At 39.7% G+C, this 954,799-nt stretch overlaps 9 protein-coding genes and 3 pseudogenes across 33 annotated transcripts in view; 4 read left to right on the forward strand and 8 right to left on the reverse strand.

The window, feature by feature from the left end:
• Positions 1-24,796: 24,796 nt before the first annotated feature.
• Positions 24,797-25,321, reverse strand: LOC308497863 (ferritin heavy chain-like; annotated as a pseudogene). Its single transcript has one exon. The product of its transcript is annotated as a ferritin heavy chain-like (transcript).
• A 108,356-nt stretch (positions 25,322-133,677) lies between these two features.
• On the forward strand, positions 133,678-144,725 carry LOC308497810 (transmembrane and coiled-coil domain-containing protein 5B-like; the record flags this gene model as incomplete). The annotated part of the gene is made up of 11 exons (XM_081048916.1): positions 133,678-133,712; positions 135,410-135,559; positions 135,872-135,989; positions 136,238-136,288; positions 136,844-136,912; positions 138,364-138,420; positions 138,909-138,968; positions 139,549-139,613; positions 142,532-142,607; positions 143,388-143,431; positions 144,527-144,725. The coding sequence occupies 11 exons, from the start codon at positions 133,678-133,680 to the stop codon at positions 144,723-144,725; spliced, it is 924 nt and encodes a 307-aa protein (XP_080905042.1).
• A 30,247-nt stretch (positions 144,726-174,972) lies between these two features.
• Positions 174,973-612,034, forward strand: FMN1 (formin 1). Of its 13 annotated transcripts, XM_081050121.1 has the most exons (20): positions 174,973-174,998; positions 194,438-194,469; positions 208,956-210,923; positions 281,485-281,663; positions 306,987-307,104; positions 346,557-346,618; positions 379,297-380,030; positions 384,332-384,482; positions 414,432-414,519; positions 429,847-429,908; positions 431,799-431,887; positions 438,347-438,476; positions 439,978-440,124; positions 441,238-441,297; positions 446,588-446,708; positions 476,892-476,984; positions 529,344-529,395; positions 534,256-534,405; positions 555,446-555,530; positions 557,884-566,528. In XM_081050121.1, the coding sequence occupies exons 3-20, from the start codon at positions 209,087-209,089 to the stop codon at positions 557,926-557,928; spliced, it is 4,203 nt and encodes a 1,400-aa protein (XP_080906247.1). In that variant the 5' UTR covers positions 174,973-174,998; positions 194,438-194,469; positions 208,956-209,086; the 3' UTR covers positions 557,929-566,528. The 13 variants fall into 13 exon arrangements, with proteins under 13 accessions (XP_080906247.1, XP_080906252.1, XP_080906253.1 ...); XM_081050126.1 differs by lacking the exons at positions 555,446-555,530; positions 557,884-566,528 and adding an exon at positions 548,510-548,557; XM_081050127.1 differs by lacking the exons at positions 281,485-281,663; positions 306,987-307,104.
• Positions 352,935-354,375, forward strand: LOC308497480 (swi5-dependent recombination DNA repair protein 1 homolog; annotated as a pseudogene). Its single transcript has 2 exons — positions 352,935-353,006; positions 353,709-354,375. The product of its transcript is annotated as a swi5-dependent recombination DNA repair protein 1 homolog (transcript).
• Positions 591,754-604,962, reverse strand: GREM1 (gremlin 1, DAN family BMP antagonist). Of its 3 annotated transcripts, none has more exons than XM_081048485.1 (2): positions 604,689-604,962; positions 591,754-595,638 (listed from the first exon to the last, which is right to left on the reverse strand). In XM_081048485.1, exons 1-2 carry the CDS (start codon positions 604,853-604,855, stop codon positions 595,083-595,085), a joined length of 723 nt encoding a protein of 240 aa, XP_080904611.1. In that variant the 5' UTR covers positions 604,856-604,962; the 3' UTR covers positions 591,754-595,082. The 3 variants fall into 3 exon arrangements, with proteins under 3 accessions (XP_080904611.1, XP_080904613.1, XP_080904612.1); XM_081048487.1 differs by lacking the exon at positions 604,689-604,962 and adding an exon at positions 604,088-604,330 and having other exon boundaries at positions 594,184-595,638; XM_081048486.1 differs by lacking the exon at positions 604,689-604,962 and adding an exon at positions 603,285-604,531 and having other exon boundaries at positions 594,380-595,638.
• Positions 612,035-626,667: 14,633 nt separating the features above from the next.
• LOC308497781 (neuroendocrine protein 7B2) lies at positions 626,668-678,080 on the reverse strand. 2 transcript variants are annotated; one of them, XM_081048868.1, is made up of 6 exons: positions 677,895-678,080; positions 676,230-676,462; positions 642,217-642,366; positions 637,999-638,108; positions 631,054-631,107; positions 626,668-627,241 (listed from the first exon to the last, which is right to left on the reverse strand). In XM_081048868.1, the coding sequence occupies exons 2-6, from the start codon at positions 676,453-676,455 to the stop codon at positions 627,146-627,148; spliced, it is 636 nt and encodes a 211-aa protein (XP_080904994.1). In that variant the 5' UTR covers positions 676,456-676,462; positions 677,895-678,080; the 3' UTR covers positions 626,668-627,145. The 2 variants fall into 2 exon arrangements, with proteins under 2 accessions (XP_080904994.1, XP_080904993.1); XM_081048867.1 differs by having other exon boundaries at positions 637,999-638,111; positions 677,895-678,026.
• Positions 649,112-664,378, forward strand: LOC308497481 (3-oxoacyl-[acyl-carrier-protein] reductase-like; annotated as a pseudogene). The gene is made up of 5 exons: positions 649,112-649,186; positions 651,354-651,454; positions 652,170-652,332; positions 660,981-661,081; positions 663,791-664,378. The product of its transcript is annotated as a 3-oxoacyl-[acyl-carrier-protein] reductase-like (transcript).
• Positions 678,081-680,332: 2,252 nt separating the features above from the next.
• On the reverse strand, positions 680,333-702,588 carry ARHGAP11A (Rho GTPase activating protein 11A). Of its 2 annotated transcripts, none has more exons than XM_081048865.1 (12): positions 701,776-702,588; positions 698,788-698,858; positions 696,709-696,805; positions 693,548-693,801; positions 692,392-692,555; positions 692,079-692,225; positions 689,299-689,373; positions 688,377-688,544; positions 685,693-685,822; positions 685,084-685,192; positions 683,304-683,442; positions 680,333-682,895 (listed from the first exon to the last, which is right to left on the reverse strand). In XM_081048865.1, the coding sequence occupies exons 1-12, from the start codon at positions 701,902-701,904 to the stop codon at positions 681,319-681,321; spliced, it is 3,060 nt and encodes a 1,019-aa protein (XP_080904991.1). In that variant the 5' UTR covers positions 701,905-702,588; the 3' UTR covers positions 680,333-681,318. The 2 variants fall into 2 exon arrangements, with proteins under 2 accessions (XP_080904991.1, XP_080904992.1); XM_081048866.1 differs by having other exon boundaries at positions 685,693-685,768; positions 701,776-702,335.
• A 119,721-nt stretch (positions 702,589-822,309) lies between these two features.
• On the reverse strand, positions 822,310-825,557 carry GJD2 (gap junction protein delta 2). Its single transcript, XM_081048022.1, has 2 exons — positions 824,958-825,557; positions 822,310-823,906 (listed from the first exon to the last, which is right to left on the reverse strand). Exons 1-2 carry the CDS (start codon positions 825,026-825,028, stop codon positions 823,012-823,014), a joined length of 966 nt encoding a protein of 321 aa, XP_080904148.1. The 5' UTR covers positions 825,029-825,557; the 3' UTR covers positions 822,310-823,011.
• A 25,881-nt stretch (positions 825,558-851,438) lies between these two features.
• ACTC1 (actin alpha cardiac muscle 1) lies at positions 851,439-858,503 on the reverse strand. Of its 6 annotated transcripts, none has more exons than XM_081047772.1 (8): positions 857,775-858,503; positions 857,116-857,319; positions 856,396-856,546; positions 854,917-855,241; positions 854,089-854,250; positions 853,772-853,963; positions 852,741-852,922; positions 851,439-852,190 (listed from the first exon to the last, which is right to left on the reverse strand). In XM_081047772.1, the coding sequence occupies exons 3-8, from the start codon at positions 856,522-856,524 to the stop codon at positions 852,047-852,049; spliced, it is 1,134 nt and encodes a 377-aa protein (XP_080903898.1). In that variant the 5' UTR covers positions 856,525-856,546; positions 857,116-857,319; positions 857,775-858,503; the 3' UTR covers positions 851,439-852,046. The 6 variants fall into 6 exon arrangements, with proteins under 6 accessions (XP_080903898.1, XP_080903897.1, XP_080903900.1 ...); XM_081047771.1 differs by lacking the exon at positions 857,775-858,503 and adding an exon at positions 857,553-857,761; XM_081047774.1 differs by lacking the exons at positions 857,116-857,319; positions 857,775-858,503 and adding an exon at positions 856,981-857,057.
• A 29,223-nt stretch (positions 858,504-887,726) lies between these two features.
• LOC308498282 (RNA helicase aquarius) overlaps positions 887,727-954,799 on the reverse strand; it is a 69,416-nt gene continuing 2,343 nt past the window's right edge. The window contains exons 2-27 of the mRNA XM_081049955.1: positions 953,800-953,864; positions 952,437-952,553; positions 950,947-951,060; positions 949,226-949,329; positions 944,431-944,533; positions 941,799-941,919; positions 938,759-938,900; positions 935,712-935,890; positions 932,401-932,568; positions 930,846-931,015; positions 928,511-928,752; positions 926,662-926,808; positions 925,842-925,911; positions 922,964-923,074; positions 919,937-920,046; positions 916,912-917,047; positions 914,585-914,794; positions 912,696-912,833; positions 909,214-909,285; positions 907,951-908,138; positions 907,105-907,276; positions 904,149-904,319; positions 900,960-901,045; positions 896,193-896,367; positions 893,399-893,512; positions 887,727-890,682 (exon numbers count right to left, since the gene is read on the reverse strand). Coding sequence (XP_080906081.1) covers positions 890,350-890,682; positions 893,399-893,512; positions 896,193-896,367; positions 900,960-901,045; positions 904,149-904,319; positions 907,105-907,276; positions 907,951-908,138; positions 909,214-909,285; positions 912,696-912,833; positions 914,585-914,794; positions 916,912-917,047; positions 919,937-920,046; positions 922,964-923,074; positions 925,842-925,911; positions 926,662-926,808; positions 928,511-928,752; positions 930,846-931,015; positions 932,401-932,568; positions 935,712-935,890; positions 938,759-938,900; positions 941,799-941,919; positions 944,431-944,533; positions 949,226-949,329; positions 950,947-951,060; positions 952,437-952,553; positions 953,800-953,814 — 3,708 coding nt within the window. The 5' untranslated portion in view covers positions 953,815-953,864 and the 3' untranslated portion in view covers positions 887,727-890,349. The remainder of the gene's footprint in view (positions 890,683-893,398; positions 893,513-896,192; positions 896,368-900,959; positions 901,046-904,148; positions 904,320-907,104; positions 907,277-907,950; positions 908,139-909,213; positions 909,286-912,695; positions 912,834-914,584; positions 914,795-916,911; positions 917,048-919,936; positions 920,047-922,963; positions 923,075-925,841; positions 925,912-926,661; positions 926,809-928,510; positions 928,753-930,845; positions 931,016-932,400; positions 932,569-935,711; positions 935,891-938,758; positions 938,901-941,798; positions 941,920-944,430; positions 944,534-949,225; positions 949,330-950,946; positions 951,061-952,436; positions 952,554-953,799; positions 953,865-954,799) is intronic.
• Positions 952,479-954,799, reverse strand: part of LOC308498283 (RNA helicase aquarius-like) — a 23,744-nt gene continuing 21,423 nt past the window's right edge. The window contains exons 10-11 of the mRNA XM_081049956.1: positions 953,800-953,864; positions 952,479-952,553 (exon numbers count right to left, since the gene is read on the reverse strand). Of these exons, the coding sequence (XP_080906082.1) occupies positions 953,836-953,864 (29 nt within the window). The 3' untranslated portion in view covers positions 952,479-952,553; positions 953,800-953,835. The remainder of the gene's footprint in view (positions 952,554-953,799; positions 953,865-954,799) is intronic.

A 954,799-nucleotide genomic window follows, 5' to 3' on the forward strand; every position in this document is an offset into this window, starting at 1 on the left:
AAAACAACAGGAAAAAAAAAAAAAAGAAGATATTATTTATGAAATGATGATTTTGAAGATACTGGATAACAGTTAATAAGAGACGGTGAGCCCTACAACTGCCCCAGCTTTCTGCCTGTGGGGGTTCCAGGCTGGGCTGTGGGGAGAGGAGATCCAGGGGGAGGGGACAGAGCTAAGAAACTGGAAAGACCAAAGCAGCTAGTGTTCACAGAACAGAGTGCCAGAGAGAGGACTCTAGGTAGTGTCCTGAGACAAGAAAGTCTGTCCTGTATTTCTAAGCAGAATGCAGTCAACTAGGCCGTTGGCCAAGCCAACTGGATAATGAAATTCTCTGCCTGTCAGTACATGAAGACAGAAAGGCCACGGGTTAGCAATCAAAAGGTGAAGCCCTGATGCATTATGAAAAAGTGATGTTTACGTTGGTTTTTTTTTTTTTTTTTACCTCCATCTGGAGACACATGCACAGAGTATGGATTTCTGTCAAATCTGTGAGGAGCACATTTCTAGGCACAGGTAACTGAGTAATTAGATGACTGTAAGTCTTAAAGACCTATTTTTTCTAATCTACAGAAACAATAATTGAGCTTCAGAACAGAAATACTATAATTTTCTGTTCTGGCCAGTAGGGTTGCCAGATAAACTATAGAATGATATGCATTATTTGGAAATACTTTTACACTTCAAAGTTATTTGTTGTTTGTCTGAAATTCAAGTTTAACTGGGTGTCTTTTTTTTCCCTTCTATATCTGGCAAACCTACTCTCACGCAATGCTATACAGAATACCACTACTAGATTTGACTCTTCTGAATGAGGGAAAAGGGGATGGAAAGAATGCACATGTTGCAGGAACTACTGAGATGACAACTATACATAACACATGGCTAATCTAGAATCCAGTGGCCACATGGGGAGTAAATGCTTTTCTCTAGATTTTACGCTCCTGTTTTCTATAGACACTACCATTTTCTCTTTAGTCATGTCTTCCACTACCATGGATCAAGGTTTCTATTTAGCTAGCATGAAGCTATGTGAATCCCATTCAACTCCATCTAATCACACAAAATCAAGTTACCAAACTCAGGTCTTAGTACTAGCATGAAATGGCATGTCATCTCTACAGTGCCTTCCCATCTCCCTCAGCATACAAGCCAAGGTCCTCACAGTGGCTTCAAGGCCCCTAGTGATCTGGCTCCCACTACCTCATCTGCTGTTTCTTCGTCACTCCAAGCATGACCTGCCTCAGGACCATGCACTTCTTGTTCCTTCTGCCTGGAACTCTCTCCGCAGACATCTCTAAGGCTCACTCTCTCTCTTCCATCAGGATCAGTGAGGCTCCTCACCTCCCCCAATATACAGCCTACCTGTCACTCTGTTTCACTTCTCTTCTGACATATATATTTACTTGCTTATTTATTTATTGTCACTTTCTCTCCTGTCCTAGAATAAATACTCCATCAGGGCAGGAACTTTGCTTTGCTCACTGATGTATCCTCAGAACCTAGACTTGAACATGGCATGTGTTTGGAATTCAATAAACATTCGCTGAAGGAATCAATGGCCTGGCCTAAGGTGGTTCTCCATTCTTCAACTAGCATGCCCTCATCTGATGTCTAACTTTCATCTATGTCCAAACTGATTCTTCAGAACACAGGGCTGGAGACTGTAGCATGAAGCAGGTTAGGTGGCTGCCTACATGGCATTATTTGAGGAGTTGCAGGTCAGGGCTGCCTGATCCCCAAATAGAGAACTTCTGTTTGTTATTTCATGATGATTCTTACCCCTTGGCTCTGAAAAGCTTATCTTTGAAAAGAATCTCTAGACTCAATGTTCTTGGGATGATCATTTGGTCAACACTTTCACCATCAGGCTGACTGAACAGATCACAGACGTTTTACTGAAGTGGGGTAAGGTCAGAGGTGGAGGAAAAATAGAGGATTTCTGAGAGCAGACCTGGAACACCCAAAGGCCCAGCTGTCTGGCCAAAGGGAGCTAGCCTATTTGTTACCAGTTGATGCGCTCCTTGACACTCCTTGGTTCCTAACCACCCATCTCAATCAGAGAAGGTAGAATAAGAAGAAAGCATTTCATTGGCATCCCATTGGGCTCCTATTTCCATATATCCATGACAAAGCACAAAAAGTGCTGTAATCAAACACTGGGATACTTTTTCTGCCCCAACATCCTATACTAGACACACTTTCCAGACTCGTGTGAGCTGGTAACTCAGGCTGCAACATTGTTCATGGTCTGCTGCTTAGTTCAAGAGTAGGCATGACCTAAGTAGGGTCATTGAGCGTCCTTGACAAATTTAGTATGGATGATGGAGAAGAGAGTGACACATTCTTTTCTTCAGGATACACAGCAGTGAGGATTTTGTGGGTCTGGAGCCACTATGGCCTCTTTCTCCCATGGAGAGAACCTGCCTGAAGATGAAGCAGAGGACAGCAAGAGGCAATCAAGGGAAGTAGAGCAGAGTCCTGATGACATCATTTAAGTCCTCAGATCAACTGGGTCTGAAGCCAACAGCACCTCTTGTACTACCCAGTTATATGAGCGAATGAGTTTCCCACTTTGCAAGCTGATTTGAGTTGGGATTCTGACACTTGCAACTGAATGAGCATTGTTAATAAATATCATTACTACCTACAGGCCTTACCTGCTTGTATCATAGAGGCATCGGTCTAATCTGACCACTATGCTTTCTACCAGAGAAGCTATTTACTGAGCACATAATACATACAGGCTAAAAGAATACACCAGAGAATGTTCATGGCTCTCCAGATTTGCTCAACCCTATTTCTTCCTACTATGAAAGCCAAGATAAACCCCTCATGGTCCCCAAATCACCTCTGGCCTAGAATCTTTGCCAGATACCTCAGTGAAAAGGCCTAGCAACATCCCTAGAGAGTGGACACAAGCCAGTTTATAAGGTCACATCTTACCTGGGTAAGCTCCAAGCCACATACTTAATGCATTGTATCAGGAGAGTGGTTTACAGCCTCTGTCTCTGATGCTAGGACTGTGGCCTTAAAAAATGAAAATCAGACATGACTGCTTATTAAGATTGCTAAGCCACCTCCCATATTAAAAACACCCACCCAAGAAGACCAAAGTTTTCTTTTGTTGTTTGACCAAAAAAAAAAAAAATCATCACCTTTGATTCAGAGAACATGTTATGTATTTACACTGTTTCCACAAACATTATCTCACTGGGGGAACCTAAAGGTAAGGGCTATCATTCCTGTCTTCCAAATGAGACAACCAAGGTTTTCCATAGTTGCCATGTGCCCAAGGTCACAGAGCTAGCTAGTGACAGAACCAGGACTTAAACTCGGGTCACCTGACTTAAGGATTCACTCTCTTTTCATTCTGCTTCCAAGTTTCCCCAGGAGATAGTCCCTAGAATACTTGACTTTTGATATCAAAAACAAACAAAAAATACCAGATTTTAAACTTAAGTATTATATGTATAAAGGTATATGCTCTATCTAGAAAGAACAAAAATTAGTCTGCAGCTTTTAAAAATCAATTCAACTAGTGTCAGTCTGCTTATACTTTTATTATGAACTTATGATGAACTTTTAACTATTTTTCATTTGCCTTAAGACTTTGTTATAATGGTTAATGCTTTTCAGTTTTTCATAATTTGCTTGGTTTGTACACTTTTTACAGTGACTCATGCCTAGTGTTTTCCAGTTTTGACAGTTAAAAGTAATGAACAATAGTCATTCTTCATTTAAAAATCATAACTAGGTTCCAATTTTGTTGATACGTTAATTGTGCCAAATGAATTAGCTATTTCAATGATTGTTGTGCATAAACAACCAGCCGGCTAAAGAGAATGGTCTAGCCCAATAAACATGAGTTTGAGATCAGATCAACTTAGTTTCAGGTCATAGCTGCCCCGTCTGTGTGACCTTGGCCCAGTTACTTAGCAGGTTTGAGGCCCATCTTTTTTTAATTGGCTAAGAAGGAATGGATATTTACCACGCAGTTGTTGTGAAGATTATCTCACATGAACATGTCGCACACGCACATGTAAATGTTCAATAAAAGTGAGTTCCTTCACTTTCAAGATCACCAATATGTTTCATCATTTACAGTCAACAGCATAAGCTAAAAAACAACAGCACAAGCAATATTCTGATTTTATATCCTGTCATCATTTCTACTAATGAAAGGCACCACTCCAGATGCAAGCAAAGCATCCTTGTGCCTCCCAATCACCCGAGAAGGAGAGGGAACACTTCTGAAAGAGCGGAAACATGTGGCCTGCTATTATACGTGAGAAATAGCCATACGAAACAACTGTTTATCTCTGAGTTGACAAGACATCCCATATGCTTTTTGGTAATTGTATTTATTTTTTACGACTCCTCTGAAATTGTGGCTGGCTAAGAGTCTCTCTTCCAGCTTTAATCTGGATACTATCCAAGATTTAAAGGACAAATGCGGCCAAATCCAACTGAGAGAAAAGATCTTTTGAAGAAATTGGAGAAACCAGTGGATTGGATTATGCACAATTTCCACTTATTAACCGTGTAAATTCAGCACTGTATGTCACAGATACACAGAAATACTTAAATATAATTACTAGCGGTGAAGCTGACGGGAGACAAAATTATGACTATTAACTTCATTGAAAAAAGAAAAATGATTCATTTTATGTTTTTAAAAATTACATTAATTTAGGTCAATGCATCCTCATACATATTTACTGAGACTTTTGTTACAGAATTATTCTGTAGTGAAATTTACAACTTGAGCTAGAAGAATCTTCAAAGATTTCATCAAACCCGTTAGTACTGAAGAGACTCACATCTTCATTTCTTGTGTATGTGTATGTATATTTAAATAATGAGGATGTTTATATTTAATATGTATCAGGCATATACATTATTGGGTAAAATGTACTGTTAATACTTTAAAGGCATTTCAATTTATCTGTTTGATTACTAAAAACACCTGATACCAACAATAGAAAAACCAAATCCCAGCATTTCTCAGTATAATTTTCAGAGTTAGCTTCATGGCTTAAAGCATGTATCTTACTTAGAGTTTAGATTTGCTTATCTTCACAAACCCAGATACTTTACTAACTAAATATATTGGCTCAAAGTTTTTAAAAAAGAAAAAGCATTATCACAAACAGGTTTAATGTGCTACCTATGCATGGATAAAGAGTATATACCAACATAAACAGTTAAGACATGCTAAAGACATCTGTCTTCAAATATAGGGTTTCAAAACTCCTTATAGAGTCCTGGTTCAAAAACAAAGTCTTCAAGATTTTTCATGTCTAAATCAGCTGTTGCCGCCACTCATTCATTTCTACACGGCTTCATAATAGACACAACCTAAAATAAAATACCAGAGCAAAATGCCATTAACTAATTTTGTCTGTAGTTATTTGATGGTGGACTTGGGTCATGCATGGTAGGGTTGTGCCTGAGGCAGGCAGTGCCCACCCATATCCATCTGTGGTAAGCTGACTGCCCGCGTCTCTGCAGCTGACACCATGGTCAACCTAATTAGTCTCGGACCTATCAGGCATATGATTTCGTAACAACAAATAACACCAAGTCCTACTGAGACTTGACAAGACAAAAACTTGATATCCTAGCAGTGAATCTTCGGAGTCCTTGAGTAGTCCCTGGAGCCTCCTGCCTAAGGGCAGTTCTGACTGACATGCGCTTAGTCTGTGCGGGATTTACACTGAAGGGGTCATCTTTGATGCTGGTGGTCTAAGTCTAGCAGAGCTGTTTAATATCCACCCTAATATTAACCAAAGCAACAACAGCCTAACTGTCTATATTTTCACCATAAATCGGGCTTGATCGTAGAGGTCCTGGTTAAGCTGATAAAGGATATTTATCCCGGCAGACTGTGACTCTACACACTTATGACAAATCACGAAGCACCCAGTTAGCACTTTTCACATGCTTGATGCAACTGGTTTATGAAAACATTTTGGGAATAAAAATCAAATTAGGAAACCTAAATTCCATTGTCATTTACTAATCAGACTACATCAGTGGTGCTGTTCATCGCCCTTCCTCATCTATAAAATGGAAACCATTAGACTCCCTGTTCTACCACAAAGGCACTTCTGAATGAAATCAACCACAGATGCAAGTATGAATGTATTAGTGTCATTCCTTTCCATCATTTTTTCCTGTCTGATATTCCTACATTGTACAGAAATATCTATGACCAAGAAAATGTTCTTGAAACACACCTTTAAACTGATTTCTATTTCCTTTTTCTGAAACCAACCTCTCCCTAAACCCCTTTAACCATTTCTGCAGAACTTTGTCGTAGCTGCTTCACCGTTCCATCCATTCCTTCTAATAATTGTGAGGAAGAACCTCATTTTTTTCAGAGCATACCGCCCTGATTAAGGGGGCTTTGAGCTTTGTATGTTATCTTTCTTAAAAATGTCATTGTTGAAATTAATATGCATGCACTTAGAAAATTTGAAAAGCACAAAGGATAAAAATAAAAAGAATGAAAATTAAATCACCAAAGTCCCCCACCCAGATTTAATCATTGTTAACATCTTTGTGGATAGCCTTCAAATTATTTATATACAGATTGGAGAGAGAGGGAGAGAGATCATAATAATTGATTCCAAGATTCTATCACATATAAGATTTATCATATAAGAACTTTGTTGGGGTGGGGTACACATGATAAGATGTGTCCTTATTTCAAAAATATTCAACTATTGAAAAAAATGTGTTTAGTCTTAAGGACAAACATTTCTTCGTCTTAAAGAAATGTAATAATCTTTTTTTCCACATGGCATCACACTGAAATACTGTTTTGTAATCCATTTCCTCAAGTAAAATATTGTGAACATTTTTCCATGTAAAAAAATTATTCTACCGGTCAGAAATTACAGAATGTCTACACCATTTTAATGGCTACATAATATTCAGCTGGGGAGACGAACAGAGCTGACTATAATCTCTGGAAGGTCTGTTGCAGGATTTTACCAGGTGGCTTAAAATTATGCAATATATATGGAAAACAGACACTTCAGACAACAAGAAAGTTACACTCATCCTCACCAAGGCTATTATTGCAAGGATAAAATTAACATTTTTTGAAAGAGATTTGAGAAGTTTAAGGTACTCTATAAATGTAATACATAGAGTACTTTCCTAAGTGTCCATTGATGGATAAATGGATAAAGAAATTGTGATACACACACACACACACACACACACACACACACACACACACAAAATGGAATATTATTCAACCATAAAAAGAAAGAAATCTTGCCATTTGCGACAACACAGATGGACTTTGAGGGCATTATGCTAAATAAAATAAATCAGAAAAAGACAAATACTGTATGATCTCTCTTACATGTAGAATCTTAAAAAAATAGATAACAAATTGGTGGTGACAAGATGCGGGGGTGGAGTGTGGGGGAAATGAGGGAACTCTTTTTTTTAAGTTCAAATGAATTGAATATATTTTTTTAAAGTATTATATAAATGTAATTTAGTGCTTCTATCATCTTAAGGAAGGCATATGGGGTTTCTTAACTCTATTACCCTTCAGGATGGTCGTTCCTACAAGGCAGTACGATTGGTAAGACCTCAGAATAACCGCACGGAAGAGATTGCCAAATGAGATTCTCCAGGGTCATACCTCTCCCATGGTACAGAGAAGAACAGCATCAGTTCCTAGTTGGCCCAGGGTTGCCAATGCCTTTAACATGTCCTGGTCACCAGGAAAATCTCTCCTACAGAACCAACAGTTGTTTCAGAGTGACCACGTCACAGTGGTGGCAAAGGCATGCTGCTGGCCTTGCAAATCATTTATTTAAAATGTACTTGCCCAGGTTGCCTTGGCTTTAGAGAGTATGATTGATCCAAACAGTAGTTCAGAGATCAGAGGTAAGAAAAGGGTACAAAAAATTTACAAAGGAAGGTTCAGAGAGTATTTTTTGTGTTCAGATCATAGCTTGAATGTGTTGAATTATGAATTGGAGGAGAGGGGAGAAAAGGAAAGAGTGATAATATTAGCAGTAGCACTCCCCAGTGGAGGGCAACTCAGGCACCTTGCTATGGAAGCCAACCTTTTTTAAGACTGAAAAATCAAGCACTCTTCCTCCACAATCTTACAAAATTGAATATATTTTTTAAAAGTATTATATAAATGTAATTTAGTGCTTCCATCATCTTAAGGAAGACATCTGGGGTTTCTTAACTCTATTACCCTTCAGGATGGTCGTTTCTTTACAATTCCGTTTCTTTACCTTGTTCTGTACAGCTCCTTATGAAGGAAGACACTCTATGAAGATGTTAAATTAGTGATAGAACTCAGCCCTCTGCAACCTTCACAGACCTCTAAGCAGGAAAATCACTCAGGACGCACCTACTTTCCCCCAGCACATGAATATAAAGAGCAGTCAATTATCTTCAGCATTGGGGGTGGGCTTTAAAGGAAATGTTGCAAAAGGGCAGCCTATGGGATGAGTGGGAGAAAGGATTTCACTTCTTTGCCTTGGTGGTAGGCAAATTGCGTTAGTCATTCAATTTATTACCGACATCAGGACCCTTTCAAGAATGCAAAGGTGTGCTAAAAATAATTACAAGGCAATAACATAAGCTAGGATGGTCCCAGTTTACTTCCGGTTACCTTAGTGTTAGGACAAGCACTATTGTACTTGGGTCTCACAAATACAATTCTGAGTGGAAGAATTCAGACACAAAACAATACATACACAATTCCATTTAAGTAAATTTCAAAACATATAAAGCTCATCTATGGGTTTACAAGTCAGGTTAGCATTTTCCTGGGGTGATGGAGGTGAGAAGGGGAAGGGAAAAGCATGAGAGGCACTTGTGGGGGGGGGTTCTTATATTCAATTTCTTGACTGGGGTGGTGTATGTACTTTGTGGTAATTTATTGTACTGTTAAGATACGTGCATTTTGCTGTTTGTCCTTCAATTTTAGAAGTTTATTAAAAAAGAAGCATTACCATTTGATTGTTTTTACGTGTGTGTATATACACACACTCATCTCTATAGTTTCAGCTATAACTATAATGATAGATATGGATATATCTTTCTTTCAGGTTTACCATCAGCTGCTGTGTCACTTTTCTCACTGCTGGTGGGGTTGGGAAGGTACAGGTAAAGATGTGCCACACAAACAATTCAGGCTATCTTTTTGAATATAGGGAAAGAGGGCTTGGCTTTGGAGCCACTAATTTATTAAACTGTAACAGTGCAGCCCTTAAAAGTACTATACATGTTGTCCTTAAATTGACTAACAAGCAAATACAAATTATGTCACATAAGTCTCACTATAATGTAGCTCTATTTCTCTGGTGGAGAAATAGAGACTTAGAAAGAGCAGGGCACTTGACAAAGGGGACACCAGGATTTATTTGGCCATAGGTGTGATGGATTCTAAAGCCTGTGCTCTTAACCATGATGTCTCATGATTCTGAATTTACATCTAATGCTACAATTTGGAGAAACTAAACATTCAATCTGAGAACCAAAAAATGTCAGCACAATCTGGGAAGTCCATTCTTAGCAGGTGGGCAGGTGACAATCCCCATCAGCACCCAAGTACCCTGGCCATCAGAAACACCCACATCCTGCCATGTGAGTGAGCCCCTCCAGGCCGGGACCTCACTTTCCTTGAACCTAAGTGATGGGGTCAAGTCTGCCCCTGTGGGTCCACACCATCCATCACCCCCTCAGCTCGCAATCCCTGCCACAGTTTCTGGGGCTTCACAGGGCTCCTAATGTCACCACCTCACTCTTACAGGAGGTAACCAAAGCCCTGCCTGCCTCGATGAGTATAGTATGGGACAAATTCCTCTCCCTCAAAATCACATGCACAGAGAAATCTCTTGTTTTATACACAGTGAAACTATTCTAGGTCTTCAAATGGTAAATGGATCTATCAGGATAGCACATTTAGTACTACCCAAATTTTCAGTGTTAACACCTTTGACTCTGAGCCCCAGTGTTCTGACTGTGAGGTTACCAAACACCGTTCAGAGTTCTTGAGAATGAAGATACTGCAAAGTCACAAAATTCCTCTCACTTCAACAACGACGAGGTGCAGATGCTGCGGATGAATGGCCACCTTGAGAGGTTCTAAGAACAAAAGCTATCAACACTGTTTTCACCAGTGACATTACAGGATCTATATAACTGAAAAAAATTGTTTCAAGAAAGGTAGTTTCCTCAATCGTGTCTGTAAACATCGTGTGTTTGCCATACATTTAATTTAAAGCTATTTTAAATTTATAAGGGATCATTTTTTTAAGAAGGCCTGAGCTGAATATTTTATCTTGATAGAACACTAGAGAAAGAATTGAAATAGATTTACTATTTTATAGATATACCAAAAGCCTGGTGTATCAAATGTAATATCATAAAAATTAAATTTATTATTTTTCCTTCTCTAAGATGTATAAGCCCCAATTTTGTGGTAGATATTATTCCTTGCTTATTACAACAGTATTAATAAAATATATCTGGTTTAGTTTCTTGACCAAGGAAATAAAGAGGTTGGTTTGTAGTATTTGGCCATGTAAGCATCACTCATCTGGATTTCAAAGTCTATAAAGGGGACTGAGGGAGGAAGGTGCCTCTCTGAGAGTTCTTTCCTATGGAATGAGATATCTATGGGTGAAAGGCAAAAATCTCCCAGGACTCTGGACCCAGGTCATCCGTTATCTCACTGATACCAGGGAGACATGATACAAGGGCTAAATCCCTCCTACATGGTATCGTATGTATGTGCCGTGTTTCCCCGAAAATAAGACCTAGCCAGACCATCAGCTCTAATGCACCCTTTGGAGCAAAAATTAATATAAGACCCGGTCTTATTTTACTATAAGACAGGGCATAATATAATATAATATAATATACCAGATCTTATATTAATTTTTGCTACAAAAAACACATTAGAACTGATGGTCCAGCTAGATCTTATTTTGGGGGAAACACGGTAGAACTGAAGGACAGAGAGACAGGGGTGGGGGTTGGAGCCTAAAGAAACCCAAAGGCATAGAAAGAGGTGGCTTCTGACAGAGATTGGAAATGGCAGCCCCAGACAGAAATTTTTGTCTGCCTCAAATAGAGTTTTAAAAACATGAATTTGTAGTCAACATATAAAATTGGGAAATTTCATATAATGTTCTGTGTTTACAGTTTGTCTTGAAACTCTTTGGTCTCTTGAGGTGACAACCACAACCGTCCCCACTCGGCATGGGTCAAATATGCCCCTCACAGATATATCAGTCAACCATAGAACATGGAAGTTGTTGAAAGGTCCTCCACTGCCGACCCACCCAGACTGGATATATTTTCCAACTTTTCATCTAAATGAGAACAGTCCCCAAAGGGCCTGTGCAGTGCTCGTTTAGTGAGGTGTGTCATTCTGGACAGAATTAAGTCCAGCTTTCAGAATTACTCAAGTGGGCCAACAACTGAATATGAGGTCACTTCAGACAATACCTATATCCCTTCAGGCACGGGAGAAAAGACATAAATTCAAAATATCTGCGTCCTTGAATGAAAACACAGGTGGATGGAGTCTCCCACCTGCTCACTTGGGGCAGACATCCACAGGGGACAGACACAGCGGGACAGATAAGAACTCAATTTCAAGGTGAGCAGTCCCCAAGATAAATCACTTAGCTAACCAGACAAGACTTAACAAGAAGGATCCTTAGAGTGAAACACGTCAACGTTCGTCACTGCATGAAGCAGCCGGATATGATTTCTAGGATGTCTGACAAACAGGGCTCCAGCTACAGGGGAAGGACTTAGCAGAGCTCCTGCATATGTCACTGGTAGCCTGTCAGTCATGGGTCTGGCACGGACTCTATCACCAGCTCAAGTTTTATGTTCAGCCTGTCTCTCTGCTTTGCCTGTCAGTTATCTGAGAGCCTAGCCTGACATGCCAAAATGCCCAGTGTTGAACTACTTTTGTGCATTGCATTATTTAGCAGTCGTTGGAGATAAAAATGGAATCCATCCAGGGCCCTTTTAAGTTTCATTTTGAAAGAAACTATCATAAACATAGTGCTCCAGGAGCTACCGGAAAGGAAGAAGAAAGCATAAGAACACCATCTCTGCATTAGAAGTATCTCTCAGAAGCAGTTCACTGCTGGAGGGACCGGCTCAGGCTAGACCCCCACTTTTGTGACTAATATGAAAAGATACATCTCGTTCTGTGCACAGGTAGGACAGGGAGACTAGTTTCTCACAATTGGACCCGAAAGCCTTCTTCTTCATGCATTTTAGCAACATTTCTTGTTTGTCCTCTAAAAATTATCTTGATACCACAATCCTTGGAGAATACATGTTATTTTCTAGTCCAGTGGTTCTCAAAGCTTGGGGAGCTTGCAAAATCCCAAATGCCAAAGCTGCACCCCAGTATCACATCAATTAAACCAGAAACTCTGAGATGGCATCAGTATTTTTTAAAATTCCTCACGACTAGTGGTATACTGTATCCCAGTCTGGCTCTCCCTCCCTTTCAAAGTTCAAATTTATTGCCATTTATCTCTCAGAATTGGCTTTTCAAAATTAATTTCTCTTCCTCTTGTTATTATCCTCACTGGTTACTATATTGTTTGGAAATTAGCTTGACTTAATAAAAAACAGAATCAGCACATTTTTGGTTAATGGAAACCCCAAAGATTCAAAGATGATCTTTTCTATGCGGCATCATTTCTGAATCAAATTAGTTTGTGTCTTCAGCCAAGAATCTCATTCAATGAAGGAAAGGATTCTTCCACTGAAATTACAGTTCTCTTCACAGGATAGCACTCCAAAGAGATACTAAGGGGAAAGTCAGTTCAGCAGCCGAAGTGACAACTTGTGACTCAACGAGATAGAAAAAAACTCAACAAGATTTAAAAAAAAAGTGAGGGGGAAGAAACCCCAAAACAGGTTGCCTCGTATCCCACTACCTGCCCCAGGCCCCAAAACAAAAGATTGGTAATTTAAGTCAACGAAAACTGCATGGAAATTTAGAAGTTAAAATGTGAATCATTTCTCTCTCTGACGACCAGACTCAGATTACAACATGCTCTGATATTGATTTCCCATCTCTTTTGGGCTCTGCAGAAAATATTTTAAACAATGTTAACTTCAAGTGGAAAGTCTATATCCCAAAATGCCTTGCTTCCTTGCCCACTGTCTCAGACACCATGCCAATACAAAGGGCTGTTCTACTCTAGAAAGGAGACACTATCATGGTGTTAAGTGTGTGGCCCTCCACATTCCCGAATATGGAAAATGAGGATAATAGCACAACTGATTTCCCGAGGTTGCTGGGAGAATGGAGAGATAGCTATGCCACCTGGGGTTGTACAAAGGCACAAACTTTGGAATCTTCCACTTACTAGTTGACTGACCTTCGGAAAACTGCTTAATTTGGGTCTCAGTTTCCTCATCTGAAAAGGGGACTGCAACATCTACCTCACGGGACTGCTAGATGCCTTAAGAGATACCATATTGTAAAACACCTAACATTGTGTCTGGCACACAGTCCTGGCTTAGTAGCTGCTAGTTTTCTTTCCCTGGGGTAGCTCGGGAAAGCCAACAGGAAAACCTATGTTGTGCTCCAAAGATCCAAGATTGGGAGTTTGCCTGGTTTGAAATTCAAGATTATCATCCTATACCAGCGTCCCACAGTGGCTCTCAAAACTTCCCAAACTGGCAATTTGCCAAGCCTAAAAACCATTTGCAGGGTTCCTAAGCCTGAGTCCTACCAAACACCCCATAAATTTTTCACATCTTCCTCCTCAATCATAATGGGTTTGAGTGGGCTCATTTTTATGGTTCTCAAAATATGTAACCACTTCCCTCATTATAATGGTAATTTTTTTTCCTATTTACTCCATTTTTTAATGTGTGGTTCCTTCTTTCTTCCTAAAAATGGCTTGAAGAATGTTGCATTTTCACACCTATTCTGTAAGTTTTCAGCATGTCCTGTGGTCTTTATAACAACCTTGCTGTAGAAATAAAACCACTGCACTGAGGGGAAGGTCTATAGGTAAGGAGAAAATTCTCTTAATACAGAGGATGCCAAAAAAATGCATACACATTGTAAGAAAGAAAAAAACTGTATTAAAATTACGCTGATGGTAACCATTTTGAGCAACTCTTATTTTTTGCAGAAGTAATTGCAGAAGTGAAATGTGACTTGTATTCATCTTTTGTTATCAGTACATATTGAGTATTACAATTTTAATACAGTTTTTTACTCTCTTAAAATGTCGATACATTTGTTTTTTTTTTGGCACCCTCTGTATTTGTGCTGAAGTTCTGAAAACAAGTAATGATTGTGGGACAATACTCCACAGCTCCACTTCAGTCCTGAGATGTTTCAGTTCCTTGTTTAAGTCAGGTCAGCTGTCAGACAGAGTCTACCTGTTAACACCCACCCAGCAGAATTGTTTCCTAAACACGTTGAAACAATTACAAAACAACATACTGAAAGACAAGATGCTGTCCATAGTATTCCTCTTGATAGAGGTAGCTCCACGTGACAGAGGTGAGGTGGTACCAGCCACTCATTCAGGGCCCTTAGAAGAGCCTGTTTGCAGTTCCCAACTCTATACCTAATGTGACCTTCGCTATTGCCACAATTATATATCTGTAGTGTGCCAGCTGCCCATGCAATTCACTGCCCTTGCACACCACAATATGCTTAAGCAATAAAAACTGCATATATATATGGGGCCAGACATACATATAAAGGGTTTTTTTTTCCCTTTCATTTTCAACGTATAATACAATTGTAAGTTCTCCTTGCTTCAGTCCCAATTGGGGTTCTGACTGTAGCAGATGCTGTTGGTGATTCGCTTGTATCCTCTCAACACCATTCCAGTAGGGGCTGAGGTCTTACTATTACAAGAATTTTCTACTCCTTGCCTAAGGGACTTGTCTAGTCACAGGAGCCCGCAAACCCTCAAGTGGAACAGGCTGGAAGTATCAGGGAGTTAACGATCCAGGGAGTAGCATTCAAACAAGATAAAAGGGAATTAGTGAATAAATACCCAATTCCTCACCCCTCAGTTGAAACAAGTCTACACAGTCTCCCAGACCTGGAGCAGGGCTGAGTCCCAGCTGCCCACAGGGCTGACCTCTATCTACCAATCCTGTGTTGGATACCTTCCCTTCCCTGCTTCACTTACCTCTCCTATCAACACTTCCTTGTATCATCTTCCAAACAAATTATGTGTACTCCAATCTCACCTCAGGATACGCTCATGAGTCAGTGTAATCTAAGACACTGACACACGCAATGAGACCAAAATGGGACCATTGCAACAAGACAGACTTCCTTCATTCCTCTTTTCAACACATTTTTTTTTTAAGGCTTACCATTTGCCTGATCCTAAGGCTGCAAGATTTAACAAGACACCATCCTTTTCTCATTAAAGTTGTAGTTCAACAGGGGAGACAGACATCAAACAAGTACAGATTTAACTGATGCGTGCTGTGAAGACTAAGTGCAGCACACAACCAGAGTGTAGGAGACGCATCTATGTTGGAGAGAAGAGTTCCCTTAGGAAGTAGTTTTTAGCCAAAGACTAAAGGATAGGTAGGAGTGAGCAAGGTAAAGAGTGGGTAGAATATGTGATATATAGATGATGTATGACAGAATTGTATGTGTGAAACCTATGTACTTTACTATTGTTACCCCAATAAACTTCAATTAAAAAAAATTAAGAGTGGGTGGAATACTATCCCACACAGAGGAAACAGCATGAATAAAAGCCTGAGGCTTAAGGAAGCAGCTTGCAGAGAGAAGACAAATGGGTTAGAGCATTCTGGAAGAGCACTCACTCTATTCCAATCCCTTGTGAATGATCAAATTCGGCAAATGATCCTAAAGAAACTGCAAGGACTATTTCATTTCATTTGGTAGTTAAAATAATCATGTGTTGAGTTTTTATTTTATCATGCTCTTCCAAGCATGTACCACTATTTTAGATTCCTGGAACTAAGCAGGTGCTCAGCATAATCATATTGTTTGTGCAAATAGTCTTAGGCAGAATGGACCACTCATGTCTTAGAAAATGAGACAAGTGCCAAATTCCCAAATGCCAGCCAAGGACCCGCTTTGCAGGCAGGCCCTTCTAAAGAAGGCCTCAGGCCTGCTATGCTAACACTTCTCTGCATGGTTACGAACCCCTGCAAAGGACAAGTTGTGAAATCAAATGGACCAAACTTTTCCCTATTTTCAGTATCATAAAATCAACAGATTAAAACTAAGCAATTTAGTAGAACATGCTATAGGAATTTTCCTCTGCAGCAACTTGGTCCTGAGTGGTTTGGGAAAATCAGTGGTAACTAGCTCAGGTGAGATTTAGGCACCCCTAGGTATACAGGTATTAAAGCCAGTCTTGGCCAAGCCAGAATAACAGACCAACCAAAACCTCTTATTTTGTAAGTCTTGAATAAACAGTATAACGAGGCTATACTTAATGATTGCTTTCATTTGAAAAACACATTAAATACTGAGACCATCTCTTTTCCTGTCTCCCAACAGCAAGACTCTGCTTGGAATAAAAATGCAGATTTCCAGTAATGAAGCCAACTCATCCAGTGACATAAAATCCATTTACCACAAACATAAACCACAATTTCAGCAATAATTTACATATTTGAAATTGGAGAAATTGGAAACTGACCAGCATACCCTAAATAAATGGTCCTCTTCACTGTAACTCTTTTATAGCCAAAGTGACCTTTTTTAGTGCTAAGGCAGCGTATTTATAGGATGCTATTTTCTCATGTAATTCACTGTCACATTATATTTTCATAAATATTCCTGAAAGGTGAAACAGCTGCATAAAATAATAACCCATAAATTTGAAGCTGTATCCTTGAACAAGCAATGTAAAAACATTAAGAAAATTTTACAAAGAGAATTATTCAGAATTTCACACAAAATGCCTATTTTATATGCAGATTACCTATTGGTCTCTGTTCATATGCATATATACTGTATGAGGTTATGACTTTAGTTATTATCTATTAATTATTACTTTTAGTTTCTTTGTTCTTTTTCTTTGTAATTGGATATCATCTGTACCTCTATTTCTTCTTCCGTCTATGTATAGGTTCCCACTCTGTGAGAATGAAGAGTTATGGGTTTGCTTATCTTCCCCTTCCTTTTTCCTCCCCAACTTCCAATTCTGAACTTCTGCTGCTCATACGTATGTCTTCATATGTAAGATTGATACCTCTTACATGGGATTCTGTAGCCATGACTATTTTCCAAATGCTTTGTCTATAATTCTGAAAGTTGAAATTAATAAACATTATCTATGGAATGATGACACTATGAATATTGTTCACTTTTAGATCTAAGTTGTACAATGTGATTATACCTCCTTTCTGTACAGCTTTTTATTTTTCCTGGAGTTTCTAGTTGCATTTGTTTTCCCTCTTACAATGCTTTTCTGTATCACATCCTTATATTATGTAAAGAATTGAAGGTAGTAATGTATCTGTAGAATCTCTTTCCCTTACCTATCCCTACTCTCTGATACTTCCCTCCTAAAGCACTTTTTTTCTCCTGCTCCAAACATGACTAACTGCTACCAGTCAGTCAGTATAATCCCACTATCATCCTGGGTTTCTCCTTCATTACAGTCCTGGGTTGAAATTGTCATTTCTATGATTCCACATTCCCTTTTTCTTTTCTTTTTTTTTCTTTCCTCCTCTTAGAACACATCTGAAAATATCTGTATTCTGCCCTTGCACTTGCCAGATAGTTTTTCTGGACACAGAAATCTAAATTGAAAATAATTTTCCATCAAAAACTTGAGATTTTAACTTTATTAAAATATTGCATCCCTTGTTGCTATGATTGTTTCTTTGTGGATGGCCTGCTTTTATGTTTGTTTTATTTTCATTCTAAGAAGCTCATAAAAGCTTTCGTCTATCCCACGTATTCAGAACTTGCAGAAACAGTATGATTGTGTTTTATACATCTGTGCTGGACACTTAGTGAATTCTTTCACTCTGTAGTGAAAGAATTTCAATTTTAGGAAATTATCTGAAAATACTTCTTTGATAATTTTCTTTTCTCTATTTTGTTCCCCTTTTCTGGTCTTCCTGGATTTATCCTCTCTAACTTACCTTTCTGTCATGTATTCCATCATTGTATCTCTTTATTCCACTTTGTAAGAAGTTGTCTCAATATTACCTTCCACACTTTCAATATTTTTTTAAAATTTCAACAGTCATATTTTAAATGTTTTGTTGTTTGTTCCATTTTTTTTTAGAGCATCTTGTTTTATGGATGCAGTATCTATTCACATTTGTATTTGCCTCATTTCTGTTTTCTATAAGTCCATTTTTTCGGTGTATTCATCTTTTTTCTTTTTTTCATTTTTCAGACTTTCTTCAAATATCTGATGATACTTAGTTATTCAAATATAAGAATCAATCAATTAAAAGCTTACAGGCACTTCATCCCATCAGGATGGCTACTATTAAAGAAACAGAAAATAAGTATTGGCAAGGAAATGGAGAAATTGGAACCCTTGTGCACTGTTGATGGGAATGTAAAATGGTGCAACTGCCTTGGAAAAGGGTATGTGTTTCCTCAAAAAATTTAAAAAAAGAATTATCATATGATCCAACTATTCCACTTCTGGATATATACCCCCAAAATTGAAAGCAGGGGTATCAAAGAGTTATCTGTACATTCACATTCATGGCAGCATTACTCACATTAGCCAAATGGTGGAAGCAACCCAGGTGTACATCAGCAGATGAATGGATGGACAAAATGTGGTATATACATACAAGGAAGTATTATTAGTCAATGTTAAAAAAGGAAGGAATTCTGACATGCGACAACATGAATGAACCTTGAGACATTAAGCTAAGTGCGACAAGCCAGTCACAAAGACAATGCTGTATGATTCCACTTGTAGAAAGTACTATATAATCAAATTCATAGAAACAAAATGTAAAATAGTGGTTGCCAGAGGCTGAGTAAGGGGAAAATAAGGATTGTTGCTTACTGAGCATAGTCTTAATTTTGCAAGATGAAAAAGTTCCAGAGATAGTCACACAACAATATGGATATGTTTAATAATACTGAATTGTATATTTAAAAATAGTTAAGATGGTTTTAAAAAATAAAACTGACAGGGAGCTGTAGCAGAAGCATTGGGAACCTTCCTATTACTTCCCAGTAATTATCACTTCAGCCCACGTTGGCATTATTTCCATTAGATTTGAATGTTCCAGTTCATGGCAATTTCATCAATCTTGGATGTGATAATGCTCATTATTAACATTGTACATTCATGTAAATATTTTTCTCTAGGAGAATGGGCTCTCTGACACCTTTGAAGTTGTTCTATATTTGGAAATGGTCATTAATTATGATGAAATTGAAGCTTCAAGGAATAAAAGGACAGTTAGTTGAAGAAACCACTTAGAACTCAGGAGTTCTGTTTCATAATTCACATCTTCTAGAAAGATATAAAGCAACCCAAACAGGTGGTGTTAGAAGGAAAAAAATTCAGGCTATCTGAATAAAATTAAACGCTGCCAACTTACAAAAAAAAAACTGACATAGAAGGTAAAACTATTTTTCTAAAGATTTCAGCCTTCTTAAATCCATAAATTCTCTTTTCCTGAAAAAAAAAATTGTTTCTGTTTTTAAAAAGTAGACATATTTAGAGAAAAAAGGGGCATTGGTGTCAGCATATTTCCTGAAAATTCTTGATGTAGAGGCAAGTCATTCCTGACCCAAATCAGTAATAACATAAAAGATGAATGTTTAGCTTTGTCATTCAGATTTTAAACTCACTCTAAGGTTTTGTTTTTGTTTTTGAATGTAGGAAGATACGCAGGCACTTTTTAATTTCAGGGTCTCTTCGCTATACATATAAAAGCAGTAGTGGAGGCTTCAGAACCAAATGACTAGAATCATACTGCTCATCATTCAGCTAAAAATAATCAGTCCAGCTTAAGTATCCTGGCATTTAGAGGGATAAAAAAGAAAATTTCCATTATCACTATTGTTAGCCAGAGGAACATATTTCTCCATCTTCTATAAGGAAACCTCAGAAAAACCCAAAAAATTACCATTGAGCACAAAGGAATAGCACCTGGCTCTAATTCAATTCTGCCAAGAGGCCCAGAAGTAATCAATAAACACTTATTAACGAATCAAGCAGCATCTCTCTTCTCTGAGTGAAATGGCAAGTGTTGTACAAATCCAGAAAATAAACAACCCTTAATATAGATAAAAAGGTTGGGGGATAAAAATAAAAGCAGAGCGACTGGTCTTACATCAAATTTCCCAGGAAACAGTTTAGCTTTCTTCTTTCTATACTTTGTGGGGACCATCGAAGTGTGGAGATAAAACATGGAAGCTAATGTATTACAGTTATATTTTACTATTCCTTCCATAGTTACCCTTCACCTTTAAATGCTTATGATATAGCATTTAGAAATTCCAAACTACCCCTAATCAACCTTTACCAAACCATGAGTCAACACAAGTGCAAAGTACTCAGCTTATGTCCCAAAAACTGAATTACGATCAAAGGAGCAAAGGAATTCATTCAGATAATTCAGGCCAAACCCACCCTGACGCCCATGACCTGCGTTATTTCATAAACTCCTTCCTCCACTTTCCTCTTTCAAATGCCTAGAGCGAGGCAGATGATCTGGGTTGCTGGGCCCTCTGAAGGTTTATAAAAGAACATCAGCAGTCAAGCCATGTCTCTTCAGCCTGGATCCAAAAACTGTATCTTACATATTCACAAGGACAAGATTCCTAAAGAGAGACCTAGATTTAAGACCTAAAAAGCACAACTTACTTCCCTTATCAAACAAGGGCAGAGCGCACAGAGCAAAAGTTGCTTTGGTTTTTCTGCCTCCATGCTCCCACTGACTAGAGACTCACTAGACCCTTGTAGTTGGATGGACAAGAATTAGGTGCTGTGAATGGCATGAAAATGCTGGGTGCTAACCCATGTTATTGGGTGTGAAATCAAGAAGGACATTTTTGGAAGATACCAACAAGGACCGCTCATTCTCTTAGTTAAAGAATACTAAGTGCCTAACAGAGGCACCTCAAATGTGACATATCCCCAAACTGTGACATATCTCAAAATTGCAGCCATTTGGAGGAGGGGGGCTTCTTCCTATGTGCCCTCTCTAGTTGACAGCAACACCAGATAGCCAGTTGCTCAAACAATACACACCTAGCAGTCATGCTACATTCTCCCCTGCTCTTATGTATGTCCTGAAGCTCTGACATGCTCATACTGTGTTTCCCCAAAAATAAGACCTAGCCGGCCCATCAGCTCTAATGCGTCTTTTGGAACAAAAATATAAGACCTGGCATTTATATTATATTATATTATATTATATTATAGACCTGGTCATATATTAAAAGAAGACTGGGTCTTATATTAATTTTTGCTCCAAAAAACGCATTAGAGCTAATGGTCCAGTTAGGTCTTACTTTCGGGGAAACACGGTAGGATACATTAGCCTGTAAGGTTCTCTTTGCTCTTCTTTGTCTGGCCAATGTTCACGAATCTTTTAAAAGCACTCAAACTTTATTCTAAGTTTTGCTGCCCCGCCTCCCCCTTCTGAACTGCCTTGATTCCTGCGCTACAGTATACTTCCATGAACTCTGGAAATAATTATACCTACCACTGCCCAGTACTCAAGACATGAGATAGATGAAGGCAGGCATACAACTAAGTGAAAGAATACAGATTTACAGGATTGAAAAGATGGGATGAGGCCTACAGGAACCTGAATAAAAATCGCCATCACACTCTGACATTGCCATGTTCACCAGCAGCAAACCAAGCTTCTGCAGTGGAGGGTGCTGCAGGGGGCGAGCAGTAGGATGTCCTCACGGGGACAACATGGCAGCCTGGGGTTAAGTAAGCCATGGGTACTGCAGGTGTCCCGGGAAGTCCACTGAGTGAGAGACCGAAGATCTGGGGCTGTCAGGAATGACTGCAAGAATAGAGTTGAGTCTCGAAAGAAGAATCAGACAGAGAAACCCTCAAGGTAGGACAAACACTATGAGCAAACACCTATTATGTTAGCGAAGGCAAGGTTCGTCGAGGGGAGCAGGAAGGCGGAAAGGGCTGAACCAAGAGTTTGACGACTGGTGATCCAGGCCTGGTTCCTTTATGAATTCATTCAATAAATACAAGTATTTATTGAATCCCCAACTGTTCTGTGCACTAGTGTCACAACAGTAAACAAAATAAAAATCCCTGACCTCGTGGGGCTTTTATTCCAGGGGTTCTGATACCAATACCCAGTGTAACCTTGAACAAATCACTTTACTGTATATCTGCCTTCTTATTCATAACGTATGGGCCTTGGGCATTTCTAAGGTCACTTCCCTCTCCAATATTCTAAGATTAATAGGAAGAGGTTGGAAATGTTTGTGGAACCAGATGATGGTACCCTGAGCAAGCTGGACCCCTTAATCTGGTCAGAACAGAGCCTTTGTTAATCTGTACATGTGGACACTTTCAAGATTTAGGAGGTTTAGGGATATTGGTATGAAAAAACAAAGACAGAAGAGAGAACTCGGGAGGTTATAAACAATTTAGGAGATAACTGATCCTTACAAGGTGATAAAGCCTCAGACATATGTCCTAAGAGTCAAAATCGTGAGTGAACAGCACCGATTTGATAAATTATGAATAAGCTGCTTCTTCCTAAAAATATTGGCTCCATTAAATAGCCAGCTATGAAGGTCTCATAGCCATGATACTAACCAAGACTGGTCAGAACTGGGGAGGGCTTTGCAGGCTAAAGGCAATTTTGAATCTCTGTATAAGACTGGGCTTCAGTGTACACCTGTCGCTTCATGAGCTCCAAAGGACTGGCGTGCATGACAGAGGAATACCGTACAGCCTGTACCGGCTGTGAAATGCAATGCAGAGTATGGCTTGACAATATGTTTAGCTATGACTGCCTATATTGTGTAAGATGAATGGAGCCCAGGTAACATGAGTTGTCTCCCCTGGTGTCCTGAAAATAAGTACAGCATGTGCAATTTGCTATCTTTAGCCCTCTCCCTAGAAAATTCTAGAGTGCTCATCACCCCTAGTAGTTAATCGCTCAGCTATCTCTAGTTCAGCCTTCCCTTGGATAAAAGACCTTTAGAAGCCACTCAAAGATAAATGTCCCCTGCCAGAAAATGCCTTAAAATAGAATGTTGTAAGGATTTCTCTGGTGTGAGTAATTGGCACTGACTTAAGGACCCCCATCCTGAGTTCTACCTCCTGCCTCCAGGAGCAGGCTCTCTGCTCAGTTCCTTTGCTAAGCCTGGGGTGCTGGGAGCTTCTTTATGTAAGGTCCTCAGGGAGAGAAGTCACCAGTGTAGAAATCAGAGCAGAAATCAATGATTCAGTCTCAGTTCTATTCTTCCTGACATATGGATTCCATTGTTCGCTTCCAAATGGGTAAAATACAAACTGAAGAGTGATTAAATCTAGGGTGGCAGGATAATTCAGGTCAAAGTCAAGTGGACTTTACTAACAGAATAATGACAAAAGACATTTTTTTGCCAGACATCAAACCAAGCCAAATTCCATTTTTCAGTCTGTTCTGTTCCAATCCCCCCAACATGGTCCTTCAGTTTTACTCCTTCGAAACTAATAAGGAATAGCCATGTGATTAGTCATCATTCACCAAGTGTCCTGTTCACTCTTATTTCAGAATTGATATCAGCAACCTTTCAAATTCTTGAAAGCCAGTGTTATACAACATCATGGATAAACATTTCTCTACTTTTCTGTGATTACCAAGCAGTAGCCAGAACTGCTGGTACTCATTTTTTTCCTGACCAGAGACTATCAGAATTTGCTGTCTTTTACCATCTCCATTTTATATGCATATGGAGATCGACACCCAGAGGAGTGAAGTAATTTATTTATAGCCACTCAGAAGGAAGAAAAGAATATGTTTAGCACACCAGACAAGTCTTTCAATTGGATTAAATGTATTACTAAAACATATTTTCAATCTACTTCATGTTCTGATGATAACTTCTGAAAAGCCAAATGCTCAGGGTATCAACACTTTTGTAGTTTATTCCATAAAGAAGCACTAGATCCTCTGTCCTCACTTGCTTCTCTTTTAAACAACTTGGGTTTCACTGGCTGTCACTGCAAACCAGCTAATCAACAACCACGTTCACTTCTGTCAAAGTTGAAGAGTAAGCCTCAAAACACCTATAATCTAAGATATGTGGGACCAGAAATCCTTTCAAAATTCTGCTATGGATGGCATCTGCCCACTTGACAACATTTCTTCCAGAAATCTCTTAAAAATTTAAAGCGGTATAAGGCTCAGAGACAGACAGAAGGAACACAGAGCTGCTTCGGTTCTGATGTTCTGATCCCTCCAAGAGTTCTCAGGATCTGTGGAATACAGTCCTGAATAGAAGGGGGAGGAGCTGCGCTGGGCTGTGTCCCCTGGACCTTAACTCTTGCAAGTAATGCCTGTGAATGTACATAATAACTACTGCTTACTAAATACTTATTCTATGCCAAGCACTGTGCTGGGGGTGGGCTATACTGATTCTTTTGGGGGAGAGGGAAGGGTACTAAATTACTTTATTTGGAGAACTAATACAAATGAAAGAACATAAGTAGATGATCTGGTGCAACTCACAGAAAAGGGAAATGTAACCCCAATGTGCACGTACTGCTTTGGTGACCAGGGAAATCACTGCTGTGGCTACTGGAAGCCGGCCAAAGGCTTAGTTCTCATCCCTGTCTCCCAGGGTGTGCTTGCCAAAGAGATACTCTGCTGTGCCAGATTCGGGAGCCCCCATCTTGCCAAGTTGGTGATTCTTTGATGGATTTCACCTGCTCATTCAGGTAATACGTCTCAATGAAGTCACACAAACGGGGGTCATTTTTGTCAGTGGCCAATTTGTATATTTCCAGTAGTGATTGATTCACACTTTTTCCCAAGTGTAATGCACATTCCATTGCATTCATCCCGTTTTCCCTAGCCATCACAGTCTGGTTTCTCTATATCCTGAGGAAGATTCAGCCGCCTCGCTGATTCTGCAGCTTCACCAGTTTCTCAGCATGTGCCCGCTCCTCATGAGATTGGTGAAGAAAATATCTGGCAAAGTTCTTCAAAGCCACATCACCGTGGTCAAGGTACTAAGACATGGACAGGTAGACATAGGAGGCACAGAGCTCCAGGGGATCTGGCAGGTGATGGAGGCCTCCGAGTCCTGGTGGTAGTTCTGTGAGGAGGACGTGGTCATCATGGCCCGTGGCTAAGGAGCGGCGTCGTCAGTGGGGGTCTGGGGGAAGTCAGAGGACACTGAGGAAATTGTGGATCGGCCGGGGTGGGGGACAAGCACCAGTTCCGGCACAAGCACTGTTGAAGTAGGAAACTGCAGCAAATCTGGGCAAAGACTGTATATACTAACCCTTTAAATTCTCACAGCAACCCCTTAAGTATTCTTATCCATTGCATTTTCCAGATAAAGAATCTGAGGTATCAGGAAATGCATGTGCCCTCCTCAAGGTCACCCATGTAGTAAGGGGCAGAGGGAGGTTTGAACCTGGAGGAATCTAGCTCTAGAGCTCCTGCATTTAATAGCTTTGTTATAAAGCCTCCTAAAGGTTACCAAACTCTAACTTGCCTCCAGTCCCACTTCTTCCCAGGCTCACCTGTGGTAGAGACAATGCTCATGTTCAACAAAGACTACATTTCTCGGCTGTGGAGACAGAGTCCCAGAGAGCAGTCTCCAGGCTCTCGGCCTCATGTGGAAAGGTGCTGGCTCGGGTAGTAGATGGCCGTCAGCTGTGACTAGTTGGCCATCAGCTGTTACCGGTTATACATTAGCCACTAATATAACTGCCGTGGCTAAGCTAGCAAGCGCAGATTGCAGTTAGCAAGTGGGGTCGGTTGGCAGAGAAGCAGACGGCAGGTTGCAGATCGTGTGGCTTCTGTTTCCTGTGTCTCCAACCCAGCCACCAGCGAGAATATAGTGGTATGACCTCCCTATCTATGGCTCCGTTGGTGTTCCTTTTTGGCCTCACCATATCCTGCATTCTTGTGCGGGAAGCGGGAGCTGAGACCCCGCATGACACCCTGCGTGACATCAGCCTTCCTTGCGGTTAGGTTGGGTCATGTGGCTGGGTACTGGACAGGTAGATATGAGTGAAAGTGAGGTGAGTATATCTAAGCTGGATGCTTTAAAAATGTCCTGTGCAGTCCTTCAGTTCCCTCTTCCCCATCCATAGAGCTTGGAGGGTACAAATTCCAGGTGGCTTAGTTATAAAATGGAAGCAGCTGAGGTGTCCTTGGCATTGTTTGGAGAAGAGCTGCCCAGAGGGCCACTCAGCTCACACCAGTTCTGGGACAAGCACTGTTGGTGCTCTGAAGAAGCCACTAAGATTCCAAAACTGGTTTGTAACTCTGGCATAACCTAGCCAATTCTGAGCAATTTAATTTATAAACCATGCAATTTACTTCAGGTTTTAATTATTTGGGCCCTTTATTGTCTGCATCTGCCTAAATGAACCTGCAAAATCCATGATGCCTTCCGTGCTTCCCTAAGCTAACAAGTTACCTTCCTGACAAAAAAAGAGTTCTGCTGTTTCTGCTAGATTTCTTTCAAAACATTGTCTCATGTAAGGATAAACAGATCAATGAAACAGAACAGAGAATCTAAAAATAGATCCACACATATATGGTCAATTGATTTTCAACAAAGGAACCAAGAAATCCAATAGGGAATGTCTTTTCAACAAATGGTAATGGAACAACTAGATGACTGTATATTAAAAAAACAAACCTCAACCCCTAACTCACTCCATACACAGAAGTAAATTTGAGGTGGATTATAGACATAAATGTAAAAGGATCATAAAACTTCTAGAAGAAAACACGGGAGATAACATGACATTTGAGTCAGAGAACGTTTCTTAGACAGGTGTAGTAGATGCTGTGGGGTACCACCCAAGTCAGACCAAGACCCTCATTCCCCCAGATGCAGGTGATGGCTGTTGAGCTCATAGCTGAGACTGTCTCCAGAAGTTTCCCCAGCAAAAGGGAACTGCCTCAAACACAGTTACATTCTGTCCCTAGGGGAAGCCCTCATTCAATGACCGATCAAACTCAGGATATAAAGACATGCCCCTTTGCCCCAATCTGAGACAACTTTGAAGGACTATCCCATGAAACATGAAACATGCATACAAGAAGACTTACTTGTCAATGTCTGTATTAGCCTTATTCATGACAGTCCCAAACTGGAAACCCAAATGTCCAGAGGGGAATAAACAAATTGTGGGATATTCACAAGGGAATACTACTCAGCAATAAAAAAGGAACAAACTTCTAATACACTCAATTTCATGGATGATCTTAAAAACATTAGGTTGAGCTAAAGGAACCAAACACACAAAAATACAAATGGTATGATTCCATTTATATGAAACACCATATGAGGTAAAACTATGATACTACAAATTAGAAAGTGATTGTCTTTAGGGTGGGGAGAGGGAAGTTGCTTGAAAACAAACCTTCTGGGTTGATAGAAATGCTTTATATTCTAATCAGGATGGTGGTTACACAGGTGTATGCAATTGTCAAAAGTCATCAAACTCTACACTCAAGATCTGTGCATTTTCCTGTATGAAGATTAATCTTAAAAAATGTTTGTCTAGCATCTGTGCTTGCTCTCTCACCCCCACACGTGGGCAGGTTCTCTATCATATTTTAAATCCACTCACCTCAGTGGATTTAAAGAGTGGCTCACACTATGGAAAACAGTATGGAGGTATCTCAAAAATCTGAAAATGGAACTACCTTATGACCCAGCAATTCCACTCCTAGGTATCTATCCAGAGAAATCCAAAATTCTAATTTGAAAAAAATGTATGCACCCCTATGTTTATTGCAGCACTATACACAATATCCAAGACATGGAAACAACCAAAATGCCCATCGGTAGACAACTAGATTAAGAAACTGTGGTACATTTATACAATGGAGTATTATGCAGCCACAAAGAAGAATGAAATCTTAACATTTGCAACAATATGGATGGACCTAGAGAACATTATGTTAAGTGAAATAAGTCAGACAGAGAAAGATAAATACCATATGATCTCACTTATATGTGGAATCTAAAGAAAAGAATAAATGAATGAACTAATCAGAAACAGTCTCAGAGACACAGAAGAAAAATTGAGGGTTGCTAGATGGGAGGGGGTTAGGGATAAGGTGGAAGGTGAGTGGATTAGAAAGCACAGTCAGTAACTACAAGATGGCCACGGGAATACGAAAGTCAATTTAGAGAATGTAATCAATAATGTTGTCAAGATTTTGTAGGGTATCCGATGGACACTTGTCTCATTAGGGAGACCACCTCAGGGATGATGTAGATGCCTGATCACTGCATTGTACACCTGAAGCTGAAGCTGAACAATAATGAATGTCAACTGCAATTTTATTCATATAAAATTTATTTATTTATAATATATATATGGTTACAAGATATATATGGTTACAATATATATATGGTTACAAGAAGCGGAGTACAGCATTAGGAATAGAGACAGTGGAAATGTAATGGCTGTGTGCGATGTCAAAGGGGTAGTAGATGGGGGGAGGAGGGTTATCACTGTGTGAGGGATATAAATGATAAATGTTTACCTATTACATTGTTTTGTACACCTGAAACTAATTTTAAAAATGTTAAATAAATAAATAAATAAATAAATAAATAAATAAATAAATAAATAAATAAAGACTGGCTCATAACACGACTCCCATGTTTGAGTCTGAATCCTTGAAGTTCCCTATATGGCTTCACTTGGGACTCTGCCACTCTCCTTTCATTCTCTTCTGCATTTTATTCATATCTGGCTGAATTTCCCTCTTTGGGGAGTTTTAAGGTTCTTTGAGGACTGTAACAACTCCCTTCTCCATATATGCTCCATCTCTGAGTTCAGATGGCCAGACTCACTCTTTTATCACCTTAAGAATCAACTTCTCCATCCCCAGAACATTGAGGACTTAATAACAACAACAGCAGCATAACAATAATTGCCATTTCCGGAGTGCTTACTATGGGTCAAGCAGTGTTCTAAATGCTTTGTTTACTCTTAGTCACTTTAGGCTGCTGTAACAGAATGCCATGGACTAGGTAGCTTACAAACAACGAAAACTTCTTTATTACAGTTCTCGAGGCTGGAATGTCCCAAATCAAGGTGCTGGCAGACTTGGTATAGGATGAGAGCCTGCTTCCTGGTTCACAGATGGCATGTCTGTCTTGCTGTAACCTCACAGGGCAGAAAGGGGGGAGCACTTGGTTCTCTTTTATAACAATGCTAATCCCAATCATGATGGCTCCACCCTCATGACCTAATTACCTCTTAAGGGCCCCACTTCATAATACCATCACATTGGGGATTAGGTTTCAATTTGCGAATTTTGGTGGAATACAAATATTCAGTCTAGAGCATATACATTATATCACTTAAAAACAGGGCAACACCTTAAGGTAGATATTATTATCTCCATTTTACAAATGAAAAATTTGAGATTTAAAGAAACTCTGCAACTTATCCTTATTGATTGAGCCAATTCTATCTGACTCCAAAAGCTGGGTCCTCTCTACTAGACACTGTTTGCTTCGATGTTTAATACCTGTTGCTTTAATAAAATATTTTATAAATGCAATGATTATGATAAATATCCAAGAAGTTTTAAAAAATAAATAACAGAATTTTTGTTGTTATTTAGAAACAAAGGGCATCAAGTTACAGCTCTGATTTAAGCCAGGTAAAACTCAACTGGACACATGGCCATGGAGCAGCTGAATACAGCTGCTGAACATCCTGGAGGGTTCTGGGAGACTTCCAAAATGCCCCAACACGTGCTTTCACAATTATGTTCTATTCACTGAGTGTTCAGTGCAATATATTTCACCGGCTCTCAATTATAACATTACTTCATTACCTTTCAGAGCACAAATTTGCTCTCGATTTTTTAAAACTCCAGTGAGATTTGACTCAGGCCACCAGACACAACTTCAAACTGTCCAAAAAGGGTATGTTTGATCTGGCAGGTTGATAAATCTTTCTTGATGCCACGAAGTGGATATTTCCCACTTCCCTTTGTGAGGCACGTGAGAGACCAGCTTAAAACTAGTTACATGTCAGTCAGCTGGGGAGGCAACCACGGTTATTACTTGATTATTCGGATGCTGAGAATCCAGGGTCTAAAATTTAGGGTTTTTTAATTTAATTTATTTTGTTGTTGTTGTTGTTGTTGTTACTCATCTTAGTCTTTCTAGTTACCTATCTTATCAACGTTTCAGTACTGATTAGTTGCTCCACTAGAGATTTGACAAACTAAATAGAAAGATACCAAATTAAACCAGCCAATTTTGTCTTCCGACAGAATCCCTGATTGAAGTCATTGTGGGGAAGGTGGTTTAAACCATCGGGTAAAATAAGATTTCTTTATCTGTACATTTCAATTACCCTTTCCAGTTGCTGGTCTCTTATTCTCTATTCTTACCCCGACATATTAAAATTTGGTTTTTAACTTCCCTTTTATCTGTCTTGTATTTTACAAAATATCATAAATACTGGCAGCTGTTGGGGGGAAGGCATGAGTCACATCTTAATCACTTTGTATTTGGACTTAGAAACAGATACCATGTAGGACCAAATCCCTCCCTGTGAAAATGCTGTTTGCTTAATCCCCTTGAGAAGTACATTGTATTTTAAAGGTTGCAATGTCAGAACTCTTGGCTATTTTTAAAGGAAACGTTATGTTTTCAGCCCCACATACCATTTAAGCTGCTTATAAATTAAGCTATTAGGGCACTTTGGAACATCCTCTGCTCTGAGAGTGACAGCCCATCCCTGTTGCTGTAGCGCCCCATAGCTCACAGGGGTGGGGAGCACTATTCTCAAGAACACAATTCCCTGTCTCACTCTCCATGCCAACCCTGGAAACCAACTGCATCTTCACGTAACCACGGCAACAGTGAGGCCGTGTACTGCCTTTTTCTCCTCCTTGTTCACTACTTCCGACAGCCCTCAGTTTAATCATTTTGGAGCTATTCAAGGGCATCCAATTTAATTGTTATGGGTCTGCAGCAGAACTAAGCACGGTGGTGCCTTTTCCTCAGATTGTATGCAATTTAAAACACAGCAGAATATAAAACGCAAGTCATCTCCTGGAAACTTATGCTGGATAAAAAGCAAAACCAAACAAAACATCAAGTGGCTGCTACATCAGTATCTGACAAATGGCGAGCAATATACTATATGATGAGATTCAACTCAGCGGTGTATCATGAACACGGTTCTTTATCCTAAAAATAGGGCGATCACCTACTACATCATGAATCATTGGTTAGCTCTTGTAGCTACCTTATGAAATAGGTATTACTCAGTTGAATTTACAGACACAGAAATAAGGGTCACAGAAGTTAAATAACTTGTTAAAAGTCTGTCATCTGGTGGGTGAACTAGGAGTCAAAGCAGCACATGATCTGGACGTTCTCTGGGATTTCTATACAGATGGTGGAAAAAGAAAGCAAAAACAAGTAGGGATTCTAAGAACACCATATGATGATGTATTCCTCAGGGAGCAGTTGATAAACTAGGATGCCCCGGGTTAGCCCCCTGCAGATGCTTATTGGGGAATTCAAGAGAGATCAGGAAGGAGAAGACTTGATCAGCATAAACCCACCACTCCTGGAAAACTAATTCAAAGTGAACGGCCACTCAGTAAATTCACTGATAGGAAGGAGCAAGGGCAAAGAGACATATGGGAAAATATGACATGGTGTTGAGGCAGGATAAGTAGCCTAGGAAACTGACAACCCACTCAGAATACAATGTGAGGAGCCTCCCTGGTTACACAAGTAACAAGTGACTGTATCCAGCACCTGCAGCTAGAGAAGAACAACCTGTGTCATCCAGCTAGGTTAATCCCTTTGACCAGGACCTGACCTGTAGCTAATTATAATGTCATTATAATCTCATTTGCATTGAGTTTACTGTGACTCCCAGCATGCATCTGGTGCCATGACAGTTCCAGAGAAACCAAATAAGGAAGAAAGAGCAGGGAAACTGAGGATCCCACTACTGGGAGGAAACTGACAAGCCTGGTCAATCGGACGTTATCAAAACCTCCCCCAGGAGGTATAAGTACCCCTGGTCAGGACTTCCTCTGCTCGCCTCAATCTCTGAGTTTGCCCACACTTCCCTCTCAAGTGTGTACTTTCCTTTCAATGAATTCCCTGTGCTTTCCAGCATCTGTCTTGCTCTTGAATTCTTTCTCGTGTGAAGACAAAAACCTGGTCACTGCTGCTCCAAGAGAGGTTGAGTCCTCTCTTGGACATCCCCATGAGCTTCTGGCAATGTGTCTACTATTGACAATGGTGTCCCCTCAGAATTCATATGGAAGCCCGACCCCCAATGTAATGGATGGTATTCATATTAGGAGGCGGGCCTTTGGGAAGGAAGTAGGTCTGGAGAAGTTAATGAGGGTGGGGTTATCACGGTGATATTAGTGCCCTTATCATAATGGGATCAGCGTCTTTATAATTAGTGCCCTTATAATGAAAACTCTTCTCTCAAATTCTTTCTTTCTCTCTCTTTCTCTCTCTCCCCATCATGTGAGGACACACCGAGAAGATGGCTGGCCACAAGTCAAAATGAGGGCTCTTACCAGAAACCCACCTTGCTGGCACCCCAATTTCAGACTTCCAGCCTCCGGAGCATGTGAGAAAAAAAATATCTGTTTTTTGAAGCCACCCAGTTTCTGAAATTTTGTTATGGCAGCCTGAGCAGACTGAGACAATGTCCCTGCCTGCAAAGGAGGGGTAATCCAGATTGGGTACCAATGTAAACACAGAAAAAAGGAGTGAAGTGAGGGTGTCTATTGTTATGCAAGGGTGTCTCATGATTTTGGAGAAGGCAAACTTTAACTCAGATTGGAGTCATCAGGAAGGCTGATGAGGAGGTAAAATTTGAGCAGAGCTTTGAATTGTGGGAGGAGACAAAAAGGGGAGGGCCTTACAGGTGGAAGGCCAGCAAAAGGCATAGTGAGAGGAGAAGGAGAGAGGGAAAGGACATGCCACAGCTATGCCCTGGGTCACCAGTGGATGGGGAGAACCAGGAGACACACAGTGCAAGGCCAGGCTCTTCATAATGAAGACAGGATCTTCGAGCTGTTTAATCTTTATGTGCAGGGAAGAGCCGACACAGCTTTGTGAGCAGAGCAGCACCACTATTAAAGCCCGAGTCTCCTCGTCTACTTGGGAACAGCAATGGTACCTTCCCAGGCCTGCTGTGAGCACTGACCGGAAACCCTCATGTGGGGCAGTTAGCACAGTGCCTGGCACCCGCTTAGCTTCAGTGAGTGTCACGTATCATTTGCACAGCAGTTGCAGGAAGGCAAATGCCTTGGTGGCTAGGGTGAGTACGCTTCGACTGTCGCCTTCCAGGCCTCAACTTCTTGGCAGAAATGCACAGTAAACAAACTGGCAGGTTCTCTGGAAGGCCCTGGCAGAGCCAGCCTTCCGTGCTGGCTCAGCTCCCCAGCCCTCTGCAAGCTCCCCACCTCCCCAGCGGGCCCTGGACTCATGGGCAGCAGTCTAGAACCGAGGCCATGCTAGTCAAAGCTTGCAAAGCATCGGAAACTGCTGCACTTCTAGCCAGGTGCTGCCCTGCTTGGAGAATCGGTCAGTGGTTCCCAGAAAAAAAAGTCCTCCTGCTAGACGTCAGTCTGTCCCTAGCTCCCAGCTCTCTTGGTCCCTGATGTCTTGTCTTCTGAGAAGCAACTAACTCCAGGTGGCAGAAGGAGCTCCAGACTGAGGCCAAGGCCCTGCAATGCCACTTTCCCACTGAGCGACCCTTTGTCCCTCAGACCCTTTAACTATCTGCCTGTTCCTTCATTCATAAAACAAGTTAATATACCTCCTCAAAGAGCTGCTGCAAGATCACATGAAACTACTGTGTATGGATGCTTTTGCTAAACATAAGTTTCGAAGTAAATATTAAATAAAATATAACTATCCTAGGCTCATTTATTTATTGATCAAGTACTTACTGAGCACCCTCTATGTACCAGGAACTGTGTTTGCAGCTGGGGGTGGGGGGTGTCAAGTAGGGTGCAAAACAAACCCAAATCCCTGCCTTCCCCAAGGTGCTTATGGTCCAGGGCCTAAGTCTCCCTAGGATGTAGATGATGGATTGTGTGGTTGCACCCATCTCTAACAGCTATTGCTCTGGTTATGAGTTATCTTCATTTCCAGTGTCTTAGGTCTCTCTTCTCTGCCTGTCTAAAGTTGCTTTAAACCTGACTTTGCCTAGGTTCCAGGTTTCTCTGCAGTTCTTCTGAATATTTTACTTGACTTTCTCCACCTGGCACACAGCCTTGCTTGTCTTGCCTCCAAGCTGCCAACATCCTGGCATAATAATTCCCATAAAATGCCCAGCTGGAAAATGGAAAAATGGGTACATATCACAACAGCAATAAGTTTATTTTGTATCTGGGCCACAATAGTAATTACCTATGTGAAAGATGAGAAACCACAGCCAAGAACTGAGTATCAGCACCCTTGATGGCCAGCTGTGTCTATTCTGTAAGCAGCACAACTTGCCAGCTGCTTTTCTCAGCACATCTGGCATTACAGTTCTAGACTTTGGAGTTCTGAGCCAACGAGAGCACCTAGGGAATTATCACTGGTGATTTTCTGACATCATGATTACAGGATTCAAAATAATTCATCAGTAGCAGGGTGAGAGGTGGAGGTGGTGCAGACCAGGTATAAACCATGTCACAGGGCGCAGAGTGAAAGGCTCTACCCACTCAAATCTGCTCAGATGGGAACAACAGCCTTTTTAAAAAGTGTCTCAGTGCCTGGTTTTAATAGCAGCAGGTAGAAGGAAAAGCCTTCAGCTTCTAAGACATACTTCCAAGTCAAACCAATTTGGTTGCCATGGTACCAAAGATCCTACAGGGGGGAAAAAAGATGCATTTTCAAACACTTGTTTGAAATATTCAAATAAGTGGCAGTGTGATGGCTGAAAGTGTCACAAGGTTCCTTTCATTCAAGTGAACAAACATACATTGACGCGAACTTCCTATGTGCCAGGCACATTATATTAGGAGTGGTATGGACGCTGGGGTGAATAAGATACTGTCGATGCTCTAAGCCTTTGAGCCCAAGGGGTTTTTAATGAAGTTTGCAAAGAAACATTTCACGAAGAGAACTAGAACCTAAGGCAGAATGTGATAGCTACTAAAGGAAAGGTACAAAATATATTCATTTATTTACTTTTTCATTCCAAGAATATTTGCATACTAGGTAGGCAGTGATAAGAAAATAAAACAAAAACAAAACAGGATTCCTTCTCCTACACACTAGGGCAGGGAGAGACCTGAGCAGTAGATGATAGAGATAAATGATGGCAAAGATTATAGATAGATAGATAGATAGATAGATAGATAGATAGATAGATAGATAGATAAAGAAATTTCAAACTGGTCCTTGTCATGAAGGAGACAGACAGGATCCTATGATAAATGTGCTCCTTGAGCAGGGAGGTGGGAAATTATTATAGCTGGAAAGAGAAGGGTAGGCTTCATGGAGGCAGTAAGTGAGCTTGGCCATGGATGATGAGTAGGTTTTAACAAACAGGGAGAGGGCCAAGGGCATCCAAGGACAAGAAACTGGACAAAGGCACAGAGGTGAGAGAGTGCCAGTGGTACCTGTGGACAATAGAGTGGTTGGGTTTGGCTAGAATGGAAGGAGAGTGCTAGAAGGAGGAAGCGAACAAAGTGCATGGTCGGAAGCAGAGCACAGGGGTGAGGACTTCTTTCATCTGGGAACCAGGTTGCCTGGTGTGGCCACTTGCTAGGCGTGTGACCTTCAGCAAATGACTTAACATTTTGGTGTTTCAGTTTCCTTCTCTGCAAACTGGGACTTACAAAATTATTTTAAGGAGTAAGTGATTTCATACAATCCAAATGGGTAAAGTAGTTTCTGGCACATAGTGCATGTTACCTACCACTGAGCAGAGGAGTTACTCCAGGTAAAGCCCTTCTGACTGTGCTGGTGCAAAGCAAGAGCTCCCTCAGGCCCTCCCTCAAGCCTTGGGAAACGTCCCTGATGATGACCGAAAAGCCCCATTGTTTTGAGGTAAATTGAGGAAGGGAAAGCTTTCAGGACACTACATTCTTTCAGAGTTCAATCTTCTCTTCTAGAGCCTGCCGTAAGTTTGGACCTTAAGATTACAAGTCAGATGTCAAGGCCCTCAGCCCCACAGCAGATGGAAGCTTCTTCCCGTTGCTCTCCCGGCTGCAGGAGCTGATCCTCGGCTGAGGACAGACTGCTGTGGAGGCTGCAGGTGGAGAGACTGCATTCCAGGAGGTAGAACAGGAGACTACTCACGGCATTGCTCTTGGAAGCGAGGTGTCTCATTGGGAAGACGCACCCATTTTTTATTGAACATGACTACTGAATTGAGCACCACTAGCGTGGACCAGGAGGCAGTTATCCATCTCATCACTTCCTGTAGGTGCAGCTTAAACAGCCTCAGGTAGGCCCCAGAGGCAAAGCGGGGAGTAGATGTGGCCTACACAGACCATTGTGCAAGCTGTACCCTGCTGCCCCTCTCAGCTACGAGCCCTGCTGACTTTAAAAGGAGAGCTGCAAAGCAATTAGCCAGGCCTCATGACAAGGAACCAGCCCGGGACAGAACAGCACGATTACAGCAAGGAGACAAACCTCTCGTTCTCAAGCTGCAAAACCAGGCTATGACCCAGAATCTGGTCTAACTTATATATTTGGACGAGCTGAGGTAATTCAAACGCGGCAGGGGTTTGTTTGTTCCTTATACTAGGTCCTTACATCTTTTTGTCATTGGCAGCGAGGCTAGTTTTTCCAAATGGGATGATGAGGCAGAAAGTTAAAGGGCTTTTGCAATTTACTGGCAGAATAATGAAATAGAAATAAAATTCAATTTCAGTTTAAGCCTCTATTGCCTCTTTCCACCTATACTGCTAATAATACCTATATTCTTTCATTATGGAAAATATGTGTCACCTAAGCGAGGGGGAGGACAGCTTCTGATGTCAAAGATCGCTTGTGGCAGAGAAGCCATATGACTCAATTATTTCAGTCAGTTACTTCTGTCAGCCTCGATTTGCACATCTGCAAAATGAGCTGAACTGGGAGATTTCCTGGGTTCCTTGCAGCACAGTGTCTGGAGACTTAGGGGAATGTGTTGTCACTACACCAACCAACTCTGCTACTGGGTATAGTTTTAGGGACCCAGATGCAGCTCAGAAACTTATTATACTATATTTAGATATGAAGAAAGGGCTTAGCTGTTTTGTTTTTAAATCAGAGTGTACACAAGCATTGTTTAGCTCCTTAAGAACTGGGGCTCATAGAGTTATTTTATAAGCCCTTTCCTGGCACCCGTATTATCCAACCAACAATTGCACTCATTAGAAATGGTCCTCACCAGGCCGAGGCCTGGGCGGAATTCTAGGGCCTCGTTTCTCTTTGTTCTCATCAGACGGCTATCTGTGTACCTGTGCTTACGACTGGAAAAGCTCTTTTTGTGATGAAACGTCCTATTGTTCTGGTTTTCCTATGAATTCTATCGGACTTTCCCACCATTTAAATGGCCATTCTGTATAGGAATGTCTAGCCCCTGCCCCGTTCTAGAAACATCAATTTGGACAACTATCCATGTGTGAAGATCAAAGAGTTGTGGGTGACGAATTATAACACCTGGGTGAAGTGAGAAAAATATGAAGAAACACATTGAGGAGGGTAGAAAGGGGTTTAACATTATCCCCATCACCTCTCCCCCAAGTCCAGGAAGTGCTGAGAGAGACACCTTCCCTGTAGGAGAGTGAAATGTGTGCCCGATTTCACTTTAGACCCCTGCACCACCAGCCTTCGCCAGCATCAGGCCAGCTCTTGCCACCCAAAGTGGCTCCCAGTGTGCTGCCTCAAACCCAGGTACCCAGCACATCCCAGCACTGGCCAGGTCCCAGGATTCAGGTGGTTCCTGTGGTCCCAGGCTCCCAATCAGCTCTTGGAAACCCAGGCTCCAGGGGAGTACCCACAAACCCAGGCTCCAGCTGGGCTCAGTACCAAGTCAACCACTGAGGCCCCAAGTTCCTGCCAAGCTAGCCACCCTCAAACATAAGCTCCCATGAAACCAGGCTCCCAGCCTGTCCCAACACCAGGCCCCCATGGACTTAAATACCGGGGCCATCCCAGTGGTCCCCAGCTCCTGTTCGGCCCCTGTGGCCCCAAGACCCAGGTCTGCAGACTCAAATGCCAGGCCTGCCCCAGTAACCCTGGGATCCAGGACTATTCCCGTGGACCTGGGTGCCAGGCTGGTCTCTGTGTACCCAAGCACCAGGACTGCCCACCTGGGGACCCAGGCACAAAGCCTGTTCACCCAAGGACTCCAGAAAATTCTTTAAAAAAAACTGATGAGAAAGTAACATTCCCAAATTCATTTTTTGAGGCTAGTATAATCCTGACACCAAAGCCAGATACGGACCTACAAGAAAAGAAAACTACAGGTCAATATCTTTGATGAATGAGATGCAAAAATTCTCGTAAAATACTATCCAACCCAATTCAATAGCCATTAAAAGGATTGTGCATCATAATCAAGTGGAATTTGTGCCTGTGATGCAAGGATGATTCGACATCCACAAATCAATAAGTGTGATACACCACATTAGCAGAATAAAAGATGAAAATGATGCGATCATCTCAATAGGTGCAAAACAGCATTTGACAAAATTCAACATCCTTTAATGATAAACCCTCTCAGCAAATTAGATGAAGAAGGAATTTACATGAAAAACCTACAGCTAACATTATACTCAAAGCTTTCCTGCTAAGATCAGGTACAAGACAAGAATACCAACTCTCACCCATCCTATTCACGTACTACAGGAAGCCCCCCCCCCCCAGCCAGAGAAATCAGGCAGGAAGAAGAATATAAGGCATTGAAATCAGAAAAGAAGAAGTACAACTGCCTCTGTTTGCAGATGATATCATCTTTTATGTAGAAAATTCTAAGGACTCTATCAAAAAAAAACTGTTAAAACTAATAAATGAATTCAGTAAAGTTACAGGACACAAAACCAACATACCAAACTCAGTTGTGTTTCTATACACTAACAACAACAAACTATCTGAAAAAGAAATAAACAATCCTATTCCCAATAGCATCAAAAACAATAAAATACTTAGGAATAAATGTAACCAAGGAGGTGAAAGATCTGTACACTAAAAACTGTAAGACAATGATGAAAGGAACTGAAGAAGACCCAAATAAATGAAAAGACATACATGGTCATGGATCAGAAGAATTAATATTGTTAAAATGTCCATACTGCCCAACCCATCTACAGATTCAATGCAATCCCCACCAAAATTACAATGGCATATTTCACAAAGATAGAAAAAACATCCTAAAATTCATATGGGACCACAAAAGACCCCAAATAGACAAAGCAATTCTGAGAAAAAAGAACAAAGCTGGAAGCATCACAATTCTTGATTTCAAACTATACTGCAAAGCTATAGTAATCCAAACAGCATGGCTCTGGCATAAAAACAGTCACATCAATCAATGAAACAGAATAGAGAACTCAGGGAGGTGGGGGGAGGGGATAGGGTGGAACTCATGCATATAAGATCAACTAGTATTTGACAAGGGAGCAGAGAACTCTCAACGGGGAAAGGGTAGTCTTGTCAATAAACAGTGTCGGGAAAACTGGATGTTCACATGCAAAAGAATGAAATCAAATCCCTACCTTACACCACTCACAAAAATTAACTAGAAATGCATTAAAGACTTAAATGGAAGTATTGAAACCATAAAACTTCTAGAAGAAAACATAGGGGAAAAGCTCCTTCACAAATCTTGGCATGATTTTTTTGGATATGGCATCAAAGCACAATCAACAAAAGCAAAAATAAATAAGTGGGATTACATTAAGCTAAAAAGCTTCTGTACAGCAAAAGAAATAACCAGCAGAATAAAAAGGCTGGGAGAAATAAAATAAAAAGAATGGGAGAAAATATTTGCAAACCATCTATCTGATAAGGGGTTAATACCCAAAACATATAAGGAACTCACACAGCTCAATAGCAAAACATTCCTTGGTTTTTTTTTTTTTTCTTTATACTCTGTGAACATTTTTCAGAAATGCAATGTGACGGATTTAACATCTGGCAATAAACTGCATATTTTCTGATTTGATTACATAACCACTAGGTGGTATCACAGCCTTTGGCTGCTGAAAATAATTTACTTACAAAATAAAAGTAATGTTTTGTTATTTATTTTTCACAATTCTTAAATCATCTGCAGTGTCTTCAGTAGCATTCCAATGAATGAATGAATAAAATGTTATATTCCCAGTGCTAGAATGACCTCTCTGATACCAAATTTACCCCATGTCATCCAGACATTCTTGCATCCATCTAGAGATGAGGTGGCTTGTTTCCCCCTCTGATAGATATTCCATTTTATCTTAGCTGTTAGAAAACACTTCCTTTTGATGGGCTCAAATTCATCTCCCTTATTTTCCACTTATAGGTCAAATGGTTCCCCATGTGGGCCATGTATAGCAAGTTTCTCACATATAGCACTATTTTCTCATACTCCTTTGAGTAAAGCCATTTACTGTGTCTCCAGTCTCCATACTCCCATAGGTCCAATGCTTCCTTCTAGCTCATAGAGCACAAGTAGCTCAGCATCTCTGTCATTTTCCTAGCAACTCCCTCCTCTAATTTACCTTTATCTCATTGTAGCCCATGTTCACATTAGCTCTCCATCAGGCCCACCACACTGTTGATTCATATTGCATTTTCTGTCAATTTAAAAACCCCTAAGACTTGTTCACAGGTACCATTGCTGCTGGTTCTCTTAGGTTTTTGAAACTAAGTGCAGGGCCCTACATTAATTCCTTATTAAAATTCCTCTTCTTAGATGAGGCCCATCATTCCTAACTGTCAAGATCTTTCTTTCTTTTTATTTTTTATTCTGCCATCCAATATATCAGCTATTCCTAAAAACTTCATGATATCTACAAATTGAAAGACATGTCTTTTTTAACTTTTCCTAATTCATTGAAAAAATTGTTTTCATTCCAGCAAGTAATAAACGATCAGTGTCCTTTAATAATGGGTGTTAGTTACCAAGCACAATTCTGACATCATTCAGTTCACATTTCTTAATTTGGTTCACAACAGACCTAATTAAGTGCCTTATGAACTGCAGATATACATGTAAAACACTACGCCAGTCTTAATAAATTAAGGTCAACTACTCTGATATGACTTATTTTTGGTGAACTAAACTGGCTCCTACTGACCACTGAGAGCTTTTCTGATTTTCACAAACTACCCTCTTCATAATATATATTGTACTAGAGTATTACCTGGAATTGATAGAACTCACTATCCTAGAGTCTTTACAATCCACTTCTTCCCATTTTAAATCTGAAAATTCACATCTTCTCCCCCAAGTCCTGAACACTTTATTGTTTTTTTTCAGTCTCTTAAAGATTCTGTCAGAAATCCAATGATCTTATTGACAGCTTCTTGGTCCCATGGGATATAATGCACGGAGGCCAGAAGACAGGAACTCTCAATTACCTGTTATTAGTTAATGTTCATTCTCCCAATCCTAAGACAAAAGATAAGCACTGTGACCTCAAGATGCCTCCAGCCTGTCTCTTTTTGTTCCTCTTTCTGCACCAACCTAATTAAAAGTGGTTCTTAGTGTGGCCATTATTTTTCACCAGCATCAGCTGATCTGAACCCTCAGCCCTCCGGGAACTGTTCTCACACATTGCTGCTGCTTTGTCATACTATTTTTGGTTACATGTCTTTCTGCCCATCTTTGGTATGTGTCCTCTTTGCCTCTGCGCTGTTGAGGAAGCTCTCTGGGTATAATGCAGACTGCATATAATGCATATTATAATGTCCATAATGCAACTGCAAATAATCTTAGGAATATATGTATGTATATATATGTATATATGTATATATATGTATATATGTATATATGTATATATATGTATGTATATATGTGATTATATATACATACATATATACATACATATGCATATATATGCATATATAGAGATAGATATATCTATATCTATCTATATATATATGAAATCTTCTGTTAGGCTCTGCTGAGATCATTTGCAAGCTACTGAGCTACTTTTTGAGACCTCCCTAACATTACTGAGCCCTCTTGCCTGTGAGAATTAGATGTCATAGAACCACATCTACTGCTTTTTCTGACACTTCTGAAGCCTGCTTTGCTCAAGTCTTCTTTAAGTCTTTTCTGATGAGGTCCAAGGATAGAATCACTGTCTTCTAGGGCCCCTTTCTTCTCCAGCTCATCAATTTGGGTCTTCCTTGTTGTAAAGAACTCTGTCTTGTCACTTCTTCTACATCTTAGGAGATGGATTTTACAGCAAAGCATGCTGACGCCTTGCCTGGCACCGTGCTTTTCAGCTAAACGAGTCTGCCTAAACAGGCTCAAATATTTGAAGTCTCCCACCGTTACTCTAGCTTGCATGTCTCCCACTCCTGGGCCCATGTTTTTACCAGCTGCTAACAAAAATCATGATCTGGTGAAAAGGAGAATTTAGAGGAACAGTACAGATGGGGAACAGAGGGATCCTGCCAAGGGGTGTTCAGGAGGTGTGCATGGAAGCCAGCAATTTTGCTTAATCACCGTTTTAAGGTAATCCTAGAGCGGCTTTGTTCCTTGTGAAACAGAGTAACAAGAGGGGACAGATTTGTGCCGGGAAGAATCAATTAACCACTGAGGGACATGGTTCAATGCTTCACTGTCCAACAGAAACATACTGTAAGTCACACATGCAATAAAAATTTTCTAATAGCCAAATATTTTTAAAAAGTAGAAAGAGACAGGTGAAAATGATTTCATAATATGTGACCCAATATAGCCACAATATTGCTACTTCAGCATGTAATCGATATACAAAGTTACTGATATATATATATATATATATATATATATATATATATATATATATATTTATACTAAATTTTAAAAGCTGGTATATGGTTTCCACTTGCCACACATCTCAATTCAGATGCTAAATTTTCATCACAAATACTTCATCTGTATTTCGATTTCATAAAACATAAAGTTGAAAAAACAGATTCGTATATCCAAGTGGCTCCAAACATACTTAAAATGTTTTCCAGTAGCTGGATCCAGTATCAGTTTTCAATTTCAATAAAAATCAAATAAAATTTAAAATTCCACTCGTCAGTGACATCAGCCACGTTTCAAGGGCTCAGTAGCCACATGTAGCCACATCAGACAGCACCATCTAGATATAGCAAGTTTTCAGTATAGTGACCAATCATTTAACACATATTTCTTAAGCTCAACACATGAGTCATTTTTAAGCTCACAGTCCATGATTGAGAAAATGTAAGTTGACAAAAGGGATGCAGTGCATTTAGTAATTCCTGTAAATAATTTCATTTTACTCGTCATGGTAATACCTATACATACCTGAAAAAAATACCAATATAAATATGTCAAGGGACTATATCTTTTTAGCCAGCACACACATCTTCACTCACATGTGGATTTGACACCCACCATAGTGACTCCTGCCACACCTCAGGAGGACTCATACCACAAGCTAGAATCCACTGTCCAAAGGATCCCCTGCTCCCCAAAACTGAGCTTTAGAAATTCGTACCGGTTAAAATACCAGAGAGCTCTTGAGCCATTATCAGTCTTTAACATACTCATAGAAATTGGCTATCAAATGTCAGCAAGCAAACAACAACACAGAACCAAGACATTATAATTGGAATGATGGAGGGGGGATGAGAGAGAGAATTTGGAGCTGAGGCCACATAGCCTGAGTAAGCCTTTCTGCAAAACAAGAAGAGAGGTGAAAAGGAAGGCGGGAACTATATAAGCTACTTGACTTCTTTTTATTTCCTAAGGCTGACTGATAACACCTGGCAACCTTGTGATGTTGAACCCGTGTGCATAGAGATGCCACAATATGCAGGGCACTGTGTTGGGGAAAGGACAGTTAGGACAGGGTGAGGATACAAAGAAGTAGATAAATCACAGCCATGTCTGAAAGCCACTGCCCTTATTATCTAATAGGGGACAGAAGACCCAAGCTTAACTGATTCTACCACAAGGTAGAAAGTGTAGGTAGCTTGAGGGAAGTCATATTTACTATTAGGTAAATCCCTGAGATTCTACAGGACGGAACGATTAATACTGTCCAGGAAGGAGAGGGAAACTTTGGGGGAGGGCTGACTTTAGTGTTTTGTCTTGCACACTGAAGGATGGTCATGGTGTATGATGTTTCCGGAAAGGGCTTTGTAAGCATGAAGTCTTGTGTGAGAAGGCACATGGGAAAACATGTTAAGGAACACCGAGCAATTCAGTTCACTGAAAACACTCTGTGAATGAAAGAGAAAGCTAAAATTGACGAGGAAGGCCGAGGCTGGCCTTCGCTGCCAGGCTGGAAGTTGGGCCCTATTAGAGTGTTTCCCCAAAAATAAAACCTAGCTGGGCAATCAGCTCTAATGCATCTTTTGGAGCAAAAATTAATATTAGACCCAGTATTATATTATGTTATGTTATGTTATGTTATGTTATGTTACGTTACGTTACGTTACGTTACGTTACGTTACATTATATTATATTATACCTGGTATTATATTGTATTGTATCGTATCGTATCGTATCGTATCGTATCATATCATATTATATTATATCATATTGCATATGATATAATATAAGACCCGGTCTTATAGTAAAATAAGACCGGGTCTTATATTAATTTTTGCTCCAAAAGACGTACTAGAGCTGATTGTCCGGCAAGGTCTTATTTTCGGGGAAACAGGCTAAGTAGAACACTGGGATCCACAAAGGCATTTGAACAGAAGGTATAAACATATGTATGTATTTATACAAAGCAAGTTTATACTCATGAAATGATGATAGTGATGATGATGACTAATATTTATTAAGTAATTATATGTGCCAGGCCCTCTTCTCAGTGTTTTACATGCATTATCTCATTTCATTCTCCCAACAACCCTATTATGGAGGGAAGAAGGGGAAACATTAAGCTGTTCCTATTGGAACATAGCGAGGCAAAAGAGAACAGAAGACAAAAATACCAAACAATAAATGCAGTAACACAAGCCAACAGGGAGTTCTTATTTACAAGGGCTGCAGAGCATTTGGTACAAAATATAAGAGGTGACACTCTGCAGGAGGCAGGAGTGATGTGTTATAAGTAGCAGAAGATTAACCTGTAGGTTCCTTCCCATGGGATACCATCGAGATGGTCGGAAGAGGGTGAGGCCTGGCGATGCCGAGATGGCTGGTGGCTAAGCCCAGTCACTGCTCTGTCTCCAAGAGCAGAGCTGGTCTCCAATCAGTTACCTTCTCTGGGCTCCCACGGAACCCTGCTCACAGAGGACGATGCTGGGCTTCAATCACTCTTTCCTTACGTATGGGTCCCTGACAACAAGCATGCAAATCATCTGAGAATTGCTAAAATGCAGATTCCTAGGCCCCATTCCAGACTGATTCACTCCAAACCGCTAGGTTCTGGGAATCTGTGTTTTTAATACACCACCAGGTTATTCCTCACAAACTAAGAACTGGGTACCAGAGGCTAATCCACTGGCCAAGTCACTCCTGGTCCAGAGGAGAAACCCACAAAATAAAGGGGTTCCCCAAGGCTGGAGAGCTGTTAACTTCACAGTGAAGCAAGTCTTCTGCTGCTTATTTAGCCCATATTTTACATTCATGGTGCTGCCTGAGACCCAGGCACCTGCAAACCTGGCAGTTTACTTTTCTCTACTCTGGGTACTCCTCAAAAGGTACAATATAGAAATCCCTGAAATTTGTTCTTCCTCATCCTCTTCTGTGAAATCACATCTATTGATACCACCATGTAATTCCCACACTGCTAGACTGGAGAAAGCCCCGTGTGGACAGGTAGTTTTAATCCTGTTTTTGCAAAAACCGCCCTGGTGTATATTTGCTCATCATCCTTCCAGTTTGACTGTGGATGGCCAAGGAAGTCTATCCGTTGTAATCATTCTGTGTCACATGTTGGGCAAGTCTCCCAGGGAAGGAAGACAAAGGCATCTTTACCACACAGAAAACTCAGATCTGGTGTGTATTTCTCACCACATACATGGAAGGTGCAGCAGCAAAGCCACACCAGCCCAGCTCGGGACCTGCATCCAGGCCCATGAGCAATGCTGGCCGGCTGCATGCAGCTGAGACGCCTCCAGTCAGCCGGGATGATGCCACATGCTCCAGTTAGAATAGGAGTTGCTGCTGCCACTTCCCCCTGAATATTACTGCTCTGTGCTCAGAGGAGAAAGCTACGGGAGAAGAGCAGGAAGGGGAGTAGAGAGAGAGAATGGAATCAAGGAGAAATGTGGATGTCCAACCTCTGCTCAACCCCAATCTACTGTTCTGTCCAAATGCAGAGAGCTGGCTGCTCTGAGACATGGGTGAGACTCCTTAGCTGCCTTGGGTTATAGAAACCTTCAGGGAACGATGCAAATCTCAGGCACTCTGGAGTTGAACCAGCCAGCTACAAACCCAGCTCCCACACTCCCTGGCTGAGTGTTCTTAGGAAGGTCACTTGTCCCCTCTAAGGCTCCAATGCCCTATTTGTAAAATTCATTCACATATATGTTAAGCCACTCCTAGGTATCTGCTAGAGAGAAATGAAAACAAATAGCCTCAAGAAGACTTGTACATAAATGTTCATAGCAGCTGTATTTATCATAGGCGAAGACAATAAACAACCCAGATACCCATCAGCAGGTGAACTGATAAACTGTGGTGCACCACATAATGCAATACTGCTCAGTACTAAAAAGGCACGAACTACTGCTACCTGTAATAACATGGGTGAATCTGTGTATTTTACATATATATATATAATGATGTGTGTATATATATATATACATATATGGCTTAGAAAAGAAGCCAGACACAAAAGAGTACATACCATAGGATTCTATTTATATGAAATTCTAGAAAAGACAAATATAATCTATAATGATATAAAGCAGATTGGCAATTGACTGGGGCTAAGGGGTGGGCAGTGGGTAGGGATTTACTATGTAAGGCCAGGAAGAAACATTTTAGGCAACTGTTCTAGCTCATGATTGTTGTAGTAGTCTCACAGGTTTATACACTTGCCAATACCCATCAAAGTGTTCATTTAAATGGGTGCACTTGATTTTACTTAAATAACACTTCAAGGAAATGTATTTATATATAGCACTACAATGTGCCAGGTACTATTCTAGCTGTTGGGATACAACAATGAACAAAACAAAGTCCCTGCCCTCATGAAGTTTATTTTCTAAAGAGGGAAGACAGATAATTGATGCATAAAAATAGATTCAATTTGTAGTGCTACATACCCAAAATAAAATAAAGCAAGGTAAAGGACAGAGCTGCAATTTGCTATAGAGGCTCAGAGAAGGTCCCTCTGAAGAAACTACATTTGAGTAGAAACTTCAATGGAGAGAGAGAGAGAGAGAGAGAGAGAGAGAGAGAGAGAGAGAGAGAGAGAGAGAGAGAAAGAAGAAGAAGAAGGAGGAGGAGGAGGAGGAGGTGGAGGAGGAGGAGGAGGAGGAGAAGAGGAAGATGGGGGAAGAGCATCGCATCCCAAGTCCTGGGGAGAGGAAGAACAAAGGCCCTGAGGCAGAGGTGTGTCTGGGATGACTGAGAAACCATTATGGCTGAAGCCAAGTGAGTAAAGTGGAGAGTGGAATGGTAAAGACTTGATCCTGCAGGGGCTTTGAAGATTGTGTAAGAAGTTCGGAATGAAGTACATTGGAGATTAAGTGGAGGCTTTTGTTTGTTGTGCCTTTTTATAATGAGAAGGAAAACGATTTGATACCTGATTTATGTTTTGAAAGCATCATGCTGGTTTCTACGTGTAGAAGAGACAGAAGTGAGTAAAGACGGAAGCAAGTTATGAGGTTACCATTGTCCCCAAGCAAGAGGTCATGGTGATCTGACTAGGGTGTAACCGTGAAGGTGGTAGAAAGTATTCAGAGGAAATTTGGGGAGTAAAGAGTATCTACCTTCTAGGGTGGCTCTGAGGAAAAACTGAAAAGTGCTTCATATACTCTAAGCGCTGGAAATAATGCTTAGAATAGTACTTAGAGTATTCTAAAGTGTGCTTACAATATGCCACGGCCCTGAAAAGTGCTTCGAATAGCACCTGGCACACAGTTCAGGACTCAGCCACGTGAGCTAGGATTGTCACTCCTCTCTGGGAGAAGAACACTCGTCATCCCTCAGGAGAAGGCAGAGCTTCATGTTTTTTGCCCAAAGGGTTATCAGTGGCCCTCACCTACACAAGTTGAATTACTGCTAAGGTGCTAGGGACTGTGAGAGAAGGAAAATTTAACAAAATGTTAAAATTAACACAATTCCTGGTTTTCCATATATATTTTTTTAACTGTTACCCTTGTTTCTATAGTCATTACAAGGAAATTAGGTAAAAACTCTTGTGAATATTAGACTTGGGCAGGAATTGAGGGCCACAGCTCCATCTTGGTCTTGGACTAAATCATGTCAAGTCACCATGTTTCTGTAGCCCTTTTACACATTAGCACGACAAAGGCTTTTATTTGTGGAGACAGGATGCAATTTGATGCATTTGAGCCTTGTCTAAATCCCTCTCTTTACCGGTCAGCTAGAGATACTGTCAAACAAATTTCAAGTAAGCCAAATGGAGGCCAAGAGATTTTGCCAGAGGAGAAACCCTGGGCATACTTCCCTTATTACTGCTAGAGGCTGAGACCACAGGTGGGCAGTAGTGCCCAGCACGAGGGCCACACCTGTGCCCTGTCCAGCACTTCCTGGGGGCCTCGTAGCTTGACCAACACTGTGATAATTCTGGACAAGTCCAAGAAGTCCCATTAGCATCCTCATTTTACCAAGGAGGAAAGCAAGGCTCAGAACAGATGAATGAGTTGGCAATGGTCACTCAGCCAGGAATTGGGACCCAGGCTGACTCCATACTTTCCATTACTTGAATCTGCCAGCACAAAAGGAAATTATCAGAGGGAGAGTCCCTCTGCAGCAGCAATGTAGTTGTTTGCCCCTGGCAATTTCAAATATCACTTACTAGTTATATTGGTGTAAAGAGAGCTTGGACATAGTTCTCCTTTGAGTGAAGTTTTCTCATCTAGTCCGATACAATTTTGCCATTCATGGGAAATACTCATTTAAAAGATCCAAAATATGATCAGGTTCAAGAGTGATGACAGGAGTGGGAGGATACCCTGTACATTTGTTTTTAAATGGTAATTAAAAATTAGTGAAAAGAGAGATTATTTAATGAAGCATTCATAAATGAATTCCAAAATTTCCAGCATACTTATAAAGATTATTGCTCATTTTAAACAGGAATTATACAATAACGCAAAGGACAAAAATGTAGCAAATTGGGAAATCTGGATGGGTTAGCCTGGAGGAGTAGATTCTGATTTTAAAACATGAAGGTTTTTGAACATCAGAGAAGTTCTGAAATATAGGAGGGCCTTGGGGTCCTGACAGATTAGGTTGATAAGGAGTGACCTCTGTGTCACTAAGGGATGAGAGTGATACACAGGTCATGCTTTAATTTGCATAGCCTTACCTTTTTTCCTGGTCCAATGTGTCAATTAAATTTTCTAAAACAAGTTAAGTCCCTAAAGGGGCAGTGTGTTTTTGTTGTTGTTTGTTTGTTTGCTTTTAGGAACTCTTTCTCAGATCATTCAAGAATAGAGATGAAGTTATTTTAGAGAAGTCCAGTGGAGCCTAAATAATCTAGGTCTGGTAATTGGCAGAAAAGCAGCTCTAGGTCCTTTCAAATGTTTAGACTTCTGTTTGCTGCAAACACCACACATATGTGGCCAGTACCAGGCCACATGGTGAGAAAGCAAAGGCAGAGGCAGCAAACAGACAGGTAAAGGCGGGCAGGATAGAGGACGGAAGTATGGCACACCACACCTTCCACTTCCTAGACTCTTCCAGTAGAGTCAGAGAACAAGTCATGAGCCACAAAGAATCATTCCTTTCCAAAGAAGCTCTGAGGCTAGATTATCTAATAATCAATGACTTTGCTGAACTATGGCCCCCAAAGTCCTATTTTTCTGTTCTATAAACTATTACTATCTACCACTTATTAGATGCTTACTATAAGCCAAGTTAGAGGGAAGTTAAATACTGCATTGGTCCCTGCAGAGCAAACCTCAATCTTGTCCTACTGAACAACTTCCTTAAGAAATTTTTGCTTCCCAGATGTCAGAGCTTGAGTGAAGGCTTGTGAGTATCATTTAAGATGTATTTAATACTTCAGCGTGCAACTCTAGGGACCTCTTCCCCCATCGTTCCCTCTCCAGGTTTGTATACCCTCTTGATCTTAGCCTGCGTCCCTGGCCTCCATCCTGTCTCTTAACCTCCTCGGAGCGTCTTCAAAAGGGCCGCTTGGCTTCTGATTTCCATCTCACTCCCAGGATCCTCCGAGGTTAGGGATCCATGTATTGTTGTGGTCATCCCTGCCTGACCGCTGGCTTCAGCCTAGGGCCTCAGGAGTTAAAGCTGGGCCTAGAGCCCTGATCTTGCTCGTGTAGAAGGGGAGCTCTCTGCTAGTGTTGACAGATAATCATAGATATCAGCATATGGAATTACAAAGGAAGCATATGGTGCTATTATTAAATTCACTTCCAAAGTGAATCTTCCTGCAGTCAAGGCTGGGCTAGAGCTGATAATCTAATCCAAGATGACACCTCTTAAAAACAGATTGGGTTTACAGAGTATTAACACTTTTATCATGAATTCCATCAATTCCGGTGGACGACTGCATTGACTTAAATTTCAGAAATCACCAAATCACCAGATTTTAACAAAAACATTTTCAGATTTGCTAATAATAAGCTCCTAGAAAGACCCTAGTGCTCCTTATATAACGAATACAACTAAAGACTCCTTACATAAGCTTATAACAATAGCTTCTGTAAATTATTTTTGATGATCTGTGACTTATCATAACAATCCATTATTCTAATTATAATTTTGGAGTTAACAGCTTTTGTTGTTGGACAGACTAATTGTGATGTTTACTGAAGTTAATGAATCCATAAGCCCATAAAAGTAATATTTTATTTGGTTACATTCTTTCAAGTGAGTAAAATGAGCTGATCTCTACTTTTCCCAACGTAATTTTAGGCAATAAATTCAGCTGATTTTTGCTTCCACTTCTACTTCTCACTTTTACCTATAAATAGCTCACCTGTGGCAATTCCATGTCCACCTGTCTTTTCTAGATCCTTTATCTCTAGCTCTGCTGAATATCAGAATGGTGAGAAACAGGCCCTAACCAGTCTCAACAACTGGTTCTCACTAATGGAAAAAATAGATGGGAAATTCCCATTTGGTCCCATCTGCCTAAATATTTAGCTTCTATGGGTTTCAAACCCACTACTAACTCATTATATAAACTTATTGCTAGTAATAAATGGTAGCATTTATTGGATGCTTACTATGTGCCAGCCACTGTCCCAATAAACCATCTACATACAGGTGAGGGAGCAGAAGGAAGAAAACTTGAGTCATCATTTACATTTTATTGAAGAAGAAACCAAGATTCAGCTAGATCAAGCAATTCAACATTTTCCCATACATCATTGTAGTTATTTTGATATGTCCTGAACTATCAGTGTTTCTTCCATCTGTGCCATGGCATCTGTCCAAAGGGAAAGGTTCACAACTTCAAATTCAGACTTCTAAGCCTACCTCTAAAGTGGCAGCTAGTAACCAGGGGTCGGTTCCATGTTCGCTCCAGCCCCACCTACTTTGTTTTACTCACTTGTTTATAATAATAATAATAACAACTAAAAATTTAATACCAAATTACAAAGCCTGTCAAAATACTTTATTGCTATCTTTATGACAGTGCTGTGAAGCAGGAATGGTAGTTATTCTGCCGTAGAGAGAAAGGATTTAGGCTTAGTCGAGGTTACTACATAGGTTGCCGGAGGTCAGGCATCTGGAAATGAGATTATAACACGGACCTTCCCACTTCAAATTCTGGTCTCTTTCCAATAAACCATGCTGCTGTTCTTAGATGGAACCTCATCATATGTATGACTCCCAGATCTAGACTGAAAGGCCTCATCTATCTCCCAAATTCAGGTGTAGTTCTGTTCTCTTATCTGTGGGACATCTCCAGCTGACCGTCCCAGCTGAAGGTCTTATAATTTTGCTTCTCTCACAGTATCTACAATAGGATCCTGCATGAAGTGGGCACTTCATAACAGTTTGTGAATAAATAAAGAATTTTAAACAGTAAAAGGGATAAAGTCCAATAACTGAGCTAAGTGGTGAGGCAGGGACCTGGACAGTATAGGGACTGGGAGATGCCAAGCTCTCTTCCTGGGCACTCCAGATGAGTAGCATTGGCATCAGCGCCGACCAGGGGTGAGAGGCAGCCATTTCCTCTGGCGCTCAAGTGGCAAAGGGCCACTATGGAGCTAGCTGCACTGGGTGCAACCTCAGCCAGGGAGACCTAAACATTCTGATGTCTTATGACTGGATTACAGGTTGGTTCTTTAAGATTCCATGAGAACATGTGGCAGAAGAGAAGTCCGAAGATAAACATCCTGGCTTTGAATGTCTTATGGTGTCCGCGGTGGCAGCGTATCCATCTCTAATGCTTACCGGCAATGTGAGCCTGCACAAACATCTAAAGTTTCCAAACCTCTATTTCCTCATCTGTTCAATGGGGATAATAATATGCACCGCATAGGGCTGGTAGTACACTGCTAAATGAGGTATTGCATGATGCTAAATAAATATTAACTATTATTATAAGTGTGAGTCTTATTCTCCTTGCCATTAAATGGCTGCACGTTAGAAACCTTCATAATTAAATATTGAAAACACAATCTTCCCTAATCCCATGCTTCATTTGGAAGAAATAAGGATGACCAAAGCAACTAATGACATGATTGATCTTGGCTTTTAGGATACATAGTGAATGCTGCTGGAAAGTGGGTCTAACATAGACGGGCCAATGAAATCCAACTACTTTACTTGTGAATTACTAAAAAAATTGAGGGTCAGAAAAAAAGGCATGCTTCTAGACCAGGCTTGATAAACTATTCCCTGAAAGAAAGATCTACTTATTTTATGAAGAGTATATGTGACAGCTAGTGAGAAACTACTCCCTACCCTCCCTCCTATACCATAACTTCATGCCATGCTCAGAAAACTGATTAAATCAATTATAGACAAGGCTTGCAAAGCAGATGAAAGGACTGGCATTCTTCAATAATAAGAAGTCAAGAGCTGCATTATAAAGTGATACTTGACTCTTAGCAGTTTTTCTGTTTTGTAAAGATGTTCTCATTTACAGGTTTTGAAAAGACTCTTGGTATTTCCCCGGGGGTAGGTTCCAGGCTTCAGGCGTGGCATTAGTCGAAGTGTTTGTATTTAATGTGTGTAGTTTGCAGAAAGAAAAGCAAATAGGAGGCAAAGCTACAACAGAAGTGGGGGAAGTGCTGACCAGATTCTAAAGACAGATAGAATTGGGGTGAATGGGAACTAACAAATGGGCATCTTACTATATGGTTCCTTTACAAGTGGTTTCTTGGCAGGTGCTTCAAAGAGGCTGAATTTAACAGCTGCAGGATTGAATGTGTTTCTAAGGGACTCTTATCAAGGCCACCTGTATCTGAGAAAATGAAAGGTTATACATTTATTTTAGATAATAACAAAAAATACTCATTAAAATTTGCATGTGCCAACTTCTTTTGCTATAGAACTCAAACCATTTGCCAGAATCACAAAAATGACCTCAAGAGGTCATGTCAACCTTTCCTTTGATTCTGGGCAGCCTTATGAATCAATGTCCAATCTGCTCTTCAAATACCTTTCAAAGTGGAGGAGTCACAGGACTCCATTTCTCAGAGCTATACAGTTAGAAAATTATTTTATAGAAGCTAAATGTCTCCTACCAGTAAAGAACTCTCTTTACATAGATGTCAGAAGGATGGGATGCATTATTCTCATAGAGAATGTCTTCTTCTGAAGTTTCTGCCCTGGCCCTGGCAGAAAAAACATACCAAGATCGCCATTAAACCTTCCATTAATTGGAGGAAAATTGCTCTGCTGAAGTATTTCATAGAATCACAAAAATCTATAACTTTAGAGCTAAAAAGAACCTTCCATGATTTGTGAATCTAATCCCTGATCTCAAGAGTGGGTAATCTTCCACTACTATGACTTGTGTTAAAACTGGGATAATCTTGAGCAAACCCGCCAGTAGTTGTCTTATTCCCCAATCACGTTCAATCTATCAGCAAGTCTACTTAGCTCTAACTCCCTTTGATTCTGATGCCTTCTCTCCAAATCCACTGCTGTCACCCAGTTTAAACTATTCTCTAGCTTTGCCTAGCACAATCATTCCCTCAGGTGTTTCCACCTCCACTCTTGTCTGCCTAACATCTCTTCTGTGTACACCATCAAGAGTAATCTCTTCAAAAAAGAGATCAAATCACATCAATATCCTCCTTCAAAACTTTCCATTGCTTCCCTTGGCAAATAGAATAACTTAGAAATATCTTACTAAGGCAAAAATCATACTCGGCTGTACATTACTATTTTCTTCATAGCCATTTTAGGTTGTTCTTATTAAAGTTCAAACTGAAAAAAAAAAAGCACATTCATATACCTAAGAGGAGTGAAAATGATGAAACAACACTGGGTTTGCTGCTCTAAACCTTTCTACTTGGTATAACAAATGTCAGAAGAAGACTTCACAGAATAGATTTTCCATCATGGCAAGCACATTCCAAAGGAGACCTACTGATAGGCCTAGGGAAGATTTCAAAGTCTAGGGTAACTATAATATACTAACAGAAGAGCAAACGGGTCCACAAAGTCCTCCTATGTTAAGCGAGGCACTTGGAATTGCTTGCACATATTTTCTAGAAATGGTCCAGTCACACCTTAACACTGACTCTAAATGACCACAGTGAGTGAAAAGAGGTAGGGATAGGCTTTGGCTTAAAAAGCTCATTGCAGTAGCTGATGCTGAACTTCAGTGAAAGCAATCAAATGGTTTGACACTCAAGCTTTTGTTTGTGAATGACAGCTCATACGTTAGCCTAAAGAGTATTAGATCCAAAGTAACTGAGGTACAGAAACATGCCACTGTTTTTTTAAAGCCAATATAGAGCAGAGCCAGAACTAAGCACCAAATCTCACAGGTTTCTGTGCACCTGCCTCCCATTGTTTCAACCTAGTTAAGTGAAAATCTAGAAAAATGGTTTTCACAATAGGAAGGGGAGGAAGACAGTACTGGCTATATTAGAACAACTGATCTTGTCTACCAACAGAAGGCTATGCCTTAAAGCTACTATTTGGGAGTGAAGAAAATGATAATAAAACTAACAACACACGAAAAACACTGCTGGGAGGATGAAAAGACAAGCCATAGAATGGAAGAATATGTGTGTAAAACATATCTGGTAAAGGACATGTATCCAAAGTACATATATTAAAACAAAACAAAACCTGAAAATTCAACAATAAGAAAACAAACAATCAATCTAATTGAAAAATAGATAAATGATCTGTATAGTCACCTAAGGAAGATATACAGATGGCAAAAGGCATATGAAAAGATGCCCAACATTTGTCCTTAGGGAATTGTAAATTAAAACAATGATGAGATGTCACTACACACCTATTAGAATGGCTAAATCCAGAAAACTGACATACCATTTGCTGGCAAGGATGCTTGGAGACATGAAGAGTCATTCATTGCTGCTGGAAATTCAAAATGGTAAGGCCACTTTGGAAGATAGTTTGTAGTTTTTTATAAAGAAGACATTATCTTAGCATACATTCCAGCATTCACGCTCCTAGGTATGTATCCAACAGAGCTGAAACCTTACGTCTACACAAAGACCGACACATGAATATTATTTAGAGTAGTTTTCATCATAATTGCTAAAATTGGAAACAACCAAGATGTCCTTCAATAGGCAAGTGGATAAACAAACTGTGATACATTCATCCAATTGAATATTATTCAGAAAAAAATGAGCTATCAAGCCAGAAAGACATAGAGGAATCTTAAGTGCATATTGCGAAGCAAGAGAAGCCAGTGTGGAAAGGCTACACACTCTATGATTCTAACTATATGACCTTCTAGAAAAGGAAGAATAATAGAGAATGAGAGAAGATCAGTGATTGCCAGGGGCTCAGGGAAAGGAGGAGAAGGATGAAGCACAGGGAATTTTTAGGGTGATGAAACTATTTTGGGAGATACTGTAATGGTGGGTACATGGGTATCTGTCAAAACTCATAGAACTTTACGGCACACCAATTTTTTAAAAAAATCCTTTAGGAGACCAGATAAACTCAGAAAAGAATGAAGATATAATGATAAGAGAGTCTAATTGTATTATAAATATATGAAACAACTTCACTGAGGGAGAGGGGAAGAGATGCTAACCTAAGTAACTTTGTAAATGAATGAAGTCTGTAAGACTAACGACAAAATCAACTGCATACAGTCCAGCGCTCCTGGGGACTTAGCTGTTTCCCACAGGGTTATGGGTAAACAGTTCTTATACTGCTATACACGTAGGCTGGGACTGAACAATAAAGTTAATGGATTGCAGATGGTGGGAGGCAAGTTTCTCACTGTGGGAGTGGAAATTACAGATAAGCAAGGGAGAAGCCTAGAATGATCCATGTGGTAATGTATTAGTTTTGGAGACATCAATAAGCACTCATGTTTAACTTAATATAGATATGGATTATTATATACAGAATATTTATAGACATATGTGCATAAAAAGTTTAGTAAACACACATATATTTCTTTGTCAGTTAAAAGAACCTACAATAAGCAAAATGCTAAGGGCAGCAAGCGCACCTAGCACCTGGAACTTGGTTTCTAATACCATTCTCCAATGAAAGGACAAATGGCTGACTCTAGGACTGTGGCAGGAAACACACAAGATGAACCTAGAACATGTTCAGGTGCCAGAAAGTAGGGAAGTGCTCAAAATGAAAAAGATGGATGGAGATGTATGAAAGGGATACAGGAGCCAACTGAAAGAGCTCCCAATGACCAAAGCTGGAACAATCTGAACAAACAAAATAAAGTGATATTGGATTATAACTCAAAGTATAAAATAAATGTCCATGATTTCATACTGATATAAATAAATGACCAAATAAATTAATGAAAGGGGAGAAGAGACAAATCTCCTATGCAGAAGACCTCCAAATAATTTATGTGGATACTCCACTCTCAAGGAAGTGGAGCATAACTCCCCAGTCCTTAAGTGCGGGCTACACAGTGACATCTTTCTTCCAAAGAGGACAGTGTGGGAAAGGGGTGGAAAACAACTTTACTGTGGAGAACCCTGACAAATATTACGTCAGCCAAGTGATCAAGGTCAGCACCGAGAGTCGTAAGTCATGTTGATAGTATGTGCCTTTGATATGTGACGAAAATGACAATTTGCCTCTGTGATTTTCCTCCCTAAAGCCCAGAACTCCAGCCTCAGCATGAGACAAACATCAGACAAGTTCCAACAGAGGGACATTCTACAGTATAGCTGTTGAGTATGCCTCAAAATGGTCAAGGTCATCAAAAACAAGGAAAGTCAAAGAAACTGTCACAGCCGAGAGGAACCCAAGGAGACATGACAACTAAATGTAATGTGGTATAATGGATGAGATCCTGGAACAGAATGAGGACGTTAGTTAAAAACAGGAAATTTGAATAAACTATGGATATGAGTTAATCATAATATATCAACATCAGTTCATTAACTGTAACAAATGGACCATACTGATGTAAAATGCTAATAACAGGGGAACTGAGGCAGGAAGTGGGAGGAAGTAACATGGGAACTCTGTACTATCGGCTCAGTATTTCTTATAAATCTAAAACTGTTCTGAAAAATAAATCCTATTAATAAAAGAAATCAGCATTACCAATTTGTATGCTAATGTGCTGTTTTTTAGGACCTTCACAAATAAATCTGGCTGTCTGCTGCTCTTTCCAGAGTCTTAGCAAGAGAGGGTCATAGGAGAACCATGCCTACCAGTTTTTCTGATATCAACAGGATTTCTAATTATGACAAGATACCCTCCAAAATAGGGCATTTTGAAAAATTTTGAACTTCTAAAGCAGTTAAATACATGTCAATTCTTATTAGGTTGGTGCAAAAGTAATAGCGGTTTAAAAGATTAAATATAACTGCAAAAACCGCAATTACTTTTGCAACAACCTAATACATTTGGATATCAATATTTGAAATATGTCCCTGGATATAGCTTTTCCAATTAGCAGGTGAAGCCACATATAAACCACTGTACTGCCCTCCAAAATCGTTCTAGGGTTCCTGGTATAGCTCCATGGGTTACTGCCATACTTTGGTGAAAGTTTAATTTGAAGATTCAGGTACACAATTAAGGGAAGTGGATTTCCCCCATTCATTTCAGTAGTACTGTTTTGAAACCACTGAAGTCAGTAAAGTCAGTATGTAGGAACAATGGGATGTCATAGTGTTGTCTGTAGAGAAACTGCAATTTCCTTTTTCTCAATACGTTTTTATGAGCAATTCCCCATTAGCTATGTCTCCCTCATCCCACCCCTCCACCCCACATTTGGTATCTCTCTTATATTCCAAGAATCACTTGCCACTTTTATCTTAAAAACTGAAAGGTCAGTATCCTTTAGAATTTGGTATGGTATTGTTGTTCTAGAAATAGAAAAAAAATGTAAATGATAGTTTAAAATTATAGTACATCCCTTCTGTGGAAGGCTACACAACCTTTTTAAAGTAAATATACTAACACAAAAAAGTATCTAAGTACAAAAAAGTTGTAAACTAAGGAAACATAATTTGATTTTTATTAAAAAAAATGACATGTTAACATATTCACCGCACTCTAAACTGCTTTGTGGGAGGAGGGTATGATAAAGGATTTGCACTTTGATGTAATGTTCAAATTTTTATAAACAGAGTATGCCAATTTCATAATTTGAAAATTTTTCAAAATTAAAAAAATGTCTATATATTTCTTTTTGAATATTCTGTGGCCCGATGCAATGACGTGTTGGTAACTCAGGGGAGAGTTGTGCACCCTTGCCTTTGAAATCTTGTCAGGACCCAGGTTGGGCCCATGCATGGCAAAGAATGAAGTCTGAGACCTTCTTAATCCTAGGCTACCCACACCATCTCCTGTGCTCAGTCCACATCTAACACTATTATAAAAGCATTTATAGAAGACTTTCCAGGAACCATTAAGACTTTTGAGCTGTAGAGAACCTTAGAGGCCATCTCACTCAACTGTCCGCTCACTGAAGAAATGCTGTGTTGAATCCTCACCTGGTTATCCAGAGGCTGGCTGCATACAGAGACCGTGCCATATCAGGACAGACATATTATCAGGAGTTTTCGACATTTCAAAAAAAAAAAAATTTCTAAACGCTGTTTAAAATTATAAATGTTCAATGGCGTCCTAAATAGCCATGTTAATGCTGTGCCTAGCACCATGCGTGGCATGGAGCAGCTACTTGATTAATATTAATTGAATGTACAGAATAGGTAGGCTTACATTCAGCTCTGTAATTCTTTTACCTGAGTTCGCATCATGTATTTTGGCCACTATGTCACTCAGTTACTTCCCACTGAACTTGCAAAACAGCAATGGATTAGACACCAAGAAACATGAGTTCTGTTTCTGGTTATGCTATTTATTGGCTTTGCAAATTTGGGGAAATAATTTCACATTTTTGAACACTTCTTTCCTACCAGTAAAATGTGGGGAGGATTGGGAACGTGGATTTCAGCAATAAAATTCGGAAAATAAGCTACATAGCATCAGGACTGCTGCCATCCTATATGAGAATTCAGGCCTAAGCTCAGGATTTTTCCATTATACTTATTAAATCTGACCTTTATGTTTTGCTCTCTTATTTTGTATATTAAGTTACATTCCCTACTCCCACAACTTCAGCTTTCTAACAGCTGGAGATTTGATAACCCGATTGAAAATAGAATGAACTGAACGTAGATCTTATTGCCTAAAGAAACCATCCTCAAAATGTTTATATTATTACACTCATCAAAAGACTTCAACACAGTTACAGGAGAGTGGAAACATTTGAGAAACATTTTGAAGGTGGTGGTTTTAAGAACCACCCAGAAAAAACAATCTACCTAAGGAAAAAAAACAACACATTTTTTTCTATATGAATTAGCTGATTCCAAAACTTCTGATGGGGGAAAAGAAATATTTCATCCACTAAGAATTAATCCATAAAAACAAGCAAATGGAGAACTGAAAGCTTTATTAGGAAATACCAGAGTGGATACAGCCATAGTAGGATCTAATTTTCCTAAGTTTAGCCTTAATTTGGCAAGTGGTCAGTACTGGGAAATATTTCCTAGGAAGAAATGACTGACTTTTCATGGCTCAACTCAATGTTACTAAAACACATTTGTTCAACCATTTGGCCGATTAGGGTACGAGGTACAAGCTGTTGAATAACATCAACAGGGGAATTTGCTTTTTCAGTGCAGGTTTACAAGGATGGGTTGAAATCTCACCTTCAGGGAAGGAAGAGAGTTTTCCCTCTTTGGCTGATGTAGACAGTAGCCTCTCATTACTCTGCAGTAAAACTGCTTTGTAAAAAGGAACAACAAAAATTCCAGCAAGTGAATATATGTTTTTGAATTTCAGCTTGCGACAGCATTTCAGGACTTCCTCTGGCAGAAAATTGTCTGAATCTTAAAATAAGCTTGCTAGAAGCTGCCATCTTTGGAAATCTTCTTAACCTTTCTCCATTACACTAATCACTACTCTAAAGCCAGAAGATATCAAGAATTACTACTGTATAGGAAAAATGCAAATACCCAGCCAGCTTTCTGAATCACTAAGTAGTCAAGCTGTCTGCAACTGGGCCAGATAATCAGAAACCGAAGCGAAAGGTTGCTTCCATTCCCAGGGCGGGACACTTTGTTCTTAACTTACTTCATCTGAAAAAAATGGAATCAAAACAATGGGGACTGAGTATAATACTAATGGCAAACTGTTTTGAAAATATCAAGCTGTGAGGACAGGAAATAACACTAAAGAAAACGAAATGTTTTTTTCACTGATAACAACAATCTCTTTTCCTGATACAGTGAAAAATTAAGTAAGGATGATCACAAATTGCTCTGAAGATGGAAAAGGCTGGAAACTTCAAAAGACAGTGAAGTGAGGCCATCTGGGAAGTCAAATGGGGGGTGGGGAGAAGCACCACATCGTGACAAAATAAGCCAAAAGGAATTCTCTTGTGAGATTTGGCAGGATGTACCACAAAGAAGAGACAACACAGAGAAACACAAAGGGAGGTGTTTGTTAGACTGCAAAAGAGAAAATGGATAAAAGATAAAGGATTTTTTAAATTTAATTTTGCATTTGACACAGAAGGGCAGATTAGGGAAACAGGGAGCTTGTGGGGGAGGAAGGAGCCACCCCCCATGCTTTTAAAGAACGAAGAACGTTCAGAGGACCCGTAGGAACAGATTCTCTCTACTTACACCATGACGCTCCATGCACCAGCTCACGGGCTGCTTTTTTGTGTTTTTTTTTTTTATAGTAAGGAGGGGAGAAGGTAATAAAATCATGCTCCCTGATGCCAATTTCTCATTTCCGTGATCAAAAAGAGCTTTGCTGTGATGTTCATATCTGTCTTAATTAATCGAAGCAAGACAGAACATTAAAAACCACCAACTCTAGTTTTTGCAAAGCCTTCTACGTCATCCCTTTAGCGTCCCATGAGATAAGGCATTGTACCTAGAGACTTTGTCACAGATTGCAATTTGTCCTCCAACATTACCTTTGAGGAGGGATCTAAGGGACAGAATTTGAACAGAACTTCTGAGCGGTGCGTATCAACAAGAAATTCCCTTGGAAATGGTTGTGAGGTTAAGTCTCGAGTATGGCTGGGAAATTTATAGTTTGATTACAATAGCAATGTAAACCAGAAATCTGAGACATAGATTCAGGTAGTGGAACAATTTTTTTTAAAAAATGAAAATCATGCAGTTTTGAAGAGAGGCATCTTGTTTCGGATTTTGAATTTGGGGGAAGGAAGAAGGATTCTGAAAGAGGACACTGACTGATACAAACTGGCTTTAAATAGAACAAACAAGATCATTAGAAATATTGTGAACATGGAACTAGAGACTGGCTTTCCTTGAAAATGATTTTTTAAACTATTGCAGATTATGGAAATTCCACCTATTATATATTTTCAGTCCTTAGTCAGTGGATATCAAGCCATCAAGCAGATATTGTAACTAAGACTGGCATCAACAACTGAGATCTTAGTTCAAGAAATTAATACCAAATCCCAGTGCAGCTGAGAAGAATGAACGTCTTAACTTTCAACAGGCAAAAAAACTTCTTTTACGAGTATAACTTTCATCATCTTGAATTTTATTCCCAATTCGTAAAATTTGAGTTTTGAGGCCACGGCATAAGTTGTCAGTTTTCTAAAGCCCACACTATGGAAATTTGCAGATGGCGGGGGCCAGAAGTCAGGGAGGCTCCCAGCAGGAGCACTCACATAACATATGCCGCCTTCCTAAATGCTGAAGTAATCCACCCACCACAGATGCGGGGCAGACCTGCTACTCAGCCGGAACCCACAAATCTTGCCCACCCATCCATTCCCATGTTGATTCTCTTACTCCCCTGCTGAATCATTTGTTTAGTGTGCTAAGTAGGTGTAGAGCACCTGGATTGGCCAGGTGAGTCATTAGACCTAAATTCTGGTTTCGGCCCTGCCACTAATTTGCTGCCTGGCTTTGGATAGGTCATCCTTGAACCTCACTTACCTCCTCTGAAAAAATATAAATCTGGTCTAGAAATGACTTACAATCCCTTTGAACTCTAACGTCTTTTGATTTTTTTTTTTAATCTTTTTGGACAGAAGGCAGTGACAGGTATCCGATGTGTCCCCCCAGTCTGCGCTTCAGCCACACCCCCATCACCTGCATGAGCTGAGCAGCAGCTCACCTCCCTAGTCCTGAACCCAGCACACTCCTTCACCCCTCTGAGTCTGTATGTAGTAGTCCCAACTCCCTCTGGAAAATACTTCTGTGTGTGTGTGTGTGTGTGTGTGTGTGTGTGTGTAATGTTATATATGATATAACAACAACCCTTGTGTTCCCTCCTCCAATATGAGAATAAGAAACAATATTATCAATCTTAGGAAGCTCTCTCCTCCCACTTCGCCCCCATCCATCTGCCAGAGGTAACAGCTGCCATTAATTTGCAGGTTTTTCAGTCACTTGCTTTCCTTTATTATTTTACTACATATATATATACCCATAAATAATATATTGTTTAGCTTTTCTTGTTTATAAGAAAAACCAAGTGTTTATAGTTTTTGAGGACTTGCTTTTTTCACTATTATATTCCTACATTGCTTCAGGTAACTGTAGATAATTCATTAACATGTAGATAAGTATATATACTAGGACATATATGTATGGTATGCATACTTTTTCCCATTCTTTTGCTGATGGGTGTGTGAGTTATTAAACACTATGAACATGCTTGAACACATGTTCATGTCTATGTGCATGAGTTAAAAAGCTTTATCTAAGAAAACTACCAAGCCATGGGGTCTGCGTATGATCAACTCTACCATATTGTCAGGTAGCGCCATGTCCTTTCCCAAAGTGGCTGCACTAATTGACAGTCAAGATATATTATCTTTATCATCTATTGATAAATTCAGTCTGATGATACTCTCTTTAGGATTTTGGATCTAGTTAAAAGTGAACTTGGTAATTTTCCTTTCTTAAATAATCATTGATACAGAAACTAATAAAACAATTGGCATAAAAATAATAATCATTGACTGATTTGTGTTTAAAGGCTGTGCTGGCTTCATACATCAATCTGGGAGTGTTTCTTCTCTTTATATTCTTTTAAAAGGCTTTGCAAGGTAGCAGGTGCTGGATCTTTTGCAGCCATTATAGAATTGCCTATTAAATTACCTAAACCCTGTGTTTTGGAAGGAAATTTTTAAAAATGTGTTGATTCATTTTATTTAACAGTTTGTAGGAGCATTCCAATTTTCTGCTTCTTCGTGAATCAGTTTTGAAAATTTATGCTATTTTAGGAATTTGATCTAACACCTAAGTTTTCAACATTATTGGCATAAAGTGGTTCATAATATTCTCTTATCTTTTAAATTCCTGCTGCATCACAGATTTAACATTATTCCTAATATTGTTTACTCATGCCTTTTCTAGTTTACATCAGTCTTTCCAGAATTTGAGAAGCATTATTAGTCTTTGTATTGCAACACGAACCTTATGTGTCACATTCTTCTTTTTCTCTTTTGCACGGAGCCCACCTATTCTGAATCACTACTCCACTGTCAAACTTGGATGAAAAATCACACAGCAGAGTGAGGGTGCTGACAGGCAACATGCTGTTCCGTTTGAGAGTTCACTATGCTTTTTGCTACTCTTCTTACCCATTCTCACACCCTGGGCTTGGACTTCCCAAATAAAATAGCGGATATGTTCCAAGACCCTTAGGGGCCTGAAATGGCAGATAGTACCGAACCCTACATAGACTGTTTTCTCCTATACATCCATACCTATGACAAGTTTAATTTATAAGTGAGGCACATAAGAAATTAGCAACAATATCTAACAATAAAATAGAACAATTATAACAATATACTGTAATAAAAGTTATGTTAATGTTTCTTTCTGCCTCTCTGCCTCTCTGCCCCTCTCTCTCTCTCTCTCTCTCTCTCTTTCTCTCTCTCTCTCTGATAACCTATCTGATAACCGAGATGGCTACTCAATGACTAATGGGGAGGTAGCATATACAGCGTGGATATGCTGGACAAAGTGATGATTCACATCCCAGGAGGGATGTACCAGGACAGCAAGAGATTTCATCACGTTACGCAGAATGGCATGCAATTTAAAACTTATGAATTGTTTATTTCTGGAATTTTCCATTTAACATTTTCGGACTGTGGTTGTCCACAGGTATATGAAACTGTGAGACGCAAAACCTTAGATAATGGTGGGGACTACTATATTAGAAACCTCAGTCATTATCAAAGGTTCTGGTTTCTGGGGCACCCAGGCTAAGGCAGTCTTTTAAAATAAGCAGATGTTGGCTTTGTTTTATGGGTCTTTCTTTTTCTTTATTTCTGTTCTTGTCTTTATCCTTTCCTTTCTCTGCCTTTCTCTAGGTTTATTCTGTTGTTCCTTTTTTGTTTTCTTTTTGTAAGTTCTTAGGATAGGTGATTCATTCATTCATTACAGCTATTCTCTTTTTCTAATGTCAGCTTTTAAGGCAGAGATCTGCAAACCAAGAGCGGTGGGTAAAACTGCCCCATTTTTGTAATGTTTTATTGGAACACAGCCACATTCATTTTCATGTTGTCCACTGCTGCTTTTGTACTAGAAGAGCAAAGTTGAGTAACTGAAATAGAGTTGTGACAACAGTACATAGTGATATTTACTATCTACTCTGTTATAGAAAAAGTTTGCTAACCTCTACAGTTTTATAGGCTAATTTAGAAACTTTGACTTGAATATTTAACTTAAAGTCTAAAATTAATATCTTTACCTTCATATAACAATAAAAGGACCTAAGAATTCTTTATAATCAATGACTTCCTTCCTTGTTTATATGCTCTTACTGTTCAGAATTTTGAATATATATTGATTTATTTAATCCCAAAACTTACTTATTGCTACTATTTCAACATAGACTTGCTTACCATTTTTATTTGTTTACTTCTTTTATTTTGTTTTCCTTACCATTTCCTATTTCTTCTCAGACCCTCTTTCTGGAATCATTTTTATTCCTCATAAAGTCCATTTGTAATGAAGTATGGTTGGTAGCAAACTTTCCTAGATTTGTTTTATAGGTGAATGTTTTTATTTAGTCTTTACTCTTAAAAGATCATTTCATTGAATATCTTATTTTCAGCACTTAATATATAAATATGTATTGTAAGTATATGCTCTTTGTCACAGTAGAATTATTTAATTATATATTTATTAGAAGAATTATATAAATATTATATTGAATATATAAATATATATTATGTGTATATTTTATGTCACAGAAAAATAATTAAAAGCATTGTCATCACTAAGTGAATCATGGAAACTAAAGGTCTATTTCTAAATAGTTAAACTATTAAGAGTTGTTTTGTTTTCTAGCTAAGAGTCTATTTCTAATTTGCTACAAAAAAATACTTAATTAAACCAGACTATGCTTCAGTACATCTTCCTAAAATGTGGAATTAACTAGTGATCTACTTTATAAGAAGACCAAAAAATTAAACAGCTATAAGACAATAGGTGGAGTGAGTTTAAGGACAGGTTATTTTGCCTTCTTAACTATGTGACTGTTCCCTAAGGTGGTACACATCAGAAGCATTTTTAAGTTATTTGAAAGAAAACCAATCAATTTTTAAAAGATGATTCTTCTCAAAGGTCCAAAGTATAGGTCTTAAAAAAGGTCTTGAAAAAGGTGGTTAACTCTAATGTACGAACATATATACAATAAGATGAAGAGGCACACAGTCACACAGACCAGCCTCCAATATGGCTCACACCTTAGTGGAAGCCACCATCTCACCTGGACCACTGCAGTCACTTTCCAACAGCTCTCCCAGCTTCCATTCCTTTCCTACTACACAGAAGCCAGAGCTCTTAACCATGTCACTCCCTTGTTAAAACCTCCCAAAGGCTTCTCATCAGACCAACATCCCAACTCCCTACTTTTTAAAGACAGTTGAACACAGTGGTCAAGGATGGAGACCCTGGAGCCAGAGCCAGACCACCTGGCTCTGTCACATACAGATTGGGTGACTTGGACAAGTTTCTTAACCTCTGAGTCTTAGTTTCCTTGTGAGTAAGATGGAAATAATAACAATGCCTACCTATATTATAAGGTTGATGTGAGGGCTCAATGAGTTAATACATAAATCATTTAGAATAGTAACCCCCACATGGTATATTAAATTGCCTTAGAAGACCCTGTTAGATCTAACAGCATTTGTTAATCTTTAATACCCTAGCTCAAGTTAATTTAGAGAGACTGTTTACCTCTAACCTCATCTTCCCCTTGCTCATTCCACACCAACTTCTCCAGCCTAAGGCCTCTGACCTGTTCTCTCTCTCTCTTGTCTCTTATGTTTTCTGTGACTTCCCTCTCGTACCATTCGGAACTCGACTAAAATGTACCTACTTATTATTTTGCCTTAAATAACTACCAGACCTCCACAAACTGTTACTCTTTAGCCCCTGATTCTGTATTACTTTCATCATAACTGTTAGCTCTCTATAAAATTATATTCCCTCATTGTTTTTATGCTCATTGTCTCCCTTACTGCAGCATCAGCTTCATGAGGGCAAGAACTCACTACATCATGTTTACTATCACATCCCTAGGGCCTATTGCAGGAACTCAAAAAATTCTTGTTAAATACTAGAATAAATGAAATGCTTACTAGAGCATACAGTTCTTCATAAATAAAATGTCAGTTACTACAATTGTGAGATAATATTAGACCTGGAACTGAACTTAAAAATGTTCTAGCCCCATTCATATTAGAGATGATATGAATCTCTATTAGAGATGAAATAGCCCAAGTTTGCCAAACTACTGACAGAACGAAGACAACAAATGTTAAACGGGTGGGTATTTTTTAAAGAGAGAACCCTGTGAAAAGTAATATTTCACTGGTTTTTAGTTCAACGTTTAATTCTATGCAACTATATCCATAAGACTGATACCTTGGGGCTAGGTTGGTTCTGAGCAGCTATTCTTACTGCTGCTACAATCCATGCCATCCTGCTACTAGCATGCTGAAAATTCCAGTTATTAATCCACTTACATGAGTCAAAGCATTGAAAACTGGTTTTAAAATAAAATTATCTAGGTATAGTCTTGTTACCCTAGCTCAAGTTAATTTGTAGAAACAGTAACAAGATACCAAATAGGACTATGACGTGAAGACTGGGCAGGTAGACTGCAAAGAAGAGTAGGAAACGTTAGAACACAGAAGAGCGAGACTAGGAGCATCACCCACCCCCACTTCCCATATGTGTGTAGGAAGGTACAGTCAGTCAGTGGGAGGAAAGCTGGATAGCAAAAAATGGCATTCTAGCAACTGTTCCTGTGAGACTATTTCTGAAAGGGAGATACAAGAACAGAGAAAATGAAAACAGAGAAACTCCTCTTTTAGCTTTATTTAATGTAAGTTTATTTATGGGGATAAATAGAAGGCACGAAGAAGGAGCAGAGGTAGGTATGGTTGGTGAATGGGAGACTATAGCCCATATAAGGATGTACCTGAATAATTTAGGGACAAAGAAAGTGTTACCCTGAAATGAAGTCAACAAGCATCACCACCTTGAGATAAGTCATTTATGAGATTGATTGGTCAGGATGCTGCCTCCATAGAACGTAACACAAAAACTGACCACCCTGACTAAGGCCCAGAATGCCTCAAGCCTCTGTAAGAAAATTGCCCTGAATGACCCTCAGGGTCTTTATATTTAGATCGGGGATCACTTCCTTTTGTCCATTTGAATTGCCATCTTCATTTAGCAACTGTCACCTTCCTAACCCCCAACTTTTGGCTCTATTACCTGGATTCTGATAAATAGCTCCTTCTTGGCATTAAATAACCTCAGACTAACATTTCTCTGTGCAATGGACTGTGGAGTCTCCTGCAATTGGGTGCCATTTTGTGGGCTGCTTATACTGGGCAGAGCCCTGTCTTGTGGTCAGGCATTGAATGAAAAAGACTACCATTTGTCAAACTGTAAGAATGTTGTAATGGAAAAAAATAATGTTGTAATGGCAAAAAGTTTTGTTCTTAAGAAAATTGAGAATTTTGAGAAGTGGAGAGTAAGCATTTACTCGTGTGGCTCCAGCTTCTAGTATGTAATATGTGCTCCAATTGTGACCCAAATGCATGAAAGTACAATACCTCTTCACACACTAAAATGAGTGAGCCTGATACAAATATCCTTTCAGAAACATCAGTTTCCTTCACCATCAATTCTTCACTCATCAGTTTAATGAACTTTAAAACCCTACATAGATAATAGGTTTGAGCCAAGTAATTTCTCCGGGTAAACTTGAAGCCTGACTTTCTAATTTTCACATAAATCTTTTGGAACTTTCATTGGCATTATGCATATCCCTCAGCCAGTGGCTTCCCTGAGACATAAAATTTTCAGTTTCTTAGAGGAGACAAAAGTTAAATATTTGATGTTGACCCACTCATGGAAACCCTGCTTAGAACTACATACCAGCTCTGACCTACATATAAAATAGAGAAAAAATGTCACCAGCCCATGTGTTTGACATATTCTCTAGAAACCTTCTCTAAGTCAAGAGGGAGGAAGTGGGCTTTAGCAAGAAGAGGAGGCAGGAGACAGTCCCTAAGCTTGCAGCCCAGACATGACGGACACCACAGAAGGTTGATAAGCAGAGGAGAACTGCTGCTGCTCTGACCTTCCTCTCTTTAACTGGAGCTCAGTTGGCTTACATTAGTATTCCAGGTAGGGATACTCCTAGTACTTCCAGAGAAAGACTGCAAAAAGAGAGCTAGAAATGAGTAAACAGAGAACCAGCTGATAAAAAAGTTGGGTGTTGGATGGGATATAAAAAAGTGAGCAAGGGTTGAAGGAAAAGAGAATACATAAGTATGAGAAGGAGGAGGAAAAAGAAAGTCTTATAGGTTTAGACGCATATGAATGAATGCTAAGTCTGGTTTTCTTAAAAAGTTGCAAAATGATTCCGGCATTTGAGGGGCAATATTAGATCCACAAACCAAAGTCCAAGATAACAATTGCACCAACTGTAACATCTGGGAAGGAAGGCTGCAGATCAATCTTCACTACAACCCGAGAAATATGTGCATTCATACGGGCATATATGTAATGTCCCCAAAACTATAATGAAGCTCTTGATGAAAGCAAAGAGAACATTATCTGGGGCACTCATGTTAATGATCCCATGTAGATTAGTAATAGAGAAGGGTCCCATCTGAAATAGTAGCACAGGACCTTGACTGAAGAATGAGATCTGAGAAGCAATAACTGAAGATTTGATGGAAGAAAGACGCTTGGATGAACGGCCCTCTTAATTAAGCATTCCTACAAGGGAACAATGGTAAGCTTGAAAAGCACTCCAGGAAGATAAAGATGTTTGATCACAGCCCACACCGGGACATCAATGACATAGGTGGACCTAGGGGTAGAATTTAGTTGGAACATGAGGTATCAGATTTGAAAGAAACTTATGCTTTCTCCTGTTTTCTCTGTTTTGTTTTATTAGCTTGTTCTATAAATGTTTATTCAGCACATGCAATTGGCTGTGTGGTGCTGACCACTGGGGAGATATCACAAACAACAACAAAAATCTAAAGTTTCTGACTTAATCTTAGACTTGTGCGTACACACACACACACACACACACACACACACCCTTTTAAACTATGGAAAAAGAGTCATTCCCATTAGAAGTTCCCATTGTCTAATTCAGAATGGGACCTGCAATTTCTGAAAATAGAGTCCCTTTCTACAAGTAACTAGGTAAGAACACACATTTGGGGGTTCTAAAGCAACACTTGATGAATACCTAGTCTAAGCAATGAGATCGTGTAGAAACATTGAATGAAAAGCATCATTCATGAAATCACTGAGCCATTGGATATGTGAATCTGAGCACTGACAGGAACTGTAAGGGATCAAACTGACTAAGCAAAGAAGACCTTGCCTCCAGGGAGCTGTTCAGTCTTATGAAGAAAGGGAGAGTTATGTACCATGAGACAGCGTTTGCACAACATGATCAAGTACCAGATTAATCAGTCCAGACAACAATAATTAACAATTACTTTCCAGTCATATTCCTCACTAAACTTTTAGCAAAATCTTAAGCAAAGCATCCAAATGCATTGATTTGAATTTTGATCTCCTAGTTTTCCTTACTATTAGATGTGAACAAATGGTAGGTCACCAAAGGGCTAGAGATATAGAGTCTGTTGGAGAACAGGTTGCATCACACTACCCCTACTGGCTTTAGAGGGCTCGTGTGCCCAATGGGCTAAGGATGGCCTCTGGTAGAAGTGCAGAAGCCAAAGCGTAACAGTCTGGTGTAAGAGAGCACTGCTGGTACTTATACTTTCAACAGCCAGAGTCCTCAATAAGGCCTTTAGCAGGGCTACAGCCCTTCGGTACTAGTCAGTTTCTATTTTCTAGATGTTCTTGAAGTTCCTACTTCTGTTTCTGTCATGTTAAACCCCTTGGCCCGAGCCAAGGTCAATCATTTTCTGAGGCTATAGAGTAGTTCTCACCCCATGAAGAAGTAGTTTAGGTGCAACATGAGACTCTTTTTTTCATTTCCATCCCAGGGGCAAGGCCAGATCCCTGTTAGCAGAGGTTCTTTCTTACTAACAGTCTCAGATGTCTCAAGTCTAGTCTTTACAGATGCAATTACTCAAGGGAGCTATATTTGTCCTTAAAGGGCCAACTAGAGTCTCAAAGCATCAGATATCCAACTATGAATTGAAGAAACCAATATAAAAACCACACTTACATAATCCATATCTGTATTTCTACTTTACCAAAATCATGTAGTACTAAATCAACATAAGCATATCTTTTTGAAATCTTTAGCATTAACTGAATTTATGTTACCTAGTTCTTCATTACCTAAAGAATGGAGGCCAGATCATCCTGATTTGCTTCCAAAATAGCTTTCCAGTCCCATCTCCTGACAGTTTTCCACGTACCCCTTATGCTCTAGTCTTTACAGTTCCCTGAACATGTCACATACTTTCACAACTTTGGGTTTTGCTTTATGATGATCCTTCTGTCAAAAATATAGTTTTTAAGCCCATTTTCCATTGATCAACATCTTATAGTACTCACCTAGTTCTAACACTCCTCTTTAAATTTTCTCTGACTCCCTAGTCAAAATTAACTATTCCTTCTAGAATGCATAACTTTTGCCTTTATTTGTCCTACTTTATTCTTTGTCCTACTTTATTGTTAGTTCTTTAGATGTCTAACTCTCCTAGTATAAGATCTTTGAGAACAGGATTATTCATTTTACTCAACTTTAAATCTCCTAGCACATGCCTTTCACATAGTAAATACTCAACAAATACTGGCTGGCTGGCTGACTCAATAACACATAGCATCCCAACTTCCCTACACAAAAATTCACAGAAGATTGCCAAGGGTTTTTACCTAGATCCACACTGTAACACTAAATCATAAAAGTAATAATAATCATAAATATCTTATGAACCTTTTATAAAGGTATTAGTTCTTATGTAGGTTAGTAGACAAGACTCAACAGACTCTTACGAGAAACACAGAGGAAACTCATCATAGCCATATTCAGAATCCTGCAGGAGAAAATCTCAGAAGAAGGTTTAGAAGAACCTTTAGGTCCTAAAGAAGGAATGGAACTAGGGAGAAAGAGGGATAATACAAAAGTGAAAAACAAGCTAAACAACATGAAAGTAGTAAGGTACATTTCAAAGCCAAACAAAAATCAATCCTGAATTATTTAATAATTTGAACTGTTAATAAAATGGCTTCCCTTCATGTCTGAATGATGGCTAAGTTCTGCTCCAAAACTGCATCTTCACCTACGTGGGGTAGAGACCGGCATCTGCTGTCTATAGCACTCAAGAATCTCATGGAAAAAAAGAGGCCATCTAGAACTGTTTCTGTTTTATATATGGCACAGACTAGAGATTTTGAAAGCACACAGAAATCTTTCCCAAGGTAAACTGACATCAAAACAACTGAGTTTCTCAAATACAGATCAGTTTGCAAACACCTAAAACACAAAAACTATAAAAATATCAATAGTCATCAAACTGATAGCAATGATATATAGAGCAAATACTTTATAGGGAATTTCCCCCAATCCATTTTCTATTTCCATAAGGACCTAGAACCATCCCATCAGTGTGTTTAGTCCTGAGAGTTGGGCACACAAATATGTGACATCAGAGCCATCCTCATGTCTCAGTTTTCATAAGCTGACGTCATGTAATCACTGAGGTCAGAAACTGAGACATTAGTCCCCGTATCCCCAAGCTTGGATGATTCCGTGGTTGGGGTTTTATCTTCATGGAAACAAACATTTCACTTACATCAGTCTCCCCAACCATAAGGGCACAGAAAGGGGAACTTAGGTAGAGAGAACTCAGTGAGGTAGGGATGTGGGCTGGAAGGCCAACATGTGAGGATTTATTCACTCAGTCAACGATTTACAGACACCTACTGTGTGCCAAGCACTATCCTTAGGACTGAGAATACAGCAAAGAAAAAAAAGACAATTCTGGCCGTTGAGTGGTAGGAGACACAAACAGGATAATAAAATATGGAGTGTTAGCTGATGGGTAAGTGCCAAAGATGAAGAAACGTATGCAGTGCAGAAAGAGAAATTTCACATTAGAATCACACCTCTATTAATAGAAAATATTGAGTCCCATCTAAGATATTGGCATCTACAAAATAAGATTGGGGTGAAAATGACAGTAGTGATGCTTGGCCTTTTTGCTCGTTATCCTTATCTTTTAGGTGCCATCTTTGTTTTTTTAAATGTACCCTCTCTTCTTTCTATTTCTCTAGGAGATTCAGGGTGCTGTATTATAGCATTGAACCTGCCTGTGCCCGAGTGACCATTCCTTATCTTTCAGCCCAAAAGCCACATTTCCAGATCAAGAATTTATTCCTAGATAATCTGACAACCCAAAATGGGGTATAGCAATACCTAAGTTCACTCTCTCACTCCAGACAAATACGTTTGCCTTGGAGATAATGCCTTAACCCAAAGGAGTATCCTGAATGTCAGGAATTCCATGCACCTTGTCACATGATGACAGAGAGTCTGGGACAGAGGGGTCACATCCTCCCCAAGGATGTATTACACCTAATGTGGGCTAGAGAGAGGTTAACTCTCAATCTTTTACTCTGAAACCCCAATAAGTCTACTTTTTAATTTTCATTTGATTTGGGGAGTTTAGACTAGTTCTGGGAGCCTAGCTTAATGAGCTATTTGCCTTCTTACGTGTATTCTGGAAGACTCAGTGAGACATGAACATGAGTGACGTGCACTTAGCACAGCTAGCGACCAGAGCGAAGCCCCAGAATCAGTCAGCGCACTTGTCATCACCGACAAACAGCTGGGAGTCAGGCATAGGTCCCTGTGGTTCGTTAAAAGCATGATTTGGGACTGCAACCTTCATGCATTCAGAAAATCAAGCATGAACACATGTACACCCACAAGTTTTCATTTGGCTAGGCTACTAGGGAACAGGTGGAAGAGCTATTTAAGTTTTCTGCTAATTAATTGAGTTTGAAACTACAGTAAATAAACATTTTCAGTGCATCTTCTACCTCCCAAATCCCACCTCCCAAACATCCCCATATCACTGAAAAGCAGCTGCTTCAGGGTCCCAGGTGTCTTGCAGAAAGAAGCTCAGGCTGAGCATGGGCATTGCAAAGGGAATCCCCAGCCACTGGGGAATAGGTTCTACCATTAAAATATGTATTATATCACATCACATATTGTAGCACAGAAGAGAAAATATGCATAGTATGAGCTAGATACTGTGCTCATTACAGGTCTACAAACGTTACCACATTTAATTATGTCGACAGTAACAGGAAAAGTTATTAACGTCCCCATTTTAGAGATGAAGGAACTGTCAGGTTCTCGCAGATTGCAAATGACAAATCCAAAATTCACACCCAAGTCGGTTTTGCCTTAAGCTCGTAACTACTCTCTTAATAGAGACTACATGTGACAATGGTATTGACATTGATGGCCATGAAAATGGGGATCTGAAAATAGTATGTAGCATCAGAGAAACCATCGACTTTAATGTTGACAACAGAAGGAAAAAAAAGATTGGTCTGGGTAGGCAAAATTTATACTAATTATAGTCATTTATATGAATTGTATACAATTATGCCTAATTATGAGCCAATAAAATAACATTTGTGTACCAAAATAAATATGTGAAAATAACTTTGATCTAAAATTGATTTGAATAGAATAGTGAGTTCTATACATATGTAATCAGACTTCTCTGTTGCCCAGATTCTTATATGCATGTGTGACATTTTCACAGCATTTCATATGTTATAAAGTGTGCTTTCTCGGGACATCCTTAGTGCCAGACATTATCAGATGTTGGGGGGAAAGAGGCAGCTAATAGTAATAAAACAGGGACTTGCTCTGGAGAATCTTGTGGTGCGATTGTTTCATCCTGACCCCTCCTGGTGAATTAGTTATGGTTTGCACCATTCTATAAATTTGGAAACTGAAGCTAGAATAGATGAAATAACTCAACCATATAGTTTAGTTTTCTATGCACAACTAAAACAGTGAAACTTCTTGCTAGGTAGTGAAACACCAAAATTTAGCACCAAAGAAATCTCCTTTTTTCTTTAATGAAATCAAAAGCCCACCTATTCTCTGTCATTTGGGGGAAATCTCACATTAATTTTTCAAACAAAATTGTCCATCTACTTAGCCCAATTAAGCCGTCAGTTTTGGGGACCAGCTTTACGAGTGAATATGAAAAGACAATTAAAGTAATACAACCGCATCAAAACCAAGGCACCATTAGCCAGCCCATATGCCTAGACTTAACTATTCACCTGTCACTCCTCAAGGAGCAGAGTATGCTAACTATGTAAACATCTACTCTCAACCAAGGAAGGGACCATTGTTAGTAGGGATCAAAAAGCCAACATTATCCAACTTAATTCCGTGGAAGCAGAGAGGAAAAAAAGACGAGAATAATGTTCGATAGAGAGGAGCGGGTAAGAATCAGAGGCTTGGCCCCTCGGAGGAGAGGGCATTCAAGTATGTACCAAGCATCATACTGTAGATACGTGCCTCCTATCTGCAGACATGAGAAGAGATCCGAAAGGTGCGTAGCCAGAGTTGTACAGTGGGATGACCTTGTGTCGCTGAAAATACAGCGAATTCCCAGTAAGAGAAATTTCCATATTTAAAACAGAAGTTAAAATAAAAAAGATTAAAAAATAAAAACAGACAATGGGTGACTTGTGTTTACGACTGTCCAAATCATGTTGCCCATCCATCAATGTGGGTAATCAAAAATTGCCAGAGGAAAAGTTAATTGGCACCAAGAGGCTTTGCAAAGTGGATCCTCTGAGAACTGACCTATCAATCTGTGCTCTTGAGGCCATGTACATTCTAGACTCATTTCCACTCACAAAGCCTGGTCACGTTACAGTTAAGCAGAACGTTGGGAACCAGGAACACAGAATAATCACAGGGTATTGTCCCTTTGTACTTGTCATCTATAAAATGAATGTGCAATGACATTTGGAGTAGCTAGTGTGACTAATGTCAATGTTTACACTGTTTGTTGAGAGAATATTAATAGCTAATACATATTTATTGAGGACTTACTATATGTTGGGCTCTCTTCTGAGCACCTTACTTGGATGAACTCATTTAATCCTCACAGCAACCCTTTGAGACAAGCACTACTCTCATTTAACGCATGAGGAAACAAGCATAGAAGTTAAAAAATTTCCCCAAGGTCACATATTTTAAAAATACAATCTTTGTACCATAGAAATATGAAAAAGTTAAATTAAATGTTACAAACTCATCTGAAGTGACTGATGTCCTTGCTACCTCAAAACAAGACTAGGCTTCCTCTTGACCCGCAGCCAGTGGAGTAATCGGATGTTCAGATGTCATATTTATCTGTGTGACACTCCCGGTAACTTGTTCAGGACCAGGCACGGAGAAGTTGGTCAATAAATGAATATGCTGCTTACTTTAAATGTCATGATATCTATATCCATGCGACAATGTTAAAGGCTGTATAAAAGATAGCACAATCTGAATTCATGTTGATGATCAAGTCTATCATTTATTAAGCCTATCAATCTGTCTGCCTGCCAATCTCTTTTATACACTGTGATAAATGATATATTGTCTTTTATGTTGACATTTTCATCCAAGGACCTTGATGTGTATTGTAAGCCTGATCCTACTCAGAAAAATATTCATGCCTTCTAGGGAGTGCATTCACTCCAGCAATCTGAGGCTTCATCCCAACTGCAAACTGGCAGGCAGCTCAGAATCCTGCTGCAGATGGGTTTTGCTTGGCTAGCAGTGTTTAAGATTCTTTTTTTTTTTTTTTGAATATGTAGATCAGGCCTGCCTCTCTTTGCGTACACACACACACACACACACCCCCAAAGCCCAATTCACACATTTCGTTACCTGCCTGGCTCCAAAAGTGTTTAACTTTGTGACCTCTCTCTGATCTATAGGTACCTAGGGATTTGGAATCGACTGACTTGAATGCCCCTGGGCCCCTAGAGTTGATAATATATGGCTCATGCGATTAGGTTGATAGGAACCTTTTCAGGCAATCGGGCAACTCAACAACTTTTGTTCCCAGCTACTCCCTCTATATATACACGCCTGGTTCTCCTGGAAGAGACCTCAGAGTCCCTTCACTCCTATTTTCGAGGCACCTCTGAGATGTAATCATCGTGACTATGTCTTTCTAAATGGATGAACTAAAACCCAGAGAAGGGATGACAGTCTTACAGGTTATTTGGCAATGGAAATGCCACCAAATAGAGCAATTACTATAGTTCTGAGTTTACCCACTTGACTGGTATGTTCTCTGGGGTGTTTTTCATTGTAAAATGCCTCTTGCAAAGAAATAAGATTTGTTCAAGACACCACAATGACATAGTCTTGGACCCCTTGTTTTCAGCCAGCCTGGACAGAAGAGAGGATGGTTTGCAGGTGAACCACTGCTGAAGTTAAGCATAGTGGTGATGTGTCCTAATGACAGACATGAAGGGGTCTCACCCTCTTCCAGCTGCCCTATTTCGACTTGACCTCTTGGACTCAGCTTTCGGTTGAATGTGGAGTTGGGGTCAACTGGATATCTCTTACTGCCTTAGTATTATTTCGTCTGGATCTGCTCCATGGCTTAGAGTGCAGCCGTTGCAATCGATACTTTTTACACTGTGGACATTTATGCTCCATTGATGGAGAATTTTCTATTTCTTCCTGTAGTCCCACTGACTTAGCTCTCTCTCCTCAGGCCCATTAGAGAACTCAACTGTGAAATTATCAGAGAGCAAATGTCAGGCCCTGTCACTGGTCTGTTGAGAAGCCTGTACCTTCCAGTGAGAGCCTTTCCTATTTGCTGTGTTGGGAGATATACGAATCTCCTTGGCATTCTCTCTCCCTCTCTCTCTCTCTCTCTCTCTCTCTCTCTCTCTCTCTCTCTCTCTCTCTCTCTCCTCTCTCTCTCTCTCTCTCTCTCTGCCTCTCTCTCTTTTTGTGGGAACTGTTCTTAGCTGGTTTCAGGAACTCTGGAGCATTTCCTTAGGATAATGATGCCTAACGCAATAAAAAATATAACTCATAGTGGAGTTTTCTATTTCAGGAAGGTGGCACCTTAATTGTCACTTTGATGTAGAGTCACCTCATCTTCTAAAAATCTGAGACTTTCTTTTTTCTAATTGTTGTCTCTGATTCTGAATTATCTAAAATAAAGTATTTATGAGTAGTAGAGAAAAATGGAGTCTGTCTGGCACCACCCCCAGAACACAGACTTCTCTGCCCTGTTGCTTCTTCTGCCTGCTCAGGGTTCTCCAAGAACCAGTGCAGAGCTCACTTAGGTTTGTCCTCTCAGGAGTGCTCCCAAGTGCTGTTATCTGTCACCAATTCAATTTCTATTCCCTCAGGAACTGGTTCAGCTCAGTTGTTAATGATGCTAATCAGTACTGGTACCCACTGAGATAACAATTTTGCATTTCAGTATTTTGGTAGAAGGAATTTCTGGAATCAATGCCTTATCCCAAAGGAAGACCAAGGAGAAAGGTAGCTTCTGTACATGGGTCACACTGACATCAATACCATCCCGGATTTTTATTCTTCCACTTTCCTTAAAGCTATGCTGCCTTGCTCATCTACTGATTGGTTCCCATAGCATAAAATGACATATACACTGAACTCAGTAGAGAAACTGATGATGTCCTGTAAGACTTTGATGTCCACAGGACATCAAGATTCTGCACAGACAACAGAAGCTCTGTCTCCAGAGCTCTCTCCTGCCTTCTTGGCACTCATAAAGTAAGCAGCAACAAGCAGCTGTCACTCCAGAAGGATGGCTTATGTTGAATGAAATTTCTGAATCTCTTTGTAATTTGATTTTAGGATATAATGTTTGCTCACCTTCTTTTTGGGCACGAGTCCAATAAAAATAAGACCTCCTCAAGTAGACAAGACCGAAAACCAATGAGGAATTCACTGTCTAAGGAGGTGGAAGGTGAAAGAAAAAGAAAACAAGAACACAGGAAAATCGGGTCTGGTACCTCACTGTCCCCTACCTGTAAGGCTGTGCCCCACCTAAAGGACAATAAGCCAACATCTTCCTGTGGAGTCAGCAATGTGCTGAGCTAGAGAAGGGAGGGCGTGCATGTGAGGAGAGGAGGCACAGATCTTTTATTTTTGAATACTGCATCATCTGTCTAGGAGCTGATCTGAACTTTGTATTCTAACAATCGAGAATCAGAAATGACACAAGGAGGGGAAACAATAATCTTGGCACCTTATGAGGCCCATCCCTGTAGCAGGATCAGCGCTAAGATGCCAGAACTTTTTGTTTCCCTCTCTCTGAATTGAAGAGGTGCTATGATGGCAAAACTCACCGAAGCAAAAGAAACTGCAGTGGCTGGAAATGTCTTTGTCCCTAAAATACCCCACGGACTTCCAAACGAGAGGATGGCAGAGAGGACACACACCAGCCTGAAGCCCTGAAGACTGGACTTGGCTCCTTGGGGAGAAGTGGTACCCTGCAGCCTCAGCATTGGCTGGGCTCCCACCACAAAAGCATCTGCTTCATCGAAGTGCAGCCAACAGGAACTTTTCAAAGGCCATGATTCCCCAAACAGACGTAACTGAAGCAGCAAAATCCCTGGGAGGAAAAGCAGGGTTGGTTTACAGGAGAGCTGGCCCCAATGCTTTGATGGAAAGGAAGAATGGGCTCATAAAAGAAATGGGAGGGAGGCAATGGGAGGGATAGCTTTGAAAGAAAGAGACACGGGATTCAATAAGAAAAGGTGGTCCTATGGGAAATAATACCTTCAGCAATTTTCTGAGAAGACAAAAAATAGCTCTGAATGTTTTATTTCATGGCTGAAATACTGTGGGCCTACCTGGCTTTTTGAGGGTTATGGCACCAACTGCCCTGCCTTCTCAATCAAGTCTGTTAGTAATGCTGTTTGAGAAAAGCTGGTAGTTGCTTTAGTCAAGTAATTTCCCAGATAGATACACTGGAGCTGGACTGACATTGGAAATGGTCTAATAACACTGGGATGAGGGCGAGGACCTGTAGCAGAGAACATATGAGAGAAAGGGACAATGTGGTGCTTTTTCAACAACAAGATTTAGTCACAAACAGAGTTGATTTCCCAGTGCAGGAGAAACACAGGATAATACCCTATGAAGCACACCCGCTTCTCTCATTCGGGGTGTTGTTAGAATTACTGTTGCTTCTAACTGCACTTCTGTGAAGCTGTTAAAGCAGGTGCTATCTCATACAGTGGGGGAAATAAAACCTCCATTTTCTTAAGTGACTCATTCAAGGTCACGGTGAACTAGGGCTAGAAATAAGAATTCTTGCTTCTAAGTTCAATGTTTTTATCACATCATTCCACTCCTACTGGATAAATCTTGTATTATGGGTACCTTAAAGACAGAGCTGATTTAAAAAGATTTACATGGATGTGGAATTATGGGAAATGAACTAAAAAGTACTGGCTTCTGAAGACATAGGACCTCGTTGGCCTATACAAGAGATTGTTACAAATCACTCAGGAGGATTCCAAGTCAATCAGAAATGATGGCACTGGTAGCTTCTAAACTAAAAACTCTGTAAGTAGTAAGGTAAAGGACAAGTCAAGTTATGAAATAAAATGTCCTTCCCAGAAACAAGTGAAAACAAATGATCACAAAACAGGCAAAAGAGGCAAATAAACAGACATAATTTAAATATAAGTCCTTCAAAAATAATCATCGGAGTATTTGGCTCGCCAGATAAATTCCTCTCACCCTTTCTTCTTTAACATTTTTTATCCTCAGATCAACCCTAAGAAACCTGAAAAATATTTTTTTCCCTCTAAATCAATATTGAAAATGGAAGAAAGAATTGTTAAAAAAACCTATTTCCCTGAAATGTCCTCGTTCTGCTAACAATCATATTAGCATACCATATTTCCCCTAAGATAAGACCTAGCTGGACAATCAGCTAAAATGCGTCTTTTGGAGCAAAAAGTAATATAAGACCCGGTATTATATTATATTATATTATATTATATTATATTATATTATATTATATTATACCTGGTCTTATAGTAAAGTAAGACCAAGTCTTATGTTATAGTAAAATAAGACTGGGTATTATATTAATTTTTGCTCCAAAAGACACATTAGAGCTGATTGTCTGGCTAGGTCTTATTTTCGGGGAAACACGGTAAGAAAACCTCTTGTTCTTAGTCTCACTGCTCTTACGCTGGGCTACAACACATTTCAAATCTTTCCAAGTTCACAGTCACCATCATCACCTCCTTCCTCGGGAACGCAGCAGCTTCAAATCCCTCAGGACCTCCCTGGTCGGGGTCAGTCAGTGCCTTGGAGGCATGAGCCACAACCCCTGCTCCCCCCCACAGTGCTGATGCGGCCTTTCTGACACAAGTTAATTTCTTTGTGAGAAGAATCTAGCTTCCTTTTCACATCCACCCAGGGCCTCTCCCTGGAAAGAAGGGGATATTGGGTGCCCAGCTACTCTAACATAGCTCTTTAATAAGATTAGCTCTCCGAAGCCAATGGAAAAGAGACTGAGAAGGGGGGAAATGACATTGGAAGGCTCAGAGTGTGAAATAGTCTTGAGTTTTGTCATTTTAACCATTAAACCTAATTCAGCAGGACAGCCCAGTCCAGCTCTCCAACAACATACACCTGGGCCTATGGGGCCTGCATTCTATCATTCCCTCCATTATTACTCACTGTCACCCTGAGCCACTGTGCTTGAAGGAAGAAGTCACTTATGTCCACCTCCTCCCCCTGCCTCCTTGAGAAAAAGCTACCAAAAGCAGACACTGGCATCACGCCGCTGTTATGCAAGTAGACTGCTGATGGAAGACACAAACCTATAAACCACCAAGTGAAAGTTCACTGTCATCCCAACCTGGGACAATGTGCTCTGGAAGGACATGAACTCACATTAGGGCCACAGCTCAAATCAGGAATTTGTCCTAGTCACCCTGTGGGGAGGCACCCAAAACAATGGGGGCAGTCTTGACTCTCAGCTCAAGTGCCTTCTCTTGGGCCTTGAGAGCTGCGAATTTAGTATGAAGGAGAACAACTTTCTATAAGGAGGGCTAAATTCGGCATCTGTGACCAATCTTTAATTGCAATTAATAGAAACGAATGTCTATGTCACTTTGAGTTCTGTTTCAATTAACTTTGTGATGGAGAGGGGTTTGGCAAGGAGAAGGCTGTGAGATTTTGAAAACAATAAGCTGAGGCTTGGAGGTTTTTCTTTCTTTTTTAATGGATACTATCGTCTAAGGGGAAAAGTTGGGAGGAGAAAACATCTTCTGCCTGGCACTTTCAAAGCATGATGCAGTGCCCGCCGCTCCACCAACGGTCTGGAGATAAGGTCATTGTCAACTCTTCTCACCATAACTTCTTGCTTTCAAATCAGCAGCTAGCAGGTTTATCTGCTTCTGAGCAGCTTCAAAGCCACGTCAGTGACACTGGCTACGTCAGCACGAGCAATCAGAAGGGAGGCTGATGTCACTGCCAGCAGCAGTGGGAGGGAACATTTTAGCCTTAAAGAAAATTCTTAGGTCTGTCTGACTGACTCTCTCTCACTGACTTCAATGACCGCCAGTGATTTCAGAAAGCCGAAAGAGGACATGTTTTCCACAGCCGTTTTAAGGGTTGCGGTACAGGAACATTTAGTTAACATGAGATGCTTCCACCTCCAAACCCCTTGTGTAGAGCCTACCCCTACCTAGAAAAGGGGTGGGTTCCAAATGTATCAGAGGACGCCACCAAGGAGAACACCACCGTCTCGCAACTGTCTAAAGCCCCATTTCACACACCGATAGTCATTACTGCAGTAATTCTGGCCCATTTCATGGCTTCAATAGTTCTAGTGGCTTTTATTTTTGTCAGTATCATAATACACAGAACACCGTAACTACCAACCCGATGAGGAGCCTTGACACAATGCTAATCTATGGTCTATTATTTTTTTAAGTGCGTTCAAAAGCCTCTGCTCTCTGGAGTGGCAATCCTCTAAAGGTCATGGTTGCAAAGATAGGATTCTATTTCATCGTCAAATATCAACCACCTTCTGGTCCAGAACAAGGTTAAGGTGAGGAGGCATTACATGATGAACGTGGCCAAAATGCTTTACAAGATACTGTTTGGGGAAAGAAAGAAACCCTAAGGTAAAGGTAGGCGAGGAAGTTCAAACTGAAATAACTTCTCAAACCCGGGCATATTCAACGGTGAGAACATTTCTCTGCTAGCACAGCTCCATGACTCCGAACTCCCATAAAAGCAGCAAGATAAGGTCAAAATTTTGTGCAGATCAAAACCTATGGTGATTAAGTTCGAAGAAATAATTTTGTTCTATTCATGGATGTTGAGGGAGAGTGTCAGAGTTCAGAAAGCAGCAGTTCTCATTTCAGGGTGTTCTTAAGACTATGTCCTCTGGAGCAATGCTCAGTGCCAGGTTCTGCTGGTAATTTAAAATTATGTGATGACAATTATCAGTGACTTGTGGGACAACCATGGCCAAGTCACTTGATTTCCTGTTTCATCACCTATTCCTCAGTTTCATCACCTATTTTTTCTGCCAATAATCCCATTTCTCCTCAATAAGTCAAAGATGAAGAAGTTAAGCTGCTTTACAGTGTTAGAGAACCACAGCTAAAAAATACTTAAGGTGATTACTAGAAGGAAAAGAATCAATAACGTCACATTTGGAGTCACTCGCCCCATGATTACTTTCAGGTATCCCTCAAAGCCATAACTGATATGCACTACCTCTGCAACAGTCGTTATTAACATTGGTCCTTGAACCCCTCAGGGGGCCATGGATAGGCTTTCATATCTGGGGCAGGATGCCCACAAAACAGAAAACTTAAGAACCACTTCTCTACAGTGAGCCTTAGGGATGGGTATACCAAGAAATAGTTATACTGCCTGGTAGAGAATGTAAGTCAGGGAAGGTGGCAACAGAAGCAAAGAGACACTCGTAGGATAGGGGGATCTCAAAAAAACCACCAGGTTGACTTGACCATCTGGGTCATATATTCAACACTGACCCTATCTGTCAGAGAGAATTTCTTCAATCAACAATGCCTGGAAGATCATTAATAATAAGCAGAAGAAACGATTGATTGAGGAGGACACAAAACAAGGAGTACCTGAGCTGCCACCCATCCAATACACCTGTTGGAAAGACAGCCTAGCAATTCCACAGGGCTTTGTGGGAACAGGCTTCTTGACAAGAAAAGGGCTCTGACCAGTGGCAATTGTGTGGCTGTTTTGTGTGCACTGTGAGAGAGGAGGATGGGATATGGATATGCAGATCAGATGGCTAGTTCAGTATCAGAAGGGTGATGGGTCCTACCATATCTCCCAAATGAGAAGGAAGCCCAGCGATGACAGTGGAACCACGTTTGGAAGAGAAAGGGAATGAAGTAAGGAAGCACTTCAAGAAGGAGAAGGAATGGTCCGAAAGATGGACGAGAGCTAAGTTGTGATCTTCAGAGACTAGGTCAGAGGGGACACAAATAAAGAGTGGGAGAGAAAGAATTTCATTCTAATTCCTGTGAGCTAAAAGGTGCATATAAAAGGGTCTACCACTTGTAGAGCAAACTACAGTTTACAAAACATTATGACATTCACTATCTCATGTAATCCTTATCACTCTCAAACGCTGGTTATAGTTTTTCCATTTTACACAAGAGAAAATTGAGGCTAGGAAGGGCAGAATATGCGATTTTCTCAAGGTCACCTGGCTGACATCAGAGCTGGGGTGCACCCCAATGCCTCCCACCCATCCTGGTTGTCGTCTACCTTGAAGAAGGGCTTTTCATTAACTCCTAAAGGACAAGGTTGATGTGGCTACAACAGACTTCCTCCTCCCCGTGCCACTTCCCCTAAAATCTGGGGCAGAGCAGCGCCCTCCGGTGCCAGGGAGGGGACCTGAGTGACGCGCAGCCACAAACTGGGGTTTCCCTGACCTGCGGGGCTTGAAGGAGCCGGCAGCAGAAACCACTGCTCTTAAACGGCGGCGGCCAAGCAACGCTCCGGCAGCAGTTGCCGCCTTGGGGCTTAACGTCCGAGGGGCGACGCGGGGTGGATTCCGAGCGATCCCAGGGCTGGGATGGAGCGCCTGCGCCCGCTTCTCGCGCTGGGCTCACCTCGCTACCCCTGCCCCGCTGGTTCCTTCTGGCTGTTCCCAGTGCTCCCGGGCGCCTCTGAGGCAGGGAGCTGGGGTGGAGTGTGGGGGTGACAAAGCGGCCGACTCTGGGTTCAGATCTCCCACTTCCGCTCCTACGCGTCAGGGCAACCACGAGCCAGCCCCGGCTGAAAGTTTGGGCATCAAAGGTTTCAGATCAAGCAGCAAGTTGCCAGGAGAGCGGTAGAGGTGGAGGTGGAGGTCTGGGGTGGGGACGGCGGTAGGGAAAGAAGGCACAGGCAGGAAAAGAAGCCGGTTGCCACGCAGCCCCTCGTGTCCACGCGGATGTGTGGTTGGTCCGCCTCCGCAGCCCACGGGTGCAGAGAACCCGCCGGGTACCAGGCACCGCGGAGCAGCGCAGCCCCCTCTCGCCCGGTCCCGCGCTCCTCCCCAGCTGCCCACCGCCTCGCCCCGCCGCGGAGACTCACAGTCCGCAGGAACTGAATCTCGTCCTCGCCGCCGTCTCCCCCTTCGGCCATGACTTGCGAGGCGTCGGCGCTGCCCCCGCCTCCGGCGCCTCTGCTTTTCCCCGCAGCCGCTCAGCGTGCGCTGGCTACTGCTGCGCGCTCTCTCCTCCTCTTCCTTTTTCCTCCTCCTCCTCGGGCTTCCAGCTCAGCCTCAGCAGCTCCGAGCTAATCCCCAACCATATAGGGAGCTGGGCTAACACTCCACTGCACTGCAGAGCGCCAACCCAGCAACCCGCCTACCCCTCTCACCTCTCGCCCCAGCCAAGTGCGCGGCGGCCACGGGCTCAGCGGAGAGCCCGTGCGCGCAGCCGGCTACAACGCACGGGCAACCTGGGCAGGGGCGGGTGGACCTGCCCGCACCGCACCGCACCGCACCGCGCCGCGCCGCGCCGCACACTCAGCGGAGGCCCTCACCCCGCGGCGACCAGAGGGTGCCTCCTACCCTGCTGGGATCCACAAACAAAGGCCAGTTGCTTAGCTCCAGCGCGCTGAGACTGAGCACCAACCTTCTTGCTTTGCCCACTTTACGTGTGTGTGGTGAACTCGAACGCCTTGCTCCCACCCGAGTACCTTGGAAGGCTGAGGGGTGTGCCTGTGGCCTTCTGAGTGGCAGGGAGGAAAAGGTGCAATGAGGGTGTTTGTCCATTGATAACAAACTTTACAACTCCCTGGATAGCCCTTTCTTCACCTTGAAAGAGCCCCTTCCCCTTCAAAATCCAATCAGTACATTTCATCAAAGCCCTCGATTGCCCACTGTTGCTGGACAGAGTAACTTCTCTCTCTACCTCAGAAAGCTTCCGGGGCTCCCCATTCCATCCGCAATGCGGAGGTCAGGTGGCATCAGAACACTTTCTCTCTGCTACCCCTCATCTCCTAAACTTATTCTGAATTTCAGGGTGCCAGCTCTGTAGACTCCATAAAGAGAAAGAGGGGAGTATGTAGAGTGGGACCCCCTTCCATGTCCTTGGGCTGCAGACATCCCACTTAGCCTTAGGTCCTTTTCCAGGGTTGAAGGCTGTCTGATCCATCATTGCTAAAGCTGAGGACAGAGGGTGCCCCCTTCTGTCTGCTGGCCAGGAAGCTCCAGGGCAAGAGAAACATTCAAAAGAAGGGGCATTAGGAGGAGATGGAGACCTAGGATGAAGAATAACCCAGAAGATGTATGAAGAGTATCCCAGAAGGCAATTCTGGGCTGATGGTGGCAGAGGACATTGGAAACTCCAACCAAGTTCACACCTTCTCTCTTGGTTCTGCCTTAAGACCTCTTTCCTGAGCTCCAGTCCCACATTTCCTACTGGACATCAGAAATGCAAAAATAATGGTGTTTTCTTTCTTAGATTGTACCCAAATTGCTTCCTTCTAGAGGCTGCATCTTGGTCCTAGTGCCTCTTCTGAGGCCTGCTTAGAATGTGTCAAACCATCTGCACACTGTGACCCTCCACATATTGGAGCACATCTGTCATGCTCACCTCTGTGACCCACCATCCAAATCTTTGCTCCTGGCTGAAGAGTCCTCTTCCCCTCACCATCCCCTGTTACATGGTTTTCAGCACCTACATCCTCTTCGGTGGTCTTATTATAAGCATTCCAGTTTTTCTTCTTCCTCTTACATTGTAGTGCTCTCCTCTCTTTTCCCTTCTTTCGGACAGTCTGTACATGCAGCCTAACATTGGATAGGCTATGGAGCAGCACCAGTGAAATTTACTATATTTGCATTTAACTAGAATTTCTAGTTGTTGTAGTGTTTTTTTTCTCTCCCACATGAACCACCAAAGTCAAGTCTTCCCCATTTGGGTCATGTCCAAGTACTTCAGTATCAGCTTAAAAAAAAAAAAATTCTCCCCATTATAATTTATTTTATTAGTTTTGTCTATATATGATCCTTTAAGATATTTTTGGATCTAGAGTGTCCCATCCAAAGTGCTAATTATGACTAAATTATGATATGACATACCTTTGGTATATACCACTAGACAGCTTCTTGGATTAACTTTCATACTTTTGTTTAATATTATTTAATAGGTAAGTAACCTATCTAAATCTATTATTTTGCAGCCCAACTTTCTCCTTGTTCATGAGGAGACCACAGATGCCTTTTTCACATACTTTACTGAAATCAAGATACGTGAGCTGAGATACCACCTGCATTATCAGTCAGGTAACCCCACTCCTGGGAAAGGAGTGCTGCAGCACCATTAGGACCCCCACTTGGATTCTTGATGACCCCTGCATTCCTTTAGTGTGCTTTAAAGAGAGCGAATCACCCAGTGGAAGATTTATTCTGGGGCTCAGCCTATAGTTTATCAGCCTATAGTTTGGGGAAAGTAAAACATTTACCACTATGTGAAATCCTCTTCCATTTTCTAAGATTTCCCCAAATTTCACCAATACTGATGCTGTAATCAGGTGTTCAAATTACTTCACCACCTTAGGATTTAATTCATCCAGGTCTGAAGATATAACATTGACTATGACAGCCAACGTCCTTATCCTCAGGAATAGTTGAAAGAAAAAGTGGGAAGAAAGGAAACTAGGATAAGATAGAGAGACACTGGGCTCAGATATGTGTTTTGTTATTAGTTAGCCCCTCAAGTCTGGGAGATTATAAAACTAAAATTAAGTTATTTGTCTAAATTTATACAGCTGGTTGGTGGCAGCGCTGGCATTCAGACTTGGATTGTCCGACTTCAAGCCTAATACTTTCCAGTATTTTTTACACTACACCACATTACTTTTAGGACAGCAAAGTGGGAAAATGTCAGATTCAAAACTGAGTCTTTCCCAAAACCAGTCACTCTTTGTAGAGTGCTAGAAAACTGGGACCTTAGGTCTTAGAGGATAAAGCAGCTACTACAGTCTCATCGGGAAAAACAAAAACAAAACAAAAAACAAGTCTCCCAGATTTCTAAACCCCTAGAGAAAGCCATCAGCTATTACCAGGACTTTGGTGAGGTGCCCACAGAGCAACAAAATAACTCAAGTTGTTTAAAACTAGCCCTAAAAAAATGGCAGCCTTTGAACGCTGGGGTGCTATGCTGTCAATGCCAATAGCGGCTGGAAAGCACATAAAACAACCCTATGCCTAAGGGCCACATTAGAATTTTTTCATTTTTGTCTTTTCAGCACTGCTCTACCTTTTACGTATATAATTTTTAAAGGCCTGACAAAAATCTGAAGGCTGATTATTGAAGCAAAATTTATGTATGTATTTTCCCCTCTGACAGCTTCTCCAATGAAGTATTGGTCCTTAGGATTTTCTCACATAACCAGGCCTCTTCTATGTGTTTTATCAGCAAGATTGATACAGCTTTAAAGTACTGATGAAAAATGGCTGCCGTCATATAATTCAGTATCTCATTTGCTGTTTTATTATTCATGGTGGCCAATTGCCCAAGTGGTGTTAATGAGGCCAGGGTTGTGCATTTAATTCTAGGAGGTCCCGTGAGCTTCATTCTATTTTCTGGCCCAAGACCCTGGTCCTTTCGCTGTGGACAAGAGCCTCATAAATCTTTGCTGGTTTAGCCTTAGGGAAGGCTGGCCCAAGCCTGGTTAACTAAGACCTACCGGGCTTAGAGACACAGAAACTAAAGGACACACTTGATAAAGATACCCTTCACCAGATTACTGAAGATATGTTAAACTCTACACAGCACTGAATCTGTCTTCAATATCCATTTCAGCCTCACCTCTCAACTGCAGGAGTCATCCATTTGCTGAAAATAGATTTCTGTTGTTCATTGTGTCAATGGCTCTGCCTTGACTCACTTTCTGCCTAGGGAAAGTATAAAAGGCAATGAAAGAATAACTGTAGAGGTGAGGGGGGTGACCTCTGCTAGTTGCCATCTTTCTTGATACATTCACCATATCCATAAGTGCTGTCCATACATTGACTAAAGATTTATTTATTTTTCCATTAGCCAAGAGAAAAAAACAAAACACCTTTCTGTGCTTTTTCTTGAAGTGTTTAAATTGTGAAGCTCTTTTACCGGGCATAAGGCAAGAGGTATTGTCACCAGTTAAGGTATTGAACAGAAATTATTCCTAAATGGACACCTGCCTTTGGTTTGGTGCCTATTGGAAGGATGGCATACACTTCTGCAAGAAGACTTTTTTGCTATCGTTAAGAAATGTTTATCATTAGTTTCCAAGATCTTTGCAATAAGCTACTAAGTCAATGTATTGTTCCTTTGGTCCAAGTAATTAGAAGCCATACCAAAAAGCCTTGACTTGAATTCCTTTCTTCATTAGGGAGAGGACAGGTGCAGGAAAATATTTTTATCTTTCTGATGAATTTTCCTATTTTATCTCTCTCATAAAATCTATAGACTTCACAAGCATTTAACAGGCAAGGATCCACACTTAAGGATACCTCTTATAGCTGAATACTGGGGAATGTCTTTTTTTTTTCTGACACTTTAAAATTGGAAGACTACATAACAAGGTCAGAATTAATATGCCATTCTGGTGAAGGGCTCCTGAAACTAACCCACTGAAAAAGGGGGCTCCATCCCAGAGGGTTTTTGACTCCGAGTCTTAGCAGAGATGGAGCCAAGCTGGACACGCGTGCGGAAGCCTGGTAAGTGCGTCCTTCCACCACGTATCATCCACTGAGCTGATTCTTCTTCAGGGCATCTCCAGCTGGAACAGTGTGTTAGAGCAATAGATGAAGCCACAAAAGTCTCATAGCTCGTTTGCATTTGCCACCAGGTCATCCACTGTTTAACCTCAAACTTGTAGTGTGGATATTGGGTAGCACAAACTTTGACTTTGGGATATGACTCCCCAGGAAGGCTACAATGTGAGGGTTATATGACCCTGAGCAAGTGATTCAAACTCTCAGAGCCTATTTCATCTTCTGGAAAATGGCGAAGAAAATATCTACTTCTCAAGGTAATTTTAAGGATTAAATAATTTAGTAATCAGAAAATGCTTAGCAGAGTGTCCTGTAAAAGTGCTAAGTATAAGATGCTGAGCTATCTCTTGCAAATCAGTCCTTCTCCTCCTCCTTTGTATTGGTTTCCAATGCCTGCTCTTCCGGTCTGTTTGTTCCTGCCTCTCTTAAAGTTCCATTTTCATTTATCTTTTCTTGAGGTCTGTACTCACACGCACACAAAAAGACAACAATGTCTTTTGATTTCAGGAAATAATTTCATGCCCCAATAAGCAAAACATTCTGGGAAGATCTCATGCCTTGTAAGTTAATGGTGAACACCAAAGCCACTTTCCAGTGTTTGTTTCCTGGTAGTTTTGGTCTGAGCTATATTGTGTCCACATTTTTAATGAGAAAGGGATTCTGTTGCATATTGAAATTCATGGCTTCACACCCCTCAGGTTTTCCCTAGGGCTTTATGAGATTGAGATCTAGCAGTTTACGAAACTACACTTAATCAGATGCGTCTCCTACTAAACTCAATGCCTTTGATTTCTAATTTCTGCATTTTACTTCTTCCTGCAGCTCAGTGGCACAGATTTATTGAGGCTGCTGCCAGCTCAATTCCCTCTGACCTGCTACAGTTTTAATAGTTCCTGCAGAAGTAGGCAGGCACACAGTGGGAAGGAGATGAATGGAGTTTTGTGTCATTTATTTCAGTTGCCAGGGTAAGACCTACATTTCAGTAGGTAAAAATATAGGTAAATAACTTTATTCTGGCTCTAGGGTAATGTTTCTACGGCCAACCCCTGGGTTCAATTTGTTTCTACAGCCTCTTCCGAGCAGATCTCATTTCCAGTATCTTCAAGCTGGTGAAATGATTCAAGAAATTTATCAAAGCAAACTTTTTTTTGTCTCTTCTCTACAAGGATGAACATTTTTCTGTTGGCATTCAGAGCTCCAGTGTCCTGGGATGTGAGTTCTGCTTTTGAAATTACTTCCCAATGTCACTGTTGCTGACAAGTATGAGTATGGCAGGGTGCTCCCAGACTCTAACTAAGAGTTGGGGAGACAGGCAGTATTGCCAGGTGACTCCTGTTGCTCTCATCTAAGAGCCAAATAAAAGTCAGAGATTTAAAACTCTACCCACGACATTCATTCTAGAATTGAAGAGGAAATAGGCATTCTAGCCCAGTGGGTCCATAAACTTGTAAAAATCTGGAGAAAATTTTCAGCAGTACCACGAGGTTGACAACTTTTTAGGTTGCTATTTAAGCACATTAAAAATCCAACTGCTGATGCCTATTATTTTATAAAAGGACATTTTAGCGTAACAGTAGAAAGGACAAATCTTAGAATTAAAAATATATAAATCTGACTTTATGAATAATTCACTACACAATTTCTCTCATTCTTCCTCTCTCTCTTCTTCCTTTTTTTCCTTTATTGCAAAGGAAATGAAAACATCTTCAGAGACCAGCACTGGTTTGGGAATCATCACGAAGGTCAACCTCCTCACTCTAAGATGAGGAAACTCTGAGGTTGAAATGGATTGAAAGCTGGGACTAGAGCCCAGATATCCTGGCTCCTTGTCTAGTATTTATTTTCTCTGCCTTCTTTGTAATGGAATTCAGGGTAATGGCCCAGAAGTACAGGAAGAACCTGGAGTGTCTTCTTGATCATCAAATACAATTATTTTGTTTTCTATAAAGTTGTGAGGTTAAGTGAATTTGCTATGGTCCAATTCTTTTAAACAATACATTTGTGGGAATTCTCTACTGGCTCGCTAGAGTACTGGTTCCCTCAGGGATTACTTACCAGTCTTTAGAACTAACAACAACAAACAAACCAAATACAGAGAGTTAAGGTTGAGGTCAATCTTAAAGATTCCTCACTTAAACATTAAAACAGTATGTTGAGGAGGTTTTGGGATTGGTGGAGCCCATACACTGGGTGGTTCTAGAATAGCCTTCACAAAAGCAAAGGACTGATTTATTAAATTGCATGACTTACATACCACTTTTCACATCTTCCATACCTTCCTTCATCTTACTTTCTACCTCAGCATTCTAGTCATAGGCCTCAAAGTTTAAGAGAGACATCCTAAGGAAGACATTTTAATTTTGGTCCTTGTTCTCTAACTTGACTCTTGCAGTACTACTTGGTCCTGTTGATTAGGTACTATTTCTCGGAACTACTCTCCATCCTTGGGGTCCATATCATGGCACTATTCTGGGTCTCCTTCTATGCCTCTTTTGATGACTCCTATTCTTCACCCCAATATCAGACATAGGCATTCCCTAAGTTTCATCCTTGAATCTCTTTCATTTTCTGTAAATTCAAGTCTTATCCTCTTCTATGGCTTCCGCCACCACCACCTTTATGCCCAGATCTTTATTACCAGTTCTTCCAAGTTCCAAACTCATTTTTCTAACTACATACTGAATATTTCCAACTGCGTGCATCACCATTTCTTCAAACACAACACAACTAAAACAGAATTCATTCCATAAGTAAGGCCCACCCCCCAACTCTCCTTTTTCCACACCAACCGGCTTCTCCTTCCTCCCAATATCTCTATATTATTAGTCCCACCGTCCTTGGAGGAACAATTATTAGAGCGAAGGCCTTCTTCCTCCACTGACACTGGCAAGGGAACTAGTAGAAATAATAAGTCAAGATATCAGGGCACGCTGCTTCTCCCTGTTGCACTACCCCTGATTGGCCTCCATAACAGAGTTTGGTGTGTAAGAAATAAAAGTAATTCCTCCAGTAAAGACTTACCTTCAAACTACACACCAAGGTCACCGAGTCTTAAAAAATTTTAAAGCAAAGGCAAGATCCGGGAGTTAATGTGAGTAAAAGAGCTTTGCCAAGGACTTCTGGAGAAGGCTGTGATTGTTATCGAATGGGCAGGGTATCTACCTGGATCAACAAATTTCAAAGTCCCTTCGTTATGGGAAGTTATACTTTGAATCCTGGTATCAACATACATTAGCTTTGTGAACTTAGGTAAGACACCTAACCTTGTTTTGCCTCAATTTCTCTATTTGCAAAGCAAAAGTCAAATGAAACCATAGAATAGGGTGGTTAAAGAATACAAGTAGTCAATATCTATAAAGCTATTAGAACCTTGATTGGTAATGAATAGATGCTAAGTTAATGAGACAACGATTTGAGAGATGATCCCAGGAAATACCTGTAAGTGAGGAAATGAGACAGAGAGGGAAAAGAAGTCAGCAAGGGGTGAGTTATTAAACCAGTTGCCACTGTGAAGAAGTGGAGCCTAATTTCATTGAGGAACTCTGGGAGTCAGTGAGAAACGCCCATTTCAGAGTCAACCCCCAGAAAGACAAGAAAGCTGGGGTATTTATATACTATCTCCAGTCAGTCAGTGTTAAAGGCTGTTCTTAGGGTGGTGAATTCTTTGGCACTACCACCTACTCTGGCTGCCAGAAAGAGCCCTCAGGAAGTTGAAAACTGAGCTGGCAAGTACTCTATAATGGTAGGGACCAAGAAGCTACACGAGGACATTGTCTACCAGCATGCTCAATAAATATGCTATTGTCGTCATCACCACTGAAGTCCAAAGGCAAAACAGGTGAAAAACAGGCTTTTCTGGCTGAAACTAGTAGGCAAGTGTGGGGTGATGAGCCCAAGATTTGGCTGGGAGCCCAGTTCTGTCATCCCAGGTGACACAACTCAGTCAGCTCTACAGACTCAGAGATCCACAGAGCAGTTCATGGAATACAATTTGTGGTGCCTACCATTGGAAGTGATTTGAAAAAGGTAAAAATCTGCTCCCTTTGAGGAAAGAACTGGAACTTAATTTCAGAGACATTGTATAAACATAGTACAATAAGCAATATAGCAATGGAAGTTAGGACTTGCGATGTGTCCAGTGGGTGGAGCTGAAGTTGTTTTGAGGGTTGAGATTGCCACTGGCTGTTGGGCTGCACTGAGTCAATAGGATTAAGTTCAGCCCTATAGGATGATTAGTTTTTCATCAGGAAAAACAGAGGCAGGGTAGCATTTGCAGGAATAAAGAATATAATGATTGGGCCCAAGGGTTCCCCTGATCTAGAAATTGGCTGTCATTGTTGAAGGCCAGGGAGCTGGGACTGCTGCTTAACATAATCCCTCGGTTCTCCTGTAATATGCAAAGTGCTTTATTCTGGTGGTAATGTCATTCTCCTCAAACTACCATTCCCAGAGGCAGATTGGGCTTTCAGTCTCTCTCTCCAACACTAAACAGACCTTCCATCTTAAATATTATCTCTCATATCATAATAACAGCTACCAACAATCATGTGATGTAGGCATTTTTATCACCATTTTATAGATGAGGAGATTGAGAGTAAGGGTTAAAGAATCTCCCTAAAGTTTCACAGCTAAACTTGGATTTGCACCCTAGTCTATCTGATCTCAAAGCCAGACCAAGTCACCTAGCTTTGATGCTTCCAGTTCAAACAAAGAGAAGAAAAAGACCTTTTAGTTACTTTAAATTTGGGATAGTCAAATTAGATCCTACGATTGATCCAAAGCACTTGTATTTATAGATTTACTCTCCCTCAGTATCAGCACAGCTATGGGATTTCTTCTAAGGCTACATCCATTACAGCAACTGCTGCATGCTTATGGAAAACAAATTGGGAAGGGACAAAAGAGAATAGATTGAAATCCATTTGAGTGACAACTTCCTGGCCTTGGTCAACAGATGGTGCATTTGTGACATTCTTGGATCTCTAGGAATGGAAGAATTCCTTGAGATCTGAGTTTAGCCCCATTTCTGCAAATTGCAAAACACAGACAGCAAGTACTTAACATTCCATCTGCTAACAATTTCTTTAAAAAAATCAAATGTACTTCTTACCTGAAGCTTCCTTTCGCTGTAACAGATGTGGTGAAGACACCATCATTCAGATATTGATTCATTCATTTCTAATAAGACAGCTTAGAAACGTAGAAAAGGTAAAATATTATCCTTCGTTTGTAGGGAAGGGAAGGACATGACTGATAGTGACCCTTTCATTTGGTCTTTGACTTTTGCAGACATTCCCCTCCTTCTGACCCAGTCAGCATCCCCAGTGGAAAAAGCTCTGCATGATTCTGGAGTAGATCACAGGCTCTGCTCTGTGTTCTGTTTAAGTGATGGCTCGCCAATCCCTGAGGCCAGAGGTCTTCTCCATTTTTTCAGCAGGTAATTCCATGACTGGGCACTGAAAATCTTTGGGTAAAACTGCACCACAGTGAAGGAAATAAAATATGAAAAGACAGCAGTGGAAGACATTTCCCAAATACTTCAGAAATATTTTAGGATATTCTGAGTTGGGCAAGACACTGGGCTCTCGGGGAAACCACTTGTGTATGTGGACATGCCATTTCAAATTTAGAACTGCATGAAGCTAGCAGGAGCTTGAGAAATTAATGTTGAAAACTGAAGGCTAACTCCCTAAGGGGCAGCAATTAGTCTTAATTGCCAGGTATTGTGTTTCTCTAGAAGTATATGTACAGTGATTCTTCCCTAAACTTTTAATGACAATGATGGTAATAATAGTAGCAGTAGCAATAGCAGGCTAACATTTACTATGCATTTACTGCATGCCAGGCACTATTTGTTATATAATTAGGTTGGTGCAAAAGTAATTGCAGTTTAAAGGTTGAAAATAATTGCAAAAACAGCAATTACTTTTGCACCAACCTAATAATATATATGCCGAGGGTGCCAAAATAAAATGTATACACAGGACTTGTATTCATCTTTTGTTATCGGTATATATTAAATATTACAATTTTAATACAGTTTTTTCCTTTCTTAAAATGTGTATACATTTTTGGCATATATATATATATATATATATATATATGTATGTGTATATATATATATATATATATATATATATATACACATGCACGTATATATCATGTAGTTATAATACGTATCCCTGTGCAGACTGTGCTATTATTATTGCCTACATTTGAAGATGATTTAGCTGAGGCATAGAATTCAACTCACTTGCCTGAGGTCACATAGCTAATAAGTGGTGGGATTTAAATTCAGGCAGTCTATATTAGTTATCTGATGCTATATAACAAATTACCCCCAAACTTAGTGGGGGTAATTATCTCTGTGGGTTAGGAGTCTGAGTGCAGTTTAGCTGGGTCTTCTGACTCAGTCTCACAGGCTGCACTCAAAGTGTCAGTAAGGACTGGTCATATCAAGACCTGATTGGGGAAAGATCTCCTTCCAACATCTCTCACGTGCCTATTGACAGGATTCAGTTCTTTGGGAACTGTTGCTCCGAGGGCCTGAGCTCCTCTCTAACTGCTGGCCAAAGGCTGCCTTCAGTTCCTCGCTACATGGGCCTCCCCACAGAGAAGCTTACAACATGACAGTTTGCTTCATTAGAACAAGTAAACAAGGAGATTGAGAGAAAGAGAAAGAGAGAGAGAGAGAGAGAGAGTCACAATCTTTTGAAACCTAATCTCAGAAGTGACATCCCATCACTCTGCCATATTCTGTTCATTAAAAGTGATTCAGTAGGTCCCACCCACACTCCAAAAGAGCGGATAACACAAAAGTCATGACTACCAGAGGACAGATCACTGGGGGCCACCTTAAAGGATGCCTCCCACACAGCCTGACCATAAGCCTAAGGCCCTGACCAGGAGAGGGGAGAGGTCACACATTTCCCTATGTTTCAATTCAGAAGAACCAAACCTACCGTGTCTCCCCGAAAATAAGATCTAGCCGGACCATCAGCTCTAATGCGTCTTTTGGAGCAAAAATTAATATAAGACCCGTAGTATATTATATGATATTACATTATACGTGGTCTTACAGTATATTATATAATACCTGGTCTTATATCATATTACATTATATTATATTATACCCGTTCTTATGTTAATTTTTGCTCTAAAAGACGCACTAGAGCTGATGGTCCAGCTAGGTCTTATTTTCGGGGAAACACGGTATCTCAACAAAGAGTGTAGGGATGGGGAAATTCTAGCCCAAGGGCCAGCTCCAGCCAGGATCTAAAGTTAGTAAGTTTCAGGTCACTTGAGCCTCAAGAATTGTATTTCCCTCCCTGGCAAACAGTGACAGCCATGCCATTTAGTTCAAAGTAAGGAAAATGAAAAGTTGTGAATAATGATTATTTCCCTAATTCCTACTTTAAAGTTAGTGATGGGAGCATTTTAACTCAAGAACAGTCACTCTTCCCTCTTCCTCTCTCTTCCTGTTCTTTGTCTTTCCCTTTATAATTTTGTTTGTATATATGTACATCTTTGTGGCAATTTCTCTGCTTTTATTCTGTGTCTCTGTCTCCTCCATTCCACTCCCACCTGAGCAGCTTTGTCCTCCTATCTTCTTCTCGCTTTCTATTTTTCTTTACTCTTTATCTTTCTTAGTCTCTAGGTTGTTTTTAAATTTTAATTTCTAAAACTTTTTTTTAAAAGTATTTTTATTGGGGAAGGGGAACAATGTGTATTTCCAGGACTTTATTGGGGAACAGTGTGTTTTTTTCCTAGGACCCATCAGCTCCAAGTCAAGTTGTTGTCCTTCAATCTAAGTTGTGAAGGGCGCAGCTCAGCTCCAAGTCATCACCGTTCTTTTTTTTTTTTTTTTCTTTTCTCAATCCAGTTGTGGAGGGTGCAGCCCACCATTCCATGGTTGAACATGCAACCCTGTTGCTCAGAGCTCACACTAACCAACTGCGCCATCTTGCTACCCTAAAAAGTTATTAAGAATGAAAAAGTTGATCAAACAAATTCACTAAACAGTGGTGTGATGGTCCATTTTGTGTCAACTTGTCCAGGCCATAGTACTCAGTTATTTCATCAAACACTAATCCAGGTGTTGCTGTGAAGGTATTTCATAGATATGATTATGATCTACAATCAGTTGACTTTAGCTAAAGGAGATTATCCCGGATAATCTCAGTGGTCCTGATCAAATCAGCTGAAATTAAGATTTCCTTGCAGAAAAAGAAATTTTGCCTTGGGACTATGATATCAGCGCCTGCCCCAGACTTTCCAGCTTTCTTGTCCTGACAACTTGCTATATGAATTAGGACTTGCTTAGCCCACAATCTCATAAATCCAGTTCTTTCAATAAATTGGTAAATATATATGTATACATATGTATATGTATATAAAATGTATTAATATATATGTGGATATATATCAAGATCTAGGTTTAGCAGGAGCTTGGTAAGTTACTGTTGAAAATTTAGGGTTAACTACCTAAGGGGCAGTAATTAGTCTTAATTATGGGGTGGTGACATTGTGATTCAAGATCTAGTTCCAGATAAACAAACAAACAAAATAATAAATAAATAATCTAGTGATTCTGTTTTTCTGGTGGAAGCCTGAATAACAGGTGGGAATGTCCAATAGCTCTGACAGTGGCTGGGAAAGAGGCACACTTTCATTTGAAAAGAAGAATCGAATAACTCCAAGAAATGAGTATTCTTTTTTTCTTTTTTTTTTATTGGGGTGACATTTGTTAGTAAAATTACATAGATTTCAGGTGTACAATTCTGTATTACATCATCTATAAACCCCATTGTGTGTTCACCACCCAGAATCAGTTCTCCTTCCATCACCATATATTTGATCCCCCTTACCCGAAATGAATATTCTGAGATACTTTTTTTTCCAGATGAGAATTCTAGATGTCCTTCAAGTTATGCCATGCTAGCTACCTCAATTTTGGACTGAATCAGTCCTTGATAATATCCTCTTCAGACTTTTTCAGCCATTCTCTGTCCCATAAAAACTTACCTGTCATGTTTTCCATTCGCCAGGGAACTACTTGCTAATAAATTTTTCTATTATTCTGTTTTATTCACATTTATGCTCATAGCTCTGAGTCTTGCATGGTTATGCCACTTAATATAGGTTTATTTAAAAGATGACGGATAAATTTACATTTAAATAGAAGCATTCAATGTCTTAACCCAAAGATAGGACTAATGATTAGGGCAGGAGCATCTTTTCATACTTCTCAAATCCTATCACGGGCTAACTGCATAATTGGCCACCCATAGTCATACTACACTTCTGTACCTCTTCCAACATGCAACCTGGGCATCCATCAGGCCATGCAAGCTGTCTGTGCCCAAACTCTACATGAAGATCATTGTGTGATCTCAAAGTGTGGTCGGAGGACCCTTAGAAGTCCCCAAAACCCTTTCAAGGGGTGTCTTAGGTCCTCCTTTTCCAGCTACATATCTGTGTGAAGCTGTATTTTCTTCATATCCTTCAGTCAAAACAATATATCCCAACAGATTATAAATGAAGAAGCAGATATGAGAATTATGCTCTTTTATTAAGTCATCCATTAAAGATATTTGAAAAAAAAGCAAAACGATGCCATTTTTCTCAATGGAAAATGCAGTTATTTTTCATAAAATGTTATATGCAATGAGTTTATTATTGTTTTTAAATGAATTAATAACTATTAAAAATTGTATCTGCTTTAATCTCAAATACGATAACTGTCATTAGCTATAACACACATAAACAAAAGCGCTTTATGTCCTCCATAATTTTTAAGCTTGAAAAACTGTTGCTATAAATCACTGGTTACATTTCTGCTGGACCAGGAAGTGCTGTGTACCTCTAGCAGTGACTGGCTGGCTCCAGGAATTAGGGGCAATTTAGAGTGACATGGAGCCACGAGTCTATCCCTTTTGCTCGTCCTAATCTACATCAGAGGCCATGTTTCATATTCCTCTCTATGCCCTATAGGGCCCAGCAGGCTCGTGAGCACACAATACATGCACATGTACATGTACTCATTGATTTTTGTTTATCTTCAATTGTGTAAAATGTATGAATTTAGAATGAGATATTTGCCATGTGGCTCAAGAAGTTTAATGTTAACCTCAAGGGCTAAAACCTGAGCAGTTTGGGGGACCCACCCTCCTTCAGCTTATTGCAGCTGCCATGTGAGTCCAGGGTGGGGGATACAGACAGGAGAGAGGTCCAGTCTGCACTCAAGAAGCCAGAACTGGTCTCTCCAGCCTGCAGCCTTTCCTCAATTCAGAGCATCACCAAGTCCAGGAGATTTTGAAGTTTGCCTTTGGCTAGAGAAACTGGTAGGACATGATGCCTATTTTTACAGCATGGGCTCTTAGATGAACTATAGATGAGTGACAGGTGATATAAAACCCCAGGCATACTGCTTGCTTACATGCTCCATTCTGGTACAGTTTTTAAGTCCAGACTAGAGTATGGTTTCAAGTGCTGAGTCAAAGCTGGGAGATCTTGAGCAAATATCTACCACTCTACCAGCCTCAGTGTCTCTATTTGTAAAATAGGAATAATAGTAAAACTACCCGAAAAGATTGTTGTGAAAATTAAATGATACATGCCAAGTTGTTTAGCGCAGGTATCTGGCACAGCAACAAGTCCTAAAAAAAACACGTTTACTACTATTACTGCTACTACAACTATATAGCCAATATTTCTTGTGATAGGAAGAGTAGAGGGGCTGGAAAATAAATTTGCTGTTCTTATTTGGTAGTTAATATGTAACATGCTAAGCACTAGAGAGACTAATTGTTTCTCACAGTGCTTGCTGAGAATGGAAAAGGAAACAACGCATCTTATCTGGCTTCTTTTTTCATTCGAATTGAAAGCCCAAAGTTTGAGGAAAGGAGGAGGAGGGAGAAGAGGAGGAAGAGGAGAATGACGATGAGAACCACGAAAGCCACTCGTTCACTGAAGAGAACATGCTTCCACTTTGACTTTCTGCTGTGTTTGAATTTGCCACGATTCCCTTCAATCCAGTAGGATCCTAATTGTGTTTAACAGGAGCTTCTGCTGGAGCGGATAGGACACAGCATTGACCAGATAGCATGTTTGTTTGGTCCTCGGGCTGGTCGTTAAGTCTCAGGGCAGAGTTGGTTTTCAAGGTCTGGAGCCAGGAAAACATAGTCCTTAATGCCCACATATTTGCAATGTGACACAGGGCTTGGAACCTGTCATGCAGATTGCAGTGGCCATCCAATTTGTTTCCCAAGAAAGACTGTCTTCATGAGATATTATTAGTGATGAATGCAGTGAGAGATGGGCACCTGAGGACAGCAGTACCTGACTTCAAAGGCTCCTCCTCTCTCAGTCCCCTGCAAGCTGGGCTGCGAGGCAGCCTGCCCAGAAAAGATCTTTCAGCAAGGAGGGGATCGTGACTTGCAGGGTACCTGAATTTGAGACTCAAAGGGCTGATTTCAGGCAATAATCTGATGCTTGTAGGAGACCCAGGGAAGGGCAGGGTACTGTTTTCACGTTCTGCTAAAGAACTAGAAATCAGCATGACTTCAAACTGAATGGCTCTTGTGTGTGTTTGAATTAAAACCAAAGTAAACAAGAAAACACCCACCACCTCACCAATGATGTACTTGGCTCCACCAGAGGCAAACTAATGCACGGGGTTTGGGACGAGAGAGTCCTGACAATGAAATCAAACTACCTACTTGTTTTAGAAGAGGGCACCAAAAAAATAGGAAAGTTGGAAAGTATGGTGTTTCCCCAAAAATAAGACCTAGCCAGACAATCAGCTCTAATGTGCCTTTTGAAGCAAAAATTAATATAAGACATGGTCTTATTTTATATTATATAAGACCCAGTCTTATAGTAAAATAAGAATGGGTATTGTATCGTATTATATCATATCATATCATATCATATCATATCATATCATATCATATCATATCATATCATAGACCAAGTCTTATAGTAAAATAAGACTGGGTCTTATATTAATTTTTGCTCCAAAAGACGCATTAGAGTAGATTGTCCGGCTAGGTCTTATTTTCAGAGAAACAGGGTAGCAATGCTAAGCAATGTCTGAAAAGAAACTAAAAAAAGTGCATATTATAATATTTCACTAGAAAAGTAAAAGACCAAGGAAAGGACATAACAAAACTTTCTGTATGTTTAATAAGCTGTTTCCATTACTACTGGACAAAGCAGTGGGGAGTGGGTTTCTAATCCATGGTTAAGAATTTGGGTTAGACCGTGAGAACTCTGCTGCTTTAGGAACAGTGGGAAGGGAAACAGGGAAGATAATGGAACAAATGTCTCAGTGAATCTTTAAAACAGGAAGGGGTCCCTATGTGTTCCAAATGCCTTTCTATCTTAGGCAATGAGTTGAAATATTATAATGTATTATTTTTTACATAACCTTTTGACCTAAAGAAATAGTTCCATTATTATCTCAGACAGCAAGGAGGCAATAGCAGGAATTAAAAAATAACCAAGGCAATAAATAAAAATATCAAGTAGCCAAGAATAAATATGTGAATGAATTAGTGAATGAATTTTTTTGAGGGGGGTGGGGGTGGGGGGGATAAAGAAGTATGAATAGGAAAAAGTAGGAGATTGTGGGCATGAGTATGCTTATTTTAATTTTCCAAATATATGTCCTTTTTTGTAATGTTCCCCCTCAACGATCTGGGGCTCACTCACATTCTAAGTCGCCCTTCCTGAGAGTCACACATCCGCGTAACGAGATTAGGTCGCCCTCTGGTGGCATGGAGCTAATCTAGCTTCTGATAAAGCTTTTGTATCCCCTCCTGTCCCTCCGTTTATTCAATAGTTTGGTAAATAGCGTTTTCATATGCAGCAAATACAAACACAAAATGTTTACAGAATGAAGAAACAATGACCATCTAATTATAATTTCTGTTTAATTTCTTGTAAAGAATTCAGAAAGCAATTTGGGATCTTGAAGAACCTAAGTGATGTTCATTGTAATATTATATTAAATTAGGTGTCATCAATAGGGATTCTGTGGTACTGAGATTGAGAGAATGTCTGATAAATAAGCATTCACTGTTAGATGGCAAATAAAACACTGGACAACCTTCATAAACCTACTTGAAATGAAAATGAAAAGAAAAACAGACCAACAATTACAGAAAATATCCAGGAGATAAGAAAAAATTGTAATAACTGTATTTCAATAATTGTCCAAGCAACACGCTTGATCAACAAACAGGATTCTAATCCTGATACTGTTGCTATCTATTTCTGCATTGTTGGATTTCACTAGATACTCCAATAGTCTTGAAATAAATTTCCTATTTTTTTCTTAAAATACCTCAAGTATTACTTGCAATCCAAATATTAACTAAATTAATATTAACTCAATATTAATACTTTCCAGGAGACTGCAGTCAGCATAGACCAAATAATATTTGCATACACATTATAAAGACAATTAAAAGCAATGTATGCCTGAGGAAATTTTTCTATATTTAGAAGACCCTGGGAAATGTGACAGAAGTAAGCGCTAAGTTGCCATGTATGGACACAGCTATAAGGAGAGAGCCTGACATTTAATCTCAAACTCAGATTTTGGAGAAAGATGCTATGATGACTCCAGCTTTGGTCTGAGGGCAACTGAGGTTTATATAACTACAGATGTGAATAAGGTAAATAGGATGGAACTTGGTGCTGGGGCAAATAACTCAATAGATGTCTACCACAAGGGCAAACTTATATTAGTCTAAAAAAAGTAAATAATCTCTTGCTTTGACCCTTGGTAAGTATGTGTTTATGCTTCTGCTGCTGTTGTTAACAATTAATAAGGAAGTGGATACTTTTTATTTATTTCATTGAATTTAGGTAGTAAAACTCAAGCTATATTGTTCAGTTAGTGTATTTTAACACATGCCACAAAATGGTTTTATGACCCTGTAAAGATTCATTTCAAGGAATATAGCACAGTAAATAATAATAATAATAAACTCTTAGGTAAAAATGCACCTGAGCCTGAAATGTCTGCTATAAAACTCCATAATTTGAAAAAAAAAAGTCAATTTTAATAGACAGGAGCAAAGATCATTGATAAAATACTCTTTTACTATGTTTTTGCCAACAGTTCTGTTGCCAGTGTCTTACATTAGCTATTTCCTCTAACATGCAGGGAGTAGGATTGGTAGTTTATGTTAATTCTATCAATTAAGAGATTTCTCAAGGTCACAGAAAAACTCCTGGAAGACTCCACATAGTTCTTGTTTGATCCATCCATCCATTTATCCATCCACCCATACATTGATTCATCAGATACCTATTGAACAAATCTGTATATTAGGTATGTACTTTTATAAGGGTAGCAAAGGTGAGTAAGATAAAATACATTGCTGTATTCAAGGAGCTTGCAATATAGGGGGACCAATCAGACAATTATATGTATAAATATAGAAAATAGGCTGAAATGGTTCTTTTAAAATTCACAGGATTAAAATTTTAGAAGCTAAAGGGACCTTAGAAATTATGCAGTTCAACTTCTCTCATAGTGCACACTCTGTAGAATATTTGGTATCCCGGGTCATTACGCAACACTCTTAAAATATGTATTAAGAGTGTTGAGAAATGACCCAGGAGAGACGTGTGTGTGTGTGTGTGTGTGTGTGTGTGTGTGTATACATACATAGGGTGCCAAAAAACGTATACACATTTTAAGAAAGAAAAAAAATAAAATTGTAATACAATGAATGACGCTGCCTTCATTTGATTAACGCCATCTTTTGAATGAACGTCATAGTACACATTGCTATGAAGTTCAATTCAACTTCGAAGGTTAATATATAGATGACATCACTTAAAATGTGTATACATCTTTTGACACCCCCGGTGTGTGTGTGTGTGTGTGTGTGTGTAAACATATAGTGAAAACAGCCCATTTTGCATTTGAACAGTTTTCACTGAGAATACATTCTTCCTGATATTAAGCAAATAAAATCTTCACTTAATCGAATGTTTTATTTTGAAAGCTATGCTAACAATTTCTAAAAAGCTTTTTTCTATGATAGATATTCTAACAAAGAACTCATCTCCCCCTAGGCTGTCTATGTCCCAGGAGAGGGCCTGAAAATCTTTCTGCATTCTGATTTGCCTCCTCTGGAGGAACTAAATTTGTGTTGTCCTTAATGCGATGCCTGAAATGGATCTGATCTGTTTCAAGTGTAATGGGGCTACTTCATCTCATGGTATTTGTTATACTTGTAACGAATTATACGAAAGTATGTGCTTTTGTAGTATCTGTGGGACACTTATGACGTGTACTGTACTTGAAGTCAACTAAAGCCCCAGATGTTGCTGCTGCAGCCATTATCCTGGCCAGGGGAAGAGGGTGTGTTGTGGGAGGACAGAGAGGGAGAAGGAGAGCTAAGCAAGGAAATGCCTCTTTGGCTAGCTAGCTAGGTCTCAAGAACAGAGTCTGGGCCTGCCGACAGAGGAGTGTCCTGGGGTTGGGGGCCCAGGATAAGGAGAAAATAAAACAGGGAGTCCTAATGAGGGGAGGCCAGAAAGCAAGGAAAAGTTAGAAATGTAACACCTAAGGAGCAAGTCAAGCTAATAATCAAGATACATAGTGAAATAGCTCCGGTAAGGAACAAGCAGGATGAAAAGCAGGTTTCAGAGGTGGAATCCAGAAAGGTAACTTGAAACAACTTTAGTTCTCCCAGGGGTAAGCCCAGAGAAGAAGAGGAAGCTCTCGAGAGGACCAAGCCTGTTCCATTCCAGCGCCTTCACTTAACCAGCATTTAATACCGTGTTTCCCTGAAAATAAGACCTAGCTAGACCATCAGCTCTAATGCGTCTTTTGGAGCAAAAATTAATATAAGACCCGGTCTCATTTTACTATAAGACCGGGTATAATATAATGTAATATAATATAATAGCCAGTCATATTAATTTTTGCTCCAAAAGACACATTAGAGCTGAAGGTCTGGCTAGGTCTTATTTTCGGGGAAACACGGTATGTGCCATGCCCTGAGCTAAGCACTGTGTATAAATGATGAAGAAGGCCTATGCCCAGATGTCAGGGTTCTCACAGTGTCTTTTGGGAGATGGACACAGGCCATCCTACCTCATAATGTGGCCAGTACAATGACGGCAAAACACACAGAAAAGGAGCTAGACTTCTGAAGGAGGTGATTGTCTGAGTCTTATATGATGAGGAGGAGTCGGGCACATGAAAGGATTGGGGAAGGACTTTCTAGATGGAAAAGAAAAGTCAAATGAAGGCCCAGGAAAGAGAAACAGCATGATGCGAACAGAAGCCACTTGTAGTTCTCTCTTGTTGGATTGTCAAGTGTAAATCACCGTAAATCAGATTTTTCCTTCCCTGTTCTAGAGAGTTACATTTAGAGCCTAAGTAAAGGTCTTTACCGTGATTAATTTTAACATTGATATTTGGTTTGCTCTTTCATAGTAATCTTAGAATATTCTCAAAGTATCAAAGTTCTATCTATATTCATTATTTCTCCACGTTTCAGATCATCTGAAAATTTGATGAACATTCTTTCTCTAGCTTCCTTCTAGTCCTTGATTAAAAAAAAAAAAAAGTTGAACGGCGTCAAGTCCAGAGCCCTTTAGTATTCTCTAGAGATGTCTTGCCAAACTGACATTGACCCAGCAATCAACAGCCCACACATATGGTTGTTTAATTAGCTAATGCTCTGCGGTAATGGGAGATAGTATGGTGACCTACAGCCAGGAATGGCAGGTTAGGATCCCTTGGAAAGCATCCAGATATGAAAGTGCACCAGCCAAAGAGGAGGCCAGGCATCAGAAGACAGATCCACATGTCACTCCTGGAGGGAACCCAGTCCAACAGGCAGCAGCCAGTATCTTGAAATGATGGTAACAGAAAACAAGCAAGTTGCCAACTGGGGAAGGTAGAGAATGAGGATTATGTAACCTAGTGGGCTTATTCCAAAAGGTGAGTGGGGCAGAGTGATAGGGCAAGAAATACCGGGGGGCATTATGCATCTGGAAAACAGTCTATGATCTAGAAGAACCCCAGGAGTTAGTCAAGTTCATGGGCAAACTCCAATTCCTGGGGGAAGATATAGTAAGATCAAAGCACAGTCCAGAAGGTTAAAAGAAGACCAAGAATGTAAAAAAAGATTAGTACTAGGGCACAGAAAGAAGTACTGGATCTCATTATCAAAACACTAAGTGAGACTTGGTTTCAGAAGCAAGAAAGCAGACTAGAAATGCAGCACAGAGCCAGAGCTGGACTGGTCACAAGTGTGACCTGGGCTAGACTGCCTGATCATCTCTTGTCTGGAGACTGAGTAAGGCTGGGATCAGTGACCCCAGGTTTAGGGAGGGCTCTCGAGGCCAGAAATCAGTATGCCAATAGTAACAAGCAGCTCATACTTCTATACCTGGTCCACATTGCAGAACTTGGTCATATGCCTTGCTCAGATGGAGATGCCTCTATTATTTCCCTGAGCCTTCAGTCTTACAATCTTATAACAAAAGGGAATGAGATCCTGCTGATGTAGCTTGCCTTCACTGTGGGAAACTGGCTCCTAGGAATTACTGCTTGCTTATTTTAAGTGTTCATATATTTGTGTTTCATAATCCATCCTAATTTTGCTGGGAATCAACATAAAACCCTAAACAAAGCCAAGAGAATTTCAATAAAGGGTGAGCATGATTCTATAGTTGAGGAGTAAATAAATACGAGTGATTTCAAGTGGTATTTGCATTTATTCTTGAAAGATGAAGAGTAGTAGGTATCAATTGGTAGGATGGGAGTAGAGAGAATGATTCAGTATGAAGGCACATCTTAAGAATAGTCAGTTATGGGGGCGGGAATCACTTTGTAAGTTATATAAATGTCTAAACATTATGCTGTACATCTGAACCTAATGTTGAATGTCAACTGTAACTGAAAAATTTTTTAAAAAATTAAAAATAAACAGTCAAAAATGATAGTCAACTATTTAGTCCAGTCTAACTAGGATATAAAAAGTTGGGCTGGAGAGAGGATTAGAATCAGATACTTAAGAACAGAGAATATTAACCTTGTTGGGCACATAATGAGCAGAAACTGAAGGTATTTTCCTGGCCAGAGTGGAGCTTTAAAAAGAGAGATGTAAATAGTGAGAATGCATCAAACCAACTGCAAATCGGAGGCACTCTATAAAATGACTAGCCTGTCCTCTTTAAAGTATTAATGCCATGAAAGATAGACTGAGAAACTATTTCAAAGTAAAGGAAAATAATAAACATGACAACTGAATGCAACATATTATTTGGATTTTTTTTTTTTTTTAGTTATAAGGATATTATTGAATTAATTACCAAAATCTGAATAAGGTTCGTATATTAGAAAATACTAGTACGTCAATGTAATTCCTGATTTTGATAATTGCACTATGGTTATGTATGAGAATATTCTTCTTTTTCACCCACCCTTTGGATCTTATGCTTTTGAAGCTGTCTTCCGAACTGAGCTCTGGTTCTTCTCCCCTCCCTGGCCGCCCTAATCTACCACAAATAGATTTTATGTAACTTCCTTACGTTTTCTCCTTTGATTCAAATTGTATAAAATAAGCTGCAAACCTGCCATTCTCTGGATTATTTTTTCAGTCTGTTGAGATCTTGCTTCTGGGCATGTCCTCAAGTTTTGGCTCAAATAAACTCTTACAAAACATTTCTATGTGTTTGGACATTCTTTCATCATCACATTGATCTGTGAAAGAAGGGAGATTTGCTATATGGACATCCCTTTACTATCTCCATAACCTTAGCCTTAGGTTTTGGTTTTTCCTTACCAGCTTGACTGAAGGATCAAATTGTCACACTGACTGTTAAATATTTACTGACATTCTGATGGGAAAAGAGATTAAAAGCTATTAAAATGGGACATAAGAAAAAACCAAAAGCTCCGTGGCAGGTATCCCTCTACGCCATGGGACATCTCTGTGGTACAGTAGATCAGAGCAATTGTTGGGATTTTCATTTAAGTCAGCATTTAGCTATTTGAGTATAATTGTTTTATGGGGGGACAAAGGTTCCAAGTTAGTGTGAAGTCTCAACCTACAGCTAGGCTTGTTAGGAACGCTGTTAGTAAAACATATCAGAAATAAAAGTCTGTTCAGTTGAACGCCTGCTAAGGGACAAGAACTATAGGTTTTATCTCCGGATTTAAATGGGTGGGGGCAGGATGGGTTGCAGTAAACAACTGTGAACACAAAAGCAGCACTCCGTGGTTTCATTCAGTACAGGAAACTCTGAGTTATTATCGCCTTTCATGAGTTTGCATGTACCATTCCCTCCACTATAATATCTCGCCCCACACTTCCACCCCTTGCTTTCTTCTCTGGACAACTCCTTCTGGTCCTTCCATTCTTAGCCTAGAAACCCTCCTCTGCGAGGCTTTCTCTGACTGCCTCCTCTTCCCCACTTTGGTTTTAGAATTCCCCGTCGGTGCTGCCAGGGGGCGCTCTATGCACTCCAGTCATGCACGGCCATACAGGCTCTCTGTTCTACTTGTCTGTTTAGAGGTGGGCATCCTTCTGGAGTTTAATTCCTGGAAGGCAGGCACCATGTCTGTCTGGTGCGCCACTGGTTCCTTCATGCCTGACAACTGGCAAATTCCCAGTATGTAGTAATTAAATGAACAATGCTCCCACCCAGGTGGCTATCCAACATCAAGACAACCGTTGATAATAACAAAATAAAAATACTCATTGTGTATTAGTCCAACAAAAAGAACCCTTTTAGTAAAGTACAGGTTTTACATTATTAGTCGAAAACATTAATTTTTTTTGTGTGTGAATGTCTCTTCTGGTCATTAAATTAATATATGTACGTTCTAGTTTTTTCCTTTCTTAAAATGTATACGTTTTTTGGCACACTCTGTATGTATATAATTATATTTACTATATAGGTAATTACATAATTTTCTCTAAACAGAGAGATATAATTGATTTGTTGTCACTTTTTCTTTAAGTCCAATATTCTATGGTCTCCTACCTCTAAGTAATCTTGAGGTTCATTGTGTCACATGAGAAAAAGGTGGATACCGCATAGAAAAAGAGATCATTTTTATTTCAAATCAGAGAGTTTTTTGTTTTTTTTAAGCAATTTAGTACATTCAAAAGTCTTAAAAGGAAAGCTTTTTGGCCTCCCCCTATAAGCCACTCTCATTCTGTGGATCATATCGTTTCTAGTCACCCTACCTCCACCTCTGACCATCATAGCTTTACCCTGCCACTTTCCTCCCTACTGGATATCTACAGGCCCACGGGAGAGAAAATAAACATGAGGTGACTGGGCTGTATTCAGAACACAGAGGACTTTACCAATGTGACAGGCTAAACACGGAAAGGCACTACGAGATAGCCTTGTCAAGCAAACCCAGACAAGGAGGCAACACTCTTTGGGCACAATAGGCTCTAAAGGTTAAGTAGGAGATTAGCTCCCACAGTGAGGCGTGCCTTTTCCTTTCTTTAAAAAGATTATATCCAGATAAGAAGAAAAATATAGTGAGTTAGTGTCTGGAGTCAGATCTCCTCAGTGGTGTTCCCGCCCTGTTCTACCCTCAGAACCTAAAGCTCCTGCCTCTCTCCACTCAGCTCTTGAATCTTCAGCACAGTGAATGGTATCATGGTAACAGCTTGAGAGTTTCAGAAGAGGTTGGGGACCTCCCTCCCAAGAATATACTAAGACTTCAACGAATAGGAAGAAATGAATCTTCCATCACTGGATCTGGAAAAAAGTGGGGGACGATTAGTGGATATCTGTTGTCGACCCCACAATACCAATTTCACTGAAGATAACTAGTTTAATTTTACTTTGTAATTCCATCACCCTCGCCAGCATTTGGCTAAGAATAAGCTGGTGACAAAATCCTGCTAACGAGACTCAGGAGAAATCTGCAGAGGGCTTTGGGGTAACACAGGAAGAATTAGTGTCTCTTCCTCAAGATATTATTACGCCTGCATGTGACTCTTGGAGCTGCCTCAGCCGTCTTCTTCCAGTCTGAGCGTTGAGATGACACTGTGATAACAGACCAGAGCGATGGAACAAAACCAAGGCTTTGGTAGCATTGTTGAGCCACTGAATTAAACAGTCATGGAAGATCACACATTATCATTTCATCACTAGATGTTGGGGAAAAGATAGAGGTCCAGGAGAGTGATTCACTGCAGGGTGAGAGGAACGTCCACCGGGCATAACCTTAAAGGGTGGGCAGTAAAGCCTGAGCTCATGGGCAGGACGTGAGGTGACAGGTAGATGGGCCCCGCAGGCCTTTGCCTCCCTAAGCATAGTTTGCAAGCAAAGCAAAACCGAAGGAAAAAAAAAAAAAGCTTTCCTTCGGGTTTCATGTGTGTTTTCTCAGCCAATATAGCAGAGTAACAAATAACACAGGCTGCATGCTCATACATACAAAGATCTAGTTAATTTTCTATAAGCTTCCACCCTCACTAGGTATCAGAGAACCTTGCTAATTAACTTGCTTTTTAAAGTTTCTGTCTCTTGGGGTTGAAACAACCTCCTTTTAGTTAAGCAATTGGATGATTCAAAGTTCAGTTTCCTAGGGGGGCTGGTATAAATCATACACTTTGGATGACTCGGTCTCTCGGGTAAATTCTCAACCTTCAGGGTGCTCTAATCCTCCTCTCTTTCTGAAGAGGTGCACCAGGCATCTTAGTGGGTTCCTGCAGAGGGTGCCCTCTGGGGGCTTGCTGGTCTCCACTCGTCTGATCCAGTACGGTTCCTCTGATCTGCAGCCCTAACTGCTAATCATGGTGGGATGGCCGGTCCTCTCAGGTCGTGTCCTGGGACCCATCCCTGGAGTCTGTGGTCCCAGCCACTTGCGCCTTCATGAAGACCCCTCGTAGAGGAGCCTCTTTACCCTACTGCCCTTGCTCCCCGAGCACTTTCTATCCCTTTAGCAGGGCAGGTGGTACCTCTGCAGCAAGATGAAGCTAGTGGGGAGCCAGGAGCACTACCCCAGGCTCACCTGTCCAGTCAGCTGACTCTGCTCCATCACTCTGACACTATGTTGGATATGGAGCCAAACAGAGGGCCAGGTCTCCCCAATACGCCTGCAGCCTCCTCCAGGCTTCTCTCAGGAAAGCAGCCCTGAGCCCCAGGATTGTGGATGCCTCAATACCTACCTCAATGTCCCCACACTCCCACTAACGGCTTGAGCTCCAGAAGAGGACAAAATCCCTCCGGACTTACCATCAATTCCTTTCTTCTTTTCACAAGCCTGTAGGTGTTCAAAAGTTCTGGCTTATCACTTTTCATCTTATCTCACAGGTTTTCCCCCACCTAAGACTATTTGATCAAGACATCAGGCATGTGTGAATGAAAAAGGGGTTATGCAATAAACCTGATAAACTCAGGGGGCCACATGGCAGGCCCGACAAACTCAGTGACAAAAAGTAACCACACAGGATGGTCTGATCACAGATTCCTAACTGGGCAGGTCATGGTGGGTATTCACATCCCAGGCCTATAACTTCCTTAGCAAAGGTGAGTCTTTACCTTAAGTGAGCTCTGGCCTTTGTTCTTATGCATCTAGGATAACATACTATCTTTGAAATGTCAGACTAATTTTCTTTCCCTACCCCTCAAAGGCACAACCACTGGTACCAGAGCACAAAACCATCAGAGCATGGGACCACAGAACCTCTCCTTATTATCTTGTTCCCTGCATACCATCTCTATTTACTATAAATGTTCAATGTTAACTATCCTGTACTCACCAGTGTAAAAGAAGTGTGTGTTCCTCATTTTGCTTTTCACCCAATCCTAGACATTTCTTCATTTTGCTTTCTCCTGCTTCCCTAATCTACCACCAACGGATTTTATGTAACTTCCTTACGTTTTCTCCTTTGATTCAAATTGTATAAAATAAGCTGCAAACCTGCCATTCTCTGGATTATTTTTTCAGTCTGTTGAGATCTTGCTTCTGGGCATGTCCTCAAGTTTTGGCTCAAATAAACTCTTACAAAACATTTCTATAGGTTTGGACATTCTTTCATCAACACATTGATCTATGAAAGAAGGGAGATTTGCTATATAGACATCCCTTTTCTATCTCCATAAAGCTTTCCTTTTAAGACTTTTGAATTTACTAAATTGCTTAAACAACAAAACTCTCTGATTTGGAATAAAAATGATCTATTTTTTTTTATGTAGTATCCACCTTTTTCTCATGTGACACAATGAGCCTCAAGATTGCTTAGAGGTAGGAGACCATAGAATATTGGACTTAAAGAAAAAGTGACAACAAATCAATTATATCTCTCTGTTTAGAGAAAATTATGTAATTATATATATAAATATAATTATATTATATACATACAGCGTGTGCCAAAAAACGTATATACATTTTAAGAAAGGAAAAAACTGTATTAAAATTGTAATACTAAATATATGCTGATAACAAAAGATGAATACAAGTCATGTGTATACATCTTTTTGGCACGCCCGTATATTCAGCCACTCTCAATAGTAGGGAATGAATGCAGACCCTTTAGGGGGCCTCCCTCCAGCTACCCAATAAAACAGAGTGCACTGCCCATTTTCTTCTTCCCTCTGTAGCCTCATTGCCAAGATAAAAACAAAAATGCAGGTTATCTGAGCTTTTTGATCACCTATAAATCCTTTCTCAGCAATTTGACGAACAGTTAAAATTAGTCTTGCGAATTTTTATCTCCATTGTTACATTAAAGAATTAAACTGAAAATGCTACAAGAATATCTTTGAATAAACACAATTTAAATGAAGAAGGTTCTGTAAACTTGTCTAATTAAATCTCAAATTAAACCTAGAAAATAAGGGAGGCCACGTTTGTTGGGGAATTGCAACGGGATAGATCCAATATCAAAATCACCATAGCAACCGCGAACTATACACTGAACTTGAGATACATCTTTGGCCCAGGAGAGAGTATAGTCAGAGAAAGAGAGGGAAAAGTCACCTACCGTTTCAGTACAGAAAGCAAAATCAGCATTCCATAAATGTGTATGCTAATTTCTGCGTCTATCCCTTAACCAGGGTCTTTCCTTTTATTTTTCTACTGCAATCCATAATCAGAAATACGTTTTATTTTCTGTGATGTACTCTGATCTATTCTGTTCTGTCCTAGTCTGTTTTATTATTTTGTTTTTTAATGCTGGTAATAACCCATTATATCGATGCCATGACGCTCTAGTGGATTATGATCTATAGCTTGAAAAATATATACTGCCTTTAAAAATGGTTTTCAAAATGTGATCCAAAGACACACCCACACACACACACCCACACACACACACACATACATACATACATACATATATCATATCATCACCTCCTGGAATTCTTATTTGAAAATACAGATTATGAGGCCTTTATTTCTTTCCTGGATTCTGAAAGTGAATACATTTGCCTACGGTAAAATGGTTCCTAATATCTATTCTCATTCTGGGATGGTCACAAACCATGGGTTCCAAGGAGTAAGGATGGGCCAAAGAGAGAAGCCTGAGCTTAGTGCTGAAGGAAGCTTAACAGGCCCTAGCTCCAAGGGGCCATGGGGAAGTGCAGGACAAACAGGCCAGAGGTAAGTTAGTGACAAGAACAGAGGAAAGCAGACAAGGGGAGGTGGCTGAGCCTTGCTGGATTAGCAAATGCGTAACACATCAGTTCAGCAAAGTCCAGTTAGGGCCACTCTCTGTGGGTGCTGGCCTAAAGGAGAGAGTCCGACGGTGGGTCCTGAAATTTCAATTTAAAGAAGTTCCCCAGGAGATTTTTATGCAAATAAAATTGTTGAGTCATTATCAGGCATAAATCCTGTCATTCACTCTCCAAGGAGAAAATTAAAATTTGCAGCTGCAGGCATGAAATAAATGTTTACCATGCAGCTATCCACCAAAGTGAGATTTATTTACTTCACTGTCATTGTCAGGCACACTTGCTTCTTTCAGTGGACTCTCCCTCCACAGAGAAAAAATATATATATATATATTTGTTTTTCTGCAAGAGCCCCAGTAATTGGTTACCGTTATTAACGGAAATTCAGATCCCCTTCTCACTACCAGATGACTCAGGGCCCAAGTCCACACAAGGACATATGAGGGCAAACACATTAGACGAAAATAGGATTTTTGAATGGGATAGCTTTGAGTATAGGTTGTTCTCAGCTAGGATCTGTAAAAAATTCCATCATCTTAAAAACCAATCCCAGAAAGCTAGTATTTTCATTTTTAATGAAGAAAATGTAATCGCAGGCAGATGCATGCTGATGTTTGGGGCGCACACCCTCTCCCTATAGGCAATTTTCCTCGGACCCTAAATTATCAGAACGTTGCTTGGTGATCATGACATTACAACAAGTGAAACTACTCATTGTCGGGTGAACCTAATGCCCATTGATGTTGGGATGGATGCATTTTGCCTCCTCTCTAGGAATACAACTGCCCCCAGGTCGGCAGGTCCCAGGCCTGGGGTGGGGCACTTCCTATCTGGACATTTGGGAGACACTCTGCTGGCATAAGAATCTCTACATCTAATTTTTCCGTTCTCATTTTTACAAAACAAAGTTTTCAAACCTTTTTCTTCTATTTGTGTATTAAAGAAAACTGAGACAAACAAAACACACAAAACAAAAACTACCCTCCCAGAGAAAACTACTGTTAACAACCTGGTGATTCTTCCAGACTTTTCTGTTTTTTATCAGTTGTTGTTCTGATCTTTTCTGAGCACAGTAGCTCCTGCCCCCTACCCCCAATCAACCAGGCATATGTTCTAGTCCTGGGTAAGAAATTGGGGACAGCGTAGAGGGGGCAAGCAGAGCTCACAATTCAGCATCTTCTCATGGGCAGAATTCAGATGTGCTAATATGAGGGCGAGGTTGGAGGTTGGTGTAGGGAAGGGCCAGTCTATGTTGGGCCTTGTTTATAGGCCACTCTAGTGACTTTAACTTTTACTGTAAGTGAAGCGGGAAGCCCCCGGGTGTGGAAAGTAGGAGAGTAACATATCCTGATTTCCTTTTAACAAGACCCCTCTGGCTGCTGTGTTGAGAGAAGACTGTTGGGGGCCCAGGAGAGATGGGAACCTATTGTACCGCATTTCCCCGAAAATAAGACCTACCCGGACCATCAGCTCTGATGCATCTTTTGGAACAAAAATTAATATAAGACCCGGACTTTTCCATTCCATTCCATTCCATTCCATTCCATTCCATTCCATTCCATTCCATTCCATTCCATTCCATTCTTTTATTATAGTAAAATAAGACCGGGTCTTATATTAATTTTTGCTCCAAAAGACACATTAGAGCTGACTGTCTGGCTAGGTCTTATTTTCGGGGAAACACAGTAATGCTCCAGGGGAAAGATGCTGGTGGCGTGGACTGAGACAGTAGTAATGGGAATTGTGAGAGGTGGGTGGCAAGGTTTGGATATGTTTTAAAGATAGCTCTATCAGGACTTGCTGACAGATTGGAAATGGGGTTCAAAGAAAGAGGGGACTCAAGGCTGACAGGGCAACCAGAAAGATAAAGATGAGATTTCCTGTGACAAGAAAAACCATGGGAGAAGTAGGTTATGGGAGGAAAATCAGGTGTTTAGTTTAGACGTAAGTTTGAGGTGCCTATTAGACATAATAGAGGAGATAACTGTCCTTCAGGCATATATTTGAGAATTGCCAGCATGTAAAATGGAAGATCATCTAGGGAGAAACTAGGTAGAAAAGTAAAAAGGTCTAAAGACTATCCCTGGGTCACACCACTACTTAGAGATCAGGGAGATGAAGAAAAACCAGGAGATGAAACTGAGCATGAGAACCCAGTGAGGTAGGAGGAAACCTAGGAATGGAAAGAAAACTAGGAGTGGGAGGAAAATTAGAAGTGAAGGAGGTAGAAAGGGTCAACTGTGTCAAATACTGCGACAGCCAAGGGAGACCATTGGGATTGGCGGTGTGGAAAGTATTAGTCGCTTCAACAAGAGCAATTTCAGTGGAGTGATGGGGTGATGAAAGCTTAGTGGGGGTGGTTTCAAGATAGTATGTGAGAAGAGGAATGGCAAACAGACTAGGCAATTCTTTCTGCAAGTTTTGCTCCAAAGGGAAAGGAAGAATGAGTGGATTAAAGAAAAGTACCCTTGCTCTAAGTGCTTCTTATTAATTAATTCATTAATCCTCACAATAGCCCTATAAAGTAGGAACTAGACTACTCTTTTATAAATAAGGAAAAAGACCAATGAAATAGATATGCCCAGTAAAGCAAGACCTCATGAGAGTAGGCTTCACTAGCCAACAGTGAAAGCAAAGAGTTAATAGACCTGCTTCAGATCTTGAAATTTGGTTCTTGTGGATCCTTATGATTCACTTTTTTCCACTTAACTCAATGACTGAGGCTCCATTCCATATATTAAAGTCTAATTAGCATAGTATAATTAAAATCACTCTCTCTGATGGTCAGATTGTACGGTATGAGACAGGAGTTCCATTTACATCTAACAGGTCATTTCTGAGCCCTCCTGCCTCTTGGTTTGAATTTGGTTAGACTTCCCACAAGCTAGCATACTTCTATTTCTAGCTAAAGGGCTGTTTTATTACTTAGGGTCACTGCACAAAAGCATTGCATGAGAATGACAAAAATGGTCTCTCAAAGACAAGGACCTTTCCTAAGGAATAAAGGAGGGTATTTTAATCAAATTAAAAGAAATTGAAATATTTAGCATTTCAGTCTTTCAAGGTGATCATGTTTGCATAAACCATGTCTCTGATTCTAATCTGAGAAAAGGTTTCTGTCTACAACTCAATTTACCAATTAATAAACATATTTTTCACCGTTACTATTCATTACTTTTCCTTGATCCCAGAGTTACAATTTTATTTTGATGTGTCAGTACAAATGGTGACAGCTGATTGTGTTGCCATTCAGTCTAGTTCCAAATACTTTAATCAAAATATGTGTAACCACGCATATCTGCCAAGTAGTAAACTAAAATAATTTTTCTAACATGTTCCCCCATTTCAAGTAGCAATTACGACTTTGGCATGTCTTTATCAGAAAAGGAAATATCTACTTTTCTGTTTTTAAAGGAATACATAAGGAAAGAGAGTACTTTATGGCTTAAAACAGTCTAAAATCTGATAGATTCTGGTTGTGAGACATCCACCCAAATCAATCTGAATTAGACTTAGAAAAGTTTTTTTCTGCTTTGCCAAAGTACATTAAAAAAATAAATTAATTAATTATAGCTCTTTCTGTCTTCTCTGCCCTGGGAGCCTATCTCCTGCCACAGCCCCTCGTCTTCTGAAAATCTGCGCCTGCACCAACTTTGTCTCCGCACTCTCCTTGGTCAGACGTCCTCCTAGGGCTCCGCCCATCACTGTCTGCAGTGGTGCTAAAATGACCAGAGATACTGACAAATGAGAGCCTCAGCAGCTTAGTAGCCCCACATACTCTGACCTCACTTATTACTAGTCGCAGCTTCCAAACCAGTGCCATTTCAAGGGACAACACAGCAGCCAAGTTCATTGGGGCTGGGGCTGCCACAGTAGGGGTGGCTTGCTCTGGGGCTGGAACTGGGACTGTTTGGGAGACTCATCATTGGTTATGCCAGGAACCCTTCTCTGAAACATCAGCTCTTCTATGCCATTCTGGGCTTTGCCCTCTCAGAGGCAGTAGGGCTCTTTGCCTGCTGATGGCCTTTCTCATTCTCTTCAACCTATGAAGTATCCGTCCCCACCTCCCATAATTCTGTTCCTGTGTCTGGTCTGCCATGTATGTTCCTTTTCCTATATCTCCCCAGCATGGGGTCAGTAGTTGGCTCAGGGTTTGACAGAGGAGACAAATAAATACTGATTAATAATAAAAAAAATATATAGAAACCCTATTCACTGTCAAAAAAAAAAAAAGACAGCATTCACCTCAGTTATTCAGTATAATGATGTAAAGATACAAGGAAAAAAACACTTATTTAATGGAAGTCATTTTTGTACCAATAGTTTTATTGTATGACATTTATCAACAGCAAGATAGTATATCCACTACCCAAACATTCAACTAATTTGCTTTGAGGATTTAGCTGAAAGGAGAAAGTGAAAGGGAAAACCCCTTTTCACTTATTTATACAACAAATATTTATTGAATACCTACCTAGCTACAAGTACAGTCAGTCACTGTACTTGTAACTTGAGAAGACAAAATGAGAGTGAATGTGTGTTTACAGGGTATATGGTACACTCAGACAGAAATAGGCTTTGTTAAGGGAAAATTCTATAAGGAAAAATGCTTACCTGGTGGACTCATTCTGAGCACCAGAATATTGATTATCTTCGTAATTTTTGGATAGGCTGATTTGATTCAGGTTACTATCTATGACAATACTTGAGAGATTCTTTCTAATTATTGTAAAGTTAATCAAAGGATTCAGAATGACTGAACTCACATTGATAAGCAAGAACAATAGTTTACCATTCGGCCAACTTAAGGATAGCTAAATGATAGATCTACAAGGAGATTGAAATAGAATAAATAAAAATGCTATGACCTGGTGTTTGGGTATTAACTTCTAACCCATCCTTACTACAAATTACTGAATTAGTTCTCTTCACTGCCAGACTCTTTTTCTTCTCACTCAGATTCTGAGAGTGATTTCTGCTCCGTGCTGGTCTAGCCTTAAATGGCTGCTTCTTTGTATCAAGGTCCTTGTTGCCGATTTTAGAGAATTCTGTGTTTTGATTTGAAAATGTAAGGATTCAAAATGGGATCAAATATGTGGTGATGGAAGGAGAACTGACTCTGGGAGGTAAACACACAATGTGATATATAAATGATGTATTACAGAATTGTACACTTGAAACCTGTATAACTTTACTAACCACTGTCACCCCAATAAAGTTTAATTTTAAAAAATGTACAGGTTCAGATATTATATAACAGAGTCACCATTAATTTTCTCAGGAAATTTGCTTTGTAAAGTAAGCTTGGCAAAATGCTTGCCAATATATATACTCATTAACTGGGAATAGTTTCTTGATTTGCATATAGCTGCTGTTTTCTGTCTCTATTCTGAATGTTCCCAAAGCCTCTGCAGGAAAAATAGCATATGGGTTGTACTGGAATTGGAAAAGAATTCTCCCACTGCACAGAAAGTACAGGTGCCACTTTCTTCTTTCATCTCTTAACCTTTAAGACACCCTTCTGTTTAGACACCATCAAAATTCTAGGAGCTCGTGTTCTAACAGGGGTTATACATTTATAATGGAGATATATACAAAATGCTGTGAGATTTAAAAAGATGGGCCAATTAATTGCTCGAGGTGTTGGGGGTTTACAGAAGGCTTAACAGAGGAGCTAAACCTTGAGAAAATACTTTGGTGTTTGCCAGGGAAAGAAATGCCAGGGACTTTCAGATAAAGAGGAAACAGGGTAAACTTTCATGACACTTAATTCGGCAATTATTTTTAAGGAATCATAATCTAGTTTACTCTGGTTCTACTACCAAAGATGAGGGCCAACCCTGGAAAATGATGAGGAGACTGCTCTTCAACTTCATATATATACTTTATGTATCTGATGAAAGATCAGCTCTCCTGAAAAGCTACACATCAAAATGTATCTGTCCTGTCTGACTTATTTCACTTAGCATTATACTCTCAAGATCCATCCATGTTGTCACAAATGCTCCTATATCATCTTTCCTTAACGCCGAATAGTATTCCATTGTGTATATGTACCACAACTTCTTTATCCATTCATCTATTGAAGGACATTTTGGTTGTTTCCATGTCTTGGCCACCATAAAATAAGTCAGACAGAAAAAGCAGAGAACCCTATGATTTCACTGATATGTGGTATATAAACCAAAAAGAACAAGACAAACAAATGAGAAACAAAAACTCATAGACACAGACAATAATTTAGTGGTTACCAGAGGGTAAGGGGGTGGGGGGTGGGTGATGAGGGTAAAGGGGATCAAATATATGGTGATGGAAGGAGAACTGACTCTGGGTGGTGAACATACAATCGGATTTATAGACGAAGTAATACAGAATTGTACACCTGAAATCTATGCAAATTTACTAACAATTGTCACCCCAATAAATTTAATTAAAAAAAAGAAATTAACCGTGTAAACTAGATTTCAAGATAAAAATAATAAAATACTGAGAAGGAAAAAAAAAATGTATCTGTCCTGCATCCTCCTTTACTCAGAGCATTTGCTTTAGCTTTCCAAGGCAATGATTCTTTATTTCAAAAAGTCCAAGATAAAATCCTTAAAAACTGATCATAACTGACACAGCACTCTTTCCAGAAATAATATTTTAAAAGGTTGATCCTAAATCCCAAAAGGTTTCCTACAAATAAATGAATACTTGGAATTTATGGAATTTTAGTAGATTGGTGGGGATATATTTTAGTGCAGTAACATCTGTTAGAATAATGTGGAGAGGACTATGTGAAATATGATCTCTTCTTTGAGAAATCAGATGTTATTATTGTCTGTTAGCCACAGTAATCTTTGTTCCATTTGTCATTTATAATCAAGATTACATTTTCCCCATTTCATGATGAACTGATTGCATTGGAAGCTGAGATATTTTTTTTAAGTCTTAATTTGCTTTAAAAAGGAAGAGGAATGGCAATTAAAAAAAAAAGTACCAGGAAACATTTTTACTCATTTAGATGAATAAGACTATATTAAAAGAATGTTTTCCTTTTATAATGAGGCTTTAAAAATGGTAATTTACCTAATTTTTAAAAAATTTCTATGAAAAGCCTCTCATCACTGTCCTGGTTCCCCCCAATCCCGCCCAGTAAGTGAAAATGTAGTGGAAATACATTAATTACATTTTCTAATAAGATTCTGTAGCTATTGGCCCTCAACTCTAGGGAAACCTAATTACAGCTTATCAATTACAATTAAGTCTTCCAACTATTCCCTAGATGTACTTGAGAAAAGAAAAAAGAGTTGCTAATAAATTTTAGAAAAGAATGAAAGCTCTTTCTATGTCTGTCAAGGGGCCACTATCAACCTCTGGGAGAAAATCCTAACCCAAATTTGAGATGTCTATCATAGAGTAGATCTTATTTTCCTAGGACAATCTCTGGATTTAGATCCTTTGTGCAGCGACTCTTGTGGAGTTGGGCTGGTCTTAGGCACAATAGCGATTGTTGCCTTTGTTAACTTTGGAACTATGCTGTAGAGGGTTCACATTTTCAAGTGTCCCAGTTTCAAGTACCTGGCGTTAAGCCCTCACAGTGAGGTAGAGAGTGGATGGAAGACAGTCACTAAAAACCAGATAAGCAGGACAAAGCTGAGATGCGGTCTTTAGTGTGAAAGACTAGGATAGCGGGCAGGAGGTTGAATGGCTAATCCAGCAAAGCTCCCTGGAGCAATGCTGTGAGCCTGGGATGCCAGTCAGTGTTTAAGCTTTAGCCTTTCAGGTGTGACTCCTGTCTCTTGCTTATGAGGTCCAGTAGACGTAGGAAGCCCGCTGTTAAACTTCTGATCAGATCCTTTCAGTTGTAGTGTCCTTGAACTGGAACGCTGTTTTTGTTTTTTTATCTGAAAGGAGTCTAAGCACCTCACTCTTGGTTCCTGGCCTCTTCCTTATGTAACACCTGAAAGTTAGACAGCATTGTAACTAAACTACAGCTATTATCTACAGTTATGTAACAATAAACCACACTCAAAGCTTAGATGGTAAAATAGTTACAGTATTTTCTTTTTCTCCTCAAAGACCTATAATTTGGGCAGGGTCCCATAGAAATAGCTACTTTCTTCTCCATAATGTTTCTGGAGCTGTTCCACTCGGGGCTGGAGGACAGACTTTCAAGATTTCTCACTCACATGGCTGGAAAGTTAGCAGTGACTGTCGCCAAGATCCTCAGCCAGGCCTATGGGCCTCATGTTTTCCATGGGCTACTTGAGCTTCTTTAAAGTAAGGTGGCTGGATTCCTAGGGAATCAGGCAGAAGCTGAGCGGCCTTTTCTAACCTGGCTTCAGAAGGCAGTCAGTGTCACTTCTACTGCATTCTACTTTTGGAAACAGTCAGAAGTTCAGCCCAATGCAAGAAAGAAGGTGCCGGGACTTGTCACTTGATAAAGAAATAAGCAGGTCCTAGAAAGAGCTAATAATATGTTCATTTATTTGGAAAATATAATCTGCCACTGAGATGGACTTGTTTCATAAGGCTCTGTGTTCTCTCTATTCAAGTCCTCCCAACATTCAGTTTCCTGATTCCCCCATGGAACCTTCTGAATATACTACAGCCCTCACCAAACCTTTATTTATATGCCAACTGCCTAATGAAAACTTAATGGCTGAATGTACTCTTTTAAAATTAATTTTAAATTAGCTTGCAGACTAGCTACATCTTTAAAATTAAGCATTATGGGATAATTTCACAGGTCCTTTGAGCACTAAAATTCTCTCTCTCTGAGTATCTTTCTTAGTATTAAGAAGAGTATATATTATGTCCCATGAGGTACATTCTAGGCAACTGGCTTATACTTTTCAAATATCAATGTCATGAAAGACAAGAAAAGGCAGAAGGACTGTTTCCACATAAAAGGGGTCTAAAGAGACATGCCAAGTAAATGCAGGGTGTAATCCTGGGTGGGATCCTAGATATAGGGAAAATGCTATAAAGAACACTATTGGCACAATGGACAAAATTCAAATACCATAAAAACAATAGGCAGTATGCAAATGTGCATTGAATTTAAATGAGTTTAATTTTAAATACTTGGATTCTAATACTTAGAGTGACGTGATTGACAGCACACAATCATAAAACTCAACAACTGTTCATATTCCAAATAAATACCCAGCAAGGCACAATCAGTGAGGCAAATAAATGGAAAATATTTAACCAAATATTCTCCCTCAAATAATGAGGCAAATAATGAGGCAACTTTTAGTGACTCCAGCTGCAACTAAGCTCAGGGTTTCCCTGCCTCATGGAGCCTCCCGCCTCTGCAGGCAGTAGAAAAATAAAGACAGAATACTTCTGTCTTTGTCACTGCCAAATAGCAAGCAGATCCAATCTTTGTCTTGTGTCTGTCATAAATATCAAGTAAAATTTAATTAAGGGAGTCCTGCTTATTTTATGACTGACGTGACTCTTGTATTTACCATTCTGTCCTCCATAGCTTCCTTGCTCACCACCTGGCCCTCAGACTGATTTACCAATTATACCACCTCCCAGCCTCTTCCTACCTAGTCCACTTTTTCTCTCCCTCCCTATGTCGCTGCTCTTTATTATGAAGCTTAATTTGGCTTCTTTCCTTCTTTTCCCACCTCCTGTCATCGGGAGCTGCTCTGGGAGCAATAAACAAAGAGAAGATGAACTATCAAATACAAGATTCACTTTTCTGAGTAAGAGGAGAGAGACTGGAAACATTGATAATATAATCTTTTTTTAACTCCCATAAGAAAAAGTAATTGTAAAACACCTCATAAAAGGCATGAATGAATGTTTCCACCATAAACAAGGTGCAAAGATGATCATGTTTCTTTTTATTTCTTTATCAAGCCAAGTCTGTTTCTGAGCCCACCTTGTCAAGATCAATGAGATGCCCAATATCAACATGTTTCGGTGACTTCCTCCCCTCCTCATTCCCACCGCCTTGTGTCGTACCAGGATCCCTACACAGGCTGCTGTGAGGCCTGAGGAGCAGTCCTGGCTGCTCTGGCCACATCCACGCAGCCCAGTCTCTCCATGCCAGATCCAGGCGAGCTGGCCCCAGAGGCCTCACTGGTACTTCAGAGACCCTGTCACTTAGTGTCTGGCCGCCACGGGCATTACCTAGGCTTCTGCTATGTCCAGTCTTGTTTCTGGAGCACTGGGAGCAAAAGGGCCACAGTTCGTGCTACTCATAGAACCTGAAAACCAGGTGTTACGCATAACCAGACATTGGTCCGTTCATGTCAATTAGCATGTTCAGGATAAACCAATAGGGAGTGACAGGGACTGTGCTGAACTGAAGAGTGAATATTCCATATAGATAGCATCCAATGCCATGAAATTTGTTTTCTAGAGGAACTGAGATTCAAGATTTTCATGTGAAATCATGTTTCAAGGTTGTTACCAATAAGCTAAAACAATTATAAATATGTGCCGGTCAAGCCTAACGGGACCATGATCAGTGAGAGCCCCACCTCCTCACTGGTGTCTTGTGAACTCGGAGCCCCAGAACCAAGTCCCCATTTTTGGAAATGGGCCTCTTCCTCCTTCTGCTTAAAACCACACCTGCTTACACTTGAAACCTATATAATTTCACTAACCAATGTCACCCCAATAAATTTAATAAATAAATACATACATACATACATACATACATAAGTAAAACAAACCACGCCAGCCATTACTTTCCAATCTTAGGAGATCCACAGTGATTGTTTCAATAGGCTTAGATCACACTTGGACTAGGGAAGAAAGTCTGTTTGGGGGTTGCCTTTTGTGGAAGGGCCATTTCTCCTTCTTTCAACTGTGAACTGTGCATGCCTCTCCTTCATCCCCCACACCTCTCAGGGATGAGGGTACTCAGATATTTAAAAAGAAAACCAAAACCCAGGTGCCTTTGCTCTGTATGTTTTATGGTGAAGCACAAAATAAATGTAGTATAAAACCACATGGGTAGTGTTTAAGTAATAATAATTAGCCAACACTCATGAACCTCAGCCAAAAAACAAAATATACTCCAGAAATCTGCTGTACCCTATCCTGATCTCATCCCCTTACTCCTCCAGAATGTTAATGCTATTATAAATTTTGCGATAATTATTCCCTTGTTTCTCTTAATAGATTTATTACCTACATATATACTCTAAATGCATTGTTTAGTTTAATCTGCTTGGAACTCTGTATGTCTTAAATTAGAACGCACACATTCTTCCGTGGTCTGCCTCTTTGGTCAACATTGTATTTAGGGAATTCATCCATGTTACTGAGTATAATTGACAATTATTTCTTCTGCTGCATATCACAAATTATTTCTCCATTCTACTGTTGATGGACATTTGGGCTGCTTCCAGTGTTTCTGCTGTTAACAAGCCTGTGTAAAAATTATTGTCATTCTATCCTGGGTACGTGTGTAAGAGTTTTCTAGGGTATGTTGTATAGTCGGATTACTGGCTTGTAGGATGGGTACATGTTCTACTTTGCCATTTACAGTTTTCCAAAAACCGTTGTACAAAAAATGGTTGTTTCCTCCAAACTGTTTTACATAGCTGTGTACACCCCACCCCACTAACGGTGTAAGATTCTTGTGGCTGCGCATCTTATCAGACCATCTCTAACATTGTCTAACTGAAATTTTCTTTTTCTCAGTAAATCCAGCTAATATAAAAGGCAGGACACCAGTGAAGTTTTCAACAACACACTCTACGATAGGTGACCTTACAGAGGAGAAATCAGATTTTAGAGTTTTCAAGAATCCAATGTTGTCATTATTTTGATTGTAGATGATCACAGTGTCCTAGAAATGATCCAGGGACTCTTGGGGTACAGATCCTTCCCAGATATTAAGAATATCATGAGAAAAGTTTCTTGTACCATGATGGGTTGGAAGGAATATATAGTGGGGGTGCCAAAAATATGTATATAAGTGGACACTTTGGTCAATGTTGTTCAAGCAGTAGTTCACCATAATCAGACGTATCTGGACGCTGATGGTAACCACTTTGAGCACCTCTTGTAATTGCAGAAGTCAAACATGACTTGTATTCATCTTTTGTTATCGGAATATATTGAGTATTACAATTTTAATAGTTTTCCTTTCTCAAAGTGTATATGCATTTTGGGGCACCATATACACATTTATATATTTTTGGCACTATATATAGAAACATATATATATATATATATATATATATATTTGGTATAAAGGCATTCATTATCTTTTCATCCTGGTATTATTATAAACTTTGATTATAAACTGTGCAATTCCACTGTTACCTTGTGAACAACTCTCTCTCTTAATGATGTAAAAAAAAATTTATTCTATTCTATTAGTTTAGATTGACATCTTAGTCTTAATGTTATGAAAAGTTATACAAAACGCAAAATAAGTGGATCTCTTCTAAATCTCAAAAGATTTATTTTTTTCATATATTTGCATGCAAAACGAGGAATGCTAGGTCTTTAACACACATTAAATCTACATTTTTGACCTCCTTCCAAATATACAATTCAATCTAAAAACTAACTCTCTTTAATCAGAAAACAGAGTTAATTCCTGACACTGCAACAATTTGTCTTGCCATGATGTGATAATGTGATATTTGTAGAGAACTGAAATAGCATGATACAAATCCTTTAGACGTGTGGGATTTCTAACAAAAAGGTTAAAACTGCATTCTGCAGTCATGCAAATTAGCATAGACTTCCTCTATCGCCTCGGGTACTGGAACAAAATAGGAGCAGTTCTCAATAAAACTAAGCTGTTGAGAATAAAAAGTCAGAACTCAAGACAGTAAACAGGAGCCATCGATTCTGTTTCCCTGAGCTGCTGAAGCTTAGAGCTCCCTGATGCATCATTACAAGTGTACTGCTAGGTGTAGAGAGGGCCAGGGGAAGTCCAAATAACTGATTGTTTAGACTTATTTTGTTTAAAAAAAAAAACTAAGGTGTTAAAAGGGACTTTGTCATCTTGACATACTATCATTCTATTTGCTAGAGTGACATGAATGGAACTGTATCAAGAACGCAACTGGGCATGTATTCACAACAAATGGTTCACACTTATGGGTTACGCACAGGCACTGTGCAGAGATAAACCAAGGAAAAAGAACACATGGTCCATACTCTTACAAGTTTATGTACACATACACACACACACACACATATTTACATATTATATAAATATATATCCACAACTTCAAAATATGTTATATGGAGTCCAACAATTAAGTTTGCGAACTCATTCTAGAAAAAGTGATACAGACTTCATTGCTAAAAATCACTACAGTCACCTCAAAGTACTCCCCTTGGGAAGCTATGCGCTGACACCAGCACCTAGTCCACCCTTCAAAGCAATTTTGGAACTCTTTTCCTGGAATGGCCATCAGAGCTGTCATCGTATTACCCTTGATGTCTAGAATGTCATCAAAATGTCTTTCTTTCAACATTTCCTTTATCTTCAGGTAAAGAAAGAAGTCATTGGAGGCTAAATCAGGTGAGTATGGAGGGTGTTCCAGTACACTTACTTGCTTACTGGCTAAAAACTCTCTCACAGACAGTGCTGTGTGAGCTGGTGCATTGTCGTGATGCAACAGCCATGAATAGTTGGCGAAAAGTCAGGTCATCTAACTTTTTCACACAGACTTTTCAGCACTTTCAAATAGTAAACTTGGTTAATTGTTTGCCCAGTTAGTGCAAATTCATAATGAATAATCCCTCTGATATCAAAAAAAGGTTAGCAACATCTTTGAAATAAAGTTCATGAACTTAACTGTCAGAACTTGTATGCCATAGAAAGATCAAAACACTTTACTAATTAGCCATACATATATATTAGCTAAGGGCTAATAGAGTTACTTGACAGGCCAAGAAAAATATATTTAATTACATATTTTTACTCTGCCTATGCCATTGGGGAAAAAAAAGTTTCTACTTACAACAGCATTCATGCATGAGATTTGGAAACAAAATGCTGTATCACCACAACTGGGTCAATCCAGCTAAAACTATTGAAAGACCATGATCTGGCCAATTGATTTTGGGCAAAGTTGCAAAACAATTCATGGAGAAAAGATAGTTTTTTTTTAATAAATGGTGCTGGAGCAATTAGACATTCATAGGCAAGAAAATGAATTACAACATAAATCTCACAACTTACACAAAATTAACTCAAAATGAATCAGATATTTAAATGTATAATTTATACTATAACATTTTTAGAAGAAAGCATAGGGGAGAGTTTTAGGGACATAGAGCTTCTTGGTGACATGACATGAGCTCCGGACATGACAAGAAGATCGTGATCCAAAAAATAAATCTATATATTTACATTAAATTAAAATTTTTTTCTCTGTGAAAACTGTGTTAAAAGGATGGGGAAAAAAAGCTACAAAATGGAAGGAAATATTTGCAAATAATATACCTGACAAATGATTTGTATTTAAAATATATAAAGTATCCTCTAAACTCAACAGAAAAAAAACAATCTTAGTAGAAAATGTCCAAAAAACATGAAGAGACATTTCACTAGAGAGAATGTACAGACAGGAATTGAGAACATAAAAATGTTCATCATCATTAATCATTAGGGAAACGCAAATTAAGACCATAATGAGCTATTACTGCAAATCTATTAAACTAACTAAAATAAATAATAATGACAAGCCAACACCCATTCCTGATAAAAAGCAAAGTGGGAATAGAGGGAAACTTTCTCAACTTGATAAAGACTATCTACAGAAATATAGCAAACACCCTACTTAATGTTGAGAACGTGAAACTTTCCCACTAAGTTCAGGTACAAGGCATGAATAGCCCCTTTCACCATTCCTTTTCAACTTTGTACTGGAAGTCCTTGACAATTCAATAAGGCAAGAAAAGAAAATGAAAGCTATACAGACTGGGAAGGGAGACATAAAACTATCTTTGTTTGCAAATGTCATCATCATATATGTAGAAAATTCAAGAGAATCAACAAAAATAAACTCCTGGAACTAATAAACAATTTATTATAGCAAGGTAGCAGGATATAAGGTTAATATTCAATTAATTGTTTTCCTTTATACCAAACAATTAACAAGCGAAATTAGGAGCTTCAAATGTGGCATTTTTCTTCTTGATGTCAAAACCAAAAAGAAAAAATGGTCACTTTCAAAGTGCACATTGTCTACTTGGGGCAATAACCTAAAAAGTATTCATTTTGGAAGATTTCATGGGGAGGGTAAATTTGTGTAATGTCTTTAAGGAAAGAAGAGAATACGTTCTTCATCAGTGATTCTCAACCAGAGTCAACTACTCTGGGACATTTAACAGAGGTTTTCAAATTGCATCCCTGATGACTACATATCAGCCTCCTGGGGAACATGTTCCTCTCTTGAGAATTCTGCTATAGTGTGTACTGTGCTGTTCTGAGCGTGTACTAATGGGAGTGCACCAATGATAGTCTCTCAGGTGTCCTGGAAGGAAAGGGAGAATAACACCTGTTCTAGATAAAGGGAGTGGAATGAGTCATTTATTCATTCATTTATTCTAAAAAACATTCAGCATAGGCACGTGCAAAGGTATTATGAGATAGAAAAATTAAATGTGTTGGAGAATGGATGAAAATATATGGTACTTCTGCATGCCATATATTGTATTGTGAGCTTTACATATATGATTTCGTTTAATCTACACCACAAATGAAATAGAAATAATGCCTATCTCACAGGTCAAAAGACTTGGGCTCAGAGAGATCAAGTAACTTACCCAAGGTAACACAACTGTAAAGTGCCAGGATAGAATGAAACTTAGGTGCTTTCTGTATCTAATAGGACCTACTTTCACTCTCCATTCCAGGGCCATTTCCCTCTTGAATAACTCCAGGAGGTACCATTCCCTGAATTCTGTGTAAATGGTGCCCCAGGAGCACAACTGGGGAGGAAAATCAAAATGGCTTTAACTAAAACACACACTCTCAAGGGGTCCATACCCTAATTGTGGAATGAAGACCAGTGTGTATACATTCCTAAAAACAATATAAAATACCAAAAGAGGAGAACAGAGATTGGAGGGATTAATTCAGCCAGGATTGGGGGCTTGGTATCTGGAAAGGGGTTGAAGAAGCAGAATTTGAGCTGAACTGAGAAGAATGGAGAAGATTATGACAGATATTACCATGTGGCAAAGACGTTTTCATGAAGAGACAGGTTATGTCTATAGGGCCTTCCCGGGGACTAGAGATGAGTACAGTGTACCTGGGAAAGGTTAGACTTACTCATGGAGGAGTGAATTGAGTATAAGGGACAGAAGTGGACAGATTTGCAATCATTGATCTCTCTCCCATTCTGTATCCTGCCTCATCTTCACAATCAACACAGAGAGGAATCCAAAATTGCTTAGTGGAGTGACACTGATATGTAAAATCCCACCTACTGTCCCAGTAACTTAAGACCTCAAAAAATAAAGAGAGAATTTTGAAGGAGTGGGCACTAAAGTTGGGTCTCTGGACCTATTTCCTCCTTCCTGCTCCACCTCCACATACTCCATCCTTGAAATATAAGGCCTTTCTTTCCCAATGTCTTGGCAGTGCCAGTTTGGGGAAAAGGGACTTGTTTTGTAGCCCCAAGAATCTAACTCGGTCAGAAGGAGGGCTTGCTTGGCTCTTAAATAAGACATCTCTCAGATTCTTCCTGGCAGCTCTCAGACTTTACTACCCCATACCTCTTGGATACATTGAATAGAGATGCATGGTTTAGATTTGGGTGCGGATGTTTGCACACATACCACACAGAGATCACGGAAGAAAAATTAGAGTGATCTCAATTATGACTAGGCCTAGGGATCTGGGAAATGAGGAACTGTGTTCCATAGAGCTGACTGCTATTTCAGAAGAGATTTAAACTGTGTCCAGATATTTATTCCATAGATCTTAATTGCTGGTTAGGAGGAGAAGTAAGCTATCCTAACATTCTGAACTCTGTTCCCACTCTGTCTACAGGGATGATGAGGCATTGTTGCCACCCCACCCACCCCCACCCACTATGACACGCTGCCCCACCCAGCTAGAGATGACAGATCCAGCAATATGTAGAGAACTCAATCAGCAAGGAGATACCTTTTCTGAAAGTTCTGACATTTAGGTGGAAATCTTGGGGGGAAAAGGAGAAATCTCAGTTGGGAAGAGACAGGTGAGCTCAGAGGACAGCATCATAGGCTGGTATGCCTTGTGTGTCAAGAAAGTAAAGAACAGGAACATGCAGAGAGAACTATGAAAAGAGAAGGTGGAATAAGGAATTAAAAAGGGAATTAAAACAAAAAAATTCAAAGGGAAGAGAAAAGAAGAGCAGTTAGAATGTGAAAGGAGGAGTTTTGGTACTCAATTTTTCTTAGATTGGTCTTGGTTCTAAACTTTACTTTTGGTGCAATGGTTAGGAGATGCCATCCTTGAGAGACTCATGTCTGTTTCTTCCTTCCAGTAATTGTAGCCTGCTGTCCACATTGCTATTTCAGCTGCTATTTCAGGATCAACTTAGCCTGTAACATCTCGAGCTTGTTAGAAAGTAGGATGGCGCTAAGAGAAATCAGGCAGCCGACTTTTTGGTACCCTCTGACTCTTCTATTAATTTTCTCCCTAAGTTGTCCTAAAGGTCTGGGCTAGAAATAAAGTCTCAGTGTATTTGCCAATAGACACAGGCTTGAGTACCCCTAGTACTCGCCCTGGGACTAGGTAAATACAGGCCAGGAAGGAGAAAGTTAGCCAAAGTGGAAAAATTTGTGAAAACAAAAAGAATTCTGTACTTCAGTAGGACTCATGTATGAGATTTTAAGTTAAAATGTGATCTGGCTTACTGAAATTCAGCAAAATATAACAACTGGTCCTGGAAAGTGAGAGAATCTAAGAGTCTTGGGTTTCTGTTTGGCTGTCTTGCCTGGACAAAGCTTTTGCCGGCTCCTTCCTGGGCCAATTATTGTGTTGGACATTAGGGACTTTGTTTCCATAACAAATGTTTGTATTGACATTTTAGGGAATAGACAATGGAAGAAGTTGGACAGGACCCATTGGATGATGTGTAAGTAATGAGAACAATGAAAGAGTTCAGTAGAGGAGCTACTGTGGGTAGAGTCTACAGCAATTCAATAAGGAAGGAAATAATTGTGTGGGACATCATCACCTCAAGCCTGGGGAGAAAAGATTTTTGGTTTTAGTTCTTTGGACTTCGTCATAATGGTGGGGTTTTCAGAGACAGCTAATGCCTCAAAAAGCCAATCAGTCTTATTTGGGGAAAAGATCCCTTCTTATCCCTCCCCTGACCCAGTTCATGTGCCTATTTGACTGGGTAGAAAAATATTCAACATAAACTCCTTTGGAGACTGTAATAAAAGGGGGCTAGAGTAATTCTTTCCCTTGCAGATCTTTAAATGCTTTATAGGTGTGGCTTAGATTCTGCAAAGTCCGTAAAAGTTTAAAAAATTGACACTCAATATTTTTTATACCAGTTTCAGGTGTACAGCACGTTGGTCAGACATCTATATAATTTATGAAGAGATCCCCCCCAATAAGTCCAGTTCCATCCAGGCACCACACAGTTATTACAACATTAATGACAGTATTTCCCATGCTGCACTCCACATCTCTGTGACTATTTTGTAACTACCAATTATACTTCTTACTCCCTTTACGCCCTTCACCCACCTCCACAACCCCCTCCCATCAGGCAACTATCACTCTGTTCTCTGTATCTATGAGTCTGTTTCTATTTTGTTTGTTTATTCTGTTCTTTAGATTCCACACATAAGTGAAATCATATGGTATTTGTCTTTCTCAGTCTGACTCATTTCCCTTAGCATAATACTCTCTAGGTCCATCTATGTTGTCAAATATGGTAAGATTTCATTCTTTTTTATGGCCAAGTAATAGTCCATTGTACATATGTACCATATCTTCTTTATCCAATCATCTATTGATGGGCACTTGGGTTGTTTCCATGTATTGGCTATTGTAAATATTGCTGAAGCAAACATGGGGGTGCATATATCTTCTTGAATTAGCACTTTGGATTTCTTCAGATAAATACCCAGAAGTAGAATTGCTGGATCATAAGGTAGTTCTACTTTTAATTTTTTGAGGAACCTCCACGCTGTTTTTCCAAAATGGCACCAATTTGTAATCCCACCAACAACCAGGAAGGTTCCCTTTTCTTCACATCCTCTCCAACATTTGTTGTTTGCTGACTTATTGATGGTAGCCATTCTGACAGGTGTGAGGTGGTATCTCATTGTGGTTTTAATTTGTACTTTTCTGATGATTAGTGACATTGAGCATCTTTTCATATATCTATTTGTCATCTGTTATGTCCTCTTGGAGAAATTTCTGTTCAGGTCCTTTGCCCATTTTTAAATTGGATTGTTTGTTTTTTTGGTGTTAAGTTTTATGAGTTCTTTATAAATTTTGGCATATAAATTTTTTCAAAACAAGAAAGTTAGGATATAATTATTCATCTAAAAATACATTTATCTTGCTTCATAAAAGATTTGTGTCTTAATGGGTTCCATTTACAATATTTATAATTAAACTGTGATTTGAATCCAGGAATTTACTTGATGCAAAATACTGCAGAAATTCATTTATCAAGGAAAATTACATTGTAGGGCCTGTTAGGCATAGTAACAACAAAAGATGGGGCAATGAATGAGATTACGGGGAAAACCTTCTCAGGGTTCCTGTTTTCCTGTCTTAAGTTCAGTAATGAAGGTGATTTTCCCGTAGGCAGGAGATGATGGAAATATCGGAACTGGAAGCAACAAAAGAGAACCTCGACTGCCTGAACTCAGACCTTGAAAAGGACATGCAGAGGCTGGATGAGGCAAATCAGGTTCTTCTCAGAAAAATTCAAGAAAAAGAAGGAGCTATTCAAAGGTCAGGCTTTGCAGTGGGTAAGGGAGGGGCTTCTCATCTAAATGCCCCTGGGGATAGACAGAAGGTGGGAGGAAGGTTTACTTCTTTGTCAGTGAATCTTGGTGTGTTATTGACATTCTGAAACATGAACTGTAATGTCCTCAAAAGGTTTTCTGTATAGATTTTTGCATTAAATCTCCACATTCGGTTGATGTTTTATTGCCACGGGATTGTCACTCTGGCTCCCTGAGACCTTGGCAGTTGCTTCCCAACCTGGGGTCCTGGCTGCTTCCTTAGGACTGACTGATCCACACCCGGGTGACTATTTTTCAGTCTGGAAAGAGAGATCGCCTTGTCACTAAAAGGAGCCAAAGAGCAGGAGGAGGTGAACCATATCCCATCTGAGAATGAGGAAGCCCTGAAGGACCTGGAATTAGAAACAGCAAAGCTGGTAAGGGGAGCATCCTAGAAAAGCTTGCAGTCTGCAGCTCTCTTTCCCAGGGGATCATCATTGTGTGGTCACGGCTTCTGTGTCTGTAGAAATCACAGCAGTTTAATGGCAGCTCTAGGAATGTAGTGCTTCACATGGGCTCTGTCCCCAGATCCTCCGTATGGATCTCCAGATCTTCATTCAGTGGCCCAGTCAGGGGGAAGGTACAGTGCAGAGGAGTTTTTCTACTTTACCTATTTCTTTCACAGGAAAGAAGTAATGAGATTCTAAGCAAAAATGTGGTGGAGCTTCAGAAGAAGGTAAGGTGGGCCCTGGGTTTTCAAGGACCCAAGGATAAGGCCGCTTTTGGAAGGAGGCTCATTGCTTAGGAATCACGAGTCATCTTACCTCCTGAACTCTCCAGTCAGACGGGAGAAGGAGCAACCAGCAAAATCTGTGTGCTCCTTCCTCACTGCAGCCTTCTGAATCTCTCAGAACAAACTGATGAACACAGCCATTTGTTCTCTGGGAATCAGGTGGGCAGTGCGAGAGCCACAGGACTGTAGAGGGAGGAAAGATTTGTCCCTCCCTCGCCCAACCACTCTCCCCCATTTTCTCTTCCCTCCCTCCTCATTCTCCCTGCCTCCTTGTGGCCTGCTGGCCTTGTTTCCACTGACTGTGAGAACAAAACGTCTGTCCAGCAAGCACGAAGTCAGCCAGCTTCCATAGGGAGGAGCCACTTTTCTCTCAAGCTTCTATCTGGGATCTAAATTCATTAAACACCATTCTGCAGCCCTGAGACCCCCCAAGTCTGCCACTCTCCCAGGTTTTCATGTCTGTGCCTTTTTCAGTTTATGATTTGGGGGATATTTCAGATTTCACGGAGGTTTAAGAATGGTGACCTTGATAAAGAAAGCCCAAAGCAGATGTTGGCAGAATTGAAGGTGAGTAGAAAAAAATAAACCTAGAGATTTTCTGGGAGATACTGTGTCAGTTCTAGGTTTGGGGAGGAACTGCTTTCAAGGACTCCCCCAGGCTAGGGATATCTGTGTGTTTATTGTAGGTGAGCCGAAGTCCTTTGTTCCCTCTACCCCATGGCGGTAGGGCTCCCATAACAGTATTAGTCACACTGGTGGTAGAGGTGACTGCAATCGTGAGAAAGTGGATGGAATTGCTCCAGAGACCTCATCTTCCATCAGGCAACAGAACACAGGGACCTGCCCACTGGGGCCTGCTCTCAAGAAGTTTGTGGTCACCCTCCCTGACTTCAGCTTGTACTACAGAGCAACAATAATCAAAACAGTATAATACTGGCAGAAAAACAGACACATTGACCAGTGGAATGGAATTTAAAACCCAGAAATAAACCCACATAAATATGGACAGTTAATTTTCAACAAAGGAGCCATAAATATACAATGGGAAAAGAAAGCCTCCTCGATAAATGATGCTGGGAGAACTGGAAAGCCATTTGCAAAAGAATGAAACTGGACTGCTATCTGTCACCATGTACCAAAATTAAAATGGATCAAAAACCTAAACATAAGACCTGAAACAATAAACTGCCTAAAAGCAAAAAAAAAAAAAAAAAAAAAAAAAGTTTGTGGTCTAAATGATACACAAATGCAGATATTCATGGAGGAAGAGAACACTAACTTCCACAGTTATACAGGGATGTGTCAACCATCTTATCTGCTTTTCCAACCCACCACCAAGGAAGCTTTTCATTTTGTTTTTCTAATTTATCTTTTTCTTCTACTAGAAGGTAAATCCAATGAGGACATGAATTTTTGTCTATGCTTTCACTCCTATTTCTCCACTGCCTGACACATAGCAGATGCCCAATAAATATTTGTGGAATTGAATGAATGAATTGGATGTCCAACAGAGGGCAGAAACCCTATCGGGAAGCTCTCTGCGGACTATGGGGCAAATATGGCAATTTGGCCAAAACCACCATGTAAGAGCCCCGCTGTCCTGTTTATCTCAGAAAAAAAGGCACAGGAGTTTTCCTTTGCTCCGTGACTCAGATGATATGTGAGTGCACCCCATGGAATATAAGAAACAGGCTGCTGAACTGTGGTCAGTCAACTGGAAGGAGGCGGACGGTGAGGTCCCTTGACTGGGCAGTCAGGCCACCAAGGCTAAAATGTCAGCTCTGCCACGATGTGACTTTGAAACAAGTTATGCACTTAACTTCTCCTTTCCTTTGTCTCCTCATCTGTAAAATGGGTTTTATAACAGTACCCACCCCAGACTGTTATACTATGTCCTTGATATACGATAGAAATTATTATCATGATCTTTGCTGGTTTGGAGAGAGGGTGATCATCACCCATTTGCTTTCCACAAAGAATGCTACTAACTTTCTGCTTCTACTCACTGTCTTCCACAGGTGAGACTCCAAACATCAACCGAGTCCTGTTCAAAGCAAGAGAAGGAATTAGTCAAGGTAGAGGCAGTACCTTCTCTACTGAGGGTCTGTCCAGGATATTAAGGGGAGAAAACCCTAAGGTCCTAGGGACAGAATAGCTTAAGGCATGGGAGGGCGAGGAGCAAGAACCTCTGGCAAATAAATTTCTGATTCACATGCAGGTAAAGAGAAAGAAAGCTTATATTAAAAGTACCAGTCTTACTACTTCTTAAACACCCCTCAACCTCAAATCTCACATACTATTGTTGAATCCCAAATCTAAGTGCCCTGAAAGATCTGACGTTTCACCTGAGAGGCATATGACAACCTGGGGAATTTCCTTCGCTCAATATTATACCCTGCCCAAGGATGATGAGATCACTGCTTTGTGATGTGGGTACTTTCCCCTTCAAGTAAGAAGTTGCTAGGTAACCAGACAAACGTCCAATGTGCCGGTTAGGGTCTCAGGGAACAGCCAACGTTGGTTCTGATTCAACTCATGAGATTTGTTTTTCCTTTCTTTCTAGATAGAGAGTGACTACCAATCTGTGAATGAGCTCTGTGAGGACCAGGCCCACTACATAAAGGTACACTGCCTCTGGGGGAAAGTCAGTAGTGACATAATTTCTCCAAGGCCATGGGTTCCTTGGTTTCTCATCCGGCAAAAATCTGCCCCTGGGAAAAAACGAAAATGCCTTTCAAACAACAGCAACAACAACACAGTTGTTTATTAAAGATTTACTTCGTACCAGGTACTGGCACATAGGGTATTTTTAAACACTCAAAATATGGTACTTTTCTCAATCATTTTGTCCCATAACTCTATGGGGGTGACACTGTTAGGATCAAGAGGACATATACTAAGGGTTAAAGGAGTTAGGGAATGCTCTCTAAGAACACAGCTAGGAAGCGTCTGAGCTTGGATTTGAACATAAGCAAGATTCAAAGAGAGAACTCCTTTTTTTCTTTTTCATGTATATTCATCTGGTCACTAATATCTCCTAATTTTTTACTGGAATATTGTCCTACTTGTGTGTGCACACTCATGCATGCTCCATTTGGAATATTAGGAATTAGTCTTAGGATAATCTTTCATCAATGACATTGTAACGAAATATGTGAAAAGTCTTGATTCTGACAATTTTTTTTTTAAATTTCCATGGGAAGAAATACCAGGAAATCCTGAGGCAGATGGAAAAGGAAAAGGAGGTGCTGCTTCTTGAAAAAGAAGTGTAAGTTTGGAAAAATGACCTCCCTGATGGACTGAAGTGACAGTCCCTAGGTGGTCTTTGAAAAGCGAAGTACTTCTCAGACCAGTTTGTGTCACTGTAAATTGGCCCCCAGCAAATCAGCCTCCGCTCCAGGATGTAGATGGGAAAATCATCAGCACTCAGGCTTCTCTCTTGCATTTCTCATCGATCAGGGGTTAAAAGATCTCTTTTTGTATGTTCTTTTCATGTGTCCTCAGTTGTTTTATTCTTGAAAACTGACTCAGGCTAGGTTCAAAGAGGAAGGATTCTAATACAAAGAGGTCAGAAGACCCGGCAATGCTTCTCCGCATATCTGTGCTGTCCACTTTCCCAGGACATGGGGATCTGACACATTGCCCGGGGGCCCCAGGGATGCCCTTTTAGGTATGCTCTGAATCTATAGACTTACCTGTGGCTCAGAAATTGACACACCTGCCTTTTGTTTGTTTATAGTTCTAAACTGTATTATGTAGCATATTGCATAACATACAGTGTACAAATCTTAAGCATATAGTTTGGCAAATTTTTATACATATACATGCATGTGTTGACATGACTCACATCAAGATATGCCCTGTTTCCCTGAAAATAAGACCTAGCCGGACAATCAGCTCTAATGCGTCTTTTGGAGAAAAAATTAATGTAAGACCCGGTCTTATTTTACTATAAGACGGGGCCTTAATATAACATAACATAATATAATGTAATGTAATATAATAAAATATAATATAATATTAATATAATATCAGGTCTTATGTTAGTTTTTGCTCCAAAAGACGCATTAGAGCTGATTGTCTGGCTAGGTCTTATTTTCGGGGAAACACGGTAGAACAATTTGAGGCTCTCTTGTGCACTCCTCTCAGTTAATTCTCGTTGCAAAGGTAACTATTCTGACTTATGTCACTTTTTAAATTGATTTTGTCTGTTCTTGAACTTTCTATGAATTCAGTATGTTCTCTTTTGTGAGTCTCTTACTGAGATTCATTTATGTTACTGCATGTGGCTATGTTTTGTCTTTTTCATGGCTGTATAGTATTCCATCGTATAAATATGGCACACATTATCTATTTTACAATTGAACATTTTGGTTATTTCCAGTTTGGGGCTGTTCAATAAAGCTGCTACAAATATTCTTATGCATGTCTTTTGGACATATCCACTCATTTCTCTTGGGTATATACCAAAGAGTGGAATGCTGGGTCATGCAGTATGTATCTTTGGCTTTATTAGATAAAGCCAAACAATTTTCCAAAGTTGCTGTACCAATATCACCCGCCATGAGAAATGTATACGGGTTTTAGTTACTCTACATCCTCACTTTTACTTGATATTTAGTCTTTTTCATTTTAACCATACTGGCAAGAGTGTAGTGATATCCAATTTTGATTTTAATAATGCATTTTATTACTCGTTGCTAATGATGATGTATTATTTTCAAATGCTTATTGGAAATTTGAATATCCTCTTCTGTGACATGTCTTTTGCCTATATTTGGGAGATGGTCAGTCTTTTTCCTATTGATTTGTGGTCCCTCATATATATTTTTTGATAAGGTCATTTGTCAAATATAGGTATTACAGTCTACTCTATACCTCTCATTTTTTAGTCTCTTAATGCAATCTATTGAAAAACAATAATTTTTAATTTTAAGGAAGTATAATCCATCAAATTTATCAATCCTTTTTTGCTTAGTGCTTTCTTTGGGTCATAAAATTATTCTCCTATGCTTTCCCCTATAATTATTGTATTGTTTTACATTTTACACTTATGTTTATATGCATCCGCAATTTATTTTTTTCCGTGGTGTGAGGAAGAGATCAAGATCCATTTGTTTTGGCGGGGGAGGCAGGGGATGGTTAAACATTTGACCCAGCACCATTTATTGAAGAAACCATGAATTTTCAATGGTGCCTTGTGTTGTAAGTCAGGTGACCCTATAAGTCAGGTGTGAGTCTGTTTCTGGATACTTCATTCTATACCATTAGTCTATATCTCTATCCTTGTGCCAATACAACACTGTTTTAATTACTAATTACAATTAGTCTTGATATATGGTAGCTTAAGTTCTGCAACTTTTTGTTCTTTAAGATTATCTTGACTATTGTTGGCCATTTGAATTTCCAAATAAATTTTTAATTAGTTTTTTAGTTTCTACAACAAAATGTTCTTGGAATCCGTAACACGTCTCCCTTTCTTCCCCTATTTGATGATCTACATGAAAAGACTGAGTAAACTCTACTGGGTCTGACCCTCTGGCAGGAAACAGTTCTAAACTCTAGAAAACAAAACAAAACAAATGAACCGAACAATCAGAAGGCACTGGATAGTGAATAAAAGCAGACAGATCCTGGAGGGGAGCTGACACTTGGAAGAAGGAAATAGCAGGGGGTGATCCCCCCATTTTTGTCACTATCAGCCTGAGGGCAGGCTAAACGTGGCAGCCAAAACACTGGGAGAAAACCTGTCATCTTTCTGAGCTAATAAAATAGAGGACAGATTTCGGGATAGTCAAAGCTCTTAGATAAAAAGAGCCAGAGATGGAGAGTCTCACATTTTGTGTCTAAACTGCCCAAATCGCAAGCTGACTTCTAAACCACGCACGCTCAGCTGAGGATATCAGACCTGACCTGAGATTTGAACTGCCACCAAGAGATAGACTTTCTGGAGTTTAAATTCAACATCAGGGTTAGGTCAGGGCTACTCTTCATTGATTCTTTTCTCTTGAGATTGGAACACATTTTTCTGGTTCTCTGTATGCTGAGCCATTATGAATTTTGAATGTTAAGCACTGTGAATGTTATCAAGTATCTAGGACATAATCATAGATTTTGCATGGGCTCCTTTTCATCAGCCCCTCAGATTACGTTACATAATTCTTAGATCTGATCTTTTTAATCCAGATTCAAAGCCCAAAACAACTCCTCTCAAGTAGAGAAACCTGGGTCTGTTCTGGTGGAGACCATTCAAAACAACATGGTAAGTCTTCCTTGTCCCAAATTGGAGTTTTCCTCTACCCTTTCCTCCCCTGCCCCCCAGTCTCTTTTTTAATAACTCTAGAGTTAGGAACTAATGAGGTTCAGTACTGTGCCCCACTCCATGGCAGCTATACAGTGGGACAGCCAGGATTCAAAGGCAGGCAGCCTGACTCCTGGTGAGACAGGTTAGTTAGTATGTTGCTAGGTAGACAGGGAGGTCCCTGGTGGAATAAACAAAGACAGCCATATCCTAAAACTCTAGGTTTTAAAATCACTCCTTCCCTCCAGAACAAAATGTAACAGTGCCTTGAAGTTAATCATAAAATTCCTTTTGGCCTGACAAACAGAACGGATCAGATAGATAAGAGTGGGTTATTTTGCTAATTCCTTCAGGATGGGCAAGCAGAACAAACCTAGTGGACATATTTCGTTAGAAGGTGCCAGCTCCCCTTCCCCAAACAGGCAAGGGAAGGTATAAAAGAGCTGTTGCCTCAGTCATTGGGCACACCTCTTAGGGACCTCCTCCTGCTCGGGAGCCCTGACACTTTGCTTTCAATAAACTATCCTCTTTTTAAAATTCTGCCTCTCCTGGGTTCGTGTTTCCATTCTTCGGTCTCAGAGACAGGATCCCGGCACTCACTCACTCAAAAGTCCCCTACATCACTTGGGGACTCACAGAGAAATATTCCTACTTCACTGGGTCTAAGCTCTTAGCCACCCTGCTAGACTGCCGTGTGAACACATGGACAGGCACAGCTATGGCTTTTATTGCTTCCCACAGGACAGGACCATCACCAAGAAACAGAAGAGAATTTTTTGGTACCGGTAAGTGGTAGAATCTTTTTTTGTTGTGCTTGTTTGTTTCTTTTCCATAGTCTAGGCCACATTCACTCTGTAGAAGTGAATGGCTTAATAAGGGCAAAAGGAATAAGGATAAACACATCCACCAACCAGAAAATATCAGGCAGCCTCAGATGTCTCCCAACCCTTCCTTCCTTCCTTTTTCTCAACGCCACAGTTATTCAGGACTTGGTCATTGGTGAAAGTGTCTATCTCTGGGAAGTCCAAGATGAAGGCTGCAGGTTGCATTTCACTGTCACTTTCCATTCTTATGATCCTGGGTATGACCCCTTCCTATTTTTCAGTCCTGAACCTGATAATCTCTGCTATATGCTTTGCTGGGAAGAAAGTTGAGGGTGCCTTAATTTTTTTAGTTCTTTTACTGCAGGCTGTAAAATTTTAGGAAAAAAAAAGTCACTCGAAGTCTGTGCCTTTAAAAAAAAAAATTGAAACGAGACTGACTCTAAAATGCTACATGTAGCACTTTAATGAAAAGAGTCACTTTATGACATTTTGTTATAGTTGAAGACTGAAAAAGCCAGTTTTCAGGGTGGAACTTTCTTGGGTGCGCGCACACACACACACCTCTTTTATAGTTTCAGTTGGTCTCTTTTGGCATTTGATGTTTAGAAAAAAACAATCCTAATCATTTCCCCTGGGTGTTAATGTCAGAGCTGGCCAGTCTTATTTCAAATTCTAGAAGTGCTTGCTATCGTGGACCTGAAGAGGGCCGCTGATTGTGAGACTCCCAAGTGTGATGGTCACGGACATTTTCTGACATCCTGAAAAGGCCTCCCGCATGTGTAGTATCTGGAGAGTCTTCTCTTTGCACCTCTCACTTTTCTATGTGGACATCTATATGGTTGGAAGGCTTAAATGTCAAGAGAACTAGATCCAATTCCTAACCACTACATCCATCTTCTTCCGTTATCACCTGTCTCCTACCTTTACCTTTTGTGTCTCCATTCCCCACTTCCCCATCAGTTTTGCCTGAAGTAAGTTATTCACCAGTCATTTACGGGTGGGAGGCTCCCCTCCTATTACTGGATCCCTTTCCTAATGATGAATGTCCCTTTGCAGGCATTTCCAGTGTCTTGTCTTCATGGTCATGGTCCTCATGAGACTGCTGGGTTATGTGCTTTTCCACCTGCAATACATAAACCCTGACCTTCTCATGGATGTGCTTCCCCTGATGATGAGCAGGGACACCTTGCACAGGCTGAGGGACATCTTATTTCCCTTCCTCACCCTAGAGGTGGAAGAAGTTCTACCACACTAGTTTTGGGTGACCTGGGGGGCTTCTCATGGTGCCTCAGTGGAGAGGGACATGGCTTTGCTCTGTGTGGGCGATGGGCCAGGAAGGAATGGAAGCCTGGACTCAGAGCTGCTCCTCGGACGCCTGACCTCTTCATTTTATCCCGATCCCTTGCTTTCCCTCTGGAGTGTATCCCTTTCCAATAAAGAATATATTTGACCAGAGTTCATGTGTTTGTGAATTTCGTCTGTGAGTCCTGGGGCCTCACGAGGTACCACCCTGGAATGTTAAGAAAAGCTGCATTTAAAGTGAGATAAAATAAACTCCCCCAGGACTTCTCCACTCCATACTGAGAAAAAAAAAGAAAAAAGTGGAGGAAAAAAATTCTGGCTTAATTTGTTAGATTCTCTACTCACTCGGGGATGGGCACAAAGGACATTCAATTGAGGAGCCACTGGGCAGATAATAAAGCTTTCTTCTGTCTAATATTTCACTAACACACTAACCTTCCTAAAGCTCTTTTATTTTATACAACGCTGTATCAGATAGCAGTGGGATGTCCTGAAAAGCTGATTTTTCTCATGTACATAGATGGTTTCTCTCGTCAATTGAGAAGAAAATTACCCTAAAATTTAAATGCTATATTAAAGGAGTGCCTAAAATCAGAAAGCATTTCAGATAGACATAACCAAACACAATTTTGCACCAACCTATATTCAAATGCCATCTCTCCCTTAATGATTCCTCTGATCCCTCCTGACCTGAGACAGTCACACTTGCCCTCCTTGAAAGTTCCCTGTACCTTCGCGGGGATTCCCTTAGTGCCCTGCCTATTGCTGCCTTGTGGCGTCATTACTGTGACTCTGACTGCAGAGCTTCTCACCTCTTTATTCTTCATGGCCCCCAGCACAGTGTCTACACAAAGTAGGCACTCAGTGGAAGAATGAATGATTCCTTGGAGAGTTTGTGCTTCTTTTCAAGGGCGTCTGCAGGGTAACAGTGGAACCATGAGTCTAGACCCTGTGGGGTGAGAGCTCACTCTTTTGCTGGTACAGCCTACTGGGAATTGGTGATGGAAAGGGAAGGGAGGTAGAAGGCTCGGGTTCGAAGCACGAGGTTGTATGGCTAGCTGGTGCTTTCTATAGGTGACGGAAGCTACGTGATGAAGGCATCTTTCCTTGGCAGCTCCTTCCTCGTATGCATTCCCCAAGCTCTTGCTTTCTGGTGACTTTTTCTCCTTTCAAGACCATTCTTGATACAGGTTTTAGCTGAATTTCACTTGCATAGCAATATCAGGGTAGAAGAGACACAGTGTATGTTTGCTTTAGCTGCAGACAGGACTCTGCCCCACTTTTCAGAGTGGGTGGTGGCGGTGGTGGAAAGGTGAATTGTCCTGAAAAATGAAAAACTGATCAACACCACCCTCTTGTGGCCAAATGAAAGCTCTCCGCATTTCAGCGAGCTACGCCCCAAAGGGCACCGGTGGGACTGGCAAGTGGAAGCAAGGAAGATGGATCACTTGTCACTCCGGCACAATTCTCTCTTTGAACTCTCATCAATCCAGTTAGCATTCATTCATTCTCTCATTCATTCATGCATTCAACAAATATTTACTGAGCCTTTTTCTTGGGCCAGGCAGTGTTCTAGACTCTTGGCTTATTGCAATGAACAAAACAGACAAAATAAATAAATAAACAAACAAATAAATAAATAAAATCTCTGCCCACATTCTAGTGAGCAGAAGCAGATAACAAATAATTAAAGTGTATTAATAGAAATATCAGGTGATATTAGGTGATATAAAAAAAGCGAAGTGGGAGAGGAGAAAGGGACTGCTGCTGAGCAGCAGTTGCAAAGCTCACTTGAGAAGGCGGCATTATAACCAAGACCTGAATGAGATAAAAAAAAAAAAAAAGCCCTGTGCATACCAACCGGGGTGGTGTGGCTGACAGAGAGACAGCAAGTACATGGCCTTGAGGCTGGAACGTGCCTGGTACACTTGAGTTCCTGGTACGTTTGGTTTAAAGGCGAAGTTCAACGAACATTTATTGAGTTCCTATTAGGTGCCAGGAAGTGCACAATGAATGCACTGGGATTCCGAGGAGAAGGGAGAAGGAACGGTTTGAGAAATAAGCAATACGTTGTTTTCAAGGACGCTCAATTTTGTAGCAGATTCCAGAACTCCAATTCCCTGCCCACACCTCTGCCATGTCCCTTCTTTACACTCTCGTCACTGGAATCTTCCAAGTTGAATTCCGGTTCCTGCCAGGACCATGGCTGTTAGACTGTTCGCTGGCCAGAAGAATTCCTTAGGCTGGAAGGTTTCCACATTGGGCAATTCTAGAACTATAGGTGTGTGGACAGAAAATGGCACTGGCCAAGAAATGTATACACAGAGTAGTATTGCCTGAACCATTTCCATTTTCGGACACAATCCCTCATGAGCTCCTGGAACTCCATAGCTCAGTGTTTCCTATAGACACATCCTGGACAAATGTGGGCCCACAAGACTAGGAAATACCGGTTTGGGAGATGGACTGGGCAGCCCCTCACTTGCAGTCACTGATCCAGGGGGGATTTGAAACCATGTAGCTGTGCTGGAAATTCATGTTGCAGAAACACAGCGGCCTTTTCTGCCACCCAGAGAACCTGCTTCCTAGGAGGAAGCTGGCTCTAGAAGGCATTCCCAGGAAGGCATTCCCTGGAAGGCATTCCCAGGCCTGGGAAGCAGACGAGGGGTGACCACTGCTTTAAATGAGCAGTGCTGAGCTGGACAGCTGACTTCCAGCAACTGGGAGCTCCCTACCCCACAAGTATCCATCAGTTTCTGAAAAATTATAACAAGGTAAAGTACCATGGTGGATATTCAACCAGTGTGAGCTTCCTTTCCCTCCTATGAGATAAAAGTTTGCCTCTATCTAGTAGTTAATCTTAGTTCGGTTTTATAAGCCACACAGCAAAATGACTCTTTCATATTTTAGTCACTAAAATGGAACAGCCTGCTGTGCTCCAAAAGAATGTTCCCAAGTTCTTTCAGCTCTCACGTGGCATGGCTTCTAGATCTTATACGATCTAATTTACCCTTCCCTGGACACCTACTGGGCTGAACAGGATACTACAGACGAGGTCCGACTGGCAAAGCACACTAACCCTGTTCTCCGTCTATTCTGAACACCATGCTTTTATTAATGCTTCCTAAGATTTCATCAGCCATTCTGGAAGCTGGATCACAAAAGGCACGAGCTTGGCGTCAACCGAGATCCCTAACTAACCCTTTGAACATGAATTATTCTCACTCTACATCTCTGCTGTTTTGGATTTGTACAGATTAAAACACAAATACTAAACGCAGGACTTTCCACTTGCTCTGTTAAATTTCATTTTGGTGCTTTGGCTGCTTCATTTTAGCCTGTTGCAATCGTTGAAAAGCCTGATTCTATGAAGGAATGGAATTAAGTAGCCCATTTAGTGATCGGAGACACCTGGTAGAGTAGAAACTGATGAACTTTAAGTGCAGAAAGTCTTGGGTGTGAATCTTCTTTGGCCTTGTAATAATTGTTGACTCCAGGAAGCTAGTTAACCCTTCTTTTAAAGTGGCTAATAATGCTCTCCCCCAGGAGCGAGTTACAAACGCCGTAAGTCCTTTCAGTATTCTGAAATGGGATTTCTTTGGGTCTAAGGACTGAACTCAATTAAATGGATTAAGCACTTTCCTTATATCTTCTCACCTATCTTACAACTTAATTACCTGTTCACTATTTTGGACTATCCTTTTTATCATGCTACAGATCCATTTCCTTGATCGAGAAGACTGATGTGAAATAGGACTCTTATCTATTAACATTAAACCCCATATCCTAAGCAGGGGCCTTTCCCTTTCATTTTTCCTGTTCCAAACACAGCAGTAAAAATATCTTTTAAAGAAATGTGCTTTATACTATCTTCTTGAAACCCCAGTGTTTTCTTGAAGAAAAAAAAAAAAAAGGACTGAATAAGGAGTCTACCTTTGGACACTTGTCCCAACCTTTGTGTTATTATCTGATTTTATACTAGTTATATACTCTCTCTGGACCTGAGGTTGATTTCTGGGTCATTCATTCATTCTGACTTTCTTTGATTCCATGATCTAGTCCATGCAGGTCCTTACATGAGTTGTGAAACAGCCCTCTTCCTAACCTTTTCTAAGCCGGTCAGGCTTCAGCCCTCCCAGCAATCTGAACCCTTTTCTTTTTCCCAGGGGAACCCTCTGGAAGCCTGGAAGTGCTTCCATCACTTTTCCTTGTCAGGAGTCTCAGTAGGTGATGCTCCTATAATTCTTACCTTCTTGAGAAAATAACAGTATATCTTAAGAATTAGTTAAGAAATTTGGCTCAACGGCTAAGTTCAACCAACATTTATCGAGTTCTTTCCATATGCCAGGAACTGCACAATGAATGCATTTGGATGCAGAGGAGAAGGGAGAGGGAACGGTTCAAGAAATAAGCAATAAATTATGTTTTCAAAGACTGTCAATTTTGTAGCAGATTCCAGAACTCAACATCAAGGTTAGAGGTGACTGGAGCTTCTCTGAAGCACAAATGCTGACTTAATGGAGGCTCAGAAGTATCAGTAGCCACATTTATTGATCATCTACTGTACTGCAGACTCTGTGTTAGATGCTTCCATATTGTCTCCATTTCGTAGTCTGGTGAACTGCCTGAGATTATCCAGCTAGTAAATGGCAGAGCCAGGGCTCAGGCATCACCTCTGGACCCCCCCAGGACACTTGCCTTTCATGTTTCAGCTGTAATAAAGACCCTTGAAGTCATCTTCAAATGCAGTATTAGTCTGCTGATTGGTAGAACTATCGAATCAGTAATTGTAATCACTTCCTTTTCCATTACTTATTTTCCTCTCTCTTTAATTCATTTAAAGTTACTATAGAGATCCAATATCATCCCACTCACTGTGTGAGTCTTAAATTTTACTTTGGAGCTCAATTATACCTTTAGTTTAATGATTCCCATTAAAATTTAAAATGCCTTGGATAGATGCTTTATTAAGGCATCACACAGTATTTAGACATTAGTATAAATACAAGGTGGGAGAGCTGGGATTTATGGAGAAGCCTGAGGGATATACTAAGGCCACTGTCACCGCAGGTGGGTAAGGGTGTTGACTTGAGGGAATAACAGGGAAACTGAAGTAATCGTCAGAATAATGACTCTACCAAGAGTGGCTGTGCCTGAGATGGCCCTTGCAGAGCCCAAGTAAAAGATTTAGTTCCCATACATAGGCATGCCACTCTCGTGTTACAGCATTTTGTGTAACACAAATGGATTTGGAGGAAATCCAACTCACTCCAGCGGTGACACTGCCCCCTTCAGGTTGATCTCTTTCAAAGCCCAGTTGAAAAGTTCATGGTGGGTCTTTCTCCCACACTCCATACATACTCAGCAGTTGGGATTTCATCAGCTCCTTAAAATCCTTGCCTTTATGTCATGGTCATCACCCTCTGTGTGAGGGTGCCAACCTGAAAGGACAACGTCTGTTCCTTCAGGAAGTTCCGTGAGTTTGAATCCCGGAAGGTACTGTGGTCCCCAAGCTTGAGAGCTGCCAGCTCTGTGGCAGGGGCCATGAATGAGCCGATACTGCTCCCTCATGGATGGGTAGAAGGCTTCCCAGCTGCTGTCCCCTATGGGTCTCAGGTGGCAGAGCTGCCCTCGTGTGAGCCTCTCTGTCCCTTGCCTACAACCTGTAGGAACCTGACACCCAGCTTGGAATTCGGGATTTATTTTTCTTCTAGGAGGTTTGTTGACAGGTTGGTGAAACCTGGATCTAACCGGAGGCTTTTCAGATCCTGAATTTCTTAGTCCCACTGAACTAAGTCACAGAAAAGTATAAGCAGTGATGGCAGTGGCTTTCAGCAGTTCTTAGCAGAATTATAATGCAGAAGGTATGAGATACGGTGGGGCTGAGGGCCGATGGGAAAAGTCCAAGCAGGTCTGATGGGAAAGGGAATGGATTCCCTGGCTATGGATTCTTCCTTTTGCTAGAATATTCCTGCAGCACATATAGGTGTTAGGAGATACCCTACCTTCCAGGCCAGTTTAATCTGGAACTACATTTGCAGTCATCTTGCAACAAAACTACATGGCAATTTAAACCCTATACAGTTCACAGTCAGTAATGCATTCTGGAAAGAAGAGGTACATCTGAGATGAGGTGCTGACAGATCCACCTGTCTCTCCAGGCATGGTTTGAGTATCTCCAGTCTAGACAATTGAGAGTCAACATGAGCCTGGAACCTAGTGTACCAATGAGTTCTTATGTAATGGGAAACCTACCCTATCCCCAAGGTTTTGTCCTACTGGGAAGTCCACCACTGACCAATCTTACAAGGGAAAATGTCAATTCAACAAATGTTCACGTCCTTCCTACCTGCACTACTGTGCTAGGAAAAGGTAGGCACAAAAAGGTTACGTGTTTTATTATATAATTCCTACCTTGAAAGGGTTTATAATCTATAAGCAAGGAAAAAAAGAAAGTATGAAGTCACGGTAATGCAAAGAATGAGGGAAGTACCATTAAAAGGATACAGATGCCAAGGAAGCTCAAAGGAAACAGATTACATCTAGAACAGGAAGGAGCTAATGAGGAGGTGTCATTTGATATAAGTAGTGACAGAGAGATAGGATTTCAATCCATTAAGATGAAAGAGGAAAGGTCTTCTACCTGAGGGAAGATGAGGGGTGATTCAAACACTCCCCCAGGCTTCTAAATAAACTAATCTAAACTGCCCAGGGAGAGACTAGAGCGACACTAATCCTTTGAATATTCAAAGAAAATTCTTCTAGCAGAGAAAAATCTTAACAGCAGCTTACTTGATTAATAATTGTTCAAGAGACGTTATTAATTATTCGCTTACATTTGTTATGCAAGAAAGAATTCAAAATGGATTCAATAACCTTTTTTCTCTAACGTATTCAGACACTGACATCATTGGAGGGAGGTGAAGTTACCAGAGAATCCGCGGGTCCTCTTTTGGTTCACAAACGGGCCCCTGTACATGGAGACAGCAGAGGAAGAGACAGGCCACTCCAGATTGGTAGGTGGCAGGTTTAATAAGCAAAGAAACTTACATACAACGCCTGTTTTGGGAAGGCTCCAAGACAAGTAGATCTCCAGCAGTCAGAATCGTAAAAGTTTAGAGGCCTTACCTGGGTTCAGTCGCATATACTCTTCAGATGGTCTCAACAACACCTTACTCTCTCAAGGCTGTGTCCTTGGGGTAGCTGCCAGTGTGGGGAAGTGTCATGCGGGGTCTCCTGCAGGGTCTCTGCTCCCGCTCCCCACATAAGAACACAGGATATGGTGAGGCCAAAAAGGAACATCCACAGAGCCATAGATAGGGGAGTCATACTACTATATTCTCGCTGGCAGCTGGGTTGGAAACACAGGAAGCAGGAACCACACTGTCCGCAACCCTCACTGCTCCGCTTGCAGGCTCAGCCACCATCTTCTTGCCAGCCCCCATTTTCTGCTAGCGTAGCTATGGCAGTTATATTAGTGCCCAATGGCTCACTGGTTACAGCTGATGGCCATCCAATCACAGTTGATGGCCATTTACTACCTGAGCCAGCACCTTTCTATGTGAGGCCGAGAGCCTGGAAACTGCACTCTGGGTCTCTGTCTCCACACTCCACCCTTACGGGGTCTTGCCTCACAATCTACGTGACAAGCGTCCTCTACGAGGGGCGCTGGGCGAGGCGCCTGGAGGTGAATGCAATATCCTGGACACAGCCAGACTCTCTGGGCACAGCCAGTGTTTCTCAGGGCACCACCAGTGCTTCTGGGCACGGCCAGACTTCCTGGGCTTCTTAGGGTACCACCAGTCTCCCTGGACACAGCCAGGGTTTCTCAGGGCACCACCAGTGCTTCTGGGCACAGCCAGACTTCCTGGACTTCTTAGGGTACCACCAGTCTCCCTGGGCTCAGCCAGGGCTCTCAGGGCACTGCCACTCTCTCTCTGGGCCTCCTGGGGTACCGTGCTGGACCAATAGCGACTCACAGTCAAGGTGCTTACATATTCTCGATGGCGGCCGGTCAAGACACAAAAGCAAACATCCGCCAGTTTCACTACATGGTGGTTTGTTCCCAAATAGTCAAGTGGTCTAGGCATGGAGCCCATTCCCCATAGTCCATAGTCATTCTCCAGGGCTGTCCTGGGGGTGAGAGATGGCCTTGACCTCATCCTCATCTCCCACCGATGACTCAGCAAGCGTTTCCTTCTGGGACTACAAGTCCTGCATCCGGGCTGCCTCAGGAAGCACTTCCCAGCCCACAGGGCCGCAACAACCTTCGCTTTCTCCGGCCTCTGCTGGTTGGGGAACCATCCACGTCTTTCCACCCTTTCACGGGGGTCCAGCTCTCCAGCAGCGGATCCTCCTGGTCTTCCTGGGACTAAGTGTTCATACGCACAAACTGCTCCACCGCCTTTCGGAGAGCTTTGGCCGGCACCGTACCCTCCTCGCTGTGCCATTTGTCGTGCGGGGCGGCCTGCGGGGTCTCTGGTCCCGCTCCCCACATAAGAACACAGGATATGGTGAGGCCAAAAAGGAACACCCACAGAGCCATAGGTAGGGGGTTCACACCACTATATTCTCGCTGGCGGCTGGGTTGGAGACACAGGAAGCAGGAACCACACTGTCCGCAACCCTCACTGCTCTGCTTGCAGGCTCAGCCACCATCTTCTTGCCAGCCACCGTTTTCTGCTAGCGTAGCCTTGGCAGTTATATTAGTGCCCAATGGTTACAGCTGATGGCCAACTAGCCACAGCTGATGGCCATCCAATCACAATTGATGGCCATTTACTACCTGAGCCTCTATGTGAGGTCGAAAGCCTGGAAACTGCTCTTTGGGCTCTTTCCCCACAGGAAGGCAGGAGAACACACCATCCAAGGACAGGAAAGGGGGTGAGGGGCCTTTTAATGCCTGGGTCCAGCTTGCGGGTCAACCGGTGGTCACATCCTCTCAGTGACCTCCTCCAATACCATCGCAGTTTGAACATTATAAGTTCTTAAACCTTCAAAGCCACTGATTCCCACAGACACTCAGACTAAAGGGAAACATTATTTAGTAAAGAAAATAAAAAGGTAAAGGACATTTTGTAGGCTTGTGGAAGAGGAATCCAGTTACTTCCTTTATACCAGAGTCTCAGCTTTAGTAATACGTTAGAATCACCTGGGGATATTTTAAAATACTGGCACCTGGACCCCAAGGTATCTTGATTTCACTTAAGGGTACTGGTATTTTGAAAAGCGTCCCCCTCCCCCAAATACACAGACACCTACCGTCCTAGGTGATTCCAATATGCAGCCCAAGTTGAGAACAACTGCTCTAAAAGCATTTAGGGTAACTTCCAGACTCTTTATACAAAAATAAAAGGTGAGGAGAGCTATTTTCAAATTGGGAAAATAAGTGAGAAGAGTCAGAGACAGCTCTATGTAGGAAGACAGAGTCCACATGTGGGGACAGAGCCAGGAGTGCAGTTTCCAGGCTCTCACCCTCATGTGGAAAGGTGCTGGCCATCAACTGTGACTGGATGGCCATCAGCTGTGGCTAGTTGGCCATCAGCTGTAACCAGTGAGCGATTGGCCACTCATATAACTGCCTTGGCCGTGCTAGCAGACAAAGGGGGGCTAGCAAGAAGATGGTGGCTGAGCCAGCAAGAGCAGATTGCAGTTACCACGGTGGATTGCCGCTAGCACGTGAGGTTGGGTGGCAGAGAGAAGTGGATGGCAGGTTGGGATAGTGTGGCTCCTGCTTCCTGTGTCTCCAACTCAGCTGCCAGTGAGGCTATAGTCGTATGACTCCCCTATCTATGGCTCCGTGGGTGTTTGTGGGGACAGAGCCCCAGAAAGCAGATTCCAGGCTCTTGGCCTCACATAGAAAGGTGCTGGCTCAGGTAGTAAATGTCCATCAACTGTGACTGGATGGCCATCAGCTGTGGCTAGTTGGCCGTCAGCTGTAACCAGTGAGCCATTGGGCACTAATATAACTGCCATGGCTACACTAGCCAAAATGGGGGCTAGCAAGAAGATGGTGGCTGAGACTGCAAGCGGAGCAGTGAGAGTTTTGAACAGTGTGGTTCCTGCTCCTGTGTCTCCAACCCAGCTGCCAGCGAGAGTATAGTGATATGACTCCCCTACCTATGGCTCCGCGGGTGTTCCTTTTTGGCCTTACCATGTCCTGTGTTCATATGTGGGGAGCGGGAGCTGAGACCCCGCATGAGTCCCTGCATGACACCATCTCTATCCGAAGTCACGCATCCTGATTATTCTTTCTTCATATTTACAGCTGCCTTGGCATCTTCCAGCTGGGTCTACATTTGCTCCTACCTACCTCATACTGATAAGAACATTCTCTTTGGCATATTGGGTACTTTCTATTCCACGGAGAGAGTATAGAGATCAGGTTAAAGCGACAACTTTCCATTTCCAGATGTGGGAGGCAGAATAATGCAGCCCCTCAAGATATCCACATCCTAATTTCGGGAACTTGTAAATATGTACTTCATATGAGACTCTGAGGATATGATTAAGTTAAGGATCTTGAGATGGAGATATTATCCGATTATCTGAAGGGACCCAATGTAGTAATAACAAAGATTGTTACAAGTGAAAGAGGAAAGGAGGAGAGTCAGAGTTGGAGGAGATGTGATTGACAGAAGCAGGAGACGGAGCAATCAACAGCTTTCAAGATGGAAAGAGACCATGAGCCAAGAAATACAGGCAGCCTCTAGAAGCTGCTAAACACTTTATATACATTATCTTACTTAATTCTCACACCAATCCTATATCATAGGTCCTTTTACTGCCCCTTTTTTATGGTGGGAGAACCAGAGACTTTGAGGGTTAAGATTTGTATTTCTTAGAATCTGAAATGTCAGGAATTGTAAGATGCACCATTAAATTATGTGCCACTAGGAAAAAAAGACTGCTAATTAAACTATGGTATGTCATCCACACATACTATTTCTAATTCCAATTCAAAAATCATAAAATAAGTGACACAACTTTCCATATAATAACTCTTACATTGCACTGTAGAGAAATCAAATATCAAATTCTTTAAAATATGTTCTACTTGAAAAAAAATTGTTTTTCTTTGGAGCCTTTAAAGCTATGTTATTTAGTATGATGGCCACTAGACACATACACCTAGTCGAAAATGAGAAGTCAGGTAAATCTAAAACACATCAGATTTCAAAGATTTATGATAAAAAATAGTTAAATATCGCACTATTGATTTTCTTTACTGATTACCCACTAACGTGATATTTTGGATTTATTGAATTAAATAAGATATAACATTAAAATTAATTTTACCTGTTTCTTTTTACCTTTTTAATGTGGCTTCTAAAACATTTTAAAATACATACGTGGCTTTTATTATACTGCTGTTGAACAGCACTGGTTCAAGGTATGTAAGTAATCTGCCTATTGGGTAAAAAAACACAATTCTGGAGTTAGGGAGCTATTGTGTGCCAATTTTCAGAGGAAAAGGATGATGTTGACAAAACCTACAAAATTCAGACAGCGTGAGGTGAGTGTGTGTGTTATTAGAAGTGGAAGGGGTCAGGGCAAGATGCCCGATTAAGTTTTCATTTTGGAATATGTCACTTTTTATTGTAACAGTAGAATGTACATAACATACATTTTGCTATTTTAACAATTTTCAGTGTCCAATTCAGTGGCATTAAATATATTTACAATATTGTGCAATCATCAACACTATCCATCTCTAGAACTTTCTCATCTTCCCAAACTGAAACTCCACCCACTAAATAACTCCCCATTCTCTCCTCCTCCCAGCTCTGGTATCCACCATTCTACATTCTGTCACTATGAATCTGACTTCTCCAGATACGGCATATGCTGTGTTTCCCCAAAAATAAGATCTAACCGGAAAATAAGTCCTAGCATGATTTTTCAGGATGATCTCCCCTGAACATAAGCCATCGTGCATCTTTTGGAGCAAAAATTAATATAAGACCTGGTCTTATTTTCAGGGAAACACGGTAAGTAAAATCATACAATATATGTCCTTTTCCACCTGGCTTATTTTATATAGCATAATGCTCTCAAGGGTTCACTCACTCCTTTTCAAAAGATGAATAACCTTCCATTACATGTATGAACCACATTTTGTTTTTCCATTCATCTGTTTATACATGAATATATTACTTTGCACTTGCTATGTTACATGTAATTATTCTACTTTTGATGACGGACTCTAAATTTGATTTACCTCATATTTTTTTGTAGTGTGTATTGGAAGACTTATGGGTTCTCAATAGATTCCTCTTAATGAGTTGTGCTTCTCAGAGCTATTTACAAGTTAGACAATTTTCAGAAGAACGAGGAGCACACATTTTCCCGCCACAATTAGATTTTGACAAGTTAGAAGACACTGTTAACAAATGATTTGGCATCAAGTCATGCAGACAAGACAGTCTTTTTGAGATGGTGAAGTCTCATGCTAGAATTTGACCAGGAACCCAGCGTTATTCCTCTGTGGTATCTATCCAGTGCCTCCTGCCTGTAGCCTTGAGATAAATGGGCATTCTATAAGGTTACTTGGCTCTAGTGAATCTGTGCATAACGAACCAGGAACGGAAGCATGCAATGTTTCCTCATGCAATGTTTCCAGAGTCCTCTATTGACAAAGCTTAACTCTTGGCCATCTGGCAAAGGAAAAATATTTGAGGGGTCAAGATTCATTTTTTACAGAGAAGGAAAATAGGATCAATTTGGAGCTCAGAGTCAATAATCTATAACTGGCACAAAAACTGATCAATAGTGGGAAAAGAGGTATACAAGCCACGGAGTGAGAGAAATCTTACTCTCGAAGATAGAAAGTAAAGGGAATGAAGAATGTTGGGAGTGAAGAATGAAAGATCTAGTGATATATAAAGGAATATTTGTTTTTGGAAGACCTCAAAGATACCTTATGACCTAAAATGAATAAATAACAAAACCCTGGCTGCTGTAAGCAAAAGTATTTAATAGTGTTCTATAAAAAGGATCACAGGGTCCACCTCTCCTTCCCAGTGGGTGAGACCATATCAGTTCTTTCAGCAGATATTTAATGAACACCTACTAGGTGCAAGTACTACTCTAGTCGCCAAGAAGACAGTAGCAAAAAAGGTAGACATCGGACCTGACGTCTTGGCCCTTAAAATAAAACAAGACACTGAATAAGAAACAATCAAAACAACACACTATTAACAAGACAATAAATAACAAATTAAAACAGACATGAAAGGTGATATGCAGGAAACACTCTGGGTGAGGTCATAAAAAGTAACTGGGCAGAAGGGTCAAGTGAATTAGACGGGGTGCACTGGGAAAGTTGTGCTGAGGTGACATTGGAGTTGAGAACTAAGAGTTGAGAATGAACTAGGCAAGTGGGTAGCGAAGGAAAAAGCAGTCCAAGAGGGAAGAGCAAGGTCAAAGACCCTGAGGCAAGAAGCCACTGGTTTTGCCCAGAGTGGGGCTGGGAAAAAATGAGAAGAAAGGGCAGATGAGGTAGGAAGGGAGGGGAGGCGTTTCTAGTCAGCAGCTAGAATAAGCTAAGGATAACTCACATCCCTGTGGCAGACAGAGATGCTGACAGAAAGAATAAAGAGCTCTAAGTTCCCCTAAAGAGAAACAGAAATCTGATTACAGTGTCTCTAAGTGTCCTAGACATACTTCCACATAGACTATGCGCTATCACCAGGAATCAGGGGAAGCTACAGCCCAGCCTCAGCTGGTATTCCAATCATGAATGCAGCTGGCCTCCAGGGTCAGCTAGCATCTAATCAGAAAGCCTATTCAGACTCAAAAGACAACAATTACATGCACTTCCCTTGTCCATCACCCAATCAATACCACACGTTTGGGTAATGAAGTGAATTTTTAAAATGTGTTTAATCTATTAAATTAATGGCTCATTAATATGTTTGAACATTAGAAATTTGGCTCTTGCTGGTGAAAGTAAAGGTACGCAATTTTGTGGGCTGGCCAAAATATTTGAAATGCACTATTTAACCATGCATAAACAGAGCATATAAGAATCCAGTGAGGCATTTTCGTGTGGGGCAGCCTGCGGGGTCTCTGGTCCTGCTCCCCACATAAGAACGCAGAACATGGTGAGGTCAAAAAGGAACACCCAGGGAGCCATAGATATGGGAGTCATGCCACTATATTCTCGCTGATGGCTGGGTTGGAGACACAGAAAGTAGGAGCCACACTGTCCAAAACCGCCGTCCTAACTGCAATCCGTGCTTGCCAGCCACCATCTTCTTGCTAGCCCTCCATTTTGCTGCTAGCGTAGCCATAGCAGTTATATTAGTGGCCAATGGCTCTCTGGTTACAGCTGATGGTCATCTGATCACAGTTGATGGCCATTTACTACTTGAGCCAACACCTTTCCATGTGAGGCTGAGAGCCTGGAAACTGTACTCCTGGCTCTGTCCCCATATGCATATAACTTGTACCTTCTGTATGGAACCCAAGGCTTGATTCCAAATTGGTCCTGTATCCAGCCACTGAGGATCGCTCTTGCGCTGATGAGACTGGAAGGGAGCAGAATCCTGCCTGTGGAATGTTGTCACTCAAGCTGTGGTCGAAGCACCTAAAAAAAACAGAGAGCAAGAGCTTCGTCTAATTTACAGAACACGTTGTATTAACTCCCTTGTACATAAGTTTGTTTATTAGTAAATGTATATATGCTGGAATTTGGTCTGAAATTTGCTTTCTTTAAAATCAGGTAGCAAGATTGGGGAGAAATGCTAACCTTCAGCCACCTCAAACTTTTTTGCGACTGTGATTTTGTTGTTGTTAAAAAGAACTTAAGAGAGTTTGCATGACTAAATTGATTTATATCCATTTGCAACAAACACATTCCCAAGTGACAAAAACTGGCAGCAAGCATTTAACAGAGAGCAATTGGAGAAAGGCAAATTTCTCTAAATACAGATGAGGATTTTCGATTTAAAATCTAAACCATGAGTGACTGCATGACAGTGTGTACATTTCCTGAAATTAGCAATAAGGTCTAAAACATAAGGGAAAGTCCATCCCAGAACAGGAGTGGTGGGACACAAGAACAGTAAATATCTAGATACGAGGTTGTAACACCCTTTCGACAAGGCTTCCATCATGAAAGGAATTGACACTTGGGAGTGCTGGACAGAAGGATAGACATGTAAATGTGTGTGCTTTCCAACCATTCCCATGAGTTTTCTTTATCTTCCCTCTGTGGCTCCCAGAATTTGTGAGCAAAGATCAGACCAGGCCTCGTTCTCAAGATATGAAGGAAAATATTTTCTTAATATTCCACTCTCTTCTAATCCATTAAATAAATGAAAATATACTTGTAATAATTTCAGTAGCTTAACCCATTCTTATAAACTTTTCGACAAGATGCTTTCCAATTACCTTTTACAGTAATTTTTTTTTTAATTAGACCAATGAGGGAAGCCAACATTATGTGTGGAGAAAGTTAATTCCAGAAAGATCAGAATTAATTCCAGAAAGATTCCAGAAAGATTCCAGAAAGATTAATTCCAGAATTAATTCCAGAAAGATTCCATAAAAATTATGGAATTAGAATTCATATTCTTCTTTTGAGGAATCGATCACTGAAAGAGAAGGCCAGTGAAATGACAACTGCGTCCTAGACAAAAGACTTCCTAAGATATTGGAAAGTCAAAGGGATAGGCATTTGTGGAGGCCTTGAGAATGTACCTTAAAGACTTAAATTAAGGGAAATTAATAAATCAAAGACCCCCAGCTATGCATGAATTTCCATACTTATACCTCTTCCCTAAATGCAGGAGAAATACTAAGGCAATTCTGTTCCTGGAGATAGGACTCTTTTGAAGGCCAGCTTTGGTTCAGGAACTCCTGATGACCCTGAAACCTTCCTTGGACTGCTCGGCAGCCTAGAACTCTTCCACGCAACCTTCCTTGCCTCATTCCCTCAGCTGTGGTCAAACTAGCATCACAGTCTAATTGTTCTCCCAGGCCTTTCTGAATCCCTCCCTATTTTCTCTCATAGGCATTTCACCTAATAACATCTTTGCATGTTTAATCACATCTTAGTATCTGCTTCTTGGAGGATCTGGGCATACATTTCTTTTTACCATTTTTTTTCTCCAAATATTTCAAATAGGAAAATAGCAATAATTAATTCACAGTCAGTTCCTTTTTAGTCCTTGGGATCACTAAAATCTTTGGGTGAAAATGTGTTTACTTTGAAAGTGACTATATACTACCTTTGGTGATCCTAATCTAATGTTATTAAAGTCCGATAAGTGTCCCTCCTTTATTAATAGAAACAAAAATATAATACACTTAGACAATAAATTGTAATTTTTAGAACCCTCCTTGAATATCTAAAGAGCGATTTAAAATGCCCTGCAGATATAAGACAACCACATTATTTTCATACATATTCACATCAGTAACCAAGTTTTAGTTTAGGTACTTGTGTAAAACTAAATATGAATGACACTTCTGTGGTGCAATGGATGGGAAGCCTGTAGGAAGAATGGAGGTGGGAAGGAATAATCTTGTCTGTGAAAAGGAGAGAAATGGGGAAAGAGATCCTAATAGAGGAGTCTTCAGAAAACATTTTTTTGTTTTAGGCTAGAGATTTAGAATGTTTATAGGCTGAGAGGAATGTGAGCATAATTTGACTGGTGGTAGACAAGCAGAGATGAAATCAAAAGCGTGGGGGAGGCAGCATTTGACTTGAACAGCTAGAGCTTTTAAGAAAGGAAATTATGGGGTCCATGTGCATAGACACACCTTTAAGTATCTGTGTGTAGGGGAGTTGATGGAGTTGTTCCATTATATTGGAGTTTCTGTGCTTTCTGTCCAAATAGGACACTGAGTCAAGGACTTTGAAGAGGAGCTTTCAGAAAAGAGTGAAGTTTAGCATTTGAGGAGAATGGAATGAGGAGCTGCCCAAAGACAAGCAACGAGGAGGAGTCGTAGATGGTGCTAGAGACTCCCCTGAGGCTGGATGGTGTGAATCTCAGTGACTGCAGACGAAAGGACTGCTCTCAACAGCACAGGTGTAGATAAGTTTCGCTGAGACCGGTCCAACCTTGTGGATGTTACCTGGTGGTTGCAGGGAAAGCATACAGAGTTGAGGGTGCTGACAAAAGAATTGACAATGGGGTACAGACTTAGTAATGAAGGAAAGTGTAATCAGTAGAGTGCTGATAACTTTTGAAAAGTGGCGTAAAAGTCTCATAGGGGCTTTGTGAAAATTAAATGTGATAATCAAGATACAAACCTTGTCAGGAAGTGTGCAGACAGGGTCTATAATTTTATCCTGCTTACAAGTGAACAAGTTAGCGTGCCACAGGATGCTGGTGGAAGACATGAGACTCCCGGGACAGAAACAAAGAAGTTTATTACAGCAGAAGCAGTAGCCAGAGCTTCATGCTCATTTGCATGGGTTCTCTATGTCTTCCAAGTCCCATGAGGGCAACACAAGGCCTGTGATAGATACTCACATACAGAGTGGGTTGAGCTATAGGAGAGAGACACTAAGTTTGAGGATTTACTACTTTCTAGTAAGCAGGAGCAAGCTTGCTCTTTGCCCAGGGGAAGATGTTAGCTAGCTCATCCCTCAGGGTTCCTCACTGCAAACACAGCTCTGTTATATGGACTGGCTAAAGAGTGGTCAGAGCCTTGCATTCTTGGCACACTCAGCAAGAATACGTAGAAATGCTCAAAGCCCAAGGCACATTGTCTCTTCCAAAAAGTACACTGTCTGGCAGATAGTAGGTTTTCAACAAATATGAGCCATAATTAATGACCATGTTGTTATTCATGATTAAGTTGAATCCTAGTTAAAATTCAGGGGAGATAAAAGGAAGAGTGAAAGATCCACAGTCAAAGGTATTTCTCTTTCAAGCAATAAGAGGCCTGATATTTAGCTCCAGCAAAATGAAAACTCAGGAGTGTTGACTCATTTGTAGATGAAATGCAAAGAAAATAAGAAACTAGAAGTCTTTGAATAAATTTATTATAGAAAATTATTCTTTTTAACACTGTGTAGTATGCCATATGAAAGTAGAACATATGAAGAAATGGCTAAAGTAAGTCGTAATATAATTACATTTATGAAAACATAACAGATAAGTGTGAGGTGCAGAGAAAGAACTACAAACATGGCTAAGAATGTTAATCTTCATCATATACCACCTACCTGAAAATTTAAATGGAGAAACTGGATATATAAAAATGGGAAAAATTTTCCAGAATGATTCCAAAGTTAAGGGAATGGACTAAATAATCTCCCCAGACAACTAAAATAAGATCTTTTATGGTCTATGATCTAATTTGAAGTTTATATAAAAAACAATTCTTTTAAACCCCACCTTCAGCTTATTTTCCTTGGATTTTCTCTCCAACTTCCCAAGATAATAGGGATCCTCTCCACTCTGCTCTTATAAATTGGTCTAGTCTGTACTTTTTCTTGTTCCTTACTCTCTAATGTCAAAATCCATATGAGATCGAGAAGGCATTCCCACCAGAGAGGAGTTTCTTTTACAGTTGAATATTTAATGAAACCATATCCTTCATGTGCTTTCATATTAATCTTAATTGAGGAGCTATTTTCTCAGGCTCTCTGGATCAGAACATTGGTTCTGGAGGGTACTGGGAAATGCTTTTGTTAACAACATAAAATTAGTCCTCTCCCCACCCTCCACGGAATCCTAAACAAATATTCAGTGTCTAAGTTCTAGTGCAATCCTTGACTACCATATTTCCCCCAAAATAAGACTGGGTCTTATATTAATTTTTGCTCCAAAAGGCACACTTGGACGTATTTTCAGGGGATGTCTTATTTTTTCATGTACAACAATCTACATTTATTCAAATACAGTCATGTCATCTTCTTCTGGAACATCGTCATAACGTACTAAATGCATCCGTCTGGCTGGCGATCTTAACTGGGGTTTATTTTCGGGGTAAATCTTATTTTGGGGGAAACACGGTATTGCTCTAAAGTTATTCAGGGCTCTTCTTTCTAGTTACAATTGAAAAAAGCATTAAAAAATAATTAGGCACAAAAAACGACACAGAATTGAGCCTAGCTCCACCCAAATAAGTTGAATTATGGAACAACTGTCCTCTTAGGTATATCATTATCACTAATATGTTTTTGCCCAAGTGACTTTATTTCAGACTAGACAGTTAGGGTCACCTTCAGAATCTGGTCTGTCAAGGATTTGGGACAACTGACTTAAATTTCAACTGGATTTGCTAGCTCAGCTGGAACACTGATTGTTGGTGCGGTTAAAATCCTAGGTCATAGGACCAAGGGTGCAGTTTTACCAAGTTTATCTCTAGACACGCCACAGTTTCTGAGAACTCAGAGATGAAACACAACACCTTCCCTTATACTTTATTATGAAGATGAAAGGAAAGGAAGAGGGAGTGCTCCTGACTATCAAACTAAAAACTTTTGTCTAGCGATCAAAGTTCAATGATGAGAGTTTTATATACAATTAAAAAAAATTTAAATTACAGTTGACATACAATATTATATTAGTTACAAGTGTACAACAAAGTAATTAGACATTTATATACCTTACTAAGTAATCATCCCACTAAGTCCAATGTCCATCTGACAGTGGTGGGACCTTTTAATCGTCCACACACACATTATAAAAGAGGTTTATTTTTAAGAAGTTTCAGCTTACTATTTACTGTATGTAAATGTACGTGTTCATGTGGGGCTTGTTAAAATGTACAAGCCTGCACCATCCATTTCTTCCAAGAACTACATTGCAAGGACTCTTTTAAAATTAGCTTAATCTCTAACATTTGTCAGAGATAAACCAATTATCTCATAGAGGGAAATTATTGAAAAAACATAACGAGGAGCTTCCTCCCCCGCCCTCTTGTTTTCTTGACTGTAAATGTGTTTCATACAGTCAAGATAGTGTCTCGTCTCTACCCTGTCTCATAGTTTAACTAATCAGAATGAACTAATTGCAGAACGCTGCCCTAAACCAATAATATGCACATCTCTAACATAAAACTTGAGAAGAAAGCAATGCTAAGGGTGAAGACTCCCTTTCCACCGATCAACCTCCTCTCCCTTTCTCATATTCTAGAATTGTGTAATTCAGGTCATGTGCCCTCAGGCAAGAAACCAGCGAGCCTGTTCCAGCACCTGGAGCCAGGTGAGTATCCTAGGGAAGATAAAAATGCAGGGACTAGCAGAGATATCTGGTCACCTACCAGATATCTACCTCTTCTCCAGGTGTAATTTGTTTTTTTGAAAAATCCTTTGAGACAGAATGCTGAAGAGGGCATGCCACACAAAGAATTGCGTTTTTGTTAATGATCACATTTAGTACAGCAGCTGGCTTTTCAAGATTGCAGGAATAAATGTACTCTCACTGTAACAGAAGCTTAGCCACCTGCTGGCTTAGAGCTGGCAGTGCCCTGTCACAAGTGTGGATGGAAGGAAAGATCAGATGCCTGCGAGGTGTGCCTTGCTCCTGCTCCTGTTTCCCTTTTTCCGCAGGGAATCGTAAGTTCCAGCTCAGTAGTTACCATTGTCTTCTTCCTGGCTAGGAGCGTCCTTATACCTCACATGACTCCAGTATCCAGGCGTTAGATGCTTTGTGTTAAATGAGAAAAACTAAGCTGAACAGCCTGTCCTGAAGGTCTGTTGCGAAATCCATCCAAAAATCCAATAAGTAGGAGTGATATCTGTTGGAGAGTGAATTGGGTTACTTGAGGTGACGCTGATTTACTAAAGCAGTAAGCACAACCAAGAAGAGAACAATCTGAAAGGACTTTAATGTGCATTCTGATCCCTAAAAAGCAGGATTAGCAGTAAAGAGAAAAATCCAAAGATCCTTGGCGCAACAGCATTTTAGCAATTATTTGGGGGTAGCTGTGACGTGGTGAATAGAACCTATGTCTTAGAAATGGAAGACCTTTGCTTTGGTCTCAGTTCTGGGGCCTTATCTCAGATTGTCTCTCTGAGCTATAAAGAGTTGGGATAAAATTAAATGATACAATTAATGTTGAAGCACTCACAATTTTGCCCCCACAGGATATTTGACAATATCTGGAGACATTTTTGGTTTTCCCTGGGTGTTGGGTGATGCTCCTGGCATTTAGTGGGTACAGGTCAGAGATACTCCTTAATGTCTTACGCAGCACATGGCAGCCCTCAAACTCTCACCAAACAGACTTATCTGGCCTCAGATGTGAATAGTATGAGGCTGAGAAACCCTGTTCATCTTCTTGGTTCTGCTTGACACAGGGAATCTGAGAAATGAGTGCTTTCCTGGGTCGCCTGTAGTAATATATGGATCCGATTGTCAGTTTTCACTGGCCTCAGCTCCCAAGTTGGTAGATGAATAGAATGGGAGGACATTACTATAGAATTTACAGAAATAGTTGGTATCTATGTCAAAGGGCTTCTCTGAGGGTCTGGATAATCATAAACTTTAGAGGGGTAATATATTGGTGTCTTATCAGTATGTTGGATTTATGAAGGCTCATTTAAGTAAAGACTCATTTAAGTAAAGAAGAGTCACTTCTTAAAAGTTCCGTTTAACTTTGAGGTAGGACTTCTTTTGGTTCTGTTGTTGGGAAAACTTTGAAAAACACCAGTGCCTTTTTTTGGAACTCATTACCTACATGTGATGTGATTCCGGACTCTGACTTTTAAGGATGTGCTTAGATGCAATGAGGCTAGAAGTGACGGCAGGAAATTATTCAGAAGACTGTCAGTGACAGAATGGGAGAGCTTAATATACAAGGAAAGCAGAAATGGAGAGATGGCAAATGCTAACACTGGACTGAGGAGCACCTGAAGGCCTAGAGGGTTGTTGATACAATTGTTGACAGAGACAGCAGAGAATTAAACAAGGCAGGGCCCTACTATACTCGGGGCTTGGTGTGACTGCATGGGTTACATGCCCAGGAAGTTGGACTTGCATACCAATACAGTATGGAACTGAGACCCACAGAAGGTCATTTACAAAACATCAGCCGGTCAAAAGAAGAGGAATCCAGTGTAGACCAGAAGAGAGAACATGTGTTAGCCCCCAGCCTCCTTAGTCAGCTAGAACTGGAAATATATAGAGAAAGCACACTGAATTGTATTTATAGTTTTGTGGCATATAGATTATATAGTAAAATGTATGCAGAACTCAATGCATAGTGTGCTTTCAATCTTTCTTGACTTATTGTTTCGTAAAGTTCCCAAGTGAAACAACTATTCCAGTGTTGCTGCAGAGAGTTCTTTGGACTGAGTCCCTCTGGACCACTGCTGTCAAGATTCTGATGTCCCAGTGGGTGAAAATAGATGAACTTCCCTGTCCCACTCCCACATCTCCCCAAACCTCACAGTTGCAGATTTCCCAGCCTTATGGTGTGACTTCAGTCCCAGGGGGTACCATACATGACACATATGACTTACGCATAAGCCCTCCCTGCCTTCACACACCCTGAATCACAGCCTTGATCTGAGATCAAGATCCATTTGTGCAGAAGGGATTTAAGGGTAGGACACCAGTGAGTCTTTCCACATAATGCATACAAATAAACACAGCTGTCCCTAGGCAGAAGGGTGAAGCCATCAAACTTGTGTTCAAATAGCTTCTCTCTGCTGGTCATCCCTTTCTCCTTGGGCAGGAAGTCTTCTCAGGGGATCCTTCGTTTGAATCCCCTTACCTTGTTCAGATTAGCTTATTGCCCATCAAGCCCAGACCTCTTTTCTCTCTTCTCAACAAGTCTTACTTGACTTTCCTCTTTCCCTCAGGACTATCCTCTGTGATTGGCCAGAAGGAAATTAATCGCATGCATTCATTCGAACTAAGACTAATGGCTAACACTAATTTGATGGATTGCTGTCACATTTTAATGCCTTAGTTCAAGCATGAGTAATGAGAGAACATTAAGTACCCAGGCTGAATCTTTGCAAGAGATATCTCAACAGAGGGGCTAGTCCCACTGCCTTGGACTGACATTAACAATATTGTACTTATGTCACCAAGAGTAAAGTCCTGCTCTCTGTGAATCAAGTGAAAAAATAATAAGTGATTAATATTTGTGTATTGTTAAATGAAAACTTAAATGGTATACTTTTTGCTTATCAAATGTTGAAGTTAAAAATAACAAATATTGTTGAGGATAAAGTGTAATTGACACTCTTATATAGTGCAAGAGTATAGATTGGTGCATACTTTCTGAAAGAGTTTGGCATTTTGATTGTAATGATTAAGATATACACATGTACACACACGTATGTATATATATACACACACATACATTATATATGTATTCACACATACATATATAAAAATGTTTGAAGGACTTACATGAATGTTAACAATGCCCTGTGTAGTCTGGCCCTGCCTATCTCACCAGTGTCATGTCCCGTCCTCTCCCTTAAGCTTAACTGGGTCTATTCACACTGGCTCCTCTCAGTTCTCCAATGTACCTTATATTCCCTCCTGCCAGGGAGCTTTGCACACGTTGTTCTTTCTACCTCGGTGGCTCTTCATCCTTCTTTTGACTAACCAATTCCTGCTCATCTCTCAAATCTCAGTGTAAGAGTTATCTCCTCAGGAAGCCTTCTCATAGCACTACTCTGGCCAGGCACCACCCCAAGTCAGACAGGCTCCCTTATCTTCTGCTTTTAGGGACTTCATTCCTTTCCTCGTGGTACTGAGTCTAGTCAAGACACTCTTCTTTGTGTGATATTATTCGTCTGTCACCCTTTGTGCACTATACACTCAAAGAAAGCAGGTTTGTGTTCACCTTTCCATCTCTAGTGCCTAGAAAAGGGCCTGGTATTTAGAAAGTGCTCAAGAAATACTTGCTGATTCAATAAATGGATGGTGAGATTATAATCCATTTTTATTTTCTCCTTTGTGCTTTCTGTAGTTTTCAAATTGCAATGATCATATGATATGTTTTGTAATAAAAAGAAAATCATAAGAACGCTTCTCCTTCCCTTTCAGGCTGCAGCTGTTCTCTGCAGAGCCTGCTGTCTTTGGCAGTGATTCCTCTGACTGTTCTAGGCTAGCTCGTGCCATGGGGCCTGATTATGCTGCATTGTCCGGAAGTTCTGCCCCAGGTGGGGTACTTCTGCCCTACCCATCATGATTGGGTTATTTGCCACAAAGCAGGTGACTCAGAATCCTGCTGCTATCTTTCTCTTGCCTCAAGGAGTGCAGCCTGGTGCCTTTCATGACTCAGCAAATGACCTTTTGACAAAGTGGCATACCAAGGCTGCCTTGCCAGCTAATGACAACACAGTGGGATTTTTACTGACTGCGAGTCCTGCTGAGTGTCTGCGGATATCGCTTGGCATGAAACTCTCATACATCATTCCACTCCACCCCCCTATATTCACGAGCGTTATAGTCACTGACTTTTCCTGTTGAGTCACACCTAAGCTTTTTCAGGGAATTAATAGGAGTGATTTAATGGCTTTAGCTTAAGACTCAAATTATTTCTTTCTTTCTACAAACTGACAGCATAAATGCAATTATGGTTGTAGCTAAGTGAGAGTAATTTCTCCATATGGTGCTTCAAGTGGCATTTAAGATATTTTTAATACTTCTGTAGGCAAGTTAAAAAAATCTTGTTAGTCTGCAAACATTTTACCAGCCTCCACAATGTTCACCTACACACTGAAACGTTACAAGGAAAATTTGTCATTTCAAATCCTTTTTGAAATGAGCTGGGAAATAAATACAGATAATGCATCAGTAGAGACTGAGACCCCTCAATCTGAAGAGGTATCATTCTGGGGGTTTGAGTAAGTATTTTCAACTGTCATTTAATTTCTGACTTTTCTGTGGCCAGATTTATCTTTTCTCAGACTGTGAATGCACATGAAGTGACATGTTGCAGCACAAAGCTTGTTTTTCTGTCTTAGATCGCTAGATAAGCTGCAGATTGGCATTTTGATGCCATTAAGTATTTTCAGGAAATGTAGGGGTGATGAGCAGCTATTGATCAACAGAATAGCATTTGTATTAGGATGAATGGGGCAGCAGGCAAGTTGCATTTATCTGGTGTTGAGATGAAAAGCTGATTACACAGCTGAGGGTAAATGAGGTGGAAATATCTTGGAGCTTTGCTCCCAGTGTCCTACATTTTAGAGCGACGTGATCATTGGTTTCATGTTTAATGTTTCCTACGGCAACCTTCCTCTTCTTATAGATTATTTGTCTTGGGGTTGAAATAAATCTAACAACATCTATCCTTGAGAATGTTGCATGCATCAATTTACCCCAGTCAGGATAACAAGCATTCACATGGTCGTGAACCATGGGGGATGGTCCTCTGGGTCATCCGCCCTCCGACATCGATGAGGACACTGATGTTGATGGGTTAAGTTGATTTGGGCCACATAACTAGTAAGTGTGGTGAAGTGTTGGGTTCTTTCTAGAATTATTTGTTATGCTGTCATATCCTGTCAGAGCACAGTCCTTCTCTATGGAAGGGCGAAGGCCATTGCCCTGGGAGAGCTTCCTGAGGTGCTCTTCCTGCCCATGTTCCCTTCACATCTCCCAGAATTCCCACGTGTAGTGTTTAGTCTCCATTTTCACTCCAGTTAGTCTCTCCTTGACATTCACACATGGATTCTACAGATGACTGTTACCTGACATCCACTCTCGGGCAAAAGAAGCTCCTTGCTCCTGACTGATCACATAATGGGAAGGTGGGACTCTCAGGCAACAGATGGTGTCACCTGCCACATCCGATGTCGCGTCCAGCACAACACGGGCAGTGAGAGAACGAGAAGGAGAGGCGAAGGGTTAAGAAAGAAACAGAAATCAAGAAAGTTTTGAAACAGGGGCCAAGGGTCTCACAAGCCCAAAGGACTGAGAGCCTCGAATCGGGCCACCTTGTGGCTTTTATTGAAGCACATACAAGGAAGTAGCATTGTTTTTTCTCTGGTCTGTGAGTCCCATACACCATACCAGAAAACTGGTTCAAACCAATCACCCTTGCCTATCAAAAGTCCCATGATGTATAAATAATTATTGTTTGTACCTCCCCAGGGGACAAAACCTTTATGTTGAAAACTTACTGAGATGGAGAACTGATGTTATCACATCAAGCATCATTTCCCAAGCAGGTTGTGGGAAGGAATACAGACACAGAGGCAGAAGCTCTCCTTAGACGGGGGACAGTGGGGGTCTATGCCCACCTCTATCAACCCCTTGAATTCTCCTAGTGGTCCCCATACAACTGTGCCAGTCTTAGGTTGTTCACCTTTCTTGAGGAATCTTACCCATCCTTGGCTAGCCAGCCATCCTTTGGGGCCAAACAAGGAGATGGCATAAAGGTGAAGCAATGTCCCTGAAAGGAATAGTCTCACAGACTCTTCTTTCTTTTTAGGGGTAGGGACGAGGGGACAGACAGGCATGCTGCTGTGTGACAACAATCCCATCTCTTTTTTCCCCACCTGGAAATGGAGTCCTTCCTAATGGAACCTCCAAAATGCATGTGTTCAATTCTCTGTGTCTTGTTTCCCTACTTCTTTTTTGAACACCTGAATTTCTAGGTCACATATTGAAGTTAGCCGCCTCAGGGAAGGGCAGAGATTCAATTAAGCGAAGCAGATCACTTATTTATTAGATGCAAGTTATTGTGAGGATGCAAAGGTAAACCACGGCCAATCCTTCCTTTGAGTTGCTTTTAATCTAGAGGAGGAAACAAATATGTCTGCAGCCCTTTACGGGGGTCAAAGGGGTAAGAGAAGTAAACACAACACACTCCAGAAGCACAGAGTTGGAAGGGAATTCTGACAGAGAATGAGGAAAGGCTTCAGGGAGGAAGTGGTTTGTGAGCTGGAGCTTAATGGTGGAAAGACCTGTTTATCTCATTCTTTGAAAAGAAGCACTTAGTGGTTAAACTATGACATCTGTGGCTTTCATCGACTCTAGAAGGTTTGCAACAGTAGGACTGGGAAGCTTCAGATATATGGTAGGATCCACGTGAATCGAGAGGCTGGCTTAAGTTTCTCTTTCTCCCTTTCTCGCAGGAAAGAAATGGTTTAACCTTTGGAGAAAAATAGAGAGTTAGTGATCTGTGGGCAGTAATGTTTCCTCCTTTTCGAGGTAATAGTAAAAACATAAATGAATGTGTGCATTGGAGAAGTTCCCCACCCGTTTTTTTCCCCTCTTCCTTTCCCCAGTTCAAGGTCAGGAGCAAGCCTCTTTGGGCAGTAAGCTTCTGGAGTTATTAAATGCATTACATACAAGATAAAGAGTCCTTCTAAAACTTTAGTGCATAGGAATCATCTGCGATATTTTATTAAAAATGCAGATTCTGATTCAGTAGGTCTGGGGTGGACCTGAGCTCCTGCATTTCCAATAATTCACCTTCCGGGTGAGGTTAGTCATGCTGGTCTTCTGATCTCACATCAGAGTGAACATCACCACCTTGTTTTACTAGAAATGAACTAAAAGGTAAAGAAGAGACTTTGGGAATGGACGGGGAGTTACATGAAATCCTTCTAATGCCACTAAGAGTACATGTAAGTACTACATGAAGCCTCAAGCAAGCAGAAACCATCTTTTATATTTTCTTGGTTTCATTTAGGAAATAGGGTACTTTGATAAACAAATTGAACAAATTCAGTATTTAAAAATTTGCAGGCATTGCATCATGTATTTCATTTCTGTGGGGATTATTAGAGATAGCTTCTTCCCTTAGGAAAGCAAGCGTGGTATAATACAAAATTGTGGGCCTCCGGGCCAGAAGGATTTGAGATTAAGACTGTTTTCTTAACTGTGTAATCTCAAGTGAGTTATTGTTCTCTTTAGTCTCAGTTTTCTCATCTATGAAATGAAGCTAATACCTACCCTGCTAGGTGGTTGTGGAGACTAGCAATTATGTTTATAAAGTGATCTTTTCAAGTCCGATCTAGATTGTGTGTCCTCAACTAAGTTGTGCATTATTCAGGTCAAGAAATGGGTTTTAATGATGAACATCTAAGTATTACTTTGTTTTGTGCACCTGAAACAAATAAAAAAATTTCTGGAAAAAAAAAGTTATACATGGAAAAAAATGGATTTTATTGAAATGGATATCCCCAGTCTAGTATAGCATCTAACATACAGTAGTTGGCACTTAGTAATTGTTTATTAAGTGAGGAGCATATACACACCTAAATGTCTATATCACTAACCTGTTAATTAATGTATTCCTTTATATTGATCTATATATTTTTTATGTATGTTTTATAATAATTTTTGGAAAATATTTTTCTTCTCTTTCTCTTTAAACCACCTCCTAAACACTCCTCCCTCCCAAGCTTAGAGCAAGTACGTATTTCCGAGTTTAATTAAAGATCAGAATAGAATTTATGAATCTTTTCAGAAAGCTTTTGAAACAATGCTGGAATAAGACTTTGAGTTATATTCTCTTTTTCTTTCTAAGACTAAGCTCTTATGGCCATGATATTATTTTGTTGGTTTGCTTTAAATGTTTCCTACTTCAATTAAAATCTATTTAGATTCAAGCCCTGGAAATATGTACTTCCTTCCCATCAATATCAAATCACATTTCCCTTCTATGAGCAAAGCTGACTTGTAATTGCTCCTAACACGTATCAGAGGTGCTGCTTCACTCTTGGAAGTGCTTCTGAAGCTGCAGTTTTAAGAAGCCAGTAGTGAGGGAATTGGTCCCTTAAGGACAGCTTTTCAGGTCAAAAAAAGAACAACAAAAAAAAACACATACACAAAAATTCAAAGAAATAAGAGTTGTGTAAATGCTTCTTGTTCTTCTAATTCATAATGATGCATTTTAAACAGAAGTGTTGACCTAGCATTGACTTGACTCCTAATTATGAGACCCTAGAACAATTACTTGACCTCTCTGAGCCTCAGTTTTCTTATTTATTAGGTGGAACTTACACAAGGTAGATGTGTGGCTTGAAGGAAATAGCTACATATAAAATGCCTATCCGTGCTTGGCTACTATTATGAGTAAGAATAAATCAGAGTTCCCATAAGTTGTTTCCCATAAACATTTTTATGGGAAGAAAACATCACTTTAAAATATCTTTCCAAAGTTTTTCACACTTATTATTTGGAACCAGAATCTGTTCAGGATAGAGTCTCTTCTTAAGTACCCGATGCACGATAAATTCTGCATTCATGGAGAAGTAGATTAAAGTCAGTGGTGCTCTTTCTTGCCTAGCTACTTGGAACAGATAAAATGCCACCCACATCACAGAGCAATCATTAGATCAGTAAGCCCTCAACTCCTCTCACGAAACGTTTGAAGGTAGTTCATTCCAGTGATGATTAGGCATTTGGGGGCAAAACACTTTACCTTGGCATCAAGGTGTACACTGATTTGACAGAGCAGAAACAGCGCTTTTCAAGAGCAACAAGATTTTGGACTTCGCGTTTGTCCAGCCAGCTAAGTCCCCTCCATTGTGAGATCCAGGCCTCATGACGTCCAGACTCAGTTTTCCTTTCCCGACAGCCGAGGCCCTAGCACATTGTTTCACCCAAACCAATTTAGCTCTCATCTACGAGTAGTCATTTACCTGCCAGCTGCTCTGGTTAAAGAGCTATTTGGAGGCAGAACTGGGGGTGTGAGGAAGACCAACATAAGGGTTTGGGTTCTATTTGTTGCGTTTTCCTCCTTGATTCCTTTTTGCACTTACAATCGAGAATGGCTAGGCTGCGGGGTGCAGGGGCAGGCGCTGACCTGACCACTGCAGCAGCACGGTCTTGGGGGGTCTCTGAGGACTGGGAGAACCGCGAACCTTCTCCCTTCCCTTCATCGCTTCGAACTAGTGCAGAGCGCGCGCTCTGAGCGGTGCCCCGACGCGGGCAAGCTGAGCGGACTGGCTGTTGCTGCAGATCTTGCACCTCGCCTGCCGACCACCGCCCCGGACCCAGCAGCCTGGACCAGCGTTTCCCAATAACCTCACCGCGCCCTGGCCAGGCTCAGCGGCTTAGTTGCTGATTGGTCTCTTTCGCCCTGCCCTCCTGACGCCCCGGGCGCCGCTGCACGTTCCCATTGGTCGGCAACCCCGCCGATCAATTCATAGCTCACCTCCCCCAAACAGCCGGTCAGCCGGCCGCGTGCTAGGGAGGCGGGACTCCGGGGCTGGGGGCGGGGAAAGGGCGGGGCCTTCGCGGAGGCCGGCGCTGCAGCCGCTTCAGCTTCTGGCTCTGGACTCAAGCGCGGCATCCTCGCTGCATCCGCTACGCTTGCTGCACCTGGTCAGGTAAAGAGAGACTTGTCTGTCCTGCTGGCAGTCTGCCCCGCCTCTTCTCCTTCAAGACCAAAGGCTGCCTGCTCCGCCTCCCGGGGTTTCAGGGCTCTGGGAATGAAGCACCAAATCTGTTTTGCCCCGCTACCTATTTTCCTCCTCTTCTGCGTTTGTGCCTTCTGCTCCCTAACCAAGCGCTTCCGAAGTGCGTTGGTGGGGCCCCCAGAGTCACCCTAACGCTCCTCCCTACAGAACTGTCGTTAACTCTCAAGTCCCAGCTCTGTAGACTCGCCAGTGCAGTCTCATTCCCAGGTTGGCGCAGGAAGGGAGGACGGGGTAGAAGGGCGGGCGGGGGAGGGAGGGATGCAATGCTCTATTTTGAAGTCGGATGTGTTTAGTTCAGAGGGGTCGCACCTCCTTAGGGTTGGTTTGGGAGCAGAAGCTGCTTCCTGATTATGACGGGCAATGGGTAGAAGGATGTCTGTTGCTGCTTTGTGCTTATATTTATAGGTGGTATTCATCATCACCGTTTTCTTCTTTCGCCATCATCACCGTCATCATCACCACCATCACCATCACCACCATCACCATCACCACCATCATTTCTCTTCCTCCAGCAGAACTCCTCAAGTTCTGCGAAGGCAGACTCTGTTCAGCAATGTAAGTGCTGACCCCCTAAATAACAAGCAATGCCCTTGCCCCCTGAGGCCAGAGCCTTGTTCTCACTTAACTCAAGGACAAGTAGCTGGGAACAGGGTGTGACTGGGGGGTGTTTCCTTATCCCCATTTGTAGTTGAGATTGCCACAGAAGATGCCTTGTTTTAATCATCCACACTGCTGCTTGCTGACTCCTGGAGAGTTTGACATTGACACCACACGTTCCTGATGGGCTGAATGCAGAGTCCAGGACTTGTGGTGCAGACCTGTGCAATATCGGTGCTTCAGTCAGGGAGAGGTGAATGTTCAGATCCCAGCCTTTATGAGGACCAGGTTAGGTAACTTAGCCTCTGACGTTTTTCTACAGTGGCTCCAGTTGTACTAACGCGTGATCCATGTTTGCATGTGGGGTGTGTATCATTATGTGCTACACCACCTTAGAAGATCTGAGTTCTTGGGAGAGAGAATTATGTTGTATTATCTACAGCAGGTAGCATCTTTTCGGCACATAACTGGGATTCAGTAGCCCTTGCTTAGCTGTTCTTAGGGCTTCCTACAAGATCATTTGGCTCTTAGACTTATTAACCTTGTTTCAGAAGGGAATACAGTAAAGCTGAGAGTTGCGTACCAGATTCATTATCATTGTGGAAGATACTGCTTTAAACGTGCTGTAAAAGTCTCAGGTCTTCTTGGTCCGAGATAAGGAACCACGATTCTCGTTTTTCTCAACTGTCTTTATAGCCCAGTAGTAGGATCAATGAATAAAGGGCCTTTAGACGTTCTACAGGAACTAAGGAACAGTAGCCCTACTGGAGGAAAACAATAAATAAAATCTGGGAGTCAGTATGTCATAAAGGTTAAACTCATAGACCTGTCACATGAGTTCAAATTCTGGACCAACCACTTACTAGCTGGGTGATTTTGGGAAGTCACTTACTCTCTTGAACTTAAGTTTCTTGTTTATGAAGTCGGGATAGTATTACCTGCCTCATCTCATTAAATGAGACGATACAGTTAAAATGCTTAGTAGTTCCTGGCACATACTATGGGGAATGGTAACTGTTATCAATATTAATACTTGTCCACAAGGGTAATAAAGCCCGGTGTTGTGTCCCTAAAATGTGTATTTTTTCCCCATTGTTTTTCTCCATCCTTTTTAGGTGTTCAAGCTGATGCTAATGTGGGAGGGCAGTCTTCAGGTTCCTCATAGGACTCCATCTTAGAGGGGAGGCACTAATTAAAACATCCTGTGTTTGGACAGACATGTCTCTCACCACCCTGCACAAATGCTTAGCAAGCTCTATTCAAATACATTAAAGATGCAGCGTTAGAGAAGGTTTCTGTCCTAGGGTGCTCCTTTCTCCTTGGCTCTTCAGTGCACTCACTTGGGAAATTGTGCTTGTTTACACACTAACGAATGCATTGGCTTCTGCCCTGGAGAAGCAGAACTGCTTTTCTTCAAATGTCCCTGGGAATTGAAGAACGTCTAACTTGCCAGTTTGGAAGAACTTGTGTTTTAAAATATTTTTCTTCTCTAAAAATAATATGTATTTTTTTTGCCCATGTAGATTCAGCAAGTGATTGCTGAATATCTGTGGTTCAGTTTTCTCATTTAGAGAGGTTAGACATTCTTATTTGCTCATTGGGGATACTTTGAAATTTAGTGTATATTGTCGATTGTATCAGTTAGGATCCTTTCGGTTGTATGGGATGGAAACCCAGCAGAAAAAATGCTAAGCGAAAATGAGCATTTTGGGCTAACATCACTGAGTCATGACCAGACTCATGTCCTGGTGAGGAAGCTGGGTCCTGATTCAGATGCTTTTCCGGTCGATAGCTTGTTTTCTGTCTTTTTGTCTCTGTCTATCTCTTTCTTTTTTTTAAAAGTTTATTGGGATGACAATTGTTAGTAAAATTACATAGATTTCAGGTGTACCATTCTGTATTACATCATCTATAAATCCCATTGTGTGTTCACCACCCAGAGTCAGTTCTCCTTCCATCACCATATATTTGATCCCCCTTACCCTCATCTCCCACCCCCCATCCCCTTACCCTCTGGTAACCACTAAACTATTGTCTGTGTCTATGAATTTTTGTTTCTCATTTGTTTGTCTTGTTCTTTTGTTGTTTTTGGTTCACATACCACATATCAGTGAAATCATAGGGTTCTCTGCTTTATCTGTCTGACTTATTTCGCTTAGAATTATACTCTCAAAATCCATCCATGTTGTCACAAATGTTCCTATATCATCTTTTCTTACTGCCGAATAGTATTCCATTGTGTATATATACTACAACTTCTTTATCCATTCATCTATCAAAGGACATTTTGGTTGTTTCCATGTCTTGGCCACCATAAACAAAGCTGCAATGAACATTGGAGCACATGTGTCTTTATATATAAACGTTTTCAGATTTTTTTGGTTGATACCCAGGAGAGGGATTGCTGGGTCATATGGTAATTGTATTCATAATTTCTTAAGGAACCTCCACACTGCCTTCCATAGTGGCTGCACCACTCTGCATTACCACCAACAGTGTATGAGGGTTCCTTTTTCTCCACAGCCTCTCCAACACTTGTTACTATTTGTCTTGTTGATGATAGCCATTCTGACTGGGGTGAGGTGATATCTCATTGTGGTTTTTATTTGCATTTCTCTGATGATGAGTGATGTTGAGCATTTTTTCATATGTCTATTTGCTATTTGTATGTCCTCTTTGGAGAAATGTCTCTTCAGGTTGTCTGCCCATTTTTCAGTTGGGTTGTTTGTTTTTTTGTTGTTCAGTTTCATGAGTTCCTTGTATATTTTGGATATTAGACCCTTATCAGAGGCACTGTTTGCAAAAATCTTCTCCCATTCAGTTGGTTTCCTCTTTATTTTGTTGATGGTTTCTTTTGCTGTGCAGAAGCTTTTAAGTTTGATATAGTGCCATTCATTTATTTTAGCTTTTACTTCCCTTGCCTTTGGAGTCAAATTCATAAAATGCTCTTTGAACGCAAGGTCCATAAATTTAGTACCTATGTTTTCTTCAATTAATTGTTTCAGGTCTTATGTTTACGTCTTTGATCCATTTTGAATTAATTTTGGTACATGGTGACAGATAGCAGTCCAGTTTCATTCTTTTGCACGTGGCTATCCAATTCTCCCAGCACCATTTATTGAAGAGGCTGTCTTTTCTCCATTGTATGTTTTTTGCTTCTTTGTCAAAAATTATCTGTCCATATTTATGTGGTTTTATTTCTGGGTTCTCAATTCTATTCCATTGGTCTATGTGTCTGTTTTCCTGCCAATACCATGCTGTTTTGATTATTGTAGCTTTGTAGTACAAGCTAAAGTCAGGGAGTGTGATACTGTCTGTCTCTTTCAGTTCTGTCTTTTATTTCTGTTCTTCTTTGTCTGTCTTGACTTTATTCTTTTCCGTCACACACGTTGCCCTCTCAGTGTCTTCATAAGCTCTACATTCACATCCATTTAGCTCTGTAACCCAAGAATAGCTCCCTTCTCTAGCTCCAAAGTGAATCTGAGGAAATAACTGTGATTGCTTGGTCCTCGGTCACAGGCTTAGCCCAAGAAAGTGGGATCCTATGGGCACTGTCATTGTCTGAGGGTGAACCTCATATCCTGGCCTTCCTCCCTTTCTAGACATAAAATTGGTGGAGCTGTCCCCAAAGGAAGGGGAATGGGAGGAATGGGAGCAAATTGGAATTTGATGTGATGATGGTAAACATTCTTGATAGAGAATTCAGAAGCACTTCTTTCCTACCTAATATATGGTGAGTCAAAGTCCAGTTGTGTTCAAGCTTTGGACTTGTGCATTCATCCCAGGCAAAGGTGTGTTTTAGACGGTATTGTCTTTAATGGTATTCTTATTAAAACTTGACTTGTAGGACTGAAAATTTATCAGAGATATTTAATCATATAAAGTGATGCCCCTATTGGCAGATCACTGTTTGGGAGTTACTCACATTCCCTGTTGGGACTTAGTTTTAACGGGATTCTTACTTTTAGATGCACATAGTCTTGTCTTAAAAATCAGCTTTATTCTCAGCAGATCCCAGCCTGTGTGTTGACAGAGTTATAGCCTTTAATCTGATTTGCTTGATCTTGTAGAGATACTAGACCATGGGAATTGTAGCCTCATGGAACAAATATGAGCTTGCACCAACAGGCTGGCCTTATGAGGGAATGGAAACATCCCTATGTTTAGTGTCTGTGTAGAGACGCTGACAAAGCAGTCATCTGTGTGCCCTGTAATATGATAATTATGAAAGTAGGAAGACAGAAAGAATGCTACAAACCTCCTTACCTAGTCACCATATAAAAGGCAGCGTTCTGCGAAATGGATCATTCCCTCCCACCTATGGTTCTCGAGTTCTACAGCTAGATATAAAACATGTCCCATAGTAATCTGCATTTCTTTAGGCTTTGAATATATAACGCCATCGTGTATGTATGAGGCTGGTGGAGGGGAAGCGTTGATCTTCCCTTTGGGCCATGTGACTTCACCACCACTTTCCTGAAATGACCAAAACCTCTGTAATTCACCTTTGAAGGAATCGGGCCACTAGCTAGGATTTTTTGTTCTTGTTTTTTTTTTTTTTTGAAGCCAATTCATCTATTTCCTTACCTTAATCAAAACTGACATATATTGTATTCCATCTTATTAGAGCTATGCCTATTTCTGCTTTCTGGAGAATCATGCATAGATCATTGCTAAAGACCAACATTTTTCAAATTAAACACTTTCTTACCTTGGTCTTCTGAGACACAGACTATTGGGAGAAATGTTTTGGAGGTAAGCAGGACTTTTTTTTTTATAACAAGAGAAAAACAAACAGAAGTTTATTATCACGTGCATCACACTTACATATGCGAGTACCCAGACATGGGCTAAATACCATCTTAGGCTAAAGGAAAGGGAGTTTGAGGCTTCTGGGTGGTGGGGGTAAGTTATGGGAAAGTGACCAGAGAAAGTATGATAAGCAAGCATTATTTAGTAAGGTTTTATAATGCAGATTTAAGTCAGTATCTTCTGCACTGATAAGAATTAATAAGAGTTCTCTTCCTGGCATGGTAGGAGATACCTTTTAAAATGGAAATGTCTTATAAATGTGAATTTCCTTTACAAAAGGAAAACTTGTGCACTGTTCTTAAAGCTTTTTCTGCATCGCTTCATTTTCCAAGGCCTTTAGCTCAGAATAACCCATCTGCTAAAGTGGCATATTTTGGAGTAGTGTATTTTGGTAGTCCTTATTCTGCCCTTTGAAACTTCCTTCCCTTCCCCGGCCCCCGGAAGTTTCGTGTATCAAAAGCCAACATGGTAGCTGTAGAGAGATTAGGGTTAGGGTTTGCAAGATAAGATATCTGCAAAGGAGGAGAGAAAATCAACATAGGTTGGAACAAGGATGAGAAAGCAAAAAATGACAAATTTAAATGCATTGCCCATCTCATTGAATCAGCTGCTTAGTCCTGGGAATAAGTCAGTTCAGTTAAACAGTTGTGTCTCATTTTAGGAGGCAATGGTATAGGAATTAGTCAGGGGTGCACCTAAGTTAGGCCTCTATGTGGTATAAAAAAACAAAATTCAACTGAATAAATTTGAAGGTCTAACTAGCTTTATTCAATGAGTGATGAATTGGGCAGCATCTCATCTAACAAATAGAAAGGAGACTCAAGTTGCTGTACAAAATGAAAGACTTTTATAGGTAGAAGGAGGCAGGGCAAAGAAGTTACCTTTCAAAGAGTGAATTGTTTCAGGCAAGGTCACCTTCCTTTCGGGGAGGCAGAGGTCTATTAGGCAGATGACCTCACTAGTGCTGACCAGGAAATTCTAGACTGACTGGTTAAGATTATAGTCCTGGGAGAGGACTAACCTAACAGCAGTCTTGGTTTGGTGACATGGGCTTAGCACAAGTGGCTCCATTTTGGGCCTGTATCTTTTTTAATGATAGTGTGAACAATCAGGTATTTAATAAGGGAGGTTTCTATGGAAACAAAAGAAAAACAAAGGTTAGTGGTTGGGACAAACTATATTTCCAGTCGTTTAGTCCAGAGCACAGTCAGTCAAGATTTCTAGCAGTTGGCCTCAAAGCATCCTTAGATGTGGAGTGAAGACAGGCAGTGGCAATTTGGTGAATTTCTCAGATTGCCATTTGAATGTCTGTGGTGAAGACATTGCATGTCCCGGTGAGCTTTCTGAGTGGCCTATACAACAACAGCAATGCAGGGTGGCTGGACTTTTAAATAGTCACGTTGGTCATCAGGATCTGGGTAGTAATGGACAAGTAGCAAATGCAACCGGAAGGCTGATTGGGGAGGGTAGATGAGCCTTTATAACAGGGCAGGAAACACCATTTCATTGCTTCTAGGAAGAGACTAGTCCTAACATCTCAGTAGGAGTGCTCTAGTGTTCTGGTAAAAGAAGTGCAGAGAACATGAAATGACCTGCAGGCCAGCATTTAAAAAATCCATCTAACAGAGCAGTGTGCGGGTGCTTTTTAGCTATGGTTGGTCTGTTTTTGCTCACATGTGAGTATCTGTCCACACTCGTCCAGGCTCAGATGCTTTCTCTAATGATCTCTTGTATGAAACATGGAAAGAAAAATGCGATACCTCAGAGAGAGTCAAGCACCTATCTACTAATCAGGAGAAGCTAAACCCAGTGATGCACTCATCATGGTAATTTGGGGAAACTGTCGTTTCCAAAACCTTGACATGTGTACAAGTGAAGTTCCAATGAAATTCTCTGAATGAATGGCATCATCTGCGCCTGAGAGAAAACCCTTCTGAGTAGCTGATAGATGATCATGGTATTTTTTCATGCTCCCTCTTTCCAACATCTTGGCTTCTCTAAGCATTAAGGAACAGAGTGTCTGCTGAGCTAGGATGGGGAAAGCATTTTGGATTGATGATTGCTATCTTAGCGTTTAATGATCATTTTCCTCTGTGAGCAGTACAACTGGGCAAATATTGTTATGTTAAATGTGTTCAGTCCCCTAGAGGCAGTGACTAAAACCTTTCTGAAGGGTGCATTGCTGCTGTCTGTTCACTAACTGAAAGCTCATCCCTGTGGTCTTGGCCTTGTGAATTCTAACAAAGCCAATTTCTCACCATTACACCATGGAGTCTCTATAACTTGTTTGACGTTCTATACTGAGAAAAATGCCCTCTAACTCTATTCCAAGGGCAAGCAGAGAGCATGAGCGATATGTTCCCTCTGTGTCCATCCTGCGCTTAAAACAGATTTAAGCTCCTTCCCTTGGTTACCTAATCTGTCAGGAGGTACATCTGTGCAGTGGACGGGTGGTGCTGTACCTCTCATGCAGATGAGCAAATCAGGGCTCGGAGAAGTCAATGTACTAGCTTAAGAGTATGGCAGTAAATGGAATCTGGGTAGTATTTAATCTACCTGCTGGGTTGCATTCCACCCTCTTCTGTGCCCTACTTAGTAAGCCACAAAAAATATTCCTGGCTTTAGAAGTTTTTAGGACTTTCAAAGCAGGATAAAACATAAATACAGTGCAGTATTCTGGGTATGGATCTAGTGAAAAGCAGGAGTTGCCTTTTTTTAGGCGTTCAGATGATTATCCTTTCTCTTTTTAGATAAAGGTGGCTACTTTAGAAAAATTTCTAAGCCTAGTGCATATTTGGAAAGCTTTACAGATAATTTTTTAACAGCCCACAGGTCTGCAAAAAACCAGAATTCGTTTACAGAATTGGCATCCGTCCTGTCCCAATTTGCTGAAGTCCCTGTCTCCTTTAACTTCTGTTTCTGCTGTAGCATCTTTTCCCTACTATCCACAGGAGACGAACTGGCCTTTTGAAATCACTTTTTCCTACCCACCCAACCCCCAAATAAATATGAACAGATCATAGCACACGTAATGGGGGGTATTGGCCTCGTGTTAAGTTCGCTTAACACGAACTTAACATAAGCCGATCGTGATTTCTTTTAGGCTCTGAAAACATAGGTTAATTCTAATTTTCATGATTATTCGAAGGGCTAAAACTCCATACCCTAGTGCCATAAGGGAACTGTGGCAAATTGAAAAAAACAAAGTTAACTGTTTTCTTAAGTAGTGTTATTCTATTTCTTACTCTATAATTCTTGTACCTAAATTTTCTAGATAGGTGATGAGATATTTTTTTCTAGTTGTCCAGTGGAGAAAACTGAGATGGGGAGATAAAAAGTGACTTGCCCAAGGTCACTCACGGTCAGTGGCACAGCCAAGAACGGATCCAGGTCACCCGCCTCTCTGGGCTTTGTTCATTATAATATCACTCAACTTCAGGAAGTAACTGTCCTGCCAATTACAAAAATAAAGGGACAGTCAACTCAGACTCAGTTTTGAGGCTTGGTATTTATTTATTTATTTGTTTGTTTGTTTATTTATTTATTTATTTATTTATTTTTGGTTACAACATTTCCATAGCTGCCAAATTGCAGCACTGTTAGCTGGATTTAGAATCTTCACTAATGAAGACTTTGTTAAGAAAAACAAAATTCTGTACCTATAATACTGTATAATACTGTATTGTGCACTTAAAAATGTGTTAAGAGGGTAGACCTCAAGTTAAGTGTTCTTACCAAAATAAATAAAGCACTTAAATACAATCAAATTCTGATATCATAGTCAGGTTGGGCAAATGACAAAGCAAAAGGGAGAGGTAGCTGAAGATTCCAAAGTGGTTGCATCGGGAGCTTGATATTGAACCGCACCTAAGAGGGAAGAAAGGCATGGAAGAAGGGAGAAGGGGCATAGAGTCTAAGACGACACTTCCAGAGAAAGGACCTGGACCTGGGAGCAGAGCATCAGGGAAAGGAAGGCCGTGAATAAGAAGAGGATTGGGAAAAAATTGCTAAGGTACTTTTTACAAAAGAGGGCTTTTAACATGACAATCAATGTACGATGTCCAGAGTCCCACAAAAGATGAAGTCAAATTCACAGAGAGAGAAGAAGCAGAACCACTTAGTTCTCATTTTGCTCCTGTCTTTTCCATTCAAGTGTAGCAGATGATAATCTCCATCTACAAAGACAGGTATAGAAAAAATATCTCACCTATATTTCACAAACCATGCTCATTTCTGTTTCAAGTCTCTTCCTTGTGGGAAGGCAGAAGACTTACCCTAAGTCCTTAGGGTCACATCACTTCCCACAGTTGTGCTAAGACCAGGGTCTGACATAGGAGGGCAGTCTTGGGAGAGGGGACCCTCTAGTCATGGAGACATCAGACCACACAGGTTAGTTATACTGTAGCACCCAAGGTTTCAGCTCACAGGGCTCTCTTCATTGCACATGTCCAGGTCACCTTGGTCCACAGAACTCTTTTGGAGACAGTTCCTATGGCTCCTTCTGCCTCCATGTAGCACACATAGCTTTGGAGTCCTGTTGCCTTTCTGGGGAGACTGCCAGGAAGCAGGGCCTGGCTCCCCATTTCTCCAAGATCCATAAGCCTACCTTCTTCCTTTCCCAACAGCCCTGGGGAGATAATGCTCCATGTTTCTTCCAGATTCTTCATGTCCATAAATCTCAGTCCTTTTACCGTTTGATACATTCATTACCTGAGTTCTTTTAAGAGGTTAGGATTTTGAAAAACAAAATCCAAAAGTATTCTCAGGCTATTTCTCTCTCTTCTCCTCGTTACATACCTTTCCTGATGCAGTGAATACCAATTTCGAAATACCAACCTGTTTTGGGAATCAGCCAAAAGGGAAAAACACAAGGAGAAATAAAAAGAAACATAGCTTAATATTTCTGCATATCACTTTCCCTTAGAAGTACAGTCTTTGTGGATATCTGTCTCATTCACATCCATTTTCCTTTCTCTGCAACGGACCCTCATATACAAACATGGGCACCATATATGCAACACCATGTCTCTGGCCAGGATTACTTAAACCAGGGACACAAATCTGACCCAGGCTGAGTGAGTTGGATTTTCTACCCCAAGAATCAGAGTTCAGGAGTGAAAGATTGCCATGACTAAGAGTCACTGGAGTTAAGTCACAGTAAGAGAAGTGCCCCAGGGAGACTGCGTAGGAGCTCTGCCCCAGAGGCCACTGGCAGGTTCTGCTTCCTGTTCTTCCTGCTCTTGGCTTTTCAACTCTTACTCTGATTTCATGAAATTGCCCATGAGTTTCATGACATTGGATATGTTTTTCTTTTTTGGTTAAGGTAGACAAAATCGGTTTCAGTTGCATGCAACCAAAGGTAATTTAAGAATGGTCTTCAAAATTGTAAAGGCCGAAAAACACGGTGAAAAGAAAACTGCAACTCAAGACAGGTGAAGAGATAGTCAGATAGAATCTAGCTATTTAAAACGTGTCCGTCTAATGATTTAAAGGGACTGTTGCAAGAATGGTATTTGTGATCCTGGAACAACTTTTGGTACTTTTTGAGGAGCTCTTTTTAGCTGTGGGCACTGCTGTGTAGTAGGGTCATGGACACACTAGAGAGCAGTCAGATGATGTGCAGGGTTTATGAGGATGGAAGTGCTTGCATTTGAGAGCTTGCTGAAGAAACTGGGGTAGTTTCGTTGGGATGAGAGGATGTCTCAGGAAACAGGACTGGCTTCCAGGCGTCTAAAGGACTGTGGGCTTGGACAGGCGTTGGATTTACTCACTGCAGCTGTGAAAGTTAGAAAAAGCACCAGTGGAAAGATATGAATGGAAATGCATTTGGCTCAGAATAAAGGAACATTGTTTTACACTTAGAGCTGTCCAGGATGCCATAAGATTTCCGTGTGGGATAAAGAACATTTTGCCATGGAAGAATTCATTCAAGATGAGACTGGATGGCCATTCATGAGGGTTACAATGAAGAGGAGAGTCCCATGTTGGGAGGGAGATGGGATGGCATGGATAACTTCTAAGTTTTCTTTAAATCTAAGAGTCTAATATTTTTCTATGAATATTATTAACTCCTAGGCTAGAAAAATGCCAACCCACCTTTTGACAGAATGCAATAGGAGTTAAAGTATTTCACAAACACAGTTTTATGAAAATGTTTTTCCTTTATAAGAAATAAAGAAACCATAGTCTACGAAATTTCATTGAGAGAAAACAGTTCCAAAACTAACAGAAACAAACATTTATTTTCTATCCTATAAACTGCAGTCGAGAATGATTAAAGGTTTTATATCCAAATGACTCACTGACTTGAAAAAACTTTCTGTACTCTTAATGTAATCATACAAACTCAGGGAATACTGAATCCTGCTGTCCCTAGAATTCTAGGTTACATGAAATTGAATAGATTTCTTGAGTTATTTTAAGGAACAAACCAGAATCCCAACTTTTCTTTCAAACCTTCGTAAATGAAAAAAATGTTCCTGTGGCACCTCCTGTGAAAGCTAAACAGGTGGCTCAGATGCTTTATCCACCATTTCCAAAACGTGCCGCATAAACTAGTCCGTTTGACAACTATATAACCATTTGTGTATTTTAGATTATTATTCTTAACTAGAGGATAATAACTGCATTATTCTAGTTGATTCAAGCAGATGTTGACATTCAGTAAGCATGTCTTAAACACAAAGGGACAAGCAAAGCCACTTAGTTTAAAATCCTGGTCATAAAGACCTCATCAGACAGTCTGACATCATGCAGCTTTTCGTAATCTCTTTCATAATCTCTCATTCTTCATATAAAAACCTTTAAATATGTAAACATGCATATAGCCATTCATTAGCTCTCCACTCTGTTTATTTAAGTGGATTGCATTTATGAAGAACATTCACAAGAATCTAGTCTTTTCTGCTTTGCAAACTGGACTCTCAAGTCACTCTATTTGCAACATAAGTAAAAAAGTACTTTCTATTTTAGAGTCTAACTGGAAAGGAAAGAAACATAATCATAAATGTAGAGTATGATGTAAAGCCCTTTAAAAGTCAGTTTTGAAAATGTGAAAAATGCAAAAAGGTACAAAGGAGAAAGTAACAAAGATCCATATTTCCACCAGGGAGGATTAACTACATCTTGGCATATTCTCTCCCTCCATTTTTAGGGAGCACACTTTTAAAAAACCATATATGTTGATTATCGAGAATTCAGGCAGAAAGTTACAAAGATAACAATCTTTAAACACCATTTCAAATACCACAATCCCCACTGTTAACTGTAGGTGAACGTCATTTCCGACATCTATCTGTCTATGTACATATGTATGGATCTCAGGATGAGTGGATGGATGTTTAGATAGAAATACTTTTTGTAAAATTGAATAGACATGCTATCTATAACAAAAATAATTATTTTTAAAATTTTCAAGCAATTTAAAGAAACTGAATTGAAACTAAAGATAGTTACTCTTGAAATAACTGCCTCATTTCAAGGTATGTTATTTCTTTTAAAAAAATCTCTCTATGGCTAAAATATCACAAAAACTATGAAGAGGTTGAAGTCATTGTCATTAATTATATAGCTGGTTTTGTGAATATTGTCCTCCTTAAACAGTATAAAATGACTCCCCCTCCTGTTTTCTTTTGAAGAGTAACACTTTCAAAACTTTCTCCCCTGTTCATCTTCTCACCTCCTGGGTACTATCAGACTATTTGTACATTGTTGAAGCTATAATATTCTATTTTGCTCTGAGAATTTAATTTAGAGAGTGGTTTAGTAGTAGCTGTATGCTTAAATGAATTTAGTGTGCACAGACACTGGGTGTGATATCCTTGCGCTTTACTTTCAATTATTTTACCAACTGTTTGAGAAATGTCAACACACTGACTTGACACAATCATTCATAATCCCTAATGCTTAGGGTCTCTGAAACTGTGTAAACCATTTTCCATTCATTCACTAAAAAGTTGTTGAGTGACTACCTGTTGTTAGGCATTACTGAACTTTAAAAATTCACTGTTGAGTAACACCAGGTCCCCCGTCCTCAAGAAGTGAGAGCAGAAAAAGTATACTAAATTCCTAGAATATTGCCTCTACGAAAGCTGTTTTATTATTTCTTTGTCCTCAGGTCTCGTCCTAAAGCCTGCTGTTTCATAAGCCCTCAATTAATACTTGTTTAATTGAATGGCCTTTATGTGCCAGAAACTGTGGTAAGTGCATTACAAGTTATATCTGATTTTATCTTGACAGTAAACCATTAGGTAGGCATTTATTGTCTCCATTTTATAGAAGAGGGAGCTGATTCTCAGTAAGTAATATCCCAAAGTTATACAATAGGATTTGATTGTAAAATTCATTCTTGTTTCATAACACATGAACTGCTGATTATAATGCAGTGGGGTGAGTGATATAATAGTGTGTATACAATCTGGAGGTTAAGAGGCTGCTTAAATAAATAGTAGAGATTCATCCTGTCTACCACTTACTTGTTATATGACACTGAGCAAGCTCTTTCACTTCTCTAAGCCTCAGTTTCTTACCTGTAAAACAGAATTCATAATAGAAGGATTATATGAAATAAATTCAGGTAACCCTGCCCCAAGTGCTCAAGAAATAAGTTCCATTAATATTATTTTATAAAGTGCTCTGGACACTCAAAAGAAGGAATAATTTGTCATCCTGGATTTCCAGGGGAAGGAGACATTTGTGCTTGAGCTGTGCTAAAGCATAGGAATTCACCAGGTAACAGGTAGAAAGTCTTGACAGAAAGAGAAGCATGAAAGTCAGGACAAGAGATCCTGCCAGATACACAGTATTTGCCTTACCCTACGCAACTGCAGAAATGTCCTTCTTTCACGGTACTTCTCGAGAATGTCCACACAGGAGTATCTGTGTTTAGAGAGACTGACTTGCAAATGACCATCTTATCTTACTGGACCATCTTCCCATTGAGATGGTGAATTAGCCAGTGTCTGTACAGCTTTGAGGAAATGTGAGGTGACAGGGCAGTTCTAGGCTTATCGGTCCCCAGGAGACCAGGGGCCATTCCAGGCCAGCTTAAGAGCACCTGATGGTTCTAATTAGTGCCTGCAGCCTGTTTGATATTCTGGAACCGTGTTTCTCAAGCTTTTTTTCATTGTATCTCTCCTTTAGACTTTTCCCTGATTGTTCCTTCCCCCACCCCGTGAAATGTTACTACCACAGATGAGCTGCGCATCTGGTTATGTACTCTATGTTCATCCCTATTTCATACATAAAAAGAGTAGTATTTTTATGCCCCTCCCAAGAATAAATGTGAATGAAGCAGACTTCAGAGAGCCTTCTTAAGTAAGCTGCTGGTCTGGAGCTGACCCTAAACTTGAAGGCTCTATCCGTTATGCTACAAATAGCTACTTTTTATTATACTTTCAGTTGCACTTCCACAGTGATTCCTTCTAGAATAATAATAAACTGGGCTACTGCACTAACCTCCCAACTGGTCTCTCTCAGCTTCCTCGCCTGCCCTTTTATAGTTTGCTTTCCATATAGCAGTCCAAATGACCTTTTAAAAATGTAATCAGATCATGTTTCTCCTCTGCTTAAAATTCTCAAATAGCTTCACATTGGATTTAGAATAAAATCTGGACTCTATGTCATGGCTCTCCAAATTTACCAGATCTAGTAACTGCCTATTATTGTACTGTCTTCCGGTACCAGCATGTGTGCAGGTGAGGGTGTTCCCAGGGACAGACGAAAACCATCACACAGAATGTCACAGGGATTTTCAGTGAATAGTTCTCCATGTGTGGAGGTGATGGCCAAGATGTGGGTGGGCAACAAGAGCAGTGGCTATGACACCAAAAGGGCCCAGAAAATGAGATTTGTGTGCTCAGGGAAGTCAGGAAAGATTCTGTGAAAAAGTGATGGTGTCGCAGCTATGATGTTAAGCATGATTATGAGTTTACTATGTGAAAGAAAGATGGATGACAATCATTCTGTTCCGAGGGACAGCAGCTCCAGAGCCTGCATGGCAGGAGGCAGTGGCCTGCCTGGGAGCCATTAAAAGATAACAGTGTATAGTGCTGTAATAGACATGGAAACAACCGAAATGCCCATCGGTAGATGACTGGATTAAGAAACTGTGGTACATTTATACAATGGAGTATTACGCAGCCATAAAGAAGAAAGAAATCTTACCATTTGCAACAACATGGATGGACCTAGAGAACATTATGTTAAGTGAAATAAGTCAGACAGAGAAAGACAAATACCATATGATCTCACTTATATGTGGAATCTAAAGAAAAGAATAAGTGAATGAACTAATCAGAAACAGTTTTGGAGACATAGAGGAAATATTGAGGGTTGCTAGATGGGCGGGGGGTGAGGATAAGTGGGGAGGTGAGGGGATTTGAAAACAGTCGGTAACCACAAGATGGCCACGTGGTTTTGAAAATTAATTTGGGGATCGTAATCAATAATGTTGTAAAGATTTTGTAGGGTATCCGATGGACACTTGTCTTATTAGGGAGACCACCTCAGGGATGATGTAGATGCCTGATCACTGCACTGTACACCTGAAGCTGAACAATAATGAATGTCAACTACAAATTTAATCATATATATGATTACAAGAAGCAGAGTACAGCATTAAGAATAGAGACAGTGGAAATGTAATGGCTCTGTGCGATGTAATGGCTCTGTGCAATGTCAGAGGGGTAGTGGATGGGGGGAGGGGGGTTCACACAGTGTGAGGGAAATAAATAATAAACGTCTAAGTATTTGTCTTGTGCACCTGAAACTAATTTAAAAAAAACAAAAAACGGTAACAGTGGTCGGGGCCTGGTAAGAAAGGAAGCCAGAACAATAGGCAGGGGCCCAATCACAGAGGGCCTTTGAGGCCATGTGAAGGGCTGAAATCTGTCTTAAGAGCAAGATTGCCACTTACAGGTTTTGACTGTGTGACTAGTGAGGAGGTGACAAGGTCAGATTTTTGTTTTGGAATGATTGCTCTGGTTGCAGTGTCATGCAACAGGTGCATGAGTACAGACCAGTTTGGAGGCACCGTGGTGCTAGGGGGGCCAACTGGTACTGGTTTGCCCAGGACTGTGCCGGTTCTAGCACTGAAAGACCCGCATTCTGGAAACTCCTCCATAGTGGCAAGCCAGCAATAGGTCACCTTATGCTATGCCATTGTTCAAGTGAGATATCATGGTTGTCTCATGACTCATGGAGGATCTTCTCTTCCCTAGGCTCACATCAGTAGAAAAAGGGACAGCATCGTGATCCCCTCTTTCTGAAAGCCCTTTAGAATTGGTCTCCTCAAGCCTATAGAAAATGCTGTAACACACACACACACACACACACACACACACACACACACACACACCCCTAATGTGCAAATTGCTTTAGGGAAGCCTTGATATATTTATTTTTTCTACATAAGCTCAGTGACATCACATTTGTGACATCTCAAAACCTGTAGCCTGCCCAAGCGAAGGTGAACCCAGGTAAGAGGGTGGACTAAATCATTGCTGCACCTTGAACTTCTGCTTGCTGCCAAGCTGCCCCCCAGCACGCTCTTCATCCCCAGCATCCTGGTTCCAGCCTTGCTTTCTCCCCTACATTGTTAGCTCCCCAGATCCCACTAACGCCCGTTCTTTGACCAAACTGAACTACAGAACACTTGAGTAGTTCCCAGGGACCCCCTAAATAAAGTAAATGACTCCAGGCTTAGATTTTAAAGATGCCTCCCTGCTCCCTTATCTAACCCCACTTCTTCTGAGGCCCCCCCAAGGCAGAAGTCTTTTGTTACTAAACCATCAAAAAGAATTGAGGGAGGAAAACTGCTACTCTTCGGCCACTATAGCTAACTGGGCCTACTCTGTGGGCCAGCCAGTATTTTAAATACTTTACATATATATTTATTAATACTTGTATTAACCAATGGATCTCTCATTGGACAGACTTTTATTGAGCACCCATGATTTTCTAGGTAACCTCTCATGCACAGGACACAGCAGGGAAAAAAGCTTCTCCTTTCATAGTGGTTACATTCTACAGTGTGTGGGGGTGGACACTGAGTGACCCATCGATATATAATGTGGCCGATGACAAGTTCCCTGGAAACAGGTGCATCAGGGTGATGGTTGGGGAGTCCCATTGGCCATAGACATGCTTTCTTATTGAGTCACCAAGGAAGCCTTTTAATGAGGCGTCATTTGAGCAGATACCTGACGGCAGCCCGAGATTGAGTCATAAAGATTCTGGGGCAGTGCAGGCAAAAATGAAAATATGTATTCTCAGTTTATCTTGGAATCCTGACATCACACCTTTCATATTTCTCTCAGGCACTGTTCAAGGTTTGATAAATCCCCCCATTATTGTTATCTGGGAGCATGAAAAAAATCTCTTCACTTTTCACATTCCTCGCTTCTATTTTAATCTGATCTGTAATGGAAATTCTGGTATCAAGCTAGTCTTGTACTCTCGAATCTGACTTTCTGTAGTTTTCATATTTTCATATTTTCCAATACACAGCTTAATGATGGAAATGATTATGATTGTTTGTCTACTTTCATTGTTGCGTTTGTTGGAAAATTAAACTGGAGCCATCCTCAATCATTAATGCCAGCTACAAATAACAATACGCTTGAATTTGTAAGCAGAGACACAGGTTGAATTTGTTATCTTCAGATAATGACACTTCTGTCCTCTCTTTATGGAATATCTACCATCTTTAAGCCATGTGCTGTAGGGGAAGCAAAGATGATTATGATGACAGTCTGTCCTCTTAGGGAGATTTTGATCAAATAGGAAAAATACAAAGGCTTAATTGACAATAGGAGGCAGGGTGTGTTGGGATTCCTATAAAGCGGATCTGGAACATACAATAATAATGATAGCTATTACTTATATAGCCCCGATTATGCATCAAACACTGTGTTCTAAATTCTCACGGGTCTACCAGGTATCAGTACCTATATTGTAGGGATAAGAAACTGAGGCACATAGAGATTCCTTAGCTAGCTAAGGTCGCCATGCGAGTTGGAAGAGCTGGGACTTGAACCTAGGCAACGTATGCCCTGAAGCTGTGCTAAAGGGTAGGAGAGAGGGACAGTCTGGCCCTCAAGACTCTGAGACATGGATGGAGCCCAGCGACATCTGAAGTCTGAGTTCATGGACCCAGGACTGAGCCCACATCCTGCCAGAGAAGGATAACAGATTGGAGATGAAGAGCAGAACCTGGAGACATCACAGGCTGGGTTAGACTGTAGGAACCTGAGAAAGCTCTCAAGTTCAACATTTTGGCCTTTGTGCTTGGACCTGGAGTGATTAAAGCACCTGTTCAGATAACACATGTTAAGTGCCAGATAAAGGGTTTGGACCACAGGGAAAAAAGGCTTTAGAAGTGCTGGGGTGGAGATCACTGTGTTCTGGGTCTCACTTAAGCTAAAAATGAATTTTCCTTTACAATAGAGGTGGAAATAATAAGCTTTGATGAATTCATTTATTTTTATCCATGTTAATTTTACATTCAACATAACATTGCAACACTTCATTTGCTTCGCTTCTAGCTTTTGCATTAATAATGAAAGTTTGGCTTGTTCCCCTCCTTGTACATTTCTTATGGCATTTCCCTTGCCTGCTTCCCTCCTTTACCATCCTGAGGAGTGTTTTGGCTCCAGAAGTCTGGCTTCTGATCCCAGGTGGGCCCTTAATTTGCCATCTACCTAGAAAAGTAATTTGGAGAGTGGGCTCCATTCATCTGCAGGAGGGATGATGGAATTGGGAGGGAGAATAAAAAGCTTTTTACAGATGAGGACACTGAGGCACAGAGAGGTTAACAGTGGCTTGCAAAAGATCACTTTTGGAACTGGCAGAGCTGGACTTGAGCCCACGCCTTCTTCCTCTGAATTCATTGTCTTTTTCCTTGGTTTACGCTGACCGGATGGAAACTGGCTTACATGAAGATTCATCAGTCCTAGACCAGTTGTACCATGGGGTGAGTGCTCTATGTTCTATGATGTAATGAAGAATAATTAATAAATGAGTGGGTCTGTCTAATGAATGAGATTCCGTGTCCCCAGTCAGTCCTGTAAGGGATTTTCAGAGTCAAGTTTCTGGGGCCAATTATCTGGGTTCAAATCCCAGCTCAGTCACACAGCTGTGAGACCCTTATCAAGTTGGATACTTACTCTGTGCCTCAGTTTCTTCATTGAAGTGTGGTATCATAATAGTACCTACCTCAGACATTTGTGTGTGTGTGAAAATGAATGCTTTAAAACAGGTAAAGCCCTAAGAAGAGTGACCAATACCCGACAAGTGATCACTAAACATCAGTAATTACCTTAACTATTTAAAGATGTAGACTGTTCCTTCATCTTTCTCTTGAGAACCAAAGCTTAGAAACACTTTTGGTCCTCCTAAGCCATGTTTTAGCTGCAGGCAGAAGCATTAGGATTTGCTCAGTACTGGGAAGACCTCTGACCATATCAATACCTCTTTTATTTAAGTGAAGCTGGAATTCTCTACAGCCTATCATTCCCTTTGACAGGGTAATCCTGAGAATGAAAAGACTCCTGGGATGGCTAACATATGTGGTTCAAAGCTAAATGATTTATCGAGCTAAATGGTCCTATTGTGAAAGTGAATTTTCTTAAAGGCAGGAAAGAGAATGCATTACCAGTGAAAGGAAAGGAAGCACAAAGAGGCTGGTTGGAGAAGCCAAAGACCAATCATCCACCTAGAATAGTTTGGACAAAAATGTCGGGCATACAGTTGGTCCTCAGGGAATGAGTTTTAGGTGGAAAATGTGCCATTTGCTTTGGTGGCACGCCACCCAGCTATTTCTCTCAAACCTCCGTCAGCAAAGTCTGCTGTGTCTCACATGCTGATCTCGTCTTCTAAAATTTTCCGATAAATTGCTTATTTAAATAAGATTATGTATGTGAGATTCCTTCAAAAAACATAATGCACAGTAGCCTCTGTTCAACTCTAACAGTAATAAATAAATAATCCACTGGGGCAGAACCTCTCATTTGAGGAGGATGATATATGAGTGAGAATTTCTTGATCCTTTTGATTTTTCATGGGAGAGTACTACTAAGTGTGTATGTGGGAGAAGGAGGCGTAGGTATTTTCAGGGTTTCTCTGCTTTGATGCATACTAAATTTTGACCTCACTAGGGTCCCTACCTAGCTTTTGGTTTCCTGTTCCTAGGTCCTCAGATATATACTAGCTAGCACTGTGCGGAGTGTTCTCAGCCAAATGATTTTGACTTTTGAGGACTCAATTCTTCATTTAAAAACAAAGGAAAGGGGAAGGGATGAGGAGAAATAGGGGATACCTGCCTTTTTGAATTTTTTATAAAACAAAGGTAATGAAAGGAGAAAATAGGTGCTAAAACACTTAGAAGATTGAGGCAGTTTTGTTCTAGAATGTCAGTTCCCTCCCTGAAATAACCTTGGAATTCTCCGTGATTGAGACCCTAGCCCTTAAAGAATAGTTCTTTCCTCCGAAAGGAATCTAGTTTTATTAATCAAAGCAAACATTTAGTAGGAAAAAATTTTCTCCATTTGAAAGTTCCCCTCAATGTCATGGGCTCCCCATTTAGCCCCATGGGTCAGCATCCAGATTTTGAAACTGAAATCATGGTGCAATTGAACCATTACACTTTGCCTTAGGAAACACTAAAGTGTAGAATGTAGAAATATTTCTGATTGCCCGACTATTCTGTAGGTCCAAATATGGGAAAGTCAGTCATACCCGGGGATCTTGTCCTTAGTGATGTTCATACAGTATGGGAGTTGAGAGCATGAAAAACTACATGATATTTGCTCGTATGATCCTAAGTGCCAAAGAATTTGGTGGCTACTATTGGGCTAGATATCCTTAAATATCAGTGGATCAAATTCTGGGTGTTGTGGATTTAAATGGTCTAAATACCTGAATCTAGAAAAGGTTAATGATTATTGAGATCTACTATTTTTATTTGAAATGAAAATTTAATGATGTTGGATATTATGGAAAATAGCTATTAATAAATAGAGCAAAGGTCCTTTGCCTTTCCAAGATGAATAATACCATCTCGTATACCAAAAAAAAAAAAAAAAAAAAAAAAAAAATACCAGCTCACGATGGAAGTTGTTCTGAGGGCCACATCATCTAAGTGTCTAACTGTTCATGGAGGTAAATTCAACAGGGTCTGGTAATGGATTGGAATCTGAGAGTGAGTAGGTATTAAGGAGGACTGATGGATCTATAGAGTTGGATGGATAATGATTTGATTTCCGGAGAATCTCCATCAAATAGTCATCAACATGCACTTGAAAATGTCCAATGATAGCAAACCTTTCAAAGAAACCCATTCCATTTGGATAACTTTGATTTTCCTTTCTTTGTGATGGAAGCCATATTTCTCACTGAGTTTCTTCTCTTTTTTTGTATCACTTGCTTTTTCTTTACCATATAAAAACTTAGTAACTCACCAATCACTTGTTTATGAGTTCCAGTGAGGCCACATTAATAATAATACCTTGTTATGGTGAATCTTACTTTTTCCTATTTATATTACACTTCATCCACTTCTTAACACCTCCCCAGTTAGTTCCTGGAGCCTCACGTGTGCTTAGCAGTCAGGCAATCGCACTGTCCTCCAGCCTTGTCTTCACTGCACCTTGTCCTGGCTTTGCTGCTCATGTCTTCCATGAAAACAGCACCTTGCTGAGCACAGTGGGCCTTTTTGAATTTTTAGGGCACTGAAGGAGATGGTGCATGGGTGAGAATAGCCCCTTCTCCAACTCTGGCCCTATGCTCTTACCTGCGCCCTGAAGCAGTACTGATGGGTTTCACAGTCTTACAAAGTCTTTTATGAACACAAAAGAAATGTCCTACCTTCTTTCTTCTGTTTGGCTCAGATCCTGTCCCTTTCTCTCTATTGTCCTCATTTTTTTCTCTCTCTTCCTGCCCCTTACCTGCAATTTGCTCTCTCTCTTTCCAAATTTCTATAACTAAATATGTCTTCTTCCTTTTTCTTGTCCCTCCAACACAAAAACTTCCCCCCTGTATATGTGCTCATATACTAAACTCGTGGAGGATGCCTCATCTATCAGTTTCACAAAGAAGAGGACTGGGTATCCCAGGCTGGGCTCAGGGAGGTCAGTCTGCTGCACAACATCTTTAGACTGATGTTCTACAGCGGCCCGTCATTTTGCTGAGTCGTCTATGCTGCTGCTCTTTTATCAGAAGGTCTATGGGAAGATCATCCTCATACTCACTGCGTTATTTCAGTGATAGGGCTCCCCACCCTCACCCTATTCTCTTTCTCCTCAAAGTCACATTCTTTAATTCTCCATCCTTCATATTTTCTCCAGTCTTATTGAAATAACTTGCTTTTTCCTTTTCCTGTTCCCCCTTGTTAAATCCTTTCTGATAAGCTAGAGTATTGAGAGACAGTCTTCAAGCCCCTCCTACTCGAATGTGTTGTACTGAGTGGACTGTTGATTTTGGGAAAGCACCTTGTGTTGAAACCCAACGCTGCCACCTCCTTCTTGTGGATTCCATTTATTATGATATGTAAAATGAAGATAACAACCTTATAAGGCAGACGGTAGTTGCTAATTCAATAAGATAACAAATGTAGAATTTCCAACTCAGTGTCAAACCATATAACCAGTATCGGTCTCCTCTCCTTCCCTTTTCTGTCCCATCTGTTGATGACAGGTTGCACTGAGTTGTGCAGCTGGCTGTGGCTTGTCACTGCATGCACATCTGCATAACACTCCTATAGCACGTATGGTACCTTTCCTCACCTTGCCCTTTTTCTTTCAGGTTACTCAGTGTACCAGTGACCTTTGCATTCAGTTCATCATGGAGCTTCGAGTTGATCATTTAGTCATAAATCCATGTGTTCCACCTCTTTGTACCTTAGTAGTGATATCAAATTGTCATTAATACTATAAAATCTGTGAGTGCCGTTAGATGTATAATATGCATCTCCCATTTGACTCATTATGTTTTACATACTAGCAGGGCCATATGTTCTAATGGCAGCTTGTGATATTAACACACAGTTTCTAATTGCATTTGTGAATGTGTTCATTGCATTGATTTTAATGAAACACCTTAGAACTGAAGGAAAGCTGACTATTGTTATGGTTATATTAGTGACATTTGGCTCTGGGAAGGCAATTGAGACCGACAAAAAGGAATGAGTAAGTGTTGTTTTCTGTCTCCCAACATCAAATTTAAGAAAACCCCATTATTATGTTTCCTCTGTTAAGAATTAAATTTTAAGAACTACAGGTGGAATTAAATTTCCATGCCCTGAAGTTATTTATATTGTAAAATGTTGGTATTTACCAAAATAAGTAATGCTCCAAAACATGCTTTTGGAAGAATGACTTGAATGCGGTAAATTTATTTGGCTCAAATAGGCCCCTCAGTACAGCCAAATGGATGTTTCTGCTGATGGCCCTTTAAGAAGGATTTTCTTGGTAAATACTGGTCTCTTATCTGCACAGAATGCCCCCAACGGGAAAATTGACTCATCATCATGCAAGCACATGTCCACTTTAGAGAACATTATTATAATATTTAATCTGATGATAAAATAAAACACTTAATAGTGCACTCCCTAGTGATGTCATCTGATTCACAGATTTACTTTGCAATTTATAGACAGAAAGTTGTGCCAATTGCAACTTTTTATAAAAAACTATAAAACGTTATGGAACCCCAGGCCTTAATTTCCTTCTCATTGTGCGTTCTAACTACCATTGCACACCCATTTGCTGTACCTATGGTATATTTGCTTTTATTTCAAATTCTTTGAAACTTGCTACAAACCATGTAAACACTTCCTAATATCAGAAATATGTTCAGGGATCCTCTTGTGTTCCAGTAAGAAGGAGAGACCCACCACTCTTTCTGTTAGGGATCAGAACAACAGACATTTGTCTCAAAATTCAATTTTAATATTTTGCTGCATGTATTTATTTCTTTAATCTATCTAGAGATCTTAGCAATCTCAAATTTAGAAATGTTCTTATTAAATTGTTTTATGTGTTTGAAAGGACTTTATTTTTTGGATGTGTTTTGAATCCCAAAAACATAGGCGATTTCTAGAAGCAGTGTGAGGTTGCTATAACAAATTATCTAGGGCAGCCATCTATACCTCAAAGCTTTGGCTGCTTCGTCAATTTCATAAATGCATACTTATCTTCACCTTTATTCTTTCGAAGCCTGCCATTTGGATAGCTGTAATTTCTGACTTCTGGTATGGTACTATGCTTTTTATGTTTTTGTCTTTCAATTGAGGTCAATTAACAGACTGTTGAGAATGAATTTGTGGAATCATCTGGAAGTGCCTCTAAAATTATATGTCAATGGTATGAAAGAACAGTTAGGTACTTTCTGTACCTGTGTAAAGATGTAGGAATTGTGGACATGATGTTTTTGCGTAAAGTGGTGACATTGTGAGTAGCAACCAAATGTGGAATTCTCAGAGCAGCTCAGGGAAGATGTGTATTGAGCCTAAGATGATACTGTTTCCTTTGCTAAGTCTTTGGGTCTGACTCTAGCAGCTGTGACATAGAAGGTATCTGTCATAAGACTGTTGAAACTCGGGATAGCATAATTATCCTCTGTGGCTGAGACTTTAGTTCTTTTAAATTCAGATCTCAAAAGATGGGGTCAAGTTAGATAGTGTTAAGATATTCCCTTTGTTGCTTCCAGCCTTCTACGGAAGATACAATTGGTTTAAATGAGCAAATACAGTTCTAACTGGCCATCCCAATAGCCAAGCTCCTGATCACAGGGGGACTGCTTCAAAGGCTGCGGGTACTCCGGCACTTTTTATTCCATACCCTGCAGTAGAAACTTCCCAATATTCAATAATAATTCTCTTCACTTGGGGCAAATTTAATGGTGATGTTCAATTTTAACTTTTCTTACACTGTGGGACAAGTCTTTCTCTAGGCCCTGTCAGACACATTAAACCATGAGCACTGCCATACTTTCAGGACAAAGAGCAATACTAGCAGGAATGTTGCAAACATTACATGCTCTTTTTCCTTGCTGCCAGATGGATAATTTATAGTCTGCCTAAGGGGTACACAGATATGGTGTTATTTGCTTAATTGCCATAATCTGTTAACCATCTTGTTCCAAAGAGAAGAGAAATAATCCTTATATAGAGGTGTTAGAGGTCTCCTGCAGGTCTCCCATAACAGATTCATTATCTTTCCCTGAAGTTTTAAGAAATGCAATATTTTGTAACTTCTACTTGCAGACTTTTAAGACATCCAGGCTTTGATTCAAGTTCCAATTCTGTGACTTGATATTTTTGTGACTTTGGACAAGTTACTTAACCTCTCTAATCCTCCATGGTTCTCATGGGTAAAATGGGAGAGTTACTAGTATTCATCTCAGGATTGCGAGAATTAAATGAATAAGGCATAGGAAGCACTTAGCCCAGGGCTTCGCTCTGGTTTAGAACTCATAAAATGTTGGCTAATCTCTTCCTCCTCTTCCTTCCCTTCCTCTTCTTTTTCCTTCTCAACCAATTATGAACCTATATGTTTTATTACCTCTACCTTTAACATTTATGGAATTTTTTACTTTTTGTCCCCAAATTATTATCTTCTTGCCTCTTCATTAGTCGATTAAGGAAAATGAGCTTGTGGGACAGCAGTGATGATTCCAGCTGTCTTTGCTGAAACAGATATGACACTGGCTTGGAATGTAGTGCCAGTCACCTGTCCCTTTCTTGGGAGTACCTTCTATTTAACCATTACTCTCTATAGAGTGACTGGTATTATGTGCAATGCACCTCAAAAATAACTGACTCTTATGGCAGGTTTTATGACGTGGCATTAGATTAAATATTGAATAAGGGCCTGCTTGGATACCTAAGGTAAACGTAAGAGTTTATGCAACTCTGATACCAATATGTCTCCTGCAGCAAAGCAAAAAGGAAGCAGACATACCTTACGATACCATTGCCTATAAATTATGGTTCTTTGTAGGGTTTTGAATATTTACTCAGGCATAGAACTCTTCTAAAAATCATACTTAAATGGAAACCTTTATCAAGGAGTGGGCTTTGAGCCCATTTGGCTCACTCTGTGAAGTACTACATTGCTTGACAGTTCTATCCAACGACAAACTTTTTATGGCATTTTCTTTAGTCTTCTTTTCAAAAAATGGCTCTCAGCTGTTGTGAGATAGTAGAAAGAGCACCAAACTCGGTGTCCAGAAACCTGGATTTGAGTTCTACCTGTATTGCTCTCTATGTGTGTGACCAGGGGCAAGTGACTTTAAAATTTCTGGTCTCCTTTATCCTTTCTGTATGTGCAGTGACAATGACAACACATCTGCCATGCATGCCTCACAAAGTGGGGTGTGGCTCACATGGAAGTTTGAACCACCCAACTTCTCTTATGGAAGTTTTACACATCATGTTATTGCAATATATGAAAATATTTGGAGCATTTTTTGAAATTAACACATACAACATGAGAGTTAAAACAGGTTTTCTTCCAACAGAGGGGCTACAGGGGAAATGGGCGAGATGGCCATGGAGTTTCTCTCTGAGTGTCCCCATGTTCCGCCCTCCTCCTTGAGGGCTATGCTCTGTGGCAGATCTTTAAACAAGAGCATCCCCTCAAAACACCCTGCCTGTGTCCTTTTTCCTCCCTAAAACGGGGCTGCCACGCTCTGTGGAATAGAGAAGCCTATTTAAATCCCTTCTTCTATCTAATTGGAAAGTCATTGTTCACGAGCAATTTCCTTAATTTGGAAACACAAATTTGACTTAACCTATGCAGTGATTGTTCCTGATGTAAACTTCTCATAAAATCAGCTCCACAGAATGGGTTCAAATAGACAAAAAGATCCTTTTAAGTTTTGCAAAGGATGCTATCTTTGTGTTAGCAAGAAGGCACCAAGCCCACCTTTGTGAGATGCTGTGCAAACATTGACTGACCCTTGAGCATTCAATGAGTAAGATTCTTATGTTTAGAGATTCTTTTTTCAAATCATGGGGAAGGCGTTTATTTCCATAGTACGCTCATCTATCTCCCACAGATGACGACATAAGCCAGATATAAGCCAAATAGATCCTCAACACATGAACCAGACATCCTATAATATTCTCACGGAGATCCTGTGGGGAGCTGGTGTTTGTTTATCTTTATGTACTGAAGCTTTGAAGAGGAAACGGAGAGATGAAAAAAGGATTCTCTGAAGTCTTCAACAGAATCTTCAGTGCTCACACCTTGTAGTATATCTGGATATCTGATTGGATCGGTTATGGGTCAAAAGAACAAATAAATACAATAAGGAGCCCATTTTCTTTTCCTTTGTTAACCAGCTGTGACTTTGGCCAGACATTTATCAACCAAAAATAATTCTATTGACCAAACTTTGGCTACTATTTTATTTTTGTAGAGATTGTTTTGGAGAGTTGTAAGATCTAGCTTGGAGTGTTGGTGATTTCATAGTCAAATCAGAGTTTGAAAGGTGGAAATTTGCTTTGGCAGTACAGACTGGCTTAATGCTGTTTTTCTTGTGACGTTGTAAGAATGCAGAGAAAATCACAAGATTATAGAGTCTTTATGAAGATAAGAAAAATCCTTGAGGTAATAATGTCAACTCTCTCAATTTCACTGCTTTGTATCGCATAATCATCTTCCCCCCTTTACTTAGCTCTAGTCAGAGCATGAAACAACCCTCCTTCTTGTCAAGGCTGACCGTCCCCACGAGTCCTCTAGCCCATGTCTTCTCCTTCCTCTTGTGCCTTGTTTCATCTATTGTCCCATATATGTATCCCATCTTTCATTTGTATTGCCAATGTCTCCCTCTTTACTACTTCTGCCTTTTCAAGCTAAATACATGGTTAAGTTTCCTTTGTCTTAAAAAAACTAAAGTAACAGCAAAGACAAAGCCTTGACACCTGAACAGATTACTACTCTTGTTTCCTTCTCTTAACCATCAGCATTCTCTCTGCTCTTTGCTATATATTTTGGTGTTCTATTACTCTACTAAAATTACTATTTAAAACTTTGCCTGTAATCTCCCCTTCTAATTTGTTTCTGTTTTCAACCTCTTTGCAGAATTTGATGTTTTCCTGAGTTCCTCATTCTTAACTCTCTGTCTGGTCTTTCTATACCTTTCTGTTTTGACATCACTGCTAAGTTCATCTTCCTTAAATTTAGTGCTGAAGATACTACTTCCCTAATCAAAACCCGTCAATGGCTTCCCATGTGTCTATGAAGTTAGTGTTAATTTCCCACCAACGTGGATTCAAATCTTTCTACAAGATGTTATTACTCTTTCTTAACTTACGAGTTGTGATCAAAAGATAACTTGAATGTTTAAATTAAAAAAAAATTATTACAGTAAAAGATACATTGCCATTAATTCCCTTCAAAATACTCCTCCTCGCTTTGAACACACTTATCCCATCATTCTTGCCACTTTCTGAAGCAGTTCTGGAAGTCCTCTTTTGTGAGGGTCTTTAGTTATGGGGTTGTGACTGCCTCCGTGTCCTGAGGCGATTCAAAACATTTACTTTCTGTGGTCATTTTGACTTTGAGGAAGAGCCAGATGTTACATGGTGAATAAAGTGGATGAGGACACACTGTAATGTTTTTATTTGACAGAAATTGCCGTACCAGAAGCGATGTGTGACACAGAACGTTGTCATGATGGAGGATGAAACTGTTTGCCCATTTCATGTTAATGCATTGTTCGTGATCCATGATTTACGACACACTTTAAAACACACCTTCTATCGACTGTATCTCACACCTGATTGCACTGAACAAGTTGAAACTTGTCACACACTGTTACTAAGGTTCGAGGTACCATTTTCCATATTGAAGATCCTGCCTTTCCATTGGATGGCACTCAGCAGTAGCATTCACCGTGGTTTTTTGTTTTTATCACACTTCATATCTCTTCTGATTTGTATCTAAAAAACAAAGAGAGTAATTTTCCCCTTTGTACATGTTATCAGATTTCTTGTATAATGCCCCTCTCTTCCTGAAAATCCCTTTCCTAAATTGTTGCCTGTCAAACCTTACCTTTTAGTGGGGTGTGATCTCAAATGCTTTTTTCTTCCTGAAGCATTTTCTTATCATACAAACATGATGTTTGTAGGATAAATATCCTACAAAGAAAGGTCTTTCCTTTCTTTGACCTCTTTTGATTTGTTCTTTGATATCTTATAGAATGGGTGTGGGGACAGAGCCAGGAGTGCAGTTTCCACGCTCTTGGCCTCACGTGGAAAGGTGCTGGCTCAGGTAGTAAATGGCCATCAACTGTGATTGGATGGCCATCAGCTGTGGCTAGTTGGCCGTCAGCTGTAACAAGTGAGCCACTGGCCACTAATATAACTGCTGTGGCTAGGCTAGCAAAAAAATGGGAGCTAGCAAGAAGATGGTGGCTGAGCTAGCAAGCAGCGGAGTGTGGATTGCAGATTGCAGAGAGGCGAATTGCAGCTAGCAAGTGAAGTTGGTTGGCAGAGAGAAGTGGATGGCAGGTTGCGGATCATGTGGCTCCTGGTTCCTGTGTCTCCCACCCAGCCGCCAGTGAGACTATAGTGGTATGACTCCCCTATCTATGGCTCCCTGGGTGTTCCTTTTTGGCCTCACCATGTCCTGCGTTCTTATGTGGGGAGAGGGAGCAGAGACCCCGCAGGCTGCCCCCCACAACAATGGGTCTCTTTCAGATTTGTATTTTAGTAACTTAATTATTACTCCTATACGCCTACTCCTACAGTGTGTAGATTCTTTGAAGTAAAATTCCTCCAGGGGAAAAAAGCTAGAAATCTATTACAGATCTACCTTTGTTTTTACATCTTCTATTTGAACAGTTGTGCTGTACTCTGTTCTAGGGTAGGCGGAAAGGACACAAGCAGACACCACTTGTCCAAAATCAAACATGAGAAGCAGAATTCAAAGCAATGGGAGGGAGCATACATAACTAGTACTCAGAGGAAATAGCTGTAACTGGGGGAGGGCTACCCAAGAGGAACTGAAGTCTTAATTAGAGGACACACCCTACTACAAAACCATAGCCTTGGGAGCCAGAGAATAAATATCCTGACCCTTCTTGCATTCTGCTCTCTCATCTGTTGCTAGTATTTCCTAATGGCTAAACCCAGTAGAAACCAGAGTTCAGGGCAGCTTGAATCCATAAAAGTCAAGTCTCCTGATGCTTAGAGTGGTGTGCAGAACGGTAGAGCCTGACTCTGAATGGACAATGGACAATTTCCAGTTTAATAATGGAGGTTATAGTCATCTGTCTTAGCAGTCTTGAGCTCAGATGGGGCATGACGGTTCCATTGGCTGAACAAATAAAGCTTTGCGTTGGCCTTTTAGGGCCAAAATCAATTAGAAAATCTACAGTAAGCAGACAGAACGACTGCAGCTAATTCTTGGATCTTATTTTAGGCATTGGTGAAATATGAGTATTGAACAGCTTCTACTAAAAGGCAATCATTTTCCATTATGATGAGATACAACAGATATTTCCATTTGGAGTAGAGTAAAATCAGGTAGTTGCTTATTGCAAAATGAGTTAGGGGAAAAAAAATCACTTTTGTCTTAGAAAGAACGTCAGGCTGGGCTTTGTCAGAGAAAATGGAAGACATGAAGATTTCCCAGGAAACAAAGTGCTCTTACACTGAGCACAACCAAAGAAGGTCACTTTGGAGACCAAATTAAAATGTATAATTTAGTGTGTGGAGCCCGCAGAGTTGTCAAAGCACAGTGAGACAGTGCTGCTTGAAACAGTCCTATGAACTCAGCATGGCATTGCCATGCTGGTGTATTTAATCCCCCTTCATACTGTTTTCCCTGTTATTTTGCTTTTTTCCTCCTAAGACTTACAGTCATTTTTCCGCTGGTTTCTCAGATGGAAAATATGTGTGATGATTCAGCACTGCACTCTGACTTGCTAATGGGTGGTCACAGACAAGACTTTGCTCTACTCGGAAGCCTTCTTTTGATATGGTACACACTGGAATGTTCAGGTTCTAGTTCATTTGCTCAGGGCATATGTTTTTCTACTTCAAAAAAGAGGAGTTTTGTAGTTTCTTGGTTATCTAATAGGTGTCACCAAACAATATTTTGAGTTAGTGGATTGGAAACTCTTAGACATGAAATTTCTCATTTCACAAAGGACATGAAATTTGAAAGAAGAAAGTATATGAGGTACATTTATCCAGATACAGACATTGGCAGGGATGCAAGGCTGAATCCCGACAGTCTTTTCTTTGTTTGAGAGAGGGATATTTGGGAAGAACCATGAATAGTTATTCTATGCTCCAGAGGATGGCAGCTCTATAAATATTCACTGATGTGAGTGGAGGGTGTGCACAATTTTGACAAAATAATTTTAAACTATGGAAAAGATGGGAAAGTACAGGTGTTTGAGAAACATTTGTTTGTGTGTCTTTGCAGTAATCTATCTTAAATTGTTTGGACTTTGGATGTCCAAAATTGTAACAAAGCTAATTCTAAAACTCAACCTAAGACCAGAAAATATGATTTTTTTTTTAAGTTTCCATTACGATGCTCTGTTGTTGCCAAATTCAGGCAAGTTAGATTGTCTTTGTGCCCCACTGATGCATCAATACCTGTGCTCTCAGCATTTCAGAGGAGAAACATATTTTTTCCAAGTGACTCCACCTTATAATTAAAACAATTTACTCCAATCATCAACCCCTACCTTTCATTGCTAGTAATATCTTTTCCTTGAAATTTTTGTGAAATTATAAGGCTGAGAGAGAGAGATACTAGGAATATATTGTCTACTGCTTACTATGATCATTGGAAACTCAGAAATTATGAACACATGGCATGAAGAAGCCTATTTGCATTTGGATTTGGACCCCCATAACCGTTTAGAAGGGTATTTTATCTTGGAAGCAAAGTACAACTCTGCAACTTTTTTTTTTTTTTTTTTTTTTTTTTTTTAATTTCAGGATTCCAAGAATGGGGCACTTTTCTTTTACAATTGATAAGGGCTTATTTTTGCCATGTGTCCTGTCACAAACTGCATTGCCAATGCTAAGTTCTACAACCCAGAAGTCACTCCTTTTATCTTCCGTACGCGATGGTTTGATTCCTAGTTGAGACGGTCTTCATCCTGGTACAGCACTGTGGTTGTGACTTTCACTATTTTTACACTATTCCTCTGCAAAAGGAAAAGTAGCAATAGCAGGAAAGTACAACAGGTCTTTAAGAAGGGGTGACAGATGAAGCTGAAGGTAGGGATTTAAGGATATAAGTGGGGATGTGACTCCTGTTAATGTCAGAGAAGGGAGCGAGGAAGTCTTGCTTGTATTCTGAAAGTCCCATGGTTTAATCTAACACTCGCTTCGAGAAATGGGTTCTGGTCTCAGTTTGGTTAATAATGATAAGAAGATTTCAGAGCTAGGGTTTAATAGGGTTTAATGAAAGCATAAATTAGGTTATCGATCCTTAATTTCTTTAGCTACAAAAACTGAGCAATGCCTTAATTAAAGAAGTGAAGTGTTGTAATATAGAATTCTAAGCTCCATGCTTGTGTGTAGAAATGCTAACCATAGAGACATTCCTGGGATCCCTCAAATGACACGAGGGAGCAGCTACATTCATTGCTTATATGACATTTCAGCCATTTCGATGGTGAAGACACTGAAAAAGCCAGACAGCGCCAACAGTGTCTTATAGATTTTTGCTTTTTCTCTGACATTTTATTTGGCCTTCAACATGTAAGAAGCATGAAAAAGACAAACAAACAAACAAAAAAAAACTTGTTTAAGACTCCTGAATTACTTATTTAAATTTTCAACTTTAAAATTTTCACTTTTAGCTCTTTTGGCAAAATATATGAGTTCAGAAATATATGGAGTTCAAAATATATGGAGTTCAAAATATATGGAGTTCAGAAGGGACTCCAAATTTGTGTCCTAATACCTCCCCCAACTCTACTTTAAGTTAATTAGATAATGTCAAGTCTTAGAAGGTGCACTTAGAAGCACTTAGAAGGTACTTTTTTGGAAAGTAATGCCATTTTTGCAAAGCAATATTCCACACAAGAGTTATTAAAATGGCTATGTTTTTTAAAGGTCGCAAAGTCCCCTTTCCTCAGGATTTCTGGAAGTTCTATTAGCTTGGTTTTATAGAAGAACATAAACTGAAGCCTAGAGCAGTTGAGAGATCTGTAGGGTATGCAGTAAGCTCCCATGTGGGAAAACGGAACTTTGGTCTTGAGGCTAAAATTCGAGTACTTTCCCATTTCTCAGCTGCAGAGACGCTCTGCTGGTCAGGGCGGGGTGGGATTGGGGAAGAGTTTGCAGTCAGCCTCCTGGCCAATGCCTTGAGCGGGTTGAGGTCAGCCAGAGAGGAAGGGTAAGTCGTGGTGATGCTTTGATTGATGTCAGTGTGTGATTTATGCAGTCTGTTAGACAAGCTGCTTTCTTCCCCTGTTCCTCAGGCAGTTTCATTGCTGGAGATGACTGTCAGCTGCTTTCCCTGCGTAGCCACCATCACATGCCCCAGCATCGGAGCCTGGGAAGCCTGACCACAGACCAGCATCTCCGAGGCATGAATAATTAGGTAGGCATAATGGAAGGCACTCACTGCACCCTCCAATTGCGTAAGCCCATTACTGAACTCTGCTACATCAGCTTCTATCTTCCAAGGGGGGAAGTCAGAGGATTTTCATACAAGGGCACCGTAACTCTAGACAGATCCAATAAAGGGTTTCATAACTGCTACCAAGTCAGGGAGGGGTCAGACATCAGCAGCCTCAGCCTGCAGCCAAATGAACATCCAGGAGACATATTTTTCAAGGAAACGCCCACGAAAGACATTCTAACGGAACTATACAAACTCACAGCAGAGAGAGAGAGACTGCTGGCCAATCTGCTGAGCTCAGACCACATCCTGGGGATCACGATGGGGAACCAGGATGGGAAGCTGCCGGAGCTGTCCGTGAGCCTGGCCCCCGAGGATGACTGTTTCCAGAGTGCTGGCGACTGGCCAGGGGAGCCCCCCGTGGGCTGTCTCAATAAGAGGGGCACCCATGGGAGCAAAAAGCCCCGGAGATTTGGTGGAAGAAGAGAGAGCTCTGAGGCTTTCCCACAGAAGAGGACAAGAAGAAAAGGGCGTGGGGACCAGGAATCGGCTCCTCAGATGGGAAAGGACCAGGTCTGTTCTAGCAGTTCCCTTCCTCTTTCTCGAGCGAGGCCTGATCTTTGGCTCCTAGAAGACAGGGGCAACTTGCTCCCAAACAGGTCCCTTACCTATTCCCTGAAGAGAAGAGAAAGCTGGCCCCCAGAGATCCCCAGGACCCCAGGCCCTGGCCCTGGCTGTGGGAGCTTCCGGTCGGCTTCCGAGGACATCGAACTGCCCCCTGACTGTAGCTCCAGGGAACCAGGGGATGGTGGTGCTAGGGGGCTAGAGAGGGGACCTCCCAATCTGGCACATCAGCAGACAGGTTTGTCTCAACATCATGAGGACCCTGAGAAGCATCCAGATGCAGAGAAGGGCCGGAGGCAGAAGTGTACTGGGCGGACTCGCAGGAAGAAACCTGTCTCCAAAGTGGTGGCCAAAGTCCAGGACTTGTCTGCTCAGGTGCAGAGAGTAGGTAAACCCCATCCTGAGGGTGAGAAAGGGACTGCTGTTCTCCCAGCAGCCAAAGCTGAGTTTATACCCAGCACAGACATACTCACCCTCCCAGGAGCCAAGGCTGGGGCTCATGGCTCCAAGCAGCAGGGCACGGAGCAGCGACAGGATGGGTCATTGCCATCCTTGGCCAGGGACTGTGCTCCAGCCAGCGCCGCGGGGGCTGTGAACAAGGTCCTCCTGAAGGTGAAAGAGAGTGAGAAGTTAGACGGAGCCACCGAGGGGAAAAGGCTGGGTTTCCCCCTCAGCACGATGGTCACCCACACCCTCCCAGGCACTAGAAGCAAGAGGACAGCGGGGCTGCCCTTGAGTGGCCACAAAACCTTGTTTCTGGATCTGCCAAACAGAGTGGGCTCTGACTCCTCAGAGTGCAGAGGTGATGAGAAGCGGCCGTCCCCTCCAGCCCCGGCAGCTCTGGGCATGGTACTTAATAATTCATCCTCTCCGTCTGGCACACACACACGGATGTCACCTGTTCCCTCGCCTCTCTCTCCAAGGCTCCCACATCCTCAGCGGCATCACAGGATCCTCCGACTGCCTGGTGAGAGGGAAGCCGCTCCTGATGACTCTCCTGGTGGAAAGAGCGGTGCCTTCTCTAGGTCCCCGTCTGCTGACACCTTGGAGCCATCATCCTCTGCAAAGGTCACGGAGACCAAAGGAGCCAGCTCAACCTTCCTCAGAGCAGACCAACCTCGGTTGGTGCCTGGGGAACCTTTGGAAAAGAGCTTGGGGCCCGGGAAGATCACAGCTCGGCCTCAGCACCAGTTATCTCGAGGTTAGTCCCTGTTTAAGATGCTTTACATCTGTTTTCTGGGTGGTTCACAGACTGCTTGTGCTATTCAGAGACTGGTAAATTACCTGTGAACAAAATTCCTAGGCCTGTTACTTACTTCACTTTGTAGCAAGAAAACTGGGAGTGGTATAATGGAGTGTGGAGATTGTGAGGATGGTGTTCACTTGGGGAGTCAGGGGTATCGTTGCTTCCAGAAGCAATACTTTGTCAATGTCTTCATTTTATTTTATTTTGGCGGGCATACTCTTAAAGCTGCCTCCATGGTTGCTTAACACAGAGCTCTCAAAGGAAACAAGCAAACAAGCAGAGAGAAGTAGCAACCTGTGGCTGCCTTGATGCTAACACTGGGTAATGGGTCCCTTGACCTAAATTTTGCTGTTCACGCTGCTGGTGTAGCTTGAGCTTGATTCTCTAAGCAGAAGAACAAAAGCCTGTGTCTTCACTCATCTGTCTGTTGTTAGAGGTTTTTGTCACATCATTAGTTTATGACAGAAATGGTTTTTACCAGAAGAGAGGTGAATTCAGGCTACTCTGAAGAGACTTAATTCAGATTTTCATTTTTTTTTTACTTCATTTTTTAATTTCCTAAGGGAGGACAAAGTCATGTTTACGCTGAGGTTATATTTTATTTATGGGTTACTACTGCTACTGATGTAACATTTCTTATGCAAAAGGTGCTAAAGAATTAATCTGGTTTGTATGCTTAATGTGATTTAAAAGTTTACAGGAAAACAATTTTGGGGGTTCTGTAAATGGGTTCAATAAGACCAAAAAAGACAGTATATAAGAAGTGCCATTCCTGTATTCATTACGTTTTCCAGGCTGATGTGGCCAGGTGCTCAGGGTCCTGGCTGCTATTGTGTAGGAAACAGGTTCTTTTTCAGAGGTTCTTTAACAGCATCTGGTCAATGCTTTGTCTAGGGAATAGCTCGCAATATGATATATGGTCTCTTAAAGGTTAGAGAAAGCATCATGTGCAATTTTTGAGATCAAAGTATCTATCTAGGAAAGAGAAACTTCAAAAGCTTTCTGTTTGTTTTGAATTGACATTTTTATAAATTTCTCTAAATCGTTGGTCCAGGGAGTGGCTCTAAAAAAAAAACTATGTGCTTTTCATCCTGCTTTTCAGTATATTGATCTTAGTTTGATAAGACTTGCTTCTTTCATAATATAACCAATCTGCATCACCAAGAAAGTCATAGAATTATAGATTTTATGTCATGTACCCTCAAACCCTAGTAATGAAAACTCTTTCTTTCTATCGATGCTGGATATTTCGAAATACTTGGAAAGGATGCTTTCTACAACTATTAGGTGACAGACTTTTGAAGGCAAGGGCATGGAATGGTTACCTTTTCTCTGAAGTCTTTTTGTTTATTTTTAGTTGTTTTTTTTTTTTTAGAAATTACACCAAATTCTAGGATTCTATGTGCCTGTCATCCAGAAACTGTATAGTAAATACATTGAATTTCAGTACATCTTTTTGTCCCCTGATTTAGAATGATCTTTTTATTTTGTTGTTCTTTTTCTATATACAAAAAAGGTATTATAAATGCTCTGTCAGGTCTGGGTCAAGGCAGAGACACAGAGGACATCCAGCTTCTGTGGTGACTGACCATGAACCCACCGAAGGGCGAGTTCAGCAGACGATCACTTATTCCCTTGGCCTCTGTCCCATTGCTGAGAACTATCCCCTTTCCTCTGGTCCCAGCCATCTGTTGGGATCTTCAGTAGCACTTTCAGGAGCCAGTCATTAGAATCACAGGGATTCCTTGGCAGGAAGACCACCTGTGCTTCTAACCTTAGGAAAGGAGTTGGATAAGGAAAGGAAAATAGGAGTGTGGACTTTTTTTTTTCCTGTCATGGATAACTTCCCCTTTGTTGGGACCTACCCTCAGGAAATCCAAACATTATCTCTTATCTTGGCCCTCCTTTGAAAAGTGTTAAGGGAGGGACATCTCTAGATAATATCCTATGTTCTTGTCCCCTTTTTTCTATTTCCCCTTTTCTATAGCCATGACTCCTCTTCAGATTCCAGGTCCAGTGACTTCTTGCAGTTGGCGTGTCCCTACAGGGAGACGTTTCCTGCTTCCAGCTGCTTTTGTCTTTGATATCATTTCTCCTACCACCCTATTCAGCAGAGGCCTCAGACATTCCTCCAGCCCAGAAGAGGGGTCTATCATTCATTTACTGTCACTGCACAGTGGCCTTTCTCCCATGTTAGCTATTACCAGGTTGGGTTTATGGTCTGTGGACATTTATTTCCTGTGGAAATAACATGTGGGTATTTGATTTAAGTGAGGTGATTACGATCACGGCAAACTCCCATTAACTGTTAAGTAAAGACATTACGTCTGACAAAAGTAATCAGATCCTTTTTCGCTTGGAAGACTCCTAAGTGTTATGGACAAGTAGTAATTCCCAGCAAAGAGTGGAATCCTCTTCTCCTCTCACAGAACCAAGCCATTAAAGCCAACATTACCATCCACACAGGAGATGGCATAAAGGTATCCCAGAGGCTACTGGTTCACATCCTGTTGGCTTTGTGATTTTCCTAACTTTTCCTTCCAAGGCGTATGCACAGGAATTTCTTGCTATGCAAACAGAATATACTAACAATGAATGGTGGCCAGATTTGTCTTCTTGTGGTCCTCCCCCTTTTCCCCCCATGCTCCCACCTTGGAATTGGTTTTATAGTCTTTTATTTTGAGATGGAAACTGCTGTAAAATGTTCCCAAGTCCCAAGTGGAATGTACTATTTGCTCAAAACTTGAGGGACTCCGGTTGTGTGAGCCTGTATAGCAGGGGGTTTGTGGCTGGGATTCCTATCCGTTTTGATGGGTTTCTTTTACCTTTGATCTGAAGTAGATCCTTTTAATGCCAGAAGAGTCACATGGAGCTTGGCTCACCAGCCTCAGGAAAATGCCATGTCTCGCTGTGCTCCTCGGCAATCTTGTGATCTTTTCCTCTGACTGAAGTGACTAAGGTGGTGATGTAAATAGCTTTTCTTGATATTGTGAATCATTTGACCAATTCTCATGCCCATGAAAAGATGTAGTTAATGTCAACTGATTAAAGGTGGAGAGGCACATGCGTACTTGTAATAGATTTTATTATATCTAATGCTATTGTCTAAACTTTGATACCTCTCTGGGCTTATGTTATGGGGAGTAGATATAAATTCTTATTAATATAATTCTATATTAATATTCAGGCTTGATACAATTCCAATAAAATTTTCACGAAGATTCACAACCTTGATGGACATATGCAGCCGTTTAAGATGACTGCAGGAAGTATATAGCACATAGAAAATTATCTGTAATTAATATTAAGAGAGAAAATAAGATTCAAAAATTGCATATACTATATTATACCCATATAAAACAAATATAAGAATTAAATTGATGGGAAATGCATTGCTCCCTACTTTTAAGAAGATAGGGGATTGGTAATTGAAACTATATGTAACTTTGACCTACACTGTTTCCCAGAAAATAAGACCTTCCTAGACAATCAGCTCTAATGTGTCTTTTGGAGCAAAAATTAATATAAAACCTGGTATTTATTATATTATATTATATTATATTATATTATATTATATTATATTATATTATTATATTATACCAGGTCTTATAGTAAAGTAAGACCAGTCTTATATTAATTTTTGCTCCAAAAGACGCATCAGAGCTGATTGTCCGGCTAGGTCTTATTTTCGGGGAAACATGGTAGCAACTCCACTTTTAGGAATTTAGCTTACATAAATAGATGCACTAGTAAGAATATGTGCATAAGGGTGTTTACTGCAGCATTTTTTGTAGTGGCAAACACAGCTAGAAAAAATTTGATTGTCCATTAGTAGTGAAATGGTTAAATAAATTATAGTACATTTATATTCTGTAATATTATGAGGCTATTTAAGGTAGTGAACTGGATCTATATCTAGCAAGTTGCAAAATAATGTACAGTATGCTCTCAATTTTTGGAAAGACAAGTATCACCCTTGATATATGAGTATATATATGAGTATATACTCATGTTTGGTATGATTTTGAATATCATTCTCACAGGTATAGAAAAAGACCGGCCAGGTTGTTCACATTCTTTATCTAGTGACAAGGCAGGGTGATGGTGGGGAATGGGGTGAAGGGGAAGGCTCCAGGGGCACGGGGAAGAGCAGTAACTTCTTTATATATTTTTACAGTTTCACTGGTTTTGACGAATGTGTCACTTTTATGATTTTTTAAAGAGTGATTTAACTACTTTTTAAAAGAAAAACCAAATACACATACAAGGAGGGAAGGAGAGAGAGAAGGAAAAAGAGAGAGGATTATAGCTAACCCACACTTTTCTGTATTTTTCCCCATGTCCTTTAATGAGACAGAAAGAAGTTCAGCACTGAGACTCTAGCATTGAAGGGAAAATCAGTTTGCTGGAGAACTGTGAAAACGATACCCAGAAAGGACTAGTCAGCGAGGTAGGATTAGATGAGGACAGAACATTATCCAGAAACCAAGAAAAGAAGGCAATTCATAAAGCCTCCTGGATTAGACAGGGTCCTGACAGGGAACAAACATCCCCAGGCCTTAAGGAAAAAGGGAGACTGGTCACTGGAATCCAGATAAAGGAGCTTAACTGAGAAGAGCAATGACAAGAACGGTGGCCTGTGGTAGAAGCATCTCACAGAGAGGAAGCTGGGGGAATAAATAGCCTGGCCTCCCTCTCCTTTGATTTTCTGCCTGGAAACCTGCTCTAAGCCAACCAGAAGGCAAAGTATAAGAAGTTTATTTTATTTTTTATTTTCAACTGCAGTTGACATTCATTATATTAATTTCAGGTGTTCAGCATAGTGATTAGATATTTATATAACTTACGAAGTATTCCCTCCATAAATCTTGTACTCACCTGACACCATATATAGTTATAGTATTATTAACTATATTCCCTAAGCTATACTTTACATCCCCATGACTGTTTTGTAACTACCAAATTGTACGTCAACCCCTTCACCTTTTTCACCAAAATCCCCAACCCCCCTCCCATTTGGTAACCATCAGTTTGTTCTCTGTATCTATGAGTTTTGTTTGTTTCTGTTTTGTTTGTTCATTTGTTTTGTTTTTAGATTTCACATATAAGTGAACTCGTATGTTATTTCTTTCTCTGTTTGACTCATTTCATTTAGCATAATACCCTCTAGGTCCATTCATGTTATCACAAATGGTAAGATTTCATTCTTTTTTTATGGTTGAGTAATAGTTCATTGTGAATGTGTGTGTGTGTGTGTGTGTATGTATATATGTGTGTGTGTGTGTGTATATATAGATATAGGTATAGGTATAGGTATAGGTATAGATATAGATATAGATATAGATCTCACCTCTTCTTTATCCATTCATCTTTTGATTGAAACATTTAATCCACTTACACTTAGAATAATTATTGATAGGTATGTAGTTACTGCCATTTTATTGTTTTCTGATTGTTTTTTTACTTCTCTGTTCCTTTCTTACTCTCTTGCTCTCTTGTATGTTGATGACTTTCTGTAGTGTTGTGTTTAGATTCCTTTCTCTTTATTTCTTGTATATCTCTTGCAGATTTTTGGTTTGTGGTTATGATTTGCTTCAGATATACCAAGGTATGTTTATAGCAGTTTATTAAGTTGGTGGTCACAAAAGTTTGAACACATGCTAGAATCACTACCATTTTTACTCACCCCCTCCATGTTTATGTTTTTGTCACTATTTTTTACTTATTCTGTATGCATGTGTTTGTGTGTATGCCTTAATTTACTGTTGTAATTATACATGATCTTCCTACTTTTGCCTTTTCACCTTTGTAATAGCTGTAGTCTTGGTTGATCCATTGTTTTTATTATGCATTTGCCTTTGTCAGTGAGAATTTTTTTCTTTGTGATACTTTCTTGAAATAATTTTTATTTATTTATTTCTTCTTCTTCTTCTTAAAGAAGTCCCTTTAACATTTTTTGTAATGCTTTTTTGGTGATGATGAACTCTGTCAGCTTTTTCTTGTCAAGGAAGCTCTTTATCTCCTTCAATTCTAAATGATTGCCTTGCTGGGTAGAGTAATCTTGGTTGTAGGTCCTTTCTTTTCATCACTTTGAATAGTTCATGCCAATCCCTTCTGGCCTGCAATGTGTCTGTTGAGAAATCAGTTGATAGTCTTATGGGAGCCCCCTTGTAGGTAACTAACAGCTTTCCTCTTGCTGCTTTTGAGATTCTCTCTTTGTCTTTAATCTTTGGCATTTTAGTTATGACATGTCTTAGTGTGGGCCTCTGTGGATTCATCTTCTTTGGGACTCTCTGCTCTTCCTGGGCTTTGTATGTGTATTTCTTTTACCAGGTTAGGGAAATTTTCTGTCATTATGTCTTCAAGTTGTCAATCCTTTGCTCTGCCTTTTCTCCTTCTGGTACCCCTATAACATGAATGTTGTTATGCTTGATGTTGTCCCAGAGGTCCCTTAAACTATTCTTATTTTTTTAATTATTTTTTTCTTTTGCTGTCCTGATTGGGTGTTTTTTTGCTACTTCGTGTTCCAAATTGCTAATTGGATCCTCTGCTTCATCTAATCTGTCATTTATCCCATCTAATGTATTATTCATTTCAGTTGTTGTATTCTTCATTTCTGACTGGTCCTTTTTTTATGTATTCTATCTCGTTTTTTATGTTTCCTATCTCTTTGTTAAAATTCTCACTGAGATCTAGTCTTTTTCTAAGTTCTTTGAATATCCTTATAACCAACGTTTAGATGGAACTCTGCATCTGATAGATTGCTTGTCTCCATTTTGTTTAGTTCTTTTTCTGGAACTTTTTTCTGTTCTTTTATTTGGGACATTTTTCTGTGTCTCCTCATTTTGGTTGCTTCCCTGTGTCTGTTTCTATGTATTAGGTAGGGTTGCTATGCCTCCTGGTCTTAGTAGAGTGGCCTTATGTAATATGTCTTCTGTATGTCCTTAGTTGTAGGGCTTCTGTTCAGCTAGACTTCAGGTGATTCTCAGTGATGGTTGTTCTGTAGTTTAGTTGTAATTTTGATGTGGTCATGAAAAGAGGTAGGCACAGTGTTTACTACTTTACCATCTTGACTAGAATTCCCACCTAGAATGGTCTTTTAAATGAGCAACAAGGTAAAGATGAATGTATGAGTATTTGTGGTATATGTTTTGTTACAGAACAGAGGTTATCTTAATAATAAATGATCACTGCACTGTTTCATTTCTTTGTTATATGACCTTTCTACCTCTAAATTCAATTAGGCCAACTATCTCTTTCATTGTTAAAAGAAAAATAGAGGAAGTGAAAGAATTGGAAGATCTTGTGATACAGTTTTCATTTCATTGCTTCAGATAAAATTATCTTTTTTTTTTTTTTTAAATACAAAGCTCTAATATTTAACAGTGATTGATAACACATTGTGCTTGGTTGCTTTTGGTGAAAAGTAACTCCAGTTTATCAAACTAAGAGTAGCCAATTTGCACATGTAATGTGAAATACATTTTCTACAAATGAACTATTTATATTTTGAGGTCAGTTTCCATATAAAATAAAGTATTTCTCTCATTCAAATTTTGTTTTTTAAAACAGAGTATGTTTTAAAGGCAGGACCATGACCAAAATCTGATGTTTTAAAATCCCAAGCCAGCTTTACCTATGTGGATTTTTTCCCAGGCTAATGTCCATTTGTGCTTTGAGGATGGTACCTTCTGTTTAATTGTTTTTCATTTGTGTTTTATATTCTTGGGTTCAGAGCACACAATTTAAAGCATGGATAGCAGTCTGTGGTCCTAGGCCAAACACATTTATCTTCAGTATTTCTAAAGAACTATGGAAATGAAGAACTTACACCTGACACTAAAAAAAAAAGACAAAAGAGAAAGAAAAAAGAAATGCAGAACTAACATTGTGATTGGAAGTAATAGCCACTGAAAAATCTAAAGGAGAAGACCATTTTTGAAATAGCATCATTGATGGGGGCATTGAAAAAAACAGACAAACTTTTTTATTTTTTAAAGATTTTATTGGGGAAAAAGAACAGGACTTTTATTGGGGAACAGTGTGTACTTCCAGGACTTTTTTCCAAGTCAAGTTGTTGTCCTTTCAGTCTTAGTTGTGAAGGGTGCAGCTCAGCTCCAGGTCCAGTTGCCCCATTGCTAGTTGCAGGGGGCGCAGCCCACCATCTTTTGAGGAAGTCAAACCAACAACTTTGTGGTTGACAGGACACACTCAAACCAACTGAGCCATCTGGGAGCTCAGCGGCAGCTCAGCTCAAGGTGCTGTGTTCAATCTTAGTTGCAGGGGGCAGAGCCCACCATCCCTTGCGGGACTCGAGGAGTTGAATCGGCAACCTTGTGGTTGAGAGCCCACTGGCCCATGTGGGAATCGAACTGGCAGCCTTCGGCATTAGGAGAACGGAGCTCCAACTGCCTGAGCCACAGGGCCAGCCTAAGACAAACTTTTAAGATTATAATTGGATTACAACCATTTTATTAAATTGATGAGCAAAGTACTGAATGTTGAAGGTGTATGCTTTATTTTATTTCTCATGGACTCTTCTGAGAGAGAGTACTTATTGAAAACAGTAGACACTCTGTGCCTACTTTGTTCCTCTTGATAGCTTTTAACGGATGAATGACTGTTACTGCCTATTTCACTTCATCTACTTTCTGATCACTTACAAGGATTGTAACTCCTGTTAGATAGTTCTTATATGGTATGTAAACCGTGTTATTTAATATATTTTTGGCCTCTGGGTTGTGATGTTATACCAATCATCCCCTTAGAGCATGCCCTGGTAACTCAGCCTCCTGGAATATCATGTTTCGGAGTTTCTTTACTCATGTAGAAGGTCCTAGGAATTTTTTCCATAGTCATTGATAGTACACTGGACTAGAGGCTTTCTATATGGCCCAGAGGCTTATAGGAAATAACTTGAAATTAGGTCAGAACTGGGATTCAGATATGTATAGGAGGTAGAGGGACTTGTGTGGTCCTTGAAGGATATTGAATAATAGGGAGCAACAATGGACAATGAAAAGGGAAATATCATAAGAGAACAAATCTGAGCCAAAAGTCTGTGCACAGATATTTTTGCATCCTCCTAGAAAGGCCCTACATTCTAGGGAGAAGGGGCTTGGCAGGAAGGGAAGGCATAACTTTGTCATCAGAAGACCAATAGTTGTGTGGTATGGAAGAGCTGTTCTAGAAAAGCAGAAACTTTCTTGCTGGCCAGAGGGAAAGCAGAGGTTGTTCGCAACCCAGGGGCATCAGAGTGACAGCAACAGAGCTGAAGGGGGCAAAGGCATCAGACCCCCAACTACGGAAACCTTGTAGGACCCCTGGAGGGCATAACTGGGGAGGAAGAGCCTGAGAAAAGACCTGACTTAATACCAAGCAAGTGAGGGAGGGCTTCCCATGTTGAGATTCAGATTTCTGTGATTCACACGACACAGTTTTATTCACAATAAGGCAGTATGTTGGGTCTTCTAGGTTTCACATATTTTTTCCTAAAATGTTATGACATAGAATTTTTGTTTGTTTTAAGCCTAAGTTAAAATTTTGAGTTGGAGTTTTGCATTTGAGGGGAGAACCCCCAAATAATTCTGTGACTGATGAAAGCTGTTGCTTTCCAGGTTAGCCCAGAGGAATTACAGAAAGCGTAAATAACATATGTGGCGTGAGCCTAAGCATTCTTTCCCTAGGGTTCAGACATGAGCCTAGACACGTCCGGATAATTAGATGATTAGACTGTCAAGAGCATTTTGCTTGAATGCTCAGAGACTTGTCACAGGGCAGAGCTCATCTTAAGGAAAGCAGGATTTGTGGCACATGAGAGGGTACCAGCCTCAAAGGGAAGGACAGCACTGAAAATAGAAGAACGTCTGTCCTCCAGATTTGCTGCTGACCCAGCTTCCATGGACTCATGCCAGGATGGTAGGGAGAGAAGACTGCAATATAAAAGCAGTGTGAAAACTTAAAGAGTAATTTTACTAAAATTTCCTTAAGATATGGAAGGCAGGGCCTGCATCACGGAGTACAACAAATCTGCCAAGAGCCCCTAGGATTTGAGGTGCTATTGAGGCAGTGTGCCAGGGAACCTGGTGGAATGAACCAGACTTAATTTGTCATCAGGAGAAGTGGAGAAGTGAGAGAGGTGGGCAGCGATGCCCTGCGGACCCATCTGGCACCTTAGCTGTTACAGCACTGGTGACAGTTCTCGCAGCGTGAAGAGGCAGGTTAAACAGTCAGAACTGGGAGAGCAGCAGTGATGATGGGAAGATTTGCAGCCGTGAGCACATGTGGTGCCTAAAATGGTGAGGAGAAGTTGGTGTGCAGGGGGAGGGGAGCCCCAGCACTGGCAGAACAAGAGGAACAGTGATTTTGCACTTTGTTACTACTCCCCTGACTGCGTGTGCTGGAAACAATAATACCAAATTCACAGGGTTCTTTTGAGAATCAAATAACATAATGTTGATGAAAATACTTCATCAAACATTAGCAAATATTAGCTTTATTATAATTACAGATCATTGTTGGCTCAGAAAGCCAGAAAGGATTTTAATAATTTATTCTTTTTGGTGTCTTTCAGTGATGAAACTGGTTATTTTATGTGGATTTCTTCATTTCCTCTCAAAGTGGCTACATTTACTTCTTTCCTTAAAGTCACTTATTTAAATAGCCCTTTTTGGGTCTCTTACTGTTGTGTAGGTTAATTTTTATTCTCCACCTAATTTGTAAAAATCTTGACATGTTTTGATCATATATGATCCCTCTGAAGCACTCCCCAGAGTCTAGCTTAAAACTGGCTCACTCAATAGCTTTTAAATTTAATCAGGGAAGTTTTATTTTTGAATTAAAGTAAGTAACAAAGAAATCAGAATTGCATTTCTAATACTAATGTCAGTCCAATATGAAATCATAAGTTAAAGGATGATACAGCATAAGAAAAAGCAAGGTCCCCTTTTCTTCCTACCTATTATTTCTGAACCACCTGAAATCACATCTTCTCTCTACAGAGCTTTTTTAATTTCTTCAACTAATAGTAATTTGTCTCTTTTGATATCTATATTATTTTTCCTGAAGAAAACAGGTTTTAGACCTTGATTATTTGCATTGTAGTGTGTGTGTATATATATATATATATATACAATATATACATATATATTGTATATATATACAACATATACTATATATATACAATATATACTATATATACAATATATATATACAATATATATATTCTAATATTTTCTTATTGTTTTGTATGTCTATATATATGTATTGTATATGTATATATACAATATATGTATTGTATATATATACAATATGTACTATATATATACAATATATACAATATATATATACAATATATATATGCAATATATATATATTCTAATATTTTCTTATTGTTTTGTATGTCAATCTTAAATTCCCATCAAGCTTTTGAATGTAGGAACCTACATAATACTTTGAATTGACGATTTGCAGTTCCTTGAAATGTATGTCACAAGGTAGTCAATATATATTGATTTGGTTAATTTTTTGATGGTTGACTTTAATCAAAAACCACCATCCAATTTACAAGTGACAAGGCAGTGAATGTGAGTGACAGATTGCCCTAGGAGTAGTTAAACAGAATGGTTGGAAATTCCTTCAGCTGACATGCCATACAGCAGAGTGAAGTAGATTCGTCCCTGCCATGCTCTTGGAATCTCATCTCCATTTGGAAACTGTTTCTGCTGGTGATAGAATACATCAGAATTGAAACAGATGTTTTCTTATTTTAATTTTTCAAAAAGACCTCCTCAAAGATAGTAATGGTGTTACATTCATCATTTACCTGGAATCAGGTTCAGTAACTAACAATGGCATGTATTCAATGAATGTTGCATTGAATAAATGTATAAGTGGATGAATGAATGATAAGAAAACTTGATCAGAAAATTGTTAACAGAGGCAAACTTTCCCCACTTATCCTATGTTAAACAGATTGAAATTGGTTTCATGCTATATTACGCAATTACTATCATGTTATTTTGGTAGATAATGCTTTATTTTTAAACTAAATTTAAAACTATTAGTCTCTGCATACGTTTAGGAATCTGAAAATACTCAGAGAACAGGACTGAAATTAAATGGAACTTGGGTCCTCAAAGCCAAGTGTTTTTTGTGAACAAAGAAACTGTTATTTTAGTTGGAATAACTTTACAGCATGATCAGTTTTACCAGAACAGGCCTTTTGAAATCTTAAAATGGGACTTAATGTTATTGTCAACGGCAGTCACTGAGGTGTAGTCAAGTGATCAAACTTGAAATAGAAACCAGAGGTGGCTTCCTGTTTGATGCATTTTGCTGGTCACAGATTAACCGTGTTGCGCTATGCACCAAAGGCCAGCACACTTGCACCGAGGTATACTTTATGACCCAACGTATTGGTGAACAGAAGACTGGTAACTCTTCTAGGCTGATTCAGGGGGTCCTGCAAGCCCCACCTGCTGGGTGCCTGATGCCCACCATTGAAGTCTGCCTTCTGTGTGAAAGCACTGTCATTAGAATATTTGTGTATAATACAAATATAAGTTGAAGCCATGTGGTCTATTCCCAAAGCTATACACAAACTCATAAAACTCCTGTTATTACCTAGCAGAGCAGGATCCTTACAGATTGGGTTACGGGACAGGGTTCCAAGAGTGGAAGCAGAAGTCAAAACTAGGAAAAGAATGGATAGGCCTAGATAGTGGCATGAGAATTTGAGGCCCCAAACCAATGGGGCAGTGTGAGAACACCAGGGACCTCAATTCCATCTGCAAAATTCCTTTGCATTGCCATAGAACACAACTGGATCATGGAAATGATATGCCATCATATTCACAGCTTCCGCTCTCACTCATGGTGGGAGGATTACTCTGGTCACATCCCCCAGGGGAGAGGAATCGAGGGGACTGTCTTAGCATTCTGCCGACCGCAGAATTCTCTAAGGCTTTCCTTTTTCCGGTCTTATCTTCTGCTTCCTTAGTCAGAATCCTGTCCCCAAGCTTTCCCTAATATAACCTAATGCCTATCTACAGTATAGTGTTCTCCATTTCTGGATCATACTAATCATAGTGTACTGGTGGAGAGTGTGTGTGCGGAAGCGGAACACATCAACGTCAAATCCCTGCTCTGCTACCTACCAGAAGATTGGCGACTGCCTCAGTGTCCTCATCTGTAAATGGGAGTGATAGTATAATAGTATCCACATCATGGGTAATATTTGAGCTATTTATGTGTTGTAAGGATTCAGTGATACAATGTATTTAAAGCGCTTGACATAGCCTCTAGCACATAATTCTGGAAAAATGTTTACATAGTAGTAGTAGTGTTATTTTATAACTGAATGGTTTCATTCATATATTATTTCTTCACATGAGATACCCTGCTAAATTCCCATGCATCTTTCAAAACTCCATCCTAACCTTAGTTATACGAAGTGTCCTCTGCCCATTTTTGAATTGGATTTTTTTTTTTTGGTGTTGAGTTGTATGAGTTTTTTATACATTTTGGATACTAACCCTTTATCAGATATATTAGCAAGTATCTTTTCCCATTCAGTAGGATGTCTTTTTGTTTTGCTGGTGGTTTCCTTTGCTCTGAAAAAACTTTTTAGTTTGATGTCGTCCCATTTGTTTATTTTTCCTTTTGTTTCCCTCGCAAAATGTCAATGTTTGCATACTATTGGGAAGGGTATAGGAAACTCTCTAGTTTTTAACTTTTCTGTAAGTCTAAAATTATTGCAAAGTAAAAAGTTTTTTAAAAGTCCTGAATATTATCTCCATTCTGATTCTCCTCACTGTAGAATGAACACTTTCATTCTCCTGTCATGGAACATTACACGTGGTGCTTATCATATTACACCATCATTATTTGTTTACATGTCTGTCTAGAATGTAAACTCCATGGGAGTGATTAAGCTTTATTTATCTTTGGGTCTCTAACCTACAGCATCACATCTGATAAAGCTTACAGAATATATTATAGAAATGCTGGCCCGATAACTAATTGTTGAAGTCATTTTTACTTATTGTGCATAAGAGATTCACCATGGCAAAAATGAGATGTGATTATAAGAAATTCTAACCTGTGGGGAGGGTCAGTGTGGTGTAAGACAGTGGTCGTCAAAATGTAGTCCCTGGACAAGCAGCACAACTGGAAACTTGTAATAATGCTGTTTGTCAGGCGCCATCCCCCTGACCTACTCAATGAGAAATACTAGGGTGCAGGCTGAGCTGTCTCTGTCTCTAACCACTTTAGTGGAAACCAACATACAAACATAAATTATTATACTAACGGATAGCTATGCTAAATGAATTCAAATCTTGTAAGCGTAAATATTTTATTGAAGGGAAATGATATAGATGAGTCACCCTTGAGAAACAATTGCATTCCCACTTAGCCATTTTGTAATGGTTTTTGAATAATTATTACAGACCTGGTTGGATATAGGGGCCTACACACTTGTAAACATGAAAAAGTTTCTTAATGTTTTATTATCCTCCTGATAACCAATTCTTGTTACCAGTGCATTCATACAGGAAGGTAGAATGCTATTCGTGAATATTTCTGTCTGAAATTTTTTGCTGTGATCACACTTTTTTTCTTTTCTTTTCTTTTCTTTTCTTTTTTTTTTTTTTTTTTTTACCATTAATCATAATATCAACCATTCTGGCCTCAATACAGATGTCTTCAAATAACTACTGGTGCCTGCCAAGTGCCAGCTGCTGCCACGTGGTCCGAGATGCTACTTCTCCAAATTGTATTTAAGCACCTATTAGGCTTTCAGTATATAGCTTTTATAACCAGTTCTATGTTACCAGCAAATATTGGTGGTGTTACAGGATTTCATCTACTAAGTGATTAAGATATTGCAACCATACATCTGCAGCTTTATTCCAAAGAGCAGTGCTACTATTTTGTTGCCATCTTTCTAATTCCTTTATGAGTAAATGTCTTGAAAAATCATATGATAATGTATGACTAATCTTACAAAGAGCCTGAATCAGGAAAGCATTTGCCCCTTTGTGGCAGAAGCTGTTAAACCTTAGCCTCTGTGTTATTGGAGAAAAATCACTTCCTTATGTCCTTAGAGCATTATTTTCCTTTCAGAGGTTTAGAAGCTGCCTTTTCAAAACTCCCCAACCTTTTCACGGCTTTTCCCTTTTCATGCTAGATAGACCATAATGGACACAATTGTTCAGTGGAGCTGCATTGGGGAAGAAGCACCCTCACTTTGAAATCTGGAAACCTAAGTTTAAATCCCACCTCCATCAGTTACTATCTATGTGTCTGTGAGTGAGATAGGACTTCTCCAACTCTCACACTTAACACTGGGTTAGTAATATCATTCTTTCAGAGTTGCTGTGAGAATGAAATAAGATAGCATACATGAGAATGCATGACAGATGTAAAGAATTATTTTGATGATTATAAATGGCAGCCTCAAAAACAGCTATTGCCTTTCAATTATCCCAAGTGAGCCCAATAGTCTGTATGCCAAAGAGGCCCAAAGCTAAACGGATGTTCTCTGCAGACTATGTCCTGGGAAACTGCATTTATTTTCTTATCCCTCAGGGGCACTATTTACCGTCATCTATTCCAAGTGGGGAATAACTTTATCAGCTTTGTTTTCCAAGGAAAATAGCAGCTTTGGCAATAATGGGGATGTGATCAATTGAAAACGAGTAAAACTTAAACGATTCTGTAATAGTCTTGGTGTTGATAGTAATAGGAATAGATTCCAAAATTCTGTGTACTCAAAACTAGATGAACTTGATTAGATATGCAGTTGAAGAAAACAGAGTCAGGGATCACTCTAGGTTCCTGCCCCAAGTGACAACTGCAGTGTGAAGACACGTTGGGTCTACAGCCACGCAAAGTGTCATACTTAGAGTGTTGATCGACGGATCGATGTCAGAATGTAAGAGGTCTCATTGGCATGTCACAAGGCACCTCGTGGTTCCCTGTCCTGTTCAGATTTTTCCTTTTCACCATCTTATTATTGGTGTTCTTAGTGAACTTTGGAGAAAAACAGATAGAGAGAGAGGTGTTAGATGACAGAATCAAAGCTTGTTAAATCTTTCCTAAGCTAAATGGAACAAGATTAAATTCAAGAGGATACTGGAAACATCCTGCAGTTAGATTAAAATATCCACTTACAGGCAAAGGACATAGGAGACTTTGGTTTCAGTTTTAGTTGACAACATATTGATTCTGAGCCAGTTGGGGAATGTGGCTGTTTAAAACAAAAGCCAGGCTACATTCCTAATAGATATTTATATCAAGGGCAAAAATGTACTACTGTCTTCTATGTAGTCTGATGTCTGGAATTTTGAGTGTATTTATAGGTATGTATTGGAAGGGGGCTATTGACAAATTGGATTACATGCAGGGGACCAGGATGGAGACATACCTGGAAATTATTTCATAGGAAAAAGAGTCCAAAAGAATAGTGAGCCAGTAAAATCGAAAAGGGGATCCATGGCGAAAGCGTATAGTTGATATTGTGTGTGGTACCCAGATTCCCCTCTCAAGATCAAGGTCATAGTCCTCTCCGTTGCTGAGTGTTGCTGGCTAATGGCTCATGGCGGAGTCCTCTTACCCCTAACCCCCCCTGAACTGCCCTCTACCCAAGGAAGCTACCTCCTCAGGGGCAGCCCTATCCAATGACTGGTCTACATGTGATGGTGCAAAAGCTCAATCGTGTTGCCTCTGAAGGGTCACCCCAGCTTCAGAGCTCCCTGAGGTCTCTATTGCATCTCCCGCCCAGTCCTGCCTCCCTCATTCTCCCATAGGTGTTCCCAGGAACCCTCCCTACTAAACTCTCTTCATGAAAATCTCTTCTCAATCTATTTCCCAGCAGTTGACATTACAAAGACTGGGGAAGGATAAATTGTTCAACAAATGATGTTGGGACAATTAATTATCCATATGGAAAGAAAAAAATAATGTTGGAGCTAACTGATGCCATGCACAAAATCTGTTTCAGGTGGATTTAAAGCAAAACTTTACAGCTTTCAGTAGAAAATATGGAAGTCTTAATAGCACAAACCATAATTTGTCTATATTAAATTTGAATTTGTCTATATTAAAGTAATATAGAATTAAAATTAAATGCAATTAAACCAATTTTAACTATGACAAATTGTATCATTTTAAAAAGTAATAAGAAAAACTGGGAGAAGATATTTGTGGCACTTAATGACTAACAAAGAATTAGCATCCAAAACATATAAAGAATTCATATACATTAATAAAGAAAAGGCAAACTATGCAAGAGAAAAAAAATGGGCTAAGATGATTGTTAATTCACTTAAGAGAAAATCTGAATGAGGAATGAATATGTGAAAATATGCTTAAGCCTCACAAGCAAGTAGGGAAATGAAAATGAAAATGAGATCCTATTTCATACATATCAGATTGGGAAAAATTATTTTAAATTTATTTTATAATACCTTTCCTCTTTTTATTCCCTTCCTTTTCCTTTTTCCTTTCTTCTATGCTTTTGCACATGCTGTTTCCATGATGAACAGCTCATCCATCAAAATCTAGAATAAATGTCATCTTTTTCATGAATCTTCCTGTTAGAGTTAAGCATTTGCTCTTATATATTCCAGACAATGCTTTGTGTTTCTTCCATTTTAAAACACTTGGCATTGTTGTGTTCTTTGTTTACATGGGAGTCTCTGACACTAACTAGATTATGAGCCCCTGGGTGGCTGGAATCATATAATGTCTATGTACCTCCGGCATCTATCATAATGTCTGGCCCTTGACTAGTAAATGTATATTGGATGGGTGAATGAACCAGTGCCTTGCCCCAGTGCCTTTTTTATAAGATTATACCCCTTCGAAACAAGGGCTGAAAACTCAGATGCTCTGCACTGGTTGCTTTGTTTTCTTTTTGATGTACCCACTAAAATTAGTTCAAGATAAACTCGAGTTTTTTGAGAAGAGTTTTTAATTACCCATTACCTGCAGTGGACCATATGGTTAAATGTGGCTCGCACCCTCAATTTAAACAGAATAAGTAGGTAAGCTAGTTCTTTTTGCCATAGGTGTGCAGCTGCAAAAGAACAAAATAAATGTTATATTTTCTTGGTTATTCATTGCTTTTCTTCCAGGCATATTGCTGCTTAATGGTCCTATCTGGATTTATTTTTAATCCTGAAAAGAAATGAAAGAAATATACTTCACTTAGAGAGATAAAACACGTTGACTTATTTTTAAAATAAATATCTCCCTCAGGAAATCTAAGTCTTTGGAAACGTATACCCTCAAGGCATTTCTTTTTTTAAAGCTAGCAACAGTTCTACAAACTCCACAGAGGAGTATATGATTTAGTTAATATTTGTTGCTTCTTACAGTGATTATAAAATGTTAGAACTGGGAGGGATCCTTTGGCTCAGTGCCTTCATGGCACAGGTAATGAAAATGAAATCCCATCCAAAGTATTATAACTGTTTAGTGATAGAATATTCCACATCTTCTAACCTCAATTTTGGTTCTTTTTTTCCCCTCCATATACTGTTCCCATCACCAATTTGAAGGTAACAAGAAACTTTTTTGCATTTTTCAGTGACTTTCAGTTACAGTAGCTACTTAGGCATTTACTTTGGAGCCCTTGAAATTTCCCCAATAAGCAATTGCCTGGTGGCCTTTGTACTATCAATAATTAACTTTCATTAGCATTTAAACTCAAGGGAATAATGCAGTGCCATTCCAAAGCAATGTAATTATTTAGGCTTATGGTCAAATAGTAAAAAGTAAAGGTTTGAAAAATAAATTAAAAATGTACTTGTTTGTTAATTAAGTAAATTGCGATAAAAATTCTGTTAAGTGTAATAATCTTAGTTGATAATTGAAATATAAATTGGTAATATCCCTGGACTTCCATTTGCTTATTGGTAAATGAATAAGTTAGAATAAACCTCTGAGGACAATACATCTTTGAGGATCTTTTACCTCTAAATATTTTGATTCTGTGATTTTCATAACAGAAGAGGCACAGAGACTTTGCTTATCTTGCAAAGTTAACTGATGCTTGAAGTGCAGCTTAACAAAGAAGGTTTTCTTCATTGTATTTTTTGAAAAGTGATCTATGACTCAAATGCTGTCTTGTCTTCCTGAAAGGTTCCTAGGAATCTCATTCATTAATACCCATATATGTGTTTTCTGTCCTTCACTTACTGGGTAAGACTGTGACTTATTGAAACTAAACCACGAGGTTTCTCTGTGCTTGATTGGGTGGATGTAAGGTTTGGAGGAGGCACCATGGAAGAACATGGGTAGTCATATATTTTCGAATCTGAATTCTGCTGCTATAGTCTAATACAAGTAAGAAAACCTCTCTTAGTCTCAGTTTTTTCTCTACATTGTGAACAGCAAACTGTGCTTCATTGGGTTCTTATAAAGAGTAAATAAGATGCCAAGCACAGTGCCAGGCACTCTGTAAGCAGTTGTGTCCTGAGGGTGTACCAAATGGAACTGCAGCTGCTCGTAAATTTTCTTTTTTTTTTAAATTTATTTATTGCGGTGACAATTGTTAACGAAATTACATAATTTCAGGTGTACAATTCTGTATTACATCATCTATAAATCCCATTGTGTGTTCACCACCCAGAGTAAGTTCTCCTTCCATCACCATATATTTGATCCCCCTTTCTCTCATCTCCCTCCCCCCACCCCCTTACCCTCTGGTAACCACTAAATTATTGTCTGTGTCTATGAGTTTTTGTTTCTCATTTGTTTGTCTTGTTCTTTTTGGTTTATATACCACATATCAGTGAAATCATAGGGTTCTCTGCTTTTTCTGTCTGACTTATTTCACTTAGCATTATACTCTCAAGATCCATCCATGTTGTCACAAATGCTCCTATATTATCTTTTCTTAACGCCGAATAGTATTCCATTGTGTATATATACCACAACTTCTTTATCCATTCGTCTTTCAAAGGACATTTTGGTTGTTTCCATGTCTTGGCCACCGTGAACAAAGCTGCAATGAACATTGGAGCACACGTGTCTTTATATATAAATGATTTCAAATTCTTTGGGTAGATACCCAGGAGAGGGATTGCTGGGTCATATGGTAATTTTATTTGTAATTTCTTGAGGAACCTCCACACTGCCCTCCATAGCGGTTGCACCAGTCTGCATTCCCACCAACAGTGTACCAGGGTTCCTTTTTCTCCACAGCCTCTCCAACACTTGTTGCTATTTGTCTTGTTGATGATAGCCATTCTGACTGGGGTGAGGTGATATCTCATTGTGGTTTTTATTTGCATTTCTCTGATGATTAGTGATGTTGAGCATTTTTTCATATGTCTATTTGCCATTTGTATATCCTCTTTGGAGAAATGTCTCTTCAGGTCCTCTGTCCATTTTTCAATTGGGTTGTTTGTTTTTTTGTTGTTGAGTTTCATGAGTTCCTTGTATATTTTGGATATTAGACCCTTATCGGAGGAACTGTTTGCAAAAATCTTCTCCCATTCAGTCGGTTGCCTCTTTATTTTGTCGATGGTTTCTTTTGCTGTGCAGAAACTTTTAAGTTTTATATAGTCACATTTGTTTATTTTAGCTTTTACTTCCATTGCCTTTGGAGTCAAATTCATAAAATGCTCTTTGAACCCAAGGTCCATAAGTTTAGTACCTATGTTTTCTTCTATGCAGTTTATTGTGTCAGGTCTTATGCTTAAGTCTTTGATCCATTTTGAATTAATTTTGGTACATGGTGACAGATAGCAGTCCAGTTTCATTCTTTTGCACGTGGCTATCCAATTTTCCCAGCACCATTTATTGAAGAGGCTGTCTTTCCTCCATTGTATGTTTTTAGCTTCTCTGTCAAAAATTATCTGTCCATATTTATGTGGTTTTATTTCTGGGTTCTCAATTCTATTCCATTGGTCTATGTGTCTGTTTTTCTTCCAATGCCATGCTGTTTTGATTATTGTAGCCCTGTAGTACAAGCTAAAGTCAGGCAGTGTGATACCTCCAGCACTGTTCTTTTTTCTTAAGATTGCTTTGGCTATTCGGGGTCTTTTGTGGTTCCAAACAAATCTGATGATTTTTTGTTCTATTTCTTTAAAAAATGCCATTGGGATTTCGATGGGTATTGCATTAAATCTGTATATTGCTTTGGGTAATATGGCCATTTTAACTATGTTGATTCTTCCAATCCATGAGCACGGAATGTCTTTCCATTTCTTTGTGTCATCTTCAATTTCTTTCAAAAATGTCTTATAGTTTTCAGCATATAAATCCTTCACATCCTTGGTTAAGTTTATTCCTAGGTATTTTATTCTTTTTGCTGCAATTGCAAAGGGAATTGTTTTTTGTATTTCTCTTTCTGAGATATCATTGTTAGTATATAGGAATGCAATGGACTTTTGTACGTTGATTTTGTAGCCAGCAACTTTACTGTATTCATTGATTGTTTCTAACAGCTTTTTGGTGGAGTCTTTAAGGTTTTCTATATATAGCATCATGTCATCTGCAAAGAGTGATATTTTAACTTCTTCATTCCCAATTTGGATGCCTTTTATTTCTTTCTCTTGCCTGATGGCTCTGGCAAGGACTTCCAACACTATGTTGAAAAGCAGAGGTGATAGGGGACAGCCCTGTCGTGTTCCTGAACGTAGAGCAAAGGGCTTCAGTTTTTCGCCATTAATTATGAGATGAGCTGAGGGCTTGTCATAGATGGCCTTTATTATGTTAAGGTATTTTCTTTTCGGTGCTGATATACACTTTTCCTAGTGACCTCACTGAAGCTTTAAGTACTTTGCTGGCACTATCCTGCAGTATGTGTTTTAATAAACTTACTTTTTGACTGTATATTCATAACAGTTGGTCATAATTTGATTTGAAGATAGGAGTGTGTGTTTCTGATTTTCACAAGTTTCTGTGCTTTCTCTTCCCCCCAATCTTCTCTATAGAAACAGCATAGCAAAAGGGTTGCTGGGTTTCTGTAAACGTGTTCAGGGGAAAAAACTGGCAGATTCCCTAGAAGCTGGAATCAGTGGATTGTGAATTTCTTTAGTAGAGGGTTATGCCCTTTTCATGCCTGCATTCCCAGCTGGCATAAATAGATCTGATAGTGAACATTTTATAGAACATATGGGGGGTGGAGAGCAGACCTCCTTTTGAATTCTGTTGATAAAGATTTGATACTTAAAAGGAACCTTCAATTTTATAACTTAAAGAATAGCCCCCGTGCTAGGTAATGGTATAATATATTAAAAGTCCTTATATAATTATTGTAAACAAGATTTTGATTCTTAGGGCAAGTGAAACCAGAATAAACAGTAGTTCTTATAGAATGCTGCTTTAACAAAGATTATTTCTAACCAAGTGTGTTATGTGTTATACCAGTACCAATGTATTTATAAAATGAATAATAAGAATATTAAAAAGTGTTGATAATAAAATAATTTTTCCCCGGCAGCACTGTTTACTGGTTCAACAAATAAGACTTTCCATTGCTGAAGCATTTCATTCCTGCCCACGAAAATTCTTATCTAAAATTAAGTTTTTGACCAATGCATTACTGCTGTTCAGAGTTGATTATTACAACTCGCAGTCATTTTTAAAACAAATGACTGCAAACAGTTTCTCCAGTGTATACAATTTATTTATCTCTGCTTGCATGTACCAGTGTGTCCTCTTATTGTCTATTATTCCTCCATTCAGCAGGAGAAGAAATTAAAAGAGTTTATTCATCATTAATCAATTGACTCCCAATTGACTAGCCCTTTTTTCCTCCCTTCCATAGGCATAGAATTCTAGAAAAGCCAACAATAGGTTCATAAAACAGTGAATGAAACATAGGGAATTAATATTTATTATAGTGTCCCCCAACTGTGCTAGGCTAATTACATGGAATTTCATTTAACCCTTAGGAGTCTGCTTTTCCCACTATCTCATGTTTGTGTGTGTGTGCAGGAAAAGAAATGAGATTTGCTGGAGAGGAGCTCTGGTACAGTATTGCTTTTGACTTCTGCATTTTTATCCTTTGAATTAAAAAAAAATGCTCAATTATATAAATGTCCTTTTATGACTGAGAAGGTCATTTTGCCAACATAAACCATTTTGATCATAGTCTAATCTGTCCAAATGACTTAAAATGCCATACATGCTTTTTAGATTTTAGGAATGAGAATTTATTCTCAAGAGGAATTTTATTTGCTGGCTCATTCTCATCACTTTCATACATCAGATCACATTTCATCCCCACACAGCTTGTTTTGTTTTTCCTTAGCTCACAGGCACCCCGGGAACACCCCCTGCCTACCTGGAATTGTGCTTGTTTGAGAGGCAGGCTCCTCCTGCTTGGTGTATGCTAGAGGACTTTTCTGTTGGGATTTGAGTAGCTTAGAGGTAGGTTTCAAGACAATAGCAGCTACAAAATAGTAGCTTTGGTTATTTAGAAACTAATCATTATCCTCATCAGATTGCAGGCATTTCATGGAATAAATGTTAACTTGTGTTGGGTCTTATAATTGTTTGGTTGAGTGTGTAAACTGACCCGTTTGACCAGGAATGGGGTCCCAGATCTGTGGTGGCTTACTGAGGAATCTGAGAAATTATTATTATTTTCTCTTAGGGAAATAGAGGGATCTATAAACTTTCAAGTGAGGAAGGTATTACTTTAGTGTAGAGGGCATGGGTTATTTTTAAATGGTCTAAAAATTTGGCACATACAATTTGCCAAAGATATGAAAATGTTTTTCTCAGATCTGAATTTAAGATTTAAGTCTTGATATTATTACACATAGCCCCATCTATGGAACATTCTTGCCAAAAAGCTGAATCCATAGGTAATCAGACACCCAGGGCTTAACTTCTAGTGTACAAGAAATATGGAAGCTACCATGTTTCCCCAAAAATAAGACCGGGTCTTATGTTACGTTGTGCTCCAAAGGACGCATTAGGGCTTATGTTCAGGGGATGTCATCCTGAAAAATCATGCTAGGACTTATTTTCCAGTTAGGCCTTATTTTCGGGGAAACATGATGAGCAAGCAAACAGAAGTCCATATGTGAGACTGTCCAGGGGTTCTTTTTCTTCTTTTTTTTTTTTGAGATTTAATTAGCATAGAATATTGTGTAACTCTAAGGTGTACAACATGTTGATTTGGCAGCATTTATATTGCATATGATTATATGTATATTGCAATATGATTATCACCATAACGGTAGCTATCACCTCTATCATGTCACACAATTATCATTTCCTTTTTGTGGTGAGAACAATTAAGATCTCGTCTCTTAGCAACTTGGAAATTTATGAGACAGTAAACAAAAGAGATAGGCTGGAGGGAAGAGGAGATTCTTTAGTCTGGCAAATATATAAAAGAAGCTTAAAGACGTAGCAACCCGATGTAATGTGTGAACTTTACAATATGATTGAAATAAACCATCAATAAAAAGACATTTCTGAGACAATCAAGAAAATTGGATATGGGCTAGATGCTTGATAGTGCCAAGGAATTACTGTTAAATGTGTTAGGTGCGATAATGGTATTGTCTGGAAGGCAGTGGTTCTCCTTCTATGGCCTCTGACTCGCGTCACGAACACCACTTGGGAATACGTTAGGAATGAAACTGCTCAGCTCCACCCCAAACCTAATAAATAAGAAACTGGGAGGTAGGGGCGAGGGCAAGAGAGATAGAGAAAATATCCATATTTTTAAAAAGTATGAGGGAGTGATATAAGATCTGGAAATGGTTTTACAGTACTTAAGTTAAAATAAAGGTAAGAATTCGATGAAGCAGGTATGGCAAAATCTTCATTGTTTTGTTGGGGCAATATGTGTATGTGGCTACATTACATGGTTCTCTCTATTTTGGTGTGTATTTGGAAATGTTCATTAGATCATTTTTTTGGAAATCTCACAACACACGTACAAAAGGAGAAGCCTTTTTAGAGAAAACAAACCAACATCAACTTGATTTTAAATTGTTTAAAACCTACCAGTTTGGCTACAGAAAACTGGGCTTAGTCTAGGCTTTGCCACTAACCACTTTGCTGGGTGGTCTTGGAAGTCAGTTTCCCAGGAACCTCATCATTTTTATCGGTGAGATGAGTTCCATACATGATTGTTGAGAAGGTTCCTTCAAGCCCACTGTTCTTGATTCTCTGTTCTTGAGCATTCAGGTGAGTTGTCAGGCTTCTTAGCAGCATTTCTCATGTCTGGAGTTTGAGCTGTGGGTAAGTATTCACTCTCTCTCCCATCTATTTCCCATTTGGAGGATAGGAACATTCTCTGGCATGACTGAAACCCAGGCACACCACCCTCTGTCAGAGTAGATAGGGTTTGAAATTTCATGAAGATCTCGGGGGACCTGAAATAGGAGGTGCCCTCCAGGTTCTGTCAGAGATGGCAGAGGCCCAGAGCAGACTTTGGGAACTGTGGCTCCTGGCATCTGCCTTCAGCCCTTTCTCTCGCCTCTACCACTGCTATGGCCGTCACCTCTTCGTACAGGGTGTCAACTCTGGGTGGGTTCAGGAGCCCTGCTTCAAAGAGGTCACACTTCAACAATCCTATTGATTAGAATAATACAAGTCATGTACCCTGTTTGCTAGACACCAATGGTATCCTCACTGCTGGGAGGAGTCAGGTTATCTAGTAAACCATGAAACTGCAGAATTGCTCAGTTCACTCAAGCCTCTGTGTGTCCACGTTGAAGGGTTAGACAGAGGAAGGCAGTATCTCCCTGGGGAAGGCTTTGGGGACTTGCCAGACTGGTCTTGAAAGGGACGGCAAAGGAGGAGATGATGGGAATACAGAAACCTGTGCACACGTTGCATTGGCAAGAAGGAGGGAAAATGAAACAGGAGGAAGCTTGTGGATAAGGAACAAGAGCTGCAGGATCCCGGGGCCAGGAGTTGGAGATGCACCCTCTCCCTCCTGCTCTTTAGATTACCTGATAGAATCTAATTCCCACAAGTGCAGGTGATCAGCGATAGTGTTCTCACAGACAGAGCAACTTCTGGAGGCCTTTTCCCAGTGTACGCATTTGCCTGTTTTCTCTTCTCATGTTCCTTCATTCCTTCCATTTTCCCACATGACTTGGGCCCTGCCTGTGCCTTCACAGACAGGTATGCCTGTGGACACCGGCTGAAAAATAGCAATAACAGCAACAACTGTTGTTTATTGAGCACTGATTGGACTTGATACGTATTACATTTAATTCAAATTACAATATATACAATTGCCATTATCCTTATCTTATGGATGAAGAACAGAAAGTCAGAGAAGTGAGGTAAGTTGCCCGGGTCACGGAGCTGGGAAGTGGCAGAACCTAGAGCCCAGCCTTTGTCTGACCCACTGCACCTGTTGTCCAACATCCCTCCGCCTCATTACTGTGCCTTCTTTCATTGGTAACGGGGCGTGGAGTTCAAACCGGGAACCAGAGCAGTAGGACAATCTGTTGAGCAGGCCACACGGTAGAGGATATTTGAAGAGGCTGTAATACCTGGAGCTCCCCTAATTTTCCTAAGGCCCGGAAGCATGGAAAGAAGTCATTCTCTAGTATGAGAAATGTGCGAGCATTTCACATAGCATGTTGAAAGGAAATGTATTGTCTATTTTTAGTAGGAAAGTTAATTTCTTGAGTGGAATATGAATGAAAATCAGAATCCTCCCCTGGGAGGAAATATGGATACAAGGACACTTCCTCTGGGTTATCGTTAAATATTGTCTCTTGGGCTCATCAGTCAGGGCCTTCCCTGACTCTTTGGGGGCTACCTGAGTTCCGAATCCGGTAGGTCTCTGTTTTCTTCTTAGAAGTATATAGCTTCCCTACTCCTTTAAGGTAGGCAGAGAGAAAGAAGATAGAATTTCAGAATCCTTGAAAACTCCTGCTCTGTAGTCAGCTAGAAGAGGCTTCTCCGCTAGAAGAGGCTAGTAGAAGTGGCTCAGCTGTAGAGTGGTGGCCATTGTGAAGTGTCTCACTGCAATAAGCAACAGGGAAGGCAAGGGTACAGTCGGCTGAAGAACTCCACGGCTAGGAACTACAACTGCAGTATACCTGTGGATATACACTGTTTCTTGTGTACAACTTTCACATACATTATCATCAGATAGATCCTCACAGAAATCCCCATGAGTTGGGTGGGTATATTTCTATCTGCTTTTTTTTTTTTAATGCTTTATCTGGTTTATGTCCTACCTTGTTCCAGAAAAGATTTAAAAGACTTGCATTCAATATAGAAGATAAAATACGTTTAAAACAGGTGATAAGAGAGAGAAAACATTTTTTTTTTTTTTTTTTTTGGATAGGGTTAGATGGACTTTCCTAAACTTTGGATCCAAAACACTCTGGAGTCCTTAACACAACTCTTACTCCATTTTCCAGATGAAATAACTACAACACCTACAGGGTGGAGTGAAAGAGAGCAAGTCTCTTCATTGTTCATCAATGAAATCACTTGCTTAGACACTTTCATCCTAAAATATCATGGCATAAAATTGGGAAGCAGCAGTTTAAAAACTATTCCATAGACATAAGGAATGGGTACTTATTTTCGATTCCTATTTGAAATTGTTCCCAAACACTTCCATCTCTTTATGCTTATGCTTCTGCCATCATCTATGTGGGCGTGCAGTATACACGCATAAAAGGTGTGTTTGTCATAATCTCCCAAGAGATTTAAACTTCTTCAAGACCATGCACTTTATGTGTGATTCCTAACAGTCCTATCCCAGAAGCAGGGAATGCCATCTCCATTTGAATAAGGAGAAAACTAAGACTCAGAGAGGGTGACTTCCTCAGTAAATAGCAGAGGGAGGAATCAATGTGAATCACCTGTCCTCCCATTTCCCCACATTGCTAAGTGCCCTGTGGCCCTGGAACATTCTCTGTGAACTGTAACAGTGCAGCTCTGTCACTGTGATTATTTGTGTTTATGTATGCGAGGCACTCCAAAATCATTCATTCTTTCAATGATATTTATTGAATACCTATCATGTATTCATCAGTACTCTAGGTATAGTGGACAAAATAGACTGAAAAAAGCCACCAATACCTGTCCTCATAGAGCTCATATCCATTCTAGGGGAGCGAGGACCAAAATATAATCAATCAGTTCTATACTGTGTTCGCTAGGCATACGTGTGATGAGAGGAAATAAGGCAGAAAACAGTGCCTAAGTCTGTTCCATGGTTTTATCGTCTATAGAATAGACTATAGGAAGCTCAATATTGGTGTATAATGCACAATGATTATTCTATCCACTTTTAAGTAATATATTTTAAGAATATCGTATCACCTTAGGGAAGTAACCTAGCTGATTCCAGTAGTTCCATGGAGAGAGTCACTTCTTACCACAGGCCTCGCCAGCTAATCTTCTGGTTTCTCTTGCTTCAGTCCTGCCAAGAGGCCTCCTTTTTCCTCAGGGGATTGCTTTCTCATATTTCAGAAGGACAGTGCATACTTGTGTCAGGTGTGAAAGGGATCTTTCCCACTTGGTGTCAACGAGAAGAAGGACCATGGAAGGCCAGCTGACAGAGCAGACATTCTCCTCTCTAACTGGGTTACTCTGTGCTCTGGTTTATCTTATTGTGATATCTTCCTATTGTTGTTCAGTGTGCACCAACATTTAAAATCAACATTCTCTTTATTTTCAGGGACACATCTTTACAAAAGGAGACTTAAGAGAGGGGTGAGATTGTAAAGACTCTCAAAACTTTACACTGGCCATTTGAAAAAAAAATATGTAGAAAGATTTCTGGAACAAGGTCCTCAGAAAGTTGTATATTTAATGTCTAATGTGCTTATTGGTCTTGGTGTATGCAGGTTAAGAGAGCACATCATCTGAATTTTAACACTTTAAGAAAAATTGGGAGCGTGGGGGCGGCTGGATGGCTCAGTTGGTTAGAGCGCGAGCTCTGAACAACAGGGTTGCCTGTTCGATTCCCACATGGGCCAGTGAGCTGTGCCCTCCACAGTTAGATTGGAAAAACAACAACTTGACATCCTGGAAAAACACACTGTTCCCCAATATTCCCCAATTAATAAAAAGCAAAAAGAAAAATTCAGGGGGCAAGAAAGAGGGGAACATTTAAAATCATTTAAAAGAAGAAACTTGTTAAACAGAATATTTAATTTTAGCTGCAAAACATTGCAACTCGATTGTATTTGCTTTATTTTTAAGTTTTTAAAGACAAGGTGAGGTAGCTGAATGTCAGAGAGGTTCAGCAGCTCTGCCAGGGACATAGTTTTCTTTTTCCTTTCTTTGTCCTTCCACTTGACCTTGTGGCTGGCAGTCCAATAGTTGATTATGAAGCTGTTGTAATTGAGTACTGGTTCCCTTTGTGTCCTTAGCCCATCCGGACTCCTGGATAGCAGCAGCCAGGTGCTAGGTGGGGTATTGATGCAGCTAGAGAACTTGTTTTGAAACTGCTATTGCCTGGCAAGCGCACTCTTTTTATTTAGATTGCTGTTTATTGGGTAGTTTGAGGGAAGGTGAGCTGGAACTGTTAGCTCAGTGACCCATCCCCACTGCTTCCAGAGCCATCCTGGGGCCACTAGAAAAGAACTTTGCTATTGCTTTTTGTTTCTTCTTTTCAACTTTCTGTCAATGCCTAGAACCCAATTTAAAATAGGTGGAATGAATGATCTAATCTGGTAAATTATTAGGTCTACTCATTTTTTAAATAAATAACAAATATTTATAAATAAACAAAAATAAGCATATATACTTTTAGTATTACCAGGCTATCTTTCTAGAGCATGTAATCTGATTAAAAATAGAATATACATGTAGGTTAGATCATCTGATCATGCCTAAGACAACCTATGGTGAGGTAACGGTTAAAATGTCATGAAGATAGGGACTATCTCTTAAGGAATCTCTGAATCCCTGATGTAGACCTGGTGAGAGTATTATGATCCTGTATGTCATCAACGTCATTGTTTTGTTTTGTTTTGTTTTTTAATTTTTCAATTACAGTTGACATTAAATATTATATCAGTTTCAGGTTTAGGTCTACTGACTATTTCATAGAAAGCAGTGGTTTCCTGGCTGTTTTGTAGTGTGACTTACAAAAGCTTTGTGGCTTGATGGTGGAGCCTCAGGCAGCAATGTCTTGTTCACTATCCAGGTTAGAAATACCTGTACATACATGTGGTCTTTGAACTCCAAGCAAATAATTTGATGAATGCACTCTTAGTGGTATTATTACAAACAAGTGGAAAGGTTAATAGCTCCCTACTTTTTCCCAAAGAAGTATGAACATACACCTGTGGCTTTAGGATCCTGTGAACAAAACATCAATACTCATCGGTATCGTTATTCATAATTGTAGAAACTTAGGGATTGAGAAGGTACAATCTTTCTACTAAAAAGATCATCTAGCTTCACCCTTATTCCTAACACAGAGTTCTAGAGTTCCTAAGGTCAAGGAGCTAGTTGGTACCGGAGCCAGGATTAGGACAAGGTCTCCAGTATTCCAGTTAATGCACTTCCTCTACTAGGCTATGATCCTGTTTGCACTTCCGCCCACTTGTTTACAATTGTAGACCTCATGGGCTCCTGCTGTGAGAGGCCCATTATAGAGATCATCTGGTCTCTTTCACTTCACGCATGAGGACAAAGAATCCCAGAGACATTGACTGTCTTGCCCAGCCTCTCAGAGGTTGTAGGTGCTAGAAGTGGGATGACAGAACGGGTTCTCTGACTCCCAGCCCAGTGCTCTTTCAAAGGACAGCCTGCTTCTTCATCCATGGCTGTGCCCTGGAGAGTGTTGTCACTCAGAACCTCAAGACTCCCGGGCACTCAGTTGCATAGTCCTCTCTTCTTGTTAGCCGAGCTGCTGAAGGACACATAGCTCCACGTGATGGTGGCATGGGAGGTTCAATGGGAGGCAGAGAGATGCAGTGCTCAGCCTCCAATTCTCTCTATGTGTCTGTTGATTCATGGCACGTCTCTAGGTCGCAGTTTTCTCCCGTACAAAGTGAGGCCAGTGACTTAGATGTTCCCTTCTGTTGGAGAATTCTGTGTGGTCTTTGCCCAGACAGATATGTTTCTTTGTGTTTTGTCCAGTAGAGGGGGGTGTGTGCTCACAGACCGACCTCCCCCAGGACTCCTCCTCTTCCAAATTGGATTATTGTGGAGACACCTAGAGGGTGTGGTGAAAGAGATGCAAGTCTGGGCAAGACAACACGTGGGAGGAGCTGGAGACAGTGGTGGAATAGTCCAAGTGGCGGTGCTGCTTGGAATTCGCAGAGGAAATTAAAGGTATTCCTGGGAAGCAGATCACCAGGGTCCCAGAAATTATTTTTAGGTGAATGCCTCACCAAAAAGAATGACAGGCTGAGAAGCTACAAGTTTGGATGTTTCTGTTGCAATTTTACCCTCTGCTCTTAGGAGTACTGAGTGTCCTGGGTGTAACACACGCATAGTGTCATGCCAGTCCTTGCCTGGGGTTTCTTTTCCAAATGACATAATGTGAGCTACATTAGGAAGAAATGTCAAGTCTCCTTTTGGCACCAGTTGCACAAAGGTGACTTCTTCACACCTGAAATCTATATGCTGAGGTCTAGGAAATATAAGCCGATTCTTTCTTTAGTTAAAGTCATAGACCATAGTGGATTAAGATAGAGTTCCAAGTGGGGGATGGGGGGATAAAATAAAATGCTCATTTCTCCTGTACAGAGTATGGAAGAGCAAAAAGGAGAAGTACTGATACAGTCCCCTCTGAAGAAGATGAGGCTGTAGAAGTTGTTTTATTGGAAACATTCAGCTGCTCATAATTTGGACTATCAGAATGAAGACAAGCATTTATAGTCAGGAGAGAGGGAGAGGAAGAAAGGGAAGGAGGTACAAGTTGGGGAGTCAGAGTTAGTGCTTGGGATGAAGAAGGAAGAAAAAGAAATTTTTGGCTTTCTTTTTCTCACCCAGTGATGGAAAGCATTATTTGAGGTTCCTTGATTACTTGGTCTGAATGATTGCTTTAGGTGGCATAGGCCGTTTCAGGGCACTTCCTAGGACCTGGATATGCTTAGCTCTGTTTTACTTCTTGTAGAGTGGTGTTAATGCAGCTAGAGAACTTGTTTTGAAACTGCTATTGCCTGGCAAGCGCACTCTTTTTATTTAGATTGTTGTTTATTGGGTAGTTTGAGGGAAGGTGAGCTGGAACTGTTAGCTCAGTGACCCATCCCCACTGCTTCCAGAACCATCCTGGGGCCACTAGAAAAGAACTTTGCTATTGCTTTTTGTTTCTTCTTTTCAAATTTCTGTTAATGCCTAGAACCCAATTTAAAATAGGTGGAATTAATGATCTAATCTGGTAAATTATTAGGTCTACTCATTTTTGTTGACCTGGATATTCCTATCTCTGTTTTACTTCTTGTAGAGAAGTAAAGGCTTTGGGAAAATCTTGATAACATGTTACATCTGATCAGTATCTTCCTCCTGGGCTTGTCTCAGACCTATTTAAATGATATTTAGTGGCTGATAGAAGAATTTCTGTCACTTGAGGCTGGATTACCCCAGAGAGCATTTACCTAGTAAGTATTAACTGCCTTTTTTCCTACTTTCCCATTGGCTTTCCCTCTTGGCCACTCAGAGAGTTGCTTTGAGGAGATGGCCTACAATGACTGTGTGTGTTTATCATTATAGAAAACTTTGAAACACAGAAATTATTTCAAAAAGTAATAAACAGTCCAGTCCTTACAAGTCTGAAATAACCCCTCAATATTTGGAAGTTTTAAAACTGCATATCTATATTAACCAAATTTTAATTGCTTTGTATTATATCACAGAATTCTCCTATGACATTAAATTTTCTTCAAATTAGTTTCAATATTTGCATATATTCCATTGAATAAATTAACCATGATATTTTAAACTACTCCCTTCTTGTTGCATTCTTAAGTTGTGTCAGTCTTTGCTATCAGAAACTAGTACAGTGCACAACTTTTCATCTAAAGTTTTGTTTACATTTCTAAAGTTTCATAAAACCAATTTTTAGACTTAAGCATTTGCAAAAACATACATATATATATGTATATATGTATATATATGTATATATACATATATACATATATATACATATGTATTTAGTTTCTGAAGTAGAAACACAATGCTAGCAGAGCAAGAGTTGGCACAAGAGGAATGTTCTCTGCATTTGGGGGAATTGGGATCAAGAATAGAAAGAAATTTGGTGAATGGACATAGGAGGCTTTTCCAGGTACATGGGAGAAATCTTTTTAGATCTCAGCCTAGACACCACTTCCTTTCCTGGACATTCTCTGTCGTATACATGCCCAGTTTCAGATCGCACGGTCTTCTCATGTGTACTTGCACTTCTGTAGCATTTGCCAGGCCATATTCTAATTGTCTGGTTGCTTCTCAGTGGCTCTTACAAGACCCTGTCTTATTTACTGTAACATGCATGGAACTCAATGCAATGTATGGCACATCTTAGGTAGTCGTGTTAGTTTGCTCAGGCGGCCATAACAAAATACCACAGGCTGGGTGGCATAAACAACAGACATTTATTTCCTCACAGTCTGGAGGCTGGGAGTCCGAGAGCAAGGTGCCAGCAGGGTTGGCTTCCTCTGAGGCCTCTCTTCTTGGCTTGCAGATGGCTGCCCTCTTGTTGCTCTTCACATGGTCATCCCTCTATGTACCTGGAGGCCCCCGGTTTATCTGAATGCATTCTTACAAGAACACCGGTCAGATTGGATGCAGGCCCACCCTAATGGCATCATTTAAACATAATCACCCCTTTAAAGATCCTGTTACCAAATACAGTCCCATTTGGAGTTACCAGGGGTTAGGGATTCAACATATGAATTTTGGGGGCACATAGTTCAGTCCATTAAATGGCTCCCTATATATGTTCTTACTGTGAAATATTTGACGTGCTTGTAGATGAATAAGAAGATAATATTTACATTCCAGGATCCTACCTTCTAGATGTTGGCCAACTCCTTTCTGGCCAGAGGTGTGAACAACGGAGGCAGTCTGGTATCTTGCAAAATGTGCCAGACTTAGAGTTAGAGCCCTCAGTCCGTATGTATCCTGGCTCTGCCAGTTCCTAACCATGTGAGTTAACCACCCCCAGCGTCAATCTCCTCATCTGTAAAAGTGGGATAATAACACCTACTGCAGTAGACGGTTGTTGAGAGTAGATGACATCATGCATGTGGGGGTGTCTAGCTTAATGTGTGCCATTAAGTAGACATCAGAAAATGCCAGTTTACCGTCAGCCGACAGGTATGTTAGAAATAAGAAGTATTTGAACTTAGTGATAAGGGAGGGCTTAGGTACTGGCAAAACTCTAAAAGTTACCACATTTTAAACAGTGTTTTAGCAATCTTACCATTATTATTTATACATACTGCTACCCTAGCCTCATATTTATTTCAGCTCGGTTAGGATTGATGGTTTCCCAATCTCTTTTTTCATTTGAAAAATAAATATGATGTATGAAATAAATTATATAAAAGCACCTTATAGCCTACAGTTTCTAGATTCCACTGAGTGATTTCATTCTGGCCCCCAACTTCTGGCAGTTAATCACATTATGCTGTTACCTGATTGTTGTTTTCACTGAGAGTTGTGTTACTTGAGCTTTAAAATATTTTTTATATAAAATATCATGCTGCCTCTGTGTGATGGACTGTGATAACTTCTGTGAGGCATTTTATAAAAGAACCTTGAAATGTCTTAGGAACGTAAATTCTCGTTTTAGGTGTGGAAAGAGTATTTTCACTGATGAACAAATTGCAGGCTATCGGAGCACAGAGAGAGGCTGGTAAATCTTTTAGGATCCTTCAAGTATTAGTCCAGAATTGGAGCCATCATTTCTGGTCTTGTCTAAGCAACTGGCATGACCAAATTTTCAGCTGATCAGCTTTTGAACACCTCTTTCTGAGGATGTTAGAAATGATGGCCTCTGGTTCTTCACAAATCTGATTTTTACTGTCTTTTCCAGGGCAAGTTGCTTGCTTTTTCTGTTTCTCCATCCTACTTCTGTTAGGCTTCTCTCCTGCTCCCATCACCATGGGGTCTCCTCTTCCTTCCTCCTGCCTTATTCCTGGTTTCTATCTCAACAAGCCTACAGCCTGCATCTCACATCTCTTGCATTGCCCTATTCTTCCTGTCTCCTGACCTGCCTTCATGTCTGGGCATTCTGCCATTTTTTGTCTCTTGTTCATTTGTATTCATTCTTGTTTATTTCCTCTCTCTCTCTCTCTCTTTCTCTCTCTTCCCCCACCCCCCGCCCTTTCCCTCTCTCCCTCCCTTCCCTCTATTGTAGCTGTGTCTTCCCCTTCTCTCTCCAAATCCCCCTCTAGCATGAACAGAGGTATGACATCCTTCAGAGGTACACTGTTTTATCCTGTTACCCTTCAGGGAGACCTAGGGGTAGGGTCTTGGATTTGTTGCACCTACTTCTCCACAGGCACTGCGAGTAGCTACAGCTTCATCCTTATAAACAGCACTCCAGTAAAAGCTTCCTGCAATCATCTCCTGGGCTCAGCATAGCCTACACCTGATAGGGGAAGGGGGTCACAGCCCCAAGGGGAGCTTGATCACGTGAATGAGAAGGAAGCGTTGGATGGAATGGAGCTGGGTTTGATTTGAAAACATTTTCATTTCAGCTTTTATCCTGGTTGAGTAGCTTTAGGACACTGCAGATTTGGCTTCTATGTTAAAAGGTCCAACCGTTGTTTTAAAAAGCTTTATTAAGTTTAATAAAGACAGTTATACTTGGTTTTCATTCAGTAAGAGTGATCTGTTTTTATCATTTTGTTTACAGTTAGATCTGGATTCATTTAATAACTCAACGTACGAGTTATTCTGGTCCATCCTTTGAAATTGTGGTCACGTGATGGTCCATGTAAGGACAGCATAGAGTTGGTTAGAGGGTCCCAGGGTCCAGGTGGAACCCAGAGGAGCATTAACCGTGCCATTACTGAAAACTGATGGACATCTGGGGTGGGGTAAGGATGATCCAACCAACCATTTGATTCATTCGGATCAGAGTCCCAGCCAGAGGCAAATAGGTCCAGCCTGACGTCCTCTCTGTCTGAGGGAATGTAAGATGTGACATCTCCTCTTTGCTCCCTGTGGTCTTCCCACTCAACTCCTAAGGCTCAGCATGTCTGTTTCCACATATATTGTGCAGTTTTCTCTGACTCCCACATGTACCTCTGCAGTCAACCAGCCATGGGTTTTTTGTTTTGTTTTTTTTGTTTGGTTGGTTGGTTTTTTGGTCAGAAAAACCACTGCCTTTAATCAAGATGAAGCATTCATCACACTTTGCAGTTACACAGCCACAGTTTTTACTTCAATCTTCCTTTCCAGAGTTTTGGAGCCAGAGGACTCACCAGGATAATGGGTCTAGAAAAGTTGTGTTTCGTGGCCCTGGAAACTGGCCCTTATAATCACTGGTCTTCCCCTCTTTGCCTGGTTTCCCCTCCAGCCTGCCTGCAGCCTATATCTCTGCTTCATTGCCTTTCTTCCCATCTGCTGAAGTGCCTCCATTCTGGGCATGCTGCCAGGATTTGCAGCTCTCGCTTTTCAGCCCATTTCTTGCCACTTCCCTTTCTCTGGAGTACTTCAGAATGAGCAGAAGCTTAAGAACCCTCGGCTAAGCCTGTGGGAATTTTTCAGTGAGTCTTGGAGGTTGATAGATGATAACATTGAATATAATTAATATAAATACTCAGTGAACAATAAGAATAGATGCAGAGTTGGCCTATCTTGAGAAAATATTGGACATTCTGGGCATTGGCTCTCCATCACCTGTACCACCTTCCTTTCTAGCTTTATCACACTCTGCTTCCCTGCACAAACTCTGTGCCTCAAGGCTCCACATTATCTGCAAATATTCCTTGCTGCTCTGTCAGACTGGCTACCCACAGGACCCTTATACCTCCTCTTGTCCAACTCTTGCCCATCTGTGAGGCTGAAGCCCCCATCCTGCCTCCTTCCCCATGTTACTTCCTTGGTCACTCTGCCCATCTCATCCTCCTCTGAATCTAGAACTCTGTGTCTCTTCACAAGATGCTTAATAACAACTGTGTCTCTAATGAGGATGAGCCCTCTGTGACCAGAGATAAACTCCCTTTACGCAGCAGCTGTGGCAGCTGTAGCTGCAAAAGCGTAACATTTACACAGTGCTTTATCATTTGCAAAGACCTTTCATCTACATGATCTCATCTGGTTTTCAGAACTGCACTGGGAGGTTGGTAACCAACCTAATATTATCATTATCTCACATATAGATTTTTAGAGGCCATTGTCCCAGCTTAGTGACTTACTGCAAAGGAGAGCCTTGAACCATGAATTCTTAAAAAGAGATTTTTTTTTTTAGAAAGAAATTTGGCATTTCTTCAATGGGCTGTAAAAAACCAATCAATCCTACTTAGGAAGTTAAACATTTAGGCATTTAACTATAAAGAAACATTTCCCTGATAAACTCACATGAAGAGAAGAAAGCTTCAGTCACTAAAACTGTGGGAGCTATTAGGAAAATTTAACCGTACGAAGTTGGCCGTTTAACGAACCCTATTCTTCTTTTTAACTATAATTTAGATATCCAAATTCAAGAAGTATTTGTTTAAACACCAAATGTTACTAATCTGCAAACCTCATTAGATATTTTCTTTAAATAATTGTTTACATGTATTGTTCTAGTGTCTTGACATTTACTATCCAGGAATCGTCTAATTTTCTTCATGTAGAACTAATTCTCAGGACTGGATTTTTAAAAAAAAAAATAACTTTCCTATGATAATCACCAACAATTACTGACAGCTTACTGTGTGTAAGATGCTTTCTATGTATTATTATATTATCTCTACACCCTTCAAGAACCTTTGAGAAAGGCTGTATATCACCTCCATGTTATAGGTGACAAAAATCAGGGTTGGAGAGGTTAACTTTCTTAACCTGAGTGGCCCCAGCTAGTGAGTGTTGTATCAGGCCTCCAAAATCTGCATTCCACTCTATCCTGGGGCCTCCCTGGACACAATCTTGTTGTACAACATCATGCTACTTTAGAAAGAGGGGTGACACAGACAAACTGAATCCTTTAAATTATCTCAAAAGTCTGTGATAGGGTAGAAATGGGCTTGCGAAGCTTTTGCTATGTGCCTAGGGTATAATCGCATTAAATTGCTTCTGAGGTCAGTAGATGAGAGGGGCACGCAGTGACTCTAACGTCTGTCCTTGTGACAAGCAAGACTCCATGATTTCTTTCTCCTCCAAAAAAAAAAAAAAAAAGTTCTAAGAAATAAAAATTCAGCCCATTTCCCCCTGTCTCGTATTGAATTGTTCTGTTTCCCTTTTGTCTGGTAATAGTGCCCCACTTTTCCTACAAGGAGTCTCTTTCCTATGAGAGCCTCTTACTTTCTCACTTTCTGTTGTAAAGATGGGACTGCTCTCCTGGATCTAGAGGTGGTCATGTGACCCAGGACCGGGCAAAGGGAATTCACGTGACCTGGCTACTGTGATCAGCGCAGCGATCGGCACATTTTCCAAGTTATTCTGTGGAGAGTGGTCCCTGGGCCTTTTGCTAGAACAACTGGGATACTTTCTTAGTAACTAAGGTTACTAAGCTAACAGGTATAATTGTGAAGCTATAGCAGCTTTCGTGACTCCACATGAGAAAGCTGAACCAAAAGATACAGTGAGATTCCTTAAATCATTTGAACACCTAGTTTGAGCCATACCCATAACCCTGGAGTTTTGGGTTATATGAGCTAATAAATTCCATTTTGTTTAAGTCAGTTTAGTTGGATTTATGTCAAAACATAAAGAGTTCTAATAATTAAGTAACTCTCCTCAGTGGGGCCAATAGGCCAAATGGAGAAAGCAAGATGTTTTTATTGGGGTGAGGAGTCTTGGAAGGGACATATCTTTCTTGGATATCTGAATCTGTGTTAAAGCCACATCCCATCAAATAGCTACGTCCGTTTGAACAACAACCCTCCCCATATCTCCAGCCCAGATATATTAGATTGAATTTTCCCTCTGGGTATTCCTGGTTTTAGGGCTAAACAGATTCTAGACCTTGTTATTTATCTCTTGAAGACATGTTCAATACTTATTATAATGTGCTGTGACACTGCTTTGGGTAACCATTGCCACATACAGTGAGCATGCACTTTGGGTCATGTATTCATTCAACAAACACTGAATCAAATCTACATACTATATAATGGAGGGGCCTTGAATGCCAGGTGAAGGAATGTTTACCTAATTTAATAGACTATGAAAAGCCATGGAAGACCTTTGAGCAGAGAAGAGATGACCCCAGCTGTGATTCAGGAAAATTAACCAGACAGTGAAGGGCGACCAGAAATTAGAAAGAAGGTCAGTTGGTGATGGTTGCAATTGATGAGAATTCAAACTGAGGCTGGAAAGAAAAGCATGGATATGGAAAAACACTGTACAAATAGATCTACAAGGCTTGACATTCTGGCATTGAGAGAAAGAGAGGGGTGCTGGAGGATTCCAAAATTTGAGCTTTGGTTGTAGGGCTATGGGCAATGCTTAGTTTCAATGTCTGGCACATAGTACATACCAAATAAATGTGAGTGTCCTTTCTTAAGGTTTGGTAGCCTGTACTATGCCAATCTTCTACCATCCCAACATATAGGGAATACTTCTTCTTTTAGATTTTATAGCAAGATCGTGTCAGCAATTGGAACAAAGACTATTCTTAGGTCTTTGGAGGAGCATACTTGAACTAGGACTGGTCAGCATGGGTCCATTCAGCACCCATGGATTTGACACAGATACAAGGTTTCTCCCTCACATGCTGTGTATGTTATCAGTGGCCATTAGATTTTAATGTTGCTGAATTATCAAGTGGAGCTATTTAGAAGGTGATATTAGGATATTGACCTGGTTGTTTATCCTGTTGTGTTTTATACTCTTAAGACACCTCACAGGCCTGCATAAAATTTCCTGTGAGATAAGCATTTAAAGAGTGAGCTTAATGTGCATCGTCCAAAACCAATATTAATTTTGTAAAACTTATTTTAAATTACCTTTCCTTCCCACTATAGCATGTACTTTTGGGGAGAAAATTGTTAATAAATGACTGGATTGAAAAAATTCTTTCTTCTTGAAGAGCACAATTACTTGGTTACTTGAGCTTAGAGAACACAATGGTACTTTAAGAAGGAAATAGAATTAGAAGATGGCAAGAATAAATAAGGCTTCTCAATTTATTCACTTTTTTGGTGAAGGGCACTAAGGATGTTAAAAATCTTTTAGGCTTCACATGACTGACAATACTGCACTTCATTCTGTTAGCAAGGCAGTTTTTTTGTTGTTGCTTCTCTGTATCATTAACTGTAACAGTTTCCAGGAAACCTTCCCTGCACCTCCCAAGTATCATTCTTTATTTTCCTGTTTTCTTTGTCAATAGCCATGTCTGCTCTTTGAAAGCAGGGACTGTGTCTTATTCACATTGTTTGCTTGCAGTACATATTTAGTAAGTGAACAAATGAATTAATTAGTAGGAAAACAATGATGATGACCTTGTTAAGTTCTAGATTTGTTTCGTGTTGTGGTTCTAAGCCCATTGCTTTCTTTTCCTTCTTAAAAATGAAAAACTAATATGCTTTATTGGAAAGAAAATAGACACAGGATATCCATGTGGAAATAAATATGATACTAGGGCAAATACCACTGGATAAACTCCCTTTGGGCTCGTGACTTATAGATAGTCCAAAACATTGTAAATGATATTGGCATTCAGTTGAATCTGACACTGAATATCCCATGTGGTCTGAGGGTGCAGAGGCACAATGGAATCAGTCATTATGTTCAAACTCAGATTTAGATACATGATCTAAGTTTTACTTGTGAAAACTTTTTTTGTTCTAAAACATCGGACCCAACATTCTGTCTTGCTAAAAGATCAGGATTTTATTTTTTGTTGAACTAAGGCTTTGGAGAAAGTGGGCTGTGAGCCATTCATGGGTGATTGTACCTATTGTTTCTTAACAATATCAACTAGCCATCCTTCCATCTCTCCTATGCGGGATGTTCTCTAGTTCACATTTTTGGGTCATATGGATAAAGAAGAGTAGTATCCTGCACATAAAGCCAAAACCTCTGCCAAGCAGTGGTGGGAAACTGGTTTCTATCTGAACCTGCAGGCTCACAATACAGTCAGCAGCTCAGTGAATAAAGTGACAGGTGTATTTACATAAGCAAGAATCCTGGATCATGCAAAAAATGAAAAGTAGATCCAAAAGAAATATTTTAAAAACACATCAAGTTAAACATACAAGGATGTTTATTGCAGTTCATAAAGTAGAAAAAGAAAGGGAATACCCAAATGTCCAGTAAAAGGGGATTGAATAAAATAAATTTTTGTATATTCTTGTACATCCATCCATAAATAGTCACTTAAGAGAATTTTCAAAGAGCATGGCCAAGGAATATTGGAAAATGAAGGCAACCAAAACAAGCTGCAGAGTAGAATGTCTGGTATCACTACACGTGTGTATTTACACATCCCCACATATAATAATGTAACCTCTGGGGATGGCAACATGAGATTGTTTTTCATTTTCACACCATATTGTTTGAATATGTCACAATGAACACGCACAGGATGGCCAACATTGGAAACCTCTTTCCTCCTGGTACATGATAAAGAATACTCCGGCTAACCATTTTGAAGAGACAGTTGAGCACCTTCCATGTCCTGATCTATCTATGGGGAAGATGGTGGCCCTTGGAAAGGGTAGGGAGGGGAATGAAGTGACTGGAGTTAGCACATCTGCTATCTTTAGCACACGTGCCACAATTTGCAAATACAAAATTGTATTTGCCTTATTTTTATATTGTTTAAAGCTTTAGAACAAAATAACAGATACTTTCTGAGAAGTGAAAGCTAATTCTCATTTCAACATGAAGCTCTCTGCTGGTCAATTGGTATGTCCTTGGAAAGAGAGGTCAGAGTTCTGAGTCGAACTGCGCCTTCAGCTAGCATTATGACCATAAATTGAGTCATGTAATTGCTAATCTCTCAGTTTCCCCACCTCTTAAAATTGATAATAATAATCCTGACCATTACATTCCTGTGTGAAGTGTTATGAAGTTTAATAAGATCATGTTAGCAAAGTGCTTTGAGCTCTTTAGATAAAAGACGCAATATAAACACAAAGTCTCATTAAGATAATTATACAGTGATTTTTTATAGCTCAAGTTTACATCCCAGGCTAAATGTAGTGTTGGAGGCCATTTTATGGGGGAAGTAGGGAAGAAGATTGGCTTTCAACATCTGAAAATGAAATCCCTAACTCATTTGGAAAGCAGATACATTAGAATCGTTTGTTTTTAGAATAGAATGAGGGACAGTTGTAGGACTTAGTTTTGAAAGATGATTCAAAAAAATTAAGTTCCTGTGTTTAACTGAAAACATCTTTTGAAAAGCAAAGTGATCACTTCTCCTATCCCCGAAAGATGAAGAAAATAAAAAGAAGCTCTTTAAGAATATTGTTGGTTTAAAAAAAAAAAAAAAGTTTTGTCATTACTATGACTGTAAAGTGGTGAAACCTGTCTGGCCCACTGTGAGTACCGAAAGTTGACTCATTGGTGCTTGGCAGAGTCTCTTCCCGGGTGCCACTGTACCAGTTGCTCCTTTGATGGAGCAAGGGAAATACATCCTCTCCGTGTTCCTTCTTCTTAAACTATCCTGAGAATCTGTCATGTTTGCCTCAGGCTCTCCTCCCTTCGGCACCATAGGTGCAGGCTACCACTTTAACCCAAGACATGGACAGTCGATTTCAGTTCCCAAGATTTGGAAGTGCCGACACAGGAGGTCAGTAGCCCCAGAGGAAGGTAAGCTTGAAAGCAGAAGCCCATGCTCCTGGCTGCAGGTGGGGAAAGAAAGATTTCTGTTTAAAGTAGAGATACATCTATTCAGATGATCCAAATGGAAATTCCTCTTTACTTAACAAGTGCTTTTAATTTGCTAGAATTTATGGGCTGCACTATGAAAGAAGAATTCTTTGTGAAAGGTCATTTTTTGATACACAACAAATTGATTCAGGTGTCCTCCAATTGTAACCTGCAGGGCTGCTGATTTCAAATTTCAAATATCATACCATCTGAATATTAATATATTCATCTAATTATGTTGAACAAAACTAAGGATTAATGCATGTATTTATTTTTTTTAAAGGAAGGTTTAGGAATAATCTTCATCTAGAGAGATTATTTTCATCGTAAGGACTTTGAAGTGTGAATGTGATTAGTTGTGTTTTTTGAAATACGAAGATTTCATACAGTTCTTTAAAGATAGGTTGATGTAATAAAATGCTATGTCAATATCAAGAAATGTTTATATTACTTAGTCAAAGTATGTGAAAACACTTTGCATCTAATCTTTAATGTAGATATTGTTTAAATAAAGTTCTTTGCTTTTCATATCTAACATGGACATTATTAGGCTATATGAGGAAGAGATTTTCTGATTTCTTCTTTCCTGCAATAACTGCCCCTCATTCTTATTAAACAAGTTTTTGTGGTACTGAGATAGATACTTTCTAACTTTATATTCAAAATTACCTAGGAAAAAATAAATTATGTAAAATAAGTTGATGTCAGCCTTAAGGGAGAGACACTGACATTTTTTTCACTCTCCTATTTCTCCCTATTTTTCTGGTTTGTCCTAATCTTTTAGATGTACTTCTTAGTATGCCCTCAAGAGTCTCTGTGTTTGGACAGGACATCATCAAAGGTTCCAAGTAGAGTGGATATTAAACTATGAGGAAAGTTATTAATAAACCTAATGAGAAATTTCTGTTAGTTATAATTGCTTAGTGGGAATAAGTAATTAAAACAGCAAAAGCTAAAGTTTCCTATGGAGAACATTAGGCAATGAGTCAAATAATTTTAAGTTTGCAAGCTATGTTTCATGTTATATAAGCATTTCTTAAAGAGACACATGCACATATTTTCTTTCACATTTGCTCCGAGTTCATATGATTTCATCTTATGACAAAACCAGAAAAAGTTTTAGAAAATGTCTGTTCAAATTCACAATACCTTATATATTTATTTTGATTTTGGGAAAACAAAGATTTTCTTTCCAGAAACATAGAGAGGAGTTTTCTCCTTCCCTATCACCACCATCTCACCACCAATCACCCAGGCTAGATGAAGAATAGGCCTTTAAATGCAGAGGAGATCCGAATTTTATTCCTAGTTCAAACATTCATTTGCTGTATGGTCCTGAGTATGATTTATAACCAGTGTTTGCTGTAGTGGTTCTTCCTTTAAGGAGATTAAGTGTCCCCCTTCCAGCTCATCAAAATGGTACAAAAATGCTGTTTACAGTATGATTATCTCTAGTAGATTAGGTGAACCACATATTAGAGGTTAATGTGGTTTACTTATTAGAATCATTTATTAATGAATATATATAGAATACTATGTATCTGTAAATTTTGACCTCTGAAGTAAACTCACATTTATTGTGGTACAAAGAACAAACACATATTGAGCTCAATCTATAGTTGAAAATTTCCAGCAGCAATTGTTAAGGTTAAATAATGTCTTTGGGGGAAAAGATATTCAATAGCATATCCTAGTTAAATAAGAATACGCAAAAAATGAATACACCTTGTAAATCTCACAGCTCCTGTAATTCTCAGAATGCCTGTAATAAAAATGCAGCTATGGTTTCTATAACCTCCAGATTTTAAATTACTCTTACATAGATGCAGGATTTCTGTATTGTCTTCTTTATGGCAGGAAATTACAAATGCTTTTGTTGTTATTGCCAGAATCTGAGGGCGTATAGCTTCCAGCAATGGCACCTGGATTTGTTTTCTTTCTCTTTTGGAGTGGGGGTTGAGGCCTGATGGGAGCTGGTCAAGGGGAAGTAAGTACTTTGCCAACACTCAATAGTTAAAACATTTTTTTCTTTTTTGTATTAATCATCCATAGACTCTACTAGTAAAGACCTGTCCCCTTTGACTACTGGCGTAGTCTCAAAATTAGATCTTTTAATTTATCCTTACGTTCTCTTCCCTCTCGATATATAACTGATATGCCTGGATCTGAGAGATTAACTTTAATTTCAAATAGAATGTTTCTAAGTCCCTTCAGGATCATCCATTAGCTTATCTTAAAGGTGGGTCATTGACTTTAGTGTCGTATTTCATTGGTTATGGTAGTAAAAGTAATAGCAGTAATATTGGTGTTCATAAAAGTATTAACAACCATTTATTGTGTGCTATGTAAAGTACTTTAAATATTTCATCTTGTTTAATTCTTACAAAACTCTTGGGGGGCAATCTCTATTATCTCTATTTGATAGACGGAGAACCTGCCCGAATGGATGGATAGTAAATTTTCTGAATCCAAGGCCTACACTTTTCTCACTATTTTATATTTTTCATGAGGTAAAAAAAACATCATATTTGATATCATTTGTCTTTGCAGCTTATAATCATGTTTGTACTTTAAACTCCCCTTCTACCACTGCTTTTATCACTGGCAGTTTTGCTGGGAAATGTTGGAATGGAGTGCCAAATAGTGAACAGAAGTAATTTAACCGTAGATTGAATGCGAATCTAGATTTTTCCAACTTTTGTTGTTGGGTGAAGCAAGAATTAAGATGAGCCAAGGGTACTTTAAAATACTTAGAGGGTTTTCCCAACTGGATATAAAGGAAAGGAAGAAAGTAGGCTTCCTAGTCTATAGATGAACTCCAGTGAGAAAGTAAATGTAGGTCTCCATTTTTTTTTTCCTCTCTAAAATGAGGATTCGAGTAACTAGGGCTAAGGTAGGTCATAGGACTAACCAAACACTAGGGACATGGCTAAAATTTGGTGTCCTCTTTTTTCAGGTAAGAGTCTATAGTCCCCATCTACCCTGGAAAAACTTTAAAATTTCCCAGAGCCACCTGAGAAACTTATTGTTATTCTTATTTTGAGCAGATGTGTGACAGGCTAGTTGAAATGAACAGTGATGCAAATGGGTCCTCTGGTAGAGGGTCACAGGATATGGTGGTGGGTGATGCCTGCAACCTGAAGCTGCAGCCTCTAGAAGTACCTGACCAGAAAGAGTTAAGAGTCAAGCAGTGATGCCGGAAGGGAAGACCTCAGTAATAACTAAAAACATGGCCAGAAGCAGCAGTATGGGAGCTGAGAATGGATTTAGAGATGTGAGAGGCAGGGAAGGGTACGGAAGAACAACAGGTCCAGAGGTGCTGTCCACAACTGGATTTCAGTTGCTTATTGCATTGTGGCTTGTGGGAGAACTATTTGCATTGAAAGGGCAGAGGCTAGGTGGTTAAGAGGGCTGGCGAGACATGAAGTCTTTTCTTGATCAACATATGTGGGTGAGTTGAGGATGAAACTCAGTCTTCTCACCAGAGCTATACACCAGGGACTTAGCCACCTGGCCCTGGCCTGTCTCTTCCATAAGCAGCCCACATTCCAGTCATAGTGAAACATGTGCCATCTGCTGAGCACACACAATCTTTTGTGTGTACATGTCTCCTCTGATTTGCCAAGTTAAATCTTATTTATTCTTCATGTATCAAGTATCACTTCTCCTCAGAGGTATCCCATTCCTGCCCACCTCCACTCCCTTTGGGACTGCCTGAGGTAGTTCTGCTCTTTATTTCCCTTAGTACTTGCCTTGTAACACTTACATTCCAAGAATTGATTTACTTCTCCACTTTCCCTCTGGGTTGCTGGACTCCTTGAAGGCAAGGACTTGTCTTAGTTATTTTTGTCTCACATGATTCAGTGCTTGGCATAGTAGATGCTTAATCAGTATTTTGACTGAATGGATAAATGAATTTTTTATGACCACGTAAATATTAATTGTTAAATCAATACACTGATCACGCACTGAATTAAAGATGAGCACAGGTCACATACCTTCCAAGACCCCTGAACTTTGCAGTAACTGGGTGAACAATAACCATATAGATGTTTGCATGTTTTCAGTCAAACGTGGATAGGCAAAATAAAGGGGGGAAAAAGAGGTAATTTCCAGAAATCAAAGATCTTACACTGATCAGTGAAAGTAGGGTTGTTTTTATTCTTTTAATTATAGTACTTTATGAGCATTTGGGCTGTGTTGAGAAATAGACTTTATAGTTCAGATGAGACATTGCGGAAGTCATTACTCTTTATTTACTGACTGTGTTCAAGAAAGGAGCATTGTTGGTCATGTGGCAGGGGAAGGAAATCCTAAGTGCTTCAGTCATGAGACAAGGAGAGACTCACGTTTATGTGGCATTCTTGTGATGTACACAAACAAGGAGCTGGGTGATTCAAATGGTTGAAGCAACAATGACTTGTTCCAGAAAAAGAACAGATGTGACAGAGACAGACTCCTGGGAATCCAATGACCACGTGTTGTATGTTCAACTCTTTTCTGAAAATTCCTTGGAAAATATTCAGATATTCACGATTTCTGTATATTTATGTCTAAATGTTCAGGAGGAGTGAAGCTAATTATTATACTTCTTATGTTACTGCCCTGAAGTTAGGCTTTATGATCCTTTCCTTAGAGCCCTGGGCTGTTTTATTCTTCCTCTTTGGACGAACAGGGACTCTGAGGAGTGACACCCTACAGGCCTGGGCTATTCAGGGGGCGTGGAGTCTCCTGTCCGCACTGGCAGGGCATTGAGACAAAGAGCAACCATCAGCCGTGGTGTCCGGCAGGACTGCAAATCAGAGAAGGTTCAGAAGGAAACCGGGATGCCGTTCTCTGCGAATCACAGACAGGTGGAAAGAGGTTGGAAACCAGCTTAGGAGACCTTAACACAGAGAGCTGACTTACAGAGAGGAGCTTGACTTGGACTTGGGTGGCAGGGGGCGGGACTGGAGCAATTCCTCAGCAAAGGAGCTCTCAGGTGACTATTTATCTCGGTTCCCACACTTGTAGATAAAAGCATAATGAGAATAATTAAAGGGACAACAGAAACAGTTCCCACCCAGGGCTTTATTATTAAAGAAGGCTCTACTTTGAAGTATGGTGGTACTTTAAGGACCTGAACTATAAAGTGACGGACTCAGGGCTGGAGAAACTGATGTGGCCATAGAGCTGACTCTGAGCTGGGGCTCCAAAAATCCAGCATGTGATGTACCATGTTCAGAGTGATGTGGTAAATCCATGTTTGATTGTGGCTGGTGGTGTTATCCCAGGGGCTCCTGTCTAGAGCGGGGAGAGTAGTAACAGAAGGCAGGCAGTGGTACTATTTAAATTGGGGTGTGAGGTGGGCAGTGGAAGAAGATGTCTCAGGGTATTGACACAAGGTGATTTTTCTGTTTTCTCAGAAGCCCAGGTATTGACTGGAGGTGGACGTGGGGGAGAAGGGTTGTGTTTCATGGAGGAACAACCTGTCATGGGAGAAAGTAGCCTTTGTAATTGTGTATACCCTATAATCCTAGTTATGTTCCTTAAATAACGAATACTGGATAACAACAGAAAATGTATATAGAAATACTATAATGAAATCCACTGAATTATTGTAATATTCATCCCTGAATATGGAGGCTGTGGCTGACTGTTTTTCCTCCTACTCATAGATATTTTCTAAATCTTCGGCATAATGACGATTAAAACAATAAATTTTAAAAAGGGTGGTAGATAGGAGGGATCTTAACCAAATTTCACTGGTTTCACTGTTTGGCTTCATTTTTATTAACTACTAATTGAAAGGATAAAATGATTAGATGGTTCAAAACAATAGATGACTCAAAGTTGGCAGTGGACCTAAGTATTCCCCAAATACAGGGGAATACTCATTTTGTTTCATTCCTATGTAGAAGTTGATTGAATCCATGTCAAGGATATAGTTGACCTTTGGGGAAGAATATGTCAGAAAGCGAGTAATTTGTTAACAAATTATTACAGTACACAGGTCACGATTTGGGAGCTGAGCATCTAAGTTACACCAATAAATGTAGATGCTGGAAAAAATGTATTTAGAGGTACATATACCTTGGGGGTGTTAAACATTTTGATTGTACATTACCTACAAGAATTTTGTTTTCTTATCCCCTGCAAACACACACACACACACACACACACACACACACGTATGTATATATATGTACATACTGACTCTATATTGTCAATGTAGCTAATAGCAAAGGTTCTAGTAGCATCTCTTTACCTTCAACTCATTCCTTGTACACCCTCACTGCTGAGAGCAGTTGTAATGTGAAGGCTAAACCTTCCTGAAATGTAAGCACAGTAGCTATAGCCCTCAAGATTGGTATACCTCTTCCCTAATTGCCCTTCATTTCTTGCCATCTCCACACATCACTTCCTAGCAAACCATATTCACAGCATATGTGTGCAGACTCCCATTACTTAAGTATTAATTAAGTATTATGCTAATACTTTTCGTTGTGAGCCCTGGGAGAACAAGGAAAATATCTTGAATTTCTGTTGATTGAGCAGCAGTGTTACCGTGCACTTGAAAAATACTGGATAATAAATATATACCAGGATACAGGTAGAATATGTGCCAGTCACTTAGTGAACTGGACGTTTTGTAACTACTTTATTGCTTCTAATATAATCAAAGTGTTATTTTGTGTGTGATAGACTTTAAATTAAACACTGGTCTCCGAAGCATTTGACATCATCTTGCTCCCTAGCATATATCATCAGTTTGGCTCAAATAAACTCTTATAAAAATTCAGGAAAAATAAAAAAGAAAGAAAAACACTGGTGCCTGAAATTCTTCCCCCTGTGTATACGATGCTCTTTCATTAGGCGTCTCTAGGGAACCTTTTAATTTTATTGGATCGCTGTGCTTACTACTGGTTTAATGGAGCAATAACAATTTCAATTTTTTTAATTAAAATGTTTATATAAGAAAACTACTACAAAAACAACTAAAAATATTCCATAATCCAACCACCTCAACTCTTTTCATAGAGAAAGTTGTTTTTACATGACTGTGGTCATTTATATATTATGTACTTCCATATTTACCTATGATTATTTGAAACCTTTCATATTTCTATACAATCTTATTAATTATAGCTTTATAATTTTAATGGATGATAATATTTTATCATCTAGATAAACTATAATACTGAATTCATTGTTAGACATTTAAATTGTTTCCAAGTTAAAAGCAATAGAAAAAAACTGTGATTAACATCTTTATTCACATGCTTTTTGTTTCCATTAAATGATTTCTTTAAGTAAACTTGTAGAAATATAAGTAATATAAAGATGAATATTTTGTTAGTCCCATAGTTCTTTCCAAAAAATTATACTAATATATCACCAATTCATATAAAATGGTAACTCACAGGGCCTTTTCTAAAAAACAATTTTATTGAGATGTAATACCATGCCATATATAATGCACCCATTTAAAATGTATGATTCAGTGGCTTTTAGTAAATTCACAGAGACCTACAGCTATCACCACAGTCAATTTGAGAACATTTCATTAGGTGCCTCACCAAATCCCTATACTCATTAGCAATCACTCATCAGCTCTCCACAATCCCCTCCAGCCCTAGGTAACTACTAATTTACTTTGTGCCTCTATAGATTGGCCTGTTCTGGACATTTTATATAAATTAAATCTTTCAATATGTGGTGTTTTGTAACTGGCCTCTTTGAGTTAGCGTGTTTTCAATATTTATTGTTTTTATTGCTAAATGACATTCCATTGTATAGATATAGCACATTTTGTTTATTCATACGTAGATAGACATTTGGGTTGTTCCTACCTTTTGGCTATTATTAGTAATGCTGTTATGCACATTCATGTACAAGTTTTTGTATGGACATATGTTTGCAATTCTCTTGGGCATATGCCTAGGAGTGGAATTAATGGGTCATCGTGCATATAATTCTACATTTAGCCTTTTGAGGAAGAGACAGACTGTTTTCCAAAGCCACTGCACCATTTTACATTTCCACCAGCAATGTATAAGAGTTCCAATTTCTCCACATCCTTTTTAGCACTTGTTATTATCTGTCTTTTTTATTATAACCGTCTAGTGGATGTGAAGTAGTTTCACTGTGATTTTGATTTGCATTTCACAGGGACCTTTAATTTTTAAAATATTTTATATAAAATTATAACAAATTTTGTAATAAAACTTTATATTTTAAATTACTTGTGTAGGTTTTACAATATACATTAAAAAAACCAATATAATTTGCAGACAGCATATGCATAGCACCATGGAAAACATACAGAAATAAAACAGCTCAAAGAATGTGAGGGAAATACACCATTAGAAATAAATATAAGGTAAGAAATGGTATAACACAAAAAATTTAAAACTAACATTTGAATAGCAGTTTGTAATCACGCAGCACTTATTCACACATATTATCTCATTTACTCTGAATAATTATCTTAGATGATATACAAAGACAATTAAACAAATTAGAGGACTTGTTTCTAGAACTTCATTAAAGTTCATGAAAGTATACTGTGTGCAAAAGCATTAACAATTATTTTAAGGTAGAAAATTTTAATTGTCTGAAAATACTGACAAGTTTTCTCTGTCTTCACTAATAACAAATAGAAAATGGCTAAAGGAGTAGCAGGAGGATTTTGATTGAGATTTACTAAATTTTAAAATATAAGACTTAAATTAGTGATCAGAATACTTTATTGATTTGTACTTACAAAATATTCCCTGAATATAGTCAAACATTAATAAGAAAAAGAGAAGACCCAATGTGAGAGGCTGTGGGTACATGTCTTACTGATGTTATTTGGGGTGTGTATCAGAATAATCATCCTCAGAAAGTGTTCTCCCTATTCTGTTAATTCAGAATTTTACTTTATTTTTTTTAAATTACAAAAGCTTTCTATGGCCATTATAGAAGAAAATAAAAGGATTTATGAGAATAGAAAAAAAGAAAACCTTCTTTTGTTACCACCCATAAAAAAATTACTGTTACATTTCTGTCCAGTTTATTTGCTATGCTTAAATAAAATTCCTATGCTTGATACATAATTTTTGGCTTCGTATATTATAAGCCTTTTCCCATACTTCCAAAAATTTTGTAAATATTGTTTTGATTATTTGGAGATAGTCTGCATGGAGAATGGGCCATCTGTTTACTATCACTTACCTAATTTTGGACGCTTGGCTTATTTATAATTTGTCAGTGTTTTAATAAACATGACCAAGCATTTTTGCTTAGAATTTTGCATTTTTAAAGAATTTCCTTATGGTGGATTCCTAGAAGAAGAATTAGTGTCTAAAGTATGACTATTATCTGCATTTTAATGTTTATCATCACCTTGTTCCTCCAAATTTTATTCAGTGGACTTTCACCAACAGAGGAGCCATGCACTTATTTCATTTATTTATTCCATGAATATTTAATGAGAACATGCTCTATCCAGCCACCACGTGAAGTGCCCGGATGACTCAATGAACACGCAGGCACAGTCCTGCTTTTGTGGAGACGGAGTGCAGGTTTTACTGCTCTGCTACCAACATTGCATATTTTCAAGGTTTTATCTTTCTGATTTGAGGGGCGGGGATGTTGTATTTTATTACTCTCTTACCTTGCATTTGTTTTATTGCTAGTGATGTTGACCACTTCCGCCTTTCACAGGGACCTCACAAATCTTATTGACAGGTTAGAGTAGTTAGAGACATTTGTGAATTGATAAAATGTTACTAAACCAAGCACTCATCTTGGTGTTAAATGCAGTTCGTCCTGAAGCGCTCCCTAGGCTGAGTATGGAACATTCCCTCCTTGACTTTGGGGTAAAAAATGAATTGTAAATGGTATTAAACTTCTGACAAGTTTGCTAGGTTGTTTGGTTTCTTCTTGGGCCGATTGTGGATCTTGGGACATTTTCAGTAATGGACTGGATATAACTCTTTCCCTGTTCTGGGAACTGATTGATCATCCTAAAGATTCATATTGGGAGGCCAGTGGTAATCAATATAGTAGGCTGAGGTCACTGACAGAGGCCAAAGACAATAATGTGTGAAATTTAGGATGAATTGCTTTTGAGGTTTTATCTGGATTTACTGAGACAGGGGAGTTGTTTGGGCAAATGATGCCTTTTTGGAGTTCCTTTGAAGTGACCATGTAATGAATCAAAGAAAGGGCAGTTAAATCCCTCTTGGTGAGAACATCAAAAGAGGAATGGGATATGGTTACATGTCAGGAGCCAAGGGCTATCAGTTGGCCTTTCTAAAGAGTGGGGAGAGGAGTTTGGATGATTGGGAAGTTTTTTATTTATACTTTCACTTTTTTTCTTTTTCTCCCTAGTTTCGGTTTCTCTTCCTCTGTCCTTGCTTAATTATTCAACAGCAGAATTAGGGAATTACAAAACAAAAGGAATGTTTTATTAATAGCAAAGACTCTTCAAGTATCTTCCACATTGTAATCTTATAATTTCATCATTCAATCTGTCTTTTCTTGAAGGGCAAGGAAAATAAAATAATCCCATTCTCTTATAAACAGATGTTTGTGTTCATTTCCTTTTGCTACTTGTGGGAGTTAAGCAATATATAGATGATTCACATTTACTGATGATTCACATTTGCTGAAATAATTCACATTATTTCAGCATATCTTTTAGCCTTATGTGCTTTTTTTTCTCTCCTCCTCCATCAAAACTTTTACCAAAGTAGCAACTATTTAAGGTATCCAATTGAGTTTCATCTCTATTCTGTTTTCTTGTTAAATTGGTGAGAATGCCAGTAAGAACTACCAGAAAGTGAGCAGACAAAAAAAGAATCTGAGGGCTTAGTCAAGGATGGCAAAACGTGGCACATCCACTGCCACTCTTCCCTCCTGTGTCAGGGAAGGCATTGCTAATCAATCACCAAGACTCTCCCACCCCTGAACATGGCCTCAGAATTCTTTCCAGTGTTGCATTCTAGTCATTCACTCCCAGTAACATGGCTTCCAAGTTGAAATTTATTTTATTTTACTTATATAATATCTATAAACATGCCTCTGGAGATTCAAGAATTACCATATTTGCCGGCGTATAAGACGACTGGGCGTATAAGACGACCCCCTAACATTTCCACTCAAAATACAGAGTTTGTTATATACTCGCCATATAAGACTACCCCCTCTTCCGCACACCTCCCACACACCAAATAACTTTCAGTTTAAAATTTGCATCATACTTCTTTCTTTTGGCTGGTGCCATGATAGGGATGATAGGGGTTTGACTGGTCGACATTTTCTATGCTGTACTGTACAATGGTGCAGTATTGTGGTTGGCTGTTGGCTGTATACAAAGCCTGATTTGATTGGTCCCTGCTCCCTGTTTGCCCGCCCTGTCACTATAGCAGTCTGATCCACCCTTGCATCAGCATCTCCCTGGGACCTCACTAGTGCGCAAGTGCGAGCTCTTCAACATTCTAACGGGCACCATGATAGCGCAAAATCGCGAATCTTCAATGCATATGTAAAGAAATATACGGTAACCCGAATTTACCACACTCGCAAAATCGCACACAGCCGACCATACACCCAGTATGGTATCGCGATTCGTGATTTTGCGCTATCATACTGGGTGTATGCTCGGCTGTGTGCGATTTTGCGAGTGTGGTAAAATCGCATAACAGCAAAATCACATAACAGCCGAGCATACACCCAGCAGCGCTGCTGATGCCTGAACGGTATGTGGAATGAAGTGGGCGGGCATCGGGAGGCCACTATGGCATGGGGCAAGCACTATGGGCAGTCTATCTGAAGTGTACCTGGCGTATAAGACGACCCCCCCACTTGGAGGCATATTTTTCGGGGCCAAAAAATCGTCTTATACGCCGGCAAATACGGTAACTGTAATTGAGAAGTGGCCTGCATGAAATACCTGTAATATACTAGCATTTCTCCTCTTTCTCTTAAGAGAGGGGCCACCACAATGCCATTCATACAGAAGAAAATCTGATCTGATAACTTGCATTGCTGTAGCAAACTTTGAGACTCATTAAGTATATAGTTTCAATTAATGGTAAGAGTTATGGATAAAATACTTCAGAAAGAAAATATTGGCAGAGGGGCAGTGATAAGAAAGCTTCTCTGCTGGAAGAATATTTGAGCATAACCTGAATGATGTGAAGAAGTCAGTGATGTAATGATCTGGGGACAGAATTCCAGCAGAGGAAACACCAAATGCAAATGCCTGAGACAGGAATGAGGATGTTTTACTGACAGAACAGCAAGAATGTCTAAGTGGCGGAAGGTGGGAAGTGAGTAAGGGAGCGAGTAGGAGATGGGGAGGAAAAGGTAGGCAAGGGCCAGATCAGGTGAGGTTTTTTATTAAGGCCAGGAATTTACCTTTTAAAAAAAAACAACTGATGGGAAACCATTGCAAGATTTTCATCTGAGGAATAGTGTGACATTTTTAAAAGATCCTTTGGCTGCTTTGGGATACTATTGTGGGAGACAGAAGTGGAAGAAGGGAGAAGAGCTGGGAGATTATTTCAGTTGCCCAGATGAGAGTAGATAGTGACATAGACTGGGTGCTAACAATATGCCAAGTGGTCAGATTTTGGGTACTATTCGGTGGTACAGCAAACAGGTTTTGTTCATAAAATATATATGGAATGTGAAAGAAAGAGAGGACTCAAGGATAAAGCACATTTTTAATCTCAGAAACTGAACATAAATGGCATATTGAAGCCATTTATGGCAGCGGGAAAGACTGAGAAGGACCAACCATAGGAGGAAAATCAAGAGTGGTGGTGCACGTAAGACACGCAGTGAATAGTCAATGCCTGTATGAGACAGGACAAAAAGAGAGGTCTGGCTGGACATGCTAATGTGGGAGTCACTAGAGTTTTGATGGTGTTTACGATTTTGATACTGAATGAGGTAACCAAGGGAGTGAGTGAAGATGGAGAAGAGGGCCAGTACAGATCTTTGGGGTGTTGAAATATTTAGAGCAATCATTCTCGGCTAGGCGACAGTTGGTAATGTCTGGAGACATTTTTAGTTGTTGCAGTGGCTGGAGGAGTAGGAGGTGCTACAGTAACTAGTGGAGAGAGGCCCGAGATGCTGCTAAACATCCCACCACGCACAGAACATCTTCCCACAACAAAGAATGATCTGGCCCCAGATGCCAACAGTGCTGAGGTTAAGAACCCTAGTTTAGGAATAGGGAGGACCACGAGCCAGCCAGGTCCTGAGGAGTGAGGAATGACCCAGGAGGAAAACTTGGAGAGTCTTAAGGTTATAGTTGCTAGCAAAGAATGTCAAGAAAAAAAAAATGTGTTCAACTCTGCCTGATGCTACTAAGAAGTTCCATGAGATGAGCACTGAGAATTTTCCACGGGATTTGGTAAGATAGAGAATTTGGGGACGCATCCATAGGATTCAAAATTCCTTTCAAGGCTAATAGATCCAAATGATGAGATTTATACATTTTCGCATCAGGTTGGGTCTTATAGCTCTGTTTTGACCACTCAGCTCTGAAAAGTCCAGATAACAGTAGAGGCATGGCTGCTCAGAGCCTCCCCTTAAGTTCTGGGAGCACTTCCCAGAAAAAGAACAGTTAAGGGACAGGCCATCGTTCCAAGAGATGCCTTCAAGATTTCGTTCCTTAATCCTTAACTTCTGTACAACCATATAGGTCCTCAATAGCTCTGCTCTCGTTCTACCGTGCGTAAGCATGGTAGAAGATAACACACACTCATACGGCTACTGGATCCGGAAGTGATGTCATGAACGACACTGTCCTTGGAGCTCACAGTCATGGGTAGTGCGCATTTCTCCTATGTCCCATCATGATCCATTTCAATATTTTGTACTTGATGAATCAAATTAATACTTTTATTGCAATTCATATACCCTATATATCGTAGCGAGACAAAAAAGGGGGAAGGAAAAGTAAATCATATTTATTGAAAGAGAAAACAAGAAGTAATTTATCAATCTCTAGATATCCCAATGGTATGTAGATTTAGTCAAGATTCCCTGTTATCCACCTAATCACAAGGCCATGAACTGCACTAAATCTTTCCCCATTCATTGCCCTTGTCAAGTTGTTCTTGCCTTTAGCCAGCATTTTAGTGAGTCTGCATTTCTTTGGGGAGTGGGGGAACCTTGTTTCTGAGGGGTCTGAATCTTCAACAGTCCAGCCTAGATTAACATTATGAGAGTCTTCTGTTAACCTGTCCCTCACATTCCTCTCATATCCCACTGAGTCCCCAGCAATCTACTATTTCCCTTTACTAAGATAAATCGTGCTAGCTATTGATCATGGCCCTTTTTTTTTCTTTGTCTTTTTTTTTTTTTTTTTTTGCTTTTTCATTTCATGGCAGGAAGAGCTCAGAATGGCGCAGAGAAAAATCTCAGTTTCTAGTTCTGGGGAAAGCTATTGTCCCCACCCCTGCCCATTGATAGCATATCTCTATTTGGTAATGAATCATCCAGAGCATTGGACCTAAAAATCATTAGAACCAGAATAAAAATATTTACTATTAACCATTCAGTTTCTGGTCCCCTGTATTCAGGCACTGAGAGAGATAGCATCATGTATAATGGTGATCAGGTCAGAGCATGTACTTCATTGCGTCCCAACTTATAAATTCCTGCCTGCCAGGGCAGCTCCACCATCTCGCTGAGAACCCTTGGAGAAGATCAGTCCATTTTCTGCTTAACACAGAAGCCATCACAATGAAATTTCAACATTCTTTTGCTCTTTCGTTCAATGGTGCAAATATTAAGATTCAAATGAATATTGTTTTAAAAATAGAATTTAAAAAAAAATTTTACAAAGAAAGCAGCATCTGATCCCTTCAGCAATGTAACACCTTTACTAATTTACATCAAATTATCCAATTTTTTTCTCTTTACTATTTTCTCTTTTCAGTTAATTCACTCTATCCTTGATTTCATGGTAAATTATGGAACTATTTTAGAATTACATTAGCTGGAAGATATTTCTGTAGGAATAGATACATATTAGCAGTTTCCCTAGTAATTGAATTTTCATTTCCTTTAGTTCTCAGTGGCTAGAGCCATCTTGGGTACAGCTCATATTTTAATTGTGCTGAATCCTCTTTTACGTCCTTTTCCCTAACCTCACACTACGGTGGTTGTGGCTTTCCCTAGGAATTTTCTACATCCCTATCATTATTTGGTGTTTCCATTCATTAGCAATAAGTCACTGCACTGCCTCACACTATTATTTTAAATGATAAATTGTGATAATTTGTCAGGAGAGTCTACTTGTATGTATGTGAGTAAAATGCAAGTAAAAACCTTACTCCTGAAAGAGTTGTCAGCACAGTACAATTCAGTCTAATTTTTTCTGCTCTGCTGAAGCCATTATTGACCATCTTGTGCTTGTTTATAATTTCTCAGCAATGCTAGACTCAAAGGTTCCTATACTATTATTTGGTGGAATCATTCCAGAGAATGTTTATCTGAAACTTGACTATATTGATGTTTTTCTCAGCTGAAAATATATGGCGGGTTCAGTTCTATTCTTAGTAGAGATTTAGCTTACTTTATGGATCAGTTGCTTTCCTGAGAAATTGGCCTATGAAGCTAATTTTCTTTTAGTAAATTGATTTTTCTACTGACATGCATTCTAAATTGAAGCTGTGTTCTGGTAGGACAATAGACCCAAGACATAGTAAAATCACATTTGAGATTATAGCAGTCTCCTCGGGGGAAAGAAAAAAATAAAATAATTTTCAGGTAGTGATAAAAATGCTAAAAACAAGTTCCTAAATAGAAGATCATTGGGATTAATTTTATGTTTGAACAAATAGATTCAAAATATGAAGGAAAAGGAAACCATGATAGCTTAGTTGAACAAAACATTCTGAAAAGACCCAGATTCCTCTAATAGTTTGCTTGAAAACATGAAATTCATTTTGGTGGCTTAGGTTTTTTTTTTGTTTTGTTTTGTTTTGGGGCATATTATAGTTTGAAGTGTTAACAAAATGAAACTGAATAAACTTGAAGATCTGATTGGCTTTATTAAGCGATTCATGAAACAGGTAGGCAACATCCGGTCTAGTAACAAGAAGGGAATGCCGAAGAATTATACAAAATGGAAGGTTTTTATAGGCAGAAAGGTGGTGGGACAGGAACTTTAAAAGAGTGGATTATCTCAGGCAAGTCACTTTAGGGAAAGACTGGGGGTTTTGTCAAGCAGATTACCTCACTAGTACTGACCAGGAAATTCCAGACTGATTGATTTAAAATTCCATCTTGGGAGAGGCTGAAACTGCAATTAGGTTAGGTATTAAGTCTTAGTGGGGTTTAGCAAAGTGACTCCATTTGGGATCTGTTGTTTCTTTTGTTGACATAGGAAACGTCCAGACCTGTAGGGAATTTTTATTTTTCTTAATTTTTATAAGAGTTTATTTGAGCGAAACTGACAACATATGTCAGGGAGTAAGATCTCAACTGCTCCTATGGAGAATTTTTTATGAGTTTCTTTGCGCCAAACCGATGACATATATTGGGAAGCAAGATTTCACTTGCTCTGGAGAATAACAGTTTTGCAGTTTCTTTTATATATTTGAAATGAAGGAAGGGACATAAGGAAGACTATGTGGAGGTGAGAGAAAGCAAGGCCAGAATCAGATTATAGTTAAGATTATGTGCTCTCTTGAGGGGTTTGAAAGGGTGGTCATGTATAGAAGGAGGGGTCTGAAAAAAAGCATTTCAAACCTAGATGCACAGAAACATTGGGCAGGGCTTGCCTGAGGCATAGATAAGCCTTTACTAAAGAAGTTATATGCCTGAGATGCTATTATCCACCATGTCCTGCTCAGTTAGGAATTTATGATCAGATCACCCTGTGAGGTTATTTTCCATAGAACCCCCCTTTTTTTTGTCCACATTTTTTAACAAAAGAGAGAATGATAAACAACAGAAATATTTCCAAGTGAATAAAATAGAATATGAGAGCATATTTATTTAACTATTCACTTGAACTTGAAAGTAAAATCCTTTGGAGAAATGAAGTTCTGCTGCATCCTTGCATTTTGCCTCCCACAATGCCTAATTCAGCACTAAACAAAGAGTAAGACTTCTTACAGCAAGGGTTTATATAATGTTTATGGCATTCAGGTTCCCACTTTTTCCTATCATAAATTGTACTTTGATGGACAGCTTATACTGTGTCTTTTACAAAGTTCTTGAATAGCAAAATAATTCTTTTTCTAGCATAGATTCACACAAGTCAAGTTCTGGTATTTAAAGGATAAGAACATGTTAACATTTTAGAACAGGATCAGCAAATCTTTTCTGTAAAGAGCCGAATAGCAAGTATTTTTTATTTTAAAGGCCACAAGGTCTCTGTTGCTGCTGCTGGTTCTCTTCCTTTGCACCCCCACCTCGAAGGCTCCCCACTCTCTTCCTTGTCCTTCACTTCCTTTAAATATGGAAAAGTGAAAGAACTGTTAGCTCACAGGCTGTACAAAACAGGCTGAGTTTTACATTTGGTCAACCCCTATTTCAGATACATATTGTCAAAAAGCTTTTCAGGGATGCATATCAATGTACTCTTTTACCAGGAATCTTTGAAAATATTTGTTTAAAAATAGCTTCCTTCTATCATTTTAATATCGATATAAGGACATTCATTCTATACTGTTTTTCAAAATGTGCAGTTTAAACATTGACTGTTTCTTTGATCACAGAAGTTTAATACTCTGGGTTCAGTTCAAAATATTCTACTAAAAACATTTATTTTGTGAAGCACTGAAGTGAAATAAATGTATCTTTAGTGTATGAGAACTTAAAATGGCCAAGAAGCGCTCTCAGCTTCCTGACTCATTAAACCATGATTTTATTCCCTAGTGGAAGCATTCCCCATTTGGCCACTAAGATCACCAAACCCAAGGTTGCAAGGAGAGGAAGCACCTAGGACTTACACCTAGGACTTACTAGGTGTAATAGTGAGAAGGGCCACTCTCACCTCTATTTTGGGTTCCCAAACCTGTGTGTTCTTGGAGAAATGGCACAATATTTTTTCCCCACTAGTTGAAAGCATTTACTACAACCTTGGGATAATTGCAGAGGTTTGTGCCACCATCAAAGATTTGAAAGATGCAGCAATGGTGATTCATACCATACTCTAATTGAACTTTTCTTTTGGCTAGTGAGGAAACTGATGGCTTGTAGAGAATGAGTGGATCATTGTAAACTTAATACACAGAGATGCAAATTGCAAGTGCCATTTCAGATATGGTCTACTCACTTACTGAGTGTAACAACACAGCCTCTGGGAGATATATGCACTTATTGATTCAGAAAATGTTTTATTTTCATACTAGTTATTCATCTTCATCTGGAAGGGACAGCAGAGTGCTTGTCACTGCCTTACTTTAGGGCTATAACCTTTTTCCTTTTCTCTGTCATAATATAATCTGCAAGGAGTTTGATTATTTTAGTATCCTTGAAAGATTATACTGGCTCATTACATTGCTGCTATTATTCTCACTGGGTATGCTGAACATCAGGTAGCAAGCACCCTAGATGCCGTAATAGTACACAAGCTTGCTAGAGTGTAGGAAATAAACTCCATTCCTGATATCAATTACTCTATCAGTCAGAGTCCTGGCAGAAAATAGATGGTATATTCAAAAGGGTTTAAACTGAAAATAACTTAATGAAGAGATCATGTCCAGACTGATTAAGAAAACCAGCATGGGTTTGTGAAGTTCCCAGAAACTAGCAACAGCAAAAGCCATTATCAACTCTAGGCCTGAAGGGGAAAAGGGTGGGGATAACATTACAGGAAGCTGGCAAGGACTGGAGGCATGGAAGAGGGCCATATGGCAAGAGCTATGCCTGCTGAAGAAAGAAGCCACCTCTAAAACCTTAATTCAGCAGGTATGGAGTGACACAACCTTTCTCTCCTTTTGCTCTCCACTTTCTTGCCCTTTATTTTTCTTAGACATTCTCCTCAGCTGTCTCATAGTTCTTGGTTGTCTGTACATGCTTAAGAATGAGGATTAAAAAGCTGATTGGAAGTTCTGAGTGCCTGTGAAAAGATACTGGATTTAAGCTTCACTGTAGGGTGATCTGGGACAGCTGTTTATTGAGAAAACTTCAATGTCAGTATCTCCAGGATAATGTCTTGGTATCTGCCTAACCCTGGAGACTAAAAGTGTCTGGGAGTCTAGTGGGGCAAAAAACCTAAAGCTTTTTCATTCAGCATTCAAGAAGCAAAGGTTACTGAATCTTCTGTTCTCTATGAGTTAACCATACATCAACTATACCCGATATCCTCAAGTTCAGGGAATAAATATTAGGATGTTGACCAGAGTGCCAGAGGACCAGTCACTCAGTGTTAAATAAGGCTATAAATTTCCCTCTGGTCACTGCTTTAGCTGAATCTGAAATATTTTCTAATTTACTTGTAATTTATCTTTGACCTATGAGTTATTTTGAAGTGCATTGTCTAACTTCCAAATAGTAGGGATTTTGCAAATAGCTTTCTGTTATTAATATGTAATTTAATTCCTTTTTGGTCAGTGAACATATATTTTTTTATGATTTTGATCCTTTTGAATTTATTAAGACTTGTTTTATGGCCCAGTATGAGGTCCATTTTGATAAATTCCACATGCACTTGAAAAGAATATGTATTCTGTAGTTATTGGATGGATATCTTATAAATATCAATTAGTAAAGTTGGTGGTAATGTTATTTAATTCTTCTATGTTTTTATAGATGTTTCTGTTACCCTGTTCTATTAATTACTAAGAGAAGAGTGTGAAAATCTCCAATTGTAATTGTGAATTTATGTATTTCTCAGCTTAGTTCTGATAGTTTTGCTTCATATATTTTGAAATTCTGTTACTGTACAAAGTTAGGACTGTTCTGTCTTTTTTGATGAACTGACTCCTTTATCTTTATGGAATTTCTCTCTTTATGCTTGGTGACATATCTTATTTTGAAGTTTATTTTGTCTAATAATATAGACACTCAAGCTTTCTGTGATTAGTATTTTTATGATACACCTTTTTCCATCTTTCTAGTGTTAATCTACTTATGATTTTTTACATTTAAATGATTTCTTATAGATAGCATATAGTTGAGTCTTGTTTTCTTAACTCAGTCTGATAAAATCTGACTTTAAATTGGAAATTTTAGGTCACTAATATTTAATGTAACTGTCACTATGGTTGAGTTTTAATTAACTTTCCATTTGTTCCTTGTTCTCTTTTACATAATTTTATGTCTTCTTTTGGGTTGAGTACTTTCTAGTATTTCATATTATACCCACTGTTGGAGATACCATTTTTAAAAACTGCTTATTTTACTATATGACAAGGTCTATAATATAATGTAATGTAATATAATACAATATAGTATAATATAATATAATACAATACAAGACCGGGTCTTATATTAATTTTTGCTTCAAAAGACGCATTAGACTTGATTGTCCAGCTAGGTCTTATTTTCGGGGAAATATGGTAATGTGTAATGTATATAAAGTGTGTGACATATCGCAAATGTCCCATATGTAGGATATCACTGACCCTTAAGAAAATGGATTTGTGGAAAGAGAAAATGATGAATCAGATCTCAGCTGAGACTGTTAAAGTGCAGGGTTCCTCCCTAGTACTAACACCTGGGGGAAGAAGGAAGGGAGGCTACTACTTAGCTGCTCTGCTGAAGAACTCATCACTTCAGTTTTGAATCACTGGGCAGACAAGATAATTTTCAAACCTCTCTGGTTAGGAGGACAAAAGCTATTGATAGACCACTAGACCCGCTCCATTGTTTCTGTGAAGTCAATTGTTGGTCAAATAGCTGGGATGGAGCTAAGGCTAAGATGGGAACTAATTCTATTATATAGCAATGTCCCTCAGAATTAAATATCAGAAATACATTTGTCAGCCCTGAAGGATAAGTATGTTTCTTTCTTTTGATAACAGGAGTGAAATAACTGAATGTTCTTGCTTTGCTTACAAGGGTACTCAAAGCCGTATGTTGTGCTTAATCTATTATATGTTTACCCTTAATAATTGCCATATGTGCCTTCTTTTTTTCTTTGTATCAATCTTGTTTCATATAATTGTTTTTTTTTTGTGAATCTCTTAAGATCATTCTTTTTCAGAAAGGAATTTTTAAAAAATCATTCATTATGTATTCTTTTAATCCAAGGCTTAGTCGTCTATAGTTATTTATTTATTTGCTTACTATAACTTTTTAGCTATTAAAATAATTAGTAATTATGTGATATCTCTTCAAGAGTTATTTTCCCTATCGGTGCAACTATCCCCATAATAACTGAAACGATGTGCCATAAAAAGGAAAAATGAGTGGATGGGGGGAGGGGGTCCACAGTGTGAGGGATATAAATGATAAACGTCTAAGTATTACTTTGTCTTGTGCACATGAAACTAATAAAAAAAAGGAAAAATGTTATTCAAATTCATTGAATAATGTTATTCAAGTATAATGACTACTATAATAAATGTTTTTCTGTTCTTTCTTCACATCAATAATATTTTTGTCAATAAGTAAGTGTATTCATTATGACCAAAATATAAACCAATTTTGATCACTTAGGATTTCGATGTACCAACATCTAATTTCTTCGGCATTTATTATCTGAGAAAGGACAAAGACTCCTAATGTCTCAGTGAATCCTACAACCTTCCAAATTTGATCCTTTGTTGGTCTTTCCTGCACCAAACCTTACTTAGATGCATCTGCTCCTACCTTCTATCCAGTCTAAAGCAGGATGACTCAGCATTGTTTGTGCTACTTTAAATACATGCCCCTGTTTTGTGGGTGTTAAAATATTCAGTATAACATCAGCCATAAATGAGTCCTGTCTTGAGTAATATTTGCCTCTCACCTTACATCTATATTCTGTCCTGGAAAGGAGCATGGAAAGAGGTTAGTGTAATAACCGTAACAATATATATTTGTGTACCTCTTTAAAATGCAATTTTATTTAAAGCTGTGCCTATAAATAATTTTATTCATGGCTCTAGGTGCATGTGTTTGACTGTCATAGGGTGTCTGTGAAACGCCCCGAGGAGCTGCTCTTTTTGGAGATGATCAGCCACTTACGTGGAGCTATTGCTTTTGATGACGTGAATTCTATTTCTAGAACTTGAACAGCTTTGGGATCTGCTGCACTGGAGTGCTCCCATGAATTCGTAGGAGCTTAATTATTCTCTTTATCATCTGTGACAAAAAATAGGACTTACCACGAGCAAGTGATGTTTAATACGCCCTCCTTGTGTACAGGTTTCTTTACTTAAAACAAGGACTTTTTTGCATCCCTCATTGACACATTATTTTCCCCAGCCCAGGAAATATTTCCTGGAAGAAAACAATGTTGAGCACAGTTTATTATCAGGTATATTCTTATTGTTTTCATTTTATTAATGAGGAAATAGAAATTCTGGAAGGGTTAGTAATTCCACCAAGGACAAACAATTAGTAAAGGTCAATGTCAGGAACTGAACCCATCTGCTAAACCATTAACATGTAGTTCTTTCTCAGACCTCAATATCTCCATCTGTGGATTGGCAATAATGTTCTCTCCATAGCATGAAGGATTTCCCTAGAACCTAGATTTTAGTTCTGCCTTTGCCACTAGCTGGGTATGTTGAAAATATCACAGTTTTTCTGGGTTTCAGTTCCCTCAGCTATAAAATGAGCAGGTAGATGGAGAAATACACAAGATTCCTTCCAACTCTCATTTCTATTTTATTTTATTTGAATTTAAATATCGATGACATCACATTCGTCGATGGATATGGATATTGTCTTCATAGATTCTAAAATTGACATAGCCTTCTCTCCAGTCCTTCCTACTTCCGGATTCACCGATGGCCTTCCACTGCCTTTCCACACCTTCCACCTCTCTGCTCTGGCTCATCATTTTTCTTTCCACATATTTCTAGCAAGAAGAGTTAGAGGCTGGGATGAATAGATAAGACGGTTTTTCAGAATTCCGTCTACCTAGCTGGTTTAGTGACATTGTATCATTGAGCATCCCTAGAAATGAAAACGAGGGCCGTAGAACTAGTAAGTACCGATCCCTAATTGACATAAACCAGCCACAAGACTGTATTTTTGCCAAAGCCGTCTTCCTAGAGATAGACATGGATAATTACGCTAACAGGCACACATCCTCCCTACAAGCACTTAATGCCACTTTCCATTAGCTGCACATCTAGATTGCTGTCTACCTTACCTGTAAGTACATGTTTGAATGACGGAACAGAAGGCAACCTGTCTACCTTTACATATTGGTTCTGATTTTCGTGGTTGGGAAAACGTCACCTCTTGGATTTTTTTTAAGTCAAGTATGATGGATGAATGGCCTTGGGAACTATAGCATAGGAAGAAAAACTCATGAGAATTTCAGGCTGGGTTTTTTTTTTTTTTTCCTCTTCTCTTTTTGGAGGCATAATCACTTTATCATCGCTGTCAAGTGAGGGCTTGGTATCGTGGGGGAATTAGAGGAGAAAAGCTAGAAGGCACTGTCATTTTGTTCCTTAGGGACTTTTGTCCAGGTTTGATTATGCAGTATGTTTGCAGGCGTCTCTTGGAAAGTACCTATTCTTTAGATTTAAAGGCAGTGTCTGTTAAATAAGGTTAATTTTTTTTTTTAATGAAATGTAGTTTGTGTGTGGATCTTGGTATGAAAGAAGAAAGGGGTATGCCGTGAGTTTTCACTTTATATTTTCAAAATCTGATATATTAAATAATTGTTTTTAGCATAAATTACAAAATAAGATTACTGTAGTCTTTAAGCCTGCTCAGCTAAATGGTTTAAAGTTTTTAATAGGTATAGTGCTTCTGGTGAGGACAAATGATGAAGAGTGCATTCGGCAGCTATTTCAACAAATAAACTCCAAATCTCAATGGCTCACAGCAAATATTTTTTCTTATTCTTTGGTTTAGGAGTTGGCTAAGGTTCCCTTGATCTGCTGGGTTCAGGTGAGGTTGGCTCCAGGCAGCAGGATTGTGTTTGGGTCTGCTCTATGTGTCTAACTGCAGGCTCCTTAGGGCATGCTTGTCAAATGGGTGTAAAAACACATACCGCCTCTTGAGGCCTTGGCTCAGAATTGGCACACTGTCACACTGCCCACCACATTCAATTGGCCAAAGCAAGTCACAAGACTAGGTCGAACATCCTTAGGCCAATGGAGGAGCTACAAAGGCAACCAGAAAAGGTTGGGCAACACATAGGCCCTAAACAAAAGCCATACCTGGGTGCATAATCATACAGGCAGGGAGTAAAGAAGGGGAAACAATAATCCAGTGTAACACAGATAGGGAGACTATTCAATGTTGGAAAGATGAGCAATGCATATTGCCTCCAGTTTTAAATGGCATATTACCTTTCCTTTCTTTCTGCTTCTATTGTATTGATAATTGACAGCAAAACCCCAGTCTAATGTTGTAGGTTAGCATCAGGAAGTGCAGCTCATCATTTGAATGGTTGGGACAAGCACAGACTTTCCAAGTGGTCCCCAGGTAAGTCGCCTTTCCTGTACCGTGACTGTGCTGTATGTTGTACTAATAGTGGTCAGCTATAGCATTAACCTGTGTGTGTGTATGGTCCATCAAGCTGTTGAAATGTCTTTGAGAAGCCAAATAACCAATAAATATTGAGTAAAAAACACCAAACTTATAATATACACATGAGAGGGAAAGACCTATGATTAAGTCGATAAGACTGTTTGAAGCTTTCTGCAAAACGTGCAATGAAAAGCAAACACCTCACAATCTGTTTGCATCAGAAAATTAAATGACATTTGACTGTTTTGACAGAATATACTTAACTAGGTTTAGGTAATATTTTTCCTCTTTATTTCATATATTGAGTTGAAGAGAGTAGTGTAGTCACTCCCTAGTTTCATCAGTGTAGACGTGTGCTTTATTTTTTGACTGTTCAAAACACTTGTGTTGGTATTATTAAAATTCCTCCATTCAAAGACTTACTTGATACATTTGTTATGTCTTTTCTAATGGTGAACTTGTCCTTTGTCCTCACCTATTTTGTCAGATGTTGGAGAATAACATTTTAATGTTACTTATTTCTGCCCTTGGTCCTTTGTTTGTCAAAGCGATCCTCACCAAAATAATGATGTGTCATGGTTTTTACCTTGCATGCTTCCTTCATAGGGATGTTGTCTGGTTCCACATTAGGTATTAGAAATCGACTCTTTAAAATTAAACAATTTCAAAAATGAAGTTACTTTTCATTGTTTCTACCTAATCTTTATGTCGTTTTTCCTTTGCATAAGGAGTGAAGTGGATTACACTTCACACCTCATTAATGCAGTGTTGTATAGCCACTGCGTGAGTGTTTGCACATGCACCTGTATTTTCTCTAAGGACACCAGGTCCCAGTTATTGTGGGAATTTACCACTTTCTTATACCTAAATGATGAACTTCTACTCACCAGACAATGTGCCTTTGATGATACAGATGTCTTACCTTACATGTTATACTTATGTTCTCTGTGACATATACTATATTATGCTTTATGTTGTTTTTTATTAATCAGTGTAAACCTTGCTGAAAGCTAGCAACTGTTCTAAAATGAAAAGGAAAAGTAGAGGGGCTTAAAAATTAGGGATGTGATTAGTAATTAATACATTTATGAAGATAAGATAGCACGATGAGTATATTCCATAAATTTAAAAAGGTTTATTTTCTCTTGCCAAATATAAGCAGAAATAGTGTAGGAGGCAAATGAGCCATATAAACGGAAGTTAAAACAGATCTGAGCTTTAATCTCTTCATCTATTAAAGCATGGCCAGCACAACCCTCCTCTTGGGGTCACCATGAAGATAAAGTGGAGGTGCTTACCAGAGAGCCTCCTCTCTGTAGGAGTGGGGACACTGCAACACATAGGCCCTAAACAAAAGCCAAGGAGATGGTCTCTCTGGAGAGAGTAGATAGTAAGGAGCATATGGAAAGGGCAAGGCCAGGTGACTGAAAAGGCTCTCATTCTAAGACATTTGGCTCAGGTGAAGAAAGGGCCTGGTTATAACCTTCCGGACACCCTCTGTCTGCAGTACATGTAGTCCCTGGACTCATTTTCTCAGTGGCCACAGAAAAGTATTGTATGGACAGCCTACCAGAGGGCAGCTATAGAGGTGCTGTGGCCTGTATCACCTTTCATTTTGAAGTGTCATTGGAAACCAACCAACCAATAAGCAAACAAAAAGCAAAACCTTGGCTGTTTTCAAATTTTGTTTCTTTTAAAATGCTACTCTAATGTAAAGGAGAAGCATGCTATCCCATGATCCCTTTGTTAGCTGACTTATTCTCAGCTCAAGTTACTTGTAAGTGAGGTTTTTCAGCATGCCAGAAGTCGTTGGCTGGCTTTGGGTCACTGCCAAAGAGACACTGTTACAAGGATTACGTGTAATAAACACCGTATCGTATATCCAGCAGTGATCTCTATTGCAAAAGTGCACTGAGCCTAAACCCCTAACTTCTGCCTAATTATGTAATATTTTGCCAAGTTTGCTTACCAGGAATGAAAAGAGGACTTGGGAGCTATATGAGACTTTAGGGATGATTTAACCAAGTGTTTTTCAAACTATGTTCTATTGGAACACTCCTGGCTTGAAACATGTCTATCAGGTGTCCCTTTAAATGGATTCTGCGGTCAAATAAGTTTGGAAAACACTATTATCTAGAGCTAAGTTTCTTTATTAAAGGACATCTCAAGGTCTTCAGTATGCTAATGAGTCATAACCCCAAAGGATAGAGCATGCCACTCCTCTCAAACTCATTTGACCCTAATGTCCTTTTGTTGTAGAACACACATCGCCATCACAAGAATGCCACACAGAGGCCACATGGCCTCTAGTGCGTAACGGCCTAGGTTCAATTCCTGGCTTTACCATTTACTGATCTTGAACAAATTGTTTAACTTCTCTGTGCTTCAGTTTCCTCCTCTAAAATGGGCATTAATGATACAGACCTAGAGGGTGCTTTTGAAAATCAAAGAACAGGGCTAAGAACAGTGCGTGGCATGCATTTGACTATCATCATCCTAACATAGTTTAGATATGGACTAGCCTAATACCCTCATTCCGGAGATGAGAAAACTAGGCCATGCAGTATCACTTATTCAAAAAGTTGACCAAATGCCCATATGATGAACATGATGGAGTTTCTGCCTCAGAAGACACACACTCATGACTTGGCTCAGGGGACACCTTCTAGTAGTAAATCCAGCAACCCAGGCCTCCTGACTTCTGTCCTCCAGCTTATTCCGACTGGGCCCTGAATGAGTGATCTATATAGCCTGAATTGATAAACAGGAGTATGGAGCATAGAGTTCAGCTAATAGGCTTACCTTTCTAAATTGAGTATGAGGGCATATGTTTTAATTCTTTGTTAGTGTGATCCAGAAAGAGTAATCAAGAGAAGCACTTTTGGAGGAAAGCAAACACTTAAAAAATATAACCAGAAAGAGAAGTAGGAGGTAGTATGAAGTGCCCCCGCTAGAAACCTCCAAATATGGCTGGCTTTCAGTTTTTCTAGTCATTGGGCCGCTGACGGTATTCTCTGTGTTTGTCTAGGCATCTCCTGCGAGAGCTTTCCCCGGGACTGCTTCAATGAGCAGTCAGCAACTAAAGACCTTCCCAACAGGGATGGAGGAGCGTGGGGACTGGGCCATAAATCAGGACCAGCCTGTCCCTTTCTGCTCCATGAGGAGAGAGACAAGCCGAACAGAAGTGAATTGTACTTGGATCTCCATGTAAGTAGAAATCTTTGTATTTGTGCTGTGATTCTTTGTAGTCAACAGAAGCTTATTTAATATGCATTTAATGTAAATTGTGTTTGTAAAGCTGCTGAAGCTCGAAGGGGTGCGGTCATTTTCTAAAAGCCAATCGGTTACAGAACACAGATCTCAGTGATAAGAAATTTGTGCACTAGAAAGTGACAGTGTACAGTTTATCTGAGTGTTATCAGAGTCCTCTGCTCACATCAGCGTGGCTGCCTACACCTCACTGTGGAAATACCCATTTGTTGATAGTCATCTCTTAATGTATTTGTCTAAAAATGTGAGGACATATGTTAGCTGACTGATAGGCTCTGCATTCGCCAGAGAAACCCAAATAGTCTGTCTTTGCACATTCCTAAACCTTTTTCTCCAGCTGCTCAAATAACAGGTGGACAGGTTGGCAGCAAATCCACGGAATACAAGATGACCCATTTTAAAAACACAGCCTTCTCCTTTCTCATTCATTCATGTATTCATTGCCACAGAAGCATTGACTACCCTGTACAAAGCAATGGGCTGGGTTTTCGCTACTTCCACATTGTAGATGGCCTGATAGGATTGACCGAACTGTCACTCTTCTCACCACCCCTCTTCACCTCCCAATTTCCTGTCAGAGGAGGAGGTGAATGTTAGCAGAAGCACTTTTCCCTCCATTAACACTCATGCCTATCAACAATCTTATGTCCCTGATTTATTTTAATACCCTCCAATTCATTACTATCAGGCCTGGAAGTGTGTATTTGCTGAGCATGGGTAGGCCTATGATGTCCATAGGGGTGGTGATTTTCTCAAGTGACCAAGAGCAGAAGAACCTTGTACTTTTCATAACCATAAAACCCTAGTCAGAGTATGTCCCTTTAGCCAGCATTCGACATCCCAGTTATTATAAAAGGAGGTTCTGAATGAGGATAAAATCTACAGCACTTCATGAAATGAGGTGGACATTGTAAAGTTTTTGTTGTTGTCCCTCGTGGCTTGAAACATTTCTATCAGGTGTCCCTTTAAATGGATTCTGTGGTCAAATAAGTTTGAAAAACACTATTATCTAGAGCTAAGTTTCTTTATTAAAGGACATCTCAAGGTCTTCAGTATGCTAACCAGTCATAACCCCAAAGGATAGAGTAAATAGTTATGAATCTCAAGATGTGCTCAAAGTAAGAAGTGGAACAGTGACATCTGTTGGTCAGGTTACTTTAAGTTGAGCTTGCTGCAACAGCAAGCCTGGAGAATGCAAGTATAGAAATGGATTTTGAAAGACTACTTTCTTTTTCTTGTGTGTGTATGCGGTTTTGTTTTCTTTAATTCTGTGTTTATGTGTGTGTTTTTTATATTTTACTTTTTTTAATGTATTGGGGTGACAATTGTTAGTAAAGTTACATAGATTTCAGGTGTACAATTCTGCATTACATCATCTATAAATCCCATTGTGTGTTCACCACCCACAGTCAGTTCTCCTTCCATCACCATACATTTGATCCCCCTTACCCTCATCTACCACCCCCTACCCCCCTTACCCTCTTAACCATTAAACTATTGTCTGTGTCTATGAGTTTTTGTTTCTCATTTGTTTGTCTTGTTCTTTTGTTGTTTTTGGTTTATATACCACATATCAGTGAAATCATATGGTTCTCTGCTTTTTCTGTCTGACTTATTTCACTTAGCATTATACTCTCAAGATCCATCCATGTTGTCACAAATGTTCCTATATCATCTTTTCTTACCGCCGAATAGTATTCCATTGTGTATATATACCACAACTTCTTTATCCATTCATCTATCGAAGGACATTTTGGTTGTTTCCATGTCTTGGCCACCGTAAACAAAGCTGCAATGAACATTGGAGCACACGTGTCTTTATGTATAAATGTTTTCAGATATTTTGGGGTAGATACCCAAGAGAGGGATTGCTGGGTCATATGGTAATTCTATTCGTAATTTTTTGAGGAACCTCCACACTGCCTTCCATAACGGCTACACCAGTCTGCATTACCACCAACAGTGTATGAGTGTTCCTTTTTCTCCACAGCCTCTCCAACACTTGTTACTATTTGTCTTGTTGATGATAGCCATTCTGATTGGGGTGAGGTGATATCTCATTGTGGTTTTTATTTGTATTTCTCTGATGATTAGTGATGTTGAGCATTTTTCATATGTCTATTTTCCATGTGTATGTCCTCTTTGGAGAAATGTCTCTTCAGGGCCTTTGCCCATTTTTCAATTGGGTTGTTTGTTTTTGGTTGTTGAGTTTCATGAGTTCCTTGTATATTTTGGATATTAGCCCTTTATCGGAGACACTGTCTGCAAAAATCTCACATTCAGTTGGTTGCCTCTTTGTCGATGGTTTCTTTTGCTGTGCAGAAGCTTTTAAGTTTCATATAGTCCCATTTGTTTATTTTAGCTTTTACTTCCATTGCCTTTGGAGTCAAATTCATAAAATGCTCTTTGAACGCAAGGTCCATAAATTTAGTACCTATGTTTTCTTCTATGCAGTTTATTGTTTCAGGTCTTGTGCTTAAGTCTTTGATCCATTTTGAATTAATTTTGGTACATGGTGACAGATAGCAGTCCAGTTTCATTCTTTTGCACGTGGCTATCCAATTCTCCCAGCACCATTTATTGAAGAGGCTGTCTTTTCTCCATTGTATGTTTTAAGCTTCTTTGTCAAAAATTATCTGTCCATATTTATGTGGTTTTATTCCTGGGTTCTCAATTCTATTCCATTGGTCTATGTGTCTGTTTTTCTTCCAATACCATGTGGTTTTGATTATTGTAGCCCTGTAGTACAAGCTAAAGTCAGGGAGTGCGATACCTCCAGTATTGTTCTTTTTTCTTAAGATTGCTTTGGCTATTCGGGGTCTTTTGTGGTTCCAAACAAATCTGATGATTTTTTGTTTTATTTCTTTAAGAAATGCCATTGGGATTTCGATGGGGATTGCATTAAATCTGTATATTGCTTTGGGTAATATGGCCATTTTAATTATGTTGATTCTTCCAATCCATGAGCACGGAATGTCTTTCCATTTCTTTGTGTCTTCTTCAATTTCTTTCTAAAATGTCTTATACTTTTCAGGATATAGGTCCTTCACATCCTTGGTTAAGTTTATTCCTAGGCATTTTATTCTTTTTGCTGCAATTGCAAAGGGAATTGTTTTTTGTATTTCTTTTTCTGAGATTTCATTGTTAGTATATAGGAATGCAATGGACTTTTGTACGTTGATTTTGTAGCCAGCCACTTTACTGTATTCGTTGATTGTTTCTAACAGCTTTTTGGTGGAGTCTTTAGGGTTTTCTGTATATAGCACCATGTCATCTGCAAAGAGTGATAATTTAACTTCTTCATTCCCAATTTGGATGCCTTTCATTTCTTTCTCTTGCCTGATTGCTCTGGCAAGGACTTCCAACACTATGTTGAAAAGCAGAGGTGATAGGGGACAGCCCTGTCGTGTTCCTGAACATAGAGCAAAGGGCTTCAGTTTTTCACCATTCATTATGAGATTAGCTGATGGCTTGTCATATATGGCCTTTATTATGTTAAGGTATTTTCCTTCTATACCTATTTTAGTAAGTGTTTTAATCATAAATGGATGTTATATCTTGTCAAATGCTTTTTCTGCATCAATTGATATAATCATATGATTTTTGTCTTTATTTTGTTTATGGGATGTATCACATTGATGGATTTGCGGATATTGAACCATCCTTGTGCGCCGGGGATGAACCCCACTTGGTCGTGATGAATAATCTTTTTAATGCATTGTTGTATTCGATTTGCTAGAATTTTGTTTAGGATTTTTGCATCTGTATTCATCAGAGATATTGGTCTGTACTTTTCTTTTTTTGTGTTGTCCTTACCAGATTTTGGTATCAGGGTAATGTTGGCCTGATAAAATGAGTTAGGGAGTACTGTCTCTTCTTCAATTTTTTTGGAACAGTTTGAGCAGGATTGGTATTAGATCCTCTTTGAAGGTTTGGTAGAATTCACTAGTGAAGCCATCTGGTCCTGGACTTCTGCTTTTGAGAAGGTTTTATATGACTGATTCGATTTCGTTACTGGTGATCGGTCTGTTTTGATTTACCAGTTCTTCATGGTTCAGCCTTGGAAGGCTATATGTTTCTAAGAACTGGTCCATTTCTTCTAGGTTATTGAATTTGGTGGCATAAAGTCCTTCACAGTATTCTTGGATGATCTTTTGTATTTCTGTGGTGTGTGTGATAACTTCCCCTTTTTCATTTCTGATTTTGTTAATTAGTGTCTACTCTCTTTTTATCTTAGTGAGTCTAGCCAAGGTTTTGTCAATTTTGTTAATCTTTTCAAAGAACCAGCTCTTTGTCACATTCGTTTTTTCTGTTGTCTTTTTTTCTCTATTTCATTTAGTTCTGCTCTGATTTTTGTTTTTTCCTTTCTTCTGCAGACCTTGGGTTTCACTTGTTCTTCTTTTTCTAGTTCTTTAAGGTGTAACATGAGGTTACTTATTTAAGATTTTTCTTCTTTCTTGAGATAGGCCTGTAATGATATAAATTTCCCTCTTAAAACTTCTTTCGCCGCATCCCAAAAATTTTGGTAGGATGTATTTTCATTGTCATTTGTTTCTATGTATCTTTTGATCTCTCTTCTAATTTCTTATTTGACCCAGTCGTTCTTTAAAAGTATGTTGTTTAATCTCCATGTATTTGTGATTTTTCCTGCTTTTTTTTTTTGCAGTTGATATCCAATTTCAAAGCCTTGTGATCAGAGAATATGCTTGGTATGATTTCAATCTTCTTAAATTTGCTGAGGCTGATTTTATGTCCCAATATATGGTCTATGCTTGAGAATGTTCCATGTACACTAGAAAAGAATGTATAGTCTGATATTTTAGGATAAACTGCTCTATATATGTCAATTATGTCTTTCTTCTAATGTGTCATTTAGGGCTGCTATTTTGTTATTTGTTTTCTGTTTGGATGCTCTATCCATAGCTGTCAATGATGTATTTAGGTCCCCTAGTATAACTGTGCTTTGGTCAATTTCTCCCTTTAGTTCTGTTAGTAGTTGCTTGGTATATTTTGGTGCTTCCTGATTGGGGGCATTAATATTGATGACTGTTATGTCTTGTTGTATAGTCCCCTTTACCATTATGAAATGTCCATCTTTGTCTCTTGTTATCTTTTTTCACCCTGAAGTCTGTTTCATCTGATATCATTATGGCTACACCTGATTTTCTCTGGGTATTATTTGTTGGAGTGTCAATTTCCACCCTTTCACTTCGAGTCTATGCTTGTCTTTGTAGCTGAGATGTGTTTCTTGGAGACAGCGTATGGTTGGGTTTAGTTTTTTGATCCAATCTGCTACTCTGTGTCTCTTTATTGGTGAGTTCAGTCCATTTACATTTAGGGTGATTATTGATATGTGAGGATTTCCTGTCATTCTATCTTTAGTTTTCTGGTAAGGCTGTGTCTCCATTGTTTCTTTGCCATTTTGTTTTTGTCTATTATTTCTGTGTGGTGGTATTCTATGATGTTTCCCTCTGTTTCTTCTTTTATTACAGTATATATTTCAGTTCTGAATTTTTTGTTTTGAGTGGTTACCCTTAAGTTTATGTAAAAGAAAGTTTGATATTTAGAGTATTCCGCTTTCTTCAACATGCTTACTTTCTCCATTCCCATATTCTGGTTCAGGCCTTTACTCTTCCCCTTTTAATGTTTTGGTTGCCACAAATTGTCCCTGTTGATGGTGGTCGAATAGCCTCCTTTAGTATTTCTTGTAGTGCAGGTCGTGTATTAGAAAATTCCCTCAGCTTCTGGATGTCTGGAAAGGTCTTTATTCCTCCTTCATATCTAAAGGATATCTTTGCTGGATATATTATTCTTTGCTCATAATTTCTCTCTTTCAATAGTTTGAATATTTGGTTCCACTCCTTCCTGGCTTGTAGAGTTTCTGCTGAAAAATCTGATGATAATCTAATGGGCTTTCCTTTGTAGGTTACCATCTTCTTTTCCCTGGCTGCCTTGAGGATTCTTTCTTTGGCGTTGATTTTAGACAGCTTCAATACAATGTGCCTTGTTGAAGGCCTGTTGGGATTGAGGTAATTAGGTGTTCTATTTGCTTCTTGGATTCGAGGATCCAGTTCTGTCCACAAGTTTGGGAAGTTCTCTTCAACAATTTGTTTGAATATATTCTCTGTTCTCTTCTCCTTCTGGTATGCCCATTATTCTTATATTGCTCTTTCTGAGGGAGTCAGAAAGTTCTTGTAGAGTTCTTTCATTTCTTTTAAGTCTCAAGTCTCTTTCTTCTTCCATCTGTGTAATTTCCAGGTTTCTATCTTTGATGTCATTGATTCTTTCCTCCATCAGGTCAACTGTACTACCTAAGCTGGTTATTTCATTCTTAATTTCTTCTATTGAGTTCTTAATCTACAGAAATTCTATTTGGTTCTTTTTGAAAATTTCAATGTCTTTTGTAAAATGCTCATGTTGTTCTTTGATTGTGTTTCTGAGTTCATTAAACTGCCTTTCTGTGTTTTCTTGCATCTCGTTGAGTTTTTTTAGAACTGCAATCTTGAATTCTCTGTCATTTAAGTCACATATTTCCATATCTTTAAGTTCCTTTTCTGGAGACTTTTCACTTTCTTTCTGAGCTGTCTTGTTGCCTTGGTTATTCATGTCAATTACTGATTTATTATTTCTCTTCCTAGACATCTACAGGAGTGGCTTCTGCAATAGGTTGATAGGAAGAGGTATTTCTTTTGTTTTCCAGTACTTGTTGGTAGAATGTTTTATTTTCTCTCCGACTGCAGCCTTTTTTTCTCTCTCACAAGGCAGTGCTATATTTTTTTTTTCCAGCTTCTCACACAATGGGGGGATTCCCTGGGAGCCGGGCCTCTCCTCTGTTAACAGTTCACCTGGGTCATATGGCGCCACGTCCCTGTGGGGGTGCGGAGAGCTTTTGAAGTTTCAAAGCTCTTTCTGCACCCGATTCAGAGCCCGTATGTTTCAGCAGTTCTGTTTACTCCTGCAGGTATCCGCCCAGATAGGTGGGGCCAGGGGCGGGATGAGTTTTGAGAGGTGGCCCAGAGCAATGGCAGCAACCACCACCACAGCCGGTCCTGCTTCCACAGCTGCCTCTCCTTTGCCGAAACTAGTTGGGCTGCAAATCTGTGTCTGCGGTCCACAGTTCTTAGAACAGCAAATATTCTATTCTTTTGATCTGACACTGCTACTGTTCTGTTTCTAGCACTGGGCAGGTGGGGGCGGGGTGAGCTCTGGGAGGATAGGGAGGGGGCGGCTAGTCTCAGTGCCTAAGGCTTCCGTTCACTCCTCGGCAGTGCGGGCTTAAACCACCGTTTTAAGCCTTCTTCTCTCAGTCTTTTCTCTGAGGTCTCTGCGGTGAGCGTTGGGTTCAGCAGTGTTATATGCTGCCCCCTCAGCCCTGTGGGCCGTAAGCGGAGCCCTAGCAGTCCGAGTTCTTCCCTCTCCCGCATCTGCGGTAGTTCCGGGATGCAGGGAGCTCAGAGCACTGAGCCAGGTCTGCATCTGTGCCCACGGAGTTCCGTCTCCGCACTTCTCCCTTCCCTCCTCCCCAGCTCATGCGATTTGCCCACCTTTAGGTGAATTGAGTAGTCGGCCTCTTTGTCTTGACTGTCTGCTGTGCAGAGAGTCTTTTGTGGAGTTATTGTTGTTCGATTAGTTGTAAATTCCAGGGCATTTACAGAATCTCACCTCACGCTGCCATTTTGATGACGTCTCTATGTGTGTTTTTAGACATTGGCTAAACTATGTGTGTCTGGTTTTTGTTCTCCTACATGAATTAATTTTTTTCTTATTTTTACTTAGTTTATTTTTACTTTACTTTTCTTATTTTTTCTTATTTTTACTTAGTTTATTTCAATCATAAAAACTATACACAATCCTTTTTGAAAATTTGAAATATTCATTTCAATTGAAAGAAAAGAAATAATCTATAATCTCAGAAGCCAAGCACACTGTTAAAATAGATAAATTTTCTTTGTGTTTTTCACTGTGTATGATTTATTTTCACTGAGGAATTTTTTTTTAACATGTAAGCATATACTTTATATCCTTTTTTCCTTTTTTGTTCATTGATTACATTGCTTATCTATGTTGTTACAAATTCTTTCTAGATGTATTTTAAGTGAACGCATAATATCCCACTACATCCCACTACATGTATCCCAAAATTTATTTCATCATTTTCTATTATTGGTTGTTGAAGTTGTTTCCAGTTTTGGTGTTTCTACAATTTGGAAATAAATAGCACTACCACACATAATCTTTCCTATGTCCTTTCCCTCCGAATATTTTTAGGCTGTTGATGTATATCACTGCATTTAAAAAAATAAGTCTATTTCCTGAACTAGTCTTTAATGGCATATGTATATATATAAATCGTAAATATAATATTTATGTATCATACACATATAATGTATGATATGTAAATAATACATTTTTGTATAATATATATATAATGAAATATATAAATATTTGTATTTTTCTTAGTTTCTATTAATTATAATTGTTTAAAATTAGGATAGTTTCTTTAGGTTATTTTCTACCTTAGCAGTTTTTACATTTTGGGCCCCAGGGCTTCTCATCTTCAAGCCCTTTCCCCGTCTTTAGACAGTAGAATTCGACTCTTATTGTTTTAATATTGTGTTAAATATTGATCTTCTAAGGAAGGTTTTCTATTTGAAAGAGTCCTACTGATTTAGTAAAAGTTTGCAGCCTGTTAATGATCACCATGCCAGCTCGCCAGGACATCTTTCCCCTGGGGGACTTTGAGCATTAAGGTCAGGGGGGCACATATTACTGTGTGGTATTTTGATCAGCCTGAAATGTTGGACAGGACTGCTCTGTTTTAGGTTTTGAACCTGATTTGCAGTGCCACCTTTAGAAAGTTACTTTCCTCAGCCTTTTCCTATGGATATGCTACTGCTCATTCATATGCGGAATGATAGCTAAAACATTTAATGATCAGTGGGAGTTTGGCATCTACAAATCAGAATGATCACTGGTGCTACTAAGTAAGGCCCTTTATTTAGCTGTACTCTTTTGTTGTTTTGTTTTGTAAAGGGCCAGAGAGGAAATATTTTAGGTTTTGGGGACCAATCAGATCTCATGTTCCAACTACGCAACTCTGCTGACAAAAGAAGCCATAGAGAATACATATATGAATGAGTGTGCCTGTGCTCCAATACAAATTTCTAGATATTAAAATTTGAACTTTATATAATTTTTATATGTCAAGCAATATTGTTTATCTTTTGATTTTTTTTCCCCTCCATCATTAAAAATTGTAAAGGTCATTCTTAACTTCGGGGGTCATTCAAAAACATTGGGCCTGCTACAGGCCAAAAGTTGAAAATCTCACTCACATCTACTCCTGGCTCAACCAGTAACTTGCCATGAGACCCTGGGCACTTGCTAAACTTCTATGGGCTTCAGTTTCTTTATCAAGTGTGTTTTGACAGAATGGGGGGGAACAGGAACAAGATGAAACAAAGTTCCTTGTAGCGATATAATTAGATTTCATGATTCTATTATAGCAGCGTTAATCAACCGAAGCAATGTTATGTATGTGGGATGGAAATTAGTTTACTTAAAGGAAACAAATAAGTCTTAATATTCTCTGTGTGAATCTTTGTCCTAAAATGGAGAATACTGTTACGTCTCTGATAGCGAGACCAAAATGTATAGTCTCCTAATTCTCTTTGGAAGCATAGACCACTTCTTTCTGCTTCCCCAGCGCAATTCTTTATTGCCCCCAGTTTTATTGAGGTATAATTGATATATAACATTGTAGAAGTTTAAGGTGTACAACATAATGATGTGATACTGTGTTTCCCCCCAAATAATACCTAACCGGAAAATAAGCATGATTTTTCAGGATGCTCATAATATAAAATAAGCCCCACCGTATTTCCCCAAAATTATTCCCCAATATAAGACTGGGTCTTATATTGATTTTTGCTCCAAAAGATGCATTAGGGCTTGTTTCCTATTATAAGCATCCTGCAAAATCATGCTATAGCTTATTTTCCAGTTAGGTCTTATTTTCGGGGAAACACGGTATATGCATATATTACGGAATGATGACCATAGTAAGTCTAGTTAGCATCCATCACCCCACATAATTACCAGTTTTTTTCTTATGATGAAGACTTTTTAAGATCTACTTTCCTAGCAACTTCTAAATATGCAATACAATATCATTAACCATACTTGCCGTGCTGGACATTGTATCCCCAGAACTTATTAATCTTATAACTGGAGGCCTGTACCTTTTTACTGCCTTCACCCATTTCTCCTCCTGAGTATCCCTCACCTCTGGCGACAACCCATCTGTTCTCTGTTTCTGAATTCAGTTTTTCTACATTCCACGTGTAAGTGAAAACATACAGTATTTGTCTTTCTCTGTCTGACTTCTTTCACTTAGCATAATGCCCTGAAAGTCCATCCATGTTGTTGCATGTCTCCTCCATCTTTTAGTTCCTGAATTGTGAGAAAGTCCAGGGGTTCTTTGGGGGGCTGGTGTAGGATAGACACCAGGAGGCTATGGCAGCATCTACTAACAAAGCAGTATGTATGTCAATGTTTTAATAGCCAGTGATGCTATCTTGGTGCCACTTGGCTGAACGTCAGCGGGACTGCTGTGTAGAGGTGCTGTTTGTGTGATTACCCTGTAGTCATGCTCTAGCCAATTCTGTGGACCATTCTGGGTGATCTTCAAAGTTCTTGAAAGACTAAATCTAGTGCTCAGTCAGTTCCACCTTTAGATGGTGAAGTTGCTAAGGATTCCACAGGATATATTTATATTGAAAAATCATTGGTTGTTTTTCTGATATCCAAATTGAATCGGTTGTCCTGTATTTTCTTAATCTGGCAACCCTAGGCATCACTTTGGGGGCAACATTCAAATTCACTAAATGTGTGAATTGCTCTAGGGTGGTATCTGTATATGCGAAACCCTCAGTCACCCCAGAGAGCCTCTTTAGAACATGAACACTATAGAGTTAGCCTTAAAGGGCAGTTTCTTATATTCTGCCAGACTAGAAGCTCCCGTTAGCCATGCTCCTCAGTTTGCAGTGCACTTTGAACCAGATATGTCACAGGCAACTGAATATGGGCAGACTATAGAGACTATAAGACTGACTTATAACAAGTGCAGTTTCTTGGAGATCCCCGCTGAGGATTGCTCACTATGGAGAATGATTTGTAAAATGTCTATAAACAAGGGACATGGGTGGGATGGAAGTGACACTAAAAAAGGTAAGGCCTGAGATTGACACAAACATATGAAAAGCAGACAAGGTGAGCAGTCATTCAGACTATATACTGGTTGCACAAATTCTGGAAGTAAGATTTAGGCATATTTTGTATGCCAGCTTTTAAAACACAAACTTTGATCTCTTCTTGGGATTCTTGGTTTCCAGGGATCATCTCATTCACCTTCTCACTTGTGCGGCCCTGGATTCTTTTTACTGAGTTGGCTTAGTTTACTGGGGAGGACACAGCATGAGTTTCCAAGCAATTGCATCTTATGAACAGAATGATGTAATTACCAAGTCCACACCCAACCTTAACTGTGTAAACCAGTGACAAAAGCTTCTGTGTATTGATCACTTCCTAAATGACAGGCACCATCCTTTGAGGTATTGTTATACCGATTGTACCAATAAGGGGAGAGGTTCAGTAAAGTCAGGGGCAAGGATCTGAAGCCAGGTCTGAGTCCAGACCCAAGTGCTTAAAAGTTAAGCCCCTCTCTCTCTCTCCACTATGTTGGATGCTTTTTTGTTTATTCATTCGTTTTCTTTTGTTTTTCATTTAAGAAAAAGAAATCCATTTAGCAGGAATGAAATAGCTCTCATAATCAGTGAGAAGGATTGACAACCAGGCTCAAAATTAGATAACTAGAACCACAGCCCAAACCACCCCGCAGGACCTCAATCCAGGGAAGATTCTGCAACTGCTAGCATGGAACACTAGGTGTCTCAATGAGCATTTTAAAGGTCCCAGGCCTTTAAAATTAATGGGGAAACACTGATGGGAGCATGAGCAGATTTCAGTCCTTCCACCTTCACTCCTAAATGGCAAACTCTATAGCATAAATTAGATCCAACAGCAAAGAATGCACAGTACTCTCTGCTACAATGCCTTCACAGTACATGGAAAGGGCCACATCCTTGTCTTGTTTTCATGGAAACTAATGCGAGCCTACCTCCTAACGCTCAAGGCCACATATCCACTTACCCAAAACATTAACATTTTCCTGACAATGTGGCTTGTATGTGCAAGCGAAGTGAATTCAGAAATGTCAGAGCACCTTGTTTTCTGAAGGGGTGTGTTATTTTTGTATGTGTGAATACATATGTGTGAGCGTATAGTTGTGTGAAAGAGTGAGAAAGAGGGAGAGCGATCACGTGTCTGTTGGCTGTATAGTAAATTATCAAGAAATGATCCAGGGAAACAAAACAGTTGGAAGTGATGAATTATCAATCAAATTGGAAAGTCACCATTTTTTTTTCTTACAAACTCCTCCTCACTTTAAGTCATGATGAAACTATTGAAAAAAAAAAAGTAATCTGATTTTAACTTCTAAACCCCATGACATTTAACCAGGTATCTCTCTCAAATTAGTACCAATTTTGAAATTGGTGTGGAGGGTTGTTGTCACATTTAATTAAATAGAAATCCTCATTTATGCCGTTCATAAAGTTCAGTTCTTACGCCACTTCCCTTGCTTCCCTTAAAATCCACCTGTCTTCTCTATATACTACACGATAACGACAAATCTAGTGACATCTCAGATTTCTTCATAAAACCAAAAGAATGGTAAGTTTACCTTAACCATTGAGCCACCTTAATGGTTAATACAACGGCCAAGTTCGCTTTTCTTTGATTGGGATAACATTTATTCTGATCTCCTCTTTGTCTGCTCTGACATATGAAAAATGCAGTACCAGCTTATGTAAAATTTAGACTCTTGAGAGATATATAAGAGAATCTTTATATTATGCTTTCAAAGCCGGAGAGAACGCAGAATAGAACTTAGTTTTATAAAAATGGTGAGAAATTTGTCTGGGAATTTTATTTAAATAAATTGGAATATTGCAGCTGAAATATCTTATTTGGTTTCTCTAAAATTCAAACAATTGCTTTTTTGCCCCCTTTGAACAAGTTCCATTGTTTTCAGTCTCTGTTTTCTGTCTTAAATATCTCACTTCTCTGTGCATTCATTGGATTTAGTGCATGTGGTCTCTTTAAATCCTGGTCTCTTTCTACATGTATCATTTATGTTCCATATGTGGATTTCTGAAAAGCATTTTCTTTCTTCTCTCTCCAGGATAAAGATGCTAATTTGTGGTTAAAACTACAATCCCACATGACCCATTTAGAATTTGAAATGCAGTATCCTTTGCCTAGAGAATGTTTGAGAGCACTCTTATGTTAACATAAGGTTCTAGTTTTTATGGACCGGTTGGTTTTCTCTTGCTTTTTGACTTTTGCAGGCTTTAATGAAGGCATCTTGATTTATTAGTATCATTATTTCTAAATTGCATTAAGAGCTGCAGCAACTACATAAATATCCTGTGTATTAACATCATAAACTTTCCTCTCTCGCTGCAGAAAGTCAGTGACCTTCCTTGATTCTAGGAACTGTTATAACATTTCTTTGGAATATTTCATGATACTTTTTAAAGTGTTGAAAATGACAATAGTGCTATATAAACTTTAAACTCTATATATACTTTAATTCCCAATTAAAATGTACAAAATGGAGGCAATAGTGAATATATTTCAAAACTATGGACATGTGACTCCTCTTTGCCACCCATTGAAACCCATAACTAAACGCACTCTGTAATAACGGTGGCCACTATTTACAGAGTGTCTGTGGTGACTCAAGCAAGTACTGGGTTAGGAATATTAGCGCATTTAATTAACACTTAGGACGATCCTTATGAGTTAAATGTTTTTCCCATTTTAGACATGTAGACACTGATTCAAGTTCATAAGGAACTTGCCTAAGTGACACAGCTAGTGTGTAACTAATAACTAACATACCTTATTGAACCCATACCCATTCCATTTCAGAACCACAGCTCTTGCCCCCTCTTTCCTTTTTTCTGCCCTCTCTTCAACTGTGTACAAGAATAGTTGTGGCAATGCCTAGCTTATTTTCTCCTTTGTCATTTTAATACATTTACATTTGTATCCATCTTTTTTCTTAAAATGACTAATGTGAGTATTCACTTCAAGGAATCATTACTAATCAAATCATAATCTATGTGTAAAGGGCTCATAATCTATGTGTCCTTTCTGTTCTCTGCAGATTTCTTCTAACTTCAGCAGCCATTTGGTTCTGGTAACCAGGTGATCTATTTTGCCCCCATTCTGATGTTTCAATGTGAAAGAGAACTGTCACAAAATACCGTAGTTCTTCGATTTATTGTAATGAAAAGAATGAACATTTAGAATCAAATTGATCCTGTCCAAATCCTGGCTTTGCCACTCACTGGTTGTTTAATCTTAGAATTAACCTAATATTTTTGAACCTTAGTATTAACATCTATGAGGTCTGACAATTAAATTCGTGAACTTGTTGCAACAACATTGCTAATCATTTTTTGATATCAGAGGGATTATTTATTATGACTTTGTAACAACTGGACAAACAGTTAACCAATTTTACTATTTGGAAGTACTGAAAAGGCTGCATGAAAAAGTTAGACAACCTGAACTTTTCACCAACAATTCATGGCTCTTGCATCACAACAATTTACCAGCTCACACGGCACTGTCTGTGAGGGAATTTGTAACCAGTAAACAAATAACTGTATTGGAACACCCTCCCTACGCACCTGATCTGGCCCCCAGTGGCTTCTTTCTTTACCTGAAGATAAAGGAAATGTTGAATGGAAGACATTTTTATGGCATTCAGGACATCGAGGGTAATATGACAACAGCTCTGATGATCATTCCAGAAAAAGAGTTCCAAAATTGCTTTGAAGGGTGGACTAGGCTCTGGTGTCAGTACATAGCTTCCCAAGGGGAGTACTTCGAAGGTGACTGTAATGATATTCAGCAACAAAGTGCGTAGTAGCACTTTTCTAGGATGAGTTTGTGAACATAATTGTCAGACTTTGTGTAGCAGTGTATAAATAGTAGTCATTAGCTACATGTAGCTATTGATTAAAATTAAATAAAAAATGTAGTTCTTCAGCCACACTAGCCATATTTTACATGCTCAGAGGCCACCTGTGGTTAGTATCTATTGTGTTGGATGACACAGATGTAGAAATTTCCATCACTGCAGAAACTTGCACAGGACAGCACTAACCTATAAAATGTGGTCAGTGATACTTTTCTCATAGAGTTATGGGGAAGATTAAGGTACAAGAAAACTTGCATAAAGAATTTAGCATGGTGCCCACTTGGGACAACAATGACACTCTAAAAAGGAGCTAATTCTCTCCCTCCTCTCCTCTCATGCATGTTTTTCTCATCTATCTTCATTTTGTTTGGGGTAAATCCTCACCTTCCCTACTTTTTCTATTGCCTCCTTTAAAGTTAAAAATAATTAAAAATGATAGCTGGATCTTTGCTATGTGAGCTAATATTCTCAAGATAACTTTTTCTTTAAAAAAAAAAATTCAGGAAGGAAAAGAAAAAGATATCCAGTAATAGCATAGCCAACAGCTGTCTAGTTCTGCTGCTTGGGAAGAAGGAGAGCATAGGCAGCAAAGGTAGTAGATATGCTTTATTACATTGTAGGTCTTCATCTTTAACCAGAATGAAGTGCTTTCTCCATGAACTCCATGCCTTCTGTATTGATCATCCATGTGGGACATCAATAGTATTCATTTTGAAAAGGCTGGAAACCCTTTAAAAACATGTCCCGGAAAATTCTGTATCTTAAAGTGCAGAAAAATCCTTTTTCTTTTCTTTCCCCTCCAGCTTCACAAATAAGTCACAGCCTTTCCTTTTCCCTCTTACATTATTTTGTCAATGACATCACAGTGTGAAGGGACTACACTCGCAGCGGCATCAGCAGCGTGAATCAGACGCTTAAGAAAAGGATTTTTTTGAGAAAATCCAAAATTCATGGATTTTTTTTTTTCTGAAATGATTGAGTTGGTTTAAAAATCATCTTGGAGCACGGGAAAAGTAATAAAGAACAGAGTGAACTCTATCACCTTCTCCAGTGGCCACTTGGGAAAACTTTAAGCTAATTACTCTCTTCAGGTGACACAGATGGAAAAAACCAATCCAGAGAGCATTGGCCCTGAAACACCCTCAGGGATCCCTTGAAAGAACTTTCTTTGGAGCTCCATTCACTCGTGGTATAGATGTGGTGTGGGGAGGCATATTTAGTAGGCTTTTCTGTAAAGAACAATCCTGTTCAGACCAAATGGCCCCTCTGACCAAGTGCATAGAGGGGGAAGGAATGACGAGGGAAAGTTCCTGCTGGGGCTGTCATTCATCAGTAAATACTTGTTTCATACTGAGAGGGTTAAAAAACAATTTGTTAGATGCTGGTTGATGTCCCTAGGAAAGTTGTTTCTTTCCTATGAAAATGTATCAGACTTATATAATACTTACTATGTGCCAGGCATTGATGAGTGTGTCAAACACATATTAGTTTATTTAATGCTCCTAACAACCCAGAACGTTGGTACTTATCATAGTCCCAGTTTCCAGGTGAGGAAGCTGAGACACAGGGAGCTTCTATAACTTGCCTGAGGCCAAGCTTCTTGAAGGAGCAGAGTAGAATGTGAGCCTTGAACCCACGGCCAAGTTCATAACTCTGCAGACTGCACTCGTACCTTCATCATTGAAAGATCACAAACCCACCTCTCTTCTCTTTCCCTCCAGCTTCACAAGTACGCCCCAGCCTCCCCTCTTCCCTTTTAGAGTCTTCTAGTTTTTTATCTACTTCCAGAGCATTTTCACAGAAGCCTTGACACTGCTCAGTAGAAAAAGTCCTTAATCACTGAAACCTGTCTTTGCCAATAGGCAAGTGCAGCCTGTTTTCTTCTTAGCCAATTAATAAAAACAGTTGCTGGCTTCTGACAGGCTGAGCCAGAGGGGTTGTATTAAAGTGTTGTGTTAGTTGGCAGAGGGAAGCCCCACCGTGAAGGCAGGGGAAGTGCTATGAGAGTAAAATAGAAGGGGAAGCCTAGAGAGGTCCATGGCTTTGTCTTTCGTTTGGCCTCATGACTCCATTTCGAAGAGTTGGAAAGTGGGCATAAAGAGGATGATGATTAGGAAGATGGTAAGATCAGATGTCACGGCAGCAGGAGGGTGTGAGGTAGGTGGACAAGGGTTAGGACACTCATTCAGATCTTGCTGCTGTAACAGAGGTATGAACTGGTACCAGTTATTTAGCTTCTCTTGGCTTCCGATGTTTCCATCTTTAAAATCAGAAGGTTGAGCTAGTTGATTTCTAATATTTCTGAAGTCCCATTCAGCTTCCTAACAACTTGATTCTACCCAAATTCTTTCATAACCTTACACCTCATTCATTTAACAAATGTCTTTTGGAGTACTTGTGATGTCATAATTTCCTCAGATCTCAACTTCACTTGGTACGTTAAAATATCCTTCCCAAACTCAAAAACCCACCTTCGCCCATTATCTCACTCAAAACTTTATTCATAGTTTACTTACTTTTCCCAGTCTATTGTTCTAAACTTTTTTCTTCTACAGAAAGTTTATACACTCTTACTTACCCTTAACTAATTTTGACTCCACTTTCTACTTGCTTTCTCAAGCAATTGCCACATGAACCTAGCTGAACCACTTTAGGAAGCTAGAAGCAATTAGTCATTAAAAATCAGGCCTAGAACTTGAAATAAATTGGATAAAGAGAAACATGAGAATTAAGTAGCCTAACACTGTGAAATGTAATCTCGTTTGCCTTCCTTTCTCCTTGCCTTTCTGGGGTTTTATGAGAATGTGGCAAGGAATTAATCTAAGCTGAATAATACAGGGGAGGGGCCCAAAGGTGAGAGGAAGTGACTCTGGGAAGTTTTCTTTTTAGGAAGCATCCACCGTCTGCAAATTGACTTTTTTTTTTTTTAAGTTGTTAATGTTGATTCATCTTGTGAGAGTCAAGGAGCTAGGTTCTGCTCTCAAGAGATGACGTGCCTTTTTTGTTGCCATCACTCTTTTAGGCTTGTCTTTCTCACCAGATATCTCTTCATTGAACTGATGTTTTTATTGCCACGAGGTATAAATGGCTTCAGACTCACTCTGAGAGGATTGTGAGATGGGAGAAACACGGAGGACTAACTGGTAGTAGTCAATTCTCCACACAAATACGTCCTGTGTTCCTTTTTCAAGTAGCTGGGTACTGATTGTTTTTTTTAACAAATAGTTACAAAAAAACATCTTGTGAGTCAAATGCTACCTAATTATTTATGATGCCTGTTTTAACTTAGTTGTTTAAGACAGGTCATTATTTGGCCTTCTGCTCAGGCATAGCGTTAGAGAGCTTAAGTGTCTTGAGGTTAGAACAAGAGAGAATCAGGGGAGGTTGGAAAGGTGACAGTCTTGTCTGTCCCGGATTTGGCGTAGTAGGTGCTTAATAAGTATTCATAACAGAACAACACACTGAGGTAAGTGATGTCCAAGAGAAGTTATTATTTTCCCCTTGCAAATGTTACATTAAATAGAATCGTTTTTCAAACCAACTAAGTAAGATCAAATTTGGTAGGTTGCTTATTAGAACATTACAGTGTGAAACATTTTTCAAAATTCCCTAAATGACCAGAAGTAGTAATATTTTTCATGGTCATGAGAACCACTGGCTGGAACCACCATGCTGCTATTTCTTACTCATCTTCATATTTAGCTGGTCACTGCTTGCTTTCATTCAAAATTGTTTTAGGTCCACCTACTGCCGTTCTGACTAATCTGGGGTAGAAAGTACTTGGTTACAGTCTATGAACAGAAACCCCTCTCTCTTTACAGATTTCCCATATTAAAGTACACACATTTCATGAAGATGGACTTTGTTCATCTTTATGTCCCTGGAGCTTTGTATATAACTGCTGTTTAATAATGATTGTTGTGTGAATACATCTTTGTGATAGGAGTCATGCTTCATAAATGAAAGGGAACTGTTTGGGTAAACTGGAAAGCCTCTTGACGTGATGAGTCCTGAAGTCTGTGTCTTGACTGTGAATGCAGGAAAGCCAGCTAGGAATGTTTGCTCAATTTTTCTAAGCAGCCCCTCTAGATCCCCCCTACATTAAAACAAGGGAAAAGAATGGTCATTCTCGTGAAGCTTTTCTTTTCTGTTTTTTCTTTTTTTTTTCCCTCTGTGAAGTCAGTCTTCCATGTCATCTCAGAGGGCAAAGTACAGTATACATTCTACTGAGAGAACAACAACCTGGGCTGACACGCCTTCAGCTTCAGGACTCATGTCTGTGGTGTGCTATTTTGGCAGAAAGTGGAACTCAAGGTTTTAGAAGACTGGCTAAGTGTGTGGATTTTGGAGCCTGCTTGCCTGGATTGAAGTTCTAATTTTACCACTCACCGATGCTGTGAACATGGGAAAACCACTTCATCTTGCTGTTCTTCCAAACAGGAAAAAGAGAATAGCATTGCTATGAGTGGTTATGCCCACCAATCAGTTAGTAAATATGGAGCAACTAGAACTGTGTTTGGCACTTAGTAAACACCTAATAAATGTTAGATATTATTACTGTTTCCCACTTATTAACCGTGCAACTTCAGGCAGTTATGTTTTCTTGGCTATGGTTGTTTCACTTTTAAAATGAATCTAATAATACCTCACCTACCGTGAGGGGCTGGAATCAAATCATCCCCTGGGACCCAAGACTTGCCCCACTTGTGCCACTGGCATTGTGGGTATTGTAAGGATGCTGGAACTTTATAATTCTGCTTCATGCTATAGTGTAGAAGGGCCAATAAGCCCTTCCAGGTTGTGTCCCATTTTGCCCAAATCGGCTCAGGATGCTTAGAAACGTATTCTGGAAATCAGTAATTCATTATGTCTGAAAAAATGGAGCCTTCTCGGTTAAAGAAAAAACTCCGAATAAGTGTCCATGTCTCCCCCACCCCTTACCCGTATACTTGATGGTCTGCATAGCTCTTTAGAAGACAGATCTTCTGATCTGGTGTGATGATTTCTTTTTTTCTCAGCTATGAAGAAGCAGAAGTCTGATTTTATCAATGGGCATTTTCTCTAGACAGGAAGCTCGTTCTAAGACTTAAATGGCACCGATGGATATTTCTGCATGTGTGGTGGTGGCCTTTTGATTAAGTGTGCCCTAGTTAATAATCCCAAAATATACTTGAATCAGTAGCAAAAAGGAAAGTATCCATTTAGACAGAAAGTCAAATCAGGGATTAGGAAGTACTGTCTTTGCTTTCCCACAGGGGTTAATGGAATATAATAATATGTATACCCTTTTTTGTGTGAGGGTTCCTTTTGAACACATTGCTAGCAATGTATTATTGCAATCAGAATTTCTCAATATTAATATTTATTGAGGAACATGATTCATGTTATCAGTGTGGGACCCACAGCCATTCCTTACTACAAGAGAAGGCAAGACTATAATTTTGCTTGTGGTGACAACGATTTTGCAGGATAAACTGCTGTTTGTATTTAACACTTGGGCTCAATCTTCTTGCAGCTTTGCTCAAAGAGAGTCTGTGATTACTATTAAGCCAGTTTGAGGCTCCTGATCCATCCCAGGTGCTTACCAAATGCATGCTGATTGGATGGGATGTGAAAGAGAAACGCTGAGACCTTCAGGTACCACAGGAAGCTGTCCCAGGAGAAACCTAGGCAGCTGGGAAACAGGGCTACAGTCTGTCCACGACCTGAGTTGCCAGGTTCCCAGCAGATAATCAGAGTATTGGAAACTACATTGAGCTGATGTTGGGTCGTTGTTTTGTTTGTCCCATTTTTGTGTTAGGCAAATTGGGTCTGTGATAGAGACCTTTCAGATGTGTTGCCCCTTAGGGGAATATGGCTCCTTAGGGACCTTTGATGAATCGCTTTGCCTAACAAGGCAGGTTGTGTGTTACCTTGTAGCATGCCAGGTTTCATTCGGTTGGATCACTGAAGCAGAGAGGGGTGCCCGGCTGCCAGGATTCCTAAGGAAGCCAGGAAGTCGGAGCTGCCGAGCCAGAAGCCTGGGATTGGCCGGGAGCGTGGAGGGTAATCATTCCTGCCAGCCGGGACTATTTACTCTGCCACCCTACGGCCGCGGGACGTGGGGTGTGGTGGGGCGCGCTTGCCTAAGCACCTGTTTGTAGAACACTGAGACACTAGGGCAGAGCTGAAACAGTCGTAATCTGAAACCAGTTGTGTGGGTTTTCCTTCTCTGGCCCCAGCAGCTAAAATCTGCATTCCAGATGAAACCTGCAGGGAAGCGGAAGGAGGCACTTAAAAAAAAAAAAAAAAAAAGCTTCCAGGGCAGTAAATTCACTGCTTCTTGAGTGCCAGTCATTTTGCAATGATCGATTTCTTTCTTTCTTTTTATTTCTTTACTTTGGGCTTTGTGCGTGGCTATTGATCTGTGGACCCTGCTAGGTCTTTTTTTTTTTTTTTTTTTGGCCTGGATGGCCCAGGCTGCTGCCCATCATTTGGGTGGCGGCGGAGGAGGGTCTGGTCCGTAAGAAGCACTTCAGTCCTTTCCTGCTGATTCACTTTTGAGTGTCGTGGCCGGCTGGGTCCGTGTGGTTGAGGGCTGTCAGGATCAGCTTGCCGGCTCAGCACTTTCTGGAGTCTCCCTGGCTCACCAATGAGGAAGCGGAAAGCAACCGGGGGAACGACAGGCACTGGGGGCGGAGCTGTGGTAAAGTCCTGGGCTGGGATGACTTGGGGGCAGGCTGACTTTGCTTGGGACAAAACGCCTTTTGTCCACGGGATTAAATACGGAAGTCCCAGAGGAGCACCCTCCCCAGCCCGTGTGTAGTAAGGTGCTGAGCCGCAGCCGCTCTGGCCATCGAGCTGCACCGACTGTGCAGTTGCCCCGGGTGCCCCATCGTCGCGCGAGCAAACCGGAAGGAGGGCACAGGGAGGGGACCTGAGAGAGACCAAGTGTGCGGGCTGTGGCTCTGGCCGAGGAGGCTGGCCGTCCGGTCCTGTTGCTCTCTGTCCTGGGAGTCAAGAGCCGATGGCGTGGATACCCTGAGAGCGGAGGAAGGCAACGAAAGTCAGCACTTGCCCTGAGGGCACAGCCGTGGGACATGGAGGACGTTGCTAACTCTCTGAATGGCAGTGATGTCTCGGAACCAGAAAAACCTGAAGCTGGCCTTGACATGGCTCAGTCGATCCTGAGCAAGTTCTCTGTGAAATCCCTGTTTGGGTTTACAAGTAAATTGGAGTCGGTGACGCCGGAGGAGGAAGATGCCGTGCTGAAGGCGTTCCGCAGTTTAGTGGTGGATCCCCCGCCTCGGCCTGATGAGCCCCGGGATGGCTCAGGTCTTCAGCAGGCAGAGCTTCAGGTTCCACCTGACCTCGGAAATGATGGGACGACTCCCAAGGTGGAGACAGAGACCGAGTCAGAGGGAAGTCAGAGAAAGGCAGAGGCAGGGATTTCGCTCCCCGGTCAAGAACTGGTTCCACTCACTGCACTGAGTGTGAGCACAGACGATGTCATTTTGGTTCGCGGGACCCTCGTGAACACCACCAGTGATTCTGACTCTGATGATGGTGGTCAGGACTCAGAAGAGGGAGACAACACCAATGGCCCGAAGGCCCCTAGTGTTGTTTTATCTAAGCCATCTGAGGAGCCCAAAGACAAGCCAGGCGATTGTAGGGAGAACATTGCCACTGGGGAAAGGCATGGTGCAGAGTGCTCTGCGGAGGGTCCTCAGGGGACTCCACCTGAGACAGGGAGCAAACCAGAACCTGGCAATGGTGGGCTTCAGACAGAGCACAGCTCCAGCAAAGGACAAGCTGGAGAAGATGGTTCCCAAGTTCTACCTGTGGTCACAGACCAGACCTTGAGTGTTGGTGTCACTAAGAGCCCCTCTTCTAAAAAAGAAGTCCCTGGAGAGAAGTCATTCCAGCTTCCTGCTTTTTTTAGTGGGCTTCGTGTGCTGAAGAAGGGGGCTCCAGCCGAGGGTGGGGAGACCATCACCGAAATTAAGCCAAAGGATGGGGACCTGGCTTTGCTCAAATTGACCCAGCCTGTTCACAAGTCCCTAGCACAGGCAGTGCCACAGGTGGTGAAGCCTGGGGAGAAAACAAGTGATCTGAAGGCCACTCCCACTCTCCTGGAGCAGCTCTCCCAGCTACTCAGCATTGACATGCCCAGGGCCGAACTGAAGGCAGAAGACCCTGAGCCGCCCAGGGGAGAAGAGATGGGCTGCAGCGCTGCGAAGGAGAGCGAGAGCGGCCCCGGACAAACACCAACCCAGAGTGGGGAGGTCAAGACAAAGCCACCAGAAACCGCCCTGGAAGCCTTTAAAGCCTTATTCATCCGTCCCCCCAAAAAGGGGACCACCGCTGACACCTCTGAGCTGGAAGCTCTCAAGCGCAAGATGAGGCATGAGAAGGAGTCCCTACGAGCAGTGTTTGAACGGTCAAAGTCAAGGCCGGTGGATGGCCCCTCTGATTCCAAAAGCGTATGTAGAATTGGGTTTTACATTTTGTTACAAAATGTGATGCTGTTGTATTTCTTTTCAGGTTTCCTGTCAAAGGGAACCCCAGTTACCTCTTAGTGACTGTCTTTTAGGTGAAAGATGATTATAATGAAATTGTCCTTGTAAGGAGTATGGAGGTATAGAGTTGGACAGAAGCGTTGTTATAGTCCCTTACATTTGTCTGGAATGTTACAAGTGGGATACATGTAAAGATGTGCTGGTAGGAAAGGGAACCTGTTGCTCGAAGTTTAAATGTTACTAGTAAATGTTCTTGTAAAAACTAAGCAGCACGAGGATGCGATACAACGAGGAAACACAGTTTAGATTTCCTCACCTCTTAATTAGACACCTGTGTGAAAACTGTTTTTCCTTTAAAAGCCTGCCATGTGGTGGAATACATGTTTGTGATATGATTAAATGTTGCGTGTCGGTTACAAGGCATCCTGACTGGGCACTGGGTTTAAAATGCAACCTGGGTTTTAATTCTAACTCCATTTCCTGTCTGGGTGACTTTGATCATCTCTGAGTCTAGTCTCTTCAATGAGGAAAAAAATAATAACCCTCAGCTTATATGGTGATTGTGAAGATTAAGTAAAGTAAGCACATGTTAGCTATGTAATTAATAAAAACTGTTATTCAAAGAAAATTCGATAATTTATAAAGCCTAGCAAGCACCTATGCAGCAGATCTTACAGGTTCATAAGGACAGCAAATAGAATTTCTTCGTTAGTATCAACTCAGAACACAATCATTCCCTTTTAAATGTTTGATCAGTTAAAATGTTAAAAATTAAAAAGTCTTTGGAAAAAAATTATCTTGGGTTGTAGTGAAAAACTAAACACAGTATAACATTCTCATAGTTATAAAAAAATCAACTCATGTAAAAATAGCTTGAAAAAGAAAGCCATCTCATTATTACTTTTTAAATAGGAAAGAAAAAGAGAATTGAAATTAGCAAGTGGAGTGCTTAGAAAAGTGTATCTTGGCCTATAGTGAATGTTCATGGAAAATGTAGCCATTATATTATAAATAATCCTGGAGTTGTTTGGGATACACTTGTAAACATTGCTATAAATGTACCTGAGTATAGTACATTTGTATTTATATCTTCAACTCAAAGTACATTTGTGATTATTTTTAATAGTTATTATAAAAATCATCTATCAAGTGTTGTGTAATACTTGGCCTTGAGGTCTTTTCATTGAAGTATAATTGACATATAACGTTGTATTAATTTTAGGCGTACAATATGATTTGACATTTGTATGTATTGCTAAAGGATTACCAAAATAAGTCTACTTACCCTCTGTCCCCATACAAAATTATTTTTCTTGTGATGAGAACTTTTAAAATTTACTTTCTTAGCAACTTTCAAATTTGCAACACAACATGATTGACTGTGGTTACCATACTGTATGTTAATTACATTCCCATGGCCTTGAGTTTTTCTTTTTTTGTTTTGTTTTGTTTTCACTCCCACTGATCACTTTACATTTCTGGGAAAGGATTGTATTGTAGTGAGATGTTTCCATTACACCCAGTGAGCTCAATGTGCAACTGGTCATTAATATTAATTTTAGAGTTAGCATGTTTGTTTTCAGGGAATAATTGGCTTTGGGCACATTTCATTTAACGTATTCCTTTTGTTGCCCACTTTTTAAACAGCCTGACCACAGCCCCACTGAGCAGGACGATAGGACTCCTGGCAGACTCCAAGCTGTCTGGCCACCCCCAAAGACAAAGGACACTGAAGAAAAAGTGGGATTGAAGTACACTGAAGCAGGTAATGTGAAAACAAGCCAGGTGCCCAGGAAAGAATCTCTTACTGCAATGGCTTTTAGTTCTAATTCAGTAGACTCTCAGTATTTGAGTTTTTGTTTGTTATAAAATGTAATGCTGAAGGCTTTTGTTTTTGGTTGTGCTTTTAAAGTGAACCCTTGCACACTTATCATTAATGAATCTCTGAGAGATGAAAGGTAAATGCAGTGGAATGAATGAAGGGGGGCATGTGTGTAAAGTAGGAGAACCTTTGAGGAACTAATGGAGAAGGTAGATTACAAATTCCTCAGGAAGCAGGTGCTTGGCCCTCATATAATGTTGTGGGAGCTGGCAGGGTTGCTGGAAGAGGCAGAGTATGATTCCCCAAAGCTGTAATCTGATTTGTTTGTCTTTGAGTAATGCTTTTGAGCTACAGAAACCTTGTGTAGAGTGAATGTACAGATACCATATCAGTTACTCTTTCACTTTTGTGAGACAAAGCTTTATTTAATTCATGACCATTTTTAAAGCAATCTAACTCGCTGGAAACCTTCCCAGGACTTTTGCTTGAATATATTTAAATGGAATGGGAACCTAGGTATTTTTACTCTTTAAGTGAAAAGTTCACATGAAACTTTTAAAAAATGAAGAATGAGAGGACAGTATATCTTAATTGTATATGTGTGTGTCTATAGTTGTCGCTACTGAAAACTGTCATCTTCCTGTTATTAAAGATTATCTCTACAGGCTTATATTTTGCTGGTTGTCTTAGGTATATAGGTATATTAAGATTGGTCTATCGGCTTATAGAGAAATACTTCTTTCAGTTCCTATTCATTGATAGACATAAGTGGATCAAAGTTTGCATAGTTTAGTAATGTGTGGGTTCTCTGCAGTATCATCAAATTACTTTAGTAATTGAGTACACAGATGAATCTCGAGTTGGCAACCTCATTCTACAACCTGATTGCTTGTAGTCTCCATTTGCACAATTACAAACTTGGCTACCCCAAGGTGTCAACTTCTGCTTAGCATTTTTTTATGCAGCGCTTGACTTACAGAATGAAAATTATTATATCCTTAGTGGAAATATGTATATAACCTTCCAATCTTTTTTCCTTCGTTTGATTTTCCAAAATTGAAATGCTTGTGATTGCAACTTGGAACCACCTTACCAAGTTATTTTTCTCATAATCTCGCACAGTTTGAACAATGAAAAGTATTGAAGTTTGCTTTTAATGAAAAACCAGAATCCTGTGAGTCCTTCTTCCTTGTTTATATCGGTGATCTTAGTCTTGTCCCTCTCAGTGTATCACGGCAACCTTCCTTTTAACGAGCACTTGCTAAGTAGAGAAGGAAATAAATGTCAGTAATAGTTTGGGGGTGTTTATACTTCTACAGAGATTCTTTCGTCTTCACTTCTGTACTCTTCCATTTCCGGAAGCTCAAAGGAGCACTGTAATTTACCTCATGAGTGGCTTTCCCAGTCTTTTTTTTTTTTTTTTAATGGAATGAAATGTGTTTTCAGAGATCTCTAAGATCTTGGATGAGATGGGGAAAAGGAGGAGGAAGGGGTGAATAATGATAGTTGTCTTGGCTGGGCTCTGACGGCACAATGACATCATGCGACAGAGAGAAGTCAGCTGTTTGGAGAAGGCATCTAGGTCCCCAACCAGTGCCCAGGGGTGGCAGTACTGTGGCTTACTTACTCAGCTCCCAGGTCTGACACTCGCTTTCTTAAGAACCTCTTAGGTGCTCATTATTATGCTGATACACTTTGGAGTTATTAAAGACATGTAAGATACCCCATGCCTTCAGGAAATATTTTTAACCCCCTACTCAAAACCAGCATACGGTTGCCTTGAAATTTATTGCTAACCTTGAGGAAGTTAACACTCTCCATGTTATTGTCTTAAGCTCTGTTGTTGAGAAAACTGGAGTCTTACAAGCATTTGGTTTATAACAACACATTCTGTGGTATTGGCATTTGTTTCCCTGCCCGTAGGGAAACAAAAAATTTGCTACTCTGTAGGAAGCACAGAAAAATTAGATCAAAAATATTTCAAGGTATTTGAAGTCTTATGCGTTTACATCTTTGGTGCTTTTAGTTTTCCTAGGGTGTATTATTCATTAAATTAGTGAAATGGGAGGTCAGGACTCTAGCATTCATATTTCAAGTGTGGAATTGCAATTCTGTGCTGTGACATCTATGTCCAGTTCTTGGCAGAGATGGAAAAGAGATTGTTTTTCATCGTGAGTCTCACACTGTCCTTATGCTGCCCTCGGCCACTTCGGACTTACCACTGCTTGGATTTCCCTCTATTCAGACTTTATCATTAGATGATCTTTTTTTTTTTTCTCTCAGGGCTTAAGATATCACCTAATACTGTAAACTCACTTTTGTTCAAGGATAAAAAGAAAGAGGGCTGATATCAGAGAAGCTGTCCCCTTAGACTACTGCTTCTTGAATGCTCTTAGCCCTATGAAGGTGGCTAGCCACTGTTGCTGGTGCCCACTGCTCAGGATGCCCTCTCCTGCCATTTCCAAAGCCATCAGCAGCATCTGTAGCTGCTGACACTGTGACTACCTCCCTTGGCAGCTAAAGCCTTTGGCTCCTAATAGAGCCTCGGATGCCATTCTGATGACACTGTGCCCACCCTCTAGGGCAGTTCTGCCGCCAATCTATGAGCTCTTGGAGCCTTGGTGATGTGGCAGTGGAGAGAAGCACCGGACCTGCCAGAGCTGTCACTGAAGAGACTACCACAGGTGTTGGAGTTCACCTCCACGACTCAGGGAGGGTCCCCAGTAACTTACTGTTGTGCCTGGGTTGCTCTGCTCAAATAAGAGAGAATTGCTTTCTCCTATCTTTTAGCTGTGCTTTCTTACATTATTATCAATGCACTCCTGCCTTGTATTTGGAATGTTTCAGCAATTTTGAGTGAAAAGAGAATTTTTTTTCCCCTTTTTCCTTGGAATTGGGCTAGGGACCATCTGCGTGACAGATCCCTTGTTCTTCTCAGAATTACCTTTCCCTCCTCTGAATACAGGAGCTTTCTATTAAAACAAGCTTGTGGGATGGTCTTGCTTTTTGAGACAAAATGTTTTAGTGGGCACCTCACATCCTTAAATGGTTAATCAGTGCGTGGTGAGTCCAGGCCACTTTTCTGTGGGGCAGACCAGAAACATCTGGATACAGTATACCTGAATAGCCTGTGAAGCATGGGGCTGCGTAAAACCCATCAGTAAATTGCTCAAAGTCTTTAAAAAAAAAAAAAACTAGAAAGCATAAAGATGTTCTGTTTCCGACTCATTGAATCATAGAGTTAATATAGGGTTAAACTTTATCTTAAACTTCAATAAAAATTTTTTTCTAAACCAATTTAGGTCACTTTTTTCCTTTGTGAAGTATAAATTTACATATACTGTGTTTGCCCAAAAATAAGACCGGTCTTATATTAATTTTTGCTCCAAAAGACACATTAGAGCTTATGTTCAGGGAATGTCATCCTGAAAAATCATGCTAAGGCTTATTTTCCAATTATGTCTTATTTTCGAGGAAACACGGTATTACTAGATCAAACAGGGTCCTGTTAAGGGTCACGTGACACACTCAAATTGGGTGATTTGATTGAGAGAGAGTGTATTAGAGACTATTTACAAAGGTGTGGGCAGGGTTTAGAAAGAGCAATAAGAGATGGAGCAGTACATGGGGGCTGGGGGTGGTGAGAAGTTTTTATAGCCCTAGACCTGAATGGGGCAAGAGTAACAGAAGCTCCTGGGAAACACAGAACTTCAGGGGGAGGCTGAGTGATATGGAGAGGGCTGCCCCACAGGAGCCCAGCATGAGCAGGGGCCTTGAGTGGAGGTCTGCAGTGACCAGAGGGAAGGGAGCAGGGGTGGGGGGTGGGGGGTGAACACCCTGACCCTCTTCCCTTGCTTTCTGGTCTCCCACCATCTTCCCACTGGCCAAACCCAGAGAGAAGTTGGAGGACTAGAAGCTACTTAATGCCTTCCCTTTAGGCTCAGAACTGGGGGCCAGAATAGCGTGTAGAAGCTGGGAGAGTGGCTCCAGAAAGGCAAATAGAAGATACCCAACACAGGTACACTGCCAACAGACTCCAGGTTAAAGAAGGTTCCAGCGCCCCTCAGCCTGCGTGAAGGATTGGCATACACTTACAAATTACAACTGACCACATAGGGTTCTATACAATGTTGTGAAAAGAAAAACTTCTGTTTTTTTGTCATCCTGTGGAAGGGTTCTGTTTTCTACTCCAGTCAGTCCATAGAAAATATAAGAGCCATCATTCAGAGCCTTGCTCTGTGGATACCTTCTACTCCTTAAAGAAGTAGAAGCTTTGTTTGCAGGTCTCAGAAAATCTTCCATTAGGTTTAAATGTATCTCTATATTGCAGAATAAAATAACAAATCTGGAAATAGCCACAAATATCACAAAGCAAAAGAAACTTTCTATAATCTTGTTCCATAGAGAAACCATTGCCAACATTTTGTAGTATGATAGGCCTGTGTGAATTTAAGACTTAAAAAAATTTTTGATCACACTCTACAGATTGCTTTTCTCATTTAAATACTTGCCTGTATCTTTGACTTTTGCTACATTTTAAAAGTGGTTGTATTTATAGAATTTTTTTTCCAGTTAGTATAAGTAATATAATAATAGAAATAACAATGCTATAAATATTTTTCTTTAATTAAAGTTTATTGGGGTGGCAATTGTTAGTAAAGTTACAATGCTATAAATATTTTTGTTAATGGTTTTCTTTAATTATTTTAGTATACATTCCTTGTAGTGGAATTGCTAAGGGTATATATACCTTTTTAAGGTTTTTGATGCATAATAAAAAATTGCCAAAGTTGCTTTTTTATACTGAATATATTTAGATAAAAAGTAATACTTTTAAAACAAGATGTTTCCTCCTCTTTATCATTTGCTTTTAATTTTACTTGTAATTTTTGGGGTACAGAAGTTTTAAATATTTATGTAGTCAAATCTATCCTCGTTTTATTTTATAACTTTTTAATTTATTTTGTAACATTTTATTTTATAACTGGTTTAGGAAGGCCTCCCATATTCAAAGGTCATCTATATTTTCAAATTTCTTAAATGATTACTTTCTACCTCTTCTTTTCCTCTCCTTCCATTTCATGTCAGAAACTGTATTTTTGGTGTATAGCCTGAGGTAGAGATCTGAGACAACTTCGTTTTTCTAAGTTGCTAATTTTATAGCAGGCCACTGGAGTATTATTCCTCTCCGTGCTAAGCATGAGACTGGGGCTTTCTGTTCTCTTTCATGTGTTTGTATTTTGCACCAGCATCTTAATTATTGCATCATGATAAAGCATCTCAGAATCTGTTCAGGTTCTCATGCATAGTCTTTAAAAATATGTTTGTGGCTTTCCTATTATTTACTCTTGCAGAAAATCTTAATTTGCTTTGTTAAGTTTCAAAAAGATCCCTTTGGATTTTTATTGGAATTGCATTAATTTATAAATTGACTTGGAGGTGGGAATGAAAATTGAGATCTTTTCAAATGCTTAGTATGTCCACCTAGGAATATAGTTTATAAAACTATTCAAATTTTCTTTTATGTTTTTTAGTGAACTAAATTATACATATATATGTATATATGTGTGTTATATATATAAAAGTTTATATATACTATATATAATATATATACCAGGGGTGAAAAAAAATGTATACAAGTGGACACTTTAGTCAATGTTGCTCAAGCAGTAGTTTGTTGTCATCAGAAGTGTCTGGACGCTGATGGTAACCACTTTGAGCACCTCTTGTAATTGCTGAAGTCAAACATGACTTGTATTCATCTTTTGTTATCAGTATATTGTGAGTATTAAAATTTTAATAGTTTTCTTTCCTTTCTTAAAATGTGTATACATTTTTTTTTGGCACCCTCTGTATATAAAATCTCCTGTACTTTTTTCTAAATATAGTCCCAGGCATATTATTTTTAAAAAATACATGAGATGAATTTGTGTCTTGTGGGTTTTTTTTCTTAAAAGTCAAACGCTTTCCTAAGAATCTAGTGACTCAAGCAAGCCAGGCAGCTCCTCTGTGAATTCCCCTTTTTCCCCACTCCCCCAAGGCTAGGGCTGGACTGACTGCAGGACACAGGGGACCGACTGATCTCAGGGGTACCTTCCCTCAGTTTTACTCTGGTTAGTGATTCTTCACATTCCGTGACTCCTTTAAAAAGGTAGTGATGAAAGAAAGCTATGGAAGAAGACACTGCAGTTAATTTTGCATATATTTCAGACCCTCCTCTCCCTCATGCAGTTAATGTTGGTGCGGTTAAAATGGTACCATTCAGGGAACTGGCAGTGACTCAGTGACCCATGGAACAAGGGAGAGAAAAGTCCAAGGAAAAGCACTCATGTTTGCTGAAACAAAATGAACTGTGCATATTTGGTTTCTCTTCCAGTGTGCATCTGGAAAACCTCTCCTCTCCCCAGGTTGTACCTCAGAGCTGGCCTGGAGCCAGGGGGTGGCAGGTAGACCACCCTGCTGAGTGAGCACCACGGGGAAGGGTGCCACTGCGGCCAGCATACTCATCTGAGTGAGCAAGCTGATAATGCACTTGGCATCTCTGGAGACTTACTTACTCCACCCAGGATCTTGGAGTCGCTCAGGAACATCCCTATTTAGAGTAACTTTGGTTCAGATAAAAAAATAAACCCATCCCTCAACTTAGCTGAGATCCACCTACTTTCTGGTTTGTTTCTAATTTGGATTCCCTTGGTTATAAAGGGATAGAGCTGTTGGCCACCCCTCCTGGTGAGTCAGACTCCTTACCTCACCAGCCAGGGAGAGCTGTAAATATTTGGGAATATTTTATTGGCCTACTGTCCTTTTTAAAATTTCTCCATTCATAGTGAATGGGCTGCATTAGCCATGAGTGGATTTTCCTTTAATATCATATGTCTAGATAGATTATCCTGAGTGTCCTCTTTCTTGGTCAAGGCGATGAGTTTGTGCGTTGTATATTTTATAGGCTTTTGTGGTAAGTGACCATCACTGGCATGGAATTATGCTGACAGCCCGTACACTAGAAGCTGTGCAGACTAAAGACCGGGAAACTTTTACATTTTGTGCCTGGAGAAAGAGTATATTGGGAAACTAGAGGTGAAATGAATGGGTTAAACTTCCCCTTACTGGATAGCTGGGAGCCTTGGGGAGGAGATTGACTTCCCCAACACAAATGGGAGCTAAAGCTTGACATTAAGCAAAGGGAATCCCAAAATGTGAACCAGTGACTCAGGAATCACATGCTGTGTTCAGGAAATACTAGTAATGGTCTTTGGCTCCGGAGAGTAGAAGCAAGAGATTAATATTGTAAAATTCCAGATTCTGTAATTTTAAAAAAGTTAGAGCTTCAAACATCTTAGAAATCATTTAGTTCATCCTATTCACTTTACAGATGGCCAGAGAGGTCATTACTTCCTGAAGGATAACACATAATAAGAGAGCTTACACTTTGAAATTACACTTTGAAGCAAAGAACTACAGCTCTAAGTCGAGAGTGATGGCTTTTTTTTTTTCTGCCAATACACTGGGATTTAAAGATCTCCAAAGAAAACACAGGAATGGAGTATTTAAGAATTATGCTGGTTATTAAAAAAAATCACGGGAGCTGAGTGAGTCAATCTGAATAATAAAGGGAAACATATGAGTCCACACTGGCTCACCAGACATCTCAGAGATTGAGTAGGTCACTTCCTACTGCTTTTTTAACTCATAAGAAAGGGAAGTTTTCATAGTATTTTGAATGCTATCAAGGCTCACTTTAGCAATTCAAAGCAATTTAAAGCAAATAAAAATGCTCTGGTTTGCAGAATCTTGCAAAGTTCAGGAGGGGCTCAGTTAACATTTTGAGCCACGGTTTGTGTGCTAAAATGTAGACGTTATTTGATTTTAGGAGGTACATGAGCAAACATTTTTATTTTAATGATTGTATATTTCAGTAGTTTTGTTGTGTCTCAGAGAAAATAAAATGAGTGCTCAAGTCCACTCGAAGCCTCTTCTGGGGAGACGCGAATGAAGTTTGATTAGACCATATCCCTATGCCACGTCTTTACAAATACCTCCGTTCAATGTTTTTCTTCTTTCTGAAAACTTCTATCCACGTGGCCTCATTTTTCTTCTCTCCCTCACATCTTCATCTGTTAGCAACCACCAAGTGTGGTGAATGGAGTATTTCACTGAATCCCCCACCAAGCAGCTTCTCCATCTTTCCGTCTCCAGCAGCGTCCCCTGGTCTCCCCCACCACAGCTTGTCATTTGTAGTTCATGTACGGGCACACCTCAGAGACTCACCGCAACAAGGTGAGTCCTACTCTTTTTACTGATGGAGCATTTTGCCTTCTACTTGTAAAAAATGCAACATCTGTGAAGCGCAATAAGGCAAAGTGCAACAAAAACAGGTACACCCGTAGCCCCTCCCTCTCCCTTCAGTGTGCCCATAGACTTCAACCACCTCAGCAGAGAAAGGCATCGCTTCTTCAGATCCCTTCTCCACAGAAAGCAGCTGGGAAATTGTAAAATGTCCCCTCCTCTGTAGAAAGAACAAATTGCTGTATTTCTGAGAAATAATTAAACACAGAGTTTCAATATCTAAACTCTTTGAGCATCTTCCCCCGCCACCCCTTCCAAATAAAGGGAGGCACTAGATGAAGGAGTGAGGACATAAGATGAGAAAGGTAGAAAACTGCCTCCGAGGGAAAGGAAAATTCAATCAGGGAAATCTCAAGGGCATAAGTTTGGAATTCCCTTTACTGCGGGTTTCACGGGTTTGAGCATCAAATAGACTTGGATTTGAAGCGTGGCTCTGTCATGTATGTACCAGCTGTGAGCGGAGGCAATGTCCTCATTCATAATCATGAGGACAATGATAATTTTAAATATTATTGTCAAGATAAGATGAGGCATACGTGAAGTTCAATGGCATCACAATTGGCTTTTTTAAACACATTTTTATTGAAGTATAACATACATATGGCAAATTGCTCATATTACAAGTATATAGTTGTTTAAATTATAACAAAATGAACATAGTCATGTGACCACCATGCATATCAAGAAATCGTACATTACCTACACCCAGAAGCCCCTATTTTGCCCCCTTCCATTCACCAAAATTTCCCTTTTCCTGAAAAGAAACCAGGATCGTGACTTTTAACACCAGAGGTTAGTTTCACCTGCTTTTGACCTTGCTTCTTTCCTTCAAGATTACACTTGTGAGAACCAAACAAGTTGTTGCATATATATGGAGTTCATTCATTTTCATTGTCCTGTATGTAGTACTCCATTGTATGAATGTATTACAGTATATTTACCCATCCTAATGATGATGGACAGCGATGTGGTCCCCAATTTTGGACTGTTATGAATTTGTTGCTATGTACTTCCTTGTACATGTACGTGACTTTTGCACAGTTCTCCTGAGTACATACTTGGCGTAGAGTAGCTGGTCGTAGAGTATGTCTGTATTCAATGTCAGTAGCTTATAAAAACCAGCTTTCCAAAGTGATGTGTTAGTTTATACTCCCACCACCAGGGCATCACAGTTCCAGTTGCTCCACATCTTTGCCAACATTTTGTGTCCTTGGTCTTTCTAATTCAAGCTGTTCTGGTTTTATTGATGTTTCCTCTATCAACCCCTTTTTCATGTCTATTGGCTGTTGGAGCTCCTCTTTTGTGAAGTGCTTATTCGAGTTACCTGTCCAATTTTAATAAATTGTCTACTTTTGATTTTGTAGAGAAGTTCTTTTTACTGGATATGAGGCTTTGGGTTAATTCTGTTGGAAGTACAGGTAACCCCCATATAACACGGCACTTCTATAACACGGTTTTGCTCTAACACGGTTCGAAAATTGGGAAGCCCTCGTACAATACGGCGTCCTAGAACTTGGTTTCACTCTAACATGGTTTGAGAATTAGAGAAATCCTTGAGTAACACAGAGCGTAATAAGAGCAAAAGATATCTCATTTGAAATTAGGGAAATCCCTGAATAACACGGAACATAATAAAAGCTTTTAAGAACAAAAGATATATCATTTGAAATTTTTCATTCGAGCGTGGATGTCATATCAGATTTGACTGCAGAATTTTAAAATTTATTAGAATTTTAAATCCATTTTGTTTGTGGAATATTAAGTTCAGAGGATGAAGATATCTTGTCAAAAAAAACAAAAGCACCATGGTGCTTAGTAGTGGTGATGAAGAAAACACTAATACATATTAATATGTTACATTTTTGGTGAAAGTTACTTTAATAAAGATATTTCTCTTAATTATAAAAATATAATAGTATGTTTTTTTTAAATTTTTGGAACCTAACCCCCTTTTTTGTACTAGTTCTTTGTTTCATATAACATGGATTCGCATAACACAGCATTTTTAGGAATCTAACAACTGTGTTATACGGGGGTTACCTATATTTTCTCCTATTTTGTGGGCTGTCTTTTCACTTTGTCAATGGTGCCTTTTCATGAATAGGGATTCTCAGTTTTACAATAATCAAATTTACCTTATGGTTAGGGCATTTGGAGCATTTTAAAAGTAATTAATCCTTCCCTTATTCAAGTCATGAAAATAACTCAACTTATTTTAAATAGGCATTTGTGTTCTTCATTTGTCACTTAGACCTATAATACACTGGCATTGATTTTTGTGTATGAGTTGAGGTGAGGTCAAGTTTGTTTTTTCTATATCCAAAATACTTTGATTTATTTACTGAAAAACCCACCTTCCTTCCCCTGGACTGTGTTTTGTTCCACCATTCTCTGGGCTAATCTAACCTTGTAACAGTTTAACAGTCTTAATGATTATACCTCTGTAATAAGTCATGATCTACTAGTGTGTGTCCTCCTGCCTTGGTTAGTCTCAGCTCTTCGTATTTCCATATGCATTTTAGAATTACTTTTTATTGATTTGGATATGATTTTTATTGCTTTGACATCTGTATAATACATGAACATAGTATATCTTTTCTTAAATAACATATGTATTTGAATATAGTCCTCTAATTTTCCTGTGTTTAGAGTTTTCTTTGTAGTTTTATACAATTTCCTTTAAATTTAAAATTTTTTCTGAGTATTCTAAAATTTTTGATGCAATTGTGCGTGTTTTTAAAAATGCAATTTTTTGACTTTTTTGTTAGATAGAATCAATCAGTCTCTCTCTCTCTCTCTCCCTCTCCCTCCTTCTCTCTCTCTCTCACTGACCTTGTATTCAACTTTGTATCTTGCAAACTAGCTACCACACAGCTTTTGTTTCTTTGGAAAAATAAGGAGATCTTTCCATGTCAGTACACGGAACGTTCTCATTCTACCTTATTTTTTTAATGGCTACATAATAATCAATAAAATAGTAACTGTAACTTATTGAAATATTCCCTAATGTATAACTCTTTTAATCACTTATTTCACTGTTATAAACAATACTTTAATGAAATTTTTGTACATCTATTTTGTGCATAGCTTTAGGTACTCTGGTAGGATAGAAGCAGAATTGCTGTGTTACAGTCCTTGCCCATTTTAACCACTGGTAGATACTGAATAATTGCCCTCCCAAAGTATTGAACCAATTAATGCTAAACTAAAATAAGAATGCCCATTACTCAGACTTCACCAATATTCATTTAATTTATGCCAGTTTAATGGTTAAAAATGGCATACTGTTGTTTTTAGTTTGTATTTCTCTGATACTAGCGTGGTTGAATATCTGTTCATTTTATCTTGTTTTGTGACTTGTTGGTGTTCTTTGCCCTTTTGTAATTGGGTCTTTATTCTTATTGATCTGAAGGAGCTTTTTATATATGAAGGAAATTAGTCTTTTGACTATTATATATATCTCTCTATCTCTATCTATCTATCTATCTATCTATCTATCTATCTATCTATCTATCTATCTATCTATCTATCTATCACAATGTTAGTCTCCAGCTTGCCACGTCTTTTACCTCCTCCTGTCTTTCATTATATGGAAATTTTATGTTTTATGTAGTCATGTCTTTTCTGGATTTGTTGTTGATCTTAAGGGAGTCTTTCCTAACCTAAACTTTAACAATATGTATATTTTAACTAAAACACACACATATGTTTAGTTTTTTTCAATCTAGAATTTTTTTTTTGTATGTGGTATAATCTCAAGGGTGGTAGCGTGCTGTAATGATTAGGGAGCTTGGGCTCTGGAATCTAATATGATGGAGTCAACTTTTAGGCTTCAGTGGTTACTGAAGCAGATTACACCTTTACTGGGCAAGTTACTGGGCAAGCTAATTACCTTTCCTTATTTGTTTTTGTTTTAAGTTGTTTTTAGTATTCACTGAAATAATGCACTTAAAGACTTTATACCACAGTGCCTGGCACATTGTGAAGCCAACATAACGTAAGCTGCTGTTAGTTTTTTGCACATAACTACTTGCCCCAACACTATTTCATAATAGTTCATTCTTGCTCTGCAGATACGGAGTGCCAACTCTCACGTACATTCCTTTCCATTTATTTCTAAATCCATTATTATTTTTGTTGATATATTTATCTAAATCTTGTGCCAATTTTATGTTTTGCAATTAATGTAGTTTTAAAGTTATTCAAATACCAGGTAATTCAAATCACCTCAATTATTTCCCCCTCCAAATTTTGTTTTGGTAGTTGTGCACATAAACTCATATATATACACTTGAAAGTTACTCAAGATCTGTCAAATGATCTCATTGGCATTATGTAAATTATAGATCTATGTTAGGGGCCTGATAACACTGAGTCTTCCCATCCAGCGACACAATTTAACTCTAACTATTCAGGATTTCTTCACACCACCCTTTTTCCGCCTACCCTCCCACCCCCCAACTCCAGTTCAAGCCACTGTTTCTCAGTCTAGACGTGTAGGACACAGCTCCCTGGCCCGTGCTGGTGTGATGAGCCTTGTGCTCCCCCCTGCAGTTGCCCATCAGCCTCTCATAGCAGCTCAAGGCAGCACTGGCCCATGTGGGTATCGAATCGGCGACCTCGGTGTTAGGAGCATGGCGCTCCAACCACCTGAGCCACTGGGCTGGCTCCAGGATTACTTTTATAGTTTTCTGTAAAGTTGTACAGTTTTCTTCTTATAGATTGCACACACTCAAATTAATTTCTGCATATTTGATTATAAATGGGATTCATCCCCCCATTTTAACTGGTTTAATTGGTATAACAAAGTGATTTTCATGTTTCTAATTCTGACTTTCTACTCATATTAGTTCTACTAATTTTTCAGTTGAGAGCCTTGGATTTTTTTTTTTTTTGGGGGGGGGGTGGGTAGACAAATCATGATAATTTGTATTTTTTTTATTGTAATAAATATACATAACAAAATTTACCATTTTAACCATTTAAAAATGTTTTATCACTTTATTCATTTATAAGCATGTATTCTCACTTTGTATATGTAGCGCATAGTGGTTTACATTTCTATGCATTTGAGTATTCTAGATAACTCATATATAGTACTTTCCTCCCTCCCCCATCTGCAGGAGATATGTTCCAAGACCCTCAGTGGATGCCTGAAATTACAGATAGTATCAAACCTTATATATACCATGTTTTCTCCTGCACATATATACCTATGTTTAATTTATAAATTAGGCACAGTAAGAGATTAACAACGGTAACTAATAATAAAATAGAACAATTATAATATGCTGTAATAAAAGTTAAGTGAATGGCTTTGGGGCCCTTATTAAGTAAAAAAATGGGTTATTTAAACACAAGCACAGAGATACTATGACAGAGATGGCTAATAAGTGACTAATGGGCAGGTAGCATACGAGAGTATACAGAATTGGAAGCACTGGACAAAGGGATGATTCACATCCCAGATGGGACAGAGCAGGATAGGGTGAGGTTTCATCATGCTAATCAGAACGGCATGCAATTTAAAACTTATGAATTGTTTGTTTCTGGAATTTTCCATTTAATATTTTTGAACCTCAATTGATCACTGGTAACTGAAACCATGGAATGTGAAACCATGGGTAAGGGGCAATCACTGTTTCAGTGGAATCATACAGTATTTGTCATTTGTGACTGGCTTATTTTACTTAGTATAATATCCTCAAGATTCACTCATGTTGTAATATGTGTCAAGAGTTTCCTTTTAAAGGCTGAAGAATAATCCATTGTATGTCTGTAGCACATTTTGTTTATCCATTCATCTGTCGGTGGACAGTTGTGTTGCTTCCACTTTTTGAGTATTGTGAGTAATGCTACTGTGAACGTGGCTGTATAAATATGTACAGTTTAAGGCACAGGGCTGTTAAGCTTCATATAACTTTCTTTAATCTGATTAACTAGTGATTACATTTTACATTTATTAGTGTAGAACCCTCTCTGCATTCTTGAGATGTCCTATGTTGTCATGATAAAACACTGAATTTGATTTGCTGGTCATTTTCAATAAGGAAAAGTCTTAGTCAAAAATAATGAATTTTATGAATTCAAGATGAGGGAAACTAAATGAAATTATGGAGATATTTTCTATATTTTTAAGTAGCAAAATATAGAGTGACTTTGCAGCAAAGCACTAGATTTGTTAAAATAGAAATGACAACTAAACAGTTTTCAGATCTGCCCCATGTTATTCTGTTATTTCTTCCTTAATGGGAAGACTCCTTTAGTGTGCCACCAACCAAGATAAGTAGAAGTGAACTGTGAAAAAACCAAAAAGCTGCTATTGTGTGTTAAGCTACGTGACACGGCTAGGACTGACTCCTGGGGGATTTCCCTTGACTTCGTTAGAACCCGTATTCTATCTTGTGTTGTAATCTTAGAAGTTGCAGGTAAATGGCTGTGACATCAGAGTTACTGATGCTCCTAGATCATATCTAACTCTTATTTAGTAACATCTCGCACTTTATTAGTGTCTAATTCATTGATGTTATTAATTCCACTATTACCGATAATAACATATTCATTTAACGAATATTTACTGAACATCTACTATGCCCTGATAAGTGTGGTAGGTCCTTGGGATACAAAGGTAGATAAGGCAAGATTCTTGCACTCAAGCAGCTCAGTACTCTGTTTTTCGTTTTGGGGTTTATGGGGTTTTTGGAGTGTGGGTGTGCTAGTAGGTAGGTGGCGGAGAGTAAGGTCCGGGAGAGGTGAAATGTAACAAGTAAATGCAATAAAACATTCCAATGCTCTTACTGAAGAATGGATGGCGTATAGTGGAACACAAAGGAGAGTATGGTCAATCTGGAATAATTAGGACAGGCCTCCTGAGCAAACTTGGAAGACAATAAATAGGCTGGATATTTCAGATGGAAGCAAGGTATACCAAACATTCAGAGGAAAGGCAGAGTAGGGCTTGTCTGAAGAATTGCACACATTTTATTAGGATTGGTAAGAGACAGGGTGATGGTATGCAAGTGTGGTTATGTCTGTAGACTTGGAGGAAGGCATTTGGGGGCAAGACATTGTATGGCATGCCATGCTGAGGACCTTGGGGTACAGGGGAGCCATTGAAAGGTTTTAGGCAGGGGAATAACAGGACCAAATATGGGTTTTATAAGACTGTTGTAGAGGTACTGAGGATGACTATGGATTTGGAAGGGAGGCGAGTGGCTGCTGTGGGGCAATAGGAAGCCCCGTTTGGAGTTCCTTGGAGAGTGGCCCACAGAATAGATTATAGAGGCAATCAGTGGTTTCTATTTTCTTGTGAACAGGCACATTAAAAAGAAAAAAAAAATATGTGTATTCATGATACTGAGTGATGATGAAATCAGAGTTAATAAAAATCAGTAGATACTTGGTTTCATCTTAGGTGATGGCTTATATCTCTTGCTAAACCTATTGCCAGGGCTATCAGAAGAATAAAATGAGATAATTTGAATTTAAACTCTTTTTTTTGCCCAGCCTGGAATGAGTGTGGGACTCCATGGTGATATGTATTAGTCTTCATTATGTTTAGGGATTACCCAGTTTGTGACTAAAGTGTGTGTTCAGCACTAGGTCCATTTGCCTGAAACGAACTCATGTAAAACAAGCTGTCTAACAGCAATTTATCTTAATTAATATTATCAACAACATATTTCTATTTTTAACAATAAGTAATTGTCATGTTTGATATTTGATATTCTCTGATGAGCCACATACTTTCTAAAGTTATCAGCTGCTTCTTTCTAGACAACAAAATTAATATTATACTTTTCAAACTTAGTAAACTGTTTACCTCCGCTTTGTTATCCTTTAAATTCTACCCATATTTCCTCCAGTTCTAGCATTGCTTCTTTTATAAAGACTTTGTCTATCTTACCCTCTCCTGAACTTTTCTGAAATCCTTGGCCATCGGATACTGCCTACGATATGTTTTTTAATTATTGAATTTTTGTTTAAATCTTATATTGTTTAACATCCTATGTGTTTGTCTTATCCCCCAAATTAGTCTTTCTTTCATCTTCAGTGGGGGAAAAATAATCTGGGGATTATTTTAATCTGGGGAAGAAATAATTCAGGTATTTAGAGCGGGGTCCATGAATATGCATTTTTAAGAAGATACGTAGGCATTTGGGATATAGGTAGGTCAGCAGCCTTTAAACTGGGAGGCACAGAAGGAACCTCTAAGGGCTACAGTAGAGGCAAGAATAATTCTGAGCAAAATGCTTGTTAGATCCTCATCTTCCATTAGTGCTTTTAATTTAAATGGATCTTCTACCCAATTTATAAAGGAAAGGCATACATCTCACCTATTCCAAATCCTGCTATACCTTTCTCAGGTGTAAAAACCACCAGGGTGTCAAAGAAAGGATACTTCTAAATAACTGTATCTGGGAGCCCTTTTTTATTAGAGCACCAAAAAATCTGTCCCATCTTTTCCAATAAGAGAGATATTTGCAATTAAATTTTAATGCTTAATAATTAGTGCATTTTAATGTTTTCACAGGTTAGGTACTAATAAAAATTATGACAACTCACTCATTTCAGAAGTAAACCAAAAACTAAAATTCTTGTGATCACAGGAAACTTTTAAAAATCAAAATGTTTTTATATCTGTATTCCATGGAAATTGAGACGGTGAATAATAGTCATCCTAGCATAACATTGTACTACTTTTGGATACATTCTGTGAAAAATGAAATTGAAATGTTTTAAAAGATGAAAAGGAAGTACATAAAATTTCTGAGTGTTAAAGCAGAGTTTGTCCACAGCCTTTTTAAACAGATAATGCTGAGTGGCAAATCATGGTGTTATTAGATTCCATTAGCTACATTTAAAAGGCTTAGTAGGATAGGCATAAGTCTTTAAAATTGGGTGGATGAAAGGAGGAAACAGAGAAGGGAAGAAAAAGAAATGTGTATAAGCATTGCATCATTATTTGTAATATTAAGGAAAAATGGGGGAAAGCATCCTAAATATCCATAACATATTTATGCAATAAACTACCATTCAGCTGTAAACTAAAAAGCAGTTTTTTAATGTAGTGATATCAAAAGATTGACAAGATCATTATGTGTGTATAAATATATACCTATATATACTATATCTGTCTATCCATATCTATGTATCTATATCCACATCTATCTATATCTGTATATCTGGAATGGTGTACAAAAATTGATAACATTTGCTTCTGGTGGGGGAGAACTTGATAGTGGCAGCAGAGAGGTGAGAGGAAGATTTTTCATCTATACTCTTTTTTATCTTTTGAATTTTGAACGACTAGGATATTATTTATTTTTAAAAAGAAAGTAAATTTAAATTTAAGGTGAAATGTAAAAGAAAAATAAAATGAAAAAAATAAGAGTAAAATATTTTTTTAAGATATCAATATGCATAAATTCCCCAGAATTTGTCCTTTGCAACGACTTACAGTCGTAATGAAAACTTTTAGATGTCACTTTAAAAAATGTATGAGGCATATGTTATTTTTTGAAACATTTTAGTGGGTGCATGAGCAGAAGAGTTGGAAGAACATTGTTCTAGTTTATACTTTGAAAATACTGGATCAGAGTCACCTGTGACCATGTTAAAACTGTAGATTACTGCGGCTCAGCCAGGAATGATAATAGCTGACATTTATTTAGTTTTGTGTGCCAAGCAAATGAAAGCAGCAGGCTTATTTTTACAAAACGTGTTAACACTCTTTGTCTTTCCCTGAGGGCATGGCAAAGCTCCTTTCCCTGTGGCTTGTTGCCTGGTTTTCAGTGGCTCTAACTGGAGCCTAAGGTTACAAAAGACACAACCAATTCCCTGAAGTATAAGCCTGCTTAGAGAACTCACTCCCCTCCCCTCCCCATCCCCAGCACCTAGGGAGTTAGCTGGCCTTTATAGAGACTCAAAGAAGAAGCCCCTCACATCTTTCCCCTCCTCACCCAAACTCAGATCGGCTGTAGGGTGTTTGAGGGAGCGTGGCCAGAATGTCCATTTCTCTACCAGGAACAAAGAGATTCTGTCCTGTCATGCTGCATCTGGACAACCATTCAGCTTCTGTGCCTGGTGTATGAGCTGGTCTTCCAGAACAAGGAGGCTGGTTTCTGGGAGGTCAGCAACACAGGAGCGTGGTTTCTGTCTTACTTCAGTTCTTAATTTTAATAAAGATCAGAAATAAGTCAGCTACTGCAGAGTTCACAGTCATTTAAAAAAGTAGATGTGAATGGTTACAACCTTGGTAAGCTGTATAGAACAGAAGGACAGAAGGAAATGCAGCAAAATGCTAACGGCGGTTGTTTTAGAGGGATGGATTTTCCTTTCTTAAATTCTAATTCCTAAATATAAGCATGCTTTTATCGCTTTTACAAGTTAGAAATCTTTTCTAAATTCATTATCCTTTCTGAGAGAGGAGACCCTGGGCACTCATAAGTGGTACAAATGCATACTCTGCCACTTGTACTGCAAGAGGGCATTTCCATATCTCACTGATAATGAGAGTAATAATGAATACTGTGCTTTACGTCTCACTGCCATGCTCTATGGAAGTGAACTAAATGCTCTCCGTGGATTACATAATTAAATTATAATCCTTATCATAATGCTGTGAGGTAGATAATTATCCGTATTTTACTGAAGAGGACACTTGAGCTTAGAAAAGCTATATCCTTTCCTTGCACTTTACAAAGCTACCATGTTTCCCCGAAAATAAGACCTAGCCGGACAATCAGCTCTAATGAGTCTTTTGGAGCAAATATTTATATAAGACCCGGTCTTATTTTATTACCGGTCTTATATTATAATAAAATAAGACCGGGTCTTATGTAAATTTTTGCTCCAAAAGACGCATTAGAACTGATTGTCCGGCTAGGTCTTATTTTTGGGGAAACACAGTAGTAACTAGAGAAGCCAGTATTTGAACCCTGGTAGTTTGCTGCAGAAGCACTGTTTTATACCATTAAACTTACAGACACGTTAGCTCACCCTGCCCACACCATGCTATGTCCTTTCCCAATAAATATAGGGCCATTTCTAAGAACTAAAATGGGGATTCACTTTAGAATGAATGGAAAGAAAGAATTATTGGATATATAGTAATGATGAATGGATAACATCTTACAAGGTATTCTTATATGGAAGAATACAAACTGTATTCCTGTCTGGAGGAAGTATTTCACATAATAGGCACTCAACAATAATTGTATTTGAAACGCATACATTTATTTAAATAGTATTTCCTGAGCACCTTCTACTTGCCAGGCTATGTTCTAGGCATTTGAATTACATCAGTAAATCAAGACAGAAAAAAAATCCTGCCCTTCAGGAGCTTACATTCTAAGTGGGTGGGGGAAGGGTGAGAGCAGTAAATGCAGATGATAAAGAAATACAAGCATAGTAAATAAATTGTATGGTAGATTGTATGGCAGTAAATGCTTGGAAAAGAAGAGCTAGGTAAGAGGCATTTGGATTGCGGTGGAAGGTTGGTTGCAGTTTTAAATAGAGCCGTCAGGGTAAGACTCATTGAGAAGGTGACATCTGAGCAAAGAAATAAGAAAAGAGAAAAAGACAAGGGAATGCACAAAAGGGGAACAGCCAGTGCAAAGGCTCTAAGTACAGAGTAGGTGTGGTGTGGTCTGTATAACTGCACCAGTAGAGGTTCCAGAAATAATGTAGAGCCAGAGGTTTTTAACCTGGGGTCTGAGGATAGAATTTATTATTTTGAATGGGGAAATTTTATTTTTATTTGTAATAATAATACCATCTCATTGAAATTTAACATTTCTTTCAGTTATGAATGTAAGACCAAAACCTTGGTAACTTAATAGAATCTATGACCTTGTCAGCAATAGACGTCACAGACAAAGTCACATCATATTATGGTTGCTGCAGATGGTGGTTATGTCCATCACCACGTCACATGAAAATTACGTGAGTGATTAGACCTGCTACTAGATCTTGTATTAGTAAAGGAGTACATGTTTTGGTATATCCCATAAAAATTATTTTTACAACTGAGTTGGTTTCCTCTGTAACCTATTGTATTTTACTTTATACATTTAAAAATATTATTTTGAGAAGGGCTCCATACACTTTGCCAACTGTTAAAGGGGTCTGTGGCACCAGAAAGACTAAGGAGTCCCTGATGGGCAACGTTGTAGGCCAGGGTAGGATATTGCTTGACATTGGTCTTTGTGCTACGAGTGAAATGGGGAGCTATTAGAGAACTTTGAGCAGAGGTATGACATGTTTTTTCCTGTATTTAGAAAATCTCACTCTGGCTGTTGTGTTTAATTAGAGATTTGGGGGGTGGCGGGGAGGAATGGGGCAGGTGGACCCAGGATCACAGTTATTAGGAGATTATTATGGTGATCCAGGCAAGAGGCTGCATTTGCTCAGGAGATGGTGGCTTGGATTTTGGTTGTAGCAATGAAAGCATTAAAAAGTATTCAGATTCTGTATTTATTTTAGAGGTAGAACTATGGGGATTTCCTGATTGGATGTGGGGGAGAACAGTCAGGGATGGTGTCAGGGTTTTTGACTTGAGCAATGGAAGGATGGACTTGCCATGGACTGGAGGAGGAGGAGAATGGGGGTGGAGTAAGTGTGTAGGGGGAAGACCAGGCATTGTTTCTGGTCTGTGATACTTGAGGTGTCGATTTGACTTGCCCAGGAAGTGTTAGCAGGCATCTGGATGTGAGTATGGAGTTGGGGAAGAGAGCTTCTGAGCTATGGATATCCATTGGGAAGTCATTTGCTCATGGAAAAGTTGGTGTTTAAAACTTAGAGTGGATGAAATGCTGCGTGTAGATGGAGAACGGAAACCAGGACCGATCCTGGAGAACTCCAACAGGAAGAGATTGAGGTGAAGAGGAAGAAGCAGCCAAGTACAAGATCAGACACTTAAGTTTGCAAACTCATCCTACAAAAAGTGCTACCTACCTCATTGCTGATATCACTACGATCACCTTCCAAGTCCTCCCCTTGGGAAGCTATGCACTGACGCCAGTGCCTGGTCCACCCTTCAAAGCAGTTTTGGAACTCTTTTTCTAGAATGGCCATCAGAGCTGTTGTCGTATTACCCTTGATGTCCTGAATGTCATCAAAATGTCTTCCTTTCAATATTTCCTTATCTTTGGGTAAAGAAAGAAGTCACTGGGGGCCAGATCAGGTGCATAGGGAGGGTGTTCCAGTACAGTTATTTGTTTGCTGGTTAAAAACTCCCTCACAGACAGTGCCGTGTAAGCTGGTGCATTGTCGTGATGCAGGAGCCATGAATTGTTGGTGAAAAGTTCATGTTGTCTAACTTTTTAATGCAGCCTTTTCAGCACTTCCAAATAGTAAACTTGGTTAATTATTTGTTCAGTTGGTACAAATTCATAATAAATAATCCCTCTGATATCAAAAAGATTAGTGACATCATTGCAACAAGTTTGCGAACTTAATTGTTACACCTCGTAAACTCAGAAAGGGTGTCCAGTGAGACAGCAGAAAAACTGAGAGACTGTGGAGTCATGGATGCTGTGTGAAAAAGGGAAGAACCAGGATGGAGGGACTGTATCAAATGGTCAAGTAAGGACTACGAATTGACCATTGAATTTAGAAGCAGGGAGTGTATTGGAGGATACTGGTGGAGCGGGTTGGGACAAAAGTCTAATTTGGAGTGACTCTAAGAGAGAATGACATTTAGAGACAGTATATGAACAGCTTTTTTGAGAGGTTTTATTGCAAAAGAAACAAAATTGGGGGCGTAAATGGTGGGGCAAGTGGAATTGAAAAAAAGATTTCATTTTGTATTAATTAAGATGGGGAAAATAATATTATTTTTTATGCCAGAGACAAGGCCCCAGTAGGAAGGAAAAATTTGATGCAGGAAGCAGGAAGACTTGCTGAAGTGATCTCTTTAAGAATGTGAGCAGTGTGATGTTGTGAGCTAGCAGAGGGGTCAGCTTTGGTAGGAGCTTGGAAAATCATCTCTAGTAACAGAGTCAGAGGCAGAGAATCTGGGTATCAAGGCTGGGACTTGGGAGCATGTAGATATTATGACAGTTTCAGTTTTGTCAGTGAAATTGGAAGCAAAGTTATCAGTTAAGAGTAAAGAGGAAACAGTGATAATGGTAACAGCTAAAAATATGTATTATACACTCATGTGCCAGGCACTGTTCAAATATTAATTCTCATCTTTACAACAATCTTATGAGGTATGACTCACTTATCTCCATTTAAAGACAAGGAAACTGAGACACAAGAGGTGAAATACCTCAACCCTCATCCTGCTGGTGTAAGTGGCAGAGCTGGGATTCAGACCAGGCTTCCTGGGTCCTGAGTCTGCTCTCTCAATCATGATGATACCAAATTGACCTCGTCAAAGGGTAGCACCCATTTCTCTTTCTTGATCCTATTTACTGCTTTTTAGACAACATTGGATTTCATGATTCAAAAATGTTTTCCAAATAGAGGGACAAAATGGTATCTTAGGCTTTATTAATATTTCTTTGATGACCAGCAAGGTTGAACATTGGTTCATATGTTTATAGGACCGTGGAAACAGTGACTCTGACTTTGTATTTCTATGATAGCTGTTACTACAGTAACTAAAGCAGTGAGCTGTGAAGGGAATGTGTGATTTTCATGAGCCCGGCCCCAGTTTACTGGTTCTCAGGACCGCAGGAGTGGAGCAGCCTGAGGCTATATAATCTGATGGCAAGCTGCATCTGGGTGCTCATTCAGCTGTAGCTCTTCTATTATGGGGAGCTGTGAACGTGGCTCCAGGAGTCACCTTCATAAAATGAAGCCCTTGTGACAACTGGAAGAAGGGGAAGAGTACATATGCTAAAGATGGATGGAAGGAGCAATGGCCATGTGGAGAGAAAAACCTGGGGGGGTGTGGGGTGAGTTAGTGCTGACGAGCTCATGCCATGAATAGTGCATTTCAGGAACCACTAACTGGGGTGGAGCCGCTGGAGAGGGAGTTCTGGGCCTGAGTCAGATCTGTTCTGTGGAGTGTGAGTCCTCTTTGAGGAAGGAAATGCATGTCCTCAGGCGCCATCAGCAGCAGCAGACACTCTGCAAACGCTGGCTCCTTCCGGCAGCAAGTGTCGAAAGCTTAGGTTGGTGTATCGTGATATCTTTTGTCCTCCTCAATGAGCGTTTATGGAGCTGGTATATATACTTGGTGTGGACATGAAGAGTACATTCTATAACCAGGCTTTCTGGGTGCAAATCCGATCTGTATTCTTTGTTACCTGTGTGAACGTGGGCAAGTCCTTAACCTCTCTGTGTCTTGGTTTCTTATCTCTAATATGGGGGTATTAATAATAATAATACTTCCCACAAAATACCTCTACAAGAATTAAATGAATTAATAATTTATTTCATTTAATGTATGATGCACATTTTCCACATCTGAAATTACGGTGTGTTTTACAACTGACGAGATTTTATAGTTGGCAGCATTTTTTTTTTTCTTTCTTACTGGCATGTAAATACTGATGTGTCTTAGAATTAATGGTGTCTTGTATTTGAGGAAATGTGTTCTTAGTAAAGGATTAAACATGACTTGGTGATAGAAAATGCTACGTTAAGTGTTATTTATCATTTACTTGGTTTTATAATCACAACCAGATCCTAATGGCCCTGCGAAGCCTATACGAATATGTTCATTGCAAGCCCCTTATCCTTGTACCGTGAGAGCTCTTAAAAGCAAAACAAAAATTGAAATAAATCAGAACATATAACCATAATCACATGATCTTTGGTTCCTTTTGACTTCAGGGATGTATTATGTGACTTTCAATAATACTCATCGTTCACCTCCCAGGTCCAGGTCATACCCTCAACTTTTCCACAATGACCACATGGATAATCTACCTCTTGCAAACTCTGGCCTCTCCTCCCTTCTTGTGGTATTCTTTCCCGTCTCAGTCAGCTAATACTCTGTCTACATCTGGGACTTACACTTACTCAAGAGAGTTTTACTTTTGAAATGATAAATTATAACATCTAGTTTCTGTCTACCACCCTCTAGCATTCCATCTTTTCCCCTGAGTTCTCCCAAAACATAGATCCCCTCTCTTCCTCGGGGGCTTGACTCCAAACGTCTTTCTCTGTCTCAACCTGTCCTGTCTTCACTTGCTTCTCATGGCATTGAGATTCTGTGATATGTCTATCCCTTCAGTCACATTCTTGGTAATATCCTTGGTTCCCCATCACCACCTTTAGCAACCATGTGACAAAACCACAGCCCTGGAGAGATCCAAACATTCGTCTCCTACCTTTATCTGGACAGCAGAAGCTGTTGGAGAAAATGGCACAACTGTCTAGGTTCTGCCCCTATGACTTGTGGTCTCTAATTCCAAGTGGGTCCTCCACGCTTCCTACCACATCTGGTATGTGTTCCTCGTCTGCACTCCAGTTCACAGCAGCTGCTTTTCCAAATATGTCCTATGCCCTCAAAACTTCTAGTTCTTTTCTTCTCCCTTTACTCTGAACTTTTGACCCCATTTAAAAGCCATAAAGAGGCTTCAGAGTATGGTGGAAAACATTAGAAGTAGTCAGGAAAACTGCACTCTGATGGATAGTCATGTGATTTTTTTTTTTTTCTCCTCTTGTAGTCATAAAATGTGTTTTCACCTGGATATTGATTTGAGATTAGGCTATACAGCAAATGCCATTTTATTTGGGTATCAGTTTCTTCCTGTTTTCTCTGAGGGAGGGGGGCTGGCCTAAGTGACTTCTGAGAGCCTATGTTTAAGATTCTGTGATTTTTGTGACTTCAGTTTTATATGTTGTTTTTTTTTCAAACTAGCTTTAATTTGCAGACAGAGGCTAGTTCTGATAACGTTATTTCTGAGGTAAAACAGGAAAATCCTCACTTATCATAGAAAACAGGAAGGCATGTTACCTTTGGCAATGACAGATTTATCCTTTTTCTATTTTATTATTTTTAAATGAGTGAAAATGACTTCCTATGGTCTGGCCCATCATGTTATCACTAGGAAGGAGGAAATGAGTGTCTTGTTTCTGTAATAGATTAATCAAGACTTTGCCTTGAACCTCAGACTGGGACTTCTAGGGAAGAAGGATATGTTTCCTGACCAGGTGCTGCTCTGAAGAGGGGGTGGAGGGTGTCGGCCAGCAGTCCCTGGAGTGTGGCTGCCAGACTAAACTGTACATGTCTGTGAAATGAGCTGCTATCCTTTGTGTGCTGCCCAGACGGTGAATTTCTAAAATGAGAATCTGGCAGGCTACGTTGGGGTGTACTGGTAAAATGGGATTGCCCCCAAAGTTTTTCCATTTTTATTTCTTCCCATCTGCAGTCCCTTCTATATATTCCCAACACTGGAATATTATTTGTGGATTTGAACATTTGCAGTGGGGCAAGTGACAACCCAGTTCCTGTGTCTGAGCTCTTGGCTCAATGCAGAGCGAGCTTTTGTGGCCTTGGTTGCTTGGAGGGAGGAGAGCCTACAGTTAGCGAGTGGAGGTGCAGGCTTTTTACAATCTAAATAGATCTGTCACTTTCTAGCCTCACCAGACATCATTGTTTGACGATAACACTAATAAATGCTGGCTGTAATAAATGTTGGCTGTATGTCAGAAGCACCTGGAGAGCTGTTAAAAATCGCAGGGCCTAAAGTGTATCTCATACCAATTAAATCTATCCTCTGGGCTGGGATCCATGCATAAATTGTTTTTAAGCCTCCCCAGGTGAATCTAATATGTAGCCAAGGTTGAGAACCACTAAATAAAGCCTTTACAGGGGAGGATTAAATTGGTTGGCAGATGGAGAAGTTTTGGCTTTCACGAGTGTGCTGGTGGTATCTCAAGTTTATCTGTGCTGATTTTGACTTTGGTAACACGATAGCAAGATCCGAGGCGGTCAGCTGCACATAACTGAGTTTTCAGAAGTGTTCTTACCGCCTTTGAGTAGCAGCTGTATTTTGCCTGTGAACCAGTGTATGCTTCTCTTTATATGCTGTCCTCAGGGGTGTTCCTAACTCTCCACCAGAAGTGAGATGCCTACATTTGTGTGGGTGTCGTCTCCATTTCATTTGGAGTCTTATTGTGCATTCTGTTCACTTTGAAAACTAGATAGTTGACTTCCTGTAATAACTGTTACAGTGAGCAATTATCTGAAAAAATGTCAGATGATTTGGGGAAAAACAAAGCTAAAACTACCAGGGCAAAACTAAAACAACATCCAGAGGATTTTAAAAAATACACGTTCAACTGAAATGTCTAGAACCAGTGTTTCTGGCTATCTAAAACCTTCTGGTACACACAATCTACCTGTATATACATGGTCTCCAATTTCTATAAATCCCTGGTCTGTCGTATACAGTTTCCGCTAAGAGTGCTTAGAGATCCTGAAGTAGGGTTGCCAGAGAAAATATAGGATATCCAGTTAAATGGGGACTTCAGGTAAGCAATGAATAATTACTCAGTATAAGTACATCCCAAATATTGTATAAGGCATACTTATACGAAAACAATTACCTGTTGTTTATCTGATGTTTGCATTTCACTGAGCATTCTGTAGGTTTATTTTCTAAGTCTGGCAAACCTATGGAGATACTGGCTAGTCTAGACGGCCAGAGCACAATCCACTTTTTCTGAGCTGGATGGATCTCCTTGGTTTGACCTTATATCTCCCCATATTCCTACAGAGAAGATACTAAGTTTTCCATCCCAAACTCTCACTTTGCTGTTTTTTCCCCATATGTCTAAATCAGTTTTCTTATCTTTGATAAGACTTGAAAATAGCCACAGAACGCAGTTCTTACATTCCAAGTGGTAGAAGCAATGCAAGCTAAGACCTTATACTTATAGGCACTGAGCAGTGTGGCAGGTGCAATATGTTTTATTTTGGAGTACTTTTCCACCATGTGGGAGACACAAGTGTCCCGTCTCCCTTAGAAACCTGGGCGGGTAGCCTGGCCTCCTAGGTGCTTGTCTGGCCTGGTTTACTAGAAAATTCCACTCTCATTCAAGTTAAAGCTGGCTGACTTTCACCTGCCTCTCCAGAGACTGACCTTCACCTCCCTCGCCTGAAGTTCATTTTCTTGTCCTTACATAAAGGGTTCTGTTAGTTATTGAGGTGAGGTACAAGCTGAAAAGCAGGAAACTTCTCCCAAAATTTTCAATCAAGGCAACTAATGCTTATATGTGCCACATGGAGAATGTGTTTTGTTTTGTTTTCTTTCTAGTATTGTTTTGCATATTTATTGTGTTTCAGGTAGATCATTTTTCTCATTGACTGTAAAACTAAACCACTCTTATGAACAAAAAAGTTTATATGTGAAATTTTGGATGCACCATTATTGTTTGTAGAAGAGAATCCTGACTCATTTCCAACTAATAGAAAAATAGCAAAATATGAATGTGTACTTGTATATTAACCAAAACATTTTGTTGTATTTTCTTCAGACTTTTAAAGCCAGTGGTGGCGACCCCTTTTCTAATCCCCCTTAATCTAATTTCTCTGCTTGGCGCCTCAGAGGTAGCCACTTTCCCAAGGTTGTGTGGAGCCTGCCACCATGTAGAACTTGGAGAGGCGCCCTTCACAATCGACCTCTGTGTCCTCAGACAGTGTATAGCATGGGTGTTCTAAATCCTGTACAAATGGCGTCATCGTTGAAATTTGGACAATCGTATCATTGTAAATAATACCAGTTTTGTCTCTTCCGTTCCAGTTCTTACATCTCAGTTGAACTTTTACACCCATGCAAAGAAATGCTTGTGATTGAAAGCTACTGGATTCTAGCGTGGTTTATTACACAACATTATTGCAGCAATAGCTGACGTATACATATGGTAAGGTTCTAGCCAAGTTTACTTTGGAAGAGCGTACCATTTTTGGAGGCTTTAAATAACGGCAATGAAGTCTCACCAAGCAATGTAGAAAGAACAGGCCTCAGGGAAGAAGAAAAGTGAAGGGGGAGAGGGGTACAACGTATTTATATCCTTTAATACTCAAAAAATGAGCTCAGAACAGCCACTGAGCCTTCATGTCCTAGGGTGACGGTGTAAAATAGATATAGAAGTCAGCAAGTTCACGGCTACGTCTCTGACTTTCACCTGGATTCTCCAGGTAAGTGTTTAGGGCCAGGCACCATTTGATGGACATCTCACCTGGGAGAAAACAGTCATTAAATGGAATTCTAGCTGCCAATGCCTGCCTAACTTTCCTTTTCACTTTGCTTCCTCTCTTACATTTATTTTCTGTTCTGTTAAAATGGAGATTCTAAGGAGTTCAGAACTCTAGGAACCTAAAACCAATATATAATATGGTTATGTTCTCAGCAACTTTCTCTTTCAAAATTATCTGTTCGATTACGTGTGTTGGTAGGTATAGCTCGAGTTTGTTCGTTTTAATGTCTGCACATTATCACTTTGAGTGACTGTATCACTCAATATTGGCTTATCTGTACTGCAGTTGTTGGCAGTTTAAGTTCATTCCTGTTTTCCATGGTTTGAAACACTACTGTAAATGTTCTTTTAAACCTTTGTGTTCATGTGTAAATGCCTCCCTAGGGTTAAACTTCGGAGTAGAATTTCTGGTTTTACTTGCACCTTTAAACTTAATGGATATTGTCAAAATGATCTTTAAAGTGATTGTAATAATTAGCACTCCCATCATCAGTGTGTGAAATCCTCAATCTTAGTTTTTATCACCAGCAGTTAGTATTAGTAAACTTTGTAGTATTTCCAAATCTGGGGGGTGTGAACTGGTATTCCATTGTAATTTTAATTTACATTGTCCTGAGGACCAGAGATTTTGTGTCTTTATAGGTTTATCAGCCATTTAGAGTCTCTCTTCTATGAAAATACTGTCCTTTGGCCCATTTTTCTACTGGTTGCTTTTCTTATTTATGTCTAGTACTTGTCAGTTCTGAATGCTAATCTTTTGTGGGTTGTATGCTTTGCAAAAAGGTGTTCTCTGTGTATGTGGCTTATCACTTTCTTTTAACATACATAATTTTGGTAATTTTAATATAGCTGGTTTTAAAGATGTGCTCCTTTATTTTTTAAAAATATCTTATTTAAGATTTCTTTTCATATTCCAGTGTCATAAGATACTCGAATGTTCTTCCAAGGTTTTTTTCTGTTACGCTTTTCATTTTTAGATTTTTAATCCACTGGAATTGATTTTTGTGTGTGGTTTGAAGTATGAATCTTTTTCTAAAATCTGGATTTTTAAAAATAAGCTATCCTTTCCCCACAAACTTCAGTGCAATCTCAGATTACATATTCAGTTTCCATATGTGCATGTTTCTTTTTACAGACTTTTTTTCTATTGTATTTTATGGTCTACTTTGTTATTTCTATATGAATGTCAAAATATCTTAATTATGATTCTTTCGTATTCTTCTTTTCTTGTTCCAAGCTACGTTTTAGTTATTCAGTATTTTCTTTTATTCGCAAATTCCTTCCTGGACTGTGCCAGAGTTTATCCAGCTCTTGAGCTTTTTATTTCAATGACTATATTTTACATTTCTAATATTTCTAAATTTTATAATCACCCACTATTGTCTTATTTTGTTTTCAGAGTATGCTGGCACTGTCATTGTTTATAATGGTTCTTACTATTTTATCTTTATAAGGATTCTAAGCATTGCTAAAATATTTTTTTTAATATTTAAAATTTGTTTTGTGTGATTTCATGTTTCCATTGTTTTTGTTGTCTGTCTTGACTTCATATACAGAGGATGCCAAAAAATGTATACACATTTTAAGAAAGGAATACTGTATTAAAATTATAATAATATATGCCAATAATATAAGATTAATACAAGTCACGTTTGACTTCTGCAATGACAAGAGGTGCTCAAAGTGGTTACCATCAGCGTTCAGACACTTCTGATTAAAGTGAACTGCTTGAGCAACGTTGACCAAAGTGGCCACTTGTAAACATTTTTTGGCACCCCTGGTATATACTGGAAGTTTGGTTTGAAGGCTCTTGAGATATAGGATGCTTAAAAAAAAAAAAAAAAAAAAAGTCTTCTCTTCCCCTTTTATACTTCTCTGTTTTGCAGTTGTCTCACCTGGTCCTTGCAAGACCCCCAGACCAGAAGTCAGTCTTACAATTGTGTTTTGGGGTTCCCAGCCCAGGTGGTGAGTTGGATGTTGCAGATCTAGTCCCTGGGAACAGGGATGGACAGGGTTTGGAGTTTGATCTCAATTCCTGTCTATATCCTCCTTTGAGGCCCGCAGGTAGCAGTTGAGGGCAACTTCTAGCTTCCCTTTCCCATCTGGGAACCTCCACCTCTGTCCTCTTTCCAAAGCAGCCAGCCTAGCCCTGCTTTCCTGCCCCACAGGGGACCCTTTCAGCCCCTGTTGCTCTGCAGTAACCTAACTCCGGGCCATCCTGTCGCCTCCTCTGGCCGGGAACTGGGGCACAGCAGGCCCAGAGCTGCAGGTCCAAAGCACCACTTTGCTGCTTTGTTCCATTTCTGTTTCTGCAAGATATTAGTCTGTTTTGATCCTCATCTACGACTTTAAACCTTCTTGCTTTATATTTTGGATTTCATTGCTATGCAGACTTAGGAGGGAAGTAAAAAACGTGTACTTGTAACAACTGGAAGTCTATTGGGTCACTTTTAACTTTGGAAACTTGGTTTCCAAAAGTTATTTGTTCAAATCTTTCTCATACAGATACCCTATCCATACAAGTCCATCTTTCAAATCAAAGGAAAACATTCATTTCTCAGCTCTGGTGCCCCCTCAGGTCTCCCCACCTGCCCACCCCTATCAAATCTTTTAGCCTTACTGAGTGCCACCTGGTAGCAAGATTTAAGTTTAAATATGAAGTATTGTGTCTGCCATCTGGTGGCAGGCATTGGGTAGCCTAAATTTTATTCTGACAAGTTTTGTGCCTGCGTAGATGTTTCTTGGCTTTTAAAACTATGTAGATAGAAAGGGGAATGTAAGTTTTAGGGAGCCTGTGTTCCTAGAGTTCTGAACTCCTTAGTTCTGAATCTCCATTTTAACAGAACAGAAAATAAATGTAAGAGAGGAAGCAAAGTGAAAAGGAAAGTTAGGCAGGCATTGGCAGCTAGAATTCCATTTAATGACTGTTTTCTCCCTGGTGAGATGTCCATCAAATGGTGCCTGGCCCTAAACACTTACCTGGAGAATCCAGGTGAAAGTCAGAGACATAGCCATGAACTTGCTGACTTCTGTATCTATTTTACACCGTCACCCTAGAACATGAAGGCTCAGTGGCTGTTCTGAGCTCATTTTTTAGTATTAAAGGATATAAATACATTGCACCCCCTCCCCCCTTCACTTTTCTTCTTCCCTGAGGCCTGTTCTTTCTACATTGCTTTGTGAGACTTCATTGCCGTTATTTAAAGTCTCCAAAAATGGTACGCTCTTCCAAAGTAAACTTGGCTAGAACCTTACCATATGTATACGTCAGCTATTGCTGCAATAATGTTGTGTAACAAACCACGCTAGAATCCAGTAGCTTTCAATCACAAGCATTTCGTTGCATGGGTGTAAAGGTCCAACTGCGGTTCACCGGAGCTGGGCGCTTCCAAGCTGTGCACAAATGGGGCGTGGCTGCCAACGGTGGCGAACGTGTAGGCATCAGGCGTCTCTCTCTGGGACTCCGTCTGAGTAAGAAGTGGCTACCTAGGGTATACTCTTCTTATGTGAAATAGCAGGAGTGCAGACGGCAAGCCAAACTGTGTACAAGCAAATTTAAATCCTCTCCTTACATCACGTCAGTTCATATCCCACTAGCCATAGCAAAGAGTCATAAGACATATTCTGCACCCCAAGCAGAAAGTGGAGGTGGGAGTAGACAAATATTTGCTCAACAGTTTTCCACACCGACATGTAAAATAATCGAAAGAAATCTAATAGCCTTTCAGAAGGCGAAGGCTTAATGTGTTAATGCCACAGTGTAAGTGCTGACAGCTTCTAAGGCATTTCAAAGATGTACACCCTGAGAAGCCTTTTAAGGTTGGAAATGTGTGGGGTTCATTTTTTTATACCCAATTCTTAGTTCAGTGCCCAGCTTATGGAGATACTAAACACACGAATGAAAGAGCTGCCCAGCGCAGTGAAAAACCTAGTGGGCTTGGAAAATGGGGATATTCTCCCATATTTTAATAGTGACCATTTTATATTTCTTCCTGAGGAAATCCTAAATATTTTTGAACAAGAAGAGATTGGAGGTTATAATTCCTAAATTCATGGGATATCTCCCAGCGATTGTCAGATCTTGTATTTCTCTTATATGGAAAGTAGCCATCTCCTTTCCATACGTATGTAGAACAACATAATAGTTCGTTCCATTGATTATTAATGTAACTTCTACATGGTCTCATTCTTTTTGAAGAGTCAGGATGGACCCTCCATCCAAAATTTGTCAGATACCAAGACTGATGAATACACACACACACACACACACACATTTATTACTAGTATACTGAGACTTTTAAGGAGAGCAGGGCAGGAAAATGCTTGAGTGAGGAAGGTTAAAAGACTGGCTTGGAGTTTCATGATGTTTAGGGGGTTGGTGTAAGGATTCCCTCTTGTGGGCAGTGGTTTGTGTGGTTAGAATTTCCTGCCAGCGTCAAAGGCTTTCTAACCAGATGTGGGGCACAGGGGAAGAGGGAGAGGTGTGGCTTCAAAGCTGTCAAAATGGAGTCAGCCTCCTTATTGTACGTTTTGCATCCTATGTGCGATTGTGGAAGGCCTGCTGATAAGAGGTGTTGTGTTGACATTACAAAGGTGATGGACCTGCTGGCAGCTATTGATTTTGATTACACCCAGCCTTTTCCTCTTGGCTTCAGTTACTTTGAATCTTCCTTGACTATTTCTGACGAGTACCAAGGCAGCTATGCCTTTTCCAAAAGCATCGTTCCTGTAGACTGCATTGTTTATAGGCATCAGATGAGGAAACAGACCTAGAAAACCTTCTGTGCACCAAGACCATGCCGCACTCTTTGCTTTCATAACCTTATTATACATGAGAGCTCACATTTGATTTCATTCGTAGATAGCAAAGTAAATGGTCTATGACTTTGCCTTTTATGACCAGCACCATTTTCGTTAGTGTTAGAGATGGTTGGAGAAAGTTTCTGCATTTGTTCAGAGATGAGTTTGCTTGAAGGTGTATTCATCTGTCAGTAACTAAGATGTTCTCACAAATGTCATCTTTTAGGTACCAGCTCCTTGATTTGGAGTGTGTACGTATGTGTCAGAGTGTAAATGAAAACCAGATTTAACCATCAACTGGTGTCTGAAGGCCTGAAGTTCCCATAGAAAAGACGGACAAATTGCACTCTCATAAATCGATGGGCCCCGTCATTAAAACTCACTCTGCTCTTGTCAACCCCAGGCTCATTCAACCTCCCTGTCATTAAAAATAACTCCATGTCCCTTTTTAAGAGCTATGGAAAAGACTTCCCAAGTTTCCAAGTGATTCTAGTGATTGGATAGAGCCAGCAACCTTGACGTCCCTAGGGATTTTGAGCGTTGGTTATACCTGAGGCCTACGCAACCATATGAACAACAATAACAAACAGAAACAAGCAAACACACTCTGCAGGGTAATAGCACAGGTTCTCTGAACTTGAATGACATTGTTGGCACTTATGAGTATGTGGTTTGGAGAATGTTGTTCAACCTTTGCTCCCCAATTTCCTCATCTGTAAAATGGGCCTTGGTATGATAGGATCTACTTTGTAAGTGTGATGTGAAGTTAGCCTGAGTTAATCTGTGTCGAGTGCTTAGAGCAGTTCCTGAAAAATCATATTCAGTGTCACCTATACCCATATATAATTAAGAGAATCTCAGTCAATGAAGAACTGCGAAGGTTACTACATGCCTCCATGGTAGTGAGACCATCTTGAATTCTGCCCTGGGTGTACTGGAAGATACAACTCTGTAATTGTGCCTGACTGAAAGGCTGTTTTGTTGTTTTGAGCTGATCAGAAAGGAAGGTTCCTGAAACAGAGGGGGTCCTTACCAATTAGACTAAGTACTTGACTAGACAGAGTTTTATTTTTATGGAGGGAAGTTTCTTAACGAATTTTTCCCCGGAACGTTGAATCCTTTTCCCTTTTCCTTTTTCTGTCATTCTATATAATGTACTATTTTCCTAAAAGACTTTTTCTGGGCATCTTTTTTTCTTTTTCCTTTTTCCCTTTTTCCCTTCCTTTCTTCCTTCCTTCCTATTTGAATTCATTTGTTAATTCCCATTGGGGCTAATATGGCTTCAAAGAGATCTGCCCTTTTCAAGCCCTGATATTCAAAATCTCGATTCCTTTTCTTTTCCCTGCCCATACATTGATCGAGTCCCAGAGCTACTGAATACCAGGGTCAAGTTCTCTTTTTAACAAACAAAATCATTCTTTGTCTTGAATGGAGACCTCTTCCTCATCTCCCTTCCCCCAAAGAGACAGCGAGGGTTTGTCTGGGTCCACTACAAGGCATTTGCAAACTCAAAAGATGTGGGGGAGGGACTCTCCTGGAAGGCATTTGGAAACCCCCAACCTATCTTTGACTCTTTATTTTATAACCTTTGTATTGTCAGCATTCTTTTGTGAACCCTCAAATTGAGCATTACACTAGTGAGGGCATTCACTTCCTTCTTCTGCGTGCTGCCCAGAGATTCTATTTTGTCTTCCTGGTCAGCAATGAGGGTGTGTTTTCTTGCCAACTGTCACACTGGGACTGTTGGTAAAACCGTTTGTTTAAGGAGGAGATGAATCAAGATTTACTGGGTGTTAGCTTTGTAATGATCTCCTTTATCAATCGGTTAATTAGTCATAACTGTATCTGCCACTCCCTTACAGGTACAGATGACACAAAATGAATCATTTCAAAATATATTCTGTGTAATTTCTGTATGGAATGTAGATGTTATTCCCAAGGGATATTTGTTTTGCAAGAAGGTTGGTTTAGCTAACATTTCTTTGCCTACTTCGTTGAGGATGAGAATTGATTAAGGTTTAGCTATCAATCTTCACGTGGGTTAGGGCTCAACATTTATACAAGACTCCAACTTACTAAATTGCCTTATTCTTATTTCATGAATCTAGAGGCTCTCTTGCACCTGTATAATATTCTTTACTTGATATATGAGAAAACTAATATAACCAGAGTGATTTTATATATATATTGTAATATTAGGTATACATAAAGACATAGCATAAAACACAGAGATTAAAACAATAACTTTTCATTGAACATCCATATGACACCCCCTTACTCAGTCATAACCCAACTCAATTCCTCTTCACCTGAGTGCCACTTATTATACTGGTGTTTGTTAATATTAATTGCTTTTCTTTTACACTTTATTTTTATGTGTACCTAGGATTAGGATTGTTGAGTAAGTAGTATGAGGATCTTCAACTTTATTAGAAAATGCTAAACATTTTCCCTAGCGATTGTACCAATTTGCACTCCTACCACTCATGTATGAGAGTTTCCATTGCTCCACATCTTCAACACTCAGTTTTGTCAGACTTTAAGTATCCCTGCTTACTAATAAGAATGAGCACCTTTTAATGTATTTATCTGTTATTTATATGTCTTCTTTTTAGAGTGCCTATTAACATTTTTGGCTTATTTATCATTTTCTATAATTTTGTAGGAATTACTGACATATATCTATATAGATATATTTATATATCTATATTTATACATCTATCTCTATCTATATATATCTATATCTATATAGGTATAGATATATATCTATAGATATAGATATAGATATAGATTTTTATAGTACATCTTTGATTACTTGTTTCAAGTATATTCCCCCATTCCGTGACTTGTCTTTTCCCTCTCTTTATGATGTATTTTGGTGAAAAGTAGTTCTTAATTTTAATGTAGTGAAATTTGTTTTCTTTTCTTTATGTGTGATACAGTTTGAATCTTAAGTCCTTTCCTATCCTGAGGTTTAAAAAAATATGCTATATTCTTATAAAATATTTATAGTTTAGTTTTTTACAATTTAGCTCTTACTTGACTTAGTATAGATTATTATATGGTATAAAGTCTGGGTCCAGTTTCATGTTTTTCCACACAATTCCAACCTATAGTTACTGAAAAGACTATTTTTACTGAAAAGAGATCTCCCATGCAACTTCTGTGATCATGAATTCGTAGTTCCTGGACTCTCTAGTCTGTTCTATTAGTCTATTTGTAATCTGTGTGTCAGTTGCACACTACTATGTGGTGATAATTAAAAATAATTCTTATTAGGTGTAAGACAAGTTGTCTTATCTTTTATTTATTTTTTCAAGAGTTTCTGGCTCTTACTGGCTTTTTGCACTTCTGTGCTTCAATATATATACATTTTAGAACAAGCTCCTTAATTTCAAACAAAACCAAAACCTTTAGAAATGTTGAATGGGATTTCATTGAATCTATAGATCAATTTGAAAAAATTAGCATCTTTACAATATTGAACCTTACCAAAAACATGGCTTTCTCACTATCTGTCTGTGTCTTTCTTTGCAATATATTTCAGTATAGTGTTTTCAGTTTCTCATGAGGTCTTAAATATTTTTGTTAAGGTTCTTTCTAAGTACTTTGTACTCTTAGCGTTACCGTAAATGTTATCTTCAGTTTTCTTTTTAAACTGTTGCTGGTATCAGGATTTTTGTATACTGATTTTATATCCAGCCACCCTACTAAACTCACATATTATAATATTTTATCTACAGGATCTTTTGGCTTTTTATAAATATATAATTGCTTTTTCCCCCCTTTGTTGTGTGTGTGTGTGTGTGTGTGTTTGTGATGTGTATGTGATGTGTTCATAAGCATGTTTGTTTTCTTTTTTCTTGTCCTGTTGTGTCTACTAGTGCCCTTAGGAAAATGATGGCTAGAAGTGGTAGTAAGGGGTATTCTTGTGTTATGCTGTATCTCCTAGGGAAAACATCTAGAAGTATAATATTTGATGTAGATTTGTAAAAATTAATATACTATAGAATTAACTTTTTTCTTTTTGTTGTACAATTCTGTAAGTTTTAACCCATGTATAGAGTCATGTAACTACCACCATAATCAGGATAAAAAATAGTTATATAACCCCAAAAATTCCTTTATGTGCTTCCCTTTTGTAGTCTAATCTTCCCTCGTCTCTAACCTCTAGTCACTACTGATCTGACCTGTTCTTCATCCCTATGGTTTTGTCTTTTCCAGAATGTCATATACATGGGATTAAACATAGCCTTCTGAGACTGGTCTCCTTCACTCTGTTTACTGCCTTTGAAATTTGTCTATGTTGATGTGTGTATCAATAGTTCATTCCTTTTATTGCTGAGTAGTAGTCTATTCTATGGATATACCACAGGTCATACGTTCACCCATTGATTATGTATGTTTTCTGTCTCTGCAGCTTACTCAGCTTTCTATCAGTTTCCGGATCTTTAATGAGGAAAATGTCCCTGTATCATAGGGTTATTGTAGGGATGAAGTTACACATCTGAAGTACTTAGGTAACGCCTGGTATTTAGTAAGCGCTCAATGAATACAATTCATTATTATTGTCCCCAATATTAGTAAAGATTTTGAGGTAGAAAAGATCTTGACAAATTCAAGCAACAGCAAGAAAGCCAGTGTGCTAGGAGTGTAATGAACAAGGGGAAGATGGAGAGAGGCCATGGAGGGCCTCTGGGGCTACACTAGGGAGTTTTAATTTCACTCTTTGCGGTGAATAGCCAGGGATGAGACATCTCTGGTTCATGCTTTTAACAGATCATTCAGGCTGCTACGGTGAGGAGAATGGGTTTTGGTGGTGGTAAGAGTGAAAGCAGGTAACCTTTTCAGGTCACTGCAGAGGTCCAGGGAAAAGATGGTGGTGGCTTGGGCTATAGTCATGGTTGTGGAATGGTGAGAAGTGACTTGATTCAAGATATGGTTTGGGTGTAGAACCTACAGAACTTGCTGATGGATTCACAGCTCAGTGGACCACGTTCCCCGTAAGAGCAGCAGTGTGACTAGTCATAATTACCAGTGGCAACATTCCTCTCCTGTTATGGCTTAATCAAAGATTTCCCTTATCTACTTGAATGGAAATCTAAACTCACATGCCTGATTTCTGAAATCCACTTGAAAAAATAGCCTGTCTTTTCATGCATTTTAAAATGACATCTGCCGTTTTTCTTAATAACCAAAACATATTTATAAAAAAATTGGCTTATCCCACAAAAATATGTTATCTCATAGCATTTTGCTTTCTGGTTCTCTGCAGCCTGCCTAGTTCTGTGACCCCACACACACTTAGCCATACTGATGGAAATAAAGTTGTTATAGCTGCTTCATGCTTAACCAGAGGGATGGTAGTTTTAGTAGTTGGCTGGAGTTCCGGTGTACACTTGGGACCTATTGTTGGAAGAAACATTATTAGGCTCAGACTAAAATTGGACCAGAAATTTATTTTTGTCCTCCTTTCAACCTCTACTCATTTTGTGCTCATTTTGTGCAAAAAGATTTTAGATTCTCTCATCCAAATGACAAATGGTCTTGACTTTCTTGAGTGATCTAAAAATTAAAATCAACTCTGGGTACTTGCTTAGCCTTACATTCAAATGGAGATATTGTGGGGGTGGGAGAGTGGGGGGGCAGCGTTAAAAATGGAATTCTCTTATGTCACATAGAAGGTTTTCTTTTATTTCCTGTGTGTCTGCTCTTAACCTGTGTATATTTGTTCTCTGTGGGGCCTTAACCTCCAACTCCTCCTTAAAGACAAATGTCTGACCCAGTCTTTATCTAGAACACGCATCACGCATCATACCTTTTTTTTTTTTAACCCTATCTTATCTGCCTAATTGGGGCATTCTTATAATTCAAGGTTTGCTAAATGGAAGGGAATCCTTCCATCCTGAGCTACTTGTCTCATCCTAATTTTCAGCATCTTTTGTCAAGTTAACATCAGACTGTGGCATTTATTTACTCGGTTTACTTGTAGAAGCACCTCTGGAATCTTGGAGATGCTCACTTTGAATTTTGTGCATAATTTTGTGCTTCTTTGCTAATTGGCTTCTTTTGTGATCTTACAGAATATCAAGCTGCTATTTTACACTTGAAGAGGGAACACAAAGAAGAAATTGAAAACCTGCAGGTATATCTGTTTGATTCTATTGAACTGATTCTGGAGGCTGATTCTTCGTTTTCTCATGGGTTGAACGGTGCCCCTTTGAAGGCAGATTTACCTAGACAGCACCTGCAGCTTGCTCCTGCCAATGGGCACTGGATCTGTCCCAGGGATGAAAGCCTTGGACTCTTGTTTTTAATAGCACTCAATTCCTATTTTTTAAAAATACCACAAATGCATCAGATTGGGAAAATGATTCAGTCGGGAAAAAGGATGGTTTTACTTGTAAAGCAGAAAAGATGGTATTTAGACTTTTGCTGTTTATGAGAAGTCCTTAAATAGTTATTTTTCGTATGCACAGTATAAATTATTTTGTTTGGCTCACTTCCATTCATGTGTTTGTATTTATCTGTTAGCACATGCCTGTAATATGATGTCATGCAGATTAAGGCACTTAAGGAAGTGACCCTCCCTAGAAGGAGGAGTTGTGTTGAGCCATCCATTCCCTATCCCCAAGGAGTGCTTCAGAATTGCTGACTGGATCCTCTTTGGTGGAACCCAGAAAGATTCAGCCATCATTTCCTTCATCCCACCATCTAATTTGTCATCCCCTTTTGTTTGGTATTTGCTTGCAGTGCCTATAACAGGAAATTTCAGGATCTTAATTTCAAATATGTAAATATTGGATTAGACACTGATTTTAGTTTCATGCTGGCTGAGGTGACCCTGTACCTCAAGAGAGGACAAGAACAAAATTTAAATAAAACATGGTGCTTCGTGTTGACTGGTTACTTTCTAATTTACTAAACTTGTGGATCAAATATTCTTGTTTTCAATACATGATAATGTGCTTTTGAAATAAATGAGACAGTGTATTGGATAATACACAAAGCCATTGCAAATAGCAAAAAGATCATTCAATAAGCTGTATAGTGCATGAATTCAAGCCACCCCCATCCAGGTTGATTTAAGTAATTCGAAAGACGGAATGAGTCCATTTCACAAAGAAACAAAAAAAGTGGAAAAGTACCTCTGCCTCCTAGGGGAAAAAGAGAGGAGGAGGCCCTTATCTCCTTTGTTGCGAAATGCTCTACAGAGACCTCTCTTTCTTTATCTTTGTTCTGATGTGCAAAAAGATTCTCAACTGTCTCAGAGGAACTGAAATGGGGATTAATTTAAGAAACAGATTTCTAACAAGGATAGGTACAGAGTGATTCTGTGAGCAGAAGTTTTATGTAACAGCTCAGTTTTAAGAGTTAACACTAGCTTTTCCCAAGTTGTAGACCAGCTCTGTCGAGGGCTTTGAGACCTAAATAATCTTCACGGCAACAGCAGGCACTTACAATTTTTGAGTTCTTACTTTGTGCTGGGTATTGTTTTAAGTGTAGTGCATATACTATTTCATATCATCTCCATGGAAGTCCTATGATCTTACATATCAAACTAAGGAACGGTTGGAGAAGGGAATGAAGAATAAATGGAAAAGAAAATAGTATATTGGGATCACGATTTCAATTTAAAATAAAGGTTAGATGAAGATATGATTGACCATAGTAAAGGTTAAAACATATTCTTAATTGTATCTTAGGTGTTCTTTAAGTATCTTTGAAAGAATTATCTGCTCTTTTAATGCTATTAGTAAACTTAAAAAAGAATTTGCCCCATGCTTATGATTTGTACCTATATTTATAATGGCTGAAACCCCATGGCTATGGCCCACTACTGCCATCAGGACAGGGCAGTGTACCCAATCTATACACTTAACTGTAGGTTAGAACTATTTCAGCAGTCATGGACTGACAGTCCTCCATAGGAAACTGGCAACTCTTATTCTAGAGAAGTGTTTTGTTAGCAAATAGCATTTTGAAGATTGAATCAGGAATAACTATTTTAAAATATGGAGGGATTTCTAGCTGCTTCTTTAAAAAATTTGGCAAGTCTGGGTCCCGTGGGCCTATTCTCCTGTATGAATACAACCTGTAGGATTTGAGGAACAGGTATCTGCTTCAGCTGGGACACCTGTGCTCTAGGTTGCCATTGTCCCCACCCTGGGCCATTTCACTTGCCTGGCTCCTCCTTTACGCTTTAATTAACCCTTGTTGTCTAGTAGATGTAGAAAATAAAACAACTAGACTGGCAGCAACACCAACTAGTCAGAACAGATGCAGCTCATAAAACAGACAATAACCTACCCTGGATCTGCTTGTGGGCCTTCACTGAGTGTCATCTCTACCTGTTTTATTTCACAAAGTAACCAAGTCACATCTATTGTCGCAGAACTAGTAGAGGATAATGGGTGGGAGAATTGCAATCTCAGTGCTCATCTCTTATACGTGATTTCCATCGGCAACCTTCACTTGCCTGTTGGGTTTTCTTTCCCCACTTACAGATCATGGACAAGTCAGATGTATTTCAGGACTTCTTCAGCATGCCTTTCTAGAATAAGGAAGATCTCATGCTTAAAGTACACAGGAAAAGTGATTGATCCTGTCACCATATACAAAAATTTATATGTAGCACATTTCGTTTTTGGGGGATGTTTTCATAGAGTTGAAAGAAAATGCATGATGCAATAAACAGAGAAACTGAAATCAGTTTTCCATTCTGCTTTTGATTATAGGTTTGTAGGGAAATCACTTAATTGTTCGGTTCCCCCGCCTGCACCTGGGATCCTTACCACCTAAAATAATTCGGTTGGAGGTTGACGTTTTTAACCCAGAGTCCCAAGGCTTGTCGGTGGACGAGTCTGGAGGTTTTACTCTCTTGCCTGCTCTGTAGAATGGGTACAGAGCTTGGTCCTTGGACCAGCTTTTCAAAATGTGTAGTGACTTACATACTTACATACTCTCCTGTAGTTCAAAAGCAAAGGTTTATTGATGACCTGAATGAATTCGTTTCCAGAGCTTTATGTTTATATGCCTTGTACACAAAGTCAAAGCACTGGGTGACTTTTCTGTTCAAGTCTCTGATAGGAGAGTGGCAGCTGGTCACTTTCCGTGATGTCACTATTTTATGTCATTTGCAATGTAACCACAGCAAAATTCTGTAATTTTGTCCAAGTGTGCCCTTCATTTAGCAGACACTGCCTTGAGAGTTTGTGATTACTTCATGATACTCAGCATCATGTGGGTCATTTTTCAGTTTGGGATAAGTATATGTTACGAACTTCATTTTTGAAAACTTGACATCTTATCTTTACAAGTTTTCACTTATTTGAGACATTTTTGACTGTGGCAGCCATTGTACAATTTCATGACTACCGGGTAGAAACATAGTTCAGATCTGCCCTTCTAAAGCGTGTGATAAGATTAATTCTCCCATTGTATAAATACGGAATTATTTCTTTGAGATTGCTTAGGAGCAAGCTTTGAAAATCACCATCACAGCTGTCATGCAAAATGTGTGACTATACAGCTGATCTTTGCCTATTGTAGTTAGAGAATTGGATGTGACATTATTTTATGTATGATGAGAATGTGAAAGAACTCAGGTTTTGGAGTCAGGATTCCGTTGAACTCCTTGTATTGTGATGGTGGGAAATGAATCAACTTCTCTGGGACTTAGTTTTCTCTGTTTCAGCATCAGTACAATAGTTATCATGCTGCTGATGATACTTCCCCTCCAGGATGGTTCACTATGACACACATCCAGTGGCACAAGTTATGTGGCACGTGGCTCAGCAAGCGTTACTTTTCATTCCCTTTCCCCTGCATGAATCTCCTCAAGATGAGGCAACTTGAGTTTAGAGCGGTCCTCAGGCTCTTTGGGTTGAGGACTTCCTTGGGACCTTGGACTTATTTTTTTAGGGTGATTTTTACGTCATCTTCCAGCTGTTTACCTGCCTCTGTGCTCTCTTTCAGGGTAATCTAAACCAGGTTTACTGAAGCTTGTTCCACTGAACAGTGAGCCTCTGAAATGCTCCTTGATAAAAAGATTTCATGGTCAAATAAGTTTGAGAAATATCTGGTTCTCCTGTTAGGACTTTACCATGTATAGAGAGGAAGTATAAGACAGAAAACTGTGTAACTTGTTTTCTACATAATTCTATTTTCTCCCCAAGTAACCTATTTTCTGGAATACCGTTCTGTTGATTCCCATAATCTTACCTCAATGCATAATCCACTTCCTGAGTTCAAATTAAATTCTTTGAGTGGGTTCAGCCCCACTTGCCTGCCACCAAGGTCCTGCTTATTAATCTGCAGAGTGTAGGCACCCAGGAGGGAGCAATGACTTTTGTTGCTATATCTTTTTTTCTTATGAAAATTTATTGGGCTGACAGTGGTCAACAAAACTAAATAAGTTGCAAGTGTACAATTCTCTAATGCATCATCTATAAATCCCATTATGTGTTCACCACCCAAAGTCAGTTCTCCTTCCATCACTGTATATTTGATCATTATATCTTTTAAAGTACCTACCAAAGTGCATCGCACATATCTGATACATAAATATTTCTTATATGACAACTTATGATTGAAAAATACTAGTGCCTAATTTCTAATAAAATCTCTACTGTGTGCCAACGTCTTTTCCAGTCATTTAGCATTAGTATTATAAAGAGTAAATAGAGAAATATAAACAAAGTAATAGATCCCTCCCATTTTACAGATGATAAAACGTGAGGCTTTCAAAGATTGACTTGTCAGAAGTCCTAGACTAGTTAGATGGGAAGCAAATTTGAATCCACTAAGATCTGTCTAACTTTGAAGCCAAATCTCTTTCCAATAATCAACACAGCATTAATGTAAAGAACATTAGATTTAGAATCAGAAGATTTGGATTCTTAGGTCTTAGTTTTGGCATGATGAACAACATGAACTTTAGGCGATGCTTTGGGGCTCAATTTCCTAATTTCTAAAATGAGGGACCAGGCTATATAATCTCTAATAGCACCTTTGGGGAAAAAAGGTTTCAATTATCCATCACATTGTGTTTTCAGCCTTAGAGATATTTAACTTAGAATCTCTAAATCCTTATTATTTACACCCCCCCCACACTTCTTTTCTTGTAGTTTCTTCTACAAGAAAGGTTCTCCTTTCTAACCAGAGGTCTTGTCTCTGTTCTCCTTGCCTCTGTGGAGCACTGTGTTCAGGTTTTCAGTCATAGTCTGAATGAAGCAGAGTCTAGTGCTTTTCCAGATGCCGGACTCAGTGGAGCAAGGCAGCTCTTAGAACAGGTTAATGACACATCTATAGGGGGTCCAGTTCTTTGTGACAGGAGGGAAGCTTTAGCGTAGGATGGGTAGGACTTCTTTGGCTCTCTGCTTCCTCAATTTTGAAAGTTGGAAAAAAAACTATTCATACCTCTTGTCTGGCTTTTGAGCAGCTTTGTGTAATTGAAGAATATTGTTTTTGACCAGCATTTTAAGCAGTTTGGAAGTAGGTGCCATGGAAATGACAGATTGTTTTTATCTGTTTCTAACTAATGTTCTTTGGGTTGTGGGATAGAAGAAAAAGGACTAGCCAACAATGACATTTCCTTTTCAGGAACCTTTTCTTTTACCCCATTCATCACATGCTTCACCCTTCACTGAGGGGAAAGTTTACTGAGCAATGGCCTTTGGCAGGCCCCTGATCATTGTGCAATGCAGTCAGTTTTCTAACACGATCACTCCCTCTGTGAAATGATCCAGGGATGGACGCCAAAGTGGAAATTAACTTACGCTGTACCTTGTTGTCCCCAAGAGAGCCAAATGATATGTTGGCCTCCATTAAGAGAAACTTGTAGATTTCCTTACTTTTTCTATCTCCAACCCACCCCTCTGGTCCATTTCTAATAGTATACACATTGCTGTTGAAACGAAATTGAGTACGGACTACATGAGCTGATGCAGCTAAATTTATAAAGACACATAAATCCTGAGCCTTTTCCATTTGTTATGTTCTTTTCTATCAACACAATACATTTAAGTCTGTTAATTCTTAGAGATTGCTGTGAAGGAAAGGGAGTAATTTGTAGACCAATAAACAAAACTTTCACAAAGATGAAATATGATGATTTCATCAAACCCTTATGATATTCCCCCAAGTGCTGATATTAGTATCATTCATTACTGAGACGCCAAGAAAGAAGAAAAAATTTTAAACGTTGAGAAATATTTTAATTCATTGTTTCATTATGGATGTATAATATAACATTATGAGTTTAGTAGTTTATTGGTTTCCTGGTTTGAGATACCTTTTAGGCCACTGGCTACCTAGAAGCCTACAGGTACATTTGGAATTGAATTTTGATGGAAAATACAAAGCAATTAATTCCCTAGCTGACTTAGCAGCCCAGGAGCCCTTTGTTGCAACCTGCAGGATGCTGTCTTGCCCCCATAATTCAGATATTATGGTTGCTGATGGAGACTCTGGTTGTAGAACAAGGAATATGTGCCTTGCTCATTTGTATCATGGAAGCTGATGCCAGTTTTGTATTCCTCTTTCATGTGCCGTCAGCTCCAATCATCCTTACTGAATGTTAAACTCTAAGCATGAGTCACTCACATGGACCAAGCTAGTTTTTCTTTTTTCCGTAATTTTTTACCTTAGGCAATAGGCTAGGGTGGGTACAGGTGGCTCTTTGAATGTTGGCCTCTTGCTCTTCTGACTCTTCATGAGATAGGGGGAAGGAAGGTCTGTTAGAGCCTGTGGGGAGTGCTTCCTTTTCTCCAGACTTATTCTGTCTCACTCAATAATTCTGAGTTTTGCATCGTCCTCTACCATAGGATGAATAACAGGTTATTCAGCGATAAGTCAGAGTGTAGGACTAGGTGCTCTAAGTTTCCTTCCTGCTGGTCTGGGCAGAGTGGTCCTGTGTGTCTGCCCCATCTCAATCCCAAAGTCTCCCAGGTCCCCTTTGCCCATATTCCCTACAACAGTGCTAGGAAACTAGCCCAAAATGTCATGAATAGTTTTAAATGATTTTAGTGGACCTTGGAAATTCCTTCATGACTCAGTATTTTGGTAGAAGGCTATTTTGGAGGCAGTCTTGGGAGAGCCATAGAGTTCTTAAATTTTGCATTATCAAACGCAACTCAAAGTTTGGTCAGCAGTGTCATTTAAAAAGTCCTATTTGAAGGGAATAACACTAATGGAGCTTCCAGAAATAAGACATTTTGTGATGGTTACTTTAGATACATGGAGACAGAAAGCCATCTAGTGGTGTGTACCATAGGAATCCTGTGAGTGCAACACTTAGAGAACGGTTAGGGAAAACTAGATCTTCATTTAATTCCTGTTCCAGTGTGGTAAAACATCTTAAAGTAGAGGATGAAGAAAACCATTAGACCCTTTCAGAGAAACCAGCATCTTCAACAGAAGAAAACTGTTTGGAATTTCAAGAAAATTTTAAAGACATAGACAGTGAATTTGAAGAAAGTACATATTTGGAAAATACCTTCAAGAATATCAATGCATGTGAATCTAAATCACTTGATACTGGGTCTTGCAGTCATCTCAAAAATGACATTGTGAGTGAGAATCTTCCCAAACAGGATTAAACAAAGAGAAAACAAAGAAGCAGATTCAGGAGAAAGAAGACCTTCTTTGGAGGCTAAAATTAGTCAAAATGTAGACATCAAAGAATGACCTGTCTAATTTATTACAGTTGTAATAAGGAAGTGGGGGAGCTGTAGCCAGTGGTTGCTTTACGAGTTGTAGTCAGCCATGTCTGAGGAGAACGACAAACTTAGCCTTATTCAGATAGACCACTATGGGTTGGATGATAAACTTCTACGCTGTAACAGAAATGAAGAAGTTTTAGATGTTGAAGTCATATTTTTTTCTCCAGAATATCTTTGAGAAATATCATTTCTCAAATATATTTGAGAATGACAGCTTAAAAGATATTTACTACATTTTGAAAGGAATATATAAACCATCAGGGCTTAGACTTAGAGAGATATCTTGATGAACATCAACTTAGTGTATACTGTTATATAAATGTAAACTAAGTTCTAAAGTGAAAATTTATTATTGGGGATAAATTTGCCAAAGAAAATTTTACATTAAAAAAATGTGAAAAAAATTTAGATCATGGTTTAAAAAATAATTTGGGCAGTTCTGGAAGTCGTAATACATTTTTTTGTTTCTTGTGGTTAAAAATTTTTTTTTTATTTTAAATGTTAAAAAAAATAGTCCAATCTGGTGAATGTCTAAACCTAAACTGGTCAAAAAAATGCTTGCCTCAATCCTAAGTTTATGAACCTGTTTCATTCTTTTTAGCACATATTTCCATCTGGATGGTCTAGCAGGTAATTAAACTCATATGTCCAAACAAAAGTCATATTTGAATAATTTTAAATGAGCACATATGTTCTAATTTGCCACAACACTTCCCCACATTTCCTGTTGTCTTACATCCGGGATCCTTTGCTTGTTTATGCTGATTGCCTGGCACTGTAGACATCTGAATTGGTGACTGGTATGGAGCATGGAAAGGCGGAGTGAGAACGTCCTCATTCACTCTCCACGGCTTCAGGAGAACTAAGCAAAAGTCCCTTGAGCTTTTCAACCTTTGTGGACTTTTACATAATATTATCACAACCACGTTTTTGGTGAGAAACTGAATCTCAGAAAGGTTTAAATGGTTCAAGACACACATCCAGTAGGTAGCTGAGATAAGATTCAAACTCAAGGGGGAAAAAAAAGATTCAAGCTCAAGGAAGATTCCACATCTGTGTTTCTACTCAGCTGTTCTGCCTACACTTATGTTGAGTTTCTTTCAACAAATAGTTAGCTGACTTCATTACATAGGTTCATTCTTTTCCTTTTTCTTTTTCTTCCTTCTTCCTGTTCTTCCCTTGAAAGGGCTATTGGTGGGATAGAGAGGGCAGCAGTGTTGGAAGGGTGAGCGAAAGATGAGCTCGGCAAAAAGTTGTGTATGGTCTAAGTTATAGGACATTTTTAGGAAGGGGTACGAAGAAAAGTTTTGCTTGATTTTTAGAGTTTAAATGCTGAATGCTCTTTGCTTTTGACTTAATTGGAGATGGTTATAAATATAGTCATTTATTGAGTACGAAGTACCAACTTTGCCAGGTACATTGCTTGGTGCTTCATATACAGAATTTCTAATCAATTGAGACTCAGAGAAGTAAAGTGCAATCCTGAATTTCACAGCTGGTTAGTGTGATGGCAACATTTACTAACCAGGTCTGTCCAGTTTCTAAATCTGCTCCATTTCCACAGTCACCGTCTCAACTGATTTGATTTACTTTCTTTAGTATTCTAAAAGTTAGTTTTCTAACTTTTCTTTTACCCTCTTCCCCTCATTCTGCAACAAAGACCTCTAGATCATTTGGTGTTCTTACCCTACACAAGCTCCTTATATGATACAAAACAATGGGGACATTTGTGTGCTGTTGAGAAAGAGAAAAATAGCAACAGAGTCCTCTTACTTCACTGATTTTAGAAATGACAAGCTGTTCTTCCTACCTAAGTACAGAAGAAAGGAGCAGGGAGAAGATTTCTCTCTTCAGCTTCATTTCTCACAACGGGTCCTGAGCCCAGTTTGAGGAAGAGCCTCTAGTATTTGTTACCATAATCGTGACATTTGTGTATATTCATCTTAGAGATTTGAAACCTGAGTCTCAGAGAAGTCAATTTCTGAGACCATACATTTAAGTAAGAAAATACAGGGGCGAAACTTCTGTGCATCTTGCCAGCTCCTTACTTCTTTGATTTTTGCAGTTTAAATATGGAAGTTCTTTAGCTGTTCTTAAATCTTATCTCCAGCAGAGCTGCCAATATGACTGATTCCTTAAGTAGATGGGATGATGTCGTTGTTCCCTATGCTATCACCTATTTGTAGGATGTACTGCTGTGTGATAAACGGCACCTGTTGTCTCTTTTAACAAGTCCAACCCCAGGTGGGCTTAGGAATCCATAATGTGGATTTATTGTGTGCTTGTGTGTACATATGTGCACACATGTGCATGCTTTGACCATTTTACTGCAACTTCTTCTAGCTTGCTCTGTGTCCTAGTGGAGGCATAACAACAACAATAGCTGGTATTTATTGATTTACTATGTGCCAGTCTTTCTATTTGAGGATTAATTGAGTTATTACACCAACCCTTCAAGGTGGCTCTCTTAACGTCTGTAGTAAACTGTTTCTGAAAGTTCTTACACCCGAAGGCCCTTGCCTAGAGAGTATTCATGACATGACCTTGTTTCTGGACTTGATCTATACTCTTGGGTAGAATATCAGTCCTTAAAAGTGATGGACCTTAGGAGCAGAATATACTGAAAAATGAACCTATGTAATGAAGTCAGCTAGCCATTCATTGGGAAAAAATGCAACATAACTGTAGGCACAACAGCTGAGTAGAAACACAGATGTGGAATATGCCTTAAGTTTAAATCCTATCTCCACTACCTACTGGATGTGTGTCTTGAACAAATTACATAAACCTTTCTGGGCTTTCGTTTCTCACTTGAACAGTGGTCATGATGATATTATAACTTGGTTGATAGGACGCTGATTGCAAGTATTGTGAAAAGTATGGGACTGGAGGTACAGTGGCATGTGGTCGATGACCAGTAAATGATACAGCATTTAGTTTAAGTCCGTGGCTTTCAAAGAGTATTTTGTGGTGGTAAAGTTCTTCCAGTATTACCCATGTACCTATATAAAAGAAAAACATTCTGTGATTAGTGTTACAACCAATGTTCCAAAGAGCATTGTTTTTAACAATTTTGTTTTACAAGTGTGATGTTCTCACTTCCATTACTTCCTGTTAATGGCAATATGATGGCTGCCGTGGTATTGTGAAGGAAACATCTGAATATGTAAAAAAACCTGAAGAGTTTTAGCATTTGTTTTAGATTTGAGGGGCGCAAGTAACATGAGTTTTAGATTTGAGGGGCGTAAGTAACAAGTTGCACTTCAAAATTATTTTTGCTATAAAAATTAACTTCCTAAAGTATAATTTTAAATATTTAACAGTTTATCTTTTTTTAATGAAACACTAATTGAGCGCTTGTCAAATATGAGATGTGCTAGAAATAAAACATCATTTAATAGTGATAACAACAGCTTCTAACATTTATTACATATTACTATATGCCGTACACTATACTTAGCACATACCCTGGATTATCGTACTGAATGGATTCTAGATTCAGAGGATTTACTGTTTAGTTAGGAAAATAGGATTTCTACGATGAAGACTAAATAACAACAGGCAGCTTAAACTAAGTATTTAATATTAACTAATATTAGACCATATGCTAATGTGACTGTTAGTATCTTTAAATTATCTACTTTTAATGTGGTTTGTGAATTCCAGATCTTATATCTCAACTAAGAGATTTGTCACGTCTTAGATCTTGTGATTTCCATAGATAAGTGGTAATTTCTTTCCCTGTCTCTGGAAGCTGCTGTAGGTGTCTCTGTGATACAATTATGCTTATTTAGTTTCAATACTCTGTATGGAATGACTCCTATCTGTTGCAAATATGTATAACACACATAATTTAAAGTATTAATTGTGATAAATATATTGCATCTATGTGTGGGTTTGTGTTATAGGTAATCTGGGTATTTTACAATTATTTTAGAAGCCATTCCCCAATCTCACCACTGGAGGTCAGCTCGACCCTTTTTCTCTTAATAAAACTCAAAGTCATTATTCTTTTGAGGATTGAAGCAGCATTCCAGTTCAGAGCTTTGCTTCAAACATGAAAAATAAAATTTCTCTTAGCTTATTTCACAGAACAGCATTCACGTATATGTATGTATATGTCTATATTCATAGGCATAATGCTTAATGCACTTACAGAAGCAATCATGTTGTACTTATGGCCAATACAGTCTATATGACAGGAGACATTGAGCCACCTAAAAACAAGGCCTTATGAAATCAATCATTTGTGTTTCATTAAAAATGAAATAAATCATCAAAAGGGAATTAGAGGTCTCTCTATCATTCATTCATTTATTCATTCACTGTGTATTCAATTCTGGGTGTCAGGCACTGTACAAGATGCCGGAAGGAGCAGAACAAACATGGTCCTTTCTGGGACCTTGTAGTCCAGTCAGAGCGACAGATATTGATAAAATAGTCACTCAGTAAGTATAATATCGTGGAGAAATATATAGTACAAGATGCTATAATAGGATATAATTTCGATTTGGAGGGTCAGGGAAGGATAATTGTAGGGAGCGACATTTAAGCAGAGGTCTGAAGGGTGATGAGGTGCTTGGCTGGTTTGAAGGACTGCAGAGAGGCCAGTGTGACTGGAACACAGTAAGTGACAAATAGAATGGGATGAAGCTCTGGAGTAGTATACTTCAAATGTTTCAACTGCATCCCAGAATTTTTAAAAATTCATTTTATTTTGAGACCTAGATTACATTGTGTGTGTGTGTGTGTGTGTGTGTGTGTGTGTGTGTGTGTGAGAAATTAGAGTTCTACTAAACACAACTTATTTCATTTGATCTCTGATATATTCAGCTCTCCTGTTTGAAAAATGCTGGTTTTAAAAGCCTAAATTGATTTGTTATCCCATTAATGGTTAATGGACTTTAGTTTAAAAAACACTGAAGTGGAGAAGGGCAAGAGGCCAGATTCTGGAAGCGTTTGTTGGTCTTTTTAATATTTCTCAATTTCATCCTCAGAACAATGATAATCTACTGAGCAGAGGAATGTGTGACATGAAGAGATTTGCATTTTCAAAAAACTGCCTCCCCCACCAGGACCCTTATTTGCTGCAAATATATAGATATCACAGTATAATTTAAAGTATTAATTGAGAAAACATAGATTAATGTTTTGTGTTTTTTGCAAATTCGGATGGAGATTATAAATTGAACCATATGAAATTGCTGATATGTGACCAATTTTAACTTGTAAAACAGCAGTTTCATAATCTAATATAGTCATACCAGAAGGCAGGAGGTATATTGCTCTGGACCGATCATACTCTGAAATATTCATGGGGACCTCAGCAGGGATTGGGAGACTGCAGCTGAAAACGTCATGAGGCCTTGCCCATGGGATCGTGACACTGCTGTATTTGATGGTAACTCTTCAAATTAGAATTGTTGAGACTACTCATGCCTCTTGTGCCCCAAATCACTCACAAAATACTCTTGGTGAGCAATTTTCCTGCTTTCAAGTAATCCATGAAAAATAACATGGCTAAAAATTTTTTGTCCAACTTAAATCAGTATTCCCTGGTGTAGTGAACAGGCTAACTATATCATGGATCTTTCTCAGTGAGCCCAAACTGATGTTTTACTCCCTAAAAAATAAATAATTGTGACCAACTAGTGATCCAGTTGGCCTCTGTAAAATTACTTGTATTTTTGTTCCTTCGTAGACCTTTTATAGTAAAGCTTTCACTTCTAGAATTAGAAATTATGGGGCTGTTCTACTGTACAGCTACCTACACAGAAAAAATGATTTAGAAGATTAGGAAAGGAAGTGAATTAAATATCTGAGTTATATTCATCGCATGTCTTTTTGTTAAACAAATGTCTCGTTGAATATTTCTTTACTTCTCCCACAGATTCCATTTTTTTTTGTTTTTTAGGAAAATGAAATTTGAAAACTAAGATATGGCCTGCCCCTCATTGATAAATAATCTGTTTTTTTTATTATTTAAAATTTATTTTTCAATAAGTGTTGCGGAAATTCATGAAGTTACCTCTGATCGTATTTTTCCTACTTCAAACTCCTGTTATGTCGTTCTTAACCACATCATCTTCTAACCCTTTTAAGTAGTGAATCTATAATTATTTTCCTGCAGAAAAGAGTTTTTCTTTTTGATATTTTCAGCACATAAAATAACATTGATTCTCACGTTGATGAATATGGTAGAATATCATTCTTTTTGTGTGAAATTCCAACGTTGTGGGTAGTGGCTCAATCTTGAAGCTTGATTACCAAAAACAAATGGAAACTCCTTTCCTTTTGCTATAAAACAATAGTGGACGGGCCCAAAACTGAGGAGGGGAGAAAACAAGATTGCATTACAAATCTGGCAACATCAGCCACACTAGTAAAATCAAATCCAATGTTGTTTTATGACTCTGAATTTATGTGAGTGCCCAGGATCAAAGGGCTCGAATCCCACTGGACTACAAGGTCCATAGTTCATGGCAAAAACTCATCAAAAAGAACATTTTAGTCGTTTAAGCTTTTCATTTTAATCAACCACAGCAATAAAAGAGCCTTTAGGTGTCCAAAAACATTTTGCAAGATCAAGAGGTGGTTCCCTCGCTCGTAGCAACCGCCTTCTTATTGGATCCATATAATGCCTGTGGCCTCAGAGTGTCAAAGGGCCCCCGCTCCCACATTGTTTGCCCTTGTGGGATGGTTTCTTTTGGTTCTTCTAACTGTGTATTATGTGATAATAAATTATGGTGTCTGACGGAAGGACCATAAAATTTTCACACCATCTATCAAGCTATTGCAGCCATTTAAAGTTTGGTCTCTGACAGCACGCCAGTACTTTGTAATGTTTAGACAGAAACAGAGTCCACTGCCGGCCTCTTGACAAGTATCTAGAGAGAGCTCTGCACAGGAGAAAGAAACACGAGGCTTCAGAGTGAGACCGAGTCTTAAGTCATAGACCCGACCCTTCCTATGATCGAGGTTTTAGACAGTCCATAAAATGGGAATGCTACCTTCAGCGTGGCGTTATTCAGATTACAGGGGTGATATTTGTGAAGAGGCTATCTGGCAATCAGAACAGATACACACAAGGCGTAGATTAGGCATGGCACCAGCCTGAGCCCGTCCTGCATTGTCAACAGGAGACCTGAGTAGGGAACGTGGAGAACTGACCAGAGAGGAACACGTCGATAAGAAATTGTTCTTGAGAATAGGGAGGAGGGTGAGATGAGGTTGAATTAGCTCTGGGGAAAAAAGGGCGGCATTTCTTTTAAGACAAGAAGAAAAACTTTTTAACGGAGTACTTTTGTCTATAGACTATTGACACTTTTATTTCTTTGGCTCCGTGCATGGGAAAAGAAACTCAGACACCTAATATTTTTCCACCTGAGCTCTTTGATCTCATCCCCTCCCACCTCTTCTGCACTTTTTCTCATTCATTGTTCCCTTTTTGGCAGTTGCCTGCCCCCATTTCTAACGATAAGTTCAGCTGTCCTTTACATTAAAATCCTTTGCTTGACTGTACTGCTTCGAAAGCTTCCATCCCTCCTCTCACTGGCACAGCATTCAAACGGTAGTTACAGGGTGCCGTTTCTCCCACCACTTGCTTTCTATTACCGCTGTACTGAAGCAGCCGAGACCACAGATGAAGTTGTTATCCACTGCTATCAGTCCCCTATCGGTCTTCATTGATTGATTCTATGTGTCCGTGTGGAAATCCTTGATCTCCTCCCTCGACAACTGAGACACTGAATTCTCCTGTGTTTCCTCCTCCTCTGAGTGTGTTTCTCTATCTTCTTTGCTTATCCTGGACTCTGCAGTACCCCCAAATGTGACCCCCAAAAAAGTGGCTTTTAGTGACTTTCTAAACATTGTCTCTTAGAGGTTTCTCTTACTGCTGCAAGTTTATTTCTACGTAAAGGCTTTTCAAACCTAATTATCTGGATTCACATGTTTTTCTGAGTTCCAGCTGCAGGAAAGTTCGAGTTTTTTGCTGGAAAACCTACACTGGGAAATGTTTTGAGTATCTCAAATTTAAAATTTCCAAAGCCAGAGCATCGACAATTTTTATAATCCCTAGGATTGAAAGGACTTGTGTACTTATCTTCTGACTTTCCCGCCACCCAATATAAACACAACACAAACCGTCTCTTTGATTAGTTGCCCTATATAGGTAAGGTTCCACTTTTCTCATAGAAGTCCAGGCCAAAAATCTCAGATGCATCTTTGGCAACTCTTCCACCCTCGGCTTCTGCATCCAGTTGATTGCCAAATTATGCTAATTTTAGCCCCGTGGCCCATTATATACACTCATTCCTTGGCACCCTGCTGCGATCATTCTAATTTGGCCTTTATCATATCTTGCCTATATTCAAGCCATGCTACAAATTACTTAGAGATTGTCATTCCTCTCTCTTACACACCTTTTGTGGCTCACTATTCCCTGTCAGGTTAAGTTTGAAGTCCTTAAGTTTTCTATCACTGCCTTTTTCTTCTAATTGGATTGCTCACAGTCTGCCACTCTACCTTTTAACCAATCCTTTGTGGCCTGGCAAGGTTTCCTCATCATACACGAAACCATCTCTGATTTCCCAAGGCTCCCTCCTCTGAAACCTCAGGCTCTTTCTACCAGATTAGGCACATAGTAGACTCTTTCTCATATTATAATCACGAAAGTTGAGGGGCAGCCCCTTCCTTCCAACCCCAGTGCCCAGCACAAGAGGGACATAAGCTTTCAATAAATAGCAAACAGTTGAGTCTGCCATCACATTAATACATCCATTAATGCATAAATTAACCACCAGTTGGTTTCCCCTTTTTCCTTCTCTATAACGGAAACTGGGTTTAAACCAAAGCAATTTTACAGGCAGTATTTTTCAAATTCAGAGACATAGGAGAATTATGTTTCCAGAAGGTTTTTAAAAGATATTTATTTACAGTTTATGTTTTTTATTGGAAAAAAGGTGTTTATTGTTTTTTGTTGTCTTAGATGTACATTTATCAGATGTTACATGTATAGATAGCTTATGGTGAGGGATCATTTATAGTTTAGGTTAAAGCAACATAGATTCATTTGAATTTGTGATAATTTGTAAACCCTTTCATTCTATAGAGGAATTAAGGGCTGAAAGAGCTGATCTTAGAATTAAGCTTAATGGTTCTCAAACTTTTTTTCCTCAGTGCCCCCAACAGGACAGGGGTCCTTATAGCCTAGGAAGTCGACCACCCATTGAGATTTACCTTCTGGTTACTTCGTGTTGGCAGTAATAGAGCCCAAGCGTATGTAGGCAGCTGATGGAAGTACCGTGATTGGAATTCAGGTTTTGTCCCAATCCAGTGTTCCATCACTTAAGCCATGTGGAGATTGCTCTGCCAAAAAGGAGAAAGTGTTATCAGTAATTAAGGCATGTGCAGAAAAACTGTCATGCAGCCCATAGTGGTTGGCGGTACTGAGTATATGCAATCTGAGGTTTAAAATGACATGTTTAAAACCAGTCTTCAGACACACGAACAAAATTAAACATGGCTCTTTTAGGAACGTACAGATCAATTGGAGGGAAATAGGGCTACCTCTTCCAAGTATTTAATTCAATTTCAATGTTGTTGTTTTTTAAGGTCAAACGGTTAGTCTAATACTTTTTTTGCTTCTTTCCTTACTCTTTATCTCTGCAAGATTAAGAATTGCTTTCAGCGTTTATAAATAGGAGCTTGAGACATTATAATTTTCAATGAGATTTTCTAGATTTGTGAGATATGGATGAGTGTCCAGACTGACTGTTCGGTTGTGACCTGGATTCCAACATTGGACTTTCATAGCATCACTCACTCCTTGCTCATTAGCAAACTAATTGTCTTAAAAAAAAAAGTGGAGAGACTGAGAGGCTGCCTGTTTTCAGGAATACCTCTTGGAGCAATTTTACATTGTTCTTCCCAAACCTGCAACCAAGCACTGCCCATAACAAAAGACCATTACTGAGAAGTTGTGAATGTTGCTGGGGGGTTGCGTAGCAAGCCCCGCCCCCAAATCAGTTTTAAAACCAATCATACCCACAAACAGAAAGACAAATCTCTCCTCCTTTATGAGCCCGTTTTTAGTACTGGACTGTTCAGTGTTTTCCTCACAAGTACATCATGTTTGGATTTAATTCTAGACTTTTATTCTTACCTGTGCTATGTTGATACGAAAATCTGAAAAACACGTGACAGAAAAATATAAAAAAGAAAGTGATTTGGAAGAAAATAGGCATTTGCTTTTATATTTGGCAACTGCAATTGAGATCGGGGTATGTTTAACAAAGTAAATTTGGACCAAGAAAAATGATCTTCACGCCAATCTTTATAAAAATCAAAATTCCTTTCTTTCAAACACTTCAACCATTCTAATCTGTTTCATATGTGTATTAATATTGTATTCAAGGACATGCAATCAGAAAGCCTTCTGCTCTGTTCAGTCAGGGAAAGGTGATGGTCCAACATTGAGATTCCTAGTAATCTAAATATTTAGAGTATAAGTAGTTTGTAATTATTTAGAATGGATGACTGGCATGGATACTTGAGTGAGTTCATTTTTTCATGAAGGGTGCATGACACAAAACTGGCACATACAAACTCTTGTTGCGGGCAGACACAGTCCATGAGAAAGCAACATGTTGATGGTATGAAACACCACAGCAGTTATGTAGTGATACAGATGTCATATAGTTGGCCCTGTTTCATCATTAACCTGTATATTTAGTTAATAACTTGAATGCCTTATGAAGAAATTATGTATGAGCTTTCAGGTAATAGTGCCCCTGTCTTTTCGCATTATTATATGTGCAGCTGTAACATTTAAAATAGAAAAATTGCTGGGGAGAAAAATTTTCAGCCATCTATAACCCTCTGTCAAACTAAATTTGAAGCGACATTCAACTTTGCATAGAATAGTTAAACATTTATTTTGGATACATTTCATGAATTATGTTCCATGCTTGATCAGTTAGGAAATAAGAATACTGATTTAAATTCATATCTTCCAATTACTGGAAAAAAATGAACAATGTAATTCTTGTAACAATTATCCCTTCAAAAAGCACAAATTATGGAGATGAGTATCAATCAAAAGCAATACACTAGTTTAAGCTAAGGGGAGGGGAGAGTGGGGGAGGAAAACAAGAATGTGGTTTGTCTATATTCCAGGAGAAAAGAATTAAGTCAAAATGAGATCTGAACCTTTCCAAGCTGTTCTGTGTGCATCATACTTGAGTGTAATTTCACATGCTTCTTCGTGTTCCAAGTATCATTAAACATCTAGTAATCAGAACAAATGTTCTGCCAAATTCCATTTATTTTCTTAACTGTTTAAGGCATTGAACACCCTCGATTTATAAATATATAATTAAAATCCTTATTTAAAAAAAATAAACGTAGATGAGGGATTTACATTTTTCTTAATCTATGTTTACATAAAGAAAAGATCCGTTTCTAAATATTACCTCAGATCTTTGTGAGCTCAAATAAATCAGTGTGATGCTTTGCCAAAACTGTTTCTAAAATAGATGAGTATTGATCCTCTATGGTCAGGAAGTTTTAGAATTCTCTCGATGCTCAAAATGACCATTATCCTGTGTCCCTTTGTTTTCAAGAGTATGCGCTTAGGTGCTTTGGATGAACGCTATCACTTGCGTGCTGTCAGAGCACATACATCCTCAACAGCAAATATTCCAACTAAAGCAAGCACAGCTCTAGAAACATTTCTGTCTCTTCTTAGATAGATCTGTAACTGGAGATGCTTGATAAGCTTTACTGCTTATCTACAGGAACTCCAAAAGAGCCTAGCCATTATGAAAAATAAACCTGTCGCCCACATTATCGTGGGTGCAGTTGGAAGGTTCTTTTCGTTGATCCAGGCATTTATATGACCCCTGTCCTAATCATTTTGGTGTCTGTCCCAGTGAAGGAAGATTGGAAAATAACTCGTAATACTTGGATGCACATGAAATAAAACATGCCCGTGGGTGCCTCAGTTATTTTGAAATGGAAATATATTTGAAACTATAAAAATTCTTACCAGTAAAAGCACGTGTATTCACAATGATGGCATTATGAATGTCTTTGGTGTAGCATGTTTACTTTGATTAATTTGGGGTCCGTCCATTTGTCAACTCTCATTTAGGCTCTGTGCATATTGTAAAATAATTCAGTCTGGAGGTTCCCCGAATGAAACACACTTACCAGGTCTGAATAGAGATACACCTATAACTTTGGACGTTTGAGTGCTAGAATTTCATGAGGCTTGTTGGAAAGGACATGGTCTCCATCAGCTGTGCACTCATCAGCTAGGACCTCACTGAGGGATAATAGCAGTAATCACAGAGATCAGAGGATTCTGATCACATATGTAACAGGCCTTGCACAGGCACCTCTCAGGGATTCCTTCCCCTTTCTCTTCCTTTTGCTAAGTGAATGCAGTAGTCACAGGCACTATAGCTTTGGAGACTTCTAATATTTGGCTAAGCACATAGGAAAACTTCTTTATTCAACAACTCTCTGAGTGCCTGCTACAGGCCAGGCACTCCTCGTGGTTCTAGGAATGCATCAGTGAGCAAGGGAGACAAAAACGTGAATCCTTATAGAATTGATGTATTTAGAAGATGGAAAGAGGAAGAGAAGGTATCAGTATGCAGAATAATCACGAAGGTAGGAAGAGGATCGGGGCTTTATACTTTTCAGAGAAAGCAAGAGAGGCCATTTGCAAGTTCAGCTGTGGAGTCCCAAAGGAGAATGAGGAAAAAACGACCAAATTGGGTAACTCAGGAAGCCATGAGTGCTTTTCATGAGCATTTTCAGTAGAATGGTGGGGATCTATGAGTACACCAGATTTTGAGAAATTACACAAAGAGTGTGGTAGAGATGCAAAGACAGTAAGTAACTGGATATCTTTTAAAGTTTGTAAATGAGCAGTGGGAGATTTTTATCTTGAGGAGGGTGGCAGAATTAGGCAAGTGTTCTGGTTATTGTGGGGAGTGGGCAGGTGTGAGGAGAAAGGACTTGAGTACGTTTTAGGGAGGGGTAAAAAGGCAGGAGAGGTACCTATCGGTGAATATGGAAAAAAATAGAAGAATTTTGCTGTAAACATCAATGTGTCTTGGACATAAATGGTATTGTAGTTTTTGTTGTATGATACAATGCTCATTTATTTTAATGAGCATTCTCAGGGTATATGGAGCCTACTTAATGCAATTTATTTAGAAGAAAGGTTGACTTTTATTTAACCACATTGTGTTTATCCTTTTCTCTTAGGCCACCATCTAAACATGCATATAAACCTATACACAGGAGACATATGAATTGTGCTAGTACTTCCAACTGACAATGGACTGTAAATCCAGCTAGTTACTATTCCTGCCATCCAATATTGTATAAACTCGGCAGTGTTTTTCAGTCAGAGTATCAATTTGTTCTGAGTTTCACTTTCCACGACATACATCTATGAGGAAGCAAGACAGGTAATGTCATCCTCATTTGACAGAATAGAGAGAATTTGCAGCTTATAATAATGATGGGGTAACAGGCGTCCTGTGTCTTGGAGACCCTGTAAGTACAGGAGGAAACTGTTCTAATTGCACTGCGGAACAGACTGTTTTGATAGGTGGTCTCTCTCTAAGGAAAAAAGTTACCAATCTATTGTAAATCCAAGGCGCACTTTTCACCTAAGACTCTGATCCCTGCTTTGGAGGCTGGCTTAAGAAAAACCCTAATAAAGAAAACTCTTCCAGTTGGCCTAGGAATAGAAGATGTTAGGTCCTTTTTCTTTACAGAGCAGAAAATTAGGCGCTTGGGTCCCTGAAAGCACTTATCGATCAACTACTATGAGAAAATCAGACTCATCATAAATGTGATAGAAAATAGACCGTGAGAAGGAGGAAGAAATGAGACAGCACAGTGTTCCAGGCAACGTAACATCCTGCCTGACACTGAACTCTTAGGAGTCACCCAGGCACTCCCTGGCTGTGTTCTCACATTGCTGCAATGTTAGGTGCTGCGGGACGTGGCAGGACCATCTTAGATGATTACCATTACCCCCCTTCCAGCCGTGACCTAGAGAGAGAAATCTCTGGAAATTGGGCCACAGGAGTGAAAATGCTATAGCATTGATGAGAAAGATGAAACTTCTACCTTAGGGATTTCAGATATTTGTGTCTCTTTAAGACATAGGTATTTCTTTAGATACTGTTGGGACTAAAGGTTAAATATCCTTTTACAATAACATTAAAACTAAGTGTTTGCAGAACTGCTGCAATACCTCCATGGATCCCTAGAAATCTGATTTGTAAGCCTCCTCATCATTTTCTGGCCTGTTTGTTGCACAGATGAAGAAAAAAGCCAGAGATAAAGAGATAAGAAGCATATTTAAGTTCATACAGCAGTTTTATGCTGAACCAAATCCAAGCATTCTGACCACTATTTTAGTGGTTTTTCCATTACCTGAACCAGCCTGTCCAATTATAGTAGAAAATATTTCTCCTTGGGTTTATTACTTAGAGAATGAGGACTATACTCAATTTTGTAAGCTTTTCTTTTTTCTTTTTTTTTTTTTTTTTTTTTTTTGGCATTTCAACTTATGTCTTGTATAATGAGTGCGTCTTTTGGCTGGGGTGAGCAATTTTTGGATATTTAAGACATTTCCCTTCCTAGCTTCCTCTAGAGGAGGCGTCCTAGGCCAGAGCCCAGATCTTAATGAAAAACACATATAAACCCTTTTGTTTGTTTTCCCTGTCGATTAGCCTATAATTTAAAACCCATTCAATGACAGATTTATCAAGTGACTAATCCCTGGGAAGACTTGAAGTGGCAAGGAGAAGGTGGTTGTGGCCTAGGCACACATCATTGGTCATTTGTTCAAATACTAAGGTAGGAAGCCAAATACCTCCTTGCTTACTCATGAGAGTATGTTCAAGGAGGTTAGTTATGAGTGTTAGTTATGGACTGGCTCGTTACTGTATAATGAAAGCACCACAGACAATCTGGGATGTCTTTGCGGGACAAACTGACCTATATGTTCTTTGGTTTTCTTCAGTTGTCAGTGAAAAAGTTATGTCAGAATAAGAGTAAGATTAAGAATAATGTAAAACCCACGCAGCTCAGCTGTCTTGAAAATTAGGAATAACTCACAAATATCTCTTCTCAACTAGAATATGAATTTCTTAAAGTATGGATGGCTTCTTTTTTAAATTTTTATTTATTGGGGTGACATTGGTTAATAACATTATATAAATTTCAGGTGTACAACTTTATAATATGACATCGGTATACTCCATTGTATGCTCACTACCCAAAGTCTGATCTCCTTCTGACACCATCTATTGACCCCCTATGACCCTCAGAAGAGAACCCAATCCTGTTCTCTTCTGGTAACCACCATTCGGTTGTCTATGTCTATTGGTCTATTCATTTTGTGTGTGTGTGTGTGTGTATGTGTGTGTGTGTGTGTTTGTATGTTTGTGTTTGTTCATGTGTTGCTTTCTTCTTTGATATCACACATGTGAGTGAAATCATACAGTTCTTGTCCTTAATTTACTTTTCACAAGACCCGGTGCATTGTAGATATTCATCAAAGTTTGTTTGAATAGTAGATGGCAGAGAGACCATAATCTCATCCCACTTTGATATAACAATGACTTGTTTTCAGTCTGTCACTATAACATTGGTAAAATGTGGAAACTGTTTTTGTTCAGTAATCCTATATTCTTATATGAAAGTTTCATCTTTCCTTTTTTTACCGGAAGGAACACAAGTGACCCCTCCTGACTTGCTCTTATTGGACAATGCTATTTAATTGATCTAATACCATCTTTCATTTCATTTCCTATCTCTTTTCAATTAAAATATAAACAAAGTTAGGAGTATGTGAGACAAACACCATTTCAAAATGATACCATTGGACAGATGGGCGTTTACCATAGTATGGTGTCATTTCATAGACAATGCATGAGTTGAGAAAGAAATGTTAAAGTGATTGCTGTAATTACTTGAAGAACCTCAGTTTGTCACAGTATTAAGGATCAGGGTTTACTACCTGGTGCTTCTAAGTTCACATGTACTCTAGAGCAGGTCATACGTGCCTTACTGGACTAACTGTAGCTTCAGTAGTAATAATAATAATACAATATAACATCCAAGTCCTCTCCCTTAATAGAGAAGGAATTAGTGTGTTGGCTCATTTCCTAGAAATGAGCAGTCTTGGGTTTGCTTATTAGGTTTAGAATTACTTTTTTGGAAAATTGAAGTCTGAAAATCATTTCCATGAATATCCCCAGGTATACCCATTCTGTGATTTAACACAATATTTAGTGATATTAATAACTTAGAAATAAAATGTTACCAGAATCTCCCATGAATAATGATTTTTTTTTTATTCTTTTATTTCACAAAAGCACTCTGGCTAGAATCCTGTTTTGTTTTGTTGTTTCCCAGGTAGAAACCTCAGTCCAGATTTCAAAGATTGTTTCGTTTGTTTTACTTCCCCACTACTTTCTTGAATGACTGTTCATAATATTTGCTTATTTTTGAAGTATATTCCTGAATACTTGTAATAACTATCACATTTCAAAAACAATTCACAACTTTATCTGAACTGCATACTGAACTACTGGTGTGTTTTCAGAGCCCCTTAATAAGTCTGTTTGGCCTTGTGTGTATTTTGCATTCATAATGAGAATTGGGACTCTTTTTATATAGCTTAGATAATACTGTTCTTACATCCTTAAGAAACTTTCATGAGCAGAGCTGTATTCTAGGAAGTTTTGAGAGAAAGAGATATGATGAAGTCTTGGGTGTAGAAATTGTTAGCATTTTAGAACTATAGGAAACCTTAGTGATTAAGTATTTTAAACCTCTCATTTTAGATGTTAATACAATCAGGATTACAGGAAATAAAAAAATTGACTGAAAAAACTGGGTGCAGAACTTAGATCTTTTGACCCTCGGCCAGTGTTGCCCCATCCCCCACCCCCCTCTCCACACACACTTGCCTGGAAACCAAAAAATTTCAGATCTATCATTTACTCAATGATTCCAGTTCTTTGCTAGAAGGACAGAGGGCAAATATTTCAGAGAAAGCATCTTTAATTAGAAAGTACCTCTATTTCTCTGTTGGCATTCTGACTTCTGAAACAGTATTGAATGGTAAGGATTATTCATTACTGAGGATCTGTGTGACAAGGTGAAAAGAGCACTAGACTAGCGTGAAAGGTCTGCATTTGAGTCTATCTTGTTGGCAATTTACTTAATTTCTCTGCGCCTCCCTTCATCTGGGAAACAGTTACAATACCAGCGTTCTTACAGGTTATTGTCATAATTATGTGCATTCATATAATACAAATGCATGGGTAGTATATCACGTTGTTAGTCAATAATCATGAACTATTATTTTGGCTACTATCGATTGAATCCATTCAAACTGGTAAAGAGGAAAGAGCGTGAATTTTCCCATCAAACAGGATTCAAATTCCTTTGTCACTGTACAAGGTATGGTCTTACATAAGTTAACACATCCTCCAAGATGTTTGCCTTACAGAGAGAATTTCAAGGAGTGAATGAAGGCACCCCACACACTCACTTCATGTTGGTTTCATCTCTTTCGCCATCTTGTGTGAACATCAGCATGGCAGATGATTACTGGGGATAGCACCATTTTTACATGTGTGTAATTTAACTTTGTACTGTCTGTCATTGCATGAGTTGGGTTTTATTCCAGAGTCAACTTAAGTGCTATTTTATGTTTTGGTTGCTCTCTACCCATTCTTTTCCTACCAAGTTTCTCTATTTTCTTTTTTTTTTTTCTGTCCCTCCTAGTAAGTTCCAATTGCAGTGATATATCAGATGTGCCTCATGTTTCCGAGTGTCCCTGAGATGGCCTCTTAGTTGTAACACACTGTGATTTATTTCTGGTAAAAGCAAAAACATTTATCCATCCTAGTTAATTAAAGCCAGGTCTTGTTAACTTATGGGATTTTTATCAAACCCAATGCCATTCTTTTCATTAACAGAGACTTGTTTTTACAGTAGCAAAGATAAGTCAGTTATTGACGTTGATGCAAACTTCATAAACAAAACAAAAGCCAGGTTGCCCACATCCAAAGCCTTTGAGCCACCATCTTCTCGCCTTACCTAAGAACTCTGTAAGAACGAAATCCCTTCCCTTTGAGGTGTTTCATGCTCCCAAGCCCCATTTTCCTTTCCTTCCCTCAGCTCACACTGCACTTTTCTGAAGTGCTGATGCTTCACTGTGCTTCTAAACAGTTCCTGGGGTTTATCTTGTTTTCCCCAACTTAAGAATGTAGCATTTGGAAGAATTCGTGGAAAAGGTTGACTTAGCTCAAGTTGTACAGCAGACAACCTGAATTTTTACTGGCCCTGGCAGCACCCCTGGGAGAGAACGTTCATAACAACAAAATGCTAATGGATGATTTTTCCACAGTGCTTGGCACCGTCACGATGTCTTTCATCAGTAGGCACTTTTCCACCTTCTTTTTGACAGACATGTTTGTGGGGACCAGACAAGCAAAAGTCTCCCTCTGTTGCTTGGGTTTCAGTACAGTGTGTTCCTTTGATGATATCTCTGAGCAGTGTTAATGTGGAGGATATTAAAAAATAATGAGGATTTGGTAGGGGAAGAGAGAACCTGCCCCTGAGGAGCCTGGAGGAATTGCCTAGAGCCCAATTCCTAATGAGATTAGAATCATAAATGTGGTTCAATTCTACTAGATAGTTTATTATACTTATGGGAACAGCCTTTAAGCTTACTTTAGAGAGAACACTGATCTACATGAAATATTTTGAATTGTTAAAATTAAATATGATCAACTTTTAGAAATACCCACACTTAAAAAAAAGAAAAAAGAAAAAAGCCTGAATGTTTTATCTGAATTTTCTAGGCAATAACAACTATGAAATCTCACAGTTTATGCTATGCATAGGACTATCAAAGAGGAAGGGGACCAAATGTCTCCCTCTTTTTAAAAACATGGAACTTCCATTCTAGTTTGGCGGGTAATACAGAGGCATAAGGAAGTCTTAATATTGAAAGCTAATGAAATAATTCAATCTAATAAGCATTTATGGATTACTAACTAGCCAAGCAGTGTGCAATGTTCTCGAAGTTCAAACACGAAGAGGCATGGTCCCCAACTGCCTGGAGCTTTTAGATTTGCAGAGAAGATAAACATAAATGACTATCGTGTAATGTGAACCTAGAAAGTTCCTTGGCAACAAAGTCAAAGGAAAACTTTTGTCAAGAAGAATTAAGAAAAGTTTAAGCCAGAAGGTTCTGCTGAACTTGACTGAATTTTCCTTTGGGGCTTTCACTAGGTGAAAATGGAAAGGGTGTTTTAAATAAGGGAAACAGCATGTGCTAAAGCATGAAGATGTGGGAGTTGCTTATATGTTTAAATCTGTATTGGTACAACATAGGGAAAGTATAGAGAAGTATCTGGAAAAGTAAACAGGCCAGGTTTTAAACAGCCAACGAGTAGCATGGAAAGAATTTAGGCTTATGTTATGTTGAATAACTAGTCTCAATGTGCTTAATGGAGGGATATTCCCCTTATGGGGACGTATCAGAATTAGGAAGGGGCTTTTTCAAATAACACATGTTACTTTGGAGATTCTGAAATGACCCAAGTCAAAGTGATTGCCAAAACTAATCCACATCATGACATCATGGTATCATAATCTCTCAGCTGTGTTTAGAGCAGAAGAAAGATCCAGAACAGTTACTGTTGGTTTCAAATCCGTCTGCCCATTGGAATTTCTTGGGGAGCTTTAAGGATACCAGCGTGAGGATACTATCTCAGACCAACTGAATGATGCTGACCTGTGGGGATGGCCCTGCCCATCAACTCTCTAGGTGTTTCTAATGAGAACCACTACTGTAGACAGATAAAAATAGTGCCAGTGAAGGAAAAGGATGATCTAAACAATGATTTAATTGGGATTGCTCTCTTAAAGATTGTGAATTTGAATCTTGCTTAGAAGGAGATGGATATAGATTAATAGATATTGCAGGTGGGAAGAGTATATGTTTAAAAATGAAAGAAATAGAAGCAATGAAGTTATAAGCAAAGGAAGGTAGATGAAACTTGGATAAAGTCTGGTAGATAAAATTTGGGGAAGACTGGAAAGATGTCAAACCTCAGCACCTATCTCTTTTCAAATAATATCTTGGGATAAATGCAGAAAAACAGGTTTTTATTTTTTTTATTAAAGTTTATTGGGATGACAGTTGGTAAAGTTTTTTAGCAGAGAGGGTCGGTGAGAGCGAAACCCATGGTGCTTCATATGTCGTAAAGAACATTTATCTAAAAAGAATGAAAGGTTTGTATTGTTTTGGCTCCATGTACAAGCACCATGTTCAATGTGAAAGTAAAAAGCGCTGGAAAGAGAGGCGATAGGGTTTAAAAGCATTCTGTTTCCTGGACCCAGCCTTAGTTGCAATTTTGGATGTAAGGACCTGGACTTGACATTTCATAAAGATTCTCAGGATCCTAGGTAAACATTATCAGTAGTACGTGATTATCCAACAGAAAGTTCTAATCTCTAATGATTCATGGAGTCATTAGCAGTCCTTCTAGATCTGGCTCTAGACACAGGGGGAGAAACAGCACATGGTTTCCATGTGCTAAGTAGAAGTGGTACTCAGGAAGTAGAATGAAAAATGTGGTCAAAAGCCAGTTTTCCCAAGGTCTAGAATCATGGTGTACATGGACTTGAGATTCTTCATTTGTAATACAGCCAGGCACAATTTTCAATAATTGATAGGATATGGATAGATACAGAATGAATAGGGTGCTTACTACTTTAATCACTTTGAATTACTACCGTGTTTCCCCAAAAATAAGACCTAGCCACACAATCAGCTCTAATGCGTCTTTTGGAGCAAAAATTAATATAAGACCTTAATTTTTGCTCCAAAAGACGCATTAGAGCTGACTGTGCGGCTAGGTCTTATTTTCGGGGAAACGCGGTATGTCATGCTGAGTTTCTGAACACAACCAAGGAAAACTCAGAATGATCAAAGGGGTTGTGAAACAGGGAAGGGCAAAGGTAAGTGGTTTCTTTATGTGGGCCATTTAGATCTTAATGGTCAGAAGCGTTGCTTACCATAATCTCAGCATATTGATATGGAGTACAAGGAAATTCAATATTTCCTTCTTATTTGGTAATTCTTCCTATCAGTGAATACAGTTTGTGAGAAAGCCATTCATGGAATCTCTGCTTAGTAGTCAATCCCCTTACCTTCGGTGTTTGTGTCAGTGGAAGGATTGAGAGGGGACACCACCTGCAAAGGCCACCATGTAAGCGCATGGTCCTAGGTAAGGCAAGATATAATGTAAGACTGGATCCTAGCACTTATCTAGGGGAGGGGCAAGAGCCTAACGTGGAGAAAGTTGGCAGAAAACAGATGAGAAGAGCATACTAAAAGGTTTTCAGTGTCAGTCTTTAAGTAATGACCACAATTTGAAAGGATTTTAAGAAATAAACACCAGTTTTTTTTTTTTGTTTTTTTTAATCCTTGTGGAACCAATGGGGCTAACCTGGGATGGGAAAAATGAATTAGGTGGCTCTGGCCATTGTCCAAATAAAGAGGACCCAATGAAAAGTTGAGGCAGTGGGGATGAAAGGAAAGGAACAAATCCAAGAGATTAATGAAACTCGTTGATAAGTAATGTGTTGGGAATGAGAGAGAGTGAGGGATCCCGCATGACGTCCAGATTTCCAGATGTGATGATTGGGAGGACGAGGGTGTGTTAACTGCATGGAGGACTTTCAGAGAAGGAACAGATTAAGGTGTGGCGACGGCGACTTCATTTTCAGACATGTTGAGTCTGAGGTGGCTGATTAAATAAATTTGTAGGTAGGCCAGTCCAGAGGATCGTTGGAATTACAGTTTGAAGGTACCAATATGGAAGTTACAGAACATGAGTACACAGATGACCCAGAGAGATTGGGTAGCTGACCCAGAGAAGGAAAAAATGGCAAGGAGGAGGCCTGGGGAACAACATTTAAGGGATTAATAAGGGAAAAGGAATCCACAGATTAACTGGAGAGAGCCGAGAAGAGGGAGGAAAATGAGGGTGAGTAGAGAGGGGATAACGGAAGTTCAAGCAAGAATAGAGAATTTCAAGGCATGGCCAATAGTCAACTTTAGCGATGCAGCTGAGAGGACAGAATCACTGAAGAGTGTTGACCAAATGTAACACTCAAATCATGAACTTTCAGTAAGACAGTGGGGACAGAAGCCAACTAATTGATTGAAAGGTAGATGGATGAAAAAAACAGATAAAGCAAGAGTTCTGTACTTTTTTCCCTAAAAAACTCTGCTATGCAGGAAAAAAGGTAGGGTGAGAAAGAAAGGGTGACAACTAGAAAGGATTGAAGAAGGATTTAGATACCTTTATTTTTGCTTTAGATGGGTACAACATGGTACTGGGGAACATGCTGAGTCGAAAGCAAGTTGACAAGGCCACTGGCCTCTGTGATCTGTCAGGCAGCAAAGAGACAGTAATAACGATAGCACGCTTATATGGCATCTACTGTGTTCCAAATGTATATATGTCAATTTGCATACATTAACATATGTTAACTCATCTGCTCCTCATCACGGCCTTGTCAGGGGGACTCTGTTTTCATACTCATTTTACTTACAAGAACACTGAGGTACAGAAAGGTTAAATAACCTTCTCAATTTGTACTCTGCCCAATACTTTAATCAAATGCCTTACAGAGCCACCAAAATGGTAGATAAGCATACACCTCAGCTTCCGCCAATTCAGAAGATGGATGGTTGAGAGGTGGAAAGCAGGGCCTTTGTTGTAGACACAGGCCAGTTGTGTAATAAAGAGAAAGTTTCTCTGCGGACCATGTCTTTGCAACTTTTCCATATTATTAAGAAGTTGAAGATTGAGTAAAATGATTGGCTCGGGAATATTGTTTGACTCTTAATCTTCTTGGAGGAAGGTCAGTTGGGAAGAACAAGAGTTAGTTTGCTGTGGCAGAACTGAAGTAGTCACTAAAATGAAATTAAAAGGTTGATGAGTAATTTAAGGTTGGAATCAGAGCTGAGATATGGGTGGAGGAGGGCAGGGGAGGGAGATGGAGTTGGAGATGGGGGTAGGATGTTGAAACAAAGATTATCTTGATCATGTAGTTGAATGAAGCTTGAAATTACTTTCAGGCATTTGGTAGTAGAACACATGAAAGATTGGGTAAACGTTTGTATTTATAGTACATTGTTTATCCTGACTGCTGAAGCTTTTCCTAGTTTTGTGGCCATCATTCCACAAAGGTGGCTTTATTTGGAAATTTTTAAGAATGATTAGAGATCTGTTAGTCTCTTACTGTAATGTTATCATGAGCAACAGTAACTAACAGTAACATTTATTCAGAACTTACTATGTTTCAGGCATAATGCCTGCTGCTTTATGGGAAATATCTCATTTTATCTTTATAAAAACCCTAGAGATGGTTCACTACTATCCTGTCTTTGCACTTGAGGAAACTTGGCTTGAATATACAAAGTTCTCTGTCCAAGGTCATAGAGCTAGCAAGTCGCTAAGCCAAGATGTGAACCAGGTACCGGTAGTGTGAATCCAGAATGCAGACACCAAACCCTCTGTGCTACATGAGAAATAGATGGTGCTTTGAACTCCCCAATTCTTTCCCGAGTTGGCTTGGGGCTGCCATGTCCATGTATGAAAAGATTAGCTTTAGAAAAACACTGTCTCTGGCTCTTCTGACGATAGTTACCTGTGGGTTGGTTTTTTTAGGGAAAAGGTGGACCTGGAAAAAATATAGTTGGAAGTGTCTTAATGAAAGTAGAGAATCTTCCTGTGTCTTCTTTACCTTCCCTGACTAGGCCATTAAAAATATTTCTTTACCTTTTCAGTGCAAAAAGGATCTGCACTTGTATACACTTTGGTATTCTAGATATTTGTGGGCTGAAATGATATAGTGAAGAGAGTTTTGTTAGCCAGGGGAAGGCTCTTGGGACAGTCACTGAATATAACTACTGCAGTGGTTTTTAGCCATCCGTCCTTTCTGTACTATGTACCTGCTGTGCTGCCGGCTAGGATATAGAAATGAAGGCAGGTACTGTCCCTGATTTCATCTTGTGGAGTTTGTAATCTGATGGGGAAGGCAGAAATTAAATATGTGCATCGGAAATATTTAATTACTGTTAATTGGATTTGGGGAATGCTAATAAAATTGTAAATTTGATTGCTTCCCAGTTAACTGTATTAGGCTAAGTGGCTCTGAATGCTGGGAAATGGATGAGATTGTGACCGGGAATATGCCAGCTCTGCGCTAATAAGTATAAAATCATACACTCAAGGCATTGAAATGACTGACAAGTATTAAAAAGACCAGTGTCATAAAATGTAGTTTAAAATGCTGAGTATGTAGAAGAGAAAAATAGCAAATCTTAATATTCTCATTTCTATGCACTTATATTGCTCATTTATTGTTGTATTGTGAATGATTATGAAACAGACAAAAATGCTTATGGGCAGCTTTGATATGGAAACTTAAAAAATACGTGTGCGTCATACTTTCTACTCACACCTTTTGTTTCTGCTGTGTGGACCCGGAAACCCTGTAGAGGAGACATTCTAAGGAAGACTGTGAGAACAGCAGCCTCCCAGCCAGAAGGATCTCTAGATCTATTTTTTTTTCTTAAAATTTTGTTTTTCCAAACCAAATCCAAAAGTAATAAAAGATACATTCAAGCATGTTCAAACCTTTATTAAAAGTTTTGTCTTGTGTTTGATATTAAAACCAAGTGAAAGTTCTTGGATGACCATTTTACTTTAAACCTTAATCCATGATAATTATTCCCCATGAGCTCATATTGGATGAAATTCTGCTTCTCCAACTGTTTAAGTCTTTGGAAAATTCATAAAGTGAAATTTACACCTTGTTGGATTCTCAAAAGAACGCCTCCGTACTTCCCTGCATTTATGTGGGCTGTGCTGTGGTGGCGTGGGGACGGTATTGAACTTTTTTTTTATTTCTGATATTTGTTTTTTTTTATAAGCTCTTTACTTTCTTTCCCACCGCACAGGCTCAGTTTGAACTTCAGGCCTTTCATATCCGGGGTGAGCATGCCGTGATAACAGCGAGACTAGAAGAAACCATAGAAAACCTCAAACACGAGATAGAACACCGATGGCGAGGAGGATGTGAAGAGATGAGAGACGTGTGTATCTCCACTGATGATGACAACCCTCCAAAGACCTACAGAAATGTGTGCATCCAGACAGACAGAGAGACTTTCCTCAAACCCTGCGAAGGTGAAGGCAAGACGACCAGAAGTAACCCAATAATACCCAAAAAGCTAAATATTTCCTCTTTAAGCCAGCTCTCTCCCCCAAATGACAACAAAGACATCACTGCACCGCTGCAGTCTGTGGAAGGCGTGTCATCAAATCAGCAGAAGGCATCACCTCCCCCTCCTGCACCACCCCTACCCGCGGCCATCCCTCCCGCTCCTCCCCTCCCACCTGGACTTGGACCTTTGCCACCGGTCCCTCCGCCACCACCTCCGCCACCTCCTCTGCCTCCAAGTGCCGGACCTCCTCCACCTCCCCCCCCACCACTTCCTAACTCAGCTGCTCTGCCCAGCAGTGGGGGGCCTCCTCCTGGTCCAACACCCCCAGGACTTGTGCCCCCACCTCCTCCTGGACTCTTCTTTGGAGTTGGCCCTTCTTCTAGCCAGTGTCCTCGGAAGCCAGCCATTGAGCCCAGTTGTCCCATGAAGCCTCTGTACTGGACTAGAATACAAATAAGTGATAAGAGGTAAGCTCAACTCCTCTGGCCCATTCTTACCTTGTGAATTGCCAGAATTTTGCACAAGTGATGTTTTATTCTTACCAGTTTAGTTTCTGCATAGTGTAGCACTCATTCTCAAATGTGGTACAGTGAATGCACTGGATGAACAAAGTTTTGGGGAGTGTTTGGGGGAGAATGTCTGTCTCCACCAGGTCTTATCTGTGTTTCATATGGATTGATGCTGGGGAGAAATGATGTGTTCAGTGTCCGATCCTTTTTTAGATAAATATTCCATTTTACAGACCAGAAATGAGTCCGGGTCTAAGAGCTTTCTCCAACATCGCTACAATTAGCAAGTAATCATAAAGACATTGCCTGAATCTGTACTGCAGGTTCACCGAAGATTTTTAGAATATCTGTCTTATCTTTAGATGGTATCATTAACCTTCTGTCTGGTTTCTAACAGGTATATGTACTTTTTCAATAAAAAAACAAAACAAAAACAGATATAGCTGAGTCATCAGTTCTTCAGGTCAGAGGGGAGTCTTAAAATATAAACTCTCTGCTTGAACTCTGGTTCCCCTAGCTGTTCAGTGCCCTTACATTTTATACCATGTTGCCCATCAGAGAAAGTGCCAGTGTATGGATAGCTAAAAAGCACCTTCCATTTGTAGAGCTTGTTAAGCTAAATCTGTAAGGCCCCAAAGTACGATTATTTGGAAACTTCCATTCAAACAAATTTGAATAGGATTTCTTCTGCATCTTTTCAGAGCCTGTCAAGAGGACAATGAGAGATGTTGTGTCACTTCTTGACTACTCTCTAGGTTTGAAGTTCATTTGCTTGCAAAGAACAGAAAATATAGAACACATTTTTTAAATTAAGGTTTTTGAACTTATTCACAAATCAAGATGTGGTGGTGAATTTTTCAATTTATGTAACATTTTTCTTGGGGAACGCAGGATATTGAATAAAATAACATCCAATTCGCAAGTATAAAGCAACTGGAAATCACTATAGGAGAAGTGGGGGGGATACCTTAAAACTGAGCATATGGCGAACTAAGTTGATTATATACTTTATATTTGGCCCATTTCCTCTCTCCAAAAAATAGGGCCAAGAGTTTATGTGGGGAAAATCCTGATTTTTAATGCTGATACTTTGTAATTTCCCAAATGAATGGTTAAAACAAAACCAAAACAAAACTATGAGATGATCCTGAAATAACTTCTCCCATTAGCTAAACTACGTACTAGTGTTCCCATTTAAAACTCAGATGACATTTCCTAAGAAATAATTTCCCAGAATATTTATGTGGAGTTGTGTTTCCTTATTAGTGTCCTCAAATTACTGTGCAGCCTTTCCAGGGTGATGAATGTCACCTGTCAGCCCTGGAGTAATGTGTTATGACAGCAGACGGAGCTGTCCACACCTGGGTCTCACTAGTCTGCCTCCATTTCATTTCCCACAAGGCTTCATGAGCAACCAACATCACAGACCACAGTCGCGGGGTAACAGGGCCTCTAGGGGAGACACAGGCCCTTCACCCACCTTTGTTGCAAGATGGGACAAAGCCAAGCTGGAGATCATCCTTTTCTGTGTTTTTCCTTCCTTTATGTATTTGGCCATTTTGAGAAAAAAAAAAAACAGTGAAATGCTCAAGCTCTTACTAGTTTTACCATAAATTTAGGGCTTCAGTTTTGAGCAACATGTAAGGTATGACAGATGAACGTACTAACTTTCCTGAGCTAGGACATCAGGAGAGCCCTGCTTGGTGAACATGATTTTGGGGGGTAAGGAAAGGCTTCCCCAAGGTGGTGTGTGAAGACTCAACGTAGGCACTTCCGTTGCACCACACACTTCATCTCTTATTATGGGTACCTCAAAATGGTTTTGTACCTCAGAGCATGACTACTTCTTTTAAACTAAAACAGTCAAAAGATTCTGTGTAGTATTCATTTATGGACAAGAGTAAACTTATTCGGGATGTGTTCTTTTAAAGGAGATGAAATGGTATTTTAATATTTTGTCCCATCAGAGAGTTAATCACTTTGTATACCGTAGTACACAGGATAAATTTTGGTCTTTGTCTTCTGGGGAACCAGGAGTATAATATTAATTTTCTCCATTATATGTCTACTGCCTCTCATTCACCTAGATTGCTTTTCACTACCAACATGAACTGAAAGCAATTTTTGCTTTCTTTGGTGTGTGTTTTCTGGTTTCTAGAATAGGGAAGGGACATTGAGTTAAAGAAACAGTAATTCTCATCAGTCTACTTTTTCAGCTTCCTACTATCTATGTTCCTAGTGAATATGTTCTCTTCCCCCCTCTTTGTCTTTCTCCCCAATCCTCCCTCTTCCCCTGACTCTCCTTCTTTCCCTGCCCACTCTTTTTCCTCCTTCTTCTTTTTTCTACTGCCTTCCTCTTCTTTTTCTGAGCTAGAATTGTATGTTCACTGGTCAGAAAAGAGTTGACCATAATGGCAGATGATCCACTGTGAGCGAGTCTTTGTTACTGCCCACGAAATGCCAGTTACCCCCAACTCACCAAGTGGTAGTATTCCAAAATTCTTCTACTCATTGTTAGAAGTGTATTTTCCCCATAGGAACCAGGTTGTACATGGTGATACAGTGCTCCACCTGACTGCCAAAGCCAATTTACTCCAGAATATGAGTAAGTTATAGCACTAGTCATACTGGCCTGAGCTCAGAGTCCTCGGAGCTGGGACCAAGCAGTACAGGTGCAGGAGATGGTGGGGATAGGTCTGAACAATCTGCCTTGCGCATCCCATCACCTCCCTATAAGGACCTGTATGAAGCCCAGACCAATAGCCCCTAATGGGCTGCGAGCTGCAAAATTCCTTCACTGTCTTCTCCCATAAAAGTCCCTCTTTCTGAGTGCAGCTGAAATAAGCACTTAACAATAATGGTGTTAACTGTTTCAAATGGAACTTAAGTACTTGGTGGAGGGTGGTGGCTGAGGAAGGAGCACATGGACGAATCATATGTACTTTATTAGAAATCTTCTAGCCCTTGGGTGATTTCATAGATATTTATTACACAATTGTATGTTATAACTTACATATGTCACATATATACTCTTAAATGGCTCAAATATTATATTAGAAAAATTATAATTAAAAAATGTGGAGAGAAGTGAATGTGGCCAGAACCAAAATGTCATTATTTTGTGGAAAAAGCAGACATATAGCAAAATGTGAACATGCAGAACTGGAAAACCAGTTTTCCTAACAGGTTTGAACATGAAAATCACCTTTTAGTATCAAAAAAGTGTGTGGACCACCCCAGGTAATAATACATCTTTTAGTTTTCATTGACTGAGGAAATACATAAGGTAAGTACTTATGGATATTATGGATAATAGCATATACGTATATTTGAAAAACAATAAATACAGTGAGGAGACATTATTTTTTTTCTGTCAGCGGGCATTAAAAGTGTTTTAAAATAGGATAAGAAGCTAAGAAAGTGGACATTTGAAAGAAAATGTGTTCTGACTGAAGGAAGCCTGGAGAGGAAATCACCTGAGTCAGCTGTCAGAGGCAGTTCTTCTGTACCCAATTTTCCATATCTTTTTTCCTTTCTTTGTTTCAAAACTAGGGTGCCCCTGTTTTTCAAAGAAAACAAAACAGTCTCCCTATGGCTGCTTCAGTTGAAATCCCAGTGGGGGCTGGTTCCGTGGAGTTTTTTGGTTTGTTTTGTTACTATTGTCGTTGGGGCAAGGTATTATAAATCAAGTATTTCTAAATGAGCACAGCCTGTTTACACATTATGGGTCCTGCACTGAGTTGACCTGAAAACCATATTTAAAACCAGCAGAAGAAATCCACAGAGAGGGTAAATCTTCACCTTAGTACTCCATTTTTATTCTAATTAAGAATCATCCCATCGGTGTGTTAAAATGGATTATCTTTCAGTCTTTATATGATGCCCATTTTTATCCATCATGGAAATGCCACAGACTAAGGGAGGAGCAGTTTACAAGGCGTTAGTAATCTGAATCCCAGGATTTCCTGTCCCACAAAGTTTCTCTAGGTCTCTCTCTCTCTCTGATTGTGTCTAATGATCATTCTGTTTTCAAAATGTATATTTGCTTTAATGTTCTATGGTATATTTTGGCTTTTAGAAAAAACGTGTAACACCAAAACCTTTTCTCCAAGGTGTATTAGGGTGTGTGTGTGTGTGTGTGTGTGTGTGTGTGTGTGTGTGTATTTTTTAATGAGTTAAAAAATGAATTACAGATTTTATTGTATTTTATTCTCTTCTGGTTTGGTTCTTAAGTTTAACTTGTCATTTTCTCTTTTAAGCCAAAACGCTACACCAACGCTATGGGATTCCTTGGAAGAACCTGATATTCAGGATACTAGTGAATTTGAGTATTTATTCTCCAAAGACACAACTCAGCAGAAGAAAAAACCTCTGTCAGAGACTTATGAGAAAAAAAACAAGGTCAAAAAGGTATTGAGTGATTATAGTAATTATTGTAATTATATATATTTTTTGTCATACATGGGAATCCATTATGTGCTGCTGGTTTGCTTTCCCTCTATTTTCAAAAAAGGTTTGGAAGGTTTTGAATCACTGAGGACAAAAAGGAGCCAGTAGTTGAGAATGTGTGCTTGCTATTTTGGTCATATCATCTGACTTCAAGCTGTTTTCTTATTTATTTATTTATTTATTTATTTATTTTAATTAAAGTTTATTGGGGTAACAGTTGTTAGTGAAATTACATAGATTTCAGGTACACAATTCCGTATTACATCATCTATATATCACAGTGTGTGTTCACCACCCAGAGTCAGTTCTCCTTCCATCACCATATATTTGATCCCCCTTGCCCTCATCTCCCACCCCCCACCCCTCTTACCCTCTGGTAACCACTAAACTATTGTCTGTGTCTATGAGTTTTTGTTTCTCATTTGTTTGTCTTGTTCTTTTGTTGTTTTCGGTTTTATATACCACATATCAGTGAAATCATAGGGTTCTCTGCTTTTTCTGTCTGACTTATTTCACTTAGCATCATACTCTCAAGATCCATCCATGTTGTCACAAATGTTCCTATATTATCTTTTCTTACTGCTGAATACTATTCTATTGTGTATATATACCACAACAGCTTTATCCATTCATATTTTCTTAATTTAATATGGAGTTTTTTCAGCCATTCTATGAAAAAAAAACTGTGGCTATTTAAATTTAATTAATAAAATTGCATGAAATAAAAAAGGGCAGTCCTTCTGGGGCACTGGCCACTTTTCAGTTTTGTTCTTTGACAAGGGGCTCCCATGTAGCACAGATATAAAACGTTTCTGTCATTACAACAAGTTCTATTGGCTAGCACTGCTTAAGCATCTGGGATATGTTGCTGAAAAACAAAACAAAACAAAACAAAGATTCTTGCCCTGTGGAGCTTATATTAACAATCAACATTAAAAACAAAAATTAAACCATGTGACAGAGCAGGGTAAGGAGCCTCAGTTTGGCACGGGGGGGATGGAGCTGCAGTTTTAAATAGAGTATACAGAATAGACCTCACTGAGAAAGGTGACATCCGAGCAAAGATTTGAGGACCTAAAATCTGAGGCCACCAGTCAGCCTGTCAGAAAACAAGTTCAAGATTCTCAAGCAGTCAGATAGCTGTGAAGTTGAATCACAGCGCTGTCAGTCACTGGCTATGTGACCTAAGTCGAAGTTCTTCCACTCCTTGCCTCGGTCCCCTAACCATCACATGAGATGATGTCTGCTCTGACTGTTGTTCTAAGTCATTATTAATGAGGTTTATAGACATCTTGCTCAGCCTAGTGTATGACACACATAGTCAGCCTTCAGCCGATGATGGCTACTCTTGTTTTGCTCCTGTTGCTGCTACTACTGCTGTTATTTCTTAGTATTGGTGTTTTGATAACAGCACGGAGGGTGTTGAGGAAAAAGGAAACGCGGTGGTTCTGCTATCAATTTGCTATGTGAGCTTGGGTAGATTGCCTACCTTCTCGAGGCCGTATTTTCTATTTTCTGTAAAAGAGGATTAACAATGTCTGAGTCTACCTGACCCACCAGGATGTCGTGACATTCAAATCTAGGAGGATTTGAGGAAGTGTTTGGAAAAGTATGTAATATTTAATGAGATCATCGTCAACTCTTCATTCTTGAATTATATAATGGGGTTCATCTGTTGGTTGATATCTCAAGTAACATTAGGATTATGAAATCAGCTGTGCTTTACAGGAGAGAAACGTGGCAAAAGTCTGAATGCAGTTTCCTGTGAATCAAATTAGATTTTTCCCACTGACTTGAATTATGAATGAAAATCATGATCAGAATTTTTCACCTCTGCAGTCATTGGAATTGCGTTTTCATGAGAAAAATTTGGTCCATATAGAAATTAAATTTCACCATAAATCTTTTAAAAGGACATATTACATGGAACGATTTGAAATTTTCTACTAAAACCATTAGTTCCAGGCAAAAAGTCAACTGATCTACTACATAAAATGTATGCCCACGCATTTAGAGGTGGAAACAAAGTGCTGGCCTTTATAGGCCAGCTGGCTTTTTAAATGCCATCTACAGAAACCGAAGATTATAGTTTCTATATGAAAAGTAAAAGAAGAATCTTTATATCCCAAAGCTTGCTTCAATTCGCCACTTCCAGGAAGCCTTCCGTAACTAACCAGGAACTCCGCTAAATGCATTCTTAGGCAATATCATATTAAACTTAATTTTGTTCTCTCTTTCTTCACAGATTGCTATTATGCACTTCTTTTGTTTCTCTCTCTGGATGCTTGGTAACGTGTTGCTTAGTCATAAAACTAATTATTTTTGTTTTGGTAAATTAAACATCAAAGCATTTGGTTGTTTATTCTTATTTCTTATCTGATAATCGTTTGATTCAACAAAGGATTTTCACTAAGACAGTTAGTCCTTGATGTGTTTATTTTGTTTCACTGTCTGAGGAGAAAAATACCCTTCATTTGAACTCTTTAATCCTTCTGAGCTGTGGAGTTGCCGTTACCCCATATAATCTACGCATGTGTAGTCTCCACTTTTTCCTTTAAGTAGAGGCAAGAATGTAGGGCTGCTGGACTTGATGCTTGAGGCTGCTTGGAGTTTTCAGTGAGATTTGTGATCTACCTTAGTGCTGAGATTTTAAGTTTTAAAGAAAATAGCGAGCTGAATCAAACACCAGAAAACTAAACCTGCCTCCTATAAGCCTTCCCTCCATGCCTGTTTTCAAATTTTCAGCCTCAAGATGGATCCCTTGGTCTCTTCGAAGAGTCCATGTTTGTTTTCTTTTCTCTTAAAATAAAAATGAAAGTGAATTTTAGAGGTTGTGAGCAGCTGAGGAGTTTCAGCATTGGGGCCGACTTCATCAGCTTAACCACAGAATGGTTCCTATACAAGATGACCAGGAAGACACTTGCCAAATAGGCCTTCTAGAATGACTGAAGTGGAGTACATGTCGGAGATTGTAATATCCAGCATTCTCAGTCTTGGCTGTGGGGGCTCAGCCAGCACTTAGACATACAAGTGAACATCTCTGAAATGGCTTTCATCCCTCTTCACATTCCATGTTCCCCATTCAGAAATAACTGTCAAGATTCTGCTGAACTCAGATACTGTTTCATCTTCTGTACTAGCATTTGAACTCCCCATCAGTGGAACTGGATTAAAGTAAACAGATACATATATTCTTACACTGGGCAGGTATCCTGTTCTATAAGATCATGTAGTCTAAGAATTAGAAGGAACCTTACCAATCATCTAATTCAGTACCCCCATTTGGCACATGAGAAACTGAGACCTAGGGAGATGAAGATGGAGTTTGCACACTTTTAACTGGGAAGACGTCGATAATGACGACGAACACTTGAAAGGATGTACAAGAGCCTCATCACGCTCATCTCCCCTTTATTTAAGCAGTCATTTGCCACACTGATGACGTTAACAACATTTATTGGGATGATTGATCTGACATTTATAAATGAGAGTAGCCGTTATTCAATTCATCAACAAAATACAGCTCCGTGTGCCAATCCCAAATGTTTCCAACATTGTGAAATTATCCAGTTTTCTTCAGAGTCTTCCAATAGAAAGCCAAATCTCTGAATAAAAAGATGGTTTACGTGTAACTCCAACAACGAAATGATGTAGATTTGGCACTGTTTCCCTTTGACTCTATCAGTATTTTAAATATTAGCTATATAAATAAATACTAACTCTCTCTCAAGCATGTGCAAGCTCATTTGTGACACCAGACCACTCGGCCACTGCAAACATAGCAACCACAGATTGAGAAGCAGAGTTCAAAGCATCAGCTCTTGTTGGCACCACCAACACTTAGTACTGTCTCCTATTTTTTGCTCTGTGCTAAGCTTCAGAGCAAATCATTTAACTTTCCCACGCTGATTCCTTCTTTTATAAAATGAGGAATAACCACTCTTACAGGTTTGTTACAAGGATAAAATGAAATCATGGTTAGGAAAGTATCCTCTAGAACTATGTATTCATCTCTTAGTTTATGAACTAATGTGAAAGTTTTGCAAAGAAGTTCTTGATCATCGTTGATTCCCACAGGGTTGTCGGAGGTCTTAAAACATTAGTATATCGATTCCTGAAACTATTTGCAAATGTTAATCTCTACACCATTCCTGTTTTTCAATATTTATAGGATTCCACGTCTTCCTCTAATGACACATACAGACAGCTAGTAGTTCATCTTGCTTTGGTTTATATAGTGTATTTGCACTGTAAAATAAGAGTTTCCACTGTCAATATGCCCACATTTACACTGCCTCTAAATTATGTTTGTTTCTGGGAAAGGTAGGTCAACACCTTCACAAGGAGCCAGAAATCTGCCTTCATTGTCTGAGATTCTTTCTCCTGGTGCCTGTCAAGGAAGTAGCTACTCTGATAAACTTTCCAGTTGCTTTCTAAACTTGCCCAACAACTTTCTGAAAATCAGCAAGACCTGCCAATAGTCTTCTTCTTTTGAGATGTCATGATCTCACTTTGAATTATAAATAATTTTCTATGCTTCTTCCCTCCTTTGTAAGATACATAAAATCATTCCTCTCCTTCGGCCTCTGTGATAGATATTTCTTAAGAATAATGAAATAATGGCTCTTCCCTGAGCACTTTGGGGTGAGGAGAGGTTGTGATGGTTCAGCAGACAGGAGTCTGTTGAAACATCCTGGAGCCAAAAGCCATCAGTTGTAATTTGGTCACTTTGGCGAGGATCATAGCTGTAATTCTCAAATCCCAGACTTGGTGTCTCAGTTTAGTGGGGAGGGGAGAAGGGTGGAAGGAGAACATTGTTTGGAAGCCTGAACATAAATTTATAGGGTTTCAAAACCTGTTGCCTTCCAAGTTTATATAATTTCAGCTTTTGTGTACAAAGATAATTTCTCTAGCTGCCTTGGTAAGGTATCTGCATCCCCCAGTCCCCCATCCCAGGAATGGGGATGAGTTTGCAAACCCCTTTATATTTCTCATGGGTTTGAAAAATGAACAGTGAGGTTAAAGGTTATCATCTAGAGAAATGAGTGAAATAAGTTGCCCGTGTGTTGATTGCACCAATAGATGACCTTGAGGTCATTCATTAGTGCTATGTCCAGATTCCTTGAGTGATAGCTGGAGCGACCAGGGCTTTCCTCGTCTTCACCTTAAAGGGCCCTGACTGGCTAAATGTACTGAAAGCAAACAGGAGCATTTCGTCTATGACAGGCATCAGTTTACAAAAATTCTGTCTTGTAAATTTTATTCGGAAATAAGACGGCCCCAAAATGTAGTTGTACTTTTACTTTATTTGCTTATTGAAAAAAGAAAAAGGTGGTTAGAACTTGTCAAGTACAGATATCAATGATGCCTTCAGAATGTTGAATCTGACTATTATTCTTGGAGTTCAGCTCTGTTTCTCTTGTCGGCTGTTAAACAGTAACTTAATCGGGACTTGCATCTCCAGCCAGCAACAGTATCATAGCATGCTCATTGCCTACCCCGAACCACAAGAGGGCACCTTAGAATGCTGAGATGTGGAACTAAATTAGCTTCTGTCCCAGCGCACTGAGAAATGGAATCTACAAGAGAGTGACTGCCCCTCTGCACCCTCTTTAGTCTTGTTAAATCTCTTTATTGTGGACCATGAGGCCAAATTTCACAGCAAATTATCCACACAAAGTATTGGGAGCCAAATGCATATTAGAAAGGCTTGGAGGTCTTAGTAGAATAGAAATCACTAGTAGGCATAGTTCCAGTGCTTGGAATGAATGACTGCCGTATAAAATTTATGTACTATTAGACTTAGCTCCTTTGGGATTGATTCTGGAAACACACACACACACACACACACACACACACACACAACTTTTTAAATCTTTCATATCTAAAGGGAGTGAAGATTTATTTGACTATAGATTTGGGATTATCTAATTGGAAAACAAAGAAGAATGATTGGAGATTACAAGATCGGCTACGAGAGAACCATTATACGTATTTGCATTTTTAAAAAGTATTTTTCCTTTCCTTCTAGCTGAGGAAAGTTTTGAAGCCTTGCCTGAATTTTCCTGGACATCCTTCATTTATGATTAATACAGGCTTTTTGCTAAGACTGTGACATGGGCTGGGGCTAGACAGTAGTTTCAGGGTGAGTGTCAGTATTGGTACTTTGATTGTGGCAGTGATTCCTCCGGCCTCCACTTCTGAGCTTGGAAGTATGTGAGAAGATAACAAGAATAGGCAGAATCTTATATGTATGTTTAAGTCACAATCCCAGGTCACATGGATGCTTTGGCTTCTAAACTCATAAATGCTTTACAAAGTGCACACATCTCCAATATACGCAAAGGTCAAAACAGCCCCTGCACATCCACGTGTTCTCACAGGTACACGTTTAATATGGACAGAGAGAAGTCTCGATAACCTTGGATTTTCACAGTATCGTTCAAGTGAAGATTTCAATAGTAATAATAATAGTTAATGGTAAGCTCCTAAGTGTTTTTTGGTTAAGCACTTGGCATATATTAACTTATCTAATCATCACAAGAACCCAGTAGGACAGTTACTATTATTATTCCCATGTTGTAGGTGAGGCAGCTGGAGCCTAGAGGGGTTACGTAACTGGGCCAGCATCACGCAGCTCTTAAGTGGTAAGGAAATGAATCCAGCCACAACCGCGGAGCCTGTGCTCTTAGTTACCTGACACATGGTCTTTTGGTCTGATTTGAACTTCCAGCCCTGATTTAAATTCACTCAGAGAAGTCTGAATTTTCTTCTCTAGTCATTGTTTAGTGACAGAAGCACACTGGCTTTGGTGTCAGTAGACCTGGTTTCTTCTTCTAGTTCTGATCTTAACCATCTATTGCATCTTGGGCAAGTCCTTTAAATTTCCTGGGACTCAGGTCTCTCATCTGTCAAAAGATGAGAGCTTTAATTAGATGAATTCCAACAATCAGGCCATTACTTGTACTTTGCAAATAGGGTCACTTAAGACCCGCTAACTTTTGTTTGTTTTGTTTATTGTTTTGTTTTGTTTTGTTTTGTTTTGTTTATTAAAGGGCAGATTGACAAGAGATTCACATGTGAGCCAACATCTCAGCACGTAGGTCCAGGCACGATCCAATAGATCAAGCTGCCTGACACCAGTGGCAACCATATTGTATGAGAATGTGGGAGCTTGGGAAATAATTGTTAGATTAATTGTTAGGATTTTAATAACATGTGCCTCCCCCCGTCTCAGGTCTTAAGAGTCATAAGTGTATTCAAGAATTATTTTAAACTAACTTTCTATATGTACTGGGGTACTGAAGGACTGGAAATATGGGGAAAATGGCAATCGAAAAGCTCCAAAGACCTCTTTTGGAAAGTAACTGGTAGTTAGCTGTGGTCTTGTGTCCAGGCATGTAACCTCTCTGGCCTTAGTTTCTGTAACTGTCATGACACCTGGAGTGGATAGTTTTAAAGATGTTTTCTAGATGCAACGTATCTGATCATATCTATATGTGCATACTTTCACACCTACATTTTAAAACTGAGTGTGTACAAGTATGTGAGTAGAATAAAGCTTTGAATTCGGATCTTGCCTAGTCAGTAAGTAACATGAGATATACTACAAAGTAGCCTCACAATCACAATGTTTCTTCTTTCAAAGATGCGATATTTCCCTTCTCACACTTGTCTTTATTTAACAGAAAATGCATTTGGCAGCAGCAGCGATTTGTTGAGCTTGCCAGCCTCCACTGGTTTGTGTTGCCCTTTACCATTTTCCCTTCCATCTCTCAGAGTTTTCAGGGTCCAGAGGCCAAGCCAAAAGTTCAAGTTATACCAGACAAAGTGGCCCACGTGTTTCTTAGGATAGTCTGGCTTGACCCCCATACTATGGCCACGCTTTCAATTTTTGATAACATACCTTTTGGCCCAGAGCTTGATTTCGTTTGGGCCTGACCTGATTTCTCTCCAGCTGAGGCTAATTTGCATGGCTGTAAACACGGGTCTTACAAAGCTCACCAACTGTGATAAAAGCAAAGTAACCTGAGACCACTGGAAACTCAAAAATCTGCCTTCAGTATCTGAGCCTGACTCTGAGTCACGCCTCAGCCTAGGAGGCTGCCAGCATGCAGCAGCTAAAGAAATGTTATTCTGATTGATCTGATTAGGGCAGCAAGGTTAGCCATGGTCAATTTACAAAGACAGTATGAGAAGAAATCATGTGTGTAGCCATGTTCTGGGTCATTGAGGCCCCTGCCAGAAGTTATGAAAAGCCACAGTTCTGCCAGGACCATTATCAGATCTCCTCAGTGGGGTACAAATGGGATTGGAGGGTTAGGGGCCCCTTTAGTGGAATGAATGACAGAAGGGATTGAGCTGGGAAGAGCTAGTGAATCATGCTTGCTTCTAGCTAGATTCCTTAGCTGCCAGGCCCCCTGCACTTGGAGTGGGAGAGCCTGGAAGTTTCCCAGTACATGTTGAGCAGGACTGCTGCCCTCAGCTCTTCGTAGCAATGGAAAAGAGAGGGTGGAAAGGCTAGTTTGAAAAGGACATGAGTGGGGTGCCTGGTTAGCTCAGTTTGTTAGAGGGCAGTGCTCTTAACACCAAGGTTGCTGGTTGGATCCCCACATGGCCCTCTGTGAGTTGCACCCTCCTTAAAAAACAAAACAAAAGAAAAGGACATGAGACTCTAGACTGACCCACAGAAAGCAGCCAGATGGAACCTATTGGGCATTTTGATCCCTTCCTTCACCAGAAGAGTGGTTTAATTGGGATCTGGCTCCAGGTCCTGGTTACTAAATAACCTGAGTTTTAGTGTTTTCATTTTCGTTAATTAACTTTTATGCTAGGTAGTCACATTAGGCATTTTAGTCACATTAGGCATTATTAGTCACATTAGGCATTTTGCATGTGCAAAATATCCTAAGAGGTAAGAAGGGGGTCTTTAAAAATAGTATAGAGCTGCAGGTACCAGGGGGTTAATTCATGACCTAATTATCACATCACGTTTTACTCTCTTGTACAACTTCCTTAGTTTACAACAAGCACAAAACTTTTAAACTTTACTTTGACATGGTTAGTGCATTCATATTGATTCTGAAGATTTTTGGATCTTCCACTCTGGGTGTGGTTCTCTTCTTCCCCGTCCAGTTCAGGAAAAATGTTACTTACAACACTGGGATAAGGTACATTAATTAACAGAGAAAGATTTATTTAAGATGAAGCCAACCGAAAGCCACATTGCTTGAGCTGGGGCTCATTATAAATAGTTCACTTTGTACTATAATCATCTTACTAATGGGAAAAAATGAGACATTGAGAGTGTTGATTAGAGAAGAATGTGATTCAGAATGTAGCAGCAAAATGCCTAAAGCATATGATGTTTGGAATGATTTAGTAAGACATTGGAGAAACTCTGCCATGTGATGCTTTTGTTGTGCATTATGTGTACTCTCCGGGTGGGGAGATATCTGAGCAATTCAGCCTTTCAGTTGCCACCAAAGAACGGGATGAACCTGTGAGTCTACAAGTACACGGAGAAGGAGCTAGGACTCAGATCAGCACAGGGAGTTGACACCTGTCACCTGAGTTCTTGGTGTTTGCTTCAGAGCCACCAGGAAGCCAGGGACAGGGCTGTAGTAGAGGCCTGAGCTCCAGGTCTCTAGCCCACTGCTTCCTCCAACAGGCCCCGTGCACCCACCCAGAGTCACAGCTAGTCTAAGTGTGGAAGGGAGTCTCGTAGTGGTTCACCAGGGGTGTCTTGAAACCACACCGGCCTGGCTTTTTCTTTCTGAGTCATCACTTCATCCATGGGGCAAATCCCTTCATCTCTCTAAGACTCCTCTGTGCAGTTCCTATGCCTGTGAAATGAGAATAATAGTGCTCCCTTCAAAAGGTGATTAGGATAATTAAACTAATCTGTGTGAAGTGTTTAGCTTTACGTGTGATGCAGAATGTTTGTTGCTGCCACCATACTGTCACCACTGTCGTTATTACTATGAGGAGTAGGAAGGCTGAGAAAAAATCCTCTAATGTCACCCTTAGAGGACAACAGAAGACTCATTTCTCATTCAATGATAGCCCCTGGGCCCCAGAGAGCTACCTGAGTTCATTGTACCCTATCATTTCTTTGTGCGTGTCCCACTGGGACACAACTATGTAATTAGAGCAAATGAATTTAAGCTAGATGTTCAGAGATGAATGTCCTCAAGGTGTGCAAGAGAAAACCATGCAGTAGAACAAAAAGACAATCAAATTTGTTTCCATTTTCTACTACAACTTTTATTTGGTTTTCATGGTAATCTTTTGTGGTACCATTTTAAGAGGGCCAGCCATTAGCCTCCTTAAATCCTTTAGAATATGATAGGCTTTAAATAAATAAACATAAACATGTTTAGAATGGCTGATTTAGATGATGACGAAACTCTTAAAGTATGATATTTTAGGTTGATTCTGTATTAACAATGGAATAGACTGAATTAGCTATTATCTGTTGTCAACGTAAAACATATCATTTAAAAGTCAAGTACTATTAAGAGACTTAAGAAAAAGCAATGGTCCTGCAAATCTCAACAAATTTCAAGCAATTTTTCATACAGAGCACATTCTCTGATCAAAATGAAATAAGTTAGAAATCATATATCAATAACAAATATACAACCTAAATATATTCATAACATAAAACTTGCCTTTTAAAATTTATATTCACACCTATAAATAACTCGTGGATCAAAAGACAAATTACAATGGTGTTCAGACAACACTTATAACTCAAAAAATAAAAATATTGTTTATCAAGACTCATACAATATAGCTAAAATGTATGGTCATAAGTGATTATATTAGAAAAGAAAAAGGTCAAAAATAAATTAAGCTTCCAAAATTAATAGTTACGAAAAAAAAGCCCAAAGAAATTAGAAGGAAATATTGGGTTGCACAACAAGAAGAGCCATTTTTGTAGGTCAAATGTGATCAAATATTTGTAATTTCATATGGTTCAACCTAATATATTTTAAAAGATTCAAGAACAAAAACTATTTTTTAAAAATTTAATACAGTAAAGATCAATATAGTCAAAAGTTTGTTCTTTGAACAAACTAGTATATAATCTTTATAACACAAGTAGGCAAGGACAGGAAATAAAAGAAAAATTACTGGCCAGTCTCTGTCATATAGATGTGAAGATCCTAAACAGAGTATTAGCAGACTGAATCCAGCAGTCTATAAAAAAAAAAAAAAAAAAAAAAAATGTATTGAAAGCATTCAAGTAGACCTAAATAAAAGGGGAGACATATTCTCTTCACAAACAGGAAAACCAACATTGTAAAGATGTCAGTTCACCCCAAATTGATATCTAGCTTCAAAGTAATTTCATTTAAAATCTAAATAAGATTATTTGGAATTTGACAAGCTTGTTTTAAAAATTTGTATAGAAGAGCAAAGTTTCAAAAATAACCTTACAAAAACAATCTTAAACATGATGTTTAGTAAACCTATCAATTCACAAAAGGATGATTTCATTGGTCTGAAGTGAAAAGTACGAAAGCCAAAGAATTAAAAGGAATCATACATTTGTGGCAAAACTATTTTTTTTAAAAGCAAGGGAATAATGAACATAAAATTCAGAAAGATAAAAAAACTCTAGGAAAAAAAACAGATAGGATACATATTCTACCTCATATCAATAAAAAATAAGGAATATGTAGGAAGGTAGCTATAGTATGATAATAGGCACAGAAAAAACAAACAAAACAAAGGTCAGTTGAAAGAACTGAAGGTTCAGAAACAGATCCATGCATATACAGAAACTAATATATGACAAATGTGATATCTCATATCAGTGGGTAATATTGACTATTAAAAAATTTAAAAATCAGTATATATGTGGCCAAAAGGAAAGAAAAAAGGTCCCTCCCTCCATCATGAGTGAAAATTAATTGCAGGTGTGTCAAGCACATGAGTGAGAAAGGAAAAAGTTAATATTTAAAAAAAAGAATACGGGAGCGTATCTGTTAACCTTACGTGGGAAAGACACAAAAAGCACAAATCAAATAAATATGTAATTAAAATAAAATTACATTACAATTGAAAAGCTCTTGCTCATCAAAAGACAACACAAAGTATATGAAAAGATAAGCCACAGCTTGGAGAAGACATTTGTAACATAAATAACTGAAGAAGAATTCCTATTCAAGATAGAGGTAGAATTCTTACCAATCAATCAGAGACATAACAGAATATGGGCAAAATACATGAACAGACTTGTCATGGAATGAATGGTCAATAAACATAAAAATGATAATAAAGATAAGAAGGTAGCAGCTAGGAAATGCAGAGATACCATTTTAGACCCACCAGTTGGCAAAAGTTAAAAAGCATATCTGTAAAATATTGAGAGAATGTTGAGTAGAAGGAACTCGCACTGCTGCAAAGGGAAAGGTCAGTTGTTCCACATACTTGGAAAACAATTGGCTCTGTCTAGTTCACATGAACATGTATACATTCTCTACACATTTATACCAAGAGGCTCATGAGAGAATGTTTGTAAAAGCTTTGTTTACAATAGCAAAAATCCGAAAATGACAACAATATCCATCCATCCTCATTAGAATGGATGAATGGACTGATGTAAAGCCTCGTAACACAATGCTATACAGCCGAATGCATCCACACTGATGATTCATAAACATGACGTTCAGTTAAAAAAAAAGTTACAAAACAATGAGTCCATTGGTCTGAAGTTCAAAAACATGAACAGATAAAGAAATTTATGGAATCAAAAATTTGTGGCGAAACTTTTTTTTTTTTTTTTTTTTTTAAGCAAGGGAATAATAAATACGAAATTCAGAAGAATGGTTCCTTTGGAGGAAAATTGTGGAGGAGGATAGCCTTCAAATGGATTAGTAGTTCTCACTTTCATAAGGGGGGGTGTGAGTGCATGGTTTATTTTTGACATCCTTTAAACTATGCATAAATGTACATGTGCTATCACTTTGTATGATATTTCACAGCTTTTAAAAGAAAAATTAAAAGTTTCCTGTTGCCCCCCATCCCACTCCCACCTGGACCTCAGAGGCACCAGTTTTCAACACCCTTAACTTATCTCTCTGGTATGTATTCTGCTGTCTCTTCCTTCTACAATTTTTGATAGTTACTATGGAATTCCTATTTTGGTAGACAAAGATTTCTGTATTTCAGAATTATATTTTAATTTATGAAAGCTCATTTCACTTTTTAAAAAAGAATACAGTTAATTTTCTGAGTTTAAAAATTATAATTTCTTTACATTTTCTTTTGTTTGCAACTTTCCTTGTTTCTTCTTCCAAGTTTCTTTTCATATATATTTTTTGGTTTTGACTTCTGTAACTCATGTTAGAGCATTTCTTCAGATAATTGGTGATCCTTGGCTGCTCTTTTATACAGAAGATTAAGGCGTGATATACCTGGATGGAGCTCAGTATAAATGGACTCTCAGTATAAAAGGTGGACTCTCAGGTTGGGGTAAACAGTTGCAGACCAGCCATTTCATTTGGGGACCCTCAAATGATAGGATCTGTTTGTCTTTGCTCTTAGACGGATCCGTTTTTCCAGACGGAATTTCTCCAGGCACCTGACTGGTGTGTGGGAAGTGGAGTGTCAGACTGACTGCCAGCATTCTGAGAGAGAAGCCTAGGAAGGATGTGGGATTTTGATAATTACTCCTATTCCAGCACAAGCCCTCTACCCCACCCACTGTGTGCCTGATGTCTGTGAGTCTAAATCTGTCTGGGTGATTTTCTCTAGAAAGTTCACTTCCTGATCCTGATAGATGGGATTATACATCAGCATCCAATTGGACCATAGACTGACTTTTAAATAATCCCCTTATATTTGGTTCCCACTTCACCCTTACCTTCCCCAGCACTTGATGCCTCTAATTTGTGCCTGTCCGAGGTCCTGCCTTCCTCTGCAGACGGTTAAGTTGGTACTTCCATCACTCTGCCGTGGAATATACCATTTCTCCAACTACTTCTGCCTTCATGTTTTCTGTTTCGAAATTAAAGGTGTCTACAATTTCACTGAAGATAGATTTTGCATTTCTGAACCTCAGTTTTATAATTTTGTTGATTTTATAGGAGAAGAGAAGGATAAAGGCCTTCACTCTGGTAGCCTAAAACTGAAAGTAGTTTGGATTTTTATATCTTGGGGGAAATGTGCCGGGTTATACACCGTAAGCCCTCACATAATCTTGTAGTAATTTTAAAATATGTATATACAGTACTCTTCATCTCTCCTTTCTTACTAACATTTCCAGGAATCATCATTTTATGTTTATGGAAGAAACTCAGTGAGTCTACCAGAAGCACTGAGGTACTTATGTCAACTGTTGTCAGCCAGAAAGTTAACAGCATAGAATGACTTAGGTTATAAATAGTGTACATTACAGCAATGGCTGCAAATTAAGACTGTGCAAGGTTGTTCTAGGTGAAGTATGTCCATAAAAAGAAAACGTAAAGTAGTCTTAGGTATCTTTAAAGAAGGAAGTGTTGCTCTTTGAATTTTGTCACCGATTTTGCCGTCAAGTGGCTCAAGGCTCTAAAGCTAGGAGACCCACTATCACTAGCTCTTCACCTTCCAAACAGGAGTGGGAAAGAGCCAGGTAATTTGCATCATGGTACACTCTAAATCAAAGGCCATCCATCATTTCTGATATCTTGAATGCAATGATTATCATATCAAAGACGTACAATGACATTGAAGATAATAACTTTTCTGTTGCCCATTATCTCTAACCAGCTTGGAGTAATTATTAGCATGTGTTCTTTCCAAAAGCGTAACACTCTAAATTTTGGAGAGAAAAGCCCTATTTGAGCCACTAAGAATATATGAGACAGGATTCGATGTCTTAATGTTAAATGAGAAATGATATAGGTAAGACAGGAAATCCAAAGGTCTTACAAACTTTTAAATTTGGAATCCTTGGGAGAGCAGTATGGCTATTGTGTACCTGGAATGGGCTTTATATGAGAAAGCCACCCTCCCTGACTGAGCATATAGCTTTAAGAGAAGACTCCATGGAGAATGTTAGAGAAAGGGGAAAATTTTTAGCCAGTTAGCCAAAAACACTCTGAGAGTCAGTGATTATATAAACAACATGCGTATATATCAGGCACTGTGCTAATTGCCAGTGATCGTAAACAGAATACTATATTTCTGGTCACCTTGCTACTCGAAATGTGGTCTACAGACTAGCAGCAGAAGCATCACCTGGTAGCTTATTAGAAATATAGGAAACTCAGGCTCTGTAGGTATTTGTTTCCTAGAACCACCTCAAAAACTGGGTGACAAAAAATAACAAATATTATTGAAATCTTATGTCTCAGTTCTGGAGACTAGAGGTCTCACCTCAAGGTATCGGCAGAGCCATGCTCCCTCTGAAGCTGGTAGGTGAATCTTTCTCCTTTTCCTGTCTTCTGGTGGTTTGCTGGCAGTCTCTGGCATTCCTTGACATGAAGCTGCATAACTCCAGTCTCTGCCTTCCATCACCACTTGGCATCCTTCCCCCATGTCTTTGTGTTCACATGGCCACCTTCTTATAAGGATACCAGTCATATTGGATCCAACTCATGTTGGAGTCAAGGGACCACCTGACCCCAGTATGACCTTAAGTAATTATATCTGCAATGACCCTATTCCCAAATAAGGTCATATTCTGAGCTACTGTGGGTTAGGACTTCAACATATCTTTTTTAGGGGAATATAGTTCAGTCCAAAACAGGTCCCATCCCATTCCCAATGAATGAGAATCTGTATTTTTAATGAGATCTCTGGTAATTCATGTGTATATGAAACTTCTAGAGGGTATCCCACAAATTCTTTTTCTAATTAAAGTTTATTGGGGTGACAGTGGTTAATAAAATTGCATAGGTTTCAAGTGTACAATTCTGTAATGCATCATCTATATATCACATTGTGTGCTCACCACCCGGAGTCAGTTCTCCTTCCATCACCATGTAATTGACCCCGTTTGCCCTCATCTACCAACCCCCTTCCCCTTATCCTCTGGTAACCAGTAAACTATTGTCTGTGTCTATGAGTTTTTGTTTCTTTATTTGTTTGTCTTTTTTTTTTGTTATCCCGTAAATTCTTAGTTGCCTTATACTAGAGTGCCTCCACCAAACTTCTCTAAGGGCTTTGCCTACAGTAGATAGAGCTATCTATGTAGGATGGGAATGTTTCCTGTGCTACTTAGGAATAATAGAGAGAAAGTGTTCACTTTTCTCTTCAATGCTAGGTCCACTAGCTGAGAAAGGAAGAGAAGGAACATTTGCTCTACCAGTCATTGATAGCCATGCAGATTGGTTATTGGGACAGAAGGAATCGATAGTGAGATTGTGATGCAGAATTCTAAAACACAAAACAATAAAACATGACTCAGAAGTCTGGGTCATGCCTCTGATACATATATCCTGAGTGATGAGCCTCTGAATTTCCATCTCTCCTAAAATAGCAGTAAACAAGTTCTGCCCTAGCTGTTGAAGCTTGAATTCTGCATATGGAATAAGTTCCTGGCTTTGGGAGAGTTGAACCATGATGGTTGGAGGCCATCTTGAAGCTATGGAATTGAATTTTTCTGGGTTATCTTGATGTTATGAAATTCTGTCCCAGAGAAGGTCCTATTTCCTCTCATTTTCTTAGCATTTACACCATCAGTATGAAAAGCAGAGTCTTGCACAGTGGGCCTGTGTTTTGTTTTGTTGTGATTTGTTATACTTTACCATAAGTTGGATCTTTTTATAGTCTTGTGTTTCCTTTTTTATTTTCTTTCTGCCACATAGCCCTTTATCCAGTTGCTTTTTACCAGGTTAGTTGTCAGTTGTTTAGAATTGTTTCATGATTATTACGGGCAAGCATTTTTTAAGGGGCCTTGATCTCTAAGAAGTAGTAGGATGACATTTCTCATCTGTATCTTTGTGTGATGATAGCTTTGATTCTGGGCAATGAATACACTGATGTCTCTTGATCAGTTTCTTTCCTAAGACTGTAATCAGTGAGAAAACAGGTATGATTTTGTTTTAGAGTTTGTTTTACACATGACACAAAAACTTCAAAACCATTAGAATTATTCCTAATGGTTTATTCCACATTCCTACTGGTCTCCATCTTACAGTCCCCTCTACCCCTAGCCTAGCCACAGTTTTCACCAGCTGTGGCCTCCTCTCCCTTTGCTTTCTGAGCAGAATCCATTAGCCTGAAAACCAATAAAAGGGTTCTTCTGTCTCATCAGTAAGGGAATGGGATGCCAAATGTGTTCTCAGACTCAGGACAGGGTGACAATTTGCCTTTTCACATTTCTTGGTGAAGAGCCTAAATCCTTAAAGTAAACTTCATCTGAGCAATTTTATGTGTCCCCAAAAATAAGGCCATGGAAGAGATTCAGACCTAACAGTTTGAGAAAACAGTGAAGCTTAGTTTGCCTTGAAATATTTAATGGGACAGATAATCAGGCTGCATGTGGAAAGCTTATTTTAATAGCATTATTCGAGCCAGTTGACAGAGGCCACTACCCAGAAGCATACCTGGCCACAATGGCCATCAGCACCGAGGGCTTGTTTGTACCAAGTCAGGTGACATTTCATAATATGGCACCATGGAGCCAGCCAACCAGCTCCTCTGGGTGTGGTGCCAAAGAGTGGCAGGGAGTAGAGCACGGGAGAAGACGGGAACAAGGAAGCTGAGTCAGCATTTATTTTCCTGGGTACCCGCCAAGAAACGATTGCAAGTTTCCAAGGAAGGACTCACTCTCCATGAGGAGATAGCAAGATGACTGCCAACTCTGGTCCTGCCAGTCCCCTCCAGCTGGCCCTTACTCCTGGCACTGGCTGGGAGGGGTAGTTGCTTACCTGTCTCATTTGTAGTCACTGCTACAGTATAAATGGCAGAGAGGGCAAAGGAATAGACACAGCTATGCAGTGGGATTGTGTCAGTTGCTTCCTCCCATTACACACACACACACACACACACACACACACACACACGAGGTGTGACAGTTAAGGTTGCAAATTTGCCACTGTGCTATTACATTGGCAGCACTGTACAAACAACACAATAGGGTTATTTGTACAACGATATACCTTGGTATATCAGTGTCTCACAGCTGTGTTTGTGTCGACATGTGGTGGTGTCTTGCTGAGTGGCATTCATTATGTTGTTGCGTGTTTTTGTGTGTCATCACGAGAACACCTGAACTTGAATTAGAGCAACGAACAAACATTAAATTTCTTGTTAACCTTGGCAAGAGTAGAAGTGAAATCAGGGACATGTTAGTCCAAGTTTATGGGGAAAATGCAATGAAGAAACCAGCAGTGTACAAATGGATTAAACGTTTTTTTGAGGGGAGAGAATGAGTCACTGATGAAGAGAGGTCAGGGCGGCCATTAACGAGCATAACTTACAAAAACATTGCAAAAATTTACTGAATTGCACATCAGAATTATCGGCTGACTGTGAAAAGCACAGCAGACTAAGTAAACATCTATAGATAAACAGGAAAATCTTAACTGAAAATCTTGGCATGAGAAAGATGTATGCAAAAGTGGCCCCAAAGGAGGTCACCGATGAACAAAAGAAAAGGAGAGTTGAAGTTTGCCAAGACCTTTTGGAGAGGCAAAACGATGTTTTGTGCTATGTTGTCACTGGTGATGAAACATGGGTGTACCAATATGACCCTGAAACAAAGCGTCCAAGTGCACAATGGAAGTCAGCCAATTTTCTACGACCATAAAAGTTCTATCAGTCCAAATTAAGAGTTAAAACAATGTTGCTAACCTTTTCTGATATCAGAGAGATTATTCGTTATGAATTTGTATCAACTGGACAAACAGTTAACTATTTGGAATTTTACTATTTGGAAGTGCTGAAAAGGCTGCGTGAAAAAGTTAGATGAAAACAACCTGAACTTTTCGCCAACAATTCATGACTCTTGCATCACGACAATGCACCAGCTCACACGGCACTGTCTGTGAGGGAGTTTTTAGCCAGTAAACAAATAACTGTATTGGAACACCCTCCTACTCACCTGATCTGGCCCCCAATGACTTCTTTCTTTACCTGAAGATAAAGGAAATATTGACAGGAAGATATTTTGATGACGTTCAGGACATCAAGGGTAATACGACAATAGCTCGGATGGCCATTCCAGAAAAAAAGTTCCAAAATTGCTTTGAAGGGTGGACTAGGCGCTGGCGTTGGTGCATAGCTTCCCAAGGGGAGTACTTTGAAGGTGACCATAGTGATATTCAGCAATGAGGCATGTAGCACTTTTTCTAGGACGAGTTGGTGAACGTAATTTTCAGTTGTGTGTGTGTGTAGGATGTAAGGCCTGCATTTGTGGGCTACCATGCCTCATGGCCTTGTATCATCTTGTGTCGCTTCTTGAAATTTCCACGGGAAATTCTCACTTATTTTCCAAATTAAATTTCTATTGCTTATGAAATAAAAATGTCCAATTTGGGGGTATGTGAATGGGTGACAATTAAATGAGAGTAAAATTAAACCTCGGGGTTCCCTGATGTATCATATCTCCTCCCCAGAAGACGCTGTTCTCTAATCCATCAAAGTCAGGCCCCATACTAATTTGCATTTATGTTTTGGCGTTATCAGAGTAAATTATCAGCTCAATCATCAGAGCTTATGGCCCTTAGGATGGGGGCATCCATTTCTACATCTCTAACAGTCTTCTACCTGTCTTCTGAGCTAGTCCACAGGAATGTCTTCATGATAAATGCCACAGTCATTGTGAAAGCTCCTTGATCCCTTTGGAAGCCAGTGACTTAGAAATGCAAAGGATTACTCTTAATAAGACAGGCTGACTTGTCATTAGTAGTGTGCGGGCTTTACTCCAGCCTCTTAATGTCTGTAGTTTTGCCAAATAGTGGCATTCAGTGAGTGTTGATATGAAGCACAAGCAAAAGATATTGCCAGTCTGCATGCACAAAAATAGAAATAGACTTTTTCAGAATTTTGCTTTGGAGAGTCAGATTGTCTACTTAATTGTTGTTCAATCTCCCTGAGAGAGGCAAACCATGTACTCAGTTTGCCATACACACACACACACACATATCATTGTCATGAAAGTATCTTCCCCCATGTATGTGGATTCTTTTTTGTTTGTTTTTGGTGGGGTGGGGGGGTGATTTGGACAGGAAAGTCTGCCACTTTCACATGGGCTTACTTGCCTCCAGTGCCCAGGAGTTCATCAGTGATAACTCATGGTATGGTATATACCATACTATATGAGGCTGTATCCAACTAGACTTGGTGCCTATTCTCCAGGCTCTATGAGAAAGCCAGTTTCACCTAAGATGGAAATCCTGTGGCTGAAACAGAAAATTCACACGTGAGGACTAATCCGAAGCACAGAATACCTACTCGATCTGGTATAGGTTCGAATGTGTTTGGTGTCTAGCAAAGGCGTAGTTACAGAAATCAATCATCTTTGTTTTCAGACAGGGAAGGCTCCCTGGAAGAAGAAGAAGACTTCCATGATTATCTTAATTTTGTAGATGTGCCAAACTCACTCGGCTGAGCATGCTTCCAGCATTCATAGTCTGTTCGAACCGTTTATTTTTATTTTTACTTCTGGCCATGTGTGCCAAGCTCAGACAGAAAGCTGAAGATATATATGGATTTTATGTAGATGTGAAAATCCCACTGGACCTTGCAGGAATTCTTTCTCAGTCTGTCTGCCAAGACTTTTCTAGCTGAGTAGTCAGGGTGTGGTTTTTCCAGTGTAGCAAATCTGTCTTCTTATTTCTGTCTTAATTCTTATTCAAAGAGGCAGGTTTTTCTTTTAAAAAACCCACATATGTAAGAAATAATAATAATTTGGATATACTGGCTCAAGGTGGAGGTTTAGACAGTGTGGGGTGTGGGCCTGCCTCCCCTCCACCCACCCCGCTTCCCCCTGAAGGCATTGTGAGAGTTCCTTAAGCAATGTAATAGTACGCATGTGTGACATGCCCTAATCCTAGCATGCAGCAGGGGTCTGGAAAGGCTTGGCCTTAAACTAGGCATGTCTAATAGGGTTTAACACAACCTGTGAATTTGCCCCTGCACAAGGTCAGCTTCTAGGTCAGTGGAATGCTGCACAAATTGCACTCTCTCCAGACTATAATTATACCTAGGAGAAGGCCATGTGCTGCCAAGTTCAGCTGACTCCAGATACGACCAAGATAAACCGAGGACTTGCTAACGTTTCTCAAAAAGTAATTTTTAAGGATTTGATATAAAGCATCTCTTGTTTTTTGTGTTTTTTTTTTTTTTTTTTTACAAAAAAGATGGTCTTGAGGTTTATGAAGGAGCTTTGTGTTGGTGAAATGGTGAGAACAGCTATTGTCTGCCTTCTCGGAGAGCATGAAAAGGTTGCAATAGAAGCAGGAGGAATTTGAGTCAGACATAATAAAGTAAAATGCTTTGATGCCAAAAGTTACTTAATATTAGAAAATGATTTTGAGGATTAAACAAATCAAATACTATGCACATGAGGACAAAGAAGAATGAAAAAAATGAGCACTTAGAGTAGTCATAGAATAGGAATAGCATGAAAAGTTTAGGTTCTGTTTACTGAGGTAGGATTTGCTGAGGTAGGATAAACTGTTTTGTTTGGTGACAGAAAATGGCTGTAAATATGTGTGCCTTGTATGAACGTAACCTTAATAATTTTTTTAAAATGTAAACATTCTTTAGTAAATTCTATCCTGAAATAGCTGGGCTTGTGGATCAGTCCAAAGGCAGACGGATACAATAGGCAACATTTGCAGATTTCTTCGATTCTAAGGGTTAAATAATTCCAGAATCCACTTCAACCAGAGTGTGTATTGGATAAGCAAACGTTTACAAGTACTCATACTCTCCCATAAATATATTCTGAAGCATCTTCCTTGAATAACCTGGAATGGGCACTCTTTTCCACCAACCCACGTGGAAGGAAGTCGTATTGGGAGTTTCAAGGTATGATTCTGCCTACTGACTCCACATGTACATGGAAAACCATTCATTTCAAATGCATATCATGAAGCTATGGACTAATAATGTCAGGAATCCTTCCAATATTCAACAATCCAATATGGTGGATTGGCCTCAAGGTATTTGACAGTGTGAAAGCCCCTACTGCTGTCTAGTCTCAATGCCTGAAAGAACCTTCACCATTGTGTCCGTGTAGGATGAAAAGAGCCCTTTACATATGGATAACCAAAATATTAGTTACAGTGTCATTTGGGGTTTAGGGTCTGCAGAGCTTCTCTCTCAACTCTCCTTTGTGGAGAGGTTTTCTGAAGATGAGGCCTGGACTTTTGTTTCAGGAAAAAGGCACTGAATATAATGCTTCGGGGAATGCTTTCAGGTTACCCCAGGAAAACTGTGCCGAAACAGCCATCTCATTCAAACTCTGGCATTTTGGGGGATCACCTACCTAAGAACAGTTAGAAACTCTTTATGTTAACTGATCCCTGTAAATAACTGCCTTGTATCAGACTTATATGTTTCCTTTTAACTAGTCTCTGAGCTCCCATTGAATGAGGATGAGCTCCCATTGAATGAGCTCCAATTGAATTTATATTCATATATATTCATATACATGTATTTATATGTATTATTATTATGAATCTTTACATCCCTCACAATATACTAACATAGGGGTTTGCATTTTGTGAATGCTGTTAAATTGAACAGACCGCTTTTTAACATTGATGTGAAGATGAGTCAGGGCAGGCCAAGAACTACAAGACTGGTCTCCTGACTTTTCTTTTACTAACTTGTCACCAGAAGCTGATGCCAGTCACTTTTTCATAGCCAGCCAAGGGGCCATGACAGCTCAGCATGCTAATGCTAAAAACTAGAGGGAAGGACCATTGTATTTATGGCTGTAGTTCTTAGTTTTATTTGTATTTTCGCTTAGATTGTTATATTGCTAGGAACCTCTGATTTGGGCCAGACAACTTTAAAAAAACTTTTAAAAGAGCACAGGATAATAACCAGAATGCTTTAAAAATGGGTTGGCACTGAGTAATTACGTTTTTGAATTAATAAATAGTTTGATATAACTTTTGTATTTAAAGTCCCATGGTTATTTTTTAATGTACTAGTTAAATTTCCTACTATAAAAAGGCAGACTTTGAAATATCTGACAATCTCAGGCAACTTAGAATTCTCAAAAATTTCCAAATAATCATGATGAACAGTCCACACTGTTCAGAAATGCGAATATGGAAGGTGTAGGTAATTGAGTTTGATTTCGTTCAAGCTCAGAATATATTAGAATAGCTAGTGGATTGGGGAGGACAATACTTAATACTAGTTTATCCTGTCATATGTTCTTTCTCTTCAGAAAGGAATTTTTGATGTTTGCTTTATCTGTCTACAAGTTGGCTCACCAAGAATTCATATAATGCAATAAAAGAAAAATAAGGGGAATTTTCAGTTAATAGAGGGTTCTACATAAATTGGATCTGTTTATTTGAAACCTCACCATAATTCTGAAAAATTATTTTAAAAACAGTGTAATAATTCTTGGTTGATAACTTACTTAAGCATCTTCTTAAAAACTATTTTGTCGTGCTCTAAATCTTTGTTCCCCCTTTTTCTTTGTCTCATTTGTACTCTCCATCAGCTTTGTTCACTCTTGTCTTTTTCCCTCCTTAATATTTTCTTCCTAGTTATTCTTTCACGAAGGTAAATGTCTCAGATATTAGATATCTATCTGGTGTAAGGACTTGTGAGATTTGATCACAAATATCAAAAAGGAGTATCGGGTTAGCAGAACAAAGTGTTCTATTTCTGTTCCCTTTCTTTATTGCCCCAGCAGTGAGGTGATTACTTACTGTACAGGACTTTTGAGCATGAAATATTGTTGTGGCTCAGGAAATCCACAGAGGGCCACTAAAGGAATCAATCTTTACAATATTGTAGTGCTCCCTGCCCCCAATTCACTATTGTCCACTTGGATTGGCTCATGTGCAGAAGAGTACAATACCTCATGCTTAGTAGGGCTGCAGTACAAGTTTGCTCTTTTTCCTCTTCTTCCTTTGGAAAATTCCCCTTATTCAGAGCAATCTCTGTGTGTATATCTTTTTTCTTGCTATTCAGCTATGTCCTAATTTAAATTTCTTTGCACTGTACTAGCCTAATAGATACAGTAATTGGAAAACATAGCAAAAAAGGGTATGAGGACAATTCACAAGAACATGTCACCAACAACCAAATGATTAACCTTACTATTAAATCATTAAAAATTCAGAGTAGTGAAAAACCATTTTTACCTTTCATGGCCAAAATTTTTGAAATTGATAATACCCACAGTAGGTGAAGAAAGAGGAAAATGGTTGCTCTCAAATATTTGGCAGGAGTATAAAATGATAGCATCTATTGGAAAATATTTGGCAATTTTAATCAAAATGTAAAATGGATTTCTGTAAATCTACCCAATAGAAATACAAACTCAGGCTACTAAGTATGTATCTGCATGGTTGTTCATTACAGCATTGTTAATAATTGACAAAATTTGGAAAATTTCTAAATATCCATCAATAGAGGAATACTTAAATCATGTGTCATACTTAGAAGTAGCTCTGCCTATACTGACGTGGAAGATATCAGTAATGTATTTATGAAAGAAATGGTGCAGAGTGGGAAAAAGCTGCAGAACAAAATGTATTGCTTGCCATTTTTATAAAGATAAAACCCAATGCCCATATGGGCAAGCACACACGTTTAGATCTGGAAGGAGACAAACTCCCATTACTAGTGATGGTAGCTGGTCAGTGGAATGAGGGGATGAGAGAATGTGTCACCTTTTACTTTTTTGCATTCTGTATAGTTTATGTTTTTTTATTGCAATAAGGATTTATTGCTTTCATCATTAAAAATAAATTTACAAAAAGAGAATAGAAAAAAAATAACAGCTATTTCTGTGAACTGTCAACTCTCCAGGACTTTATGCATCTTCAATCCTGAGCTCAGTACCTGGCAAATGGGAGTCATTTGACAAATGTATGTTCAATGAAGGAACCCTTACTTAATTCCAGTCTGTGCTCCCATGACCAGCTTGGCCAAGACTTGGACAGAAGCTCACAAAATATGACCAGAGAGCCTACAGCACACCTCTCTTCCTTTTTTTCCCCTTTCCGTTCTCAGATTTTCTTTGTCTTCCTTCTCCCTGCCTCCGACACTTTCTCATCACATCTTGTTCAGCCCCGTCTCTAACCAAGTTCAGAAAGATTGAATATATGCTGAAGTCTTGGCCCAGACTTTTTTGCTGACTGAACCTCTTGTGATCTGTTTATTAGTGTAATGTGTTGTTTTCCCCTAAGTGTTTCCTTTTAATAATTTTGCATGTTGGACTTAAGAAGGATATTTTAAAATACATATTTATTCTACCCTTTATTTTTTAACCCTCGCTTTACTTTTATTTTTTCCTTGTAATTTGTTTGACATTGTCCTCCACTTCCTAACTTCAAAACATTACAAGATACAGTATTCAAAACAGTATGGTACTGGTATAAATACACGCTTATAGACCAACAAACAGAATATAAACCTACACGTACATGGTCAAATGATCTTCAGCATGGGTGCCGAGACTATAGAATGTTCCAGAAAGGATAGTCTTTTCAACAAATGGTGTTGGGAAAGCTGCATATCCATATGCAAAAGAATGAAATTGGACACTTCTCTTATAGCATAAAGAGGAATCAACTCAAAATGGATTATAGACTTAAATATAAGATCTGAAATGATAATATTCCTAGATGAAAACATAGAGAGAAAACTTCATAACATGGGTGTTGGCAGTTATTTCCTGGATATGACACCAAGGCTCAGGCAACAAAAGCAAAAATAGACAAGTGGGACTACATCAAATTAAAAAGCTTTGGCACAGCAAAGGAAATAATCAACAGAGTGAAAAAGACAACCTGGGAAATGGGAGAAAATATTTGCAAACCATATATCTGATAAGGTGTTAATATCCCCAAATATGTAAGGAACTCCCACAATTCATTAAAAACAAACAAAAAAACCCAATTTATAAATGTGCAAAGGACTTGAAGAGACATTTCTCCAAAGAAGACATACAAATGACTAACAGGTGCATGACTATAGGCTCAACATCATTAGTTATCAGGGAAATGCAAATCAAAACCACAATGAGGTATCACTTCATACCTTTTAGGTGGCTATTATCAAAAGAAAAAGAGAGAAAAACAAAAAATAAGTGTTAGTAAAGATGTGGAGAAATTGGAACCCTTGTGCATTGTTGGTGCAAATGTAAAATGGTGCAACTATTATGAAAAACAGTATGGAGGTTCCTCAAAAAATTAAAAATAGAATTACTACATTATCCAGCAACTCCACTTCTGGGTATTTATCCAAAAGAATTGAAAACAGGATCTCCAAGGGATACTTGCACTCGCATATTCATTGCAGCATTATTCACAATAGCCAAGAAGTAGAAATAACCTAAATGTCCATCAACAGATGAATGGATAAAGATGATGTGGTGTGTGTGTGTGTGTGTGTGTGTGTGTGTATATACAGAGAGTGCCAAAAAAAATGTATACACATTTTAAGAAAGAAAAACTGTCTTAAAATTGTAATATTAAATATATACTGATAACAAAAGATGAATACAGGTCATATTTGACTTCTGCAATTACAAGAGGTGCTCAAAGTGTTTGCCATCAGTGTGATTTTAATAGTTTTTTTTTCCTTTCTTAAAATGTGTATATATTTTTTTGACATCATATATATATATATATATATATACATATATATGATGCCAAATATATATACATGATTCCAAAAAATGTATTGTAGCACGTAGCATCCATATTGTAGCATGTATCAGAATTTCCTATTATATATGTAATATTCAGCCTTAGGAAGGAAATTCTGATACATGCTACAATATGGATGAACCTTGAAGACATCATGTTAAGTGAAATCAGCCAGTCACAGAAGAACAGATGCTGCATGATTCCACTTATATGAGGTGTCTAAAGTAGTCAAACTCATAGAAGCAGAAAGCTGCCAGGGATGGGGGCTGGAGGCTGGGAAGGAAGTGGGGAGTAGCTGTTCAATGGCCTCGAGTTTCTGTCGTGCAGGATGAAACAAATTCTAGAGATCTGTTGTGCAGCAATGTGCATATAGTTAACGAAACAGTACTATATATTTAAAATTTTGTTAATAGGCTAGATTTCATGTTATTCTTGCAATCTATAGGAAATAAAAGAAACTAAGTGGGCTTAGGACATATTCGTATATTCAGTGCCCATTGTGTTCCTACCATTTTAGCAGGTTTTGAGAAACCTGGTGTTATTTTACAATTGAAAAAAGACAACATGGAAACTTCAAAGTATATGTTAAAAGTCTAGTGAGAGATAAGAGAATTGGACACAAGTAGGGAAGAGAATACAAATGTTTTGACTTTACCACTGTTTACCCACCCATTTTCGATACAGCATTTGAAAAAACTCGTAAGGTTTTAGCCATGTTAAAGGTAATGCACACTCTCCAAACACCTGCTGTGCTAAATTATTAGACAAAATTGCAAGGATGGCTGACTGTGGTGACATCCTTTCCACAGTTCAGCCGAGTTGAACAATGAAGTGGGGATAGATTTGCTTGTTTTCCCCAATGACAGCCAATCTCTCTCTCTCTCTCTCTCTCTCTCTCTCAATCTCTCTCTCCCTCTCCCCCCCACATCTTCTCCCTCTCTCTCCCGACCTCCCTCAGTTCTCTTGTGGTTCCTGCCTTGCCTTCTTTTAATTCGCTATTAGAAAAACTAGCATTTGATCTTTGTCCTCCCCATAAGTACAATGTGTTAGCCATGGTTTTCAGAATCCTAACTGAAAAGCTTGGTGAATGTTTGAAGAAATGTCTCCTACCCAGTTGTGACTTTGTCATAAATTTGATTCCTGTGCCTCTGCCTATCTCCTTGACATTGATGTGCGTATCATGGCCAAGATATCAGCCACTCTCCTGGACATGTAAGAATAAATCTAGTCCATTTCTAAACCATCTTCTTCTTTTGAATTTGCTTTGCAGTTAGTTCAGGTGATGGTTTTATTTGCCTTTTTGGTTCTTGTCAGCAGTGTTACCAAAGTGATTTGTAGATCGGTAAACTCTACAAACTTCATGAGGACTTGGTCAGCCTCAGTCATCTCTGCACCCCCAGACTCCAGAGCACTGCCGTAGCAGATGCAGAGCTGATATTTACTGAATGAATATTTACATCAGAATTATATGGATTTTCTTAATTCTGTATTGGATTTTAAAAATCATTTCACTTTGAATTTGTGTTCTCTTCTCTCAGAAAAAGCCAGAAATTGCACTTTTAAAGATGATATTTGATTATACATAATCTCTTCCTCCTTTGCTTTTGCTTTCATGTAAAAAATAAATAAAAGTACTACGTACCTTCTTCATTTCTTTGAAAACTCTTGAAATTCTGTATCCCCCAGAATCTTTCTCTAAGGCGAATATTGAAATCATTAAACACATTAGACCGAAAAATCAATTTTCCTTTTCTCTTGAGGAAAGCTTGGTATTTACCATATTTTAGGTCTAATAGTTATATGAAAGTAGCCATTCTGAGCAGAGGAAGGAAATAAAGAAAGACAAAAGGCTGGCAGTAAAGGATTCAGGATCAATTGATAGATAGGTAATTAGACAGTTTGCACAATTAGGCAATCTTGGTTAACCCATGTTATCTCTTACTTTTAACCAGCAAACAACTCAGCTAGTGGGGTACCAATGTTCATGTAGATGGTTGGTTACTGTTTAACCTTGTCTTCACTATAGTTTGGTAAGTTTATAAACCTACATAAGAGGGGAAGTGTAACTGTTTATTTTGGTGTGTATTTTACACGGAAAAGTGCATTTAAAAACATAAGATTTGGTGATGTTTTAAGTGCATGTCATGTTATTTTTGTAACCATGCTACATGAGAGAAAAGATAACTTTTTTTTCCCTTAGTGACCACTTTGTGATATGTTATTAGGAACTGATTTACCAACTAGGTTTAGAGAAACACAAAAGTATGAAGAGCTCACCGTGGAATAATCATAGAGATTGAAATAATTAACAGTGAGGTATTTGAAGTTTATAAAAAAAAAAATTGCGGAAGTTTTGCTATACATATGTAATATCATAAAAGAATGATTTTAAACAGTTTAAAAATTAAAGCTTTATGTATAAAGAATTGTATTGCTTATATTAATAATAGCACAAATATGAAACAACCTTACTCTCCAAAATGGAAAATTTATTTAAATAGTCTGTGTCAGGAGCTATATTAAGTGCTTTATATACGTTGTCATTTAATTTTTAGAATAAATGTACAAGCTAAATACAGTTAGCCTTAGAGGTTAACTGTATAATTAACTGTAATTCCTAGAGGTTAAGTCACATTTCCAAGGCCATATCACTGACAAAACCGCTGAGTCAAAATCACATTGATTCCCCCCCATAAACCACTCAGCAGATGACGCAGCCTAAAAGAATGGAGGCTATGAAGTGACTTAAAAGGTCGCAACACGGAAATATGCTAATGATAAGCAAAAATGTGGGATATAAAACTACACATATGTAGCAATTGCAACTTAGTTCACATGTGTTTGAATAAAAAGATCAGAGTAAAATATTATAAAGAGTTTAGTGTTTGTATCAGACTGGTGGAATTTGGAGTGGTGGTTTTCCTTTATTTTCTAAAATATCTATAGTTGTACATAAGCTACTCTCAAATTAAAAAGTTGTTAAAATAGAGTGACTGTAGCATCAGTTTAGTTCATCAATCAGAGCATCTAAAATAAAAGTCTTAATGCTTTTGATATGCTTCTGAAAGATTGTGTGGTCGTTTGAGCTTGTGTTAATTTTATTTTTAAATTCCAGATCATCAAATTATTGGATGGAAAACGATCTCAAACTGTGGGAATCTTGATATCTAGTTTGCATTTAGAAATGAAGGATATCCAGCAAGGTAAGTCTTCTCCATCACTATTTTTTCCAACTTTTAATTTTTTTCAGTATTTTATTGTGAAAGACTTCAAACATATTAGCATGCTACAGGGAATCCCATGTGCCCACTACCCAGCTACAAAGCCATCAGTTCACTCTTACTGTATGGGAAGCACTCTTTCTCCACCAACTAGGTTATTGTGAAGAGAAAGTTGGTCATAATTCATCTGTTAAAAATGTTAATACATCACTAAAAGATAAGGACACGTTTTCAAGCATAACTCCAGTGCCATTATCATATATTTAAAAATATTTATAGTCATTTCTCAATATCGTCAAATATGTAGTACTAATTTCCCTGATTGTCTGTATACTCACTAATTCATCCTTTTGTTTACAGTTAGTTTGATTAAGGATCCAAACAAATTTCATGCATTGCCTTTGATGTGTCTCTCAGGTTTCTTTTAATCTAGAGGTTTCTACCATCCATCTTTTTCTTTCCTTTACAATTAATGTTTTGAAGAAACCAGGTCACTTGTCCTGTGGGGTTTCCCACAATATTTTGCTGATTATACTGCCATGGTTTTATTTATTATGTTCTCTGTTCCTGTGGTTCCTATAAACTGTTAGTTTGATCTAGAGATTTAATCTGAGTAGGGGGAAGACTGCTTCATAGATACTATTGTATATTCTATCAAGAAGTACAGAATATCAGATTGTCCCTTTATGGTGTTCGTGGACACTGTGATCTTTGCCTAGACTCATTATTTTATTAGAAGTTTTCAAAATAGTAATATACAAATTCCATTATTTCTTCATTCATCGGGATACTTCTATAGAGAAATACTTTTCTTGTTCATCTAGTTGGTTATGTCATTGTTTCTTAATCCCTTCTTTTTTGCAAGTGATGCTATTTCAGCTTGGTTGTCTTTGGCTCAGTTTGAAATAAGATGTTTAAAGAGAAGAAATTTTACTCATGTATATTTTTCGTACTCTCTGGAAAAATAGACCAAGCACCATCTTATCTTTTGAAATCTGTCCTCCAAATAATCAATGAAATGTAAATCTTTATTTTGATATGTGACTGATAATATTTTCTGAGTGGTAATACACTTTCTTGTAGATGGTTTCAATAGAATTTAGCATGGGTTTACCTGTGGAGACACTGTCAAACCACACTGCCCTTCAGGTTTCAGTCTGTGTTGCCTCAAATTTGTTTTACTTTGGTACCCAGCAGAAGACTCCAAAGGACCTGAACTGAAAGATATTTAGTATTTTCACACACTAGTCTTCTGCTCAAATGAGCTTTGTTAGGACTTAAAATTTTGCTTCATTGGAGACATTAAAAAGTCCACATAAAAGTAAAAATATCCTGAATTAGATGATGTTCACAGAATATTCAAGTATGCTGTCTTGTTTTAAATATTTAAGCTTAATAGTAGAACTAAATATGTAAGTGTGAATATTAAACCTCCAAAAATATTGCCGTCGTTGATTTGAATTAGGGGCAGAGGTTGGCTAAAAAGGTCAACCATCAAAATTAGAAAGGGGATTCTTCAGTAACTTCAGGTGTTAGGTCTTCTAGAAGAATTGAGTTTTAGGTCAATTCGAACCAGGAAACTGTGATGCTGGGACAAAGGAAAAATGAAAAAGTAAAACAAAACAAAAATACATCAGCAGAGATGTATAGTCCTTTGTCAAGGAGACTAACATTGTTGATTCAGTCATTGAAATGAGAAAGCACTTCTTCCTCTTCAGGGGTAGAGTCTTGTCCTAAACAACCGTACTCTCCGTAAGCCTGGTGAAAATCAAGTATGCTTGGTTTCATCACTATGATGTGTAGCACAGCGGATATGAGTCTTCACAATGGCAACAGCACCTTAGACTTGGTTCAGTTCTTCTTAGGCATGTCCTGCTGTAGTGCAGTAGGTTGCCATGGGGATAAGAGTCATTCCAACCATGTGATATTCCAGTTACCAACTCAAGGCCATAAACCTCCTTCCCAAGGCATTCCAGCCTTTTGGACTGAATGTTCATTGAGAGTTCAATAAGAGACCATTTCCAGCATTCTACTCTGGGCAAGAACATGCTTACATGAAGCAGAAGTGAACTTACATTTCAGCACTGGAAATGTCAATTGTAGCATTACAGGTTTCCAGGACTTGTGGGCGCCATTTTTGTTTTCTCCTGCTTCAAGCACCCCGCTAACCTACCACAGAGTTGGCTCCTAAGTTCTAAAAAATCATCCCCATTCCATGTCTTCATTTAGTAATGCATTCCAGATGAATATGGCAATATAACCTGAGCTTAATTTTTCTTTAGAATCATTTGACTGACACTGGCATCTGAAGGTCACTTAGGAGCCGGGCTGTGTCAGTTACATTTCAGTCTGAGTCCATGTCTGGTCGTGAATGGAATGCACTTGGCCTTGTGTTGTCATCCTGATGAAAGGACTCCCTGTACTAACGTTGGCCTAAAACGTTTGTTTTAATGTGAGGTGTGTGTGGGGGGGAGTGGGGGGCGCTGCAGTGAGATTTGATTGGGGCAGGCCAGCTGGCAGCCAGGCAAGGTCACATGGCACGTCAATCCTGGTGAAATGACCACAGTTCAGAGACTATTCTTCAGCCTTCTGGTCATATATTCCTCTTCCTCACTGCACAAAGACAGACCCACTGACTTGCAGTTTTCAAACTCACAAAGAGCTGATGTATGGACCATAAAGCCAGTGTGTTCACTTACAGAATTTTCCTTTGTCATGACAAAAGTATTTATTATTTCTGTTCATCGTTACCTTCATATCACCTGTCTCTATTTGTCATTATATATTTGGTTATGCCATTTTCCCCTGTGCTGATATTACAGCTTGGTCACCTAGATAATCGTTTGGGGTATTTCAGTCCGCAGTTACCTCCCACAGATGGATAATCCAGTTTTTACTGGTTTAGCTTTTAAAAGACAACCTTGTTTTCCTCATTTGTAAGGTGGGCACTTCTCCATTGTCCACTGGACACTGCCTACAGTGTGTATTCAAGAAGTGGAATTTGGGGGCTCTGTACCTCACGGTCTTATGTGTGCAAGTAGAGCCAGTGTTTGTTCTTTATGTCAGATTGCATTTCTTTGCTAAGAACGTCTCTGATAATTAAGCATTGTTTACAACTAATTGGGCTAATGTGTCATATAAAAGTAATTCAATAAATTTTCTTTAGCATTTAATTTAATTAAAAATAGACTAGATGGAATTTGAATGTCATGTATTCCATTCCAATGCATTTGGACAAAACCAACTTCCTTCTTTCCCTCCTTCCCTATTTCCCTCCCTCCCTCTTTCCCTCTCTTCCCTGCCTTTCTCCCTACCTTCTTTCCTCTCTCAATAAATGTTTTGAAAGCTAGCTCTGTATAAGGCCGCCTGATAACCACAACACATAAGAAGCAACATATTCTCAAGAGTTCACAGGAATGTCGAAGAGATGTAAAAAGCAGCCCAAAATTACAGTACACTTGCCTGTGAAATAACAAAGCTGTATCTTAAGTCCTGTAAAACTAAAGATGAGTCTTAGAAGATGAAATGGTGGTCATCACACAGAGAAGAAACTTTTCCAGTTGAAAGAAGGTATGTGAAAAGGAGGTAGAGCTCGAGTGTGTAGGTTACATGTACACGTGTTGTTTCAGGGCACAGGGCTAAAGAAAGGAAGCAGCATCCAGCCCAGGAAGGGCCCTGAATATCATCACATGAAATTCGGACATTATCCCATGATGCTCAGAGAGATACCATCTAAGAGGGGCAGCACTGTGATTTGCTTTTCAGTGCAGAAATATCTCTCAGGCTGTGGGAAACTGGCCTTCAAGGCGCCCTGTGCTCTGGCTGCACCCCACATCTCCTACTTCACTTGGCTGTGCTTGTGTCCCCTCTCACTGCACTCCACCCTCAGTGGCCCTCTTCCATTCCTTACAAAGGCCATGTTCATTTCTTCTTCTGAGTCTCTGAAGTGCTGTGTGCACGTCGTCAGTGAACAACACTGCACATTCCCTCTGTGCCAAATGATTTTCCACCTCACTCTTTATAGCTGGCTCCTTTCCTTTGCTAGGTTTCAGCTTAAATGTCACCTCAAAGAGGCCTTCCCAGATTTCCCCTCCCTAATTTAAATCACCCTAACTCTCTTATATTCTACACAGCACTTACTATTTTATTTGTTCGCCTACTGTTTTCATTTGTGTTAATCTCCAGAATATAAGCTCCACGAGGGAGGTTGATCCCTAGCACCTTGTACTGTGCCCTGCACCTGAGTGATGGCTATCAAATGTCTGTTGAATGAATAAAAAAAAAAAAAAAAAAAAAAAAAGGTACTGAAGGTGGATATATCTGTTAGAAAGGGATTGTGATTGTTGATATAAATGACGAAAACCAGAACTAAGGCTGTATCTGTAAAAATGTAGAGGAGGAGACCATATACAAGGGATATTTGGAAATAGAATTGCTCCATTTAGCCACATCAGATGCAAATGATGTTGGAGAAGAAGTCTTGTATGTACCTTGGGTTTCTGGCTTCACGAGAATGTGTGTCATGATGCCAGAAACATAAACTGGAAATAGAGAAGGAAAAGCATGGGTAGAAGCAGAAAGATTAGTTCTGTTTGGGGTGATTTGAGTCAGAGATGACTGGACGCATTTTAGCTCAAGTGTTCAGTGTGTTCAATGAGCATCTGAAAAGTCTGGCCTGATGCTAAATAGATAGGGCTAGGTTAGAGATATAACATCTCCCAAAAGGTAGCCATCCTCCTGTGTTTCGTGTGAGAAAGACAAATCCCTATACTGACTGAAGTTTAAAGCACTACATGGCTAAGGAGAGGACCTTGGTCATGAAGGAAGAATGGTTTCAGGAGACTGACTCTAATACCCACAGCACTTGGATTTGGTTCAAGGGAGACTCTGAAGAAGTGATTTACTTCTTGCTCATTTTCCATCTGCTAAACTGGATGACTTGTATTTAAAAGCATTTTGGCTTCCTTGGACCCAGTTTCTGCCTACAGGATTGCAAATTAGTGTTTTCATTCCATGCTAGTGATTTCCTCTTATTCTTTTCCCAGAGGAGATGGAAAATTGCTGTTGACTATTCTTGACATAAACCTCTGTATGCATTGCAATAGACGAGGTGCCAGAAACCTCCTGGCATTCATTTGGAATTTCCCGTACATGCAGAATTCATATTTATAATATTTAATCTCACATCAAAATAAAACACTTTAGTTTAGTTCCTACTAGTCCAGAATCTCAGTTTGAGAGTTCATCAGCCCCAAAATTATCTTTCTATTTAGGAATCTCATACCAAAATGTGAGAGGATGTTGGAGAGTTATATGCCCAGTCTGAAACCCAGATCTGAGAATGGACTTTGCTCACTTTTGCCTAATAATTTCTAGAAATATCTGTCAAGGTTTTTGCTAGTTGTCTAAAACATAATGAATTTGACCAGGTATCTAAAGTTTACCACTAATTGTCTAGGACTTTCCTGAGGAACATTCTAATTCTAACCTAGAAGACCCTATACTCAAAGGCACTTGGTCTCCAAATTTTTTATTGTGTACCTGTATCAGTAAAAAGTTTTGAGCATGCTTCTCAAGGTATGTTTTCTAAAACATGTACTTCATGTAAATGTGTGACAGAACTAACATTCACATTATAAAACAGAAATATTAAAGTGAGATTAATAATAATTTTTAATGTTTTCTTACTTTGATGGCTTTGGGTTCTCATTAGCTAATCTCTCAAGACTAAATATATAAATAGGTGAGGGTCATTACAACAATAGTGGATTTAAACCCACATTTCAAACAGTCCCTTGATGAGTTCTATTATAATTTATGGAAGTCAACATCTTGGCAAATCTGATGTGACTGTCCTTGCTTTTAACTCATTCCATGACTGATGAAGAACTTGTCTAGCAATCAAAGTGTCTGCTCCATCATTTTCTTATTGTTGACAGATTATCTTCAATCTGGGGTTTCTCTGCAGAAATCTTTTGAAGCCAACTTATTTATTTTGTTGAGTTTAGTTTAGTGAAAACAGACTTTAGAATCAGAAAACTTCATTTAATTCCCCCTCACCCGCCAAATCATAATATGTTGAAAGTGAAAGAACAAGTAAGGATGCCATGTATGGAGGAGTTTACCCACCAAAGTTGACATGTGGTCATGACCTGCTCATGTACGTACTGAAGGTACCAGGGTCAATCAACTTATTAAATATTGGCAGATCTCATTTTTTTTTAAATTAATTTTATTGGGGTGACAATTGTTAGTAAATTTACATAGATTTCAGGTGTACAATTCTGTATTACATCGTCTATAAATCCCATTGTGTGTTCACCACCCAGAGTCAGTTCTCCTTCCATCACCATATATTTGATCCCCTTTACCCTCATCACCCACCCCCCACCCCCTTACCCTCTGGTAACCACTAAATTATTGTCTGTGTCTATGAGTTTTTGTTTCTCATTTGTTTGTCTTGTTCTTTTTGGTTTATATACCACATATCAGTGAAATCATAGGGTTCTCTGCTTTTTCTGTCTGACTTATTTCACTTAGCATTATACTCTCAAGATCCATCCATGTTGTCACAAATGCTCCTATATCATCTTTCCTTAACGCCGAATAGTATTCCATTGTGTATATGTACCACAACTTCTTTATCCATTCATCTATCGAAGGACATTTTGGTTGTTTCCATGTCTTGGCCACCGTAAACAAAGCTGCAATGAACATTGGCATACACGTGTCTCTATAGAGAAATGCTTTTATATTTTTTGGGTAGATACCCAGGAGAGCGATTGCTGGGTCATATGGTAATTCTATTCATAATTTCTTGAGGAACCTCCACACTGCCTTCCATAGCGGCTGCACCAGTCTGCATTCCCACCAACAGTGTATGGGCAGATCTCATTTTTTTAAAAAAAATCTTTAGATGAATATAAACCGTCGTTCTAATACTGCCCTTTCCTTTCCCACCTGTCTTGTCTTCCCACTGAATCTAAAACACCTGAGCAGGTGGGCTCCCACCCACCTCTTTCTAGACCACTGTACATTCCTTCCCTCAGAGTTGAGTCCAAAAAGCAGAGGGTAGCCTTTCTTTGTACTTTACCTTCAGGCACTGGCTGAGACCATCCAATCTGCCTGGAATGTAATTTTGGCTTAAAAGAACCAGAACTAATGAAAGAACAGAAGCAGCTTAATCCAAACTCTTTCTCATTCCACTGCCCTACGGAGCATAGAGGGATGAAGGAGGGGAAGTCGTGTGAATTCTGTGCTGTATCCCTTCTTTGAGGTTTGAACCATGGACAATTTTAATTGCACCTATAAAATGGCACCTTGGGCACCTCCAGGCATGTAGCACATGCCTGGACTTAGGTGGGAATTAGGATTTTTAGTTTATAAGATTGAGTGATTTTGAGCTTTCGGAATTGATTAGATAAGTGTCCCTTTTGGGGTTTTCATTTTTCATCCACTTCCCAGCCAGCTCCTGTTCACAGGTCCTTATGCTTGCCTCCTATCCTCATCAAAGTACGAATTAAGGACTGTATTAACTAACATGACACACTAGCAGGTATTCAGCAATGTAAATGAGATTGTAAAATATATTCCCTTGATAGTGCTTGTTCTTTATGTGTCCGGGGGCACCTTTTGCTTGTGTTTCTTCATTCTTCGTGCTTTTGCTTCCCTTTTTTGTTCTGGCATGCAGTGTCAAATCGCAATTATTCATATCTTTTCAAGAAAATTAGACTTTATATACTTGTAGATTTTATTTTCTTTTAATATTGGTGTTTTCTTTTCAGATAATTATTTTTCAAGCTCCTGATTTCTTTGTTTTAGAAATTATTTTGCTGCGATTTCAACTACAATACTGTTTTGAATAACTGCAAATAGTTAAGAAAGATTGAAATTTGAGCATTTATTCCACAGATTAAGACAGCATGTTAGAATTTAATTATTAGCGATAACTATTTAAATGGTGAAATTCTTGTTGTGTATACTACAAAACATTTTTTTTTTTAGCAAGAGCTGCATATGGTGCCCACTGGGAGACTATAGATTAATGTAAAAAGCCTGTGATGCCATTGGGAGACCAAGGCTTCTGTACAGACTGTTGTGGTAGCTGGTTAACTGATTTGTTTGTGTGTATTTTTTGAAGTGGTGAGGATTGTAGGTAAAGTGATTATTTATAGTCTAATACTTTTAAAGGGATCAAAGAAAAACAATCATAGTCCAGTAAATTTGATTATGGAACTGAGCTTTAGAAATGAAGCTGTGTGACTTTGTGCCCTCGTTTTGTCACCTTTAAAGCTAGGGACAGCAGTCACACCCTCCTCATATGATTAAATGTAAAATACTTAGGGTGATGCCTAAAACACCAGAAGCTTCCAATAAATGTTGGCTATTAATTTATTAAGTGTGAATCCTTAGTAAGGTCTACCTACTGTCCCTCTGGTGTAGTAGACAGAGATTCCTTTCAACTGATTCATGTCCTTAGCATTTCATGTGGATACTCGCATAGAGCAAGGCTTTGCGCGGCCCTGTGTCTGCACAGGCATGCCCAGTGCCGACTGGAGGTAATAGTAATCGGTGAGGCAGCTTATAGGAGAGTCATGACCACTGTGAACAGACTCAGTTCACGAGCTCTCAGTGGGGCGGGTTCTGTGCAGCTCCTGCCCTGTCTCATCCTCTGCGTTCCTCCCTTCTTTGCAACTCTTGCCCAGTTTTAACTTGGTCTTCCCTCTCAGTGATGGCCTTGTTGTTGGGAAGTGAAACTTCACATAAGTCTTCTGGCCTTGCTCTCAGATTCTACCACTGCCTCCTTCCATGACCCTACATCCTTGCCTTTTCCTTTGTAGAGATTAAGGATATTGGTTTTTGGAAGTTTTTCTTGGGGGAGAGGGGTAGGTTACCTGAGAGTTTTAAAAACCCAGGGCTTCCTATGCTATTTTCCCCATTCTGTTCTCTTTTCCTTACAAATTTAGTATCAAGCCCTAAAAATATCAGTAATTTGGGCAAAACTGCTAAGTCATCACATTTGCTATTTGAAAGTTAACATTGTTAACAAAGTCATTTCCATCAATAGAGTCAAATAAGCTTAATAATCTTTGCTTTCTTGGGCTGAGAATAGATCTAGTCCGTTTGCAAGTGATTATTAAAATCCCAGTTTGTATAAGATATTGTGTCGACTACTTAAGGACATACCAAGAAGCATAAAGTAGGCTACAAAGAGGTTATTTTTAAAACCAACATTAGCCAAAGCTGGTAAACTAACCCAACCTTATCTGTCTGTGACATCTTCCACACTTTGGATGACAAGATTTTCTTTGGCTAATCTAACAGACTAAGGAGTGTGCTTTCCTACCTCAGTCTCCCACGTGTTTCTTGCCCAAGGGTGCTTCTTTAGTCAAAAAGAACCGCTCCCTTAAATAACTGCTTGTTTTTTACTAATTAGAAGCCTTTCAAACAGCAAACACCATCATTCTTTGTTTATTTGGACACAGTACACTTGGGGGGAAAGTGTTCAGGGTTAAAAATGGCTGCAAGGCTGAGAGAATTCCTCCATGTTCTTTCTCTTTACCCTGGTCTTGTGCAAAGCTGTCTCCAAACCGGAGAGGGAATTTGCCTATTGTGTGAGACCCTGACTCTGGGCATGTGCCTGAAGCAGGCACATAGTTTTTATGTGCGCCTGTTAGTTTGAATTTGTGATACTGATCTGCTTTTTGTCCCTGCTGACGGTTATTATATCTTAATGGGCGAAACACTACTCTAATGATCCTTGTGTATATAATTCTTGGAGTACAGAGCAGGCACCAGAGGACCACATAAAAATGTTTGCCTCAATTTCCCTGCAAAAAAGGAGCCCAGAAACCAGACTTGACCAAGTAACAGATTTTTAAAGGTAAAGGAACCCAATAAAATTACCAGCTTTTCACAGCGTGTGTCTACTTCCTTTCGGCATATTGTGAGGTGTAGGTGAAATATTCTAACTGAATTGACAGTGTGAGTGGGGATAACTAAGGAGAGAGGGAGATAAAAGTAAAAACCACCAGCAATGATTGATATTGCAGTAGCAATGAGTTGTTGGGGTCTCAACTTTGTGGATTTGACACTTCACCTTTCTGACACCGTCTGCAGGAGTGTTGGTATAATGAGCCCTCTACAGATGGGAACAAAAGCGAGAATTACTTGGAATTACTGTATCAGGACTTTGAGGCATGCTATAGAATTGTGCAGGCTGGTATTTGCTTATTCAACTTGTAAGATAAAAGGTGTGAGCATGTGAGAGAGAGGCAGACAGAGCCACAGGGACAGAGTGTGTTTTTAAAGTATAAAATGGAGGGTGCTACCTGATCCTAGATAACTCCAAAATTATTTTAATCAGCGCTTGATTTCTTTCTACATTGTAATCATCGCTTAACTAATTAAATGGGCTTGTGTCTTGCCTCTAAGTTTGATTGTAAATGCCTTCAAGGGTCAATTCTCTAATACACTGTCCCAGCGTTTGGGAAACAGAATGATCAGGTATTTGATTCTGGCCCTATGTAGGAACGTAACTGTTTTTGTTGATTAGGAGGCAGAATTATGTCCATGCAAAACAGCTTTTTTAGGAGTTCTAGGAGTTAAGCTTTTTTTTTTAATTTTTATTTTACCTTTTAGCCCTTTGGCCAAAAACCTAACCTCCTTTGGCCACTCTGGAGGATAGAAATAACAGAAATAATTTAATTTCCTTGAATTCCTGGGATCAACCAGATGATCTCTTCATAGTGCTTCTCCCACCTCTGTATTTTATCTTACTTTTATTTTTAAGATCCGTACATGGAAGAGGAGAAGCCTCAGTGGAATACATGGTGCTGGCCCTAAATTAACCTATCAGTTCCTCCTTCGCCAGTCATTTGCTCTCTCCCATTCCTTCCCACGTCCTGAGGGGAAGATCAGATGGCATGTCCAGCTCTTAAACACCTCTGCCTATTTCTGTGGTGGGTCCACAGCTCTTCCCCCAAAACTAGGCATAAAGTCTCCGAGTGGTCGACACTGCAGTTTCCTCAATCCCAGAGCTCTGCATGTGCTCTAATGTCTTTCTCCTCTATCCTATTCTTTCTGTCCACGGTACTCAGGTTTTTGCTGCCTCTTGCCCACTGGCATAAGTCCGAAACCAGTCATTCCAGATTTTGACATGTCATGTGTAATCTAGCTATCCAATTTACTCCCCACTCATAACTGCTCATTGACCCCCGCCCCCCAAGGTGTATCAGGGGCATGGCAGGCTCTTCATCATGGCATTCAGAATCCCACGAGATCTTGCTCCAAACTATGTTTGGAGCCTTATCTCTTTAGTCCCCTTCATTTATACTCTTTTCAACCCAAATTTGAACTACCTGCTATTGCCTGCACATTGCATCAGCTTGTCTGCATCTGCCTCTTCCACTTGGAATGCCTCCCATCCTTCCAGTTGATGCTCACTGGTACTAGTTGTAAATTTACAGATTGTGTTTGCTTGGAATGAATTTGGCTTACTTCATGGTGATTAATAAATGGGGGTTTCAGGTGTCTGCTGAAGCAGTGTAACAGTTGAATTTTTACTGGTAACCTCTTTTTCCTAAGGCAATACTGCTATTTAAAAAAAGGTTGGGAAGGTTAAGAATGAGGGGAAAGATACTTTCCTGAAAAATGAGAAATTCACTTGTTACACTTAATTATTTTTTGGTATGGAATATTCAGGCAAGCAGTGCATCTTATTGGGTAGGGGCATTATTACGCAACTCTAGTGACTAAGCTTTGATTTTTCAATAGGGACAAACGGGGATGGGCAAAACTTAATTCAGCTATACATCCATACTATTTCATCTGTCAAAAATTCTATCCCTTTTAACGTCACTATGTTTTGTTTTGGTTTGTTTTTAAGACTCCATGCTTTCTTAATCAAGAAACTTTGCCTGATACCAAACAGAAGGACTCACTCTGGGATTCCTGTAGCATCTATTCCATCCACAAATGATTTTTAAAAATTCCTATTACACCCCAGATACTATGCTGAGAGCTGGGGATATCAAGGTATATAGAACGATCCCTGATAACAGGTCCTTCACAATCCAATGGGAGAGGAAAACTGTTAGGCAACATACCTTAACACAAGATCTTAAAGTAGACTCTTCTTACGTATGTAAAATATGAGTAGAGTGCCGTGGAAAAGGAAAAGAGTGAGGACTTAATGATTCCAAGGTTAACGTGCTCCTTCCAGGGCAGGAAACCTTTCACCTGAGCCTTGGAGGATGAGGTGTGGAAGGGAAGAAGCCGTAGCATGTTCAGGAATGGGGAGCTGCCCAATCTGGCTGGAGCACGGGGTGCATGAGAGAAATGGACGTGATAGGGTATGAGGAAGTGTAGCTCAGGGCCAGGAAGGGAATGGACTTACAAATCAGGCCAAGGGGTTTGCGCTTTATCCATATTTAAAGGAAAGACGTCTGAGGTGTTTTAAACATCAAAGTAAAATTTTGAGACCCAGCTTTTAAAAATATAACTGATGGTATGATGAAGTGTGGATTGGTGGGAAAGATGGAAATTAGAGATAAAAATTCGCTAACTTTCTGAATGGACACATAGGTATCTTGTATTTCCCTTAAGACATTTGGTACTTTTTTTTTTTTTTTGTAATTAGAGTTATTTGTGCATATACCTTTCCTATTGATAATGCTTCCTAAAGTTGGGCCTGAAGTGGGGTTTTGAAAGACTGAAGGGGTTTAATAACAACTATTCCTATCTGAAACTTTCAAGAATTCTGTAAAGTTTCATTTATAGCATAAAATGCTCAGTAGTTTAAGTCTTTTTTAATTATGTCCAGATGTCAGAGGAGATAGGCATTAACAAGCTTTAAAACACATTAGCAATCTGTATATTTAAAATCATAATAGCCATAGTTCATAGGTACCATTTTGAGTTTATACCATGCTCCGTGCACTATGCCAAGCATACACATTATCCCCCTTAATATTTCCAGTAAGTGGTCTTAAACCCTTTTTATGGATATGCTGAGGCTCAGACAATTTAACTTACCAGGGTCACATAGTAAGTATGTTTAGATCCCTCCATGATAGTCATCTTGGTCTTTTTCTGTACCTTGAGCTTGTTCCTTCATTAGAAAAAGAAACTTCCTTTTGCAGTTACCACTCCTTGGAATGCTCTTCCCCCAGATATTCCCAGAACTGACCTCTTTAGCTCTTAGCTTAACAGTCACCTCCGCAAAGGAGTCTTCATCAATCATTCTATCTCATGTTGCTCATTTCTCTACTTTCGTCATAGTACATCATTATCTGAAAACTATTTACTAGTTTTTTTTTGTCTGTCCTATAAGCTAGAGTATAAATTCATGAGATCAAATGCTTTGAATATCCTATACACTTTTGATGTATATAATCACAGCATTTTAGAACAGTTTCTAGAACGTAATACACATTCAATAAATATTTTTCCAAAGGATGGTTGAATGAATGAACCAAGCATGGGTCTCCAGGCACATGCTTGTTCTTCTGTCCCATCCTCCTTAGATGTTTTCTTTCTGCTACCTAGTACACTGGAGGGGCGTTGGCTGACCATATAACCCTTCAAACTGTGGGTCTGGGACCCAGACTGGTTAATATTTAAAAACTAATTATTTACTCACTAGGAAAAGAAGCCCACAGATCATTCTCTTTCTCATTAGTTAAGATTACTTGATTATATCTAAACTTTTAGTTCATGCATAGTACCTAGGATGTATGATTGGAAGTGAACATTTCTGATAAATTATTTAGGATTTCACCTTTTATTACTGCATTCTTGTTGGCTGATTTTTTGTAAGAGAATATAGGAATTTACATAAAATAGACCTTGTTCTGGGCTAGTTTCTGTTTTTTAAAAGCAACAGCCGTGTTAAAATGCCCAGTCTATCTAATAAATTAGTGAATTCTTATTATCTCCATGTACAAAATAACAGTCCTGGAAGGGCAAATTCTTTCATTCTTTCCTCAAACTACATTTTTCTTTTGTGGTTTCGTATTGGCTTTTCCAGTAGTGTAATTTTTCTTTGTCTTGGTGGAATCTGAGATGACTAGCTTTGCCAGTAGAATATTAACCTCTTCTTTTCTCACTGCCCCACCTATCTAAGAATAGCTTGCTGATTAACTCCTAAGTTAGAGAAGGTGGCCTGTAAAGGAATTTTAAGTACATTTCTCGGTGTTCTGTGAAGTTACATGATCATAGCTGAGTTAATTAACTTTATTAAAGTTGTATAAAGGCATTCATATGATTCTAAACTACAGAAGAGGCAAAACAATTTGAAAGCAACCTTCCCTTTACCTTGATCCCTACTTTCTCTGAAAACTATGGTGTAATGCCAAGGAACAGAATAATGGTTGACGAGCAAAATTTTAAGGCATTCTAAATATCACTGGTTGGTTTAATAAAATTAATTAGCCTGCCACAGAGAAAATTTACTAGCGTGCTGGTTAATTTCACAATGTAAAGTCAGAGAAGGGAGGTGGGGTTGAGGGAACAAACTTTATTAGTTTTGAATAATTATTTAAAGATGTGGAGCTGCCTATTTCAAACACTTTGATTGTCAAATCCATTAAGGCTTTAAAAACTCCACTTTTATATGCTGGTATATATGGGAAGGAATCTCTCTAGATGAAATTATAAGCATATTAGTTAACAGCTAAGCGACTTATTAAAGATACAGAACAACAAGTAGAATCCTAATAAAACCATGGGAATGAGAATTTGCCTTAAGACTGACTCATGGGAGGTTTCCATAATCTTAATTTGCCATTGATGCAATGATTGCTTTTTCTTGTCTTTTTAATCCAAACAAGATGTTTGCAGTGGCCATGGAAAGGTGCCTGAAATCACATGCCTGAATTCATTTAATTTGCCAACATTGTCTTTTTTTTCTCTTTCTTCCTGGTAATGGGCAAGAGTCAGTTCTGGTGCATTAGGTACTAAATCTCTTCAATTACCAGCCGGGAAGAAAGATTTAAAATTGGGCTTCCAATCCACAAACTGATTTAGTTTTAAAGCACGTACACTTCTCCTGTGGAGCCTAAATTAAACTGCAGAAAGGACTAGAGCTTGAGGAATTAAACCAGGCAGGGCCAAGGCTCAGGCCAGCAATAGCAACCATTTTGGTTTCTTTCACTGGGGACCCCCTAGTGCAAAAGGAAAGGGAGCAGCAACGAGCTGAAAGACACAACTTGTGTAAGAAAGTGCAATATTATATTGCTTAGAATATGTATGGGGGGGTCTAACCAAGCCCTGTATTTTTTCTTCTCTTTCTTTTTGGGTGCTCGGCAGCCATTTTCAACGTGGAGGACTCTGTGGTAGATCTGGAGACTCTGGCAGCCTTATATGAAAACGTGAGTACCGAAGAGACACAGCGCCAGTTTCCAGATTTCCATATCGTTCCCAACTAAAACAATTTCAAGGTCTAAAACATAGTTACATATGACTCCTTCCACCTAAAGAATTACTGAGCTATTCCTGTTCTCTGGCAGTAAGGACTTTGACATAGCATGAAAGAGATTAAGGCACAGAAACGCAAGCCCAAATACGAGCGGACATGAGACAAGCACTAGGTTCTGAACCCTACAGTGGTATCGGGGTTAGTAGGTCTCTTTGCACACCTGCAAGGGAGGGTGGTTCAAGGTGGAGACCACTTCTCCGTCAAGGAACCCAGCCCTGTGGCTTGCTGTCAGTTAATGAGATAAGCTACTGGTTCACGTTGGTGTATACCAATGTCTTCCTCTGAGGGATGGGAATGCTGATACCAGCTTGGATGATTGCTTTTAGTCCAAACGAGCTGATGGTGTTGAATGTGGAAAGTAACACAGCATGGTGGGTGTGTGTTTTGGATTTAGAGTCAGACAGTCTTAGGTTTACCCTTTTCTGCTGAGTGATTTGGGGCCTGTTAAACTCTTTATGCCGGTCTGGTCATCAGTACAATGGGAACTATAATGGGCTGTACCTGATTTTTTATGAGTATTAAGAGATAAGATATGTAGCAGTAGCAATGTATTTTGAAAATAAACCACACTGTACACATTTAATGTGGGTCTTTAAATTTGGGTTATATGAGGAAATAACCCACACAATTGGCAGGCGCTCTTGAGAAGATGACACGGGAGATCAAGAATTTCTATAATTTTGGACTGTTCTGGTTCACTGACTCTGTGAGGATTTGAAAATACATTGAACCAGATTCTCTTTACTGAAGAAATGGTATTTCCCAGGAAGCTGCCTGGAGCTCTGGAGGTTAGCGAGCTCAAAAATGATTCATTTCAATACTGAGTATCTTATAGATTATTTGTACAGGGCGATAAGCCAGCCGAGTGGGATTGCCGGTTCCCTCCACAATTTTATATCCTTTATGTACATCAGGAGCTGTTGAGCATGCATGGGTGAGAACTTCTCACATTTTTATCAGTAAGGCTTTCATTAATAGACAAGAAGTCATACAGATACCAGGTTATCGGGAGCTGGTGCTGCATTTCTTACGTTCCTGGAGGGCAGTGTGATATCACGGGAGAGAGATTCCAAGTCATTCCCTTTTAGCAGGTACTTAGTGTAAGCCTCAGTGGAATCATCTATAAAATGAGTATGCAGTCATTGATGTTGAAGAACTTTGTAAAAGGCAAAGTGCCTTCTAGATGTTTTTTGTTGTTACTATGGACCTAGGACTGTGCACATACTCGGTACTTGTCATCTTATAGTAGAGATAAGCTGCATACAACTCAAATAGTTGAATAAATTGAGAAAGTATGGGACCAAATCCCAAAATAAGCAGTACAGGCAAAATTAATTACAAAACTTAGAAAAAGAGAAGACGGTGACTGACTAGAAATAAAAAGTCAAGGGCCTGCATAAGTGAGGAAGGCTGTTGAGGGTCAGAAGGCAAATGCTAAGGACAGCTTGAGCCACATCTACTTACAGGCAAAGAGAGAGGACTCGAAGTTGGCAATCCAGTGTCCCGGCTTCTACCTTAGATGCAGCTAATGTCACTCGTTAGGACCATTCATATTAGCCAGTGGTTCTCAAACATTAGCGTGCTTCGGAATCGCTTGCAGGGCTTGCTGGTCCTCACCTCAAGTTTCCTAAGGCTGGGGTAGGGCCAGTAGTTTGCATTTCTAGCTAGTGACAGGTGGTACTGAAGCTCCCTGTCCAGAGGCCACACTTTAAGACACGTTGCTTTAGACAGATTCTCTTTGTTCATTTTGTTGTATTTTTTTTTTGTTTCTTTTTGAACACAGAGAGCCCAAGAGGATGAATTGATTAAAATAAGAAAGTATTACGAGACATCCAAAGAAGAAGAGTTGAAGCTGCTGGATAAACCTGAGCAGTAAGCATGCTAAAACACATTTCTTTTGGTCCAAAAGGAGGAGGGCAATCTCTATCATCCAGCCTCCCAGCTCTGAATAATCACCTCTAAGTTGTGCAATGAGCTAAGTCTCAGCTCCATCATTCCCGTGACCTATTGCATGCAGCAGGATGACCTAACTGCCCGGAAAAGCAGCCACGAGATTTGTGCTGCTGGATAGACTATGTCTCAACCCCTTTCCCCACCCCTCGTGATTCCCCTTTCTTGTTCTAGCAAGTTGTTAATTCTTCCTAGACTAAACATTCTGGCCAAAAGGGTAACTGAGGAAGGAAGAAGTCATTGCTCTGTTTAAGATTATGCTGATCAGTTAAAAAAAGTGATGTCAGAGTCACACCACTGCAACTGATTTTCCTAAATGTCGTATCCAGTAAACGTAGCCTGAATGCGCCAGGCTTTCCCAAATTTCCCCACCTGCTCTGCCTGGTTTGGACATGACTTTTTCATCCTCTCTTGGCGTGCGTTGTTCTCTCCATTCACTATCTAGAGTTGTTTGCTCTGTGGGGTGTTGTTCCACACCCTTTGAAAACCCAGAACTCTAACGTGCAACTAAGTGACTCATCCTCGGCTGGGCTCCTGGGGTCTGCAAACCACGGATAAGCTTCTGGGGCTCTGCAGACCCTCAGCCCCATCCAGCTTCACATGGCCCAAGACTCTTGTGAGAGTGTGAAATGGGTCCAGAGGGGACCGAGGACTCCTTTGCCTGTTGCTATCTTGGATGCTTCATGTCCAATGTAGGCCGCCCCTCTCAGCCTGGAGATGAGGCAAGGGGAGGAAACAAAAAGAAAATAGAGTGATGAAGCTTCAGGTAATAAGTGAGCCCTAGACTTATTCAGGGGCTGTAGCTTGTACTGAAAGCTACTTGCCTTGCCTTTGGGTATTCTAGAATGCCCCACTCCCCTTGGATGCCTGGGCATTCAGGCCCAGAAAAACATTCCCAAATGGCTGGACAAGGGATTTCTAGGTTTACTCAGTTATTGACAAACCTTAATAATAATTCTGGGAAACTTAGGTCCTTAGGTGAATTGTTCTCACACAGAGCATAGGTCAGGAATCCCCACCCCCACCCCAAAGTTATTTCATGAAGCCTAGGAATATTGTGAATCAATGCAAATGGGGTTCCATTGCCCTTTTGTTGTGTCAGCTTGAGCTATCCTCCTTAGCAACTCTCCATCATACGTCCGATTTTCTAACATAATAAATGAATCCCCATTAATATGCTAATCACTGAAAATTAAGTGACTAATGATGGAATATTTAGATACTGACAAGGCCATGGGGAATATTTGAAGACTTGTCTTAGCTTGGGCTGCTATAGCAAAGTACCATAAACTGAGTGACTTATAAACAACAGAAATTTATTTCTCACAGTCATGGAGGCGGGAAGTCTGAGACCAGGGTACCAGGATGGACAAATGCTGGTGAGAGCTCTTCCAGGTTCCAGACTGCCCACTTCTCTTTGTATTCTCACGTGGCAGAAAGCAAAGAGAGGAAGCAAGCTCTGTGTCTCTTCTAAGAACACAAATCCCACTCATGATGGCTTTACCCTCGTGACCTAATTACCTCTCAAAGACCCTACCTCCTAATACCATCACACTGGGGATTAGGATTTCAATTTAAGGATTTTGAGGGGACACAAACATTTCATCCTTAACAGGGACAAGAGGGCACATCAAGCTTTGGGTAATGCTACCTGTGCCTTATTGAGAAATGATACTCTAAGCCTAGAGTTGGCAAACTTTTCCTGCAGAGGACCAGATAGTAAGTATTTTAGGCTTTGTGGGCCATACAATCTGTTGGAACTAGTCAAGCCTGATGCTGTTTTGCAAAAGCAACCATAGACAATACATAAGCAAATGGGAGTGACTGTGCGCCAATAAAATTTTATTTATGGATACCAAAATTTGAATTTTATATCATTTTTACATGCCATGAAATGTTATCCTTCTATTGATTCTGTTTTCAATCTTTTAAAAATGTAAAAAACATTCTTAGTTGATGGGCCCTACAAAAACAGGTGGTGGGTCAAATTTGGCCTGTGGGCTATAATTTGCAGCCTGTGCTCTAAGCTATGGGAGTGGCCAACCCAGTGAAAGGAAGTCCTGCTACTGAAGTGTTCTTCTTTTCCTTTTGTGTTAATGCCTTTCTAGCATTATTTTTCAAGATTAATGGCCAGGACACAGAATAATGGTGGCAGGTAATTGACATATAACTTACTATTCCTGTTTTCTCTATTGATGATCTGGGTGGAAGAACATTTTTAAAGTTTGTAAATAGTCATTGTGATGGCCTCCTGAGCATGCTAAGTTACCTTCTGACAGCAACGAGGCCTGTGGTGTTGTCCTGGTGAGGTGATGTGCTTGGACTCTGTTGCTGGAGGGTGAGGAGCAAAGAGGTGGGGACTTCAGGCCTAAGTGAGTTTCACCTTTGCTTTTGACCTCCTGCACAGTGCCGCTTTTGTTTGATTTACGCCAGAGCCTGATTTTTTGGCAACTTATTTGCCATTAGCTCCAAGTTAGTTGACTATAAGCATGTTTTACGTACTGGAAAATATGCATCATTTATAGTTTCGGCATTACAATTTCCTAAGAACCCCATGGCGCCCAGCCCTATAAATCATAGCATGGAGAGGCCGGCCTCATCACTCACCTCATCAACTTTCTTACACCCTAGTGCCAGGTTTAGAAAGCCATTTCCCATAAAGGTGTCATCTGCCTGGAACCAGGCTGTCTGAGAGCCACTCCCTTCTGAGATGGCGGTCCACTCTTTACACTGTGCCTTGGGGTGGCGGTGACGTGAGGTGAGGCTCTATTGGGCTCGATTAGGCCTGCTGCAAGCTTTTTGTGGTCTAGAGTGAGGACACCATATACAGCCTATTGTGGAATGCTCCACTAGGGTCCCCACTGCCTTGGAATTCCCACAAGGAAGACACACTGATTTCTGAAATAAGGCTCTATGAGTGTACTCCTCTGTGGAAGAACACAGATTAAACAGGAAATGATGCTATGTACACAGCCTCTGTGTGCACACATACCTGAAATAATACCATTTGGGGGTTTAGGGTTTGATACACCAAATGTTAGTTCCTTAAAAGCAGGGGACCACATTACATCTTTCCACCTGTCCGCTCAGTTGCTGCTGTAGATGGGTAACCTACACAATGTGAGATACAAAACTTCTCTCCCATATACAGGCTGAAGTTGCAACCTTTCCTGGGAAAATAAGCCTGCACTGGGGAAAGGTCCCTAGCATGTGGCTTCTTTAGTGGGCATTTACTCCTCTTTAATTCTAGCCCTAGGGTATAAAATTAGACTAATTCAAAGGAAATCAGCCTATAAATATTTGTTAAGTCCCAAGGCCCAATGTCCAAGACCAAGAGTTCATCTCTCTGCCCTTATGGGCAGCGACTAAAACACAGTTGGGAGATAAGATGTTTATCAGACACTGTCTCACAACCTTTGAGGTTACTTATACTTCTGATACTTTCCCAGATAGATGGGAAAGGAGCCGTGGTGCTCTTCCTGAAGGCTTTGCTTGGTTATTTTTGGACAGAAAGTGACATAAAATTGTATTTTTGTTTTGCAAATTTGCTTCTTCATTATGTCGTGTCTTCACATTTCATCTGGTGTCCAAGCCCAAAACCTGTAAGTCATCCCGGATGCTACTTAAAATCCTTTGGGATTGGTCAGTTATTCTGGCTCTTGCTACCTTAGTTTTCTCATCCGTTTGCCCTCTGCATTCACACTGCAGGCCCTCTGACCTTCCCTCGGAGAATCATGTAGCTTCAATGTTATTGGTCTCTAAGGCTCCAATCTGCTCTCACCCCCAATCCATCGGCCCAACCACGACCATGGCGATTTCTAAAACAAAAAGCTGAAAGGATCACCTCTCTGTTTAAAATCCTTCATTCATTCATTTAGAAGTTTAAACTGTTTGGGAGGACCAAGTCCCATATTAGCATCTGACTCCTACCCACTTGCCCTATAAGTATCATTCAGCCTGTCTAGGTGCTGCAGTTTCTCACACATGCCCTGTAAGACACCAGAGAGCGCCGGGAAACTTCGGCTGACATGTCCCTCCAAGGCTCTGGCTTCGATGCCCTGTGGGTGGCTTCCATAGCTCTTACTACAGGCTCCATCACGGATAGTACACATCACACTCCACGGTAATGGTTGATTTATTTCTCAGGTTATCAAGTAGAAAGTGTATATAGTTTAAATGCTGCTCTAGGTCTTCGCATGGTGTCTGACACTGTAAATGCTTCATACATGTGTAAAGGACTGACTAAAATCAGTCCTGGTGAATGATGCTCCGATATTAACTTTCCGTGACACATTTCCCCCAGTTTTATCCAAAGTAGTATAAAATTCCTGAACTTCCTGCCCCGCCCCCCAACTCCCTCCCCCTGCCCTACCCAACTCTGGATATGTGTATCAGACCCCTCTCCATGCACAGGATGCTGGATCTTTAAGATTCTCTGTCAGCCTTCCCACTGCAAACCCTGATCCCAGACAGGCTTCAATCCCAGAGAGCCTTGCAGTTATAGTTTCCTGTCTCCAGGGTAACATAAGCTGGTGAGCCTATGGGCTGGTCTCCTCATATTGGTCTTAAACGTCCTGTTCTGAGACTAGTTACAACTAGTAATTGTTCACCTAGCATTTCCTCTTTTCCATCTATGTTTTTGTTGGTGAGTTGAGGTGTTGATCCTCACACCGTCTTCATGAATATGCTTCACTCACTGTGTTCATTGAAACTTGGAAGCATGCAGTGCTCTAGGGATCTGGGTCCTACCTATAGAATAGGGTCTCCTGGTCACATTTGGAAGGGGAGAAATGCACGGTGCTCACCCCCCACCCCCACCCCCCGTGGTATCTCTCAGCAGCATCTGAATAAATAAAACTCCCCAAGGACCAAATGCCCGCAGTCCCACAAGCGTTTTACTGATCATATTTGTAAAAACTGTTGATACTCTTGATTCCAATTGTAAACGAATCTATGGTTTAATAATAATTTTATGAAGAAACAATTTACATAAAAGTATAATTTTTTTCATCTTGTCCTAATTCAGAATTCCCGTGTTTCCACTTTTATATCCATGGTTTTCGTTATAACCATGCTAAAAACGAAGTTCATTGTTTTTGAACTTTAAAACAAAGGTGTGTTTTCTTTATGGGCATTCTTTGCTTCATCTCAGTGTCATTAAAAAAATAAAAAAGGATATGACCTGGTTTAGGATAACTAAGAAAAACAGCTGACAATTAGAATCTTATTGAAACCCAAATCTCCCTGAAATAAAGTCAAAGAAGCACAGAATATAGGCTAAGGAAATTTCTTTGGGTATGAAAAGAAGGAGGCTTCAGCTTTGCTCCTTTGTGAAAAAGCATTCTTGGGGAGAGATTGCAATATGCCATGTCAAAGTAATGATGTTATGAGTTAACCAAGATTTTCAGAAATATCAGGTAATAATCATTTCAACCCCAAAATAAATTTAATAGCTGTTAGTGGATTCTCTCCTTTTCTGAATTCATGTCCAACTCTTTCCACCCGTTTTAGTTTAAACCCCTTCCTCTGGTGATTGGCCTGGAGAGTACGTAGCTCTTCCAACTTAATTTTGCAAAGGGCATTGGTGCCCAACTGCTCAGACAGTAAGCTTCTGTGTGTAGGTTAGTACTCTCCCTTAGCTTTTAAGATCTGTCTTGCCATAGTTTTTAAGAAGCTTTAGACTTGTCCACTTAATGAGTGCCTGCTTTGTTCCAAGCATTGAGCTATGAGCTCTGTCTTTATAGGTAAGTTGATGTGGAAAAGTAAACAAATATCTGTAGAATAGGGGCATTATCGACTATTACCTAATTCACTGAGCAAAAAATAAAAGTAATGTCATTTCAATAAGAGACGTTTTATCACTTGTCTACAGACATTTGCCTCAAGTCTTCCCTTTACTCAGCCTGTGTAAATACATCAATAGAGAATGCTGAATTATGAAGGGAGTTTATTGTGCATTTGTTCTCGTACACTAAAGGTTAACACTTTTCATTTGGGTTTAGTCTCCTATCTGGGTAGCAGGAGATAGATAACTTGTTGTGGTTCTATATAATTGCATTAACTTTCTGTTCCTAAAGTAATTTATACACTGTGCATGTATTTACCATCATAGAAACCATCTTAAAACGTAGCTTTGTTGTCAACAGTAGAATATATTCCCTTGGAGTTGCTTAAGTCAGCTTATCTGATACCTTTTATTAATTATTTTGTGTGTGTGTGTGTGTGTGTTTCTCCAAGTTGTTTTTTTTAATATCCTTTTATTAATTCTTAAATTGACATTGTCAAATAAGGAATGCTCTCAAGTGGGTCTTTTTCAGCTTTTTTATTTTCCTTGTGCTTGATTGTATGAGAAGCTAGATGAGTCCTTTTTAATTTTTACAGATTTTTACACGAGTTAGCCCAGATCCCTAATTTTGCTGAGCGTGCCCAGTGCATCATCTTCAGAGCTGTCTTTTCCGAGAGTATCACCTCCTTGCATCGAAAGGTAGAGATCATCACACGAGCTTCTAAGGTATGTTGCTGACTAATTTAAAAAGATAACTTTGTCCTTATACGGAAATCAACCACAGTTCCTTTGTGAAAACGTTTTGGACTTAAGGGTATAAGTTTTTCTAAGTCTAGCTGTGAGGATTAGTCTGCCTCAGTGTGGGGATGTGTGTGTAAGCAGGTGAGGTGGGGGTGGGGGAGGGAGAGAGAAAAGAAGAGAAGGAAGGAGAAAGTGACATTTTTACAGATTTCTTCTCAAGTGTTCCAAATACCTTCCAACGTACTTACGGGCCACTGAAAACCAACCTAAATAGTATAGTTTTCCACTTCACTGTCTGGAGTGCAAAAGAGATTTTTGCCTTAGACCCATGAATTTGATCATCTGAAATGTGCCTACATAGTGAAATAAAAAGATTCTAGAGATTGGATGAAGGCAATAAATGATTATGATAATGAGTGATGGGCAAATAAATTTTTTGTTGGCTTTACCACACTGGTATCCATTATAAAATTAAATTCTAGCACTTGGGCTTTTTCTCACAAAGACCATGTCCTGAAGAACATGATAATCCTCTTCTTGAATATTGTAGTAGTTAGTTGCTTATCTGAAGGCATGATTTTCTTTTTCTTTCTAAAATATAAAAGATTTCAATAAATTTTACCGAAGTATACTATATACCCTGTAGTAGCACCCTAAAAGTTAGGAGCAGAAATTGGCCTAGAGCCACATTTGGCTTTCTTTTCCTTATAATAAAGGAAGGTAAAGTCAACTAAGACTACAGCGTGAGGAAAAAAGAATCAATTTGAAAATGTGTACTTGGAGCAAAAAGAAAGAGAGAGGAAAAACAAATGAGTTAGAGAGCTGAAGAAAGCACTAAACAGCTCGAAATTGTAAAAATTAATAGATATATCCACAAACACTTAATAAACATAGTCTCTGGCCTTGAAATGCATCATTATAGTTCACCTCTGAGGATTGTACCCAGGAATAAGGAAGAATAGACTTGCTATTATATCTACCCTACACTTACCTGTACTGTTTACATAAATGCACTGTGCATAAAAAATCGTCAAATAATATTAAACCCCTTTCTCCATAGAAGTCATCAAATGTGAAGCCTAACTATTACAACTCTCTTTTTTCAATTTATAAATACTCTAAAATAAGTAGTTAAAAAAATTAAAACTGGCTCAACTGGAAATATAGATACCAATATTTAATACTTAATATTAAAACATGCACAGTTTGTAAGTCACTGAAAGGATAGAAAATGATGGCTTTTAATATATATATATATATATATATATATATATATATATATATATTTATTTATTTATTTATATTTATATATTTATATATATATTTTAAGACACTCATGACTTATAAAGTATACTTTCCATTTCACCAACTGTTAACTGGATTGGTAAAAGAACAGCCTGTTGGGTACTCAATAAATATCCGTTGTTAGATAAACATAGATACATTTGGAATTCCACTTCCTAATAATTGATGTTTACCATCACAGGGCTTGCTGCACATGAAGAGTGTGAAGGATATTTTAGCTCTCATTCTGGCTTTTGGAAATTATATGAATGGAGGAAATAGGACTCGGGGACAAGCAGATGGATACAGCTTAGAAATTCTGCCCAAACTCAAGGACGTCAAAAGTCGGGTACTACGTATTTTTCATAATGAATGCCTATGATCTGCCATTGTTTTCCTTCTATACTTTTAATTTAAAAAAAGAAAAATATTTCGGATTGTTCCATTCATCTCTATCCTCCCTCCAACAAGATGTTTTTCCTTTGCTCTCTTTTGACTTTAGATTAAGATAGATACTTTTTTTTTTATGTTCGATCTTATGATCTTATGTTGATGACAAAATTCCCAATATTTGTTCACTCTAAAATAGACAGTTAGGTGTTGAACTGCATTGAGGGAATAAAACAGTATACAGTATTAGCCGTAGCACAAGGCTAGAATGTGTTTGAATTCAGTGTTGGATATTTGTAATGTACTGTTTCCTGAGCAGAGAGCAATGCTGAATCACCAATTGATCTGAGCATTGGAATGATTCTTTTGCCCACAACAATTGGGCTGGGCGTCTGCTGTCACACTCTCCCGAGCCTGATTATCATCTGGCTCCACACCCCTGCAGAGCTACCTCTTTAGAAACAACCAGCCCATACCTAGGCGTCCCGTGGGGGGCAAGGGGAGTAGAGAGAGGGGAAACACACAAGCAAATTAGAATTAGACCCATGTGAACAGAACTCAAAGGCTTCCTTGTGGGAGGACCTGCTTGCTCCTGGCCTCCCAGGGTCCTAAAGCGGCCTGGCATTCCTTTTAAGCTGTCCTGATTGTTTTTCATGCCCTTAAGAACACACATCTTTTGAAAGGTGGGAAGGGAGGGATGGTTTTCTGTTCTAGTCCCTGGTTCCTTTTAGCACTCTCCAGCCCCCTCCTGTCTTGGCTACATGCCAGAAAATGTTGAGACAATATTTTGTTTGTTTGTTTTAGCTCAGAGGTTTTATGGATTATCTGTTTGGGGTTGTTTTCCCCCCTCTAAAAAAGAATAGCGTATTGTCATTTCTTTGTATAGATGCCATTAAAAATGGATGGGACAAAGAAGAGAGAGGAAAAGTCTTGCCAGTCTCAAACAGTACTAGGACCAGGTATCACAAATTAAAAATATCAGGGTCACAAACTGAGATTTCAATTCTCATCTGTATAATACGGCAGAGTCTCATGTGAATGATTTTCATTTAAGCTTCTCTTTTAAACCTAGGATAATGGAATTAATCTGGTGGACTATGTCGTGAAATACTACCTGCGTTACTATGATCAGGTAAGAAATGGCATTATGTGGAAAACTACACAAAAGGGGTTTCAACTCTTACACATTGTTGGCATTCAGAAATTGGATGATGGATGGATGGATGATTTTCAAGTTCAACATAGAATTTGAGAGCTATTCAAGCCTCCTTGGTTTATAGATGGGAACACTGAAGCCAAGAGAGTTTAGTTGACTTTTGTAAAGAGAAGCATTATTCAGTGGCACAAATCTACTAACTTTCAATCCGCTATATAACACAGCTTCAGAGAGATCCGCAGTTATCTCAGTGCCTTCTGACCAGGTTGTGAGGGGCTCTGTGAACTCTATATCATTCAGTAATTGGTTGTATTTGAAACTAGATTCTGGGATGCCGACCAAAATTTAGGAAATTAATATTCAGTAATACGCCTAAACTTTATCAGTAGTGTTCATCTGTAAAGAAGTTGAAGATGTAGAATTTGAAATCCCTCCTCTTCTTAAATGACATTTGCAATTAGAAATAATGTCTCTGAGAAGCTACCTGAGCACAGATCTCTGTGTTTTATTCCTTCTCCTTCAATTGAGAACAAGGAGTCCTAACTTTGAGAAGAAAGAGGTACTGTTGTAAGTTGTTGAGTAATCTAGCAATCAATATGAATGGAAAAAGTCTCAGGAAAATGTCAGGACTCCTGTTTAACTATCCATGCAAGCAGAGTTTTTCTTAGTTTTCCTAGGTACCAAGGGAAGCAAAGTAATGACTCCAGGGCCTTATTTTTAAAAGGTCTTACAGTTTTATCCAGAAGAAAAGCTAAACACTGATGATGTCTATAGTCATCCTTCCTGCCCTTTTGGTGGGTTTATCTAATTATTCTCATTATGTCTATAACCAGGCTTCTCATGCCATCCCCCCGCCAACTCCCCCCCACCCCCCCCACACACACAAACTTCTTCTCTCTTTCTTCTGTTAAGTATTTTATAATGTTTGGTCATTTAGACATGAAGCTCGTGCTACTCTGATTTCTCTCTGTCCTTCAACTACATGGTCTCTCATGTTCTTCCCTGTTTCTTCATCCCAACTGACCCCAGCTCATTCAGGCTTTAAGATTGCTCATATAGCGAATTTCAATTGCTCCCCAGCTGGCCTCCCCACCTCTACTCACTCCCATTTTAGTCCATCCCACACCCTGTGGCCCGATTACATTTTCTATATAGATCTGCTCATTTCACATCACTTCTTTACTCAAAAATGAAATGGCTCCCCATTTTCAAGTGAATTAATACCCTATCCAATTTAAGTCCAGTCTTTTACAGCCATACTTTTATTACTTTCCCTCTACACACACTCTATGATTCAACTCAAGACTTGATGTTTTCCAAACACCCTGTGCTTTCTTACTGATGTGTTTTTCTCATCTGACATTCTCCCTAAATGGAACTATTCTTGTCCTTAGCCTTTTTAAAATTTCTTTTTTTTTTTATAATACTCTCTTAAAATAATAAAAGACCTTTTGGGGAAAAAAAAAACTCCAAAAGAATGAATGAATGAATGAGCAAACAAGCATGCCACCTAATACGTACGTAATGAGCTCTTCAGAATCAACAAGAAAAGCTCAACTTGTCCCTTCTCATTAAAAAAAAAAAAAAAGTGGCAAAATGAATCAAAGATATAAATTGCCAACTAGACATATAGAATTAGCAATGTAAATTGATCAAACCTTTCTCAGGCCTATCACATATGGTAGGCTGAGTTATTCTCTATTTAAGATCTCTAGGTCAGATGAGACCTATATCTAGTCTGTCCCAGAGTCACCAAACTATGTGTCCTCTAAAGAGCACCTTGAAAGAAATTCACGTAAAGATGTCATGTGTTTGTCAAGCTGTTTGCACAAGCTGTGCCTACTTACAGGGATACCTTGTTCTAATTCATGCAGATGTGTGCTATATGGGCTAGCAAGACTTTGACCTTTTTGTATCAAAAGCCCTAGAAATATGTATAATCTTTCTAGAGATTTTTATCCTAAGAGAAAAAAATTAGGACATGTATCACTATTTTATTTAAAATAATTTATAATAGCAAAATATTGCAAAAATTTTGGTAGATGTCCCCAAGATAGAAACTAAGGTCAAACTTTATTTCCCTGAAAATAAGACCGGGTCTTACATTAATTTTTTGCTCCAAAAGATGCATTAGGGCTTATGTTCAGGGGATGTCATCCTGAAAAATCATGTGAGGGCTTATTTTCCAGTTGGGTCTTATTTTCAGAGAAACACAATAGAGTCATAAAATGGAATAATACATTGCCATGGAAAGTATATAAGAGGACATTTAGTGACATTGGGAAATACTTTTGATCTGCTTTTAAATTACAAACGTGTTTCAAATAATGTATAGTATAATCTCAAATGTGTAAACATAAATGCACACAAACGCACAGAAAAACCTGGAAGGATATATATTAACATGTTTGATTATGTCTGGGTGGTAGGATTGTAAGATATTTTTTCAATTACTAAACATAATGAACATGTATCAATTTGGTAAAAGGGAAAAAAAGATATATAATAAAAAATAGTGTAATCTTTCATGGCCCTTCTTCCATGAAGGCTTTGCTCACTTCCTCGTGCTTTATTCCTTTGAAGGCTGGAACACTGTGTTTGAACAACTCTCTCATAGTAGGTTTTATTCTGTCTTGTCTATAGATATCAATGAGCAATTTCCTATCGTCCTGGCATTGCTCCCTGAGGTCCAGAATGCACTGCTATCTCTTTTTTAGTGTCTATAATGTAGGTGCCTGATAAATCCTTGCTGAGTGGCATCTACTATAAATATCGACAAGAATGTAGTAAGTAGCATCTGTAAAGAAGTAGTTGTGAAGAGGTGAAAGCTATTTTCTGGTGGAGTGGGGCAGGCATGTTGCAGTTCAGGCAGTGTGTATGTACCTGAAGTGCTGACAGAAGGTACCGATGAGGCAGAAGAATTATCTCAGAAGAATCTTCTGAGAATTGCTCTCAGAAGAATCTTGAGAGGTGACATTTCCAATCCAAGGTTCTAAACCCATGGTAAATCCACGATTTACCTCAGAGTGTCTGCCTTAACCAAGTCAGATGCATTGTGTAGGAAGCCTGTGATTTGCCTATGATATACGGCTCTCATTGAAAAGAACTGCACCCTGTGGAATCAACTTTGCAGAGGAAAAATGTTACCATTAGAATAGTTTCAAACTTGGAAATGGCCCCATTTAGGAAAAATAAGAAGTCAACATTTGTGTGGTACTCTCTCAGTTTTCACTGTACAAAATGCATTTCACTCAACAAGAGTGTAGAATTATGTGATTTATTAAACTACCCCCTCCCTCTAAGAGCATAAGTGATGATTTTTGTGGTTAGTGGTGATGAGCAATTAGCTGAAGAAAGGTGACTCCAGCTCCAAGTTTCTTTCCACTTATGCCAGGTTTTGGGTCCAAGTCTAGGTCTGTGAAGTTCAAAGAAACTCATCTAGAGCCATGTCTCTTGAACTCGAATTATACAACTTGCACAAGAGCTACTACCAGGCTGATTTGCTCAGCAGCATTTTCTCTTTTTCTACATTGAAAAAAAAAAAATGAAGCCAGTGCTGAGTCTGATAAAAAGTCTTGGACATTAGATATTATTCATGAGTTTTCCCAGTACATTACCATGGAGTTTTGTGGCAAGCATGTTACATGTTGTTCCATCTTGGCCCTCAGACCAGGGCACTGCTTTCATTGTTTTTAAAGTGGTGAAATAAGTATAGAAAGATGAAAAAAGTGCCTTGATTACATAAAATGTTGTTGTGATCTAATGAGGAAAACTACCTTCTCCTAGCATCCCAAGTGAAGTTTAAAGTCTTAAAGGAAGAGGAAGGGAATCACTGAAACCACAAGAAAATATGATGACAGGTTACAGGTCTCCTGCTAAAGGTACAGACTTCCCAGAGCAGTGTTTTAAAACCTCTCTGTAATGCTGCTGGACAAAGTTTATTTATATGCCAGAGAGAATATTTTATACTGAGAATAAGATGCAGTTTCTGCCTTCAAAGTGTTTATAGAGTCTAGTGGGGAAGACATACAGCTAACGTGGCAATTTGTAATTTAATGTTAGTAAGTGCAGTGATAATAGTAAATACAAGGGGCTCTTAGAAATACCCAGGAGTTGGTTGCTGGGACATAGGGGAAGTCTTTGAGGAAGTGATATCTATTCTGAGACTTGAAGGATGAGTAAGAACAAGGAGGTGTGAGGACATTCTGGGGAAAGGTTGGAAAGGGACAGTTTTGTATAAAAGTTGCACTGCAGCCCGTTCTATTATTTTATGAAAGTTTGGGGGAAGGAATTAGAGATAGGAGGAAGAGAGAAATAAGGCTGGACATGTAGACAGAGGCCAGATCATAAAGTGCCTTGTAAAGCAGTTTCAGAGTTTGGAACTAGTCCTAATGGCAGTAGGAAAGATGGAATGTGAAGGAAAGCTGGCAGAGCAGGCTATGTGGAGAGACCTGAAGACTGTCTGAGATATGCAAGATACAGAGCTTATATTAAACAACTCAGGGAGAAAGCAAGCTGGAATGGAAAAGAAATTTGAGGCTCATCTTATCTTTCAATGTGCCTGAAGGTTTTGTCCCTCAAGGTGTTTCTCAGCTCAGATACACTATTAGGTATAGTTCTGGAGCTTGTCAAAAACTATACCCAATCGTGCCTCAGGAAATATCTGCTAAGGCTAGCCAAACAACATTTGGAAAATGTTTACAAATATGTGTGCAGAATTCAGTCTCACACACACGTGTACACACATGCGCACGCACACGCACGCACACACATACACATACACAAGCTTTAAGCTTCAGGGGAAGGTAGGTAAAGGCATAAGGGAGATTAATTGTTTCTTCCATTACAGTGCCGCCTTATCCAGCACCTTCCATCTCACACCCATTGACGATGAGTTATCTAATCTAATTGCTACCATGTGAAACTCAAACAAGGACTTTAAATTTAAGTACTTTCATGTGTTCCTCCTATGCCCTTTTCCATGGAAGTAGAATGTCCAAGATCAGGACATAGCTGACAATTTTCCCTTTGATTCATGAGGCAAAATAGAACCTTGCCCAGGCCATCACCAATCTAAATGCCAGTAAGACCAAAATGACATTATGAAAGACATGGAAGCACTTCAAAGTAACCAGTCCGAGTTTAGGAATGGCAGAGGGGCATCGCTATGACTCTTCGTCAAACCTCCAACACAAGATGCTTTGGAATTTCACCTGGAAGGGACAGTTGAGAAGTATAATGTACTTTTGTTTACCGTATCTTTTAGGAAGCAGGAACAGAAAAGAGCGTTTTCCCCCTGCCTGAACCACAAGATTTCTTTCTGGCTTCCCAAGTCAAGTTTGAAGACCTCGTAAAAGACTTGAGAAAACTGAAGAGGCAACTAGAAGGTAACAGGAACTGTTCTATTATGATGATCATAGCTAAAAAATACCTTTTTTAATGACTGAAGAGGATTATTTATGTGTGGCTCATGGGATGAAATTGGTACAGAGTTCAGTTATGGTACTCTGCAGCCCTCATGAAACTTTCCACGGCTGAGCACTTTTTGGAGGCACTGTATTTACATATCCCTCTCCTTCGCTAGCTTTAATTAGTGCTTGTAGCTACGTCTTATTTTACATTTTCCAACGTATAATAGATATAATTTTAATAATAACAGCAACCTTTTATCGAATGCTTACTGTTGTGTCATGATTCTTAAAACAACCCTATACTAACTCCACTTTAAAGATGAGAAAAAATGAGGTTTAGAGTGGTTGTATTCACACAGCCAGTGAGAGGTGGATTTACTGAACTCTAATCAGGTCTATCTGATTAGGACTCATGTATTTTCTAAACTAGTTTTATTCTCTCTCTCTCTCTCTCTCTCTCTCTCTCTCTCTCTCTCTCTCTCTCACACACACACACACACACACACACACACGTGTATGTTCGCATCCCTATATATTTGGTTTATCTTTGAGTCTAACAATGATGGCAAGACCTATAGTAAACCTTCTATTCCAGTTTAATTTACATTTCTAATTATACAAAACAAAATGCCGAAAGCCCTTTTTGGCTGTTTCAGAAGGTGAAAATATGTCTCTCTTGGGCAGGAATTTTCCTTTGGCATTTCTAGAGTCTTGTGTTTTCACTGTGGAGACATCTCCTTGTCCAAAAATATAAATACTTGCGTTGGAGCTTGTATAACTCCAATTGAAGAGCTCTACGGAGGATTTAGGGAGCGTGTTAATGTGGAAATGGGGCCCAGAGTGCCAAAGGGAGAGCTTGAGGAAATGAAGAGCTTGAACCAGGAATATTTTTACACTAAGACATAAAATAAACATTTTAAAAATGTTTATTGTGAAAGAGTGCTCAGAAACCTAAGTCTTAGACAGAGAACAGTTTGGAAATGGAAGTAAAGTGGGAAAGATCTGCTCCTAGTGGCAGGAAAAGCCATTTATTTTTACTTTGGGCATAAAACTTGCTTAAATAAGGATAGTGGTTACAAGTGAATATTTTTACCTTGTAAATTATTTTTAAAGGAACATGTGGATTTTTTCCCCTCCTGTTGATGTGGTAGAGAGCATGAATTCAACCAAATGAATGCTTTGTCCAGGAATGTGATATGTGAACTTACGGTTATTCTTATCCCTTTCTTAAAAAAAAAAAAAAAAAAAAAGACAGTTTTATCCTTGTCTAGCAGGAGCTTGATTCTTATTGTAATAAAGCAGAGTAAGCCATCATGTAGCAGTTTTTTCTGTCCCTTTCCAGTGGCAGAGTTAGGGCCCAGACCAGTCCTCCCAATGGCTGCAAGATGAGCAGTGGCAGCAAATACCCATGTTTGTTCACACCGTGGTTATCCCTAAATTCCCATCTCCTCATCTCTTGGCCCTTGTAAACCCTTGGCCTTGCCCTCTCCTGTAGCCTTTTGAGCAGAAACCTGATCTATGTTTGATCTTTCCTCTTCTCCTGCCTTCCTTCCAGGAGCTTCCTCTTTCAGGCATCCTGGCTCGGCCACCTCCCTTTGGCGTGCCTGTGTTTGATGATAAATGAGAAAGGGATGAGAAGACTGATAGGAGGACAGGGGACAACCGGGGGTTCCCCTAGAGCTTCCCACTGTGATATACCTTATTTTCTCTAAGGAGATCCTAGGAGTCATTCCAGACCTCTCAGTACTAAACTAACACTTTCCTCTGTCAAGTTTAAGAAAATGTCAGATCTTCTGAAGGAAAACTGAATCTCCCCTCCATTATTTTTTTTCTTTGTATTGGACTTCACCAAAAGACACGAAGTACCATAAAAGCAAATGAGGGGACTGGAACGCCCCCACACACATTGAATATTTAAACAAAAATGCACTGCTAATCTTTAGGGATGCCAGTGTTTTTAACACATGAAAGGTACCTAGTAAATATTTAAAGAAAATACAGACCATTGGTTCTCTAATGAATTTCTTTTTCTTCTAAATACCATCTGGCAAGATGGCCAGAGTCGTGGCGGTCCGTTTCATCTCACATTCCCATTCAGGTTTCACCTCCTTTTCCATAAGGCCTTGGTGTGAGCCTAGATTGAATGTTTAATTGAAGAGGACATAATTTTCACACATACAGCAAAGATTTGATGAGGCTTTGAGGTTTATTGTAGCCATTAAAATGTCGTGGCTGCTGGCAAAACCCCAGAAAATGTCTAAAGCTAAACCAGATGTGATTAGCAAATTTCAAGAAGTCTCAGGCCCCAGTTCTCCCAGCAAGCAACGCCCTTTCGAAGAAAATTATTTTGAGTAGCATGAACCACGCCTTAAAAAATACAATGTTCATTAAACTGTGGTTGTTGGTTGTATGAATGTCACTGATACGAGTAGAGGTTGTCAATAGCATCTTTCATAAGGACAAGAACTTTGAATAGCACGTTTACGTAGGTAAAACGTGCAGCAAGGATAATAGTACCAATTACAATGTGTTGTGTGATTATCGTCTATGAGGTGCTTGACATGTATCATTTCTTGTCATCCTTACAATGACCCTATGAAGCAGATGTCATTACTGATCTTTCACAAGAAGAGAAAACTGATCTTTATGGACTCACGTACCTTGCCAAGTTATTTCACAGGTGATGACCTAGCCACATTTTGAAACTAGGTATGACTCTAAGCCATGTGCTCATGACATATCCTGCCTGTAGCCAGAAGTCCTCATGTCAGAGATCAAAATAGAAAGATATGTCGTCAAGGTATAACGCCTCATGAGATACAAGTGACAGAAAGAAAGTCACTGAATGTGGGTGCGTGAGTGCAAGTGTATACACACACACACACACACATTCTCTCTCTCTCTCTCTCTCTCTCTCTCTCTCTCTCTCTCGCTCTCTCTCTCCTAGAACCACGTATATAAACCCTCAGATCAGAGAGACAGGAGAGAACTTACTTTGGGTTGGGGGTACGGAAGGGGAGGATATTAGGAGAGATGTGTTGTAAAAGTGAGTAGACATAGTGTTGCATAAACATAAGACCCCAGGCTTTGGAATCAGACATGTATTTTCTACTGCTTTGGCAAAAGCAGGATCTTGTTGAGTGATGTAACCGTAGAAGGTATTCATCCTCTGACCTGTGAAATGAGATGATTATAGCACCTACGTCATAGGAGATAATGAATGCACGTTCCCTTAATAAGGAAAGCTTTAATAAAACTCACTAGGAATATATACCTTTTGCTGGAAAATGCACACTTAGTAGAATCAGGCACATATTGTCAAGAGGCCAACTGGCTGGGCTTGTGGAGAATCTAATTCCCAGGGCACTCATGCTGTCTTCTGTACATTGTGGAGACAGAACGAGTTCTTGGTGCTTGGGAACGTGTTCCATATTTTTACTGTTTTACATCCCTAAATGAGATTATAATTTTGATTTCCTTAATACTGTGATATTGTCAGTAATAGTTGGGGGAAAAGCCAGCAAGCAGTAGGAATAATTTCTCTCTTTATTATCCCTCAACCTTGTTTACTGGCCAAAATTCCGAAGGTATACTTACGAGCCCACGCGTGGCAAGCAGAAAAAACGGCTCCCAAAGATATCAGTGAATACCTTACCTTACATGACAAAAAGGGACTTTGCTGACATGGAGACAGGGAGATTATCCTGGACTAGCCAAGTGGTCCTAATCTAATTCCATGAATCTTTGAAAATAAATCTTTAAAAGCTGCGAACTTTCCTTGTCTACGGTCACTGGGAGATAGTGCAGTAGAATGATCAGAGAGATGCATTGTTGCTGGCTTTAGAAATGGAAGAAGTGGGCAATGAACCGAGGAATGTGGGAAGCCTCAAAAACTGGAAAAGACAAGGAGTAGCTTCATGCGAGAGCCTCCAGAAGGGAAGGCAGACCTGTCACCACTTTGATTTCAGCCCAGTGAGATCCATGTCAGACTTCTATAGGTAATATATTTGTGTTATTGAAAGCCACTTAAGTCTGTGATAATTTGTTATGTAAGACTAGGAAACAAACACACCATGCAATGTATCCTCTCTGATTGTGCCAGTTCATACCAGACACACACACACACCATTGCTAAGGCCGTAAATGTAGGATTTTCCAAGGTATTCACCAGGATTTCTCACCTTAAAACTTACAATATTATCATTTTTTTCTTTCACTGAATACTTAATATTATGTTGCAGAACATGCATTCTGTGAAATGTAGTTTAAGAAGTGATGTTTATATTACTATCAATTTTTTAATATAAAGCCACAATTGGTTAAGTCATCATTACTAGATGACCTTAACAAGAGGAGCTGTGATGAATAATTATGGCCTTTGCCCTTTAATATCGCTCTTAATATCATCTGGCTACACTGTCCTTACGGTTGGTTATCCATGCAAACAGAGTGAGTCAAATCCTCTCTTGATGTATTGATGCCTGAAAGGCAAAACAAATAACATTAGTATTATTCAAAATTACTCTAATGTCACCACCCACAAATCCACATTTGTTTGACATGATCCTGTGATAGTATTTTATTATGAAAAATTCATTCTGGCTATGAAAGTAGGAAGGTTAATTCATTTTTTTGGTGAAAAATAAGACAGGAACTCTTCAAATAGGTGTTGAGAAGTCAACTTATTCTGAAAAGTTTAAGAATAAAAATAAATTGCCCATATTAGCTAACAACAGTTACTTAGTATCCCCTGTCATTGAGGGTGGGCTATTTAATCAACTAGTTATGTACTAAATCTTGCCTTGAAAATGATGCATTATTAGCTCTGTTATTATACATATAAATCGGGAAAATGTAATTAGCAGTTAACCCTCGGTATAAGACATTCAAACTTGTTTGAGAAGGTTGGCCAAGATGCAAGTTTGTGTGTGTTTTAAGATAATTCTGATGATGTCCTCTTCTCTAAATATTTAAGACTATATATTTGAACGTGCCCTTTCTTATGTACCATTTAGAAATATTTGGGAATATACACTTATACAGTTTTGGAAAGACAAGAGTCTCTGTTAACTTTTTTTTGGTATCTGTTACCACCCTAGGAATATTTATCCAATAAATGTTTATCCTAAAATGTTAACTCTTTAAGGCTTCTCTAAATGAGATGTTGTGTGGAATCCATAGTCCAGGCATTCAATAAATGTTAAAATCTTCATTCGAAGTTTGAATAGTAATAATATTTCTAAACTAACTTTGCATTGAAGTATATCCATTACATCTTTAGATATTTTCAGTCTTGATGTCCTTATTGTAATGGAGTGACCAGTCGCCCAGAACCATCCAGATGAACCTCTGTTTTGTACATTACTCGTACTGGAACATTCTGTTCAAAATGTAAATGACAGGAGGATATAAATTCATACATACATGAAAAGTAATAGTTCAAGAAAGAGCGTTTTTTGTTGTAGGTTTTTTGGGGGGTTTTTTTGGTAGATTTTCTAAACTGTAGTCAACTTGTCTTCCAAAAGAAGATGGCAGATTTAATCCATGTGTCTCCACTCCCTTCTAAAGGCCCACCAAAAAAATTAACACGTTATTTAGAGGCATACAATCAATACCAACACAATCAGCTAAAAGAGAAGGAATTAGGGAGGGAAACAGACACACACCTACACATGTAAAAACAGGAAATGAGAACATGGTTACATGGTAGTTTCTCATGACCCTTGACAGAGACTAGTGTAGTGGTAATAGTTTGACTACTTGGATTTCCATAGGAAATTTTTACAATTAAAACTAGGTTAAAAACATTAGTTATAGTCAACTCTCAATTATAGGTAGGTAGATTAGTGAGGTTAAGGATTAGCCATAGTTTTTAAAAAGGTAATAAAACATTATTTTAATATTAATCACTGTGAGTCAGCTATACTTTGTACAGGGTGGAAAACCTTTCCTTTGGAAACTACATAGTAAGCAATAGACTACCTTATTGTTTCTCCTGAAAGGTGGAAACAGTCCTCTCCTTGCCATTTAGCTCACTAAAGTGTCTGGGCAAATACATTGCTGAGATAACATTAGGGAGGTGCTGACTGGGCAGTTGTGTGGGGCGGGGTTTGAGACTGAGCACTGATGGCATCCAAAAGGGATGCTGCCTGATGGAGAGTTGGTGTCCCCAGGAGTGGAGGAAGGGCAGGAAGACTAGTTAACAGAACTTCATCTTACCCTTGGCCGCTTCTGTGGTTTTTTTTCATTTTGATTTGGGTTTATGTGTGGTGTTCTGCCTTCATCCTATTATAGCAGCTCATTAAGACTTGATTGTAAGAAAGGAGGAGAAATGCTGATAACTGGTGTAACTGATCTGCTGATGGATTTTCAAGTTTGTGACATCGAGGGTAGGGGGGAAGGACCTTGTCCCAGCTCCACTGTCCAGATCTTTAGTGCAAGTTCACCTCACCACCATCCTGACTCTGTCTTGCAGCCATGTTGGCTCCCCCTCAGCCAATAAACTATGTATCTTCCACCACTTGGATGGAAGTATGGCCTTTGGTGGGCTAAGTCAGTCAGTACTTGAACCCAAAACAGAATTTAAGAAAAGTGATTGCTGGGGTGGCCGGTTAGCTCAGTTGGTTAGAGCGCGGTGCTAATAACACCAAGGTTGCCAGTTCAATCCCTGCATGGGCCACTGTGAGCTGTGCCCACCTTACAAAAAGAAACGTGATTGCCGATTGATACTATCTCAGGAAGCAAAGGAAATGATTTAAAGGAAGTCCATAATGGCTGTTCCTTTGAATTTGTAATAGACAGTCAGGGGCCTACCAAGCAGTGGGGGTAGGGGTACGGGGCTGCAGTGGCTCATTCTGCCCCCAGTATGTGCAACGTGGGGATACACTTAGAGTTGGCCAGATTTATCACATAAAATACAGGAGGCCCAGTTAAATCTGAATTTCAGATAAACAAGACTTTTTGACCGTAACTATGTCTTAAATATTGCACGGGACACAACTTACACTAAAAAAGTTATTCCTTGTTTATCTCAAATTCAAATTGAACTTGGTGTCCTGTCTTTTATCTGGCATGTCTGTAGAGAATTTAAAAGCATTAATAAAATCTACTAAAAGTTGCTTCCCTTTTTATTACCATTATGCACTGGCAATTCTAAACAAACTCAGGGATAAAATCCTCCTCCCTGCAAGGGTGGACAGTGGACATGGGTGCAGTAAATATACTCAAAGGCTCAGCGCATGTCCATTTCCACCATCACTAATAACAATAGTTACCATTTAATGAGTACTTACTAAATACCAGCAAATTTGCCTACATCGTTTCTATTTGTTAGAACTACTTCAAAATAAGTATCACCTGCATTTTCGTAGTAAGGAAGTTGAAGCAACTTTACACTGATGACAAAGGTGGCTTTGAAGCACATTTACCTGATCACAAAGCTTGTACTCTTTCCACTGTGTCATGCACTATTGTTTTTCTGCTTGTAGGCCCACCCCTCAAGCACTAACTATATGACCTAGAATGATAAAGTTTGAAGAATAAGCCCCACTTAATTCTCTAGTTCATCTTCTAAAGGGGCTGCAGATAATTGGATGGAATTTAGGCCCTTTTTTCTCTCTACCCATTACCACTCAACTAATTTACATGTTGTAATCTCTATCCACCTGTGACCTGCCTGTCAATCTCTTTTGGTTTCTCCAATCCACTCATTCTCTTCCTCTCTCTCCGACAGGTACGTACCCTGTGTTATATCCCTTCATAACCCAAAACATAAGCAAACTGGTTTGACATGGTTAGTCAGAGAAACAGCAGACCACTACTGGGCCACTTCAAGGCAATACGCATGGTTTTGATTCCTTTGTTGTCTCTTCCATCTGTACAAGTTACATGTAATGGGTTTCTGACATAGATGAGAAGTTATGGGAACCTTCCAGGACTTGTCAAGTCACACAGCAGAGCAGACTGTTGCTTCTGTGCTCGCGACCAGCCCTGACTTGCAGGATGAGTGACTTCTACTACCTAGCATTATCCGAAGGCTTCTCTCCATGAGAGTATGTATTCTTCAAGAGAGAAAGAGAAAAATTAGATCTTGTCATGAGAGTGACTATTGTCTTTAATTACTCATTTGAGCATGGTCCATAAGCAGTGTGGCTCTAGTAAGGGGGAAAAAAGACTTTGGAAAACTTTGGGAGAACTTCTGAGAAAAGATGGCAAATTGAACACTCATTTGGATTGAATGCTTGTGTGGGATTTCAGTTCCTCTTGAAAATTACTAAAACAGCGACAGAGAGTTCTTCAGAAGCATACACTCAAGAACACAGAATGAGAGAGAAACATATAACCACAACATTTCTGAAGCTCAAAAGGTAGATAGACAAGTGATAAATGAATTGGCCAAATAAGAAAGCTGAATTCTTCTCCAGAAGTGGAGAGAAATGAGACGCAATCCAATTTTTACCACAGGATTCATGCACACCACAAATTCACACATAAATTCACACATATATATACATAAACTTTTGCGTATATTCATATGTAAATAAATCAATGAAATCAAGAAAATTTCCCAAAATGATGGATACAAGTTCCTAATTTTAAAAGTCCCAGAGAGATTCTAGCACAATAGAATAAAACAGATCCATACCATTATTAGAGTATTTCAGAATACTTAGCACAAAAAGAAAAGTTCAAATACTTCTAAAAGGGGAGAGGGCGGGGGTGAGATGTAGAAACACATTACACACAGAGAGAGAATCAGGAAGCAGCATGGCTTCAGACTTTTCAATGGTAGCGTTAGAAGCTAGAAATGGATCAGAATTCTGAAAGAAAATTATTCCCCTTCCAGAATTTATATCCACTAAATTATTGATCAAATATGAGGGCAGAATAAAAATGTTTTCCGACACGTAAGTTCCCACAAAACTTACCTCCCATGTACCCATTTTCAGGATGCCCCTGGAGAATGTGCTTTGCCACAAAACAGGAAGACAAAGGTGACAGGAAATAAAAACATCTGGTGAATAAGGGAAGGTGAAGGGATGCTCCAGGGTAGACGGAGAGCCTGGGATGATAGCCAGGCACGAAGAGCAAACATTCCAGATTAGATGAGGTCAAAAGAATCATGGACAAGGTTCTTGAGGAATACGCAATCTGATGTATCTGAACGTTTTGACAAGATCTCAACAACTAGGAACAAGTTTGGATTTCATTTAGTGACAAGTACATAGAAAGCAGAAGAAATTATTAATAGGAAAAAAATCGTTTGTTCTGACTGTGAGGGAGTTTGGGGGAAAATGTTTGGGAAAGGTGAATTAATCCGAATTTACATATATCAGCTGGGACTGGGAGTTGTTTTTGCAAAGTCATAAAAATGTCAACACTGAGTACTCTGTCTAAGTCAGGGGCGGGCTCTACCGGGAGGGGGCTCGTGTGTGGTGGGGGGAGATGGGGACTGCTCTTCGCAGAGTGCAAAGAGTTCATTTGTTCTTCTATGTGCATGTATAACTTTAATAAATATTAGAAAATAATGGCAAACCAAAGCATTTGTAAGTGATAGTTTAGTTACGTTTTAGCAATGAAGGCGGGTGTGTGGACAGTACTGGGGCTTAGAAGATGCAGTTTAAAAATTCAGTTCTGCTTCTTACTAACCCCGTGATAAGCCGTGCAACTTCTGACAAATCACTTTACCTCTGTGAGCCTCGGCTGAAAGAATGGAGCTATCATCCTACCCCCTGCCTCGCTCAGAGGGATATTGGAAGAGTCAGAGGAGCAGTGTATGAGGAAGTACTTGGGAAGGTGTGGGAGGGATTAATTTAAATTCACTCAGAGCCATGCAGTTTGCTCCTGCATATTGTCGTGTCCTAGAAGGGCGAGGGGAAATTGACCCGTTAGGACAAGCCTGGCTAATTTATCACCTTTTAGGAAGCTCCAGAAGACATGCCTTGAATGATTATTGACCGTGCCTAATTTATTAGCTCTTTCCTCCTTCGCAGCCCGTTTGTCCACTGCAGTAGTGTGCTAAGCCTGAACTCTGGTGCGGACTGAATACATTAGCCAGAGTCCTGACTGCGTTGCCATGGTGTTAAAAATATTTAGTTTTGCAAGCAAAGTTTTAGAAATGATAAAAGAAAAACTTTGATATGATTTATTTTTGTAAAACGATTTCAACAAAACAGACAGAAGGAACTGGGGTAAGAATTTCAGAAAGGCAGTGGGTGTAAAATGTTGATTAGCATGGTGACTTCTGATGCAAAGCATTCAATTAAGTGCAGCATGGTGGGGAAAGGTCACACATTTCCCAAATGGAATGCCTTCAAAGACAAGCTGTACAGAAAGAAGAGAGGATACGGAAACTGAAACCTGATTCACCCGTTTAATTAATGGAAGAAGTTTGTGTTTTCCTTTGAAGCCATGATTGTGACATCGCTAGGTGGGAAGGATGAGTTATGTTGTCCCGGTTTCCTCCTCTCAGTTTTCACTTTATTTCTACCCTTTATTTGTAGATCAACACAGTAAATAGAATTTATTTTTTGTGTTTTTCTTCCTTTGACAAGAGACATAAAATATTGAAATAAAAGCTATGATCATGGAAAAATCTGAGTCACAAGTCCTGAATTCGAATTTGTACTTCACAAGCTGTGTAACACGTGGCCAAGTTTCATCCCCTCCATCTCAGTATCCCTGTGTGAAAAGGAGGGTGTCCCTGCCACTTCACTGATCGTTTGAGAGGATTAACTGGGATCACATGAAACAACTCCCTTTGCAGAGTATAAGAGGAAAACACTCATCTCTGATTCCCTCTGTGCCCTCATAGCCGACATCCAGTCCCTGAGCAAACCCTGTGGCCTCTTCCTTCAAAACATGCCTTGAATCAGTTTATTGCTCTCCGTATCCACACTGCATTTCTAGGCCAAACCACCACCTTCCTTTACCTGGACCATAGCAACAGATTTCACTCTAGTCCTCCCTTTAATCCAATCTCCATACATCAGATAGATCAGGCCACTTCGTTGTTTCATATTCATTGTCCTTGGGGAAAAAAATCCAACTTCAAAACTTGCAGCCATGACTTACAAGTTTCTACACGATTTGCTGTCTCATCTCATGGCAGCCCACCCCCTGCAGTCTCACAGGCCGTCTTTGTGTTGTATCCCAATGAGATTGTTTCTACTTTAGGCCATTTGCAGCAGCTATTCCCTCTGCCTAGAGTGTCCTTCCAGACACCCCCATGTCTTGGGCCTCCCCTGATCACCCAAACTACAGCAGCCATTTTGAATATCAAACATTTTGATATTGTTATCATTTTCTGTCGATTTATTTGTAAATTTTCTCCCTTCCCTTCTCCAGGAAGGTGGAGCTCCCTTCCCTTCCCTTCTCCAGGAAGGTGGAGCTCTAATGACCTTTCTAATGCTTATGTCTACTGTGTTGGTCGGTACCTGCCACCAATATTTGTTGAGTAGGAGAATGAATGAGTAAATGAATAAATAGTAGAAAACTCAGCTTCAATAATTGCTGACTTTGCTATTAGAGAGAAATTTTTATTTTCTTATGAGCAAAACAAGCATAAATGGGTAGAAGCTTTAGGAAGACATATTTTAAAGCTGTCCAAACGGAAAACTGAGGACCTCGAGGGGTAGTAGGTGCCTCAACACTTCTGTTTGGAAGACTGTTCAATGGGTGGTATATACGGTACCATCAGAAGGAGTAGTTGTGCTAGATAATTTTGAAAGTGCATTCCAACTCTGAGTTTCTAAGATGATGATTATAGATGTGCTATTTCACGGCATTCTACAATTCTCCTTATTCAGTAAGGATTATTAGGTTCATCCCTAGACTTAGGTAATTAGAACTGCCAAAAAAATCCATGGAATTCTGGCCATTTACAGGATATAAAAGTCAACTGTAAAATTATATCAGGTTTCCTTTTTGTAAATGGTTCTCAAGGATCTGCTTTTGAATTAATTCATGCCTCAACAATTCTAGTGTTGATACCATCTAAAACTAATCTTTATAGAGTAGGATTCTTACCCAATATGGTTGGTTAATGGAAAAAAGTTGGCCCAAATCAGGAATCATAGAATATAATACTTGCATCCCTTAAACTTTAATTTAAAACAAGTTAAATATATCATTTGTGTGTTTTTTGATGCAGGGCTGAGGCCTTTTCTTGATTTACAGATGTGTTGAATGGAGTTTTGTAGTCTTCCCTACATATTCTACTCCCATAACAGATTACCTATGGTTTCCCTTTTGTATTTTTAAAGTGAAGTCGCGGCTCTTGCAAATATCACCACAGAATCTTTCTAGATATTTATAATTATTCTCAATCTTTTACATCTGTCTTGCCCGCACCTTTTTTTAAAAATGAACTTTTTTTATTTTTCACGTGGAATAATTTTAGATTTACAGAGAAGTGCAAAGATAGTATTGAAAGTTTGTATATAGCCTTATCCAGCTTCCCCATTGTTAACATCTTACATTGTTGTGATAAATTCATCAAAACTAAGGAACTGGCATACATTTCTATTAACTAAACTCACTAGTGTTTATTTGGATTTCACCAATGTTTTCATTAATGTCCTGTTTTTGTTCCAGGACCCAACCCTGAGAATCACATTGCACTGAGTTGCCATGTCTCCCCAGTCTCCAATAGTTTCTCACATCTGTATTTAACAGCAGTATTTTAGTCTCTTCCACTTAAATTTATAAATGTAGTACTTTTTCATAGTCACATTGCTACAGTTTACCATTGAGTGATTAAATTATTAAATTTCAATAAAGAGAACAACTGGCATAAACAGGTTTGGAAACCACACAACGGTTCTTGATAAGGATTCTACTCAACTGTAGGAAGAATTGCTCAGGGAAACCAGAGAGTCTCCTTCCAGCTGCAAACTTTCAGCATGCTGTGGGAATTGGGTAGGAGAAATGGAAAGCAGCACTCATTTGGCAAGTTCATTGGCAAAAGTGTCTTTTTCATTTCCCACTCAAAAATACAAAAAGGTATTAATGTGGTTATAATGGTGATACCTTATTTGTGTACAGAGCTTCACCTTTTACAGTGGAGAAAACAAGTCTCAAGATGGGAAGTCATAATGGCTGGGATCACACAGCCAGGCATAGAACTTGGGTCTTTTGATTACCAAATCTACGTTACTATAAATTTGTGTCAGGTCAAAACATTTTCTTCACAGAAATAGATTTGTGGGTGGTTTTGTGAATATCAAAATATTTTCTTGCCCAAGTAAATTGGGTATCGTAGACCTTATGGAGGATTCACAGTTCACAAATGGATTCTTTTTGTCAGACAAACAAGTGAGTCAAGTTAGAGGGAGACCTCTTGAGTGTCAGCATAGGGGATTGGAGTCTTTGCCAGTGTTTTTATTCCCCCCAGATTTGGCCACAGCATGGCTCTTAGATGGATATAGGTTGTGGACCATGACTACACCTCTTAGGTACCCATGGAAATATCAGTGACCTACCTGGGAAAACAGCAGCCCTGGTTCAGGTCTCCTCTGTGCCCTTTAATAACCTAATCTCCACCTACCCTCCCTGGCCTTCTGCTTCCTCATTTAAAATGGAGGGGTCCCAGTGGTGGTACTTGGTGATTTTTGGTATCCATTGCCTTGGTCCTTACCATTTGCAAAGCACTTGCATAGAACTTCCCTGTAGGTGGTTAGAGTAGGAAGCAAGACAGCACAAGGCCAGCGGGTATGACATACTGAGTTCAGATTAGAACCCAGCCACTTAGTATCTGTTTGACTTTACTCATCTCACCTAAAAATATGGATAATGGCAGGACTGAGCTCATAGGATTCTTGTGATGAGTAAAATGAGGCACATAAAGCAGGCTGAGGTCTGAGATACCCCTGGCCATTAAGAGCCATTGGTTTTCGATCATACAGGTTGAGGACTTGATATAGTTTTCATGGAATGATTAAGTACAGAGATAAAAGGCTGTAGGTACAACTCAGTGTAGATGACCGGGCGCTGTGAGACAAGTAACTTTCTCTGTGCCGTAACTCACATAAAGACGAAAGCCCAGAGAAAATCAGTGTAGATGACTGGGCGCTGTGAGACAAGTAACTTTCTCTGTGCCGTAACTCACATAAAGACGAAAGCCCAGAGAAAATCTAGAATGACCAATGTACTGAAATGAGCTCATTTGACTGGGTTTTTAAACTGTTTTTTCTTGACTGTTTTGATGACCTTTAAAAACACCATGAAATCTCCAGGTATCAAAAAAAAAAAAAAAATCTCCCAAATACAAGGAAGACCTTGTTTGACCTTTTCAATCAGTTCACTTGTTCAGCAAATATTTATTCAAAGCACTGAGTTAGCTGCTAATTTTAAATGAACTCACCAAAATATCAAGTCATTTGTAAACACATTTTAAGAGCAAGTGTTACCTTCGTTTTCTGAGGGAGAAATGTATTCCTACTTTCTTTTCTGATTTCTCTTCTGTCAGAAACAGATTATACTAATCTGTCTCTAAGAACAGTGATTAAACTTGCTGTCTGTCTGATAGGTGGGGAAGATGAGTAGAGTTTGCCCTCCAGTTGTTTGGCAGGTTCACAAAAACATTTGCAAAGCCCTTCCTTTTATGAAGAGAATGAACACATATTTGCTACCTGCTGTTCAAGGAACTATACCTTGGAATTACAAATATCTCGCTTGTTGTTTTTTTAATCCAGGACACGCCTCCCCTTAACACCCTTACCCCCACCCCAAAATTGAGTGTTTTAAGCTGGGGCTGAGTTTACAAACTGACGTATACTTTTCATGTGTTACCCTTCTTCCTTAAAGCTATTAAAAAATTAATGGTGGATCAGAATCAATGACATGTTCAAGTGAGTGACATGGAATTAAAATACAAAGGCGGCTCGTCTAATAGGAATAATTACACGATTGAACAATTTGCTCAAAGTCCTATCACAAGTACCTGACTCATCTCGAAGACAGAGACAAGTTGCTGGGGCTCCCCAGGGCAGCAAGAGATAGCTGTGATGGGCCTCCCTTGCTTTTAAATTTTATCACTTGGACTCATTAACATCAAGGCTAGAGATGTGAGGGAGTTTAATAGGCATTTCAAAATCTGTTATACCCACCCTCTCCCAGGGGAGAATTTCTTCTTTCCTCTTCCAGTCCCCCATCCTTCCTAAAACATTTACACACACTCACGTGGCATGTAACCACATAACAGCCTCCTGTTACAGACCTCACCAACTCACCTTCTCTAACCTGGCAGGCTCTGGGACGCAGACCACTGAGGCTGCTGGACCAGTAACTTTCCCTGTGCCATAACTCAACAGAGAGGCAGAATCAATGACAGGTTTACACGAGAGTGAGGCTTTAAATAGCTGAGGTCAGTGTCTGGAGGTTTCCCGTTAATACCACTAACAGCATCCTGCCAGCGAGTCTATCGGTCACTTTGTTACCCGCTTTCAACTATTTCTGATTTTCAACTTTATTTTTAAACGCATCCTAAGAAATCCCGACTCCCAGCAAATTGACAATGCAAACCCTCTTTTTCTGAAGCTTTGTTTATAGGCCACAATTCTCCAGACAGATTTACAAGTGTCTGTAGAGTTTTAAAAGACGATTGCTTAACAGGCATTAAGTGAGACACATAGAGCTGTGTAAATATTTTAGCTGGAATAGGGGATTTTTTTTAAACATATGAGCCAAATATTGCATTAAATCTGAAGACAGTGGCAAACTGATTAACAGTAGTTGCCAGCTTCATGCTTTGGCAGTGATTTCCAGGGCCAAGATTAGATACCAGAATCCATCCACCAGCTTCAGTTGTGTGTTTTAAAATAACTTCCCATCCTTTTCTTTTCTCTCTTCTCCTTATGCCTTTCCATATTTTCTATTTTATTTCTTCATGGTTTATTTAGATGTAAACACTTTCCAGAATAGAAAATTATAGTTAATATGACTAACCAGTAAAGGCTGAAATGGGAACATGGGCCCAGGCCGAGGTCAGAGAAGCTGCAGAAGGTTTGCAGCTGTCTTGGTTGAGCAACGTGAAAGCAGGTTGTTTTTTGCTAATGGGCTTACGTATCTTAATCACTGGTCTCTTTGTAGCCAGCTGTTGCACTGCTGGAAGGAAATAATCCTAAAATGAGCATTGCTACCTCTTCCACTTACTGATTTCCTTGGATCATAAAGAGGCAGGCCTGTCGCCCTCAAGATTTATATGTGTGAGAAAATTCGTCACTTAATTTTAGTAAAAACTGCCCTGCAATAAGCATTTTGTCTTCAGAGGAAGTCTTCTTTATTAGAGCTTTTCTATAGGCAAACAATTTTCCTGATTTGGTCAATGAGTAGGATATATTGCTTGACCTCAAATGTAATTTCTTTGAGACTGGGACATCTTACCCAACAGGGCTTTGCTCTGCCTTTGCCAATTCCATTGGCATCCTCTTAACTTTTACCCACTGATTTTCACTAAAGATACTTCTTAAAGTAAGACTCACTTGGTTGCCAAAAACTGTAGGCTCTGTCTAGTCTCTGTGAATCACTTGAATTGAAATCATATGTCCAGATCATTACTTGATATTGTTGATCCACAGGTCTGAGCATCTTAAAATTATGTGTTTATAATTATATAAATGTGTTTGTGTGTGTGCATTAAAAAATCTGAGTGTTTGATGTAAATTTTTTTAATTAAAATTTATTGGGATGATAACGGCTAGTGAAATTACATAGGTTTCAAGTGTACAATTCTGTAATACATCATCTATATCTCACATTGTGCATTCACCACCCAGAATCAGTTCTCTTTCCATCACCATCTATTTGATCCCCTTTACCCTCATCTACCACCCTCCATCCCCCTTACCCTCTAGTAACCACTAAATCATTGTCTGTGTCTCTGAGTTTTTGTTTCTTTATTTGTTTGTCTTGTTCCTTTGTTGCTTTCAGTTTTATATCCCACATATCAGTGAAATCTAGGGTTAACCACAGTGTAAGTCTAGGTTTGAGGCCTGCCCCTGAAAGCAGCCATATTTAATTTGAATATAAATTACACTATGGTTAATACCAGGGGAGTTATCTGACTTTTGGAGAGTCTACAGGCCAGTTAAAATGTTACTGGTGGAGCTACCTGAATTTTGGGGGTTCTTCAGGCCAGTTAAAATTTAACTGCCCCCCCCCCCAAATTCAGATAGCTCCACCGGTATTAACAATAATGTAATTTATATCAAATTAAATGTGACACATGGAGCCTTTTTAAAAAGCTGCTTTCAACAGCAGACCCCAAACCTAGTCTTACACTGTGGTTAACCCTAGATTACCTTGTATCAACTTTTGAATGTCACCAGTTGTCTTCACCTTTGAGTAAATGACCTCATTGCATGTATGGTCATCTACTGTTTGCCACTCTAGAGAGTAATCACTTCCAATGCAAGGACCACAGGCCCTATATTACAGTGACAGGCACAATTCTGGTTTATATGTAGCCAGCCATCTCTGCAAAGCAGTTGAGAAGGCACAGTTTTATTTTCAAAATCTCTCTCTTTTGTCTTTCCCATTTTGGTACTATCCATGTTATACCCAAAGCAGTTTGTATCTCTGTCTATCAAGAACTCTGAAAAATGTTTTTCCTGTTTTACTCATAATTCCACTTCTCATATATATCCTAAAGAAGTCATCTAAACTCAGAATAAGTTTTTATGGGCTCCTTATGTTTCTTAAAGCCTGAATGATTCATTATAAGAAGAAAGTAGAAAGGACTTTACTGTTCAACTGCAGGGGAATTGGTAAGTGAACTAGGGTACATCCACTTGATGAAATTTTATATGTCTGTTAAACACAGTGCTTCTGAGTTTTGTGAAATAATATAAGAAAGTGTGCATGATATGTTTAATAGAAAGAATAAAGATACATAAGTTTCTCTATCAAACGAAAGTATATTAAAAAATAACATATAAAGGCAACCCCTATAAGGTGTGTGTGTGTTGCAGAGGCCAAAACACTAAAAAAAAATAGGTACTAAAGTATGAAATAGTATATGTTCTGGTCACAGTATCATCAATGATGTTTTTTCTGCTATTTTTTTTTTTGTGTGTGTGTAAATGTTTATTACATTTCTTTATGTGTGTTACCTTCATACTACTCTTTAGAGGTTAACTGCTGTTCTCTCCAAGATGCATGTCCTTCCCTTTCCAGATGCTCAAGAATTGCATGTTTGGGGCTGCCTGCCCATGGCTTCCTATTATACAGTCTACTTAGTGATCAGAACCTTGATAAATGTGCCTTTGTCCTCCATTGTAACTCAACTGTTTTTGTCTATTGCTTGAAACCTAGCATTTTCAAACTAGTCTGAGAAATGAATTTATACTAAAGTGTTAGTGAATTTCTCTTTGGTAGGTAAGCTTTTCTTTCTCCTCTACTACATATACATTTCTAAAGCGATCTTCTGAAGTCAGTGTCTTTAGTGCAACAGAAGGCTTCAAAATGGTGGTGATTTTCACGGGACCACCATGGGAAGGGATGCTTTTAAATAAATAGATGGATCCCTTAACACCCTATAAATCAAATCATGCCCAGTCCATCTATGGTTAGGCCTAGTCATGAGTAGGCGATTAATGAATATCTTTCAGCTAATGTCTCACAGACGAAGGCTGTGTCTATAACCACATAATCATCACAGTGGAAATTCTGACTCAGCTGTGATGTTTGATAGGAGGGACCTTTGACTAGTGCTTTAGACTATTCCATGCAAATGCTGTAGTGAGTGGCCCAGCTTCACAAGTCTTTCCAAAAGTCCTAAAGCATGTTGGCATGTCCTCACTTGGCCCTGTCACTTCTGCTTAAATTTTTTCATGGAGAATACTCGTGATCATGGGACATGAAGGTGAATTTGGTCTTGGGCAGCCTCCCTCTGTGAAGTGAATCAGCATCACGGGATTCTCCTCCGCTCAAGATCCCTGGTGGGTTTATTTTAATGCAACATTCCTCTGAAGAAAGGGGCACCCACTGTTGATCAGAGTAACTCTGGAGAACATCTTCTTGGACGGAAGGATGTTCCTCATTTTGTTATTCTTTTTCTAGCTTAACTTTTTAAACAAGTGGCTATAGAATCTGACTCCATTTGCCTCTCCTCTCTCCAGTTTGGCTTCCTCCCTCCACCCCTCACTCTCTGAAACTGCTTTTGTGATGACCAGTGAATTCCGTGTTCCAAGTGGTCACTTCTCTGTCTTCTACTTGACCTTTCGACAGTACTGCACCCAGCAGTCAGCTCTTCCTTTCTTGCAGTACTGGTTTCCTCTCAGATCATGGGATTCCACACTTCTACTTTTGTACTTTCCTGCTCATTCCCCATCCTCTTCTGACCTCTCCTCTAGCTGCTTACATGCTTCAGGGTTTGTCCTGCACCCCTTCTCTTCTTTGACTACATTCTTTCCCTATCAATTCATCTACTTTCATGGCTTTAAATAGCACTTTTATGCCTATGACTTCCTCGTATGTTATTTCTATCCCACCCATGCAGCCCAAACTGCAGACTTTTGTATGCAACTTGAGAGTCTTATTAGCGTCTCAAACTTAACGTGCCCTAAGTAACATGCCTGATTTTCGCCCTCAAACTTACGCCTGGCTTTCTCCCTTACTCTGGTCAAATCTCTAGTCAACTATCTTCACAGTGAGACTTTTCCTGACCACTTTATTAAAGATTACAAGCCTCCGACTTCTGTGGCCTTATTTGGCCTCCCTTCCCTAACCAGAGTGCTTCCAATTCCTTAGAGTCCAGTTCCTTTGATTTCAGCTCCTTCATTCTCGTTCCTTTGAATCAAAATCTAGGCACAGGACACTGTAGATCTGGGAAAGAAACAAGGGATGTGTCCTAAGGTTTCGACGTACTGATACCATTTAACTTGTTTCAAAAGACCTGTGCGTTCTCATAAGGCTTTACTTTTACTCATCATATTTACTCTTTCTGAAACTACTCCCTTCTTCCTTTATTTTCCTTGGCTGACTGACTAACTCCCCCATGACCTTTGCAATTCTACTCGTAAGTTATCTTTTTTGGAAAACCTCCCCTGGCTACCACCCATCCCCAATCTGAGTTGGAAGCCCCTACCCAGTGTCCCATGACACTACACTACATTACACTTTGTTGATTTCCTTGTCTCTCTGTTACTAGACTCTTATGAACATTTTTAGAGGAGAGATGACCAATAGATCTGGTTAAATATTTTCCCCAACATTTAGCACAGTGGCCTAGTGCAGATACTCAATAAGTATTTTGAATACATGAGTATTTGTATAATATATATATATATATATATATATATATATATATATATATATATACACAATACAAAGTAGGGCTAGAAACCTCCCTGTCTCCTGTGATCCAAGCACAATTTATGCTCAAATCCCATCTCTGCAGAAAAACAAAGCTATCCATAAATTTGAAGGAAAAGGGATTTGAAGGGTACATGGGGTGTGTCTCTGTTCTACACTAGGTCCAAACTCAGTGTAAAATTCAACCCCTTCATTAGTATTCATAGCCCATATTCACTCACAGCAAGCAGAGTGCAGGAGGTTTTATTGAAGCTGTGGGGATACCTCAGAACCATTCTTCTCCAATTCGATTTTTCTTCTCTCTTGCTACCCTTATCTCTTTGTGTCCATCTCTTCTCCTGAAAGAAATTCAAACTCTTCTTCCTCTGTCAGGAAAGACAACATCACATTTCCCTGAAGCTAAAATATTAGATAACATGCACTCAAGTCCTCATATGGGGATGATGGGATGCTTTTGATGCCAAGAATTTGTCAAAAAATTTTGTTTCCAGTAATGACCATTTCCTTTCTAAGAATTTTAAATTTTGCTTTTAAGATTTTTTAAACACATGTGTCTTGTGTCTAATTGGATGAATGTGAATAAAAATGGCATGGTGTTCAATCTACTTATGTTTTCTCCAGCCCCTGCATCCATCTGCATGTATTATACTTATAAAGAGATACATCTATATTTCTATAGAGGTATATTTTTTGGATAAAAATATCTGAACTGTGTGTATAGGACCACCACCCGCCCCACCACTACCACCACGATTTGGTAGTTCATTCATTTATTTAGCAAGTACTCACTGAGTATATTGTATGGGCTAGACATTATAGCAGATACCAAGGATAAAATAGGAAACAACATATTCTGTTTCTGCCTAATGGGGGAGAACAATCAAATAATCATGATAGTTATAATAAAATTGTAAAGGGGAAGTATATAGCACTATGAGACTGTGTAACACAGGAGAGCTCATTAGTATAAAGTGGAGGGTCGAAAATAAATCCTGATGAAGTAACCTTTATGGTGAGATGAAAATGATCACTGATCTAAAGTAGGCCCTGATTACTAGGGGTAGAGAAGAATGTCACGGGCGAAGGAACCCCCTGATGGTGAGAGGGAGCTGATTATGCTTGAGGAACAGAGAGAGGGTCACTGTGGCTATCACACAGGGTATGGGAGGGAGAGTGGAGTGACGCTGAGGGGGCAGGAATGAGCCAGCCCAGGCAGGGCCTTGTAAGGGCCAGATTCTAAGAGTAGTAGAAACCACGGGCAGGTTTAAGCAGGGGATTGACACACTCGGTGTGTATTTTCTAAAGGTCACTTTGACTCTAATATGGAGAACAAATCAGAAGGAAGTCAGGGTGGATGTGGGAAGAACAGATAAGAAGATATATAGCAGTCTGGTGGGAGTAATGTATTCAAGAGCTCTTCCAGAGATGAAACTATGCGCTAAATGTGTAAACTTGTGAGTCACAGTCCTAGACATGGTTACTGAAATGTTTACCTGAATGAGAGTTCCTAGAGAGAGAAGCACAGCATGAAAGGACAAGAAATGTTCAAGAACTTGAGCATTTCACAGTTGACTATAGAAGGGTGAGGCTACCGAACAGACAGACGCATGCGGGAAGCCAGGAAGGGAGGACATGGGACTAAGGGACAACAGATTTCAAAGAAGGGGAAGTCTTCAACAGAGTGAAATCCTGCTGGGCAGTGAACTAAAATGAGATTTGAAAGAAAAAAGAAAGGGCACTGACAACAGGATGGATTCACTGGTGACTTCGGGGTGTTTTTGCAGTGTCATAATGGGGATGCAGTAAATTTCACTGGGCCTAGGAGTGAGTGGTGAGTAAGAAGTAGAAAAAGTGAGTATTTTTTTAAAGTTTGTGAAAGGATTTAGACTATAGCATAATGATTTGTTGTTTACTAAAATATGCATATTAGGAATATCAATTTATTCAAAGAGTTTGTGGAGTGGCTGTCATTGTTTCATGCTGTTCTTGGAAAATAAAAGAATAAAACCATGTACAATGTGTAATCTAGCTAAGGTTAGCACTGTTTGAATATTTTAAATGGATAGCATTTTACTATTGAATATACAAAATGCTTTCTCATGTATGTTTCACTTAGTTCTCGTGAAATTTCATATATCAGAGAGGCGTTAAATAATTTTCCCAGCCAATAAAGAGTATGGAAAATGAAAAATAAATACTGTAATTGTATCTTTAAGTTGATAGTAGTTCAAAGAGGAAATTTTTCTAATGTTTGGATTGTTGATGTATATGTAGAAGTATATACGTACATGTTATTGATATATGTAGCTATATATCATATGTAAGAATATACCAACGCTCTTCTTTTAATTTATTTAAGTTAGAAAATTCTTTAACTGTCTTGCTTGTGTTTGCCTTCATTCCAATTATTTGTTTAAGAGGTCTTTTATTTTGATAACATTGGAACCTTTTGAAGACGTACGTGTTGATTTCTCAAGTACATGTGTATTCCAAACTCATTTTCCACTTCAGATACATGGTTTAATAAGTATTATAACTATAAATGTCTAACTACTATGCTGTACACCTTAAATTAATGTAATATTGAATATCAACTGTAGCTGAAAAAATTTTTTTAATTTATTATAACTTACAATGGAGACATAGTCATACCTAAGATTTGAAAAAAAAAAAGTCACCCTACCTTATTAAAAAAAGCATAGATAGGACATTCTTCACTTATCTGCTTGTTATCTTTCCAGTTTACTGCTTGGAGTTTCTAATTAGCCTTTTTTAACAGCCTTATTGAAATATAACCACATTCCACATAATTCACCCATTTAACGGTACAAGTCAAATAGGTGGTGAAATGGGTAATGGATGTTTAGTATATTCACAGTCTTACAACCATCTGTGCAATCAATTTTACAAAATTTTCATTACCCAAAAAGAAACTTTGTACCCCTCAGCCATTACTCGCTCAATCTCTCCATCCCTCCCTCCCCCAGCTTATGGCAACCACAATTTACTTTCTGTCTCTATCGATTTGCCTATTCTGGACATTTCATATAAACGGAATCATGCACTCAGTCCTTTGTGACTGGATCCTTTCACTTAGCATAATGTCCTAATTAGCTTTGGAGGCATAGACACTGGATTTGTACAGTCACAAAATGGCTCTAGTGTGTATAAGTTCATCTGTGCACATGTATTATTCGGAGGTAGCATGCTGACCCAGGTACCACGTGTGTAACAGCTATATTTTCCCTCCTTATACCCAGTTGCCCATTCCAGTTTTTTGAGCACTTTGGATGTAGATGTTTGCCTTTGGATGAATAGAGTCATTAGGAGGAATAATTTGGACATGGTAATTATATCAACTGAATTACCAAACAAGAATAAATACAGAAAACATCTTTGATTACATATAGGTTGTCCACACAACAGTCATTAATGCACAGTTGTCTATTCTAGACCAGAAATTTGGGCTTGGGGTGAGGGACAGTATTTAGCCAAAAAAAAAAAAAAAAAAAAAAAAAAAAGAGTCTAATAGTCCCGTTTGAAATCTAATGTAAACAAGTTTTTCCTAGATTAGATTTTCTGTCTGCCCTCGCACCACCCTACCCCAGGATTTCCTCTAACACTGCTCACTGTACTAAACCTTAAAATACCCTCCAGTTTAGAGTTTAGTACTCACTGTATTAAACCTTAAAATACCCTCCATATTTAGCATTGGAGCGCAAGAATGTGAGATAGGCACTTTTTATTTCAAGCTTTTGTCAGTTGTTTTTGGCTTAAATCAACTTGAAGTCTTCCTTTATGTAGTCTTTAAAAATATATATATATGTATATATATGTGTATATATATTTACATATACATATATATGTATATGTGTGTGTGTATACATATATAATAGCCACAAAATAGTACATTCCATTTATGCAAAATAATAAGCAAATTAAAAAATTCTTAATATTTTACTAATTTTATATGATTTTCCCCTTTCATACAAATCCGTGAATTGCAGCTAGCCAAAAGCCATTTTTATTTTACTATTTTAATACATTGGATTTAATGTAATTTCCTAACAATTTCCTAGCCATTCAGTTCAAGGCCAATACCGTGAAAAAGAATTGTGTAGATTTGTTGTGCTAATATCACAATTTTGACATCTGAGTTTGTTTTTTAAGTTTGTTTTGATAAAAGTGTGTTTTGGGGTAGGAAACCAAAAATTCTCTCTCTCTCTCTGTCTCTCTGTCTCTCTGTCTCTCTCTCTCTGTCTCTCTCTCTCTCTTTGTGTGTGTGTGTGTGTGTGTGATGTGCAGAGCATTAGGAAGGACAGTATGCTATCCTAGTATTACTAAAAAGAGTTGTTGGGGTCCATTATGCTAGCATGAAAGGAACTAATTCACAGGCTTGCATGCAGTTCACATTACTAGAAATAGTCATTACTATGTGCCCTGCCCACTAAAACATTTTTGTTGGTGATCCATTCACGACAATGTCTGAGGGGAGGGATTTTAGTCTGTCTTTTCCCACTGATATAACACCAGTACCAAGCACAATTTGTGGCACATAGTCGGCACACCGTAGCTACGTGGTGAGTTGATGTGTTTGTTGAATGAATTCCTTCAGGATAAACCCCTGACCCCGCATCGTGTGACTCTGATGTGCATCTCACTTAAAGCTCACTGATACAGTCTTTTACTTTAGTCAAACCGTTCTGTGTGTTGCGATGACAGCCTTCTGTGATGGTCCTTTGGAGCACGGAACTCGTGGAAAGGACAGGGACCTTGTAAAAGTGAGGGAGAGGTAGTCCTGCATAGAACTGTGTAGGGCGTAGGGAAGGAGTTAGGTAAGCAGACAGGAGAGAATTCCAGATTGAAGAAACAGTCTAGAGAAACCTTTCCTGTCCTCTAAAAATGTATTCTGACTTACTAAGCCCATGCAGAGGTCTTTCAACACACAGAGAGAGATGTATTCCACATTTTCTTAAAAAGTACCCATGTGCATTTGATCTGTTACAACAATTAAACTTATATTAGATTTTGATTAATTATATCTAGATCTTGCCTGTGTGTCAGTCTAACCTACCCATGCTTTTTAAGTGGCTCAATAAATGTTATTCCTTATTCTTGGGGGAATCAAAAACAAAATAGCAGATAGCCACCTATGACCTTAACTGTCTAATATCTAAAATCTTAAAACATTCAAGGCCATGTCTTTCCTTCACTAAAATGCTTCACAAGCACTTAATCTGTAAATGAGAATACTCTTAATGTTATTGTCTATTATTTCATTATGTATTGGTTTTCAATATTTAATCACTCTATCTCTCAGAATGATCATTTGTAGTTAACTTCAGAAATTGATGTATTTTTAATTTTGTCAAAAATTTAATAGAAAGAAAAAGAAAGAGACCCTGCTGTGACTTTGGCTTTTAACATCGGAACTCCCGGCACAGCCTGTGTCTGAGGCAACCTTGGTGGTCTAGCAATATTGTATACATGTCTTGTGGGTAGACAATAAACAACATTTGTGGATTTGTCAGTGACCTCTCTCCTTGATGCACTGCTAGTCTCCGGTGTCATCATTAATTAGTCTTCAGATTTCCCATTTGTCTGCTGGAAAGCATCTTAGATAAACCAAGTTAAGACGTTGGAGCACAACTGTGCTGAGGCAGTCAGAGTGCAGCCCTGGGCTTTAACCGTGTGGAGAGATTTAATTCTAATAGGCCACGTGGATGGCTGGGCCCATTGGGGTGCAGAGAGAGCCTCAGCACAGCAAGCCAGCAGCTCTCATTTGTGCTGAATTCAGTTTCTAATTTCAGAATGCCGAAGCTCAGAGACCTAGGGCACTTGTTTCACATTTTACTTCATTTTGCCCAGGAGATTCCTCAGTGAACTCTCAGAATGAATTGTGGAACTTCAGGGAGGGGATGACAGTCATTATCCCTAGGTTCCAAACAGGAGATTTCCACCAGGGTCTATTTCTGTAAATATGGTGTACAGCATTTGTAATGACTGATCCCCAGCCATGACACTCTTGCTGTTCTGTGACGTGTTTCCTGACTAACTTTACTAAACCATAACAATAACATACAATGAGGCTGCTTGCTAATGCCAGTCATTCTACAAACCCCTTTACATGTATTATCTCACTTAATTTTTGTATCATGCCTGTGGGGGGGGGGGCAGTCCCCATCTCGCAGATGAGAAAAGCCACAGCCCACCTGAGGCCAGGTAGGCCTTGATCCAAGCACCAACCCTTTACCACACCAATATAGAGCCTCATAGTCTCTGAGCACTTTATGGACCCGATGGACTCTGTCACCACAGCTGGGACAAAGGGAAAGCCACAATCATCAACCCTTTTAATTCAGGCAAAAGTGGCGGTTTTGCTTTTGTACTTAGGAAAAGAAGCTCTACTTTCGGCATTGCTTGGGCTGGGCAGAGGTAACCCTGAAGAAATTATTGTCATGGCTGCAGTTATGCCCTATTACCACAATGCAGGCATGCCTCATCCTATTTATTTGTGTTCAAGAAAACTAGTTCTCTCTAAACGGAGTTGTTGGCATTTGAATGTAGTAGAGAGCAAGTTAAAGGATTTAAAAGATTCTCCCGATTTATAGGGTGAGAAATTCTAGTTTTCCTTTAAATATGGCTCCCTGTGTTCTCAGAATCACAGATGGATATCATCAGAAAAATTTACATGGCCGTGAAAGTTTATTAAAAAGTGCTGATTCCCACTGGCCAGTCTTCTGCTTCTCAGAACTACCTGATCAGGAGAATGCTGTTTGCTCTCCTGCTTGTGCCTTATGGCATGAAGTGGTGGGTGTTTTGGGGGGTCTTTAAAATACACTGAGCCCTTTCAAATCAGCTTGGGCCAATCACAGTGTTTGTAGAGTGAAGACACTGAGACCCTGTGGTCTACCTCTCCTGGAAAGGGAGGAAAGAGATGAGGAGGTCACACTGTACCTTTGCAAAGCCCACTCTCAGTCTGGGTTATTTGCTCATTTTTTTTCAACTTTCTTCCACATAAGAATCTAGTTAAGGTGAGGAAATCTGATGCTTTGGCCAGATGTGCGTGGAGCCCTCTGGAGAAGTTGGGGGATGAGTATTTGAAACCTATAAGATGGCTTTGCAGGGATTAATATAAGTACATAAATAAATACAATTAAAGGTAAAACATAAATGCTCCACAGAAGATAGATGTTTGAAGGATACCGAAACTTAAGACTGAAAAAAGCTTTGTTGGTGGGGCAGTGTCTCAGAGAAACATTTTTAGGATGGACAGGACTTTGTCAGATGCAGTGGAAAGTATGTAGGGGATGAGAGCAGAATGACTCCATGGAACTGGGACCACTGGTTGGTGTAATTTGAAAATGTTGCATAATTTTTGTTTGGTTGGTCAAATATATATGGGAAATAGAGCTGAAAGGTAGAATGGTACCAAAATGGAAAAGGCCTTAAATCCCAGGCCCGGGAGTTTGAATTTAACTGAATTAGTAATGAGAATCCATAATACTTTTATCTTGTTTTGTATCTTTCCTCACTTTGTTTACAGTGGATTCAAAGAGATCAGAGAAAACTTATGCCTCAAAGTTAACTATTGATCTATCCTCCCCTAAAACAAAACAAAACAAAACAAAATGGTAATACTTTCCACTTTTCCCCATCTCAGGACATGGCACTTCCAGCCACGCATTGCCCATCTTTCCTTCTCCCTCAGCCCTACATCGACTGCATAACCAAGACCTATTTGTACCTGCAAATTATATTCCGGCTCCATCTACTCTGTCCCTTTCCTCCTCTCTCTGATATCACTCCAGCCCAAAGCACTACTGTTTTAAGAAGAGAATAATGGCAAGAATGAGGTACTTATCATTTGGCCACAGGTCCATCTACTGGAAAAGAGGTAAAGGGAAACCTGATAATAGTAGAAAAGTTAAGTAGTTACTCTAGGACAAATAAGACAACAAAGAGAGGTAAATGTGTGGGGGAAAAGGAATGTTTTGAAGTGATGGTTTAGCTGGTTTTAAAGAATTTGTTTTCCATTTGTTCCAGGTAGGATTTGCATTTCTTCAGTAAGATAGATCATTAAGGAAAAGAAATGAGCCTTTGCATCTCAACGAACAGGGTTCCATAGACAGCATAGGAATGGTTATCAGAATAGCTAACACAGATATTTAAAAAAAATTCGATTAAAAACTTTAGGAAGTAACTGTCAAAAGACAGAGTCCGAATTTAGGCCTCTCGTGTGATCTGCCTCATGATCCCTGGTTACATATCTCTGAGAATGTAGCTGATTCTGAACTTGACTCAGGAAATGAGAGTTCCCTCACATTATACTTTCATCCTCAGCACAATCCTGTAGTCTCCCAGAGTTGTCTAGGATTTCAGCAATCTAGGTGGCAATATTGCCAGAGAAAAGCGTCAAGTAACTGTTAATAGTTTCAGGGGACACTTGAGTGTCCCCTGTGCATTTCCTGTGCTGCAATTCTGACAGGTTTTGTTGCTTTGCTTGCATAGCAAACATTCTGGGATGCTGGTTTTGAAAACGCCGAATTATTGGATACGAGTTTCCCAGCATAAATAAAGGCCCCATTTCCAACCCTCTTCCAAATACCTCTCGTAGCTTACCTTCGTGCTTCAGTAATTTCCTCCAAGATATGGAATACATATTTCTCTATTTTTCGAATCAGATGACATGATTTCTTTATGGGGAAAATCCAATGTGTTTTTGGACAAGAACATGTCAGTAATTTCTGGCCACGCTCGCTAGACCGAAATGATCATGACTCAGCTCTAGCTTTGGAAAAATGAAGCCTTTCTTCCCCCGATGCATTTCTGCCACTGGCACACACATATAGACACCTTGGGAAAATGCCTCTTGTCTGGGCCAACTGCCTTTTGTAATGGTAAACTATGGATTATTGTGGTTTCCATATTGCCAAGTCAGAGCTCTCTGATTTGAGAGGGCTTGATTATCAAAAATGCAATCTATTATAAATTTCAGATAGTATGTCTGAAGTAAGTCACATATGAAATGACTTCACGTGTGTGTGTGTGGAGTATTAATGGGAAGGGTGGGTGAATGGGAACTAAGCCCAGAAGGGAGATGCTGGGCTTAGGTCTCAGGCTGGGATATGGGTGTCACCCTGAGGAATTGCCAATTTGGTAGTTCCGGGCAACTTGAATGCCTGAGAATTTCTGCAAAATCTATTTCACACTCTACTTTTGGAGTGTGATCTGATAAAGGTTGGGACCCTTAATTCCTGGGACTGGTCCTTCACTAGTTTGGCCTCTCTGTGTTTTCGAGGGACCAAAAGGAGCGTACTTCACCTATCCCAAGTCAATGCTTTTGCTGCATCTCTAAAAGGAAAGTTGGAAAGAACAAGACAAACAAATGAGAAACAAAAACTCATAAACACAGACAATAGTTTAGTGGTTACCAGAGGGTAAGCGGGGGTTGGAGGAGGGAGATGAGGGTAAGGGGGAGGAGAACTGACTCTGAGTGGTGAACATACAATGGGATTTATAGATGATGTAATACAGAATTGTACACCTGAAATCTAGGTGATTTTACTAACAAATGTCACCCCAATAAATTAAAAAAATAAAAAATAAAAATAAAATAAAAAATAAAAGGATAGTTGAAGGTGATAACATTTTCCTGTTCTTGAAGAAAGGTGTGAGCTAATTACCTTTAGTTGTGTTGTTTCTGGTTTTGCTTTTCCCCTTTGAATTTGGCTAAACAGTGACTGATAAGGATTTTACACAATCAATACCCAAGTGCATAGCTCAGGGCATGGGCTCAGCAAATATGTGTTTTTGGGAAGTCTAATTCCAAACTTCTCTTCACAGCAAGTGAGAAACAGATGGCAGTGGTGTGCAAGGAGTCACCAAAGCAGTATCTCCAGCCTTTCAAGAACAAACTAGAAGAGTTCTTCCAGAAAGGTAGGAAGCTGTGTCAGCTGCACATATATGATACTGCAAAATATGCTTCATTCCACCATCTTTCTCTGAGGCCCACTGTCCCATGCATCCTAGCTGGCCACTGGCAGCTCCAAAGATTCCATTAGTCCACCTTCCCATGACAGTTAAATACTCATATAGATGAAGTTGTCCTGTAACTTTTATATCACCTTGCAAATCTGTTTTAGTATTAAAAAAATTTTTAACATTACTCCTGTTTTTATAAACTTTGGGGGGAAGACTTTTCCTTTGTCTCATCATGGAACCCAAGAGGACCCTTAGTACATGTTAACTGACAAACGACATACATGCAAAACTTAAGCCGTCGTGCATTTCAGATTTGCGGTCAGACTAGACAGGTGGCTGGTGATTATCTTCCTGGTTTTATGAGTGTAGCAACTTGGAAACATGTGCTGTATTTTCCATTGCTTTTCAGAAAGGAAAATTAAGGCCAGGTGAATGTCACACATCCAGCCACTTGGCACCCATCAGCCCTTTGGGGTTAGATGGAAGTGATATGCACGAGACGCAGGACTTATTTAGAAAGCGTACCAAGTTGTGTTTCTTCTCCATGAATTTGGCAGGAGTAGGGAACTTTTGTTGATCACTGTTAGTGAACGTGGAAATGTAATGCCTTTGGGATATTTCCTATTCTAATTTCTCAAATTCAGCTTAAGATGTGAAACAAAAATAAGTGTGGGGCACAACTTCCAGTTATAAGATAAATAAATCCTGGGGATGTAATGTACAGCCTGGTGACTATAATTGACAAGACTGTATTGTGTACGTGAAAGTTGCTATGAGGATAGATCTTAACAGTTCTCATCACAAGGAAAAAAGTTGTAACTGTGTGGTGATGGACGTTAACTAGATTTATTATGATCATTTCACAGTATATACATATATCGAGTCATTATGCTCTACACCTGAAACTAATATAATGTTATATGCCAATTATATCTCAATAAGGAAAAAAATGAGTGTGGGGCAGTCAAAGGGAGCTTTTGCGTTTGCTAGAAAGCCAGAGGAAATGCATGTAGGAACCTTTGGGGCTATATTAACATGCTGTTTCTATTTATTAATAAGGTCATGTGATACCGCACCGTCAGGAAAAGACCATTAAGCAAGGTGTATGGCCATACAGTATGGCCAAACCACCTTGGGAGTTGGCAGGGAAATTCTCAGGCCATGAGTCAGAGCAGCTCCACTCCTGCTGCTCCCTTAGTGCAGAGCTCACGTCCCCCTCCTCCTTGGTGAGGGCTGGTCTGTGGAAGTAGAAGTCAGAGTTCTTTCTTGGCCACTTGCTGAACCTCATATACGATGGAAGTAATGCCGTCAGGCAAAACCCCATCTTGAGAGCAAATAGCGATACCAACACTGTTACATGACTAAAATTAGGTCGGTTTTATATGTGATTTATCAAAGTGGAGGCATTGCTTTATGATTATGCCATGTAAATATAACCTCAAGGGCTCAAAGAAAAACATAAAATATTTCCCTCTGCTGACCTCCTATTAATAATTTCTACTTTTGATATGTATGGAATTAACTTGACATGAGGCTCCTATGTCATTAGATTCCAATTTTTATTTTTAACTGCTATTATTATATATCTGGAACATGCTGCAATAGGTATATCTGGGTATTATATGCACATGTGCTGTGGTGGCCTTAATCCTTTCTCCTTAAACCAACTAGCATCTTAAACCTTAAATTGTGAATTTTATTCTTTTTTTGTTGGAAAAAGATAAATATGAATAAATTTAGAACCTTGAATATCTTCTTTGGTGCTTTGGAAAAGAAATTTGCAAATTCCTTTGGGGTTTTGTGTTAATTTCTTCTGTACTAGGTTTCTCAAGAAATATCTGGTCTGTTCTGAGAGAGGGAATTGAGGCAAAATGGACCTTATGTCAGGGAGGCAAGGGTGAAACCCCAGAAAGATATTGTAAGAAAGCCCAAGAGTAGCAGTTGTCAACCCTGGCTGCACACTAGAATCTCTTGGGGGAGATTTTTAAAATTTTGAGACCCAGACAAAACTCCAGACCACCAGCAGCATTTCTGGAGTGGGTCCAGGTATTAGCCTTTTTTTTTGCTCCTCGGGTGAGTCCATTGTGCAGCCCAGGTTGAAAACGACTATTGTCTACTTTAGTTCACCTTTCCATTTTGTATACAAAGATGTTTATTCAGAGTCTGCTAGACCTTAGGCACTGTGACAAAAGCTGGGAATACTGAAATAAATCATATAGTTCTTGTCCCTCTCCCAAAGACTATCTTATTAGGAAAAGATTAATTGAATAAAGGAGTCAGTGCTCCTTTAACCAACATAGTGAAAGGAATATGAGAAGGACATGAGGAATAACTTCAAATCATGGTTAAAGCAAAATCAGCCAAAACAAAGCACAAAAATAATTTTAAGGAATATTTTCATCCTCTAAAGAGTTCAAAAATATATAAATAAAATGTAATACTCTAGGAATCCTAAATCTACCTAGTATTGTACGATGAAAGGAGCCACTGTTGAAACAACCTATTACTGTTATTTCATTACCTAATAAGTTGGTCAAAATTCAACCTAGAATTGTACGATCCAATGTGTGTGGCAGGCACCAGCCATGTGCAGCTGTTGCGCAATTGAAATGTGGCTGATCCAATTTGAGATGTATGTAAGGGTGAAACTCACAGGAGATTTTGAAGACTTAGTGCAAAAAAACATATAAAACATATAATGCATTTCATTTCTGATTTTTTATGTTGGTTACATGATAAAATGATCATTTAGATCTATTGGTTTAAATAGAAGGTCGTATTAATTGGCCTGCTTTTTGCAGTTTAATTTAAAGCATGGCCTCTAGAAACTTTCAAATTATATATGTGACTCACGTTGTATTTCTATTGGACCGTGCTTACCTAGAGACATGGCCCCTTGACCTTTCTCACCTCATCACTTTTTGGATCTTCGCTTTTTTTTCCTTCCCTTTTTTTGCTCTACCTTTTCCAGTGTGGATCCTGGGTTATTAGATTGCTGTTTCATAAGCCAGCCCCTCTTGCACTTTTGTTCTGGGTCTGGCCACAGTTTGGCTATCGGGTAGAGGTGCTTACTTGAAGGAGATGTCAGCATGCTACTTCATCAGGCTACTCCTCTGTGGTTCAGGGGATGGGGCCTTGCCAAGTTGCAGGACATACAAATGGGATCTCTCTTGGCTACCATGGAATTCTAAATAGTAGTCTCCTTTTTGATGTGGATGTTTCACTGATTCACAGAAAATGTAGGGTTTTCCATCCACCATAAATATGCATTCTCCACCCTGGATAATCAAATTTTATGGCCATTATCATACAGTTTAAGTAAAGTGTATCACCGAATATGCCATTTATTGTAAGGAGCATCATTATTACAAGTACTACTAAGAGATCAGAAATTGCTGGTAATTAAACCATGATTTGTCATAGATGATAAGATGTATCCTGATATCAGAGATGCTAAAATATGAAAATTCCATCAATTTTGAAGTTGATGTAATGTGGTACTGTAATTAAGCATATAAGATTAGAGAGGAGGAATGCCTAACACGTCCAAGTAAGTCAGGGAAGACTTTCAGGAAAGGAGATGTTTTTGTTCAGATTTAGAAAAAAAAACAAGATAATTACAATGACAACCATGGCGATGATAGCTAACATTTGCTGAGTACTGTTGTATGCCAGACACTATGGGGAGAAGATCATCTTCTTATTTAGTCCTCAGGACGACCCTCTGCAGTAAGCATGATTATCACCCTGTTGTATAGATGAAGAAATTGAGGACGAGAAATTCTCAGCTGACAAGTTGTGAAGGGAATTCCAGGCAGAGGAAAACACTGCGAGTCTGAGGATGAAAGGCATGATGTGTTTGGGGAATGGCAAGAGACTAGGTATAGCTACGTCACAGGGTGTACGGGAAGAACACAAGACCAAAAAGGAGAGGAGAGTCACAATATGACTTGCTGAAGAATCTGAACTTTGTCTTACAAGCAACAGAGAGTCTTTGAAAAATAGCAAGTGTGGGAGTGACATGGTCATGTTGGGTTTGCTTTGATGTGTGGGATCATTTTCTTTTTTGTTTTTTAAGAACTACATTGTAACTAAGAGCAATGTATAAAGAAGATTTGGAATAATAAAAGACTGGAAGCCAGTCTATCAAGCTCTTCTGGACAGTAGTCCAGGCAAATGATGGTCAGAACTTGAGCAAAACCAATCACAGTGAAAATACGAAAGGAAGGAACATATTCATAAAGCTTTTAGGAGTTTCAGAACTAGATAACCCATTGGAAGTACAGAAACATCTAGACAAGTTTTTGGAAAAAAGGGTAACTCCTTATTCTGGCTTAGATAACTGGCTGGATACGGATGAGGAAGACCAGATTTAGGATGGAAGGCAATGACATAAACTTTGGACGTGTTGATTTGATATACGAATGAGAAGCAGAGGTAGAGATGTTGGGTTCATGAGAGAGCGCTGGGTGCTGAGACTTTAGAAGGTAGCAGAATGAGATAGCACAAAGAAAGGGTGTAGAATGAGAAGTTCCTGAAGTATCAGAGTATCTGAGCACAGGGTGTAATATAGTAACCATAATCGAGAAAAGATACATCTATACTTCCATAATATTTGAGTGTTTGGCAGGAAAGCCATGTGTCTATCAGGGGGTCTTATCACTCATAAAATCCTAAGCAATTGTGTTTTTTTTGCCTGAGAACTCACATACACGCATTGTGACTCAGTTGATTCATGGTTAGGCTTGTTTTTACATGAGCTGCAATCCGTTATTCTAACAATCATGATGATTTAATTTTTCTTTTGTAAATCATATCCTGTTGCCACACACACGTGGAGATGATGTGTTTATCCTTGTATGATTTATCATCCTTCCCTTCTCAGATTGCCCTTAAATAGTGTCATTTTGATAAAACTGTGGCACTTGTTCTTAACTAACTTCATTTCCTGCACAGAATCGAAAGTAATTTTAATGGCACCACTTTTCAGAGTTGCAATCTCCACAGTATTTGAGCACTTTTCCTTACATGGCTTTTCTTTTCCACAGTAGGCTCTTGTTGATTGCAATTTACAACTCTGTTCAGAGTAACCTTCTGCAGGCATTATGGGAGCTCATGTTTTCCCACCCTCAGATCAAACATGGTCATAATGATATGGCCTTCAAAAATGTGATGCTCGCATTAAAAGTCCCCATAAACATGGCAGGGATCCTGTAATTGAAAGAAGGCGCAGAGCAACTGATTAGGTCCCAGGTATAGATCTTGTAGGTGGTCTTTTCATGCTGTTAAATTGGTCATTTGTATTTATAGCTTTGGCAGGGAGGGCTGAAACCTAAACTGGTGCTAATACCAGCACTCTCCCACACTTGGCCTTATCTCATTCTCCATTCATTTTACCTGGCATCCATAAATGGAACGAAATCAAAATGAATCTGAATAAACTATGCTAGTCCTAAGGTTCTTTGACCAGCTAAAGTTAGAGATAGTCTAAATGTCAAGAAACTGTTTTCTAGTAAAACATAAACAAATAAATTTACAAAACTGAGGGGGGAAAAAAAACCCTCTGATTTTCTACATTGAATGCAAAAAGAATGATCTAAATAGCAGGCTACTCCATGACAGCTGGGACCATGTCTACTTATCCTATTCGCTTTCTCATCCCAACATCATTTAGGACCAGCCTGGCCCACGATAGGTATTAATAATTTGTGTAATTAATTAATGAACAAACAGCCTGAATCTTGTAAAGTTCCCGGGGGCTATCTTTTTTTCCCCCTCTGTGAATTTCCTGCTTAAATCCTGTTACAATTGGTAAATCATGCCAGAAACTGATGAGATACGTTTTCGATCTATAATGTATGTCTGTGCTCAAACCTCCTAGATATCAAGACATTTTTTTCTGTGTTACAGATCTGCATATAATCCATTCTTAATAAATACTTACTTAGTTCAGATTAGATCGACAGGGCCACAGTTGAACCTCTAAACTGCAGAATAAGAGCAGGAATAAGAGCAGGTTATTAGGTAATCACTTTAACCCCCAAAATATAGAAAGAAAACCATCTGAGTCAGCGTGTTCAAGCATTATGGTTACAGAGATCAAGAAGGGTCAATGATCTAGACAGTGTGACCTTTGAGAAGAAATAATTCTTCCATTCCCTACAGACCTCACTATTACTCAAAAAAGTACCAGCATGGATGGCCCCAAATAACATCAAATGGACAAGAATTAAAAAAAAAAAATACATTGTGATTTCTGGGTCACTGAAATAACAGAGAAGTAATCTTTGGAAGGTAGAGAAATCTATCTTATCAGAAGTTTATTAAGTAGACTATTATCTGAAAGGTTTAGTTTGAATCAAGTGTTTCTGTTTTGTTTTGTTTTTTCCCAAAAATTTCTTCAAAGAGCACATATACCCTCCACCCCAAAATCAGTTCCTCTCACCCTCTCTTGCCTTCTCTCTTCCTTCCTCTCCCCCCTTTCTTCTCACTCTCTCACTTCTATTCCCAATTCACCTCCGCTTTATATCTTTAGTTTACTCACGTTTTTTTCTTTTTAGCCAAACATCCAATAACTTGTCTTTTGAATAACTCTAGCTCTCTTTTTCTTTTTCTTTCCCTGCAATGAAAAGTTTTGCAAAAAGAATGAAAATGTAAATTATTTTTATGTATACGTAATACTGATATACATACCTGGAAAGGAAAACTACAGATCACTCACACTGTGGTTTTAAAATTTCAAATAAAACAGTACATTACATTACCAAATGGAGTTTATTCCCAGAACATAAAGATACCATATGATATTGGGACGTCTATTAATATAATTCATCGCTATTAATAACTCTAACAAGAAAACTCATATGACAATCTTTTTAGATGTAGAAAAAGGCATTTGACAAAATTCAACATCCATTCTTCATTTATAAACTCAATGAAATATTAGGTAACATATACTTCTTAATATAATAAAGAAATCTCTCACAATCCCAAATTTGCAACTCATGTTATAGACAGAAAATCAGTCTACCTAATATATAGGAGCTCCTAGACATTGTTTAAAAATAGACCAACATCTAAAAAAAAGAAAGGCAAATAATATGAACAGTGACAGAAACTACTCTTTAAACATATGAAAAGATGCCACTCTCAAAATAGGAGAAGTACAAAATAAATTACATTGAAATTCCATTTTTCATCTATAATATTGGCAAAATTACAAAAGTTTGATAACAAACTATGTTGGCATTTGCAGTAGGGTAAACTTCACTCTTTAGGTCTCTTGTGAAAGTGTAAGTTGTTACAATCCCTATGGAGGTCAATTTAGCAGTATCTATTAAAGTTACAAATGCATATGCCTTTTCACTTGGCAATTGTACTTCTAGAAGCATAATCTCAGATATGCGCCCACGTGCAGTGATTTATGTACCATGTTATTTATTGCAACATTGTTTGCAACAGCAAAAGATTGAAGATAACCTAAGTGACCATCAATAACAGAATTGTCAAATTACGGTACTTCCATAGCGTGCTTCCATCTACTTAAAAAAAAAAGATTGAGGAAAAGTCTTTCCATATTGATGGAAAAGAATGTCTAAGATCTATTTTAAGTGGAAAAAGCAAGAGTCAGAATAGTAGGTATATTATATTATCATTTCAGTAAAGAAGAAGAGGAAAAAATGGATATTACTTATTGCAAATCTCTGAAGACAAATAAGAAACTAATCTAGGGTTGATATTCCACTGGTTCTTACCATACCAGCCATGCAGATTGTCTGTTTTGTTTTTAAGCAACGTCTCAGAACTACATGCAAGTGGAACAGAGATGGAGGTGTTTGGATTTGAAGGGAAGTGAAGTGTAGGATAAGACTCTTACTGGGTATTAAGACTCATGGATGTGCGGCGACAGCTCCAAGCTCATGTGACCGAGATGCTTTAGTAGAACAGGGAATGCACCTTAAATTGATTGTTATAACTTTGAGTAGGGCCTTTAATCATTTAAACATAAAGTATTACTAGGGCCCACCTGTGATGTTATTTTCAGTGTTGATGTGATACCTTCGTTCCCCTTTCCTTGTGGCAGAATCCAAGATCCTTTGAGATTCTGGAGCTGCAATTACAGTAACCCCTTACTGACGAGTAGAAACAACCCCAAGAACAAGTATGGAATGGAGCCAAGGAAGCCAGGCTCTTTCTACATAAAGACCTTGTCCACTTGTGAATTCTCTTTCCATACTTCATTGGCTTGTTTTGGAAAAACTAGAAATGTAAACTAAGTTGTATTCCCCAGAAGCATGGTTTTAGTAACTTGTGAAGTTTTATTTCTACTACTGAGCAATAATTGCACTACGTAATCTTCCAATCATTACTTTATATATACTTTTAGGTTAAATGGGGAGGAGGGCTTGTTTTTGCTTTTTAAGTATCCTGAATGTAGCAGAAAGAGCATTTGCTTGAAGTTGGAGACCTGGGCTTTGGACCTTAGCTTCACCATTAATTTCTCTGTGTGATTTTGGACAGTTTTTTAAGTTTCTCTGAGCCTTTTATTTTTCCCTTGTATATAAAATAGGAATAGTATCTACTGTACATGTCATTATGAAGATTAAATGAGACAACGTATTCATAAAACCATCATATGAACTATAAAGCATTAATAAACACAATGTGTTCTTTTTTTAAAGATTAATGCCTAATAATTTTAAGATCATTTTATCTGTCTAATAACAATTATAATTGTATGGGGTTCTTTATAGGACTTCCCAGTAGAAGGGAACTTCTTTTATTTATTTATTTTATTTTACTGGGGAATATTGGGGAATAGTGTGTTTCTCCAGAGCCCATCAGCTCCATGTCATTGTCTTCGGTCTAGTTGTGAAGGACACAGCTCACTGGCCCATGTGGGAATCAAACCAGCAACCCTGTTGTTCAGAGCTCGCGCTCTAACCAACTGAGCCATCTGGCTGCCCCAATGTGTTATTTTTAGAGCTTAGTTATTATCCCACCACCACCCTCCATGAGAAACACCAATTCGGCTGAAAATTTCCCTCAAGTTTTCAGTTCAGACAGGGAGTTTGGGAGGGTGCCTCTTGACTTCAACAGTGTAAGCACAGTGATTCATTGAATCTTTGCAGCAATCCTTAGAAGCTGATTCTGTTATTCCTAGATTTCCAGATTAGGAAACTGAGTCTGAGGATTTCAAATTTATTCAAGGTCAATGTGATCTCAGTTTCAATGTTGGTACCGTGTCATCCTAGTAACTTGGAAAATCACTTCTTTTTTCTGTGTCCCAAGGCATAAGTGGGTCACTGGAGAAATAAGAATTTATTTCTCTCACCATCTGAACGAGAAAAGGGTGAGAATAGCAGACTTGTCCACTGGAGCTTAACCCCAGGAATGGCCTGCCATTCCTGGAGTCCTCACAGAGACCCCCGTACTACCTTCCTTCCCCAGCTGTAACAATGAGAAGTTTCATTCGTACTTTGGAAAGAATTGTGGTGACAAGTAGTTAAGTATTTTATAAAATCAGGATTGAGCTCCAAATTCTTGCGTAATAGATGTTTTCATGATAAATTGCTTCATGTGATTGTTGGCTCAGCCACCACTTCCTCTTTGGATTCTTTACAACTATCAGCCAGGTTTTAATCAGTGATTGATTGCAGTTTCTATCACATGACTTCTCTTTGAATTACTTAGTTATTGTCTTCTTCATGCTGGAAGAACTTAACACCTATACTGCCTTCTGGGAGTTATTTTGCAGAATACATATTATATAATACACAGCTTTGCAGAAAATGCACAACTCTAGAAAGGCCTCTTCGTTCTTTCCAATAATACAGGTCTGTTTCTTACACTGAGTTCATTTTGCTTTGAAGTATTGTGGCCAAAGAGCCCAGGCCTGAATGAGATAATGTATGCAGAGTATAATAGCACAGGGCCTGGCACTGTATGTCAGCAGCTGCAGCTACTGTTAGAGTCCCTGTCATTTTATCACCGTCTTATCAGAGGGTTCAGCAGATGGAGCTCAGAAACTCAAGCCCAGAAGTGTTACTTTCCCAATGGTGTGAATAGCTGGGGTTCCAAATTCAAGTGGAAAATCATAAATAATTACGGTGAAAGGTCTAAGGTACTAGAAGGAAAATCATGTTTATCTTGTTCATCTCCTTTGAAAATAGGCCAAAAGCAATGAATATAAGCTGGATCCCACAGGACTTGAAGCTTCCTTTTTGTTATAATTTGTAGATCATCATGTAATTAGAGTAAAAATAAAGTAGGCAGAGTTAACGGAAGTTAAAAGGTACCAGATATGCGTGGAGCTTTTCTACAGGACTGTATTCTTCCACCATTAAAATATTTCATTTCAAAGCATAATTTAAATTTCTATAGTTACACCTTAATGATAGAAATTATTCACATAATTCCATTAAAGAAGGCATGCCTTAAGGAGCTCATGTCATGGCCACCCAGATCAACAATATTACCCCCTAGTGGACACTAAGTGGAACTGCAAACACATGATCCTTGAGACCCACAAAAAGTCGGGCGTCCTGTCTCAGTGGCTAAAAATGATTGAAAATGACAATAAACATCACTAGACTAAAGGACTTTAACTAGCCTTGATCACTAACTGTTAATCACCGGAATATTCAAACTCTCTTTCCCGTAGATGGGAGAATGGTGAGACTTTGAAAGGCTGCAAACTGAAACTAGAAAATGCGATCAATTCCTTAATCTTTTTATTAACCGTTTGAATTGAGAAGAAATATATCTACCTTTCTCTCCCAGTGTTTATATTTAAGTTTTATTGATCTCTATTGTTATTCTTCTGGAAATCTAAAAGTGTGTATTTCAGTAGATCATAACTGTTATCAACAGGGATAAACAGTGGTTTTTTTCCCTATAGGAAATAGGCACTGTCAGTTCACGTCCTTTCATAAATTTAGCGAAATCTGAGTGCTTAGCTTCTTGAAGTGCTGTCCCTGGCTGCACATCCTCACTTCACCTCAGAGTGTGACACTAGGACTTTTGTTATTTACCACTTTCCTTCTCCCCCTTGCATTTACCCACTTGTTGACATTCAAATTATTCATTGAAATGAACAAACCATCTGTTGACTGAGCTCATCACACCATTCCTTGCTGAAATAAATGAAATGTGCAGTGAGTAATTATAATTATTCTAGGGGAGTGTAATGTATTCAAGTTGGTAATGCAGAAATCCACCACAAAATCTATTTGAAATTGTTATTCTTCCCAAGAGGGCACTATTCTTCCCTTAATATCTTCCCTTCAGTTTCATGATTCTAGGATTAAGTGTAATTGCTAACATATATTATGTGCATGATCATCTGCTTTCTCAAACTTAAGCTTCTTCCAGCATTGGTTCCTAATTTGTACTCATGGCTGTGGCATTAATTGTAATTGGTCTGAGCTTCATGTGGTGAAATGGGTTCCAGCATGTTGACCACAATTAGTCCTGGGTAAGATTCAAGGGAGGGGTTTTGTATCTTTTTCAAATTGTTTTCTTATTGTTTCTGTTGTAGTCTTCCCAGAGACTCAAGTGAAAAGAAGGCTGGCTTTAGAATTATACAAACCTGAGTTCAAATCCCTTCTCTAACTGTCCGACTTTGAGAAATTTACTTCATCCAAACAGGCTGAGTTCTCTCATCTCAAAGATAGAGGTACCGTGTTTCCCCGAAAATAAGACCTAGCTAGACCATCAGCTCTTATGCGTCTTTTGGAGCAAAAATTAATATAAGACCCGGTCTTATTTTTCTATAAGACTGGGTATAATATAATATAATAATATGATATGATGTGACATGATATGATATATGGTATAATAAATATCTGGTATAATATAATATAATACCGGGTCTTTTATTAATTTTTGCTCCAAAAGATGCATTAGAGCTGATTGTCTGGCTAGGTCTTATTTTCAGGGAAACATGGTAATAACACCAATCCCATCAAGTTGTTTTAATAATTAAATCAGCTACCATATGTCAGCCACCTACACAAATAGCTAACATAATCATAGGTACAAATATTTGTTCTCTGCCTTCCCTTTACCCTCCCTTTATATTCCCTTGTGCTTTGGTGTAACTCAAGTAAAGTCAGATTTTGTTCCCTCTCAGATACTTTGTTGACCATGAGTCCTTCTTTTGCCATACTAGCACAGATACGGCTGTTCAAATTGTTCATTAAATATTAATGAAGGTCTTACTATGTTCTATAGATTTGCTACTTGCTGTTAATTCAATGATGAGCAAGATGAATACGGCCTTTGCCTCTGGAATTTATATTGGCCAGTAGAGACCATGTGTCCCCGAACATAAGACCTAGTCGGACACTCAGCTCTAATGCATCTTTTGGAGCAAAAATTAATATAAGACCCAGTCTTATTTTACTATAAGACCTGGTATAATATAGTACAATATAATATAATACCAAATCTTACTGTACTATAAGACTGGATCTATAATATGATATAATATAACATAACGTAACGTAACGTAATATAATATAATATAATATAATATGATATGATATGATATGATATATAAGACTGGGTCTTATATTAATTTTTGCTCCAAAAGACGTGTTAGAGCTGATTGTCGAGCTAGGTCTTATTTTTGGGGAAACATGGGATTATAATACCTGTTAGCATCAGGAATCAATAGGGTCTGTTCTGGTTATCTGTTGCTGCAGAACCAACCACTTCAAAACTTAGTAGTTTGAAATAACAATTTATTACTATCTTTCATGATTCTGTGTGTTGATTAGACTCAACAGAGTGGTTCTTGTTCTGTGTTTCCCATGAGGTTGGAGTCAGGAGGTGGTTGGATTTGGAATTATCTGAAAACTTCTTCATACATATATCTGAATCCTGAGCTGGGATGGATGGCAGGTGGTGGTTGGCTGGACATCTCCCAGTTTGTGCAGTCTCTTCATGGGCTTCCTCACAGCATGGTGGCCATGGGGTAAACTTCTTACATAGTGGCTGGCTCTCCAAAACAAAAGTTCTCTCCCTGCCCCCGCCAAAGAAAAGCAGAAACAGCTAATCCTAGTAAAGGCTAAAGATAAAACACGGCATCACTTTTGGTCAAAGAAGTCACAAGCCAGCCCATTTTCAAATGTGGAGCAATAGACTCCACCTCTCGGTGGACAGCAGTGCATGTGTACAAGGAAGGAAAGAATTGATGGTGGCCATCCTGGAGGAAAGCTACCACAGTGTGTAATTGGTTGTGCCTCAGTTTTATGTCCCTTGATATCTAGACTCTTAACTAGTAGGTTCTGGTGTTGACTGGACTTAGTCCACCAAGATTTGCAAAGCTAACCATTAGTGCTTGCCCTAGGAAAAGAGATCCATGTTGTCTTTATGGGTCAGATAAATACCAAATGTGTTTGCTCTTGCCTTACAACTTCTTCAGGACATAGAGTGTTTCCAGGGAATGAGATTTCATCATTCTCCTTAATCTCTCTCAAGAAAAGTCCTTTTGGTCTGTGTTACTCCGTGGGAAGAAATAAATATCTTCAAAAAAAATAGACTCACAAACCCACCTTACCAAGGGATTCACATGTTACACACGCCTCTTAGCTGATGAGAACCATCACCATTAGCCATGATATTTTTCCTGGGACTCAATTTAAGGTCCATTTGCTGCAGTTTCTATTCCTCTTTTTTTAAGAGATTCTCCTTGGAGTTGGAGGCCATGCAAATCAGGCCCTGGATAACTCAATACTTTGTGCACTTGACACGATAAAGACTTTCCTCCGTTTCCTCAGGGAGGATCTCGTAGGCCCTTCCTTACAACTTTATAATCTTCTTATTTTAATTATGGTTCAGTGCATTAACAACAACAATGACAACACAAGAACAACAAAACAAAACAGAAGTCAACTTTCCCAGCACAGGCACTAGAGAGAAGAAAACATTTAGGCTGCAATATTCTTATTGTCACTATAAATAATTAAGGTCTGGATTTAACTATTTTTTTACAACTTTCAAAGGAATACACTATCAAAATATTGACAGAATTGGGAACTAGGGGATTTCCTTTCCTTTCCTTTATTTCCTTTAATAAAATTCTTCACCCTAATGTCCAGTAATAAGTTCTGTGTGCCTTTCTAGTGGATTATGACTAGCTCTCTGGTGCCTCAATGAATAGGTTAGTTATGCTTGCTCTGACAGAGCTGAAGACCAAGCAGCACTCCACTGGCAAAATAGCACATGCTGGCATATCTTAGTCTAATATGAATCCACGGGGTTGAGGTGTTTTGTTTGTTTATTTCCCCCAAGAAGGTAAGGAATGTTTTAAAAACAGATTTATGAACACTCTTCTTAGCTACAGCAGGCAGTTGTGGTCATGTGGGATTAGGATATGTCCTTTGTACTTATATGAGGTCTTTCCGGGCTTGTCAGGGTTGTTGTAGCTGAAAATCTTATCTACAAGCTACCGAATAACAGAGAAAATAGGTCTCACCAGTTGCACTATGCATAGATATGCTTTAAAATGCTTTCTGGTTGGGGGTGGGGCCAAGGGAAGGGTCGATGGAATGCATAGATTTAAGAGCTACTTCTGAACTACATTGAAAAGAATATTTTTTTCAGTTGCTAGTTTATCTACCAGTTTTCTGTTCCTGCAAATATAGATAAGAAAACAGAATCTGGAATTTATGTTAAAGTTCATGAGTTTTGGTTACATGTTCCAGGTGGATTGATTTGAAACACCTCCTGTCTTAATTTAAAATAACGATGTTTCTCCCTTGGATTTATGTAACCTCTTTTCAAGAACATGCTACATTTACTTTGAGACTAGAATATTTATGTGTGTGTGTGTGTGTGTGTGTGTGTGTATGTATGCTTGTCTATATATAATATTTTCTCAAAAATATTAAATGGATAACATCGAGAAGTATCCAAGGAGGAACCAGCTAGAAAAGTAGCCTAGCTTGTTTCCCACAGACTGCAATAATCCAAACTCAACCAAGATCAATGAGCTGTCAGGAAAAAGGCAAAAAAAAAAAATCCAAGCAACTATATCTGCAGTAATAGCCAAAGGGATACAGAAAACCACTGTCTGGATAAACTGTGATAAATGGTGGTGGTTTGTTTGTTTTTAAATTTTGTTCCTATGTGTAAGTTCTTCTTTGAGCAACAGTTTCTGTGTAATACAAACCTTTTGCACTGTGAGACTCTCTTGTCTATGTGTGTCTTCCAAAGATTGCGGAGGGTGGAGTGGGGAGTCATCTCTTCTTCTTTAAACAACTATGTCTCACCCTGTTTCAGATTTAACCAGTTATGTGCATTCTCCTGCCAGCACTCCAGTTGTCCGAAATTGCAGTCCACTTACTGCTCTGAATGAATGGGATATGCATACCCATGGGCACACCTTCCTCTTGTGTTTGTATCATTCCCATACATTCCACCCCGCTCTTGCTGGCTGGCCTAGTCATCTCAAAAATTGCTCTCCTGCCCCCACGACTGCCTCTTCTTCTAAGCGGCCATCTTTTCTGTCAGGCTAATTGAAATGACCAAGTCTCCTGGATCCCTGTAAGTCACCTGCACAAAGAGTCCCACATGATCTAAAATACCTTTCACACAGCTACTATACTTTTCATGTAAAATGGTTTTAGTCATTTGCACACAATTATCTGCAGAGATTAGAGGCTGCAGCTATGCTGTTAACTCCTCAGTAGTATTTTTAAGATGCTGATACCAAATGCTCCACTGGTCTATGAGTGATCTGGGAGAAATGGAACTACCACCAAGTCAATGTTCAGGTAGTCTTCTAGCGTCTCCTGAGAATATGATAATCCTGAAGGTGACCTCGTCCTCAGCCCTTTCCAGAAAAGAGCTATCTCTTCTTCTAGCTTTTCTCCGCCCTCCCACTACCACAGCTGCTCCAGTGGTAGAGTCTGAACCACACGAATGCTCACCAAGGGCTGGGACACAGCAGTGACAAGTGGAAGCCTGAGGTGATGGGTAAATGGTGCGCTAAGCTGGGACTGCTATGTTCTGCCCGCAGACCTCAGGTTGTCACTTACCCCAGTCTGCTTTGGATTCCAGGGCTGTGGTATTCCTCCCTGGGAGACTTGGTCCCTTCTCATGTTTGTTCAACACTAGTTTACTGAGTTTCTAATATGTGACTCTCCAAATGCTCAGAGGGCAAAATCTGACATTTGTTTGGTTGACTTTCCTTCCTCTTAAGTATACAGTCTTCAGTGTACCCGGAGTAATTCTGCATAATTAGAAGCAGTAAGCAAATTAGGTAATTTTTGTTGCTTCCCACTTCATGCCTTATTGCTGCACATTTGTACAGTAACTGTGGGCTGGGCCGTATTGAGATAGATTTTTCTTTTTAAAGCCCATTCTCATCTTGAGAGAAAATTGGTCTTCAAGAGAATCTTCTCAGTTCTGTTTCCAGGACTCTTGATGGGCGCCAGGCATTATTCACTTCCACAGTCAGCCAAGGGTGTAACTGAGAGGTTTGGATCTCTTGTCTCAAGAAACCAACCTTCTGATGTAGGTGAAGAAAAAAAAATGCATGAACTGTGTTAGGAGTTGCTAATCATCCTTTTAACAACCATAATCATTTTTTGGCCAATGACTCTTCACATGTAGTAGTGTCCTGCTATGGCATCTGGAGACTTCCAGTCCTTATCCTCAAGGAGCTCACATTTCAGTTTAGGAAACAAATAGGACACTAAAATGGTGAGCAGCTGTACAGGATAGCAAACGTTAAGTGTCAAGGGAAGTCTGATAGGGCCGAGAAGTTCACTTGCACAAAGTCATCGTAGCAGCAGAAGCCTTGGAAGTGAGCTGGGTGTTGACATTCTCCCGTTGATTCTTGTATCTGCCTATTTCAAAATGTCCTGACCTCAGGGAGTGGGGCTCTAGATGGACAGGATGCAGAGTGTGCTGGACCTCATGCTACTCAGGGAAAGCCAGCTGCTCCAACCCCTCTTTGCTCAGCTCACTGGCCCCTGGCTTTGATCCAGAGTCGTGTTCCCTTGAGAGTTCTGCCTGCTCCTCCTCTGTCACATATGACAGGCTCCCTCTACCCCCAGTTTGGTCCAATTTCAAGGGAAATGAGCTGTTTGTCCAGTCACCATCTCTGAGTTGTGTAAACAAGCAGACGGGCAATTAGTGGCTCTGTCAGGCCCTTGGCCCACTGCTCTGCTTGCACAAATGGAGAATCATCACTCATCTTTTGGACGATAGTCGTACAAGCATGAGATAATGGGGACCGCTTGGCTTTGGAGATTTCTTCATGCTGTTTAGATTTCAGTCTTCGTGTCAAAATCCTATTGTTCAAGCATTTTTGGCAACAGCAACCACTGCCACTCAGCTCATTTGGGAAGAAAAAAATAATTTAGATTCTGTTGCCTTGATTTTTTTCACTAAACCATTTTCTTAACGAGCAGGAAATAGGACTGAGACATAGAGACCTGTAGGTAATATCTTTCCTTAATTAGCGAAATGCTGACAAGAGAGGTCACTCGGTTGAACATGGTTGTTTCTTAGCCCCTTGAAGCGGCCAGTGTGTCATACACACAGACTGAGGGCCAGGCCCTGACTGGACCTCTTATACCACTCTGCCACCCATGGCCTTGGCAAACATGCAGTCAGGTCACTTGTAACCCCAGGACTGCTATCATTGGTGTTTGCTTGAGCATTTCACCCTGGCCTGTGTGTTTGTTCTCGGATTCAAAGTGCCCAGAAGTACTGTGGAGCACACACCCCCCCCCCGCCCCTCCACAGTTTACTGTTTGTTTCAAGGTGCACAGAAATCAGACCCCAACCCTGTTCTCAGAGAAAGCCGATGGCATGGTATTTCCTTTGTTCTTTCTTCAGACATTGGCATCACCTCTTCAGGTTTTTTTTCCTCTCTCCTTCTGCTTTTAATTTTCTTTTCTCTCTTACCTCAGTTTTCTCTGCCTTCTTTCATAGCCTTCTGTTTTCTCTCTGCTTCCCCCGCCCCTTCTTATGTTTTTGGTTTCTTGTAACATGCTCTCCAGATTCTTTCTTATGCAGGAATCACTGTCTTTGCCCAGCGTCATTCCAATCATTCTGGTCCTTATTTCATTTTCCTCACCCCCTCCCCTCTTGCACTCATTTCTTTCCCAACCATCCCCTTCCACCTCCTAGAACCTTTGAAGTGTCTCTGTGTCATGCCCTGTACAGGAGACAAGAACATTCAGTGATCCTTTCAGCATGACAGCTGTGGAAGTGGTCATCTTTTCCCCATTTTGCCCTAGGACAGATATCTGTCTGTGGGTAAGGAAGCAATGGAGAGCACCTCCAGTTCTCTATGACCAATCACCACTATTCTTTTTCAGTTGTTCATTCAGCATTTTTAGGCTATCTGCTATGTGTGAAGCCCTGAGGAGGGAAAAAATGTTGACTCAGATATGAATTCTAGCCTCGAGGACCCTATAGCTCCGACACAGTCTTTCTCCACCTTTCAGTAGCATTTGATAGAGTTAATCAACTCACCCTTTAGAAAACTGCTCTCAGCTTTAGGACAAATGTCTCGTTTGTCCTCCTACTTCATGAATGATTCTCAGTCTTCTGTGCCGGTTCCTGATTTCTAAACTTTGGAAGGCTTCAGGACTCAGTTCATGGATTTCTTTCCTCTCTAGTACTGCTCACTTACTTGGTGATCTTATCAAGGCTTTAGATAAGCGTCTTTATTCTGATGGCTCCCAAATTTATATCTCTAGCCCATACCTCTCCTCTGGACTCCAGATTTGTATGTCCAGCTGCTTGTTCCATGTCTTCACTTGGGTGCCAAATTAGTATCTCAGACTTGGTGTCCAAAACCAAACTTTGGTTTCTCCACTTCACCCCAGAGCCCTCACACATCTGCTTTTTTCCTAGGAAATGGAACTGTCGTTCTTCCAGATGCACAAGCCAAAAGTCTTGGAAAGTTGCACCCTTTTTTATCTCTCACTTCGCAACCCATCCATCTGCAAATCCTGTCAACTCTTCTCTCAGAATCTATCCAGAATCCAGCAACTTCCCTCCACATCTCTTGCTACTACACTGATTCAAGCCATCATCTTTTCTCACTTAGACTATTGTAATAGCTTCTAACTGGTCTTCCTGTTTCTAGCCTTGCCTCTCAGTTCTTTTTAAAATCAATGTAAGATTAGACTACTCATTTTCTTAACACCCTCCAGACACTCCCCATTTCAATCATCATAAAATTCAAAGTTCTTATTAAACCTACAAAACTCTGTGTGATCTGACTTCCACCACCTCACTGTCCTCAATTTTTACGACTCTTTGCCTTGTTCTCTCCAACACCCTTAGCCTTCCTGCTGATCTTTGAGCCTACCCAGGACACTTCCACTGCAGGAAGTATACTGGCTCTTCCTCTACTCAGAATGTACTTGCTCCCTCACTTCATTCTGGTTCTTGCTCAAATATCAAAGAGAACACCTTGACAAAATAACACCTATTCAGATTCTATTACTCTCTTCCCATTTCTTTGCTTTATATAGCTTCTTAGCACTTATCTCCATCAAAAATATCATGTATTTGCTTCGTTGTTTTCTGTCTGCTCCCCTAAAGTGTGTTTCTGGAGATCAGGAATTCTGTTCTACTCGCTGCTTACAGAGCCTAGAGGCACTCTGTGAATAGTTTTGATTTCATGAACAGAAGATGGTGCTTTCGAGGACATGCATAAATGGTACCATGTAACTCAGAGGTAAGAGAAAGCAGAAATGAAAGTAGATTAGGAGCTAAGCATTGATGTAGGGAATGTATAGGATATTCCAAGGGAATTGAATGGACTCCATGGAGCATATACAAAGTACAGTAAATATATTTATTGTAGCTCAAGTGTTATAACCCGATGTCCCAGTTGCCCAGGAGGACAGCCCAGGAAGGCAGGCAATTCTAGCCATGCTCCTGACCTCTCTGACATAAGTGCATTTGTCTTGCATAGATCAGATTTCTGATCAGCCAGTGTAGACCCAGAGGAAGGTAAGTGGGTGGGAGGCTGCTGATAGAGGCTGCTGGGAGGTGTTCTTTGCACAATCATCTGAAGAATTACTTTGGGAAGAGTGTGAGGAAGATAGAGAGGAAGTAGATGTAGAGAGAGGCAGTAGATGCAGTGAAGATTGAATCAATTGGTAGAGGCAGTTTATAATCATAAGTGCGTAGATATAGTTCTAAAAACTAAACCTTTTTCAATGATACTCTATGGCTGGATCAGTCAGAAGCCTTCTCTTTACCTAAGTTCTACCCATTGTTAACTGCCCTCTGAGTGCTGCATTCTACACTGGGCTTTCCATCCATGGAACCCCTTTGGCACTTTACTTCTCTGGACCTCTGTCTTTACTTATAAAATTGTAGCATGAGGAGGAGTCTGATCTGTGGGCTCAGGAGGCATTGTTCAAATCACATCTTCTTTAATAGTTCCGGAGCCATTGCCATGGATCCTGGTCAGCCACTTGTTTGTAGCTCAGACCCAAGCTTGACAGAAGACTGTCTTTCCACTTGTAGAGAGAAATCTCAACACATATTTTTACAACATTAAAGCATTTGTCTACTGCTATGTTATTATCTAGCCTGGGGTAAAAAAGCACCCAAGCTGCCATTTTGATTCAGTTATGTGAGTGCCCTACTATGAGGGGCGTAGGAGAGGAATTAGAGAGGCATGAAGTGCCATCATGGGCATCAGCTCTACCTTCCATTAATCTCTTTGTCCCCAGAACACCCTATCACAGCAGGACCGACATGGCATTTACTGTTCTCATGTTGCTTAATTGAAGCCCTTTTGCCTTATCATCAGGATTTCTGAGGTAGGTAGAAGCTCGAGACTTTCCTGTTGATTAAATGTATGATAAAGAGGCTGAGGGAGATGTGCTAAAACGTGGGGGTATCATCTTCTTAACCAAATGAGGGGGACGATGTTACATTCACTAACTGCAAAGTTCATGAGCTGTATACAGTTTGAGTGTAAAAATGTAAAGAATTGGTTCTGGGGAGAGACCATCTGGGCATTTGTAGTCTTGAAACCAAAGGTAAGGGGGAAAGGGACTTGCTGAAATAAAGCTAAGTTAGAATGTGAGTTACTGTTGCTATGAATTACAATAAATAGAACCAGTGAAATTGGAGAAGACGTGAACATTATTATACTACTAAAAAAAAAAAGTAAAATAAAAGAATAGTGAGCAGGGCAGCACGTGCAAAGCTCTTTGTTTTTTTATTTCTGTGAGTTTACAAGTTTTACTTTCTTCCTTCCTCCTTTATACCAGACAGATATTACCACTGGGAATTCTCCTTGTCTGTGTCCCAAGGTTGTCTGAACACCAAGGTCACGCTTAAGGAAAGGTTATCAATTCAGGGGGATTGAAAAAGGATTCCCATGGAATTAGCCATAATATCTATTTGTAAATAAAACCCTTGCAAACCCTGACATCATGGAAATCACAGTCCATGGTGAGAAAACTGCAAAGTTTTCTGAGATTGCAACTTAGACCACACACAAAAACATGTGTCTGCATCTCCAAGTGTCTTTGGTTTGGAAGTTGGAAGAACAGGGCATTCAATCCGGCTTCTCCACAGGATCTTCAATACTTTCCCCACTTCTGATGGCAGAAACCTGGGTTGGTGGTCTGAGCCTGGGAGGAACGTGATATATCAGTTTGGAGGAGGAAGATATTCTATGTTTATGTTTTAGAGTCATGATTTAGAAAAAATAAACTCAAGTAACTTTCATTTAAAGTCAGTCGGTTTTCATTTTATCTGAATGATTTGCTATCCCTTGTACATGAGTATCTGTGAGGCACGTGGTCAGGACCTGACGTGCATCCCAGGCGGGCTGGGTGCCATCCACGTGCCCTGCCCTCTTCTCCAGTCCTTCCTCATGGGCTTTCCAACATCTCTGTGCTTTTAGGAAGAAAGAGACTGAATTCCCTGCTACTGTGCTTCCAAACCACCCTTACATAACTCCAATTCACCAGCTTTTACAAAGGTGATGCATTTCCCCTAAGAATGCCCAAAAGCCATAATGCCAACCTGTTTATGGCAAATTTCTGGATGTTTTTGGTATCATAATGTTAGCATTTGAAGGGTTTCAAGGAGTGAAAGCATCAAACCTTTCTGTGCAATGACTATGAAACACCTGTTCTAAAATTAACCAGGTGATCATTGATGGCTAGCCCCTTCCAACTCCCGTCCTTTGAACTTTGATTCCATTTTCAGGAACAGTTATAAATAAGAAAAAGATGAAAGAATATTTGTTCAGAGAAAGGTGCTACCTAGATTACTTTTATCTGCTCACTTCCTGATGATACTGCCTTTTCTTGAAAAAAGTGGGGAGGGGGCTGAAGATAACAATGGTGAGAGTAAGAGAGGGCCAGAAGGGAGTTTCAGCCACATTTTGGGGGAGAAAAACCAGCTGAGTAGAACTTGGGCAATAGAGTTTGGGGTAACTAGTAATAGTCTTGATTAGGGGCTTTGGCTTTTGTCTTTCTTTCTTTGTGTTTTTTATGTTTTATGTATCTATTGTTTTTTCTTTTTGGGGCAACTTGAAAAGAAGGGGCAAGGGAGCAGAGTTGCTTTAGGATGAGAAACATATCTCTATATGATTAAGGTCCTACTTCCTCAATATGCTACTACAAAACCCCAAGAGAGACAATGTTCTGTTCCAAATGCCCCGTGGGAGATTGAGTCAAATGAGTAAGGCAGATTCATCTGCTTGTTGTTCAAGGGACAGAGGACTCTGAGCTGGACTCAAGATCATGGTTGATATGACAGAAATATAATTTTTCTAATTTTCCTGAAACACACACACACACACACACACACACACACACACACACACACACAGAAGTTTAAGAAGAGGGAGTCCACCATCCAAGGGTTTAATTTGGTTTTCATCAGAAAATGGAGAAACAGCCATGTTGAAGTCTGGGATCACCTAACCAGAGTGAATTAAGAGCAAGTAGAACTGGGTTGGAAATAGATTTCAGGAGGCTCTGAGAACCAGGAAAAAAATGGGAAGAGTCAGAGTAGAGATTATAGAGGGCTTTCACTCTCAAAATCCTGCTATAGTGTGAGCAGTATCTGCCTTTTAGTATAAGATCTGGGCTTATGAAAGAGGTTGGAAAAATGAGAATGAAGATTTTAGAGCTTGAACTTTAGTTAGATCTTTAATGCATATAAAACCTAAGATTGTATGCTAACAGTTAAAAAAAAAAAAGGCAGTTGTTTTCATTGCATTAATCACAGAGAAGAATGAAAATGAAAATAGCGCTTTCCACTAACTTTTATAAAGAATGTATGGAGCTCAGGGAAGAGATGCTCAGCTACTTCATTAGGTTTCAGAGAGATAGTCGGACTTGTTAAACCCTTTAATTCAGCTATAATTGTAAAGCAAAGTGTATTACACTCTTGGGTCAATGATGTGGGTGGCAAACCATTTCCTATGCTATTGCGTCATCTCTTCTATGACCTAATTTGGGGAGAATATTGGATGACCTGGGTCCGAAGGCTCACTTCCGGTGCCCTTGGCTTTTGTGACTGTCTGTCGCTAGTTGGCTTTCTGTGGGTCTTTTCCCTCATCAGTATGGGTTCCATCCCACTTCTCCAAAAGAGAACCTTACAAAACAGTCATTGTTTCCAAAGACATTTCCATAACCCAAACCCTTTCCTCCCCATCAGTTAAACTAACTGAAGATCAGAACCATTTTTTTTCTCACTATGTCTTTCCTAATTAGCCTTTAAGAGAAGAATTAGAGAATTAGAAGAATTAGAAGAATTAGAGTACGATCGCTCTAGAAAAGGTAGCAGACATTACAGGGACCACATCTTAAAATGTGACCATAGAGATAAGGAAATTAGAAAGCTAACATGAAGTGAACATGCAATAAATGTAGGGTCGGGGGAGGAGAGAGGAGGGATAATAAGTGAGGAAGGAGAAGACAGTATTCTAGAAAAAGGACAGAACTGGAGCAAAATCATCTGTCCCTTGCTTTCCTCCCTTTGACAAATCTAAAAGTAAAAAGTTGCCTTACCTACCGTCTTTCACATACACACCTCAAACAGAAAGCATACTGTATTCAGGTAACCCAGGATCAGAGCTGAAAGTTGAAATACAGAAGCTTCACAAATATGTTCACACATCATCAAGCCTCGAATTATTGGCAGTTTCAAAAACTACTTCAGTCATCATCTCAAAAAGCTCTTCCCTTTGCTTTAAAAATATTCATGGCATCATCTCAACAGCCATGGCATTGAAACCCTTCTCCACACTGCAGCACAATGTCTGTGAAGGAAAGTTAAAAGTGAAGGAGGAACAAGTGTTCCTTTGCAGATTGCTGTTCCACCAGAAGAAAAGCTGAGGCAGGCACATGATACTTTGTTTTACACACCACAGACAGACAAACCCCCAGATTTGGAATCCAGAGTTGACAAAAGCATTAAATCCATCAGGCTTTGAGAAGGGGCAATGTTTTTTCCTATTTCTCCTCTGCTACCAATATTTACATAACAAATCGCTGTAAACTACAATCATGTCAGATGTTGGAAATAAACTCTTTGGGCTATAGCTATTTTTAAACAACCCATAGTTATAGGGATGTTGCAAAAACATGCAAAGGCTGAGTTTGTGTTTTAAATCATAAGTAGTCACAGGAACTCGGTATTGTTAGGCTGATGCTAACCTATGGAACAGCAAAGCTTTTTCAACAGAGCCTGAAATCCCTCAGGAATGATGATATTTTTAAGAGTTGCAAAAATTCAAATTGGCCATAGATAGAAGCCCAGGATTTCTAGGCAGATACACAGAAATCCCTGAGAATGCCAGTTTTTCCACTTTGGAGAGCATTGAACTTCTCCTACAAATATATTCAAAATACTTCCCATCAGTGGATTTTATTTACTGACAAACATCCCTTCTCTACTTCCCTTCTTCACCCCAAGGAATCAGCAGTTAGTAAAAAGAATGCTGCCTTCTTGGGGATTATTTGCATGAATGGATTGTTTGCGTCCCTCTCTGATATGTCCCGGCCAGTTCGATATTAAGTATAGTCTCATTTATTCTCATTTTGAAAAAAAACCCTTGAGGACAACACTACTATTAGTTCCATCTTACAAATCTGGACTCTGAATTCAGACAGGCTAGATCTGTTTGATGTCAAAGGAGGACCCCAGTGAGAGTAAGTTGAGAATTCAGTGTGGTATTTTGGTGATTTGGGCTGGAGTGGGTGAGGAGGTGGAGAGAGGTAATAGGATAAGGGGTATTTGGATGGTACAACCCTCTCCTCAGAGAAGCAGGGCTTTCCTTAGACATACCCCTGAGAAAGTTACGGTCCCTCTGTTATTATTAATGTAATTGTCACGCTTTCTGTTTCTGTTTCTTCTGCCACACTTCCCTCAGTTTTTAAATATTTGAGGAATTACTTAGCTAATAAGAGAGGGAAGTATCTCTTTTGCTCACCTTAGAATCCCCACTGCTTAGTATGCAATGGGTGCTTTGTAAACACAAATTGAATTTGAATTGAATTGAATTGAATTTGTCCAATAAAGGAAAGGAAACTTTGAAGGGGTTTGTCCTCATTTAAATCATAAATGGAATGAAATGCATCTAGAGATGAAAACAAGATTTAAAAAGAAAACTCAAACTCTTCCTACTAACCAAAAGAACCAGGCCAAAAATGGGATCAAAGTAACAAACTGATGAAGAATAGAAGACAGTGAATCAGAGTGTCTACCCTCTACAATGAGCACACATTCAGGGTGTTTTAAAAGGAAAAAGAAAAAATCTGTTTTATCTAATAGTCAAGGTCTAATCAGATGCAAGGATTATGAGATTTTCAAGTCTTTTGTCATTTGTTTGACATCCCATGTCTGATAACTTTGGGGCCAGTCTTTAGCCTTCCATGATCCCCGAAGTTTTGAATAACCTAAATATAGGATCCTGCACTATCCAGAAAAGTGTAGAAATTCCCTTCACTTGTCCAATGGCTTTTAAAAACAAAGGAGGCATTAAAATGAGTTGCAGATAAAAGTAATCCTTATTTAGTTATTTCTTCTTTTCAGTCAGCATAAAATCTCTACATGAGTATAGAATTTGGATTCAATACCTCCTAACTTTGTCCCATGGGAGAAATGTGCCTCCTCCCTTTCTTTTCTATGGGATATTTCTCTAAATCTCTTCTTCCTTCCTACCGCTGACATCTCAGACCGTGGAGAGTTGTATCTAATGTAGAACATTGTTTTATATGCCAGCAACAGAAGAGTCATAACTATTTTCATCTCTCAAGTATCCTAGACTTTACACAGATGGAAGGGTAATTTGCATGGATTGGCAAGGGTCTGAAGATCTTTACTGCTTTCCTAAGCTGAGACAATAGGCCTGGTTCATCATGACACTAAATGACGTATCTTGGAATTGTGACTGCATCCATCAACTTTCAGCTCATGCAATATAGGCACAGAGAATTAATTCCAGGAAACTGGCCTCCAAGGAAGGTGTGGGCTGCTGACTTGACTCCCACCGTTCTACCCCAGCAGCCAGGTATGGAGTCCTTAATATTAATGAAAGTGTCAATTGGAAGAAATCTTTCATTCTTAGAGAACCATCCCCAACTACCCTGGGGCCAGTGTTATTCACCAGCTAGAAACACTAGCAGCTGGAAAGTAGAAGATGGCTTGTCCAGTCTTCCTGGTTTCTCACTCAGAGGAGCCATAAGATTGACGGAACTTTTGCCTTAATGTCTGTTTTTAACATAATCAGAAGGTTTAATTAGTCTCATGAATTATTGTATAGTCTTAGACTAGATATTGCATGACAAATTTTTATTCTTGGATATTTGGCTAGTTACATCAAGATTAAGTTAGAGTAGACCTTGAGAAAGCAGAGAAGGAAATTTTCTTTAATTTGGCTGGAGTTTTTCCATCCCACTTCTGTGTTTTTACAGATCATGTTTTTAGTTTGTGACCCAATGGCTCGCTATTGCTACAAGAAAGCAATTATTAGTATGCTTGCCGTCCATCAGGACCTTTCCACCAAGGAATGACAAAGCATTTGATGTGTAGCACATTTATAAATTTATCTGCCAGCAGATAAAGGGTTTTACCTTAGGTCATCGCCCAAGAAATACTGTGCTTTACCTATCTATCTGCCTATTTACTGGAAATGCCATAAAGTCACAGAAGGCAGGAATTTTGAAATCCTTAAATTAAAAAAAAAAGACATTGGAACTACTAAAATGTTCCTTTATTGTGTCAACATTCCTAGTAGTCAGAGAGCATGCTTTCTTTCCTCAGTAATTTTATTAGGTTGCTAAAAAAAAAATCGTGGTTTGGTTAGAAGGAAGCATGAGCCAAGTGGTAGACCGAAATCCCTCCTTTTATCTGAGAATCGTGACACTATTGTAACCACAAATATTTATCTTTCATTCTCAGAGGAGACGGGTAGCCTCTTTGGATCATCCTCTGCAAAATGTAATAGATGCTATGCAGAACTGTGTTCCAAACTGTTAGCTCGTACAGCCAGACTAAGCTCCATCACTGTTACAAAAAGCCAACGTGGAAAGAAAATTCTACGTGATAAAAAGATAAGACATCACTTTTTTTTTATTGGCTCCATTTATTTAGAGAAATGAAATTCTCTTTGGATGACCTTCAGTGATCAAAATTTATCATATTACGAATAAGACATCCTGACTTTCTTCAGGAAGGCAGTGAAAGCACGGTAGAAAGGGTAAATCATACTGAGTTTGTCATTCTGCGTCCTAATTTTTCACTCAGGATTGTTTGAAAATCTGTCCATACTGATACATATGAATCTAATTCTTTAACTGCTATAGATTATTCCATTGTGTGAATGAGCCATGTTTGTCTGTATCTGTATACCTTTCCCTTTCTGTCAGTAAGTTAATCACATCAGTCTGGAACTCCACGATATAGGAATGTCAGTCATTTGTGTATCCTTTTTTCTTTGCTAGGACTTTGGAAAGGTAAACAAGACAATAACATGAGATAACTAGAACTCTTTTGCTATAAGTGGTACAAGCATTAAAAGTAATTCTACTTTCTTATACATTATACCTTCCATTTAGAAGGACAAGATTCCTCAAGCATTCTTTTTTTTCTATTTAAATAATGCAATAGTGATCATCTATATGTGAATGTGATGGGAGTGTAAAATTAGATCCTTACGATTAGCTGGGCCTTAATGAAATAAACTCCGCCCAAAATTATGCTGCTGAGACCCAAAGACAATCATTTTGCTGCTCATAAATGATAATTTAAGCTGTTGAGTGGATGAGGTCCAGAATTCTTCTTGGTCCCTCGATGGACAGTTATGCTGCTTAGAGCATAATTTTCCATCTTTCTTCTTGGAAAGACTGACTACAGGCCACTCAGTAAAATGAACCTTGGAAATAAGACTTCTGTCTCACACCATCTATTCACGAAAGAGAGCTATAAAAATAAACACATACCCAGAACCTAATGGAGACATGGCAACAAGCCTGAAGGAGATGCCAGCCCTTCAGCTTTTCTTTTAATTCCCTTTTAGTTTTATTTAGTTTCAGGACAGGGTGAATGCATCAGTTGTAGGCAGACGTTTGTGTTTTCTGAATTTGTTTATCTAGAAAGTAGCTGAAAGAGACAAGAATGAGTAACTTTGGAAAGAACCAGCTAAGGCAACAGGGAGAGGCATACAGAATAGTATTTCTACAGCTTTATTGCAATCTGGAAACTACCTGGAACATTTTAATGAAACTATTTTGTGTCATATCACCTAGGGTTCTAATGTAAGATAGGTCTCTTTCAGCTTCTACACAAAATTCCAAAGTAAACTCACAGGTGGGCATGATAGAAATGAAGCCAAGCATTAGAGTTCAGTGTCAGGAAGTCTGGACTCAACAGTAGATTAGGAAGAATGTCAAGAGAGACCACCCTTGTTTCTCTCACAGCCTCCCTGTTTCTCATGAAATTGGCCTGTGCTTCCCTAGGAGCCTTTGATTCTGTTTTTCTCTCTTTTCACTAAATCTTCCTTGGGTTTGACCTATTAGCATCAGTTCTTTCCATCAGTTTCTGAGCATACCCTCTTGGTGTGTTTCCTTTTTTCTTTTCTTTGTTTTTTTACTATCAGGGAAACATTTTGTTCCTAGGGAATTCAGCTTCACTCTTGTTCAACACTGTCACCATTGGCATATAGCTTCTCAGGCTGCAGTAAGCAGGGCCCCTAGAGAATCTTCTGTTCTCAGAATGCTTTTTGTCCAGTAGCCTGCAGAGCACTTGACATTGTACCACCTCATTTGTCCTCCTACTATGGTTGTGAAGAAAGCAGTTATCAGGCCTCTTGACATATGAGAGAAGGGATGTTCTGAGAGACAGTCCTTTCCTAGGAACCACACTATACATCAATGATAGAGTTAGACATCCAGAGGGAGGATCAGCTCCCTTGAGTCTCTCTTTGAGTTATTTCTGACTACTATTTCAAATTTGTTTCCATCGTTCAAGTTTTGTTATCCAAACAGACCTTATCCACGATTTCCTTGGCCTCTGGTTATTACCAATGTTTTTTTACCTCTCAAAACTACTTACTCTAAACAACATCTCCCAAGTTGATTTTGTATGTCAGGTCTCATATAATTTGGAAAAAGATTGCTGAGTACCTAATCATAACCATTCATTTCTCATGTCTAGGCCCATAATGTGTCGAATATTCTGCCAAGCAAAGTCAGGAGACAGTTCCCTGGCTTACTGATCTTGCAGCCTGGTCTGGAGAGCCAATCCTAAACAGATGACTATACAGTAGGACAATGGCAGTGCATAGAGTAACAGAAAATTCATTCAGCCAGTGGGGAGAGCCTGTAGTATATCAGATTCTGTGCAGGAATGATCTACATAGTTGTGAATACATCAGGTTAACTTATAATTAACAAGTGAAGGAGACAAAAAAACAAATAACTAATCCAACGTCTATTACAAATTGTGGAATGTTTAGGTTTAGTGGGGGCAGACTTTTAAGAAACCTACTTTAAAAGACTGGGAAGGCCTCTTTGCAGTAATGACATTTAAGCTGGGGAGGGATCTAGTCATGGGAAGTGTAAGAAGAAAAATGTCACAAGCTGAAGGCATATCATGGGTGACAGCCCTGAGGTGGGTAAGAGCTTGGCATACTGAGAAACTAAAATGGGCTAGTGCCACTGGAACCCAGGGCAAGCTGCCCATCCAGAACCCTGAAGGCCATGGGAAGGAATTTGGATTTTATTCAGTATTCAGTGGGAAGCCTTAGAAGTGTTTGTGAAGTAACAGTAACGACCACATTCATGTTTTAAAAGATTATTCTGATCGCACGTAGAAAATAAATGGAAGGAAGTAAGAATAGATATAAGGAGATTACTAAAGTAACTTCAGTGAAAAACAAAAGCATTTCTTTTGGACCCTAGTGGTAGAAATCGAGATGGAAAAACATGGATGAATTCAAGACATATTTTGGAAGTAGAAAAGACAGGGGTTTGGTAACAATTTCCCCCTTGGAGCTGAAGCCAGTGGGGGAGCCAAAAATAATTCCCAAGTCTTGATCATCTTAGTGAACGGTGATGCCATGTGCTGAGTTGTGGAAGACTGTGAAAGGAACAGCTTTGTGTTATGGTGGCGGACTCAGGGATAATTTGAATTCCTGGACAGCTATTCATGTCATGGTGACCTATGGGGCAGAAGAAATGCAAATCTGTTGTTGAGAAGGTAGTTTGGAGTTGACAGTATAGACTTGAGAGTCATCAGCGGAAGAATGGTAGCTGTATGGCTAGTTATATAACGATAGAAGAGTGGAGAGCCAAGACACAGCCTTGGAGGCTGAATATATTTAGAGCGCAAGAGGAGGGAGAAGAAGAGCCAGTGGAGGGGATGCAGAAAGTGATCAGAATGGTTGAGATATTGACCAGTATTAAATATGAACCTATCTACCTTGCTGGGATAAGTACTTTGTCTTTCATGATAATTTAAAAAACAAAAAAAAACAAAACAAAAACAAAAAACACTGTTTCTGAAAATGTATGGTAAACCATAAAGCGTTACCTATATGTAACAAATGAATCAATAATGTATTATTTATTGGAACTAAGGAAATTACATAAGAATCTCAGCCTCTGCAAATCGCATCTGGACTTCAGATCCTGCCCCAGTAGACTTACATTTCATGGCATGAAGGAAATGGGACATGCCCCTTTTCAATTGGTGCTCCTATTTATTTAATGACATAATTAATGATAAAGTGGCCAAGAATTTTTAAAAATTCCTACCTTACCCAACCCTGCTCTGACTTCTACCCCCAGGCCTCCCTGTGACTGCAGTGTGGTATCTGTTGGTGGTGCCATGTGCTGCCATTCCAAACCCCTTGTTCTCCAAATGTGTGCGGCTTCCAGCACTTGAAGGAAATCTGGTTTCTTCACAGATGCCATTTTATAGAACTGCAGAAAAGGAAGCACGTGGCTGTTGGCAGGGGCACACAGCTTCAACATGGCCTTCCACTGTTTTTGCAATGGGATATTACTGTTCTAGGCTCTGTACCTTCTCCCTTGTGAGTTCAGAGACGCCCATTCTGTGAAGTGTACTTTGCAAATGTGAACATGACCTGTAAAGCGCGTGTGAATACACTTCCAATGTGACTTGGGATAGTGTGTTTCAGGGGCTTTGTTTCCATGTGGCTCCTTTAAAATAGGTATTATTTTTAAGTGGCTAATAATGATAATTTACACCCCACATCATTACTTACGATAATAGTTAAGATTGCCACTTTGGCATTTTTATTTGGTTTTAAAATCTAAGAAAAGCATGCATGAACTATCCTAGTATCATAAATCTATGGGGGAAACATGTAAAACTTTGAGTTTTGAAATGTAAGCAGTAGCTTGGTGTTACAACCCTTGGGCAAGTTTTCTCATTGTGTAGTGGCAGCCCCTTTGGTCACACCCTGGAAGAGACAACCACAATGGAAGTATCTACTTCTTCAACAAGGCCATGAAAGGGGCTCTTGGAGAGGAGAGACAGAGCAATGCGTTGGGTAGCCGCTGATCTGAGGGGGTACTCTGCCTAGTAGAACATTCTTTCTCTCCTCCACTGTCCCCAAAACAACTAGAATACAAGCTACAGCACAATGTCCCACTCCTGCACCCACTGGTGAGACTCAGCTACAAAGATTGGTGCACTCTCCAGAATCAACAATGGAAAAAGCCAACAAACTCAACAAGCAGAAGAACTTACACCTGAGAAAATACATTTGTGGCAGAACAGGTCTTCAAAGCATGTATGTTTTATAATTTCAGAGAATTACAAAAGGACACTACTCCATTAAAAAACAAAAATCCAGTGGAAAACATAGAAATGAAAATTTTGATTGGCTATATTTAAAAAATAGTGAATGCACAGAATGGTAAAGTAGACATCACTGAAAATCAAATTAGTGAGTTGAAAGATGGATAAAGTCAAAGGAATTCTTTTAGACTAGACTAGAGCATGAAGAGAAAACTAATGGGTCTTATATTAATTTTTGCTCCCAAAGACATATTAGAGCTGATTGTCCGGCTAGGTCTATTTTCGGGGAAACACGATATATGGAAAGTGTGGAGAAATGTTGAAGTATAGAAAGTGTTTTTTAGAACTTTAATCTGTTTAATCCAACATCTATTTAATACAAGTCAAGAGAAACAGATACTCAGAGATACAATATGCGATCACTTCCTATAAAAGAGAAAGACATAGCATCTTTTATTGAAAGAGTTCTTCAGGGCAATGAAAGATAAACACACACATATACACACCGTTAACTCTTTATAATCAACTTTGAGAAACACGGGTTTAGAAAAACTCTTGAGAGCTAAACAACAAACTTCTCAGCAGCAACACTGAATGTAAGATAACAATAAAGCAATAAATTTAAAATTGTGAAGGAAAATTATTTTGAAGTTAGAATTCTACACGTAGCTAAACTTACATCATCAAAGTGAAAGAGAAAAGTGAATTCTTTTGAGACTCACAGAGCCTAGGAAGTGTACTGTTCATAAATCCTCTCTTGAGGTTGCATTCTTTCAACAGGAAAATGAATCCTATGAAAAAATGGAGTGGCAAAAGATATAATGAACAAATAAAAATCATAAAATGATGATTAACTATTAATTGTAAAGGATCTGTTTTGGGTAATCTGAGAGTAAAATGGCAGATGATATCAATCAATATGGGATGTGGCATAGAAAGTGGCTGGGGGAGAAAGAAAAAGCAGGCCACCCTTATATTGTTCCGAGTTAGGGTACAGAGCTATAATTAACTCTAGATACCCTTTGAATCACAGATAGTTGGGTTATGCGTATTGAAATTTAAACGTATTCAGCAATCCAAAAGTTACAATTAATCATGTTCAAACCAGTAAAGGACAAATGAAACAAAGACAAGTTGGCGAATCCAACAAAAGTCAGGAAAGGAGGAAAAGGAAATAGCTAGAAAGCCTGGTAAAAGAAACTGCAAAATTAAATACAACAGAGATAAATCCAAATACATCTGTAATCACAATGAACATGAATGGGTCAACTTTACTCAGAAGCTGAAAGCCCTAGCCAGGACAGTGTGAAGGAAAAAGAAGTTACATATTTAAATATGAGATAGGAAACAAAACTGCTATTATTTGCATACTCTGATTACCGTTTAGAAAAACCAATGCTATTTGAACAGTACTTATCTATTTCCAAAAAAAAAGGAGTCCTGCCCCATACGATTCAAAATGATTAATGAACTAAATATAAAAAGAAAAATAAAAGACAAAAATATCTAAGAAAATATGGAACATCTTTAGAACCTTGAGAGTAGCAAAGTTCTCTTTTAAAGTGAATTTAAAAGCAAAAGACGTGAGGAAAGTACTTATTAATTTGACTACTTCAATATTAAATGTGTATATGATAGACATTGAAAGACATGTCTAAACAAAGTCAAAAGGCAAGTAAAATGCTTGGGAAAAGATATCTGCAATACATATAGTAAGGATTTGTACCAAAATCTATGTGGTTTGCAAAAATTCAAGTTTGATAGTCTTGGTTGTTAGGACTATAATGTGCTATTCTAGCTGTGGATGTCTATTTGACAGTCTCAAGTAAAATAAAAACAATGCATACCTTAGGAGCAAGCAAATCTTCTCTGTCTGAGTCAGAAAAACCTTGCACACGTTGTACAGGGACACTCGGAAGTTCTGGAAGGATATACTTCAAACCCATAACAGTAGTTGAGTCTCAGGAGAGCATGAGAATGTGTGTCTGGGATGATGGAGGGTGGCGCGCAGGTGGCTATCAAAGAGGACTTAATCTCTAATGTTTAATATTTGTATGAGGAGAGTGCGTATGACCTAAAGTAATTAAAAATTAATTTTTCAAAATATTTAAGAGTGAAAGTTTTATTTTCAAATTTTCAGTATTCAGAATTGAAGTCTCTCCCATCACAATTAAAAGAAAAAGTAGCCTGTTAATACAAGATTCCAGGTTGAGTCCAGTGTTTATGTAATCACAAATCTCTGTTATGGTACTCGCTGCAATAGGAAGAGTTTTTAGATGAGGATGAAGTTTATATATGCCCTTCACATCGCGTTGATGAATTTTGGTTGGAAATTGTCTGCGTTTATCTTTAGGCATATTAATTTTAAATATTTAAAAATCTGTAATTTTTTTGTTTAACACTGATGTGGTTGGACATATTATTTAGTCCACCATTGGGGATAGCAGACTCTTAAAAATTACATCAAAGGCAGATTATTCTTTCCAGTCCTGTTTCAAGTATACAGAAAATGCTAGGTTATGCACTTAAATTTTTAACTTCATTATATATATGGCATTAAACCAACCATAAAATAATTGCCAATGATAACTGCATTATTTCACTGATCTTTTATTCATGACTACGAGTCATTTTTCCTTCTCAAAGTAAGTGGTTCTTTTTTGTTTTGTTTTTTTAATTAGGTCCTAAATATTCCAACTTTTGACCATATTTTTCTTCTGTTTTGGAAATTTATTTTTCTATCAGTCATTATATTTCTTTAGGAAACGTCTTTAAATTTTTTTTTAAGGGAAGGAACAAAGCTAGCAAAGAAACAGATGTGTCCCATATAAAATATGCAATAAATCTTGTCCCACAAATTCTTTGCTCTGAACTTTCTGACAGAAACTGTCAAATAGCCACTTTAATTCAGGTATAAAATGTTCACTCCGTGTCATGGCGCCAACCGCCATATGCCAGAATAAAGTTAGTGACCAGCCGTAAAAACAGCAGCATAAGCACCTTTGAAACGGTACAAGTCATCGTGGGTGAGAACGACCCGTATAAATCCATGGGGAATTAATCTAGGCTTTGCTACTATCCTGCTGTGCATTTACAATGAGCTTCTACCCTCCCACCCCCCCACAGCAGAGGCAGTAATACTTTTAAAAGGAAAGCGCCTAAGAGAGCCTTGTGTCCACCTAATGAGCTTGTGGGAGGGGAGAAGGGGGTTCATGGATCAGAAAGCAATAGCTTTTCTTCCCCCTCCACGGAGTTCTGGAATCCCCTTGAAGAGGCCAGATCGGAGCCTCAATTGAACATGTGGGGTTCTTCTTCAGCTCCCATTGCCTGGCTTCACAGATCATGTGAAACCAATCTCCCCGAAGCGCAATCACTAGAAATGACTTCAGCGTCATAAATCATTGTTATCATCCCACAGGAGGAGGTAATGCTATGGTTTTTCTCCAGTAAAACATTTCAAGCCTCTGGTTTCATGAGGTTTCTTTCTTTCTTTTTTTTTTTTTTTGTTTTCTTCTTCTTTCTGAAATCAGCTTCATGCCATTTGCACAATTAACTTCAGGTTCCTGCCTAAAGGAGATAGTGGCACTTCTCCAACGTAGTATTTGAATATTTCTACACCTCTCTCGGATTTGAAGGGCGACTTATTTCCTATGAGGTGTGTGTGTGGCTTCTCCTGTGCCCAGAGGCCTCACATTGCTTCCAAGCATGTAGGAAGTCTCAGTGTTTTTGCCTGTTAAGGATACTTTTCTAGCCTGTATTTTTCAAATACAGGACAGGTATATTAGGTTTAAGCACAGTGGATAGAAATTGTAACTTGTTTTGTAGCATTTGACATGACTTTAATACTTGTGGCCATCTAAAACATTTCTCCACTAAGCCACAAAAATAGGAAGACTAAAGGGATTGTTTCCAGATTGAATCAAATGATTCAAATCTGCTTTAATTATATTTGATAATACTATTTCAATAGTCCTAACCGACATTTCTCTCCTACAAGATCTCATTTAAGAAACACGGTCAGAAAATGTTTTTCTTTTATTTGAATAGGTTCCATACCCACTTTGAAATAAAAGCTTCTTTTTCAACCATTACTGTCAAAAATTATAAATTCAATTATAAATTATCTATAAAAGTAGTTATTTAAAATGTAACCTATGCCTTGAATGTTCAATGAAAAAGCAAGAAACTGAATTATAAATTCAGTGTGATCTCAACTATATAAAAAAGCACAAATGAGTATATGATTACAAATACACACCTACATTTATGAAAATGAATCAAAATATTAATAGAAGCCATTACTTAAGAAAGGCTTAAGCATTCTGTTTATTTTCTTATTTTTTCCCCTCAAATATCCAAATGTTATATAATGAGGACTTACTACTTTTAAAATCTGGGGAAAATGTACAGATTTGTTGAAAAGGGAGAAAAAAAAGGATGACAGTTACTGTTGAAAGGTGACTCCAGAGGAGCCAGCTCGAATTCTATTAAACTCACCATCAGCACTTTCACCTCTGCAGTCTTATAAGCAATGTGGTCCGTTTTAAAACCAAGCTTCATTTCTTTGTTTCCTATTACTGACTCTGATAAAGATCGCTGTGCTAATGGTCTTTCTGCATAACTTCTACTGGTGGAACAATTCTGTGGGCTTTAATGAGGGAAATCGTTTCTGTAGCTTCTTCTTTGAGAATCCTAGTTCTCTCAGTATTTTCTTTTCCTGGAAATATCTCCCGAGAAATAGACTATTACTTAACTTCCCTGCATTTAGATTCTTAGTAACATCACAACTGTTAAAGTTATGAAAACTCTTGGGTACCATTTCTAGTGGACCAATTTAAAGCCCCAGCTATTGCAAATTCTTGACCATATGAAAGAAAAGTAGATAAAGTATCTTGCTGTTCAAAGCAATAGCAGATATCAGGGAAGTGAGACTTTTTTTTTTTCAGTTCCCAGGGCTCCATAAATCGAATTTCATAATAAGTACACTTAGCTTTTCTATGGTCTGAAAGAAGATTGGTTTAAGGGTAGCAATGGGTGTTTCATTATTACTTACTGGACATTCTGGTGGTCCGTTCATGTTCATGACTAAACATCTGAACACTCATTTTTCTAGAGGGAGAGCTTCGATTGTTTAACAAATGTCTTATGCTACAAAGATGTCAGAGGTTTAGTATAAATAAATCTAGACGGAGAAGAACTCTCCTTTGTAAAGGTATGGGTGCCATATTATATTTTATCTGATATATGAGTATGACTTTCTTCCCCCCTCTCTTCGTTTTTGATTAGTTAAGATCAATCTTAAGCTATTAAGATCTCTGACCATGCGTAACGGCTTTTTATCTAAGTTTTAGCCTTTAAAATGTGATTAAAACCATTCTTCATATTGGATATATTTCGGGACAATTTATAAAAATATGTGGATGGTTACTTTATAGAGATCATAGAATTTCACATTTGTGTGTGTATGTATGTGTGTGTGTGTGTGTGTGTGTGTGTGTTAAGGTATAAAGAACTAGGACTTCAGGTGACTATGCATTTAAATTTAACTTATTCATTCAAATGCTTGTTTTTCAGTTATGACTTCTTATTTCTCTAAATTTCTACTCTGTAATATGACAATTTTATAATTTTTAAGCAAGAACCTATAAAAAATAACATGTGGTACAGTGAAAACTAGACTGAAGTAAGGGGACAAGTTCTTTCTTTTTTGCTCCAAACTAGTTGTATGACCTTAGGCAATTCACTCCCTTTGAATGTGCTGTGCTTCCAACAGCATCTATTGTTTCTTTCTCTGATTGTATTAAATGATACTAACACTTCGAAAAACAATTAAAAACATGTGAAAAACAAAAAGCCTATTAATTAGAGGCAGAAATAGCAACTGTGATATTTTGGTATATTACCTTCTGTTTTTTTTTTTAATTACATTTTATTGGGGTCACAATGGTTAGTAAAGCTATATAGGTTTCAAGTATACAATTCTGTATTACATCATCTTATATATCACATTGTGTGTTTACCACCCAGTCAGTTCTCCTTCCATCACCATATATTTGATCCTATTTACCCTCATTTACCACCCCCCCTTACCCTCTGGAACCACTAAACTATTGTTTGTGTCCATGAGTTTTTGTTTATTTGTTTGTCTTATTCCTTTGTTGTTTTCAGTTTTATATCCCACATATCCGTGAAATCATATTGTTCTCCACTTTTTCTGTCTGACTTATTTCGCTTAGCATGATAATCTCAAGATCCATCCATTTTGTCACAAATGGCAGTATTTCATCTTTCCTTATGGCCGAATGGTATTCCATTGTGTATATATACCACAACTTCTTCATCCAATCATCTATTGAAGGACACTTTGGTTGTTTCCATGTCTTGGGCTCCATAAATAAAGCTGCAATGAACATCGGAGCACATATATTTTTAAAAGATGTATCATTTATTTCTGTGATATGCATCGTAATATAATTTTAGTCACACCATATCTACTGAGTTTTTTTCACTTATAACGATGTCATAGTAATTTCCCATGATATCATTTGAAAGCATGATTTGGGGTATTTTGGATGTAGTGCATTTGCTTCAGGTCTTAGGGGGGTTATCATAGGGATATACATGCTACTAAAGAAAAAACAGGAAGCTCAATTGCGCAGACAAGGTTTGTGGGAACCCAAGAAAAGCTGAACAAGCAAACATCATTGGATGACTAAGAATTGTGGCGGTATGAATGATTGTAATAATTTACACTTAGTACACTCATGTGGCTGGTGCAATGGCTGAGTACCTTACAAACAACTTATTTAATTATTACAACAACTGTCTAATATAGATCCTATTATTACCTCCATTTGTAGATTGGAAAACTCAGTCTTAGCCAAGTTAATTGCCCAAGGTCAACACCTAGAAAGTAATGGAACAATTTGAAACTTTCGCTCCCATATCCACAATATAGAGCCCACCTGATAAATGCCTTGAAACGCTTAAATGATCTGTGTAAATCCCTCAGCATGTTATCTGTCACGCACTCAATACTCAGTGAATGTCCATTACCATCATTATCATCATCGTCATTGCTGCCACCACCATCAATCAGGTTATTTTACTGCTTCATAAGTATACTAACTGATCAGCTAGTGGATTGACTGCTGTTGGATCCCATTAGCTGTGGGTGGTGGGCTGAAGGGATCACAGTCCAGTAAACTATTCCATTATAAATCCAACGTGTATTTATTCAGTTCCCTATTGTTTAACTTAGCTCACTTTTGTCATAAGAGGTTTACACTAGGTGATTTCTTACATTCTTGTAGCTCCAAAGTTCTCAAGTGTAAGGTTGCATTTTACCCAGTATACAGATGAACAAGTGGAAGTACAAAGAATCGAGGGCCCTAAATAACGTGGATAGTCATCAGAGGTAGTTGTGGGAAACTCAGAGAAGCCAATTGGTGCACTTTTCCCCCCAATTTGTTAATGTGGTGCTTAAAGAAAGATTTGTTGAAAAACAAGTACTTCAAATGCTATGAAATCAAAAACAAACAAACAAAGCCCTTGCTTTTAAAAAGCACTACTTTAAATAAATTAAAAAAATGACCAGGGATCCTGTTAGCACTTCGCTCCTGAACCTGCTTTACAAATTCAAACTAGCAGCTGCTTTTGTAGTGATTCTCACCAATAAATGGAGCAACAAATTATTGATTTATTAACACTAAGTTTATAGTCTCAAGTGCTAAGCATTTTGAATACAAAAATTTTTAAACAAAAGGTCCATGACTTCCAGATTATATACCTTTAGGTTAATGCTAATACCAAGATAGGACAGAGTTGTTTGGGAAAGGAGACCTTCCAATATTAATATACCTGACATTTATCACCAAATGGTTATTTATAGTCTCACAACTCTGAACCCCATTGTCTTTGAAATTTCACCGAGGTTCTTCATGGAACAAAATGGGGGTAGCCCTCTTTTACAAACCTAGCTTGTTTGCAATTCCTAATATTTCCTAAATGATGATTCATTTGTGTCTGCTCCCTGCATGATGAAGCTACAGATGGAGTTCACTGGCCCTCCAGCACCCCTGAAAAAATTCTAAAGCATGGTAGATGGTCAGAGCCTTCCTACTGGAAATGAGATGGCAGGGAGACAAGGTAGACACTTCAGGAAATAGGATTTATGTATCATTATTCTTTAAGTGAAAACCACATTTTATAAATATGCTTACTTAGAAGTAGCTGTGAAAAAAATGACTAAGAAAAAAACATTTTTACAAAGGACATGTCATTTCTATTAATGCTGATAAGTTAAAGATATATATGGGCCTGGAAGATGAGATAACATGGAGAATTTCAGGCCCTGCAACCACCTGACTCCCATTAATGTTAATGAGCCTCTCACCAGATCATTCTAAAATTTTACCCCCATGGTCTGTTTCAAAGCATCAAGAGTCAGGAAATTTAGAGTGAAAGCTGAAATTCCATCTTGGCACTTTCTCTCTGATGTACATACTTCTGTAGAAAATGTGCAGTACAGTACAGCTCCAAGGTACCACCTTAGTATTTGAGAATTTTGGAGAAAAGCACTACCCCCCCCCCATCTCCAGGGAAGCAGTAGGGGGCATTGGAAAGTATACCCAATTATGAGTCAAGAGACCTGGATTCTGACACTCTTAGTGTGACCCAGGAAAGTCACTTCATCAACTTGTGTATCTATTCTCTCATTTCTATAAAATTAAACTTCTGGACTAGGTTATAGCTGGTTATACAGATTATACAGTCTTACCAAACTTTCTCAAGTAATTGCATCTGTATCACCTTGAAGCCACAAAAATTGCTGTGTACAAATAGTTGTGCTGCACTGTGAGATTTCACTGGATTACACAGAAACAGATGGAAGAATAAAGTCGAAAATTAACAGCTAATGAAATGGTTGCCTTTAAGAAGAATGAGCAGAATTCCTCATAAAATCTAAAGGTTGCATATTGTGTCAATATTGTGAATGGTTGAAAGATTTAGCTGTGGGAGCAAGAGTCTCATCTACGGTAAAGGTATATTGAAAAAAAGAGTCATACAGCTTTTACAGTGGGCTGACTTGTGACTGATGGATAAAATTACTTCATTTAGATTCCTAAATCTTATAACCTGGTTATACTCATAACCTGGTTACCTGCTAGAATTGTGAATGGATAGTTTTGCAATGGTTACTATAGAGAAACACCAAATGCACAATCTGATGAACGCTGAGGATTATACTGTAGTCCCTTAAACTGTGTTTATCACCTACACAAAAAATTATTACAATCATCACGGAATATAAAAGAATAATATATTTCTTTCCATTGTGTAACCAGGGAGATTTTTCTAATTCAAATCATTATAGCAGTAAGATTTTTATGAGGTTTTTTTTTTAACATCTGTGAAACATTTTAATGCAAATATTTCAATGTTTTTCTGTTTTGTATGAATACGCTGTGTCTGTATCTCTAATCTTTCATTTTTTTATTATTAGTTTCAGGTGTACAAAACAATGTAAGAGTTAGACATTTATGCCCCTCACAAAGTGATAACCCCCCTGCCCTAATCTACTACCCCTCTGACATCGCACATAGCCATTACATTGCCACTGTCTCTATTCCTTATGCTGTACTCCACTTCCTGTGACTATATATATAATTACAGTTGATATTCATTCTGCAGGTGTACACTGCAGTGGTCAGGCACTGAGTTATTTGAATATTATCATGCCTGAGTTTAGAAACATAGAAATGTAAATGACTTAAGATCGTAAGTAATTCATAAGCTTGATCGCATCAGGACTGACTTTTTTCAACCATTTATGAGCAAATTAAGCCCTGTTACCCTTGTGCCACCATTGTATGTAATGAATTGACATCTCCCTGTGGCATCTAGAATGATACAACTTCTGTGTGCACGTGGAGGAGAAGAGGAGACTGAGAGCTGCTTGAATCATTTTTCAAGTTCTGCAGTTCAGACGAACTTTGGTTGAGAAAGGTCCCAGGTGCCCAAGTTAGGTGATACCAATATTTTCCTTTTCTTTGATGCCTGTAAAAATATTCAGGTTCTGTTATAAAGGGCAACTGAAAATGGCAGATAAAAAATGATGGAAAAGATGAGATCTGGAAAGTCTGAACACAAGAGGATCTTGGCTCAAACATCAGCCTGAATGTTAGACTAGATGACTTTCAGGACTCCTTTTATCTGGGTTCCTTTGATTTTATGACTCCAAAGCCTTCTTCCAAGTCTTCTGATCCAATGGCTTTTACTTGGTATTTTCATCAAAAGGCTGAGTCTTCTAGTCAACATTAGCCTTAGACAGGTGATCTGGAAATCAAATTCTACCCATATATTGGGACCCTTCATATGCCTTTATACAATCTCATGCCAATTTACACAGAGAATCTCACAAATGGCCCCTATGCTCTTCAGATTTACTGTCCAACTAGATATGTGCAAATGTAAACTCTATGACAAGACCAGAAATGACCATTCTTCTAATTTAACCACAACCAGCAAAACTAATAAAATAGGAAGACATAATAAGGAGATATCATCCTCCCTGGGCAAACACACCAAGAGAAAAAAAGTAAGAGTAAGACCTCTCCAAAACTCCATGGTTCCACATATTTATATTTTACCCCTCTCAATTAAACATTAAAAGGCACCCATCCCTCTTTCCAGGGTCAGTGTGCTGTTGCCTGTGTTGGTGAAAGCATTCTTTTCCCCTGGAAAGTGCACGACGGGGCGATTTTCTAAGAAATGAGCAATGACTGCCGTTTTCTCATCAGATGGGTACCACATGAAGTGCAGTGCGGTCCCTTTGTTTCCTTCTTAGCATCACCTGGCTCCTCTATTTGTAGAGCTGTAATAAAAACAGCTTCTTTACTGTGTGTCCTGTTGGTTTATACCAACCGTGTCAGGTCTATAAACCATGGTATATTAAAGTGTAATAGACTGTGTAAAGAATACTAAGGAGATATGCCAACCTCTATCCCGTCCCCTCCTTCCACAATTTACTACCTTCCAAATGGGTATACATAAATAGGACTTAATTATGTTTGGCATAAAACCCCCACTTTCTTTGAAGAGTGACCTCCTCCTTCAGCTACTTTCAGTGCATGAATACCATCTTCTTGAGGATAAATTTGGATAGTTTGGTACATTTAGATGATCAATGTTTCTAGTCTGAATATTTTCTCAAAATATTCAGTTGTTAGAATATCAGGTGACACCTTTTCTAAAGGTGTCATTCCACTTATAAAAACTTTACATTTTTTATAATTACTGTATTTTAAAAATTCAGTCCAATACACATGAAACTCAAGAGTGAATGATATCCACGCCTGTGATATATCAATCTAAATGATGTATCAATCTAAAACAAGAGAGAACAGGATGAAAAAATAGTACTCCTTCACTCTTTGACTCGAGTGGGATCTTTTCTGTTTTGTTGCACAAAGAAAATGGGAGATTAGAAATCGCTGGGCCAGGAAATGGGCTATGGCCCCCCAGTGAGGAGATAATGAGCAGGGACTGGGTTCTATTCGTATGGCTCCCTTCCTGTCGGTGTATCCATCTGTCGAATAAGTGGAGTACCTACTAGGCGTTCATTGAGAGAAACTCTATGAAATAGGTTTTGGCGGCTGCCCTCCAGAAGCACAGAGTCCAGCAGGATGTGCAGCCTGCCAACAGGTCACCTTAGCACCGTGTCCCACGTATGTGCGTGCAGTGCTGCTGGAGCGCCACAGAAAGAGCAGCTCGCCACTCCTTGGAGGAGAGGCCACGTGGAGGGCTTCACAGAGGAGCCTTCACAGAGCGCTCCACAAAGCTTGGGTTCCGAAGAAAAGAAAGACGTTTACACTGTGAGTGTTTGGGAAGGACCAAGGGACCGGGGAGAAGGCATTCAAAGCAGAGGGAGAAGCATGCCCAAAAGCAAAGGCACAAGAAAACAGGTTGAGTGCCCAGTGCTGGGAACAGGGAGGAGTCCCACGTGACAGGAGCATGGAGCCTGTAACAGGAAGTAGCTGCAGTCAGGTCGTGAAGGGCTTACTGTGCGATGTGAGTTTCCTTCATCCAGGACAGAGAGGGGTGAGCAAACACATCAGGCAGAGCAGTGGCAGAATCTACTTTGCCTTTTTTTTTCAATCACATTGACATGCAATATTATATTAGTATAAGGTATACAACATAGTGATTAGACATTTATATAACTTATGAAGTGATCTCCCCCCCAATAAATCTAGTACCCATGTGACACCATACATAGTTATTACAGTGTTACGGACTATATTCCCTATGCTGTAACTTTACATCCCCGTGACTATTTTTATAACTGGCAATTTGTACTTCTTAATCCCTTCCACCTTTCTTATCCATCCCTTCCACCCCCTTCCCATCTGGCAACTGTCCATTTGTTCTCTATGAGTCTGTTTCAGTTTTGTTTGTTTGTTTTGTTTTTTAGACTCCATGTATAAGTTAAATCATACAGTATTTGTCTTTCTCTGTCTGACTTATTTCACTTAGCATAACACCCTCTAGGTCCACACATGTTGTCAACAAATGGCAAGATTTTATCCTTTTTATGGTTAATATTCCCTTGTATATATGTACCACGTCTTCTTTATCCATTCACCCATTGATGGACACATAGGTTGCTTCCTTATCTTGGTTATTATAAATAATGCTTCAATGAACATAGGGCTGCATGTATCTTTTTGAATTAGTGTTTTGGATTTCTTTGGATAACTAACCAAGAGTGGAATTGCTGGGTCGTAAAGTAGTTCTATTTTTAATTCTTTGAGAAACCTCCAAGCTGTTTTCCATAGTGGTTGCACCAATTTACAATTCCACCACCAGTCTGTTCATTTTTTAATGAGATTGGTTGGGGTTTTTTTTGGTGTTGTATGAGTTTCTTTTATAGTTTGGATATTAGCCCCTTATTGGATGTGTCATTAGCAAATACCTTCTCTCCTATTCAGTAGGATGTCTTTTGTTTTGTTGATGGTTTCATTTGCTGTGCAAAAGCTTTTTCATTTGATGTAGTCCCTTTGTTGATTTTTGCTTTTGTTGCCTTTGCTCTAGGAGACATTACCCCACACATATTGCTAAGACCAATGTCAAAGAGTTTGTCATCTATGTTTTCTTTTAGGAGTTTTATGATTTCAAATCTTACATTTAAGTCTTTAATCCATTTTAAGTTCATTTTCATATATGGTGTAAGAAAGTAGTCTAGTTTCACTTTTTGCATGTATCTGGTTTTCCCAGCACCATTAATTGAAGAGTCTGTCTTTATCCCATTGTATTAGGTTGGTGCAAAAGTAATTGTGGTTTAAAAGGTTAAAACTAATTGCAAAGACCGCAATTACTTTTGCACCAACCTAATAATATATATTCTAATATTCTTGCCTCCTTTGTTGTAGATTAATTCACCATGCTGGTTTGAGTTTATTTCTGGGCTTTCTATTCTGTTTCATTGACTTATGTGGCTGTTTTTATGACAATATCATGCTGTTTTGATTACTGTAGTCTTGGAGTATAATTTGGTATCAGTTAATGCGATACCTCCAACTTTGTTCTCATTTCTCAATATTGCTTTGGCTATTCAGAGTCTTTTGTGGTTCCATATAAATTTTAGGATTAATTGTTCTAGTTCTGTGACAAATGCCATTGGTGTTTTGATAGGGATTGCATTGTTTGCCTTTTAAGTTGGCAATTTGGTGTCTGTGGAGAAAACTGGATTTGTTGTGCAAAGCAGGGAACCTATAATAGGTTACTATACAGAGTCTAGCACTTAAAGAAGGAATCTTTGCTGTCAGAAAGTTTACTTTTTAAAAACAGATCTCTGCATCATTATCTTTCATTAAGTATTGAGGAAGTGATTCATTTAATCAGCTCAGAGCTTGTATAATTCAATGATCATTAAGTGGGAAAAAGAATTAGGTGAGAATAGTCATAAGCACCTGTCCCCTCACATCTACCCTCTCAACTCACAGGTATGTGTAAAATTATAAATCAGTTTCTTTCTTTCACTCCTGAACATTAAATAAAACAAAAATGGGCTGAAACAGCAAATAAACTGACTTTAGGTTGGACATAGGGAACACCCTCCTGTAGAAAAGCCTTACTGGTCGTGGTAAGGATATTGGCTTTGTGAGTGAAATGGGAAAACAGTGAGATTTTGAGCAGAAGATACCCGATCTGACTTGAATATGATTACAAAATTATCATCTATGGAGAGCGGTTGTAGACATTCTTAAGAGAGAGAGCAGCATTTTGCTAGAAATTTTGCAGTATTCATCCCGAAGTCAGAGAGCTAGAATAGGGATTACTAGCATTTGCTTCTAGCCAATCAGTGATAAATGGCTGCCATTTTTCAGTGCCCTAGCATATTATGTATTATGTTAATCTCTGACATTCAGTACATCCATCCGATAGTCACAACCACCTTGCAAGGTAAATTTTATCATTCCAATTTTATGGGCAAGGCTCAATGGAATTAAGTTACTTCCCCAGGGTCTTTCAGTTAATAAGTGGCAGAGCAGAAATTCAACCCAGGTCCACCCAACACAAATCCTAAGCTTTTTCCACTATGCTACACTTGTATTTAACTTTGTTAAAGCAGCTGTCACATTGGAAGCTTAAACTCCCACCAGCCTCAACATGACATTTAACTATCAAAGATCTGACTGCAAAAATTCTGATTCAACCAAGCACTGTGCCCTTTGCATGTAGCCCCCATAATTATGTGAGAGATAGGTATTATCATCTTAATTTTACATAAAGGAAAACTGGAACACAGAACCCATACAGCTTTTCCATGATACTTAAGTGCAGAGCTGGGCTTAAAACTTGGCATTTAGCTATCTTGAGTTCCGATTTGCATTCCTTGGGCCCACAACCATTGAATAAAAAGGGCCATTTCTGCTTCACTTGATAGACTACAGTATTTATGAATTTCAGAATTGTTATTGTAGGGTGATTTCATGATAACTAATGAGACAATGGCCATGAAATGAACCAGGAAACAAAATTCCAAGACATTAATGACTTACACAAAAGCAAATAGTCTTTCTTCAGTAAAACCTGCATTAAATAAAATCCACATAGATCTCCCTTAAACAAAATAAAAAAAACACCTTCGTAAAAAGCCATGTTGCTTTCTGTCTGTGACGTACAATTATGAAAAAATAACTATTGTGCTGTAATAGAGAAAATTAAAGTTTAAGAAAAGCACCATAGTTGTACCAATGACAGAAAAATTACATGCTTTAGGTAGGTCACCAAGCAAACTTAACTCTCAGCTTTCTCTGAGTACTTCCAGACCTCACCATTGTCACACTGTGTATGCAGTCTTGATAAAGAAGTTTGGAAGACAGAATTGATGTTAGGCGAAACTTCTCATTTTTAGTACTCTGATTGGTTTCCTTTATTGCATTTATTGTCTTAAACTGAGACTCTCATCAGTCTAAGGAGCTACTTTGGTCCCCTGATTTAGAAAATTATATTTAACTCATTGCGGACAATGTGGCACCTTCTTGTGAAAGAAATAGGAGAGAGAAGAAAGCAAGGTTGGGGGTGCCCATTATTTCTCTGTGTCCCCTGGTGCTGTGTCAGTATGTGACAACTCCTCTAAACTCAGTCTTCTAAGAAGCCTACCCCTCCAACCCCTAACACACCACACACATAGCACCTATTTAAACTGAAAAAAAGAAGCACCTAAATATTACTATCCCTGTGGCTTTGTAGAACAGAAGTCTAAATAAATCCCACACATACACTCCTGGCCACTGCTAGCCAAAGTTGTAGGTGAGGACAATTTTCGTCTAAGACTTGCCATCTTCTATGTAAACATTGTCTCTCCCCCATCCCTACTCCCACACACACACACTTTTTTTTTCCTGCTACCCTTTATCAAAAATTAATCACACTTGGGGGCTGCTGGATGGCTCAGTTGGTTAGAGCCTGAGCTCTGAACAATGGAATTGCCGGTTCAATTCCCACATGGGCCAGTGAGCTGCACTCTCCACAACTAGATTGAAGACAATGAGCTGCCACTGAGCTTCCGGAGGGGCGGCCGGATGGCTCAGTTGGTTAGAGTGAGCTCTGAACAACAGGGTTGTGGGTTCGAAGCTCTCCACAACTAGACTGAAGATAACGGAAGCAGATGAGCATCTGGAGGGGCGGCTGAATGGCTCAGTTGGTTAGAGCGTGAGCTCTCAACAACAAGGTTACCGGTTGGATGGTGGGCTGTGCCCCCTGCAAGTAAAGATTGAAAACGGTGACTGGACTTGGAGCTGAGCTGCGCCCTCCACAACTAGATTGAAGGACAACAACTTGGAGCTCATGGGCCCTGGAGAAACACACTGTTCCCTGATATTCTCTAATTAAAAAAAAAAATTGACTCACACTTGATCTTATTCTCTCTGGTTTATTTTTCTGTCTTCCCCAGTTCTTTAGCGACATTTGACTGCTTTCTTCACTGGAGGAATCCCAAGCATCTAGAATAGGGTCTGGCACATGGAATGAAAGAATAAGCCCACCTATGTCATTATGTCAGTAGCTACTAACACTTAAGTCAGAGCTCGCAGAGCCAGATAAGGGCAACAGAAAGGTCCTCTTTGTTCAACAGGGTATTAGAAACTTGTTTTTTTTTTTTTAAATTAGGAACGTTCATTTAAAACCCATAGCTTCTCTGGAAAAGGTGGAAGATCTGGAAACTACGGCAAGTGCCTTCCTCCCTTAAATGGGCCATGGCTTTCTCATTTCCTTATTCCCTATTGGCTTTCCTACACTAAGACTGTGTCAGTTCCAGTATTGAGAAGCTAGGGTTCAAATTTTAGAATATTAGGATTCTTAGACTTGGTTTACAATGACCTTATTTGATATTAGAATTTGAGTATGTATAACTCCAGTCTTTAAACAATTTCCTTTCAGGTAATGTCTTTTTGTTTTGCTTAGAGCATTTTGAAGACTTAAAGTGTATAATCACATAGATAGAAATTTCACACAGTGGCAGAGGAAATATTTAGGCAAGTTACGCCATGAAGGGTGCTGCCTTTTCTGCCTGTACATAAGCCCTTTGCTTGGAAAAATTGAGATCTCTAGGTTCTTATTTTCCTGAGGATTCTTTTTTTCCCACACCCTCAAAGATTGTACTGTGTGCATTGCCTCTTAGTAATACCTCTTTTTACATTTGGATGCTGTTTTTTCCCCCAAATAACTATATTTATAAAGATATTACAAAATCTTGTCCAATGCTTGACTCAGTTTGGGAAGGGTATTTCTTGTCACTAAATTTATATGCAGTGACGGCTTGACCATAGTCTGCTTAGCACAGCATTGAAGCAGCCAGTCAGGAACCATCTGGTGACTAAGATCAGCAAAGTTGCTCCAGGAAGATCACACAGGCCTCAGCAGAATTTTCCTCTTGTCTGGCCATGCATGTAATTAATAATCACTGAATAAGAACAAACCACTAGTTTGTTTCACATTTGGGGGAACTTGGTGTAGCCTACGAGAGAAATAGGTCGCTTCTCTGTATCTGATTGGCTAAGAACCAGACTAATTCACAGAGATTCCTGGTAGGAGGATGGGGGGAAATTATACCGCAAAAGATGGCTGTAACTATGTCTTTACCTAAAACAGTGTAGTTAGTTATCAAAGCCAAATCATTTTCATGTAAAAGGACATCATTTTTGTTAGTTGAAATTTACTGGACTTAGAGAAAATACTATACAACTTAAACCTCACCATCTTCTTTAGCCTATCTTCATATTCTAAATATGAAGTTATATGTTTAGGAAACTTAGTATCTCTCTTTTTAAGCGATCTTTATCCAGTACATGCATTTTTAAGCTAAAATAATTTATTTACTACCCTGTTTCCCCGAAAATAAGACCTAGCTCTAATGCGTGCTTTGGAGCAAAAATTAATTTAAGACCTGGTATATTTTATATTATATTAAATTATATTACATTATATTATTATATTATATTACATTAGAGCCAGTTTTATATTATAATAAAATAAGACCGGGTCTTATATTAATTTTTGCTCCAAAAAACGCATTAGAGCTGATGGTCCAGCTAGGTCTTATTTTCGGGGAAACATGGTATATAGGCACTTTCCATGTTTCAGGCACAACAGAAAACAAGCCAGACGAAGTTGCTGCTTACCTAGAGCTTATAATCAATTGCAGTATAATAAACAAATGGATAAATGAATAGTCTGCCAGGTAGATAAAGGCTATGGGGGCAAAGGTAACATGAGGAGACAGGGAGGAGGTGAGGGCAGGGTGTGTGGCAAGGGATGATCTTTTCTTTAGTGAGGTCAGAGAAGGTGATATTTGGAGTGAGGGGGGCGGTCATGCAGAGACTCTGGGCAGGGTGTCCCAGGGAGGAGGAGAGGCCAGTGAAAAGGTCCCCAGTGCACATGTTCAAGCCTCAGCAAGGTGGTCAGCCATGTGGGAAGGGAGTGAATGTGGGAAAGAGGCGGTAACGTCAAAGAGGAGCCAGGGAGCAGATTGGCAGGGATTTCTGGGACATTGTCAAAACGTTAGAGATAATGTCAAGGGTGATGGCAAGCTGTTGGAAGCTTTTGAACATGGGAATAACTTGATAAAATTTGCATTTTGGAATCAGTGATGAAGTTGATGATGATGACGGACTGATAACACCTGTCACGTCATTTATTGAGCATATGTTATGTGCTAAGCAGTCTACATGTACCAGGTGTGCCAAAAAATATGTATACAAGTGGACACCTTGGTCAACGTTGCTCAAGCAGCAGTTCGCCGTAATCAGAAGTGTCTGGACGCTGATGGGAGCCACTTTGAGCACCTCTTGTAATTGCAGAAGTCAAACGAGACTTGTATTCATCTTTTGTTATCAGTATATGTTGAGTATTACAATTTTAATAGTTTTATCCTTTCTTAAAATGTGTATACATTTTTTGGCACCCTCCGTATTATCTCATTTCATCTTTCTGACAGATGTGTGATAATAGTTACCATGGCTATTTTCATAGGACAGATGATGCAGTAACTACACAGTTGATGAGTAACTTGCCCACAGTCTCACAGGTAGTACAGGGCAGAACAAGGCTTAATAAAATAGTGATCTTTTAAAATCCTTTCATACTTTTCATGGATTATCACAATAGGCCCTAGATATGATTGATATTTTTCTCCATTCATTTTTATATCATTGTAGGCTTAAATGAAAGGAATCTTAAGGCTCATAGAGATTATGACGTGCCTATTTTTTCTAGACAGTTTTTACACGTAAGAGTAGTATTATATAACAATATTATCTTCTAATCAGAAAAAATATGTAAAAGAAACACCCAATGTATTAAATTGTCCCTAATTAAATTGTCTGTGGGGAGTACCGGTTCCTAACCTATAAATTATATCTCAGCATCATTGGCTTTCTTACTAGTAGTCTTAAGTGTGTTTTTCAATGTATATAAAAACATTATTCTGAGAAAGGCTTCCCCAGGTTGCCACGGGGGGAGGGGGACTGTGGAAGGGGGCTGTGGGTGTAGACACAGTGGATGCAAGGATTCCAATGAATTTGTTTGAATTTTAGCAGAACTGCTGTACGTGGTACTTGTTTGTTATATTTGGGGAGGGGAGAAAGTGCTGAGCACATCCAAGGCTCACAAAGAGGCCAGCTATAGCCAGGGCGAGCACATGTACCAACCTGGCCGGGATTGTTCTGGTGGATGCTTTGGTCCAGGTGTGATAATTAACATCACCCCCTCACTCACAAAAGTGTCCCAGTGAGAACATAAGTTACCCAGCCCCCACTGGCTGTAGCTATTACCAAGAAAACAGTGGTGGCAGATGGAGCGAATAGAGTGCCATCTGCAGGACGTATGGTAGGGACTGCCATCTCCTGAATTCAGACTTATTTGGATAATGAATGGATATAAGGAAAGTTACAAGATTATACAAAGGATATTACAGAAGGAAATACTGTTTTGATCATAGTTATTTCTCTTCCACAGCCAAAAAAGAGCATAAAATGGAAGAAAGCCACTTGGAGAATGCGCAGAAAAGGTAAGCTGCTCTGACTTGGCCCCAATTCTTTCTTTGACTAACCATTTTTATTTTTTATTGTTATTACTACTACTTCTACTATTAAGTACATTCCATATTGCTGTGAACCATCAACACCATCCATTTTCTGAACTTTTCATCTTCTCCAAAGGCAACTCTGTACCCATTAAACCATAATTCTCCCTTTCTCCCCTTCCCCTGGCAACCACCATTCTATTTTCTGTCTCTGTGACTTTGACTACTCTAGTTACCTCATCTAAATGGAAGTATACAGTGTTTTATTCCCTTTTATGACTTGCTTATTTCGGTTAGCATAACATCTGACTAGCCATTCTTTTGGCCCCATTTGTTAAGATTGTGCTTCCGTGAGCAATCACAGTCTGTGGAGGGCTGGAGTGAAAGCACCATAACAAGACTTAGGAATATTTTTCCTCAAGAAGCAGGGGGTCATCCAGAAGTGCCTTACCTGCCTCACACGTCATGACACTATTTTCCTCTGTGCCTCCCCTCCATTACTCTGCTCCTGAACCACTCCATAGGGGTTAGAAACAATGTCATCCTTCTTAGTATTGCAACTAGATTCAACCAATTATTCCAAACACCTAAGAGACTTTCTATGTCTTTTCCTAGATCCTAGAGGATATTGTAGGGAGAAGTGACTGGCTTCTCTGTATGGAAAACTCCCCCAGAATTTGGAAGAGTCCTCAAAGGTCTTCTATTCAATCTCTCACCCATGTCAAGCCTCTTGTTTGCTCTTCTTTCTCTTAATAGGCACCAGACTGGAACCATCCACCTCACCTAAGTAATCACCAATAATCACCAGCTATGGTCTCTCATAGGCGTTTTTCTTTCTGTCCGTTGACCACGTTAGTCTACTTGGCTAACCCTCCCTCTCAGAAGCGGGCGTAGGACCATGGTGAGACATCTTCACATGCAGCACAGAGAATTGAGATAAATGTTGCTGGTACCAATTCTAAAATTACTAGAAAATTAAATAAGAGATAAGAGCAGGAAATTGCATATAAGGAAAGATGAGCTTTACAGATGTGTGAGGAGTCCATTAAATGTAAATGAACAGACTCTAGAAATAAACCACTTTCCTCCTGAGAGTTCTGAAAGCTTGTAGACACCGCTGTGTGCTGTGCTTGCTGACAGCCACCAACATCTTGGCCTGCTTCCCACTATAATTGCCAATAAAATGAAAATGCAGATGAAAGTGAGGTTAAGGCAAATCTTGCATCTTTCTAAGTACAGACATGTTCTTGAATCATGATTCTCATCCTGGCAGGATAATCTTCGAAAACCACGACAATCGCATGGTTATGTTTTCAGATATTTTTGTCCCCCTTTCTTGGCCTTATCCCTATAGTAAACTTTCCTTCCTGGTTGTACAAAAAGGAATCTGTCTGTGTTATAGAAATATTCAGCATGTATCAAAAAGACCATCAACAAGGGTGCAAGAGTATGAGGGCAAACAGAAATTTGGTTTCTGGGGTAGATGTCAAAATTTCTAATACATCTTCACGAGTCTTGCTTCAGGAAAAGGGGGCCCACCTTAGAGGGACTGACGCTGCTGCTGTGCGTTAGCCATGCTGGGGGTGGGGGTCATAAATTCTGGTTGTCAGCGTTTTTCGTGACTTTGTGGTGAAGGTAGTCTAGCTTTCATGTCATACATGAAATATGTTCGGTCCCATCTTTAATGTAGAAACCACAGTTGTTTGGTTACACTCTTTCAAGAGGTTGGTGGTCAGTGTTGCAATATTTGTGTGAGATTTAGTAAATTCTTATGTTTGATTTTCAAGAGAAACAATTTACTCTGAGGCTAAGGAATATTTGCTTTTCCTAAGCAGTTTCTGAAGGCATGCATGTAAAACAATAAGCGGATGTGTTCCGTTCTGGCATGTCAACCCTGCAAAAGTAAAACCGTTCACTTCGCTACGGGCTCTTTGATATAATCATTGTCTGCACTTTAAAAATGTTTAGCTAAATTAAAAAGATACAAATCTGACAAGGAATCGTAGCAGAGAGAAAAGAAGTCAGGGAATAGTTTCAAGTGAAGTAAAAAAGTTTTATAAAACATAACATATGATCAGAAATCTGTCTTTTAAAAGTTGGAAGCTATTTTAGAGTCATCTGCTAACAAACAGAAGTTTCAAAAAGCATGATTGCCCCTTTGTCTGCTGGAGAAAATTCTCCTGTCCATTAAATATTGATAATTTTCATGTACAAATTTCAGAAGATTTTCAATCATCAGTCTTCTATGAACCAAAATTGAATTTGAAAGGAAAAGAGTTTTGTTTGGGGAGGACAGCGTTCTAGACTTTGTCAGATAGTTGTAGGTTCATAGTCAGCTTTTAGCTTTTCCTTGAACAAAGGAATAGCACTGAAATCGAATAAGACACATCCTCAGAGCAGCTCCCTCTCTGTCACAGTTGCAGAGTGTCAACAAAGCCAGGCCATCCTCTGGGACGCTGTTTACTTTGGTTCTTCTGACGAGGTTCACTTGCTTTCTTAGTTTCCAAAACACACAGGGGGAAAAAGTGCTGAAATTCTGTCTTTTCCTTTTGTTTTCACCCGCTTTGAGGGTTAGCAAGCAGGAACTCACCGCTCCCTAGAGGGAGAGGTGGTGAGAGTACATGGTAAACTTCAGTTTAGAGCTGGGAAAAGGGAGGTCCGCAGGATGATGGCATGCTTTCCTCGAGCTCTGTGATAACCCCCAAACAATGCTGTCATCCTCTGAAACTGCACCGGTATGTGCAGTAACTTGGTCTCACGGTCTGGTCTAGACTCCACATAAGGCCAGAGGTATTGGGGTGATCCAAGGAAGCCAATGACAGGGGCTTTTGTGCTCTTCCCTATGTCCTGCTGGGAAGGAGGAAGATCAATTTTTCCTCTGAAGACTAAAAGTGAAAGAGGTTCACTTCTCTATGAATGCATAAATAAATATGTTTCTGCGTAGAAGGTGAGCATGGAAAGAAAAAATAATGATGTGCTTTGCTGGTTGTAACGCAGGTTATGCACGATGGCGGGGGTGGGGGGACTGTGTCTAAAGCGGAAACAAAATAAAGTAACTTTTATTTCCGCTGGGAATCAAGGGGCCACATTCTGCCAATGAACAGGGACATTCAGTCTTTCCAGGTCTCTGTTTTCTCTTCTGTAAAATGGGAACACAGGACGAGTTGACCTGTAAGCCCCTTCCAATTTTAAAGCCCCAGGACTCTGTAAGAAATTTACAGCCTGTTCCTATAGGTCACATAACTCCCTATTTATGTATTTCCATGCCACAGTCAATATAATTTTCATTTCGAATGAACTAAAATTATATGCCATAGAATATACAATTGGTGTTATCAGTATTTTGCCTCCCACAGAATTAGGAGTCCTGTCTGGATGAAAGAGTACTTGCTACTTTCTTCCAGTACTGCTTTTGCTCTACAATATATATGTTTGGAATTATAAGAGAGCCCCTTAAGAAATTACTGCAGTTATTGCCTTTCTCCACTTATACACTTCCAGTCTTTTAATAACTGAGAACCAAAATTCCCTGACCAGTAGTTTTAATTTGCATTAAAAACAGATTTATTATTTACAGAAGCACAAAGAATTTATGGGCCTCAGAGCTGCAGCTCCAGCTTGGATCTTGCCTAATCATAGCCATGGAATCAATTAACAGTTCATCTGTGAAATGTGATAAAATCTTATGAGATACATATTGACCAATAACTGAGAACGAGATGAAAGTATGCTCCATGCTAGTAACGGGGCTTCAAGGTTTTACAATCACCATTGAATAGAGTTCCATTAGGAACTTAGTATTCAGGATGACCACAAAAAAAATGCTGTGTCTGAACAGATGATAGAGCATTGAGGAGTAATAAACCTGGCCAGCCATTCCTGCTTTGATTAGTTTCTAACACCCTAGAAAAAGGAGGCCATTTATTTAATGGTTCTTGCTCATGGCAAATGAGCTTGAGGCTTGGGGTGGGTGAGGGTGGAGGGGGCGAAGATTGAGTGCAGAGCTATAAATTGCTGCAAAGCTGGTGCCTCCAAGAAGGGCTGCTTGGGAGGCCCAGGTAGTCTGGTGTGCAGTGGGCCTCCATGGGGTCGGTCAGGAGGTTCTTCGTGATATCTGGGAATCGACTTTGTAAACCCTGGACCAGACTGGAGGTCGTTTCTTAAGATCAAAGATGGTGTTTCATCCAAATCTTGCTATGCCCTCAATCATACCTGTTTTTGTACAGTGGTGGCTTGTATTCTTGTATCATATGAAGCTTTAAACTGTAGCCTTCTTAAAGATCGTAGAGGCCAGGTCTTTTATTTTACCCTTGAAAAAAAATTCCGAGTTCAATGCTGAGTGATTGACCCTGGTTTACAAAGCCAGCAGATGCCAGAGTAAGGATAGAATGGTCTTGATTTTCCATGAAACACTCAACAGATTAATTATTCCCAATGGGCTCTCTAACTGACCACTGCTAACGCCACAGAATCAAATGTCATCAGGGTTCCATGTAATCATTAAACCTCAAATGAAGAGCAGATACATGACATGCATTTGAGATGAAGAGCAAACTCAAAAAGTTTTACTTACCTATCCCCTGGAATTATACATGCTGGATGTTTTGTGGATAAGATACACCTGGGAATATCCCCCATCAAGTTGAATTTCTTGAAAAATCGGCTTGAGAAAATAGGTTTTCTGGGGTTTAGGATAAGCCACAGTAACTCTGAGGCAGGGCTCATGTGTGAGAGAATGGACATGTGGGAAACTGCCCCCAGTGTCCCATCTCCTCACCCTAATGGGTTTTGGTGTTGACAGTTTCTCACCCTCTAACTCCCTGTGTCCCCCCCCCCCCCTTGCAGTTTTGAAACGACAGTGGGATATTTTGGGATGAAGCCAAAGTCTGGTGAGAAGGACATCACACCCAACTACGTGTTTATGGTGTGGTACGAGTTCTGCAGTGACTTCAAGATGATTTGGAAACGGGAGAGTAAAAACATATCTAAAGAAAGGTAAGATTCGAATAAGGTCGTGAATCCCTCCTTGGAGAGTCCAGGAAACTGCTGTCTCCAACCGAACAAAGTGTACTCACACGTCAGTATTGTCTTTCAGACCAAGTGGACATCAGGAAGGATTATTGCCTCAGGGCGCAGAGGGAAATTCAGGGGCGGCTTGCTGTCCACACAAGCAGATACTCTCACGTGGCTTGATAAGTTACACTTTCTTAACCCCTTCCAATTACTAGCTAGTAAATGAAAGGGGAGCTGTGCTAATTTGCAACAGATTGCTTCTCTGTGTATTTTCATGTTGGCCCAGGCTAAATGAGGCAGCCTTGCTGTCGCAGACAGTACAGACAAATAAAAGTGAATGCTTTTCCCATTAATATACTCAACTTGCATCAAAGGGAAATCTCTGAGACTCAGGCCACACTTAACACAGTGTTGAAGCCCCGCTCTGGATTTACAGCACCACTTCTGACTCCCCGTATCCTGCTGAGGACATCAAACTGTGTGCCGCTCAGCCTCATTGCAGCCTCCTGATTTTATTAGTTGGGGTAGAAGAAAAAAACTTCTGCTCTGAATATGAGGGGGTGGGGAGAAGAGTGTTCTCCCTTAGAATGTATTCATTCTTAGTGTTCATTCTTAGAATGAATTTGGCCCTGTTTATCAGAAAAAAGCATTTCTGCTTGATCACTGTTTTAATCAGGTAGCCACTGTCCTTTCACAGGGTGTCATGGATTTAAGCTTCAAACAGGTCTTGCTACTACTCCTGCAGAACAGATGCATTCAAAGTGGAATAGAAGGACAAAAACAAAAAACAAAAAGAAAAGAAAATCCTACAAATTAAGGGAAATAGTTTATTGAATTATAGTATCTATGTCACTACACATTAAGACCTAAAATTCCTTAGTTCAGTATTTTCGTTCTTTGTCATCAGAGAAAATGTATATGCATAATCTATCTACACACACAATACGCTAATACGTTTCACCTTTCAAAAGCTGTTTTTTAAAGTGGTCAAAATTTAGAGATTTTTTTGATCCAATATTACTGAGTCTTTAAACATTTTCTCAGGGAATTTTTTCAAAAGCCTGCTTTCTTTCTAAGGAAGTCATCGAGCTTTAAAACTATTTGTCAACATATCTTTCTACCATTGCCTCTTTGGGAACATGGGAATTAAAGTGAGTGCATCCATTATGTAGAGAAACTGAAGCAGAGAAATAGTTAAGTGACATTGTTAAGAAAATAGATTGTTGACCATAGCATGAAAAAAAATATCTTGACACCCAACTTATTTATTCTTGCCCTGCAATCACTTATTTAACCGTTTCAGCTAAGATAAACTTCTGTGGAATAAATTCTGTGTTTTGTAAGCCTCCGAGGAGAGTGGTAGTGCTAAGCTCCTTTCCTTCTCCACATCCACACTCGGGGAAATCCAGCAGTGGGCTCCAAATTACATGGCCTTTGCTTAAGATTTTGCACCTCACATTTTGAGCATAGTCCTCAGTAAATTTGTCCTTGAGGGTGGAGCCCTTAAAAATGGTCCAAAAAACAACAACAGAGAAGGTAATTAATTGCTTTTCATTTTAATAATCTTCTGTCAAAATACTTAACTATATTCCAAATTAAGGCTTTTTTCCTATCACTGAAGTTAGACCAAACAGATTGCGGGCCTGCAATGGCGGTGGTGCCAACTGTCCTTTAAAATGACACATCCTCTGATTCCGAGCCACAAGCATTTGCAGCGCTGTTTCCTGGGTGCAGCTGGTGAATTGCCCACTTCGCACTCTGTAAACCAACACCTTTAAAGGGTCATGACTTCACAGGACCCTTTTCAGTTCTTCTCATTGAGCAATTTCAGGGTTCTCTTCATTCTTACTGTGCTTTGCGAGATGGATCACCGAGGTTTCCAACCTAAAACAACATCTCTGAAAGTTAATGATGGCTCATAAAATATTTTGGAAGCCGCTTGTTAACGAAAACCTATTTGCTAAGTAACGTTAACAAATCACTGCTCATCCAGTTAAACAAATTGATTAACATATCGAATTTTCTTGTGAAGTGAGGATTTTTTTAATAATTGCCCTCTGTCTGCTGAGGCTTTTAGCTTTTAAACTGTTGGAACCATATATTATTATGGTAAAGTAAGTAAATTAGCTTGAATTCTTCTGTTGTAATTAAATGAGAAACAATATGATTACTTTGTTTGGACACCTAATTAATGATGTTTGATATTATCATTTTTATTATATTTTTCCCAGAAATCCAATAAATTCCAACAATACTAAATGTCGTAATAGCACAGTACGATGTCATCCTCAAAAATCAAATCATGACCAAATGGAAACTTGATGGCTTGTAATTATTAGCAAAAAAAACCCCCATAATTTTGGATCCCATCTGAAAAAAAATTCACCCACTTGATTTTTAGATATATTGGCAGCCTAACTAAATACCCAAAAATCATTGGGAAAAATTAAGGATCGATAATAGAATTTTCAAAGGGACAGGTTCACTTCCAAATGAAATGGACGTGCTGAAAACTACCTTAGGCCACTTGAGATCAATTTCAGGTGGTAGAGATTCCTTCCTTCCTCCCTGTTCTCCTTAGTAAGGTTTCCATGAATGCACATTAGCTTGATGCGAAAAGAGATGATGCCACTCCATGTAGGTAAACAACTGCCCCTCCTGAAACCCAGAGCAATCTCTAAACATACAAATGACGGGCTGAAAGTGTCCAGGGTCCTCTTGCCTTGTGAGTGAACCATAAACCCTACCACTAAGCTGAGCTGGTGTCAGGGCATGGCGTTTCACTGGCAATATGGTTTACCTGCTGATAAAAACTGTAGCCAGTAGAAGAGCAAGCTACTACATGATGCTGTACTAATGACAGTAAACTTTCCTTGTCATTTAAGCCAATATTAGGCAAAAGAGACAATGTCTTTGTCCAGGCACAAATGCAGAATGCCCCACGCCCCAGGCCTTCATTCTGTCACCTACCTAGTCCAAGTACTGCCTCTACTACTGGAACTCATCCTCCAGTGAAATGAGGCCCTTCTCTTACCCTCGTAAATACAGGCCGCGAGTGCTCAGAAGTGTAAAAAAGACCTCTAAATAGAGAGTTAGCAACCAGCATTCATACATCTTTAGTTTGTGGTGTGATCTTGAGCCAGTCACCTACTGCCTGAGAGGCCCCACTGTCACATCTGTAAAATGTATGTATTGGGAGGAAGCGGGAACTGCACACTGTTTGCTGTGATCTCTTCTAGCTTGAAATCTCTATAAAGCGAAAAACTATGTTTCGAATATTCTGAGAAACTGTGTGTTTCAGTTCTGAAATAATGTTCTTCACCTCTATTCTCGAGCCAATTAGAAACTATACTGGATGACATTTCAAGCCAAGGTCTGGTGGTAGATATGGGAGAGGTTTGGGGCAGGGACAAATTTCATTGCCTTATGCCCCCAGTTCTTCCCCTAAAATACTAATATTGGTCCTAAAAGACCACATTATTTATTGAAAATGCTCACACACAAAAAACATTTTCCAGATCCAACATTGCATTTAATGACTTATTAAAGGTCATCAAGACTTTTATTCTCAGAGGCAGCTTTGCCTCAATTTTACCCTTTCATGCCCTTTTGTATCTTTGCCCCTTGATATCCAAATATTCAGTGAATTTCTGTGAACACATTTCTTCCACCTATTAAATCAGCAGATTATTCAAGCATATGCATATTGGCAAGGAGGTAACCTAATTGTTGTTGCTACCATTATTGGCTATTCTTTATTCATTTTCTGCTTGTTATTCTTCTGTTTAATTACTCTGGGATATAGCATCCTACCTTATGAAATGTTCTACCATTAAGGATATCTTAAGACTGTTCTCCACGTATGACCACACATGCACACAGAGGCCACAAACCACTGCCACCCACAAAATGAGCTATGGATTTGCCAAAAGGTAAAGAAGTCTCAGAGGAATCGTGACTCCAAGAATAAAGTCTTGGCAAATAATTCACCCTGATCCAAAGCAAACTTTAAAAGTGCCATAAAAAAAAAAAAAATGGTGGGTAACTAATGAGTGAATAAGGAATTTGGTGAATTTTATGTGAAATGCAAATAAGAAATTTTATACACACCTATAATTCACACCATTGGTTTTTGTTTGTTTGTTTGTTTTTCAGCTAAATACCAATAGAGTTTTTGTTTTAAGTATATTATTTGTAACTATTATGATTAATTATGCAACTGCCATGCCCTTGACAGCAGATAGTTCAGAGGTGATGTGGGATTGTCCCAAAAGCTGTTCTCAGAGCTCCCTACTGCGTAGGTCACTTTAGGACCAGGAGCTGGGGACTTAGAGAGGCTGTCATCCCTCACAGGAGCCATTGGTAGCAGTGTAGACATTGCAGGAATTCCTCTCTTTATATGATAAAGTTACTCCTGGAAAAAGTTCCATGCGCTGAAATTTTTATTTATTAAACTCTGCTGTCCTAGTGGAATCTGTACATGTTCATTACAGTAACTTTTAACAAATTAACTTTCTCTTCCCTAGCCCTCTGTTAGTGGTTAAATGGTTTGTATACCCTGACGTGCTAAGAAGCTTTGTATTTTAAAGGACCCCTTTAATAGTACAAATTGCCCTCTAGTTAATTGGCAAAACTTTGAATTTTCCAAAAGTCACATTTGAAGGCAGTTTTGTACAAACACATAAACAGTAAATGTCCCAAAGAACTAACTTATAAACAGAATTGTCATAATCATGAAGAATAAAACCTGCTTATTTCCCAAGCAAAAAAATTAAAACTACTTCTGCAAAATTAAAAATATACTATTAATAAGGAGAGGACATAGTAGGCTTTAAAATGATAAGAATTATAAAATCATTGATAAAAAAATACCTCTTTGACCCTCTTTCCTCTTGAAACTATCATTCTCTCTTTCCTTTCCCTTCTAGCTTCTTAAAAGAAAAGTTTATATTAGTTTCCTCACTTCTTTTTCCTTTGCACATATTCACTCCTTCCTGTATCATTAAACCTCAGCTGTCATAACAAAGACAAAAGTAACTGTTGCTTAAAGATTTATTTTCCTTTTGAGTACAACTTGTTTGAATGTTGGGGACCCAGGTTCCTTCATTCCTGCGGCAGCCATCATTAAGGTGTGGCCGTTATTTACAAGGTTGAAGACGGCTCACATAACATCCATCAGCACCACTATTTCTGAGCTCTTGCCAGTGAGAAAGGGAAGGGAAGAGCACACCCTTTCCTTTTAAGCATGTGGCCGGGAAGGTGCACACGTTTCTCTGGGCCAAACTTAGTCATGCCTACACACAAGGAAGACCTTATCTGGAAGGCAATGGAGCCTTATCTGGAAGCCATCTGCCTAGCTCAAGTCTTATAGGTTCCATTATTAAAGACAGCAGGAGAAATAGGATTGAGACCATCAGCAGACTTTGCCACCTTTCCTAATTGTGGAATCAAATGGCTCTTTCTAACTCCTTACAACTGCTAGCTTGTGGCACTAATGGTAGTTTGTTTATCTGGAAATGCTTCGTTGCTTTGATAGTCTCCTGGGTATCTTTCTGTGAAGGTGACCACTCCTCTTTTATCTCCTTCACTAGCTCCTCTTTTCCTTCTACTCCTTAAGTGTGAACCTTCCCCTGAGTTTCACATCTCAGTGTTCCTCTTTTCTGCTCGATACTCTCTTCCTAGCTAGTGCCAACTATTTTTACAGCTTCACCTATCACCTCTTTGCCAAGGCCTCCCAAGTGTTCCAACCCAGAGCCAGCTTCTTAGTTCGAAGTCTTAGGCCCTAATCTCCTCCTGCACACTTAACCTTCCCACAGGATGCTTGGCCTTCGTCTGCAGCTCAGTGTGTCCCACTTAGATTTATTCTATCTCAACTGAGGCTGACTGCCCTGAGGTTCCCTAACTTTCAGTTGCACCACTGTCTTCCCAGGAGCAGAAGCCAGGCTGGAAATCTGAATCATCTTTAATGCTTTAAGATTCACTTTCCACCAACTGCTGACTTCTCAGGTTTGCCTGCTCAGTGGTTATTCTTCTTTACCCTGTTTTCACAGTGGCTCTGTCCTGGTTTGGAACCTCGTCTCTCACCTGGATTATTGAAACATTCTTCTAACTGTTCTCTCTGCTTATAGTTTTTCTGTTTCCTCTTCAATGTCTTTTCATATCCAATTGTCTTTCTAAAACAGAAGTTTGATCACATTTATTTCCTTACACATATTCTGTTGTTTGCTGTTACTGATGAAATAAAGGGAAGAGCATGAGCCATCTAAGTATAAGGTTGTTTATATTCATTAACTGGTTGAGTCCTTGAAAGGACAGCCCTGAAAAGAAGATATATTGTTCTTTCATAGATAAGCACAGGAGAGAATAAACAAACTGCCTATGTCACAATTTCACTAGTAAGCAACAGAATAGGGAGAAGGACTGAGGTCTTATTTGACACTAAAGCTTGAACTCTTTCAATTGTTCCATATTCTCTCCCAAATTAGAGCATGAGCCTCCAAAAATGCCCTTAACTTACTTTCCAACCTCATCGTCTATATCCTCATCCTCTAGGTACCCACCATGGAGACACGGTTTCTCACATCTGCACTTTCTTACCGTGTATTCTTATCAGATAATTTATTTACAAGGCATTGTCCCTGGTTATTTCATGTTGGTCAAAATAATCATCCTTTAAGGACTATCCCCAAAACCAGCTCCTCTAGAAATTTTGTGAATTTCCCCTAAGTAGCAGAACAACCTCTTTCTCTGGTCTTTGACAGTATATTTTTCTTACCGTCCTTTAGAACTTAATCCATTCCAAATTGTTATTTTAACAGTTTATGTGTCTTTTTCCACTCATGAAATATAAACCTTTTCCTCATTACATCTATGGTGCTGTCTTCAGCATAGAGCCTAATAATTGTTTATTGACATAGAAAGGACTTCATAGCATAGAACAAAATGATTTTAAGAGAGCATTCAAGATCCCGGGTGGTGTAAGCATTTGGAGGAGGAAATGATCCCAAAGAGACGTGGAGGCCAGCAAGTGTCTTCAGATGTTTAGTCATAAACAAGACCACCATAGACAGAAAGTTGTAGAGGGCATTCAGAAGCCACTGGGAGAATGTTGGAGATCAGCAGTTCCCAAATCTGGCAGATCTTCCAAAGTGCCTGGAGAGCCATGTAGAATGTAAACTGATCTACTGCATCAAAATTTTAGGGGGTGGAGTGTAAGGATCTGCAGTTTTTGAAAGCTCGCCACAGAGAGGGCAGAGCAAGAACACATTTTGTGTTTGACCACCATGGTTAATGCTTTGGCTTCACCCATCCCTGGCTTAAATATATCAGGTAAGCTTTGGAGGTTGGAAGGAGAAGGACACCTCCCCAGTGGTTCTTACTGCATTCTCAGCCAAGTTTAGGAACTACTAGACTTGACAGTCTCTTCCAACCTTGATTTACTGTGAATTTAGGTAGGAAATGAGCTGGGCATTCACAGAGAAGGCGAATTCAGCTACTTAGAGAAGAAAGAGGTAAGGACGTTATTGGAGGTCACATGGCAATGACCTGGACTTGGGAAGCTCAACACACATTTTGGAAGAATGCATGGTGTGATTACTAGGTCCAGTCTATCCGCCATGTTTTCTGCGTGTCCCACTCTGAGTTCAGTTCACGTCCTTCTAATGTGTTTGCATTTTTGCATTCCCATAATATAAATTTGCAGCACTTAATCAGCTTGATTTAAACACACACTTTTAAAATATCTATTATGTCTTAATTGCTATGTACGCTATAAGACCCTATTCTGGAAGAATTTCATTTAGTGATCACATACTGCTTCCTGCATAAAGTATTCCCCAATCTCTCTCTGTGAGTTGTCTTTCCTGCAGAATTCTGGGGTGCTGCTATCTCTTCAATTTGAGCACAGTCACTTCTTTTTCATTCACTTAGTTATAGACATTTCATACTTTAAATAAATCTTAAGTCCTAGAAGACAAGGGCAATGTCTTGTACTTCTTTGTTTTCTCTCCAGCGCCTTGTGTTTCCTTATACATAGTAGGTGCTCAGTTAATATTTGTTGACTACATAAATGACTAATGCTTTGGGTTTGTTTTTCTTTTTTTCCCACATTGAAATTGATTACAGAATTTGTTTTCTGCTTCTGATAGATGAGAGATCTTATTTATTTGGATTTTGGAGGTAGACTTCCCCAAATACATCCCATGTGGGTTGCTTTTATCCAAGGATTTAAAATCTTAAGAGCTTTGTTAAAGAGAATAGACGTGTTCAGAAACAAGAAAGATTAGTCAATGGGCTAGAACAATCACCTTCTCTGTTCTTGACTGTATTACTTTCAATTTGTATTTAAAAAGAAAAAAAAAAAAACAAGAAAGTGAAGCTCCTTGGGCTTCATGGTTGTGCCAAGCCTCAAACCTCTTTGGAGCTCAAATAAGAACCTTAGAGAGCATCTGTCTGCACTCTATTTCCCTAGCTTGGCAGACAGCAGTGGAAACCCAAAGTAAGTCTCTTTTATCCAGCAAGAATATTTCTAAATTGCTTATCTGTGGGCCTCCTGACAGCTCCTGCCTTGGGCATAGACTGGAAGGAATAGGGGTCTGCCTGGGTCGTATGATTTAAGGGGCGCCAGAAAGGCGGCCTACACCAGTCTCCCGGGTTCCCTCACCCTTTTGTTTCAGTCACCGTGCAAACAGCCTCTGATCACTTCTAGTTTTTGGTGAGACTCAGTAGGTGGTACAGGTTTCAAAATCAAAGAGGGGGGTTGGCGTCTACAAGCACACGCATGTCTTCATTATCAGGATTGGAAAGGTCTTCCAAAGACTAGTCGTGCATTGCAATTAAATTTGCAGATTTATGACACAGGGCCGACTTCAGTTTCCAATCTGTCTCCCAGACACCTCTCCCTGATCAAGGAAATGCAATGCTGTTACCTTTCACTCCGCACCTAAATCGCAGGGGTGGTTTGGGGTGTTTCGTCTACCGAGTGCGGAGTGATTGGCTTTAACTGATCATGCATTCCAGGGCAAGTCTAGGGACCCCCCCACTTCCACTCCCTTGTGGCCTGGGCAAGAAGCTCTGCAAACGGAAGCGGCCTTTGTTCTGCAATTAATCATTTGAAGTCAAAATCCTTTTGGGTCCTACGAGTGATAGCCCGCTAAAACCGTGGCTGATTGTGTAGCTGGTGACATTTGGTCTCTGAGAGGACTTCCTTCATTGTAAATAGAAAACTATCTTAGGAAGGGGGTAGGGAAAATTGTCGAATTTAGGAAGTAGAAGTGATGGGCTAATTTATCATGGAATAGCTTTTCTGATGTGTAAAGAGCTAAGTCTTTTCAATCTAAGATCTGCTAGTGAGACTGATGGGGGGAGTGCGTGGGGGTGGAGAGGTGCTCAGGGTCAGGGGTCAGACTCTAAAGAGAGAAGGAGCACAGAAGAGTGTGTATCTGTTCAAATATGTAGTCCTGTGGGCCTGCCCGAGATAAATGATGTGGGGCTTACTCATTGTTTCATATTGTCTATGGCTCTCTTCTTTGAGTTTTGTTTTCTTACCCTTTGGAAACATTCCACATAGACCAGTCAGTAATGTTTTCATCAGCTGCTGCAGTGAGGAAGAAATTTCCCCTTACGCTGAGGAGTTAATGAGTTTGGTGTTTGTTTTTTACTGACGCTGAAGACTTTTTTACTTAGCGCATTGACTTTCATAACTATTATACATGTATAATAGTTATATTAAGAATTCAGGAATACCTAGTGAGGGAGTGTTGTCAAGGTGGTCAGAAATAAGGGAGGTATCCACAGGCCCTGGCACGTCTCCATAATTGCTCTGACTGATTTAGAACCGAAGCTAGGCCTTCGCCCCTTTCCCCCTGGCTATGGAGAAACAATCTGACTCAGTGAACTGAGGGCAGTACCTTGTGAAGACTAGAGGATTATCAAAAGACCCAGACACACGCCACAGAGGGCACAGAGTCTTACTTCTAATGTTCAGGCAACTAGGCAGTGACGGGAAGGGTAGGCTGCCATAAAGCCCGTTAAACACCACCCCTGTGAGGTAAATGCCATCCATGTGTCAGGTAATACTCCTGAGGAAATATCAACATGTCGCCCTCAATCTTCTCCACCCAGAGTGGCATAAATCATGTGGTACTGAGCGTTCCTAGTTAAGTAAGCCTCTTCCACACCTTCCCGCAGTCTCTTTTGTATGATATTTTTTGTTCCTTGGCCTGATGCTACAGACTTCAAGGCTGAAGGGAGATCATAGCACAGTAGTGAACAGCCAGTTGTTATTTCATCTTTGCAGTTTCTTCTACCCCTTCTTTGACTATTTCTCCTAAAGGGAGACCATCAAAATGCCATAATTTGCTTGCAGAAGAAGCTATCCCTAATCATGATTGGTAAGGCCAACCCACATTGGGTCATCAGGCTGGCAAATTATTTATTTTACATGTGTCATCTCCAGTAGATGCCGACACCTTTTCCATTCCCCAGAAACCTCATCCACTTTTCAAAGGCCACACTTTACTGGGCCACTGTCAGGAGTGTGTTTTTCTCATGTTCCTTTGTTGATCATGTTTCTCCATGTGTTTCAGAATAGCCACCAGAATGAAGAGTTCTTGTACATGTCAGGGAGATTCTGGTTCACATGTCTTTAAATTTTAGGATCAGTCTGGTAGTATAGTGGTTTGGCCTTTCAGCTTTTATTATCCTGCTTTTTAGGGAACTTTTTAGGCATTCCCTGTGGCACACTGACTTAGAGGCCCGTTACTACTCCACATGCTGGGGCACAGAGCCTGCCTGTCATTTTCTAGACTATTTTGACCTCCTCTCTTTAGTGATGAGTGATATTAAGTCTTCTTGAAACAGATTCACATTACAGCTGGTCAGATTTCATGCTTTTACAGCCATGCAATTTGTGAACTGTATTTCCTGCAGTGCCTCCTTTTTCTTTGCCTTTACCCACCAGTGTTTCTAAGGCCATTGACTGTGAATGTCTTCAGCGAGGATGTGTACATGGTCTGAATCATGCAAAGATTAATGCTTCTAGGTCACATTGTACTGGATGTCTGATAGGGTTTCCTCTTTGAAGCTAGTAGCACTATAAGCAAAAACTTTCCTTCTGTACTCCTGAAGTCACTTCCTCGGTCCTATTGTCTATGTCACAAAAGTGAGTGATTTCTTAACAAGTATGCCTTGGTAATATTACCAGACTGTATAACTTTCTACTTGCTGAAATGAATTGGTCATTATGAGGAGAATTTCTAACTAATATAATTAATAGGTATTTAAAACAGAATGGTATTTTGCGGGGGCCATATACCCTGCTTTTTGTTTGTTTGTTTCATTTTCTAGAAGACTTTATTTTTTTAGAACACTTTTAGGTTTACAGCAAAATTGAAAGGGAGGTGCAGAGATTTCCCCTACATGCCCTGTCCCCATGTATGTATAGCCTTCTGTATTATCAACATGACTCCTCGGAAAAATGGTACCTTTTGAAAAAAAAACAAGGATGAACCTTTATTGATGTATCATCACTCCCAAAGTCCATAGTGTTTACCTTAGGCTTCACTCTTCGTGTCATACATTCTATGGGTTTGGACAAATGTATGACTTATGTCCACCATTATTCCTATGTCATACACAGTATTTTCACTGCCCTAAAAGTCCTCTGTGCTCTGCCCTATACATCTCTCCCCGACCCCACAACCACTGATCTTTTTATTGTCTTCGTAGTTTTGCTTTTTCCAGAATATTTACTCATTGTTAAACACTGAAATTAACCCTGCTGTTTACAGTATAGACCACAACCTGAGTCATGATTTGAGATCAGTTATGTCCAGATACCAATTAATTGCCTATGTGATTTTTTTTTTTAATCGTCAAAACAATGTGCATACCTTGAGGAATCCAGGAATGTATAAGTTGACATGTATAAATATTTATCACATTTTGGTGACCTTTCTTTTCCTTATTTAGAATTCAATCTGCTAATCAATAACTGGAACTAGATTTGAAAATGTTTTTACTATTTTTTTCCCCAAGGCTAAATGCAGAAGATAATCATTCTACTACTCATGGTATTTAATAAATATTTAGACTTGTTTAAGGTGAGGGGGAAACTATCCATGCAAGTCACTCATTTGTCACTGAGATGTTTGCTAACTGACTGGTGCAGGGCACCATGATAGATATGGGAACAGGGAGGAGACTCAGAGATGCATAAGGCATGGTCATTGTCCTGAAGTGGTTCTGAGGGATTAAGGGAAATAAGACACCTCTACAGTCCTGAGATGAAAAGTCTTAAGTGCCTTACGAGAGGTACAAAGTACCCTTTCACTTAAGAAAAGAGCAATTACTTCTGGCTAAGAGAGATGAAGGAAGCTTTCATGACTTTGGCACTTAAGTTGGGAATAGAACAATGGGAAGAATTTGCACACATGGAAATAAGTAAGAAAGTCATGGAGGGAACCGTATGAGCAAGACGCAGAGGTGAGAAAAGCTTTGTACAAAGAATGGTGAGTAGCTCGCCGGGGACAGGGAGCACAGGGAGGGGGGGTAAGTAGTCATATGTAATATACATTTTTTAATTTTCACAGCAATTGTGATATTTAGGTGTGGTATTATTCCCACTTTTAACAGGTGAGGAAATTGAGGCTCAGAGGGTTTAAATAATTTGTGTGAGGACAGTATTAAAACCAAATCTGGGTCTGAAAAGGTAAGATAGACAAGGAGGGGCTTTGATTGCCAGGGTCAGGGATTTCACTCATATACTGTAGTTCGAAGGTCAGCAAACTATAGCTGGTGGGCCAAATCCGGCCCACTGGCTTATTACCAGGTTTTCTAAATAAAGTTTATTAGAACACAGCATTGTGTTGCTGTTCATGCATATATATATATCTAATGGCTCCTTTCACACTACAACAGCACAGCTGAATAGTCGCAGAGACCACATGGCCCACAAAGCCTAAAGTATTTACCCTTTACAGAAAACCTTTGTTAAACCTTTGTTAAAACCACCTTAGATGCCAGCTGTAGTTGATTGGAGTCATTGAAAGTTTTGGAGAAGGGAAATTATGTATTGTTAATTGGGACCATGTTCATCAGTAGGAGGATCGATTGGAGGAACTAGGTCATTTAGAAGACTGTTTCAGTTGTCCGGGCTCTCCTCCCTGCACTCCTGGACTATCACAGTAGCCTTTCAGCAAAACCTGGAAGCTTCGAGAGTCCGGGCAGGTAACAAAAATGAGTGAAGTGTGCTGGATGTAAGAAAAGCAACAAGCAGACAAGCTGGCAGAGGGTACCTCCTGACAGCCTCGGCTGTGATGGGGAATGATGGGAAGTGCCCCGAACGGGAGGTGGTTCTGCAGAAATGCCGCTGGGTATTGCTATACCTCCCAATTGTACAAGAGAGGTTAGACCTTTGAATCTCATTTGAAACCTCTGCATTTACAAATGTTAGCCACAATTTAAATGTATTTAAACCCTCTGAGGTTGATCACACAGCAGACCTCCAGTTTGCAGTCTTTTCCCACCTAATTACCGGAACATTGATGTTGAGGGAATTTAATGCAGCCAACGGCAGCAACTACTAGAGTTTCTTCACCAGGCGTATGACACTTTGCCCACAGATTCTGGAAAACATTTTTGAGAGATAGACAGACCGACTGACCATCATCATCAGTCTTTTGTCAAGTCAAAGCGTTTTTTAAGACCTACCCAAGTGCTCTGCCGTTCCAATGTATGTAACACAGATTGTCACGATATTTACGCATTTGTTCCTTATCATAGATAGGACACGAATTCGGCTGGAAAAATCCTTGCACTCTAGAAGTCATGTGGACTCTCATGTTAAGAACATACAGAGAATCTAATCTAGTGAGAATTCGCTGGTTCACATTTTGCAGGATCAGACGTGAGCCCTGGTTATATTCGGGTGACATGAGGGGCTTTTATATTTTCATGGATCTTAATGGACCTGCATGTTTTCCTCATTACCATCCTTGATGCCTGCATTTTGACAGTTTAGAGATTAATCACTTATAATCGCTTATTCATTTCATCTATTCCAGTATTTGTTGATCACTTATGCCAGGTACAATGCAAGATGCTGAGGAAAGAAAGACAGTGAAGTCGTACCCCCTGCGTTTGAGGAGCTGCAGTCTAGTGTACAAGGCAGGTGCCTAGAAGTGACCACAGCACAGTGAGATAAGTGAACTTTGGAGAGAGGTGTCAACCCTATCCAGTCAAATTTACCTCTCTTCATGGAATAAACGTACCCTGGTGGGGGCGGGGGGAGGTTGAAAAAAAGTTCCTCTTGATTAATAAAAAGGACTGTAAATGTCCTAGAAAGTCTGAGGTGGGACCACCTACACAATTGGTGGAGCCCCTGTTTGAAACAGAATTTCAAAACGGTGACAGCAGAGCATTAAACCCAAGGGCCCCATGGGACAGCACAGGTCACACCCCCATGAAGCCTCCCGGGCTCAGCATGTTCACAAAATGCAAATGAGCAGTATTTTAGGAAAGTAAAGGATTTTTTTTCAACTCTATTTTGTAGGTCTCTATTCCTGTATGGCATGTATAGGCATGCCAGCAACTGTCTCAAGAACCAGGGGTACAGCAGGAAAAATGGTAGTCGCTGTCTCTACCTTTGTGTATCTTCTAGCTGACAGTTTTTTTGCGTGATAATTTTTAGTAGTTGGTCCAATTAATGTTTTGCCTATAGGCTGAGAAAAATATTTAACTTAAGTGGCCAGTGAGTCCTTCTTTTTCTTTATATTTTTAAATATGCAGTATAAATTTAAAGTATAATTGCAAATGTATAAACATACATTTTCTATAACAAACAAGTGTCATTTTTAGTTATCAGAAAAAATAAGGTTAATATGAAAAAAATATATATTTACTCCCGAGTTCTACAATATTTGAAATTTAAATGTTATTTATAATAATCACCTCCATGAAACTTACAAAAGAAAACTGTAAGGAAATAGATGCAGCCCTTGTTTTAAAGTTTCCCTGATCTGGTTGAGAAATTTTTGTCATAACTGCATCAAAGTTTAGCTTCTAGATTGGACTTTTAGAATCTGTGTTCAGATCAGAAAAATTGAGGTGAGTTCCTTGGTTTGCTAAATTTCAGGGTAATAGCAATAATTTATTTGGTTTGCTTTCAGGCAACGTCAAATATATTACTGCAAAATAGTATATAGCTAATCGCTCCACTTGTTTAATTTATAATTAGAAACTGTTGTCATGCATTCTTAAGGAGTTCCTCTATTCCTGGGATGGTAGATTCATAATGGTCATCCTTTATTGACCACTTGCTATATACGAGGTATAATAGATGTTTTACATACATTAATTCATTTACTCTTCAGAATAATACTTTGTGGTTGAGATTAACCTCCATTTCACAGATAAGGAAACAAATGAAATGCAGAAAAGTTGATTAACTTGCCCCAAGTTCCAAAACTTCCAATAACCGGCAGGGTTAAAATCAAGTCTAGCTGCTGCTGAAGCCACTCGCCACCAACCCTTGCCTTCCCCTAATTCTTTGTGGTCCTCCAAAGTACCCTATGAAAGGGAGACATAGTAATTGAATGAGAACATTTGGAGAAGAGCAGACAAATCCCTAAGATCAGAATTGACCCTGGGGAGCTTGGGATGAGGGGTGGGGGACTGCAGATAGTCTGCAAAACCGCCACTGACCAGTAGGAAAAAGTACGCAGAGGGGACAGGACCTTAGGTTGGCTCCCATCCCTCTTGCCTCAGCCACCAGCATCACCCCAGATATCCAGAGAACATGGCGAGTGGTTGCAGGGCTACTGAGAGAAATAGAAATTGGGGGAGGCGATGCTGAGCAGGAGGATGATACAAGACCAGCTCTGAAAGAAGACCAGAATTCAGAGGTGAAAAGGAACTACGAAAGCAAAAGGTGATCAGGAAAAGCTTCCCTAAAACTTCGGAGGCCTGGAGAGAAATAGTGATTCCAAACCACTCCAATGGAATGGAGATTAAAGGATCACTAATAGGTGTTCTCCTTGAAAGCAAATCTTGCTGGAGAAAAGCCAAGACCAGTAGATGCTCCAGAAGCTGTGGCCTCATGTACGGCACCATCATCTTGTTTTGCAAATCCCTTAGTAGTCAGAGTCTCCAGTGTAGTCTGACTTGGTCTTGATCCCTTTAGTGCAATCTTTTCCTGTGTGGGTATAGGTATAGTTATAGTTATTGCTGCAAACAGGAAAGTTTAGTGTGGTGTGTATGTTCAGACCTATGTCAGAGCTGGGAAATGCTCCTTCTCAGGGCAGCGTTGCAGCTGTATTTCTTCTTAGGTTATATAAATCATTGCTCATCTTTGTCTCGTTTTTATTTCTCTTCTGATGCACAAGTCAACATGTTGAATTCATTGTAACTAACTTGTGCATGTGACCTGGGAGATTGGATTACTAAGCGTATGTTTTAAGTAAATTGGATAAAATTAACTAAGTAAAGAGCTAAGACACTCAACCACTTCTTCAATATTAAAAAAGTATGTGATTAATGTTGAGCAAAAGATTTTTATTTGAGGCCCTGAAGAAAAAGCGTGTTCATTTTTTTAAAGTGTCTGTGGTTGTTGAATTTTTGAATATTTAGTATTTTAAAATATTTTTGAAGAAAATTTTAAAATAAAGAAATACACGAAGAATAATATAACACACTCATATTCCCACCACCTAGAATTAATTGTTGACATTTTGCCACATATTTCTTAAGAAAAATTTAATTAAAAAATGAAGCATTATATTTTAAAATGAAATTGTATTATTCTGTGGACTACCTTCCAAAGCCATTTTCTTCTTCCATCTTTCTAGTGATAACCTCTGTCATGAAACTAGTATCTTTCCAGTCTGTGTATAAATATAGATAGATGTTTATATGTATGTTTGTACACACATGCAGGCATCTGTGAAAAATACTGTTTTGTGGGTACCATTTACAGACACATATACAATGCAGCATACTGCATGCATATAGTAACAATAGTAGCGAACATTTGTAGAGTGATTACAGTCTGCCTGGAACTGTATTGTCTCCGTCCTTTCACTTACTCCATGTAGCCGACACTATTGTTGTTGTCCCCTTTTTAAGGAAATCAAGGTGCACAGGGACGTCACTTGCCCAAGATCACACAGCTAATTAGTGCTGGGGCTGGGAAATATTCCCATAGCCAGGCTTGGAGACCTGAGCTCTATATCATCATACTACATGGCCTCTTTACGGAAATCTTTACTCTTTCAATATCATGCTTCTGCTATCTATAATTGTTGAATTCATTCCTTTTCACGGTTATACCACATTCCATTAAATGAATATAATTTAAAAAGCAGTATCGCAAAGTGGTTAAGACTTGTAAAATAGGAATAGTGAAAGTTTCTATCTCAGAAGGAATGTCATGAGAATTCAATGATTTAATTCAAATAAAGAAGGCAGAACAGAACCTGGCACAGATTAGGCCCCCAATAACTGTTAGCTATTATTGGCCGTTATCATCTGTCCATTACCCTACTGAACCTAATCACTAGGTTGCTTCCGATTTTTCATTATTGCATATATCACTACCATAAAAGTCCTGTGTCAGTGTATAAAAGTTTCTTTTGGACATCTCCCTAGAAGAGAAATTGATGGCTCATGGGAGATGCATGTTTGCAGTTTTACTTGATATTGCTAAAGCCAGCTGTCCCAATTTACACTTCCTCATGGACTGTTTGGTAGTTCCCATTTCCCCACGTCCTCAATAACAGTTGAGATTGTCTGACTATTAGATTTGTCAGTCTGATGGATGAGAAATACATCGTTGCATTGATGCAGTAAATAAGAAATAATATCACGTTCAACTGATGAATTTTTTAAAATTATTTTTATTCTTTTTAAATTAAAGTTTATTGAGGTGACAATGGTTAGTTAGTAAAGTTACATAGGTTTCAAATGTACAGTTCTGTACCACATCATCTATATACCTACCACATTGTGTGTTTTGATGAATTTTTTATAGCGGCTTTATCGAGATATAATTCATGTAGTGTAAAATTTACCCTGTCATAGTGTACAACTCAGTGGTTTTCAGTATATTCACAAGGGTGTGCAGTCATCACCACTATCTAATTTTAGGAGAAACCCCTTCGCAGGCTCTCCCATTCTCACCTCTCCCCAGCCCCTGGCATTGCTAATCTACTTTTTGCTTCTGTGGATTTGCCTATTCTGGACATTTCATATAAATGGAATCATAATGTGTGGATTTTTTCTTTTTAAATTACTTTTCATTTCTCAATTACAGTTGACATACAGTAGTATACTGTGTTTCCCTGAAAATAAGACCGAGCTGGACAATCAGCTCCAATGCATCTTTTGGAGCAAAAATTAATATAAGACTCAGTCTTATTTTACTATAAGACCCAGTCTTATAATAATATAATATAATATAATATAATATAATATAATATAATATAATATAATGAAGTTCTCACTGCAATTATTGAGCACCCTTATACACAGCATTTTGAACTCTGCATCTGCTAGATTGCTTGTCTCCATTTTGTTTAGTTCTTTTTCTGGAGCCTTGTTCTGTTCTTTTATTTGTGACATGTTTCTTTGTCTCCCCATTTTGGCTGCCTCCCTGTGTTTGTTTCTATGTATTAGGTAGACTTGCTTTGCCTCCCAGTCTTAGCAGTATGACCTTATGTAGTAGGTTTCCTGTGGAGCCCAGTGGTGCAGTCTCCCTGGTCACCCTAGCCAGGTGTTCCAGGTATGTCTCCTGTGTGGGTTGTGTGTGCCCTGTGTAGGTTGTGGGTTGTAGTTAAACCTCGGTTGCCGTTTGCATGTCAAGGGGAGGGATTGACTGTCAGGCTGATTGGTTGTGAGGACTGGCTGTGACTACAGTGGAGGAGCTGTTATACAGGGGCTGACCCTATACAGCAGATTTACTTGAGCAGGGCTCTGGTGCCTGCTGAGTCTGCCCTTTGGGTGTGTCATTTGTGGAGGTGGTTGGTTAGTGCTCTGGTGTGGTGTGAAGCTGGCCACCAGGTGTGCTGGTTCTGGGTCCTCTTGAGAGGGGTTCTGTTGCAAACCAAGATCAGCTGTTGGCTGTGCCCTGCCTGAGGCCACTTGATGTGAGTTACAAAGTGATCTTTAGATGATTGCTACTTGTGCTAGGGTTGGGGGGACAGGTTGAACTGTGAACTGAGGCTGGCTGCCACTGATGACCGGCGTGGAGCTGCTAGCAAGAGGTACGGGGCACAGCAAGGCCAGATGCTGTTTGTTTACAGTTTGTGAACTCTGAGGTTTTAGGAAAGTCCAAAGTATGAGCCAAGACAGGTCATTTCTACAGAAAAGTCACTGGAAGCAGCTTGGGTGGGCCCACAAGTTGAGTGGGATGGGGTCTCACCAATGCAGGGCCAACAGTGTCAGTCAGGTTTTATGGAGACTGACAGATATGGCATCCACCTGCATATGCTGGCTAGGTTGGAGAGGGCTCAACAGAGGAACAATGCCTTTTGCCAACACTTCTGTCTGGGAGAAAGCTGCTTCTCCAGCCCTCACCTTAAAGCCAGACAATTCACTTCCTCCCCATATGACCCTGGTGCCTTTCGAGCTGCTGCCCCAACTCCGGAGCTCAGAGCAAGTGAGTCTGTCAACAAGTAATTCCATGTGTGGGTGCTTAAGAGGAGTACATGGGACTCCAGCAGCCTTCTAACTCAGCCACAATCTCTGAGTTGTTACGGGGCAGATGTTACAGGGACTTCTCTTCGTAGCCTAGGAGCACTAGGCTCCTAGGTTGGGGAGCCTGATATCAGGCTGGGACCCCTTGTTTCTCAGGGGGGACTTCCATAGCTGAAATATTCCTTCCAATTTTTAACTGCCACACGTGCCTATGGCATTCCACATCTCTGCCCCTCCTACCGTGTTTCCTCGAAAATAAGACCTAGCCAGACCATCAGCTCTAATGCATCTTTTGGAGCAAAAATTAATATAAGACCCAGTCTTATTTTACTATAATATAAGGCTGGGTCTTTAATATAACATAACATAACATAACATAACATAACATAACATAACATAACATAACATAATAATATAATGTAAGACTCAGTTTTATTTTACTATAATATAAGGCCAGGTCTTTATAATATGATATGATATGATATGATGATATGATATGATATGATATGATATGATATATGATATGATATAATATACATAATACCAGGTCTTATATTAATTTTTGCTCCAAAAGACGCACTAGAGCTGATTGTCCTGCTAGGTCTTATTTTCAGGGAAATGGTACCAATCTCGACGTGGCTTCTAATTTGCATTTCCCTGGTGACTAATATTGTTGAGTATTTTTTCCTGTGCTTTTTGGTCATTTGTATATCATCTTTGTCGACATGTCTATTAAAATCCTTTGCCTACTTTTTAATTGGGTAATTTGTCTTCTTATTTGAGTTGTAAAAGTTCTTCATGTATTCTGAATACAAGTCCTTTGTCCGGTATATGATTTACATATATTTTCTTCCATTTTTGTCAGTTGTCTTTTTACTTGATGTGAATTAGTGAATTTTAATATTTGTAGTTTTCATATTTCCTGAAAACTTCAGTTTTCAAAATTGTGTCCATATTATGTACTGAGTGGATTACAACCCAGATAGCCTTGAAGTATACAGAAGAGTAAAGTGAGTGCATCCAGTTTTCTATGGATTAGAAGTTCCCGCATTGATCACAAAAACACAGGCTTCCCAAAGTCATCTAGGTGAGCGTCTCAGCCAGTGAAGGTAATTTACTATTGATAACACAGAAGACATGTCTTCACACCTAATTAGAGTTTGAATTTACTAATTAAAAGCATTGAGAAACCATTCCTTATATTTCCAAACTGTTGATTGGTTAACTCAACATCATTTGAATCTCTTTAACCTGACCTCTTACTTTTTCTTCTTTCTTTTTTCCTGCTCCCTTCTCTTCTTCCCCCCACCACCACTCTCTGTTTCGATTTCAGATTGAAAATGGCTCAGGAATCAGTCAGCAAGTTGACATCAGAGAAGAAAGTGGAGACAAAGAAAATCAATCCCACGGCTAGTCTGGTGAGATGCATTTTCAACATTACCTCAAAATTATTCATTATAACTGAGGTGCACCCAGGAGTGTTTCTGTATTTAAAGGATAAAACTCACGGAAATGGTAGGTCATACGGAAGGAGTAAGGAACAAAACACAGGTCGTATGTTCTCCCAGCATACTCAACAAAGGTCATTTCCTGATAAACCAAATTGAGTCACTTACCCTTTCACACTCCACCCCATGTCATGATCCGTCTACCTTACCTCAAAGCACCTTTCTCCTGAAATGTTTCAGCATTTCACCCTCATTAATTCCTTTTCCCTGTTAAAGAAAGGGGTAGGATTTATCCTCTTTTCATAGTTGGGAAAACTGAGATGCAGAAGCATTTCACAAATGGATAACAAAAACCAACACTAGACTCTGGGTTTCCTGATGTCTCTCCCTGTCCTAGAAACTAGCAGTCTTGTCAAACTTCCTGGCTGTGAGAAGTTGTCCTTCACAGCGCTGTTTTCAGGAAGGGTCATAATGAATTTCCACTGTTCATTCCTGACATAGTCAGAATAACTAAATGGTTAGGGACACAAGGTGACAGTGTTTGAATCCCAACTCATCCACTTACTAGTTGTAAAACCTTAGTGAAGTTACTCCTCCCTCTTTGATCAAGAGAGGGAAATAATATTACCTTTGCTTTAGAGTTATTTTGAGGAAGCTGAGAAGATGCATGTAAAGTGCCTAGCATATAATAAGAGCTCAATAAATGTTAGCTCTTTTTCTTGTTATTACACATTTCAGCAGCTTTAGTTGACCTTGCAGTGATAAGTAGAAGCTTTAGTTGACCTTGAGTGATAAGTAGAAGTATCACTCTCCTCACTCTGGTTTTCAGACCCTACCTCCTCTATGCCCTGATCTCCCTCAGCTACTTATTTTGTCCTTTTGCATCACAAGTACTTTTGGCCAGCTGCTTCAAATCCTTTGACAATCTAAATGGAGCATGAATTAGAAAGTGAGATTATTTCTGTTGATGGACCATGCTATCTCTCATACCAATCCCATCAGCAGCTACATGAATGTTGAGTGAGAAATGGTAAAGTCAGAGCCATAAAGCTTGGTCAGGAACAGCCACAGTTAGTGCACACAGCCCTTTCCTGAACAGACATGACCTCTGTGCCCACTGACAGTGTATTCACTACACTCATCCCTATGCTTTTGGGTGGAAGTGGGCTCAAGCATAATTTTTACTTTCCTCCATCAGCCTCTAACCCTTTTCCCAGGCCTCTTATTTGGGCCTCTATCCTGACTTTTTACAGCCAAACCTTCTTTTCAGGGGCAGAGAATGGACTCAGCCCTGTGGACAAAGGGGAACAGTGGGCTTACTCTGGCATTCTTTTATAGGTAACCCGGTGGTGAGCAAGCTCCCAGTTGTGATCCTCTACTTGTTAGGGTTGTTTGTCTTGTTGTATGTTTGTTTGAGGGGGAATTAAAGAAGAGCTTGTACACCGATTCCAGATTCAATATCACAAGTCAGGAATGGGATCCAAACTCAGGATGGGTGTTCAAAAATCATCAACTCAAGTTTATGTCCAGGCCAATATAGTAATTCACTGCAATGTCACATGTCACAGATCATAAGCAGGTGAGGATCCATCCTCAAAGGGCTTGTCCCCACATCTGCTCTTCCTATTTCTTTTTCAGCCTCCTATTTGCCCGCCCCTAAGCAGACACACCCATCCTCACTGTGTTTAATGTATTTACTTCTCTAAAGTCCTAGAAACAGGAAGCCATCCATGTTTCTGTTTCATGCACTCTACTTTATTTTTCCATCATGCCAGCAGGCTTACCTATCCTTCCCCATTAGAAGGCTGTCCCTGGGGAGGAAGCTTAGGGAGAACAGAGCATGGAGCTCCATGGTCAAATGGGAGCTCCTGCCCTTGTGCATAGACTGAATCTGGTCATCTTCCATTTTGATTTTCCATATCTAGACTCTCTAGAGGTAATTTCTTGAGCATTCCCTAATTCCATCAGTAGGCCACAGGTGGGGCTAGGAGGAGTCTTTGAGGAACACTGCAGGTTAACACCTCCATCACAGAACAACAGCGTGGCATGAGAAAGGCTGGTGTTTTAGATGAATATACTTGGTTGACTGTTCATTTTGGTTTGCTGGTTATTCGTTTTGGTTGTTTTTTGGAGGGTACGGGTGATAGATTGGCAGGAACAAGTTTCAGGAAAGGAGGACAGAGATACTCTCATTTGTTGGGTGTTTGGTACAACTCTATTCAGCATTCTAGACCAAAATTTGAGAAATTTATCAAAATTTGCGCATGGTGAAAATTTAGAAAAAAAGAGAAAGAATAAACTCATGTTTCTTCTCAAACAACAGAAAGAAAGACTGCGTCAGAAGGAAGCCAGTGTGTCCACCAACTAAAACAGACACCTGAAAATGTTGATAGCAAGACGGGCAGTACCTTGCGTGATCCAACAGCAGTGCTGCAGGGAGTTCCTGAAAGATACGTTACTGTTTGTTTTGCTCATCGCTTCCTGAGCTCATCTGCAATGAGCATCCCGTGCCTTCTTAAAGAAGCCCCTTGTTAAGCCACAGAAACAATGAAAACCTGCCTAAGGGAACATCGCAGGAGTATTTGATAGTTGTTTCTTGTAAAGGTCCTAAGTTCACCTTGTTTAAGACCAGAAGAAACACCAAGATTTTCCAATTTTTTTAAACTATGGAGATTTCAAGCTTTCTAGTCCAAGCTTGATACATGTAAATCTGTGACAGAAGAAAAGCGTCTTTATGACAGTTGCCTTGAGAGAGTTCACACTGCTGGTTTAATTAGTATTCTTAATTTAATTAGTATTCTTGCCCTAATTGCAGCAAGATCTTAAAGCATTGTTCTCGCCAAAAATGTTGAAACTTACCAAAACTGTGTTTTAAGAAGTCCAAGACAATGTATTTCCCAGACAAGAGACATGGTTATTTTCTTGTTGTTGTTCATGTAACAAAAAGGAAAGAAAATGGAATTATACATGGGTGGAGAAGGGGTTAAGTAGCCATAAACTTCATCCTGGAGAACAAACTATGATAAGGGAATTGACATCCGCTGTTACGTAAGACCCAGTCTTTTGTTTTTATATCAGTTCATTACGGTTTCCTGAATCAGCAGATTCTCCACCCCTTCGCCCAGAAGAACCAGTGATACATCAACAAGGACAGACTTGCAGTCAAAGCAACTGCTTGGACAAGTGACCCAGTGACAGAGCACATTTCACATTTCAGAACGTTCGTGAATGACATGTTGACGTGCAGCTGAGCCCTATGTCATGTTCTGGGACTGTGTGTGGCTGGACTGTTCCCTCTAACCCCAGCAGGCGGTTTCCATACAGGAGAGCAAATGCTATTCGTAGTCTTTACCATGACCTTGACTGACCAGCATGTGACAAAGGGTGAAGCAGGGGTCTTTGAGGTCTGAAAAATTAAGGGCAGAAAAAAAGTTTTCTGCATCCAAATACAAGGAATGTAATTACATTAATATTAAACTTTGAGTAGAATAGCATGCATAGGCAGCTTTATCAGATCCTGGCAGCTGATATGACCATTGCCCCTTGAGTAGCAAGGGAAATTATCTTGTGAGGGCAGAAGAGGGGCTGGGGGTGAATTGAGAATGGGATCAAAGAGTATCATTGGACATTGAAGGGAGAAAGGTCCGAGCTTTCACCTCCAGTTGGTGGAGGACAGTGTAGAAAAGGACAACAAACTTCAAACCCTTCTCGATCTGGCTGTGGTGTATGGCCTACCCCTTACGCCAAGATCTTTCCAGAACCTCTCAACTTATCAGGTGCCTGAGTTTCTACCCAGGAAATGCCTGCCAGTTATCAGCCCTCTCAGGGACCTCATAATAGATTCAGCTAATTGGAGCAGCACCGTAGCCTAATATCATGCCTATCTTGGGAATTAAGAATGCCCAGTCAGGATCAAATCAAGTCTCTGAAGCCATATTCTTGCAGGTGCTACCCACCTTTTCTAACAATTCAAAAGAAAGGAATATAGTAACATAGATGGTTTTGTTTTGTTTTTTCAATTCAAAATAGAAGGATGGGACAAGTAAAATAGAAAAGCTAGTAAGGAACTTACATGACTGAAAGAAGGTGCTTGTGAGCAAGAAGCTTTTCATCCTGCTTTCTTATAGTGTTTTGTCATTTTCACTTAACCGTGAAGAAAACCTAAGGAATTCATCGATTTAAAACAAATTCCACTTACAGCCATCCTGGGCTCTGTGACATTCCTTCTAGTATTATCACTCAAAAGAAAAGGGCCTGTTTTGCCAAAGCCTTGGGAATCAACTTAGAATTCAGTGAGACCAACATCAGTGTAGATCCTCATGGTCCTTACAGACTTGACGGGAGACAGCAGCAGGTGTCTTTCCATGAAGCCACTGTCATACAGTTCAGGTCCTGAAGTAGGGTGCTCACAAACTAAATCACTGACGAGAAGCAAGACTGTCATTTTGGCCGCATAATCCTGTAAGAACAAGCTCTCAGGGAACCCGTGCTGAAGAATCATGGGTGGAAATATTTAACTTGAGAGTTAGATAAATGTAGCCCACGTTGGATTTCATCCTCATGGACGGACTAGAAATTAGCAGTAAAATAACTATTTCTAAAGAGTGAAATTTGCCTGCCTCTGTTCAGGAAACCTAATGATTTTGTAAAAGTAGTCAAATATATTAATAGTATGTCAGTATATTAGACAGCAGGGCAGGCTTTCCATTATTTTCACCCAGTTTGAATCCTGCCTTATGTATTTGGATGCCCCCTCCCAGGTCCACACGTGTACTGGATTGTTGACACAGTCTTCATTTCCAGCTTAGGTTGATACTCAGTAAAGATTCACAAGAGTTTCAAGGTGGGCCATCTAAAACAACCTGGAGACCTTTAAAATGATTCCTCTAAAATGCATGCTGAGATTGTGTTAAATGCAACAGATGTCTCTAAATTTTTCATGGAGAGGAAGTAGTTGGGGTACCACTTAGCAGCTTAGGCATAAGAGGCAAGCATGGTTTAAGTGGGTGTTCTAAGCACAGCCATCCCTGAACAAGAGTGAGAGTGACCAGGATTGCTTCTCTGTGTTTAACGAGACTCTCACTCCTGCCTTACTAGTCAGATGCTGAGAAATCTTAAATTAGAAACAACATCTTTTCTTCCTAGCTAAGATTCATTAAATCTGAGAGTACAGTTGGATAGCAACTCAGATTCTTGCATCATCCGCAAGCACACAAGTATGCCATATATTACACCAGAGCATGATATAAAAATGTTAGGTAAAAAACACAGCAGACCTGCTAGGTGTCAAAAACCGGGTTAGAAGATGGTGTGCTGTATGGCTTTTAACCCAAGAAGAGGCAACTTACCGGGGAGAAAAAAGGGGAAAGTGTGGCCAAGCAGAAATGAATGGCTATGATGGTGGAGCCCCCATGGTGACAGGTGATGGATCTGCTGCCCAACAGTTGCCCTTTGAATACTTGAGTTGACGTCCATGATGTCTCTTGAAATACTTGCCACAACCATCTGGGAATTATGGAGGAAGAATTTCTGAAATCTGAAACGTACAGTAAGGAAACCCAGTATTGCTATTACATCTTGAAATGTTGTAGCCAAAACAAATTGGCCCCCTGGTTGAGGACTTGAATGTCAGATTGGGTGCTACCCCTCCCCCTAGTGAGGACAGTAGAAGCTGCACACCACCTGAGCCGCCCTTAGGCAACCCCTTTGTCCATGAGTACCTTAAGGAAAGGCGTTTCCTAAATGAAAAGCTCATACACTGCGACTGGAGAAACTGAAGGAAGGAATAAAACTCTTTGGTGATATTGGGAACCTCCACAAAGATAGTCGTCAGTATGGTTTCTCAATGACCAGGATCGGATGTGGCAGAAGAGGTGTAAGTGCATTTTTGCACATCTCTCCATAGATTATGCTGCCTGCAATGGGGGAATTTTTGTTTTAACTACATTCTGGCTTTCCTGAATGTGATGTTTTCTCATTTCTATTTCTCCTTCTCCCTTGCCTGGTGTCGTGAATGCGGCTCACTGCCTGCCGCAGCACAGGAAACACACCTAGTCAGTGTGTGAAGGGGAATCAGCCACGCAGACCTGCAGTCTCGTTCCCAGTAACCAGACTGTAATGTTGGCAGGGGAGCCTCTTCATTCCCTGACATCCTAAACTGGTCTATTTTGTCATACTCTCCCCTCCACGAAACAAGGTAAAATCAGTTTAGGGCTTTCTGAGTTAAGGAGAGGAAAGAAGTCCAAAAAATAGCTTTTCCCAAAAAATATCTGATCCAAATATCAAATATATGACTTTATGAAGTAGGTTAAATTGTCTTTAAGAATTGCCAGGAAGACTTCTGTCAGATTTGAGCTTCATTTTTCTTTGATCCTGTCTATTCTAAGCAGAAAAAAAAAAAGAAAGGAAGGAAGGAAGGAAGGAAGGAAGGAAGGAAGGAAGGAAGGAAGGAAGGAAGGAAGGAAGGAAGGAAGGAAGGAAGGAAGGAAGGAAGGAAGGAAAGAAAGAAAGAAAGAAAGAAAGAAAGAAAGAAAGAAAGAAAGAAAGAAAGAAAGAAAGAAAGAAAGAAAGAAAGAAAGAAAGAAAGAAAGAAAGAAAAGGCCAAGAGCTAGAACAGAAAATAAAAAGCATCAACAGATTTGGAAACCCACAAATTAGTCTGTTAGTTCCTGAATCACAAAAATCGATATACTGTGAAATCTAATGAGTTTAGTTTTGAAGTTTTTAGCCTTTCCAAAATGCAAATAACTTGTTGGATATATTTCCATTTTCCAGCTGTAGAGAAAAACAATCCAACTGCTTGGAATCTTCTCTATTATTGGTGCAGAAGTCACTTAAAGCAAAGCACCTTCGGAAACATGCCTCAGCATATCTGACTCCTTTAGAGTCACATACCAGTACTTACAATTCCATTAGCAATTGAATCCAGGCATAACTAGGCTCTGTTACATAGCTGAATGTGACTGAGAGGTCCATTTTGTGTCATTTCTGCCCACCCATCAGTTGACACCTTGTTAGAAGCACTGAATGTTAATTTCACAATTCTTCATTTCCCCTCCCAAGCAATGGGCAATCTACGAAACCCTCCAGAGCAATGCTTTGTTGGGTACTAGTGAATTCAAGAAAGTTTTAACATGTAAAACTTGAAGCCAATTCAGTAGTCTTATTTGTTCCAAGACTCTTAACCAACACTGTGATATAAACTTAGCATGTGGGAAATTTGTGTAGTTGAAAACTTACTTGGAAATGTGAAGATGTTAAAATGGCAACTAGCTTACCTGGTTTCTCAAGTCCACATGCAGTTTCTACCAATAAAGAGATTGGGAAGTAAGTCAGGCCCCATTCAGTAGATTGGCTGCCCCCAAATGGACCTTACTGGATTCATTCCCCTTCTAACCCCAGCGCCTCTTCCAACCCCTACCCCCCACACTGTGATAGAAAGTAACTGTGATAGAAAGTAACACAGAGGACCTTTTCCTTCTCCTCCTCCTTTCTCTGATGGTTCACTTTAGACAACAGGTCAAATGAACTCCAGACTTTATTGCATATTACATCTATGAAGTACTTGTTCATTAATTTCTTCTCCAGTCTATGATCTGAGAAAGACTGACTTAATCTAAGATTTTTATATGAAAGTGGTAGCTAAAGCCATTAATTTGTTCTTCTACATTCCACCTATGTTCATATAATTTTCTATTTTTTAAAAATCTTATCTTAATATTAAGAATGTCTCGTCTGTCTCCCTTTCTAAAAGTTTATTCGGATACTTCTGTGGGCTATTTTATTTTTATGTTTTGTGTGAAATTTGATAGCATTGGACTAGCAAAATGCAAATGAGTCGATTGTTTCCAGGAGAAATTCACCTCCAAAGAACTTGGAATTCTTCTCCACGGAATCAACAACCTTCTACCAATCTAGGCTGATTTGTAAGCTGAGAATTTCCCTAAATTCTACCCATGCAGACCCCAAGGGGCTCTCTGTCTTTGAAACTGTGAAAATGCCTTAAAGGAGAATGAATATCTCTCCCCATATATAATGTGAGCTGCCAGTGCATTACACCTAGCTCCTCAACTAAGAGTGTTTTCAGCTTGCATTCACAGTGGTTCGTCAACATCCTGGGCAAAGCTGTACCTACTTTCTTTCATTGTTCTCTTTCAGGGCTTGCTTCCATTCTTGTCATGAAACAACTATATTTTTGTTTATCCATCTGGGTCAGCTTTCCAAAATGAAAGGCTAGTCCCATAGACTACTGAGCATACAGGTAAATTACTGTCTACCTCCCCATATGTGGACAATAGATATATTCAGGAAGGAACAACTCTCTGGGAACTCTTGGGATGAATTTTGGATTCCAGGTGTTTTTCTATGAGATATATAAAAATAGGTATACTCATAGAGCATAAAAAACTTATACTACTCTTCCCAATAAGAGAATAGAAGGAAATTCAAATTATTTACATTTTAGATAGGTTTGAGCTCATTTTCTTCCTTTCTTCTTGGTAGTTTGTCCCTAGCTATAATTTAATTTCTTTACACCTAACCTCCAAGACATAAAGAAGGTGGTCTCAGCCCCACTGAGACTGCACTCTGCATAGTCCTACAAAGACATCCATTTCCTTTGGAAACAAATCCATGAGTGCGGGGGAAACTCTAGTGACACATCTTCTGTCTGCCCAGGGTTACACACATAGGATTTTTAGGTCTACTGGAGGAATAGGTCTACTCCAAATTATTAATTTTGTAATTCTGTAATTCTTCAATTTAATAAGACACAAATAATATTACCCTAATAGGACATGTAATCTTCAAAGAATATAAGCATTAAAAAATGGCATCTCTTTAAAGACACAACTAAGATCCTCCTACAAGTGCAGAAACTTAAAATTAGAGCTTGAATAATTTTTAAGACTCTTTAAAGCAAATATCATTGATTCATTATAGTCTTCCTTTCATTGAGTTCTAATTTAGACTAGTGCGGGAAGCAGCGTGCCCCTGGACTTTGATTTAGGGAATAGTGCTTTGGCCTAGAAAATCAGCACTGGACTGCGTGCCCAGAACCTAAGTGAAATCAGTCAGCATCCTAATAGGAATCAAGCCTAATGGAAATGTAAATTATCTCAAGTCCTTTAAGGTTTAATATTCTTAGCAACACTCTGGACTCTGGACACTGCTTCCTAAAATGCATTAGCCCCGTGCAGTTAGGTGTCTTCATTCTGCCTTGTGAGATTGCAAGCCATGGGATGAGGGAGACGAGTGAAGGACAAAAAGAAGGACAATTTGAATAAGGCCCCGGTGCAGCATTTGGCTGATGTAATGCTTCATGAGGGAGCCGGTGATTTTTGCCATGGTTGTGTCATGGGTGGCCTTTCAATGGGAACTCCATGAATTTGGATTAGGCAAAAACTGGGAGTGCCCAGTATCTCCTAGTGGTCAGTGCCTGACAACGTGCTGGAAAAGCAGGTACCCTAATGTCACTGGCCTATGCTTGCTGAAATAACACCATTAAAGTACAGACTCATTTCCATAGGGTCGGTTGTCATTGGACCTTCCTGTTTTGTCTATGCCTGCCCAAAAGTCATTTTGGTATCCAGCTTCATTTCACTTTGCTCCTTTGAATACCTCTGCTTCCGTTCCCCCTGCCTTCACACCCTGCAGCTATTTTTTTTCTCATATTACCAGTACAGTTTCTCCAGGACACAGCTCTTTTTACCCCTCTCCCTCACAGACAGCCGAATGTCTCCCTGAGCCCTCACTCTCTCCTCTCACACCTTGTGCTCCATTTCCCAGCCCTTTGGACGGGGCACTGTGCTGTCACCGACTGAGACACACTGCTGCGACTGCCTCTTTCTAATGTCAGCGTCACCTCATCACTCAGGCAAAGGGGAAAATCCATAAAAGAAATGGAAAATGCATTTCTTTTTCATTTTATTCTACTTTATTCCAAGAAGGCTGAGGGGAGGTTTGTTCTTGTCCTTCTTGATTTAAATAAAAAATCTCATCGATATTCCTTTAAAACTGCCTAACTGGGACCATTCTTTTGATAAATTATAGATCAGGGCAGGTCACCCACTAGGATGCATAAGACTGAATTTTTGAAGCGCGAAGTAACTTTTCTGTGCTGCTGGACAAATTGACTTAATTCTGTGTAAATATTTTGAATCATAGGCTTTTTATTGCCACTCCACTCTTACTACTACTCATGATTCAAATGTCTACATGAATCAGGATCAGCACGTTGACAATTTGTGGCTGTGTTCAGATCAACAGTAACTGCTAGACTCTTAAAAGCATGTAAAAAAAAAAAGTATAAGCATGTCCCAAATAACCAACAATTGGATGTTCAAAAGCACTGGCTTTTCTGTTCAAGTACATTGGACCCATCTGTAGGTGTAACCTTCTTAAAGGATTTTCAGCAATAATGAAGGCAATTTGAGAAATGGGAAGGCACTTTAAAGACATGAAACCTTACCTTACATGGATATTTTTTAATGTAATAAGCTAATTGGATTCAGGTATTTTTTTCCCTTTAAATTTTTAAAAATATGTATTTCTAATTTGTTTGCATAATTAATTCTGTCAAAGCTGGAAATACTCATTGTTTGAATTTGTAAATGTTATTTGCAACCCAATGAAGTATTTATTTTTAAAAAGAAAAGGTGAAGGAACCAATATTGATTTGTACATAATGAAAATGTGTGTGTGTGTGTGTGTGTGTGTGTGTGTGTGTCCTCCTTGACACTACTTGGTCATTGTATCAAGGGTATTTTTGTACATAATATATATTGGTTAGAAAATGTAGATTGTCTATTCAAAGAATTCTATCTCTGTGATAGATTATATTTATCCTAATCTGTTGATACCTCTGTTAATTTGTTTCAAGAGATAGAACTCTATTTTTTTGGAATTTGCATTCATGGCTTCCAATTGTAAGTATGCTATGGGTATTTTAATAAATCTTGGTTTCATGTCTGTCTGGTGTGCAGTGCAGATTTGTTTTTAGGAGGCATTTAAGAAACTTTTCCAACAGTACTCTAATGTAGAGAATACCTGTCATTTCTAACTTTCATTACTGCCCAAGCTCAGTATTACTACTGAGCTGCAAGAGCTGGGTCAGTCTGTCCATCATTCGTAGATCCGCCCTTCTGCCTTATCCACCCCACCAGCAGTGAGCAACCTAGACAGGCATTCAAGGCCAGCACCAAACAGACAAACCCAGCCAGGCATTGTCTCAGCTTGGCTGACCCAAAATAAATTGCCCAAGACAGGGTGTGTGAGGGAGAACCACAGGGATTGGTGACTTCAAGTTGTGAGTTGGTAAACAATGTACTTAGGGAAACAGAACAGAAATATAATTGTATTCTAGCTCTAAGCACAAGGTACAAATTCTTTTCAAGCAATGTTCTGACACATGCAGGTATTTATGAACAAAAGACTAAAAGACTTTCAGGAGAATACCCTTCTATTTAAATAGAAATGTGACTATTTGTTTTATAATTGCTTCATTTGTGAGTTGTGTTCCCAAATGCCATGCACTCTTGAGTTCTAGAAGTTTACTGAAATATGCCCCAGAGTGAATATAGACAGTTAATGAATAGACATAGCTATTGTCTGAGGAAACATTTCATCGCTAGAAAATCTTCTAAATTATCGAGTTATACAGCTGCAAAAATCTTCAGACATTGGATAAAATCTCCATTTCACAGAGTAAAAACTTCTGAAGTTCCCGGGACTTGACGAAAGTCACGCTCAGTGTTAGTAAACACATCAAGACTCAAATCCAAATCTCGACCCAACTCACTCATCATGTGAAACTCTTCTCTTCTTTAAAATACTCCATTATGGAGAAATGTTCTAGAACTGCTAATTGAAAAGAATGCTCCTACGGGTTTGTAGAAACCATTATTAAAGTTGTGTTCTGAATTACAGCACCTAAGAGAGGATGGGGGCCTGTGTGTCGTAAGGACCTAGGAAATGTATCAGTCACCTCAGGAAGACTCTCCCTTCTGCTCTCACCAAGATTTACTCTCCTTTGCTGAGCATAGTGAAACTTGTTGAATTTATAAGTATACATTTTTTGTCTATTCTTTAAATAGTCCGTGTACATAAGCTGATGGTTCAATGATCAGGCCATAAATTCCCGAGGCTAAATATTCCACTTCAGACTCTAGCTGCCCATTTTCACCTGCCTGTGACGTACGCATGGAAATAAAAGACTTTGAAGCTGACCTACACTGGCCCTGCCTGCGTAGATGCCTGTATCACTTTGGGTGCCTCTGAGTCGGTCTTCTCAAAGTAACACTTGCTTCATGCCCATCATGGTGTGATGATGAATGGCAAGAGAAGGTAACTCTATTAGTTATCAATTGCTGCATAACAAAATACCCCCCAACTAAGTGGATTAAATTAACAATAATCACTTATTTTTCATGGTTTTTTTTAGTTTGAGAAGAGCTCAACTGGACAATTCTCACTTAGAGTTTCATAAAGTTGTAGTAATATGTTCGTTAGGTCTAACAGTCATCTGAAAACTGGAAGGCTTGAGTGGGGCTGGAATATGCACTTCCAAGGTGACTGACTCACTCAGCTGGCAAGTTGGTGCTGGCTCTGGGCTGGGGGCCTTAGCGCCTCTCCACTGGGCTGCTTGAGTGATCCAACATCTACTGCTTTGTTGACCAAGCCTCATAAGTCATATACAATCACTATCATCAGATTCTATTAGCTAAGGCATTTATGAAGTTCTTCCCAGTCTGAGGGGGGGTGAGGCAATAGACCCCACCTCTTGAGGGAGGAATGTGAACACCACATTGTAAGAAGAGCGTGTGAGATGGGAGTTATTGGGACAAAGATCTTTAGATAATACGGTCTGTCCCCGTAGCTTGCCCCATTCTTTCTCTCTGGTCTTTCTCTTTCTTGTTCTTATTTTTGTTCTAACACTAAATTTCAGATTTCTTTTTCAAAATTTTCCCTACTTCTTTTCTCCAAATCTTCCTTCTGTCTGCCTGTATCAGAGTACAGAAATATTTGTCTTGCTCCTCTGAATAGAAAGTGAGGTGTATGCTAATGGGAACTTTGTAAACACCAGTGGAGAAAAGGACTCAAAGGTGTTCCTAGGATTTTACTCCAAAATCACAAGCCTACATTTCTTATCATATGAGTAGCAGAGATGCTGAAGCAGTGTGTTAGCCATAAATGAATAAAATCACACTTTTTCAGTGGGTAGAGTAGAGCGTCCTTTGACTATTATAATACTGTGCAGGTGTTAATACAATGGAATATTACTCAGCCTTAAAAAGGAAGGATTGTCTGACACATGCTACAACATGGATGAACCTTTAAGACACGCTAAGTGAAATGACCCAGTCACAAAAAGCACAAATATTGTATGAGTCCACTTATGTTAAATACATATAGAAGTCAAATTCATAGAGATAGAAAGTAGAATGATGGTTGTCAGGCAGGTGGGGAGAGGGGTGGGAGTTGTGGTATAACTGGTACAGAGTTTTAGTTTGGGATGACAGAAACATTCTGGAGATGAACAGTAATGATGGTTGCACAATTTAAATGTACTCAGTGCCACAGAACTACTTCTATAAACACTTAAAAATGATTTAAATGGTAAATTTTATGTTATGTGTATTTTACCATGATAAAAAAATAATAGTATGTATGAAGGGCTTCCTATATGTCAGGTGCTATATTAAGCACTTTATATGCATTACTTTGGTTAATCCTATTGATACTATAAGGTAAAAATTACTATCCCCATTTTACAGATAAGAAAACTAATGCTTGGAGAAGTTGAAAACTTTCCCGTGCAGTTGGTCAGTGGGGAAACCAGTACTCAGGCACTTCAAATAAACACTCTCAGCCATTATCCTATCTCTAATGTCACAAATAGAATCTGCTGATTTCAGAGAAAGAAGGATATTTAAACGAATATTGTAAGGTCTCAACACCTGGGTAGTCTTAAAGTTTCATTTTTGCAATACAGTAAAAAATTTTCCTTCTAACAAGATGCTTCTTTTTCATACGTTACTGCCCTTTCAAACCTCACCATACTTTTTGTCAAATATCTAACCTGGGAGTATTGGAGCTGCCAGCACTTTTGTAAAAGCCAAAGAAACTAACAGAATGGGTCTATATATTATATCCTTCAAGAAATAACTAATACACACCTTTTAGAATTTTCTTCTTTCTGTAGATGACATGAAGTGGGGCAAGGCAAAAAAGAAAAAAAGAATAGAAATTGGTGAGACCCATATAAGGAATACTGTGAGACTAAGAGAAACAGCCATCTAATGTACCTTTGAGTAGTTATCCTGAAGTAACCTAATCATGAATCAATCTGGAAATATATCTGACAAGGCAAAATAATGTCCTATCCACAGAATAGGATATTTAAACAAAATTGGATCATGTAGTGCTAGAATTTCCCAGAACCTTCTACCTATATTGTGATACGATCATTGCTTCATCTAAGGCCAAGTTGAGACCAAGTTGGACCTCATTTAGAGTTATTTTGAAGATATTTGCTGCTGAAATTAAACTCTTCTTTGGGGAGAGTATTTTGTATTTTCTTCTGCTGTCCAGAACCAAAAGTAAAAGGGGAAAAGAAATCCTTCAAGAAAGAAAATGCTCACCCCCCATTCTTCAAGTTCTACATGACATCAAGAGTTACCAAAGTATTTAATACTTTGTTTGCTCTTCCAAAACTTCCAGCCTAGTTCCAAAGACCAGAATGGTTTGGTCACTTATGAGAAACTATTGTATTTAGGAGGATTTGTCCCACAGAAGAAAAATGTGGGCCTAAGAAGTGAAGAGAGAGTGCTAATCTAGAAATTCAAAGCACCTCTGCTCTTTAGCTTCTGTTTCTGGTTTTGTGTGACTGGTAAGAGAACACTGACCCCACCAAGGGCTCTCCCAGTGGCCATCTTACAGCCTAACAAGATCCTTTCTGACATGAATTTCTCTTCTCTATATCATATTTCCCGAGAATAACACCAGTCTTAAATTAAATTTTGCTCTAAAAGACACATTAGGGCATATTTTCAGGAGATGTCTTATTTTTCCATGTACAACAATCTACATTTATTCAAATACAGTCATGTTATCTTAGTCTGGAACATCATCATAATGTACCAAATGTGTCTGTCTGGCCGATGATCTTAACTGGGGCTTATTTTTGAGGTAGGTCTTCTTTTCAGGGAAACATGGTAGATCCCTATCTAAGACTGAATGGTAACTTAGAGAAAGATCGTCTTCTAAAATACACATTTATTTTACATGCCCTCAAATGAGAAGTCATGACCCTAAGAGAACTGTCAGGGGCAACATGGCATGAGAAAAAGATCATGGGCTTTGAAGTTAGACCAAATCTTATATCCCAGTTTACTAGCCTGCCACTTACTAGCCTGCTGACCTGAAGCAAGTTACAGCATGCTAAAACTCAGCTTTCTCATCTAAAAATGGGGGTAAAAATTATTTCAAACAGATTGCATAAGGTTGCCAAAGGTAAAAACAAATAATGCAGAAATTCCTGATACAAAACAATAAACATTATTTCCTTCTCTCTTATAAGAAAGAAGAACAGTCTCTTATAAGAACAGTCAGTATCACATTTGCTTCTCCTGGGACCATCCCCAGTTGAATTTCACAATGGGAAAGGATTGTCCCTTTTCCTCAACCCAAGCCTTGTCATTTTATTACCTAGTTTTCATGCGAGTTGATTTATTCTGACCCTCCTCATTCCTCTAGAGGTGACACATGCTTTTAGTTCTAGTTATCCTACAACAGTATATTATTTATGTGGACTTACTGCACTTTAATTTCCACATCTGTTTGAACTAGATGATTTTTAAGATCCCTGATTTCTCCATAAGTAGTTATAAGTAGTTTCTCCATAAGTAGTATTATAGAAAGGGCCCTATAAGCCCTTGTCTTTAAGACACACAATATACCAAGGAGGAAACACATCACTAATGAAAATAGATGGGCATTTACAGATAACACATATTAATATTTGAGACTGGGTCACTGAAGTTTAGAGCTGAAGATTGGCTCTTTAGACAGGTGTTTTGAAGAAGATTTTAATAACAAAAAGTATCCTGGCAAGGCAAAAAGAGAGCCTCTATCAGGTAGCAAAATGGCCCATATGAGGAGGCAGTGTAGACAGACTTCCTATGTCCATAGCTGCAGGTAAGTCATAGGATATGACAGGGTGTTCTTTAGGCAGCAGGAATGGGTTTGCATATATACATCCTTACGTCAAATTCGGATTTGGTCTTCACTGAGCACAACTAGAAAAACAGGATAATTTTTTTAAATTTACCTGGAAGACTTTAGGAAAGTCTTTACAAAGTAAAAATTACTGAACTAAGATTTAAAAGAAGATTAAAAACCAGAGATCTAAACATGGTATTTGGTAGTGCTTTCCACCTGGGGATTCTGGAAAAAGATAACTGAGAGGGTAGGCTATGTTTTTGGGAGGCTTGATGTGCAAGGGGGACAAAAGTGGATATTAGGTCCCACTATGTTTAAACCTGATAAAATCCCCTTGTTTTGGGTTAATACAGTGGTTTTCAAACACCAGATGGCATTTGGCAATATCTGGAGACATTTTTTATTGTCATAAATAGGAAGAGGTGCTATTGGCATCTAGTGGGAGGACAGTGAGATACCACTAAACATCATGTAAGGCATAGGACAGCCCCCCATAATAAAGAATTACCCAGCTTAAAATATAAATAGTGCTGAGGTAAGATAATACCAGATTGCCAGTGCTCTCAAGTGCCTGAAACAAACATTAATGAATGCCAACTATAATTTTATATATATAATGTGATGGTTCAGTGTGAGGTCGGAGGGATAGTGGATGGGGGGAGGGGGGTTCACAGTATGAGGGATATAAATGATGAACGTCTAAGTATTACCTTGTTTTGTACACCTGAAACTAATAAATAAATTAATTAATAAAAAAAAAAACAATAAAAATTATTTCTGGAAGAATACAATATCTTAGTTCTGTAAAAACAAACCTTTTTTTTTTTCAAATAAAATGACTGTCACACAAAGATAAACAAGCACATAAGGAGACAACAATCATGAATGAGAATCAATCATAACAATGCTCAGTAAAAGCAAATATGCAGAGGCTCCAGATATTAGAACTATCAGCTTACTATGTTCAAGGAGTAAAAATAAAAGATTGGAAATTTTGGCAGAGAATTGAAATCCACAAAATATTAAAGAGCAGAATTGGGAGAGAAAAATTCTAGAGCTGAAAAATACAATAATCCCATTGAGAATGCAATGGAAGGGTGTAACAGCAAATTAGAAATAATTAAATAGAGAATCAGTGAACTGGAAGGCAAATCAGAAAACAATATCCAAAACAAAACCCACAGAGATGAAAAACTGAAGAGAAGATAAGAAAAGGAGAACACAGTGAGAACAGAAGTAATAAAGCAATATCAACAGAGTTACTGACAGAAGTTTTCAAAACTAAATAAAGATAATAACCAACAGATTCAAGAAGCTGTAAGAAACCCAAGAAATAAATGAAAACAATTCACTCCTAGATACACCACAGTTAAACTTCTGGAAACAGAAACAAAAATAAAGTCTTACAAAGTTAGAGATTTTTAAATAGTACACACAAAAAAAGCTATGAACCATAAAGATTGATAAATTTTCCTATATTAAAACTAAGAGCTTCTCTCATCAAAAGTTATCCTTAAGGCATAGACTGGCAGAAGATATTTGCAATACATATTTCTGGTAAAGGACTCCCATCCAGAAGACATAAAGAATTCCTATACATTCATATGAAAAGACCCCAACAAATATAATAAAAGAATCAACAAGAAACTAGACAAAAGAGGATATCCACATGGCCAATGCATTTAAAAAAAAATACTCAACCTCATCATCAGAGAAGTCTAAATTACAATCACAATGAATTATTACTGTGATTTACTATACACACCAGAATGGTGAAACTAGAAAGGCAGATAATACCCAGCATTAGTGAGGACTTAGGGCAAGGAAATTCTCTTATACTGTTGAAAAGAATGTAAATTGAGATGGCTACTTTAGAAAAATAATTTTGCATTGTCTGCTAAAGCTGAGCAAACACATACATCATGACCTTGCAATTTCACTCTTAGATAAATGCTCAACAAAAGTACATGCATTTTTATACAATGATGCACATACAACAATGTTTATAGCACACTAATGCATAATAGCCAAAATTGGAAATGAGTCAAATTTCCATCAAAAAGTAAAATAAACATATATTGAGATGTGTATTCATATACTAGAATATTTATAGCAATGTGACTGAATGAATGACAGCTACAAATAACATGATTAAGTCTTATCAACAAGGTTGACTGAAAGAAGTCATACATACAAAATAATATGCCAAATGATTCCATTTATATAAAATTTATATAAATATTCTTATTTACATAAGAATAAAGATGGCAGAGTAGGTAAACACTGTTCTTGCCTCCTCTCATGACCACATCAAAATTATAACTAAACTATAGTACAAGCATCATTGAGAATTGCCTACAGTCTGTCTACCTAAACAGAAATTCTACAACTGAGGACATACAGAAGTGACCTCAAAACTGGTAGGAGTGGTGGAGACATGGAACAGGATAGTCCCACACCAATGTGTGGCAGTTAAAAATTGAGAGGTGTATCTTAGATGTGGAGGTCCCCCCTGAGGAGTGAAGGGTCCAAGTCCCACAGCAGTCTCCCCAACCCAGGATTCCAGTGCCAGGAAGAGAAGTCCCCACAACTTCTGGCTGTGAAAAATAACAGAGATTGTAGCTGAGTGAGACAGAGGGCAGCTGCAGTTCCATACCTTCCTCTTAAAGATCATGCTCATGTACTTACTCACTGACAGACTCATTTGCTGTAGGCTCCAGTGCGGAGCAGCAGCTTGAAAGGCTCTAGGGACATACAGGAAGGAACTGCATTGTCTGGTTTCAGGGCAAGGGCTGGAAGAGCAGCTTCCTCCCAGACTGAAGTGTTAGCAGAAGCCATTATTTCTTTGTTGAGCCCTCCCCACCCCTGGTGTGCAGAAGCAGATGGGCACCATGTCTGAGTCTCCATCAGTGGTGCTAATACTCTTCACCCTGCCCTGGTGATTCCTTGAGGCCCAGCCCCACCCAACTTGCAGGCACACCCAAGCTGTTTCCAGTGACATTTCCATGCAAACAGGCTGTCTTGGCTCATGCTACAGCCTTTCCTAAAATCTCTCAAAGGTTCACAAACCCCAAATAAGCAGCATCTGGCTTCAGTGTGCCCTGTAACACTTGTTGAGCAGTCCCAGCCTTGGCACTAAGGGCAGCCAGCTTTGATTCATGGTTTGGCCTCTTGAGGCACCTCTAAGCCCAGTGCAGGCAAATGCCATATGCCAATTGCTTGGTGGCTTACTCCAGGTGGCCTCAGACAGGGCACAGGCTGTGCCTGAACTTTGCCTGCAAAAGAACCCCTCCCAGGAGGTCCCACATCTGGCAGCCTGGTGGCCAGCTTTGGACTGAGCCAGAGCACCACCCAACAGCCTCCTCAAATGACACAGCCAAAGGGCAGACTGAGCAGGCACCAGAGCCCTGCTAAAGCAAATCCTGCTTCTTAGGGCCAGCCTCTGCACAGAAGTGCTTCCACTGTTGTCACAGCCAGTTCTAACAACCAATCAGCACGAGGGTCAATCACTCCCACTGAAATGCAAACAGCAACCAAGATGCAACTATAACAGGAGGGCACACACAACACACATAGGGAACATACCACGAACACCTGGCTAGGGTGACCAGGAAGACTGCACCACTGGGCCCCACAGAACACCTACTACATAAGGTCACACTACAAAGACTGGAAGACATAGCAGCTCTACCTAATATATAGAAACAAACACAGGGAGGCAGCCAAAATGGGGAGACAAAAAACATGTCCCAAATGAAAAAACAGAACAAAGCTCCAGGAAAAGAACTAAACAAAATGGAGACAAGCAATCTACCAGATGCAGAGTTTAAAACACTGTTTATAAGAATACTCGATGATCTCAGGGAGAACTTCAACAAAGAGATAGGAAGCATAAAAATGGAGATAGAAAATATAAAAAAGAACAAGTCAGAAATGAAGAATATAATAACTGAAATAGGAGGTTGGACGATTAAGTTACAAACTTGTTGCGATGATGTTGCTAACCTTTTAAGATATTAGAGAGATTGTTCATTATTAATTTATGCCAACTGGACAAACAGTTAACCAAGTTTATTATTTGGAAGTGCTGAAAATTCTGCATGAAAAAGTTAGACGACCTGAACTTTCCACCAACAATTCATGGCTCTTGCATCAGGACAATGCACCAGCTCACAAGGCACTGTCTGTGAGGAAGTTTTTAGCCAGTAAGCAAGTAAATGTATTGGGACACCCTCCCTACACACCTGATCTGGCTCCCAATGACTTCTTTCTTTACCTGAAGATAAAGGAAATATTGAAAAGAAGACATTTTGATGACATTCGGGACATCAAAGGTAATACAACAACAGCTCTGATGGCCATTCCAGGAAAAGAGTTCCAAAATTGCTTTGAAGGGTAGACTAGGCACTGGCGTCAGTGCACAACTTCCCAAGAGGAGTACTTCAAAGATGACCATAGTGACATTCAGCAATGAGGTATGTAGCACTTTTTCTAGGATGAGTTTTTGAACTTAATTGGCAGACCTCGTATAGAATACATTAGAGGGAATCAACAGTAGATTAGATGAAACAGATGATTGAATCAGTGACTTGGAAAATAAGATAGCAGAAAAGACCCCATTGAAACATCAAAAAAAAGTCAGAAAAAGGAGGAGAGTTTAAGGGGCCTCTGGGACAACATCAAGCATCATAGGGATACCAAAAGGAGAAGAGAGAGAGCAAGGAATCAAAAACCTATTTGAAGAAATAATGACTGAAAAATCCCCTAAACTGGTGAAGGAAATAGACATACAAGCTCAGAAAGCACAGGATCCCAAACGCAATGAACCCAAAGAGGCCCACACCAAGACACATCATAATTAAAATGCCAAAGGTTAAAGACAAAGAGAGAATCTTAAAAGCAGCAAGAGAAAAGCAGATAGTTACCTACCAGGGAGCTCCCATAAGACTGTCAGCTGATTTCTCAACAGAAACTTTGTAGGTCAGAAGGAATTGGCAAGAAATATACAATGTGATTTTAAAAAAAAAGAAGAAACAAAGAAACTACAACCAAGATTACTCTACCTAGCAAAGCTATCATTTAAAATCAGAGGACAGAGAAAGAGCTTCCCAGACAAGAGAAAAACTACAGGAGTTCATCACCACCAAATCAGTATTACAGGAAATGCTAAAGGGACTTCTTTAAGAAGAAGAAAATAAAATTAAAAATGTGAATAATAAAATGGCAATAATTACACATCTATCAACAATTACTTTAAATGTAAATGTATTAAATGCTCCAATCAAAAGGCATAGGGTGGCTGAATGCATAACAGGACTCTTGTATATGCTGCCTACAAGAGATTCACTTCAGATCAAAGACACACACAAACTGAAAGTAAAGGGATGGAAAAGATATTTCATGAAAATGGAAACTAAAAAAACAGCTGGGGTAGCAACACATATACCAGACAAAATAGACTTTAAAACAAAGACTACAAGAAACAAAGAAGGACCCAGTAATTTCACTTTTGGATATTTATCCAAAGAAACCCAAAACACTATTTTGAAGGGACATGTACATTCGTATGTTCATTGCAGCATTATTTACCATAGCCAAGGTATGGAAGAAAACTGTGTGTTCATCAATGGATGAATGGATAAAAAGAGGTGGTACAGATATGGAATGGATTATTTCAGCCATAAAAAAGAATAAAATCTTGCCACTTGCAACAACATAAATGGACTAGAGGGTATTGTGCTAAGTGGAGTAAATCAGACAGAGAAAGACAAGTGCTATATGATTTCACTTATACATTGAATCTAAAGAATAAGATAAACAAACACACAAGACAGAAACAAATTCACAGATACAGAGAACATTTTGAGGGTTGCTAAATGGGAGGGGATTGGGGATGGGTGAAAAGGGGAAGGGATTAAAAAGTACAAACTGGTAGTTACAAAATAGTTATGGGGATGTGGAGTATAGGAACCTCATAAGTTATATAAATGTCTAACCACTATGTTGTACACCTGAAACTAATATTGTATGTCAACTATAATTGAAAAGTTAAAAATATATATATTTATAAAAATAAAATTCAAAGACACAATATAATGTTTACACATGCAGACTGAGGTGATGAAACTATAGAGAAGAGTAAAGAAGGGACAACTCGTATCATAAAATTTAGGATAATGGTTATTTTGAGGGAAGAGACAGGATTGGGTAGGAGTGTGACTGAATACATAATTTAACAGGCCCAGAGCAAAATGAAAATATTGGGTCCCTTCTTCCTAAGTTATGAAGAATTTCAAAACAGTGACAGCAGAGCATTATACCAAGTGTGGAGCCCTCCTTAGCACAAGTTTCTGTCTCACACCATCAAGCCACCCCAGGTAGCGCACACAAAATGCCTTCACAGACATGGCCATGTTGCAGAGGTCTTTGGTTTTTAATAAGTCAATAAACTTTGTTTTGTATAATTCTCTCTATGGATATATAAAGCATGGTAAAGAAAGGAAACCTTTAAATGACCAAAACAAAACACGGGAGCTACAATTTCATTCCCATCCAGGGAGCCTTGGAGGCTAAAGCCGATCAGACTATGTGGCCATAAACAAACTAACAAACAAACAAATTGAAAAACGCTAAGTTCTGCATTGGGAGGCTGTGTTCTTGTCACACCTTTGCTCTATGACGTTAGGCGTATCTCTGGACCTTTCAGAATCTTGCTTTCTCAGTCTGCCAAACATGCATTCACACCTTCCCACCTCACAAAGTTAGGAGAATCACGTATCAGACAGTAACACTATAGAAAGAACAAGTTGCTATGCATTGTAAGACAGTTGGACTGGAATGTCCTTAATGTTTTCAATTTCATATTTAAATATCCCCACGCTATGTACAGTAGATGATTTCCATTTATGTGGTGTCACTTAGCTTCCTTCCTCATGTTTTGATTTGGGTAAGGCGATGACATTCCCAGGCGGCTTTGCACTCTCCTGTGCATTTGGATTCCAGGATTGGAAAAGCCTAACTGAAATATAAATCTCAGTTTCTAGCAGTGATCTCTCCCTTGGGTAGAAGCCAAGAAGTACCATGTTTCCCCCAAAATAAGACCTAACTGGAAAATAAGCCTTAGCATGATTTTTCAGGATGACGTCCCCTGAATATAAGCCCTAATGCGTCTTTTGGAGCAAAAATGAATATAAGACCTGTTCTTATTTTCAAAGAAACACAGTAGCACCCTGCTTTGCTGCCCACAACATCGTGTCACCTGCAGACCAGACTTCAGTGTTGAGAGCACCCAATTCCATCTGCCAGACTGGGAGTCAGAGGGAGAGCCTGAGTGTCTGAGCTAAGAACTGGGGCTAATTCTCAGGAACTGAGTACAAATTGAGGTTCTGGTCTTTGGGATAAAATCCCATAGTCTCTATATGGTTCTTTCTCAGGCCATCTAAAGTACAGTGGTACCTCGGTTTTCGAACATCTCTGTTGACGAACATTTTGGTTTATGAATGCTATTAACCGGAAGTAAATGCTTCGGTTTTCAAACACGACTTAGAAGTCAAATATGTCACACAGCTTCCCCTGAGTGCAAGATCCTGAGGCCTAGCTGTTGGCTGTTTTCGAATGTTTCAAAGCTCGTGGATTACATTAGAAAACTGAAGTACCACTGTACTTTAATCATATAGTTAGAACTTCTTTGGCATTCATTCAGTACATTGGAAGTCTTCATTCAGACAGGATGAATTCTAAGCTTTTGGAAAAGGATAAAAGTATACAAAAGAGGCAACTGGGCCCCAGGTCTGAAAGGACAGCTCACTTTAAGAGACCTCTGTGTAAATCATGGATGAAGCCAGCCCCATCAGCAGTTCCGTGATGACAGAGTCTCCTGTACACCTATGTAGATGTAATCCTGTAGTTGCTGACTCCACAGACTTTTTAAAAGTAATTTTGCTGCCATTTTGTTCATAATGCTCTTGAGTATACAGACTGGGTCTGATATTTTCTTCATATTTTTTAAAACATCTACTACAGTGACCATGGAGGATAATATATTAAGGAGAACTGATTATTAGATGTAGTGAGAGCCAGCTTTTGCTCTCTACTTCCCAGCCCCTCCTGACCACCCATTAGCAGCCTAAGATCCTGTCTTGGGGGGCCTTCCTCATCAGGCTTAAAAGCTTCAGCTGTGGCCATCATTCATATTTCATAACCATAAAGTAGAAAGAAGTGCTTTCCAGCCTAATACATGATATCCAAGGAATTGATGGAAAACGGACTGGAAAATCTGATAGATGTGTCAACTCAAACGGGAGCCTCTGGGACCCCACGCCCACACTGCGAAGGTGAGCTGCACCACAGAACGGGGAAAATCAACATTCGCTGTTTTCTTATTCCTCACTTCCCTGAGTGCTTTCATGGCTTGTCCTTTCTTCTGGGGGAAGTTCATAGGGGACCCTTGGGGAGAAGGAATCAGAATGTTGCTGTAATCACTGTATTGCTTTGCAAACCCTACTTACAGGTCAAACCCTCTCTGGTCCTCACAACTTACAGGCCGAGAGGCAAGGGAAGTCTTATTAATTGGCAGAGCGCTGGGGAAGGTGTCAGGAGAGCTGAGTCCCAATCTAACTTTTCTCCCATACTAGTAATAAGGCTTCCAAAAAGGCTTCATCCTTTAGCTCAAATTCCTCATCCTAAAATATGGACAGTACTGTCCGGTTACCTCACGGGGTGATTATTGGGCTCAAGTAAGATCCGTCTGTGAAAAGCCTTTTTAATCTAATAAAATGCTAGGTCAACATGAGTTCTCCTAATATTCCAGAAGAGACAACAGAGATGAGGAAAAGCCATGACTCACTCAAAGTCACATAGATGCAATGAAAATGTGTTGAAACTTGAATCCCTTTTCCTGCCATTCTTCTGTGTTCTTCCCTACACAGGCTGCCTTCTCGGAGTAATTTATCCCATGTTTGATCCCCTTGAGGGCAGGGACTGGGCCAAACATTTTTACCCATTTGAGTACCCAGTCAATATTGTTCACTTAATATTAATTGAAGGAGATTCCCAAATGCCATGTAACTTTCCTCACAAAGTGAGGTTAGAATCAGATATTTGCATCTGCACCGCCAACAGGACTAATGAAATCAACTCTTGGCCTCAGCTGACTGGCTCTCACAGGCTGCCTCATCAAAGAGGAATAAAACCTTAGCTGGGGTGAAGGATACAGAGGGCTGAGAGAAGGAAGTCATTCTATTTTGGTTCCTTCCCTTAAATTGGCTTCTTCTGCTTTAGTACTTTGCTGAGAGGGGTGGTCTGCAAGGACCTTTTTCACAAATCTGGCAGGGACCAGAAGTGGGGAATTTCATTTTGGAGTAAAAGGACTGGAAATGAAAAAGTTCCTGCTCCCAAGTAAGTCGTCTTTGTTTCCTTACAGAAAAATATGCTCTCTGCTCAGCACTTCTCAAAAGCTACTGGCATTTTTTTGGCCTTCATTGAACCACCCCAGTTGCCTATATATAGCCCTGTCTGTGTAAAGAATTTAAAAAGCATTAGAATGCAGAAATCAAAGAGACAATAAATTTAAAACCAATCTTATTGTCTGCAGCCTAAAGTGTTATTCAGATCAAAGGGGAGGGGACATCTGGCTTCTGGCTTGCTACAAAAGGCAGATCACGTTACCTACCAATTGCTAGATTCATCCACTCTCTCAATTTTGGAATCTAGAGAACATGGCTTTTGTAGCTCCCAGTAAAGCATATTGGGTGATTTAGTCAAACTTCCTGATACTTTTGAAATGAAATAAGCTCCACAGGATCATATAAAAATTGGACAGAGAGCTGGAGATGGTGTCAGGATAGGTGTCATATAAAAATGTACTGATGAGTTCAACCCTGGGCCTCTCTGGTCACACTTGAGATCTTCAAGAGCTCAAAGCCATGGCCGTGTTGTCATCACGTAGCCCAGTCTACTGACGACTCTTCTCTAGCCCTCTCCCCCAAAGCCAGAATTTTGGTTTGCAAAGCTAACTTCATAATTGAGGATGCACATTCGTGTTAGATTATTTGAATCTGTTTTGCCCAAATCAGGTGGAACTGAGTCATGGAATGTTTACTTGAACACTTATATGCTCCTTTTCCTCCATTTTGGTTATAAAAGCATAGATTTGTCTTACCATAAATTTTTCACCACTTTGAAAGAAAGTGCAACTGTGCCCTTTGTCTAGCAATTTACTTAGTGTCTGTACAAATTCTGTACATGATTCTGTTTGAAGTTACTGAATAAGGTCTCCCTTATAGCATAGATGAGGGAATTATGGCAATTAAAGGCATTATAAATATCCCAAACTGGGAACTCTAGTCAGTACATGACTCTGATTTCATTTGTTCTCATGAGCAAAGTGCACAAATACAGGATTTTATTTTTCAGTTTGTTTCAGAGGGGAAAAAAAATCAAAGAAGTAGCACTACGATTAAGAACATTTTCCAGTTACTCATTGCCTCAACACAACACTCTTTCCCCTTATCAATTTGTCACACTAAAAAGTCTAGAGAGGAATACAGACAATGGCAATATGAATTCTGGATTTGGGGACATCACACAAAACTCATAGCCACATTCTCTGACTACAAACATGGTTCACTCATTTTCCATATAATGGGCAAGGTTTCTACTGAGGGATCCTCACAATTTGATATTGGTCAGGCCCAGGCCCACTTGTTTATTTCTCTTCTACTACAATTTCCTTCTACTGATTTTGGTTCTCTCCCTGCATAAAGAACCTTCTGGAAACTTAAAAAGCAAACCAAAATTTTCTGTCTTCATTTATTACCCTTAAGCCTTCTTTTCTCCTCACCTATTCTCACCTACCCCAATCTTGCTGGGTCTCTGCCAACCAAAAGTTAAAAAAAGAAAATTACTAAGAGATTTGGCATGATCCTAGCCTGATAATCTTCTCCAAGAGACATGATTCTCTTTCACAATCTTACTTCATTTTTTATTAAGTATGCCATTTTGTTGCTGATGAAAGACTGTCATTCACAAATACAAAGAAGCTTGGCTGAGAGATAAGAATGAATGGGGAAATTTTAATTTTTGCACGACAGGATCTCAGAGTACAAGGATATTTAAAAGTCCTCAGTTTTTGTGGGTGGGGGGAGAGTTGGAATTAAGATTTTTCCATCTAGTATTTTATCAACATTAATGTTTCTTTAATTCTACTTTGAGAGTAGTGCCTAGTTTCCTTTGAATCATGGGTGAGTATCAGATATTAGATTTTGATATGGGTCTAGCCTTTAAGTTTTGACAATGTGTCTGGAGGAGAAGTGAGGAGTTAGAGTGTTTAATAAAATATGAGGGAGAATAGTCAATAATATTGTAATAGCTATGTATGGTGTCAGGTGGGTACTAGACTTATCAAGGAGATCACCTCCTAAAAAATATAAATGTCTTACCTCTATGCTGTACACCTGAAACTAATATAATATTGAATGTCAGCTGTAACTGAAACTTTAACAAAAAACTTTTTTTTTAATACGTAGAGGGAGAGACCAACAGGGAAGAAACTAATCAAACAACTAGAAAGACAAATTTTCAGTGTTGAGTATCAGGGTAAGAAACCCAAATTAACTTATCTTCTTTAAGACCAACTTCTAGTTTTTTTCCTTTTCTCTTTACAAACTCAGCCTCTCTCTGGGGCTCAGTGCCACATCCCATAAATTCTTTTCTGGATGCCTTCCTGCTCTCAAAAATCCTAAGAGAGGTTGTACATATCCTGAGTACTAACTATTAAATGAAAATCTTAATGCTTCTCTTAATTAGGATATTGATAACTCAAAATCATCTGTGGCTCTGAAAAGACCGAGGGATATCTCCAAACAGGCTCTGTTCATTATGATATGTCTATGTACTTATTGCAGATACAATGACAAAAATATTATATCATCCCCATTAAAGGCCTTAGGTTTTATTTTGATAGATATATAATTTTTCTCAGAAAAATTTTTATTTTTATTTTTTCATCAATTCCCTCTCCCATGCCTCCAGAAAGCCAAATTTTAGCAGAAGCAAAAATAAAATAAAAAGAAGAGTAGAAATGAATGTCTCATAATTGAAAGCATCATGGACCCCAGTATGGTTTATGGCCTTATTCTAGGGGTCGGATGCACACACTGTAAAGAATGTGGCACTAAATTTATTAGCATGGTTATCATCTTTCAGACAAGACATAAAGTTAAGGGGACCCACTTCTTCCATCACCTGCCATCACTATCGATCCCATGGCACCTTCTACAAGAAGAGTTGAGTTATCCTGGCCCAGATCCAGATCCAACTATCTGATGACTTAGATTTCCTTTGTAGTATGCCTGGGAGACATTATAAGGTCTTCCTCTTTGAAACTCAGTCACTACCCATAAGAACTGCTAAAATGGGCTCCTGCAAAGGGATGTGGGAAAAAATTCTCACATCCCAGCATGTGGATCAAGTGAATAGAATGAGCAGTGTGGCCTAAAGTAGAAATCTGAGCTGGGCCATCAAAGTCTTCTTACTTTCTTACTAATAGGTTCTTGACCTACCCCACCACAATTGCACATATATATAAAATATCCCAGATCGTGAATTGGATGCTCCAATGCTATACAAATTCTAGATTTTCTGAATTCCATGTACTGCATCCTCCCCCTCAAATAAAAAGAAAAACAAGTCTTATTTTCTTTGACTTCTCCTTGTCACCTTTAGACTTAATTCCAGAACATTTCCCTAGAAGATTTAAAAGAAAGCGAATCATTCATGTAACATTGTACAAATCATTTTATGTCTCTGATTTCAGCTTGTTCACCTCTAAAACGGAGATCATTTAAATATCTGTCCTGCCTTTCTTTCAAAATTAATGAGGATCCAATAAAATGATGTATGCAAAAGTTAATTTTTTAAAGCACTCTATAAAATCAAGTTGTTGTCAAATAATAATGGGTATACATTTTTGTTGGACTCAGATAAATGCACCATATAAATTTATGGGATTTTTATTTCTTGTAGAACTCCACTAAAGTAAGGAATTTAAAAAGTATAAACATACAAGAACAAAGAATTAAAAAATAGAGATAATAGAAATTGAGTGATTTCAGTAAATATTTTAGGAAATGGAAGGCAGACAGGAGAGTGAACATTGATAGCACAATGAAAAAAGCTTCAAACTGAGTTAAAAATCCTCAGAGGTGGGGTACAGCAAAAGATAGATGTCACAGTGAGCTAGCTGCAGGGCTGAATACAAGAAGACTGAGTCAAAGTTTAAATACAGAACAGCTGAACCAGGTCCCTTCTCCCAGGAATGCAAGTCAGATGTGGTTATTAAAGATGGAAACAAATTATTTGACATCTCCCACATTAAGAGGTTGGGATATTCCCTTGCTTGAATGTGGGCAAGACTAGATGGCTTTAATCAGTTGAATATGGTGGAAGTGACACTGTGTAGGCTTTTAGGCCCAGCCTTAAGAAACTAACATCTTTTGTCTTCTTTTTCTTGGAACACTTGCTCTTGGAACCCAACCACTATGCTCTCAGAAGCCTAAAACATGTGAAGAGACCACTTGAAACTAAGCCTTCAGCTGTAGCCAACATCCACTGCCAGCCATGTGAGTGAGACATATTGGGCATTGACCCCAGTTGAGCTTTCCTCAATGGCAGAAGATACAATATGGGGACAGAGTCCCAGAGAGCAGTTTCCATGCTCTCGACCTCACGTGGAAAGGGGCTGCCTTGGGTAGTAGATGGTCATCAGCTGTGACTAGTTGGCCATCAGCTTACCAGTTGGCCGTTAGCCACTAACATAACTGCCATGGCTAAGCTAGCAAGTGCGGATTGCAGCTAGCAAGTGGGGTTGGTTGGTTGGCAGAGAAACAGATGGCGGATTGCGCATCGTGTAGCTCCTGCTTCCTGTGTCTCCAACCCAGCTGCCAGCAAGAATATACTAGTATGACTCCCCTATCTATGGCTCCACTGTTGCTCCTTTTTGACCTCACCATATCCTGCGTTCTTGTGCAGGAAGTGGGAGCTGAGACACTGCATGACACACATACAAAAAGAATTGAAAATGGTTGACCTGAGAAATGAGACAGAGGAGAGTCAGGTAGAAGAGATGGGACCCTAGACTGATGTTTTTCATATAAACTCTTAAAATCTGTTGTTTTTTTCACCACTGTGAGGACAGAGTCCCAGAAAGCAGTTTCCAGGTTCTTAGCCTCAAGTGGAAAGGGCTGGCTTGGGTGGTGGTTGGCCATCAGCTGTGGCCAGTTGGTCAATTAGCCACTGATATAACTGCCGTGATTGTGTTGGTTGGTTGGTTGGTTGGTTGGTTGGTTGGTTGGTTGGTTGGTTGGCAGGCAGAGAAGTAGGCAGGGTATTGAGGATGGGGTGGATTCTATTTCCTGTGTCTCACCCGGCCGCCAGCGAGAATATAGTGGTATGACTCCCCTACCTATGACTCCGTGGGTGTTCCTTTTTCACCTCACCATATCCTGCGTTCTTGTGCGGGGAGTGGGACCAGTGTCCCTGCATGACAACCCCTGTGTTTATGAATTACTTTGATGTGGCATCTTGCCTCTTGGCACCTAGTCCAGTATCCTTTTAGATTGGCTCCTGTACTATAAAGCCTAGAAAGCTAAACACTCACACTTCCCAGACGCCCATGAAGTTATGGGCAGAAGAAACCAACCTGTGTCAGCAGCCGTTCATAAACACTCATAACTGCTGTCAAGCATAGAGAGGGAGTCACTGGGTTCTTGGGCATCTAGGTTACATTTCTACATCTGTCCCTAGTGACATAAACAATGAATGGTGGGCAAACCAATGATGTAATCCTACAATAGCCCCATGGTGTGTAGGGCATTTTTTTCCATGGCTAGTTCATTTCTGGACTTTATATTTTTATGTAGTATCCAGTCATTCTTGCCCCCCCACACACATACACAGATCCTATGAGCTACCTGATAATTTTTAATATACCGATTCTGATTAAACTACATAGAGTGAATTCTGTTGTTTGTAACCCAAAATACTTATTGATATATTTAATAAAACTAAGAATTAACTTTTAAATCTGTGATAATTTTTGTAGTAAACTAGTTTATAAATGTAATTCAAAGAATAATTTCTTTTCCATGGATTATCATCCCTTCCATTCAAAGCACTCTTTACTTTGCTCTGGTATACATTTTCAAAAATGTGAGATTTAGGATTTTCAACACTAATATTCTCTTTCTGGGCCCTTAAATTGAAAACTGCAAGGTGCACAAGTACTAATTAGGCCTTTTCTTTTTCTGATTGAAAATTGATTCTAAAATTTTGATCTATGAGGAGGATGCCTGGTTTTGGAGAAGGAATGGGAAGGAATTGGAAGGCAGTGTAACAGGTCCCTCCATGGCACTAATATTAGCTTCTATCTACAAAATGGTGCTCTGACGCTGCTGGAAGATTCAGTTACCTTTGCTGTAGGTTAAGGTCTTGCCTTCTGTAGAACTAATTTGGGTGCTACTGATAATACAGGTGTAAGACAATGAAATTAACACTGCTCTGCTTGCTTTACATCATAAGAGATCAATTCACTAGAGTAAAACCAATTAAAAAAAACAAACATCTAAATCTTTCTTAGTAACTCAGATATAGATGCTAGTCAGGACTCTTTGGGTTCAAGCGACATAAACCCAATACAAAATAAGCCCAAAATTAAATTTAATGACTTAAGTAACTGAGAGTGTATTGATCTTAAAATATGACCACAAATTCTTTGATGCTTCTCCCTTCAAGAGGTGAAAACTAAAAACCTTCCTCTTGAATGTGGGCAAACTTAATGACTTGCTTCGGATAAATAGGGTAAAGTGAAAATAAAGCTGTGTCATTTTTTGGAGGGTAAGTCATGGAAGGTCCTGTCGCTCCTTCTTGCTCTCTCCTGGATTACTCACTGTAGAAGAAGCCAGTTACCATGTTGTGAAGAGAGACTCACACTGTCAGGAGCTGAGGCCTCCAACCAACAGCCATGTGAATGAGCCATATTGGGAAAGGATTCTCCAGCCCCTGTCAAGCCTTTACATGACTGCAGCCTTTGCTGACACCTTGGCTGCAAGCTCATGAGAGATTTTAAACCAGAACCACTCAGTTGGTCACTCCCAAATCCATATCAGAAAATGTGTGAAATAATAAATGTTTGTTGTTTTAAGCTACTAAGTTTTGGCATAATTTATTACAAAGCAATATATAACTAATACAGGATTACTCATAGGTTGGCCTGACTTGCAGCCCAGCTTGATCCAAGGAAAAATTCTTTCATCGAGATACTTACTCCTTTTTTTTGGCTCTGCTTTTCTGTGTGTAGAGGTTTCATTCTTCACACAGTTTCATCCATATACCTGGGAAAGATGTCTGTCATCAGATTTTGATCAACAGGCTTATTATAACTTGTGATCCTAGAAAAGGAAAGATCTTCTTTCTTCCAGTCTCTATATTCAAATCTTAGGGAAGATTATTATGGACCCAGTTTGAGTTTCAAGCCCATTTCTAAAATCAATCGTGGTGGACAAGTGGAATGAATATTCTGATTTTCCTGTGTGGTCTTATGTCACCCCTATGCCTAGAGAGAAAGCAGGGATGAAAGACATAGTAATAAGAAGCTTCAGTGGCACCACACAGAATACGGGAAGGGTAGCTCAAGAGAAAAAAAAAATAAGGCAAAGAGATGCAAGAAGTCAAAAACAATAGGGAATATAGTCAATAATATTGTGATAGCATGGTACAGTGTCAGATGGTTGCTGGATTTATCATGGTGATCACTTCTTTAGGTATATAAATGTTGGACAACTAGGGCGTACACTTGAAACTAATATAATATTATATGTTAGCTATATCTTTAATAAACATCTTTTTAAAAAATTATAGGAAGGGGTTTAGGGCCTTTATCTTTTTTCACTTCAACTGTTTGAAACTAGACTAAAATGCAGAGTTTAAGGATGAACATTTTGGTGATAATACTATAAATATATGCAAAGAAGAAATTACTATAGAAGTCAGGAGAGTGATTATTATTGTGGTATGGGAAGGGTTAAAATTGAGGTGGGTCATAAGGAGAGCTTCTGGAGAAGCTAGGAAATTTATATTTCTTAACCTAGTTGAAAGGGTGTTTGCCTTGTAATAATTCTTTGTTGTTAAGTTTTGAGATCAGAAGTGTGAGCCCTCCAACTTTCTACTTTTTCAAGACTGTTTTGGTCATTCTTTGCATTTTCGTCTAAATTTTAGGATTAGCTTGCCCATTTCTGTAAAGAAGCCAGTCGGGATAGAGATTTTGTTGAATTTGTACAGCAATATTAACTATTCTAATCCATGAACACAGAGCATCTGTCCATTTATTTAGTTGCTTCATTTCTTTAAACAATGTTTTATTATTTTCAGTGTACAAGTCTTGTACTTCCTTTGTTAAATTTAGTTCTATGTATGTTATTCTTTCTGACTCTATTTCACATGGAATTATTTTCTTAGTTTTATTTTCAGATTTTTCATTGGTAGCATATAGAATACAATTAATTTTTATATCTTGATCTTGCTGCGACTTTGATCAACTCATTTATTAGCTCTTGCTATGGTCTAAATGTTTGTGTCCCTCCCACCCCAATTCATATGTTGAAATTCTAACCCCAAAGGTAATGGGATTAGTAGGTGGGGACTTTGGCAGGTGCTTAAATCATGAAGGTGAAACCCTCATGAATGGGATTAGTGTTGTTATATCCAGAAACAGTCCACCATGTGAGGATACAATAAAAAGTCTGGGACCTAGAAACAAGCTATCAGCTGACCATGCTAGCACCCTTATCTTGGACTTCCGGCCTCTAAAACTGTGAGAAATAAATGTTTGTTTTTAATAAGCGACCCAGTCTGTGCTTTTTGTTAGAGTAGCCTGAATGGACTAAGACAGCTCTAATACTTCTTTTGTGGATTCTTTAGGATTCCTACATTCAAGATTATGTCATCTGAAAATAGAAATAGTTTTACTTCTTCGTTTCCAATCTGGATGACTTCTTGCCTAATTGCCCTGGCTGGAACCTCCAATATAATGTTGAAAAGAAGTGGTGAAAGCAGATATCCTTAGGGGGAAATCTTTTAGTCTTTCACCCTTAAGTAATGTTAGCTGTGCGTTTTTCATAGATGTCATTTATCAGGTCTTTTATCAGAATCCCCTTATATTCCTAGTGTGTTGAGTGATTTTTATCATGAAAGGGTGTTGGATTTTGTCAAATGATTTTTCTGCATGATTGTGTGGTTTTTGTCCTTTATTCTACTAATATGATGTATTACATTGATTAATGATTAAACCAACTTTATTTTCTTGGGACAAATCCCACTTGGTCATGGTGTATAATCCTTTTTATATCTTGCTGAATTTATTTGCCTAGTATTTTGTTGAGGATTTTTGCACATATATTCATAAGGGATATTTGTCTATAGTTTTCGACTGTGTTGTCTTTGTCTGGTTTTGGTAGCAAGGTAATACTGGTTTCATAGGATGAGATAGAAAGTGGTCCCGCCTCTTCTTTTTTTTTTTTTAAGAGGTTGTGAAAAACTGATATTAATTCTTGAAGTACTAAATATTTGGTAAAATTCACCAATAAAGCCATCTGATCTAGGACTTTTCTATGTGAAAAGTTTTTTCAATTGCTAATTCAACCTCTTTGTGATCGTTCTATTCAAATATCTATTTCTTCTTGAGACATTTTCAGTGAGACACCTGCATAAATAGAATGGACCTTTACTCAAAGTTTGGCTCAGATGTCAAGATTGATGACACCACACACACAACAAGAGAATATGACAAGTTTTCTTACTCACATAACGAGGTTTTCTGTGGAGAACAGGGCAGGCCTCCCAACCTAGTCTGAAAATGGCATGAGAGAACAGAGCAAGGAGACGGACTTGGAGTTTTTATGGTTGTTAGAGAGAGAGGCTGGGATGAGGGTTCCCACATGCAGATGGGCCCTTGTATGGATGGTTTGATCATCCTATGAATGCCAAATGAAGGAGAGCCTGGGCTTTCTTATCAGCTTGCCCAGATATGGGGCAGAAGGGGAAGAGGGAGGAGGGAGGCTTAAAAGATTTTGATAGTCAAATATCAAAAATTGGACTCAGACGTTTTGTCACTTTAGGAATTTGTCCATTTCATCTAAGTTATCTAATTTGTTGGCATACCGTTGTTCATAGTCGTCCTTTATAATCCTTTTTTATTTCTATAAGGTCCATAGTACTGTTCCCTCTTTCATTTCTGATTTTAACAGAGTTCTCTCTCTCTCTCTCTCTCTCTCTCTCTCTCTCTCTCTCTCTTTCATTTTTCTCTCTGCTTTTCAGCTCCTCTGGTAAAATTTTCATTTGTTATTTTAAGTAATATAGTGTGGTAACTCTTGAAATCGGTCTCTCATCCCCTGCTCAGGATTTGCTGTTGCTGCTGTTTGTTTCTTTGCTTAGTGACTTTTCTGGACCAATGATAGTAGCATATGGTTTAATATTTCCAAAGACAGGAATCTCACCATCTCATGGCAGATCACTGCATTGCTGAATCACTCACATCACGAGAAAGTTCTTCCTTCTAATGAGCCCCAAATCTTTCTCCCATTTTCCCCTTGAACACTTCAAAATACAGCTGTCATCATTTCTGTGTGCCAGTTCTTCCACTATCTGAAGGCTTTTCATAACCCTTTCTAACTCTTCTTTCTATCTCTGGGGAAGAAGTTGGTACTTTCTATTGCACACCTGCCTCTAACTGCCACTGCCTGAGGTGTCCCATTGAAATCAAGCAAGATCTGGAAGGTCTAGATGGAAGAAATAAATTCCCTTTGAGATCACATGAGCTCTAATTATGCTTTTTCTACCTCTGGTCCTATGATAAGTGAATCCCTGCCCCACCCCCCTACCCTGTGAACATTACCAGTTAAAAACACACGCATACACACACACAAACAGAGAAGAGGTTCAATTTATTGGTTGCTCTTTGGGGAAGGTTATATAGAACATAATTTGGATGAAATTAAATTCTAGTAACAGATTCATAAAACTTTGCTTTAAACCAAATTAGCTTTTATGAGACTATCAAATCCCCTCTTATCCTTATACACAGCAAAGTACCTCAACCATAGTCTATATAATCCTCTGTTGTTTTTAAATGATTAAAGCAGATATAATACATAATGCAGTTGATATTAAATATCTTGAGAATGACAAATCAATAGAACTACTTTCACTCTTAAGCGTTAACTAGTCATTTATAAATGTTCTGCACATACATTTTTCATTTTAGATTTTCTCCTTAAAAGGACTTGAGAACTATTCATTATTATCTGCTATTTGTTTGTATACACATATCATTAAGTCTTCCAAATTACATTTAAAATTATTCTTAATATTGCCTCAGAAATGTTAACCTTTAAGGAACATTCAATTAAAAAAAATAATAATAGCTCAGGTCTTAACTCTGTAATGCATGTTCAGATGTGTCAAGATTTTATTGTTTCCCTCTGACCTGATAAAAGCCTCCAACAGAATACAATGTGCCAGCCTCTTCTTTGCTCAACTCAAAGGAAGTCAAATAAAGGAGAAAAAAAAAATGCCTGAAATCACAGTGACCAAAGGAATTGAATTAATAATTACATTAAATAACCATAACTTTTTGTTTAACTATTCACATTCCACACAGTGGAAATTATCCTTTCCTCCGGATTTTTCACTTACATTTTGAACTTTGAAGAACTACAATAACAAAAAAACAACTTACAGACTTGCAGGATGTGTGTTTTTCTTATTTAATGCCAAGTACAAAGTGTATATCGTAATATTCGTATTTGGTGTTTGGCATTATTTTAATATGAAAGATTGAGATTGAAAATATCTTGCCATTAAAAAAAATTCCACTATAGTAATGAAAAAACATATCATTACATCATCAGTGACTCCAATACAATATGTAACAGATATGGCACTTTCAATAAATGTTGGAAGACACAACATACTTGTGCTGGTCTTAATATAGGTACACTAAGAAAAGCAGATGTTTCCCTCTTTGGCTAGTGCTGTGTTTTTAGGGCAGTTATGCTGATTATCCCGGTGAAGTTAATTTTGAGGAAATTCTCTTTACCTAAGTCAAATTCAACTTACATACAAGACTGTGGAAGCTACTGAAAGAATATTACTGCTGCCAATGTAATCTCTTTTTAACACAATTGCATGCTTGTGGCAGAGTTAAAACAAGAGAAATTCAGTGTCTGCTGGTTCTGAATGTCATTTTTCCTCTCTAGTGTGGTTTTACATTTTCAGCTCCTTCCCCTTTCTCTTCCTCTCCCCCACCCTCAAAATTCTGGCTTAGCATTTGCGTGCTTAATTAGATCCATTCTGTGCTTTATTGTTAGAGGATGTGGATGATAGAAAGATGTAGGGCAGGGGCATACAGTGTATACGAAATGCACAGACTATGTGTCCGCACAAATTTTACCTAGTGTAGGATCATCAGTAGTGAGTTTAAAAGTTTTAAAATTAGACCCAATATTTTGGGTGTTCAAAATAACTTCTGCCTCAAAGTACGGTTCCTGTTTAATCGTTAGATGGGAGAACACGGAACCAAAACAAAAATTAAATGGCTTCTTTCATTGCAATGGTTCTTTGAATGCTGGAGCCTTGATGGGCAACTGAAACACAAGTCTATGGTGTTTGTTTCCCACGTTACACGTGACTTTGCTAGTGAGGCTGGGAAGATACGTGGCAAAAAGAGTGTTGAGGGTGGTGCATATATAAAACCTTAGGCTTGAAGAGAATAGGTTAGCCAAACCCAAAATACAGTAAGGTTCACCTACACTGCACTTTGGCCGTTAGATAAATCCTAAGTAGGTATTGCCAGCAGCCAGAGGACAGCCTTTGCAAGTAGGTTCTGAACAGTTACAAAGTTACATGAATCCCACCAGCAGCAGACCAGGGCAGCTAAGGAATCCAAATGCTGATTTCTGGTGTAATTTCCCACTAGACCCTCAGAGGGCAAAGGAAAAAGGGGTGGTCATATCTCTCACATCTCCTCCTAGGCATTAAACTACTCTTTTGCCAGAGGCAATCTCCTTTACTTCCTTACTCTCCTCTGCTCTCCAGCTCAAACTCCTATCAATGTCTAAAACAAAAAGACCCAAACTATACTTCTGGCTAAAATGGAGCAGGCCCTAAACTCTCTCATCTTAGCCTGGTTCTCCACTGTCAGGTACATTCAGCAGAGGCAGAATCTTTATAATACAGGGTATGGCTCTCAGAAGCATTACACAGAAATAATGAACTGGGAAAGAGGTGATTATAACCAAGTAAAAGGAAAGACACTAGAACCTTCTGATTATGAGGTTTTTGGTTTTTTTTTTTTCCTATCCCTGCAAAGGGGGTTCTGAACTACATCTATTGTCCACCTGTGGGGCAAAGCAGAAAGGGGCTGTTTTGGTTTAGCTCACTCATTTGGTTCTGAAAATATTTGGTCAATATTTATGTTTTAAATTTTAGCATTGGGTTACGACTCCTTTTCAGCAGATCACAGTGACAGCCAAAATTATTATTTTTTTTTTATAATTTCATTTCTCCTCTGTTCACTTGGGTTCTGTTAAATACCAGGAAACACTTGCTAAAACATGGATCTCAGTGTGTTTTGGGGTTCGCCTTCCAAGACTGCACATCTCCCCGCTGAATTCTGCCGGGCTCAACTGGTCCTCACGCTCAGTCCCTTGGCAATAGGGGATTAGACCGAAGTATAATAATAGTCACTGAGATCCTAAGCAGGGGTGCACCGCGGATGTGAGGAGGGAGGGAGGAAGCAAGCACAGGTTGAAACACCTTTCCCAAGTCTAATACAGCACTAAAACAGGTCCCTTGCCCTCAGAGTAGCCTCTTCCATGACCACTCATCCTGAAGGGAGATTCTGGTCCCAGGAGGGCACACGGAAGACAAAGGCAAAACCAGACCACAGCCCTCCCCCCTTTGAATGTGCCTTGGGTGGTGTGGGCTTTCTGTGCCATCCCCTATGGCAGCGGATTTGTTTAGGTAATAGGAAGTGCCCTCTAGCAGAGACTGTGTTTCCTCTGGTGTCTGCAAACACCCAAAGGCACCCATGCACACTCATGCACACAAACTACACACTAGCAGGCGCCTGTCAGGAGGCAGCCGGTGGTTCTTCTTGCCTCTAGGTTTAAGCCAAGTTAGAATCAGGTTGTTTTAGGTCTGGCTCTGGGCCCGCATGGGGCTGCATTCCTAGGACAAGCGGGGTGTCCCAGCTTAATCCAAATCGATGGAGATACAACGACACTGCTTCACGCGGGTGACCCTCTTCTTCTTGGTGGGCGGCTGGAGTTCCGGGCAGTTGAGTGTAACCATCATGGTGGTGAACTTCTTGGGCTTGCAGAAGGAGCAGGACTGAAAGGAGCCTTCCTCCTTCCGGATGTGCCTGGGGATGTAGAAGGAGTTGCACTGGCCGTAGCAGAAGCGGTTGATGATGGTGCGGCTATTGCAGCCCTCCTCGTGGATGGTCTGCTTGAGCGGCTGGGTTTTGCACCAGTCTCGCTTTAGGTATTTGCGCTCGGTCACATGCAGGGCCTCCTGGCTGGACTCCAGCACCTCCTCCCCGGGCATGACGGTGCCTCGCCCTTGGCCCCGCCCCCGGTTCCTGGAGCCTGGCTGCTGGGGAGACTGAGTCTGCTCGGAGTCATTGTGCTGGGCCTTGTCTGGCGGGGGGATGGCACCTTGGGACCCCTTCTTTTTCCCTTCAGCAGCTGGCAGCAGGGTCCCCAAAAGGAGAAACAGGGCTCCTACAGTGTAGGCGGTGCGGCTCATGCTGAAGGAAGGAAACACAGAGAGGAGAAACATGAAAAATAGAAAAGTTGATTAATGAAAACGTTAATACAGCCATGTACTGCATATCAACGTTTTGGTGGATGATGGACCACATATATGATAGTGGTCCCATAAGATCACAATGGAGTTGAAAAATTCCTGTTGCCTAGTGACATAGTAGCTGTTGTAACATAGCCCAACACGTTACTCACGTGTTTGTGGTGAGGCTGGTATTATATAAGCAAACCTACTGGACTGCCTGTCATATAAAAATGTAGCACATACGATTACATATAGTACACAGTAGTTGGCAATGATATCAAATGACTATGGTACTGGTTTGTGTATTTCCTGTATTATACGTTTTATCCCTATTTTAGAACGCATACTTTCTACGTATAAAAAAGGTTTGCTGTAAAACAGTGCGCTGTGTTACACAACCTCATACATCTCATGTTTAGCACCTCTCTTGGTCAAACAATTTTCTCTTGTGCTTGATTTCATCTCATGTTGTTTTGCACAGTAACCTGCTGGACAGGCTTGTAGCCTAGGAGCGACAGATAGGCTGTACCACACAGCCTAGGTGTGAGTGGGCTACACCACCTAGGTTTGTGTACTCTACAACGTTGGAACAATGACAAAGTCGCCTAATATACCCCATTGTTAAGCAGTGTGTGTAATAGCACCTAACCTTTTATCAGGCACTTGTTAAACATTTTCTGTAAAACATTTCTTTTACTTCTCACATATCTCTATGAATTAGGAGGTATTTTTCTCATTACCCTCTGGGCCATCAGGCCATGAGGTAGCTCACCCAGGGTCACACAGCGGATAAGCCAAGATTTGAACTCAGCCAGGACCCATCTCTTCAACATGTGTACTCCCACAGGAATTTCTTCCTGGCTTCTGACACCAACTGCATTTGATTTTGTATTATGATCACTTAGCTGTACTCATTCTTGTGCTAGAAGATACATAGGAAATTCATACTATCTCAATGCCATGTTATCTTGCTCCTCTTTGGGGGAACTTATTTTCTATCTTGTTTTCTGGCAAAGATGAATTAGCCTTATTGTCCAAACGGTTTCATCTGCCAGGAAAGTATCCGAGTCTTTTCTCCCTAACCAGCCTGAGTGCTTCCTGAGTTTTGCCTTGTTCAATTATGTGGATGCTTATGAGATGGTCACTGTTATCGGGCTTTAGAAGGAGATCAGTGGGGGAGACCAGAAAGCACTTGACAGGAGGGAGAATGCTTCACAGGAAGAGTACTAAGATGAAAAGTCAAGACTGAGTTTCTGTTTGAAATCCTGAAATTTGCTATCGGCCCTGATGAAACTCACTTAACTTCTCAATAAATTACTTCATTTAAGCAAATACCTCATCTTCCCAGATAGGTTGTTCAGATCAAATTTGATGTAAAAGTGAAAGCAATTTGAGAACTGACCAAATGTATGGCAGTACTGCAGACAGAATGAATTACTTTACCAGAAAGATCTCATAACTCATAAAGACTCCTGGACCCTTCACCTTCTCTCATTTTTAAACTGAGAACAGATATTCATTCTATCATTCTTTATACCATGATATACATTTTTTCTACTTTAAATAGTAAAATAGGTCATTCACATGTGTGTGTGTGTTTGTAAAATTTAGAAGGTAGACAATAGGACGAGAACAGGTATGTGCAAATATTTACATTAATAAATACCATAGACATGTTGGATATATTAATGGCAGTGAATTACTGTGGATGGATCTGGAGTTAGCTACGGATCAGAAAAGGAGGTGGCATATAAATAAATAATGACAAAAAAAATTAAAGAAGGGGGAGGCAGAGGGAAAACCGACAAAAGAAAAACAGTAAAGCAAGGATGGAAAGAGAAAAAAAATGAATGGAGTGAAGAATATAAATCAGACAAAAGAGGATGACTCTAGAGGCAGGGTATTCAGGGAAGATGGGGCAGACAGAGAAGGAGGAGCAGAAGAAGCGTATTTTTAAAAAGCAGAGTGCAACAGAGAAGCATCAGACTATTAAGATTCTCCTGGGACAGTGCTTCTCTAACCTGAATGTGCAAGCAGTCACCTGGGGACGTTGTAAAAATGCAGATTCTGATTCAGTATGTCTTCCTTTCTAACAAGTTTTGAGTAGCAAAGCCTGTAGCACTTGCAGCCATGGGACACAGAGGGGCTTATTAACATGTGGAAGGATTTTCTGTTCCACGAGTGCAGTTTCAAATTCACAGCCTCCCTCTTCAGACCATCACACCAAATCGGACTTGAACCCTGTCCCTCCACACCCCCACCCCATTCCCACCACAGTTTTCTGATCCTGAAAACACTGCTGTGAAGTACCCATTTCCCTGCTCTCTTCTGAACACCGGTGTTACTTACACAAGATAACTGGGACATGCAACTTAATAGTAATCTTCTCATGCCCCCCCTCCTCCCCAAGGAACTGTACCAGCAGGTATTATTAGCTACAGCAATTACCTTTCAAAGACAACGGCAGTATGAAATCCAAACTCTCTGAGGGATAGGGCCTGCAAGTAAAGACCATGCAACCCTAAGGATAATGTCAAATTAAGATAATTAAATATTAAATTTAAAATATCCTTAAATGGCACCATCTTCCCAGCATCAACCTAATACTTTTGGGCAAGTTCAAGTTTGGAGCTGATAATGTGACATTTAGCTCTCTGCTCTGACTGCAGACTCCCTGGCTTTTGTCAGTTTATGTTACAACATCCCCGTTCTTTAAACAGAGCCTTTTTTGCCTCAACAACAAAAAAAATTAATTTCCTTGTTTTGTCTTTTTAAAAAAATCACTCATGAGAAAAGTCCAGCTATAAAACAGTGCTGATTTTCTCCAGAGACCAGGATAACTTGAGCCATGACAGTTCCGTCTCCTCGGCAAATACAGAGTGAATTTGAGAAGCTTTCCCAAGTGTCTGCTATTTATTCAATTCAGGGCCAGGATCTAAACTAAAATGCAATCTCTGCCCATTTGAAAGAGGAGCACATAAGACAGCCCTAGGCCTACACCCATGATCTTCCGGAATCCCTACTAAAAATGGCCTCCAGGACAACTCAGCCCTCCCAGAGCAAGACCCCCAGAGCCCACATCACAGAGGCCAACTGAGACTGACCCCGAATGTATGTTGACTGCTTCTGACAGGTTCATATCATGAGGCCCTGTTTATTGTGAGGTTTTTGAGTTCTTCAACCTTATTAACTAGTTATTAACTAGTTATCCCCTCCCACAAACATCTGTGCAAAAATGCTTTTTTTTTTTCTTTTTCTTTCTCCAAGACCAACTTAGGACCTCCGTTATACTCAGATTTTCCTTTTGGGCATGTTCACATCTGTAATGAAATAAATACCTAGTCTGAGAGTCATGAGGGCTCGCTCATCATCTTACCCTCAGTGCCTGGCACACAGTAGGTGCTCTGAATGACTGCTACAGAGCTCATTGATTTAGAGTTTCCATTCTTTGCGTTTTAAAACGCCTTCCCACATACGAATTAGCAACACAGCCAGTTGGAATCCTTTTGTTCTGACCCTCAGTATTGCAACCTCCTTATAGTCCTGGAAGCGTCTTAACATGTGCCCTCTTTTTTCTAGGAAAACTCCAAATACTCATTAATTTTTACCTGGTCCCATGCGAAATGCTGTGGGTTTTATTTTCCAATTGAAGCCATTGTATTCACTATGGCAGAAACCAACAATAAAGCAGTAAATCCAAAATTAGTCAGCTGTGATTTTCCGTTTTCGTTTGGACAGACTTCCCGTTCCTACGGGAGCATGCATACCCCATAAGCCAAAGGGGTCTCAAGTGACAGGCTGCTTTGTATTTTTTTTTTTTGTAAGCCAAAGTAAATTTTTCACAAAATAAGATTTATTAGATGTGGAAAATATTATGAAATGTTTTTTTTTTCATATTTAAAAAGCCTACTCTTCAAAGATCTTCAATGTTTATTGTGAGGTTTTTGAGTTCTTCAACCTTATTAACTAGTTATTTGGAGAGAAGTGAAAACCAGCTTCAAGAATGTCAATCCACAGAGACCTCAGCTTCTTAGAGAACAGCAGTGCTCTGAAACACTCTGCATGTTTCACATGATTCAGAGTGAGTGGGATGAGGACCGTAACTAGTCCTAGAACCAGGGCTCTGTCAAGTCACTGTGGTCAGTCACCCAACCTCCCCCCACACCAAACTGGCCTCGATTACTCAGTGAAGGAAATAGGACGGTTTTGCTCCTGAAATCCCATTTATGTTGCCACTAAATAATCTGCACTTCGTAAATATCATAGACATAGAGGAAATCAAGAAGATGCAAGTTCCTTGAGGACAATTCTTTTCCACATCAGCACCTAGCAGAGTGTCCCCATTATCAAAACTCAATCAAAATGCTAATCCAGATTTAGGTTCCTAGGAATTATCACTCATGTCCAACCAGGAGCTGCAAACATTTTTGGTCATTTGCATTCATGAAATGATCCACTCACATCATTAAGTTAAAGCTGCATCTCATGGGTCCCGAGTGCCTTGTGACAGCCACGCAGACCTCTCTTTATTCTGCTTTACAGATAATCTTCTTTTCAAACCTGCCTCAACTTCCCCTTAATGCATTTCTCCTCCAAGTGATATGATCATATTTTCATGGTGAGCTTACTCTGCAACCAGCAAGACCCATCCCACCTCCACCTTTCCCCGCTCTTTACCACTGCCGTCCCCTCTAATCCACTTGTCCCAAAAGACATAGACACTCTCACAGCAGATCATCTCTACCTGATGCTTTCCTTCATGTTTCCCTTAGCGATCAAAGGCAAACATCTGCCTGCAGGATAAACCAGATTAGCCACCTCTGTCCTGTGCAGGTCATAGTGACATATTCTAATCTTTACAAGGCTCTAAGAACACATCATCTAATTCCGGGGAATCAGAAATAAAAATGCTATGTGTGACCCATTTCCAATGTTCTTGATGTCTTTGGGAAAGTTTAGGCCAGCTCCTTTCCATACTTTTCTTGCCATATTTGTCATTTTAGCTAACTAACCTGCTTATAATCAGTTAAGTGGAGTGTTGGGTGGAAATTACAGTGAAGAGACAATGGTCAGCAAGCCAGATGTCTGTGCTTCAACATCTCATCAATTCCTCCTGATGAATTAAGTTTTAGAAAGACATTCAATAGGTAAAGCATCAAATCATTCTCCTAGCATTAAAAAAATAATAATGGAAGAGACAGCAAATACTCTTAAGCGCAGGCCAGGTTTTAGAATAATCTGCTCCTTTTTCTCAGGACTAAAGCTTTGAGAAGGCGAAAGGTTATTTTGATTTTGATCTTTACTTTTTAAAAAGATAGTCAACTTTTAAAAATTAAGTAGATGATTTCTTAAGAACACACTGGGTTGATTTTTTTTTTTTTGAGACAAATTGCACCAAGAAGATAAAAAGAGTTGATGGTTGGCAAACCAGTAGAGCATAAAGTCTCATCCTGTACATGTTGCAAGTACCAGAATCAAAACCTCCATATTTTGAACACCAGTTAGGCTAAAACACGCTGGGGCCCAACATGGCACAGGGCCGGAAGGAGATCACTGTGTAGTTAAGTATCTCAGGAACTCCATGCTCATTGGAAGATGTTTTTTTGGTGAAGTTAGTGAAAGTTCACCAACAAACTTCAGTCAACAGGAAATACATTAGAAAGTCATAAATTTTAAATGTTCACTGAGCAGTACTAATGGACAGGCAGCCTAGTTATAGCTTCTATCTTGGAGTGAAAGATGTGTGTTAGTCTCTGCGTCAGCGAGATTTGGGATTTAAGTTCAGACCACTTTGTAATATATCCTGGTGCTATATTATGTGACTGCCTCTCCCAATACCACCACTAAAAATAAGAATTATCTATATTTTTGAACCCTTACTATGCTGGGCATTATGCTAAATTCACAACAAAATATGAGGTAGATAACATTGGTTTCCTTTGACCAACCAGGGAATCCAGACTCAGAAACATTGGGTGTCTGTCTAAGGTCACACAGCTATCAAGTGGAAGTATTGGGGTTTGAGCCTCGTTCTATCTAGCCCCCAAACACATGTCCTTAACCACTATTCTTTGGACACCCAGCACGGTATTTAACAAGGGACACATGGACGTGTTTCTAATGCAATAAAGTTGGAAGAATATCGTAACTCAAATAATTATCTATTTTGTATCTTCATGTTCACATGTGAAGGAAAGAAAAACTTCTCTTGTCCCAGGAATTACTGTTGTACTTTGCATTTCTAAGAGCATATGTTAAAATGAAAGCAAATTCCTTGCAGATGTATGACATGGGCTGGTAACACTTGCCTGATCTGTGCCTTTCAGTGGGTGCTGCAGACACCTCCCCTACCTCCTCCCACTTTCCTTTCCATAAAAGCCTTAGGTTTTCCCATCTGTCCTTTATTCTCTGTTCTAGAACATGCTCCACAGCTTTGCTGTTGACAAGCTTTTCTTGGAAGAGGGATCTGTGGCATAAAATTTCTTGGCATTATATCACTTTCAATACTTAAACACTTAGACCAAGGGCTTCAGTTGAGAAGACAAGGCAGGCAGCTCTCATTCTAGATGTGGGGAGCTGGTAGGTTTCTACTCCTCCCTGGGTAACCACTCACCTAAAGACTGTTTGCCAACTTGGATTTCCTATAGACCGTGAATTACCAAAATATTTCACTCAAAATGAACTTTTAAGAAAATAGGAAATCTGTGAAATTACCAAGTTTACAAAAGACTTTAATTTCTACAATGACCTGGGGTTTAAACACACATACATGTGCACACACAAACAGCAACTACAGTTCTAAAGAACACTTAAATCATTAATTAATACTAACCATTGGGGAGTATAATTTATCCAGTGATAGTACTCAAATCACCTAGTGTTATAGACTTGGGTGTGCCAGGAAGATGAGAATCCATAGTTTTTTTAAGAGCTTCCCCTGGTTGCTTTGAAAAATCTGTCCCTTCAAGTCCCCATGCCCCACCTAGCAAAAAGAAGGGGAAGGAAGGAAGGAAGGAAGGAAGGAAGGAAGGAAGGAAGGAAGGAAGGAAGGAAGGAAGGAAGGAAGGAAGGAAGGAAGGAAGGAAGGCGAAGGGAAGGGAGGGGAGGGGAGAAGAGGGAGAGAGGGAGAAAGAGAGAGGAAGAAAAGGAGAGGAGAGAATAGGAGAGAAAAAAGAAGGGAAAGGAAGGGAAGGAAAGGGAAGGGAAGGGAAGGGAAGGGAAGGGAAGGGAAGGGAAGGGAAGGGAAGGGAAGGGAAGGGAAGGGAAGGGAAGGGAAGGGAAGGGAAGGGAAGGGAAGGGAAGGGAAGGGAAGGGAAGGGAAGGGAAGGAAGAGAAGGGAAGGCTGGAAAGCCCTGGGGTGAAAGAAGACTCCTCACGCTGGGAGGAGGGTTATCTTAACCTCTTCTCCGCTATTTATTTAACTTGTGTGTACAGCCAGAAGAAAACCACTACTCTGGGGTCCCTGGGACAGTTTAAATCCCTGGTGACCCACTTAACACAATAGATTGTTTTAATCAACTCGTGTCCTGGCACCATCTCGAAGAGGAACATAAACAGACACGCACACCGCTCGGATCTGCTCTCTCCAGCGGGATATCCAATTACCTGTTGATGGTCTCCTCTCTGCCCTTGTACTATTTTTAAGAAGAGATTTTTAACCCCTAACTTCGAGGCTATATTTCTGTCTGAAAGAGCCGGGGTTCGGAGTCAACAGGGGAGAAGGAGGCAGCCGGGTTAGATCCGGGAGCCCATTCCGGCCGCAGAGCCTTGGTCACCTCCCGTGTGCCCCCCGGCTCGCCCGGGAACTGTCGCCGGAGCGCGGCGTGGGGAAACACCAGGCTGGGGTGTCCCCAAAGTGGAGCTGGGATCCGGCGACAATGCCGAAGCGGCGGCGCGCCTGTTCTTCCCAAGCCTAAAGTCTACAAATAACTGGCTGACGAAGTGACAGCCCGATACCCCTCCGTCGCTGGCCTTGCTCCGTGAGCTGCAGCGAGGTCACCAGGGTGAACAAGGTGGCAGAGGAGGACAAGAGATGACCTGGACGTCCGAGCTGCAGACCAGCCTCCCGCCGCTAGTCTCGCGTGGTCCGTCGCTAGGGAGGCGCAGTGAGGCGACGCGGGCACCTCTGGGACACGAACTAAGGGGTACCCGCGGAAGTGGAACGAGGCAGACTGTCGCAGCCCTGCGCTTGGACGTCCGCGGTTCAGCCGAAGCGCGCGGGGTACCGGGAGCAGCCTAGAACAAGGAACCTAGCGCCCACGAGTGCGCAGCCAGCTCGTGGGTGTGTTCAATGTGAGCACGAAGGGCTCGCTGAACTCCGGGGACCGAGTGTCCCGTCACCCGACCCTCGCTCGGGCTTCCACTGTGGCCGAATCCCGCGGCTCCGCTCTTGAGAGTCTCCATCTCACCTTGAGGAAGAGCAAACGGGCCCAATCGCTGATTCTCCGGATCGTGCACCCCGCGCCGGGATCACTCACAGCTGCGACGGGCGTCCCCGGTCCCAGCGCTCCGCCTCAAATACATGGGACCCCTGCAGCATAAGTTGCCCCGCCGGCTACTGCTGCGATGCAGGTCCCCGCTGCTCCCCATGGCCTCGGCTCACTAATCTTCTGCCCCGCGCTCCCGCAGCCAGGACTCCACGCCCTCGCTGTGCGGGTGCCGCTGGCGCGCACGGCTGCCACGCGCACCAGAAGCGCGATAATCGCGGCTCCGGGAGGAGAAAATGGGATGCGGGGCCATCTCTCTGGTTCTTGACATCCTCTTTTCCAGTCTTTGCCTGCAGACCGCGCGAGGCGGGGTTACCGCAGCCCCGACCTTGGCAGGAAGGACCCCGCGATGGTGCTTCATGGTTCACCCCAAGGGACCGCGCTCCCAGAGAGCTGCCACGCATCTCTACGCGGAGCGGAACACGGGAGTCGTTTTGCAAACCTCTGCGCGCGCGCACACCACACACACACACACACACACACACACACACACACACACTCTGACCCGCGCCTCCGCGCTCACCTGTCAGTGCGGCGGGTGGTCGGGGCCTGCGCTCTCGACGCGTGGCGCGGGGTGAGGCCGCGGCCCGAGCCTCCCGGGCTCCGCGCGGGGTCAGCCGGAGGGAGAGAAGCGCTCTCGCGGCACACTGGGTCGCCCGGTCCGCGGAGGGCGCACCGAGTGCGGGGCATCGCTCAGTCCCTGGTTTAAATGCCGGCGGCCGTGCGCGGCGCCCGGGGCCGCGCCTCTCCATTGGCCAGGCGCCGCGGCTGCCGCGGGACCCGCTATCCACCCCCTTTCCCGGTACTGCCCCCGCCCCCCGCACCCCTCCTGCCTCCCCGCGGGGTCCTCTCCGCCTGCCTCGCCTCTTTGTCTGCTCCCCCCGCCCAGGCCGGCTGGGAGAGGTCACCCCAGGGAACCGAGCCTGGAATGCACAGCAAATCACATTTTCCGCTCCCGTTGAAGGGGGAAGCGCAGGAGGAAATCCCCCCCGGCTCCCGGCCCCTCATTCCTCCTCTGCCCCAGGCCTGGGCTTTTCCTCTCCTGCGTCCGCCCCGCGACGCGCTTGGTCGCGGAGACCGCGCTGGGAAGAGCAAAATCTCGGTGGGATCGTGACAGATTAGGCGATTCTTTCCCCGTGGGGGGAGCAGGACTGTGGGATGCTCTGGTTGAGCGGTCGCCGTGGCTATGTCTCGTCTCGGCCCAAGGCCCCCAACTTCGAGGGTGCTGACCCCTGTGCCCCCGTTAACCCCGGCGGGCTCGCCGGCCGCCAGCAGGAGCCTGTCGCCAACATGACACCCTCCTCTCCTCTCCAGCCACGGGTTCTTTCAGCTCAGATGCTGGCAGCCACGGCTGAGAGTGTACAGAAAGGAATAACGGGGGGGGGGGGGGAGAGAATAAACCTAAAGGGATCCTCAAAAGTCAAGGTTTCCATTCCTAAGCCGTCTTAAAAAGGGAGAGAACAATCGCTAGGGGAGGAGGGTTTCTGTAGCATGTTAAAGATGAATAAATCAGGAAAATAAAACGTCAAACGAGGAAATAACATCCCAGAAATTGAAGACAAAAAGCTCTGTATGTGAAAAACCGATGTCACATTCTGTATTCATTACTGAGAACCCAATGAAGAGTGGCGAACATACCAAGCGCATATTTTTCGAAAGATGAGCGAGCACTTTCGTTTGTTCTCTTAGCTTGAAAATTGGTTCCTCAAAAAGGCCGTAAGTTGTGTGTGGAACTTATAGCCCATGCAAAAATCAACCTGGCTGCAAGGTCTGCAGACCGCCTCATCAGCCAGGTCAGGCGATGACTTGGGGGGGTGGGGGGGTGTTTGTTATAGAAGGAAATTTGAAGGTTTCTGCACTGACTAAAGCAAAATAAACAAAACAGTGAAACCCATCAAAAGGTACTTAAGAAACATTCGTGTTTTAAGCACTTGGCTAAGAAAATAAAACCAAACCACCAAACAACATGATTCCCCCCCCCCCCCCCCCCGTTAGGCAGGCGTTAGGGGGAGGGGAAAAGGCGCAGGGAACACCTCACCTACTAGATGCTGTTCAAAACTTGAAATCGATTTTTCAAAATAAAGGGAACAAGAAGGAAGTCTGCATTAAACCAAGACCTAGAGGATCTTCATTGTTTGAATGTTTTGTTTGTGCAAACAACAATTTCTCCTTATGAACAACTCAGTGCTGTACTTTAAATGTTTTCAATACTTTTCTGTTAAATCATCTCCTGGGCCCTAGTTTGTAGTTGCCTGCTGGATGCGAACATTCAACAAGACTTTAAAGACTTATCCTGGTGGACTGGGCTGTAGGAGAGATACACGTAGTCAGAAATACGCATATTAAGGCAATTCACAGACCAGCCAAAGCCCAACACCAAGCTGTAGGAGACAGCTGTTCTCTCACTGTGTAAACTATTCCCCCAAAGCAAGGGAACATAATTTGCAAATTCATGCACACCTTCTAACCTAAAATCAATGCTTTATTCATTTTTTTCAAGATGCACAAACTGTCCCAAATAAATATGCAAAGAAGCAGAGCTTATCTACTGAATAGGAAATAATTGTTTTGGAGGACTGACACTGGTTTTCTGTATCTCAATCTGTCTCTATCACTCTACCTCTATCTAGTAAATGTTGCTGATAATCTCTATGACCTCTCCTAAGAGGGTTTCTCAGACCACACCCATTTCACCACCCTACAACTCTATCCCATTTCATTGCATCATTTTTCTTCATTGCCACTTATCTCTCACTGCCACTAGAATGTAAGCTTCACGGGGTGGGGGGGGACTTTGTCTATTGTGGTCACTTTAACTACACCAAGCACTTAGAATACAAAATGTCTAACACAGAATTGAGATTCAATCAATTGTTGTGGATTAGGAAAGTTCAGCACATGCCTCCTAAGTGGGATTATCAACTGAGTGGCATGCTGAGGATATAACCATCACAAATATGAGAAACACGGGCCCTCACCTCCCAGTTTATAGTCTAGTATGTTTGTAAATATTTATATGGATATCCAAGCTTTTTGCCTCATATTTGTGTTTCCACAGCTCTCAACCAGTCATTGTAAACCATTATCCAATCAGGATGAAGGCATAAGAGTAAAAACCCTTCAGCCCTCTTTCACCATAATTACATAATTGAAACCTGCTCTCAGTAAGAGAGGAAAGAAGTAGAATGATTCCATGTAGTCAAAGGTAAAATTTTAAATCATATGCCTAAACAATGATCAACAAATGATACGTTGCACTTACAGAAACTAATTTCAAATTACTTTGAGGCTGTTGAGAGAAGCGTAGAAACTGCTCAGCTCCTGATTTGTAAAAAGAAAGTCCATTTTTCTTGTTTTGCTCACCTATCTACAGAATTTATCTCCATCTAACTCCCAAGATGCCAAGAGGAAGCTACTTTCCAGATTTAGAGAAGATCCTTAAAGACCTTTGTAGGGAAGTTTTTGCTTATAGCTGCAAAAGCTATGGCTGTTCACCTAAATATAGAGACTATATGTACTATCTTGTATTGGATTAAAAAAGAATAAAGCCCTTTACCCATTTGGAACTGATGTTGTATGCCCTTCCTTATAAAATGTGATAATGAACTTGACAATGGTTAAAGAAAAAGATATTTGCAATGGTCAAATAACAGTCGAAAGATTCATATGCAGAATGGATTTCTCTTTCAAATTAATAAGAAAAAAACTCTACAAATAACCTAATAGGAAAAAATGGTTTGCAAAGCTCATGACCAGGCACTTCACAAAAGAAGAAACCCAAACAGCTAATAAACATAAGAAGATGCTACATGACACTAGTAAATTGGGGAAACAAACTGAAATAAGAAGATACCATTGCTTACATAGCAGGTTAGCAAAGACTTAAGCCTGCCAATATCCATTGTTGAAAAGGTACAGAAAAGCAGGCATTTAAATACATTGCCAGAGAGAGTGTAAATTGGTACAACCATTTCAGAGAATAATGTGTCAATATATGATAAAATTAAACATGCCCCTAGTATGCCACCCAGCCATTCCACTTCTAGGTAAACACCTCAGAGGAACTTGAGTGCGTGTATGAGGACTAGAAACTTGTGTGAGCACTTCTATTGCAGTATTGTTTTGGGCAATCTTAGTGTCCATCAACAGGAGATGGAGAAGGCATAAAAAATTATTTTATTCACATAACAAAAAGCTGATAGCTATTAAAAAGAATGGACTTTAAGATGTTAAGATTTCAACATAGACTTCCAAAACATAGCAGTGTTTAAAACCAGCAATAAGTTGCAAAATGATACAAGCAGTATGACACTATTATGTATATTTTACATAAACATATAACACAATAGTATAAATTGTTTATGAAAACATATGTGTTCATGTAAATCCATAAATAATGGATTGGAAACCAACCCTCTGATAGTGCCCACCAGAAAGGTGTGGGGGAGGGAATGGATGGGGGATAGAAGACAAAGAGGTTTCACCTTTATAATGCTCTTTATTTTATTCTATTTTGAATTTTTTCTTATTTTTTTATCTTTCAATTACAGTTGACATACAATATGATTTTATATTAGTTTCAGGTGTGCAGTATAGTGGTTAAACATTGATATAATTTATGAGGTGATCCCCCTGATTAGTCTAGTACCCACCTGGCACAAGTTATTACAATATTACTGACCGTATTCCCTATGCTATTGACTATTAGCATACATCCCCAGGACTATTTTGTAACTACCAATTTGTACTTCCTAATCCCTTTACCTTTTTCACCCAACCCCCAACCCTCGCCCAACTGGCAACCATCAGTTTGTTCTCTGTATCGATGAGTGTGTTTCTGTTTTCTTTGTTTATTTTGTTCTTTAGATTCCACAAGTAAGTGAGATCAGATGGTACTTGTCTTTCTCTGTCTGACTAATTTCACTTAGCATAATACTCTTTAGGTCCATCCATGTTGTTGCAAACGGTAAGATTTCATTTTTTTATTGCTGAGTAATATTCCATTGTATGCATGCACCACTTCTTCTTTACCAAGTCTTATATTTATGAGCACTTCGGTTGCTTCCCTATCTTGGCTACTGTAAATAGCGCTGAATATAGAGATGCACATATCTTTTCAAATTAGTGTTTTGGAGTTCTTCAGATAAGTACCCAGAAGTGGAATTGCTGGAACCTCCAAACTGGTTTCCATTGTGGCTGTACCAATTTGCAATCCCACCAAGACTGAACAAGGGTTCCCTTTTCTCCACATCCTCACCAACACTTGTTGTTTTTTGATTTATTGATGATAGCCATTGTGACAGGTGTGAGGTGATATCTCATTGTGGTTTTAATTTGCATTTCCTTGATGATTAGTGACGTTGAGCACCGTTTCATATGTGTATTGGCCATGTGTATGTCCTTTTTGGAGAAATGTCTATTCAGGTCCTCTGCCCATGTTTTAATTGGATTGTTTGTGTTTTTGGTATGAGTTGTATGAGTTCTTTATATATTTTGGATATTAACCTCTTATCAGATCCATTGGTGAATATCTTCTCCCATTCAGTAGGTTGTCTTCTCGTTTTGTTGATGGTTTCCTTTGCTGTGCAAAAACTTTTTAGTTTGATGTAGTTCAATTTGTTTATTTTTTCTTTTATTTCCTTTGCCCAAGGAGATATATCAGAAAAAAAATATTACTAAGAGCAATGTCAGAGTTTACTGCCTATGTTTTCTTCTAGGAGTTTTATGGTTCCAGGTCTTACATTTAAGTCTTTAATTCATTTTGAGTTTATTCTTGTATATTGAGTAATAAGGTGATATAATGTTTTCCAAATTTTTATCTTTAAAAATCTTGAAACAAGTATGACAAAATGATGACAATTTTAATTTCTGAGTACATGGGTATTTGTTATTCTATTTATATTTAATTGTTTCATTTCTAAAAATTACAAAACTATATGATCTTTTATCGTGATTTCAGAGTGATTTTGATGGTCATTTGGACACTGAAAATTTTTTCCTTCCTGTGTGTCCTCTGTAACCAGCTCCAATCAAGGTAGGCATGTTTTCTAAACATATATAAGCCCATACTGGTGTTTATATGTCTGCTGATCTGTCTCCTCCTGGAGAGGATTGGCTCCTGGCTATCCACCTTGTTCTCTACACATAAGCAGGAAAACATCTACTAGTTTCCTGTATGTGAAGAATGCACATGCATGTGATAATTCTAAACAATGCTGCCAAATACAAGTATATGAAAGGATGACTCAAGCAGACTATTTTAATACAATTCCAATCTAATTCCACACAAGTATTTATTGTGTGCACTACATGTGCAGTGTAGTATGCAGAAGGTGAAACCATAAAAGTACATACATGGTCCTTCACGGTCAACATGTAGGCACAGTGGAAAATGCACTGAACGTGGAGTCAGAAAAATCAAAATAAATTCATGACTCCTCCTCTTAAGAACTGAGTGCCCCTGCGTTAGATATTTAAACGCTCAGAGCCCAAATTCAATCGTCATGTTATAGGAATGGTAATGACACTACCTCTGGGTGGATGATGGACGTAGCAAATTAAGCTTTGTGAAAGCTCCAGATAGTAAACAGCAGTGACTGCTTAGACTGTAGAGTTCAGTTGGGAGCTAAAACGAAGACAAGGAAGGTATAATATCAGTATGGGTCATGTCTTATGTATCTTTATGTTTACAGTGCATAATGCAATTGATGCCACGTGGTGGTATCCACTGGTGGTTGTTTAGTTACTAATGAGTACTTGCATAGGGGAAAGGAAGGAAGGGAGGGAGGGAGAGGGGGAAGGAGACAGAGGAGAGGAGAGCAGAGAAGAGGAAAGGAGAGGAGAGGAAAGGAGAGAAGGGGAGGAGAGGGGAGGGGAGGGGAGGGGAGGGGAAAAAGGGAGGAGGGGAGAGAGAAGGGACAAAAAGAGTGATGCCATTCCAGTAAATGGCACAGCAACTTGTATTTTTGGTAAAGCCAATCAATGTTATAAATACCCCACAGAGTGGCAAAGGCAGAACAGCAAACCCTTCTGGCTCTCTTTTGTCTGCACCATAAGAATCATTTTAACTAAAAGTGATAGTTCTCACTGTGTTTTCACTGCAGTAACAGAACCTGAGAAAGAGAGAGCCAAAGATGCCTGGCCATGCAGCAAGAGGCTGAAACTCCCATACCAAAGACTGCTGGCAGAGCCGTGGCAGTGAAACAAGACAGAAAGGCAGCGACAGAAATGTATTTCTCAACATTCACACACCCAGCGCCAGAATATAAAGGAACCTGCTGCAAATGAGACTCTCATCTTTGTCTGCAGACTGAGTGACTCGTCTGAAAAGTTTCTATTTGTTTTGAGCTCTTGGACTTGACCTCACTCTTGGAGAAAATTGGATGGGACTTTAATCAGTTATTGATTTTCTGCTTCCCCTTAGGGCTTGAACTGCTGTGTTTCTTAATTTTCTCAATCTTTTTAAGGTACATTTTCCAAGAAAAGCTCATTCTACTGCAATTGTAAAATGCCAGTGCCTTAGAGAAGATCTGCTGAAAGTGCTCATTAAACTGAAGGTTTCTGAGTTTTACGCCATTGTCTTTGGCTGCCCTGCTCCTTCTTCTTTTACTTTTGCCTTATTAAATTTATTTCCAGCCTTTGTTCCCTTGAGATCTCTGCTGTTTACTAGGAGCCATGTTTTAAGATTTATCTTTCCACTTTTTTGTCCTTTTTTAATGCATGGAAGCAACCACGTGATTTCTGTCCTAAAAAGTCACTGTATTGATGTATTCCATTTTTTAAAAGATTTTATAACATTATAAAAATATGATAAACTCATCATAGAAAACTTGGAAAATAGAGAAAATACAAAGAAAATAAAAATGTCCCATAATCCCCAAGCCCCAAATAACCACTGTTTACACACACACACACCACACAAGCGTATATACGTACATGGATTGCCTTCCCGTTATGTGTGTGTATATGTATATATACATATATATATATATATATATATATATATATATATATATATACACACATAGTGTGTGTGTGTGTGTGTGTGTGTGTGTGTGTCTTACCATCAGTTTTTACTAACTACTTAAAAAGTACTAACACTAGGCTTTACGTACATTACCTAATTTAATCTTCAAAACAATCTTATGATGTTGATATTATTATTCACTCTTTTTAAAAGTGAGGAAACTGGTATCCTGAGTTGTATAACAGTTGTATAACTGTCTCAAGGGGACACAGCTGTATGAGGCAGAGAAGGAACTTATGGCCTGCTGATATCTGTGCCCCCTCCACTTACTTACTGCACCAAACACTGTGTAGTTACAGTCTACACTATGTACTGTGTTTGAATTGGTATTCAAACACCATAATCACTCCACAAAAAAAGCAACCTAAATGCCAGGTGATGTAAATGATTCAATAGCTGGTATTATCACGATATTTGGTTATATAAAACATGAACATATATATATATATATATATATATATATATATATATGTGAGAAATATGAGTTTGGATCCTACATGATTTTACTTACAAAGAATTCTGAACACAAGGCCATTGAAAACTCAGATAAGCCTGGTCTTCTTAGAGTTTCGAGTAAATACTGCCTTACTATCATTATAATTGTTATTAGCGACAATATTAATCCAATTTTTTTAAAACTGGGAGCACTTATAAATTCAGTGTTTTGGGATCTGCTCAAGGCAGAGAAGCATGAAGATGAAGGTGAGAAAGTAAATTCAAGACCTTCTTTCTCTTCTTAAAACCCAAGTGAGTTGTGTACCAACATGCGCTTGGCTCACAAAGCGTCCAAATTTACATTTTAGTTCCTTCTTCACTTTTCCCTCCCTAGCTTAAAGAATGGATCATCTGGAATATGATTTCTCATTTCTTTTTAAAAGAAAGGCAAAAATGTAAACTGTGGGCTCCTCTCTGCTTATGTCAGAGCAATACATGTGTGCTTTATGTAAACTAACCATTTGTCTATTAATGTTTGTAAAGAGCTTCGCAGATATAAGGCATTTGGGACACACTCTCTACAGAAATGTGGTAGTTTTGGAAAGAGGATCAGAGAAGGAAGAAATCCATGGTAGTGGTAAGAGAATGTGAAAAGAAATCTCTAAGATGAGCACTGAGCTGCATTTTTCCCCATGTTGAAGGCTAGGGCAGAAGGAGAGAAACATTTTCAAGGAGACTTGGCAGGCTTGCCTGTAATGTTTGTTTCTATATGTTACCTGTCTGTGTGACAAGAAAGAGAAAATAAAGAGGACATACATTGGACTGGACACTGTTGCAGCATGTCCCCAGATACTAGCTTTGAGATAATGTCCTATGGGTCTTTCTGGGGCATCGGGGGTTTCCTGGTGACTGGTCACCTCATCATCCTGAGTGGTGAGGGGCTCAGCATCTCCCAAGGACATATGTCCACCTGCCCAAATGCCCACTATGTTGTAGGGAAATGCAGGGCTGAGCGCAGGGAAGGCTAAAGACTAGAAAGTGTGGTTCTTGGCCACAGGGACATAAAACCAAAGAAGAAAACCTGCCAGAAAATCATAATGATTCCTGCAGCAGCTACTCTGCTAGCCAGAGCAATTCATGAATGTCTGTGAACACATTAGGATATACAACCTACCCCCTAGACAAATCTCTGTGACCACCTCTCAGCACCAGCAACCTCCAAAAGCCTGCCTAGCCAAAGGCTCAGGACACTACTAAACCCCTGGTTATGTTTCCAATCTTCCCTGAAAGGAAGGAAGGAAGGGAGAGAGGGAGGGCAAGGGATTGAAGGGAAGGAAAGGGATCATTTCCTTTAAATAAGAAAGACAAGGTAGTTAAGAAAACAACACCTTGCCTTCATTGGTACCCAAGCTTTTGCTCTGTAGTTCTAAGTGTCTATTTTAATAGCAATTACTGTTATATGAGCTCTGTGCTGTCAATCTGGGGGAAAGAATCTTATCATCAAGAAGAAGAATTTCAAAGTTAGTGTTTGCTTTTGATACAAACATTTAGTACAGATAGAGAATTGCACAAATATGGCCCAGGATGTCTACTCCTACCCCTGGAGTTCAGTGCTTGACGGTCTCAGTCAAACTTGCTGCAAATCCAACACATCGCACAGGTCCAACTCCCATGCCTTTGCTCCCGCCACTCCCTCCACTTAGAATTTCCCATCCTCATCTCTTCCTGTGGAAGTCATCCTCTTACTTCAGGCTCCGTCTTAGACCCGTTAGCATTTTATTTTATTTTGGTTACATGTGCACTTGACGTATTTTCTTCCATGGAATGCAGACTGTTTGAGTATTGGCACCATTTCTTTCCTCCTCCTGGAGTTCCCTGTAGGTCCAGCTCAGTGTCCTGAAAAAGGGAAGATGCTCAGTCATTGTTGAACTGAAAGCAAGGATTTCACTTAGAATAAAGCAGGCTGAGTTGAACCGTAACAAAAGTGCTCCAAATCTCATTACGTTCACTTCCATTTTCTGTTTTATTCCATCATTTGCAGGAGTTGTGTCAGAAGTATTGTTGACATAAGAAATGTCCAAACCTGAAGAGAATTTTTATGAGTTTATTTGAGCCAAACGGATGACAATTGCCAGCAAGCAAAATCTCAATGGATTGAAAAAAATGCTCTGAAAAATGGCACTTTCGCAGTTTACTTTATATGTTAGAATCAAAGGAGGAAACATAAGGAGGGTTACATGAAATGCATTGGTGGTAAGTTAAGGGGGTGGGAGAAAGCAAAGTGGGGAAATCTCTGGGATTGGATAAGAAAAATGAAGAGATACATACTTCTACATTTTCTGGTATAGGTTGGTTAATAATTAACATCTACAGCATATAGAGATGGTATTCAGAGAACAAGATAACAGTGAGGGGTTCTGTGGTCTCAGGCTCTGGTGGGAAGTTGTGCCATGAGGAGTACGGAAAAAGGGGATTACTCTGACATTTCAAAGGTATGTTGTTGTCATGCAGGGTGCCATGCTCGATCTCTGGTCCCGCTCCCTGCATAAGAACACAGGATATGCTGAGGCCAAAAAGGAATACCCATGGAACCATAGATAGGGGAGTTATACCACTATGTTCTCACTGGTGGGTGGGTTGGAGACACAGGAAACAGGATCCACACAATGTGCAATCCGCCAACCGCTTCTCTGCCTGCCAACCAACCAACCAACCAACGCAGCCACAGCAGTTATATCAGTAGCGAATGGCTAACCAGTTATAGCTGATGACCAACCAGTCACAGCTGATGGTCATCTATTACCCGAGCCAGCATGTTTCCATGTGAGGCTGGGAGCCTAGAAACAGCTCTCTGGGACTCTGTCCCCACAGCTTTGTTGCGGGATCAGCGAGCACACCCCTGTGTTCTGTGTGTACCCCTCACATTGAGGGATAGCCAATATCATGGTGCAGTCTCATTCTGGGAACTTCTATGCATCCTAATAACTTCCCTTATAAAACCAATCATGAGACAACATCCCAAAGACCCTAGAGAAGTAAGCTTCATGGTCTGCCAGGTAGGATAGCAGCCACTCTGCTAAACATATCATGGTAACGTTTCATGAGAAAATAATAATGCACTCTTCCCCTTGTGTTTCTGGGAGACTGTCAAGATTTGTTGTTGGCAGATATTTTCATTTTCTTAGCCTGGAAAAGAGGGCACAAAAGAGGAAAGCCATACTGATTAAGAGAAGGAATATTAGCACATGTGGCCAGGAATAATGCACGTTTTACCACGGATTTAATTTTTTACTCTTTTTTGAATAAGGGTCAAGTAGCTAGCCAAATCCATTTTCAAGGCATCCATAGTTCCAAATGCCTCTTCCTTCACTATTTATTGATGGAATCCCAAGTATCTCATCCTAATCCATCCTGAGGAAACAGGGTATAGGAAATAGCATTTTATCGTGGTTTTTGTGGCTTCTGAAAGCACAATTCCAAACCTCAGGAATACATAATACTTCTGGGAGGAGATGGGCTAGTTAGGAAGGTCTGGGGTCTTAGAAATAAATTCAGGTGACGTGACATATGTTTTTCAGATCTGGTAGAATTTTGTGAGACTACGAGTGTAGTTTTGCAGGCTACTCACGCAGCAGTGGAGATCTTTTATTCTACCCCCTTCTCTCCTGGTCTCTTATCTTCACTGATTCTCATGCTATCTCTGGTTGCAATTGTAGACATCATTTCCCCAAAATGACCATGCGTCTGAGTCACTGGAAGAACTTAAAAAAAAAAGTTGACTCTCAGAGCTTGCTCTGGACTACTGAACTAGAATTTCCTAAACTGGGGCCCAAGAATCTCCCGATTATTCTGACCAGCAGCCATGTTTGGGACTTGCTGGTGTAGTGGAATGAATTCTATGTGTATGGAAGCCCAACTACCAAACTACCTAAGCAACTTCAGACAAATCAACTCTTGGACTATCAGGAAAACAGAGAAAGGGCCGACCTGGTGGCTCAGGTGGTTGGAGCGCTGTGCTCCTAATGCTGAGGTCGCCAGTTCAATTCCCACATGGGCCAGTGAGCTGCGCCCTCTACAGCTAAGATTGTGAACAACGGCTCTCCTTGGAGCTGGGCTGCCTTGAGTAGCTGAAGGTTGGCGTGAGCTGCGGCAGGCTGCTGTGTGCCTCCATGAGCAGCTGGTAGCCAGCGTGAGTAGCCGGTGGCCAGCGTGAGCACCAGCCTGAGTGGCTAGCAGTCATTGTGAGCGGCCGGCAGCCAGCGAGAGCTGCTGTGAGCTGCTGTGAGCGGCTGACCGAAAACCGACTGCCTCAGCTGAGGGGAGCACAAGGCTCCTAATACCAGCATGGGCCAGGGAGCTGTGTCCTACACAACTAGACTGAGAAACAATGGCTTGAATCAGAGTGGGGGGCGGGGGGAGAGGTGAAAGAAGGGGAGGAAGATAAATAAATAAATAAATAAAGGAAAACAGAGTTGTTGCAGAATTAGAGGAAATTTTGAACGTGATCTATCCCTCTGTGTATTTAGTAGACTGAATTAGTTAATACTCTGCTGGTAACCGAGAAGCTCCCCAGAGTCTTTTTCTGAAATAGTGTTTAGCTTCCTCTTCTGTGTTTAATTCCTTATGAAACTTTATTTCTCCCTTTGTCAGTCACCAAGGATAAGACCATATGTAGATGAATCATAAGACCATTATGCCATGTGTTCTAAGAGCCTTCCAAGTTCATTGCAGCAAGAAACGTTCAACATTTAATGCATATTGTTTCTCGATATCTCTTTCCAAATTGCCAGTGCAGTTTCCATTTCTGGGAAATTACATAGACATGTCTGGATCCAACTCTTTTATCTTTACATTTTCAACTGCTCTGTTTTCCTTCTTTCTTCCCATCAAATTCTCATATTTTGACAGTTTTAAGACCAGCTCTTCCTTGATCTTTTCCTTCCTATAATATATTGAATTGAAATGAGCCCATTCTCCGTGGTGTGTCTTCTCTCCAAACACAAAATACTCTGACGTTCATATTCGCTTTCTGTGAGTGGGTTAACATCACAAAAAGTTTGTGGTTTCATCCATCATAAACAAGAGTGTTTTAAATGAACTCTGTTTCTTTTCTCCCAAGCATCACAGAAAGGTTGGGACAAAGTGAAATAAATTTTTAGCAAGAAAAGCTTCTTATTAAAAATAGGTGTGATAAAAAATGTGTAAATTGGTTCACTAAAACAATTGTAGAGTGCTTTAACGTAAAAGGAAACAATGTTGTAGTCATCCACAGTGAGTCAGGAGGAAAACATTCTGACCTCTTGAAAAAGCTGTTTACACTGTTCAGTGTTGACAAAATATATCCCAAAAAAGCCCTTTTTCTTATGATGTGAGGCAAGGAGGCAAACTGCATGTGAGAGCATCTGATCATACTTCATTGAGAAATATTACAGTTTTGCTTATTGTATACCCACTTGATCTGAGCATATTAACAAACAGTATCAGCTGCTGGCAGTGTATGAAACACATCCATTTGGAAAAATAGAAGAAATACTATACTCACATTTTCAATCCTCTTTATTTAAAAAAAAATACTGCAGTGTGATTTGAATTGTAAATTATTGAGAACATCTTTGATGAACCAACGGTCAAGGCATATGTAAAAAGTGATTTTGAAAATTTCTCATGGGTTGTTGTTTGGCGATGGGGTGGGGGATAGATTGTTGGGCATCTCTTCATTCTCTTTCTGGCTCTTCCATTGACCCCTTTCACTTTCTAAGTTCATCGGCTGTTGCAATAAAAATAACTCCCTCTTTCCTATGCCAACCTGTGTCAGAGTTTTCTGAGGTATGACAGCTTAATCACAAAGTAATCTGATGTTTTTGGATAACTGGTACCATCTAAACATAATGCATTATTTCACATCAGACACTCTAAAATAGCATCATCCAATCTGAAACCTGCCCAAAGCTGTGGGGGATAAAAAAAATCTATGAGCCCAATCCAAAAATCAAAAACAACAACAAAGAGCCAAAGTACAGTGAAAAATGAAAAAGAAAAAACTTCCATCTTTACCTTTTTCACTCATGCCATCATGCATCTAGGGGGACAAATTGTTTCCATGTCATTACTAATGATAAAGCTTGAGTTTAATGTAAATCTTTGCAGCAATTACTCATTTTTTTTTTAGAACACACTTTCTTATTTTATCAACCAGGAAGGATGTTAAAGAAAAAAAAAAGTCATCTCTAAAATTCCACAATCTACCATTTGGCCACACTTTCTTCTCTAGAGCGATTATAAAATAATGAATTGATGACTAAACTGAGATCAGAGCAACTGGGCTCCACTTACTCATGCTTTGTCTACTCCTGTATGAAAATACATTGATTTCCTAATTATATACTTCTGATAAAGTGGAGGAGGAAAATCTGATGTGGACTAGTTTCACTTCTAAGAATAACAGTTTATGAATGCTGGCTTAAATTAGCATATCTATTAATAATAATAGTTAACATTTATGATATTATTATGTATAAACACTGTGATACTTTAAATGTTGGATATAGTCAACTGGCACACAATATCTACTCCCATCTTCTACTATGTGTTTTCTTGTATTGCAGGGGCTAGAAAGATAAAGATTACATTAGCTGACTCCCTGGCAGCTAGGATTCTGGAAACAAAATAGAACACCAAATCGATGCACTCCCACAAGATTTTAAAGTGAAAGAGGAAAGAGAAAAATGATTTTTCTTTTGCTGTTTCTCCTAGGAGAGACAGTAGGTGCAGGCAAACGCAGCATTTCTGTGTCAGCAGACAGCAGAAGACAGCAGCTTCGGGCGTGTCATGCATCAGTCAGAGCAGTGGGATGATGGCAGCGGCATACACTTCCCAACCTCTGGATCCCAGCTATGATGGTGACCTTAAACTGGTTATGTCCAGCATGGGTCCTTGCCTCCTGCTCCTCCACATCTTCAAGGTACCCAATGCCTTGTATTAAATCGCTTTCATCTGGAAAAACCCAGATGAAAGAAGAATTTGTTTCTTGTACTATAATCCAACTAATTCTGAACTTGTCATCCAAATCAAGGTTTAATACAGGTGCTGTATTGCAGGGAATTTATTCTCAGATCAATTTGAGGAAGGAGATATTACCTTTCCCATTTGTCAAACGAAAGAACTCCAGTTCAATGAGATGAAATAACCTGCTCAAGGTCACACAACTTATAAGTAGCAGAACCCAATGTCAAATAGAAATCCAATTACACAGGTTTTGTGTCTAACTGCTCTGTTGAATTGTGACGGTATGGGATCAAATCCATAATAATCATGTACAAAGTGCTAAAGATTCATTTATGTATTTGCTAGAAGCTACAGGAGGGAAGTCAATTATATTCTACACCTGTGTATAAGACCCCCATAGCAAGGCTCAGTATTTAGCGCCTAAAATAAGTCCTTGATAAGTTAATGCTGAAAGAATGAATGAATGAGTGAATGGTATTGTAATGAATCCTGTCAAGGAAAGTGACACGAGAAGATGAAAATTCATATGATGGCCTGCTTGGGGATAATTTACTACTGTAGCCAAATTGGTTTTATTAAGATGTTTCTTACTCTTCATGTTTTCAATTGCTTCTGCTAAGAGCTATTACAAATATTTTTTCTGTTTCCTGTGTATATGTTTTTGGTTCCTATTTGAAGCAATAACTTATCGATAAGCTCTACTGTCATATTAAATTCATCAAACAACAGAACATTCACCTATTAGAATGGACTTTTTAGTTTTCTTTCATCCCATCTTGTAGCAGCTTTTTTCTAAACAATTCTTTCTTTATAACTTATAAGTTAACACTTCTAAACCCAAATTCAAAGACACATTTATACTAGAATCTTTGCAAACACCTTGCCTTTCTTTGCTTATGAACTTCAGAAGCTAAGGTGTGACATACATGAATCTCTTGTTAGTTTTCTGCATGGTTTCCTGTGTCCGTTAGAAATCAAGTTTCCTTTCACTAAATAGTTAGGATCATTTTATTGGCCCCTGCCTTCTCACACGGCTGGTGGCCACCAAATCTGCTATATTGTACATATTTTCTTTTAATTGCCAAATCCATGTGTATTTTAGGAGGAAATTTGATCCATATGTTTCTGATTCATCTACAATGAAGTCATCAAACAGGGGAGAGCAGCCTGACAGCCGCAAAGTCTTGGGAGAGTCTCTTTTTTTCCTTTAGAAACAGGAAATCAGGTATATGAAGAGGTAGTACTCCAAATTCTGTTGTGCCCAGGCTGCTGGCAAAACCCAGGCCTCAGAAGTCTTCAGGAAATGTTGCTTTTTCAAGATGTTAGCCTCCTTACGTAGGTCTGCCTTTTGAGGGATCTTGTGAATAATATCCTGAAGGTCCCTTATGTGAGGTGATGGAACTGACCTGCTCTGTTGACTCTTCCTTTAGGCTCTCTTCCTGTGCTCTAAGCAAACTCCCCATTGTTTGGCCAACGTTTCCCAGGGTTTCTCTGTTCTAATCCAAAGGCTGTCTCCACAGCACTTGATATACCATGTTTCCCTGAAAATAAGACCTAGCCAGACCATCACCTCTAATGCGTCTTTTGGAGCAAAAATTAGTATAAGACCCGGTCTTATATTTTTTTATAAGACCATGTATTATATTATACTATATTAGACCCAGTCTATATTATATCATTATATTATATCATATCATATATCATATCATATCATATCATATCATATTATATATTATATTAAAGACCCAGTCTTGTAGTAAAATAAGACCAGGTTTTATATTAATTTTTGCTCCAAAAGACACATTAGAGCTGATGGTAAGGCTAGGTCATATTTTCAGGGAAACGCGGTAGTTAAAGGCCAGCCTATTCCCACATGCCTACTGGACATTCCCATGGTCAGAGTAGCAATGGCCGATGAAAGCCCATACATAACCCAAAGCTGAGGCTGCCCACAGATCTGCCCTCATGGAGAGCAGGACCACTGCACTGGGCTGGTGTATTTCTCTTATAAATAGGTCATTCACAGCTGTCCTTGGAGTGCAGCACATTGAGGTATTTGGCTGGAACTCTGTGCCTTGCCATTTCCTGAACTGCCAACACTTGGGAAGTGACTGGGGGGAAAAGAGAACAAGAGAGAAGTTTTATAGGCTAGTTTTAAAATGACCTGACAATCAATGACCCAACGTTAAGTCAATCTGTCAACCCCACCAAAGTAAGAAGTAATCCCACCTTTCCTTTTTTATAATTTGGGAATATTGAAGAACAGTGTGTTTTTCCAGGATATCAAGTCATTGTTTTTTCAAACTAGTTGTGGAGGGTGCAGCTCAATGGCCCATGTGGGACTCAAACTGGCGATCTTGGTGTTATGAGCACCGCACTCCAAACACTGAGCCAACCAGTCGCCCACTGGTGGCTCAGCTCCAAGCTCAAGCCGTTGTTTTCAATCAAGTTGTGGAGAGTGCAGCTCACTGGCCCACGTGGAACTCAAACCGGCAACCTTATTGTTAAAAGCTCATGCTCTAACCAACTGAGCCATCCGGCCGCCCACCCACCTTTCCTTCTTTACACATAATCTAAGATGATAAACCATTTACGGCTTAAAAACGTTCCATAATGTTCATTTATTCAGCAAGCAGCTATTGCCTTTGGCCCTACGCAAGGTGCCAGAATAGAAAGAAAAATGAGACACAGTCCATGGCCTTAAGGAACTTGTAACACAGTAGAGCCACGCAAACACATAATAAGCCAATTAGCATTGGGTAGCAGTGTAGTGCAGGGTTGACAATCAACTGTGGAGTTCAAGTTCCATCTCTGCTATTTACTAGTTGTGGAGTCTTCCTTAAGCAATGTAACTTCTCCGCCTCAATAGCTCCATGTAGTAGGGAGGGAGGATTAAATGAACCACATACACAGAATCTGTTCTGTATATATAGTAACTTTTATTGTTATTATATCTCATTGTTATTATATCTATATTGTTCTTATTATATCTATATTGTTATTATATCTTATTATTATCTTGTATTGTTGTTGCAGGGACTGTACTGAAATATGTGTGAGATCCCACAGGAACACGGAAGTGTGTGGTAAGAGAATCAGGGATAACTGATTTGGGGGAAAGAGTGACTTCTGACCTGACTGTATTTCTGGGTGAAAGTTGCTGAGAAGAGAATCTACCCAATATGTTGGAATTCCTTTTGTCCTGAAACTAAACTTAAATATTGTCATGCAGGGTCTCAGCTCCCGCTCCCCGCATGAGAACACAGGATATGGTGAGGCCAAAAAGGAACACCCACGGAGCCATAGATCGGGGAGTCATACCACTATATTCTCGCTGGCGGCTTAGAGACCCAGGAAGCAAGAGCCGCACGATCCGCAACCTTCCTTCCACTTCTCTGTCAACTAACCAACCAACTCACTAGCTAGCTGCAATCCACTGTCCGCCTCTCTGACAACCAACCAACCAACCCTCCAATGCAGCCATGGCAGTTATATTAGTGGCTAATGGCTAACCGGTAACAGCTGATGGCCAACTATTCACAGCTGATGGCTGTCTACTACCAGAGCCAGCACCTTTCCATGTGAGGCTGAGAGCCTGGAAACGGCTCTCTGGGACTCTGTCCCCACAAATACTCTGACATAATGAGATGGAGGTAGTATTCACACCCAGCACTGAAGCCACCTTGCTTTACAAATAGCTTCCAGATCTCACAGGACCTGGAATTTCTACATGCCCTAAAATTTCAGCATTTCTAGTTTCCTAGTCCCCGTCTCCTATTTCTTCTTGACTAGATTGTAAACTTGAGCAGCCTTTGGCCTGGTCTACACACTGTCACCAGTGATCTTTCTAAAATATGAACTTGATAATGCCCCTTCCCCTTATGAAATCCTCTTGGGACTTATCCTTCAGGATAAAATGCACACACTTTAAAGCGTGGTCCATTTGGCTCTTCATGACATAGTCTCTTCCCCCGTCACCATCCTTACCTCTTAGCCTCCCACTGCATGTTGCCCTTAAAACTATCACCACATTGGACTCATTCATGTACTATTGCCTCACTCTCTCTAGTTTTGCACATGAATCCCTTTGCTTGAAACATTCTGCTTTCCATTCTCCCTCTTTTGAGGGAGAATGGAAAGCCTCCTAAAGAGGCTTTGAAAACCTCTTTAAGACTCAGCTCGGGTGTGACCTTCTGGCTTCCTTTCCTGGTCCACCCACTCTAACTTAGCTGTCCCTCTTCTGGGTCCTCATTACACCTGCACAGATTCCACTGTGATTCCCGTCACCCTATCAGCCTCTCTACTTTGCAGGTTTTTTGGACTCATAAATCATCTGTGTCTCCCCACCCGGCTCAGTCATGACTCATGAAATGTCTGTGAATGAATCACAGAACTTTAGAGAGAATCTTAGCTATCCTCCTACTAGGAGGTGCATGAATGCCTTGTGCAGAAATTGAACCAGTTGCCCAGTGAAAGGGCTACACAAATGCCAGCCTCTTCAGTGTGTTGGGGGAGGGGAAGCCAAAGCAGAGACAAAAAATGAGTGCTATTCTTGCAAGAAGGGCCAATTCCTCTTGCCGATTCTCATGGGGTCTTGGCAAAAGGGTCTAACTAGAGCGGGTCCGTTCTTGAGTGGTCCTTGGAAAGAGGACAGGGGAGAAGGTGTGAGGAGGCACATGTTGGAGCAGCTCCACATGGAGCTGTGTTATACGCAGCTGATAGCAGCTGTGACTGGGAACTAAGCCGGTGTTAACTTCCTAGCCCAATCCTGGAGCTCATGTCAGCTCTCCCAGGGCCTTGGCCTGGCATTCTGCTATGTAAGGGCCAAGGCATTAGGCAGGACTAAGCTTCACCAGCTAGGCTGTGTAGTAGCAAAAAGTGGCTGTGGTACCTGATCATGCCCAATGAGCCCATCCCTCCACCCCCACTTCAGACTGGTGAAATACCCTGGGTGTCTTAGACAATTGTTGGGAGGGGCCCTAAGGAATGAGATTCTGGACCACCTGCCAGGTATGTGCTTGAATGATTATGATTATTAAAAACATCAAATTTTATGGAGTGGTCATGTTGATTGTACAGTGACCAGGAACCCAATATCCCACCAGGGGCGCCTTGTCGTTTGATGCTCTGATGGGTAGTCCTTCCCCCCTTAAATGTTCACTGGCTCCCAGCACCATCACTAGGAAAGGGCTCGAGTTGAGGTTTGGCTAAACAGGATGCAGTTCTTAGGTGTCAGAGAAACGGCAGTATCTATTTTGTGTTGCTTTCCTTTAATTTTGCCATAATGAGGTTACTAGAGTATAGAACTGGGAGTTTTCACAAATATAGAATTAGTGAGGCCCTGAACTGCAGCTGCTACTACATCCTGCTCAATGTAACCCCAGGTCGGCATCCTAAGCCTCTGTCATTCCATTGGACTCTGTAATGTCACCTCTGAAATGTCGTTGTGGGCTTGTCTGAGCCCCATGTATCTGTGCCAAGGCAGTGGCACCTTATGATCACCATGTGATTCGTGGCATACAGAGGATTTCAAATAGAAAGGATTTAATACCAAAAAGTGGTTAACAAGTGACAGAAAAGCCAGGAAGCTACAGGTATTAGTGAAATAACCCAGAGAATAACAATATAGAAGAAGCCATGGTTTCCTTTGGCTGCAGGGACTAGGGGAGGAAGAGACGTGACTGGAGCTTGGGGGTCAGGTTCACCTGGCAGAGCCTGGAGCCTCTGAGAAGATGCAGCTACAGAGAGAAAAAACAAATTACCCTGTTTTCTCCCATTCTCTCACCATCTCCTCTCCCCTCACATTAAACCCAGCCAGAAGTTAGCTGACAGGAGAGCCTGGGAAACCCCACCTGCCATTCCGAGAACAACAGGGAGGGCAAGAATGCATCTGGGGGCAAACAGGACAAACACAGGCACAGTCACCCCACCTCCTCTTGCTTCACCTACCATTTCCTCATGACCTCAACACCTCTTTCTTTAACCATTTTTCTTTTTTTCTGTCCAACAACCTTAGAGATAGCGCTGTTTTTGGTTTTCCTAAGAGAGTTAGAACTGGTCTAAAATGTAACTAAAATGCCTGCAAAATCCAGAATTCATAGAGCCCTCCCGGCTCTATATGTCTCTAGAATGTGAGGGAACTACTTTTTGGAATCAGGAGGCAAAGATGCTTCTGAAATCATGCTATGGGATGTGGAGAAACTGCCTGCAGAAGCCTGCTTGGAAAAATGCCTCCTCCATGAAAAAGGTGCCAATACCTTTCTTGATTTTTATAAGCGATAATAACAGACTCGCATGTTCACTAAATAGGGTCAAGCTATTTCGATTAGACAAGTCACTGACATTTAGACTTAATGTGCACTCATTAAAAGCAAACTCAAGAATGATCATTCTCCCTGGGTGCTTTTTCACTGCTGTCTCCCTTTTATAGCCAAGGAATTTGAGGCCAATGATATCAAAGCCTGAAATTGTTGTCTCTTTTAGAATGGTTATAAAGGGCACGGAAATAATCTCACCAGTGAACCGATTCCTGCCAGCCTTTCACTGAATTGTTTTTCTGACTTGGGAGAACTCTGCTGGAAGAAAATTGCACATTTCTTCAGAAAACAGGCAAGAGAGTGCTCCTATACCAGCCATTCCGAACTTCCAGAATGGTGCTGACTGGTATACTCTGTGCGCACAGAAAGAAAGACCTGAATCGAGACCTGGATTGCATGCTCTGCTGCCTGAAGCCTTAGGGGTCAGTTTGGGTCCCTGATGCACCCCCCAGAGCCCAGCCCTGTGCCTGGCAACATTTACTGAATAAACAAAGTAACTCAAACTCAGAGGACCTTAGTCATGATTACTGAATGTGCCACTTTCAGTTTTCTGTAGAGCTGAGTCTCAGTTCCACCATCTGTAAATTGGGCATAATAATACAGCCCCATTTACTTCATAGGATCATTAAGAACAGATAAGCTCATATGTGTGAGTTTGTTCTAGTAAGCAAAGACACTGTTTTTATCATGCCCTAAATAAATAAAACTTCCCACACCAATGCTTGCATACACGTTTATTAAGACGCAGCCAAGGAAAATGTGTCGGCTCCTCCTCTCGAGCACAGTCTTCTTTATTGGTGTGTGACAACGCCCAGGGCTGGGGGAACAACATCATCAAAATCAAATGCCAGTTTTTACAGACTTGGCCCAAACAGTGCGGCCCAAAGCACCATTCTAAACCACAAGAAATCTGAGGACATGTCATTCTTAGTCTTGCTTTTTACTGTTGTTGACGTATACACTTTTTTTTTTAATATTCACTGCAGATCCGCATTAAAAAAAGAAGCTCGTATTATAATTTAGCAGAAAGCAGAGATATCAGTGTGAAGGACAATGCGATAACAAAATAAAGCTGGTTTTTATCCATATTTGTCTAAATTAGAAACATGCTGCCATTCATGGGGGTTCTAATAACACATGCACATAAGCGAGATGGAGGCCTAACGGGCAGTGTGGTGTCCACCCAGCATCTTCACTTTACTCGGGGTCCTTATCCTCATCTGAAAAATGGGGCACCGACTTCTTCGCAACAACGTTGTCCAGTCTTTGTCCTTGTAGATATGGATTGACACTCTGAAAAAATATGTGTGGTTTAATATTATACCTGAACATTGAATATAGTCATCTCACAAAATAAATGAAAGAGAATCATTGTTGACCTATTAGGTTCATTACAATGTAACAGTGGTACCTACCACCTAACAAAGGATGACTCCAGGATGCTAACCAGAACCTCCATAGGCAGAGAAACGTTGTCTGACTGACAAATGCGTCTAATTATGTCTTTCACACAGCTGTAAAGTTCTTATCGAATGCAATATGCCCCCCCACTTTTCCAGCACAAAGATTCCATGTGAACCATCTAATACACTCTCACTATTAACTTCGATTTGCATGCCCTGTATGAAGGAGAATTGTTGTTTGGTGGCCTTATTTCGGTGGGAGAGAGAATCTGAAGTGCATTAAATTATTTTACAAGAAGAATGTTCTTAAGATGACAGAGCAGGGCCACGTGGAAACTAGCATCTGCAGGCTGGTCACAGAGTCACCCTATTGTTGCATTGATTCTTCCATGCCAGTATTCTACTAAAGAGGATTCATCGAAGCTCTAGCAAATTGAAAAGCTGAAGAAAAAGGAGGAAGTTAGATGGAAGACTCCTTTATTTTTGACTCAAGTCTCCATAGTAGTCTGATATCTCTTTCATCTGTTGGTATTCTGAATGAGTCAAAGTTTTTCCATTCCTTCTCTAATACATATCTTTTTTTTTTATTATTGAGGTTTGGATTTGAACTAGTAATTGCAGCTTTACAACACAGGACTTATTTAGCAAGCAGAAAAATTTCAAAATGTTTTGAAATATCTGTTTATTGAAATAGCCTTCTAGTCACTGAATAAAAATATACAAAAGAAGCTGTAGTTAAAAATGATCAGCAATCCATTGGATACTAAGCCCCAGGAATGAATGGAGGCAGTTCGCAGGTGGGTCTGTCTTGCCCATGGAACATGGTCTGCCCTTTAGAAAGGTGAGCAGACATTCTCCAAAGGAAGAAATGAAAACCTGAATTTAGTTTTCGTAAATGTCCTTCCACATTCTGACAGGTAATGGATCATAAACTGTCCAACTCACCCTGCAAAACTGTCACAAACAAGTGAAGAATTATAAAATATGCAATGTCCTCATAGATCTGAACAATGACAGGTCACAAAAGACAGTGCTTTGATGGGAAGGTATCTTTAAAATATTTAAAATAACTAACATACTTTTTATATCAGGGATTGTCAACTAGAATGGCCTACCCCAGGGAATCACATCAGAATCTTTGAGTAGGTGGAGCAAGTGTGGACTGAAAAAGTATGTTCAATATCATAGATACCATAAATGTTTTGATTGTTGTTTAATAATAATATCTATTCTGAAAATTCTCATATATTAAGAAAGGGCATGAGATGTTCATGTTTATGAAATATGGAATAAACAGTCTATAAACTCTTTGAATAAGATAAATAGTAGATCTCAACTATTAACAAGAGATATCTTAAGAGTTAAAAAGTTTGCAAGGTCATTTAAAGGTGAGTTAACCTTTTACTCATGAAGCAACTAGGAATTCAGTTGGATTTAAGCCAGTATGGAAAGTTACATAAAACCACCTGGGACTCAGCTGTAACTTTGGGGAGAATTCTCTTGGTGAGGGACTTTTATGGGAAATAGTCCTTCTTCCCAGACCCAGAACATGACAACGATTGGAAGGGAGGGGAAGTAAATTAATGAGAAATAAAAGGGGCAGTCAGTTGAATATTTTTGATAAATGTTTACTAGTATTGAATCCTAACTTAAAAGTAATAATAACAATGGTACTCAGTTCTAATTATCCTCTGAAGAACTTGAGGCACTGATATAGTTATCTTCTCCGTTGGGTGAGAGACTGGCTAGGTTACACAACAAACATTAGTCCCATTTCACAACTGGAAGAACCAACCACTGTGATATGATCCTTGTTTTTGATGTTCTCTGGAAACCCACAATAGATGCTAAGCTTCCTTGGAGAAAGCCTTGATTTTTCCCAAAAGGAAGCCCATAATTTCTTTATATTGATTCATGCAAGTGGTCAATGTCTTTAGCTAAGATGGAAACACCATCTGAGGCCTGATGACAGGAGAGGCAAGTTCTGTTTCCCCATAAGTCCTGAGAGGCCCATAGTTTACGGCATGAGCATGGATGTTTGTAGATGCCTGAGAACAGAAAGAACTTAATACCTCTAGGTCAAAGTGACCCTTATTTTCATAGATTCTAAGCCTTTCCTATGCGGAAGAAGTTGAGGCCAAAGTAAAACCTTTATAACATGTGTCCTAGCCAGAATTCTGAGTTTTGGTCATCCTGGTCTCATCACTGAACCTAAATCATGACCCACAGCCATGACTCAAGTCAGGGCAGAAGGAAGGGTGAGCCAGGAAGTAGAGACAATTAAAGCTTAATTCCAAGTTATTCATTTTGGATCCATCATTGGTCTTGTTTGGAAATGTCCTTGTTGTGCCATGGGGAGACATTCAAGCCATCTTATTGGTAAATTATGTGTATTCTGAGCTCCTGGAATAAAATTTCTTGATGTTCTCTCAAAACCACATTACACCCTTAGGATTCTTCCAGCCATACTCTGCCACGTGAAATTGTAATCACCCAAGAAAAACCCCTAATAACCCCGTTTACTCTCCTGAAGAAGATCTGTTTCCAGGCGTCAAAACTGCATCTCACATAGAAAATTGGCTGTGGGTCTTCTGTATTTTGTCCAGTAGCACAGAAGCTGGGAACTCTCTGTTGCTGGAATCTGAGAATGAATGTTGAGTCCAGAACATCCATACCTCTTAAAGCACTCTCTGACTGGATTTGGCAAAACTATTCAGCATTGCCACAATGGCCACTGTCCAGAGTGCCAAATTTTGCCAGGATCCCGGCACTTGCTAGGCTAATCAACAGTCAGTGGCCGTGGGTGTAAGGTTTTGTTTGTATATTTTAACCAAAATGGTTACTATCTGGCAGCATTATGCTATGTAACAGCAGGGTCTTAACTCTTTCTCCATCTGATGAAAAAAAGATGGCCGGTGGCCAGGGGCTTCTGTGTGGGAAGGCAGCCGTGGATTGGCAGGACGGACATTGATCACTTATTAAGTCCCGATGCCTTCAAATGCACTGGAAACCCAAAGCATATTCGACAATCAGCTTTACATGAGGCAACACTGTAGTGGCTAAAAGTGAAGCACCCAGACCAAGGTCTCACCCTGGGCAGCCTTGGGATGGTTAGTAACGAAGCCTGCAGTAAAGTCAGAGGTCAGCAAACAGATATAGTCTGTCTAGTGGGTTTTTATATCAATCCGGCTAGGCCAAGAAAAAAGGTATGTAGGAGGAATAAGGTTCGTTCATTTCATCTTTTGTCCTTATATTCCTTCAAAATTATTGCCTGGAGCCTGCTGCTCATCACTTCCTTGTTCCTATCTTGTGGGTTTATATAACGGATGCAAATGTGTGAGCAGTTACCCCCAGTGGCCTACACACCCTTTGCAGGAAGACCTGTCCTAATGTACTCCCTGCATTTCCCATATCTATGCGAGAGACACAATGCAAATTCCCTGTGTGCAATGGAGGTGATGGAATCACCATACAACTTGGCTTCCCACTAAAAATCACATGTGAAAGCTTGAGAAAGCATCCCAGAAACCAAGGGCGGACTTTCTAGGCATGGCACTCGTCACATGGTACCACTGTTCTGCCCTCCCAGGACTGCATGTGAAAGGATTCTCTATGTTCCAACAACTAAAGGTTCCAGCTAGTCAACTACCCCACTCAGAAGCTTCAGGCATCCCAACAACAACCCAGCCAGCCGTGCATTACCCTCCGCTTTCGTCTCTGTCCTCCCTTCATCTTCTCATAAAGGAGTTTCTTGTTCTAGAACGGGAGAAAAGAAAACAAATGCAGAAGTATGGATCAAATTTGTGAACGTCTATTTTAAAAGCAACACTTGGTGTGTCCCCTGGATATTTACATACACATATTTTGGAAACAAAGCTAGATGAAAGGAATGTCATGTCAGAAAGATGGACCACAAGGGAAAAGCTGGTGGTTGTGCAGCTTTTAATAAAGTTCTCTGCAATGCCCTGAGGCACGTCAGTGTCATCGACAATCATATAAACAGGAAAATACAACATTCTAAAACACAAGAAGCGTTGGAAACCCATCTCCCCACTTTGAACAGCCTTTGTTTAAAACAAACAATTTTATCTCACATTAATTTTGTATCTAACTCCCTCTTTAGGAGCTGCACACAGAAACTGTTCTCCAGAAAAGTGTCTGACTATTAATAACAATCTTCTAGGTAAATAAATGAAACACTCTGACTTCTGCAACCTTTCCTCCTGTGGCTTAAGTCAGTGCACCCAGTCAAGACAATCGGAAAACCATTTGGTCTATAACATTTTTAATAGAGTGAACCTTTTAAAAACTGCCAAAAAACTTCTTGGCAGAAGGAAAGTTATGTTGGGGGAAAGAACGGGATCTGTTACCACAGTTTGTATAAGTGTTTCCACATATTGCTGTATTTCAAACACATCATGGACTTAAATGAGCTCTAGAATATCAGACACATGCTCAACAGATTTCCCTTCTATTGGGATTATAAAAGACAGACACTTAACCTGGAGGCAGAATGGGAGAAAGGGAACTGGGCGGGGGGGGAGGCTTTACTTGTGTTGTGTTTTTATTTGATTTTTAATCAGAAGCGAAATAATGTATAAAATGGTGATTCATCTTACTCTAAATAAAAATACCTTGACATTGATTAAAAAAAAAAAGGGAGACGACAGAGTGTTGGTAAGGAACAAGTTTATACAACACTGGTATCCTCTGAGATGTCTGGATAGAGCAATTTTTTTTTAATGGTAGATTTAGAAATGCAAATGCCAAATGCCAAGAATGAGCTTCATCATTTTCACGTTCATTAAAATCTACCTCACCCACAATTTACAGTGCATATCTCTTGCCCAACCTCAACTATGTGGAGAGGCTGTGCCAGGGAGGGAAGCAGCCTCCACTGCCAAAAGGCCGGTACTGGTCACAGCCCCGCTCTCATGCTCACTAGGGGAACTGATCAATTTAATATCTCTTGAAATGTTGCCATTTGCGACCACATAGATGGACCTTGAGGGTATTATGCTAAGTGAAATAAAGTCAGACGAAGGAAGACAAATGCCACATGATTTCATTCACATGTGGAATAAAACAAAACAAAACAAACTAACAAACAACAAAACAAACTCATAGAGGCAGACAACCGATTGGTGGTTACCAGAGAGGCAAGGGGGTGGATGGAGGGCAAAATGGGTAAAGGGGGTCAACTGGCTGGTCATAGGTGAAAACTAGACTTTCGGTACGCTACAGTGTATACAATGTTGAATTATGTCGTTCACATGAAACTTATATAATGTTCTAAACCAATGCTACCTCAATTAGCAAAATGTACATCTATATCAGAAGAGAGAAAATGGGGATGTGTAGATTATTCACTTGAGGACAGAGGATATCGCCGTGAGGCTCATTCCTGTGGTCTGTAGATGCCTTTCTGGAATGTAACAATTCCTGATGCACAGAGAGTGTCCGGGGAGTTCATGCCAGAGCTGGGGCAGGGGGCTGGGGAAAGGGCACGCAGAAAGAAGCTGCTTCATGTGCACCTCCACATTCAGCTGCCTGAGCAGGAGGGAGTGTGCGGAGGCACCTGAGAGTTCGTACCGTTGTGTAGGACAGCCAACCAGCCATGACAGAGTTCCACTGTGCCACCAGGATCATTTTAGTTACTCTCCTTTTGAACGCTGTGGGGCCGATTATATCCATAAGAGCCTTCATTCTAAAGGAAATGCAGAAGGTCTGGCAAGTCTTCCTGTCAAGGATGGTCCCTGTGTTTCCCTAAGAGCTAGGATTAGGATTAGCAGGTAGATGCTATCCCACCCTTGCATGAAAGTGGCCAGGGTATTCCAGATTAGCCCTGCTTTATATGGATTTAAAGGCAAGGATTGGCAGGCATAGTGCAGGTAAAAGAAGTATACAAAACGAATGAGAAGAAACCAGGCCCCTCTCCTGACACCCGTTCCTTGTTGATGGGTGAGGAGGGAGCAGTGGGGAGCCTGTTTCCCATGTGAGTAGCAGGTTCGAGTTCATAAAAAGGGCTTTCCATTGTGCCATCAAGATTTTGGACAACTGCCCAGATGTTGGTTTCAAATTCCATTCCTAAATGGAACCAGGGAGGCTTCTTGGAGAAATGTCTGTTTGCAGGACTAAGGCAGGGGAAGCAGAAGGATGAATGAAGTTGGAATATCTAATTGAGCCACAAAGTTAAGGCAGTGCTCAGAAAGTGATGGGACATGTCAAAAAGAAAGAAAAGCCAGCTTGCAGAGACTCCCACTGGCTAAACCTAGGACATTTTGAACAGCAAAATAAATAATACCAGGTATCAACAAATCCATACCGATGTCACACAGATAAACACAATTTAGTATATGCGCTGTTGAAGCGAGCACAATACACACAATTTAAATAAATAAATACAGCAAGCAGGGGAAACTCTTGCTTAGGGCAGAATGCCGACCAATAAATGCATAAAGACTACTAGAGTAAGAAAATCACCATTAAAATGACCATAGCTATAATTGATTCTGGCGAGTATCATCAATGGATACTAAAACTGTTGGTTAAAATTTTAACACGGACAGAGCATTTAGACAGTCTCAAAGTATCTCCCTGCAGATCAATTATTAATTTCAAAAGCAAAAATGGTAATTTTACCCTGGAGAAAACTGGCAGACATGACTTTAACCACGTCGCCAGCAATTCTGGGACCAACTGGCACTGCGTGCCTCCTGATACGCAACGCTAAGAACATATCAGAAAAGTGTCACTCAAGTCTAATCGCATAGAAACATGAGACAAGCGCCAACTGCAGAGCACTGGATCCTTCAGACATGTTGAGGTCAGGAAACGCGAAGAAAAGCAGAGACAGGGTTCCTGTCTCTTCTTTTTCACCTGGCTCAGGCTCTCACCATGACCCACGGCTTCCGTTTCAGGAAGAGCCTCTACCTGCCCAAGGTGCTGATGAAAAGATGTGATATGCACTTAGAAGGGAGAAATATTGGCTTTCAAGACAACTTTTTCCTGTAACACTCAGAGATGAACATGTGAAGGAAGGAGGTGACTGACATCTAGTAGCCACCCTTTGGTCACAGCCACTCAGTGCTGTGCGTTATACATTGTCTCAAAGGTAACCAGGCCTGGATAGGACTCAATAGGACTGCTGGACAGGACACATTCTGAGCGATGAGCCATGAAGAGATAGGAATTTCTCCAGTTTTTAAAGAACTCCTGGAGTCAGATGGTCTGGTTCAAATCCCACCTCTGGCAATCATCAGCTCTGCTGTGTTGGGCAGCCTATTCAACTCTCTAAGCCTGTATTGTCTCATCTGTAAAAGGAGAGTGATAGGGGTGGCAGATTGAATGAGATAATTCATGTGAAGTATTTAGCATAGTGTCTGGTACATAGTATGTGCTCAATAAATATGACTATCTATTAATGCATTATAAAATACAATTACTGCTCATCTTTATATTGCCTTCACCTAACACAGGCCTGAAAGACATAAGATGTGCATTTAATAAATGTGTCTTGATGAATTAACAGAGATACAAATGTAGGAAACAAGGCAGACACTGATATTTATATGTGAATCTGCTAAAGAAAGACCCAGCTCAGCTTCAGCTAATGTCAAAAACAGGGAAAGATTATTAGCAAATAAGGAATCAGGGTCTTACATGCAGTTTCATGTGAAAGATAATCTCTTTGTTAACTTAAAGGATGGTTGAGCTTAAGACAAGCTTGAGGCCATCATTCTATATAAATACTGAGGAAGACTTATGGACCCCAGCTTAGAAAAGCAAGACATACTCAGTTCACACTTCCATGTGAAGCTCAAGCAAACCATATTTTACTGCTAGGTGGTAATGAGAAAATAAATGAAGGAAACTTAAGTTGAAACAAACCCATAATTATAGATAGTAAAAGGTGTGCAAACATTGGTTCTTGGTCCCTGATGCTGTAATAGTACGCCCCTTTTACATTCAGTCCTACTCTTGAGCTCTGACACAGATAAAGAAGGGGAATGACTGGGAAAACAAATCAGTATTCAGAGAACGAAGAGAACGAAGGATGGTAGTTGGCCTCCTACTGGAGTGCTGAGAGTGAGTGGAACTTCGTGAGAGAAATCTTTCAAGCTTTTCAAGAAGAGGCAAGGAAAGTTGGCAAGAGAGAAGTTTCCATCTCTCCTGCTTCCCCAGTTGGGAACTCTGCCCTCACTCAAACTGTTCTCAGCCTCCCTCTTGCTTTCTTTAGCTCTTGTCTAGCCAACCAGTTACGCAGGTACCTTCTCCCCTTAGACCTGCATGCTGGCCTTTTTAGCACCTTCGACTTCCTCAGTGGCTGTTGTGCAACTGGCCATGCGAGTTCTCAGTCCTGGATCTTCTTCTACACTTCCCTTCCATCTTTCCTACTGCAGTACTTGCACCTGGGGCTCATGGTGTAGCTAGAACATGAAGCTGAACAGTGCTAAGTCGGGTTTTCTTTTCATGCAGTTCTTCTCAAGCAGAAGACTAAGCAATTTGAGAACCAGTGCTCTGTCTTGATGACCATTGCCTGTTGAGTACCGAGCATAGTGCCTGAAACGAAGCGAGCTCCATGTCTTCTGTTTGGTGTTTGTTGAACCTGCCCCTTGCTTCTGTCAGGCAATACTTCGCCCGCCTCTGTGCTCCTCCCCAGTGCTCCTGCGTGATCTCCTACCCTCTCCTCCCTCTCTCCACTCCCTCCTTTCTCTCCCACCTCCCTCTCCTCTTCCTGCCTTTCTTTTTAAGATTCCTTCGGAGGAAAAGTTCATACCATCCACTTCATATAAACCTGACATCTCTTCTTTCCTCCTTGTGCTATATTTATGCCATATACCAATTCTAGTCAGTTCTCCGGCCTCCTCCAGAGTGTCTTAGATTCTCATAATGTTGGTGAGATCCACTTGAATTCACTATGTCCACAGACTTCATAACTGGAATTACTTCCCGTATTTTTTCCTGCCTTTAGTTCCTTCTCTATTACACCACCAGAATAACTTCTTTTATAGGAGCCTTTCATAATTTCAGACTCTTATCCAAGCACCTACAGATGTCTGCCTATTTAATTCAACATGTTCAAACTCTACTAGTAGGCTTCAAAACAGCTCCACAAGCCAATTCTCCTGAACAGTACTGCTTGTGAAAAAGAAGAGAAATAGAATAATGCACAGTAGAGGAAGCAAATTCACTTAAGGGGTGTCGTTGCTTTGCTGTTTTAAGACAGGAAATGTGTGCACGTTGGGAGTTGCATGTCAGTCAACTCAGTGCAATGTTAAAGCAAGATGATGAAAAACTGAAAATGGTCATTAGTGAGGCAGGACAGCGCTTTCTTTCCACAACAGTGTAAAAGGAAGGGAGAGAACTCAGTGCTGAGACTACAATATTCCCAGTAAAGTAGGAAGCAAGGTCAGCTGCCAGTAATGAGCTGGGAAGGGATCGATAGCTTTAGAAGGGCTTAGGCAGTTAGGCATATCTGCTCATTCACTCATTCCACAGATATATTAACTACCTACTGATATGTGAATTAACACACAGAAAGATTTCTCTTTCCAAGAGTGTACTTTTCCACTTTCCTCACATGGCTTTAGCATTTGGTTACATAGGCCCAACCACAGGGACCTACACACATCCTCATTCAAATGTGATCTTATTTGACTCATTGTTCCAGCCTGTTAAGATCATCTTGAATCCCAGCTCTGTCACTCAGTGCTATCGCTTCCAACTTTGTGTCATCCTTTGAGAATCTGCTAAGTACATGTCCTAAGTTTTTTATTACAAACATTTATAAAAATGTGGACCTGCAGGACACCATGTGAAATCTCTCTCCCTATTGACACGGACTCTTGAATAAGCTCCCTTTTGGTGTTGTTCTCTTGCCTGGGATATGTCTCTCCACTTTTTCCAATAGGAGATCATGAAAGATCTCATCAAATGTTTTGCTGAAGTCCAAATGGACCATGCTCACTTCATTTCCCTCACAAGCTGACAAGTAAGGGAATAATGCTGGCAAGTGGAATACAATTAGTCTGACAAAATGTGTTTTTAGCAAACCTGTGCCATGCTTTCTCTTTCCAAGTGCTTAGAAAGAATTTCCTTAACTGGCAATTATAGATTCTTGCCTGGTATTGACAGCAAGCTCACTGCTACACATTTTGGAATTTGTCTTCTCTTTCTACAACACAGAATTACATGCATCTGTTTCTAAGCTTCTGGCATTGTTTTTCCTTAGTTCTGCAGAGGTCATCTCCCTCAGTCTAGAGATAACATCTGCAAATTTTCTCAGTATCCTTTCATTTTAAAAAAAGTCACATACTTCTATAAGAGCTGTGTGAAACACTAGTGAGACTTTAGGATGTGTTACGACCCAGATTGGAGTAGAAGTCTCTGGAGACTATAACTGATGAGATCGGTTCAGGTCATCGACTCTTCAGATGGGCAGGTATATTGTACCCTAGACATACGATCGTGGTCTGGAATGGTAATTACACAAAGTTCCTTTCAACCGGAGATTTCTGAAAAATCAGTCTTCATAATTCTTTCTTCTCTCTCCCCACCCATATTGCTCATCTCTGCCATTTCTGCCATCAGTACACTTCAGAGCACCAGAGTATAAAATCTACTGGTAACCAAGATTGGACTTACCCACTTGCCCAAGCCTGGGTAGTCATGTTCTGGATCATAAAGGTGCTGGTGCAGCTGGAATTCTCGACTGAACTCTGCTGTGTCAGGGGTGTTTTCGAGACATCCATCATCTACTGCAAACAGCAAAAGGTTATTGAGGAACGGCCAAGGCACTTATCATTATTCTAAGAGTTAATTTATTAAAGACAACTAGACACCCAAAGGTCAGATTCTATTCACATCAGTCATTTTCCCTATGGGATTTGTTCATCTCAAACTTTTACTCTTTCTCCTACCTGTGACTGGTTGGCTGAGACTGGTTGGCTACCTACCAAACCCACTTCCTTTTCTCCCTCTGCACACAGCCAATTTCCCAGCCTTGCTTTGCAATCAGGTGATATTATATGCCTGAGTTTGGGCCAATGGGGTGTGGGCAGAAGTGATGTATTCCACTTCCAGGCCTGGCCCATAAAAACCTCCTATATGATCCTCATTCCCTGCTTACCCACCCCACCACCCCAGCCTCATTGTTCTTCTTGCCACCAGGGCAACTGTGGATGTCAAGTGCAAAGATGAAAGATGGCAGCCAGAGTTCCTGAACCTTTCATCCTCACCACACCCTCACCTACCTCTGGCAGGACTTCATACAAGTGAGAAACTCCTACTGTGTTAAGACACGATAATTTTTTATCTGTTATAACAAGTATTTCCTTAACTAATATACCTCCATTCCACATGACTCACTTTGTTTTCTCTTGGGTGAGCTCTTTAGAAATAATTTCAGCTTCTTGGAAAAAATACATTATACAAGAACAACAGCAATCACTAGACAATACTTGATGCTGTGTGTTACAGTGATAACAGGGTAAACTTTGAAGGCAAGTAGACCAGAACTCACGTTTCAAATCCTGGCTCATAAGTGATAGATGGGTTTCATGCCTTGCAAAGGTTAACTTAGTCTCTCTAAGTCCATTTACTCCTCCACAAGGTGGGAATAATCACATATCTACCTTATAGGGCTGCGATGAGAAATAGACATGATCATATACAGAGCATCTGGCACATAATAGGTTTGCTATAGGTTTGCTTTAGTTCTCTTCCCACTGTCTGTTTTAAAGGACAGTTTGTACTATTACTGCTCTTTGAAATAAAACATGTCTTCCATTCAAAGCCAAGGAAGGTTATCCCTCTTGGCAGATGCTGTCATCTATGCCCTACCATTACTAGACATGATGCTCTGAAAATGAGTCATTTTTTTGCTGTCTCGAATGTGCTTTAGACAACAGCTTTAAAAGTGGGAAGGTCAGGGGCAGCTGGATGGCTCAGTTAGAGCGTGAGCTCTTAACAACAAGGTTGCCAGTTCAATTCCCGCATGGGATGGTGGGCTGCGCCCCCTGCAACTAAAAACTGAAAATGGTGACTGGACTTGGAGCTGAGCTGCACCCTCCACAACTAGATTGAAGGACAACCACTTGACTTGGAGCTGACGGGCCCTGGAGAAACATACTGTTCCCCAATATTCCCCATTAAAAATTAAAAAAAAAAAAGGCGGGGGAGATCAGACAAGGAATGGAGAATTTTGTGCAGGGCTAGGGGGAAGAAAGAATCTCTTTTCAAAGGGATAAGGGAGCATCAAAGTCCATGCTAAAAGGGGTCTAATACAATCAGCCAAGTAGTTTAGTCTCTTGAGACTGCTCTGAGGCCTTCCAGCAGCTTAGGCATTCAGTTTCTTGGCTCTTAGCAGCATGAAGTTCATGGGGAAGTTACTGGCATTCTGAACAAGTCCCTAATGTGGCTCTACTGTGGCTCCCCACTTTTTACTGAACTATTTATCTAACTTTTTCATCCACAGCAATTAAGATGTAGGAAAGGGAGAGCAAATCATGAGAGTTCTGGCAGTCTCCATATGGTAGCTTTACAAGCTTTTCATAATTGCTTCTCTGAGAGGTAGAGATAAAAGCCCTGCTCCGGGAATCAAAGGTATCTTAGGTTTGAAAAATGTGCCCTGGAATTCACATCCTTTCCCCGAGGATGGACTCTCTGAGTTCCGATGCTCTATCCAGGGTGAGTGGGCCATGATTCAGAGGAAAACATGGCATAGGAGGGGAAATTAAGATTTTGTTCTTAGATTGCTCCACTGTGGTATCATGATTCTCAGTGAGGGTACCTGAAGTAATTTCTTACAAATAATGGCCACATCTACCAAGTGATTTCCTGTTTAGAATGCAAATTATGGTCAAACAAAGACTGAGAAACATGTTAGCTTTATGGAAAGATAGTAAAGGAAATGGCAGATCGTCTGTGACAAGAAAGGGTCTGGGAGTTGGGTTTCTATCCAACTCTATCAGCCCACCTGTCTCAGAGCTCCTAAGTGCTTCATTACATAGATTGGTATCTGTCTTTTGGGGGGATAAGCCAGAGCTACATTGTATGTGTTTTACAGGCACTGACTATGTCCTCATTTCACAGATGAAGAGGCAGAGGCCCAGGGAAGTAAAGTGACTACTGATTGTGGTGAAGCCTAGAACTCAGCTCTCTTGGTTCCAAGTCTGATTCTCTTTCCATTCTCCTGCAACAGTGGTTCTCAGACTTGAGTATGCACCAGAACCATGTGGAAGGCAGATTAAAATACAGATTGCTGGGTCCTACTCGCAGAGTTTCTGATTCAATAGGTCTAGGGTAGGGGCTCAAAGTTTGCATTCCCAACAAGTTTCTAGGTAATGCTGATGTGGCTGGTCCCTGAAATGACACTTTCTGAACCACTGCACTATATTATATCTAATCCGTTTAATCAAATCCTCGTGCAGGCTGTTGGTCTCCAGACTCTGAATTGGTCTTTCTTCCTACCCACCCAATGCTCTCCAAGCAAGTAAAGTGTGGCTGAAGGGATTGGCTCCATGCAGTAACTCAGGCTTTCCTGTAGCCCAGGGCCAGCATCCCCACATTGGCTTGTTCCATCTCAGGATGGAGGCTCTGTGCCCCATGAAACACAGACACCTCACCCTAAATAAAATGAGAAGTATCTCTCAGAGACAGTCACTTCCAGAGAGAGCCTGCACTTTGTTTAAGAAAAGCTGAGGGGCCAATGCTGTCAAAATTTTCAGAGCAAGGCAATTTGTCATGGCAGCTGAGTGCAGACCTGAATCAGATGGACCTGAGTTTGAGTCTTGGCTCAGCTACTTGCTGAGCCAATAAGATAACACAGATAACCTTAGGCATGTCACTTTCTAAGCTCTAGTTTCCATCTCTGTAAAGTAAGGATCATAAGTACCAGCTATTATTATTATTATTATTATTATTATTATTATTAGGCTACGGGGAAAGATTACTCTGGTGCTAAAAGTTAGCAAGGGCCCAAGGAGAGAGATGCATTATTTGCTAGTGGCAAAGCTAAGTATAATCAGGATGCCATGTAATGATCCTTATTCTGTGCTGGGTACTGTGCCAAGTCCTTAACATGGATAATTTATTTTCCACAACTACCACTTTGCAAATGTGGAAACTGAGGTGCAAAGTGGTTAATTAACGTGTTTAAGGTCACATATCTTGAACTTGGTTTTAATTCAAGTAGTCCGAATCAAGGGCCACTATTCTTAGCCACTCAGGTAAGCAGCTCAAAGCCCAACGTAAGTGTGGCCCACTCACCATTCAGTCTCTTTGGCGTTAGGGAGTAGGAAAGTGGAAAGGATACACAAGGAGCGAGGTAAGTTTCCACCTTCTACTTTAGCCAACTTCTTACCCTCACTCTCATGCCACCTCCCGGCCTCCAGACAAATATTTCAGGGTAGATGTTAACTGGTTAAGACAGTTGAAATGTTGAGTGTCAAGGGAAGTAAGGAAAACAAATGGGCATGGGTAATCCACAAACCAAATAATCAGTACCAAAGACTCTAAAAATAGGCAGTTGTGGCAAAGGAGAGGCCAAAAAAAACAAAAACAAAACAACCCTCCCTTTTTATATATAGAATAGCAAGTGCAGAAAAGACCATCAATTCCCGAAGAGGGAGAGAGACAGAAGGTCAAGCCTTGGCAAGGGAGTCTGAAGTGCGTGCATCTGAATGCCAGAACGCACCAAGGATTCTAGAATAAATTACCCTTGCCAATCTACTTACAAACACATAGGGGCTCATCGGACTAGAAATACTATTTCTAGTCCAAATATTTGTGGCTGATGTTCAAATGTTTAATTCCCTCCGAAAGCCTCTAGCATCCTCAAGAACCCAAGGGCATGTGCGTTACCTGTTTTCCCAACTGGACAAGGGTTTGGAGGGTCTGGGTAACCCTGATCCTCACTGAAGTCCTTGGGAATGTTGTCACCAGTCAGCTCTGCCACGATGTTGGGGATGTTCCCAAAAGGACCCAAGTGCTGCAGGCCTTCATGAGCTCCACCTGCCAGAGAATCACAAGTAGTTCATGTCAGTGCAACTCATGTCAACTAATATTTATTCCGGCATTCTGTGCTCTATGCTGTGGGAAAGAAAAAGAATCAAACAATTCCCTGTATTCTTTAATTACTCGTGTATCATTTCCATCCAAAGCACATTATATACATGCTATCATAAAAATGTCAATACAGCATTATGGGAGCATAGAAAAGGGAGAGTTTCGTTTGGTTGATATAGGATGGGGAGGGTTTCTTGGACCAGTGAGAACTTGAGTGGTACTGATACAAATGGGTAGGGCTTTGGAAGCTGGGCATGGAGCTTGGGGGCTGGGAGAGGGAGAGGTGGGGAAGAGAAAGGGAGGCAACTGGCATCCAGGTATGAGAACAGGCTGACTGACAACATATAAACTAAAAAAAGGTACGTGCAAGTCACTATCTTCCTGCCATTCTAGATTAATCACTTAAAATTTGGTATATTTACTTCAATCTTCTCTCCTCTGCATATCTTTTTATATATAAATGTTCATTTATTTTTCACTTAAAACATAAGCCACAATGTGGCTGCATGGTCTCCATCCCCATAATTACAAATGGCTATGTAGTTTTCTATTCAGTGGTTCTATCATGGCATATTAATCATTGCCCTATATGGGAAATTTAATGTTTCCCAATTTACTCTTAGGCATTTGATTTTTTCCATGTTTTGGTTTAATTCTCCTCTGGATGGATTTCCATAAGTCAAATTACTGGGTCAAAGGCTACAAATATTTTTATGGCCCTTTATATTATACTGCCACACTGTTCTCCAGAAAGGAGCTACCAGTTTATAAAGTATCGTCAACAAAATATGAGAATGCCACTTTTACAACATCCTTACCAGCACTGGGTTTTATAAAAATAATTTTTGTTTTCCTTGATAATTTAAAAGGCTTTCAGAAAAATTACTGTTTTATTTTGAATGTCCTTGATTACCAGGTCAGTCAAATATTTTTTCATGTATTTACTTACTAGTTTTAATTTCTTTCTTGTGAGTTGTCTGTTTATGCTCTTGGAATTTTTATGTTTCTATTATAAATTTGTGTGCACATTTTCATAATAAAGATATCAGGTCTTTGGATGTCATAGTTCCGGCAAATATTTTCCCATGTTTTCTGACTCTGATTTCTGGATATTATTATAATATTTTGTTAACATAAGTTTTTAATATTTATGTAGTCAGATTTATTGCTGTTATTCTCCTTTGTAATTTCTTCTCATCCTTCTAAGCTTACAAAATTGTTGTCCCTTCAGAAGTACTACCAAATATTTGGATATTTCTTTTAGTTTTCCTATTTTTTAAAATTAACTCTTTAATCCATATGCTCTGTTTTAGTGCATATAAAAATAGGTAACCAATTATCCCACCAGAATTTGTTAAGTAGTTCTATATTTCCCCACTTCATTCCTTCAACAAATGTTTAAGTGGCCCATACATATCAAAACCTGCTCTGAGTATCAAGGCATAGCAGTAAGAACAACTTACACTGTGTAACTTGCTCTACTTATCTATACAAATGCACATCACTTTCTGCACTCTTTCTTTTCTTGTACCCTTAATATCCTACAAGGTACAGGAAGCTTACTTTTCCAGCAGTAGAGCAGACCATTTCTTGGAATGAATTCCTGTTCACTAACTTTACTGGGACACAGAGGCTCCACACTCTCAGCTCCCTTAACGCACAATCACCCTGTACATGAAACTATACACAAAGGGCCAAATCAAAATCAAAAGGTGTGCATGAAATTAGAACTAAAATCAGGCTACAATAACTCCATACTTGCACCTCCACGAGAAGGATGGTCTTGCCAATCGGTCATATTATTCAAGTCCCGCAGCTGGATAAGACTCCCTTTAATGTATTCAGTAAATCATGTTAATATATTCAGTAAAATCATGGCTAGATCTTAGAGTCCTTGGAATCATATTGTCTCTTCGAAGTGACTTTGTGCCACTCTGTCTTAATTTATTATGTATGGTTGAAGTTTATCCTTTAAAGGATAATCTTACCTACTTTAATTCCCATTTCCTCTAACCCCCAAATATAGACAGTACCAAGTGGCTGGGTTCTTTTGTTTACATTTATATTGTTATACTTCTCTGCTTTGTGATGGGTATGAGTAGCCTGCAAAATTTCTGCATTTAAAAAAAGGTATTTTTGTAAATTTTCCAAGTGAATATTTAAAATGGGATGTATTTTTATATAGTCCATAAATGTCTAAATATAACCAATTATTCAACATTCTTAATTATATTAGTTTATGTCTTTATTCATATATTGTTTAAATTATCATAATCTGATGACTATAGTTAAAGTATACCAACATCTATCAATAAGTATCTACCAAAATACACTTATCTACCAATAATTGTCTGTCAATCTCTTTTATTTCTTACTGTTTTCACTTTAGCATGTTGATGCTATGCTAGTTGGCATGTCCCAGAGTATAAATTCTTCATTTTGATTGTGTTATTAATGCATTAAGTAAAAACTGATAAATTGTATTTTGTTCCAGATGTCTTCTGTTGGCACTACACTCTCATTCTGATGTTTTGTGTTTGGTAAATCTTTGACCATCTTTTTATTTTTAACTTTTCTGTATCTTTCTGATGGTTTGCCCAATTCATACTGTGGTGGCTGCTTTCAGAGACATTCTGGAGATTCATATTTATTATCCCACGTTAACCCAAGACCTGCAAAAGGTAAAAGAGACAGATCAGTACGTGTGGTATTGATATATTTGAAGCTTTGTACAGTCTTGGCAAAATAACCACCCCTGTGCTTGCTATAGGGCACGCTCTCTGGTGTGTCAATACATGCCTCAACTTTTGAAAGCACCCTAGTCTTAAGTGCCAGGAATTATCCAACTTGGCTCAAAGGAGAATGCATGTCTTAATGCTCCATTAGTAATTAATGAAGGAAGCAAACACAGTTTCCTTTATGGAAGGCCTGCCAAGGCTCTGTTTACCTCTATGCACCAGTGCCATTAAAATGAATGCAGCACTTGTTAGGAAGCAACAGATGTTTAGCACCAGGCAGATACATTATAACATAGGCTCTTTAAAAACTACATTTTATGACATCAAATCAAGAAACACTCACTGAGGTAGGAACTGTGGGAGACATGTAGAAGCAACAAATACTATCCTTGGCTCTCCAGGAGGTTGAATTTTTTAGACAAGGAAAACAACCATGTATAGAAAATAATTTGATAATTATAATGAATTGATAAGTTCATTATCAATTATATATCAGAAAATGACATAGTTGAGTATACAACCAAATGCTACTTATCTGATTCTGTATAATGTTTAGGTTATACTTATCTATTACACCTGAAGCCAAGTCAATCAAAATGTTAAGATGCTGTGGATGTTATTTAGTCCTTTTGTCCAAGTCTCAACCAAACACATATTTTTAAATCATCAATCATTCTGTCAGTTAAAAAAAGTATGTATTGGGCATATATCAAGACCTGTACTAAGTGCTAGAGGGTCAATAATGGACCGGATAAATGTGAGCCCTGCTCTCATAGAGTTTATAGTCTATAAGAGATACAAAAAAAAAAAATGGGGAGTTGTGATGCACCTATAATGGAACGGGAATGCAGCAAGATATCACTGGTATGTAGAGAAGACATATCTAACCCAGATCTAGGACAGGGAGGACTTCCTGCAAGAAGTAACATACTGATGATCATGTTAAGTGCTTAGAAGATCTAATTGTGAAAGATGTGGTTCTTGCTCTCTAGTTGGTTCTTCATTCTCATCGGTTATTTAAGGCTAAAGCTATAAGCCAATGGTATGTGATAAGATGTATTTCCCAATAAAATTCATTATGGTATAGACAAAAATGATGTAGAAAGTCAGGGAGCAAGGAACTTGCCAGAGAAACTTCCATGGAAGAGGTGACACTTGAATTGAATCATGAAAAACAGAATCCATCCTTACTGGTGGCAAAGGAAAAACCACAAGTCAAGGTACAGAGGTAGGTGTGAGCACGGGATATTTGAGCATCACTGATGAGCACTGTTGAGGAAGGGAGGAGCTGAACGGGGGGGGGAGGGACGTGGGGGGAGGGGGGAACAATGCCAAGCAGAGAAAGTATGAATTTATAGCATGATAAACAGCAACCAAAGCTTTCAGGGCAGGAGAGCCATGTAATTAATAATCGGATGCTGCGTAGAATATTCATTTGCAACAGTTTAAAGTCCTTGTTCCCACCTAGGGGTGCACATCAGAATCACTTGGGGAATTTGTGTTTGTTTTTTTCAATCCCGATGACTACCAAATCCACTTATCCAGAACCATCCAAGTGGTTCTGAATAAGAACCACTTATTCAGAAGTGGTTCTTCTGAAGACCACTATACAAAGGTAGATGGAAGGAGAGTTCAGAAGGCCTGCTGTAAGGCTATCGCTGAAACTCAACGGTAAAGAGACAGGATTGGGGTTAGACTGGCCAGAACACGAGCAGAAAAATGAGAGATTTCAAATAATGCATAAGGGCAAAATAAGCCAAGCGTGCATGAGGTTTCCAACATTTAGAGGCTCCTTGATTTGGGAAAATAATGCCATGGGTAAAGACAAGACCTGTCATTACAGCTTAAAAATTATTTCAGGCAATTAATTAATGCTACCCTGTGAGGATGCTTTATTTATCTGTTTCCATCACAGCCACATCACTCCACAAACGTCTCTAGAATAAATAGATAATATCGAATTCTTGCCAAATAAGTTTTAAGCCCAGTTTTGTTTATATAAACTTGCTTTATATAATAGGTTTGGTACCCTACAGCTATTTATTTCCAAGCAGCTGGAGCAAAAATTAACATAAGACCTAGTATTATATTATATTATATTATATTATATTATATTACATTACATTACATTATATTATATTATATTACATTGATACCTAGAAATCGAATTATTGTAGGTTTTCTGTGCATTGCTTGGCAGTAAGTTGTCAATCAATTGTCATGATCTGAAGCAACAGAGGGCAGGGAGTGAGGAAGAAATAGGAGACCTGGCTTGGTGTGATCTGGGCCAGGGCCCTAAAATCTTTTTGGCATGCGCTGGAACACTCCCTAAAAGTCTTCTGAGGCTCTTTTCCACATTTGGGGGTGGATTTCTTCAACAACTTTCAGTTTTTTTCTATGTTCCCATCCCCTGCTTTGTGCCTGGATTCGCCCTCCTCTCTGTGACGATTCAGCTGGGTAGTTGATCTTGGTTTCAGTTGGCTATCTGGTCAACCTCAGCTTCATGCTTTCCCACTTATAGACTTGTCTGGTTTCAACATGGCAGCTTACAGCAAGACTCCTGAGGATTAACAGCTGGCGTCCAATACCTCCAATACTCATTTATCCAGAAAAGGGCACTAACTTTTCTGGTTAATTAAAAACTTTTGGTTTCAAATCCATTTTCCTGCTTTGGTGACTTTGAAGATAAATTGCCAGGATATAGTGAATGAAAATATAAAATTGAATACATACTGACCCCCAATTTTTACCTAGCTCTGAACAGTCATGGGCCTTTTATTATATTGATTGGGGTTTTTAGTTGTTTAGTTGTAGAATAAATCTCTGGTATCACACCTTATCTCAATGTCATTTGACTCTCCTAAGTATTGCATAAAAAACAAAATCTGTGTGAACTGAGCTTTCCAATTATAGAAATATCACACTTATTTCTTTACTGGAGAATGTGGTTTTCCGTATACCGTGTTTCCCTGAAAATAGGACCTAGCCGGACAATCAGATCTGATGCATCTTTTGGAGCAAAAATTAATATAAGACCCTGTATTATATTATATTATATTATATTATATTATATTATATTATATTATTATGTTATATCATATTGTAGACTGGGTATTATATTGTACTATATTATATTGTATTATACTGGTATTATACCAGTATCATATTAGATTATATTACATTATATTATATTATAGACTCAGTCTTATATTATATTTATATAAGACCCGGTCTTATATCTATATAAGACCCGGTCTTATATTATAGTAAAATAAGACTGGGTCTTATGTTAATTTTTGCTCCAAAAGACGCATTAGAGCTGATTGTCCGGCTAGGTCCTATTTTCAGGGAAACAGTAGTATCCAGATTACTGATGCATTCCCTTAAACATCAATATTCATTTATTTCACCACATTAAAGGAAATTTTTCACTGTGAATTTTAGGTAAACAGCAGCTTTGGAAAAATGACTTTACTTCTTGATAGAGTTGTAGTAGTGTGTTCTCAGAGCTATAACTAGATTAAAAGGTCCCAGCTGCTATAGCTTTTACAGTTCTTTGTCTTCTCCTCCCTTGTAAGCTAGTAATCCTAGTCATCCCAAATCTTTTTCTTAATGAAGTATAGCACATAAATAAATAAACTGAGAGCGGGCCTAGGCTCTTCCAATTTGCTTTGCCACACACACACACACACACACACACACACACACACACACACACACACGAATCACGTGGGGATTCAAAATGCAGATTCTGAGTCAAGAGGTGAGGGGTGGGGCCTGAGACTCTGCATTCCTAACGAGTTCCCAGGGAATGCTGATGCTGTTGGCTCATGAATTACACTATCAGTAGCAAGGGGTTGGAACATGAGAGAGCCAGACTTACTCAAATTATATAGAAAATAAGATTAAATTAGCTCTGAGAGGGAGAGACCTCACAGTGACTATCTCGGTTCATGGAGTTTGTGACATCCAGTGTGGCTGCTGAGAGGGCTTTTGAAAAGTCACTTGAGGTTTCAGATAAGGGCGCTGTAGCTACAGTTAAAGTCCTTTCACTTAAGGTTTCACTCTAATTAAAGAGGCACTGCCTCACTTTTCAAAAGAAAAGGACTCCCCAGCACCCTTTCTCCTTCAAACGAATTCCGTGGGAATCGGAGGTGAATATCTCTCTCTTGAAGGTAAGGTCTCACAGTCCCAGTGATGTTCTTTAGAATGAGGCAAGAGCCCCTCCTGGCTGGGGCTGGTGGAGACAGTTTAGATAGACGTCAAGATTGGTTGGAAATGAAAATAAATGAGGACCTGCACCACTCTGCCACCTTTGTGTAACATTATGGTTTCAGTAGTTTCAAAGTCCTTTTACATCCTTATTAAAAACATTTTAACAGGTCAGTAGGACAAGAATTACTACTCACAATTAGAAGTGAGAAAGTGAGTCTTGGGAGAGAGTTCCTTGCCTAAAGCCTCAAAGCCAGTTGGTGCTACTTAGAAGCTGGGGCTCCCAGCACTGCTTCCCCTCCCTGATGGCACCAGAAGCGCCCCCCATGGGGCCGTATGGAGCCTAGTCAAATCCTTCACAGTGGATTTCCTTCTTCCAAAGATCAGATTAACTCTAGCTCCAGAGCATAATGGGCAGAATGACCTGTCAGAATAATAGGGGCCTCTCCTATTTTCTCACTCACTCTGAAGATCCAAAATGTCAGTGACTGGGGGGGTGGGGGGGTGGAAACTTCCCAGTCTAGCCAGGCACCCATGGGATGGGAAAGACGCTGAGATGGGGAGCCAGCTGCGGTCCTCGCGTCTGCGTGCCAGCCTCGTGCCGGGTTTAGAGCATCCAGACGCAGCTCCTGCCCAGCAGTCTCTGCCTTACAATTAGGTAACACCCTGACAAGCTCGCAGCCAGCAGTCTCATCCATCCTCCCCCCCACCCCCAGCCCAGCCCCACGCTGGGGCTGCCCATGGAACCACGTAACTGGGCATCGGTGCTGGGCAATAAAGGATAATTGTGGCGGGGCAGCCTGGTGCCAAGGAGCCAGTCACCCTGCTCATAAAAACGGAGTTCCATGAGGAGAATCTGGCAGGGAGTGGGCACACTCTCCTGAATACCAGCCATTCAGCTGAAGGGAATGGATCCAGCAGTTTTCACTTATGTTACCACAAACAGCAGACGCTAAAAATACACTGTGGTCCCCGCGGCCTTCATTCCTCCGGCACGTCTCGATACATCATTTATGAACCAAGGACGAGTTTTTCTTTTGTTAATGGTCTGGGAGACTGAAATAATCAGATAGGTTATTCCAACGAACGCTACCCTCCTTTGGTGTTTCCCCTCAGAGTCCTGACAGACAGCTGAAAGGGCAAAGGAGAGAGCACCTGAGGAAACAAGGAAAGAAAGTGGGACGATGGAAAAAGATGCCCTGCCGAAGCTAAGAGGAGGGGAGACTAACAGGGGACAGATGAGGTGTCTGACTTCTCCTTCTCAATTATTCTCAACGAAATAATTAATACTGGGACTCATTTGTTTCAGGAACAGGCAACCCCTATTCCCACCCAGGCAGCATAATCTCTCTCTCTCAAGGATTTACTGTCCAGTTACAGGGCGCAAAACATATCCACATCAACACATATCTGATGCACATGCCAGTTCAGTGGAAGAGACCATTAGCACTATGCAGACAGAGAAATATGTGTCCTAGAATGAGAAAATGAGTATATGGTCACTTACAATCAGAGATGGATGTTATGGCCTCAACCCTTCTCCTCCCTAGTAACAGAATTTAGTTGTAGCTGTTTAGAATTGTGAGGACTTATGTTGCAATATCCACATTCTCTAAACCCATGACAAGTGACCCCAAAGCACAGAGCATTTGGTAATTGAAAAAAACAAAGGAATGATTCTATCTATGCTGAATTGGCTTATTCATTGATTTGCCCCAGGACAGGGGGCTGGTCCAGGCACTTTGCTAGAGCCATCCTAACGCTAACTAACGCTCAGAGACCCGCACCAGGACCTCCCCACACACCCGCCCGCATCAGCAGCAAACACACCGCACTTAGCTGGCTCCTTCCTATACGTGCAGGAGAGATCTGAATTGAGTCTGCTGGCAGAGAAGCAAAGTGAAACTCATTGTTCAGATATTTTGTCTTGAAAGGCATTTGTTTTCATTCCTTTTCTTTCTTCTGCTGCCCCTCTCATACTAGGATCTGAAGCACTCAGGCTCCTCCGGGACCAAAGGCAGCATTATCATCATCTACTCCGAGGCACGCAAACAGCAGAGGCAGAGACGCAGAGTCGAGCGAGCGTACTGCATTTCTAGCTTTCACATCTACATATGGTCCCAATTTAGGATCACAAGCAGAGTTGTTTATTTTAGAAAAGCTTTTTAGTTCACTTTTAAGGTATTTTGCTTAGGCATTGCTTGCTTTTCAAAAGGAGAAAATGTGTACTTTTTTCCAAAGTGGTGTTTGTTTTGGTTGTTTACTCATTTACAAAAGTTCAAATTTTATTCTGTGAATTAAACTAATTTTCCTGCAGCCACCACAAGCCCCACCCTCCCGAACACACACACACACACACACACAAAACCTACAATTGACATAAAAGACATTAATTCGAAAAGGAGGCATTTTTTAAGGATAGTTGTGAATTTTGTAGGTTTTGGGGGGGAAAAAGTCATTTCAATAGGTAATTTTCAGTAGCACTTTCAGCCCTTTCACATAACTTTATTTGCTGCCTGAAATGAAGCCTTTACTCAGCCATTTGTATGGAAGCCAAGTCTGTTTTTGTACTGAGGTTAAAGACCGTTTGGGGTCCTTTAAAAATTTATTCTATAATTCTTGCTGAAATTATGTGACCTCACTGGGAGTCAGAGTGGAGCTTAAGCTGAGGTACCAAGTATTCTTGAAAAATTAATGGGACATAAAACAAAACTGTGGTGGGTATTGGCATTAGGCGAGGGCATGGACAAAACTCAAATACGAACTGAAAAAGTCATGATATGAACTTGGGCCCTCTAGAGCCCAGTCCCATCGAGAGTCCTACTGTCTCCAATTATTTAAATCCTCCTACTGCATCTTCCTTTCTGAAACTTCTCTTACGGATGACATCCTTTGTGCAGAGTCTGCGCCCCACATCTCCGTCCTCAAAGATGATGACAAGTCCAATGCGTCATTCCTTTGGGTAAGTTTCTCTACTAACATGATAATGAGTACTAATTAACATGTGGTACTCTGCTCCCTTATAATGTGTTTGCACTTTAGAGAATTTCTGGGATCATTATTGTATCGTAAAGTAATGACTTCACTAACTGGAATTCCAGGCCCCCTCGTGCACCAGTGAAAGAGACAAGCAGGAAATGTCAAGTTCTCAGGTCAGGAGAAGGGGCAGGGGTAGGGATGATCCTGATAGGCAGGCAGAAATCAACATACGTAGGACATCCGAGGCTAACCCAGACCCAAGTAAATGGATAAGAGGTTCAGAATTAGTACTCAAGGGTCCAGGGAGATAGCTTCCAACACAAATGTAAAGAACAAAAGAGACCTGAGGGAACCTAGGAAACAGGGATGCGTGGGTAAGCCAACAGATGACATGGGCCCCAGGACATTGTGGGAATGGAGGTGGTCCTCTGCCCCAGACTCAAAAGTTCTTTGGTAGTTTCTGTTAAGGCTGAACTTTTCCAGCCAGCCTGGGCTTCAGGGGAAGTAGGTCACTGGGAACACACAGCTGAGAAGAAGGTGTGACGAAGGGGCAGCAGAGCCAGGATGGGCCCATTCTGGAAAATGGAGGAGGGAGGTGGCAAGGCCTGCCAGTGCTGTACCAGCCCAGAACCCTCTTCTTTTGACTGGCTTGGTGTTAAGAGCCTCCTTTCTGAGGTTCTGAACTGGCCAGGGGAGCAGCACCCTAGCCCAGACTGGGGGTACATGGCTCGGAATGCAATGATTTCCAACGGCAGTCCCCTCCAAGCGTCTGTAGCTTAAGACAAGGGGAACTCAATTTGGGTCAGGGAAGGCCTTCTTGGCCATGACCAAGAACATTCAGACTTGGCCTTACAAATTCATACCTGCCTTAATTATTGAGTCCTTACTTCTCTTTCTCCATCCAAAGCTGCTGTAAATAAGTAAACGTCTTTCATAAATAGCTAGCATAAACATTTGTTTTGGACAAACAGTGATCTCCTTGTAGAACATTCTTTTCTGTCTCTGAGTTTCTGGCAGTTACTACCTTTTCCTTTTCTTTCCTTTCTATTTTTTTATTTTTTTTTAAATTCCAGCCTCAGGAGGGGAGGGCATTTGGTACGTGTCTGGAGGAAGGGAGTTGGCTCAGACTAAATCTTCTGCAAACTTTTAGTATATTTTTTTCTGGCCTATAGTTTTTCCATCTCACACAAATATTCCCAGCTTCTTGCTTTTGTATCCATGTCATGTCTGCCTGGAATTCTTTTCTTCAAATGGCTTCAACCTTCCCACCTACTCACAACCAAAATTTTAACAAGAGCGACGATGGAAAACAATGTTTGACCTGAGTAAATTTCACAGTCTCTCTTTACTTGAACTAACATACAGCAGCACTGTCCTACAGAAATATAATGCAAGGACAGCATAGGGAATATAGTCAATAATACTGTAATAACGATGTACGCTATCAGGTGGGTACTCGACATGGGGATCATTTGGTAAGTTATATAAATGTCTAACCACTATGCTGCACACTGAAACTAACATCATCTCGAATGTCAACTGTAATTGAAAAAAAAATTTAAATAAATCAAAACAAACAAAAAAGAAAGATAATGTGAACCACACAAATCATTTTAAATTGCCTAGTAGCCTCATTTCAAAAAAAAAACCAAAAAGAAACAGGTCAAATTAAATTTAATAATTTATTTTATTTATCCCAATAATATCCAAATTATTCTCATTTCAACATGTAACCAATATAAAACAAATGACTGATGAGCTATCTTGCATTCTTTTTTCCACACTGCCTACACAACGTGGTGTGTAGTTTATACTTAGAGCACCCCAGCCACATTTCTTCAAGAGTTCAGGAGCCCCATGTGGCTGGCAGTCATATTGGACAGCTCAGGTACATAACAGAGGTTTGACACGGCGGGCAAGATTCTACAGTCCAACTGCTGGGGTTTTAATCTTGGCTCCTTCATACTAGCCGTATGATGTCGTCAGTCAAACAAGGATATAAGTAATGCCAATCTTAAGGAGTTGGTACAAGGACAAAATCAAATAAAATCGTCCTTGGAAAGCTTTTTGCATGGATTCTGGCAAATATTAAGTGGTTGTTATTTTATAATGCACGAGCTCTATACTTATGTGATCCTGGATGAGTTTTCTTACCTCTTTGAATATTCGTTTCCTTCTCTGTAAAACAAGGTGATAATAATACTTCATTGAAAAGATTAACTGGTACAAACATAGCACTTAATAAATATTCATTTCTTTCTCCTTGGATTCAGGTGTCAATAAACAGAGAAATAGCCCAAGGGCCAGCAGAGCGGGAACAGAGGTAAAGGGGCCTGGAGAGTAGTTGACCAACAGGATGGTCCCAAGGTAATTATGCCACAGGCAAGCATATACTACACACCAGATGGTTCCAACTTACCCCAAGAAGTGTGAGAGTGCCCACTAGGTGTGTTTCTTTGGAAGTCCCTTTACTAGAAACTACCTAACAGCAAGCAGGCTCAGTGTTTCACAGGCTGATGGAGGAGGTATCTGCACCTTGTATACTATATCCCCATGCATGCCGAATTCAACAGACAGCCATTCAAGTCCTTTAAAGCTACAGCCATGACTCAGCTCCCTTAGTGTTAATGAGAAGAAAAACAAATAAACTATTTGTTTATTATGCAATTCAAAATCTCTAATGGTAATGGCTTTGACTGCTTTCCTACTCAGAGACTGGTTGTTTTCACATTAAGGGTTTATACAAGATGTTGAGAAGGGAAACTCAAAAATTTGTAATTAAAACCATATCCTAAATATCCTTCTGTTCTTCTGCGTATTTGTTTATTTTTTTCTTAGGATTGATTTGTTAAGTGTTTGGGGGAACAGCTTGATGAGGGTGTTTGAAATCCAAGATTCAAGCAGGGAGGGACACCCGAGTGATGGGATTGGTCATGACATCAGACGTCACTGGCCATTCCTCAAACCACCAGCTCGGAACCCTTCACGGGGCACTTTAAGGAGATATTGTAAACGCTCCAAAGGTTTTAATGCTCCCTTGTGCTATAATGTTCCAGAAGGCTCGTTTCAAATGACAGTAAAACTGCCATGAAGAAGAAAGTGAATTTGGATGACACCAAGGGCTCAGCCATTTCTCCCACCAGTGCTAAGGAAAATTTTGAAAAGACACTGAACAGTGCTTGGTTTTATCTGAAGGGACTTACGATCTCACAACTCTGACTCTTCACTTCTCCACAGGAATTCAATAAAACTAAATGTAACAATAAAAAAAGGAACTAAGAGGCAGCTGGATGGCTCAGTTCTGAATCACAGGGTTGCCAGTTCGATTCCCGGCGGCGCCCCCTGCAACTAAGATTGAAAACGGCGACTGGACTTGGAGCTGAGCTGAGCCTTCCGCAACTGGACTGAAGGACAATGAGCTGGAGCCGATAGGCCCTGGAGAAACACACTGTTCCTAAACATTCTCCAATAAAATTTAAAAAAAAAAAATGAACTAAAACAAACATAGCAAAACACCCTCCACTAAACTAGTTTCCCTTTCCCTCCTGACCCTAGATTTTTTCCCATCTCTATGTTATCATTCAGAAAGTGGCAGAAACCCTGCTTTTTTGATGTTGTTACATACAGGAGCTAATACTAATGCGATTGTTTAAACAAACAAGAGTTGGGTAAAGATGCTGTCTTACCTAAATAGAAACAAAATTAATTTCTTGAGAATATGCATAGACTATTCAGGATACTCATGTTATTCTAATTATTTCAGCGGTATTAAGCACAGGTTTGGGAAAAGTGGCCCTGTTGAATAAACGTACTTATAATTCATTTCAAGGCAGTGATTTGAGACTTAAAGGACTTTGGGAGGGGAGGCTGGGGTATAGCTACAAAAATAATACTTAAACCTTGAGAAGTTTTACACCAGAAACCCCAAAGGGGTTTTACTCATGCTGACGTACATTTCCCTGTTTGATAAACGAAAAAGAATGACTACGAGAGGAAGAAGATTCTCTGAGAATTGGAGACACAAATGGAGGCCGGGCTCCCTCAGGCATCGCTGTTCCAGATTGGAGTTGGGAGGGACGCCTCGCATTAGTATTCATTACTATTCCCTGCAGCCTCACCTCTTAAGTTAGGCTAGAGCTTCCTTCCTTCTCTCTGTCTGCTCCAGTGTTCTTTACATCAAGCAGATACTCCATCCGTATTTGTTGACAGAACGGCCTCCATTCTGTGCAACTGGAGGTGACTGAATGGTTCTAGGCCAAACACGTTATTTATATACATAAAATAATTAGCAGAACATACATGACTAGGGTTCTTGCTATTATTATTTCTAGAGGTGGATTTACAGTGAAGGAAATGAAGCTTAAGATTCAGGGCCATTTAGTTGCAGGCTAATTACAAGGCCTTGCACCGAATTTTGTATTTGCAATTTTATATTATTCTTCTTAAAGAAGGTTTCCAAACGGCATACACTTCAGGCCTCACAGAACTTGGATCTGCCCTAGGCTGTTCTGAAAAGCCATCCATGAATTCGATCTTGAACTTTTCATGTCATTATTTCGACTCCTACCCATCCAAAACAAATATAAATCAATTAAGTCAGTAACCACGGACATATTAGGCATGGGTTTCCTCACTTCTGAAAATGAAAGGCAATTGACTATGATTCCTCAGGTCCCAAAAGTGGGAGATGTGGAAAAATAAGGCACAGTGGGAAAGAGGAGGCAAAGCATCGTGGCTGCACTGCTATTATAACAGCTGGCACGTAACCGTCAGTGGAGAACTTCACCGTGTGGGACCACAATCTTCTCTGCTATGAAAGGAGGCAGGTGGACAAGATGTGCTGAAGTCCCATCTGGGCTGTGATTCCAATACCCTAATTTGTGCAGTGTGCTACATCTTACACCCTCTCTCTCTGGATTCGCACACTAGCCCCAGGGAGCATTCAGTGGAATATTCTGGCAAGCTTCTAACTCAGTGTTCTTTCTGCTGTACTACATTGCAGATATTTGCCAACTGACTATACTAAAAACCATTAAATTGTGTATTCTAAATGGATAGCATGTGAATTATATCTCAATATAATGGAGACATATATATGTGTGTGTATATATATCGGGACGCAAATAAAGTACACATTTATCTACGTAGATGTTATCTACGTATTACTTTTCAAAGTTGACTTGAATTATAGTAGCAATGTGTAGTATGACGTTCGTTCAAAAGACGGCGTTAATCAAATGAATATTAGCGTCATTCATTGCAGCACAATTTTAATAGTTTTTTCCTTTCTTAAAATGTGCATGCATTTTTCGGTTACCCTCTGTGTATATGTTTAAAACCAACCCTACCCAACCTTCCCTTACACACACACACACACACACACACACACACCACGCCAACTCATAATCATTGACAGGTCAATTATAAACGTCCACACTGTGAATGTCCTATGTGTGTGACTGGCACTCAGCATTCCTATCACCTCACTCACCTTATAACCACTTATTAATACCCTTCCCCAGCCCTGGCGACTGGAGACACCACTTCACCATGGGCCGGTGGCACCATCTGGTGGCCGTCCCAGGAAATCCCTGACCACATATTTCTGCTCTATCTCTTCTCTCACGGTCCCGGTCCCGGGACCTCATGCACACGCCATTCTCCTCTCTTTTCTTCCTCCAACTTCAGACTTCAGTTAATTCTAGGTTAGGTAATCTCCAATCTATACACAAGCATTCCTTTCCACCTCTTCACCTAACTCTTGCCCAGAGTCTCCCTGTATTGCTGCTAAATAGCTTAAGGAACTTCAGTTTCAAGTCTGCACGGTGAAAAGGGAAAGCAGCAAATCATAAAAGGCCAGACAAAATCAGAGCTACTAAAAAGGCAGCCTATCTCACTAACAAGTAATTCAGAGGATAAGAAAAGCAAATGGCTAGATAATAGATGGAAAGACAGTCAGTTTTGTTGGTAATCAAATTAAAACAATGAGATGCCATTTTTGCCTGTTGAATGAAAAGACATCTTTAAAAAGGCGATACTCACAGTTAGCAGGAGAAACAAATTCCCATGAACAGATGGAGAGCAAGCAGCTGTATTAGTCCAACACACACAGAAAGCAATGTGACAGTCTGTTAGAAATGGCACCTAAAGAGCTGCATGGAGCTTGACCCAATTTTTCTTTTCATAGACATATATACCCTAGAGAACTTATCAGAAGTCTTCGCAAAGCTTTATGGTGCAAATATGGTCGCTGAAGCAATGTATATGATAGGGACAAACTGGAAAAGCTCTAAATGCCCAACCTGCGGAATCTAGGGGGAGCACATCAAGCTTACTTAAGGGAACTGTGGCATAAACATACAATAGGATATAATGCAGTTACTAAAAACAACAGTGATTTTGCATGATACATGAAAAGGCTCTTGATATGATATTCAGTATAAAAATCCAGATAAAAATATTTACAGGATAATTTTAAAAAGCTACATAGATACATAGAAAAAGAGACTAGAAGGAAACACGCCAAATGTCAAAAATGGGTATCTCTAGGTGGTAAGATTGGAAACCATTTATTTTCTAAATCATCCACAATGAGCTTTATTACTCTATAATACGGAAAACTACTATAGTCATAAGTAACCCATACTGCTTAGAGTCTTTATAGGCAATCCCAAATTTCCTTCTGACGGTGCAGTGGCAGGAAAAATAAAGCCTGCCGAGCAGTGGTTTTCCAAAGGGGGTGATGCTGACCCACAGAGGACATCTGATGGTATCTGAAGACATTTCTAGTTGTCACAAGTTGGGGGATTCTCCTGGCATCTGATGGGCAGAGGCCAGGGACGCAGCCTCCACACGGAGAAGGCGCTGGCTCAATGTCAAGAGTGTGGAGAGTGAAAACCCTGCTCTAGAGCCAAATACACGATTTGAACCCACATCCTATCCCTCTTAGCTGGTCAGTGCCGGGCCAATTACTCACTGTACACCACAACTTCCCCTTGCAAAATGGAGTGATCGCATAGTGTTTCCGAGGACAAAAATAACAACATACAGAGAGAGTCAGGCACATAGTATTTGCAAAGTAAATATTAGTTCCCTTCCCCTAGAACCATGTTGAAAGAAAGAACAGTATTATTCAATTTTGTGTGGTCTTTTTTTTGGTTTGTTTGTTAGGTATTACGAAATAGTACTTTCTAACCTTTTAATTATATCTCAATTACACTCATTTCAAACATAATCTTGGAGTTAAGTAAGCTTTAACATGCTCTCCCCAGATTCTAGAGCTTTAATATCCCGGATGAAATAATGAATTCTTGGGTCTATAATAGTGATTACCAAAAACTCATGGAGGCAAATGTCTCCATGAGTACGGAGCTAATAGAGGTGAAACGCTAATCTTCTGTCCTGACATTACCCAACTGGGTCCACCCTGCAGTTAAATGGCTGAGTCTGGAAAGGGGTGCGGGGAACCAAAGGACGCAAGCATAGGTATCATGCGTGCGTCTCACACTAGCAACCAAAGCTACACATGAATGATTTGGGGCTCATTCATCAATTTGCATTTCTTGCCCTTTTTCCCTCCACCAATGATTCAAGTTCTACCTATAAACCTGCTCATAGTAATTAAAAAGGATCTGGAGAAAGCAAAACTCTCGATCCAAGATACCCTCATTGCTGACTGCTTCTCCATCAAGACAGTATTGCTACAATCCGGAGAGTGGGACCTCCCACCAGCTGCCGCACAGCTCCTTGGCTTAAACTGGGGTGAGGATGATGGTGGCTCATGCACTGTCATCAGAGCTGTAACTGATGAGGGTGAGGGAGGTGCCCTGACGTGCCTTGGAGCATGGATGAACACAGTGAAGCAGGGTCGGGAGGACGGACAAAGCTGTCTGAGGACTGATAACTTACTCTGGTCACAGCCAAGGAACTAGCAAGCTGGGAGAGAGCTGACTGGTCCCTGCCTGCAGGTACATCGTGCCTGTGCACGGCCCAGACCCAGAGGCACCAAAACTCTGCCTGTAAAAAAACCAGAGGTGCTTACGAGGCTCCAGTGTGCTTTATACAGACCTAGTAAAATGAGAGCTGACTGCCAAAAATTCTCTTCACTGACCACACATTTAAAAAAAAAAAAAATCCTTTCGATAATTAGTATAATGCATCATTGACTGTCGGAATAACTCCTCTTCCCTCCCCCCCTTCCTTTCAAAACACTTTCAGACAATAGCACCTGCCTGGTTGCCATATTTTTGCACACTCCAGTGACCAAGGACTATTCACAGAGTTTGAACAAACTGAACAAATGGTCCCTCCCATCATCTGCTGAAGGAATTTAAAAAAAAAATAAAAAAAGAAAGAAAGCAAGAGAGGAGAAGAGACCCACTGGTTCAGTTCAGGAGACAGGCGTCTTTGGTAGTTCGCAGCAAAGGAATTCTGCCCAGCAGGCCCATCCATTCCTGCTGCTGGGGAGGAAAATGTTAGTCACCACCTCTTGTCCAAACTATGCAGTCTTTGTTGACACAGGCCTGCTGGGCTGTCGTACCAGAAAGATGGCAGTAGGAAGGTCCCCTGGGCCTCTGCAGGGAAGGACAGCCTGGACTGACTGTCACCTCAGCCACAATCTCTGTCTCAAAGAAACACGTTGACAGGCTACTGGGGGAGCTGACCAGGAGTGCAGACGCCCGCCATAAATCTCCGCTGGAAGGGCCCGTCACCATGGTCATGACCGACTCTGGGTAAGCGTCGCTCTGCCTTGCTCAGGCTAAATGCCAGCAGACAACTCTTCCCACTGCAAGGTGTGCCACCACCCACTGTACATCCAGGTATACTCTATGGCACTGCGAGAGGTCAGCGTCTGACCCTCGGGGAGCTTATAATCAAACAGGTCCAAGTGAACAACCACATTCCGGCTCTGTCATCCATACATGCCGAGTAACTGAAGAAATCCCCACCTCCATCCCCCAAGACCCCAGCGGTGTGAGGGCCCAATGCGCGAGTACTTGACCAACACCCTAAACCAAATACCGAATGCAGCCTCCCACCCAATACCATCACCGCTGTCACCATCAAGGGCGTCTCCAGGTTCGGGGCAGTCTTTTTATCTGCGAGGAGAGAGGTGTTTCAGGGCACTGCAGGCAAGGTGACAGGTTGTGGGAGGCAGGAGCTTCCCTGGGGAAGCTTAGGGAGCTGAGTAACACACACCATGTGCCCCCACCCCCACAAGCTTTAAGTCGACAATGTGGTGATACTCTTAAAAGTGGCCAGGCTTCCCTGCTGCCACAGTCAGTCCCCATAATCACCCTGCACTCAGCACATGCTGGTCTGCGAAGACATCCTTCCTCCTGTCTGAACCCCATGGTCCACATCCAACCCCTCCTTAAGGAAGTCCAGCTCAAGTGCAACTGACCCGTGATGCCTTTTCTGGAGGCCAACACTTTATCCCTGTCCAGAACTCCGTTAGCGGTGACTGTCTGACCCACATCCTGGGCTCCCAGCTTCTATCCCAGTGTGTGGTAGATACGCATTTCAATGTTTATGGCCCTTCCCCTCCCCTAGGCTCAGGTTCCTTCAACAAGGGCTGCAAGTCACAGGGAGGGAAAATGGGCCCTGCTACTCTGCTGTACAGCAATCTAAGCAATCAGTTTGTACCACACCCAGTTACCTAGCTGGCCACCTCCCTGCAGTGAGATGGTGGATGAAAACAGCTCATCATCCCTGATCTCTTCTGTGTTTTGTCATTCTCACACCTCCGGATGCGTCCTGACTGAAGCACCAATGGAAAATGCAGCCAGAGAATGGAGAAGCAAGGAGGCAAACAGTCGAATCCTGCTCCAGCCCTGATTTGCTGTAAAACGACTCAGTTCCTCTGGTGAGAGGTTAACCTTTACTAACAGGTTAAAGGAAGGTTATACCTGACCCTTATCTATCTTACTAAGATCCTATGTAAATAAATTAGATGTGTGCTGACTGGTTTTAAAATGCATCAAGGTCACAGTTCCTGGCGTACAGTAGACACTCAATAATTGCAACTGAGTAAATAAAAATGAAAGTGTGTAGACGGCATTTTGATAGGACGCCCAGTTTCGGGGAAGAATCACGGCCCGCAGACGTGCCAGCCCGGGGACAGTCTGCTGTCAGGCCACCGACAGCACGTTGCCCGTGCCTCCGCACACCAGTCTTACGCAGACATCGCTTGTGTGCACAGATGCATGCTTCCCTCTTGGCCTAGCAGGTCACCCACCAGTCTTCTTGACTTTAAAAACGCCTCTATAACCTAGTTCACAGCAAAACACAACACGTACACAGCCATAAGGACAAGATAGTAGTAGAACAGAGCAAAGTTGAGGATGGAAAAGTTGCCATTTACGAGAAGTTTCAGGAGGCAGCCACGCTCACTACAGTCACACTTTCCTACCACCTGACGTCGACACCGACAGGGAGCAGAGTACATCGTAAGACCGAGGCGGGGAAACGGGTCCCTCTGAAGTTGAACGTGCAACTCGTGAGGGCAGTTTTCTGAGGCCACGCCTAGAAGAACGCAGGGATGGGGAACACAGGACATGACCGCAGCTACGACTATCTACCATCCCTGAAGTCGTTTGTTTACACCTGGAAACACACCTGGTGGGTCAGAAGGAGGAATGACCACAAGAGGGATGCTTCTCACGCGTGGGACATTTTAGGTGGTCCCAAACACTTCGGTATCAATGCTGGGGGAAGCACCGGACAGCTTATCTCCATTTGCAGACTGGAAAAATACACATCATAGAGATGAAGGGACTTGCTCGTGCCACACACCTGGTTTCCTGCCTCAGTGCTCTTCCTGCCGCCATACAGTGACCACCCACCCCCATCTTCCATACCACATGCCTCGACCGCTACGCCAGTCACATAGCACCCCACGGTCAAAAGCGCACGCTTAGTTTTCATGGCGGTGCCAAGCAGTGGCCTGTGAAACCCTTCTGGTCTGCTTCAATAGCTTTCTTTACGAACTGTGGTGCCCAAGGTATTTGCACCCATTTGTTCTGAGAGGGCAGTTTGTCAGCAAATTTGCTTCCTGATTGTGTTCCTTGAACACCATCTGCCCAAGTCTGCATGTGGTTTACCACGACTCCCAGCACCATAGTAGGTTGGTGCAAAAGTAATTGTGGTTTTTGCAGTTATTTTTAAACTGTTTAAACTGCAGTTACTTTTGCAGCAACCTAATAGCTTCTCAGCTAAATGTCACAGGATTAGATGGGTCTACAAGGGGAGAGGGACAGAAGCCAGCTGGTTGGAGAGATGCATTCAAACCTAACACAGGAGCTCTGGGTTGGCTGTCAGGTAGGCCTGCGGGGAGAGTGACGTACCTGGAGAGAACGTGGCAGCTTGTGCCCTTTCCCCATATCTCGCCCTATGAATGTCTTCCACTTGGCTGTTCCTTTCATAAGAAACCAGTGATCTAGTGGTCATTTGGCATTTAGTTGTGATGTTGCCAAAGAACGTGATATTCAAAATACATTTGAAGAAATGGAGAAAAATTTAGGTCCCATTAATTTCTTGGTAAACGCAGCTGGAATTAACAGGGATAGCCTTTTAGGAAGAACAAAACCTGAGGATATGATATCTCAGCTTCATGCTAACCTTTTGGGTTCCATGCTGACCTGTAAAGCGGCCATGAAAACTATGATTCAACAACAGAGAGGGTCTATTGTTAATGTAGGAAGTATTATTGGTTTAAAAGGCAATGCTGGCCAATCTGTGTATAGTGCTGGTAAAGGCGGATGAGTTGGATTTTCACATGCTCTCGCTAAAGAGGTGGCAAGGAAGAAAATTAGAGTGAATGTGGTTGCCCCAGGATTTGTTCATCAGATATGACGAAAGACTTGAAAGAAGAACATTTAAAGAAAAATATCCCTCTTGGGAGATTTGGAGAACCTATTGATGTGGCACATGCAGTTATGTTTCTTTTAGAATCACCGTATATTACGGGACATGTTCTAGTAGTCGATGGGGGATTACAACTCAATATAATTTATAGATTATTTAGTTAGAATCAAGGGCGCACTTTGGCTGTTGATTAAACAATCATGCCTACATCGGTGACATTTGCTAATCAAACCTATTCATGCTACAAATGTGGATTTTCATCTTTATATATCTGAAATGAACAATGTGACCAATTTGTGTAAGGTATGTACCTCTATAAGGTATGCACCTTATAGACTGTAGGATTTTATTTAGTATGTAGACATTTTTCAAGTGATATCAGCAGGTATTATCTTAATTTATATATTTTTGTCTCAAAAGTGGAAAAAATTATAGAGTTTAATTTTTGTGAGTTGTTTCATTGTATCAGGCTGAATTGTCCAGAAGTTAACCTTGTGGGCCATTGCCCAAATAAGAATATTTATAGGGTATTGGTTAGTTGTCAGTAAGTACTTCAATAATCCTGCTAATGATAAACATTGTGTTATTTTTTCATGTTCCTTGGATGATCAGTTTTTATACAGGTTGAAAAACAACAGTATCAGTTTGAGACAGACGTGAATTTAGAGTCTGGTTTCTTTGAGTGGCATTACTGGTGATTAAGCAGTGGGGCAAAATAGTCTACAAACATAAGTCTGGTACAGTTGATCCATTCTATAGAAATTCTCAGATGGGGAGGACCAAACCTTAAGATTTTCCTATCTGTTAAGTTGATGTCATCAATTTAGAAAGGGCAAGTGTTTCCCCCCCCACACACACACACACAAAACATTCAGAAAATAATTTAAAATAAAATTTAGAAAATTAAATTTAAAAAAAAGAACAAAAAACCCTAACATTTCTGGTTTGCCAGCTAACTCGTGAAGCTCTAGCTGTGTCGTGGGGGCAACTTTCAACTTTTTCCCCCACTGTTATAAAGGTTATATCCAATCAGACAGAGTACAGGAAACTATTTTTGCAAACCATAAAATATTATATAAAATGTAGTTACCACTATCCATTTCCTACATGTGCATGATCCACTTTGTTGATTATCTGTGGAAGTGTTCACTGTGGGGCCCCTGGAAACTCAGCACGCTTCTTGTTGCCTCACCCTTTTCCCAGATGGCCTGTCTCAGGTGATGGGGGCCGAGGCCCCAGCTTGAACCCACTCTGGGCTTTGGCTAGGACAGCATGTCTGGGAGGACCCCTGTCAGACACGTATTTGCAGGAGGAACTGAGATGCCTCCTTGGGAAAGACACACACTAAATAGAAAGAGGAGGCTCGCCGAGGCTGAGGCTGGGACAAATCAGTCAATGAGGGAGGGGTTTTAGCTCCTATGGTGCCGATGCTTAGTTTGATTTGTCTCCCTGACCAATCACTCACGTGAATCCTATGGAAACCACAGGGCGGGGGTATGGAGGAGTTGTTGGGAACATTGTGAAATAAAATGGCAAGTTTTGATTCCCGAAAAGCTCTCCAGGATTTAGGGGCACACGGTATACTGAGGGATCTCCCTCTGCCCTCATCACCAACACCTTACAACAGAACTCCCTGCAGCTGCACCTGCTCGGTGGCTGGAGGACAAGGCGATGCCCAGGTAAAAGGGACAAGGAGAAGAAAAAGGGGGGAATGGGGAACTGCCCCTTGGTAGTGGACCAATTCATTATGTTCACAATCATACATGGGATATGTTCTGGCATCTCCAGGAATATTTAGGGCACTTTGCAGGGAGCCGAGGTCCTGAGAAGGTAGTGGTGAGAAGGCCCAGTGAATTTTGGATTATTAAAGTTAAAATGCTCCAGCAAAGTAGAACATAGGGAATATAGTCAATACTACTGTAAGAACTATGTACGGTGTCAGGTGGGTCCTAGATTTATCGAGGTGATCGCTTTGTGAGGTATATAAATGTCTAATCAGTCTGTTGCACACCTGAAACTCACAGAATATTGCACATCAACTGTAATCGAAAAATAAAAAAGAATTTTAAATTGTAAAAATAAGCCTAAATAAATACATAACATGCTCCAGGTGTACTTATAGGTTGTATCACAGGCCTGATGATCTTCTTGACTGAAATAACTAACACCAGTCGCATTTGCTGGTGTCTCAGACATCGATGTTGTTTCAAAGAGGTTATTTTGACAAACATTTTGTAAGTGTCTATTACGTGCCCGGCCCTGTCTAGGTACTGCTGACAGAAAGCCAGGCAGACACCGTGTCCAGGGAGGGAGGCAAGCAGCGCCTCTGTAAGCAGCAGTTCAAAGAAGGCTCAACAATGAGCCCGGGAGTAAGTACCATCCTTTAAACCTGCATCACAGCGTGGTCTAAGATCAAGCCTGTCCATCCATGTCTATACCTGTGATCAATTAGCTGTGTGGGACGTAACAGAAGAAATGACCAGGGCTCTGAGCCCACGCATGGCGACTAGCTGCAGCCCAAGATAAGTCACTTCTCTGAGCTTCTCTTTCCACACCTGCAAAACGTGACAAGAAATGTCTGCCCTCCTTGCCAGTCTCAAGGAAGTGTTTGTGAGGGGGAAGCATGCGACTGGGCTCGATGACCGCCTGCAATCCAGAACCGATAAGGAGGCATCCAAAAGCACGAGGCTAGTTTTATGTGGGTTAGAATCATTTTGCTTAGAAAAGTGTAGCTGCATGGCAACTGTGCTCCTGCGTTAGTCATCCACTCCTGTGAGATGCTTAATTATATGTCAGTTGGGCTAGGCTATGGAGCCCAGTTGCTTGGTCAAACCCCATTCAAGATGTTGCTGTGAAGATTTTCTTTTTTTTTTTTTTTTATTTTATTAAGCAGGGCCCATGCAGGAATTGAACTGGCAACTTTGGTGTTATTAGCACCATGCTCTAACCAGCTGAGCTAACCGGCCACCCCCCTATGAAGATATTTTTTAGATGTGATTACCATTTAAACCAGTAGACTTTGAGTAAAGCAGATTATCTTCCAGAATGTGAGAAAGCCTCATCCAATCAGTTGAAGACCATTAGGGAAAAGACCGAGGTCCCTGAAGGAGAAAGCAATGCTGCCTCCAGACGCAACATCAACCCTTTCAAGGGTCTTGGCCAGCTGGTGTCCTACAGACCACAGATTTTCCAGGCCCCCAAGGGCATGAGCCAGTTCCTTAAAATAACTCTGTCTGTCTGTCTGTCTGTCTCTCTTTTGTGAAACCTCAACCATACTTCATTTGACTGCATCTTATTTAGACAGCTTGCACATTTAAAATCCTATTAAATCTCTCTCCAAAAAGGTATGGAACAATAGAAGAAAATATCACAGCAATATCCAGTCCTCAAACAGCAGTCCAATATTTTGAGGTATATGCGATATTTTCTAGATACTCAGCTCATATCGGACATCAGCATGATTTATGGTTATGTTTTTTAAAAACCTGAAAGCCCTGTAACATTATTGCCTCATTTTAGCAATGTCAGGATACACTGAAAAGTAACTCCAACGCACTACCAATGTTTGTGTCTCTGCTCCTGCTAAGTGATGGATTTCATGATTTTTAGATACCATAATAAATATATAAATATATTCACATCCAGTCTTATACATGTCAGCCTACACACACACACACACACACACACACACACACACACACACACACTAGGTCTGATAATTAAGTTCGTGAACTTGTAATGATGTTGCTAATCTTTTTTGATATCAGAGGGATTATTCATTACGAATTTGTACCAATTAGGCAAACAGTTAACCAAGTTCACTATTTGGAAGTGTTGAAAAGGCTGCGTGAAATAGTTAGACGAAAACAACCTGAACTTTTCGCCAACAATTCATGGCTCTTGCATCACGACAATGCACCAGTTCACACGGCACTGTCTGTGAGGGAGTTTTCAGCCAGTAAACAAATAACTGTATTGGAACACCCTCCTACTCACCATTCTGGCCCCCAATGACTTCTTTCTTTACCCAATGATAAAGGAAATATTGAAAAGAAGACATTTGTATGGCATTCAGGACATCAAGTGTAATATGACAATAGCTCTAATGGCCATTCGAGAAAAAGAGTTCCAAAATTGTTTTTTTTTTCTTTTCTTTTCTTTTCATTTCTTTTCTTGTCTTTTCTTTTTTTTTTTTTTTAAGATATTTATTAGGGAAGGGGAACAGGACTTTATTGGGGAACAATGTACTTCCAGGCCTTTTTTCCAAGACAAGTTGTTGTCCTTTCAATCTTAGTTGTGGAGGGCGCAACTCAGCTCCAGGTCCAGTTGCTGTTGCTAGTTGCAGGGGGCGCAGCCCACCATCCCTTGCAGAAGTCGAACCGGCAACCTTGTGGGTGCTCAGTGGCAGCTCAGCTCAAGGTGCCGTGTTCAATTTTAGTTGCAAGGGGCACTGCCCACCATCCCTTGCGGGACTCGAGGAATTGAACTGGCAACATTGTGGTTGAGAGCCCATGTGGGAATCGAACCGGCAGCTTTCAGACTTAGGAGCATGGAGCTCTAACCACTTGAACCACCGGGCCAGCCCCCCAAAATTGTTTTGAAGGGTTGGTTAGGCACTGATGTCGGTGCATAGCTTCCCAAGGGGAGTACTTCAGAGGTGACCGTAGTGATATTCAGCAATGAGGCATATAGCACTTTTTCTAGGATGAGTTCTTGAACTTAATTGTCAGACATCATATACACACAAATTATATATAGATAGATAGATATAGATAGATAGATATATAGAGAGATATAGATGTATAGATATATATATATAGAGAGAGATTTATCTATAAATATAGATATATATAGTTTATTTCGTTTCTCTGAAGAACCCTGAGTAATACATTTGGGTTCTACTGACTCCCATGAAAATACACCAAGGCTCAGACTCACCTACGCTCAAACCTTTATGGAAGTGAGCACTTCACAAGGATTGTCCTAGAGTCAGACACCTGGCGCAATGATTGGAAGTTGTTATACAGTAAACTTAATTCCAGTAATTTTGCCGGTGTTCTATGTACCTCTTTGATGGTCACATTTTATTTACAAGATGAACTGAAGATCTCACATGATTCAAAATTCACAGGATTTAAAAATAATCCTAATCAAGGATGATGAGTATTTTTGCTTATCAGCTAAAAGCCAATAAGCATTGTTTACAATTCCCAACTAAGCCTACTACTTTGAAATTGTGATTCTTGACAAATTGTTGTTTTGTGAAGATTCACATTACTGCATCTTTTGTGCATGCAGTGAACCTCACTTAAAATGCACACTAAGATTATGAAAATTATTTCCCAGTTTTGTTCTGGGTTTCTGCCTCATTAAAACATTTATTACTATTAAGTAAAAAAGAAAATGAAGATGACACTCTTTAGATCTTTTGATCTTGAATTACATTTTAGAAGCTATCTAGGAGTTTCATAATGCAAATATAAAATGTTTATAATATAATTAGTAAAAAACCATTAGTTAGATTATATATAAAAAGTTAAAACAAGTCTTGTCTGAAATTTTAAAATATTAGAAAACATGGATGTGCGGTATATGAGATGTATGAAAAGGAACAGATTTAGGAGGCTGATTGTTTTTCATTCTTATCTTAATTCTGAGCAGGTGGCTCAAAAGAGAAGCGTGTCTGCCAACACTAAGGTCAAAACCTCTGAACTTGACTGCATCCTGATGTATTTTCCCTTGTTCCCATCACAGGAAAGACCCAGGCCTCCACCTGTGCTCCAGTTCTCATCCCCTCCGCCCTCCTCAGGAACTTTTACCACTCACTCACCTGCTCTTCATCCCACATCTTCAACGCTCCCTCTCCATTGGCTCTTGCCAATTAGCACTTAAACAACTTTAAATCTCTAAAACAACAACCTAAACAAAAACGTTCTTTGCCTCTATATCACCCTCCCTCCAAGTCCTTCCAAAGTATTACCGTCTTTTCCCCCTTACCTGGAAAACTCAGGTTAACAGATTTTTACACTGTGTCTTTTCTTTCCTGCAGTGTCGTTTCTGCCCCCACTACTCCACAGGGCTTTGGAGTGCATCCAAAGCCCCCAACAACTTTGGTGTTTCTAAAGCTAGTGAACGCTTTCCGCGCAATGGTCCTTATTCCACGTGACCTCTCTGTCAGTTTGACAATGGTGACCACTGCCCCTTCCTGAAACACTCTTTCCTTGTAATCTTTACATTTCACCTGCCTGGTTCCGCTTTATGCCTGGTCTTTCTGGGTTTCCTTTCCAGATTCTCCGTCTGCTACCTGGCCTATGGACTGATTCTGCCCAGCCTTTTCATCACGTGCTCTGCTCCTCTTCTTTGCTTCTCACCCAGGGTGATCTCATCCCTTCCCACAGCATCAGCCACCACTACCAGGGGGCTGACTCCCAAATCGCTTCCTTCACTCAGACATCTCTCCTGTGTTATATACACCTACGTGCTTCCTGGACACCTGCACCTGGATTCCCCAGGGCACCTTCAACACAACATAAAAATAAGTCATCATTTTCATCTCCCTATTCTGCTCTCCCCCTCAAAAACCACCGAAAACCTCTCTGTATTCCTTTTGAATTTCTCATCACTACCCACACAATTTCCTAAGAAAGAAAACCGGAAATCATCCAGGGACTTTTGTTAAGGATTTGAGTTCAGGGTGGGTTCGATGGACCCCAAAAGGACACGCGCCCTACTGGAGGCCCCGGCCCACTCAAAGACATTCCTTAAACCCACAGCTCTCGTTGGTTCCCCAGGATGGGGATGACCTAGAAACAGATCTGAGTCAGTGTTGCGCGGGGGACCCTGCTCGCTGCGCCATTTGTCGTGCAGGGCGGCCTGAGGGGTCTCTGGTCCCGCTCCCCACATAAGAACGCAGGACACAGTAAGGCCAAAAAGGAACACCCACGGAGCCATAGATAGGGGAGTCAAACCAATATATTCTCGCTGGTGGCTGGGCTGGAGACAGGAAGCAGGATCTACATAATCTGCCTAACAGCAGTCCACGCTTGCCAGCCACCATCTTCTTGCTAACCCCCATTCCTTTTGCTAGCGTAGCCACAGCCGTTATATTAGTGGCCAGTGGCTTACGGGTTACAGCTGACGGCCAACTAGCCACAGCTGCTGGCCATCTGATCACAGTTGATGGCCATTTACTACCCGAGCCAGCACCTTTCTATGTGAGGTCGAGAGCCTGGAAACTGTTTTTTGTGGCTTTGTCCCCACAGTCAGGATAGCTGGATGGAGAGCCAGTCCCACTCCTTCCTCCAACTGCAGAGGGTGGCTAGCCAGAAACAAGGGAGGCCCTGCCATGTTCTGCAATGAAGTCTAGCTTCCCGCCAACCTTCAAATAGGCAATTGTTGCCCCCTGGTGGCAAAGCTGAGGCACAGCAGCCCCCTTACCGAGGCCAAAGGTTGGTTAAGTAGAGACTTAGGATCTGCCCCTTCAAATAGGCTTTCTCTTACAAAGGACTCTTTCTCTGCTAGATATTTATTAAGAAAATAATCTTGGTTCTCTTTGTTTTGAAATGAGATCATTGAGGCTCCAAAGTCAGTCTTATAAGAAAGAATTTTGATATATTTTTTAATTAGTTTCAGTTGTATAAAACAATGTAATAGACATGTACATGCCTCACAAAGTGATAAGCAATATAGTAGTCCCTGGGCATCTGTGGGGGATTGGTTCCAGGACCCCCATGGATACCAAAAATCTGCGGATGCTCAAGTCCCTTAAGTAAAAGGGCGTAGCATTTGCGTATAACCTGTGCATATCGTCCTGTATATTTTACATCATCTCTAGTTTACTTATAACCAAATACAACGTAAATGCTATATAAATAGTTGTTATACTGTATTGCGTAGTGGCAAACGACAAGAAAAAAGGTCTACGTATTCAGTACAAACGCAAGCATCATAGGCCTAATTACGTAGTATATATGAGCAACAACATAACACTAAGTTTGCCCTGCTATTATGTGGTTACCTACTATTGTCTCCTCCATCCCCCTCCTCTGCTTTGTATTTTTATAGCACTTATAACCATTTGACTTATTATATATTTTACTTATTTGTTTATTTAAGGACTAGATGTCCCCTGCCCTGCCAATCTTTGCAGTTCAGGTTTTTTCCTTGGTACCTAAAACCATGCCTGGCATTCGAGAAATACTTGCTGACTGGACAAAGGTATGGTGGGAACACCGGACTACAATGCACTAGGAAAGAATGGGAAGTGAGGAAGTACAGTCAGGATGTGTCAAAAGGGTGCTGTGACGGGGAGCAGAAAAGTGTTACAATGACTAGAAGGGGTGTGGGATGAAAGGAGGAGGAAATTCCTTTTCTTAGTGGGGTATATAACCTCAGTGACCTACTGGAACTTATGCTCATACTATCCGATGCTGAAAGGTTAGCTTATAATACTATGTTTGAGAGCTAATACGCATCTTCAGTAATGAGATTAATCTAAGGATCATACAATTTAATCAGAGTAGACAAAATGAGAAAATTGTCTTCTGTGCCATGGATTAGACAATGAACGACCTTGCGGCAAGAAACGCAGAATCCAGTAGTTGTCATCTAAGGCGATGAGGATGATTCATTTAGAAGTGATTTCACGGTAGGGCAGTCATGGTTGCTAAAACTCTATTTTTGCTTATCTGATCTGGAATGTTTACCTTGCAGGTGAGTAAATTTAAGTCCTACCCCCAAGCTAAACGGAAGCTTAGAGAAGTTAAATAATGTGCTCAAGCTCACATCACTAATCAATAATGGAGCTGGTATTTAAATCCAAGTATCTTTGGGAATGTTAAAAAATCACACCGGAATACATGTATCATGTGTATTCCTTCTATGAAAATTAGGGAAAAACGCTTTTCTAACTTGGTCCTTCATAATAAAATCATAAAATAAATGTTGGAAGGGATATGAAAGATACTCCATACATCTGTCAAAGGCCTGGGAATTAGCATGAGAGGAAGTAGAGTTTCTTCAAGTGGAGTTTCTTTGTCTGAATAGACACAAAGCAAACAAATGCATGAGTTGAAACAATGTTACACTCACTTGAATAAGTATTAGACTACCTACCCCAGGAATTAATGCCAAGGTTCAAGACTGGGAAACATCCAGGCTTCTTATTTTATTTCCTTTTCCCCCCTTAAAGTCTTTAGCCTATTTCCTCTTTGTTAAGCTATTACCCAAGCTGTAATAGGCAGAATATTAAAATGACCCCCAAGATCCCCCACGGCTGTACATGTCCTGCAGAATCCTCTGCCTTTGATTGTGGGTGGGACCTGTAAACAAAATGGGATATCACTGCCTTGTTAAATGGCAAAGGCTAGTCACTCCCATAATTCTATTATATTATAATTAGCGCGCTAAAGGGATGGATAGTCTCCCTCTGGCTTTGAGGAAGCAAGCTGCCATGTTGTGCAAGGGCTGCCACGTGGCTTACAACCTGAAGGTGGCCCCTAAGAGCTGAGGGACTCTGGCCAACAGTAAGAAAAAGGGGACCTAGGTCCCACAACAGCACGACACTGAATTCTGCTGACAATCTTATTGAGCTTGGAAGAGGACCCTGAACACCAGCCGAGGTGGCATCACTGGCCAACACCTTGATTTCAGCCTGGCCCAGCAAACCCAGCCCTACTCCTGACGAATGGAAACCGAGATAATAAATGGCTATCGTGTGAAGCTGCAAACTCTGTGGCAATTTGTTGCACAGTAACAGAAAACTAAAAACAAACAAATATTCATCGTTTGTACAGACACTGTTAGAGGACACCTAATATGGTCATGACCTCACATTACAAGGGTAATAATAATGGGAAGAGGGTTTTTAATTCTGAATTGTCCTAATCCAGGCTCTTTCAAACCTCCATGCCTTTTCACTTGAACTCCTAGTCCAATGTCAAAACCCATAATTGCACACTTGACACCTATATAATTCTACTAACCATTGTCACCCCAATCAATTTTAATTTAAAAAATATATACATTGCTTCTTCCAAGAAGTGTTTCCTTACAGCCAATGCCATCCACTCTCAAGCAGAATCACTCCGATTCTCTGCTTCCATGACAGCAGATGTACAGACAGCTTGTCGCTTGTCTGTACATCTGTGATCACCTGTCCCCCTCCCACCCCCAGACAGTGGGAGTCTTTAGGGCAGAGCTGCCAGTCTCCTGCACGGTGCCTGGCACATACTGGATGCTAAATAGTGGGCTATCCAGTAAAGAAAATGAGGCTCGGGATAAACACAGGCTTCTGAGGCCAGGGAGCTATTGCTTTTCCACATAGATGATCAAGGTATTAACAGAAACTCAAAAGGCTTTCTCCATGACAACAGCTGGGTGACTCACCAAGCACTTCCTGCATTAAAAGGGTAGATATTTACTGTCTCCAAAGAGCTGGTTTGAAATGGACAGGTGTGCTGGAAGCAACAGGTGGCAGGTGCTGGGAAGGATTTAGATTCTCCCCAAAAGGGGTGGCATGAAGCCCCGTGATTTGTCCTGATTCAAGCCCTACGGTAGGTTGGCATGCTTGCTGATTCAAATCATCTGTGTTCATCCATTTAGGCTGAAATCAAATGTCAGCCTACATAGACAATAATCCCACAGAGTTAGTTCTACTCAATGGCTCCAAACTGTGGGTAACAAGTCAGATACGAGAATCACATATCAACAATATCCATTCACAAGACTCCTAGGTAGAAAGTGTTTTTAGAAAATTTAAAACTCAGAAAAATTATGCGTCATCAGTCCACAGGGAGAAGAATCTGCTGGGTGTGTGTTCTGACAAAACTCAGACAAAGAATTCACATTTTTCCTTAACACCCACTCCTGTGGGCCAATACTTGAAATGCTCCCTGCAGTTAACCTACTTGAACCATGCTACTGCTTTAGGGCTGCACCTCATTGGAAAAACAGATCATTCTGAATCAGAGAGGATACAAAGCAAGGCATGGCAATAAGGCACTTACTCACAGAGCTGTTGTTCACCAGCCCATAAGAGCGAGCTTCAGATTGTCTCTATAAGTAAACCATTAAACAACAAACTGCTGCTTTTTTATAAAAGTGTTACAACCACATTGCCAGAAGTCAGAAAAATTCTGTGGGGAAATGGTCTTGCCACACTAAAACAATTTAATTTACATTTGTTATATTTTAAAATATTTTTCTTAAGTGTCTGACATAAATTCTTTTTCTTAGAATCTTTTTTTAAATTACAGTTGACATTCAATATTATTTTACATTAATTTCAGTTGTACAGCATAGTGGTTAGACATTTATATAACTTACGAAGTGATACGCTGATGAGTCTACTACCTCCTGATACCATACATAGTTATTACCATATTATTGACTATATTCCCTAAGCTTTACTTTACATCCCCATGACTACTTTGTAACTACCAATTTGTATAACACTTCTCAATCCCTTCACCTTTTCCACCGGCCCCACCATCCTCTTCCCATCTGGCAACCATCAGTTTGTTCTCTGTATCTGTGAGTCTGATATCAACTCTTAATACTAGCTCCTCTTTTGCCTCCTTTTGGGTTTATATGATGTCATCCCCCAAAATTAAATTAGATCCTATAGGTCCTACACTTTAAGGATCTTTCACAAACAGTGTCTCACAGAGGCAGCCAGCTGGGCGGTGGGAGGCTGGGACACAATTTCCCAAAGATCAGTATGGGAGAAGACATGGGAGCTGGTTCTAATCTTTCTTTAGAGATAACAGTAGAGCTTCCTTCCTTCATTCAATAAATATGAATGGACCAGACTCTGTGCTGGGTGCTAGGGCTACAGCTGTGAATTAGATAGATAAGGTCCCTGCTCTCATGGGACTTATATTCTCCTCTGGATCGTATGTACTGCGTAGGGTAAGAAGAAAGGGAAAACAGAGAGAGGAAGTAGCGTTTCTTCAATATGCATTAATTATGTTAAATGCTAATGGAAACTTCAAAGGGGCAGAACACAGTACATACCTTCGATGCTCTGCGGCCCCACAAGATTCATGGCCTGGTGAGCTGGATACTCGACTCGTGGTCTGGCAATGCCCAACTGCTCCATCACACCATGGAGCAGCCTCTGGATGTCTGCTTCTGAGACCCGGTCAGGGGTCCTCGGGCTATAAGCAGATGTGGGAGTTTGTCCAAACATCAACCAAAACACTAGGCCAGATAGCATGGTGGTGAGCATCCTGGAGACCATTTTTAACCTGCAGAAATAAGACCAATTACAGCGAATGGCCACAACTGGCAATTGTGGTGATATAATCACTCAAGGGACGATTTCAGGGCCCACCCAGAAAGGGACTGCAATGGAAATCCTCGGGGTTTGCTTTTGCCGTACGTGTCCACTCCAGCCAGGACATCGGCTGTGAAGAGGTGTTAGAGAAACAAAACAGTGTGAGATAGCCAATTCGCTTTGTACTTGAATTCTTGGGAAGACTAGACTGGAACGGCAGTTCTCAGTCATTTTTTCACCTTACAGCTCCCTGGAAGTTCTGTATTACCCCTAAGCCACCATTCTCTTCCTCTCTTATTAAAACAAACAAAAAATCTTGCTTCAATTTTGAGAAAAGGGGAGGGAAAGGAACAGCTTGAGTTTTTCCAGTCTTGGGGGAGAAAAGGCTGACAGGTAGGAGCGAGGAAGACACAAGTGGTAAAGAATCAGAAACGTGAGGAGTGGTAGAAGGAACACTGCAGCTTAGCGGACATTAACACATTTGAGGTCCTGAGGGGGATGAAAGTACACCCAGCTCAGGCCTGCCCTGCCATCTGGGAGGGGAGGCAGTACGCACGCTCAGTCACATACCAACTGGGTGATTTGGGGCAAATGCCTCAGCTTCTTCCTCTGCAAAAAAGGTGGATGAGCAAAGCATTTGTCTTACAGGGTTGTTATGAGATGTGGGAAAACACTAAGCAAGGTCAGAACCCTGCTAGGCACAGGGCCCTACGTTGCTATTATGATGTTGGCAATATTGCCTTAGGGTTCCGGGGTTACACTTTGGGGAAGCAGAGTGAGAAGAGGGAAGACAGACCCGTGAAGGAGAAAACTAGTCTGGGGAGTCACGGTCCGAAACGCCGGCTTCTGTAGACTCATTAGCCTGCAGAACAAGGGGACAGCCATTCACGCAGCTTCCCTCTGCATCCGCTGACCCACGCTTCTGGCAGTGGCGGCACAACCCCTTTCTTTCGACCATTTTCCTACACATTTTCTTCCCTGCACCCGAAATATTCACAACCTCCCCTTTTTTTACTGCACAGAAGAGGCTTTTTCTAGTCACCCCTGGATGTAAGACCTTGGTCTCCAAAGCGCCAAGCCTGCAATTCTGCGGGGAAAGGCCGGAGGCGGCCACCAGCCCCCACAGCCATCTCCATCTTTCCCTTAGTCCGCTCTCAGTGCAGGATGTCTTGTTTCATTTACCCCCCGGGGCAACACCACTGTCGTTTGATGAGCTAGGAAATCTCCCTCCGCACACCTTCCCTGGTGTTTACAGCTGCACCTCCTAATCCCACACACATCCTTTGTCTCCCCGCAGCCTCCCGACTCCAGGATTTCAGGAGGTGGCCCGCCCCATCCCGATCCCCAAGCACCCGCAAGGCGGCTGGACACCCGGAGGCCGAGGGCAGCGGCGCAGGACTCACCCAGCGCGGCGGAGCCTGCTGCGGTCTGGGCCTGGCTGGGGGTCGCGCGGGGCGGCGCCGGCGGGGCGGGGCGTCACTCCCCCGGCACCTTAGCTCCGCCCCGGCTCCTCCCCCAGCAGGTGGAGGCCCCCGGGGCTCGGACTCCCCAGAGCACAGCCCAGGGCTGGGGCCTCCTGCCCGAGCCGCACGGCGTTCGATCCACGCACCCCAGGGGTATCTATCGCCTAGGGATCCTCTGTATCTGTCGACCCCTATGGAAGTAACTCACCTTTTCTCAGGCAATTAACATTGCGCCTGATGGCCACTTTGTCCTTTGCCCCCATTAGCACATGTTTAATTTTGCCCCCTTCCAGCATTTTTAAGTCTCTTGAAGAGGTAATGGGGCAATGGTAGAAGAAACAAAAGATAAAGACGTCCTAAGAACTTTTAATGATGTCAACGATAGGGTATGTCCTAAGGCTGCTTTCAGGCGCCTTTTCACTGAGCAGAGAAATTGTGATATTTAATACAAAATGACAGAAACTCCTGTTAAAGTGATACATCCAGGACACTTGAAAACCTCTGGAAATATTAATTCTGAGTGTTATTTCTAAACTTCCCCTCCAACTGTCAAGTAAAAACCCTTTGGCCTGCAGAGAAACCATGCTCCCCACACACGGCAGAAATTTATCCAGGTAGGCCCAGAATACTTTGTTCAATATTTATAAAGCAACCTTGAACATTTGGATTTTGTCCAAAGACAAAAAATGAAATGTAAAACCACACAATACACACAGTATTGCAAATTTCTTTCAGATTGGGGATGACTAAAGTATCTGGAGGCCTGAGCGTAACTAAGTAAATAAACTTGCTGAGGTTAGACTGCAGCTCTCTTGCCCTACTTCTATGCAGCAAATCCGTGATCACCTACAGCAATTTTATGCAATGGAAGGCACACGAAATGCACCCATGAGACACATCGCCTTTTGGGTAGAAGCCAAACCTCCTTCCTAGCGCCTTACCTTCCATGGATGCTCTTCCACTACCTGCTTTTTGTTTCGGAGTATGCTGGATCAACAGTACAAACACTATTAGTTCTGGGCTCAAAGACCAACCTGGGGGTTAATATTATTATTCATGGGTACTGAGCTTCTACATTTTTCAATTCTGAAGTTACTTTAACATTGTTCACTGTTATTTTGTGCTGGGAAAAATGGAGAAGTCATTGCAATATCCTGCTTTTGTGGTGAATATAAATTTGATTGAAATATATCAAAATGTATATGCTTCATATGAAATTTGGTATTTTAAAAACATCTATCATGTATAACCTGAGCTTAATGATGATCAAAATCCTATATTAAATTCATATAGGATACTGCCAAGCAGCCTAATTTAAATTCTATGGAATTGTATTATTTGTCACTCATAAATTAATATTAGGTCTTTACTTGTTTAAGGACAGTGAAAATAATCTTTGAAGTTACTGCACATGTCCACTTTTAACTTTGTTAATCATATTTGTATATCATTTGATTAAATATTCCCACAAGATTAGCAACATTATTCTCTATTTTGTGCAAGAAAAAAAAAAGGAAACTGATTAAATGAAGTCTAAAATCAATTTTCCTTTTTTCTCCACTTACCATACTTCCAAGCTATTCACTTTCAGCTAACAAAATTGGAGTGACATGTGATATTTTTTAGAAATATCTCTCATTATTGATTATTGATTCATCTCTCAGGAAAGCCACGAATTCAGGTGATATGTAGTTAATTTCCTATGCCTTTTTACTGAAATCACTGTTCCAGTTCAACCTTTCACCAATCCTCATGGATATACAAGCACATTAATGCATGTTTAAAAGTTCAAAAAATTTCTTCAACCCAGACAACACATATCTGAGTTTATGAATATTTTCTATCTCTACTAGTAATGAAATACTATAAACATCTGAAACACACACCCAGTCTACATTACAAAACTGTTTTGATGTCACATAAACGTGATGTTTACATCTCCAGATTTTTTAGTCTTTAAGTCAAATACTAGTTCTGAGAAAAGGTAGATTCCTAGAGACAGGGAAACAGCTTTGAAATAAAACAGATGCTCTGCTACCAACTTGGTAAAGCAAACATCTGATGACTTTAAATTCCTCATACATACACACACTATAAATCCGGCTGCTCTGAGTAGGGGAGCACTGCTGCTCTATTCAGCACGGACTTCTCACTGTGGCGTTCTAACCGCTGACCTGCAGGACTTCCTCTAGTGGTTGGTTCTGCCTGCATAGTCCTTCCTCTAAAACTTAGAGAAGAACCTCTAGTGTTATTACTCCTTCCTTAAAGATTTGTAATTTCTAATAATTTAAAATATAAACTTAAATAGATTTGCTTGACAATTTGGTTCAAATTCTAAAAGGTACTTTGAATTTCGTTAGAGTCTCAGACATCATTTTCAGAAAGTTATCTTTAATGTCTATGCTAAATAAATAACATTTACATACAAAACCATCATAGGCTTCTGTAAGAATCTAACATGTAAGAAAGAGTCCAAGGTAAATATGGAGGTACATCAACTACTTCAAATTCTAAAATCAAGCATCTCCACATAAGAAATCACCTTGATTAAATTTTTCAAGTTAATTCTTCCTCAATTTTAAATTCTGTATCGGACAAAACAGACACAAATGTATTTGTGCAAATTAACTTTAAAAAAATAGTATGGCTTAAAAGTCATCAATTACTCCTGCAGCATCATACTATATGAGGACACTCAGGTCATTATTATGCTTTAGTCATTATTCTTAATTCAAGGGAACACACTCTACACATCTACAGGCAATAGAAACCTAATTACTTTGCCCCAAATAGGAAGAAGGGATTGAGATACTATTGAAACAAGCTAATCTCTAGTTATTTGGATAAAAACAATAAACATTAATTCAAGAAATAAGATTTCCAAGACTTGTCTCTTCCCTTTACATGTTAGAAATGTCCTATAGAAACTTTTATTGACTTAGGAGGAATAATAACAGGAAATTGACACAACTCATTCCATTCTTCCTATCGCACTTAAAAAATAGAATTCATGCAATTTTCAAAAATTTCTTATAAACCCAGTCAACAATTTCTTTTAAAAAGTAAAGTGTAACCTCTGCTTTAAAAGATCACAATAAAATTAAAGTTTTAAATATCGCCATAGTTAAGAAAAACAAAGCAGTCTTTTATAAGCATAAGAATTCAAGTTGCTTGTGCAGTGAAATTAAAATCCATCACGTAACAATGATCCTGAGCTACAAATTAACATGTAGATTACCTTTCAAGTCACATAACCAACTGCTAATTTTATTTACATTAAGGATAAGTATAACATTTACCAATTTCAAGTCTACAAAGTATAACATTTACCAATTACAAGTCTACAAAATATAACATTTACCAATTATAAGTCTACAGGTTTACTTGTTGGTAGTAGCTGAGCTTTTCCAATAGGATTTTTGGGAGAACCTTTATACCAGATCCTTTCCCTTTCTGATGGTTTCCTAAGGACCCTGTTATTTATCTCAGATGAAGAGCCCATATTATTATTTACAACAGATTTTAATATAGCATGATTTGTGAGATCATCAAAGGGAACCTTAATTTGGTCATCGGACATCACTTTCTGTTTATAAACTCTGGTAGACCTAAGAGAAGCATTCATGGAGTCCGGGAGCCTCTTCATCCGTGAGAAAGATTTAGAAGTTAATTCCATGCTTGATTCTAAAATTGCATCATTTGACTGTGTGTATGGTGTAGAACTCCGTTCTTTAGGACCTGATTGGGTACATGAAATTGAGGAATCTTTTGACCTACTTTCTACACAAGAGGGAAGAGCACTGTCACAGCTCACTGATTTAACCAGAGGAGAAGCTGTGTCACCAAGACGTGCCAATTTATGCCTCACAGGTTGTCTGTTATACTCCAACAAAGAATTAATTCTTCTGACAGACTGACGGACAGGTGTACGCTGAAACTGAAGAGGTGACTTAACTTTTGTCCTATTTGATTCATTTAAAGAAAGCTTATTAAACCACTGTATATGGTCTGAAACCTTTCCATGCTCTGTTACTTGTAAACTTTCAGAAACCGTTGTATCACATGTTTCTACCAATGACTGCTGTTGAACCATTCTCACAGGCCTAGGTTTTGACAAGTTGATTACATTACATGCAATCTGCTCTGAGGAAGAGGTGTTAGCCACATCCTCCCCAGAAGCTGTGCATTTCGGTACGTTTTCTTCAGTCACATTGTCCTTACTTAATTCAGTATTTAGCTTATCCCTTGGGGAATGTTGATTCTTCATTTGGTCATCGAGGGGCAATTCCTGCTTGCTTAAATAATCATTCGGTGTATTTGAATGAATGCTTTCTTCATGTACCATCTTCATCTGAGTTGAGTAACATTTTATAGTTGCTTCTCTATCTAATTTTTGAGTATGGTGTAGTGAGAAGTCTCTTTCTAAAAAACGATTTTCACCTTTACTAGTGTGGTATTCCTCTGATCCTATCACATTCAAATCATTAGTTTCAAATAGATTTTTCTCTAGGCTACAGGCTAAAAAAGATGTTTCATTTAATTTTTCTTTCCCCACATTAGTTATTGATGACTGCCCGTGATTTATCAATGCATAAAGATTACTTCCGGATTCAGAAAATGCTTCCTGAATTTTCAACAAAGTCTCTGTGCTCAAGTTATTTTCACTACCACTAAGAGAGCTTCCAGTTATGTTATTATGTTTACTGTGTACATTAGAAGGAGTGAGCTCATAGGAATTAACAGATGACTTTTCCACTGTAATATCAGGCTCCAAACAAGAGTTTTCCACCTCAAGATTTCCTTCTATCGAAGAAGCTTCATTTGTATCTATTCCTTGAAAACATGAATTACTAGGTCCTGTCCAAGACATCCGGTAACTTGTCCCATCTAGTCGCTCTGGAGTTAGTAAGTTTTCCTCAGACTTACTAATCTTTTTTGAACCTAAAATGAAGCAGTTCAGGGTTTTTAATCATTTATATTTTACCTAGTTTTGAAATATTATACAAATACATGGTAAATAAAATTACTAAGCATTTAATATTCCAATAAATTAAAGAATTATATTAAAAGTAATTTTTAAATGTCAAACATTTCACATTTACATTCATCAGCATCCTCCAGTTATTTACAGAAAAATACATTGCCAATTCTACTATTTTCATTATTCGAACATGAATTTTAAATTTCTAGAATAGTAAATTACCTAACATATTTTGTCATTAAAATACAACTAAAGGTTATGCATCAATTATATCTCAATAAAGCTGGGGGAAAATTTTTTTTTTTTAATCAACTAAAGTAGGCTTTTTGGGTAAAACTCCTAACAACAATGTAGAGATGTAGCTTTACCTTTCTTTGTTAATCTTTCATCAATATCTGGGCTAAAAAGCAGACCTGTTTTTACAGATCCAATCCTATTTTTTAAACTTTGTTGATTTGCAAGTCGTCGACCAACATTTTCAAATCTATTGACACCAGAACATCCATTCTGTACAAAAAAGAAAAATTCAAAAAATTCTGGTTAAGAAATGAACCAGTTAATTTTCAAAATATTAAGACAAAGCAAATTTTTTATAGTTATCAAACCCTCTATAGTGAATTGAAAGGGATATGTAATTAAATAACAATTTTATAGCGAACACAAATATACTTGCATGCATGCTGGGGAAAACTACGCATTTGACTTGGCTATTAGTTGATATTTTATTATCTAAAATAAAAACAGCCTCATGTATTCATTAACTAAAAAAATTTATTTTTGAGGATTCTGTGCCAGGGACTGTTCACAATAGTGAAAGAAAAAAAAGAAAAGAAAAGCAAGCAAGCAAACAAACATATAAACCTCAAGACCAAAATCTTCTGAAATGTATGGTCTAGATGAAGAACAAACATTCCAGGGAGAGGAAAATACCAGTGCAGTCTCTAAGGCGGAAGCCAGATCTGGCACATTTGACTGACAGCAAGGCGGCAAGAGCGCATGTAGCTGAGTGTACAAGGGGCAGTGACAGGAAGAGGCTAGGAGAGGGATCCCTGGCTGGGAACAGCTCATGTGGAGGGCTGCAGTCAACCTAAGAACTTCGGCTTTCTTCCTGAGTGAAATGAGGAATCACTGGAGGCTTCTGAGCAAAGAAGTGACATGACTTAACTTGGGTTTTAAAAGGATAATTTTGGCTATAGTACTGCAGCAGGGTAGAAGCAGTAGAAGCTTACTACAGTAATCCACGTTCGAGAAAACAGGACTTAGAGAAGGTTAGAAATGTAGTCCTGGTGAGAACTGGTCAGTCTGGATATCTCTGAAAGCAAAAATTAGACGGGATTCCCTAAGGGTTTAGATAGGGCGTGTGAGAGAAAGCGCAGAGTTGAGAATGCCTGCATGGTTTTTGCCTTAAGTGACTGAAGAACAAGTTGCCATTAACTGAGATGGCAGAGACTGCAGATAGAAGTGTGGTTGGGGGAGAAGGGGAGAAGTAGGGAAATAGAGGCAGTGAAGAAATGCATACCAGAACTCTATTTGGGACAGGTTATACCCAAATGTCTATTGGATCGACATCCAAGTTAGGAGGTAAGGAAACGAATGTTAAGAAACAGCCAAGTTGTTCAGGAGAGCATTCTGATATAAACTTGAAAGCCTCAAGTAAACATATGACGTTTAAAACTAGTGACCAACCACCACGAGTGAGTGGAGAAAGAAAAGATAAATCCAACGACAAAGCTTTGGGCCCTCTGATACACGGGAGTTAGAAAAGTAACCAGCGAAGGAAGAAAATCATGAGTGCAGTGTCCCTGAAGCAAGGAAAAAAAGTGCACTGAAGAGGGACAAGTGATCGGCCCGGTCAAACGAGGGAGGCAGGTCAGGTCAAACAAGTGCTGGTATTTGTCCAATGGCTGGAGCAGCGATGACCTTATTCATGGGTGGCCTTGAGCAGCTGCAGTGAGTGTTGGGGAGGAAAGCCTCACTGGAATCGATGTAAGGAGGAACTGGAGACATTCACGTGGAAGAGTTCGGCCTAACGAGGAGCAGTGGATGGGACTAACTGGAGCGCGGGCAGCATCAAGAGGATTTTTTAGCATCGAATCTACAGCTTTATGCTAACACGAACATCAAGGAAAAATGGTGAAAGATACTTACTACATCTTTGCTACTTTTTCCCAGACTAAATTTCACACGAAGAGATCTTCGAACCTTTTCTTTACGACTGATTTTAGGAGAGAAGCAGCCTGCTTTTCCTGATTCCACTCTTAAAAGAGCAGAATTAGAAACGTCAGTTTGTAGCATACATAAAACTAGAAAAATGCTTGCAAACTGAAATTTTAGAGAATGTCCAGAGCAAGTCATATTGTTGGTAAGTGAATAGTGTAGTAATTTTCTAAAATCAATTAAGCTTTATGATACCATATATGAACATGTCGTATTTGCAAATAAAATTTATCTTTCCTGTCCATCACACATTAGTCACTTATAAACCAGAATCATTAGAATAGACTAGCTTTTTAAATTAATCGGAAATTTGAAAATTACACACATCAACATGAAGCAGTATTTTAAGCAAGCAAACTGGCCTCAAATTAGGAATTTTTCTCTAGAGGATACATAATGGGCATTTGATTAATAAGACTATAAAGGCAGAGGGAATTTTTAAAAATTATGATTCTCAGTATAAAGACAAAATATTTTATTAACTACATTATATATACAAAACAATTATCCAATGAAAACAAAATGTCCTGAATAAATTACCTGCAAACTTTTTTGCTTGCAATCCTTTTACTTCGCCTTGGCACATCTATACCGAACAAATGATTTCCACTGATGGCTACAGGAGAGAGTGAACTCTGAGATGACCCTTCTGGGCTTGTATCAAAGTGAACTATAAAAACAATCACATGTAATGTACCACATATCTTATTTTCAAAATAAAAACTATTAAAAATCTTAATTTCTACCCCCAAGGTACAACAAAATCACATAATTTCTGGTAAAAAAATTTCAGGAGCCAAATAACCCAACTCAACTCAATTAGAAAAAAAAAAAGTATCAATTTTCTAATTTTCAGATGCCCGTTAGAAGTCAGATTAAACACTGCTTTCACATTGGAGTCTTGCTTTAAACTTGTTTAGAAATACAAGGGAGGGGTGGGCATAGCTGCAGACTGGAGAAAGAGCAAGCCTTCGAGATAGACTTGAATTGGTCTCACCACTTACTAAATGGCTTTAGGCTCTGAAAATGAACTTCCATGATTGAATATAAACCTTACTATAATGTATATTAAAAGTCCAGCACAGTACCTGATACATAATATTAATTAATGCTATTATAAAATATTAATTATTGAAAAACAATTTCGAGTCTGAGTATCCAGTGTGCACCTGCTAGCCAACTGCTGTCCACCTGACTCTGGAGTACAACTTGTCCAATATTTTTGGCAAATAAATTATCTATAACACATCTCTAATCACTTGACTACTGCCATGTTCCATGCTAACAACCGGCGGTTACTACAGCTCATTCTGATTACGTTATTTATCACTACATCATGAAGCTGCCTATAACAGAAACTAGGAAAAAAATAGTGATGAACAGAAGTTCCATATCCATTTGACTTATATTTGAGTTACGCCCAGGATACACTGTACAAACATGAACCCTCTCAACTCATCACCAGTATTGATAAAGAATTCACATGGGTCCCCAGAGACATCTATGTTTTTTAAATTATTAAAACAGAAACTATTACAACCATTATAGTGAGTTTAGGATGCATTTGGCGAAAGAAAATTTCGGAGGCCAATATAATATACCCAATGTGACACAGGTAGCTTTACTCTAGGACTGCAGTATGAAAGTAATTATAAATAGGTATGCTATTTTAGATTAATATTGTTGACTTTATACATTTTTTAAAAAGCATTTTGCAGATGGAATTTATCAAATTCTTCCAAGGTAGGGTTTTAAAAAAAAAGTGCGTTAAAATAATAGGATTACTATTGTTGAACTTGTTAAATGTTTTATTAAAAATATTTCACTGATTAAGCAGGCTCATACTAACATTACAATAACATAAGAATGTTTAACTTATTTGGGGGTAGTTTGGAGAGAAGGAATCAACAAGCTCTTTCCTTGGGGGAGATGTTATAAAGCTAATGAGGCAGGCAGAACTACAATTTACATGTGCCATGTGGAAAAAGTCCTTCAAAGTGGAAAAGCTTTTAAATATCAAGAAAACATGAAGTTACTTTAAAGGAGTTTTAAGTCTTCAAATTCTGAATACTGAAAAAGCTAGACATAGCCTCAGAGTTCTTATTATACTTTAATGAACCATAAAAAAACCTGTGAAGGAACACAGAGAACAAGTTGCTATTCTGTTCAATTTTTTAAATAAAACAAACAAGGAAAATATAAACCTTTTGGATAATAGAAACAAAAGAAAGGCTTTTGAGAAGATCTGATAACCCAGCTAATGAATTCAAAATGGAACTCTTACCATTGTCTGAAACCAACACAAATCTAAAAGAATTAGAGATCACTCACCTTTTGACTAAATGTGAGACAAATATGAGATGGAGGACCCTGGGTTAATTAGAGTTTCATTTTGGGTTGACCACAAGTTAATATGATTGGCTCATATGATTGGCTTATATTCTACAATGCAAAAGAAGCCAGCTCAACCTAAGACCACACTAATAAAAATGTGGTTTTCAAATTGGCATGATTATATGATATTATCCTCTGGAGGCTCTGGTCGGCCACAATTAGGAACTTGTGTAGTTCATTTGGAAGAAAATAGCTGGGCTGGTAAGGGGTCTGGAAACCATGCTACAACAGTGCAAACCAAGTTTTTAAAGCTTTTATAAAAACTGAATATAAAACATTAAAAATACCACCCCTCCCCCCAAAGAAAATGCAATTCATAATGGTTACACCAATGGTAACACCCCCACCCCAGTCTGGATTCAGAGATGATCAAACTTCTGGCAACCCAACAGAAGACAGCAATACAGCCATAGCTATAGATCCAGAAATAACTAAAGTAGAATTTAGCATGCCCAATCACATAACACCTGAGCACCAGTGCTACGCACAGAAGCCCAAATGCTCACTCCGAGCCATTTATCATAATGCTCAATGAGCACAGCCATAAAACACATACATATTAGTTATACTGACCAGTGTCTGTTTTAAAAATTAGGGACTTCATAAAAATTCAGATTGATAAAAAACAGAATAAAGCTCTGGCTCCTAAAGAATGGTATTAGGAAACATTTTTCTCAGTCTGTTGAGATCTTGCTTCCAGGTTTATTCTGTTTGGCTCAAGTAAATTTTTATAAAAATTTAAAAAAAGTATTATTATGAAATAGCTCTTTGCCCAGAATAGGGACTCATGGTAATGTTTACAACCCAATTACATAAATTATAATTGCTACCTGACACTGGTGTAGAACTGCTACTGAAGAGATTACTTGGCAACAGCTCAACATTAAAATTGTGCTTGATCGACTTCCTTTTCTTACTTGAGAAACCATGAGAAGAATCTACTGGCAGTTTACGCTTAGCATTTGGTGTGAGAATCATTGGTGATTCGGATAGTTGGGCTGAAAAAAAAACACAATTTGTTGTTTCTCCCACAGGCTAAAATACAAAAGTTTTATTAATTTATTCTTATAAATCTATTACTTAGGGCTAACCAAAGACTAGGGTAATATGTTTACATTATCAAATGTATGTTATACATCTAAATAAACACTATGCAATTCCACAAAATAAAAATAGGCAAGTGGCAAATAGGCAAGATTCTTAAAAAAGAGGTAAACAGTAGAAACTGAAACCAAATAGACTAAGATGCATAAAATTCACATTAAAGAATATTAACATAGGGAAGAAAATTATCATCAAAGAGTTGAAACAAAAACTGATCTAAACATTATTTTTGCTTTTCATTAATAACTGAGTATTAACCAGTTAATTTATGCAATCTGGAAAACAAAACAAATTATTATATTGTCTGTTGCTGAGCTACATAATTGCAGCTACAAGCAAGCCAAGATAAAAAATGGAACATACACTAATAAACTTCTGGTTTTAAAACAAAATAAGATTGAGTTATTTTCACATGTTCAATAGCACCCAACTTACAAGCAATAGGAAAGCATGATTTAAAAAATTAAAGATATAACAGTAGCTTAAAAGAAATTCTTACGTACAATTTTGGATTCATTATATCCAATGTAATTAGCAATGTCACAGCATAGTATTATACTACAATATCTCCATTAAAAAGAATATTGGATTTGATTAAACCAAAATAAGTCAGAAATTTTCATTTAAATAAATACGTATAATACCTACCAATTCTCTCTTGTTGCGGTGTAATAGAGGGTGTTCTGTTATATTTAAGTTTATTTAGGGCTCCACTAACAAAATCTGAAATGCAAGGCATATATAATCATACAATCAATTGTAACCTAACATTTACCTTTTGTTCACCAATAATTCATATCGATATTTGTGGTCTAGTGTCTAAGTTTGTATCAGATTATACATTCTTAAAGTCGGGGTATCTAAAGTGAGGGTATTTAAAAGGAATTGTTTCAAAACAGAAATAAAAAACTAAAAGATGTATTTTTATTCCATTCCACTTATACTCCCATACTCCCTATTTCCCACTCAAAAAAAAACAAACAAAAGAACGTAAAACAAGAATGTATAATGTACAGAAAGAGTATGGAAGAGGAAAGCATTACTTGTAGAGAAAGGGACGAAATGGCAGCAGGAGAGAAAGCTTTTCAGGGGAAGTAAAACCCGGCCTATGTTCTGAAGAATTAGTAGGTGTTGATTAGGTAGAAAGGTAACGTTTGAGGCAAGGTTAATAGCGCATGCAGAGGCATGTAAGTAATTAAAACAGGATTTATGCATACTAGAAACCAGTAGTTTGATATTGCTAGAGCAAACAGGGAGCAGTGGATATGATAAGGGATAATAAGCCTTGTGTATCAGGCAGACCAGGGCCTGTGTATCATTTTCAAGAAACTGAACTTCTCCAAAGACAAAGGGGAACAAAATTGACTGATCTGCATTTTAGAAAAATTACTTTGGCAGCAGGTGTGAAAGATACACTTAAGGGAGCAAGTCTCCTTGGAGGCAGGCAAACTAACTGACGGTTCTTCTAAGTACGTTACTAAGTCATTCGACAAATATTTATTTTGTACCTAGCCCTGGAGATGTAAGAGTGACCAAAACAGACATGGTCTTTGCCTTCGTGGAACTTATTCTCCTGGAGCAAACATTAAATACACCAAGGAAATACTAAATACATAATGACAAATGGGATAAACAGTCTGAAGTACAAATACAATAACAGATTTAGATTGGGGAGCCAATGAAGGTATCCTTGAGGAAGTGATGTTTAAGGTGAGACCTGAAGGAAGAGTGGGAATTATCCAGGCAAGAGATGAACAGAGGCAGCCATCAGTGGAAAATAGAGGCAGAAAAGAAAGTCTTTAGGAGATCAAAGGGACAAGATCTGGTAAACAGTGGGATGTGGGGATGAGGAAAAAGTAAATAAGGACATACAGAATTTTAACTTTGATGACTGAGCAGACAATGGTGCCATCAAAAGAAAAAGGAAATTATTCAAAGAAGAGTTAGACATGTTTATGAGACACTAAATGGATATAAATCCATTCGTGGTGAGACCGGGGCTAGAGAAGTAGACTTGGGAATCATAAGCCCAGAAATGGTAGTTTTTAAAAATGAAAGTGAGTGAGATCACTTAAGAAGAGGAAAAAGTGTGAAAATATCAAGTATGGAACAATGGGACATTTAAGAGATTATCAGAAAAAGAAAATCCAGGAAATGAGCCAGAACAAATAGCTAGAGGCGGGGAAACAATGAAGCATAGTATGATTTAAAACAACAAAAATAAAAAAAAAGAAAGAAAGAAAGAAAAAAAAGTATCTGGAAGGAAATAGTCAAGTGGTCAAAGAGATTCTGAATAATACAGGCCAAAAAAATATATACTGGATTTAGCTATCAGGAAATTGTGACTTTAACAGGAATAGTTTCATGCAAAAATATGCTCCTAATTTTCAGTCACAATGAAACACAAAGGTATTTTATATATGTTCATTAAGTATCACTCAAAATAATATTTAAGTTCAGCTATAGCTCACTTATATGTTATTGAGAAATACTACACCCTCAAGTGAAATAGGCACAAACCTCACTGAAAGCCTCACTGAAGAGACAAAGACAGGCAATGCTCTATCTAATTGGCAGGCAGTGGCTAAACAAGCCAAACTTCAAGGCACCTAGGCAGACAAACAAGGTTAATATGCGGGAGAAAAAAGAAAAAAGAAGAGAAACAAGAGCCAGAGCAGAAGAGAGAAGAAACAATGGAGCAACAGATTCAGCCCCAGCAGCCAATAACACACAATTAGAACAGCACAGCGAAATCAGGAGTATGGAAAGAAATACTGGAAAGACAACTGTTCCCTCTATAATCTGAAATGCCACATATTTCTGACTTTTTTTCCTAATTTTCCTCCAAGTCTCAATTCTTCAAACCAGATAACTTTTAAAATAGTTTAATCATGTTATGCCTCTTCTCATACCTTCAATGGTTTTCCAACACCCAGCTTAATATTCTAAGTCTTGAGCCTCACACTCAGCTCACCCAGTATCATCCTAAGGATTAGGATGAATGCTTCAATCAAGTCATGCCGGTCTTTTTACAAACAGCAATTCTTCCTTACAGAATCACTTCTTCCTTACAGAAATCTTTTCCCATAGCAGCCTTCTCATCTAGAACAGGATGCAAGTATTCTTACCCTCCACCCACTTCCCCTAGTTCTACCCATTCTTTAAGAAGGGTCAGTTTGACCTCCTATTTGCAGAGTCCCTGACATTACAACCCCGGGAACTTTTCTCCTTTGAACACATTTTATTTGTGCTAAAGATCTACTATTAGACTGTACTGTCATTTTCACTTTTCCCATGCATATGCCATGTCTTTCCAACTATGCTGTAAGCACCAATACACTATAGCTTCTGCTTCTTTATGTTCAAATGCATTTCAGATGAAAACACATTGTTGTACTCCCACAAAACGGACTGCCACTGCCACTTACCTCCTACACTTTGTCTTCGCTTTCTTTTATGGTCACCAGGAGTTTCATATTCACCTTCTTCAAAACCTTCCAGTGACGGAGTAGCACAGAGACCATCAACACCCAACATAGCTGGTATCTTCTCCACAATGAAATCTGGAACATGCCCTAACGGAAAACGTTCACAATTAAGATCTTCCCTCAACTCCCCCTAGAAATGTTTAAATAGTATATACCAACTTCCTAACAGTTGTTTTCATAGTTCAATTGGAAGAAGCTGGGATCTCCCTCATTTAAACAAATCCCATTATTTAATAATGCAGCTACATCTTACCAATATCTGATGCACAATCAATAAGAGTCTGTACTACTTCAGCCTGCAATCGTAGCTTTTTTTCTGTGTTAGCAGACATCTTTTCGTGTCCTTCACTTGTCTGTAGAAGGTTTGGTGCAAATATCACTGCAAGATTCCTGCTATCCATCTTATTCTCACTGGACCTTAAATGAAAAATGGTTTTATGAGATGTAGCCAAAGATAAAAAATATGGAGTAAAAATAATGTATTAAGCACATTTTGAAGAGCTCTTACTTTACCAAACATGGGGGAAAATATGCTACCCTTCATCTATCCATCTACATGATTGGCTTGAAATAAGACTGAACCAGAAATACACAGCTTATATGTGCTTAGATATACATCATAAAAATCATGCAAACTTTGTTTTTCCATACAAATTGAACATGTTTATTTGATTTTCAAATCCACACACAGAAAATGTGAATTAGAAGGCAGGAAGTATGTCTAAAACAAACAGGCTCAGTGATATCAGGGAGAGGGGACAAATTTGAAAAGCAAAACATTTTAAAAACACTGTAATCTGAAATCATTCAGTGGACAAAGAATCCTATAGGCATCAATAAGCCATTAAGACATTCATAGGTCAGCCGCATGGCTCAGTTGCCTGGAGTGCAAGCTCTGAACCACAGGGTTGCCAGTTTGTTTCCCACATGGGCCAGTGAGCTGCGCCCTCCACAACTAGATTGAAGACAACGAGCTGCCGCTGAGCTTCTGGAGGGGTGGCTGCGTGAGCCCTCAACAAGTCTGCCTGTTCAATTTCTGCATGGGATGGTGGGCTGTACCCCCTGAAACTAAAGACTGAAAACAGTGACTGGACTTGGAGCTGAGCTGTGCCCTCCACAGCTAGACTGAAGGACAATGACTTGGAGCTGATGGGCCCTGGAGAAACACTGTTCCCCAATAAAATAAAAAAATTTTTTAAGACATTCATAATGTTGACTCTAAGACAGCAAAGAAATATTAAATCATTTGGTATATTGTTTCTTAAATTATACAGTGTACACATCTTATAGTAAGGAAATACATAATATTTTTTAGAAAATTTTCCATTCCAAATGAAATTCATTATCTAGAGGGGTAAATCTAGCTAGTTGAGAAATTAAACTATCATTTCCCAAGATTTACTACTCACCTAAGAGAAACATTCCTAAGGAAGTTAAAGAAGTATCTTAATATATCAATTGTGTGGTCAGGCATGAGACAGGAGAGCAACAGTGTAGCTTTATTCTTCTCCTCTGTTCCTAACTGTTGAGCTTTGAAAAGTGCTTCATGCAAATCAGCTGGGAGAATGGGCTCTGGCAGTTCCCTAAAAAACTGCTTAAGAAGTCCTGCAATATCACAAGGAGGTGCAGAAGACAGGCCACTTTCACCATGGTCCAGTTTATTCTGAAATAAATAAAATTATCTTGAGCATTTAGGGGCTTAAGAGTACAATGCAAATAAAGTATCCTTTCTTACACTCTAAAGAGCTTTCTTTAATGAATTTCTCTTAACTTTTGCCTTAAGACATACCACTCCCTTTCAGAAGGCTAAAATCAATGTTAAAAGTGTTTATTTTCATTTATAGAAACAGGGTCACAAATTTAAAAGTACTTTGTAAACTTTGATTTTACAAACTATTATATAAATAGCTTGACTGTGGCGATCAGTTCACAACATATACGTAAATCAAAACATCAAGTGGTACCCGTTAAATGTTTTGTGAATTATACTTCAATAAAACTGAAAAAATAAATTATACAAATGATATACATTTTCTTTTGGAAAAAAGTTCTTTTTCTCCTGTCATAAAAAAAACTATTTGCAAATTCAATTTTTGTCAATGATTCACGTAATACCTCCAAATATTTCGATCGGAAAAATCAAATCAAAAAGTGGTACAAAAGAAAAATTACAGTTCACCATATAATCCTGAAATGTATGTGGAACCATAAAAGACCCCAAAAGCCTCAGCAATCTTGAGAAATAAGAACAAAGTGGGAGGTATAACAATACCTGACATCAAATTATACTACAAGGCTACAGTAATCAAAACAGCCCGGTACTGGCATAAAGACAGACACAAAGATCAACGGAACAGAATAGAGAGCCTAGAATCAAATCCATGCCTGTATTTAATCTACGACAATGGAAGCAAGAATTTACGGTGGGGTAAAGAGAGTCTATTTAATAAATGGTGCTGGGAAACCTGGACAGACACATGCAGAAAAATGAAGCTGGACCACCTCCTTACACCATATACAAGAATAAATTCAAAATTGATGAAAGACTTAAATGTAAGATCTGAAACCATAAAATTCCTAGAAGAAAATACAGGGAGAAACTTTACAGATATTACCCGGAGTAAGATTTTTACTGATATATCCCCTCAGCAAGGAAAGAGAAAAAATAAAAATGTGGGATTACATCAAACTAAAAAGTTTTTTCACAGCAAAGGAAACCATCAATAAAACAAAAAGGGATCCTACTGGATGGGAGAAGATATTTGCCAATGATATATCAGATAAGGGGTTAATATCGCAAATTTATAAAAACTCACTCAACTCAACTCCAAAAAAAACAAACAACCCAATTAAAAAATGGGCAGAGAGGCCAACCCGGTGGCTCAGGAGGTTGGAGGTCTGTGCTCCTAACTCCGAAGGCTGCAGCTTCTATTCCCACAAGGGCCACTAGGCTCTCAACCACAAGGTTGCCAGTTTAACTCGAGTCCCGCAAGGGATGGTGGGCTCCGCCACCTGCCACTCAGATTGAACACGGCACCTAGAGCTGAGCTGCCACTGAGCTCCCTGATGGCTCAGTTGGTTGGAGCGTCCTCCCAACCACAAGGTTGCCAGTTCGACTCCCGCAAGGGATGGTGGGCTGCGCCCCCTGCAACTAGCAACGGCAACTGGACCTGGAGCTGAGCTGCGCCCTCCACAACTAAGACTGAAAGGACAACAACTTGAAGCTGAACGGCACCCTCCACAACTAAGATTGAAAGGACAACAACTTGACTTGGAAAAAAGTCCTGGAAGTGCACACTGTTCCCCAATAAAGTCCTGTTGCCCTTCCCCAATAAAAACTCTTTAAAAAGAAAAAAAATGGGCAGAGGACATGAAGAGACATTTTTCTAAAAAGGACATACAGATGGCAAACAGACATGAAAAAAATGCTCAACCTCACTAACCATCAGAGAAATGCAAATAAAAACCACAATGAGACACCACCTCACCCCAGTCAAAATGGCTATCATCAATAAATCAACAAACAAGTGCTGGCGCGGATGTGGAGAAAAGGGAATGCTTGTGCACTATTGGTGGGATTGCAGATTGGTGCAGCCACTATGGAAAACAGTATGAAGGTATCTCAAAAATATGAAAATGGAACTGCCTTATGATCCAGCAATTCCACTCCTAGGTATCTATCCAGAGAAATCCAAAACTCTAATTCAAAAAAATTTATGCACTCCTATGTTTATTGCAGCACTACACACAAGCACCAAGACATGGAAACAATCGAAATGCCCATCGGTAGATGACTAGATTAAGAAACTGTGGTACGTTTATACAATGGAGTATTACGCAGCCATAAAGAAGAAAGAAATCTTACCATTTGCAACAACATGGATGGACCCAGAGAACATTATGTTAAGTGAAATAAGTCAGACAGAGAAAGACAAATACCATATGATCTCACTAACATGTGGAATCTAAAGAAAATAATAAATGAATGAACTAATCAGAAACAGTCTCAGAGACACAGAGGAAAACCTCAGGGTTGCTAGATGGGGGGGTGGGATAAGGGGGAGGTGAGGGGATTAGAAAGCACAGTCAGTAACCACAAGATGACCACGGGGATACAAAAGTCAATTTGTGGAATGTAATCAATAATGTTGTAAAGTTTTTGTAGGGTATCCGATGGACACTTGTCTCATTAGGGAGACCATCTCAGGGATGATGTAGATGCCTGATCACTGCATTGTACACCTGAAGCTGAACAATAATGAATGTCAACTACAATTTTATAAATATATATATGTGTATATATTTATGTATATATATGTGCATATATACATATATATATATATACATATATATATATGGTTACAAGAAGTGGAGTACAGCATTAGGAACAGAGACAGTGGAAATGTAATGGCTGTGTGCAATGTCAGAGGGATAGTGGATGGGGGAGGGGGTTTTCACTGTGTGAGGGATATAAATGATAAATGTCTAACTATTACATTGTTTTGTGCACCTGAAACTAATTTAAAAAATGTTAAAAAAAAGAAAAAGTACAGTTCAAGAATATGCTTACCTTCAGTGCTTTTAGACGAACAACAGATCCTGATTTCCTAAAAAGCCCTTCTGTGTGAATATGTTCTTCTAAAGATGTGCAAGCATCAACAAGAAAACTGAAAGAGAAAAATCTTTTCAGGTGGCCAGATACGCATCTTTCTAAGTCCTATTATTCTGCCAAAGTATATCAGCAGACCAGGCACCACACTCCCTTCAGAAGCTCTGATGCCACAAATCCCTTTAATCCCTGTGATAAAAGGTTACTAGCTCCTAAATTCTTCTCTAACACCCATCTTTTTATCCATAACAACTTCAGTTAGCCCGCTTAATACTACATCCTTCTCATCCTACTCCATTTCTCCGCTTCTACTCAGAGCATGGGATTTGTGACTTTTATTGCCTCTACTTCCTCATAGCCCAGTCTCTACTCCACTCTCTCCAACCCGACTTTTACCCCATTACTCCAACAAAACAACTCTCGTCAAGGTTACCAATGGCCTTTGCCTTGCCAAACCCACGGTCAATTCATTGTCTTCATCATCTTCTACTATCATTGAACACACCTGACCATCCCCTGATCATTTTGAAAATACCCCTCATCACTATTCTGGTTTTTCTGCTGACTCCCTGACTGCTTCTTCTCAGACTCCTTTTCCAGATCCCTTTTTCTGCCAGACCTACATGCTAGGATGACCCAAGACTATCTAAAGCAGGGGTCTCAAAACTGCGACCCGCGGGCCAACTGCGGCCCGCAATCCATTGTTAATTGGCCCGCAGCAAATTCCAAAAATATATTTAGTTTACTTAAATAAACCAGGTGAGGCAATACGTACTTCACCTCGAGTGAGTGGCCCAGCTGTTTGGGTATTTTACCGCATATGGCCCTTGGTAAAAAACGTTGAAAAAAGTTTTGACACCCCTGGTCTAAAGCCTTCTTTTCTTTCTCTCCATGTGTGACCTTACACAACATACACAGCTCAAAATATCTACCATCTACTACATTAGCCCAAAAATAAGGCAAGGTTTTTTTTCTCACCGTAACATTACTTCTCAGATAAGTTGGATATATACCAGTCCTTACAATTCTTCTCGTATGTGCTCAGTTTCTTTACATTAACAATTCTGAACAATCAGTGTTGGCTTTAAACGCTTAGCTGGTACCAAGAAATTAGAACGGATGTCAGCTGCAAGCAACTGACAGATTCATAGTGGTACACAGTGGCTGAGCATTGCAGAGGGCAACTGACGGAAGAGTTTTTTTTTTTAAAAGCAGGCAACGAAATTACAACAAAGATGTAGTCATTATTACTGGGAATATGACTTTGCAATCTAAATGTTGAAAATCATTATAAAGAAACCTTTCATAGGTCATTTAAAAAGCAAAACAGCAAGTGGTTATCTTATAAAGATTGTGAATCAACACCTATATGCTGAAGGAAAACCTTTCTAAGCAGCAAGGTGTCCAATAAATGCTTTTGGAAAATGCATCGATTAAAAACCTAGGTTATTGAACTAGAGTAGCCAGAATGATCCCTACTTTGGACAGAGAGGAAATTAATTAATAAGAGCTAAGACAGTTTCCCTATATATATTTTTAAAATATTTTCTTTAGATGTAAACTTCCCTAGTAATTTCTGATGCTGTTAGTCCAAAGGTTATTTATAAATAGTGACACAGAAAATTTAGTGTTATGTAATTTATATTCACAAATACTCCAATATCTTAGCTTAGACATTCTTTTACCCAACATTTCTAGAACAAGAAATACAAAAATTACAACTGAATTGGTAATTCAAAATATTACTGAATATAATTAAAATTGCGGCAAAACAATTGGTACAGAACTGAAAGCTAACTTAATAGAACAAAAATAATTTTCTTTCTAACTTTTATTCACTGCTGAACCTTAAAATTCAACCCTGGGAATGAGTACAAATCAAGAAGTTAAAATATGAAAAAGTTTCAAAATATTTTTACATTATTGTTGAGAAATGAAATTATTTGCTAGTTCAAAAACAAATGTGTGCATCCATTGACTATTTTTAAACATTCAAACACCAGTTTGAAATATTTATTCTTCATTTCAAACTCTGCTTACCTTGGAATGTGTCCATATTCTGGCACAACAGAATGGGGTAATGCATTAAAAGGTACTCCAAATATTTTACCCTAAAACGACAAATTTAGTTACTCTAACACAAATATTAGGCATAATATAAATTTTCATAAACATTAGGCAAGTTAAAAATATCAGGAGATAAAAAAAGATAGCAGAAATAAAGTCAAGACAATGAAAACAATTATTTTCAGTACATTTGGTAAAAAGTAACTACTATATATATAGCAGACATTATGCTAGGTGCTGGGAGTACAAAGATAAGTAAAGTCACTGCCCTCCAGCAATGTGGTAAATTCCACCAGTTTCTAATGTCATAAAGGAAAATCAATCTAGTTAGCACTTAAACAGAAAACTCTTAAACAGAATTTGGCCCAAAACACTTGCATTCACCCCCAAAACACTACCGGTTCCTTCAGTAACCTTATAAATAATGACCTTATATCTTCCTTCTGTCACCTTATAAATACTAATTTGAACAAAAAGCTAAGTCAATTTACAGTGGTAATTCCTGTCACTCATTGAGTACTTCCTAAAACTATACTAGAAATGGTTATTTTTAGACCTGATTATCTTTTCCACAGTTCATGGAAAAGTGCTTATTGGAACTATGTTCTGAGGTACGCAAGGTAGAGATTCTGCAACCACTTAATCCAATTTTCATTTAACTACCACTGTTTAAGTCATATTCAAATGTATTACATTCCAATTTTAATACTTGAAGACCCCAAGAGTAAACTTGTATGTTGGTTAACTTGCATGTTTGTACATACCTCACCACTACCTTTGTGCGTGCATTCAAACTTCTTTAAAAAGTGTCACTAATTTAAAAGGCTGTAGCTATTCACTGGACTTAAAAATAAATAAATTGAAGCCTTATATAAAGCTAAATATGTGGGTATACCTAATCTCACAAAGGTTAATTTAGCTTAGATGCATGCGCTCTCCATGAACGCTCTTGAAGCACGTACGTTTTAAGAGCATACTATTTAACCTTATATTTATCACATATGAGAAATCATCCAGCATTGTTAATGATTCAAAAGAGTAACAAAATCTCACTAGTCCTTTTCCAAGCATCTGGCTCCATTTAATTGACAAATATAGAAAAGATAGTGCAGTACAGTGCCTAAGAGGGCAAGCTCCTAGAGGCAGGACTGCCAAATTTTAAATCCTGGCTCTTCTACTTATCAAGTGACCTTGATCAAATTAACATTCTTTATGTCTCAGTACCCACATAGGTCCTAAATCACAGTTGTAGAAAGAATTAAATAAACTAAAAGATGCAAAATATTTAAATCAGTGTCTGACACAGAGTAAGCATTCAAAAATATTTGCTACTGTTACAACTATCATTTCAAGGTGAGCTACCTGAAAAAAAATGTTAGTATGGACAACAGCTTATTTGGGTAAACCAGAATTTTCTTGATACTATGTAACCAAACAAAATGCAAAAATAAATCAGATGCTGAAGCTGATTGTAAGTCTAAAAATGTTATACCTAAGTAGAATTCAGGGTGTTTCTTTTTCTTAAGTCTCATTATTCCCAATACTTTTATTATCCTAATAACCATTATTAGTTAAGTAGCACATGACAGGCATTGTGCTAATCCTATCTACAGATTTTAAATCTACAGTTTTTTAAATCCCTTAAACAACCAAGGAGAGATACCATTATTATCACTTTATAGAGAAGGAAACTGAAGCGTTGGAAAATTAAACAAGCAGCCTAAAATCACACACCTAGTAGGGATCAAGCAGGATTCAAACTTAGGTCTATCTGACTCTAAAGATAGGTGTCCGTTTATCTTAGGAGGTGAAAAAAAAAATGCACATACAAATTTTTTCAGATACTGACAAAACCAACTATGTTTGAGATCTTGGAAAGCCAGTTTTACAACCAGAAAGAAAACACTGTAGCTTTTAAATATAAACAAATATGTTGCCATTCAGTTGCAAACAACAAAAACAATTTTTCCAGAATTTAAGAGGTATACAAATTTTTGTTAGTAGTTTTCTTCTCCACATACTTATCTTTCAGAAATTATAAATTAAGCGCAATGCAATTTAATTTTATTAGTTTTCATCTCTAAGTACTTAGAAAGTACCATAATAGGCAAATAGATTTAAAATAAAATGCATTATGTGCAATTTATTTTATTGTTCACAATGAAGTTCTGGATGATGCAGTAGAGATATAAAAATCTCCTTCAAAATCCCCTTACTGTGACCACCCAAAAATTATCAACAGCTTTTTAATCATTCCACTCTGGCTTCTCCACTCACTCATTACACAAATAACTTCATGTCTCAAGATATGATACAGTCAAGCAGCAGGCTTGTTTTTTTTTTTTTTTTGAAATTGGTGAATATAGAGATATTATCCGAAACCTATTTCTAATGTTCTGTCACCCCTCCTCACCTACTGATTCACTTAGAAAACGTATCGGTCCCCCTTGTTCCTCTCCAAATCTTACTCTTACAACTGTGGTAATGGGGTGGCGTCTCCCTTCCCAAGTGCTACGTGTTCCAAATACAATAAATTGGCAAAATGTGGAGATACTTTTAATTGTCACAAATGGGACGCTACTGGCATGTGATGGGTAGAAGCCAAAGACGCTGCCAAACACCCTACAAAGCACCGGACAGCGACACTCCCCCCCCCCTCAACGTGACAGTTCAAAATGTCCAGCTGCAGGGGCTGCACCAGCCTGCCACTCTCTCTCCACGACCACAACTTCCAGGAAAGAATAAAAAACGTCCTTCTCTCAGTTTCAGCAGTTGACCATCGGTGTTGAATGAGACGCACAACCACGTTCTCTTTTGGATCCATACAGAATGAACCTTTTAGCATGACCTGCTAATAAGTGATGAGACAGGGTGTGCTTTAAAAAAAAAAAAAAAAAAAGACAAAAAAACAAAAAACAAAACAAAACAAAAAACACCTCAATCCACTTCCCGAGAACTTACCACCGTTTCCGCGGCCGTCGCGTCCCGTCTCCCGCGACCGCACCGCGCCCGGCCGCCTCTGACCTTAATGCCATAGGCAGCCCGGAGCTGCTGCGACACGGCCAGCCTCGCCAGCCTCTGATCCCACATCCCGGAGCCGTCGCCCGAGGCTCTCGGGGGCCGGAGCCGAGTCCTGAATCCCGCTCGCCACCAAGCCTTCCAATTCCCGGGAGCGCTCAGGTTTGCGCTGCGCTCCGCTGCCTCCCGGCCAAGGCTCCGACCCCGGACCCCCGGCGCTTCCCTCGTCCCTCTACCCGCTCCCACCCACCGCCTTCTCAGTCCCTCGAGGTAGCCACACCTCGCCTTGCCCTCCCTTACACAGCCCTTCTTTCTCCGCACCCGATCCTTCCCGCGACTTCCACACCCTCCCGTGTCCCTCCTGATCCTTCCGGATCCCGGTACCCGCGCCGGTTACCGGCGTCTCCGCACTTCCGGCCGCTTCCTGAGACCCCTCGTCCCCCACACCTGACTCAGCCCTCGTCTCCCTGCGAACTGTCCAGACGACTCTTCTCGACCTTCCTGCCCCGGCAGGCCCAGTGGAGGGCGCGTCTCTCTGACCCCCCGCCGCCCCGCCTCAGCCCAGCCGCCGGACCAGCCGGCTGCTCAGGCGCCTCTTCCAGTCCCGGTCCCCGCCCGGGCTGGGTGCCACCGTCACCCCGTTTCACAGGCTGCTCCTTCCCTCCGCCATCCGCCCGCGCGCGGCCCCCGGCCCGCACATCCTGGTGCGCTCACTGAAGCCGAGCGGCTCTCCTCATGCCTCCGCCCCCAGCGCCTGGGCAGACACCCCGAGCTACGGCGGCCGTCCCACCCTCTGCGGCAGCCCAGGCTCGAACGGCAGCGCCAAACATCGCTGCGCACTCTGATTGGCCGGCTCCTCTTTTCAAAATCAGGACCTCGGAGGGTGGCCAGATGCTGCCTGTCTCATAAGATGCGGGCGAAAGGGAGACAACGGAGGGTGTGGCGGGCAAAACCAAGAAACAGGAAGAAAAAAAGGAGTTCCACGTGTTCTTTCGTAGCCACATGTTTGAAGGAAAATACTTTGTAAAGAGTATTTTAATACACCTGGCCTGCGCCTGGAGCAATGTGTTCGGGGAAATGTGATAGACACCTCACTCCCATTTTGTGTCAGCGCTCGACGGAGGCGGAAGGCCCTTTTACGGAGAAGCCGCTTCTACGGAGCCCGAGGTGAGACAACTGGAGTCAGGATTCACAAACGCTGGTGTTGGTCGCCCTGACTCCCGGCCTCGGGTGGGAACTTCGGCGACGGGAGCTGGTCCGTGTTGGGGAGGCTGATTGTGACGCCCCAATTGTAGCCCATGGGTAGTTCAATATGACAAAGCCGTCCTGTCGGGAGCGTAGCGCGCGTGAGCCACGCGAAGTCCGCGGGAGGCAGCAGCTGCCGAAGCTTATCCGGGTGGGGTCAGGAGTCAGGGCGGGTGGGGTCAGGAGTCAGGGCGCCGGGGAGGAACCCAGCGTGCGGCCCACGTGTTACTGAAACCGTGGTCATCTTGTCGACCCGCAGGACTACGCAGGCACGGTTCTCGTCCCCCGCTGCGTCTGCAGTCTCAGGCCTCTGTGACCCCATCGGGGTGTTGTCCTCTGTTTGCTGAGATGTAATTCTCAGGGGGGGGGGGCGGCGGAGGACCGACGAGGACAAACCTCAACGACAGCGCAGTGCTGAGCAGTTTGGGCCAGGCTGATGGAGGGTTCCGCGCGGAAAAGCACGTGTTGGAGGAGCCTCGTGTCCCCTAGGAGTGGGCCGGTGCTCGTCATCCTCAGTCCGTGGCTGGGAGCGGGTGCAAAGGTCCTGGTGGATCCAGCGGAGCGACCACTGGGGCTGCCACTCAGCTGTGCGTGCGCCTGGCAGCACACACATGAAGGGCAAGTTTGTATGGCCCCCGGGGAAATGAAGTCAGATACCCAGGATGTGCATTCCCGCTCTCCCAACTGCATTACGGGAAACGTGTCTAACCTGTCTGAGCCCCTGATGCCTCGTGTGTCAGACGGAAAATAGTACCATACACACTTCAAAGAGTTGTGGCGCGAATAACATGACTCGTGTGAAACTCGTAGCATTTCGCCTGGTACCGTAAAGGTCTCAAAAACGGTGAACGATTCTCGTGACAGACACTCGGAACGGGTACAAAGAAGTCTCAGCCCTCGGGGAATTGTGACACCTGGAGGGAATCCTGAAAGTCGAGAGAAAGCCTTGGTGCCAAGTGCCATGCTGTGTGTGGGGAGCTCTGTTCTTTCACGTGTGATCCTTTCTCCGCGCTCCTCACAACACAGGCACGCTCTGCAGACTGGCACTTCCGAACTTTTAGTACAAAGAGAAAAGGATAGCATCCCCATTTCCCTGCTGGCTATGACATGGCTTGTTTCCCTTGAAGAGTTTTCCTGCGTTTATCTGTTTATTCGGTGTGCCTCGTGCGGACGTCAATAATGCTGTAAACAGGAGAGGGCCAGGCTCCGTCAAGCAAATTACAGAATATTGAGAAGGTCATGGCTGTAAAGCGCATCGCTATCATCCACAGACTATATGAGGCGTTAAAATCCTAATGCCTCGACTTTTGATGAGAATTTATGGGAGACGAGAAAAATGAGCTACCTCAGTGCATTTTTATGGCCAAAATTCACAGAGGGGTGGATCCACTTAACCCCTGACAGCAATGTGATAGTCACTGAACTATCTTCTGTGTCACAGAATTCTGTCCCTAAGGAACTCGACGTGATGGGGAAGTTTCGTACAAGGTCCTAAGCTGTTAAGTGGCAAAGCTGGATCTGCCTGGCTCCAAAATGCATGCTCTGTCTAAAATACCCAACACTCATTGTGACATCTTTCCAGTAGGGAGACACCAGTGAACTTGATTGAAAGCAGCCTTGATTCAAAGCCACCGCTTTTGTTATTTTTTTTTTATGATAGGCGGTATTTACTTTTATTGTTATACTTGATACTATTATTGAATCAATCAAGCTACGGTACAAATTAGAAGCATACAGTGTTTAGGGAGGAACTTTCTATTCTACATTCCTATTACAGCATAAAAAAGGAGGGGGAAGAGTGTGTCAAAGTTTTATGAAAGGCCACCACCTTTTGGTTTGAGCGGTAACTGAAAACCTTTCTATCTAAAGGTGTCTCCCTCGGGACAGCCAAATGGCTCCGTTGGTTAGAGCTTGATCTCTTAACAACAAGGTTTCTTGTTCAATTCCCGCATGGGATGGTGGGCTGCGCCCCCTGCAACTAAGATTGAAAATGGTGCCTGGACTTGGAGCTGAGCTGCGCCCTCCACAGCTAGATTGAAGGACAATGACTTGACTTGGAGCTGATGGGCCCTGGAGAAACACACTGTTCCCCAATATTCCCCAATAAAAATTCCCCAATAAAAATTTAAAAAATAAATAGTAAAATAAATAAATAAATAAAAATGTCTCCCTCACTAATCTCTGTAATTTCCTGTTAAAAGCTGGTTGCTTTGGCTTTAGTTCTGGTTCTCCTTTAAAATGCAAATTCTCCTGAGAGGTGAAACATTGTGAGTAATTGTTGCAGATGCTTTATTTTCGAAAGGCAGATTTTGATAGGGAGACTTTGATAGCATTATACCATTGGTCACCTGGGGAACGGGTTTATAGAAAAAAAATGGCAAAAAACAGAACAGAGGTGCCAAGTCAGTGAGCCTATTTCACAGTTTAACTGAGGCTGAACACAGTGATTCTTTGTGCTTTTTAGGAAAAATAAGTTCTATATTTTAGAATGTTCACACCTATACCGTGGTATTACTGTAAGAAATAAGACATACATACCTGAGAATGCTTTGTAATATAAATGGATTAGTATAAAACAAGGTGTGCTGTGGTACTATTTTAGTTTGTAAATGAATTCAGTTTTTATGGCCAAATACACTCATCCTATTCTCTTAACCATGCATCAAATGTAAGTGGGGGGAAAATAACTGGATATTAGAAACAAATTATATAAACCAAGGATTTGTTCTAGAAAATCATGTCTAATATTTCAAACTGAAAGAATTTCATTTTAGGAAAAGATTGAATACTTTTTCACAATTCTCAACATTATTGTTTCTTACTGTTTTCTAAACAATTGATGTTTCTAGCAATTTTTCACAAACAATTAAGCGCTATCTTAGAATTAACCAGCAGAGGGGAGTAAAGGAACACAAAACATTTTTTCAGTTTAGGATAATTTTCGTGAATAAACAGGGCAGCAAAGTCTTCAACTCTATGCTTTTTTTTTTCTTCCAGTGGGTCCAGGTGAGCACGTTAAATTTTATGAACAGCTCAGTCTGTAACTGAGGCAAACAAATACATTTGTAGGTCACAGAAGTTATAGGAGATGAGAAGAATGAGCTACCTCTGCAAGTTTGCCAAATGTGAAGTTTTATTGTCCACGTTTGTTGAAACTATAGTGAAATCCATTTTACTATACTAAAATAAATTTCTTAATTTTGTATGGCTATCTTTGAATATGCGTTTAGAATGAAATTCCAGTGAAATGCATTTTTAAAAGCAGCTCTCTGCCATATTGGATGGAAATTTGATTTTCACAAATTGTATCCCAAACATAGAGTCTTTATTTATGTCAACGTAAGAAACGCCCAAACATGTAGAGAATTTTTGTGAGTTTATTTGAGCCAAACTGATGACATATGCCGGGGAGCAAGATCTCAAATGCTCCAGAGAATAAGTTTTACAACTTCTTTTATGTATTTGAAATTAAAGAGGGGACTAAGGGAGATTACATGAGGGTGGGAGAAAGCAAGGCAGGAATAGGATACTTAACAAGATGATGTGCTTTCTTAAGGGTGGTTATGCCTTCGAAGGGTATTACTTCTGGCATCTCAAATGTATTAACCCAGAAGCACAAAAACACCAGATAGGGCTTGCTTAAAAACCTTTCACTAAAGTATGTCTGGAGCATGACTACCCACCATGACCTGCCCAGTTAGGAATTTATAATTTATTACAACACCCCCTTTTTGCCCATATTTAGATGAAGAGAGTATGTAGGAACATAATCTGATGCCTGTTTAAAAAGCACGAGAAGTACACACACACACACACACACACACACACACACACACACACACCTTTGAGAATCCAGTTATTTACCTCTAGATGGATGCTAGCTAACGTTCCAAAGCTTCTTTCTCTAGATCTTGAAGGAAGGTGACCTTACAGATTACAGTGTAATCTGTATCTTACCGAGAGGGAATATATCACAGCAATCATTGTCAACAACTTGGAATATATGTTGAGTGATTCCTGTGGCAGGCATTAGAGACACAAAGATGTTGAAGAAGAGGCCATGGCCTTGAGAAAGAAAAGCCAATTGAGAAGACAAATGAGAGTGTGGTTTGCAACAAGATAGCAAGACAGAGAAAACAAATTACTAGTAGATGAGAATTCCAATATCTACTGGAGGTATAGTATTCACCAACTTTCCCCCTCGCATTCATTCAATCTATAGTTCATATAGAGTGGAGTTAAAAGATAAACTGAGGCATGTTACACATTTACAGTTTATTTGAGTAAAAATTGATTCCAGCTGCATGGCATCAAGCCAGAAGTGGTTAGGAGCGCTCCACTGACAGGAGCTGGGAGATTTTTATAGAGAAAAGGCAGAAGCAAAGCAAGGAAATTAGTGACTGACTGTAGCTTAGAGCCCAGTTGTCTGGCTGTCCTTAGGTTTCAATTTTATAATCTTGGGGCATTTGCAGGCTTAGATTTTGGTTTGCTTACTTAGGCTGCCAAGGCATTAGAGCTGCCTCAGTCCAACTGCCTCCTTGCTTAGTTAATCTAACAATGGTGAGCAGAGGTTTGAACTTTTACCAGAGAGTTCCAATCTGGTAGGCCAGAGAAGTAAAATGTGAGCTTTCGGTTTCATTGCATGAAATGTTCACTTATCAATTTCATCTTCATTGGCTTTCATCTTCACAGGGTCTAGTAGTAATACCATCCTCCTTGCTTTGATGAGTATACGGTATACATTGGGACTTAACCTGGCTTAGCAGCTTTGAAGGTCTTCTATTCATATCAATATTTTCTATTCCCAGAACTTCAAGTCTTGATAGAAGGACTTGATATTGTATCTTTTGACTCACGAGGGTTCCAGAATGTGTTGTCAGTTGATAAGATACGCTGGATTTGTTACTGGTCTTAGTGAGAGCTTTATAGGTCAGCACGCTGGGCAATCAAAGAATTCTGAGACAATTGGGGAGGGCCTGATAAGAAAAGGGAGTGGTAGAGGGCTTCAAAGATAAGGTGAAAATAAGAGCATTAAAAGGGGAGCAAAAAGCAGTCTAGGTAGGAGACAGTGCTTAGTGAGAAAGCGTTTGATAAAGTTAATTTGTACTCTGGAAACCACAAAATGGAGGCCGTCCCAGTGGCCTGGCCCACATCACAAATCTACACCTAAGTCAGCCTGCACTTTTAGGAAACACCCGTTGAGGAAACCTAACATACACCAATCACAATCTTCCAATTCAGTTTTAGCTGCTTACCTCACCCTAGAAAACAGGACCTGCTCAGTGAGTAAGGAAATCCCCGACCTCCTAATCAATCATACCCTGTTTCCACATTGCCTCTTCAAAACTCTGTATAAGTCGCTCTTGCCCCAAATCCCTGCTTGTGAGGCACTGTACCCCTCCAGTCCATGGATTGTTTTCCCTTGAATAAAGGACATCAAGTTTATTACTAAAATGTTTTAGTCTTGTTATTTGACAAGTATACATACTACAAAGTACCTGCAGAGTTTAAAGAATGATGAGTAATGAGAGGAATAAGTAGTAAAGATCACTTGATCTTTCAGAGTTTAAGGGATGCCCTATTAGAAAACATGGTAAAAAAGAGAGGAGACTGTCCTGGATCTAAAACATACACCTGGGAGCCACTTCAGTAGGTTTCTCTCTCCCTGAATTAATATAGATATATTGAATAGCAAAGAAAGTAAGTATTTCACAGGTTTGGAGAAAAATGAGATTATGTATACAAGATTTCTATACTACAGTGGGTAACCAATCAATATTAGCTCTCTTTTCATTCATCATAATCCATCTTAGAAATATTAGTCTCCAAAAACATATGGCAGTTGGTAAGCATTCAATGTTAATAAATCTCAGAGTGTAATACAAAATACAGTATCATCAAGACTTTTAAAAATAAACATAAGCATGAATAATGAATATTGTATTTCTCAATTACCTTCTTGTACTCTATGGTCAAGAAAATAGTCCCAAGTGACCAATGCAATCAATGTACACCTAAAGCTGAAGTAGAATAATATTGAATGGCAACTATAATTAAATATATATGTTAAAAAAAATACTTTGACCAAAAAAAAAAAAAATGGAAAGAAAATAGTCCTTTGAAGCTCATAAAAAATGTTCATACTTAAGTCCTATCTGTAATTCTCTATGGCAAATCTTTTCTGTGTTTCTCTAGCAACAAACATGATACAAGTGTATAATGGTGTTTCTAAATTAAATCGCTCTAACAACTCTTAAGAATTTCTCTGTTTCCTGTTCTGGAATGGACATAGGTATCATTTTTGCATCATTTGCTAAATGACTTAACAAATTTCAGTGTTAAGGAAACACATATCCTTTGTGTTTTATGGCAAATATTCCCGTTCATAAAGACTACAAAATTTATGGGGGAAGAGGAGACAGCAAAATGAAGTATGGAGTTACATTGGCACTTAAAGTAAGGTTATTTCCTATGTCAGGCCATTTTGGTAGGCAATGTTAGATGGTGGCATGGTTGCTTAGCAACCCTGCCATCAGTGAACTAGGGATTCCTGTTTTGCTGGGAAATTCTAAGGAGAATCCTTCTATTGTTTTTGGATCATTCAAACTAAAGGTGAGTTTTAGAAAAGATTTCATTGGAGTTTAAATGGCCAAGAGAGGAATAAAAATTTAGATCATGGGATTTGTATTTCTCTTGTTTTAATAATGGAGAAGATGTTGATTTATATTCCATCTTTGATGAGACTTGCTGTAAAGTGCAGCAAGGAATGATCTCACGTACAGAAGATATGGGCCCTGGAACTTCTAAGTTCTTACTTGCTCTTGTCCAATGCTAATACCTTCACTTGCTCTTTTCAGCCTATCCAGCTTTCCATTTCAGGAACTTGTTTCATCAATTTTCCCCCATTTCCATTGTTTCCTATTTTCAATTGTTTTCTTCTCCACTGGTACCTTTCTCCCAGCCTAAAAACCTATTCCAAAAAATTAATAAATAATTTTTTAAAACTTCCTTTTAGTTCTTCACCTATACCTCCTACCCTCTCTTCTTTTTACAAAAGCCCTGAAAAAGTATGCTACACGTATAGTTTTCAGTTCTTCACTTCCCCTAAGGTCACTGCCATCTGTGTCCTATGGCCATCAATCCACTAAAAATACTCTTGCCAAGGTGACAATAACATGTTGCTAAATTCATTGGACAATTTTCAATCATTATCTCACTCCTTTGGCCAACCAGAGAACTTTTTCTCCTGGCTCTTCTAACCTCTTCCTGCCTCTCTCACCCTGTAAATGCTGGGCTCCCCTGGAGTTTTGTCCTCATTCTTCTCCTCCTCTTCTGCATGGTTTGCTGGGTGATGTCACCCCCTCCCACGTCCTTCGCTAATTTATCAGTGGTGACTTCCAAATCCTCCATGTTGCTCTGGCTCAGACTACATTCTGGGGCGCCAGCCTCATTTTTCCAACTACGCCTGTAAACTTCTCTCTTTCTATATGTAACAGGTACTTCATACCTCTTCTATCTCCTTGTCATTCTCCTGTGGTCCCCACCCCAGCAAGCACCACCAACAGCCTGCTTGTTCTTGCCATTTCCTCATCTCAATTAATGCCATCACTATCCACCCAGTTTCCCAAATCAGAAATCTGAAAGGCATCTGGATTCCTCACCTTCCATTAGGCGCCACATCAAACTACTCAGAGCCCATATATTCAGAGCCCATCAGAGCCCATATATTCAACTCTTATCATTTGAATCTGGTCCTACACAAACATCCCTACTTAATTCAATCCATATAAAGACAATTGAAATTTCTGAATTGTCCTCCTTCTCTTCAATCTTGTCCTCTCCACCTCTCCCCAACCCCGTTACATTTTCCATTCATGTCACTTCCCAGATCATGGAGATGACATCCTCTTCTAGAGTATGACACACAAGGCCCTTTAGATCTGTCTCTTGCCTACATTTTAGCATCAACTCTGTCATTTCATTTGTCCCTGATGAGATTGTTAGCTCTCTGATGGCATGCAAGATATCTTTTTAAAAGGCCTTTATATCCTCTTACTCCTAGCACAAAGTAGATGCTAAACAAAGGCTGAGTGAATGAATGAACAAAGATAAATTAGTTCAGTAGTAAAGATTATACGGCACTGAAATAGACCCTAATAGAAATTGTGGAACGTGTTAGTCAAAAATCAATAAGACTTACACCCATTAGGATGGCTGCTACCAGAAAAACAGAAAATAGCAAGTATTGGTGAGGATGGGGAGAAATTGGAGGCCTTGCAGACTGTTGCTCAGTCTGTAAAAAGGTTTAACCACTATGGAAAACAGTAGGGTGGTTCCTCAAAAAAAATAAAGTTTGATTCAGCAATCCCACTTTTGAGTATATATCCAAAAGAATTGAAAGCAGGATCTCAATGAGATATCTGCATGCCTATATTCATAGCATCACCTTCACAGTAGCCAAGAGGTGGAAGCAACGAAAATGTCTATCGATGCATGAACGGATAAACAAAATGCAGTAATACATACAGTCCGATGCTGCAACATGGATGAACCATGAAGACATTATGCTACTTGAAGCCAATCACAAAAGGACAAATATTGTGTGATTCTACTTATATAAGATATCTAAAGTAGTCAAGTTCTTAGAAACAGAGACTAAAAGGGTGGTTTCCAGAGACCAAGGAGAGGAGGAAAGGGGAGTTGTTATTTAATGGGTACAGAGGTTTAGTTCTTTGAGATGAAAAAGTCCTGGAAATCCATTGCATAATAATGGAAATATGCTTAACACTACAAAATTGTATACTTCACCTGGCAAATTTTATGTTATCTGTTTTTGCCACAATAAAAAAAACAATAAGAGTACAATAGATAATGCATTTTATGTCTAACAGATGCTGTCTGCAGGCCAAGGATTTGATAGAAAGACTAAACATTCCTGACTTTGCTTGGATGGGTCATATCAGCCTGAATGTCTATATCATCTACCTTGAATGCTTTTCGTTGTAAAAAATTCCACAGTACAAATTTCATAATATTTCAATATAGTGTCAAAATATGACAATGTGAATTAATAATAGGAATTATGATATGAATGACAAAAAAAGTCCAATTCCATTTTCAGGAAATGTGCTCGCTGTCCTTTCACCATCTCCATCATGTTTATGTTTCAAATACCACATAATCATAGAGTTTAATATCGACAGACTTAGAAGTAGTCCTCTTAGAGCTTACAGTCCAAAGACTGACCCCAATGCAGACAGTTATCTAGAATACATACAGAGAGAGAGTTATCCAAAGAGCACACATGAAAATATCCACACGTGTGCCGTGAGCATGCGCACACACACACACACACACACACACACACACACACACACCTTTACTGAAGCTCATAAAATATTCACGAGTCAGGTTTTTGAATTTAAATAATTTTGAGAAAATACTTAAATAATTCCATAAAAGGCATATGTTGAGAAAATGTTTCTAAAGAAGAAAGTGAAGCTGGAACTTTAAAATGTGTCTATCTCCATTGACGTAAAAAGGTTGTCATAAAATCTCCAAACTGCAATCACCAGTCAACCAAAAAGTGGACCTCAGGTTGAACTGATTTTTTGGTCTTTAACAGTACGTTCAGCAGCAGGAAATATCTCAAACTTTCCCATTAGAGTTTCAGAAATTTCCTTTTTCTGAACCTACACATTTTCATCTCTCCCATGGAAAACATAAACACCAGGGGTGAAATGGAATTCAGGATTCTTAAATGATCTGCTACTCTAATATAGTTCATTTTCCATCATTGAACCTCTGGGGTTAGTTCAATAAAAAAGCTTGTTAGCCACTGAAATTGAGCAGTTGATGCAAACCTGTGAAACTGACAAGGAGAGGCCCTGTGAAAATTGCCACGTGCCTAGGGTGCGATAGACAATCTCTGCCATAATACCACTTCCCTCTATATCTGCAGCTGGGGGACTGAGCACAGCCCCCAGGCCTGGCTCTGCATCCCTTCCAAATCTGCAGGAAGTGCATCTCTGCGAGTCTGAGCCCTGCCATTTCAGAGTTGCCTGGGAGCTATAAGAAAACATCATTAACTCAATCTGTGTTAACCTGAAAGGCTGAAAATAAAAATAGCATCTAGGGGGCTACTTCCCTAGGTTCCTGTTATTTCATATAAAGATTTTATTTTTTCCTTGAGCCTCTGTTGCTTGCTGGCCACCTTCCTTATGCCAGCTGTCTTTTATGATTCCAGCTTTACTGAGCTATAACTGACATACGATGTTGTGTAAGTTTAAGGAGTACAGCATGACGACTTGCCACAGGTATATATTGTGAAATGATTACCACATTAAGGTGAACACATCCATCACCTCACATAATTATTATTATTATTATTACTATTATTATTATTATTATTATTATTTTGGGGGTGAGAAAATGTAGTATCTACTCTCTTTAAAGCTACTCTTTTAAATTTTTATTTGCATTCAGTTCTGCCTATAAGCAAATTTACCTTGGAGAGGGGGAAATAGCTTTCTCCTCTCTGTGCAGAGGCAGGAAATGGAGGGAAGCAGGTCCATTACATTGTGGGATCTCCTCCCTAGCCCCACATGTATTCATGCAGTTGGAACCAATTAAAAATGAATTCCTGTAAAAAGCAGGCTTAATGGGAGAGATCACAAAAGCTAAGGTCCTTTAGAAACCCCGTGAGGAAATATGGAAGAAGAAAGGTCAGGCGTGGATGCGACCCTCGGCACTTAGACTTGGGGATGGCAGAGGGTTTCTAGGATGATGGTGTGTGTATTTGTGTGGGGGACAAAGGCCAATAATAATGTATTAAATCTTGCTCTTTTTTGTTTGCTTACTTGTGTGTTTTTGGTATGAGCTTGCCACAGAGCCACTGACACTTGGCTCCTTTTCTCCTTCAGCAAATCATGCTGGGAAACTAGCTTGGTTTTCTAATCCCGGCTGAAAGAGATTTCCTGTAGAGAGGCCCATTACCCCACCTTACCTGTAAGGATGACCATATAACCCATCATATAATTCAGGACCCATTTCAAATTCCACGTAGGCAATAAAAAGAATTAATAGGCTTAATTGATCTACAACAGGTGAAAACTGGGATGTATGGGCCATAGTTCATGCGTAGGCACCTGGGTAATGACAGTAAACCAGATCCAGTTTCTCAAAAGGTTCACAGGAGATGCTCTTTCCCGCCAAATATCCTGGAAGCAAGGGTGAAACTGTAAGATCATTGGTCCATTCTATTTGTGCTTCACACTGCAGCCTCAAAAAAAAAGTATCTTATTTTGTTAGTTCAAATGCTTACGAACAATTGCCTATTATTGTCTGTATTAGTGTGCTAGGACTGCCATAACAAAATACCACAGACTGGGTGGCTTAAACCACAGACATTTGTTTTCTCACAGTTCTGGAGGCTTGAAGTCCAAGGTCAAGATGTCAGCAGGTTTAGTTTCTTCTAAGGCCTCTCTTGGTTTGCAGATGGCCACCTTTTCTCTGTGTCCTCATACAGTCATTCCTCTTTGCGACTGCATCCCTAGTGTCTCTCTGTGTGTCCTAATCCCCTTTTCTTATAAGGACACCAATCACATTAGATTACGGCCCACTCTAAAGGCTTCATCTTAACTTAATCCCCTCTTTAAAGACCCTATCTCCAAATACAGTCACAATCTGAGGCAGGGGTTAGTTAGGGCATCAACATAGAAATTTGGGGGAGACACAGGTCAGTCACTAAGACTGTCTCTTTTCAATCAAGCTTTCTGTGACATGAGGACACAGCAAGAAGGCAGTCACTTGTGAACCAGGAAGCAGACTCACCAGACACTGAATCTGCTGGCACCTTGACCTTGGCCTTCCCAGCCTCCAAACTGGGAAATAACATGTTTGTTGTTTACACCACCCAGTCTATGGCATTTTTGTTAAAGTAGTCTGATGGGACTAAGAAAAGATTTGATCATTTTGCAAACTGCAAATACGTGGATTTACTGAGAAAATCTGGATGAGGGGGCATCAGGCTGGGCCTGGCCTCCAGTGGTAGTGGGGATACCATTAAAACTGGTGCTGAGATACAATACAATATAATGTGAACTAGGAGATAAAAATCACCTCACAATACTACGGTCAAGTTTCTTGGATGTCAGGTGCCTGCTGAAGTCAGATAGTCTGTCTGTTTTCATTATGGCCCAGAATGAGGGAGCCCCATGGAAGCAAGCGCTGATGGTCCCTTGATGCTAGGCAGTGTGCCCGCCCTCGTTATCCTCAGGGAGTGGCAGCAGGGGAGCTCCCAGGGACATTTCCTTCTTTCTATGAGCATGTCAACATGGTTTCCTCTGACACAGAAAAGTGATCTACAGGGATCAGAAATTTGAAAAAAAAGAAAAGCAAAAAGTATTATTTAGCTTTCATTGTAGCACTGCTGGGCTACAGATAGTGAAATCTAGGGATAGAACCATGAAGTTATCAGAACTGGAGGAACTTTGATAGGTTCCAAATTCAACTTTCTATCTTCAAGAAGGACTGCCAAACCATGACTACAATAAAGGATGGGGAAACACTGGTGATGAGATCTTTTGGCTTTAATGGTCAAATGTGATTGATTTGTCAATATAAGAATGTCCAAACCTGGAGAGAATTTTTATAAAAATCTAATTGAGCCAAACAGAGGCTATACCTGGAAGCAAGAGCTCAACAGACTGAGCTAAATGCTTTAGAGAATAACAGTTTGTAATTTGTCTTATGCATTTGAAATTAAGGACTACATGAAGGTGGAAGAAAGGAAGGTGGGGACCAGATTACAGGATGGATAAGCTTATGTGCTTTCTTGAGCGTGGTCATACTTGAGAAGGAGAGGTCTGAAAAGTCGCCCAGATGCCCAGACACAATGGGCAGGGCTTGCTTAAAGCAGAGATAAACCTTTTACTAAATAAGTTATATGCCTGGGCCTGGACTGCCTACCATGACTTCCCCAGTTAGGAATTTATGATCAGATACCTGTGAGGTAACTTTCCATAGAAACCCTTTTTTATCCACAGAATGGTGGGCTGGATGTGTGTTTCCCAACACCACCACACAATTCTCAGCAGACCGAGTGTCCTACAATTTAACTCAATTCTAACGCTACCTGGCAACAGCATCAGATCCCACAGGTTAAAGACTCAGTCCCACCAAACCACCCTGACTTCAGATGCCATTTGCAAGGTCAGCTTGTTACCTGTAATTCTGACTGACTAGCTATAAATTGGAGGTTCTCACGACCCTTCCTCGGTTTTTGTTTGTTTTTGCTAGAGCAGCTCACAGAACTCAGAGAAACATTTTCCAGTTTATTATAAAGGATATCATAAAACGTACAGATGACTAGCCAGATGAAGAGGTACGTAGGGTGAGATCTTGAAGGATTCCAAATACAGGAGCTTCTGCTCCCAAGTAACCCGAATAGTCCAACCTTACCAGCATATGGGTGCAGTCACCAACGTGTAAGCTCATCAACTCTTGTTGTTCAAGAGTTTTTATAGAGCTTAATCTCTAGTCATCCCTGACCCCCTTCCCAGGTCAGGGGGTGTGACTAAAAGTTCCAGCTCTGTAATCACTTGTCTTTCTGGTGACCAGCCCCATCCTAAGTCACCTCATTAGCATTAACTCAGGTGTGCTCTAAAGGGGGGCTCTAAAGTAGCTCCTTATGAGTGACTTAAGACACTCCTACCATTCAGGAAATCCCAAGGAGCTTTGTGCCAGGAACCAGGGAAAAAGACCAAATACATTTTACTACACCACCGTGGAAAAGGAAAGGCACATAGTTTTTTCATTCAATTGTGTTTTAAGACAAAGTAAAACAACAACAACAATAACAAACCCTTTTATTCAAATAGGTAAGCAGAGGCATTTGAAGTTTGTGTCAAGGGCTGAAAAGAACATCCAAAATAAACACTTGGTTAGAAAGCTGGATATGGATGATACAGAAATGGGAATGCTCTGGATATCTCCATTTTAAGGAGAGCTCTGGATGTGACTTTCCGCTGAAAAGGAGCAGATTCAGAGCCAGCAAGCTGGGATCAGAGCCTAAAGTATCTGACAAACCAGGAGGAAACACCAAGAAAATGGATCCATGTTTGAATTCGGTTAAGTCCGAACAAATTGGCATCAGCTCGCATCAGAGGATGAGAGAACCCAAGGAGGTGGGCAGGGAGCAGACAATTTCCCAACCCTCAGCATAGAAAGTCAAGATCCATGCTGGCAGTTTAATAATTGTCTGATTGCTGATCAAACTGGTTGCCTTTTTCTCAAGTCTTATCTATTTTGCCTGGGTATGACAGACAATGAATGCATTTGTGACCCGGCCCACATCCACTCCGCCAGCCTCATCTCCCAGCTTGCCCTCTCTGCTTTGGCAGGATCTAGCTACTGTTTCCTCAGTGCCTCTCTACTGCTAAAGTGCTGTTTATTCTGCCTGAAGTCCTCGCCCTTCTTACCTACCTGGAACATTCCTTTCTTGAGACTCAGCTCAGAAGTTACTTTCTGAGTGAGGCCCTCACACACTCACACACTCACACACACACATACACACACACACTCACACATCCGACATACCACCTACACACAGACACATCACATACATACTCATACATACTTGCACATACTACACACACTCATGCACACACTTCACACAGCTCCGCCCATCCCCTACACACCACAAAGTTAAGGATCCTTTCCTCAGTACTAGCAATTTAGGTTAACATGCCTTTACTGTTATATATAATATATCATACAATTTTAAACTGTAATTTCCTTATAATTTTCTTAAGAAATTGTACCCAATTAGAACATTTCAAGTGGTGTGAATTCCAAAGAGGTTTTAACCACTGCTTAATCCACTATTGGACCCCACCCCACCCTTAATGACCCTAGAACTGTAATAATTTTAAGACCCAAAGCCAACGTCAGTTCAAAACCTGTTATGGGGTAGGAACCACAAACTTTTGACAACTTCTGCTTTACTCAGAAAGATGTGCTTTCCATTCCCTTGGTTCAAGTAAAAAGAGAACGATCTCCAACACATAAATAAGCAAATCACCAAAAACTGCCATGATTTATTTTTCTTATTAGAGACAAGGTACTTGGCTTCTGATTTACTTCTTTTCCTATTAGAGACAAGGTACTTGGCTTCTGATTTACTTCTTTTCACCTTAGTTTTTTACCCCCTGCAGCTTTGTGATTTCCAGCAAGACACCAAGTATCTCCTTAGCAACTATCTCAAATAAAATCAGACTTACCTCTTTTCTAGTGAACACTACTTCTTCCTTTAAAAAAAGACTTGACTTTCGATGGAGAACACACAATGCAATATACAAATGATGTATTATATAATTGTACACTTGAAACTTATATAACTTTATTAACCAATGTTACCCCAAAATATTTTGTAAAATTTTTTAAAAGAAGAAAGTATTCCTTTTATAGTTACAAATCCAAGCCTAATAGAACATTTTAAAAGCAAACAAAAGTAAAGTGTAGTTTTATTACAGAAGTCTCACCAAATGGAGTTCAACTTATACCATATAAGGTATAACTAACCTATGGATGAAGTCACCTATGAAACAGCCATGAAATGGCCAAAAGGCAGACTAAGAGAAGGAACAGACAATGAGAGAAAGCAAAAAGCCTCGGTAATTGGTCCCTGAATTATCTAAAAAGTTGAACCTTATCATTAATGCGGAAATGTAGTGTTTCTGTAGGAAGGGAAATGAAGATATTCCATCTTCTTATTCCATTTAGGATTGCCCTGAATGCAAGCTCTTTCTAAAGGCTGATGTTACCCACCTTAAAGGGCAGAATAAGTTTTTACAGTTGTGGGATTGGAGAAGGGTTGGGTGTTCCATCTTCCGATTCATTAACACACATTATCTTTGGCTTTTGGGTAATGGAGCAAATAATGCCCTTGACAACCATTCTCACTCTTTAACTCCAAGGCAAGGTAATTAATAAAGGCCAGAAGGCGATTGTTAACAGCTGCTAATGAACCGCAGTTGAAAGAATTACTTAGGAGAGCACTCTTAGAGCCTATAAAAGTACATGAACAAGAGTAGCTTGGGTGTCTAATGTTCCTTGAACTTGCCATCACTGTTCAACCACTGAGGGACACACCAGATGTGAAACATCATGGGAATCTCCATGAGATAGCCCTGTTCAATTAGGCTTGTATAACTTTAAGTGGGTATTTATTTTCAAACCCCATGATAATTTCTAGAGAAACTTTTCTAGGACATACACTTAATATGTAGCACACACCAAAATATAACGAGCCAGATGATTAACTGATTAACCAGTATTTATTCAACATTGTGTGATGCAGTCTGAACATCACACACATACTGAAAAAAGGAGGTAAGGTACTCTGTATCCAAAGAAGTCATCATCTCAATAGAGTCACATGATGGACTCAAGAAACAAGTGGAGACCACTGTGACCTAAGAGCATGTCATTAAGTGCTAAAGAAGTTTAGAGAAGTGAGGCAGCTATGTGAGCAGAGCAGGTTTAGGAGGAGAGGTGGAATCTAAGCTGGGCTCACAGAGAGTCAGAATAGACAGAGAGGAGCAGGAGCTGCACCGATAAAGGCAGGCGGAGTAAGGCCTGTAAGAGAACAGTGAGCATTCTGCGGTCTACAGAATTACCCTTCTTTCTTCTTCGTCCTTTTCTTTTTTCCCTTCTCCTTCTTCTGAAGTTTAAAGAAACAACCTGAGATTACCAAATTCCACTACACCGCTCCCAACAACACACACACACACACACACACACACACACACACACACACACACACACACCAAGAGATAGGCCACAGGTCTTTGGTGACAGAGCACAGAACTAGACTCAGACAAGAAATTATATTGCATAATCGTGAGTCTGGCGTGCAATGCTTTTCTTACAAGGGTGTGAGGTTAGCTAGATAGTACGAGAGTAGATTAAAAAGATCTGACTGTCAGACAGAGGGGTTCAGACAGATGATGCAATAGACGAGAAGTCTCTGTACAGAAGTACATACTGAGGAAGTGTTGGGAATACCTAATAATGCTTCAGGTTTGTTAACAGATTACTATGTGTCAGGCTCTGCTAAGGATCTCACATGCATATTCTCATCTAAGGCTCACAACTACTCTCTAGGGTGCTAATAAAATTCATTCCTATTTACAGATGAAAAGACAGGCTTAGAAAAATGAGCTATCTTGCCCAGGCAAGTAAGAGTAAGACCTGAAGTTCTAAAACCCAACTTACAATGATTATGCTTTTATTGCTTCACATATAAGTCTAGTATGTGGTTTTTATCCTTTTTGCTCAAATGCCCCTTAAAAAGTGGTTCTCAACTTTGGGTATTTGGCAATATCTGGAGACACTTAGTAGTCACAACTTAGGGCAAAATGCTACTGGCATTATTGGGAAGAGACCAAGGATACTGCTAGGAAACACCCTACCATGTATAGGACCACCTTTCAGCAAAGACACATCCAGGCCCAAATGCCAATGGTGCCTACGCTGACAGGCGTGGCCCTAAAAGAATTTTGAAAAATTACGATCCCTTCCCACATATTTAAGTTGACACGTAAATGTTGTAAATTTAAACAGTGGCAAAGGATACAATTTCTGGTATATCATTAATAACGATATTTAAAAATAAATACATTTAAAAATAAAACAGTCATCATTCTTTTAAATGTATCCAATGATATGTAAACACCATATCAAATCGATGTCTAACGTCATCCACTTAAAAGATACGTGAACAAATTATATTTCCATTCCGCTTTCTTCATGGAATATTACTCCAACATCATACAGTTTATGCTTGTAAATCTTATTCAGTACACAATCATTTTCTCTGCAACAAAAGAAGTATATAAATTAAAAAATTTTAAAACATTTCCTGTGAACCTAAGGCTCTAAGTCTGCAACTCCCGAACTATTTACTCAGGTGTGCAAGATATTTTAAATTTTCAAGGGAAACGCATTACGAACTACGAGTTTGGAGGTAGTTCACAGCTTTGACATGAGATTGAACTACATTCCTTTGATGACATATATTTTAGCAAAGCTGTTTTTTTGGCAGATGCTGTGATTAAAAAGCAAGTCAGTGCAAAAGTAAGCCTGGAACGGGAAATGAGGGTGTCGTGCCGGGGACCCTGCTCGCTGCGCCCTTTGTCGTGTGGGACGGGGTCTCTGCTCCCACTCCCCACATAAGAACGCAGGACACGGTAAGGCCAAAAAGGAACACCCATGGAGCCATAGGTAGTGGAGTCAAACCAATATATTCTCACTGGCGGCTGGGCTGGAGACTCAGGAAGCAGGATCTACATAATCTGCAACCCGCCGTCCTAACAGCAGTCCATGCTTGCCAGCCACCATCTTCTTGCTAGCCCCTATTTTTCTGCCAGCGAAGCTACAGCAGTTATATTAGTGGCCAGTGGCTCACGGGTTACAGCTGACGGCCAACTAGCCACAGCTGATCACCATCTGATCACAGTTGATGGCCATTTACTACCCGAGCCAGCACCTTTCTATGTGAGGCCGAGAGCCTGGAAACTGTTTTTTGGGGCTTTGTCCCCACAGAGGGTAATGGTGGCCAATCTGATTCCTAAGTTTGAGAAGTCGTGCAGCATACAACAGGCACATATGCATACATCCCATTAGTAAGCCAGAGTGACTATTTAAGAATGAAATAAAACTATTATTTTTCTTTCACTTTATGTGTTTTATTTTTACAGATGGTTATTACGTTGTTACGATATAAATACTTATGTGTTTGGATCTAAGCAGTTGATAAATGGAACCGAGAGGTATTTGTTTTGGTCTGGGGACACAGCGGAAATTACTGGTTCACTAGGGATGCTGGGAAACAAGAAAGTTTGGGAACCTCTGGTGTAAGTGTCAAAAAACAGTCTTCTGGGTTGAAATAGTAGCACAATGACTATTAGTATGTAATACATCAAAACATTATTATATTATAAATTTCGGTGATTATTAAAGATAAAAAGTAAAAAAAAAATGGAAATGCACCTCTAGTGGGTGGGTTTCCCCCTTAATTAGCCATATACATGTAGATGAACAGTATTACATATCCATGGATGAATGTCAAAAATAAATCTAAAACGATATTCCTATTTTCATTTTAATAGATATAAACACTAAAAAAAATCTTGTTCACATAAATATCAAATGCATTTTGTTATAGCCATGTCATCCAATCCTTGAACTCCTGAATAATTTGCCAATAGTCACATGGTGCTTTAGCATCAACTCATTTTATTTTTATTTTTTAAAGATTTTATTGGGAAAGGGGAACAGGACTTTATTGGGGAACAGTGTGTACTTCCGGAACATTATTTTTTTCCAAGTCAAGTTGTTGTCCTTTCAATCTTAGGCGTGGAGGGTGCCATTCAGCTTCAAGTTGTTGTCCTTTACAGTCTTAGTTGCAGGGGGTTCAGCCCACCATCCCTTGCGGGAGTCGAACTGGCAACCTTGTGGTTGAGAGGACGCGCTCCAACCTACTGAGCCACCGGGCTGGCCCCTCAACAATTATTTTTAATGAGCCATCCGCTTTTATTAGGTAGTGTTTCAGTTTCGTTGAGAGCAAAGAACTGGAAACATTTGATTTTTCTAAAGAATGTGTTATCCATTCATTAGAATTATTCACTTTCTCAGTTCCAGAATTTCGAATTGCTCCTTATTTGGGGTCCTAAAGATTGACAACCTGGGATAATGCATCTGATCAATGTTTGGGTGAGAGGTGTCCTTTTCTGTTGTAAATTGGAAGAAAGGCTATCGTGGGAGGGAGGGGGGAGGGAAAGCCTGTCTATCACTGGTAAGTTCTCGAGAAGATCCATTTTAGTTAAGTACACTTGGAAGGTGAGGACGTGAAAATCAGTGCCCTTAAAACTGACTGCACCACATAACCCTTGGAAAGCTTCTGCACACACTCAGGAGCATTCGTTCCCCAGTGTGAAGACCACTGACAGCTCTGGGGAAGAGGCAGACACACCACAACCACCCCCACCACACCATTAGGGGCTGCGGGGCTAACAGGCAAAGCATTTTGCTTTCTTCCCTTTTTCTTTTCTGAGTGGCAAGCTGAGTATGGCCTCTGAAGTCAGACTCCAGTGTGTAAGTCCAACTTTTCCCACTTAACGGTTTTCTAAATTTGCACAAGTTACTTAATTTTGTGCTTCAGTTTACTAACGTGTAAAATGTGGGTTATAATAGCATTTAGCTTGTAGGATGTATGTGAGAGTTAAATTAATTCAGACCCATACAGCTCTCAATAGTAGTGCCTGGCATATGTCAAGTACTCAATTAATGTAAACCAGTACAGAGGTTCAAGCGTCCCCATTTGGGGGGAGTCCTGCCCTCCATCCTGGGAGGCCTAGCAGGACCAGGGTGAGGTCCAAGAGAAAGAGACGCCAATTCTCAAGAAGAAAACTAGCTTCAAAGAAGGCCCTGACTTAGAAAAAATATAAAAGACATTTTCATGAAGTTGTGAATGCCTGGTGGTAGCAAAATATCACCTTTCTAAGAAATATTTGTTTTTGAAAAAGAGCAATTTTATAGCTTAAATAAACAATGCCATCACAGTGACATTTTGGATATACACCCTAAATTCGGAGGGAGGTATTTCATAGCAGAGAAACCTCGGTAACACTCTTGCACCACAGAATATAGGTGACCACCTAGCGGTCTGTATATCAGGCTGAGTCTGTGTGTAGTGCCTATTTACATGGCCATGTGCTGAGGATTTGCTATGTGTGTTTGAAGGATAGAAGGGCCGGTGATCTGTTCAGAATTGGCTTGGCAGGGACAGTGCAAGTGAAAATGAGGGGCTATCAACAAATTGAATTACGTCAGAAAAACATCTCTTTAATCTTGATCCTTCAAAAAATTCATGTTCCTGTAAATCAAATGTCTCCCACTCCAGTGTCTACATCCTTTTGGTAAGTGCTTATTGATGGGGGCAAGAGGCAAGAAGACCATCAGCAAGCAATTCTTCCCTGGGTAATGGACTCAGCGGTTCGTTCCACAGTTTGCAAGTAGCTGAATAGTTCATATTCCTGTTTGAGTTCTAGGCAAAAAGAGAAGGTAAAACAAAAGTCAACATTTGTAGAGTTTATGAGGCATCCTCACATACGTTATCTCATGTAATCCTTACAGCGATTCTGGGATCTGGACTCTAAGCCCCATTTTGCAGATGAGAAAGCTGAGGCTCCCAGAGTCAGGTGACGTCTCAGTGAAGAGGAGGGCCATCCAGAGGAGCCATCCTCAGTGCACATGCGTGTATTGGCTCCAAGAGAGCTTAGTGAATTTATCCACCAGATAAGGAGACAAGGACAGAACTTCAAATTGTATCTGACGGCAAACAAGACAGCCCAGCAGCACAGTGCATAGCCAGCAACTGTGACATATTTTCACTTTGTCTTGAAGGTTTTATATCGCTTTGAATCTTCCTGAATTCGTTGACTAAAGGAGATCCATTTGAGAATTGAACCAATATGCATTAGCCCCAACATCACGCATTTCAGCTTCATTTTCTGCACGGGGAGGACTGACGTGGCACATTTCATTTCTCCCTGCCTACAGTTCTGCCATGAAAGTTAGGCTTAATCTGCCAACTCATTCTGATGAGATTGCTTTAGAAGTCACCCCAAAGTCACCGTGACTAAATGGGTTGTGGCTGTAAAGATAGAAATGCATTTCAGTTAATACTTCGGCTGCACTGAAGTTAAGCCAGTGCCAGCCCTAATTCCTAAAAGAAAACAAATGTGCAATAATCCATCTTCTAATTCTGTGCAGATTGGCACGACACCACATCCTATCAGTGATGAGTTCTCTTTGCCTCACAACAATGCCCAGACCAACCCATCACAGGCATTACTGAATTTGAGGTCAGCAAGTCGCACACGTAAAAGTGTGGGGCCCACGACGACATCAACAGCTTCTTTGGTTTATCTGAAATGAGAACATTTACTCTGATAACAGAAATAAGCTCATTCTTTCTCAGTGAAAAATCAACTTGACCTGAGCAGCAAGTGAAGTACGCTTTCTTCTGCAGGGTGTAGGCAAGTCTTTGTTGGGTTAAACTTGACTTTGTCTTGTTTCCTGTGAGTGTCCTCAATCTTCATGTTCTCTCCAGTCTCTGAGGAAAGGCCTTGATTTTCACCCATTCACACCAAGCTGTAAGTGACTCATGAGACAACCCATTACTTTCTAGAAATATTCTCATCTGAATATCATTGTTCAACTGCAGTAAAAGAAATAGGTATGAAGGGAAACAGACAAGGTGGAGGAGAAGATAGTAGTTTAGGGAAGGGGTAGGAAAATTACAGAGCCCAATCAGGCCTGCCACCTATTTTTGTATGGCCCACAAACTAAGAATGATTTTCAAATTTTTAAATGGTTAAGGAGGGAAAAAAATCAGAAGAACAATATTTTGTGACATGTGAAAATTAGATACAATTCCAATTTTAGTTTCCCCAGTTTTACTGGAATACAGCCATGCTCATTCCTTTACAGGTTGTCTATGGTTGTTTTTGTGCTATGATGGCCAAGTGAAATAGTTGCGACAGAGACTGCATGGCCCACACAGCCTAAAGTATTTACTCTCTGTCTCTTTACAGAAAATGTCTGCCACCTGCTTTGGAGTAAACTGTGTTAGGCCATAGTTAGGTCAGGAATAGGAACCTTCTATCTTAAAAGCCATCTTGTCTTGCTTTGTACTTTGTACCCACTGGGCTTGTGTTTGCCTTAGACCTGGAGAAGCCACCTGGAATGTAGAAACCATCTTATTCTGTCTTGCTTTGTACTTTGTTTGTCTCCTAGGGGCTTGTGATCAGAGCAGGCCTGGGATGGAGGCCTGGGGGCCAGGGTGTGGAGTTCGAGGGCATGCCCCAAAACCCTTGGTTGCTAAAGACGCAGCAACGAAAACCCCCTGAAGCATTGAAGGGAGAACAACCTCATTTATCCCCTCTTATAAAACTCCATACCCGTTTTTGCTCGGGGAGGTTATGGTCTTTTCTAGCCTGACCTCCCACAGCTCAAACACCCCAAATAAATTCCAATAGACCAATTTTGGTCTCCCGCCACTCATTCCTCCAGCCATGCCTAACAAACTGTTTATATAACAAGCAAGCAGCTCCCAAGAAGCAAGCAGTTCAGTACGGGAAAGATATCCCCGTTTAACACCAAAGGTGAGTGAGGAAAGCTTTTACTTCAGTGAGCATCTCCCCGGCTAGTATTAAATGGCAGGCTTCTCCCAGGCACAGGAGGCCATAGAAGATGTCCCAGGGCAGTGGACCTTGAGGCACCTGCCCTCCAAGATACTGGCTAACACAGGGTGCAGATTACGTCACTGATGTCTGGGTAAGTGTGCAATGGCTTTTGGGTGACTCTGCTCTGGTGCCTGGCTGCCACTGCAACTTTGACTTAATTGATACATAAATAGTTCTAGCTGGTTGTGTCTAAATCTCCCAGAAAAAAAAAAAATCCCTTCAAGTTATTTTTTGGCTTAAAGTAGCTGTTTTTCTATTCATTGATTCATTTATTAAATCATTTGTTCCTCAAACAATTGCTGAACATCTACTATCTGCTAGGTGCCAGACATACAAAGAGGACTGAAGTACAACCACGGTCCCCGCGTTTGAGGGGCTCGTAGTCTACTGGTGGAGAAACAGAGAATGGCTGAAAAAGACGGTTTCAACAGAGGTCATAGCTTTATAGTAAAGGTATAAGTAAGGTGCCCGTGAGATCTCAAAGGACACATAGAATTTGGGATGGAAATGATGGGAACTAATGCTTTTCACTGTGTACTGAGTAGATTTATAGACAAGTCACTTGATTACACATAAAATTTTGGAGAAAAGTAAGATTATGTCTATGTAAGACGTCTAAACCTATAGAGAAGTTTAATGAGTTTATTTGAGCCAAGCTGATGACAATTGCCTGGAAGCAAAATTTCAACAGATTAAGAAAATGCCCCAGAGACTGGCAGTTTTGCAGTTTTATACATTAGAATCAAAGGAGGAGATGTAAGGAGGATTACATGAAATCCATTGGTGGTAGATTAAGGGGGTGGGAGAAGAAAGCCAAGTGGGGATATCTCTGGGATTAGATTAAAAGTAAAATGGAGAGACCCATACTTTTTTTCCATTGGTGGGTACAGTATAGCTAACAATTAACACTCACAGCACATACAGATGTTGTGCGGGGAACAAGATAAAAATGAGGGGTTCTGTGATCTCATGCTGTGGAGCTGAGGTTGTGCCCTGAGGAGTCCAGAAGAAAAGAAATTGTTCTGACATTCCAAGGGTATGTTATTTTAGATGCAAATAGACAATAGCTAGGCTTGTTAAACGTAAAGATGGACCTTTGTCAAGGAAACTATAGGCTTAGGATGTGACTAGCCACCATGACCTGCTTTTAGTTAGGAATGTCTATGTTCAGATCATCCTACGTGGTTATTTTCAGTCTCTGAGTTTGTAGGGGCTGCCATACTGGCCTCCCCTGTGCTTGTCAGGTTTAGTATATAGCCCCTTTTACATCCACAATTAGTGCCACATAATGGGACCCTCAATACTACCTATGGTTTTCTGAAAGTCCCAAGCCCAAATTCAGGCAATGACAGCAAGTGGCATCTTAAACATAAGGTAGTTATTCAGGAGATCAGAATAGTGTTAAACATAGTGTTTAGAATAAAATAAAAGCATAATTAAAAATGTCTATTAGAAGGAAACTCTTGGAACCCTGAGGATCCAACTATGGGCCAGTGCCCAATCTCAATAGAATATGTTTTGTTTATCAGAGACCATCAAGAGAAAGACGCCTACCTCCCCAAACATCTGGGATCCTTCCAGGAGGACATTGGGCAAGATCAGCAGGTAGCAATAAAAGTCTTCTACTCTGCAGGGTTGAGTGCTGAGCCTTCATTTTCTTGAACCCCCAGTCTTATGTTAATATCTAATGCTTAGAAATGAGAAGTAGATTTTCCACTAAAAATGTTTATTTCTTGTGAGGTTGAAACTAGTTCTTTCTTATTGACTTCCTTTATTTCTCCCCTTATTCTGAAAAGATTTTAGCCCTGTTTTGGAAGATTGAAAATCAGCCATAGGAAGCACTACTTATTTGTTGGGGGGCAGACCATGTGTTTGGTTCGAATGCAGCACTGGAAAAGGTCTGTTCTCTTGTTATTCCATCAGAATTCACATCTGTTAGCCTCTGGGGCATCACACCAAAACCATCTGCTTGACCACTATTTGCTAGGAGCACTGGGAGCAGGAGTGACAGGGACAGAGAAAGGGTAAATTGGAAAACCTTCCTTTGACCTTTCAGGATGTTGAGAGGTATCCAGGTTCAATTGGTGCATGAGATCCATGGAAGAAACATTCCTGGCTTCTTTAGACTTCAGGAAAGGGGAAAATCAAGCTTTGGGACACTGGAGCAGCGCTATCTGATTCTCGTTTCTTTGTAATTAAAAAAGAAAAAAAGATTAAGAAAACACTTGGAAACTTACAGATACATAAAATTTTGGCTACACACGGATCCACCACAAAAACTCGTAAATCTCAGGTGATCAAGCCACATGAGTGACAAATCTCAAATAGCTCTTGATTCAAATAGTCAACATGACACTGAGGGGAAAAAACTGCATTTCTACACTGATAGTGACATCGCTACTTCCCCCTCCCACAACTGAGTTCTCTCTTTGTGCATATTTAGTGTAGAAAATAACCTTTCTATTTATTTAGATTCATGGTGCTCAACCCTGACTGCATGTAAGGATCATTTGGGAAACTGGCAAAACATACTGCGATCAGGTCCCAGCCCTGGAGATGCAGATTTAATTGGTCTGAAGATGGAGTACAGCAGTGACATAGTTTCAAAGTTCTGAGACGGTTAGTTAGCATGTTGTTAGTCAGACAGGAAGGTCCCTGGTGGAATAAACAAAAGACAGCCATATCCTGAAACTCCAGGTTAATAAGTTATCTCATAATCCCTTTTAGCCGGACAATGGAGCAGACCTGATAGATATGAATGGGTTCGTTAATCCCTTCAGGATGGGCAAACAGACGAATTCCATTAGAAGTTGCCAGCCCTCTTCCCCAAGCAGGCAAGGGAAGGTATAAAAGGAAGAACTTTTGCCTCAATCACTGGGCATCCCATTCGGGATCCCCCTCCCACTCGGGAGCTGTATTTCTTTGCTTTTTAATAAACCACCCTCGTTGACAACGCCTCGCCTCTCCCGGGTCCATGCCTCCACCCTTTGGTTTCACGAGACATGATCCCGGCATCCACAGAGAAAAATCTCCTACCTCACTTCCCCCAGGCCATACTAATGGGCAGAAGAAATATTGAGGACTTCTGATTTGGAGAAAAACTTGATATTTTTCTGCAGCTGTTGGTAACCTAATTTCAGAAGCTAATGTTTCAAAATAACCCATTAGATCAGGAGAAGAGGTATTAAAAGAACCAAAAAGTGTGACTGCATGAAGAAAAGGAACAGTATCAAGAACAAACTGGGTTTCTCAACCACAGTGCTCTGAAGATCTTGGCGCAGATTGTTCTTTGTTGTGAGGGCTGCCCTGTGCCTTGTAAGATGTTTAGCAGCACCCCTGGCTCTTACGCCCTACCTGCCAGAAGCAGCACCTTCTCCCTGCTCCCACCCTCCACACTGTGACAATAAAAACGTGTCCAGGTATTGCCCGTTTCCTCTGGTATGTGTATGCCTCCTTTCCCCGGCAATTTGGGAACCATTGATCTAGCCAATTAGAGTATGGGGTTTCCCTTCTTCTTTATTTAATCTCCTCTACCTTTCTTAAAATTAATAAGCCTAATAAGTTCTTAAAACCCATCTGGAACTGGCAGAAAAGTTAGCAGCTTTGCTGAAAGGCCAGGAAGGCTGTTTAATGATGGAAATAGCTATCTTTATGGATGTTTTGGAAACAGGGTAGCATCCAAAATAAAAGGGTTTTTTTGGTTTGTTTGTTTGTCTTTTTAAATGAGGAGTCATGAGTCTTACTATAAATTTATCAGAGAGAAAGAAGATCGTAGATCCAAACTTAGTCTTTAAAAAATATAAGCTACAGTGGGGCGGCCGGTTAGCTCAGTTGATTAGAGTGCGAGCTCTGAACAACAGGGTTGCCAGTTTGATTCCCACATGGGCCAGTGGGCTGCGCCCTCCACAACTAGACTGAAGGACAAGGATTTGGAGCTGATGGGCCCTGGAGAGAAACACTGTTCCCCAATATTCCTCAATAAAGTTTATTTAAAAAAATTTAAAAAAATAAAAATAAAATAAAAAATACAAGCTACAATGAAAACGTAGTATAGTCACGCCAAGAGAGCTTTTTGAAACTTAGACATATTTCAGACACTAGAGAATAATTTTGATGCAATTTGTCTTAAATTGACTTCTTCATAAAGTATCACTAGCTTTACTAAAACTTTATGTTTTGTCAAACAGAACAAGCAATCTGTGAGCTAAGAACAAGCAATCTGTGAGGAAAGCCCTAACAGGAGACTGACTGAAATCATTCTCATAGTACTGTGACAAACCTCAGGGGGATGGCTAATTTCCTGGTTTCAGAATGACTTGGTTGACACCAGATAGTACAGACATTACAGCAGTGACCGTGGCAATAACACTTGATTTGAGAAGCTGTAGGCTGAAAAGCCAGTGTATTTGAAGCTAAGGCAGTTAGGGTAGTTAGGGCTAAATATACTTCTCTAGTGGTGCCCAGGGTTCTGTGGATTTATACTGCTAGTATTTATTGATCATTTGTGTGCCAAGCCCTGGACCAAATTCTTTATTTGCATTATCTCAGTTAACCTTCACAATAGACCCCAAGTTAGTGTGGGGGCTATTAGTCTTATTATCCCTTTTTATCATTGAGGCACTAGTGGCTGAGCTTGGATTGTTAACTTTCCCGAGGTCACAGGGCTGGGAAGCAGCCTGTCCATCTCAAAAGTTCCCAGACTTTTTCTGTTCACAGTGCTCTTAGTGTTTTGGTAATTTTTTTTATAGAGCACATAGGCCAAAACAAATACCGAACAACAGTTCCATTTATTAGGGAGCTAGGTCCAAACGACTTCATAAATATTTCTGTCTTGACAACTCAGTAGTCATTTGAAAAAACAGTACACATAAATTGGAAGAAAACATAACACGTTTTATTTCATTCTTAAAAGAGCCACCATCACTTGTTAACGGAAGGCGTATACGATTTGCACATACAGCTTCTCAAACTTAGAATCACCCTGGACACTGCCTTTCCGTGTTGAGTTTTGCACGTTACTTGCTTCCTATTACAGCACGGCAACTGCTCCAAACTTAGCTTTGCAAAGATACGGCATTATCAGAAGGAATGTTTCAATCTAATGGTAAAGCTGTGAACTACTTTGAGTTAGTTGTTCGTACTGTGTTCAACAGATGTCATGCATTGCTGTGTTTTTCTTGAAAATGTCAAAGGTGTTCACAGTTTGGGAACTGCAAATCTGTTTTACTCCACTAGCCTCTGAGCCCTTTTACAGGCAGCCAAGTTCTCTTATTCGTCCCTGTACGCTCACCCTTAGCATAGTGCCTGACACATAGCACGGTGTTTGTTAGTGGGGGAAAATAGAGGTCTGGATTCTTGCTTCTACTTCTTGCGCTTTATAGAAAAGGCCTGAATTCTTTAGAATCTCCAAGGGGCAACTTTCCTCCCAAAGCTTGTTCATTCCAGACCCTGCTCCTAAGGATGAGCTGAAACTGGCCTCCAGAGGTCAGGGAATCCAGCGCCCCCATCACCAAAACCTGTTTAGGCTAGCAAAGTTAGAGTCAAGCGAACCTGATCACACAAAGTCAAACTCTGTGTGACCTCAGTGACCTTCACAGCGCTCCCTAAAAGCAGCAGCAACCATAGGCAGTCACACATTTGCCCCCAAGGCTCTGATGCAGCTTTTTGGGGGAATGAGAGCAGGGAGGGAGATACGGAGAAGCTTGGAATTAGGACAACGAGTGACCTTAACAGGAGTGAGTGCTCTAACATTGGTTTTCATAGTCCCCATACATCAGTAGATTTATGTGAATGGAGACACATACTTTCCATCTGTCAGCTTCACACAGTCCCATTCTAGGGGCAGGGTTGAACACTAACACTGTTTACTCTCCTTCGAAATGCTGTTCTTAATTTCATCTCCCAACAGCAGAGACTTCTCAACTGATTCTTGCCATTAGTTTATCTTCTGGCCTTAAATCTTCCTTCACATCATTAATGCTGGTGGGACCAGATTAACAGACATACACGTATGTACACGAAAAGCTCATGATATGTTTTGCCCAGTTATCCCACACCTGGACGTATTCACAAATGTCAGAATGATACATGTATTAATATATCAATTACAGTAGTATTTGTAATAATAACAGATTAGAAAGAACTGGCGAATTCTTAATAAGGAACTGAAAATAAAGGACCATACCTCCTACGTAGAATATTAGGCAGTCATTTAAATCAGGGGTCAGCAAACTTTTTCTATAAAGGGCTATAGAGTAAATATTGTAAGCTTTGCAAATCATACATTCTCTATCGCAAATACTCAGCTCTGCCACTGTAGTGCAAAAACAGCCACAGAAAATACAGAAATGAATGAATATGACTGTGTTCCAAAAAAACCTTTATTTACAAAAACAGGCAGAGACAGAGTTTGACCTGTGGGCTGCTGTGTGTCCACCCTGATTTAAAGGAATGAAGTCTATTTGTACTCCTATGGAAAAACTTCTAATATCTGTTGTTGAGTAAAGCAAGGAGGGAAAAAACACACACAGACACAAACACACAAGGACATATAGACATACACAGAATATTCTAGAAGGCTATACAAGAAACTGTAAATGTGATTGCATCTGGGGATGGGAACTGGAAAGCTGGGAGGAAAAGGAGCTAGAGAGGCTTTCCATTGAGTATCATTTTGTCACCACTGGAATTTGTATTGTGTGCATGCATTACTTACTCAAAAGAAGCAAACTGGTAGAGAGTGGATTCACAGTAGCAAAATCCCAGTTTGAGATATGAGGCTAACCATTTGTATACCCTCTCCACAGCCAATCTGACATCTCCAAGTTCCTGAGCTCATTTGATTCCCCCACACGAATTGTGAATTCTTTTGAAGGCCTGTATTTGCAGCCTTTCCTGCTTCCTCCCAGACCATACAATTGATCACAGGGTTTTGCACAAAGCAGAAATTCTCTACATACTTATGACTTGAAAACTCTAAAAGAATATATTAATTTATAAATGTCATGGTGGGAGGGAACCCTTTTTCCCACCCGCCTCATCCCCCAAATCCAAAATTCAGTTATTTGTGTAAAATTTGAATCAAATGCAAACAAACTTCAAAGACTGAAGGAAGCAATGTGCAGAAATACTTGGCCCCTAGTAGGGGCTTGTTCCACTGCGTTAGAGTCACTGTTCTCTCTTCACCATACCACTTCTCCCTGGGCACACGTGATGATATTCTCCAGTCTCCCTTTCCTCCAGTATTCTAGCTGTTCCCGGGACCACACTGAATGAGTCCAGAAATGCAGGGGGCTGCCAGCTCTCTGTACACCTTCATAACAGGCATGGATCAGGGCAAGCATAGGAAACACCCACTCCTCCCTCAAAGGAAGGTGATGTCCAGTCACAAAGGACCCAGCCGGAGGTATTTTCAACCCATGGGGAGGTGGTGCAGATAGGCAGTGAAGAAGGAGACATTTGCTGTGACTGTATTGACTGTTGCCCTCTCATTCTCCTGAAGCAATTACCCAGCCCCCTGCTGGAGAACCAGCGGACAGATGATGCAATCCTCAGATGTTTGCTTTTCAGTGATATGATGACCCTGGTGTGAGTTGCTATGACAATGTCCACACATTAGATCCACATTCTTTGGGTCTTTTTATGTCTTTGGTGGGGGATAAAGCTTGTGATATCCAGCACTGAAATTCTATCTATTCTTACGGACTCTCCAGGTCAGAGGTTTTAGTCCCCCCCTTTCCCCCATTGATGGCCTGTTGTTGCTGTATGAACTGGGCCCTGGGTATGGATTCAGGCATTTGTGTACACCCTGAGCTGGAGAGAAGAAAAAGAGTGGATTGTCTGTCATAAGAACAATAAGATCACCTTTTGTCAACCACAAAATCTTAAATTTGGAAGGATCATAAACACTGTCCTGTTCAGGCGCAGCATTTTGCTGGTACAAAGTAGACACAGAAAGGGGAAGTGACTTGCCCAAGGTCACAGAGACACTTAGTGACAACCAGGGAATTAGAACTTGAGTCTCCTGACTTCATTTTCCAGCTCAGTGCCTTTTCTAGATGCCATGAAATAGGAGCACTGCATAGTATAGTAGAATTTCTCAAAAAGCAGGGCAGAAGGCCTGCCTTCTCTTAACTCATTGCTGAAAACATGTTCTTGTTTGGGGCTGGAGCTGAAACTAGGAATCAGGGACATTCCTACAAATACTAATGAATCCTTTTCTCTTCCATGGACTATGACACAGGTGCTTATAGGGTTAGTTTATTTCAAGGGACTTGATTTGGAATGATCACTTTCCCCAGTTTTGAAAGGGCAGCTCAAATCAAAATACCATTTTTTTTTTTTTTACGTATAAAGTTAAATATCTTGGTTGCAAATTTGCCTACTCTGAGAATTTGCCAACTCTTTATTGCATCAGCAGTATTCAGGCCTTTAGAACTAGAGCACCTTGACAGGTAGCACCTATATACAAGGTAATGATGGTGATGATGAAGATAAAGGGAACAGTTCTTGAATGTGTACTACATACTAGTCACATAGTTAAAGTTAAACCCCAGGCTAAAGGCTTTACAATTATTCTCTCATTTCATCTTCTCAAGCCTAAGAGGTCACTATTATTGTTATCCTCATTTTACAGGTGAGTGAACTGAAGATTAGAGAAATTTCATGACTACAAAGAGGTAGACGCAATATTTACATTCAGACAGTCATTAGAGCCTGTCTAATTTTCATGCAAATTAGAATCAGAGCATTTTAGAGTTGGAAGTAACCTTCTCATCCAGGGCTTTCCTTTAACAGATGAAGAAACTGGCACTTAAAAGAAAAGTGGAATGGTTTGTTCCAAGTTACATAATTAGGCTTCCGTGCCGCAGCAGAATGCCCTATACTGGAACACTGCAAAAGCGTTTTCTTTTTTTATCTCACCCCTTGCCAGTACATTTTGTCAGCTGTTTTTCTGGATCTTTAAGGAGAGCTGTTTAGCTGTGGATTGAAACAGATCAGCTGTACATAAAAGGGGCAGTACTGTGTAGCGGTTAAGAACCCCAGCTCCATCACCTATCAGCTGCAACCTTGAGCTCTTTATTTAACCTATGCCTCACTTTCCTCGTCTGCTAAGTGGGATTAGCAACTTCGTAGAGTTGTGAGTATATATGCATAGTGCTTGACACAATGAACCCCTGCAGACATGAGCTTGTATAATGATCTGTTATAGTGAACACAGGGAAAGGTGGAGTTGGAAGTGAGGGAAGAGGGTTGTCCCCACACTGCGCATAGCACTCGGGCTAGACATTGAAGCCAAGCAGCCACCCAGCCCTGTTCCCCTGATGCCTTATAATGGCATCCACACAACCCTCCCTTTAGTCTGTTTACTGACTTAGCTCCAGTCCACCAAAGACACCTGTTGTGCCTACCACACAACCTTCACTCGATCCTCCTTGGGAGCCGTGGGCTGGACAACTCACTTCGCTGGCAGCTCACTTTCACTGGGCATTAGCTTATTCATCAGTTAAGCGAGGAGCAACTAGAGAGAGTAATATGTCATGAATTAGTGTAAGTATACGTTCAATAAAACTTTATGCGTGAGTCTAAAAATCAGACATTATTTTTCCGGGAAAGGCATTTTGAGTTCCAAAAAACTAATCAACAAAGGAATTTTTGGAATATAATCCCTTGTAACCTGGAAATCTCCTATAACAACTGTGCCATGCAGAAAGAAGGAGGATTTTCAAATAACAATGATGGGGGCAGGGGATGGAGGTGGGAGGTGGGGGGATATAGTGATTTGGCTCAGAAACGGTATTTTGAATAGGAGAGGTTGGAACCGTAGGAGCGGTTGGGTCCTGAGCACTCTGCTGCCTTTCTGCACAGATAACTACTTTGATGACCTAGGGTGAATCCAAAGTGACAGCTGCCATGATGCTGTGGTCCTGCAGTTTGCCAACCTGAAGTAGCCCAGCCGTTCCTGCCACGTCAATGTTAGGTGATACAGGAAACAGAGATGTGGGGGGGGGGGGCGTAAAGAGGCGAATGTTCTCCGAGTCTGAGGTCCCCAAGCTCCCCCGCCCTTTTAGGGACGTCCCCAACTGTCCCCATCCCCTGCGCTCCAGATCTCTGTTCCTCCTCTTCCCTGTTGTTGGTTAACTTAATGTTTGCTCAACTGGCTGATGATCAAAAGCACCCGGGGACCGTGGAGCTGCCTTGGTGAATGGTCCCTGGGTGTTTTGGTGATTAGTCAGTTTTGGCAATCGCTGGTTGAAATTGCAGATCTGAATGGGGGAATTCTAGAAGTGCAGTAGTCACAGGCATATAAATGGCTGCAATGTGAATGCAGAAGTGACGGATTGCTCCTCAGTAAAGAGTAGGGATGGCATTACCTGCTGTGGCTTTGGCTGTGCCATTAGGCCCTCCAGATCAATCTGACATTGCCTAAAAAAATCTACAAATTAATCAGCCAGCCAACAAAGTAAGTGTGGAAGCAAGCTCCATGCTGCATCCTGGGGCTATGAAAGAAGACGCGGCCACAACTTTGAGGCACTCACTGTCTAGCTGACACCGTTTTCAGCGTTGGGTCCAACTCTATTCCTTCCCAGTGAATCTGACCTTCCTCTCGTCATCATTTCTGAGCTTTGGTTCTACCTCCCTTCACTTAGCTCTCGTTTTCAAGGCCTCATACATAGCTTTCCCCATGACATTCACTCATCCTGCAGCCCTCTGACACCACCCCTCACCTCTCCCTCCTTATTATTGTTACTTATCCTTTGCACATGCACTCGTCACTGTGCGGTGGCAGAAGGAAAAGATATTATTTATTTACACAGCCCTGCATCTCCCATTCTTGACCTTCGAAGAAAGTTGAGTTCTAAAAAACAGACTGTTATGCACAGAGGGAGCAATTGTGCAGTTTGGGCCTCTGTCGGTAGATAAGGAAGGAGTGGGGGTTGAATTCTGCTTCTGCTCTTGGGGCCAGGCCACAAACCCGGCAGCCCACAGGAAGGGGCACTGTCTTCTAATTGATCTGAGCTTTGCCTCTGTCTGATTGCTGTGTCCAGAGCAGGTACCTTTTTATAATTTGTCTGCTTGAAGAGTGTGCTTTTTCTAACTCAAAGAGTTGAATTAGTGCGAGGTGCTATGGAATTTTACCCCCTTTTCTTCATGGCTTCTCTCCGTTAAAATAAATCCAAATGCATGTAATGAAAACAAGCAGAATTTACATTTTTTACTAAAAGTTATGATCCTCTTATATAGGTATAAGAGCCTCTTTCATCAGAAAAAAAATGAATTCCTTTTTATTTATCATGTATAATATACAGGGCCTAAAATAGAATCAGCAATCCCACCAGGCCAAGCAGGGCAGGATTTTCCTGTTTACAGAGATCGGAAGTGGTCTGAAGAGTTAAGCCAGTGCCTTCATGCTTAGTTTAATGAGATGCTTATTAAAGTTTTCTCTGCTTCAGAAGGGCAGATGTTTGCAGAATCCTCCACCATCTAGTTAGTTTGCAGAACTAACTCCACCATCTGATTTGAAGAATGAGGGCGTCCCTACAGCTGCTGGCTGAGCTTTTCACGGCACCAGTACGTCTCCATGGGGAGATCAGACTCAGGAGCTTCTCCAGAGAGCACATGAGTTAAACACCAGAGACCCTAAGTATGGAAAGTCACTTCCACTTAGTATCAACGTCACTATTTCATCTTTAATTTGGGTTGAAGAATTCTAAGATGTTGTCAGCATTTCTACAGGGTCTTTCAGTTTTCAGACACTCTGTTTTCTCAGAAGTTACTGGATATACATATATGTAGTTGTTTGTTTTAATGCTTTCTATGGCCCCATTGTATTAAATATCCCACTTCCAGCATTTGCCTTCACTTTCAAAACCCAATGATAGAGAAAAATTCTACCAAGACCATTGAAACTTTCTCCATATCAGCAATAAGGCTGTTTTGCTTTCTTATCATTTCTGTGTTCATTGGAGGAGCGCTTTGAACTTCATTCAAGAGCTTTTCCTTTGCCCTCACAACTTGTTTGGTGCAAGAGACCTTAGCTTTCTGCCTGTCTCAGCTTTTGACATGCCTTTCTCACTAAGCTTAATCATTTCTAGCTTTTGATGAAAAGTGGGAGATATGCGACGCTCCCTGTCACCTCTTCATTGGCACCCTCCCAGTAGCTGCTACTCCTTGTGTGAGGCTTAATAAAGTAGGTCCAATACAGATAAAAATCACTAATAACCAAACACAGAGACATAAGGGAGACTAAGATTTGGAAATTGAATGAAATTTTGTTTGAATTCATTGCTCTGCTTTAATACTTGAAATCACAAAATACGGGAAGATCAGGCATTTACAGAGAATATGTGAACATTCTGAAGGTCAGATAGGAAGAGGTACTCATTACTCAATATTCTACAACTTGCTAAGGAGATTTGAGGCAATGTTTCCCCTTCTTAGGAGTAGTGTCTCAGGCAAGAGAACATATTAAATAGACCAGAAGAATGATTCTAAGACAGGAAATTTCATGGGCATGGGTAGCCTGTAGGGTAAAAAAAAATTGGGTCCTGACTTTTCTCCTTGTGTTCTGAGAAATATTACTAGGTCAGTTTTATTAAGAGAAAAGGGGACATTGATGTAAATGCATAGAAATAGGAAAGAGAACATCCTTATGACTGAACTTAGAATAAGATGTAAAAGTTAAGCTTCAAAAACTGAAGTGCTTTTCATATGAGAGTAATCATAGCTTAATAGTTATATGTCTTGGGTAAAGAGTGCAAAAATAATTTTTTATTATGGATCTTCAGCAAGATAGGGAAAATAGAAATCTTTGGATTTGATGATATTGATAATTTTGCAAAGTAGTAACTAGCTTCAAATATGTTCCGAATTTTGCTATTAGTACATTGAGTCATTCATTCATTCACTGAACTTTCAACAAACATTTATATTCTGTGCCAGTACCATGCTAAACACCAGGAATAAAGATATATAAATCAGTTTTCCTGCTCTCAAGGAAGATATAGTCTAGCAGAATGGACAAACAAGTAAACATAAAATTGTAATATAGCATAATAAGTGGTATGCTATTTATAAAAACAAAGTACCAGGAAAGTACATAGGTCATGCACCAAACCTGAACAAGGAGGGAGGAGTTAGGGAAGGCTTCACAGAGAAGGTGATGGATAATGACTGTGCATTGAAAGACACTGAGACACAAACGGGGCTTAGACTAAGAAACCAATAGAGATAAAACAGTAGACAGACTTAAGAGATAGACTGCATCAGAAGCAGTGTCAAACTGGATGTGGGGTTGAGGAAGAGGATAGTATTGAGAAGATGCTATTTACTTAGGAGATGTGAATGTGCAGAACATGAATTGCAGGGTTAATTTAAGGTTTTAACACAGTGCAATAAACACAACAGCATACATATTCTGAAATTTTGGAATACTAAGTGTCTGGGGATGTGGAGAGAAGAACAGGCCTGCTAAAAGTATGTGTGTGGAGCAGCATTTTGTCTCCAGAAGACAAAAACATTTGGATTTGGAGTTAGTATTTCACTAAAGAACATGAAGAAGGACAAAAACAGACAGGAATCAGTGATACATTGGGGCACCTTTACAATAGGAACTTCAGATTTGACAGGCAATGAAATGAGCCCACAAGGGACCTCCTGTTGCGTATAGGGTGGACTTGCATTTTTAATCATGCAATTTCCTCTGTGGACCATCATTTGATTGGGTTCTGGTGCTGCTGCTTTCCCATGGATCATTCTTTGTGGCTCTAAGAAAGACACGACAGGCTTAGACATATTTAATTTCCTGGGAAGTTTGTAGACTTGTTCTACTTGTAGAAGGCAAATAACAGCATGAAAACATATTCAACATCATCAGTCATTAGGGAAATGCGAATTAAGGTGCAATGAGATACTATTATATACCTACTAGAACAGGCAAAATTAAAAAGACTGACCATATCAAGTGCAGATGAGAATGTGGGAGAACTAGTGCTGGAGAATGAATGCATTGCTGGTGGCAACGTAAAATGGTACATTCACTTTAGAAAACAGTCTGACAATTTTTTAAAGAGGTTAAGTATATTTTTACCATAGGATCCAGCCATTCTATTCTTAGGTATTTACTTAAGAGAAATAAAAACAGATATTTATACAAATACTTGAACATGAATATTCATAGTAGTAGCTTTATTAGTAATCACCAAGAAGAGGAAACAATCTGTTATGATCTGAATGTTTGTGTCCCCAAAATTCATACGTTCAAATCCTAACCTCTCCCCCAAGATGATGGCAGTAGGAGGTAGGACCTTTGGAAGGTGTTGAGGTCATGAGAGTGGAGCGATCACGAATGGGATTAGTGTCTCTTATAGAAGAAAAACAGAGCTCCCTTGGACCTTCCATGTGAGGACACAGCAAGAAGGTCTGTTATCAACCAGGAGAAGGGCTCTCACCAGAATGCGACCATACTGGCACCTTGATCTTGGACTTCCAAGCCTTCAGAACTGTGAGAAATCAATTTCTGTTGTTTATGAGTTGCCCAGTCTGTGGTATTTTTTTTACAGTATCCCAAATGAACTGAGACACAACCCAAAGTTTCATCAGGTGAATGGATAGACAAGTTGTGGTATACCCACAAAATGGAATACTAAGCAATAAAAAGGAATGAACTATTGATGCACTGTAAATCTCAAAGTAACTACAGCAAGTAAAAGAAGCCAGTCACAAAAGAGTACATACTGTTATGATTTGATTTCTGTAACACTAGGGAATGCAAACCAACCTATTGTGAGAATGTGCAGATCAGTGGTTGCCAGGGAAGGAGGGTGGTTTGTGAGGAACAGAATGGAGAAATTACAAAGGGGCACGAGGAAACCTTTGGGGTTGTGGATATGCTTGTCATCCTGATTGTGGTGATGGCTTCATAGTTATAGACATATATGAACATTTACTACACTGTATAATTTAAATATGTGCCATTTGTTGTATGTCAATTATTTTCAAAAGGGAACTTTAAAAGTGAAGGAGTTGTTGACTCTATAAAATGTAGTTGAATTCTTTGTAATAACCCAATAAAATATATTTTTACTTACAAAATGTTGTCCATTAAGTACAGGATAAACAAATATTAAAGACTGGGCAGTGTGCGTGTGGCAATGGTGAGAAGTGGGTGGAATTCATAAAAATCCAGAAGGAAGACATAGAGTGCTTTGCAAGTTTTTTATAGTTATTTTTCCACTTGAGAAAAAATGATTGTATAGAAAATGTATTATAGATTTGATTTATTTAAGAAAAATAATATAGAACTATAATCAGCAGACCTATCTCAAAGTAAAAAAGATTTGGCTCTAATCAAATGATTGGTAAGCAAATATAGTATATATTTATATGACCTGAACTAAAATGTTTAAGGTAGGCATGATTTTGATTCCCCAACTTAACAAAAAAAAATTTCAATCTTGCTAGAAGTTTTGATGGTGCCCGGTAAGAGCCTTCTGCTATGATGGTGTAAAGATATTTGTAATTACAATCCTCACCTTTCTGGCTAAACCACTATGTATCAATTGGTGAAAGTGCTCAGGAAATTCCATAAGATTCCTCATACTCTCTTGTACCCTTTGAATGCAGCTTTTAACTTGTAGAACCTTCAAACTTCCTGCACTTTCAACCTTCAGGATTTTAAGCGGAGGCTGTAGAAAGACAGCCTCCGAGGCCCAGAATTCTGCAAAGACACAAAAACTGTTTTTCACTGCTATAAATAAAAACCTGAATCCTGTCACACCTGGTTAATATCACCCACATTAGGAGCCACAGACAGAAAGGAAAGAGGCAAAAACAAAACATCTGTTGCTCTATTTAGAAACCAAGCGTGTGCCAGAAAAACAAGTCTCTGGTTTTCAGGCACGTGGAGATGTCAAATGCCTTACCCGTAAGACTTAAATTAGGGAGCGTCATGTTCAGTCCTGGTTAGTGTCTGCAACAGTCGGTACCAACTAGAGCAGAAGGAAACACAGCGAGAGTTTCCTTCTCTGCCCGCGTTGACACCAACGACCCAGAGTCCAAGAAATCTGCATCTCAGACTCAGGCCCTTCATCGAAAGACTCACTGGAGGAAACGCAGTGTCCATCCAACACCGACTGCTTATGATCATCAGCTCATTTCTCAACTCAGCAATTCCTGGAGACCCAAGAGCAAGCTGGAGGGGGTGAACTACACACCTCTGAGCGTCCAGCCTGGCACCGAGGCAGCTGCCCAGAGAGAGTGATGTGAAGATACCCTAATCCACCAAAGCTCTCTGTGCTCTGGATTCTGCACCATCCTGACGTGTCCACTCTAGAGTAAGACTCCCCAGCTGAGGCCTTGCTCCCTCCATCATGAGTTATAGTGCAAGCGTGTACCTGGCCACAGTCAGTCATGGCCCAGGGCAGCACACCAGTTCATTCAGAAATGATATTCAAAACAAAAACCCAAGGCATGTGTGAATCAGGAGACAGAGAAGAGAGATGAAGTGCAGCACACTGAGCACCTGAGTGGCTAGGGGTCAGGGGTGGGGTGTCACATTATGTCCCCTCTGGGCAGTAGGGAAGTAGTATGAGAATGTGCACAACAGAGATGGAAATATGCCAAAGTAGACTTCCCACCTTGGTAACTTTACATAAGGCCAACCTGCTGAAGACTCAGCCGCTTAGACTTGCCACCAAATCTACTAGTCGAGGTATTCTTGGGACTGCTTTTCAGAGATGAATGGATATTTTGTCTATTCATTCCACCAACATTTATTGACAATCTGCTATGTGCCAGGCATTGTTCCCAGGCACCAGAGATATAACAATAAACAAAACAGAGAGAGAAAAATATCTGACTTCCGAGAGCTTCCAGTCTAGTGGGAGGGAGATAGATAATACATGGAATGAGTAAGGAAATGTAATAGGATATGATAAGTAATAAGAGCTGTAGAGAGAAATCAAGTTAGGAGAGGCACAGAGAAATGGCGTAAGTTCCTGTTTTAAATAGGAGGGTCAGGGAAGCTTCACTTCAGGTTTAATTGCTTCTTAGTTACCTAATCTCCTCATTCCACCTCTTTTTCAGAGTTCAGAGGACCTAGGAAGTCCTGGCCATGCCCTGGAGACTGAACCTACAACTAGTAGTAGAATATAAGGAGCGGTCTTTAAATAATTTTGACCATGAACCTGATCCATAAAAACTTGGAGCACCTGCCCTCAATGTATTTTCTATTTTCTTTATAAATCATATGCATGTTTTCCTGTATTAATATACTCCACTCATTTTAAATCAAACACGTCAAAGGGACAAGTTCAAGATGAAAGAAATAGCATTTTTAATACCGAGGGAGCCATGATGACTTTATTCATAATTAGCAAATAACTGAGGGCACATTACAGACTTCGGACAAGGTTCATTGTTAGAAATAAGGAATGTACATCTCACAAATTCATGAAAATTTAGAATTGAGGGGTGGGAGGGGGAACAAGTGTTTTAAGTCCTGATTAGATCTCCACTCTGTTCTACTTTGAAATGAGGCTGATGAAAAGATCCTACTAGAACTATTGACTTCTCATAGTTACTTTGTGCTTCCACTATTGGCAATTTCTTCTCAAAAGCTGATTTTCCTCTCCCTAGTTCTCTCATAGGGGAGGATGTACTGGAGCCTTCTGCATGTCCTCTCTCTCTCTCTCCCTCTCCCTCTCTCTCTGCCCCCCACCCCACCCCATCTGCCTCCCCTTTGGCTTTTTCTTCAAGTCTTCTTTCCTTCTCACCTAGTTCTTTATTCTATCAATCACTTTGGCATCTCTGCTATGTCCGAGCCCCCTTCTCCAGCTTTTACCAAAGGCTCGCCTCAGCATAGGACTGCTAGGAACTGCTGGGAACATACATACACTAATAAATCTGTTTATTCTCCCACCCCCATGAATATGGGATTGCAGTGTGAGTTAGGAGGAGATATCTCTACCCACAGCCCACAAGACAATCTGAAAGAGAAAATGATTTCAAGTTCTTAATGTTTGGGAACCATTCCTACTTAGCCCAGGAAGGTGATTGTAGAATAAAATTTGAACTATAACCTTGGGCAAAAGGGAAAGGACTAGAAGTAATGAAGTGATCCATGAAACCAAACAGTTAGAATCAAAAGGTCGGACAACAGGATCAAAGGTTACTCACTTATTGCAGTTTGCACATTTATGCTTCACATTAAAAAGGGTGCAAGCTCAGTAAAAGGATATGCAAGATATGATTTGTATGCAAGAAAGAAGAAAGATTGTCAGATTTTTTTTTAATTAATTAGATTTATTGGGTTGACAATTGTTAGTAAATTTACATAGATTTCAGGTGTACAATTCTGTATTATATCATCTATAAATCCCATTGTGTGTTCACCACCCAGAGTCAGTTCTCCTTCCATCGCCATATATTTGATCCCTCTTACCCTCATCACCCACCCCCCACCCCCTTACCCTCTGGTAACCACTAAATTACTGTCTGTGTCTATGAGTTTTTGTTTCTCATTTGTTTGTCTTGTTCTTTTGTTGTTTTTGGTTTATATACCACATATCAGTGAAATCATAGGGTTCTCTGCTTTTTCTGTCTGACTTATTTCACTTAGCATTATACTCTCAAGATCCATCCATGTTGTCACAAATGCTCCTATATCATCTTTCCTTAACGCCGAATAGTATTCCATTGTGTATATGTACCACAACTTCTTTATCCATTCATCTATCGAAGGACATTTTGGTTGTTTCCATGTCTTGGCCACCGTAAACAAAGCTGCAATGAACATTGGAGTACACGTGTCTCTATAGAGAAATGCTTTCAGATTTTTTGGGTAGATACCCAGGAGAGCGATTGCTGGGTCGTATGGTAATTCTATTCGTAATTTCTTGAGGAACCTCCACACTGCCTTCCATAGCGGCTGCACCAGTCTGCATTCCCACCAACAGTGTATGAGAGTTCCTTTTTCTCCACAGCCTCTCCAACACTTGTTACTATTTGTCTTGTTGATGAAAGCCATTCTGACTGAGGTGAGGTGATATCTCATTCTGTCACCATGTACCAAAATTAATTCAAAATGGATCAAAGACTTAAGCATAAGACCTGACACAATAAACTGCATTGAAGAAAACATAGGTACTAAACTTATGGACCTTGGGTTCAAAGAGCATTTTATGAATTTGACTCCAAAGGCAATGGAAGTAAAAACTAAAATAAACGAATGGGATTATATGAAACTGAAAAGCTTCTGCACAGCAAAAGAAATTATTGACAAAATAATGAGGCAACCAACTGAATGGGAGAAGATTTTCGCAAACAGTGCCTCTGATAAGGGGCTAATATCCAAAATATACAAGGAACTCATGAAACTCAACAACAAAAAAACAAACAACCCAATTGAAAAATGGACAGAGGACCTGAAGAGACATTTCTCCAAAGAGGATATACAAATGGCAAATAGACATATGAAAAAATGCTCAACATTGCTAATCATCAGAGATTGTCAGATTTAAAGTGAAAGATAACAGCTGAAATTAATCCTTTCTGAAGACAGCAATAGAAAGAACATAAAAGATATCCGAGAGTTGGACCATGTGAACATGTGATATACAGAAATTTCTTAGGGAAGAGAGAAGAGCCAAAAGATTTACAAAGTAAAATAGACTTCCTGACTGGGAGAGAATGCACTGGAATACACCAATGGGTGGGGGGGAGGGGGTTAGGGAGGAGAAGCAAAACAAAAAGAAAACGGGTACAACGTTGTGAGTCAGGGTTATGAGAAGAGTCAAGGGAGGGTGCAATGACAAGTGGGGGCGGGGGGGAGAAAGAGAAAGCACATGCTAGGGAGGGACTGATTGATTTATTTAGCAATAGCTAATCAATTTATTTAGCAATATCCAATAGCAAAAGACAAAGGCAATTAAAGGGAAAGGCAATCACAGAAGGTAAAGGCAGTTAAGATCAGTTAAAACTAAACCATATACATTAATAAAAATGTTCTGCCAAAAAAGCTCACCAAACCATGGGCAAAGCACACTGGAGAGGTCGGGAACCAGCCAACACCTCAGCAGGTCCGCGGCTGGAAACAAGTGTCTCTCAATGCTGTATGCAAGTTCCCAAGCATGCCAGAATGATGAAAAATCACCAAAGAATCTCTCTCCTATTGCAATCTTTCTCCCTTTCCACTGAGGTCTGTCTTGTATAGCTTTTCAAAGGAAAAAGAGCCAAGCTCCTGGTTCCTGCCTCCCCCTCAGGGAATAGTTAGTCCCAGGAAGGTTTGGCAGTTACTGTGATAAAAATATTGCTTATCTGGCTGAAGGACAAGTATAATCTACTGTTCCTACTTGGGACCATCGGCCCAAGGCCTTCCAAAGCCTGGCAACGTGCCTGTCACGTCATTCTGATATAACTTATCACTTTTCTACCTCATCAGCTAATGCAGGTAAAGCAGACAGAAAACAGCATCTCAGGGAAAATTCTTTTAACCCTAAGCCAACAAATACCTCACATGCAGTCTCTCACATGAGGGAATCCCACATGCAGTCTCAGAGGGGGAATGAAAAGCCACCAACCAAAAGATAACCGTCACCTCACATGCAGTCTCTCATGTGAGGGAACAAAACCTAATCTTAATGTGACCAGCCACCTCACATGGGGGAGACTAACATTGCCCCACATGAGGGAAATAGACACACAGACAAAAAAGAAGCTAACATCAGCCAATGAAGGCGAATTTTCTTAACATCTTCCCTACAGAGGGCAAGGGGTAAAAAACAAGGAAGAATGAGATGGAATGTCCTTAAAAATACAAGAAAAGGAAAGGAGAAAGGATGGTAGCAGGCTTACTAGAGAAAGAGGATTAAAGTTAAAATGTTGCTTAAAAAGAAACTTTTGGTGTTAAAGGCGTTTTGATAGTGTTTTCAGAGTATCGGGAGTCAGGGGCCAAATGTTTCTCCAGCCTTGGATTTCTTTCTAAATGGTTGGTTGTTCAAAGTCTCGTCACACGTTCACTCCTAAATCAGTCATTAGCAGGGGACTGGCACTATCATGTTTGCTTAAGATATTCATGGTACACAGGGATGTATGCAGCCACATGAGAACAAAAGAAAATTGGGGCTCAGTGGAAGAAGAAGAAAGTGGGGGTGACTGTGGATAGAGAATCTCTCAATAGAACCTGCTACAGAAACAGCTATGGATTTGGTGAAATTTGGGCTAGTCCTGGAAGAGTATATAGGTGAGATATAGATATGAAAAATGGGGGAAAGAGCTTTCCATCTGGAGGCAACCCCCTGAGTGAAGGCGCAGAGACAGTAAAGTGCTGAGTGTGTTTCTGTCTGATGCTATTAGAGGTAGTTTGCATGCAGGGAAGTAGTGTTATAGGATATACTGATTTCAGATCATAAACGGCTTTGAACACCAGGCAATAGAATCTGGGCTTTATTTAGTAAAATAAGTTCAACACACTACATTTGATTGTATTCTTTAAAGTTTTGATTCTGGTTTTTCTTCCTCGCTTCCAGATATTGGGGTTAGAGGGGTCAGCAGTAGTATCCCTCCCAGGACCTTTGAATTTAGAAACAATGAGATGTAGATGTAGGAGCCAGGCAGGTCCTTGGCCTCCACATGCCCCTCTGCAACTTCTTTCCAAAATCATTTAGGTTGAGCTGTTCTGTTCTTGACAACTTTGCTCTCCAGCACTCCTTTCTCAGCAGCCTTTCAACACTTGCAGATAAGATCTGAACTGGGTAAAGTATTGCTGTCATCTTCTGCCTGAAAACTTGAAACTCCAAACTACTAGATTAGAGAGCTGTTCCAGGGGCCGATGAGTGAGATGCCCTCCATCTGTTTCTGCCCTGATACTCCATCACGTTATGATCTGTGCATAAAGTCAGACTCCAATAGTTCTACCACATCTCTGATGCTATGGAAAAACAGAAAACTGACACCAGAGATGTTCTCTTCGGAAAATTTTTTGTTTTCTACTTAAATTATTCCACATTTTCCATCTTTTACATTTTCTTTATTTTCAATCCTCCTGGTTTTTTGTTTGTTTGTTTGTTTTGCATTTTTATTGTCTTCCAAGAGCATGCCAAGAGCTCAGTCAATGTTTCCTAACAATAAGGGCTACCATTTGCATGGGGGCTTCCAGTTTACCAAGTGCTTTTGCAATTTAGACATGAGTCTCTGTAAGACACAATTGTTAAATTCTGCTCAGTTTGATTCTTAGAAGCAATCAGAGTAGGTCTATCTAGTCCAGATACCTCTAAGTATGAAATCCTGAAGTATTTTGATCACCCAGCGATGAAGATAACAATAATATTTTTGAGAGTTGGCTGACCTCACACTCAGCATACCTCCTGTTGGAGGCCCCAGGTGACAGTCTATCACAATCCACTAGGGAACTGATGACCAACTCGAATCATCTCTGTGTCTCTAAATCCACAGCGATCCTGGCCTGGGCCTCCTGTAGCAGAATGCTCCTGGCATTGGGATGACCCTTATTTTGCAGTTATCAGTCCTTGTTGCATGCTGACTCACAGTCGGCTCTCAGGAGAGGCCTCACAGTGGTTTGGCTTCCCTCCAGCATGCTCAGCTGAGCACCAGCTGCCTGCTTGCTCATGGCAGCTCATCTCTTTCAACCCAAGTGCCTTGTGTCTGTGTTCACTTTGCCCCATTCTATCCGTACTTGGCAACGGACTCAAGAAATATTTGAAGTGATCTTTAGCAGGAAGTGTCACTTTCTTCTTGAAGTATAAAGAGCTGTTTTCTTAGTGATGTCATGTAATATCTCCCCTCTTCAACAACTCTTTGCTAAGAGTCTTAGTACTCTGATGTCAGTCCTGACATCCTGTGCTGCTGCTTGTATCCAACATCTGGAACTGTGCCAGCCACCTTGGGGCCTCAGAGATCAATTAAACATACTGAAGATGGAAAAGCAGAAAAACAGAGAAAAACTTGCATCCTCGACGATGATGTTGAAAAAATGAATTAACCAACAGTGGAACTGTTCTGTCTCTGGACTTTCGATACATGCTTTAATACATTTCTTTGTTTAGCTACTTCTAGTTGGGTCTTCTGTTACTTGAAGGTGATGACATCTTAACTGACCATTTTCCCTGAACACCAATATTGGAAATAATCTTTGTGTACTTTGAATTTCTATAATATGTTAGCTATATTTCCAGTATGGTAGCTTTCAAGCTTACACTACCATGATTTGCATAAATATAATTCTCTTCGTATCAATTTGTACTCCTGATCTTAGTTAACAGCACTACTCTCCACAAAATGCACTCCAAGTACCACTAATCTTGTGAGATGCTCCATAAACAGAGGGTTCTGTGGCCACTTAAATTTGGGAGACACAGTATGCGAGATGCTTTTCTTCCTTACAGATTCACTAAATATATTAACACATAGAAATGATATAATTTTACAGGTGAATTTCTACTCCTTACTAGATGTGTGATGATCTTTGGTTAGTTATTTAATATTTATGAGCCCTACTTTCCCCATATGTAAAATAGGTAAAAAAAATTCCTATCCCATGGTGTTGCTATGGGAACCTGAAATAACGTCTATCAAATATTTAGCCTTGCACCTGGCCATATCCCACAATTCCTGTGGCTCAGATTGCCTGCACTATAAGCTTCTTGCTTCATTACCACGTTATTAGTTCTACACTGTTATTAGCTCATATTTGTGTGCTTATTCACAGATTACTTTCAAGTTTCAGAACAGTTTTCTCAGGGACTTTGTTTCTTTCCAAATTGTTCAAAGAGTACATAATAAGTGGAATTCACGTTCCTCTTATTAATAATGATAGTTGTTATTATTACTGTTATTATTAGTAGTAGCAGCAACACAACACAGGCTCTGAGAAGTCCTGCATATGCAAATCTGGTTTAGTTTGGTTTAAGGCAGCATTTCTCAAGCTTATCTGAGGACGTTGCCCCTTAGACACAATACCTTCTCACATCCAGGCGAGCTGGTGTTACAAGGCCCAGGCTTTGAGAAATGCAGCTCTGCCCCTATCACTCAGGCAGGAAACCTGGCAGCCATCGTAGGCAAATGTCCCTCCACCATTCCGCATTCCACATTCAATCCATCACGAAGATCTTCTAGTCCTTCTGATCTTACCTCCTGAATCCTTCTCAGCCCAGCCCACTGCCGGTCTTTCAATTCACCACTGCCACTGCTCTGGAGCACCAGTGTCTTTGCACAAACCTAATGGAACCACCTGCCTTTAGACTCACTTTCCTGAAACACCCCTCTCCCTGCACCAGAGGGGTCTATGTATGTAAACTGATCTTATAACTTTCTTACTCAGTGTCTTTCCTTCAGTGGCTCCTGAAGTCCTACAGAGCAGAGCTCAATTTCCTTACTCAGCCACTCAAGTTCCTCCCTCACCTGGCTAATGTTTCCTTCTCCACTGTGCGTCTCCCAAACCCTGCCTTCCACTTTCCACCCCTCCTGTGATTCCCCAATCGTGCTGTGCTCTTAATGCTTCGTGCACTTCACTCTGCCTGAAACTCTCTTTATAACTTGCTTTATCTGACTCTTCCTCATCCTTCACTACACAGCTCAAGGGACAACTCCTTTTGGTCTAAGATCCCTCCTCTGCGCTCCCATAGCAACCTGTGCATATTATCACTTACCCTGTTTCACTGAAAGTATTTGTTCATGTAACATCTCACGCATTAGACTGTGAACTCTTCAAATGCACAAACGGTGTTCTTACTCCCTTTGGCCCACTATTCTCACCTTTCTACCCTTGGTGCAGGCCCTCATTAAATCTATGGGGAACTGAACCATCCTGAGCACCAGATCTTTACTGTCGTCATCCTCTAACTGAAAAAAATCAAAAAGTTCTGGCCCAAACAAATGTCTAGTTGCCCTCTGGAGAAGCCCAGTCTGACCCTCATTTTCTGCTATGGCCACTCAGGACTCAAAAGACTCCAGCCCTGCCTCTCCCTGAGCCAGATGCCAAAATGGCCACCCACAGCAGGACAGAACTGTAGCTGGGCTGTACTGAATGGGAAAAGCATGTCTGTCTGGCTTCCTGCTGCCCTGCAGCCTCAGGGTGGTTTGAGATGAGTGGGCTACACAATCCAACCTGGCAGTGGCTGTTCCTGCCTTTAGGGATGTGGGGAAGGCAGAGCAGGAGAAGGAAAGAGGGCCCAGGAGGCCAGAACCAGCCTCACCTGAGGGTTCCGCAGGTTCCTGGGAGCAGGCCCCTACAATAGGCACCAGACTTTTGCCACTACTTAGCATCATCAAAAGCCTTGTGTTATATTTAATGGCAATTTTTTTAATCCAATAATTGAAATACATGTAATTGGATTGTTACTCAGAAGGAGGCAATAAAGTCAGCCTGTATCCTAAATCAGGATCTGTGGCAGAACAACTCCGACAAGACTTCTAGGCACAGGGGATACAAGGCAGCATCAGCTTTATCGAGTCTGATTTGATTAGTTTCTCTAGTTAATTTTGTGTGCTCTGGCCACAGGATAAATCATCTTTCTGTCTTACTGCTCTGCTCTTTTCCTGCTGATTTAAAAATAGTGACCTTATTTTCCTGTCAAATGGTCGCTGGATTTACCAAATGGTGCTCATGAGGAAAACCCATGAGGTCTACTATTCACAGATGCCAAATCTCTTCTTTGTCTAACAGAAAACTGACCTAACTCTGTAGCAAGAGGATCATTTTATTACTTGGCCCTTTTATCCTCACGTGGAATCCCTGAGAGTCCTTTAATTACCGGGAAGGATGTTTCACAATGGTGTTTACCTCCTCTCCTTTCAGACTCAGAAATTATGGTTCACATGTCTACCCATTTAGAACCATGCAATTTTTCTAAGCTACAAAGGACCTTAGAGACAATCAAGTTGGACGATTTCATTTCACAAATTAGGAAATTGAGAGCCAAGTTAGGGGAAGTCTTCTCCTTGCCAGAGCCTCCAGCAGGTTGGAGAGATGAATGGGAGCATAGAGTTGAAATGTGCATGGCTTCAAGGATGTCCATTGGTACCTATTCCAACACATGCCGATCTCATGCTTTTCTGACCATGAATGCACTCACACTGTGTAGCTGTGCCCTGGTTCTCCTTCATTCCTGATATGTGTCGTCTTTTCTAAACTAGACTGGAAACTACTGCTGGACAAGGACGATGACTTATTTTTAATGGTGGCTCCATAACACCTAACATGATGCTGGGTATATAGCAGACATCCGTGGTGTGCTGGTAAACTGGCTCTCCAATGGGAAGGAAAAAGTCCCAATTTGTAGTATTTACTGATTTTTGTTGTATAAATACTCCCATCATGGCTACCAACATGATGTCACTTAAAGAGGACGCCCACCTATTGCCAAATGTATAAGCTTCCCACCCTGTTAGTATTTCCAGATTTAATAAAAATTCAGGATGCCCAATTAAGGTTGAATTTCAGATAAACAATTTTTATTATTCTAAATGTTGCCTGGGATATACTTCTGCTAAAACAATCATTAATTGTTAATCTGAAATTTTGTCTAGCTGATGCCCTACATCCCTTAAAACTTTGATCCCTCCCCTGTTTGGACACCAAATGGCGAGGTAAGCCTTGCTGTTTCCAATCAGATAAAATATCTTTGGATTTATATTGTAAACGCTTCTCAAGCTATGATGTGAGACCTTGAAAGGTTTGTGGTGACTGATTTTATGCAAGATTTTTTGGCACATTTTTGCTACAGAAATGCAGATCAAAATGATTTCCCAACTCTGTGGGAAAATGAGAAACTCTGTTTACTGGTGAGAGATGAGAGAACTGTGAAATGTCACTGTTGCACTTTGTGTTGGGATCCAGCATGGAACATGTGTGTTTGGATAGGAAGCTCCATAATGGCTGTAGAAAAGCAATAGCAAGTGAGGGAGGAGAGAATCGTGGCTCAAGAAGGTTTGGGTTGCGACAGGAAGTACCAGAGCAAATGTTTCTCAGATGGCAGGACCTTCAGTGATAAATATATTTTCTGTAGCAACCCAAAACACACCTCCGCATATATGTGATTGAAACAAGTTTTATGAAACATTGGTCTCCCCCAGAAAAGGAGCTCGCATCACAGTGTAAGTCAATGGGCTGTTTCTTTCACTGAGAAAATCTTGCTGTGAAATCAGTGTCACTAAATGTGATGTCACTAAATGTGAAATTGGGAAGAGATGCCCAGAACTGGCTGTCTTAAGTCTGTATAAGCTCACCCAGCACAGCACTGTTAGACATTAGTAAACAGCTGTCTGATCCATTGTGCACACACATTGTGTGAAGTGTGTTTATCAATAATCTGAGGGTTGAGAGAGAGATCGTTTTTCAATGTTTAGCATACACTTGAAACAACTAGTCATCATGTTCCTCATTCATTCATTTAAACATTTGGGGGCATTTACTAACATTTTAGGAATTGTTGTATGAACTAGCTTCATGAGACCTGCAGTTAAATGGGGAAACAGATATTAGGCAAACAAAGAACACAGAGATAATTATTTAATTATAAATTGTAACATATATTATGAAGAAAATACAGGGCACTGAGAGTATAACCAGGGGAACTTAATTGAGATGGATGAGGCAGGAGTAATTCAGAAGAGTCTGCTTTAAAGAATTAGCATGTCAAGTGCCACATAATAGATAGATGAGCAGGACTTATGCAGGTGGAGTGGGGTTGGGGGCAATCCCAGAAGAGGCGACAGTGTGTGCAAAGAACCTGAGGAAAGAAAGATTTTGACCCTATAAGAAATTGAAAGAAGGGCAGTGTGGCAGGAGACGAGTGAGTGAAGTAGGCATGGAAAGAGGTGAGACTGGAGGGGTGGGCAGGGGCCGCATCCCACAGGGCTATAGTCCATGTTCAGCAACTTGGATTCTAAGTTTATGATTTTTACACAAAGTAGTGACATAATTTGATTTATGTTTTAGAAATATCACCATGATTGTTATATGGGAAATACATGGGCTGGAGTTAGGGAGCAAAAGTGGAAATGGAGAGCTCAGTAAGGAAATTACTACAGAGTAGGGGTGAGAGATGAAGTTCACTTTTTCAAAACCAATATAAGTCTTGGTTGTAAAATCTTCATATTTTCTCTGACCCAACCCTCCACATGTAGGAATTAAATATCTGCTGTTGAGCTGGTAATCTGAAAGGGACTTTCTCCTCCAGTTGGATGGGATCCCTGGAAAAGTGTCTATACCTTCTCCAAAGCAGTCCCGTTGGTCTCAGTGACGTGTAATCATGGATGTTCTAAGTGGCACTCACCATTTTCTCCTCCTCTCTCCTCACACCTTACATTGCATCCCCTCTGTGCTGCTCTGGACTCCTGCTCTGTAGGATTGTCTGCGCTACTTCCCAAAGGGTCATCTGAGGAATGGTGTAACTTCTAACTCTTTGTTACCCACTGTGACAGGATAAGGCACTCAACCAGAACATGAATCAACTGTCACTAAGCATGTTGGTCAGTGGATATTGATTTCACAGCAAGATTTTCTCAGTGAAAGAAACAGCCCATTGACTTACACTGTGATGCGAGCTCCTTTTCTGGGGGAGACCAATGTTTTATGAAACTTTTGTTTCAATCACATATATGCGGAGGTATGTTTTGGGTTGCTACAGAAAATATATTTATCACTGAAGGTCCTGACCAAAACGTTTGAGAAACATTTGCTCTGGTACTTCCTGTTGCAACCCAAACCTTCTTGAGCCACGATTCTCTCCTCCCTCACTTGCTATTGCTTTTCTACAGCCATTATGGAGCTTCCTATCCAAACACACATGTTCCATGCTGGATTCCAACACAAAGTGCAACAGTGACATTTCATAGTTCTCTCATCTCTCACCAGTAAACAGAGTTTCTCATTTTCCCACAGAGTTGGGAAATCATTTTGATCTGCATTTCTGTAGCAAAAATGTGCCAAAAAATCTTGCATAAAATCAGTCACCACAAACCCTTCAAGGTCTCAAATCATAGATGAGAAGCGTTTACAATATAAATCCAAAGATATTTTATCTGATTGGAGACAGCAAGGTTTACCTCGCCATTTGGTGTCCAAACAGGGGAGGGATCAAAGTTTTAAGGAATGTAGGGCATCTGCTGGACAAAATTTCAGATTAACAACTAATGATTGTTTTAGCAGAAGTATATCCCAGGCAACATTTAGAGTAATAAAAATTATTAATTGTTTATCTGAAATTCAAACTTAACTGGGCATCCTGAATTTTTATTTGTTAAATCTGGAAATACTAACAGGGTGGGAAGCTTATATTTTTGGGAGTGGGTGGGCATCTTCTTTAAGTAAAAGAATACTGAAATACCTTTCTTTGAAAAATTTACAAAAGTATATGATATTGTAAACACATGTTAGGGACTCTCCCAGGACCTGAGAACAAAGGTTTGGCAAATAGGAATAGATTTCTACCCACTTTGGGGAGGAGGGATTTTAATGGTGGTAGGAGCATCAGATAGTGGAGGAAAAATAGGTGGTCCCTGCTCCTATTGGTTGATGAAGGGAGGGAGGGAGGAAGAGAGGAAGGGAGGAAGGAGAGAAGAAAGAAAGGAATATGGAAGAAGAGATAAAAGGGAAGATGAGGGAAAGAAGACCCAGAAACTCATAAACACAAGTCTTGGAAAGAACACTCTATTTGTTTCCATGCAGATGACTTGGAACAGTGATTTTCAAAAATGGTTTGCTTACTGCTGGGGGTAAGGATGACTTTTGAAGCTGAACAGAGTATTGAGAACTTTGAGAGAATAACTTTTCAGCCTCTCACCTTCCCTATTACCCTTTCTAAATTACTCTGCCAGAGAACTTCACTGCTGTTGCAGGTTCTCCTGCCACACCGCCACTTTCACAGCGACCCTCTCCCACTTTGAAAAGAAAGGCAGACATTAAACGTCCACTCCCAATCTTTTTACCGAGGTCCATTGCTCTGGGAGTAAAAACAAAGGTTCACATCAAGAACACATCACTACAGAGGAAGAGTCCCCTAAAAGAAAACCAAGAAAGCCTGGATAAGAAATATTGAAGAGAGCAGTGGCTTTGCTTCATCCAGGTGGCACACTGTTCTCTCTTTATCTCTTTCTTTCTCTTTTCACAGTTAAGATTCAGAAGGGAGAAGGTTGTCAAGGGAGAATGAATATTAAACAATTTATTTGAAGTTTTTAAATTACTGTTTTTTCTGACATAAAGTATTCCTGATTTCCTTGTTAGTTTGACAATGAGGACGGCCTTTTCAATTAGATTATATGGCAGATATTTTCACTAAATTCAATGCCCTAAATCTGTAATTTCAACATTTTGTTGAAAAGATCTTGAATTCCCATGTACAGCATACAATATGTCAGAAACTACATGTTTTTCAACTATAAAATTTATGATAAAACTTTTAAGTGATGTGTCAGGGGTACATAATTTTCATAGTTCTTTAAGCAGATACAGGAAGAAAAGATTTTGAAAACACTGCCATAGCTTGGTTGCCCTTTAGTGATACTTCCTTTATTTCCAGGCCGTCTGTTGCTTGTTTCAGTGGTCTGTAAAGGGAACTGGGGAGAGTCTTCTTGGGTGAGGCTGAACCTAGTTGCATGTCTGAGGTCTGTGTTGAGCTTATAAACTTGGAGAAGCCTATCTGACCTGTGATGATGTGGAGCACCTCAACAGTAATGATATAAAGCATCTCCAGCTGTTTTTGATTCTGATATTTAGAAGCAATTCATGGAAGTAAAAGAACACCAGTAATAGCCTTTCTCTCGCTAGGCATAACGCCACTTGGTTGTGGATGACAACAGTCACTGTTGTTCTGTGTTTATGTTTTGGCCCCTTTTAGTTCTTCTGATTGTGTCTTGCAGGCGATTAGAATGAAGATAGTCTGTAACAGTCAAGGGTCGTTTTTTTGAAAGGCTGCTTGCTCCTTGCCTGGTTGACCTTACACCTGGGGCATCTCTTTTCTGCCCTGAAAACTGGAATCCATCAGGAAAACAAGCTGTAGTCCTATCGGGTAGGGCATATGTCATTTCTGGTACTGCTGGACCTCTACAGTATGTCACCTACACAATAAAAGATAGAAAAACCCTGTGGGGTATTATTCTAAGAGATTGAAATCAACCTACATTCTGAGAGTCAAATACGAAGAGATTATGAAATTAATGAAACAGAAGAGTTTGTGCCCCAGTGTGTCCAGATAATCACTAGATTTTTCAGGAAGTTTCTCTGAGCGCTTATTGTCCTGGATCTGCCTGACCTTGTAGACTTGTGAGGACACCAAAAATGCATTTTAAAAAAAATCAATACTATTAATAAACCCATTAGTAAACGGTCAAGCTTAAAGTAAGAATGTTCCTATGTGGATTATTGGCTAATATTACTTTTCAAATTTTACTTTTCAAATGCAACTTTTCAAATTTTTGATCGTTTGATATGTTTCTCCAATAAGATTCAGTCCTAATAAGTTACTGAAAAGGAGAGAAATCCTGGTATAATGGGAAAAAATGGGAGCTTTGGCATCAGATAGACTAATTGAAACTTTGATTATTAAATCTCCTTGGGCTTCAGTTTCCTTATTTGTCAAAAGAAAATGATTGTCACTATTTGTGTAGTTGTCCTGGGGATTAGAGAAGACATAGTAGGTATTTGGCTTAGTGCCTGACACATAGCAGAGGGTCAATAAATAACCGCCATTGCCCATATATTTAATAATAACAATAATAACAACAACAACAATCATAGATGAGGTGTCAAGATTTGTTTAACCACATTAAGAACCTAAAAGAGAAGCACCATTGAGATAAGCTCCAAAGAGATACAAGATTGTGGAGAAAACAATACTGACTGGGTTTCCTCCATTTCCCTATTTCAACATACATCACATCTACTAAGAACAGAAACCATATTCAGGAATAAAGCCCAGTGGGCAACTTCCCCAAGGAGGACACGTCTCCAAATTATACAGAAGGTGCCAAAAAATATATATGCATGTTTTAAGATAACATCTCTTAAAATGTGTATACATTTCTTTGGCACCTCAGTATAGGAGTCACATTTTAATATACATTCCCAAGGGCCAAGCACGCTTCTTTATTCCCAACACTGGGTAACATGATAGAGGTAGAGAACAGCAGGTAAATACCAATCTATTCTTCAGGGAAAAGCAACTGGAAAAGGAGGTAGAAACATTCTATGAATGAAGTTCCTCGTTTCACTGGGTGTAATCTCAGAGTTAAGCACCCTCCTGATTGAGCACCCACCTCTCAGTAGGTGTCAAAATGCCAAGTCCAGGAGGTTTCATTACAGTCAGAGAGATTAATGTCATTAGGGTAAACCTCTTTAACAGTGCAACTTATTATTACCAGAAACTTGAATTGATTCAACTACAGATTCAATAGGGAAATAAATTTCACTGATTTGCTGAAATCTTCAGCAAACTAAACCAAAGAAAAAGGTGCCCATTCAAACCTTTACCCACACAAAAATAAATTTAGTGAACTGTTTTGAATCTATTTTTAACATCTTGAGAAAATCTAAAGTCAGATTAATGTATTTTCTAAATGCTGATAGAACAAAATTAAATTAGTTGGTCATCAAGGATGTTGCAGTAAATATATTGGTAATCCCAGCATTGTGCTGGTAAAAAAAAAAAAAATATATATATATATATATATATATATTATATATGTTATATGTAGTACATATACTATATATTATTACTTATATATGAGTATTATTCTAAATTTTATAAATAATAAGAATATATAACATACAACTTACAAATAATAATAAATGATACACTTTATTGTAAATTCCATAAAGCTGATTCTCATAGAATGCTTTCATTGATTTTTTTTCCCTGAACTCTTGTATCCATAACCCAAACAATTGAGTATAATTCTGATCCAAATGTTGGTTGATATTTTCATTTATGTTAATGAGTAATAATGAAAGTGAAACAGGGAAGATATATGAAAACTTCACTCATTGTCAATTATGTAAATGACTTTGCTGGCTCAAATAATGGCTTTTGAAAACTGGAAAAATAGTTCTTCAATTCTTTTGGTGCTATTCACAATAAAATGGCTATAGGTACAACATATTTTTCAGTTTAATCTGTAATTCCCATGTACTGACCAAACAGTAACATTTTATCCATCACTTTCATAATTCTAGACCATCAGAAAAATAATAAATCAAGCCCTGATTTGTATAACGTGGCAACTTCTGTGGTGCAAATGCTTGTACCACAGCCTTTTCCAGTTGGCCAACGTGATGTCACTGAATGCAGAGTTGGGAAGAGATCCCCAGTAGCTCAGCATTATATGGTATTTCCAATACAGAGTCACAGCAACTGTAAATAACATCATAAGCATAGATAATTGTACGATGTAGCAAAAATAATTAGGTATGGATAACTTTTGAGTATTTATTACCTTTGCTTTAGTATACCCTAATTGTAAGCTTATATAATTTAATTTTTGATAATGGCTGTGTGTAACCACCCGCATTCAAAATTCCTGAACCTAACAGCTGGCTCTCACAAGCCTGCACAAAGCACTCCAGTACACCACTGGAGGTGTATCCAATGCTCGTTAGGAGAACTTCCTTTGTGCTCAAAGAACTCATCTCTTTCACTATCACCACTGAGAATGTGGAGGAAGAGGACCTCAGTTCTGGGGGCAGTTTGCAACTCATCGTGGTGATCCCAGTCCCCTCGCATGGTTGAAGAAACCATGTCATGTAACTTGATTCTGGCTAACAAGGTGGGACGTAAAGTCTGCTGGAGGATTCATGGAAGAAGTTTCCTCATTCCTAGAAAAGAGCCATAGGAAGAGATAGTCTCTTTTTTCTCTCCAGTTATTGTCATGACTGAATGGGCTCAGGAATGGCCATAGCCATTTTCCTACCAGCCTGAGGGTGAAATCAACTTATGAAAGAAGGTAGAACTAACAGCATCACACAGAGAGATGGGGCTGGCACCCCAACATGTCACACCTGGAGCCCAACCTATTGCTGATCCTCTTGTTACATGAGATAATAGATGTCCTTTTTGTTTAAGCTAGTTTGAGTTGGAGTTTTCAGTTACCAGCAGCTGAAAATTAAGTTGTTTCCTACTCTGCCAGAAGTTTGGGCAATAGAAAAGCATAAGACATAAAAGTATGAGATGAACTGACCTTTTAAGAAGCTCAACTCCTGATTGGGAGCTGAGACCTAACTCACAGAAACCAAAGACAAATAATCCAACACAGGTTATAAGCATCTGGGTTTTGTTTTCATGGAGATGTAATTGACATATAACATTATATTAGTTTGACAAGTACCACATAACGACTTGATATTTTATATATTGCAAAATGATCACCACAATATGTTAGTTACCATTCATCACTACACAGTTACAATTTTTTTTATTGTGATGAGAACTTTTAAGATCTACTCTCTTAGCGACTTTCAAGTACACAATACAGTATTATCAACTATAGTCATCATGCTATCATTACATCCCCAGAACTTATATAACTATAACCGGAAGTTTGTACCTTTAGACCACATTCACCCATAATTTTTTTAAAACTGAGTTCATAGACTCTGAATTTAACAAGATTTCAGAGAAATGTTGGACCAGCAAGGCTAGAGCTACCATTGACAGTTCATGGAAGAGATGGGGTTCAGGTCAGGTCATAAAGAATGAGTGAGGGTTGAGAAGAGAAGGAATAACAATGCATATGAGTGGGGGAGAGAAACGGAGAGACTCCTAAGAATGCCACCCAGAGTTTTGTCTATTGACTGGCTAGCGTCCTTAGCACCAGAGAATGTATTTCGTCACTTTGCAGATTACTGGAACCTGTCATTTTTGTTTATTTGTACATTGGTTACCCTTTATGGTCATTTTTGTTACTTCAAACATACACTTTTTAAAGTCTTTGGGAATTTTAAAGAGTATAGCATTAGGTATGCCTAATTCCATTCTCTTCTTTTTTTCTCTTCTCCTTTTCTGGTCCTCTTGGCATTTCCATATACTCTCAGCCTATCAGTACCTACTCAGGTGGTATCATGGGATATCTACCTCCTGCTTTTAGGCAGGGCTACACTCTCATTTCTAACTGGCAATTACCTATATTATATATATGTATATATGAAAAGCCAAGAAGGAGAACCTATCATCTTCTTTGGCATAGCATTTATGCCTTTCTACTCTCACTATCTGAGAATTCCTTCTCACTTTTTACCCAAATCACAACTGTTAATGTGTATGATAACTGTTCTCTTACCCAGTTCTCATCTGCTGCCTTTCATTTATTTAAAAAATCTCTTTCTTTAAGTTCTGAAAATTTCTACAGGTCTCTTAAGTGTATATGTGACCTAAGTGGAATGTAATTGAGTTATTTTTATCCCCTTCAGAGGAGATGATGGACATTTAGCAATAGCCAGCAGAAGGAACAGAGTTGTTGAGAAGCTTTGGCAGATCAAGAAGGAATAAATGGTAACAGCACTGACAGGTCTTTGGGACCACAGTTAGCCGTGCTTGGTTCCCTGCCCAGTGAAAGGTATGTACCCTTGGATGCCAGTTAGTGCTTTGCTCAGGATCATGAGCAAATTAATATGAAGACAGAGGGTTTGGAAGGAGAAAGGCAAAGAGAAACAGAGAGAAACAAAAATCATAAAACCCAGCAGAACTAGCACTGATATTTATCACACATTTCTTCTCAATATCCTACATAGAAATAATCTTCTTTATTCAAAATTTCAACATAGGCTATTGCACACAGGTAAAGGTCTCATAAGTTGACTTGAATTAATGTTAGTATTTCTTTTGGCCTTGCCATTTCCTAACTGAGAGCAATATTTCTACTTTATATCTAAAAACTATGAGGCATTCCCATAGCTACTTAAGGCAAACACTAAGATTTTTCCAGAGAAATTGTTTCTCACAGTTGTAATGAAGTGTTTTTAGGTCTCAGGAGGAAAACACCTACGTTTCCCCACCCCTTTTTTTTAATGACTTAGATTTACAAATTGGTGAAGTAACCAGGCAGGTCTGAGACACAGGCCCTTAAGGTTCATTAAAGGGTGGGGAGACCCAAGCACAAAGGCAGGTAGGAGTAGTAGGGAGGATTGCAAGGGAGGACAATGAGGAAAGATCTGGAAGGCAGGGGAACAAAATGGTTCAGAGCCTGGGTTTGAATCCCAGCTCTATCACTGACCAAATGAGATATCTAAGCATATTATGGATCCTATACGTATCTTCGTTTCCTTATGTATAAAATGAGATAATAATATTTCCTATATTAGAGACTTAGTATCAGGATTAAATGAGTTAATTTGTAAAGTTCTGGTACATAGAAACATGTGCATGTGTTAAATAGATAAAAAATCAGAACTCCAAATTGCCAACCCTCATCAATTTCAGCAGATTTGATCTTCACTAAGAGAATATTGGCTAGCTCACAAAATGTTTAGGAAGAATAGATGGCTATTTCAGCAGATTTGGTCTCTACTAAGAGGATATTGGCTAGCTCACAAAATGTTTAAGAGGTCGCAGAGCTGGTCGCATGAAGACGAGATAGGCATGAAGGACAAAAACACCACAAACACTGCAGTTGTTCAATGCAACAATGCTAGACCCAGATGTTGGTGTTGGAAACTGGAAGTAACTGCCTCCATTCTCCCCAGAAGTGAATTCTGTAACATCACTGCTTTCTTGGGCCACCAGCCTCTGATTCCATGGCTAAGGTGGAAGGAGCTCATGTCTGGGGTGGGGTAGGTTAGGGCTCCTGTCCTAGCTATAAGGGAGCTCTGCCTCACAATTTTGGGTATTTTCTAATTTTAGAAATGAAATTGCAGACACTGAGAAGTCAAAAAAGAATGCTAAATGGGCATAGAACACCAAGAAAGAAGAAGGGTTATAAAAATATTAAACGAAAGAACCAGCAAATCCTTATACAAGGCTGAATAAATTGTAGGCTCTCTGCAATACTTATTGATCAAATCTGGATGAGAAGTTGTTAGAAGGGGATGAAAACAATAGACAGAAGAAAAAATCACCCAGAATTCCTTAAAGAACTCAGGGACAATACTGTGTTTTCAAATGTAAGTTTGCCTTTGTCAATTTCTCCCTCCTTTTTCAGGGTCCTAGTTTCTACTTTCCTACATCCCAGGCCCCCTTCTTCTCCTTCCCTCACCCAAGGACTATTCTGCATCTTCTTTTTGCTCTCAGTCAACTGTTGATTTTGTTTTCAAAGATGTTCACCAAAAATGGAGGTGATGCACCATCAATGTGTGAAGTATCCCAGGGATCATTTGCATTTCAAGAGGAAAACAAAGCTTTCAAGTTGTGGCAAAGAGCACTTCCCAGCAGTTTGTAAAATCTCTCTAGTTAAGGCACCTGCTTGCAAGGCCAACCCATCTCTGCCAAGGGCCCTTCCTCATGCAGGAGGCAGGCTTGTCTGCAGAGGCAGGCTTCTGAGGGCCACCCACTGAGCGGATGCTCATCACGGGGTGCGTGCACCCACCCCTCTTCTTTCAATCACTGTTCACACCGTCCACCTTCTGCCCTAGAAGACACAACCTTACTTAAAGCCCAGTTCACCCCATTTTTCCTCTCTCAAAGATTAAAAATAGCACTCTCTTCAATGACCTCAATAATTTAGAACCCATGAATAAGTCATTTGCCCAAGAGGCTACACTGGGGCTTCTATTTTTACTTATAGTCTGTCACCAAGTAAAGTCACCTCTCTCAAGGAGCCAACATTGACACCGGTTGATCTTCTGGCTTCTCAGGGAATGACCCAGGCAGAGCTTGCAATGCAGAGTCTTTTCTCAAGGGCAAGGATGGACCAGTAAGTGTCAGTAACTTTAGAAGGTCAGTAACCAGACATGAACTTAGGCATACATGTTTTGCATGCTCTAGCAGCTCCAGGAGGACCACTTTCTAGAAAGGAGGTCAGGCAAATTCTGCTTTGATTGGCCCTTCCTCGGGCCACTTCTTCCTATTTCCCAAACATTGAATTTCAATGGAAAAGCAATACAACAGCCCAGGTCCCTACACCTGTGAGTTGACCCCATCTCCTGACCACATACATGTCTCTTTCACCGGCCTTCAAAGTACCCTCCCTTATCCCATCTCATCTATGGATTACTTTCAGGAAGGTTAAGTGTTTATGCTGAGCCAATCCAATGGTCAGAGGACTTCATCTTAGGCATTTTGGCCACTAGTTTATAAAAAGGTTTGACTTTTTCTCCTCCATATTCTCATACTCAGGAATTGACCCCTTTCCTCAAGCTACCCACAGGATTCCCAGCACTCTCAGTCTAACCTTGAAGGGACCTATGCTTACTTCTTCTTAACTCCACACCCATAATCTTCCATACTGTTTGTACAGCACTGAGCCCTCTGTGTGCTGCTACATCAAACTCTTTCATATGAATTCATGTCTCCTGATTCACAAAATCATTAATTCATTCTTCATCCCCTCCCCCAGGAAAAATATCCGTTCCTCTCTCTGAGCCTTACTCCCTGCCCCTGCTAACAAGAAGAGATATATATATATATATATTTCAGAAAGTGAAAAATTCCTACTATGCTCATTTTACTTCTTATTATTTCCCTTCTACAAAATAAGTGATTTTTTGTCTCACATTTAATGAAAAGTTACGCTGTGACAGATGCAGTACTTACTGCTTTGTTGAAGCAACTCATCTACTTTTCTCTAAATATCTTCCCATGTACTGTTATTTCCCTCATTTTACACATGAGGAAACTGACGCACAGTGATTGGTTCGTGGTCACAGGAGCACAGGCAGGGTTTGAACCCAGGAAGTCTCACTCCAGGAACTGTTAATTGGTCAGCTATACAGGACATAAGATCATACTTTCTTGCTCCTGTGAATCATCAAGAGGCTTACAAGTGTCAGTATCTCTTCTGGGTTTGGTATATCCCCTATGTTCCCCTAGAAGACAAGATGGTGTCTGTTCAGTGGACCTCCCTTACACTCTCTCTATCCTTTATTTCTGCCAATTTAAGACAATGAATTAGCAGGACTGAATGCCCTTAAGAGAGAGCTCCCTGGTCTAAAATTCTTAATTTTTTGTGTTTTACTTAAAAACCAAATAAGTAAAACTTATTATTTGGTTTTACTTTAAAACCAAATATTTTTTTTTTCTTGCAGTTCTAAAGGCAGAAAAGTAGAAGGTCAAGGGACCGGCAAGTTCGATTCTGGTGAGGGCCTATGTCTTGTTCTGTAGATGGCTGTCTTTTTGGTGTGTCCTCACATGGCAAGGCTAAAATTCTTTAATTGTTGATGGAGGCCCCGTTGAGCCAAGACACCATCCACGGTCCATTTGAACCACTTGAATCAATTGTACATTTTCATAATTACAACATATTATAATAATCAACACCAGCCATCAAATTGCTTCCCCCAGGTCTTTGCAAAGTGGAATTGAAGTTTTCAGGGTGAGTTGTTTGGGAGAGTCTAATTAGCCTCTAGTTTTGGCTCATGATATGTTTTGAACAGGTATGATTTTAAAAACAAACCAACAAACAAAAAACTGCTGGGGCTACTATAAGAAGTGTAGCTTATTAATTAATCTACAAATATTTACAAAGTGTCTATTTCTGTTATAAGCTAGGTACTGGATTGAATAACCTTAAAGATCTCTTTCAATTTTGACAATCTAAGAAAAAAATGAAGTAAGCCTAGAAGAATTCATTGGATTTTGTAGAGAAAAGACAAAGAGGGACAGCTTTTAATATCATGTTAGTGAAGGATAGCAGTAGGAAAAATAGTTGCTTATACTAGAGTAAGTGAATACATCTCTCTGGTAGAGCAAAGAGAACACTCCAGAAAACTACGAAAAATGTGGTTGAATGGGTAGACGGGGCCCGGTTACTGGATGCCTTGAAAATCAGGAAGAGGAATTTCAGACTGGTGCTATAGGCAAGAGAAAGCCACTGTGATGAACCTGAGCTGGGGGACACAATGCAGGACATACTTCTTTAGGATAAGGAACCAGTGGTCACCACTAGTGAAAGTGCAACTTCCCTCCCATTACACAGACAATTGAATGAAAATGAATATTTCTAATGAGAGTAGAAAATTAACATCCCTGTGGCCTAGATGCATATCACAGAAATGGGAACAGAAAAGTGATTCTCTCCCCTTTCACAGTTCTCCTTTTCTCTGAAACCCTCATCTCTCAGATCACGATGATGGGGTTTGCTAGATGTTCCAAGGGCTGCTAATGAGATGCAGCTATAATCTATTCACTTTATAGCGTTCGCTCGAAACCAGACTACCTCTTCACCGGCTGCATATCCTGGGTGCGTGTGGCACAGTGTGGCCCTGGGAGAGCGCGGTCCTTACTCAGGCAGGTCACCACTCCTTGTTAGGCCTACAGGGAACAGAGGGGACATGGGCCTCTCGCTGCCACAAAGTCAAAATGAACAACAACAACATGCAAGAAAGGAAATGGGAATACTTGAATTCAGAAATAGTTTGGGAACAAAGAAGAGAAAAACCAAGGAGAGACTACATTACACAAAAGACATCTGACCAAAAGAAGAGTAACCAGCATTTCTGTTAAAAATCACAGAGGACAGAACAAGGAAGAAGCAGCCTTAGAGGGTAGCAGAACTGTAATATCAGCTTTACAGGCTTGGAGAGTAGCAGGACTATACTATCTTCACAGGAGAGCTTACTTAGCAAGAGCTGTTAACAGGCCAGGTCACCCAAGAAGGTGTGAAATCTGGTTCTTTAGGCCTTTAAAAATAGCCCCAATTTTTACTTGCCTGGGAGATGGCTACAAAATGACAGGAAAGTGTATTAGTTAGCCTTTCAAAGTCCTTTCTAATCAAGTATTGTACGTCTTTCTTTTTAGTTGAATTAAATTAATTTAGCCCAAATTTATTGAGACTAGTTAAGATCTGGGGTGGTTTTATATGCACTCTTGTCCCTGTGCCTTCACTTTCTCATTCCCTATGTTTGAGATTCACCCATGCCCATCTATCTCCTTTTCAAAAGTCCATACTTCACTGCTCCAGGTCTCAAGAAACCGGTCATATTTCTACATTCTGCAATATATACAGTTTTTGCCACAGTTAGGTAAATCAAAGGAAGACTGATGGAACCACAGAGAATGACAAGAGTGTTGGTTTAGGACCAGAAGTCAAATGTGTATAGTAATGGGCTGCTTTGCTGTCTGGGTAAATCAATCGAGAGACTTTTGATGCCAAATTGGTCTGAAGTACTAGGAACCTATGGACAAATTCCCAGGAATGATCTGTTTTTAGAGTGAAAATAAATAAATAAATAAAACAATCTACTGTGGTCTAGAGACAATAATCAACTTAAAATCTTAATGGATAGAAGTTAAGGACTAGGAGAAAAGTGTAAGTCTTGATTTCTTTAAATCTTTCTCCTTCCGTAGTGCCCTTGAAAATAGAACATCTTCAAATTTGCCGTACTTAATTTTAAGGAAAATAATGACTACTGAGTAGAAGACAAAGGTTGTCTCTCCATTAACCTGGTTGATGAAGTAACCAAGTTAGGAAATCTGGGTAATAAGGTTACAACTCTATAAGCAAGGCATAATCACCATTTTATAATTGAGGATTTGGTAAATTACCTTAATCACAGTCAAAGTAGCTCAGAAGAGCAAAACTTACAGTGATGAAACTGGAAAATGTTTCAATGTCACATCATAAGTGAATTACAATTTCATGATGAATTAGACTACAATCAAATACCCAACAATGTCAGGAAACACTTTAGCCTTCACTGATTCAAAGGCCCTGAATAATCTCGCAGTACTCTAGGGTTCACTTCACTTTGAATTTTCTGGTTACATGGACATAATTACAGTCTTATTGTAGATCACAAAAGGAATAGATAAGAGGCAGAATTTAGATATCTGACAAGCTTTTCCTATTTTCCAGGAAATAAGAATTTAGCTATCCTTGAGATCCTTTGTACTTTTATACTGTTGTTATTAATGATAATTGAAATAGCATTTGAGTCATAACTAGTCATTTTATCAGCGCTGCCCAAACTCTTTCATATCCTGGCACAAATGAGAGATACTAATATGTGAACGGTACCCTGGAAAAATGTTGGTGCTTGCTAGGGCTCTGGCTGTCTAGGGCCGCTTCCTACTGGCTCGAGGGTAAAAGAGACCTATACCTCTGCTCACCTAGAGCCCACCTGTGGCACCTTCGTAGGGAAGTTCTGGAGACGGCCAGTGCCTGGCCACCTCAGCTGTGGTCCTCTAACTATCATGGAAACGTGTTCTTCCAGCATTCCCATCTTCACCGGACTCAGCATCTAGGGTAAGTAGAAGGGAAATGAGCAGCCTCACTAAAAGGAGAAACTGGCATGCGTTCCCAAGTGGAATGAGCAGAAGCTCGTGTTTGTAGACAGTGGCAGCTGTTGTCCTCAGGGAATTTTGCTGACAGTATGAGAGAGGGGCATGATGTCACAGGAACCCTGGCTTGGCCAGAACAGCATGGTGTCCAAGGCAGCTGATCTGTTCATCCAGATTGAAAAGATTTCTTCTCCTGCTGCTCTCCCACCCTCCCCTTCTCCCTGCCAGGCTAAGTGATAATTGTAAAGCCATGCAGTTCCTTTCAGAAGTAGGCCATGGGAGCTAGGGCTGGGTGTTTTCATAGCTGGCATGTTACAATTATCACCGAGGATGGCTCTGATGACAGCATAATACATGTGGTGTTTTGTGCTAAAAAAGTCAATTCCAGTGGCATAAAGAGCAAAACTTGCCAGTGATCCAAGCAGTTTCAATGACAATACAATCTGAGTGGGCCTCAATTCATAGTCACTTCACCCTCAATATTATTCTTACAAAATAGTCTATAGATCTAGCCCTTGGGAAGCCACAAAAGAGAATTTTTTCTCTATCCAGGAACTCTTAAGCTCTCAACAGAGTGTCAAGGGGATACTTTATACAGGGTTTGTGTCAGAGTTCAGAATTTAAATTTATCTGAACTTAAGAGGAAGATGTAAGCCTTAGAATAGGACTTTAAGAAAGTCTAAATCCTAAGTCTACCACTTAGTAACTGTATGACGTTGGGAATTTTAATTAACTTCTCTTACCCTCACCTTAAAAAAAAAGTATAGTAATCCACTTTACAGATTTGTTAGAATTACATGACTAAATGTAAGTTAAATACTTAGCACCAAGCCTAGTCCAGTGAAAATGCTAAGTAAATAGCAGTGGTTGCTGATATTATATTTGTAGTTATTATTACATATACCACTCATTTTTTTTTAGGAATGGAACTCAGAAGAAGAAAGTTATTATTTATGATTGTTAAGTTCTTCTTAGTACTGACCAAACTGTATGACTATTACTGTGCTTCCCCGAAAATAAGACCTAGCTGGACAATCAGCTTTAATGCATCCTTTAGAACAAAAATTATTGTAAGACCCGGTCTTATTTTACTATACTATACTATACTATACTATACTATACTATACTATACTATAATAAATACAGGGTCTTATCTTAATTTTTGCTCCAAAAGACACAATAGAGCTAATTGTCCGGCTAGGTCTTATTTTTGGGGAAACACGGTATATAGATAATTAGAATCCTGATACCAGTGGTAATCTCTTCAAAAATCTTAATATGTTGTGTTGGTGAGAAGCTTGAACAAATAATCTCAAACAAGAAGAGGACAATTTGGAAAATACACCCTTCCATCAGAACAATCTATAAACTCAAAAATTTCTTTAAGACTCCAAAAAATTTAAGTATTCTTTTGCTAAGTAAGTTAAAAAATGATTATAACATATATTTAATGGTGACATTTTTATACCAAGACTATATATAGTTTAATCTTTCATATTATTGAAACACCTGAAATAAGTTAACTTTTCACATTATGTGACTACATTTATTTATTTAACCATGAATTACCAACCTAAAACCTGGTATTACATTATATTATACTATATTATATTATATTATATTATATTATATTATATTATATTATATTATATTATATGTATTATATTATATGTATTATATGTATTATATGTATTATATTATATAAGACCCAGTCTTATAGTATGTTAAAATAAGACCAGGTCTTATATTAATTTTTGCTCCAAAAGACGCATTAGGGCTGATGGTCAGGCTCAGTTTTATTTTCATGGAAACACAGTATTGTGTGGTCAGGTCAATAGCATTGGGCAGGCAGCAGAGGGTGGGCTCTGGAGTCAAAGCTGAGTTGGAATCCTAGCCCTTCCACTAAGTAGTCCCTTCCCTTTGGCTGGTTATTTAACCTCCCTGAGCCTTAGTTTCCTATATGAATAGACTTACCGCAAGGGTTCAATGAGATTGTATATGCAAAATACTGAGCATTAAGAACACAATAATAATAATAATAATAATAATAATAATGGCGACTAGTGTTTGTTGATGTGTACTGGACTCTACAGAGCACTTTATAGATATCAATTCACTGACTCCTCATAATGACCATATGTGTTAAGGGCTCCATTCCTCATTTTGCAATTGAGGAAGCTAAGAAACAGAAAGGTTAAGTAATTTGCACCAATATGGAAAACTGGTCAGTGTTGGAGTCACAATTCTTATTTCAGAAGCCAACCTCTTTACTACTTTGCTAAATTGACTCTCATTTTGTCCATTAACTATTAGCTGTTAAGGTTTTTGCTACTGATAACTGAATCCTAACATAAGTTCAAAAGTTGACTAAGATTCTGAAATAGAGATTTTGAAGTAAGTAAGCCCAAAAGTTCAAGGATAAATAGGACATAGGCCCCTCTCTAGAGAAGCTTATAATATAGTCAAGAGTGGAGTTGGGTGAGAAGACAGTGTTATTTTGAAGAAGTTATGGTAAACTCTGAGCATCGGTTTCCTCATCTACAAAATGAATTTACCTATGTCCCAGATTTTAGTAAAGCTTAAAACACATCATTAAGAAAATTACTTAGCAAGCTGGCCAGGGATCATGGTCATTATCATTATCAACGAGGCCTACACAAACAGGCAGATCGTGGCTCACAGCTTCCAAATACTCACAGAATTTGATTTTTCTTAATAAAATTCTTTTTTTGGTGAAACAGATCTTATCTTCACGTTTAAACAAAAACAAAAAGAAGAAAGAAAAAAAGATGAAGTGAAAAACCACAGCAAATGGAGAGATTCTATTTATTAGCCACCTCCTAACAGCAACAAAATAGCCCAGGAACAGCTTTAAAAGCAAAGACTGAGGAGAATTGCGCATGAGTGTTTGTCCCTCCTCAGTGCCTTCCACCCTTGAAGAGACTGCAGGACATGAGGCTCTGAGAAATCACTTGGGAAGGGGTCAGAGTTTCAGCACAGAGGAACTACTCGACAACAGAAGACTAACTCCACTCTCTGGTACAGTTCTTTCTAGGCACAGCTAACTGGGCCTTGACCCTCTGTAACTATGGTCTAAATGGTCATTTTTAGGCTCTGGCTTGTACTTCCTTGAGATGGTCTACAGCAGGTATCAGCTACGGCTCCACCTCCCACTTCCTGCCACTGTTATCACTTTCCACGCCATGATCCCACACAGAATCCCTCGCCTCACAGTGGGATTTGGGGCCTCTTCTCTATTCCTCACCACCTAAACCCAATGGCAGAAGAGAAAGGGGCAGTGCCTTGATGCCAACTTACGGCTGGTGGGCATTTCCTGGTACTCAGGAACCGAACCTCTGCTGGGCAGTTGAAGTGTAAATATAAGACACCCTTGGTCCTATTGGGCAGAGGTGAAAGGTTGACTATAGGAACCGCTTTATCTGTAGTGTGCAACAACTGGAAGATTGATGGAAAGGTGGGACTGGAGTCTACTTGTTTTCAGTAGGTGACATTTTTGATTCTTTCTTCCAAGGATTTATAGTTGGCTCTGGTCATCTGCTCCACACTGGAACAAGATCACTATCCCCCGAAAACAGAATACCAAGAGCAGAGTGGACAGTCTAGAAATCAGCATTGTGCTTACTCATCTATTACAGGCAGACAAACCTTGAGGCTTGCTCTGTTTGTCTTGGTACAGTATTTTTGAAATCTTCAAACTCTTTATTATTAGGGAAAAATAACATAAGTTGAAAATGTCTTACCCAGGATAATATGCCTTAGAGTAAAAGATAGTAGTTTTCATATATATTATCATCTTGTATCTTTACATCTTCTTGATGATACAAGGATAAAAATGAAAAATTTAAATGTTTTATTGTTGATTTTTGTTGTGATTATTGTTGATTTTTGGTGAAATTATATATGCTCACTGCCAAAAATAAATCAGACAATACAAAAAGGCATAGAGTGAAAGATCATACAAATAATCCCACCATTTGATGTTGAGATTTGCAAACATTTCAATAGATATTTTAACATATATTGCAAAAAAAAAAGATCATAGTATCTTATAGCCTGCTTTTATCAAGATATTCTTAATCTTACAATATTAGGACATATAGACCTCCTTTAATCTTTAAAAAAATTCCTCCATAGTATTTCATTATGTAGAGGTACTTGACTTATTTAACCAGTTCCTTATTAATAAACATTTAGATTGTTTTTAAATTTGTTTTTACAATGAACAACTCATTGATATATTTTTTGCCTCTAGTTTGATTAGTTTGTTAGGAGGCATTCCTAGACTCTGGATGACAGGGTATTTGTACTTTTAAGCTCCTTTTGTTAACTCCAGCTACATTAAATTCTAGAAAGGTTTTGGGGGAGTAAAATTAATTTCCACTTTTCCATGGACCACTGCATAGAGAGATTCAATGGCTTGCTGAAGATAATTCAATTACTCACTGAGGTGCCTACATATCCATCTGTTAAAAACCTTGAGATGCTGTAGAGCTGAAGAGACCCTTTGAAATCACTCCTTTCATGTCTACTATTTTTATAGATAAATTGAGGAAGGAAGGTGTGTAATTCCTGAACACAAGGGCCTCTCTTTTCAGTCCTTTCTTGAATTGGATAATGGTGTCTGCAACTTGACTAGGAGCCATGCTACCACTCCAGTGCTATAAGCGCTAGATTTTCTTTCACAGGTCTATATTTTTCTGGTAATCGGTCCTTTCCACTACCACTTTAAACAACCCCACTATGTAGACCAGGCGTCAGGGTGCTGATAAGATCTCAGACCTGGTATCTTAAAACAATTTTTTTTTTTTAAGTTGGAAATGGTTCTCTTTAGGCCTCCTGTGGATTCAGCGATGATTTTGATATTTTCATCCTTAGAAATGTGGGGTTAGTTCCAGGTGCTCCCCGATGACCACTAGGCGTCAGCCTTTTCCATCTCTCCTCCAACTGTCCTGCGGCTTACCCAGTAATTAACTCATTTGCTCAGTCATTAGGTCTTATCGCACGGAGCTTCTTTGTCATCATAGGAACATGGTCATTATGATGCAGAATCCTAGCAGATTTCAACAGGACTTAAGTCTGTCTCCTAGTTACTAGCTTTTCAACAGAGCTCTTCATTGCAAAGTCCAACCCCTAAACCAGGGGAAGTGGAAGAAAGACCAATAACTAGTCTTTTCACCATTTCCAAGAGAAGCCTCAGGATGTGACTAGCTTTCACTGTGTAGATATCTGTATCCTCCTTGCTAATAGGGTGCTGGTATGAAGAGCTCTGAACACCACCCCTCATTCATCTTATATTTCAACAGCATGTCAGCATATCACAACAGCATATCATCAAGCAAGCATTTATTTAATGTCCAGGCATACAGGGCACCACATTTGGTTTCCAGTACACGGTATTTTCATTGAGCCAGTCATTCAATTATTCAACAGGATTTGTTAAACACCTCCCAGGCACTGGGGACCCAGTGATGGAGTAAACAACACGGAGTAAATACACCAGCAGTATAGGTTATGTAATAACACGACCACTTTCACACTGTGCCCAATTCCAAGCTATTCAATCCCTGTCTTAGATGAAATTGTAAGGCTGTAAAGTGGGATTGCAGCCATGGCCATGTCTCCTAACCAAAGTGACTTTTCCTTTGCCGCCGTGTCACCACTATCTTAGGGGACCTTAGTGTCATATCCTCAACACTTCTTATATCCTTCTCTTCTTTCCCTACTAACATCTCTGAGAAAGGGAGACAAATAACACCCTCATCTCAGACATGGGGAAACTGAAACAAAAGTGTAAGAAGTTTCTCAAATAGCATAGAAGGCCAAACCAGCATTCTGGACTCTATGAGCTGCGTCATAGGGGACCCCATGAAAATGGTTTCAACTAAGACACAGATAATAACATTACGTACAGTGCAAAGAGAAGCTACTTAATATTAGGAGACTGATGAATGAGAACAGAAAGCTTTATTTTGTAAACCTGTTTCCAGAAAACATAGCATCCTTCCTCTAATGCCTCTGAGACTCTCATCCTGCAGACATCTCACTGTCCTTTCCCGGAGAAAGAGGTAACATTCCTTGACAGGCATGGACTCACCCAGGTAGATGCATCAATTGCGATTTCCACAGCTCACTCGTATGTCAAACCTTTGCAGAGCTGCTTAACCCTGTCCCTATAGCTGAGATTCATTTAGATCCATTTTAATTTACCCAACAAATCATGCATTACCAGTGCATGTCTCCCCAAATAACTGGGTGTTTTCCATTTGGTTATTTGGAACTTTGCTGAACAATTTCAGGATTTTTAAAAAAATAATGTCTCTGTAAGACAGGGCTATAATATAATGAGATAGTCATGCTCGCTCTTCCTCTCCATAAACACATACTTTCCCTGAATAAATCAGAACCGCCCTATAGTCTCAGCATTTTACTTTGAACTAGTAAAAAAATTATTATTTTCAAAAACAAATAAACAAGTACAATAACAACAAAGACAATAAAACAAACTATCAGCATCTTCATAGTTCATAGACAAATCTTTGACCTTTCTTTTCAATTTCCATTGCCAGATTCCAAGCAATCCCATTACAGAATCTTCTCCTCTTCCTGAGAAATGCTTATAGTGACTGAGAATTGCACTTCTTTCCTTGTCCACAGTTCCTAAAAAGGGATGTAACATTGATTCATCCATCCAACCCAAGGCCAGGGCAGCGTATCACCTCCCACCTTCGCTCCGGGCTGCTGGCCCCCTCAGGTCAGTTCAGCTCTCACCATGTGAGTCCTCTGAGAAACTGAGCTGTGCAGCTCAGCTCTCAAATAGCCATTCCACTCCTGTGAAGATATTTTCTGAATAAGCTCTTAGCAACCGCATTAACTTTGATTGAGAAACAAGACATGGGCATTTCCTTTAGAGCTCGGTTGAAGAATTGGCTTCTGAGGGCAAAGAAAGGGACAATCCAGAGGCCAGGTAGGTAAATTTAAAATGTGAGCATTGAGATATCCACAACTCTTAGTCTGTCAACTAAAAACCATATATTGCCCTGGGCATAGTGGGAGGTCTAGAGATGGGAGCTTGCCTCCTATTTTGGGACATTAACAGTGGACTAGGAACAGGCGTTTCCAGAACATACTTCTACCTAAGACTCTACATCTCCTACATCTTCCCAACTTCTGCTAAGAAGCTAAGAGTGGAAGTCTGTGAATCTACTAGGTACCTAGCAATCAACTCCCCCTGACCTTACAGAGTTCAAAACCTGAACATTTGATCACAAATAACTAATAAAAAATAGTTCATCAAATACAAGACTTCAATTTTTATGGCAGTTCCTTAATTGCTGCTAGATAATGTTTATTGAGAGTTCCCCAGGTGTTCAGGGAAGTGTATTAATTAATTCTGGTTTTCAACAAATATTTACATAACTGTGCTTAGTATAGCTGTGTACTCATTGCCATAAGGAATAAAAAGAATTGTGGCCTGTGGGGAGATTACAGTCTAGTACAGACTGCGTTTCACTTATATAATAACTGCAAGTCAAAACAAAGCATGGCCAATTAGGTAAAATAAAATGTATAAGGTGTGTGTATATGTATGTGGAAAAGTCTGGAAGTGGACATAAGAGGATGTTCTACTGAGATGAAGTTATCTTTGGGGGATGTGAGTATGGATAATTTTTATTTTCTTTATATTCGAATTTTAAAAATTCCACAATGAATATGTAATATTTGAATAAAGTATGTTTTAAAGCTCAAAGAAGAAAAACAAATGATTTGGATGTGGGAGTGCTTTCTTCCACCAGGAAGGCTTTGTGGAAAAGGGACTCACAAACTCAGCCTTAAAGAATAGGGAGGACTTGAGAAGGTAGACAAGGAGATGGGAAATTGAGTAAGTGTGGATTGGGAAAGGATAACCTGTATTTGGAAATTGTAAATATCTCTGATTGACCTCTAATAAGACTCTGATGATTGGCTATCATTTCTTCAAACCAATAGTCCCTAAAATGTGTTCAGCAACACGAATTCATTCCTACCTTAAAGCTAATTTTCCAGCACCTACCATCCTCCCTCGTGTTTGGCTGAGTATAAAAACCAGCTCTAATTTGAAATATTAGATATGCATAACAGTCATTTCTGAGGACTGCAACACTCTTTGTAAGTGGGGTATAAGTGAACTGTAAATGGACATGAGCCTAGAAAGGAATGTTGGATATTTATTGAAAAGATTCTTAAAAGCCAGGCTCTGGAGTTTGGACTTGAGTCAATAATAAGTAAGGGGTCACTGAAGTTTCTCTAATAGGGTAGCATATGATCAGAGCAGTGCCCTGGGCAGGTGAACATAGGAGGGTATTCAGGCTGCCTGTGGAAAGGGCGGGGACTAGAGGCAGGGAGGTAGCTGAGGAGGCTCTCTAAAGCACCTAGACCAGAGGTGACAGAGACTACCACTCAGTTATCCTTGAAGAATGGAAAGGAAGTAGGAGACACTATTGCACACTGGGAAAAGGCCTTGTTTTACCCCAAGACACTTACTTATAAACTCAAAGAAGAGAGTTTTTATAAACCTCAAAGAAGAGAAAAAGGAATGTAATTCCAACATATGATGCGTGACAATAGCAATGAGACCGATTTTCAGATGTAGTTATGGAATTACCCTTTATATTGTACAGACACATATGGAAAGTGGATATAATTTGATTGCTGAGAGGCCACTCAAAGTGAAGGCATGCCCAGGGGTACAAGAGCCAAGCTGGTCAGCAGACGTCACAGGAACATCAGGGCCCAGAGGAGAAAGGGCTCCTAGCTCTCAGATCTGAAGGCAATGTCCTCATTAGGTCACAGCACAAGGTTCTCCAACCTGGGGGAAGGTCACTTTCCCCTCAAATGATTGAAATGTTCTAAATGCTCAACTGTGCAAGGCCCCGGGCTCATTTAGCAGATGGAGCAAAGGGAGCAGGAGGGGCTTTTAGAAAATACACTATTGTTTCAGTAATTTGCTATTAATTGCTCCCATGAAGCATTTACAAGCTAGACTCTACACCCATCACAACTCAGAGATGCCAGCAAGCTGTGCTCACCTTGCTGGAAAGAGGCACAGACTTTATGCAGCCTCCGTAGGAGGTTATAAAATAGGTATTCCAACAGGCTAGTGGTTAAAACTAAAATTCTTAAGCTTTTCAGAAACAATCCCATTCAGGTACACCTCACTTTAGGTGAATTCACCCCTCATTCCTCATTGCTTTTTGTCAATATTCAATATTGTTATTTTTTTCCTCTTCATTTCATGATAAAGTCCTGAAACTTGGAGTCTTTTTTGCTCACCCCAATCCTTACTTCTACGGTCAGTTATTACTCATCCAAACAAATACTGAGGCTTGTGAATTTATCAGCAACCAGAATAATTACCCATTTAATACTCATTTCTATACAGTAATTTTTTGTCAAGTGAAAAGAGGACACAACATAGCTATACTTTCAGCTCCACATGCACAGGAGATAGTCTATCTCAAAACAGTTCATTGATACACTCCTGATCACGTATGACAACTTGCCTACGAGACAGGACCAAAGACATAGTACACCTCTGCTCTCACTCAGGGAAAGCATCGTATATGGACCTGCACCTTCAGCTCCATGCATTGGATGAGTGTTGGGGAACCTGAAGCGATATGGTAAATAAGATGTGCTTCCTCACTGTGAAACCTGGAGAAGGACTTAGAAAGACACATAAACATGGTTTTGGGTTTCCTGGGTAAATGCTGAAGAGCAGGACGTCAGTGAGGGGGTTGGCTTTGCTTAGCATAGCTAGATAGGACCGTGTCTGGCTGTTTGCTCAATGGTAACTTGAAAGGATGGATCCATTTATTCTTTAGAGTCAACAGTGACTTCCTAGCAACTTCCTGGAGCTCTTGGGCTTCCCAAGTAAAGCCATAGACTGCCACTACCTTTCATTGCACTGCATAGAAATTTGGACCCTCATTGCTAACAAGGTGCTGGTGTGAGTGGCCCTGAGCTCATTCATCTTAAATGAATGATGAATTTATTCATCTTAAAAACAATGCAATGCCAAAGCAGCTGACCCCGTGTTCTTAAATTCCATACGAAAAATGAGCTGAAATATAACATCATCAACCAAGCACTTAATAAGTAGCTATTGCATATAGGACACTGCACTCCAAATCCAACAAAGAGTATTTTCATTCAGCCAGTTGTTCAATTATTCAAATACTCTTTGGACACTTCCCAGGCACTGAGGTCCCGTGATGAGGAAAACAACATGGGGTGAACACACCAGCAGTATCGCTAGTATAATAACAAGATTACTTTCACACCATGCCCAATATCAGGCTATTTGAGCCCTCCTGCCTTAGGAGAGGCTGTAAGGTAGAATTAAAGCTACAGCCATGTCTCCCAGCCAAAGTGACTTTCCCCTGGCAACCATGATACCACCATCTTGTAGGACATTAGTGTCATATCCTCAGCACTTTCTCACTTCCTTCTCTTCTCTCCCTACCAACAACATGTCTGAGAGAGGGGGACAAATGACACCCTCAACTCAGACTTGGGGAAACTTATGCAGAAAAAGTGGAAGAGGTTTCTATATCTCAAATATAGAGAGGACAGAGGCCAAAACAGCATTCTGGACCCCATAGCTGCAGCCTCTGGCCTTTAGGAGCTACATTAGCAGGGTTTCATGCAAACCACGAAAATGGTTTTCAACCAGGACACAGATGATAATTGCAATCAATGCTCCTTAATAAGCTACCAAGTCTATGGGAAAAAAAGTGAAGGACAGTCAGGTAAACCAGACAGAGTTAATCTGTCAGAAATATTCCATAGGAGTTGTTTGAACTCATACAAAGAAGGACCTGAGGTAAAGGAGTTTGAGTTAGAACACAGAGAAGGTGAAAAAGGCCACGTCCACTGAAACACCTGCAATAAGAGTCTGATGATTGGCTTTCATTTGTTCAGACCAATAGTCCCAAAACTGTGTTCAGCAACACGAATCCATTCCTACCTTAAACCCAGTTTTTCCACCTACCACCCTCCCTCGGGTTTGGCTGAGTATAAAAACCAGCTCTTGTTTGAAACGTTAGATACACATAACTGTCATTTGCAAGGACTGCGCTCTTTGTAAATGGGTGAGGGGAGCCATATGTGTGTAAACGCCCACATTTCCTCACAAATGAGCTGTTCTATGGCTCAAAAGGCACAGCGTCGGTGAAGAGACGTACCCTCGCTACCTCCAGCCATTTCTGCCCTGTCCAGCTGCCAGGACGGCGCGGACAGAGACAGGAAAGGACATGGTGTTTCCTGCCCTTCAGCCTGCCCTAGTGACCATGCTGTCCCTTGCCTTTCAGAACAGTATCCTGCTGTTCCTCAGGCAGGAACCTCGCAGACCCGGGCCTGTCGGCACTTCTCACGTGCAGGTCACTGTGCTTAGTGGACTTACACACATCTCCTCTTTTACACGGAGAGTTTAACCATTTGATCCTGCCTGCCCAGGAGCAGCAGCAGTGGTATGGTAGACAGGACCAGGTAGGTTTCCTGGAGGAGGAGAATAAACTGTTAGGAAAGAGTTTTCAAAAGAGCAGAAATGGGAACAGATCTGCCAGGAACCCTGAAACCCTTTATCAGACAGCTTGTTCCTAAAATCATGTCCAATGTCCACCAATACACATGTTTTTAGGTGCATGAACAGCTCCTGGGGAAATATCAAGCAATGTGGAACTGAACCTAGTTTGTTAAAACCTAAAATTTGCCTTTCCTTTGAATGGCCTAGCACTGGCTTCATAAGCAACAGGATAGAAGATGACATACGTGGTGTGTTTTTCACGTTACTGGGAAGATGCCCCTCCCTCCAAAACAATCACATCTCTCTTCCCTCACTCCCAAACTCCCACAATTCTGCCCAAAACTCCAAGAATTCCAACATTAGAGCTATAGTTCTTCTCAGTTTCATCTTTTCTAGGCTTCTTTAATTTGTAAATACTTCTAACTGATGTCTCCCATGAACTCATAATATCTTGCTGGCCATGACCTTTTAGCTTGCTTTCAGACCCAGTCCCACAGGAGAGCTCTGGGTCTTTGGAAAAGGGTGATGGTTAGGATGACCTGGAAACAAAGGTGAGTAAAGAGGGGCCAAGAGGCCCAGAAAAAGAATTGGGAACAGTCTTCCCTACTTTGTGCAAAGTGGTTCCATGATAAGCTAAGCACAAATCTGCACAAATGGCTAATGAAAATTTCCCTTTGTAAGCACAAAGCCTTGTTTTCACATCCAGTCTTCAGTAGTTGATGCTGACAATTCATTTAAAATTCTGCAAATCATTACTAGAAGGTAGAATAAACTTGAAGAATTGATTCAGATGATGTCTGTGTTGTGTGTGTGTGTGTGTGTGTGTGTGTGTCTGTGTGTGTGTGTCCTTGACTTCCCTACTGTCCCTGAAATATATTGGGACCAAGCTTTGCAGTAGTTAATTTACTATAAATAAATACTCTAAAAAGCAATGTGAGTTACTTACCAGACTCTTCACCATAAATGTCCTACATGAAAACTGACCCCTGCTTGACACTTCAGCTATTTTAAAGCTACATGTACGAATTCCTCAGCTCTGTTAATCTGTAAAGGCTAAAATGTCCTTGCTTCCAGGCTCTGTAGGATTCTCTTGACAAGGAAAGTTGGTGTCAGGGAATAATTAGGTTCTGTTCGAGAGGAGGAGGGAAATGTCAACAGCTTATTATTTCTGGTTACCTTATTAGAGATTTATATCGAAATGCTGCAGAAAATAATACAGACAAGAATATTCAAGTCAATGAGAATAATTGCACAGGATAAAAAGAAATTAATTCATTTCATTTCCAAACCTTTCCTGTTTTGTTTTAGAGCATGGGCCCTAAGTAAAACGGTAATATACCAGATTAATCTCTCCAGAGATGACTGAGCAAGAAAGGCTAGCTCCCATTATCTAAACAAATTGGCTGTTATCAGACACAGGTGAAATATTTGCATTGATGACACCCTTCACCCCACCCCTTGACAGAATGTGATAGATCTTAATCATACATATCATTCAGCCTCTCTCTCACCCGAGCCCCACAAAGATCCAAATATGTAAGTTATTAAGAAGAGGTTCATAGCAGATGTGACTTCGTTGGAATGAATGAAAACTGGTTTCTAACTCACAATCTCTTTGCACAGAGTATGATGCCCAAGAGAAACCATTATTTCTGCCTCTCACAAGTGCAGAATAATTGAATACTTCAGCTCCAAATCCTAAAGTGATCAACTCTTAGATAATTTAAATGTAAATTAATAAAATGGTGACATTTTTATTTTCACATGGAGACTACAATTGTGGGAGGCTGGAGAGAGCACAGTCTCTAAGAAACGTGAGCAAAACAAGAAGCCTGAAGCCTAGATGTCTGTGAATGATAATCCGGGACTCTTACTCCACATGGTGAACTGTACTAAGACCTACCTCATCAGTTGGCAGGTCAAGCCAGGACCTGCTGGGGTATGTGACGGTGTGTGCTCCGTTTCATTACACGGTCACCAATGGGACAAGCACCGTCTATAGGGTGCTTGGCATTGAGGTCGGTGGATCTCAGTTTGAGTTAGTGAGAACCCTTAGCCCAAACATATGGGGCGGAGACATGAAATTACAACAGCACAACCAAACTGCACTACCAAGTCTTTATTGCATTCCTTAACACTTTGTCCTTTGTACATAGGCAAAGAATTTTACTAACATTCTCTCTCGCTCTCTTTTTTTTCTCCCCAATTATCCTTGCATGACTGACTAGCTGGTCAGAATCATCGCTCCTGATTTACATTTAGAGGAATCGAGAAACAGAGAGGTTAAATGATTCGCTCAAGGTCACCCACAGCAGAGCTGGATTTAGAAATGACTGCTTCTTGATTCTCTGGGAACTGAGCCAGGCTTCTCCTCACTTTAGTGTGTCTGTCAAATACCTTTATTTGAATTCGTTTTTATTTCGGGTTTCTGTCTGCGTGCAAAGTGTACATGAACTGTGTATCTCAGCCCCATTGTTGAAAGCAGCAGCTTGCCTATTTCTAGCAGGCAATCCCCTCCTCCTCTGGAACAAGGCCCCATTGGGCCCCATGCCTGGCTTTGGAAGCTGGTCCCAGGTGCTGGGGTGGGTGTGTATGTGTGTGTACTCATGATGTTTGCCTGCATAAAACTATCTTGAGAGCCTGAATGGGTCCAGGACCCTTGTGAGGGAAGCATCTCCACATCCAAGCCTACACAAGGGATCAAAAGTCATAGCAGCTCAGATCAGGTTCCTACATGCTGTCCTGCTCTTGTTTGTGCTGAGGCCCCATGAGGAGGCTTCCAAAGGGAGCCTTTGAATGACAAGGAATCAACTTGTCACCACTCCATTTGGGCCTACTCAGCAGCATTTGCTTCCCAAGGTGGCACAAAGGGTACAACCTTTTATACACAGTGGCTCATCTGTAATCTCCAGCCAACAAGGAATTTAAGGAAAACCTGCTTCAGGAGACCAAAGTGTGTGAATCTGGAGATCAGTCTGCAGCAGAAACTATTCAGATCAGTGGGAGGGCTGGGGCGAGAGCCTAAATGTGCATTTCATCTCCCAAGTTTTTCCAGCAGCATTTGATGTTCTCTCATGATCTTCAAGCCTTTGCGTCTCTTTTCTCTACTGCCCTTTTTAGCCACCATTTTAATCTTCTGCTTTGTGGTTTTTATTTCTGCTGCCAGTGTTAATCAACTGCTTCCCCAGCCTTCTGAACCAGGGCCAAAGGTTGTTTAAGGTCCCCAAAAATTAACTTGAGTCTCCCACAAGGTGAACTGTTGCTTTCTGATGAAGTTTCACACCCCCAATGAGCCTGTGAAAATATTCCACACAAAAATAGCCTCATGCTTAGTGTGTGTGAGACTCAAGAGTTTTCATGCTCTCAGTCTTACATTGTTCCCTCTGGTTTTTCTCCTTGCTTACAAGGTGCAATCAATCACTTCTGGATCTTTCCAAAGAATTCTTTTAGGTGATTCCTACTTTCTTTAACAATGTCTTTTAAAACTTGTGGCAATTAGGTTTACAACATTTACTGAAAAATACAGATGGACTCTCTCCTCCTTGCTCATTGGGTGGGATGATTAATTATGGTCAGAAAAGACGAGAGCGTACCCTGCTGAAAGGATGGACTTCATATGAATAGTAGGATGTACAACTCCTTGCTTCTTCCTCCAAAGTCTGGGTTACTTAAGGGATAGTCTTGGGAGACTGGCATTGGTGAATCTTAAATGCAGCCTCAAGTCCACCCTAAGGTGGGCTCAAACCTTTGGGGTACCTGCCATACTGACTCAAATAGTCCTTTAAACATAGGATAGCCCTGAAGTAGGTGCCTGAGCAGCTGTCACAGGTTAACTTTGATTATTCTTAAACTTCGGCACCAATTCACCAGGGAGAAAGTCATAGAACCAACACTAATCATCACTCTGCTGTAGCCTGAGTTTCTTGCCTGGACTGCCTTCAGGATTACTCACTGGTGGAAAACAGGGTCCCCTTGTAAGTTAGGAGGTTAAGGGCAACGGTATTTACTTCGGGCCCAACACATTTTTCTGGCCCAACATATATTCATTCATTCATTCATTCATTCATTCATTCATTCTGTGTGGGTAACTTGAAGCTGTCTATGAATGAGGTGACAGGAACACTTATGTATGAGCAAGAGGCATTTTTGTAGAAAATATATTCACATAAATATTTATAAAATGAAGTAGAAAGGGGATAGTGATAATAAATAATAGCTAGCATTATGTAATACTTTATATACCTGGCACAGCTTGTGTGTGTGTGTGTGTGTGTGTGTGTGTGTGTGTTTGTGTATGTGATTGTGGTAAAACATACATAACAAAATTTACCATTTTAGCCACTTTTAAGTGTACAGTTTAATGGCATTAAGTACATTCACATTGATGTGCCACCATTACCACCGTCCATCTCCAGAACTTTCCATCTTCCCAAACTGAAACTCTGTATCCATTCTCCAACCCCACCTCCCCTCAAACCCTGGCAACGACCATTCTACTTTCTAGCTTTCCTTCTCTATGAAGTCGACTACTCTAAGTACCTTGTATAAAAGGAATCTTTCAAAATTTGTTCTTTTGTGAAGTTGTAAGCACTTTCTGTGTATTCATTCATTTAATCATCATACCAACTCTATGAAGTAAGTAACACTATTATCCACATTTTATAGATGAGCAAACTGAAAATACAAATAGGTTAAGTGAGAAATGAAAGTAAATGTTCAGAGAGTCAGAGAAAGGAAAGGTCTCTCTTAATTTGGTTCTCTGTCCCAGGGGTCCATGAGCCACTTAAAACGGAGCAAACTGTCCTCTTGTTGGGGGCCCACCTCAGCACCTGCCAGCCCCATCTCCATTTCTACATGAAGGCTGAGCAACTGCACAGAACACTTCTGCAGGAGACAAGAGGGAATGTGCTGAATGAGTTAAGTGCCCCTTGTCCCCGCTCCCCCGCCCAGGCAGTGCAGGCTGAGCTGGTGACCCAGGCAGGATCTGAGCCAAAGGATTAATCTATCACAATGAGACTTTCTATTTTGGGCGGCCAGCGAGAGCAGATGCCTGGTGCCTGCACCCGGGAGGCAACAGACACAGGAGGGTGCCCACACAGGTCCACTCGCACCCATGACTCCACTTACTGCCTAATGAGGAGAAAGGAACTGGAGAGAGGCAGGCGGTTCCCTGATGACGCCTTCGCAGTATCAAAACTAGACCTGCCGGCGCCGATGGAACTTCTTAGGTGGGCCCTTCCGAGAAACCCAGTTTTCTTACCTACACTGTTTAGAATCTGCAAAGGCCACCTCGGTTACCTCAGTTGCCTCATACAACCAACCCATCCTTGCTTCTCACGGCACCCTCCCCCCTCCCTGCCACTCCACTCCCACTGATATCGCAGTGGATTTTTTCCTAAATCTACCACGGGTGCCTGCTCTAGTCCAGACTCCAGCCTCTAAATTAGGAAAAGAAAATCAACTCACTGCTGCTGCCCCCAAGCCTAGTCCCTTCTTAGGGGTTTCAATGGTCAGAAGGCCTAGCTTTTCGATGGGAAGCAGCACTTCCATGCCCCTATAGAGATCATGTTCTGTTACCTCCTCCGTCCCTTAACCTTTGACCATTTGATCTCCTATTTACATTGAACTGGACAGAGCAGCCCAGAGATTCCTTCAGTGGTTACATTCCCAGAGTATGTCAGAGAGGAGAGGGAAAAAAAACAGTAGCCAGATAGTTTGGATTAGAAAACTCAATTTTGAAATGCAATTACATTTTAAATCAGTCTTGATGGTTTGACAAGTTCTTTGTATTGGTCCCTCCCAGGAAGAAAGAAGCATATTTTGAATCATGGAGAAGAGAATTTTTGCAGGTTTTATTAGAGACTGTGAGCTTTACAAATCTAAAGCCTTAACTATCTAAATGTTTAAGATGGAAGTTAGGACAGTATTTAAAGGGGGATGGGCTCATCTCTGTTTTTGTGGGTCTTTTTGGCCTGGTCTGAAAAGTGTCTGGGACTTTTTACTGGTGAATTTTCTAACCCTGCCAGAATGTTTGGCTAATGCAATGACTGCTTAATGTTTTCCCTTTCTGTCTAGACCACCTGTTTCTCTAAGACTCCATCTTTCTAAAGATTAGTCAGTGAGGACCTTCGATTAATCGAACGTCAGACTTATATCTTATAGATCCCAGGATAGGGAGTAAATACGAACAGCTTCTAAAATGCTCTCAAGCACTCACTTCATAACGTGGTGTAAATGATAAACATCTCAAAAGGACCAGAGCTTTTGGGTCCTAGTTAGACTCCAGTGCATGGAAACTTGGGTCCCTCCTGCCACTCCCGCACCCCTCCAAACCTCCCAGGCCCCCTGTTTCCAGCACACACAGGAAATGAACCACAGAGGAGGGACGTCTTACCAAGCTGGGTGCTAAAGCATACTTGGTACTTTGGTGGTACATGAATGATGGAGGCCATGAACAGATTACAGTCAAACACTGCCTCAGGTGAGCCAGCGGATGTGTTTCATGCCTGAGAAGACAGACATAATCCCCTCCTGCCTCATTTGCTCTTAAAAAGGTGCTCAAGTCTGTCCCTAACGGTCAGCTCTTCCCTTGGCCCTCAGCTGTTTCTCTGCTTTGACCCCAGGCTCAGTCTCTGAGCTTTGACTTCCTTTACAGACTCTATTCCACCCTCACCCCAGCACACAAAATCCCTTCTTATCGTCTGAAGCCACATTTGGTTTACTGGAATAATAGAAAAAGGGACTGACTATGCCATAAAGATCAGTTAGTGCAGCTATTTTTAAACTATGTTCAAAGAGACTTGACATTCTTTGGTGGCAAGCAACAGGGGCTTCTGAGTATGTGTATATGTGTGAACGAATGAGTACTCACAGCAGCAAGTACCTGGAAAAATAGAGGCTCCAAAATTCCCTAATACACACAGATTCATTTCTCAACCAGAGCAAGAGACTGTTATCTGTTTTATGTATTGTCTTATTCATTGTTTGATAAAAGAATTCTATTATTTAAAAGAAACAATTTGAAAAAGACAGCGATCCCATCCTACTCTTTCCCCACAGGACTCCTGGGTGTGCCCAGGTGGGATTCCCATGCCTGCATCACTCCACACAGAAGAGATCTCTCCTGGTTCCAGCCCCGAATAATGAGGACAGAGCCTCATGGCTCCATCTGGGACAAGGTGGGTTATTGCCAAGAATAACCTGGCATCAGGGGATTCAAACTCTTTGCCTTTGAGCTCTGACATTCCAGTGAGAGCTGAGTTGGGGCTGTCACAGGCAAGCTCAGCAGGCTGGGAACAGTAAATGCAATCTAGCTCTTGGTTGGAACTAGAGTGGCTCAAAAATGATCTCAATGCATAAACCTTGGTAGCGGCTTTCTTTAAACAAACATATGCATAGTGCTAAATCCTTTTGCATTAGGACTTGAATTTTATTGCTGCACATTCTTGGGCTCCTAATAATCACCCGAGACTGCTCCAGCTGGCACTTTTTCCTTCAGAAAGAGTAATTTTCCCAGGAGCCTCGATGCCTGTATATAAGTTAATATACCCGCTATTTTTAAGAGGAGGATGGCCATGTTCTTCATACTTAAAGAACCTGAAAGCAACTCACACAGAACCCCATGTATACCTTAGTGAGATTAAACTGCAGTCCCTAAGGGAATCCCAGACCCGTGCTGGATCTACAGAGGTTGCTAAAGTATGATCAAAATAATACTATTTCTGGAGGCTTTCTGTGTGTCAGATGCAATACTCATACTCAAATACCTTAGGCATTGCTCAGACGCAGCTGCCAGTGCCTGGCCTGCAGTCGCTAAGCCACAAAGGAAAGAAATCCCACCCAACACAAGCGAAGAGAGACCTAACTCAAATCAAATAGAAAAGAGGCGACTCAAGAAATTTGGGTGGTGAGATTTCCGATCAACTGTGCTCACCTCCTCTCAGGACCACATCATTATAACTAAACCACGGAACAACCGAAGCCCTACAACTATGGACGACATACAGAGGAAGCCACCTGGTAGAAGGGGCAGAAATGCAGAATGGGTTTGTCCCACACCTGCGTATGACCATTAAAAATCTGGAGGGATATCTCTGCTGCAGAGGATCCCCCCTGAGGAGTGAGGGGTCCCAGCACTTCCCCAGCCCAGGGTTTCAGTGCCAAGGAGAGAAGTCTCCACAACTTCTAGCTGTGAAAATCAGCAGAGATTGTAGCTGAGTGAGATGGAGAGCAGCTGCACTTCCAGGCGCTCTTCTTAAAGGGGTAAGAGCAAGACCACGCAAAGACTTACTCATTGACAGACTTGCTTGCTCTAAGCTCCAGCCCTGGGGAAGCAGCTCAAAAGGCTCCAGGGACATATGGGGAGGAACTGAATTTTCTAGTTTCAGGGTAAGGGCTGAAGGAGCAATTTTCTCCCAGATGGAGGAGCTGTTAGAAACCATTGTTCCTTTGCTGAGCCCTCCCCCTCCCTGCATGCAGACATAGGCAGCTGCCATATCTGAGTCTCCATCAAACTGGCTATCACCTTTTATCTGTCTTGCCCTAGTGATTCACTGAGACCATGCCCCACCCAACTTTCAGACACACCCAAGCCACTTCCAGTGACTTTCCTGTATAAATGGCTACCTTGGCTCCTGCTGCAGGCTTTCCTAAAATATCTCAAAGTTTCACAAAGCCCAAACAAGCAATATCTGGCTTCAGCATGTCCCATACCTATGACTGAGCAGCCCTAAGTCCAGCACTAGCAACAGCAGGCCTTGGTTCACAGCTTGGCCTCAAAGCACCTCCAACCCCCGCATGGGCAGCTGCCATCTCTGGATTGCTCTGTGACTCATACCAGATGGCCCCGGACAGGGCACAGACTGCAGCTAAACTTATCCTACAGTGGGTCCCCTCCCAGGAAGCCCCAGGACTAGAGAACAAGTGGCCAGCTACAAACTGGACTGGAGCATCACCCAGCTACCTCCATGGACAAAACACATGAGGAGCAGATTGAGCAGGCATCAGAGCCCTGCTAAAGCAAACCCTGCTCTGTAGGGTCAGCACCTGCACAACAGCTCCTCCATTGTAGTCACAACCATTCCTAACAACCAATCAACCTGAGGGTCAATCCCTCCCATCGATGTTCAAACAGCAATCATGTCTCAACTATAACAGGAAGGAACACACAACTCACACAAGGAACACACCTGGAGCACCCTGTTCTGGTGACCAGGGAGACTGCACCCCTGAATCCAACAGGACACCTACTATATAAGACCACTCTAAGACTGGAAGGCATAGCTGCCCTACATAAAAACAAACACAGGGAGGCAGCCAAAATGGGGAGGCAAAGAAATATGTTCCAAATAAAAGAACAGAATAAAGCTCCAGAAAAAAAACTAAACAAAATGGAGGCAAGCAATCTACCAGATGCAGAGTTCCAAACACTGGTTATACGGATGCTCAATGATCTCAGGGAGAACTTCAATGAAGAGATAGGAAACATAAAAATGGAGATAGAAAACATAAAAAAGAACCTGTCAGAAATAAAGACACAATATTGAAACAAAGAATACATTAGAGGGAATCAACAGTAGATTAGATGAAGCAAAGGATCAAACCAGTGATTTAGAAGATAATGTAGCAGCTGGGAAAACTGGACAGACACATGCAAAAAAATGAAGCTGGACCACCTCCTTATGCCATATACAATAAATTCAAAATGAATTAGAGACTTAAATGTAATATCTGAAACCATAAAATTCCTAGAAGAAAATATAGGGAGAAACTTTACAGACATTACTCTGGGGTAAGATTTTTACTGATATATCCCCTCGGCAAGGGAAATAAGAGAAAAAATAAACATGTGGGATTACATCAAACTAAAAAGTTTTTTCACAGCAAAGGAAACCATCAATAAAACAAAAAGGGATCCTACTGGATGGGAGAAGATATTTGCCAATGATATATCCGATAAGGGGTTAATATCCCAAATTTATAAAAAACTCACTCAACTCAACTCCAAAAAAACAAATAACCCAATTAAAAAATGGGCAGAGGACATGAAGACACAGTTTTCTAAAAAGGACATACAGATGGCAAACAGACATGAAAAAAATGCTCAACCTCACTAACCATCAGAGAAATGCAAATAAAAATCACAATGAGATACCACCTCACCCCAGTCAAAATGACTATCATCAATAAATCAACAAACAACAAGTGCTGGCACGGATGTGGAGAAAAGGGAACCCTTGTGTACTGTTGGTGGGATTGCAGATTGGTGCAGCCACTATGGAAAACAGTATGGAGGTATCTCAAAAATCTGAAAATGGAACTACCTTATGACCCAACAATTCCACTCCCAGGTATCTATCCAGAGAAACCCAAAACTCTAATTCAAAAAAATTTATGCAGCCCTATGTTTATTGCAGCACTATACCCAATAGCCAACACATGAAAACAACTGAAATGCCCATCAATAGACAACTAGATTAAGAAACTGTGGTACATTTATACAATGGAGTATATTGCAACCATAAAGAAGAATGAAATCTTACCATTTGCAACAATGTGGATGGACCTAGAGAACATTATGTTAAGTGAAATAAGTCAGATAGAGAAAGACAAATACCATATGATCTCACTTATATGTGGAATCTAAAGAAAAGAATAAATGAATGAACTAATCAGAAACAGTCTCAGAGACATAGAGGAAAAACTCAGGGTTGCTAGATGGAAGCGGGGGGTGGGGATAAGGGGGAAAGTGAGGGCACTAGAAAGCAGTTGGTAACCACAAGATGGCCACAGGGATACGAAAGTCAATTTGGGGAATGTGATCAATAATGTTGTAAAGATTTTGTAGTGTATCCGATAGACACTTGTCTCATTAGGGAGACCACCTCAGGGATGATGTAGATGCCTGATCACTGCACTGTACACCTGAAGCTGAAGTTGAACAATAATGAATGAACTACAATTTTATATATATATTTACAAGAAGCGGAGTACAGCATTAAGGATAGAGACAGTGGAAATGTGATGGCTGAGTGCAAAGTCAGAGGGGTAGTGAATGGGGGAGGGGTGTGGTCACTGTATGAGCGATGTAAATGATAAATGTCTAACTATTACATTGTTTTGTGCACCTGAAACTAATAAAAGTTTTAAAACAAGAGTTTAAGGGGCCTTTGAGACAATATCAAGTGTATCAACATTTGCATCATAGGGATATCAGAAGGAGAAGACAGAAAACAAGGAATTGAAAACCTATTTAAAGAAATAATGACTGAAAACTTCCCTAACCTAGTAGAGGAAATAGATATACAAGCCCAGGAAGCACAAAGTCCCAAACAAGATGAAACCAAAGAGGCCCACACCAAGACACATCATAATCAAAATGCCAAAGGTTAAAGACAAAGAGAGAATCCTAAAAGCAGCAAGAGAAGAGAAGTTAGTTACCTACTAGGGAATGAAATCTTACCATTTGCAACAATGTGGATGGACCTAGAAATTACAATATTTCTTATTGTACTAGGGAGCTCTCATAAGACTGTCAGCTGATTTCTCAACAGAAACTTTGCAGGCCAGAAAGGATTTGCACAAAATATTCAATGTGATGAAAAGCAAGAGCCTACAACCAAGATTACTTTAGCAAAGCTATTATTCAGAATCGAAGGACAGATAAAAAGCTTCTCAGACAAGAAAAAGCTAAAGGAGTTCATCATCACCAAATCAGTATATCAAGGAATCTTAGAACAAGTTTAAGACAAAAAAATAAAAAAATATGAATAATAAAATGGTAATAACTACATATCTATCAACAACTAATTTAAATGTAAATGGATTAAATGCTCCAATTAAAAGATAGAGTTGCTGAATGGATAAGAAAACAAGGCCCTTACATATGCAGCCTACAAGAGACTCACCTCTGATCAAAAGACACACACTGACTAGAAAGTAAATGGTTGGGAAAAGTTATTTCATAAAAATGGAAACAAACAAAGCTGTGGTTGCAATACTTATACTAGACAAAATAGACTTTAAAATAAAGGCTATAACAAGTGAAAAATAAGGACCTAGTAATCCCACTTCTGGGTATTTATCCAAAGAAACCCAAAATGTTACTTCAAAGGCACATGTTCATTACAGTGTTGTTTACACTGGCCAAGATTTGGAGGCAGCCTGTCAACGGATGAATGGATAAAGAGGAAGTGGCACATTTATACAATGGAATGTTGCTCAGCCATAGAAGGGAGTGGATTCTTGCCATCTGCAGTATCACGGATAGACGTGAAAGGTATTGTGCTGAGTGGAGTATGTCAGACAGTGAAAGACAGATGCAATGTGGTTTTGCTTATATGTAGAATCTAAAGAACAAAATAAATAAATAACAGAAACAAACTCATAGATAAAGAGAACATTTTAATGGCTGCCAGATCGGGAGGGGGTTTGGGAGAGTGGGTGAAAAAAGGGGAAGGGATTAAGAAGTACAAATCGGTTGTGACACAGTAGTCATGGAGATGTAGCGTATAGCACAAGGAATATAGTCAATAATATTGTAATAACTATGTATGGTGTCAGATGGGTAATAGATTTTCTGGAGTCCTAGATGGAAGGGGGATTGGGAGACAGGGTGAAACAGATGAAGGGATTAAGAAGTATAAATTGGTAGTTACGAATTAGTCATGGGATGTAAAGTAAAGCACAGGGAGTATAGTCAATAATATGGTAATAATTATGTATAGTGCCAGGTGGGTACTAGACCAGTCAGGGGGATCACTTAAATTATGCAAATGTCTAAGTATTATGCTGTACACCTGAAATTAATATAAAATAATACTGAATGTCAAAAAAAAATTTGGATGGCATCTGAATGGCTCATACATTCAGCTATTGTACACTGAGTACATAATTGAGTGCTGAGCTTTGAGCTTTGGCATTTCCATGCATCTCCTTCCTTTCCTCACACTCTTCTTCCCCCTCCCTCATGAACCACTTGTCTTGCCACCTGCAGGGACAGCTGGCTAGCCTCTCTCTTTCTCGGTACATATAAATAAATATCTGACTCTGAGTATACATTATATATAATTTCACTTAACAACTAACATGACAGAGTAGGCTTTATGGTAGGAAACTAATGAGCTTATTTCTTGGGAGATGAAAGAAGGAACAGAGTGCACCATCCCTTCTGCACAATAAATGTATTAGTGTCAGGGCATTTGTCCCAGTAGGATCTATTTAGAGGTGACATAGAGCAGCAAATCACAAATTTTAAAGTGCACAACAATTACCTGAGGATCATATTAAAATGCAGAATTTCACACATTAGGTGGGGCCTGGAGTCCTGCATTTTTATCAAGCATCCAAGTAATGGCACAGAGGCTTGCCTGAGAATGAGACTTCAAATAGCAAAGGCCTTGAGTAAGAAGATGATAAGTATCAGAGGAAGATGGGGAAAAATAGAGGGGAGAACAGCCCCCTAAAAGGCACTCCTCAGTGTTTCACAACAGGGCAAGTCAGAGAGGTAAGATGTGGGCTCTGCTTTATCTTGGCATATAAGAGAAGTGCAGGAATCTAATTCTCCTCAGAATCTGTGGGCTAATCAAGGGATGTCTTGATCCTACAAGGTCTGACAACGAAGTTTGCGAACTCATCCTACAAAAAGTGGTACATACCTCATTGCTGAATATCACTATGGTCACCTTCGAAGCACTCCCCTTGGGAAGCTATGCACTGACACCAGCGCCTAGTCCATCCTTCAAAGCAATTTTGGAACTCCTTTTCTGGAATGGCCATCAGAGCTGTGATTGTATTAGCCTTGATGTCCTGAATGTCATCACAATGTCTTCCTTTCAATATTTCCTTTACCTTCGGGTAAAGAAAGAAGTCATTGGGGACCAGATTAGGTGAGTAGGGAGAGTGTTCAAATACTATTATTTGTTTACTGGCTAAAAGCTCCCTCACAGACAGTGCCGTGTGAACTGGTGCATTGTCGTGATGCAAGAACCATGAATTGTTGGCGAAAAGTTCAGGTCATTTTCGTCTAATTTTTTCATGCAGCTTTTTCAGCACTTCCAAATAATAAACTTGGTTAACTGTTTGTCCAGTGGTACAAATTCATAATGAATAATCCCTCTAATATCAAAAAAGGTTAGCAACTTCATTGCAACAAGTTTGCGAACTTAATTGCGAACCCATACCTCATATATGGGTTATTTTTGTGCAGTGGTCTAAATGAGTGCCTGTAAACCCTGCTTGTATTTTAGAATCACTAGAGTGTAGAAAAGGTATTCATGCTTTTCCAAAGAATTAAGTCTTAATATCTGGAAGTAGGGCCTTAGCTTCAAGTTTGTTTGTTTGTGTTTTGTTGTTTTTTTTTTTTTGCTTGTTTGTTTAATCTTTCCAGGTTGAGAAGCCATGGTCTAACTGTTCCATGTGTCAAATGTTCTCTGCACAAAAAAGGCTGGATAAAGAAGTCCATACTCTGGCTGAAAGAGGGCTAACCTCAGATTCTGATTCAATGGACCAAGTTATCCTCTTTGGCTGAAGAACTGAAGCTTGGTCATTTTCCTAGTTGGGGATTGCTGGATTCTACTTGCAGATGATTTGCAGAGTAATACCAGGTAGACTCATGGACAGAACATTCCCAGCCCACCTCTGGTCACAACACTTTCTTGCCTCTCTTGGAGATAGTCTGTTTTACCCTTTCCTGTTTTATGTGTTCCCGAAGTTCATGCTGTTTGGATAAACTTTCTGTTAGAAGTCCAAGGAGACTATTAAGTATTTGGCGGTGGGAAGACCACTCAGACCCAGTCTTCTGCCTCCAGGTCTTCTTGTTGATCGTGATTTACAGGAGTGCCTCCAGTTCCAGATGAGACCTAGAGGTCTGAGAGGGCAAAAGGGCCTACTCCTTGCTCTGAATTCACTCCTTGCTCTGAGGTACTGCATGAGGTAGTGTGGAGAGAGTGGAACTTCCTGACTCTTTTTTTCATCATGATGAACACATGGAAACCATGTATATTAGGGCTCTCCAGACAAACAGAATCAATAGGATATATATGTATACAAGTCATTTATTATAAGGAATTAGTTCATGTGATTATGGAGGCCGAGAAGTCCCAAGATCCAAAGTCAACAGCTGGAGACCCAGGACACCTGATGGCGTAGTTCCAGGCTAAGGTGAAGTCTGAAAGTAGGGGACACCGACGTCCCAGCTCAAAAACAGACAGGCTGAGAACATGAGAATTCTCCCTTACTTTGCTTTTTTATTTTATTCAAGCCTCCAAAGGATTGGACAAGGTCGCCCCACAAAGGAGAGGGCAATCTGGTTTACTCAGTCTACCTATTTCACTGGTAATCTTTTTCAGAAATACCATCACAGACACACCGCAGTAATTTTTTAACCAAATATCTCGGCACCCCATGGCCCAGTCAAGTTGACACATGAAATCAGCCATCACATCATAGAAGCTCACAGAGTATTTGGAGACAGCTCCACTATTTACCATGCCCTGAAAGACACTGCCAGGGATGATTAAGCAATTTGCAAAGCAATTTCAACAAGGCTGAAATTTAAGTATTATCTCAAATATCATATTTAAATATTTGAATACCCCTCAACAGCAGCTTTGTCAAACACTATGTATGTATGTATGCATTTATTTATTTGGTCTTTTTACCCCAGTTTCTAGAATGTTATTATAAGAAGACCACAATCCCTTTATTGCAGCCAGAATCCCTGGGTTGTGTTCATGCCCTGTTTATTCTTTCATATACCTCTCCCCATTTATCATCTAAGTTTTACCAGTCCTCCAAAGGCTGCTTATATTTCACACTGTTCATGAAGTATGTACTAGTCATTCCAGCTCACTATAATCTGTGTTGTTTGGGACTTCATAGCTACGTAGTGTCCATATTCCTTTCTTAGCACTTTATCACATACTACTCAATCCTCCTTGTATTGAGGCAGTAAATCAAAACAATTAAAAACATGAAAATTGGAGTTATATATTCCTAGGTTCAAATCTGACATCACCTGTTATTGGCTGTGTTACCATGGGTTACTACTTAACTTCTCTGAATTTTAGGCTGTGCATTAGTAAAATGAGAATCATAATAGCCTACCCTGCAGAGTAGTAGTAAAGGTTAAATTAATGAGAATAATGATAGTATAACTTTATTGTATATGTATATGTGATTCCCATAGCTCTATCTTAGAGTATGATGATCAAAGAACACAGTCCAATTAAAAGTATTAACCTCCAAATAACTCGAAATTTTTACTCACATTTCTCTACACTGCAAGGAACGTACATAGTTCACAATAAACACTTTCTTTTCCTGTGCAATTTCCTTGCACCCCACAGCTGCTCAGAAAGTCATGACTCCCAGCTAACTCTCTCCCAGTTCTAGACCACAAGAATTTTGCCATCTTACTCTCTAACATCCAGTCCTGTGTCTATCCCCACCCCACCCCTACTTATGATCAAGTATATAATCATAATAATACAATCAGGTCTGGCAAAGGCCAATACTCTCCCACACATACTTGAAGGGTAAGAAACGGGGAAAGGACAACTAGAACAGGGAAAAGACCAGACACACATGAACTCCTTTTGTTCTGGCATATGTATATAGAATTTAGCAGTACCTGACACACATATAGTACATGCCCCACCAAGCGCAGCTCCTACTATTTTATTGCTATCATATATTGCAGAATGAAATAAGAGTGACATTTCTTTTCTTTATAAATAGGCAGTCTCCTCAACTAAACTGCAAACTCTTTTCGGGAAAGAACTTTATTATACTGTTTAATACTCTACACCAGTGCTGCCCTATAGAACTTTCTGGAGTGATGGAAATGGTCTACCATCTATGCTATACAATATGGTTGCCATTAGCTACATATGAATGTTAAGTATTTGAAACATGGCTAGTACAACAAAGGAACTAATTTTTTTTAATTGTATCTATTGGATTTACATTACAAAGTCCAATGTGACTGGTGTCTACCATATTGGACAGAGCAGACAAACCTACCACAGCTCCTTGCACAAAGTAGTCATTTAGTAACATTTATTAACTGGATGGACGACCAAGTGATTCAATGAACCAAACTATGAACTACACAGACTGTTACAGTGCTCATATCACTGCAAGTAGATAATTTTACAATCTACTGACATAGGTGGGCAATAGCTACTTTCCTGTTGCTTTATACTCTGAATAGTTTTCTCGCCACAGGAGAAATAGCAAATGCTAAAACAAAATTCTATATTCAGGTCTCTCTTTTTCTTAGCCCAGTATAAATTCATTCTGACTCTGAGGTCAGCCTCTTTTGTTTTTCAGAAATAAAAAAAAAGAACACTGATGTACATGTTTTATTTAATGGTGGGTCTCGTTATGACATTACCCTTTAGGAATGAAAGAAGAAGAGATAAGTTATTGTCAATGCAGCCACAAGCAGATTCAACCATCTTCCTTGGCACTGAAGGGAAATGTCAAAAAGCATTAATCATGCATTAAAGATTCATGGACATGTTATCCCTCTCACATATCTAAGGACTGGGCTGTGTTTAAATACTTGTAGACCATTATGAGATAGTAGAGATTTGGCAACCTTGAAGTAACATTTATATCAGTGGTTCTGTGACCTCAATTGTCTCAACACAAAGACAGAAAGAAATATTTCATTGATGTTTCATCTGAGTGATAGTTTTTTTAAGGCTATTGAGCATTGTAAAAGAACATCTTCATGTTGAATTTATTTTTTCATATTTTTATGTTTTTTTAAACATTGCATTTGAACAAAGCTCTGTACATTTCATTCTATTTTCTCTTCCTAGGTTGATAGCTAAGAAACCAAAATAAAGAAGTCTAAGGAGATTCCCAAAACAGGGTGAGAGGAGAAATTTATATTCAGTTTAAACAGAAGGAGTCTGGAATCTTAAGAATTGAGTAACTCAAAAACATTATGCTAAGTGAAATAAGACAAATACAAAAGAACAAATACTGCATTACTTCACTTTCATGACATATCTAGATAGGCAAATTTTATAGATAGAAAGTAGATTTGAGGTTAGTAATGACTGGGGAGAGGGAAGAATGAGGAGTAAGGGTTGTTTAATGGTTACAGAGTGTTTGGAGGATGAAAAAGTTTTGGAAATAGAGTGGTAATGGTTGCATAACATTGTGAATGTAATCAATGCCACGAAATCATACACTGAAACATTGTGGAAATGGCAATTTTCACGTTATACGTACTTTACCACAATGAGAAAAAGAATAGAATTAGGTAACCCAATAGGTCTTACGTAAAAGAAAAAGAACACCGTTGGGGAGAGGTCAACGAGCAAGTTTAACCCAGGTTTTAGCCCAGCAAAGTCAGATAGAAAACATCTAATTTTGGGACTTTGACTTTGCAGGTAACATTCTATGGGAAAAAAGGTGGTCCTCCGAACAATTGCAATGAAATAGTATGTAATGGCATTAAATAGGAGGCAGAGAAAAGAATGTTAGTAGGGTTTAGGAAAGGCTGCTACAGGGCATCCTTCACATTTAGGTGATGCCTGGAATATAGCTGTATCCTCCCACAAACATCTCTCGGGGCCACTGGGAGAAAAATAATGATGGGTTGGAATCAGGGAACTGACCTAATGTGGCATTTCTTGAGTCTTATGTGGCTGTGGTATGACATTAGTACTAGAGAGGACTCTCAGGACCATTTATTCATCCCTTTGACTTGAAGCAAGATCGCAATTAAACCATCTCAAGTTGAGAACTTACACTTTTCCTGAAGACCTTCAGAATGATCCTCTGGATGTCTCATTCATAACTTCTAATGAGAGCTTACTTTCCTGCCTAATTGGAAGTCGATAGGAAGTCATCATCATCTTGTTGTTACCCTCAAGTTTCTCATCTGTCTCTCACAACACAGAGCCTTAGAAATGGTAAGGTATTTCAGAAAGGATATAAATAATGATTGCTTTCCTGTATGTGGCAGTCAGGGTTCAGGCAAGAAAGCAGAGCCAAGATAATTATGACAGGAATAAGGGATTTACTATAGGAATGAGACCATACACTAGTATGAAAGAAGCTGGAGAAAGCCCAGAAGGAAGAGTCAAAGGATCCAAAAAAGCATCCTAACCAGTCCAATTTGAAGCATTGACATGGATGACATGTCGGATCTTTCAGGGAAATCTGAGAAGCCAGGCATGTCTAGCTGCTAGACTAGGGCCTTAAGGAGAAGCTCATGGAAAGGTCTAAGGGTGGCTGTTTCTCTGTGCAGCTATGTGGGTCCACAGCCAAACACCATGGATGGCTTGGTACCACTGTTTGTCAACAAGGCCAGTAGTCAAGAAGATGACCTGGAAGTGGAGCAGAGAAGAGCGAGGACCAGTGGGAACCTGCCAGGTACCTCTGCTTCTACCCATCACCACATATGATCACATGATTTGCTTTGCTTCCATCTTCCAACTCGCATACATGTTTCTCCTTTGACCAACTCTAACTCTGAACCATGTAGTGATCAGCATAACACAAGTTGAAATACTAGCACAACCTAGCATATTGTATCACCTTCCTGTGTCTTGCAATTAATGTCTAGACTTAAGCTTAAATAAAAGCATTGAAAATGCTCCTTAAATCAGAATAGAGAAAGCTCTTTTCCATCTTCTTCTTGCCCTGTTCATGTGGATAAAAGATTGAAAATTGTTTTAAAAATAATCAATAATATTTCACTTCTTTCCTCCTGACACTGCTCATTTACTTCATAGTAATTGATGGTAGGAAAAGATAGCACTTTGTTACTCCCCATCATGTCAAGCTGAGTCACAAGTCTGTCATTTCACATTTTCAGTTCAACTATAAATCATGATCCATCAATGAATTGAGTAGTTTCCAAATTGGCTGTTTTTACATAATGCCTAACATCCAGAAGTTGAGTATTGTTGGCAGTGACAAAAGCTTAAAAACAACCAAGGCATCCATCATTAGCAGAGTGGTTAAATAAATTATGGAATAAACATGCAATGAAATACCATACAGTCTTTGGGGGGAAAACGAGGCATAGCTCCAGAGAGTCTTCTCAGTGTTACTTTGCTAGGTGAAAAGACAAAGTGAAAATAGTGTGCATGGTACCATTAAACAAAGGATGCATATAATGTCTCTTGTCTCTGGGGAAAGTGAATGGGGATGGAGTAGAAGAAAGAATATATAACCTTTGAATTTTGTGTCATATGTTTGTATAGACAGATGATAGATAGATAGATAGATAGATAGATAGATAGATAGATAGATAGATAGATAGATAGATAGATAGATATAGATTACATCTGTAAATATGAATAGGTAGATAGACAGACCCACATTTAACAATGATGTACTCTGTGATAGTGTCGTCTGGCATATTTTACCCCCAAATCATCTGCTCTCAATATCAGAGATGACTAGGAAAAAGAAATGTTAGTTATAATAATCCTTATCATAATCAGAAGACCAAATTCACATTTTGGGTCAATGTGTCAAAGAGTACACATATGAGAAAGACATGGAAAAAAATCTCCTACTTTCTCTGCCTTGCCTCATTTCATTCCTCAATGTAACCAATATTTTTGTGTATGCTTGTATACACATTTTGTTACATAGTTTTAAAAACAGATGCATGCTCCGATCTTCATTGCAGCTTTATTTACAGTGGCCAAGACATGAAAACAACCAAAGTGTCCTTTGATAGATGAATGGATAAAGAAGTTGTGGTATATACACAATGGAATACTATTCGGCCATAAGAAATACTACCATTTGCGACAACATACATGTATCTTGAGATTATTATGCTAAGCGAAATAAGTCAGACAGAAAAAGTCAAGAACCATATGATTTCACTGATATGTGGTATAGAAACTGAAAACAACAAAAGAACAAGACAAACAAATGAAGAAACAAAAACTCATAGACACAGACAATGATTTCATGGTTACCAGAAGGTAAGGGGGAGGAGGGTGGTAGATGAGAGTAAATGGGATCAAATATATGGTGATGGAAGGAGAATTGACTCTGGGTGGTGAACACACAATGTGATATATAGATGACATATTACAGAATTGTACACCTGAAACCTATGTAACTTTACTAACAATCATCACCCCAATAAAGTTTAATTAAAAATAATTTTAAAAGAAAAGATAAAAACCAGAAAAACAAATTATCTGTTAGAAATGGTTCTTCTTTGAGACACCACCTACTTCAAACTACAGGAAGCATTTCCTTGTTCTGATCATCAGAATCAGTTTTGAAGGAGGCGAGGGAGATGTGGTTACTAATCGAGGTCAGTTAAGAGGTTTCTTCTGCACCCCACCCCTTTTTCTGAGCCACCTGCTACAGGAGGAGTGGATTTGCTGTGCTTCGCCTTTGTAATTAATTTCCTCTCTCTAAATCACATTTCCTTCTTTCATGCTGCCCAGATGTTTGATAGGTGTTTAACTTCTGGAGTCCCTCACCCAACAGACACATATTCCCCCTTGTATTTAGTGTCTGAGGCTTAGGAACACACTCTATTTTTCATGAGAGTACAAACTGCTTTTGCACTATACAAATTATGGCTTCCAGAAAAGAGCACATCAGTATGGGCTTTGGTTGGCACTGGTTTCCTGGGAACAGAGAAGGGCTTCTGTCTGGCTCTCCCTTATGCATCGTCCCGGCCCTTTAGTAGCTAATGTCATCATTCAAAATACTCAGCTGTGATCATTGCAAAAAGGGACATAATCACATAACAGGTGCTTTCTCCTCTGCTATTACAGGGACCATATCTTGATTAATATGCAGAATTAAAGACACTGAAAAATGATTGTGTTGGTATCTTTCAGAAGTGGTTATTAGATTTTTCTTACATTTTTGGTGATCCATTTTTGTGTGAAAGGACATTCACTCTTCATAAAACCCTTGGTTCTCCCGCCAGCACTATGCAACCATCTCAGCTGCTTGATAAAGAACAGAGCCCTGAAGGAGAGGGTTGTACTCGCGTTTCCCTGCAGCTGGACCTTCAGTTTGCTACCCTGTCTATAATTTCCTGTTATTCTGACAGTGTGAGAAACTGACTTACTAAAGTCTGTTTCCCATTTGAAATGGTTTATTTAGAGATCACTAAAGAATGGATGAGATGGACACTTGCCACCAACATTGGTATTATACCACACTTCTCCTCTTCCCCAGGCAGAAAATCCTGAAGATCCCGGCAAAGGTGATTGGTTTTATATGTCTCATAGACTTCTTTACTCTCACTCCACTCCAGCTCCAATGGTCTTCTAGCTGTTCCCTCTGATCAGGGACCCTGCTGGTCCCTCTATCTGGAATACTCATGTCCCAGAAAACGACATGGCTCACTCCTTCATCTTCTTTGAGTTATTGTCTAAACGTCACTTTCTTATTGCCCACCCTTTGGTGTAGACTTATAACTCCCAGCACTTCATATCCCACTTTTCTGTTTCATTTTTCCTCTGAGGTGCATCACCTTACGTATTTTAATTTTTGTTATTGTAGTACCGCATTACAAGTTTCATGAAGGCAAAGAATTTTGTGTCTGTTCACTGCAGTATCTGCTTTATGTGGTGTAGAGAAGGCACTCTGGAATAAAGGAAAGAGTGAATAGTTGTAATTGTAGTCCTCCTTCTCTTCTTTCTGGGTGGGCTAACCTAAGACTTTGCTCTGAAGCCATGAAGATGGGTCACTTCAAAGGAGTAGGAGCCAATACTTATCTACAAACTACTATGTTCTAAGCATTTTGCATTTTGAGTCTTATCGCTTTATCTGTCTAGAACCACCCCCACCACCCAACCTGACCATTTTTTGAAGACTGCACTCCCTTCCTCTGGGAACATCTCCCTGCTAACTTCATCCATACAGCCATCACGACAGCCTCCTGTTAACACAGTGTGATGTTGTTGGGTGTAGGGATAGACATCTTATCCAAGCCAGACAAAAGACCTGTCCCAGAAAACTTGGAATCCAGACCAGGAGATTCAACTCAGCCTGATAGTACTATGGAATTGAGGAATGTAAACCTGGAAGCTTCTGTTGGCAGCCAAGTTTTCAGTTGCACAGACTGTAAACAAAGCTGGTCTGTAGCACACAGAAGAGTAGAAGAATCGTGCAGAGAGGTACAGAGACATGAAAGCACATATGGTCCTGATGCCCTTACAGCCCCTGATGTCAGAGATCAGTGGGACTCCCATCTTAGAACTTTGAAATACCCTTATATCCTTATACTACATTCTTTCTATTTTTCTTAAACTAATTAAAGATAGTTTCTATCACTCATGAAGGAGGGTTCATTATCTCATTTAATGCTGACAGAAAACCAATGTAATAACTAAGCTTTCTCTGATTTTACAGATGAGGAAGTCTCAGAAAAGTTAAGTGTCATGTCCAATTACTGTTGGAAAGTGGCAGAGCTGGGGTCTGATCTCAAACCAGCCTGACTCCAGAGCTTCAATTAAGACTTCCATTCTGGGATGCAGTCAAGTCTAATCATCGTGATACTTTGTCTTTGAAACATGTTTTATTGTGATTTTACACCCATAAAGGAGTGGGAATAGTATGATTCCCCATGTATAAATCAACCAGCTTCAACCATTATCCATATTCACCAGTTTTGTTTCTTGCTGGCCCTTTAAGCAGTGGGCCCTCGGAAAGAAAAGGAAACTAGTTTTTGAGGCCTTGGAGTGAGGTCTGTAGTACGGTTGTGCAGTGATGCTCCATGGAGAACTGCAGAAAAAGAAGAGACATTGAACTCAAGTTGCTCAGCTACTGACAACAGAACAGTCAACAGTGCTGTTAGAAGCCTGGGGGTAGATGACGGCGCGGGGTGGAGGGGGGGGCTCTTCCAGCCCCAGTGAAAAATGCTAACTTAATGTTGGAAGACTCTTTAGAGTTAAAATGCAGGCCCCCACCCACCCACCCACTCACACGTATCACATGATTGTGATTACCGAAAACTTAATGGTCCGATGTTACCATCTGACATAAGGTCTTGAGAGGCCTCAGTGTCAGGGTTCATTTGTTTGACCTTGTTCTGGCTCCTCTCTGATCCTGGTTAATGATTTACAAGTGAGACCTTGGTAACAGCTAAGGGATCCTCTCTCCGGGCTCTCTTTAAGAACAGGAAGTAATCCTGAGCCTAGGGCCAATCCATCACCCATGGTCAGAGCTGCATTCAGGACACTGTTGGAGTTGACTGGAGCTTTGTTCAAAGAGATGGCAAGTCCCCAGCCTGACACTCTGCTGACAGCTGCTGTTTCCCCTCTCTGTCTCTGTCTCTGTCTGTCTCTCTCTGTCTGTCTGTCTCTCTCTCTCTCTCTGTCTCTCTCTCTCACACACACACACACACACACACACTTTCTCTCCCTCCCTCATGTCAGAAGGACATTTATGTAAGCACCACGGCTCAGTACTGAGTAAACTAAGATAACAAATGAAATGATGAAATGGTTGGACTCAGCAGGGCGGTGAATGGCATTTTTCTCACACTAAAGAAGCACAGCCCCAGAACTGGCTAGATGAGCTAGAGTCATTCTCAGGAGATTCCTGGTCTTGCAGTTTCTCCTCCCATCACTGCTCTTTGGTGCCCACGACTTTATCCCTGGGATGGAGACAGCTGCCAGCCCTAATACCTATCTCACAGGGGAATTGTGAGAATCAAATGAGATTGTGAATGGGGAGGCGTTTTGTTAACTGCAAAATGTCATACAATCGTAAAGGACTGTCATTTCCACTATTCATCTCCATCATACCTGGGAATTGTCTCCCACACCCAGTCAGGCTGCCTTTCAGCCTGAAATCCAGGTTTTTTTCCTGAGGAAGAAAGCTTCATTGAAGATCTATTTCTGAATGACAGCCACTCCTGAATCCACCAATATTTATAATTCACATGCGAAAATGTGTCAAACATATTTAGCAAGCTCCCCATGAATTCTGTGTACTTAGCAACCAAAACAGAAAAAGCAACATATGGAATTTGTGGTTATTTGATACCAACTTGATCTGAAGGAATAAGCAAATTTGCCTATTTTTCCAAATGTGAATCTGATTCAATTATTATTGCCTGTGTGACAGGGGGTGAGGGGGAGGGGTACATAATGCTCTTGCTACTTGAATTTTATTTCTATGTTTTCAGAATAAAATTTTTATTCCTGACAAAGAGAACCACTGAATCTGGTATGTTTGTACTCTGACATCCCAACACACTTCTCTGTGCCTTGCCTTTTCTAATCCCATTGAAGATTCCCTCGACTTTACGGTACTTTTCTCCTTATTGGCACATTGTATCAGGCATCACAGCAGTAATAATTTTCTCTAGAGGAAAACATGTGCCATTAACTCCACTTCAGGCAGCAAATCCTGTAGATGATTCTGAATGGGAACCAACCAGAGAACAAAATACCTCTTCTATTGGGCTCTTGTCTCAGCTCCAGGGAGGAGATTTCAGCTGAACACAAGGAAGAACTTTCCAGCAGTCAGAACTGCTGAAAGATACAGTGAACTCTCTCGAAGGGAACCAGTTTCCCACCAGCTGGATATGGGCAGCCACTGGGAAAAGATACTGTATAGGGAATTCAAAATCCAAGAAGAAGCTGGACTAGCTGCACACAAGGCCCTGTCAACCCTAGAAGATTCTGAGTTTACAAGAGAGCCGAAGGATTCACAAAAAATAGGAAGTCCTCTTTGTGGTATTGTTTGAATGAGCTAGCAAGATTCTGTTTTTCTTCTTCATTGACACCCGAAATACCATCATCAGTAATTTCTTCCTTTGGTTCAAACATTGCTTTTTTCCTAAGATTTTTTTTAAAGATTTTTTTATTGGGGAAGGGGAACAGGACTTTACTGGGGAACAGTGTGTACTTCTAGGACTTTTTTTTCCCAAGTCAGGTTGTTGTCCTTTCAATCTTAGTTGTGGAGGGTGCCATTCAGCTTCAAGTTGTTGTCCTTTCAGTCTTAGTTGTGTAGGGCGCAGCTCAGCTCCAGGTCCAGTTGCCGTTGCTAGTTGCTGGGGGCGCAGCCCACCATCCCTTGCGGGACTCGAGGAGTTGAACCGGCAACCTTGTGGTTGAGAGCCCACTGGCCCATGTGGGAATCGAACCAGCAGCCTTCGGATTTAGGAGCATAGAGCTCTAACAGCCTGAGCCACCAGGCCGGCCCCGAATGATTTTTTTTTTTTTTTTTTTAAGAGTAGCAATTTAAAAACTTCATTCTTTGGTGAAAAATCTTTCAAAGAGCTCCCCCTCTCCTGAGAGAGAGAAAGATGGAAATCTCATAGAATCATGTATAGGAAGAAAGAAAGAAAGAAAAAAAGGAAGAAAGAAAGGAAGGAAGGAAGGAAGGAAGGAAGGAAGGAAGGAAGGAAGGAAGGAAGGAAGGAAGGAAGGAAGGAAGGAAGAGTGGGGGAGGAAGGGAGGGAGGGAGGGAGGAAGAAAAGCCTATGAGAAATTTTGCCCACACCACAGTTATTTGGGACCAAGGGCTCCGACATCTTTGGAATTTCTCAAATATTTCTGAGGTATGTCTTACAAATACTTCCTCCTTAACATCCTAATCATCTTGCAATTTTACCTGGCCAATTTCAGTAGAGACTCTGTCTTCACAGCTACCCACTGCCTCCCCCATGTCACCCATCACTTCACCCAACTCCCTTCACACACAGTTTCAGAGTTCTAGGATTGTCAGTGGGTAAAGTAAATACAACCAAGAGTCTTGCCCTCCATAACTGTCAGTAACTTGAGTTCTTATCTCTGCCCTTCTTCTACGTCCCTCTGTTGCCATAAGCCTGTTAGACGATTTGGTGAAGACAAAATTAGTGAAAGGCTTTGTCATTATATATCCATGACTGTCTCCTTGTAGTCTTGGGCAAGCAAGTCACTCTCCTCAATATTTCCACTGAGGTCTGAAAACTGGGTCTAAAAATACCTTTCTCAAAAGAACTCTGCATTGGTGTGGCATATAGTGGATACTTGGGCCAGTCAGGGCCCAGGCTGGAAATTGACGGTATATTTAATCTGAATGCTTGAGAAGACTTTCATGAGTAAATGATTGACCAACCTTAAGTCACAAAAGACCAGATAGTGTTAAACACTATACTTACCTCTAAATTCACTAAGTTATAATTCTTGTAAGATTACAAAATTAAATATCATATTTAAGTATTTTAAATTATATTTGTGGAAAAATCTATAAGTTAAAATTAAATGAAATCCCCCCAATTTCTCTATCAGTCAGAGACAAATATATTCCTTGCAGACTTTTCTACATGCAAATACACATGCCAAAAATGAGTTTATTCCATGTTTCGCACTCTGTAACCTCTCTAGGCCTCTGCTTCCTTTTCTTTAAAATGGGACCACGGGGTTTTTGTGTTTACCAAATGCATTATTGCATGAAAAACTCTTAATAAGCACTCAACAAATGAAATTAGTTTTTCACTAAACAATACATGAGTTCATTGAGGACATACTATGTGCCAGATACCGATCGTAAGAGCTTCACATCCATTAATTCAAAATGAGTCCATTAGTAGTGTCCAAGGAGTTCATGAATAAAATAAAATTGCTGTCCATTCCTCCGATCCTCATCAAGATCCAAAATCAGGGTTATAGACAATAAACAACAATAATGTTTTTCAAATTTCTCTTTGGTTTTAGAATTTGTTCTATGTGCTTTGTTTGCAATGTCTCCAAAATTTTTGTTTATTGAATCATGTTCTTGTCTTGCCAAGGTTAAAATGAGTTTCCGTCTGCCCAGAAAAGCCTTCTAAAGAGCACAGATATTCACATAAACAGTAAGGGGATCAGTATTAGGGGCAGTAGAGCACTCTAGTAACTAGAGGTTTGGGTTTAGAATAGTTTTTGGTTGCAACCCTGACTCAGTGTGTGGCTGTTTGACATTGAAGAATAAGTGTGTCTCTACACCTCATTTTCTCATCTGTAAGATGGGGCTATTTTCTATTCTGTCTTACAAGGCTGCAGAGGAAAGACTGCTGGAGAATGTGAATGACAGCATCTTGGTGAACAACATGAAGGTCTACACAAAGGGAAGTAACATAGCTCTTACAATAGAGCCAAATTCTAGGTAAATAAAAAGAGATTGCCATTGCCTCCATATGCCTTTTCTGATCACACCTCCTTTAGCTAGGAGCCTGAGGTCCTGGCTGCCCAATCTACCTTGTTTTGTGTCAAAGTGGGATTATATAATGTGCTCCTTACACATCACCTGCTCCTGCCATCAAACTGACCCTGGGAGTCATGACACTTGCCTGAGACAAACTGTGGAGTGAGGAAAAAGCTGACGTCCTTGCCCAGATCACTCTTTCTATATTCTTTTCTCCTTTCTCAGGATCCTCATACACAAAGTATTCTGATGAACACAATGTGCCAATAGCCACATGCAATCACTGGGAGCCTCATTACTAGAAGTAATAATTATTATATTAAATCAATAACTTGTATTCAGCGCTTAGTAGGCATCAGGCAATGTGAAGCATTCTTGACAAACATAACCAAATTAAAAACAACCCAATGAGATAGTTTCATTATTAATATTTCCATTTTACAGATCTGGAAACTGAGGTTATGTAAATGCCCAGATCACACAGCTAGAAAGTGAAAGAGTCAACAAGCTAATTCAGTGTCTGACCCACAGTTAAGGCTCAGTAAATACCTGTAGAATGAATGCATCAAAATTCATCAGAGATGATCACAGGACACTACTATATTATAGGTGACTATTACTTTTATAGGGCAGTTTGACTTTACAGCCTGTGTTTGTAACTACCCACCAGCTACCTGTCATCCTCCTATTTTTCTCATTTAATGCCTTTGACCTCAGAGAGCCCTCAAGCATATGCCAGATGTGAAATCTACCCCCACAAAGTATGCAGACTAGTGTAGTGAGAGTTTGCCTTCCAATTTTCTTAAAACATTACTTCTTCTACCCACCACTTACCACCCTTCTTCCTTTATTCCTTAAAAAAGAAATTGTTACATCATTGTATTTTCTCACCTAGGAAAGTCTTTTTAAGTACCAGTCACCTTCATTTCAACACCCTGGGACCCCAGGAGCGCCAGAGAGAGGTGTGGTAAGGAGAGCAAATATATCAAAGTGAGGAATAAATGCCTGCTGAGATTATTAGCACCCAGGCATAGAAAAAGTAACTGCTATTTTTATTAAATGCCCTTTCATTTAAATAAATTTCAGAGTAACTTCATAGGAAAAGGGTTCCTTTGGACATTTTTGTTCCTTCAAACAAGGATCCTTCAAACAATCTTATGTGCCCTTTTTAGCCTGACTTTTGCAATATGTAAGTTTTTACACACACGCAATATGTAAGTTTTTACATCAGTTCCCTTATGAAATCTCCATTTCAGCCACTTGCCTCTGGGTTCTAGCCCAGGCATACGCTAGAAGCATATGCATACTGGAAGCATAAATGAGTAAAAAAGCTTTGTGGGTGGGGTGGAATGGCACCTCTGTGATCAGGAGTTAGGGTTTCATATCTTCCCTCTGATTTACCAGCTGGGTTTGGACCACTCAGTGTGGTTCTAATCATACGATCCCATTAGCCAAGGCTGGTTTATGACCCAGCGCACGAGCTGGCCTTCAGAATTTAATTATATCCATTTATTTTCTCACTCACAACTTTGCCATCATTTTATGGATACCTCAGGATGCTTCCATTATCTGGTGTTTCATGCTCATCCTCAACCCTTGGATCAAGATTTTTGTCTCAAATCAAGAGTCACAGCTACCCAGAGTCTCTGTGCTGACATTTTGTATGTAGAGAGTTAGCTCCCATTACACACACACACACTGATTTGTTTCAACAAAAGACAAAAATGAACAAAAAAAAACCCAAATATTTCCCTTCACCCTCTTTCTATCTAATAAAAGGTCTAGACAGATACACACCAAAGGACAGGCATGGTTAACAATAATTCTCTTTGAGTGACAGAATTATTTTTTTGTTGTGCTTTTCTGTGCCCTGAATATGTATTACCTTTGTAATTAGGGAAAATGAATGCTGGTTTTGTTTTATTTTTAAAGATAATGTGCTGCTTTTTATTTCCTCCTTCACCTCTGAAATCACAAAAAAAACAGCTAAAGGGAGAATCACATGTAGACCTGGCTGCCCCTCCAGGATGTCCACTTCAGCTTCCACTTGGCCTGCTGTCCAGGTGAAAGTACTCTTCTCTAATTGCACTGAACAAATTGTAGTTCCCAAGACCGACATCCTTCTCTAAAGACTGGCCTGCCACATTTCTTTGCAATCTCTTCAGAAGTATAGAAAATCACTTTTTTGAAACCAATATTTTCGTTTTCCTCCTAACATTTCTAGATATCACTCTTGACATGTTAAATCTACTGTAAATCTACACATCACTCTTGATATGTTAAATCTACTGTAAATCTACACATCACTCTTGATATGTTAAATCTAAAATTTAACATATCACAAGTCAAGAAGCCATGAAAAGTGGAAAGAGCACCAGACTACTGTCAGAGAATTGGGTTCTGTCTAACGTGTTAAAAGTAACTTTGGTTTTGACAGACAACCAAGATGGCGCAGTAGGTAAATGCTGTGTTTACCTTCTCTCACAGCCACATCAAAATTACAACTAATCTACAAAACAACCATTATTGAGAATCACCTAAAATCAAGCTGAACTGAAGCCTTTCAACTAAGGACAGGCAGAAAAAGCCACCTCCAGACGGGTAGGAAGGTCAGAGACGTGGAACAGGCTGGTCCCACATCTGTGTGTGACCATTAATGATCAGGAAGGCTATTTCAACTGTGGGCATCGCCCCCATCCCCTAAAGGAGCGAGAAATACCAGCCCCACCCCAGCCCAGGGTTCCAGTGCTAGGGAGATAAGTCCCCATAACTTTTGGTTGTGAAAAACAGTGGAGACTGTGACTGAGTGAGACAGTGCAGCTGCACTCACAGGCGCTCCTCTTAAAGGGACCGCGCGTGGACTTACCCACCAACGGAATCACTCACTCTGAGCTCCAGCGCTGGGGCAGCAGCTGGAAAGGCGGCAGGGACATATGGTGAGGGCTTGGCACCAGGGCTGGAGAGGTGGCTTTCTCCTGGATGGAGGGGCTGGCAGAGGCCATTGTTTCTTTGTTGAGACCTCCCCTTTCCTGGCCCACGAACACAGGTGGCCACCATTTCTGAGTTTCCAATGTTTATCCGCCCCACCCTAACAAATTGAGACCTGGCCCCGCCCAACTTTTGGGCAGACCTAGGCAGCTTCCAGTGTCTTTCTCACGCAGACCGCCTGCTTTGGCTCAAGCTGCACTTTCCTAGGGTCTCTCAAAGGTTCGTGGAACCCCGATAAGCAGCATCTGGCTTGAGTGTGTCCTGTACCTCTGGCTGAGCAGCCCTAAGCCGGCACTAGTAGCAGCCAGTGTTGGTTCTCAGCTTGGCCTCTCAAAGGTGCTTCCAAGCACAGCACAGGTGGCAGACATCTGCAATTTCTTTCTGGCTCCTGCTGGGTGGCCCAGGGTGGGGCACGGGCTGTGGCTGAAGTAGACCTACAGCACATCCCCTCCAAGGTGGTCCTGGGGCTGGCGTCCCCAGTGGCCAGCTTCAAAACAAGCTGGAGCATCACCTACCCGTCTCCAAGTATGACACACCCAAGGGGCAGATTGGGCAGGCACCACAGTCCTGCTCTGTAGGATCAGCCCCTGCACGACTCTTCCACTGTAGTCAAGATCAGTCCTTACAACCAGTGAGCCCAAGGGTCAGTCTCTCCCATTGATGTGCAATTATCAACCAAGGCTTAACTACAAGAGGAGGGCACACACAACCCACACAAGGGAGACACCTGGACTGCGTGGCTCAGGTGACCAGAAAGACTGCGCCACTGAGCCCCACAGCACATCTACTAAATAAGGCCATTCTACTAAGACCAGGAGACATAGCAGCTCCACCTAATACATAGAAACAAACACAGGGAGGCAGTCAAAATGGGCAGACAAAGAAACATGTCCTAAATGAAAGAACAGAACAAAGCTCCAGAAAAAGAACTAAGCGAAACAGAGATAAACAATCTATCAGACTCAGAGTTCCAAACACTGGTTATAATAATGCTTAATGATCTCTTAAAAATGGATATGTAAACCATGAAAAAGAACCAGTCAGAAATAAAGGATACAATAATGGAAACGAAGAATATATTACAGGGAATCAACAGTAGATTAGATGAAGCAGAGGATCCAACCAGCGATGTAGAAGATAAGGTAGCAGAAAACACCCAACTAGAACAGCAAAAAGAAAAAAGAATCCAAAAAAATTGAAGAGAGTTTAAGGGTCTTCCGGGACAATATCAAGCATACCAACATTCACATTATAGGGCTACCAGAAGGAGAAGGGAGAGAGCAAGGAATTGAAAACCTATTTGAAGAAATAAAAACAGAAAACTTCCCTAACCTGGTGAAGGAAAAGGACATACAAGCCCAGGGAGCACAGAGAGTCCCAAACAAGATGAACCCAAACAGGCCCACACCAAGACACATCATAATTAAATGCCAACGGTTAAAGACAAAGAGAGAATCTTAAAAGCAGCAAGAGAAAAGCAGTTAGTTTCCTACGAGGGAGACCCCATAAGACTGTCAGCTGATTTCTGAACAGAAACTTTGCAGGCAAGAAGGGAGTGGCAGGAAATATTCCAAGTGATGAAAAGCAATGACATACAACCAAGATTGCTCTACCCAGCAAGGCTGTCATTTAGAATGGAAGGACAGATAAGGAGCTTCGCAGACAAGAAAATAATGAAGGAGTTCATCACCACCAAACTAGTATTACAAGGACTCTTAGAAGGACTTCTTTAAGATGTGAGGGAGGTTAAGGATGGGTGAAAGGGGAAGTAGAAGAACAAATTGGGTGCCATACAGTAGTCATGGGGATGTAGGGTATAGCATAAGAACTATAGTCAACAATATTGTAATAACTAGGTATAGTGCCAGATAGGTACTAGATCTATCAGGGTGATAGATGGGAATGGGGTGGAGGTCAGGGTGAAAAAAGTGAAGGCATTAAGAAATATAAATTGACAGTTAATACAGTATGGGGAGTATAATCAACAATGTTGTAAAGATAATGTTGTAAATGTTGTAAATGTTGTAAATGTTGTAAAGATCATGTAAGGTGCCAGGTGGGCACTGGACTTATCAGGGGAATTACACAGGGGGACTGTGTAGGTGCCTGACCAATGTCCTATACACCTGAAGAGCTGAAATAGAGTAATATTGAATGTCAACTATAACTAAATATATAGGTTTATATAGTCACAGGACATGGAGTACAACATAGGGAAGATAGTTGATGGTATTGTAACAGCTATATAAGATGTCAGAAGGGTAGTAGCTTGGGGGTTTGGCTGTCACTTTATCAGGGGTTTAAATGACTAACTATTATGTTGCTTTGTGCACCTGAAACTAATATATATATGTATATATATACATATATATAATATGTGAATATATAATATATATAATTTATATAATATATATATACAAATACCTTTGTAATATACATAAATACCTTTGATATATATATATATATATATATATATATATATATATATATATATATATATATAATAAAGGTATTTGCTATAACAACTTAAAAGCATACATTGTATCCAGCAAATAAAAATTAGACCTGTCAGATTCTTCAAAATACAATAAAATAATACAATACAATAAATACAATAAAAATAACTGTGTTTTGGATGAGTCACCAAAACTGAAGCGCTGAGGTTCTGGTCCTCTAAGCAAAAGCAAGTGCCATCCATTCTGTACTCTGCTCACTCCATAGACAGAGGCTGCAAAAACCAAAGAAGACAATATATGGGGAAGAGGTGAGTATAAACATCTATTCAACTATTTATTATCACTATCATTATTGCTATTGTGATCATGATTATTACTATTACAGTGCTTATAACTGAAGAAACTACTAGATAATATTGCAATTTGGCTTTAGTTTCTTGAAAGGGAGAAAGAATGTCCCTGACGTCCAGGTCACCAAGTGATCCTTGGCCACCGGCATCAATTGAGGTTATATTCTTATACATTTTTATAAAAGAAATGACTTGCCTTTATGATGTCAGATGCATATACGGTAGTCTGCTTGCTTCTCTGGAGGAAGGCCCGAGAATTCTATTGCTCATGGTCTCTTCCATCTGCAATTAGCTGTCCCTCATCTCTGCCTTTTTTCTTTTGCTCTAAAAAAGGACCAGCCTCAGCTACTTCTTTTGGTTTTCTGCTGCATACCTTCTGTATTCTTAGTACTTAGCTCAGAGCTGGACATGTGTAAGTACTGTATTACATATATATATATACTAAAATAATAAATCAAATTTCTGAGCAGCTTTTAGGCAAAGCATAGTGATGGGGGGGGGAATGGGGAGGGAGAGAAGCTTCTAAACAGCACTGGGAAACGCTGACCAATGAGCATGCAACATAGGGTACCAATGGGCTCCTGGAAAAGAAAAAGAGACAGCTGCAGAAAAGCTACAGTCAGGATGGGTGGGAGTCAGAGATCTTCCTCATGGCCTAGGAGAGCCTGAGCTCCATCCGGGACCCACCATACTGGCCAGAGGTTCTGGATGAAGGGACGAAGAGCATGGTTTTTCAGGGTAGGCGGTGTGGAGATGCTCAGAGAGACACACTCACAAACATGTACACACACAACTTGGGGCCGAGGCCATAGGTCTATGCCTTGAGTTAATACTCTGACCCAGAAAAATGCCAGGAATATGGTGCCTCAGAGCTGGATGGGCCACGTGCTTAATCAAAACAACATCTCCTTCTCTCCAACCCTGTGCCAACTCATGATTCTTATGACTCGTGCTTAGGGAAATCTGGACCAGGAGTCAGAGGACCTATGACTTTGCCAGCCACTGCTAATAACCTTTGTCCAGCCCAGGCCATCCTTTCCTGACAACCTGAGAAACCACTCTCATGATCCCACCCTGCCTCAACTTCCATCTAACCTGGAGCTCTTTTCTCAAGCTTATTCTCTGGATCTAAGTTGTATCCATAAAAAAATGAAGAAGTAAATGTGATGACCTCTTCCATGTACCTCAAGGTCCTGTGATTTTACATTTTTATTTACTTATTCGATGAATAGACATTTGTGAAACCTGTGCCAGGAACCACATGGTGCAGCAATGCCTCAGAAAACCTCACAATCTTGTGTTGCATCAAGACACACAGGAAAAGAACCTTTGGTGGGGAAGAGGGAGAGAAGAAATGCTCCATTGAAGGATGTACTGAGAGTGAGGTAGCAGACTGATATGCCAGGTTTCCTGAGACTTCATGGAGCAGAACTTCTTGGACGTAGCATCATGAAGTGTTAACAATTTGGCTTCAATATCATCCTGCATGGGCTGGAATCTACACAGCCATGGACTAGCTGGGTAACCTAAGCAAGCTGATTCAACTCCTACACATTTTTGTTTCACATGAAAAAAATGGCTATAATCATTCTTAGCACTCTCCTTCCTGAGCTGTTGTGAGCTTAAAGGGGGAATATTTAACACATACTTGTTATTATTGAGGTCATGAATAGAAATCGTCAGATTTCATACAAAAAGCCTTTAGGAATTTTTTCTTTTATTGCATCTGGGAAAACAGAAATATGGAAAGAAAATTAGGCAGAAAGGAAAAATTTCTTTGAAGAAATCAATCATTTGCAAAAAGCTTGGCCCCTACCTGGAGACAGGTAACACAGACGAAGTTCCTCAGATCAAACATCTCAGAGGTACCAAAATTCACCAATTCTATATTTAGATGCCCATATGTTCCTACTGGCAAGAGTTGCCCACAAATACAGACATTTCAGTACACACAGCAGCAATTTTCAAAAATATTTCCCTTTTAGGAGAGGGAGATGCAACAAAGCTTAATCGGTTCTAAGTGATTCTGAAATATTGTATCAATTTACAGCACAAAGGTCGTTGTGGTGAATAAACATGAGGATTCTGCTCAGCATCTGGGATTTAGCAGACTAACTCCCACTAATGTTAATGGGGCCATGCTGCCAAATCCCCAAACATCACCCTGGATATTTGCTCCAATCCCTTTCTCTGGAGATTGAAATGTGTTTTCCAAATCAAAGCTCATCCTGAGATGCAATCTCTCTGCATGGTCACCCAGGGACAATATGGGTGATGCGTGGGGACCTGAAAGGCTTAAAATGACAATATTAAGGAGCATTGTTGAAAGGCGTGTCTTCACACTATCTACCCAGTTCAACACGTCTTCCTTTGCTTGATGCACAATGTGGTCTGCTTACTTTACAAATTCACCTCCCATTCCTTCTCTCTGAACTCTGGGTAAAACAAAGTCCCCCAGTTCTCCACATATACCTCCAACTTCTCTGTAGGAAATGAATGTTTATGTTAATCCCTACCCCCTTCTCTCTCGTTCAAGGAGATCCATCTTGTTGTGCCACCTTGTTGGTGAAGTTCATCTATACCTGCTCCAACACTACCCCCAAAGCACACAGTTGTATACTGTGGATGTGATATCTCCCTCCTTAGAACTTAGAGTATTTTGAGTCTTGACTAAGGCACAGTTCACATTCTGCCTTAAGAAGTTTTCCTATTCCTCTCAGGTAGGCTGTAGGCCCTGTGCGGGTAGGGAGTGCATCACACCTGTCTTTGTACTTCATGTACTATCTAGTTCAGGCCCTTGTACCTTGTTGGTGTTCAAGAAAGCACTGAATTGAATTGAGTGTCTTTTTATTTCTTGAAGTTGTTGGAGATTGGGACTTTTAAGGAAGGGGTTGCGAATTGGAGAATGGGGTATACTTATAGATGATAGATTCTTTAATAAGTTGAATAAACATGTTTTAGAGAGCACCTCTAGACTTCGGGGTCAGAGAGGACTGGCCCATCTCTCAGAGCTCTGTTTGCTACAGCTGCCAGAGACTTAGAACACTGGCCTGGCAGAACTATGGACCCAATTCACAGCAACAAGTCAGGCACTGCTATTTGGCACTGGCTTCCCTCAGAGACCTCTAGATTTATGCTTACTGACCTCAAGACCCAAAGCTGACAAGAGCTACTGAGTACATTTTAGCCACAACTATTCTTTCAGGCTTGGTACAACCAGGTCTATTTTAGCTAATACACCATCTATCTGGTGTGTAACAACGTTCTAAATGAACATAACCATTGGGTAGTCACACAGTTAGCTTGCCATGCCTGACTGGCTATCAGAGCCTCAGCTAAGAGGAGATGGATAATTTACCTTTCTCCCACTCTTATTTATATTGCTTCCATGAAACCTGCAGGAGGTCTGGAAGTATCAAAGGCAAAGCATAGTCTGTGCTCACTGTTTCTATTTTCTCATCCAGTGGATGCTTTTGAGGCTTTTATCTAGCTTTTATTGAGCTATTTATCTAGCTGAATACTTACGAAAGTTGAATGCTAATAACAGACCTTATTTCTTGAGATTCCTCCTCTCTTAACTTTATGACACTACTTGGCAACTTTCCTTTGCTAGTCAGCTCTTTTCAACTTCCATTCTGGGCTCCTCATCGTCTGTCCACTCCAGGTTCTATGGCCAGCTCCTCTCACTGCCATGGCCGCTGCTTCCACTCCTAGTGACCTGAGAATTACTATCAGTCTTCCACCCACAGCTTCTTGTCACTAACTTTGTATGCTATATAAACGGGGCAGCTCTGTTAGGACAATTTCATACTTCCCTTTTTTCTCTTTTCCCAATTTCTCCTCCAGATATTTAATTCTCCCAATTTTATTTTAATGTCTCTGACTCAGTTGTTCTCAAACCTGACTACACATTCAAATTCCCTAGGAATGGAAAATAAACAATATTGATGCCTAGGCTATTGCATCAGTGCTTCTAATTTAGGTGGCCTGGAGTGGGCCAAAGACATTGGTATGTTTCAAATACAGTACTATTTTCCCATTATTATTGACATAAATTTTCCTCTTTTTTTGTCTGAGAAGTAGCTTTTACAACCCTTTTCAAGAGCTGAGACTTAGGTATTATTACCTCCAGGGTTCCACACCCTAGATCATGAGCTTAATGGCTGTTTATTGTCTTAAGTACACAAGTTGGTTTGCTCAAGACAAATTCAATTTATATCTATTGTTCTGATATTTCACTCAATTAGCTATTCTGCCCCTTTCATGCTCTAAAGTATCCTATTTTGTACAGTAAATTCTATAGCCCTCCCTAACCATAAGGGTACCTGAAGTTTTGAAAAGACTTAGTATTACAAGCTGAATTGTATTCCCCCAAGTCAGAATGTGACTGTATTTAGAGAGAGGGTCTTTAAAGAGGTGACTAAATTAAAATGAGGCCATTAAGATGGACCCTAATCCAATCTGATAGTGTCCTTTTAAGAAGAGGAAATTTAGACACAGAAAGAGACAACAGGGGTACATGTGTACGTACCAAAGAAAGACCATGTGAAGACACAATGAGAAGGTAGCCATCCGCAAGCCAAGGAGAGAAGCCTCAAGAGAAACAAAACCTACTGACACTTTGATCTTACACTTCTAGTTTCCAGAACTCTGAGAAATACATTTCTGTTGTTCAAGCCACCCCAGTCTGTGGAATGTTGTTAGGACAGCCCAAGCAAACTAAAATACTTGGTAAAATATAAAGAAAGTAAAACCAATATAAATATTGTTTCCTAAATATTCCAGTCCTCCAAGATGAATGCTTACACTATTTTCCAAGAAACCTGCTGTCCTGATTTTAGGCATTTTGGTTTCTTCAACTGTACAATAAAGGGCATGATTTAATGTCTTCACAGGATGCTTTTAGCTTTCATATCTTCTGAATCTATCAGACTGCTCCCAGATGGAAGACTGAGGAGGATTCCATCTCTCTGGTAGTAAATGAGATGGTGATAATAAATGTCACATATGGCTACAGTGGGTAGGGCACACTTCCTACCCTCAAGGAGCCACACACTGATCTAGAAATATCTCCACGAAGCAAGTGACAAAGTGACTTTTATGAGGACTCAGTGCAGGGGCACTAAGCCAGTCTGGAGGAGAGTTTAGAATAGGTTCCTGTGTGAGTGGACAGACAAACTGATTTTCAATGGGTGAAGAGAAACACATCCAGTGAAAGTTGGTGGTGGGACAGGTATTCCCCGCAGGAGAAACAGCAGGGGGGAAAAAAGCAGAGGCAAAAGAGAAACCACGTTCTTTCTGGCACTCTCTTAACCTCCCACACCCTCAATTTTAAATTCAGTACTTTTCCTCTGTCCTCAGAGCTCAGAGGGTACAGCTGCTCTCCCTCCTATTTTAAACCCTTTAAATATTTGAGAACTTAAAAATTACAAATTCTGTACTTTCAGCTTTTGTTTTCCCAGGCTAAGTAACTTCACTCTCTCCAGGCTATTCCTCAAACTTTTAAACCTAGTTCATGCATTGGCACCAACTACCCAAACCAATGTGCACACACACACACACACACACACACACACAGAGCAAATGCACACATGCACACACAGGCCCAAAGGGCCGGCAGGTCACCAGAAGGTGTTCTCCTCTCACAAAGTACAGATTAAGGTCACAGTAGTCACATAGCAATGTGACCCATCAAATCATCTGTACATTTACTTCATTAAATAAAAAGCAAAAGACTCAGACTGACACACATCAGTCATTCCGAGGGAGGACTCTATATGCCAAGAGGCAACAGAACAGCCCCACTGATACGGGATACGTTTCTACCTGCAAATACTCTTTTCTTTCTGATCTTACATCATGGCATACATACAAGAGCCCTTGTTTTCCACACAGATTCCTACTTTTTTCACACCCCGGCATACTCTAAGAGATCTCAAGCAACACTCTCCCTCCATCTCTGGGAGATGTCCTAAAACATTTTTAGCTCACCAAACACAAAGCAGAGGAGGATCCGTTTCTTTACTCAAGAATAGTCATTTTCAACTGCCTATTTATACTGCAGACAGAAACCTATAGATTGAAATAAACATATTTTCATTCTAAAATTGGCATCTGCACTGCCATGGTTAAAGGGTGCAACAATTGTGTTTGAGAAACAATCATCCAGGAAATTCTACATTACTTTGCAGTATTCAGACCAAGGGCTCCCTGGAATTAGAAGGTAAATAGCATTAAAGAACTGAGAGGGCGCTGGATGGCTCAGTTGGTTAGAGCCCAAGCTCTTAACAACAAGGTTGCTGGTTCAATTCCCACATGGGATGGTGGGCTGCGCCCCTTGCAACTAAGATGGAAAAATGGCGACTGGACTTGGAGCTGAGCTGCGCCCTCCACAACTAGATTGAAGGACAACTACTTGGAGCTGATGGACCCTGGAGAAACACACTGTCCCCAATAAAAATAAAAAATGAAAAAAAGAACTGAGAAAGAACTTTAGTCTACTGAACTCATGGGACTACATGTCAACAGAAAATGCAAAAAAAATATGATAGTAACATGTGTGGCTAAAAAGCAATGTCTTATGACATATAAGCAAATGATCTCTTGAAAGAACCCAATAATAAATGATTGATTAAAAGTCTAGAACTGTGCTGTATAATAGAGTCACAACTAACCAGGCATAACTATGTAAATTAATTAAAATTAATAAAATTAGAAATTCAGTTCTTCAGTTGCACTAGCCACATTTTAGGAGCTCAATAGTCGTTGCCATGTTGAACAGCAAAGATAGTTTAAATCTCAACTTTTACACATAATTGTATTGAACAGTGCTGGTCTAGAGGGTTCTGTTTGACTGCTGGGTTAGTGTCACCTTAAACATCAGGCCATAAAGAGATGATGGGGAGCACAGCATGCTGGCCATATGTGGCAATCCAAGGCAGAAAAATATGGTGGAAAGGGAAAAAAAATTCCACTCCTGGAATAAGCTAATAGATATAGCACTGACATTTTATTACAAGAAATAGCCTTACACAAACAGAGAAATCTTGGGCTAAAATGTAAAGGAGTTAGTAAATACTACTATTTGAATAACTCGTCACACTCTTCTAAACATTCATAAAATGTACCCGCCTCTTCTCATTTGTTAGTGGCTAAATGGACTTTACTGGTTATCCCTCAAATACTATTTATCCATCTCTCACTTCCTGCCCCAAATGTTCTGCTTTTTAAAATATGTAATAAAATATTTTTCAAGGTACATTTAAAGAAATAGAACCCCAATCAAAAAAGAAAAATGCAGACTTCTCATTTTACAAAAAAAGGCAAGAGTTTTATTTTAAACATATCCTCAGTTGTGTGTTACACCACGTCCATATCTAAATCAAAAATCATAATAATAATGCAAAGGAAACAGGGCTTCATAAAAGCACATTATCCAAATATTACTCTTGGCTAATGCTTTAACTAAACATAGAGTAGATGTGAAAGGTTCTGTATGGCACTTAAATAAATAAGAGCAAAGAAAAGAAATATATTCACAGTCCAAAGCAATAGGTTTTTGAACCTTTGGTATATGTCTCAAGCATCAGTAAACACATGTTAGCCAATAGTGTTTAGTTCCAGATTTCTTAAGCCAGTGATTGTGCGTGCGTGTGTGTGTGTGTGTGTGTGTGTGTGTGTTTCAAAAATAGCCGATAAAATAATAAATAGAGATTGACATAGGCTGATTAAGGTCTCTGGTGTGAGCACACATGTAAATTCAAACCATGGCAAAATGAAGTGCAGCTGTTGCACAACAAAACTATATAAGAAAATGAATGAAATACACTAGTTAGAAATTCTGTGGCTCGCTCGGTTAGACACCCTTGAATTAACTATATATATATAAATGCTATCCAAAGTCCACTATCTGGAAGGCAGAAATATCCCAAAGCTCATAACCACATGCCTAACAGTGCAACGACCATCTTGCAGAGTGTTATAGTTGCATATTGCAGTTCCCTCCCTCCCACCCAACCCCTGCCCCTTATAAACAGCACCAGTGCAGTTTGATTTAGAAAATGGGAAATAATGAGACATTCCTAAGGTTTTTCATAATAATTAAGGGCCATTCAGATGGGGCTTTAATGCAAACCTTTGCCATGACCATTCTCCAAAATGACCCCATGTAATTCCCTCTAGCTTGCAGACAAACCATATTAGGTCTACTGTAAGGCCAGATTCAGAAAGAAAAACTGGCATGCTATCCTGGGTTGAGGGAGAGGGGCATGCTGATGGATGAGATACATAAAGGACACCTCAAGAATGTTTGTCCTGCAGCCCAGGATGAAGGGATGTGTTGAGATAGGTCACACATTTTGTACCAATGAAGTATTTGACTCATGCCATTCACCAGGATACAGAGCTCAGCAGAGCTAAGTCCTACTTGGTAGCTGTGCAAGTCCACTGTTATCAAGATCAGATTGGGCCATAAAAGAAAAGGTCCCAAAGAAGCCCAACTCATCCATCTTATCACTCTACCTAATTGTCTCTGTGGAAACAGTAGTGTGACATGTAGTAACTGTTCTACTTTCTCTCCTCTCCCACTGATGCAAGATCTTCTCTTAACCAGCCTTATCCTGTATCTCAATGGTGAGAGTCACATAAATGAGCGCAGATACCGCCACTCTTGAGCAGTCTTCTGCCTCGGGGCTAGTTGTTATCCCCTTGGCCTTCCCAAAACCTGTCCCTTCACACATAAGCAGAGTCACTGGACTGAGTCCTGCCAAAGTTGGGCACACTGACCCGGGGCAGGTCCTTGTTGCGAATCTCATAGACTGACTTCCTCTTGGCCTGGGCCCCTCGAACCGCCAGCTTGATCTTGCGCCACCCCAAGTGGTTGAGTTCAGCCAGGTTAAGCACAACGCAGATGCCACTCACAGCAAACATGAACACTAGAAAGACAGTCTTCTCAGTGGGCCGGGACACATAGCATTCCACCTCCTTGATGCAGGGGTAGCGGTCACACTCATACAACCCCGGGACGCTGAAACCGTAGAGAAAGTACTGGCCCACCAGAAACCCAATCTCCAAGGCATTCCGGAACACCACTTGGATAATGTAGAAGCGGGAGATGCCTTCCTGCCTCCGGAGCTTGGATCGCGCCGCAGTGCGCAGCCCTGATGGGTGAGGGGTCAGCTCCTTCACCTCTAAACAATCTGGCTCCATCTCTTTGCTGGTGTTCTCTGTGTTCTGCAGCACCCCATTGACAATGGCATTTTGCAGCTTCTTATCTTCTCGTTTTCCACCACCACTGCCCCCACCCCCAGTTCCTCCGGGACCCCCCATGGACTCAGGGGGGTCTCTGTCCAGGGCTAGGAAGACGGTAGAGTAGCGGCGTTCCCGCTGCTTGGCGGACTGGTGCACAGAGTACGTGATGAAGCAGAGACTCGGGGTACACACCATTATGATCTGGAAGACCCAGTAACGTATGTGGGAGATGGGGAAGGCGCGGTCATAGCAGGCCTGGTTACAGCCGGGCTGCAGGGTGTTGCACACAAACATGGTCTGCTCATCATCGTATACTGTCTCCCCCACAATGGCCACAATGAGGATCCGGAAGATCACCACCACAGTCAACAGGATCCTGAGCAGGGGGAGAGGGAGGGAGAGAGGTTCTCGTGGGCTGACTCACTGACTAGGAAACCCCTGCTCCTCCCTCCCCTGCTCTGCTCTGGTGTTTACCAGTCCTTCGCCTGGGGAGCTGTCCATCCTAGTGTGGTACTGAACTGGGAACCTAGGAAGCCTTTGTCTTTTCCTTTCCTGCTGACTGCTGGTATCCTGGAACACTTCGTATTATAGAGATCTCAGATAATATAATGTAATATAATATAGTATAGTATAGAAGAGTATAATATAGTATAGTATAGTAATATAAATATACATAGCCATATACTGGACATAGTACATTTGCAATAGATTTCATCTGTGTATATGGAATGTACAAAGGCATAAAACACACTTTCACTCTGGATATGGCAAATGCACACGGAATATCTGAACAGAGTATGTTTCAAAGTCTACACAGAATGTGTATATAACTACTCCAACTGGATGTTTAGCCTCAGTATGAATATTGAACTTAATGCTTTACATAAACAGATAGCTATGAATATACATATGTATTATACACACACACACACACACACACACACACACAAATTGGGTGTGTGGGTTCCTCACACTGTAAGTTTAAATCACTTAACTTAATACATTATTTGTTGGGGGGAAATACATCTGCTCCAAAGAGCAAATCCGTCTTCCCATTTGCCCTTCTCTGTCCAAATACAATCCTGCTTTCCTTATAGATTCTGTTTAGGGAACCGGACGGATATTGGTTCTGACTCTGGAGAGTGGGGGGGGGGGGGACCACGACTGAGCCAACAACTCCTTTTCCGTTGGGAGAAGAGTGAACCCCCCGGTGGTGCTTCACAGGGAGGGGATGGGGGCGCTGAGCAGGAGCAGCTGGAGGAGGGGGACATCGCTGGGCATCGGGTAGTCCCTCCACGCCGGGAACACAGGCACATGGACCGAGGGCGATGGGAAGGAGCAGAGGATGGGCTGGGGGCAGTTGGGGCTCGGTCTGGACGTGAGAGGGGACTCCCGGGGCCGCCCGACGGACAGCTCCGCGCGCTTACCTCCCGATCATAGTGGAGTGCTGCTGCACCGCGGCTTCCAGCAGCCTCTCCAAGATGGTCCATTCCCCCATCGCTGTGCAACCGGAGGCAGCAGACAAAGACAGGGCAGCACCGGGCACGTTCCCGCTCTTGGCCCCTCCCTGGGCCGCACCTCCCCGCTGGGAGCGAATTGCCCCCCCGATTAAAGAAGCAAACCAATTTTTTTTTAAAAAAATCCACGAGTCCCCTTTCCCTTTTATTGTACTAAAAAGAGGGAAATGGGGAAAGAAACCCCAGCGCGCCCCGACTCATGGGACAGCTGGCAAGGTCCGAGGGGCCGGCCCAACCTCCGGCGCCGTCTGGGGGTCGGTCAGGTCTGGAGCCCGCGGGTGCCAGAGCGAGGGGCGGGGCGGGGCTGGCCACGTGCAGGTCCGCGAGCTTCCACCCGCCCCAGAGAGCTCGCTGGGCGCCACTCACCCCCGGGGTTGGGGGCCAGGAAAGGGGCCAAGCACCAGCCCCCGCACTTGGCACTTCAGCGGCACTGGGCGCACCCGCCTGCCACCTGCGAGGCCGGGGCGGAGCGCGCGGAGCAGGCTGCTGGGCTCGGGAATCCGCCGCAGCCGCCTCTAATCCCCCCTTAAGTAGTCTCCGCCTGCGTCACGCCAGGTCGGCCAGCAGAGCGCGGCGTGCGGCGGTGGCTGCGCGCGGGAGCCAGAGGGGCCGGGGACGCGCGCAGGGGCAGAGCCGGGGGCAGGATTCCGGGGGGCCCGGCAGGGAGTGCGGCGACTTCGAGAGAGAGAGAGGGTCGTAGTGCCCCTCGGGGCTTCTCGGGGCTCCCAGGTAATCTCACCTGACCGCCGGCCCCCTGCAGGAGTAGGGGGAGCCTGGAGCAGACGCATGGGTGAGAGGGGAGGGGCATGAGGAAGGAGTTTGGCTTCTGTACTTGGCAGCCCTCACCTTTTGCTTTTTTTCCTTTGCGGAGACAACTGAAATTCTCTCTCGGAACGGAGATGCTGGTTGGAAAAAGGTGAATGGGGGCGACAATAGGATGCTTCTCAATCTCCCTCGGAGAGCACTGCGTGGCCGAGAGTAAGCCTGCAGTCAGTGCCTCCTTGGATCCTATGCAGGGTGAGCAAAGCTTGATGAGAGTCTATTTAGGCTGAAGCTGAAATGCAGGGGTGAGGCTCCCTCAGAGGATGGAGGTCTGGGCACCAGGCTGTTCTTAAGAGGTGCCTAGCATGTGTGTCCCCCTCAGCGCAAACGCAGAAGCTCTGCTATATTATTTTTAATTAATTTTTTGTTTACTCATAGGGAGAAGGAGGTACTTCTCAGGTAAACTGTGGTCAAACCTGAAGTTAAAGAGGCCCAGTATTCTGCTAGCAAAAACAACCTCTCACAACCTCACCCTATCTCCACTCTCCTTATCCAGCCTTGGCTTTCTCCCCTCGACCAGAAGATCCTGGTTTCTGTTTTTAAATTTACATTTTTGTTGTCAGTTCCGTCTAGAGCAAGTGCTTAATTGGTTTCTAGAAACTGAAACAATCACACCAGGCTGTTAATTAGCTCAGGGGTCAGTATGAGGAGACAGTAGTTGGAAGTGTTTCATGTAAGTGTACCCAAAGCACAATGGGTAAGTCGTTGTCACCCTTTAGAAAATACAATTGCGAACAAGTTGCTAATTCACTCTAGGCATATAATGAAGTCTTAATTATCCACCAGGACCATAGCACAGAGGTGTATTACATAAGCCACACTATGATGAGCCTTCAGTTCAAGAGCAACCAAGGTGGTTGGGTAGACGGTAGCTCCAGGACCAGAAAGAAGGAAGGGAGGGTACCTGCCACACGCTGCGTCCACTCACAGTGCACTGCTGCATAAAATGCAGAGTTTAAAGACACAACCAAGCTTTGGTGTGAGAGGGATCAGTGAGATCTCTCCTAGGCCTGACACCTTTACCCCCAAGGAAGCAGCTTTTCACTGCAAAGAAGTAAAAGAGCCCACTAAAAGTAGAGAAAGGTATAGGGTGTAAATGGAACATTAGGGCTAACTCAGGCACTTTTACTTTCACGTTGGTCAGGGAGGAGATGAAAAATGGAGATGGGTGGATATTCTATTATCCAATTGCCTTGGAATTGGATAATGGAATTGGATGGAATGGTGATCCCCCAACTCAGACTGGGTGTATTTTCTCAGACTCACCCCCTGCCCCTTTAAGGCTCTGGCTCCCCGTATTCCCTCCTTTTCTGGTAGATGCTTTTGGAGTAAAGGATCTCAGACAAGTAGTGGATAAGTGAGGAAATCCCACGGGAAATCTGTTTAACATCTTTAAATGTTCCAAAATAGGCTGTACAACTCAAAATCATTATGTTCTATGCATGTGGCTTTCCCAAACCCTTAAAGGTGATTTCCTAAGACCATAGATTACAGGAAATACATTTTAAATATTCTTGTAATGCAGTTTTCAAGTACAAGGCTATGATTACATTACTGATCTTTAGTTTACTATTTTGAAATATACTGTAGTATGCAATACAGATTCAACATACAAACATATGTATATATAACACACATGTATAAACACACAAAATCACCTATACATAGAACCTATATTTTAAAAGACTCATCTGGTAAATTTGGTAGTCTGTTTTTAGATAAAAATCTTATTCTCCCCACCACACCTTGGAAACAATAAACTATTTTTTAAAATCACTCATCAGTTGTTTTACACTTACAATGTTTTCTTTCCTTGGGAAAGTGGCCCAATCAATGCCACTTTCAATTAATAATTTTCTCTGGTTGTGCTGCATTAAATACGAAAAGGTTCTATGTGGGGTTGGACATCTCTGAGTTTCCTAAGGGCATTATCTCATCCAGCTAGATTCTCACTATCTCAAGTCCCCTCTGATTAAAGATCTCCATTTAAGTCTCCAGGGAAGTTCTTTCCTTTAGCTTTTATTTAAAATTCATTTTACTCTATTAATGTAATGGTTTTAGATGAAAAACAATGGAACTCATAGAATAAATTTTGGGATGCTCATTAAAAATACAGAGGCTGCGGTACCCCCACCATCACCACCAAGCCTGCTAAATTAAAATCTATGGAAGCGAGGTTTAAGTACCTCCATTTTTATGAAGTTCTCCCAGTGTTTCTGATAATAATAATAAGTTGAGAACTTTTGCTTCCTAGAGTATTAGGGCAGGAAGGAATCTTAGAGATCAGGAAATCCCATCCTCTGTTTCACAGATATTAAAATTGACCCCCAAATTAGGTGGCTTTGCCTGAAATCATACAAGTAGCTAAGGAAAAAGATATAAGGAGAGTGCTATTTAAGAGTCCTGGATAAGAAGACCAAATGTTTTTTTCCAGTTTATTTGAGCCAAGCTGATGACATATGCTGGAGAGCAAGAGCTCAAATGCTCCTGATGCCAAGTAATTTTAGTATATGTGCTGCTGGAGCGAGCACGACCAAGTAATTTTAAAAGATGGAAAATGTGATCTTTGAGAAAGGAAAAGGTAATTAGGGTGATTTGGATTACAAGGACGTAGCCATCTGCAAATATCTAAAGAAGTTAACATCTGGATTGTTGGCTTTGCAAAGCCATGTCTTATGAAACAGTAATTTTCATTAATAGAGCAGGGAAATATTTTCAGATCTAGTGGGGAAACTGTAACAGCACATAGCAAAGGTCATAGTTGAATATTCTAATACAAGGAAGGAATGGAGAGTTACTAACAATGATTGAGTTTACCACATAGGTGTGTCTGAATTAGCTCTTCTCCTTATATGTGTTTAGAATCCCACTCTCTTCTCAAGCACAGATTCCCAGGTAAACCTGTTAGCTTTTCAGCTTCAAGTATTTGGTAACTAAAAGCCCCTAGGAACTTTGCATAAGGTGTAAGGATGAAAGTGAATCTACAGGCCTCTCCTCTCCTCTCCATAAATTCTTGGGGAGCAGAGGGCATGCTTATATGTCATGGTGCTTTCCATAGAGTCTTTAGCATTGTGGAACCTTAAGTTTGTTGAAAGAATAGGGTAGCAACTCTGGCTCTCTATTGCCCTCAACCTGGGAAAGCTGCATGTTCCCTAAGTAGAGGTGGGTCGTGGGTCCCCCGTGACATAAGTTCATTCAAACCAAGAGAAGAAGGGGGTTCCCTTTTGCCAAGTGAAAGTCCCTACATACTTAGGGCAGCCTGGACCTTTCACTAGAAAACGTTTTTTTGCTAACTACTAGCCCCCTGCTCTCATTTTTGTGCTGCTCTCACTCACTGTGGTGCCAATATGTGCTGAACTAACCTGCTGAGCTTGCAAGGCTTGGGCTGTAGTATCAGAGGCCCATTTGGAAAACTGGCCACAGCCCTTGGTACCTAGACTCCCGGAACCACCAGTATCTATAGCCTCCTGGGATTTGTGTGGCTGCAGAGGGATGGCATTCAGTTTTGGATTGGTCTCTACATCAAAAGAGATGTAGAGATGTCTTCCACATTTCATTCACAAACATCTAGGATTAACTGAGCTTTATCTCCCCCAGTGGCCTACATCCATTTCCTAATGAAACCATCAAATTGTCTTCTGATGGGGTAAACCCAACCTGTTTTGTGAGACTTAAAAGGACGCAAGTGGCTAATAAAATCGCTTCCTCTTGGCTGTAAAGTGATTTTTCTCTGTGTTTCCTTTCCTATGTGTAAGCTCCAGCTCAAATATTTAGGGAAACACTTTTGTTTTTGCAGTCCAGACAAAATTTACAGAGTAATATTTCCTATGGGACTAAAGCTGTCCAACCCACCAATTATAATTAGCCCTAAATATGGTGGCTTGCTGTGTGGCCTAGGACTCTTTAGAGCATGTTACCTTCAGAACTATTCTGCAATCTCATGGACCCAAATGAGAATTTTTTGTCTTTGCCCTAAGAAACTAAGTATCCAAATAGTGGGCAATCTAACATCTTCTGCCTGGTAGTCCTTTGAACAAAAGGCTACGCATCCCTTTAAAAAAAGTAAATCACATGTACCAATTCCCCATTCCTCACCTACCTTGTATATAGAGACTATACCTATGTGTGGTGATATCTCTGGGATTAACGTAATATGACATTGTGGCCAAATCAGATGTGTGAAATCACAGCAAATAAATTAACACTCCATTAAGAATCAAATCAGCCCCGCTGACACATAATCTTTCACGTTTCTGTCAAGTCGTGATTCCCATTCACATCAGGAGCTTCCCAGGGGGGCTCATTAAACCTGCAGGAAGAGATTTCTTTTAAATCAATGCCATTCAAAAGCCATTCAGCTGCAGTGCCAAAGAGACTACCTGGGGTCTGGGCACCGGCCTCTTCACACTCTCATTGTCACTGTCCAGCTAGAGTCCCAGCCCTGCTGGATATAGCTGGGCTCCCTGCTGAGTGTGTTTCCAGTCTCTATAAAAGAGATGAGGAAATTGCAGGGGGAATGCACAGGGGTAGGACCTGCCCTTAACAGGACTGTTAAGCTCGGAGAATGTATGTTAGTTACCACATGTGCGTCTTCCACATCAGAGTGTACTGCTAAAAGTTGGATTTACCCTTTTGTTTCATATTTATAGTCAAAATAATTATATGGAACTGACATTTGTCCCCAAAGGAAACTTCTCTAAGATCTGTAGCTTATTTTTAAGATTCTTCCTTGCTCTCATAATCATTCATGGATTCTCCTGGTTTCCTGGTATCTTGACCTCCTGAAATTCAACCAATTCCTGTTTATGCCAAGACTCTGCAGGCTCAGGTATTAACCCAGTCCAGTGGCTCTTGTGATTTCCCAGTACTTATCAACCTTCCTGCCTTCTGACCACTCTTGGGCACCAATGCCCATGTCTGGTATGGGGAGCTTCTTGTTTCCAGGGCTGGGATGAGGCTAGAAAAGGTCTACCACTCGCCTGTTACTCATCACATGTTTATCCCCCTTGCTACTGTAGTTTGACAGGTGGGGTTTGTCGAGAACATGGGCTCCAACTTGCCCATTTGATCTGATTCACAGTCTTCTCTGACCTTGGAACCCTCACACCAAATTTCTCTTTTTGATGTAAAGTCAGTACTCCACCTTGACTATAGACTTTTTGGTCAAATCTCCCATCCCTAGAACTCGCCTCAGATCTGCATTCTGTTAACTTTTGAGCCTCCCACCACCAGGCTGCCCCACTCCTGCCCCTGACTACCATAAAGGGAAGTAATCGGATAAGAAGCACACCAGGGTGTTAATAACTGATAACCACTTAATGTATTATCCTCCTCAGAGGAATTATCCTCATTTAAGTTGCAAAGTCTTTACTCAAAGAAATGGATTTTTTTTAGGTAGTTTTCTAAACGCTACACAGGAGAGAGTAGCTATTTGGGGGCAAAGGATGTTCCGAGCCCTCCCAAATCACCCAATACAAGCACTTGCTTCTTTATTGATCTATAAAGTGGCCCTACCTGTGGAAATACAGGAATTACATTAATGTAATGGTTATTAAATTTTATTGCACCTTAGAATCACCTGGGGAGCTTTGAAATATCTCAGTGCCTGGGCTATATCCTTGACCAATTAAATTAGCATCTCTGGAGGTGAGCCCCGTGCGTTGTTTTTTGTTGTTTTATTTTTTTAAATTCTCCTCGTGATTCCAATATGCAGTCAAGTTTGAGCACTGAAGCAATACTACCCACCGCCAACCACTTAGGCACAGCAGCTCTGCCTACTGGAGTCTAGTAAAATAGGCTTTCCTCATGCTGAGAATAATGTTTCTGGACACAGAGCCAATATTTCATTCTGAAAACGTGTTCTGTGGTTCTACAAGTACTTAGTATAATCCATGCAGGCTAAGTAGTTGGTTGCTAAACTGCAAACACCCATCTCATTTCATCTCAGTTCACTCCTGGCCATCTGGTCTTCTATATTTCCATTACAGGGCCATGTGTGTATTAATGAAATGATTGCATCCGATTACATCTTTTATGCAGAGCACAGGAAGAACAGTCCATGTGTTTTGTTCTCCAGCGTCACTGTTTCTGTCCTGATGTCAATAATTAAGTTATTCTTTCTATTTCATGCAGAGATGGGATGGTCTTCCAGTAAGGTAAGAGTGAAATTCAAATGTGTTGTCGTTCGCAATAAAGATTTGGTTTGGCTGCCTAATATCTATGTAGATATTTCAGTCAAAAGCATAGATTTTCCCATGTCAGATAGTTGTTAGTGGTCTCCATTGTGAAATGTCTGTCATATGGTTTATATTTATAACCAAGTTGTGACAATTGGTGTGCAAGAGGATTCACCCAACAGCACCTAAGATCTGAGCTTTTTCACCCAAGAGCACCTAAGAGCTGAGCACCTAAGAGCTGTCACTTTTTTTCTCTACTTGCTCTAAGCTTTATCTCTGTAACAGGTCAGATGGTCAGAAAGCCACATGCCTAGACTATATTTTTCTCCCATTGCTTGGTAGAGTAGGGAAGGGGAGGGAGGAGAAGGGGACCCACTTACTGACCTAAATCCTTACCACAATCTATTGTGTTGTCGTTGGGACCAAGAAAATTCTCCTCCTCAGGGAAATTATAGTGCCAACTGTTCTAATAAAAAGGAAGTTTTCCCATTTTATGATATCGGAATAAACAAAAATGAATGAAGTATGGATAAATGGATGAATATCATGGTATTCACTCTTTATCAACTAGTCATGTTCTCTCTTACCCCTTTATCATCCTGGAGTATACATTTAAAAATCTATAGATGTGCATGTATAACTACCATGTGTTTATATTCATTGCTACAACCAAATTCTACTAATCCATTAATATTTGATCTTTGCACATATAGGTTCTTGGCCCTCTCATTTATTTGTTTGTTCAAAGAAAATTTATTCATTACCTACTATGTGCCAGGGGGATACAGTAGTGAGCAAAATAATGTGGTCCCTGACCCAATGGAGTTTAAATCTTGTAGGAGAGACATATATTGATTAATCAAATAATCTCAAATGCTAATGTGTGATTTTCAAATGGTAATAAGTGCTACTAATGGATAGCTCTGAGATACAGGGCCTTGAGTATATGAGGTCTGACAATTAAGTTCACAAACTTGCCACCATGTGCTTACCATGGCAACACTATATAAACAGCTCAGTAAGTTTTTACGACCTTGATATATCAGTGTCTCACAGCTATGCTCGTGTCCACGTGTGGTGGTGCCTTGCTGAGTGGTGTTTCGTTGTTGTTGTGTGTTTTTGTGTGCCGTTGTGAGAATGTCTGAGCTTGAATTAAATTTCTTGTTAAACTTGGCAAGAGTGGAAGTGAGGGCCGGCCTGGTGGGGCTGCCGTGAGGTGCTGTGAGTGGCCAACCAACGACGAGCAACGAACTGCCCCAGTCGGGGGCAGCACAAGACTCCTAATACCAGCATGGGCCAGGGGGCTGTGTCCTACACAACTAGACTGAGAAACAACGGCTTGAACCAGAGTAGGGGGGGAGGCAGAAGAAGGGGGAAAAAACAGAACAGTGGAAGTGAAATCAGAGATGTTAGTCCAAGTTTATGGTGATAATGCCATGAAGAAAATGGCAGTGTACAAATATATTAAACGTATTTCTGAGGGAAGAGAACATATCATTGATGAAGAGAGGTCAGGGCGGCCAGTAATGAGCAGAACTGACAAAAACTGCAAATATTTGTGGAATTGTGTTTCAAAATCATGGGTTGACTGTGAGAAGCATAGCAGACCAAGTAAACATTGATAGAGAAACAGGAAAATCTTAACTGAAAATCTTGGCATGAGAAAGGTGTGTGCAAAAATGGTCCCAAAGGAGCTCTTGCATCACGACAATGCACCAGCTCACACTGCACTGTCTGTGAGGGAGTTTTTAGCCAGTAAACAAATCACTGTATTGGAACATCCTCCCTTCTCACCTGATCTGGCCCCCAATGGCTTCTTTCTTTACCCGAAGATAAAGGAAATATTGAAAGGAAGACATTTTGATGACATTCAGGACATCAAGGGTAATACAACGACAGCTCTAATGGCCATTCCAGAAAAAGAGTTCCAAAACTGCTTTGAAGTGTGGACTAAGCGCTGGCATCAGTGCATAGCTTCTCAAGGGGAGTACTTCGAAGGTGACTGTAGTGATACTCAGCAATGAGGTCGGTAGCACTTTTTCTAGGATGTGTTTGCGAACTTGTCAGATCTGTATTTGTCTGTTCGCCTTGATCAAGAAAACAATAGTGACTATTTGCAGATGAATGGAAGAGAACAGTCATGGAAATTTTCCCAGCCTTCTTGGAAAAGTCTGACCCCATCTGGCAAGGGCGTATCATCAGGGCTTAGCAAGGTAAGAGAATTTCACAAATTGCCACATCCTTGTATGGAGCCCAGTTGCCCCACTTTTCTTATACAGGTTTATTTGCTTCTAGAAACTGTACTGCCAGCCACACATCATGGCCTGGGCTGCTTTTGAGCAGCTTCTTCCCCACGTGCCTCCTGTTTTTGCCTTCTCTGAAGTTCAAGCCATTCCTCAAGCATTTCTCTAACTTACCCAGGTTATGAATTTATATTATAACCCCCTCCTTCATCCCCCAAATGGTGACTGTCCTCCCAAACTCAGTGTCATCAACAAAAGTAGCATCTCCCAAAGGGGAAGGATGAGGTCATGGCTGAGTTTCGCTCAGCACTTAAATCCTATTAAAGCAAACTTCAGCCTGGCAAGCAGGGAACAAGCAGAGAGTCTGAGTCTGGAAAAGGGGAGGTTGAGGATACATTTGACTTCAGTATTTAAGAATAGAATGTCAACTGTTCAGTCCTTCAACAAACAGCAATCAGATACCCACTGGGAAGGAAGAAGAGAATTTCAGGACCAAGCCATTAATTCAAAGGACATCAAGAAAATCAGTAAAGGGCCAGCCCAGTGACTCAGGCGGTTGAAGCTCCATGCTCCTATTGCCGAAGGCTGCCTGTTCGATTCCCACATGGGCCAGTGGGCTCTCAACCACAAGATTGCCGGTTCAACTCCTCGAGTCCGGCAAGGGATGATGGGCAGCGCCCCCTGCAACTAACAGCAGCAACTGACCTGGAGCTGAACTGTGCCCTCCACAACTAAGATTGAAAGGACAACATCTTGACTTGGCAAAAGTCCTGGAAGTACACACTGTTCCCCAATAAAATCCTGTTCCCCTTCCCCAATAAAATCTTTTAAAAAAGAAAAGCAAAGAGAATCAGTATAGATAGTTCCTTGATCTGCTATAAAAATATCCTCATGGGGTGCAATTGTATAATGCTTTATAAAGGGGCCCACCAACCCAGGGGTATTGTACATGTGAAGTCTGTACTGATTGGAAGCAAACGTTTGCATTGGAAGAACTACCTCCTCAAAAGCCCATATCCTCAGCTCATGCAAGTACTGCTATTCGTGCTGAGTGGAAGGGCATTTCTGCTTCTCCTACCACAAAAACTGTATTTCTTTCACTATTAAGGTTAATGAGGGCTGGGGCCCTATAATCTATATGAGCAGGTTAATTCTCATGTGTCCTAGATAGTTGAGAGAGACAGAGATTTAGAACTTCGGCTGAAAGGGGCATGCATACACTGCCAAACTGGAAATGAAGGCCTGCAAAGGAAGCAAGGAAAAGCAGCCATAGAAGGGTCTCTGTACCTCAGCTCCTTCATTTGTATGGAGACGCCAAACTCGACTGCGTCCTCCCGGTGTGTGACTGAGAGATGGCAGCTCACAGGTGTGTGATTCAAGGTTTGATTATATTACGTAAGAGAAATAGTTTGTCAAAAATTAGCAGCTGCTATGACGTTGCTAGTCGGACACAAATCTCGAGTGTATTTTCAGACGGGGTGATACGGTTTCAGTTGATTTCATGTCCTATGATCAAGGTCATGGATTTGCAAGACATCCTTAGAAATGTCTCTATCTACAAAGTTGAAATTTACAAAACATTACAAGTGAATGAGACTATCCTACCTGTTCATTCAAAATGATAACCCATTTTGCCCAAAGGCCAAGGAGTGTGACCCATATATTTTTCTCCGGTATTCTACATTTTGGGCTACGTTTGACATTGCTGTGATGAAAAAGGTGAGGGCAGGGAAGACGAGAAAGCAAAAGAGATGAGTAAAAGTCTCTTGTTTATTAACTCCTGCAATGAAGTCCTCACCGTTACTTTCAAATATTTAGATGCTTCAATTTTTTAAATCAAAGCTGACAAAGAGAATGATTTTGGATCATTTATTCTGACACTGTCTAACTCTATGCCAGACACTCTGTGCAAGAAAATCATGTTTTTAAAAGCCTAGTAGTAGAGACAGAAAAAAGAATAGATATGCAAACAAATAATATAAATTATGATTTGTATGAAATTCCAGAACAAATAAAACTAATCTATAGTGACAGAAAGCGTGGTCTGGGGTTGAGGTGGAGAGGATTGCATTTGGAGGAGCAGGAGGGAATTTGGGGGGAGTTGAAATGTGCTATATTCTGATTGAGGTTATGATTAGCAGATATACTCGTATACCTTTGTCGAAACTCATTGAACTGAATGCTTCAAATGGGTACCTTTTATTGTATATAAATTCCACCTCAATAAAGTTAAGTTAAAATGAAAAATAACATAGTATGTCACATGAAGGAAATGAACCAAGAATGGAGGTGATGCAGAAGTTCAACTCAGATGAGGTGTCTTGAGAAGGCTTCTCTGTGCAAAAGCAGTTCTTTATTACAAGGAGGAAAGAGGCCTGTGTGGAGGGAATCACACAAGCAAAGGTCCTAGCCATTTTCCTTATTTTTCTTGCAATAGAGAAGTTTATTAAGACAAAAGTCATAATTTTACTCATCCCACCGAAATCCTTCGAGAGGGGATACAGAGGATTAAGAGCTAAAAAGTATGGGGTTTCTTGTTCAGGTGATGAAAATGTACTAGAATTGTGGTGATGATGGCACTCTCTCCGAATATACTATAAACGGTTGAATTGTACACTCTAAATGAGTGAATTGTATGGTATGTGAATTATATCTCGAGACTTAAAAAAAAATAAGATAATGTAATTCTACAATGAGGCAGGTGTGGGTGCAAGCTTTGAACATAGACTAAAGCAAAGTAACCTAGATGAAATTCTTCATTTTTACTTTCTTAGCATCCTACTCACACGTTGAACCAATGAGACATAACTAGAATAACTTCAGATAGATTTTCTACTTCATTCATGTGCCCAAGAAAAACAACACCCCCCCCATACACCAAAAAAAATGGAATAAAATTACCCAATAATAGACTTCCATATCTGACAGCAGGGCAGGTTGGACAAAGGGAAATCAAAGGGAAGCAAAGGGAAATCCTGGGAGGTGAGTGGCCAGAGCTAACAATAACAGTCAGAATAGGCTGGGGTTATGCAGTGGTAACACAGTCTCAGTGGTTGACGTAATAGTTTATCATTCATGCTTCATGCCTGCAAGGTCCCTGTTCATTCTAATCCTGTAGAGACCTAGGCTATTGGAGACTTCCATTCAACATGTGAGTATTGTGATAGGTTTTGGATTCCTTCAAGTATGCTTCACTCTATTAGAGTGTGGAGATATATACTTTTATTTTTTATGTCTTCCCCATTACAATTTAGTATATGTGCTGCCAAAGCGAGCACCCCATTACAATTTATATTTAAAAATTCTTCTTACTGAATCCCTCATCCCCTACCAACCTACGGTTTTCTTTTTAAAAACTGGAATCCTCATACTATATTTCAGTGATGGAGCTCCCTTTTATGTAATAAAATCAAACCAGTTATTAGAACACAATGGAATTGACACTCCGAAGTAATGGATATAAAAGAGAATACGGCTACTCTTTACTGTAAGATTTAAACGGTTTTAAAATAAGCTCCTTTAACTGGAGAGGAGGCCCAAAATGGCATGAAAAGTGCTTCCTACACTGAGAATTCAGGAAGTCAATTTAAAAAATAAAAAATGTAAAGGTCCTGTAATGTAAGGCCATGGTGATTGTTAATCAAACTCTTTAAACCCTTTATCGTGAAGTCATACTTTTCTTTACTTAATGAAGTTATTTATTTATCATTCTCTCTTCCTTTCCTCCTCCTCTTCCCCCACTCTCCACCCCCTCTCCCTCCTTCCCTTTCTTCTTCTTCTAACTCCTTCCTGAACACTGAGAATATGACAGGAACTCAGAAACTCCTTACTTGTGGGTTGAACACATGCTGAAAGCATGTGCTCTGGTTTCCAGCTCCCCTCGCGGATAATGAGACCCACCGGATTGCTGACAGGGACATGGAGCATTCCCAGGAGTGCAGCAGACTCTGGGCTCTGCCATTTACGAGCAGAATGACCTGAGGCAAATAACCTCTTCAGATCTCAGTTTTCATCAATAAAATGGGGATAGCAGTAGGTCCTACTTCACTGTTTTGTTAAATAATATATTTGAAGGGCATAGTGCACTGTAGGCACATAGTAAGTGCTCGATTATTAATAAATGAGAGTATGAGTATCATACTCATTTTTATATTAGGCTCCCAGCCCATTGGCAAGGTCAGGTTGCTCGTGTCTAATGAAGCCAATTTGTGAAGCACAAAGATCCCAAAGCAGCCTCCTAAAAGCAGTAGCAATGTTGACTTTACTCCAGGAAGAAGTAAGGATTCCTTCTATGTCAACATTTTATTTCTTACCCAACTTAGTTCAACAAAATGTAAGTGTGTCCTATGCAGCCGCCACCCTTCTCTGGCTGTAGGAAGGGGACATACAAGGAATTGTTCAGGGAGGGGGTATAAAAAGGGTAATGGGATGCCATTACTGCCCTTAAGTTGCATACTTTCTCATCCACTCTGAACAAGTTCTTACAGCTTTTGGGAACCGGGAAGTGAGAGTGTCAGATGTGGTAGGGAGGAACAAAGATGGACAGTACACCTAATATCTGACACTAAAGAAGTAAATATTTTCCCAAAGGCCTAGAATCAAAGGACATTCCAATCCAACCATCACACTGCCAGCGACTGACACCTGCTTGCTTTGTATTTGCAACTGTCCAAGGGGTAAATGTTCCCCATAACAATTTAATATATGTCCTGTCTGGCCAAACTCTCACTAAGCTCCAGGAGTAAAGTAACTTCCTACCTTCACCAAGCACGGATGGGAGTATAGAACCAATTTCATGGTTTACTAAAAAAGAAAATATTTTTACTTTTTTGACTAATTAGGCTGAGCAGCCCAGAATAATATGTAAATGTAACTTTGAACATCTTTGATATAATGAAGATAACTTCAGTGTCTTCACCCTCGGCAGACCCTCTCTGAGAACACAGAACTGGATAGTCATATAAAGAAGAGAGACCCCAGTGCCCACAAAGCTCACAGTCTAGGGAGATTCACAAGTGCGCCAATGATTCTAATGGCATAATGGCAAGTGCTAAGTGCTTAGCAGAGTCAGGCATGGGTACCGTGGGAACACCCAGGGGAGACCCTGACTCCTGCTTTCTCTCCAACTGACGATGTGTTTCCAAAAATGGATAAATGCACATATGGGCAATTCAAGTCTCAGAGATCTAGAAGCTAGTCTGGGATAAAAACAAAGAAACAAACAAAAACTCTAAGTGGTAGTGAAAATATTGTCAGACTTACTGAGAAGTAGAATGACTTTTTAGAAGCCCAGCCCACATTCTAACCCTGTACCCTATTCCTTCCCACTTGCTTAAAGATATGTGACATTCTACCACAGTCATTTCATTCTTTTGCAGTTGGACACAAAACCTCCAGGAGGGGTGATCGCATTGAGTTGTTCTCAATTCAAATTTTAGTTTCGGTTTGTTTCTAATCTTTTCTTGAGTTAAATTTCTGACAAGGATGTAAGACTTATGTGTGGTATTATTCCACCCAAACCCCCTAATAATAAAAGGACCATCTTACCTATACACACACACAACCCCTACCCTCCATCCCTAAGCCCAAGAGATGTGTTTAAGCAGTCATGTTTGCTCCCTGAGCTGTAACACCTCCATTGTCTTATTTCTCTTTGCAGGTTTTAGCTTTCTCAAGCCATCTTGGCCACCACCTGCTCTGTGTCAATTCCAGGGACCACAAACAACAGTAATCATCTGTGCTTCTTAGTTCAAATTAGGGAGAGAAAACATTGATTGGTTGCTGGCCCTTAGATATGCAAGTCCTTATGTCTGACATATCCCTTTCATCTTATTACTCCAAACACATCTGGCTGCTGAGGATCATTCCATTGGGAAGGAAAGTGTGAGAGATACCGTGTTTCCCCGAAAATAAGACCTAGCCGGACAATCAGCTCTAATGCATCTTTTGGAGCAAAAATTAATATAAAACCGGTCTTATATTATATTATGTCAGACAGGGTCTTATAGTAAAATAAGACCAGGTCTTTTATACTAATTTTTGCTCCAAAAGATGCATTAGAGCCGATTGTTCATCTAGGTCTTATTTTTGGGGAAACACAGTAGGTTGAGTTCATTGATGAGGAGCACTGAAGGGATAGAGAGTTCTCTGGGCTTCTGATGGTTTTCTAGCTCCAAGTTCCCATTTCCTATGAGGTCCTGCGCTATTTTATGCTCTCAGATTCTAGGAGTTCCTCTATATGTTTTTAATAAACTACCTTTCTAACTTGAGCTAGTTTGAGAGAGGTTCTGTTCCTTGAGGCTAAAAGAGCACTGACCAGAAGCTAGGGCCAAAGAACACAGAACCCAAGGCCCTAAAGAAGTCAGGAGAAGTCCAGCGAGGCTGGCAGACAGCACAGAGCCAAGAAGCTGGGTGGGGGTGCAATGGGAACAATGTTTATTTCTCAGTGGCCATTCCTGCATGGGTCTAGTTGGTAGAAAAGGAATTAGCTAAAAGACTTGGCTTGCAAAACCAAATTCCCTTATGTCAACTGTACTTGAAACAGATGTGCGTTTCTCTGTCCATCTGTGTTGATTCTATAGATGCAGAGTGAAGAGTGGAAACCCAGTTTCTTGAACAGGGATGAGAAGAGGGACAGGGAGGATGGTGGGAGTTAAAGAGCATAGAAAAAAACAAAAAGGAAATCCCCTTGACATGGCCAACAACTGGCTCTCTGTTGATTGCTGTCTCCTGTATGATGGGTGGAAGCACACACACTCATGCACATGTACACACACTCATGTCCTCTGTTTCTCCTTCCCCCACCACAAGTCTCTTCAATTTGTCTTCTAGGTCTTCAAAGAAGAGCCATGGTTACCTCTTTGCCTTTCTTCATTTCCTTATACAAATCTACTTTAGCTGTTTCCTCCTTCCTAAGCTTTCTAATTCTTCATTTTCCTTATTCTGATTTTTGGCTCAAGAAAAGCTGAGAATCAATAGAAAAACCATTAGGATGTAATTTGAAGTCATCTTTATAGCTCACCTCCCTTCTACTCGCCCCTTGAGACTCAGCCTCCAAAGCCCATACTAGAAAGAAAGAAAGAAAGAAAGAAAGAAAGAAAGAAAGAAAGAAAGAAAGAAAGAAAGAAAGAAAGAAAAGAAAAGAAAAGAAAAGAAAAGAAAAGAAAAGAAAAGAAAAGAAAAGAAAAGAAAAGAAAAGAAAAGAAAAGAAAAGAAAAGAAAAGAAAAGAAAAGAAAAGAAAAGAAAAGAAAAGAAAAGAAAAGAAAAGAAAGAAAGAAAAAAAAGAAAAGAAAGGGAGAGGGAAGGGAAGTAAACTTCATTGAAGCTTACTTGAAGCACTCATTCTGGGCACTGTGCTTAGTGTATTAAATATATGATATCATTACATTCTTATGACATCTCTGGAAGCATGATTTTAGTGAGCCACTCTGTACTGAGGTTCAGAGAGGCTAAATAATTTACCAAAAGGTCACTCAACTAGTCAGTGACAGAACTGGGATTTGAACTCAAATCTTTTTACTGAAAGTCTATTCAATACCAACCTTTCAGATTAGTGTAACAATAAAAAAACTATATACAGAAAAGTATCGTTAAATTATGAGTGTGCTTTCTAGTTGGAAAATATGTTCTAACTTTGCCCCAGGAACATAAATTAGGTAACTGATACCTTAATTAGCAGCGTCTGCTCTTGAGGAATGCAAGTAAAGGACAAGTTAAGTGTAATCATAATAGGAGAGGTAAAGAGGATGCCTTGGGCAGCCAACATTGGATGGAAGACACTGGAAATCCAATGGGTAGATTTTAGAGTTAAGATGGCTTGGGAAATTTTCACTATTTTGCCTAAGGTAGGTTTGCTTTCAAATTTTCTTCACATCTGCTCTATCATATCCTAAACTACATGATGCCTACCCTGTCACTATTCAGTAAGATTTTCAAAGTTCCTCAAGTTATTTTTCTGTTCACCCAATTCCTTGCCTACACTTGACTCCAGAGTCCATTACCCATCTATTATTAATGCCATATTTTAATTTAGCTTCACTGCAACTTTCTTTGTTTTTCTTTTATTTCTTTCTCCCCTCCCCAATCCTGATTCCCATGACAGCAATAAGCAAACAATATTACTGAGCGATGTGCAGACCACTCCTGCTTAACTCTCACCTGACTCAGCTCCCCTTCCCAGGTAGGGGGAGAGGACCCAGAATGAATGCTAAGGACTCAGAAAGCTGTGTTTGAATTGAAGCTTTGTATCCTTCTAGTCAACCTTGCTTGTGTCTATTGCACACGGAGCTGATGCGTGAACTGCAAGGAACATCTTCTAGCATCAGGCTTAAGTGACAAAAGGCATGCTTTTGCTATCTCCCCAAGAGCATTTTTCCTGTATTTTCCTAATGTGAACTTGGTTGCCATAGCAACAACCAAGCTCTGCTGAAGTAGAGATTCCTTTTATAATGAGCCTGGAAGATCTTACGATGAATATAGACAAACTTTGCTGTTTTAGTCCCAAAAGACTAAAAAATTTTCCCCTACCTATCCATTACCAGAAACTATTTATAGTATTTGTATCATGTTAATCATAAAGTGAATCTGACTTACTGTTTTCTTTTAAACACCTGGTAAAATTGATCATATAGAGATCACTGCATTCCTAGAACCATGGGTCATACTGGAATCAGGGACAAAATTTGATCGATCACACATACCACCATCAAAAGCTTATTTTTGACCCCAGTTTTGTTTGAGTGAAGTTATTGCTCTTCTCCAATCCTTCTCAGGGCCTGCTAAATTAAATAAAACTGAACTAGAAGTTGGAGTCCTCTAACAATTGGTCCTTCCCCTACAAACTACCATAATTTTCTCTTGCTCTAGCTCTGGGTATGGTCTTTATGCTGTATTGTTCCCTTCTTTTGGAAAATTACTCCTCTCCCACTCAATAATACTGATTGTCGGACCCTATGACATGCGTGGTATCACTCAGTTCTCAATCCTGGCCAGACTGGAATTTTTGTCAGAACTATATAGGAAGACACTCTTTTGATACAGAGGCTAACAAATTGTTAGACCATGAATTTTGGGCCATGATATCCATCAGGTGGCAAATCCTGTATCAATCTGCTTGGGCTACCATAATACAATAGCACAGACTGTGTGGATAAAACAATAGACATTTATTTTCTCACAGTCTAGAAGCTGGAAGTCTAAGATTAAGGTGCCAGCAGGGTTGGTTTCTGGTGAACCTTCTCTACCTGGCTTGTAGATGGCCACCTTTTTGTTGAGTCTTCACCTACCTTTTCCTCTGTGCATGCAAAATCCTGGTGTCTCTTCCTCTTCCAGTAAGAACACTTGAACTGATTAGGGCCTCACCTTATGACCTCATTTAACCTTAATTATCCCCTTAAAGGCCCTATCTCCAAATACAGTCATATTGAGGGGTTAGGATTTCAACACATGAACTTTGGGAGGATACAGTTTGGTTCGTAACACATCCCAAATGGAGAGAAAGGATAGAGCTACAGTGACATTGTTTTAGGCCTTGGGTACAGTAAACCAGCCCTACCTTTCTAAACATTCCATTTTCTTTAGTAATTTTCTTTTTCTGTCTAACTGTACTGTCTTGATTATTTAAACACATCTACATAATGACTATTGCTAAGAAATGATCATTATTAAGGAAAATGACAAAATGGTGTTTTGGGGTATTAAAAGTTAACAAAAATACTCTTTTCATTAAAAATTGAGGGAAAGATCATGATCTATATGTGTTTTTTATATTGCATCTTAACCAAAGAGATATTTACTATAACCATCTCAATTATTTTACACATGTGAAGGTGGCCTTAATAAAAACTCCATTTCCATAGTATCTTCCTTAAAGACAATTATTAGAAGATTCAGCTAATCTAATATCTTACACCCTGTCATCAGCAGAGATGAGAAAAGTTCAGAATTTAACAAGTATCTGTGTGCTTCCCACTTCTCATACACATATCAGAAGCTGATTCTGAAAGGTTCTACTTTTAAGTAAAAATAATAATATGCATTCCTTTTCCATTTATATGTAGAAAATATCATATATGACACCCCAGCCAGTTGTGTAAACTTAAAGTATTAATACTATATTCAGGTGATAAAATTCATAATAATTATGTACTTAATTTGAGAGATGAAAAAAGAGAAACACAGAGATCGTCTAAATCATATCTCCCCATATTTGCCCCAAATCCATCCTCCTGATTGATGCCTAGCTTTTAAGCCAATCTATCTGTGCTACAGGATACAGTTGAGGAAAATTAAGGGAAATCTACAATAAAGTTTCTATCTTATCTAGAGAAAATACCACCAAATTTATTTATTGTTTAATCCTTAACTCAGAGAAGGACTTCCATTCAGCTATGCTACATATGGAACTCTACATTTTGAGCTCCTTAAGCATAGAAAATATGCCCTGATCCATTTTGTCTTCTGCACCCACTGACCTGCCTGACCCAGAGTCAGGGGTCAAGAGATGTTTCCTGAATGAACAACATAAAAACACAATTACAGGAATAATCCAAGATGGCAGAGTAGATAACACTGTGCTTGCCTCATCCCACGAACACATCCAAATTACATCTAGTGGTTACCAACTGTAATACTCAGGGAAGATCACTGCAATGATCACTGATCACTGCAATGTACACCTGAAGCTGAACAATAATGAATGCCAACTATAATTTTATATATATGTATACATATGTATGTATATACTTACAAGAGGCAGAGTACACCATTGGGAGTGGAGACAGTGGAAATGTGATGGCTTGGTGCAATGTCAGAGAGATAATGGATAGCGGGAGGGGGGTCCACAGTGTGAGGGATATAAATGATAAACGTCTAAATATTACTTTGTTTTGTGCACCTGAAACTAATAAAAAATATATATTAAAAAAATACAAAAAAAAATTACGTCTAAATTATAGAACAATCAACCTGGACAACCATCTAAAGTCTAGCTGAACAGAAGTTTTATACCTAAAGATATAAAGAAGAAGCCACATCAAACTGGTAAGAGGGGCAGAGACGCAAAACAGGCTGTTCCCAAACCTCCGTGTGGTGGATGAAAATTGGGAGGGATAACTTTGCCACAAAGGTTCCCCCTGGAGGAGTGAGGGACCTCATCCTCACACGAAGCTTCCTAGCCTGGAGTACTGGTGTGGGGAAGAAGAGCCCCCACAACATCTGGCTGTGAAAAACAGTGGGGATTCTGACCATCTAGGTGGGACAGAAGGTTGTGGGAAACCCAGACATTCTCTTAAAGGGCCCATGCAGAAACTCATCCTGGGCTCCAGTGGAGAGACAGTGATTCAGGGGGCATCAAAGACATATGGAGGCAGACTGAGGTGTGTGGCTTCAGGAAAGGGCTAGGTGATAGTCCCCATTTTCTCTGTGTGTTGTTCTTATATGCAGCCAGTAGGCAGGCACCATCTTTCCTGTGTTGAGCCCACCCCCACAGGCCAAATCTGAATCTGATTGGCCTGATGAGCTCTGCTATTCCAACCTGCTGACTAACTGAGATCCTGCCTCACCCAACTTGCATTCCTGGAAGAATACTTTGGCAGGGGTTGAACCTTATGGGAGCCTGGGAGCTAGGTATGTGACATCAGGCCTCCAAGTGTCCTGGCTTTTTGTGGAGCTACCTCAGACCTGGTACTGGTGGCAGCCATCCTTGGTTCAAAAGGTGACCTCTCCCACATGCCTCCAGGTTTAGTACAGGCAGCAAATACTGCAGATCACTTTGTAGCTCCTACCAGGTACTCCCTGGCTGGTCACAGGCAGTGGCTGACTGGGGCCTGCACCACAGCCCCTTCCAAAAGGCCCAGAACCAACATACTTGGAGGTTGTCTTCAGACCACAGCAGAGCACTGCACAATTACCCCCACAATGGCACACACAAAAGGTGGTCTCAACAGGCACCAGAGCCCACTGGGGCTAATCCCACTCCATGGGGTAAGCCCCCTGCAGAGCAGCCCATAAGCTGTGGACATGGCCAAACCTCACAGCCAGTCAGCCTGAGGGTCCAATACATGCAGTAACATGCCAACAGCAATCAAGGCTCAGCCATAAGAGAAAGACACATGCAACCCACACAAGCGACATTCCTGGAGCACCCAGAGCATATGACAAGGGAGAGTTTGTCAGGGGGAGTGCGCCATTAGGCCCCACAGGATCCCTACTACATAAGGACCCTGGCAAGACTGGGAGACATAGCAGCCCTACTTAATATATAGAAACAAACACAGGGAGCCAGCCAAAATGAGGAAACAAAGAAATACGTCCCAAATGAAAGAACAGGAGAAAACTCCAGAAAAAGAACTACAGGAAATGGAAGCAAGCAACATACCAGAAACAGAGTTCAAAACAATGGTTATAAGGATGCTCAAGGAACTTAGTGAGAACTTGAGCAAGAGATAACAAGCATAAAAAAGGCACTGGAAACCTGAGACCCAAGATGGCGGGGTAGATAAACACTGTGCTTGCCTCATCCCATGAACACATCAAAATTACAACTAAATTATAAAACAATAAATCTGGAGAACCATCTGAAGTCTCGCTGAACAGAAGTTTTATACCTAAGGATATAAAGAAGCCACATTGAGACTGGTAGGAGGGGTGGAGACGCGAAACAGGCTGCTCCCACATCTATGTGTGGCTGTTGAAAATCGGGAGAGATATCTTGGCCACAGAGGTTCTCCACGAAGGAGCAAGAGAACCCCAGGCCCCGACAAAGGCTCCCCAGCATGGAGTACTGGTGCTGGGAAGAAGAGCCCCCACAACTTCTGACTGTGAAAAACAATGGGGATTCCGACCATCTGGGTAGGATGGAAGGCTGCAGGAAACCAAGATATCCTCTTAAAAGGCCTGCGTAGGCACTCACCTGGGATCCGGTGGAGGGATGGTGACTCTAAGGCCGTTGGAGACATATGGGAAGACACGGAGTTGTGTACCTTCAGGGCGAGGACTGGAAGGACAATCCCTATTTTCTTTGTGTGGGATTCTTCCATGCAGCCAGCAGGCAGGTGCCATCTTTCCTGTGTTGAGCCCTCCCCCACAGGCTAAATCTGAATTTGATTGGTCTGGGGAGCTCCACTGCTCCAACCTGCTGACTCACTGAAACCCTGCCTTGCCGAATTCATGTACCGCAGAAGGTTTTGTCAGTGGCTGAATCTTACTGGAGCCGGCAGGTGGCAGCAGGCCTCAAAGTGTCCTGGCTTTCTGTGGAGCTACGTCAGAACTGGTACTGGTGGCAGCTGTTCTTGGTTCACATCATTACCTCTCCCACTTGCCTCCAGGTTTAGCATAGGCAGTGAACAGCTGCAGATCACTTTGTAGCTCCTACCAGGTACTCCCTGGCTGGTCACAGGTAGTGGCTGACCTGAGCCTGCACTAGATCCCCTCCCAAGAGGCCCCAGAACCAATACTTGGAGGTTGGCTTCAGACCACAGCAGAGCACTGCACAATTACTTCCATAATGGCACACACAAAGGGCATTCTCAGCAGGCACCAGAGCCCACTGGGGCGAATCCCACTCCATGGAGTAAGCCCCTGCATAGTATCCATAAGCTGTGGACATGGCCAAACCACATAGCCAGTCAGCCTGAGGGTAAATACACCCAGTGACATTCCAACAGCAATCAAGGCTCAAGTATAAGAGGAAGGCACACACAACTCCTGGAGGGACACTCCTGGAGTACCCAGAGCACATAACCAGGGAGAGTGTGCCGCTGGCCCCCACAGGACCCCTACTACATAAAGACCCTGGCGAGACTGGAAGACATAGCAGCCCTACCTAATACATAGTAATGAGCAAAGAGACTCAGCCAAAGTGAGGAAACAAAGAAACACATCCCAAAAGAAAGAACAGGAGAAGATTCCAGAAAAAGAACTAAAAGAAATGGAGGAAAGCAACCTACTAGAGACAGAGTTTAAAACGCTGGTTGTAAGGATGTCCAAGGAACTTAATGAGAACTTCAAGAGATAGCAAGCATAAAAAAGGTCACAAAAACCATAAAAAGAACCAGTCAGAAGTGAAGAATACAATATCTGAAATGAAGAATACGCTAGAAGGAATCACAAGCAGACTAGATGAAGCAGAGGATCGAATCAATGATTTGGAAGAGAAGGTAGCAGAGAATACGCAATCAGAACAGCAAAAGGAAAAAAGAATTAAAAAAAAAAAGGATAGTTTAAGAGACCTCTGAGACAACATCAAGCATAACAGCAATTGCTTCACAAGGGTACCAGAAGGAAACAAGAGAAAGCAAGGGATTGAGAACATATTTGAAGAAATAATGACTGAAACTTTCCTAACTTGGTGAAGGAAATAGACATTCAATACCAGGAAGCTCAGGGAATCCCAAACAAGATAAACCCAAAGAGGTCCACACCACGACCCATTATAATTAAAATGGCAAAAGTTAAAAAATTAAGAGAGAATCCTAAAAGCAGCATGAGAAATTCAGTTACCTAAAAGTTAGCTCCCATAAGATTGTCAGCTGATTTCTCAACAGAAACTTTACAGGCCAGAAAGGATTAGCACAAAATATTCAAAGTGATGAAAAACAAGGATCTACAACCAAGACAACTCTAGCCAACAAGACTATCATTTAAAATTGAAGGACAGATAAAGAGCTTCCCAGACAAGAAAAAGCTAAAGGAATTCATGACCATTCCCACCAAACCAGTATTACAAGAAATGTTAGAGGGACTTCTTCAAGAGGAAAAAAAAGTTAAAAAGATTAAAAATATGAATAATAAAATGGCATTAACTACATATCTATCAACAATTACTTTCCATGTAAATGGATTAAATGCTTTGATCAAAAACATAGAGTGGTTAAATGGATAAGAAAACAAAACTCTTATATACATTGCCTACAACAGACTCACTTCAGATCAAAAAACACACACAGACTGAAAGTCAAGCGATGGAAAAAGTTGTTTCATAGAAATGGAAATGGGGGGAACAATCTGGAGTAGCAATGCTTCTGCCAGGCAAAATAGACTTTAAAACAAAGACTGTAACAAGAGACAAAGAAAGACCCAGTAATCCCACTTCTGGGTATTTATCTGAAGAAACCCAAAATGCTACTTCGACGGGACATGTGCACCCATATGTTCATTGCAGCATAATTTACAATGGCCAAGATGTGGAGGCAACCCAGGTGTCCATCGGTGTGAATGGATATAGCAGAGGTGGTACAATGGAATATTGCTTGGCCATGGAAGGAAACGGGTTCTTGCCATCTACAGCAGCATGGATGGGCCTGGAAGGTATTGGGCTGAGCGTAGTATGTCAGACAGAGAAAGAGAGATGCAATGTGATTTCACTTATATGTGGAATAAAAAGAACAAAATAAACAAACAAACAAACAAAACAGAAACAAACTCATAGATACAAAGAACATTTTGATGGCTGCCAAATGGGAAGGTGGTTGAGGGGGGTGGGTGAAAAATGGGAAGGGATTAAGAAGTACAAATTGGTGGTTATACAGTCATGGAGATGTAGGTTATAGCACAAGGAATATAGTCAATAATATTGTAATAACTATGCATGGTGTCAGGTGGGTACTAAATTTACTGGGGTGATAGATGGGAGGAGGGTTGGAGGGCAGAGAAAAAGGTAAAGGCATTAAGAAGTAGTACAAACTGGTAATTACAAAACAGTCATGGGGATGTAAAGTAAAGCATAGGGAATACAGTTAACGATATGGTAATAACTATGTATAGTGCCAGGTGGGTACTAGACTAGTCAGGGTGATTACTTCTTAAATTATACAAATGTCTAACCACCGTGCTATACACCTGAAATTAACACAAAATAATATTGAATGTTAACCGTAATTGAAAAACTTAGAAGAGGGGAGGTGAAAGGGAATAAAAGGTTCAAATATAAAATAGTCATGGGGATGTGATGTACAGCATGGGGAATATACTCAGCAATATTGTGATAGCATGTTATGGTGTCAGATGGTTGCTCGACTTACGTCGATCACTTCTTTAGTTATATAAATGTGGAACAACTATTGTGTACACCTGAAACTGATATAATGTATGTTAGCTATATTTTTTAATAAAACATTTTTTAAAAGACACGATTACAATCTTGAATGATAATGACAATGACAACTTATTAAAGATTCTCACGAGCCTCAAACACTCCGAATTTTGAACGCAGACTCCCAAGGGTAAGTGATAGAATGAGGTTACTCTTGATATACTATGACTAAAGTTTTATGTCTATATGTTTATAAGTTTAGTTTTAAACTTTGACTAAAGTTTGAAACTAAAGTTTTATGACTAAAGATGGTTTTAGAAGCACCTTTAAATTAGATGTCAGAAAATCTGGGTTCCTATCTGGGGTATCCCACCAAGCTGTTTAACATTGCAGCAGTTGCTTAATGTCTCTGTCTTGATTTTCTCACCAACAAATAAAAGTTTAATTAAGTCCATCCAAATACTATAAGAGTTCATGCACAATTAATTTGAAAGCTTCTGCAGTGAGGTTGAAATCTACCTTTCCAAACTGATTACCTAAAATCCGTCAGCTCCCACCAGCCTGTCCTGTCCTTGTATGATGGCTTCTGCCCTGTTTCCTTCTGTTGTGATTTCTTCCCTGCTCCTCTCACCTCTCTAGTTCTTAACCATTCAAGACCCAGACCAATGTCTGTCTCCTTGAAGCCTATAAACCACACACATTGGGGGTTTATGTAGAGTGTACGTGAGCTGCTCAAGGACCGAGCATAACTTATTCTTTTGGGTGATGCCCTCAGGACTCCACCCATCATACTTTGCAGAGAGCCCAACATGGAGTAAAAGGAATACTGAGGCTTTCCACTCCCCTTCCTCCCTCAGGACTTCATGGCCTTCACTCCACTCAACCCAAGATCCCAAGATTTCCAAGAAGTGAAGAGACTGAAGACGTTGTCCCAGAAGCTAGCCACTCATTAGGCAGAAGTACCTGCTGCCTGTTTTCCTCACTTTTGTTTTGAACCTACACAGTGGTCTCGAGTTGTTCAGGGGGCATTTGGAATGGGATATGGCCAGAGGTCACTGTCAGCTGGCCTCAGGGTCTCACTGCTAACATACATAGTCCTCAGGAAGGCAACTGAAGAGTCCGAGAAATGAGAATTTAATCTATTTAAAATAATCTTTGAATTTCTCACTACAGACATAAATGTGGTTTCTGCAGTTACAAAAGCAACTGCAACATATGCTAAAATGACAATACATTTAATATTCATATCCACTAATTTTAGAGAATTCTTTTATCTGATTCCATTTCTTGCTTATGTGAAGCAAAACGTGATCTCCTTTTCAGATAAGAAATAGATCCACGAATTCTGGACCAAAGTTCAAAATCAAAATTTAGTACCATCACTCCCAGCCAAATGTCACACTAATGCTTTTGATAAATTTTGTGGAGCTGTAATATTACAGTGCACCTGGGTCCAAGCCACCGATCTAGGAGTTCACAGACTGAAATAAGCGAACATTGGCCCTACCCCATGCCTCACCCAAAAGGAAATAAGAGAGTCTTTTGTAGGTTGCAAGTCCTGGTCTGGTTTATTTATAAAGCAATAAATATTAGAAGCACAAATAAATTGCACGTGTGTAAACAAACTGTACAATGATTGATGAGAGATGAGGGAGGGTGGATTGGAAGACTCCAAGAAGCATAATACTGTCATCTTGAATGTAAGGTAGACTAAGAGAGAAGGCACCTTAGAAGCATTTGCGGTGGACGATGGATGGGCCTGCCTCATCATACTCTTGCTTGCTGATCCACATTTGCTGGAAGGTGGACAGGGAGGCCAGGATGGAGCCCCCAATCCAGACAGAGTACTTACGCTCAGGAGGAGCAATAATCTGTGGAAAGGAAACAAAAACTCCCAGTGAATTCTGAAATTCCCAGAAACAGAGCAAGCTACCTCTTGGGTAGATTCACAGAAACTATATCAGATATTAATTCACTGTAATGTAAGCTACTTCATACCATAAATTTATACAGCTGAGTCAGGTTGTATGTACTTTCCTCTATTTCATTATTTCTATTATCAAAGACTCCACAAAATAGAATTCCCCACTTCTCTGAACTCAAGTATAATGTGGCAACAAGCTAAATACGTGGTGGGGGCTAGCCCAAAAGTTGGGGACTTTTTAAAGATGTGTTTAAAGATTTAGGTTTTTTTTTTTTTTCTCAAAGATTTATTTTTACCCACCGCTTGAAAGCATTTTTAAAGTCTTGGGAAAAGTGCTAGAAAAATCAGAAAACGTGCTAGAAAAAGTGCTAGAGAAGCTAAAAGGTACAGTTTTTAGGAGACAGAAAGCTAAGTGTGAGGGGAAAGGAGTTAGGAATGCAGTTCTGCTTGGAATACCAAGATGTGCCCTGACTCCCCCAGGCACAGAAGTTCTTTACCTTGATCTTCATGGTGCTGGGAGCCAGGGCAGTGATTTCCTTTTGCATGCGATCAGCGATCCCAGGGTACATGGTGGTACCTCCAGATAAGACATTGTTGGCATACAGGTCCTTGCGGATATCAATGTCACACTTCATGATGCTATTATAAGTTGTTTCATGGATGCCAGCAGATTCCATACCTAGGAACAAGATTGAAAAAAAAAAATAAAAATCACAGTGCACTTTAGCCAGGGAGCCGGGATGGAGGGCAGAGAACAGGACTCCTCTGTGTTGGTAAACTGTCACCATTTGTCTCTGAAACATGTGTTCCTCTATAAGAGACACTGCAGGGGATTTGTGGAACAGGTGTCTTTCAAAGTCCTGACAGCCCACAACAGGCTGCCAAGGAATGAACAACTGTGTTTAGCACCTGTTTGGAGGGAACACATGCTGTACCCATCAGATGTATGGAGATACATTGGAAAAGAATATGACACATTTTAAGTTCAATTCATGCAACTTTTACCTATGGACTAAAATAAGATCCTCACAGGCTTCCTCCTGGAAGTCATTCCTTAGGAAAAATGTTTGGTGACATATAAATACCCAGTTATTACTATGAGTACAATTGTTGCATTTAACAATGAGTGACTTAAAAGGAAAGTCCAGCTACTTGGTAGTGGAGCTTATTGGAATAAACTGGCACTCTTGAGTAATCATCCCTTTCCTGCAGACATGGGTTACTACTCTATCTCATCCTTGGTTTTGAGAAGAAATCAGTCTCATCCTTTATAATTTCACTGCAACAGAACAGTCATGGCCATCCCTTTAATCAACCATTAGGCCCTGAGACTGAGCTGTGTGGGACTCCAACCTATGACTTCTTTTAATTCAAGAGCCCCCTTCATCCTTCTTCATTACAGACATTCAGAATGTTCATTACAGACATTCATTACATCCTTCTTCATAACAGATTTTACTCTGGGGCTCCCCCTAACCCAGGATTTCCAGGGAAACGCTGTGCCTGTGCACCAGACCCTGCAACTCACCAATGAAGGAGGGCTGGAAGAGTGTCTCAGGGCAGCGGAAGCGCTCATTGCCGATAGTGATGACTTGGCCATCAGGCAGTTCATAGCTCTTCTCCAGGGAGGAGGAAGAAGCAGCCGTGGCCATCTCATTCTCAAAATCCAGTGCGACATAGCACAGCTTCTCTTTAATGTCACGGACAATTTCACGTTCAGCTACAGAAATAAAGGGTATCACAGTCAAGCTCTGAAGAATGAAGTCAATGTGAGGAGGTAGGTAGGTCTGCTGATGGAGGGGAACAGCAGACACATGCTGTGGCAGATGAGACAGACACACTCACCGGTGGTGACAAAGGAGTAGCCGCGCTCAGTGAGGATCTTCATGAGGTAGTCAGTGAGATCCCGACCAGCTAGATCCAGACGCATGATGGCGTGGGGCAAAGCGTAACCCTCATAGATAGGGACGTTGTGAGTTACACCATCCCCAGAGTCCAGAACAATGCCTGTCAGAGGAAATAGACAAGAAGGAGGTAATCCCCGAGGACACCACGGCTTTTGAGGACCTCACTGCTTTTAGCCACGTCAAAGCCTACTTCCAGTTTTCGCTAAGATCAACTAGCATTGGGCATGACTCCAGATAAAATTAGACCCCTTTCACAAGAAGAATAAAAGTGAGCATAATGGAGGCTAACTATGAAGTCAGCAACAGTTCATCTTTTCGAATATTGTAGAAAAATTCCTCCAGGACACTTTCAAATGATCTTTTATCGGTCATTAGCACATTATGCAAGCATCAGGTGTGTTTTCCTTTCTTCGCCTGTAACTTACACATTTCTCGTTTTTGACTCAGACACTGTAGGGAATGTGGGTTCTCTTTGGTGATGTTTGCCCAGGGGGCTGTGATGGTATGAATACATACCAACGATTCCTACATTCCAGGCTGATACATTGTATGAAGCCTCATCATGTGACATCACGTACTTTCAGCTTTCAGAAATACATGTGATTTGAAACTGGGTACTATGGTTAACCTTTCTCTTAGCACAGACACCTTGCCAGGGAGTGTGAAGGAAGGAATCGTTCTTTTTTCAATTGGGGAGATGGATTCACAGCAAGATCAATGTCTTGGGAATGTGTTTAATAGGTGACTGTCCCGAGCCCAAACATACCTGTGGTACGGCCAGAAGCATATAGGGACAGCACCGCCTGGATGGCCACATACATGGCAGGGACATTGAAGGTCTCAAACATGATTTGGGTCATCTTTTCACGGTTGGCCTTGGGGTTCAGGGGGGCCTCGGTGAGCAGAGTAGGGTGCTCCTCAGGGGCCACGCGGAGCTCATTATAGAAGGTATGGTGCCAGATCTTCTCCATGTCGTCCCAGTTGGTGATGATGCCGTGCTCAATGGGGTACTTGAGAGTCAGGATACCTCGCTTGCTCTGGGCCTCGTCACCTACGTAGGAATCCTTCTGACCCATACCCACCATGACGCCCTATAAGAAGGAAAAGATGAGAAGGTCAAGGTTCCACCATGTCAGGAATATAACTGATGGCTTATACATTCACATTTAACTCCCCAAGTCAAGGAGCATCTTACAGAGAGCAGAAGTAATAAACAATAGGATTTTAGCTCAATCTAGAAATATCACGTAAAATCAATCTAGTACCTTTTCCCCACCCTCCCACCCCCCACCAAGATAACTAGGGTGTGGGTAACGAAGATATTTCACTGCAGTAGAGCCTCGCTTCATTTTAAACATACCATAATGCCTTCATTCAATTATTAAGCTCATCACCCATGTCAACTAGACTATAAATGACTACGTTGTGAAACGACTGAATTAATACATATTGTATTTCTCCTAAGAAAAGATTTTGACATTCATCAAGTGAACATAAAAAGATGGGCTGATATGCCATTATCACCCTGCCGGTGAAATCCAGCCTGCCTAGAGCTATCCTGGGCCCATCACTCACCAGCACTGAGGAATACAGCTCTCCTTCCTGGCAGCCCGTCTGACCAGGCATGTGGCAAAGCCAGAGAACGTGACATTTCTCTTAATAAACAAGGTGGTATGTCACTATCACCATGGCACTTACTGCCTCTGTCACGTCTGGCTTCTAAAAATGCAACAGCCAGGAAGCAGCTAGATTACATATTTTGGGAGCCCTGTAAACTGGCTGTGAACAAGAAGGATGAATGTGGGTTGACTCCTGCCTGGTTGGCTGAGATAAGTCGTATTATTATAAGTTTTGAACAGGACCGAAAAGGGAGGCCAAGGGAAAAACTGAAGTGTACAAAAGATAGAAGAGAAGACGTTGAGGACTAAAAATGCAGGTCAGAGATGGAAGAGAGAGCTGCTGCCTTTTCATATCAGAGAATTGGACCCTTGGAGAGTTTTGTCTTGGAAGTGGACAGGAAAATGACCATTTCACACCCTCCATAGGTGGAGGGTGTGAGAACTGCTTGTCTTGGCTTGGATTTGAGATACCCATCCTTTTCTTATATGACCTATAGAGTACGAAACAGGAGGGGCAGGTGAGACATTTCCTAGATTGCTGGGCGGCAGAGGTGGCAGGAAAGGGTTTGGAGCGGGGCCAGGGGCTGCTCCCGGTGAGAGCAGGCCAGGCGGGGAGGCATGTGTACCTGGTGGCGCGGGCGGCCCACGATGGATGGGAAGACCGCGCGGGGCGCGTCATCGCCCGCGAAGCCGGCCTTCACCAGCCCAGAGCCGTTGTCGCACACCAGGGCGGTGGTCTCCTCGTCGTCGCACATCTTGGCACAGCGTCAGCGGGATCTGCAGGGTGAAGAGAGTGGGAAGCCCCACGCTCAGCGCCTGCGGAGCTGGCCTTCTCCGCGCCCCGGGAGGAGTCAGAGCAGAGGGGGTTGGGGGCGCGCCTGCCACCTCCCTTCCCCCCGCGGCAGAAAAAGGAGGCTAGGAGGAAGCGGCGGGGAGTGGGGGTGTGGGTGCGCAGAGAAAGACAGAGGAACCAGCAAGGCTGCTTGGCCAGGAGGCTCACCCCAGGTGCAGGGAGGGACAGTCACCTCTTACCAGGTCCCCAGCCCTTTACATGTTCGCCTTTTCACAAACTGCGAACCCACTTCGGCCCCATCCTCACCCCCATCCACGCCCACGAGATCAGGGACCCTTCAATACCCCCCGGGAGACTGCACGGCTCCCCTTCCGTGCGCCCCTCTCTTGGAACGACTCAGGACAAAAGAAGTTAGAACCTAATCGAAAAGTTTGGTCTTGAAAAAATGAAAACGCCGGAGCGGCCGGAGCGCGGGGCGCTGGCTCGGGGCGGGCTGGGCGGCGGTCCGGGTGCGGGGCGGGGAGGGCGGGGAGGGCGGGCGCAGGTGACTCACGTTCGCGGGGTCGGGCTCGGCTCGGCTCGGGCGGCGGCAGGCGCTGGGTGCTCGGCGCCGGGCGCGCTGCTTTATAGCACGCTGATGGACGGGGTCAGTTGGAGCGGCCGGGGGCAGGGGTGGGGGGCCCGGTCGGGCCACCTTGCCTTATTTGGTCGCCTTCACACCACTAAGGAGCGCCGAGGCCATTCATGGAGCCAAGGGCTGGGAAGAGGATCAGACAAGGGGGCCTCAGACCATGTAAGGAAGGGGAGGGGGCAACCAGGGGGATGGCCAAATAGGGAGCTAGGGAGGGGCGGGCGGTGAAAGGTAGGGGGCAGGGGAAGACTAAGTGACGCCAGCCCACCCTTCCCCCTTCCTGGGTTGGGGTTCTCCCTGGGTGTGCAGTGGCCGGTTTCTCCGCAGCCGGCCAGACGAAGAGACAATACACCACATACAAGCGGGAAGACTTGGCACCCTGCCCTCTGCTGAGGGGTCCCGACAGCTGGGGCAGGGCATCAGAGGAAGGACAGCAGCTTCTCATCTTCCAGGACTGGGAGCTGAAGGAGCAGAGCCCTGGTCGTCCTCATGGGCCCGAAGGACACCACAGCAGCACATTTGAGTGACCAAGAAAATGAGCACCTAGGACAGGGCACCCTTCTTGTCTAGTTCCCACCAACCCGGATGACTTTATTCAGGGAGCTGGGCTTTTCTCCTCTAGGGCCAAAAGCTGAGATTAACCCGGCCACCTTAGTCTCCAACCCATGCATGGCTCAGGCAGAGTCTGGCCAGGGAAAACGCTAAGGAGAGCTTCTGTGAGAGCTTGGTCAAGTCCCGCTAGAGAAGGGGTCAGATTTATCCCAGCCTGGATATCAGGTAGCTCTCCTCCATGCTTGGAAGGTTTCACTCAAACTGAGACTCTGGTCTTTAATCCACAAAATGATCCCTGCTGCCAAAGTGAACGAAGAAACAAATGCCAAAAGTAGCTTGAACTCTTGCTGGTGGATAAACAACTGAGGGCAAAGGCCTTCATTCCAGTAGGAGCAAATATTCTTGTCAAGAAGATACCAGCAACTTCAACCATATGAACATATCGTAGGAACTAGCAGTATCATTATAACCTGGAATGAGTTAGAAAAGCAGAGTTCCAGGCCCCACCCTGGAACTAATGAATAAGAATCTCTTAGCCAGAGGCCCAGTTGATTAGTATGTACATTAAAGAAGCATTGGTACAAATAACGGATACTAGCTTCTCCTTGGAAATAGATTTTGAAGGATCTTGGGACATTGGAGAAAGGAACGGAAAGATGACATGAAGCAAGGAGCAAGGAAAGGATCAGAGAGACGTGAGAAGGACACAGATGGCTCGTTTGCCCTGGGGTGCCCTGTATTCTCAGTTCTTGACTGGCACTTTGATTTTTAATGCTTGTGTTTTTTCTCCCTTTCACACACACCAGTTAAAAATAGAAAACTGGGCACAGGCATCCATCTGTAGAGTGGTCTTGGATTGATATGCTAAGGAGGCCTGTTGATTAGATACTTGTCCTGACTGGACTGGAGAATGTGGGCCCTCCCTGCTGAGCTCCCCAACCATGTTTGGGTTAGTCTGGAGAAGAAACTGGGGGGGCAGTTGGGCAATGGAGCCAGGTGAGGGGCCTGGCTGGGATCTCTCCCTGTTTCACAGTTGACCTTTTACAGCGAAAACGCCCATGCACAGAGCAGAGCTGCCTCAGCTCAGGCAGAAGCAGAAGAACCAAGAAAAAGGAGAAATGGATCTGGTGTCACAGGCTCTGGGTTCAAATGCGCCCTCTATCACTTATTATACATTTGGTCTTGGGCAAGTTGCTTCACTTTCCTGAGCCCCATTTTTACCTCTGAAAAGGGACACAATAACTCTTTGCTGGCTGGGGTTATTAATTATTGTAATCATCAGTGACAAGTGAAAAAAACACAGAGAAGATCAAAGCAAATTCTACCTATTACAATGCAGGCATAGTGATCCTTTTGGAGGCAGCCAAAGCTCGTGCTCTCTTTTGAATTGGGTCAATTTCATTTATTTATTGATTCAGCAAATATTTATGGGACAAGAACTGTGCTAGTCATAGGGATACAGTGATAAATAAGACAGAGCCAGACTCAGACTGCCGGGCAATTATACAAAAGTCAGAGACAGTTATAGTACATGCTGGGAAGGAAAAGAGGGAACCACTGGGACAGTCACGAAAAGAGAGATCCCTGAGGGAGTATCATGTCATTGTGTTTAGAGTAGAGTAGGACTGAAGTTCATGAACATTTGCGTGAAAGACAGTTTCTATTTGGGAGAGGCTGATGGCAGATTCCCACATTCACTGCCATATGTGCAAAGGGAAACTCCTGGAAAGTCTAGCTTATCACTGAACACCATGGTTATTGACCTAAATCCTTCGCAAATACTTCCCTGGCTCAGGAGGGCAACTCAGCCCACCCACCTCCGGGTGAATCCGCCCTGGAGGGAGTGGGAAGGTTAGTGGAGCACTGAGACCAGTTTCATGAAACAATCTCCAGCCTTAAAATGTTTTTAAAACCCTTTCATTATTTTCCACTTAGAACAAAATGTACTTTTGTATGCATTATATTTATGCTAAGAGATAACACTTTTTTCCCTTTAAAGATCTGCGATGGTTTGATATTAGTTCATTGTAGTACTGTTCAATTTCCATATTTTAAAATTCCGAACACCGTTTCATATATTTTAAAATATGTCAGTGCGAAAATAAGATTCAACGACTGATTTTCATTTGACACAATTTTTCAGGGATCCATTTAATATAGAAATTGAGACCGGCTTTTGTCATGCCTATTTAAGTATATAAAAATGACTTTAACCTCTGTGGCGGATACATTTTTTAAAAAAATGTAAACTATACATAACGTAAAATTTATCATCTTAACCACTGAAAATTGTACCTCTCATTCCCATTATTGTGCAACCAATCAATCCCATTCCCTTTTTTTTGATGCGAACTGTGACTAAACTTATTTCAAAATCAAACTGTCCTGCAGTTTGAGAAAGACCGATGTGTATACTGGCAGAGAGAGGATTCAAATCCAGGCGCCTGACTGTGCGCCCTCTTCCTCACCCCCTCCACCCCACCCCCACCCCCACCCCAGTGCCCTTCAATCCCCTGGGACTGCTGTCCTCAGAGTGGAATCCTAGAATCACTTGCAGCCAGATTACCGGCGCTGCCTAATAAAAACGCACATCCCCAGGTTTCACCAAGGGAGAGTGAATCTGCATTTCAAATACATCCCCACCCCCTTTCTCCAGGTGAATCATAAAGCGAGAGAAACTGAGCAGCGCTGCCTGGCTGTTTCTTCCGGGCCCACCGAGCTTCGCTGAATGCTGCCAAGCTGCCAGTGCTGGCCGGCGTCCGGCTTGGCCGACCTTGAGCATCCCGGCGGGATGGCAAAGCGGGGCGTGTCCCCAGGGCTCCCCAGGGCCAGCGAGGCCCTTCTGGGCAGGGACAAGCCGAGTCGGAGACGTGCCGGGCAAGCTGAAGGAACAGAAGGTGGGACAGTTCCCCCTGCCCTTGCCTCGAGGGAAGCCTGTTTCATCCACCATCTGCTGGGATGTGGAAGGGAGCGCCCGGCCTCCTCCCGGCACTGGGGGATTAGCAGTCACTTATCTCAGCTGTTCCTCCATTCGAGGTGTCGCAGTATTTACAGAGAAGCCAGAAACAGACCGAGCCACACTTAATGCCTCCCCATGAACCGTCCCATCTCCTCCTGCATTCCGTGGGCTAAGAGGGAGGGATGGGGGGGGGGAGGGCTCTTTCTAGAGCAGATAGTGGTGGGGAGCCAGCTTTCCTAAACATTTCTATTTTCTTCCCCTACACATTTGTTCACTCCCACTGCCCTCTGGCTGGAGTTGGGTTTCAGTTTTCATTAAAAGAAGAAAGTGACGTGACTGTGAGGAATGGCAGCCCCCACACACCCCGGTGCTCAGAATTCAGTACCCAGGAATGCCTAATCTCTGCCACATGCTGTCCCATGTTTTACATGCAACCACCAAAGAGCTTTCCCCAGGGGGAGTGTATTTCAACTCCAAAGAGACTCTGTTCTTGGCAGATTCCAGCAGTCCCTGCCTTCTGACATGATAGGGCCAACTGTGATGAACTATTTCATAAGATTTAGAAAAGGAGGACAAAGTCAGGAGGTGGGAGGTGGGAGCAGGTGGAAGAAGGGAGATCTTTCTGGGTCTTGGAGTCACATGGGCCTAATGATCTAAAAGCCAAATTCTCACTCTTTTCTATCCTGGTGTAAGTCCAGGAAATCGATTACAAAGGATTTCCAAAGCCTTTTTAATTCCTTAAAAGTAGTTCGTCCTTCAAGAATGAAATGCTGAAGCTCACAGGGTTCTGCTTGGAAGGTATCCCGCTGAACTCAGACTTGCCTTGCTCCCCACACTGGCGGTAATTCTATGTATGGAGTTTCAGTTTTTCGGGTGTTACCTGGAGCAAGCCAGCCTTTAGAGAGCCCAAATGTGGCATTGGCCAACTTCAGGCCAGCCACGCTTCGTGTTTGCACAAGTGCTAGAGGGCATGTGTCGGAGGTGAGCGCTCTGAGCTCAGACCTGCTCCTGCTGGCCACTTTCACTCCGTGGCATAATGTGGAGCCCATCTCCTCCCCGTAGAAAAGGAGGTACACAGCTGACACAGAATAATGGCAGCAGTAATGCTAATTGCTAGCACTTGCTACGAGCTGTGCACTGTCTTGAGACTTTGTTCGTGTACGTGGTCCAGGTAAAGCTTTCCAGATAAAGCTGGACTGACTGCCAGCCACAGAATCTGCAGAACTGCTGTTAATATGATGTCAGTTTACAGAACTGCTCTTTGATAGGATGTCACCATCCTCTACTGAGGGGCTGTATAACAAATATACCATGTTTATCACAAACAGAGGTGCCCCTGCTTCTACTGCAAGGATGTTGTCACAGGTGTTCATCAAAGGATACGGTCTTCTTCATGAGTCTCATGGAAGAATTTGCTGTCTGGCTCTAGAACCAAGAGCAGCAGCACTTCTGCCTAATAACTGTTTTGTTTTGATCCTGTGGATCCTGATTCTAGTGACCAATCAAAGTTTTCTTTGGGTAGTGGCTAAGAAAAATCCTAGAAAAACCACACATATGTGGCCCAATTGTTAACACGATTACAAATCATTATGATCTATTTTACTGGACCCACCTCTGTTTTTTCCATTTTTCTGTTTCTTCCATTTTTAAACTTTTATTTGTCTATCTTTGTAATCTGCCATCTATCTTTTGTGGGACAAGACAAAGGATGGATAGATGGATGGCTGGGTAGATAAGCATGCACTTTGGGGACAATAGGGAGAATATTTGAAATTGGAATTTGAGTGATCACTGTACAGGCAGCCAAGAGTCCAAGATGAATACGTCTATAGGTTTCTTCCATCTCAAAGCAAGCATACACTGCTTAATGAAAACACCCATTGATTGCTTTTAAAGTGTCATACCATTTTGATTTTCCTCTTAACATCATGGTAAGAATAACTAGCAATCTGAAATAACATTTTCCCCATTATAAAAATAATATGTGCTGATGGTGGTAGACTAGGAAACACTGAACAGGAAAGCACAAAGAAAATGACATATCTGGTTGAGTTTTTAAAGCCCTATATTTTAACCTCCCTAAAATAAAACTAAATGTGATACAAAATTCATGAGGCCTTGGCTTCCATAGCTACTTACAGCCGCTGGGCGGAGAAAAGAAAAATAGCTTCCTATTCTGGTAATTGCAAGAATGTCCACTTGTTCTTCAAAGAGAGATGCAATGCAAGGAATTTGCATTAAAAGCATTTCTTGGTTTTACTCTTATAATCTAAATTATCTCTAGTCAACAGCTGGACCCAAAGAATGCCAAACTGGGAGCAGGCTTTGCCCTAGGGATTATACCATCCATACCTCACTTTTATATTTTAGAGGGCAAGTTTTATTTTCCAACTCAGCTGTTGAACTCTTTCAAAACCACCGTCTAAGAACAGGCATCTGTCAAAACACAAAACTAAACCATGTAAGTATATTGCTGAAGGCTTTGTCTTTATGTGGCGAGTCTGAAAGCAGTTGTTTTAGGAGACATGTTTACAATTTTATGATCAGTATTTCCAAACTCCTCTTGGTTAGGACTACAAATAACCAGTTAAACTTACCATCATAGCCTCTAATTTAATTTCATAAATTCAAAAAATAATAAAAATAAAGGCTTCGCCTAAATCCAGTCATCTGTGTCAACCAGGGGAAGGAAACAAATTGTGCCTCCAAAATAAAAACAACTGAAACACCTTCTTTAAGCTGTTCCTTGAGTGCTAAGCTGGCACTCACACAAATAAGTAGGTCTGGGTGCTCATGGCATTGCAGAGAGAAGAGCCGGCCTCTGAGAACTGAGAGAACAATTAGCCATTAAACCCTCATGTGGCCTTGACAAATGATCAGAAAAAATCCTTGAGCATGACCCAAAGGATCTAACAAAGTGTTACATCACCAAAGAAATACCTGCAAGAACTGGATAGACCTAAGCTGAGAGCATTCTTTACAGATGAACACAAAGGGTGTGCTCTGTTCAGTGAATCCTTTCGCAAATTCTTTTTAAATATGCAGTTTTTCAGGGAGAGATTCCAGTTGCTGTTTAATATTATAATTTAATATTTATCACTGCCACGAAAGATTCATGCTAAGCTTCTCTTTCCAATGAGTACAGCCATCTTCCCTCTGTGACCTCTGTCCAATGACAGGAGAGTCCATATTCTCTACCTACTCTTGAGGGTACAGAAAGGGAACCCTGAAACCCTAAACGAAGCTGATCCCTTGGCCTGGCATAATCGGTCATTTCTGATGTCCACACAGGGTCAGATCACTAAGCTGCTGGCCCGAGGTAGTGGGTGGGGATGAGGAGAGGAGTAAGGAAAAGGTGATGGAGGTGAGACCTAAATCCTTCCACCCTTCTCGTGAGTTCTATCTTAGTAGAAAACAAAATGATAAATCAGAAACACATATTGATACTGATACAAAGACTGAGGCTTTGCTTTCACACTGGGCAATGGAAACCCTTAGGTAAACTATGTTCCTTTGTCCCACTCAGCAATGTGGGACCCAAAATGGTCACGAGAAAGGCAGAAACAATCCCATGAAGCAGAAAGCCTTGTTTATTAGAATAGCTCTGGTGTTCTAGAAGTGCCCATAGCTCAGGCCTACATATCAAACCCTAAAATATTGTTCCATAATTTATAACTGTATATAGTCAGATTTTCCTTTGATGTATGTGGACACTAAACTTTATTCCGACTCAGTATGAAAAGTTCAATGGTAAGCTTGCCTATTTTCTCAGCTGGAACACGTGAATCTGAGAGAATCAGTCATGAGTGAAAGATTTATTGCTCCTACTTCCTGTATTTCCTAAAGGTGTCACATGGATAGATCAAGGACACCGGTCCAACGCATCTGATTCAGTCACAATCACGTTGACAGGGTTTGAAAAACCGTAAAGTTAGTGTTGGGCAGCAGCTACCTAAGAATGACAGATGCTCTTTGTTTCCTTGGCTATTTGTGGATGTAGAAGGTCTAGAACACATTTCAGAATGTCACCACACTGGGACTGCTATGTACGAGTGTACGAGTACACCATTTACCAAACAATGTGGCATGCTAGGAAAACATAGCACCGAATTGCCAGAGATTGTGTCATTTCCAACAAAGTATCTTTTATACCCCTAGTCTCTGTGAACATTGTTTAAATTCTCAGCATCAACCAAGAGGACATCAGGGCCTCAGTGACAGATTTTGAACAAAGGGCTTCAAATAATTTCCCCGGGAGATTCATTCTGGCTTTCACCTATGTGGAAATTCAAACGTGTCTTTAGTCTCTCAACTTACAAATCAATTAGAAAAATGTTTCAGATGAATAAACTCTTTGATTTGAAAAGGTATTATTTCTAACTAAATAGAATCAAAATAGTGATGCTTATTGTGCAGAGACAGATACAAGTTCTGCCAATTAAGTTTGCAAGTTTGTTGCAATGATGTTGCTAACCTTTTTGACATCAGAGAGATTATTCATTATGAGTTTGTACCAACTGGACAAACAGGTAACCAAGTTTACTATTTGGAAGTGCTGAAAAGGCCACATGAAAAAGTTAGATGAAAATGACCTGAACTTTTCATCAACAATTCACGGCTCTTGCATCACGACAATGCACCAGCTCACACGGCTCTGTCTGTGAGGGAGTTTTTAGCCAGTAAACAAATAACTGTATTGGAACACCCTTCCTACTCACTTGATCTGGCCCCCAATGACTTCTTTATTTACCCAAAGATAAAGGAAATATTGAAAGGGAGACATTTTGATGACACTCAGGACATCAGGGGTACTACAACGACAGCTCTGATGGCCATTCCAGAAAAGAGTCTCAAAATTGCTTTGAAGGGTGGACTAGGTGTTGGCGTCGGTGCATAGCTTCCCGACGGTACTTCAAAGGTAACTGTAGTGATATTCAGCAATGAGGTATGTAGCACTTTTCCTAGGATGAGTTCGCAAACTTAATTGTCAGACCTCATAAGCACAAGAGGAAAAGTTCAATTTTGCAGCTAAATGGGGATTCCCTTGAAATCAAGATGTGGTTTATTCTATCTCTGTTCAATCGCTATTTATCAGATGACTTCTCTGGGCGAGGCACTGTGCCAGGTAGAGTAAGGAATATTAGAATGAATGAGACAGTGCTGGCACACCGAGAAAATGTTTACACGATATTCGTTGTACCCAGATCTGACCATCTACCACAAAGATCTCTGCTAAGCAGTATAAGAGAGGTATTCAGCACAGATTGGAGGGTGTGGGGCCTGGCAAAAGGGACAGAGTCCGTCTCATTAGGGCGCTTGGTCAAGGCTTCCTAGTCTCTGGGTTTTTGAGCTGAGAGCCTGTAAGAGCTGACCGATTCATAGGTTTCTTCACACCCGAGCCCACAGCAATGCTGTATACTTTTGTCCATGAGTTAGAGAGAGAGACAGGACTACTGAGGGACAAAGAGGATTCAATGATAAGAAAAAAACAGGGCAGAAATCATTAGTAGGCGTTAGTATATTGTGATACATTTGCAAACCTGTTTTCTATCCAAACCCTTTTGTCGTTGTAATGAGAAACACAAACACAAGTATGTTGCTCCCTCTTGGAATAATTATAGTTTGTTCAATGGATGCTCACTGGGTGCCACTACATTCCATACGCTGTACTTCTCAGATGACTCTGAGGTTGTATACAGTCAGAAAGAAGCACACTACCGAAGGCGCCACTGAAATGGTCTTCTCCAATGCAAATTGTGTGTGTGCACGTGTGTGTATGCAGGTGTGTGTGTCTTCAAGCGTAGCCACATCTTAGTTTCCATGAAATGAAAGATGGCATAGCCAGAGAGAGTGCTTCTTCACTTACCCAAGTCACCTCCCATGACTACTTGCAAAAATCTCCAGGGACTGACAAGTTTCAGGTTCACCTGTACGTAGAAGCTTTTGACTGCTGAAGGCTGTTTCTAAAATCTAACCAAACTGTTAGTGGAGGGGAGAGGGTTGGAGGGGAAAGGAGGACGGGATTTGTTAAATTTTTCACTTTATAGGTAGGTATTGTTTGAATATATTTTTCAGGAGCATGTATTCATTTAATAAATTCAAGAAAGGAAGAAAACACTCTAATTTTAAATCCTCTTGCTTAAAATCCAGCATTTTTATGTTTTTTTTTGTCTTGCTTACCCAATGGAGATTTCTATATAATAATCTCCACATACTTGAAGAAAGACGTGGCCTCTCCAAGCATGTTTTAGCTTTTTTTTTTTCACCAGCCATGCTATTTTTAAAACTGTCTTCATATCTGGTCAAAAATCTAACTGCTCCAAGATTTCCATGCGCAATAAAATCTCTTGGAGCTAAATTGGTTAGGTATTGGGTTTCTGTTAAGTGGAAAACAACCATTGTTTGGAGAGTTAAACTCATCTAAATACACCCACACAAAACTACAAAAAAGATAATTTAATTTTCTTTGATGCTTCAGAAGTTATTTACAGAATATTCTCATTTTGAAACAAATTCTTGTCACCTACCGTGGCATAATATATATGACAGATGTAGAATGTTGAGGTAAACTAAAATGATTAACACCCTGACAAGTTGCTTATAGGAATTAATTGTAGGTATAACATACCTGTTGTCTACTTATTTCTTTTAAAAATCGAGTATAGAGAAGACTTCTGGTGTCTGGCCAAGATGGCGCACCCTACTTTTCCCAGGTCCTTCCTCTACAACTGTGGACATAACACAACAAGCGAACATAGGAAGACTCAGGAGGAAAGGAGAAGATGGACAGCCTAGGGTCTTTGGGACTTGAGAAATAACGTGGTGGTAAGTTCTGCTGAGGATGTTTCAATGTCCACGGCAGGTCTGCTGAATCAAGGACTGAGGACAGTAGGCACACCTGGGGTGATGCGAGAGCCCCCACAAGGAGAATTTATACCTCCTTAAGGTGGAATCTGGTGCAATGAATAGACTCAGCATCAGAACCTGAAGACCGGAGAGGAGTGATGCTTCTGATCAAAACATACCAACTGAGCTACTCCAGGAGCACAGAACACCCAGAACCAAAAGGCCTATTTTTGCAAACAAAGACAGTTGTGTCCCTAAACTGCTTCGGGGCCTGAGGGCCTCTGCTGGGAGCACCTAGTAGGAGAGAAGGACATAAAGGACGGCAAGTTAGGGCCGTGCTCTGGTCCAGACCCGCAGCTGAGCAGTAAATGATGTTTAGCCTGAGATGCCGCACCAGGAGAAGCAGCTGTGAGACCTGGAGATTGGCAGCCAGGAGCAAGTGGCAGAGAGGACTGGGCATGGCAGCACCTGTGAGACACCCCAGGAACTCTAGGAACTGTAGAAGAGGTGGGAACCTGAAAAAAAGGAGGAGTGTGTGAAAGAGGGGGAAGGGAACAATGATGGTCAATTTTGCAGATAGGGCTTATTAAGCAGACAAAAATCTAGGCCAGTTGTTCTCTGTCTTGGCCATACATCGACCCAATCACCTGGGGAGCTCATATCTGGTCTTGCCTCCATGAGCAACGAACAGAAAACGAATTCTTATTTGTGACAAATCATCTGCAGCTTCTGTTGAGGTGCACTGGGGGAAAAAAAAAGGTACGTGTAAGTTTGGGGAAGGAAAAGCGAAGTGTATCCTCTGTTGTGGGCACAGAGTGCTCACGTAAAGCATGTGTTAATACAATGGAAACAATTTAACTTTGGCCAAACAAAGGAGGGGAAAAACCGTGAGTGTATCAGAGACCTATGCTGGACTTGTCACTGCCCTGCCTTCAGAGCCAGGGCCAGAGTCCTATCTTGGGTTAATTTATGGATTTTTCTCCAGTAGAAAGTAGGATGTGACTCTCACCTCCAAAGCAAATTTGAGATATTCAAGTTAAGGAGTATATGGAACCAAAAATAAAAAGCAACCAACTCACAACCCAAGTTCTTTTCACTCAAGTGTCAGCAAGTCCTCAATGCTGATGTCTTCTCTTTCATATAAGTGAAGAGAAAATAAGAGGACACGAGGCCAGTAAAATAAACACCATGTTTATAATTAGAAGGTCTTCTGGAGACCTGGTCATGTCGATGTGTGACACGATATAGTCAGCATTTCACAAGGCATTAGGAGGCAAAAAAAAGAAAAAAAAAGAAAAATCTGCTTTTCAAAAAAAAAGCCCCACATTTGTAACAAAAATGTCCCCGGGATCTGGCCACTGTGCGACCCAACTGTCCTGCTGTGGGTGTCCTGGAGGCCAGGGAGGGTCTCTGGGAATATTTGTCCCACTCCCTTGTCCCCAGTTCTCTAATTACTCTTCAGCTAATTAGAGACATTTGGGATTAATGAGATATTTATTTTTTTCCCTTTACCCCAGGAAGGGTAAATCTATTGTGTTATAAATACACATTATTCTTGGTTACTTAAATCAGGTTTTATGCAGTTTGATCATCTAAAAGCAAAGATTTAGACTGGAACCTAAATCAGTTGATCCTTTTTGCTGACTGGAGCTGGCTGTGTGATGAAAGAAGGGATAAGGTGGTGCCATTGTTATTGTCATGTATCTAGTTTAAAACAACAAAGGGACAGAGAAGAATGCCAACGGGCACAGGGGAGGCATACTTAGAAGACTACTGGGGAATCTGACAGTGGAGAGAAGATTCGTGAAGGGAAAAAAATGGGTATTATTTTTATCAAGTGCCTTTCTGCAGGCAACGATTGACTGTCACAAGTCTCCATAGCTGGAACTCTGCAGTGGATAGTGCACTCTTCCTAATATTCATTTGAAAAAGTATAGGACACAATCCGCAAGGACTTCGTCCAGACAATCAGTGTTGAATGCAGGAAGACTGTTATATGCTGGAGTGATCAGGGGAGACTTCCTGGAGGAGGTAGTATTTGGTCTTGAGGTCTGAGTGGACCAGGAGGGCAGGAAAGAGAAAGGCAACCCAAATAAGAGGCACAGAAAAAGTAAAGCTTTAGAGGTGGGAAAATTCAAGATATTTTCAATGGAAACTGAAGTAGCCTGGCTGCTGCAGAGACATTCAAGGATGTAGCTTATTAAATGCATTTAACAGTTTAATTAAAAAGGAGAGGGAGAGGGAGAGGGAGAGGAGAGAGAGAGAGAGAGAGAGAGAGAGAGAGAGAGAGAGAGAGAGAGAGAGAGAAGAGAATGGAGAGAGAGAGAGAGAGAGAGAGGAGAGGAGAGGAGAGGAGAGGAGAGGAGAGGAGAGGAGAGGGCCGGCCCAGTGGCTCAGGCGGTTGGAGCTCCGTGCTCCTAACTCCGAAGGCTGCCGGTTCAATTCCCACATGGGCCAGTGGGCTCTCAACCACAAGGTTGCCAGTTCAACTCCTTGAGTCCCGCAAGGGATGGTGGGCTCTGCCCCCTGCAACTAAGATTGAACATGGCACCTTGAGCTGAGCTGCCACTGAGCTCTCGGATGGCTCAGTTGGTTGGAATGCGTCCTCTCAACCACAACCGGTTAGACTCCTGCAAGGGATGGTGGGCTTTGCCCCCTGCAACTAGAAAACGGCAACTAGACCTGGAGCTGAGCTGCACCCTCCACAACTAAGACTGAAAGGACAACTTGACTTGGAAAAAAAGGCCTGGAAGTACACACTGTTCCCCAATAAAGTCCTGTTCCCCTTCCCCAATAAAATCTTAAAAATAAAAGAGAGAGAGAGAAAGAGAGAGAGAGAGAGAGAGAGAGAGAGAGATGCATTCCAATGACATACTTGTTTATCAGAAACTCGTTTTTTAACCAGAGATAATATTGGAGGCACAGGGGTAAATGTAAGTTTTAGCCTTTTCTGGGGTAAAACCAGAAAAGGTTGGTTTGGGTAGAGACATAATAATAATTAAACACAATCCCCATGTGATTGACAAAAAGCCCTCACCCTGGGTGAATCCATTATCCACCTTCTCCAGGCTTATACCACAGCTGATGAAAACTTACATTTTACCCCATAGACATTTTACCCCATAGACTACCCATTCATCTATATATGCTTCTCTAGTCAGTTCTTGATTTTATTCTCTACGTTACTTCACACCATCCCCATGATCTTTGAACCTTCAATGAATTCCCACTCTCGAGACAGCACTGTGAAAAGGAGTTTTAGAAATGCGGCTAGTGGTTGAATCCCAGTCATTACCAGCAGTTTGGAATGAGCTATCTCTAGTAGCATCGTTTTCTAGGACTTCACTTGTCCTTTCCTTTCCTGAATTTCTCATTTCACACTTCTCCAACACTAACGCCAGGGCTTTTTCTCCTCAGGTCTGTCTACTCTCCCACAGTGGTGTGCTGGTAAACTGGTTCTCTGAAAAAAAAAAAAAAAAAAAAAAAAGCCTTCATTTGTTGTGTTTGTTGGTTTGCATGGTATAAATACTCCCACCACAGCTGATTTTAAGCCAGCTTGAAATATTTACCAACCAACCCAAGAGCCTAGCTCTCGAGTTGCTCCCGAGAGCTGGGCCTAGCTCTCTGGGTCACATGTATTGCACCGTGCTCCTTTCTCGTCTCTTATGCAATCCCCTTCAGTGTGTGATGAACTTCAGTGTATATACAATTACCTGGGCATCTTGTTAAGATGCGGATCCTAAATCAGGAGTGGGGAGGGTGCTAAGAATTACGTTTCTAATGAGCTCCGAGATAATGTGTGTGCTGCTGGGCCAAGGATGACAGTTTGAGTAGCATCACACGAGATGACCTCTAAGGTCTTTTCCAACTCTGGTTGGAGAATGCGATGGGGTGCCCGTGCAGAACCTTGATCCTCTGCTTGCTGTCCAGGGCTTTTCATCCACACCCAACAGTCCTGAGACTCCTAGAGAGGTCTGCCTTTCCTTCACCTCTGTGATCCCACTGCCCTCATCTTTTGCTATATGTTGGCTCAATTCTCGACTACATCAATTCTGATTTGCTTTGTTAATATTTCAGGAATAAAACAAAGCCACAAAACCAAACAGATTGCATGAAAGTGAGGGAGGAATCAAAGCTAATAGTTATCTTCCCATTAGGACGTTTTGAAAATAGGGAAGGAACTGAAAGAATTGAATTGAATTGAATTGAACTGGAGAAAGCACAGCTTTGCAAGCAACAGACTGGGAAAGATGACTGGATAGAGGCAGAATTTTGCTATATAGTCTTGTATATTCAATTGGAGCACTATTGGAAATTTTAACAGCCCATGTTTTTCTTTTAGTGAGTATTATTTATAGCTAAAAAAAAAAGTCCCCACATTTACATATAAAGCAGTGAGGTCTGAAGTTATATTATTTTAGCATATGGTATTATTTCTGATATGTTAATTTTGGTAGTTTGGGCAGTTAGTGCTAAAAATTGAAATAAGAAAAACCACCACCTACAATCTACTATAGTTATATTTCCCACTTATAGTTAGTGTTTTTAAATTGCCCACACTTCATTTTAATTGCTTCCATTTTCTTATTTATTGATTTATTTATTTATTAGTTTCAGGTGTACAAGACAAGGTAATACTTAGATGTTCATCATTTATATCCCTCATACTGTGGGCCCCCTCCCCCCATCCACTATCCCTCCGACCTCGCACTGAGCCATCACATTATACATGCTTCCATTTTCTATTGTCCTATTTTCACTTTACTGAATCAATTTATGAAGGTTGTATTAAAAACAACATTGCTCATAATTTCAGCAGCTCAGTAATCAGTACTTTCTAAGAGGGAAAGAAATGAGTCTTGAGATAGGGGGCCATGTATTCCAAATGTATGTCTCAGAATGAGTGCTTTCCAGAATTTTCAGTTAATCAGCACTTACTGCAACATCCACTAACACAAAGAGAAGATATTAGAAAAAGCATCTTAGATCATATCTGCAACAAGAAAATTATTAGCATTGCAGACTCGTTTTTTTTTTAATTGAAAGATTAAAATTATTATTTTCTTTTGACAGGTAAATGCAGTTCTCTAAATAAATATTTGCAATCATTAAATAAATATTTGGATATCAGTTATGTGTAAGGCATTGTGCTTCCCACTATAAAATAGGCTGAAGGAAAGATAAGAAGATTTATTCTCCAACTTTCCCAAGTTTTAAAATGTATTTTGTTTTTTCTACCATCAATGTTTCTCTTGGGGGCACCCAATTTATGTATGTTATTATGCTATAAAAATAGCTACATTTTTGGTCACTTAGCACAACTTCTTTGAAACTTTGGCCAAACCAATTCAACTTTTTTTAGTAAAATAAATATTTCTCAACTGTGTTTTTTCTGGGCTTGAGTTATCTGAATGGCATGTTTGAAGCACAACCTGACAAACAGAAAATGTTGATTTTATTAATAATTCCCCTCTTGTTTGGTAGGTTTGAGCGTCTGGGTATCTGATGAAATGCCACCCTCTCCACCAAAAGTCTCAATTCTCTCTGTTTGCACACGGTACTTTCATGATTAGGAAGCTATCGATTGTGAAATGCACCATTGATTCAGTAACAGATATTTGGGAAAAAGAAGCCACTATATAAAATGTATACATGTTATAAATGTTAAAATAGAGAAAAAGGTACGTCTTAGGAATCAGGTAATATGTTCTCATAAACATAGATATACATACATACATACATACATAATATTTTTCTCATAAGCATACCCATGTATATTTTAATCCCCCCCCCCACACACACACAATGTGGGAAAACCTCCAACATCACAGTAAATATATTTCACTTTCACATCCTGATTAACACATGCTATCAGTAGAACCACACTTCTCACATAAGTGATGCCATTTTCACAGTTTGGGTGCCATTTTCCCTTTAAATATTTTAATGCAAAAGAGAATTTCAGTGCCACGATACCATGGGAAGTTTAAATTTACATCCGTCAGGAAATTCCCAAAGGAGATGAAGAACTTCTAAACATCACATGTGTGAGTGATAGCTAAGCATAAATAACGGATGATCCTAACGTTGATTTTCATGGTGTTGAGGCATTTGAATCATGTCACAAATGAAACTGGAGCTTTCTGTTGATTTATATAATTGTAATTACTTACGGCCAATCGCTTTCTAAAACTCAATAAAGACGCTAGATGTGACACTTTTGGGGGAAAGTTAAACATGGCTCCTAACCATGGGAGAAACATATAAGGCAGAGAATAAATGATAAACAAGAGTAGAAGATGACATAACCATCTGTCAGCCTCCCAGAAGATATGTTGGTTTTTAGGATGGTGTTTTCTGCTTTCTTTTTCAATGCTTTACTGGGCAGGATACTGCTCAGTTAGCCACATTTAGGTGTAGGACTGAGACAGACACTACTGATAATAGTTAACTCCCTTTAGGCATCCTGGAGATATATAATACATATATACATGTATAGATATGTACATATATAACAATATATATTATATATCTCCAGGATATATATATCTCCTGGCTTATTCACTGATTTTCGACAGTAGTTTTAAAGCACAGGTTTTAACTCAAGATAAGAATCTCAAAGCTACTGAATAGAAGATGGACTGCTAGAGGTCTGGAGCAGTGAGGGGCTGCAAGAAGAACCCTACACTGGTTTCCTCTGACCCTTTCTAAAGATGGTGGTGATGATAGTGGCCTAGAAATGTTATGGCATTTCTTTGGCTCTCCAGATACGAGGATGAATGAATTTTTTTAATGCCTGGGGAGAAGCTAAGACACACAACTATGAATTCCCCACCTTTTAGATTTTGTTATGCATGTCACCGCATTCAGGTGAGTGCACATTTGAAATGACTAGATGCCAGCCCTGAGCAACAAAGCAATCTGCTGGGCATCCTTCAGACACTCCGAAGAAATGGGCGCATGATCTGGAAGTTGCCCCTGCTGAGTCGTTAAATGGGACTGTGCTTGCTTCCCAGGCTTGAAAAGAACTGCAGACGATAGCTGCCTAGCAGAGCTCAGCTCACATACCAAGCAGGTGACCTCCGCTGCCAAACTCTCACAGTTCCTCTCCCACCATAACAGCTCTGTTAATATGTGCATGCCTCACTTTTCTCGCAGTGGTCACATTTCAGACGTTTCAGTTAGTCCATAATGGCCAAGTTCTTTGTTCAAAGCTCCAGGCAGGATTTAATCATAGCAGCTCAGGGCTAGAACGGCCCTTAAAAGGTCTGGTCAAACCAAGGCTGCTAGGATGCAAACTCGTGCCTTGTGACATCTCAGTTGCAAATGCCACTGGACACCTTCTCTATCACAGGAGACGAAGGAGGAAGAAAACATGTCAGTCGGGTTTAGGCGGGCATGGGAAAGAAAAGAGAGGTGAGCAATGGCTCCGTGCTCTGTGCAGGAATGGAAGAGTGAAGGCTCGGGTGGAGGAGAAAACAGGTCAGTGAGAACAGAGCATTGCGATGACGTGGGGAGAGCAGTGACAAGCTGCAGACCTCTGACTGGAAGGTCGCAGCAAATGTTGATGAGGTCCCTTTCTGCCCCAGGGACCCAAGGAAAAGACTGGGCTGTGAGCCAGAAGCAGGAGACAGTCTTTGAGCAGCCACATCCCAACAGGCGCCACCTTAGCAGGAGGTGGCTACTGTGCAGACCCTGCGGCCTCCCTCTTGGCCCGGCAGTCACCGCTGAGCCGTAAGTCAGAACCAGGCAGTCATTCGTCCTTTTCTGAAGCTAAGTCTCTAGCCATTTCTAAAACAAAAAGACTGAGGAAGAGTTGTTTTCTTCCTTCAGGACAGATGTGAGTGAACCCATTATGTATTTTACAAATACATGTAAAAGCAATCTCATCTTAAGAACAGCATGGGATTGAGGAATGATTGCTACTTAATAAACATTGTCCATGCGACCACCAGTAGTGCCAAAGGGTGGGGGTACAGTTCGCTCAGCAGCAACACGTGAGGGTCCGTCAACGCACCTCCACCCGCTGTAAATATTCAGAGAACCAAGTGGGCTTTCACTCATTTAAGAGGCTAGAGTGAGGCCACCACTCACCACATGTATTCCAGTAATAAATCAAAATCCTTTCTTACTACCTCCTGTCTCTCAGGCCCCCTGCACACCCCCAGAGTCTCCGCCTTGCTTCCTGGTGGTGCCACAGAACTCCGCACACCAGCCACTCCCTCCCCCTTCCCAAAACCCGGGTTCACCCTTCTGGGCAGCACCTTCATGCATGAACCAGTCACAGGCATAGTTCTGTACTAATATCCTCGTTCAAATCCTGGCCTCACAGCTTATCGGCTGTGTAAACCTTGGTTATGTGTCTTAATTTCTTGAAGCTTCCATTTCCTCGCCTAGAAAACAGGAAAGAAATTTCCTCATCTATAAAACACCATGGGTCATTGCGAGTATCGAATGGAATCATTTGTGTGAAACACATACCACAGAATCTGTAGCGGAAGTGCCCAATAAATATCGTCATCCTCATTCTCATCCTCATCACCGCCCTTGTTGGGCACTGTCTCAGCTCTTTCCCCCGTCAGATTCTGCCTGCTCTCTGCCTTCCTCCCTCAGCTTGCAGGACAGCTGGACAGCGGTAGCCCCATCTCACGTGCTGCCTCTGACACTGGCCTGCTAAACCAAGGTATGCCCAAAGCAGAGAATCCAGACAAGCCCAGGGCTGAGAAGGAATATCCCCGACCAGATCTTTCTGAACATTTTAAGCCATACAAAGCGGGTTTGGATGGTACATCTTCATTACGATGTCTGACAATTAAGTTCGCAAACTGGCTACAACAATGTTGCTAACTTTTTTGATAGCAGAGGGATTATTCGCTATGAATTTGTACCAACTGGACAAACAGTTAACCAAGTTTACTATTTGGAAGTGCTAAAGAGGCTGCATGAAAAAGTTAGATGAAAAGGACCTGAACTTTTCACCAACAATTCATGGCTCTTGCATCACGACAATGCACCAGCTCACACAGCACTGTCTGTGAGGAATTTTCAGCCAGTAAACAAATAACTGTATTGGAACACCTTCCCATCTCACCTGATCTGGCCCCCAATGACTTCTTTCTTTACCCGAAGAGAAAGGAAATGTTGAAAGGAAGACATTTTGATGATATTCAGGACATCAAGAGTAATACAACGACAGCTCTGATGGCCATTCCAGAAAAAGAGCTCCAAAATTGCTTTGAAGGGTGGACTAGGTGCTGGCATCAGTGCATAGCTTCCCAAGGGGAGTACTTCGAAGGTGACCATAGTGATATCAGCAATAAGGTATGTAGCACTTTTTCTAGGATGAGTTTGCGTACTTAATTGTCCGACTTCATATACCACTGGCCTGTCTGTGCCCTAATAATTTTCAGCCCAATAAATGATTCCTGGAACTTTTCTGACTAGCAAACCATGTGCTCCTTTTTCATATCAGGTGGCTTCTAACCTGCTTGCAACAGGAAAGCCACTCTAGAATCAAATCTAATGTGGGAGAAAAGAACATCTGTAAGTAAGTAACTGTAGCCTCAAATGGTAATGCCACCATTCAGACAGAAGACACTAATGGTGATGACAGCTACTATTTATCAAGTTCCCACTATGTGTCTGGCATTATATTAGTCAATTCCCATATCCGAACACATTTAATCTTTTTAACAACCCTTTGAGGAAGGTATTATTACCCCAATTATGAAGATGGGAAAATTAATGTAATGTGGTTCCGGGTCCCCCAGTTAGCAATTGGCAGAGCTACTTTAGCAACTTCTAATTTCGGTCTTCCTGACTCCCAAACCACAACTCCACCCTGGGGGGTTAGGAGGCTGGGAGAGGTGGTAGCAAGAGAGCATGCTTGAGGAGTGATGGATTTTATGAGAGGTGAGGGAAGCATCACAGAGGAGGTGAAACTCCTCAAGCATCATGAGGAATTTGCCAGGTCAGCAGGAAAACAAAGAGCATTTTAGCAAGAGGCCCTGTGAGCAAAAAAAGATATGAAAGCAGCTGTATTTTGGGGAACTGTGACAGGCCGGCACAGGGTGCTGGTGGCCCAGAGCACATAGGAGGGACGAGTGTGTCCCATCATTGGCACCACCGTCTCCCGCCACCTGTGACATCCAGTGTGGACCATGCTGCCTTGCCCCACCTGGCCCCACATTTCCAGTCTCTCCATGCTCTTGGTGCCTCATGCTGTGCTGCCGGACACTTCATCCTGCCCTTCTGACCCGACCCCTGGCTTCCTTCCCTCCTTGTCACTGACCCCTCCAACTAGTCTGCTTCCAGAAGCTCAGGACAATCAACTCATCCAATCTCACCGGAGACGGAGCACATTATCCACATGCTGTCTGTCTCCCAGCCCCAGCAATGGGCTTGAACTTCACCCTGTGGGCCAGGGATTCTTAACTAAGGATGTATGGGGGTGCTCCACGGCACCACGAACCACCAGAGTTCTAGGGAAAAGAGTGCAAGTAAATTGTTAAAGGAAAATGAAGCTTTCCTTAGATCCCCAAAGGGAAGTGTGACTTTCTCAAAAGATTAAGAAACCATAGAAATGCCACTCTCTCCTATACTGAAGCCACTAGCTATGTGTGGCTAATTTAAATGATCTAATTAAATACAATTTAAAATTTAGTTCCTCAGTCTCACTGACCACATTTCAAATGCACCTGTGGATATTAGGCAGCACAGATTAGCAAACACATCCATCCCTGCAGAAAGTCCTATTGGATAGTGCCGACATAGGTAATGCGGAACCACGGAGGAGGGTAGAGAGGGGAAGTGTATGATCAGGTATGTGGTATGAAAGGCTAATTCTAACAGTCAGTGCAGGACAGATGTGGGGAGGGAAAGCCATGAGTCCGGGAGACTCTGGGAGGAACTGACCTCATGCCATAGCAATGGGAATGAAGAGGAGATCACAACTGTGAGAAACGTTTCTTTAACGCTTGGGGAAGGAGTGGACTAGAGCACAGAGGCAGAGAAAGAGGTCACAGCCATCTCTCAGCTTTCTAATTTATCAGTGGACAATACCAACACAGATTCCTTCCTGCCTCCCTCCCCTTCTACTGCTCCTTCATTCACCTTCCACACCTGAGCCAGTCTGGGTGCCGGCCCTCACGCTGCTGTTCCCTCTGCCTGGAATATTCTTCTTCTAGTTAGCTAAATGTCTCCTTCCCTCACCTCCTTCCAGTGTTTGCTCAGTGGGACCTCCCACTCATTACCCGTATGAGTGACTAGACGGAAAGACAGCCAATGTCACAGAAGCAGGTGTGAGCCTGAGGAAGCTGGGAGTCTGGGGTATGGCGGGGGTGGGGCAACAAAATGCCGAGTCATCACAGAGCAGTGATCTGTACTCACTGGAAAAGGCCAGACTGTCACCAACAGGCCTGGCCCTGGGCAGCATTCGGAAACAGGTGAAACTGCTTTCACCCCAAGGCCCTTAAGTATCCACCATCATTTCAAATCTTCTCTCAGGAAATGTCCTGATAAACTTATTAATGCTGAGTCCCAAAATATTAATATATACAGTTTGTTAGCCAACCCCAGTGCTTTTCATTTTAATATGGGCAAGAGTCCTCAGCCTAAGACTGAATCTCTAGTGGTGATTTTTATGTATTGGTCACAAATAAAGCGTGGTGAGAACACGCTTCCCTTCTCTTGCCTACACCCACTTCCCACCTCATATGTGGCCTTCTGATCTTATGAGCTGACTAAAGAAATTTCTGAAAGGCATTTAGCAAAGGGTGGACAGAAAAATTCTTTGTGACTAACTCCGCATTACTCATAAAATGTAAGTGGCGCCAACGTCCCATCATCCCCTCACCCTTTGAGAATGTTGGTAATCACAATGTTACTGTATAATGTGAAAATCTCCAAATAGAACTAAACTCAGGTCTATAAATATACATGATTAAGGCTTCAAATATAGCACTGCTTTCTTTTCATGGGGGCTATTTCTGTGTGGTGATTGTCTGGCTGATTTGCAATTTCACAATACAAATGGCTTTTCTCCACAACTAATGGGAAACTTGGCAGGGTGCTGTTCACTCAGCCCTCGCTGTGAAAAAGTCTGTGAAACAGTGGTAAGTGCTCTTCTGAATTACATAAGCAGAGCTGACCAAGGGCGACAGCACAACTCTAGATCCTGCGAAGATGGAAGTGTCTGTTTAGTTTCTCTTCTGGTGCTACAGGAATACTGCCTCTTCTCTTAATGAATAATGAAATGATCATGAGCACGCACCCCTGTGATATCCCAAATTACATGTACTGGGGGACGAATTAGGAATAAATACCAGAGGAGATTTCTCTGACCCTGAATTCATAAGTGACGGAATCGGTTAAGAATGAAGTAAGTTCCTAACTATGGTGATGGGAACCAAAGAACTACCTGAAGCAAATGCTAAGGATGTTACAAGCAGAGCATTGACTAATGAATTTATCATTCCCATCTAATAGAAAGAAAACATTTATGATCTGGGGTGATCTTAATATCATAAAGCAAGTTTTCCAATGTCATCACAGACAATACAACCTATCTTCGAGCCAGGCCTTAGTAAATAAATATAACAAAATGGTTAAATTTTGAAGTAGTTTAGAGGATGATGCATTTTGGGGTCAAAGTTCAAATCCCAGCTCTCTCACTTATAAATTTTGTGATTTTTGGACAAGTAAGGTTTAGAGAAGTTTTCTCATCTGTACGATGGGGATTTTAAAGTAACATTTAAGTCTCAGGGTTACTGAGAATAAATGAGAGAAAGCGTGTAAAAGCACAGTATCTGGCATATAGTAAACACCCAGATACTGCGTGTACTATATGTACCCAGGTACATATAGTAAATATCTTTACTATTTTGTCTGGAAGTTTATCTTCAGTGTCTCTCACTGATTCTGAACCCCCTTCTCCTGGTCCATGGAAGTCCCTTTTTCTGGAGAACTGTAGGACAATTCCTTTCTTCCAGCCACTTTAAAGGATATAGTCAAGCCAGGAGAAGAATTGTAGTGTAAGTCCACGGCAGGACCCCCAACCAACCTTGTGTGAAAGCAGCAGATTCAGTACAGCTACTGATTAAGACAAAAGTTTTGGTAGGGATAGTGAAACAACGCTGGGACCAAACATTTAAACCCAAGCCAGAGGCAGAGTTAGTGTGACGCTAATGAAGATTAAGTTTCAAGATTCCTCTCTTGCACGGCCCCTTCCAAGACCTTGTACCTAATTTTATATTCACAATTTTGCAACCTTGTTCAAAACATAGTCCTCAAAATCGTACATGCTTTGGGACCACCCAACACCTGGACCTGCCTGTGCCTAGTGCATATGCTCTGAGCCCAACTGGCAGCAGGGTTGGCCTGAAGCTGTGGATCATGGGCCAGCCTCGGTGTCTTACACCTTCTCCTAATGAGTCCCAGGATTCAGAGACAAGGGATAAGGCCATGCCTGCAGGTGGAATCTAGAGGTTCCCTGATGAAAACAAGAGCCAAGTCGTGTTAGGAACGAGGCAAGGTCTCACCAAGCTGAGGATTAAAGGTGATTCTGCAGAGATGTGAGTTCAGTAAGGGAAATGAGACTTTACAAAAACAGATACAATGAGGCATTAAATTAGTGTTTCTCAAAGGTGGTCCAGTTCGGCTATGATGGACTACCAATACTCATCAAAACTAATTAAAAACACTGGATAAAATTAGAGAAAAACATCTGCTTGAAGGCACTAGAAACCTGCTGAGATATCCAGGACGTAAGGGAAGGGACATTATTGAGGTGATCCCAACTATTTGCCCACTAATGTACCCCAAAGGAAGACAACAAAATCCAAACATTCAACAACATAGAGTTTGTAATTTCTAGCATCCAATAAAAATTTACGAGGCATTTGAAGAGTAGTAATTTTGGCCCACAACCAGAAGAAAAAAACTAATCAATAGAAAAAAATAAATCAATGGAATTCTCCACATTAACAGAATAAAAGAGAAAAGCATATAATCATCTTGATGAATACAGAAAAAGCATTTGTTAGAATTAAATATTTATTCATGTTAAAAGTTAAATACTTGGAAAACTAGGAATATAAGGAAACCCTTAAAATCTGGTAGAGTATCCCCAAAACCTACAGCAAACATAATATGCTTAATGGTGAAATATTGAAAAGTTTTGCTCTTATGGTTGAGGAAAAAAACAAAGACACTCATTCTGACTTCCTCTATTCAAACATTGTATTGGAGGAAAAGAGAAGTAGAAGGCATATAGATTAAAAAGGAAACAAAAAGTATGAAGATATAAGAGGAAGAAATAAAACTAGCATTATTCACAGATGACATAATTATGTATGTAGAAAATCCAAAAGAATCTACAAATTATAAGTGAATTCAACAAGATTGCTACATACCAGGTCAACATATAAAAATACATTGCATTTCTTTATGCCAGTAAAAAATAATTACAAAATGAAATTAAAAAGTACCATTTACAATAGCATAAAAAAGATCAAATACCTAGGAATAAATTTAACAAAAGACGGCCAAGATTTTGTATAGAAAACTATAAAACATTATTGAGGTTAAAAAAGGCCTAAATGGAAAGAGATACCATATTTCTCGATGGTAAAGATGCCAATTTCCCCCAAATTGATGTAGAGTCGTTGCAATCCAAATAAAATTCCCAGTAAGATTTTTAAAAAAAATTTGTTTTGTAGACTTGAGATGAATCTAAAATGTATATACAAAGACTAAGAATGGCTACTATCTTGAAGAACAATATAGCCAAAGGATATATACAACCAGATATCAAGATTTATTATAAAGCTACAGTAATTAAGACAGTGAAATGTTGGCACAAGAATAGAAAAATACACCCGTGAAACAATTCCAGAAAAACAGCCCACACTTATACAATCACTTGATTTATGACAAAGGTGACGCTGCAGTGCACTGAGGGAAAGGACCATCTTTTAATAGTGCTCAATCTTTATCCCTGTATCACATAGAGAAATCGATTTGAGAAGGGAGATACAAAAAAGTATATTCTGTGTGATTCCATTCACATGAACCTAAAAAATAGGCAAAACTAATCGTGACAGAAAACAGGATGTTTCTTTCAGCAGGGAATAATGGCAGGTCGGGGCCCAACGGGAAATTTCTGGAAAGTTAGCAATGTTCTATTTCTTGATTTAGGTGATGAGTACATGGTCGTTGCTACTTTATGAAAGTTTATGGAGTTGTTTACCTATGACTTGTGTACTTTTCCGTATGTTCGATATACGTCACTAAAAAATTAACTCACAGAAAAAAAGTGGTCTACACATGGCCAGCCAGAACCAAAGGAGTTTTGTGTATTTTACATACAAAATATCCTTCTTCTTCTAGCGTCATTTTTTCCTAAAAATAAATGTAAATATTTCATACAGTGTATTAGCAAATGCATCCTTCAGGATCCAAAACTGCCTACTGAAACGCATCACCTCCTACTTTACGCAACGTCTACTAATTTAGAATTCCTCACAAGTGATACCTTAAATCTGTTCTCAGCGCACCAAGTAAGAGACCTGCATTCAATATTTCAGACCAGACAGGTCAAGGGCAGGTAATCCCTGTACTTGTTAATTCTAGACAAGAACCAATAATTTCACTTCCCATGCCCAATATTAAGGTACTATGGCAATTAAGAGAACCACCCGATCAATTTAATTTCTGAAGCATCCATGACAGCTGACATTCATGACTTTTCATCAAAGCTAGGATTATATTTCTGCATAGGTGACACATTCTCTACTTGCTCAGATAAGCCCATTTATTTAATGAGTTCAACTAGATCAAGAGTTGCGACGGCAGCTTCTAAAAAACTTGTCACAATTGATTTCTGTAATTGTATAAGAGCATTTTACTTTGAGTTGTTTTAAAAACAAATTTTTACTCTAGGGAACTTTAACTCACTTGGATGTTCTGTTTAGCTCCCAAATGTGCAAATGCTGGCATTCTGATAGGTAGAGTTAAATTGGGAGGTTGAAGGTTGAAGTTGATGTATAATGATAATTTAAAGTTCAGGTCTCAGTAAATTCTATCTTTCCACTTATTATATATTACACTCTTTACAAACTATTATTAGTTAACCTGTCTGACTGCTTAAAAACCAAATAGGTTTAGGGTAACTAGCATTTAGGAGGCATAGGTTAAGTACTACTTCCTAGAGTCCTTTCCCATTATACGTTTCTCATACTTTTTTCAAACCAAAGCAAGTATTAATTTGGCCTTCACCCATGAGTATAAACATTGCATACACTGAAGCATACTTTCAACAGACCCCTTGTTTCCTATCCTAATTCTGCAAGAGAGTCTCCCCTCTGGTATTCTAACCCAGGGAGGATTACTTTACCAGGCTTGTCCTATTCATGAGCTTTTTCTGTTCTGATTTGTCTCAAGCAAGTAAGTTTAAAAAAGAGCATGGTGAGGGATTTGCCTGAAAGTCAGATGGTGGCTCTAGTGCCAGTTCAACTGACTGTGGTATCCTTGGCAAATGACCCAATGCCTCAGTATTCTCATTGATGAATGAATGGGGCTGTTTCTGGCATTGTTTCCTGTCACACAGTAGGCACTCAATAGTCTACGAATGCACAAGAATTTAGATCATTTCAAAGACATCTTCCAACTTTTTATTATATTTAACTCAATTCATTTCTGTGAAGATGTCAACCAGCAAAATACAATGCAAATTAACTAGGTCTATTGCTGCTCTACTCTTCTTGGGACCATCTGGGATTAGAAGAAACCAGCACTGGAAGGTGCTGCTAGAAGCAAAGCGATGATGAAAATACAGTGACAACAATAAGCACATTTATTTGTAAACAACTGAACTAAGAACCAGAACTCCCACAGGCCAAATGAACCAATGAACTAAAGAAGGAAAAGACAGTATTTTATATGATCATTTTCTATCTAAAACACTTGACTTGTTGAAAAATGTCAATAAATTCAGTTTCTCAAAAGAGCTTTCATATTACACTGGGCATTTCCCACGGAGAAGCACCTACTATTGAGTTTCTTGCACTTACCTAGATTTACTGCAAGAAGAGGAAAGTGTCAGGTGAGTATGCAACACAAGTCACACCTGGAGAGAAAAGGGATTGCGGGGACAGTCACCTCTGGAGATCAACCAAGAGAGAATTCAACATGTCTGATTCAAGGAGACATTTTTTTCATTTTTTGTATCTGCCTTAATTTTCTTCTATTATTTCTAGTCCACTCCTATTGGCCATTCTTTTCCCTTTTTAAAACTTAAACTTTTTAAAGGAAACAAACAATTCAACTTTTTTAAGAAACACATTTAAACTTTTTAAAGAAACACACATTTAAAGAACTAAGAAAATAAGATACTAGAAATGTGAACTGTTCTTTCACTACTGACTAGTAAGAAATGAGAAAAGCCTACTGTGAAATGCTGAAGTCTAAAATTAAAACAGAATGCTCAGTGACCTTTTCGTCAGAGGCTCACGTGAAAAAAAGTCAAGGTACATTGATCAAACTTTCATTCATTTGTATTTCTGGATATTGCTATTAATAACACATGACACTCAACAAATCATACTACAACATGACATTTTGTACGACTCACCTCACCTCTAGTCTCTCTTTCATCTGTTACTTCAGCCTCTGGTTACTTACAGAAAAAAAAATGTATTAGAGCATTTTTTTTTTTTGTAAGAGAGGAAAAACTTTATCCCTTCTCAAGGTCTGTGGCTGGGGTGTGAATTAAACTGACAAAAGTCTGATAAACAGGAGATAAAGCATACATACTTGTAAACAACTGAACTAAAAATCCTCCCACAATGGCCAAGTTTACAAAAGCAAATTTAATTGATATTTTAAACTTTACTTCCACAGATGTTACACAGAAAAGAAGTGAAAACCCAAAAGTAGTAGTCAGGCGGGGAAACTTATATGCTATTTTAACAAAGTGTGATCAATTGTGAACTAAAAAGGGAAAGGAAAGGGGATTTGGGCTTTTCAGGGGTGGTAAATTGTGGGAAAGTAAATATATGAAGAAACTGATGAAGAGAAGGATTATTTTAGTTAAGGTTTGTTTCTGTAGACTCACCTCATTATCATCTTTGTTTCCAGTGGGAAGGGTAGTTTTTCTCTTCCTGGTACAGAAGAAAGGAGACACCTTTACAAAGGGAAATTTATGCCCTGCTTCAGGCAGAGACAGGACAGAGTTCTTCCTGCATCCACTGCTTCTCAACTGCCTTCCACTCAAAATAATCCTTATGCCAAAGTGGCACATTATGATCCCCTTAATTTTCTAAGGAGGAATTGAAGTTCAATTGTTCCTGTAAAGATATTGTTTCCCGTTTTGCAGAGCTAGTTCCCTTAGGTGTCTTATTAATAAAAACTAAATTAAAAAAACCCCAAACAACAAAGAATCTCTCCTCCTCCCCCCAAAACACAAAGAATTCTATGGTCAACTAAGTTGGGGATATGCTAAGTTAAATGAAATTAAACATGATTGTTTCTAGCAGGAATTCTCAGAATCTTTAGTCTATCAATGCATTGTGGTTCTGCAAAAGGGAAATAATAATTCATTATGTTCCCCAAACTTATTTGACCATGGAGCATGTTTTTCAGAATATTTTTCAAGACTAGTGTTTCCTGTAATATATATTGAGAAATGGGATCAGCCATTTTTGTATGGAAGTGCAAAAGTTTAAGTGGCCAATGAAGTCAATATAAATCAAATATGTCAAAAGGGAGAGCGTTAACTGAATAAAGCTGGTACGGAGTCAGTTATCAGGAACAATGTGGCATTTTGAATCATGCTCCTGGGAATTGAGCTCTGGTTTGTCCCTAGGAGGGAAAACTAAAGCATCCAAAGCCTCTGGATCCCCTTGAATCAAAATCCCTTCTTGGGCATTAGAGTCCCAATGGCTGAAGAAAAAATGGTCTCGTGTTCATTTCCATCCTTGGCTCAGTACAGCTCTAGTTGCATTATTCTTCAACATCTATTAACATGATAGTTTTCTAATTACAAAGGCTAACTGCCAAGTATTCTTCACAGGAAGCAAGGCACTGCTTGTCTTTAATTGCTCTTCTGGCTTGTGCAAAAGGGTCAGTGCTTTAAAAAATCTTTTTAATCTTATTTTAATTGAGAAACATCTCTCAAAACACCGTTTGAGTGGCTGCAAAATAAAAAGGAATGGGCGGATTCAAGGTACAAAGCTAAAGAACTGTAATGATATAGATGATTTGGGGTGGGGGAACACAGGATTCAGAATCGGTATTAGTTATCAATACATCAGAAGCATGATGGTGCCTAGTGTCTTCCCTCTGCTTATGTTGTGCTGCCAGAATTTCAATGTCAGCAGAAACCATGTTCAATGTCATGATGGATCCTCGAAGTCAATTGCCACCACATGTACCCTTCGAAATCATCCTCCATGCTCCCTGGACAGAGGCACAGTTAAGCACCGAAGTCGGAAGATTGGTTGGCAAAATCCTACATTGTCTCCAAGATCTGGGGAAAAGTGGAGAAAGTGACTAATATTTACTGAGCACCCAAGAGGCAGATTTTTCATACACATTACCTCACTGACAAACAAATCTTCCCTATTTTGTAGATAAAGAAAAATGGGGTTTAGAGAGGTTATAAAACCAGTCCAAGGTCAAACCAAATGCTGATGAGTAAATTAGGTTAAAATTTGAGCCAGGTCTGGGTGAGTCCAAAGTCTGTTTTCTAATATCATGCTGTCTCCTGATCCTAAAAAACTTTGTTTTATATCGGAGCATAAATGGCCCATTTATACCATGTCTCTCAGGATCTTGAAAAACATCTCAACTTTTATCACACCAACTTTAAGAGACCTGATCATGTTGAGATCTTCTCCTTCATTTGCCCCAATCAATGGAGCTATTTATTTTCAACTGCTGGTAGTGAACTTTCTTAACTCAGCATTTTGTGAAAAAATTCTAAATACTTGAACTGCTTCCTTTCATGCTCATTCTCTTTTCCTGCATTTTTTTGGTTTGCTTTTAAAAATAGACTCCCAAATCACTGCCTATTCAACCATGGTAGACAGGATGGAGAGCAGTGAGGACACCAACCTGAAATGGTCAACGGCTGGAGGACCTGCGTCTATAGTAAACTGAAGTAGAAATATATGTTTTTAAATTTTTATTGGAGAATATTGGGGAACAGTGTGTTTCTCCAGGGCCCATCAGCTCCACGTCGTCCTTCAATCTAGTTGTAGAGGGCGCAGCTCAGCTCCCAGTTCAGTTGCTGTTTTCAATCTTTAGTTGCAGGGAGCGCAGCCCACCATCCCATGTGGGAACTGAACCAGTAACCTTGTTGTTGAGAGCTCACGCTCTAACCAACTGAGCCATCCGGCCGCCTCAGTTAGAAAACTCTCACATTTATTAAGCCATCACTCCTGTGTGCTTGATTGAAAAAAATAAACAAAATACTATCCTAGGACGATAGACTTGGAGTCTCTCCTGCTTTCCCACAGATGCCACCCTGGCTAAGATGACCTGATTCAGTTTTCTCATTGTTTAAAGTAAGAATAGAGCTCTTTAAGTTCCTTTAAAAATTCCATGATTCCACAATCAACTGCAACTCACTAACCTTCCCTGTGGATAAGCAATTTAAAATAACTCAAACTGCACCATCATGATCCTTTTAAAAATTTCTTTGGCAAAGGCAAAGGACTTAACCAATCTTTCAGTTAAATTTCCTTTTCGTGTAGTAGAAAATCAAGCAGCAAAGAACAAAGTCTGGCCACCCAGCTAGAGAGTGATTTACAGTGTTTGGAAAATGCTTTACTCAATGAGAAAGCAGCATAAAAGTTTGCTTATGTTGGTTACAGGTATCATGCATGATTCATAGCCTCTAAAAGGCAGAGAGAAAAATCAATCTTTTCCAGGAAAGACAGTAAAGCTTCTTTCCCTCTTGCTTAGCTTGATACTATATGTTCACAAATGAAAATAATTCGGTGAGTGCTAGTCCTCATACAGATGCCCACACATCTGCTTTCAAATTCTTATAATCACAGAAATGATGTAACAGACGGTCTGGCTCAATTCTTACTCTGGTAACAAACAGCGCTACATTTCCTAGTATCGTTTCCTTGGCATTTCACTCTCCTCATCATCCCGTCATCACTTTCCTTTTCCCTCCTCCCCCAACATTTACACAAGATTGCAGATGCAGTAGGACACCCTGTAAGATGAGAGTCTGAGTCACATCCACCACAGCCTGGTAGAGTGCAGCAAAACCAGTCACTCAAAAATACTCTTTCATTGACTTGATTTTCTGGGTTTAATTTTCTAATGAATTCATCAGTCTTTCAAAACGTCAAGATCAGAAGCATTTCAATGGCAGTGTGCAGTTCTCATTTATTTTTTCAAAGGATCTCCGGACATGGTCATGCCTATAGGTAAATGTACTAGAGGAGATATTTTGGGGAAATTCTTCTCTTAGCCACTCTAGCAGATGTCAAAATGGGAGAGAGAGAACTAGTGGGCAATATCTCCACACCACTTGTATACATATTCACCTCCTTTCTGGCCACCATGGCCAGGGACCTTATAAGCAGAGGACCTTGTCAGAAAACATTAGTCACACAGTTAATTCTATCATCAGAGAATCATCATTCCACCTTCTATTTATGTGAGGACAGCTCAGTAATCTCAGTATAGTGCTTCTCAAACTACAGAGTGCTTATGAATCACCTGGGGACTTGTCTGAAATGTAGATTCAGATTTAACAGGTCTGGGGTAGAGCCCAACATGCGTGTTTCTAACAAGCTCCACTGGACCCTCATGCTGCAGATTTGCAAGCCACACTTGAGTAGCAGGGTCCTGGTATCTTTGCCCTCCCAAATTTGGAGCACATTTTACCTTAAGGTCTCCTTGTGGCTGGTTATCTACCAAGAGAACTACACAGGGCAGAAAACACAGAACCTCTTCACTGCATGAATTCTATCCTGTACACAGATGTTCACTGACTTTCACTGCCCAGACTGTGGATCTTTCTTCTAGCCCAAATATGCCTTTTCCTTCTTGCTTGGCTGAATGACAAATCCTGGCTCAGCCCCACCAGCCTTATCTGATGCCACTCTGCCAACAATTCAAACATCTGAAGCACCTGCTAAAGGACAGATTACTGGGTACTAACCCCGAGATTCTGATTCATTAGGTCTAGAGTGGACCCAAGAAGAAACAGACACCCTAGGAGATTCTGAAACGTTATGGAATTTTGGTGAAAGAAACACGTTTCCTCTTTGATGGACTTGAGAAATCTACATCCTGCTAGTTGTTAATGCCTTTACATCAAGGAAGGCAAAAGGAAACACATTCCATACTATGATGGAAGAAACTATTTCCTCCCCAGTTTCACCACTTGCTTAAGGGTATTTATGGTTAGTTCCAGTGTATTCTTTCTCTTTAGATAAGTTCACTAAAAATGTAAAGTTTTTTTCCACATATTCTACTTGTTTTACATATTCTATAGAAAAATTCTTTTAATGTAGGTATGATTAAAGATACACTCAGTTAATGACAGAAATATCAAAGAAATGATTATTTGCCATTCCGTTTGAACAAATGAAACCAGTTGTTCATACACATACACTTAAAAAACTATATCCAAGAAGAACACTGTAATCAGTTAACAAAAATAATGACTGAACATTATTACCTTTACAATGGCAGAAGCAAATATAAAATACAAAAACTAACTTTACTTAATTAGACTTTATGAATGAAATGTCCTAAGAAAGGCGACCATTTGGCTACTTGGTCTCCTCTGGGGCAGATGTGGCATCTGGATGGGTATTAGCCTCTGCTGGTACAGCCTCAGGTCCGGCCACAGCAGCGGTGATCTTGGATAGAGCAGAGGTGGCTTCTGGATTGGAACCAGCTCCTGTCTGATTGGAGGTGGTCTCAGTCTGATTGCAGGTGGGCTCAGTCTGAGAGACTAACGTTTCTTGACTGGAGTTGCCATCTGTTAGACTGGGTGTATCGGCTTGAGCAGCCATGCCCTCTTCTTCTGTTTCCAATTCTGTTTCCTGACTTTGAACTTCCTCACCTTCTTCCACCATAGCAGGTGGTAGCTGTAATAAAGTCTAATAAAAAAAGAAAATATCAATATAAACTCACTCAAGTGAAAAAACACTGGCTTATAACATTAAGCTCTCACATTAACATTATTTTCCTAGTAAACACTGTGCACTCTAGAGTTCTCCAAAACACTGCTGGCCATATATTACAGATGAAACAACTCTGATGACAATGGCCCAGGTTTTGCTAACTCCAAGGAATGTGCCAACACAGATATTACAAATAATAATCAAACTACATATTAAATCTTTAGAGGGGGAAATAATGTGAAAATCTATTAGATTTTTTAGCAAAGGAATTTGCAGTCACACTTCTGGAAAAAAGTGGCTGATTAGGACTAACTGACACACCAACTCAAGAAGGGCCAACTTCAATCAAGGAGCCCTGTGAGGTGTGGGAGGAACCAGGCATCAGGAGAAAGCCATGGCAGGGATGGAGCAGCAGGGTACAAGGTTCTGTCCCACTAAACGAGAACACTGCGGCAGCTCTATATGCTCACCTCCCCTTTGTCCCATGGCAGTCTAGAGCTAAAAAGGCTTGGCTTCTCTCCTCAGGGACTCTGCTTCTCTTGTTAGAAATTGAAATATTTTACAAAGTACCATTCATAATAGCAGTAAAAAATATGAAATATTAGCAATGTAACTAATAACCTATATATGAGGTCTTTGTGCTGAAAACTGCCAAATATATTGATGAGAAAATTCAAAAAGAAATCTAACTAAATGAAGAGATATGATATTCACGGACGACTCAATATTGTTAAGATGTTAACTTAATCTCCTCAAATTGATCCTAAGCAATCTTACTTCCCAAAACAAACTAATTAAAACTCCCACATGTTTTTCTGGGGGTAGAAATTGACAAGCTGATTCTAATATGTATATAGAAAAGTCAAAGAAATAGAATAGCCAAAACAATTTTGAAAAAGAACAAAACTGAAGAACTCACATTATCTAATTTCAAGATTCACCAGAAAGCTACTCTTAATACAGGTAGTGTGGTAATTGCAAAAGGATAGATACACAGATCTACAGAACAGAAAGCCCAGAAATAGACTCACATATGTGGCCAACTGATTTTTTGACTAAGGTGACAAAGCAATTCAATAGAGGAAAAAACAGTCTATTTAGAAAATGGTGCTAAAACAATTAGATATCTACATGAAAATGAATAAAACTCAAGTCTACCTTGCATCATACAAAAAAATAACTCAAAATAAATGCAAACCTAAAACTCTAAAACTTCTAAAAGAAAATATCAGAAAAAAAGTCTGTAACTCTGGGTTATATTGTTCTTTTAGGACATAAAAAAGCACGAATCGTAAAAGAATATCTTGATATACTGAATTTCATCAAAATTTAAAACTTCTGTTCTTTGAAAGATACTTGAAAGTCAAAGACCAATAGAAAATATTCATAAAACACACATCTGATAAGGGAATCATAGTCAGAATTAATTTAAAAACTCTCAAAACTCAATAATAAAACAAATAACCCAATTTAAAAAAATGAGCGAGAGACCTGAACAGACAAATTCTCAAAGAAGACAGATGGCAAATAACCACATGAAAAGATGCTCAACATCATTAGTCACTCGGGAAATGCAAATTAAAACCATAATGAGATACCACTGCATACCTACTGGGATAGCTAAAATGATAATAATAATAATAATAATGATAATAATAATAATAAACAACTCTACCAAGTGTGTGTGAGATACAGAGCAATCCAAACACTCATCTACAGCTGGTGGAAATAAAAATGCTGCAACCACTGGGTAAAACATGTTGGCAGTTTCTTAAAAAATTGAATACATGCTTCCCATATTATTCATCCACTGCACTGCTAGGAATTTACCTAAGAAAAAGTACAAAGACTTGAGCAAGAATGTTCATAGGAGCTTTCTTTGTAATAGCCCACACTGGAAACTACCCAAACGTCCATTGACAGGTAAATAGGTACACTTGGGATGTCCACACAATGCAATACTCTTCAGTAATAACAACGGGAGGACTACTGATCATGCAAAAACATGAATGAATCTTGAAATAATTATGCCAATAGCTAGAAAAAAGAAGAGTCCATTTACTTCAATGTCTAGAAAATGGAGACTAATCAATCTATAGTGACAGAAAGCAGATCCCTGGTTGCCTGGAGAAGGTGGGAAAGGGCTTGGTGAAGGGTGCCAGGGATTATCAAGAGGCATGAGGAACTTTTGAGGAGAATGGCTATGTTCATTACCCTGACATTATCTAATTGCATACCAAATTATACCTACATAAAGATGTTTTAAAAGTATGAATGTTACATGAATAATAACATCCTATTTTGGTTTATTAAAGCTTTATTCCGAGGTGAAGGGGAATATAGCCAATAAAATTGTGATAACATTGCATGGTGACAGATGACTCTAGTACTCATATAATTCTAATTCTAGTAATTAGTTCAGTGATCATATTGTAAGGTATAAAAATGTCAAATCACTATATTGTACACCTGAAACTAATACAACTAATGTAACACTGTATATCAACTATACTTAAATATATATATATTATACACCATATACATGTCTATAGACATATATGTCTATATATATACATATACATATATATACATAGACGTATATATATAGACATATATATATATATAAACCTTATTCTGCAACAGAAAAGATTCTTTCTAGAGCAAGGAAAGTAACAGTTTTGAGACAACTCACCTGATGATAATGATGTGTAGTCTGTATCAAATGCATGTACATGTTGTATACAAAGTTTGCCATTTGAGGCATATTCTTTATTATCTGTACTTCACGAGATGGTCTCTCCCCATTCTAGAAGGCAAAAAGAAAGTTAAGAACAGAATGACAAACACTAAAAGCTAACATTTACCCAACAGAAGCACATGTCTCCATCTTATGTATAAGCACTGTTAGGATTTAAGGGACATAAAGATGGTAGGTATGAGTCCAATAAAGAATACATGAAGAGTGCTTCAATTTAAATTTAGACAATGTAGAGATGAGGGGGAAGATAAGAGTCATTAGCTTTTAATACAATTTCAGTAATTAAAACATGACTTTTGGTCTACTAACTAATGTAGAAGAAAAAGAGATAAGTAATCATTTGAATAGAGAGAAAAATCAACAAAGTGGTGGTCTCTAATACTGTGTGTATGCTGCTCCAAGGCAATTCTCAAGAATATTCAAAAAGAAAATACTAAAACTGTTCTTCCTGTTTATGTTTTTCTAAAAAATAGGAAGCTAACATTTACAATAAGAAGCTAATAGACTTAGTAATGAGGGTGAATATTACGAATACTGCCAAAGGAATTAACTAATAAAGTGTAGTCAAAAATGCTGACAAATAGAAGTCTACAGTGTGAACTCTGTGGTATCAAGCAGAACCATCGGGGGAGAATGCTAAATCAGAGGCTGAGCTCTAGGCCCCAGGGATTTATTTATATTCAGTAAGCCTGAGACAGAATGAGGCGGTTCTGATGGAGTAGTTTCTGACCACAATCTGAGAAACACTACTCTATCAGTGTAGGTGAGGTAGTAAAGTAAATGAAGAATGAAATCTGCAAATCTTCCTAAACCATCCCAGAATAAAGACGAACAACTTTTCTATTTATAGTCAATTATAAAACGTTTATAAAGTCTCACCCTTTCTTACTTTAAGAACAACTCCAAAAAACATAAAGGTAAAACACATATCAAGAAAGGATTTTAGGGGCGGCCGGATGGCTCAGTTGGTTAAAGCATGAGCTCTCAACAAGGCTGCCAGTTCAATTCCTGGGGATAGTGGACTGCGCCCCCTGCAACTAAAGACTGAAAACGGTGACTGGACTTGGAGCCGAGGGGCTCCGGAGAAGTATACACTGTTCCCCAATATTCCACAATAAACAAACAAAAAAAGTCTTAAAAAAAAGTTTAAAAAAAAAGAAAAAGGATTTTATTTTAAAGTGCCAAATTATTTAAAGCACATAAAGGTAGGACTATTTAGTACATTAAACAGCATTTCTCAGAATTAAGCAGGAGGGTAGGATTGCATGTAAGCAGGCGTTCTTTGGGTAACTGTTCCTTTCCGCAAGGTCACAACATCTGTGTGCAAAGACTGCCATGCTATTAGAAGTATAAACTATTGCCTTCAAAACATGAAGGGTTTTGTTTGTTTGTTTTGTTTTTGATTTGCGTATTTTCTGGTAGCTGTCCTGGGAACTGCCTCTTCTGAGATGTGGTACTAGCTACTCGGCCCTCCCTGCCTCCCATACTGCCTCGAGCAGAGGATGGGGAGCTGCTCTCAGCCCTCAACCCCCCAGGGCTTGAATCCATGGTGTTGGGTAAAGCACAGTCTCCAAATCTTCTATTCATTGGTACTGCCTGATCTGCGCTCCATGTTTCTCCAGATGTGTCCCTGCAGCCCTCGGACATGAAGCACTTGGGAGAAGTGTGGGAAACCTGAAGACAAAGAGGCTCTGCCTCAGGCCTCTTGTCAGGAATCATCCTGTTTAATCATCAGCTTACAAAAGATTGAGAACCTCAGGGCTTCAGGATTGTGTCCAGATCCCAGAGCCTGACATTCAAGGCTTTACATGACCCCACCCCTCATATATCTCCAGCCTTTTCCTCTGATTTCTCTATAGCAATTTTTCTTTAAAAAGAAAAAAATGCAGTTACAAAAACCCCCCAAAATATACATAGCATTATTATAAAACAAACAGAATTTATTCCTGGTTTTTTGGAAGCGGGGAGAAGTGTCTACTGTTAACATTTAAAAGAGTTTTATTTAAATTCCAATGGGCCTCGGAGACATTTCATTAAATGAAAAAGGCAAAACCCAAGTCTGTACAGTATGGTAACCTTCATGTAAGAAAGAAAACAATACAATAAACAGCTATCTGCTCCTTGTGCAAAAGCAATATATGAAGAGATTGGAGGTAGAGGGGAAAAGAGAAAGGAGGGAGAATAGGAAACAGGTAGCAGGGATGGATGGATGGATAAGGAGGGAGTGGCATTTTTCTGAGTATATCTTTTTGTTAAGTATATGTTGCATTCCCTGCCCCATTTCCCCAGAATGTAAGCTTCGTAAGGCTTCTCCAAGAGCTAACCCATTTATCACTCTGTTATCAAGTAATTAAATTCTCCTTACAAAGCTGAAGAGCGGCAGAATGACACAATGATTAACATGGACTCTGGAGTCAGTCTGTCTGGGTTTTCAAATCTTGGGTTCTCCATCTACTAGATGCATGGCCAAACTTCTTCTCTAACCCTGTTTCCTCATATGTAAAATGGGGTTAATAAGAAAACCTACTGAACAGGGCTGTTACTGATATGAAATGAGATAATGTTGTAAAGAGCTAATTGCCTGTTACATGGTGAGTGCTCAATACATGTTGGCATGTATTCTTTTTATATAGAAAATCTCATTTAGTGCTAATTGTGCGGATGTTCCTAGCTCATGTGGCCACCTGTACCAGAATGCTGCTCTATAAGATGAGGAAAGAAGTCCTACCTTTCGACTGGTTGGGAAAGGTTCTGTTGGAATTATATGCAAATGAAGTGGGCGGGCCGTGAGCTGGCTGAAGGCAGGAGTTAGTTCAAAACAGTTTTGGAAGAGAGACACTCTGGCGAAGATATAAAGTCCAAGTCTGGCTCTAGACATGGCCACCACTAAGCGACGGACATCCCTTTGAGAAACAAACAAAATTAATTAACATATAGCAAGATTAACAGCATATTTATGCAGCTTTTAAAATCTTTTATTTTTCTTATATATTCCACTAAATAGTCTGGTTAAGCTGTGGCGATAAATGGTTAAGCTACTTCAAAACAATAATGTGCTTGCTTCAGCAGCACCTGTACTAAAAAACTTAACAGAGCAAACATTAAGTTAATCAATGTTATGAGATTAGTAAACCAAGAAAAAAGTTATGCTTTATTATAATCTCTATGTTGGTTTTTTGGGGGGAGGGCGGGGAAAACCACAAAATAACAAATGTACTGATTAAAAAGGTCTAAGTAGCTCTACTCTGTTTCCCCCAAAATAAGGAAGGCCTAGCCAGACAATCAGCTCTAATGTATCTTGGAGCAAAAATTAATATAAGAGCCAGTATTACATTATTATATTATATATTATTATTAAATTATATTATTATATTACCCGGTCTTATAGTAAAATAAGGTAATATATTTTACTATATATAGTATTTTAGCTTACAGTAAAATAAGACCAGATCTTATATTAATTTTTGCTCCAAAAGGCGCATTAAAGCTGATTGTCCGGCTAGGTCTTATTTTCAGGGAAACACGGGATTGGGATTATGGTACAGTTCAGTTGTCAGACACCACCACACCACAGAGTCAATCTGAACCAACCCTTCCTCCTCTTCTTCACCTACCAAATTCCCAGATCTGTCAAGGTCAAATTTTATTTCTTAGATAAATCTTATTACACTGTTTTATACTTATTTATAGTAATAATCACAATACGGTATGATGATATAACATAATACCATGTCTTAGTCATGTATTTACTCTAGTACCCAGGCGAGGACCAGTGCCTGGCCGATAATAAGTATTCAAAATTCACATAAACAGTAATAAAAATGGCTAAATTGAATGATCCAACTACACATATAGCTGACTATCTAATACATGTCAGTTTTCTTTCATTTAAAAGGAATACATGTTTTTAAAACTTGATTTGAATTTATTGGATCAAATACATTTATAAAAGAAGGACTATATATTAAGTCTAATTTCATCTCACTATTAGTTAGGATGTGTTTTAGCAAGAAAAGATAATTTTGGTTTTAAATAGAGGACAGTTTGTTTCCTTGAGATGCTCTTAGATGACTAAATTTGTATTGTGCAAACAAGAGGACTTTCATGAATAATAATAAAGTCTAGTAAAATCACCCCTAATCCCTGAAAGAAAGTGTTAAGAGTGTTACAGAAATCAAACGTTACAACGACCATATAATAACCAGGCAGAGAACCAGGAATCGACGACCTTGATAGGGACCTAGTTTCCCTTACCAGGAGGTACCACACGACATTAGTGCGTATCAGCTATGTTCTTGTGTGTGTGAGGGGGTGGGGAGAGAGGGGTGTGGTGCTCCCCCCACCCACACAAAACTAAGAGATGTTCATTTAGGTAGAAGGAGCAAACATACCCCATTCCCAGTAGCGTTTTGAGTAACGTTTGCTCCTTCTACCTAAGACACTGGATTCATGACGAAAACACTATCTTCTAGGTTACCCACAAGTCAAATTGTTTTATTTTCTCCACATTTCCTGAGAACCCCAAGGGGTTATGCTATAGGTAGATGGTTCCAACACTGGTAGCTAGATGTACAATGCTAGAAATACTTAGTTTGAGTTCTCACACAAACATTATAAAGGAAATTATGGTTAAAACAATGTTGTCAGAGAAAAAAGATGGCAATCACTGTGTTAGAATATTCAGTTCTCCTCTTCACCTCCCAAAGGCTCTTTATCTCTCTGCAGCGCACAGATACAGTGCTTTTGCAGTCCTTCTCAGGAAACTTTCCCCAGTGCTACAGTGCTGTGAAGTGGCTTTATAAGTTTGCTCTCCACTGTACATGAGGAGAGTTGGACTAAAATCTTCACAGATTCAAATATAGGTATCTTCTAAGGGTATGTTTAATGTCTCCCCAACTGGATTCTGAACTCCATGAGGGTAGAGATCATAAATGTTTGATTTACTACTATATATCAAGAATCCAGCACATTAAATAATAAATCAACTTGAAAGTATTCGCTAAATGAATGATCAAACACTATGAACATAACAAACTACCAGTCAAAATCATAAATGAGTAGACAGGGTTCCTTGGAGCTACATCTTGAACCCTGGGCAAAGAGAATACCACCTTATTTCATAGCCCCAGATGCAGCTGGGAAAAACAGCATTGTTAAACAACAGGCCATCATTCTGATTGAACCTCTTATGAGGAAACAACACAGGAAAGTTACAGTTTCACTGCTTTACACTGAACAAGCATTTCTATTGTTCCCTGGACCATTCAAATTTGGTGTGTGTATGGTGGAAGGCAGACAAGAACAATGAATGTCGGAAAAAGGGCTAGAAATGTCTCACTACTCTGGCTTCTAAATGGCTCCACAGTGTCCTAATACAGATCTCTGGAACGAAAGCTGAATAGTCTGACTCCTACACAATCACCTGATTAGTCTACCCTGGAAAACATACGTGGGTAAAAGAAATATGGCAGGTGCTTGGAAAACAGTTCAGCAGTTCCTTAAAGGGTAAAGCAGAGGTACCACTTGATTCACTAATTTTACTCCTAGGTCTATACCGAAGAGATAGGAAAACATATGTCAACACAAAAACTTGTACATGAATGTTCATAGAAGCATTATTCATGATGGCCACAAAGTAGAAATAACCCAAATATCCATCAACTGATACGGACAAACAAAACATGATATAGCCACACAATGGAATGTTACTCGGCAATAAAAAGGAATGAAGTACTCACACATGCTACAGCATGAATGAACCTTGAACACATTAAATCCAGTGATTCTGTGTATATGAAGTATCTACAATAGGCAAATCTACAGACAGAAAGTAGAATAGTGGTTGACAAGAACTTGGCGGAGAGGGGAAAGGAGTGACTGCTGATAAGCACAGGGCTTCCTGTTGGGATGATGAAAATGTTCTAAAATTAATTGTGAAGATAGCTGCATAACTATGAATATACTAAAAATCACTGACTTGTACACTTGTGAATTGTATAGTATGAGAATTGTATAGTATGTGAATTATATCTCAATAAAGCTATTATTTAAAGGAAATATGGAAGGAAGCAGGTTTCCTCGGTCTCTTGAAAGCTGAGAAACAAAATATCAGAAAAGGAAATGAATGAAATAAATCAAAATATTCTATGAAGAGCTTGATAAAATTCTAGGCAAGATACCTGAGGCATCTGGGTAACTGGAAGCACAATAGTGAAATCAACATTTCACCTGTATGTTTTAACAACACCAGCACAATTACCAGCACCCCCAATGAAGAAGTTGGACTTTTAAAAGCAAATTTTGGCAAATACAAAGAACATTGTTTGAATAATGGTATTTTTGCTTAGAAAACTTTGATTTGTGTATGACAACACTGAAATCAGATCCTTTTTTAACCCTTCATTTATAAGCATTTTACCATCTTTTGTTTGTTTCCAGAAAAGTCAGGAAAAGAATAGCATAGATCCCATGAGGAATCTGAAAAAGGCAAAGAAAAAAGGTGGAGAGGGAAGGAACCATTATTCATGTACTCATACTGTTGTTTTTGAGGAATTTTGATTTTGTAAAATACAGTGATGCCCCATTCAGACAGCATCTATAAGTCTCACTGCATCTATAAGGAACTGCTTTTTAGAAACGTTAGTCTCCAAATACATGCTTGATACTTAAGTAAATAAGCAAAAATAAACTGTCTTTTAGAAGCAATAGTCTTCAAATAATTTTGTGAACATTACATGTTTGCTTACTTTTACATAAAAGTTACCAGTCTAATCGAACCTGATCACCGGGCTAAGCTCCAAACAGATCCTGACTTAATAATAACATTATGAGAGCTTGGAGAATTTTCTTTTTATATCCACCAAATAAAATAATAAAATGAACTCTCCATATAGTTTTGCTATTAAGTAATATGTGATGAAGGTTTATATAAAACTAAACCTTGTAATAAGAAGATATGTTCCCATAAATCTCTAGTACACAAATACATCACAATAGATGATAAAAATAGGTTATTGTTTATTTCAACAATTCTTAATCCTGGGAGAACAAATGGTTCCTTCATCCTCTATCACCAAAGCCGAAAGACTGTGTGGGTTAGAAATGTCAGAAATCATACACAATAAAACATTCATTCCGAAGAGACTTTTTAGCACTTTACCTCCTTTAATTTCTGACTTTTTCCCAATAGATATAGGAAATACACACACACACACAAACACACACACACACACTTTATGGTAAAATGCTATTTCTGAATGTTACCAAAGAGTAAAACAGTTTAAATAACTAAAGCATTTAAGATTCAAAAAAATTCAGAAGCAATGGTTAACTATACAAAGAATCTGATAGTTACATTCCAACAAAAAGCACCAAAAGCTACCATAACAATTACTTTACACGTTCAAAAAAATGGTAAAACTACATAGCTACAAAAGTTTAAATATGAAGCAGATAGTAAGATTCAATAATATTATGAAAGTTTTTCCTTACGTACCTCAGATGGCCCACTGCCCTGGTTCGTACTAGAGAAAGAAGAATATAATCATTCTGTTGACCTTGAAACCTATCAACAGTTGTCACCTAAAAATAAAAAAAAAATAAAAAGATAAATATGGCATATTTTCAAAAGCACAATAACAAGACTCTGGAGGGATCGTTTAAATAATGTACTAGAAAAAAAAATCCTTACCCTTAAAATAATCCCCAAAGAAATGTGACCATACACTTGGATTTGGAAAAACAAGTTAATGAACGCTATGAAATAAACCACTGTAACCACATTAGGCGATGCCCCTGTGTTAGTCACACTTACAGCACTCGTCTTTACCTGCGCTGATAACTAAACTATCTGTGGAATTAACAGTCTTGCCCCATTAGACTACTCAAAGCCATGAAAGCAGGGACAGTATTTAGCTTGTATCCTAGTTGGATGCCCAGCAGTATAACTCAGCTTGCTCACTTATTATTTAACACATTCCTTAGCTCTAATCTACGCATTCCTCTGTCAAAAAGTAAACAATATTCGTTGCATTTTCTGTTCAGTTTGAAAATATATGTACAAATAGGGAAGTTCAGGAAGGTTTCAGAGTAATATTGATACTCAGGCATTTCTCTCTTTCATTAATTCAACAAAAAGTTTAAATGTTTATCTTACACAATCTATAATTCATGGTCCCTATCTTTAGAGGGTTAACAAAATGTTTCTTTTTACATACAATGTAAAATACAGAATTTACATACAATGAAATATACTCACTTTAAGTGTATGATGTGATAAATTTTGACAACATATACTCCCATATAACCACCACCACAACCAAAATTGCCATGGTCAGTTCTAGAATTCCATAAAAATGGAATCATAAATTCTGTACTCTTTTTTGTCTAGGTTCTTTCTCTCACTCAGCATAATATTTTTGAGATTCATCCAGGTGTTATACATTAGGAAGTTCACTATCATTTTACTGTTAACTTGTATTCCACTGAATGCATATTCCACAATTTGTTTATCCATTCACTTCTTCATGGCACTTGGGCTGTCTCTAGTTTGGGGCTATTCTGAATAAAGCTTCAATGCATATTCATGTATAAATATATCTGTACATGTGTTTCCATTGCTGTTGGGCAAATATCCAGGAGGAAATTGCTGAGCTATACGGAAAGTGTATGTTTAACTTCATAAGAAACTGTCGAACTCTTTCCCAAAGTTACCGAACCACTTTACACACTCACCAGCAATATTCCAATTGCAGAACTCCAGTTGCTCCACATCCTAGCAGACATTTAGTATGCTGCCAATCTTTGTAATTTTAGCTATTCTTTTGAATGTGTAGTAGTACCTCAATAGTTTCAATTTGCATTTCCCTGACAACTAATGATGGTAAGCACTTTTTCATGTGCTTATTGGCCATTCATATGTCTTCTTCTGTAAAGTGTTCTGTTCAATACATTTACCAATTTCGTACTGGGTTGTTTTCATTTAACAATAACTTTTATAGAAGTTCTTACATTCTGGATATAAGTCCTTTGCTCTTATGTGTGGATGTTATACCTGAAAATTCTGTTGCCATACTGACCATACAGAGAGCTGGTCTGAAACATGGGCTCACAAACTGAGAATGGTAGAGCAAATGGCTGCAATGAACCTTGGTCTTTGATGACATCACTGAGTCACTGGAACCCAAACCTGGAGCTCCTCTACTTTCACCTTGTTATGGGACCGAGTAACTTTCCTTATTACTTAAGTTTTTCTGTTAATTATAAATAAAAGAACTCAGATATTGAGGTCCTTCCATTTCTAAACCTTCTACATTTCAAAGTTATTAGTTTCTCATTTTCACTTTCTATAGCCCTCACGGAATATTCTACAATGTGTAATCCTCACTGAGGTCCTTTCAATTTTGTCTCCATTTCTATGATTTTGCTTTATTTTCTTCTACTCCACATTTCACCTCTTCTTCCTGAGTTCTTTAATTTCTCTGCTTTGTAGACTTCCCTCACAGAAATGGTTCCTTTATTATTTAAAAATACTTTAAGTATTTTAAAATTCAAAGCCAATGTGTATTCAACATTTTCATCTGTTCTAGGCCAACATGTTTTCTGGAACGTGTATCTTGTCAATTAGTATGTTTTGATGCTCTTTACCTGATTTTTTCCCTATATAGATCGAGATTGTACTAGTTTCCTTTTCCCCATCACCGAGCCAAGTGGGTTTCTTAGATTAGCTACATGTAAGAGATTAGGGTGGGTTGAGCAGGACTGTTTTCTAAGGGCTGTAGGTTTTTTATAACAGAAGGTTCTCTTTTCCTCTGCTACTATAGAGGCAGTCTACTTTTTGCAAATACAGCTTGCATGCAGGCTTTTTGGAACCAATTGGGACCAGGAAGGCTTCTGTTCGCCCCAATTGTTGCATCCATTGTTAACAGGGATGGGGCTCTTATACTTCAGAGCACTTTCAAGATTGGTCCCTTAAATTCTCTTCTTCCCACATTTTCTTCCTGATCTGTATCATCTCACTAAAAATGGAGTTTGTCGTCTCTTCCATTTTCCTCTTACTTTTGGATGATTTCCAAGAAAAGGTGAAAGAGCTTTTAATACAGTCGTAGTATTCACAACCAAAGTCCTACTTTCATCATTACTAATGTATGTGTTTTATTATTCTTTCTAGTTTCTGAACCTTTTATTAATAAAATCAAGAATATTCACTTTTATTTGATATTACACCATCATATCACATAAAAAATGTAAAAAAAAAAGAATCCTGGGTCTGGATGCACTTTAAAATTTTCCTTTATCTCCAAGAAAAAACACTCCCCTATACACACAGAGTAAGAAACCTTTGCAAAACAAAACAAAAATGACACAATTCTTATTTTCAACTCTAACGGTATATAAATATCATTTTTTAATTCATCATTTCATCAACAGAAAGTTTTAGAAACATTGATTTCTGCTTATTATCAACAAAAATCTTCAGTGTGGTAGGTAGTTGGGACAGAAGCTCATACCAAACCAATAACACTGCCAGGTAGGCTCACCAGAGAATTATTTATAGTTCCTATTGTTTCATTTTCTTACATTTCTTGAAAAGAGAAAGTAAAGAGACAAAGTAGAGCAATGTAAATAACTCATAAGAAATACAAATCTTCCCATCTTGCCAACATCATAAGATTCATAAAATTACCTTATTTGGTCTTCCAATCAAGGGATTGTTCCCACATCGTCTATTGATAATGTCACGAATAAGATGCTTTTGCCCATTATATGTTGTTAGAATACTGATCTTGTCAGCAGGGTAACCAAGTAAACACATGTACATAAAAAGTGCCACTACGTATTCTGCCTCTCCAAGGTTCTGTAATGCAAACATAATCAGATTGTGTATTATTTCCTTTTGCTTCAACTTTATAGAGAAAATGATTCACTAGCACAGTTTATTCATTTATTACACTGCAAGAAGTGAACAGTTAATAATGTGGACAAGTGAATAAAAACATAAAACTGATAACATAAAAACTGATGAACAACCTTATTCTAGACTAACATTGATAAATAAAAATAGAATAATGTAATTATAACCCTCTGACATTTGCAATACATTTGCAATATATGGAACAATCATAAAATAAAAGTCGCCAACTTCTGGGACCACAACAATCACAATATAGATCAATAATATTATGCTACAGTGTACTGCAACTATAGTAATGGAAAGAAAAATTAACATAAAGAAGCAAGGTAATCATAAAAGCCAGTAGAAAATCCAGTCTGATAGCATATACATCTAGCAGTACTGTAGACAACTCTTACTAATTTTTACATAGTATTTTTCCTTCTCACTCATACTTCACAGCATTTTTTGGTTTTGTTGTTTGTTCTCTTACTGATGGTTGCTACCTCTACAGACCACTTTAGGTGGGAAAGGATGTGGCCTCAAATTGGTCAGTCTGGCTTACTGTGACATCAGAGACTCTGGTTAAAGATCGGTGGGAAGGAGCTTAAAACCAAGGCTTAACTGAACTTGAAAGTCAGGAGACATATACAAGGCTGTTTAGTCCAGTTCAGTAGAGACTAAATTGAAAAGTAATAGATGAGAGAACAAAGTAAAATGAGAATATAAACAACATGAAAATCAAAAAAGAAAGACAAGAAGCTAGATTTTATGTCAAAGCAATAGGAAAATTACAGGAAGACCTTTAGAAAAATCATTTATATTCTGGTGCCACTTGGTGCCACTCAGACAGCTTGAGTTATCTCTTAAATTTTCTACTAATTCTTTGGAAGACAGGAGGGAAAAGAAGCCACATGACTGAGTAAATCTTTCCATTTTCTTATCAGTAGCAAACTACATTTATGTTAGCATCAACTCTAATATAGATAAAACAAATATTTTAGTGTATATGCTGCCAGATCTTTTGGTATAGATTATCAGTATATATTTCGATATGTATGTTTTGCTGTTCCTTTTTAGAAACAAAATGGGACACTACAGCTACACTTTGCAATTTGATTTTTTTTCACTAAATGTAGCATAAACATTTTTCACTTAATATAGCATAAACGTTTTTCTTGTGAGTAAATCAAGTTATATTATCACTCTTAGTGGCTATTCAGTATTTAATTATAATAATGTAATTAATCCCTGCTGATAAGACATTTAGGTTGTTTCTCATTGCCAAAATAATTTGCAGTAAAAGATATAACAAACATTTTAGCATATAAATTTTTGCAAATTCACCCAATTTTTTTTTTTAGGACGAATTCCTAGAAATGAGAACACTGCACTTTTAATACATACTGACAATTTGTCTACCAAATTACTTTCCTATTAACATTACATGAGTATAGATTTTCCCTAAACCTACCCTGACAGTATTATCAGAGGTGAAAATAAGTTCCAGTGATTTGTACTTGCCATATATTTCTGTGTGAGTTACATATTCTTGTCCTTACTGTATTTTTCTTTTGGGGCTTCCCCCACCATCCCACTGAAGTTATGTATTTTATCATCTGTACATGTAATATTCATATATGAAAATAAACTTTAAGTGCTTTTCTCCAATTTAAAAATCTAAAGAATTAAAAAAATAAGGCATTCAAAATTTGCAAAAAGTACAGATTTACAAAATGTGTATATTTTGTCATGGAAACTCCACACCGACATTATACACTTGGAAAAAAATACTGTGTTTCCCCGAAAATAAGACCTACCCTGAAAATAAGCCCCAGTTAAGATCGTCAGCCAGATGGATGCATTTAGTACGTTATGACGATGTTCCAGAAGATGACATTACTGTATTTGAATAAATGTATATTGTTGTACATAAATAAATAAGACATCCCCTGAAAATATGCCCTAATGCATCTTTTGGAGCAAAAATTAATATAAAACCTGGTCTTATTTTCAGGAAAACACAGTACAAACAGGGTATATTACAAATACATGTAAGCAATAACTTAGTTCATATCATGTAATAAAAAGTATATTAACCAAGATATACAAGCTTTTGTAGGTTCTAAACTGAAGGACTTTTTTTTCTGCAGAATCCTTAAAACCTGTGGCACTTAAAATTTGTTACTTTTCTACTGAGAGGTAAATTATACACAGTGATGAAAAAGATTAACAGACCAGTTGTCTATTATGAATCATTTCAGCTTTGCTCAACAATGGCCAAAACTCTTTTCTCACATTCTCGTTTGTTTTCCTAACAAAGTTGTGCTGCCTGGCTATTGGCTGGACTCTTTGGGGGCATTGATTTTTTTTTTTTTGAAAAGTGATTTTTAAGAGTTCTATATACATTCAGACTTTAACCCACTGTTTGTTAGATGTTGAAAATAAATTTTTTCTCAAACAAGTATTTTCCTTTATGATTTTTGCTTTTGCTAACGAGCTTAATAAGATCTTTCTCACCTCAACATTATACATTCACCAATATTTTCTTCTTTCTATTATGCTTATAGTTTCTTTTGTGTATATACCTTTAATCCATTTGAAATTAAATTTTTTTGATGTGTGTGAGGTGGCAGAATCTAACTTTCCTTTATTTAATGGTCAGACAAATGGTTCAGATCATTGATTTAGGTAGTAATTCAGCCCTGCAAATGCAAAATAAACGTACAAGTGTTATGTTTTTTCTTACCTGATAAAAGTAAGGATTAGGTTCAGACTCTCCCACTCCCTGAAAATCTTCAACATTGATGAGCTGGAAGTCATAGAGCAAGCCAGCATTTGCTGTACTGAACTCCGGCAAGAGCTGCACGTGGGGTAAGTTTCCCAGATTCTTGTATCGCCAGTTGTAGAGGTTACACAGGCTTTCCAAAGACAAATCCCCCCCAAACAGGAAATATTAGTGATGTAAAACCCCTTGTAACATACATAAGGGGGTTTCTAGGAATTGTGCTCTTCCTCTTAATTTTCATGTTACTCATTACGTGCTCATCTTTCTAGCAGTAACGCTTTTCCAACCTTTGCCTCCAAACCAGAAGGTAGAGACATGACAGGCCCATTGTGTTCTCTGCGGTAAGCTGCTCTCTTCACTCATTAAATTATAAAATCAGGGGAAAGTCTGTACATTGAGGAAGATTTTGAGATAACTATGAGATGGGGCCTGTATACTCTATGAAGTGAGTAGGAACTGGAGTGTTCTCTTGATCATTTTTGCTTTAGATTTCAAAATGATATTAACTGTGTATCTTTTGGGGCATGAAGAAAGAGGAAGGGACGATGAAAAAGAGCCCCTAGTTTATAAGTCACTTAAATTAATCTCAATGAATAAAGTGAAGGAAGTCATTTGATTAATTCACACCACCTGCCGAAGCCATGGAGGTGCTTTCAGATTTGTAGATGCCTCGCTCCTGGACGGCAGGGAGTGCTATGCGTCTATATGGAAGTTATCGAACACCTGGATCAAGGAACTGGTCCTGACCCAGCAGTGATGCCCCAGCCCCCACCCCACCCCGCCCCACTGCACCCGGGTCTCCCTTACCTCGCTCTGGCTCTGCCCTGGGCATCCAGGTCCACAGTAGGAACTCCAATCCGGACAAAGCGAGTGAAGAGGGATTGCTCCATGTTGGAATACTTCTGAAAAGCCATGTTCTTAATGACTGGAGGTAACTGGTGATGATCACCAATCATAATCCATCTCTTCAGTCGGCTAAAACCATCCTGAGGATTCTAAAAAGAAAAGTGAGAAAATGGCAAAATATTCTAATTAACATATTACCGTTAGTCTCCAATTTTACTGCATAAGATTCTCACTATTCACAAAATAGCTTTATTACCTTTACTAACTCATATTCGCCAGCGCCACAGAGAAATCTGGCAAACTTAGAGAATGACTTGTGAATCAAATATGGGTACCATCGCTCTTGGCTGATAGTTGCGAGGGAGGATGGGGGTGATAGAGGTGACAGGCATGGAATTATTCTACTTTAACAGGTAGGGTAATCCAAAGAGATCTGGGAGGCTTAGGTCAGAATTAGGCAAAGGCTGCATCGAAAGAAACAGATATCGCAGGGAAATGGAAAGATGTCAAAATAAACACTGCCCATCACAATTATGCCGAGAGCCAGTTCTGACTCTCACCCCACAAAGCAGTAAAAATCAAACCTTCTTTAATTTCCTCTCTACTACTTCAATTCCCTACTCTATGTGTCTCCTTGTTCCTTGAAATATATCCTGACAAAATACATTCCAAATCCCAAATGATAAAAGTACTTTTGGAACCCAATTTATCTATAAATTTAGAGCAGTCTATTCTTAAATTGGGGATTCCATATTTTGTTTTTAATGCTGCCATAGTAAAGACTATTGTACAATAAGAAACATTCTGAAACATCACCATTTAGCTCAAAAAAAAATTAGGCCTAAAGTAAAGGAAAGCAACGTACCCAGTGAACATCAAAAACAATTCTAGAAGCAATTCTAACAAATGAAATGAAAAATAGCTTCTCTTCCCTTCAAATTGCATAAAAATGCAATTTTCTTGATTAAAATTACTAAGTTTTTACAAAACTTAGAGATAAACCACGAATTTTTAAATAGTATTCTCAGAAACAATACAAACTGCTAAATAACCAGTGAAGAGATTAAAGGAAATTCATAGACTTAAAACAGAGTAACAAACATAATGAAGTTCAGGAGAATATATAATTATGGCAATTAGCACCCCAAATCGTGTAGCTTTCTGATCCTGCCCCCTGGAATACTTAAAACTCTACTTTCTTTGTCTCATATATCAGCATCTTACCTGTAGAAGAAGAGGTATGAAAGTTTCTATCTCCAGAATCTGAGCAGCCTCCTCCATTAAAATATTGTCATACTGAGAAAGGAAGAAAAAGCAAAGCTTGTCAAAAAAACCACTTAAAAGACAAACTACCACCACAACTGTAACAACCATCCAAAAAACCCCCCAAAAACAAAAAAACTCGAATAATTCCTGACAAAAATAATAACATACAAATTATTCAAACAGAAAGCTTGTGATCTTATTTATCATTATGTCTCTGCTTCTCCATTTTAAGTCTTTAGCCTCAGGGAAGCCACCTAAATATACAACTCTACACTGAGGAGATCTTGTAAAGCATCTCTTAGATTACAATATCAATTTAGATATTTTCAATTCAGTTCTTTAAGTTCCACATTAGCAAGAATCAGTTTATGATTATATATGAGGTCATTTGCCTTGGTACTCTTACCCTACCTAAGGTAGTATTTTGGGGAATATTTTTTCCCTTATGAATCTTTCCTAGCACTCAACAATTCCCTTCTGTTTCACCCTCTGGCATTCAGTATATCACCAAAACATGTCAATTTTACCTTCCAAAACTCCCTCTTGAACCTATTCATTTTTCTCCATTTCTACTACCACTACCACTCTAGTCCAAGCCACTACACTACTCTGACTACTGCCAGCAATCTCTTTACTAGTCTGTCCACTTTCTGTCTTGCCTCCCCTAAATCACTGATACAATAGTTATCAAATCACTTCACCTCCTGGTGTCAAACCCTTCATTGGCTCCAGCTATCTCAGGAAAAAAATCCCTTAACATGGCCTATAAGAAATGTACTAATTAGAGCCTGTATTCAACCTGCCCGTCTTCCTCTTCTACTTTATATGTCTGTCAGCTTTCTCCTTACTTACTAAGCTTCAACCACGCTGCTGTATTTCATTTTTTCAGAAATGGCAAATCCATCAGGTCCTCTGCATGTGCTAGCCTCTCTTGACTTTATGTCTGCTTGGCTCTTTCTCATTCTTAAAGTTATTAGCTTAAGCCCCACTGTATCTAGGCCTTCTCTGACCTCCAAATCGAAAGTGGGTTTCAAAGTACTCTTTTCCTTTGTCGCACAGCACCTCAAAATTTGTAGTTCTATCTTTATATTTACTTATTTGATGCCTGTATCCTCCCACTGGCCCAGTTTCCAGTAATGTTAGGCACTGCCTATTTGTGAAATAAAAAAAAATCAAATCTTTCTCCAACATAAGAAAATTTCGTTCTTTCCTTGACTATTTCTCTTTTATCTGCCCAACTGTCTTGGAGGTCCATTCTCAACATGTTTTCTTTCTCCTCTACTTCTAATTCTGATCACTACTTAGTATATCTCATTCCTTGTTTTATTGGTAAAAACCTTCTTTGAGAATCTCACTAAGTACATATTAGAGTTCCTTTGTTTTCTGTTTATAAGGGAAATTTCCTCTTATTTTGTTTTCTATAGAAGTGGAAGGTGGGGGGATAATATTTACTCGTAATGCTTAATTAACTTTCCTCTTTTAAACTAATTGTTTATATATCCTACAATTTCTGTGCTACTCATTTGTATCAAAATATGCTATATCTATATTTGCTCAAGATTGGAAACTGAGCTGGATTTTCACTGGACATGATAAAAGTTAAAGTTCAATTCTCCACTGTTTCTTATTGAAAAAGGTTTAGGCATGTGGCTGGATGTCTTCTCTAGCTCTCTGATGCTAAATTTCCCTATTACAATGATTCATTAGGTCATCCTGGTGGGAAGAAAGAGGAGTTCAAAAAGCCACATTTTCACAGAAGTCTCTGCGTGTATTCTCAGGATAACAGATACAATATGCAAAACAGAACTGGAGAAGCTGGAAGAAGACAGCTTAAAGGCTCTGCTTTTTGAAAAACTGAAAATCTAATTCAATTTAACTTATAAAAATATATCTATTGATTCTGTTTTAAAACAAAGCTTTTAATCACCAAGTAAAATTATGACATAACTATATTGGGAGTATGAGGAAGGAGAAGGCCCACGAACATGTATGCGTAGCTCCTTGGGGACAGCACAGAGTCAAAAGACAACGCCTAAAAAGGAAGTTTAACATTCTTTATTGATACAGATTAACAGAAAAAGGAAATACTAAAAGAGTTGGAAGACTGAATAACTGGAGAGGATCAAGGAGTAGGGGACTGCCTTTTTTAAATGTTAAGTAGATGTATAAGGTTTTTAAGCTCTTAAACCAGATACATGTGTAAGTTTGATAAAAATAAAACTTTAAAATTAAAAATATTAAAAAATCTGAGATACTATCAGCACTCATGTAACTATATTTAGATATGTAGCAAAATGTAAGTAAAGAAAGTGATTAATGAAAATGTGATAAGCTACAAGTAATGTTTTCTAGAACATGCTGTGAAAAGCTGCATGAAAGCATAAAATGCTAATTACGATAGCATTGTTTCCCCTTGTAATTAAATTGATATGAGTCAATATCAAATTCAAAGAATGTTTCCTATGTCAGCCCCAAGAATACAATATTTAAGTGAAAAATTCTCACTAATAATTTGCAAAAGGGTAAGTTCACACCAACCCCTTTAATAAAGCATCGGATTTGTCCTACCTTGCAGCAGAGGAACCTTTCATCCAAGATAACAACAATTCTATCACCTTGAATTTATTTAGCACCTATCTTCCAGCGAGCACATAACATTTAAAAATTGTCAAGTTACTTTCATCAATAACAAATGCTTTCCTAACTCTGAATTCAAAGCAGTACACAAACCCTATTTTAAACAACAGAAAAACCAGTTGCAGGGAAGTTAAATGATATGCATTAAAATCAGAGTTTAGGTCAGTTTAACTAGCAAAGTCTCAGAGGCTGTAAATTAAAATTTACTGCTTAATTAGTACATTCCACTTCAATTGAATCACAGACTCACAGGCTATCATGCCCTTAGCTCTCTGGTCTTTATTATATGATGAAGTCAATTTACTATCTGACTTACAGTGTAACTAAGAGTATTCCCCATCCTCACCTGGAATGCTTGTGATTTACTGAAGAAAAAAATAACTGAGAGTGGATGTGTGCTTCAAACATGAACAATGCAAGCGTATTATTGATGTTTAGTAGGTGGAAAACACTGCTAAATGTTATTTTTATAGCTTTTGGTTCTGTTTGGAGATTTTTTTCACATAGTAAAAATAAATAATCTACCTTAACAAGTATTAGAATTTGGTTAGACAATCATACAGTTATAATGTTACTAATGGACATATTACTGATAACTAGATTTTGAAAAATTACATTTAATGTTCGCTAATCATATAAACATAAGAGGTTATCATTTTTAAGAGATATTTTTAAGTAATTGTAAATGCAAACTTCAATAAAAGGTGAACCAATCTCCAAGGGAAATGGTCTACATTAAAAAAAAGAAAAAAACTAACAACTGAACGAATGATGAATTAAGAAACTAAAATATAAGTCTTTACCTTGAAACCTAACTTGACTAAATCATGTCGTTTTAAGGCAGCATGAGTGCAGGTCATGGCAATGATTTTGGCTTCTTTCACCAAGAGGTATTTAGATCTGTCCAGTCCACTTCGAAGCAATTCAGAGGCCCTGAATTCCTATCGGAGTAGGGGGGATAGTGAGAGATTATTTTTGGAAAATAAACATAGTTTATGCATACATCCACATATTCCAATTAATCAGACTTAATTTCTGAGAACTTAACATAAATATATCATAAACTAAACCTAAAGAATCATACTTTTCATTATTAATTAGGTACTAATTTAATTCAAATAATAGCTGACATTCAGGCTTCAATTTGGATTGTTTTTTGTATAAGGTAAAACATTTATAATATCAACAAGAATACTGAATAAAATATCAATCACCACTGTATCTATATTACTCAAGGTCTCTCCAGGAAAATTGAAACTATTTCAAATATTCATAACACAGGGAATTTAATGCAGGGGATTGGTTACACAGGTGACAGAGGAGCAGAAAAGCCAACCAGGGAACAGTGAATTAACCCCGAGATTAGCAACAGCAGAAGTTACGACCCTTCCTAAACTAAGAAGGATAAAGGAAGGAGCCAGTGCTATCAGAGCCCAGGGAATAGGGTACCAGAACAAGCTGGAACCACAGTGGGCCATGCCAGCAGAGACTGAAGCCGCAGAAGAGGTAAAACCCAAGGCAGAGAGAGCTGGCGGAGAATTATTCTGGCTTCTGCCACATTTCTCATTGGCTAAACCCAGAAGTTAGCCGACATGGAAGGCTGTGAAATCAAACCTCCACGGGTCAGTCCAACCCCTGACCGTGGCAAAAGATCCCCCATAGATCAGATTTGGGGGATGGACAATAGATGAATGTGAAGAGCAAACAAGCCCAAACAGAGAATATAGTAAGTTTTACCAAATCTGAAAATTTTTTAATAATTAGTTCAGACTTTCTAAAAACATTTTTGTTTTGTTTTTTAAATAATTAAAATATTACAGGTACAAGTGAACTACCCTGTACATCCTTCTCCCCACACCCTCCCCAGGCAGCTACTATAATTATATGTTTTTATCCTTTTATTTTGTTTATGTAAGTATAAACATAATATTGTTTTGTAGGTCTTAAGTTTCCTATTTATTATCATACTATGTATTTATTATTCCGTATCAACCATCCATTCATCCATCCACCTACCCATACCATGTATCAATATTTACTGAACATTTACTATGTGCCAGACACTGTTCTAGGAAGTAGGGATACAATCATATCTAAAAGATACAAACACGAAAGAGACAAAGTCTCTTCCCTTTTTACCTGAAGTAATCCTAAACCTTCTTACCAAGGAATCTGAGCCTGAATGTGGTCCTTTTACCGGATTGCTATCATCTTCCAATGATGTTTTCCGTAAGGAATGAGAAAGCTAGGAAGCATCTCAGGGGTTCCCTCGTTCCAGACATACTCTTCTCTGTCCCCTTTGTATAGCAGTTTGTCTTTGTAATCAGGATCAATCATCCTGGCTAATCAGCAACCTCACTTTTTGCCTACTGGTCAAGAGGCATGAGGACCTTAGGAAGGCCATGTGGCAGTCTCAAATTCCAATCCAAAGAACCACTGTTGAATGCCCTGAAGTATATGTTTCTTTCTTAAATACTGAGACTTTTACACTAGACGAGCCAGAATAATGGGGATTCAATTCATTATCTTAATTTTTACTTGTTTCTTGAACTAGAACTATAAATGTCTCCAATAAGTTCATTTAAAAATAACCATCTGCTTTGTTAGATTCGAGTATTTCATTTACTTCACTTAAACAACAATTACACTTAAAACTTTTAAAGGAAAGTTAAAAGAACGTGAGGATCCTTACCTCAAGCTGAGTAAAGATTTTCTTAATATGCCTGAAACATCCTTCAGCAATTTCCATGTCTTCTTCATAAGACCGGCCTTTAAAAATGGGTTGAGGGGCATTTGCAAAGTATTCATGAAAAGGGAAGAAAGTGGAGATTTCTGTAACATCTGGTAATATATTAGCTTTATTTTTCACTTTGCTGATATACTCTTCCCAGCGAGACATTACCTATAAGAAAAAGGGATTTAAGGTTAAAATTGCCAGTTAATTATTATGTTTTAAATAATAAACTAAAAAAGAAATTTAGTAAAACTAGGATCTGCTAGGTAAAGGGAAAGGAAAAGAATAGCAATTTTTGACCCAACAGAACTATTTCTTATCAAAGTCATTGATGGGACTGCCTTTCTTTTCTAAAAGTAACCTTTAAGATTGTAGAAAAAAGGCTTTTTAATCAAAAATGCAGAAATGGGAAAGAACCTCAGGGTCATCTCATGGGACTTTATCTCAGATATTTCAGATTCTCCATCTATACTCAGGACAGTTTATTATTGATGCTTAAAACCAAACAAGTAAGCAAACAAAGAAATTCCTTATTTTTTTATTATCTCAGTTTCTCTCCATTACGGTTAAGTCCACCTTTAGCAGTTTTAAAAATCAATCTGGCACTTGTCAACCCTTTTCCCAGACCTTCAAATGTTTTTCCAGTTCTCGTGAGTACCTTTAGAAATAACTTCTGGTTAAGCTGTGTGTACATCTGAAAGCTCATTTCATGACTTCAGTGATATAGTTCAACTATACCCTGGTATCATGTTAACTATGCCTCTACCACAAAGTTCCCACTTAATCTCAATTTTTGTAATTTTCACAGGTATTTTTTGTTATAACTTCAGTGTTTCTCAAAGTGTGGTCCTTAGGCAGAATATCTTAGAAGCTAAACAAAAACGTTGATTCCTGCATGCCACCCCTTATTGAAAGATACTCTCTGGGGAAAAGGCTTGAAAATTTCCTTTCAAACAACTTTCCCAACGTGATTCCTATATGCTGAAAATCGTTGATCTCTACTGTGAAGCCTCAAGTTCATATTTCCCAAATTTATTACTTAAGCCTCCATAATTTACAGATCATCTCTCCTATTTTTTAAAAGTAGTTTTCACTGAGTGCCTAGTGATTTTTATTTTGTGCCAAATATGTATTTAAGAATGATCTTTACTCCATTATTCAGAATTCTGAACAGTCTGAGTCTAGTGCAAGATGATGCATATCTTCTCTGTTTCATAAGAAACCATGAAATCTGCTCATTTTAAATGGACTCAACTAGTTTGTGTGTCCACTTATAATGAAAATAAACCATTCTTATATACATTTTAAAATTTCAATGTTATGATTTATACCTAAAATATACAAATAGCATTAGTACAAAGAGAACAAATAAGGTTACACAAAAATGTTCATTATTTGATTATGCCTTGGTCCATTTAAAATTATTAGTAAATGAACTGACTATTAAAGTTTATTTTTATTTATTTTATTTGGCTTTGTTTCTCATTGGTTTCATACCCAAAAAACAAACCCTAACAAAAGCAAAAGTACACCTCTAAATTGAAGTCAAAAGAATCTTTAACTTAAACTCCTACTTTAAAATTAATTCTAAAACATAATTATTTCTGAAAATTTGAAAGGAGATTGTTTTTCTTCATTAGTTGATTAATATGCACAGTAAAAGTTAGTTACCAAACTACATTTTGTTACCACCAGGTAGCTAGAATATTTAATTATACCTATACAGTAACAAATAATAATAATAAAAAAAGACTAGAAACTTTTTCAATAGCAAGAAGGAAAAAAAAAGAAATTTAAATAGCACCAACACTGGCCTTTCATTGAATGAGTCATCAAGCAAGTTACCGTGTTTTCCCAAAAATTAGACCTAGCCGGACAATCAGCTCTAATGCGTCTTTTGGAGCAAAATTAAAATAAAACCCAGTCTTATTTTACTATAATATAAGATAGGGTATAATATAATATAATACTGGGTAATATATAATAAAATAAAATAAAACATAATATAAATACCTGGTCTTATGTTAATTTTTGCTCCAAAACAGGCATTAGAGCTGATTGTCCGGCTAGGTCTTATTTTTGGGGAAACAAGGTAGGTTAGTGAAAAAAACTGAAGATTATAGAAAACACATTTAACATTCATAAATATTGCTTTGGCAATAGCATGTATTTTAGTCAACTCACTGAAAAAATAAACTTTCAAGAAGGATCTCAAGAACCCATCTCAGTTTCCAACTGAAGACCATATTACAATGAAGTATCATTTAAAAACTCTAATCTCTTACCTGATATAAGAAGAAATAGCCTGCAGTTTCACAAGTATATGAAGCATCTCCTGGAACCCCGAGACTCTTTTGTAATCGTTTGACTTCTTCTAAAAGTTCTATTCTTCGAGCCAGGACATAATTAACTCTTCCATACCTAGAAATTTCAATTCAGCAAAAAGGCAAAATTATGTAATGAAGAGAATTTCAAGTTAATTGTCAGCAAAATAGTCAAGAAAATCATAATAGAAACTATAAATGGCCAAATAGAAAAAAAATAGAAAACATAGTTTATATTTAAATATAAGTAGTAATTCTTAGATCATTTTACTCCGAAGCTACTTAAAGTGTACCTTATGTACAGTGCAAATCTGCAAATGTGTTAGTGGTGTGTGAGGAAGTAAAATCAACTACATCATTCAGTCGGGAATAGGAAGAGCTTGTTAAGGAAGTTGTTGCACTCTACGTGACTGGAGAACCCTACATGTAAGAACCTTACAGAAAGAACTCTTTATAATAAAGCTCTAGAGTTCTTAAAAAAATGAAAGAAAGGAAACTACATCACTAAATACACCATTTAGTTCAGCTATCATTTTTCCCCCCCTATTAACAAGACTTTTACAAAGAAGGAAACAGTATGGTGTATTCTGGTGCTAGTTCATCTCATCACAGACCAAGAACATATAGTTTACAGATTGGCTGCTTTGAATATCACTATTTTATACTATCATAAAAGTAGATTTATTTTAAAGGCTTTTAAAAGTAATTTAAAAATGTATTTGGTTATTCTTTGTCATCCTAGCATGTAGCTTGACACGTGAACCTAGTAGATTCATAAATATTTGCTGAAATTTGGAGAGTACATGGCCCAGAGATATAGTTAAGAAAAAAAGGAGTGGAACCAGAATTGGATCCCAAAGCCTGTACATACTCTTCCCACCATGACAAAGTGCCTCCTATAATACTTTAACACTAAAAAAGAGATTAAAATAATATAAACATCGCTTTTCTCATGTTTAAAGATTTGACGAAGGAAGAAGTCATGTTCTTGGCTGCCCCAGAGTTCAGAGACTTACCTCTCAGGCAGCAAGCAATACCGTATTTCCCCGAAAATAAGACCTAGCTTAAGACCTATTATTTTACTATAAGACCGGGTCTTACGTTAATTTTTGCTCCAAAAGACGCATTAGAGCTGATTATCCGGCTAGGTCTTATTTTTGGGGAAACTCAGTATTCACGAATGAAAAAGAGATATAAGACATGGTCTATATTTTTAAGAATTTTCTAACTTAGAAGGAAATAAATATTATAGCAGGTAACTTTTTTCTGTTTGCTCATCAAACTTTTCCTATAATAAACACTTTGGTAATGAGAAAAAAATTGGGGATGCTTATGAAGCATTTATAATAGAATGCCAAAATTCTTGTGGTATAATGTGAAATTTAAAAAGCAACATACAATGGAACTCTATGTAATACTTGTTCAAAATTATTCTGTAAATCTAAAACTATACTTAAGAAAAGTCTATTAATTTAAAAAAGTAATATATGTAATTATAAATAATAGCACGATTAGACGTGATTATTAAAAAAAGACTATCATACACTTGTTTTGGAGTAATGGAATTATGGATGATCGCTCCCTCTCTACAATCTCACTAGATTTAAAATTTTTTCTTTAGGGAAAATGATATCACTTTTACTGTGAAAGAATATTCACTATTTTTCTTTTTAATTATAACAAAGGGAGAGAAATGAAAGAATATGCCCCACTGATAAAGCTCACACATACTAACAAGACCTGGGGCTTGCTTGGCTAGTATACCAGAAAGCAAAAAGTATTTTTTCCTAGAAATTTGGTAGTACCTAAGATCATTTTTAAGTAGAATTAGAATTACTTCTGTTCTACTACAATATCCTTTAAAAACTATAAATTCTACTGCAATATAATTACAATTATAGTATTTAGCATTCCATCAGCACCTATATGTTCACCGAATTCTGGATTATTAGATTTTAGATTCTAGCTCACTTTTGTAATTTAGGTTTAATATGAGGAAATACCCATGGGAAGAATTCAGAGAAGTATCACTGGCTGATCCAATATTAGGAAGCTAGAGCCCCAAATATCTTAATGTGCATTTGTTCTTTACCCTCAGACATTTTCAGACACTAACAAATGTTCAGTGAGCTTTGTAATACAAGAACTCAAAGTAGGTGCAACATAATAATTCAACACTCTTTTAGGTCTTTTGATGTCTATGATCAATTTAGTCACAAGTCATGTTCATAGCCAAAGTCTGTATTAAATATGTGCAGCCATTAATTATACTTATTGTCTAAAAATGCTTTCAAAATGGATTTAAATATAAATGAAATGAGCCATTATAAAGCAAATTTGAAGGAAAAAAACAAAATATTAGGTTGGTGCAAAAGTAATTGCTGTTTAAAAGGTTAAAAATAATTGCAAAAACCGCAATTACTTTTGCACCAACTTAATACTGATAGAAGAAATCTGAATGGTAAAATTTTAGTCACTTCACAATATGCAATTTTAAACAAACTCCAGCTAAACTGGCAATTAAGTACCTGAAATAATACTTATAACCCCAAAGCTTACACTATCATTAATCTTCAATTGCATTTCATACCTAATTGGTGCCTAAAATATATGCAAATTAAATGTCTGGATGAAACATGAAAAGGGATCATATAGTTATACAATTTGAATTTAGTAATGTTAAAAATTACCTCAATAAATAGAAAGCAAATGGCAATCTGCAATTTAAAAATGATGAACAAAAAGAACTATTCACTGAAATAATTGTGCTTGAGGAAAAATGGCACAAGCTCACAGAACTGGAGCTAAGGGAGATCATGACTGGACTTTTAGGTCAACCTATAGTCTACGTAGGTTACCCTAGGACCTTTCAGAATTACACTGGGTTATTCATTGTTCTCTTCTAGAAGTTCTTTAATCAAGATAAAAAGGAGAAAGTTAAAATTTCTTTTGTACACTGTTTCAAAACTCATCCGCATTTGCTTACCTGCTGAAATCTTTCTCTGTCTCCAGCTCTTCTTCTCCATGACCAAGACGTAGGAGGTGGCGCTCGTCAATGTCTAAAGCCATGATTTTCTCAAACAACTGGTTCAAGGCCTGGAGAATAAAACAAGAAGGACAATGGTGAATTTTAAAGAATCAGTCCTTTTTTAAAATAACAAAAACTAACATTTAGAAGGATGGGGGAAAAAAAAAAATAAAGAAGAGCCAGCCTGCCCGATGGCTCAGATGGTTGGAGTGCCGCGCTCCTAACGCCAAGGTTGCTGGTTTGATTCCCACATGGGCCAGTGAGCTGCGCCCTCTACAGCTAAGATTGTGAACAACAACTCTCCCTGGAGCAGGGCTGCCTTGAGCAGCTGGAGGTTGGTGTGAGCTGCTGTGAGCCGCAGACCATGACCAGAGAGCCCGGCGACCAATTGCCTCAGCCCAGGGGAGTGCAAGGCTCATAATACAAGCGGGAGCTGTGTCCTATACAACACAAGCATGGGTCAGGGAGCTGTGTCCTATACAACTAGACTGTGAAACAACGGCTTGAACCGGACAAAGGCGGATAGGTGGAAGAAAGAGGGGGAATAAAGAGCATTGCTCAGTCAGATAAGAATCAAATTGAAAGAAAGGAAAACATTAAGCCATTTACAATTAACAATATAGTATTTTTATTAAATTCTGATATTCCTGCGTATGTATACTTGGCCAAATCAGTAATTGGAAACCATAAAAACTAACTAAACACTAAATCTCTGCTTCTAATTGATGAAAAGAGAAAAGTTTTGGTTTAGATCTATTTCCCCCAAGAAGTAACAATTACTAAAATAATTAATAACCACAAGAAGTTTCATTTCATGCAACAGAAATTCCATGGGTTGCAGAGAATTGAAGAGTTTTTGTAGTTGGAGAAGGACTCTCATGTGATAAATATGTAGGTAGCATACATCAAGAGGACCACAGAGGGGAAATGTAAAGTGCATCATTCAAACTGGAGGCTGAAAGTCTACAGATCTCCATACAACACTGAGCAGAGCACTCGTTTATTGCAACTCTTCTGATGAAAGCCCCTCAGAAATCACTCCTTTCTACCTATGAAATGTTCATATTTAGGGTTGACCTCAAATCCTAGTATTATCTGAACATCTGCATTTACAAAGTTTTGAAGAAAGGCAAAAGTATGGGAAAGTACACTAATAAAGATATCATTTAAAAATTAGCTCCCACTAAAATATCTCTCCTAATTTATCATCAGTTTAACCATACCCGTTAAGTCAACATTCAATCTCATAAACATTCCAGTTATATATGGTAAATATATACTTTGTTACCAAAATTCAAGCAATTAGAGCTCAGAAATTGAAGAGATAAACTAAATTTTAAGAAAAAATTCCCCAATATCCAAACTTTTAATACTTTCTATCCAAAACTTGACATCCAACAGAGCAGATCACATCACTACCCAAACCTTTCCTATCCAAATTTGAGAACCACAAAGATTTAGAGGGCAAAATATACTCGCACACTGCAATCTCAGAAAAGACTGCAAGATTTCATCGTGAATTTGTGATGTTAGAGAATTGCTTGAATTACATATGTAAATCAAGATCTGGCAAACAAAACAGTTGTGAAAAAAACAACAATTTGATAGACATCAAGGAAGATGATTTGATTATCAAAGGATCAAAACAGGCGCTTAGAAAGCAATGAAGTCTTAAGCTATTTTTGCAAAATAATCTCTATAATTGTGCTATACTGGTCAATCATTAGTACAGGATACTATAAAAGGTCATTATCAAGTTATGACAAAAGTTATTAAAAACAGTTATGTTAAAACAGTAACACATGAATTATTATTTATTTACTCTAAGAATTTCCAAATAGAAAAAAATTACTACAGACTAAATTTTATTGAATAGATTAAAAAATGTCTTTACGTAATTTGTTTCTTTTATTAAGATATAGTCTCAATTAATCCTAACCCCCACATAATTTTAGTACAACATGCTACCATTACTTAAAAACTTCAAAGATATAACATGGTAAGTAAACGACAAGGGTAGTATTAATTCTTAAAACCTATAGATCAAAAGTTGGTGAAAAACAGAGTAACTGACATTTAGTATTCTAAAAACCCAGTGCTTCTTTGTAGACCAGCTCTTATAGAATTAGTCAACTGAAGTCATCGTTAATATGTATTCATAGAAAATACTTGTAAGTACTTTCAGAGGTTTAGACTATCATGCAACTTTCATAAGATCTTCAGTATATTCTGAGTTCCTCCTGTCACGTTCTACATGAGAACCAATAAATGTTACTTGTTCTTGTTCATTTCTATGATAGTGACAACTTCAGAACTATCGCAACACAGATAGATGTAAAGACAATTTTTTAGCCATCATTTAGAAGGAGTTTGTTTTTATTGTTTTAGCTGTTTATAAAAGCTATGTATTGAACCTGCAACCTAAAATAGTCCTTCCATGTAATATAGATGTTCATATGTATACTTCATAAAGATTTAAAATTCAATATAGTATTAATACAGTTTACACTTAGTCTTTCAGGAATATTCATTCTACTAGAAGGAAAATGCTACTAGTAAGGGTTAATACTTTTGATCTCAAAGTGAAAGCTCTAGCTTAGCACAAAAGATGGAGGGCGAGGAAGGCAATTTAATTTAATTTGAATACTTGGCTATATATCCAAATATTCTTATTAGCTTTTCCACAGTTTGACCACTCCCTTCTCCCCCTGGAATTAGAAATATAAGAATTAGAAATTGTTTTTATATTTACCTCAATATAGTCTGGTCATGACAAGTGATAATCCAAGAATAAGTCAATAAAAAACCACTATACTGATGAGTATGTTCATCAGCTTTTCCTGGTATTCTGTTGTACCTATGATCAGGTTACCATACAAGCAGAAATTTCCACTGAACTTTCATGCATTCCCTGCTACCCCCAGGTCTACTCCAGACATGCGTGCGCATGCACACATACACACGAATGCATGCTCTCTCTCTCACCTGATTAGAATGAGTAACAATCAGAGTCCTCTGCTCTGGAAAATTGTGGTAGATATTGGATATGATTTGAACCGCCACATCTGTTTTTCCTGTACCTGGTGGGCCCACAACCTAAAAAGGAGATGAACACATAGCAAACTACTAAGTTATCACATTGTTAGAAAACTGAAATTCTAAAACTGAAAGATAAAATACAGTTAAAATCTGCTGGATGAGTTCAATAGCATAATGGGCAGGATAGAATCAGTAAGCTTCAAGACACATCAATAGAAATCACCAATCTAAACAACAAGCAGGAAAAAAAGATTAAAACAAATAATAAACAGAGTCCCATGAATCTATGGGCAACAGTAACAGGTCTAACATTCATGTCACTGAAATTCTAGAAAGAGTTAAAAGTATACAGTACAGAAAAAGTCGTATTTGAAGAAGTAATAGCTGAAAATTTCCTAAATCTGGCAAAAGTCAGATATCTACAGATTCAAGCTCAGCAAACTCCAAACAGAATAACCCCAAAGAAATCTAAGCCCAGACACATCACAATTAAATGGTTGATAACTAGATAAGACAAAAAAAATATTAACAGCAACCAAAGAAAAATGATAATTACATAACAAGAGAACGCTTCAAATGACTGGATTTCTTATCAGAAACCAAAGAAGCCAGAAGGAAGTGGGATACCATTTTTAAAGTGCTGAAAAAACTGTCAATGCGGAACTTTATGTCCATTGAAAATTATCTTTAAAGAATCAAGGTGAATCAGAGACATTCTCACATGAGAGAAAACAAAAGATAATTCATCGCTAGCAAACCTGCTCTTAAAAGTGGGAAAAGAAATTCTTGACACAGAAAGAAAATGCGCCTAGATGAAACTTAAGATAAAGGATAAATGGTAAGTATAATAACAGACTATTGTCCTCTAGAGTTCTTTAAAATATGTTTAATGTTTGCAACCATAAATTGTAACACTGCCTGATGGCATTTTCAATGTATTTAGATGTAACACATACAACAACAACATAAAAGGGGAAGTTAAAAGGACTTATATGGAGGTAAGGATCCTCCACTCACTTTAAGCAGCAAAATGATGATTCTAAGTAGACTGTGAAAAGTTAAGTATGTATATTGTATTGATAATTCTCTAGAGCAGCCATTAAGAAAGATTACACAAGAGATAATAAAAGAATAAAATAGGCCAATAAAAATGGAACACTAGTAAGAACTATCCAAATAACTCACAAGGCAGGAAAGGGGAAACAGGAACACAAAACAGTGAATAAACATAAAACAAATAATAAAATGGTAGACCTAAGTCCAAACACATCAATAAAGATATTAAATGTAAATGGTCTAAACACACCAATTAAAAGACAGAGACTGTCAGAATAAATAAAACAACTCAACTATATATAGTGTCTAAAGAAACCCATTTCAAATATAATAAATTAGAAATAAAATAATAGGCAAAGCTATATCATGTAATTACTGCAGTGGCTATATAAATATCAAAATAGGCTTTATAGCACAGAAAATTACCAGTGACGAAGAGAGATATTACATAATGATAAAAGCATCAATTCACTAAGAAGACATAACAACCTGAATGTGTATGTACATATCCACAAAGTTTAAAGTATGTAAAATAAAAATTGACAGAACTAAAAGGAGAAAAAGACAAATACATAACTATAGTTGGAGACTTTAATACTCCCTTCTCAGTAATTAACAGAAACATTAGGTGGCATATCAGCAAGGATAAGTACTGAAGTACTGAACAATACCATCAACCAAATGAATCTAATTAACATAGGTGTGACCGAAAAATATGGTGAATTTTAAATACAAAAAATGTATTACAGTAAAAGACACATTGTCATTACTCTCCCTCAAAATAATCCCCCTCGCTTCAAACACACGTATCCCATCGTTATTGCCACTTTCTGAAACAGTTCTGGACATCTTCTTTCATGAGTGTCTTTAGTTGTGCTGTCACAGCTGCCTTGATGTCCTGCCTCTATTCAAAATGTTTTCCTTTCATGGCCATTTTGACTTTGGGGAAGAGCCAGAAATTGCACACAGATCTGGTAAATAAGGTAGATGAAGACACACCGTAAAGTTTTTATTTGACAGAAATTGCCATACCAGAAGTGATGAGTGACATGGAGCATTGTCATGATGGAGAATGAAGTAAAGGCACTCACGAAAGAGAACTTCAAGAACTGCTTCAGAAAGTGGCAAGAATGACGGGATAAGTGTGTTTGAAGCAAGGGGGAGAATTTTGAGGTGAATTAATGACAATGTGTCTTTCACTGTAATGAATTTTTTGTATTTAAACATTCACTGTATTTTTCAATCACACCTCATGTATCAGACACTCCTCCACCCCAAAACAACAGAATGCATTCTTTTCAGAAAAATGCACATGGAATATTCACTCAAGATAGATCATATCCTGAGCCATAAAATAAACCTTAACAAATTTTAAAAATTAAATTGAAATCATATAAAGTATGTTCTCTGACCATAATGGACTCAGACCAAAAAAACAGTAACTGAAAGATAACAGCAAAATCTCCAAAATCTTGGAAATTAAACATGCTTCTAAATCAGTTGTCATTAGACATTTTCTGTAAAGGGCCAGCGAGTAAACATTTTAGGATTGTGGTCCATACAATCTCTATTGCAAGTAATTAATCTCTGCTGATGCAGCACAAAAGCAGCCAGGAACAACACATAAACAAATGAGCATCGTTGTGTTCTAATAAAACTATTTATGGACACTGAAATGAGCAGCAAGATCTCCACATCCATATAAAAACTCTGACGCACACTTCTAGTCTGTATCCACATAAGAACATTTATAAAATAATTCTCTTACCATAGTTAGCCCTGGCTGCATTCCAGCACGGATGGCCTCTATCTGTGTATGAGTGAACTGAATTGTATTACTGCAAATAAGAGTAGATAAAAAGTTAGTTGAAAATAGATGAACGACATTTAGTACAAATTTACACAATGACCAGAGGTCCAAACATCTGCTCTGCATTTGTCCCTGTTCTTCCCATCTCTTCTCCCCGCCCACTGTGTGCGCACGCGCGTGTGTTTGGTAAGAAATATATAACATGAAATCTACCTTCTTAACAAAATGTAAATGTACATTACAGTATTGTTAACTATAAGCACAACACTGTATATCAGATCTCTAGAATTTTCACATCTTACATGACTGAACCAACCTCTCTGAATGACTCTCTTCCATAGACCAATTAAAATTGAATTAAAAGACTATAGTCATTTTTAAAACAACCCTCAGCCCATCCCAGACTTCATTTTGGAGTGTCAAGTTATAGTTCCCAATTGAATACCAAATAAAATGCCACCTGATTAGTTATGGCACACATGCATGAAGGCAGCTGCTGTATGTAACACATGGTCACGAAGTACAAATGCTGTGCCCAAATTAACGTAGCCCTCTAATATTTTTTTTAAGAGTACCTGGAAATATTTCTTTATGAAATATGACTACGGAATGGCCAATCATGTTTGAGCTACACAGCCAACTGATAGAAGGAAAGAGGGTATAGCGACAGAAGTTTCCTGGGATTTTTAAAGAATCAGAAAATTTACAAATGTTACCAATCTATTTGAAATAGCAAATTATTATTCATTATTACAATTAGCATCAACAGTACAATTACCGTTTGGGTTGGTTGTAAGGATAAGGACCCCTATTAGGAATAACATGAGGTTCAACAATTAAGGTCTTTGCCTCTTCAGTGTCTTCGTCTTCCCCACCTGCATCTTTCCTTTTCTTCCCTTTTCCACTTCTTACTGGAAAAGTGATCCTAGAAGACCAAAACCTTCCTTCACTTTTACAATTAAGAACAATTTACCAAGTACCTATCTTGTGCATGACAGTGCACAGAGAATGATCAGATCAGTAAGAAACATTTACGGCTTAAAAGAACTCACTATCTGTACATAAATTCTGAAAAAAGATTTAAAAGCACTAAGACTTGCGTTAAGGGTATTTAGATTAGAAATGGTCATCTGATTAACAGAGCATCAAAGAAAAATCATTTATATCCTTGTGTCACATGTACTGTAAGGTGCTTTACACATTGTTCTTCATCTAATCAGAAAAGGCTTCATGGGAGAGGTGGCATCTGAGTTTCAAAGAATTCAGACATCCAAAATGGGATGGAAGACATTCCCGGAAGAAAGAAGCAACTGCAGAAGCTTAAGTATAAGTAGCCAGTTTTGCTGGAGAGTAGGATACAATGGAGACAATAAGGCTAGAGAAAAAGGCTGGAGTCTTGCTATGGCACCTCTGGAATATCAAAGCTTTTAAGGTAGAAGATCTAGGTCTGGCGTCAGGGACCCCTCAAGAGGCAACTCTTCATAGGTACTTGGGGAGATCAATGACTACTACTCTAAAATTAAAGTAAAAAATTAATTCTCTATGTGCACTTTTCCCAGTCTTTCTTTCTGTTCTGGAAGGACAGAAAATATACTGCACTGCCCCCCACAATGTGCAATGTTAAGAACTAAAGAGGCTAAGAGGTCAGCCCTTATTTTGATAAGTAACAGGAAAAATCAGCTTTTTAACCAGGGAGTAGAATGACTATAGCAGTAGAGCATGCAATGGGCTTAGGGAGGCAATGGGCAGGAAAGACGCTGCCACCATAAAGATTGAAGGTGACGAGAGCTAGAGAGGTAGCAGTCAGGAATGACATATAAAAAAAATATCCTTAACGCAGAATCTGTAAAGCAGAGCAGGAGTTATAGGAGTAGAAAGATTATAAAATAACGCTGAGATTTCAAAGTGAGGTGACTAGAAGAATGATTTTGCCATTAATAGGATTAGGAAAGTATGAAAAAAGACTAGGTTTGGGCGTTTAAAGGGTACAGGTTTTTAATATGTAGGTTATTATATTTAGACTTAACAGTTAAAAGCTGTATGTACTAATTTCCAAATAAGAAAGTAAGCACTCGCTACCACCCGTAGGTTACTGAGTGTTTTGCGATGGAATCCTTACGATGGAATTCAGAGAACAGCAATCAGTGCTTCAGGTACTTTGTTCTATTTCCATTCAAATTTTAAAACCAAAGCTCCTTTAACACAAAACACAACTATATTGTAAATATTTAAAATTTGTGGAAGCAAGTAAGGTTATGATTTTTTTCCCCTAAAAACAAAAAGTTCAAAATCACATGACTATATCTATTAATTAGGAAATACATCAGACTAGCATTTCTTTGGTCGAATGCTATAAACATATTTATATAGTACTCTTCAGACAACAAGCGCTTTCCGATCTCATAAAAGACCTGAGGCTACTTTTATTGTGGTCTTAAACTAGATACTACACAAAGAATAGAAACTGAGTCAAATAATTTTCTCCCAGTGATTACACGGTGAAGGTAAACTGCCCAAACAAAAATACACGTATGCTACTCAAAACTTAACTTTAGCTACAGTCCAGACGGTCTAACTCAGACTGACTACAGACAGCCTGGAGGGAGTAGCTCCAGTTCTAACTTTACCTGAAAGGGGGTATCTGGAGAGCAGGGTCATCCACAGTTACTTTAACATTATGACCAGGAAAGCTGGTTTTCAAATGCTCAATGGAGAGAAACGTATCATTGAAATCAAGGGTGGCGATTGGATTGGGCATTTTCGAATAATGTGCACTGCTTGGATCCCCATAGCCTAAAATGATGTCATGCAGCCAGTCAGGTACAACACAGTCCGTATTCATGAGGTTCCGAATAGTCTCCAACACAGCCTGTGAGTAAAAGCACAGGAAAAGATTTGTCAGGAAGACATCTCAAACATTTGCAGTTCAGTGGAATGCAGAGCTGGCCACGCTAACCCAGAATTCCCAAGTGTTTCAGGGCAAGAAGCTATTTTCTGCTGACAGGTGCTTGGCTAGACTGAATCAACAGCTATATTTTCAGCTGACACCATACACTGAGTTAAACAAAAGACCAAACTTAGCAAGAACAGTTTATCCATTAGGAGTTCATTTAGACAGAATGTCATAAATGAGTTTACCATTTGACTTCTGTTGAGTAGCATGAAAATCCAATCAGGTCAGCACAACAGCAAAAAAAACATTGTAGAAGCTATGGGAGTTTTCTCCCCTTTATATTCCATAGTTCCTCAATACTAAGAACACATACCATCTGAAGCACATTAATGTATGCCTCAATTGTGAAACATCTCACAATTTAGAAATATTAATTTTTTTAAATTAAAATTTATTGGGGTGACAATGGTTACTAAAATGACACAGGTTTCAAGTGTGCAGTTCTGAAAGCAACAAAGGAATAAGACAAACAAATGAAGATATAAAAACTCATAGACACAGACAATAGTTTAGTGGTTACCAGAGAGTGGGGGCGGGGGATTGTGGATGAGGGTAAAGGGGATCAAATATATGGTGATAGAGGGAGAACTGATTCTGGGTGGGGAACACACAATGTGAGATACAGAAATATTAAAATTAGCATTATTAGAAATAAGACATAAAAATAAAGTGAAAATGATTAAAATGAAATACCAAATTTGAGGATGAAAGAATCAGGACTACAACAAAGGGTCATTACAGTAGTTAAAATATACATTGCCAAAATTACTAAATGCCAAGGCAAATTCTTAGATTTACCAATCATTATTTCAACAAAATGATCTATGAAAATCAGAAAGCTAGGCTATTCATTCCCCTGGGGGGAGACTGCCTAGGAAAAGGCGTATGTGCAAAGGCGTGGATTAGTAAAGAACAGCAAAAAGGTCGGTGCGACTGGCAGGAAGTGAATATAAGGGAAAAGGGTTAGAAAATGATGTGGAGACGTAGCCAGAAGACAGGTAATGAAGGGGCCCCTGGGATTATGTAACAACTTTCACTGTGATGGGAAACCATTAAAGAGTATTGAACAGGGGTACCTAGGCATAACTGACATTCAGTCGCTATGTGGAGGAGCAGTCTAACATGGCAGCAGGATGTGAGAGATGAAGGTATCTTGGACTTGGCATCAGTGGAGATGGTGAGCCAATCAGACTGGTGAACTGGATGTGGAGTGTGAGACAAAAGAAATCAAGGGTACTTCAAATTGTTTTGTCTTCAACAAGGTGAGATGGGGAACATATTGCTTTGTATGTGAAGTTTTCTCTTTTTAATCACAATGGGTAAAAAAGGTAATAGAGCGATAATGCTGAAGGAGCGCCGTGTTTGGGAGAGAGAGAAAGGCACGTGGGCACAAGCCAATGTTACCAAATGTTAGAACTGCTCAATGCTTAAGTTTTATAATATAGTTTCAAATAATTTAAAAAGTAACACCCTTTACTAAAACTCCTTCTCTCCACAAAGTTATTATAAAAGTAAAACTTTCTAGCCCCCAAACCTCTTTTCCCACTAATGAGTAGAAATACATTATATCATAGAGTAATTCAAAGCTCTTTTGAGGTTCCACATCAGTCTTCTTAAAGTGATATGGAAGCACATCTACTCTTGATTTAAAAAAGAAGTCCTTTTAAACAAATAAACAAATAATTATTTGTTTATTTTAAACAAATAAACAAGCAGTTTTCCTCATCTCACAGTGGGGCATAAACTGAGCATCTGATATACAAAAAGGAAGGAGGCTAGCTTTTAAAACACTGGATTAATTTACATTTTAAGTTTCTAAAAACCCAGAATTAGCAAATGAATTTCCTTAAGTTTTTATATTTAATCTACATGGTAAGCATTTAAGAGAATTGTTTAGAATCAAAAAGTAGTGATCACTGTTTTCTTCACAAATCATTTAACCTAGTTATCTAACCATTTATATCTTAAAAGTTGTTCAAAGTACTTTTACTTATATAGCCCCAAATTACCTTAAAGTTATTCTCCTTTGGTTTTCTCCTCATTATTATATTGAAGGTTTCATACACATCTTCTGCCCCATTTTGTATAGTATTGGTCATATCTTGTTGATACTGGTTTGGATCCAAAAACACTCTAAATGTTCTTGACTCTCCTCTAAGATTGGGTCTGGGTTCAGGTCCTGAAGATTTTGAAAAAGTTTGTTAAATGAAATATATGCTTTTCAAATATCAAAGTAAGTTAGCAGTATTCCTTTTCTAGAAATGATAAGTAAACTGTCTAGACTTAGATTCCAGCCATTCCTTCAGCTAGAATGCTGTCCACCCATCTATTTCAAATTTCAAGAAGCTGAAAATATTTCTCCTTTCCCTAAATTCTTACTGTTTCTTCCCAGAATAATCATGTATTGTTGGTGATGCAATGCCATGAATTGCAATTGTTTGTACATGTTCTCAACTAAAACGGGAGCCTTACGAAGTCACAGAACTTTCCTCACGTTAGTCACTTACAGCTCCTACTGCTGCCTTCTATACAGTAATTATGCGACTGATTCATCCTTCTACAGTCCATACTAATGGCACTATTATGAAAGGAAATGTCATATAGTAACGGCTGGAAGCTCAGAGGCTTTTACTTGCCCCTTGGCCTTCCTTCTCTCTTTTTGTCTTCGACCTCCAACCCTCGTCCCATTATGTGGCCTTACTTTTATTCCAACAATATCTTTTATTCCCTTCTCCTAGTTTTCATTTATTCTGGTGGTAAAAATGGCCTAATTATCAGCACTTCAGCAATGGTGTGATCTTGAATTCACAAGTTATAGAAACTAATTCAAGTTCTGAGACAAGTTTAGTAAATGGATTGTAGAATAAGGTCTGGACATGGACGCAGTTATAATTCAAAAGTATTACCAAAAACGCCAGGACAGCAAAAGAATTTCAAAGACCAATCAGTGATAATAAGCCTAAGAACGCCAAGAGCTGACTAACTGTACGGCAATATTTCTAAATCATTCTGGCATCCCAGGCAGAATGATTCCTTGTACAAGACAGTTGTTTAGATGCTTGGCATCCCTGACCCCCAACAGTTAAATGCCAATAGCTCACCACCCCCTACAGCTACTCCAGTCATTTGACAATGTAAATACCACCACACATTTCAAATTGCAGGGTAGTGCTGGTCCCAGCTGAGAACCACTGCTATGATGAACTGAATCAGTAAAATTTAAGAAGGAAAAATTAGGCAAATATATCATTGAAGAACTATAAGAGGTGGTTAGAGGGTTTTTTAAAAAAACAATACCATACAGTATTATAAAAGGGAAAGTTTTAAATAAGGCGATTTCAAACAGTCTTGTCCTTTCCAGTATCTAACATAGAAGTTTAGAAACCATATTATTTATTTCTAAAATTGGGTGGTAGGTACTCTACACATATTTTATACATAATCCTTTGTAGCGATTTAATGTACAAAACAACTAAAACTATTGCCTAACATGCAAAAAAGGAAAAAAGGCAAAGTAATTTATCATTATATACGTACACTCTTTCAAAAATATAGATCACATACCGTCTTCAATGACACGTCCTTTATCATCCAGCATGCCCTGGATTTCACAGCCTCTGACATAAACCAGTCCAACCTGTTCAATAAAAGGTCTCCTCCGGTCAAACTTGGTACCATAAGGTTTTGTGGGTCTCACGGTAATTAAAAAGCAAACATCGTGCTTACGAAGGCCTGGTGAAACATAAAGACATTTTTCACTTATTAAAATGTCATTGTTTTTAGTCTTTTGTTGGCAAATTCTCATCCTCTTATCTTAAAGGTCTTAGAGGTCTTAAAAATATTTAAAATATCAAAGGTGATCAATGATTATACTTGCACTGTAATACAATTACGGGTTTTCTATAATCTCTAATACTCAATGTTTGGTAACAATAATTAAAATGAAAGTTTCTCTTTATAATTAGAAAATTTTATGCCATGAATACATTACCAAATAAGTCCTCCAAGTCAGGCTACAGCTCCAAAATTGGATGCTCGTCATCATTCTTATTTTTAACATTCTTAATCAAAAATACAGTTGGCATATAATCCATCTATATCATATTTAGCAAGTTTCTAACATCAGTTTAAACTATCCATCAGTCATTCCAACAACAGTCTATTGTATTTCACCAGAAAAGGTCAACTCAAGAATAATTCATCAAGGCACAAAAGCATTGTTTACAGATATCATCTTGAGAAGATGGCTGAATATATATGTTATAGTTTCAGTTGGCAAATACTGAAAATTTTTATAAGTGAATGTCAAGAAATAGGGGACTTGGGTCAAAGTCCATGGCTTCTCAGTCATTTGACCAAATAATGGATTCAACTAGATTCCCAGTTCTATTAAAAGAGACACTGGAAGACAAGTGACATAAAATTAGATCACAGCAAATCATATTATACCAGTTAATCTTCATTTTTTCCTGATTCGATTTTGTTAGGCAGTGTCTGACATACAGGCAAATTTAAACAGTCTCCTTGCTCATAGCCTTAGTCGAAAGGCCTGCAACTAAATCAAATCAACAATGTAAGTGGGTGGCTAATAGTATCGGGACCATTCTGGTTTGTTTCAATATGGAGTGGGGTTCAAGTGTGGCTAGAAATAGTAATTCTGATTAATAATAGTTACTTTATTAAGTCTCAACAAATTTTATGCAAAGAAGCAGGGGAAGCAATGAGAACTAAGGGGAACTGTTTTACTATGTCAGTTTTACTGCCTGTACAACTTCTGATCTGCACACAACACTTAAAACTTCTCAGTCTCAGAGCCAAAGACGTGGTCCTGAGAGTAATTTAGTCCCTCCCGATGTCAATTTTTGGCGTCACTGAGGGATGACTGCCTGTTCCCTCCTAAAGCAGATCATTTAACAGTGGGATGTCTTAGATCCACATTAAAAATACCTGTATTACAATGAGTTCAACTACCTCTCTCCTTTTCAATCGTTCGCATTCACTCTGTCCGTGAATGTACATTCTGGAACAGAATCCATCATTTCAATTTCCTTAATTCTACTTCCTTAATTTTAAATGAGGTAGACAGAAGATAAGGGCCTGAGTTTCACACCTTCGTGAAGGGACAAGAAGAATATTTTATAATATTTAGCTTGAATTCTTCAAAGCTCTTCTGTTTTTACAGGACAATATTCATTACTGTTTGCAGAAGCTCCCTCTCAACTTGTGCCTCCATTTTCTATTTGGCTACTCTATCTGTGATCAATACTGGCCCTGAATTTTGGCTCTGATCTCCCAGAAAACACTTTTCTCCCCACCATGCCCCTAAATATGAATCACTTGTCCAATAATACCCCATGATTCCCTATCTTGCCCATCAAATTCACCCATTCTATTTCTCATTCTATCAGAGGCCTATGTTAAAAAAAAAATACTGTGTGATGTCTTTCTGATAGTAGTTTCCAATGTAACAGAGGAAATGGATTCAGGTAAAACGTTTTTTTCCCCCTTAACAGCATAATGCAGACTTGTCATCATCATCTATAAATCTCTAAAAAGGGTCTTTTTTTTTTTTTTTTAAGTTTTATTTCCAATACTACTACTAGGGATAGCCAGTAAGTTATTTCAATTTATTACCACCATGTAAAACAGTGTTTAATACCTCCGTAAGCTTTAAGGGTAATAAATATAAGATCTTCTCTAGCAACTTAACATATTTCTCAAGTTTCAGCAATAATAAAGGTACACATTATTGTAGATGTGTAATGCACCAGACTGGAACTCTTTTGAAGGATACAGGAGTCACACAAAAAATCTGTCACAAACTATACCCACCATCGTGGCCATTTGTTAAACATTTGGCCAGCTTCATTGCTGGATTCCTTCAGAATTATGGGATAAATATATCGTATACTCCCTATGGTTATAAACAGCTATATTGGGAGCAATAATTTCTGAAAACTGAACCATTAAAGGGCTATCCCTTTCCTTCTGGCATGCCAAGAAAGTAGAAGGAGATAAAACTACCAGCTACTATTTCTCACAACAAGGCAGCGAGAACTCTCACAGACAGCTGGGAGAAAAATATTAAAAGAGCCAATTAAAATATCAGTCCATGAGCCATTTCTGGCACAGGTGTTACCAATGTTTTAACTATTAGACTTACTAACTTTGAACATACCTGCCCCTAAATAAAATTAATTGTGGAAGTCCCATCCCTTAAAATCTTGCTTACTAAAGAGCAGAAAAAATAACTCATTTCTCTGTAATTATTTATTCTTGAATACATTCGATTTCACTGATTATTTGGCTTTCTCGCTTTGGTGTAAATAAACTATTATTAGTTCTGAGTTGTTTTGCCAGGTCCCCCTAAAATTCCTTGTGAGTTTGCCTAATTTTGACTTTGCATTTTTATTTTCCATAAATTTGCATGCATCCCTATTCTCTTCACTTTAGCTGCTCTGATCTCTTAAAAATACCCATTTTCCTTACTTGCTCTACATGTGCATCCCCCCTTTCTTTAGTGAACACTAATACTTTTACTCCTTTTATATGGACCGTACAAATTCATAAACATTATCTTACTAAATTTAAAATACTTTCCTCTGAGCTCTGCAAACTGCAATTTTCAAAACACGTTGATATGAATGTTATTTTATGCTTTTTATTAAAATAGTATTTAATTATTCCTATATGATCATTGGTAGTTTTACTACTATTACCAAAGACTACTGCCATTCTTTAAATCAAACTTTAAATATAAAATTTAATGAAAGTTCAAAAGGGTAACATTTAGTAAAAGTGCTTTGCTAATTCTCTAAGTGAAAGCCTATATATAGACTAAAAAGGCAAAAGGGAACACTGAAATACAAAATTACCTTCCCATTCATCTTTGATGTGATCTCTGACATTCAGATTGATGGTAACGTCTGCACGAACTCGGGTTGGCCAGTTTTCACCTATATTGGGTTTGGCAACCTCAACGACAGTGAAAGCCACAATGGGCTGGGCCATTCGTGCCCAACCACCAAACACTACACCACCATACTCAGACTGCCTGCAAGCCAAAGAAGTGGATCATTACTCAAACAAAATATAACTTTTCCCCAATTTTTGGACAAATACACTAGTAAGTAAGAATAAATGTTTAACTAGTATTTGAGCCCCAACAATAGTAACTCTTATTTCCAAACTTAAAAAAACACACAACTAAGTCTCAATGTATTGGGAGTTTATATGGTAGGGTGATACAGGCAAACAAAGGGGAAACAAAGGGGAGTAGAGGAACACCCCCATATCCCCTGGGAAAAAAAAACAAGAGCTGAACTGTTTTGTCAAAGAATGAAATATACAGCACATTTAGTTTTATTTTATATTCTTATCCTTTCCCACTGTTCATCAAGATAGTCTGAATTGTTTATGTTTTATCTTATGTAGTATAAGTATTTCTGCAGCTGTTTCAAAAACATTTTAGAACAAGGTAGAATTTAAAAAGTTAAAAACAAGCAAATAAATGACAACATCTATATGCAAATGCCTCCTTAGGGAATAATACTTAAATCATTTAAAAGGTACTGCCATGGAGTGGGGGGGACAAATAATCAAGCTAGCTGCAACAACCAGACCCACTAACATGCCAACATTCATCCTTTCTTCTTATATTAGTCTAACTAGTGCTTTAATTTTTACATTAAATAATATATTTGGGAAATCTGTAACATAAAAACTGCAATTCTCCAAAACTGGAAAGTACTGCCCAAAATGACATAATTACAAAATAAACTACATCCTAAGTAAAGGCTTTGGTCAAACAAAAAGTTGTCAAACTTCGTAACATCAAAGAGTGAAACCAGTTAAAAATAAAAGATTTGCAATCCAATGATTTGGTTCATATTGGGACAATTTCTAAAAGGATTTACGGGTATCTAAAACCTTTGTAATAACTTTCCTTCACTACCCTCATTTTTTACAACTTTACTGCAATAGTTTACATACCATAAAATTCAGTCATTGTAAATGTACAATTCAATGATTTTTATTAAATTTATAGAGTTGTGCACCCATTACCATAATCCAATTTTAGAACATTCCCATTATACTTACAAAACATCCCTTTTATCCAACTGCAGTCAGTCAATCCTTGTTCCTATCCCCAGGGAAGCACTAATCTAATCTCCCCAATTCTTTTCCCCCCTTACGAAGTCTACCTGCAACATGAAGCATTCAGAAGAATAGATTTCTGCCCCTCATTAGCGCATCCTCTCTTACCCTGCTCAGTAGTTTCAGCAGCCTGAAAACATGATCATGAGAGCTATGCAATGCATCAGGATACATGGAACAGAAAGAAGCCCTGTCCCTTTTTAGAAATCGTCATTTTTAACAGTTTTCAATGATGGACTATTAGGAATGAAAATTTAGAAAAATTTAGTATCACAAGTTAACTCCAAAAAGTGAGATTTTCTTCCTCCAGCAGCGAATAATGTACGTAAAAATAAATCTTTTTATTAATAGAGCATAAAAATTAAGTATTATTGTTTATTTTGGCACTTTAAAATATAAGTGAATTCTATTTGACGAACTGCTAGTTAACAAATCCCTACTTTTGCAAAATGGCCAAAATTAGGTCCAGAATCTGTGCATGCAAACACAAGGTAACCATGAATTCTAAGGCAGCTTTCCAATCAAGCACCGCCCCCCCAGGGGTCCAAACAATGGGCAATAAAACCAGTAAAGCTGTGGGCAGGGACTAACAGCCAGCCAGCGGGGATACAAATCTCACGGTGCTGGCGTGCCTACTGACTCAACTGATTATTAAGCCAAAAATACTTTATGTTGTGTTTTATAGTCTCACACAGAATAACTATTTACATAATTCATTAAAAAATAGAACTGTGTATGAAATCAACAATGGAGGTGATAAAAACAGATTATAACCATAGTGTCCATGTAGCTCTGTGTAATTAGGAAGGAGAGAGAAGCTTGGGAGATACCTGACTCGGCTCACATTCCAAGTATGGTAAGCTTTTCATACAGAATGCAAGATAATTGTACATGTATGCATGGTGTGACTGTAAGGTCATGAAAACTCATTTTACAGAATTATTTCACTCACTTATAGTCACCAGTGATATGTAACTTATCTCCATCAATTTCACACGCAGAATGAAACAGTGAATGAAGGGTATTTACCGAAAGTTAGTTGTATCTAAAAAGCAAAACTGCCCTTCACAAATCTCATAATGCAGAGCTGCCTACCATAACTAGAATGAAAGTTTTTCTTGGCTAAAGAAATTAGCTAAAGGAATGTGCTAACAGCTGGGGGTCGAGTTTGAGCAGAAGAGCTCTCCAAATAACAAGACCTACTCAGCCAGCCCTAAAAGTAAATGCTGATGATTTAGTCTCTTCAAGGCAAATGATGGATGGAAGACCAGGGAAGATTTTCCAATGTTCCATTCCATGCAATGTTCAGTAAGGCTCCTCATCTCCTGCCAGGTTCCTTAGAGAGGCTGACTGAGAGGATAGGGGACAGCCACGAGAACACTGCTTTCTTGTAAGATTTTCCAAGGACTTAAAACTGTCCTGCCCTAGTACAGGCCTGCCGGCCAGCCCATAGCCTTTCCTCATTACCCTTTTGCTAATGCCCAACCTACTCCCCTCTACAAACCACCCTCCTCACTAAGAGGGATGACCCCCCCCCCCTTTTTTACCCCCAGTCCCACCCCAAGGACCCAGATACGTATTTTATACTTCAGCACTTTTTATATATTCTAATTCTTACTAAAGAATTTCTCAGAGTAAATATCTCATATTTTGGAGGGCAACTTTATGCCAGGTATACTACCTAAATATACTCTCGAGATTTCTGACAGAAGTGTGTCAGCCACTATTTGCATCTCTTCATTGTAAGTAGAACCCATTGACTAACCATGGCTTCATTCTGCTGACGCTATCCTCGATGTCTTGCCTAATCTCGTAAGTTGATTCTAAGCGGAAGAGATTAAAATTCCGTAGGAGGTAATCATGAAGAGTCAAAAACTGCAAATTCAACTTGGGAAGAGCAAGACAACCTGAAAAGGAAAATAATATCTATGTTTGAATTGTTTTTTTAATAATTAGACACATCTGCTCTCTATAAAAAAGACATCAGATTTGGTAAGACTCTAATAATGTCTAAAATATAGCATATTTAATAAGGTCTCATTTTTACTTCCTCACAGAATTGAAACCAAGTTAACAAACACTGCCAATTATGCACTGGAAATAAAGGGTGGTTTTCGTTAATACATGTAACCTAATTATCAATGATTCATCTGCAAACAGTACTTCTAAAAAGTACCTGCATATACTTTAGTGCAATCTCCAGTAGTTTAAAAAGCCTTCCTTTACCACCTAATTTACACTTGGCAAATCTCAAAACGAATAATGTACATACTTAGCACAAGACAAAATTACCAAGAAAACTGAATTGGTATGCTACACTGCATAAATCTATCTCCAATGATCACTACTGAGCTCTGAATGAACCTGTGCCTTTTTGCTAGACTTTAAGGGTAAGGCACTGACTGTATGCTATTCCTGGAGTTACTTCCCTTCTCTGACTGTATTAAATAAACAATATTCTTTCCATTATCCTCAGTTAACACAATTTCCCTTGGATAATAAGTGACCAAGCATTCAACAGCAACACCAGAATGTTAAAAAAAGAAGAACCCAAAACACTTTCTACTGGGAAATCATAGTATTTTCATCATTGCTATCCATATTTACCATGTCTATAATGCACCTAAAAGCAAGAAACACTGATGTATAAAAATTTCGCATCATTTATGTTAGTAAACTCTGACTTAAAATCTAATTCAATTGCTTTAAGGCCAGAGGCTGACGGAAAGCAACTCCTTCAACAGCATATTTTTATTAAAAAAGACAGAATTAAAATGTCACCATTTTGCAACCCTCACTGAATCAACAAATCTAGGTGCTAAGCAACACTGGCTACTAATACAACAAAAAGAGAGATAACCAGGCATTATGTGCTTTCTGATGAAAAAAACATGCCACCACCAAGAATCTTGTCAAAAAGAGAAAACCTTAGTCTGATCAAACCTCTGCATTCCAGCTGTCAATTTGCAAGAGAAAAAGAGCAAAGGGACAGGCTGATAGTCAATTAAAAAAATCCAAACTATGCGAAACTATACAGATCAAATAATGCAGGTTCTTCCACAAGAAGAAAAGGAAGAGATATAGGGCATATCTGCAGAGTGAAAGACAGGTTTAAAATGTGCAAGAGATGCACAACTGGGTGATAAAACTTTTTTAAAAAAAGCAAGATAGTGACGGCTATAAAAGCCTAGAAATAAATGGCCACTTTCCAGTAGAGGGAGGAAGCAGTGATTAGAAAGGGGCACATGGGAGAGTTCTGGGATAGGTGACAAGGTGGTCACAAGGGTTTCATGGGGTTTCCCTTATGATAATTAGTGAAGCTCTATATTTATTTTGTGTGGCTTTCTATATTTGTGTTTATTTTATGATAAAAAGGTTTTAACAGGCAAATTTTACAAAGGTTTTCTTTACAATTCTTCATTTCATACTTAGTTTCTCTCCTTGGGAGCTAGAAGCAGCTGGCATGATCATGCAGCAAGAGCTCCACCTTTGCCGATTTCACACATCAGCTACGGGGCCCACAACACCATCATCCAGGGGCAATAAAGGACAACAGCAAGACATAGCCAAGTCTCTGAAAACAGCGGTATTACAGTCAAACCATCTGGCGACTAATAGTGTTCTGAAATACTTCCATTCTATAAAAGGTGCAAAGACTTAAATTTTGAGAAGGATTCTTTTTCACTTAATATCATTAATCACAGGAATGAAAGAAAAGTAATATTTTAAACCAAGTAAAATATGTTTTAAACTCAGAGAAGCATAGTTGAGTACCAAAAGCTAGATATGACTTTACATTTTGAAGGACACAAACTTTTTATTACAAAGACAACATATTCTTACGTGATACTTGTCTTTTCAGGATTTGTTAGTTAAAGAGTAAGATGTCATACATATATTGGTCATAAATGTTTTTAGTATGAACAAATTAGAAAAGCAAGAAAATAATGCATTAACCACTGTCAGAACATTAAAAGGTATGAAGACCGCCTATTCTGAAATCCAGTATAATTTTAGTACACTGGGTTTATTTTAGTTATGGCTCCAAGTTATGACTCTGAAGTAACAATTTTTATTTTAAATCAATGTACCAATACTTATACTGGTGATGTCTTTAAAATAGCCACATTTCTTCTAATAATAACACTGCTGTTCAAAAGATTTCTTGAAAATTTTAAAAAATATGTCTTGAAAATGTGTCAGAATGCAGTTTGGCATATACTCAATTGTGGCAAATTCTCATCCTTAGAAGATAGTGAAAGCATTTAGAAAAAAATCTGTTGAAATAGGTAGGTGAACAAACTAGGCAATAATACCATTTTGAATCAAAACTAATGGGAGGGGGGTATTACCAACTAACGACACTGTCTTTTTTTAAAATTTTGGTGGTCATCTGGCTCTACAAGGAATTCAAACAAGCCTCTAAAAAAATTTTTGAAAAACAAAGCACTACCAAACAAAGCCTATGGTGACATAATGAAAAAGCTATACTTGCTGTGGTATTACATCTCCTCAAAACAGTTTTATTGCTTTACAGTCATATTTCACAGGATCTCTCTCTGTCTCTTTCACACACACACACACACACACACACACACACACACACACACACACACGGTTTAAATTAATAAAAATCCTTAATGCTAAGCATTCAAAATACTGAATAGTTCCTAGCTTCTAAAGTTGAACTTCAGGGTATCACAAAATTATCCTAATGTATATAGTACATAGGAACATTTTCATTTACATACGAATTCTAAACTAAATTTCATGTTACACTTGGATCCTGTACTTCTTTATCATACCTTCCCCTGAATAGTACTCAGTTGGGACAATATTTTCATCCCATATGATTTTCTCAGTTGGATACAAAGGCATCTGGTTCAACTGCTGAATCTGAGAAATTCGACGTTCATGACGAGATACCTACAAGAAACAAGTCCAGGCAGAAAGTTAGAAGCATTTTTTTCAATCAAAATAATTTATGGACAAATTCACCAAAAGTATGGAATGAGAAGTTTCATGTTTTTGTTACAGTAGTGCTTAACAAGAGAGTTTTTACCCCTTTTTCCATTTTCCACCCCATAAATCGAAGATGAAGGCAATATCAATTGTGATGGTCTTTGGAATCAGACAGATCTGACTTCAACTCCCAGCACCTCTACTTGTGAGCTATGTAAAAGCTGGGCAAGTTACCTGAGCTTCCCTGATCTTACTGTCCTTTTCAGTGAAAAAGATAACATGCTACTCACCTCTCAGGTTTCTTATGAAAATGAAATGGAATACCAGGAAACAGTGTCAAAGTGCCTGGCACATGCCAAGATCTTAGAAACCATAGCACTTAACTTTCACCAATGTAAGCAAAAACAGGGAGCCCTAAATCCTAGGTTATAGTTCTCATTCTTGTACTAACTTGTTAAACAATCTAGGAAAGTTTACTAACAAACTGGCGGCAGTCTTGTTTGTAAAATGAGTTGGACTTGACTATCCGTATGTACTCTTCCACTGTTAACATTAGAGAAATCTACCTCAAAAACAGATGTAAGTGTATTACCCAATTAACAGATGCTAACATAATTATATATTTGAAAACTATATCTCATTCTCTCCAGTAGAGATAGTATTACTTTAGGAAAGAAGATAGTGTGATGTTATTTAACCAATGTGCATTTTCCAATTTGGATATTAGAAGAATCCAAACCCTAAAGAAATCCTTTAGGAGAAGGAAAAAAATGAAAGATGATGCTGGCGCATTACAAATTTTTAAATCTGCTTTCTTTTGGCGTAATTACTTAAATTTTAAGAATGCAATCTTAGTGGCTGTAAGACCCTAAAAGGCACAGGATGGACTTTATACTCAAACCTATTTTCCATTAGAGAGACTCCTAAAAACAATCCCTCATTTCTTTCTATAGTAAGGATTTATTATTAATCCCCCAAACCTGATTTACAAGAGTAGATTTTACAGTGTCAGAAAACAGGACAAGGAAGTTTTTTTAAAGTACTTGTCGTCAGAGACAATGAAAAGTGATTTGTAAGAAAGAAGGGAAAGATGGTGACCCAGACCCAGGACATACATTTCATACAAGTAAATAGCATGATAAAAAGTATTTTCCATAGTTAAATTAATTCAAAACCCTTCCCAAGAATTTCTCTCCGAATGGCACTTAAACATCTGTCACTAGGCTTAAAACACCTGCTACAAATAGTTTTCTGTTACTGCCCACAAAACTAGCATACAATCTTTCCTTTTACAGTTAGGGATTGTATTTTATATCCTACATTAAAAGTATTAGATTGGAATATAAGTCACAAAACTGTGTGCCCGTTACTGTCTCACGTGTGTAAAAAATGTACATACACATCCACGCAGAGCATGTTTGTATAGGTATTAAAAAAGACTAAAACATATGAAAAATATCCCAACCTTTTGGCAGTCAGGAAACAAAAATTAAAACACCTATTATTTTTTTACTCGTGAGACTGGCAAAAACTGGGATGACGCGTAACATTTAGTGCTGGTAGGAGCTTGAGGAGACATATTTTAATATGTAGTTGGTGGGAACATATACCTTTTGGAGGATAATACATATGCCTTCATCTTTTATCTTTTAAGCACAGGCTTCAATCAAATAATTTCACTTCTAGGTACCTCCCCCAAATTTCCACAGATGAGTACACAGACATGTACAAGGATTGCATCATTATTTGTAGTAATGAACATAGCAAACAACCTAAATTTTCATAGTGGGACTATGGTTAAATACTCATCTACTTAATGAAATATTTTACTGAAATTAAAAATAAGGTATACCACTTCCTTTCAATTTTGCTATGAACCTAAAACTGAATTAAAAAAATAAAACTTTACCAGAAAAAGTATAGTTTGAGAATTAAAGCCCTCATTTCCTGAAATGAATGAGAAATCCTTTAGAATTCTGAAACCACTAAGCTAGAGATAACTCCACGTCTAAAATTTCCTGAATTTTAGAATTCAGGCTTAAGGCACTATAGTTAAACGATAACTTTTAAAATCAACAGTTAGATAGATACGAACATATATGTATTATCTGTGTGTGTGTGTGCGTGTGTGTGTGTGTGTGACTGACCTCTCAAATAGCTGGTGCAGGAATGGCACCAGCTATATGTATCCCCAATGCCTGAATTCAGTGCCTGACTTAGAAGTTGCTCATAAATGTTTTCATGGAATGAATTCATGTCATAAAACAGTTTTAAGAGGTAAAAGACTTGAGAAAAGAAATCCAAGAGATGAGAAAAGAAGTCTGATAAAATCAAATGATATAATTTTCAAAATGGGAATTATCTACCTAATCTTTAGTCTGGAAAAAAATCTGTACCAATCTACATCTCTAAGAATGGTTCAGGAAAGTCAGGAAAACCACATGCAAAATTCAAAGAACATTAATATGTATTTACCAGCAATTCTAGAAGAAATTCTTTATCAAAAGTTGTGTCTTCAGTTTTAGGAAGAGTTGGTAACAAGCAGAGGTATGATGCCACCTGGTGGAGTGTATTTGAACTGCAGAATAAAGAATATTTAAAATCAGATTATTTTATTATTAACCACTTACTTCACTTTTGAAACATGTAATTTTACAGACTGCCTAAAAGGTTTTACCTAATAATCACAATTCTATGACATGAGTAGCAAATATGAAAAATCAGCAATGAAAGTTAAACCCCTAATACAAGGTTTTCAAAGTGTCTTCTGCAAACCTCTTCTGGTTCCTAAGATCCTTTCAGGGAGTCTGCAAGGACATAGTTTTTTATATTAATACTATGGCATTATGCTCCCCCCGCCCACTGTCTTTACAGATACAGTGACAGTGCAAAAGCAATGGTGGGTAAAATAGCTGGCACGGATCAAATTGGTGGCACCACCAGTCCTATAAGTAGTCATAGCATTCTTCCCCACCACATACAGTTTAAAAGAAAACAAAAAATCAATTTTGAGAATGTCCTTGATAAAGCAGCAAAATATTATTAATGTTATTAAACTTGGACTCTTATCTGTTCTTTTAAAAATTGTGTGACAGAATGGGGAGTACACATTTTGTACACAATGTTTATTTGAAATAACTGACAAACTTGAATAAACGGCAAAAAAAATTCAAATTTCAACAAAATATACCTGTAACTTCAAGGAAAACAACTGACAGCATTTGTTGCTAAAGATAAAGTTTAATTCCAAGTGACAAACTGGAATTTTGGAAAACTAGCATTTTGTCACTATGAACTTGATGGCTTTCCACTGTTTAACTACAATCGAATCTTCTATCCCCAAATTCCCTCACTCTGTCCCAGTCCCTGGTAACCACTAATCTGTTTCCAATCTCTTTCCAGACTTTCCTTTTTCCAGAAAGTTAAGTAAGTGGAATCATACATTATGTAGCCTTCTGACACTGGTTGCTTTCACATAGCAGAGTGCCTGTGAGTTTCACCCACATTGTTGTGTGTATCTGTGGTTTGGTTCCTTTTTGTTTCCATTATATGGATATATCAGTGTGTTTATTCATTCTTCAGTTAAAGATATTTGTGTATTCCGGTTTTTAAAAAATATAAATAAAGCCACTCTACACATTTCTGTACAGATTTTTGTGTGAATAAATATAAGTTGTCATTTCTCTTGGGTATGTCTGTGAGAACACTAGATTATAAAGTGCATGTTTAACTTTACAAGAAGCTGTCAAATTTTCCGAAGTGTCACTACCATTTTGAATTCCCATCAGCAGTGTATGAAAATTCCAGTTGCTTCACATCCTTGTCAAGAGTCAATACCCTGCTGTTTTTATATACAATTCTAATAGGCAGGTCCTGGTATGTCAGTATGATTTAAACTTGTATTTCCCAAATGACTAATGATGCTGAGCATCTTTCTGAAGGCTTATTGAAATCTGTTATCTTCTTGGGTGAAGTATCTGTTCAAATCTATAGCTATTTTTTTTATTAAGTTGTTTTCTGAGCCCTGTGGATACCTGTCCATCATTAGAGAGGTGTTTAGCTAATATTTTCTCCCAGTTTGGTGTTTGTCTTTTCATTCTCTTAATGTCTTTCAAACAGAAGTTTTCAATTTTGAAAAAGTCTAATCTATCATATTTTTCCTTTATGTATTGTGCTTTGGTGTCTGTCTACAGAATCTTTGCACAAACCACAATCACCAAGATTTTCTCCTATATTTCCTTTAAGCGTTAGCTTTGATATTTAGGTCTATGATTCAATTTCAGTTAATCTGTATATATCACATGAGATATGTGTCAAGTTTCATACCTTCCATATAGATGTCCAATTATTCCAGCACCACTTGCTGAAAAGATTGTCCTTTTTCCATTGAGCTACCTTGGCACTTTAGCCAAAAATCAACTAACCATATATGTGTGGTCTATTTCTAAACTCGACTGTGTTCTAGTGATCTGTATGTCTGTCATTTTTTCAATACCACCATGTCTTGGTTACTGTAACTACTTAGTAAGTCTTGAAATAAGGGACTGGAAATCCTCCAACTTTACTCTTTTTCAAAATGGTTTTGGTTATTCTAGTTCCTTTGCCTTTCCATATTAGTTATAGAATAAGTTTATAAAGTTCTATAAATTATCTTGCTGGGATTTTGACTGGAACCAAATTTTATTTACAGATCAATTTGGGCAGAATTCACACCTTAACTGAGTCCTCTCATCCATGAGCAAGGAATATCTTTCCATTTTTAAAATTAATTCACTTTAATTGCACAGACTTCCTTAACGTGGTTTCAGATATCACACTAAAATTAACTTTTAAGAAACCATCACTTTTAAGTTTTGATTAGTATCGAAGAATATTCCCAATTATTTGGAAAAGCTATTAAAATACCCCTCCTTCTATGTAATGCTGAATTTTCTTCATTTACTTCAAACCAAACAGTATCTCACAACAAACTGAACCTAGGAGATTGGCAAAATCAACTATCTTTGAGTAAGCCAGTCATTACAGATTTTCAAAATTACAAAGCAATGCCACTCTTTTCACTGTGTATTTTTTTCATTTTGAAGAATATATTTTTCATTAACATATAATAAGTTTTAATCAACTTTTTAAATATTTAAATTTTTCTAGTTTCAACTTCTAATATAGTAAATATAATGGCTATAATCCACATTTTAAAAAGTTCTTTGAGAACTTTTAAAATAATTCTTAAGAGTGTAAAGGATTTATAGCGGCAAAAATAAATTTCTAAGATGGATTATGTAGCCTAATTAAATGTAAAAAAAATAAATCTACAATAGCATTTTAAAAATATAAGACAATATTTTTTGTAATGTTATGATGGTCTTCTATATAAAGCATTTGTTATTGTTATTAAAAAGATGAACAGATGTGATTAAAAATTTAAAACATCTGTAAATAACAAAATATACCATAAACAAAGTTTAAAAATTAAGTGAGAAACTGAAGAAAATAATTGCAACACAAATTAGACAAAATATTAGTATCCAGAATACATAAAGATTCCTTTTAAAAAATCAACAAAATGACAAGTAATGGAATACAATATAGCAAAGGATAATAATAAGAAAGTTACAGGAAAAATGCCAATTGCCAAGAAAAATACGAAGTGTGATCTTCGTAAAATTCACTAAAAAATATAGTGAATACTTGAATTAAAAAAAATTATTACAGTAAATGACACATTGCCATTAATCTCCCTCAAAATACTCCCCCTTGCTTCAAACACACTTATCCCGTGGTTCTCGCCACTTTCTGAAGCAGTTCTGGAAATCTTCTTTTGTGAGTATCTAGTTGTGCTGTCATGGCTGCCTCGATGTCCTGAATTGATTCAAAACATTTACTTTCATGGTCATTTTGACTTTGGGGAAAAGCCAGAAGTTGCTGGTGTCAGATCTGGTGAATAAGGTGGATGAGGACACACCGTAATTTTTTTATTTGACAGAAATTGCCATACCAGAAGCAATGTGTGACACAGAGCATTGTCATGATGGAGGATGAAATAAAGACAATCACAAAAGACGACTTCCAGAACTGCTTCAGAAAGTGGCAGGAACGATGGGATAAGTGTGTTTAAAGTGAGGGAGAGGGTTTTGAGGGGGATTAATGGCAATGTGTCCTTTACTGTAATACATTTTTTTAAATTTAAACATTCACCATACTGTTTGATCACACCACGTATATTTCAATTGAAATCTATCCCTGTATCTGTGTAACCATCTCTTACTTGGCAGTAAGTGGCTTGGTGTCACTCATTTCTGGGGATCCTTTGTTGACATCTTTGTATAGGCTCAATGCTTTCTGCAACATGTTGCCATCAATTGGAACACATTTTCTGTTTGTGTCTTCCATCCACAAATTTAATGCCTTTTCCACCTTAACTAAGCGTTTATCACAGTAACACTGTGGCCATAACTTTTGCAGTTTGAGGCCAAAACTAGCATAAATTTATTTTTCCTTCTTCACAACTCTAAGAGTCACAATTTCAAGATCAAAGATTTGTTCCATAGATCTTGGCAAATTCGGCATACATTTTTTTTCTTATTTTATTAAGTCGAGAACTTTCACCTTTTCACTTAAAGGAAGCACTTTATGACTTCTCTTTGGCACTGAATTGCCAGAATCCCTAGTCTTGTGCTTTGGGGCCATTATTAAGTAGAACAAGGGTTACTTGAACACAAGCTCTGTGATACTGTGACAGTCAACCTGTCAACCTGATTACTGATATGGCTACTAAGTCATTAATGGGCGGGTAGAGTATACAGTATGGATATTATGCGGGACAAAGCAATGATTCACATCCTGGGCAGGATGGATCAAGACAGTACGCAATTTAAAACTTACGAATTGTTTATTTCTGTAATCTTCCATTTAAGATTTTTGGACCACAGACAACCCAGATAACTGAAACTGCAAATAGGAAACTGTGGATAAGAGGGGACTGCTGTATGAACATTTTTTGGTTTCTGCTGTATGTTGTTTATGACTAATTGTTGTTTATAACAGCTTTATGTTCTTGTCTAAGAAAAATTTAAGATTTAGGAAAACTGCATGTTATGAAACATGTAAGTTTTACCAAGGAAAAAAAAAGAATAATTATACTTAAGTGACTCAAAGATACCAAATGCAAGAGACAAGCACTAGTAGCATAACAAGTAATATTAAAGTAGTGCAAAATGATTAAAAGCAAAACAGAAAATTAAAATTCAATTTCCCCTTCCAGTTACCTTACCTAAGAGGTCCGAAAAACTTGATCAAGGATTCCCGAGTATCTACTTCTGCCACGTTTGAGAGGGCAAAATCATAGAGTTCAGGGAAATGTGCAAAAGCAGCTCTCTAGAAAAGAACAGCAAAAAAAATAACAACAAAAAAATCAGTAATTTATGTCTACCTATTGCTACTATCAACAATTTATATTATATAATGGAAATATTTTTTTAAAATATTACTATACTTCTCTTTTTTATATGCTTTTCATATGTGACCTCTGGCTTATTAAGCCAGAAGCATTAAATACAATGGGAAAAAAGCTAGAATTGTTCTAGCAAGGATGAAAAAAACCCAAGAGTCAATGTTTAGTGTTTCATTTCTAAAATTCTACTTTGAATATACATGAAAGCCAGGTTCACTGATAGGAGGGGAGGAAAACAAAACACTTTATTACCAAGAACTGGCCTAATAAAACTAAAAGGAAGTTTTAGTTTCCAGGGGAAATTCCCATTAAAGCAATAGCTGAGGAAGAAGCCAAAAGCATGGTTGCTTGTGTCCTGCTTTACTCTGGAATCCTGGAAAGAGAGGACCTCACAGGGTAACCCCCCCAACCAACATGGGATAAGCCTCAACAAAACAGAAATAGCTGCATTACGTTCATTTGATAAGAAAGTGTAAGATGATGGTAGTCTTCCTTAATGCCATGTAGCACAGAGAAGATCCAGAAGTTTTTCATGTACTCCATGGTGGATCACACACAAGGCTGCCAAGGTTGTGAATGAAGCTGCCATGGAATTCCCACAGGCAATGGCAAAATGACCCTGCGACCCAAGCCCGAGGTGAACTGTCTACGCTAGGAAATAAATGAGAGTTAGCTCTCAGAATTCCACACCACCAAGAACAAAGATGGGGCCTCATCACCAAGGAGAGAGCCCCTCTTCAGGAGCAATCATTATGCCTGCCTGTGTCAGGGGAACAGACCACATGCCACACCAGCAATGGTCACTTCAAGGACAGAGGCAGAAGGAGAAAAGCACTAATGCTCTGAGAAAGGCAAGGAAAGACGTCTAAGCTGGGACAGCATGCAGATCACTCCTCTTACAAACAATGAGGCTGTCTTAGTGTCTCCATGTACCCAGAGGCCATTTTGGGAAAGGAGAGGGAAGGCAGAGACTCCTTGAGAGATAATGGAAATGATTATGAAAGACAGGTGAACTTAAGTTTGACTGAGTCTTTACCCAAAAAATGACTTTTTAAAACAAAAAGAACTGAATTACTTTAAAATGACAAATAAAAACTTCTTTCTTGCCACCAGAGGCAATGGAGGTCAAGAGCAAGATAAGATCAATAATAGAACACAAAAGTATTTTTTTCACATCTGAGCTTTATTGGTAAATTGCAGTCCCATCATCTCTGTTTATCTTTAAGTGTACAAAATGCTTACACTACTTGTCATATTGAAATATTCTTTCATAAAATAAAACTGACATTTAAATGCGCCAAATTGGCCCAGTTAACTAATATTTCTGAGTGTCAAATACCAATAGTCTGTTTCTCAGGAGGAGGCTTATGAAAAAAAGGCATTTTTTTTTTTCAAATTCATCAGAATTAGGAATATTTTAAGAGTTCAAGATGAAAACACTATTAAAGGAATACCTTTTTCTGTTTGTACTATATAAAACTTAAATTATTCATGACTGACTTTATGGAGCAGAAGCAAAGGCTAAAATACATTTCAATTACCTGGAGAGAAGTAATTCTATCATAGTGAATTGTAGTCATCTCATTCTCTGTCAGAGCATTTCCAGTCTGGTCATTAATCTCAAAACCAGTATAGAACTTAAGCATGTCCAAAAGCTAAAAGGATACATTTAAATTAATAAGCTGTGTGAACACAAGAGCAAGAGAGCATGAACAAACACTATTTATTAAAAATAATAAACAAGTCCATATACTTTCTCAGAGGGGCTGAAAAACTCTGGAGTGTAAACATTTTAATACACGTTTTAGAACATACCCAAATGTTTTACTTCAGTGAGAATAGGTATATATATGCCTTTTGAGTGAACTGTTAAGTCTATTTCATATACATAGTCTACTTATACACAGAAGAACTTAAAACACCTATCTCAATAGTAAAAAGACATTAAGGATCTAGAAGCCAAAATTTTAATGAAAAAAAAAATTATCTACGTCATTGCAAATTTATACCTCCTGGAGCTATATATCTCCAGAAGGCACTCCTGAGGTGCTTTACTTACACCACTTAGTATTTTCTGAACGAGGGTTTTGGAATTTATAATTGGAGCTACTCTTCCCTATGTGCTGCTTCTATGACAGAAAAACAGCAACGTGGGGAAAGGTAAATAATCTATTCCTTTTATCAGTCTCCATGACCACTGAGCCCTTTCTTTGGCTTAGTTCCTAGTGCTAAGAAAGGCCTGCTTTTCCCCTGTGGCTGTAGCAACAGAGTCCACTAGCTGCCTTTACCCCAAATCTTTATATTATTCTTAATTCTAATTTATGGCAGATCAGATATTAGGATTTTAATATATGCAGCAATCACTGGGATTTAATGAGATTAAGGAAAAAAAGAATGCTCACAGATACAAGATAAAAGATTTCTTAAAATATGTAAACACAAAAATTGTCACTCTAACTACAATCTCATTGAAATGCAAGTGTGAGTAATTTGTTAAAGACTTTTCTTCTGGATGACACTACAGGAAACGCAAAACCATAATACTTCATCTTCCTATCCACGTTAGCAAACAATATGCACTGCCTTCCTACTCAAGGCAGCAGTTGAAGTGTACATACACTTCCGTGCCACCAACTGCCTCTGCCATCATCTCATGGACAGAGAGCCATGGTATTAGGGCATAGTTTGCCTTAAATTAATGCTCATCATCTATTATATTCCAGTGGTTACCGACATAAAATCAAAATATGTGAGTATGTGGAACTACATTGCACATCATTTAATCCAATAATAAAATCACATGATGAACAAAAGGTTGTATCATCACTAGAGGCCATCTATACAAGAATGCATTCATTTTGTACATTAAGACTTGATTTTTTACTTAAAAATGACTAATTAGGAATGTTTATTATGCAATTCAACATAAAACAAAATTTACTTTGTGTCATGCCCTGGTACTCCCCATTGAATGGAAAAGTTCAATTTGGAAATGAAAACAGAAAGTATGTTCAGATACATCAATGCTCACCTGGGAAAAAAGATGGCCATCCTCTTCCCTATGAACAAGATTGGAAAGGTAACAGTGAACCAAAAGGTGGGTGTCATCCAAGATGGTATTAAACCAACGCCTTGTGGGGAGTAGGGCCTAGAAAAAATAAATACCATAGCAGTAAGTCTGCAGGTTCTCTGCAGTTAAAGGTGAAATCTACTGATATGTAACTCAAAATTGTCAATCACACCCAAAGTATCCTCAACTCTCCCAAAGATACCGTGCACAAAGCAAATCCTGTTGTAAATAAACTCAATGTTAATATGTCTCAGTAAAATACAGTACATACTGGAAAAAAATCTCAGATATCTCAGCCAGTAGTTTTCGAACAAAATACTATATGAGGGGGCCCGGTGGCTCAGGGGGTTAGAGCTCCGTGCTCCTAACTCCGAAGGCTGCCAGTTCAATTCCCACATGGGCCAGTGGGCTCTCAACACAACAACAACAACAACAACAACAAAAAAAAAAATTAAAAAAAAAAAAAAAACTATATGAAATCCCAATATGTACTGTGTGTACGTTTTAAAAATGGGGCTGCTTTCAGAGAAAAGGAGTGGGAACCCCTGAGTGGAAATTCCTCTTTCGGTTTCTACTTCCTTCATCCCCAATGACAGTCAGCAAGACAGTGCCGAGAAACGGTGACAATCAGTTTGAACCACTAATCTGATCAAACACCCTCATTATTTATAGACGAAGTTATGAGATCCTCAGAGGGTATAAATTAGTTATTGGCAAAACGAGAATCTGAATGAAGATCTCACGAATAATGGCTTGTCCAACACGCTAATCCTCATGTCAAGAAACTACCCTTTCCAGATAAGGAACAAACAGAAAGGATTATCTTTCAATTGCCTGCATTAAAGAGGGGAAGGCAAGGAAACGAATTCGATCTGAACTACACCAACGCTGCATCTGAACCTTCCATCAAAATCTGTCACCTAATAGTATGAAATCGTCTTTAAGAATCTCAATTTTAAAAATTGAAATAGCAGCTGTATCTTTCTTCATCAACCACATTAGGCACATTTAAAAAAGTTGAGATTATTAAAGAGATGGCCATAAACCCATGATTTCAGCCACTATTTTAAACTTGATGAAGGCGTATTCAAATGTAAGAGAAAATAAACTGCCATTGCTAAACTCATGTTTAATAACTATATTAAAAAAATGTTTTTTACAAACAGCAGCCATCTGAAAACGTTAAGGGTCAACTGATTTTGACTTTCTGTGAGACACCTTGAAAGAGGTACAAACTAACTAAGGCCAGTGTGAGGTGATAAATATTTCACAGTCTTCATTCTAGCCTCCTTATTATACAACAGAAAAGTCACTGCACTCTTACCTCTAGATCAATCATAAGTTCAATGAATCTTTCACATTAATGAACTTTGTCCATAGTGACAGGTTCTAGACATAACAGAGAAAATGTGTTAGAACTTTCTTACTTAGGTCATTCTGTGGTACTGTAACTTAAAACTGGCAGTTATTTAAAACAAGGTCATTTGTCTCCTCTTCATCAGGATTGGACTAACTATGATTCGGAGGAGGACCTCACATAGATTTCAAAAACAGGGAGGCCTTACCATTTAGCTCTACAAATGTAAGAAAATGAAAACGTAGCTTGGGTCAGAAACACATTATAAAAATAAGATTTGCAAAAATATTTTTAAAGTATTGATTTTTACAAATCTGTACTAAATGATTAGATTTTGAAAAACTTGGATATAAAACTTGGATATAGAAAGGCATTTTTTTGTAAATACTCAACCTACTTTCCTTACTGTCTTCACATATTAAACTTCTAGGACTTTCATATGCAAAAAAACACATACATGTATGCATACATGTATACATACAAAGATTATGAGTGGGAAAGATACATACCAAGCTAATTAAAGGTACAATTTTTATGACTTTTTTTCTCACTGTATATATATATTCCTTTTGACGTTAAAATGCCAATGACACATAGAATAATAAAATATTTTTAAATCACTACCTTATGCTATTCATGAGCATTAATGTATGATTTTTTTAATGTTTATTTTTGTTTTTAAATAATTACAACCTTGTGACATGACATACTTTCAGAGTACAAGTTTGTTTTTCTGTTTTCAAGTGCAAGGAAAGGGTCTGCCATTTTACCAGCTAAAACCATCCTGCCAAGAATGTTTCAATTAAAACAGATAATTTCAGGGTCCGTACTGTTACTTAGTCCAAGGACTCCAGCAAGGACTAATGCAGTGCTAGACCTGTAGAAGATACCCTATAAATGCTTAGTAAATCCACTTACTGAATTTATTTGCAGTATACAGGAAAATGGAGGGCTTTATGTGGAAAAA

This window comes from Rhinolophus hipposideros (assembly GCF_964194185.1).
Source record: "Rhinolophus hipposideros genome assembly, chromosome: 5".
Taxonomy (NCBI): Eukaryota; Metazoa; Chordata; class Mammalia; order Chiroptera; family Rhinolophidae; genus Rhinolophus; species Rhinolophus hipposideros.

Coding starts and splice junctions, on each gene's coding strand:
- FMN1 (XM_081050121.1), top strand. CDS start 209,087: ATGGAAGGCACTCACTGCACCCTCCAATTGCGTAAGCCCATTACTGAA. Junction 307,105..346,556: donor ATTGAAGTACACTGAAGCAG/GTAATGTGAAAA, acceptor GTGATCTTACAG/AATATCAAGCTGCTATTTTA. Junction 438,477..439,977: donor TCATCACACGAGCTTCTAAG/GTATGTTGCTGA, acceptor TTACCATCACAG/GGCTTGCTGCACATGAAGAG.
- GREM1 (XM_081048485.1), bottom strand. CDS start 604,855: ATGCCCCGCACTCGGTGCGCCCTCCGCGGACCGGGCGACCCAGTGTGC. Junction 595,639..604,688: donor ACCACCCGCCGCACTGACAG/GTGAGCGCGGAG, acceptor TCCTTCCTTCAG/CATGAGCCGCACCGCCTACA.
- ACTC1 (XM_081047772.1), bottom strand. CDS start 856,524: ATGTGCGACGACGAGGAGACCACCGCCCTGGTGTGCGACAACGGCTCT. Junction 855,242..856,395: donor TGGGCCGCCCGCGCCACCAG/GTACACATGCCT, acceptor TCCTTCTTATAG/GGCGTCATGGTGGGTATGGG. Junction 852,923..853,771: donor CTTCCAGCCCTCCTTCATTG/GTGAGTTGCAGG, acceptor TCTTGTTCCTAG/GTATGGAATCTGCTGGCATC.
- ARHGAP11A (XM_081048865.1), bottom strand. CDS start 701,904: ATGTGGGATCAGAGGCTGGCGAGGCTGGCCGTGTCGCAGCAGCTCCGG. Junction 683,443..685,083: donor GAAAAAGTAGCAAAGATGTA/GTAAGTATCTTT, acceptor TTTTTTGTACAG/AATGGATGTTCTGGTGTCAA. Junction 682,896..683,303: donor TGAAAGATTAACAAAGAAAG/GTAAAGCTACAT, acceptor GCTTCATTTTAG/GTTCAAAAAAGATTAGTAAG.
- GJD2 (XM_081048022.1), bottom strand. CDS start 825,028: ATGGGGGAATGGACCATCTTGGAGAGGCTGCTGGAAGCCGCGGTGCAG. Junction 823,907..824,957: donor CACTCCACTATGATCGGGAG/GTAAGCGCGCGG, acceptor CCCCCTGCTCAG/GATCCTGTTGACTGTGGTGG.
- LOC308497781 (XM_081048867.1), bottom strand. CDS start 676,455: ATGGTCTCCAGGATGCTCACCACCATGCTATCTGGCCTAGTGTTTTGG. Junction 642,367..676,229: donor GGGGCCGCAGAGCATCGAAG/GTATGTACTGTG, acceptor ATTCTCTGGCAG/GTGGAGCTCATGAAGGCCTG. Junction 638,112..642,216: donor TTGTCCAGTTGGGAAAACAG/GTAACGCACATG, acceptor TGCTGTTTGCAG/TAGATGATGGATGTCTCGAA.